The 987,065-nt window shown below is 42.9% G+C and overlaps 2 protein-coding genes across 10 annotated transcripts; both read right to left on the reverse strand.

Annotated features, from left to right (window-relative positions):
* Nucleotides 1–146,859: 146,859 nt before the first annotated feature.
* GRM8 (glutamate metabotropic receptor 8) lies at nt 146,860–681,080 on the reverse strand. 3 transcript variants are annotated; one of them, XM_030549179.1, is made up of 11 exons: nt 680,972–681,080; nt 672,178–673,025; nt 558,052–558,268; nt 423,477–423,612; nt 422,847–423,001; nt 422,205–422,342; nt 348,820–349,020; nt 250,717–250,853; nt 220,831–221,766; nt 165,817–166,063; nt 146,860–147,351 (listed from the first exon to the last, which is right to left on the reverse strand). In XM_030549179.1, the coding sequence occupies exons 2-11, from the start codon at nt 672,685–672,687 to the stop codon at nt 147,302–147,304; spliced, it is 2,727 nt and encodes a 908-aa protein (XP_030405039.1). In that variant the 5' UTR covers nt 672,688–673,025; nt 680,972–681,080; the 3' UTR covers nt 146,860–147,301. The 3 variants fall into 3 exon arrangements, with proteins under 3 accessions (XP_030405039.1, XP_030405037.1, XP_030405038.1); XM_030549177.1 differs by having other exon boundaries at nt 147,287–147,351; nt 165,762–166,063; XM_030549178.1 differs by lacking the exon at nt 680,972–681,080 and adding an exon at nt 678,528–678,573 and having other exon boundaries at nt 147,287–147,351; nt 165,762–166,063.
* A 57,811-nt stretch (nt 681,081–738,891) lies between these two features.
* ZNF800 (zinc finger protein 800) lies at nt 738,892–774,322 on the reverse strand. 7 transcript variants are annotated; one of them, XM_030549185.1, is made up of 6 exons: nt 773,963–774,315; nt 772,714–772,824; nt 770,064–770,159; nt 757,670–757,813; nt 741,823–743,509; nt 738,892–740,597 (listed from the first exon to the last, which is right to left on the reverse strand). In XM_030549185.1, coding segments are annotated over exons 2-6 (1,989 nt in total). In that variant the 5' UTR covers nt 772,775–772,824; nt 773,963–774,315; the 3' UTR covers nt 738,892–740,596. The 7 variants fall into 7 exon arrangements, with proteins under 7 accessions (XP_030405045.1, XP_030405043.1, XP_030405041.1 ...); XM_030549183.1 differs by having other exon boundaries at nt 738,892–743,509; nt 774,260–774,322; XM_030549181.1 differs by having other exon boundaries at nt 738,892–743,509; nt 772,714–772,821.
* Between the last annotated feature and the right edge of the window lie 212,743 nt (nt 774,323–987,065).

The raw sequence follows: 987,065 nt of genomic DNA on the forward strand, positions 1-987,065 counted from the left end.
TTATCTCTGAAGCAGACGACTTCTCAAAAATTGTAGAATAACTATCAGAATAAGGAGGGGAAAGTCTCAGTGGAAGCACCTATTAATTAGCTTTTGAGATGGCCAATTCCCATGGCAGAGTACAACACACCCAATCCTCCATTGGGGGCAGGGTAGGATCAGGGCACAGAGCAGGTCTTCTCTTTCATGACTGGTTCTGCTAAAGCCTCACTCTGGTAAATCTGAGTGGCTCACTTATTAACATTGATGTATGTTACATCAGTACTAAAATACCCTTTTTTATATTGTCTATAGAAAACAGTGATTTTCAATAAGTTTTATGTGCATTTATACCATACTGTTTAAGCTATGCAGTAGGCTTCACTTAAATTGGCAACCATTTGTGCATAGTTTTTATTTTAGTAACACCCACTAAGAAACTTCAGGATGCATTTTCCCTTAGTGGTTTTGTCCTCCATTTAGTGAACATTGATTTCTTTTCCCCCTGTGTTTCTAATGAAGCAGAAACCAACTCAGCTTCCTTTTGTTTACACTTTTGCCTATACATTAGCAATATCAAAAATACACGAAGGAATGCACATATCTTTGGGATGAATGTTAATGAATGTTAGTGAAGGGCATGCAAAGAAAAGGGAGAGATCATGGGATTTGATGGCTCGTATAAACATGCTCACAGTTCTTTTAAAAAAATTATTATTTCTTAATGAAATAGGATTAGGATTAGTTTCTAATATGGTAGCTAAAATTAATTTTGGACTGTAACATGGCATCACAGAATTGTAGGGTTAGGCAGGAACCTCAGGGTCATCTAGTCTAACCCCATATATTGCCTTGAGTCTCTGCATTCAGCTTTTATTGTCATTAGAGTTTCATCATGAATAAGGAAACATATATGGTAATATGAGAGCCAGATACATCCTCATTGACTCATATTAATAGTTTCCAGGGGCTACAGTGAATGAACTGATTCAGGACTTTAGGGTCAAATATTGGAAATCATTACACTGTTGAGCAGGCAACTGGACTTTTTTTAACTTGTAGATTCTGATAACATTTTGAAAAGGGGGGTTATTGATAGATTGAAATAGGAGTAAGTCCGTGTTACCTTACTCAGGTGAGTAGTTCCTCTGAGAGTAACAAGAACAGGATTTATTCCATATTTCTGTAAGATGGTAAAATAAAACATACAATTATTAAAAGTTATTTACTGAGGTATGACAAATATTGTACCTGTCCTTAAACTTCCAATTTACGAACACAAGGCCAGATCCTGCTTAACTTTTGTGTGAATATACCCATTCTTGTGTGGTTCACTTTAGGGCTATGCATTAAATGAGAGAGGAGAGAGGTATTTGCTGAGGGTGTATTTGGCCCCATCTGGCCTTGTCAACTGGCTGTAAAGTGAGTGGGAACACAGCTGGAGTAGCTGTTCTCCAGATAAGAGGAAAGTGTACTACAGGGATGGTAATGTTATAAGCACACAGGGACAAAATCAGAAAGGCTAAGGCCCAAAATGTTTAGAAAGGACATAAAAGGCAATAAGAAAAGATTCTATAAATATATTAGGAGGGTGAGAAAGACCAGTGTATGTCTGCTATTTGATGGAGTAGAGGAGCTGATAACAGATAACATCAAGAAAGTGAAGTGTTTCATGTCTGCTTTGCTTTCGTCTTCACTAAAAATGTTAACTGTGACCAGACACTTAACACAAATATTTACAAGAAGGAAGAGGGAACATAAGCCAAAATAGGGAAAGAACAGGTTAAATAATATTTAAGTAAGTTAGATGTATTCAAGTCAGCAGGGTCTAATGAATCAATCTTAGGGTACTTAAGGAATTACTTGAAGCAATTTCAGAACCATTAGCAATTATTTCTGAAAAATTATGGTGGATAAGCGAGGTTCAAGAGGACTGTAGTATGGTGAGCATAATGCCTATCTTTAAAAAGTGAAACAAAGTGGACACAGAAAATTACAGACCAGTCTGCCTAACTTCAGAATCTGGAGAAATACTGGAACAAATTCTAAACAATCAAGTTTTAAGCATTTAGAGCATAAAAGGATAATAAATAACAGCCAACATGGATTTGTCAAGAACAAATCATGTCTAACTTAATTTCCTTCTTTGATAGGGTTACTGGCCTAGGGATGGGGAGAAGCTGTAGATGTGGTATATCTTAAGTTTTGTAAGGTTTTTGACACAGTTCCACATGATATTCTCATAGGCAAAATAGGGAATTGTGATCTAGAAGAAATAACTATGGAATAGGTGTATAACTGGTTGAAAAACCATACACAAACCGTAGTTTTCAATGGTTCATTGTCAAACTGGGAGGATTTACCTAATGGGATCCTGCAGAAGTCTCTCCTGGATTGAGTACTGTTCAATATTTTCATTGGTGACTTGGAAAATGGAGTGTAGAGTATGCTTATAAAATTTTTAGATGACACAAAGTTGGGAGTCATTGCAAGCACTTTGGAGGATAGGATTAGTATTCAAAACCACCTGGACAAATTGGAGAATTGATCTGAAGTGAACATGATGAAATTCAATAAAGACAAGTACAAAGTACATCACTTAGGAAGGAAAAATCAAATGCACAAATACAAAATGGGGGATATTAGTATTACTGAAAAGTGGATCACAAATTGAATATGAGTTAACAATGTGGTGCAGTTGTAAAAAAAAGGCTAATATCACTTTTGGGTTAGCAGGAGTGTCATATGCAAGACCCGGGAGGAAATTGTTCCACTCTACTCAGCACTGGTCAGGTCTCATCTGGAGTATTTTGTCCAGTTCTGGATGCCACACTTAAGAAAGATGTGGACAAATTGGAGAAAGATTAGAGGAGAGCAAAAATAGTAATATAAGGTTTATTAAACTGACTTATGAGGAAAGGTTACAAAAATGAGGCAGTTTTAGTCTTGAGAAAAGGAGATTGAGGTGTGAGACTTGATAGCAATCTTCAAATATGCTAAGGGCTGAAATTATTCTCCATGTCCACTGACAGTGGGACAAGAAGAAATGGTCTTAATATGCAGCAAGGGAGATTTAGTTTAGATATTAGGAAAAACTTTTGAATTATAATTATAGTTAATCACTGGAATAGGCTTTGAAGGGAGGTTTTTGAGAAAAGGTTGGACAAACATCTGTCAGGAATGGTCTAGGTATAATGGTCCTTCCTCAGCTCAATGGGCTGGGTTGATGATCTTCCAAGGTCCCTTCAAGCCCTACATTTCAGCAAGCGGTGGCACAGTCTATCTTCCCCAAGTAAGTATTGAGGGGTTCCAGGCAGGTTTTTACTTGGGTGGCTAACCTGTGCCACCACTTGATACTGCCTGTGCTATCACAGCTACACTACTATTTTTAGCATGTCAGTTCAATGAGAGCTAGCACAAATATGTCTATGTAAGTTGGGAATCACATCCTTAGCGCCAAATAGGCTTAGACATAGCCTTAGATTGTTTCACAGTGGAAGTGTCTGGGGTAGGTTAGTGAAATAAGTCCCTTATTAGAGATGCAAATATGAGTGAATGTGTATTAGAGAATTATAAAATATTCATTATAAATAAAACATTTTGAAAATGTTTCCTGTATTTGCATATCCCTATTGGTACCACACACAGGATTGTGGAACTGAGTTGGGAGTTAGCAGGGGCTGCAAGGGGGGCAGCTTCCTGATGCAAGGTTTGGAAGCCTGTTTCCCTGACACACAAAATTTGGCACCAACAGAAGCAGGGAAAAACGAAACACAGAATCTGGGAGAAAGGCCCAGGTCAGGTTCTCTCCCTTACACATACCATACTTCTGGTCCCATGCCTAAAAATTCCTCCAATGATTTCCCCATCTGCGGTAGAAGTCTTGTAGAGGACAATGGCCTAGGTCTGGGGCCTAATTCTCCATTTCCCGGGACTATGTGCTATAATTTACATCAATACAATGTAGGTGTAAAGCTCTGCTGGCTTCACTTTTTACCAGAGTAAATAACTATACAATAGAGATTCTGACCCCTCCGTTGTTCATGAGGAAGACTCCCATGAGTCATGCTCCACTTACACATGCAAAGTCTTTGTAACATGAGGCCAGATGTTTATATGTTCACCGCTCTCCCCCAAATGTTCAGACAAAGTTTTAAAAGCACTATAAATAAATGGATACAGACAGCTCATGGCACAGATTTTAAATAGAGTTTGTTTTCCTACATGAGTTAGTCGGTTCCATTAAAGTGACGATAAACATTACATATATTTTTTTTAGCATAATTACACACTAAACAACTTTCCTCCCTGGGTTTCTTCTAAACACTGTAAATTTTCATAAAACCTAAATCATTTCAGCTAGGAAAACATAGCCTATTTCTGCAACCTATTAATACCAGTTAGTAAATATTAACCCTTTTAGTCCTTTACTTTCTGTATATTTGATACATTTATGTTAACTATTCTTTAGAACCTTTAGGATATTAACAAAGCCCAGAATACTAGTCCATGTTCGATAATTCCTATTCAGAAATTCTATGTGTTAGACTGTACATAATAATCCTGAGCACCTCTATGTCCATGGAACTCCAGATAGTCTGGGAAACCATTCCCTTAATGTATATAATGCCTACATTAGCATATATAAACCTGGCAAACTGATAAGGGATAATTGTCACAACAGCTAGAGAAGAATAATTAGGGGTAAGAAAAACCCACTTAAATATATTATCTTGTGAGTTCTCTGAGCTGCATATAATCATACCTTCACTCATAAATCAGGTAAACTGAGAATGTATAGAAATAACATCAGAACACGTTTCTTTTGGCAAAACACATTTTCTTTGTTTGAAAACCCTATCTAATGACACTGGTGTAGGAAATTAGTTGGAGATTGAATCTGCCACGTCCCTCCAGATACCATGAAGGAGAGACACAGAGCCAGCTCTTGGTCTGATAACAGAGGGTGTTAATGTCTCTATTGTCTTTGTATTTCATATGTAAGCAGGGTTTGAATGAACTCTCCCCTGACAGCTAGTTGGAGAGGGGGAGAGACTTCAGGAGCAAAGTGTATTTACATGAACACACCTACTCTGTGTAGATATCTGGCAGACAGGAGCTGTGTAGCTCCAAGTGATCAACTTCAGCTAGTATTGGGTTACAAATCACTTTAGTACTGAATGCAGGTGCAGTGAAATGTTGTTATCAATGTTGTTGTCTTTATTGTCTGAGTAAAGGACCAGAACTGTGGTTAACTTAGCCCAAATGAGGGGGTCACCCTCAGCTGAAAGGACCTTATTAAGCCAGGGGCTCGAATGCCAGCCCCCCTGTGAAAGTAAAGAGGATGGGGATAGGTATTCCAGCTAGGAGATATGGACTCTCCCTAAGAGTCTCTGTTCTGGTTTAATCTGTTCCTTCTCATTGTTTGAAACTAGAGCTAAATAGGCTCCATTTAGAGCCTCTTATTTTAAGTGCTGAAATTGCTTATGATGGGACGGTATTTCTCCCCAGCCTGCTGAGAATTAAAAATCATTAAGAGCTGCCAATCACTAACTAACCTACAATGGTCACAGAAAAGAAGAAGGTGGCAGCAGAAGATGACTGGTGAGAGCAGCTGGTAGTGAGGAACATTGGCTGGTAAGATGGCCAGCAGAGAGGAACAGCAGCAGGCGAGGAGGCCAGCCAGAGCAAGCCAGGTGCCTTATTCCCTGGGTGGGAGGTGAACTCACACAGATGCATCTCTGAACCCAAAGCCCTCATTGACAAAGGTCAACCATTGTGACTGGGGATGATGAGGGAGCGGAGGGGGACACAGTAAATGGAACTTTTGGTTGTAGAACTCAAGAAATTGAGGCAGAAGGCACTGCCCCACACACTCTGGGGCGGGTGTCCTGCTCACAGTTTTATGTTTGACTCCTGCTTGTGGCATTTTCTCTAATTAATGTTGGGTGACTTCTCTCTTTTCATTAAAAGCTTCCTTTCTACACTCAGACTCTGTGCATGTGAATGGGGAAGTATTGCCTCTCAGAGGCACCCAAGGGTGGTGTGTAATTTTCTCAGGTTAGTGGGTAGGGGCTTGAGCTAGTTCTGTGTTGTATTGTTGAAAAGGAACAGCTAGATATGGAACCCATCCCTGGTTGCTGCCGGTTCCACCTGGCAGAAGGGTTACACATATGATGCTGCACTAATTTCTTATTGATAATCTTTGATTAAATAATTCCAATTGAGCCTGTTATTCAACAGTCTTGAGTCGTCATTAACTCAGACATGCAACAAATCACTATTCAGGTAAAACTGCATTTCTTCCTCATGACAATGTTGCTCTGTCTTATTATTATTGTTACAATTCATTATGTATCACAACCAGGTTTAGTGCCTCACCATACGATGCTTTTGCACACACACTCGTAAGAGATGGTTCCTGTTCTGTCCCTGTTCTGAACTGCTTACAATCCTAATAGACAAACATGAGGATAGGAACTATTAAGCCCATTTTTACAGAATGGGAACAGAGACATAGAGATATTAAGGGAGTTGACCAAGGCCACACATAATTATGACAGAACCAAGAATTGTACCTAAATCTTCTGAGTCCCAGTCCAGTATTTTATTCAAAAGACTTTCCTTCTCCAACATCAGTATGTTCAAGTTCCATAGATGGCAGCTGAACTCTGAATGTTTTTCCTGATCCAGGATATGAATGAAAAAATTAAATTAATACTTGTAATATCTGCAGTTACTGAGAATCATCTTGTGACTTATGGCCAATGAAAAGAAGCCAGAATGTGAGATCTATTTTCCCAATTTTGCACTGGATGTGGAAAATCTACACCTTAGCATTCATGTTTCCTTTTGAAAGGGTATAAATGCCTATGATCTTTCTATATTTCCTTGGCTATAATACTATGAAAGTTGTACTGTGTACACATCAAAGTCACAGGGCTACAGACAAGATGTCTGATAAATGCCCACACACAGTTTTTAACATTAAAGAGTTTTCATCTATTACTGTACATTAGTATCTGAGGTTATAATAGGTTGTCTCAATACCTAAAATAGGAGTTATTGAGGTAAAGATTGGCATTTTTTATATTTCTCACAATTTGCACTCAGTCTATTTACAATATTTTTAGGGCTGTTGGTTAATCACAGTTAACTCACAAGATTAACTAAAAAAAACTCAATTAAAAAATTAATCACGATTAATCGCAGTTTTAATCATACTGTTAAACAATAGAATAGCAATTGAAATTTATTAAATATTTTGAACGTTTTTCTACATTTTCAGAAATATTTATTTCAGTTACAACACAGAATACAAAGTGTACACTGTTCATTTTATATTTTTATTACAAATATCTGCACTGTAAAAATGATAAACAAAAAAAATCTTATTTTTCAATTCACCTCATACAAGTACTATAGTGCAATCTCTTTATCATGAAAGTACAACTAACAAAAGTATTTTTTTGTTACATAACTGCACTCAAAAACAAAACAATGGGAGAGTTCTTGCAGAAAAAGAGTCTGGTGAAGAAAAGAAGCCAATAGTTTGGAAAGAGGAATTATTTTAAGGTAGAGAGATAATAGTGGGTGCCAAGCAGAAATCTAACTTTCTGGAGAGAGATTATTTTCTGATGTGGCTGGTCCAGACAAGACTATCATAAACTCAAGTGGAATAGAGCAGTGGCAGGTGATATATTTAAAGAAGAAGTCCTGAATCAAATCAATTCATAACCAGAGAAGTTAGGTAAACATTGGTAACTACCAGTGAAAATAAAGGATGAGCATCAGCCACGATATTCAGAGAGGAGAGACTGGATTTTGAATAGCCAGGCATTTTCAAGGTGTTAGGGATCCAGGGCTTTGCTTTTGTCTAATCTCTATATAAAATAGAAATATACTGTTGTTGGGGATGATTGATTTTCTTTTATACCAGTAGACTGAAAGTGTCAGAAGATACAGAGATGAAGCCTTTGTGAAATCAGATTATATGAATCTGATGATTACACAAATTGAGTGGTAATGGAGTTATGGAAATGGGTGCTTCGGCTACCAAAACTATGAAGACAGGTTTCAGAGTGGTAGCCATGTTAGTCTGTATCAGCAAAAACAAGGTGGTGGTTTCCAGTTTGCAAATTAATTTAAAATTAATTTGCAAATTGCAGTTTCTCATTGGAATCTGTTTTTGAAGTTTTTTTGTTGAAGAATTGACACTTTTAAGTCTCTCATTGAGTGTCCAGGGAGGTTGAAGTGTTCTCTAACCAGGGCCGCCCAGAGGATTCCAGGGGCCTGGGGCCATCGGCGGCAGGCGGCTCCGGTGGACCTCCCACAGGCGTGACTGCGGAGGGTCCGCTGGTCCCGCGGCTCCGGTGGAGCATCCGCAGGCATGCCTGCGGGAGGTCCACCGGAGCCGCGGGACCAGCGGACCCTCCGCAGCCATGCCTGCGGGAGGTCCACCGGAGCTGTGGAACCGGCAAGCGGCAGGGGGCCCCCTGCGTGGCGAAATGTCTAGAGCCAGCCCAGTTCAGCGGTGGGGGGCCCTTCCGTTCTGGGACCCGCCGCTGAAGTGCCCCGAAGACCCGCGGCGGGGGCCCCTGGCTGGCGAATTACCGCCGAAGCGGGACCCGCCATCGAAGTGCAGCCCAATCTTTGGCGGTAATTCGGTGGCGGGGGGCCCCCGCTGCGGGTCTTCGGGGTACTTCGGTGGTGGGTCCCTGAACAGAAGGGCCCCCCGCCGCCGAATTACCGCCGAAGACCGGGTTGCACTTAGGTGGCAGGACCCGCTTCGGCGGTAATGCGATGGCAGGGGGTCCTTCCGCCCCGGAGCGGAAGGACTCCCCAGCCAGCGAAGACCGGGAGCGGAAGAAGCTCCGGGGCCCAGCCCTGCGAGAGTTTTCTGCGGCCCCCGAGCGAGTGAAGGACCCCGCTTCAGGGGCCCCAAAAAACTCTCGTGGGGGCCCCTGCAGAGCCCGGGGCCTGGGGCAAATTGCCCCTCTTGCCCCCCCCACTGGGCGGCCCTGTCTTTAACTGGTTTTTGAATGCTATAATTCTTAACATCTGATTTGTGTCCATGTATTCTTTTGCATAGAGACTGTCCAGTCTGGTCAATGTACATGGCAGAGGGGCATTGCTGGAACATGATGGCATATATCACATTGATAGATGTGCAGGTGAATGAGCTCCTGATGGTGTGGCTGATGTGGTTAGGTCCTATGATGGTATCCGTTGAACAGATATGTGGACGGAACTGGCAACGGGATTTGTAGCAGGGATAGGTTCCTGGGTTAGTGTTTTTGTTATGTGGTGTGTGTGGTGTGTGGTGTGCATTTGCTTCAGGTTGGGGGGCTGTCTGTAAGTGAGGACTGGCCTATTTCCCAAGGTCTGTGAGGCGTCATCCTTCAGGATAGGTTGTAGATCCTTGATGAGCTGGAGATATTTTAGTTGGGGGCTGAATGTGACAGCTAGTGGAATTCTGTAACTTTCTTTGTTGGGCCTGTCCTGTAGTAGGGCAGGACAGGCCCAACAAAGAAAATAACAGAACACCGCTACTACACCATCAAATTAGGCCTGAATAAAGACTGGAAGTGGATGGGTCACTACAAGAACTAAAAACAAATTTCCCCATGCTAATTTATCCCTATTGTTTCTCATACTTTCTTGTCAACTGTTTGAAATGAGCCACCCGGATTACCACTACAAAAGTGATTTTTTTGTCTTGTTGATAATAGCCCACTTTAATTGAATTGTCTCAACCTCCCCACTTGGTAGGGCAACTCCCATCTTTTCATGTACTGCTGCATATATCTTCCTACTGTATTTTCCACTCAGTGCATCTGATGAAGTGGGTTTTAGCTCACGAAAGCTTATGCCCAAATAAATTCGTTAGTCTCTAAGGTGCCACAAGTACTCCTCGGTGTTTTTGCAAGACTGTGAAGGGCAACTAGTTTAGTCTCTTTGACTCATGGACTTTAAGGCCAAAAGAGAATATCATAATCATCTAGTCTGACCTTTTGCACATCACGGGCCACAGAATCTCATTCACCCCCTCCTGTGATAGACCCATAACCTGTGGCTGAATTACTTAAGTCCTCATATCATGATTTAAAGACTTCAAGTGATTTGTCACGTAATTTAAAGATAAAATCTCTCTGGGAACTGGATATAGACACCAAAGCAAACATCATATTAAGCCATTAACTTACCAAGCATATTTATTAAGGTTGGAAAAAAAACAAAAAACACTTGACTCAACGGTATCATGCAATGCATATGGAATAGTATATATTCTCCTCAATCAAATAAACATCAATATAATCATTAACAATATATTTTATATGAGTGAATTCAAGTCCCAGTTGCATTCAGCCCTACAAATCTGAAGTAGACCTGATCCAATTGCATTGGAGTTAATGGAAGTCTTTCCATTGACTTCAAAGGTCTTTGGATGAGGCCCAAAGAATTTCAAGTCAGTGGTAATGCACAGATGGGAGAGATAAATTTGAAGAAATTTATCCAGTTATAACATCTGGAAGAGAGATTAAAGGGATTCAGGGGAAATTTGCTTCTGTGGAAGGAAGAAAATGACACTTCCAAGTATTACTAGAGTAAATAATTCTAGCAGCTGAAGTGGCCTAAAAATAAGTATGTTATTAGTATTGGTCTTGGTTTTAGGAATTCAGAGTTCAAAGTGGCAAGACATTGCTGCTCCACGAGACACATAATTAAGACATGTAAGTAAATAACCTCTTTTTATAAATCTTTCCAGGAGTGTATATCCCATGTCATGGTCTGTTTCAGTGAAGAAATAACTGCTTTGAAATATTCTAAAGTAACTATTAAGATTAAATAAATGAAAGTAATCCTTTCTGTTAATTTTTATAGATTCATATATTCGAAGGCCAGAAGGGATCATTGTGATAATCTAGACTGGGATTGGCAACCTTCGGCACTCAGCCCATGAGGATAATCCACTGGCAGGCCATGAGACATTTTGTTTATGTTGATCGTCCACAGGCACAGCCTCCCACAGCTCCCAGTGGCTGCAGTTCACCGTTCCCGGCCAATGGAGGCTAAGCCTGCAGATGGTCAATGTAAACAAAATGTCTCACAGTCCACCAGTGGATTACTCTGATGGGCCAAATGCTGAAGGTTGCCAACCCTTGATCTATACTGATCTCCTATATAAAACAGCCATAGAACTTCCACAAAATAATTCCTAATGCATATATTTTAGGAAAACGTCCAAACATGAATTAAAAATTGTCATTGATGAAGAATCCACCATGAACCTTGGTAAGTTGTTCCAATGGTTAATTACTCTCTCTTAAAAATTTTATGCTTCATTTACAGTCTGAATTTGTTTAGCTTCAACTTCCAGCCATTGGATTGTGTTTTACCTTTCTCATCTACACTGAAGAGCCCATTATTACATATTTGTTCTCCATATAGGTACTTATAGACTATAATCAAGTCGCCCCTTAAAACTTTCCCTTAAATCTCTGAATGTAAGGCCTGTTTTATAATCATTCTTGTAGCTCTTCTCTGAACTGTCTTTAATTTCTCAACATCCTTCTTTAATGGTGGACGCCAGAAGTAGATACAATATTCCAGCAGCAATCACACCAGTGCCAAATACAAAAGTCAACTAACTTACTTCTACTTGATATTCCTGTGTTTAGAAGTCGAAGAATCACATTAGCCCTTGTGGCCACAGCATTGCACAGGGAACTTATAAGAAGCTGATTATCCATCATAACCTCAAATGCTTTTTCAGGACAGTTCTTCCCAGGATCAAGTCCCTATATATGGCCTACATAAGTATGGCCTACAGTCTTTGTTCCTATATGTATATATTTACATTTAGCCATATTAAAACATATATTGTTTGCTTGAACCCAGTTTACCAAGTAATTCAGATCATTCTGTATCAGTGATATGTTCTCTTCATTATTTACCACTGTCAGATTTAAGGACCTGCAGCAGTCTGCTTACCTGCTGACTTAACCATAGGAAGTCTTATAAGTGCAGCTGGGCCCCATTTGAGACACAGGAGTGGCCAAACCACCCCATTGGCTGAGGAGATTACCAGTGCCCAGAAGTAGGGCACTGGTAGCTCAAAGTATTATCTATGGCAGCAATAACTCCTGTAGGTCTTTGTTTCCAGCCTTGCTTCTGCCCTGCTCCTGCCTTAGGCCCTGACCTGCTGCTGCCTTGCCTCACTCCATGTAACCCAGTTCTGACTTTGACACTGACCCTTGGCTCTGACCTCTGACTTCAATTCTTACTCTGGGATCTGACTTCTGGTTCCTGATTCTGGCTGTGATCCTTGGCTCTGACACCAGACTTTTGCTCCGACCACTAGACCTTTCTCCAGATCCAACCACTTGGCATGACCACACATGTCCCGGTCACTAACAACCATTCCCACAATTTTTGTGTTATCTGCAATCTTTATTTATAATGATTTTGTTTTCTTCCAGGTCATTAATACAAATATTAAATAGACTGGGGCTAAGAAAAAATACCTTCAAGACCCTACTAGAAATACACCTATTTGATTATGATTCCCTGTTTACAATTACATTTTGAGACCTATCAGTTAGATGGCTTTTAATCCATGTAAAGTGTGCCGTATTAACTTTATAATGTTCTAGTTTTTTAATGAAAATGTCACGTGATACCAAAGCAAATGCTTTACAGAGGTCTAAGTATATTAAATCAATGCTATTATCTTTATCAATGAAACCTGTAGTCTCATAAACAAAAAAAAATAAAAATTTAGTTTGACAGGATCTATTGTCAATAGACCAGGGATTCTCATGGGGTTGTGAGGTTATTAGATGGGGGGTCCTGAGCTATCAGCCTCCACCCTAAACCCCACTTTGCCTCCAGCATTTATAATGGTGTTAAATATATTTAAAAGTGTTCGTAATTTATAATGAAGGTTGCACTCAGAGGCTTGCTGTGTGAAAGGGGTCACCAGTATAAAAGTTTGAGAACCACTGCAATAGACTAAAGTTGATTGGTACCAATTCTATTACTCTCCTTTCATTCTTTGTTAATTGAGTCCCGCATCAGACATTCCATTATCTTGTCTGGGATCAATGTCGGATTCATAGGCCTATAATTACATAGGTCATCCCATATACTCTTTCTAAATAGTGGCACATCAGCTTTCTTCCAGTCTTTTAGAACTTCCCCTGGAACTTTTCAGTATAAGGAAATGAATACTGCTGCACTGTGACATACCTCCCCACCATTCCAGCTCTTTATGATCTTCGGGACTGAGAGAAAATTCTCAATAAAATAAGAAAGAAAAAAGAAAGAAATGTTTAAAATCTCTCAACTGATGTTGTTGTCATACTAATTTCAGTCTTATTGTACCAACATACAAAATAACAACAAAAAAAGAGATCTTGTGGTATTTATCAAAGCTTTTTGAGAAGAAACTATTGCTATGATAATATTGTTCTCAGCCAAACAACAGGTGAGGTATAAGGACAAATCATATATTTTCTAGGACAACATGATTTACTGACTTCTGGAAAAAATGTTAAAAGTGAGAAGAAGCAAAAGAAATCAAAGCAAAAGAAAAGAAGCCTGAGAAATATTCTTTTTCTCTGCATCCATTTAAGAGAATACTTTCTATGTTTTCATGAAGAACTATTATCTATACAATCAGATAAATATGCTAAAAGTAATAGTTGTTAAATCTAGCAACCTATAGTTAGTTTTGCCTTAAAAAAAAAAAGATAAATTATTCCTGGTTAATCACTTTTTCAATAACTTTAGCCTCTTCCTCTTTCTCTTCATGGATATCAGTGAGCAGAACATAATTTCCTTGCATTTATTTGGGGAATATATTGCATAATTTAAATATTTTACTCTGTGTGACAATTGTAAAGCTTTGTGGCTTAGCTGTGATAGGCCATATAACTAAAAATGCCTTATTCTTTTTCCTGATTGGATGGATGAGTATGCAAGCATTTCTGGGGCAAATATTTGCACTTTTACATTTGAAATTTAGTTTCCACAAATGTTCATGACTTTTTGGAAATTTTCTTTAAAAAATAAACATATTCAGCAAAGCACTTCACTTTAATGTGTGTGACATGGAACACAAAAATAAGGCATACATAGCAGAACCGAATTCATTAAAAATCAAATGAATATTTGCAGAAAATCTTTTGCTTATTTTCCTATGTTTATTACTTTTGTATTTATTGTGTTGATAATTGTGCATACTGAATGACAACATTTTGCTTTTGTTGTTCAGGGAGTTATCTGATATGTATCAACCTATTCTTGTTTTACCAAAGACATTTTAAATTCAGTTATGTGAACCTGATATAGTGATATTCAGATGTGTCTCTTTCACCAACTCAGTACTAAATGAGATCATGGCTGTTTGTGTATTTCTAAACATTTTAGTCATACATACTTACCTATTTATATACCTGACCTTACAGAAGACTAAAGAGTAAGGAGGAAAAAACAGTACCATATGACTTTATGTCATTAATTGAAGAAATGTTATTCAATTCAATGTGCTGAGAGTATAGTGAGTGTATTTGTTTTCTTGTGAACAATGTGTATAGATTTTTTGTTGTTTTTATATTTTGGTATGTTCAATTCTCACTTTTATGTTAAGAAAAGTTAAGCAACAGTAAACAATATAAAAAGTGACAAAGGTACTTATAGACTAACAGACGTATTGAAGCATAAGCTTTCATGGGTGAATACCCACTTCGTCAGACGCATGCATCTAACGAAGTGGGTATTCAGGCACGAAAGCTTATGTTCCAATACTTCTATTAGTCTATAAGGTGCCACGGGACTCTTTGTCACTTTTTACAGATCCAGACTAACATGGCTACCCATCTGATAGTAAACAATATAAGAGTTTTAATCTTGCTGGCTGATTTGATAAAAAGCTTTGTTTATTTTACTTTTTTAATTTAAATTTAATGTAACAAGTCACAGTGCAGACAAAAATCCTATGCAAGGATAAATTGTTGAGCCTCATTTTTTATTTAATAACACCGAGAAATGAAAGAAAAATATGGGAGTGGTTGTATAGAATCCCATAGGATGAAAAACTCTTTAGAGTATAATATTTACTATAAAGCTTCTTTAAAAGATGTCTTCCCTTTTGGAATCTTGTTGTTCTTCCACATATTTCCAATTAAACTTTGTTAAGTTAACTGCCTTTAGCAATAACCAAGATCTGTTTAAGTGCCAACAAAGGCAACATAATTCCAGTGGCCACAGAAGCTTTAAAGTATTGTTCTTAACAGGAAAAGTTAACCGCAAGGTTATCTAACATGCCAGCACGAGTGACTGTGATGGGTGTCATAAATAGATAGTTAAGGGTTAATGTTTCTTTTACCTGTAAGGGGTTAACAAACAGGGAACCAAAAACACCTGACCAGAGGACCAATGAGGAAACAAGATACTTTCAAATCTCGGTTTGTGGTTTTGGGGGTTTGCTTTGTTCTGTCTGAGTCCTGAAAGGGACTAGACCTTCAACCAGGTTTCTTGCCAATCTCCCTGCTACAGTCTCATATATTCAGATTAGTGAGTATTAAGTAAAAAGGCGGTTATAGTCTTTTGATTGTTTTCTGTATTTGCAAATGTATAGTTTGCTGAAAGTATTTTAAATTGTATTTTGCTAGGGGGGGGCTTCTCTCTAGTGTCTATAAGCTGAAAGGCCCTGTAACTTTTACCAACTAAATTACAGAGACAACTTTTACTTTTTTTCTTTTTTTTTTATTAAAAGTTTTGCTTTTTAAGACCTGTTTAATTTTTTCCCCTTTGTTGAGACTCAAGGGAATTGAGTCTGTACTTAACAGGGAAGGACAAGGAAGGGGAGAAGGTTGGAATCCCTTTGTTTTAGATTCACGAAGCTTGAATCTGACTATCTCTCCAGGATAGCCCAGGGAGGGAAAGCCTGAGAAGGAGAGAGAAGGGGTTTGAATCACAGTGATCTTCCAGGGTAACCCAGGGAGGGAAAGCGTAGGAGAGGCACTGGTGAGGGAAAGACTTTACCATGACAATGGGACATGCCCCCCTCTCACTGATAGGCTAACAAACATTCAGGTGCTCAGGCAGTGCCAATTACATTCCTCTGCAGAACATGCACCATCTATAGATAGGGGGATTAAAGAGGTGAAACATGCCACAGAGAATGGGGAAAGTTTACTCAGGAGGAGAGACTTCTAGGTACTGCCAGTGAGTTCCAGTAGCCAGGGGAGCCCAGCCTGAGGCAATGATTAGCCCTTCCTTTCCTCCACTTGTTTGGGTACAGACTGACACTACACGCCTGATATACCTGAGGGACCCTGCAGGGTTGCTCCCAGCCAGCAACCTGTGGTGGGACCTGGGGAGCACCGCCAGGGACTAGAAGTAATTGGACTCAGAAAGGACACCAAGTTTGAACTGAGAACTCCACTGAGAACAGAGAGATTTCCCAAGAGTGGGAGGTCTTATAGGGAACCCAAGGGCAAGAGACTCAAAGAGACTATGGCCAAGCCCAGACCGAGGCTGACTTACAACGTTGGCTCTAAATGATAACAGTGAAAACTATTAGAAGATGGATCATTTTATATATTTTATAACTCTTAACTAGAAAAATATTTGTCTCTTTGCCTTGTTGAATGCATCTGTGAAACACACTATATACATATGAAATAATATTGAGGTTATTTTAAGAGCTATTGTGTACCCTTATAACAATCAATTTACGAAATCAATCTTCAGTTTAATCCTCATCTGCATTTTAATGATTTAGATGTGTCACTTCTTATGTGATTGGAGGTTACGTATTTTACCTACTTCTTGCACAATACTGTGGCTCTCCATCTCTGGCCGCAGTAAATCGGAGTAAACAGAACCATTATCAGTATTTGTATAGAGTCAAATGCATATATAACACTGGAAGTAATGTGCTAAGTTAGATCTCAAGGATGTTATGTTGCCCTCAACTACTTATTAAAGTATCAGTATCAGGTCTTCACAGGAATGATTGAACACTCCTCACAATGGTTTTGCTTGCAGTGATCACATTCATATTGTATAGTGGTATAGTGATAAATCATTATGCTAAGGTTTTAGACTTTAGAGATTCTCACTTAAATTTGTAGTTTATGAAGGTAGCACCATAGAATTAAAGAAACAATTTTTCACTTAAAGTAGTTCCTTTGATTAAATAACGTGCTGGAAAACAAACAAAAAAAGTGCAATCAAACTACATCCACCCACATACTATAGATACAGTGTTTCTTTTACTGTATGCTTGTAATTGAGATGAGGCAGGGCCCGATAGTGTCAAAAATGTGGTAGATGCCATGATTATGATATTAAATTGTAAACGATTTGGGGGAAGGGATTATAAGAACATACCGGCTCAGACCAATAGACCATCTAGCCCAGTAACCAAATGCCAGGTGCTCCAGAGGGAATGAACAGGCAGGTAACTATTCAGTGATCCATCTACTGTCATCCATCCCAGCTTCTGGCAATCAGAGGCTAGAGACACTCAGAGCATGGGGTTGCATTACTGACCAACTTGGCTAATAGCCATTGATGGAGCTATCCTCCATGAACTTCCCTCATTCTTTTTTGAACCCTGTTATAGTTTTGGCCTTAACAACATCCCCAGCAAAAAATTCCACAGCTTGACTGTGCACTGTGTGAAGAAGTATTTCCTTTTTGGTTTTGTTTTAAACTTGTTGCCTATCAATTTCAGTGACCCCTGGTTCTTGTGTTATGTGAAGGAGTAAATAACACTTCCCTATCCACTTTCTTCCCACCAGTCATGATTTTATCGACCTCTATCATATCATCTCGTAGTCATTTCTTTTCCAAGCTGAAAAGTCCCAGTCTCTTTAATCTCTCCTCATATGGAAGCTGTTCTGTACTCTTAATCTTTTTTGTTGCCCTTCTCTGTACGTTTTCCAATTCTAATATATCTTTTTTGAGATGGAGTGATCAGAACTGACCAGGAAATACTTTCTGTTCTTCATTTGTACAGCACCTAGCCCAATGGGATCTTAGTCCATAACTAGGGCTCCTAAACGCTCACAGAGCATCTTTGCAAACACAGGAAGCAGTACTGTTACCACAGAATTTGACATTCCTGCATGTGCCTCAGAACTTGACAGTACTGCAGTCAGCCATTTTGTATGTTCAACTAGTGTCAGCTGACATAACTAGCTAGCTAGGAATACCTTAGGCTAGGATAGCTAGAAAAATCTTAGGCTTTTGTGGGGCAAGGTCAGACAGCTGTCTACTTGCAGTTTGTTAATCTGAAGGGAGGATGGGATAGAAAGTTGTGGAAGAGAGTGAGTGAATAGCAACCTGGGTTTTAAGTTCCCCTAACATATTGCTGTTATGACTAGGAATACTAGAAATGTTTTGAGATAATGAGTAGTTTGTTGAAATTGGGAGAATTGGTGACTCACTATGTGCTTTGTTTAATGTTAGCTATAAAAGATTACATGAAAGACCATGCTTTGGAGCAGTATGACTGAGCTTTTGTTTGGGCACGGAGCTGACATCTAAACTCCCCATCAGCTGGACAGAAAGAGAGCTCCAGAAAGCCTGGCTGCTGATCACTCAAAACTATCTCACCCTGTGGGTAACTATATCTGAGATGTCCTAAACCTATTATGTGTATGTGTGCTTAAAATCTAATTCACAGCAGCTTTAGATAAGATCACCCTTGCTTGTATCAATCATTTATCAGAAGGATGAGCTGTGCCTCTATTGATCTATTCCTGACAAAGCATGGAGAGAAGCAGTTAAGCTACCACTGTTTTGGGTTCTGAGAAAGCCTGGGTAACAGTACAATACCACCATTCATACCTGTCCATGGTTTGTTCTCACATTAAGCCCAGCCTGGTCATGTCCCTTCATATGGTGTCTTGCCATCTCATCAGTGATAGGCCTCTAGGTCAGGCTGACCATCGTTATGTTTCCATTATTTTCTTTGGTGTCCTATCATCTATTTCTCTTCTGCAGTGTTCCATCCATAGTAATCTCTTTGACTGCAGCCAATCCCATATTCTGATTTCATAGTTTACACTCCTTCATTTTTCTTAAAATCATTCCACTTTACACCTGCCATCTTTTGAAGAACTCTCTTCTCTCTGCCTCCAGTTTTCTTGTGTCTCTTTCATTTAATGCAGCTGTTTCCAGAAAATAGAGTAATACTATTAATACACTGGTTTGATGAATTTTCACTTTTCTACCAAACATAATATTTTATCAGTCCCTAGTTAAAATCAGTTTTTGTGAAGTACTAGTAGCTAGGGCACATATCCTTTTAACCTCTTCCTTGATGGACCCATCTGCACTGATCAAGCTTCCTGGGGTCACATAAGATGCTACTTGTTCTATGACTTCACCACCGCTGCATTTCAACTCTTTATCTATTGGCCCGTTTTCAAGGAGCAACAACTTCATGTTCTTGGCATTTTCAGTAAGTCAAAGTCAACTACATAAATATGGGGCATGTGGCTGTCTGTAATGTGTGTTTGTGTTTGGGGGTTACTTGCTGTGTGCTGAGCTTGTGTGTGTGTGTGTGTGTGTGTGTGTGTGTGTGTTTGTTTGTTTGTAGGACTGTGTGCTGTGGCTGGCAGTTGGAAGCTCTGAGCTTCTAACCAAGGTTTGAAATCTAGAAGCCTCTGTTCATTGGCTGAGCCTTAGTCAGAGGGCAGGGCTATCAGGAAGGCCAGGGCTTTATAAAGCAGTGAGCAAGTGACCATGGAGCTTTGCGAACAGGGGCTGCTAACAGGGAGTTTTGAGAGGGAGTTAGGAAGGGGGCAAGGTACACTTGCCATTCTTTAAAACCTTTAACCTAAACTATAATAAAATCTCCTTGATTTAAACAAAAACCCTATCTTTAACCTAGGTAGCTGCAGAAGACAATGCAGTCAGAAGCCCAGCAGCAGAGTGGGGACTATTGTGTTTATTGCACTCAGTGTAGCATGTATGATTACCTGCCCTGTGGTTGGGTGGCGTATGTGTGCATTTGGTGCAGAGAGTTCCTGGCCCTCAGAGACCAAGTATGGGCTTTGGAGGCCAGGGTGGCGGAACTGGAGGAGCTAAGGGAGGCAGAGAGGTATGTTGATGAGGCTTTCCGGGACACTGTAGATTTGTCCCAGTTCCGTTCAGACAGCCCCTGCTCTGTTAAGGAGGATGAAAGGCCCAGGGAAGGAGAGCAGTCAATGGGAGCAGAGGGAAACCTTCCCAAGGTTGGGACCCTCCTTCCAGATGATGATGGGATATCTTCTCACATTGTGGTTACCTCTCCAGGGGAGGGAACTCCAGTCATTCGGAAAAGGCAGGTGTTAGTAACGGGAGATTTGATCATGAGAAATATAGATAGCTGGGTTTGTGATGACTGGGAGAACCATACGGTGACTTGCCTGTCTGGTGCGAAGGTTGCGGATGTCTCAAGGCAACTAGATAGACTTATTTGTAGTGCTGGGGAGGAGCCGGTGGTCGTGGTACATGTAGGTACCAATGACATAGGAAAGGGTAGGATAGACGTCCTGTAGGCCAAATTTAGGCTGCTATTAAAGAGACTGAAATCCAGGACCTCTATGGTGGCATTCTCAGAAATGCTTCAAGTTCCACGCACAGGGCCAGGTAGGCAGACAGAGCTTCAGAGTCTCAATGCATGGATGAGACAATAGTGTAGAGAAAAGGGGTTTAGATTTATTAGGAACTGGGGAAACTTTTGGGATAGAGGGAGCCTATACAGGAAGCATGGGCTCCACCTAAACCAAAGTGGATCCAGACTGCTGGCACTTAACATTAAAACTTTTGCAGAACAGTTTTTAAACTAAGAGATGGGGAGAAGCCAGTTGCTGCAGTGGAGTGCGTGGATTGGACAGACACTTCTCTTAGAGGACAGTCTATTGATAGAGATTCTCTAGGTTCTAGTCAGAGCAGAAGATGGAAGAGGATAAAGTATGGGCCAGATCAGATGAGAAACATTCACAAAAAAAAAGAATCTGACACATTAGAAAAGGGCAGACAAATAAACAGTGACAAGTTTTTAAAGTGCTTGTACACAAATGCTAGAAGTCTAAATGGTAAGATGGGTCAACTAGAGTGACTCATATTAAAGGGGGTATTGATATAATAGGCATCACAGAAATCTGGTGGACTGAGGACAATCAATGAGACACAATCATTCCAGGGCACAAGTATATCGGAAGGACAGAACAGGTTGTGCGGGGGGTGGATTGGAGGGGAGTGGCACTACATGTGAAAGAAAATGTAGAATCAAATGAAGTAAAAATCTTAAGTGAATCCACATGTTCCATTGAATCTCTATGCATAGTAATTTCATGCTCTGATAAGAATATAACTTTAGGGATCTATTATTGATCACCTGACCAGGACAGTGTTAGTGATGATGAAATGCTATCAAAATAAAAATCTCAATAATAGTGGGGAATTTCAATTATCTCCATATTGACTGGAAACATGTCATCTCAGGACGAAATGCAGAGACAAAAATTCTTGATACTTTAAATGACTGCATCTTGAAGCAGCTTGTACGGAACCCAAAAGGGGTAGGCAGTTCTCGATTTAGTCCTGAGTGAAGTGCAGGATCTGGTCCAAGAAGTAACTGTAACAGGACTGCTTGGAAATAATTACCATAATATAATAACATTTAACATTCCTGTGGTGAGAAGAACACCTCAACAGCCCAACACTGTGGCATTTAATTTCAGAAAGGGGAACTATGCAAAAACGAGGAGGTTAGTTAAACAGAAATTAAAAGGTACAGTGACTAGAGTGAAATCCCTGCAAGCTGCACGGACACTTTTCAAAGACACCATAATAGAGGCTCACCTTAAATGTATACCCCAAATTAAAAAAGCACAGTAAAAGAACCAAAAAGGAGTCACCATAGTTTAGCAACCATGTAAAAGAAGCAGTGAGAGATAAAAAGACATCTTTTTAAACGTGAAAGTCACATCCTAGTGAGGTAAATAGAAAGGAGCATAAACACTGCCAAATTAAGTGTAAAAATTTAATACGAAATGCCAAAAAGAAGTTTGAAGAACAGCTAGCCAAAAACTCAAAAGGTAATAACAAAATGTTTTTTTAAATACATCAGAATCAGGAAGCCTGCTAAACAACCAGTAGGGGCCCTGGATGATCAAGATACAAAAGGTGCACTTAAAGAAGATAAAGTCATTGCAGAGAAACCAAATGAATTCCATGCTTCAGTCTTCTAGGCTGAAGATGTTTGGGAGATTCCCAAACCTGAGCTGTCCTTTGTAGGTGAAAATTCTGAGGAATTGTCACAGATTGAAGTGTCACTAGAGGAGGTTTTGGGATTAATTGATAATCTTAACAGTAACAAGTCACCGGGACCAGATGGCATTCATCCAAGAGTTCTGAAAGAATTCAAATGTGAAACTGCGGAACTATTTAACTATGGTTTGTAACCTATCCTTTAAATTGGCTTCTGTACTCAAATGACTGGAAGATAGCTAATATAACACCAATATTTAAAGAGCGCTCTAGAGGTGATCCCGGCAATTACAGACCGGTAAATCTAATGTCAATACCAGGCAAATTAGTTGAAACAATAATAAAGAATAAAATTGTCAGACACATAGAAGAACATAACTGCTTGAGCAAAAGTCAACATGGTTTCTGTAAAGGGAAACCATGACTTACTAATCTATACAGTTCTTTGATGGGGTCAACAAACAGTATAGTTTGGATTTCTGAATAACCAGTAAGGTAATAAAGAAGCTGTTTTATGCTGGCTTGGTAAATCAAAGTATTGGAATATCCACCAGTTTTATGGGAATTGTCTGCCCCATTCTCTGCAGTTCACCCTAATTGAATGACCACAGCTGGGTCCCCGCTAGGAGCCTGATCATAGACTCAAATTCACCCTTATGCATCACTTTTTGTCACTGGCTCACACTGGGGGGTAATTCATGGTCATTTTCTCTTCTTTTGCACTGTCTGCTGGGGTCTTTTAATCACATTTTGGAGGATAGAGCATTGACTTGTCTAGGTGGTAACAAAGGCGGGCTTGGTATGGAGCAGTGAAGGGCAAACTAAGGCCTGTGGGCCAGATCCAGCCCATTAGGGCTTTCAGTCCACCCACCAGATTGCCAACCCCATGGCTCAGTGGGGCTAAGGCATGCTTCCTGACTGCCCTGGCCCTGCGCCGCTCCCGGAAGTGGTCAGCACCATGTCCTTGCAGCCCCTGGAAGGGGAAGGTGGGGCAGAGGGCTCCGTGTGCTGCCCTCGCCTGCAGGCACTGGCCCCCGCAGCTCCCATTGGCTGGGAATGGGGAACCGCAGCCAATGGGAGCTTTGAGTGTGGTACCCGCAGGCAAGGGCAGTGTGCAGCAGAGCCGCCTGCCCCACCCCACCCCCAGGAGCCAGTGCCAGACATGCTAACCACTTCTGGGAGTGATGTGGGGCCAGGGCAGGCAGGGATTCTGCCTTAGCCCTATTGAACGCCACTGCCACCCCAAAGCCACTAGAGGTAAATGGCATTGGGCCGGAGTCCACACCCCGAACCCCTCCTGCACCCCGCACCCCAACCCCCTGACCTGAGCCCCCAACCTCTGCCTTGAGCCCCATGCTGCACTCCTCCTGCACCCCAACTCCCTGTCCTGAGCCCCCTCTTGCACTCCACTCCCCTTTTTTGCACCCCAACCCTCCTCCCTGAGCTCCCTGCCACACCCCACCCTCCTCTTGCACCCCAACTCCCTGCCCTGAGCCCCCTAATCCCTGCCTTGAGCCCCCTGCTGCACCCCAACTCTCTTCCCTGAGCCCCTTCCTGCACCATGCACCCCCCTCTCACACCCCAAGCCCCTGCCCCAGCCCTACATTCATGGCCCTGCATACAATTTCCCCACCTAGATGTGGCCCTCGGGCCAAAAAGTTTGCCCGTCACTGGTATGGAGCAAGATAAATTAGTCATCAGGTTCTGTCTAAGGTACTATTGTATGGCCCAATCACCATAGTATCTGAGCACCTCACAATCTTTAATGTATTTATCCTCACAGCATCCCTCTGAGGTAGGGAAGTACTATTATTCCCATTTTACAGATGTGGGGCTCAGGGACAGAGGATTAGATTCACAAAGGAATTTAGGCGTGGTGCTGCTCAGTGTCACCATGCTTAAATTTTAGATGCCTAGAAAATCACTGGGGTTCACAAAGCTTGAGTTAAGATGCTGGGGTTCCCTATAAAATGAATGGAGGGAGATAGGTACCTCAGAATGGGATTCACAAAATTGATGGGCAGCTCCTCACCTAAGCTAGCCAATGGATGATGCTGAGGAGAGGGTGTGTTCTAAGCCCCACCCCCTCACAGAATTTGGCACCTATGGCCAGGCTAAAGGGAGATCTCTCTGTGTGGGATTCTTGGCAGCAAACCTCCTCTTGGTGCAAGGCAGCAGCAGGAGGAGGACCTCCCTCATAATTTTAGCCCAGTTTTAGCTCACCTGGGATGTGGGAGACCTCCTGTGTCAGGTACTTCTTGAACATGATGTTGGGATGGTGCCAAATCAGTGGACATACTGAATGAATGGTGAGAACGTGGCTTGACATGACTGAACTGCAAAAGAGGATTCTGGGAGCAGAATCCTTCTCTTAGCATCAGACAGATAACAGAGGCGAAACTGACTGGTTCCATGCTGCATATATGATCAATACTGATATTTGGATCAGCAAATACATCCAGTTGAGAGCAAACTACATGTGTAGAACATCCTGAGTGGAGCCTGAGCTGACCAGGGCATCGCAACCCTGTTGAAGGACATCACACAGGAGGCTGAAGGAAAGATTGATAAGGAAGTGAATGTGGGGTAATTTTCAGTTAGCACCCCCCTATGCAGTCTCCTCCTAAAAATACTAATTAGGTAAAAATTAGTAACCACATGCCTTTTAAGACATGTGACTCCTTTTAAGACATGTGACTCTTTTGAGGAAAAAGAGAATAAAAATCACGCTAATTAAATTACTGTTGGGATTTCTTAATTAACGCTTGAAAAAGCAATCTGCTAGACAGAGAAGCCAAAACTCTGCTTCATTATCTCCAGTAGGACTGTGAACCAGAGGGATCTCCAGGCAACTGAGGACTTGCCTTGGGGGAATCTGAGACAGGCCAGAGGGCTGAGAAGAATAGACCAGGAGAGAAGAAGCCATCTATAAAATTGCTAACCATCTTCTCTGCTTGCCAAGCAGGAACTGCGTGAGGGTAGTTCAGTGCCTTTTTGTGTATGTTTGTGAAAGAGAGACTCATTAAGGGGAATGTCTAGCTCTTAATGTCTAGCTCTTAACAAAAACAAAGAGACATCGTTGTGGCACCTTAGAGACTAACAAATTTATTTGGGAATAAGCTTTTGTGGGCTATAACCCACTTTATCAGATGCATGGAGTGAAAAATACAGTAGGCAGGTATAAATATCCAGCACATGAAAAGATGAGAGTTGCCTTACCAAGTGGGGGTGGGTGGGGTCAGTGCTAACGAGGCCAATTCAATCAGGGTGGATGTGACCCATTCCCAACAGTTGACAAGAAAGGATGAATATCAACAGAGGGAAAATTACTTATGTATTGCTAACGAGGCCAATTCCAAACAGTTGACAAGCTCTTAATGTCTAACATAGGAGTTATGTGCTTAATATAACTTTTTATCTCTTGTGTAATTCCTTCTCACAAACTGCTGTATATTGAAGATAATTTCTGGGGACCTTTTTCACTAATATGACAGTAATCTGCTCCACCAGGAACCAGTAAAGATTCATTTCAGGGATAGTAGCTCCCCCTGTTGTCAACACATGGTAGGTTGCACAGCTGCTACTAGCAGGTCAGGCTTCTGTACCAGATATGGGCTGAATACAGAGCTTGCTTCCCAGAGAGATACATCAGTTGTGTTTACTGTAAGATCCATGAATGCTCTACCAGGAATAGCTGATCTGAGGTAAAATGAGAGCTGTTATAGAATGCACCACCCAGTGCCTGAATGATATAATATAGTGCAGTATGCTATTACATCTCCCCCTTTAAGTTTTACCTTCCAGTCATTTACAAAAGTTAAGTCCCTTCTGCTTGAGGGGGAAAACAGATTTAAAGAGGGATCTATCACCTCTCAGCTGAGTGCCCCAACTAGTTAGCCACAGGATATTCCATTGTGGGCTTCTTTAGTCTCTCTCATTGAAGCAGTTCCACTGTGGATAATTAATTAAAGAGACTCAGGAGCAGAACTAGAGCCCGTGTCTCTCATCTCCCAGGTGAATGCTCTAACCAACAAACTATAGAGTCATTTTCATGTTTGTGCTTTCTCCCTTTCTGGCCCAATGACTCTTCCATTATTTAATCCAGATTTGAAAACACTCCAACAGGAGAGACTGAGAGAGTCCCATTTCAGAATATTCTATTGGCCAGGAGCTAGCACAATTGCCTGAAACATGGCAGAGCTCTGTTCAAATTCCTTCTCCCCCTTAAGTGAAAGGGGGGTTCCCCCATCCCAGGACAGCACCCTAACTAGTGGGCTACAACTTAGAGGGAGGTCTTCCTCTTCTCCTAGCTACCCTTTGTGAGCTTGTATCTCAGGCCTAACTTAGTAAGCAGCCTCTGAGTTTGCCAACCAGATGGGGCTCCACAGGTGAGTTAGGTGAAAGAACACCTTTTTTGGTGAGTTGCTCTGGGGTTTACATGTCTGGATGCCTAAAGAAAGGAGCAGTGCACACGCTCAGAGGCAGAAAGACTACTGCCTAGGAAAATTTTACTGGAAAATTTAGGCACCAACAGGGCTTGGTGGCAGCTGAGCAGGAGTTTTGTGAATCCCAGTGGGGCCTGATTCTGGGATTTAGGCACCTAAATCTTTTTGTAAATCTAGCCCAGAGAGTCTAAGCACCTTACGCAACGTCACTCAGGCTGCAAGGAGAAGCAAGTAACTGAACCCCAGTCTCCCAAATCCTAGGCTAGTGCCCTGACCCTTAGATCATCTCTTCTCTCTGGTTTATGATTATTATGGTAGTAATCATATGCTCGTTGCTTTCCAAATATATAACCAGATGCAGTCCTTGCCTCAAACCACTCATATTATAAGATGCCAAGCCCTATATGAGGAGTGAGGGAAAGTGAAGAAACATTAATTGTATAAAATATGAAAAAATAGCATTAACAACACTCACTGACTACCTATCATTATCATTCAGCAATTTCTTCTAAGCACCATGGTAGAAATTGATTTTGAAAAGGGATTTGAAGGAGAGGGCAATGTCCTTATGTGCTAGTTCAGAGAGAGCAGTCCATATATTGGGAAGTATGAAAGCAAGTGCACAGAGAAGTGGAGTGAGACGCAAAGGGGAGTGACAAATGGCCATGATTAGTAAGTCAATTATGCAACAACAAGGTAGTGAAATGATTATATGCTGAGATGGCTGGGGCAACTGGACATGACCATTAAAATGGCTACAAAGAACAGATGCTTAGACTAGGAAGCAATCAGTAAAATAGCAGGGAGTCACAGATGGCTTCATTAATTAGAAGAAACTAAGTAAATGTCCAGGAACTTGCATTTAGGTAGATCAATTAGAAACAGTCACTTGAATGGCTAGGAAGTTGTGGATGGTTGGTTAAAATAAAAGCAGTTAATAGAATGGCTAAGAAATGACAGATGGGTGGATTAATTAATAAGGAAAACAAAACAAAATAAATATTGGAGTCAGACAGGCACAAAAATCTAGGCAGGTGATCAAGAGCAAGTGTCAATGCAGGCAGGGATCGGGTGACTTAAGGGTGAAGACTGGATGGTTGAAGTCCAGGGAGAATGGCCCTATTCAACTACTGGAATAATCAATCGGGGTGAGAGCAAAGGTAAACTCCTGACTGCTCTAGCTCCCCTAATGTGACTAGTGTCACATCCAGGGAAGCGAGTCAGTTTCTCTTCCACTCATTCAAGGAAATCAGCCTGGCAGGATATGGGGCCAAAGATGCTATAAAAATGGCTATAGGAAGGAGGAGCAAGTCCCTATTCATCCAGCCATTAGGATGTCAGGTAAAAGTTCAATAGGCAATGCCGATTAGCCTTCTGTACAGGAAGTATGCATGAACTTTTTCACTCCGGCACCTACTCTGATCTTCTCTACCTAAAAGTCAACATGCATACTCAGGAGAGAAAAATAGCACTGCTTCATTCTCCAACATATAAATGACCCACCACACGTTGTACCAGCTTAGCAGGAAACATCCTGCCCAGCAATAGCAGGATGCTTGCACTGTCAGATGCATGACTGATTACCACTGCTGTGCAGAAGTTTTCTGCAATGGGAGGTTTTATATACACGGCCAAATACTCTGCTGGTGTATATTGACATAGCTCCATTGACTTCAGTTGACCAGCTGAATATCCATCCCTACAGATGAGGAGAGTGATAAACAAAAAGAGAAAGGAAAGAGGTGAGTAAAGGGTTATAAGAATGTGAGCCCATGGGCCCAGATCTACACAGGTATTGAGGCTGCTAACTTTACAGTAGACATTAGGAGCCTCAATATATTTGTGTATCTTGGCCATAGTTACTCAATAACTCATATGCAAATCTTGCTGTTTACACTGAATTATTATTATTTTCAGAAAAGTTTTATTACCATTATTTGTATTATGGTAGCACCTAGGAACCCCAGTCATGAACTAGGATATCATTGTGCTAAGTGCTGTAAAAACACGGAGGGCGGGGGGGAAAAAATCTCATTTCCTTCTCCAAAAAACTTAAAATCTAAGTATAATTAAAGTAATTAGCAGCTTCTTTCCCTCAGGCAACATGAAAGAAATGAGTTTTCAGGATGGATTTAAATAAGAGAAAGGTGGCTTGGTGAACAAATTTTGATGGAGGGTTTCAACCAAGCCTAGGAGTCAACATAGTGCATTGGCTCTCAACCTTTCCAGACTACTGTGCCCCCTTCAGGAGTCTGATTTGTCTTGCATACCCCAAGTTTCACTTCACTTAAAAACTACCTGCTTACAAAATCAGACATAAAAATACAAAAGTCTCACAGCCACACTATTACTGAAAAAATGTTTAGTCTCTCATTTTTAACATATAATTATACAATATAGTAATTGGAATAAAAATATTGTATTTACAATTCAGTGTATAATATATAGAACAATATAAACAAGTCATAGTCTGTATGAAATTTTAGTTTGTACTGACTTTGCTAGTGATTTTTATGTAGCCTGTTGTAAAACTAGGCAAATATCTAGATGAGTTGATGTACTCCCTGGAAGACCACTGTGTACCCCTAGAAGTATGTGTACCCCTGATTGAGGACCTCTGACATATTGGCAGGTAAAGAAAAGGAAGTTGGAGAAGAAAATGAAAGGGGTGTTGAGGTCAGGATTCTTGCAGAACAGCTGTGGAGAATGTAAAAAGAGACAATGTCAGAGAGAAGGTATACTATAAAAATGCAGAAAGTGTGTATGTTTATGGGGATAGCGGGGGTGAAGTGAAGCAAGGGGAAAGGAGTTGTTTGATTTCTGTAGCAATGCTCTATTATGTTGCAAAGAAAATTTGCAGAATACCAACAACCTGAGTCATGCATACCAGAGGCAGTATTGTAATCCAAAAGAAAGAACATTCATTGAGTAAATCTTACTGTGAGGTAACTCTGAAGTAAAAGTAAATGTCTGAATGGTTCCCAGCAGATGCTAAATGAAGTCTGGCCCACTTGAAAAGAACCGAAAATAGCAACAGTACCATGACTGCTAGATTGCAGTGATTGCTAATGTGAATGACTTGCATATTTGTAACTCCAATGTTTAATTCTGTACCACAGCACCTTTGATAGCTCAAATATTGTTGTAGCATAATGATCGATTTAGCAGTTAGGTAACTATAAAGAAAATTAATTAGGATCAATCACTTGCTGCAGCTTGGCAAATCATAAAAACCAATGAATAAACATTAGAACTACATATTTAGCAGTGTAGTGTCTTTAAGAGTGGATGAGGGCTGTAAACTACAAAAATCCACTTTTCATACATAAATTAAATCCATATTTTATGCCTTATAAAACTGGGAGGGGGGAGAACAGAAATTAGTATTTTGTAGTCGCTATGTAAATTGACAACTACAAATGAAAATTGAGACCATTTTAAAAAACAGGTCATGGAACTCTTTTCTATAATTCTAAAGTTTTGTGATATCATTTAGGACTGCGGAAGGAATAGAGAAGTAACCACAAAGAACATATTAAGGATTCCTCCCACTTTATAAATAATCAAAATAATTATTAGAACATTTACAATACATTCATCTGATGATATATAGAGCTTTGAATCTTTACTGGCTTCCACTCATTAATTCTCTAGATAATCATCCTTATTATAACCAAACCTATTTATAATATTCAAAATGTTTAGCTCTTAAGGGAACCTGTATAGTGAAGATGAAATATTACTAACTTCCCAGAAAGCAAAGACTTGACTATGGAACTTATAAAACCCTTGTAGTTAGTAGCATTAAGGGTGAGACAAAGAGCCACAAAATCAAAGAAATTCACTTTGTATTTGTATAGTGTCTATCACAATAGGTTCCTTGTCCATTATTAGTCACTAAAGTAATACCGGTACTAATAATAAGGCTGTTGTTATGATGCTGTAGGTCACTTTAGAAGTAGTAGTAGTACCATAGTGCCTAGGAGCCCAGTCACGGACCAAACAAATACAGAACAAAAAGACAGTCCCTATCCCTAATAGCTTACAATCTAAGTATAAAACAAGAGACAACAGGTGGATACAGACAGACAGATAGAGAAGTACAAGGAAAGAGTGAGACAGTGTTGATCAGTACACTAGTCAGTAGTCACTGCACACCAAAGCCTAACCATTGTCAAGTTTTTGTAGGCATCATGGCACAGGAGGATTTTAAGGAGGGATTTGAAGGTGGATAATGAAGTGGCTTTGTGAAAGATCTTGGGAATACCTCTCAAGCGTGTGGGGCAGCAGGGTAGAAATCATAAAGGTGCTTGTTTGCAAATTTAACAAGTGGGCAATGGAGGCTGGCGTTGTAAGTCTACTAGAAGTGGCAGTTGACCTTCCAATAGTGAATGAGAGATGACAGGTAGGAAGGGAAAAAATCTGTGAAAGGCCTTGAAAGTGAAAACAATACAATATGTTTGATACAATAGAGAAAAGGGAGCTAATGGAGGGGTGCAAAGAAAAGGGAGATGTGGTCAAAGTGAAGGGCCAGAAAAATTATATTTGCAGCAGCATTCTGAATGGATATGAGCAGGGCACCGCATTTCAAGAAAGATGTGGAGAAATTGGAGAGGGTCCAGAGAAGAGCAACAAGAATGATTAAAGGTCTTGAGAACATGACCTATGAAGGAAGGCTGAAGGAATTGGGTTTATTTAGTTTGGAAAACAGAAGACTGAGAGGGGACATGATAGCAGTTTTCAGGTATCTAAAAGGGTGTCATCAGGAGGAGGGAGAAAACTTGTTCACCTTAGCCTCCAATGATAGAACAAGAAGCAATGGGCTTAAACTGCAGCAAGGGAGATTTAGGTTGGACATTAGGAAAAAGTTCCTAACTGTCAGGGTAGTTAAACACTGGAATAGATTGCCTCGGGAAGTTTTGGAATCTCCATCTCTGGAGATATTTAAGAGTAGGTTAGATAAATGTCTATTAGGGATGGTCTAGACAGTATTTGGTCCTGCCATGAGGGCAGGGGACTGGACTCGATGACCTCTCGAGGTCCCTTCCAGTCCTAGAGTCTATGAGTCTATGAGGGCAAGACTACATTTGTCAAGGCCAGAATAAAGGATGCTGCAGTAATTGAGAAATGAGATGATCAGAGCCCAGAGAAGATTCTTAACTGCATGAATGGACAGAAGAGGCTGTATCTTAAGGGTGTTATTCAAAAAGAATCTGCAAGACTTAGACATAGCCTGAGTGTGAGGACCTGGTAAGAAGTCTGAGTGAGAGGCAAAATGGTGCTGTTGCCACAGTAATTGAGACAGGAGGTAGCATGGAGGGTTTGGGGGGGAAGTTTGTGATCTCTGTTTTAGCCATGTGGAGCTTCAACTGGCAGCTAGACATCCACAAGGAGATGTCACAGAGACAGGCTGAGATTCTGGTCTGAACAGAACAAGACAGGCCTAGAGCATAGGGGTCTATATACAGATGGTAGTTGAATTTGTGTTTGTGGCCGATATTACCCAGACACAAGGAGCAGAGGGATATGAGAAGGAGACTATGGGCAGAACTGTGTGGAACCTGAAGAGAATGAGGAAGGTCCTCTGAAGAACATGCTGAAGAAATAATTAGAGAAGAGGGAGGAGACCCAGAAGAGGACAGAGTCATGGAATCTGAGGGAGGGCAAGATTTAAAGACGAATAGCATGGTCAAATGTGTTGAACACAACTGCCAGGTGAAGAATGATGAGAATGGTGTACTGACTCTGAGGTTTTGATAAAAAATGTTTATTAGAGACTGTGGTAAGAGTGTTTTCAGTTGAATGCAAGGTACAGAAGCAAGAGTTGAGAGAGTGTAGGATAGAATTGGAAGAGAGGAACTCTGGAGATTATCGTAAACAACACTTTCCATGAGTTTAGAGATGAAAAGGAGAGAGAAGATAGGCCAGTACTGGGATAGGCAAGTGAAAGAGCTAAAGGAGAGTGAGAGATTAAAATGAGTAAGAGGAGATGAGAGTGGACATGAGGCAGATCAGGAGATGGGATGGGGTTACTAGGGCAAATGGAAGGGCTACAGAAGGAAATCAGATGAAAAACCTCTGCATCTGGGACATAGAGGTGTTTATCACACGGTTATCATGCTAAATGTAAAGCTTGTAAGTAATTCTTACATAGATCACACTGTAAAACTATTCAGTTCACAGTATTTTTCACCTAAAGATTGTTGAGTATAATGCCAATTTCTTTGTTAGAAGAGAAACCATCCAAGTAACACTGAATGTTATAACATTTGTTAATGTTTCCAGGGTAGACTATGCTTCTGTACCAGTTGGCCATGCAGGAGAATGACACCCCAGCCCTTCTGGATCTTGGGTAAGGGTCTGCTGCTGAGTATGTCCCCTGCCCTCCAAATATTTCTCCTTGTGAGCAAGTGGATGGGAAATAGGTATGGAGCAGGGCAGGTCCGTCCTTAGGATTTATGGTGCCCTAGGCTGGATTATTAAGCTGGTGCCCCTATGCCTTTCTTGCTCTTAGCAATACAAAGATAAGCTTACACTATTGGAAAACTTGCCACATGCATGTTATTAAAACCAGTTTAACTTAATTAAGTACACTGTAATGCTGATGGACTAGCACTAAAGAGGTAGCGCTATAGAAAAAATTCTGATTTGACAGAATGATGCAAATAATATAATTTTTTTAATTTGTCAACATTTTATGGGAAATTTATATGAAGAGGTATTGAAACAAGGATTTATTTTTAATTAAAAGAAATCTTTCTGGCTTGTTTGGCTGCAAAATCAGTAATAATGTAATTATATGACAAAGACAAAGTGATGTCTTGTTTGATTGCAAGAATAGCAAGACCAATCAAGTGTTCCTGACTCCTTGTAGACCAGAGATAATTTTTAATGAGCTTTAGTTTTGAGAAACTCCATTCTCCTGATGCTGCTGTTACAGGAATTGTCAGTAGAATACGAGCGGCAATGTACACATTAGGATATAAGTCAACAAGTTTGCTGGTATGAGTAAACTGTACAATATCCATCATCGATTTTGCATGTGGCACTATTGATGACAGTGTACTCAATTCTTCATACAGTTCAAGTCCATTTAAATCAAAATGATCGCCATGCTTCAGGAGGCTTTCTAGATCGGGGTCCCCAACGCGGTGCCTGAGGGTGCCATGGCGCCCGCTGGAGCCTCTCAGTGCACCCGCATACTGGCCGGCGGACGAGCATCCGCTGAAATGCCACCGAAATTCAGTGGCATTTCAGCAGCAATGCCTCTGGATGGCTCCACTTGCTGCCAACAAGCAGCGTCATCCAGAGGCGTCGCCGCTGAAATGCCACTGAATTTTGGTGGCATTTCGGCGGATGCTCGTCCACCCCCACGGTCCTTCATCTGGCGCCCGCCAGACGAAAAAGGTTGGGGACCACTGCTCTAGGTACTTGCACTTTGTCATTAGTTGCTCTTGTTTTCCTATTTCATTGAATTTAGTTCTGCTCAGCCCATCTACCAGCTGAGTGAATGGAACCCCAGGCCGACAGAGGGTTGAGTGGCTCAGCCAAGGTATCAGCCGCCGGCCTGCTCAGCCCGCTGCCAGCCTGGGGTTCCTTGGGGGTTCCCAGGACAGCAGTGACTGTTGAGTGGGGCCGGTGGCTGGGTCCCCAGGTGGCAATGGGGCAGCAACCGGAACCCCAGAGCAGTGGCGGGCTGAGCCGCTCAGCCCACCGCTGCATGCCACCAAAAATCAGCTCGTGTGCCACCTTTGACACATGCCGTAGGTTGCTGATCCCTGCTCTATACATTAGTACAGAGATGAGCATATTACAGTTGTTGGAGGGCTCTATTTAGCAGTAACAGGGCTATAGGAAAGTCAGTCAACATTTTTTGTTTCTCTGATGAAAACTGGCCCACTCCCTTCCCCATACCAAACACAAATAAGTTGTCACAAATAATTGTCAACAACTTACTTTTCTGTTTTTGGCTAAGATATTGATTTTTAAAAAAATATATATTGAAATTGAATTCAGGATCATTAGCAAGCATTTATGGTGAACAAATTTGTTAAATGACAATCTAAATGGCAACACAGTACTGCTTTCATGCTTGGCTCACCCCCCAACCTGCTTGTCCAACAGCTGCAGTAGAGGAGGAGATAGGTGGAAAACTGCAGGACCCCAAAATCCACCTTTTTGGGTGCAGAGTGACAACAGCAGCAGCAAACCCTCAGGTCTGATCACATGCCAATGGGCACCACCGCCAGCCCAACAGACCATGGTGAAGTTAGCACAGCATCTGATCTCAGAGATGGGGCACCCATGACGCCACAGCAGCTCATCCTGCCCTGTGCAGCTCCCCCCTGGATGAGATGGATCGCTGCCAGTCGGGGGGAGAGATGCGCTCCCTAGCTAGGGTGACCAGATCCAGATATCCTGATTTTATAGGGCCAGTCCTGATATTTGGGGCTTTGTCTCATATAGGTACCAATTACCCCCACCTAGGGTGACCAGACAGCAAGTGTGAAAAATCGGGATGGGGGTGGGGGTAATAGGAGCCTATATAAGAAAAAAACTCAAAAATCGGGACTGTCCCTATAAAATTGGGACATCTGGTCACCCTAAAGATGAGTTCCTTTCCCCACCCCTTCCCAGAGACCACAGCAGCCAATCCCCTCCCTCAAACTGTGCTGCATTCAGCTCTCTCTAGGACCCAGCAGCCCTGCTCTTACAAGCTCCATTGCTTCCCGTCTGTCCGGGCTCCCAGCAGAGAGGTGCCCCCAGACCTAGTGGTGCCCTAGGCGGCTGCCTATTCTGCCTATGGCTAAGGATGGCCCTGAAACAGGGGGGAGAAGGAAGAGCCTTAGATCTGTTTCCCCTCTCACACCCACTTGGAAAGTGAGAAGCATGACCTTCACTTTTACAATGACATCAGTAATTTACTTTTCCATGAAACAGGAGAGGAACAAAGGGAGAATTTTGCTCAGAACAGTGTTTCAGTGGCAGGGTGCCTTCCGAGAGTGTTCTGAGCATGATTAATTTTCATACCAGCCTTTGCTTAGGTCTGCCATCAGTTTTATGTTACTGCTATAGTTACTTTTTTTTTTGTTTCTTTAAGGATAACAGAAGAAGAGGACACAGAACAGATGTTTGCACTGACAGGATAAAGTCCTGGCCTCACTGAAGTCAATTTCACTCATAGGATAAAATTATGGAATCTTAAAGTTCCACCTGTGCTGCAGTGGATTTCCTGCCTGTGAAGCAAATTCTTTCAAGCGATGCTGAGATCCTGAAAAAAAAACAAAAAAGGGTGCTTCTTTCCCACAAGAAAAGGTCAAAGATTGTAGAATATAAAAACAACAACACTTTATAAACAAAAACGAATTATAGTCAAGGAGATTCATTTTTCCTTTTCAGCACCATCCTGTGCCATAAAATGTATAACTGTTTTATTTTTTCTCTTATTTGCCTCCTAAAAATAATTTAGATTTTTCTACTGAATTTTCTGATTATCTATTTACTGTTTACTTCAGCACAGATAAAATCATTTTCACTTTGGATTTTAATTTCTCTCTTTCTCTCCCTTTTTCTTTTTCATGGCTGCTGAGTTCTTTTTAAACTCTTTTAGATTGTTTGATTTTTTTTCAAGCAATTAATTTTTTTTCTCCTCATGAGCCTGGGACGTGCTTTGGAGCTTTTAATCCCGTGTGGATTAAACCTCTTAAATTTAAATATTAAGGACATTATCATCTGAGATCATGTTTTATTGCTAGTATTAATATATCTTTGCCTTTATTTTACCTTGAGAGTATGTCAGCAAAGACAAATCTATGGTTGGCCCATGCCAGCCAACTCAGGCTTGCGGGGCTCAGGCTGCAGGGCTGTTTCATTGCTATGTAGACTTCCAGGATCAGGCTGGAGCCCAGGCTCTAGGATGCTGTGAGGTGGGAAAGTCCCAGAGTTTGGGCTCCAGCCTGAGCTCAGACGTCTACATGGCAGCGAAACAGCCCCACAGCCCAAATCCCATGAACCCTAGTCAGCTGGAATGAGCCAGCCACAGGCTTATCTTTGCTGTGTAGATCAGTGGCTCTCAACCTTTCCAGAGTACTGTACCCCTTTCAGGACTCTGATTTGCCTTATGTAGCCCCAACTTTCACCTCACTTAAAAACTGCTTGCTTACTAAATCAGACATAAAAATACAAATGTGTCAGAGCACACTATTACTGAAAATTTGCTTACTTTGTCATTTTTACCATATCATTATAAAATAAATCAATTGGAATATAAATATTGTACTTACATTTCAGTGTATAGTATATATAGCAATATAAACTAGCCATTGTCTGTACAAAATTTAGTGTGTACTGACTTCGTTAGTGTATTTTATGTAGCAAGTTGTAAAACTAGGCAAATATCTAGATGAGTTGATGTGCCCCCTGGAAGACCTCTGTGTACCACCAGGGATATGTGTGCCCCTGGTTGAGAACCACTGGTGTAGACATATCCTTAGAGAATAGGGAACTTGCTATTGACATCTGTTGGTAAACAGAGAAAAGAACAGTCCAAAGTCGCTTGAGAACTCCAGATAGGAATGGGCTCCATAGGGAAGAGAGCTCTCTGTTGGCATCTGTTGGAGAGCAAGGGGAAATAACAGGCCTTATTTACATTTCAGTTATGTGACAGTTAAGTTTTGAATATGGGGGCAATAAAATGCTATTATCCCTGATGGGGGATGCATTGCACCTAAAGTTTCTGAGATAAGAGGTACCCTGACCATGACTGAAGTCAGGCATTGTTGGAAAGGGAAGCTAGACTGAGTCAAAGGAGGAGAGAGGGAAGGGGAAATCTATCTTCTGCTACGATAGCTTTCTGGTGCTGAGGATTCTGTTAAGAGTCCTATTTACTCATGGTGTCCTATATAAACTAGCTATTCCTCTCCTAAGAGTCAGAACAGAGGCAGCTTCAAGACAGCAGATGGCTGTCTGTGGGACCAGCCACTGTCGAGTAGTCCCCAAAGCCAGCTGGCCCCAGGCTTCCCAAGCTGCAGCCAGTGCAGCTGGTCATCTGGCGCCTGAGCAGGTGGCCCCACGGCCATTGGCTCAGGTGGCCCTGAAGTCAGTCACACCAGCCACTGCAGAAGTCACAGAGTTCACAGAAAGTCACGGAATCTGTGACTTCCATTACCTCTATGAAAGAATCTCAGCCTAAGTTATAATAATTGAATCATAGAATCATAGAATATTAGGGTTGGAAGAGACCTCAGGAGGTCATCTAGTCCAACCCCCTACTTAAAGCAGGACCAACCCCAACTAAATCATCCCAGCCAGGGCATTGTGAAGCTGGGCCTTAAAAACTTCTTTACCACCCTCCTAGTGAAATACTTTTTCCTAATATCCAACCTAGACCTTTCCCACTGCAACTTAAGACCATTGCTCCTTGTTCTGTCATCTGCCACCACTGAGAACAGCCTAACTCCATATTCGTTGAAATCCCCATTCAGGCAGTTGAAGGCTGCTGTCAAATCCCTTCTCACTCTTCTCTTCTGCAGACAAAATAAGCCCAGTTCCCTCAGCATCACCTCATAAGCCATGTGCCCCAGCTCTATAATAATTTTCATTGCCCTCCACTGCATTCTCCAATTTGTCCACATCATTTCTGTAGTGGGGGACCCCAAAACTGTACACAATGCTCCAAATGTGGCCTCACCAATGCCAAATAGAGGGGAATAATCACTTCCCTCTATCAGCCCAATAGTCTGTTAGCCTTCTTGGCAATAAGGGAACATTTTGGCTCATATCCCGTTTTTCTTCCACTGTAATCCTCAGGTCCTTTTCTGCAGAATTGCCGCTTAGCCAGTCAGTCTCCAGCCTGTAGCAGTGCATGGGATTTTTCCGACCTAACTGCAGGACTCTGCACTTGTCCTTGTTGAACCTCATCAGATTTCTTTTGTCCCAGTCCTCCAGATTGTCTAGGGGTCAGCACATTTACCCTAATGATAAGCTTACTTGTAAAAGTGAGTGAAAGTTTATGAAACGTCACAGGAATTTATAATAATGTTGGTGGGAAAAGGTGAAAAAAGGAGACAGACTGAATTAGTCTAAACAAGTCCAACCGAAATAACTCAAGGACTGTGTTAAGATTCTGCGAGGTAAAAGAGAAGTATGGGTCTAGAAATCAATGAACCAAAATAGATTTGTCAGAAATTAGGCCCAAATATAAGAGGATGGCTTATTCCACCCACCACTCCTCTTTAGAGGTCCTCAAACAGAGACTTGGGGGCGGGGGGCTGGCTAATACAACATTAACTGCCTGAAAGAGAGGAAGGAGTGAGCTTCACCGTCATGGTTGATACCCCAGAATGCAATGTGACAATACTTTGCCTTTGTGGTCCTGATCCTGAGTCCCCAGACCAGGAAGAGGAACCAAAATTACTTCACCACGTCTACCAGCTTTGCCTAAATCCCAGCCACAACCTGGGATGTGAGACTTTGTCACACACACAATGTGTGTGTTCTTTCCCTTCCCTACTTTATTTCTTCTTCTTCTCTCTCTCTCTCTCTCTCTCTCTCTCCTTTTGCCTTCTGTTTAATAAGAATCTGCTATGGGCCTGTGACCAGAAAGAGACACCCAAAAGCAATGCTCTAAACAATCTGATGCTGGCACCAGTTTGTCAGGTGTGGGAGTGACTGATAAAACCGTATGCTGCACCTGTGTTTTTCCAGCTGTGTTTGCAAGTGAGAGTTAACACCAGAGACAGAAGCTGCATTTTCTTTCCTTTCTGTTCTTTTCTCTCCCCTTTTATGTCCATTTGCCTTCTTTTGTTTTTAGGAAGTGGGATCAATCTTTAATAACAGTAGCTCCAGCCCATCTCAACTAATTTCTCTTTTCCCCCAAAAGGAGTTATTGTAATCTTTTATACCATCAAATAGAAGGAAAGCTTCTTTCTTAAAAACTTCCTCCAGCTAAAGGGAAAAGGAACAAAGGATGTTGTAAAAATGGAAACTGTATTTAATCTTTTACATTTCCAATCCTTGAACAGTTTTTCATCCTCTTCTATCTCTTTAATAAAAGGTTTAACAGATTTTTATGATGTGTTTACCATGGTACTAAGCAGCCTGAGGTCTCTGTACACCAAACTTTATTTAACACTTTTTAGTGCTGGACAATAACAGGGTCAGGTAACACCTTTGATTCTTTGGGCCTGTGACAGGGCGTATCAGGCCATGCTGGGGTCCTTGCTGTCCTACTACTCCCCATAGCAGGGAAAAAAGCAGTGAAGGTGGGTCTTTCAGACCTGCCTAGAAAGGGTGCAGTGAAGTAGCCAATCAGAGCTCAGCAGGCTCAGTTAAAAGGAACTACAGAGCCTGAGCAAGTCAGTTGCTGACTGGGACTGGAAGGGTGAAGAAGAACTGGAAAGCTGTGAAATTCCACAGGTAAAGAGGCTTGGAAGAGACCCTATTCAAGCAGAGATAGGACTGTGAAGTTCTCCAGGCAGAGAGACCTTGGAAAGACCCTGTTCAAACAAAGAATAGACAGAAAACCGAAGGTGATGCAACCGAATGGGAAGCTACCAGGTAATCCTGCAGCAACTATTAAAGGGATTAAGGGAAGCAGAATGTGTCTGCTGTTTATAGGGGCCCTGGGTTGGAACCTGGAGTAGTGAGTGGCCTGGGTCCTCCCCATCCCTGGCCACTAGGGAAGTGACCTAAGCCCCAAGAAAGGGATAAAATTTAGTACTAAAAAGTCTGAATAAGGGGCTAAAATTTAAACAGGCCCAGAGATAGGGTGAAGATCCTAGTAAGGGCGGATCATGTGTCAAACTTTTGTTACCCAGAGGGTTTCCTTCATGAGTTTTAACTGTGTGTAACTTAAGTGGAGGGCTGAGACATGACAAAGGCAACAGATGATAGTGGGCACTGTGACCAGAAAAAAAGAGTGCAGGATTGCACCCAGGAGGTGTTCATAGAGGTGCATGCATGCTGTCACAGGGCCCATATATTCCATCTAAATTAACACAGAGACCCTAGAGTAGCGCAGGCAATACTTCCATTAGCAGCTGGAGACTAACCTACTAGAATTCTCTAACCCAGGACAACAAACTGTGAGTGGGGAGCTTGGGTATAGGGAAGTTGCTAGAACCCATTTTAGCTACTCACAGCTGCAAAAGGAGGACTCAGGTTGGGACTATTGTTAAAAGGGGGATGGAGGTATGGGTCTTACTTCATAGATATTATTAATTAATGAGTTTCCCAAGTTTATTCTATTGGCCTCCTCTTCTTCCCCTTAATAAAGTGTTCTTTGTTTTACGCCTCTGGACTCAGTGAGGGACTATTGCCTACCAAAGGTGACCACATATTATTACGTATGTCTCCCAGGTTTCTGAATGGGGGCCTGAGCCAACATCATTTACACTTTCAGGAGAAATGCCTACAAATTTCAGCCTTTCTTGGTGCTGACAACGCCCGGCAGGACAGTTACTTATGTGTCCCTCCCTCAGTTGTTTAACCTGAAGGAGAAGTAGTGCAGCCAACTCCCTGCTCAACAGTCAGCTAGCTCTACAGACTTGTGCAGGAACCATTCCCCTGGCACTACCTTTCCCCACCACTTTTCAATGGGATTTTTCCCCCAGGGGTGCATATCTGTCCAGATAGATTCAATATTGATGCCCACAACTGTGCATCCAAGAGTGAGAGAGTAGGCCCTCTTTTACAGGAAATGGAGAGACTGCACTTGAACTTAGCTCTGGTTTGTGGAGTTGGGGACAGGAAGGGGAGATGAGGTGGCATGGATGCATATTTCTGTTCTGCTCCCTATTATGAACTCCAAAAGACACTCTGGCTACATATCCAGTTATGGAGTGACTTCAGAGATCTAGCCTAATTTCTATTCTGTTGATCTTTGCCCTCTAAGATTCTCCAGCAGTGTGTCAGTGAACTAACTCCATATTTATAGTGCAAACTACACTGTTAATTCCTCTTCTTATTCTTGTACAGTTCCCGCTTTTACTAAATTACTAAATCCCGCTTTTACTCACTGGAACAGTTCCCACCTGTGAAATCATAACAGGGCAACATCATTTCTATGCAGTTATTTCTATGCAAACTACACTGTTAATTCCTCTTCTTATTCTTGTACAGTTCCCGCTTTTACTAAATATATACTGGAAAGGGGAAGTATGGATGTACCTAGGCCCCACTTGGTTTATGTGGGCACTTGGAGCAGTCATGGGGTACATGTGCTAGCAGTACATGGACAAGTACCCAGGGAAGCATGCAAGCATAGATGTAGCCAAAGTGTGAATGGATTTTTCAGACTTGTGAAATTTCATGGAGGAGGATTTCAGTCATGTGACGACAAAATAAACTCCTAAAATAGACTTGATTACTATAACATAAAATATACTTGAAATGCCTTTGAGCTCAGCACAGTTCATTTTGCAACTCCACATCATTCATTTTTAAGTGATTAAAATCACAGCTGTAACTATGATGAAAAGGGATTCTTAAGAGCTCTTCTGAAGGAGCTGTATATAACTTGTAAAGACATTTTATTTAGTAGCTTTAGATTTAGTTGCTTGTTTAATCTTAAACAGATTAATTCTCCATTATTTGCCTCACTTTTGGAAATGAGGAGCTGCATCCTATTCTATGAAGTACATCCCTGCTGTTAGCTATGGTTTATCAAAAGCACCTGCCTTATTTGACTTTATTTTAAATATGATGTTGCACATTCGAAATAGTATTTTTAACTATGTTGTACTCTACACAATCAGCAAGGGTTATAAATTTTGGTCAGGGCAAACTGGCATTGTTCTTTTTGGATATAGCATAATCCCTCCTCCAGGCTGCAGAGAGAAAGTGAAACCGGATCCCTCTGATATGCCTATCCTGTCCTATGGCAAACTGCCTTTCCCACTCTCCTATTCCCCAATCTCCTTCGGATATATGATTAACTTTTATAGTGAACAAGCCCATGGGAAGACTTACTCCAGGTTCCAAATACAAAGATTAATTAAACTCTAATTAAATTCATATTGTAATGTGATTGGATATGGATGTAGCTACATAGGATTTGTAAAGAATGAAGCGGTGACATTTCTGAGGGTCATAGTCAGAAATATCTGCCATATCCAGAACACCTGGAGGCCTCTGATGAGGCCTCTGATGTGATTAAGGATTTTTTCATTTACAAGAAAACTCCTTTAACCAGATATCTTGGATGTATATCTATATCTCTGTCTCCTACCAGTGTCTCCTCTAAAGCAGTAGGCTGTGCAGTAGGCTGAAAATAATCTCTTTTTTTCAGGCTTCAGTTGAAGTTCAAGAGTATAATATGTCAGTGTCACTGACGGAGGGGTGAATGAGAGGGACTGTGGGTGGATTGAGTAGCAATTTGTGGACTGTGGATGAAATAACTTTCAGATCAACTTGAGGAGTGAGAAAGGAAGTTCTGCACATCACAATTTGAGAACTGAAGAGAGCCTTTTACATCTTGATATGGGAACATATAAGAAATGACCTTATGAGGACCCCATATGGACTCCAACTGGGAAGAAAGTGCTTCTTGTATATATCAAAATCATCTAGAGAGAATGGGAGTTAATATATATTTCAAAGGTTTAGTTCATGTCAGTCTTACTCACTGGAACAGTTCCCACCTGTGAAATCATAACAGGGCAACATCATTTCTATGCAGTTATAGATATGGTTTCTGTCAGCATCAGGAGGGGCAGTTCTGGGATGATAAACATTCACTGAGCCGCTTTGTATGATTTTCTGCTCTGGCATTAACCTGAGAAGACAGCTGGCCTGCATATTCCCTTCTTATGCTATCCTCTTCTGGATCCTAACCTAGCTTGCACAGCATTCCACAAGCTGCAATATTCAGTATTTATACTTCAGTGGATTCAGCACATCAGAGCAAGACAAATATACTCTAAAGACACTTTTAGTCTCAGGGTATGTCTGCACTACTCACCAAATCAGCGGGCAGCAATCGATCCAGCTGGGGTTGATTTATCATGTTTAGTCTAGATGCGAAAAATCGACCCCCAAGCACTCGCCCATCAACTCCTGTACTCCACCGCCGTGAGAGGCGCAGGCAGAGTCAACAGGGGATCGGCAGCAGTTGACTCACCGCAGTGAAGATACTACAGTGAGTAGATCTAAGTACATTGACTTCAGCTATGTTATTCATGTCACTGAAGTTGCATAACTTAGATTGATTCCCTCCCACCACCATTCCCCCCTGCCAATGTGGACTAGGCCTCAGTAGAAAATATGCTTTTTGAGTAGTGTTAGGATTAACTTTTATATAAAGAGACCATTTTGCAGTAGTTCCTTCCTGATTTTATTAACTCTTTCACACTGGGATTACTGATTTCCATGCCAGTAGTTTTTTGTTTTTTGCTTTCCCAGGCAGCTATGGAGACTAGTCCCAAGACATTACTTCCAGTCTATTTCCCATTCTATTTCATTGACCACACTTGCCCAAGGTGAATCTAATTTCATTATTTTTACTTAGCTTTTCTGATTTATAGAACCTTAATTAAATTAGCCTTCCATTTACTAGCCTGAGAGGGACAAGGACAGGACAGGAGCTGGCTTTGTGGTCAGTCCCTTAGGGCAGGTGATGCACTAGTGGGCGGTGGACTAGACCTCACTTCCTTACACTCTAGCTTGGAATCCTAGCCTGCTGAGGGTATGTAACCAGCTCTGCTTTGTGCTGAGAGTGAGATTTGAACCTGGGATCTTCAGTGTATGAGCCTGGGCTGTTTGAGCTAGAAAACTAAGTCTATTAGGTGGCAGCTGTAGTGAACTTGTTAACCACTTCTAAGGTAAACAAAGACCCATGCTTTCTTACTCATAGACTCTAGACTCTAGGACTGGAAGGGACCTCGAGAGGTCATCGAGTCCAGTTACGGTGAGTAACAGGTGCACGTGGTGTGTATAGAAGGAAGAAGAAGCCCTGGGCAGTTTTAGGCCTCAGAGCGGTACACAGGGTTTTAGTTATGCAACTCTCTATGGACTTTGTAAGAGTCACGTGGATAAACTCTGCTACATTATTTGAAAGTATACATCTCCCTCCTTCTCTATGCTACAATCCCCTAAATTCTGTTTTTCCATTGAAATACACAATAAATAATATCTTTATACATTAGTAGTACTGTTCAGGCGGGGAAAAAGGAACGGAATGCTAAAGCTACCCTAATGTAATATAATCACAGGAAAAATACACTACTAGAAGAGTAAGGAAACCCACACAAAACGTGTCTGGTTTTTATCATAAAAAAAGAGAAATTTTCTGCAAACACATTTTAAATTAAACATTTTGTGTTTTTTTCAAGATATTTACCATGTTGTACCCAGCTGTATTCTATATTAAAGCAATACAGGAGCTTTGCTGGCTACCACTGATTATATTTATTTCTGGGTAAATCAAGACTACCTCAATTTTCTTTGAAAATCCAGAGTGTGTCCAGATTGATACTAGTGTAACAGAGATCAACCTCTGCTCCGGTGAAGAGAAATGCAGAGGAGTTTAGGAGAGGATCAGTCAATATACGGTACTGTTTGAAGGAAGTGTGCATGAATTTAGGGCCCAAAACTGATAGCCCTCTGGCTGTGTAACTCATTATTCTCAATGGAAACATGTAGCATCAGCCCTTCTGTCAGTTATCTTCCCAGGTGACTATGAGTCCTTAACGGTTAGAACAATTTACATAAGTATGGTGTTCACACAATATTTTTTTTAAGATCCTATATCCACTTTATCACTAATTTTAAACTTAGTTGGCAACCAGAGCAACTGGGAGAAAATTAAAGTCATAAGATGAAGTAACTTAGCACCAGGTAAAATTCTGGCAGCTGTGTTTTGCACTGCTTGCTGGTTCTTAATCAAATGTGTTGGAATGCCAATAAATCAAGTATTATAATAATTGATTCTGTAGAACTTTAGAAACATAGATCAAAGTCTCCCCATTTGAAAAGAGGGGGAAAGGCTGAATTCAGGAAATGTTTCTCTAGCTGTTAGAAAGCTGATTTCACCATTGCAGTCAAAAGGTAAAGCCTGAATCAATCAGAACACCAACATGCTGGACTATAGGTGATGCTAGATTATTGCTATCAAAGTAAAAAGAACATCCAGGTTGAAACTGGTGTAGGAGAACACAATTTTTATATTTATTGGGCAACCTTATATGTCCTCATGAAAACTTCATCAAATGGTAAGTGGAGGAGCATTTATGAAAAATCTTCAGAGAAACAGATCTGTTTGTGTCAAACTGTATACAAACAAAAATACAATCAATTCATTCAATGAAGGAATGTAAACATTTGATAGTAACAAATGTAGGCCTTGCTGGAGCCCTAGGCATAACTAACAGTGTGAACCAAAGGCAGTGAATCAGAGAAGGCCTAGTCTTGGCAAAATAACACACTAGGTATTAGCTAACACTCAGTAAGCACATTCCTGAATGGAGAGGATGGTACAAAAACACACATATCTCAAGTAAATATATAAATACTTTCTTATGAGATAGTACATGAAGACATCGACCCCTTGTAGAAGAAGGAAGGATGACAGGATAATGGATAAGGATGTTTTCTTCAAACTAAAAGGTACAAGGAGAAAGGTTAGGGTTGCCAGGCTTCTGATTTTTGACTGGAATGCCCAGTAGAAAAGGGACCTTGGCAGCTTTGGTCAGCACCACTAACAAGGCCAGTAAAACTCCAGTTGGGGGCGCAGTGAGGCTAAGGCAGGCTTTCTGCCTGCTCTGGCTCAGCGCAGCACCCCAGAAGTGGCCAGCATATCTGGCCCCTAGGCTCAGGGATTATCAGGGAAGCTCCATGTGCTGCCCTCAGTACCAGTTCCATAGCTCCCATCGGCCAGGAACCATGGCCAATGGGAGCTGCAGGGGCGGCGCATGTGGGTGCACCATGCAGAGCCACCTGGCCACGCCTCCACCTAGAGGCTGGACATGTGCGCCACCAATCAGGAGCCACCTGAGGTAAGCGCCGCCCTGCTGGAGACTGCACCCTGAACCCACTGCACCAGGTTGGTACCCCCCTCACGCACCCTAACTCCCTCCCATGCCTCCACCCGCACCCCAACCCACTGCCCCAGGTCAGAACCCACTCCTGCACCCAAACTCCCTCCTAGAGCCCGCATCCCCTCCAGCACTCCAAACCCTGACCCCAGTCCTGAGCCCCCGCGCACACTCCAAACCTCTTGGCCCCAGCTCAGAGCCCCCTCCTGCACCCCAAACCCCTCATCCCCCGCCCCACTCCAGAGGCCACACCTGCAGCTGGAACTCTCTTCCTCTCCCACACCCCAACCCCCTGCCCCACCCCAGTGAAAGTGACAGAGGGATGGGGGGCTGGAGTGAGTGGTGTCACGTCCTCAGAGAAGGAGCGGGATTGGCAGGGCCTCATGGGAAGTAGTGGCGCAGGGGGCAGGGCAAGGGTGTTTCATTTTGTGCAATTAGAAAGTTGGCAACACTCAGAAGGGTGGTAACTAGCAACATCTGGAGTGTAATACATAACTTGTTCATATACATGTATAAAGAGAGAAGTCCTAGGAGGGGCATCTTTGGCCAGCCGCTGGGATAGCATCCTGGTGTGCTGAGTTGGTACCATTGTCACAGGCATAAATGTGTTAGTGTACCTTTATCTCCTATGGGGCACTTATACTGTGTTTTGTCAACAATAAACCTAGCCAAGCACCTTCACCACTGAACCAAGCCTTTGGTCTTTCTTATAAACAACATTGAGATCTGCTGAATTAACATGCTGCACTGTCTGCTACTGCAACTGACATTCAGAGCTCCAACACTGCAGTAGCAACAACAATCCATAGCACTTAACAACAACAGACTATGAAAGTTCATGGAGGACATCGGGAAAAAAACTGGAAAGGGAACAGAAAAAAGCCCAGCAAAATGACATGGATTGCATATGATCAGATAAATATAACCTAAAACAAGGAAGTGCTGCTTGTGTCAAACCATGGTAAGAGTCCAAAGGATTCAACATGACTGACGTGGTGACAGCAGCTCTTGCTCATATATCACTTCTGCCAAACGGTTTTGGAGACCTAGAGCAAGTATGTAATGATGTGATTCTGCTCCTGCTGATACTCAATGGACAAATGTTCATGCTGTGCAGCACTGGATACTGGACAGAGTGAGCCCAGAAATGGTTGAGATGCCAACATGGCTAACCCGGAAGGGGAATGAAAATCCACTGTGGTCTCAAGGAACAGGTGTGTTGAATGCTGGGATTGCAACCATCACTTCTGATCCTGTACAATCTGCACAGTGTGGTGGGACCACATCGTCTTGAAACCTGAGATGACAATTAATGCAGTCCTATAGTATGAGGAAGCAGAACTTCATTGAGTTGTGTGAGTGGCTTACACCAACCCTCCAGCTCTAGGCCACTCACTTTTGGAAACCCATATCAGTGAAAAAGCAGGTGGCTGTTGCCTTTTAGAAATTGGCAACACATGACAGCTACAGGTCAGCTGCAAATCAGTTCAGGATGGGGAAGTTAACTCTTGAAACAATGGTTGTACAGGTTTTCCAGGTGATCAACACTGACGTACCCAAGGATGGTTGCCATATCCGAAGTCCCTGAAATTATTACCGGAATTCAAAGAATGAGGTTTCTGAACTTCAAGCGCCAAATAAATACAGAACCAAAAGGGTTACTATTCACAGGCTCTCCAAGGTTTAGTGGATCACAGGGATTGGTAAATTAATGTTAGACACACAGGTAAGATCTGTGAGACCAGGATGCTCAGGAGATTAGGGTTGTACCACGGGGAGGAAGAAAAGACTTTATTCCCCAGAAGTGACATGATGGATTATGGTGTTTCTGTGCAACACAACAACCCTACTCCTACTTTGGTTCATGAAGCCATACCCTGACATTGCTGACCTAGGAAAAAGGGAATTCAACTACAGACTGAGTAGCCAGAAAAGGAGGGTGAAGTAAGCCTTTGGGTGGCTGAAAGCCTGTTGGTGATGCCTTGTCAAGGTTTTTTCCCCCACCTTGAACTTTAGGGTACAAAAAGTGGGGACCTGCATGAACACTTTTAAGCTTAATTACTAGCTTAAATCTGGTACACTGCCACCAGCCAGAATTTAGTGTCTGGCACACTTTTTGTTCCCCCAAAACCTTTCCTGGGGAACCCAGACCCAAACCCCTTGGGTCTTAAAACAAGGAGAAATTAACCATCCCCCTCCTTTTCCCCCCAGACTTTCCCCTCCCTGGGTTGCCTTGAGAAGCTTCACACCGATCCAAACTCCTTGGATCTTAAAACAAGGAGGAATTAACCATCCCCTCTCCTTTCCCCCCCACCAATCCCTGGTGAGTTTAGACTCAATCCCTTGGATTTTAAAACAAGGAAAAATCAATCAGGTTCTTAAAAAGAAAGCTTTTAATTAAAGAAAGAAAAAGTAAAAAATTATCTCTGTAAAATCAGGATGGAAAATGCTTTATAGAGTACTCAGATTCATATAGACCAGAGGGACACCCCCCCCCAGCCTTAGATTCAAAGTTACAGCAAACAGAGGTAAAAATCCTTCCAGCAAAAAGACACATTTACAAGTTAAGAAAACAAACATAAGACTAATCCGCCTTGCCTGACTATTACTTACAATTTTGAAACATGAAGACTGATTCACAAAGATTGGGAAAGCCTGGGTGTATGTCTGGTCCCTCTTAGCCCCAAGAGCGAACAATGAACAACACAAAAAGCACAAACAAAGACTTCCCTCCATCAAGATTTGAAAGTATCTTGTCCCCTTATTGGTCCTCTGGTCAGGTGTCAGCCAGATTACTGAGCTTCTTAACCCTTTACAGTAAAAGAGACATTAACCTTTAACCATCTGTTTATGACATGCCTCCAGACCCTTTTGGATCCCATCGTGGCCAATGCAGTTCAGATTATCATGGAGTGCTCTACCTTGCCCTATATATGTGAGGCTAAGGGGAATACTTCCACAGCAAGTGGGCACAAGACAGATCTGTTTTCAAAGCCTGTTCAGGAAGCCAGATCTCACCCATGTGCATACAAATCATAAATTTCCCTGGCCCACCAGGATCTTTGTGCTCGTGGGTGGAATCTGCCTGTATAGGCTATGAAAAACTACAGATCTGTCCTGTGTCTATTTGCTGTGGATGCATCCCCTTTAGCCTCACCTATGTTGTGCATCATGGATCAGCAGGGAGCCAGAAGATGAGCACCAAGAGACACTATTGTGCTACTGAAAAGGCTCAATAGATTATTGTCACATACATCTGTTGTGAGACACCTTGGTGGGTTTTGATCCCCAATGAAAGATGACAATTGAGGGAGGGCCCTCAGGATTAATACCTTTGACTGTGGTTTTGTGCTGCGGACAGTTATAATGCATTTTAAGGGTATCCTTGCTCAATGTTTTTGTTATATGTTAATGGCTCAATTTTGAGTTCCTTTATGGGGAGCACTGAAGCATTCTTAAAGTAATTTTTAAAAAGAGTTCTGTAAAGTTTTGGGAGGGACTTCACACATTTCTTCCTCACAATGTTTTCTGACATCTGCTCAGAGAACTTATTAAGTATTATGTATGAGTACTCTCATGGTAACTCTTGGGAGCGTAAGGGGGAAGAGGTGGTATAAAAGCATCCTCAGATCTCTTAAATGTTAATTTAGTTTTGTTTCCCTTGTCTGTATTATCACTTAAATCATTACCAAAGCCATAAATACGTTCAGTTAACTTGTCTTCTTGTCTTCTGTTTTTCATAGCAATAATTATTTCACAGAATACTCTGTTGTCATGAACCCCTTTTAAAAAATAGGAAATTCATGGTGACGGGGAGAAGCCTTTTGGAAGGGAAGAAATTGTTAGCATTTCAATGGCATCAGACTTCTAAGAATTCACAGTCAGGCCCTGTGAATTCTGCTGCCTCAGAATACAAGGTGCACACACCAGTGAAATTAATGGTAACTTTTATTTACAGCCGTAGATCAAACAGAGTTAAAACAATTATAACAGGAACAAACCAACCAAAAATTAATAGGATACATTCCCTGAGAAATGGGCACACATGATGTCTGTGGACATGTCTCTTAGCCCTTGTTCTCTCTTTCATCATGACAACTGGGAGATTGCTGTGGAATATTGTATGTGTGGAGGAGGTCAAACAGGGACATCTCCTGCATGGAATTTAGGGGCTGAAGACAGGCTGGGCTACAGACAGTGGATCTGGCTCATTGTTCCAGGCTCTCCACTTCAATAGCAGCATGGGCCACAGCTGGGGGAAGAAGTGGGGCTGCAGCCACTGTGGTGGATGGGTCCCAAAAGCATTCCACCACTAGTTGGATTAGGGACTGCATGAGTTTCATGTATGCACACTTCCATTGCCTGTGCTGTCTCACCGGCCTGTTCCTCCCTAAAAAAGTAAAACTGTTCTTGACTTCAACAAAGACAAGTGCAGAGTCCTGCACTTAGGACAGAAGAATCCCATTCACTGTTACAGACTAGGGACCGAATGGCTAGGAAGCAGTTCTGCAGAAAAGGACCTAGGGGTTACAGTGGATGAGAAGCTGGATATGAGTCAACAGTGTGCCCTTGTTGCGAAGAAGGCTAACGGCATTTGGGGTTGTCTAACTAGGGCATTGTGAGCAGATTTCCCCTCTATTTGACATTGGTGAGGCCTCATCTGGAGTACTGTGTCCAGATTTGGGCCCCACACTACAAGAAGGATGTGGAAAAATTGGAAAAAGTCCAGCAGAGAGCAGAGCTGGCTCCAGGCACTAGCATTCCAAGTTGGTGCTTGGGGCGGCAATCTGCAAGCGGTGGCAGTCCCTGTTGTTTTGCCCCCAAGCAGTGTGCTGAATTGCCGCTGCGGGTGGGGGGTGGGGCAGTCCGTGTGCAGTTAGAGCGGCAGACACATTTCTGCGGTGGTGGCAGCTTCTATGTTTAGCTGTCCATGGCTGCTTCAGCTAAACATAGAAGCTGCCACCGCCATGGAAATGCACCTGCCGCCCTAAAGGCACACGGACTGCCCCCCCACACCTGCAGCGGCAATTCGGCGTGCTGCTTGGAGTGGTGAAAACTGTAGAGCCAACCCTGGCAGAGGGAATAAAAAATGATTAGGAGATTGGAGCACATAACTTATAAGGAGAGGCTGAGGGAACTGGGATTGTTTAGTCTGCAGAAGAGAAGAATGAGGAGGGATTTGATAGCTGCTTTCAACTGAAAGGGGGTTCCAAAGAGGATGGATCTAGACTGTTCTCAGTGGCACTGGGTGACAGAACAAGGAGTAATGGTCTCAAGTTGCAGTGGGGGAGGTTTAAGTTGGATATTAGGAAAAACTTTTTCATTATGAGGGTGGTGAAGCACTGGAATGGGTTACCTAGGGAGGTGGTGGAATCTCCTTCCTTAGAGGTTTTTAAGGTCAGGCTTGACAAAGCCCTGGCTGGGATGATTTAGTTGGGGATTAGTCTCGCTTTGAGCAGGTGGTTGGACTAGATGACCTCCTGAGGTCCTTTCCAACCCTGATATTCTATGATTCTTCTATCTATGCCAAGAAGAAGGTCTTCCAGGCCAAGGTCCTTCTGCATCTTCCTCTGCTATCTCTGCGGTGTAGCTTCTGCCCTATTAGTGGAATGGTTTCCCTGTTGACATCAGACTGTCCAGCCAAGTCAAAGACAAAGCTATCTTTATATTTCATATTTTCCTGGGAAGACACTTAAATCCTGCCACAGAGCACAGCTGCGGTGCTGAAGGCCACTATACTGATACTTTTTAGAATCCTAGGAATGCAACTGTTACAGTTTCCTTCTTCTAGACTACTGTTGCAGCTCACCAGGCTCCTGTTTGTAAAGGGAAGGATAGCAGGGGGTAGAGTGGGAGCTGGGTCTGTGCACAATCATGAGTGTCATGCAACTATTCCCCCCCCATGCCCATTTACAACCTGGCCACTCGCTCCTTCCCTACTCCTAACCTCCCCACCCCCCATTTAAAGGGACTACCACTGTCAGGGCTGTCAGAGAAATGCAGGGATACAGTTATTGCTGTTAATTACCTGTAATAGTTTTTGCTAAATGCTATATGGTGATTCATGGGATTTCAGTAAAATCATTGGTCTACAGCCACGTAGCTCTGGGAACATGTCAGGGTGGAGAGGGGGTAAGGTGTGTAGGGAAGGCTGGGCTGAGTCATATAGCACTGGAGCAAGAGGAGATATTGTCAAGGAGGGTGGGAGTCCATGTAAAACTTACCAACATCAATTCTGGTTCTTGCAGTGGCTCTGGGTCCTCAGGCTCCTCAATGTGGCTTCCTCAACCAGATCTACTGAATCGCATGCTTCTCTTCCTTCTTGTTTCCTGCGGCTTCCTCCAGGACTTCCTCTGATGTCCTCTCTCCCTCCATGCCCTGCCCCTCATCCACTTCCTGTCATATGATGAGACTGATAGGGTTGAGGAGAGGATTGTGAGTCACTTCAGGCTCCATACTTGCAGCCTTGGAAAGCACCTTGTCCATCTCATGATAGCATGCTTATGTGCTAACTCGCCTCTCAGAGTGATGGATGGAGTCATTCAGCCTCTGTGAAATCTTCTGGTCAACCCAGGCAAAATCGTGGAGAAAAGTGTACTCTGATCACACATTGATCAGCACCCATGTATGTTCAGGAGACCACATGGTCGCTTTCAGACCATGAGCCATGATCACCTGTACTGATGAACTTTCTCAGCAGAAAATTGTTCTGAAGTGCTCAGCACAGGTCACTACTACCACTGATCATGGAGAGTCAGGGACCTTTACAATTTTAGGTAAGGGTCAGGCAGTAAAAGGATCAATGCATTGTGAGAATGGCTCTAGAGCAGTCGTTTTCAAAGTTTAGCAACCCCAGGACCCCCATTTTGATTTAAAAATTTTCACACATCCTCAAGCCCCTGCTCAGCCCCAAGCCCCCGCTCCACCCCTTCCCCCAAAGCCCCACCCCACCTTTTCTCACCCCTGCTCCATTCCCCCCTCTCTTCTTCTCTGCCTCTTTCTGCCCCCTCCCCTAAGCATGCCCCATCCCCACTCCTCCCCCTCCCTTCCAGTGCCTCCTGCACACTGGGAAACAGCTCTTCTGCAGCGATCGCAGAGCTGGCCTTTGGGAAAATGACACCCTGGCCGAACTTGCATTTTGGTGCCCCTGGCCCCATGGGCATGGCACACACACACACCCTTTACCTCTGGCCTCCATGGGTTCCCCACCGTCCCTTCACCCAAACCCCTGCACACACCACTCCTGTGCTCCTAATCCCTGTGTGCCCTTCACTCCTGCCCCCTGCACCTCTAACCCCTGTACTCTGCCTTCTTCACCCCAACCCCTGCCCCTCCTACATCACAACCCCTGCACTCCCTTTCTGCACCCCTAACCTCTGCCCCTCCCTCCTGTTCCCCAACCCCTGCAGTGTGCCCTCTTCACCCCAATTCCTGCACCCCTCCTGTGCCCCTAAGCTCTGCATCCCCTTCCTGCATCCACATGGGAAAGCTGACCTGGATGCAATGACGGAGCAGCTGGCATTGCTGCTCGCTCCCCCACTGGACTGCTGCTCCTCTGGCCCATACACACCTAGGGGACTATGAGGGGGGAGCAATGAGTGACGTTGACGTCAGGGCTCCCTGCATCTGGGTCACTTTATCCACCTGAGCTGCATAAGGAGAGGGTAGGAGAGCAGCAGCTCCTGATGCCTCCCAGCACAGGTGGGGAAAGTGACCTGGATGCAGGAGCCCTAGTGTGTGTTGGGGAGACTGTGTGAGGAAGACTAGTGTGTGTGTGTGTGTGTGTGTGTGTGTGTGTGTGTGTGTGTGTGACAGAATGTATGTGTGAGATAGTGGTTGTTGTGTTGAGGGGAGTGTGTGTGTGTGTGTGTGTGCCTGAGTGAGTATTGCACACACTGTCTCTTTAAGAAAGCACTCAGGGTCAGGCGCCTAAAGACTTGCTCAGACACAAGCATCTGCTGCTGCCAGACCCAGAGCGACAGCAGCACACACAGATTCCTGCTGTCCCGTTACTCCAGCTCAGTGGAGGACACCCTGACATCAGCCTCCCCCCACACCGCTGGGGCAGCAGATAGGACAATCCCAGTCCAGAGTGGCCCGGGCTCTGGGGCTCTGGGGAGGAAGAGGAGCAGGAGACAGGATCAGCAGCGGCTGCACACCACAATGGAGCAGAGGGGAGAAGTGGCAACCCTGCTTCAGAGAAGTCACCTGTCAAAAAGTCAGCTTTTCGTCCAACTGTCCCCTGCAGGTTGGATCCCTCCTCCCCCTTTCCAGGTGCTGCTGCTCTGCCTGCCTGCCTCCACCAGCCCAGCTGGCTCTCGGCAGGTCAGGTAGGAATCAGGCAAACCCTGCGCACAGCGCCCCTTTGGCAGGCTGGCCTGGGTCACCGCCTGTACCGCCCACCCGACGGCATGCAGGAGGTGCTGGGAGGGAGAGGGAGTAGTTGAGAGAGGGAGGAGGTGAAATTGATCAGCGGGGCCCAGGGCCCACCTCGAGTAGGATCCCAGTTTGAGAAATGCTGCCTTAGAGGACCTGGTATCCGCTCCTTGCTCCAGTCCACACTGTGTTAACAAAGAGGTAAGGGCCATTCCACATCAGAGGGGTGTACACATTCAGACCCCTCATGCTTTCCTGCACTAGACTGTCCTTCAGGAACATTCCTCATATTTGGACAATGGGGCATGGGGGGTTGTGGCACAACACCACACATGTATCCATGCACAATTGAAAGGTAGACGCACCCTTAGCTCTCATTCTTAGGGTATGTCTACACTACAAAAGTAGGTTGATTTAATAGAAGTTGGTTTTTTAGAAATTGATTTGTTACAATCGATTGTGTGTGTCCTCACTAAGCGCATTAAGTCGGCAGTGTGCATCCACAGTACTAAGGCTAGTGTCGACTTTCAGACAGTTGCACTGTGGTAACTATCCCACAGCTCCCGCAGTCTCCGCCACCCATTGGAATTCTAGGTTGAGCTCCCAATGCCTGATGGGGCAAAAACACTGTTGGTGTGGTTCTGGGTACATGTCATCAGGCCTCCCTCCCTCCCTCTCTTCCTCCATGAAAGCAATGGCAAAAATCGTTTCTCGCCTTTTTTCCTGGGTTACCCATGCAGATGACATACCACGGCAAGCATGGAGCCCACTCAGCTCATTGTCACTGTATGTCTCCTGGGTGCTGCTGGCAGACACGGTACTGCAGTGCTACATAGCAGCATCCCCTTGCCTTGCCTTGCCGACTGTACAATATGACTGCTAACTGTGGTCATCATCCCATGGGTGCTCCTGGCTGACCTCGGTTAGGTTGGTCGGGGGAATCTAGGCAGACATGGGTGCTCCTGGCCAGCCTCGGAGAAGTCAGTTGGGGGTGCCGGGACAAAAATGGGAATGACTCTTGGTCATTCTCTTCTGTAAGTTTCATCTAATGGAGATTCAGTCCTGGCTGGAATACCCTGCCAGCTGGAGGCTTCTGCTTCAGGCTGCTCTCTCAGTCAGCAGAACCGCGTAGTCCACCTACCCGAGCCTACCCCTTGCTCCCATGGCTCATGAAGCCTGGATAATAGTAGGGAGCAGTTCAACTATAGTTGAGCAAGCACATAATGGTGATAGAATGTGCCTTTGGACGTTTAAAAGCTTACTGGCGCAGTTTACTGACTTGGTTAGACCTCAGCGAACCAATATTCCCATCGTTATTACTACTTACTGTGTGCTCCACAATATCTATAAGAGTAAGGGGGGGATGTTTATGGCAGAGTGGGAGGTTGAGGCAAATTGCCTGTCCACTGATTACGCGCAGCCAGACACTAGGGTGGTTAGAAGAGTGCAGCAGGGTGCGCTGTGCATCAGAGAAGCTTTGAAAACCAGTTTCATGACTGGCCAGGGTATGGTGTGAAAGTTCTGTTTGTTTCTCCTAGATGAAAACCCACTCCCTTGGTTCACTCTACTTCCTTGTAAGCCAAATGCCCTCCCCTCCCCGCTTTGATCTCTGCTTGCAGAGGCAATAAAGTCACTATTGTTTCAAATTCATGCATTCTTTATTAATTTGTCACACAAATGGGGGGATAACTGCCAACGTAGCCCAGGAGGGGTGGGGAGGAGGGAAGCACAGGGGTGTGGTAGTTGTAGGGGCACCCCCTAGAATGGCATGCCACTCATCATAGAAGCGGCATGTCTGGGGCTCTGACCCAGAGCTGCTGTTTGCCTCTCTGGTTCTTTGGTAGGCTTGGCTTCTTAAGTTTAATGCGGCACTGCTGTGGGTCCCTGTTATAACCTTTGTCCTTCATGCTCTTGGAGATTTTTTCCAAATATTCCAGTATTTCATCTTTTGGCTGGAGTTTGGATAGCATGGATTTGTCTCCACATACAGTGATCAGATGCAGAACCTCCCATTCTGTCCATGCTGAAGCTCATTCAAAAGTTTGCTGGGCTTTTCCTGTCTACCTGGCCAGTGCATCTGAGTTTAGAGTGCTGTCCAGAGCGGTCACAATGGAGCACTCTGGGATAGCTCCAGGAGGCCAATACTGTCAAATTGCGTCTGCACTACCCCAAATTCTACCCATCAGGGTCAATTTCAGCTCTAACCCCCTCTTTGGAGAGGAGTGCAGAAATCTATTTTAAGAGTCCTTTAAGTCGACAAAAATGGCCTTGTCATGTGGCCGGGTGCAGGGTTAAATCAATCTAATGCTGCTAAATTGGACCTAAACTTGTAGTGTAGACCAGGGCTTACACTCTGAAGAGTAGATTTGCTGACCCTGTCTTCTCCCTTTGCCTCAATATGGTGAGACACCAGCCACACCTGTTTCTCACATTGGGGATTCCTATGGTATGGAGGATGTGCCCAGCAGGCATACAGCTAGTGTAATTGTTGTATGCTACCCACCTTGCAGTCTCTAGTGCTGCGGGGGAGGGGTGTCTTTGTTGGGAAGAGGCATCCACAATTGATGGATGGTCCCTTAGGGACTATAACTGGCCGGCACAACTAGGTCAGCACCAAGGCTGCTTTAACCTGCACTGGGAACCCTTGAACTGGATGGAGAATTAGGGAGTCACAACTGATGCCCTAACACCCCCCTCTTCCCATCTCCACTTCACCTTCCATAATTGGGGAAGCAAGGAATTCTGCCATACGTCTCCTTCTTAATCAAATAGTTCAGATGAAGGCAATTAGTGACTTTTATGCTTCCTAATTAAAAATTATGGCACATAACTGTCTGTGCCAGATAGGTTAAATTAGGGGATAATGTATTAATGATCTAACAATTTCTAATTACAGTTAAATACATTAAATAAAAGCTCTGGGAAAACATTTTGTACACCTATCCCCCTTTAAATGTTTTGTTGGACAAAATAATGTTACTCAGTTATTGTTAAAGATCTTAACCAGTTCTCATTTTTACATCTGAATTAAAGTGCTTTGCTTCCATCACATTTAATCATGTTTCCAAGCTATGTAGGGGCATGGCATTGGAAGGCAGCAGGTCCATTTCAATTTCTACTGAACAGAGAGTGAAAATGCTCTGTAGTGAGCAGGATTCTGTACGTTGACTCAAGTGACATGATAACTTGCTATAACCTATTGCCATTCAAAACACACATAACACCTACCATTCTTTAACAAACTAGAAGGAATAATTAACAGAAAAGAGCAGGCACAGTTTGTCACTCGCTAGTACAGTTAAATGTGACTATTGTACTAATAATACATTTTAATACTATATTGCTATAGGGAAATACTTAATACGGAGCCAGATTAAGCCCTGGAGTAAATAGACATAATGTCACTGGCTTCAGGAGAGTTGTGCAAGGGCTAAATTTGGCCTAATATCAGAGGTGAAAGTAAAATTTGAACTCTTACTGGTACGAGGACCGGCTCCAGCCCCCTGGATTGGGCAGGGCCTTGGGCAGAAGGGGCAGGGATAGAGGTCAGCATCCCTCAGCCAGCCCATCCGCGCTCACTGGCCCGCACTGCGCAGGGCTCCAGCAGAGATTTAAAGGGCCTGGGGCTCCAGCCGCTGCGGCAGTAGCAACAGCGGTGGCTGGAGCCTTGGACACTTTTAAATCAGCAACCCCGGGGCAACTACATTAAAGTGCTGCGCTTTAAGTAGGGTCCTCTGCCACATCAGCATTTTAAAGTCAGCTGTATGGGCTGGTACCAGCAGCCACTTTTTACCAGTACACCATACCAGCCCGTGCCACCTTACTTTCACCCCTGCCTAATATACATAAACTTGTGCATCTTTGTAGTAAATTTGAATTATTTTTCAATCCCTTTGCCTAGCTCATACAACTGGTTTGCTGTGACCACCATTTTTCACATTCAGCAACTTTGTCTCATTTTTACCTGGTGGTCCCCCTGTCTGTTAGTTGTTCAGGGGGTCCCCAGAATATGTCAGGGTTGCATTCTTGATACTGAACCAACAAATTCCAGGGAATTTTTTCCCGCCCCCCCCACCTCTTCCCACCCTTCTCTGCCCTTGCTCCATTCCACCCCCGTCTCCGAGCATGCCCTGTCCCCACTCCTCTCCTCCCTCCCAGCACCTCTTGAACACCAGGGGAAGCACCCAAAGAAAAGCCACCCAAAAGGTGAGGCAACATATATGCAGATCAGGACCAACATGAATCAGAACACATTCCCCTGTTGATGAGCGATGGATGCTTTAGTTGGTGATTGGTCCTGCTTTGAGCAGAGGGTTGAACTAGATGACCTTCTGATGTCCCTTCCAACCCTGATATTCTATGAATCTATGATTCTATGTGTGAAATGATGGATGAAGGGGAGACATATACTGAGGCCCTCCTGTACCCATCTACCGTCTCTTGTTCTATACTTAGATTGTAACTGCCTTGGGCCAAGGACTATTTTTTTATGTTTGTACAGTGACTGGCATAATGAGGTTTGGGTTTATGATTTGCATCCCTACGATCTATTGCAACATAAATAATAAACATAATAATAAGAATAGCATTAGCAGTTACCTACAAATCTATCTATCTATCTAACATATTGGAGATTATAAAAGTATGTATTTTCTACAGCTTTGTTCTCATCTTTAGTTTTAGGACATTTTTGTAATAGTAAGAATTAGAGATTATTCTGGTATTTTTATTCAAGTTGGTCAGTACTTTACTTCCCCTAAAATCTTATTGGTTTCTATCCCCCTTATAGTCCACTCATCCAGCCCATACTTCTTTAACTTGCTAGCAAGAATACTGTGGGAGACCGTATCAAAAGCTTTGCTAAAGTCAAGGAATAACACATCCACTGCTTTCCCCTCATCCACAGACCCAGTTATCTCATCATAGAAGGCAACTAGATTAGTCAGGCATGATTTGCCCTTAGTGAATCCATGCTGACTATTCCTGATCACTTTCCTCTCCTCAAAGTGCTACAAAATTGATTCCTTGAGGACCAGCTCCATGATTTTTCCGGGGACTAAGGTGAGGCTGACTGGCCTGTAGTTCCCCGGATCTTCCTTCTTCCCTTTTTTAAAGATGTGCACTACATTAGCCTTTTTCCAGTCATCTGGGACCTCGCCCAATCATCATGAGTTTTCAAAGATAACGGCCAATGGGTCTGCAGTCACATTCGCCAACTCCTTTAGCACTCTCGGGTGCAGTGCATCCAGCCCCATGGACTTGTGCTCGTCCAGCTTTTCTAAATAGCCCTGAACCACTTCTTTCTCCACAGAGAGCTGGTCATCTCCTCCCCATGCTGTGCTGCCCAGTGCAGCAGTCTGGGAGCTGACCTTTTGTATAAACACAGAGGCGAAAAAAGCATTGAGTACATTAGCTTTTTCCACATCCTCTGTCACTAGGCTGCCTCCCTCATTCAGTAAGGGGCCCACACTTTCCCTGACCTTCTTCTTGTTGCTAACATACCTGTAGAAACCTTTCTTGTTACTCTTAATGTCCCTTGCTAGTTGCAACTCCAAGTGTAATTTGACTTTCCTGATTACACTCCTGCATGCCAGAGCAATATTTTTATACTCCTTCCTGGTCATTTGTCCAATCTTCCACTTCTTGTAAGTTTTTTTTTTTGTGTGTGTTTAAGATCAACAAGGATTTCACTGTTATGACAACCTGGTCACCTGCCATATTTACTATTTTTTCTACACATTGGGATGGTTTGTTCCTGCAACCTCAATAAGGATTCTTTAAAATACAGCCAGCTCTCCTGGACTCCTTTCCCCCTCATGTTAGTCTCCGAGGGGATCCTGCCCATCAGTTCCCTGAGGGAGTCAAAGTCTGCTTTTCTGACTTCCAGAGTCCGTATTCTGCTGCTCTCCTTTCTTCCTTGTGTCAGGATCCTGAACTCAACCATCTCATGGTCACTGCCTCCCAGGTTCCCATCCATTTTTGCTTCTCCTATTAATTCCTCCCTGTTTGTGAGCAACAGGTCGAGAAGAGCTCTGCACCTAATTGGTTCCTCCAGCACTTGCACTAGGAAATTGTCCCCTACATTTTCAAAAAACTTCCTGGATTGTTTGTGCACTGCTGTATTGCTCTCCCAGCAGATATCGGTGTGATTGAAGTCCCTCATGAGAACCAAGGCCTGTGATCTAATAACTTCTGTTAGTTGTCAGAAGAAAGCCTCATCCACCTCATCCCCCTGGTCTATAGCAGATTCCCACCACGACATCACCCTTGTTGCTCACACTTCTAAACGTAATCCAGAGACTCTCAGGTTTTTCTGCAGTTTCCTACTGGAGCTCTGAGCAGTCATACTGCTCTCTTACATACAATACAACTCCCCCGCCTTTTCTGCCCTGCCTGTCCTTTATGAATAGTTTATATCCTCCATGACCATACTGCAGTCATGTGAGTTATCCCACCAAGTCTCTGTTATTCCAGTCACATCATAATTCCTTGACTGTGTCAGGACTTCCAGTTCTCTCTGCTTGTTTCCTAGGCTTCTTGCATTTATGTATAGGCACTTAAGATAACTCACTGATTGCCCTGCTTTCTCAATATGAGACAGGAGTCCTCCCCTCTTGTGTTCTCCTGCTCATGCTTCCTCCTGGGATCCCACTTCCCCACTTACCTCAGGGCTTTGGTCTCCTTCCCCCAGTGAACCTAGTTTAAATGTATTAGAATCTTAACTGCAGCTCAGAGTCTTAAAGGTATTTAGGTGTCTTGACTGATTGCAGTGCCCGCTAGGTACCTAAATACATTTGAGGAGCTATAATTTAGTGAATAACTCTTAAGACTAAAGGAGCCGTAGATATATCTGACGATTGCAGCATAAAGCATAAAGATGATCTGCAGCCTTCTAACGCTGGATTTTTACATAAATGGAAGACTGGCCAAATATAAACTGAAATTAAGGCTGAAAGAAAGATGATCAATGAAGACTACTTTCTAAAACTAAAAGAGGATCTCTTCCGGCAATAAAAATCTCCACCAGAGAACCTTGGACACCTTTCACATATCAGCTGTTAGCCTTGGGCAGGGCCAGCTCTAGCCATTTCGCCGCCCCAAGCACGGCGGCACGCCGCGGGGGGCGCTCTGCTGCTTGCCAATCCCGCATCTCCGGTAGACCACCAGCAGGCATCCCTGCGGAGGGTTCGCTGGTCCCGTGGCTCCAGTGGACCTCCTGCAGGCATGCCTGCAGATGCTTCAATGGAGCTGAGGGACCAGTGGACCCTCCACAGGCACGCCTGTGGGAGGTCCACCGGAGCCACCTGACGCCTTCCTGACAAGCGGCAGAACGCCCCATGCAGCATGCCGCCCCAAGCACAAGCTTGGCACGCTGGCGCCTGGAGCCGGCCCTGGCTATTGGGAATTACAAACATTAGCTGGATTAGTGTCTCTGAGTGTGCATTTTAGTTGCTGGCATGGAGTGAAAGTGCTGTATACAGAATGTGTAAAGAATCCTTTTTAGGGAAACCAGTTATATCAGTATGAATGTTTAGGGTATTCACATTATATATTAAATTATTATTGAACTAAGAAAGTATTGGAAATAGAACCCAAGGCTCCTAGACCCTACTTGCTGTAGAATAGTCACAAACATGCAACTAATGGACCTTTCAATCACTACAGACCTGGCCCATATTTAATCTGGAAGCCAAGAGACAAAGCTCTCTGTGTGCTAATACTTGTCTCTAGAACTTTTCAGACCTACCAGCACAATTTATTTTGATGATTAGGTTAGAATTTTTATTCATTATGACTCCTTTATGCCCCTGTAGAACATTGCAAACCTTTATAATGTTTCCCCTACAGTGCGGGCCAGTTTGTTTACCTGCTGTGTCTGCAGGTCCAGCCGATCGTGGCTCCCACTGGCCGCGGTTCACTGCTCCAGGCCAATGGGAGCTGCTGGAAGCAGCGGCCAGTACATCCCTTGGCCCACGCCGCTTCCCGCAGCTCCCATCGGCCTGGAGCAGCGAACCGGGGCCAGTGGGAGCCGCGATCAGCTGGACCTGGGGACAGGGCAGGTAAACAAACGGCCCGGCCCGCCAGGTGCTTTACCTACACGAGCGGCATCCCAAGTTTGGGAAACACTGCCCTATAGAGTCACATCCTACCTGGAGTGTCTGTTCCCACCAGTTGTGTTTTTTAACATCAAACTGCAAGAATAGCTACAGAACAAAGCAGATTTCATAGTACTCAGAGTACATGCTGGGTTAGCTGCAGTGACAGCTATGTCATTGTGCCACTGTTGATACGCCTCATGATCTTTTGGTCATAGTGCTGTTGTCTGTTGGAGAGAATTATTCTGTAGTATGGAAGATAGGTGGCTCCACTTAGAGTAGCATATCCAGTTTGGACAAACTGTCAGTTGCTTAAAAATTAGTCAGAAGTGAGACTTCTGGGAGCCACGTGTTGAGATGGTGACCGCATAGTTTTACAGCTCCCTTCCCCAGCTCCTAAAATCCACAACCATGAGCAATTGAATCACTTTTTTTCCATCTAATTTTCATCAAATATTAGTCTACAAATCCTTTCTTTGAATTTAATATAATTATGGATTCTGCTCCCTCTCCAGACTTTTTGCAAAATCCGAAAAAGCAGAAGCTGTTGGACAGCATTTTACAGATGGTAAATCATTATTATAAAGAGCCTGGTAAAATTTCAAAAAATGATTATTGATCTCTTTTTGATTAGTAATAAGCTGTCCTCATTCTGATTTGAGTGATACTATTTGGGACTTTTGACCTCTGATTTCAATTCTGTATGTCAGAATTTTCCCTATTCTCTCCGCTGACTCCCAGTGTACCACAAATCTCAGAAGAGCAGCAGGCCAGGTTGGCCTCACTCTTGCAGTCAGGGGAAATAATCAAGGCCCTGAAAGAAATGAGTCTAGGCAAGACCCGCCGGCCCTGATGGCTTCCCAATAGAATTTTATCAAAATCTCAAAGAAATTCTGGCTTCGAAGCCATTATAATTTATGAAAGTGCCTTAAAGAAAGGTATGTTGCCTCCTACTATGAGAAAAACCCTAATTACTGTACTAGTTAAGCTGGGTAAAGGCTGGACAAAAGGGTAATAACTATAGACCCATCTCTTTAATCAAGATGGATATAAAAATACTTTAAAAAATATTGGCTAAAAGCTTGAAAAAGCAATGAGTGACATGGTTCACCTGTCAAGTGGCATTTATTTAAAAAAAAAAAAAGACGTGGTTCAGATAATACACACCAGCAAATTCCCTGGAATGGGACAAGGACCTGGGCCAATTATTCTCTGCTAACCAATGAAAACAAATTTTAGCCAGTGCTCCTTTGGACCTCCGTTCATGATTAATCCAGAAGAAAATCCTATGGAGGATGCATTGGACCCCTCTCCAACTGTTCAAAACACATGCTACTAAATCAGACAAATGCTGGCACTGTGATTCAGCAGGTACTAGCTTAATCCAGATGCTCTGGGAATGCTCCTCCACCTGTATGTTTTGAGAAGAATTTAACTGAAAATTATTTTTTTTCATATCAAATAAAATTGTGTTGCAAGTTAAACATATAATTGTAAACCTAATGGATATAATTGGAAATGAATAAATCTGAAAAACTTTGGCTAAACAAAGAACTAATAATTGATGAAAGACTAGTACAACAAAAATGGAAATCCAAATAGTTACCAACAGCTGGAGATTGGAGCATAGACATCATAAGCATGGCCACCATGGAAAGAATTGTATACTATAACAGAAATACCCAAGAAAAATTCTCTGAGAAATGGGATGTTTTCCTGGAAGTATCTGAATTATCCTATCAATTGCAAGGGGCCTCCCCTCACTTCTCCCTCCTCTTTACCCACTTTTTTCCTTTCACATCTCTATCCCTCTCCTCTGAACTTTGCATCTGTTTTTTATCTAAACTTGATTATCTTTTCTTTAACTAATTGGATTTTTATAAACAAATTCTGTTTGTTTGTAAATTGAGTAATACATGTAATTGGTTTATATTTTAACGTTTCATGTTATATTGGTGTACATATATTAATTAAATGTTTCAAGTATAGCTAAGTAAGGTAGCAAGCAGTTAGTCTGAGAAGTTTATGGATTATGAGAAGTTTATATCTAGTTGATTATGTTTACTTTATTATTAGAAAAACTAGGTAGAAGTAACAAGAACAGAGACAACAATAAATCCTGCACATAAGAGCCAACAATATTCCTGACTAGAAGCAGAACAAAACCAGTTGAAGTTTAGTGACATCAGACTAATTATTATATAGTGTTCATTGAGTGACATACAAATGTACAAGCAGATGTGATCCCTGCCCCAAAGAGGTCACATTCAAGTTAAATATAGTCTTTTCCTGTCTCATTATCTCTGCACAGTAATGAAGGCAGTGATCATAGCAAAGAGCTGCTAAGTCTGGCATTCATTTATACAGTGCCAAATGAAAGCATATGCACTACTTTTTTGTCCAGATTTAGTTTTGATTTTTATCTTCTGTTCTGATTGTCACCCAACAAAAATTATGTACTATTTACTAATGCACTCCACTTTACTATTCCACACACATTTTGTGCAGTGTTCCTGGTTTCAGTTAATAAATTTTACACATTCATAAATGGTAATTGCAAATAATAAATACAGAAGAGGATTCATGCAGGAACATCATATTGTATACAACAGATGGCATAAAATATGTGGGAAAGATGTAAGTCGTGTAGAAACAGAAAATTATGTTATAAAAATACTTGTGACAGATTGACAATAACCTGCAATATCCTGGAAAAAAACCTAATGGAATTAAGATGAACTTTATTGAATTAAGCTAAATTGTACTGAATTAGGTTTAATGCCTTTGGGGACATTATATTAAAATGCAATTGTTTATGTGTTATTCTAGGATTGTACATAACTTTACATTAGTCAAAATCCCTAGAAAAGTGTTAGGAACTTTAATGGACTTTTTGGGACAATACATCTAAAGTGCATTTCCTAGGAAATACTTGGGAAGGAATCCAAGTGACCTACTTCAAATCCATCCTTTTGAAGTTAAGCCCTGGGGAGAGAAAGCGATTGTCTGCCAATTACCTTCTTCTGGAAACACCAGATCAAAGACTCCTGAACTATTTGAATGGTATAGTAACACGTCATAAGTGGCCTTGTTCTGAGCTGAAGCTGTGCTGAACTTGAAACCAGAACAAAACCTCTTGGGTGGGGTTTTGAGGAGTGATCCTGCCAAAACTGATGTTAAGTTTGGGATGATCCGTGATAAGCTTATTAGCAGGCATGTAGGCTTTTTTACTGTTTTGATATGTTTTCTCTGTAGTGCTTTTACCTTAAGAATAAAATAGGCTTGCGCGATAAGTATTGTGTGATAACTTGTAATGGTGAATAGGTGATTACTCTATTATTAGTCTCTGAGGGGATACCTAACAGGCTTGCTTGGGCAGAGTTTTTTGCTCAGAATAACCGGGAGGGCAAGAAACTATTCAGCCTGGACAGAGGCGGCTCCAGGCACCAGCACTCCAAGCACGTGCCTGGGGCGGCAAGCCGCGGGTGGCACTCTACTGGTCGCTGCCAGGGCGTCAGGCAGGGTGCTTTCGGTGACTTGCCTGCGGACGGTCTGCTGGTCCACGGCTTCGGCGGATATTCCACAGGCATGCGTGCGGGAGGTCCGCCGAAACTGCAGGACCAGCGGACCCTCCGTGCTTGGGTCAGCAAAATGTCTAGAGCCGCCCCTGAGCCTGGACATAGTCTGATCAGAAGGGGCAGAGGGTATGTCTACACTACGGGATTATTCCAATTTTACAGAAACCAGTTTTTGGAAACAGATTGTATAAAATCGAGTGCACGCGGACACACTAAGCACATTAATTCGGCGGTGTGCGTCCATGTACCGAGGCTAGCGTCGATTTACAGAGCTTTGCACTGCGGTTAGCTATCCCATAGTTCCTGAAGTCTCCCCCGCCCACTGGAATTCTGGGTTGAGATCCCAATGAATGATGGGGCAAGAACAATGTTGCAGATGATTCTGGGTAAATGTCGTCACTCAATCCTCCCTCCATGAAAGCAACAGCAGACAATCATTTTGCCCCCCTTTCCTTGAATTGCCCTGGCAGATGCCATGGCACAGCAACCATGGAGCCCATTCTGTCTTTTTTCACTGTCACTGTATGTCTACTGGATGTTGCTAACAGACGCGGTGCTGCAGCGCTACACAGCAGCATCCCCTTGCCTTTTGCAAGTTAGCAAAGACAGTTACCAGCTCTACTGTACTGTTTGCAAGTTGACAATGACGGTTACCAGTCATACTGTACCATCAGCCGCTGTCATGGGTGCTCCTTGCTGGCCTCGGTGAGGTTGGCCGGGGGCACATGGACAAAAATGGGAATGACTCCCCAGGTCATTCTCTTTAAGTTTTTTCTAAAGAGAGAGTCAGTCCTGTCTAGACTATCAGGCAAGTCTACTAAAGAACCAGAGAGGCAAATGGCCACTCCAGGTCAGAGCCCCAGACATCCCACAGAAATGATGAGCTGCATGCCATTCTAGGGGGTGCCCCTACAACAACGCCACCCATTGCTTCCCTCCTCCCCCAACCCTCCTGGGCTCCCATGGCAATTATCCCCCCATTTATGTGATGAAGTAATAAAGAATGCATGAATAAGAAACAACACTGACTTTATTGCCTCTGCAAGCAGAGATAAAAGTGGGGAGGAGAGGAAGGCAGCCTCCAGCTGCTATGATATTCCAGGCAGGACTGAATCTCCATTAGACAAAGCTTAAAGAAAAGAATGACCCGGGAGTCATTCCCATTTTTGCCCAGGCGCCCCCAGCCGACCTCACTGAGGCCAGCCAGGAGCACTCACAAAATGACAATGACGGATATCACACATATTGTACCATCTGCCATCTGCAAGGGAAGGGAAGGGGATGCTACTGTGTAGCACTGCAGCACCGCGTCTGCCAGCAGCATCCAGTAGACATACTGTGACATTGAAAAAAGGCAAGAAAGGATTTCTTCCCCTTTGCTTTCACGGAGGGGCGGTGGGCGACAACATATATCCTGAATCACCCGCAACAATGTCTTTGGCCCTTCCGGCTTTGGGAACTCAGACAAGAATTCAAATGGTTTTCGGAGAGTGCGGGAACTGTGGGATAGCTACAGTCTTCAGTCACCCCTGCCTCCATGAGAGTCCATTTCATTCTTTGGCTTTTTGGTATGCTTGTCTCACCTCCTTAAGTTTCAACACTGTGTTGAGTCCCTGTTGTGGTCTCTGTCCATCTAGCCTTGGAGATTTTTTTCAAATGTTTTGGCATTTTGTCCACTGGAACAGAGTTCTGATGAACAGATTCATTTTCCCATACAGAGATCAGATTCAGTATCTCCTGTACGGTCCATGCTGGAGCTCTTTTTTGATTCTGGGACTGCATGGTCACCTGTGCTGATTAGCGCTCAACGCTGGGCAAATAGGATATGAAATTCAAAAGTTTGCAGGGATTTTCCTGTCTACCTGGCCGGTGCATCCGAGTTCAGATTGCTGTCCAGAGCGGTCACAATGGTGCATTGTGGGATAGGTCCCAGAGGCCAATACCATTGAATTGCGGCCACACTAACCCTAACTCAAAATGGCAATACCAATTTCAGCGCTATGCCCCTTGTTGGGGAGGAGTACAGATATCGATATTACGAGCCCTTTATATCAAAATAAAGGGCTTTGTTGTGTGGACGGGTGCAGCGTTAATTCGGTTTAACACTGCTAAATTCAAAATAAACTCGTAGTGTAGACCAGGCCAGAGATGCATCTCTCCTCCCAAGAAAGGCAATAGCTGGGAAGCTGGAAGCCTGGGAGTGGTTGCCTTTGCTGTACCACAGAGGGGAATACAGGATAGTTGCCCTGAACTGTGACAATACATATGTAGATGGCTGATTTAATGAGAATCTTTATTACTGCAAATTTTAAGGCCCATTGATAGAGTTAGGTGAAACCAGCCAGATTTGTTTTCTGATTTCTTTTGCCAGTTTGGCTAACATGATTTTGCAGTTCCAACATTGTATGTGCACACACATACAGTTTCAGAATAGTGGAAATTATTCACAGTTATAACTGTTCTAACCTTTTGAGTTCTAGCCTTACCTAAAAAAATGTCTAGTTTTGCTTTAGTTAATGCAATTAACTTTACCTCAGTGGATTATTACCAATACTGAGATAAAATTACTTAGTTAGCCTGGGCAAAATTTGAAAGACTATGACCATGACCCACTGTTACATTCATTGGGCCAGAGAGAGAGAAAGCGAAATTGATAATGTCTCTACAGTGCATAGTATACTTCCTAGGAGACCCAGTTTCAGGCCTTGCTCTGATGCAGGAGTAGGCAACCTATGGCACGCGTGCCAAAGGCAGTGCTCGAGCTGATTTTCAGTGGCACTCACAATGGGTCCTGGCAACCAGTAGGGGGGTGGCTCTGCATTTTAACTGAAGCTTCCTAAACATTTTAAAAATCTTATTTACTTTGCATACAACAATAGTTTAGTTATATATTATAGACTTACAGAAAGACACCTTCTAAAAACATTAAAATGTATTACTGGCAAGCAGAACCTTAAATTAGAGTGAATAAATGAAGACTCGGCACAACACTTCTGAAAGGTTGCTGACCCCTGCTCTAATGACTATTTAAGTATATCAAACAGAGTACAGCAGCTTCAAGAGGAGTGATTGTGAGGGCCCCATTACAAAATACCCAACAGCCAAGTGGTTAAGGCATGTCTTTATGAGGTAGGTGATGCCAGCTCAAGTGCCTGCTCTAAATCAGATGGAGTGGGATTTGAGTCCTGTTTTCCCACAGCCTGGGTGAGTGCTCTAACCTGTGGGTTATTGGGTATAAGTTAGGGCTGATGTGGCTTAGGCAGCTAACTCAAGGAGACGGTTCAGGGCTGTAAATGCTGAGTGGCAAGAGGTGCCTCACTCTGCGCCTGACTTCCTTTGAGGAGTGAGACCTAGGTTACATCGTCTCTTCAGCATTTCCTACTGGCTATCTTAAGTGGCTTCTTGCTCAGCATGCTGGCTTCTATGAATCCCTTTTTGTGGAGTCTAACTCTCCACAAGCACTGTATGGGGAGTCTGGCTGCCTAACTTGGGGTTGTGAATTCCACTAGTTGGCAGAGTTCTTAAAAGTGAGGCATTGCCTGCTTGCGAATCTAGCCGTCTGAGAATCAGTTTTCATATAAGCAAATGAGGATAATAATAACACCCAGCCCTATACAAGCTTTAAATGCTAAATTAGATCTTCCCGGTGTTAGACATCATTGCCCACATTTTGTAGCTGTGGAAATTAAGCTGAAAAAAAAGTGTATGTTAGCAGCATATCCACATTCACACCATAAGTTCATATCAGAATCAGGATGCAAATGCAGGTTTCTTGGCTAATGATGCCTAATCCTGTCAACTAGACTGCCCCATAGGCAAGCTCTTTAACTTTTCTGAGTCTCCCTCCTCTTCATTGTTCATGAAAGCTGAAAATACATTGGATTTAAGATGTTCATACCCACTGGCAGATCAGTAAGTCTTCAGAGTTAGCACTAGAATTAGGTCGACAGAGGCCAAAGCAAAGGCCCTTTGAAGTTTGAACATAACATACTGAAATCATTCTGAAAGTGGAATTTGGCATACTGTATAAAACACATGTCAAAATTAACAGCTCCCATGTGGCTCAGAGCCACAATCCCACCCTGGAGAAGGTACAGAGCCATACCACCACCCCATAGGAGCTTCAGAAAGAATTGGGCCTTATCAGTCACAATGCCTTACTCAGATCCAAGGCAGAAAGCTGCTATGCTATCTGAGGGTGCAGCTTCCAAGCCTGTCTGCCTAGGGTGGCTTTATGGGATAAGGATGGAGTCATGGTTCTTTGCCTGCAAGGATTCCTGTGTGTTTGGTACCTATGCAAGGAGTGAAAACTCCTTTGGCCCTCTACTGGTGGTCTTATATGTTCAGGCAGGCTTGTGTACAACATAAAGCAAAGATTTCACAGTCAAGGACAAAACATGTAGGAGCCTTCTTCCATTGATTTCAGTGGGAATTAGGCACCTAATTACCTTTAAAAATCTGGCCCCAAGTCCATTCACAGGCAAAATCCCCTTTAATGTGGATGGAAATTTAGCCTGCATTGTACATGTACAGGAGGACTGGGTCCTTAGTGTAGTGGCTATGCTGAAAAATTGAATGGATCATATGTCGGTGGTCAGGTATTGAGTTTTTAAGTAGCTGCATACTTTTGCAAATGAACAATGCATGTATCTATGTTTCATTTACAAATCTATGCTCATTCTCTATACTATACGTTGGCTACATTGAAAACATGATTACTACAGCCAATGTTGGTCTTAGGAAAAACTCTGCCTTGGAAAGCAATACCTTACATGCACAAATCAGTAATTAGTATGATACATAATTACCCGAACTCAGATGTCATATGTACTGTAATCTAATACCCCTAAATACCTGCAAAATACATGCAGCGTGTAGGCTGGCACAGTTTCCTAGCTGTTAGAATAAGGGACAGGGAGTCAAGAAATATTTTATTCCTCACTTTGCCACAGACTTGCTATTTGACCCTAGGCAAGACATCAAGCCTCAGTTTCTCTGTGTGTAGCAATGTAAGAGAGACAATTTGATTGAGGTAGTATCTTTTATTGGACTAACTTCTGTTGGTGAGTCAAACAAGCTTTTGAGTCACACAGAGCTCTTCTTTCTTTGCGAGTAGTAGGTACAATCAGGGCCGGTGCAAGGATGTTTTGCACCCTAGGCAAAACTTCCACCTTGCGCCCTCCCCTGTCCCCGAGCCCCCACCCTGAGGCGCCTTCCCTGTGGCAGCTCCCCACCCCCCACCCTGAGGCCCTCTCTCCGCCCCAGCTCACCTCTGCTCCGCCCCCACCCTGAGCATGCTGTCGCTGCTTCACTCCTCTCGCCTTCCAGGTTTGCGGCGCCAATCAGCTTAGGTGCCACAAGCCTGGGAGGCGGGAGAAGTGAAGCAGCCACGGCGTGCTCGGGGAGGAGGCAGAGCAGGGGTCAGCTGGGGCGGGGAGTTCCCCTGCATGCTGCCCCTCCTTTACTTGCTGCAGGCGGCCTTCCCCACACTCCCCTGCCCCAGCTCCCTCTGCCTAAATGCCGGCAGTGACTGGGGCAGCCGAAGATCCAGCCGCCACGGTCAGTGCTGAAGAAAATGACCCCCCCCCCAAATCCTAGCGCCCTAGGCAACCGCCTAGGTCGCCTAAATGGTTGCATTGGCTCTGGGTTCAATTTTCTTGCCAAATGGAAAAGGAAAAGAGAATTTTTGGCCAATATCCTTTTCTCTCTACCCTGCCATAGGTCCTACCACCAAAGCACTGGTTCACAACATGGTTGAGCCTTCTGACCTGCGCTGATGTGACCTCCATCTCTTCATGCTTTGTCTCCACTTTTCAGTAGATCTAATATTTAAAAATGTAAAATAAGAGTCAATAATCATTAGTCCTTAAAAATCTCACATAGTAATATCTACATAAATTATAGAATAGATGATATTCATGATGGAAACATCATCTTAATATCTCCAGCCAAATCACATATGATTGCAAATCCAGAGTTATTCAGCATTAGGGAAAGTAACTACTAATAGATGTTTTGGGGTTTGGGGATTTTTTTTCAAACTATCAAGACAGTATGATTTTGCATGGGTGACTACATGCTTACAAAATACCGGGACCCGTAGCTCCTCTCCTTTATGCTATTTATGTATCAATATGTCTATGCCATTGAGTTCATTGGAGGGACAAAACAGCCCTGGAAAATTTGAAGTTTCTTTTTTTCCCCACTCTGAAGCTAGAAAGTACTTTTAAAAATAATTTTAGACAAGTTTATAAATCTTGTTTCTATGTTTGTATCATCTTCTTATTGTTAGTTATAGATATGTATAGTGCATCTGTATTTCAAAACTTGTACTGTGGTTCTGGGTGTCATTCCCAGACAGATTGCCATCAGCACTAAGCTTGTTTGATGGCCCATCAAGGATCATCAGCTGTATAATGAACCCATTGAAAGGAGCCAGGGGATACATCTTATGAATCAGCAGGAGTTGTAGGGGCATGCCTATGGACAGGGGACTACAAGTTTTTTCCATGTCATGTGCTTCAAGCTTGTGTTTGGGACACAGAAAGTACAAGCCACATGGCAAAAGAATACAAAAGGCAGATGCATCTTCTCCATTCTGTCTTCAACCTGCTTCTTACCTCTGGAGTAACTTTTCTGCAAATTGAAGCTCTGAACAGAGGACTGAATGACCTATCCAAAGCTGTGGATGTGTTCCAGAGGGAATTTCTGGCCAGCAAACTCACCAATACTGCTAAGAACCTGGTATATGGAATTTGAAGTCTCCGTATGTGTATCTGAGTGCTTTATCATTTAACAATTCTCTTCTTGTTCTTTCTTGTTTCTTTGTAATAAATCGTTTATTTTAGACACTAAAGGATTGGTTGGCAGTGTGGTGTTTTGAGTAAGATCCAAACTAATATTGACCTGGTAACGTGGCTGACCCTTTGGGCTCAGAAGAACATTTTGTGTAGTCAGCACACTTTTTAAATAACTTCTAACTGTACTGGACCTATGTGCTGACTGAGAGCAAGAGAACTGGAATTGAATCAATAGGGCTGTATGATTCCTTTTTTCAGCTTCTTGATAACCAGCGTGGGGTTCACAAGAACACTTTGTGACTGGTTGGTGAGTTTAACTGCAGTGTTAACCACCAGTTTGGGGAGAGTCTGCTCACCTTTCTGCAGCCTGCTCTGACCTTGGCATTTTCAGTTAGGGCTGCCCCAGGCACACCGGGTCACACTGGGTCTGTAATTACTTTATAAATTTGTGAAATGCAGGAGGCATTTTCTTCATAGGTATGTGGGTAAACCAATTAATTAAGACAAAGATCATTAAATTACCAGATTACATTCAAAATGGCCAGAAAACTTCACAGTGGGCCTGTGTACAATTTGGGGAATTTATAATTTATGAATTCCTGTTGGAGATTGTAGCCTCTACATATGTATCTATCTCAACTTACAAATTGTACTTCCATTGCAGTGCTGGTCTGCCTTCTCTCCTATGTTTTTACTTCTATTTTGGACTGAAACTCCAAGGGATAGTGACATAGGATTAACAATGGAGAGTCGTTAAACCTTGATAGTCGTCTTTCAAATCCCACCCTTAAAAAACCTTTAATATTAGGCAGAAACGATTTTGTCTGTATTTTAGACAGTACTTAAATATATTTTTCTCCACATTTCTTGAGCTAAGAAACCTTAATTAAAGTTTGTAACATAGACTATCCTCTTAATTGCCATGAATTAAAGCAAATTGTATACATTTTTCAAGTAATCAGCAAATAGCTGATCTCATACAATTGACCTCTAATTGTGGTACATTGAGCTTTCTTTTATTCTTATAATTGCAATTCTAACTGTCAGAAATAATAGACCATGTGGTGGCAAGTAACCATGCCCTCACCACAGTTTAGATAAAAGGACAGCTTTTTTTTTACGAAGCATATGTCATCAAGTGATTAGAAACTAGAGTGCCTGAAGTGATGGTGAAGATTTTTTCAGCCTGATCCTACTGAGTCACCTAACAACTGCCAGCACTGCAAATCAAGTATTGATTTGTCAAATCCAATTTTTTTGGTTTTTTGTTTTGTTTTTCTCCCCCTAATTGTCTGTATCAGAGATCGCTCTGACACAGCAAACACGGTTTTCAATAACACCTTACAGAATCTGAAAACACTGGTGCACTCCATGTATATTCATTGCATCATAAATAATTTTTAAAAAATCAGTATCTAGAGGAAATTATATTTGTCTGGAGGAAACAGATCTCAAAACTGGAGAACAAACATTGACATAGTTATATCAAACAGTGAACAAGATGTACAGTTCAGTTCCATCTGTGTCCTCTATCTTTGAGGTATCATTTCCCCACTGAAATATTTTTGTGTGCAAAAGTTTTTGTTAACTTATCTAAAATGAAATGAAGATGCATGACAGGCACGAGTGGTTTTGGATACTTAGCTTGTGGCGTGTGCTGTCACGGTACATTATTTTATAACTTTCTATTTGTCTAAATAGGATCTTATAATTGTGCCCATTGTCATAGTTTAAAACTATTTATCCTATTTCTTTTTCATAGGTCTGAATTTGAGTCTTTTTCAATCACTACAAAGATGTGATGTTTTTTACTCAAATGAGACCCTAAATGAAAGCAAAAAAAAACAGAACAGATTCAGAATGCCTTATTTATTATTTCTGAGCTCTGCTATATAGTCCAATAGCTCCAATACTTTGCTGTTTGGTTGTCTTTTCTGGATAAAAGTACAGACGCTCCCCGGTTTACGCAAACCCGACTTACACAAACCCGCAGTTACAGAAAAAGTTCCATAAGCTCTGTGTGTGTGTGTGTGTGTGTAAATGTCGGGTATATGTCCCCAATTTACGCAAAATCTGAAACATCTTGCATAAGTCGGGGAGCGTCTGTAGAAGCAAAGTGGTTGACACTTTATAAATCTACCTTTTACCTTCATATACCACAGTGTTACCAATTTCCCTATTCCAAATATAGATGGAAATTGTGGTGCCTGATTGTGTGTGACTGCTGGCTATTGCTAACTTTTTAACAATGGTTAGAGAGTGTGGAATGATGTTGTGGGATGTTCTTTTCACATCTCAAATGAAATCTTCACACATTTCTTTCAGAGGGGTACCCATGTTAGTCTGTATCAGCAAAAACAACTAGGAGCCCTTGTGGCACCTTAGAGACTAACAAATTTATTTGGGCATAAGCTTATGTGGGCTAAGTGGGTTTTAGCCCATGAAAGCTTATACCCAAATAAATTTGTTAGTCTCTAAGATGCCACAAGGACTCCTCGTTATTTTTACGCTTATTTCTGTGACCGTATAAACCTTATACTAAAGGACAGTAACCACAGAAAGTCTGCCTCTCAGATTATTTAAACTATTTATTGGCATATCAACACTTTGATATTGGCCATAACACTGCAGACCAGAGAGTTGTAAATTGGCATTTTTTTCTTTTCCTAATGAGAATCTCAATAATGTAATATGTTCAGGGTTAATAATACATCAAATAATCAGGCTCCTTGCTCTTCATAAAGCAAGCTGTAGTAAAATTGCTTTGTGACATGAGATTACACATATCGATCACTATCTATTGTATTCCGTGTGTGTGTGTGTGTGTGTTTACTTTAGCAACAAATTCTTCATTTCAAACCAAAAGAATAAAGTATTGCATTTACAATAGATTCATGAGCTATTTTTCCCATCCGTTACTGTCATTGGAGAATACAAGAGATAATACCATTTTTTATCCTTTGAACACAAATGACTTCAATTTGGTTGTTCTATATTCTCTGCATTTTTAAACATTAACCGTTATCCAGCTCAATATGTAAAATATCAATCTTGTCAAATTTATCAGCACCCAAGAAAATGAATGCAATTACTTCCTGTCTGTAATATATAGTTTATTATTGGCTTCTCACCACAAGGCAGCTGGAATGGATTCCCCAACACTGAAAAAAACTTGATCATATAGTCCTTATCCACATTGTGTCTTTGATGACAAATTGGACAGATACATAGAAACTTCCCTGGGTACCTGATACCCTATCAAAATATAGTGAGCTATGGCTATGGCATTCACAGTAAACAAGAGTTATTTTAAATATCTGGGGTTATCTATGTGCTCCCCACAGGTTGTAATATTCCGGCTCATATACCTGCAATGATATTTCCTCTAGAGAAATTCTCATGGAAACATTGGTAATGTTACTTATTTTCTTTGTTTCTTGCAGTGGAATAGCCTATAAAATTGATAAACCAGGTGCTTAGATCACTAAGGGCCTGTTTTGCAAATCAAGAGAACAACTGTGCTCCCATAGGCATTAAAGATTTTCCCCATCTTCCTGGGAGGGATTCATACATTTACACTTCCAGGGCTACCCTAAAGTTACAATTTAACATTCATCATCACTGTAAAAGCACTTATATTGTTATACCTTTTCACACAGATTTTTGACTTCTTAAGTAAAAGCATTCCAGGCTGGAGTTGGAGGCTCAACCCAAAGTATGCTTTTATGGACATTGTGCTTGTTACAGTAACTTTAAGAGTGACACAGTATATATATGTACATCACAAGTAACAATAAATTGTTTGTTGAGCTCCAGGTTACACGAAAAGGCAGGCACATGGTATAGAGTTAAAATGGCTACAGCTTTAAGTGAAGAATCAATAGACACAAATCAGATTAATCTAATCCAGCTGGGAAGTCCTGGCCAAAATGGACCCGCATAACCTGATGTTTCTGTAGGCTTTACTGTCACAGGAAACTTGTCTCAGACTTACACCGAGCTATTCACTAGCTCACTAATCTGGATTTGGTTATTTAAATGTTATTAATCAACTCTCCTAACATATGAAAGAAGAAGAGAGGGAAACTAGGATCTCTCCTGATCCTCTGTCACAGGATCTTGACTGCTTGACACAAGCACTTTACTGCTTAGAGACGGTACTACTATGGGATCTCAATGGCTCAAACTGGTATCACAGATTCACTCTGACTAGTCCATTTCTAAGTACGGTAGAGACAGAAGTTGCTAAGCTCTCCCTGCAGCCAACTGCAAGACAGTGAGCAGAATTTATAGAATAAAATTAGTTTTCGGTAGCAATGAAAGCACAAATTCAGTTTCCTTCACAATGCTTGCTGCTACCCATAGGCCGAGAAGACAACTAGATCCAGCAATCCTGCCATCACTTGTGCATATGTTTAACTTCTAATAGACTTTTGTCGGCAAAGTTACACATGCATAATTGTGTGCAAGATCAAGGCCTAAATGTATTAAAGTATTGGAGTCAGTAACAGACGTTCCCCTAATTGTGGTTCTAATGATATCGCAAGTGACTGGATATTTATGTGAACTATTCTTCCTGTTTGCTGTTAGTAAAGTTAGTTCGAGGCTAGCTGGCTGACTGTCTCACATTGCAGCTGCTCCCCAAGAAATCTTAAAGATGCCACAAAAAATACCAACATTGCAATGATTTGAGGGAAATTGTATGAAGAGACCTTGTAGAGTTTTCCACCCGGCATCCATCCTTCAGGTTTGCCCCATGTCAACGACATACACTCCTGGGAGCACAAATCAGCCCAGAAGTGGGAAAGTAACAATAGAAAAGACCCCCTCAGGCCGCACACCTGGTCCAACACACAGGTGAAAAAAGCCTGAGTGGTTAAACAGAGAAGTGCATGCGCTCCCCCTGTGGGCTCATTGCTCTCTGGAATGATCTAGCTCTAAATATTTTTCTGCTATCCATAAGTAAAAGTAAGCAACATATCTTTTACTGCAGGCACATTTTTAGTTATAAGGGAACTGCAGAAGCAATAGGTGACTGATTATGTGTAGATGAAGAAAGACCAGCTTCATAATATTATTAAAATATATACCTGGGAATAAAAAGGGCAATTTCTTTTCAGCAGAATAGTCTGAACTAGTTGTTATTTACCACCTAGACTCCAGTCCCCAGACTGTTTAAGTGAGTACTTAGGAGGTCTGTAATCACAAATACAGCATCTTGGAAAGGGTAATTGGCTTGCTGTTTTGAAGCTTGCAATTATCTTCTGTCAAAGACAGCCTTGTCTTTATCCATGCTATAGTCTAGTGGTTCACACATAAAATAATATTCCAAAGTATCAAATAGGACATTTCCTTTGGGTTTAAAGTGAGTGTACTGTAGTCCTTTTTATTATAACATATGAATAAAATGAATTGATTTCTGGAGGAGAAAATAACATGTTACTGTGAATGTTTCAGGAGAGAGCAATATGGAAATAGCACTAATTCTGCATGCTAAGACTCACCAAGAGCCGTAGACTTTCCACATGCAACACTTCCATTGATTTCCATGACTAAATGTTAAATGACTGCAGTATCAGGCTCTGAGGCTATATCCACTCTAGTATATTACTTCAGATTTCCCCTCCATTTTGGTGATAGCAACAGGGAGAACTCAAGTGTTCATCCATCACCAATGTATCTTTACACTGCAAGCTGAGGTATGCTTGCAGCATAGAATCATAGTGTTGGAAGGGACCTCAGGAGGTCATCTAAGTCCAAACCCCTGCTTAAAGCAGGACCAACCCCCAGATTTTCATCCCAGTTCCCCAAATGGCCCCCTCAAAGATTGAACTCACTAACCTGTGTTTAGCAGGCCAATGCTCAAACCACTGAGCTATCCCTCCCCCCATCCCTAGGCATACCCATGCTAGCTTTAATTTCACTAACTTGTCTAAAAACAGTAGTGTAGATGCACTCTTCAGGATGGGCTGTACAAGCACACCAGGGACACTGGATACATACTAGCATTGCTAGCCTGCATTGAAGCCCATGTCACAATGTCTATACTGCCATTTTAAGTCATGCTTGCATAGGTAAAGCTAGCATGGGTATATGTATCTGCACTGCAATCACACCTCAGATTGCAGTGTAGATTTACCCTAAGTATGCCCTGCATTATCATATTATAATCCCTCTGGGACCTCTGAGGGTACAAACTCAAGAGGGGCAGTCTATGCTTTACCTCCCGAGGTCCCAGCTCATTTTGCCAGTTGGGTATCCCTGCTGAACTCTCGACTTCACCCAGTGGTGATCTGGATTATCTGATCTGCTACGCTAATGGTGGTGCCTCCTGGGAAATGATGGGTAATCCACTGTAACAGTGGATACTGTCATAAACATGTACACAATTCTCAAATTACCAAACAATGCCAATAAACTATATATAAACAATAGAAATTATCAACAAAAAATGCAAAGAACAAGTCATACGAAATAAATATGGCTAGATTTTGAAAACCCTTAAGCACAGCTATCCATATAGGATTCTGTAAACCTTTTTTTCCCTTTCATTTGGGGACACTTAACACAACCACTCAAAGTCTCCCTGATGCTAGTTGTTAAGTCAACCCTCTTACAAGCCAGACCCAACTCCAGATCCCTGTCAGTGGTACATTTGTAGATGTTCCAGGCACTGTTGTCTGGTGTGAGTCTCTTGCTTGAAGGTCCAATGATCTGTAGAGCAGCCTGGATCTCAGAAATAGCTTTTTAACTCTTAAGATCTGAATCCTTCTTACACTGAGGTAACAAGCTTAGGTAGAAGCTTTCCACTTTTCCTCCTGGCTGAGGTAACTATCAGTGAAAAGGCTGCAGGCGAAGGCAGCCGTCCGTCGGGCAGTCACTCCCTTCACAGTGGTGTGGCTGGTGCTGTGGGAACCCAACTCAACAGAGTTTCCCAACTAAGGACTGGGAAAGTTGACAAAACATTCATGCTGTGAGGGGAGCTGGATGCTCACCTGTCTCTGGCTCTCTCTGCTATTCTCCCTCTCTCTTCCCTTTAAATTGCCACCCCAGAAGGAGAGGTTAGCTCCTCTCTCCCACGCTTTTGGTCTCTGAGATACTGAATCATTATGAGGTCCCATCGTTAGGGCCATCAGGGGCTGCTGCCTTAGCTCCCTCTCTTCTGCCTTCTCTCTGCTTAAAGGAGGGTCACCTGGCAACAGGGCAGCATTGCTTATGGGACGCAATCTTCAGCTCTGGCAAGTTTGATAGCTCCTATTACAATAAGGGGGCTGAGTTAAGTACTATTTGAGACCCTCCCAATCATTAATATACTATTTGAGACCCACACAACATCTGTTAGGTATGGGAATACTATTATCCCTAATTTACAGAGGGGGAACTGAGGCACACAGATTCACACAGAAAGTCATTGATGGAACAGACACAGCTGCAGTGGTACAGGAGCCAGCAAACAGAGATGTAAACAGTGGAGTTTGAGTGGGAGTTTGCAAGGGAAGTTTGGGGGGAAGACTAAGAGGCAGGCAGAGGAACAGACAGACTAGTGAAGGGAGGGTGTGGTGTTCTGGCAGTGTTTTGGTGCTCGCTGGGGGTTTGTTTTGCTGTGGGTGGTAGTGTTGAGGTTTGGTTTGTGTCTCCCAGACTAACAGGATTTAGGTGGGAAAGCTATGACAGATAGAGAGGCAGCAGTGGTAGTGACCAAAGCAGCGGAAGACACAATGAAGATGATTGGATGTGGAAGTTGCGGCATGTATATGATCCTGGAGGGGGAACCTGAAAAGAGTTTCGTCTGCATGAAGTGCCACCTGATAGAGCTGATGGCAGAGAAGATCTGAGGACTGGAGATGCAGGTGGAAACTCTGGCTGAGTTTAGAAGGGGGTTCAAGCAGATGATGGAGCAAAGACATGAGGAGTCTGAAAAGAAAAGCTCAGACTTGCAGATGGAAGTCTTTGGAAGCAGGACCAAAGAATTCTGAGGGCAGACTGCTGGGTGAGGAAAGTGGACTGTGGAAGCATATAACTAAGAGAATGAGGCAGAGGGAAAGACGGGCTAGTGAAGGAGAAATAGAGCTCAAAAACAGGTTTGTGGAGTTGGAAAATGAAGAAGGGGCACAGCAGGTGGTCACTGAAGGTGAGAGGGCAAGGAAGAAGAGAAGAGCAGCTAGTCCTATAGGAAGAAGGGAAGAGTCAATGGAGATAACAACACCATTTATGAGCCCCAGGAGGATACAGAATGGGTTGTGGAGGATTGAAAGGGAGAATAGGAATCGAGAGGACTGGCAGCCAGAGGGAACAGGGGATAGACCGGAGAATCACACCATCACCAGGAAAAGGCAGATCTATGTGATTGGGAACTCTTTACTGAGAAGAATAGACAGGCTGTAACCAGAGCTGATCCAGAGAATAGAAGGGTGTGCTGTCTGCCAGGTGCTAAGGTATGGGATGTGGACCTGAGCCTGAAGAGGATCCTAAAGGGAGCGGGAAAGAATCCACTGATTGTCCTTCATGTGGGAATGAATGATACGGCTAGATTCTCGCTGGAACGTATCTAGGGAGACTATGCCAGGCTGGAGAAGACGATTAAGGAAATTGAGGCTCGAGTGATCTTCAGTGGAATTCTGCCTGTTTCTAGAGAAGGACAACAAAGGTGTGACAAGATTATGATATAGATTGGAGGACAAGTGCTAGTAATAATAATAGGGCTCAGATTTTCCTGGATACGATAGCTGATGGGTTCCTTCACCAAGTAGTTGCTGAACCAACAAGAGGGGATGCCATTTTAGATTTGGTTTTGGTGGGTAGTGAGGACCTCATAGAAGAAATGGTTGTAGGCGACAACCTTGGTTCAAGCGATCATGAGCTAATTCAGTTTAAACTAAATGGAAGGATAAACAAAAATAGATCTGACACTAGGGTTTTTTATTTCAGAAGGGCTAACTTAAAACAATTAAGGAAATTAGTTAGGGAAGTGGATTGGACTAAAGAATTTGTGGATCTAAAGGCAGAGGAGGCCTGGAATTACTTCAAGTCAAAGTTGCAGAAACTATCAGAAGCCTGCATCCCAAGAAAGGGGAAAAAATTCATAGGCAGGAACTGTAGACCAAGCTGGATGAGCAAGCATCTCAGAGAGGTGATTAAGAAAAAGCAGAAAGCCTACAAGGAGTGGAAGATGGGAGTGAACAGCAAGGAGAGCTACCATATTGAGGTCAGAACATGCAGGGATAAAGTTAGAAAGGCCAAAAGCCATGTAGAGTTGGACCTTGCAAAGGGAATTAAAACCAATATAAAAGGTTCTATAGCCATATAAATAAGAAGAAAACAAAGAAAGAAGAAGTGGGACCGCTACACACTGAGGATGGAAAGGAGGTTAAGGATAACCTAGGCATGGCCCAATATCTAAACAAATACTTTGCCTCAGTCTTTTATGAGGCTAATGAGGAGCTTAGGGATAATGGTAGGATGAGAAATGAGAATGAGGATATGGAGGTAGATATTACCACATCCAAGTTAGAAGCCAAACTCGAACTGCTTGTTGGGACTAAATCAGGGGGCCCAGATTATCTTCATCCAAGAAGAGTAAAGGAAATGGCACATGAAATTGCAAGCGCATTAGCAAGAATTTTTAATGAATCTGTAAACTCAGGGGTTGTATCATATGACTGGAGAATTACTAATATAGTTCCCATTTTTAAGAAAGGGGAAAAAAAGTGATCCATGTAACTACAGGCCTGTTAGTTTGATATCTGTAGTATGCAAGGTCTTGGAAAAAATGTTGAAGGAGAAAGTAGTTAAGGACATTGAGGTCAATGGTAATTGGGACAAAATAAAACATGGTTTTACAAAAGGCAGATTGTGCCAAACCAACCTCATCTCCTTCTTTGAGAAGGTAATAGATATTTTTAGACAAAAGAAACACAGTGGATCTAATTTACCTCGATTTCATTAAGGCATTTGAAACAGTTCCATATGGGGAATTATTAGTTAAACTGAAATAGATGGGGATCAATATGAAAACTGAAAGGTGGATAAGGAACTGGTTAAAGGGAAGACTACAACAGGTAGTACTGAAAGATGAACTGTCAGGCTGGAAGGAGGTTACTAGTGGAGTTCCTCAGGGATTGGTTTGGGGACCAAACTTATCTAATCTTTTTATTACTGACCTTGGCACAAAAAGTGGGAATGTGCTAATAAAGTTTGCGGATGACACAAAGCTAGAGGTATTGCCAATACAAAGGACCAGGATATCATACAGGAAGATCTGGATGACCTTGTAAACTGGAGTAATAGTAATAGGATGAAATTCAATAGTGAAAAGTGCAAGGTCATGCATTCAGGGATTAATAATAAGAGTTTTTGTTATAAATTGGCAACACATCCATTGGAAGTAACAGAGGAGGAGAAGGACATCGGAGTATTGGTTGATCACAGGGTGACTATGAGCTGCCAATGTGACATGGCCGTGAAAAAAGCTAATGCAGTCTTGAGATGCATCAGGCAAAGTATTTCCAGTAGAGATATGGAGGTGTTAGTACCATTATACAAGGCACTGGTGAGACCTCATCTGGAATACTGTGTGCATTTCTGGTTTCTCATGTTTAAGAAGGATGAATTCAAATTGGAACAGGTACAGAGAAGGGCTGCTAAGATGATCCCAGGAATGGAAAACCTGTCTTATGAAAGGAGACTCAAAGAGCTTGACTTTAGCCCAGCCAAAAGAAGGTTGAGGGGAGATATGATTGCTCTCTATAATTATAGCAGAGGAATAAATACCAGGGAGGGAGAGGAATTATTTAAGCTCAGTACCAAGAACAAATGGATATAAACTGGCCATCAAGAAGTTTAGACTTGAAATTAGACAAAGGTTTCTAACCATCAGAGGAGTGAAGTTCTGGAACAGCCTCCCAAGGGGAGTAGTGGGGGCAAAAGACATATCTGGCTTCAAGACTAAATTTAATAAGTTTATGGAGGGGATGGTTGATGGGATAGCCTAATTTGGGCAATTAATTGATCTTTGTCTATTAGCGGTAAATATGCCCAATGGCCTGTGATGGGATGTTAGGTGGTGTGAGATCTGAGTTACTACAGAGAATTCTTTCCTGGGTGTCTGGCTGGTGAGTCTTGCACACATGCTCAGGGTTTAGCTGATCATCATATTTGGGGTTGGGAAGGAATTTTCCTCCAGGGCAGATTGGCAGAGGCCCTGGGGTTTTTTTTGCCTTCCTCTGCAGCGTGGGGCACGGGTCACTTGCTGGAGGATTCTTTGCACCTTGAAGTCTTTAAACCGCGATTTGAGGACTTCAATAGCTCAGGGGATTGATACGGGGTGGGTGGGTGATATTCTGTGGCCTACGTTGTGCAGGAGATCAGACTAGACGATCATAATGGTCCCTTCTGACCTTAAAGTCTATGATTCTAACAGAGACTCAAAATCACATCTCTTAAGTCTCATGCTAGTGCCCTAGCTAAAGGACCATACTTCCTATTGGTAAACACCACCCAGTGGTTACCACAGACTACGGCACCAAACTCTCCATTTCTCGAACACCAACATTTATTCATGGAGAAAAAACAGGTGTAGGAGGGAGAGAGATGAATGCTGTGTTCAAAGTGATAATTCATGAGGAATCTACAGAAAAATTAAAAAGCCAACTGATTTAATTAAGAATTAAAAATTGACTAGAACTGAGCTCACTTGAAACTGTGTGAGCGAGCTCAGGGAGAAGAGGAATTGCCATTCTGTCCAGTTCTATAGAAATTCCACTCCCCGGGCTGGCACATAAAGAGAAAAAATTACAAACTCATGGGTTATGCTCACCAGCTGGTCAGAATGGAAGGGTGTGGCTCAGGTGCTAGCAGTCAGTGGCAACAGTAACCTTATGCAAAATCACAGTTTGTCGTGTGTGTCATACACCACAGAACAGAAAAGTATTTCTATTAACTTGATAAAGGGTGAAACTGCAGCTTTGCAGAAGCCCCGTGCAATACATTGTTGTGCTACTCTAGGAGCAGCCTAGAATTTAGGGCTATAATCTGCTTCCTGATTCCCCTCTCCAGTATGTCCTGTACTAGCCCTATAACTGGAACAAAACAAGTCCCGTGGTTTTCTCTGCTCACCCACTCCTTACTCACCATCACAAGAGGAAGAATAGCAGCTGTGTAGGATCAACTTCCCTATACAGAGCCATATCCATGACGCAGGTTGCTGGTACAGGGGCATAGGGCTCCCTTACTCCTCTACAAGGAAACACTTCCTTACTCCTCTTCCAGGCAACAAATTTTTAAAGAGCCCTATATTAATTGCAAATAAAATTCAGTATTATCAAATCAATAAATCTTTCATCACACCTGTCAACTTCTGTATTTTAAAGCCAACATACCTTTAGTATCACTTTTTAAGTGGTTTGCACTCTCCCTTAGACTGTTGATGCAGTTATTGAACCAGGCAAATGTAGCACTATTTTTGAACATGTAGCACAATTCTTGTAGCGCATAATGCATAAGTTGAGAGCACATATCTGTTCTAGATCTCCTTTACCATCGTCAGGCTGAGAACTGATACAATGCTGTTAAAATGCAATTGATTTTCCTTAATATCTTTAGGGTTTGTCTACACTTGAAAATTTACTGAAATAGCTTTTCCAGAATAATTATTTTGGTATAAATCCCTCTTGCAGAATAGGAATATTCATACAGTGGCTTATATCAAGTAAATATAGAAATTGCTATTTCAGTAAACTTCTAGTGAAGTCAAGTCCTTAGAGTTACATTACACTCATAATTTCTTATGCTGTTTTCTTCTTCTGTAAATGAATCACAAATAGAGTTCTCAATAAAATTAGCATAGTAGAAGCCTAAAGAAATCCACAAACCTGTTATGAGCACAAATAACTAGGTTGTTTTGAGCTCAGGAGGAACTTAAGAACATATGAATGCAAACAATTTAATTAACAAACCCTTTAACAGAGTCAGTAAAACAGAAGACTACCATAAGTCCTGTGCCTGATACTATTTTTCCAGTCTGAGAGAAAGCCCTGCCAGAAATGATTAAACAGACTTATTTGTTTACTGTAATTATACAGTGAGATATAGTTATGATTTGCAGTGATTAGTCTAAACAATTCTGCACAGTGCTAAACACAGAATTAAGAAGTGTGAGAGGGTGGGGGTAAAGTCACTGTTAAAATGGATATGGGTTTCCATGCGGAAGTAATATCAAATAAGAATTTATTTTAGCCAATTGAATGCCAAACTGTAAACTCTATCTATGATGGAAGCCTCTTCAAGCCAGCGGGTGCAGCATCAACCCCACATCCCTCTATATGATTTTATGAAAGTATGCTGATGAATACGAACTGGAATATGTTTCATGCAAAAGGTCTTTTGTAAAGTATCATTACAAAGTTTATAATCTACTGAGTGTGGTCATTCTATTTGTTTAAATGTATCACTCTTATATCTGAAACTAGAAATATAAAATATAACTCTGAGGGCCTATTGTAATTATGCAAAGTGTGAGCCATCATGAGAAATACCCTAGCTAACACTTGAGCTGGAACAACAGCTGTATCGGGGGAAAGGATTGTGCCCAGACTAGGAAGGCCTCTAGGCTGTGAAAAAAACTTATTGAAACATCACTGAGGGTGAGATTTTATCTGCATTCAGTTTTATTACTGTATCAGGCTTAAATTTGTATGTTCTATTTTATTTTACTTGGTAATTCACTTTGTTCTGTCTATTACTACTTGGAACCACTTAAATTCTACTTTCTGTATTTAATAAAACCACTTTTTACTTATTAATTAACCCAGAGTATGTATTAATACCTGGGAGAGGGGTACACAGCTGTGCATATCTCTTTATCAGTGTTACAGAGGATGAACAATTTATGTTTACCCTGTATATGCTTTATACAAGGTAAAACAGATTAATTTTGGGTTTAGAATCCTTTGGGAGTTGAGCATCTGAGTGTTAAAGACAAGAACACTTCTGTAAGCTGCTTTCAGTTAAGTCTGCAGCTTTGGGACATGTCGTTCAGACCCTGGGTCTGTGTTGGAACAGACAGACGTGTCTGGCTCAACAAGACAGGATGCTGCATTCCCAGACTGGCAGGGAAAGCAGGGGCAGTAGTCTTGGCACATCAGTTGGCAGTTCCCAAAGGGGTTTCTGTGATCCAACCCATCACAGGAGCCACTTCAAGCCAGCGGGTTCAGCAGCAGCACCACACCCCTAGTTCCATCACCACTGATGCCTCCTGGAACTTCCCAGCATTCAGAGGGAGTATGCTGGCTGCACCACCCTTTAAGAGGGGGTAGCATGATCTTTCCTGTGCATCCCACCAACTACAGGAATCAATAAAGAAGGTGGGTGGGGTTAAGGCCCACCACCTTCCTGCTCTTTCCCACCTCATCTGAGTTAGCTAATACTCCCTGGTGACACTAACAGGGAGATAGAACCTGTGCTCAGGAGACCACAGAGGCTATAATTGCGGGAGGGGATCGGGAAAGACTCCTTGAGCCTTCCCATTTTTTTCCCTTCTAGCATCAGGTACGAACTGATCAATAATGTCAACAGCCTGGGATACATCATATTTTGGTTGTTGCTCCCACTGTTTTTTATCATGTAGAGGGATGTAAAGTCTGAAGCTGTAGCTGCCAATGGACAATATTTGCTGATATTCAGATGTAGATCAGCCACTTTTCATAGGCAAATTTCTGTATTTTAAAGGGCCAGTACAATTCTGGATTGTGCACTCTGCACAGAGGTATCTTACCTAGGAAAAGAGGAGATATGCAGTATAGTAATAATAATAAGCACTTTTACAGCACCTTTGAGGATATAAAAGTTAAATATAGTATTAATTAATTTAGCTTCAGCATATCCTATGAGATAGGTTAGTAGCCACATTTTGTAGATGGGAAGACTGAAGTGACTTGCTCAAGGTTACACTAGAAGCCAGTATAAACTCCAGGAATACAAGCTTGTCCATCTGACACAGATCTATGACTGAGCCATAAGACTATCCTTCCTCCCTTCCCTTGAGAAGAAAACAATGAAAATTGTTAGGAAAGAAAGAATGATGTTATGGGCAAGCTACAGGACTTGACATCTTCATATGAAACGTGTTAAAAAATGAAATGTTAGTCTAAACTGTGCACTAATAGGACCAGATGGTTTTTTTATTATTATTATTTTTTAATACTCAGCTCTTTATTTAGATGCCAATATGGAAGCTGAGCTCCTTTGAAAATCTGATTTTATTTTTTAACTTCCTGCATCTTCAGAATAATGTAGACAGGGCCGGCTCCAGGCACCAGCATTCCAAGCTGGTGCTTGGGACGGCAATCTGCAAGGGGCGGCAGTCCCTATTTTGCCCCCAAGCAGCGCGCTGAATTGCTGCAGCGGGCAGGGGGAGGGGAAGGGAGGCAGTCCGTGTGCCCTTCGGGTGGCAGGCGCGTTTCCACAGTGGTGGCAATTCAGCGGCAGCTTCTATGTTTAGCTGTCTGTGGCGGCTTCAGCTAAACATAGAAGCTGCCACAGAATTGCTGCCTCCGCAGAAACGTGCCTGCCACCCTAAGGGGACACGGACTGCCTCCCCGCCCGCGGTGGCAATTCAGTGAGCTGCTTGGGGGCAAAACAGGGACTGCTGCCCCTTGCAGATTGCCGCCACAAGCACCAGCTCCTTGGGGCACTGCTTGGGGCGGCGAAACCTGTAGAGCCGGCCCTGAATGTAGAAACTGCTTTTCACCATGAATTTTGAGACTCAGTGTAGGACAATTACATGATGGAAACTGATAGTTCACATCACCTTTTTTTTAGCTGTCTATGTACAGTTGACCTAACCCCATGCATCAGCATAAGCTATTTTGAGTAATTTTCTAAGAGGGACAACATATGTATTCTGTATACATTCTCTGTGAAAGTTAGGGGAGGAAATATTAGTGTGTCTTATTTTTCTAGACCTGTAGTTTCTCTGGTAACCACTATCAAGGATAAATGAGATATGTCGCTGCCCTAGATCCTAAATTCCACTGTTCCTGTGGGCTCCAGCAACAACACGCTCATGACAAGCCAACAGTCAATTTGCTGCAGTTTTCACTTGGTAAGTTGGATGCTTCGCTTCATAAAAGATGAGGACCAGTGGTGCGTCTGAGTGCCCAGTGGGTCAGTTTAAGGTAAAGGAACATGGAAAGAGAAGAAGGGCAAGTGATTAGTAGCATTAAGAGCCTATTTTTTCCAACTTGTCCAAATTTGTCTCTCCCACTCTCTCGCTTGAAACCAGTGGAAGTACACACAAAGGCAGAGCTATGCACGTGCGTAAGTGCTTTACCAGTTCAGACCCTGTAACAGGCTATTAAAAAGGCTAAGTTAAAAAGTAACTTTGAAAGCTTTTACACCAGTCTATATATCATTTAATTAGCCATTTGATTTATCAGATGAAGGAGCACTCTCTAGCAAACACAGTACATTTAAAACACTAACAACTGCTGAGAGATTAAGACTATTGTAATCCTCATACATGTTCCATTTCTTCCACTTTTGTGTTATATAGCCAGAGGAAGCATTAAAGGGATGTGTTGAAGATCTAAAAGTTTCATTGTTATCTCCTATCACATTTAAACAGCTCCACTCCATTTTAAATTCATCTTCAAAGAGCTAAATCTAACACCTGCTCTGTCTCTTGATACTCTTTTTCACACTGTCTGTAACACCTGCTCCATCTCTGCTGCTGGCTGGCTGTGTGTCTCCCTCTGACCTGTGTGGGATCCTTCCTTCTTGTCAGAGGGCTAACTAAACTCCAAAAGCCAACTACGGCATGCTGTGCACAGGAATCTGGATGAGACAATAGTCTTCTGTTACAATTAATGTACCCTATCCCTTATTAAAATCAACTGTCCTTTTCTTCTTTACTGGCAATAAATACTCACAAAATCTCTCTCTTCAACTGGGCCTCCTAAAAATGGTTCTTCTGCCTCTCCAAAATTGAAACAAAATAGATTTGCCTGCCGGTAACAGTTAGCAGCAGTAAACATGCATGCTGAACACATACTCAATTGTGAGCAGCTTATCTAGAAAACAATAGCTTTTTAAAGCCAAATCTTTAGAGGTGATGAGAGCTCACCCCCACTATGGTTTTTCCGTATCTAGGGATTTTGCCTATAGTGATTAATTTTGCCAGGCATCGACTAAGTCCATATCGTTCAAAACTGTCTTCAGACAAGAGATGATGCATTATTCTTTAAAAAAAATATTTGTAGAAATGTTACATAGTTACAGAAACAATATTAGCAGCACCAGAAACTAAGTAAACCATGTGGGCAAAATGTCCTACAAATACAAAAGACATCCTTGCCCCAACTCTTCACAATCCTAGGGAAGCACTCCCTTCAGAAACAAAGCCATAATCTTTACTATTACTCTGCTGTAAATCAAATCTGGGTATGATTTCAGCACAGCAAAATTGATCTGTTTTGCTGTCCTCTGATTTTGTGCTGCTTAGTGGCTTTTACACTATGCTAAAATGCTCATTGTTGTGTACCTTCACAGTTGTCTGGCCATCATCTTTTCCCTGAGAGTATGGTATCAGTAAACTACGGTATGGTCCTGCATAACTGAGCCCATTTACTATACCTAGTTTTAGCAATTCTGTGACAGGCTGGACCTCCCTTCTGGGATGCCACCTGATGCACTGGGGTTTCACTGAGCTCCTCCTGAACCACCAGCCTGGATTCCCTCTCCTTGTTTTGCTGAATTAGGCTCTCCAGCCTCTTGCAGCATACAAACACAGGGAGGGCCACACCCAGCTGCAGACACGGACTGAAGTCAGCTCTGTGTGAGAGGATTCACCCAGCACTCACGTGCACACCCCTTTGGGGGAATAAACCGAAAATAATACTGTCTCGTGCTATATAGAAAGATCTGCACAGCACAAGCTCAACAAAATTTGCCCTCTCCCTCAATGTGAAGAGAGATATGTACCACTTCTTGCCTCCTCACTTAAAAATTGCACCAACTGGGTTTAACAATAAACAAAACAAATGTATTAGCAATAAAAGGCAGATTTTAAGTGATTTTAAGAAATAGCAAACAGAACAGCGCAACTAAAACTGAGAAAATAAAATAAAACACACAGACCAAACTTAATATACTCAAAAAATTGGCTACAAATAGCAATTTCTCATCCTAAATGTTGTTTCAGGCAGATTTTAAAAATTCTTGAAAGCCAGCTTCACTTGCCTGCAGCTTGAAACTTCAGGTGTTATTATTCACAGGATAGTCACCCTTCCAGCCTGGGCTCAACTCTTCTCCCCACATTTCAGTTCTTGTTTCCAGGTGTTTCCCAGTGTCTCTTTGTGTGGGGAGGCAGAGGAGAACATCGATGATGTCACGTCCCTGCCTTACATAGCTTTACTGTATGGCGGAAACCTTTGTTTTCCTGTGGAAAAACACTGGCGTTCCAAGGTGAGGTCCAGTACCAGGTAACTCAGTCACATGTCTCTGCAGGGTCATAGCAGCTATTACTCACAGACTGTTTGAAGCATCCACAGGAAGACTAAGCTCTTTCACAGTCCATTGTGAAGGACATAAATCCCCACCGTGTAGAGGCCAAGCATAGGAGTTTATTACACACAGCGCTGGCGAAGTGTCACCTTGCTTATTAGGCTCAGAGACACTGTCAATCAATTGTTTACAATAGAATATATAGATTTTCCTTGGGCGGGAGAAAGTGACGGGGTAGCCAGTTCCACACCCCAGGATAGGTTTTGCAGTAAAACAAGATAGCACATTAGCCAATGTTTAAAAGGTTACATAATGTCTCTGCCCATGGTCTCAAGTTAGCAAGTTAACATTTAATTAATACTTTGATAAAATGTTATTAGTATAAAATATATATGTTGAATTCTGATTTGGGGTCCATAGGAATGGAGCAACTCCTTTGATTGTCCAACAGGTACATTCCTAGGGGTTAAAGCAAAGAAACAGTGAAAGTATATGCCAATAAAGATTGTCCCCTTTATGTGTTAAGGCAGGCATTGGTCCCTGGGAAGAGAGGTGGGAGGAGGCCATATCTTATACTGACGTGCCAATTTTCATAAACTCAAGGTTGGATCTGTGGGAAGAACGTTCCCTACAGAAGAGACTGACACAATAGGAACAAGGATCCTTTGTTCAATTTGCAACTCAGAATAAGACACAATTATTTAGTTCTTAGATCCAACACCTGGCAATTTGTTGACCAGGCCTATTTTAGCAAAAACAAAATTATCTGTTTACCCCAGCTTTCTCTTAGCTAATCACTATTTGCTAGGCCTCTGGTCTCTTGACCAAACTCTGGACTTTGGGTCTGAGAAAGAGCTAGCACAATCCATATACCAGGAGTGGTTGTTATATAAAATGCACATGGATTTTAACCCTTCACATTGTCTCTGCTGATGGGCCATCAGCCCTGTTTGACTTTTTCATTCTTGTACCTGAAGGGCTAGTTGTGGGTGTCACCCAAAGTAGCACTTTTGAAATACAGATACATAGTCAATATTCCTAATTTCAGATACAGAAGTGATATATGCATTCAAATTAGATAAACACATTCAGTAGATCATAACCTTTTCAATAATATCGTACATGAGCCATCTTGCATAAAGTATATCTTAGTTATGCCATATTAATCATAACCATATTTCTATGAAGAATATGGGGTGTAATGTCACAGATTTGTTTTGCAAACAGAACCTATACTAGGTTTTCTATGTCCTTTTATAAAGTACAACACAGAAGCCGCAGCCCCAGCCATCTCCCTCTCCACCAATAACTTTCGTACCTTGCATATATTTACAAGAACTGTGACAGCCAGTTACAGGCTAGTGGTTGTGACCTTTCCCTAGAACCATTTCCCTGCCTTTTTGTGAGGCTCTCTTGACACAATGCAGCTTTACAAGTGGGGTTTGCAAGAGAAGAGAGTTAGATCACGAAATAGCATACTGATGCATGGCCTACTGATGCTGGTACAGAGCAGGACGGGAGGGGATGCCAGGTAGTGGGTATGAGATTCTGGCAACACAGAGAATTATGCAGCTACATAGGCCTACAGCTATCTCTACACTGGCACTTTACAGCGCTGCAACTTTCGCGCTCAGGGGTGTGAAAAAACACCCCCCTGAGCGCTGCAAGATACAGCTCTGTAAAGCCTCAGGGTAATCTGTGCCGCAGCACCGGGAGCGCGGCTCCTAGCGCTCCAAGCTACACCCATAAGGGATGTGGTTTACATGCAGCGCTGGGAGCTCTCTCCCAGCGCTGGCGCTCCGACCACACTCACACTTCAAAGAGCTGCCACGGCAGTGCTCCTGCAGCGCTGCCGCAGCAGCGCTTTGAAATTTCAAGTGTAGCCATACCCTCAGTGAATCTTTATGTGCATTTTTTTCTACTGTTGTTTAGCCAAAGAGAAGAAAAAATGATAGAGTATCTAATATTTGGATCAGGTTAATGCCACCATTCCAGGGTAACCGTGGGACACATAATGTTCGCAAACTTTGACAAATGTATTGCTTAAGGCATCATTCTGCAAGTCGTTTAGCAGTCCTAGAAGTATTATTCAAGAACCCTATCCATTATCAGTGTTCTCTTTGGAAGGCTCTCCTGGAAGTTTTTAGAGATCTATTATTTGATAGTTTGAAGGGATTTTCCTCTAAAAAATAGTTACAAGGAGTCCTTTTTCATGGAAGTGTGCATTAGCTGTGATGGTGAACTCTTATGACCTATGTCCTGAAAACCTGGTCACTCCAATGCAACCCATATTAGGGCCAGGGCTACTGTATTATTGGCAAGAACAACTAACATCTGTTATTTAGAGATCTATATATCTATCTCAGGCATTTGTAAAGCAATCAAATATCTGAGTGCTTATAATGAATACCAGATTTTATTTGTCACTTCACTTTGGTTTTAGATCCTCTAATTCCCTTTTCTGGAACAGCAATTAAGACTCAAGGAAACCAAAAAAATCTATTCAAACAGTTGGTATCCTCTTTCATTTTTACATCCTCAAAATGCATTTTGTTTGGCTCTTTTTTGCTTCTTCCAGAACTAACTTTTCATTCAATTCTCCCTCTTTATTCCAATTCATGCCTGTCGATGCAGAAAGTTGAATCATGCTCAGCTTGTTACCACCAGCTGATTTTTATGTTGACTTGACATATTCTATCTCATGTACTTTGAAGTTGTCCATATTTCTGTTGGACTGTTTGTTGAAGATGAATCTTACTCTTCCAGTGTCCCATTTTTCCTTTACTCATGAGAGAATAAAAACACATAGATGTATAGTTCCTTATTTCCTCCCCACCTCACTTAATCCAACTTGAGAACATCTCTGACTTTTGATATCTCTAGTTCTTATCCTTCTAACTTAGTAAATCCTAGCAAGGATTTTGCATTATATGCTGCCATTTTTTTTAAAGCAGGCCTCTGTAAAGAGTTAGGGCTAAAATATAAACATCTCTCTTCTGCCAAGAGTTAGTGGAACTGCACCTCTAGCTTAGGTACAGATCACTCCCCCAAAAATACAAGTTTCTAGTTCCTACACTGACTTCTTTGCCAGTTAATTGAATTAGTTGCTATGTGCATTTGGTCATTTGTCAAGACGGTGACTTAGAGATTAATAGATTTTAAGTATAAAAGGTACCATTGTGTTTATTGAGTCCAGCTACTGGATAATACAGGCCATAGAACTTCATCTAGTACTTCACACATGGATCCCAGTCATGTCTGGTTGAACTAAGACATATCTTTTGGTAAGAAATCCAAATTTCACTTAAGAACTTCAAGACTATGTGAATGTGAATATAGCAGTGTCATAACATGACAGCATTTAATAAACTAGACTTCTTATTTGTATTAGTTAGTGCTGTGAGGTAGGACATATGGCACTAACAGTCACTGAGAAGCAATTTCAAACATACATTCATCATTCATTACCATTGCAAGCTACAGGCAGATACACAGAGAAAATAGCTAAGGTATTAGGGATGTGATGCAGAATATATCTGAATCTAGACAAAATGATGTAAACAGGTGCCCAAAAAACCCATGAAGATATACTGTTAAATTATGTAAATAGGAAGTATCACTAATATTAGCAGCATTACAAATATCAGAGATATTAACCATGCAGTTGTTACACTGAGAGTTAGAAGAACATTCAGTACATTTTCATTGGAAGTAGCACTGTACTGTATAAGTAGACAGCAGTACATAGATTTGGAGTTACTGTGCAAATGTCACAATAGGTAAGAACCAGAATAGTTTATTGCATATTGCCATTTATTATCTAAAAATAATTTGCTAATTAACCTCATGTATGCTTACCAGTAAACATTAGAAAGGTCAAATATCAAAGTATAGACATTTTGATGCTATTTGGCATTCACTAGCTATTTCTTTTCCATAAACACATGCATACAAACACATACACTCTTTAGAATACCAGCAGGCTTTAAGAAAGAAAAGAGAGCATATCACAAGACAAATAACAGACAGAATATACTAAAACAGAGAGAGAAGAGAGAGAGATATCTCTCCCTTCCCTCCCTCCCCATCCAACTCCACACCCAGGAGAGAAAAGTGATACAGGAAAAGAGCACACCTAGCAGTTTATGAAAGGCAGAGAGATGGAAGAAGCTGCCTCATGAAGATGAGATCAAAATTGCCTTTTCCCTAAGATGAAAATCATCTGGGAAGGAACCTAAAGAGCAGATGCTGCAGTCACCCTTTCAGCCTTCTAACAGTACCTTGCCTCCTGTTCATCAGTTAAAACTGTATCTGTTCTACGTTAGCTTCTTACCTGATTTCCTTTTCTTCCTCTCTTTTTTTTCCTTTTAGTTCTTGTTCCTCATAATTTTCACCCATTTCTCTTCTATGTGATCTGTATTATGTCCTCCATCACAACTGGCGGCCCTTGTTTTTCTTTAAAGCAAAGTCTTTTAAAAAGTCAAAGTTTCAGCTTTATATTTTATTTTCAGCATGCATTCATTAGTACTTTTGATCCTCTTCTAAGCTATCAGATGCGTACACAGCTCAGTTGCATTTTCATGCTGAGTAAATAACCCCGCTTGTCCTCTTCTGATGACATCTTTTTGTCTCTTGCTACTCCTGCTGATCAAAAATATAATGAAACACACCAGGCTGCCATAGCAATAATAGAAAATGCATCTCTAAACTTAAAACTCATCTTGCGTAGCTTACAATAACCTATGAATCCTCTAGCTAGATAGATCTATAGAAAGTATGCAAACTGGCATGTGCAAAGCAACACAAACGAGAATCCTTCTGGAGAACAATGGCCCAGATATGTTGAGGTATTTAGGTGCCTAAAGATGCAGATAGGTGCCTAGTGGGATTTTCAAAAGCGCCTAGGTGCCTAATTTTCAAAAGGAGTTAGGCATCTAGGCACTTCTGAAAATCCCACTAGGTGCCTATCTGCATCTATGGGCACCTAAATACCCTTACAAATCTGGCCCTATACCTCTAGCAAATTGATGAAGAGAGGAAGTGGGAAATGAAGAAAATAGTATGCACCAGGAAATCAAGGTCTTTCAAAACACAGAATTGTAGAATCACAGGACTGGAAGAGACCTCAAAAGTCATCTAGTCCAGTCCCCTCCACTAACATAAGTTTCATGTACAAGATTATTCAGAACAGGCATATTCAATTATGTTGAGAGTAAATATTTAGAATTCACCTTTGAATATTCTCAAAGAGCACAAGACTTAATTTAACAAGGGAAGCCATTTCTAGGATTCAAGTTAACAAGAATTATTGCATTATAGCATGGTGATTTCTATTATACATAGCTCATTAAGCATATAACACCAACATTACATTATCCATTAATCTTTCTGTAAGAATATTTGTTTTATTATAGAATTGGGCAGCTCATTTTTAAATGTGCAAGGTCCTTGTTCAACTATATTAGGTTTTATATGGTGGGCATCTATGAAATATATCAACAAAAAATAGCAGAGTTGATCAAATAGACAAATTTCAGATAAGCATAGAATATAACTTTCCTTTTTTGTTTTTCAAATAAGTGGTCATTAAAACTCTGCTTAAAGATCTGCTTCTTCCATGAGGCCAACAAACAGAAAAAGTTAACAACATTTTGATTAAAAAAATACAGTTCCCCAGTGTTGCATCTACATCTTCTAGCAAAGGCTAGGTCTGAGCAGAGTCTCTTGGCAGCCAATGAGAGGTTAACCTGAGTAAGGAACCTAAGGTGGACCTAATGTTTGTGTGTGACCTTCAGTGCCTGGAGTACTCCAGTATTCAGGCAAAACTGATCTGCTAATTTCCAACTGAAAGAATCTGCTATTTGGCTTGGAAGAACTTTCAGTGAGAAATAAAACTGCAAATTATGCCCCCTCAAACACAATAACAAAGCTCTCTTGCTAATGATGATTGTTCCTTCAGTAATTGCATGTTCCTGTAATTAGAACTGTATTTATTATGTTAATTTACTATAGTATTAACATTAATTATTAATAAATGTGATCAGAGTACTTGATAGTTTCAGTACTTGATATAGCTGGAAATGCTTTGGTCCATGTTTTAATTAAACTGTTATATGTTGCATTTTTTGGAATGTGGTCATGTATTTTTTTAATGAAGTGAGTTGTTGCTTGATGTAAAGAAATATTCTAATCCTTAGAACAGAGACATTTCCAAGATTATGAGAAAAATAAAATATAGACCTTGTATTTAGCAAATCCAATGGAGACTTAACCACATGCTGAGTGCATTGATGAATCTGAGCCTAAATCTTCTATCTTGCAAATGTGTGTGGCCCTTGAATAGCTGAATCAGGGGAGATAGTTGGAGAATGCCTCTTGCTCACCCCTTTCTGGCCAAGACAGAAACAAACTTGACCCAGCCCTAATTGTACAGTATTTCCTACTGCCACCTAATGGTTCATGTATGCATATACTCTACTAATTCATGGGATTTAGAATGTGCAGAGTACAACTGCTTCTGCAGGGATAGACAATTATTTTTTGTCAAAGTCTAAATTTCTTGGTCAAGGTATAGTCAAGGTCCAGACTCCAGAGAAGAAGAAGAAGAAGAAGAAGATGTTGGGGTCCGTTCAAAAGTGTCTGGTGGTCCAGATTTGGCCTGTGGTCCACCTATTCACTGCCCCTCTGTTACTGTGTTTTACAGTCTGTGTAAAAATTAGCAGAAAAATGTGTTAGGGTCAAGGGATGGAATTAGTCCAGATTTACACCCATGTAACAGAGAGCAAAATTTATTCCGGTGACTTTGGAAAAGTACTTCTAAATTCTAATCAGGTTTATTCAACAGGATTAAAAGTTATATTGGCCAAATTAAGCCCTCAATTACACCTATTCATTATCCTCACATTGAGCCCTAGATGATACCTGCACAACCCTGATTAACTTAAATGAGATTGCACACAACGCTGAGTAGCTCGGTAACTAGAATTTATTAAGTGATTCTGTTGCTGATTTCATAAGAAGGAACAGAATAATCCAGTTCACAACCTCTGAGTTGAATTCCTCTGCAGTACTAAGGAGGGTAAAAAATTAGTATTTCCACTAAAGCAAAGAGAAGCCATGACTAAGCATACACACAGAATGTAGAGACCTTATGAGTAGAAAAGCACCATTTTTACCCAGCACCATACTGTAAGTAATATGCTTTAGTTTGTGGCTGACCTATAGAGAAACAAGATTTCCCAGCTCCAAAATCTAGACTTTAACCATTTGACACTGCTTTGAAAAAAAGTGTTTGTTTTCCTTTTAAGTAACTGAAGATAAATTATACAGCAAAGCCAATGGAAAATAACACTTTAATTCTTCAGTATATAAGCTCTTGCTCTAAAAGTTGGATGAGTGAATTAGCCTCTTGGGAATTAAACTAGGGTCTCTATTAAATATCCCAATGTGGGGACAAGCTTTCAAATCTTGGCTGGTTGTGTTAACTTGGAAAAGAAATATAAAGATGCTAGTGTCTGAAGGTATTGCACTCTTCCATGGCTGAGCCAGGCTCTTTTCTGTAAATTGGCCAGGGAATGCATAAGAAATCAAGAAAGAGGTAGGAGAGGCTGGGTAAACAAAGAAAGTGTCCAGGAGACATGAAAGACAGCTCAAAATGAGTCAAATAGGGTCAAATAGAGGTTATAACTTAAAGTGCCTAACTCAACACAAAATACCTTTGTTCCTACAAGCCCCCAAAACTGTGAATCTTGTCTCCATGGCAGGCCAACCTATTTAAACAGAAATGTCAGTCTGTCAAAGGAGTCCAAATTCCTGCAAAGCTGTGGAGATGTCTAAGAGCTGGGAGCTAACTTGATGAGTTCCCCCACCTTGTATGCTGTGGTATTTCTGACTTGAAGAAACTTCAACTTTGTACCACAGCAATGCAGCAAGCAGGAGTTCATCCAGTTCTACTAGGCAAGACTAATTCTCCTGTAGTGATACAGATGGAGGAATAGCTGCAACGGGCCCACCTCTTGTCTGGATGTGTTGATTTTGTGGTTAGGAGTTCTCTGTGCAATGTTCACCTTTCTATAGTAGTTTGTCTTCTTTTTTTTTTTAAATCTTCATAGCGTACTCCCTCTTTATTGTTAGTCCCCAAACAAGAACTGATCGCTGGAGAATGAAATACCTTCAGCCGTGGGCCCTTTCCATTGTTTTCTTTGGTTATGTGGCATCCAGTCATCAGTTCAGCTCATTGGGCATTTCACAGTTACCAGGAGGATTTTTCACTATGGATAAGGCCCAACCAAATTCACAGCCATGAAAAGTGCATTACAGACTATGAAATCTGGTCATCCCAGTGAAATCTGCCAGGGAAGGGCAGGAGTAGGGGTGCCTCAGCAAGGGTTCCTATCATGCACCTGGCTCTACCTGCTAGTCCTGGAGGGGCTACAGTGGGATGGAACTTCCTCTTTTTCTGCAGAGGCTGCTCCCGGGTCCAGGTCAGACCCACTTCCAGGAACCTTCCCCTGGCTGCAGGAAGCACTGCTCCCCCACCCCACTTCCTACCCCATCGCTCCCTAGCCACAGGAGGAGGGGTCACTGTACAGAGGGCACCCATGGAGCTTCTTGCAGCCAGAAGAGGTGTCTGGAGGTGGGTCTGACCTAGGAGCAGCCCCTGCAGAGAAAGAGGAAGCCCCATGCCTCCCCAGCCTGGCCAGGACTAGCAGCTGGAGCCTGGCACATGGTAGTAGTCTGGCAGTGGAGGAGGGTCAGGGGGACATACCCCCACTTTTTAACATGAGTGTATTTCGGGTGGCAGGGGCAACACTGCTCGCCCAAAAATGCAAGCCTTGGGAAGGCCTGGAGTGGCACTGGTAGAGTATGACTCCCAGTTCTGAGGCCAGTGCCCCCCCCACTTCTACAAAGGTTCCAGCCCTACCCCTGCCCGGCTATAGGCCCAGTGCTCAGGGGCTAAAGGGGCCTTGGGCTGGCTGCGTGTGGGTGTGGGGGGAACCACAGTGCCCCCCCCCGACCATTGGGCCCTGAGAGGTCACCCACTCATAAGGCCAGCCCTGACCCTGCAAAAAGTGATGACCCCCCTCACATACCACGCTAACTTCACGTCTCCGCTGCCCACTGCTCTACGGCTGCCCAGCTCTACGGCAATGCCTCCATCAGCAGCAGGGCAGAAGTAAGGGTGGCAATACCGCAACCCCCCTACAATAGGCATGCGAACCCCCCACAACAATCTTTTGGGTCAGGACTCCCATGGGTATAACACTGGGAAAATTCAAATTTAAAGAGCTGAAGCCATGAAATTTTTTAAAATCCTATGATCATGAAAATGACCAAAATGGACTGTGAATTTGGTAGAGCCCTAACTATGAAATCATGATTAGGTTTTTTTGATTATATAGCTAAGACCCCATGAAGCTTCCCTGAGCCAGCAGATACAAGATGTAAAATCTGGCTGGACCAAGTTGAAAAATATCATAAAATCATAGAATCATAGAATATCAGGGTTGGAAGGGACCTCAAGGGGTCATCTAGTCCAACCCCTTGCTCAAAGAAGGACCAATACCCAACTAAATAGTCCCAGCCAGGGCTTTGTCAAGCCTGACCTTAAAAACCTCTAAGGAAGGAGATTCCACCACTTCCCTAGGTAACCCATTCCAGTGCCTCACCACCCTCTTAGTGAAAACGTTTTTCCTAATAGCCAACCTAAACCTCTCCCACTGCAACTTGAGACCATTATTCCTCGTTCTGTCATCTAGTGCCGCTGAGAATGGTCTAGATCCATCCTCTTTGGAACCCCCTTTCAGGTAGTTGACAGCAGCTATCAGATCCCCCCTCATTCTTCTCTTCTGCAGACTAAACAATCCCAGTTCCCTCAGTCTCTCCTCATAAGTCATGTGCTCCAGCCTCCTAATCATTTTTGTTGCCTTCTCTGGACTCTTTCCAATTTTTCCACATCCTTCTTGTGTGTGGTGCCCAAAACTGGACACAGTACTCCAGATGAGGCCTCACCAATGTTGAATAAAGGGGAATGATCACGTCCCTTGATGTGCTGGCAATGCCCCTACTTATACAGCCCAAAATGCCATTAGCCTTCTTGGCAACAAGGGCACACTGTTGACTCATATCCAGCTTCTTGTCCACTGTAACCTCTAGGTCCTTTTCTGCAGAACTGCTTCTTAGCCATTTGGTCCTAATCTGTAGCAGTGCATAGGATTCTTCCGTCCTAAGTGCAGGACTCTGCACTTGTCCTTGTTGAACCTCATCAGATTTCTTTTGACCCAATCCTCCAATTTCTCTAGGTTCCTCTGGACCCTATCCCTACCCTCCAGCATATCTACCATTCCTCCCAGTTTAGTGTCATCTGCAAACTTTCTGAGAGTGCAGTCCACGCCATCCTCCAGATCATTAATGAATATATTGAACAAAACCAGTCCCAGGACCGACCCTTGGGGCACTCGGTACCGGCTGCCAACTAGACACGGAGCCATTGATCACTACCCAGTGAGCCCGGCAATCTAGCCATCTTTCTATCTACCTTATAGTCCATTCATATAATTCATTTAGCCCATACTTCTTTAACTTGCTGGGAAGAATACTGGGGAGACCATATCAAAAGCTTTGCTAAAGTCAAGGAATAACACATCCTCTGCTTTCCCATTATCCACAGACCCAGTTATCTCCTTACAGAAGGCAATTAAGTTAGTCAGACATGACTTGCCCTTAGTGAATCCATGTTGACTCTTCCTAATCACTTTCCTCTCCTCTAAGTGCTTCAGATTTGATTCCTTGAGGACCTGCTCCATGATTTTTCCAGGGGCTCAGGTGAGGCTGACTGACCTGTAGTTCCCCGGATCCTCCTTCTTCCGTTTTTTAAAGAAGGGCACTACATTAGCCTTTTTCCAGTCATCCGGGACCTCCCCGATTGCCATGAGTTTTCAAAGATAATGGTCAACGGCTCTACAATCACATCTGCCAACTCCTTTAGCACTCTCAGGTGCAGTGCATCCAGCCCCATGGACTTGTGCTCGTCCAGCTTTTCTAAATAGCCCTGAACCACTTCTTTCTCCACAGAGAGCTGGCCACCTCCTCCCCATGCTGTGCTGCCCAGTGCAGTAGTCTGGGAACTGACCTTGTTCTTGAAGACAGAGGCAAAAAAAGCGTTGAGTACATTAGCTTTTTCCACATCCGCTGTCACTAGGCTGCCTCCCTCATTCGGTAAGGGACCCACACTTTCCTTGACTTCCTTCTTATTGCTAACAGACCTGAAGAAACCCTTCTTGTTACTCTTAACATCTCTTGCTAGCTGCAACCACAAGTGTGATTTGGCCTTCCTGATTTCACTCCTGCATTCCATAGCAATATTTTTATACTCCTCCTTGGTCATTTGTCCAAACTTCCACTTCTTGTAAGCTTCTTTTTGGCATTTAAGATCAGCAAGGATTTCACTGTTAAGCCAAGCTGGTCGCCTGCCATATTTACTATTCTTTCTACACATTGGTATGGTTTGTTCCTGCAACCTCAATAAGGATTCTTTAAAACACCGCCAGCTCACCTGGACTCCTTTCCCCCTCATGTTATCTACTGTGGCAATCAGATATTGCATTATCCAATTAAAGATATTTGATTTACTATAAGGTTAGTAGGCATGGAAAGTTGTACATGACATTATTCTTACTCTGCTATAACGTCATCAATAAACAAAACTACAAAACATAGATCACACTTATTTTTAGGCAATGGGGGATCCTATGTTCATTTCACAGTGTTAAATATTCAGTTCTTTTACTAAAATCACCATAATTTTTTATATAGGCATCTTATACAGCCCTTCCATTGTACACTGTTTATTGCTTGTGTGTAGTTGGTTTTAAGGACTTCATTTTTCATTTTCAAAACAAAAGTACCTGTAAGACCGTCATTCAAATTATGACCTACAAAAAACTTTAAGCATGTGTTGTGTTCTGTACTTTCTGGCATCAGCACATCCTTCACATTGTCAACATTTTGTTGCATTATGAAATAGACATAACAAGCTGATACTCAAAATTTTTAAAATGCATACGCAGCTATGGATCATAGCTTATAAGGCCATAAGGGACCATTGCAATCATCTAGTCTGATAGTTTTCCTTGAAGTAAACTTTATTGACACAGATATTGATTAGATTAGTCAGAAAAAATAAATGAAAAGCTTTTAATTTTTCCTCCTGTTGACTTGCTTAGCCAACACATCAGAGGTGACATGTGGGGGAGCATGCAGAGTCACATGACCTCTTCCCAGATTGCTCAGTCACATGGTGTGGCCAGGCCCCCTCCCTGCAGAGCAGCTGAGCCAGTGAGCTCGACTGGGCATGGAAAGGCAGAGCTGCATGGAGCGGCTGCTGTTGCTTTCTGGAAGGGGAGGGTGTGACACTCTGGAGCCCCAATATTCACCACTATCATGTAATTAGGATATGTTTTGTACAAAGTATGCCTTGTTAGGTATCATTCTAAAAGTCTTGATCTGCTAGACATTAATATCTCATTGGATTGTAGGTTCTACCATCATATGTGAAGTTATGAAGTTTGGCTATGTGTGTGTGTTACTGAAACAAGTTGTGAGATTGAAAACACCCACAAGCAGCCTTTCAGGTACAAGAGTGAAAAGGCCAAACAATGTTAATGGCTTATTGAGGAAATGCACACAAGCACAAGGATTACCCCAGAAACTGTGTACAATAGAAACCTCCCAGAGATAGCACTACACAATGGGAACTCTTTGACCCAGGTCACAGCTTAAGAGCTTTCCAATAAGGGAGAAGAAGATATAAAAGGGGGACAATGACAGCATGAGAGTACCTCACTCCTCCTACAACAACCCACCTGGAAACACTTGAGGAATAAAGACGGAACTGTGGGAAATGATGGTCCCAGGCTAGAGGGATTTCTAGCCTGTGAATGAAAACCTGGGAAATCCAAGCTGAAGCACCAAGGCAGCCTGTGCCTTAAGAATCTGCCAACCTATTTATCATTCAGGATGCAATTTGTTCATTCATATCCTACCATCTTGTGTGTTAAGCTCAGTTTGAGGTTTTGTTTATTTGCTGAGTAATCTGCTTTGGTCTGTTTGCTATCACTAATAATCACTTAAAATCTATCTTTTATAGCTAATAAATCTGTTTTTGTTTTGTCTAAAACCAATATGTGGACATTATAACTTGGGGCAGAAAGCTGTTGCATAGCTTGCTCCACATTGAGGGTGGGGGGGTGAATGTTATGACCTTATGCTGTACAGTTCTCTGTGCAGCGCAAGGCGGTATACTTTTGGGTTACACTCTAGATGGGGGTGAGTGATTTAGGAATTGGGAGGTGCCTTAGTGAGCTTTCCCATGCAGAGCTGATCTCAGCATCTGAATGTGTAGCTGCAGCTAGGTGTGTCCATACCTGTATGTGTGCTGGTGGGGACTTGAGGGCCTGGCAGAGCAGTACAGTGTAAAGGGAGACCAGGCTGGTGGGCCAGGTTGGCTCAATGGTAGCCCAGTTCCAGGTGGCACCCTGGGGGGGGGGAACCATCGCAGAGGAGAGGGGCTGCAGAGGGTGAGGGCATGACTAGAGCTGTTCTGGGGTTGTGCCCGGCCTCCCACTGTCATCAGGCACAAGTCATCTATGCAACACATGATTAGAGAAGGGATCCGTTAATATCACCATTACTTATGATCTGTAATAGAATGTGGCTACATGCCCCAATCAGCACTGTATTAGCTGTTGTACAAACACCGAGTAAAAGATGGCTGCTGCCTCATAGAATTTCCAGTCTAATAAAAGAGTGTCAGACCAGTTACTGAAAGTTTTAATATATGGAACAGATTACATATGATAAATATATACATTCAAATTGGAGAAAAAGAACAACAAGGTGAACTGTTATGGCTTTCAAGAAGCTGGTATTTTTGGTAGATGTAACATTAGTTTGTATTGTGATAGGCACAGTTTATTTCATTGTTGGGTTGTTTGGATAGGCTTATGCCTGTTGGGGAAAGGGAGATGTTGCCTGCACTGGTTACACTAGCTTGTGAAGGACTGCAGGGGGATGGAGACTTTTGAGTGAGGAGCATGAAGTAAAATTGACATACAAGGAGGATTGATGTCCTATTGCATAACATGTTCAGAGGGAACTTGCTGTAACAGGGAAGCTGAGCCAGACTAGATCTGACATTGTTCTAGGAAGATGCAGTCCAGACATGCTGGAGAAATGGAGTTCAGCTAGATTTGCCTATAGGAGGAAGTCATGTCAGATCTACCTTGATAACAGGTACCAGACTAGACCAGGCCAGCGTTTTGGGGAGAAACAGAAAGGCCTGCCACAGGTCTGCTTCAGGTTACCCAAGCAGACAAGTCTTGTCAGTAGGGAGAATGGGTTATAAAGTGCACATTCTATTTGATTCTAAGTTGTGAAGTCAGGTGTTTCCCAGGTCTGTGATATCTCTGTGCTCCTCAGATGGGTATTACCTAGATGTAGGGAGTGATCCACAGTGCGGGTCTTCTGAAATTTGTTGTTTTTACTTTAAGACATGTGCAGAGCGTATCTGTGTTCTCCCTGAAGGGAATCAGGACAAAGGTCACTGTTCTGTGGAAGATGGTGATTTAGTTACCATCATAGTTTCCTCCCTCGCATTTACCTCTCAGGTTCTTGCCAGTGCTCAATCTGCAAAACGTCAAGCCCCATTGTAACTAATGAGCTACTTTTCCTGAAAGTAGTCTCTCTATTTCAGAGAGGGGGCACTTCTGAGCCAATAGTTCCATAATTTAGGGCAGGTCTATGAGTAACTCATAGTTGGAATCAGTTCCTTGGTCTGGTCCTCTAACTATAAGGGCTTTAAAATGGAGTTTTCTTCAGAATGGAGAAGCGATTGGTAGCATTCAAGTGCAACAGAAATTCTCGACAAGGAAAGAACCTGCAAAGTTAAGCACTGTCGCCAGGCTCCAGATAAATCAGAGTCTGATCTATGAGCTCTCCCTCCATGCTTGTATCATTAGTATCCAATTAAGGTTAATTACCAGTCTCAGCTGTATCACATGCCAGAGGGTTTGGTCATTTAAGTGGCTAATTCTCTACAGAGATATTACTAAACTAAGATGCTAGGAAATAAAATGTCTTTTCTCAATGATCACATTTACTTTAGTACATAACATGGAAAAGATTGCAGAAGAGAGGATATTTATTTATCATACCATACAAGAATATTGGTAGACAGCGAGTTTGAAAATATACATTCCATTCTCTCAAATGAATACGTTCAGCAATTTCTTTTGAATGAGAATGTACAGCATATTAATCACAAATTCACTGAATGAATACTACAGGTAGTTCTAGATAATTTCAGTAGACAGAGACAATTGCAACTCACTCATAAACTTTTTAGTTTTGCTTCTGCTAATCTATTTTTGTTCTCTGTTTGTACAGCACCTAGCACTGGTGTCCTGGTCCATGACTAGGGCTTCGAGGCACTACACTAGTAACGGTATATGAAAGGCACTCAGATAGCATAGTAATGGACAGCAGTGTGAAATCCAATGACAGATAATTTTGCAGTTATAGCAGAAAAGATAAACATAGTGGCAAATTTGCATTAATAGATCAATCAAGAAGGGGCTTCATAATAGCTTGGCTGGTAAGCAGTGCAATGCTGTATAGACAATCTGAGGTTCCAATTTTCTGATCAGTAAGGAATGGGTGCTCTGAGAGAACAGGAGGTATTTTAGTAGGCTGTGTGGGTGCAGAGTATCATAATCCCACAACTAGCTCTGGGGATGATTTTCTTGACTTCACAGTCCCAGATGAAGCATTTGTTTATAGCATGTGCAGCAATTAACATATGTATAGCAAAGTTATACAGAAAAGAGAAACACAAAAATAAAAGAATGGATGGAAATATTCAGTCACTGCCTCAGAAGGACTGGAGCTGTCTTTTGATATAGAAAAGAGGAGCAGAAAACTAATACTCTGAAAACTGGGCCCTTCTAATCAAAGGGCTTCAAAACCAAAGGAAGATCATTTAAGTACTTACATTAAAATGCTAGTGGAATATACAGGACATGTTGAAACCAGACACAGAGGCAAGAGAAAGAATGAAATGTTGCTAGTGCTTCAAAACATTTATTTTAGTACATCTCAAGTAAATGTTAATAATAAATGTTTGAGATGGCAAAGTTCTATAGTTATCACAGCAGAGAAAAATCATAGTTAGATCAATGCACTTTAGCATAATATACTCTTTGGAAATATTGTGTCCCCTGTCCACTAGGTAAAATTCTTCTGACAGCTCATTGTATGAGAGGTCAGTAACATCATCATTCCACTGCTTATCTATGGCATGGCACAGATAAATTGTAAATGAAAAGTGGGCTTCAATAGACAAGCTAGAAAATGCACACAATCTGCCACACGAGAACTATGTCCAACTTGGTTTAATAGTAATTGAACTTGCACAGAGTCACTGCTTGGTCCTCTGCTGCTTTCAAACAACATAAATGACCTACAGACTGGCACCAAAGGGAGACAAATCAAATTTGCTAATAGTGCAAAAGTGAGGGGAGCTGAGAGAGCATGGAAATTGCAATGAGTCAAATTCAAAGAGGTTTGTAAACAGGCTGATGCAGCAAAACATACTAAATGCTGACAAACATACAGTAATGGATACTGGGCTTAAAAATAAACAGGCAGACGTAGCAAACAGACCATAATGTGTCCCAAACCAAACCAAACTCTTGAACATGAGTAGGCATTGGATTGGGCATGGGAAGGAATAAACAAGAGCACCCAGAGCAGAAGAAGAAAAGCTTTCTCACAAGGGCAACCAATCACACACACTTGTTTTTCTGTATTATCGTAGAGCCGAGTAGTCTCAGTCCTGGATCAAGATCCCATTGTGCTAGGTGCTGAACAAACTCAGAATAAAAAGACAATCCCTGTTCCAAAGCATTTACAAAATAAATGTAAGAGAAGAAACAAAAGAAGGATACCGACAAATGGGGTAGTGCTTGGAAACAATGGGACAATGTTGTCTAAATAGACAAGACACTCAGGGAGGGGGACAAGCTAGCACACACCAGTGAGGTGAACAATGTGATGGAAGAAAATGGCATGTTAGTTCTGTGATTTTGTTTTGGGTTTTGCGGGGGTGGGAATCTAGGAGGGGATTAGGTGAATGGAAAGAAAAAGGAAGGGGAAGGGGGAAAGAAGGGGGATAGGGCAGAGAAGGGGAAGGTGTGGAGTGAATCTGAGGTGAAGAGATGGTGAGGGAGCGGGAGAGCTGGCACAAATGTAACCCCTCTGAGTTGGCAGCAACAAGGGCCGGGTTCAGTATCCAGAGGTTCCGTTTCAACAACACAATGCAAAAACGGCTCAAGCCCCCACCCAGTGAACTGGGACAAGTACATACCACCCCCCTGGGCGCCTCTAGGAGGCAATACTTCCCCTCTCGCAAGCACAGAGTCTGAGTGTAGCAAAATCCTTTTAATAAAGGAGGGAAACAATGCAGCATCATGTTGGGGAAACACCACAGACATGATTCATAACACAAAACATGAGCAAAAGACCCACCTCCAAGTGAGTTTTGGCAGTGTCCTTTTCCCCTCAGGGTCTTAAGTCCAATCACCCCAAAGTCCAACAACCCAAAAGTCTCTGTCCCTGGTCAGTGCTGCCCCAGAGTTCAAAAGTTTATCTGTAGAGTTTTACACCCTCAGCCTGGCTGGAAATGGAGGGGGGGCACTTGGGGTGTTAAGGGGCACCTTGCATGGTCTGAGGCCAACTGCCCCACCTCTCCATGGAGTTCTGCTGCAGCCTTCACCACGAACGGCTCCCCTCCACCAGCCGCTCCGCTCCTCTAGCCGTCCCCACAACCTGCTCCGCTCTACTCGCTGTTCCATGGGCCGCTCCAACCGTCCCACAAACTGCTCCACACTGCCAGCCACTCAGCAATATATCTTCAGGCTCCCCCACTAGTTAACACAGCACTCAGTGATCTCGGCTCAATAATTTTAGCTCTCTTAGTGATTTCAGCTTGTAGTAGGGGAGCCCCAGTGCTGGTGCCCCATTGGCCCAAAGTGAATTCAGCTCAGCAACCTGTAGCTAGACTCCTAATAGAATCAAAATGAGCTCTGCTATTCAACAGTGGAGAGAAGAGGAAGTGCAATTGGTGTTCCAGACCCCCCAACCTCTCTCGATTCACTGGGTTGTGGAACCCATATCCCTTGTTTAGTGAGTGCTACTTAGCTGATGGTGAGACCCTCTGTGATAAAACAGTTTCTTAGTCCTTCATTCACATAATCAGAGTAACAACACTTTATTCCTCCTGCCCCAATAACAGAGAAATTGGGGATCCCACAGCTGTCAAAGTGAACATTTTGGGCTGCTGTGGACTCACGCTAGGCGGCGTGGGTGCGATATGCAAACAAGATCAGCTCCTGAAGTTCTTTTCCACACTCGCCATAATTTACCACCAGATGTCAGGATAGATCTCATCCTGACTCTGCTTACACAAACATCCAATTAGTACAGGGAAGAGAAAGTCAGAACATTCTATAGTTTTGCCTGGAATGTCCAGAGGTCCAAAAGTCTCTGTTTGACTGTTCCCGTTCCTACTGGCAGGAGTCTCTGAGTGGCTGCTCTCTGCAGTTCTTCCCCGAGACACAGAGTAGAGGGGCAGAGGAGGCACTACCTTAGTCCCACTGGTCTCAGAGTATGGGGGCTCTTCCCTGCATTGTTCTGGATCCAAAAGGTGACAGATAGAGAGGTGGCCCCAGTTGGGCCATTTTACCCCCCAGTTCAGCTGTCCCTGCCTGGCTGCTTCTGGTCCTAGCTGGAATCACTAGCTGGCTGCAAGAGATTACTCCATCTGCTCCCTTTAAAATATGATGCCATTTTGTTACATATAGAGCTATTGGATTTCTCCATGAATGAAGTTACTTTCTAACTGGATCCTATCTTTAACTACAGATGCAAAAGACAGGGCCAGTAGGGAGAGCTTGGTGACTGGTGCACAATTCTCCTGCCTAGGAGACAGGGTTTCTGATTCTCAGGAATCATCAGAACTCTTTGGTTCTGGGATGGTTTGGTGAGGTGGAAGATTCATCATGTAATCAGCAATGTCATCTTCTAAGAGGCTGGGGGAAAGAAGCCTTCCAATTCATCACCAGTGGGAAGGGGATAGCCTCTTTGATGTACATGCTAGTTGGAATCATGTGAGTTGAAGGAGAATGGAACTGAAGCATTTTGCCACTGTAAAAATAGTAAACTGGTATCCAGTCTTCCATGGTTAGCTTGTTTATTTATTCATTTGGGGAAGCTGGAGGAAGGAGAAAAGACTGGTAAAAGCCTTTCTTTTGCATTTGAAAATGCATTTTCTTTCACTCATTTCTCAGAACCCTTGTCATTTTAAATTTTTGTGATGTGTCACATCAAGTTGCATCAGTCAAATCACCCTACTCAAGTACAAAGTGAAGAGTTCAACTGGAGCAGAAAGTTTTGGAAGGTTTAAAAAGCAGCCTTTGGGTGACAATGGATTTGCCCTTTAAAAATACCTACATGGGGTAGGGAAGCAAAGGAGGTGCTCTGACAGAGTAGATACCTCTTCTTCAGTTACCCATGCCAGTTTTCACATCAGTCATCATTATCACTCTGCAATGGAATTGCCTGTATCTCCTATTAGGCAATTAGCTCAAGAATCTGCAGAACTCACTCTCTGACCTATGCAGTAAGACTGTTGACCAGGAAAGGGAAAGAAAGGAAGAGCTTTACCCTGGAGGTGTGTGCATGCTAAATTTGGGCTTTGAATGTGGGAACTAACCAATGTTATGAGATGGTGTCTTTTGGGATAAAAGTATTTTATAAATTAATGAGTTTCTAACGTGCTGAAGTTAAAGGCATTGTAATATAGTGCTCGGTTGTACAAAGTGAAAGCTGCTGCTAAATCTATCACCATGAGGTATTACTGTGCAGAGAGCACATTCCTACCACATACCCAGCATTCTGACTTTCCAGAAGTTCCTCTACGTGTTGCAAGTCACCTACTACTTGATCCCAGAGAGGAACTGAATCAACTAAAATGTGCATTTCATCTGAGCTGTGAACGTGCAGCCATTTTACTCCATTCGGACACACTTCTCTTGTACATATATAAATGGACACACTCAAAACTATAAGTAGAAAAGCTCCATTCCATGGATAAGATGCCTTTCCCCCTTAGGAAAGTTTTTCAACTATTTCAGAAGACCATATCTTGACATTTTAAGAAATAATCGAGACTATGATCCAAATTCTGTCCTGTATCAATATCCAGTTAAGATCTAGGGGAGAAGGGGAGCAGGGCTTATCATGGTGCGGCTGTGCTGAACCATCTCATCAGTATAAATCAGAGCATCTAAGGGATTGTTCTTATTTACACCTTCTGTCTATGGTCCATGTGAGACCATAGGCCACGTGAGAAGTAGTAGAGAATGGATGTACTCCACCCTTGTGTCTCTACACTGTAGTGCTGGGGAGGAGTTGCTATAGAAGCTGGCTATGCTGCTTTATGCTTGCTAGGAATTTCCCCGCATTAGAGGAATTCTCAGCTGGCCAATGAGGGTCCGAGTCTGACTTTTGTACTGCCTGAGAGGCAAAAGTAGATGGAACCTGGGGAGTGAATCTGGCTCCATGTCTCCAATCAAATCCTCCGTGCTTACTTCTTTCTTTTCTACTTGCCCTTTCTGATAAGACTAGTGTGGCAAACTCAGGACAATTAGCTACCAGGAGAGGGGTAGTAATTAGTCCCAGAGGGGTTAAAAGGCCTCTCCCTATCCATTGAGGGGAGATAGCCACAGAGAAACAAGGTTCAGCTGGAACAGGTGTTACCAGGGAACTAATTAGCTTCAGCTGGCCCCCATTGCTGAGGACCTTTTTAAACCCTCCCTGGCAGGGAAGAGGAGAGAAGTAGAATAGCTGTCAGTGAGTAGGTGCAGCAGGACTCTGAAACTCTTCCTGCAACGCAGATTGCTCTCTCCCCAGGAGGAGAGAAAAACTGAGTAAGGGACAGATTGAGAAGGGAGCGGCCAGACCCTGTGCAACTGGGAAGGGCTTTTGCTTTGCCCAAGCCTGTGGCTCCAAGGTGGCAAGGGACTGAGCCAGCAGAGGAGAAGTAGGTACTTTGCCACACTAGATAAAACTCAGCTTTTATGAGTTAATGAAAGCCAAAATGTTGCTCTTCTGAGATACAACTGCTTCTGTGCTTTCCATAACCCTTCTTAAAGGCAAAAGTTGAAGCAGTTATATGTGTATCACTAGCATATTTAAGGAGATGACTGATTCAGTCTGCTAAATTTCCTTACTGTATGGGTAAACATCATTCTAAATCCTATTGCTATACATAATTTTTAAACCTAACCATTGATTCCTATATTACTGACATGATCCAATAGGCACTCACAGCCAAAACACTTGAAGAGTTATCTAAAGACCTCATAATTTACCTAAACTATTTAAGAGGCTGAAAACACTTTGGAGGATGAATGACAATCCAAGTAGATATAGACCTTGAGTAATAAATATAACTGGTTAAATTCTGCTCTTCACTCTAGTGACTTTAATGGAATTACTCTGGATTTATATCAATGTTAAATCTGAACCAAGAAGTTCCCCCAGCTTTCTGTATCTTGTACCTTTTGAGTAGGAAAGACCTAGTGCATTAAATCTATCTGAAGTAGTTGGCTTGGAGCCCAAAATCATACTTGCTGGGCTAATCAATGGGAAGGATTATCAAAGATACAGGGAGCTACTCTCCTGCTTTTACTTTACTTTGACACAAAGGAGGACCAATCCCTAGCTTTTGGTCAGTTCTCATTGAGGAGAGTTAGATACATTTTTCATGTAGTTTTTTCCTTAAGGAAAGATCTGTAGACTTCAATAGAGAACTATAATCTTTAATACAAATTTTAAACAATCCTATAGGTTATACTTACAAAATGGGGGGCTCTATCCAGGGAAGCAGCGCTTCTGAAAAATACTCGGGGGTCATGGTTAACAATCAGCTGAACATAAGCTCCCAGTGCAACACTGTAGCCAAGAGGGATAATGCAGTCCCCGGATGTTTGAAAGGGGGAATATCAAGTAGGAATAGGGAGGCTATGTTGCCTCTATATTTGGCACTTGTTCAACCTCTACTGGATTACTGCAATTCAAGATGGATCTCGTGTCTGTAATTCAAGGAGGATATTGATCAATTGAAGATGGGTCAGTGGAGTGCCTCACAAATGATTAATTGATTAATGCCTTATACTGAAAGACTCAAGGAGCTCAATCTGGTTAATTTAAAGAGAAGGTTAAAATGGTCACTTTATCACAATCTATAAGTACCTATATGGGGAACAGAAATTTCATAACAGAGGACTCTTCAGTCTAGCAGACGATAGTATGAGGTCTAATAGCTGGAAGTTGAAGCTAAACAAATTCATATCAGAAAGAAAGGGCAATTTTTCAATTGAATGGTATTATATTATTGGAACAATTTACCAAGGTTTGTGATGGATTCTCCATCACTAGCCACTTTAAATTGAAGATTGGATGCTTTTTCAAAAAAATATGCTCTAGTTAGAACAAGAATATATCCAGGGAAGTCCTGTGGCCTGTGTTCCTTCTAATGGGCATCTTTACTAGATTACCTTTGTGAAGCTGATGTGCAGATATTTTGTAATGTATTTCATTGAAGAGCAAGACAGTCAATATTATGGATTACCATCTTTCTTTTTTTTGAAGTGTACTTGTTGATGGATGATTGTTGAGTCAGTACCATGTTGCTTTATTTCCTATATTCTGTTGGCTTGACATATTGATTCAAATTGGTCTGGCCTAACCTTTGTCTTGTGGATGTGTATTAATAGAGTTTAGATGGTAGAAGTCAGGAAAATTGTCAGGTTTAAGTCCCATCAGTAGGCTCACTGTGCTAAGAGCTGTACAAATACAGAATAAAAAGATAGGCCATATATAGAAGAGCTTACAATCTAGGTATAAGACAGAAAAGAACAAGTGCATACATCAGTGCATTACTTCTGAGGGGAGAAGAGATTTCATTTTTAGAGGTTCCATTACTTGAATGAGATATTACATTGAAATTACTTCTGACAGGCCAAGGTTTAAGATATCATGGCATTTTTTGCAAAAGAATACATTGTATGTTGCCTTGACTAACATGTCCATTCTCAGTAAAATACACTTTAAATGTCCAAGGCTATTGTGTTAGCTATTCTATTTATCATAAAATGGTCACAATATACATTTACAGTCTTTCTGTAACCTGCAAGTTCCTAACTTGGGGCCAAATTCTGTCATCCTTCCTTACAATGAACAGTCCCATATTTTTTGAGTAGTCCCATTGGTTCTGCTGTTAGAATCTAGTTTTATATTCAACTAGACTTTAATTTCACATATATTTTTAAATAAAAAGTATCCTAAATCTTATTCTATTAGACTTTTAAATGTAGTTAATGGTAATGCGGTTGAATGAATACTGATCTGGTGCAAAATTATAACCTTTTCGTTTCTCTTTCCTTTGGTATTTATGACAGCGATCAACATTACCAGTCCCCATACACAGTATTTTATCCATGAAATTAGATTCATGAATTTGCCATGAATTTCTAGTCTATTGTTGCTTATAAGATGTCTGGACTACTACACTTTATAGTCTTGTTATGTTCTAAATGGCAATCTGTTAAATTTACAATGTAAAATTAGTCTGAATTCCCAAGTGTTCAATTCACCTACCAGAATGAGTTCTTTCTCAAGCACTGAATGACTAGGGGTCTACATGGTACAGAACACATAAAAGCTAGCCATTAAATGTTAGAGCAAGAAAATAAGCATGGGCCCAGATCCCCAAAGGTATTTAAGTGCCTAACATGCATTGATTTGGGAATCTTCTGTCCAGGAAAATAATCAGGATCTACAATCATTTAGTCAGGCAAGTTTCGAACTTACAAACTTAGAAAGATGGTCATGTTCCCAGGCACACTTATTGTTGTTTCTCATTTAGATTGCCAATAATTTTAATACTTATAAGTACCACCTGTTCAAAACATTAACGTGTGTGTAAATACAAGTTCTGCTCAGTTAGGCAAGCAATTAACTTTTTGTATAATCAGATCAATTTGTATTAGTTAAAATATTCCAGGTACAAAATAGACGTTCCCAATGAAAAGTCAGCAGCACAAAGATACAGTATTACAGCACTTCTTAATATTATATGCAAGAAAGTTGATAGGTTTATAAATAAAACAACCCCTTTTGCCAGTAGTAGGGAGGATTCAGATACATGTCCTCCCAGAATCAAAAGAATAGTGGGAGACCTATATAATAAAAAAATACAAATTAGTATTATCAGAGCAACACAATAAAGAGTATACAGTGGGATGTATTAATTTTAGTCTACTTCAAGGTTTCAGATATAGCCTGAGTGTCCCACCAACTCTGTGATAGCATGGTGGAAAAGAGAGAAGAATGTCATTTCCTACATTTGGGGCTCCCTTGTGACTTGGGCTACATACCCACACAAGTAAGAGTGAAGGAGAATAATTTAGCCCTTGCACAGCCTACCTAGACTTTGGGTCAAGTCTAGCTATCTCTGGGTATTTATATGGTCCCATTACCGGGGTATCTGACCACTTCACAATCTTTAATGTATTTATTCTCACTATGCCCCTGTGAGGTAGGGAAATACTGTTACACCCATTTTACAGATGGGGCACTGGGACAGAGAGAGGTTAGGTGACTTCTCCACGGTCAGACAAGGAATTTGTGGTAAAGCAAGGACTCAAACTGAAATGTCCTGAGTGCTAGGTTAGCAACATGAACCATCCTTCTTCTCTTAAGTCAATGTGGCTCCACAAGCTTTTCCTCAATGGTGCAGAGAACACATTAAGAGTGAGACTGAAGCTTAGAGTTCAGTCCTTGTTAGGTTCTAAGCACTGTGACCCTGATCCTATAAAATGCTGGAGCATGTGTGCAGCTGGAGCATGTGTGCAGATGAATGTGCAGCAACAGTAAAAAAGGCAACACTATGTCAGGAACTATTAGGAAAGGGATAGAAAGTATCTACTGCTGTTACCCACTTGAAGTTATGCGTCTGCTTAAGTACTTTTGTGGTTTGGGGCTCCAGATTCACAAAGGAGACATAAGTGTTGCAACACTCAGAATTGCAAAGCCTAACGCTTAGATGCCCTACTCCCCATGGAATTTAGAGCTAGGTGCCTGGACTAACTGTACAATGTATGAGGGAGTAGCAATGGGATTCTCAGAAGCTAGCTAGGTGAGCAGGAAGTTCTCTAAGCCAGCCAGGAGTGAAATACAAGGTAAAGGAACTTAGGGCCCAGTTCCTCTAAGGTATTTAGACACATAATTCTCATTGATTTGGGCCTTGGTTCCTGAATGATGGGTCAGAAGGAGGAGATTCCCACTGCTCAGGCTTCTCAGCTGTGACTCCTCTCATGGAGTTAGGTGTTTAAACCAGATCAGCCCAAGAAAAAAAAAAGCACTAGAGAGGACTCCCTCTAATTACTACAATTAGCCCTGTGGTCAGGGCACTCATTTGGAATACTAGAGCTCTGTTTTCAAATACCTGGTCTGCCTGATTTGGAGCAGGGCTCCCATGTTTTAGGTGAGCTCTCTAAACACAGGGATATTGGGTATTATTATATTGTAGAGTTCTTTCAGTCTCTCCTGTTAGAGCTGGGCCACTGTGTATTAAAATTAATTATTCAGTAGGCCAGAGAGAGGGTGCAGCTGATTGACTCTATAGCATGGTGATTGGCCCACTCACATAGGATATGGATGACTCAGGTTCAAATCCCTGCTCCAATAGGCATTTAATTATGTATACAAAGTGGAACAGTTCCTACAGAAAAGAGTGATTATTTTTTTTACACAAAATTCAGTTTGTTATCCAGTCTTTTAAACAATATTGTCTTCACCAGCTTGATAGTCCAGCTACCTCTGTGACTAACTAGGATTGGAAGTAAAGAGCCTGAGGTGTAGTTCAAAATTCCAAAGGGCTGATGCAGAGTTATTTGAAGTCAAGGGGTGGAACTAACCTCTTGCATACAGGTGATAGTCTTAGAGGTTGTCAGAATATGCTTTAATCACTAAAAAAATCCGACTGGCGCCTGTAGGGGAATCTAAAGCAAATTACACCAGTTCATCCAATTTCTTATAAAATCTCAAGGGCCATTACATTCTGAACTTCCGGATGCTTAACTGAACCTTTTGACATTTGCCTATTACTAATATTTGGTCTATCTAATCATATCCTTCTATGTTTATCCACAGCCTGAAATACATACGAGAAACAAGCCACATTCTTCTTAGGAGCTAATGTTTCTTATAAAACTCACTGTTCTATCCCCCACATTTTTATGACAACATTTTTTTAATAAACTTTGTGGATTGAATCCCAGCCCTATGAAAGTCAAAGGCTTTAGTGGGGTCAGGATTTCATGCTGTATGTCTATGCCTATTCCAAAAAAATGTTGAGGTTTAGATTGTAGTTTGAAAATGAGTCATAATTTCAAACTCATGCTTGAAAGATTTACAAGCTTCCCTCTATGCAAGAACAAAAACCTCACACTTACATTTAAAAAACTACAAGGGTGTATCCTGGCAAACATTTTTGCAGGCAACCACTTGTTTTGGCTTCCAAGTGGTTATTTGGGAATAAAAAAGTAGATTTACACAAATTTAGTACGGGCCGTTTACAAGACTCCTCTAATGTGTTGGCTATAAAAACCTAGAAAATATATCAAGTGTATGTTACTTATCCCTTTTATATGAGAGGAATGATAACATTCCTGGCTGGGATGATTTAGTTGGGAATTGGTCCTGCTTTGAGCAGGGGGTTGGACTAGATGACCTCCTAAGGTCCCTTCCAATCCTGATATTCTATGAAAAGTGTAACCAATTACATGTTAAAATTATGCCTATCTGAAATGTATTATGATACTTTCTGTTAGACAAATATCTTTTGATTACTAAATATCACTTTCTTTGTCGTTCTGAAATTTTTTGCCTAAGGTCTTATCTTTCCTACTTTGAAAAAAGATCATCTGTCCAAAACCTTCTGAACAACAGACTAAACAACACTACGCTAACCTAAACAAGTTACTTTTGTAGAAGGAAAGAGGGAAAAAAAAATTATAATTTAATGCAGGCTGACTGATTTCAGTTCAAAGAATGGTTGCAGGTGATTTCCTTAATTAAGAAAATCTCTGTATGCCATAGATTTGGGGGTTCTCATGCCTTTTGAATTATTTTTTTCTCCTGATGTATATGCAAATATTTAAAATTTATAATGGCAATTATTAATTAACAATTATAAATGTGATTAAGATATTTATAATTTGGGACTGCTACTATAAGTGGTCTTCGAATTTTGTCTCATAGAAATTGAAAAGTTTGTCAATGTACAAAGGTTCTTTATTGAAATTTTTCCAATTATGTATTTTTGCCCATCACTTCAATACCAGATTTAATTCTAATATTTCATTATTCTTAAGGTATTCCATTACAGGAATATTATTAATTATTAATATTATTGTTGTTATTCAAAGATGAGTTGCTATTTCCAGCCAAGTTTGTTTTTGTTTTTTTGAAGTCAGAATATTTATACTGTAAACACAGTGTCTTCTTCCTCAACAGGTCTGGTCTCGGGGGGGTATTCCAGTTCATATCCACCTACTTTATTTAACATAAGAAGTATTAGTTCTGTTAGCACTACAGGGACAATAGATCCATGGCAGAATGAACTGGCTTTTATTCTGACCACACCTCACTATCAGAATTGTCAGCATAGGGTCAGAGCATCTGCAATATGGAGAAAGCCTATGAAGGGTAGAGGAACCTCTGTGCAATTTCCTGGCTTAGTGAAAGAAGGAAGAATCTGCTCCTCTAGGAGTGGCCAGAGGTGTTGGACTTAGCATCCTGTACATCTGTGTGGCTACTACAAGTCTTAGGAGACAGGTCATCAAGCTGGAGGCCAAATACTTCCAAATTCCACCTATCTCTTCCAGTTCCCTGCCCGTGCAGTTCACTTAATGTCATACTACCAAAACTTCCCCAGGCAGCCACTGTCCATTTAATGGCATCACAGAGGGGAAGCTTATCCAAAGTAATGATGTCTCAGTCAGTATTAATTTAGGCAGTGAATCTCCATAGTGTGTGTACAGGGGGATGCCACAGGTGGATTAGATAGAGGAAAGGGGGATGGACCAGTTCTGAAGGTTTTTTCTGCTCCAGGCGAACATCCTTTCTCCTTAGCCAAACCTCAACCACACCAAATAGAACCTGCATTATTTTGCTGCCCTAAATGACTACTCATATTGTCTTGGATTTTAGAGGTAGCCTGGCAGTGTGGAGGGCAGGTATAACTCTAACTGTCATCCTAAATCTATCCTTCAATGTGGAACCCTCCACTATCGCACCCATCTACTGAATTTCCAGCTCTTCTGCTGCTTCATATCCAGCCCTCTCCACAACCCCAACTGTAGTCTTCACAGTGCTCTAAGGCAATGCTTAAGGCAGATCTAGAGAATTGCCTTGTTCTCCTTTCCTACTTTGGGGGTACGAGGTCTGTAGTTTAGACTCTTCTCACCCTTATCTAAGCCTTTATACCATACTCATCACCAGAATGTGTTCACATAGTATCTGAACTGAGGGGAAGACATTTACAGTGGATCTTACACATTCATTCAGGCCTAGGGAGATGAAGTGCAGCAACAGATCTGCTTTTCCATCTACCCCAGGCCTAAAGATTTGTAATAATAGAATCCTCTTACCCAGCATCCCCCTTCTTTGTTCCACCTTCTCACCTCCCTTTTCTGGCTCCCTATTTTGCTGCACTTATAGGGAATTAATGAGCGAAAGAAGCACTGAGGCTGGAGGAGGAGCTATTTGATGCCCATCTGAGGAGAAGGATCAGTCTTGAATCCTACTCTACACCAGCTGTATGCAGGTCTGTTCCTTAGCATACAATACAGGAACCTGAAGACTGCCCTGACTTGCTTCCACGGACATTATCCTCAAATAGCTGCTATTGCCTGGGCACAGACAATCCCTGCCTACCTCCTGTTCCCCAAGTACGCCTCCTATGCCACAGATGAGAAGGTGATGATATAGTAACTGATACAACATCTCTATGTTCCTCCCACGCATGACCAGCTACATTGCACAACTTTGTGCTAGCAGTGTGAAGTATCACAGTGACCCCACAGTGCAGAATTTAGGCCACTAAAATCCCATGTTTTATTCAAGCGATTATGTTTCCTATACACTGTATGATCAAACTAACATATACCACAGCATTATCTTCTACCAAAAAAAACCAAAATAAACCAAAACAAAAAAAATTCATTACTTGGTATGCAATAGAGTTGAAATATATGGTCCACATATACTTTAGTCCACAGAACCATATATTCAATATACTTCACAAGACAAAACAGATCAATCATTCCAATTCTATTCTAAAAATATTTGTGAGGTCCACTAAATCATCACAGTGCAAGATGACAGTGCAGTCATAGAGATCTGACATAATGTGTCTTGGGGCTAGATTCTTTCTGAAATCTTTTAACATTTTTAATAAACAATGTATAAAATCAACAGCACATTGCAAAACAAAACATGGAACAAAGTTAAGATTGGGTTGGGTGGATAAACTGGAGGTGGTGACAGTGAGTTATGAAGGGGACCATAGAGGATCATCTTGACTCTGGAGACTAATGAGTTTTGAGAAATATAAGGAGAAGCAAAAAGCCGTTTTGGTATCCATTTTCTGAGAACCTCTTGAAGGGTATGGGGTACTCATGAAATTTTGGATCCTGGCTTTTACTGGAAACCAGCAGCTCAGTTGAAGCCTGTATCCTTGGGAGAAAATCTAATGTATTAAATAGGCAAGGTAAGCATTAATAAGTGTAGACTTAGGATTACATTTTATATTTTGTTTTACATGTGTAACCATTCTGTTTTTATTTATTATGTTTCCTCACTAGCTCTTAAAACTTAATTTTTTATAACAAACTTGCTTGATTTACTATAAATATATTTCAGTGCTGTGGTGTTGTAAAGGACCTGATTCTGAGTTGGACCAGTCAAAATGTGTGTGTTTATATTGTTCCCTTGGGAACAGCAAACCTGGTAATTACTGTGTGTTCAGTGACAGGGGCTGGACACGACACAGATGCTTCAGAGGAACCTGGGGACCGCCATGCACTAAATATTAACCTGCAAGGCAGTGTGAGGGCCAGCAGAGCCCTGTGTAGATTGCTTGAGAGGCTAACAGGTTGTAGATGTCAGGGATCTTCCACCCAGTTTAGCACTAACGTGTCTCTTTCACTGAGGCTGGGTGATAACATGGTGATTCCTTTTCCTGGGCAGCCCCCCAAAAGTGTCACACTCTGTAGCTTTAAAGTTTATTATTATAAGGAGCCTTAGTCATGAACCCGGGCCCCATTGTGCCAGGTGCTGTACAAACACAGAACAAAAGATGGAATTTGTATTACAGTAACACCTAGATGTGCCTCTGTGCTAGGCTCTATATCGGGGCAGGCAAACTTTTTGGCCTGATGGCCACATTAGGTTTCTGAAATTGTATGGAGGGCCAGTTAGGGGAGGCTGTGCCTCCCCAAACAGCCAGGCATGGCCCGGCTACCCACCCCTTATCTGACTCCCCACCACTTCTCACCCCCTGATAGCCCCCCAGGACTCATGCCCCATCCAACCCCCCCATTTTCTGTTCTCTAACTGCCCCCCACTGCCCCATCCAACCTCTCCTCTCAGTCCTGACTGCCCCCCTGGGACCCTTGCCCCATCCAACCACCCCTTCTCTCTGACCACCCCTGGAACCTGTGCCCCTGACTGCCCCCCGCTGCCCCATCCAATCCCCTTCTTTCCTGAATGCCCCCCAGGACCCCTGCCCCCATTCAACCCCCCACCTGTTCCCCGCCTTCTGACCTCCCCAAGACCTATCCATGACCCCACCCCCTGACCACCACCCCAAACTCCCCTGTCCTCTATCCAAACCCCCCTGCTCCCTGTCCCCTTACTGCACTGCCTGGAGCACCAGTGGCTGGTGGCGCTACAGCCGTGCCGCCCAGAGCACCAGGACAGGCAGCCATGCCACCCACCTGGAGCCAGCCATGCCACCGTGCAGCACAGAGCTCCAGGTCAAGCTGCAGCTCTGAGGCGGCACTGCCTGGGAAGAGCTTGCAGCCCTGCTGCCCAGAGCATTGCGCTAGCAGCGTAGTGAACTGAGGCTGCAGGGGAGTGGGAACAGCAGGGGAGGGGTTCACGGCTAGCCTCCTGGGCCAGGAGCTCAGGGGCTGGGCAGGAGGGTCCCATGGGCCAGATGTGGCCCATGGGCTGTAGTTTGCTCACCTCTGCTCTAGATCAACATATAGTGAGAGATAGTCTTTTTCCCTTAAACACTTACAATCTAAATAGACAAGAAATCAAAGGATGGAAGAGGAAACAGAAGGAAAATGATGTGCTCGAGCAGAGGCATGACTGAAACCTGGGTCTGCTCACTTGCAGTCTAGAACCTCATCCACTGGACCATGCTACTCATTCTCTGAGCTTTTCCAAACTTTCCAGAAAAATTCTACCATGGGGACTGAGATGTGGCCTATAAAAATTCCATGGGACTCATTTCTTTTTCAGGCAATCATAGCAGGGTCTGTCTGAAAACAAGCCCATTCTGTAACATGCTGGGCATTTCTGTGAGTTGCTAGGTGCACTCTACTCCCAATTAAGATTTTAGGGTACTTAGCACCTTAGAGGAGTGCTAGCAGGTTATTGAAGTGAGCTCACAGTGAGAAGCTAGTTTTGTCCCTAACTATGGCACAGCTACTGCTGGTTCATAATTTAAAGGCACAGTGGAAATTGCTTTGTGGTTTATTCAGGGCTACTATATGAAATAAAAATCAACATAACTCATCAGCCAAACATAACAAAAAAACCAACCATTATAGCTCTCAGCAGACAATGCCAAGTTGGTTTCTGGACTAAAGAAATATGAGTACAGGCTGACAGACACTAAGCCAGAATATACTGTAGCTTTGGACAAAATGCTTAAGATGGGTTTAAATGAAGCACATGAAATCTCTAATAGCATATATCACATCAAAGCTTTTGATTTTTAGCATCCCAGAAATAATAGAACAAAGGATATCATCAGAAATTAAAGGAAAAGTAACTCCAAGCAGATGTCAGGAAGCACTTTTTCATAAAAAAGATCAGAAATCCATGGAACAGCCTACTAGGCAATATTGTTAAAGCAAAACCACTGGAGCCATTCAAAAGACAATAATATTCGATGAGCTCCTGACGGGACTGGAACTCTAAAAGAGAAATAAGTTCTCTGAGTCTGAAGAGGCTGCAAGTCCTAAACTTCTTTCCAATAAAACTTGGATTGTGTTAAGTTGCTATGAAGATCTGAGATGCATGCCAAGTTAACATAAAGGTCATTTTCAACAATAGAGTCGTTGGCTGCTATAGCCCCATCAATGCTATAGCCCCATCCAGCGCTAGATGGATTAACCTGGCCTGGATACATTTGGGTTCTTCTTAATAAGTGGAGGCTTAAAAGCCCACATGGTGACCCTGGTATAGGACAATCTATCCAATTAAATACCTTAATAAAAATGTGCTAATGACCCCCACCCCCATTTCCTTTCCTACCTCAAATCCTGCTGCTGAGGGGAGATGGAAGAAAAAGATATCGCCAAACAGATCTTTCTGGAATGCATGGGGCAAAAACAGTAATGCAGCACTGACAGGGCTTTTATTTACGAATAGGAAAAAACAGAATAAAATATACAAAACTAGTCTGAAGGGAGGTAGTTTTGTTTGCTGTATCTCCGCAACGCCACTTCCTTCCCCTCAATGTTCTTTCATCATTTTGTTTTGTTCTCAAGGTAACTTAGAAAATAAATTTCTTCTTTTATTCACCTGTAAATTGCCAGGCCCATCTCATACCCTGTGAATAAGTAATAAAATGCACAGCAGTTTTATAGAAGCAGAAGCCACACAAGGAAAGAAGACACCATCTTTTTAGTATCACACTTTCCTACATGGGTCTGCTGAAGGGAAGTTCAATTTCTTGAGATAAATTTCCATTTCCATCATAAAGGGAACTAACATTCATCAAGGAACTCCCCTCTCCAAAATTATCCCATCTTTTGAAAATTGCCAACATTCTTCAGAATACAGTTGTTCCCTTGAAATAACAGCCGTCATACACTCCATTAAATTCTGCCACCTTAATGTAAATTAAATATGGATCGGTCGGGGAGTAAGAGGAGGGTATTGTTTGTTTTATAATCCTTTTAATTAAAGAGGCACAAACCATAAAGCGTATGGAAAGTATTTATACTGAAGTTCTGCCACAATCAGAGGTCAAGATCCTTATTAGGCGCATTCCTGAGCTAGCTTAGATTAGTTTTAGTCACTCCCTGGGATATGAAACGGAATAAAAATGTGTCTTCTAGGTACATAAATATGATAAATCTACACAAAAAATGTTCTACTATTGTAACTATACTAATATACAGTAGTTGAAGCTGGAAAAAAAGAAAAACCTAGTGTAGACACAGTTATGTTGGTACCAAGTAGCGTAAAACATTGTAGCTAATCCCATAAAGGAAGGGAAACACACTACACCAGTCTAGGGTGCCTTTATCCTGGAAGCAGTGAGGCCTAGTTGATACAGCACTGGACTGGAGCTATTATTAATTATTATTATTATTATTTTGTTTTAAAAAATCACATCCCTAACCAAAATAGTTATACAAGTTCAAAATGTGTGTGTATACTAGGCCTAGAATGTCACTTTCACTCAGCAGCAGCCAGGGCGTGCAGCTCAACTATGCAGACTGCCTCAGAGCCAGGAACCTGAGGGCTTCTTGATACAGAACAGATTTTTTTATCCCTGATCACTGTGAATAAAGAAAAGGAGGAACTTGAACCTGAATTGCCTACATCTGAGCCCCGTTCCCTATCCACCAGCCTATAGAGTGAGAGAGTTAGGTTTTTTCCTCCCACCGGAACTGACCAGAGAGCCCTGGGCTTGAAAAGACTTAATCCAAACCACTACATCTCTGCAAAACACTTCAATCGAACATCAAATGTTCCAATCAACTCTATATACAATAGACCTATTGAAAGGTGGCTTAGCAGCTGTACTTGGGGAGCAACTGGGCCTCCATGAGCCTAAGTGCCTGTAATAGCTCATGCTGAGGCAGTGCCACTAATGCACAATTTTATCCAAAGGCCACACTGAAATACAGGTTTATAGACTCTTACAAACTCTTAAATGCTGAGGGTCAAAATATACATGCTCTGCTTCAATACTCCTCCGTAAATAGCGTGGTCAGAAAGATCAATGACACTATCAAAAGGTATAAACAATGCGGTTTATAATAAAGGGTGTCAAGTTGATGCACCATCTGAACTACGGACAATTTTATAAATGGCATTACTCCCATAAAACTATATTGCTTCCAATCTAAATACTGACTTTAAATTATGAAGTCAAAAGATTTGTAATGATAAAGCCAATAAAAGTCCTTTGGGCTCCCAGAGCATCTATTTTGTACATACTAAGATAATGGGATTTTGTGAAATAGAACCATTGTACATAATTCAAGGACACTGTAAAATTCCTCATTGCTCAGGCAAGTGAACTGGCATTAATATTGACAAAGTAAGGACTACACCATGACATGCCTGTACAGGGTAACACAAAACCCCTTTCTCTGTGGGCTACCTGGATCTGGGGACTGGGCACCCCACTGCAACATTCAAGGAACTATCCTGAGATTGTTATTTACCTACATATTCATGCTATTGCTGTAAACCTCAGATTGCCTGGTGAGTAATTGCTACAGATGGCAGGGGAGTGCGGGGAGGGGAGGCCACTGTGAAGGTAGGGGACGGAGATAAGGGAAGACGAGTGAGGGGAATTACTGAAAAGGGGTCATGTGGGCATCCAGACAATTTCTTAGCAGCTGGTCCCCAGTGCTTCCCCCTTCAAAGGTTGGTTCCCTGTGTGTTGATGTCCCCCTTCCCCCACCCTAGTGCAGTGCCTTGTTCTGTTCTTCACCCCACCTCACACCACACCCCTCCCCAGGCCAGGTATCTCTGCCTAGACCAGTGGTGACTGGAAGCAGGGAGAGGAAAGTTATTCCTACCTGCTATCTGTTGGCCAGACTCATTTCAAGCACCATGGCAGCCACTCCAGTCCCTCTTCCCATTCTCACTTCCACTTTTCCCACCCGAGCCCCACCATGCATGCACTTGGGGGTGGAACATGGCCTGGTACTGCTCTTGCATCCACAAGATATTGGGAATGAGAGACAGTAATCATTGAGGGGAAGACACATACATCACCCCCTTCCCCACAATATTTACATTTTGAGATGGGTAGCTCCCTGAACCTAACCACCAGTTCCATAGCTTCTGTGGTGGTATCTTTCCCCAATCTGAACCTTAGAGTCCAAAAAAATTGGGATACCAGCATGAATTCCTCTAAGCTTAATTACCAGCTTAGATATGATACACTGCCACCACCCAAAAATATATAGTGTTCTGGGGCACTCTGGTCCCCCCAAAAACCTTCGCTGGGGACCCCAAGACCCAAATTCCTTGAGTCTTACAACACAGGGGAATAAACCATTTCCCTCCCCTGCTCTTCCCCTCAAGTCATTCCCTCCCTGGGCTCCTGGAGAGAGAGACAGATTCAAGCTTCGTGAATCTAAACAAAGGGATTCCCCCTTCTCCCCTCCCTTCCCCTTCCCTGTTAAGTACAGACTCAATTCCCTTGAGCCTCAACAAGGGGAAAAATCAGACAGGTCTTAAAAACAAAACTTTTAATAAAAAAGAAAGAAAAAAGTAAAAGTTATCTCTGTAATTTAGATGGTAAAAGTTACAGGGTCTGTCAGGTTATAGAAACTGGAGAAAAAGCCTCCTCCAGCAGAAATACAATTTAAAATACTTCTAGCAAACTACACATTTGCAAATACAGAAAACAATCTCTACTAAATACTCACTATTCTGAATATATAAGAGACTGTAGCAGGGAGATTGGCAAGAAACCTGGTTGCACATCTAGTCCCTTCCAGGACCCAGAGAGAGCAAAGCAAAACCCAAAAAACACAAACAAAGGCTTCCCTCCACCTAGATTTGAAAGTATCTTGTTTCCTGATTGGTCCTCTGGTCAGCTGTTTTTGGTTCCCTGTTTGTTAACCCTTTACAGGTAAAAGAGACATTAACCCTTTACTATCTGTTTATGACAGCCCCTGCTATGCAAGGTTCATTTTACATTGTTCTGTAGGAAGACAGATAAGACACCAGAAATGTGATTTCACTGGGCTGCAGCTTTATTAGATAACATATCTTGGAACTGTCCATCAGTAACTCATCCAGTGCAGCCATCCTTCCTTGGTTATCCACACCTGCTGGTGTAGGAGCTGCCATCAGCCCCCACCCTGCCCCATCCCCTCTGTTCCACTTGACCCCAGCACTGTTCCTAGGACCTGACTACTCTGCCCTCATGCAAAGGTCAAGGGCATGAGGAAGAGGAGATTGACCACTTGAAGTATGAGACATTAGGAGTCTCATCTCTATTAACCAATTACTTTAGGAGATACCTTCTTCTAATCCAACCCACTGGATCCCTGGGATGCTAAGCAGGAGGTGAATAAACCCTACGAAGCCCAGGCTTATCTGGCAGAGACAGAATAATTCCTTCCCAGCCCCAAAAAGGCAACATGATGCCCACAGCAAGGCCACAAAATCCAGTCCTACACTTATGGTAACAAGGTGGAGGTGGGAGTTTTTCTCCCAGCACAGAACAGCAGCCCCCAAGCAGGAGCATGGGTTTAGAAATCCTCTCCTTTGGTATGCAGGAACCAATAGTCTTATGTAGCACCCTTTTGTCCAGCCATTCAGGCACAGAGTCTCCATCCTTCAGCTCATAAGGAGGCTGCGTGTCCACAAGCAATCATTAAAGCTTTTCTTTCTTCTTCTGGGCCAGATGAAACTGCCCAACCTCCGAGGCTGCTGGAGGACTTTGCAGCACCATATGATCTAATTTCTTGTTCCATGTTTCCAGGACACCTTTATAACACTCTGGGAAGGAATCTGTTTTGACCAACACAGCTAGTATCACCGACTTTAATCCTCCTTATGTCTACAGTAGTTCTTGCTCTTTAACTCACAAGCTGGAAGGGCTCAACATTAGATCCTTCATTTTGATCAGGTACATCACTTGTCTATCATGCAGTGAAAAAGTTAATGTTATGGCTAGAACTTTCATAAATAAACTTGTGATTTTTCTAGATTATTTATGAGGTTCAGCAATATTTTTTGCAAAATACAGAAATCATCAAACACAAAACAGCAACTGCTACATACAGGCAATTCTTTGTGGTAAATGCTAATTATTTACTTTAAGAGAATGCTGGATATTTTGCTTTATCTTAATATAAGAGACTTTTAGCTTTCTTGTAGTGCAAGAATTGTGCCTTTTTAGACTCATCTAATTGTTCAGTGAGTATGTGGCTGACTACAGGAGTTCTTTGATCTCTTTATATATGTCAGCACATAGTTATTCACATAGCACATCTAAGCAAAAACAGCAATAGCATATTAAGCAGGTCTTTCTAAATAGGGAAGCTCTGACTTTCATTACACAAAAGGTGATGTAAAAGTTGCACGTGCAGTGGATGTCTGAACTGTGGTTTCCCTATGCACGTGCGTCAGGCATATTACTTATTTTAAAGTCAACCTTCACCATTGTAGCTTTAAAAATTACTTTGGGGTTCAAAATTCACTTGTCACTAATAAGATGTTCATTTTTTGGTGACTTCTTGGGGCTAAATTAAGAGGATTGGTCAGACACATATAGAAGATTTATGTTTTATTAATTTTTGCTATTTAAGCAAATTCTCATGACTAGATAAACAAGATAAAAATAACAACAGAATCTGCACGACATATACTCACAACTTTCATGGAACTGCGGGTTCTCCCATTAAGGTGACATTAAGCATAGACCTGTTATGCTGAACTCCTGCTGATAGTTGGTTTGATTCACTTTCTATGCATCTATTCCTTACACCAACATGAGAACATAAGAATGGACATAATGGGTCAAACCAATGGTCCACCTAGCCCAGTATCCTGTCTTCCAACATTAACAAATGCCAGATGCTTCCAAGGGAATGAACAGAGCAGGGCAATTATCAAGTGATCCACCCTTGTCATCCAGTCCCAGCATCTGGCAGTCAGATGCTTAGGACCACTCAGAGCATGGGTTTGCATTACTGACCATATTGGTGAATAGCCATTGAGGCACTTATCCTCCATGAGTTTATCTAATTCTTTTTTTTACATCCAGTTATAGTTTCAGCCTTCATTACATGGCAATGAGCCCTGGCAATGAGTTCCACAAGTTGACTGTGCATTGTGTGAAGAAATACGTCATTTTGTCTGTTTTAAACCTGCTGACTTTTAATTTCATTGGGTGACTGCTGGTTCCTTTTTATATGAAAGAGGTAAATAACACTTCCTTATTCCCCTGCGCCACACCGTTCATGATTTCATAGACCTCTATTATATTTTCCAGGATGAACAGTCCCAGTCTTTTTAATCTTTCCTCATATGAAAACTGTTCCATACCCTGTATCATTTTTGTTGTCCTTCTCTGTACCATTTCCATTTAATACATCTAATACACCTTTTTTGAGATGGGGTGACCAGAACTCCATGCAATATTCAAGGTATGGGTGTACCATGGATTATATAGTAGCATTATGATATTTACTATCTTATTATTTGCCCATTTCTTAATGGTTTCTAACATTGTTAGCTTTTTTGATACCTGCTGTACATTGAGTGGATGTTTTCAGAGTACTACCCACAGTGACTCCAAGATCTCTTTCTTGAGTAGTATCAGCTAATTTAGACCCCTCACTTTGTATGTATAGTTGGGATTATATTTTCTAATGTGCATTACTTGGCACTCAAGTTCACACCTATTTCTGAGACCCAGTTGATTAAGTCTTGGCCTCCTGTCCACATTTGCCATTCCTGCTATCCATTTGTGGGGGTTCCAACAACTGTCATAAGTACTTGTGTAGATAGAATGTTCTTTATGCAATGAAGTTAAGAAAGTCTGGCTAAATAAATCCATACAATCTACACAGCTTATTACAAAATATATATTGTTAATTCTTCTGACTCCAAGTTACTTACTAATACTAACTTATATTCATCCTAATGTGCCCTTATGGTAACTTTTACTACCACTAGGCCTCAAGGTAAATACTAGGCTTCAGGCTTACTCCAAAGCCCATCTTAAAATAAACTTTGAGTTTCTTTCCTTATTCCTACTTGCATCATAATTTTAGTTTCATTGGCAATAATTTAGAAAGCATCTTAATTCTTTCAAAGATATACGGTATATGATTATTTACCTGGTCACATGAGCTCAGGTCAGGAGGCAATAGACAACCCCATGGAAAACAGACTTGGGTAAAGAAACTTTAGAAGGTTGAAAGTGACCTGGCTTCAGCCTTCTGAATCTGTAACCTCAGAGGAATCTTGATTGGTATAAAGTTAGGTTAGTAAGTTCAGGTGCTGAAAAGACTTTGGCAGAGCAGAAATTCACAATTATTCTAACAAACAAACAAACAAACAACAATTGGCCACCAAACAATGTGTAAGACAAATAGTTTAATATCTATGTTATACATCTCACTGTTGTGCATGTGTTGCAGATTCCTTCCTCAACACCCCTGTGAATCCACAGAGGGTGTGAGTTGGTATAGCCACATTTACCAGCAAAGGCAATAACCAGATCTTAACACCATATCTGAGAGCAATATACCCAGATGGAACTAGTTCCAAGAATGATGTTGTCACACCACTTTGCTAGCCTTTGAGGAAAACATTGGACAATAGATCAGGAGCTTTGGTAGGCACCTTGCTATTAAGAGGAGTACCCGCAGGCACTCAAGAGGATTCAGTGACAAAATACTTACACATTTCTATCTAGGACAGCATCACTTTGCTTAAGTGGGGAAACGAGCTTAATTTATAATGAGATATTGCTGTATATATATATATTCCCCTTTCTATTCTTGAATGTTATGTTTTAATTAGACTTATTATTAGGGGAGATTTTAGCATGACTTTTAAATGAAATTCAAATACAAGCCATAAATCAGAAGTAAGCCCATAACAGCATTTTAGAATGAGAAGCAGTGCATGGTATACATTTTGCATGCAGATCATTCAGAAAGCATTGTTTTTTGTTGTTTTTAACTGTGTTATTTGCATCATCTCATTTATATTTTCTTAGCAAAACAATAAACATAAGCAGTAAATGAATCAAATTAATCTTACTTGCTGAGTAAACAAATGGTTTCTTTGTTTTCTCCATAATATTTGTGCTGTCATTGCCGAAGCTGATTTTTTTCTCCTTTCTGCTTTTACATTCTGCTTGTTTCAAGGAATCACAGTTCATTTTCCTAAGAGAAGAAATAGGTTCTGAAATACCATCTTTCTAAACTATCTTCAGAACACACTTTCAAGGCAGCTGTCCAAAACACATTCAATGCTTTAGGCAATAACTTATAAACTACTATCAGGCTGGCATTTGAAATAATCACATTTTTGTTGTTTTACCTTGCAAATTGTGCATTTCATAGCTGTCATTCAGAGAAAAATACCCCAAATTCCAGCTAAAACTAATCATTCTGTCATTCCATATTCAGTGTCACTGTGGAGATGATAGTGACAGATGAAAAGTCTCACAAGGATTGATAACCTTTGCATAGCAAAGCGATAGCAACTTATTTTGTATTGTCAGATAACAGCATCAACTGTAGAAATGAAGAAATCAACATTGGGCCAGCATGAGAAAAGTCCATCACTTGATTTTCATTAGTGAGGAGTAAACAGGAGTGTGGGAGAAATACACATACATTTCTGTATTTGTATGGGTATAATTTATACATACAATAATGATTTTATGTATTATATACATATACAGAAAAGGTGTACACAATATGAATCTGAATTCTAACCTTGTACTTACCTACTGGAAAATACATCATACTGTTCCCTGGTGTATGGATATCTAAGAGATGCGTACTGATGCTGTTAAGGCTGGGAATAAGGTTTTACATTGTAGTGTATGATATATATATTTTATTGCTGTACACATTGGAGGCATATGGGACTCATTTAGAGATGGGACAAGTCTGACAATAAAAGTGATGAATATGATGTGCTTAAAGCATGTCACAGAATGATACCTTAACTGGAAGTTTCTTTGCTTTTAAAAATTTGTGTGTTCCCCTTAAGCAATATCAACTGGTTGTTAATGATAGTTGGGCTTTGTGGCAATACATATATATCACTGTTGAGATACCCAGAGCTTGCAAATGCAGTGTAGCTCATTGTAAGCAAGCATTTTTATTCAGCTCCAAAACTTATTTTATCTCTCAGTCGCTCTCTCCTCTTTTGATGATGGTATGTTTCCTTTAAAACTAAATATATATCATCTGGGCTAGGGTTCAAGGGTTAACTCAGCAGTTGTTAAGACTCGCTGAGAAAACTGGAAGGCACTGAATCTCTGTCACAGAGAGTTATTAAATCAGCTGTTTGTGGATGCTACTCTTAAGTTTGCTGTTTGATAACAATGTTTGCCTTTCATGTTAGCTGCAATCTCTCTCAACAATCAGGCAATTTCTCACTTCTGTGTCCAGGAGTTTAGTGTGATTTTTTTTTAAAGAGTTTCCAGGGCCTACTGCACTTCCTGGTCCTATTTGGCTAGCATTTCCAAAAATGTCTTCTTGTCTACACTGCTGTCTTTCCACTGGTATCAGAATAGGTCTATATTTGGATGGGAGATGTTGAGAAGAAACACATAGGTGCTAAAAAAGTGATGTCGTGATTAAGTAGGTGAGCAATTGTTATATTGCCACCAGTATATTAGAATACAAAAAGCCCCAGCATGCTAAAGAGTAACAAAATATGTTTTACATGGAAAATAAATAGTGTACTTTCTGGCCAGCTCTAAGAATTAGCTTCCCCTCCTGAACTGTTGTGTAACACTTAAGGCTGTTAAACAGCTTCAAATTTTCACCTCAGAAATGACTATATTTCTGTAGATGGTGATATAGCTCCTAAATAGGACATGCAACAAACAAACAAAAATAGAAACCTACCTAAAGCAGACTTTTTAAAGCCTGAACAAAAAAAGTAGAGACGGAGACACCAGGAAGTCCTCCACAGACTTCATAATTGCAAATCTATTTTATCTGGAGGGTGTTCAGATTTTATTATGACAGGCAGCAATGTCAAACCAGTAGAGATGAGATAGATTCTAAAACATTAGTGTGTTGGGAGGGCATGCTTACCAGTGGCATCATAGAGAGCTTAGATCATTAGACTCTCAATTTCCCTCTCAGTCTCTGGAGCCTCCCATAAGCAACTCCTCCAGTACTGGGATAGCCTACCTTTAGGTGGATGAAGACTTGGCTCTCCAGCCAGGTCACCAGTTTAGGTCAATCCCCCTTTTCAGGGTAGTAGTGTCCAATGAAGTAGCGGGCTCAGCATCCTTGAAAGAGGGATGGACATTCAGTCTGTCTTCTGGCCCCTGGAGGTGGCTTGTCCTTGCCATGAAGCTTTCAGTGTCTCTTGCTATTCATGAGAGGGGAGGAAATGAGGTTTATGTCCTTAAATGGAAGGGTGTTTGGTAGGGGATCCTGGACACTCCCACTCCATGAGGCTCTGGCTGTATGAGAGGCTAATGTCAGGCACCAAAGCATGCCTCAAGACTGCTTCCCTGGGTCACTTCCTACTATCTACCACCCTCTGCAGCCTCAAAGTCCAACTTAAGCTAGCAAAGGGGAGAAAAAGAGTAACTGAACTTTTAGCATGGCTGAGCTCAGCTGTAGTTGCCAGTGGCAGCTTCTGTGGGAGCTTTGGTCAGGAGCTCTCAGGGTAAATCTGCCCTGTTCCCATATCTGAGGTGTCTGGCTCCTTTTTAAAATGGAGTATGTTCTACCCATTCAGGGAGATGAATGCACTTAGGCCCAGAACTGCTACTTACTCCCTTGAGTTCTAGTGGAGGGTGGTTTACTAATCTATTTTTCTGGATAAAATACTATATAAATGTTAGTTGTTAAGTAGTAGCCTACACTACTGATACCAGGAGGTCCCTTGTTCAATTGTTATTACACACTGATACCTTAGTAATCTGCCAAAGGTGAATACCAAGCCCGAAGTCTTCTAGTCGGGGAATACTTTAGGTTCTGCTGTAACCTTCAGTACTCAGGTCACTTAAACCCTTGGTTGGATGCCCTTGAGCCCGTATTCAACAAAACCACTTTAGATTCACCATTAAAATTACATATTACAATGGTCACCACTGAAAAATAGCTCCTCCGCAGAATTTCTTTCTTTGTGACTACTTGTAGGTAAATGCTTACTATATATTGATGGCTGACTACTGTACTTCTAATGACTTAAAAAGTGTATCTGCTCATGGCATTAAAGAGTTTTCACTCTTGTTTAAAATAGGTTAAAATAGACACTACTTATATATATTAATATCTTCATAGTTTATGTTTTTTAAAAATTTGTTTTTAATCTCAAGGTGTGCTAATAGCCCAGGAATTTCACCTGATGGAGTTTTGATTGTTGTTGAACAACAGAATAAAGAATATGTCCCAGGTACAACCTCTGTTTGGATTATTAAGTTGACATTGGTGGCATAATTTTGCTAATTTATCTCTCTCTTTCTCTCTATAACTACACCTCTACCCCATATAACGCTGCCCTCGGGAACCAAAAAATCTTACCCTGTTATAGGTGAAACAGTGTTATATCAAACTTGTTTGATCCACCGGAGTGCACACCCCTGCGCCCCCAGAGCTCTGCTTTACTGCATTATAGCTGAATTCGTGTTATATCAGGTGGCGTTATATCGGGGTAGAGGTGTATATATATATATATACAGCCTTCCCTTTGTTGCTTATGTCCCCCCATATAAACTTGATGGTGGATCTCCTTCTTTACCAGACACATCCCTCCTACATTCCATATATAGTTACTTTTTTTGTATAGTTGGTCATATTTACTTAAAAAAACCACCACCACCAAGTGGAGTACTTGTTTTTCAAAAAGACAACACAGTAACGGATAATATTATGTGGCATTGAAAGTTGAGAGCAAAAAGGGAGGTTTAATTTTGAAGTTGCCCAATCTTTGGAAAACATTATATTCAAATCACATTTTTAAAAATATATATTATTTGTATTATAGTAGTACCTAAGGAGACCCAGTCATGGATTACGGCAGTCTTATGCTAGGTATCATACAAACAAAGAGCAAAAAGATAGGCTGTTATATTCCGGTGCCTCACTATTAGTTACAGACATGGAGATAACTGATTTAAAAATATCCAACAGAATCATTTTTTGTTAGAAAGTGCTGATTCAACTAAACATTTTGCAGGAATGTATTGATTTCATTTTTATGGGAAATTATAGAATTTTTTCATTTCAATAAGGTCAAAATATTTTTGATACTATCAAAACTTATATTAATTATATTATATTATATTATATTATATTATATTATATCCTTGTCTTTATCAAAATGAAATGTTTCAATAAGGTCAAAAGGACACTTTTTGTAATAGTTCATTTTGCAAATAATGCCAAGATTTTGACTGTTTGTCACAATATGAGACTAAACTAAATTCAGAAATCTCAGAATTTTTCACTGGACATAAATTCTATTTTTTCATCATCTCCAGACAGGGCAGAGCTGTAGAATTAGGACCATTTTTGGACACAAATTTCCATGAACTTAGCTCAGAGGTTTGATGGCAAGGTTTGGCTTTTGTTTTCAAATCCAGCAGCTCTCTCCCCATTCAGTTCACTGACAGTACGTTGTGTGAAAATATTATTAGCATGTTGTGATATTTGATACTTTCTGTGCATCACAAACACTTTCATGTGTCTATTGCTCTGGGAGACAAAATATACTTTTTTCTTTTCCTTACTCAAAGGCATGGCATTTGGTACACAGGAACTATTGTTATGGGGGCCAGAGTTTAGAATATCATTGTTCTTCCCCTTGTCCCTTTCCTACGATTGTGTAATGCTGCTAAACATGGGAGAAATCTTGGCCCCTTTAAAGTCATGGAAGATTTGACATTGATTTCAATAGGGCTCAGATTTCCTCCATTGTCTTTCCAAAACTCTCTGCAGGCTATATCCTCAGCTTGTATAAATTGGCATAGTTCCACTGAGTCAATGGAGCTACCCTAATTTAAAACAGCTGATGAGAGGGCCCTTACATCCCAGGTGCACATTTCCTAATGTTTTCTCTGCCATCAATTTTATGCTGTTACTAATGGGCAGAGTTAAAGCCCCAGTTAAAGTCCCTGTCCCTTTTCTTTTTTGTCTTTGAGAACCCCGCAGGCACCTTCTTCTTGAAGATCCAGACAACAGCACTCCTTTCACCGTTTCCCGAGTACTGTGTCTGTGTCTGGAAGCTGTAGCTGCAGCTTGCAGCACATCTCCAGGAGGTGGTCTTCTGTGTGTAACACAAGAGCGTTCTGTTACTGTTTTTGTGATGCAGCAACAGCATGGGAAAACAGACACAAAGAGCCTGAAACACTTTCCAAGCAGAATAAATGTAGCACTGCAGCAACGTAGGCCATTCTAACACTACAATTGTAGCTGGCAGCTGACACATGGGTGGGAGGATGACAGACAGGATAGGGGAACGAATTTCAGAGGCGGTGCTTGGAAAAGAAAGGGTGGCATCCTTATCATCATGTTGCAATATTTGATCTATAGGTTAAGTGTTGAGGGTAAGGGGTTACAATATGTGATTAGGGGCTGTACAACACTGTGGGTCCTGTGCATGCTGGTTGGACACTCCCAGTAACTTTTCCTTGTTGTCCTAATCAGAGTGCATGTTCATCCTGCTACCCCATCAACTATTAGCATTAATGATCTCCAGTCAATGGTCCTCTCCTGCTTCCCCTTTAAATTAAGATAAGTTCTAGGTAGTGTATATGGATGAAAACTCATGCTCCAAGAAGGTTTGTGTGCCCTTGATGGAAGTTGTTATGGATCTTTTAAGGTTAACAGGATGCTTTTAAAGCTGGTAGTTCCCAATATTTTGTTCTCTTGTCTTTTGAACTTTGATTACCACAATGCTGTCACCAGTCCTTTTCCTTTTCTCTTCATGCACCTCTGAATATGCCATGTTCTACTTCCTCAGTGGTATTTGTCATTTGCGTAACATACACAAAAGGCTGACTTGCCTTCCAGGATGTTGTGGATCCTACTGTGCTACTCAGCGTTGTTTGATTTAGCTTTGGGGAAAATGTTGCTTGCCTTTCTCTTCCTGCTGCCTCACTATTGAAAACAAAAGTTCCTGGAGCTTACTACCTGCTGTCACACTATAATGCCAAACAAGAAAACTATTCCTTTCAGTATTGCAGTATGACGGGGCAGGTATCAACCTTCATGGAATGTGTCAGGAATTTTACATGGAAACTTTGCAGGTGACCCTTCTGCAGATTTCATCAGACTATTTCTGAAGCCAGTGCAGCACAACCTAACTCTCAGAATTCTTCTTACCATTGTATCTAGAACACAATTGTGTCCGATTAGATACAGCTTTTTGCTTCCTTTACATTATTAAGCAGTAATATTGACCAGTGAATGTGTTTTTCACATCGAACACAAGCCTTTGCTTGCATGGCATAAGCGTAGCAATTTAATTCTACCAATAATATACTTTCCAAATTCCATGACATGACTCAGACAGTTGGGCCAAGGAAATAGGTGAAATGGGCCAAAACTACAGAAAACAGTTCACAAATGAAGACTTTTCTTTTTATATATGCAGTATTTACCAGATGCCATTAGTCACAACCGCAGCTAGTGCACAGTGCATTTCACTGTCTATTCTGAGTGATCATGAAAGTACATAGTGAAGTCATGCATTAGACTTCTGCCGATTACATGAGTTTGGCTCCCTTCTGTAGCTCCCCTGAATATAAAAGAGGAAGAAAGATCTAATTGTAGTGGAAACCGGGAAGCAATCCTCTCCTGCACCCCTCCTACTGCCCAAGAGCACCTCCCCATGTAACCTTTGCTTTCTCAGTGAAAATAAATAAATTAGCATTAAGCTGAAACTGTCATTGGAGCTGGTGTGGCTAAAGCCAGCAAAGGTGTGTCTATACTCCAGTTAGATACACGTGGCTGGCCTGTGCTCAGGCTAAGGGACTGTTTAATTGTTGTGTATGTTCAGGCTCGGGCTGCAGCCCCAGCTCTGGGACCCTCCCACTTCACAGAGTCCTAGATCCCAGGCTCCAGCCTGAGCCCAAGCATCTACACTGCAATTAAACAGCCCTTTAGCCTGAGCCCTACGAGCCAGAGTTAGCTTGCACAAGCCAGCTGCGGCTCTTTAATTGCAGCATAGACATACCCCCCAAGAGTTGTGATCATGTCCACTATGGCTGAATTTTTGGACCTGATTCTGATATCCTTTAAACCAATATAATAACTCCATTAAAATGAATGACTTTAAGCACTTGTGTAAGAGAAATCAGTGTAAAACGTGTATAAGAGAAATCAAAATCAAGCCAGCTGCGACTGTGCTATTCCATTCCATGCTCAGGCTTTGCCCACTGCAATTTTTTACAGACACTAGTTTGCAGAGTCATATTTGTTTGTCTTAAGTGCACCGTACAGTGAGCAGCCTATTTGCAAATGTGTTACCATATTAGACCATCTTTCTAACTTAGTGGCTGACATGATATGGCAATAAGCTGCATCATACAGGTGAATTTTAAAATTGGAGCATAATAATGGAACACTTTAAAAGAGATATTTTCTCTTCATACATCATACTATGTCAGCCAGTTTCATATTCTGCTTGCAAAAATGAGATACATAAACAGGGTAATTGTATTTTAACACAACATATTTACAAATGTGAGATGTTAGAAATGTCTTCTATCATTTCTTCTCTTGGTTAGTGATAAAAATTATCTATTCATTGGGAGAGAATTGGTGCTATTTGTTAAAAACCCTACTGTGTAAATTGGTATTTAGGCATTTATTGAAAAGTGGATTTTTGACACAGTGGTCCATTATAGTTTCTACAGAATGTTTAACATCCCTCTCTTATAAATCCTGCTTAATTTCTGGTTCATTGGCCTGATACATAGCACCATTAGAGTCCATTGTATCTATTCTGCAGTCACAAAAACACATTAAGGACCGGTATCTGATTTTCAATGTATAATAGTATAAGTCATGTGTCCTGATGAATTAGTTTCTGTGTGCACACATGCATGCGTAGTAATTGAGTTTTTAAGCTATGGTCTCTCCCTTTTTCTTCTGTGATAAGAATTGAGCCCTAAATCTGTGTGATAAAGAACCTTTTTATATATATATATATATATATATATATATATATATATATTTGGCTGAAAGTTACTGTGCTTATGTAGCAATTTATCTTTTACGCATTAAGAATTCAGATGAGGCGGTTAAATTTTTAGTACTCTGGAAATTGACTGGATTGAAATCACTCAAGACTGAAACGCTTTGTTTAACAAAAGCCCAAGTAAAGCACGGGCAGCCACAGTTCACACACTGCCTTGCTAATGTGCCTGAGCTGTGGTGTGAGAGGTGACCTCAGGATCTGGGTTTATACATCCTTTGGCCTCTGTGCTGAGCCCAATTAATAACAGCTGTGGTGGCTTCTGAGGTTAAAAATTAGGAATGGAATGAAGACTGACATATAGGCCTGTGTCAGTCATAAAGGCCATATTGTGGCATTAAGCCCACAGCCTGGGCTCGGAGTGAGGCATTTGCAAGAGTGGGGCCTGGGTTCATCATGGCACACCCTACCCATATTCTGACTGATGTGGCAGGCTCTCTGACCCACCTCCTCAAAGATATTTAGACACCTATCTACCTCTTTAGGTGCCTAAATCCACCACTTAGGCACCACTGACATTTCTGGAACTGATGCCCAGCTGCTACCTAATTATTTAGGAGCCTACATTCCCCTAGGTGCCCACGTTTCCACCAGTCAGCAGTCACAAAGCTGTGTGAGCCCTGACACTGCCTCATAGCTAACGAGCAGCTGAAAACCTCAAGTCAAGCCCTGGAGGTCCTAAAGCAGAAGTCTCAAACCAGCGGCAGTCAGGTTTTGTAACAACGTGGGATGATGGGTCATTAGTGGTGCCTCCGTATTCAATGGAAGAATTCCTCCTCTCCTTGCCAAAGTGGCACCAGAAGCACTGTCTGCCCGGTACTGCAACCCTCATCTCGGACTGGTGCAGATGTGAGGCTCCAGACTGGGATGGAGGGCATCAGTTTGAAAAGCAAGATGGCCCTGCAGTCAACAGGCAATGGTGGCTCCTGTCCCATGAGGCAGAGCCTGGCTCCCCACTCTGGGCATTGCAATCTGGTGCACAGCTTTGCAGCACCACTCAGGTTTGGCATGGCCACCCCTCCATCATGACAAAGGAGCAACCAGGCCAAAAGTGAGCGAGTAGCACTGTGACAAGGTGCATGGGATCTCAGTGTCATGTGGCCCCATGCTCCATTGCACAACACCCAAAGCAGGGAGCCAGGTCCAGCCCCACAGTAGAGGCAATTGACTTGTATACTTTTGTGTGGTTGTGCTGTGTCAGAGCAGGGTGGGCTCGCTTTCCTGCCCCATGTGAAAAGGCACCACACATACTAAACATCACTCTGCCCCGCATTTGCTCCACTACTGTCTCAAACTAGGGAACACCTATCTCAGCAGTGGAGCCCAATCCTGTAGACATGCTGTGAGCATGAATGAGACCTGATACCTATCAGACCCTGCAACAGGAGGGCTGGATGCAGCCCACAGATGGGATGGGGGGTCAACACAGCATCCATGCAAAAGATAGCCAAGGGCACAGTGAAATATAGGATGAGCAAGAGACCAGTATGGAGTGTAAGCGAGAGAGAGAGGGAGGTGGGGGGTTCGACTGCTAAAGCAGGGGTACCTAACCAGAGTGCCTAACTCCAGGAGAGGGTTCAAGGATGAGGATCCTGAATGGAGGCAGGTACCTATTTCCAGCCCCTCGTTCCAGCACAGCTGGTCAGCTACTTAGATGCCCATGCTCCTTGCTCCTCTTCTCTCTCCTGTCCTTGCACTTCTCGGCATTTCAATCCTGGCTAGTTAGGCAGCTTCCTGTTCGGCTTGCTGGCTTCTGAGGATCTCATTCTTGGATGCCTAATGCACCCGATACATTGTATGAGAACCTGGGCACTTAGCTTGGGGTTGAGGATTCCACTAGGCATCAGCTGTGGGTTAGGCATTGCAATGCTGCAGCGGAGCAAGGCCTAAGTATCTTTGAGGACTGAGCTTTTGTCTCTGCTCCCTCACATTGGGTCAGCTAAAACAATTCCCTAACAGCCTGATTTTCAAGACTAAGCACCTGCAGAGCCTAGCGAATGGGATCTGAAAGGGTGCTACGCCTCTGGAAATCAAGCCAATACAAAATGCTTAGTACTCATTAAACACTAATTCACATGTAAGTAAAGATCTTCTAAACACACACAATTTATACACCTGAATTGCTCATGTGCATGAGTGATGGTGCGATCAGCTCCTAAGAATGCGTACATAATATTTACTGTAGCTCTCAGAGTAACCCTGCTAACATCGGTTTACACGGTGTTACTAGGCGAGAAAGCGGTGACCTACATTATTGGTTAAATCACTTGGAGCCTGATCCAAAACCTATTGAAATCATTGGGGAAGCTTTTATGGATCCTTAAACAAAGAAAAAAAGATACACTGAAGGTGAGTGGAGGATTATAGCTTAGTATGTGTCTTACATATTGTGTAAACTTAATTCTTCAAACTGTACCACGAGCAATTGGAACACATTATGCTATAATCCCTGGCCAAAATTCAGGTGTTAAATTGCTACTGCCTTTCACTTACATGTGTTTGGGGGACACGTTCAATGTATACGCTTTTCATTTTTAACCTAAATGAAACTTAAATGGAGAAAAAAGACTATCATGTTTTTAAATGCAAAGTATTTCACACCCATTCTTAGCCTACACATGCCAAGTTTCATCCTGCAGCATCTTTGTAAGGCTGTGTTAAATAATACAATTTATAGAGAGAATGCTGACAGGTTTAACTACAGCTTCATGAATAGCAAGACCATAAAACGAAGAGCAGAATGAGCTAGACCGAGAGAAGAAGGTTGCAAAAAAAGCAATGTGTTTGCTGTATAAACCAAACAAGTGATGGTTAATTCCGAGTGAGAGAGAGAGAGAGAGAGAGAGAGGGAGAATCTGTGGAGAAATGAAGAAGTTGCCTGAGTATTCAAAGACACAATAAGCACAGATACTGGGTGGGGGGTTCTCTTATTGCTGTCCAACTTCCCCCAATCTCCTGATAAAAAGGGACCTGGTACTGTAAAGTAAAAGTATGGCAGAAGTCATTTTTCCATAGCTCATTCCAGTCTATTCTCATGCTCCAAAATTGTAGCAATTTTTTCTCCAACTCTGTCATGACATTACTCTCTTTTTATTAAAACTCTTTTCAAGAGGAGAATTTTTATAGTGGTTAAATTGGGGAGAAAGAAACAAATAAGGTAAGAACAAAATAGTTATTACAGCATAGCCATTGCCAAAAAAACCCCAAATCCTTTCTTCTGTCTTGAGTCAGGTCACTAGTAATGCTGGCATATCTTTGAGAAAGTTGTGGTGCTCTTGTATGGACTTTATGCGGCACCAGTAACATTGTTGTGCATTCTGCATGTCGAGGTAAGCAGGATCTGGACCAATACATTTTAATAATGTATGGTACCCTTCGTTTTCAACTGACTCAGTGCAAGTATGAACCAACAGAGAAGTTCTTTTCTGTGGCCCCCCATTCAACAAGGTACATAAACACACGCATAACTTAAAAGTTCATGAAGTCAACAGGACTACTCACATTCTCAAAGTTAGGCATGTGTGTAAATAGCCTGTTGAAGTGAAACCAATACACCAGTAGAGTAAGTTAGACATTGCAGGCTAGAGTCACAAAGGGACTTATTTATAGGTGCACTGATGGCTGGCGGACTTCACAACGCTGAGTGAGGTGCTCAGGCTCCCTACACATTGTATCATGACAGCTGGGCACCTAAGAATGGGATTTACAAAAGCCAGCATGGTGAGCAGAGAGGTGCCTAAGGTAGCCAATAGGAAATGGCAAGGAGAGGGTTATGATCTACACCCCACCCCTCAAAGGGCTGGAGGGAGGTGCCTATCTCCACTCGGGATTTGCAACCATGAATCCACTCCTGGAGTCTAGCACCTAAGCCATTTTTTGCAAGAATGCTGCTGATGCTGCCCCATTTTTATAACTTTTAGCCCAGGGGATAGGACACTCACCTAGGATGTGGGTGATGCTGGTTCAGTTCCCCCCTTCTCCCTGATGTGGAGGAGCGGTTTGAATTTGGGTCTTCTGCATTGCAGGTGTGTGCCCTAACCACTGCGCTAAAAGTTATAAAGGGGCTGCCATCATTCCCCCTCCTGCCTCCCCATGCGCATCCCAGCCATTGTCTGTGGATTTAGGCATGCTCTGAGCAAGCCTACTGCAGCAGGTCCCAAAGGCAAAATAGGCAAGGTGTGCCCAATTTGCGAATCCTATTGGGTCTTAGTGTTCTTCTTCACAACAGATTAATGGACTATTTCTTACTTTACCTGAAGATTCACTAGCTTCAATCAGCATCGTGTGCAGAGAACAACTTCAGGATGAGGCTGGTTGGTGATTAAGGGCTTCACTCAGCAAACACTCATACAGATCTTTCAAGCAGGCTAGAAGACAACAATTCCATTTCATGACAACTTTCAACATTTGTTTTCATTCTGCCCTGAAATGAAATCAAAACCTTTTGAAGGTTTTCGCAAACTGGAATTGTGTTGAAATGCCTGTTTACAGCTAGAAAAGGTCAGGTCTCTCTCTCTCTTTCTCTCTCACATCCTCCTAAACTTAAGAAACTGTCCCATTGAAACCTTGGTCAAAACTGATGTATTTTGGTTTTGGCACAGTGGCATTCTCTGCAACTAAACATTTCATCAAAAAGTTTCCAAGCAGCTCTACTGAACTTTAAACACATGAGTACGACCCATTCATGCAAGTGGCACTAGTCGTTCATAATATTAAGTGTATGCATGTTTGCAGGGTAGGTACCATAGTATGTTTAATGGTTCTCAAGCATAGTCAATAGAAAAAGTAATTAATTCCTGGTTCTTTATTTTTTCATTTATAATTATTTTGTAGTTTGGTGAGTGGTCAGTCATAAACATTTCAATTACACTATATTGAATGATACATCGTCAGTAACTCAGGTGTCTGAATATTGGGCTAGATTCTTCCTAACTGTACTTTGTCAAAGGGCTTTGGAACATGGACATTCTCTGAGGGGACAGCTGACTGAAAGCAGTTTGCTGGCTGCACAGGAGACTAAAGTGTGGCACTGTAACATGCAGGAGATTCAGTTTCAAATAAATTAATCCAGGGTCCACTGCAGCCTCCTTGGCGAAGATATGTTACAAAGAGATAGCGCCTATCAGAAAGAAGAACAATGAGCCATCCAGGCTAAATCAGCAGAAAGAACATTTAATAACAGACTGATTGCAAAGACCCATTGACTTGACGAATGGTAGATATTGTATAGAGTAGAAAAAGTCTCAAAGCACATCATAGACATTGGTGACAGAGCTGAAAGCCTCTAGCAGTCTGCTTTTAACTTGTCTAGAGTGGCTTATTAACATGATAGATCTCTACACTGGTTCCAATCTCTCTTGTTTTCTCTCTGTCTTTGGTACAACCATTTCTAGTGGCATGGCACCATTAACTACTGAATAATTTAATTCTGAAAATTAGAGGACATCAGAATTCTACTTGAATACCCATTTCCTTTGATTTTGAAAGGTTTGATAAGTTAGTTCATATGTCCACTTTACTGCTTTCCAAATATTCCATTGATTCCTTTCTTTGTTATTTCTAAGGCATCCATCTAAGGCAAACTGTCATAGCTGATGGGGGAGTATCAGCAACGTAATAGCATTGTACAGGATAATAAGATTAACCTTTTATTTCGGTTTGCTGGTTCTGATTACTGTAAGAAATCTGAGTTTTTAGTTTTACCATCTTTGCTATAATTGTCTGATAATTTTTTCAAAAGAAAAAAACAGTTGCTGAATCATAAATGGTGAGCACATCATCAGGAATCCTTCATTTCACAAAATTGTATAAAATGTATTTACGCTGGGAAAAACTTCCACCAGCAATTTTAAAATAGTCACAATTTTAAAAACAAATTCACCCACCTCGAAGAGTTCACACACACACACACACACGCACACACATACACCTCCATCAAAATGCTTCTACTTTACTCTGCATTCCTCTGACACCATTATTGTTTATTTATAAACACTCTTCCCCTCTTACTGCATTCTAAACAGACAGACAATATTGTCAAGACTTAAAATATTATTTTTTTTCTTCCTTAAAACTGCAACGAAACAAGTCTGAACATTTGCAAAACATTCCTTTATTATTAGAAATAAATTATTTTGTATAAAAATGTGCATGCGTCAATCCTTGTATTTATTTTAGCACAACCCACGGCTTCGATTCAGTCAGTCATAACAAGAAACAAACGTATCTTCTTTTACAAGTTGAACAATGTGGGACAGGAATGGAAATTCTCACAATCACAAAAAAGTACTTACAAGTATAACATCAGACATGGTTTATTTCAACAGCATTTTTTTTTTCACAAGCTAACATTTGTTTTCCTTTTGTGATTTACTTCCTTTTGTGAGTAAACAGTTCAGAAGTTTGACATTCGGTCTGAATTGTATAAAACTGAGCTTTTCCCTTCCCCACCGCTCCTGCTTTTGGCTCGCGGTTCATCTTTGTCCATTAAGAGACTGACTATTGAGTCGATTGGAGTCTACAGCTCTTTCCAAGACTGAGGTTTTGGTGGTAGTAAATTCATTGTTTTTTTTAAGTTTCATATACTTCAGGTGTGTTTCATTTCCCTGCTCAGTTTGCATGATTGCTGTAGCTGACATATGTTGTCTTGGTAGAGGAAGCTGCAAAGTAAAAAAAAAAAAAAAAAAAAAGCAGAGCAAAGTTATATTTCAGGGTTTGGAATCAACATAAAGCACTTTGTGTAGCAATTAACTTAATTTAGTATTTAGTCAGCATTCAGCTGTATAATCAACTTCACCAAGGTCCCAATTTAAGAAACCACATAAGCATATTCTTAACTTGAAGCATACACTTCAGTGCTTTTCTGAATAGCTTGCTGGAAACAGGACCCAAATATTGTGCTTTTTGTGACATTTCATTTCTGTGTGATTTAGGGGTAACATGATGACTGGTGGGTGAGAAAAGGACACACAGCTCTTTATTCTACAAGCTATTGGGCATATTTCATATCTCTTGCTGGCTAGTTGTGTTTTTTTAAATATAATATGCTGTGCCTTAGTTTCAATGTTTTATTGAGCTAATTAAAAAAAATAGCAAAATGCTATACATTTCTTTCACATCTGGGGCTTGAGTCATTCTCCAGTTTCTGCTGACTGAGGCTGGCTTGGCATCCATTGGTGGAACGGAGACCTAGGAGGGAATTACAGGCATACAAAACATCCACAACTCCTCTTATATGAGGGGAAAGAGGCCAAAGGTGGCTGATGCAGCCCTGGAAGTGGGTAATGCTGGCTGATGAAGGTATGTGACCAGCATCCTCAGGAGATGCTCTGACATAGAACATCTCTTCTCCAGGAAGCGTCCATAGGAGTGTTTAGGAAAGAGCCCAGACTGTGCTTTAAAACTGCCCTCCTATGGTGATATTCCCCAGGCAGATTAACAGCATCAACAGCACCACCCTTTCTTGTTCAGAAAGGTGCAATATTTGAAGATGAGTCAGCTCCTGGACTATTGTTAAGGTAAAATGATGACAAGTCACTGAACCTAAATACATTATTGGGTATGTCTACCTGGCAGCCATGATTCCTTATTGTTGTTAGAGGTGTAGGGTCCAGTTCTACAGTAATGTGCTCAGACAGAGTTGGCAATGGTGGCTTCAGAGAGCCACAGGCAGCTCCCTGATCCCCAGCTGCATGGACCAGCAGAACTTAGAGCAGTAGAATGCTGACTCTATCTTCCAACACTGTTATAAAGTCTGTAGGGCATCAGGTGCAGAGGCGCTCGGCATCAGGACACCCCTTTCTGTTTCTAGCTTGCCTCTGACATACTCCATTTACCCCAGTGGGTGGAGGCAGCCAGCAGCACAAATGAACTTAGTGGACTAGAGAATCTGTCCCACATAATTCTATACACATGCCAATTTAAATCATGAGCAACTGCATTGATGTAACTACTCCCTAAGACTGCAATTCTGCAAAGACGTAGGCCATGATCAGTCTCATTGTCTTCACTTGGATGGCTCATATGCTTAAAGTTAAGTTGTGCAGGATCAGGCCTAAATATATAACTCCACTGAGGTCAGTGAAGTTACACCAGTGTAAAACTGGTGTGAGCTCAGAATCAAGGCTAACGCAGTATCAATCAAGCTTTTTTGCTTTCTCTCTCTCTTCGAGTACAGTCCTTTGCTATGTAGTATTGGATAGGAATCCACTGATGTTGTTACATAGCTGAAATAGGAAAAGACATCTTCACACTGTCTAAACCTGACCTGGGAATCTGACAGTGATAGTGGAAGAACAGAAATACAGAAGCAGGGAAATACAATCTTCTCTGGCCCACCCTCAAGTCCCACTACACTATGTACAGAATTGTGTTGTTGGAAGATCACTAGGTAGATATAAATAATGAGATACACTGTGTAAAGTTCATGTTTGTGTTTTGATTTCTAGGGAATGTGACTCTAATCCTGCACTCGCTGCTTTGGAAGACACCAGGGAACCAGCCCACTGAAAGTCAAATCTGATTTGACTTTTTCCATTAGGATATGGGAATGCATCATCATGAGAACACATACATCAAAACAACTGTCAAAGAGCTTGTTGTTTATCACCACACACAGAAGTACCTCCAGTTTTGGAGTTTCAGAAGTATGACAACTAGGAAGGTTTGGAGCTGAGAAAATGAATGTGAATTCTAAAACTCAGCTCAGTGAAAACCAGCAAGCAAATTGCATTGCTTACAAAAATAAAGAGACCAGTGGCCGTCCCACTTCAAGAGAAGACTACTCTGAGCAGGTGCTGGGCAAGGCCTTCATATGGCTCTGCTTAAGGAACAGAGTACCCCATTCCTGATAGGAAATGGCCCTGCTCCTGAAGTACCAAGACTCTTCAAGCAAATATAGCCAAATTCATGTTTTTTTCAGAACTTTCGCATGGAACATGAGACTCCTTTGTGAGCTCTCTCTCACGCTCCCACAGCTGGATTGTTGAAGAGATTGCTCTCACTCTGCTCTGCATTCTCCCATCAGGGAATACAACAGGATTGCTGAAACTGGACCAATTTCTTTAGAACATAAAGTGATTTTGTTCCCAGTAAAACATGAGTAAATAGAACACACATATGCAATTGGACAGGTTCCTTTTTTGTGTCTGGGAAAAGAACTAATGTTGAATTATTGGCCAGTCTAAATACATTGTTTTGATGCATCTAGTGTTGGATGAGTCAAGAAGAAGAAAGTAAAAATCAATAAGTAGGTGTATTCCTTATAATATGACTTTAAAAATAAAATTGGATTTATTACTAATCCCACTGCCAAACTGGAAAAATCAGACCACCGGCATATTCAGCTTTTCTCTTTTCATTTGATAAATACCTTATATATCTATACAGTTTATGCTAATGAGCCTGCAGCTCCTGTTTGGGATTTAAGAGCCTCAACTGCTAGTTTATTGCGCTTTAAGACTGTGACTTTTTCAGAGTTGTTGCAGGGACCACACTCGGCAAGCTTATCTGGCCAGGGAGGACAACAAACTTGACTCATCATGCTCCTGGAAATATCCTTTTCAAACCCATTTATTACTCTGCTCTTGCAATGAGACAGTAGAAGTAAACCAAAACAAAAGGATTTAGAGTTGCATGGACACATTATCATGGGATGTCCTATATTTATTTAAAATAGGTGACATAGTTGTTTCTTCAGTTGACCCACTTGCACATTTTTTTCTTCATTTCCTGTCCTATACAGCTGTGTAATTTATTTGACACTGATAAATGTGCACCATACTCCACTCAAGAGGGACCTGTGTTTCAGTGAGGGCAAAATGGAGCTGGGAAGGGGGGATGTAGAGAGCAAGGGTCTTTAATTAAAAACTATGTCATGTGATGAAACCTCCAGGTATACGTCCAACTCAAATTGGGTATCCTACCCCCGGAATTCCCCTGCAGTGGCAACCGGAGCTGCTGTTGCCTCCATGGGGCTCCCCCACCCCCAGCATGGCCCCCTGCCTGGAGCTGGTACCGTGGGCCTTCCCCCCGCCCTGGCAGCTGGTGCTGTGCCCCTAGCCCCTGGATTCAATCAGGGGTATTTATGGTCTACGTAATGGACAGGTCACAAGCCGTGACCTTTTGTTTCATGCCCATGACCTGTCCATGACTTCTACTAAAAATACCAGTCATTAAATCATAGCCTTAGTAATGACAAAGCAAAGCAGCACATTGAGGACCTGATCCTGCATGCTTCCCCATGTGGTTCTGTTTCTGCACTCGTATGGAACCCCATGGATGTGGAGATGTACCCACATAAAATAGCTTGCAGGATCAGTGCCTTGGTGTAGAGATATATATGTGTGAAACAAATTATAAAACCAGCATCCTGTGGTGCACATTTTCCATCTCCTACAGGCAATTAAGGAATAATGGTAGGCTAATATTAGCATGAGTTCAGAGATATGGAAATCTAAGTGCCTTGTTTGAGAAATGCAATTTCACATCTTCATTTCCCAGGTTTTGAATGTTTTAATTCTTTTGAAAGGTAAAATGTAGTTAAACCACTTATATGCGCTTGAACCTTAATGACAACTTAACTATAAAAACTATCTGTGGGAACATATATTTGCATAAGAGTTTCATAGTATAGAGAAATAAATTTAGAATTGTGGTTACCAGTGAGAACCACAATATTATTTGGAAAATTTAAAATCTATATTTTATTAAAACCAAAGGAAGGTTGTGTTAAGTCCAGTTATTACAGCTGGCCAACATTCTCCAAATGTTGAGTTTGTTATGCAATTTTTGTGAAAAAATTCAATGAAAGTTGGGTTTTTTTAACCAGCTCTACCTATGATTTAGCATATAAATCTGTGATTAAACTGTCTTGGATGAAAGTTACTACATAGAGATACTGTGCTATCATTTATTTTATTTTCATACTGTATTACAAAACCTACACATTTCTTCTTCTTACTAGACGTTTATCAGTGGCATCAGTAGAATAAAATAAGGGCACAGAACCCCTCCATACTTGTTTGAGTATTTTTTCTTCCAGTTTTACCAGGCAATGCCAATGATGGAAATTAACATTGAATATTCAGGATTAGCTTTGTGAAAATAGACTGGGAAGATATTAGTGGCTTTGACTCAACAGTTCTCTACTGAATACCAAGTTACTGATGGGCCCATATTGATCCCCACAGCTTGCTTCAGCTCACCACAACTTTCTAGAAGTCCAGAAAGAGCTTGTTGTAAACACAAACAAAACAGAAGATGGAGTTTTGGGTAATAAACCAACTGTACCTATTGGGTGTCTGAGAAGTGGGCGGGCGAAGCCCGCCCACTGCTAAAGGATCCTCCCCCAGCCTAAGGGGAGGAACCACAGGGCCACAGAACCCACTGAGTGTGGGGGACAACTAATAAAAGAACAGGGACAGGAGTGAGGTCAAAGGGTCAGAAGGAGGGAACCTAACGGGGACACCGAGCAGAGAACCCCGGACAGCGCCCACTGCTCCTCGAAGGCGTCAAGGGAGCCAATGGACGCCGCCCAGAGGAACTCTGCCCGGATGCGTAATCGGACCATGGAGCGGAAGCAAGCCCCACAGTCACTGGAGTCTCCATCGGCCAACCTCCCCTCCCTGGTCGCGTGGATGGCCTTTTTTGCCAAGGCGAGGAGGAGATTGACCAGGAGGTCCCGAGACTTTGTGGGGCCACGGATAGGGAGTGCATACAAAAGGAGGTGAGGGGAAAAGTGTAACTAGAAACGTAAGAGGATGGCTGTGAGGAGCCGGTGTAGGGGTTGCAACCTGGCGCACTCTAAGTAAACATGCGCCAAGGTCTCCCTCAAGCCGCAGAAGGGTCAGGTGTCCGGGACAGGGGTAAACCGCGCCAAGTACACGCCCGTGCTCATGGCTCCATGGAGGAGCTGCCAACTGATATCCCCAGTGGGCCTTGGGACCAGGGTGGAGTAGAGGCTGGCCCACCGGGGCTCCTCACCCTCCAGAGGTGGCAGGAGGTCCCGCCACTTCGTATCAGGGCGGGACACGAGGGTGAGGAGGTGAAGGGTGTGGAGCACGAGCGTGTAGAGCTGTTTCCTCGGCGCGGTTTGGAAACGTACCGGCTGCAGGTCGTGCAGCCGGCTTGCGGAGAAGGGACGGGGGGGGCGGTCGGGCCTACGGGGCAGGGGCCCGATGAAAAGGTCCGGAGGGCTTGGGGTGGGGGGTGGGCGGGGCGTGCCCTCCCGCAGGACCCGGTCGAGATAGGCCCGAGCAGCGGGCGGCAAAGCGGCTTCCACCTCCTGGAGTACACGCCGGGGAGTGCAAGGTCTGGAGAGCCCCATGCGGTGAGCGAGCGTCTGGGGATCCAGCCAGCCTCCCCAGTCGTAGTCCAGGAGGTCTCCGACCCTGGTGGCTCCCGCCAGGACCAGCCTCTGGCGCACCGCGGGGGACTCCGCCACCTCCACACGAAGCTGGGGATTGTGTAGCAGGGGCTCCGCGAGGAGGTCAGCCCCCTCGGTGGCTGCCACGGACCTGGTCACAGAGAACAGCTTCCAGGTCCGGAGGAGGTCCTGGTAGAAGACCGGCAGCCCAGAGAGGTCTCGCAGAAGACCCCTCGGTTCGAGATAAAGGAGCTGCCGGTCGTATCGGAGCCCTCAGAAGCGGCGCAGGAAGGCCTGTGCCAGGGCTCTCCATGCTGGACTACCCGCACCATAAAGGAGCCTCTGCAGTGCCTGGAGGCGGAAGACATGGACCTGAGTGCGCAGGCACTTCAGACCCTGCCCTCCCTCCTCCAGGGGCAGGTGGAGTACCCCTGCAGGGACCCAGTGCAGTCCTGGCCAAAAGAACTCCAGAACCACCTTCCGGAGGTCGGCCAGGAGACCCGGGGCTGGGACCAGGGTGCTGAGCTGGTACCAGAGCATGGACAGGACCAGTTGGTTGAGCACCAGTGCCCTCCCTCGAAGGAAAAGGCACCGGAGGAGTCCTGTCCATTTCCGGAGCCGCTCCGCCACCCTGCCCTGCAAACTGTGCCAGTTCTCCAGTGGAGACGGATGCGTGGCGGAAAGGTAAACGCTGAGATAGAGCAGCGGACCCGCGCTCCACCGGATGGCCTGAAGCGCGGGTGGGAGGGAGCCTGCCTGCCACCCGTCCCTGACCACCAGGCCAGAGCTCTTGACCCAGTTGACCCGGGCGGAGGAGGCCTCCGAGTACACCGCCTGGCAAGCCTCCACCCGCGCCAAGTCGCCCGGGTCCTGGACCACGAGGAGCACATCGTCGGCGTACGCCGACAGGACCAGCCACAGCTCCGGCTCCCGAAGCACCAATCCCATCAACCTCCTGCGGAGGAGACAGAGGAAGGGCTCGATGGCCAGAGCGTACAGCTGGCCCGAGAGGGGGCACCCCTGCCGCACTCCCCGCCCGAAGCTGACCGGTTCGGTCAGGGTCCAGTTGAGCCTGACCAGACACTCTGCGGAAGCGTACAGCACCTGGAGAAAACCCACAAACTGGGACCCGAAGCCCAACGCTCGCAGAGTGCCCAGGAGGTACCCGTGGTCCACCCTGTCGAACGCCTTCTCCTGATCCAGGGACAGGAGGGCGAACAACAGACCATCCCTGCACCCAAGCTCTAAGAGATCCCGGACCAGATAGAGGTTATCGAAGATACTACAGCCCAGGACGGTGTAGGTCTGGTCTGGGTGGATCACGTCCTCCAGCACGGACCCCAGCCGCAGCGAGATAGCCTTGGCGATGATTTTGTAGTCCGTGCTGTGGAGCGAGACGGGACGCCAATTCCGTAAATCGCGGAGGTCCCCCTTCTTCGGCAATAAGGCGAGCACAGCTCGCCTGCACGAGAGAGGGAGGACCCCACCCTGCAAGGACTCGGCCCAGACGCTGGCCAGGTCTGGGCTGAGGATGTCCCAGAACACGCGGTAGAACTCCACGGTCAGCCCGTCCATGCCCGGAGACTTGTTGGTGGGCATGCGACGGAGGGCGTCCGAGAACTCGGCCAGAGAGAGAGGCAGCTCTAGCCGATCCCGGGCGCCCACGCTGAGCATCGGGAGCCCGTCCCAAAGCACTCTGCGAGTGGCAGGATCGGTCAGATCCAGGGAGAAAAGGTGCACGTAGAAGGTCCGGGCCCTCTCGCACATCTCCGCCGGATCCGTGAGGGGGGTGACGTCCTCCGCCAGAAGGCAGGTGACGTGCTTCTTGGCCCCTCCCCCGTTTCTCCAGGGTGTAGAAGAAGTGGGAGCCGCAATCCATCTCCCGAAGGAGGAGGATGCGGGAGCGAACAAAGGCGCCCCGAGCCCGATGGTCCTCGAGGACCCAGAGCTCCTCCCGCTTCTCCTGGCACGCTCCGCACAGGGATGGATCCTCGGGGCTGGCAGCCAGACGCCTCTCCAGCTCTAAGACCTCCCGTTCCAACTGCTCTATCGCCGCATCTCTCCGTCGGCTGACGCCCCGGGTGTAGTCGCGGCAGAAGAGCCGGGCGCGCACCTTCCCCACATCCCACCAGCGCCGTGCCGAGGGAAAGGTACGCCGCTGCCCTCGCCAGGCCAGCCAGAACTCCCGGAAGGACGCCACGAAGCCCGCATCCTCCAGTAAGCTGTTGTTGAAGTGCCAGTAGGCCGGCCCCGGCCTCTCCGCACTGAGAGAGGCCGTCACGGTGACGAGGTGGTGGTCAGAAAAAGGGGCCGGCCGGACGCTGGAGGACAGGGCCCGTGAAAGGTGGAATCGCGACATGTAGATGCGGTCCAACCGGGAGTGGCACGACCGATGGGCTCCTACCCGGACATAGGTGAACGTGGTGACATCGTCCGGGTGGTGGTCGCGCCAGACGTCCACCAGGGGGTGATGGTTGACGATCTCCCGGAGGACGTCCGCGGCGGCCTGGCTCTGCTCGGTCCCCGAGCGGTCCCGCTCCTCCAGGATGATGTTGAAGTCCCCACCCAGGACCAGGCACTCACGAGGATCCAGGGAGCCGAGGAAGGCGGACGCCTGCTGATAGAACGGCAACCGCTCCGGGGCCGATGTCGGGGCATAGACGTTCACGAGGTTCACCACGAGCCCCTCCAAGCGGACCCGGAGGTGCAGCAGGCGGCCCGGCACAGCCTCGGCAACCCCCAGCACCTCCGGCCGTAGGTCGGGGGAGAACAGGGTAGCCACTCCAGCACTACGGGTGGAAAGGTGGCTGAAGTAGACCCCGTCCCCCCACTCCAGCCGCCAGCTGGCTTCGGCGGCCGGATCCGTGTGGGTCTCCTGCAGGAAAATCACAGAGTACCCCCCCTCCTGAAGGAAGGAGAGCACCTGGCTCCTGCGGAAACCCACCCTACAGCTCCGGGTGTTCAATGAGGCAAAGATGATGGGCGCCATGAGGAGGGCTGGGGGGGATCCTCGCCGGCAGGGACGCCCACGGCCCCCAGTGGGCCGCGCAGCAAACCGTGACCCACCCCGAAGGTGAGCAAGGAGTCACGGAAGCCGCGGACCCGCTGGTAAGTCGCGGCACCCTGCTTCCCGGTCCTCTTGCCCTCCCCCATGAGGGCCCTCGCGGCCCGGAGGAGCTGATGGAAATCCCCCCAGCGCTGGAGAGCAAGCGCCACCTTGTTGCGGGAGCCCCTGACGTCTTCCAGGAACTCCCGCAGCTCCTCTCGCAGCGCGTGGGGGGGTGGGGCCCCTGGCCCCTGGTGACCCACTAGTGGGGCTTCTGGGACAACCTCGTGGCCCATGGGGACGGGAAGGCAAGGGGCGGACCCCCGACGTGGCGCCCGATGGGCCGGCGCCACAAGGTCCGCCACAGAGCCCGGCTCGACGGGGGGCGGCGGAGGGAAGAGTGCAGCCCCGAGGGGGTCGGGACAGCAAAACGTAAAGCCCGCCCGCTGGGGGTCACCCTCCGGAAAAGGGAAGGGGACAGCCCCAGGGGCGGCAATAACAACAGGGGCAGTGGAGGGGACAGGGACGGGGTCAAGGCCAAGGGCGGGGCCGAGGTCAGGGATGGGGACAGAGGTGGGATCCGGGACCGCAGGCTCTGAACCGTCAGGAGCGTGCTCCTCACGGCCAGGCGCGGAGATCAGAGGGGCAGGGAGGGGGTCCCCAACGATGCCGGGCTCAGGCTCGGTGGTAGGCGCGCTAGCCACGGCATCGGGAGATGAAACACCGTCGGTGGGGCTCCCGCCCGGGAAGGGATGCGGGTGCTCCGCACCACCGAGGGATATCCCCGTGAGCCCGTCTCCCGGCCGTGGGGCACCAGCCGTCGCCTCAACGGGCTCGGCGGCCGTCAGCGGGGCGCCAACCACGGCCAGGCAGGACGGGGAGTCCAGGGGTCCCCCGGAGGCGGGAGCGGATGCAGCGGCCAGGAGGAGGGAACACGGGGAGAGGGGAGCTGGGGTGAGGACGGCTAGGTCGAGGCCCGCTGGCGGAGGGTCATCCTCCCCCTGGGTAACCGGGGTCAGACCCAGGGCCTCGATATCCTCAAATATGGAGGGGTGCTCACCTCCCACCACCCCGGGGTCCTCCCCGCTGGAGCCGGAGGCAACAAGCGCCCCGACTGGTGCAGGGGGCGCAGGAGGCAATGGAGCAGGGGGGACCAAATCCGAGGCCGCCACAGAGGGGGGTTGCAGAGGAGGGACGGTGGAACCCTCTGGTGCCGCCACGACTTCCCTGGCCGGAACTGGCGGACGGGCCGACCCCGAGGGCACGGCGGAAGGCTCGGCATCCGTGGCCCCCTTTCTGGTCTTACAGGGGGCTCCCGCATCAGGTGGTAAGAGCGGAGCTCGAGCCTTCCGCTTGCCCCGCCTACCCTGGACCTGGGTCCAGCCCTCCATGGCGTCGCTCACGGACTGGGTGTCAGGGGTCGGGTCAGAGGGCAGGGCTGGTGGGTCGTGGACCTGGAGGGGCACTGGTGGGACAGCGGGAGGAAGGGAAGATACCCCCTGGGGAGGGCCCTCTCCCACGCCCGGCAATACCCCTGCCACACCCTCCTCCACAGGCCCCGCCAGAGTGCAGGCAGCGGAGGCAGGGCCCACCCGCTCGTCTGGGCATGCCGAGGGAGGTACCCCTGCAGCCCGAGCGGGAGCAGTGATGGATGGAGGAGGAGGAGGGGCGGCCCTGGGTACCGGGCGGTCAGGGGTGCCGGCGATGACGGGGCCGGCACCCTGCCGGGGCTCGGGGGTCCCGGGCGCTCCTCCAAGCCGAGCCAAGGGGCAGTCCCTCCGGACGTGCCCCCTCGCCCGGCAGAGGTAGCACCGGGCCTCCCCCGCGGAATAGTGCACCCGGTAATGGGCCCCCTGATAGGGGACCAGGAAGGACCCCTCGAGCGCCTCTCCGCCACGCACCGCCGGCGGCAGTTGAAGCTGCACCTGCCGGCGGAACGAGAGGACGTGACGGAGGGCGGGGTCCTTGCAGCCCAAGGGGAGAGGGCTCACCACTGAAATGGGCTTCCCTAGAGTTGAGAGGACAGGCAATAGGGCGGCATTGGGGAGGAAGGGGGGGACAGAGGTCAGGGTGATACGGACCCCCAGGTCCTCCAGCGGCTCCAGGGGGACGAACACACCCCCCACCGCCAGGCCCTTCTCCACCGCCTCCTGGGCGGCGGCCTCCGAGGCAAGGAAGAAGACGACCTTGCCATACATCTTGGAGGCCGCCACGATAGCCGTGGGCCCCACCACCCTCGCCAACGCCCGCACGTAGGTCTCCACGCGGGGCGAGGCGGGCACCAGGAGGCAACGGACGCCGTGCTTCCTGGTCAAGGTGGGGAAGGGGCCCCGGCCGCTATAGATGGTAGCGGAGGCGGCAGCCTGGGGAGATGACGAAGCGGCAGGCGGGGGGGCCGCCACCACCTGGGCGTATGCCCTGGGGGCTGGGGGAGGGGCACCCGCAGAGCTGGTGGAGGGAACAGCGGGGAGGGGCGCCGCGGCCGGTGGTGGGGCCGCGGCAGAGGCGACAGGCTCCGCCATGGAGGGCTTAGGTTTCCTAGCGGGGCCCTTTCCCTTCTTCTTGCCCTGGCCCTTCCCGCCAGCCGGAGGGGGTCCCCCAGAAGCAGAGGGGGCGAGGGACGTGGCAGCAGCAGAGGACACCCCTGCACCCGCCGCTGCCGGCGCCGCAGCGAGAGCGGTGGCAGGCGGTCCGGCAGCAGCGGCGGCGGTAGGGAGTGGGGGGGTCGTTGAGGGAGCAGGGTGGGCAGGGGGGACAGGGGTCGTCCCAGGGGTCCCATCCGCTGCGTCCCCCGCCATGACGAGTAGGGAGGGAGGGGAAACACCGGAGAAAGGGAGGGGAGGGGAAGCAGGGCAACCACTCCTCCCCGCTAGGCTGCAGGCAGGGGAGGAGGGTGCAAAAATGGGGGGGGGCAGATAAGGGGCCAAGCAAGGACTCGGGGGCGGGGATCAGTCACTGGACACGGGAGGGAAAACCGGCTCCTCTAGCCGCACTAGGGGAGGGAAGGGATACAAAAGCAATTGGGGGGTGCAGCGCCAGAGGGGAAAACTCAAATGGGGGGCACAAGCGCACGAGAAGGGTACAGGCGCACGAGGGGGGGGGCGAACAGGGCGAAGGGGCAGTAGGGAAGGGGCTCAACAAGGCTGGGAGTGGGGCAGAGGGACCAAGGGGCCGGTTGCGGGGCTGAGGCAGGACAAACAAGGCTACAAAGGGGGACGGGTGGGGCAGGCAAACAAACTGAAGCTGGGAGTGGATGGGTAGAAGGCTACAAGGGGCAATGGGGCAGGCAACAAGGGGAAAGGCTGGGGGGCCTGACACGGAGGGGAAGGGGTCAGGTTGGGGAGGGGGCTGGGGGGGTGCGTGCACCCACGAGCACTTGTGCAGGGGCTAAAGGTGTGGCTGGCTGCTGCTGGAGGCCCAAATGGTGGAAAAAGGGCGTGGCTGGCCAGGCAAGCAGCTGAGTCCCAGAGGTGGGGACTGAGGCAGATGGTAAGCAGTCCGTGGGGGTGGTGGAGGGGGCAACGGTGGTGGTGGGGGTTGGGGGGGGGGCACAGATGGACCAGGGGGCAGGCTCCACGCCACACCCCCTGTGCCCCCACAAACACAGTCTACACCCCCACCACTAGAGCACAGTCAAAGAGTTACTCAGTTCCTGAGGGCCCCCTCCACAGTGGTCTTCAGGGTCTCCCTGTGCGCTCCCCCAGAAGCCGGTGGTCCTCTCAGGCCTCACGCGCCTCCAGGCTCCAGCAGCTCCCCAGGCAAACACAGCTCCAGCAGCAGCGGCTCCTCCCCCAACAACCCAGGCGGCCAGGCAGGAAGGACCCCACGCAGGTGGTAGCAGCGGTGGTGGTGGTGGGGTCCTGGCTTCTCCCTCCGGAGGTGGAGGAGTGGGGGCTGGCCCACAGGGCCCCCCCACCCCGCGGTCAGCAGCAGTAGCAGCAGTCCAGGAGGGGAGCACTTCAGCCAACAGCAACAGCAGCAGCAGCCCAGGAAGGGAGAAGGAGCTCCAGCAAGCAGGGCAGCCCAAGCTGATACAGAGCGCTCCCGGTATCAGGGTGCTTACCCTGCTCCTGCTCCTGCTCCTGCTCCTGCCCTGAAGGGGTGGAAACAGCCCTGGATAAGGGCTGGGGCTGGAGAAAGCAGGCTTTTAGGCTGGGCTGATTGGGAAAGTGGCAGCAGCTGGGGCCACGCCCCAAACTGAGAAACAGGCCCTTATATAAGGGCAGAAAAGCCCCGAGCCTAGACAGTCTTCCTCTGCCTGTAGAGGGAGAAGGGCCTGGCTGCATAGAACTGACAAGGTACCTAGAATAAAGCAGGGCTGGGGAAAGGCAGTGGAGCTGGGGAGCTCCTGCCTGGAAAACCCCAGGCTGCAGCCTAGAATTAGGCCAGGAGGTACTGGGGTTGTATGGTGCAACCCAGGGGTAGGCCAAGACAGCAGGTCCAAACCCCTTTGCTGATGATGAGTGGCTGATACTGCAGTCTTCCCCAGGGTGTGGGGCTAGACAATGACTGGCAGTAGCCTACACTGAAGCAAAGTGGGGATAGAGGGTCGGGGGGTTCCCAGGGAGGAGAAACCCCTAAGGAAAAGGGGTTGCTGCCAGGGGGCAGAACCCCACATAAAAAGGGGCACCAGGGTCCAGGGAGGGACACGGGGCCTGTAGCAGGAAACAAGGTGGATCACTGGCCTGCAGAGGGTGCTCCACTGGAACCTGAGCTAATTCCTAAAGTGACCAGCAGGAGGCGCCGTGGGGGTGAGTCGCACCCGTTTACACAAACACAGAGCAAAAACAGAGAGTGAAATCACAAACATCAAACAGAGAGGGCAGAAAAGTAAACAAACATGAAGAAAGAAACAAAGGAATGAAACACAAAAGAATGGGGGTAAAAATTAACAGAGAACGTAATAGTGAATCAGCTGACACAATGACTGCTGAATAGAGAAGCTAATGGAAACAATCAGCATTGGAAAGGGCTGGAATACCTGGCCCCTCGGTGCCTGGAAAGAGGACGAGGGGTGAGGAGCACCTGAGATTCACTATTACCTGTTGTGGGAGAAGAAGATTCTGATGTGAGCCATCTAGAGTGCTCTGTTAGGTACAATGTCTTTTGATCCCAGCCCAAAAGAAGCTAAAGTAGAGGACTGCTTGGCCTGCCATTAATGGGAGTAGCATGGAAGCTTCAACAGAGATCATTTAAGCCCCTAGGTCATCTCTTGTTCTCTGCAAAGGTCTGGTGCATTTGGATGAATGGAGGTTGAATGAAGACTAAGAACTCCTGTTTAATCAAGCCACCTAGGGAGCCCTGTTAGGCAGAAACTAAACACCAGTGAGTGATGCTGTAATATATGAGATTTGTACATGACTGCAGACGGAGAGATCTCATTTAGCTCAAGCAGTAGTGGTTTCTCCTTTATAGAACTGAAGGATAAGGGTTCTACTCCCAGATCTCAAGAGTTATGTGTAATTTATCTTGCTTTTTTTTTCTGTTGTCTGAAGCAAATAGCTTTGGTACAGTCTCTTGGTGAAATCCTGGCCCCATTGAAATCTATGAGTTTTGCCATTGACTTCAGTGGGGCCAGGATTTCAGCACATGTGCCTAGAAGAGTGATTTTGACAGGGAAAAAATGATTGGTGAATGGTCAAGCACAGGAGAGTAGGGGCACAGATTAAAAGAGATGGACCCAAGAAATGTTAAGATATAAAGGACAGAGCTAAAGCACAGAATAAGGGCACCCAAAAGGGAAAAATAACAAAAGAGTAAATGGCTGTAGTGAGTAAAATATAAACAAACAAGACAGAAGACAAAGAATAAGAAGGGCAAATAAAAAATAAAACAACACTCGGTATATAAAAACCATAGGAGGAAGAAGAATAATTTAGAGAGAAAAAGTGTGTGTGTGTGGAGGAGAGCAAGTAAGGAATTGCAAAAAAGAGCGGCGTTGGGGGGGAGAAAATGCAGCAGAAACAAGGACACTAAGAAAAAGAAAAAGGCAGAGAGCAAGCAGAACAGAAAACAGAATGATAAAAAGGTGGACTATGGAAAAAATCAAAATATTCAGGACAATGAAAAAACCAAAAAGGCACCTGAGAAAGACAGCAAGAATAATACAGATCTTGTCAGAGGAATCATCAGAATGAGAAGAGTCGGAGAAAAGAAAACCAAATTTGGTGACTACCCGATATTAACCTCCTTGTCCCTCTGTTTATTGCCTAGTGTTCACTTGACCACATGCTGACTTTCACTCTGCCCTGTCTGCTCACTCCCTGCTTGTGACTGATCAGGCACACCTGATCCCTGCTTTGGATCTGATCCTGCAGACCTTTTGAAAGAAAAAATCTTCCTTTGATTTCAACAGAAATTACTTCTGCATCTAGGCTGCTGAATCAAGCCTTCTGGGCCAGATTCTGAACTTGTATAAATTGGTATAGCTTCATCAAAGTCCATGTTTTACAGCAGTTGAGTATATAATCCTTTTGTAAAAGCAGCAAAGAGTCCTGTGGCACCTTATAGACTAACAGACGTTTTGGAGCATGAGCTTTCGTGGGTGAATACCCACTTCATCGGATGCACGTGGTATTCACCCACGAAAGCTCATGCTCCAAAATGTCTGTTAGTCTAGAAGGTGCCACAGGACTCTTTGTTGCTTTTATAGTTCCAGACTAACACGGTTACCCCTCTACTACTTGAATCCTTTTGTAGTTATCCTGATGTATTGTGCCTCCTGATTTCTCTGTTGCCCTCCTGCCTCTTCAAGTGGCAAATTTTGTCCTCAGACACATGCAAACAGTTCCCTTTACTTTAACATATATATAAATGGAATCAGATTTTGGCTGCATATCTTTAAATAAGAAATCCCAGAAGGCATCATTGATGCCTCCCAAAAATCAGCGAACAAATTCACTTCTTCCTGTTTGTGCTTTGATAGTAAGCTGTGGTGGTTGTTGTCATCATCAGCATCACCATCGTCAATTAGGTAAGGGAAGGGAAACTTCTCTCTCCATTTCTGGAGTGCTAGCGATACTCTGATTTTGTACATTCTGTAACTTTCTCCATTTTTGGAGTGTGAGTGACAGCCTGCTATTCTCTAGGTAAGACTTACATGTTGGAACTGTGATCACCTAATAACAATTTGAGACTGGCTTACAGATGTCAGTTCAAAGAAACATTTTTCTGTATTTTGGGAGTTATTACAGCTGATCTAGGAGAAATGGTTTATTTTAATGTATCCTTCACTGCAGCCTCAAAAGCTTTTTGACAATAGTTATTTTGGCAGAAAAGAGGAAAGTTAACAAAATCTAATGGATATAGTATGTTTTTTGAAAACCTAATAGCCCATTCTTTTAGCCAAGCCAGCTCAATTACATGAGGCTAGCTCTCTAGAATGGGAACTTGTTGATTTTTTTTTGAATACTTACTTATGGAGCATAACAGTACATGGATCAAAGCCTTGAAGAGATGTACTACTGAGGCGCTTGAAAATTATATAGGTGCGCTAGTGTTAAATCAGGTTTAGAATACGGTAAATTGATACTTCCCTGGGTGTGTCACACTGCTGGAGAAAGCAGACTTGCTTCCAGTGGCAGCTGTTTTCATGAATTATGCATAGTCATAGTTAAAAGAATACTAGACACAGCATTTCTTTTTCATTAGGTACAGCTGATAAATCTCAGGTACGCAGGGCTTTCTTATCTCTGTCTGCACCCCATTGTGGAACTATATTTGACCTTTTCCTCTGATGTTGATCAGTTTGCCAACTCAGCAAGGAAACTCTTTCTCTCCCCCCCTCCATTTTCTTTTGGCACTTATGAAGAATTGTAAGAGATGTAGGGGGTTTCATATTTACACGCTGACATCTGATCTACAGAGAATTTCATCATTATTTCCCTCTCTGTTATAGGTTGTAATATGAAACTATGGAAATCCAAAGGCAGTGGCTCCATTGCTTCAGCTGGTAGTTACACACTTTCGAATGGCCATAAGTTTAGCAGGCGAATTACTGAATTTTTAAAAGATAATCTGTACCCAGTATCCTCCAACAAATGAGTTATGGAACAAATCTAAGATACTCACTCACTTTTTACATTGTACTTCACTCTGGTGAACTCTGACTGAATTCATTAGGAGTTCCACATGAAAGGAGTGAGTACAAACCTCAGGATTTGGTCTAATAACTTTCACAATCCTATGTGCAGTGGTTTGTCGGTGTGTACAAGCAAAATATTATTATTCAATTTTCCTTCAACCTGAGGAGTAATAATAATTCAGAAAACTCTAGAGGATCCATCTGCAGCACAATGGGAGGAATTAGTCCTTAACCATAACAGGAACTACTATTTCACTGAAGCTCTAACTCCAACATATAAATGTATGTTCTATTACCACTGGATTTGGGAAAGGGGAATCACTGGCTTTATTCAAAACGTTTGTTTTATTTTTTTTGTTCAGAAGTATGGTTAATCAGGCTTTATTACTAGAGTTGGGGGGAAAAAAATTTCAATTTGCTGGCAATTCCAAAAAAATTAAAATATTAAAAACAATATTTTAGGTTGACCCAACAAACAAAATTATTGGTGAATCAGAGTAAAATAAAATTTGTTTGGGGCAGAATGAAACATTATATTTTAATAAAATTTAAATGTTTAATTTCAGTTTTGACCATTTTATGTTTTTAATTTTTTAAAAATACAATTAAAGGAAAAGTCATTTCAAACTAAAAAATCAAAAGGGTCCATTTAGAAAATGTCAAAATGAAACAGTTTGGAATTTTTTAAAGTTTCCAAACAATTTTGGCAAAGCCAGTATGCATTCACTAAATGTTTTGGTTCACTGAATCTGCGATTGTCACTAAAAAAGGCTGAGTACAGAAAACATTCACTCAGCTCTATTTATGACATGCTGCTGTTTGGAAGTTATAATAATTTCACAATTCCTAAGATATGTGCCAGGATTCAAAGACCTTCCAGATGTGGAAAATATTCTCTTCCCACTTCTATCCTTTGGTAAATCTAAAAATACAGTGTCTAATCTATATGTGAATGAATACTTGGAAAATAGATACTTATGATAAATTTTTGTAAATTTAAAAAGGGATCCACTACTGTTTGTACAAAATAAAAAACTATAGCAAAGACTTGGGTGATGGGATCATGCGGTACATTTTTTTTTTCTTTTCTTTTCCCAAAGTCCTCACCAGATGAAGGCAGGCAGCCCTTTTAGGACTACAGATAAGCCATAGGAAATGCACAAGTTATACAAAAAATTCTAGTACAGAGGTAGAAGGTTAAGGAAGGAATATTTTCACCCATGTCTATTTGTAGTTTAAAAAATAATGTAGAATGTGAAGCCATAATTTTTCAAAAGTCTTGAAAATGACTCGCCTAAATATATCCTAAGAAGTGTCAGTTAATACTGAGACTGCCATAGTAAAACATGATGCAACAAATTAGTGCTAGCTAGACCGGATCATTTAAAGAGGTTTGGGTTTTCCAAAATGTGTTTATTTTTGTAATCACCAGTTGTCACCCATAAAAGAGATTTGCATGTTGGCAAACCTGTGCTCAAAAGTACTTGAATTCTGACACGTCTCTGCATTCATGCAGTACAAGCCAAGAAAAGAATAACGTTTACAATTAAAAGTGAGTGCATTCTTGCCAACGTACATCTATTAGGAAGTGTTCCCACTCTTGACCATGGGAAAGTCTACAGATGACTTACTGTTGGTGTCAAGACTTTCACACACTTCAGTTTTGACCTCGCCATTTGGTCTGTCATTTCCTTTTTGGATCAGTTTGCTTTGCATTGTAGCAGCTGTCACAACAGCCTTGAAGCTCCTCTTCCGTTTTTGAATATTCTGCTCTGGATGAAAAATGATAATATAAACCTTGGGCATGTAGAGCATGCCTAGAGATACTGAAGCACTTAAACTCATGGAGACAGTAAGTGTTGTTGTCTGGATGTACATCTGGGGGGGGAAAAACAACATAAAAACCAATGTTTGTATGATCGATAGAAAATACATAGGCAAATGCATTAATTATCTTAAAAATACTAACTGAACTGAACATGGAAATGGTATCATGACAGTGTGCACATTAGAAGGAAGCTTCACTCAGATTGTATTTAATTATAGCCAAGTGTTCTTTTTTTTTCCACTAAAGAGTGGGTGGTAGAAGCAGCTAATGCTTATTAAACTCCATTCCCCTCAAAATAATTAAGCCTCTGAACCACCTACATTTTCAGATTATAAACAAATGCGTCTGTGACGACATAATATACAACGAGGATGACAACAAGGTTAGCCCTGTATCATCTAGTCTAATAAACATAAGCTTCTGGAATAATATGCCATTCACTGATGCACCAGTGCATGCAGTACTGTTCAACTGGCAACACGCTTAACACAAAATCTAATGAGAAACATTTGATTTAGTGTTTGACTCCTGTGCCTGGAAGAAAATGAGTTTCCCCACAGTGAAGCTTGAATACCATTTCTTTTAACATTTGTACATTACAGTTGAATTCTAATCATACTATTAAATGGTACATAACAAATACTCTTATATGCTATGGACTTTGTAAATAGGAAATTGGAATATAGTGTCTCGAGGAAACCAGTTTGAAATAGACCTCTATCCCCCACAGACAAACAGGAAGAATTACCATATCAAAGGGGGTGTTCTGTCTATCACTTATTACAGCTATTCTGATCTTTTCCTGCCTGCCTGGGAAGAAAAGGTGATGATGGCTCCATGGTAATAAACACAGAGGCAAACACTTATTCAAAAAAGCACATTAAAATACTCATTGCGGCTTTGTTCAACGTTTACTTCTCATAGAGGATTTTATATTATTAAACAAGAATTTTACCTACAAGTCTACATGGCTTACTCCAATTGCTCTTTCTAGCTTGACAATACTGTGACTTTATCAGAAGGAACACTGAGCCCACTCTATGGGGCAGAGTGAAACATATTCCACCTCCTGACAGAGCTCCACCAACATTTAATCTCCGTGTGGGATGTGTTTTTATGGCATAGTGACTATCATTGTGAGATACAGTACTAAGAATCTGTCAATAATGTCAATCTCCAAATCAGCTGTTTTCACTACAGCCAATGCCCTCAGTAAATCAGACCTTAGCAGAAAATTAAAGATGTAATAAGCTGGCCCAGAATAACCCAAACGGTAGCACATTTTGAGTGTTCTTCAACTCATGAACAAAGTTTTCTATTGGCTACTTTACCCTTAGAGATCACAAACAGTGCTATCACTTAAAGCACCATTACATGAAAAGTGTAACAGATTCGCTTAAGTGGTGTGAACTCACACCATGGGGACACTCCACAAACTATCGGTGTTATTCTATAGATAATGTGTCAAATCTCACCAAAAAGCCAACAGTGCCCTGTGCAATTTACCACCTGGGTACAGATCTAGCACTTTTAAACCTGATAACACCTCACATACTAAATGTAGAGTTGTCATTCTCCATGGAGCTGTTTGCGTGCAACTGTCAGGATAATAAGGTCCAAAGGATTTTGCATTTTGTTACTGGAAGTGGTATGTAGCACTTCCTTCATTTAAATAATACATCACTATAATAGCTCCAAAAGTGGATAAACCCCAATTGTATACTCACACCAGTCTAAATCTGGAGTAATGCCACTAATATCAATCCAGTTGATCTGGATTTACATTAGTATAACTAAGAGCAGAGTTTGACCCACAAAATGCTTTAAGATTTGTCCAGGTAACCTTATATGGTTAAAGTAACTGAAAGGTTTTTCTAACTTAATATGGAAAGATGTTTGCACATATATGAAATGCATATTTTACACACAAATGGCATCAATGCCTGTTGGCTGCTTTAAATAATTAATATAATCTGAAGATGAGGCACATTACAGACGCCATTCCTGCCAATAGGACTATTCAGCAGCTAATTGTTTTTCCTTTCAGGTTCCATTTATTTGACGCAACTAATATACCCTGTGTTTTACCGACTGAGAAGGAGGCAAGGGGATTCCATTCATTGCTGAAGTAAGCTTAAACCTATTGTTGGCATAATTTAAACCCCAAAAGTTATAATTTACACTCCAAGGATCTTATTACTGTGGACTACATTGCCCCACTTAGACACAGCCCTGCAATGTGAAAGGGGAAACTCCATATGACATGCGTCTCAGGAAGCCAATGTCTTCCCTGAGCTCCCAAGTACATAATGTGGGTGTTTGGGCTGCACCATCCATACTGTGCCTGCCGCCTTCCTATTTCTCCACAATTTTTGGAGGGATGTGTTTATCCTCACGGAGAGAACAGTTCTCTTTTCCTTGTATGCTGGTGCAAGGGCCAGATAAAACCTGCCTGTATATTATTACTTAAAACTGAGCTTTAGAAAACATTTGCAGTAAAACACAAAATATGTTAAACTTGATTTCACATTCTCACATAGTTTTAAATTAGCTCCTGATTCATCCAAAGCTTAGCAGTGACCAAGGTTTGTTCAAAACTGGGCCTCATCTGTGGATTGAAATCAGGCAGTTTGTAGTTTCATACAGTTTCCATTTGGAACTAAGCAAAACTTGGCCCTTTTCACTGAGTTTTACTTTAAAGTTCTAGTTTTATTCCAGTCTGAAACTCAAAGTGAAACTCGGAATGCAAATGTGCACAGAGCAGGACCAAAGACAATGTTGCATGAATCCACAAAAATGGAGCCACCTAGTTTTGCACAGTTCTGCTTACATTTAGAGAGAGGCCCAAAGCAAAATGCAGGATACAAACACTCCCAGGTTTGGAGAAGGGTGGATCCAAACTTTGTAATGGGGCCCCGTCTTGTCTTATATTGCTCATCTCTACAGTAGTTCATAACCCAATTAGCCCAATCAGTTCTACAGTAAAGAACATATAGGCATGGGGAAAGAAGGAAAGAAAACTAATAGCCTTCTGGTACTGCAACCAAAGACCATCAGAAAACTGGTTTTTGCGTGTAATGAGTATGGATAGTGCTTGCACCAGTTCCCATTCCTATTACCATCCTTGTCACAAAAAGGAATTTTTCTATTGTAATACTTTCTGTTTGTCCCATAGAGCACCCTGTTGCTGGGAGCTGCTATTGCTGATTTGATTGCACTTGCTCTCTACTGTGTCACTGCCGTTTTTCTCCGTTCCAAATGAAACAAACCCATAACCCAAACTTTGGGCCTAATGCAGCCCCAGTGCCTTCAAATGGTTTGGATCAGCTCTCTTTATAAGAGTTATCCGTTGCTAAAATTGTGTCTGCCTGCAAATTTTCTCTGGATTTTACCAATCTAAGCTTCAACTGAAAAAAACAAAGTTTTTGTCTTTCAGATGGCAAAGATAAGTTTTAACAATAAGTTTTAACTCTTGTGTTTTTTAATCAGACACCAGACATACTGAAACATTAGCGCTAAAATAGGTGTGACCAAAGCCTATTGTTCTCAGTGATGCACTACCACTGAAACTTAATTATGACTACTTAAATGCTAAGATTGTCAAGCATTTTACTGCTAATTATTTTACCAGGAACATTGAGATGCTGTGATTAATACAGTGCTGCTGAACATACTTGTCAAATTCTCATGTTCCATTAATAACAAGGCTTCATGTTTTGATTATGGAAACAGCAAATGATTTTAATGAAATTGTTTGATTATTTGGCTAATATTAGGGTAAAGGTGGTGTCTTATATCATCTGAAACTTACTCCACTAACAGAGAAATCTGCCTAGAGCCCTGAGTGGAGGAATCCCCTGTGAACAAGTATGTTGTACCCATGATTTGAGTATTGCGCTGGCTTTCAATTAGTGTCTGGTTGACTTCAAGAAAGACATTGCTGAGGTGTCCTCTTCTATGCAGGTCCAACCCTGCAAGGTGATAAGCACCAACTCCCGCTGAAGCCAGTGGGAGATGAGGGCACAGAACAACTTGCTAGACTTGTAAAGGCTGTCTCTTGATCACCTTACTGCATACCCCCTGTCAAGGTTTTTTCCCCCACTTTGAACTTTAGTGTCCAAAAAGTGAGGACCTGCATGATCACTTTTAAGCTTAATTCCTAGCTTAAATCTGGTACACTGCCACTAGCCAGAATTTAGTGTCTGGCACACCTTCTGTTCCCCCAAAACCTTCCCTGGGGAACCCAAGATCCAAACCCCTTGGGTCTTAAAACAAGGAGAATTTAACCTTCCCCCTTCTTTTTCCTCCCAGACTTTCCCTGGTGAGTTTAGACTCAAGCCCTTGGATTTAAAACAAGGAAAAAAATCAATCAGGTTCTTAAAAAAAAAAGCTTTTAATTAAAGAAAGAAAAAGTAAAAATTATCTCTGTGTAATCAGGATGAAAAATGCTTTACAGGGTATTCAGATTCATATAGACTAGAGGGACCCCCCCCGCCTTAGATTCAAAGTTACAGCAAACAGAGGTAACAATCCTTCCAGCAAAAGAAAAAGCATTCACAAGTTGAAAGAAAACAAACATAAGACTAATCCGCCTTGCCTGGCTATACTTACAATTTTGAAACATGAAAGACTGATTCAGAAAGATTTGGAGAGTCTGGTTGTACGTCTGGTCCCTCTTTGTCCCAAGAGCGAACAACTTCCAAAACAAAAAGCACAAACAAAGACTTCCCTCCACCAAGATTTGAAAGTATCTTGTCCCCCGTTTGGTTCTCTGGTCAGGTGTCAGCCAGGTTTACTGAGCTTCTTAACCCTTTACAGGTAAAAGAGACATTAACCCTTAACTATCTGTTTATGACACCCCCATTGCAGCATTCAGCTCAGCTAGGAGGCAGTCTGACAGCCCCTGTGCTTAAACACTCCGGGCCTGATTCTCTGTTCTTCTGTAGATTGTACCATAATTTACAGTAACGCAAAGCAAGTGCAAAGGACTACACAAGTTGAAGGGCAAAGGGAAAAGAGCCTCTCCATGTCTAGTGCCAGACTTTTCTCTTATGATGGTCTTTTCAACCTTTAAAATTCACTCCTCTGGCACCCTGCCAGAGCCCAGGTCTAGTGAACTACAGAATATTATATATTTGGTTTAACTTTTGTCTGACTCTTATCTTCTGTTTGATTTTATTCCTGAAGAAAGGATAGTGGCTTTTTAATCACTATGCATTGTGGGTAGTTTTATCCTTCTGTGTAAATAAATGGCTGGCTGCCACAGCAAGAGCTGCACTAAAAATCAATAAAATAAATGAACAACAACAAAGACAGCTCAGTTCAATAAGCTAGCAAATACTAAATGATCCTCCGTGTGTCTCACAGTAGTAGCTAACCTTAAGATATAGGAGTCTAGGAGTTAGGCTGCCACCACTGGGGTAAGTTTAAAAGTTTATTAGAGAATATTTAAATAAAGAGGGTACAAAGAGTTTGAAGCGTCAGCATTGGTCATTGGGGGCAACATACAGAGTATAGGGGGACGCTGGTATTTGGAAATTGGTTAGCACATAACATATACAGACTGTAAGGTCCCCAATGCGGGGTGTACGGTGGGTGGGATCAGGAAGCAGTAAGGAAGCAGTGAGGGTACATCGCTCATACAGTGGGTTATACGCAGTCATGGGTATAAGTAAGCAGGCTGGGTAATGGGGACAGGATGACCCTCACATGGTGGAATCCAGTTCAGTGTGTTTAGGGCTCAGAGGATATGGTTCAATGTGGGGGGTTTATAGGCCTCCTCCCCCCCCCGTGGGTGCACGAAGCCACGCCGGCTCACTCCTGATATTGGCGGTGGCCGGTGATGTGCTCTGTGTAAATGTCCCTAGACTACCGGATAGTGTCCGAGACCATCAAATGTCTCATGAGCCGTGCATAGCGATGGCCCACCCCACAGGCCCTAAGTACTCGTTCATTACAGGGGTCCCAGGCACCCAGCACCCCGACGATCAGGGCATCAGTGTAAACCTCGTAGCCCTTTGCCCGCAGGGTGTCAGCCAAGGGGGCATATTTTTCAAGTTTGCGGGCTCAGGCTTCGCGGAGGGCCGGGGTCCTGTTCTCAAACGGGATCGTCACATCGACGAGGATGATCTTCTTCCGTTCCTCGTCCGTGACGACGATGTCCGCACGCAGCAGGCTGTCGGTGTCGGGGATGGTGTGGTTGACTGCGATCTCACCCAGGTGTGGGGTAATGGCCTTCACCAGCCGGTCCTGGACGGCATTGTGGCGCAGCTGCCAGGCTCTGGCGTGGGGTTTGCAGCTGCACAGAATGTGGGGCAAGGTCTCCAGGGCGTATCCGCACTTCCTGCAGCGCTTGTCTCGGTTCCTGTGGTGGACGGCTCCATTGAGCGGGACGCAGTTCAGGCGGGCGCGGTGTATGAACCGCCAGTCGGCAAAACGGGTGAAGCTGCCCGCAGGAAGAAAGTGGTTGCTAGAGTCCCACTTGCTGGTCACCTCAAAGGCCTTGCCCTGGTGGGTTTTTTTCCTCAGGGTGTCCACGTAGAGCGCGTGGACAGCGGCCTTCAGTGACTTCTCCAGCACGCCTCTGGCTTCGGGGCTGATGACGGTGTTGCCCTCCGTCTCGATCCGCAGCACCAGGACTCCCAGCTCCTGCCATTCCTCGCTCCATACCCAGCGGCAACCCAGTCGTTTTCCCAGCCGGAGCGTGGCGTTGCGGGTGCGGGACCACAGTGAGGTGATGTCGCCCCCGTCCCGGGCGAATTCGCCGTCTAGGGAGCCGCTCAGGAAAGTGGCTACATCTGGGCCGGACAGAGGCCTGCCAATTCGCTTCTCGATGACGGTGCATAGGGTGGCCGCTGCGACGTTCTTTACCGTGGCGTCCGGGCACGTCAGGAGGTGGAAGGCGTGTGTGATGACTGCAATGTCGCAGAGGTCACCCATGCGGAGGATGTTGGCATCACCGTGCCTGTGGGCAATGTATATGAGCTCATTGCTGGCTCTCTGGGGAAGGGACAGCCACTGCTTAACCAGCTGCCAGATGGTGTTGTCCGCCTTGTTGAGGGGCACCTTTGCCACGGCGGAACCTCTCAAAACGAAGGCGATGCAGGGGATCAGGAAAGTGTTGAGGGCGTTGATCTTCTGCCACGGCGCCAGCAGGGATGCGTCGATCTTGGCAGCATCCTGTAGGATCTCCTGGATGGTGTCCTCAGAGGTCTGCCAGACGCGGACGCCCGTTGGCGTGTCGAGGTGTTGGTACGCCTGCCCTTCTGCCAGGGGAACGACGGACTCTCCCTGGATCTGGAACTCCGTTGTCTGCACCGAGTTTCTCTTGCTCCCGTCGACGTGGAGGGATGCGCACTTCTTGGCGTTAAAGCGGAGACCTGTCCAGTCAGCGGCTCTCCTGATGGTATTGAGCATGTTCTGGAGCCTCTCGGGTTTGTCCGCAATCAGGACCAGGTCATCCGCATAGGCCAAGACGCTCACCATCTCGCCGTGCAGGTCAAAGCCGTCAGCGTGGTCTGAGATCGCCCGCAGGAGCGGCTCCGTGGCCAGGTTGAAGATGATCGGGCTGAGGGGGCAGCCCTGCTTCACGCCGCTGTGGATCGGGATCTCGGCGGTTTCTCCTTCTACCGAACAGATGATGGTGCTGCAGTCCTTGTAGAGTTCCCGGATCAGGCATAGAAAGGTCTCCAGCATCCTGAACTCCCGTAGCGTGCTGAAGATGTGGTGGTGGGGGATGGACCCGAAGGCGTTGGATAGGTCGAGCCACGCTATCGTGCACTGCTTCCGTGCCCTCTTGGTCATTGGAGAACGGTCTGGAGCAGGAAGTTATGCTCGTAGCACCCCTCCGACGTCATGAAGCCCTTCTGGGCTGGGCTGATGGCTCCCCCGGCCGTTGCCCACTCCGTGATCCTGGCTGCCAGGCAGCTGGCATACAGTTTGTACATTGTGGAACACAGGGAGATGGGTCTCCAGTTGCTGGGGTCATCTCGTTCGCCCTTTTTGTGAATCAGGACAGTCATGGCATTTCCTCTCTCACTGCAAGCTAGCACTTTGATTGGGGAAGGAAGGAACACAAAGCCCAGTCTCCCTGTAGCTGTGGTGCTCACGGTATGACTCTTTTCATATAGTGAAATCATTATTTCCCAATTCCTCCTGCAACAACAGAAAACAGACAGGGAAGGGAGAGAAGACCCAATTCAATCCCTTCCTCCTAGACTCAGATGAGTGCTTTATTCAACTGCACATGACCCTTTCTTTGAGGCTGTCCTTCGTTTTGTGTGGTGCTGCTTGCTCCATTGGATCACAATATCCAGGATGACACATTCTGACTGATGAATCAGAAAGCAGTACCCTGGCATCAATTCCGTAAGAAAGCATAGATGCAGAAGAAACCGGTCAAGCTGCAGGTAAATGTTTTATAACCCAGTAGGCCAGAGATTAAAGCCAGGTAGGGAGCAGCTCTAACTGGGATCAAGTAGAAGAGTTAATAAAAATATTCCAACTTCTCTGCAGAAATCCCTAAAACTTGGATCTGTAGATTTTTGTTATTTCTATTCATGGTACTGTGAAAGCAAGATCCAGTCTTGCTTAAAAGAAAGCATTACAAATAAAACCATTATATTTAAAGATATAATGATTTTCAGTATTTTGCCCCAAAATACATGAAAATACAAAGCCAGAGTCTGTGGACAAGATTTTGCTTCAAACTTCTTTGTGGGTTAGAAAATATGGGGAACTAATCAAATATTTTTTGATCCTTATTAAATATTCTTTTGCCAAACCTATCAATTAAAATCAGGCTGTGAGAGAAAACTGAAATCTCTCCCACCATGTTCATTTTCTTATTATCATTAACAGTAAACACAGATTTGATCCTGTGTACTGCACAGGAGACTGTGAAAACCAATTCTGGCTTTCTTATCTATTTTACCTATACATTTCCATTTCAGTAGCTTTCAGATTTTAAGGGGAAGGAAAGATCTGAGGGTAGATCTGAAATTAAATGTGCATGAATTCATTAATTGGTATAAAGCTGAGGTGACGTCATGAGAGCTATGGAAACCTATAGCTTCAATGGAGCCCATACGTACCTGCACTCCCCAAGATTAATGATGATAATGGCTTCACTGCTCAGATATTTTTCATTTAAGTCTTATGTCTATAAGCATCTCATTTTTATCTAAAAATTCTTTTGTTGTGACAAGGGAATAGCTTTCTTTTCATATTTTATTTGTTATTTTAAATAATGTAACAATATAAAGGGCTCAAATTTGCAACCCACTCTTGGAAGGTCGCATGTCCAGTAATTGTAGATGACAAATATTACATAGGTCATTGATATAATAAGTTACAACTACTTTTAACTGCTAGTACTTTCCCAAAAATACTTTCCCACCGGGTGCCTGAAGTTATTCTATGATGGGGCACTCAAGCTCGCTAAAACAAATCCCAGAGTGTTCTTTCCACTTCAGCCTGACACAAACTCTGGGAACATCTACTCTGCATCTGGGATGTGTAATTCCCAGTTTGGGTAGATGGACATGCACCAACTCTGCTCAGACTTGCAGACTAAAAATAGAAGTGTGGCCACAGCAGCATGAGCAGCAGCTTGGGTTAGCCACCTGAGTGCATACCCAGAATTTCATTCAGAGAGCTAGCCCGAGCCATCGCCTGCACAGCCACAACCTCACTGCTGTTTTTAGCATGCTCACTAGCAGAAGCAGAGCCTACAAACTGGGATTTACACCTCCCAGCTGCTGTATAGACATACCCAGGGTGGCTTCCAGAGATAGTTTCTAATGAAGAGGAACCAGAACTTCAGATTAGGACAACTCTGGTCCAAACAAACATAATTCCTGGAACCCGTTCAGTGAGGGACAAGTGAACTCCAGTTCCCTCACCTAGCCCCAAATATCCAGTCATGACCACTCAGCAGCACCCCTTTCCCCATTCCTCTCTGCCCAGTCATGGTCATCCAATGCCCCCTACAAATTCCCTCATTTCATACACTACCACCTGTACCTTGCTTTCTCTATTCCAGTTCTGGTAAAGGGGCCATCTGGACACCTTCTAATGCATCAAAGGAAAAGTGCGAGAGCAGGCCACTAGGCTTTCTCTAGCCCTGAAAACAAATAAGGTAAAGGGGATTCTGGGCCTCTAAGAGGAAGGCTGTGCGGAGAGACAGAGTACACAGCAGCATGAAAATTGCTCCAAACTCAGTGGAAACTCAGCCCAGTTTCCATGACTTGCTTTCATAATGAAGCCCCAGAAAAGACATTTTCCCCTTCTTTCTGTTGTTGAAAGAGCTCTCATAGACATTATAACCTCTGGAGACCCAGCCTGCAGCTCGTAGGTAAACTATGGTAAATGAGGCTGTCCTTAAAATATTGTATTGCAACATGCGGGAAAAATTAGTAAGAGATATCAAATGTTGTGAACGTTGGAAATCCCCAGGAAAAAAGCTAAGTTAAAACAGTTATGGTTCAGATTTGTTTAATTTATAATGGTTATTATGTTTTAGATAGAAAACAAGAGATGTTTGAAAGTAATGCTATTTAAAGTTTAAGTTCCTTCTACAAATACCTTAAATCTCCCCCTGCACCTTGGTCCATCCTCTCTAACGTTCAAAGGCAAGCTCACCCCACACACTCAGAGAAAACTCTACAGATTGGCTTGCAAAACTCCAGACTCACTTTTTACTAATAGGTGGAAGGTTTGACTATTCTCCCTTCTCCTGACACAGATCAGATACCACAGCATCTCACAGACTACATTCCATGCACCACACCACTTCCGTTCATTACACCACTGTGCGTTGTCCACCCTAATGTAATCCATTCACCCCACAATCCATATTGTGAAGAGGCCCCACTGTGTACACACTGGCTTGAGTTCAATCTATAAAATGCCCATTCTACACAAAGATCCTGATATTCACAAGTGATACAGACCCAAAACTTAAATTACACTCAGTGGGAGCTGTGGTTCACTCCATCTGAAAAATGCTCTGCAATCATAGAATATTAGAGTTGGAAGGGACCTCAGCAGGTCATCTAGTCCAAACCCCTGCCCAAAGCAGGACCAATCCCCAGACAGAATTTTACCCCTGTTCCCTAAATGACCTCCTCAAGGATTGAACTCGCAACCCTGGCTTTAGCAGGCCAATGCTCTAACCACTGAGCTATCCCTCCCTTGCACCTTTGAAAAATCAAGGCACTCTGGGGTGAAAATCTCTAAACACCAGTCGCACCATTGCATTATTGGACTGAGATCTGCAGGCACTACAGGACAGAAGGGTTGGTGCAGGTTATATAATTATACAAAGGAAGAACATATGTGCTAAAAGGCAGGAATTCCTACCATTAAGTGAGGAATGCATTGTGGGAAGAGGGCAGAGTTCTATAAGAGTGAGGAGTTTTTTTGGTATTGAACATTTAAGTTTTACTTTTATCACAATTTCATTTTATTTGCATAATCTATAAAAGACATATATTTTCAACCTTAATTATTTCAAACTGAAGCCTTTTTGGGAAAAGGGAAAAATGGGAAAGATATAAAGATTATAGTGGCCCTGCTGCCTCAGCAATGCACAATGATATACATTTATAAACTAACAAACTCTCTTACATGCAATTGAGGGTTATTCTCTGTCTTAAGACACTGTACATTTCAGATAGTCACAGTGGGTGAAAGAGGAGAGGGCAGCATAAGGCATAGACTGGGAAGTAAGTAGTATATTAAGCCTTGTGCTGGCTTCCTACATTGGTGTGAATTTCACCTTTCATATTTCCAATTATTATATCTACATAATTGTCCTTCACAGTCAATACTAGAAGACTTTCCAGTACAGATATGTTCAAGTTCACAACTCATTTCCAACCTCTTTTCAAATACTTAGAAACATATAACACGCTGTCTTCTGCGCTGTCTTGTTTAGACTTACACTATCCACCTGGATAGACAGAGCTAAACAGAACACAACATGATTTAAAGAATCATTTTATATTTGCTCTTTTGGAATTTTACAACAAAACATTCTTTTAAAGAAGATGCCAGTCTTTAATTAATTCAGTTTGCAGGTATCTTCTCTGAATGCAAAATTTAGCTGTCCAAAAGCTAAATCAACAAGCAAATGTGGCAGATTGGCAATTATTCAAAATAAATTCATGTATATTGGCACATCTTCAATTATAATCCCTTTGAAAATATGGGAGATGACATTTTGGAACATTCAAAACTCCAAGAAGCCAGTTGGCAATGCCAAAATTGTCACTTTCATATGCATTATTGTCTTGTAATGGAAAAGAAAAAAATGTTGATTTAAGGAGAATTACAGAGAGATAAGCTAAGTGAAGAAATATGGATTGAATTTGATTTCTCCAGCTTCAGGATTTTAAAGATGTGTGGTTTCCTTCAGCATAAACTGACCCTTTCATTGATTGGCACAACCTTTGATCTGCAGTATTTTGGCTGAGCAGCAAAGATTATTATTTCTTGTTCAATCATGAAACAAAAAGAATGTTCCTGTTATGCATGTATTTACTAAATAACCTAACCAACACTACTGGAGTTCCATTTCCATGTCTGAAAGACACAGAAAAGAATTATTAATCCTGCTGATACATAATGCTACTCATTACATTTCACTTCCTAATTTCTGAAACACCTAACCTGCAATATAACTTGACTAAACAAATAATGAAGAGCACTACAAATACTATAAAACAACCTGGAGTCCAGTGGCACCTTAAAGACTAACAGATTTATTTGGGCATAAACTTCCGTGGGTAAAAACCCACTTCTTCAGATGCATGGAGTGAAAACAAAACAGTCTTCAAAAACAGATGTCAAAGAGAAACTGCAGAGCTACAATTCATTTGCAAACTTAACATCATCAATTTGGGATTGATAGGGACTGGGAGTGGCTGGCTCACTACAAAAACAATTTTCTCTCTTGGTATTTACACCTTCGCATCAATTATTGGGAGTGGACCACATCCACCCTGACTGAATTGGCCTTGTTATCACTGGTCCTCCACTTGTAAGGTAACTCTCTCCTCTTCATGTACCTGTATCAGAGGGGTAGCCATGTTAGTCTGGATCTGTAAAAGCAGCAAAGAGTCCTGTGGCACCTTATAGACTAACAGACAGTTTGTTAGTCTATAAGGTGCCACAGGACTCTTTGCTGCTTTCATGTACCTGTACATCTATGCCTATTTCTGTAATTTTCACTCCATGCATCTGAAGAAGTGGGTTTTTATCATGAAAGCTTATACCCAAATAAATCTGTTGGTCTGTAAGGTGCCACCGGACACCTCATTGTTTTTGTGGATACAGATTAACATGACTACCTCTCTGCTATAAAACAACCTCTGATTCTATAATAATTAACCTGCTAGTAGGCTTGGTTTTAAAATGTTTTTATTTATTTTAACGCATATGGCACAAGTGACAGAGTTCAAGTACTTGACAGAAAAAGTACTAAATGAAGTACATTTGTTCGGAAGGTAATTTTATTTAGCATCTTTAAGCAGGGCATAATTAAGTTACTGGGTCATACAAAATGATTGAGGCTTACATAAGTAACAGCTGGTTACCCCAATGGCTGTACAGCTGCAGGGCAGCCTTTGGCAAGAAAATCTGTGCAAACACAAATAATATACTATGCTAATGGACACAATGTAACGAGCAAGGAAACAGCTAAAATGGAAAGACAAAAAGAAAATCAAACAAGTCCCTTTAGACCTCAGCATGCATTTCAATTGCAATTAGTACATGAAAATCTTACAGAGCACTACCCTTATTTGGAAATGTTAGTAGAGTTGATTTCTTATGTCAGCTGACATAAGAGCGCTCCTCAGCTGCTGTAAATTGATACAGTTTATTGACTTCAGTTAAATTAGAAAGCTGCACCATTTGAGGTCCTGTGATTATAGGGCAATTAGAATATTTTTCACAGCTGTCCTCTCCCACCTTTTAGAAGAAAAATAAGCAAGCTGCAATTTAAGTGGTCATAATTAGACAAAACGATGTGCATGATGGATTTATGCCAGAAAATCAAAAAGGAATCCTGCAAAAAAGGGAAAATGTGGACAAATTGCTAAGGATAAGTACAACAGCATAGCTCAAAGCATGTAGGGACAAAATCATAAAGGTTAAGGTTCAAAATGTGTTATACCTAGTAAGCGACATAAAAGGCAATATAAAGTTCTTTAAATACATTAGGAGAAAAACAAAGATGAAGGAAAGTGCAGGTCCTCTATTTAGCAGGGAAGATGAGCTAATAACTGATGACATCAAGAAGGCTGAGGTGTTTAATGCCTAGTTTGCTTCAGTCTTCATGAAAAAAGACAATAGTGACCAGATTCTCAGCACAATTAATATTGAAAACAAGGGGGATGGAATGCAAGCCAAAAGAGGGAAAGAACAGTTAGAGAATATGCAGATAAGTTAGATGTATTCAGGCCAGCAGGGCTTGATGAAAGTATTTTCATCTTATAGCAGTCTCAGATGACGACAAGTTCATTTTAAGAACACTTTCACAGCAGATTTGATAAAACGCAAAAAAGGTACCAATGTAAGATTTCTGAAAAAAGCTACAGCACTCGACTCAAGATTTAAGAATCGGAAGTGCCTTCTAAAATCTAACAGGGATGAGGTGTGGAGCATGTTTTCAAAAGTCTTAAAAGAGCAACACTCCGATGTGGAAACTGCAAAACCCGAACCACCAAAAAAGAAAATCAACCTTCTGCTGGTGGCATCTGACTCAAATGATGAAAACAAAGATGCGCTGGTCGACTCTGCTTTGGACTGTTATCGAGCAGAACCCGTCATTAGCATGGACGCATGTCCTCTGGAATGGTGGTTGAAGCATGAAGGGACACATGAATCTTTAGCATATCTGGTCTAATATTTAGTTGGAACCACCAACTGTTTTTGTGGATGCCAGTCTTCCTGGTGTCCACTAGAAAGAGTCTCCTTATATAAAAGCCCTTGTTCTATAACAAACCAGGATCGGTTAGAAGAGCTGAGAGGCGGTGGGGTGCTCCGTGCCGCCGCCCAAGCTCTTTGATGGCTGTCATCTGCTTCCTGCTCAGTCTGGAACTGTTTCCTGGAGACCGGAGACACCAGTTTTTCCTTAGACTGTGGACTTGGGCTTGGTCCTTCGGGAAGCGATGTAGGTGATGGCGTTGTTTTCGTGGCTGGTGAACCGCTCTCCACTGGTGCACCAGGTGGTATTTCAGGCTCTGGCTGAGCCTCTTGGGTATGGTTGTCTGCTGCTTCTGCCAGTTCAGTCTCGCTGGCGCCCTCTGGCGTTGGGGTTGAAGATGCATTTGCAAACGCTGATGTCAGTGCTGGCAATGGTTCTGGTGCTATTTGTGTTTCCAGGTCCGGGTCTGGGACTTGAGGTACTGTGGCTGTTGCAGTCGTTGGCAGGGGATCCGGGACCACTACCTCTCTCTGGGTCTCTGCTAACACAGATGGGGCCCCAGTGGACGGCTTAGGAACAGGGATGGGTCGGGAAGCTTGCCTGGCTTGGCTGCATGTAACCATTCCCATCCTCTTGGCCCACTTTACCTGGTTGGTCAAGTCTTCCACCAGTAGCATAGGGATGTGATAATTGTCGTAGACTGCAAAAGTCCACATTCCTGACCAGCCTTTGTACTGGACAGGCAGTTTAGCTGTAGGCAAGTTTACAGCTTGTGCCATGAAGGGGTAAATTGTCACTTGGGTCTTTGGGTTGATGAATTTGGAGTCCACTAAGGTTTGGTGACACTTGTGCCCCCGTGTCTCTCCATGCGGTAACCTTCTTTCCGCCCACTCTCAAAATTTCCCTTTGCTCCGAAGGTATTTGAGAGGCATCTGGGCCTGGGGATCTTTGGAGTGATGGAGATATAATGAACTGCACTCAGTTGGGGTTCTTGGGGCAGTTGGCCTTTATATGTTCATTACACTTGAAGCATCGCCCAGCTGACTGGTCACTGGGCCGAGGTGGGTTACTATAGATTGGTGAGGTGAGAGAATAGGGAGTCGGCGGCTTTCCTGAGGTTGCAGGTGGGGTCTTGGGTTGTCCTCGGGTATAGCGTTTATTGTTGGTGTGCCCCCTGTGGTGTTCGCTCCCCTTGATAGTAGCTCTTTTCTTCTCTGCCACTTCCACCCATCTGGCTCCAATCTCCCCACCTCGGTGACAGTTTTGGGCTTCCCATCTAGGATGTACCTTTCTATTTCCTCCAGAACACTCTCTAAGAACTGCTCCAATTGTATTAGGAGGTGCATGTCGTCCAGAGATTCAACATTGGCTTCTGATATCCAGGCATTATAATTCTTTCCAATGTGGTAAGTGTGTCGGGTGAATGACACATCTGGTTTCCACCTTAGGGCTCTGAACCTCCGACGGGCATGCTCAGGTGTTAGCCCCATTCTGATTTTGGCCTTGGTTTGAAAAAGTTTATAATCGTTCATGTGTTCCTTAGGCATTTCAGCCGTCACCACTGCTAGGGGTCCACTGAGCAGTGGCCTCAGCTCTATCATGTACTGGTCTTCAGAGATGCTGTACCCATGGCAGGTCCTTTCAAAATTTTCTAGGAAGGCCTCAGTGTCATCACCTGCCTTGTAGGTGGGAAATTTCTTGGGATGTGGAACAATAACTGGAGAAGGGTTGTTAGGCTTGGCTGTGTTCTTCTGCTTAGCCTGTTCTAATTCCAGGGCCTGCTTGTGGGCCTCCCTCTGGAGTTCTATCTATCTTCTGTGGGCTGCCTCTCTTTCTCTTTCTCTCTCTTCCCTCTCTCTTTCTTTTATCTCCAGCTCTCTCCTGTGGGCAACCTCTCTTTCTCTTTCTCTCAGCTCCATCTCTTTTTGTTTTATTTCTAATTCTTGTAGTTTCTTTTCCATGTCTCGCTTGTGGTCTGCATCTTTGATTTGTTCCGCTGCCTCCAGTTTTGCCCGTTCCTGTTTCAGGGTGTCCTTGGTAGTCATCGTTTCTGCTTTCTTGTGTTGGGGCGCCCTCTGCTGTTTACTGCCTGAAATGCTGCTTTTCTGCTGCCTTCTTCAGGTTGCTTAGCAACAGAGTCTTTTTTAACTCCTTCTACCTAGTTATTCCCGACAGAGTTAGAAAGAAAAAAAACCATTCATTTGCAAATGTGTTTTGCTGGTGCATGGTGACTCACAGCTGCAGTCCCTTTGTTCAACAAAGATCCTTGTTAAACCCTAATGCCTTTGCCTTCAGAGTACTCAGAAGGGAGAGACCAAAAAAACTTGCAGACCTTTGCTTTTAAAAACAATCTCCTCTAGCCTGCTTTACACACAGCTAGCAGGGAAAGAGAAAGAAAAAATCCTACTGGCTTTTGCTTCTAAACGCAAACCTCTCAGTCTGTCTGCAGATAGCTAACAGGGAGAGAAATAAAAACCTCACTGGCTTTTTGATTTCTGTCTATCTATCTATCTACCTATCTATCCCACAGGATGCATATCATGTCATGGTATAATTTCCCACTCTGAACCTTAGCGTCCAAAAGATGGGGTACCAGCATGAATTCCTCTAAGATTAATTACCATCCTAGAACCTGTAGCGCTGCCACCAACCAGGAATTCCAGTGCCTGGTACACTCTGGTCCCCCCAAAACCTTGCCCGGGGACCCCCAAGACCCAGACCTTCTGGATCTTAACACAAGGAAAGTAAACTTTCCCTCACCGTTGCCTCTCCCAGGCTTCCCCTTCCTGGGTTACCCTGGAAGATCACTGTGATTCAAACTCCTTGAATCTTAAAACAGAGAGGAAAATTCACCTCCCCCCCTCCTTCTCGCTTCCTCTCCCAGATTCTCCCTGAGAGAGACAGTAATCCTAACAGAGAGAGAAATGAGCCTCTCTCTCCCCACCAATTCCCTAGTGAATCCAGACCCAGTCCCCTGGGGTCTCACCAGAATAAAAAAAACAATCAGGTTCTTAAAAAAGAAAAGCTTTTAATTAAAGAAAGAAAAAACAATAAAAATTATCTTTGTAAATTTAAGATGGAATATGTACAGGGTCTTTCAGCTATACACACTGGGAATACCCTCCCAGCCTAAGTATTCAAGTACAAATTAAAATCCTTTCAGCAAAATATAAATTTGAACTCCTTCCAACCAAATACACATTTGCAGATAAAGAAAACAACCATAAGCCTAACTTGCTTTATCTACCTAGTACTCACTATTCTGAACTTATAAGAGCCTGTATCGGAGAGATTGGAGAGAAACCTGGTTGCACATCTGCTCCCTCTGAGCCCCCAGAGTGAACAACAACCAAACACTAACAGCACACACAAAAACTTCCCTCCCTCAAGATTTGAAAGTATCCTGTCCCCTGATTGGTCCTCTGGTCAGGTGACAACCTGGCTCACTGATCTTGTTAACCATTTACAGTCAAAAGAGAGATGAAGTACTTCTGTTCTATTAACTCTTACTTATCTGTTTATGACACACCTAATGGAAGTTAGGTGCCTAGTGGGATTTTCAAAAGCACCTAGATGCCTATCTGAATTTTTTCGTGCCTATATACCTCTAAAAACCTGTCCCTTAGTCCTTCTGTGGCTCAGTTTGTCATCTGTAAAATGGGGATAGTATTACTTCCCTGCATCTCGCAGAGGTGTAGGGATAAATTAAAAGATTCTGTGGTAATCAGATATGAAGGTAATGAGGCCACAGAAGTACCGAAAACAGATGATAGCTTACACTGAGTTCTCTCCTACAGAATCTCATCAAACTCCTGCCTGACTCTGGTTGGAATTTTACAACATTTCTGCTTCTCATTCTTATTAAACCTGAAAGATTTTTTAAATTAATGGCTAATAAATGTGGGCTGTACAGCAGACAACCCCAACATTAGTCTTCTGAGGGGAAGATGGGTTTTGTTTCATGCTCTGCAATCGGGCACAAACAGCAAAAAGGAAATATTCATGGCACAATCAGATATAAATTGTTATTTTATTATTATTCAATTTTATCACAGTATAAATAATCTGGCTTGAAGTAGTAACAGTCCACCGTGGAATTTAGCACACTATTGTTAGCAAACAGTGGTGGTTTAAGTAAATTGTGCATAGTGACAAACTGTACTATTGCGAGGCAATATTTCAGAGAGAAGTACCATGATAACTTGAGATAAAATATATCTGTGGTGTAACACAGATAATAAACATACTGTGTTCAGTTTATTGACTTTCACTGAGAGGCATAATAATACATGGTTGGCCCCTAAAGCAAAAATCAAAAGTTTGACCCCCTTCATCCAGCAGCTTCCCCCAGCCACCCCTTCTCCTCACTTGGACAACATGTTCACCTGACTCATGCCATTTTCTCTTGACTCCTTCTATATTAAACTTCCTTCCTACATTAAATCCTCTGGTGTCTACACCATTTCCCTTGTCTTGCTCCCCATTCTCTCTTTATTTCCTTATCTTGCTGTCTGTTTCCCCAAGTCTTTTAGAGTATTTTATATTTGTAAATTGATATTCAAGGCATGAGACTGGCAACCTAAGTTATATGGAATGGGATTGTCTTTCCCTGATTGGATTACTTAATTTATATAAACAGGAGCATTGAGTGACAAAATCATTAGTGCGTTGAGTCTTAGGGGCAGGGTGAAGAGCACTTTAGAGTGAGAGAAGCAGCAGGAGATAAATAGGCATAAGAAAATTTAGAACATCTAAAATTGTTTCCTGTCCTTTTTTGCACAAGAGCATATCTGATTACATGTGAACCCCAGATTTAAAAATAGCTGAGATCTTTCCTCTCTGGGGGAGAATGAGAGCAAAATCTAAAACAGATTAAATGTCTGTCTAGCAGACTTTACATTCAGTTTTCTCTGTCACTTTCTCACCAGTTAATTACTCTTACCATCCCATCCCCCAATCTTCCTCCTTGGTTGGTGCCAACGTTTGCCAGATTCCCATTTCTCACCGGCAACAGCAGTGGGACTGATAGTCCTCCCCTTCGACATTGTGGTGATGGGTGACCATCTGGCTGTAACTTGATATACTTCTCCCTGTACCATGGTAGATGCAGGCGATGATCCATTTCTGACCATAGTGTCCTGAGGCTGGACCTCATGCAAAATATCTCTAGGTAAGGGACCTTTCTGCTGCTCATATTTTTGTTCTCTTCACCCACATTTTTCTCTCTCCTACTTACTAATGTTCATGTTGACAATGCATTGATTTTGTTTGAGAACACCAGTGATTTTAAAATAGCCTTCTTGTCTCATCCCTTTCTCTTATGCCCTGACTCACAAATATGCAAAGCCAATGTGTGCAGGAGCAGGCGTGGTAGGGTGCTGAGTTGAAAACCCATATTTACATGACTAAATGCTCCATCACAAAAGTACTTAAATAAAAAACAAAATGTTTGGGGAAAATGTGATTTTTAAAAAAACTATAAAGAGTATAAAGTTTGTGTTTGGAATGAATCAAAAGTCAGATTAAGTGAATACAATCAGAAATACATTTTTCTACTATTCACTCAGCTTTAAGTCTCTTAGCAAATAACATTTTGTTGCATAAAATTGGAAATCCCATCTTCTCTCTAAATCTACATTCCCTTTGTCTCTGGTGTTTGACTTACACTGAACCAACAGAGGAAAGTGACAGTTAATGCTAAATTGCTCCTCTCTGTGCTTAGGGATTGCAGGGGACTCCCAACACCAAGTGGTTTTCCTCAACATTAGTGATTCTTTGTCGTGGCCCAGCAAGACCAGAGAACACATTTCACAATTTTAAAATCCATATTTGCTATGTAAGTGTTGATTGCAATGATTTGCTGTGTCTTTCTTTTCACTGTAAACACTGCAACTCGATACAAATGCAAAAGTTAATTAGCATGAGCCCAAACCCCAATTTATGTGTTTGTTGCTGACAGGCCACCCAGTTTTATAACTGCAATATTGAAAACCTTACCCACAGTTACCACAGGATATGACAGAAATGGAATAGCATTTAAATTTGTTGGTTTAAACGATGGGTGTTCAGTTCCACCCAAGTTTCACAGGACTGGACTGTAGTTAGTCTCTGTATGGGTGCACTGAGGAGGAAAGTGGGGTGTATTAGGAACATTCTTTCTGTATTGTATCTCCTATACAGCTACAACTGCAGCCCTTGTGCATTAGGTTTGGGAGAGACAATATGCTATCATCAGGTATCGTACTTTATCCCCTTCTTGTACCTCAGCTTACCTTTCTGCTATGGTACAGGCCAGAGTTTAGTCTTTTCAGGACTTTGATATCTATCTGTCTATATTAAACAGAATTAAATTTCTGCTAGAAGGAGAGTGATCCAAACTCTCTAGAGGAAACTATTTACTAAATCACTCACCCACTGTCTTTCTCTCATAGAATCATAGACTTTAAGGTCAGAAGGGACCATTATGATCATCTAGTCTGACCTCCTGCACAATGCAGGCTACAGAATCTCACCCGCCCACTCCTGTATCAAACCTGTGTCTGAGCCATTGACGTCCTCAAATCATAGTTTAAAGACTTCAAGGTGAAGAGAATCTTCCAGCAAGTGACCCGTGCCCCATGCTGCAGAGGAAGGCAAAAACTCCCCAGGGCCTCTGCCAATCAGCCCCGGCAGAAAATTCCTTCCCGACCCCAAATATGGCGATCAGCTAAACCCTGAGCATGTGGGCAAGACTCACCAGCCAGATAGCCAGGAAAGAATTCCCTATAGTAACTCAGATTCCACCCCATCTAACATCCCATCACAAGTCATTGGGCATATTTAGCACTAATAGTCAAAGACCAATCTCATTATATCATCCCCTCCATAAGCTTATCAAATTTAGTCTTGAAGCCAGATATGTCTTTTGCCCCCATTACTCCCCTTGGAAGGCTGTTCCGGAACTTCACTCCTCTGATGGTTAGAAACCTTCATCTAATTTCAAGTCTAAACTTCTTGATGGCCAGTTTATATCCATTTGTTCTTGTGTCCACACTGGCACTGAGCTTAAATAATTTCTCTCCCTCCCTGGTATTTATTCCTCTGATATATTTGTAGAGACCAATCATATCTCCCCTGAGCCTTCTTTTGGTTAGGCTAAACAAGCCAAACTCTTTAAGTCTCCTTTCATATGACAGGTTTTCCATTCCTCGGATCATCCTAGTAGTCCTTCCTTGCACCTGTTCTGCACACAGTATTCCAGATGAGGTCTCACCAGTGCTTTGTATAACGGTACTAACACCTCCTTATCTCTACTGGAAATACCTCGCCTGATGCATCCCAAGACCTCATTAGCCTTTTCCAGGGCCATATCACATTGGCGGCTTATAGCCATCCTGTGATAAACCAGTACTCCAAGGTCCTTCTCCTCCTCTGTTACTTTCAACTGATGCGTCCCCAGCTTATAACAATAATTCTTGTTATCAATCCCTAAATGCATGACCTTGCACTTTTCACTGTTAAATTTCATCCTATTACTATTACTCCAGTTCACGAGGTCATCCAGATCTTCCTGTATGATATCCCAGTCCTTCTCTGTATTGGCAATACCTCCCAGCTTTGTGTCATCCACAAACTTTATTAGCACATTCCCACTTTTTGTGCCAAAGTCAGTAATAAAAAGGTTAAATAAGATTGGTCCCAAAACCGATCCCTGAGGAACTCCACTAGTAAACTTCCTCCAGCCTGACAGTTCATCTTTCAGTATGACTCGTTGTAGTCTCCCCTTTAACCAGTTCCTTATCCACCTTTCAATTTTCATACTGATCCCCATCTTTACCAATTTAGTTAATAATTCCCCACATGGAACCATATCGAATGCTTTACTGAAATTGAGGTAAATTAGATCTCTTTTTGAATACATAACAGTTTACTTGTATCTTGAAACAACTGTGAATATCGAACTGTGAATATCGTCAATAACAACTCTTTAAAAGGCAACGCTTTGGGGGAGGAGTCCTCCCAATTTATAGTATTTGTTATTATCACAAATTCAAATGCAAAATATAATTATGCATGTGCATACCTTCTCAGGGCTCTTCTCGGGAGGATTTACTATTCTCAGTCTCTGAGGAATGAACAAGCTGCTTAAAGTCTGGGAAACAAATGATAGTCCCACCACTCCTTCAAACTCCCTCTGAGTCTCTACAGTGACAGCATGAAGCAATTCTAGTTGTCTTCTTCTCTCATGTGGTGAGGGAGCCTGCAGCTCCCTCAGCAAACTGGCAAAGTCTCTGGAACACAATCCTGACAACAGACCCTTCTGATCCATGTTGCACTGCTCCACTGCTGAGTGTTCCAGTCTGGCTCCTCCCATTTATAAGCTCCTCCCTCTCCCACTGAGTGCCCATTCATTTCACTCTTAGAGAGTGACTCTGGATGTGTCCCGTCACTCTGCTTGTCCACAATGGAAATCAACTAAGCAGCTTTAAACAGCTAATAAGCTACTTTATCAAATTTCTGGATGCTTCTAGCTCATCCAGTGGAGTCATCCCCACCTGGCTCCCACAAGTCCACAGGCACACAAACAAAGAACCAAGAACTATGTATCCTCCCTGTGATGTCCTGTCCCTTTAAGTGTTAAAGCACTCCTCCCTCCCCAGTGCAAAGCCACTCTTTTATGTTAATTTCAGTTCTGCTGCCTGAACAATATAGCCGACCATCACAGCAGACAGCGGTGTTTCTATCAGCTCCCTCTGTGTCTGTGTCTATCTCCTTCTCTGCTGGGTCCAAATATAACACTGTTTCGTCCCTTATTTACACCACTAAAAACTGCAATGCAAACATGTGGATTGCATTTGTATTCGCCTGAGCAAGAGAGCGTGTATCACTGAATGCTGTTACCAAAAGGGGTGGCATGGGGAAACGCTGGATCCATGGACCACCCCCCTATCTCCACTGTGGCAGCACAGATTACCAACTGCCGAGAGAAGCAGTCTTTGCACCCATTAACCCAAATGTGCTTCCTTTGCATACAGGGCTGCTATGAAAGGCTTTCTACTAAAAGGCCATCCACAGCTCCTATGGCATTGCAACTCCACACTACCCTCAACTTGCCAAAGGACAGGGAGGTGCTGGCCACCATTTTCTGCAGCTCCCACTGTCCAAGAACAGTGAACTGTGGCCACTGGGAGCTGCAGGCGGCTGTGCCTGTGGATGGTCAATGTAAACAAATTGTCTTGCGGCCCGCCAGCGGATTACCTTGACAGGCCGTGTGTGGCCCACGGGCCAGAGGTTACCCACTACTGTTCTATATTGAGGGAGGAAGCCCTTCTATCTAGATTCTTATGCTGGTACCCGTTATTGCAGTATCTAAGCGCCTGGAGATTCCTCAGTTTCCAGTTTCTTACTGGAGACAATGTGGATTTTAAATAGAACTCATAGCTTTCCTTTTAGATTTAGGCCCACTTACAGTTATCTAATTCGGGCCCTGGACTAATTGCAAGGCTGCTAATAGTTTTTCAATGTTCACAGGACCCCATGAAAATCATGGTTCTATCTAAATCCACTCTTTTTTCCACCGCCATTCAAAATAATAAATTATCATAAAAAATACACCCTAAAACAAAGAAAAGAGCAGCACCCTCTCCAAAAAAACAACCAATCCCCCCCAATCCTTATTATTGCAATAGCATAAAATCACCTATGAACTTTCTGAAATTCTTGCGTCACAGTCTCCCAAAATAACAGATATCTTTGCCATCACTGATTACATGATGGTAGAAAAATACAAGTAAAATTGATTTTTATTTACACTAGTTAACCAAATGGTGAAATCAATTTAAAATGAGCAAGAACAGGCAGCCTTTTTTTTAGCTATGTATCTTCAAATTATTAAAGGATTAGTTTATATTTTAGTAGAACTCTTTAAAGTCTAATAAAGTATTGCAATATATTTTTATTTCACACTTGTCTCCTTCTTGCTTCTCAGCCAAAATTTTTAAAGTTAAAATACTTCTGAAGATTTTTTCCTTAAGAAAATCATTCTGCGAAGTCTTGTTGCAGATTCTTTTGTAGTAGTAGTAGTAACGTAATTTAAATTAATGAAAAGGAACAGTAACAAACTCATTTGAAAAAAACCTCCCTCCCTTTATCATGACAAAGTAACATAGCAGACCACAGTCCTACAAGGAAATTATGTCAGTGGAGCAAGAAAAGCAAAATATAGTGTTTAACAGGAAACGTGTTCTATTTCTTCTGAGAAAAATGACTGTAAATCATACTAACATTGCCTTCAAATGTAAAACCTACAGAACCCAAAGTTTATGACTAACATAAGTGAACAGAATTAGTTTGACATTAGAAGTGTTTAGGGGAGGATAGTGTGGTACAGTGATTCTGAGGCCTGGTCTACACTAGAAAATTAAGTCAGTTTAACTATGTTGCTCAGGGGTGTGAGTGGCTTAGTTAAACTGACCTAACCCCCACTATGGACAGCTTTGGGTCAACAGAAGAATTCTTACATCAACCTATCGCCTCTCAGGAAGGTGGATTACCTATGCCAACAGAAAAACTCCTTCCATCAGCAAAGGTAGTGTCTACACTGAAGTGCTGCAGCAGTGAGATTTCACTTGCTGAAATATTCACTATTTAAACATCACTGAAATGCTTTATATGTGCAGTTACAGCACGTTTTATTTTCTATTTTTTCCTTGTGCAACAAAGAACTGCCATGTATTTACTCATGCATCATGGAGAAATCTCCGGCTCCTGTCCTGATAAAGGTTAATAATTGTGTTGAAAGTTTCCATATGCTGCAAGTACAGAGAAAAGGGTCAATGCAAAATCCACATTCATGATACTGGTAAATGTGAAAATATTCTAGGACCGGTCAAAAATGGCATTCTACAATATAACATGTACTTTTTGAGTCCTGATTTGTGCTTGGAGGAGGTAGTTTCTGACCAGAGAAGTAGTGTCATTTTTGTGACCCTTGTGTCCACATCTAGGGTGAAGATTCAATCTACTGTGTGTTCTGCTGTATTGCTGGGAACAGAAAACACGTGAAAAAATCTCATGGGGGTTTGGATGGAAATGGCAAGGGGGAGGGGCTGTGTATTGTCATTGTCAGCATGGCTATTAAAGTCTCCCACAGATGAGTTTTGGGGATTCTCTGACCATTGCAGACAGTACCCTTGTTGGCTTTTCTAGAAAACACTTTCTGCGATAGCCTGTAGACCACTTCTCCAATGTTGGCTTTTCAATGATTCATAAATTAAATAAACTGACTTGCAGGATATTGTTTTTTGTGAAGTCCTTTCTGATACGAGCTGGGTTGGTGTCGGTATTAGTCAATTACAGAATGGAAATACAAAAATAATCAATAATAATGCAGAAAAGACAGAGTGTTTATTAAATATTTCTGTTCTGGATCTGGGAAAAAACAAATTATATAGTCTCATCTTATGATAACACTCTTTCAATTCCAGTAGTATTGCTGGAGGCTGTTAAACAGAAGTTACATTTTAAATCAGCAGGTCCAGATAACTTGTATCCAAGAATTTTAAAAGTGCTGGCTGAGGGGCTTGCTGGACCATTAACACTGATTTTCAATAAGTCTTGGAACACTAGGGAAGTAACAAAAGACTGGAAGAAAGCTAATGATGTGCCAACTTTTTTAAAGGGTAAATGGGATGACCTGGGTACTTATAGGCCTGTCAGAGCTAACATCAATTCAGAAAGAAAGTGGAGCAGCTGCTACAGGACTCAGTTAATAAGGAATTAAACCGAGAGTAATGTAATTAATGCAAATCAACCTGGGTGTATGGAAAATAGGCCCCTTCAAAACAACTTGATATATTTTTCGATGAGGTTACAAGTTTGGTTGACAAAGGTAATAGTGTTGATGTAATACACTTAGATTTCTGTAAAGTATTTGACTTTTACCACATTATTACAAACTAAAACAATATAAAATTAATATTTTTGTTTTCAATGTTGTAGCCATTTTGGTCCCAGGATATGAGAGAGACTCATAGACTCTAGGACTGGAAGGGACCTCGAGAGGTCATCAAGTCCAGTCCCCTGCCCTCATGGCAGGACCAAATACTGTCTAGACCATCCCTAGTAGACATTTATCTAACCTACTCTTAAATATCTCCAGAGATGGAGATTCCACAACTTCCCTAGGCAATCTATTCCAGTGTTTAACTACCCTGACAGTTAGGAACTTTTTCCTAATGTCCAACCTAAATCTCCCTTGCTGCAGTTTAAGCCCATTGCTTCTTGTTCTATCATTGGAGGCTAAGGTGAACAAGTTTTCTCCCTCCTCCTGATGACACCCTTTTAGATACCTGAAAACTGCTATCATGTCCCTCTCAGTCTTCTCTTTTCTAAACTAAACAAACCCAATTCCTTCAGCCTTCCTTCATAGGTCATGTTCTCAAGACCTTTCATCATTCTTGTTGCTCTTCTCTGGACCCTCTCCAATTTCTCCACATCTTTCTTGAAATGCAGTGCCCAGAACTGGACACAATACTCCAGTTGAGGCCTAACCAGCTCAGAGTAAAGCAGAAGAATGACTTCTCGTGTCTTGTTTACAACACACCTGTTAATGCATCCCAGAATCATGTTTGCTTTTTTTGCAACAGTATCACACTGTTGACTCATATTAAGCTTGTGGTCTACTATGACCCCTAGATCTCTTTCTGCCATACTCCTTCCTAGACAGTCTCTTCCCATTCTGTATGTGTGAAATTGATTGTTCCTTCCTAGGTGGAGCACTTTGCATTTATCTTTATTGAACTTCATCCTGTTTACCTCAGACCATTTCTCCAATTTGTCCAGATCATTTTGAATTTTGACCCTGTCCTCCAAAGCAGTTGCAATCCCTCCTAGTTTGGTATCGTCCGCAAACTTAATAAGCGTACTTTCTATGCCAACATCTAAATCGTTGATGAAGATATTGAACAGAACCGGTCCCAAAACAGACCCCTGCGGAACCCCACTTGTCATACCTTTCCAGCAGGATTGGAAGCCATTAATAACTACTCTCTGAGTACGGTTATCCAGCCAGTTATGCACCCACCTTATAGTAGCCCCATCTAAATTTTACTTTCCTAGTTTATCTATAAGAATATCATGCGAGACCAAGGAGGTGAGATCATATCTTTTATCAGACCAACTTCTGTGGGTGGAAGAGAAAGAGATACATCTCTGCTGCTACAATGATCAAAATTCCCAATGACACACCTTTCAAAATCCATGGGTCTTACACATGCCTATCACAACATGTTGTGTAGCTCAGTCAGTGCATCAAATGCTATGTGGGTGAAACTGGACAATCACTCTGCTCTTGAATGAACTCACAGAGGAAAATGATAAAAGACAAAATCACCCTATCACCTAACAATCAACAAAACAATCTCTCCATATCTCACCTTGCAGGCTTCACTTTGAAAGGAAACCTGAAGAATACCTTCAAAAGATGAGCCTGGGAGCTTAAATTCATAACTTTGCTCGACATTAAAACACATGGACTCAGCAGAGATACTGGTTTTATATGTCCTTGCAACAATCTGTAACCCACTAACCCTCTTTTGTCCTATGACTGCAGAAGTGTTAATGGCCCACTTCAATGTGTATGGTCCCTTACAATGTGTTAACGCCTATGCATGTATTTATAGACTTTAAGGCCAGAAGGGACTATCATGATCATCCAGTCTGACCTCCTGCACGTTGCAGGCCACAGAACCTCACCTGCCCACTCCTGTAATAGACCCATAACCCTGACTGAGTTACTGAAGTCCTCAAATTATGATTTAAAGACATCAAGTTACAGATAATCCACCATTTACGCTACTGTAAACCTGCAAGTGATCGATGCCCCACACTATGTTGGCTATAACACTCTGATTACCTTTCCCAGACCTGAAGAGTTCCATGTAGCTCTTGTCTCTGTCTCTTCCACTGGCAGAAGTTTTTCCAATAAAAGACATTATCTCATCCACCTTGGCTTTCTCGTAAAGTAATATGGCACACAGTAAATGGATTAAAAACCAGCAAATTGATAGGTCTCAAAATGTAATTGTAAACTGGAATGATTGAGTGGGTGTGTTTCCAGTGGGACCACACAAGGATTGGTTCTTGGCCCTATGCTATTTAACATTTTTATGAAAGAAGAAAACAAAATAATCATTGATAAAATTTGTACTGACAAAAATTGGGGGAGTGGTAAATAATGAAGGGGACAATCTGGATTGCTTGATAAACTGTGTGCAAATGAACAATATGCACTTTTAATATGGCTAAATGTAAATGGATACATCCTGGAATGAAGAATGTAGGTCATACTTACAGGATGGGGGACTCCATCCTGGGAAGCAGAGACTAAATAACATTTGGGGGTCATAGCGGATAATCAGGTGAACATGAGCTCCCAGTGGGATGCTGTGGCTAAAAGAGTTAATGCAATCCTGGGATGCAAAAATAGGAGTATCTTGAATAAGACTAAAGAGGTTAATTTACCTCTATATTTGTGTGGCCACTGCTGAAATATTGTGTCCAGTTCTGGTGTCCACAATTCAAGAAGCCTGTTCAACATGCTAATAAAAACATCCTGGCTACCTGTGCCCCAACAACTGGTTTTCTGCATATAAAAGCCAGAGCCGGCATTAGGGGGTAGGAGGTAGGGATTTTCCTCCAGGGCAGATTGGCAGAGGCCCTGGAGGTTTTTCGTCTTCCTCTGCAGCGTGTGGCAAGGGTCACTTGCTGGAGGATTCTCTGCACCTTGCGGTCTTTAAACCACGATTTGAGGACTTCATTAACTCAGACTTAGGTTACGGGGTTTGTTACAGAAGTGGTGGATGAGATTCTATGGTTGCATTGTACAGGAGGTCAGACTCGATGATCATAATAGTCCCATCTGACCTTAAAGTCTATGAGTCTATAAATTGGGGAGGATTCAGAGAAGAGTCATGATAATGATTAAAGGAATAGAAAACATGCCTTATAGTGATAGACAATAGTTAAACAAAGAGAAGGTTAATGGGTGATTTGATTACAGTCAATAAATATCTACACGGGGAACAAATATTTAACAATGGGCTCTTCAACCTAGCAGAAAAAGGTATAAAACGATCCAATGGCTGGAAGTTGAATCTAGACTAATTCAAACTGGAAATAAGGCATACATTTTTAACAATACAAATAATTAACCGCTGGACCAATTTACCAGGGGTCATTGTGAATTCTCCATCATTCACAATTTTTAAAATAAGATTGGATGTTCTTACAAAAAAAGTGTTCTAGAAATTATTTTGGGGACGTTCTATGGTCTGTGTTACACAGGAAGTCAGATGAGATGATCGCAATGGTCCTTTATGGCCTTGGAATCTATGAATCTTACATTGGGCTTCTTGTAGTTGATATTTGTTTTAAAGGAGTTGTTTCAGATGCCTGAGTTGTTCTTATTACTGTTGCTGGGCCAGTTCTTTCCACCAAAGACAAAGACACTGAAGTATATTGGAAGAGAAGTGGCCAGTATATATAAGTTCTTGTGTACTGGTAGCTTGCCAGATACCTAGGTTGCTGCATTATTGCTCTGCTGTATCCTTCCAGACGCTGGCCAAGAGTGAGGGAAAGGAGCATTTATGCACAAGTGGAGTGCAAAATGGAGTGAGAGAAAAGCGAATGAAAGTGGAGGAAAGTGTTGGAAATAATTTTTTCACTCCAAGTAACAGCATTTGTGTCCTGGGTGTTATGCTCATATTGTAGCTGTTTTCCTCTGTCCTTTGATTATGAATCCTCTTTCACTGCTGGTGTATGAGTGTGGCGTTTTGAGGGAATTAGTGTTACTATGCTGACACTATACCGGGGATGAATCCAGTCTGCTAGCATTTTCTTAAATCAATATTTTACCGTGCTATTGAACTTTATTTTCTTGTTTCTCACTGTGCTGCTGGAACTGATTTTTTTTTAAATGTGTTGTTAGGAGCTGCACAGTAAAATGCAGAAACATCCATGTTGAAATACATCAGGCCAGGGATATCTCATAGAAAGTTAAACTGGCAAAAATTGCAATAAAAATCAAACTATTAGGTTAGAAAATCACTCCATGTTATTTCTGTGATCATAATAACAACATATTCTAAGGGTTAGATCCACAGGGATTTAGGTGCCTAACTGCCATTTTAGTGCCTAAATCAAAAATGTAGAAACTGAAAATCCCCACGCAGCAGCTGCCTAATCCTGTAGGTGCCTAAAGTCCATTTGGCACCTAAGTTCCCATTGATAAAGCTGCTTAGGTGCCTAAAAATCTGCTAATGGACATGCACACAGCCACCGCATTCCTGAAAACCCAGGCATCTATTGTATTCCTAAAACGTAGCATGATCCTCAAACTAGGCATTCCTCCTCTCCTATCTCACCTTCAGGGCCCAATTGGTAGGCATTCTCAGATGCTGTCTAACAAATTGGGCCCCATACAAAACAGGGGAAGGAGTTGCTGCTTCCCATATCACCTTTACCCCAGTGAGCAGAGCACTTGCCCAGGATGTGAGAAACCCACATTCAATCCCCCTCTCTGCTGATGGGGAAGCATAGACTTAAATTGACATCTCCCACTTGCCTCAGGACTACCTTAACCACTAGACCATTGAGTGTTCTGCAGTAAGGTATTTTCAGTCTCTTCTGTTGAAGCCATTCTATTCTGTAGCCCAAAAGAAACAAGTCCTTTCTACTCTTTCTGCCTCTGTTTCCCTTCCCATCCTTTGTTCGTCTTTTCTATTTAGACTGGAAACTCTTTGCAGCTGGGACCTGTCATAAACAGATAGCTAAGGGTTAATGTCTCTTTCACCTGAAAAAAAAGTAACCTGAAGCACCTGACCAGAGGACCAATGAGGAAACCGGATTTTTTCAACTCTGGGTGGAGGAAAGTTTGTGTCTGAGTTCTTTGCCTGTCTGCCTGCCTCTCTCTCAGCTTTGAGAAGTGATTTCTGTTTCCTGCTTTTTAATCTTCTGTTTCCAAGTTGTGAGTACAGAGATCATAAAAACAATAAGGGTTATTGTTTTTCTTTTGTATTTACATGTTTATAGTTGCTGGAGTGCTTTGATTTGTATTCTTTTTGAATAAGGCTGTTTATTCATATTTCTGTTAAGCAATTGACCCTGTATTTGTCACCTTAATACAGAGAGACCATTTGTATGTACTTTTCTTTCTTTTTTATATAAAGCTTTCTTTTAAGACCTGTTGGAGTTTTTCTTTAGTGAGGAACTCCAGGGAAAGTGAGTCTGTACTCACCAGGGAATTGGTGGGAGGAAGAAGTCAGGGGGACATCTGTGTGGGTTAAATGTACTAGCCTGACTTTGCATACCCTCTGGGTGAAGAGGGAAGTAATTCTGTTTTCCAGGACTGGGGAACGGGGAGGGTGGAGTCCCTCTGTTTAGACTCACGGAGTTTGCTTCTGTGTATATCTCCAGGAACACCTGGAGGGGGGGGAGAAGGGAAAAGGTTTATTTCCCTTTGTTGTGAGACTCAAGGGATTTGGGTCTGGGGGTCCCCAGGGAAGGTTTTTGGGGGGACCAGAGTGCCCCAAAACACTCTAATTTTTTGGGTGGTGGCGGCAGTACCAGGTCCAAGCTGGTAACTAAGCTTGGAGGTTTTCATGCTAACCCCCATATTTTGGACGCTAAGGTCCAAATCTGGGACTAGGTTGTGACAGGACCATCTCTTACTATATGTTTGCCCAGTGCCTACAACAACAGGGCTCCAGTTTTGACTGTAGCCTCTAAGTCCCACCGTAATACAAATATGAAATAATTCATACTTATGTGCACACCACACAGTCCCCTGCCTGCCACATGCTTATAATATTCCCATATTAGCTTTTCAACTAAAGTATAGATGGAAAGTAATTTACAAGTGTTTTGTTGTTTTTTGGGGGAAAACTACCATCTCTTTACTCTGATTTGTTTGGAGGACATTCTCAGTTTATTGAAAACAAAATTGAAACATGGCCCATGAGATCAAGTTAAAGGCACTTCAATTTTAAAAGAAAAATAATCACATGCAAACTGCATTGAGTTTTAGTGGAGGTATCATCACTATGATACAATCTACTCAGGCTCAGTTATAATGCTCATAAATTACATTTCAAAACAAGTCCAAGATTGCTCTGTGATCTATGTTATGGAACTCAGTGTAATTGTTGGTGCAGTATCATTATGTTTCCGCTAATGGTCTGAATACAAATTCAGTCCAACCATGTGCTGAGTGCCATACCATCTCACAGGAGTGCTCGGCAGTTAGCACCTTGCAGGACAAATCCCTACATGTGGTCAGAAGAAAGAGAAGAGGAGGAACAATCTTTTCTTTCTGCAGTCTTTACTTCCAAATTTGCAACTAGGCATATCATTAGTAAACACAGTGTTTTCTCCTCATTTAAAAGGGCATGAAGAACAGAAAGGAGTAGTTCAGAACAGAACTATACACAGGTAGCCTCATCTATTAAAATGCTGATGCCTCAACAATTATGTCAAATTAGGAAATCTCACTAACTATGTGAAATGTAAAAGCTTCCTTTAGGATGAAAAGTCAGACATTATGCACTTAGAAGGTATTAAACATTGTGACTTGTATTATCAGAGGAAAACAACTTGGTAATGAGGAAAAATCAAGACACAAACCTGCAGTATTTCTCTTTAAGAAATACATTGTTGGTAGGCAAGTGGAATATCACAGCAGGATTACAAATGCAGATTTACTTAGCTGCATGAATACAAACGTATTTAAAACCTTCAGGGATAACCACTATACATAGAGAAACACCTTTCCTGTTATAACCAGAGACACTTAACAAGAGATTTTTGCAGCACTTTATCTTTCACACAGAATAAATGACCAGATCTCTCACATACAGAAGTGGAAAAAACAGATGGTGCACAAATTTACAAGGTTGCACATCAAAAGACAATCTCAGAAGCTCAAGAACTGTAAGAAAACTGCCTTGGAGGTAGATCCTAAGAATTCCACACTATTATGAAGAGAGACAGGCCGGAGACATAAGAGAAAAAAATATTACAGTATCCAGACCAATTTATTTTTAACAGCTGATGTTTCTTCTGGGGGAAAAAAAGCATATAAAATATTTTGTCCTTAAAATGTTTAGGAATGTATCAGCATAGGAAATGTCAAACTGGATCAGACACATGGTCCATCTAATCCCATGTGCTATCTCTCACTATGGCCAGTGCTGGATTCTTTAGAGGAAGATGCAAGAAACCCCACAGTAGGCTGATGGGGAACTTTTCATCCTAATCACTAATATTTAAAGAGTGCATTAAGGTCTGAAGCATGATGTTTTATATCCCTTCCAAAATTGGCACTCGCATTAAAAAATATGAACTGATATTCTTGCTATTCACTTAAATCCAGTCCCTCTTTGAATTATGCTAAATTCTCATCAAGTGGGGGCAGGGAGTTCATATCAAATGATATAACTGTTCTGGGGGCCTACCCAGTGTTTTAGCAGCAGTATAAAATGCTATTATGATGGGCATTAGAACTAAGAATTTGAGCTCAGTCCCTCAGTCTTTGCTGTCAGAATCAAGGATTATTGCAGCAGCAGCATGCTCATATCTTGGGTGCTCAAAAAAACCCATATTTCAATCTACAACAATGAAGGCCAGCTCCTAAACTACTTATTTACTCTAGCTGAGAATCTGGCCCCTGATTTTTTATCTGGACTCTGGCTGATAAAGCCTTAACTGCCTGGCAATAAAGGCATAAAATCTGCATTGCTACAGGGGTGAGGGTAGCCCAAATAATAGGTGTTGTTGGATGTCAAAGGATGCAATTAATCTATGCATTATCTCACCAGCCTCTGCTGTGGCAGGTCTCCCATAGAGCCAGCAGTGAATTTTGGAGCTACTCCCGTTTAGTGGAAACTCTAAAGAAGGGTTAAATCCTTCTTTGATGCAAAGAGGTGTAATTTAAGAAGAGAGAACATTCCTTCTTCAAATTGTTTAATTGGTCTTATCTCACAAACAGCTCGTCCTATTATCCCATAGGTTTTTAGACAATCGCCTCTACTAGAGGAGTATACCTTGTAATTTTCAGTCTCGGTTAGTTTTGGTGAAGACAAAGGAGCGGGAGGTCAATGTCCAGCTTGTATCAGAAAGCTGGCTCCATTCTGAACAATAGAGGGACTGCTCTCTTTCTCCATAATACAAAGAAATGTGTCGCTAATGATCCTGCAGCATCTCCACAAGCCTGTTGCAAAGATGATTAGTGAAACTTGGTGTGAAATGAATGAGACAAACAGTAGTATCATAATACTTGCTAAAGTGTCTCCAGGATGCAAAGGCAGGGATAATTGCAGTGCTGACAGCCTCTCTCTCCGGGGGAAGGACCTGTGCTGATCTTATGTGTTTGCTACATTTTAGTCATCAGTCAACACTCACTACTGACTGTAGGAGAGGCTGGTTGGCTCTCCTTTAGCTCATCTGGAGTATAGTATACGCACAATTGCCTCGGAGGAGGATTGTAAGAGAGGAAAAAAGAGAGGCCCTGAATGAAATCCTACTAAAAACGCTAACCCACTTGACTGCTGCACTCTCCCCTTCCACAGAATTGATAGAAGTAAAACCACCCAGCCACGTATTACAGGCTGGGTCAATCTGGAAATAAAACATAATCATATTCACATTCTAAGGTCATCTGCTTTAAATTACAGCTATGTTTTACAAAGCAAACTGCCCTGCTAGTAGCTGTACTTGTAGCATGTGGGGTTGTGGCAAAGTTGTAACCTCTGACAGTAAGTAGTAGGGCTGGGCAAATCTCTTTTGCAGGAAAAAGAACTATAGAAAAGCCTCGGCAGATTCGGGTGTTTCTTCATAATCAGTGCCTCCCAGCATTCCCAGGTGCACAAGGAGATCATGCCCCTAACTTTACCACTGCAAGGGGATTTGGAGGTGGGGGTGTTGGTGATGCTGAGTGAAGGGCGCTGGGTGGGGGTGCCTGCATCCTGTTGCAGTTGGGCTGAGCAGCTTTGGGGGGGGGTTCTGGATGGAGAGTGGGTGCCCAGGCAGTGCTGGGGGTGGAGGAAGCTAGGAGAGGGCTGCAGGGGGCAGATGGGGAGTGGGTTCCCAGTACTGGGGGTGGAGAAGGCTGTGAGAGGGCTGCGAGGGGGCAGATGGGGGCTGGGTGCTGAGCCCTGTGAATGGAGGAGGCTGGGAGATGGGGAGGGGGTGCCCAGTACTGGGGGTAGAAGAGGCTGGGAGAGGGCTGTGAGGGGAAGATGGTGGGGCGGTGCCCAGTCCTAGGGGATGGAGGAGAAGGCTGGGAGAGTCGTCCCTGATCAGAATTAATCTCTTTTGTCTGTTAGAATCTGTTTCTCCTAATCAGGCTAGATTCACTAGGGCACTCTAGTTCCTATGCAACATTTTGACAATAGAAAACCATTGTCAGCCTGTTCTGATCAGCCAGTTAAACTGAGTTTACGAAGTGGCTCAAAAATAGCCAGCACATACCAGTGAATCTTGCCCCTTAGAATCATAGAATATCAGGGTTGGAAGGGACCTCAGGAGGTCGTCTAGTCCAACCCCCTGCTCAAAGCAGCACCAATTCCCAAATAAATCATCTCAGCAAGGGCTTTGTCAAGCCTGACCTTAAAAACCTCTAAGGAAGGAGATTCCACCACCTCCCTAGGTAACCCATTCCAGTGCTTCAGCACTCTCCAAGTGAAAACGTTTTCCCTAATATCCAACCTAAACATCCCCCACTGCAACTTGAGACCATTACTCCTTGTTCTCAGCTACCACTGAGAACAGTCTAGATCCATCCTCTTTGGAACCCCCTTTCAGGTAATTGAAAGCAGCTATCAAATCCACCCTCATTCTTCTCTTCTGCAGACTAAACAATCCCAGTTCCCTCAGCCTCTCCTCATAAGTCACATGCTCCAGCCCCCTAATCATTTTTGTTGCCCTCCGTTGGACACTTTCCAATTTTTCCACATCCTTCTTGTAGTGTGGGGCCCAAAACGGGACACAGTACTCCAGATGAGGTCTCACCAATGTCAAATAGAGGGGAATGATCACGTCCCTCGATATGCTGGCAATGCCCCTACTTATACAGCCCAAAATGCTGCTAGCCTTCTTGGCAACAAGGGCACACTGTTGACTCATATCCAGCTTCTCGTCCACTGTAACCCATAGGTCCTTTTCTGCGGAACTGCTTCCTAGCCATTCGGTCTCTAGTCTGTAACAGTGAATGGAATTCTTCCGTCCTAAGTGCAGGACTCTGCACATGTCCTTGTTGAACCTCATCAGGTTTCTTTTGGCCTAGTCCTCTAATTTGTCTAGGTCTCTCTGTATCCTATTCCTACCCTCCAGCATATCTACCACTCTTCCAAGTTTGGTGTCATCTGCAAACTTGCTGAGAGTGCAGTCCACGCCACCCTCCAGATCATTAATGAATATATTGAACAAAACCGGCCCCAGGACCGACCTTTGGGGCACTCCGCTTGAAACTGGCTGCCAACTAGACATGGAGCCGTTGATCACTACCCATTGAGCCCGACGATCTAGCCAGTTTTCTATCCACCTTATAGTCCATTCATCCAGCCCATACTTCTTTAACTTGCTGGCAAGAATATGTGGGAGACCGTATCAAAAGCTTTGCTAAAGTCAAGGATAAACATATCCACTGCTTTCCCCTCATCCACAGACCCAGTTATCTCCTCATAGAAGGCAATTAGGTTAGTCAGGCATGACTTTCCCTTGGTGAATCCATGCTGACTGTTCCTGATAACTTTCCTCTCTAAGTGCTTCCTTATGGGGTAGGATCAAACCTTATCTGAAGAGTGCCTGTGTCGGAGGCCTTGGTTACACTCACACTTTACAGCGCCGCAACTGGGGTGTGAAAAAACACCCCCCTGAGCGCTGCAAGATACAGCACTGTAAAGCATCAGTGTAATCAGGGCAGCAGCGCTGGGAGCGCGACTCCCAGCGCTGCAAGCTACACCCGTAAGGGATGTGGTTTACATGCAGCGCTGGGAGAGCTCTCTCCCAGCGCTGCCACTCCGACTACACTCACACTTCAAAGCGCTGCCGTGGCAGTGCTCCCGCAGCGCTGCCGGGGCAGCGCTTTGAAATTCCAAATGTAGCCATACCCCTAGAGGTACTTAAATGTAACAGATGGTGATGAGGGCTGGCTTTTTATCTAGCTCAGGTAACATTTCTGTGTTACAGAAGCAGACATATCATAAGTGCCTGACTTAAGGCTTGTCTACCCAAGCATTTAGTTCACAGTAAGGTACGGTGTGAATTGAGCCTGCAGTAGCCTGCTGCAGACTAACTGTTTGGGTGCACCTTGCTGGTGCACACTAGCAGTCCGCTATTGTGCTTTGATCAAGTCCTGTTTCTAAGAGGACTAGATCAAAGCTCTCTAGCAAACTGTTAAGCTATGTCAGGCTAACACGGGGTAGATTCACACGCCAGCATACCACAGTCTAACTGTTCATGTAGACAAGACCTTAGTAACATAAAATGGACAAGGTATCATGATCTTTGAAAAGGATGGAGGATGGAGTTCTTTTAAGAGGTTTTTGTTCTGCTTTGTTGTATTTTCATGGCAGTATGGATCCCTGTGTTTGGTTTCTGAGACACAGAGACCCTCAATGCTCTGCCTATTTGTGATAATACTTGTTTGCATTTGGTGCCCAGGCTTATGATTGGTGAATGTAAAACAAATACTGTTTGTGCTCAAATTGCAAAATTTTCCATAGCAACATGATGGGTTCAGTTATAAAGATCTGAGGTTTGATTCCCCATTGCGTTACTCCCTTTTACAGATGTACGTCCACTTAAGTCCAGTAGAGGTGCACCAACTTGAAACTGGAGTAATCACCATGATGACTCCAGCCCTTGGGCTTTTTGACTAACGACACGTGTGCTTTGGATGTGCCTTGCTACTTAGTTAAAAGTTTGGCATATAAAGACTGAGTTATGCATGTTTTATGTTGGTACAATATGTGCATTTATTACTAATATGTGAAGTCTCATAATTGCTGTTGTGCAGATTTTCATTTAGTTCACATTTACTCGAAAAACGTTAGTTGCGTTGTGACTGTGGGTGCTTTATCTTATGACGACATCACACATATCTATGTCTCGCGTGATAGAATGACCAACTTGAGATCAATTCTGCAGGGTTCCAGCACTACACATGTGTAGATAGCTGGCAAAAATGTGTAGACAGAGCCTGCATATCATGTTTGTGTAGGTATGGATAAGATGGATATATTCTGATTTTCCAAGATGGTAAAGGGAAGCAAAATTTTAGATTTTGGAATCAGGAAGGGGGCCTCTAACCTATTTTTACAACCATATCCTCTGGGGCCTTGCTGTGCCCCTTAAACCAATTACATGGGGAGGGTGAGTGAGGTCTGCACAGCCTGCATGTTGCAGATGGAAATCTCTTCCCTTATCAAAATGTCCTAAAGTATCTATAATAGGGATGAAACATAGAATTCTAGATACATTTAAAAGAGCTCTATAGAAATTACTGTAAAATCCTACACACCTTAATAGGGAATGAGATCCTTTCCACTGGTGTTATAACCTATCCTACAGAATTCTATAGCAGGGCTAGCACCCTGTATTAAATTCCCCAGGATAATCCAAATCACCTATAAAAAAATATCTGATTTAGTTTGATATTTTATTCAATTGCCTAGAAGTTTTCCATAAGGATGTGCTAGATCCACAAAGGCCCCACAGAGTGAGGAATGAGTTCATCGGATTTCACTCAGATCTTTTTTTTTTTTTTTTAAAGTGAAAATTAGCATTGTGAATGTCTACCCTTCCGGCCTTAACAAAGCTGAAGTCACTAGCTCCTTTCCATGCCTACTGTTCCTGTTCTCATCCCATAAAACCATCTCCTGTGCAGGACCTGCACCATTAGGATTGCCAGCTGTCTAATCACACAAACCCAAACTCCCTTGCCCAGCTCCAGGCCCTGCCCTCCTCCCTCCCTCCCTCCGTCGCTTGCTGTCTTCCATCCTCACTCATTTTAACTGGGCTGGGGCAGGGGGTTGGGGTGCAGGCTCTGGGCTGGGGCCAAGTGGTTCGAGGTGTGGGAGGGGGCTCTGGGCTGGGGAAGGGGGGTTGGGTACTGGAGGGGATTTGGGGTGCTGGCTCTGGGAGGGGACTCCGCCAGGGCTGGGGCAGGAGGTTGGGGTGTGGGAAGGGGTGAAGGGTATGGGCTCTGGCTGGGGGCATTTACCTCAATCGGCTCCCAGTCGGTGGCACAGTGGGGCTAAGACAGACTCCACGCCACTCCCAGAAGCAGCCGGCATATCCCCGCATCCCCTGAGGGAGGGTGCAGGGGGCACCGTGCGCTGCCCCTGCCTGCAGGCTCTGCCCTCGCAGCTCCCATTGACCGCAGTTCCTGGCCAATGGAAGCTGCAGAGTCGGCACTCGGGGTTTAAAACCTCCTGCTTGTTGATGCAACCAAGCCTGTCATCTCCTGTTCTTCTAGCTTTCTGAAGGAACTAGACTCCCTAGTAGCCATCTGCATATTCATCTGAAAATAATCAGACATGATTAGATAGCTGCAGACAACTGCATTATTTTAATAAAGTATAAGATTTGGTTGAGAAACATCCTTGTACTGTAGAGATCCTTTAATATTCTATGACAAAAATAAGTATTTTAGTCTTTTTGGAAGTGATATTATCTTTTTTTTAAGACTTAGTCCAGCCATCACTCATGTATTTTTCTTCAAAAATTGCTGAGTGCAAAATGCATAGTCCTATTAACATTAATATAAAAACAGATTGTCACATTTAAAATCTCTGAGGAAAAAAAATGCACTGGTTCTCCAAAATAAATTAAAGGCTCTGAAAAACAAAAGAATTGTGTATAAATTGAAACATGGATGAAATGCAATTTCAACAAGAAGGCATTAACCATGGGGCCTCTGTGAAAATATTCTTCACCGAAATGGATGGTTTTGTAGGAGGAAAAAAGAGTATTGCTTAGTAGGGCTGACAAGCGGGGCTGGGGGAAGGAGGGGGGCTTGAGGAAAAAGAAGAACACTGGTGCACTGAAACGCATAGCTGCAGGCTAAACTGACAGGCTAGATCTAACTTACTTGCTTACACACTGTCATTTTAAACAACATGCTAGTGCTAACTGCTGTAAAAATAGGTCTTGCCATTGACTTTGAGGCATTACATGTGTTGGAGAGGTGCCCAGTGTTTCATTCTGCAGCCATAGGGGTCTATTCTCTGGTTAATGTGTGTGTGCAGCTCCCTTTAGCATTCACAGAAAATGTGTGTGAGTGAATCCATGGGTGAAGAGACCCCAAAGAGCTCACGTTAGTATTCAGGTAGATTCAGGTAGCATAATTAATAAGGCAGAATTTATAATTTCCACTGTATAGATAAAAAGTCTAGTGCAATTTTATAAAAGCTTTTATTTCAGGCATGCACAATAGATAGAAATTATTAATTAGGCTCATAGTTAAACAGTAAGATTAGCATTTTCCATAGAGTATTAGTGTATTCTGTGTGATGAAATCTACATAAAACTCTGCATTTATTAACTTTTGTCAAATGCTGCAGCAACTGATCTATCTTCGCACATAGATAATCTCTGGTTACTGCAGCTCTCTTGAAGCACTAAGAATAATATCCTTCCCACCCATGCTTTTCTGTATTGGTGATTCCCACAGAGTGGAATAGAACCTACATGAATTTCCTCCTCTATCTTCCATCAGACAGCAGAGGCTAGTTTTCCCCCCAAACATGCAGATCCTTTTAAACCATGATGCTCTTGGGAGATCCACCAGTGGTATGGGCCATCCACACTGCTCATAGACTGTGCATTGCTACACAGAGTCCCTGGCTTCCAACAACAGTTAGGTATGTCGGCTCCATTGGGAGTCATACCACCAGTGGCTTACCTGACTATGCTGCCCAGAAGAAGAGGTGTTCCAGAGTCCAAAGAGGAAACCCACAGAAGCACCACAAGAGTCAATGTTTCTTGGCAGCATGTCTGTAAAGGGAAAGCATGGCCCGAATAACAGCTATTCCCCAAGACTTGCCTCTTGCCACGACATCCCAACCTGCAGATATGGTTTCCCCTGGACCTCTTATGAAGGGGTTACCATAGGATCTAAGAGAAGGAACAGGAAGAGTACCATGAAACTGGCTTTTCTACTTTTGTGTGTCTCCCAACTCAAACAGAGGTTTCGACTGCCCTCCATTTGTAAAGTGGAGAGACATAGGAAACTCTATATTTTAAGGATAGGACACATTTAGTACTCTTTACTAGTAGGGATGTGTAGGAGACCAAAACTGCCTGGAGAATAATTTTTATTTTATTTCTTCCTTTCTCAGATATAGCCAAGGTGTATAGTAGTTAAAGTATACTAGTCGTGAGCATTACTTTACCCTATCCATATACTTCAAATATGTCAAATGAACATTGACTTTGGTTATCATGAAGAAAGTCATCATGCCATTCTAGCAGATGGGTATTACAGGTAAACAATTGACCATGTATATAAGCCATCTATGAATCTTAAGGTCATGATCTTAAGATGCGAAAATCCAAATGATTGCTCATACTGAATGTTATCTTTCTAGGATTTCCCACAATTAATCCTTTTTTTTTCTAGATAATTTTAAATAGAATAGCGTCCTAACAAGGTGAAACTCTGACCCTCTTGGATTAGATGATGTGGACATCTCCACCCTCATTTTCTCTCTTCATAAGAGGGCTCCAAGGAAACAATGAAAAAATTAACTTAATTGAGCCCAGTTACACTTCTTTGTGTTTGTTTCTTGGAGGGTTGCCAAATATGGATTGGAACTACAGCCACTTGGCCATTTTAAAGGCATAGACACTTTTTTCTCTAGTAATAGAGGAAAGAGTCTGTCTGTTTTGACCACAATCATGTAATAAGAAATGTAAAATAGAAAAAAAAATATTCAGTAGTAGTAATGTAATAGTAACTATATTCTTGTAAATAATTTTGTAATTTAATGGTAAATATGAAGCCCACACAGTGTGAGTGTAAATCAGATTTCTTTCATTATCTGACTCTCAATATTACCATCTTTATAATGAGTCTGAGATGTAATTTTAATGCCTAATATCCTCCATAACAGACTATAAGCTTTGACTAGATTTGTAAAATCTGGACTAAAATACAGCATCATCAATACCCAATGAAACTCCAGTGTCATAACTTTCCTACTCAGATCTGAACCTTAGAGTTCAGAACATGAGAAGCTAGCATGAAACCTCCAAACTTAATTACCAGCTTCGATCTGATATCGCTGCCACTAGCCAGAAAAATTCAAGTGTCTGGCTCACTCTGGTCTCCCCAAAACCTTCCCTGGGGAACCCCCAAGACTCAGATGCCCTGAGACTCACCACAAAGAGAAATAACCCACTTCCCTTCTCCCTCTTCCCCTCCAGGTGTTCCCTCCCTGGGTTCCTGGAGAGATATACAGATTCAAGCTCCGTGAATCTAAACTAAGGGATTCCACCCTCTTTACCTCCTCCCAGATTTCCCCGCCCTGGGTACTCTGGGAGATTCCCTGCTTCAAGTCCTTGAAACACAAGTACTGAGAGATCAAATCTCTCTCCCCCCTCACCCAGAGGGTATGCAAAGTCAGGCTTAGTAAATCTAACACAAAGAGATTTTCCCCCTCCCTTCGTTTTTTAGCCTTAACCAGTGAAAAACACTTAAACAGGTCTTAAAAAGAAAGCTTTATGTAAAAAGAAAGAAAAAGACATAAAATGGTCTCTGTATCAAGGTGACAATATACAGGGTCAATTGCTTAACAGAAAAAATGAATAAACAGCCTTATCCAAAAAGAATACAATTTAACACATTCCAGCAACTAGACACATGTAAATACAAAAAAATATATAAACCTATTGTCTTACTATCCTTGTACTTACAACTGGGAAACAGAAGATTAGAAAGCCTGGAGATAGAAAGATCACTCTCAGAGCCAAGAGAGTCACCGAACCAAGACAAAGAACAAAGAACTCACACCCAAAACTTCCCTCCACCCAGATTTGAAAAAGTCTTGTTTCCTGATTGGTCCTCTGGTCAGGTGTTTGGTTCCCTTTGTTAACCCTTTACAGGTAAAAGAACATTAACCCTTAGCTATCTGTTTATGACATCCAGCAATATATTTTGTATGTTAATAGGCTTCCTGCTTTAGCTTTTACAACTTCTTGAACATATAAACAGGGATGAATAGAAATTCTCAATTAATCAAACTGCACAATCTTGACAAAATCTAAGTAGGCTACTTCAGTGCTACAAAGCATACATAGAATTAGCATTCCTTCTAAGGGTGGATAAAAATAAAAAATAAGCTGAATCTCCATGAAACATTGAGACAAAAGCTTTCCTTAATGTTTGAACCATTTTGTCTTTTGAATTTTTTTTACATGTGCTTTTCTAGTTATGACCAAAGTGAAAATACTAAGATGCCACCAGAAAGGCTATTTCTGTTCTATTTCCAACTCAGCAGTAACTAAGAAGTACCAGAAATCTCACAAGAAAGGCTGTTCCAGCAAGATTTCCATCCTGATTTGTACACAATAGTTTCTTTTAGATTTGCCAATTACTACTGCTAAAGCCATATTTTCAGGACAAAAAGCTATTAACAGGATTAAAAATGGGGCAAAATAAACCTATTCTTATCAAGACAATGAAGAATATGAAAGAACATAGTGCATATAGACCAAATCTTAAATCTACCCCTAAAGATGAGTGGGGGAAATGGAATCCTTCCCTCAGGCAATGAAGCAGCCTTGCAGAAAATTCCACACAGGCTTCATGAGACAATGCATGAAGTGCAGCAGCCTGCTTTGGTCCCAACATACTTCTTCTAAGGGCAAGCTGGAGGATTTTACATGAACATGGGCACTGCCCAACAGGAAGTTTCTGTGGAGATGGGCTCTGTGCTATATTGCTGGATACAAACTCGCACCTCCACACACATCTTGTGCTCACCTCACACAATGGAACTGCCCTTTAATCCATTTTCTTGGCCTATGATACACACTTTACCAGGATCACCTTGACATTGATCAGTGTACACATTGAGGCTAGGCTTGCAAATAAGCAAGGGAAACCCACATTTACTGAACTGTTAAAATCACTGAAGATCCTTCTTAGATGCAGTGTGCAAGGGCGTGTTTGTCATGCCCTGACAACTGGAGCACAAAGTGATTGAAAATGAAGAGTGAGGTGTACTGTCTGGGCCATAGCCTGCCATTATTTTTTATGAAAAACTATCAGTGGCTTTGTTGGCCATTCTGCTCAGAATGATGATAGGGTACAGAAACACCTGTCGCAGCCAATACGGTTGTGCAGCTAGACAAATGTTATTACAACGGTTAAAGTTTTTACAAACCACTCAAGACTAAGCAGTGACCTAGCTGTTACCATAAAAAACCATTCCATTCATATATGTGGCCATAAAATGTTCGTCTATGCTTTCAACAGCTTTTGACTTTGTTTCTCACTTCACTGAGGCTATGTCTATACTACGCAGCTTTTAGCGACATAGTTGTATCATTACAGCCGTGTTGCTAAAAGGCAGGCAGTGTAGCTGCTGTTTGTTGGCAGGAGAGAGCTCTCCTGCTGACAAAATAATTCCACTCCCAACAAGCAGTGTTACCTTTGTCAACAGGAGAGCGCTCCTGCCAACAGAGCGCTGTTCACACCAGCGCTTGTCGTTGGCAAAGCTTTTGTCTTTCAGGCTGTGTGTTTTTTAACACCTCTGAAAGACAAACCTTACATTGTTCAGTTGCCAGTGTAGACAGCCTCAAGCTGCCCCAATAGCCCTGCTTTCTCAGAAGCTATCTGCAGAGAGCTAAGAAGCTGGTGCCTAAGACAAAAATATGTCATTTGGGCTGAATTCCACATTTTTGATCTACAAAGCTTTGAAGAAAACCACCCCATTCATTTAAAGAAAGAGCACAGTGAAAGGAACAATATATACTGCACAGGAGTCAGGGCCTTGAGTGTATGAAGATAAGGTGAAATTCTTGCCTCTGAAGAGGATCAGCACATGGCCTATGCGCCATATACATCCCACTACAGGTATGTCTACACTCCACAGTTTGGACAAAGAGGGTGTGAGCAGCAGTGCACACCAAAGTTCCATGCTGTAATTCCCCCTCTGGACACTGCAGGTGCAAGCTTAAAGGTCCCAAGATCACATGGAGCATAAGCAGGACCAGCTCTAGCCATTTCGCCGCCCCAAGCACGGCGGCACGCTGCGGGGGGCGCTCTGCTGCTTGCTGGTCCCGCGGCTCCGGTGGACCTGCCGCAGGCATTTCTGCAGACGGTCAGACGGTCCTGCGGATCCGGTGGACCTGCCACAGGCATGCCTGCGGCAGGTCCACTGGAGCCGCCTGCTGCCCTCCCGGGAACTGCCAGAGCACCCCCCGCAGCATGCCACCCCAAGCACGCGCTTGGCGCGCTGGGGCCTGGAGCCGGCCCTGAGCATAAGCACTCGCTTACTGTCTTTCACTGGTTATCTGGATCATGAGTGGGAGAAAAAGGGATAATAGCATTGCAGTACTTCTGCATTCACTAGTTGAACCAGCAGACAGAAGTGGCTCTGATCCACAACTGCACAGGGGACCTTCAGTGTCTGACACAGGTATAGGCCTGGAGCAGGGTACTTCCCCCACAGAGCTCATGGAGCCTAGCTTCTGAGTCAGACCATAGTTCCCATTCTGCTCCTGGAGCATCATAAAAAACACACAGTCCCTTGCTCAGCCCTTTGAAGATATCAAATGTCATGATTTATTTGAGATTACTAGAAAAAGTTTAAAACTGAAGAACTATTTAATAATATACATTTTTGAAACAACAAAAAACTTAGGGCCCGATTCTCTTCTTACTTATACTGGTGCAAATCAAGAGTAATGCCACTGAAATCAGTTGAGTTCAACTGGAGCAAAAATAGTGAAAGTGAGAGGGATATCAGTCCCACAGTCTGCTAAGTGTGCACACCCCAACACTGTACACTGATGGGTCTACCAAAAAAGTGTTCATCACCGCTAGCTGAATTCTTATGTGATTTGTTACACTGGAGCGAAGGAGTCAATTAAACTCAATATAGCCATTATTAACAAGATGAAAGAAATTTTAACATGATGGGTTCCCTTTCTCAATGTCTGCTTTCTTTCTTTGGTGCTGTGATGTGTACACGATGTGCTACCTTCAGAGAGACATCTCTGGATATCATCAGAACTAGGGGGATGATACTCTGAGATGAAGAAAACTCTGAGTGTAGGCTGGTTCATTAGCAAAGTATGAAGCATTATCAGACATTTTGCTTTTTTAATGTTACCTTCAAATCATTTTGAATTCATCATAAGTGAAATAAAAATTAGAAGAAAAAGATTTGACCAACATCTCCAGAAATGTAGGATGGGCAGAGGGAATTTACCTGCACCAGAGTTCTCAAGCTTTTTCATCCTTTGGACCACATTTTAATAGATAGTCTTCTGAGGTCGCATCTCCCTCCCGTTGGAAATTGAATAATATCCTTATTACATGTACAGCAACAGTTTCCATGGACAATTAGTAATATGAAAAGATATGATGTATTTTGATCTTTTAAGTGACTTAGCAGCTGGTAACAAGTAGGAGAGCCATGTCATGTGACCAGCACGTTCTCTGCACACTACCAGCTATTGCTCCATCAATCACCTTGGGTCTATGTACAACAGCTTAAGAACTGCAGGACTAGTAAGGCAGTAAGAATACTGATGTATGGGAACACTCATATGATCTGTTTATGCCATTCTTTTTAATTTTCCTTTACTCCACTTGTTGGAGAAAAGACCAAAGTTATAGGCATACTTTGGAAATATACTGAAATGTTCCTGTCTCTTTAAATGACCCCTTTCAGTTATTTCACTGCTTCCAGAGTCGGGGGAGGAATGGGGAGATGGGAGAATGACTTAGTGTTTTCTGTGGGTCCTTTTTCCTTATCAAAAAATTCAGCCTCCTTTCTTTTGCAAAATGGAAAACAAGTATTTGTATATTCACTCAAAACCGAAAAGTGCTAGGCTAATATAATAAATATCTTTATTATCTGAATGAACATGATTCATCCACCTGTCAAATCTTGTAAAACAAGTAATGCAAGGAAATTAAATAGATCCTTTCACCAAATAGAGATCTATTTTAGACAGTCATTTATCCTCTGCCGATTCTTGTGCAGTCTGCCATTGTAACTTAATTTTGCCCAGTCGTTCATAAAACATCTGTTTTAATCATTCAGCCAACTTCACTTTTTATTCTACAGCATTCCAACCATTAAGACATTTTAAGAGATCTCTATTTTAGAAAATTCCAATACTTTAACATTCTGCCATGCAAATGTGAGGTAAAAGGATATGCAGGTTGGAATGCTATCTTGTACAGTTTTTCCACTTTCCACTTTAAGCACCTCAGTGACATTTACTTCTGCATTAAGGATATAGTGTTTTATGTCCTGAGGACAATTTTTTCCCATTATTCCAATATAGCTTTGAAATACCTTTCAATGCTCTTTGTAGGTTTCCTTTTTTTTATAGTGGAAGACAACAGCATAATCATGAAGTGACAAAATGACGAAAGAGAAAGTCAGTCCAACAATACTCAGAAGAGTCATTACCCTTTTTTGCTCCTACACTTGGGCTCATGATGGCAACTGCTGATGAACAAAACCTGCTTACTGTTCTCATCTGCATCTTTGAATCCCGCTAGTAGCAACAGCCACAAACTGAAATTCTGCAGAAATGATAATCAAAAGAATGGCTCTCTTAGGCATGTATGTTGGCTTGATGTTCTGCTGGTTGAGATTCAAGATAACTGAAGTGTCTGGAAATTTATAAAAACCATCTGACTAGAATCAAGAAAGATTCAGAAGGTTTTTGTGTCTTTGCTTATTTGCTACTTTTTTTCTCATATGTTTCTAAATCCTCCCAACTACATTTTATTTTTACACCTACATACTTACAGATCACCACAAGATTAGTAGAAAAACATTCAGCAAATGCGACTATTAATAACAAGCTACATACATTGGGCCAGAACCTGAACTGGGGTACATCAGCCTAGCTCTGTTGATTTCAGTGAAGTTACACTGATTTCCACCAGCTGAGGATTTGGCCTAGTAATTATAATCTTGAATGCCTACATAAACCTTTTCTCTTCCTCAATCTCCAATGCCTCTTACATATGTCTAAAGTTCAATCCAGCATCTGGTTCATTAAGACACTGACTCAGCAGTTTACCTCAGTGGTCCCCAACCTTTTTCATCTAGCGACGAGCCATGGAGGACCGTGGCGCTGGACAAGTGTCCGCCAAAATGCGGCCGACAAGCGGTGTCATCCAGAGGCGTCGCCACCGAAATGCCACTGAATTTCAGCAGCAACGCCTCTGTTTGTTGGCGGCAAGCAGCGTCATCAAGAGGCAGCGCCGCCGAAATCCTGCCAAATTTTGGTGGATTTCAGCGGATGCTTGTCCACCGGCCAGTATGCGGGCGCACTTAGACAGCCCAGCAGGCGCCCGCGGGCACCACATTAACGACCCCTGGCTTCCCCATTCAGCAAAAACACTTAAGCATATTCTTAATTTTTGGCATGTGCTTGAGACAATTAACATCAGTGTTTAATTGTTGATTTAATGGATCAGGTTCCAAATTTTTTGTAATAGTTGTACATTCAAACTCAGCTTCATCCTGTCCAAAAACTCACTGGACTCTTAAATCTTCTAGGATTTCTTCAAATACCACTAATGTTAATGGGCATCTTTCCATAGATTAATGGACGTTGGATCAGACCTTCTGTTAGTTTCAAATAGCAAGCTGTTTAAATTACCTTGTCTCTCTGTTTATCAGTGTAAATATCTTGGGAGTGAAAGAACAGTAAGAACATAAGAATGTCCATACTGTGTAAGACCAAAGGTCCATCCGCCCAGTATCCTGTCTACCGACAGTGGCCAATGCCAGTTGTCCCCGAGGGAGTGAACCTAACAGGTAATGATCAAGTGATTTCTCTCCTGCCATCCATCTCCACCCTCTGACAAACAGAGGCTAGGGCCACCATTCCTTACCCATCCTGGCTAATAGCCATTAATGAACTTAACCTCCATGAATTTATCTAGTTCTCCTTTAAACCCTCTTATAGTCCTAGCCTTGACAACCTCCTCAGGCAACGAGTTCTACAGGTTGATTGTGCGCTGTGTGAAGAAAAACTTCCTTTTATTTGTTTTAAACCTGCTGCCCATTAATTTCATTTGGTGGCCCCTAGTTCTTGTATTATGGGAATAAATAAAAAACTTTTCTTTATTCACATTCTCCACGCCACTCATGATTTTATATACCTCTATCAAATCCCCCCTTAGTCTCCTCTTTTCCAAGCTGAAACGTCCTAGCCACTTTAATCTCTCCTCATTTGGGACTCGTTCCAAACCCCTAATCATTTTAGTTGCCCTTCTCTGAACGTTTTCTAATGCCAGTATATCTTTTTTGAGACGAGGAGACCACATCTGTATGCAGTATTCAAGATGTGGGTGTATCATGGATTTATATAAGGGCAATAAGATATTCTCCATCTTATTCTCTATCCCGTTTTTAATGACTCCTAACTTCACATCACATAATGCTTTTTTGACTGCCGCTGCACACTGCATGGACATCTTCAGAGGGCTATCCACGATATCTCCAAGATCTTTTTCCTGATTCGTTGTAGCTAAATTAGCCCCCATCCTATTGTATATATAGCTGGGTTTATTTTTTCCAATGTGCCTTACTTTACATTTATCCACGTTAAATTTCATTTGCCATTTTGTTGCCCAATCACTCAGTTTTGTGAGATCTTTTTGAAGTTCTTCACAGTCTGCTTTGGTCTTAATTATCTTGAGCAGTTTAGTATCATCTGAAAACTTTGCCCCCTCACTTTTTACCCCTTTCTCTAGATCATTTATGAATAAATTGAATAGGATTGGTCCTAGGACTGACCCTTGGGGAACACCACTAGTTACCCCTCTCCATTCTGAAAATTTACCATTTATTTCTACCCTTTGTTCCCTGTCTTTTAACCAGTTCTCAATCCATGAAAGGACCTTCCCTTTTATCCCACGACAACTTAATTTATGTAAGAGCCTTTGGTGAGGGACCTTGTCAAAGGTTTTCTGGAAATCTAAGTATACTATGTCCACTGGATCCCCCTTATCCACATGTTTGATGACCCCTTCAAAGAACTCTAATCGATTAGTAAGACACAATTTCCCTGTACAGAAACCATGTTCACTTTTGCCCAACAATTTATGTTCTTCTATGTGTCTGACAATTTAATTCTCTACTATTGTTTCAACTAATTTGCCCAGTACCAATGTTAGATTTACCTGTCTGTAATTGCTGGGATCACCCCTAGAGTCCTTTTTAAATATTGGCGTTACATTAGCTATCTTCCCAGTCATTGGGTACAGACAGCGATTTAAAGGACAGGTTACAAACCATAGTTAATATTTCTGCAACTTCACATTTGAGTTCTTTCAGAACTCTTAGGTGAATGCCATCTGGTCCTGGTGACTTGTTACTATTAAGTTTAGCAATTAATTCCAAAACCTCCTCTAGTAACACTTCAATCTGTGACAATTCCTCAGATTTGTCACCTACAAAGGATGGCTCAGGTTTGGGAATCTCCCTAACATCCTCAGCAGTGAAGACTGAAGCAAAACAAACAGGAGATACCAAAATATTTTCTACCTAAATTATGTACTCCTTAATTCTTGGAATGGGCAACTGCATATGTGTATATGATCTTTCCAGAAAATATATTGGTTTCTACTGCTTGTTGTGGGTATCAGTAACATTTAGGGGATTAGGAAGTGCCCATCAGGAGGAAGGGCCTGTAGCAGAGCCCAGTCTCTTGGCAACCTACCCAGTGCAGCTGGCCTACAGTGGGCTGCCTGAATGGCTACACCAACTGATTGGCTGGAAAAGTCAGCAGACCGGCTCTTAATTCTCATAGCAGCACCACCCCCATCACTACCACCACAGCGACTGCTCAAAGCGTATCCCATAGCTGCAGGAGCTCCTGTGCCTGCTTGCCCCCAGCCCTGCTCTAGGCCTGTTTCAGCCTTGGACCCAGCCTTGCCTGTCTTGCCTCACTCCAGGTTAACTGGTTCTGACACTTGACTCCAATTCCTGACTTCTGACACCAGCTCTGACTCCTGCTCAGGCCACTAGGCCCCCTGATTCCTGCTCACGTCCCAGTCCTGAGAGTACCCCAGAACACTTTCAGGGATATTTTAACTAATTATTATTATTATTATTTATTATTATGAATAGGAGCATGTCTAGAGATACAGATGCTGTAAAATACCAGTTGGGAATAGATTTGGGATTTAAAAACTGCCTTGCTCAATTTTATTCCCTTCAGCATTTCAAGAATGCAACCCTTGCTCTTGTTCAGTGCTTTAAGTTCCCTAATTTATAGCTAAATTCCCTTTGAACAAACTCAAGCCATATAGCCAAATAATATGAGGGCTCTAAAATAACTGCAGACAAGGTTCAGGGTGATGAGCACTTCAGAAACCACCACTTCGTTTAATTTATCCCATCATTTTCTTATCAGATAAAAATAGGTGTACAATAAGCAATTCCAATTACCATAATTCCAATTACCATATTTTATAGTGTATTAGCTTTCTTTAGAACATGCATCTTTAGAAGTTCTATATTAACTGAAAAAACTACAAGTAACTTTGCCCGAGTATTTTCAGACACTTATTATATACGTGAGCACTAGTCATTACACTTTTGTCCCATTTAGAGAAACAATTTAATTGCATGCATGCTTGAGCTATTGTGATGATGTCCAGAAGGCTCGGTGTGGAAACATGTTTTTATTTACAACAAAAAGCAGAAAGGCTGAAAGAATTATTTGAATTGCAAAACTACTGTATTAGCATTTTAATTTGTTTTTTCCCCTCCTGAAAGTTATTATGAGAAGAACAAGAATAACCAATCATTTTTTAAAAATGCAACAACTAACAAAGTTTAGTGACAGAACCCAGGAGATTTAGTTGTGTTCATATGTCCACTTTGGGAGCTGACATAACAAACCAAACAGAGGGGTTTACTATTCTCCTCTTTAGAAGTGGAGAGTGTGTCATCTCTTGCATCAAATAAATGTGAACCTATTGTGTAAATTAAAAGTCATTGTGGAACCACTGGCTAAAAAGCATTTTCCATTATCCAGAAATACATTTGTTTAGTCACAAATACCATCCCTTGCTAAACTCAGCATGCCCTGAATGGTAAAACATTCTCTTTCAAACAATAAGTATTATATCTCTATCCACACAAGTCTTTCCTGACTTAAACCTATACATAAAAACATCAGCATTTAAACTCTGTTCATACATATGATTATCAGCTAAAAGTATTTCCGTGTTCCAATTATAAATGTCAGAGTTCTTCAGCTTTACTTACTGCACCTACGCTTTGCCACTAACTTAGGGCTTAATTCTCCATAAAATATTAATGGCCTTTCATTCTGAACAAGGCCATGCAAGTCATGGCAGGTTACAGATCTCAGCTTTGTGGCAGTCTGACCTATTCAGCAGTGAGCGTGCTTAATGCTTTTTTTTTTTTTTTTTAAAGAAACCTGGGTGAAAGCCACACTGATCGATAGAAGTGAAAAAGATCATAGTAATGAGCTCTGCTCCCCCTGAAAACTTTTATGCCTGAATCAGCAGGTGTTTTATTTAGTCACACAATAACACTTTGAATTTTGAAGCCAAGGGGGTTATGCCAGCTGAAAGCATGTAGCCGTTTCCATATACATTGATGGGGATAGATTCTGTAGTCCATTTTCTGAAAAACATTTTGCATATTTTAAAAAATAAATTTTAAAAAAATCACCCACTAGGAGTGGGAGCAGGAGGATACTCTGGTTCAGGAATTCATACCCTACATTTCTGCTTTTCAAGATTTTCCAAACCATCTTGGTGACTGATCTGTGTTTTATTGCTCTTTCGTAGCGGATCTGCCATCTTTACCAATGTCAGCTGGAGACAAACTGACATGTCTCTGTCTTCCCATTAGAAGCAAGAGAGATAGAGTTAAATGTTTGAGATACTGTATATGGTTCTCCCTGACTGATAAGGATCTTGTCAACTGAACAAGGAAGAACTGACCTCTGAACATGTTAGACTGACTCTCTCATCAAAAGAGCTCATTTTCATGAGCCTAATTTCTCAAGGAGCTATTAATTAATTAGCTGAACCCTTCTGCAAGGTTTTATATGAGATCAATATTCAATTTACTGGGCATTTTTCTCCCCATATTTGTATTTATTTTTTTATTTACTTACTTACTTACTTATGTGTGTGGCTGACAGGTAAAGGTAATGACTTTCATTCTACCCAAACATTCTTCTTCATTATTTTTGACAAGTGTAAGTAGATCTTTGTGGAGTTTTGAAATATATCTATTTGCATCAGTTCTGTGCTAGGCAGCAAACATTTACAGCGTTTCATACAACAGACTGAAGCATCATGAAAGGATAATAATACACATTAGTGGAAGCAGTCATTTAAGGAAAAGATGTATCCAGAAAATGACCAAGCTATTATGGCAATCATGTCATAGCCAGATCCCAGATCTTGTTACAAAACCCAGGAAATGCACCTTTCCAAAGACACATGCCATTACCTTCCATTTCCTAATAGTCTAGGAATTTGTGTTCACATTCAGAATTAGTAATTTATAAGACTGAATTAATATAATTTTACAAATATTGTAACTGAAAAAGGCAGGTTAATATTTAATTCTTAATTTTATTGTCACTTACCTTCTCTGTGGACTGCGCAGTACCAAAAAAGATGGGAATAAAAGCTAACCAAATTATGCAGGTGGTGTACATAGTAAATCCAATGGGTTTTGCTTCATTGAAGGTCTCTGGAACCCCTCTTGTTTTAATAGCATACACAGTGCATGTGACCATCAACAGAATACTGTATCCAAGGGAACAAATGAGAGAAAGATCAGAAATGTCACATTTGAGAACTCCTCTGGCATTTTCTGGATCAAGTGTCCTCTGCTCTCCATAGTCTACTACGATATGTGGTGGATCAACAGCAAACCAGATGAAGACTCCAAGAAGCTGCATGGATATGAGGCTGAAAGTGATCACCAACTGGGAAGCCGGGCTAATAAACTTTGGAGCTGTGACAGATTTTTTACCTTGCTCAAATATTCTGTGGATTCTATTAGTTTTTGTGAGCAAGGCAGAGTAACTGAAGCACATGCCGAGTCCTAAAAAGAGCCGTCGAAATGAGCAGATCACTGTGTCCGGAGCGGCAATCATTAAAAAAGTGATAGAGTAACAGAGAAAAATCCCAGTCAATAGCACGTAGCTGAGTTCACGGCCAGATGCCCTGACGATGGGTGTGTCATTGTAGCGGACAAATGTCACGATGACAAAGGTGGTTGCAATAATTCCGAGAATAGCTATGAACACAGGTACGATGGCCCAGGGAGAATGCCATTCCAGTTTGATTATTGGAATAAGCTGGCAATCTGTGCGGTTGGCATTTGGTCGCTTATTAAATGGGCACAGTTCACAGGTGAGCTCATCCACTTGGTAATGGTACCCTTCACAGCGTTCACAGTGCCAACAGCAAGGCACTCCCTTTACTGTTTTCTTTCTTTCACCAGGTTTACAGGGCAGGCTGCAAACAGATGCTGGATGAGTATGATCTCTGCTAGCCCACTGCATGTCTTCTACCTATGGGTATAAAAAATTAATGAGCCTTCCATTTTCCTTCATTTATAATATCCTAATCCTGGCCACAGGTTTGTCATAAATCATGGTGTGCTGACAGTACAAATACAGTTTACCATAATAAGAAACCTGTTTCTTTCCCTCATATTGACTTTATGAAAGTGTTAAATGATTGTGCCCAATAAATCATTCATGCCATGGGCTTGATGAGTGTCATTAGTTTCTATTTACCTCTTTACTGCTGACCAAATTGACATCTGTAAACAGATTTATTGACTACAGGCTAGTTTAAAAGCAAAAAATCCTAAATAAAGAAGTTTATAAACTAATCACATGCAAGTATAAATACCAGTAGTTTTTAAACATTTAATTAGGATATGTGGAGTATGTGGGTTTGGAATTAATTTCTGATACTGCAAAAGAACAGATTAAAATCTCCATGCATCAACTCTGACAGAATAAAAAGGACCAGGAAAGGATCCACTTCTATTTAGACATAATGCCATCTCTTCCAAGGAGAACCTGTTATCTGTTTATACGTTTTCATCCTTCAACTTTTGCTCGAAATGCATAAGAATCTCTTTTTTTTCCCCCATTTCTAGTGGGTAAAAATGTGTATACACCACAATATGATTAATAATTTAAAGAGATGTCACAGCTGCACTTCAGTCCTCCTGGTTTAAAAATTCCAATATCTTTTTATAGTTTAAAATTCATACACGCAGTGCAAACTTGTTTGAAAAGGCCCATCAATCCTGGATCTCTCCACCGTGACATATAACAAATAGGACGTCTCCCCCACAAAAAAAAAAAATCTGTAAAGAAAACTCATGAATCTAACAAGATTCTTGCTTAACTTCTGCACCTTGGCCCAGATTCTGCCACCTTTACTCAGGTTGAGTAGCACTTTGCTCCACAAGGGGTCCCACTGATTTAAATAGAGCTACTTACAGAGTAAGGTGCGATTGCCAGGATGGCAGAATCTGGCCCTTTCCTTTGTGCCCCCATCCTTCATGCGTACATTATTGAATTAGATCACAAACTCTTAAGTGCGGGGACTGTGTCTTCATACTTGCCTGTAAAGTGCCTAGCACAGTTTTGCATTTATAGATTGTATTTATAAGTAAAACAACAATAATAAACTTCCATGTGGCATGGGTCTTTTCACCTTCCACTGGCAGAGGACAAAGTAAGGCCAGTATGGCAAAGGTGATAATTTTGGCCTTAGAAGATCCAGCAGTATTGCCACAAATTTCAGAGTGTGCAAGGCAGCTGCTTGACAGCCTCAATCCCCTGCCTCTAAGCAGCCAAGCACCAGCCATATAGCCGTGTTGACTTGACAATGGAGCCTCTGTTCTACTCTTCTGTGCCATAGGGGACCTTCTGGTTCATTTTATTTATCACAGCAAAAGCACCCAACTATAATGATGCATCGAACGTAAACACACTCATAAAGTCTCTAGGGCCTAGATCTACAAAGGGATTTCATCATCTAACTTCCATTACAATCAATGGGAGTTTAGGTACCTAAATATCTTTGATGATCTGGGTCTAAGGGCCTGATGCAACGTTCACTCAAGTCTATAGGAGTATGTCTACACTGTAATAAAACAGTTGTGCCTAACCTGTGTCAGCTAGAGTTGCCAACTTTCTAATTGCACAAAACCAAACACCCTTGCTCTGCCTCCTGCTACGCCCCTTCTCTAAGGCCCTGCCTCCATCACATCCTGGCCAATGGGAGCTGCAGAGCCAGCGCTTAGGCCGGGGGCAGCACATGGAGGTTCTCAGGCCGCCCTGCACCTAGGGGCCGGACATGCCAGTCACTTCTGGGAAACTGCGCAGAGTCAAAGTAGGAAGGGAGCCTGCCTTAGCTCCTCTGTGCAGCTGACTGGACTTTTAAAGGCCCAGTCAGCAGCGCTGACCGGAGCCACCAGGGTCCATTTTCAACTGGGCATTCTGGTCGAAAACTGGATGCCTGGCAACCCTAGTGTCAGCTGACTCAAGGTCATGGCAGTGTTCCCTCTAATTTTTCCCACACATATACAGAATGAGTTTTGTTATGTGCACCAATATGGAAGTGATGTGTGACACGTCACCTCCACATTAGTTTAGATGATAAAATTCATGTGGTGGGGGTGAGGCCAATGGGTTCGGAGTGTGGGAGGGCGGCTCAGGGCTGGGGCAGAGGATTAGGGTGTGGGGAAAGGGGGTGAGGGCTCCAGAGTGGGGCCAGGGATGAGCAGCTCAGGGCTGGGGCAGAGGTTTAGGGTGTGGGGGCGAGGTGAGAGCTCTGGCTGGAGGTGCGGGCTCTGAGGTGGGGCTGAGGATGAGGGGTTTGGGATGCAGGCTGCCCGGGGGCTACAGCAGGAAGATCGGACTCCCCCCAGCTCTTTCTCTCCACAGAAGCACCTGGCTGGGGGAGGGAGAGGGGAAAGAGATGCCTCTCCCCTGGCTGCGGCAGGTCCATGCTGGGGCTGGGGTGAGGCCGGGGAAGGGACACCTGTCCCCTGGCCGCTGCAAGTCTGAGGCAGGTCCCTGCTGGGGCCGGCAGGAAGAGGCACCTCTCCTCACCATGTCAGGTCTGTGCTTAGGGGAGCGGCATCTCTCCCCGCTGCAGCCCTGAGCCCATGCGCAGGGTTTAATAGGCAGCTGTGCAGTTTAGAGGGAACTTAAGTAATGAAGCTCATGCTATGGAACTATAACATTGCAGTGTAGACTTTTGGGCTCAGGTTGGAGCCCAGATTCCGGGATCCTGCAAGTGGGGAGAGTCCCAGAGCCTGGGCTCCAGGCCAAGCCCAAACGTCCACACTGCAGTGTTTTAGCCCCACAGCCCGAGCCTCACAAGCCTGAGTCAGCTGACACAGGTCAGCCAACACAGGCCAGTTATGGGTGTTTTATCATAGTGTAGACATACCCTAGGAGTCTTAGGCTATTCTACAGTCCTCCTGATTCTCAAGACTAGCAATCATACTATTTTGGGCAACCTAATACATCTAATGAATGGAATGAAGGAAAAGCGTTGCTATGAATTCTGAATGATAACTAAAAGTACAGTATTAGCACTTTTACCTCACATCGGTGCTGTGAGGATAAATACATTAAAGACTGGTAAGGTAATGGGCGGGGCGGAAGATACAAAAACATCATTCATATATATATCACTCAAGTACTTCTGAGTGTTTCGCTTGTTTAGCTGAGCAAAATGGGTACACGTTCTTTTAATCTACAACTATGCAATATTTTACAAAATTTCATCCAGCCCTTATCACCATTCTTGAATGTCCCTCAAAACTCTTGCAGTTAGCAAATACATTTCAATGTCTCAAAAGTTACATGATCTAGTGACAACAGCAGTAATAAATGCCCATCTGGAGAAGGTCACTAGTAATGATTCATATTATAGTTTTCATTCCAGTAGATCTGGCACACAAAATATGTACCACATAATTCATATTATGACAATATAATGCTACAAATATTAGAAAATCTCACCAGAAAAGCACACTTGCTTCTTTTTTCTTTTAAAAAAAATGTAATCATTCCAGTCTTTTAAGCCTAGAATGATCTAAAACAAAAGTGATCTTTCAAGGCTAAAAAAATGTACATAAAAATAGGAAATGTTCAATATTTGAGGCTGGGGAGGGTTGGAATGTTTTATCCCCCATTTCACTTTATTTGTCCCAAATTTTCCTGTCTGAGTGATTGTTTTTTAGGCTAATCTCATGATTAGATTCATAGATCCAGGTTGCCCCAGACATGGAAAAAAGGTCCCTAGCAGACAGGAAATTCTGTGAGTCCCTCCTTATGGGATTGTCATTGCATTATTATACCTTTGGAGAAAGAGGAGGTTGCTCCTGAAGAAGAAGTAAGCAACTGGGCCTTCTAAATCCAAGGATACCCAGAGATCTTCAGAGTCCTTTTCCCTTCACAGAGTCACACAGAGCACTGCTTCTATAGAACCCATGATCCCATGGATTTGCCTGCTGGCCATTTCTACCTAACCTCCCTTCAGTATATATATATTGCAGGTGGGCGATCACTCAGCAAAGGGGACATACACATATGTAGCTGATCATTTAACTTTGAGGTGATTTAGAAATACCTTAGATATATGACAGATAAGTAATTCTGAGAGGGTCAGCATGACCTTACTTAGGTATTGATTATGGGTGTGGGAGAGGGTACAGTACTGCAGAAAGCAACCGTTCCCACAGCTTTGCTCCATCCCACTCCAGCACCTCTTCCTCCCCCCTCCACTGCCAGGGATCCCTGCAGATCACTCAGAGACTACTCCCATGGAGGCAGAGTGAGAGAGGGATGATACCACAGAGCAAGTGTTACTTTTCTTTGGGTGTCCCTAGACATCTGCTAGAGGTCCCCTTTACTCACAGAAAAGGAAGCAATGGTCCAGCTCACATAAATTAAAGACTGAAAAGACATGTTTCTGTAGGTCATCTAGCTGAATCCCCAGGTACCTATAAACCTCCAGTATGCTATGTACTTCACATATTTTAAAAACTTTATTTTACTTAATATGAATGTACTGAAGTAACTCAGTACATTTCATAATGGCCAGAGTCTGTTACAACACTCTCAAAAGCCCTTGCAGTTTTTCTATCATAAAGTTAACAATATAAAAATTGATTAAACACCCCAAACCTTAAGGCATAATCAACTCATAAATTGATAGTATTGCATTTTATTCTTAATTTAACTGGAGACCCACTGGCTATAAGAAAGGATAGTAAGATACAAAAAGGATATCAGAGAAGAAATGGGACAAGTCTTTCACAATTGTTTGCCTAAAACTAGGTTCCTAAATCCACACTGAAGCACTTAAATAAATGGCCTAATTTTCAGAATTGTTGAATGTCCATAACTTCCACTGAAGTCAAAGGGAACTGCTGGGTGCTCAGCACTTTTGGTAATCAGGTCATTTATGTTGGTGTCTAAATACGGACTTACGGGCAGAATTTTCAAAAGTGCCTAAGGGAATGCATTTAATTTGATTCATTGATTTAAATGCAAGTTAGTCTCCTTACACGCTTGGGTGCTTTGGAAACTCCCTCATGGCTCCTATCTGCATTTTTAGATGCCTGAATGTCTTTAAAAATCTCACACAAAGTGATTTAGGAGCTTAACTTTACACACCCATTTTTTAAAAACTTGGCTTAGAAGAATAAAAAAATAACGCAAAAAGAAGATAGGAGAGAGGAGAAAGAAGAGAAAGTGCCAGTCAGAAAAAAATAATAATCAGTGTATCACTTCTGGGACTATTTTGCCCACTCTGAACAAGAAACAGCCCTTCTGTTGCTCAGAGTCTGCTAAAGTTGGCTGAGGCTCATTCAGATTATTTGATAGTCCTTGGTAAATTTCATTTCTGGTACACTCATTTTTGTTACTTACATTTGTGTGTGCCAGCTGCTTAGTGCTCTCAACTACAATGTCATCACAAGACAAGGCAAATTGCTATCTTAAATCCATCCTAATCTGTTGCACATGTTAGGTATGTACAGAACAGGCTTGCTCAGATTTTATTATTGGTAATAGTTTAAACCTTATTATTAATTTTATTTCAGTGGCTCCTCTGAATTTTCAAACCAAACTCCTTGATGGATATTTATGCTACAAAGGGCCTGGTCTACACTGCAAGGGGATTGATCTAAGATACGCAACTTCAGCTACAAGAATAGCCTAGCTGAAGTCGACACATCTGTCATAAACAGATAGCTAAGGGTTAATGTTCTTTTTCCTGTAAAGGGTTAACACAGGGAACCAAACGCCTGACCAGAGGACCAATCAGAAAACAAGACTTTTTCAAATCTGGGTGGAGGGAAGTTTTGGGTGTGAGTTCTTTGTTCTTTGTCTTGGTTCGGTGATCCTCTCGGCTCTGAGAGTGATTTTTCTATCTCCAGGCTTTCTAAGCTTCTGTTTCCAAGTTGTAAGTACAAGGATAGTAAGACAATAGGTTTATATGGTTTTTTTTTTTGTATTTACATGTGTGTAGTTGCTGGAATGTTTTAAATTGTATTCTTTTTGGATAAGGCTGTTTATTCATTTTTTTTCCTTTAAGCAATTGACCCTGTATATTGTCACCTTAATACAGAGACCATTTTATGTCCTTTTTCTTTCTTTTTAAGACCTGTTTGAGTGTTTTTCACTGGTTAAGGCTAAGAAACGAAGGGAGGGGGAAAATCTCTTTGTGTTAGATTTACTTAGCCTGACTTTGCATACCCTCTGGGTGAGGGGGGAGAGAGGTTAGATCTCTCAGTACTTGTGTTTCAAGGACTTGAAGCAGGGAGGGTGGAATCCCTTTGTTTAGATTCATGGAGCTTGATTCTGTATATCTCTCCAGGAACCCAGGGAGGGAACACCTGGAGGGGAAGAGGGAGAAGGGAAGTGGGTTATTTCCCTTTGTGGTGAGACTCAAGGAATCTGGGTCTTGGGGTCCCCTGGGAAGGTTTGGGGGGGACCAGAGGGTATCAGGCCCTAAAATTCCTGATTGGTGGCAGCGCTATCAGATCTAAGCTGGTAATTAAGCTTAGGGGAATTCATGCTAGTACCCATATTTTGGACGCTAAGGTCCAGATTTGGGAATTATACTTGACAGCATCTTAGATCGAATTAAAATTACTTACTTTGTGTAATCGTGGTGTGCCTCGGCTCCCATGTTGACTTTGCTTCCCCCTCTCACCAAGCTGGAATTCAGCAGTCAACGGGAGAGCTATCGGGGATCAATTTATCACACCTACATTGCACAAGATAAATCGATCCCCGGTAGATTGATCACTACTCACCGATCCGGCAGTTAGTGCAGACGTACCCAAGATGTGTCTAAAGTTCCCTTAGCAAAAAGGCATTAGATGATATCTGCCGTTTTCCACTCTCTTAATGATTATCCGCATAATAACCAAAAACAGAGTATATAATTATTTCCTTAAATTACAATATTTGTTCATTTCAGAACAAATTTGTCAGGAAACAAGAGAATGTACCTTCCTTGCTATTTAAACAGGAGTAACCATCATAAAAATCAACTATGTAGGATATGTGTGCCTGATGGAGTTGTAACTTGTTCAGATTTACAGCCCTAAAACTCATTATATCAGTTAACCAGTGAAAACACAGACTGAATGAAGTTTCATAACAACACTGAATAAACAGTGCCAGCCTTTTATGAATATTACAATTACATTTCTTCTTTAACCTCTAATTAAAAAACTAAAAAAATGATGCTGGGAAAGCTGGATTAATGCAAAGCATGATCTGTACATGCCACAATACAGCATATAGCAGGCATATTCACAATCCAGCACCTTCATTCCTTTAGCAACTCAGCAACTAATTTAACTAGCAGTGCTCTTAGAAACTAGAGACCAACCATTTATGTTATTAATAGGTTGCATAACATATTTTTGAAGCAGACTTTCCATCATTAATGAAAACAGACAAAATTCTGCCCTTCCTCAGATACTACAGTGACCTATGACAATATCAGAACCTGGATAGAGAGAGAGAGAGAGAGAGAAACAGATTGATCTTATTGCTGGGGCAGCCCTGCTGACTTTCCTGGGAAGGACAGAATCTGAAGAATAAATCATGGTTTTATAGGGTGTTCATCAGGGCTTTATCTAAATAATATTGCAATGCCCGTAAAATTGCTTCAGGATATATAATATTATTATTTATAATTAGGAAATTACCTTGTATTTCAACTATTTAAAACATTAGTTCTGAATCTGATATTTACCCAATGATAATTCAATAACAGAAAGATATTTCTTTAAGAATAGTGCTGTAATGAGCTAAATAATACTAGCTATAGACAGAGGAAGTCGTACATCAGTAGTATCTGTCTAGGATATAAATGGTGTTATTCTGATGTCATTAATGGAACAAACAGGCTAATGTTTTCATTTAGAGTCAGGCAACTCAGTTCTTCAGAAGCATCAAGACTTCTGGGTATCAGTTAATGTGGCTTTTAAAACATATTCTAATCCTGACTTATAAAAATGACCAAGAATTAAAATGTTACCCAAAGCTCTTTCTAAGAGTTTTGCTTAGCTCTGTCACAGATCCCTACAATTATTTCTTTTCTGACTAAAGGTTCATCACTGAAGGGAAACAACTCCATAATATAATAAAATTTAGTCTCATATTTAGCCTTTTGCATTCTATAATGGATCTATAACTCCCAAAGTACAAGTTAAACTTTCTCATGTACTTTGTTCAACCAAGTAATTTCAACTATAATATTCAGAAATTAAACTGAAACTGGCTCACCAAAAGTGAATGTAATTCATTATGAGCCTAAATATGATGATCATTGATTTGGCCTCCCAGCCAGTTTTTATAGCTCCCAAGACAGGCAGGGTGTACTTACAGGCTGAAATTACAAATATTTAACTATGGATGTGTAGACGGGAAACAAGTCAAGGGCAACCAATCCATCAGAACGCAAACAGAGTCAGAGATAAAATCTGTCAGGAATCTGGATTGCCAATGGCAGTGTCAAGTCAGTTTCATTACTAACTTCACCATGTTTGCTGTGAAATGTTAGCCCTTGACCACACTGCCTGATGTTCTCCTGTACATTGAATATTGGTTGTCATTTCCTGAATGCCCAGGTTTAGACTGCTGCCTAAAGCTTGATAAAAATGTTAGTTTCTAGCTGGTCTGTAACTTTGCTACAATCAGTTATAAAATAATCCAGTCCTAAACAAAGCAGACTGGATGAAGATTCTGAATGACAGAATCAAATACAATTATCACTTACACACCAGCTTGGAATGATGTGAGAAATGTCATTATCCCCATTTTAAATCTAGGAAAAGAGGAGCACGGAAAACTAACTCATCACATACGGAATCGCTGTTAGAACCAGGATGAGAGATTAAGACTTCTGTTAACCCACTAGCCCACAATTCTTCCTAGGCAAACGACTGAACCTCTCCTTGGATACATCTACATTTTGTGCTGCAGGTGTATATTCCAGCTCAAGGAGACATACCTGTAATAGGTCTGACTGAGCTAGCATTTTAAAAACAGAGCGTAGCCATGGCAGCACAAGCTGCAGAAGAGGCTAGCCACCCTTAGTACAGTCTCATCTGCAATGCTAGGTATGTACTCAGGCTGGCTTGCCCACTTCTGCCACTGTATTTTTTAGCACACTAGCTCAGTCAGCACTAGCAAGGGTATATCACCTTAAGCTGGAATTTACATCTCCAGCTCAAAGTGTAGACAGACCTTACTACCTTTCAGTTTCACTAGATGTAAGATGGGGCAATGATATTTACCATATGTGAAATCCTGAAAATATATAAGATTTAAGATGTCCCCAATTACATGTAGGTAGGTCAGCAGGAATTATCCCCATTATTTGGGAAGAGATACAAAAAGATGAACGGACAATAATGTGTTCTAATGGAATTTGTATCGGATTGAGAGTCAATAGGCCTTGTGTGATACTAGTTTTGACCCTGAATTCCTTTGTGATCTTGGACAAATAATGTAACCTCTTTGAATCTCAATTTTCCCATATGTTAAATGGAAATTCTTGCCCCACTAGCCTGGGTGTGCTTTCACAGGGCTGGGAGCAATGGTCACCTTCTGAGGCTGGAGTAGGGCAAGAGGCCTCAAGTGGGAACAGCTAAGTTGATGTTCCCCTCTCCTTTCCTTACCTCCATTTGCCTTCATTTTGCCTTCAACCTGTAGAGCTACTTCTTTTCACATCCCACCCTTATGCCACAGGGCATGATTTGGGGAGGGGAGGTCACATGCTGCATCTGGGTCCAAGCTCTGGGGCCTGTCCTGCTTACTACTTGCTTCCATTGGGTGGTGGGGATGGGGATGGGTGATTGGTTTCCATTTGGTGGCGACGGTGAAGCGTGAGAGGGTAGTTACAGTTTGCTGTCTAGGTATGGTAGCCATTGTGGGCTCCCTGTTTCAGTCTCACCCTGAATCAACCCAGTGGGCTGCCTCGGCATTGGTCCTGGGAACAGCACTGTATGATGAGGTGGTGTGCCGCTATGCCTCACACAGCTTGTGGTTCCCCTTATATTATTTCTCCTACCTCCGATGTGGAGCAACGGAGAAGATCAGGACTCTGGCTTCCTATCAAGGTCACTGGGAAGATCTTAGGGTTGCAAGGGAGCATGGCCTCGGGTTTATAATCCACCAAAGCCATTGGTGTCCACTGACATTTGCATTAGAACAACCCTTCTGGGTACTTTGGGGTGGTAACTGCAGCTAGATAATAGTTTTAAATAAAGTTGTGGCCTCTGCATTTAACCATATTATGGTGTCTGTGTCTTATTGTTACTGTGTCCATATAAATAACAACATCTACCAACTTGACTAAAAACTATCTGTAAAGTTCTGTATCAGAACAAAGTAATATTAAAGCCTGACAGTGATAGAGTAATTCTGGACAACTTGATTCAAGGTCGTGTATTTAATACATTAGACCTCAAGGCTTCTGGAGACCACCACGTTCTCTTGACTTTTTACAAAACTATTCCTGTATTTTCAGAACCAAAATGATTTTCAATTTTATTCAAACATTCTAATAGAGTAAAAATAATGTGCATGAAATTTTGAAATAAAAATTGATTATTTTAAATGCTCCAATTTCACAAACTTTTTTTAACTTATAAACAGAAAAAAATTGTAAAAACAACAAACATGAATTTGTGTAACCAATATTTCTCCCAATATTACCACAAAAGCAGCTTGGGTAGATAAGGACAGTTGTGGTATCAAGACTGCCGACAGGATATTGAATTAGAATGATAATTGAATGTATTCATTTGACACATATACTCATCAGCTATATGGCATGTTACTAGCGGATATAAGGGATAAATTGTTTTTGGTTGCTGGTATTTGTATGGCTCAATTTTTTCAACAGATCCATTAGTTAGAAAAAATAATATGCTTTGCTCCATCTTATTCTCCTGCCAATTGTTTTTCCTTTGTTGCTGCTTGTTTGTTTTATACTTACATTTGTGTGGGTGAAAAATTCTCCATATTCATTCCTCCCACAGAAAAATAACGAACTGCAAGTGTGCAATGAATATATTTTTGTGCATTCCACTTGACACTGTATGTCCATTGTGTTTGAAACCCTTGCTTAGAAGTCAGCAAAACATGTGAAAGGCAATTCATTTTGTTGAAAATAACCTGTGAAAAATAGCTTTTTTCCCTAGAAGTTACAATGGACTACAGAAAAAAGTAGTCATTACTCTTCATCAGAATGGTCATATTGGGCCACATCAATGTTACATCTACCCTGGTACGCTGTCTTCTGACAGTAGCCAGTGCCAGATGTTTCAAAGGGGATGAACAGAACAGGACAATTTTGTGTGATTCATCCCCTGTCATCTAGTTCCACCTTCTGGCAGTGGAAATTTAGGGAAACCCAGGGCATGGAGTTACATCCTTGACCTGCTTGGCTAATAGTTGGCGATGGACCTATCCTCTATGAACTTATTTAATTCTTTTTTTAATCCAGTTATACTTTTGGCCTTCACAACATCCAGTGGCATTGAGTTTCATAGGTTCTCTGTGTGCTGAATGAAGTACCTCCTTATGTTTATTTGAACCTGCTGTCTGTTAATTTCATCAGGTGATCCCTTAGTTCTTGTGTTATGTGAAAGGGGTAAATAATACTTTCTTACTTACTTTCTTCATACCGTTCATGATTTTATAGATGTCTAGGGTGACCGTATTTTCCTAAGCTGAAAACAGGACACTGGGTAAAAGATGGTCAGTGTTCAGGTGCTGGCCCAAGCTTTGCCACATGGGGCTGGCCTGAGCCACCTGGTGTCACTGCTTGCCTGAGCCAAGCCACTTGGAATCGCCGTTTGCCTGAGTTCTGCTGCATGGGGCTGGTGTCGCTGCTCACTGGAACCGACATCATGGATGCCACAAGTTTTTTGACAAAACTGGACATTTATCCTGTTTGCTCTTTCCTGAACATTCTTCCGAGCCCCCTGTACCCTCCCCCAAGCAAGACTACATGGAACAAATGCCCAGTTTTGCACGCATGCACACACACACAGTCATAACTTGGACAAGGTTTAAAAAGTGAACTGTCGTGGCCAAAATTGGAACTATGGTCACCCTATAGACAGGGGTGAAAGTAACCTAAGCAGGGCGCCCAGAGTCCTGAGCAAGGTGGGGGGGCAGCTCTGGGCCTCTGGAAGGGGCGGGGCTAGGGCCAGATTCCCTCAGCCAGCCCTTCAGCGCTGCTGGGCCTGCACTGCCCAGGGCTCCAATGGTGATTTAAAGGGCCCAGGCTCCTGGCCGCTGCCACTACCCCAGGGCTCTGGGAGCAATTTAAAGGGCCCGGGGCTCCAGCTGCTGGTGCACTAGCAGTAGCAGCGGCCAGGAGCCCCGGGTCCTTTAAATCACTGCCTGACCACCACAGTAACAGCAGTGCAGGGGCTGTGGGGGTGACTTGGAGGGATGAATAGCTCAGTGGTTTGAGCACTGGCCTGCTAAACCCCGAGTTATGAGCTCAATCCTTGAAGGGGCTGTTTAGGGATCTGGGGCAAAAATCTGATTTGTCTGGTGATTAGTCCTGCTTTGAGCAGGGGGGTTGGACTAGATGATCTACTGAGGTCCCTTCCAACCCTGATATTCTATTCTGTGATTTAATTTCTCTATCTATGGAAGATATTCCATACATCTAATCATTTTATTGTCCTTCTCTGTCCTCTTTTCCAATATATCATTTCTAATATATCTTTTTTGAGATGAGGTGACCAGAATCTTTTACATATTTATCCTTGCAACACAATAGGATGATTTTATTATACCAATTCTAAACATGGGGAATTGAGGCAGAGAAGCTAAGTGACTCGCCCAAGGAAGTCTGTGATGGAGGAAGGACTTGAACTTGGGTCTCCAACATTGATAGTGCCATAACCAGTGCCTGCTCTTCCTCCTGTGATCAACAGGGATGTGGATTGGTTTCAGTTTCCCCAATATTCACAGGTGGATCAAAGTGGTAGAAGGAGTAAAGAAATATTAGGATCAGGTGGTAATAGCATAGAAAAGAAAGGAGAGAACAAGGAGGAGTGAGCAGGGAAAGGGAAAAGGAGGTCAAAGCTGCCATCAGGAAGATTGGTGTTGCCAAAGATGAGAACAGCTACCAAGAAGGCAAAGAAAGGTAGGTAGCTACTAAAGAGAGTAAACAAATACGAGAGGGTAACCACCAGAGAAATTAAGGGGAAGGGGTGAGGTGCCTAGATAGAGAATCACCAGGAGAGGACCCCAGATGAATGAGGCTTATATTACTTTTTTATTTTATTCATATTTTGACCTCTTGAGAGGTTACTCTGAAGTTTGCTTTCTGCTGCTTCTTGGTATTCAAATGGATTTTAGCGATCTAAAGTAATGTTCCCAATGCTCCAGCATAAACTGGTAGGAAGAGTCTGGAGAAAAGAAAGCAGGGAAGATATACTGGCATTAGAAAAGGTTCAGGGAAGGGCAACTAAAATGATTTGGGGTTTGGAACAGGTCCCATATGAGGAGAGATTAAAGAGGCTAGGATTTTCAGCTTGGAAAAGAGACGAATAAGGGGGGATATGATAAAGGTATATAAAATCATGAGTGATGTAGAGAAAGTAAATAAGGAAAAGTTATTTACTTGTTTCCAAAATACAAGAACTAGAGGCCACCAAATGAAATTAATGGGCAGCAAGTTTAAAACAAATAAAAGGAAGTTCTTCTTCACACAGCGCACGGTCAACTTGCTTGAGGAAGCTGTGAAGGCTAGGACTATTACAGCATTTAAAAGAGAACTGGATAAATTCATGGAGGTTAAGTCCATTCATGTCTATTAGCCAGGATGGGTAAGGAAGGGTATCCCTAGACTCTGTTTGTCAGAGGGTGGAGATGGATGGCAGGAGAGAGATCACTCGATCATTGTCTGTTGGGTTCACTCCCTCTGGGGCACCTGGCATTGGCCACTGTTGGTAGACAGATACTGGGCTAGATGGACCTTTGGTGTGACCCAGTATTGCCAGTCTTATGTTCTTATGATTAATCTGATAACTTCACACTGAAACAAGCATATGAGAATGGGGCTTCATAAAATAGACACAGAAACCCAGCAAATGTCAAATACTTGCAGGTTTGATACTTATGTGTGTGGCAGTCTGGCAAGCCCTAAGAACCATGCATTATAAATTTTCTGTGCTCACTGAAAATGCATTGACATGCAGCTTTTATAATTCAAAGAAACCAATTATTTAAACTCTTAAAGCATGAGCAACAATTTCTCAAAAAATAAACACCAGAAACCAAAAAACATTGTACACAGCGTATTAGCTTCTGTTCTCATCAAAAAAACTCTTATCCTCTCCACTTCCCTTGCACTCAGTATCCACTAGGATTAATAAAGCTATATTGAAGTGCTGCTTATCATATGTTCACAATAAGAAATGCTTTTGATGAAAGAAGAAAGCTGGAGTTAAAAGGAAGACTAGAGTGGAGGAAGAAAATGTGGTGAACAGAAAGGAATTAATGTCAGTCAGTGGAGGTACATCTCTCACACCCCTAAACACCTACGGTGGAATCCTGACCCTACTGAAGTCAATGGAGTTTGCTATTAACTGCCCTGGAGTAGGATTTCACTCCCAGGGCACAGTCCTGCAATCCTAAGCCATGAAACTCATGGCAGCTGCACATTTATAAAGTGGAACACATCATGGACATTTTAAATGGGGAGCACATCATATCACTGCACCACAATCTGCACTGATGCCTATTAGCTCCCAGGTAGAAATTGTTGGTTTTAAACTGAATGGCTTGGGACCTCATTACATAAGAGCCTGCTTCTCTCCTCTTGTGAGAGGGAAACAGCTAAGTGAGCAACAAAAGCACTTGAACTAACACCCTCTTTGTTTAAAAAGTAGGTGGTGGTAATAAGTCATTTTCTGGGACAGAGCCTCACTTTTGGAATGCATTCCCTTCTTCGGTCTGCCAGAAGCCAGAGGCCAGATTTGTAAACCACCAAGGGAGGCTGCAAGGATCATCTTTTCCCCTCAGGCTTATGGGGAAAGGGCAGGGTGCAGTGTAGTCTGGTGGGATGTCAGATAAGGAGTTACTGGTATTGCTGTAGATAAGTATTACTGTGGATTTTTATGGCATTCCAGGACGCATTTTTCTGTGTTTGTGTATGATTTATATTTTTGTAGTTGTAAATTTTAATTGCCATAAAAACACCTACAGTGGGAGAGAGGTTCTTCACTTTCAAGGGAAATACACAAAATTGCCCTCTTCTACTTAAAAGTTTTTACGCCTCAGAAGTATCCTAATCAGGTTGTTCTCAAGAGACTTTAACTTGGTACATAACACATTTCCCGTGGACTATTCTCAAAGAAAATATATGACCACAAATGAATCATAGAGAGTAATTGCAAGAATGGACGCATCTTTTCTATTATACTTCTGGGCACGGGTGCTGGAACAATTTGCATAGTGGTGCTGAGAGCCACTAAACCAAACTCCAAACCCTGTATATAATGGAAATCACTTCAAACTTCATACTTAACTTTCACAACCACTTGAACTAACCAGCTACTACACCATCTTTCTGTTTTGCACTTTTTTTTTGGAGGGGGTAGAAGGGAGGGAGTCAAAGGAGAGAATTGAGCTGTTTATTTATATAGTATGTTTCAATTTGAAGCATTTCACCATGCTAAATCCAAAGATTTATATATTGATATTACTTTAAGGTACTATCAGCTGTCACTATAATAAAAGTCATATTTCTTTTTTTAACTACATGCCAGTTCTTTTTAGTGAAAAGTTAGATCTTCCTTCTGTAATTAGCTCCTGACATGTCAGTTCTGCATAGAAAAAAGAAAATCACATCAGCCTCTTAAACATGATTCCAGGGCTGGGTGAACAAACTGGATTCAAACATCTGAAAGCCTGAACTGGCTCAGAACGGTGAGATAAATGTTTGTTTGTATTTTGAGACATCTAGCTGCAAAGGAAGAGCTTGTTTTCAGGTCTGTATTGCCACTTATAGTGAAGAGTCAATATATACATTGAAAATTTTACACTGGGACTTAGTGAGCTGGGAACACAAAAAACAAGCAAGAGAAACAAATTTAAGCTAGAGAAAATACTGTCAAGAAGGTTTACTTTTTGCTATGGATAAAAGACAAACATGAACAAAAAGGCAGAGAAGACTCAAAGCATAAAACATTTGAACTGCAATAAAAATTAAAGAACACAGATGGGCTAGAGAAACAGTAGTAAAAGTAATACATTCTGATGTCACATTGGAGACCGCCAGTTAAAAGTGTTCAGGCTCTGACTGCTGGGACACTAGAGACCAGATATATCACAGAGGTTGAAAAATTTGTTTTCAAGGGTGAAAATAAGAGGGGATTGCTGATGATCACACCATTCCTCAAGATTTCCTAGCCACCTGATTATACAGCATCAGAGATATCAAAAGTAGAGATGCTGGATTTATCCCAGTTGGCCAGAGGGAAAGTGCTACTGTCAGGGAAAGCAAAGGAAGGACTCCAAGTAAATGAGAAGGGCCCCAGATTGTAGCCATGGTTTTACCCCTAATGGGGTAACCTGTGCACCTACATCTCACCCACAAATGAGGGGAAATGCATCGACATGTGTGTCTTGGACATATTTCAGTTTGAGAAACAATTAAGTGGGCTTCATATATTGTCTCATGTGAAGGAGCAAAATCTAATCTGGAAGTAATAACGGCATGGGTTACCATGGTGAATTCTGTGTCTGAATGTAGAGATTTTATGGATCTAGCAAGGAATAGATCTAAAAGGCACATTTGACTATTGAAATTCTCTGAAGTGGCATAAGGCACACTGCAAGTTAGTGAATGCATTGGGGAAAGAATGGAAAACAGCCTCAATATTGAAGGCATTAATCTTCTCTACAGTAACAGCCCTGTCAAATACTTCCTCCACACCCTAACATCACCTCCCTCATATCCAGACTGAGCTTCAACTTCACTATCATTCAAGTACTAATCTGGAGAGATTCATAGATTCTAAGGCCAGAAGGGATCATTGTGACCAGGGATTTGGAGCAATCAAATTTTTGAATTGCTCCGCTCTGGCTCCGCTCTAGCTCTGGGAAATACCTATTGGTCTGTGCTCCAGCTCCAGGCTCTACTCGAAAGCCCTGATTGTGACATCTAGTTTGCCTTCTTGTATGACACAGGCCATAGAACTGCCTCAAAATAATTCATAGAGCTTTTTGGTAAAACAGCCGATATTGATTTTAAAATTGTCAGAATACACCCACAATCCTTAGTAAATCGTTCAAACGTTTAATTACTCTCACCATTAAAAATGTATGCCTTATTTCCAGTCTCAATTAATCCAGCTTCAACTTTGAGCTATTGGATCATGTTATACCTTTCTCTGGTGGATTGAAGAGCCCATTATTAAATATTTGTTCCCCATGTAGGTACTTATTGACTGTAATCATGTCATCTGTGAAGGAGCAGAGGAACGGCCACCTGGCACAGCAGGGGTTAAAGAAAACCTGTGTGCTCAGCTAGCCCCGCCCCAGTATACATGCAGCCGATGCCATGCCTGCAGCGGGGAGAAAAAAAGGGAGCCTGGCTCAGTTGGGGACTGACTGGCGAGGAGGCAGGAGCTCTCTGTTTGCCTGCCTGAAGGGATGGAACAGTGGAGGCAAGTAAGCCACTGGAGGCAAGTGGATGGATCAGTGGACACAGCCACTGGAGGCATGTAAGCCTTCCCCTGCCAAGGGAAGTCTGCAGCTAAGCTCCAACTGCAGGCTAATTGAATTAGCTTGGGGCCATGCCCCAGGTTAAAAATACTTTAACTGGATTTAGCCCAGGGAAATGAGTCTTGAACACCACCACCCCGGTCAAGAGGCAGACCCATCTCCCCTGTTAAGGGGTTGAACTACACAGGGCCCTGGGGAGGGTCCGGGTTTCCCTCTAGCCCCTCTGACCAATGGTATAGCCGCTAGGCCACCCGGTCACCGAAGGCCCCTACCACGTCATCCCTTAAACCTCTCTTGGTAAACTAAAATAGATTGAACTCTTTTAATTTATCACTATAAGGCATGTTTTCCAATCCTTTAAGCATTCACATGGCTCTTCTCTGAATCCCTTCCAGTTTATCAACATCCTTCTTGAACTGTGGGCACAAAAACTGGACACAGAATCCAGCAGCTGTCACACTAGAGCTAAATACAGCAGTAAAATAATCTCTCTCCTCCTTCTCAAGATTCCCCTATTTATGCATTCCAGGATCACATTAGTTCTTTTGGCCACCATGTTATATTGGGAGCTCATGTTCAGCTGATTATCCACCATGACCCTCAAATCTTTTTCAGAGTCACTGCTTCCCAGGATAGAGTTGCCCATCCTGTAAGTATGTTCTTTATTCCTAGATATACACATTTAATGATAAAACGTATGCACTTACAATTAGCCAAATTAACGTGCATGTTTGCTTGCACCCAGTTTACCAAGCGATCCAGATTGCTCTGAATAAGTGACCTACCCTCTTCATTACTTATCATTCCCTCAGTTTATGTGTCATCTGCAAACTTTATCAGTGATGATGTTATGTTTTCGTCCAGGTAATAGAAAAAATGGTAAATGGTGTAGACCCAAGAAAACAATCCCTGAGGGATTGATGATGATTCATCAATCACAGTTACATTTTGAGACCTATCAATTAGACAGTTCTTAATCTATTTAATATATTTCATGTTAATTTTATATTGTTCTAGTTTATTTATGGAAATATTGTGCAGTACCAGCCAAATGCCTTACAAAAGTCTAAATATATTATGACAACACTATTACCTTTTATCAACCAAATTTGTAATCTCATAAAAGAAATACCAAGTTAGTTTGAGTGGATCTATTTTCCATAAACCCAGGTTGATTTGTATTAATTATATTATCAAGTCCTGTATCAGCTGCTCCATTATTCTTGCCTGGGACTGATGTCAGGCTTACAGGCCTATAACTAACCCGATCATCCCATTTACCCTTTTTAAAATTGGTACAACAACAACAATAGCTGTATTCCAGTCTTCTGGAACTTCCCTAGTGCTCCAAGACTTATTGAAAAGCAACAAACAGTCCAGCTAGTTCCTCAGCCAGTTTTTTAAAAATTCATGGATGCAAGTTATCTGAACCTGCTGATTTAAACATGTCTAACTTTAGCAGCTCCTGTTTAACTCTGTGGAATGAAAAGGGTGTTATTACTAACATAAAATGAGACTATATAATCTGTTTTTACCCAAATAAAGAAGAGAAATATTTATTGGACACTTGTGCCCTTTTTGCATTATTATTGATCGTTCTACCATTTCCATCTAGTAGTGGATAGATATAATTGTCAGGATTATTTTTGTTCCTAATGTATTTTAAAAAACTTCTTATTGTCCTTAAGTCTTCTGGTCATAGATTTCTCCTTGTGTCCCTTGGCTTCCTTATCAATTATCTACATTTTCTAACTTCTGATTTATATTCATTACTATCATTACTTCCCCTTTCTTCTGTTTGTTATATATAATTTTTTTAAACTGCCTTCAATTCCCTGTAAATCAGGTCTTTTTTTTTTTTTTTTAAACCACCACAAGGGCTCTTCCTCAGTTGCAAGATTGTGGCTTTTGGGGAACCTAATAAAGTGTTCTTAAATGATTCCCAATTATCATTCACATTTTTCTGATTAAATTCTTCTTCACAGCTGATTTGGCTCATAATTGTTTTCAACTTTGTGAAACTGGCGCGGTCAAAGCACCAAGTATGTATAGAACTGGTCTGGACTTTATTCTGCTTGCACATTATAAATTGATTCATGATCACTTACATACAAGCCACTATTAATTTTTAACAATGTGATCAGTCCATGTTTATCTGTTAGGACTAGATCAAATATAGAATTCCCCATGTTGATTTCAGCACAGCAGCACTAAGTGTCATCCACTTACAGCTGGAACTGCACCCCAACTTGCCCCATAGTTCTATACCATCCCCTATTTCCCTACACCCCAGTGACCTCAGAATACTTCTGCTTTCCTAAATTCAGCTAAAATTTCAATGAAATTTGCTATTCTGTCTTCACTTCCTACTCTAAACTGTAATGGTATATAAACTGTTAATTAGCAACTATTTTTCTCAATGTTGGATGGTTTCCAGAAATGCACAAAGGGATTACTTGGCATATCAGTTAATAAAATTTGTTTTGAGATTGATCTGGATAAAAACACTGTATAAATATACAAACTTTACAATATATTGTGCTATAAATTAGCTAATTCTATTGTGAGGGACATAAAAAGCCAGAACATGATAAAGTATGATAAAGTAAACAGAAAAAAATATGAATTCGTAAATGAGCTGCCACATGATGGTGGTTCTCTTTTAGAAGACTATCCCCCGAAAATTCCATTCCAGAATGTTTTCTTCAATGTAATGATTCTTCATTTAGAAGTAGAGTTCAGTTATTTAAAGCAAATGCACAACAATTAAGGGTAATTTAATCAACTACCCTGGCTGTTAACAATAAATATGATATCTTCAGATTTTAAGTAAAGTTTAATTTTCAGCAACAAAAGCAACCAACCAACCCTGGTGGCCATAGCCTACTTTTTGCCCCATGTTCCACACTGCTTCACAATTTGCTGCATACATACTGTTGGCAGCACATTCACTGAACTACTTGTTATACCTGAAAAGATGTTTCTCTGTGTCAAATATAACAACATTGACAAGTTCCATAGAGCAACTTCCCCAACACTTAATGGCTCTTAGTTGCTCTATCGTTGCACAGTGGCCTTGAGTGTGAAAGAGGAAATACTTATTTTAAACTGAACATGATGATTTAATTTATCATATGCCATAGGGGCTCTTTATATTTCTTGAAATGATCAGAAGTACACAAAAATAAACTGCAATCCCTCATGCTATGGCTATTAAAGCATAGTTCTTTCAAAGCACAATCTTTCCTGTATGTAAGGATCACAAAAATGACAGAATACTTACTGCTGAAGCAAGAGGCTTGTGACAAATTCATAGTCAAGTTTTTCATCACACTTCCTAGTGTTGTACTGTGTAAGCAACCCCATACTTCATTGGAGAAACCTGACTTTCACTGACCCAGACAAGGTGAGAAAAATCTCTATTTGTCTTAGCTCTTGAGCAGAGGCAGTTTTATTGGCATCTGGCATCTTTCTAATGATGAACAAATGGTTATCCAAGTCCAGCATTTCCTCTGCATGTCACTTTGATTCCTCTGTACATAGCATTTCATGGAAGCCCTGACTTCTATTTCACTGGGGGGGGGGGGGAAGACTGTTAATTCTGCCATACAGTAAACTTCAGAGGAGAAGATATGATGTTCTTTTTATGTATCTTTCAATTCTTTGAACCCTGAATCAAAGGTCTGTTCAGGTGCTCAATAATGTACCATATGCTTCCCAATCTAACAGAAGTACTTCTCCATACCAACTGATGTCTTTTCTACATCTGTATTCATTTTGCTTTTTTCTTCAAAGGTAAAATGTTTAAGAACATTGGGATGTGCTATTTCCCAATGCTACAAATGTTCCATTTCTCCCTGTTTTCCTAATTAGGCACTCACAGAAGTGCTGTTTTATAAAAATAATCTCTTTGAGGCCCAACTTGCCTGTTTCACAGACTGGCCCACAGACTGCATTCATTGTCTGCTGTTATCGATTGGGCTGTTAAGGCTGGCATCTGCACTTCCTGCAAAGAGGCTCCCTGATGAATTCAGACTCTATTAGTGAAGGAGAACATGAGTCATACTCATCTGTCAATTCTATTGAACACCCGGGTCTATTTTAGTGGAGCCTAGCAACTCTCCCCAACATTATCTAATGGTCTTTTCCTGCCTGGCTTTGAGCTACCATATACTACAGAGAAAGTCAATGGAACTTATTCAGGAATAGTAGAGAAAATCCACTTTTGTCCATCCATTCAGTATTATTTGTAAGATAACCTGATCAATGTCATGATCATTTGCATTGTTGGAAAGCAAGGCTGAACTGTACTGCTATGAGATAATTTGCATGCAAAAGCGCATCCATCAACCACCCTGGTCACCATATAGTAAAATATATTAAGATGATGAGGAGTGGTCCAACTTTTTTTTTTATCTTCTATTAGGTGCTCCTACTAGGAGTTCTTGTTTTGTTTTTTTAAAGTTTTCCACTGTTATTCTTTGAGTTTGAATTCAACAGTTTTTTTATAAAATCAACTTTATATTAGTTAACAGAAGAAAGTAGATTCTTTGGGTCTGTAGTGAGGTGGCCTGGTTCCCAGGCGCCCCAGAGGACCAAGAGCCCAGGCGGAGGCTGGACTGGGCAGAGCGACGGAGCTCTGGGCCCGCCCCGCAAAGGGTCAAGCACCGACCCGGAAGTACAAAGGTGGGCTCTCCAAGCTCTGCAAGGCCCCAGCCATCAGCCAGGCCAGACATCCACGACCGAGCTCCTGCTGGGGAGGCCGCAGAATGCAGCAGCCGACCCAGTCTCCCCCTTGCTCACTACCCGGAGGAGGACTGGCCGAGCCCGCCCCGCTCCCACTACCCAGAGGAGCCGCCGAGCCGGACGGGGGCCGTTGACCCAGAGGACTCGCTGAGCCCACCCGTGGACACTTACCCTGAGGAGCCGATGGTGATGCTGACACCACGACGACTCAGGTACTCGAGGAGGGGGAGAGTGGAAGTAGCCCGGGGGCAGCCCACCCCAGTCTGGCTGCAGCACTGCCAGAACCGATGTCAGTGTGTTGCAGCCAGGATCCCCACTGACCCAGCAGCAGACTGCCTGCTGCTGTTAGGGCCCCAGGCTGGGATGCAGTGGAGTGGGAGTGCCTGCATCCCCCCTCCCCCGCCACCCTTCCAGGGGTGGCGACTCCCCCTCTCCCTGGCCTGAGGAGGCCTTTAAACCTACATGAACTGCTGCTCAGCCCTGCCTGAGGGTCTGAGCCCTGTACTTGTGCTCGTTGCCCCATCCTGAGCCAGGGCTTGGGCTTTATAGACTTACAGACTTGAACTACTGTTCAGCCCTGCCTGAGGGTCTGAGCCCTGTACCTGTGTTTGTTGCTCCACCCTGAGCCAGGATGGGCTTTGTCGCTGTATAGACTGAACTGCTTGCTGTGTAGTGAGGCGGCCTGGTTCCCAGGCGCCCCGGAGGGCGAAGGGCGACCCTTCGCCCGACAGGGGAACCCTTACAGGGTCCTTTAATGAAATTTAATGGCCTAGGGCAAGCCCTGAGTCTTGTTTACTACCGGTGGAGAAAACATCATGCACTTCTTATATCATTTGCTTTTCTGTTGTTAGATAGACAGGAAGTCAGTATCATTTTAATTCCGACTCATCAAAATGGAGGGATCTCAATTCTGATTCTCTTCTACAGGGTTAGGCTTATAATTTGTGAGGCCTCTAGCCACTGGACAGAGACTGAGCACTGACACACCTCTTCTTGTGACACTGCTGCCAGAAGGTATGTTTCGTCTGCTCTGTAGGGTCCAGTCTTCACCAGTTCACCAAAATTTGTGCTTAAGACCTGAATTGTCTTCTTATGATTATGACCATCTCTGCTAGATCTTCATATCCACAAAGGTTTAATTGAACCCTTTCTTAGCTGAAAAGCACTTCAATGAAGATGCCACCACAGAATAAAAGCCATAAACAAGTCACTTAACATTCTTGTATACAGTCTCTGTTAATCTGAGTGACCAGGCTTGTTCTTACTGTTAAAACAATCTTGTAAATCTGTGATGCTTTTTTTCTTCCCCAACTTCTATTCAGTGTAGGAGGAAAGAAAGTTAAGTACAGTGTTTCATAAATCTTCCTGTGTTTCACTGAAAAATTTTATTATGTTTAGATGTCTTCTTGTCTTGCTTCTCGAAGTAATTCCAGACAAGCCCAGATATTAGCTGTTCTAAATTCTGAGTCAAACCAAAGCCCCAGAGCTCAACATGACCAACCTGGGAGAAGTTCAGATTCAGATCTGATCTTCTTGGCTCAGGAGTTGTCTAGTTACTGCAGTTGAGAGAAGTTGTCAGTAAGCATTTCTAGCTAGCACTCATGTTACAACACGTACTGCTAAGTGACCCAAGTTCTAAAAGGAGATTCATTATTCATCATAAAAGGAAGTACATTTGCCAATTCATAAATGCCAAGGACTGCTAGCTTGTTTTTTAACAGCTTTCCTCCTGTGGAGATTACATGGCTGAGGGCTCAAATTTGCTAAGCCCACACATTTGTTGGGAAGCACTACATGTGACCTAGCATGCAGAGTACTGTAGCTAAATGAATAAAACATGATATTTTGGTGGAAATAAAACTTCTGTCCTTGATGTGTTTCTTATTTGTTATGAATACGAGAACCTTTTTGAAGCAAGTATTATTTCTTTCAGTGTTTGCTCTGAAATACCTTGCCTGCTACTAGTAATAAACAAATGGAAATCACAAGCAGGCACTTAACTTATTGTCAAGGATCATACTTTAGAATAGAAATTTAGGGCTATCATCATAATATAAAAATCAAAACACTTTGCACCAGATTATTATTTACATTGAGGCCCCTTTACAGCAGTCTGGGAGTGTAAAGGGATTTTAAAGTGGGTGTAAAATACACTGCCAGAGTGGTAAAACATGGCCTTATTGTGAATGAGAATCAGGCTCTTTGGGTTTGTGGTATTCATTTGACAGCATCTGATTAAGCATCTGCATTCAGATTGGTCCTGTAAAGATCAAGTGTCTGATGTCTCTAAGCGAAACAAAATTCTGTTCTCGTGTTAAAGTGTATATCTAGGAGTTAACTATGCTTTTTTTTTATTTTGGCTTCTATGTTGTGTTTGCCAGCTGCTTTGCTTCCATATTAGTATTGTCAGGTTAAAGTGTTTATTCTTGTTGGCGCAGTAATCATAAACCCTGATTCTGGAAGCTATAGCTGCTGCAGAGGGAATCTGAAAGGTCAGTCAGCCTGAAGGAAAGCACTAACATGACTGAGGATTAAAGGAAGAAACCCATATCCTAGCTAGAAGGAGCTCTGAAGCCAGCCAACTCTGCTGACAAACAAACCTTTAGGGATTCAGATACAGAGTCTTTAACTACTCTATCTAAATACTAGTGTTAGTATTTTCTGCCCAAAGGAAAAGCCAATATTACGCCAAGAGAGGGACAAGTTGACCAAAAGACTCTGAGGAGCCAGTGAAAAAACTTCTGAAGAACCAAAGTCCCCAGCAGACAAATCCTGAAGGTCCAGCTTAGAGTCAGGACCAGACAAGAGGGTAGTCTGATGCACTATAGCCCGTGTAACAGAGGGGACTAGCAGCTAAAATCTGATAGAAAAAATATCCTGGACAATCCTGAAAAAATTTCTAGTTAAATACGCCGCAACAGAGAAATGTACTAATCCTTAGCTAAACTTAATAGTGGCCATTGATTGTTCACAGAGAAAGCCCTTAGAATATACACAAAACTTTTATGAAGTTTCACTATCATGCTCAAAAAAATATAGTTCACTGAAGAATGGCATTTGCTGAATAAAGTATATTTATGAGAAAAGTGTATTAGCTTACAAAGCAGTTTGAAATGAAAATGTTGGCAGAAGCTGGAACAGACCATATGAACAGAAGTGTAGCATCATGCATCAAACATTAGAGTGGCACAGCAGGGACCTGAATTCTAGTTTCTGGCCTGCTGGGTTCCCTTGGGCAGTATCCCCTCTGTAAAATGGGAATGCTGTTACTGTACTGAGCTCCTTTGTAAAGCACTTTGAAATCTACTGATGAAAAAGGTTAGGTGTTAGGTATTATAGATGATATTTGGTTAATATTCATTAAAAATTGCAGACGTTTAACAACTGGGTATGTAATGTAGCTTCATTAAAAGGAAGGTCTCCACTCTGGAGGGTGAGAAAGATATTGAAATAAAAAGGCCTGTCCTTTGTAGGTCAGTAATGTAAAAGGTTGCTCTGTTATCTTTACACCAGTATATTGTCTTTGATACACCCACTGCCATCAATGGAAATTCCACTGGGGATCAAAGACCATAATATGGTTTGCAATGTGATGATTAATAGTGCTGGTAATTAGCAGTAAAGGTTACCTGGTGCCCAATAAATGTTATCTAGTGAAAGAAATATATTATTTTGTTACAATAGGTAATCAGTAGATAAAATAACACCCACACATGAACTAAGCTTGGTGAATACGAAAATAGAACCTGAACAAAACCTATCATCATCATTATTGATAATTAATTTATTTCTATTGTGCGAGTGAGTAAGGACCCAAACAGGGATTAGGACCCATTGCACTAGCCACTTTGCAAACACGATTACACAGAAGCGGTCCCTGCCCCAGAGAGTTTATAATCTAAAATGTAGACAATATGTGGCAGATGAATAAGAACTCAAATAGGAGAGGAAGTAGGAGAGAAAGAGATGGGAGGACAAGATTGTAGCAGACACAGGTGTGCTTGTATAACTCAGTCGTAACAGTGTGTTCAGCAGTCCCTGGTACTTGCCAGTCTAGCCTTATTTCACACACCATCGTAATTACCATATGACATACAGACGCTATATAGAAAAGAACAAATAACCAGCAACAACAGGACTCAAAAGCTAAAGACTGAACAGTAGCTTTAGTCATTTTTTTTTTTTTGAAGAAAACATGAATGCAGTTACAACTAAAAACAAAACAGAGTGCAAATAATTATGAAAAGTGTAAAATATTTAAATATAAATATTTCTCTTCACCAACAAGCTATTTCACATCCTCCCAAAACTGTAGCGTTTCATGGAATATAGAATCTAACTGTTATGAACACATATTTAGTTTCAGTTCTTGTTCTCATGTTTTCAGGAACTGGCTAGTACATTTCTCCTTATGCTGTTGAGCACTTCTCTTCCACCTCTCCTATTTCTCTTACATTACTCAGCAGACTGATACAAAGAGGCATTCTCCCTTTCATAGAAAACTACCAGAAGGAGATAACACAGACACATAACCTGTTATCAAAGGCTGCATATTTGTAGGCTTCCATTTGGTCCCCAAAAATGAACTGATGGCATCTGGCCAAGCAGCAATAGAAACTAAATGGTAGATATGGTAAAGTGATTTATCAGAGCAATGGCTGAAAAGGGGAAGCTATTATTTGTACCACTGTTGGTATCACTCTGATAATTACTGCAAAGTAGTCTCAAAGGAACAATAATTTGTAAATACTTATAGCTTTGTTTTTGTTATTATTTATTATGGGCCTGTTATACCGAAAACCAGAGCTGTATGAAACCGGCTCTTTGAGGTTTGCATAATATGAGGAAACACCAATGGGTGGATCCAGCCATCAAGCTTCACACTTCCTGAAGTGCATTTTGTGTTTCAGGTTTGCAGAGACTCAGTGCTTATTTTGTAATGAAAGAGTTGCTGGAGCTCAAGCAATTTTTTTTACATTCATAACTGATGCAGCAAACCCAGAGGTGTTGGGGCTCTAAACAGTCAAGCTAGAGGTGCTGGGGCTCAGCCCTGACAAGCCCAGGCACAAATTAAGCACTGCAGAGACTCCAAACCAACCTCACACCAAACCCTGTAAGTTTTGCTTGGTTTATGCTGAAACTGGTGAATTTCAGCACCTTCCTCCTAGGACCATAATTCTCCCTACTCCTTACATTGTGCTATTTTATGAAAGAAAGCTAGTGTTCCACAGCCAGCAGCCTCTCCCCTTTAGGTGGTGGCTATCTGCATCTTTAGAGTGTGCATAGCTGGCCCTACCCCTTGTTGTAGGGATTCCCCATTTGATATGGTGTTTTCTGCTGAAAATATACTCCAGAGTGAGGTAAAGTATCTTCAGTGTGGCAGCAGTGGATCTGAAGAACAGTGGATCCGATGGTCAATGAAGGGACAGGATTGGCTGTCAATTCACCTGCATTTTATGGATTAGACTTAGATTCCCACTAAAAAAAACGTGCTAGATGGGGAGCAGGCCAGCCAACCAGCTATTTCCTGAAGATCTGATGGAGTGAGGAAAAGACTGGTGGCCTTTTGTTTTCCAGCAGAGACCACCAGGTAGGGATGGGCTTGGAACTGCCTGAATTAAGCAGGGCGCATGAAGAATATGAAGGGATTTGGTATCTATTGGGAGGGTGGATATAATTAGATCGGCATTCTGTGAAGGGGAAAGAGGATCTTCAGTCAGCTCAAGTCTTCTTTGATGTTTCCTAAAGCCTGAACAGTGGTTTGGATTCATACTAAAACCCAGGATCTGGTAAAATTGCTCGCTTTTAGGTTTTGATGTGAAATGTTCCCACAGCCCAAATGAACACTATGTACAACAGCTACTTCAGTAGAAATGTATATTTTCATTTTATGGCACCTTAATGCATGAATCTGGACTATTTATTATTCTTGATGTTATTGTTGAAGTGTAATCCAGATTAACAATATAAACATATAGCCATAACTTCATTCCAGCCTCTCCCTTTTTCATGTTCAGCAATTAACATTTTTTCAGTCTGGCAGCACAGTAGCCCTGTATTTCACTTTCATGTGGGAGATCTGAAGTCAGGAGTGATTGTTGGACAAATCTGCCCTTTGACTTCAAGGAAGTTGCACCCATTTACATTGAGGACATGAGTGGTGTACATCCAACCATTTTGTGAAATAGCCGACTTATGAAGAAGAAACTTCCATTACCCCTAACTGGCTATAGAGAAGATTCTAAAATACAGTTTAAAGGAACAGAGGAAAAACAGGAGGATATCTGTGCTAAAATACAAGATATTGTTGTAGCTCCCTTACTCAGGAGAAAAATGGAAATTTTCTTGCTGCTGCCAATTATAAAAAATATGTGTTTTTTAAACAAAAGCTCAAATGCTCTAACTTCTCATTAATGACAACTATGTAATCAACCTGCTACTTACAGTTAGATAAAGTTGATTTGTCCAGTGACCGATTACTTTGTATTCTGCACTTTTGTTGGTCATTTGATACTGAAATATATCATAGCGCCCAGGTGCATCTCCATTTTCATTGAAAATAACAGGTGTTCCAGCACTCCCTACAAAAATGTTGAACAACAATTGAAATAAAGTTCCTCCAAAAACATTTTTTTTTCTTTAACATGTTCTGGAAAAAATAAAAGAATCTGATATGAGCACATCAAGCAAGTTTTCATGCAATGTTGCCAGCATTATAATAAGCCTAAAAAGCTTGTAAAGAAAAGGCCATTGTGCGATGTTACTTGCCTCACAATATAAACTATCCGTCAGTGCCAGCTAACCTCTGTAAAATTAATCAAACCAAATTACAAAGACAAATGTTCAGTTAAATGTTTAACATCGATTAACATTAGATAGCTATTATAAGCAGCAAGGATAAAATCCTGGCCCGGTTGAAGTCAATGGCAAAACTCACACTGACTTCAATGGGGGTCAACACCTTCACCTAAGCACTAGAGCACAGTGTAAGAAAAGCACAGGCAAGAGTCAGGCTGTGTCTAGTCAGCTGAAAGTTCCCCAGACATAGGGGAGTTCTCAGCTAAAGCTTGCATAGTCTGGTCTTGCACCACACACCCCAAGGCCCAGCATATGAGGCATGCAAACAGCAGCAAAGCATTTTGCTGGAGTGCTATGGACTCTTGCTGGTCTCAGCTAGTGAACAGTCACTCTGGGACAATTGCCAGCTGACATAGTTATAGAACCTTAATTAAGTCAATAGAGCTAAACCAGCATAGAACGGGTTTAACTCAGTGATGAATTAAGCTGAGTTTCTCAGCAATTACAATTGTCAGGAGTGGTGTACTGAAGGTGTGGCAAATTCCAACTCCCTCCACCCTGAAAATTAGAAAATGAGAGAACAGTCAAAGTGTTGGGGGAAGAAAGCAATGTGGGATTACACTTGCAGAAGTGGGGAGCTAATTGCTATGATATAATGTTAAAAAACTTTGGGGGACTGTATCAAATCATGTCCTAGCTAGACTATCTTCAGCACAGGATGAGGTTGGAGGTCCACATCTGGGAGTTGCCTTTTGGTGGCCTTACCTGTGTGAAATGACTCAGGGTTTTGTGAACATTTTGCAATATTGCAAAGCTCATACCAAAAATCTCTAGACATTCTGTTCAAATTACAAACAATTGTTATAAATTCAAAGTCATTTTGTGATCATTTGTCAACAACCATTTAACATTGTATTTTAAAAGTAAGTAAGTGGGGGCTTTCCATGTTTTATCCAATTACTGTGTAGTTACAATGCAATGTATTATTTTAACCTATGATTGACTCAGGTACTTACACGCAACAAGTCACCATCGTAACTATACTGAATGCTTCATAACAGAAGGTGTATGGTAGAAATCTTAGGAATGTGAGAACTGGTTTGGATAAACTTAAGAGTTTAGCTAGACCTTCACCTGTCTCACAAACCAAACTTCTTCTGAGGCTCAAACACATTTATGTTTCTTGTTGTCCATTTCTTACTCACTGGCAGAACCAAAAGTATCAAAATATTTCAAGAAAGTCTGTTCTTGCAGTACTTCTAGCCTGCCTAGAATCAGGAAGTACTGTAATCTCTATTCATAAGGGCTCCAGACTATTTCAAAAAGCCCAAATGGGATGTATGTGGAGACGCAGCTCAAACCAGTCTCCCCCACATGCCAATCAAAAGAGAGTGAGGTGATTATGCTGCACCCTCAAAGAAGGGCAGCAGATTACATTCTTCTCAGCACAACCTCATTGCTTCCCGATACTCCCACTGGGGGTGCAGTGGTGCACCATCCCTTCTCTTAGGACTGTAGTTCAATGCCATGATATAGCCCCAAAGAGTGATAAAGAAGGACAAAGCAGATGGGCTGCATATCTGAACCAGTCTCCTGAGCTTTGCATATCACTAACATAGTCCCTCCCTTGTAGGTGTGCATTTGTCCATTTTTAGCATCCTTTTAAGGGGAGTTTCTGTGAATGATAATGCATATTATAAGGTTTCTGTGGCCTCCTAATGTCCTCATATCAACTTCCTCAGAGCTCTGCAGGCACAGTGGGGCTAGAACTCAGACTCCCCCTCCCCACACTTGAACAAAAGGAATCTTTCTTAACATGACACATAGCTGAGTAATTCTGATTCCATCCAGCTGAAGGCAATGCATATCAGCCAGTTCAGCACAATATAAAGGGAAAGTTTACCGGTTATTAAGGCTAAAGTCATATTTCCTTATCAAAATATGAAGTAATAATCTAGTACTGAAAAGTCCCACCCACCCTGGGTAGCTGCCAGCAGTTTTATAGCAAGTGACTGTGTGGTAAACTAGCATATTAGCTAAACAGTATTAAAATAATGGCCTTCTGATCCCAATCATATGCGAACCCTTCAAAACTGAGGTCATTTTCAACAGGGCCAACACTGTGATTCAGAAAAAAATGAAAAAAAAAAACCCATAAATGAGGTGCATGTATGAGCGAGGGAAGCAAAAAGATGATAATTTTATAGAAGTGTTTGATTTTTTTTAAACCTTTTGGCAAGAAGGATTCTTTGTTGTAAACAATTGTTTTTCAAGAGCGGTAGTTCTCAAACTTTTGTACTGGTGACCCTTCACATAGCAAGCCTCTGAGTGCGACCCTCCTTATAAATTAAAACCACTTATAAATATATTTAACACCATTATAAATGCTGGATGGAAAGCAGGGCTTGAGGTGGAGGCTGACAGCTCGTGACCCCCTATGTAATAACCTTGTGACCCCTTGAGGGGTTCTGACACCCCCTTTGAAAACCCCTGTACAAGAGATTCCTTAGACATGAAAAATAAAGTCAGTGAAGGTGTAAAATATCACAGATCCACAAGCCCGATAAAGCTAGCTGAATATAATGTATGAGAATACATTCTGCAACACATTCTGCATTAATACTACTGAATCGGAGAGGAATTTAAAAAAAGAGTCCTCAATGAAAATGAATGTGTGGGGCTGTGTGTGGAGGAACAGCTAGAAAAGCAGATACTGAGATAGTGGTTGACTCTGATAGTCAGGAATTGATTCCCCAGTAAAGACCCTAAAAATAGAGCAGTGGTCAACCTTTTAGAAATGTAAATGGCTTTTTGAGAGAGAAATTAGTATTTTTCCTATCAACAGTCCTGAGATTCCTCATATAGGAAAATTTAATGCTTCAGAGGCTTGGTGTAAATGCTAAAAAAAAATGGCTGTGATGACAGGCTGAATTAGGGACATGTACCAACAATTCCAAACTCTCCTGTAGCTGATTCAGTACAGTGATTTCCATAATATTTCATCAAATCTCAACACCTTACTAACCTCATGATATAAGCATATCAAACTGTAGCTATTTTCTTAAAGTAAGTGCTAATACAGAAGTCTCATTATTGAAATCCTGATTCTGGAAGCTGATCCATGTGAGTGGATCCTCTTTTCCACTGCAAGTCCCACTGAAAATGAAGACTCATTGTGGGGGTCTCCCCAGCTAAATCAGCTTATAGGACTGAGTCCTTGTGATGCAAATACAGACAATAGACTGGTCTATAGAGAAAAATCTCAGAACGTACTATAGCTTAAAAATGTGTTAGCATTAAGCCATATTGGAAGAATGTGGCAGTTTATAGGATCATCAGTCATTATAATTAATAATATAATCAGTTTTGAGTGCTAAGGATTTTTGTATAGCTTCTCTTTTTAATTAACTGTTAAAACCAACAATGAAAATGTCTGATGTACATTAATTAAAATGTGATTGGGGAAGTAGCAAAGGAAAAGTTTGTATTTGAACTGACAAGACATAGAAATCCCAAAAGAGAAGGAAATATCTTTAACATTTAAAAGGAACTATTTGTCACTGATATGCATTTCAACAAGACAGATGAAAATAGAAGGTTTAAATGAAATCAACTCAGAGAAAAGAGGAGTTGTTAAAACATTTTATACTTGGTTAAGGGACAGAAATGGCAAAGAATTATCAACAATTAAGTAGAACCGAGGGAGTCTAATTTGCGAATGTTAGGCTGGCAGACAAAAGAGCAACATGCACTGTATCCAGTTATGTAAGGTTCACTGATAAATGCAGCTATTATCTACGCAATCTCCATACATAAGATCATACTCAAACAATGAACAATATGTTCTCTAACATAGCAAACAATTATTGTCCTACGGCTATTAAAATTGCATCTTCAAACAAAGATCTTTGATAACACCACTCTAGAATTACTGATCACAAGCTGAAGCCAGTGAAAGATTCTCCCTTATCATGGACCAAATTCTGGCTGCTCTTATCTGAGTGCACCAGTCAGAGTTAGAGGGGGATTGGGAGAGTGCAGGGTACATAATATATCGATTGTGTGTTTTTGAGATGATATTGTTGCCAAGTGGCTCACTCACAGAGAAGATAAGGGGCCCAAGTACTACAGTTCATATTGTAGAAGCCTATTTTAAGAGGTGCTGGGCAATTCTAGTTCTGATTCCACAGAGGTGAGTGTAATTAGTCTGGTATCTGTTGCCTGCAGCATGTGGGTTCATTATAAACCTTCCGCCCATTACATTTCTGTGCAAGAGACAGCCAGAATCTCACACCTTGTATTCCTGTGCAGAAAGGGGAAGTGTTAGTGGCATGAGTGGGACCAGATATCCAGAAGGGAGTAGACTAGACCTGTGGCTTCACTGCCTCATGCACTATCAGCTATATCAGAGCTAATACTGGGAAGAGCATTCTGCACAGTATGGGCACACAGTGGTTGATCCATATGTGCTCCCTTCTGCCAGGAAACCTTGAGGCATTCTGCCCGTTCTCTCCATAATCAAGAAGTGTATTAGAGAAGCTTATCCGGCTTACTGCTGAACTGCACAGCAAGTTAAAGGAGAACTACAAGAGTCATACATTAAGTACATCGCTGTATTCCTATGAAAATGGAAACATACAGAAGAATTCATTAAAAAAGTCAACATTTTCCCACCCACTTAACTCCTATACTGTTTATACAGAAAAACAGCAGCAATCTCAGCTACCATGTGGCTGTTGGCAAATCATATGGATACACTGAGACATCAGAAAATATTCAGTTTTTGTGCAGCAACCACAGAACTAGGATGTATCAGAGACATGATGTTGCATTTGTGTGAAAGAATAGGCTGGAGTCTATCAAAATGTCAGTGGGCAGATAATATTCATTTTTTCTGAAATATAAACAAATACACAATGATTTTAAAAGTTTTTTTAAAATATATCTTGCAACTTCAGCAGTAGCTGATGTATTTTTCATAGTCCTTCTCAGAACAACTTATGATCCTGATTTTCTGCAGAGGGAAAATGAGAGCTCTTTTGCCTTAAATGTTTGCCAGGAACTGAGTGAGTAGAGAAGTGCTAGGGAGCCTCTGTCACAAATATAACTGAACTTCATTTGCAGTAGTGTCACCAAAATAGTACATAAAGCTCAAGAGAACAGTATAGTTGTCACCAACTCCCTCCCCTCAGAAATCACATATCCTCCCTGACTCTTCTACCATCCTCCCAGACTCATTTCTCCTGAGCCGCCTTCCTCCTCCCAGGTCACAACCAACCTTCACTTTTCCACTGTTTTCTTTCATGCAGCTCCACCCCACTTACCTAGAAAGATATACTTATTGTACCCTGATTACCTCTTCACTGTTGGCCCTCCATTGCACATGCTATGTTGTCATTCCATTATGACATTGCTGTCATGTTCAGCAGCACAGCAGGTGGATTCTCCCTAGAACACTTGGTACTAAACAGGAGATGAACATGATACCCTGATGACTTACTTGATAGCCAAGCCATTCTGGAGCAGTGGTATCGTTGTAAAATAAATAAATAAATAAATGAAAATGGAAAAAGAAAGGGGCATAAGTGTGGACCTTACAAAGGGTTCTATATGAGGTTAAATGTGCAACTCATGATTTTATAAGACTTCATCTTCTGTTGGTATCTGGATTATTTCCTCTGAACTGAGCCCTTGTGGTGGGTTGTGCTGCATAGTATGCTTGCAATGTCACTTCCATTCTACCCCCTATTTTTGACATGCACACACACACCCTTAACTTTGCAAATAAAGGCTTATTGAGCTGAAAATTGGTAGAATGCTTCTTGGGCCAAGGTAGAATATTTCCTACCAATTTACAGAAATACAAAGTGGGGAGGAGGGGTTCTGGAATTACTGTCTCTTCAAATACAGGGGTGCCTATCGTCTGAAAATTACTCTCTTTCTTTTCTCACTCATAATTCCAATATTACAGTACAAATGCCCTTACCATGACACACACCTATCAGACGACTCCCTTTGGGCACAAACTAGTGCCAGTATCAGACCAATAGAAACACAGAAGAAAGATCGTTCAGATTATTTTGGGGAACAACCTTTGGAAATATCAGCAAACAGGAAGTTATTGCACAGTCACTGGAAGAAGAGATTTCTTCTCCCGATTCCAGAAAGCATGGCATGGGGAGCCCGGGAATTGCCAGTGTGTGTTGTGAGGGAGTGGTTGGGGGGTAAAGATATGGGAGTACATGAAGGGCTCAGCGAGGAGGTGGAAGGCACAAACAGGGAGCTGGATCATGCAGAGGGTCACAGCACAGTGTAAGGGGCTCAACAGGGAGTTGAAGCAGGCAGGAAAGTTGTAGATGAGATGGAATCCACAGAGCTATCTATAGCCACATGGTATTGCCCAGAGATGAGATTCAGCCTCTTGAGTAGCACTTCCAGGCTCATGGACACCCTGAGGCTTGCAAGAGCATAGTTGCTCTCTGGTGAATCATGGTGGTTTTCTAGAGGGAGCAGCTACCTGTGGTTAAGAACAACACTTGTGTGAGGAGCAGTGAGCACTATTGGAGTCTGGCGGACAGTTAAAATGTCCTCCTAACATGGCTTATTTCCACTACCTGAGCTTCTACCCAGTCTCCAATGATACCCAGTGCCTGTGAGTTCAGGTCTTCAGTCTCCCTGCCAGATGATATAGTCTAATGAACCAGCTTTTCAGCAAATTTCTACTTCTATCTGCCAGCCTATGGGACAGCTAATGGCAGCTGGGGTCTTGACAAACCTTCAGCTATCAGGCTCCGCCTCTCCTCTGCACCCTCCAATCAAAACAAAGGGCAGGAAGGAGTGAGCCAGCAGGGAGAAACTAATAACTGAAACTCTATCAGAGCCATTAGGCTCTCCTAAGCCATGACTACACCCTCTAAACACTATTTTAATTTCATAATTTTTTTAATACTTACATACAAGGAAGCATGTATTTGATGGCATATTTACTCTCTCTGTCCTGTCACTCCTCTAAAAAATTAGACTGTAAGGATTAAAAAAAATCACTAGAGAAATTCCAACCCTCCAAAATTATGTTACAATGAAGTTGAGGTTATGGCCATCATGCCCTTCCTCAATGCTTGTTTAAAGCCATGAAATGCTAGGACAAATCAGGAAATAGTTAACTTCCCTTGCACCAATCCTGTACAAAGTTTTAGAGATTTTTGTTTTTGAAAATACATCAAATGTGAGAAAAACAGAAATGGAGATAGTTTTATTCTCCTCATTCAAGACACCGATGTAGTCTTAATTCCTCCTCCTTAGGGATGCTACTAGGAAATCTGAACATTACATCAACTTACCCCATTGTAACAAACGTGTCATTTTTCTGTATGTCCACCACAACTCCAAATGAGGACTCCTGTTCACACAGTGCAACAGGCTCTCAGATGAGAATACAGTACATCTATGGATCAGCTGCTTATGGTTCAGCAAGATCACATTAGACACACTGAGCTATCTCTTCTTGTTTCCAGCTGTACAATAAGCTGTGCAATAATTAAACAGGCTAACAATACATAAGGGAATCTCCTAACAGGATTTTCCAGTAGCTGACACAGGTCACAAAAGGCTCCATTTTCTAACTATGCTGGAAGGAGGACAGGAGAACTGAATGTTGTTTAATTAGGCCACAACTTTATTTTTAAATTGACATGAGAGTGATCTCCGGTTGACGCAGGTACTCCGATGGGAATGATAGAAGTAAGATAAGAGCATCTCCCATCTACTTAGTGCAGTAAATCAACCTATTCATGTAGCTGGAGTAGCATAACTTAGGTCGACTTACCCCAGTAGTGTAGACATAGTCTACACAAATAACGTAGCTAGAGTTGACACAGCTTAAGTTGACTGCGGTGTCTACACTGCACTAGGTCGACAGGAGACGCTCTCCCATAGATTCACCTTATTCCTCTTGTTCTCAGTGGAGTACCAGAGTCGACTGGAGAGTGCTCTGTCGTCGATTCAGCAGGTCTTCACTAGACCCACTAAATAGATCCTCGGTGCATTGATCGCAGCAGCATCGATCCTGCGGTAGTGTAGACATAGCCTAAGTTTCAGGGAGGGGCCAGGCAATAAATGTGTACCATGCAGGTAATTCCATAATACTACTGGCAGGGGGTGGGGTGGTGTCTGTCAGCCATCCCTCTTTACCCATCCTGGTCCCCAGTCAACATGCTGCTGAGACCTCACCATACCCTCTTAAATGAGGGTTAAAGGAGCTATAAAGGAAGGAGAATTTGGCTCTCTGATTATCATGACAGAGACCCAAACTCCTCATGTTTCTACTCCTTTAAAGAATACCTCCTTTAAATCCTTTACCAACCTATGTTATTTGACCACTGTCTCCATTCCCTACAGATGACCTGCACTGGACATCCACCACAAGAAGGCACCAGTAATTAGCTTGGCTCCCATCTTCCCTCTGCCCCCCATATCTAGCTGGGTTCCCAGACTTCTACTAAGGGACTTCTTTAATATGGACCAAAAAGGTGTCAGCTCCCAAGTTTGACAAGTGGACCCCATCCTTCCTGAGTAATTCTGGTGCCCCATATGCTATTTCTAGATGAAAAAGTTACCAACCCCCACCCCCTTTGCCAACTATAAATTTGGCCATCTCCCTATTTACATACCTCCTAGCCTTGTCAACCTGAGGGGACTTCACAGCTGCCTGCCGCACCCATCATTGCAACATGTCCAACCAAATAATTTTTACTCCTAGGAAAAGTTCCAGGATCTGCCCAAGTCCTTCTGAGCTCTAATCATTAAGTCCACCACTTTAAATGTTCACAAATCATTTTCCCTGAGGTAAACCACAATCATACCAGGTGTAGGCTCAGGGGCCACAACAGTGTACAGAAGGGGCAAGAGCTTGTCTCATAACATGCCCCTCCTCCCACACCCACACCAGCTCAAGACTGCTTCACCACTGAGACCCAGCAGTGAACCTCCCGACAACCTGGAAGCCTAGCTATCTGCCTAGTAAACAATAGTGTGCCCACAAATCCACAGTCAGTCTGGTCCATATGTCAGCACCTGGAATGGAAGCAGAAAGGAAAATGAATGCTGATTCCCCAATTGTGGTCTCATGTGCATTTGGCCTGCTTTCAAATGTCAACAATCCATTGCCTAAATTGCACTAGCCCTCAGAATCAGCTGGGCCACTTCTGAATGAGTGGGAACCAAATTCATGCGCTGGAAGCCCCAACCTCATCAGCCCATCCTTAAAACTGTAACAAACTGGGATGTTGTGAGGGAACTCCCATCATGGTGAATCAAGAAGGGCCCATCACACCCTGACCTTATAGCCATATATGCCCTCAGACTCCCAGGCTCACCACCCTCCTGTAGAATAATGGATGCATCCTTGTATTTGACCTCCTTGAGGTTAATATCACAGATTGACTCTCCCAATATGTATCCCTCAGTTCCAAAGCCCAACCAAGAGAGTCCCTACAGGACCCAGATACTAGTTCACTGATCCTAAAAGCTCCAAAAAACACATTACCAGAAATGCCACTCCGAAAAAGGTCATCTCTTGTTCACAACAACATATTGGCTCTAGAATCCATACCTTATCCCTAAGCATATTACCTGTGATGGGATGGGTATCTTCTCTAGGGCTGGTGCATCTAGACCACCCTGTTAGAAAACTCTGAACTAAAAACCCACTAATAGGATCTGGGTAACCATTCAGCCTACTGGCAAATGTAAGGGCTGCTAGGCAAGTGGTGATGCTTGACAGGTTGCTAAAGGGGATGTACTGCAGCACCTATTCCTCCATAATGGGCCATATCCGTGACAGGCCCTCCCACTCCTGAAATTGCACAAAATCATTTCAACTTCTCTCATAGCTCTACAATGTTCATGGAGCCACCAATCTCCACACTACCTTGACAGCCGTCCAAGGTTCCATAGTGCTAGTGGCATCCATTCAGGTTCTTTGCTAGCTTCTGGTTACAGCTGCCAAAATCTGCCCATCTGAAAATGAGGCATTGCATCTGCTACGTCATTATCAACCCCAGACACATGTTTGGAAGAGAAAAGATGTCAACGTTTAAACATTGTAGTACAAATTCCCTCACCAATCTCATAACTCTGTTTGATCTGGATAACTGGCTATTGATAACATGTACCACTGCCATGTTGTCACACCAGAAACATATCCTTTTATTAGCTAACTCTGTTTCCCAAATGACCAAAATAGGAAAAAATCCAGAAATGTTAAATCCCGCACTACTTTTGTATCCAGGTGGAGAGTCATCTCTGGGCACACATCTCCCTTGATAAAATACCCCAAACCCATATCTCCTGAAGCACATGAGTAAATATTTAAATCAGCCTCAAGTATCCATTCCTCCCTCCATAATAGACACGCAATCAAAATGGCTCAGAGACTGCTCCTATACCCCCAACTCCTCCTTCACCCTTCTAGTAACTCACCACAAGTTGCCCCGGGGCTACCATTGGTAGGCAAAGTGAAGAATCCCAATAATGGATTGAGTTCCCAGAGAGAGAAACTTTCCTGGCTGCTCTGCCTCTCCTAATCAAGTCTGGGAGTTGAGGAAGCTTATCCTGAGAAAGTTGTGATATACCCATCAGTGTGCCTACCTCAATCCCCAAGTAGGTAAGTGTAGTGGAAGGCCCCTCTGTTTTTTCCTTTGCTAGGTGTACCTGCAATTTTTTGACCAGGGTCAGAAAGGGGTCCACCAGGCTAACACACTTATCCAAAGAGCAGCAGAATACGGACCCTAGACTTCAGAAGAGCAGACTTTGAGTCCCTCAGGGAACTGAAGGGCGGGATCCCCTGGGAGGCTAATGTGAGGGGGAAAGGAGTCCAGGAGAGCTGTCTGTATTTTAAAGAAGCCTTATTGAGGGTGCAGGAACAAATCATGCTGATGTGCAGAAAGAATAGGAAATATGGCAGGCAACAATCTTGGCTTAACAGCGAAATCTTCAGTGAGCTGAAACACAAAAAAAGCTTACAAGAAGTGGAAACTTGGACAGATAACTAGGGAGGAGTATAAATACATTGCTCAAGCATGCAGGGTGTAATCAGGAAGGCCAAAGCAAAATTGGAGTTGCAGATAGCAAGGGATGTGAAGGGTAACAAGAAGGTTTTCTACAGGTATGTTAGCAACAAGAAGAGGGTCAGAGAAAGTGTGAGACCCTTACTAATGTGGGAGGGAACCTAGTGACAGATGATGTGGAAAAAACTGAAGTATGCAATGCATTTTTGCCTCGGTCTTCACAGATAAGGTCAACTCCCAAACTGCTGCGCTCGGCAGCACAGTCTGGGGAAGAGGTTAGTAGCCCTCAGTGGTGAAAGAACAGGTTAAGGACTATTTAGAAAAGCTGGACATGCGCAAGTCCATGGGGCTGGATGCATTGTTTCCAAGAGTGCTTTGGGAGTTGGCTAATGTGATCGCAGAGCCATTGCCCATTACACTGGTCTACAATTTTTGAGAAGTCGTCTGCTTCAGAGATAAAATGTGATATTTATTATGTATTTTGATGTGCTGAATTCAAATATGACAATTAAAACAACTGATTGGCTACTGTTTCTAAGATATTTAAGTTTTTACATTTTATGTCTATGTATACTGTGTAGACAGAGTTTTAATCATAAATTGTAAACTTAGGTCTTTTCATGGTTGCTTTACATGATAATATTTCACCTGTCCTGTTTATGTAACACTTTAAAAATCAGCAAAAGGGTTATATAAATAAAATTTATTAGAAACAAAAGGCAAAAAACTATTATGTACATACTTTAGTCCTATTCAGTGTCTACTCGGCTCTTCTTGGCTTGTCTCTTGTATTCATTAAATGGAGCATCTCTTGTCACTGTCCAGCAATAGTCTGCAAGCATTGATGGGCTCATTTGCCCTGATAGCCTGCCAGGAGATTCCACTGCTGTAGTCTGGAGCCCAACAGCTCTGCCTTACTCTTGGGTAGTTCCAAATCTCTGACAAGGTCATTCAGTTCACCTTGTGTTAGGAGATGTGGTTCAGAGGAGGATGGGAGAAAATGTGAGTCCTGTGACATTGATGGTTCAGGACCAGAAGTTTCATCCTCTTCCTCATCTGACTCAAGTGAGAATGACTCTGGTGCATCAGGAACTGGCAGTCTGTCTCCATGGGGTACTGGGCGTATAGCTGATGAAATGTTTGGATAATGCACAGTCCACTTTCTTTTTTGACATACCTTTCCCAACTGGAGGCACCATGCAGAAGTAACAATTGCTGCTATGATCTGTTGGCTCTCTCCAAATCATTGGCACTGCAAAAGGCATAGATTTCCTTTTCCTGTTCAACAATGGCCAAGATTTCTTGCACAAGTGTTGCAGCATGTGTGGGGTCCACCTCTTGTCCTGATCTCCAATTTTGCAGCCAAAAGAAAGGTGATAGGCTTTCTTAACCATACTGGTTATACTGTGCTTTTGTGATGCAAAAGTCACTTCACCACAAACATAGCAGAAGTTATCTGCACTGTTCACACAAGTACGAGGCATCTCTGCTCACTTTGGCTAAACAGAAATGTGTCCCTTTGCAAAATCAAACACTGACAAATAAGAGAGCACTGTATGATTTCTAGAGCTGATATAGGGCAATTTGTTCAGCAGAGTGATGTAAGATTCGTTATGATTGCATCATCCATGACTTCTAGGAATAACATGATGCAATTCATATCATGTATGATGCAATACCAGCTTTAGATTGCATCATTCATTGTTTTGCCTAAAAATCAAGTACTGTCCAAACCCAATCATAGATTTATTCATAGATCCAGTCAAAGATGTATTGTAGTCATTTCTGGTTTAAATTGAGATCCCTTCCCTTTATAACTCACTTATCCTCCACCATTCCCAAGTCAAGGGTCGTATATACTGACCCAACAGCATATCTTGAAAACTAGAGCCCATCAACAATTTTAAGCATCATTTTCATTCTCAGTGACCCAGAATTAGTAAAGTTGGACTACATTTATTTCAGAAGCATTTTGGCTGTAGAGCAGTGTTATCTTTGAAAACCCACGGCAACTGCAGGAGGTCCCAGACGACTGGAAAAGAGCAAATATAGTGCCCTCTTTTTAAAAAGGGAAGAAGGAGAATCCGGGGAATTACAGACCATCCAGCCACACCTCAGTCCCTGGAAAAATCATGGAGCAGGTCCTCAAGGAATTCATTTTGAAGCACTTGAAGGAGAGAAAGGTGATCAGGAACAGTCAATATGGATTCACCTGACCAACCAAATTGCCTTCTATGATGAGATAACTGGCTCTGTGGATATGGGGAAAGTGGTGGATGTGATACATCTTGACTTTAGCAAAGCTTTCGATAGGGTCTCCCACAGTATTCATGCCAGAAAGTTAAAGAAGTATGGATTAAATGAATGGATTAGAAGGTGGATAGAAAGTGGGCTAGATCATTGGACTCAACGTGTAGTGATCAATGGTTCAATGTCTTGTTGGCAGCCGGTATCAAGAGGAGAGCCCTAGGGGCCAGTCCTGTTTTTTTTCAATATCTTCATTAATTATCTGGATGATGGGATGGATTGCAACCTCAGCAAGTTTGCGGATGACATTAAGCTGGGGGAGAGGTAGATATGCTGGAGGGTAGGGATAGGATCCAGAGGGACCTAGACAAATTGGAGGATTGGACCAAAAGAAATCAGATGAGGTTCAACAAGAACAAGTGCAGAGTCCTGCACTTAGGACAGAAGAATCCCATACACTGCTACAGGCTGGGGACTGGCTAAGTGGCAGTTCTGCAGAAAAGAACCCTAATCTTCTATGAGTTTACGATTATATGAATTCACTCTGTCTGCAAACAAGAAGTCATCTAAGTAATGCACTACCTGTGTAAACCAATTTTTCACATCATTGCCCAGTGTAGCATTGTACTAAATTTCTCAGATGCTGAACAGGGTATTGCACATTCCATGAACACAGTTTTATCAAAATATAATTGTCCTTCAACAGAGAAATCCAAAAGGTTAATGTCAGTATGCAACGGCAACAGTGGAGAAGCACACTTGGCCATCAGCACCCCGGGCAACAAGAACTAACCAGATACACAACCTCAATGGATAAATGCAAGGCTGGGTCTATTCCATCATTAACTGACCTACCTTGTTGGTATGACAAATGGTGACTTAAGCAATATTGTCCCAGAGCTTTCTTAGGGACCAAGCCTAAAGGAGAAACCTGCAAGTTCTGTATAAGTAGATGATTGCATGGCCATGCTACCCTATTCTACTTTATTTCTTGTGTAATCTTTTTCTTTACAATATCAACCATTCCCACTACGGATATCAATTATTTGTACATCACATGACTTCTTTCCCCCAGAAAGAGGATCCTAAACCTTGCGGTGAACCCATCCCACAAATATGCCCCTTTCATTGCATCAAGATAATTCCACAAGAGCACCCTTAACACCTCCACCTTAACTGGCCCCCCTTTTCAGCTCACCCTCCACCCCTTTCTTTGTCTTGGCCCCCATACCCTGCTCCTGATCCCATGGATCTGTGGGCAGCGCCTAACTTATCCCTCTTTCTGTTCCCCTCCGAGGCCTTCCCAGCTTGCTGTGGAAATTGCTGGCTGAATGCTCCCCAAAACACATTTCACACTCATGCCTACATATGCAGATACCTTGAAAACCACTTTTATTAAATGCCCAGCAAATGTCATTATGAGCCTCGGGCCTCTGGCAGGCTTGCTGCAGAATGAACAGGACACTATCAGCCTGGAGACCAGGCCCTAATGGTGTCATCCATTCTAATCACAGTGTTTAAGGTGAGTTTCAAACTCCCTTTGTTGCCAAATGCCTGCTTCTACCACTGCAGGCTGGAAAAGTGCGGGAGGGCAGCCAGAAGTGGGACTGGATAACAAGGAGATGGATCACTCTATAAATTGCCCTGTTCTGTTTATTCCCTTTGAAGCATCTGGCACTGGCCGAAGAACTCTCAAAACTAGAAACTCTCTTAAAAAAACAACCTTCCATACAAACTCCCTCATGGCTTGACTTTACAAAAAGTAGACAAGCCATTCACAATACACGCTTTTCATCTCTACAGAGGAAAAAGGACATTAAACTATCTAAACTCCTGCATGCCACAAGAGTCCATAACAGTGGTTCCCTTAACTCACCTAACAATATTGTTAATCTATCCATCTATATTCTTAGCCCGACAGAAGAGTCTGTCCTATCTCAGGATCTCTTTCTGCCCCACCACCCCCACAAACATGATACAATCCTACTTTCGATGTGTGACTCAAGAAACAATTTCCAACACACCAGTGAACAGCACACTAACTCACAGGAAGCTTCCTACCAACACTATAAAAAGACGGATTCTGTGTGGACTCCTCCTGAAGGTCGAAACAAAAGACTGCACTTCTACATAGAGTGCTTCCATCGATATGCATAAGCTGAAATTGTGGAAAAGCAGCATCACTTGCCCCATAACCTCAGCCTCACACCACCATCCACAGCCTCAGAAACAATTGACATCATAATAAAAAAGGCTGACAAAGGAAGTGCTGTCGTTATCATGAATAGGTCAGAATATGAACAAGAGGCTGCTAGATAACTCTGACACCACATTCTGCAGGCCATTATCCTCTGACCCCACTGAGGATTACCAAAAGAAACTACACCATCTGCTCAAGAAACTCCCTAAAGCAGCACAGGAACAAATCTACACTGATGCACCCCTAGAGCCCTGACCAGGGGTATTCTACCTGCTACCCAAAATCCATAAACCTGGGAATCCTGGACACCCCATCATCTCAGGCATTGGCACCCTGACAGCAGGATTATCTGGCTATGTAGACTCTCCCATCAGGCCCTACACTCCCAGAACTCCCAGCTATCTTCGAGACACCACTGACTTCCTGAGGAAACTACAATCCATTGGTGATCTTCCAGAAAACACCATCCTAGCCACTATGGATGCAGAAGCCCTCTACACCAACATTCAACACTAAGATGGACTACAAGCCATCAGAAATAGCATCCCCAATACCATCACAGCAAACCTGGTGGCTGAATTTTGTGACTTTGTCCTCACCCACAACTATTTCAGATTTGGGGACAATGTATACCTTCAAGTCAGCGGGACTGCTATGGGTACCCACATGGCCCCTCAGTATGCCAACATTTTTATGGCTGACTTAGAACAATGCTTCCTCAGCTCTTGTCCCCTTACGCCCCTTCTCTACTTGTGCTACATTGATGACATCTGGAAGGAGGTCCTTGAGGAATTCCACCAAGATTTCAATGGATTTCCACTCTACCATCAACCTCAGCCTGAACCAGTCCACACAAAAGGTCCACTTCCTGGACACTACAGTGCTAATAAGCGATGGTCACATAAACACCACCCTATACTGGAAACCTACTGATCGCTATACTTACCTATATGCCTCCAGCTTTCATCCAAACCACACAATCCACTGTCTACAACCAAGCTTTAAGATACAACCACATTTGCTCTGATCTCTCAGACAGAGACAAACGCCTACAGAATCTCTATCAAGCATTCTTAAAACTGCAATACCCACCTTGTGAAGTGAAGAAACAGACTGACAGAGTCAGAAGGGTACCAAGAAGTCACCGACTACAAGACAGGCCCAACAAAGAAAGTAACAGAACGCCACTAGCCGTCATCTACAGCCCCCAACTAAAACTTCTCCAGCTCATCATCAAGGATCTACAACCTATCCGAAAGGATGATCCCTCACTCTCACAGACCTTGGGAGACAAGCCAGTCCTTGCCTACAGACATCCCCCCCAACCTGAAGCAAATACTCATCAGCAACTACACACCACACAACAAAAACACCAACCTAGGAACCAAACCCTGCTACAAACCCCGGTGCCAACTCTTCAAGGGACATCACCATAGGATCTAATCACATCAGCCACATGGGGCTCATTCACCTGCACATCTACCAATGTGATATATGCCATCATGTGCCAGCAATGCCCCTCTGCCATGTACATTGGCTAAACCAGACAGTCTCTACGCAAAAGAATAAATGGACACAAATCTGACATCAGGAATCATAACATTCAAAAACCAGTAGGAGAACACTTCAATCTCTCTGGTCACTCAATAACAGACCTAGAAGTGGCAATTTCTTCAACAAAAAACTTAAAAAACAGACTCTAACGTGAAGCTGCAGAACTGGAATTAATTTGCAAACTGGATACCATCAGATTAGGCCTGAATAAAGACTGGGAGTGGCTGGGTCTTACAAAACCTAAACTTAAATTCCTCAATACTAATTTCTCCCTACTGTTACTCACACTTTCTTGTCAACTGTCTGTAATGGGCCACTCTCTTACCACTTCAAAAGTTTTTTCCTCACTTGGCATCCTGCTGTTAATTGATTTATCTCATTAGACTGACTTCACACTTGGTAAAGCAACCCCATCCTTTCATGTATTTATGCCTGCTCCTGTATTTTTCACTTCATGCATTTGATGAAGTTGTTCTAGCCCATGAAAGCTAATGCCCAGATAAATATGTTAGTCTCTAAGGTGCCACAAGGACTCCTCGTTGTTTTTGTCAGAAGGCAGGATACTAGGTTAGGTGGACCACTGATGTGACCTAGTATGGCCGTTCTTATGTTTAGCAAGTCTCTCTCTGGCTTAGCCCTAAAAGAGACCCCATGCTTTTCCTACATGCCATCAATGCCCTCAACCACTTAATGCGCAGTGCAGTCACTCTCCAAAGAATTAATCTTGCATCTTGTTTGAGAAGTGTAACTTTTAACTCTGCCTTTTCTAGTTTTCTGTGTGTTATTTTAGATTTCATTTTGTCTCTAATGTTCTAGCATGGATTTTGTATAGGATCTTAGCTCAACCTTTTCTGTTTCTCCAACTTTTCAGTTGGAGAATTTAAACTCTTATGTCCAGGAAGAATGAGGAAGACCTTAAGGAACTATGTACCCACATTCTTAACACCACCTTAGCAAAGCATTTTGCACTGGAAAAATGTTCTATATCAGAACTTGTATTTCCTCTATAAAATCTATACCTTAAAGAAACTAACTTTTTTAAAAACTAAATTTAAGGTTATTCCTTAATTACCAAGAAGCATATAAAGTAGTGTCACACTGAGATATCCCTGTTTGAATCAGTGCTTCATTTCTCACAAAATATCCAAGGCATTATGTTCTCTCACGGCCACATGTCCTTGTCATGTCTTGTTTTAGATGTTTCAGAAATGTTATGTTTTCTAATGTGATCCAGAATTAATATATTTTATTCATTCTAAGTAATATTACTTGTGTCATAGATAGGGCAGACACCACAGGAGCAGATGTTGAGACGTTTGAGGTACTGCATTCAAAAGTAATAATAAAAATAAAAACCCTGAAATGCCATAGTCTCTCAGCAGCTACTGCATTAAAGTGGGGCTTCATGCAGCTAATAATTTATGAATTAGAGACTAAGAATAACAAATCATTTCTTGTTTTAATAATCTTGTTTCTTTGCAATTACAGCAACTGTCCATGAATAATTGGTTAGTGTAACAAGTGTAATTTACTGGTTATTTCAGGCTGTATTTGTAATTCCCAAAGACAAAGCAATATTCAACCAATCTATAAAACATTAAGACGGCAATTTAATTTACAAGATTTTGGAAATACATTATTGGTTACAGCTTTATTTATGAACTGACAAATTTGGAACGGTGATTGTTTTATACATCTATCAGCTACAGACTCACTCCCTCACTCCAATCTTTTTGTGGGGGGAGGAAGTAGTAGGTGCGGAAGAAGGAACTGGAGTTGGTGTATATATACTGAAGGACATGCAGCACAGCAGAAGCAGAGATACACAGGTAAGTAATCTGCTTCCATCCACGACGAATGCACAGAACTATTTTTCAACAGCAAACAGATGGATGTGAGAGTGACTGTGCCTCTGAATACCTGTTAACAGTCTGTAGATTGCCATAAGTGGAACCAGCTGAGTAAGCTTCTTTCACTTACTCAGTTTACAATATCCGAATGTGCTTTGCTTTGCCATCAACATATGTCACATTGTTAATGCACTAGAGACAAAGATTGTGAGTTGAGGACTCATACACTACTAACATTAATCTCTACCCCCAATTTAACCTTTTCTTTTAGACAGCCATATACAAATTACCAGGAGGAATAATAAGCCAGCAGTGTTACCATACCATGCAATTGTATTGCTAGTTGCACAATGTTTGGTATTTGTCTGATAGTCCCAGGTCCTGAAGTCATGCGAATGTGAGAATCTAAGTTTTCATTTTTAAAAAAACGTTTCTAGCCTTCATTGTTGCAGAGAAAAGCTTAAAAATGTGACCCACATGTACACTGAAGAAAAAAAATAGAACACAAATAAAAAGAGTCCACAATTTTGTTTTTTTTAAATATCATGATTATTCTCTAGTTTACAATTAGTATATAATTCTGTATTGGATACTGAAGGTAAATGTTTATTTTCTAGATTAAGAGACTACACCTCTACTCCAATATAATGCTGTTCTTGGGAGCCAAAAAATATTACCACATTATAGCTGAAACCGCGTTATATCGAACTTGCTTTGATCCGTCGGAGCACACAGCCCCACCCCCTGGAGAGCTGCTTTACCGCATTATATCCAAATGTGTTATATAGGGTTGCGTTATATCAGGGTAGAGGTGTACTATGTACTTGTAGGTCAGGTTTGCCACCATGATTTGCATTCTACAACTTCATAGACAGATGAAGTCCCTACATCCTTCCACTGCACAGTGAATGTCATATGTTATTACGATTCCAAATTTCTTTTGGCACAGTCATCCCAGATCTTAATATACATATTTAATTCTGTCATATTTGTCCGAAGTCTTAAAGAAAGTGTTATCACAACAACTGAAGGAAAATCTGTACAGTAATAATATATATCACTGTCTGAGTTTAAGCATATACACAGCAATGACGCTGCTTGTCAGAATAGATATGTTTCAGCTGACATACATGTTGCTTTAAGTCTATCTAAAGCTTCCAAAGATTGGATTATAGGTCAGTGTTCAATTGCCTGGGCAGCAGATCAAATGCTTTGAATTGGGTAAGGTCATACCTGACAGAAGAGTCCCAATCAGTGATACTGGATAATATCAGCCTGTTTTGCTTTTGGTGCTTTTCAGAAAAATTATATATTATATTATATACACACAAAATCACAAGCTAAAGATATAGATATGATACCCTACTTTTGAGAATGTATTGCTATTAGGAATGTATGGTTTGGGGATATCATTATTATGATCCATTGTCTACAGCCAAGCACTGAGGTACAACCACATCTGCTCCAACCCCTCAGATAGAGACCAACACCTATAAAATCTTCACCAAGCATTCTCAAAACTACGATACCCACACAAGGAAATAAGGAAACAGATCAACAGAGCCAGACGTGTACCCAGAAGCCTCCCAGTGCAAGACAAGCCCAAGAAAGAAATCAGCAGAACTCCACTGGCCATTGCATACAGTCCCCAGCTAAAACTTCTCCAACGCATCATCAGTGATCTACAACCCATTCTGGACAATGATCCCTCACTTTCACAGGCCTTGGGTGGCAGGCCAGTCCTCGCTCACAGACAACCCACCAATCTGAAGCATATTCTTACCAGCAACCACACACCACACCATAGTAACTCTAACTCAAGAACCAATCCATGCAACAAACCTTGATGCCAACTCTGCCCACATATCTACACCAGCAACACCATCACAGGATGTAAGTAGATCAACCACGTCATCACTAACTCATTCACTTGCACATCCACCAATGTAATATACACCATCATATGCCAGCAGTGCCCCTCTGCTATGTACATCGGCCAAACTGGACAGTCCCTACATAAAAGGATAAATGGACGCAAGTTAGATATTAGGAATGGCAATATACAAAAACATGTAGGAGAACACTTCAATCTCTCTGTACACACAATAGCAGATTTAAAGGTAGCCATCCTGCAGCAAAAAAACTTCAGGACCAGACTTCGAAGAGAAACTGTTGAGCTTCAGTTCATCTGCAAAAAAGACTGAATAGATAGCCAAATACAAAAGCAATTTCTCCTCCCTTGGTGTTCACACTTCAACTGCTAGAAGAGGGCCTCATCCTCCCAGACTGAACTAGCCCTCATTATCTCTAGCCTGATTCTTGCCTGCATATTTACACCTGCCTCTGGAAATTTCCACTACATGCAACCGACAAAGTGGGTATTCGCCCACGAAAGCTCATGCTCCAATATGTTTGTTAGTCTATAAGGTGTCACAGGACTCTTTGCCATTATTATGCAGATAATACCCAGACAAATATTTCTTTATCTTCAGAGTCTGAGAGTACTATATAGTACTGTAGTGGGCTGGCGTGGCTCCCCTCCTACCCGGAGAGGGTCGAGCCCTGGCAGAAGCCAGAGTGGGTGGAGCTACAGAGCTCTGAGCCCACCCCTCAAAGGGTCAGGCGGCGACCTGGAACTATAAAAGCCGGCCCTCAGAGCTCAGTCAGGCCCCAGTGGCCGGAGAGAACAGACGTCCCTCCGGGAGCTCAAAACTGGGAGACGCCGCCAACCCAGGGGAGCCGCCCGGACTGGCTGGAGCTCCCCCGCGCTCGCTACCCGGAGAAGCTGCCGGAGCTCCCGCGCACTCGCTACCCAGAGGAGCTGCCGGAGCTTCCCCGTGCCTGCTGCTACCCAGAGGAGCCGCCGGCACTACCGTGGCCCAAGTATCCCAAGGAACTCCCAGACCTACCACCCAGCCCCGGTCATGATGAGCCTATGCTCCTGGACCCTGCTGAGGCCGACTTTAGGACCCAGGTAGGCCCTGAGGGGGAGTATGGAAGCAGCCCGGGGGCAGCCGGCCCCAGTCAGGCTGCGGAGTTGTCGGAGCCTATGTCAGTGTGTTGCGGCCAGGATCCCCACTGACTGACCAGCGGAGTGACAGCCACTGTTAGGCTGGGACGCATTGGAGTGGAAGGGCCGGCGGCCCCCCTGCCACCCCACTCTGGGGTGGCAGACTCCCCCCTCTTCCTGGCCTGAGGAGGCCGATAACTGTTACTGCTGCTCAGTCCTGCACCAAGGCCTGAGCTTATTGCCTCAGCGTTTGCTGCCCTGCCCTGCCTAAGGGCTGGGCCTCCAAACTGGTACTGTTGTTCAGTCCTGCCCCAAGGCCTGAGATTACTGATTCAGCATTTGCTGCCCCGCCCTGACCTAGGGCTGGGCCTTTAAAACTGCTGTTGTTGCTCGGTCCTGACCCAAGGCCCGAGCTTACTGACTTGGTGTTTGCTGCCCGCCCTGACCTAGGGCTGGTCCTTAACACTGCTACTGTTGCTCAGTCCTGACCAAGGCCTGAGCCTATTGACTCAGTGTTTTGCTGCCCCGCCCTGACCAAGGGTTGGGCCTTGAACTATTACCGTTGCTCAGGCCTGAGCTTACTGATTCTGTGTTGCTATCTGTCCTGACGTAGGAACCAGCACCTCGCGGTTGTTACAGCTCAGCCCTGCCGGAGAGCCTGAGCCCCTCGCCTGTCAGGCGGACCAGTACCGCAAGGACTGCCAGGCTAACTTCCCGGGCCAACCAGAGCAGAGTGGGCCGGCGTGGCTCCCCTCCTCCCCAGAGAGGGTCGAGCCCCGGCACCCCCTCGTTTACAAGTACCTAGAGTACTATATAGTACCTACATTGCTGAGATGGGATGTCTAGGGACTGGCTAAGATTGAATCCTAGCAAACAAAGTAAGTGGATTAGTTTGAGTATGAACAGAAACAGAAACAAAGAAAGATTTTACTGGTTTCACAATCTTTCATCAGGTGTTGTTTCAGAAGGCCAGTATGAAGTGTGATGAGGTCCACAACTTGTGATTAATATTTCAGCATTGTATGTTGGCCATGGTCAACATAATTTTGTGCTTTAAAAATGTCACTGGAACGTAGTCCCTCCTTTCCTGGTAACTCTAATGCAGTGTTTCCCAAACTTGGGACGCTGCTTGTGTAGGGAAAGCCCCTGGCCGGCCGGGCTGGTTTGTTTACCTGCCGCATCCGCAGGTCCGGCCGATTGCGGCTCCCTGCTTCAGGCCAATGGGAGCTGCTGGAAGTGGTGCGGGCCAAGGGACTTACTGGCCGCTGCTTCCTGCCGCCCCCATTGGCCTGGAGCAGTGAACTGCGGCCAGTGGGAGCCGCAATTGGCCAGACCTGTGGACGCGGCAGGTAAACAAACCGGCCCAGCCCGCCAGGGGTTTTCGCTACACAAGCGGCGTATTATGTTTGGGAAAAACTTCTCTAATGCAATATCAAAATTTTGTTACTACAACAAGATCTTTTGAGGCTACCCAAGAAGCTGACTTGTCACTTGTAGACCTACCAGGATACACCAGTTTGATTATTCTCAGGGGTATATAGAGGGGATTCTGCATGCACACAACTTCCCTACTGTTTCCTTCTGGGCTGGCTTGCTCTCAGGCCACAAACTGAACATATAGTTTTGGCTATAACTGTATAGTCCTAAATAGGAAGGATACCATATACCTCCTTATGCCCTCTTGCTCTCTAACTTTGAGGAAGTAGGTCCCATATATGGGCAGAACAGATTCATCTCAGATCTTTGCCTCTGCAGCCCTCTTTCTTCAGAACAGACCAACTCCTGTTATAAAAAGTAAAACCAACTTGGGCTCTTTCAGGTGCATTTTAGAAGACACCATAAAAAATAAAATACAATCATCATTAGGTGCTTCTACAGACCAAAAAACAGGACAAATGTGAGGGGACTGGTCTTTTCCAATATGCAGGGCTCAGTACTATTCCCAGATATTCACTGACTTCAATCACAATTGCACTGTTTTTTTCTGGGGATAGCATTAAGCCCAAAGTGCTCAAGATTTATGATGTGTTGATCCTGCTGTATATGTATTTCATGCAACTTTAGCTAATGCAATATCACATCAGCACGTAAGACTAACATTCTTGAGCTGACTTTATAAAATGATAATCACAAGGTAATTAACTCCACATACTATCCTGGAAGGATTAAAGCCTGGGAGCCAATTTTGTTAAAGCTGGCAAATAGAAATGTAATTTGCATCTCCCAGCATTAGCCTGGCCTACGGGTGGGCCAAACCCTTAAGAGAAGACAGTGATGCTGCCACTTTTCTTTTAGTTTCTCAGCTGTGGAGAGGTGCTTTTAGTTACTGTCAAGGTCCGAGCTCCATCAGTGTAGCCTACTAAAACATTGCAACCCTCCTGCCATGCCTCCCTACCCCCCAGCACAAATAAATCTGTAATAACCAATCATTATCTCTTAAGCCTCAAATAAACAAAAGAAATAAAAGCTGAATTCTAGTCCAATTAAATGTAAAAAGCTTTTTTCAAATTCTCAAATCCTTTGGCCTGAGCAGTTAACCAGTATTCATAATCTTGCAGTGTTGTTTCCATTTGAAAGATAAATTGATTATATGAGTCACATATTTCAAATAATTTACACAAGGTCCTGTTTCACTTAACACCACAGACAAACGGCAGTTTCCAAGTCTGTCCCTCCAGTCAGTTCTGTGTGCCGAGTTTCTGACTCTCTACTCCTTCACAGTGCCATACTCATGACTGCTTCTCTCACTGGCCTGGTCTACACTACGAGTTTATCTCAAATTTAGCAGCAGTAAATCAAGTTAACCCTGCACCCATCCACACAAAGAAGCCCTTTACTTCGATATAAAGGGCTCTGAATATTGATATCTGTACTCCTCCCCAATGAGGGGAGTAGTGCTGAAATCAACATTGCCATTTTGAATTAGGGTTAGTGTGGCCACAATTCAATGGTATTGGCCTCTGGGAGCTATCCCACAGTGCTGTCCAGAGCGGTCACACTGGTGCAATCTGAATTCGGGTGCACTGGCCAGGTAGACAGGAAAAGCTCCGCAAACTTTTGAATTTCATATCCTGTTTGCCCAGGGTGGAGCGCTGATCAGCACAAGTGACCAAGCAGTTCCAGAATCAAAAAAGAGCTCCAGCATGGACCGTACAGGAGATACTGAATCTGATCTCTGTATGGGGAGATGAATCTGTTCTATCAGAACTCCGTTCCAAAAGACGAAATGCCAAAACATTTGAAAAAAATCTCCAAAGCCATGATGGACAAAGGCCACAACAGGGAGTCACAGTGCTGCATGAAACTTAAGGAGCTGAGACAAGCATACCCAAAAGCCAAAAAATGAAATGGACACTAATGGAGGGAGGAGCAACTGACAACTGTAGATATCCCACAGTTCCCGCACTCTCTGAAAACCATTTGAATTCTGGGCTGAGCTCCCAAAGCCTGAAGGGTCAAAATATTGTCGCGGGTGCTTCAGGGGTATAGGTTGTCAGCCCCCCCATGAAAGCAAAGGGGAAAAAAATTGTTTCTCACCTTTTTTCAATGTCACCATATGTCTACTGGATGCTGCTGGCAGATGCGGTACTGCAGCGCTACACAGCAGCATCCCCTTGCTTTTGCAAGTTAGCAAAGATGGTTACCAGTCATACTGTACCGTCTGCTGCTGTCATGGGTGCTCCTGGCCGGCCTCGGTGAGGTCGGCCGGGGGCACCTGGGCAAAAATGGTAATGACTCCAGGTCATTCTCTTCTTTAAGTTTTGTCTAATGGAGATTCAGTCCTGCCTGGAATATCATGACCACTGGAGGCTTCTGCCTCAGGCTGCTCTCCCAGTCAGCAACACCACACAATAGCGCCTACCCCAGCCTACTCCTTGCTACCAGGGCTCACAATCAGATACTTAGACCTCTACATTTTGCTGCAAATAAAATAATTAAGATGCTGTTTAGAACTGTCCCCCAACACACATGTCCGGGACATTTTGTATTTTACCAGTGTCAACCAAAGGCCCACACACAAGTGGAGATTCAGTCCTGCCTATCCCTGCTTCTATCCTAGTGCTTATCACAGATTCTCATTTTCAGCTATAGGCTGAGCAAGTGCAGAATGGTGGTTCACTTGGCTTCGCTGTAAGCCAACCACCCACCCCTCCCGCCTTTGATCTCTATTTGCAGAAGCAATAAAGTCAGTGTTATTTCTTATTCATGCATTCTTTATTACTTCATCACACAAATGGGGGGATAACTGCCATGGTAGCCCAAGAGGGGTGGGGGAGGAGGGAAGCAATGGGTGGGGTTGTTGCAGGGGCACCCCCTGGAATGGCATGCAACTCATCATTTCTGCAGGATGTCTGGGGCTCTGACCCAGAGCGGCCGTTTGCCTCTCTTTAGTAGATTTGCCTGATATTCAAGGCAGGACTGACTCTCCATTAGACAAAATGTAAAGAAGAGAATGACCTGGGGAGTCAATCCCATTTTTGTCCAGGCACCTCCGACCGACCTCACCGAGGCCGGCGAGGAGCACCCATGACAGCAGCAGACGGTACAGTATGATTGGTAACCATCTTTGTCAACTTGCAAAGCAGCAGATGGTACAGTAGGGCTAGTAACCATCTTTGCTAACTTGCAAAGGCAAGGAGATGCTGCTGTGTAGCGCCGCAGTACCGCGTCTGTCAGCAGCATCCAGTAGACATACGGTGACAGTGAAAAAAGGCTGAATGGGCTCCATGGCTGCCGTGCTATGGCATCTGCCCGGGCAATCCAGGGAAAAGGGCGTGAAATGATTGTCTGCCATTCCTTTCACAGAGGGAGGATTGACTGACAACATTTACCCATAACCAACCGCAACAAATATTCAGCCCTATCAGGCATTGAGATCTCAACTCAGAATTCCAATGGACGGGGAAGACTGCGGGAACTATGGGATAGTTACCCACAGTGCAACGCTCTGGAAGTTGACGTTACCCTCGGTAACATGGACGCACACTGCCGAATTAATGTGCTTAGTGTGGCCGCATGCACTCAACTTTATACAATCTGTCTCCAAAAATCAATTTCTGTAAAATCGGAATAATCTTGTAGTGTAGACATACCCACTGTCTGCTCACATTTTTTCTCTTTAATACACATACACAGCTTGCCATAAACCCTAGCACCTTCTCTTGCAACCAGGGAACCCCTCAACCCACTTGGCTTAGCTTGTGTCTTGGACAGAGGCTTCTATTGTTTCCATCTCTCACTGCATAGAGGGGCTGAATTGCTCCTTCATTTGAGGCTGAATGAAGAGTAGTTAGCCCACCCATTGACTTTAAACCAGGTCTGTGATTGTCTAATGGTCAAAGACCCGCTTGATGACAACCATTAATACCTTCCAGCATAAACAGTTTAAAAAGTTGCTGCCCTCCTCCCTCACATCACATCCCCGTGACATAAATATATGCATCATAGTCAATCACTATCTCTCATTCTCAAATAAAGGAAAGAAAGATAGGCTGAGATCCAGTCTAATAAAATACTGTAAGACTTTTTTAAATTCCCAGATCCATAAATTTCCAGAGTTTTACTGTAGCTGTTTGTATTTGTGCATGGGAGGGGGAGAGAGGTTTGGCGGCAGCCGATGTTTGAAACTGATGATCTTGAAAAGATGTCTACACTGAGCTCCTGTTAGAAAATGATAACCAGTAAGAACCCTGACAGCCATCCTCAGGACAGCAATTAATCTCAGTAGAATGATAGTATAGAGTTCTTTTTGGTTACTCATGGTGCTCTTTTCACTTACTTGTCTTAACTTGTACATCAGTACAACCTCAGTAAAGTATCACTTTCCCAAGCATAATATTGATTTGGCTAGTCACTGCCCTGCATTACTCTGGCTTTGACATTCAACTGTTAGTCTTCAGTGTATACTGTAGGCCAGGGATCGGCAACCTTTGGCACACGGCTCACCAGGGTAAGTACTTTGGCGGGCCAGGCCAGTTTGTTTACCTGCCATGTCTGCAGGTTCAGCCAATTGCGGCTCCCACTGGTCGTGATTCGCCATCCCAGGCCAATGGGGGCTGCAGGAAGTGGCACGGGGCAAGGGATGTGCTGGCCGATGCTTCCCACCGCCCCCATTGGCCTGGAGCAGTGAACTGGCCATGATCAGCCGAACCTGCGGACACGGCAGGTAAACAAACTGGCCTGGCCTGCCAGGATGCTTACCATGTGCCAAAGGTTGCCAATTCCTGCTGTAGGCTTTCCACAAGCCATTCACATTCCTTCTCAAGGTTTACTTGCATTTGTGATTTATTCTCAGAGTTGCTATTGTCATAACTTCTTTATGACCACTGATTAAGAATTATGCCCTTTAAAAAGCAGGCCTCTGCCTCCTCTGTAGCTAGACAGATTTTAAAGTATTCAGCTTCTTTCTGCCTCTGTCTTACCTTTATAGTAGGGTGTAACAAGTCCTCTGCCCATCCCTCTTCCTGGGGCCCACTGGCTGACCCAATAAATCACAGAAAGGCTTTTTTTTCTGCAGCACCCGTGGCTTTATTCATACATGTTCTCCCACCACCAGTCATATACAAAGCAGGCCTTACAGTCTCTCTTCCACCCATAGTCTGCCCTCAGCCTGGAGACTAACCTTTCCGTGGTCATTCCCCTGTCTTCTGGCTGCCAGGCAGCCTTTATAGCCCTTGAACCCTCAGGCCCACAGGTGCAGCCAGTTCTAAAGGCCAGGCACAAGTCTTCTCCCCAGCCCCAATCTATTTCCCCTGATTGGGGCTGGCTGAGCAGGGTCTAATTAGGTGCCTTTGCACCAGCACCCTGCTACATACGAGCTTGTCTACACTTGAAATACCAGTTGCTGCACTGTTGTAGTGCTTCATCAGAGATGCTACCTCAGCTGGCAGGAAGGGTTCTCCCATCACGTAGGTAACTCACCTCCCTGAGATGCAATAGCTAGGTTGATGAGAGAATTCTCCTGTCAGCCTAGCATTGTCTACACTGGGAATAGATCGGTTTAACCACATAGTTCAGGGGTGTGGATTTGTCAGACCTCTGAGGGCATGGCTACACTTGCAGATGTAGAGCACTTTGAGTTAAACCACCAGCCTTCGTAGAGCACAATAGGGAAAGCGCTGCAATCTGTCCACACTGACAGCTGACAGCACACTGGCGTGGCCACATTAGCAGCTCTTGCAACGGCCACAGAGAGCAGTGCTTTGTGGTAGCTATCCCAGCATGTAAGTGGCTGCAACATGCTTTTCAAATGGGGGCGGTGGTGGAGTGTGACAAGGAGTGTGTTGTGTGTATGTGGGGAGAGAGAGAGTTTTGGGGGCGCTGAGAGCATGTCAGCATGCTGTCTTGTGACAGACAGCAGCAGACCTCCCCCACCCCTGCCTTTCTCTCTCACACACAGCATTCCACAGTAATGGTTGCTTGTCTCAGAGCAGATAAGCATGCCAGTTGTCAAATGGAGCTTTCAAAGGTGATATCCAAAACAATGACAAGAATGGCCACTTGACTTAAGGGGATTATGGGACATTTCTGGAGGCTGATCAGAGAGCAATAATGCAACACCTCGGTCACACTGACGCTGGGGTGCTCCAGCAGGGGGCGCATCAAATGTTATTCTACTCGTGGAGGTGGAGTACCAGGAGCGCTCTAGCCGTGGAGTCAGAGCGCTCTATGTGCCTTGCCAGTGTTGACGGGTAGTGAGCAAGTGCACCCGGGCTCCTTTAATGCTTTGTAACTCGCAAGTGTAGCCAAGCCCTCAGTGACATAGTTATACCAGCCCTAGGTCTGAAAGGCAGATATTTATAAACTTGATTGCATTTCTTCCCAGAATTATTGAGTATTCCCAGTGACCAAAACTAAGGAGAGAAAAAGCAATGGCATACTGGTGTGTGTATCTGCTTACATGTCTCCTTCTATGGAGTGTGTGATATTACTCTCTATATGTGCTATATCAGGCTTCTCAAACTGGGGGTCGTGACCCCTCAGGGGGTCACGAGGTTATTACATGGAGGGTCACAAGCTGTCAGCCCCCAAACCCTGCTTCACCGTCAGCATTTATAATGGCGTTAAATATAAAAAAGTATTTTTAATTTATAAGGGGGGGGTCACACTCCAAAGCTTGCTGTGTGACAGGGGTCACCAGTACAAAAGTTTGGGAATAATCTTACTATATAATTTAGTTAAAAGCCAATTTTTATTTTGGAACGATTTGCTTATGGGTCCAGTCCAGCTCCCACTGAAGTCAGTGCAAGGTTTTCCATTGGTTTCAGTGGGTGTTGTCTCAGATCATGAGCTACCATAATATCTAAGAATAGCAGGATGGTTTTGTAAAAATAGTATGGCTCTGTGTGATGGGGCAGCTGCCCCTGACTGGCAGAAAAGGGGTTAAAAGCAGCCTTAGGGAGGCTGCGCCGGAGGCAGTTAGAAAGTGGCTGAGAAGAGTAGCCAATCATGGCTCATATAAGAGTTGCAGAGCAGACTAGAGGTCAGTAGCTGACTGGAGCTTGAGGGGAGAAGTCAAGGCTCCTAGCAGAAGGAAGAAGCCCCAGCACCTGGGACAATTCAGTGCTGCAAGCAGGGACCGGGGGAGCTAGACAGAGCTCCTGGCCAGCTGCTATGGCCTTCAGGCTGAGGCAAGGGCAGAAAAGGGTGCTGGAGTCACATGGGGAGTGGCCCTGGAACAAAGGACTGTTATTGCTGTTGAGGTAGTGGCTGGACAGAGATTGCAGGTCCCCCAGAAGGGGAGAACAGAGTGTGGCAGAACCAGAGGGTAGTGTCACTGAAGAGGACGCTGTAGTCCTGGGAGTGGCACGGGACCTGGAATGAAAGTGACGGTGGCAAGGCACCACCAGAGGAAGGTGCCCTGGCAAGCAGAGCTAATCCTCAGGAGGGAGAGCAGGAGGCACCACTGTGGTGAGCCGCACCACATCACACTCAGTCTTCAATTTCACTCAGCTAAATTGATGATTGCGACTAAATGAAGATTGCATACCCCATCTTTAAGAAAATGCTGGAGCTTCAAGGCACTGTAGATGAAACTTCAGAAGGGATTTATTGATGGGGTTATTTTACACAATTATTAAAGAATGATCATCCCCTTGAGAGATGTGGGGTGGAAATTCAGGGTAGTAGTTTATATTTAGTCAACTGAAGAATTTTATCAGAAAGTGTTAGTTCAGATCTGTGCTAGAACCTTACCTTCTCGTTAAAGAAGAATTGTAAAATAAGGGAAATATTTTAATGCCTCAGTCCCCCTAAGCTTCTTTCTCCAACTATTAACACGCACTTTGCAGTGTGCACATGAGATTCACTTAAAAAGAACTGAATCAAAGAGAAACAATGTCTGATGGCTTGATGCTGATGGACAAATTGAATCAAATTAATAGAATCATAGAAATATAGTTCTGGAAGGGATCTTGAGAGGTTATCAAATCCATCACCCCAGCTGAAGCACGACCAAGTAAACCTAGAACATCTTTAACAGCTGTTTGTCCAACCTATTCTTAAAAACCTCCCATAATAGGGATTCCATAACCTTCCCTCGAAGCCTATTCCAGAGCTTAATTACCCATATAGTTAGAAAGCTTTTCCTAATATGTAACCTAAATCTCCCTTGCTCCAGATTAAGTTCATTACTACTTGTCCCAGCTTAAGTGGACATGGAGAACAACTGATCACTATCCTCTTGTAACAGTCTTTAATATATTCGAAGACTGTTATCAGGTCTCCCCCTACTCTTCTTTTCTCAAGACTGAACATGACTAGTTTTTTTTTTAACCTTTCCTCATTGGTCAAGTTTTCTAAACCTTTTAGCCTTCTTTTTTCTTTCCTCTGGACTTTCTCCAATTTATCCACATCTTTCTTAAAGTGTAGCACTAAGAATTGGACACAGTACTCCCGCTGAGGCCTCACCAGTGCCCAGTTGAGCAGGACAATTACATTGCATATCTTACATATGACTCGTCTGTTAATACACTCTAGAATGATATTAGCCTTTTTCACAACTGCATTCACATTGTTTACTGATATTCAATGTTTTATTCGCTATACCCAGCCCCCAGATCCTTTTCAGCAGTACTATCACCCGGCCAGTCATTTCTCATTTTGTAGTTATGTGTTTGATCTTGCCTTCCTTGGTGTAGTACTTTGCACGTGTCTTTTTTGAATTTCATCTTGTTTATTTCAGACCAACTCTCTAATTTGATCAACGCTGTTGTGAATTCTAATCCTGTCCTCCAAACTGCTTGCAACGCCTCCCAGGTTGGCGTCACCTGAAAATGTTGTAAACATACACTCAACTCATTATCCAAGTCATGAAAGAAAATACGGAATAGTACTGGACCACAACTGTAGGACCTCAATGGACACACTTCCCAGTTTCACAGTGAACCATTGATAACTACTCTTTGAGTATAGTCTTGGACATTGTTAGAGCAACCAGTAGAATGTTTCCAGAGAATAACTCATGTTTTCTAAGTGGTAGGCCCTAGCCTTTATAGCCTATGAGGATATTTAGCCTAGCTTACAGTATAGTGGAATGGGGACAGAGGTGTTACTGTAAGCTCTTTACATCACCACAACTAATAAACATTTAATAGCAATAGTATATGTTGAATATTCTAAGCCACCAGAAGTGTTTGAAAATCATTATATATCTAGCAGTCTCTGATATATTTCCTTTGGTGCTGTTTACTCAGTGTTGTTATTTGTTTACTGCACACATAAGTTTCACCATTTTCACTGTGAGTGGTAGTCAAAGAGAACATTGCCATTTGGTACCCTTTGTATGCCAGTGATGAGACTGATACATTAATCCAAAACCTAGAAAAGACGGTTACTTACCTTTGTAACTGTTGTTCTTCGAGGTGTGTTCCTCATATCCATTCCAGTTAGGTGTGTGCGTGCCGCGTGCACGTTTGTCAGAGAAACTTTTACCCTAGCAACCCAGGCGGGTCGGCTGGGCGCCCCCTGGAGTGGCGCCGCTATGGCGCCCAATATATATCCCAGCCGACCCGGCCACCCTTCAGTTCCTTCTTGCCCGCTACTCCGACAGTGGGGAAGGAGGGTGGGTTTGGAATGGATATGAGCAACACATCTCGAAGAACAACAGTTACAAAGGTAAATAACCGTCTTTTCTTCTTCGAGTGATTGCTCATATGCATTCCAGTTAGGTGATTCCCAAGCCTTACCTAGGCGGTGGGGTCGGAGCGAGATGTGGCGGTATTTAAAACTGCTATGGCGAAGGCTGCATCATCTCTTGATTGTCTGACCAGCGCATAGTGTGGGGTGAATGTGTGGACCGATGACCAGGTCGCTGCACGGCATATCTCCTGGATAGGCACGTGCACCAGGAAGGCCGCCGACATCGCCTGAGCTCTCGTGGAATGTGCCGTGAGGTGGCCAGAGGGGACATGAGCTAAGTCGTAGCATGCACGAATGCATGCAGTTACCCAGGAGGAAATCCTCTGCGAGGATATTGGTTGCCCCCTCATCCGTTACGCGATCGCCACAAACAGCTGAGGGGACTTCTGAAATGGCTTTGTTTGCTCGATGTAGAAAGCAAGCGCTCTACGTACATCTAAGGAGTGCAGCTGCTGCTCCCGCCGAGAAGTGTGTGGCTTCGGGAAGAAGACGGGGAGGAAGATGTCCTGGTTGGTATGGAAGGCGGAAACAACCTTAGGGAGGAATGCCGGGTGGGGTCGCAGGTGCACTTTGTCCTTATGGAAGACAGTGTAGGGTGGGTCCACTGTGAGAGCTCTCAGCTCTGAGACCCGTCTGGCCGATGTAATGGCCACCAGGAAGGTCGTCTTCCATGACAGGTACGTGAGCAAGCAAGTCGCCAGTGGCTCGAATGGCGGGAGCGTGAGCCTGTTCAGGACCAAGTTAAGGTCCCAGGTAGGAGCAGGGCGGCGTACGGGGGGGTAGAGACACTCCAGGCCTTTAACAAACCTGGCGACTAAGGGGTGGGAGAATACGGAGCGGCCACCTTCTCCTGGCCGAAAGGCGGATATGGCCGCTAAGTGTACCTTTAAGGAGGATGTCGCCAGGCCCTGCTGCTTAAGGTACCAGAGGTAGTCCAGGACCGTGGGAATTGGGGTCTGCGTAGGGTTCACCCCTTGAGAAGCGCACCAGCAAGAGAAACGCTTCCACTTGGCCTTGTACGTTGAGCGAGTGGAGGGCTTCCTGCTGTTAAGGAGTATATGTTGGACCGGTGCGGAGCAGCTGAGCTCCGCTGTGTTCAGCCATGCAGGAGCCATGCCGTGAGGTGCAGGGCTCGTAGGTCCGGGTGGCGAAGCGTGCCGTGATCCTGCGTAATCAGGTCTGGGTGGAGAGGAAGGGGAATTGGGGGGTCCACAGATAGGTCCAGCAAGGCGGTGAACCAGTGCTGTCTGGGCCACACAGGTGCGATCAGGCTCAGATGCGCTTTGTCCCTGCACAGCTTAAACAGGACCTTGTGCACCAGAGGGAACGGAGGGAAGGCATACAGGAGGTGGTGGGTCCATGGCAGGAGAAATGCGTCTGTGATCTACCCCGGAGAGAGACCTTGAAAGGAGCAAAACTCCTGGCACTTCCTGTTGGACTTGGTTGCGAAGAGGTCTATGCGGGGAAATCCCCACCTCTGGAAGATGGAATGGATGACATCCGGTCTGATCGACCATTCGTGGCAGAGGAAGGATCGTCTGAGTCTGTCCGCCAGCGTGTTCTTGACCCCTGGGAGGAAGGATGCCACCAGGTCTATCGACTGGGCTATACAGAAGTCCCAGAGTCAAATGGCCTCCTGACATAGGGGAGACGAATGGGTTCCCCCCTGTTTGTTGATATAATACATGGCCATTGTGTTGTCCATAAGTACGGAAACACAACGGCCATGTAGGTGTCGTTGAAACGCCTGGCAGGCGAGGCGGACTGCCCTTAGCTCCCGGACATTTATGTGGAGTGACAGCTCGTGGGACGACCAGAGGCCCTGGGTGCACAGGTCCTCTAAGTGGGCCCCCCACCCCAGGGATGACGCATCGGTTGTTAGAGTTACCGATGGCTGCTGTGAATGGAATGGCATGCTCGCACATACTAGAGATGGGGTCAGCCACCAGTCGAGGGAGCGGAGAGGGTCGGGGGGAACCGTCACCAATACATCCGGGTGGTCCTTGCTCGGGCGGAATACTGAATGAAGCCACGTTTGGAGGGGCCTCATTCTGAGCCTGGCATGCTTTGTCACGTAAGTGCATGCGGCCATATGCCCGAGAAGTGTGAGGCAAGTACGAGCCAAGGTGAGTGGAGAGGCCTGCAAGCTCCGAATGATCACACCGATCGTCTGGAAGCGAGGTTGAGGTAAGTAGGCCCTGGCCTGAGTCGAGTCCAGGGTCGCGCCTATGAAGTCTAACCTCTGTGTGGGGACCAGGCTGGACTTCTCAGCATTGATAAGCAGGCCAAGCTGGGAGAAGAGGTCCGTAACGGCCTCGACATGTCGTCGCACCTGCGACTGGGAGGACCCTTTCAGGAGCCAGTCATCGAGGTACGGGAAGATGTGGATTTTCCGCTGACGGAGGTGGGCAGCCACAACGGCCATGCACTTGGTAAACACCCTCGGGGCTGTGGAGAGGCCGAAGGGCAGGACTGCGAACTGGAAGTGCTGATGTCTGACCGTGAAGCGGAGGTACTTCCTGTGCGGTGGAAAGATGGCGATATGGAAGTACGCGTCCTTCATGTTGAGGGCGGTGTACCAGTCTCCAGGATCCAGGGATGGGATAATGGTTCCCAGGGACCATTGAGGCCCCAAAGGTCTAGGATGGGTCTGAGACCTCCCTTGGATTTGGGGATCAGAAAATATCGGGAGTAGAATCCCTTGCCTCTCTCGGCTAGAGGTACTTCCTCTATAGCTCCCGCCGCCAGGAGGGAACGAACCTCCTGCAGGAAGGTTTGCTTGTGAGAGGGGTCCCTGAAGAGGGACCAGGAAGGGGGCGGGAAGGGGGTGAGGAAGCAAATTGCAGATGGTATCCGTGCTTCACTGTGCGTAGCACCCAACAGTCTGATGTTAATTGGGACCACGCCGGGAGGAAGTGGGAGAGGCGGTTGGAGAAGATAGGGGAAGGATCCTGTCTTGAGTCTGGTAAGCCGTCCCCGGGTGCACCTTCAAAAACCGGACTTGGGGCCCAGCTGTGCCTTGGAGGGCCCTTGGTTCTGGCCTCCCTGGGAGCTGGATTGGTGTCTGCGCCCCCCCCCCCCCCCCGGCCAAGCCATCTATTGAGGTCCTGCCTCTGACGGGGTGGGAAGTATGGGCGCCGTGCTTGGGTCCTGAAGGGTCTATGCTAGGTGGAAGGGGTATGCATCCCCAGCGAGCGAATGATGACTCGATTGTCCTTCAGATTTTGTAATTTGGAGTCCATCTTATCCGAGAACAACCCTTTCCCGTCAAAGGGTAGGTCCTGGATTGTATATTGCAGTTCCGGGGGTAGTGTGGAGGCTTGAAGCCATGAGATGCGCCTCATGGTTATTCCAGACGCCAGGGTTCTGGCTGCCGAGTCAGCCGCGTCGAGGGAGGTCTGGAGGGAGGTCCTGGCCACCTTCTTACCCTCCTCCAGGAACGCGGTAAATTCCGGGCGTGAGTCCTGGGGTAGCAGTTTGGCGAACTTACCCACCTCCGTCCATATGTTGTGGTTATAGTGCCCCAGTAGGGCATGCTGGTTGGCCACACGGAGTTGCAAGGCCCCAGCCGAGTACACCTTGCGACCCATGAGGTCCATCCGCTTAGCCTCCTTGGACTTGGGGGCCGGTGCCTGCTGGCCATGCCGTTCCCTGTCGTTGACCGACTGAGCTACTAGGGAGGAGGGAGGAGGGTGGACATACAGGTACTCGTACCCCCAAGAGGGTACCATGTACTTCCTCTCCACTCCCTTAGCTGTCCGTGGGATGGAGGCTGGTGATTGCCAGAGGTTCTCGGCGGTAGACTGAATGGTCTTTATGAATGGGAGGGCTACCCGGGTAGGAGCATCGGCCGAGAGGATGCTCACTACCCGGTCCTCAACCTCTGAGATCTCCTTCACCGGGAGGTTGATATTAAGGGCCACTCTACGGAGGAGGTCCTGGTGGGCCCTGAGGTCTATAGGTGGAGGTCCCGATGCTGATGACCCAGCCACTGCCTCGTCCGGCGAGGAGGAGGAGGAGGATACTCCGGGGATAAGGGTATCCTGTGCGGTCTCTTTTTCTTGGCCTGGTTCCTGCTCATGTTCCCCCGGGGAGTGTGGAGGCGGCTGTTTGTCCGACTCAACCACTAGGGGCGGGAAACAGTGGCCTCTGGCACCCGATGCTCTGAGGCGGTGGAACGTGTCTGAGGCACGGGGGCACCCTGGGCCTGATGGTAAGCCCAGGGTGTCCAAAAACCCCACTGTTGGACACCCGAGTCCTGTGGGTGGGGGTCTTGGAACACTCCCAGCGGTACTTCGGGGTCCTGGTCCCGTTCGTAATAGCTACCCGCCTGGGAGGATGCCGACGTGCCCCTTGATGGCCACGGTGGCGCTGCAAAAGTCGGTGCCGAGGTACCGACCGACCTCACACCTCTGGATAATGGTGACTGGTGTTGGTATCGGTGTTGAGAGCGAGACCGGGACCTGCGACCGGCTCGGTGCCGGGAGGTCGACCGGGATCGCGAGTGCCGTTGTCTAGATCTGCTCCTGGAGGTGCGGTGCCCACCGCGGTGCCGTGAGCTGGAGCGGTGCTGGGAGTACCGAGTTGACGCTCGGGATGTCGACCGGCACCGGGAGCCCGACCAGTGCCGAGAGCGTGAGCAGTACCGGGGTGATCGGTGCCGGGAGCTCGACCGGTGCCGGGAGTCTGATCGGTGCCAAGGCGATCGGTGACGAGGCGATCGGTGCCAGGAGTCCGACCGGTGCCGGGATTGTGATCGATGTCGCGAGTCTGCGTGACGTCTTGATGCCGAGCATCCATGGGACCGCGATCTGAAGCGGTGCCAGTCTGCTACACTGACCGAAGCTGGTCTGGTCAGGGTCGGTTTTCCCATAGAGCATAGTACCCGCACCGGCGGTGCCGGGGGTAAGGGCATCGGTGCCTCGGTGATGGCAATTAGCTCTCTCGCCACGGCGAACGTCTCCGGAGTAGAGGGTGAGGTGAGCTTTACCACGGTGTGTACCGGGGAGCTGCCAGGTGCCGGACTCGACGGCCCTCGTGGGGTCGGAGTCAACGGTACCGGCTTCGGCGGTGCCGCGGCAGGTATCGGTGCCGGGCGATCCACCTTCTGCACAGGATCTGACTGCGGGGCGGCTGATGGCGAGATGATCTGCGCCTTTGCCGCCTTCAGCCTCGGGGAGAGGGAGCGGCTCTGGGCCGGTTTCGGTGCCGGCTTCTTGGTGGTGGCACTCGGTGCCGCGGTGCCCTTGCTCACCGGCTGACTTGCGCTCGGTGCCGAGGGCAAAGGTGTCAGGGCCGCTTCCATGAGGAGCTGTCTCAATCTAATGTCCCGCTCCTTTTTAGTCCTCGGCTTAAAGGACTTACAGATCGAGCACTCCCCGAGGCACTTCAAGCAGGAGTCGTGGGGGTCTCCCACCGGCATGGGCTTGTGACAAGCCGAGCACTGCTTGAAACCCGATGAGCCGGGCATGGGCTCCGGCTCCCGGTGCGGGGGAGGGGCGGGGTACCCCGATCCCCTCGCTACTACTAATAACTACACTAACAACACTAGATAACTGACTAACTAACAACTATATATCTATATATGTACAATAACAACTATAACTACTATATACAACGATAGCAAAATGAGCTGCTAGGGAGTGTGGAGGTCAGCGAAGCCACGCTCCACAGTTCCAACGACCGACACGGGCGGTAAGAAGGAACTGAAGGGTGGCCGGGTCGGCTGGGATATATATTGGGCGCCATGGCGGTGCCACTCCAGGGGGCGCCCAGCCGACCCGCCTGGGTTGCTAGGGTAAAAGTTTCTCCGACGAACGTGCACGCGGCGCGCACACACCTAACTGGAATGCATATGAGCAATCACTCGAAGAAGAACACATGGTGCACATCCACCTGAACTCTGATTATGTTTTTTTCCTGAAAGCATTATGGGAAATTCTTATCAAGCCTCCTTGTAATCACAGTAAATCCTCCAGCTACCAGACTGAGACTCTCACCTCTCTTCAGCCCAACTGCATTCTGTGTATACACAACCAGAGGACATCCAGCTAGGCGCCAAGTTTCAGACATACTAATTCCACCTGAGGATTCTGTGGAGACATCCCTAATGCCTTCCAGACAGCATGGTAAAATATACATTTCACAGCCTGCCTTCTGCTGCTCTCCTTTCTCTCCCTCTTTCTCTGCTTTAAAGTGTGACATTTTGGATCTATTTACTAAGAATAAGACTTAATACAGTGCTTTGATTGTTTTAACATGCCCTCTCAAATCCATTCACTCTCCTCTGAGTCAGACTGCTAGATTTCACCAAGAATGGCTCTGAGTCAGAAGAACAAACTCTGGTCAGGGAATCAAATTCAGCTTTTTAAAAAGTATTTAAATAAGCGCAGTCTCAGATGAAGCGAAGACACATAAGTGATGGGCCAGATTCTTGAAATGAATTCTAAATTCCATTTAAATCAATGCAGCTAGGCTGGCTTACAGCAGCTGAAAATTTGACCAACATACAAACCCGAAACAATGAAAAATGCAACGCTGCTACATATAACAATGCAAAGGTTCCCAGACTCTGTCCTGTGGACCATTGGTGATTATCCAAACATAGCTGGTGGTCTGTGGAAATATGGCTTTTCACATGATGTTGGCTCTCCAGCCTATTTCCAACCACTAAATCACATTAAAAGAGAGCTAAAAATACACCAAACACTTTCTTACTATGATCCATATGTGCAATTATTGTAGTTGTAATAGGAATGTTAGGAGATTGTGGATAGGAAGGTTCCATGAGGCAATCTCTCTCTCTGCTAGGATGTGGTCCACACTATGAAAGTGTTTCCGATTTCTTGTTATAGTCCTAATTCTCAATAAACTTCACACAGGCAAATCCCTATTGATTTCAGCAGAGCTTCACATGGGTGCCGGAATCCACCTGTGCAGCTGTCATTGCCGGACTGCAGCCATAATGCAATAAGTAACACTTGAATACAATGATCTAACTGCTCTTAAATACTTCTATAGAGAGGTCTAATTTTATTATATATGTCTAGAATGATCATTTCCTAATACAGTGGCCTAAGACTAAATCAGTGCTTTCAGATGACACAAAAAACTAAAGTCCCGATCACTTACAGTCAAACATCTCTCATAATTGTTCATAATGTTAGTAGCATTAAACCCAGCATCCTGTCCAAAATCAGTTCTGGTTAATCATATTCTGCCCATCTAAATTTGCCTTCAGCTTTCATTGGATACTGTATTGTTCCAGGATGAAATCCTGCCCCTGTTGAAATCAATGGGAGTTTTTCATTCACTTTAGTGGGTCAGGATTTCATCCAAAATCTTTAAATGTTATGTAACGTTGCTGTGCAAATTTCTGTGTTTCACATCAGAAGTGCTTTTATGAGGGAAATGGTTCTACATAGAACAAAGTCTATAGCTATGAAATGCTTTTGCGGTGAAGGGCACTGTGTAAATGTAAGTTGTTAATTATTAAGATAGTTTTCTTCATTCACCTTTCATAATGTTTCCTATTATGATTCCACTGTGAAGCATTTCCTGCAGTAAAAGGATAAGTTATATAAATAAATAGAAGTCTCCTAAATAGTTTTTCAGAATCAATCCAAGCTGGTAGAAATATTTTTATCAAAACTTTCTCAGAAAACAATGACGTTTTGATGAAAATGGATTTTTTTTTCAGATTTTGTTCTCTTTTTGAAAAAAAAATCTGAATTTTCACCTTTTTGTTTTTCAATGAAAACCAGAAAAATTGCATTTTTTAACAAAACCTTTTTTAAAAAGTTCAGGTAAAACCATTTATTTCCCCCCAGTATATGTACATTCTAGAAACAAACAATAAATAAGCCCTTTTAAAATTCTAAAAATGTTTGGATATTTCACTTCCACTTTGTGGCCTAAATAGAAGTGAAATTGTTGAGAAACGTAACCAAAAAAAAAAAAAAAGCCTTTTTTCTCAGGATTTCCATACCAGTTTTTCAAAATACAGAGGTTTGGATAAGTACGAGTGAAGCAGCAAGACCTTGAGAAGCTTATTTGAACCAAACACGATATCTACATTTTTAGAGATTTATGTATTAGTAATTCTAATAGCATTAAGGAGCTTTAGGGTATGATTTTCCCAGCCCATTAATATACACATCAGATGGTTGAAGGCATGAAACCATATTTATCAGGCTCATAAATACCTCCCAGGTGTGTATTAATGGATCATTACAGTATGCCTGTTATGACTTCTTACATTAACTCACTTTATATTAACAAGGATGTCATATGTACAGCACTCCTGTAAGAGTTCAAAAAATCAATTTCTAGTATTATCCTACTGTTGTGGAGATTGAAATAGCACAGAAAATGTGTGAAATGTTTTTAGAAGTGGCTCAAATAAATCAATCTACTTCAGAATACGGAAATAGTACATTCATAAATTGAAGTAATAGCCATCATATGGAATTTTAATTGAGAAATCTGATTTAAGGAAGAATCTTTAGTGTCTTCATTATATGCAGTGGAATTTTAAATATGAGATAAATATTTCAAGTGGTCAGCTAATTATAGACATCTTTTATCAATGTTCACCCTGGGGATTATATGTAGATGGTGTAAACAAACAATAATCTCCTTGACATATTCTTTATTTTGATGTTATTGAACTAATATTTAATACTAAATTGGATTGAGAGACCTACGAAAATGTATGCAAGATTTATACAGATACCAGTCAAATGAATCCTAACTAGTTTGAATGTGGAGGATATCTACTGCATTCAAAATTTTGGGATTGTTCAAATGTTATCATATTTATGTGTTTTACAAATGGATTCTTGCTGGCATGATGATATAGAGACATCACTTCAATAATGAGCACACATTGCAAAGCTATCCTAGGAATTTATCTTTGGGTACAGTAAGGGGCATACTGCCATCCTCTAGATTGTGCTACAGAGAGTAGCATATCTGTAGGAGTGCCAGTAGCTGAGAGAAGAACAAAGAAACATGCCTGTGGCTTTGTAAGAAAGACCTTTATACTGAGACTAGGATCCTGTTCAGTCTGAATGAGAAGGGCACAGTAAATCATTATGAATTTCCAGGAGAAAACTATTGGTTCCTAAACACAGTCTACATCATGCTGACCAACACCCCTGTGATTGACCCACAGCTCTTCGGAGAGAGAAAACATTGCATGAGGCTAGAGTTGATCTGAATATGTTGAAAATTGTAATGACATGACTGTACAAACCAGGGGTGGCTCCAGGCACCGGTGCACCAAGCCGGGGGTCAGCCTGCTGGTCGCCATGAGGGTGGCAGTCAGGCTGCCTTCGGCAGCACACCTGCAGGATGTCTGCCGGTCCTGTGATTTTGGCAGCAATTCGGCAGCGGGGACGCTGAAGGTGAGGGACTAGTGGACCTCCCACAAGCACGCCGCCAAAAGCCACCTGACTGCCGTGCTCAGGGCAGCAAAATACATAAGAGTCGCCTCTGGTACAAACTATGCACACCTAATCGGCTGTAACATATAGTAGGTTTTTCTGAAATCTACTAAACTTCACAAAAACTCAAAAGTTTTGGTTTGATTTGATTTTTTATAAACACCAATAAAATAAATCAGTTTATATTATTTTTATTTTTTACCAATGTAACTTTAATTGCAATAGAACAAACGACGATTGTTATCCATTGGCATCAAGAAGTATCTTTTATAAAAAATAAAAAAGTTGATCATCACACAGCAAAAAAGTATGAATCTTCATATAAACCAAAGAGAAATTGGCTCACTTAATGCTTATTACTTTATACTTGGATGCATGGAGGTGGGAGCTTAAACTCATTAAATGTATTCAGAAAGGTAAAATCTTTACAAAACCAGATAAAACTCATAGCTCGGGACAATTCCTGGCAATATTCATAACTGAATGCTGCAACAGAGACTTTTGGATATTGAGTACTACTGGGTTAATTTAATTTACCACCTATGGCCTAGATTTTAGATTTATATACTTGCCTTAGTACTTATCCCCATTTGCCTTCAGTGTGTGTGAAAACTGGCCCAAACATTCAGGAAAGATTATATGACATTTGCACATTACTCTGAACATGAACATCTTAGGGGCTGGAGTTGGTGGAATTTTGATTGACATTTACTGATTAACAGTTTCAGCATAAAAAAAGTGCATGGATATCTATACTTAATGGCTCACTGGCAACTTAAATTTGGCTTAAAATATTATTGTAAAAACAAGATCAATATAAATGTTTCAATTTTTTAAATATTTTTTTAAACATTTAAACAAGTAAACATTATCATAGAATATCAGGGTGGGAAGGGACCTGAGGTCATCTACTCTATCCTCCTGCTCAAAGCAGGCCCAATCCCCAAATAAATCATCCCATCCAGGGCTTTGTCAAGCCTGACCTTAAAAACCTCTAAAGAAGGAGATTCCACCACCTCTCTAGGTAACCCATGCCAGTGCTTCACCACCCTCCTAGTGAAAAAGTTTCTTAATAGCCAACCTAAACCTCCCCCACTGCAATTTGAGACCATTACTCCTTGTTCTGTCATCTGCTACCATTGAGAACAGTCTAGATCCATCCTCTTTGGAACCCCCTTTCAGGTTGTTGAAAGCAGCTATCAAATCCTCCCTCATTCTTCTCTTCTGCAGACTAAATAAGCACAGTTCCCTCAGCCTCTCCTCATAAGTCATGTGCTCCAGCCCCCTAAACATTTTTGTTGCCCTCCGCTGGACTCTTTCCAATTTTTCCACATCCTTCTTGTAGTTGGGGACCAAAACTGAACACAGTATAACAGATGAGGCCTCACCAATGCCAAATACAGAGGGATGATCACGTGCCTCAATCTGCTGGCAATGCTCCTATATATAAAGCCCAAAATGCCATTAGCCTTCTTGGCAACAAGGGCACACTGTTAACTCATATCCAGCTTCTCATCCATTGTAACCCCCTAGGTTCTTTTCTTCAGAACTGCTGAGTAGCCACTCAGTCCCTAGTCTGTAGCAGTGCATGGGAGTCTTCCTTCCTAAGTGCAGGACTCTGCACTTGTCCTTGTTGAACCTCATCAGATTTCTTTTGGACCAATCCTCCAATTTGTCTAGCTCCATCTGGATCCTACCCCTACCGTCCAGCATATCCCTCCAGCTTAGTGTCATCTGCAAACTTGCTGAGGGTGCAATCCACACCATCCTCCTGATCATTAATGAAGATATTGAACAAAACCCAGCCCCAGGACAGACCCTTGGGGCACTTCACTTGATACTGGCTGCCAACTAGACTAGAAGTAAACTGGGTATGCTATCAAGGACTAGACATGGAACCACTGAGAACTACCCGTTGAGACCAATGATCTAGCCAGCTTTCTATGCACCGTATAGTCCATTCATCCAGCCCATACTTCTTAACTTGCTGGCAAGAATACTGTGTGAGACCATATCAAAAGCTTTGCTAAAGTCAAGGAATAACATATCCACTGCTTTCCCCTCATCCACAGAGCCAGTTATCTTGTCATAGAAAACAATTAGATTAGTCAGGCATGACTTGCTCTTAACAAATCCATGCTGACTGTTCCTGATCACTTTCCTCTCCTCTAAGTGCTTCAAAACTGATTCCTTGAGGACCTGCTCTATGATTTTTCCAGGGACTGAGATGAGGCTGACTGGCCTGTCATTCTCCGGATCCTCCTTCTTCCCTTTTTTAAAGATGGGTGCTACATTAGCCTTTTTTCAGTCAGCCAGGACCTCCCCTGATCACCGTGAGTTTTCAGAGATAATGGCCAATGGCTCTGCAATCACATCGGCCAACTCCTTTAGCACCCTCGGAAGCAGTGCATCTAGCCCCATGGACTTGTGCTTGTCCAGCTTTTCTATATAGTCCTGAACAACTTCTTTCTCCACAGAAGGCTGGTCACCTCCTCCCCATACTGTGCTGCCCAGTGCAGTAGTCTGGGAACTGACCTTGTTTGTGAAGACAGAGGCAAAAAAAGTATTGAGTATGTTAGCTTTTTCCACATCCTCTGTCACCAGTTACCTCCCTTGTTCAGTAAGAGGTCCACACTTTCCCTGACTTTCTTCTTGTCATTAACATACCTTTCTTGTTACTCTTAACTTCCCTTGCTAGCTGCAACTCCAATAGTGATTTGGCCTTCCTGATTTCACTCGTGCATGCCTGAGCAATATTTTTATAATCCTCCTTGATCATTTGTCCAATCTTCCACTTCTTGTAAGCTTCTTTTTTGTGTTTAAGATCAGCAAGGATTTCACTGTTAAGCCAAGCTGGTCACCTGCCATATTTACTATTCTTTCTACATATCGGGATGGTTTGTTCCTGCAACCTCAGTAAGGATTCTTTAATATACAGCCGGCTCTCCTGGACTCCTTTCCCCCTCATGTTATTCTCCCAGGAGATCTTGCCCATCAGTTCCCTGAGGGAGTCAAAGTCTGCTTTTCTGACATCCAGGGTCCATATTCTACTGCTCTTTTTTCTTCCTTGTGTCAGGATCCTGAACTCGACCATCTCATAGTGACTGCCTCATAGGTTCCAATTCACTTTTGCTTCCCCTACTAATTCTTCCCTGCTTGTGAGCAGCAAGTCAAGAAGAGGTCTTCCCCTAGTTGGTTCCTCCAGCACTTGCACCCGGAAATTGTCGCCTACACTTTCCCAAGACTTCCAGAATTGTCTGTGCACTGCTGTATTGCTCTCCCAGAAGATATTGGGGTTATTGAAGTCTCCCATGAGAACCAGGACCTGTGATCTAGTAACTTCTGTTAGTTGCCTGAAGAAAGCCTCGTCCACCTCATCCCTCTGGTCTGGTGGTCTATAACAGGCTCCCACTACGACATCACCCTTGTTGCTCACACTTCTAAACTTAATCCAGAGACTTTCAGGTTTTTCTGCAGTTTCATACTGGAGCTCTGAGCAGGCATACTGCTCTCTTACATACAATGCAACTCCCTCACCTTTTCCACCCTGCCTGTTCTTCCTGAACAGTTTACATTCATCCATGACAGTGCTCCAGTCATGTGAGTTATCCCACCAAGTCTCTGTTATTCCAGTCACATCATAATTCCTTGACTGTGCCAGGCCTTCCAGTTCTCCCTGCTTGTTTCCCAGGCTTCTTGCATTTGTGTATAGGTGTCACGGAGTCCCCGGGCGATGCTCTGGAACTGCTCCCCACCAAACCAGTCAGGACTTTGGGGAGCCTCCTCTCCCTTGGAGCAGACTTGTTCAGGGCAAGAAGCTCACACGTCTTCACCTCTTGGGTCTCTCCTTGGAGCATTCAGCATCCTCTGCCCCTCCGTGCACTTCCCACAGCGAGCCCACCCCAGTGGGGTCCTGGGGAAGCCACCGGGTCCTGCACCCCCACTTTGCAGTCAGACGTGACTCTCAGCCAGCCAGTAAAACAGAGGTTTATTCGATGACAGGAACAGGGTCTAAAACAGAGCTTGTAGATACAGAGAACCGGACCCCTCAGCCGGGTCCATTCTGGGGGGCAGTGAACCAGACCCCTCACGTCTGCACTTCACTCCTTGTCCCCCGTCAGCTCCAGACTAACAACCCCTCCCAGCCCCTCCTCTCTGATCAGCTCCTTTCCCGGGCCAGGAGGTCACCTGATCCCTTTGTCTCCAACACCTTCAACTGGCACCTTTGCAGGGGAGAGGCCCAGGCCATCAGTTGCTAGGAGACAGAGTGTCAGGCATTTAGGTGCACTGGCCCTTTGCTCTGCCAGATGCTTAAGAACTGCCTAGGGGACACTGAGGCACCAACACAGTATTCAGAGAAAACATTAAGAACATTCCTAGTTCATCACAATAGGCACTTAAAATAACTCACTGATCATCCTGCTTTGTCACTATGAGGCAGGGTCTTCCCTTTTTGCGCTCTCCTGCTCGTGCTTCCTCCTGGTATCCCGCTTCCCCATTTACCTCAGGGCTTTGGTCTCCTTCCCCAGTGAACCTAGTTTAAACCTCTTCACTAGATTAGTCAGCGTGCTAACATTCCCTTGCAGTGTCTGAAGCCCAAACATTTCAGTATTAGAAGCCTTCAAATGAACTAACTAAACAAAATTGAACCATTGGTTTTCATTGTTCAGCACTGAAAGAAATACAAACAAACAAACAAAGACAGGTACATTGGATTTTTTTAAAAAATCACCTTCCTTTAGGGTCAGATTGTGATGGACTTTTACACAGATGCATGTGGTACAAGGGGAGTGCAAGGATGGTGCAACTTGTGTGGTTCTTCTGCATATCACTGGAGGATTGGGGGGGGGGCTTTGGGGAAGGAGTGAATTGAGCCCTGGGTTCTAAATGGGATACTCTGGCTCCATGCTATACACTACCCCGCCCCCTACACAGGCCAGTGGCTAAATACCACTAGACCCATAGTAATTAAAAGTGTTATTGATGGCATAGATAAAAAATGTGTTTGTTGTCAACACTCAGATCTTCAGTTTTGGCTGCATCTTCAGAGAGACGCTGCACAGAAGGTACAGACCAGGAGGTGAAGGGGAAAGGTGGCTTTATGACATTTTTGCACTGCCCAGATGTTGGGATGCTGATGGAGCCAAAATGGTCACCAGTATAAGTCAGAGCAGTCAAACAGCTTACCCAGAATCCAAGAGCACTAAGGCAGCTGCTACACCCATGTGTAACACAGAATAGCCCTGAGGCTGTTCTGAATAGACCCAAAAACCGGATCAGTTTCCAGACACACTCAAGTTCAGGGAAGGAGTAAGGTAATGTACAGCCACCTTCCTATCTCCACCCCCCCTCCATCCTTATATCAAATCCTGCACCAAAAGCACTTTCGCTGGGCCAAAGGACTTCTGGCTTTCTGTTCCAAGATAGCTTTGTTGTACCATTATCACAATGGTATCAGAGTCAAATAATTATAATTTAGAAATGAAAGAATGTAAGAAAGCCATGTTGGTTTGTGCTTTTAAGGAACACAAGAAAAATCTAAAGTTTGCTGTTGAGTTAATGATATAATGTTAACCCACATAGCTTGCTGGGCAGTACAATTTCAAGGTGCTATACAAGAAAAGACAAACAGGAAGGGAAAGCATACTATGTGCTTAAAGTGATATTACAGCTCTGAAGAGTAAAAATAACTTTACAAAAATATTTGCGTTTACTGTATGTCTCAACAGCTTCTAACTGCTTCTATCGGTCATTTTAGAGCCACAATTACTTTTGTCCCACGCAAACTGCTGTTATCTCAGTTCTATAATGGCAAATTGGCAGGGAAATGGACAGGATGATCTAATACGTCTTTATATCTCTAACTTCTTCAGCGAAATAATTTGTATTACTAATGATGAATCATGGGACTGAGGTCAAAGAAAAAGTTCTTCTATACCAAAGGAATTATTCCCATACTGTTTTAAGCTTCCTGAACAATTGCTTTTCTTTGTGCTTCTCAGCTTGCATCTTTGCCTGAAATCTAAACTGTTACTGTAGAATGAGGGGTATGCTATTAACCATTTCGATACCATTAAACTGGATCTTTGTCATGGCAGAAAACAGAGTAGTAGATTCCCAGATTCCAAGGTCAGAAGGGACCACTGAGATTATCTAGTCTGACTTCATTTATAGCACAGGCCACAGAACTTTCCCAAAATAATCCTTAGAGCATATCTTTTAGAAAAACATCAAATCTTGATTTTAAGATGGTCAAAGATGGAGAGTACACCATGACGGTTGGTAAATTGTTCCAATGGTTAATTACTCTCACTGTTAAAAATTTAAGCCTTATTTCCAGTCTGAATTGTCTCGCATCCATTTGTAGCCTGATCTATAGCTTACATAATTATTATACTGATTACTTAAGAATTCCTTGTTATTACTTTGAGGGTTGACAGGTTCTTGTCCCAAGATCAGGCCCACTTTTAATTAAATTATTGTATAGTTGGGAACCCCGACATGCACGGCTACAACATTCACACTGTAGGAACTCTTCTATATTTACAAATATTTTATTAATATATTTATCACAGTCAGAAACACCCCAGCTCAGTAAGGTAGATAGAAATATTACAGAATGTATATCTGTACATCCATATACTCACACCATCCTTAGCAGAACAATCTGAAATATTAGCCATCATCTTATTAATTACTATCACCTTTCCCCTCATCACCAGTGGCCATCATTCTGGCGCCTCCCCAGGGCTACCTCTCTCTCTCTCTCTCTCCTACTGCCCCCTAGGCTGGGATGCAAGTTTTTTAATATGTTATGTTGACGCCATTGTCAGATGCATATTCAGTAGGGGTTTTTCCCCTTTTCCTTATTTGTATTTCCTCACCTTACCAAGGTTGGTATATCCTTCTCCTGTAGGTTAGTATATCAATGATCTCAACTTATTATCATATATGTTAATTCGTTGACATGGCCCTCTTGTGGTTGGTCTCATGTTCCTACGGTCAAAAGTTCCCCTTAAACACTCTCTTTTCAGCTCCCCAATACTTGGGGTTTTCCATTGGGCCATATATCTGTTTCAAGTTCATAGGCCTCAAGCCTTATGGTAACTTGCTGAAGCTATTGTCTTACAGGATACAAACCTGTAGGTTCCTTGCATTACTGCTGAATATAATAAAGGCAGAAATCAATGAACACAAGGCTATGAATATAATAAAGGCAAGCTAGCACTACAGGCTACACACTGGATCATGTGATACTTTTCTCTACTAGACTGAAGAGCCCATTGTTAAATATTTGTTCCTCATGTGGTTATTTATTGTCTGTAATCAAGTCCCCCTTAACCTTCTCTATGTTAAGCTAAATTGATTGAGTCTACCACTATAAGGCATGTTTTCCAATCCTTTAATCATTCTTGTGAATAGGAAAATACAATAACCTATGGCTCTGTCATAGCAAAAATACAAAAGTAATATTTTAAAGTTTCATAACAAAATATTCAATTAATATTAAGTTTTTTGTTACGGAAAAATGTTGAAATGACTCATATAAATGTTTTACAATAATGTTTATCTAAACTATTTAATAGCACTTAAGCAGGGTGTGAATGAGCTCAGCATAGATACACTGATTCTGCTTAGGTACGCAGACTGATAGAGCTGCTTTGCCTAAATGACCACAGTGTTGGGTTACAAATAACTTTAACATTGAGTGCAGGGTAATGAAATGTTGTTATCCTTATTGTATGAATAAAGGGCAGCAGAACTTTACTTAGCATGCCCTGACGAAGGGTCCCCCTAAACGGAACCTCACTCACTAAGCAGGAGCCTGCGATGCCAACTCTCACTAAAGGAGAGAAAGGTTGGGGTTGAGTGTTCCTACCTGGTGCTGAGGGTTCTGCCCAAAGAGTCCTAGATGCCATATTGACCAGTCTGACCCTCTCCACTGTTTAAAGACAGAGCTGAATATATTCAGCTGACAGTCCTTGTTTTGTTCAGTGATTACTAGACCTGTAACCAGGTGCTGAGCCTTAGACCTGGTATGGGATAGTGTTGCAGTGAAAGCCATTGCACAGCCAGCACTAGAAGTGAGGCTGCCCACTACCTGCTGAAATCACTAAGAGCTGGATTAAATGGTGGAACCTCGCACTGTGATGTTGCAGCAGCGATACAGAGGGCAGTGTCAGAGTGAACATCAGCAGTGGCAGCTGCAGCAACTGAGATGTTGTTCAGTGCCTCCCCGTTCCCCTGGGATAGGAGGGAAACTCACATGAACGTACCTCTGAACTCTGGGTCTTCTTTGTTGGACTTTCACAGACCACACTGAGCAAAACTGCTGAAAAACATAGGCCAGTGTTTCATTTACATGATGCACAGAAACACTAGAAAATACATGAAATAATGAAACAGTATAATAGTATATTCAATTACTTTAATATGTCTACCCAATAATTTCAAATACGGTTGGAGGTACATCCAATAATATAAGTACGAGTTCCCAGCTTCTCAATGTTTGGCTGAAATCATTGGGGGGGCGGGTTGGAAGTTGAAGCTAGACAAATTCAGATTAGAAATAAATTGTACATTTATTACAGTGAAGGTAATTAACCAGAGGAAGAATTTACCAAAGGTTGTTATGGATTCTCTATTACAGGCAACTATTAAATCAAGATTGGATTTTTTTTAAAAGATACACTCTGGTTCAAACAGGAATTATTTGGGGGAAGTTCTAAGGTCTGCATTATGCAGGAGACTTGACCAGATGATCACAATGGTCCCTTCTAGCCTTGAAATCTATAAATCATCAAAAATCAATCCACAATGAAAACAGTTTACAAAAACTCCAAATTTGGTCAGCTCTTGGTAGAAACCAGATAACAGTGGTGTCTTATTACCATTTAAAGATATAGTTTATACCAAATGATCTGGATTGCAACCTTGAAAAAGCCTGCCTCCCATGGCCAGTTTTAACACTACGCATTTTGAAATACATATATATATTTAATATATGTGCAGTTGCATTGTGCAGAAGTGAAATGAACATATTGGTGCTAAATAATGTGGAAAATTAGTTTTGCTTTCTCCATTCAGAGAGATGTGGCCATCAATCGCTTGTGCTAATTCCTCACAATATTACTTGGAATAATGTAAATTTAATTTGAAAGCAAAAACAATATTAATGAATGCACTCACATTAGCAGAAAACCAAGACACGAATGTCTTAGACAAACTTTTTATCCTACAAGATAAGCTGTTTTCCTTCTCCATAAGTTCTCTTCTGGTCATATTGCAGGCACAGGGCATATTTATCTGCTTAATAAAGTAAAACTGGATTATATAATTTGTAATCGCAGGCTGAGAATCTGAAATCTCAAGTTTGAAATCTCAACTTCACTGAGGATTCGGATGCAAATCTGAACCCACTGAAACACCATGTATTCATGTCTCCCAAACTAATCCTAAAATATTGCAAATTCATATTTGGTTAGGCTGACCATATGTCCCAATTTTACAGGGACAGTCCTGATTTTTGGATCTTTTTCTTATATAGGCTCCTATTACCCCCCACCCTCTGTCCCGATTTTTCACACTTACTGTCTAGTCACCCTATATTTGGTAAAGATAAATGTCATTGCTATCAAACAGAGAAAATGTCACCCAAGAAGTTTCATGCTGAAGGAGCCTATCTCTGGACCATAGACATAAAAGAGAGGCTTTGTTTGAGCATTTGTGGTTAACATAATTCTGAACCCAATCTTTTTGTTTGCCCTTGTCTATCTTGAAGGAACACTGGGACTGCAGATTAGAGAAGTAAAATCCTTATCTCCTGTAGTAACAAACTTTCTGTGAACTTGGGCCAGCCAAGCTGATGGCTTGAGCTTGAGCTCTTCCTTATCAGGATGGCTTTATCTTTTCCTTATCAGGCCATAATTGAGTAGGTCTATTCAAGCTAATTAAATTTGTATTTATATCAATGGAAACATATTTTCTACATAAAAGATACAACTACAGGAGGGTTCTCTTAGGTTTCTGAGGGAATGTCACATCACATGCTCTATCCCCTGCTCTGAGATAAAGTTGCCTTGTAGACGATATGGCATCCATGAACTGCAGCAGTGAAATCCTTATAATGTTGCTAATCTGTAATTCTTATACCTTACGGTTCTATTACTTGCAAGAACAGAGGAATACTTCTAATTGACAGTAAATGTTTCCCCCAAATGTTTGGAGAATACATTGTTTCCAAAGGCAATTCCTATATTTATTATCTATATAAATAAATATATGGTTATATGTAATGTATAAATAATACATGTATTCGTTATTTTTATTAATGATCTTTGCCCAAAAAGTATTTGCTGAAATGAAATTAGCTGATGATATAAAGTTGGGAGGCATTGACAATACATAGGGGGATTAGAACAGCACATAGGAAAGTCTCGATGACAATGAAGACTGGAATGACAGAAATGGGATGAAATTCAATAGTGCAAAGTGCAAGGTCATGTGCTTTGTGTCTAATAATAAGAACTTCTGCTATGCACTGTGGGCTCATCAGTTGGAAGTGAAAAAAGAAGAGAGAGACCTGGGTGTCTGGGTGGCTCATAGAAGCCACCAATGTGATGTGGCTGTGACAAAGGCAAATGCAATCCTAGGATGTATCAGGTGAGATAAGTTTTAACGTCACTGAACAATAAACTAGTAAAACCTCATTTGGAATGCTGCGTACAATTTTGGTCACCCATGTTCTAGAAAGATGAATTCAGACTGGAACAGGAGCAGAGATGAGCTATTCGGATGATATGGGAATGGAGTGTTTAGCTTATGAAAGCAGATTGAAAGAGCTGGGTTTATTTAGCATTGTAAAAAGATGACAGAGGGGATGAGAGCCTCTATAAAAACATCAGAGGGGTAAACAGCAGGAGGATGAAGAGCAATCTAAGATAAAGGACAATGTTGGCACAAAACAAATGGATATAAACAGCCATGGGCAAACTAGAAATTAACTGAAAAGTTTCTAACCACCAGAGGGATGAGGTTGTGGAACAGCCTCCTACTAGGAGTTATGGGAGCAGACAGCTTAGAGGTGGGCAAATGTATGAGTGAATTTGTATGATGAAGTTGTGCATGGTGTTAGGGGGAAACGTTCAGCAGCCCTAGGGCTCATTTCTAGTTTATGTCTTATGTTCCCAGAATCTCATGTTTCAGGGTTTCAGCTGGCCATCTATGGGGACAGGAAGGGATTTCTTTCCCCAGTGTATTTTAGGGTGGGGGTTTTTGTCTCCTTCCTTGAAACATCAGGGGTAACCACAGTTGTAGGCAGGACATTGGACAGCAAGGGACATGGCTCTGAAGTGGCATCAGGTGCTCAGCTGGGTGGTTCTTGCTCACTTGTTCAGTTTCGAACTAATTGCCATATGTGGTGTCAGGAAGGAATTTCCCCTCAGATCAGACTGGCAGTGACCTTGATGGGTTTTCACATTCCTCTGCAGTGTGTGGATGGGAGTCACTTGCCAGGATTACCTGGGTATATCTCACTTAGTCATTTCCCTGCCACTGCAGGAGCCTCGGGCATTGTTGCACTTCAGTCTCTCCAATTCTCTCCCTGTGGCACAGAATAGTTTAGTCTCTTGTGAGCTCTAACACTTTGGTTTAATTTCAGTCCTGGGTTTAGTGTGGGGGTTCTAGGTGGTGTTGGTGGCCTGTAATCAGGGCCAGCTCCAGGCACCAGCTGAGCAAGCACCTGGGGCAGCACATACTACGGGGCAGCATTCTGTCCATTGTTGTGGCAGCACAGTCTGGGTGGCCTTTTTTGTGGGGGGGGAGAGGGTGCTTTGGCAGTTCGGGTGGTGCAGTCCGAGCGTTTTGGGGATTTTTTTGGTTTGCTTGGGGTGACAATAATGGTAGAACCATCCCTGCCTGTAACACATAGGATGTCAGACCAGATGATCTGGTGGTCCTACTGGCCTTAAACTATATAACTCTATGACTTTATTTAGGTGTCCAGTCAGACCTACATGGTATAAGTGATTGGAATAGATGGGTCATTGTATCCAGATCCTGGTCTAAAAGTGAGACAGTTGTGAAATTGTACCCCAGATTAGGTGGAGTCATGATGTCTAACATCTGAGGTGGGGCACTCAGATAGAGCACAGAAAAGGCAACAGATCTGCCAGCTGCCCCCAATCCATGACAAAGATACTGTTATTTTGTTCTCTGAATGTGGCACGACACGCAGATATTTGAGTGATGCATGTGGTACACGAACCTACATAGCTAGATAGGCAGATAGACAGTAATAGGCATGTCACACTGTATGTTTTATAGATTCAGTGATTTTAAGGGCAAAAGTGACCATTGTAACCATCTAAACTAAATAAGCACATTGAAAGACTGTGAGGAGCTGAGAAGGTATGGTAATGGAGGTACCCAATGCAGATAGATGGTTAGTCTGATCTTCTGCATAACACAAGCCTAGACTTTCACCAAGGGATTCCTTTATCAAGTCCATAACCTCTGGCTGAGCTAAAGCATTCCTTATAGAAAGAAATCTCTTAGATTTAAAGACTTCAAGTGATAGAGAATCCACCAGCCCCCTAGGTAATTTAATGTCCAATTCAACTCACTTTAAAATGCACACTTATTTCTCGTCTGAAAGCGTCTAGCTTCAGCTTCCACCCACTGGATCTTGTCATGCCTTTGCCAATGAAATTAAGGGGCCCTCCATATCAGAAATCTTCTCCCATGTAAGTACTTACAGACCATGATCAAGATCCCTCTTAATCTTCTCTTGAATAAACTACATCAATTGAGTTTCTTAAGTCTCTCACTGTAAGGAAAGTTTTCCAGACCTCTAATTGTTGTAGCTCTTTCCTGAACCCTTTCCAATATGTTAACATTATTTTAAACAGAACTGCATGCTGCACTCCAGTCATGGGCTCACTAATGCTGTACACACTGATATTAACACCTCTCTACTTTTACTCAATATTTCCCTGTTTATACACTGAAAGTAGAGTGACCAGATGTCTCAATTTTATAGGGACAGTCCTGATATTTGGGGCTTTTTTTATATGGGCTCCTATTATCCCCCAACCCCTGTCCCAATTTTTCACTCTTGCTATCTGGTCACCCTAACTGAAGGATCACTTTTGTTCTCTTAGCCACAACATCGCACTGGGAGCTCATGCTCATCTGGTTATTCACCATGACCTCTAAGTCTGTTTCTGAGACACTTCTCTCCAGCATGCAGAGCCACATCCTTAATGTATGTTTTTCCTAGGAGTGCAGGGGTGGTTAATTTATTTATTCATTTAGGGCCCAATCCAGAGCTCATACCCAATGGGGTTTAGATGAATTCCTTACCCTTTAAATTTTTTTTCTAAAATCTTTATATCATAGTATGGAAAATATTTAATTAAGTTTCCTGATTTACCTGGGCAACTTGTGTCTCTGCATGATGCACAATAAGTATTTTATACAAAAAAAAACAACAACAAAGAAGACCGAAGAAGAATATGGCAAACAGCTATTTTTTGACCATGATAATTCTGTTTGCTTTCCTTTAAAAAAGCAATAATAATAATTCCAATATTATACAGATGCAAGTATAATAGGTTTAATTGATATTGATGCATCTAATGTAATATAATTGTTCTGTGTACTTTTACTGTAGCTTATAATCACCATGAAACAGATTGGGATCATTTCAGTGTAATAAAACATTTTAAATAACCAGATTATTCAACATTTTATATCACTTAACCTTCCACTATAGATTCATATAATATACTATATACACTTATTCATATAACTATGCTATTTTTATATCAGGGCAAGTTGGGAAGTCAGCTCTTTAAAAAAAGTTTCATAGATTTCCAAGCCTAGGGCAAGTTTAATTACAGTCAATGAAGGATTTCAAAGTGACAAGAAAATTAAAGTAGTAAGAAATGGGGGAAAACGTCTGTCATAAACAGATAGCTAAGGGTTAATATCTCTTTCACCTGAAAAAAAGTAACCTGAAACACCTGACCAGAGGACCAATCAGGAAACCAGACTTTTTCAGGTCTGGGTGGAGAGAAGTTTGTGTGTGAGTCCTTTATTCTTGGTCTTCTGCCTGTCTCTCTCTCGGCTATGGGAGGATTTCTGTTTCCTGCTTTCTAATCTTCTGTTTCCAAGTTGTGAGTACTGAGATCATAATACAATAGGGGTTATTGTTTTTTTCTTTTGTATTTACATGGTATAGTTGCTGGAGTGTTTTGAATTGTATTCTTTTTGAATAAGGCTGTTTATTCATATTTCTTTTAAGCAATTGACCCTGTATTTGTCACCTTGATACAGAGAGACCATTTTTATGTATTTTTCTTTCTTTTTACATAAAGCTTTCTTTTTAAGACCTGTTGGAGTTTTCTTTAGTGGGGAACTCCAGGGAATTAAGTCTGTGCTCACCAGGGAATTGGTGGGAAGAAGAAGTCAGGGGGAAATCTGTGTGTGTTAGATTTACTAGCCTGACTTTGCATTCCCTCTGGGTGAGGGGGGAAGAGAGATTAGCTCTCGGTACTTCTGTTTTCCAAGGCTGGAAACGGGGAGGGTGGAGTCCCTCTGTTTAGATTCACAGAGCTTGCTTCTGTGCATCTCTCCAGGAACACCTGGAGGGGGGAAGGGAAAAGGTTTATTTCCCTTGGTTGTGAGACTCAAGGGATTTGGGTCTTGGGGTCCCCAGGGAAGGTTTGGGGGAACCAGAGTGCTCCAAAACACTCTAATTTTTTGGGTGGTGGCAGCTTTACCAGGTCCAAGCTGGTAACTAAGCTTGGAGGTTTTCATGCTAACCCCCATATTTTGGACGCTAAGGTCCAAATCTGGGACTAGGTTATGATACAGTCAATGAAGGATTTCAAAGTGTCAAGAAAATTAAAGTAGTAAGAAATGGGGGAAAACGTCTACCAATGCATTTGAAAGTTGTCCAGGAGAAATCAAAAGGATCAGATGTTAATGATCATTGATTTAAAGGGTAGAGTACGTTAAAGATAAGAAAAGGCAAATGGAAACTATTCTTGGGAAACCTGGCTATAGAATACATTTATTGGGCTGGGGGGGGCAGTGGAATAGGAATCTTCTGCTGAGAGTGTACAATGGGTTTTCTAAGAAAGTTTGTGTATTAATATCTGGTGCTTGACACCGTGGGAAGAAAGGCCAAAATTATTACAAGACGTGTGTGTTTCTTTTATTTCCCATTGTTTCCTTTAATTTGTCATTATCATCTTTGTCTGTATGAAATAAAACTCAGCCAGATGGTGGAAAAACAAGTAAATGGACCTTTGGTTGAAAAAAAAATGTTATTTTGAAGTTATTTTATTCTGTCCATTATCTTTTCTGTGTATTATGGCAAATCCCTCTCAGGAAGGATAGAGTTCTTTAATTCTGTTCTCATATCTTTGGACTCCTTTTCAGAGGATTTCATTTTAGGTGTTAATTTTGAACTGAAATGACATACTCTCCTCCCTCAGCAGTATGAGAATCTGTTTTACCACCTGTGACAGTATAAGTAGCTAGAGTTGTGAAAATATTCTAATCTCTGTAAAAACTGGCGGAAAATCCCATTATCACGGTTTCTGCAAATTGTTTTTATCCTTCAGTTTTGCAGTTTCCCCTCAAATATTTACACTGCCGTGTATAAAATAAATGGTATTTTTCACAGGTAAAAAAAGAACTGCATTTTGTTCACAAGAACAGATTACTCTATGAAAAGACAAGGTTTCTTCATGGTGAAGCCAATAACAACCACAAACATCAAATACAACTTCTTTTTTCATACTGGGTATGCAGAGATAGTAGGTCTTACAAGGACAGAGGGAAGGCTGTTCAAGTGATGTTAGTGGTACATTTCCATCCATTCCTATATTTTATTTTGTATGACAAGTTCATTGAATGGACGGTCAAAGCAGCGCCAGTAGATTAGCACTGCCCCTAGCAGACCCTAGCAGCGGCCAACCCAGGTATTTCAAAAATCAGCAGTTTCACTCTTCCGTACTGTTGTTGGTTTGCCTGTTGGGTTGGTAGGAGTAAGCTTTTTCTGCTTTCTGATAATTTTGGTTATTTTTGCTACACTGCACTCATCTGTGGACTAAAACCAGGCTCAGCTTTGATACAGCCCATGATAATCCTCAACCCCTCTCTTAGCCCAACATTAATTAGAATGTCATGTTGTATTATGCTCATCTTTCTTTATGAATTTTACACTATTTTTAAATCCTTGCTTCCTGAATAAGAAATACTAATAAATATGAATGTCAGACCTACTGAATATGGAAGTCTTGTCTCTCTATCAGCATTCCCAGATGTGATGAAAATCTCCTCCCTAAGAAGGCATTAATTTCAACAGCTGCAATCATTTATTACCACGGCACCAGATCTTAATTCTTTTAGGATCCAGACAATGGTTAGATTTCATGCAGCTTTAAAGGAATCTTTCACCACAGAGTTCCACCAACAGTGCATGTTTTCTCATGTGCTTTAGTAGCAAACAGCAATCTCATTTGGAGTTGCATGTCAGCAGATTGTCTGTCTATTCATAAAAATAATACTTTTTCCCTTTTGATCAAAGAAAATGACCACATAGCTAACCCGTGATTGCAATATCCTCTCTGGAAATATTAGGCATCAAAGCAATCCTATATGCAATCTTTGGGGTACCCACATTTCCAATTACAAATTGATATAGCAAGTCATCAGGCAAGATTGCAATCCAGAACAGGAAGTGGGGAGAAATATTACCTGAACAGGTATATTTACCAAGTATATTGAATTTATAACAGATCCAAAGAATGAGAGTATTTATAGGGTATTTCTACACTGCAATTAAACATTGCGTATGGACTGTGTCAGCTGACTTAGGTTCATGGCATTCAGGCTGCAAAGCTATAAAACTGCAGTGAAGATGTTTGGGCTCAGGATGGAGGGGAAGGGTCTCAGATTTTGGGTTCTAGCCTAAGCCAGAATGTCTGTACTGCAATTTTATAGCCCTGCAGCCCGAATCCTAGAAGCCTGAGCCACCTGACATGGGCCAGCCACAGGTGTTTTATTGCAGATATAACAGTGTCCAGATAACTCAATTATACATGGAAATACTGTCACCCAAACAACTATTATAGATGTTTTGTTCCATTAGTATATGATCAAAGTTCTCTGTTGTTCTTTTTGTGCTTCACCCAATCCTGAAAAGTTATATGAAGACAACAACACTGAAACAGTATAGGAATTTAGGCCATGAGCAAAGAAGCCTCCCGGAGAGATGATTACTTTACCTTTGCCATAAGTTGATGGAGTTATCCAGAGTAGCCTTGAGAAATAAAAATGCTATGAGGTTTTTTTCTCTCCTTTCTTGGTTAATCCATTAGAAAGTATATTTGCTTACGTCTTATTTTTATTTGCCTGAGAGCATATGTTGAATTTTGTAAGGATGAATGTTGCATACTCATTTTTTTCTCTCTCTCTCTCACCGATTAGCACCTGGGATTCTGTATAAATTCCTTTATAAATAAAACCTGATGGGGAATTTCTGATGGAATCTTCAGGTTTGCTCACCTCTTTCTTTTATCTGTACTTTTGTATGGCATCCCATCGTGGTACAAGGATGTCTCATTTTCTCCTGGTCTCAGTGAAGGTTTAACTTTTTTTGATTTTGTATGCCACATTAATTGTGATTGTGTTACTATTACATCGCACCTACTGAATCCAATGAATAATGAATGTTGCAGTTTTTATCTGAAGCTCACATTAGTGTCCTCCGACTATGTATAAATAACAAAGCTAAATAAATGTCTAAGAACAAAATATCAAAGCATTTTGAAGAGATGTTGCACTTGTCTTTTCTTCTCCTTCATTTGGTTCAGATATGGGATAGCAAATGATACAGATCTCCCAAAGTTTATCTAACTTGTTATTTTGGTGGTCAGGTCTTGCCCTCCTCCTGTGTCCTGTTTCATCTTTTTCTGCTCCTTGTATGTCAGTCTGACTATTACTTTTACAGTTCACCATCTTGGCTGGTTCCTGTGCTTGGAGTTATATGAATTTCCTGCCACCTCAAGAGCACAATTTTCACTGTCTCTTTAGGCTCTGTCGTCATCACAATTTTAACTAACATGCTTCTCCAGGCTTGAGAGGAAAAGCAAGTCTGCCATGCCAATGGCAATAAGTCTGCAAGGGGCTTGATAACCAGAGATTGCAGCTTTTTTAGTTTTTATGTTATGCATTATAAGGAGGAATAATAAATACAATGCCATGGAAGACTGTCCAGAAGTAATGGAAAATATGCTTACCACATACACTTGAACTAATTCCGCCCAGAGACAGAAAGATGTTTTTCATGCATCATATCATCTGAGTTGACTAGTGCGAGGAAGCAGATTAGATGGTGTGGGGAGGGAAATGACTGGTATAGAAGCCACGTTATGACATCACATGAACACCAATATTAACACCAGCGCAGATATTATCCAGAGGTTTACAATGGCAGTTTTACTTCACATATAGCGAACCTAACTAGATAGATACAAGCAATATAGCAAAAGAGTGTTTTGGTATTGGTGCTTTTTTAGACAGACATCGCACAAAAGAAGTTCTTAGGATTAGAGTGGACAGAAGCCCATAGCAGGAGGCCACCCTCAAAGCCTGAATGGGAAAGTGGGTAAAAGTGAATGTCCCCAATGTGTGGAAGGAGAAGGAGGAGAGATAGCCAAAGGTAAACAATGGGTGACTTGGCCCTGCATGGAGAGAGGAAGAATCCTGATGGGAAGGTGATTGTAGGAGGGGAAGTTGTTCTGGGATAAGAGAAAGGGGACTCCCAGGGATGTATGGGGGTGGATGGGAAGGGAGTGTTCTTGGCATGGGGAGTGCTACAAAAGAGATGTTTAAATCCATAACTAATTGGTCATTGTCTACTCTTTTGCAATGAATTAGTGCACAATCGTGATGATTACTCACACAAATTATCCATGTGAACTTTTGCATAAAAATCTTAAAACTGGTTCCATGTGTTACATTTGCTCAATCCTGTTTTACTGAGCTTGCATTAAATATATCAGTTTAAAAGAAATGTCAGTGTATTAAGAAACCAAATCACGATTACCAATGTAAATTTCCTATGTATTAATCTGAAACATTAAGTTTTATCAGGATGTCTAGCTTTTAAATCTGAAGCTAGTGGAGTAGCCCAAAGTAACCATTACATTTATCACTGGAAGATAAAATGTAGATAAAAAAGACTGTTATTTAAAAAAGAAAAAACATAGCATTGATCCTAATTTTAATGCCATTTAAAGTATTCTTTGTGGGAGGCAGCAGCTTGCAGGAAACATCTGATGATTTTGGCCTCTTATCCCTTTATTTGAAACTCACCATGATACCAAGAAGAGTATATTAAACTTCATATTTAGAGATCATAATTTAAAGACAGCAAGAACTAAATATGACTCATAAATACTTGGCTGTTTTATTACTGAACCTACAAAATATTGCAAAGAGTGAATCATATGGGAGCTATTTTTTCTCTAGGGAGCACCAGAATCTTAACTACTCTAAATTCCCCTACTCAGTATCCCAAATATGACTTGAGGGCATTACAATGGCTATCCGTATCAATAAAACTGTATCTAGCATCTTGCTATTAATTTGAATATCCAGTTGCAGATTTTGTACAAGTCAGGTATTTCCATATGTAAGCTACTGATTACCAGGAAATGTTCTGGCCCAGCTATGCCTTTATGTGCTACAATATCTTGTTATGTTTACACACCTGAGGTGAATAAAGTGGTTGTCATTTCTGCCTTAGGAAAATGCTTGTATCTTAGAGACCTTGGCAGTTTTTTGAATGGTATTACACAACCTACAATACAGGACAGGAATCAGGCAGAAAACTGCTTAATTAGACCTGATTCTATACTATATGCACACAATTCCCATTAAAGTCATATGTGAAAGTACTACAGGTTCAGACCCCAAAATGCTACCACAGGCAGCAACCTATACTTTAAAATGGCGTAACTGCACTGACTTCACCAGAATTATTCCTGGTTTACAGTGGTCCAAGATCAGAAGCAGGCCAATGGGAGCTGCTGGAAGTGGCGGCCAGTATGTCCCTCTGTAATCTTACTTTAAACAAAGCTTATTAATGCTGCAGTCAGCACTGACAGTTGTGCTGTAGCACTGTCCTGGGCAGCTCAATGGTGGAGGGATGCCTCACATCTTACTAGACCACCAGGCCGTATGGAACTTGAAAGCAGGTAAGTGAATACATAGGGAGTGGATATAGCTTTTCTAATAGCAGCTGCTAAAATAAAAGGCAATAAAATTCAGGCAGAACATGCTTTTTTTTCCAGTTTTGCCAGAAATGTCTCCCCATCCGCCGAGCGCTCTAATCCTAGCTATCTTAAACTTCAGTACCCAGACGGTGATTCATTCACAGAATGATCTTCATTGCTATCTCAACATCAATTTGTCATAATATCCCCAGCTTCATTTCATATACGATGTGTGCAATCAATAGCCATTACAGCATTCACTTTGTCTTTTAAAAATGCTTAGTAATCACTCCAGTGACTTCACCTTGTGTAGCAGAGAAGGAGGGACTTTACTTTTAATGCAGTGAACTAACAACATTAATTAACCATAAGTATTGACAACACACATGATTTTTGCCCAAGAGCATAACTTCTCCAACAGAGAGAGAGGGAGTGGGGAGTAACAGCAATCTGGAAATCAGAAAAAATGCATCTAATTTAATGTGTTTCTGGAGGAGACATGGTCATATGAAAATGAATTGGCACTGTGAGAGCTAGACTGCATTCTTGAATTTAGAAGAGAACTCCAGTTTTTACCAATGTAAATGAGGTCTGATTAAGGCCATTTGAGCCTCAATTTATCAATGTGAAATACATGTGAATTCAGTGCAAAATAGGTGTGAAGTATATATGCTTTGATATGAAAAACACACCAGTCTGTTAGCATAATAAACTCAGACTTCATCTTTTTCACCTTTCACCCACCTGTCTCTACCCTCCATGACAGGTCTCCTGATTTTTCACTTTGGAAATACAGTCACCCTATTCTTCTTAATGTCTTCGAAGGCCTAATTTTCAGTCATCCTCAAAACCAGCCTTTGAGTTTAAGCATACATGGGAATGTGTGTATGTAAATTTGGTAAGTGTGTGTCATATTTCCCAGTCAGCACATACAAATTCTTGGCCATCTAAATCCTCAACTCTAGATTTTCCTCATGCAAATGATGGATGCATTTCTGAGGTTGTAAGAATTAGAAGGAGTCATTAAAAGTATGACCTCATGTAACTGTGCAACTTAAAGAAAGCATTTTAAATGTGTCACCTACACTGGACCTTCAGTTTTGTTCTCCATGCATCAGCTGCAAGCACAGATCTTGAATTTGTTCACCTTGACAACAGTATGCATGAGCAAATACAGATTTTGAGGGTGCAGAGAATGTGCAAGCAAATTTCAAATACATAGCTTCTATGGCTATATTGTTTAGCATGTTGATGCTAGTGATCCCCTGGGATTTTCACATTAACTACACACTAGACATCTGGGGCACACTCTCCTCCAACTTCAGTTTACAGCCAGTTTCAATGGGAAAAGGACATTTTTCCCTCTCTACTTCCTGCCCCTCAGAAGTCCTCTTGGACTGGGAGGACAAAGGCCTTATTCAGTACCCGTCTCACCCCTAACACACACTAAGGTGAGATCCTGAAGACCCTGAGACACCATTCCCTTGGGATCCAGAAAAGAATAAGTTGTGTGGTGGTGGGGTGGAAGTCAAGTCACTGGGACTCCTGAAGAACACAAACAGAAGTTCTTAATGACTAGAATGCAGCTTGGCATGCCTTGGAAAGGCAAGGGATGTGTGGTTTTCTTAGGCAATGTAGGGTTTGGAGAACCCAGACCATCAATGGAACTTGTACAGGTGAGTTCAGAATATATTCCTTCAAATGAACCTTCCAGCTTTTGTTACATGTAATCCATAAAAAACAAGTATGATGAGTCAGCAGGGCCTGTAGAAAGATAAAACTTTGGGGTGTGTCCTATAGAGGAGGGATGAGGCACTCTTACAAACAAGCAATGTTTTGTCCAATACCAATGTAATACTCTACATATAGACTGTGCATAATCCGTCGCCCCTTGTGTCCACCAGCTTTTGATATTGGATGGGTGGGACTATCTCCCTCTTCAAAGTATATTCTTAAATTAAACTGAACATATATTTTTTCTTAAAATATAATATTAACTCCCGGCAAAGAGACTGACCACATGCTTCCAAGTCCAAACACCTTCCTACATTTTCTGAGCCCACATTTAAGATTGGTGGACAGGAAATAATCCCATTCAAATTCAAACATTAGCAATGATTGTTCATTATCCATCGTTATAATGTGGATGTAATTACAGGAAATGCAGACTTATTCTTCAGATACCCCTCATGACAATGGTTGAAGTGTAAGGACACGTTTAGGCCTGCATTTCCATTTTCCTTGAAAAACAAAAATGCTCAAAGTCTTATCTACATATACTCTCAATAAACTAGGTTTTGGGGATAACTAATGCAATAAATCCTGTAAAAACTATAGAGCCCAAAAAAAAGAAAGGCAATAAAGAAAATTATTAATAGTGATGGCAGCCTAACAGTAAAGTGCATCTTTTGGAAAGCACTCCCTACAGAAATCCAATATGTTATTTTATTTAAGTTAGTCTGTCTCTACCTCTGCAAAATAAAAGCAAAAGTCTCTTAAACTGTCCACCTAAGAACAATTGACGCTTCAAGGATATCTGAAATAATTTCCTTGCAACTAACTAAGATTTTTTGTTTCTTTTGTCTTTGTTTTTAATGCTACCTTCCTAGAATTAACATGTTTATAAAATTTAAACACATGCTGTCAAGACTGAAGGTGTCTTTTAATGATGTTACAATACAGTATATTAAAGACAATCTGTTGCACTGTACAGATGGGAAACAGTGCATGATTATATTTGCCAGTGCATCAGCATTATCAGGATGAGGTCCAAAGAAATATTTCAAAAGGGTGATCTCACAGGGTACTCAGTCTTAATTGCTCTTGTTGCAAATTCCACAAATGTTCTGGTGCTATGTATTTAGAGGAAATGCTGGTCAAGCATAATCTAGACAAACAGAAATGCTATTATGGACACAATCATTTCCCTCTGTCTAGTCATTGTGAATTTTGTTTAACTGATGGATGAGTGTCACTTCATATTTCTCCTTCTTTTCCCTTCCTTCATATACGTGCACATTTAGAGCTTCGTCGACTGCATTAAAATTCTTCTGTCACAGAGATTGTCAATATTCAGCTTGAACTGTTTTTGACAGGTGGATTGGCTTTAATGATGGTAACCCTGATAGCTGTGAACATGACTTTAAAATTATTTTGTTTTTTCATTTCAGCCTTCTTTTTCCAGCCCAACCCAGCTATGATCCTTCATTACTCCATATACATTAAATGAAATATGAAAAGTATAAGAAATTACAAGGAGAGGACCTGTCATTAGTGAATGGTAGACCATCAGGGAAATTTACAAACCTGGAATAAATATGTTAGCCACCTTGCTTGGCAATGAAATACTATTTTATGCCACTATCAAGCTGCAATATATTTTTGCCTTGTAATTAGATTCCAGAGTAAACAACAAATGGTGGGCTTAGGAAACACAAGGGTTAAATTTTTTTCTTGCTGCTAACTTATAAACTGGAGAATTCCAGTTAAGAACAGTTAATACTGTACAGCTACAATAGTATGGGCTTGTATGGATTTGGTTTCATATTTAAGCTGAATAAATTTTGAATGTTGACAGTATTTGTAGGCTATTTGTTAATACATTCTATGTTCTTCTTTGCGGTGGAATGATTTTAACCAACCTTAAGACATAGAGTTTGATCTTGGTGAATTAACATAGAAGGGTTTTCTATTGACTCTGCTAACAGTTCAAATTATAGAAAGCATTTCCTATATAAAATGTAATCCCCTGTAAAAAATATACACACTTGTTTTTAATTAGGTGGCATTAATAATGTGAGTCCTTGAAAATAATTGGTCATGCCAGGGTTAAAAAAAATTTCTCAGATCCGCACAGCAGGTCTTGACTCTAATATTCTGGGAAATCTATTTAATCAGAGAGAACAGAATGCCAGTATTGAGATAGTCTGGGCAGGCAATAGTGGAAACTTTTGCTCTAAAGGTCTAAAGAAGTACTGAACAACCACAACTCTATCTGAATTCAGTGGAAACAGCAGGAGTTCTGCACATCAGACAATTAGGCCTTAACTATATCATCTCCAGCACTGAAGATATCTAACTATGCCTTTCCCACCACTGTTTCTTCTAGGATTCTTTAAAGAAGTTCAAAAGACAAATATTTTCTAAATGAATCAAGCATTTTCAAACCATTCACTCTGTACATCAATTCTTCTGAATTAGATACATGAAATAACTTATTAGTTGGCAACTATATAATATTTATAAAAACAATCCAAACATTACTCAGAAGAGTAAATAAATAAGGTAAATATACCTGAACTGAAGCATTTCTAAACAAGTAAATGCAAATGATATCTATTCTATGCAAAACCGCCTGACACCAACACACAGATTTTTGAAATTATATTGATAATGCTGAACAATTAGGCTGCTAAAAGTACCTTGCATGGTGAAGATATATCATTCAATATTGTCCATTGACTATATGTTGCTATATGAACAACAGCTCTAGCAAAAGACCACAAAGTACAGCAAACAAAGCAATCTATTTTTGAGACCTTTCTCTAAAAAATATTTGATCTCTTTACTAAAAACTATGCCCAGCTACCTGCTGATACTTGACAACAAGGGTATTTGCTGATAGTATGAACAAATGAAAGCTACAAAATGAGTACCTGAATTTTTAATATAAAAAATAGACTCTGGGGTAACCATTTGAACCTAGGAGCATATACAACAGGTATTTCTGCTGAAGGATATAACATGGCAGTTAAAAAAAGTCATTCTCCGTTACAGTTAGAGTCATATATTACAGCTTAATGTGCTGTAATTCTGATCCAATGAAAAAAATCTCAGCTATTTTCAGTTTTAAATATTTGGAGACTCACAATGTAATGTGCTCGAAATGGAGATTGATTTGCAATACATGTGCTATTAAAATATTCCACTTTTCACATCGTACCCAGCAGAAGCCTATCTGACAAGTTTTAAAAATGATCCTGGATTAGACTTCAATCATAATCACATTGAAAACCCAAATGCTTCAAAGTGTGAGGTGAGCCCAGGGGAAATATGTAACTCTGCCCAAGCACTACCTTTTCTTTGTGTTAGAGTTTAAGGCTAAAATCTGTGCATTTGAGGCCTTTCAACATTATCAATTAATTCATGTCCCTGCTTTATGCATCCAAATTTTGTAATGGCTTCAAGCTGTTTTTCCATTAATAATAATTATATTAATGTATTTGTATTAGAGGACTGCCCAAAGACCCCAGTCAACTTCAGTGGGACTCTACAAGGGCACAGAGGCCTGCTCATGCAATTCTCTTTTAAGGATCAGGATTTTACATTCTAAGACCCCAATGCTGCAACTGGAACATTACAGCTGTACCTTTAACTTTGTGTGACTCCCAGTAAAGTAATGTGCATATGATTGCGTGAATCCAGGGCAAAATATATTTTTGTTTGCTAGCTTGTCTGTTTAAATAATAAATAAGCTCATTTGACTGTATTACCAATCTCCATTTATTCCCACCAGTCTGTGGGTGTGTGTATGCACACTTGTAAACTCTAGGTATTGCTGTTGATTCACATATCTTTTGTTATTTAAAGGTTTCAGGTGAGTCTTCAGGTGACTGTTCCTAGAACCACATACGGAAGGCTTAATTATTGTCAGAACTTTTTCCACATATCCTATGTCATCACTTATTACAATAATAGTTAAGGTGGATTTTTCAGGACTTGCTAATAAACTCACCACTTGAATGCTAATATACAGTAGTGCTGAGGACTGGATCCAATGAAGCACTTGAGAAAATGGTTAATGTTAAGTATGTTCAATGGGTCAATGGAATTACTCACATGATTATATTGCAGTGTTTCTCAAACTGGGGTCACCGCTTGTGCAGGGACAGCCCCGGTGGGCCGGGCCAGTTTGTTTACCTGCCCCATCCACAGGTCCGGCCGATCACGGGTCCCACTGGCCATGGTTTGCTGCTCCAGGCCAATGGGAGCTCCTGGAAGCGGTGCGGGTTGAGGGACATACTGGACGCCACTTCCAGCATCTCCTATTGGCCTGCAGCAGTGAACCACGGCCAGTGGGAGCCACGATCTGCTGGACCTGCGGATGGGGCAGGTAAACAAACCAGCCCGGCCCGCCAGGGGCTTTCCCTACACAAGCGGCAACCCCAGTCTGAGAAACACTGTTATATTGTATGCAGGTGGTTCAGTGCTTTGCTGGATCAGGGTCTATAAACTTGGCTTCTAAATCTTGTTTGATATTACCTTCCAGTTCATTTGGCACTAGCATTGAAAGTTTACGCTATTTACAAATGCGGTCATACAAATGATTTTAAGAGATAATAGTATCAGACTCAAAGACTGCCTAGGAAGTGTTAGTAGGTAATAATATCAGGTGAGTGGTTTTTCTTCTCTTTTAAATTGTAGGTAAAAACAATATTACACATAGGATCCTCCCTCCATTCTCTCCACAGACAAACTATAATCTGGACCAATGAGGTTTTGCTTAAATAAATCGAGGACTGGGCCTATAAAGTATTTTATCAATATATCCAATTTAATATCAATGTATTCTTTTAACAAATCTCAGTTCCTTCACACTTTACATTGAAATATAATCACTTTGTGAGGAAAAATAAGGGCCAGATTCTGCCACTCCGACGATCTCTGAGTAGCACTTTACTTGGCAATTAGTTCTATCAAAATCAGTGAGCACAGTAGTATTCACAATATGTAAGGGTGGACTAATCTGATCCCATGTAAATACAAAATCCATATAACAATTTACTGAGACATGCTGATGTGCTTATGATGAGATTATTATGATTTCTGTAACCCTTCTGCCCATCAGAGTTGGCAGCAACAAGGGCCAGGTTCAGTATCTCGGGGTTCCGTTCCACTAATGCAATGCAAAACCAGCTCGAGCCCCCACTCAGTGACAATTACATACCACCCCCCTGGACGCCTTTAAGAGGGAATACTTCCCCTCTCGCAAGCACAGAGTATGAGTGTAGCAAAATCCTTTTAATAAAGGAGGGAAACAATGTGGCATTATGTTGGGGAAACACCACAAACAGGATTCATAACACAAACCATGAACAAAAGACCCACCCCCAAGTAAGTTTGGCAGGGTCCTTTTCCCCTCAGGGTCCCGCTCTTCTCCACCAACCACCCTGCTATCCGCTCTTCTCCACTATCCACTCCTCTCCACTAGCCGTCCTACTAGCCACTCGCCAACTTGTCCTCCGCCCTCACCCCCCCTCCTTAACACAGCTCTCATGATTCAGCTCTTAGCAACTTCAGCTCTTTAGTGATTTCAGCTCTCAGTGATTTCAGCTGTTAGTAGGGGGGCCTCAGTAGTGGCACACTCAGAACCACTCATCCAAAGTAAGTCTAATGCTTAGACCTAGGAATCAGTTATTTCAGCTCTGCAGCGTCTAACAAGACTCCTAACTGAGTCAAAATTAGCTTTATTATTACACCGTGGAGAGAGGAGGGGTCAATGTGGTGTTTGGGGGCCCTCAGAAGGGGCCCACACTACCAGGTACACATGCTTGTCCCAACCTCTCTCAATTCACTGGGCTTTGGAACCCATGTCCCTTGCCTAGCGAGTGGTACTAAGTTGAGGGCAAGTCCTTCCGTCATAAAATGCCTAACACAGTTCTACTGTCCTTGATTCACATAACCAGGACAACACCACTTTATTACTCCTGCCCCAATAACAAAGAGACTGGGGATCCCACAGCAGCCAAAGTGACCATTTGGGCAGACAGTCCATCATACTAGGCGGAGTTGGTGTGCCCTTGCAAAGGAGATCAGCCCCTGAAATCCTTTTCCACAGGTCACCACCAGATGTCAGGGTAGACCTCATTCTGACTCTGCTTACATGTCAATACTTCAAATATTTGTAAAAGCAGTGGCAGCAACATAAAGAACCCTTCAACCAGCCCTAAATGGGTAGATAAGTATTCCCCTGGCATGGTTTCTCACCTCCCTTCAAAATAAGGGGCTTATCAGGAGTGGAAAGGGGTTAAGAAGAGGCAATTCAGGACAGGAGAGGAGGACAGAAGTATATGCTCCAGTGATCCTGGGCTTCAGGAAGAGTCCTGAGACGACCATCCCACTTGGCATAAGTAAGAACAGCCGTGTGGCTACCCAAACAAGTATGAGGGGCCAATATGGCCCCAGGAGTAGAGAGAGTAGAAAAAGTGGCTTAGAGACACCTTGCCTTTCAGCTGCTAAATCCTAAACTCAAGGCAGCTGAGGTTTCAGCCCATTACTTTTCCATCTGAATCATTGGTGTGGTGTCTACGAGGATGTTATGTAATTATAAATGGCAATTCAATGTGGTTTACATAATCACGAATGGGAGGAGAAGTGGCCTATGAAACACTCTCTCAAGATATTGCCAACATTGCAGAAAAGTTTAAGAACTCCTGCACTAACCAGCTCCTTATTCAAAATCTTAACACAGATCAGTTATTCAGGGTGTAGTACAAGTATCACAGCTATTTAAGGACACTCTTGCATATTCATACATGTTCTTTGCACTTTTTTCTGGCATGGCTACAAGTGATGTTTTCCACTTTAAAAAAAAACATAAAAGACTAAAGAAACAAGTCCGTTCACCTCTCTAACAATTTCAAGTCTAGACCAGGCTGGCAGTGATCAAAGATCCTTACCATGTGATGGTAATGTGCCAGTCCATGGACACTAGAAGTACTTCTACCACAACTGGAACTAACTGGCATGCTCATGGGCAATTTCAGCTGAGGCCAATGAATTAATACACAAAAAGACTGAGCTAACATCTCTCGCATATAGGACAGATCCTTGCAAGTAAGATTTGGGGCATATTATAAGCACAGAGTGAGAAATCTTTGCTGCAACTCCCAACATTGTATCTGTCATAAAAATAAATAGAGAACTATCTCTTCCTTGCCTTTCCTTGATGCACTGGCCCTAAATACCACATTGTACGTTCAGGAATGTTAGTACATTGTCAGGAATGATTATACCTTTTTAAAGGCCATACTTTGGGAATAATGGCACAGTTCAGTACATAAGGTAGGGGTGCTGGAACTAGGGCTGCTGGGAGTGTGGCAGTACCCCTTGACTTGAAGTGGTTTCCCTGATATAGAAAGTTTACAGTTTTCAGTGGCTTTCAGCATCCCCACTATAAAAATTGTTCCAGTGCCACAGCAGGATGATATTGCAAGTTCAATTGTACCTCTTTGGGGACTATCGAGTGCTGATGGCTATCAAGTATTACTGTAATAGCACCTTCTCTTGTTTGTACTAAACTGTGCTTTCAGCATTGATTTAAAAATTAATTACAACCCCCACTAGATATTATTACTGCAACAGAAATTTAAATCGCGGATTAAGTTTTGCCACTGCTTAACAAGGAATTATTTTTTAGTTACAGTACTAATTGTGACTCTCATGTTAATATGAAATTCGTTAAGATATCTATAGATAATATAAGTTCAATCCAGTTTGCCAAGAGCCAGTGCCAGCTTTGAAAGTAGTGCTTTTCGCAAATCTTGTCAACTGTCCTATGTGATAGAAAGCATGTCATATTCACACGCTACACACCATTGTAATTATCTTTGTACAAAATAGATCTTGTGAGGTATCATTTGAAAACTAATAGCTCACTAGTCAATATTATCATGGTGAAATGTATATAGCAACATTATATGTAAAGTTATGAAATCCACTTGACAAAGTTGTTAGCATATTTTCAAAACTACACAGGCCTGCCCAGGCAAAAGTTGTTAAACAGGTCTATCCTAAGCAAAGGAATCTGTGTTTACCTCAGTTTACATAGAAGTAAAGTAATAGTTTCCAAAACAAACCAGAGTGGTTTCTCAGTTTTAACCTAGGTCAGACATAGGGTCCTCAAGACAGCAAGGAGGTAAATGGCAGGAGACTAATTAAATTTGCATTTCAGCAAACACGAGTGAGGCATCCTTCACCACCATACTCCATGTCACCTTCTTTACTGCTTGAATAAACTTTATTTTGAAGGCTAACACTCAAAATCCACTTCAAAGGTTCACTCGGCTATAAAAGAGAGGGGGAAAAAATCCCAAATTATGTCTTTCACCTAAAAAGACAATGGCACCAGCACCTTTGTGCCTCTGGGAAAGATTCTGACCAAGGAAAAGGTCAGTCACCATCTTGCTGGGAGTGTGGAGGTAAGAAAGGCCATTTTAAACAAAGCCTTGAACCAAAACTTGCTAGTTTAAGTTTTAGACTTTTAGATGCATGTTTTCACTTTTATTTGTTTTTAACCATTTCCAACTTTCTCTCTTATACCTGAATTCACTTAAAATACTGTCTTCTGTTGTTAATAAACTTGTTTAAGTTTTTCTATACTAAACCACTCCAGTGCTGTTTTTAAACTGAAATGTTTAGTAACTCCAGATACAGTAATAAATCTGTTGAATATTGACTCTGTACAGGAACAACAAACCTTAATATCTGAACTGTCCAGGAGAGGGCTGGACATTGCTGAACACATGTTTTGGGGAAAATTTGGGAGTATGTTGCGGTGACCCTGCAAATAGTAACCATGGCTGGTGGAAGCCAGAGTGTGGCTGGTGTGTCACTGATAGGCTGCTAGGGTCAGCGCTGCTGGACCAGGGCTGCAAATATACACAGACACGCGGATTGTGACCTGTATGCTAGCAGACTTTTTCTGAGTGGTCCAGACTGGGAGCTACAACAGCAAAGCATTGTGAGGCAACCAAAGTTACAAGGCAATAACATAAACCTGTACTATCTGGATTGCACCCGACAATGGGTTTTTACATACTTTATTCATAATATATTTTATTCTCTCTAGGAAATGCCCAGCCATTTAGACTGGACAGACAGATGCTATTATGATGGAGGGGCTGAACACTACAGAACAATGAATTATATAACTAATATTTTCATCTCTCTTCAATAGCCACAGTTGTTAGGATTTCTCTCTTCCTCAGCAATATGTTGACAACTGTCAAGGTGCTGACAACTAAACAATTAATGTATCATCCCTTTGGTTTCCAAATAGCCTCCAGAATTAAATGAAGAGCATTTCTACCACTATCTCATTCTGTTTCCCAGATAATATCCTTAATATATGAAGTTCCTGAATAACAAATAATCTGACAAATACTATCACTATATTCCATAACCTACCTCCCTTTTCTCTACCTTTATTTCTCCAGTCTCATCAACGTCCACAATTTATTGCTTGATTTATTTCTGTAGCTATTGTATCTTTTCTGCAAAGACCCATTGCTTTTACAGGGTTTTTCCCCCACATCCTGCTCTACCATTTGTCCTTTTTACAGGCTCTTTTCAAGGGTATAATTTTTATATTAAACTTTTAAGATTGGTCCTTTCTCACCTCCTCCTTGGTGCTTTTCTTGTCTTTAACCTTTTCAAGCTCCATCTAACTTTTTAGAGGCTCTAAAAGGCATGTTTATTCCGCTACAATTTAAAGTAATTTTTAACCAATACACTATATCTTAGTCAGCATTGATGTCATTGCAGTGTCAGCAGCTTATCTCTCATGATACTATATTGCTGAAATATATTTTAGTTAAATTAACATGTTGTAAGAACGTGAATTTTTAGGAAAAATACAAATGTCTGTCTGAGAAAGAGAGAGACAGAGAGAGAGAGGAAACCTATACAGAGACACTTTCTCTTTCACTTCTTTTAAAGCAGGAATTTGTACCATCATATATTTTCCCCATTAAATACTAGACTAACTCCATGTTTAATTAATTTATGCTAGTTACTCTTCTCAATAATTTGATTCCTATATTAACCTATATTCTTGTTGTCTGTTCATTCCTTAGCTTAAGTTCATGCCCCTTTTCTCTTTTATGTAGCAATTAACTCAGATGTCTTAGAATATCAATATTCTTTATTCCCTTCAGTGTTTTGTGTACCTCAATGACATCCCTGCTTAATCTCCTTTTCCTCCCAAAGCATAGCTTCTCTAACCTTTAAGAATAAATAAGCTCCTCATGTCCCTGTATCTTTCTGGTTGCCCTCTCTTGCGCCTTATCCTTTTTATAATATCCTTCTTAATAATAAGGTGAGCAGAACTGCTCAGAGTACTCCAGATAAGATGTTTCACAATGCTAGAATAAACTAAGCCTTACTGCCTCTATCTTTGTTTATGCATCTGAATATTGTTTGCTCTTTCCCCTTCTGTTAAGCATTGTGAATAAAGCTTTAGAGTTTCAGCGAGGATTTACCCCAGATCTATCTAGTGTTCAATATTTGTCGTAGTGACTTGTTGAGGGTATAATCCCTCCCCTTGCTGTTTGTGCCTAGCCTTACTGCTTTACACTTCTATACAATGAATCATGTAAGTCAGGTACCAGCCTCTAACCCTGCTCTATGCAAGTCATGTTCATTTGCTCTCATCCTCAGTTGTCTGCCCACATTTTTGTATCATCATCAAGTTTCATTATCTCACTAGAACTCCCTCTCTGGTACCCCATTATTAAATATCAACCTGGCAATTCAGACCATTAAACACTCCATTACAAGTCACTAGCAAGTCATGGCCACCAACATAAAATATTTTACATTTTCAAAAATATTCTGTCACTGCTCTAGATGTTACAGGTTGTGCCAGAATGTCTCCAAGGGAGCACGGGATGATAAGCAATTGTGATTATACCAAAAAAGCAAACATAATTTTTACGAATAGCTTTACAACACAAGAGTAGCAGCAGATGTATAAAGTCAGTCCAGAAGATATTTAAGTGGAGAGTTAATATAAACAGGGCTAGATGTGCTTTTCTGCACAGCCCTCAGTAAGGGATAATGCATTGCTGCATCCCCCTATGGGTAGCCCAAGAAGGGAATATACCTCACAATAGTTATTCCCTCACTTGACCACTACATTAGGCACAATCTATTTATCTTCAAGACTTTTATAGTCCCCATTTCCAGAGTATCTGAGCGCCTCACAGTCTTTAATGTATTAATCCTCACAATATTTCTGGGAGGTGGGGCAGTGCTATTATCTTCAGTATACAGATGGGAGACTGAGGCACAGGGAGGCCAGGTGACTTGCCCAAGATCAAGTGGCAGAACTGGGACACAAATCCAGGTCTCCTAACTCCTAGTCTAGTGCCTCAACTACTGGACCATCCTTGCTCTGCTCTTTCTCTGAATTCGAATACTAAATACACTATGAATAGTTTCCCAAACAAACCAGAGTGGTTTATCAGTTTTAACCTATGTCAGACAGTTAGCAAATAAAAATTAAGCCTCTTTTTTTTAAAAGTGGCATAGGTAGATATTACACTGGGTATTGACTGATAATGAAGCTTACGGATTATAATCAGATCTGTAAAAAGACTGTTTTAAAGCTGAAACATCAGTGTATGTACACATTGCCATTATGCCAATATAAATTCCACTGGCAGGGGGCTTATGCTACAGCAAAAAAGGCAATAACTATGCCTGGAGATTTTTTACAGTAAACGAAAGATTTGAATGTCGTGAGCTCGGCCAATACAATTGATTACAATCTTTGTCATAGCAAAGGATTATTGAGTGTGGTAATTTATATTCTATCTGCAATCTTTAAAATAAAAATGGAGTACAAGATATTTAGGGGCTTGTTTTTAAAACCTGAGAAGCCCAGGGTCACACAGAAAAACATGCATGCCTAACAAATGTTAAATTACATAATTGCATGTACAAATTGCCATTAAGTCATTTCACTAGCAATTTGCAAATTCAAATACAACTTGCATGCACAAACAAGTCAGATTTAGAATTATATATACATTTTCCACATGGTCATAAGCAGCTCAAGCCTAGTAATCAATATATAATACAGATTGATGCAATACTATTTAGACATTTGTAGTATTTTATTTTCATTCCTGGTGTGAATATAGTATATATTTATTTGTATCTTACGAAGGCAAAAGGGGTGCTATAGAAGAGATAAAATGGATGAGGAGATTTCATTACAATGAGTCTGTATGCTCTAACCAATATTTTATTAGATTTGAATCACATAATAATTTCTTACTTGGTAATAGAACCATTTTTATTCTTGAAAACCAATGGACTTCAGAAGTGTGTTAGTAATAGAAAATCCCATAAACCACAGGCATGAAAGCTCAGGAAAGATAGCTTTTTGGATATTCTCTGCTAGCAAACCTGACATCAACAAAATACATTAGAAGCATATATGTGGTCTCTTGGCTGCACATAGTCATGGCATTGTTGCCACTCATACTTTCTCAGCCCCTTGCAATGAAATACAAGTCATGCAGTTCTGGGGTAAATGGGCTGCTTAGATATCAATACAAAATGTCATTTATTTTATATCAAGTCTTTTCTTTATGCCCATTTGGAAATATTGCTTTTACTTCTCTTCTGGCACTGGATTTAAATGTTCCATATTTATGTGCTAAAAAGGAATGCCTGGCCACTCCTGTTAGGGGTTGGTCTACATGAGAGAACTTGAACCACTTTAACTGAGCCTTCTTACACCAATGTAAATCCCTAATGTAGATGCACTTAAACTGGTTTAAATCAGTTTAATATAACTCAGCAATTGACTGATTTTTAACAACATCAATTTAAGGAAGGGTTAAATGGTTAAAATCCATCCACATTAGGGGATTGATTTAACATCGATTCAGTTAAAGCAGTGCATTAATTTTCAAAATTACCAAATCAAACTGATGCAGACAAGTTCTTAGTCTGGCCCTATTAAATCTACTTTGCTACTCAAGAGTTGCAAAAGGAATTACAAGGCCACCTGAGGATTTTCCTTCTGTAGGGTTCTCCTTCACTGCTGAAAAGAAAACATTGCCATCCCAATACTGCTCCTTCTTGGTGAGCCCACAGCACAGTGGAATCTGGACTATTACCTCTTTATGTCAGGGATTTCCTTTTTACCACGTTTGTACAGCACTGAGCCTCACCTCTGATTGATGCCTTTACTGTAATATAAAAAAATAATAATAATAAGAGACCCATTGACATCTGTGGTAGCTGGGTATAGCTTGGAATGACTGGGGAAGGACAGGAGACACAGAGCCACCTATGCCTCAACCCCTCACATACTGCACCAAGTGGAGCTTAGACAGACCTGAGATATGAGCCCATAGCACTTATGGGCACTTGTGATTAATCAGCTGAAGAGCCTGTAGCACATAAGACTGCCTTGAAAAGCTATGGGCTGTCTTGAGGAGTGTCAAAATATAATTAAAATGAAGTAGTGTGATAGCGTGTGACAGTAATCCAATGACACAGAATCACCAGGAGACCGACTGAACTTCAAAGAAATAATAGCAAATCTCACAAAGTTCAGGGTTAGCTATGGAGCAAAGCAGATAAAATAAGAAACCACCTGAACCCCACCTCAGCCATAACTGGAACTGTATTTGTTAGAGGTTACAGAAAAAATGCCTGAATATTGTGGTGGTGGTTTATTTTTTTCAGGTACTTTTCTATTCCCTAATGGTCAAAATACTCCAACAAGGGCTCTTCTCACATTAATTTCCAGATCACAAAAAATAAAGCTCTACAAACTTTTCAATTAGTCTTTTCTCATGAGATTTCCTACTTAGTTTAATAGGCTAGAGGGGTTCAGATACTTTCAGTAAGATTTAGAGAAGTAGTAAAACTTTTGTTTATCCAAACAAAGTGTCTGAATTTTTTGCTCAAGATATACAATACATTTTCCAGTGATGGGACATAACCACAAGAGAAACAAGGAAGTGTGTAATGCATCCTTTCAAAAAGGTTGATTATGGATGGCACAGAAATGGCACCAATAAACTTTTGGCTCCTGACTCAGGATTAGGCTGCATTGGAGCCTATTAATGTTCTAGTGTTACCATTTTATCAAACATAGACAGACTAGAGAATTTCTATTTAAAGGGTGTGGTCAGTAATATATGGCACATCTCCAAGGAAATAAACACACACAGGGCAGCAGGAAATGACGCATCATCTTTCCATCCATTGTATGTGTACCGACATTATGCCATACAAAGCCAAACCAAAATCCTCAAAAGTGAAGGGTTTTCCACTTGAAACATTCAGCTCCCAAAGGAACGTATCTAGTGAATAGCACAGACTTTTGCTCAGTGTGTCTTTAACAGCACCTAGCACAATGGGACCCAAATACTGATTGTGCCCACTACACACTACCAGACCACAAATAACAAATACCACAAATGTGTGACATAGAGCAAATCTCTGAACACAGGCTTGTTCTGAAGCCCACAGATAGGTCAGGTAATTATTATACTTCTCTGATCATTTCCATTCCAGTGAGAATTGTATTCTTGTGCTGATTTGTCTAAGCATTAATTCCAATAGTGAAATTACCGACAGAGCTAGAAGACTAAAGGCAGGTGAACTACTAACTATGAGTAATATTAATTATAAATTTTCACCTTTTTTGGTTAGCAACTGACCTTGATTTTCTTTAAATTAATTCATTAGCAATATATGACCAAATAGCTGGAACAAATTATCTTTAGACTATGGTTTATTTACTTTGTCTGTAAATTATTCATAGTGGGTGATATCCTGAACCAAGAAAGTTAACAGCAAACCTTCTGCTGACTTTAGTGCGGCAGGATTTCACCCAGAGTGTCGTTGGTCAAGTAAATTAAATGGTATTGTGTCATTTCCCTGACTGGATGAAGGAAGCTTGTTAATCAAACAACAAATAACACAGTTTGGGTATCAAGTATCAGAGGGCAGCTGTGTCAGTCTGTATCCACAAAAACAACAGGGAGTCCGGTGGCACCTTAAAGACTAACATTTATTTGGGCATAAGCTTTCATGGGTAAAATGCATCTGAAGAAGTGGGTTTTTTACCCACGAAAGCTTATGCCCAAATAAATCTGTTAGTCTTTAAGGTGACAGTTTGGGTATGATTTTCAGACAAATAAGCTTGCTTGTTAAAATCTGTGACACTCACAGGATTTGCAAACATTTTCACAAATACTCAGTGGCTATTAGAATAACCATGAGAATCATGACTTCTCACATTATAAAAATTGAACTTGAAGTTTTTATTTCAGAAAATCTTTTTTTTCCTATTTAACAAGTTCTAATCATAGCAATGGAAAATACGGATTGACTAATTTACAGAATAATCTTTAAAAGCATCGTCTCAGAAGAAGTTCTTTTAAAATGACAAAAACGTGCCATATCCCACTGGTTTGGAATGGTTCTGAAACAATACCAAATTTGGACAACACCAGAGAACATTAGCCAGTACCCAGTATGATATTTTTAGTTTGTCTGTAACTTTAGGACAAAAAGTATAAGATGAAGAACTTTCTTGAACTGATCATTTAAAAATCTCCTTCCCTAATAAAAACAAAATAAAAATCAGATTTCCTTTTATGTTGTTTGTATAAACATGATCATTTTATGTTAGCATAGCATCTAACATTTTATTCCTAGTTTAAACAAAATAAGAGAGTTGATGGAATAATCAGCCATCATTATTATACAAGAACTATCAAAATGCACTGGTTTGATTTTTCTTTATTTATTTAATGATAAGTTCTAATTTTCTCGTTTAGACTAAAAATCTGATCATCTATCAGTGGTTCATTTCATCCTGATGGAATTAAATTTTCCTATGGGACACTGCAAAATGTTATATTTATAAACTACATTAGATCCTCAAATCATTTAATCACAGTGCTGACCCATTCCCAGGCTACAACACGTCCTGATGTAATTCTACCGCTGTAAAATGTAATTTATATATTTTAACTTGATTGTAAACCCAAAATATTACAGGCTTTGTTTGGTTTTTTGTTCTTTATTTTCACATACTAAAATTTAAGAGCACATCACTCATTGTTGATAGTGAACATGCATCAAAACTAGTGCAATAAAATACAACCAACCCTGCAGCCAGTCTATGCACAAATGGCAGTTAGTTCACTCTTACTTCTGCACAAGGCAGGTGAAAGATCTTTTTTCACCAGATGTCTATTTTATTTTGATGTTGGCTGGAGGTGGGAAGGAGGGGATGGAATTGTGCTGATCACCTCTGCTCTGATTCTGCTTTCACAGAATTTAAAATGCCCTTCATTGACAGTCTAGTCCCCAAACATCTTCATAACATAGAGGTACATTTTTCTGTGCCTCCTCCCTTTCCCCCGAATTTTTGAAAGAAGGTTAATTAATTGCAGTCTTGGCTAGGGTCACTAACAGGCTAAATACACAAAGGGACCTAGGTATTGCAATGCCTAACTTTTAGTTGTTCTGCCACCTAGTGGAATCCTCAGCCATGAGTTAGGCCAGGGGTTCTCAAACTGGGGGTCAGGACCCCTCAGGAGGTCATGAGATTATTACATGGGGAGTCGTGAGCTGTCAGCCTCCACCCCAAACCCCACTTTGCCTCCAACATTTATAACGGTGTTAAATATACTAAAAAGTGTTATTAATTTACAAGGGAGGGGTCGCACTTGGAGGCCTGCTATGTAAAAGGGATCACCAGTACAAAAGTTTGAGAAGCACTGAGTTAAGCACCCAAGCTCCCATACAATGCATGGGAACAGTTAGGCACCTAAGAAAGGGATTATCAGAAGCCAGCAAGATAAGCAGGGAGCTGTCCTAAACTAGCCAGTAGGAAACACAGCAGTAGCTAGCTACCTGTCTCCGCTCAGGATTCACAGCCATGAACCTCCTCACTGGAATTAGCTGCTGAAGTTAGGTCAGCTCTTTCTCATGGAAAAACCAGAGAGAAATACCCATCTCATTACAGCCCAGTAGTTAGGACACTCGGCTGGGATGTGGTAGGACTCTTTTTGATTCTCCTCTCTCTGCCACGTTTGGAGGAGGGACTTGAAGTTGGGTCTCTCATATCCCAGGGTGATTTCCCTGACCACCAGGCTATTGGTTTTTCCGGAGTGGGTCTCTGATGTTCCACTTTGAGAAAAGGAATTTGAAAACAGGTCTCCCACATCCCAGGTGAATGCTATAACCACCCTCCTATTGGATATACTGGAACAGTGGTCCTCAACCAGGGATACGTGTACCCCAGGGGGTACACAGAGGTCTTCCAAGAGATACATCAGCTCATCCAGATATTTGCCTAGTTTTGCAACCAGCTACATAAAAAGCACTAGCAAAGTCAGTACAAACTAAAATTTCATACAGACAATGGCTTGTTTATACTGCTCTGTATACTATACGCTTTTGAAATGAAATGTACATACAATATTTATATTCCAATTGATTTATTTTATAACTGTATGGTAAAAAGAGAAAGTAAGCAATTTTTCAGTAACAAGGTGCTGTGACATTTGCATTTTTATGTCTGATTTTGTAAGCAAGTAGTTTGAAGTGAGGTGAAACTTGGGGGTACGTATGACAAATCAGACTCCTGAAAGGGGTACACTAGTCTGGAAAGGTTGAGAGCCACTGTCCTGGAACACACACAGCCAGCCAGCCCCAATATCTCCTGAACTGGTCATCCCCTGGAAACGTAGGCATCTACAGAATTTAGGCATCTAGAGAGTTAGGCAGCAGCTGAGCAGGGGTTTTAAGGATATCAGTGCCACCCAAATGTTGAATTGAAGTGGCTAAGTGGCAGTTAGATGACTAAGCCCTTCTGAAGATATAGGTCTAAGGGCTCAGGCCTGTAATCGTTTAAGTAAGGACTTCAGATCAGGTCCCTGTATTTAATTTTATTTTCACAAACATTTCTACTTTAGATTTGGGGAAAAATGTATGGACCAATTATGCTCTATCTTAGCAAGAATGAAAGATGACATCATGTTCAAAATTGGATAGTTTAAAGTAGCATTAGTAGAGTCAGGATGAAACACGCCAGCCGAATCATTCAAATTCCAGCCTGCTGACGTGGAATATTGATTCCTGATGGGACAATGTCCCTTAGGCCACCCACCCCTATTTGTGAACTTCCCAGCCTACAAGGGATGCATCCGTGGTCATAGTTCTTATCGAGAGCGAGGAACTGAATAGAACTGTCCTCTCACCAGCAACAAAGTCCAGGACCCTTTGGGGAAGCAAAACTAGCAAGTTGAGGTTGTCTGCCCAGGGCATACACAGCCCATAACCATGCTTGCAGGAATCTGAAGTGGAGCCTCTCAAACAGGGTCATGTAAGTGCTTGTGCCCACATAACCCAAAAAGCCATTTGCTCTATTAGTCCGCTGATGGCTAGAAAGAGGTTGTCTGGCAAGTATTCCTTGGCCATCACTGCATCCAGATGCACCTCAATTAACTCCATAGTTGAGTCAGGTCCAGGATGGACTTGTCCAGCTTCACCCAAGACCCAGTCTCTCAAAAAGGCCTAGGAGGATGGCCATTGCCCCCATGCCTTCTGGCAAGATCATCCTTTTAGGAGCCAATCCTCCGAGTTGGGGTCAATTACTGCATCCTGCCAGTGACACTGCATTGTCACCACCAACAGCATGTTAGTGAATACCCCTAGCACAGTGGAGAGGCCAAAGGGGAGCACATGATACTGGTAAGTACTTCTAGCTAGTGACAAGCATCAGGAATCTCCTGTGTGCTGGATGGATGTCTATGTGGAAATAGGTGCCCTTGAGATTGGGCTCAGTCCCAGACCATGAGCAGTGAGGAGGAAAGGATAGGTGCTGATCCTGTATCCCCCTTTACACTTTGGAGAGGAGCAGAAGGAGAGCAGGGGCACATGTGTGATTGAGCAGACACTACAGGGAAGAATTTTCTGGTTCTGGAGTGCATGTGCAAACTGAAGAGCATCACACATAGGGCCAAGAGCTCGAAGCAGAACCTATTTTATTCCTCTGACAATTGTGACAAAGTTCCTCCTCTACCTTGGTGGGTCCTGCGCTTATTGGCGGATTTGCCCCCCCCTCACAGATTCAACCTGTGGGTCAGGAAACAGCCCAGAGACCATCCCCTTTGGTAGAAGCCACAGTCCAGGTCAATTCCTCCTGTGTTTGATCAGGAGTTGGGAGGTTTGGGGGGAACCCGGGCCCGACCTCTACTCTGGGTTCCAGCCCAGGGCCCTGTGGACTGTAGCTGTCTAGAGTGCCTCCTGGTACAGTTGTGCGACAGCTCCAACTCCCTGGCCTACTTCTGCATGGCCTCCTCCCAACACCTTCTTTGTCCTCACCACCGGACCTTCCTCCTGATGTCTGATAATGCTTGTACTTCTCAGTCCTCCAGCAGTATGCCTACTCACGCTCAGCTTCTTGCACGCCTCTTGCTCCCAGTTCCTCGCACGCACTTCCTCTCCTCTGGCTCTCTTTGGCCTGACCGGAGTGAGCCCTTTTATAGCATCAGAGGGGCCTTAATTAGAGTCAGGTGCTTAACAGCCTCACCTGACTCTTAGCAGGTTAATTGGAGTCAGGTGTTCTCATTAGCCTGGAGCAGCCTTTGCTCTGGTCACTTAGGGAACAGAAAACTGCTTATCCAGTGGCCAGTATATCTCCCTTCAACCACTCTGCTGTTCTCAACTGGCCTGGGTCTATCACACAATCTTATCTTTACAAAAAAGTCCAACCACTAGCAAATCAAAGTAGACTTAGTATTGTAACAGTCAAATTGACAATGTTGCCACTCATTAGCTGAGCTGTAACTAACCAGGAGACGCACCCTTTTCAAATTCACCCAGTTATGCAGGCCTCTATGGCGGAGTTTGAAAGACTTTGGGCCTGCATCTATGACTGCTAATGAAGAGGCCTCTATATTTCCCACATTTCAAACTAATTTCTTAATTAAACTTTAACATAATTATAAAAGTTAATAACCTTAAGAAATTAGCATAGATGGAGTCATGCTGAAGTGAAACTCACTAGTGCATAATCATCCTGACCATGAACCCATAGAGATTATAGAATTACAGCCAAATCCTTGCTTCAGGATGATTTCACTTTTAATCATGTCAGTAATGTTTGATTAAGGCAGGAATAGAAGAACTCAGAGAGACATCTCCTCACTAACTGAAACAGGAAGCTTCAAGGACTTTTTGAAGCATATACTTTTTTATTTCATGTTTAAGATGATCAGACTAGCCTAAACTTCTGGTGCCCAATCTTCAGGTCCAGTATGCTCAATACAGTTCGTAAGCGGGAGGGTTGGCAAAGACGGCTGGATACCACCTTTATGAGCCTCTATTCCTGGGGAATGACAAGGCATGCTTTCTCCCATGAAATAAATTAGAGCAGATTCAAGGATGTCCTAACTTACCTTCAGTTACAACAGACCTCATTTAGCTACTTCAACAAGTACAACTACCAGAGCAAAGCAACATTCTGGCCACTCCACTGGAGAGTGCTGTGAAGAGGGTGGCAGCAGCATCGGGCCACTTATACTAATTCTCCACCACTAGGACCACTAGGCACAGAATTCTAGGTCTCTTACACTCGGGGAGTTCTCTTACCCTAGAGGAATCCTCAGGGGGCCCCAGAAGCCAGCTTTCAGACTCCTTTCTGACACTGGAGAAGTCATAATCAGACTCAGTGTAAACCTAGATCTGGCTCATAGACTCTTGGAGGGAATTTTCCAAAAGCCCCTAAGTCACATAGGTGCTTCTGAAAATGTTACCTTTGTTTCCTGGGTGACCCAGGTTGTTTGGTTAAGTTCTCGTCATTTGATCTCACTTGAGATCACACCTGGTAACAAGGTTAGCTAAAATGGGGTCAATAACTGATTTTTCAGTTCGCTGGCAGTTACAAAAATGGGGGAAAAAAGAATTCAGTTTAATCTGAACTGATTCTAATATTTTTTCAGAATTTTCAGTTAATTGAAAAAACTCAGTTTCAGGTTGAACAAATGTCACTCTCTCCTGTTGAAGCTGTTTCATTTTGTATAAATAATTTAATATTCATTGGACCAGGGACTTGAACTTGAGTATCCCACATCACATCAGTGCCCTAACCAGCAGGCTAGATAGTCCTTCTCACTCTCTCTCTCTCTGCTCCAATGACTATTAATGTATTTAACACAAAGTGGAAAAGCTTCAACAAGAGAGATTCAAGGAGACCCACTTTGGATTACCCTATGCCCAATGGTTAAGACACTCACCTAGGAAAGGGAAGACTTGGGTTCAAATCCTGCTCCAGTGTGGGGATTCAAAACTGGCTCTCCTGCATCCCAAATGAATGCCCCAATCACAGAACTAAAAGTTATGAGGGGGTGAACCACCTCCTCCTCTTTGTGTTAAGAATAGTGCCTACAGGTATGTCTATACAGCAAAGAAAAACACATGGCTGACGTATGACAGGTGACTGAGCTTGCAGGGCTTGGTCTGCAGGGCTGTTTCATTACTGTGTAGACTTCCAGGCTCAGGCTGGAGCCCAAGCTCTGGAACCCTCTCATCCTGCAGGGTCCTAGCGCACAGACGTCTACACAGCAATGAAACTGCCTTGCGAGACCAAGTCGGCTGGCACAGGGCAGCCACAGGTTTTTCTTTGCTGTGTAGCATGGATCAGCAACCTTCGGCAGCCAGCCCACCAGGGTAATCCCCCTGGAGGGCTGGGCCAGTTTGTTTACCTGCAATGTCTGCAGGTTCAGCTGATTGCGGTTCCCACTGGCTGTGGTTCTCCACTCCAGGCCAATGGGAGCTGCGAGAAGCCACAGTCACCACATCCCTTGGCCCACACCACTTCCCACAGCCCCCATTGGCCTGGAGTGGGAAGTTTTGATTACTAGACTGACATTCAGTTAACTGTTAGTAAATAAAATTAAATAATGTCTAATAATATAGGCAATTATCAGAGGGATAGCTGTGTTAGTCTGGATCTGTAAAAGCAGCAAAGAGTCCTGTGGCACCTTATAGACTAACAGACATATTGGAGCATGAGCTTTCATGGGTGAATACCCACTTCATCGGATGCATGTAGTGGGCATGCATTCACCCATGAAAGCTCATGCTCCAATACGTCTCCTCGAGTATAGGCAATGTCTATTAATCATACATTTCTTCAAGTTCCCTCTGTAATTGTTGCTCTAGAGAATTAAGTCTACCTGATTTCTCTGTCATTCACTTTAAGATTGAGAAGCTGCTATTTTCCTCTTCAGAAGGAAATCTGAGAAGACATGCCGAGTTTATTTCATTGTTGGTGACCTCCTTAAAGGATGGCTTTTCATTTTTGTTGAACTGGTCACCTGTCAGTTAATCAGTAACATTTTTACATAAATGACCTATAGATGAAGGCTAACATGCATATCCCTATTTTAATTCATAAGTGAGGGTTAATTTTAGACAATGAAAAAGACCCATATTACTCTGCTACATAAAGAGATATAGATACTGAAAATGCGCATTTCCCTTGTGATTGCCCTCCTGACATGAGCAAGCGTTGCCTTCCCAAATGGGGATATAATAGATGTGGGATATGACAGAGGCCTATAAAATCATGACTGGTGTGGAGAAAGTAAATAAGGAAGTATTATTTACTCCTTCTCATAATGCAAGAACTAGTGTCACCAAATGAAATTAACAGGCAGATGATTTAAAACAAACAAAAGGAGGTATTTCCATATAACATACAGTCAACCTCTGGAACTCGCTTCATGAACAAGGTCAGCTCCCAGTCTACTGCACTGGGCAGCACAGCATGATATAGTCTCCCATGGTATTCTTGCCAGCAAGTTAAAGAAGTATGGTCTGGATGAATGGACTATAAGGTGGATAGAAAGCTGGCTAGATCATCAGGCTCAATGGGTAGTGATCAATGACTCCAAGTCTAGTTGGCAACCGGCATCAAGCAGAGTGCCCCAAGGGTCAGTCCTGGGGCCTGGGGATGGCGTGGACTGCACCCTCAGCAAGTTTGCAGATGACACTAAACTGGAAGGAGTGGTAGATATGCTGGAGGGTAGGGATAGAATACAGATGGACCTAGACAAATTAGAGGACTGAGTCAAAAGAAATCTGATGAGGTTCAACAAGGACAAGTGCAGAGTCCTGCACTTAGGAAGGAAGAATCCCATGCATTGCTACAGACTAGGAACCGAGTGGCGAGCCAGCAGTTCTGCAGAAAAGAACCTAGAGGTTACAGTGGACAAGAAGCTGGCTATAACTCAACAGTGTGCCCTTGTTGTCAAGAAAGTTAATGGTATTTTGGGCTATATAAGATAAGGCATTGCCAGCAAATCGAGGGATGTGATCAGTCCCCTCTATTGGGCATTGGTGAGGCCTCATCTGGAGTACTGTGTCCAGTTTTGGGCCCCACGCTACAAGAAGGATGTGGAAAAATTGAAAAGAGTCCAGCAGAGGGCAACAAAAATGATTAGGGGGCTGAGCACACGACTTATGAGGAGATGCTGAGGGAACTGGGATTGTTTAGTCTGCAGAAGAGAAGAATGAGAGGGGATTTGCTTTCAACTACCTGAAAGGGGGTTCCAAAGAGGATGGATCTAGACTGTTCTCAGTGGTAGCAGATGACAGAACAAGGAGTAATGGTCTCAAGTTGCAGTGGATACTGGGCTAGATGGACCATTGGTCTGACCCAGTATGCCTGTTCTTATGTTAGGACTTAGATAAATATATATAAAGAGAAACATACTGCATAATCCTTGCTTGCTTGATTCATGAGATCAGAGTTTATTGAGAGGATTCTTACAACTTAATCTATTACTGAGGCATTTTGCTAACAATAAGTTTGGTCCTGAAACATCTTGAGGATTCTCATCTCAGCATGAAGGGCGCTCAACAACAGTAAAGCACTTAGCACCTAAGGGACTTGTACTCAGCCTGAATAAGACACTTCTTAAATTTGCCTAAGAAAAAGATGCCCTTACGGATGCACTTTGGTGCTCATAAATCTTCTCTCCATATGAGGTGGAGATTAATATTCACAGCTCTTCAAAAATGTGGGGCTTTAGTCCTTCTGGTGATCACAGAGGATAACCTGGTTGCATCCCAAGTGACGACTAATAAATACATTTCAGGTTTTGCATAGTCATTGTAACCAGTAAGGACTGTCCTCTATCACCTCTCCTTTATGCATCAAGTATTAAACAGCTGCTGAGAGTGTTTGACGCTGTTCCTCCATGGCATGAAATATTATGTGGAATATTAGATAGATAGATAGATAGATAGATAATTCTGCATATAATAAATGCTGCTTTTCATATCCATCCTTAAGAGTTAATAAAATGTTTTATGCTGTGCCCCTCTATCATTCTACGCAACCTATCAGTCTAGTCATCTAAGTTCATTAGGTATCTGAGAATCTCAGTGTCTCCAAACTATGCTCCCTGTAGGAGCTTAAAACCTCATGTTACATAAAAACAGCAAGAGGGATTTAGACCACTGAACAATATTAGCCTCTTGTATATCCAGCTAGATTAATTCCATTACAGAAATTAGCAGGTCAGAACTGAATTTATTTGGAATCACCCCCTGCCACATTCCCAATAAGGTTTTAAGAGATCCATTCCTTATCCAATTTAGCACAGAAGGACAGAAAAACTGGACATTAGGCTTCTGTGATACACGCTCAGAATTATACCACCGCCTGGCTCTTATATAGTGAAAAGAAAAGGCTGATACAGAATTGCTGTCTCAAGCACTCAAAAATCAAAAGTCAGACAAACGCCTCCCAAAAAAATCAATGAGATTTAAAATAATAATACATTTGGGGTCCTTTTTATTTGCCCTCTGATTTTTGTGCTTTCAGTTTACACACCCGTCATACTTTCCAACATTTCTCTGCAACCATAATGACTAGAAATTTAAAAAAACAAAAACACCCCTTAAGTTAAGTTTCTTATGTAATCAATAGAGTCCAGAGCTGGGGCTTTACTGATCACCACAAGAGTGGTGATAACATCACAAGTGTTAGCACCACTGCTAATAGACTTTCCTCCTCCACTGCTACTTCGCCATCCTGCGGTCCTCAGGTTTCCCTTTGCTTGTCCAGTATCTAGGGTACTGATTGATTCAGCTGATGTTTCGCACAAGCCAGCAAGAACAATATAGATGATCCTTTTCCCTGTTACCTTGTGCTCTCCCATCTGTCTGTTGTACCTACCTGTGGTCTCTCATTTTATACTTAGATTATAAGTTCTTCAGTGTCTAACACAAAAGGGCTGTGGGCATTAGGAACCAATGAACTACAACATAATAATGACAATATAAATGAAATTTTTTTAAAAATATAGACTCTTGGTGTCCTGAGTTGCCACAGCAAACCTTTACTTCTGTAGTAACTCTTTTTGGAGTTGGATTTTCAAAAGTGCCTAAGTGAGTTGGGAGCACACTGATTTTCAGTGGAACTTGTAGTACTAAATTACATACATGGTTTTGAAAATCCCATCACAGAGCCCAATTGTATGAAATACTAAGTATCCTCTGCTCACATTAATTTCACTGGGAGCTAAGATTACTCAGCACCTCCAGAAGACAAATGGCATCCCGCAGAACTTGGATGCAAAGCATCATGTGGATTAATTCTTCCACTGTGCTATGTTTTCTTCTTCAAAAATCAATGTATGAACTTCGTTGTTTTAAAACTACGATTTCCTCAATAATTATTTTTTTTCCAGTGGTGTCCTTTTCACATTAGAGCCTGATTTCAGTCCCAGCCTCAACTTGTTCATGTTCACTTGTGTTTACTGGGCAAATTAGTTGAAACAATAGTAAAGAATAAAATTGTCAGACACATAGAAGAACATAAATTGCTGGGCAAAAGTCAACATGGTTTCTATACAGGGAAATCATGTCTTACTAATCTATTAGAGAGTTCTTTGAAGGGGTCAAAACAAACATATGTCCAGCGGACATAGTGCACTTAGATTTCCAGAAAGCCTTTGACAAGGTCCCTCACCAAAGGCTCTTACATAAATTAAGTTGTCATGGGATAAGAGGGAAGATCCTTTCATGGATTGAGAACTGGTTAAAAGATAGGGAACAAAGGGTAGGAATAAATGGTAAATTTTCAGAAAGAAGGGTAACTAGTGGTGTTCCCCAAGGATCACTTGTAGGACCAATTCTATTCAACTTATTCATAAATGATCTGGAGAAAGGGGTAAACAATGAAGTGGCAAAGTTTGCAAACAATACTAAATTGCTCAAGATAGTTAAACCAAAGCAGACTGTGAAGAACTTCAAAAAGATCTCACAAAACCAAGTGATTGGGCAACAAAATGGCAAATTAAATTTAATGTGGATAAATGTAAAGTAATGCATATTGGAAAAAATGACCCCAACTATGCATACAATATGATTGGGGCTAATTTAGTTACAACTAATCAGGAAAGAGATCTTGGAGTCATCGTGGATAGTTCTCTGAAGATGTCCATGCAGTGTGCAGCAGAAGTCAAAAAAACAAAGAGGATGTTAGGAATCATTAAAAAAGGGATAGAGAATAAGAAGGAGAATATCTTATTGCCCTTATATAAATCTATGGTATGCCCACATCTTGAATACTGCATATAGATGTGGTCTCCTCATCTCAAAAAAGATATACTGGCATTAGAAAAGGTTCAGAGAAGGGTAACTAAAATGATTAGTGATTTAGAATGGGTCCCATATGAGGAGAGATTAAAGAGGCTAGGACTTTTCAGCTTGGAAAAGAGGAGACTAAGGGGGGATATGATAGAGGTATATAACATTGTGAGTGGTATGGAGAAAGTGAATAAGGAAAAGTTATTTACTTGTTCCCATAATGTAAGAACTAAGGGCCACCAAATGAAATTAATAGGCAGCAGGTTTAAAACAAATAAAAGGAAGTTCTTTTTCACACAGTGCACAGTCAACCTGTGAAACTCCTTGCCTGAGAAGATTGTGAAGGCTAGGACTATAACATGGTTTAAAAGAGAACTAGAGAAATTCATGGAGTTAAGTCCATTAATGGCTAAGGAATGGTGTCCCTAGCCTATGTTTGTCAGAGGGTGGAGATGGATGGCAGAAGAGAGATCACTTGATCATTGCCTATTAGATTCACTCTCTCTGGGGCACCTGGCATTGGCCACTGCTGGCAGACAGGATGCTGGGCTGGATGGACCCTTAGTCTGACCCAGTATGGCCATTCTTATGTTCTTATGTACATTTCTGTTCATGCACTTCCCCAGAAATAACATCTGTGTATGCAGAAAGTAAAACCCAGTATTAACTGAGGAATCAACTGAAACTTCCTACAATATGTATTAACAGTTTGACTCATGAGAAAATGAAACTTGATCTGGATGTTCAAAGTTTCTGCGTTTTAAGCCAAGAGTATATTTTTACGCCTAATAAGAACACAAATATTGGAAAACAATTTGCTAATGAAACATCATGTATTGAGTGTACTTGAGGAGAGCAATGGAGGGTGAATATTTATCTGAGAAAAATTTGTATATTAAGTGTGATCTGCATATTAACAGTAAATGAATTTCAAGATTCAGGTCAATCTAGTAGTAACTGGAAGTAATTGGAGTGGCATATGAATTATACAAACAGCTGATACTATATTTATGACTCACTTCTTGGTTCAAAATCCTTTCTGAAATTTCTGTCTTCATTCATTAAAAGCTGTCTTCTGTAAATGAATATTTACTTCATTTTTTCTAAAAATACATTATATAATTACTTTTTTAAAAATTAATTCCATGATAGCAGCCACAATGATATGTGGGTTTGAATATTCATGTCCATTCTTGCCTTCAGTCACTCACCATTTTAACATTTTGGGGTGAAATTTTCCATGTTTGCTTTTTTAACAAAGGATGATCTTTTGTGCATTTGCTGACAAAAATTAATTAAATAAATACCTTCAGACAAAGGATAATTTACCATATTACAAAATCTAAGTCAAAGGGGATAAGTGTGGAAGGTAGGAAACCTTTAGACGGTTCTCCTTAAGGAGTTTTCTGTTAATTGTTTCTCTGTGGGGATTTGGCCAGAGGGCCTGTAATGACCACAGAGAGTGAGAACTTCCATGCTTTGTTCCTTGAGGATCCTTGGGAAGGACCCATCAATTTATGGAGACAAAAACCATAGGTACAGACAGTATCTGACTCTACTTGCCTTGTTTGATTCCACCTTTTACTGCAGAGTGGCTTTTGCAGGATCCATACTGCCAGTGGCTGGGCCAGCAGTAACCCCAGAGAAGACCATGGGGATATATATTGTATAACTTGGAGCTGTATTATTTCCCTCCCAAATTTATGTATAGGTATTGGGGATTGTGAAGGGGACAGTGGCCATAGAGCCCAGCCACCACCTTCTTCTACCCTTTTAGATTGCTACTGAAGGTATGTCTACACTGGGATGGGAGCAAGCCTTCCAGCCCAGATAGACAGACTCACACTTGCAGGGTTCAAGCTAGTGTGCAAAAAATAGCAATATGGATATTCCAGCTTGGGCTGGAGTTTGGGCTTTTCAGCCTAAGGGGTCAAGTGTGGCGGGGGCCCAAGTTTCTTCTTAAAAGGGCTAGAGCTTTTCACGTCATCATGAGACAGATTCCAGAACCCTCCAAAATCCATTACTAGTCAAAAAATTCACAAGAGTTGGCAATACTGCGATAGTTTTGGCCTGGCGATAAAACAGCATTCTTAGGATTTTCCCAGCTTTCACAAACTCTACATTTCCAGATGACACTACAAAATGCTGTAAACATACTGTTGTTCAAGGTTCCCCTATCATACCAAATTAACTACTAAACTGCCACTATATATGAAAAGCAATTGATTGTGCTTTCAATATAGCTTGCTTTGTTTGGTAGATGTTCCAAGAATCACACATACACTCCAGAAAAGGTTGAACAATTCACTAAAGTGGATTCATGTGCAAAAGCTGACACATCCATCAAATTTCCTCATTCCCATTACAAATGTAAAAGTTCTATCCCTATTAAGATCACATTCTGCTATGTGATATTCTGGGTTTAAAATGTAACTTGTGGAAGTTCATCTAAGCAGAAACTAATGTCATATCAATTACATCAATACACCGTGCTTTGGTGATTATGATGACCCTGCTTGTCATGAAAGTGTCACAGAATATTACATGGAAGAATCCCTCAGGGGAATAAAATCTTCTTTGCAATATAAATATAAGTAAACAAAGAGGCATCAAAAATAAGCACTTTTAAGACTGATTACCTGCATTCAAAAGCTAAACAATTATTTCCAGGTAACAGAAAGTTTTATTCTTTCCTGTCCATCAAAGCTTTCTGTGTGCTGTGAAGGTATTCTTCATATTATTCCTTATGTTTAATCAATTTTTAAAAAGCCATGTCTATAGGACTCAGTGTGACAATATAGTAATAGCAGTTACACCCATGAAATCCCACTGAGGACAATATGGTTGCATGGAAGTAATAGAGAGGAGAAAGTGACTCAACATCTAAACAGTCTGGACAGAACAGAGCAGGGATAGTCTGAATCCAAACCAAAAAATAATCTACATAGCTAGTAAAATGCTCATTGCCCTGGCTATTGAAAACTGCTACATTCTTGCAAAAACAGGCCTGATTTTCCACCCATTTCCTTATTAAAATATTTACCAGCTTTTTAAGGCAGAGTGAGTTCCCTATGACTAACTCCAACATTTATTTCTAATCTTTCTTGCATCAAGAGCTTTAATGCAATGGTACATTGAAGTTAGCAGTTCCAATGGAAGTGCACATGCAAATTTATTTTGCACTTACTGGCATGGGCACTTTGTTACATTTAAATTCTTGTAGTTCAGATTATAATGTTTCGCATGTACATATCTCTCAGCCACAACAGAAGATCCATGAAGGTGTCTGAGATGTGTTTTTGGTCAAAGTGAGAGCTCAGCATCCCACATGCATGTAGGTAAGAGCCAGGTATCTTCTACAGAGGCTCTGGAGCTTTTCCAGTGACTGAGATTTAATAGAATCATAGAATATCAAGGTTGGAAGAGACCCTCAGGAGATCATCTAGCCCAACCCCCTGCTCAAAGCAGGACCAACCCCAACTAAATCATCCCAGCCAGAGCTTTGTCAAAGCATGTTTTAAAAACTTCTAAGGATGGAGATTCCACCATCTCCCTAGGTAACCCATTCCAGTGCTTCCACACTCTCCTAGTGAAATCGCTTTTCCTAATATCCAACCTAGGCCTCCCCCGTTGCAACTTGAGACCATTGCTCCTTGTTTCATCATCTGCTAGCACTGAGAACAACCTAGCTCCATCCTCTTTGGAATGTCCTTTCAGGTAGTTGAAGGCTGCTATCAAATCGCCCCTCACTCTTCTCTTCTGCAGTCTAAATAAGCCCAGTTCCCTCAGCCTTTCCTCATAAGTCATGTGCCCTATCCCCAATCATTTTTGTTGCCCTTCACTGGACTCTCTCCAATTTGTCCACATCCTTTCTGTAGTGGGGGGGGGGGGCAAAACTGGATGCAATACTTCAGATGTGGCCTCACCAGTGATGAATAGAGGGAAATAATCACTTCTCTAGATCTGCTGGCAACACTCCTACTTATGCAGCCCAATATGCAATTAGCCTTCTTGGCAACAAGGGCACTGCTGACTCATATCCAGCTTCTCATCAACTGTAATCCCCAGGTCCTTTTCTGCAGAACTGCCGCTTAGCCAGTCGGTCCCAGCCTGTAGCAGTGCACGGGATTCTTCCATCCTAAGTGCAAGACTCTGCACTTGTCCTTGTTGAATGTCATCCGATTTCTTTTGGCCCAATCCTCCAATTTGTCTAGGGCCCTCTGGACCCTATCCCTACCCTCCAGTGTATATACCTCTCCCCCTAGCTTAGCGTCATCCATGAACTTGCTGAGGGTGCAATCTATCCCATCATCCAGATCATTAATGAAGATGTTGAACAAAACCAGCCCAGGACCGACCCCTGGGGTACTCTGCTTGATACCAGCTGCCAACTAGACATGGAGCCATTGATCTCTCCTCATTGAGCCCGATGATCTAGCCAGCTTTCTATCCACCTTATAGTCCATTCATCCAATCCATACTTCTTTAACTTGATGGCATGCATACTGTGGGAGACCATATCCAAAGTTTTGCTAAAGTAAAGGTATATCACATCCACTGCTTTCCCTGTATCTTCTCCAGACCAATGGTCGTAGATGCTTCAGGCCCTTATTCAGCTTTCCCTATTACCACCACAACAACAGATAAATGATGGAAAGATCCATACAAGAACAAGTCTTCTGGTCCTGGCCCACACAGTCTTGTGTCCACCTTTCTCCTGCACAGTACCCTGAGAACCACATCAATTCCACTTCCTAGGGGACCCCTACAGCTAGGGAAGAGGCTGAATTTGGTCCTCAAATTCTGCTGCACACTATTTGTCTGACATCAGTATGAGTTCCACAGACCAAAGGACTGAAAATTGCAGTTTAACTTTAATAGAGTATGTGGACTAAACCAATATAAGGGATTAATTAACACAATTATTTCTTAGGGTTTGAAAAATTGACCTCATCTGCATTTTTTTCCACTTCTGATAAATCACTAATGTAAAAAAAAGATAAAATGTTCTCATCAGTGTCCATCATGATACTTATAAAACATGCCACATTTCATCTCCTTGTATTTACAGCAACAGTTACAGCAGACCACAGAAATCACAACAGGTATTAATCAAATACATCAATCTTTAGGGTGAGAGTGGTTTGAAATAAACTGTACAGCTTATCTTTATATGCTATATACCAACCAAATGAAAATGGATCACTTTCTTTATGCCTTAACAACTTAGATTCAAAAGAATATTTATTGGAAACATCGGAAACATCATTGCAAACTTACAATGTGCTGCATACTTTGTCATCATAACATTCCCCATTTGTCAGTTACCTATTTTGTTCAAGGTTTTCTTTAAAATCATTCAAACCCACTTGAATTAGACAGGGATTCCCTATTCAAGAATATTTCATAAAATGAAAAAAGAAAAATCTTTTAGGAAAGCATGAATATATTGCCAACTATGGACAATGTTCATATCAACCAAATGGTCTGGTTTATTACCTGAAGCAAAAACAGCTTACACTTGGAAGCTAAATTGAAAATGACCTTGTGCTGTTTTACAAAAGGCTGGCAGCTGAGGTCATTGGAGTATATTGTGATAGACAGTGCTACTCCGCGTATGGTTAGGAGGCACGTCTGGTACGTGGATTACAGCCAAATGGGGGCGCGTAGGGGGTGAGGGAGGGAATCCGGTAAAGAATACTGTATCAATTCATCTCAAAATAATGACAGATGTAATCTACAACAATTATGACTTTCATGAAAGAACATACATTTTCAGTAACTTTGTTTTGCCATGAAGTATGTTCTGCTCTTTTCAATTTAATATCTATAAATTAAGTATATTCTTTAACAGCCTCTTCTGACAGCAGCATAAGCAACCGTAACTATATTTCTCCAGCAGGCAGATCCCAGCTGCATAGCAGTTTACGCAGTGTAGGTTGTTGTGGTGGTGGGTTTTGTTGGCTTTTTTTTGTTTGTTTTTAGCACCGTGCATGGCTTAAAATTGACTAAATCACTGAATCCAATGACATAGAACAGGACCCAGAACAGATAGCAATTATTTAATCAAGTTTTAAATACGTAAATACAAAGCAACCTCCAAATTATTCACTATTGTAGGAAAATCATTAAACTGATTTTAAAAGAAAATACTTTGCAAAAAGACATTTTCTACAATGCATTCCCTAACAAATGCATGAACAAGCACCATCAGAGGAATTTAATCTGTCAATAGGACTGCATGAGTCCTCCAGTTGTTTCTATAATAGCAGTTTTCCACCAGAATAGTTTGACTGACAGATTCTTATTTTTAAATGTCTGCCTCTTTTAGCAGCAGCTTCACGTTATGATGGGGTTTTAAAGCAGGTGGAAAAACTCACACTTCTGATTAAAAAGAGAACTGCTTCTAATCCTGTGTTTTCCACTGTGCCTGAAAGTGTCCTATATATAGAAGAAATCCTGTCACTTCTGAAGAATTAGAGAAGAAGAAAAAAATGCTCATAACTTACCATTAAAGTTTACAGCCCGGATATAACTAAGTAGCTCTTTACCATCAATCGTGCTCATCCTTGAACACAGACCAATATATCCAGGACAGAGCTCTTTATGCATGCTATGTAGTGCATAGGCCATGGAATATACAGCATCGATTACAAACTGGACCTTTCCTTCTTGCTCATAGGCTGAATCTCTTGCAATTCTTTCTAAGCCTATGGAAAAGAAAGAAAAAAAAAGAGTCAGATCACTTTGAGCTTGTGCGTATGTGCATAATCCTATGAGCATTCCTAGAGTACATCATAAACAAATAGAGTCAATTGATAGATCAAATTAGGGCCCAGATATCCATCAGTGGAACACATTAAACAAGATAAAATATGGCATCTGGTTTTACCTCTAATCATTATTTACTAAGCCAGGTTTATAAACTGTATATTGAGTTCTGGGCTGGGAAAGAGGAGAAAACATTTGATTATGAGAAAAATAGAACAAAATATAGAGATTTGTATTTCCAAAATCTCTCTTTATGGCTTACTGAATCCCATTGAACAGCTGGTTACTGTTATTTATAGGACACTTTTACAGCAGCCTGCCATTCTGGTTTAAATGAAATTTAGTGAATACCTTGATTTTTATCTATATCTATTGTTTGATAAACATTATTTAAACATGTCGAAAAGAAGGTGAATATTTGCCAAGTGCTGCTGCCATCTGTCTCTGTGTTTAAGAAAGCCTATTTTGAGGTCTTTTTCTTATATTTAACACTAAGTTATTCCTCAAATTGAGAATCACATATCTTATTCTCATTTATTTGCTTCTTTTTCTCATAAAGCCTTTATTTTCCATAGAAAAAATTCAGACCAAATGATTACCACACATGGGTCACATGAAGTAGCTTGAGGTATGGGTGGTTAGGATGGGCAGAGCACACCTAACCAAGAACAAGAGGTGGATGAAGTTTTTTTTAAACAACTAACAAAATCATCCAAAACACAGGACTTGGTAGTGATGGTGGACTTCAGCGATTGAGACATCTGTGGGGAAAATAATACAGCAGACCACGGATTATCCAACAAGTTCTTGGAATGCACTAGAGATAATTTTTTATTTCAGAAGATGGAAAAAGCAACTAGGAGAGAGGCTAGTCTAGATTTGATTCTGACAAACAGGGAGGAACTGGTTGAGAATTTGAAAGTGGAAGGCAGCTTGGGTGAAAGTGGTCATGTAGTTCATGACTCTAAGGTATAGGTGGTAAGAACAAGGGGTACTGGGGTTGCTGCTGCACCTCCTGGCTTGAAGTGGTTTCCATCATATACAGGGTTTACAGTTTGGTTCAATGGCTCTCTGCACCCCCACTATACAAATTGTTCCAGGACCCCTGCTTTAAGGAATGGTAGGAGGGAAAACAACATAATAAAGACAATGGACTTCAAGAAAGCCAACTTTAGCAAACTCAGACAATTAGCAGGTAAGAGCCAATGGGAAGCAAGTCTAAGGGAAAAAAGAATTCAGGAGAACTGGCTGTTTTTTAAAGCGATACTATTAAGCGCATAACAGCAAACTATCCCAATGAGAAGGAAAGATAGGAAGTATGGTCAGAGACCACTCTGACTTAACCAAAAAATATTTAGTGACCTGAAACTCAAAAAAGAGTCATACAAAAAGTGGAAACTAGGTCAAAATACAAAGGATGAATATATATATATTATATAAACAAGCAAGTAGGGATAAAGTTAGAAAGACTAAGGCACAAAATGAGATCAAACTAGCAAGGAATATAAAGTGTAACAAGAAAAGATTCTATAAATGCATTAGAAACAAGGGAAAGACCAAAGACAGGTAGGCCCATTATTCAGTGAGGAGGAAAAGACAATAACAGAAAACGCAGCAATGGCCAAAGTGTTAAATGCTTTTTTTGTTTCAGTTTTACCAAAAAGGTTAGCAGTGATTGGACGACTAACATAGTGAACATCAGTGTAAATGGGATAGCATCTAAGGATAAAATAGGAAAAGAATAAATTAAGAATTACTTAGACAAGTTACATGTCTTAAAATATGCAGAAGCTGCTGAAATGCATCCTAGAATACTCGGTGAACTAGCTGAAGAGATTTCTGAGCCATTAGCAATTATCTTCGAGAACTCATGGAGGATGAGAAAGATCTCAGAGGACTAGAAAAGGGCAAATATAGTTCCTATCTATAAAATGGGGAATAACGACAATCCAGGGAATTATAGAATAGCCATCTTTACTTTGGTACACAGAAAGATAATGGAAGAAACAAACAATTTCTAAGCACATAGAAAAAATAAGGTGATAAGTAAAAGTCAACATGCATTTTAAAAGAACAAATCATGTCAAACCAACCTAATATCCTTCTTTGACAAGGCAACAAGCCTTGTGGATGGAGGGAAGCAGCAGATGTGATATAGTTCACCTTTAGTAAGGCGTTCAATATTGTGTTACGTGACCTTCTCACAAACAAACCAGAGAAATATAGCCTAAACAAACCTACTATAAGGTAGGTGTGAAACTGGTTGGAAAAGTGTACACGGAGCATAGTTATCAATGGTTCAAAATTAAGCTGGAAGGGAATATTGAGTGGGGTCCAGGAGGGATCTGTCTGAAATCCAGTTCTATTCAATAACTTCACAAATTATTTGAATAATGGCATAGAGCATACATGTATAAAGTTTGTGAGTGATATCAAGCGGGGAGGGGTTGCAAGTACTTTGGAGGGCAGAATTAGAATTCAAATTTATCTTGACAAACTAGAGAAATGATCTGAAATAAATAGGATGAAATTCAATAAGGACAATGCAAAGTGCTACTGTTAGGAAGGAATACTCAATTGCACAAATACAAAATGGGAAGTTACTGCCTAGGCAAGAGTACTGCAAAAAAAGATCTGAGGTTTATAATGGATCACAAACTAAATATGAGTCAACAGTGTAATACTGTGAAACCCAAACATCAGTCTGTAATATATTAACAGGAATGTTGTAAGCAAGAGACAAGAATGAATTCTTCCACTCCACTCAGCAATCATAAGGTCTGAGCTGGAGTAGTTTGTCCAGTTCTGAGCACCATAGTTCAGAAAAGATATCGACAAATTCAAGAAAATCCAGAGAAGAGCAACACAAATGATTAAAGATCTAAAAAACATGACCAATGAGGAAAAAGTGAAAAATCCTGGGTTTGTTTAGTCTGGAGATGAGAAGACTGAGGGGGGATGTGATAATAGTCTTCAAATGCGTAAATGGTTATTATAAAGAGGTGTATGAAAAATTGTTCTCCTTAACCACTGAGCACAGGACAAGAAGTAATGAGCTGAAACTGCAGCAAGGGAGAGTTAGGTTAAACATTAGAAAAAACTTCATAACTGTAAGAGTAGTTAAGCATTGGAACAAATTACCTAGGAAGTTGTAGAATCTCCATCATTAGAGGTTTTTAAGAACAGGATAGACAAACACCTGTCATGGATGGTCTTGATAATACTTAGTCCTGCCACAGTGCAGTGGACTGGACTAGATGGCTTTTTGAGGTCCCTTCCAGTCCTATATTTCTATTATTTCTATGTCTTAGAAAAAGATCGATATTTTAAGGAAGAATTAGCAAAAAAATGGAAGGGAAAATTAGTTAACTTAAGTAGATATCAAGATGTCATGAAGTCTATTGAAATTTTGCCATTGACATCAAAGGAATTAGAATTTCACCAAATACCAGGGTGAAATCCTGGATCACTGACATCAATGGCAATACTCCCGCTGACTTCAGTGGGGCCAAGATTTCATCCACAGATCTGTTAATTACCAGCATATTCAGTAAGCCAATAGACTTCTGTGAGTAATGTGGGTACCCAGTACCTCTGAAAACCAGCTCACTACCTTCTTTATCTACTAATGGAATATTAGTGAGAACATTGAAATTTCTGCAAAGGTACTAGTTCTTTGAAATAACATATATTTTGGACAAGTTTTCGATTGATTGTAAGCTATCAGATAGACATTTTCCAAGCTGTGTTACTTAGTGATTTGAGGGGTAAATCACATGACACTTCACCTGTTCTCTGACTGAATGAGTTTACAAGGTCTTCCTTGCAAATACTCAAGCATGCACATTTGGCATAAAACATTGAAATTCACAAACATTTATGCAAGTAAATCAATGGCACAAATGTGCAAACAGCAAACTTTCTTTTTGCTAAACAATTAAAGAAAAATATGTAGTCCAATTCCCCTATCTTAGATTATGAATGCTCATTATTCAGAGATCTGGTTTCTCAACAGTGCACATGATATTTATATAAACAGCCACTATTTGCTATAATCTTTCATTTTTATTCCTCATAAATATGTGGTCATAAATCACTTTACCACCATAAATTTAGAAACAGTTTTATTATTTTAGTAGTACTTTATGTGTTTTCTTACTTAAAAGGTGGGAGAATGACATAACAGGATTATTCTGTTTCAAAGACGCTACAGACTTTTAGCAAGTAGCTCTTAAACCAAATATTTTACACCAAAGCTCTATGCTTTCCATAATTAAGTGCAAGAGGAAAATTGCAAATCAGGTTTATGTGCAGGTCATTCTTCTTGAGACTTTCACAGTTTTCCCTTTCTAGCATTCTCAAACATCTAAAACAGTAATTTACAAAGATGACAGTGACTCATCAACTTAATTGGTTGTAAAATTTAATTATGCGGTACTTCCCAAAAGTAAATGTTAATGTATAGCTGTAAAATGGTGCATATCGTCAATGCTATAAATATGGCAACCACCTACAAAAAAGTCACACCTTTAGTAGTCATTATTATCAAACATTGTTTTTATTTAGCCATGGGTATCAAGTAACAACATTTTCATTTATAGCCAGAAACTAAGGTCTACAGGGCATCTTTCTACGTATAATAGAGCCTTAATGAAAGAATACCACACTATAAATCTTGCAGTAGAATTTTTTAATGATTTCCTTAACAAGCTCTACAGTTTGTGATCTTGCACTGCATATTCAGGCAAAATTCCCATAGAACTCATAGAGGACTGCAGAACTTTATCTTAATATAGATAACAAAGCAAATACAACTTGGACTAAATAATATAATGTAGGCTAGCATATTAAGTTATTCAGATATTAAAGTGATGATAATTTTGTTTGCTTTTTCTAACAGAATATATCATAATAAAGTTAGTATGTTGCCTGAATGGGTGACTAAGTTCACAAATAGCCTCTAAAAGTGCTGGCTCCTTCACACAGGAAGGGTGCCAAATAAGAAGCAATTCTGAGAGGAAGCTAAAGATTGAATTTGATTTTTCCTGACTCGCTGAGAGGGAAAATTGGGAAAGTAACAGCAATGCAAGCAGAAGAATGTGAACGGACTGAGTATTCTCCATCAATCAATAGATGTGGTTCTTTGATTTAATGAACTTGTGTCTGCTGTTACTTTTATTTTTTTAGAGATTGTGCCTGCTTGTGCTATCCCACCAAATAATAGACTGTGAGACAGTTCACAGTAGAGCAGGGCAGGAAATGTTTTTCCCATCCTGTGAACATTTTTGAGATTTCAAACGTTTTCCCTATTCTGAATCAGGACAAAAAGTCAAAATCTCAAAAAATATCTAAGAACCTAATATTAAAATCAGTTCAAGTCAAGCAAAATGTTTCCTTTGGGTAATTTTGAAACTTTTCATTTCTATTTTGACTTTTTTTAAATTTTAGCTTAAATTTCAAAACCAAATGCCATTTGAAATCAGAAAAACAGATTTTTTCATTTCAAAAAATGTCAAAATGAAATGTTTCAACCATTTCAAAAGTTCAAGCTGAATAATTGATCAAAACCAACCTTTCCTTCAAAAAGTTTTTATTTTGATAAATTAACATTTTCCAATAAAAAAATCCTGTTGAAAAATTCTTGATCAGTTCTAATTAGCAGTATATACAGTAGTTTAGTTAACTTAGCGTACTTCTAGACACATAGCTTTTATTGTTTTAATACTGTATGTGACATTATTAACAGTTTCACATTTTGTAATCATGTAGAAATCAACAGGAATTCAAGTCTCATCAGTGACGTGATCTTTTTTTTTTCAGGTTCTCTTCACTTTCTAAGACTCTCTGAAGGTTTCCCCTTTTCTAGTTATCTGCCTTCATTGGCTGGAATCACGACCCTGCAGCTCCAGCCCTGTGGCTTCCTCTGGGGACTGCAACCAGGGCCAAGTGCTTCTGGCCCCTGGCTTCCCAGGCGTGCCAAAGGATGCAGCTGGGACTGTGCACCTCAGCTCTGCGGCTTCCACCAGGGGCTGCAGCTGGGACTAGGCTTGGCAGGGGCTGCAGTCAGGGCCATCCACCCCAGCCCTCGGTGTCCTGAGCTTGGTGGGGCTACAGCCGGGGCCATGCACCCCAGCCCTGCGGTGTCCTGGGCTTGGTGGGGCTGCAGCCGGGGATGCGCACCCCAGCCCTCGATGTCCTGAGCTTGGTGGGGATACAACTGGGGCCATGCACCCCAGCCCTGCGGTGTCCTGGGCTTGGCGGAGCTGCAGCCGGGGCTGCGCGCCACAGCCCCCTGGCATCTCTCTGGCCACACACCACTATCCCACAGATGGTCCAGTTCTGGAGCAAGGGCTGTGTCCCCCATGGCTGCAACCCCTACTGTGGCCACTGGAGTCGGTGTGTGCCCCCTGCCATAGCCAACCTAGCCTGGCCGAGGGTTACTTTTAGTAAAGTAACAGACAAGTCACAGGCTCCACGAAGTTTTGTTTAATGCCTGTGACCTGTTCATGACTTTTACTAAGTCACATGAAAAAAATTTAGCCTTAATCAAATAAACAAGAATATAACCCTTGGTGTGTTCCGAACTCTGCATCTATCATATCCAACCAACTGGTGAAATGCAGTGAAGAAGGGTGATCAGTAAATTGGAAATTCACTATGATGCATATGCTATTTCTAGTAATAATAAATGTGTTCAAATAATAGTCTGTCATCACCATATCTGTTTGATACAATGTCTTGAGTGTGAACAATTGTAAATCAATCTACGAAGAGCATTACACATAAATTGTCTATTGTTGAAATTACAGTGGGTTAGATTATGCCACTCTTATTCACACTGATTAGTAGTCAGCAGTCTGTTTTCTTCAAGGAAGCTACTCAGGGAGTAAAGTACTACTTACTCATTGAGAGTAAGAACAGCAGAATCTTTCCCTGTGCATAAAACTGTAAATAATGGAAATGGACTTGTTATCAGTAAATTGTAGCCATTGAGCTACAGGCATAATGCTAAAGATACCTCCAATAGATTCCTCACAAAAGGAATGTGCCCCTGGAGTTAGTTTATCACTACATTTCTACTGATCACTTCTAGGGTAGGAATTACTGTACTTTGTGCCTGATACAGCATATTCACTCCAAAAATGTGTACAGAAGCCATAGGAGACACTGCAGGAGTGGTACACTGGAGGGAGTCATAGCACTAAAATAAATCTGACATCATCAAGGGCATTTACAGTTTTTCTCCAGTTATTATGTCAAAGAGCTAACTATCATCAAATCTGTAATTCAATCCATGCCCTCTGCAGCTTTCTTAACTATTTACCTAATCATTTAAACACCACTGAATCACATCTTGTTTCCTCCATTCCTGAGCTAGAAAAAAAGACACTTAAATCAGAGATTTGTACCTCCATTCTGATTAAGGGCCTTGGTCTTGCAGATTTTATATCATAGGCCATTTAGAAGAGTGTTAATGATTCATGGTCTCTTTCATTCTTTCTTTATTCCAGGCCCTAATGCACATTGAATTAATCTGACTGACGTGGATCTATATTATCATGGTGCTACAGTTCTTTAGCCCTCCAGTTATCACTGCTGCAACTTCTATGAACATAAAAGTTCAATCCAGGGTTATAAATTTCAATAAAAACTGAATCAAGTTTCACAACTGTCATATTTAAGAATATTATGGAGTAGAAGCAATCACTCTATACTTAGGTTGCTGTAACTGAGTTTCTATTATAAGCCTCAAGTTGAATCTTCCTTCCCTAATAGTTACCAAAAAGGGAATATTGGTCTCAAAACTGGTAGGTTTGGCATGGGAGTGAGGTATTTTTTTTAACCAAATACAAAGTGAAATGACCAAGGAGTTTTTGAATTGTGACATCCCCGCCCCCCCCCACTTCATAGCAAACAACAGAAAGAAAGCACGAAAGTAAACCTGGTTTAGTAACACTGCCCAGGAGCAAAGATACGTTGATTCAAGACCCCCAGAGAAAGGGTTAAATGTAGAGCAATTTCACCAAAGAACATTGCAGCATTTGGCTACAGTAATGGCACTGGTTGGTAATTAGGAGATTGTATGGGTTAGGCACACTCTTTGGTCTGGCTGGTAAACCCTAGAGAAGTAGACTACACCTGGCTGAGGCGATTCTGTTTTGCAGAGATTCTAGACAGAATATTCAGGTGAGCTTTAATGCTATGTCCCTCCTGGACTAACAGTACTTCACTACAATACTGGTGCCCTTCCACCAACTACTCAGTAGTTTGGGGTCCATTTCCCACTGTAAGTGAAATAAGTTATGCCAGACTCCTTGTATTTTCTCCCTGTACATACATATTGTTCACCTTGAACAGACATGGATGGCAAAGCTACATATAGATCACCCCCTTTGTAGAAATCCAGCTACAATACTGCTGAGCTAGATTCACAAAAGGACTTAGGTGTCTAGCTGCTGCTGTAGGCACCTAAATCCCAGAATCAGACCCCACTGCGATTCATAACCCTTTCTTTCAGTTGAGCAGGGGGCTGCATCCTGCCTCTCCCACCAACCAGGTGAGTGCTCTAACTCCCAAGCTACCAGGTGACACAGTGCAAAAGCTTCAACAGGAGAAACTGAAGAAGTCCCACATCAGAATATCCCATAGCTCCAGTGGTTAGGGCAACCACCTGAGTGGTAGCAAAGCCCTGTACAAATCTCTTTTTCCCCTCAGGTGGAGAGGGGACTTGAACCATGAGACTGCCCCATCCCAGTGGAGTGCTCTAACTACTGGGAGAGATTGAGGGAGCACTAATTTAATTTTCTTATTCTGTTCATCACAATGGTTTTTAAGTTTTTTTTCCTTTCTTTTTTCTTCATTGTATACAGCTGTGCTGTACTACTGCGTACTGGTGTCTGCTTCCTTCGCATACTGGGATAGAGATTCAAATTCAAAAGGACACCATGGTATACACATGTATATTTACACACACTAATTGTGTGGCTACCTTGAGAAAATACAGTGTCCGTAATGTTTGTATTAACTTTCAGGACTGCACACTATTGTTATGGAGACAATGGCTTGTGGTTAATGCAACTTGTTACAAAGGATCTCAGCAAAAATTGCAATAAAAGAGTCAAAATAGAACACAATAGCATCTCACTGTGGATATACAACTAAATTTGGTCACTGATCTGTCTATCTTAAAATAAATGCTTAGTCCATACAAAAGTATCTGGTTTCCACGAGAATTGCACCAGTCAAATGGCTCCATTCAGCAACTTGAGAGGAAAGAAATGGCAGTAAGAGAGTTAAGCACTTGAGGATTAAAGGTACTTTTGTCAGGAGGAAGCAAAGGGAGGATGAAGAAGAAATGGTCAGCTGCAAGCAGGGCTATAAAGAGGTTTTGGCGGACTGGGGCAGAATCTGAAACTGAGGCTCCTTATCCTTCCAAAAAAATTGCCATGACAATGAAAGACTCAGGGATGGGGTGTGGAGGAGGTTGAAAAGTGAATTGGTCCCATGCTCACCCCACAGCAATACCTCTTGTTCAACAGGGCTGGGCCTGGCTCCCTGCTCCAGCGTTGCAATGACACGCAGATTTAGCTCAGCCACCCCTTTGTTGATAGAGGGGTAGCTGAGCCACCTTTGAGTGAGTGGTGTTGTGATCAAGCACAGTGCCACTCAGATCGATAGAGAGGCGGCTGGGCCAAACCTGAGAGATTCTGTGCCAGGTCGCAAAGCCAATAACCCAAATTCTACATTCTTGAGGGCCTTCTCAAATGGGAAACCTGGGCAAACTGTCCCTTTTGGTCCCCCTTCCCCCCTCCAGGATTTCTCTGGCCGAACATGGGAGTAGGAAAGATGGGTGCTTGTTAGGAGACAAACAGGAGCATTTGGTGCTGGTAACTTAATTATAAAAATTATTAAATTACAAATATTTATTTATAATACTTTAGAAATACTGATAAACACAATTATAAGATAACTTCTCTATGCACCAGAATCTTCCCATTCCTGATTCTAGGACCTTAATATTTTATAAAAACTAGAGCTTAGTGAGGAAAAAAATATCAGCATCACTGTTGCAAATAATAAAAAATAAAAATAAAAAACCCCTACAGTTTTGTGAAAATGTAAATATTCTGCCTTTTCACTGAGGGTTTTTTGTTTGTTTGTTTGTTTTTTCAGCTTTCCAGAAAAAGGAAGACAATTTTTGAAGGCCAAAATGAGAAACTTTGTAACAAGAGCTGTGAATGATTCCAGGGTATGCTTTCATCACTTATTGCAGCAAAAATAAATACATCTGCTTTGCTGGAAATGGAAAAATATCACTCATCTCCAATCCAAATTAACACATTTTCACAAAACACTTTGAAATAGGCAGTTTTTCACATGTGAATATTCACAAAGTGAAAATCTGTAATTTCTCTGCAGCTCTAATTAGAGGGTTGTTTTTTTTTCCATCTCTATTTAAAGTTATACTTTTGGCTTAAATCTAATGGACTTGATTCAGTGCCACAGACTGCACGCCTCCGATGGAAGAAATTTTGCTCAGATGGGTGCATATCGGTGCAAACCGCCCACAAATGCTGCTCTGCCAAAGGTCCTGGAGCTAGCTAACGCTACTCAGAAAGTGATTAGGGCTGACTGGGAAGGGCATAGGGCTAGGGCAAGCAGGAGATGTGCTGATTCAGTGCATCTCTTGCAGTTTCCACTGGCAGAGCTCTTATGGAGCCTTGGCTATAAATTTAAGCTGTCCTCCCTTAGTACTGCTGTCTGCCCTGTCTTGGTATAGAATTCCCTTCGTTGGCACAGCTGTCCCTTTCAGGCACAGAGGGTCAATTTGCAACCCCTATTCCCATGTGGATGAATCAGGCTCATTATCTAGAAACAATATAGTTTACGACAGATAGAGTGAGTTGGTGTTTCTCAGGGCTGGCGATGATGTGCTGGCAGAGTGCTTCAGCAAATTTGAGAATGATTTGCCTGAGAAGCACTGAATTAGGCAGCACTGAATAAGAAGCTCATGGATCAACATGTCCTCAAATAACACATGATCTGAACACTTAAAACTGTACCTCACTGTACACTGTTACTGCATTTTCACCTCTTGTGCATTGCTACTAAAATTAAACAGTATTGCAACTCACTGGTATGCTCTTTGCCAGTACTGTGTTCTTGAGAGAGGACTTTACGCAGTCTACCAGAAGCTGAGTTTGGTGACTATTTGACTGTGATGCCCAGGACCGGCTCTAGGCACCCACAAACCAAGCACATGCTTGGGGCGGCAAAAAACCTAGAGTTGGCCCTGGTGACACAAGGGGCTTCTGTTTAATCTTACCTTACCTTTAGTGTGAATGGGGAAAGGCAAGGTTGGCAGAGGGAAAAGTCTGGATTATTTACAGGTGTTGACACCAGTTATACAACTAAATTACCCAGATGTATGAGGCAGGGATGGTCTTTTAGTTCTGGGTTTGTTTAAGGCCTAACAAAACAGGGGTCTTTGACAAATAAATACATTATTAATACTAAATAATAATAATCAGTGCAATACACAAAATACTGTTAAATGAAGTATGATCATTCACTTGATGCAATGTACCCACAGTGTTACATTTTGCAAATTGATACCAACAAGGCACCTCTACCTCGATATAACCTGCCCTCAGGAGCCAAAAAATCTTATCGCATTGTAGGTGGCTTGTACATATCACAATAAACTTGAGGCAAACATACAATCTTAGCTTAGGGAAAACTTCAGTCTACTGGTTTTTTCTGATACATAGAGAAATCAAATGAAAGAGGACATGCCACTTTAGACTTTCTGATGCTTATGTCTGCAGGAAAAGACAGTTTGTTATAGTCAGTCTGATACTATACACTAAGCAAAATCTGGTTAAAAGTAAACTTTCAGCTTGTTCCTGATCTCATTTTGAATTTATATTGCCACTTTCATGTAATGCATTTTACTTCTACTAATAGTCTTTTGTAGTAGAACTCCTCAGAAAAATGTCACCTTGCACAGTTCATGTTCCAATTTAACAAGTGAAACTTTGTCTCATTTCCAACCTTCTCTTTTCACTTGTCACTTTATTTCCCACCATTCTAGCCTTCCATCCTGTTTGGTCCTGCTCACTGAACTCCCACTGTGGGATCACCTATTCCAGCTGTCTCTAGCAACCAGAGAAATCCTAAGCTTGTTTTCGTCTACTGGCCAGCTGCTACTGCTATGCCCCAGAATTCTTTGTTCCTGTCTGTCGCATCAGGAGCATGCTGACTTTAAGCCCTACACCTGCTGTGATAGAAAGAAGCAAAGTAGTCTCAGCCATGATAGCTAATCCAGCTTTGGAAAACAGACCATGGGGCTCAGCAATACAGGTGGCAAGAGTTAGACAGCCAAATGCAAGAGAAAAAGACAACTAGGGGGCTACACTACACTACAGTGCTACATCAGTGCAGCTGCACCAATGCAGCTGTGCCACTGTGGTGCATCTGGTGAAGATGCACTATGCCGAAGGAAGAGCGCTCTCTCATTGGCATAATTACTCCATCTTGGCAAGAAGAGGAAAATTAAAAAAAACAGAAGGATTTTTTTTTGAGGATCTGACTCATGATCTTTGAATAGTTGCATTTGTCAAGGCAAAGCTCTTTAGCTGGAGCAAATCAGCCCAGCTCTATTGAAGTAAATAGTCCTGGACTGATTTACGTCATTTGTGGATCTGTCCTCATAGCTCTCAGACTGCACTATTGTAACCATGTCTGCAATGTCATATTGAGACTCTAATTTTCAGGAGAGATGAAGTAACTGCCTTCTCTTGCAATGGAAGACAGTGGAACAGTGTCTTCATTTTCTTGAGTGTTTGTTTTTAAATCAGAGACCCAGAGAGACAGAAAGAGAGAGAAGTGATGGAAATTCAAATAAATTCAAATACAGTACAATAAAAAAACCCTAGAAATAGGGTAGCTCAGAGAAGTTTTGGCGACTCTTCACTTAACACTCTCAATTCTAATGAATATGTACGTTTAGATATAGATATATAGCTAATATGTAATTCACAATACAATCATCAATGTAAACATGTCAGTCAGATTATACTTATTTTGTAATTTCAGTTTCCTGAAAGCTACAGTAAAGCCCAAAATAGGTCTAGTAATGTTCAAAAAGAACAGCAGAAAGGGATGAGAGTGAAACAAAACAACACAGTAATTACTATTCAGGGTCGAGAACAACTGAGACATTTTTCCTAGTTGTAATCAGTTTATAATTACAGTCCTGCAAACTAGGCAACACAATGAAACTGCTAGAAAGTACCAGCCAGCTTCCATGCTATAAATGTATAGTCTCTTTAGACTCTTTATCTTCGCTGCCCTGACAGACAAGTGGAAATCTGCAGTTTGGGGGCTAATGCTCTCTTCATTAGTAGCAGCATCCGGATTTACAGGTTAATGTTCTGGAGAAGCTAATTTATAAGAAAAACTCCATGGAATATAACAAACAACACACTTTTTAAACATATATCTCTAGCAAACCATGAAGAAAAAAGAGATTTCCTATTTAGTATGTGACATCTAACAAGCCTGAATAAAATGAAAAATGTTTTTCATAGGATGAAGTTATTAACAGCAACAATCAGGTAAGGCATGTCATTTAAACAGGTTTAATAATATTTTCAACTGGTCTACCAGTTGAATTAAATATATTTGCAAAGCCATTTGCTGAACTACTGTCTATAGATGTTATATGACTAAACTCTGGAGGAATTAATCTCAATGAAACCTAAGTGGCAACCTCACGTATGTCTTAATGGGAGAATTATTTGGTACAACTGCAAAATCAGACCATGGCTGGAAAAATCATTTGCTTTATTTACTGATAGACCAACTCATTACTGACTATCATTATTTAGTTAATATCCCATTGTTTACAACAGATAAAAAATGACAAAAATATTTGACAAGAAGGATGTTAAAAGTGTGTATGTTGATGATTAGTTAAACAAAACAATGTTGTTTTATTAAACATTTGTGCATTTCTATTAAAAGAAAATCATAAACCTATTATTAGCATTGTAGAAATATGAAGTAGGATGTTAAGCTTAAATATGTCTGGTCTATGTTCCAGAACTGGATAAAAAAAATTGTAAATATAGTCTCTGAATTTTTTTTTCTCTTTCTGTTCACAAACTCTCTGGGAGCCAAAGACATCTTCTCAAAGTTCCAGATTCTGCCACTCTTAATCACCAGGAGCTGGATACTCTGCTGGTGAAGTGAATGGAGCTATGCCAGTTTACACCAGGTGAGGATTTTGCCTTTTTAGTAACACCTTGCATAACAAATAATCCCATTAAAATGAATGGGACCGCATGAGGAAGAAACTACTCCACTTGAGTAAGGATGGCAGAATCTGGCTCAAATTTATTTATTTGGAATTATTTGCCAAACAATTTTCAGGAAATAATTCTTGGTTTGCTATTGATTCATGAGCCGTTCATTACAACAAGAGCAAAGCAGCTTTAGTAGAACCATAGCAGAACCATCCAGAGTCAAACTGTGCAAGAAGGCATGGGATTACAGTTACACTATGTCCAGGTTGATCTGATAAAATGAACTGGAGAGGTTGACCACCATAGACAATAGAGTTTCCCATGTTATGAACAAGAGCCAAATCAGCTTGAAACTTGCTAATGATAGGATTTAAGGGCCTGGAAAAATGCCTGGGAAGGAAATTCAGACGTCTACATACCATTCTTGAAGTCAGTTGAACAAAGGCTCCCAGAAGGGAGAGATCAGATTTTCCCTGTTTATATAATACAGAAGCATAGTCAATTTGAAGGGAAATCTTTCTGGGAGGCTTATTTAAACAATTAATATTATATCTCAAATGAATGGATTGAGAAAGAAACAAAGGAGTGTTGTATCTACATTAAGGGTCAAAGTACCCTCACCCAGTTCAGGAAACAGGCCGACATCATATTAAAAGAGCAACACTTGAGGGTTGCTTAAATTTTGCTTAAAACTAGGTAGTTAAATAAGGTTAATGGGAGCATGGCAGGAGGATCCTTAAATAGAGACAGTGGGAATATTGCAGTTTAAAATTTGATCTTTAAAATGCACACCTAGAGTGGACTGTGGCTCAAATATAACAATAATTATATCATATCTGCAAAAAAATGTGGTAGAGGTTCTAATATTGAGCTGGTTTCTAATGGAGACAGTAGCAAGGAGTTTGTTACAATCTAAAAATTGTATATAAGGACTGGACATCTGGGAACTGAGCAAAAGGTTTGGGAAACAATTATAGTAGATGAACTGGGTCTGGGTTTCACTGTATCTGATAAATACTAGTAAAGATGTCCTGCACATTCGGTCCAAAGAAATTCCTTTTAAAGATGGATCCCAGAGGAAACAAATTCTGTTTTACTGATTAATCAGAAGTGAGCCTGTTGTCATTCTATTTTAACATAAAGCATAATCTGAGTAACTTTCCAGTGAGGGAAAGACGGGGCTGCGGAGGCCTGTTCTGAAACACAGAATTTTGATAGAGTGCTGGGATGGGCTCTAAATAGAAAGTACCCAGGAAGATTGAAATACGACTGCTAAAAGTGCTTCTTAATTTGTCACATTCCTATTAGTTCCTTAAGTTCCTCCACTCACTGATTAAGATTGCTTCTGCCTTAGGAGGTAGCATTTAGCCTGTTTTTCATCCAGATCCCAGTTTCTCTTGGACATTAGCTCAACACTATCTGCACTTGAGTGAAAGCGATGAAACAATGGGTGTCACCAGAACACTGGTGGCATTGTAATCCAGTGCATCTCACAATCTCCTTCAGCAACCTCACATATATAATAAATAGACAGATAAGATTCATTCTTGTGAGACTCCATACATGAGAGATGTCAGCAAAATGATTGTATGTTTAAGAAACAAAACATGGTAATCACCTTTGCATGATGTTTGTAGCCTCTGAGGACCCTTTCCATTATTTTAACATCTCTTTATTTCTTATTTCCTTAAAGTTGATAGGTTCTATGGCACTCCTTTTAAGTCAATAGATTCACACCAGCTTACTGTTACCCCTTTTGACCTGAGCGGCTAGCCAAAATTTTGGGACTTATAGATTGTTCCGCTTAGGAGATGAATTGATGAGAGTCAGGTATTTCTTTGATGTATTTTTGCTTTGCTACGTACAAAGTCTCATAGACTCAGAGGCTTTAAAGTTAGAAAAGACCATCATGATCATCTAGTCTGACCTGCAAATTGCAGGTCACAGAACCTCACCCACCCACTCCTGTAATAGACCAAACACAGGAGAAATCAAACAATGGGCAACAGTGTCCTTGGTCACAGGCCCTAGCTTCTTTCACCCTGCACTGTGTGCCTAAATAGTTTTCTTTCATGGCCACATTACACTACTTCTGTTACTGTCTGCTTGAGTGTCTTTCTGCTTCTGTCTCACCTACTGATAGGGTACATCTACACTGCAGTGGGAGCATGCTTCCCAGCTTGGGGAGACAGACACAAGCTAGCTCTGCTCGAGCTATTGCACTAAAAATAGAAGTGTAGCCAGGCGGAAGCTCAGGCTAGCCACCTAGGTACAGCAGGGTGTCCTGGGTTTGTACCCAGGTGGCTAGCCCAACCTGCTGCCCATGTTACGCCCAGCTACACTGCTATTTTTAGTGTGCTAGCTCAAGCAGAGCTGGTGTGTCTGTCTACTGCAGTTAGGAAGAACACTCTGAGCTGCAATGTAGACATATCTAGAGATACAAACAGTTCCACCAATCAAAGGCATAGCTCTTGTATTTGAAACCCCTTGGGCCAGATGGTTCAGTTTTTAACTCAAGTTTTTCCATGTGACTCTGTTTTGGGTGCACTGTTTTAAGCACTTCTTAACATTTATCCTGAATAAAAGGCAGAAGTTACACTCAATTCACAATGACAAGGTTTAACCCAGCCCACAACAGCAACAAAATGAAGGATCTGGCCCATAGGTTTAGGGGAGGAGAATTAATTTTAAAAGAAATGTTAAATTTGTTTGTGTCCATTTGTTCTACTTCAGCTTCTGCTGCTACTTTGGTGATTTTGGATCTGTGACAGAAGAATATGAGGCCAACCTGCCAGTTCAGATGGTGTCAGAAAACAAAGACATTTGACCAGAGAGAAGCAGCTAATTGGTCCTGCTCTGCTGATGTTTTATTGGATTAAAATTTACTGCAATTTTTTTTATTTGAACTCCCATAATTCACAAGAGCAAGGAGTCTCAAAAGAGAAAATCTGTTTAGTCTCTTTTTGTCATCATAATGACACTAGATACATGAAACAGCCCATGGCACCGGCTGAGTTAATTATCTACATATTTTTCTGCTAGGAAACTGCCTTGAAGAACCAGCACATTAACCTTGTAGACTGTCTTCTCTTAGACCTTCTGCCCAGCATGGGATTACTACTAGTCCCAACTGGTTAGTGTCAGTTTTCCTGATCTCCAGGGTAACTCTCCCCAGTGACAAAGATTAATTTCCCCCACAGAGACAAGGTAAGTTTAAGTTAACAAACACTATAATTTAACTGAAGACACTTATTCTGAGAGTGATATCAGGTTCCCAATAAACAATGGAACAGTACCTATTACGGTGATTGTTTTATTAATTAAAAATTATTGATTTACAGTTTCTTTTTTAAAAGCTATCAAAGATTAATTTTGAACAAAAATCTCCAACTATTTGTATTCTCTGACACTGGGATTTAGTATGTACAGATGCTGTACACTGCACTGCAGAGTCCTAGTGACAACTGATAGTAGCAGTTGGCGACACACAATTCTGTGTCTGCATGGAAAACAGTGAACGGCTGCAAAAGAAAAAGAATTCTGTAACTAAAAACTTAGGGCCTGACTTTCCAAAGTGTTGAGTGACTTTGGTTCCCACTACAGCCAAGAGGAATTTAAGTGCCTCTCAGGACTGGTCCCTCACACAGCACCTTGACTAAACTATAATTCTGCAGCTGTGCCTCACAGTAATTGTAACATTTCACTCACAGGTGACATGGGTATCACAGCTAGTTCAAGCTGGAATTAAACTGATTCACACAAGTTAAAGATTTGGCCTATGTTTATTCTTTCCTCTCAATCCATCAATCAGCCCATCAATATTTATAGGTTAGTGACAAAAAATAAAAGAATCTGAAATATCTAAAAGAAAAGTTTACCTATTTTAATATGATAATAAAAGGTAGACATACTTTTCAAACTAATTTCATTCTCTTCATTTATGCTGTTTTATCTTTGCACTTCACTAAGACTGGATGGCGAAACTGGATTAATCAATTTCACACTCTGGTTCTCAGCACTAACATAACACCATTGAATGAAACCCTGTCCCTTTAAAGTCATTGGGAAGTTTTGCCGGTGCCTTATTGGGGCCAGGATTTCACTCATTTTGTGTATGTTCGCAGTTCTGCAGTATAATGTTTAAACATTTAAAAAACATCTGCACTGATTTTGTTTTTTATTTTACAACATCGTTCATAATTTTTGTAAACCTAATTTTTGGTCTGAACTTGGCAGCGTCCTTTTAAGCAGAAGCGCTATACTTTGGATTTGCTGAACTTCAGATTTCTCACCTATGAACAATCCCTTGGTATTAGAGTGGAAATGCATTGAAAACATGCCAATATTAGAGCTAAAAGGCTCCTTAAAAAACCATAGTCTAGATAATATTGTCCAAGCCAAAACTCAGCATCGTTATGAACATGTCATGGGAGGATTTATTCAAGATCTTAAGAAAAAGTGATTTCTACTGAAAGATATATTCAACAATCCTCACAATGCCCCAATGAAAGAAGATGTCTTTGCAACCTTCACAGGCTATCATTCCCCTTTTCCCCCAACACCCCCAACCTCACACACACACACACATAATTTCTGGGGAATATAAGGAGATTGACACACTTTGCAAGAGACTTAAAATTTCTCAACCAGACTAATGAAATGATTTGGGCACCAACACCCCCACATGGCTGAATCATCTCCTTAGGCTGGCTGAGAAAGTTTATATTCGATCAGTAAAGTTTTGGAATAAGCACGATCTTAGCTTTACAAAATATTAGGAGGGAGAAATTGTGAAGCCCTGCACCACCTGGGATTTCCTTGCTGATCTCAATCACATCAAAGTGCTGCCTAGCCTCTACTGTGCATCAGTATGGAACATAACAAGCTCACAGCCAAGCTGGTGTAGTTCTTCTATCATGGATTAGGCAGCACAGCAGTTGAAATCACAGCAACATGTATTTACTAGCCACCTTCGGCACCTAATCCAGTAGGTGCGATATGTAAGAATTTTTAGCCTTTAATAATCATCCCAGTCCAATTATATTTTATAATGTTCATCATTATTACTAACAGTGAGCTTTCCTCTCATCTTCGTTATGACACTCAAATTAATACTTCCAGTTTGAAGGAATCCAATTCAATTAAGCTTTTTGTTTGTTTGTTTGTTTTGTCCTGAAGGTTAAGTCAAAAGGTTGGTCAAGCCAGAAACAGAAGTAGATCTTGCTTCAGGTGTAATTCCTTGACACCAAACTCAGCAAATTTGGTTAGATGCATATGACTCCCACTACAGTAAGTGGAAGTTAGCATGTTTATGAACTGCAGGATCAATTAATACATTAGCTGCAGTACTAAAGCAGAAGGTGTATTTAATCTTGTTACATTTAAAAGCACTAAACTTCTTTCATGTAACAAAAATCATTCTGAACTGATCTCAAAGTGGTTTTTTATGAAAAAGTAGTAGATTTAATCAAGGTTTTGCTTAAGTATCCCAATGAATAACTGCTCCAGAATGTTCCTGTGAAGGAAAGAATTTATCAATTGAGAATTGTGTTTTTTCCTGTCTAAATAGCACATTGTTAAGATTTGTAGTTTGTCCATGTAGAATTTGGGGCCAGATGCTCCAGTTACACAAATGTAAACCCAGAGTAATTCTACTGAAGTAAGTGGATTTCCACTGGCATAGTCATGGCCAGAAGCTGTCCCTTAGTATCTATTTCCTGGTAAATCAAAATATATCCTGTAGGTGGCATAACACTAATGGTCCCTTCCTGCTATATGTTCCATGTCTGCCAGCTCCTGAGAACTCAATCAAGAGAAACTGGATTTCTAATGACAGGCATTCAGTGGTGTTGTTTACTATGCTCCTTCGCATTTCTCCACATAATGAAAGATTTCATTTTATTGAGGTAAGCAAAGTGCCTTCTTGAAAGGATATAGTGCAACTATGTTGGAATTATTTACTTGGCTTATTAGTTGCACTTTCCCCTGACTTTCCTTTTGACACAGTTCCTGTCCATCATCTACAGTACATTAAACATCAAATTCAGTCCTTCAGCACATCTTATAGCAAATAACCCTTCTAATCAGCACGTAATTCAGCTGTTTCTGATTATTGCTCAAGTATCTTCTGCTTCCAGCCCTTCAAATCTTCTGACAAAACCTTGGGGGAGTTCAACTTCTTTGGTCCAAAAAGAATAAGCGAGAATGAGAAAAAGAGCAGGAGAGAGAGACTCCTCTAAGAAAACGAAGACTTCAGTTATTAACTGCTTGGCACACAACATTAGTCAAAGTTAAGATTAGCAGGGATTTCTCAATTTTCACAGCTTCACCCTCTAGGTAAACCTTTTCCTCCATTACATCCTGGGGAAAATAATTCCAGATCCTTAGAGCAATATCAGGTCATTAAATCAATTATACCTAAATATAATTTGCTATGTGAGGTAGGCTTAGTGCTCAGTTATCTTCGTAAAGTTGATAACAATGGCTCTTTGAAAGATTTACCAGGACCAAAGGACTATAAGTGACATATGAAGGGCAACCCTTGCTTGGTTATTTTCACTCGACCACTTTTTATGGTGTCAATGAAATATATCAATTGTCATTTTAGAAAAAACTTAATACTCTAACTAGTGTGCTATTCTTCCCAGTATGTCAAAGGTAAGATATTTTGGGGACATGGGGATGAGGAGAAAGCTACATGGTTGTCACAGGTAAGCTTCCCTGGGTCTCAGCAGGCTGAATCACTGTTTCCTCCCTTGTCCTCTCTGGCACATATTCTGCAAACCAACTTCCAGTCTATACCCTTAAGCCCTCAGGACCAGCAGTGATCTCCAAGATAGCTCTGTAGCTTAAAAACACCCTCTCCCAGATCTCTACCTAAATATGTGACACTGCTGGTTTATCCGGTTGGCCACGTGTTATGTGTAACCTACCTCAAAGTATCAGGGGGTACATAAGTGTCTTATAAGGACACTCTGCACAGAATTCTAAAACCACTGTTCTTTACTTAACAGATAAATCACAACAGAGCACAGATCATGTAGAAAACATGAAACATCCTGAACACAATGCCCCTCACTCTAGTTCACTCTTCCCTTGGGAGTCCCCGGGGATCAACCTGTGTACCAGAAGGCAAAGGTCCTTCTACCTCATCAGGCTCCTACATGCAGCTCCTCTTGGCTTGAGCTAGTGAAAATGGCCAAAGAGATCAGCTAATCTCCTTTCATAACCTTCTAGGTCCTCTGTCAAGAGGCCTCCTGGTCAGTCAACAGCAGAATTCATTGCAAGGCAACTTCTCTCCTTCCAAACTAGTTCCACTGGGCAGGAGCTAGCCCTTTCTCTAGAGTGATTACATTTCAACAGTCAAGCACTTAAGTCAACGAACATCTTTTGTTAGCCCTTTACTATCCGCCTTCAGAACTTCAGTTGAACATGAAGGCAAAAGCACAAAAAGACAGCCACTAGCCTTAACATTCAAAATGGAGTGTGTGCAGCTTGATAAAGATCCATAAGCTGCTGTCTACCCTTGAAGCTACAGGGTGCTCCCCAGTTCAACTAGACATACTTGAACTAGCTCTCATTGAGCTAGCGTGCTAAAAATAGTAGTATAGCTGTTGTGCAGGCTAGCCGCCCAGAATACATACCCCCAGGGTCCTGGCAGGTCTGTACATCAGGCAACTAGCTCACCACTGCTCATGCTACCCTGACTACACTATTATTTTTAGTGCACTAGCTCGATAAGAATGCACCTGAGTACATCTTCTTGAAGTGAGAATCACACCCCTAACTCCAACTCTCCCACAAGAGTTCCTAATCTCACACATGAGTTATACAGATTGATATCTCAAATCATCCCAGTGGCTTTTTCACATAAAATACAGTAAATTAGTATACGCACTCTGATAATGTAACACACATTCTGGAAATTGTGATAGGAGCACAGAAGTGGCAGGGTTTTGAAAATCGAAATAAGTTTCCCAGACCTGAAGAAGAGCTTTGTGTAAACTCAAAAGCTTATCTCTCTCACCAGCAGGAACTGGTCCAATAAAAGATATTACCTCACCCACTTTATCTCTCTGACTCTAAGAAGTTCAGTTATGTGACCCTAAGTTCAGTCAGGTTTTTCATTAGTTATAAAGTGTTGTGTTGACCTATCAGGACCTTCAAAAACAGGATTCAGTTTAGCTTTGTGAATTACTGACTCCAGCTCATCTTCTTGTCAACTCATCCAAGTCTCCTTATATCTTCATTTCTGAACTGTATCATTTTGGGTGGCTGTCCACAGTGATATTAGAACCATTGATAGTAAAGATTGGAAAAGGCACATTAGGTCACCTGCCCATCCCCCTGCCAATGCAAGATTATAACTCACAGTTATTTCTCAAGGAGAACCAATTGCCTACTAACTAACTACCTTTCCCTTATTTAAATTAAAGGCAGATTTATTTTCACCAGCTTTTAAATGATTTAATTAGCATCCTGCGGGGGGGGGGGTATTTTTCAACTGTCTTTATTATTATTATTATTATTTATTATTATAAAATGCCTCACATTCCTGTTAAGCTATGCAAATGTTTAAATTGCTTGTGGCACGGTGTGCACTGTACATGGAGGACCAGGTCCTTTCACATGCAAAACTCCTATCGACTTCATCATCCAGTCATTGTGTATTTACTGTTTTCCAGTTTCAACCTTTGTAATAACCCAGTTATTAGATCCTAATAAGGCATTTTTTTCCTTTAGTCATGAAATATTATAGACTCCTCTTTTTTAATTTGCTTACCAAGACCTTAGTCCTGATCCCATTGAAGTTTTGACTCTGACTTAGATAGGAGGTGGATTGGGCCATGATTTAGAACAATATTATTTTCTTGGATCTGACCTGAGGCTCTTTCATCTGCAGTGTGGACCTTACTGCACATTCTGCACTCGATCCCCAAACAGAATTTCCATGGAGATTATATTTACTTGGTGATAGAACATGGAAAAGGTACAATGTGCTCCAACAGCTGAAATTTGTCCTTTAAACAGAGGCTCACAGTGCTCACACTGAAAGGTCTCTCCCTCCTTGAGAATTATCCCCAGTTACAGAGGTATTGCCATTTCAGGCATACGGAATCTGGTACAGTTTTTCAAAAAGGCAGGAATGTTCAAAGTGTCACCACTTGCACGTAAAGGCTTGGTCTCTTTTCGATCTGCTCCTCGTTCCCTCCACTCTGCCCAGGCCAGGCACCTAACCATCCCTTTTGCTCCCATCCACTGTCATTGTCATTGTAATCAAATATTTGATCACCTTTCCCTGCCCTGGTTGGAATTCCCTTTCAGACCCAGTCACACGTGATTCCTCCTAATAGCATGATTATCCCTAGAAGACCCATACGCCATAGTTCCCTCAATTCTCTTGAAACAGCATCATAACATGCATACGTAAAGAAATAACCTCTCAGGATGCATAACCAATTAACATGATCTTCTTACCTTTTTCTTCCTTTCCCCTTCTCCTGAATGTTTATAATCAGTTCTTTTCATGTCATATTTTCTTAACTCAGGACTAGATCATGCTCCATTGTAAAGCTAGTGAAAAAACTCAGACTGACTTTAATATGAGTAATATCGAGCCCTTAGACTGTAGGCTGTTTGGAGGGGGAACACTGTTTTTCATTTTTTTACAGTTCCAGACACATATATTACACTGTTAAAGTAATGTATTTGACTGCAATGTCACTATGCATCTCAACTAATAAAAGAAGTAGACTGAGATGTGCAAAACAATCTATGGAATATGGATGTCCTATTCCCACACATTTTAATGGGGATTGGATATTCAAATCTCCAAAACAGCTTTTAAAATCTCAGCCATAAACCACAGATAGTTATAGTGCATGGTATTTCCACCATGCCCATTCTGTACTTGCGATGGATCATTACTGTAGCTTCAACACAAACTAACGGAAATGAATGTTTACAAGATTGATTTTGAACAAAGGAGCTGAATAAGGGGGTGTATTTTCAAATAAACATTACAAAAGGAAAAAGAATTGACACAGTGAATCTATCCTGCTCCTCAGAGCCTCAGTCTCTATCTGTCATTTCAGTGAGATAGGCACTGAAGCAATTCATTGTGTCACCTTTACATAACTATATAAGATCATAAGTTTATTCACTAAAGGAAAAAAGGAACAAAAATAAAATGGAAAAAATATGAGGTCCAGAAAAAGATCATTTGTAGATAAAATACTGCAAAAAGAGATGGCAATGGTGAAATCCTGAGTGTTACAATATCTGAAGGTCAAACAAGAACTGCTGATCCCCTTGGCACCTGGTACTATCAGCACTAGAGCCCAAATACTTTACATTTAGGAATTCAAAGTGACAATTTATTCTAAAAAACCACTGGGCTAGCTCTGTCTCTTTGCATCACTGAGCATGATTGTTGTTGTAACCTTCTCTGCCTTCACTGCATATGATGATTTAAGCAGAAGGTACAAAGGAAGTGGGATAAAGTTTCAAAATCTTCTACCAGAAAAAGAGAAATGAAACCAGAGATCATATTAGAAACTGTCTAGCCAAGGAAGCAGTCTATTAATACCTTAGACTGTCTCAGTTAAGCTAACACCTGACCATCCTACCTTTGTCTACACTGCAATCCACATAAATTTAATCCTTGATAACCCATAGATGAGTTATCTTGCCCATGAATTACAACATAGCACCAATAAATACTACCAGAGTATTTCAGTGATATTCCACCTAGACTGAATGGTGGCTTCGGAAGCACTCAGGAAAACAATATCAGGCACATTGGAAGAGATTGTCAGAAGGGAATGGCTGATCCAGAGTTGAAGAGGGGCAAATCTAGCTAGAGGTAGCTGCATGTGAGGAGAAGAGGATCAGCTTTGGGATACAAGGCATCAGGGGACAGAAGAGAATGGGAAGAGCAGGGTCAATGGGGGATGAGCATGGGCATGGGGTTGAGAGAAGTAGCAGCAGCAGTAATGAATGGATAAAGGGCAAATGAAGTAGCAAAAAGGGGGAAAGTTGTAAGCTTTTGAAAGACGTGATTCCAAGTATTGACTTGAATCTATGTACTATCTAAAATAAACAAGAGGAACATTAGTATTGTGTTGTAATTCCATGTAAGGGTTTGAGTGACTGCATCAAGAACTGGTGCTTTACTGTTGTGATTTATACAGTGACTAGAACAGGAAAATAATAGAATGACATTGACTAGGAACAACTGCTTACGATTAAGGCCTTGGTCCTTATTATTTATTTATTATTTGTATTACAATAATACCAGAGGCCCCAAATAAGATCAAGACTTAAATTTCCCAAAGTGCCTAAATGATGTAGGAGCCTAAGTCCCATTTTTAAAAGGGAATTAGGCAGTTAGGACTAGAGATTTTAAAGTATTTAGATGCCTACTGATGTAAATAGGTGCACACTGGGATTTTCAAAAGTACCTAGGTACCTAACTCCCAATGTATGGCTTTTGAAAATTCCCCTAGATGCTTACCTGCAATTTTCCCTTTGGAAAATGTTACCCCAGGGACCCATTGTGCTAAGCAATGTTCAAACACTGGGTGAGATACATTCCTTACACTACAGAACTAACAGGTTAAACAGGCAAGACAGACAAAAGGTTAGAGGGGAAATAGAAAGGCAGTGACTTGGCCAAGGCCAAACAGTGATGTGAAAACCAGAAAGAGAACTCAGCTATCTTGAGTTCCAACCCAGAGGCCTATCCATTGGACCTGCTGTTTCTCAATGGGAAAAACTTTACTGATCTGGGTAGTCCCACTGAGTTCAAGGGAGCCAGACCAGTCAAGTTACTCACCTGGATCACTGTATACAGGACAGGATCCTAGATATGAACAAATGTAGTAGGTCTTAGTATCTCTCATTCCATTTGCGTGTTCATTTTTAAACAAGGGTCCAGGATCACTGCCAAGAAGGCAAGTGATATGATTTCCTAGCATTTTAGAAGACAGTCACATTTCAGGGAGAAAGATAGTTTCTTTGATTTATTGTTTATGATTTTACCGGATAGACATTGTAGCAGATGAAACATTCAGTTCAAATATAGAAAAATATGTGGTACCAGCTGATAAAAATCAGGTCACAGAAGCAAGAAGTTTTAAAATTAAAAAGCTGCGGAGCTATATAAACTTGTCAAATCCCTCTTCATCATTGAGACACATCAAAACACTCCTGATGGCAGAGGTCATTTTTAAAAAGTCCCCAAATTTCTGAGCTGAAGGAATGATAATTAAAATTAATTTACACAAATAAAGTAACCACTAAGGAGGGCTTTTTTGAGGCTCATAAATCATTGGCATGTCAAAATAAGATTATATGGGGAGGGATTTTACTTTGTTTTCTGAACTTTATTTTGATGTAATTTTATGTTGATGTATATTTTACTGCCTTTGCTGCCTCTAGGCCCAACACTGAAAGGTGCAGAGCATCTCCTGTGAGGAGCTGAGACTGTCATTGCACATTAGCTCGAGTTTTTAGATAGACATAGTTATAGGTGTGAATATAATTAAGGACATTGGGACATTAGGGTGCTAAGCATCTTACAGAATCTGGTCCTTTAAGAGAAAAACAAACATTGAAGACAAAAACATGACTTCATTGAGCAGTCTTGGATCAAGGCATAGGAACTATAGATCTGTGCCTAGTGCCCTAGATTCTGGAATCACATAATGAGATCAGAATCCAGCTTTCATTAAAAATCTTGTTTTTAGTCTTCACGGATGCAAAGAAAAGCTTGAAAACAATGACTCAAGTGACTGAGTCTGCAGATAGCCTGGAATAATCACTTCAAGGTGTGTAAACCAATTCATTCATTTTAACATCGAAATCAGCATCTGCCCCAAAGAGAAACAGGGCCATGCCCTGGAGAGTTGGTTCATGCAAAGCTGGGGCAGAGCTTTGGGAGCCCACCATAAAGGGTACTTAGACCCTTGGATTGCCTTAATTTGGTCCTGCCTACATGAGTTATTCTGAATTCAGTCCATTTCTACCTCTGTCTTCACCATCTCTCTATCTCCAGGGGCAGCTCTAGACATTTCGCCGCCCCAAGCAGGGTGGCATGCCGCGGGGGGCACTCTGCCAGTCGCCAGTAGGGTGGCAGGCGGCTCCAGTGGACCTTCCGCAGGCGAGCCTGCAGAGGGTCCGCTGGTCCCACTGCTTTGGTGGACCAGAGCCGCGGGACCAGCGGACCCTCCACAGGCACGCCTGCGGGAGGTCCACCGGAGCCGCCTGCTGCCCTCCTGGCGACCGGCAGAGCGCCCCGTGCAGCATGCCGCCCCAAGCACGTGGTTGGCATGCTGGGGCCTGGAGCCGCCCTGTCTATCTTCAGTGCTTTTATAATAGTAATTGCATTTGAGAGTGCTATTTTCAGCATTCTGATTCTCAAAGCACACTTCTTTCTCCTCTCTCTTTCTCAGTTCCATACCTGTTGATTTCTACACGTTACAGCTGAGTTGGGGAGTGAGTAAGTTTTAAAAACACTATATTCTTTCTGAGGTGTTGAGGAAGAAGGAAGTTATGGTATTGTGGATAGAAGGGAAAGTGAAGATTGTGGGATGGTAGAGAAAAAGAATCCCATACAATGAACAGGGGCAAAGAATAAAGAAGATAGAAACAACAATAGGAAAAGAAAATAAATTTCTCAAGCCCTCAAAGTCCCCTGGTTAATCAAAAAGAACAAGCAGTAGGTGAAAATGTGCTATCAGCAGTAACTTCTGTCCTTATTCTGAATCACAGCATGGCAAAATGCATTGAACTGACCCACATAATGACATTTATCTGTGTTTGCAAGAGACAGCATCAGTGCAACACATCCCCAAACTGAATGGGACTAGCTGTCATCACTTTACTTCAGGGATCAGCAACCTTCGGCATGCAACCCTGACGAGCCAGGCCAGTTTGTTTACCTGCCGTGTCTAAGGCTTTGGCTGTTCGCGGCTTCCACCGGCTGTGGTTCGCCTCCCAGGCCAATGAGGGCTGTAGAAAGTGGCGCAGGGCGAGGTATGTGCTGGCTGCTGTTTCCCACTGCCGCCATTGGCCTAGAGCGGCAAACTGCGGCCAGTGGGAGCCACGATCGGCCAAACCTGCAGACGCAGCAGGTAAACAAACCAGCCTGGCCCACCAGGGCTGCGTGCCAAAGGAGGCCAATCCCTGCTTTACCTGGTACTGTAATTTCACCATTTTCACTTGAATTTTCCTCCAGTTTCAAAAATAATATCTAAACAAAACTTGTAAAAATGATTTTTAATGAAAAAAGCTCAAGGACTATTTTCACTTTTAGTAGTGCCTTGGATACTAAGTGGTGGCAAAGGTGATCAGAATTTTAGGGGATTTAGCCACGCAACCAAGGCCTCAGCCTTTCACAGCCTTGCACATGTGCTTAATTTTCTATACTATCAGTAGACTCATTGAAGCCAATGGGACTATTTACAGAGCAGGAACTTAATCATGTGCTCAAGTCTCTGCAGGGCAGGGTCTAAATGGGCCCTATGTAGCTAAGCCATATGCAATTCTTTGGAAACAAAGATTGGTTCTAATTCATATGTGTTCACTAATGCAGCAGGGAGAGTAAAACACCAATGAAACAATGTATAGGAGGAAATGTCTAAGCATCATTGGGTTAACAGGCCTGTCTCACCTGCACAATAAAGTTTGATATTTGAGATGATGTATGTGAGTGACTGGGACGTGGCTGGTTGTGCCTAGTGGTTTGAGCATGAGTCATTAGTCAAGAATCAGAGTCCAGCACCAGAACCAGAGTCAGAGGCCAAATTCCAGAGCGAAGGTTCAGAGAGAAAATTAAGAAATCAGAGCCACGGGTCAGGAGAGGGTGTGCCAAGACAAGGGCAAGGCTGGGTGCAAGGCGAGAACAGAGTTGGGAACAAGCTGACACGGGCACTATCACACCCAGGGGCAAATGCTTTGAGTGTCCACTGGACAGCTACTACTGCTGGGCTTAAGAGCTGGTCTGCTGACTCTTCCAACCAATCAGGCAGCGAAACCAATCAGGCAGCCTACTACAGGCCAGCTGCAGACCATGCTTCAAGACTGGGTCTGCAGAGGACCCTGATTCCTGACAACATAAGACAATAAACTTCGGAATTCATTGCTAATGAACTTTTGTGAGCCCTCTGAACCCATTCATCTCAGATGATCTTAGACATGCTTTAAAAAAAAATAGAAAAGAGAAGAAATTGTACTAACCAGAGAGAGAAACAGAGACAAACATGCCTCTCCCAACTCTGCATGTATAACCTCATACAACACAAAGTTAGTCTATAAGGTGCCACAGGACTCTTTGCTGCTTTTGCAGATCCAGACTGACACGGCTAGCCCTCTGATACTAAAGTTAGTTTGATTTATTAAGTAGTGACAAACTGTCATTAGTGATAAACTAAATTAGAGCCTGGCTTGCCACTGATACACAAAACTGTTACTGACGTGGGTGGGAGTGCCACATGATGAATGATGGCAGGATCACACCCACAATGCAAGGAACTCTGCACAATTTTAGTCCCAAACAGGCACTATACAAGGAAAGTGAGCAGAGCAGCCATGTAGGGGTGTCAGCTCATCCCCTCTGCATCACAGAAAGAGTTTCTGTGGTAACTTTGCATGAGCCAGAAAAAAAGGCCATGATAGAGAAAGACTGACCAAGGGAGCGTCAATGAGCTTCATATTTGAAGACACCCAAAGGTTCCAATACCTCATGTAATCCCCTTTGTGTGGGGAGATTCCACCTCTCCAGCCCTACCACATTCTAACTACAGAGAGCCTGAATACTTGGCATTTATGCAGGTGGACTGGATTTCATCCATGAAGATGTAACTTAACTGCCATTCCTTATAACTGCATGAATCACTGGGGCAATTTAAAATCAATAATAATCAAAATCAAGGGAATGAAACCAAAGAAACCTCAGGAATGGACAATGTTCATTAAGCTTCCCTCCTCTCTTGCCTAAAGCCAAGAAACTGTTTACACATGAGCTCTTTGATGGTCTGGATGTGTGAGTTCTTTTCATTATAAACTAATAGGAAAGCCCTCTGAAAGGGCTGATCTTCTCAAGCAGCTATTTATTCAAGTAACACAAAATTACATCCACAGGAAAGCAATATTAGCTTTGTGTTAGCATTCATTGTAAAGCAATGATATACACCAAATGAAGCTTGCTGCCTGCTCAGGACAAGGGGCATTAATTCGATTTTTCATTTATCTGCTCACATAAGTAGATGTGTTCATTTTTAATGGATTTTTGGAGGAAAAATAATCTTAATTTGCCTGAATCATTATTAATTATTTTATAGCAGTCAAAAATGTGCTAGAAACCACATATAAAAAGACATGGTCCCTGTAATAAAAGTTTACAATCAGCCCTGACTCAGTGAAACAAGTCAACAAAATAGTAGGGTAGATCGGGAGGTCACACTACTTTTGGTTGCAAAACATATGTGGAATGTAACCCCCACATCCCCTTTTGATATACAGCAGAATAGATCCATCTCTGATTTTCACCCAGGGAATATCAAACAAGGGGATTAATGGCTGTATTGACTGAAAATTTGTCCATATAATATGAATCTAGACAAAGAAATAGCATATCTGGCAAATATAAATTACAAGTTATTTGCAATAAGAGACAGAGGGGGTAATGCTCAATCCATTGAGTTGAGTTCAGCACAGCCAGGATTTCACCCCAAATGCTATAGAATCATAGAAATGTATGGCTGAAAAGGACTTTGAGAGGTTATCACCCTCCATACTCAGACAGAAGCTTACATACCTAGACCACCCTTGACAGGTGCTTGTCCAACCTGTTCTTAAAAACCACCGATGACAGGGATTCCCCAATATGCCTTGAAAGCCTATTCCAGTGCTTAACTGTCCTAATAGTTAGAAAGTTTTTCCTAATATCTAACCTAAATCTCCCCTGCTGCAGTCTAAGAGGATTACTTCTTCGCCTGGAATCAATGGATATATAGAACAATTGATCACCTCCTCTATTTGAAGACTGTTGTCAGGTCCCCCCTTGATCTTCTTTCCTCAAGACTAAACACACCTAGTTGTTTTTTTTTTTTAAATCTGTCCTCATAGATCAGGTTTCCTAAACCTCTTATCATTTTTGTTACTTTTCTCCAGAGCAATGTTTCTCAACCTTCTTGATACCAGGGACCAGCTTACTGCTTTCCTAAACTGTGTCAAGGAGATCTCAGGGACTGACACCAATCAATAGACCAGTCATTGGGAAAACTACTCTAGACTCTCTCCACATCTTTAAGTATGGTACTCAACACTGTACACAGTATTCAAGCTGAGGCCTCACCAGTGACAAGTAGAGCAGAACAATTACCTTCCATGTCTTATATATGAAGGTCTTGTTAGTAAATCCAAGAAAGATATTAGCCTTTTTTCGAAATGGCATCACATTTTTTACTTATATTCAATTTGTGGTCCATTATAACTAGGGTTTCTCATTTTCAGTTTTAACCAGAAACTCTAATAAAACACCCTCAATTAAAAAAAAAGAAATCAGTATTTATCCAATAAACACCAGAAAAACACTGAAAATGGTTACTTCTATCTAAGGGGTTTTCTGCACAGAGCAATAATACACAGGTGTGTGATTTTTAAAGAGCACTAATACATTGTGCATTAACTGCCCTATAAGACCCTTCTTGTGCGCATTAAAGATTCCCTAGTGCCTTTTAACACAGTGCTGTATGAAATATGTTAAAATGCACTGGGGACCATTACAAAGAGATTACTCATTACAGGACTGTAATGAGTAATGTATATTATATACAATATACAAAGAGAAAGTCTCAAAAACCCAACTTTTGGACATCTACATAAAATTCAAATATTGCTAAAAATTACCCCCTAAAAAGGAAATTAATAATCACCCCACAAAAATCCCTTAGTACAACGCCCAGATCCTTTTCAGCATAGTACTGCTTAGCCAATTATTCCCCATTTTGTATTAATGCAATTGATTTTTCCTTCCTTAGTGTAGGACTTTGGACTTGTCTTTATTGAATTTTATCATGATTTCAGACCAATTCTCCAATTTATCAATGTCTTTTTGAATTCTAATCCTATCCTCCACAGTGCTTGCAATTCCCCCCCACCCCTACCCCCACCCCCACCCCACCCCACCCCACCCCACCACCACCACCACTTGGTGTCATCCACAAATTTAAATAGTATACTCTCCACTCCAATATCCAAGCCATTAATGAAAATATTGAGTAGCACTGAACTCTTCCCTTCCCTTACATTAAAAAGTCATGCCTTAGAAAACATAATTACAGCTTGGGCAAAACTAGTGAAAGATGTTTTGTGAAAATGAAAGATTTGTGAACTTAAAGATATGCATGTTCCAACTAAAACAATATCAACAACATTTTATTACCAATGTTTTGCTATCACTGGTCGTAAGTGACAGGCCAACAGAACCTTTGCTGTGAGGACTGTAATTTGAAAGGATAGCTGCTTTGTTTTTGCATGGTTGTCTAAAAAAATTACATTTTAATCTATCAGGTTAGTCTCTCTGCCAAACATTGCCCGCTGGCAATTCAAACAAATGAACGCAACCATGTTACATTGGATTAAACAAAAGGAATAATATAACTTTGAATACAATCCAGAGGAGAAGTAATAATTGAAGTATCATACCTCAATAACATGTTATGGTCACAAATGCATTCTTAATCTTCGTTGCAGCAAAGTCCCTTCATAGCACTAACCATTCTAATCTTAACATTAAATGAAGTTGATAGACTTTCTTCAGACATAATGCTTGTAATCTAATACTTTATTTTACAAAGGCAGACTACTGAAACATCAGTTGAGACCACAGTGCATCAGGAGAAAACTGAAGTAGCTTCCAAGCTCTTTGTCTACTTTCCTGTGAAGAGTTCAAGTTGTCCTTTCACATCTGAGTGGTTGAAACCATTGTTGTTTAAAGTAAATCCAAAGCGAATAGTTTTATTTATAGTACTATTCATTATTAAAATCATTATTTCTTCCCCCACACTTAACCATGTTTTAGAAAGCTGATCAATTAAATAAAAACAATTGTTCAGTACATACAGAGGTAAGCTTGTTGTTCTTCAATGGTGCCCTTAAAAATGGAAGCCAGGCTGAGAACCAAAGATTAATTCTATAGAAAAGCTTTTCTGTGAGCTGTTCCTATTCTAATACATTCAAAGAATGAAAAGGAAGCCCATCAGATAATGGTACTAGAAAAGTTTTATCTGTATGATTGGTTAGCTAATAGAAAATAGGACATTAGCTGAAAGTACTTAAAATTAAAATAGTTTTTAAAACAATGAAATAGTGCGGATTCTATTTATGCAATAAATATCACTATTATTTTAGAGTTTGGTTTATAAAAAAATATTGTATGTACTATGGAACACATGCTAGGTTGCTTGTTAATGAGATATGAATACTGTCCCATAGCCATTGGAAAGGAAACAATAAATCCTTAGGATACAAAAAAAATGGAAAGGCACAAGGGACTAATTTTTTTTCTCATCTAACTCCACTGAGTTTATAACTTTTGATCCTTGCAGTTGCTAAACATGTTGTTGTTGAAGAAGTGAGTTTCAAATAAGAGGATTCCTTGTGGACCATGTTCTCAATCTGCTAAGGGGGTAGCATTTGTAAAAGCAGCAGACATTCCAAATCAGTGCTTGAATTCATTACAATTCTATAGACTAACACTTTTTAAAATAGTAATCTTCTCTTGGAATGCTTTCGACATCAGAAAGGGCTGGGCAAAAATTTTCCATCTAAATTGGGTTTTGGTGGAAAATTGGGGTTTTCACTAATGAAATTTTTTGTTGAAAGTGTCTTCTTGTGGCAAAGTTTCATTCTTCACTGAAAAAAGATATCTGAAAATCTAAATGCACTGGCCAAAAATTTGTATTTTGATGTGCTGCTATGGTGTCTCCTGGGAGCTGTAGCTCAATTGCCTCGTGTTCCCTTTCTCCTCTGTGGAGTGGGCTACACCCAGCTACACATCATTTCCCATGATGCACCACTGTGGCCATGCAAATCCCAGGCTACACTGCCTCTCCTTGCCAAGGGGGGAGACCATGTTGTAGTCCAACCATGGAGCTCAACATACACAGGAGAATGGGAGCATGAGGCACCCAAACTACAATTCCCATGAGACATCAAAGTGGCATCTATCTATCAATATATTTCTGTTTTTAGCTGAAACATTTCTATTTTCAATTTTTACCAATAAATCAAAAATTTTCATGGGAAAAAACAACATTTTACGATGAGCTCTAATGTCAGCACTCCATCTTTTCCCACGCTGAAAGAGTCCACCCTGTTAGCAGATGTTGACTCAGAGGAGAATTATAAGTAGGTTCTGCTCACATACAAAGGCAGGTCATTTGTTACCCCATTTAGATATTGGGGATGTGGCAGTAGCTGTCTACACAAAGAGGATCTAAGGTGTGGACTGAGCAGTCCAAGGAGCAAACAAACTTGGATAAAAGGTTTGAGCAGAATTTTATCTTATTTGTTAATTTCAATTTTAATAAACAAACTGCCTAGGAATAAGCTAAGTCAGACTCTACATAGTGTGTGAAGTGTTAGCGAGAACGCTGGAAAAAGCATGTGCTCACATGCCCAGTGTCAGTTTGTAGCCCTCCAACAATAATTTTTGAGCTTTGTGTCAAATTCTTTCCTAACTGTAATTCCATCGACCTGTCTTAGATGGAACAATACAGAATTATCATTCAGTTTCTCATATAAGCATAGATTCAGTAAAGTGCGTAAGCATGTGCCAAACATTAAGGATATTAGTAGTCCCACTGAAGTCAATAGGACCACTCACCCACTTAAGTACCTTGTTGAACTGGGATGTTAACGGACAAAGAACTTATTTGAAAACCACTAGTAACTAACTAGTTACTTACACTTTTTTTCAGGCAGCAATTGGAGAATACACCTTTCAGTTAGATATATTCTGACGATTTCATTTAATTAAATTACAAATTTTAACTTCCCATAATTCTGAAAACATGCTTGACAAGGAAACTTCTTTGACATACACCCATTCTTCAACTCGGGCAAGCCATTTTCAGCAGCTGCAGAGATCTTCACACGTGTTATTTACAAATGCTTGTTCTAACAATGGAACTACTTTTTTGGAGGAATGCTTTGTGACACAAAGATTATATTTGCCCTTTCCTGAATATTTAGGGTATGTCAATTCTGCAGTGTAAATCCTGGGTTGGAACTCAGGCTCAAGCCTAACTTCTCCTTCCATCTACATATAAATCATGCTAATCCACAGTTTAGACCCAGGGTTCCAGGACCCTACAGGGGTGGAGGGTCTGAGCATGAGTCAAGTTGGGACCCAGGGTTGAAGACCTATTGCTTTGCAGTGTAGATGCAGCCTCACTGCACTCATGCTCTGGGAGTTTGCCAAAAGTATTTCACAATCCTATGAGCCTAATTTCTTTGTCCTCTGGACTGTCAAGTTTGGGGGACAGTCAAGTTTTCCCACACTACATCACAAACAAAGGGCCAGAGCAGTCACATTTTAGAGGGTGCCAGGGAGTTTGGAACATGGTTGGGTGACTCAGGACTGTATAATGCAGTGCAGATGCTGCAGCTTCAGGTTGGGATCCAATGTTCAGCAGTTCCTAACCTGGAGTTACAAATAAGTGTAGATTCTCAAGCCCTAGGTTAAAAAACCCAAATCTGCTAACTCGAGTTCTACTACCCTTTTGCTTACATTGCAATGTAAATATATCCGGTGGGTACATCTACACTGCAATAAAAAAACCTGCAGCAGTGAATGTCAGAGACCCGGTCAGCTGATTTGGGTTTGTTGAGCTTTGGCGATGGGGCTAAAAACTGCAGACATTCAGGCTGGAGCCCAAGCTCTGAGATTCTGCCCCCTAAAGGTGTCTCGGAGCTCAGGCTCCTGCCTGAGCCCAAACATCAACACTGCAATTTTATAGCCCTACAGCCTGAGACCTGCAAGCCCAAGTCACCTGACCTAGGCCAGCCATGGCCATTCTGTGGGTCTTTTACTGCAATATAGAAACACCCTACGTGTTCTGACTAGTGCCAGGTGTTGCTTTAAAAAGTCTAGCAATCTCATTCTGCCAGAGGACAATTATTGCACACCTGATGCTGAATGGTTTCTAGTAAAACCTAGGTGATGAACTATTGAACATTCAGTTCATTAGCTGTCAACCAGCTTGACATCTCCGTCTCTCAAGCAATACTGCAGAAAATCAAAGACCCACAGGGCTACATTTAAAAATCTCCAAAGGGAGCCATCTCTCTTAAAGAAAAGGAACCGTGAAGGGCAGGGGAGTTGGAACAGTGGGGGTGCTTTCAGCCATTGAACCAAACTGTAAATCCTGTATATAATGGAAACCACTTCTAGTCAGGAGGTGCCGCAGCACTTATGGTGAAGGCTCTCTCTAATGGAATGTAAAAGATAACGGTTACCGGACAGAAATCATGACAGAATGATCACTGCAATATGACATGTGCCTGTGTGGCTCCGGAAAATAACCAACACAGTAAATGCAAGCACATGGAATTGCTTCAAAGATCTTTTTTGTATTCTGGTATTGTGCTATGATGCCTTTTAATGTCTTATTATGGAGGCATAATATTCTATATGCATGGATACGATAGATACTGTGATAGTTTATAGAGCTTCTTGCAACAGACAAATCTAAAAGATTATTCTTCATCAACTTAAAAATCCTGCCTGGTACGATTATCAGACACTATTACCACCATATAAGCAAAGGAAATGATTACTGTTCACTCTTTCTGGTGGGCTTCCCACAAAACATCAGAGCTCTAAAACTCTTATTTCTATACTAGGGAGGCTTTTTTCTCTTCTTGATGTTTACACAAGTCTCTAGTTAAGACTAATGGAAAGTTCTGTATGTCTATTTAAAAAGATATTTGACCCTAGAATCAGGCAAAAAGATGCTTTTGATAAAGTTTAATACCTCATTCTCCTCAGCATCTCCAGCTTCCAGACTCTGATCTGATCACCTTATTCACACAGGGTAGAATTATACTCCAGTAACAATCCCATGGACTTCAATGGGACAGTTGGTAGAGTATTTAATATGAGCACAGAAATCAGAATCCGGCCCTAAGATAGTGAGTGGGCAAAAGCACATCTCATCCTGCAAGCAACCACATGGAACTAAAAGGGCACAAGGTGTCCCTCTATTCTTTTATGCCAGTGCATCTTACTGCTGGTCTCTGTGCCTGGTGCCTAGCAGGCCCTGCAAAGCCACGGCATCCTACCCTTGCATAAGGGAGCAGAAGGGGGCAAGGAACAGGTTGGGAGTTCCGTAAGTGTAACTCATGCCTGCTTGGTGTGACTCTCTGTCCCCCTCTAGTGGCATGTAGACTCAAGAGCAGTGGTGGGCAACCTGCGTCCCGTGGCCCACATGTGGCCCATCAGGGTAATCTGATTGCAGGGCGCGAGACATTTTGCTGACATTGACCATCCACAGCTTCTAGTGGCCACGGTTCACCATTCCTGGCCAATAGGAGCCACAGGAAGCAGCAGACCTCAGGGACATGTTGGTTGCTGCTTCCTGCAGTTCCCATTGGCTGGGAACAGCAAACCGTGGCCATTGGGAGCTGCAGGGGGCCATGCCATGGACAGTCAATGTCAGCAAAATGTCTCACAGTCTGCAATCAGATTACCTTGATGGGCCACATGTGACCCGCAGATTGCCCATCAGTGCTCCAGAGATTGATGAGCATGCTACAGCTTTGTTTAACTGACATGTATCTTTTAGCTCATGTAGTAAAGGCTTATGTGTTAAGCTGCAGTGGTCCCAGGTTTGATCCCAGCCGACAACAACAGGAGTCTGTTAGCATTACAGAAGCACATCAGGCATCCTATACTGTGACAAATACATGCCTGTTGCAGTTTACTCTTTCCCCAAAGCAAAGGGAGCCAGGGAATGAGATTGTTATGTTCCATGTCACGGAACAAAGAACAATAATGTGCTGCCCCTTCCTAGGGGCTAGATCACACACTAATGAATTAACTCAATATGAGCAAGGCAACTATTACAACATATTAAACAAATACAAATGAGTGACTTTTTTCTTATTAAATCAATTTCTATTTTGTGCTGAAGGGTGTTTTCTTGAATATTATTTTAAAGTAATATTTTTAAATTATTCCATATTGAAATATTTGCTTTCTCATGAGTAGTTAATTTTTATTTTGAAAAAATAGGTTTCTTTGCTTTTTCAGTCTGTCTTGATAATTTATTTCTTAAACCAGTTGGTTCCTTGTGCTTCTCTATGACTATAGAAATGAGTAAGTTATTATATTTGGAAAGGCTGCTTTTAATATATTTTCTTATTACATAGCTTAGTGCCTTAATCTTTTTTGGGGGAGGGTTGGGTGCATCCTCTTTGCACTATGTATTTTTTTTCTCGGTACAATATGTTCTGCACTTGTAGATCTGGTAGACATTAATTTTACTAAAATGCCTTTTTCTGCTTTTTCAATTAATTCCTGAAAAAAATGGTTTCCTCTAGTAAATACTTTAAAAATTCCTCACCACAAACTCTCTCCCATAAGCAAATTGCCATAAAAAACCATTTTCCATTTTCATATTATAAATGAAAGGGAATAAAAGATAGTCTATCTAACAGGTGTTTGCAATTTTTTTCTTTACAAATTTATAATGTAAGAAAGCGCACTAATTTTATATTATAAATGGAATTACAAATCTTATTTATGTATTAGTCACCAGATCAACCAAGCAATTTCAGAGGAAGAGCTTAGAAATTTCATATAGAAGGTATATATCATTTTTAGTGAATATTCATGTGTGAGAAGATTAAGAATACTGCAATGCATGAAAATGAAGCCTTTTGTTTGCAGTAATTATCTATGGAGTCATACTGGGTGATATTTACAGAGGTGTGGATATCCCATTCAAACTCTTCTACATCACTTATCTACCTGTCTACCTACTTCCCTATCACTTTTCTAAGGGACCTACCAGCATAGTATCCAAATGCCACTTAATCTCCAAGGTGCAGATGTGTGGTCTGGCTGCACACGAGGGGAAGTGCTCTGAATCCCTGACCTCTGTGTCAGTCACACATATGCCAATGTGGAGGGTAGGTTGAAAGACAGGTGAGGAGAGACGACACAGCATCTACAGCTATATAGTTCCAATTATCCTACCACTCTGGGCCAGTGAATGGGGTGCCTGCTTTCCCAGCTGCAGGAATGAGATGAAAAAGCAGCTGCAGCTCCATGCCCTGCCCCTGATACATCTTATATCCTTGGGGGCGACAGTTTTAGGAGGAAATCACTTGAGACACAGAGAGCTGTAAACCTTGAAAAGCAGCTATTTATTGCCACATACTGAACTAACCAAAAACTAACCAAGACTGGCTGGGCTATCCCCAATAATCTAATTCAGTTGACACAGCAACAACAAGATTCTATTACCACGACAACCAAGTACACAATATATTCCTCCCCTCTTAATGAGAACATCCCCTAAATAAAACAAACACTAAACTAGAAAAGGAGGGTAGACTGCCTCCGTTCCCGGCTAAACTCTGGGGATTATTTTGCCCTGTAACCATGGGTTCACCCTAGCTAAAGATCCAACCATTGAGGAGGCCTTCTGTCTCTAGGTGGATTACAGTGAACTTCTGGTGTTGTTGTACCCGAAAGTGTCTTGTGCGCAGGCCTGACAATGGGCTCAGGGTTTGTAGCACGAATGGGTGAGGATGTGGTATCAGCTCATTGCGGGCAGAAGGGTATCTCTGCTGCCAGCAGTAATGGAGGGGGAAAGTCAGGAACAGGTGACTCTTGATTTGGTGTCTTGCCAGAAGTGATGAAGTCAGGCAACTCAACTGAAGATGTGTCCTGAGGACTAGCATGACCTGGCAACACCTGATCTACATGTCACCGCCAGGTGAGATCCTGTGCAGTCTGGACTGTATAGGAAACAGGTCCTGTTTGAGCAATGACAGTGGCAGGGACCCATTTAGCATCGGAAGTAAAATTCTGAGCCAAAACCGGCTGTCCCAGGCTAAAGGTTCAGTTTTTCGTTTTGGGTGCACACCTGATGACTTGATCTTGCTGCTGACATTACACAATTTGTCGGGGTTCAGAAGGTTTCAGCAGATCAAAGCAAGTGTGTAGCTGTCTTCCCATCATTAGAAAGACCGGGGATGCCTTGGTCATAGCATGAGGTGTGTTTCTGTAGGACAGTAAGAAGGTGTCCAGATGTTTTTGAATGGATAATTGTCTCCTTGCTGATTTCAAAGCTTGTTTCATTGTCTGCACAAATCTTTCAGCTAACCCACTGGAGGGTGGATGATATGGTGCTGAAGCGATGTGGTGTATCCCATTTGCCTTCATAAAATTTTGAAACTCCTGAGAGATGAACTGCGGTCCGTTGTTGCTCACAAGTTGTTCTGGCAGACCAAGATGACTAAAGAGTTCCCATAGTTTTTGGATAGTACTCTTTGCAGTAATGGTTTGTATTATAGAGATTTCTGGCCATTTAGAATGGGCATCTACTACTACCAAGAACATGCCTCCTTCAAGTGGGCCAGCAAAGTCAATGTGAAGATGTTGCCATGGGTTTTCAGGTCAGTCCCAAGGGTGTAGGGATGCCCTCTGGGATGCATTCCTCACACCCTGACATGACATACAAGCTCTTGCCTTCTCTTCAATAGCACTGTCCAATCCAGGCCACCAAAAATAGCTTTGTGCAATTTCCTTCATGTGCACTATTCCACAGTGATCAGAATGGAGCTGTTCTAACATCTGTGATCTCAGTGGTGGTAGGATAATGACACGTCTCCCCCACAACAAATAAACAGATTAGATCGATAACTCTGTCCTCCTGGACATGTAGGTAACAAGGTTGGGTGAGCCCAGAGAGGTTCATCGAGATGTTCCATGCATCACCAGGTCCATAACTTGGGACAATACTGGGTCAATGCGAGTTGCCTTCTTTACCTGAGTAACGGTGATGGGTGTATTCTCTATCTGTTCAAAGTAAAAGATTTCCTTCTGGGCAATATTTTGATGTTTGATTGGCAAAGGCAGCCTTGAGAGACAATCCGCATTGCCATGCAGAGTGGATTTCTGATTTTTTATTTCATTTGTGTGCGTGGAAAACAACAATGCCCAACATTGCATATGACTAGCAGCTAATGGGGGAATGCCTGTGTGGGGTCCAAAAATTGAAGTCAGAGGTTGATGGTCTGTGAGAAGAGTAAACTTCCATCTAAACAGTTACTGATGAAACTTCCGAATTCCGAAAATGATTCCCAATGCCTCACATTCGATTTGGGCATAATTAGTTTCTGCTTTGCTTAGAGTGCATGAAGCAAATGCAATAGGTCTCTCTTCTCCCGAAGGCATAATGTGTGACACGACTGCTTCTAGTCGATAAGGGGAGGCATCGCAGGGCAACTGTAGGGGTAAGGATGGATCAAAGTGCATCAGAACTTCAGAATTTAGCAATGCACCCTTAGCTTTGTGAAATGCAACATCACACTTCAGCCCACTTCCAGGTCTTGTTCTACCCAAGGAGTTTGTGAAGTGGTTTTAGCAGCGTGGCTAACTGTGAGATGAACTTTCCATAATAGTTTAATAGTCCTATAAACAAGTGAAGTTGGCTAACATTTTGAGGAGGAAGAGCCTCCACAATAGCCTTAACTTTTGCAGGGGTCTTACGAAGACCTGTAGCATCAATGATGTGTCCCAAATATTCAACAGAGGGCTGAAAAATTCACACTTGTCTTTGCGGACTCATAGGCCATACTCTCCCAGTCTTTGTAGGGTAGCCTCAAAATTCTTTAGGTGATCCTCCTCATTCCTTCCAGTGACCAGGATGTTGTCCAGATAGCACTGGACTCCTGGAAAGCCACACAAGATCTGGTCCATAACCTTCTGGAACAGGCAGGAGTAGATGCTATTCCAAAGGGTAGGCGACAGTCTCGCTAAAGCTCTTTATGCATCACAATAGTCAACAGCTCTTGGGACTTTTCATTGACATGCATCTGTAAATACACTTGACTCAGATCAATCTTACTGAACTTTTGTCCTCAGCCAGGCCCAGGAAGAGGTCATCAATGCGGAGAAGCAGGTATTGCTCTGCACACAACACTGGATTGACAGTGACTTTAAAATCACTGCAAATCCGGAGGGAGCCATCTTTCTTCACTATTGGAATGATAGGAGTTGCCCATGATAGGAGTTGTCCATTTGTGACCAGGCACTCCAGGTCTGCTTCAACTTTCAGCCTGATGGCCTATGGCACAGTTCTGGCTTTCAGATATTTTGGTTTAATGTTCAATATCACAGTGATTCCCTTCATACTTCCCAGATCCTCTCCAAAAACAGCAGCATATTTCCTTAGTAGAGCAGTCAGACCGCCTTCTTCTTTAGTCATTTGGTGCACTTCTGCCCAGTTCAGCTGAATCTTCCTAAGACAAGACCTACCCATTAAGGCTGGGTAATCACCTCTCATTACAAACAGTGGCTATTTAGTAGCCTGTCTGTTGAGCTCCACCTTAACATCAGTAATGCCCAACATGGGCACAGCTTCTCCTATACATGTCTTCAGAACAGTTTTTGTTGCCTTAAACGGAAGATGCTGTAGCTTTTCTTTATATTCAGTCTCGGAGACCAGTGAGATGGCTGCACTGGTGTCCAGTTCCATGTGTATAGGTTTGCCATCCAACAATGAGGTTACTCAGTATTCATGTGAGCCCACTACCAAAGACAAAACATGGAGTGGCACTTCTTCTTGTGATGAGGTGTCTCCTTGGTCATCCTGGCTCCGCTCTAGGGTATGCAGATTTCCCTTTTTCATAGGCCAGACCACAGGTCTCTTTTTCTTTTGTTTACAGGCACACTCAGTATGTCTCTTTTTGCCACAGCGTCGACACACCAGGTCCTTACAATAGCATTCTGATGCATGGTGACCTGGCTTACCACAGCGGTAACATTCCTGACTCCCCATAGTTTTGTACGTAGGTTTGTAGGGGGGGAAGGATAGCTCAGTGGTTTGAGCATTGGGGCCTGCTAAACCCAGGGTTGTGAGTTCAGCCCTTGAGGAGACCACTTAGGGATCTGGGGCAAAAATCAGTACTTGGTCCTACTAGTGAAGGCAGGGGGCTGGACTTGATGACCTTTCAAGGTCCCTTCCAGTTCTAGGCAATTAATACATTGCCAATTAAAAAAAAAAAGTTCTTGTGACACCTAGTGCGTCCTCTAAGGGATGCACCAATGTATTGCACCTCCTTTGTAGCCAGTTCCATGGAGATCGCCATATCAACAGCCTTCTGTAAGGTAAGCTGAGTCTCTGCCAATAGATTCTTCCATATAGCTTCACTGTGCAGGCCACACACGAACCTGTCACATAGGGCATCATTGAATATCTCTTTAAATTCACAGTGTTCCACAAACTTTTTCAAAGTTGCTACAAATTGTACAACTTTCATCTTCCTTTTAGTCTCTTTTGTAGAACCTATATCTTTCAGCGATTACGAATGATTTTGGAGAAAAATGGGACCCCAGGATTTCCACAATGACACTGTAAGATTTGGTCTCTGGCTTAACAGGATGGAGTAAGCTGCATAGCAGGGAGTAGGTCTTAGCACCTACAACACTTAAGAATATTGGCACCTTCTTCTCTTCTATAATGTCATTTGCGATAACAAAAAGATCAAAACGCTCAGTATACATGCCATTGCACTATAGTCTCCACAAAAGGTTCCAGCGGCCCTGTAAGTGTAGACATGGTTTTAGTTTCAGTTTGCACTGTCAGTGCAAACAAGCCAGTTTTCACCTCCTTCCAAAAGAAAAAAAATTTTTCTTCTTGACTTCTACTTCCTTCTGTTGTTGGGGCAGCATCCCATCCTCATCGCCACATTGTTATATCCTTGGGGGCAACAGTTTTAGGAAGAAATCACTTGAGATGCTGAGACCTGTAAACCTTGAAAAGCAGCCATTTATTGCCACACACTGAACTAACCAAAAACCAGCCAAAACTGGCTGGGCTATCCCCTAATAATGTAACTCTGTTGTCATAGCAACAACAAGATTATATTACCACAACAACCAAATACACAACAAGCACGGCTTTACTGGAAGCACAGAGTATTTAATCCATGTTGTATGCTACAGCCTTCTATCATTAGCCTAGTGTCCACCGTCTAGACTGAAAATCAACTCAACTTGTACATCAGCTCAGTGTTGGGCCTTTTCTTACTTGAGACTCTCAAATTCATTGTGTGACCAGCAGCGAGTGGTACTCCCCATTAAATGTAGTGCCCTCCTTTAAATTAGAGTTAATATAGGAAGATAACTACATTTAGTACCTCAGACTTAATTCTAGGCTCTGTAGTTCCTGCAACTGTCTAGATGCCCTTCTAGTTAAGACTGAGCCCAAACTAGATCATTTTTTTTCCAAACCCAGCAAATCTGAGTGTATAAAATATGACCTGGACGCCAGTTTTGACTTTGATTTCTTGAGAGAAAGTTCATTAAACTAAAACCACTCTCAGTCATGTCCATCATGTCTAAGAGACAAGTTCATATTGTCAAAGTATCTTGCATATTTCTTCTGGTTAGTGCTGCTCCTTAGGCCTCAAACCTCTCACTGATCTATTCTGCTTTCCCTGTGCCAGATGTAATGCAGATGGAAGAGACAGGCTATGGAGATACACTTCCTGAGGGCAGTGGTGTAACAAAGTAAGAGAATCATGAAATATTTCCAAATGAACTTCAGCCCAGAAGGACAGAAAATGTCTAGGTGGGAACTTACTTTGTTCATGGTACAACCTTCCTGTACAAGATTTTTGACACTGAACGTTTTTCTTTTTTCATGGCCTGAACTAAAGAAAATATGGGTAACAAATCTATAAAATGCTGATGGGAAGCAACAGACTTTCATGTTAGAAATGAATTATTTTTAATCTCATGCTCAATCATGAGGTCAGCCCCTTCAGATCATCCCTGCAAATTTTCAGGAAAACAACAACTGCGGAGGTAGAGATCAACTCCCACCCCCTAAAATTGGTTTATGGCAAACATATCACCCATAGTAAACGTTGTCTGAATGAGACATGTGAGTGGGAGAGTAGGAATTGTAATTATCATTTACTGTGAATTTATGTTTCTTTTTAAATATATGAGATTGGGTGTAACTGAAAGTATGTACACACACGCACTATGTACATTGCACAGTTCACGGGAAGTGATAAGCTTGTTATTCTGTTTTAGTTCAGGTGCCAGGTAACAGGTAACATTTTCAAAAGAGCCTGAATTCCATTTTCAGAAGTGACTTAAGGCCAGATTTTCAAAGGTATTTAGGCACATAAAGATGAAAGTAGCATATAATAGGATTTTCAAAAGCACTTAAGCCAGTTAGATGCCTAACTTCTATTGAAGTCAAAGGCAGAAAGAATCTGGCCCTTGTAATTCAAATGTACTAGGTGCCTTCCAAACACAGGGAAAACATAGTCCCTGCTTAGGGGGACCAAATAGCAAGTGCAAAAAATCAGGAGGGTTTTTTTTTTTGGGGGGGGGGGGAATATAGTTGCGTATATAAGACAAAACCCCTAATATCAGGACAGTCCCAATAATATCAGGACATCTGGTCCCCTATTGCTACTCCAAAGACCATATAATTGAATGTTTTTTGTTCTAGCAGAACTCAGACACAGAACATTTGATATTGTAAGCGAGGAGCTTTGGTATTAATACTGATAAGTCAGCAATTATATTTCTAGTGGATGGAATTCACAAGTATCTACTCTTTCTTGGAACTTGTACATTCAGAAAGTAAAAAAAGAAAAACAAACCAACTACAACAAACACTACAAATAGCCTTTATTTTAACTCTGTTTTTAAACAAAAGCACTGTGTTAGTGTTTACTTCCGGCACAAATAGTGCCACGTGCTACTATTAGAACCCTGACATTTGGTTCTTGTTAAATGGACTTCTATTATCAACATCTCAGTAACAAGGTATTGTACCCAAGCACTGTTACCATGGATTCTAATGCACTCAGCATTCCACAAGGATTTTAGCACAGCATAACAATTAAGCATATCGCTATGTGAACTCTTGCCAAGTCCATGGTACTATTACCCTAGACTCTGAATGTTTGTTACAGCCTGTGTAAATACTATTATTATTGCTAAAAATATTTATTAATAAATTTTAATATTAAGTTGCTGTATAAGGGCATCAAATTCTAAATACACTGGCAGAGTTAATGGGAACTAGTCACACAGTCAAGCTGCAAAGGAGAATGAGACTCAGCTGATCAAACATACCCCATACATTAGCTGGTCCTTGGTATTAGCTGCAGCATAAGAGACTAATGACATCTGTGAGTGGTAATAGGCAAAAATATGCAAACTTCTAGATCCGTCTAGGATGCTGTTTCCTCAGAGAATAGATACAAAGAAAACTGGTGCAATATATTCATTTCAACTATGCATTACTGTACTTAGAAGTACACTGTGACCATAGTAAAGTTTATATGGTGTGTGACAGAGCGTATCTAGCCCAAGAACCAAAGCGCCTGACAGAGGGGCATTAAAGAGCTACATCTCAATCAGCTCTAAAGAAAAAGAGTGTAATGGAGAAAAGGAAAAGACAAGAAAGCTATAGGAGAAAAGAAAGAACAATAAAAGGAAAAATGCCAAAGGGGGAGAAATAGGATAAATTGCAACAATTGCCAAGAAACATTTTCCCATGGTACCTTTAATAAGATAAAAAATAAAGCAACAGAAAAGTTCACACCTATTGTGCTTTCTTTCATAGTTATTACTTCTTTCTTTCTCTCTTCTTTCCCATAAAGTTTACACGATGGTACATGTCAGGGCCAAACCACTCCACTCCACTCCACACAAATCTTCCACTCCAAGATGAGGTGGGTTCTCTTTCCCACTCATCTCTGACCCCAGGTTATGTCCCTCTTCTTCCCACAACCTGTTTTCACAAGATCCTTTCCCCTTATCTGCCTCTAGGAGGCTAAATTTCCACTCTCTACATCCAGCTGCTGGTTAGGCTGTGAACACCACAAGAAGAGCTTCCCTCATAATATTTGGCTATTCCAATTCCAACGCTGCTCAGCAGTAGGAACTTCAGAGATGTAAGAACATGAAAAACATTTTCAAAACATAAGCAACTTTTAATATCTCAAAAAGGATACGTTCACATGGATAAATTCAGGTTCTGAGTTAACTTCTGGCATATCTTAAATTACCTTAATTGCTTCGCCATTGTAGAACTCACTTCCTAACATCATCTCCTTCATCCTAGGATAATGACAATTCAGTGTGGCTAGGGATATAGCTCTTATCAGTCAAGGGAAAACCCAGCGCCTGACATTGAAGGGACCTGTCACTGCAAAGAGCAACAGGCAACATGGCACAAAACTGAACACTATAGGCCATATACAGGGATTTGTAAGTCCATGGTGCTCTGTCAGGCCATCTCATGACTTAATAACATATAGTTAGTGTTTATATGATGCTTTGCACTTTCAAATCACTTCATAAAGATTAATTAATCTAACTAACATGGCCTAAGGGAAGAGACAGAGAAAGGACATTATATGAGTCTGACTCAATCAGCATGAGAACTGTCCATTATTCATTGTTTGGAAGCATAAGATATAGAGACTGAATCCATATAGTTGTAACATCAACAGGATTGAACCTGGGACCTCTGAAGCTTGTATACAAGCCTCTACTGCATGAGTTAAAAGCCATAGACTTACCCAAGGCTGTAGCAGACTCATCAGTCTCTAGGTAGTCTAGTACCACTAGAGGGGGACAGAGCACAATGTCCAGCAGGCTTGGGTTACATATCGTTTTAATCAACCCCTTCACTCAGCGGGGAAGTGATAAAGGAGACAGCTGCTGGCGGGGACTGGATATGCCTGATTTAGAAAGTAAAATATCCTCTTTCTGACCTGCAAAAAAATTATTAATGAGCAGCACTCTATAATGCATGGGCTGATGTATCTATCAAACTGTGCTGGTACAAGTAATTACCTTAATAAATATCATGCCCTAAAATATTTCCATTCTGGGCATCTCTTTAGTAGCACTCTATAAATCTGCTGTCACTTCGTAATCTTGAGGGAACACCTGCATCTTAATAATCAAATAACTGAAGTTACATTGGAACAAATGTATGACTACAGTGCATAAATTTTATATGTGTTGACTCCCAAAATGTCCTTTCTTAAGGTAGCAAAGTCCACACTGACCTGACTATGGTCTTTTCCCTGCTTGGAGCTTTGAGGTCGGAACTCAGCTCTGTCAATCACTGGATACTCCACTTCCACTGAAAAGCCTGCCAACTGAAATAAGTTCACAGCTGTGATGAAAACTATGCCCATCCAACTGAATAAATTTTTACTTGGGGTAACACATGAATTATGTGAATTGTGTGAACTTATCTGTTGCACAGCATGAGGACTTTGCTTTTCAGTAGCTTAGTGAACAACAATCTCTCATTTTCCCCAGGGTATGTCACAACTGTGGACCTTACTACTTGAAGAAAGAAAATTTCCCAGTGTCCATTGCATGAGAGATAGGCAGATTCTAATGACTGGAGTAACCTATCACAAAAAGGCTCTCCATAAATGTAAAGCGTTGGTTTTTGCTAACTGCCAAAACAAAGCAATTTTGTGTGCTTACAAAATGAAGAGAGAAGATTGAGGGATCTTCTGAACAATAAGAACGGTCATACTGGGTCAGACCAAAGACCCATCTAGTCCAGTATCTTGTTTTCCGATAGTAGCCAATGCTGGATGCCCCAGAGGGAATGAACAGAACAGGTGATCATCAAGTGTCGCCCATTCCCAGCTTCTGGCAAACAGAGGCTAGGGATACCATCCCTTCCCATCCTGTCTAATAGCCATTGATGGACCTATCCTCCATTAACTTATCTAGCTCTTTTTTTAACCCTGTTATAGTTTTGGCTTTCACAACATCCTCAAGTCGACTGTGCATTGTGTGGAAAAAAAATACTTCCTTTTGTTTGTTTTAAACCTGCTGCCTATTAATTTCATTTGGTGGCCCCTAGTTCTGTTATGAGAAGTAGTAAACACTTCCTTATTTACTTTCACATCAGTCATGATTTTATAGAGCTCTATCATATCCCCCCTTAGTCATCTCTTTTCCAAGCTGAAAAGTCCCAGCCTTATTAATTTCTCTTCAGACGGAAGCTGTTCCATAGCCCTAATCATTTTTGTTGCCCTTTCCTGAACTTTTCCAAGTCCAATATATATTTTATGAGATGAGCTGACCACAACTGCATGCAGTATTCAAGATGTGGGTGTACCATGGATTTATATTGAGGCAATATGATATTTTCTGTCTTATTATCTATCCTTTTCTTAATGATTCCCAACATTCTGTTCACTTTTTTGACTGCCACTGCACATTGAGTGGATATTTTCAGAGAACTACCCACAATGACTCCAAGATCTCTTTCTTGAGTGGTAACAGCTAATTTAAACCCCATCATTTTATATGTATAGTTGGGATTATGTTTTCCAATATGCATTACTTTGCATTTATCAACACTGAATTTCATCTGCCATTTTGTTGCCCCGTCACCCAGTTTTGCAAAATCCTTTTGTAGCTCTTCATAGTCTGCTTGGGACTGAACTATCTTGAGTAGTTTTGTATCATCTGCAAATTTTGCCACCTCACTGTTTACCCTTTTTTCCAGATCATTTATGAATATGTTGAATAGGACTGGGCCCAGTATAGACGCCTGGGGAACACCACTATTTACCTCTCTCCATTCTGAAAACTGACCACTCATTCCTACCCTTTGTTTCCTATCTTTTAACAAGTTACCAATCCATGAGACAACCTTTCCTCTTATCCCATGACAGCTTACTTTGCTTAACAGCCTTTGGTGAGGGACCTTAACAAAGGCTTTCTGAAAATCTAAATACACTATATCCACTGGATCCCCTTTGTTCACATGCTTTTTGACCCCCTCAAATAATTCTAGTAGATTGGTGAGGCATGATTTCCCTTTACAAAAACCATGTTGACAATTCCCCAACAAATTATGTTCATCTATGTGTCTGACAATTTTGTTCTTTACTATTGTTTCAACCAATTTGTCCAGTACCGAAGTCAGGCTTACCAGCCTGTGATTGCCACAGTCTCCTCTGGAGCCCTTTTAAAAATTGGCATCACTTTAGCTATCCTCCAGTCATTTGGTACAGAGCTGATTTAAATGATAGGTTACAGATTACATTTAGTAGCCCTGCAATTTCACATTTGAGTTTCCTCAGAACTGTTGGGTGAATACCATCTGGTTCTGGTGATGTATTACTGTTTAGTTTGTTCCAAAATCTCCTCTAATGACACCTCAATCTGGGACAGTTCCTCAGATTTGTCACCTAAACTGAATGGCTCAGGTTTGGGAATCTCCCTCACATCATTAACTGTGAAGACCGATGCAAAGAATTCATTTAGTTTCTCTGCAACAGCGTTATTGTCCTTGAGTGTTCCCCTAGCATTTTGATTGTCTAGTGGCCCCACTGGTTGTTTAGCAGGCTTCCTGATTCTGATGTACTTGAAAAAAATTGCTATTGCTTTTTGAGTCTTTGGCTAGCTGTTCTTCAAATTCTTTTTTGGCCTTCCTAATTACTTTTTACATGTCATTTGCCAGTGTTTATGCTCCTTTCTATTAACCTCACTAGGATTTAACTACCACTTTTTAAAGGACGTCTTTTTGACTCTCACTGCTTCTTTTACTTTGTTGTTTAGCCATGCTGGCTCTTTTTTGGGTCTCTTACTATGTTTTTTAATTTGGGGTATACTTTTAAAAGTTGCACCTCTATTATGATGTCTTTAAAAAGTTTCCATGCACCTTTCAAGCACTTTACTTGTGGTACTGTACCTTTTAATTTCTGTTTAACTAACCTCCTCATTTTTGTGTAGTTCCCCTTTCTGAAATTAAACGTTACAATACTGGGCCACTGTGGTGTTTTCCCCACCACAGGGATGTTAAATTTAATTATATTATGGTCACTATTACCAAGTGGTCCAGCTATATTCACCTCTTGGACCTGATCCTGGGCTCCACTTAGGACTAAATAAAGAAGTGCCTCTCCTCTTCTGGGTTCCAGGACTAGCTTCTCCTAAAAGCAGTCATTAAAGGTGTCAAGAAACTTTCTCTCTGCATCCCGTCCTGAGATGATATGTACCCAGTCAATATGGGGATAGTTGAAATCCCCCATTATTACTGATAATGCCTTAGGTTGCACTAAGAATTAAAAATAAACCAGGAAAAGCATGTTCTTCTGATACACGTCTCAGTAACAGCCACAGTAGAATCAGATATGCCCTTTTCATGTAAAGAGACCTGCTGAAGTGACAATACAGTCTCTCAGAAATGCATGGTGACTCATCTTTGTGATTCAGCTACAATGATTTGTCATAGTTTTCGTGCAGTAGTTTTTTCCCTGGGGCTAACAGAACTGAGGAAAGAGGAAAGGCACCAATGCAGCAATTTTTGGTAATAAATAAAAATTCGCCCAGTGTGTCCCAGGCTCCCTTTGTTACAGACATAACTGGATCTAAGGAAACATATATATATTAATTTATGTGCATTGCTACCCCTTCCTTGACATGATTCTCCGCAGTACTCTCACATTTTTATTTATAGGAACTGATGAAATAAACAAATTAGGTATGTTCTTATTTTTAAAATGGCTAATGATTCGTTGAGATGTAGATATACTGACTTGAGAATTTCAAAATTAATTGGTATATCAACTTTTTGCATGTGATTAATCATAATAATTAAAAAATGTATAATATATATGTGTGTGTGTGCACGCATGTATATATATAATTACAGTATTATCATCATCTATGTGTATTTATTAGATATATAAACACCCACGTGGGGTCCCACACTCTGGGAATATTTTATGCAATGATCATGCAAACAATTATTTTTTGTGAGCCTCAGTAACCTTCTCCCATTCTCATTATTGTGTTTTCTTCCTTAGCACTGTCTAATTCAGAAACACTCTCTCTCTCTCTCTCTCTCTGCTGAACTGCCATAGCACTCCTTCTTATCATTCCTTTAAGCAAACTGCTTTTATTCGGACTTTCAGCAATGTCCTCATAATGATTTTTGTACCATCTCAAGTTAGTATCATCATTTGGTGGGGCCATATCCTCAGTTGCAGTTAACCATCACAGATTCATTGATGTCAATAGAGCCACACCAATTTACGCCAGCTAAGGCTCTGACCATTAATATGTCTGAAATAGATTATAAATTCCTTGGGCTAGAGCTCTGAGCATACTGTCAGTGCTCATTAAATAAATTTTAAAAATAGAGATTTTATTTAGGGATTGATTAACCTGAAAACCAATCTGAACCATCACCCAAAATTCAAACTGAAACTTTTTGCTAGAAGGTCAAACTGTGGCATTTACCATTGGCCCAAATAAAGAGCAGTGCAATGCACACTGCCTCATGGACAGCTCAACAGGGTATGATGGGGTGTCCATCCCATATGCAAGTGGAAGGGGTGAAGGCAGGGCCCAGGGTCCTTCCAAACCTTGCCCCAGAAAGGAGCTGTGGATGTGAGTCCTCCAAGCGGCACAGAAAAACTGCATGGAGTGCAGCCAATCAGAGAAGTGCTGCAGAAAGCAGCCAGTCCAGGACCAGCAAACCTATATAGGAAGAGTTTCAGTGCAGAATGGAGGCAGTTGCTGCTGGGAGCTCAAGGAGTGAGGACTGTGTATCTAGCAAGCTGAGAGACCTGTGATACCAATGACAGAGCAATTGCTGGTAGGAACTAGGGGAGCAAGAGGGATCTCCTGGCTGGTTGTTGGGACTGAGTAATTGTATGCCCCGAGGCAAGGGTGAAGAAGGTCCTGGGGCTGTGGGGAAGTGGCCCAAGGAGACATAATAGCATTGGGAGAAGTTAAAGAGTTACAGCAAGAGGCTGCTATCTATAGGGTCCTTGGGTTGGGACCTAGAGTAGTGGACAGGTCCGAATCCCCCCACTCACCACTGAGGAAGTGGCTGGATTATTGGACAGTGATACCCACCCCACTGTTAGGAAGGGGGAAACACAGAATGATCTAGCTGGAGGGCTGAGTCATGAAGAGGAAGCTGCTGAGAGAGGAGCTATGGGCCAGACGGAGAGCCAGAGTGACGGTGTGCAAATCGCGGATGGGGGTATCGACCTCAAATGAATCTGCAGAGTGACCAGGAGGAGGCGTCAGCCCAGTGGTGAGAGATTCCCCCATGACAGAGGGACTGACCATGGGGACAATGAGAATGACCCAGTATGCAGAGGAACTGTGCAGGATACATCATCTTTTATGATGCCGCCACTTGCTTCCTGCAGCGTGGCTGACAAACTTCACACCCTCAAAGTTTCTTCCCTTCCCTGTTCCCTTTAGGGAGCCATGCACCAACCGTGTCTACTAATGGAACAGTCCTTGCACTCCCTATTACTTTACTGAGTGCAGGAACTGCAACTACAAATGGCCATTATACAAAACTCAGAGCATGCTCACCTCCAGCCCTAGGCACTCACTAGTCCTAGGCATGCACTTGTCCCAAGCTAGTCCAATAAATGTTACTTGTTTTCAGTTTAAGACATCAGTGCAATTTCCTGGTTTCATCCAGAAATGCCAGCAGAGGCATCAAACAATCATGAGAGAGATCCCCACCAGACCTCTAATCTTACAGGAAAATCAATTTGATAAATGTCCAGACCGGTTGTTAGACCCAAGAAGTTCAAGTTTTGTAGTGACAAAATCTACAAAATTTCTGTGGTTCATGTATCAGTGAATAATTCACAGTGAATAATTTATTTAATGAATTTAGCCCTTTTCTGTTCCCAAACTGTCTGAGAGATGTTTATCATTTTCTCTTATTTATTATTGATTCAGAATTATTCACCAGAATGGTCTGAGTCATTTGTGATCTGCACATTGTTTTTTCTCAGTATTCAGGATCTTGAAATTCAAGCATTGTTGTCTAGTTTTGACAGGACACGCAGATCACATGATGTCATTTGTGTTCCTAGATCGGAGGAGCACAACTCCTAGAATCAGTTTTCAATTATGAAAATGGCTTACTGCAGACGTTTTGGGCAGATGCCAACATTTTCATATCCAAAGTGAAACTAGTTAAAAAATCAAAATCTGCTTTCTGCGTGAAAAATTCCACAAAAGCCTACAGACCTCTGTTTTTCATATTTTCAGGTTTTGTAAGTAATATATTTTGCAAGAGAGCAATGTGAATTGCAACACTTATTTTATACTTTCCAAGGCAATGCTTATATTATGACATTCCTAAAAACTACTGTTTTTACACTCTTCAGTACCCCTTGAGGACTTAATGGGAATACATCAGACTACTGAACTAGAAACAAATTCATCAGAGACAACCAAATGCCATGGGGGAAGACAAAATAAACAAATAATTCAATAATCCACCTTGAGGCACTGCTGCAGCTGCTAATAGAAGTGAATTTCTCACCTCAACCTCAGAGAATACTTCTTTCTTTTTGTCTTTATGAGATTCCTTAAAGAACTGCCCTTTTGAGAATATGGCACAATATTTTTTTTTTACCAAGAGCCAAAACTGAGCAGTGAGAGTGAAATACACACTGATGGAGATGGCCAGCACAAGAACTATGCATCGTTTCAGTCCCATTTGACCCCTAAAATGGATTTTAAAGGCATGTGTATAGAGGGTCAACACATTATCATTTATTTGCACTGTGGTAGCTCCACTCATTGACCAAGCTCCCCATTGTGCTAGGTCCTGTACAAACACATCTTCCCTGCCCCAATGGGATTACTTATAGTTTAAGTGTCAGACAAGGGACAACAGGTGAATACAGACAACAAACATAGAAGCAAAGGGAAAAATGATTCAATATTGGTCAGCATGACAGCTGTCTAATCACTATTGAATTGTTAGTAGGCCTGTAACCTATGGACTATTTACATCCATTTTAAGACCTATGTTGAGGGTTCAAATGAAACTTAAGTGTTGCATAGGTCTACAGTGGCCTTCCTCATGAAAGGGGTGAATTTCACTCTGGGAAGATAACAAACCCACTAACACTTTTCTTGACTACCTCCACTTTAAGAGAAGTTGCAGTTGTAGAACCAAGTAACATGAGCCACCTATTGTTTATTAGAGTGCTGCTGAAGTTATTAACAGTGTAAGCACATTATCTTCTTACATCACTTTAATAAATCTGAAAGTGAGTTACTCTTTGCAAGATATGAAACATATGAGGTCAGAACAGTAGCTGTTCTTATCTAAGTGGCAGACTTAAGACTTTGATGTGCCTGTGTAAGGTATGCAAAGTCTTATTTTGTTTACCTGCTGAGTTTCTCTCATCACTGGGGGCTGGTCCACACTGGGGGGGGAAATCTATCTTAGATACGCAACTTCAGCTACATGAATAACGTAGCTGAAGTCGAATATCTAAGATTGGATTACTCACCCGTCCACAGCGTGCGGGATCGATGTTCGCGGCTCTCCATGTCGATTCCGGAACTCCATTGGGGTTGATGGAGTTCCGGAATCGATATAAGCACGCTCGGGGATCGATATATCGCATCTGATTAGACGCGATATATCGCTCCCCGAGCAATCGATTTTAACCCGCCGATACGGCAGGTAGTCTGGATGTGGCCTGGGTAAAGTGACCACAGCTGGGAACACAAAACCATCATCTTACAACAAGGGTCTCAAACACGCGGCCCGCGGGCTGAGGTTATTTTCTGCAGCCCACGAGCTCCTCGTGGCCCCTCTGCCATCCCCCAGCGTTTACCTAGAACGGCTCCAGCCCGATGCACACTGGGGGCAGGGCAGGCTCCCTGCCCACCAGCCCTGCCACCACGCCGCTCCAGGAAGTGGCCAGAACGTGGGGGCACAGGGATGTGTAGGTTGCTGTTGCTTCAGGCACCGACCCCTGCATCTCCCATTGGCTAGCAACGGGGAACTGCAGCCAATGGGAGCTGCTGGGGGCAGTGCCTGAAGCAACAGCAACCCACACACCCCTGTGCCCCTCCTCCCCCAGGTTCCGGCCACTTCCTGCAGCAGCGCGGGGGCAGGCAGACAGGCAGAGAGCCTGCCCTGCCCCCAGTGTGCACCGGGCCAGAGCCCACCCCCCCGAACCCTTCCTGCAGTAGAACCCCCTGCCCTGAGCCTCTTGCCGCACCCTGCACCCCGACCCCCTACCCTGAGCCCCCTGCCACACCCCGCACCACTCCTGCACCCCAGCCCCCTTCCCTGAGCCACCTACTGCACCCTGTACCCCAACCCCTTACCGCACCCCACACCCCTTCTGTACCCCACACCCCAACTTTCTGCCCTGAGCCCCCTGCTGCACCCCTCCTGCACCCCGATCCCCTGCCCTGGCCTCCTGCCTCACCCCTCCTGCACCCCGACCCCTGGCCCTGACCCCTTGCTGCACCCACACCCTTCCTGCTCCCTCTGGGGGCAGGGAGGGGGTGGAGTTGGGGTGGGGATTTTGGGAAAGGGGCTGGAATGGGGGCAGGGAAGGGTGGGAAGAGGTGGGGCATGGGCAGGGCCTCATGAAAGGGGTGGAGTGGGGGTGGGGCTGAGGGCAGTGGGGGAGAGGTGTCAGTAATGCGGCCCTCAGGCCAATGTACTAGTGGTCATTTGAGTTTGAGACCTCTGTCTTAGAATCTATTAATATTATAATGAATGTGGCAGTCCAAATTAACACTTGAAAATACACATCCATTGGGAACTTTTTGTGTAGTCCACTAAAATGCTACATACTGAACTATTTTGGTGTTATCTAAATTGAATATTCTCCAACTCTCTGCTGTCACATGGTGTTGGCTCTTCTCCTTCTTTCCATCTATTAAATTGCATTAAATGAAGCTAAAACAGATTAAATATTTTTCTGATATTACCCTTCCATAGAGGCAATTGCTGTAGTTCCGATGGGGATGTTATGTGACCACAAGTGGGTCAGGAGAGGGCCTGCTGTATTAGCAGAGTGGTGATCCATATAATCATGAATGGCAGGGGATGGTGTTGACAAGACAATCTCTCTACTAACATGTATCCCACACTATGAGAAAGTTTGACAAAATAAGTAACATTATAAATCTTGATGATAATGTGCTGGGGAATAGTGACCACGTAGCTAATGAAGTAAAAAGTATTATGGCTAAATACACCCTTCTTCATACAAAACCTGGGTTGGGGAATGAACTGTATCCTAACTCATAAGCTGGGCATGAGATAGTTAGACAGGCGCTGACCAGCTACAAATGGGATTTCAAGTTCCACTATGGCCATCCTAAATATATGTACATTGAATCTATGTAATCATCAACCCAGTAGACACCTCACACATTTCCCCGGGACTGACTTGAGGGCACCCAGAAACTTCCAACCTGAGCTTTTCTATTGAGATTCTACTATCATGTTTCAGTTGCTAAGTAGTTTAAAAGCTTAAGTTGCCTGTTTCAAATGTTTTATTCAAATATTATTTGCAACAATTTTTGAAATATTGAAGAATAGTTTATTAGTGACCTATTAAGGGCCAAATTCTGACACCTTTTCTCACATTGAGTAGCACTTTAGAATGCCTTATTTTAGAAAGGCTTTTGATACTGTTTCACATCTTTCTCATAAACAAAGTTGGAAAATATAGCCTAGAGATGAACCCACTAAAAGGTGGGTGCACAACTGGTTGGAAAACCATACTCAGTGAGTAGTTATCTATGGTTCACATTCAAGCTGGAAGAGCGTATCGAGTGGGATCCCACAGGGATATGTCCTGGGAAATTTTTTTTTGTAATTTCATAAATGATTTGGATAATAACATAGAGAGTAGTTTGTAGACAATACCAAGCTGAGAGGGGTTGCAAGCATTTTGGAGGACAGAATTAGAATTCAAAATGATCTGGACAAACTGGATAAATGGTCTAAAATAAAAAGGACGAAATTCAATAAGGACAAATGCAAAACACTATATGGAGGAAGGACTTGTCAACTGCAAAAATACAAAATGAGAAATGACTGCTTAGGAACAAGTACTTCAGAAAAGGATCTGGGAGTTATAATGGATCACAAACTAAATATTAGTCAATAATGTGATAGTTGCAAAAAGCAAACATCATTCTGGGATGTATTACTGGGAATGTTGTAAGAAAGACATGAGAAATAATTCTTCCACTTTACTCAGCAATGAAAAGTGCTCAACTGGAGTACTGTGTCCAGTTCTGGGTACCACACCTCAGGGCAGATGTGGACAAATTTAAGAAAATCTAAAGGAGAGCAACAAAAATTATTAAAGATCTTAAAAGCATGACCTACGAAGAAAGATTCAAAAAAATGAGTTTGTTTAGTCTGGTGAAGAGAAGACTTGGGGAAATTATAATAGTCTTCATGTACATAAAGGCTTGTTGTAAAGAGGAGAATGATACATTGTTCTCCTTAACTGCAGAGGACAGGACAAGAAGAGACGGGCTTCAATTGCAGCTAAGGAGATTAAAGTTACACAGTAAGATAAACTTCCTAACTGTCAGGGTAGTTAAGCACTGGAACAAATTACCTAGGGAGGTTGAGGAATTGTCATCAGGAGATGTTTTAAGAACAGGTTAGATTAACACCTCTAAGGAATGGTCTAGATAATACTTAGTCCTGCTTCAGTGCAGGGGATAGGACTAGATAACCTATCAAGGTCCCTTCCAGTTCTACATTTTTATGATTCTAGACACACTGTCCCACTGATTTTAATGAGATTTCTCATGCAGTCAAGTGCTACTCATCATGAGGGCTAGAAAACATGTATTGCTGTTTATAAAAGACCATTGTGAACACTTCACCCTCATGGGTGAGTAATTACTCATCAGTTCAGTCTCACTGAAGTCTGTACTAAATATTATTACAAGTGTAATTTAAATATGGATTAAAATGAAACATAAATCTGAATATAGAAAAAAGTTTGCATTCAAAATGTCAAGAAAAATAGGTAATAAGAAGCTTAAAGAATTATCTTTTTTCTTTAGTTCATCATATTTTTAGAGTAGTTGACATCCTACAAGTAAAACATTGATTAATAAAGAGGATGTTGTACAGTACAAAGTTGCTTAGATGGGCCACAAATATTTATGGTGTAATTGAATCTGTAACTTAATTTATATGTGAAATGCCTTGGTTTTCTTTATAGTTATAGTTAACTGAGAAAGACCAAGCTGCTTTTTCCTGTATCTATTACTAAAATTGTATTGACGGATTTGAATATGTATCTTGAATCATCTCATATTGCCAGAATATAAAGAAAATATTACTCTACAAAGATTGAACTGAATATTAAATGGGTTATTTTTCTCAGAACAGTTAGTCAATGGAATAATATGGGGCTAGTTGACAATCTGCCAGGAGTAAAGGACCAAGGACAAGTGTTCCACCTCAGGAGCAGATGAAGGAGAGAATTGTGGCTCCTGACTTACTCCAGAGGAGAAGTCATCTGCTATTGAACTATACTGAGCAGATTACTCCCCCGGCCACACTGGTTCAGGTTGAACTGCTGGCATGCTGGGGAGCACCAGACCCAGGGTTTCACGCATTCCTTGTGTCCCCATGCCTACTTGTGCAGGATGGGGAACAGTAGCCCCAGGAGGCTGCTCTCCCCACCATGCTGGAACCCTGCAGGTACGTAGTCCTTTAGGGAAGTAGGATAGTAAGAGACTCCCAAGCGTGGATGTCTAAGACATGGAAGATTTGTGTCCTTTATGCCAGATACTGGAAATTATGTAGATAACAGTCATTTTCAGAGACTTTCACTATCTTTTAGTCTATGTTTCATATTGCTATATGCTGTGGTTTAGTGGAACTAGCACTGGAGTGGTGATCAATAGCCCTGGCTTATAGTCCCAGCTCAGCTACTGGCCTGCTGGGCAAACTTGAGCAAATCATTTCACCTCTCTGGGCCTCAGTTTCTCCATCTATAAAATGGGTAGAATAATACCTCCTTTGTCAAATGCTTTGCGTTCTACTGATGAAAAGAGGTAGGCACACTATTTTGATGGCTGTATGATTAACCCTTATTCTAAGGGTGTAGCTAGCAGGTTGGGTGGTATGTCATGAATACATATTAAACATAATATTTTATATATACACTGGAACCTGGAATTCTTGGACAATACCACTTAAATACATTAAACTAAATACAACAGTTTAACAGTTCCTCTCACGTGGCTAGATTGTGATCCTGACTACATACCCCCACAGAGGAGAAATAGAGAGTAAGAATCCTCCTTAAACCTTACAGATATTGTTACCTTGGGTTTCTCAGAACCCAGAGCAGTGATAACATAACTGTTTCTTTCCAGGCAGTGCCAGGAATAAATCAATGGGGGGGGGGGTGGCACAGATCATCTGTCTGATAAATAATTGATACAAACCAGAAGTTCTTTCATCTAAAACTACTCATGCATCTGACGAAGTGGGTATTCACCCACGAAAGCTCATGCTCCAAAATGTCTGTTAGTCTATAAGGTGCCACAGGATTCTTTGCTGCTTTTACAGATCCAGACTAACACGGCTCTCCCTCTGATACTTTTTTATTAGATCTCAACACACACACACACACACACACACACACACACACACACACACAGACGTTGTCACGGTAGGGTTAGAGCATTTCAAAACTTTTACTGTTACTCAAACTTAAGAAATGGTTCCAAGGGATCAGCAGACAGGCTTCTGAAGGGTCCTGCCTTCTGTCTAGCTGCTGGTAAACTTAGCTGTCAAATTCTTGTCCAAAGAAAGCTTCCTTGGACTGCTCCAAAGCATATTCTTTCATCTAATCTTTTATAGCTAAATTCAAACAAAGCACATAATCTGTAGTGACTCCTAGTGGGTCACCAATTCTACTTTTAGCAAAACTACTCATCTCTTATCATCAAAACATTTCAAGTGATAACAACAATGGTGGCTATTCACTCACTCTCTTCCATACTTGTTAACTTTCTGTCCCATCCTCCCATTCTGATTAACAAACTGCAAGTATGCATGCAGCTGTCGGACCTTGCCTCACAAAGTCCTAAGATCTTCCTAGCTATGTGATGTTTGGTTTTTCAGCTGGCAGTGGCTGAACATATAAAATGGCTGACTGCAGTACTGTCAAATTCTGGGGTAACAGTATGTCTACACTGCAATAACATACCTGTGGCTGGCCCATGTCAGCTGATTTGGGCTCACAGGGCTCAGGCTGTGGGGCTATAAAATTACAGTATAGATGTCCAGGCTCAGGGTGAAGCCTGGGCTCTGGGATCCCAGGCCCCGGGATCCCGGGCCCCAACATCTACACTGCAATTTTATAGCCCCACAGCCTGAGCCCCGTGAGTCTGAGTCATCTGACATAGGCCAGCCTCAGGTGTTTTATTGCAATGTAGATATACCCTCTGTGGACTATCTGGACCTTGGGTCCAGGCATGAAGGAGTAAATTTTAGTTATTCCAGAGGGATGGTAGAAAGTGTGTGAGGATGAGTTGGGAATGGTCTGGGCCAGGGGCTCCTTCCCTTCTATTAGCACCTGGTCAGAGTAGCTGAGAGCATCCTGGAGGTGAGGGAACAATTTACTACTTACCCCCAGGAACAAAGAGTGAGAAAGGGAGGCATTGTGAGATGTGTCTGAATTACAATGCTTCCCAGGGCTATGCCTGAGATGTTACACTTACAGCCTTTGCTTAAAGTAACAACTGGCCCAGCTTTCACCAGTCTTGCAGACTTGCTCTGAAGAGTACAGATGGAATCAAGCATTCCTGTCTTTATGAAGTACTGTATACATACAAGTTCCAAGTATTCAAGCCACAATTTGTCATTAAGAATATCAGTTTTAAATTGGTAAGATCAGCTGTTTTCCAAATGCTTGTGTAATGGGGCATGGCTCATAATGGGGAAATTACAAATCTAAAAATGATGTGTTTACTAACAGGCTTGAATCCTTGGTCCTGAATACAAATTGCACAGAAAGAAACAGCAACCCTTCATTTTGTTTTAACTAGCGGTGGCTCCAGGCACCAGCGCACCAAGCGCATGCTTGGGGTGACAAGCCGCAGGGGGTGGCCTGCTGGTTTCCATGAGGGCAGAAGTCAGGCGGCCTTCGGCAGCATGATTGTGGGACGTCCGCCTGTCCTGCCGTTTCGGCGGCAATTCGGCGGCAGGTACGCCAAAGGCGTGGGACCAGTTGACCTCCCGCAGGCATGCCACGAAAAGCCACCTGACTGCTGTGTTTGGGGTGGCAAAATACATAGAGCCACCCCTGGTTTTAACATATTAGAATAAGCAACTTTTGGAAATGTTGTTGTTTGTAACTGAATCTGAGGCTTGAATACTGTGTCTTACAATGAATATATATTGGACCAGGGCTAAGCAACCTTTTTCCAAATAGCCCCATGCACTATAGTGCCAAAAAGGGGGCCAGTAAAGTATGGGCTGAATACTGAGAGCAGGGCCAGCTCCAATGTTTTTGCCACCCCAAGCGGCAGGAAAAAAAAAAGGCGATCGGCACTTAGGCAGCAGCTCTACTGCCACCTCTTCATTATTCGGTGGCAGTGCAGCAGCAACTCTTTCCTCCAAGAGGGATCGAGGGACCCGCCGCCAAATTGCCACCGAAGATTCAGACCTGCTGCCCCTTCCTGTTGGCCACACCAAGCACCTGCATGGTGCGTTGGTGCCTGGAGCCGGCCCTGACTGAGAGGTGAGGTCTGTGAGAGCTGTAAATGTTCAGCCTTTCTCAGGGCATCATGTTGTACTGAACTCACACTAGCAGTCCCTGGTATTAAACATTACTCAACATGGGTAAGGTTTGCACAGTCATGCTCAGGATTTGCCACTAAGGGCAGAGGATTTGATAGTATACTGTTTGTGACTGACTTGTGTCAAATATACAGTTACATTTACATGTTCTAATTTAATACGGTATATTTCAAAGCATTCTGTTAAGGCTTTTATAGAAGAGAGATGATGAAAACCTAAGTGTCTGAATTCTGTTTAACTCCCCACCATGAGAGAAAGCCAACTAAACAAACATTCCAATCTGAAATAGGGCACAGGGGAGTCCACATTACAATCCTTTTTTTTATTTTGACAGAATGCCACGTTCTTAAATGTCAGCCTTCCCAGTTGGACAACAACTTTTCATCTGGAGTTTACTGCCCAGGCTTCTGAAATTGGGAGCCAGACAACATCTGCCAACCTGGTGAATTTATGACCCAAAATATAATGCAGTAAACAGATTAGGCTCTAATTAAATTATCAGAAGGGTTGCCAGGGCCACCTGGGACATGATCTGTTGTAGAAAAGGCAAAGTTAAATGTTCTCCAGCTCTATACATTACTTAAGGACACATTTTACATTAGTCATTTGATTTAGTGTTACATTAGGTAGCATGGGACCTCTGCACCCTAAGTGCCTCGTCTAACACCTATTTTTCACAAAGTCTGAGATAATATCAAAACAAGAGTAGCAGGCAGTTCAGATGAATCCAACAAATACCCCAAATAGCCACCACCACCCCCAAAATCCTGCTTACTGCAATACGGTGATAGCTATGATGACTATAATTGAGTATTACTTCACAGCACACAAAGGTGCAATAGACATTTTTCAGAAAAACAGAGAGAGGTCCTACAAAGAACTTACAATCTGAATGTCAGACATGATACCCAAGAGTATGACAAAGAATAGCAGAGGAGGAGGAGTAAGGGCAGATACAAAAAATGATCATATTAACCAGGCACAGAGTGAAGTCAGGCAAAGCTGGGAAGCCTGTGCACCATCCTTCTGTATGCCAGATCGCTGAGAGGGAGAACCTCCTGAGCCATAAAGCCTCTTGAGCAAGACCACTGTGCAAGTTGCACACAATTTAGTCCTCCCTGAGCGACTATATGGTGCTTTTCACATTCTGGGTGGTTTTCATTCCACTGTAAAGCATACTTACGAAGAGTACATTAAATAGGATTGGGGCTATTACCCAAGTTAAATAGGCAGCAACTGTGTACTAAGAAGGTTTACATTCTGTTAGTGAACTTTCTATTGTCCTACAAATTTCTCAGATCATGGCTCAGGACTGTGATACCAATGACTAAATCTGTTTCTTTTCCATTAATATTTTCAGGTTGCAATTGCATTAAAAAAAAACTTAGTTAAAAGCAAGGAGGATTTAACTAATGCATGTCTAAAGTTCACAAATATGCAATAAATAGATTTAAAATCTATTATACTGCACTGTGAATTTTCAGTAAAACAAATAACTCCGTTTGATAGAGCAAATTCACATTTGCCTAATTTGCGCAGGTCTCTATATGCTTCTGGAATCTTTTCTCCCATCTCTATTTTTAGCAGTGCAGTCAGTCATTATAGGTTTTTAAAGGCTGATTAGGTTTGCAGAATAGTTAAACAAAATGCTAACCATACAGAAACAGAAAGATACCTCTTCTCTAACAGTAAAAGTTATGCATGAAAGAACCCTTTTAATTAACATTGCAGTTGAGATATGTATTAGAGAACCAGATTTCCCTGTTCAAAAAGACTTAAAGTACTATGTTAAATGCAGGCCTGGAAGGGACATTATGGGGCAAATTCAGACCCTGACTCTCAATGGAGTTGCAACGTCTTATGTCATGTATGAATTTGGCTCTACAATTTGATCCATTGAAACATAATACACTGCCTTTTACATTAGCCTACATTAAATTGCTGGATATATGTACTAATGGTTTCAGTTAAAGTAATAAACTTGACAAACTTCTGTCCATCCCTAGAACTCAACCAAGTCTAAACATTAATTTCAGTTAACCCCAATCCCTTACCTCAGCCCTTTTAGCCTTTAATGGTAGTATCCTCTGCTGTTGCACTTCACATCTTCCTCATTAGTGACTCTCAGAGTGATGCCAACCCCGAGAATTCAAAAATCATGAAACAGGTCCTCCAAAATCATGAGATTGGATTAAAAATTGTAAGATTAAAAATAATAACATTTGTATCTTTTTATTGCTTTCTGGGTTTGAGTTCTTTAAATTCATGTTTTCAAGTTTCATCAGCCACCATGGTGGTTAGAAACTTATTTTTTTTAAATGAAAGTTGAAATTTTTAAGTAATAATATGACTCCAGGAGCCAAGGTTTTAAGCAAAATGTTAAATTTCATGACACTTACCATTAAATCAGTAATCACAATACACATAGCTCCCAAGTTGTCCTAAGTCTTCAATTTTGGTTGGAAAAGCTCCAGATTGAAGTATTCAAAAGTGAGGCAAAAGGCCTGTTAACTCTGCCACTTTCTGCTACTGTTGTAGGGAGGCACAAAGCTTTCCTCCTGAAGGATATGGGTGAGAGGAGGGTTGCAAAGCCTCTCTACCCTAAAAAAGATAACCTGTTTAAAGTTACATTTTGAGATCTATCAGTTAGCCAGTTTTTAATTCATTTAATGTGTCCCATGTTAATTTTATTAACATCTATTTAGCATTCAATCTATTTAGCATAAAAAAGAAAAGGGTGAGGGGTGACTTTATTGCAGTCTACAAGTACCTACACTGGGAAGTTCTGTGACTTGTGCTACACCAAAGGTGAGACTAGATGATCACAATGGTCCTTTCTGGCTATAGAATCTATGAGCTCATTGAATCTCTCTCTAGAAGGCAGGTTCTCTAATCCTTTAACCATTCTCATGGCTCTTCTTTGAACCCTTTCCAATTTATCAACATCCTTCTTGAATTGTGCACACCAGAACTGGACATAATATTCTAACAGCAGTCACACCAGTGCCAAACACAGAGGTAAAGTAACCTCTGTACTCCTTGAGCTCCCCCTGTTTATGCATCCAAGGATCGCATTAGCCCTTTTGGCCACAGCATTACACTGGAAGCTTATGTTCAGCTGATTATATACCACAACATTCAGAGTGATTGCTTCCCAGGATAGTGTCCCACATCCTGTAAGTACAGCCTACATTATTTGTTCCTAGATGTATACATTTACATTTAGCCATATTGAAATGCATATTGTTTGCTTGCACCTAGTTTACCAAGCAAACCAGATCACTCTGTTTCAGTGACCTGTCTTCTTTATTATTTACCACTCACCAATCATCTGCAAACTTTCAGTGATGATTTTATTTTTCTATCTGGTAATTGATAAAAATGTTAAATAGCGTAGGGCCAAGAACTAGTCCTTATGGGATCTCACTGAATGAGGATTCCCCATTTACAATTACATTTTAGGACCAGTCCATTAGCCAGTTTTTAATCCATTTAATCTGTGCCATGTTAACTTTATATCTTTCCAGGTTTTTAATCAAAACATCATGTGGTATCAAGTCAAATGCCTTACAGAAATTTAAGTATATTATGAGAACACTATTACCTTTATCAACCAAAGTAGTAATCTCAGCAAAAAAAAAAAAAAAAAAAAAATCTAGTTTGACAGAATCAATTTTCCAAAAACCTGTGTTGACTGGTTTTCATTATACTACCCTCCTTTAATTCTTCAGTAATTGACTCCCATATCAGCCTCTCCATTATCTTGCCTAAGATCAGTTTTGGACAGACAGGCCTATAATTTTCCAGGTCATCCCATTTACACTTTTTAAATATTGGCACAACATTAGATTTTTCCCTGTCTTCTGGAACAAACCCAGTGTTCCAATACTTCTTAAAAATCAGCATTAATGGTTCAGACAGTTCTTCAGATGGCTCTTTTACAACTCTTGGATCCAAGTTATCGAGTCTTGCTTAATAAAAAGTGCTAATTTTAGTAGCTGCTGTTTAACATTGTCTTGAGAAACTAGTGGAATGGAAATAATGTTATCATATATTGTGACCATATCATCTGTTTTTTCCCCAATACAGAACAGAAATATTAATTGATCACTTCTGTCTTTCCTGCATTAGTATTGATAATGATAGAGGAGCTTTCCCTCATTCCACCCTCACAAATAAGACACCTATATGGGGAAAAAAAAGCTGCCAAGCTTCTCTGACAGAATCTTCCCTTCCAGAATATTGACTTGCTGGGAAGGAAAAGCTCTGCTACCTTAATGAATATGCAAAATGGTCTCCAGATAGCCTTCATGTGTGGGTCAAAACTGTGAATTGCACAACTCCTGCACATTATAGCAACAGAAAGAACCATCTTTATGCATGACTTTTCTACTTTTTTTGAAAGGATTTACGGATAACTTTGTAATTATTGTTTCATCCATACTAAGTTAATGGTCTGATTTGATAACTTTTTATTCCAGGAAGGTTTTTACAAGAACAACCTCTTATCCTTCAATATACCATTCTAGTCTCTATCACTTGAATTATACATACAAACACTTAGAGTCCTGTTGCTAAAGTTAATGGTAAGAAACCACAACTATTTTTTGCACTATCTAGGTGAATGATTGCTGAAGGTGAGTTGGCCAAAAAAAGGGCAGTATATTATCAGGAAAACTTGAAAGGAAAACTCCACTAATTTTGCTCAGCTCAGAAGCCTAAAATGTTTAAAAGGTAAGAAAGCAATAACAAATATGTATAAATAGTGAAGTGCATTTGAAAACAAAGGCTACTTTTTAAAAATTTCAATTGTCATTAAACAGAGCCTAGTGAACCACAGTGACTTAGTGAACCATAACTATACTTAGAATAATTAATATTATTAGAGGCCTGAGGGAGGCAGGAAGCACTCTGAGTGGTATATAGTCTTTTGAAATATCCTCTCTCTATATCTGAATGGACATCGGATTTTTCAGTTTGCTGCCAGTTCTGAAAATAATCCACAATAATTTGTTTTGAGTCAAACTGAATCCAATTTCTTTGGAATTTTTAGCAACTTGAAAAAGTTTTTAAAAAATTAATTTTAGGTCAAACAAAACACATTGTTTGACTCAAACTGTTTTGTTCCCAGGCATCTAATGAAAGTTACATTCACAAAATAGGAAAATAGGTGGTGAAGGAAGAGCGTCCTTCACCTTCTTATAACCTGAAACGCAGTAGTTAGGATGCTCACCTAGGAAATGAGACATCCAACTCCAAATCCCCACTCTAGAGCAGAGATCTGAGCCGAGGTGTTCCCGTTTCCAGATAGGGAGAGGGTGCCCAAACCATCAGGCTATTAGCTATTCTAGAGCAGGCTTCTCAGTCTATCCTGGTGCAATTGTTCCATTTTGTATTAATAATTAAACAGTCTCTGGAGCAGGGATTCAAACCTATGTCTCCCACATCCAGGGTGAGTACCCTAACTAGGGGGCTACATTTTATAGGGTGGGGGGGAACCTCATCCCCTTCTCCTCCTCCTGGTTCCATTTTGTGAATGATGCCTAAGTCCCTTTGTGAATCTAGCCCTCATCAACGTTCCCTCTAATTTTTTCCATCCATGTGCGAAATAAATTTTGTTATGTGCATGGAGGTATGTGCAGATGTGTGCCACCAGTAGAAACAAAAATCCTAGATATAATATATATATTTTTGAAAGTTACCATAGTGATAATTACTCCAGCCAGTACAGGTTAGGCATTTTAGAACTCACTACTCAAAGAATTTAATTTAAGTGTAAGAGAAATAAAAATTATGAAATGTGTAGACCAGTCAAAAAACTAAAATAACATACTTAGGTCACGTCTACACTACAGCATAAAATCGAAATTATTAAAACCGGTTTTATAAAACTGGTTTTATAAAATCGATTTTACGCGTCCACACTAGGGCACATTAATTCGGTGGTATGCATCCATGGTCCTAGGCTACCATCGATTTCCGGAGCGGTGCACTCTGGGTAGCTCAGTAAAAGAATGAGACCAATAACTTCGATTTCTGTCCACACTAACCCTAAATCGATATAGTAATATCGATTTTAGGGTTACTCCTCTCGTTGCGGAGGAGTACAGAAATCGATTTTAAGAGCCCTTAAAATCGATTTAAAGTGCCTTGTAGTGTGGACGGGTACAGCGTTAAATCGATTTAACGCTGTTTAAATCGATTTAACGCTGTAGTGTGGACCAGGCCATAGAAAGAATAAAATTACAGAGAATATATGTGCATTGCAGAAGTACCAAGAAGTAACAACAACAATAAATACAAGTATGTGTTGGGAGGTGAGTGTGAAAGAGACTCTGTGTGTGTGTGTGAGAGAGAGAGAGAGAGAGACAGACAGACAGACAGACAGACAGACAGACAGAGAGTGTGTGTGCTGGCTGCTGGGGAAGTTTCTGAGATGCTGTGCGCTGTCTCTTTAAGGCACTCACTGAAAGCTCTCCTACTTCGTCCTGAGCTCTGTCTCCCCTCCCCCATCTGCGGAGATGGGGTGCATGGGCAGGGGGAGGAGGAGGAAAGAAAGACAGTGTGTGTGCGCTGGCTGCTGGGGAAGTCTCAGAGACTGGGCACTCACTCACTTAAAATGCTGGTTCAGATCTCAGACCACAGCAGCTCTCTCCTACTCCGAGTCCTGAGCCAGGCTGTCCTGTCTCCCCTGCTCTGTGAAGATGAGGTACGGGGTGGGGGGGAAGGGGACACCCTGACAATCAGCACTCCTTTCCCCCTGCTCACACCGCCAGCAGGAGGGTCCCAAGAGCACTGCAGGTGCAACGTGGCTGCAAAGCAGCGGGGGATAGGGACACCTAAACCCACCCTGACAGATGTGTGCAGCTCTGCTAATCAAGTGTGTGGCACTTGAATCACTCCTGGGAGACCACCCAACCGCACAATTTAGAGGAATACAGGTCCCAAAACAATTTGGCTGAAACTATGCAGTGAATATGTGTCAAATTTGTGATTACTTTGGAGTCCGCTAAAACTGCATTTTTTGGTGAATAAACTATTTGTCTGAAATACTTCACCCAGCTCTATATACCACAGTTGTGATGCAGAGAAAATTCTGATCAAGAGAACTGTTCCAATGGTAGAAACCTGGTGAACCAGTTTGTCTTTTTCTGGATCACAGTCAGCTTTTTTCACTCTGAAGTGGTTTCTATTAACTTCATGGATCAAACTATTTGGATTTGGGTTAGATTGGCAGAAGCCTTAGTAGCAGACTAATGTAATATAAATCTGAAGCCTTATTTGGCTTCCATCCAGTTTCACACACTCTAGAGGCCTGGGTGCTGACTTCATGGGTGCTCCGGGGCTGGAGCACTGACAGAAAAAAACTACAGCAGGTGCTGAGCACCTACTGGTGGCCCCACCAATCAGCACCTCTCCCTACCTACAAGCGCCTCTTGCCTGCCACTGATCAGCTCAGAGCGGGAGCAGAGAGGGTGGGGCATGCTTGAGAGAGGGGCAGAATGGGGTGGGAAGAGGTGAGGCAGGTGAGCAGTGGACGCAGGAAGAGGCGGGGTAGGGGTAGGGTCTTGCGGGAAGGGATGGAGTGGGGGCAGGGCCTGGGTCAGAGCAAGGGTCAGGCACCCCCTGGCACATTAGAAAGTCAGTATCTCTGTCTCTAGATACTTCAGGCTGTGAGCTGATAACAGGGCCAAACCCCACTTGGGTTGTTAAAATAGTGTGGGAACATTTATTTCATTATTGGTGGAGAAAACAGATACTTCCCCTCAGAAGAACAAAGCAGCCACATCTCTTAAAAGAGAGAATGAGCAAAGGCCTAATAACAAAACCATCTTCTGAAGCTGATAAACTTAACACTTATCACCCTGCCAGTAAACTTCTTTGTTGAGGAAGATTATTGAGAGGGTTGTGTGGAGGCATCACTGGCTATATCTAGAGGCCTCAGATTTACTTGACCCAACCCTATCAAGGCAGCACTGGGCATTGGCGTGGCACAGAGACTGGGCTGGTCCCTTTGGTGGATAGTAGACAGACGTCACATACGTACAGCCTACATTTGCAATATGGCAAACTGCAGCTGCATCTGCCTGTCTCAAATTTAAAGAGACAGCTAGCAGGAAAACAAGAGGGGAAAAGTTTCTAAGGAAGGTTATACCAATGTGAACAGGGAATTGCAGATGCAATAGTTCCAAAGGGAAGAAACTGAAATCCTAACTTGGGGTTGGGGGAGGGAGGGACAAGCGATCTATGTAAAAGCTATCCTAAGATTTTCAAAATCAAAGTTTTGCAAAAGTTGTGTTCATATATTTTCCTTTGATATTCTGATTCTAAAATAAAACTTGGTTTAGGACATTCACTGTTTTTACTGCTTTGACGTTTACCACCATTGTATCGGAACACACTTGACCATGAAGTATTGTTAACACATCGCTGGACCTGAAAAGGCCTAGATGAAGTCATGCTTCAGGCACTTTATTCTTTAGTCTCTGAGAGGACCTAGAATATAGTAATGTGCTATGATTCATTGCCTCAAGGACTCTCTTATGGGGGGTAACACAAGAGTCTAGTCTGTCATACTTTTTTGCACTGTGCATGGGAGGCCATAATGAGAGAATGAAATAGTGTGGGCTGCAGTGCCACCAGGAAGCTGTTCTATGATTCATCAGATCCAGATGGACGGGTCATTCAGCATTCCCAGTGTTTGGCCAAAGAGGAGATGTCTGCCCCTTTATATGTATAACCAAGAGTTGTAACTAAAAATGTCCATAGTCTAGGGGCCCTGTTAGATCTTTGTCTGTTTCAGGATGTGCAGACAATATTGGTGTCCAAGAGTACTTCATTCCACCTTTTATTAACAAACAGGCTCTCACTTTTTCTGTTAGAATGCAGAATGTGAGGTTCCGTAGCAATAATTTATACCTGGAGCACATTACAATTGTGCTCCATAAACTGCACTGGTTCCCAATTTGTTTCCATTTGCAACTGAAAGTGTTGATTTGGATTTATAAAGACATGTATAGCCTGTCTCCTGCATCTCAGAGACCAACTCGTGGTGCTTCAAATTCATAAATGTGGTGAGCTGGGACACCTAAGCTAACAGTCCCTGGTTAAAATTAGAACCATGCACTAGATGTATCAAGCTTTTTGTGCAGTGTTCACAAGAGCATATCAAAGAATGACCGTTTCCTTCCCACAGGGAGCAATTTATTCAGTTCTTAGTCCTTAAACACAACATATAAACTGAGTAAGGACTTCAGGATCTGACCAAGAGTGAAGAAGACAAATAATCTCACTCGTAGCTTACATGTGTCAAGCGCAAAAAGAACATCAGTTTTGTCTTCATTTTCATTAAGAGCATATATATATGCATATATATATATATATATATAGTTTGAAACAGTACTTCAGTGAAAAATAAGACCCAGTCTGAACTTCAGTCCAAATATTTACCCAAACCTGAACCATCTTTAGATGTGGATAAATTAAATACCCCCTTTTGCTCCCCAGCAGGCCTCCTTTTGCCTTTTGACTTTGCTGAAACTCATCACATTTTCTTTGCAGATGTAGCAATCGCTGCTGGTGCTCTCTTCAAATCTTGTAAGTTCCACAGGGTAAAAGATATGGTGCTCTCTTAAAGTGAGACATGCTATAAGGCTGGCTAACAAACATGTGACTAAAGCAACACCCTAATAAGAGTTTGCACACTCCAATATAGACAAGAAGGTATTAGAATTTATATTTCAAGGTGGAATGAGATTAGTATAAGAATACAATGAAATGTGTCGTAAGCAGCCACTCAAGGGACCAAACAAGTTTCTTACCAGTCTGTCTTGTAATGGATTACAAAGAATTTGAAGAAAATATTTTATTCTAGTGTGTTACCTGTGCATTTCTTGATATTGCTGTTTCTTTTTCCATGTGATCCTAACTTGCATCCAAAATTCTCCTCCCAAAATTCTGCAAACCACACATTTCTTCGATTATTAGCAAGGGTACGGCTCCGAAAATATCTATCAAATCCTAAAAATAAAAAAAAATTAAAAAACCATAAAAATATGACACAGGATGCAGAAGAATATATTTATAAGTTTTTGGTGGATTTGTTTGGATTGCATGAAAAGAATGCAATGCATATCTGCATTGCATAGTCATATAAACAACCTGAATACAGATTTTTTTAAAGAATGAAGTGGTATTTGGGAAATAAAAATAACTACATTTGCTATTAATATTTGTTTTAGAAAAAATGTTCTTGAAACTGCTATAGCAATTATTTGATGAAACCAAATCGATAATGCTGCTGTGAAATACTATCGCTGAAGAAAATGCAATGCAGGTGGTCAATAAACTCTCCAATTCAACATCAATATACGGTAAAGGCTCAATCTTGCAAGGTGCTATGTGCCCTCAATTCCCATGGAGGTCTGCATTGCATTCAATACCCCATGAAGTGAATGGGAGATTCTCATCAACTAAATATAAGTCTTAAAGTGTGTCTTTTGTGTCATTACTATAAGTTCTTACCATCAATAGAAGCTCTTTTGGGCAGAATGGTGACTGCTCCTTCTGCAATCTCTTCCTGTTGGTAAACAGGTGAAATTTTTGACCCCCAACTATCTGAGCCAATCCAAAGAAAATGTCCAGTTTGATTAGTTTTTTTGGCTGCTTCTAATATTCGCCTGCAAATAAACAAACAACTAATTAGATACAATGTATTTACCAAGAAATGTTACTGACTAGAGTCCCCCTGCAGCATTGGTTCTGGCGATACATAAATAGCCTGTCTTTAACCAATTAGTCAATTGTTCTGACAGTCTAAAGCATATTTCTCAAAAGACACAGAGTTCAGCACTCAAGCTACAGGACTGTAAATATTAATTTGCCTCATCCTTACCCTTAAACATATTATTCTGTCTATCATTCTTATTTGTTTTATCTCTTTCAGTCCTCAAGTTACTATATACAGCATCTTCATTCTTAGTAACTAAGAAGTTTTGGGGTCTCAGTGGAGCAGTGGCATAGCATACCGCATAATGGCAACCTTACATTAGATTGAAATCTGAAATCTCTTAGGAAATCAGACACAGGCTCCCAGAAAGGGACTTTCTGCAAAGAGGTGACTTCTTCAACATAAAAAATTAAGAAAACAAGCACCTAATATCATCCTCGTTTGCAAACATGATCACTGCTCGAGCATTAGGAGTTTCCAACAAGCGCTTGATGATCTTGTCAAATTCTCCCAGTCTTGGTTCACGGGGGATTTTTAGTGACTGAGCGATGCAAACGCCACCTGCATACACACGCACACACACACACACACACAAAAAAAAGCAAAACTAATTAATTGAGGTGAAACTCTGAACTGTTTATTAATACTTAACTTAATAAACTCGTGGCAAAACAGACAAGGAAAACAAGATATCAGTTTGATTGGAGGAGACAGTTCAGTCAAAAAAACTATCATGTTCAGAGGGAGTGTCTAACTCTTCTAACCACTTGCAAAAATTAGCAATGATTAAATGCAACTCAAAGCTTAAACATGATGACACCTAGTGCAAGTTACCTATGTGTTTGTCATTCACTGTATCCAAACTTTAAAGAACATATCAGGCCAGATCCTCAATTGGGGTAAATCAGCATAGCAGTGATTTACACCTCTTGAGAATCTGGCTCATCATTTTGTCACAGGATTACATTTAGCCTAGAAAAATACCTGTGGGTTGATAGTTACCCTGCATTCAGAACCTCTTTTCCAGGGGTGGGTAAGCAGGACAATGATTAATAGTAAATATTGTGGTTAGAGGAATAAGACAGCAAACCTGTAATCCTTTCATGGGAACCAGACACTGAATTTTTCCAATTGCTATTACAGCATTTTTAATTAAGTTGTCAATCATTTAACCATCTGGGTTGTCAATGAAAAGTCTAAATTACTAATTGCTGAATAAACACAAACTTAGAACCATATATTTATGGTTTTTTCCCTGACAGAAGCAGGAATTGGAGCTAATTTAGAACCTTTACATTTTAACTGTTCTGCAGGAAAGGATCCTTAAACTCAATGTTATCCAATGGAATAAATCCTGCAGTTTTGGAAGGTGTCTGCAGCACAGGTGGAATTTTAAGACACCATGGTTATATACATTTTGAGAATACTAGGCAAGAAATTCACTGAGAGCCTCTCTTATGGCACACTTAGTCAGGAAGGGCACCAAATCATTGTACCTCAGGGTTTTCAGCCTTTATATATTTGTTGGGGTTTTTTAAATATTATTTACCGTAATTACTTTTTCCTTAAAATCAGGCTCCCTAATAGCCTTCACTCCAGTCCTAGGTCTTCTGAAACACCTCATTGTGAAGGTGATACAGTCCAGGAGCAATGGAATCTGAAGAAGTGCAGGATCCCAACAGTGACCGTGAAGGTTTTCTCATGTTAGGGAGTTTTAAAGAATAATTTTTAAACCTTAAAAATAGGTTATAACCTGGTGGCTTTTGCTCAAATATAGGATCCAGATTTGTATTTGGACCACTTACCACTATACTATGCACAATCCCGTTGACCTCAACTATTTTCCACTCAGGTAGATCACAGTGCAGGGTTAGGATTTAAGCAAGTCACTAGCAGCTATCAGTATCAAACAGTATGAAACTATCAATTGCCATGAATAAAAATGATGATTTTTTTAAAGTTCTTATGAAAATCAGTGGATTTGGTCAAGGACAAAAATGTCACCTTTTTCATCACTGGTCATGGACTTCTTTATGACAACAATCATAATCTCACCAGTTTGGTGAAAGAGAAAAGTTGAAAGTAAAACAAAGTAATGAAATACTATTTCACATTAAAACAAAAACACATTTTTGCATGTGAAAACATGTTCCATTTTGCTGCAAGAACAATGTTTGTGTTGGAAATAGGTTGGGGGGGTTGTTTTTGTTTTCCTTCTGTAAAGAGGGTAAAGATAGAATAAATTGTACATTATTACATTTGTTTCCAGTGGGATGTTACCATTTTTGCTGGCAACAATTTTTTCTCTTATCGCTGTATTAATAACCAGGTTCTCCACAAAAGATTGCTATTTTGTCAGTAACAAGAAGTAAGAACAAATATTAGGTGATCCTCATATCTACCAGGTATTTATGATGATCCAATGGTGATATAAATGACAAGATGCTATAAAATGTTTGGCCAATATTTCTAAAAATAAACTAACTTATTCTAACATACAATCAGAAAATAATCCCTCATTCTACGCTATTTCTGAGTTAACAGATTTGCATACCTGACAATGAATGCTAAAAGAAATATTGAACAGATGTTCTGTAAATGTTTGTCATTTAAGTAATATGAGTTCTCTGGTTTTAAAAAAGTAAAGGCTTGAAAAACAACATTAAGCTCTCAACAGCAGCCAAAGTCATCCAGGCATGGGAATGAAAAATGACATAAAATAATAATAATTTGTTACCTCATAAATTTCTTGAGTATAATTTTGAACCCCTTCTACTCATGCAGTGGCTCTTAGGAAAAAAACATTCTCTCCACATGAAATGCAACCTCAAACATTACAAGTGCATATATATTATATAGTGCATATTGCCATCTACATGGAATGGATATCAAGGAATGAAAAACTACAGTAGTTGAAAAGTTATTTTCCTGGAGTCCAAATGGTGTAGCAAAAACACCTTTCCATCATTATAGCATTAAATTCAGTCATGACTGCACTGTGCAACTTAACATCTCTACACTGAAGGTCTATTAGGAACAAAACAAAATGTACTTCAGCCTTATTGTTACATTTATAATGATTTCTGCAGGCTATCTTCTGACATATAAAACATTTTGTGTATATCCATATCTATTTATTACTTATACTGTTGTGACAAACAAGTAATAGCATATCAATTTACAGTTAATGATCAAATCTCCAGTTCCTAAAGCATAACAGAACAACATTAAGGTGACACCCAATTGTGTATAGGTACTGCCAGATTTGATCCTAAAATGCAAATATCTACACTTCCTTCATTCAAGTCCAAAACAACATTAGATCAGTGTAGCATTTTTATGTGTTTCTTATGTTTTGTTATGTTTTTAGTATCCTTTAATTATGAAAATCTGAAAATATCAATCTGTTAATGGGCGTATTGCCAGGCTCCTGGGGTGATTTCATTTAATGCAGTCTGCACTGAGTGTCCACAAGTCCTATTGATGTCAAATGGAAGTCTGACATGCACAAGTCTCTTAGTTTTTCCTAACCAACAGTCGCCAGACAGAAACTAGACCCTGAAATTGAGTTGCAGGTGCTCACCCCCTTTAAGATCAGATGCTAAACTGGTTTCTGCTATTGTTGAGGAAAAAACTGAAGGAGCAAATTATCTAATTAGCACAAGGAATCATTTCAGACATGCATATTTATGCCTCAATCCTGCAATGAGAACCGCACAGGGGTATCCAAGCAGAGCCCCAGTGAAGTCAGTGGAACCACGCTAGAGGTTCTCAGTTCAGGACTGATAACTTAATAAAGAAATGCCAAACTACAGTCTGTGAGAACTAGCAGTATGGTCAGTGAATGATAATAGCTCTTATGAGCATGTGAGCAACTTGTTCACTTACAAGCCCAGATCCATAAAGCTAGTTAGGTACCTCTCTTCCATTAATTTCAGTTGAAGCCTAAATACTCTTGTGGATCTGGGCCTTCCTCTCCTATTTGCTAACTATTGTGTTACATAGTTGCTACCTAAAATGTCTAAACCAATGACTTATCTTCCCATCTTGTATTTATTAAAAGCATTTGTGAAGAAAATCTGAACAGTTACAATTACTGCCTGCCATACTCAGGAACAGGCCTTTATACAAGGCATACAAATCATGTTTCTTTCTGACACAGGCTGATTACTTATATATCCTTATGTTTAAGCATTCTCTTTACCCAAGAATTCCTCCTGCACAGAAATTCTCACTCTTCTAGAGACAGATGGAATTATATTTTAATTAAATTTACAACATACTATGACAAATATGATTTACAATATGGCTTTGGTAATGGTTTTCTTAGAACAAAACTGTGATGCCTCATGATATACTGTGATGTCTCTTGTAGTTGGCTCTAGATACAGGTGGGTGCATAACTGATTTGGGTTTGCTGGCAATTCTGGAAAAAACTGTTTCAGGTCAAATCAAAAACAAAATTTCTCAAAATTTTCTGAGACTCAAAATGTTTAAAAATTGTTTGGGATCTTTTAAATTGGATTTTGAGCATGGTTAGGGTATATTATATGTATACTATATATGTCGTAGGAAATTTAGAAATGAAAAGTCTATTTGAACTGAAAAATTGAAAGGTTTCATTTCAAATATGCTGAAACAAACTATTCTGGCTGTTTGGAATTTGTTTTTTCCCCAAAATTAACAATTCAGCAAAACTAGCTCAAATCTGCAAAACATTTTGGTGTCTCTGCATACATATTTATGTCAACAAAAAATTTCAGGCAATAAATTTTAACCAGTTTTAGCAGTAAATGTGTTCATACATATTTTCAAATCGAGTCCCCTATCCCGCAGTCATTTGCACATGTGCTTGACTTGCACTCCCATGAATGGTAAATTAAAGCCCATAGGACTGCTTGGATCTTTGAAGTTATGCAACTGTGTAAGTGTTTGCAGAACCAGGGCCCTGGTTACAAAACAGTTAAGCTGGAGCCTAAAATTTGCTAAAACATTACTACTGATCTCTCTCTCTCTCCTTTCATAATATTAATATATAATAAACAAACAATACATACTATGTTCAAAATATTCCATTTCTAAATAAAGAGCAGTAAACCCAACATCTAATAAATGAACATTTCCCTTCTCCTAATCAACTTCTGATTTTAAAACCAGTGTCGTTAAAAATGATCAATGAAATTGCTATACAAGAGGGCTTTATATAGGTTGCACTGATAGACCTATACAGATGCACATAGTTTGTATAGCAGAAATCATGACTCATTTTTGGTGCATTATGTGCCTCCATGGAAGTATGAGAAGGAGCAGTCCCTGTGCTCCCTTGAAGAGAGAGAAGAGATGGCTCTATCCACTCATGTACTCTCTCTTTCTCAGTTTCCCCATCTGTAAAATGGGGATAATACTTAACTACCCAGAGAGGTTGTTGTGAGTAGAGCTGACTGAAACTCAGAATTTCCAGTTCACAGGAAATTTTAACTTTTTGGTTTCAGCAATTTAATTTAATTTATTTATTTATTGCAAATTTGAAATTTCCTGCAAAATGGAAATTCCAAAAAAGTTCACTTCAGAAACACTAAAAAATGGAGTTTCTGAAACAAAATATACTCCCCATGATCTCTGGCAGAAGCTGTTTCTGAGAGGTGGGACAGCTGTGAAACTGACAAGAATCATGTCAATTTCACCCAGCAGCTACCAGGGATTCCAGCCCTACCAACAGTGGACAGCTGGCTCCCCAGTCTGGCAGTCTAGGAAGTCTGGAAGCCTAGAGACTCAGGCGGTCTAGGAAGTCTGGAAGCCTAGAGACTCAGGCAGTCTAAGGAGCCAGCAAGCCTGAGAATCTCCCAAATCAGCATCAGGGATCCCAGAAGCCCTGTGAGTCTCAACTACGGGCAGGGGTCTGCCCTGGAACCAAGGACTCAAGAAGTCTGCTGTCCAGAAGCCTGCCAGGGGAAATGGCAGGGAACCAGGCAGGGATCCTCTCAGGGACTGTTGAGCCCAAATTATTTGAAAACATTTTGGGTTCAATGAATAGGCACTTTTTGAAGAAAATGTTGTATTGGAGAATTTCCAACCAGATTATGTGAAGATTATAGCTGGTTAATGTTTGAACAGTGCTATGTAAGTGATAATTACTGTCTGGTTTTGTCTTTCACTTAACAGCTAATAATCTGTGTGCTTTTAAACACAGGATACAGTTAGACCTGGTTTTACAGACAATGCATTGTTCAGTTGTTTTGTTTGTTGTGATTAGAAATCATGTCCTAAACAAATTGTTCAGTGCCAGACTTGGCCAGTTTACAGGGGCTAAGTATAACAGCTGTGGGAAACAAGATATCAAGCCGGCAATGCATGTTCATGAGGTACTGAGTATTGTAGATTTAGAAGATAACACCAGTACTTAGGATCAATAGCTTTTGCCTTCCTTTGTGTTTCTATAACAAGGGCAAAACTCTGATAAAATGGTAGTACAATGCCTATGTCATTTTAATCTCATGGTGTGTTAAATACTTATTTTACCTCTCATGGACAATTCACAAGGTGGAGTTCTCACTGTAAACAAATATTCAAGCTAGTAGAAGTGGATGTTGGTGGAAGTGGAAATAATAGCAGACACTGTTGTAAACTTGTGACTCCAAAAATAAACAGGACACAGGGAACAAGCTGAATGGATAACTAAGGGACACATTCTACCTAGGGTGACCAGACAGCAAATGTGAAAAATCAGGATGGGGGTGGGGGGTAATGGGAGCCTATATAAGAAAAGGACCCAAAAATTGGGACTGTCCCTATAAAATCGGGATATCTGGTCACCCTAATTCTATTAGTCTGAGCAGTACCTAAGCACTGCATGCTTTAGACCAACAGCATTGAGATCAATGAGAGTAAACTATTGCTCCAGGTAGGGTGGCAGAATATAGTCCTGAAATTCAAGTTTATTCAGTTTTGGGACCACAACCACGCAACTCAGAACTACTTAGCTTTTTAAACTATTTTGTTTTCCCATTTATACAGTCAACAGTAACACTGTAAAAATGAAAAAGCATAGATCAAGGTCTGTACTTGCTTTGACATAACTTTGTTTTTCAGAAAATAGAGGCATTTGTCTCATCCCTCAATCATCACTTATGGCACACAGTTTTTTCACAACAGCTTTGGAGTAATCCATATTGTTTCGTACAGACTCACTAGAAAATAACAGAAGCATTATTAAGGGCAATCCTGCCCTTGTATGGCCATCCTTTGCCCTCATTTTCTTTCAGTTACTCCTTTTTATTTCTAAAATAATTCAAAGATCATAGAATCTCCATAGCAGTAGACAAAAGAAGCGAATAAATTCTTAATACATATATACGGATAGTCTCCAGGTAATTCTTCATAAATATATAAAGTCAAATTCCAAAGTCCTTGTTCCAAATTGGGGAACTGGCAGCAGGGACTCAGAATAGGCTTCAGCCAGGCATCATCTTCTAAGACAACTGGTCTCTTATGCTGAAGGCTTTTCACTAGACATCACTGAATGGTGAAGATTTGGGGCAAAATGAAGTCAATAGGATTGCATGTAGGCACAGAATATGCCCACAGAGAGGTAGCAGGATGGTGATTTACAGAGACTAAAAAAGATAGGAGAAATGAAGGATTATCATACCCATTATCCAAATGAGGAATTGTGACACAGAGATTAAATGACTCTCCCACAGTCAGACAAGAAGTCCACAGCAGAGCCAGGAACTGAACCCAGATGTTCTGAGTCCTGGATAGAACAACTTGGATTGAGAATTGATTTGCTGGTGGGGTATGCAAGCTAAGATCAGTGCTTATTGGCAGCTGTGGTGGTTTGCTTTCACAGTAGAGGCCAAATTGCTCTTGGGGGTTATATTATTGGGCAGAGGTTTGCCTTAATTTGTGTTTAAAAAAAACATAATTTTAATATATACAATTATTTTTCTACAGGTTCTAAGTACAGCCCTTCAGATGTGAGGAAATGGACCAAATCCACTTCCCTGCAAAATTAGACATGTACCTATTTTTTGGGTCAAACAGGGTCAGGCCTGCAGGAACACCCACTGTTACCCTATGCAATGATCTTGGACTGCGTGAGCCCTTGAAGTAGGGAGACCAGAAGTCCCTTTTTTTAAAGGGACAGTCCCCTATCTAAGCACTCCTGCAGCCAGGGCTGGCTCTACCATTTTTGCCGCCCCAAGCAGGAAAAAAAAAAAAAGCCACCCAGGCTGTGCCGCCCAAAGAATAAATGGAATGCCGCCCCTTAGCATATGCCACCCCAGGCACGTGCTTTCTCTGTTGGTGCCTGGAGCCGGCTCTGCCTGCAGGTGCCCTGACTTTTTCTTAAAAATGGGCAAATTGTCCTGTATTTTCTGTCTCCCCACCTCCTTTCTGCCCCCCCCCATCAGTAGTGGGGGGTTCTGCTGCTGGACAGATCCCTGCTTGCCAGCCACTCGCCCACAAGCGGTGAGTAGGGGGGTCCAGTGGTTGACGCTGGGAGTGGGTGTGCAAAGCTGATGTCAGGGCAAAGATGCAGTGCTTGGGGCAAACCGCTCCCCCTGCTGGTCTGTCAGCGCAGTCCCCGCCGCATGTTGGCTCTCAGCCAGCAGTACCCTGCTCCCCGTCCCATTTCCGTCCGACACTGGCTGCGCACTGTGAGCTGCGGTGGCTGGTGCGTGCAGGCAGGTGACAGGCAGAGGTTGGTTATGTGTTGCCTCTCCAGCCCGCCCATCAGCCCTTTACGTTCTCCCTCTCGTGCTGGCCTCTCCCTGCTTTGCCCCTTCACATACACACACACACACACACACACACACAAACACACAAACAGCCCTGCTGCTCCTCTGTATCACCCCCACCCTCCGATGGGGTGCATCCCATTCCCAGCATTGTGCAGAGAACAAGCCCCCCAGCGGAGTGCTCAGCTCACCAACAGCCTGGCTGGCAGGCTCCTTCCGTTCCCCACTGCCTCTGGCTGGGCCGGTGCCCCAGGAAAGCCAATAACCCTCCAGCCCAGGGCACTGGCCAGGAGGAGCCAAGCCCTGTATGTGCCAAGCCCCGCACACAGCGCTGGCTCAGGGAAGCCTCTCTGCCCCTTCCCTAAGCTCTGGTGGAGTGATCGAAGGGGGAAAATTTCCAGCCTGTTCACACACTGAACCTGTAGGCTCCACAGGTACCCCCGGGGCAGGAGCTTAGCACCCTCTTATTCCACCTCCCCTACCCACTCCTGGGTCCTTCCCCCAGGGAAAGCGGGGATGCTCCGTTCCCTAGGCACCCTCCCCTCCTGAGCCACCTCTCTGGCCGGGTTCGCTGAACCCCCTGCAGCAGTCATGTTCCCTGGGCTCTGGTGCACAATGGATCCTTAGGGCTTAACCCCTTTCTGCATGCACTGTAGCTGAGGAACAGGAGGCAGCTGGGTTATGTCGGTGTAGAGTGACCAGACAGCAAGTGTGAAAAATCAGTACAGGGATGGGGGTTAATAGGAATCTATATAAGAAAAAGACCCAAAAATCAGGACTGTCCCTATAATATCAGGACATCTGGTCACCCTATAAAATCAGGACATCTGGTCAGTGGCCAGCAGCAGCCTGGAGGTATTAGCTGTGCAAGCAGAAAGGGACAAGCTGCTTCCAGCCACAGGTGTGGAGGAGGAGGCGAGAGAAGAAGAAATGAGTGCCACAAATATACAGGCCAGGTCCTCCCTTCCCACACTCCTCCTCCCCTGTGGCTGGCAGCAGCTCCTGTGCCTTCCCTCCTGCACAGTGTTGAAAGTCTGCTGCTGGCCACATTTTGGGGTGAACTCTGGCAGAAATCTGGGGAGGGGGAGCATGTGACCCTGTGTGGCACCCATCCACCCACATGTTGCCTCGGGAAGATGCAGCGCCAGGTACCTAGAGAGGCGGGTCCATCCTGGGGGCCCAAAAAGGCATGGAGGGCAGAGAGCACTGGGCAGGGAGGGTCAGGTCAGTCAGTCACCTCTCGTGGTGTACAGGAATGTGTGTGTGTGTCAGCTCTCCCCATCCGTGGGAGGAGTAGGAATGTGTGTGTCACCCCTCCCTGTGTGAGCCTTAAAGACAAGGTAAATAAAAAGAATCCAGCTGCGCAATATTTCTTTTTAACCGGGGCTCAGTCAACTTGATGTTAATTTGAATGTTTGTACTGCATAGTTCTGACTGATTGCTGTTGAACTCACTTGAATATGAGTAATTTTACCAGGTGTCCCACATTCAACATAGGGAAATATGGTCACCCTACATTGAAGGCCTTCAGTTTAAGCAGCTGTTCAGATGTTGAACAGTGTGGATGCTTAGAATTTGAATATTGGAAGGAGTGACAGTTCAGTTCACAGGGCAAGTGACAGTTCAGAGTAGCAGCTATGCTCCTGCTTTCACTGCTACCAAGGCAGGGCACCTTTAGGAATTGTCTTAGGGTATTTAAGTTGCAATCAGTTGGCTAAAAATCAGCTGCTTGTATCTATCTTTGCTAACCTCAATCATTTTCTATTGTAATTTAAATTTGTAGTTGTTCAAGTCTAGATGGATACATTTACAAACTAAAGATTAAAGCTCACAGGTTTATTTTTCAAAGTCAGTGTTTTACTTCTTGTAAAACCAAAAATCTTGTGGCTTATCATTCCCACAAATTCCTGCACAATATCCCAGCAGGCAGCTACAACATTAGCTGATTCTGCAGTCCATCATGGCAATGTTCTTTGATGTAGGTAACAGAAGGAAAAACATTTAATAATTTATCATACTTTGCTTTGAAAGCTTCAAGCAGCACTCAGTGTCCAATATACTAAAACATATTGTGTTTTGATGGATGATATGAGATTTTGTTGTGATCTATTAAAAGCGAGAAAGGGGGGCATGTTTAGACCCACATCAAGTTACTGGGGTTTAGCGAAAATGCACGTATTCTTTTGCACAAATCTTTAATAGCTGAATGGTAGTGTGTTCAATACGTACATGGAGTCATTAGCTCCCCTACTCGTGGCTAACAACAACAGAGAGGTCAAAGCTTGTGTCAATTACTCTCTCTCATTATTTCAGTAGATGGTCTTTTAAGGATGACTTATCAGCTTTTCTGTACTATTTTATGGCTTGGTGGTATTGGAAATGTTTAAAAATGTATTTGCTTAAATTGCACATGGTCATCAAAGAGCATCCACATTTCTGATAGGTGTGAATAAGAAACCAGAAACCCAGATATCTAGAGCTGTAGCTATCTATCTAGATATAAAATAATAGGCAAAACAAGTTTTAAATCTAACATGTAAAGAAAGGAGGCAAAAAAAGTAAAGACTCAACCTTGCTCCCATAGAAGACATTTGGCCATTGACTTCAGTGAGCAGAATCAAGCTCTAATATAACGTGAAGAAAGGGGAAGTGTTTTTCTTTGTATTTTTATTTTGAATAGCAAAAGTTTCTGCAGCAGAAGTATTGAAAAGTGTGACCATCATCCGCCCCCGCACCAGAAGAGAAATAACTTCAAGGGATTTTATCACCATAAGTGAAACTAATGAACAATCTCATTTTTGCAGGTTTGCAAAAAAAAGCAACACATTTTTCATTCTTGCTTTGGCTCTTCACTGCTATTTGTGAAAATGAAAGCCAGCATTTATAGTCCTGGAAGTGAGAGGCTGAGAGAAAAGCTCATCTGTAGTAAGGATACTTATGAATGGGTGAATATCACATCACCTGCCAAAAGACTGAATAAATGGGTTTTTCAAAGGGCTGCAAGGTTGTGGGCATGGAATTTTCCCTACAACTATGAAACAGGGTCTGCAATATCTACATAGCTGAACTATAGTGGACACAGGATGCTATGCCAAACTCAGGCATGGTCCGTGGCCAATAGATTCTGACTGCAATTCGTTTTCAGTTACAATTGCTATTCATTTGTTGCAATTTTTATGAGTCATGTTTTTTGCAGACATAATAGCTGATCTGAATGTCTCTTCCTCAGAGTAAGTGGCACTTTCTACTGCTAGTAGATTTGGAAATTGGAGAACATGTTGTTCTTGAATATAGTGTGCAAATAAAGGGACAATGCCACTATTTGTGGTACCACTTTCTTATTGGACACTGGTAATTTTTTAGTAAAGCAGGAAGAATGGTGTTTATTTAGTTTGTTTTTTAGGGAATAGGGAACTTGTAGACAGCAGGGATTTCTAATCCCCCTAAATTTAAAAGGTTTGCAAAATGTATTGGGCTCAAACTTGGTATCATCAAATCAGATCAAAATAAGGCCTTTGGAAATATATGAAACATCTTATTCTTAATTTAAATCATTGTTCAGTTGTATAAAGATCAGGCCCTTTCTTTTCCACTCCTCCTCCCTCCCCACACCCTTATGATTATTAGAAGAGATGTGTCTACGTTATAAAAATCAGATCTGGATCCAAACTTTCCCAAAGTTTCAGGGAGTTCAGAATCAGGGTTTTGATTTAACCTATTACAGAGAACATGGTCCAGGTGAAGAAAAAATCATTTCCAAGCTTGGTTTGTTTTTTTTTAATCCATCATCTCCAAGTATAGAGGCAATCAGAGCAGGTGATTCCACATACTCCATTTTCTCAAAGATTTCATTTATTTCTGAAACTATTGCTTATTATCTGATCCTGCTCACGTGACATGGGACTAGGTTGCAAAAGGCGAATATATCCCTGTGAAAAAGGGGTCAGTATCCTACCACCTCCATTGGCTACTGTACATTCCTCAGCATACACACTAGCTGATTGGTGGGGCTTGACAGGCCTCTGGCTGATCGAACATGCACAGTTGGTATCACAGGCCTGACACAAAAGCTTCTAGCATTCCTAGAGCTGTTTGCATGTGGTTTCTCCTATTTAGGAAATGGCTGGAGTTTGCCCAAAGCCTTTAGTTATACAAATGTACTCCTTCCCTCCTCTAGGCTAATTCATCCCCTGCAGGAATCTTTGGTTTAACATTTTTTTAAGTTTCATTTCCACCCCCACCCTTTATTTTATTTTTAATATTTAATCAGTTACAGAGGAGGGCTTTGTTGCTTTCTTAAAATCTCTAGACTGTATTATCAATGGCTCCCTGGTGACCCATCTTCCCCTGCATGCTTCCTCTTGCTGTTGTGATGGTCAGCGACTGGCCTCAAATTGCCTGTTGTATTTTGTATTTTTTTCAGTCATCCAGAGCTGTTTTTTCTGATACTTTTAACAAAAATATCTTTCTTGTTATTTTGGATCTGTTTGGCCTGTTTTTCACAGCTTGTAGCTTCCTTTAAGTAATAACCACCAGGGACTCCAAGCACCGAGTGCTCAGTCCCCATGGCCTTGCTTCTGCCCTTACTGAAATAGCAGGACTGTAACAGATGCATTGTTTATAGTGGGTTTAAAATATAGAAAAAAAGGACCCTCGGTCTCACTGTGTCCAGTTCTCAGTCAGTCATTTCTGGCATGCAAAAATGCAAGATCAGACCCTCTGTCTCTGTCTGGCTTCAGGTGTGCATTGCTGGAGTCACTAGTGGGGAAATATTATAAGTAGGGCTGTTGATTAATGCAGTTAACTCTCATGATTAACTCAAAAAAATTAATCATAATTTTAAAAATAATCGTAATTAATCACACTATTAAACAATAGAATACAATTGAAACTTATTAAATATTTTGGATGTTTTTCTACATTTTCAAATATATTGATTTCTATTACAACACAGAATGCAAAGTGTACAGTCCTCACTTTATATTATTTTTATTACAAATATTTGCACTGTCAAAATGATAAAAGAAATAGTATTTTTCAGTTCACCTCATACAAGTACTGTAGTACAATCTCCTTATCGTGAAAGTGTAACTTAGAAATGTAGATGTTTTTGTTGTTACATAACTGCACTCAAAAACAAAACAATATAAAACCTTAGAGCCTACAAGTCCACTCAATCCTACTTCTTGTTCAGCCAATCGCTACGACAAAGAAGTTTGTTTATATTTATGGGAGATACTGCTGCTTGCTTCTTATTTACAATGTCATCTGAAAGTGAGAACAGGCATTCGCATGGCACTTTTGTAGCTGGTGTTGCCAGGACCGGCGCTAGGGGTTTGAGTGCCCTAGGCGCACGGCCATTTCGCTGCCCCGCGCGCTGGTCCCCCGGCTCCGCAGTCCTGCCTGCGGACGGTCGGCTGCTCCCGCAGTCATGCCTGTGGGAGGTCCACCGCAGCCACGCGAGCAGCCGACCCTCCGCAGGCACAACTGCGGCAGCTCCACCAGAGCCACCTGCTGCCCCCTCCGGCAAAATGCCGCCCCCTAATAATGCTGGCACCCTAGGCGATTGCCTAAGCCGCCTAAATGCAAGCGCCAGCCCTGGGTGTTACAAGGTATTTACATTCCAGATGCGCTAAAGATTCATATGTCCCACCATTCCAGACAACATGCTTCCATGCTGATAATGAAATATGTGTTAATTAAATGTGTTAATTAAATTTGTGACTGAACTCCTTGGAGGAGAACTGTATGTCTCCTGTTCTGTTTTACCTGCATTCTGCCATATATTTCATATGGCAGTCTCAGATGATGAACCAGTACATTTTCAGAACACTTTCACAGCAGATTTGACAAAATGCAAAGAAGGTACCAATGTGAGATTTCTAAAAATAGCTACTGCACTCGACCTAAGGTTTAAGAATCTGAAGTGCCATCTAAAATCTGAGAGGGACGAGGTTTGGAGCATACTTTCAGAAGTCTTAAAAGAGCAACACTCTGATATAGAAACTACAGAACCCAAACCACCAAAAAGAAAATCAGCCTTCTGCTGATGACATCTGATTCAGATGATGAAAATGAGCATGTGTCAGTCCTCTCTGCTTTGCATTGTTATCAAGCAGAATCCATCATCAGCATGGATGCCTCTCTGGAATGGTGGTTGAAGCGTGAACATAAGAATGGCAATCCTGGGTCAGATCAAAGGTCCATCTAGCCCAGTATCCTTTCCTCTGATAGTGGCCAATGGCAGGTGCCCTGAAGGGAATGAACAGGTTATCATCAAGTGATCCATGCCCTGTCACCCAAACCCAGCTTCTGGCAAACATAGGCTAGGGACACCATTCCTGCCCATCCTGGCTAATAGCCATTGATGGACCTATCTTCCATGAATCTATCTAGCTCCCTTTGGAACCCTATTATAGTATTGGCCTTCACAATACCCTCTGGCAAGAGTTCCAGAGCTTGACAGTGCGTTGCGTGAAAAAATACTTTCTTGTGTTTGTTTTAAACCTGCTACCTATTAATTTCATTTGGTGGCCCCTTATTCTTGTATTATAAGGAGTAAATAACACTTCCTTATTTACTTTCTCTATACCACTCATGATTTTATAGACCTCTATCATATCCTCCCTTAGTCACCTCTTTTCCAAGCTAAAAAGTCCCAGCTTTATTAATCTCTCCTCATATGGAAACCATTCTATACCCCTAATCATTTTTGTTACCATTTTCTGAACCTATTCCAATATATCTTTTTTGAGATGGGGCGACCACATCTCATAGACTCATAGACTCATAGACTCTAGGACTGGAAGGGACCTCAAGAGGTCATCGAGTCCAGTCCCCTGCCCTCATGGCAGGACCAAATACTGTCTAGACCATCCCTGATAGACATTTATCTAACCTACTCTTAAATATCTCCAGTGATGGAGATTCCACAACTTCCCTAGGCAATCTATTCCAGTGTTTAACTTCCCTGACAGTTAGGAACTTTTTCCTAATGTCCAACCTAAATCTCCCTTGCTGCAGTTTAAGCCCATTGCTTCTTGTTCTATCATTGGAGGCTAAGGTGAACAAGTTTTCTCCCTCCTCCTGATGACACCCTTTTAGATATCTGAAAACTGCTATCATGTCCCCTCTCAGTCTTCTCTTTTCCAAACTAAACAAACCCAATTCCTTCAGCCTTCCTTCATAGGTCATGTTCTCAAGACCTTTAATCATTCTTGTTGCTCTTCTCTGGACCCTCTCCAATTTCTCCACATCTTTCTTGAAATGCGGTGCCCAGAACTGGACACAATACTCCAGTTGAGGCCTAACCAGCGCAGAGTAAAGCGGAAGAATGACTTCTCGTGTCTTGTTTACAACACACCTGTTAATGCATCCCAGAATCATGTTTGCTTTTTTTGCAACAGTATCACACTGTTGACTCATATTAAGCTTGTGGTCCACTATGACCCCTAGATCTCTTTCTGCCATACTCCTTCCTAGACAGTCTCTTCCCATTCTGTATGTGTGAAACTGATTGTTCCTTCCTAAGTGGAGCACTTTGCATTTATCTTTATTGAACTTCATCCTGTTTACCTCAGACCATTTCTCCAATTTGTCCAGATCATTTTGAATTTTGACCCTGTCCTCCAGAGCAGTTGCAATCCCTCCCAGTTTGGTATCGTCCGCAAACTTAATAAGCGTACTTTCTATGCCAACATCTAAATCGTTGATGAAGATATTGAACAGAACCAGTCCCAAAACAGATCCCTGCGGAACCCCACTTGTTATACCTTTCCAGCAGGATTGGGAGCCATTAACAACTACTCTCTGAGTACGGTTATCCAGCCAGTTATGCACCCACCTTATAGTAGCCCCATCTAAATTGTACTTTCTTAGCTTATCTATAAGAATATCATGCAAAACTGTATCAAATGCCTTACTAAAGTCTAGGTATATCACATCCACCGCTTCTCCCTTATCCACAAGGCTCATTATCCTATCAAAGAACGCTATCAGATTAGTTTGACACGATTTGTTCTTTACAAATCCATGCTGGCTATTCCCTATCACCTTACCATCTTCCAAGTGTTTGCAGATGATTTCTTTGATTACCTGCTCCATTATCTTCCCTGGCACAGAAGTTAAACTAACTGGTCTGTAGTTTCCTGGGTTGTTTTTATTTCCCTTTTTATAGATGGGCACTATATTTGCCCCCTTCCAGTCTTCTGGAATCTCCCCCGTCTCCCATGATTTCCCAAAGATAATAGCTAGAGGCTCAGATACCTCTTCCATTAACTCCTTGAGTATTCTAGGATGCATTTCATCAGGCCCTGGTGACTTGCAGGCATCTAACTTTTCTAAGTGATTTTTTTACTTGCTCTTTCCTTATTTTCTCTTCTAAACCTACCCTCTTCCCGTAAGCATTCACTATACTAGACATTCCTTCAGACTTCTCAGTGAAGACCGAAACAAAGAAGTCATTAAGCATCTCTGCCATTTCCAAGTCTCCCGTTACTGTTACCCCCTCCTCATTGAGCAGTGGGCCTACCCTGTCCTTAGTCTTCCTCTTGCTTCTAATGTATTGATAAAAAGTCTTCTTGTTTCCCTTTATTCCCATAGCTAGTTTGAGTTCATTTTGTGCCTTTGCTTTTCTAATCTTGCCTCTGCATTCCTGTGTTATTTGCCTATATTCATCCTTCGAGATCTGACCTAGTTTCCATTTTTTATATGATGCCTTTTTATTTTGTAGGTCACGCAAGATCTCAAGGGTAAGCCAAGGTGGTCTTTTGCCACATTTTCTATCTTTCCTAACCATCGGAATAACTTGCCTTTGGGCCCCTAATAGCGTCCCTTTGAAAAACTGCCAACTTTCCTCAGTTGTTTTTCCCCTCAGTCTTAATTCCCATGGGACCTTGCCTATCAGCTCTCTGAGCTTACCAAAATCCGCCTTCCTGAAATCCATTGTCTCTACTCTGCTGTACTCCCTTCTACCTTTCCTTAGAATTGCAAATTCTATGATTTCATGATCACTTTCACCCAAGCTTCCTTCTACTTTCAAATTCTCAACAAGTTCCTCCCTATTGGTTAAAATCAAGTCTAGAACAGCTTCCCCCCTAGTAGCTTTTTCAACTTTCTGAAATAAAAAGTTGTCTGCAATGCAGTCCGGAACTTATTGGATAGTCTGTGCCCCGCGGTGTTATTTTCCCAACATATATCTGGATAGTTGAAGTCCCCCATCACCACCAAATCTTGGGCTTTGGATGATTTTGTTAGTTGTTTGAAAAAAGCCTCACCCACCTCTTCCGCCTGATTAGGTGGCCTGTAGTAGACTCCCAGCACGACATCACCTGTGTTTTTTACCCCTTTTAGCCTAACCCAGAGACTCTCCACCCTTCCGTCTCCTATGTCCATCTCCACCTCAGTCCAAGTGTGCACATTTTTAATATATAAGGCAACACCTCCTCCCTTTTTCCCCTGTCTATCCTTCCTGAGCAAACTATACCCATCCACACCAACATTCCAGTCGTGTGTATTATCCCACCAAGTTTCAGTAATGCCAATAATGTCATAGTTGTATTTATTTATTAGCACTTCCAGTTCTTCCTGCTTATTACCCATACTTCTTGCATTTGTATAAAGGCATCTAAGATACTGGTTTGATCTTGCCTCCCAGCTTTGCCCTGACCCTCCTTCCTCTCTGCCATTATAGCCCGTGCTCCCTCCTGTTTCCAACCCATCTCCCAGGTCTTGTTCCCCACTTACCTGTGGGCTTTGCTCACCTGTCCCCGTCGAACCTAGTTTAAACCTAGTTTTAATCTGCACGCAGTATTCAAGGTACAGGCATACCATGGATTTATACTGAGGCAGTATGATATTTTCTGTCTTATTATCTATCCCTTTCTTAATGATGCCCAACATTCTGTTTGTTTGTTGTTTTGACTGTCACTGCACATTGAGTGGATGATTTCAGAGAACTATCCACAACTTCAAGATCTCTTTCTTGAGTGGAAACAGCTAATTTAGAACCCATCATTGTATATGTATAGTTAGGATTATGTTTTCCAATGTGCATTACTTTGCATTTATCAACATTAAATTTAATCTGCTATTTTGTTGCTCCATCACCCAGTTTTCTGAGATCCTTTTTTAGCTCTTCGCATTCTGCCTGGGACTTAACTATCTTGAGTAGTTTTGTATCATCTGCAAATTTTGCCACCTCACTGTTTACCCCTTTTTCCAGATCATTTATGAATATGTTAAATAGGACTGGGCCCAGTACAGATCCCTGGAGGACACCACTATTTACCTCTCTTCATTCTGAAGGACATATGAATCTTAAGCGCATCTGGCACATAAGTATCTTGCGACGGCAGCTACAATAATGCCATGCAAATGCCTGTTCTCAGTTTCAGATGACATTGTAAACAAGAAGCGGGCAGCATTATCTCCTGCAAATGTAAACAAACTTGTTTGTCTGAGTGATTGGCTGAAAAAGGACTGAGTAGACTTGTAATATCTAAAGTTCTACATTGTTTTATTTTTGAATACAGGTCTTTTTTGTACACAATTCTACATTTGTAAGTTCAACTTTCATGATAAAGAGATTGCACTACAGTACTTGTATTAGGTAAATTCAAAAATACTACACCTCTACCTCGATATAACATTGTCCTTGGGAGCCAAAAAAACTTACTGCATTATAGGTGAAACTGTGTTATATTGAACTTGCTTTGATCCACCGGAGCCACACACCCCTGGAGCACTGCTTTACCATGTTATATCCAAATTTGTGTTATATCGGGTGGCATTATATCGAGGTAGCGGTATATTTCTTTTGTTTTTTTACAGTGCAAATATTTGTAATAAAAATAAATATAACATGAGCAGTGTACACTTTGTATTCTTGTTGTAATTTAAATCAATACATTTGAAAATGTAGAAAACAATCCAAAAATATTTAAATAAATGGTATTCTATTATTGTTTAACAGCACGATTAATCACGATTAATTTTTTTATCGTGCAATTAATCGCGATTAACAGCCCTAATTAAAAGAAATAATTAGTTTATAGGAATTTTAAAAGAAATCTCTTTTGCCCATTACCATCTTCCAGGCTACTAACTGGCAAGGATTTTCTTTATGTATGTTCTTATCCAAGCAATTCAATCTCAGCAAGTCATTTAAAAAAATTGTCCAAGCAAGGATTGATGCAGTTTAAAATGCTTTGTGTCAATATTTGAATTGGGTTAAAATGGATGGTTTGGTTTTGTGCACATAAACATTTCCTTTCATTTCAATAAGTATAGGTTTGTGTTTGCACTGTTGAGTTACATTTGGAGTTCAAAAGCCATTCCAAAACTCAAAGTAAAACTCAGTAAAAACCTCTCCATTTCATCTAGTTTTCTGTCAAAATCATACAAAAACAAAACTTAGCAGGATTTTGACTCCAAATCATCAGACCTAATCATAAAGAAAATCCACAGGTGATTGCAAAATCCTTTCAGAACCCTGGATTTGATTTGAATTTGTAATGAAATCTGTTACCAGCGAGACAAATTTCACATAGTTTCAAGGTCTGCTGTAAAACATTTAATGTGGGGCCAATTGCTGCCACTCTATGGTTTCTCCAAGTAGTATTCCTAGTATGTTCACTTACAGGCTTGTACCCAAAAGATCCAATCTGCTTTCATTGATGTTACTGTCAGACGGGATCTAGCCCTAATTGCTCTTGCATGTCATATTTATCTCCAGCAGTGCTAACATAGTGTGGTTCTCTGTTCACTTTTTAGTCTAATAAATTCATAGATTTTAAACCAGATAGAAGTACTGTGATCATATAACCAGACCTCCTGCATAACTAGAGCTGGTTGAAGCATTTTTGACATAAATTTTCCTTGGAAAATGCAGTTTCACTGATACTGAAATCTTTCATAAAAATGTGTTGATTAAAAAAAAAAGAATGGAAAATAGCAAAAATATCATTTTGACTTTCTTGTTTTGTTTTAACAATGCTGAAAGATTTCACTTAGTTAAAAAGTTTTCAGTTTGTCTTTATTATTTTGAATCGTGTTTAGGCTTTTATATTCTATTAAAATATTAATACATTTATATATGCTTCATATTATATTATGTTTCAAAATTATCAAAACTAAACATTTTGACATTATCAGAATGAAATGATTTGACTTTATCTAACTAAAACATTTCAAGTATCTCAAATGACATTTTTTGGGAATTTTCATTTCACAGAAAATTATGAAATGTCAGGTTTTCATTTCGATTCGGAACAATTTTTTTCTGTAAGGTCAGAATTGTCTGTGCAATGGAAATTCTATTTTCCAACCAGTCCTATAAAATAGCACAGGGCAAAAAGCCTCACCCAATAATTTCTGCATCCAACCCATAACTTCTATTTGAATTTCAAGCATATATTTTAGAAAAATAGGCAGCCATGATAAAAACTTCAAGGGATAGAAAGTCCACCACATTCCTACATAAGGTGTTCCAATGGTTAATAACCCTCACTGTTCTTTATTTCTAGTTTGAATTTTTCTAGCTTCAGGTTCCAACCATTGACTCTCATTATACCTTTTTATTCTAGATTAAAGAGCAATCTACTATCAGAAAACTATTCCCCACATAGTTACTTGTAGACTGTGATCAAATCACCTCTTTACTTTTTCTTGGATAAATTCAATAGATTAAGTTTCTTTAGTTGCTCACTGTAAAGCAGGTTTTCCAGTCTTCAGATCATTCTTTAAGCTCTTTTCTGAACTCTTTCCAATTTTTTGAAGTGTGAACACCAGGCTATACTTTACTTCAGTTTACAATACTTTCTGAGCTGAAAATTTGGGTAATAACCCATTGAATTTAAATGGGTTAGTGAATTTTCCTCTGCCCACTTCTTCCCATTGTGAGTTATAAAATATGAAGAGAATAAAACGAAACCTTATGTATTGCTTCATTTCTTCATATTTCCAGGCACTATCTGAGAATTTAATGATATTAAGAAACAGCAATACTTCTTCAATAACGCAACAGCAAAAGAGAGGAATGAGTTACTGAGTGGATAAAGGAGGCATTCAGTACCCTTTCGAATTACGAAATAATTCTACTGAAGCCTAACCATAATTTTAATAACATAATCAAATTGGAGCAGGCTTCATCATCACTGCAATTTTAAGAGAAGCCTGCATGGCTTTGTTACGAGTTTTGGTTAGGAGAATAAAGTTTGTGAGCGGGTTGGGCGTCTCGAAGGCTATGGGCATGTCTACACTTACCAGAGATCAACACAGCTGCGATCAATTCACCGGGGGTTGATCTGGCAGGTCTAGTGAAGACCCACTAAATCAACTGCAGATTGCTTTCCCATCGACTACGGTACTCCACCAGATCGAGAAGTGTAATGTAAGTCGATGGGGGAGCATCTCCTGTTCATGCAGCATGGTGCAGACGCTGCAGTAAGTTGAGCTAAAGTACACCAACTCCAGCTGCATTATTCACGTTGCGTAATTTAGGTCGACTTACACCCGTAGCGTAGACAAGGCCTATGTCCACACTGCCCTGCTGTTTGGACTACAGGGGTGTGAACAGCAGTGCACACCAGAATGTTGCGCTGTAACTCCCCTGTGTGGACTCTGTGGGCAAAAACTAAAAGATTCCTTTTTACACTAATGTAGTCCCATTTGAAGAGTATTACCTGAACGTGAACTGCGAACCTTTTGGCTCTCACCCACAGCATTCACACAGGGAAGTTACAGTGCAGATTTTGTTACACACTGCTATTCACACACTCATAATCCAAACTGCTGGGGCAGTGTAGACAAGCTTTACATGTTTAATATGAGGAGGTGAAATATCCCTGGGGAAGAAGTTTAGAAGTGAGTGGATCCACTAATTAGAATTAATTGTGTCTTGTGTGATGAATTATTAGCTTAATTAATAAAGCCCTAACAGTTTGAGGCACCTTTTGAAATATCGTGAATGAGGAAATGTGTTTTTGGAACACTATTGTGATTTCCATGACTTAGAGGCAAATGCACTAGCAGAGAAGTGTTCAGGAACTAAGCATGGTATCTGTGAGAGCTTGTAGACTGGAGGTAAGACATGGTAGTGTGCTTTAAGCCATGAAGTGCCATTTTAGAAAAAGAAGGCTTTAGATCAAGTTTTCCAGTGAAGTGTTTTAATCATCCCTATCCCTGGATGAAAAGCACTAACACTCAGATCCTAAATCAATGGAAGTTAGGAGCCTAAGTACTTTTGTGAATCTGGGCCAAACTGTAGAAGTGCACAATAGAATGGGGCAAATGTAGCAGTGTTTACTCAGACAAAACTGCCATTCAGTTTCTACTCTTAAATGTAGCAATGTAAGTCTGGAGTAACTCAAAGCAAGATACACTCAAGGGGGCAGTGACTCTACATAGCACAGACTCCAACCCCAAGAAGATGTGGGGAGAGTTTGCCACTTACCAGCCAGGAAGATATTGAGGAGGTGACAATCTGGCCCACAAGGTTACAGGAGTGGACTCAGTGCACCTTCCCAAGAAGATAGCAAAGATAAAAAGGGGTGACTTAGAAGGACAGCTTAGAGGGAAGGAGGAAAGAAGAGGAGTTTCTACCCAGCGAGGCCAAACTGCTGTTTATGGACCTATGCTGACAGCGGTTGGTTTAGACCTGACCTTAGGGGAATCCTGCCAAACCAATTCAGTGCCCTCAGGTGAATGTGAGGAACTACAAGCAGAATTTAGCTCAAAGCTATTATTTTTATTGTGAAATTACAATAGGTAAGTATTTTAAATGCACAAGAACAATTGGCTAATACAGTAGAGGCGTAATTCTGAAATTGTCTCCAGTCTTTGTTTTTGCATGGATTTTAATTTGTTAAATTTACAGAGACAGGCAGAAGAGGTATAAGTGCCCTGCTCCCTCCATGCAAGTGTTATGCTAGAAGGCACATCTATCAGTAGGAAGAAAGGAAGGCAGCAGTTTGTGTGGCTGTTCTGGGATAGGCTATCGGCTGGAGAAGTAGCAGTGTTATAACAGCAAAGAATCTTGGTGTGACCAGTGATTGGCCAAAAAGACTCCTGTAGCTCTGCTGCATTTAATAAACCGCTAACCAGAACCACCACGCTCTGTAGACAATGAACCCGGAGATGAGCTAAGAATCTGAAAAGCCTGCAATCACTAGATATACAATTACTTTTAGAACAGAATGTGAACACTGTGAATTCATGAACACAATTTTTCCTGTAATTCATGCTGAAATAAAAGCCTATTTTACTGTGAAGCTAATCTCCAGGTAGATCTTTTTAGCAGCTACTCACCTCTTTTATACTCATCATCTGATGGATAGACTATTCTCCAACCATACTACCAGGCTGCTCGGCTGGTTACAATAATTTGATATCTTTCCCTTTCTATTATACATAACACTTATTAAACATTCTTATTTTTAAAGAAAAAAATAAGAAAAATTATACTTCACAGAGGTCTATTATACATGGAGCATGCACATTCTGCTCATTATCAACACAAAAATATGCTGATCTGCATAGGTGCTGGAACTGTGGGTGCTACTGCATCCCCTAGCTTGAAGTGGTTTCCATCATCTATAGGATTTACATTTTGGTTCAATGAATCTCAGCACCCCACACACTATACAAATTGTTCCAGCACCCCTGCAGATATGTACCTGTTTTCAGCATTATTAATTCTACAAACATATTATCCATTCAACCTTGGCATAGAGGTAATGGAAGAAATAATAAGATACTTCAATTTGCCATGTATAAACATTGAATAAAGAAATATGATTAGCACAGTGGACTCATGAGAAAGAAGTTCCATGTTGCAAACAGTAATAAAAGTCTATTCTACCTTACTAGATGAAGTTAAGGGGTGGAAATGAAAAATGAAGATAACAAAAGAAATAAAACACAGCCAGAGCTTTCAATGTTCTGAATAATGCACAAATAAAGCACTGGTCCTAAAATAAAACCTTCACCAATTGCTTAGCATTCCAAACTAAAATATTACCATTTGAAATATTATTCATTTGTTTGCAATGCCTTAACCTTAATCACTGTCAGATTTCGAAGTGGAAAAAATATTACTTGGACTGAGTCATCTTGTTCTCAAAAAATTCTACATAACTTTCTCTTTTCACTTCTTCAAGTAGTTCCATACCATAATGCCAACAAATCTGTACAATGCACAGTAGAAAGAGATGAGTACTACACAAGGGCATTCATCAATACACTTGCAGCTAAAACTTGCCTCGTCACTTTGTTGATATTTGTGACTTTTTTTTTTTGCTTCCTTACTCAGGAACATTTGAGTTAGAAATTTCTTTTATCCTCAGGTCAAGTTAGTGGAAATGTTCTGAATTTGGAAAATTTTCCTTGAAATCCCATCCAAATTTTGAACATTGATGCAAACAAAACACACACAAAATTCCTTCCCCGTTTTTCAAACCAGCTCAATATACCAGGGCACTTTCCAACAGTGGACCATGCACACACGTTCCCATGAAATAATATTCAAGAGTATTCTCATTTGAAGCCCTCTTGTAGCCATTTTCAGAGCTCTTTGTGGGTTGCAAGCTGGAAGGGCAAGGGGGGGAATCACGCCATCACAGAGGACCAAGAGACAGCATTTTTCAAAATTAAAAATGAGCAAAAGCAGGAGAAGAGGAGATTATTCTCACCCATCTTTTTTTAGATCATGTACACAGAGCAGTGGTGGGCAACCTGTGGCCTGTGGGCCATGCATGACCATCAAGGTAATCCACTGGTGGGCCAACAGTTTGTTTACATTTGCACGGCTACCCGCAGCTCCTGGTGGCCACAGTTCAGTGTTCCTGGCCAATGGGAGCTGCGGGAAGTAGCGCTAGCTGCAGAGATGTCCTGGCTGCCACTTCCCACAGGCCACAGGTTGCCCATCACTGACACAGAGGGATCTAACTACTGTGCCATCAAACACAAATAAATGGAAAGGCAGCCTGGATTCTCTGTTTCACCCCTGTGCAGAGGATCAACATAAGGTCTACACACCAGTTTAGTCTTACATGACCACTCTTCCTGAAAGCATAAATGGATCACAAGCTTGTGATGGCACCCTGCACAGGGATGAATATAACCCAACGTAAATAAAACTGGCAGCTTTTCACAAAGAAACAAAGAATATTTTGGTTTATGAAGTTATCAGTGCTCCATGTTAACTTTCTCCTTTAGCCTGTCTTCTATGTTATTATGGCCTTCTCTGTCACTGCTAAATCACATGATTTCGCATTCAGTTATTGATGGAGTCAGGTGTTCATTCATTCAAACGAAGGCCAACCACGCCCCATTGCCTATGGACTGGCAGGTATGCTTATTGGAGACTATAATATCTGCTATGCTGAAGAAGTGTTTGGAGCAGTGATACTCAGACTGAGGCTCGCAAATGGCTCTTTAATGTGTCTCCTGTTGCTCTTTGCAGCGCATGATAATAAAACACTGTATGATTTAATTATTAACCAATCAGGATGCTTTTACTATGTTATTGCTAATTGTAGTGAATAAAATCATAATACTTGGCTAGTCATTTTGCTGTGAGAATTCTCTCTCTCTCTCTCCTGTTATACTGTTTAAAATGAATATATAGTACTCTAGTAAATGAAACAATGAATTCACACTCCTGTGGCTCTTTTGGGTAATGCTGATAGCTAATGTGGCTCCTGAACCACTGAGGTCTGAGTAAACCCTTATGTGTGGGGAAAGAGATGGGGAGTACAGCCTGCATTACAAAACTATGTGAAATAGAACCAGCCATAGATCCTTCTTGAGCTGCCAATACAGTGAAGGATCTGTATTGGGAGATATAACAATAGTGTCTTACAGATATCATTCACTATCTGAGCAGCCCCTAGCTTCAGCTTAGTCCTCCAGGAGAGAGAGCAGCACCATCGAGGCCAAAGTGCTTGAGTCTTTCATACAGGGTCCTCCCCACTCGTAATTACTACTGTGAGGCTGCTGTTGCACTTCTTTCCGAGTTGCATGTCTCTGCTTGGCATTTTGAGCTGGGCCCTGGCAGTAAGAGTGAGATTTAAATCAAAGTCAGTGAATTCAGTCCATATCTGAAACATGTGCATTTTTTATTGTATATGATAAGGGGGCCCCAGAAAAGTTTCAGAGGGGTAGCCGTGTTAGTCTGTATCAGCAAAAAGAATGAGGAGTCCTTGTGGCACCTTAGAGACTAACAAATTTATTTGAGCTTAAGCTTTCGTGGGCTACAGCCCATTTGATTGGATGCATGCAGAAAAGAAGCTATTAAACGAAACAGAGAAGGATCTAGCTGAAACAAGCATCATATGTAAAATCTGATAGACAGCAAACAACAGCTGAGAGACAGCTTTTGAGAAATCCCTTGGCAGGAAATTATTTTTACCGAATATTAATTGACCAATTATAAATACCCAACAAATTTATAAACATCAGAATCTGTTTATGAATAATTTGCATGCCCAAATAAGGGTAAATTCACTGAATAAATTTGTTGTATAGTGTTTACCCTCTTCTAGTACAGAACCACAGCTTCAAAGTCATTCTTGGTAAAAGCCTGAATACTGAAAACTTTTCCCTTCTGTTAAAAGTGCATGACTGAGACCACCGAGGACAGAAGATTTCTGTTTCCTCACTAGTGACTCTTTTCACACAGGCATTTTTCAAGAGTTAGCAGCTTTTCTGTGTTATCCATATTGGTTTTCTTGTTGAGTCTCATCTCAGGGATTTGGCAACATGTTTCCACTCAGATTGGTTGTTGTAACATATTTGAGCCCAACAGTTCCATGACTGATGTCAGTTTAGTTCAATCTTCCTGACAAAACCCCATTCCATTCTGGCAGCAATGCTCCAGACTTGAATGTTTCAAAACACTCAGGTTTTCATTCCATATCACAAAACTCTGAATCAGGCAGTCTTTAAAGATATATTTTCTCCTGGCTTTCTCCATTATTATAATTTTCTACTCAGCAGCTGTCAGTCACTGTTTAATTCTGCTCAGTCAGTGATCAGGTCTGTCAATTCTGGCAGACAGTTTTCAGCTCTCTCTGGTAACAAAGATGGTACCCCATGCAACCTGCATATACGCATTATATATATTTCCTTTAGAGAGCACATCTGCAAAGTGGACTGCCTCATCAAAGCATCTGAGTATGTCTAAAAATGGGAGCATAATTTTGTGCATGCATTTATGAGAACATGGCAGAAGAGGCAGAAGAGGGAATAAGATCTAATAAATTATGACCTAGATTCAAAACTATTCAATCACTTTGATCCAAAACGAGACTTTTTACGGGGTCTGTGCCAATAAACAAGGCTGCTGATAAAACATGCTTAACCAAGAAGACCTGCAAAGATGGAAAGAATATTATAAGTCCAGACTTAACCATCTTGAAGTGACTCCATATCCAGCTCTGGATGCTTTATGAGTAGATACAATACCTGAAACCAAAACATGTATAGATGCATCTACATTGGAAGAGGTTCACTCTGCCATAAAGAACCTGCAAAGTGGTTGTACTGCCTGTCATAAACAGATAGCTAAGGGTTAATGTTCTTTTACCTGTAAAGGGGTAACAACAGTAACCTGAAACACCTGACCAGAGGACCAATCAGGAAACAAGACTTTTTCAAATCTGGGTGGAGGGAAGTTTTGGAGTGTGAGTTTTTTGTTCTTTGTCTTGGATCGGTGACCCTCTCAGCTCTGAGAGTCATCTCTCTCTATCTTCAAGCTTTCTAATCTTCTGTTTCCAAGTTGTAAGTACAAGGATAGTAAGACAATAGGTTTATATTGTTTTTTTTATTTACATGTGTGTAGTTGCTGGAATGTGTTAAATTGTATTCTTTTTGAATACGGCTGTTTATTCACTTTTTTCTCTTAAGCAATTGACCCTGTACCTTGTCACCGTGATACAGAGCCTATTTTTAATGTCCTTTTTCTTTCTTTTTATATAAAGCTTTCTTTTTAAGACCTGTTGGAGTTTTTTCTTTAGTGGGGACTCCAGGGAACTGAGTCTGCAGCTCACCAGGGAATTGGTGGGAGGAAGAAGTCAGGGGGAAAATTTCTTTGTGTTAGAGTTACTAAGCCTGACTTTGCATACCCTCTGAGTGAGGGGGAGAGATTAGATCTCTCGGTACTTGTGTTTCCAGGACTGGAAGCAGGGAATCTCCTAGGTTTGTCCAGGGAGGGGAGCCTGGGAGGAAGTAACCAGGAAACAAGGGGAGGGGGTTATTTCCCTTTGTTGTAGGACTCAAGGCATCTGAGTCTGGGGGTCCCCCAGGGAAGGTTTTGGGGAGACCACAGTGAGTTAGGCACTGTATAATTCCTGGCTGGTGGCAGCTTTACCAGGTCCAAGCTGGTAACTAAGCTTGGAGGTTTTCATGCTAACACCCATATTTTGGACGCTAAGGTCCAGATCTGGGAAAAAATGTTATGACACTGCCATACCAACAGCATAACATCCAAACTTCTCAGTTGCTCCACAGAGCCCATAAGTGTGGTATAACACCAATTTTTGTCCATGCTTGGATTACTGGAAAGATACCAATGGAGTGGAAGGAAGGAATCATTATCCTGATCTAAAGGGAAAGGCTCATAAATTGAGTGCAGTAGCTTTAGGCCAATAACTCTGCCTTCTGTTCCTGGAAAAGTCTTCACACATATTCTACTTACCCAGCTCTAGCCTCCCCTTGTGACACACCATCTGCCAGAGCAATCAGGCTTCACAGCCAAGTGGATGCTATACTTGCTCTCTCTCTTTTATCTGAGATCCATCATGAATTTAGCCAGCCTTTGATAGTAGCATACATAGACCTAAAGGCAGCCTTTGATTCTGTTGATAGAGCTGCCTTCTGGAATGCTCTATGAAGTATCGGTGTTCCCAACATCTTCCTGAGACTAATTCAAGATCTACATAATGACTCTGAGGCATGGGTACATTGGGAGACCCATATGGCTGACAGGTTTTATGCTTGATCAGAGGTGAAACACTGATGTGTCGGCCTCAGCCCTTGTCATAAATATAAAGGGAAGGGTAACCACCTTTCTGTATACAGTACTATAAAATCCCTCCTGGCCAGAGGCATAAAATCCTCTTACCTGTAAAGGGTTAAGAAGCTCAAGTAACCTGTCTGGCACCTGACCCAAAAGACCAATAAGGGGACAAGATACTTTCAAATCTGTGGGGGTAAGAAAAAAGGCTTTTGTCTGTTCCGTGTGGCTCTTGCCAGAGACAGATCAAGAAAGCAAGTAATCCAATGCCTATAGAATTAGTAAGTACTAGCAAGGGAATGCATTAGATTATCTTTTGTTTTGCCTTGTGATTTTCTCTGTGCTGAGAGGAAGGTGTCTTCCTGATTTTTTTTTATTTTTGTAACTTTAAGGTTTTGCCTAGAGGGAAATCCTCTGTGTTTTGAATCTGATTGCCCTGTGAGATTATCTTCCATTCTAACATTACAGAGGTGCTTCTTTTATCTTTTTTCTTTCTAATAAAGTTTTGGGGGTTTTTTTTAAGAATCTGATTGGTTTTTTTAGTGTCCTAAAAAACCCAAGGTTGGTCTGTGCTCATCTTGTTTATTCTCAAGTCTCCCCAAGAAAGGGGGTGTAGGGCATGGGGAGATATTAGGGAGGAGACAGGGCTCCAAGTGGCCCTTCCTAAATGTTTGTTTGAATCACTTGGTGGTGACAGCGTTTACCTAATCCAAGGCACAAGGGAGAATCTGTACCTTGGGAAAGTTTTAATGTAAGCTGGTAGAAATAAGCTTGGGGGTCTTTCATGTGGGTCCCACGTCTGTACCCTAAAGTTCAGAGTGAGGAGGGAAGCCTGACATGGTGGCAGAGTGGTGGGATCATTTTGAATCAGAAGCACAGACTCTAGGAGTTTTTTCTCTCTATTTGTCTGGAGGCAGAGGTGTTAGGTTTTTTAACACAGGGTTGTTGTTGTTTTTTTCACTGAGAACAGCTGGAGTTTTTCTCGCTTTGCCTGGAGGCACAGGTGTTAGCTTCCTGCCAGGAAATTCACAAGTGGGTGGGGTTTTTTTTCTAGCTCTCCGGTAAACTAGGCAAGCAGGAGCTAAGATGGTGAAATACAATGTCCAACAGAAACTAGAATTAGCTAAATTTGAAGATGAAGAGACAAAAAGAACATGAGAGGCAGATAGCCTTAAAATGCTTGGAGGCGGAGATGGAGGTAAAACACTTGGAGGCGGAGAGGCACCACTTGGAGATGAAGGCAGAGGCAGAGAAGCACCGCTTGGGAGGCAGAGGCGAAACACTTGGAGACGGAGTTAGCACTGAAGCACTTAGACCTAGAAAGAGCTAAGATGGGTCTATTAGATAACCCTAACAATCTTTCCCCAGAAATCCACAAATGGGAGCAACTATGTCCACAGTATGATGAATCCAGTGATATTGTTGAATATTTCCTCACCTTTGAGAGACTGTGCATACTCCATGCAATTCCTGACAATCATAAGCTGACCACATTGGTAGCAAAATTGACTGGAAGAGCTCTGGACATATTCAACAAGATGCCTATTGAGGAGGCTTATGACTATGGTAAATTTAAGGATTTGGTTTTGAAACAATTTCAAGTTACACCTGAAACTTACAGAGTAAAATTTAGAGCCCTTAAGAGAGGGCCTGGACTAAGTAATGTCACTTATGTGAACCAGACGAAGGATCTGTTAGATAAATGGGTCAACAGCATGGGTGTAACTAGCTTTAAAGGAATGTGTGATTTGATTACTCAGGAACAATTCCTGAATATGACCAATGATGATATAAAACCATGTTTATGTGATAAAAAATGGACTCAGCAGAAAGTCTTGCTTCTTATGCTGATGTGTGTTCATACATAACTTTTCATGCCCTTCCCACCACCCCAAAAAAAAATGGCCATGAAATATAGCACATGCAAAAATGTGATGCAGAGGCTTTAAAGGCTAGATGGAAGTTCTTTTAAAATACTGGCCTTTACAGTCTAGTAGACAACATATATGGAGTGATCCTATATGGTAGTCAGAAAGTTTGGTGCTCTAACACAGCATTAAAGAAGTGGGAGAACTGTATTTTTATAGACGCCTGAAAATAACAATCCTAGAATGGATTCAGAGCTATTCTACCTAGTTTATTAAGGATAGTCCATCTCAGAGTTAATGCTGCTTCTGACAGTGACCAGCCTTTTTCTATTGCCTTTGATTTATATTAACTTTACAAATGTTTATCTATTTCCTGCAAAAATCTACTTTCCTTTATATATCTGCAACAACTGTGCTCTTTATACAGTTCTCATATGATACATTTTTGGTATCCTTCTCCCCTGTAGATGGGAGGTGACTACTTCTGTAACTCTCAACTACAGAAGGTGAAATCGTTTTCCAATCTAAGTGCAAGGTAATTTTATATGTAAATTACTAAATGTAATAAAAGCTTGTTACAAAGGACTAGAGCTGGTTGTATTTTTTTCCATCAGAATGATATTCTGGCAACAATGATCTTTTTGCAAAACTAAAATTTTCCATGAGAAAATTTTGCTGAAATAAAATCAATTTTCCATTGAGAAAAATCATACTGGTGAGTCTCTGGCTGCCTGCCTGGAATATTCTTGTGAATTTCACTTTCTGCCAATAAAACTGACAAAAACTTTCCCGGATAGCTAGCTCCAGGGATGGCAAAGCCAACAGTCAGAGCACTCAGCCTCCCTTTCAGCTCCAGGGGATGGAGAGACAAAGAGCCTGGACATCCAGACTCTCTGCCTCTCTAGCTTCCAGTGCTGCACAGTCAAGCTGAGTGCTTGGGCCTTCCACTGCAGGGGATTGAAAGGTTTTTGTCAATTTCACAAATGAAACTGACTAAAGCCTTCCGGTGGGCAGGCAGCCAGCCTGGTGGGCAGCCAGTAAGCTGAAAAAAGTCTATTTAGGTTCTCCTGAAAATGCTGTTTTCCCCTTTATTTATTTATTTATTGCAAAAAAAAATGAGTTAATGTTTTGGCAATTAATCCCAATTCAGGATAATAAAAAAACAACAACAACAAAAACCAATTTTTTGCCATAAAGGGTTCCTCTTTTTCAGCCGTCTATAGTAGGGACCATATTTTACCACCATACCATGTGAGTAGCTCCACTGATGTCATAGAAAAGGCTTGATTTTCCTTATTAGGCACTTATATGAAAAATTAGACTGCTCATTGCTACATTAGATAGGATAAAAATGGTTTTACTGGACATTGAACTCTCATACTACAGACCACCTAACCAGGAAGAAGAGGTGGATGAGGCATTTTTTAAAGAACAATCATCCAAAGCACAGGACTTGGTGGTGATGGGGGACTTCAACTACTCAGACGTCTGTTGGGAAAACCACACAGCAGGGCACAGATTATCCAACAAATTCTTGGAATAATTGGGGACTTTTTCTTTTAGAAGCTGGAGAAAGCTACTAGGGGAGAGGTTGTGCTAGATTTTATTTTGACAAATAGGGAGGAACGGGTTGAGAATTTGAAAGTGGAAGGCAGGTTGGGTGAAAGTGATCAAATGGTAGAGTTTGTGATTCTAAGGAATGGTAGGAGGGAGAACAGCAAAATAAAGATAACGGATTTCAAGAAGGCAGACTTTAGCAAACTCAGGGAGTTGGTGGGTAGGATCCCATGGGAAGCAAGTCTAAAGGGAAAAACAATTGAAGACAGTTGGCAGTTTTTCAAAGAGACAATTTTAAGGGCACAAGAGCAAACTGTTCCACTGTGTAGGAAAGATTAGAAGTATAGCAAGAGACCACCCTGTTTTAAACAGGAGATCTTCAATGATCTTTCAAAAAATAGTCCTACAAAAAGCAGAAACTAGGTCAAATTACAACTGATGAATATAAACAAATAACACAAGTATGTAGGGACAAAATTAGAAAATCCAAGGCACAAAGCAAGATCAAACTAGCTAAAGATATAAAAGGTAATAAGAAAACATTCTACAAATACATTAGAAGCAAGAGGAAGACCAAGGACAAGGGAGGACCATTACTCAACTGAGGGTGGGGGACAGAAAATGTGGAAGTGGCAGAGGTGCTTAATGACTTCTTTGTTTTGGTTTTCACAAGAAGTTTAGTGGTGACTGAACATCTAACATAGTGAATGCCAGTGAAAATGAGGTGGGATCAGAGGCTAAAATAGGGGAAGGACAAGTTGAAAATTACTTAGACAAGTTAGATTTCTTCAAGTCATCAAGGGCATGATGAAATGCATCCTAGAATACTCAAGAAGCTGACTGAAGAGATATCTGAGCCATTAGAGATTATCTTTGAAAAGTCATGGAACACAGGAGAGATTCCAGAAGACTGGAAAAGGGCAAATATAGTGCCCATCTATAAAAAGGGAAATAAGGACAACCCAGGGAATTACAGACCAGTCAGCTTAACTTCTGTACCCAGAAAGATAATGGAGCAATTAATTAAGCAATCAATTTGGAAACATCTAAAAGATAATTAGGTAATAAGATAATAAGGTAACAGTCAGCATGGATTTGTCAAGAACAAATTGTGTCAAACCTGATAGCTTGTGGATAGAGGGGAAGTGGTAGACGTGGTATATATTGACTTTAGTAAAGATTTTGATACTGTCTTGCGTGACCTTCTCACGCAAAACTGTTTATTCTGAAAATTCTGTTCAATATTTTCATCAGTGATTTAGATAATGGCATAGAGAGTACACTTATAAAGTTTGCAGACCATACCAAGCTGGGAGAGGTTGCAAGTGCTTTGGAGGATAGGATTATAATTCAAAATGATCTGGAGAAATGTTCTGAAGTAAATAGGATGAAATAGCATGAAATTCAATAAGGACAAATGCAAAGTACTCCACTTGGGAAGGAACAATCAGTTGCACACACATAAAATGGGCAATGTCCAGTTCTGGGTGCCACATTTCAGGAAAGATGTGGACAAATTGGAGAAAGTCCAGAGAAGAGCAACAAAAATTATTAAAGGTCTAGAAAACATGGCCTATGAGGGAAGACTGAAAAAATTGGGTTTGTTTAATCTGGAAAAGAGAAGACTGAGAGGGACATGATAACAGTTTTCAAGTAATTAAAGGTTGTTACAAGGAGAAGGAAGAAAAATTGTTCTGCGTAACCTCTGAGGATAGGACAAGAAGCAATGGGCTTAAATTGCAGAAAGGGAGGTTTAGGTTGGACATGGAAAAACTTCCTGTCAGGGTGATTACACACTGGAATAAATTGACTAGGGATGTTATGGAATCTCCATCACTGGAAATTTTTAAGAGCAGGTTAGAAAAATCCCTGTCAGGAATGGCTTAGTTATATTTAGTCCTGCCATGAGTGCAGGGGATTGGACTAGATGACCTCTCAAGGTCCCTTCCAGTCCTATGATTCTACAATTCAGGGCATAAGCCAACCACTAACTCAGTGGTCCCCAAACTTTTCAGGGTCGCTCCCTCTTACTCCTGTCTGGGAGGGGGGATGTGGACAGGGGCTGGGAGGGGGGATGTGGACAGGGGTAAAGGCGCTGAGGCTGGGACCCCAGCTGGGTGTGCGTCTGGGGTTGTGTAGGAGTGGGGCCTGGAAAGGAACTGCAGCCAGGGGCTGAGGCTGGGGGCAGGGCTGGGGTCATGAGCCAGACTCTGTGGTGCTCCCTCCATGCCCCCTATGGGGGGCTGACCTAAATTTCAAAATCTTTACTATATCTTCCTCTGCAGCATTTTCTGCTGTTAGAGACAGGATACTGGACTAGGAAAACTACTGCTCTGATTTGGTATTGCAATTTCTATGCCCATATACCTGCTCTGGAACTCAAACATCCCATGAAGCTGACTGTCTGCCTACATCATGGTTCCCAGCACCCTGCTGCACACTGTGTTCTCTCTCCCTCCACATCCAGACTCCACTTAGGCTACTTTGCAGGCTCAGGTATCAATCAGTTCAGCTAATCATAATCTTTTCCACATACTTTGCACTCTCCAGCAAGGTTTTACTGCTGCACATCAGTTCATTGAATTTCACATCTCCTCCCATTTCTTAAAGGCAAAATGACAGATTTGTTCCCATTTTCTTAAGCAATCAGGTACTTTCTTCCATTATTCTTTGCACCCAACATACACCATCATGCTGCACCAGCTAAAAGTAAGACTGTAAATTATCCTTCCTCCTTCATTTGCATGTTGACTTCAATAGTTGTATCATTGATTCAAAGCATGGAAATGTGTAATGTCAAACCATATTGAGCTAAATTACCCAAGGCTTGTATTAAATGAAGATAAGTGAAATCTTTTTTAAATGTAAAAAGATTAAGCATATAAAACATGTAAGATTATCAAGTTTGCAATAAATATGCTTTGCAAAGAAATTATTGGAAGACGCAAAATCTGTCATTCATTGCAGATGCTGATCAAAGGGCCATTACAGAATTCCAGGTTTAATTGTTTAAAAAATGTTCATTAGTCAGGCTGTCATTTTTAATTCAAAAGTTCTTTTGATTTATTTTAGTATAATTTACAGTACATGTACATTACTATTTAACACGATTAGATCTTCACATCAACTTATTTGTGAATATATCATTTAATTTCTTAACTCATTCCCCTTTGGATGTGTCTCACTCCTGTAAGACACACTGCACACTGGCACCAGGGCCACCCGGGGGGGAGGGGGCAAGTGGGGCAATTTGCCCCAGGCCCCGCAGGGGCCCCCAAGAGAATATAGTATTCTATAGTATTGCAATTTTTTTTATGGAAGGACACCCCAAAATTGCTTTGCCCCAGGCCCCCTGAATCCTCTGGGCGGCCCTGACTGGCACTAGCACTCAGATACTCCAGCAATGAGCATGGTAAAAGAACTGAATAGATCGCTAGACGGAGAACAGTCTTAAACACTAGTATGAATTTGTGCAGACTGCACACAACAGTAAGATGAGAGCGCCTCACCCAGCACCATTAAAATTAAAGATCCTGAGTTGAAGTGAAGTCCTGTGTACTAGGACAAAATGTCAGCTAAAAGTGGATCTATCTGTTCTTGGAACCTGGGAGATTGGGGGAGGGAGAGTGGGCCATAAGAAAAAGAACAACACAGCTGAACAGTCTGGAGGAAGCAGAACAAGGAGGGTTGACAGAGAGCTTTTTTCAGTCTCATGTTTCATCCTACTGTCCCTTCAATTAATGCTCTTTCCACACTGGGAAAGGAGGAAAGAAAAGGAGACAATTTTAACAGGCCCCAAAGCATAAACTGCTTGCTAACACTAAAATACAGAGATTCCTGTGCCAGATCACGGAAGTTCTGCCTGTCTTGCTGAGAAAGAAAACAAATATTGCTCCGATATAGAACATGGATTTAATTCCTTTGGGTGCTGAAACGGTCTGTGCCTGTGGGGCTGACCCACATGTTCCGGTTCTTGAAACAACTCTGTTTCTGAGATAGCCAAGTGACCCTGATACATACCTTAGCTGTGTTTGTAATTACCCACTTTCCCAGCATAAGCAGCCTGCAGCCACAGGTCTACTTATTTAAGGCCTGATTCTTCCACCTTTATTTGCATTGAGAAATACCTTTGACCGTGAGCAGTGCTTACTCACAGAGTAGTATTTTAGAGGCTTTTCAGCAAGGTGTCCCAAGGATCTTTAGTAAGGTCAGTTTGGTTTAAAATAATTATTATAGATAATAGGGAATGGGGATACATAGTGTTGAGGCAAAATTTGAAGATAATTGTTAAAGTAGTCAAAACTAGAGAAGGCTCTGAGGTCCTAACTAAGGTAGGTGGAGGAGCAGGATGATGGCAGATTAAATTATTTCTTGTTTTGGTGTAATGAAGGGCTCACTGAAGTCCTTTTCCCCTATATGTTCTTTGACATACCTACAGTACTGGTGTTGAGCCCTTAAATCCAACACACAGCTATCCCAACAACAGGCATTATATATAAATCACCATGACCACCACAATTTATCAAAAATCAGGTACCCTGTGTTGTGTTTCACAGGTGGGAAGGAAGGTGATTTCTCTTTACCTCCCAGAGATGCGTAGGCAGGTGCAGACTTGCCACTTGAATCAAAGTTAACTGTGATTCATCTTACAAGTCACACCAAACAAAATTATTCAAGCTTGCCACCTCATTTTATTCCACAATAGTCACAATCCTGGGAAATGTACAGTACACGGAGAGAAAGATCTTGAGAATAAATAAATTTAAGACTGCAGCGCAAAAAGTGTATTGATTCGCAATCCATTTCTCTCTGAATTTGTTCTACAGCAAATACGTATTGGAGCCACGTCTAACCTGGACTTAAATTGTTAAATTCTACATTGTCATAATACACAAAGGAAGTCCAATACAATAGGTCTGCTTCTAGAAGGCTGTTGGTAATGTCATAATATGTTTTAGAATAACTGATTTATACATACTGTGTTTTAATAACTCACAAATTCCTATTGCAACCAAGTCTTCTTTAGTAAGTACTTGCTCAGAACACATAATAATTTTTGAATACCTGTCATTAGAAGAAATCATGCTATCTGCAGTAATCGGCTGAGCTCAGCCCTACAGTAAATGTCTTCATTTGAACTATGTGTATCATCTCTATCCCTCTTCATGGATTTGGCAGGTAAGGAAAGGCAGTCCTGTTCATTACACAGTAGACTACAGGAAGAGTATTCTACAGAAAGAATGTCCAAAATTCACTGCATTCTCAATCAACTTTATCGTCATTGTCTGCTCAGATTCCAATTTACCTCTATTATCCATAATGTTGGCATTATCCAAGATCCCAAACTTAGCTCCTCTTCCCAACTCTCCCTATGTATTAATATGGCATATAACTAAGTATGTGAATAGTCCCATTAACTTCATTGGGACTACTGGTGTGCTTAAAGTTATGTACATACTCATGTACCTCGTTGCATGTGCCTAAATCTGCAACGTTTTCTTTGCATGACACTGCCTTGACCTGATTTGTGTTGAAATCCTGATATATGCCTTCATCTCCGCTAATCTTCACTACTGAAACTTCTTTTGCAATGGCTTCAGCAAGTCCCACCTTTACAGACTCCAGCATATGTGAAGTGCTGCTTCCCATCTTCTCCCATATTAAAAGGAAGAGTAGCCACAAGCAAAATCTGTCTTCTAACAACATTTCTGTTTCTTCGTTAATTTGGCAGGCAGGGCCAACAGATGTAATGACTTTTGAGGGAGGATGGATGTTTTGTGTTCAAGGCAAAAGTCTGGCACTCAGGCAATATGGGCTATATTTTTAGCTCTGTCATACACGTCCTAACTGATTATGGACATCACAACTTCTATCAGCTTCAGTGCTTCCATCTGTAAAATGGGTGCAATATGTGCTTATGACTTCATAGGGGTGCTATGAAGGTTAATGACTTAAAGTTTGTGACAATTTCTTATACTATAGCTATGAAGATCTACAAAAGAATAATGAATATGAGAATTCAGTTCAAAACCGGCTGCTATGTTTTTAAAACCTTTTACATACTTTCTCCAGTCTGCTCTGCAGATCTTTGCCCAGCATCACCACTATGCTCCAGCTGCTTTGAGTCACTAGATAAATTGATTAGATGAGCCAGGTTGATGGTTGTTTGCATCACCTGAGCAACACAAAGCATACCGGTGAATCTGGTCCCTTGATTTCAACAGAGTTGTGCCTGCATATACCAAGAGTGAATTTGGCCAAAGAATTACTAATTCTCTGACAGTTCCCTTTGCTCATCTAGCTCTGCCAGTGGAATAGATATTTTATCTCAGAACCTCATTAACTTGCTATTTCTTCTCAAATTTCATTTCCCCCCATGTCTATCACTGTTGTCTCTCTCTCTTCACTGTGGCATCTACTCTCATATAAGCTGCACTACAAAACACATTGTAAAGATGCTATACAACATAAGGGCCTGATCTGCTCCCAACTAACTCAATGCAAGCTTTGCCAGTGATTTCAAAGGGAGCAAGATTGCATCCTCATGTTCTATATTAGATTTGGGAAAAATACACCTCTACCTCAATAAAACACTGTCCTCAGGAGCCAAAAAAAGCTTACTGCATTATAGGTGAAACTGCGTTATATCGAACTTGCTTTGATCCACCGGAGTGCGCAGCCCTGGCCCCCAGAGCGCTGCTTTACCATGTTACATCTGAATTCGTGTTATAGCAGGTAGCGTTATATTGGGGTAAAGGTGTATTTCAAATTAGTGCTTTGTATAGGAATATGGGTGACACTTTTTTTGACTATATAAAGCTCATATCATAAAAAGGAACTGACATTTGGTACCATGTTGTGATGAACTGAGGGTTTTGTCTGCACCCCTTCTGAATTGTGGATGATTTAGTCAAATTGTATAATCAAATTACTGTGTCCTAGAAAGTCTATATGGATGTGGACCCACTCCGACTTAGCAGAGTTGTGTTAAGTTTCTGCCAAGTCAGAAACAACAGTGAGTGATCGGCACTCAATGATTGTCTACTCTTGGGACAATAGGTTTGCTTTAGCTAGGAAAAGACGTTCCCTCCTCTTGCCTGAAAGGAGTGAGGTTTGGGGAGTAATGGAAACCCACCAGGATAAGAGCGATTAGATGATTAGGAGGGACTTAAAACAAAGGAACACATAGGGACAGGGTCAGGAAATGTGAGGCAGGATAGAACAATATCATAAAGCTGGGTCAGGGGGTGCATGAAAGAGTGAGACCAACTAGCATGCAACAGCCTGCATAAAGAGGGAATGCCTTGCCTACCTGCTTTCCTGGGACTAGATGGTTTGCCAAAGACTCCCAACAAGGGAAGGGTGAATTACTGAGGGATATTGCTTTGAGGACACTTTACTGTTTTGTAGGGTTGGTACTCTGCTGTGCTTTATCTGTTAAGTAAAGAGCATAAAGTTGTTAGATTATGCAAAGTGTGTGTCTGTGTCTGTGCACATGCGCTGCTTATCCCTGAGAGAGTTAAGCTGTAAACCAGAAGCTTCACACCTTTTGGTGGAGTTCCAGGAAAGCGGTGTGGTTAAGTACTGGGGATTCTGAAGGCTCTGTGCTGTGACCAGAAGGGCTACATGGCTGAACAACAGGTTCCAACACTCAGTGCCAGACAGATGGTGTGCACAATGAGAGTGTGCCTAAGGACCCTGAGATTGGGGCAGTGGCTGGACTCCATTCAGACTCCAGGGGCTTGAAACCCCAGGGACCCCAGCACAAAGGCTCCCCTCAGAGCAGTCCTAGTGGGTGGCCAGGAAAGGGCACTCACTAGGATCTGTGACACATGTAAAAAGCATTCATGAACCTATGGGAGTCACAGGAAGTGTGCAGGTCAAACTGTGCTAGTGCAACCTGCAGATTCCAATGCTCCTGATGCAGCCATTTCTGACCCTGACAGGCTGATGCCTTTATATACTGTGCTGCAAGTGGTAGTCAAAACTCTTGAGAAACAGGATCTTCTCACCATGAGGATAATCCACCTTTTGTTTCACTAAAAGAACAGAAGTTTTCCTAGACAACAGTGCCAACCACTACAGAAATCCTAAAGGGAGATAACCCCAAAAGAAGACAAAAGTGAGGAGTCAGATTCTGTTCTCCATTATTACAGCTCTTGGATGTTCTGAGAGGGAAGGAAATATAAGGGCAATAGTGTTCTGCTTACATGATCATTAATAACGGTGTTAAAGAAGAGGGGGGGGGAAGACTTGTCTGTTCAGTGTTAAATCAAAGTATTGGCTTCCTAATTAACTGGAGACTTATTCAAAACTAGCCCAGCAATATGAAAATGACCTCTGAAGATCCAAGCGATAAGTCTTAGGGGACTAAATATTGCTCACCCTATGCATGCAAAACTCCCATTGTAGTTAGACGGGAGTTGTGTGTCAGGATTTGGACTGTGGTCATCGGCTCACTTGATGGTGGCCATACACCTGTAAAAACCATCTCTAAAATGGTCAATTTGCACATCAGTTTTTCTCAAAATATCAGATCTATTTTCATGGGCCACTTTCCTCTCCCCTTCCTCCCCCCTCCACCTTTTCTTCATCTCCTTTTTAATATGTTTTATTCCCATCCACCCCACCTCAATCATCTCATTCTCCTTTTGCATGGTTAGCAAGTTACTTGAAATGCACACAAAATCGTAGGAGAGAGAATACTAGTGCTGCATAATTTAAGATAGGCAGTCATTACACTGCTTCTTCATATAAATTGCTTCAGCTTCTTATGCACCGCAAGGCATATGTGGGATCCAAATCAAGACCTAACAGTACTACTCACACTACATTGCTCTCTTTTGAATGAAATATCTTAACTTCCAGAGAGAGTTAAACTAATAAATCATAATCAAGCAAACATCAGTTCTCAGGGAAAACACCTTGTAAATTACTCTGGCTTTACAGTTTTGTATCATATATTTACAATAAATCTTCTCTACAGTATAGCTATTATACCTGTGTCTATAACGAATCATTTTCATCATATTTATTTTTCCAGCAGTACTTATTAAACTTAAAATAACCACTGCCAGCAGCAGACAGTGCAAGGTATAAGACTTCAGTGCCATTTAATATGTTCATCGCCAAAAGCAGATTAGAGATTTGTGTGTTCTGTGTGTTATGCTCCCTTTTCACTACCACATTTGCTTTTTATGATAGTCAAACATTTAGGGGAAGGCTAAATACATTCTAGTTATTAATGAGAGGCTAAAAAAGATCTAAAGCTTTGACATTGTTATCAGAGCCAAAAAAGATGGCTGCAAAATGGTCAATGTCTGCTATTAACCCTTTGATACCAGTGCTTTCTGCAGGTCAGCTTCACAGAAAGAGTACTGTGCTGGAATTACCTCACTGCAAACACAAAAAAGGATCTAAACATCAAGAAAACTCCCCTTGGTGAGACTTTTTAGGAACTAAGAGGCTAGAACCTCAACAGGTATAAATCAGCATAACTGTATTGAAGTTAACACTGCTACATTAGTTCACATTCTAGTTGAGGATCTCACCAAAGATTTTTTTTTAAAAACTATGCAATGGCTTGTATTGGTCAAGATTTTCAGAAGTGACTAGTGATTTTGGGTCCCTTTGTTGCTTTATTTTGAGACACCTTAAAAAGGGCTTGAAAACTGAGGCACCCAATATCACCGGTTACTTCTTAAAATCTTAGCCATTGGCTTTATAGTCACTTCACAGTATTAGTTTGGGGGCGATCACTATAATAAACAGAAACATCACTGACAACCTGTATTCAAATTTTGCACCCAAGCCACCTCCAGCTGTGATTTTGATACATCTTAAAAAATAAGCAGGATCCCTAGGGGTCAAATTTGGAGAGACTCTTTCTGGAACTTCTGAGTGGTGAAGGCATGGGGGCCTATGTGCTGCACAGGGGTAGCACAGGGGTGTTGTGAGGATTAATGAATGTTTGCAAAGGGCTTTGAAGAGAAAATATCTCCAGAACTGCTCACCGAGTTAAACCTCAGGAAGTCAATCCTATTAAGGTCACCGGAACTGTTTGGAGTGCCAGAATTCGTCCCTAAGTAATATTAAGAAATCAGTAATACCTTGCCACAGATCTAGGAGGCTTTTTGATGCTGCAAGTGGGGGCAGGAGAGGACGCTTGGCCCAGTGCTTAAAAGGTGCTAGCTTGGGATTTGAGAAACTTGGGTCAGTTCCATGCTCTGCCACATGCTTCCTGTGTGACCATGGGCAAGGCACTTAGTTTCTCTGTACCTCAGTTCCCTCTAACTGTAAAATAGGAAACAGTCTTCCCTACCTCATGGAGCGTTGGAGGATAAATGTATTGAAGATTGTGAGGTATTCAAATACTGTTGTGATGGGAGCCATATAAGTACCTTAGATGCAAGTCCCATATTGCATCAGACATGTAGATGTAAAACTAAAGTCCTGCCCATATGAAGTCATTAAAGATCCTATGTTACTTTTCTAATCATTTGCTGTCCTGACCAAATTCCTGTTTTGATAGTTAATACTTTATCCACCTAAATTCATCCTGTAGCTTCACAGTTAGGTGCTGTATTCTTCTTCACTTCCTTCCTACATGTTAACTAGTGGTGTTGTATTTTGTTAAATGCCAGTTGTGTTTTACCTACGGGTGGGTGGTTTGGGATGAATGGCACCATAACAAAACCAATAACAAAATATAAATTGAGATCAATAACAGGCTTATTGAAGAAAACTGATTCCATACTATCAGTGGATTTTATTATATTTCTTGGGTACAAAATAAATATCGACCAATAAGTAATATTTATATAGTAGTTCTGTAACTATATTCAGTAGTCCCCATCCCTCTCTTTTTCTTTCTATAGGTCATCAGTCTTGTTGCATTTTATCCATTTAGCTTTCTTTTTATACTTCATTGAGACTATTGTACATCCAGCTTGTTAGCTTAAAATTTATAGAACGGCTCCAGTGTCAAACTTCTTAATGTAACGGTAGGCTCAGTTTTTGGTTTATTGTAAAAGCAGAAGTAAAATATGAATCCCACTGGGGTGTTTCAAAGGACAGTTCTAAATTAAACCAATGCAATATGAAAAGCCACGATCTTTTTTTAAGAAAGCTTATAGATGGGTGGCAAATGGCAAGCAAGGGAAGGCCTTGGGGAATGCAGGAAAAACATACTGCATTCAATAGTCTCCAGAAGAGAATGGGACAATATGCACTTATGCAATGTTATATATAACAGATCATTATTGAGACTAGAAATGGTCCAGACACACACCTGGGTCTGGATTACAAACATCCCATCAAAGAAATTGAGGTCTGAATTCCAAGCCCCACCCCGCTTCACAAAAGTTCAAGGACCTAGTGTTTTTGGTTTGAGCCCATCTCCAATTAACTGGGGGAGGGATAGCTCAGGGGTTTGAGTATTGGCCTACTAAACCCAGGGTTGTGAGTTCAATCCCTGAGGGGGCCATTAAGGGAACTGGGGTAAAAATCTGGGGATGGTCCTGCTTGGAGCAGGGGGTTGGACTAGATGACCTCCTGAGGTCCCTTCTAACCCTAATAGTCTATGATTAAAATCAGAGTTTAAAAGTGTGCATGGTGGTAACTGCAGGGAGTAAATCCTTTCCACAATCACTTGTGCAGTGGTTACCTTGGAAAAGTGTCCTTTGTAATTTGCGAGAGTAATTCTCACAATAGGACTTTTTTCCTTTTTAGACTCATAAGTCATTTACCTTGGGCCCAGTTCTGTTAAGTGCTGCTTGCATCCTGAGAGGTGCTTGTCCTGAGCACGCAAAACACTCACTGCTAACAAGTGGAATGCAGAGCATTCAGCACCTTGAAGAATTCATTACTTTTTTTCCTTAATCGTGTGAGCTCTATCAACTTTTTTATTCTGCTTAAATAAGCAATTTCTTTGTGCTACAAAATTCTGACTAAATTCTTTAATCAGCTTTTGTTCAGAAACTGTTTATTTCCATCTGCATTACAAATGTAGGATTTAAACAATCTCTCAACACAGCATGATGCAGCCAGTGATCTTGTCAGTTTGTCCTGTCCTCTCAGGGATACAGATACTGGATTCTGTGCTTTTGAAGAAAGGAATTAATAGGATTAGAAAAATACTAAGGTCAAGAGGTTGTCAAACAAAAGAAAGCATACTGCAGTTCTAAAGCATTTTCATCCAGTACTGGGAATTGTAATCCATTTGTGCTAAAGACTTTGCTTCTGCTCATTATACAAAAAGCATGAAAGCCTGCTATATTTTGATACTGCAGTTTGGCCTACTGGGAACCATAATTAAAATACATTTGAGCAAATGCAATTGTAGTCATTATTCAACCAAAAGTACAGTCAACCTAGCAAATATGGCATTATCTGAGTATTACAACATGTGAGACAGCAATCAAATAACCTTAATAGGTTCTATATTTATACAGCATATCAACTATTGCTAATATATAATGCCCAAGTGGTTTACAAAAGCAGTTCTATGCATCGATGAAAGAAATGTAAGAATGTAGTCAAGAGTATCTAATTTTTAAGTGCACTGACAGCTATTATGTAGAACTCAGTTCATTATGCAGATAAATAGCCTCCATTATTTTGCATAAAACTCCAGGCAAGTGTTTTAAATCTATATATCTAAAGCCTTCTTTTGTAGCTCCAGTGGACAATTGTGTTTTTTTTTAAACCTATTTAAGCAGCAGAATAAGCACATTATACATCAGATATTCATTATAACTCATCGCAGCAGCTTTTTGCTCCCTGAATTTCTTGATTCTTTGGAGATATGTATCATAGATTTGTTTTGACAGCTTTTTTGCCTTACTACAATTTCATATACCAGACTAAATAAGCATTCACTTGAATCTCTTTTTGTTCTATTGAAACCGAATGAAAGTGAGAAGAATAGACCTCCACTGCATACAAAGGCTAAGCAAGAAAGGTGAAAAAATGTGTCTGACCTTGTAAAAGACTCTACTTTCTAATTGAAACCTATCCTAAACAAGCTCAAAGTTGGGGAGAAATTGAGCACAAACAATTCCTTACTATATTAAAGATTTGCCCTTCTCTCTTGTACATTTGTAACCACCAAGCTCCACGTGAGAGAGCTACATTTAAGTACAGGTACGAGAATCATTTGCAAAATAAAAATAAACCCACCCACACTGAACTTTTATTATTTGTAGAAGCAAAATCAAACTAAACTTTGTATAAGTTTCTGAAATACTTAGTTAAGGGGTTGTGTTATTTTTCTCCAGCTTCCAATTCCCTGTCAAGATCAGAACCAAAAGAAATGAAATACTACAAGAAAGACTTTTCATCATTGTAATTCTGCCCATGACTGCAGTAGGCATGCTGGAAGTCTCACGAGACAGTGTGTCCCCATGGGATGTCCAGTCCAATCATACAGACTCAAAAAGTTTAGTTAACTAAGATGATCATCCACTGTTTCTGAGGTTACCCAAACTCAGCCCAAACTCTGAGTCTCTTGAGATTCTATCACCACTATCTTTGACCAGGCCAACATACATATTTTAGAGGTAACATTTATTATTCTGAGAATGTATTTTTCCTTGTTATTCTAGAGTTTTTGTGAGCATTAGCCTGTGATACAATAATATCAACCTGACTTAGGTGCACATCTTCCTTAGTGTACATTCAAGCTGGGCTTGTGCAGTTATGGGTGTGACACTGACAGACCAGCTCAAACCAAAGCCAGTTAACTTGTATATGCATATCAAAGAACGGTTACGTGTATTAATGTGCATACAGACTAATTCACTTGTATGCTAATAGAAATCAAAGTTGTGTCAAAGGGTATTGTAGTGTAATCAGGCCAATTCTTGTGTGTTAGTTTAGTTCAAAGGAAATGTTAATAGTATTGTCTTCATGTATCTATAACCTGTTAATTGCTATCACATTACATTATGTATATGCCTGTAACTTGTTAAACCTAGATCAAAAGTGTGTGTTAGTGTTAAGATGAGAATGTACTTGATGTATAAACTTCATGAAAACTAATGAAGGATTGTTGTTTGCTAGTACATTACCTTTTATATTGTGCATATCCCTATAATTAAAATTACCCGTCAAACTCAGTTGGAGCCTTGGAAATGTAAATGAAGAAGAGTGCTAACTTCAAAGCAAATTGGTCATTGTGAGTAAAAACACTTATCAGATTGTTGTCTGGAGAAGAGGCTGATTCAAAAGCAGATCCTTTATCTCTGACTGTTTGGACTCTTACAGGGAAGATACCAAATGCAAAATAGTGATCCCCAGAAAGATCTAGATTCCCTGAAAAAACGTTTGGGGAACTAGCACTGCATTACATGAACTGCTATCATTTTGGACTTACACACTTTGACTCATCTGTTCTTATATTTTACCTGCTTTAACCTCTCAATAACTCTCTTCTTTGTTCTTAGCTAATAAACCTACAGTTAGTTTACTAGAGAATTGGCTGCCAGCATTGTTTTTGGTGTGAGATCCAGAGCACCAAACTGATTTGGGATGAGTGACTGATACTTTGCAATCGGGAGTAACCTGATGTGGTTTGATTTTTGTTTTATACAACCTTTTATCATGAAGTCCAGATTGTCCAGCTGGGAAAATAAACTGAAGAGCCTAAGGGGACTGTCTGTGACTCCATGGTAAGACTGGTATAGTGATCCAGAAGTTCACCTTTGTTATTGGAAATCTAACTACAGAACTGTCCTGGTATATTTCCCCAATCTGAACCTTAGAGTCCAAAAGTTGGGGTACCAGCATGAATTCCCCTAAGCTTAATTACCAGCTTAGATCTGATAGCTGCCACCAGTCAGGACTTGGAGTGCCTGATACACTCTGGTCCCCCCAAAACCTTCCCTGGGGTCCCCCAAGACCCAGACCCCCTGGATCTAACACAAGGAAAGTAAACTCTTTCCCTCACTAGTGCCTCTCCTAGGCTTTCCCTCCCTGGATTACCCTGGAAGATCACTGTGATTCAAACCCCTTGAATCTTAAAACAGGGAGGAATGTCCCTTCCCCACTCCCCTTTCTCCCTCACCCAGAGGCAATACAGATTCAAGCTCCGTGAATCTAAAACAAAGGGATTCCACCCCTCTCCCCTCCCTTCTCCTTCTTCCCTGTTAAGTACAGACTCAATTCCCTTGAGCCTCAACAAGGGGAAAAAAATCAAACATGTCTTAAAAAGCAAAACTTTTAATAAAAAGAAAGAAAAAAAGTAAAAGTTATCTCTGTAATTTAGATGGTAAAAGTTACAGGGTCTTTCAGCTTATAGATGCTAGAAAGAAGCCTCCCCCCAGCAATATGCAATTTAAAATACTTCCAGCAAACTACACATTTGCAAATACAGAAAACAATCAAAAGACTATAACTACCTGTTCTACTTAATACTCACTATTCTGAATATATAAGAGACTGTAGCAGGGAGATTGGCAAGAAACCTGGTTGCACGTCTAGTCCCTTCCAGGACCCAGAGTGAACAAAGCCAAACCCCAAAAACACAAACAAAGGCTTCCCTGCACCGAGATTTGAAAGTATCTTGTCTCCTGATTGGTCAGGTGTTTTTGGTTCCCTGTTTGTTAACCCTTTACAGGTAAAAGAGACATTAACCCTTAACTATCTGTTTATGACAAGAACATACCACCAGTTTGGGGTGTCTGCCCTTTTTGGCACTCACAGTTGTGAGCCACTCCAGACAGCATGACAATGTGTATGCACAACTCTGGTGTGTGCATGTTTCTGAGGGAAGAATTTAATCTCTAAGATGAACACTGCCCTGCACTGTTTACTTAGAAATGACAATACAATTAGAAAAAATACACCTACAATTATGGCTGTCTTTTCAAAGGCTGTACTATTTACCATGTAGCACATCAATAGCAAGCCTTATAAATTAAAAGCTTCTTTTCATTTTGCATAATGCACAATGTTTTCTCAACAGGAATTTGTGCATGCCCATGTGGTGTTAGAGGTGTGCATTCAATCTGGTTGAAATAGTGGGTGGTACCTTTTGAGATGGGCTGACCCTCTTCTTTTGCAAGGTAGGCTAACAGTGGAGATTGGACTGGAGCTTCTAGCTTTTTGCGAGAAAAAAATAAATTTAAACTTAATGGTGGGATTTTCAGAGTCTCTCCCCTCTGGCCTAACTCTGCTCCCATGGCAGTAAAAGACCAAATTTCCACTTACTTCAGCAGTAAAAGAGGTAGGCCAAAAGTGAGTGTTTTTAAAAATAATACAGTATAAGATCAAAGTCTTCCTGTAATCACCAATAATCAAATTTTGTCATCAGATTCTAGTGCATGTGGCTGCCACTGAAGTCACTAGATTATTTAGACATGCATCTAAGGGCATATTTTGGCTCAAAGGAATATATTAGAATGTGGAGTTTTCATAGTGAATGCTCTCAAGCTCTGCTCAGCCAGCTGTTGTGACTTCCAGTGCCCATCATTGCTGAGATTATTAATGCATTAGTCCTAATTAGACCAATTTTCAAACATGGGTCCTTAATAGAACATTCAAAGCTTACATTTCAATGCTACAATTGATTCTTAAGTGTATAGATTCCAAAACTGAAGTGCCAGGCTGAGCATCCAAATGCAGAATGTACATAGCCTATTAAAGCACCCATATATAAAAATTGGTCCCTGTTGATTCCCGTGAAGGGAAACAGTGAGTCAGTTGGGTGCTCAGAGTTCTGATAATAGACACTTGTCTAATTATGAAGATGTAAGGCTTTACAGAGCAGGGTCACTGTGGCCTGGTTCTCCACTGCCTTGTGTACTGCATAGTCATGCCTGTGCAAAATGAGTGTAAATCAGAATGGTAGCCTTTTGCAAACTTGCACAGATGTGGAGGACTACACAAGGGTCAAGGCAGTGGAGAAACAGGCCACACAGATTTAGATTCAAACTTCCCCACAATATAAGCATCTGGGTTCAGAATTTTAGTCCAGTCCATTATAGACATAGGAGACAAAAACTGTTGTTTTCCAGATCTGTGTCAGAACTTCCTCAGAGTTCAAGGGTATTTGGATCTGGGATTTCAGTTCCAATCCAACTCCAGATTCACAGAGCCAGATCCTCAGCCCTGCTAAAGCTGCTTTGCATGGGTCCATTGGTATAAATAAGCTTTAAACCAACATCTCTGAGGATTCCGCTGATGTGAATCCAGCCCCACTCCTCTTCTGGACAGAGCATGGCTAGAGAAAAGGAGATGTGACTGGTGTTTTCTGGTGACCAAAACAGCCCTTTCAGGCAGTACATTATGCTACAGAAGTAGTATCCAGAGACCTGAGTTTCAGGACCGAGCAAAGGTTGCTTGCATCTGCCCTATCCTGAGCTGCTCTAGGTGCTGAAAGACGGGACCCTAAGATCTGGCCTACAATATCAACAACATCCTTCCAAAACTCTCATCAAATTTCTTAGTTACTTCCTCTAATTGATAGCATCTAGATCATATTTTAATCCAATTTCAAAGCATCTATTTTGTACATCAAGTTTATTTGAAAGCTTAAATGCATTTTATGGCCTCAACACTGCAGTGAAATCTAAGCAGGCAGGTCCCTGGGCCTGCATGAACTCCCATTGACAGGGATCTGCTTGAGCAATGCTGACTGAAGGACAAAGGCCTAAATTATTGGCCTTTCCTTACTCACACTTCTGGAAGCCCGAAAGAAGCTCCTACAATCTTTCCTCCACAGGTCACTGAAAAAAGCCAAGCAAAAAGCCAGACAACTGCTTAACAGGAAGTTCATAATAATACTTAGATGTGAGTTAATGACAGGGGTTCTCACACTTTTGTACTGGTGACCTCTTTCACACAGCAAGCCTGTGAGTGTGACCCCCCGTATCCATTAAAAACACTTTTTTATATATTTAACACCATTATAAATGCTGGAGACAAAGCAGGGTTTGGGTTGGAGGCTAACAGCTCACGACCCTCCATGTAATAACCTTGTAATCCCCTGAGGGGTCCCGACCTCCAGTTTGAGAACCCCTGTTTTATGATATAGTGATGTTAGTTACAATGTAGTTACACTGCAACTGCAGTACAATTACACTGTAGTTTTGCTTTTTGATCTATAGGATTAGCACTACACCAGTTGCACTTACAATATTTCTGACCATTTCAGAGACTTAAAAATTCCATTGGAATTCCTTATTATGGGCTGATTTTTCAGAGGTGCTGACCACTTGCAGCTTCCATTGACTTACATTGGATTTATCGGTGCTCAGCACGTCTCAAAAATCAGGCTCAAGATGTATAGGAAATACCTCTTCATATAAAAACATAGGTGTGTTGCCCAGTCTAAAAAATGGAGATCCTGGAAGCTTTGAGAGATGTCTGATCCAATATACATGAAAGATCCCAGCCACTTCCAGCTAGTGAAAGCCAGGTAATAATAATCCGGCCCATCACTGACCCCAGATAATCGTTGTTCCCTCTTTCACAAAAGGGAATCTACATACATGTGAAACCAAAACCTGATGCCAACAATCTCATCATCTATCATTTATTCATCAATCTCTCTTTCCTAAGGAGAATCACAGAGTGTTGATCACCAAACTCCAAAAGCACCTGACCTCGTCAATGTCTCAGCCTTTTCACAAGCCTCAACAAAACAAAGGCTGGAAAAAAATAATTTAAAAAATCCAAGAAAGAAGGGTGATATGGGGTTTCAAACCTGCATCAGCAGGACTCCAGGTGGGTGGGACATCTACACTGCCACAAGGTAGCTTTGGCAGAGCTGCTCTCAATGCACCATACATCCTGGGAGACCAATCACTGCAGGAAGTGCCATCCACAGCATAGATGACTGGCAGCTCCTCCCAGACTTACTTTTTAAGCCTGGTGTAGCAGCTAATTGTCTGTGCAAAAAGACAGATCCCTGACTGTTGCTGAAATAGACCCTGCCTGGCTCCTGCCTCCTTACCCTGCCCTCTGGTTCCTGGCTATTGATTCTAGACTCCAGCTGCCACCTCTGATTCAAGCCCTCAGGCCTGATCACCTACAGCTTTAACCACTGGACATGACTGCCTATGTCCCAGTTCCTGACAGCAGGGAGCCGATCCCTTTATACACATACGCAAGCCAAATATTTGTTTCGGGTGACCAGGTACTATGGTACTGAGTGCAATAGAAACACAGGAGATAAAACAGATTGGGCAAAACAGTAGAAATAAAACTCTGGAGTGGGATTTTCAGAAGTTCCCAGCCTTGGTCAAACTCTGCACCCCCTGCAGTCAAAGGTAAAACTCCTATTGACTTCACTGGAAGCAGAGTTAGGCTAACACTGAAGATATGTCTACACTATAATTAGTATTGCAGCATGGATACCCAAGCTAACTTTGATCAAAGCAGCTCACTAAATATAGCAGTATAGCCACAGCAGCATGGGCTAGCCATCCAAGTACATACGTAGGGGTGATTGTGTCCAGGTAACTATCTCAGCCACAACCTGTGCCACTGTGACTACACTGCTATGTTCAGAGCACTAGCTCCATTGAAGCTAGGCCAAGGAAGCCTACACCTGCTGCAATCACACTTCCAGATTGCAGTGCACACATATCCCAAGTATTTGAGAAAATCGCACCCAACAATAGGGTGGCTTTTTAAAAAACAAAAAAAAGAAAGTAACAATATTTTGAGATGTGAAGCAAATATATAAAATAAGAAATCACACAGAAATACAAGACACTGAATCTTTCTCACCCACTCACATGCCAGGAGATCTGTAAACTAACACTCTAAAAATTAAATTAGCATGGAAAAATCCCATTGTCAACCAAATGCAGCATGTAGTGTATTTGCTTCAAAATGATGTTACGTCTTTTCATTCAAATGAGAAAAATTTTGTATAAAATCAGGATTATCATTTTGTGCTTTTGTGGCATCATCGTAAGGTGTCAGGATGCTACCCAGGTTTTCTGCAAGATCCCTACTGTGGGTGTCAGAGTGAAAGTGCCTCTTCCTAATTTTTATTCTACATAATTGCAAAAGGCCATTAATAGCCTGTATAGGTCTTTTGTTCAGAGTCACTCAAGACAGAGCTGGTGGAATCCCATCTGGTTGGCACCTACTGTATCTCTTCTTTGAGCTCGTACACAGACAAATTCTTTTGCATCTGCAATTGTTGGAAATGTGTAGGATAACCATGTAAATGTGGGACGTGTCTACACTCATTTAAGATCCTTCAACTGAAAAAACACCTTTTGGAATCATTTTCTAATAAATTTCTCTGTCTCTCCAGTTTCTCATCAACCTTCTCTCTCCCACATGAATATAAATAAAAGGCTTTTGCTGCTAAATTATTCTGCTCACTGACAAAACAGAAGAATCACGAAACAAGTTTAGCTGTAGCTTAACTAATTGTGTGTGTTTCTTCTGATTCCTGCCCTTCGCTCCCCTCCCTACCCACTCCCAGGCCACGCTCGTTCCCACATACATCACGATCTCTTCACTGACACAGAAAGTGTGGGTGATTATTTCCATTCACATTTAAACATTTTGTAACCATTCTGCCAAGTGGAGTCAGTAGCAACAAGGGCCAGGTTCAATATCTAGGGGTTCCTCTTGATCATACAAAACAGGACTGACTCAAGCCATCACCCAGTAACCTGGGAAAATTTAACCCATTCCTGGGCACCTATAAGAGGCAATACTTCCCCACTGGCAAGCACTGAATCTGTGTATAACAAAAGAGAACTTTTAATGAAAGGGAGAGGGAGCCACGTATTAATTTGGGGAAACAACATAACCACATTCCATAAAGCGTATGACCATAAACAAACCCATTTCCACTGTGCATTGGCCAATGACCTTTGCCTCAGGTCCCCACCTTGTGGTGGTAAAGTCTGATGAACAAATGTCCTTTTAACATATCACTCCCCTCTCCCTCTACTGCACCCCACTCACCGTTGGCTGTTCTTGGTTAACAAAGACCCAGAGATCAGAGGTGCATTCACAGAGTTCACCTCCAACCTATTAGGGCAGGGAGAAGCATCAATCAATGCCTCTGCAACAGGCTCACAACTGCCATTGTCTCCCTGCTGACACTATCTGCTGCCAATGGCCACAGATGTTTGCTGCCCCCGTGATACCATGTTCTGAGGTTCCGCCACTTAATCCAGCTCTTAATGATTTCAAAGAGTAGTGAGGGACCTTACAGCCACTGTAGTCTCTGTGTCATCTTGCACTCTCCCCCCACATACTCTAAGGCTTAGCTCTTAAACCAGCTCAACAGTGATGTCAGCACAAAAATCACCAGCCAGAAACAAGGAATCTCAATTGAGTCTAATCAGCTCTACATAAGAACCCAAGAATGGCCATTTTGGGTCAGACCAAAGGTCCATCTGGCCCAATATCCTGTCTTCCGACAGTGGCCACTGCCCGGTGCTTCAAAGGGAATGAACAGAACAGGTAATCATCAAATGACCCAACCCCTGTCACCCATTCCCAGCTTCTTGCAAACAGAAGCTAGGGACATCATCCCTAATAGTCATTGATGGACCCATCCTCCATGAATTTATCTAGTTCTTTTTTGAACCCTGTAATAGTCTTGGCATTTACAACATTCCCTGGCAAAGAGTTCCACAGGTTGACTGTGCATCTGTCATTAAACACTGGAGAGAGGCAGGTCAAATGGTGTCTAGGACTCTTTAGGCAAAGTCCACACCACCAGGTAGGAATACCTGCTCTCACCCAGTCTCGCCTTCACTGAGCTTCAGAGTTCCCCTATCCCCTGCTTAGCAAGTGAGGTTCAGTCTAATGGTAAGCAGTTTGGAGCGTGCCCTTCTAAGGGGGCAGGGAGAAACATTCAGGGAGTACGGGGGGCCCAGGTCAGCCCCTACAGAGGGCAGGGAGGGAGCACCATCCAGCCCCGCTCTTCCCTCAGCTCTGCTCCAGCCCTAGCTCCGGCTCCACTGGTTTAGGGTACCCCCTCAATCAGGACATGCTAAGCTCAGTTCTGTTGCCCTTTATTCATACAATAAGGATAACGACAGACTATTACTCCTGCATTCAAATACTACTGTGATTTGTAGCCCAAAATCACCTAAAATTGATTATTTTGGCAAAGCAGTTCCATCCGCCGCATACCTAAATAAAGTAAGTGCGTCTGAAATCCTTCACCCCGAGTTTATCACTAGATATCAGGGAGGAGCTCATTCAGACCCTGTTTAATCCTTCTCACAACCAAGAATTCGTCATCCGGGCAAATCACTCTCCATATTATACCAGTTCCACTAGTTCTCCCCAAAGGGTTTGAGGACACCTACTATGTTTGCCACAAGCCTGTGAGCTAAGTGTATTGGTTTTTTCACTAATCACCCCCAATAAACAAGGCCAGTACATTAAATGACAGATGTCTAGCATTCTGCTTCGGCTTTCATCACAAAACTAATTTTGATGATGGGCCTGAAATTCATTTTTTGGTGAAAATTCATACAAGCAAAGCTCCATTCATCTGAATGTTTGTGAAAAGCAAACCCAAAGTGGGGACAAATCTGGCAAATCAAAATGTATTTACTAATTCTCTGAAACGCTTATAAAACAGTTTTCTCACTCTGGTATTTGTCCGTCTCTACTTCTTACGTGCAAACTCCCACTGATTACTTATAAAATTGTAAGCTAACTAACACATTCAGTGCAAGAGCTGATAGACCAGGATATGTAAGCCCAACTTCTATAATATATATGCCACATAACAGAGTTATCAGTTAGAAGACCATAGGGGGATGGGACTAAATGACTTCTTGAGGTCCCTTCCAGACCTAAATTTCTGAGTCTCTGATACTAAGAAATGGAATCATCTTATTTTTAGCAGCCTGCACTCTTTTGAACTTATACATCATAAGGCTAGAGTGTATCCATTGAGCTACAGAACTGTGAGAATTCCTTTCAATGCTGATAGATAATCTTAATTATCATTGTTATCAACATAGCAACATATTTTTATGTTTTTATTAATCTGTTCTTTTATACCCATTGATTTCTACATTAATAAAGGCCTGGTCAATATCAGCAACACCCTTGTGATTCTTTCAGAGCAGCCCCATCTCTATCCCTGATACACTAACAAAACATATTGATTCTTAAAGCACTTAGAGCACAACCCTTCATATTGAGGATAGAGTCGTCAGACACATTTGGATGCCTCAAGTCCTGTCAATCTCTGGGTTTGGAAGACAGGTGTTCAGAATTAAGATTTACCCTTTGCATTTGGGATGGAAAGCAGCTTTGCCAAATGCCCAAGTAATTATGGTAACTCGATGCATCTGGAAATATTGGATTTGGATGTGAATGGTTCCCTACTGAGGCTGCTAGGCTTCCTACCTCAGAGCCTGCTGAATCAGCACTATCTCCAATGACAATGCTTGTCAGAGGCAGAAATGTTTCTATACGTGCTGATTCACCATGACAGGGAACTGAATGCCCCGGGGGACGTGCAGGAGATCTTTAAATAGTATTCAGTTACTAGCTTTATTAATTAACATGGCAAACATATTTAGAAGGAGGGCTCAGCTTGGGGGTGGGGGGGAAGAATTGCTGAGGAAAGGAGTATCTTACTATACTACACTCTTATCATTTGCTCCAGTGCCAGTATAAAAATCTGAATGTTCCATTAACAAAATCTGCTTTAAAATAATGATTTTTTTCTCTCAAGGCTTATGATTTGCATATTTTCCTTTCTTTTCTGTACAGCAAACCTAAAGGCAAACATCAACTAGCTGCAAATACTACAGAGAATCACTAAATATAGGACATTATGGAAATATGTTGAACACATTTGTTAGCACTGTATTAGAACAGGGCTGCACAGCAGAAAGATTCCTATACTGTTCATAGCTGATTTCAGCACCTTTCTTAAGGTGTGAGCTCCCACACGGATTTTATAAAGTGAAGTTTTTGCAAATTGGTTCAGGGATCCCCCTCTTCCACCCCAGAAAATGCATGCCAAAAACCTGTTAATGCAGGTTACATCAGTTCTTCATCTTCTAATATTTTCAGAAATTAATTATTTCATTTCAGACTAGGGAAGTCTGAATCTCCCTTGGCTGAAGTATTGCCAGCACAGCTGCATAAAACATTTCAGATTAAATGTGAGCTACAGCTAACAGAGTGAATTACCCCAGCTGAGATTTTCCATCCAACACCCACAGCAAGTAAACAATTGCAAACTTCCACATTTTTTCTGCGATGTGAAGTCAATGCCCATGACATTATGATGTTATGTAGCAAGGGACGTCAAATGCAATATGTCACATCAGCAGAAAATGCAAAAATAGTGAGGGAAAAAATACTTTCACAGACTATTTTCAGCCTTCACAGGAAAATTGCTGTGAAACCGTATGGGAGAGCTCACAGATACAGCAGCTTGCACCCTACCAATCCTAAGGCAATAATGGAACAGTGCTATTTAATGAACAGCCTTTCAACCTTTAGCTGCACAATAGTTCAACAGAATAGAAGAAGGTCCGAGAATCTCTATGTTCCCTCAACCAATGGGTATTGCTAATGAAATCACTCCATCACTGATTTTTTTCCTGTTCTTTATCCTGTGAGGCTCATGTTATTTCCTTAGATCCTGTCTCGCATCCAGAGCAAAAGTGACAAACTTTTCCCTCTCCAGTTTGCTCCTGTTGAACCAGGTTAATCAGTTTCATTTCTTACAGAGAACAGATGCAACAGTCTATTTGCCAAGATCGCCAACTATTGTGAGTGGGGAATAAGGAAATGACAGTTTAGGTAAAGCTGATCTAGATGAAAGTAGCCTGTGTTGCCATCAAGAAATAGATAACGAGAGGATAACTCAGAAGAATAGTAATAGGCTATTGCTGCTTTGAATCATTGTCTTAAATCTAGCCCTGATTTATAGTGCCTGAAAGCAATTACCATTGATGACTGTGTAAAATGAGTTGGTAGTTCCAATTTAGTGCTTCATGAACACATCACATCACACAACACCCCTACCATGACTATTATTAATCATGTTCTTATAGCTCTGCTGAGGGGCCAACCAAGAACAAGGCCCCATTGTGCTAGGCATCATACAAACACAGGATAAGGAGACAGCTCATGTCCCAAAGAGCTTACAATCTAAATAAACAATACAGACATAGTTTAGGGTAGAACACACAAATGGAATGAATAGTAGGATAGTGGCAAATGTATTGTCAGTTCCATAATTATATTTTTGGCTGGGGTGGGTTTAGTTAGGAAGGGATCGACTACATGGGAAGGGAAGCATCCTTGCTGGAAGTCTCACTGGACAGAATAAGTACCAAATGGGTGTAAATATCTAGGGCTTGTTTACATGGCCCTGCAGTTCAATCTACGGAAGCATAATTTTGATTTTTAAAGGGGAATTACTATTTCATATCTACCCGTATTCACATACGATCAAGTGTAGACTGAAGTTTATTCACAGATTTTCTGCCCATAAGTAATAAAATTATTTCCTCCAGTGCTAGAAGAGAATGATGAAGTATATAGTTTCTGGAATGTAAAAGCAACAGAAATGTATTTATCCATTCACTAACCTGGGCATCTGAAATGCTATTTTGTTTGTTTGCTTTTCTATCTTATAAATTGTGCTGGTTTTTGAGCATCTATTTATTTCTCTGTTGCAATCAAAAACAATGGACCATATTATTTTCTTCTGACTTCAGTGCATCTGCACAAATTTATACCAGCAAAATTTTGAAAAAATTGGCCCTCTGTAAGATCTTTTTAATCATATCAGTTATCAGCCAGACTTCTGGAAGACAGAAACTGAGGTTTCCCTTTCCATTATCTTTCCTTCTAATGAAATGGCCATACAATAGGGTTACCATATGTTATAACCTTATTCCCAGATTTGGACCTTAGCGTCCAAAATATGGGGGTTAGCATGAAAGCCTCCAAGCTTAGTTACCAGCTTGGACCTGGTACTTGCTGCCACCACCCAAAAAATTAGAGTGTTTTGGGGCACTCTGGTCCCCCTGAAAAACCTTCCCTGGGGACCCCAAGACCCAAATCCCTTGAGTCTCAAAACAAAGGGAAATAATCCTGTTTCCCTTCCCCCCTCCAGGTGCTCCTGGAGAGATACACAGACACAAGCTCTGTGAAACTACACAGAGTGATTCCCCCTCTCCGTTCCCCAGTCCTGGGAACAAAAAGGACTTTCCTATTCCCCAGAGGGAATGCAAAATCAGGCTAGCAATCCACCACACAGCTCTCCCCTTGATTTCTTCCTCCCACCAATTCCCTGGTGAGTACAGACTCAATTTCCCTGAAGTAAAGAAAAACTCCAACAGGTCTTAAAAGAAAGCTTTATATAAAAAAGAAAGAAAAAATACAAATGTTCTCTCTGTATTAAGATGATACAACACAGGGTCAATTGCTTAAAAGAATATTGAATAAACAGCCTTATTCAAAAAGAATACAAATCAAAGCACTCCAGCACTTATATTCATGCAAATACCAAAGAAAAGAAACCATATAACTTACTATCTGATCTCTTTGTCCTTACACTTAGAAACAGAAGATTAGAAAACAGAGCTACTTCTCCAAAGCTCAGAGACAGCAGGCAGACAGACAAAAGACTCAGACACACAATTCCCTCCACCCAAAGTTGAAAAAAAATCCGGTTTCCTGATTGGTTCTCTGGTCAGGTGTTTCAGGTGAAAGAGACATTAACCCTTAGCTATCTGTTTATGACACCATACATCCGTATTTTCCTGCACATGTCTGGCTTTTTGGTTCTTAAATCGCCGTCCAGGAGGAATTTTTAAATATCTAAAAATGTCTGGGATTTTGCCACATTGGTCAGGATGCCCTTTGTCCTGATATCGGTGACTGCTCACCTCACCACGCACACCAAAGTCCCAAGGCTGGCAGTGCTTCCTGCGGTAGCTCCCAGCACCTGCCTGCCAGCAGGAGCCTGCTGTGTTGGCAGCCCCTAGGCACAGAGGCAGAGGGGGTCTCCGCGTGCTGCACTGGCTCCTTCCTGCCCAATCAGAGCTGCAGGGGCCAGGTTTGCAGGTGCTGGCAGAGAGCCCTCCGCCGCCCCGACCCAATCCAACCCTAGGAGCCAGAGGGACCTGCCAGATGCTTCCAGGGAGCAGCCCCAGGTGAGCACCGCCGGGACTCCCAAACTCCTGCCCCCCCGCAGGTCTCTCTGGCTCTTAGGGTTGGGATGGGTCTGGTTGGGTCAGGGGAGGCGGAGGGCTCTCTGCACACCACCAGCACCTGCAAGCCCCGCGCCGCGGCTCCGGCAGCTCCCATTGGTGCTTTTCCCAGTCAATGGGAGCCACGGAGCTTGTGCTTGTGGCGGAGCAGCACATGGAGACCCCTCGACTGCCCCGATCCTAGGAGCCAGAGGGACCTGCGGCAGGAGGGGTGAGTAAGTGAGCGAGGCAGGGTGAAGAGGCAAGCGGTGAGCCAGCAGTGGGTGCGGGGCTGAGTAGGTGACCGGGGTGGTGGTGGTGAAGAGGCGAGGGAGCCAGTGGCTGGCTGGCAGGCGGGTGAGTGAGGAGGCAAGTGGAGGATCAGGAGGGTAAAGAGGCGAGTGGCAAGGGAGCCAGCAGTGGGCAGGAGGGTAAGGAGGCCATATCACTTTTTCTTATATATACACTCAATACAGATGACATGTAGCGCACATCATATATAACAGTATAATAACACATTAATACAATGCGAGTTGATAGATACTGGTGCAAATACACCACAACCCCACCCCGTGTAGTGTCCTCTTTTTTGAATGTTCAGATATGGTAACCCTACATATAAGCCTGGTTTTAGCAGGTATCTACCCTACTAATTTTGTTTGTTTGTTTCACATTTAGATCAATAATCCTCTGAAATCTAGGTAGTCATACTTAAAAGCTTATAAATCTCTGCTAATTCACAAAAATGAGTAACAATACAAATTCAATGCTATAACAAAAATCTTATAAATATAGCGACATTTATATAGAGATGGCATGGTCAGTGTCATGTTCAGCCTTTGGGCTAATAATGGCTTATCCTATAATCTGACTTATTATTTGAATTCCATCTCTAGCATGCACCTTGTTTAAGTCTCTGAATGCCTGCTAATCGAAAGCATGCACCAAGGGAACTAATACCCTCCAAAAGGAGAGAAAACAAGATAAATCTTGTGCTACAGCTGTTACTAAATTCAGCTTTTACTTCTTTCTTCCACCTCCAGTTTGATCTCCTCTGGTGATTTTCTTCATGCCATTAGCTAAGAGCTTTGTTGTAAAAAAAAATGTGACATTAAACAAAGCAAGATGAAACTTCCTAAATATTTCATGCCTCTAGATATGAGGAGGCTACAGTAATGAAGTAACTCTTTACCCCAGGAATATTTTAGCTTACACTGTTCTCTGCTAGCATGGAAAGGCTGCCTTGCTTTCCTTTCCTCTAGAGGAATCATGTCTATGAAATATCCCTTAGCAGAATACCTTTGACTGCTTAATACTTTGTTTCTTGCAACTTCTTTTCTCTGAACAAGCTAATATACATTTCGATCCCCACTGAAATTAGTCTTTATTTTTCCATCCTACCATCCTCCTCCTCTATTTTTGATTACTATTCTTTTATTTCTCCAACTTACACTCAATTTCTGCAATCTTAAAAACACTGCTTTGTCACTGATGAATTTTCATTCTATTTTCAGATTGCAGCATAACCCGGGAAATATTACCAAGTTTATAAAAAGTGGGGGCCACTAATTTCTGTCTGTGAGGAATGCTCACGGCCACGTCATCTGTTTTACAACTACAAGGAAGTTAGCAAAAGTGTTTTGATATCAATTACAAAAGAAGCAAGAGATACTGTCCTTCAAAGCTGCAAAAAATGGGATTTGTAGAATGCTCTGGTATACGATACTTTAATGCTAACCTCTCTAATTAAATGTTAACTTTTTAATTATAGAAATTATTAGATTAAAGATGGGGTAATGAAGAATTTAAATTTAATTTGGCTACTACTGAATATGAGAGACATGCTATTCAGAATCAAACCACAAGTACTTAAAATTAAAGGCAGCTCAAAAAATGCTAAATCACATTTCAAGCCACAGTCTATTCTATTTATGTTATCTACCTTACTGAGAGCGAAATTCTGCCCTTTTTAAAAAAATGCATACAAGAAAAATTTCTGCTGATCTCTGCAGGATACAAGAGCAATAGAAATTATATAGTATCCCATCCTTTGAACTTTCACCAGTCTAACTGCAAGTTATATGCCCACATCCATGCTTCTGGCACATATGGTTTAACTCATACCTATACCAATGTATATACTTAATCATTTGGGAATGAAATTTCTCCCTGTGCAGAGGATCAGTCCAAAGTCTAGGTACAATTAAGCCCCACTTAAGTCATCAAAATAGGGCTTAAGTGGTACATTGGGCTTGTGCTGGGTCTGTGCACAGTGGAGAATTTCACCTTTGTGTGTCAATCAACTTCTTGTTCAACATATACAATATCTTCATACTAATCTATGTAGAGGGATTTTTAAATAAAGGACATGGGCAGACTACTTCATCATTTCTGTTTCGATTTAGATAAGTATCTATACAATAATACAATGTGCAGAGTACACTATGAGGGATGCTTTTCATTTGAAAACATATTCAGTGGTGAGAGAATTGTATCCCCATAAAAGAACTAAATATGTATATCTTAACTAATTAGTGGGAATTGGATTTGGCCCTAAGTGAACAAATGAGCAGTTAGTCCATACATTACAATGGCTTCATATATCACATGGACATTCTCACTTAACTGTGTAACTGGTATACTTTTGAAAAATAATTTTTGCATGACATTTATGGCAGATTTGACCAAAAGCTAGGTAATTTGCTTGCTCATGTTCTCACTCAGTCAAGTGCATCTGTCAGAAATCATTTCACACCTATTTTGGTTTTCCTCACTTTTCCTTTTCCCTTTTTGAAATGGTGCCACATGGAGTAGCTGTTCATTTTGTTCACTTAGGGCCTGATCTTAGGGTTCTGCTGAAGTCAGTGGAAGTTCAATGGACGTAATTGTGTGAATAAATATTATTGAACAAGAGTTGCAGAATATACTTTTAAGAGTTTAACTGGAGATGAGCTAAAACAAGAACATTGGATCATAGTCGCATCATATTTTGGAAAAGTTCAGAATTAAATCCTTGGATCTGAATCCACCTTTCCCATGAATTCTGGATCTGATCCAACAAGAAACTTGAACCTGAACCCTAGATTTGATAGGGCATCAAACTCAACCCCCCAAACCTAGGGTAAACTTAATCGATAACCCAACCCCACACTCTTAGTTTATGTTTTGAGTGAATTTGCTTTAAAAAAATCCAAGTTTTTACAAAATTATCAAGGAATTTGGGGTGCGCTATAATTACAGAGAATTTATCATTATGGTCTTTGGGGAATTTTGCTAATCAGATGCGGTGAACTGGATGGGATATGACTAACTGTCTATTAGTATGTTAATGGAGAAATAGCAAGAAGAGAGATGTTATTTAGGATGGTCCAAATGGGGATTAATAGAGTGTAGCAGGGCAGTCACACTGCTCTGATTTAGAAGGGGTTAAAAGCTAGCCCTTGAAGAGGGCTGGGACCAATCAGAAAAGGCTGGGAGGCAGCCAGTCAGGCCCAGGCTGAGCCCTATAAAAGAGCTGCAGGGCCAGAAGGCTGTTAGTCTCTCTCCAGCTTTTGTGAGAGATGGACCTGCCTGCCTGAAGGAGAAAAGGGTTACTTTGGACAGAGTAGTGCTAAGAGGAGCTGAAGAGCTCCAGCCTGACAAACTCCCTGCCTGAGGCTTTGCTTCCAAGGCCTGAGGAGGTACTGGGGCTGTGGGGAGGCAGCCAGTGAAGGAATAGGCAAGAGGTCCAAGCCCCTGGCCGATGATGAGTGGCCCTTCAGACTGCAGCTTGCCCCTGAGGGAAGGGGCTAGATGGAGACTGGCAGTGAGTCGGTGAGGTGAGGTGGTATTAGGGGATTGGAGTTCCCTGGGGAGGGGAGAACCCTGAGTGTGGGGGTACTGTTGTGGGGCAGTACCCAGGAGAAGGGGCACTGCGGGCCGGGAGGGACATGGGACCTGAAGTATAGTGGTGGAGATTGATAATGAAAAGACAAGTAGCGACAACAGGAGAGACACTGACCAGCAGGAGGCGCTCCGAGGCTAGGATGCACTAATTCCCGGCCGACCAGCAGGAGGCACTGCAGTGGTGAAAGTACAAACTGTTACATGGGGTAACATTAAAAGAAATGTAGACTGGATATCAGGAAAGATTTCATAACACAGGAAGGTAATAAATTGTAGAATGGTCTCCTGAGAGAATGAGCAGAAGCAACGTATCTTGAGCTGCTGGAAATTACACTAAACAAAGCAGTCTTACTGTGGGAGAGAAATGGACATGATCCTGTAAAAGGATTTTCAAGTGACCTTGACTTGGTCTCCCGTTTGTGTACATGCAAATACTTCCCTTCTGTCATATATGTGGTGAGAATGCTGAAAATGCACATACAAGTGTTGTGCAGACAAAGTTGTACATGAAGTTATGGAAGCCTTTTTTAAAAAAAGTTTGCCGGCTCTGATATATAAGGTATTGTTTCTTAAAAGAGAAATCTGTGGATGTGTGTGCATGCTAATGCTGAAAAGACTGTTTTCATTAAATACCTGGTGGATAAGCAGTCAAAAATGTTCTGCTGGCCAAGGCTAATGTTGCTTCTTCATTCTACAAAATAGCACAATTTGAATTCTCAAGAGGCCAGAATTTTTGCCATTGCTCTACGGTTCTTTTAATAAGGGAAAATATGAAAATAACTGTGGAAGACCATAAATCCTTACCGAAAATAAGAATTGTGAGTCTTGGGAGGTAAAAGTGGCTATGTGGCAGATGTTCAAGCAGTAAAAATTAAGCACTTTGTTATGTGGCAGCAGCTTGTTGTGCACTGAAATCATATATATCATACAGTGCATTTTCTTTCCCTCTTTACCTTCCCATCTGTCTCTTAAATTCATCACTGGTTATTGGGCATTACTGCCTTTTAGAAAATTTCTGTGTCATTATAAATTTTATGCAGTTCTCAGAAGCCTACAGAGTTGAACCTATTACAAATAAACATTTATTCACATTGTTGCTAATCTAATAACAAATCCTGAGGGACCTAGCATGCTCATGGAAGCTTGAAAAAAATGTGGGACTGTTGGGTGAGGGGGGAGGAAAGGGGGGGACAGCTAAGATCTCATGCAATGGATGCTACATTCTTTTGTACGTGATGGAGATCTGTACAGCATGTTGTGGAGCAGGAAGGAATGTGGACATTTTGAGGTTGCAGAAAGGGGCATGGCCAGTGGGTCCATCCTTGCAGACACTCATGCTAACAAAACAGACATAGGGAAAGAGCAGCCAGCCAGGGCCTCTATTCCTCCCCATACCCTGTAGAAGGTAGTTGTGTGGGTGCAGGTTATGAGGTGAGGATTCTATCCCTTTTAGCACCCTCAACTTCCACAAGAAAAGAAATTTATAAATTGGACTTAGTTCAAAGGCTCAGACTGGGTGCAATGTTTTATCTTTTTGTTTTTTTCTTCCTCTCCCTTTTTTCTTTTTTACTTCATCTATTGTATCCCTGTTTCTCTCTCTCTCTCACACACACTTCAGTTCAACTCTTCATTTCCTCACTTAACTGTTCCTCCTCAGTGCTAAGCTCTCTCCCCCCCTCTTCCCACAAAATCCACACACAAAAACCTCTGACTCAAGCTGGGAGGTGCTTAAAGCCCAGACTCTCTCATTGTTGGGGAGTGGAGGTGGGGGGGTGAATAAAATTGTGTCTACTGCCCTCTCTTGCACTCCCATCTCATCTTTCCCATAATTCATTGTTCTCCTTTTCTTCTCATCCAGGATTATCCAAAGTACAGGCCCCATGTCATAGAGAGAAGATGGCTAAAAAGTGTTGAAAATAGCTACTAGAAACAGACAGTTGTGATATATACTGATTATTGCAAAATATAGGAGGGTTATCACTCCCGTAGTTTTTCAAGACTATTGCTCATGAATCTGCCTCTTTCATGGGATTTTATTATCATGCTATTTGCTATAACCTAAATAACTGAATGAAACAATTGTCTTATTTAGTGCGTTTAATATATACATGCTGCAGCAATATTTAGCACAAAGTAAGAGCATTCCACCCTTTGGACAAACATGGCACCAGCACGCTAACTTGTCTTTCAGCAATTTACTTGACTAGAATCCGGTAATCAGAACAGGTGGCCTCTGGTCAACTTCCCATCTTCAAACAGGAGATCTCATGCTCCCTAATTCCCATATAAAGATACTTGAATGGATTAAAACCAATAAAACATTATGGCATCCACTTGAAATGTCAAAAATTTTAAATCTGAAATGAAAAAAAAACTACAGTTCTGAGCACCGTTTGTACAGTGACCTAACCACTAGTGTAGATGCAGCTAGGTTGACAGAAGAATGCTTCTGCCAACTTGAATAGTGTCATTTAAGGACATCATATACCTACAGTGACAGAAAAACCTATTCCATCAGTGTAGACCTTCTTCCATGGGTTATGCCAGCATAGTTACTGTGCTATAACTATCCCAGTATAGTATCAGTAAAGCAGACATATCCCATCTATACCAAATTTCAAGGTTCTAACTCCGTGGAAATATAGAAATATATGTAATTAACCCAGTGACCTGTTATAAACATCTGTCTAGTATTAGATACACCCTTTAATCAAGATGCACTTTATTAGGAAAACTGCTTAACTCAGGCTGTCTCTCAAGCAGACACATTTAAGCCCAATGATAGTTATTGGCAATGACTGCTTCTTACTCATACAATATCAGGGTTGGAAGAGACCTCAGAAGGTCATCTAGTCTAATCCCATGCTCAAAGCAGGACCAACACCAGCCAGGGTTTTGTCAAGCCAAGCCTTAAAAACCTCTCAGGACAGAGATTCCACCACGTCCCTAAGTAACCCATTCCAGTGCTTCACCACTCTCCTAGTGAAACAGTGTTCCCGAAAATCCAACCTAGACCTCCCCCATAGCTTTTTGTTCTGTCATCTGCCACCACGGAGAACCGCCTAGATCCATACTCTTTGGAATCCCCCTTCAGATAGTTCAAGGCTGCTATGAAATCCCCTCTTACTCTTCTCTTCTGCAGACTAAACAAGCCCAGTTCCCTCAGCCTCTCCTCATAAGCCATGTGCTACAACCCCCTAATCACTTTTGTTGCCCTCGGCTGGACTCTCTCCAGCTTGTCCATATCACTCTGTAGTGGGGGGGCGCAACACTGGATGCAATACTCCAGATGTGGCCTCACCAGTGATGAACAGAGGAGAATAATATTTCCCTTGATTTGCTGGCAACACTCCTACTAATGCAGCCCAATATGCCGTTGGCCTTCTTGTCAACAAGGGCACACTGCTGACTCATATCCAGCTTCTTGTCCACTGTAATCCCCAAGTCCTTTTTTGCAGAACTGCTTAGCCAGTCACTCCCCAGTAACCCTGCTTAATTAGGATGCATTTGGGTGATCTAGGGTTGCTGAGGTCTGTACGTTCATCTCAATCTTGCATTAGTTTTGTGTGCTGTGATACATACAGAAAGCATATGAAATGCTTCACCATTACCTCATCCCTGCCGCTAATGTGTGTAATGAAAACAAAAGTGGAGGGGTTAATATAGCTGAACATACACTGGAACATTAGACAAAGACAGACATGCATCAGTCATGCAGGGTGAACAGAGGTTCCTGATTTGGAGAGGGGGTTAAATAATCACAAGAAAGACTGAAAAACCTAAATTAGCCTTGGATTTGCAGGAAGCATCATGACTTGGAGACTGATATGTGAAAGGAGCATTCTGCAGTCATCCTGGAATAGACCACTGCTGTATAGACCATATTCTGAGAACTATTGTCTTATACTTTCCCCTTTTTGACTTTAATTAATGACCTGGAAGGGGGGGATTATATGTAGTTTCTACTATTTCAAACAGCCTGTTGGGATCAGTCAGTATTCTCTGGAACTACCATTCTTCCTCCTTACTTTTGTGAAACTGGGTGGACAATGCTAGACTCATTGGTTATATATCTTACTGTAAATCAAACATCTAGATATTTTTGTTTTTTTATTTCTCACTGTTTGTATAATTTAGACATCAGTACTGTTTGGGGATTAGATTGGAACAAAATAAATGGTGGTACTTTCCCAAACTCCACCCTCTCAGGACTCCAAAATGAAATGCCACAAATAGTAGATTGTGAAGTTTTTCATCCTATATTGTGTGTGTGTGTGTGTGTGTGTGTGTGTGTGTGTGTTTGATCAGCAGTGAAATAGGTAAGAATGCTGACATTTAAATCATTATCATCAGGATTCAGAGATCACACCTCATCAAGATGAATAAGAGCAGCTGACACCTTTCTCAGAGCTATAGTTAGGGTTGCACAAAACCAAACACTCCAGCACTGCCCCTTCCCTGAAGCCCCATCCCCACTCATACAATCCCCCTTCCTTGGTGGCTCCCCCAACCTCACTTACTTGCACTGGGCTGGGGCAGGGGGTTGGGTGTCAAAGGGGATGAGGGCTCTAACTGGGGGTGCAGGCTCTGTGGTGGGGCTGGGGATGAGGGGTTTGGGGTACAGGAGGGGGCTCCAGGCTGGGAGGCGTGAGGCCAAGGAATTTGAAGTGCAGGAGGGGGCTACAGGTTGAGGCAAGGGGTGGGGGTGCAGGGGGGGTGAGGACTCTGGCTCGGGGTGCAGGCTCTTGGGTGGGACCTGGGATGAGAGGTTTGGGGTGCAGGAGGGGGCTCCAGGTTTGAGGGGAGCATGGCACTTACTTCAGGCAGCTCCTGGTCAGTGGCGCAGTGGGGCTAAGGCAGCCTCCCTGCCTGTCCTGCCACTGTGCTGCGCCCTGGAAGCGGCCAGCAGCAGGTCCAGCTCCTAGGTGTGGGGGATGAGGAGGCTCTGTGTGCTGCTCTCACCCATGGACATCGCCCCAACAGCTCCCATTGGCCACGGTTCCTGGTCAATGAGAGTGCGGAGCCAGTGCTTAGGATGGGGGCAGTGTGCAGAGCCCCATGGCCCCCCTACCTAGGAGCCAGACTATGTTTTCTGGCTGCTTCTGGGGCACAGCGCGGTGCCAGGACAGGTAGAGACTAGTCTGCCTTAGACCTGCGGCATCGTTGACCAGACTTTTAAACCGGACACCTGGCAACCATAGCTATAGTTTCAGTCAATCTGCATATTCAAATAGACAGCAATGCAGTGATCATCAGTTCATGCTTACAAGTTGTTTTGGTGTGTTGGTAGGCTTCTTTATTTTGGTTTGTTCTTTGTGAGCCAGTCCATTTCAACCCTTGACAGCGTTCCTTCGAAGTGCATTGATTGTTTTATACAGCCCAAAGCAATAGCTCCTTAACATGCTAGAAATAAACTCCTGTTGCTTCATATTCCATCCCAAAATCTTTGTGTAATAAATACCCACTTCAGTTTCCAGTTTTTTCCATTCCTTACAAAAAATGTATTATGGAACATGAAAATGTCTTCTGTGCATATTAAACACCATTGCCATCACTCCCTAGTCTGCGCTAAACTCTCATCTGCATTTCAGAACATAGTCCACATCAATATGTTTGCACCCTATTCTCATTAACGTTAGGGAACTGAAATACTTTTCTGGTTTAATTACTTTTATATTTCCTTCACTGATTACAGTAAATTCCTGGATTAAAATATTCCAATGTCCCATGACTGCATATGAGAAATTTCAGGAGGATTACTTTACTTTGGGCAGGGTCAAAAATCACTCTTGTATGGAAAGCTATAGTCACTCACAACCTTCACTATAGACCATATCTCAATAATACTACTATCAGGTCCTCTGTCTAACATAACTTATATTGTTTCCATTTTACTATAGTTTGCAAAACCCAACAAAAGGCTTGAAGCTGGGAACCCACAGGTAAAGCATCTTTTATGAGAGAGATAAATACTTGGGCTTCAAAAATTAAGCAGTCTCAATTAACAGGAAAAGTTCTCTAAGAATCTCCTCTTTCTACAAATAAGGAAACAAACACAAAGAAAACAAACTATTCCATACACATTGCTGGAGAAGAAAGTAATTTTCTCAGTAAAAATATTACTACATGTGCCATACTGTAAATGCTTTGCAAGACTCCTGCTGGGACTTGGATGTCTGATAGCTGCTTTGGAAAATCCCAACCATACAATATATGTCTGAATGTCTGGGTCTGGTCTATACCCATAGGCCCAATACTGGTTAAAAATTGGACTTCCCAGCCTCAGAGTCCTTGGTCCAGAAATATCTACTTAACTGATAGAAAAAGAAGACTGCTAAAGTGTAAAGTAAGCAGCAGCTGGGCTAATAACATTTCAACGGTTGAAACCAGAGAAGAATTTGCACAAACTAATCAAGGTTTCATGGTAATGACAGAAAGACCTTCAATTTCAGCTGCTCAGGGCTCTGTCCTGTGAGGTCCTGAGCATTCTCATCCACCAAAGGACTTGAGGGTGTTGAAAAGTTATTGAACATCACACAGGAGTAGGACCTTACTTGGCAAAAGTACTTCCTTTTCAATACAAATCCTACCCTTAATTATTAATGACGCCTACAAATTGTATTTCCTGAAGAATTTGCAGTTTGGGGGAAACTTCTCGTAAAATAGCAAGACAATGTGAATAGGATTCCTACAGTTATTTTCAAAGGTTTACTGTAGATATTCCACTGCTTTGTTTAGACCAAATTTATGATTTTATATATTATTTATAAATCCTATAAAAGCTAGCTCATTCCTGAGTTAGTTATATGATTGCTACCGTAAACATAGAGCTAGAGAGCTGCCATTTTATCTATTTACTTTATTAAATCTGTACTTAATTATATCAAATTTCAAGGCAAAAAATATTAACACAGGGCACTTTTACTTTCTATCTGTATAGAAAATTTCCATTTAAAATATGAAATATTAATTTGAAATTATAAGTGACCTTTTTAAAACCTGCACCCTGCTGTTTAGTATTCTAGCCTGACATAAATTCCTTACATCACCGGAGATGACAATTTTTTTTTATTTCTGGAATGTTCTCAATTTTAGTGGTATTTGTTGTATATTTAGTTGCAATTACAAATCATGTAACTGTCAGTTTTAACAATATGATATCAACGGTTTTAGAAACCAAACAAAAAATAGTTTCAGCCTTGCATTTTGGAAGTGAAACAAAAAATAAAATACTAATGTAATAATACTGGCATCCTACTCAGGAAAGCATTTATAACAATTCTGTGCTTAATTTTAAGCACTTGAGTAGTCCTATTAACTATACGTGCTTTGCTGGATTGGATCTTTAGTTTAGCCCATACTGGACATTTATTAAATTACAAGAACACATTGTATATATTCATACATAATCATTTAATAAAATATTTTTTTTATTTATAGATGGAACATATGGTCCATCTAGCTAAATATCCTGCCTCCAGCAGTGTCCTGTATTTGATTTTAGAAGAAAGCAGAAAACGCCATGATTCAACTTAAGCAACTGATTTTATCTGCAGGAGAAATTCTTTCCCATCTCCTTCATGTAGTCATTTTTAAGGCCTACAGCAGAATGGGTGTGCTCCATTATCATGCTGAACTAACCTAGGGTCTCGGTTTAACTGCTTATGCTGTTGTAATTCACACATCCATCCAGCTCCCTTTAAACTATTTGATTCCATTACCGCATGGAAGTGAATTCCACCCATTAATTACGTGTGTAAAGAAGTATCTTTTCTAAAATTGTCTGTGCTAAATTTGCTACAAATCAATGAATGTCCACTAGTATATTCTGAGACTGAATGAAGAGGAATAAGTAATCAGTCTTAACTAAGCCCTTTATTGCTTCAAACTATTTCTATCATGTCACCTTTTATTGCCCTCTCTAAACTAAATGATCCAAATCTCTTTACTCACTCCTCATATATAAACCTGGCCTAACCTTTCACCATCATATTCCCCTTCTCTAAACTTTTTGAAGTTCAATAGTGAGAGGGCCTTGTTTTCATTTTCAGTAAACCCCACAAAGCAGTCTTTAAAGTGGGTATAAAAGGAAGTTACACCCACTTTAGAGCCCTTTAGGTTAGGTCTTCACTGCACAGTTGACTAGGATGACCAGTAAACCTAGGCTTGGTGCGAGCATCCCACAGCAAAGCTCTAGCTACCTTACTCTCTCTTCACTGTTTCTGCATTCAACCACCTGTGTCTGGGTGTATATCCCATGGTTTTGGGTGCTGAGACACTCAAGGAATGGAGTCAACTGTGACAGTCATGAGAAAACTTGTCTGTCCTTCAAGGGAAATTGTGAGAAAGCTATTGGAGCACTATCAGCACTCGAATGATTTAGCCTGCATCTTCCCAACAAAAGTGGGCATGTTGCAGCCCAAGTGAAACTGGAGCATGGGTACTAATCTATATCCTCAGCCAGGTAAAATAGTCTGGGTTTACAGCACCTCGCAGTGGATTTTGGAGGTAGTAGGGGGAGTGAGCTTGGACTAAAACCTGGGTAAGAGCCGAGTTTAACTGCGTATTGAAGACATACCCTTCCACTGCCAGAGCAAAGTAAGAGAGCTTAGTCTAAATGAGAATCACCTCCATTGTCTCACTTACATAGGGGTGCAGGCAGCATGAGACAGGTGCTGAGGAGCCTTGTGCTGTCTTTGAGAAGGTGGTTCTAGAATTGGCTATTCTGATGGTCAAAATACCAAGCTCCGCCTGCCCCGCAGACTGTGGATTCTGGGGCAGTTCCAGCTCTACCAGGAATCCCCAGTGGCAACAGGCAGCATCCCCTGCTATATTCTGCCACACTATGATGTGTCCAACTGCTGCCCAATTATTTGATGAACGTCTCAGTGTTTTTCAAATAATGTTATAGTTCAACAATTATTATTCAACCAGCTCTACTGCTGGAGCATCTCATTCTTACCAGCCATCCCTAGCTGATGCAGGGTAATATTCAGTTAACTATTTACAATGATCCATAGCTCCCTTCCTGATGAGTGTGATACAGTTTAGGTCCCAGCAGCATGTACTCCAATTTTCAAACTGTTTCTTAATACCCTTAAGCCTCGATTTGCTATAACTATTAAGTAAGGGATGGCATGTTGCTCCACTGCCCCAGAAATAGACTAGGATCCAGAATGAGTCAGAGTTATGAACTGTTCTCTAGATTCTCCCTTGCTCTAGGGAACTGGATATAGTGTATTACTCCTACACTTGGTGCAGATTATTTTCCCTTCTGCGCTGGCTCAGTTGATGTGACCAGTGCTTTGGATGGCAGGGGTGGGAGGTAAGGCAAGGCTCTACTGATTCCATATCCTGGCCCACCCACGTCCCATCTACTTCTGGGGAACACCAGACGTATGGAGGCTCTTCTCCCATTTGTGCTACGTGTGAGACATCCCCTTGCTCCCCTGTGTGGGCACGTAGGGTAAATTACAATCTCACACCTAATCTGTTCTGTTATTTAGAGGCCTAATCATCCCTGGTCTTTCAATCCTTTTGAAATTCCTGTCACCCAGTTTTGTGACCACCCTAAGTGATCACAGTAACAATTACCATAATTGCTGTCAGATCCTAGTTAGAGGAAACTTGCAATTTGAATACCAGGTTTTCCAAGTGAGGTAAGCATGCAGCGTTGTGTCTGAAGAAAATTACATAGCATGTTCATCAGCACAGTAGAGAAGGAAGCAAGCAGCTGTGTTACACGCACCAGTAAAAGTGCCTGTATTATTCGTGGCAGCCTCTGACTTGTGGAAACATTACAGGCAATTTTGGAAAAAGGAAACAAGATCTGCAATCCTTGTGCACACATCTTCAAATGCCATCCACGAGCACTACATCTAGTGATATAACGGCCCATAGAAATACACAGCCCCTTGACAATCTGAGATAACCAAGAGCTTATTGATCCTCGATCCCTCTCCTTAGCTAAGTAAAAAAGAGTGAATGATAAAGAGCTGCTGTTGAGGTAAAAAACACTAAAGAACTTATAGCAAGTGTTACACATGAAAACACTGAGCACATGATTATCTGTGCTGTAAGTTAAGTTACAGATTCTCTCTAGGCAACATCGATAGATGATTTTCCTCAACCTGCCACTGCCACCTAAATATGAGACTTCTGGCAAGATAGCAAAGTTAAAACCAATCATCCATGTCCCACATATGCACAGCGATACCGTGTATGTGTCATTGCTGAACGCCATTTCAGATGCTGGGATAGAGATTTATTGGGGAATGCAGAGACCTGGATTCTCCTTTCACTTAAGTTCTTGTAAACTAAAGAATAATGCCACTAAAGGCAGTTGAGTTGCTTCAGTGAAATTCAGGTGTAAATAGAGCGAGGTGAACTGATTTTTTTGATTCAATGGCAGTTTGAATAATAAAATAAAATAATAATAAATAATAATAATAATAATAAAAAAGATAGTTTGGGTTGAACTGAAAATTCCAAAATCTATCAGTGAATCAAAAAAGCCCAGATCAAACAAAACATCTCATTCAACCCAAAACATTTCGTTCTCAGTATTTTCAAAGGTCTAGATTCACAAAATTTTTGGAGGCGGAGACACGTCCTCCCCTGATAACTCAGTGGTAGAGCACTCACCCAGGCTGTAGGAAGCCTGGGTTCAGTTTTCTCTTCTGTCTGATATGGACAAGGGATTTGGACTGTGGTCCCCCCATAGCAGAAGTGCACCCTAAGCCCTGGGCTATACGATAGTCCAGGACATCTCTCTCTTATTAAAGCTGTTTCACTTTGTGAAGGTAATTAAATATTCATTGGCGCACAGACTGGAACCTGGGTCTGCCACATCCCAGATGTGTACCGTACCCGGCAAGCTCTCTCTCCCTCAGTCTCAGTGACTATTCAAGTATTTTATACAAAGTGGAACAACTTTAACCAGAGAGACTGAGCAACAACTCCGCAGGCTTCCCTTAGCTCTGTAGCCAGGACACTCTCTTACAATGTAGGGAACCCAAGTGCAAAGCCTCTCTCCTCATCAGACAAAGCAGCCTCTTCCATGACTATCTGGCACATTCATGACTAGTTTTGGGTTGATCAAACTGCATTTTTTTGGCAAATAAACTATTCATGCAAAATATTTCACCCAACTCTAGGCATGAGTGAAAATAGAATCGGGCCCAGCAGCAGCTGCAGCATGTATTTATTCACCTCATTGTTCTCTTGTTCCAATTGTCTCCTTCCCTAGCTTCTGTTTTTTCCCTTCAGTTGACTGCAATGGGAATGAATGCTGATGACACAATATATGGTCAGATTCCATGCACTGATGTCTGAGCAATTAACACTTGGCAGCATATTAAAGCAGCACCTAATGGTTCTGATTTTCCTGACTAGGAAATAAATTACTAAAACTCAACTATAATATTAATTTATTGTCAAATTGTACTGGGATTTTGCAGAGAAGTTTCTTGTAGAAGGGCCTGATCCTCCAAGGGACTAAGCACTTCCTAGAAGCATATCCTCAGTTCTCATTAGTTTCCCTGGAAGTTAAAGTTCCTCAGCAGATTCCAAGAAGTGTTCAGCACCTCAATGGATCAGATGGCTAATTTATTGTCTCCTCTAACTGACTGTGCATAATTTCATAGACAATTAGATCACTGAAGGCTGGATTAGTGATGGCATGAATAAAAGAGGATGCCTTAAGTAACACAGGATAGAGCTGTGTGAAACATCAAAAAGGCGCATAGGAGCTTACAGTACTTTGCACTTTTATAGTGCCTTCCGTCTGAGAATCTCAACATTCTTTACAAACATTAATTAGATAAGACTCAGAACAAAGTGTGAGGTAAGCATTTTTTACCCTTATTAACTGATGCAGAAACCAAGGCACTGAATGTTTTAATGACTTACGTGTGGTCACACAAGACGTCTGTGCAGAGCTGGGAGTGACTATAATCCAAGGCTCCTGGCTCTTAGTCGTGTGCCTTACAAAAATACAATTCTTTTCATGAAGATTATAGGAATTTCTTAAGATTTCTGAAATTTCATATATTCAGAAAGAAAAAAAGAGGTGGAAAAGATAATTAGGTCACCTACGGCATCCTTTTACCACTGTGTAATTGTTCCCTGCAACATATTTCCTAGTGTTTTATCCACTCTACTTTTAAATGTTTCTGTGACACGGCCTCCAGCATTGCCATTAGGCCACTATTCCTTAGTCATAAATGGTTTGTCTACACAGCAAAGAAAAACCTGCAGCTGACCCATGCTAACTGACTCAGGCTTGGGCTGTGGAGCCTGAACTCTTGGAACCTCCTTCCCCACAGGGTCCTAGAGCCTGTACTGCAGTCCGAGCCTGGAAGCCTACACTGCAATGAAGCAGGCCCACAGCCCAAGCCCCGCAAGCTCAAGTCAACTGACACGGGCCAGAAGTGGGCTTTTCTTTGCTGTGTAGACATACTCAAAGATTTCTCAATTTTGTAATTTCATTTTACAAAAGTAAAACATGGAGGGCCAGATTTTTCAGCCCCCATCCATCGTTTCTTCATATATCAAACATGTACCTGCATGTTGCAATTGCAAACACTTGCATACACTAACATTTGCATGTTCCTTTTATACTTGCCTTGCATTTGTGCAGATGGTAACATTTCTACTTCTATACCCATTAAGGATCTAAGTGGTTTTGCAGATGCAATGTCTAACACCTTCTCCTGCACAGGTTACACTATTTAGGAGGGCAAGCACAGAGCTAGAATTTTTAGCAAGTGCAAGCTTCTGCATGCACAACGTGAAGAGAAAATGAACAAAGGCTTGATAAAAAAATGTACCCACCCCCACAGAAATTTTGTATTAATGGTGTTGCTCTTGGGCATTCAATAGTGCAAAAGGGAAGAACCAGTGTCTTCCAAAGTTACATAAATATTTAAGCACAACCCTGTTCATCATAATGAAAGAGAAGACAAGTGACAGGTAGGGGGCCAAGATGAAGAGACTAGACCAATTACAGAAAATTATATATATAACAATTACAGACACAGTGCTTGCGAAAGCTGCTGGTGAAGAGAAGCAAAACTCCGCCAGTGAAAAGTGACTTTTATTTTGGCTTTTTGAAAACGTAGCAAGAAGCCAGAATCTTCCACTTTAGTTTCATCCATGAAACTGTTCCACACAGTCCTAATTAAAGAGAGTATGGAACAGATCCTCAGCTGATATAAGTTGTCATAGCTCCATTTATTTAAAGGAGCTATGACAATTAATAGAATTGGTCCTAATAATGGGATAAATTAAACGGGACTTGCATTTTAATTTAGCCAAATGCAAGGTCATATATCTAAGAACAAAGAATGTATATTGTGTGATTGTGCCCATCTCAACCATGTGATCCAGATCATTTTGTAGAATTGAGCTGCCCTAATCAATATTGACCAATCCACCCATCTCTGTCATCCTCAAATGTTATCAGCCTTCCAACTCAGAAGTTTCAAAATATACCATTTTTTTTCCTTCCACCTTTGGCAAGTATTTTTCTTCTCTGTTTCCAGTGCAACTGAAATTAAAGTGGCTCTCTAAAAAAACCAATTACTGGGACTTTTCATCTGAGCGGTTTGGATTTGGTCCTTCAGTTTATACACAGTCTTCCTCATTATGACAAGGCATCTCTGTAGATTAGCATCACCAGGTGATGCCAGCACAGCTCTCCTTTTACTGGACAGCTTGCCAGAGATGCAGTATAGGACTAGACTTCAACAGGCCCTTAACCAGGTGAACAGGAGAGAAGAATGAAAATAGCATGCCTCCTCTTGTAGGGCTTTCACAAAGGTCTGCCACAACTGCAATCCCTGTTCCAAGGGGAATGTGGGGCCAATACATTTGGTGTGCTTTTGGAGGAACTAGCCCTCTCTGACGTATCCATGGCTCTATGCGGTTCTGCACTGGCCAACTTAGGCGGGTGGCTAAGTCTCACATGTGCCCCCTAGAGTTTTTGTAAAACTGGACATATTTCTGCACTCCTTCCTGAACCAAAACATTCTTTGAATTCAGTGTGCATGTCATATGAATGATGTGTGCAAGTTCAGCTGCTATTTTAAAAGACAAGCCTTTCACTAGAGTGGTAGATTTAAAAACAACAATGCTAGCTATTCAGGGTCCGTGAACTTTCACTATCAGATACACAGTAACAAGTGGTCATGTGTAGGGTCTAAAGTCATGTCCATGAACCCTTTAAGTTTCAAATTATTAATTTAACATTTCAAAGCAACTCCAGCTCAGCAGCCAACTGCTTTGATTATTTCATCAAGTGAAAAACTGTTAAATTGAATTTAGGAAGAGAGATCAAATAATCTGGTTGGCTGTCAAAGGTTCCATATTTATTACCTGTGTTTCTATCTCTCTAATGTTTGCACACCAATGTGTGTATTGGTTAAGTATTGCTGAACAACCAGCAGAGCACTCCCAGTAGAACATTTTATTGTTGTAGGACCTACAGGAGCACGGAACATAGCTTTTCAAAATAAGAGCATTTGTTGATTCAGAGCTGAATCTGAAAGGCTTAAAAACTGAGCACTTAAGTGATGATGTAGTTTTCTGAAATAAAGACACTTCTGAAAACACCTGTGATTTTGAAGAGTCTGCCAACCTGCCTCATCAGAGCAATTCAGATTGTGGAAAGCAATTGCAGTATGAAAGCTCAATCCTGTAAGGGGCCAAGCACCTCCTGTAGAGCTGATGAACATCCTCAACTCTCACTGAAGTCAATGGGAGTTGATGATGCTCAGCACCTTGATAGAAATGCTCAGCACTCTGTAGGATTGGCCTGTGTCTCCCCTGTAGCCTATTATGTGGATACACAGAGCTAACAAACTGAACATAAACAACTGTAAATAGAAATGTAGAAGGGAAAAATAATCAGAAAGGGTAAAAAATACCTTTTTCTGGGGTAATACTGCTGATTATATAAAAACTAACTTTGTTTAACACACACAAAAATTTTTAAGTTTTATTCACTTACACATACTTCTAAATAACTACTTTTTAAAAAACAGTAGTACATTCCAGGATGCACAATACACAGGAGTTTCCTGCATCTCCTGACATGCTTCATCCCTAATCTTGCTGCTTCATCAATTTCAACTTTCGCCCTACACTACGAGCATTTCCAAAAGCAACATATTTAAAGACATTTCCATTTTATTATCTTAACCGCACTGGAAACTGCCCACAAGTTGTAATGAACAAAACAGCAACATCCCAATACCTCAGTTAGGTACAAAGCTCATTCCTACTTAATCCACAGTGGCTTGAAGATGTTGCGAGGAAGGCAAAAAAGTCCCTAGTCCTCTGCCAATTGGCCAATGAGCGAAAAAATTCCTTCCTGACCTCCTAAACATGTAATCGGCTACAACTGCAATATCTGTCAGGCTGGGTTCCCATTCCTAGTTCGGGCGGTCTGCTGGAATGGAGACAAAAGAGATTCCACATGGGCCCCACACTGGATTAAATCCTAGGAGCTGGAGAATGCTGACCAGTCAGCAATCTTCACCCCCAAGTGGCAAATAGGTGCCAGAGACTCCCAGAGGGAGGAGCTACCTATTGTCCGTAGCGAGTCCTTTCCTTGCTTCTGGGACTGTCCCACTTTCACCACTGGCCCCATCAGGGTCCCTCACCCATTAATGCAGGTGGGTGGCATTTGGGCTTCAGATAACACAGCACGTATACATTATGTGGGCTAAAAACACTCTTGTAATCTTGCAATTTTATACTTTAAAGACAATTGAACCCTATATTCTGTTAATGTTCATTTAGTACCTTAATTTTGGGTACTTAGAAAAAATCAATAACAATCTTAATTCCCACTATAGATAAGTGGTCCAGGTCTTTAAGTATGTATGAATCTAAGAAATTTAAGCAAATATATGAAGACAATTTGGCTCACTATATCTTACTCCATTTTCAATATATGTTTTCCCTTGAGGCTGTCCAGTTTTTTCAATGAAGCTAGTGTTTTTAATTGACAACCTTGCCTTGTAGGCAATTCCACACATTTCTGAGCTCTGGTTTGGAGTGGGGAGAGAAAGTATCTCATTGTTATGCTGAAAAACAGTAACTCCAAACAACTCTCTCAACAAATCTGGATATGTTATATGGTCTCAGTGTACTGAGAAACCCTTTACTGATGCCTGGGCTTCCACTAATACCTTGATAATTAAGTTGCGATCTTCTGACATTGTTAGGATGTTACAAATATGTTAACACCAGGAGGTTTGTGTACTCACTTCCATTTAGCCAGAAATACTAACTTTTCTACTGTGAATCAGTCAGCAGAATTATTGATTCATCAAAAACTGACATGAAAGATTCTTTAGATTGCACATATAAGGGGACTGTTGTCCCCTTACTAAAACTCAGTGGGGGTGTTTTGGTTGACTAGCTCCCAGTATCAAAAGAAAGGGGATGGGTCAATAGGAAATCAGGACCCTGAGACTGACAGTCCCCAGGAACAATGGGGAGAAGCCAGTGCTCCAGGTCAGCCTGATTGACAGTGGCGGGCAGGCTAATCAGGGAGTCAGGAGCAGAGCAATCAGATCCAGAGGGGCCAGAAAAGCAGCTCAGGAAGCAGGTCAGTGCCGGGAGCAGAGTCACAGAAGTAGCCCATGGAGCAGACCTGCACTGGGAGGAAAGCTGTACCAACCAGAGCCAGAGGGGCCAGAGAAGCAGCCCAGGGAGCTGGAGGCAGAGCAGCAGCAGCAGCCATCCTGAGGCAGAGTGGAGCTGGAGTTGGGGCTGGAGCAGTCCAGAGCCGGGTGAGGTGAGCAGCTGGGGAAAGTGAGGGGGACCCTGGGCAGCAGTCCCAGTGCAGGGAGATGTCCCCAGCCAAGATGCCTTGCAGGCCAGACTTGGAGGGAGATCATAACCCCGACGGGGTGGGAGTGATGCTAGGAAGAAGGGTCCTGCCACCTAGAGCCAGGGGTTGTGTGGCCACCACCAGAACAAGTGTCTGACCCGCAGCATCCCTGCAGTTCAGCCAGGACCTGAGGAGGAGATCTGGGACTTGTGAGGAACAAACTGAACTTCCCTTACATTCCAGAGACGCTGGTTGTGATGTCCCCGTGCCACAGAGCAGGGTGATGGGTTTTCCTTTAACCTTTCTGATTTTTTTCTTATTTTTAATTGATAGCTGTTTAATAAATTGTATTTGCTTTGAACTGTATGTAATGATAGTGAGTCAGGGAAGCATCCAGTGCGGAGAGACCAGAATGGGGACACCCTAGCCCCTGCCCTAAGTGACCATGACAAGGTTGGGGGTTGAGCCCCCCAGGATCCTGGGCCCAGCCTTGCTGGGGTTACAAGCACTCTGCCACACAGGAGGATGGAAGGGGAGCTCTTGAAGTCAGGCAGGTCTTTGGGTAAATGAAGAGGGAGCAAGGACTCAGATCCTTTCGCTAGCTCATTTCACCGGGGTAGTGTATAAACCAGGAAAGTTCCCCACAATTGCAGGGACATTCCCTTGCTTACACACAGTTGAGCACTTAACTCTGCTCTCTTATTTATATGCATTATGATAAAGGTTCATTCAATAACTGCCAAAAGTTTGACATATGGAGCTCAGTCTTTCAAGGTTTGGTCTCAGCTAAACATTGAATATTTCTGGCAACTCTGAGCCCAAATTATTTGACTGCTTTGAGTATGAGAAGCTTTAGATGGCTTGCTGTAGAAAGGGCATGGAAATTGCTCTAATTGAAAAGTACTTTTGATTTCTATAGAATCATAGAGCTGGAAGGGACCGCAAGGGTCATCTAGTCGAACCTCCTGCCAGATGCAGGATTTGTTGTGTCTAAACCATCCAAGACAGATGGCTATCCAGCCTCCTTTGGAAAGTGAAGCTCCAGTGAAGGAGCTTCCACAATCTCCCTAGGCAGTCTGTTCCATTGTGCTACTGTTCTTACAGTTAGGAAGTTTTTCCTGAAATTTAAACTAAATCTGCTGTGCTGTAGTTTGAACCCATTACCTTTTGTCCTACCCTCTGTGGCAAGAGAGAACAGCTTTTCTCCATCTTCTTTATGGCAGCCTTTCAAGTATTTGAAGACTGCTATCATGTTCCCCATTCATCTCCTCTTTTGCAAACTAAACATACCCAGTTCCTTCGGCCTTTGCTCATATGGCTTGCATTCCACCCCTTTGATCATCTGTGTCACTGTCCTCTGGATCCTTTCCAGTTTCCTACATTCTTTCACACTGGTGATCAAAATTGGACGCAGTACTTCAGCTGAGGCCTAATCAGCGCCAGGTAGAGTGGTACTATCACTGCCTGTGACTTGCATGCTATGCCACTATTAATGCAACCTAAAACTGCATTTGCTTTTTTTGCAACAGCATTGAATTACTGATTCATGTTGAGATTGTGATATACCACAACTCCCAGATCATTCTCAAGCGGTGCTGCTGCCAAACCAGTTTCCCCTCATTCTGCATTTGTGCATTTGATTTTTTTTCCATAAGTGTAACACCTTACATTTGTCTTTGCTGAATTTCATTTTGTTGTCAATTGCTCAGTTCTCCAATTTACAAGATCCCTCTGAATCTTAGCTCTGTCCTCCAAAATGTTGAGAACCCCTGACCTCAGCTTTGTTCATCTGCAAATTGGATCAGTGTGCTCTCTATTCCTACATCCAGGTCATTAATAAAGATGTTATCAACACTGGACCAAGAACAGATCCCTGTGGAACCCCACTTGAGACCTTCCTCCAACCCCTCATCATTCCATTAATAATTACTCTTTGTTTGAGGTTGTTTAACCAGTTATGTATCCACTTAATGGTAGTTCTGTCAAGCCCACATTTCTTCAGTGTATTTATCAGAATGGTGGGACTGTGTCAAAAGTCCAGGTCACTTAAATCCACCATTTTCCCCCATCCACCAAACTAGTTACCCTGTCAAAGAAGAAAATCAAGCTGGTTTGGCATGATTTGTTCTTGGTAAATCCATGCTGGCTGCTCGTGATTACCCCTTCAGCCTTCAGGTATTCACAAATTGAATGTTTTATTCAGCTTCCCAGGTATCAATGTCAGGCTGACTGGTCTATAGTTCCCCGGCTCCTCCTTTCCCCCTCCTTTTAAAGATGGGCGCTATGTTAACATTGTTCCAGCAAAAATTAGATTTGATAGGACAGAAATCAAATTCAGACCTCATGCTTTTGTAATAACTGGTACAGTTTTGGAGAGACAAAGGTTATACTGTACATATATATATATATATATATATATATATATATATATATGGAATAAACTGGGCTCCATATGAGCCTTTCCTCATTCTGATCCTAGTCATCCTATTGATTTCAACCAACATTAGAATCAGAGAACTATAGAATATCAGGGTTGAAGGAGACCTCAGCAGATCATCTAGTCCAACCCCCTGCTCAAAGCAGGACCAATCCCCAATTAAATCATCCCACCCAGGGCTTTGTCAAGCATATAATCAAGAGGGCTGAGTTAACGTTCCACATGCTACTTTAATGTGACATTTCCTGAGTTTTTACTGCTCAGTCGTGCAATCTAATGACTCTTTAATGTCATTTTTTGAGAAATATTTTATGAAGTCGCCCATTTCAAGTACTTTGAAGATATTTTGTTATTTATTATTTATGTTTGCAAATTTTTGTTCATGAAAATGAAGATTAGTAGCAACTGACAGGCATACACATACAGAAAAAATATTGCTAGTTGCTATACAAATTACCCCTAATCATTTCTGCCCCAATCCTAATCACCCTTGCTAGGTCAGCCTCAACATAAGTCTGTTTTCAGCAAAGACTTCTAATCGTGACAAATACCAGACTAACTTGCTACACAAACCCAGAATGGGAGTACTAATTCATTTGCACATGTGACTTATATATACACCTCTACCCTGATATAACGCTGTCCTCGGGAGCCAAAAAATCTTACCATGTTATAGGTAAAGCCACATTATATTTAACTTGCTTTGATCCGCCGGAGTGTGCAGTCCCGCCCCCCAGGAGCACTGCTTTATCACATTATATTCAAATTCATGTTATATCAGGTCACATTATATCTGGGTAGAGGTGTATTTTGAACCTGGATCTCTAAAGATGGAAGGCTAGTACATTTCAGCATATCATCTTTTACACCAACCCTTAAAATCACAGCAATTAAACAGAAAAAAAACATTGTGATCTTAGCTATTTCACCTGCAAGTACTATTTTTTTCCATTTAGCATTGTGTATGCTGTGCATAGATTTAGAAGATTCACATGACTGAGGCTTCTACCACTTCCATTAAGAGTTTGACAGTCTAGTATAAGAAGCTTCACTGAAGGAAATGTTTACCTAATAGTCAGCCTAGATTTTCCTATGTTGTGTCACCTGAGTGCTTTTTAGCTTACCCCTTTTAGGGCCTATTATTCAATTCCGCACCCTCAATTTTAAACATAATTTCAGTGAAATTCACCTCACAGATAGAAATGGCTAGAAAAATAGAATTTCCAGCTCACAGAAATTCCAAACTTACAACGTTTGTTTTCATCTTTAATGGGGATAAAAAAAATCAAAATGTTTCAATGAATGGAAATTCTGAAAAAAAAAGTCTATGTGGGAAATGCAAATGATCTTGTCAAAACATTTCATTTAGATAATGTTTAAACATTAAAATAGAATATATGTATATATTTTAAAAATGTGGTAATGTAAAAGTCTAAATAAAATGAAACTAAATGAGGAAGTCTACAAAAATTTAAAAAATCCAAATGAAACAAGAAAGTAGGAAGAAGATACTCCATTTCAGTTCTGAGGCTTTTCCATCAAAATGGACATGTTTCCATTAAATATTTCAGTTTCAACACAGCTGCATTTTGTTCCATCAAAACCTGTTCCATAAAAAAAAAAAAAAACACTTTGACTACCTCTCACAGTCAATGAGTCTGGTTATTTTATTCTTTCCAACCTCAACCATTCCCTTGAGCACCTCATTCATTTTTTTTATTTGTATTTGCTCTTCCTTGAATCTATTTCGTTGCCATATTTTTGGTATAAAGATACCCGGACTGTATGCATTTATTATGTGTAGTTTTGCATGACCACATAGAGAAGGGAACTATCATCTCCCTGTTCTAAAAACGTAATCCTCTAAAAATGCTGCATCTCTAGCCTGCTTTGGGTTTTTGCTGCTATATTGCATAGCAAACTTATATCTAATTGTCTGTTATTACCTATAGGACTTTCTTCCATGTTATTGATTTCCATTAATCTTCTTCCAGTTGAATATCTGTGTTTTGGGATTAAATATCCCTTGATACAATCAATCTTATTTCATTTCCTGCGCATATTTCAAAGCCTCTCTAAGACTCCATAAAATAATGTGAAGCACTGTATCAGTTGTTCTACATGACCACTCCACATTCTCTTTGCCCAACTCACCGCTGTTTACAATTATTTGTTAGTTCTTTGCATGAAAAATAAAGATGATTAGCTGGTACAACAGTAGCAATTGGGATAAAACTGATTTGGGGCCAGATTGTGCCATCCTTACTCAAAGCAAGTGATCTTTATTCTTCAAGTAGTTCAGCTGAAATCATCGGAATTACTCCAGGTGTATCACCGAATTATAGAATTTAAAGGCAGAAGAGAAAATCAGATCATCTATTCTTATCTCCTGAACAGAGCAGCTTACTATGCCCCATCCCATTACCCCTGTAAACTATGACCATGCTCCATGGGAGTAAAGATAGCACAATTTGGTCTTTCATTTGTCAAAATTTCCATGGAGACCTGATGTTATATGACAATGTTAAATCGGAGTTGCATTTTTGTTGTTGAGGAACATTCTTTGAATGTTATTTAGCTGTTGTGCTACATACTGTATACATCTTGTAGCTGTGCATTCTTACACAAACAGTACCTGTATAATGAGTTTTATGGGGTTTATTTAATCTGTTGCTTGATGTGGCAGTGGAACTTCATCAGGGTATTATTGTGGTCAATACTGTACTGCATCAGTCTTATTTTATTTGAAAACTTCCTATTCTAACGTCCTCTGTAAGTGTGACTTGAACAAAAAGGTTGATCTTTTCTCCTTTTTTTCCATTTTTCATTTTCCTTTGTGACTTTGAGCCCTAGAAGTTATTTTTCAGTAATAAGGTTTCAGAACCTTCCATAGGAAATCATATTTCTAATGCTCAAGATTGTGACAGCATAAAAAACTAGTGTGAGTAGTTTTCATACAGATTTCCATTGTGAGGTCTCTGTTATGATTCAAATCATTTTAAAGAATTTAATAATAATAATAATAGGCCAGATTGTGACTCACTTATGTCAAATAAGGTACGACTCAATGTAAAGGGAGCACAGTCTGTTCCACATGGAAGAATGGTATTAAATTTTGTTCATAATATTGGCTGAAATACAGTGAGAAACTCAGTCTCTGCAGACTGCTTTCAAGAGGCTTCCATTAAAAAAAAAAGAAAATGGAGAGGACATTTTTTATTCTATTATCTTCCGTGCCTCCCTGGCACATGGGACACCATCCTTGATATAAAAAATCCCCCATAAAGTCTCCTTCCTCTCTTCCTTCAAGTCCCTCCACAAAACCTATTTTCACTCTATTACATATTGAGAGATCTGCCAGCCAGGGATGTCCTAGCTGGGCAGCCCTTGGGGACCAGATGATTTTAAGTTGTTATTTTTAAAACATTCATATTATTTTGAACAATCAAGCTGTGCATATAATTACAGTTTCAGGCAGATAGGCTACATAGCCTTCATTTCATTATCCTCCTCTGCCCTTCCCTTGTCATTATACCTTCCCCATTTGTTATACTCACGTCTTTTATCTTGTTTCAAGATAAACTGAAAACTCTTGAGGCAGGAGCTGCATCTATGAATGTGTACAGTGCCTAGTATTAGACAAGGCCAATCCTGATTGAGTCCCTTGAGCACTATTAACAATAATACTATAACTCCTTTACAGAACTGAAATGCAACAAGGTACAATTATACTGTTATACAGCAGTCTAAGAAAAGGACTGAATTCATTGACACACTAAAGGTTCTAAGGTGCAGCTGATAAGGAACAGACACAGAACTTTTTTCTTCTTCATGGCTAGTTCAGAGGATAGCCCAGAATAGGTTGGAAGCAGAAAGGGAGTTTATGAAGAAGTTCCATTCCCTTTTGGTCTCTCACTGCAACACTAGTCTTTTCCTCTCCGTCCTCCTCCACACCTTTCCATTTTGATTAACATGAAATGTTGGTTTCTGACTCTGCTTCCAACCAAAGTCTCAGGGATGGCCCAAGCAGGTATGCTTTTTTAGTAGCTCCCAAACCAGAACAAGCAGCATTAGTGTTTGCTATTCACTATTCTAGTGTCCTGCTGGCTATCTTAAGTATTTTTAACACATCTTTAACCTCAAGGTCTGATTTTCCACTGTGTTCCCTGATTCACCACAACAATGAAACCAGTGGAATTTCAGCAATGTAGAATTGGAGTATCACGGCAAAGAACCAGACCATCAGTAACTAAAAATGCCACTTTGGTATCTAATCTAAGAGATCTGAGAGAATGTCACACTGCTCTTATGATAAAAATACAATAATTTGAATACCTATGTGAAGGTTCCTGAGGAATATCATTTCCCCTGACAGGTAAGATTCAGAAACTTTGAGTGGATGTGACAGCGCAGATGGGAGCAATGTGTTCTCAGGAGTAACCTTGGGACAAGTCTACCAGATGTCCTCAATTGCCTAGGATAACCTAGGAATAATAGCCACTGTTCTGGGAATATGCAGGCTAGGCCACATCAGTGTCTTGGAGTTTTAAATAACTGGCTCTTGCTGCAACAGAGCCACTGCTGTGCCTTACACAGAGCCCTGTCACAGTAGCTGTTCAAAGAAGAAACCCTGTAGGTGGTCATAAAAAAAATGGTTGACAATTACGGTACACACAGGACCTGAATTTCAGACGTGCTGGGCACCTGCAACTCCCACTGACATAACTCAAGTCACAAAATGTTACAGATCTAGAGTTTTATCCCTGTAAGATGAAGGTACATTCCCTTTGCAAAATGTAGAGCTGGATCCAGATCTGGCTACCTCTTTCAAAAGTATATATTTTAAACTACAGAGTTATATGTAGCCTCTCAACCAATCTTTTCCATCCCCCAGGTAACACTGCCCATACAAATGATTAAACTATTACTTTTAAAACTTCACAACAGGGACTCCTAGGCAAAATCTGTTTCGCCTGTAATTCATTTTTTAAGTATATTTTAAAAGGTCTAGTTTTTTTTTTTTTAAATGTGCTTACAGTTTTGCTCTCTAGACTCCATTACAGGAAGAATTACGTTTTTCATTACATGGTAACAGAGGTCTATTGCCTGGAGGATGCATCACTCAAACCAGCTTTACCTGGATGATGAGCATAAGCCTGTTCCCATGCCACACTAACTCAGCGGTGAGAGCCCTACGCTGCCTCTATACTACAAGCGAGAGGTCTGATTCCCAGCTCACATACATGTTCTCATGCTACTGCCAGTCTAAATAGTAGCGTAGCCACTGGAACATGGGCAGTGACGGCACAGCTTTGCCATGCCTAGTGCATATCCACAGGGTTGAGCTGGGTTTGTATTCGGCCCAGCCAAGCTATGCCGCTGCAGTCCGTGCTATACTCACGTGAGCTCTCATTGAGTATGTGTACCTGAACAGGGAACCACACCCCGAGCACGTAGTGTAGACACGGCCTTAGTGTTATACTGTACAACTGCAATGGATGATCCCGTACGGACCACAAAATGTTCAATCTCATGTTGCAAAATGGTTTGAGTGAAATGAGCCCACTCTGAAGGGAGAGAAACCAAATTCTCAGGGCCAAATTTTCAAGCTCAACTCTAAAATTAGGCCTGCAAATTTTGCATGTGTTCCCAAATGTATGAGCAAAACAGGTAATTACATGTCTAACTACTCTATTTGTATATGTAAGAGATGTGGGCTTTACTTGTGCAAATGCTCACCGTTATGTGTCCCTTTAAGTAGACAGGGAAGGGAGTGATAGTTGTCTGTGGTATGGAAGGGAATTATTATTATTTATTTGTATCACTGTAGCACCTAGAAGCCACAGGCATGGAAGGGTGGTACATTACATTGCTTTTTTTTACCCATTTCAGTGGTATTTGGAATAACCAGCACATCTAAAATATCAGCATCAAGAAAGCCATCTGGATCATCATCATAAACTCACATCGCACTGCAGTTTTCTAAAGTCAATAGGTGCTCAAGGTATTATTCACATTTTGGTAGAGCCCTGGGCATGCTGTCACAGTACCATGGCATATATACAAACACATATTTTAACGTGATCTCTGCCCCACTGACCTTATCTATGACAAGACAAAAAACCAAACCACAACAGGCAAAGGGTGGGGAGAGAGAATAAAATATGCATGCAAAGACTGGAACCCTTGTGTTTGTTTTATATACGAAACTTGGTTTTATTTAATTATGTATTGTTTGTATTGGAGTCAGAACAAGGGAGTGGGGAAAAAGACGAAAGGGGTGGACGGACACTGAGGGAGAAGAAAGAGAGATGGATGGAGAGGAACATAGAAAGGGATTGTGGAAGAGAGGGAGGTGGGCAGAGGCTGGGGCCAACAACCAGCCATCCAACAGCAATCATTTCTAGCACTGAAATTACACAAAAGCAGTCCACTGACAACAGCCAAACTGTGAAAGCTCTGCTTCCCTAACCCACATGGCTCAGAGCAGGGGCGTTGCTGTGAACAGAGCCCCTACATAGCGAACCTACATAACAAGGGGTCCCATTTCTAATATCCATGTCCTCACAGAGTAGGAAGGCAGAGCTGGGTCTGTCTCTGCTACTCCCAGGGGCTGGGAGCAGGAGAACTGAGTACAGTGACAGTGAAACTTTTGATGCTCCGCTGCAGTGAATCAGGATCCAGCCATGCCAGAACACTGAGAAGAACATTTTAAAACATATTGGATATTCTGTGCCTTAAGCACTTTCTTAAGGATGTGTCTGTTCTCTCAGTGAGGGCGGAAATGGAGCAATGGTACTCAGGGTGCTTAAATTCTCGCCATCCATGGTAACAATATCGTATTTCAATTCTGCATTTTCATTTGCTCCCTTTGCAATAAAGGGTTTTACTGTACAGTTAGTGCAGTGAGATGGAAATAAAATTTCCTTGGACAAAGCACATAGATGGTAAAGAACTTTCATACAATGCAAAAATGTTTATTCTTTGCTTTCTCTGTTACTAACTTCATGATATGTGACTGTGCTGTCAGTGCTGTGAAATGAAAATGAAATTAATGGCAGTTGCCGGTGCGCCAAATTGCCCAGTGTGCCTATATACCACAGACCTTTCAAAAACAAACATTCAATAAAAATAATATATTCCCCTTTCACCTTTATTTTGTATTAAAGTATAACTAGACTTCAAGAAGCCACTGAAACACCAAAATGAGAAATACTTGTCCAGATAAGACACTGATGGCATAGAAGCCATGCTCTATAACTGCATTGTTAAGTGGTGTCAACTGAGCTGGTGATGTGGCCATGTCTGGAACAAAGTTTAATCTGAGTAATTTCACTCTGCCTAACTGAATTTTTTCACTTCCAGCTGAACGTGGTATGATTCTTCCTCTAAACTCCTGTATAGTTTTGGTGGGAATTATAAAACTGTTGTGCTCCACCCCTAAAGTGGCTGCATTTTAGTGATAGATGAATTGGTTCCTTTGTGTGCATTTGTGTATATATAAATACATCTCTCTCAGACATGCACTTTAAAGAGTACTGAAGCTCTATTAGGGTGAAAAAAACTTTATAAATGTAAGATTTTATATATTGCTGTTTGTAATAATATTCATCTTAGGCAGCTAGAAGACCACTATGTATAGATGTCCAACAAAAAAGAAGCCTTTTAGAAAGTTTGTTATTTGTTTTTTCTTACCTCTGAGTAGAAAAAGTGGGCAAATAACTGATTTTCCAATTCATGGGCAATTTAAAAAAAATGATATAAAACTTTTCACAAATCAAAAAGTAAAAGAAAAATGTTTCAGATCAGACAAAACATTTCATTTTGATTGAGCATATTGAATTTTTTAAAGGAAATGATAAAAGAAGTCACTTTAAACTGAAAGAAATCAAAATATTTTATTTTGAGAATGTTGAAACAAAATATTTTGATTTTTAATTTTCCTCAAAGTGAACAATTCAGTGAAACCAACAGAAATTCATGAAATGTTTGCATCCCAATCTCCATTTTTCTCAAAAAAAAAGTTTGTCAAAATTTCCACCCAGCTTTACTTCTGAACTTTTAAAAGCATCTTTTGTACAAAGTTCTTCTAGTGCTAGTTAATGCACATAATCCATGCCAACAGATGTAGTAGCAGAGTAGGAAACACTCAGAATAGTAAGATATCCTCTTGATCTAGACACACAAGGTTATGTTTAGAGATGCCCAAATATTTTGACATGCCAAGTCCATTTTCAATTAAAACTGTATGCCATTTCACTATCCAAATCTGTACAACTCCGCTATTTACTTCTTAAACCCACGTGGCTTTAATGTAACATTACTTACAAGCTAAAACAAGAAATCCCTTAGTCACCCAGGGTTTTCTTTGCACGTCTGATCCAATCTTTGTAGCCCTTATTCATTGTCCGGTTGTCTGCTTTAATAGCTCTCTTGTTTACAATGGTCTTGGTGATAGTGAAGGGAACTAATAATCCATCATGAGAATGGGAATTATAGGGTTTGTGTTCTCAAATATATTTTAAGAAAAAGAGCATAAATAAAGCTAGTGAAGATTGGCAAATAGCAAAAGTTATGTTAGGGTTCAACGAAGACCTTGGCTGTGTAAGAAAGTCTTTGTTTAGGGAGGGCAGTCTCAGTTAATAATTAATTGCACTAGGTTTCAGAGGACTCCAGATTGCAGTTTCAGAAAATGTATGTTTTGTATGGTTCTCTTCAGATGAATAGATGTCACACCAACAGGTGGGACACAGTAATAACAAACATGCAGTCTGTCCCTCAGAGACTTTTCAAGGAAAGAGGGAAGTATTCATCTCCAAATGGAAGACACCTCCTCCAATATTTTTTCTATTAGAAGTCTCCTTTCAGCAAATATAATTATTTGTAATTTATCTTGACATCAAAAAAAAAAAAATGCATCCACCCATGCTTTGAGCAACTTTGGGCATTATTTAAATCCAAAGGATGAAATCTTGGCTTCCATGGAAAACAAAGGAAAAACTCCCAATAACTTCAATGGAGCCAGGATTTCACCCACAATTATTTGTTTCACCGATGCCCCATACGGTCAGGTAATAAATAAATAAATAAGGTACACCATTCACTGCACTCAATCCTTGCACCTTCTTTCCCTACCACCCTCAACACAGACATCTCTGAAAGCCAGGGAAAGTCTTTGAAACAATTCCTTTGAAACAAGGAGAGAGAGAGAATTGCAAAGTCTAAAAGCTCCCACAGAGAACATCTTGCCAGCTGTCCCCCTCTTCTATACCAATGGGATTTCAGACTGAGTAGCTCCACTTTGTCTATGGCCTAGCCATCTTGGCTTGTTGTTAAATTCAGATGACTTCATCTTTTAAATGTTCTGCCCTTACTTTGCTCTACATCAGATACAGGGCAGGACAGAAACAGAAAAAGGAGGTCACAGAAACCATATGATACCCAGACAACTGCCATGGGGCAGGATCCTACCTTTGAATGTGCTAGGAGGAGGAATAAAGAAACTTTTTATCCCTTCCCACCAACCAGTACAAGCAGCAGTGTAGAATATTTCCTTATCACACAAGAGAGTGGATGGGAGAAAGACATGTTTCTGGATACTGATCTTGCCATGATTCCCCATGGGTCCTTGCAACTTGCCTTATCTGCACAGAAGAGCCATATCTTCCCACAGAATCAAGGGTGAGTTATGCCAACAGAGTGTTAACACCTGCAACATAATACTTACCTTGGATGTGTGAATTGCAGGGCCACCCGGGAGGTGGGGGGGCAAGTGGGGCAATTTGCCTCAGGCCCCGGGCCCCGCAGGGGCCCCCACAAGAATATAGTATTCTATAGTATTTTGCTATTCTTATCACTTTTCAAAAGCATTTCCCAAATAACAGAGAGGATAAAGAGCTCAACACAATAACCAGCAAATTGAACAATGGGTGCATGGACAATTTTGGTTAGACTTCAGGCAGAATTTGCTCTGATTCTTATCTTATTATATTGGATCTCAGCGGAGGTTCAGATCAGGCCAGCCTCTACAATAACAGTGTGGTTTTTAGTGAGCCCTTTAGATCTAACAACTTGCCCTTGGAATTGACCAACTTCCACAAAACCCAACAGCTCAAGGCCAGTATAAGACTTGGTTCAGATATAGTCCAACTGGATCTTTAATGCCTTTTCAAGCTCACCAGAATGCATACTTCTTGATCATACCATCGTCTACAAAGAGATGTTTTATGGCTCAGTTATAAGTTAGCCCCAATCAAGACTTTCTATTCATCATCTCCATTTTGTTCTTTGCATCTAAGCCATGTTGTTTTAACTCAGCATTAGCATTATAGGCTTGCAGGACAGGGACTGTCTAGTGGGTAGCGCAATGGGCCCTGATCCCTGACTGTTGTTTCTAGGCACTACTGTGATAGAAACAATAAGATAATAAAAATTAAAATTGCATCTGCACAAAGCACATGCTAGGAAACCATTTCAGTCTTAATTCACGTTTGTACCGGCGTTATCATCACTAGGTATCAAGATGTGTGCTGTTTGACTGCCAAGAGGTGTCAATTTATTATAGTTTGTATTTTTCCTGATTCTGTTTCAGTTTTACGTTTAAATTTAGTCCCAGTTCATGCTCTGTAGTCAAAAGAGAATTTGTTTTCAGTAATTCCATGCGACAGCTGCTGCATATGACGGGAAAGTGTATGCGGACTGCTGTAATTGCCCACAGAAAAATAAATGCTAAGAAATGGCACAAATTTGCAATTTATATAATTGGTCATTTGTATGAATGACAGAAGCATTAAATGCAACAAAATGGTTGGAATTTGCAATTTATTTAGTTCTGCAGCTCTGCAGTTCTCTGTTCTGGAGCAGTATTGCCTCACACAACCCATAGTTTAACTAATTTGGGGTGCCCCCAGAGCAGTAGCTATATAATTCATACTGAAACTGTAACAGTTACAATATGTGTCATTGAATTAATCCTCAGGAAGCCACAAAATAATTAAATCACAGTGTTCTGACAGCATGTTGTGATAACTGCATCCTAACATTACGTCCATCAGTAGAGCTGGACAAATAACTCTTGAATAACTCAATTCCTGAAGATTGATTTCTTCTGCCACACCAACAGGAAGCTAGCTTACACAGTGTTCTATTTACAGCTGCATTTATTTATCCTGTAGATGAACTGCCCTCATCTGTGAATGCAGGAAGGAGGAATAAGATGTGTAAGGATACTGGAGGATGCCCCATGCTGGGCATTGGTGTGGGGAAACAAACGAAGAGAAATTAATTGTGACAGGAGTGAGTGGGGAGGAGAAATGAGTGAATCCAACTTGTAAAAGTAACCTAACAGCAAATGTATAGCAAATAAGGTGCATGCCTGTCACCCTGATTGTGTTGCCTGTGTGTTATGCCCCTTTCTCTTTTGTGTGTCTTTGGCTTTTTATACAGGATGCTTTTTGGGACCAGGACTGTTTCTTCTTCTATGTTTAGAAAGCACTCAGAAACTTTTGAGTGCTACTGCAATTGTTTTCTGTGAATAATTCTCAGTGGGCAGCTTGCACATGAGCAGTTCACTGCAAATATCGGAACAGCAGGGTTTCAACAAGCATTCAGAATGGACAGGTTATTCAATGTTCTTTGAGATAAAATATTTCCAAAATGGCCCATTTTCAATATGTGATAACTCCTTTACTGAACTGTCCTTCATGTCATTCTTACTGTCATCAAAACGTCATACTTGAAAATAAAGCAATACAGGCATCTGCATTTTAACATGCACATCAATGAGAAGGAAAATTAATGTCATATGCCCCCTTTTTGGCTGATACCAAGCTCAGTGATGTCATTGCTAGCTTCTTCCCCGTTGCATCTGAGAAGCACTTATGGGACATGTCTTATCTCAAAGGGATGCATGGCACTAGTCATGAAATACTCCAAAACCTCTCCGTTTTTTATTCTCACTAATGGGTTCAGAAAGACCTCTCCTCTCATGAACACAGTGGAACTCTTCATTTTGGTGCAGATATGAAGATACCACATTGGCACAGCTGCATCCCAATCATGCAAGGCCTAGCTACATGCATACTGCTGCTATAATTGGTTTTTGGCAGCTGCTAAAACACAGAACACAATAAGTGCCATTACGGGGCTCACAAATTATTTCAAAGGTTACTAACATATTCCTGTACACTACAAAGTAAGAGGATAATCAAGCCTTGTAAGTTTGAGCCATGGAGAGTAAGAGTAGGAGCAGCACTGGTTATGGTAATGCCCATGCCCTATACTTGACTTCTACAAGCATAATGTCACTAGAAGTACTGAGCAGAGCACACTTACTAGCAGCACTTCTACATAGAAATAGATGACAGAACTGAAACTGTGTGTCAAGGGGATGGCTGACATCCCAATCCCAATTATTAACTGCCTGGCCTTTTCAGACAATGGAGTTCTTATTCACAAGACAAGCCCCTCCCCTCTAAAATCCCACTGAAGAATCCAAAACAGACTCAGTGGTGGTCAAGTGGGCAGATCCCCTCTGCTTGCCTGCTCTAAGCCAGGAAAGCCCATGCTACCAGATCCTGCTTCAAACTCATGGCTACATGGTCCAGCTCCACCAGCTCAGCTGCTGCCCACTCCAGTCTGATCCTATGAAGTCATTTCTGCCACCACTGGTCTGGTCTTGCAAAATCAGCTCTGCTGTTGGTCAAGTCTGGTCCCTCGGAGGCAGCTGTACACAGAACTCAAGTCTCTGGATAGAAAACACAGAGCAAAACAAGACCCTAAAGGGAAGTCCATGTCTTTGCAACAGAGATGCCTTGTTGTTAAATATTAATTCCCTATCCAACTTGAGTCCATTACTGGTCAGCTAAAGGTGACATAATTTCCCCACTTGCATACTTGCCATATACCACAGATTTCCAAAACTAGACAAATTCACTCCTAACAGTTAGAACTGGTTGGCAAATTTCTGACAAAATGGGTTTTTAGTTAGAAAATGCTGGTTCGTTGAAACTGACATGTTTTGTGGAAACCTTTTGGTTTTGAGGGACTTCCACTGAAACACTGGTAGGGTTCCCTGCCAGCTCTTTGGGCAGGCTGCTAAGGAAACCAGGCTTCCAGGGTCAGTGGCGCTGGGCAGCCACGGCATGCAGATTGCCCTGGGGCCAGGGACCCCAGGGCTCTTAAGACCAGTACCCGGTTCCCAGGAGACTGAAAGCCCTTGGAGCCCCAGCCAGACCCGGGGTTCTCAGGGCTTCTATACTCCCTGTTCTGCAGTAGAGGATTCTCCTGACTCCTGGAGACTCCCAGGAGTGGGGACAGCCTCCTGCTCCTTTTCATTTTGGAAAAATGTATTGAAAACCTTTTGATTTTTCCAAAATGATTTTTTCCCCAGCATTTCCTTCCTGCAGGATATTTCAAATGTTCAAGTTTTCATTCCAAATCAGAATGAAAAACCTTTTCAAAGCTTCAGAATTTTCTAAAAATTTCAAAATTCCAAGTTTCAACCAGCTCTGCTAACTATACAACAAGAGAGTTCAAAAATGCCCTAGGGCACAACTGTAATTCATATAAATGAAGCCTAGTCACTTTCCTTCTTCCTACATGGAGAGTAAAGTTCCTATTCCTTTAAAACAGAGGTGGGCAAACTATGGCCCATGGGCCACATTCAGCCCGTGGGACCCTCTTGCCTGGCCCCCGAGCTCCTGGCCGAGGAGATTAGCCCCCGGCCCCTCCCTTCCTGTTCCCCCTCCCCGCAGCCTCAGTTTGCTTGCTCCGACACCAGTGCAATGCTCTGGGCGGTGGGGCTGTGAGCTCCTGGGGCAGCGCAGCTGCAGAGCCTGGCCTGACCCGATGCTCTGTGCTGCATGGTGCCGGTGGTGGTAGTGTGGCCTGGCTACAGCTGGGCGGCACAGCTGTAGCACCGCCAGCCACTGATGCTCCAGGCAGAGCGGTAAGGGGGCATGGTGCGGGGGGGCACTGGATAGAGGGCAGGGGAGTTGGAGGTGGTGGTCAGGGGTTGGGGGTGTGGATAGGGGTCGGGGTGGTCGGGGGGGGAATAGACGGTTGAATGGAGGCAGAGGTCCCGGGGAGCAGTCAGGAAGGGGGGGTTGGATGGGGCGGCCGGGGCCAATCAGGGGCAGGGGTTTTGGGGGTAGTCAGGGGATAGGGAGAAGGGGTGGTTGCATGGGGCAGGGTCCCAGGGGGCAGGGAGGAATGAGAGGAGAGGTCGTATAGGGTGGCGGGGGTCCAGCAGTGGTCAAGGGACAGGGAGTGGGGGGAGGTGAATGGAGCAGAGGTCCTGGGGGACCGTCAGGGAACAAGAAGGTTTGGATGGGGCAGGAGTCCTGGGCCACAATCCCCTCCCCTAACTGGCCCTCCATACAATTTACAAAACCCGATGCGGCCCTCAGGCCAAAAAAATTGGCAGCCTCTGCTTTAAAGCATTCTAGCTCTGAGGCTTACATTTAATTGGCCAAAGACACAAACACCCTCTTCCACCAGGAAGAGAGTCTGGCCATCCTCTGATGTAACTGAGAACAGAACCTGCATCTTCTGCATGACACTGTAGAACAAATTAGTAAGCTATGAGACCAGGCAAAGAGTTGGTTATTTTCATCCATTTTAAAATCTCAGAATATTTTCCAATTGCAGTTAGATAACATATAATACAATTATGTGGCATGCAAAAGTAGTAGTAACATCACTTAAAAAGGGATAAAAACCTCTTTAAAATGCTTACTTGAGAAAACTGATTGAGGTCATCAATATTTCTTTGACCCACCTGAAACAAACAGATTTCTCCAGAGAAATCCTTATGACGCTGGTATTTCTGGCCAAATCTCTCATGCTTGCCCAGGAAAATTGCTGCTATTTCACTAAAGCCACTATTGGGTCTTCATGACACATGGAAGACAATACTGCTCAGTTCTGTTTATTGGTTTGTGCAACACCATATCTCGTGAAAGTATAAGGGTCAGACCACTGGAAAAATAACAGCAGCTCATTACAATATCTCGTAGTGAAATAGAGATAAATAAAACCACTTGGTTACATCTTGCCTTTGGGATTAACACTCAACAGGCAGGTGGCAGGCAGAGAGGAGAGAGGGCAGATTGTGTTTTATGCTCTCTGGCACCCTGGGTAAAGAAGGAAATGAAAGCGATATGAAGTGCAGTTTTAGAAATGGACTTACTAGTGCTACAGAAGTACAGTTTTTCTCTGTAATACTGGAGAATTAAAGGCAGGTGGGAAAGATATCCTACAAGAATGATCTGGATGGAAGACAATTCTGATTCTTCATCAATAACCTGTGCTGCAATAGGAGGGCAGTAAACGCTAATACAAACAAAAGTGAATCCCAGTTTCCCTTGCATGGGCCTCACTGATTAATATATTTGCTCATTAAAATAGTGGCTGAATCAAACATGCATAACTAAACTTGTGAGGAAGAGCACCCAGGTTGTGCTTAACACATTGCTGAAATTGTTCCCGGACAGCGTTATCCTCATGAAAAATGTGTCCCATCTCTTAGAGACATGTTACCTCTAGCTTCTATGTAAACAGTGCTGCATAAGTTAGAACTGATAATGGAAGAATCAGTCAAACTTGTCCTGGTCCAAATTCTGCTCTCTATTAAAATTCTGCAGTTCCACAGAAGCCAATATATTAACAAAGCAGGTGCCCAGTATGTATTATATATTTCTCAGTATTTTAAGCACCTTTGCATTCTTTGACAAATGCATTTATAAAAACATTATATTTGTATCCTGAAGACTTTGAGCATAATCAAGAAGAAAATCATAATGTTTCAAATTACATTGCAGCAGTGACAATTTATTCAACTGTGTTGCTGTTATACTTCTGTACATGCGTGAGTGACGTTATCACAGAAAACCATTTCTCCTCTTCTTTTTCGTCATTCTCTACCCCACATTCCTTGTTGCATACCCCAAAGCTACCTACTAACTACTTCATCCATTGAACAGCATCAGCTAAACTATGTTGACAAATCCCTTCGTCATATAACTTCCTGGGGAGATGCTAATTACATGCTTGTTCCAAACAAGCTATAGAAAACCCATGGTATTGTGGGTGCAATTAAAACTTGACATTTACTACACACAGTAGGTAAAGTTACTGTGGTATTTACAGTATGCCACATTCTGAGTGTAGGGAACACCACAAATACCATGGGGACGGTAAATACTGCAATGCACCAAATATGATTGGAATGGAGCTCAAGGTATATATGGTGCATAATTCATGATAGTCAAATCCTAAATTAGGTTCCTCTAGCCTTCCTTTATCTGTTAAGTTTGGGTAGAGATTAGACTAACCCTTGACTTCCAAGAGAAAAAGAAGAGCAGTGAACATTTTGAATCAATCTTTCATTTTCGACTGAACAGTTCTGACTTGGGGGAGAAAATGGATAAAAAAGGAGCTGTTCATTTAGCACTGCAAAGTGGATTTTGACATTGCTCTTTGCACACATTGATTAGCTTAATTGGCTTTTCTTTAATGTTCAGAAATAGAAATCAGCAGTTTAGGAAACCCAACGTCACTTACCTGCTCTGTCTCAGGAGCTAGTGAAAACACCTGATGATTGTTCTAATCAAAATGATCTTTCACTTAACACAGCCCTTTCAAACATGTTATATAATCACCTAGGAAAAACAGCTTAGGTATTTAGCATCACTGTATTTTTTAACAATATAATCTCTGGTATTCTGTATTCATATTTATGATGTTAAATGATATTTTTTTCAGCGGACTCAGCTACAATTCCTAGAGGAAGGACTATCATCAAAATTTCTTATTCTAGCATGGAGTTCATATGGTTTCTTATCCTAAATCATTTATTTTCTCTTGTTTGTCTTTATTCCTCTCTCCTTCCAGAGAACTACACCGCCATCTTAGTTTTGTCTGGAATAATTCAACAAGCGGCTCTCTCAGCAAAAAAAAGCTTTAATTTACCCAAGAACCTAGTGGTAAGCATACAGTATTATACGCCATCAGTGGCACTGCAGTTTCCCCAGTTTTTTTTTTTTATCATTCTTGGGATCAAGAACTCTGCATCTAATCTCAACGGGTGCCATTCCTCACCCACACTAATTTTAATGATTCCAACAATAGTGACAATGTACCTAAATCATTAATTGAAAGCATCTTATTCTATTAAAAAAATCAAGAGTTACTCAGTGCTTAGAATAACTAGCAGAGGATGCTGTAATAAAACCTAATTTCACTAGCTGTGAATGCTGGAAAAGCCCATTCAACAATTAGCTTGATTTATGAAAATACTGCAAGTCTGACAAATTCTTTTTCAGTCTCCTTTCAGATGACTGTCTGTGATGCATGAGCATAACAGTTCAGCTTTGTGCTTTACCTCTCAGAAGTTCTTTTACTTTAATGCTTCCTCTTTGTTTTATAAGACACTAGCCTACATGGGAAAAAACCTAACTAACTATCAGGGTAGTTAAGCCCTGGAACAAATTGCCTAGGGAGGTTGTGGAATCTCCATCACTGGAGGTTTTTGAGAACAGGTTAGACAAACCCCTGTCAGGAATGGTCCAGATATTATGCAGTCCAACCTCCAGTGGACTGGGCATCAAACAAGGACCTTGTTCTTGTACATGACCCAAACAATGGGTACATTTCACTCAGCTACATGGTCACATGATTACTCATCTGACCTCTGCTGGGAGACATCTCCAACCAGCATTGTGTGTGGTCCTGGAAAACTTTTCACATAGGCCTGGTCTACATACGTGTTTAAACCGATTTTAGCAGCGTTAAACCGATTTAACACTGTACCTGTCCACACAACGAGGCCCTTTATATTGATATAAAGGGCTCTTTAAATTGATTTCTGTACCACTCCCCAACGAGAGGAGTAGCGCTAAAATTGGTATTACCATATCGGATTAGGGTTAATGTGGCCACAAATCGACGGTATTGGCCTCCAGGTGGTATCCCACAGTGCACCATTGTGACCGCTCTGGACAGCAATCCGAACTCGGATGAACTGGCCAGGTAAACAGGAAAAGCCCCGCGAACTTTTGAATTGCATTTCCTGTTTGCCCAGCGTGGAGCTCTGATCAGCAAGGGTGGCCATGCAGTCCCAAATCCAAAACGAGCTCCAGCATGGACCGTACAGGCGATACTGGATCTGATCGTTGTATGGGGAGACAAATCTGTTCTATCAGAGCTCCGTTACAGAAGACGAAATGACAAAGCATTTGAAAAAAATCTCCAGGCTATGATACAGAGTTCACAACACAGTGCTGTGTGACAAGCGTAACGGAAAGCCAAAGAATGAAATGGACGCTCATGGAGGGAGGGCGGGGGTACTCAGGACTCCAGCTATCCCACAGTCCACAGCAGTCTCAGAAAAGTATTTGCATTCTTGGCTGGGCTCCCAATGCCTGTAGGGTCAAACACATTGTCCGGGGTGGCTCAAGGTATAGCTCGTCAATGTACTCCCTCCCCCCCATGAAAGAAAAGGGGGAAAAAATCGTTTCTTGACTTTTTTCAATGTCACCCTATGTCTACTGAATGCTGCTGGTAGATGCAATGATGCGGCAGTGAAGAGCAGTATCCGCTCCCCTCCCCTCCCCAGTGGCAGACGGTACAGTATGACCGCTATCTGTCATCATAATCAGCCCGTGAGTGCTCCTGGCTGGCCTCAGGTGAGGCTGGCCGGGGGTGCCTGGGTAAAAATAGGAATGATTCCTGGTCATTCCCAGTAGATGGTACAGAACGGCTGGTAACCGTCCTCATCATAGCAACTGGGGGCTGAGCTCCATCAGCCCCCCCTTTCATGTGTAAAGAAAAGATTCTGTACTGCCTGGACTATCATAGCAGTGGGATGCTGGGCTCCTCTCCCCCGCACCGCTTAATGTCCTGCCTGGACTATCATAGCAGCTGGAGGCTGCCTCCCCCCTATTTTATCTCACTAACAAGTCAGTGTTTCTTATTCCTGCATTCTTTATTACTTCATCACACAAATGGGGGGGACACTGCCACAGTAGCCCAGGAAGGTTTGGGGAGGAGGGAAGTAACGGGTGGGGTTGCTGCAGGGACACCCCCTAGAATGCCATGCAGCTCATCATTTCTGCAGGATCTGACACAGAGCAGCTGTGCTTTCTGGTTCTCTGATACACTGGTTCTCTAGCACACTTGCCCCATATTCTAGGCAGGACTGACTATTTTTAGATACCATAAAGGAGGGAATGACCCGGGTGGTCATTCCCATTTTTGTCTTTGCGCCCCCCAGGCGACCTCAGCCAGGGGCACCCATGACAGCAGCAGATGGTACAGAACGACAGATAACCATCATCTCATTGCCAATTTACAGTGGTGCATCAGACAGTACAGAACGACTAATAACCGTCTCTGCTGTCATGCAAAGGCAAATGAATGCTGCTGTGTAGCGCTGGAGTATCACCTCTGTCAGCGGCATCCAGTACACATACGGTGACAGTAAAAAAAAGCTGAACAGGCTCCATGGTTGCCGTGCTATGACGTCTGCCAGGGCAATCCAGGGAAAAAGGGCATGAAATGATTGTCTGCCATTGCTTTCCCGGAGGAAGGAATGACTGATGACATTTACCCAGAACCACCCATGACAATGATTTTTGCCCCATCAGGCACTGGGATCTCAACCCAGAATTCCAAGGGGCGGGGGAGACTGCAGGAACTATGGGAGAGCTACGGGATAGCTACCCCCAGTGCAACGGTCCAGAAATCGATGCTAGCCTTGGACCATGGATGCACACCACCGAATTAATGTGCCTAGTGTGGCCGCATGCACTCGACTTTATACAATCTGTTTTACAAAACCGGTTTATGTAAAATCAGAATAATCCCATAGTGTAGACATACCCATAGTCAACATAGACCATCACTCATCCCTGTGAGCTTCCCATTGTTAGAACTTTAAGAAAAGAAGGTGGAATTTCAGTGAAACTCTGGAATGAAGTACTATTATCATCCCATCACATTCCATCCCAATCAACGAAGCCTACAACTGTTTCCATCGAGTCATCTTCAAGGCAGCCTGTGTGTCCAGGCTATCGCCCTCTCTACATAACTTGTTTAGATGCTGTATGTTCAGAACTATTGAAGCTGTATAACTGGAAATCCAGATATTGCTGACCACTTAGAGTCCTTAGATGCTGTGAGATGAGCAAGATGGGAAGAAACAACAAGCAATACAAATTTCACCCACTCCAGACAGAAATCCTGGAACCCTCTGGGTCAGCTTGCACAACAACCGCCAGTGCTGCCCTGTCTGCTGTCACTCCAAATCAAGTTGCTAGCCACTTCCTTCAGGTTGCAAAGGTTCCTCTGAATAATCTCATAAAACAGCAGATTTGCAACAAGTGGTAGCAATTCAGATGATATAATCTGCTTTGTCAGTGCATGACACCCTTCACAACCACTGAATTAGACACTGTACTGAGTAGCATCAAACACAGAATGGCAGCAAGATATCACAATATTTCACCGGAGTTCCTGAAACACCTTGGAATCAATGCCCATCAATGGCTATCCAAATTCCTAATGCAGGTTGTTAATGAGGGTAACCTGCCGAGGATCTGGAGGATGTCAAAAGTGACCACCCTTCTAAAACTCAGAAAGGACCCGCACAATGTGGCAAGCTACCAACCAATTTCTTTGCTATTTGTCGTCTTCAAAATCTTTGAGCGCCTTATCCTCCGTGAATCTCCAGAGGCAGAGAGAACTCTCAGCATCAGCCAAGCTGGCTTTTGGAAGGGTTGAAGCACACACAACCAAGTCCTAGCCCTCGCTACATATATAAAAATCGGTTTCAACAGAACTTGAATGCAGGAGATGTTTTCTTGGACCTGACAGCAGCCAACGATACAGTATGGCATACTGGTCTTCTGGTAAAACTGTTGAGAGGTCTCCCAGCATGGTAGTGGACATTGATGAAATTCTACTTTGTAACAGGTATTTTCAGGTACATATAGGAGACAGAACAAGTTCATGAAGAACACAATCCAACAGCTTACCCCCAGGCTTTGTGCTTGTGCCCACCTTGTTCAATCTGTACACAAATGACCTGATTCAGTCATGCAAGTTTATCTATGCCAGATGACACCTGCTGCAGTGAAGCTCTTTCACCAAATTGGAGAACATCTTGAATGCCGACCAATATAGCAGTCTACTGTAGCGGTTACTGATTCCAACCAAGCATGACTAAGACAGTTTCGAGAGTCTTCCACATCCGCAATGTAAGTGTGACTTAGATGTCTTCCTCAATGGAAAATGACTGAAACATGTGGCAAAACTGATCTACCTTGGTATTACTCTGACTTTCCATGATCATCTAAAAAAGACTGCTGCCAAAGTCAGTACTAGGAATAATCTAATCAGGAAATTACCCAGTTCAACATGGGGCACAAGAGCAGAGACACTTTGCACATCGGCTGTGGTGGTGCTGTGCTATTCCTCAGTGGAATATTGTGCCCTCTGTAATGTCGTTTGCCTCAGATTAAATTGGCTGATGCTGAATTGAACTCGACCATGTGTATCATCATAGATATCCTGCGCCACACTCCTATCCCATAGCTACAAGTTCTGTGCAACATAGCCCCTCCACACATTCACCATGGACAGTCTACAGTCAGACTGGTGGAAAAGCTATGTGCCAATCCAGGTCTTCCACCATACACAGGCATTTCCAATCACCACAGAGCATGACTTATGTCGAAGCATCCATTGTGGTCTCAACTTCCAGACTGGAATCTGCCAGAAGCAACCCTATGTTGCTGTGAGTAGTCGGCTAAAGAGGTTTGGAATGGTTTCCTTGTCACTGATCTGACCATTCAGCTGCTTGATTTTCACCTGCCAGATCAACTTTGGACTCTGCTGAACAGGTTCCAAAGTGGCCAAAGAATATGTGCAGCCAACCTCTACACATGGGGTCTGTGTGATGATCCACTTTGTCACTGTGGTTTTCGTCAGTCAATGCCACATATCAACAAGTGGCAACTGGCTAGATTTCATGGTGGCCTTCGGACCCTTAATTGTGCAGATGAAACTGCTGTTGGGTGACTTGGCAAGCACTGCAAATGTTAGAAGAAGTGATAAAACCACATTTTTACTGTGTTTTATTCCTATTGCCTCTGCAGAGCCAACAACAGCTAAGAGAAAGTGAGCTGGAATCTGGTTCTCCTTGTGCATCACCAGGACTATTTCCTAAATTCCAGTCAGTTACTTCTGAGATAACCCACTGGAATCAACAAGGACATAATATGAAGGGAGTGAAGATTCATAGGTTTAACAAAGGGTACAGTGAGTTAGTGGTGGAAATAAGCAAGAATGAATGAGCCAAGCTTGATTATCAGAGTTTGCAGAGGTGACAGAAGACAAAGTATATGTACTTGGAAAGAGAGCATACTTGATCTGGAGTTATTGAGAGCCAATGACTGGCAAACCTCATGATACCAGAGTAGAACCACATTGTCAAAATGAATATAGGGGAGAGATAAGGAATTTACCTACTGCTCAGAAAAATGTTATCTTTAGAACATCATTCTCTCTAAAAATGTAGCCAACATTCCAGGAAGTGTTTCTAAAATGCTGAACACAAATTATAATTAGGTACTTCAGTAGGTCATAAGAAGATTGATCCTGGCATTTTCTCCTTATTTATGTCCTCTTTCCCCCTCCCCTATCTTTCCTGTTTTCTTTTATCTTCTTTTTAGATTCACTGTAATTTTGATTGGTGAAAAGCTATCTGTATGTAATGTGAGGTTTTTTTCCTTCTGAAACTGTTGTGTGTGTCTATTATTTCAGTACAATAAATATATCCAAATAAAAAGAATGGAAGAAAAGTTTAATTCAGAAGAAGATAGAAGTGGCTTCCTGCCAACTGCAAAGTCTTTTAGGCCCCAAGAGTGACCTAAAACATGTAAACCATAGGGAATTTTCAAGAGTTAGCTGAGTCTGCAGGAAGCATACGTTCACAAATCCTGCTCATGCCCTTCCATCATCAACATGTTTCCTGAACACAAACAGCTTCCCTTTCCAGAAAATTATCACCTTTTTAATTATTTCTTTTAGAATCATAGAATCACAGGACTGGAAGAGACCTCGAGTGGTCATCTAGTCCAGTCCACTGCACTGAGGCAGGACTACGTATTATCTAGACCATCCATAACAGTTGTTTGTCTAACCTCCTCTTAAAAATCTCTGATGATGGATATTCCACAACCTTCCTATGCAATTTATTCCAGTGCTTAACCATCCTGTTAGGAAGTTTTTCCCACTGTCCAGCCTAAACCTCCCTTTCTGCAATTTAAGCCCATTGTTTCTTGTCCTATCCTCAGCGGTTAAGAAAAACAAATTTTCTCTCTCCTCCTTGTAACAACCTTTTATGTACTTGAAAACTGTTATGACCCCTCTCTGTCATCTCTTTTCCAGACTAAACAAACCCAGTGTTTTCAATCTTCCCTCATAGGCAATGTTTACCAAACCTTTAATCATTTTTGTTGCTCTTCTCAGACTTTCTCCAATTTGTCCACATATTTCCTGAAATGTGGCACCCAGAACCGGACACAATACTCCAGTTGAGGCCTAATTAGCATGGAGTAGAGCGGAAGAATTACTTCTTGTGTCTTGCTTACAACACTCCTGCTAATAAATCCCAGAGTGATGTTCACTTTTTTTGCAACAGTGTTACCCTGTGTGAAGGGTTGCATCATAGACCCCCCTCTCCCTTGGGAGCTGCAACTGATGTGCCAAGACTACTTCTGCCCCTTCTTTCCTTCCCAGCTCAGGACTCCAGCACCCTGTCTTGCTGAGCCAGACATGCCCATCTGCTCCAACAAAGACCCAGGGTCTGAATTACTTGCCCCAAAGCTGCAGATTTAACTGAGAGCAGCTTACAGAAGCGTTCTTGCCTTTAACACTCAGATGTCCAACTCCCAGTGGGGTCTAAACCCAAATAAATTCATTTTACCCTGTATAAAGCTTATGCAAGGTAAACTCATAAATTGTTCACCCTCTATAACACTGATGGAGAGATATGCACAGCTGTTTCCCCCCCCCAGGTATTAATACATACTTTGGGTTAATTAATAAGTAAAAAGTGATTTTATTAAATACAGAAAGTAGGATTTAAGTGGTTCCAAGTAGTAACAGACAGAACAAAGTGAATTACCAAGCAAAATAAAATAAAACACACAAATTACCTAATACAGTAATACAATTGAGTACAGATAAAATCTCATCCTGGAAGATATTTCAATAAGTCTCTATCACAGACCGGATGCCTTCCTAGTCTGGGCACAATCCTTTCCCCTGGTACAGCCCTTGTTCCAGCTCAGGTGGCAGCTAGGGGATTTCCTCATGATGGCCCCTCTTTTCTCTGTTCCACCCTCCGCCCCCTTCTCAATGGAAAAGCACCAGGTTAAAGATGAATTTCAGTTCAGTTGACATGATCACATGTCACTGTAAGACTTCATTACCCACTTGCCAGCACACACATATACAGAAAAACTTACAGATAAAACAGAGCCATCTGCAGTCAATTGTTCTGGTTAATGGAAGTCATCAAGATTCCAAACCACCATTAATGGCCCACACTTTGCATAATTACAATAGGCCCTCAGAGTTATATTTCATATTCCTAGGTTTAGATACAAGAGTGGTACATTTAACAAATAGGATAATTACACTCAGTAGATTATAAGATTTGTAATAATACCTTACAAGAGACCTTTTGCATGAAGCATATTCCAGTTATATTAGCATATTTTCATAAAATCATATAAAGTGCAATATCACACCCTGTTTCCTCATATTCAGCTTGTGCTCCACTATGACCCCCAGATCCCTTTCCGCAGTACTCCTTCTTAGGCAGTCATTTCCCATTTTGTATGTGTGCAACTGATTGTTCCTTCCAAAGTGGAGTACTTTGCATTTGTCTTTATTGGATTTCATCCTATTTATTTCAGGCTATTTTTCCAATTTGTCCAGATCATTTTGAATTTTAATCCAATCTGCCAAAGCACTTGCAACCTCTCCCAGTTTGGTATCGGCCACAAATTTTGTAAGTGTCCTTTCTATGCCATTATCTAAATCATTGATGAAGATATTGAACAGAACTGGACCCAGAACTGATCCCTACAGGACCCCCCTTCCAGCATGACTGTGAACCACTGATAACTATTCTCTGAGAATGCTCTTCCAACCAGTTACCCACCCACTTTATAGTAGCTCCATCTAGGTTGCATTTCCCTAGTTCAGGGATCGGCAACCTTAGGCACGCGGCTCATCAGGATAAGCACCCTGGTGGGCCAGGCCAGTTTGTTTACCTGCCATGTCCACAGGTTTGGCTGATCATGGCTCCCACTGGCCACAATTTGCCATCCCAGGCCAATGGGAGCTGCAGGAAGCAGCACAAGCTGAGGAATGTGCTGGCCGCCGCTTCCCACAGCCCCCATTGGCCTGAAGCGGTGAATCGTGGCCAGTGGGAGCTGCGATCAGCTGAACCTGCAGACGCAGCAGTTAAACAAACTGGCCCAGCCCACCCAGGTGCTTACCTTGGTGAGCCGCGTGCCAAAGGTTGCTGATCTCTGCCCTAGTTTGTTTATGAGAAGGCCATGTGAGAGAATATCAAAAGCTTTACTAAGGTCAAGATATACCACATCTACCACTTCCCCCCATCCACAAGGCTTGTTACCCTGTCAAAGAAAGCTATGAGGTTGGTTCGACACAATTTGTTCTTGGCAAATCCATGCTGACTGTTACTTATCACCTTATTACCTTCTAGATGTTTGCAAACTGACTGCTTAATTATTTGCTCCATTATCTTTCTGAGTACAGAAGTTAAGCTGACTTGTCTGTAATTCTCTGGGATGTCCCTTTTTATAGATTGGTACTATATTTGCCCTTTTCCAGTCTTCTGGAAGGACAAAAGAAGCTGAGAAGTTTAGCTCCAGTTAAACTAATGAGGTTTTAATGTGCCTCATTGTTTCATGATGCTTACTGTGAAAAACTGTTCATTTCCAAGCCCGTTCTAATTAGGAAGCCATACTACATCTGTGCTGACCACTTTCTGCCAGTTGAAATCTTTCTGTGCCACTTTGTTGTCTTTGGTCCCAATCTTACAATGAAGTCTGCCTGGAAGGACACCTATGCTCTTATAGTGTCCCCATTGATTTTAATGGACTGTGTAGGCATAAGCATTGGTCCATGTAGATCAGACTGCTGGGCTGGGGTTTGCTGATTGCTTCAGTTGAGATTTTAAAAGACCACTAGGAGATTTAAAATACCTCCTATATAGCACTTTCCATCAATAGATTTCAAGCCCTTTACAAAGGAGGTGAATATCATTATCGTTATTTTATAAACAGGGAAATAGAGGCACAGAGGTGAAGCAACTTGCCTAAGGTCACTCAACAGGCTAGTGGCAGAGCTAGGAATAGAAACAAGGGCTCCTGTTCCCAGTCCAGTGATCTATTTACTAGATATACTATAAAGCGACTCCCACTACTTTCAATACCACTTGTATGGACAAATCTCCTACTCAAACTCTGAAAATCTCAATCTTTCTCCACTGTACCAGTTGGTGATTTTGGAAGTCACATCACAGTTATGCATGTATTTGCTGTTTTCTCTAGTGAACTGAACACCTGGAAGACCTTGTGTTAATCTGTTTTGTTGTAGGCAGTGGCACCCTTTGAACAATTCAAGCTAACAAGTCCCACCCTATCTACCAGTTTACTGAGATGTCGACTTCCACACTCCATTCTGTAAATTTATGGTACCTGTTTACTTCTTCCTCAGGTACTTCCATCCTTTCTCCCAAACAGCCCCCAACACTGCTTATCAAAATTCATATTACCACTGTGGCAAACTCAGGACAATTAGCTACCAGGAGAGGGGTAGTAATTAGTCCTAGAGGGGTTGAAAGGCCTCTCCCTATCCATTGAGGGGAGATAGCCATGGAGAAATAAGGTTCAGCTGGAACAGGGGTTACCAGGGAACTAATTAGCTTCAGCTGGCCCCAATTGCTGGGGACCTTTTTAAACCCTCCCTGGCAACGGGGAGAGAGGGAAAAAAAAAAAAAAAAAAAAAAAAAAAAAAAAAAAAAAGTAGAGTAGCTGCCAGTGAGTAGGTGCAGCAGGACTCTGAAACTCTTCCTGCAAGGAAGATTGCACTCTCTCCAGAAGGAGAGAAAAACAGAGCAAGGGACTGACTGAGAAAGGATCAGCCAGACCCTGTGTGACCAGGAAGGACTTTTGCTTTGCCCAAGCCGGTGGCTCTAAGGCAACAAGGGACTGAGCCAGCAGGGAAGAAGCAGGTACTTTGCCACACCACCTTATCCTCCTTTGACCCTCCTCAAACTTTCTACTGGGATGCCTATAAATCACTCCCATCTGTCACTGGTTGGCCAAGTAATGAGTTTTAATTTTCTGGCAAACTGTCTGTATCATTGTCATCTCCTCTTCCCCTCAACTCATTCCCACTCCAATTTGTATGTTTCATCCATTTCTGGCATCCTGTCTCTGGGGCAGGGATTGTCCTTGCTAGCTGTCAGTAAAGCACCTTATACAAAGGGATCCTGATCTTTGATTAGAGTTCCTAGATACTACTGTGCTACAGCTCACTACTACTACTAAGCTAGCAGGTTACATCTTTCCAGCACTGTGAAAGAGACATTATGCAAAATGAATTATCCTCAGGCAGTCAACAAGATTAAACTGATGAAAATAAAATACTTAAAGTTATCATATTCCCCACCACCATTCCCTTAGATAAGCACTAAAATCCAGTAATGCAACAAATAGCTCAAAACCACAATGGAAGGAAAATTACAGTTGGCAAATCTTGCCAATTGAGCACAATGCACCTCATTAAGTGCATTTAACATACCTGGTAAAAGCACTTAATACCATCTCACTCAATTTACTGGACTTCCCAAATGCTGAAACACATCTAGTTAGAGATCTCATATGCTAAGCAAAAGTTATTACAATAACCCAGCTAGTGTCTGCCTGTTGGACAGACTTTCCTTTAATGGCTAGAATCAGAACTTCTCAATTGCTAGACAATTGTGGTTTTGAAAGACAGGGATTTGTGTTCTATCCCTGCTGCCCCTGGGAAGTTCCAAATAGCCATTACTTGCAACAACAACAACTCTGAAGGCCTAGAAGCTGAGGATTTGTTACATTATCTAGTATTCCATTTTGCAAGGTGAGATTTTCTTGGTTCACAGTATCCATGCCATGTCTGAACACTAAGTTTAATAAAACTAAGGCTTTTCATTTCTTTGAACCACAAAATATCCTCTTCTTTCATCTTTCAGGGACCTTTCCAGGAAGATTACCTTTGTCTGTTTCTCTACATCTCAAGTACTGATGGGTGACCCTCAATAGGAGCAGAGTTTGAATTTAGTTCTCTCAAACATCATAGATATGAACGTTTGACTCTATTTCAGAGGTTAGTGGGTTCACATATTGCTTAGGAGAGACTTACAAAACCAGTGACAAATTAGGAAGAAAATGGTGCAGAGAGCAGGCAGAGCACAAGAGAAATATTAAGACTGTGAAAAAGGGGGGAAAAGAGAAGGAGATAGAAATACCAATACAGAAACAAAACATAGTACTGAGTAGCTGAGATAACATAGCTGTTAAAACATTGTGTGTAAATATGGACTCTTTAAAATGGTGGACTTGTGTCCTCCTATTGTTTTGGTGAGAGGGTAGTTAGGGGCTCTTCCTCTAATCCTAATTATAGCACAGGTTTCTGAGCAAAGTAATTAGGTCATTTTGTTTATGTTCTTACCTTAATTAGAGCTTGATCCTACAAACACATGCATGTGCTTAACTTTAAGCACATTGACGTCAATGAGACTGCTCACATGTGAAAGTAAAAAACACAAGTGTTTGCAGGATTCTTATGGAAGTGACTGGACATCTTTTTTTCCATTTGCTGTAATTACATAATCTGCCTCTGTGTGGGGAATTCAATGAACTGTCTCACTTTAGAAAGAAGCAGTTTCCTTGTTGCCATCATTTATGTACTTAAAATTTGCTCGGCCTCATGGGACACATCTTATTTTTGTAAGGGAGCCATGAAGAATCAGCAATACAAAATCACTTAAGCATACTGTACTTCTTACATATAATCAATATATATTAAGCTGCTTTCTACAGACATGGTCTCCAGTAATGCATGAGGACTTACCTGGTTGACAACCATTGCTGTTCATGGATATTTTATAACTCCATTTCTTGATTAATTAATTCTATAGTCCAAAGGCCCTGCTTGAGTTATTGGAAGCAAAAGAGACAGGCCAATATTTTTTGGTAGAATTTCAGCAGTTGAAACAATTAGTTTCAGTTGAGTTTCTTCTAAACAGAAATCAGAAGTCACTAATCATTCCATATTAGTGAGACTCTAAAGAGAGAGAACAAACAGAATGGCCACAGCAGAAAGACTAAATGAGAGAGGATTTTTTGACTAAAGAAATCATTTGTGTCTTAGCAAGGGATAAAAGAGCTCTCTCTCTCTCTCTTTTTAAGTTCTACAAAATATGCATATTGCTGCCATCCCAATTTATGGTGATGGTATCACAGCTTGTAATTTGCATTTAAATCAGGTATCTTTTTTAAAAAAATAGGTGTAGCAGTCTTTCCAAATATTACTGAAGCACACACAACTGACCATTTTTCCTGAATGAGTAATAAGTGATGCAATTATTTTAGAATTAGCCATAATTCTCTGAAATTCCGTGTACAGTTAACTAGGTAATGGAAATTTAAGGGACATGTGGGTAAATAGGTTATACCAAGTCTCTCTCTCTCTGTCTCTCTCTCACTCACACACACAGACAGAGCGTGCAATGGTGTTTACAAGCCCCACAGTAAGGCCAATACAGGGGAAAGGCTGGAGAAGTTCAGGACCCAGAAAGCTCCACCCTTTTGGCACTGATGACCATGCTCCTGAGGAAAGGAGCTGTATAAAGACAGCTCCACAGCCCAGGAGGCAGAGGAAAGAAGCCATTTCCAAGAGGATAAGGCCTGACTGTGAGTCTCTCACCTTTGAGACATCACCCCAATGGTGGGAAGAACCACATGCAGGGCACCAGAGGGTTACCTGAATCAGCCCTGAGAGACTGGGCATTGGGAGCCAAGGGCTATAATTGAACAGTAGCCACTTCCAAACTGAGGCATGGGTGGGGTAGGAAGTTATGCAGGGGAAGATGAGAAGGAGGTAGGGCATCCCATGCTGTCACACTTTCAGGACCCTGGGCCAGGATCTGGTGAAGCTGGTGGGCCCAGGTCCTCACACCCACCCAGATTCCCCTACGCCAAGCCATGGGATGGCAGGAAAAGAGTTGTCAACTGACCCAGTTGAACCCTGTTATGGGGGGGCCCAGACACGCAGATCTAAAAGACTGAGTCAGCTCTGACCACTGGGACTGCTGATCAAACAGACAATCCTGCCACAACTGCACATAACTGAATTCTTCTATTAGTGAAACGGGGTAGCTCCCATATACTTCAATAGCAGACTTGTACCCACTCTGACCCAAAGCAGAAGCTGACCCCTCACCCTTCTCCATAAGGGAATAAACAAACTGAAATGGAAAACAATGCTGTTTTGACATTTCCAATCAAACAGTCTAGTCTTGTAATTTTACAAGAGCATTGTCATCACTGCAGCATTCAACTCATTCAACCATTCTATATCAAGCAGATAAGCAAAACTGAAGTGTCTTGTATTAGCATATAATATTAAAAATAACAGTCAGTGACAACTTTCTGCTAATCCCTATAGGCCCTAGATTCTCGTCTACTGTAAAAAAAGAGAGCAAGAATGTCAGAAGGAGTGCAGAGAGCCATAAAGAAACAAGTTATGTTCTGTAAAACTAGGAGTGAAGATCCAAGTGACAAGACTCACAACACTGTGGGCCTTCATCAGTACATTAAGGAAGAATAGTGATAGTTATGTCCTTTTGCTAGGTCATGGAGTATTTTTGTTTTTGTCATAAACAGATAAGAAAAATTAATAGCACAGAAGTACTTTATATCTCTTTGACTATAAAGGGTTAACAAGTTCAGTAAGCCTGGCTGTCACCTGACCCGAGGACCAATCAGAGGACAGGATACTTTCAAATCTTGAGGGAGGGAAGTTTTTGTGCTGTGCTGTTAGTTTTGGTTGTTGTTCACTCTGGGGGCTCAGAGGGACCAGACGTGCAACCAGGTTTCTCTCCAATCTCCCTGATACAGGTTCTTATAGATTCAAAATAGTAAGTACTAGGTAGATAAAGCGAGTTAGGCTTATGTTTGTTTTCTTTATTTGCAAATGTGTATTTGGTTGGAAGGAGTTCAAATTGGTATTTTGCTGAAAAGATTTTAATTTGTATTTGTATACTTAGGCTGGGAGGGTGTTCCCAGTGTCTACAGCTGAAAGACCCTGTACCTATTCCATTTTAAATTTACAAAGATAATTTTTACTGTTTTTCTCTCTTTAATTAAAAGTTTCTTGTTTAAGAACCTGATTGTTTTTTTATTCTGGTGAGACCCCAAGGGGACTGGGTCTGGATTCACCAGGGAATTGGTGGGGAGAAAGGAGGGAAGAGGGAGAGAGAGGCTGGTTTTCTCTCTGTGCCAGGATTACTTTCTCTCAGGAAGAGTCTGGGAGGGGGAAAGAGAAGGAGGGAGGAAGGTGAATTGTCCTCTCTGTTTTGTGATTAAAGGAGTTTGAATCACACAGTGATCTTCCAGGGTAACCCAGGGAGGGGAAGCCTGGGAGAGGCAACGGTGGGGGAAAGGGTTTACTTTCCTTGTGTTGAGATCCAGAGGGTCTGGGTCTTGGGGGGACCAGAGTGTACCAGGCACTGGAATTCCTGGTTGGTGGCAGCGCTACAGGTTCTAAGCTGGTAATTGAGCTTAGAGGAATTCATGCTTGTACCCCATCTTTTGGATGCTAAGGTTCAGAGTGGGGATTATACCATGACAGTTTTGTTTTTATTCACACTCTCAGTCCTTATCTGTCAGATTAAAGAACACTAGAGAACTAATCGGGATGCTAAATTTGGCATGTGCCAATAGATCCATTCAATCTTGAGGCAGCTGCCAAGCAACTCAGATACTGCAGGCTGCAGCAGTTTGGCTATGGTACATCCTGTTAAAGAGGACATAGCAATATGTCACAGCGCAGCACATGCCATGCTGTAACGTGTGTAACGTCACATGCCATATTATGCAACAAACCCACAAGGGTACTGGAGCAAAGAGGCGTGACCGCCCTCGGAGACTGACAGCGAGGGACAGCCAGACGCCTCTGGGTGGGCAGAACCAGGAAGGCCACGCTCTCCAGGCCAGAAGTGGAGGTGTGGGACAGGAACAGGAAGTAGAAAACAGGGGCCCTTCAGTTGGGGAGCAGCTGCCAAAGGAGACAGATGCGTTCTCCCCACTGCTGATGCAGAAGACTTCTGCTGTCCTGAAGAGGCCCCCGAGCTACCTGAAAAGCCAGACACACCTGATGCTGAGGAGTTGCTGGGACTGCCGCTCACAGTGGATCCCGGGGAGATGGAGAATGACCCTTGAAAGCAGATAGGCTGGAGGAGGAGTATAGAAAGCAGCCCAGGGGAACCAGACTACCATCTGGCTAAGGTGCTGCCAGAGACATAATCACATGTTACGGGTGGATTCCCCACTGACCCAGTGACAGACCACTTTGCCACTGTTAGGGCCCTGGGCTGGGACATGGTGGAGTTGGGCAGGTTCATGTCTCCTTTACCACCCCACCCCTAGTAGAAGAGAAAAGTGAAACACACTAAAGGACATTCACAAACTAGGTGAATGGGCAAATGATAGTAGATAAAATTCACTATTGACAAATACTAGGCAGTACACATCAGAAGGAAAACCGAATTATTCATATACATCACTAACTTCTAAATTATCTGTACTCATTCAGCAAAAAGATGAGTGCTATTGCAAGCAGCTCAGTGAAATCCTTTGCTCAGTGCTCACCAGCCATCAAAAAGCTAGCAAAGTGTTAGCATGTATAAAAATGGAATCAAAAATAAATGAGATTATTATAGCATTATATAAAATCAATGGTCTGGCCTCATTTTGAGTACTGTGTTCGGTTCTGGTCACTTATCTCAAAAGAGATAACTGAAAAACAGAAGGGGTCCAAAAGACAGATAATGAAAATTATTAGAGGAATGGGGAAAAGTACTGTCTATGGAGAGACTGAAAAGGTTGGGACTGAGGCGTCTCTCACCCCGCCTGCTCGGTGCTTCTGCCAGAGAGTGGGGTCAGCTGCAAGGGCTTCCCCTGCTACCTCACAGCTTCTGCTAGGGACGGGTGGGGTGCTTCTTCTGCTCTGCAGCTTCTGCTAGGCATGGGGTCAGGGGGGCTACTGGGGACACTTCCCCTGTCCCACGGCTTCTGATGGGGATGGGATTCAGTGGGGGGGGTGCTGAGGGGGCTTTGCCCATCCCACAGCTTCTGTTGGGGACAGGGTGGAGGGACTCTGAGGGGCATAGAGGTCAGGGAGTGCTGTGGGAGCTTCCCCTGGCTTCTGCCGAGGAGAGGGTCTGGGGATGCAGGGGCTTGACCTGCCAGGAGGCGGAAGCCAGGGGCACGCCAGTTGGCCAGGGCCCCTGGGCACAGGCCCCGTGGCTAATTCACCACTGCCTATGGAATCATTCAAAGAGAGGCTAGACATGTATATGGTTAATAGGAACTTCCACACTTTTATTAGAGAGGATCAAAATATGTCAGGGATATAAACTCTTGTGCATTTGGGAATAAGTTAATAAAGCACTATGGGCAGATCCTTTAACTGGCCATTATTGCGACTGCACTTTCCTCTTGCATTTAGTTGTGGCCACCGTTGGAGACAAGACACTGATCTAGATGGTCTAGTTCAATCTGTTAATTCCCACATCCCAATGTATAGTTGTAGATATTGATAACTAAAATGCAATTCGCAAGAACAAATTACTCATACTAATATTTAGTCAAGAAATCTTGTCTTGCTTATACTGTATGAAAGCAGGTATTTTCCTGACTTGATCATGACATTGGTTGGAAAGCAAAATTGTAAAACTTCTAAGAACAACGCTGGCCCTTTCTTTTTTTTAAACCAAGAGCAAAAAATGTTCTGCACAAAGCCCTTGATGAAGGGAAACAAGTCTCACTTAGGAAGTAGTACAAGTCTGTGGTGCTGTTGGGACTCGTTATTCCTGGAATCTCTGAACAACCTACAACCACTGTAGAGACTGAGCTGTCAGTGCATATGGTAAAGTCCTGTATCCCCTGCACCATCAGTCCATAGGGAAACAAGACACAAGCAGCCTTTCTAATATTGCAACTATTATATTGTTATCACTTGATGCTTTGCCCTGCAGTGTTGTCTCTGTGAGTCTCTCAGCTTGTGATAGGAAATCTACTCAGATCAACATGGCGGTAATCCAGAATCCTGACAGGCTTTCATTTTTAAAATGCAGTTTGTCCATAATCAGCTATAAGAATGACATTTACTTCTAGACACTGAAGCTCTTTGGAGAAAGAGAGAATATGAGTGAGAGTGTGTGTGCACACGCGTGAAGTGCCTAGCACAAAAGGATCTCAGTCCTTTAGGGGGAGCGTCTATGGAGAGCTGGGCAAAAACTTTTGCACAAAAAATGTACTTGCAGAAAAATGCAGTTTCATTCAACCCAAAATGAAATTTGTCAGAATTTTTAGATTCAGTGAATTTTTTTTAGCACTTTTGGTTTTGGTTCAAGTCAAACTGATTTCGATTTTCTTTAATTTTTTGGGAACTGCCAATGGACCAAAAAAAAAAAAAAAAGGAATCAGTTATTCACTCGGTTCTACTCCGAGGTGAAAACAACAACATCGGAGGAACTTAATTTCTATTATGATTAAGACCTGACAAATACGTAGCCATTAATATTACTTTATTATAATATATTTTCAAGCTAGAAAGGATCATTTTGATCATCTAGTGTGCTCTCTTGCATATAGAATGACCAGATGTCCCGATTTTATAGGAACAGTCCCAATATTTGGGGCTTTGTCTTATCTACGTGGCTATTACCCCCCAGCCCTGTTCTGCTTTTTCACCCTTGCTGTCTGGTCACTCTACCTGCATAATATATGCCATAAATAGGGCCCTACCAAATTCATGGTGCATTTTGGTCAATTTCATGGTCATAGGATTTTAAAAATAATAAACTTCATGATTTCAGATATTTACATCTGAAATTTCACTGTGTTGTAACTGTAGGGACTATGACCCAAAGGAGGGAATGGGGGGAGGTCACAAGGTTATTGTGGGGGGGATGTCATGGTATTGTCACCCTTCCTTCCATGCTGCTGCTGGCACTGCCCTCAGAGCTGGGTGGCTGGAGAGTGGCAGCTGCTGGCCAGGAGCCCAGTTCAGAAGGCATGCCATTGCCAGCAGCAGTGCAAAAGTAAGGATGGCATGCTATGGTATTGCTACCCTCACTTCTGTGCTGTGGCCTTCAGAGCTGGGCCCTAGGCCCACAGCCACCACTGTCTGGCCACCCAGCTCTGAAGGAAGTGCAGAAGTAAGGGTGGCAATACCACATCCCTCCTACAATAACCTTGCAAACCTCACTCACACAACCCCTTTTTTGGTAGGACCCCCAGTCTGAGAAACGCTAGTCTCCCCTGTGAAATCTACAGTGGAGACAAGATTTCACACATTTTTCATGGCCATGAATTTGGTAGGGCCCTAGCCATAAAGTTTAACCAGTGATTCCTGCATCTAGCCCAACATTTTGTAACTAAAGTAGAACATATATTTTAGAAAGATCTCCAGTCTTGATTTAAAGACTGCAAGCAACGCATAAATCACATCTCTTAACAATTTGTTCCAATGGTTAGTTATCTCAAATGTTATAAGTGTACATCTTATTTCCAGTTTGAATTGCTGACTTCAATATACAGACACTGAATCTTGTAATCTCAATTATTTGTCTACTACATTAATGAGCCCTTCATTTTCAAAATCATTTTATGAACACAATCAGTACACCTCTACCCCGATATAACGCGAACCAATATACCATGAATTCGGATATAACGCGGCAAACCAGGGCTCCAAGGGGGCGGGACTGCACACTCCAGCCAATCAAAGCAAGTTCAATATAACTTTCACCTATAACACAGGAAGATATTTTGGCTCCCAAGGACAGTGTTATATCAGGATAAAGGTATTAAAAATAAATATAATGGAGATATATCTATTTTCTAGAATTGGAAGGGACCCTAAAGGGTCACCGGGTCCAGCCCCCTGTCTTCACTAGCAGGACCAAGTACTGATTTTGCCCCAGATCCCTAAGTGGCCCCCTCAAGGATTGAATTCACAACCCTGGGCTTAACAGGCCAATGCGCAAACCACTGAGCTATCCCTACACACTATATTTCAACTAAACCACACTTTTAATCTAATGGCAATATTTGCTTAAAATTAGCATTTATATGTGGTTAATTTAGTGCGATTAAGAATTTTGAACTATTTAACAGATAAATTATAATGCTGTACCAACAAGAGATTGCATTTAAAGTACCGCTAAAATAAATGTTTGCTTTCATTCCACTTGACCTGTCTTTTGAATTTGCATTAGTTATCGTTGTATTATCTGATGTTCAAGTGAATTAAAAAGAAAAGCTATTGCCTTGATCTTGCAAACACATACATGCTTAACTTACTCAAGCGAATGGCTGCAGCTCTGGGTCTACTTACATGAGTCAAGTTAAACACATGCATAAGTTTTTGCAGGAGTGGGGGCCTATATATCATCATTATTTAACATTTCTATTGTGGGAGCTCCAAAAAGCCACAACCAGGCTGCACTTCATTGTGCAAAGGGCTATACAAAGATAATGAGTCCTCACTCCAAATAGCTTATATTTGTCATATCACATTTACTTCACACTTGATAAAAGTTCACAGTAACTTAAAATATGAAGCTAGGTTCAAATCCAATATGGTATAGGAGAAATTGGAAGTCAGTGGCATCTGCTGGCTGTTCAGGGGGTCAATGGGAAATTAGCTGCTAGTCTCAGATTTGACCACTATCCACATCACAGCTGGTATCCTTGTGGGCAGTCTCACAAGACAGGCCAATGATTAAATACAAATGAAGATCCACAGTTCAGGAAAGTGCTTAAGCACATGCCGAAGTCCCATTGTAAGCATGTATTCAAGTGCTTTCTTAAATAGGGATGTTTTCCTGAATCAGGGTCTCAATTACATTTTTTTCTCCCCCAAAATGAACAGGAATGAAACCCAGTGGTGGGGAAGCAAGGGAAACTTGCACTGCTGATTCATCTGCTATACATGTTCTGTGAGGACTAAGTCTCCAGGGTACCCATTCTGGCAGCTTTCATGACCTCCAAATTCACTTTAAAATTAGTATATATTTAGAGTGTCATTTGGAAGGACATCTTTATGGTGTTGTACAAAGGAGGAGATATAGAATAACACTGAACAATAGGAAAATGTATATAATAGTTTTTAAATATGTCATGATACTATAATTTTTCTTAGGTAAAGAGCCCATGAGAAACCCTGATAAGTTTGTAAACCAGTGTCTTTGGAGTTTTATTATTGGTGAGTCATCTATCTTCTCCTGTAATCTCCAGAAAACAAATATTGCTACTTAATTGGAAATGTATTAAGTTGGTTGGAAAGAATTAAGCACTTTAAACTGAACATAACTCTTTCAAGCTTGTGAACATATCCTAGAACATTCATTTTGTGTCTTTTCTTTGTCTAAGTGGGACAGAGGAAAGGGGAGGTGCAGGGTTAGTTATGTTGCCTTTATCAGTACAGTATGGTTCACAATTTTCTATTTGGGGGAGGTATAAAACAGTCTAGCAAGCTCCGATTGTAGTTAATGGGAGCATTACATATAAACTGCTTTCAGCATAGCGTCTTCTTGTGCTGCATTTATCAAACCAAAACACATCATACAAGCAATAATATATATATAAAAAATAATAATAATTTTTAATAATAAAAATTATATTATATATATATTTTTTTGAGTGAATAATATACATAATTTTCTCTGGAATTGGAACATTATTTTCTCTTGAACATATTCAGCATAGAAATTAATGCTTCCCACAATTAATGGTATTTGGGTCTCTAAATCCCTTAGGCAACTTCTTAACTCTTAGCCATAACATAACATTCATAGAGTGTAGGTAGAAATCCAACTAAGCTGGACACAAAAATGTCCTATATATTGTTTTAATAGGGAAGTAATATGCCCAACTTAATACAGTTAAGAGAAAAACACACATTGATTAGCACCAGTGAAGGTAAGGAATTAAAATGGGACCTTCATAATAAGCACTTAAAATAATGGTGTACTTTATCAAGTTCTGTAAATATTGTGTAAAATTATTTAAAACATTCTAGAATCTTTTTATAGATTGCAATATTAATGCATCTACAGTATGATATTGCAATTTCCCAAACATTACAAGTTTTTGTTGACGGTTACATGGTGTTAGTATTACAGTTTGCAAATTGAAATGCAGTATTATCAATAGAGTTCAGCTGCATACATATAAACATAAAACTCACAACTGAATTAAAATATTTCCCTTTTGTGATAGCGTGTTAGAATATTATTAGTTTTATAAAATTAATTTGTTAAGCTTGAATCCATTTTTAAGCAGGAAAACTCTCTAAGAAGAAATAATACAAGATGAAATGTAACCTCTTTTTCTTTGTACTGTTTTTTTAATATAAAGTCAGCCACGTACTTTCCAAGACCAAAAAAAGCTTGATATTAAAAGATAACGGCAGGAAATGTGAATGCAAGCAGTCTTGTTTATTTCTAAGGCACCTGTTACCGTGGTAGCTAAGGGCAATAAGAATCTTCTAAGTGGAAGGGAAGGGTTGGGTTTCTCTGCACTATTATTTATTAAACTTTATACCTTCATTTTTTAAGCAAGACTGTTCAAGTCCAAGAGATGTTAAAAGGCAGCAGACAATGCAGTAGTTTGGGAATATTTACAAAGCAAAGATACAATGTATTCACATGGCCATAGAAACCCTTTGCAAGAGACAGATGATCCAAAAATTTACGTGCATATCTTTTTTTCAATAGGCCATTCATTAAGATTAGGAAAATGTGATAACTCATCTGTCAGTCGGTCTTTGAAATTACATAAAATATACATATCAATTTAAAAAATACACAATCTGTAGCTTCATCAATTAATTAAATATCTACAGTGAGTCCAGGGGAGGCTAAGCCTTCCCAAACAGCTGACCACTGCCTTTGGAGAGCATCATGACCAAAAGGGCACCTTGGCTGTGGCCCCACCTATGCTCAACCCCGAGGCTCTGCTCTGACTGTCTCTTCTCCCCCGAGGTCCTGCACTCCCTCCACCTCTTCCTGCCCCACTCCACCCACATGGGAGCCTCAGGGGAGGGGGCAAAGAGGTGCATGCAAGTAGTGGCCGGCTGGCCAACAGGAAGGTGAGGGGACGAAAAGGCGCATAGGAATGGTGAGTGTCTGGCTGACGGGTGGGCAAGGGAGGCCTGGGGGAGAGGGTGAAGAGGCACGTAGGAGTGGTGAGCAGCAGGCTGGCTGCGGGTGCAAAGAGGTGCAAGGGAGCGGTGAGTGGCTGGCTGGCCAGTGGGTGGGAGGCCTGAGGGAGGGAGTGAAGAGGCGCGAATGGGGAGCGCCAGCGGACTGACCAGCAAGCAGCAGGGGATCTGGGGGAGGAAGTGAAAAGGCATGAGCCATGGGCGGGGGAGCCCTCACGGGAAGAGGCGTGAGTGGTGGGCAAGGAGGCCTCGGGAGAGGGAGCTGAGCAAGACAGGGGTTGAAGCATGGGCATGGATTCAGCAGGAGGAGGCTGAGCAGGGGTGGGCCTCGGGATGGTTCCATGGTCCGGGCACGCCCAGCCTCCCCACATCGAGAAGTCACACACTGCCCATGTTTGGCCCTACATTTCTCTGTTTCTCCGCCATTCTCTACCCTCTCTTCCTGGCAGGATATATATGCTATTTTGCAGACATATGAGCAAATGGAGACAAAATGCTAAATGTTTTCATCGGTCCTTAATAAGCTACAGTTTTCTGCTTTTATCATTTTTATCTTCTCCTTTAATAGTCTGCCATAAGAAACAGATACTTCCTATCAGGATGCATACTGATGCTTCATTGGCCACTAGTGTGGATAAACATATCCTCCAGCATTTCACATCCCATTAAGGCATCTGAGGAGGTTTTGCAATATGAACAGAGCACTAGCTAAACCAAGCAAGAAGTCTAACCCCAAAAGAGACTTTTCTTTAATCAATTTCCACAGTGTACTGTCATACTCTGGAAAATGAAAGACCCCCCCCCACAGTTGCCTCTCTGGTGGTGAATTTGTGATCTGACTAGGAGCACACTATGCCTGAGTGAATCTAGCAGAAAGATGAAGCTTATTAGAGAGAAGAAAGCCTTGATCTACCAAAAACATTTTGAGAAGCAGTACTGATGGGAAAGGAAATACAAAAAAGAAGTACTGTGCCTGACAGTTTAATGGGAACTTGGTAAAATGTGTTTGCTTTTGTAAAGTTGCCTTGAGCAAGTCGGTGATTTCTTAAGCATTATATTTTTATATCAGTTCATTCTTGGGGCAAATATACTACCATGAACTGAACTCAACACCCTAAATGATGATAATTCATAGGGAAACTTTGTAATAAGAGAACCAAATGATAAAACTGTAATACATTGCCTTCAGATGATAAAGTATAGTAAAAGAAAGTTAGAATTACTACCTTTTCCCATTCCAATCATTGTCATGTAAAATATTTAATTTTCAGCTATGTTTTGTACCAGATATTATATTTGTCATTAAAATGAGAGGAGATTTTGATACTTACTATATTCTGTGGTATATTAGTGTGGTATCACTGACATTTTCATTATTCTTCATTTCAGCTGAGAGGCCATTACTCCCTGTCTGCGCAAGTTAGTGACTATGGAGCAGAAACTGAATGGACAGCCAATCAAATTAGAAAATAAAAAAAAAATAAACAAACTGTAAAAGCGGGAGATTTTTGGTAGCCCAGAGCCCAGTAACATGCTTAAACCACTGCCAGCAACTGGAATACCAATTGTTATAGCTCATTGCTAAAGCAGCTAGAAAGGTCATTTCTGAGATCTTAGCATGACTAACAGACCAGGTTGGAGGGGGTAGTGAGTGACCATGAGGAGTAAACATGACCCTGAGCGCTCTTGACTTGAGCTTTTGGCTGAAATATGCCGTTGTGCAAGATGGGACGTCTGACAAGAGTTAACTATTGCTATGTGAAATACATTGGGTTAACTGACGGAAAATTCCCCACCTGACAGGCTGGAAAATTCCACATTTACCCCAACCGCTGAGCAGAAGTTTTTTGGTTTGGTTTTGGTTTTAATGAACAAGCTTTGTAATACAAACAAATAGGGTAAAAAAGGGAGGTGGGATCTGAACTCTGGAACACTTGAGACACTTTGGACATTTCTTGGACACCTCTCATGTTCCCCTGCAGATGGAAGGCCAGCCACTGGAAGTCTACAGATATCCACTCAAGACCTTCTCAAGACCTTGGCTAAATACTAATCTGGGGTTGAGATGCTCTACTAACCTGCTGCAGACATGTGTAAGTGCTGGAGACTAAATAAAGTTGAAGCTTTGAGTGAAAGCACTTTTGTTTGCCTGCTTGCATCAACTATCTGTTGGCTGGACATTTCATGTCTCCATTGATTTATTTCCTTCCAATACTTCGCTAAAAGATTAAAGTTACCAAGAGCTTTGGGTTCAGCAAAACCCCAGGTAACACAGTGACAAACCAAACACTGTTATAACCAACAGATATACACTGAAAATATTTTCTATTTTAAGAGGATTTAAAAAACCCCACCACCACAGCATTTCTTAACTCCATTCTTATTATGGTAATTCCTACCAGACTGGAAAAAGTTTTATTAAAAATATGGAAACTCATTCTGGTTTAGAGTTTGATGACGACTACAATCTCACATACTCCCTCTGGTGCTGAACTTCTAACAGTAATGAAGACAACAATTTGTCTCACATTCTTTCCACAGATTAATAATTTTCCTCTATTGCATAATAGTCTTATTACTGTTACCACCCTTTGTATCTTTACACCCACTTTGCCTCCTGCTGTTAGTAACACTTACCAGTTTTAAGTTAGAATATAAGTGATTCCAGTTAGGAATTGTGTCTTTCTGAATTCAGACATCATCCAGGGTCTGTACAAGAGTCACTATCCCAGAGTGCCCTCTTGCAGCATAGTGTGGCACTGCAGTTGTCTGACAGCTTCCTCACCACACTTTTTGGCCAACTCCAGTCATAAAGATGACCCTCCAGCCAAGCTGCCTTAGAAAGAGTTCCATCCCTTCTGGGGCAATGGAGTCCTCTAAATGAAATCCAAGAAAATCTCAAAACCAAAGGATTCAAATGGGCTCAGTATCCAGCCCCCTTCTTTCCAGGCAGACCCCAGCTGCAATGGCCTGCCTACCCCACTAATAGGTTTCTAGGCTTTAGTCAACCAATCCAGTCTAGACTCACCCTTCTACAAAAGGGCCCTGGACAGCCACAGTCCTCAGACAGCTCCTGTCCCTCAGTCAGGCTTCTTGCCCCAAATTATGAGCAACTTGTCCCTTCTCCTCCCCAGCCAGCCTTCAGCTTCTGCTACTGAGACAGGCCCTAACTCACCAAGGGTCTCAGACTCATCGGCTACCCTCACCTGGTTTAGCCCGCCAGTCAAGACGGTTTCAGGGATGAGGTCGCTGTTGCATGCTGACAGCTACTTGGAGCCACAGGTGAGAGCTGGGTGTCAAGTGGGGACCAAAGTGGATGAGCTACTCCTAGGAGCACGACTACTCCCTCACCAGAGGTATTACCCCTCCCTGACAACCCCATACACCTTGTCTACCCATTGCATGTGAAGGCTGGATCTGGCTGACTGAGGAAACCTGGTTCAATGGTCAAAAGGCGGTGACAGCAAACGTTGTGGAATGCTCAAGAGCACGACAAGACACGTAGGCGTCCTGGTCATCCACTGTGCCCTGCCCTATCTCCAGCCGTCTCAACTCTTGTCCTGCCACTGGATACAGATAGGAACTGGGAACAGAGAGTGAGGTTGATGTCACGCAACTCTCCCTCACTTTAATCCAATTCACGCACAAGTCTTGACATCATATCATATCACATCATATCAAGTCCTGTGGCGATGGGCAAGTGACGAAGCAGCAGGTGTGGATACACTGGGAGCTGTACCCGCGGACCTGCACACAGGTGGCTCAGGTATAATGGTCGTTCCTCACTGACCGAAGCAGCAGTGGAGCTCAGTGTCTTCTTGAGCAACTGAGCAGCCCTATTCAGGATTGCACTGCTCACCTCTGTAGAATGAGGAGGGGGCTAGAAAAAGGTGCCCTAAACATTGCCTGCTTCACCTTACCATGGCCAGCATACCGCGGCTGGCGGGGATCCCACAAAAGCGGTCACACAAAAACAAAACTTAGAGCGACACCGGTCACCATTGGCACATGGAATGTGCGCACGCTACTGGACAACATCACGGCAGACAGACCGGAGAGAAGAACAGCACTTGTCGCCAGAGAGCTCACATGCTACAATATTGACATTGCAGCCCTTAGCGAAACTCGCCCTGCTAATGAAGGACAGCTGTCCTAGTCAGGTGGAGGCTATACATTCTTCTGGAGTGGCAGCAGCAGTGATGAGCATCGCGAATCTGGAGTTGGCTTCGCCATCAAGAATCATCTTGTTTGGAAACTTGCCAGTCCCCCCAAGGGTGTGAATGACCAACTCATGACAATGCAGCTTCCACTTCAAAAAAGAAAACAAGCTACTTTGATCAGCGCATACGCTCCGACAATGACCAACCCAGAGGATGTGAAGGATAAATTCTACGAAGAACTAGGTGCTCTGCTATCATCAGTGCACCACACAGACAAGCTGATCCTGCTTGACGATTTTAACGCAAGAGTCGGATGCGATGCCGCAGCCTGGAAAGGAGTCATTGGGAAAAATGGAGTGGGAAAGTGTAACAGTAATGGTCTCTTACTGCTGAAAACTTGTGCAGCACATGACCTTCTGATCACCAATATGGTCTTACGCCTCCCTACCCATAACAGGACTTCGTGGATGCATCCCCATTCCAAGCACTGGCATCTGATCGACTATGTCATCATCAGGAGAAGGGACAGATAAGATGTCAGGGTTACAAAAGCTATGTGTGGCGTTGACTGTTGGACCGATCACAGGCTCATAGTATCCAAAGTGAAGCTCCGTATCATGCCGAAGAAAGGACCACAAGGCTGTAAGGCTCTCAAAAGGATCAACGTGTCGAAGCTGAAGAACAGCCGCATCACTGAAAATCTAGCGGAAGATCTAGAGAATGAGCTTGCTGATCTTCATATTGAAGATGACGCTGAGAAAGACTGGGAGTGATTCCGCAACACTGTCCATACAGCTGCATCGAAGGTATCAGGGCCCTTCACACGCAGGCAGCAAGACTGGTTTGAAGAAAATGATGCAGAAATCCAGGTCTTACTTGCTGAGAAGCACCGCCTGCATCATGCATATCAGAACGACCCATCCTCAACGGCAAAGAAGACCACCTTTATCAACGCTCGCAGAACAGTACAGAACCGACTGCACAAAATGCAGGACTTGTGGTTGAGCGCCAAAGCAGATGAAATACAGGTGTATGCGGACAGGAACGACTATAAGCAGTTCTATGAAGCCCTCAACACACTCTATGGTCCACAGTCTTCTGGGAGCTTTCCCCTCCTGAACTATGATGGCACTGTGCTCCTTACAGAGAAGACGCAGATTCTCTCAGAGATGGGCTGAACATTTTGAAGCAGTTCTCAACTGTCCCTCAGTCATCAATGATGAGGCCATTGACAAGATGTCCCAGGTTGCAGTCAATGACTCCATGGATGCTTCACCAAAAGAGGACGAAGTGAAGAAAGCCATCAACCAGCTGTCAAGTGGCAAAGGCCCAGGATCAGATGCCATACTAGCAGAGGTGTACAAAGTCGGTGGACCCGTGCTGCTACAGAAACTCACTGAGCTGTTTCAGTCCTTCTGGAAGCAGGGATCCATTCCACAGGAATTTAGAGACACGTCCATCATGCACCTCTATAAGAGGAAGGGCAATCGCCAGGTATGCGACAATCACCGTGGAATCTCGCTGCTCTCTACAGCAGGGAAAGTTCTTGCACGGGTTCTGTTGAACCGATTGATCACTCACCTGGAGCAAGGCTTACTGCCAGAATCACAGTGCGGCTTCCACAAGGGACGTGGGACTATGGACATGATCTTCGCTGCGCATTAGCTACAGGAGAAATGTCACTTTTGTGGACCTCACAAAAGCGTTTGACTCTATCAGTTGCCAGAGCCTGTGGAGGATCATGTCGAAATTCGGCTGTCCAGACAGATTCAAGGAATGGTACGTCAATTTCATCACGGTATGATGGCTCGTGTCCTGGATGACGGTGAAACATCTGAGGCCTTCCCAGTCACCAATGGCGTCAAGCAAGGGTGTGTTTTAGCACCCACTTTGTTCAGCATGATATTCTCTGCCACTCAGTCTGATCCTTTCAACACTGCACTGAAGGAGTAGGCCTGAAGTACAGAACTGACAGGAAACTATTCAATCTGAGGTGACTGCGTGCCATTCCCAAGGTGAAGGAAACTGTACTTCGAGACTTTCTCTTTGCCGATGATTGTGCTCTGAATGCTAGTACAAAGCCAGAAATGCAAGCCAGTATGGACAAGTTTTCATCTGCATGCAACAACTTCGGTCTCACCATTAAATTCAAGAAGACTGAGGTGATGCACCAGCCAGCTCCCCACGCTCCGTACTCAGAACCGTCCATCACTGTAAATGAACAGAGACTTCAGGCAGTGGATCATTTCACATACCTGGGCAGTACCCTTCCCCGAGCAGTGTCAATCGATGATGAAGTAAACTGCAGAATTGCTAAAGCCAGCTCTGCATTTGGCCGATTGCGCTCCAACGTCTGGGAACGTCGAGGGATCAGCCTACCAAAGAAGCTGAAGGTCTACCAAACAGTGGTGCTTCCAACTCTGCTGTATGCCTGCGAGACTTGGACTGTCTGTCGGAGTCATGCACGAAGGCTCAATCACTTCCACATTTCCTGTCTGCGAAAGCTTCTAAAAATCAGATGGCAGGACAAAGTGCCCGATACTGAAGTCCTTACCAGAGCCAGTCTGCCGTCAGTTCACACAGACCAAATGGGCCAGACGTGTCGTGAGAATGTCAGACCAGCGCATTCCTAAACAGCTCTTCTACGGAGAACTCACCCAGGGAAAGCGCTCCCATGGAGGACAAAAGAAGCAGTTCAAGGACATGCTGAAGACCTCTCTGAAGTCCCTCGAGATCAACACCACCACATGGGAAACCCTCACACTGAACTGTCCAGCATGGCGCAGCCTTATTCACACAGGCAGTAATACCTCTGAGGCGAGGCGTACTGCTGAGGCTGAAAGAAAACGTGAGCTGAGCAAGTCCAGAGCTGCCCGCACATCATCGACAGTGCCATTACATGTCTGCCGGACGTGTGACAGGACGTTCCATGCCCGAATCAGACTGATCAGCCATCTTTGGAAACACAAAGTCCTGTCATCGAACGAATGAGTTGTTGAGGTCTTCATCGACAACGATGGAAGAACATCTTCTACTACTTCTTCTTGTATTTAATGAAGTAGCAGACTCACATTCTGTGACCACCAAGGGCTGGATTTCATGATATACTGTTACAATCTCTGTCTTTTCACAGTATTTTTTAAAATTTGTAATATTGTTTTCTGAACAGTGCCCCGTATTCCTAATGCTCTTAACAAGGTATTTTAATGTGAACTTCGTCATTTTCAGGTATTTGAGTTTCTCATACAAAATCCCCCCATCGCTATTGCACTCATTACAACCCCAGAGGTTGTGATCAGCTATTTCTTTGACCTTGTATGTCTCACATAGCCCATTGCTGTATTTGTTAATTAAGTTAAAGTTACTGTTCAAGTCAGCGTCCAGTAACTACTCAGAGTAAAGCTGTCTCATTCTTTCTTTCTCGCAGGTTCTTGCAATATGTCAGCATTTTTAATTCTAGGGCATACTTCATGGCATCTTTCCCCCCTTGTTTCTTTTGTCCATACTTCCTGCAACTCCTCTCTTAGTTCATTTTCATTACATTTTTAGTCGCCTGTTTACTTAGAGGAATCTGTCAATTTTTGCGTTTTTAGAGCATTTTTTGCTACTTTTTCAGCTACGTCTTTTTCCTGATATCCCAACATGCTATTTCAATGTTTATGCCCATCTCTGCCAGTTCTGTTAGTAATATCATTTCTACTATCTGAATCCCATTTTTCATAGCCAGTAGTCCTGATAGTGAATCTGACAAGATGACAACTGAGGTAGGTCACACATCTAGAATCCAGTATAATGCCAACATTATTCTTGCTAGTCTGGCCATCCTAGTGGTTACAAAATTTGATAGTCTTATGGATTCCTTTATTTCAAGTGTTAGGACAGAGAATGCTGGCCCCACTCTCCTGTTTTTCCCCCTCTTTAGACCCATCTATAAATATTTAGCAATGTTTGCCCCATGCATCATTATAGAGAGAGATTCACCCACGAAAGCTCACGCTCCAAAATATCTGTTAGTCTATAAGGTACCACAGGATTCTTTGCTGCTTATATATAGGGAGAGATTTGATAAATTTAATACATTTAGCTCTCCTTTTAATTTCATTATATAGTTCCACATTTATTTCAGGGGTATGACTTAACATCCAGATAGCCACGGAAAATGCATTATTTGCTAATTACTTTTAACTCTTTCCTTTCTCTTAGTTCCTTTGTCTATACTTTAATCCTATTCACATGAAGTATTTTGGAGTCCCTCACCCCATGTTGTCCACTGAATTCCCAATATTCTTCATATATATGTCTAGTGTTTCCATCTTCCCTGTGACCTTTTGGGTAACTTCATTCTTAACACAACAGGCATTTCATCACCTCCTGTCTGCATTATACACACAAATGTTGTGATGAGGCAATGCCTGGGCTTGGATTGAATCTAGCTTCCTCGGGTTAATTTTTGATCCTGAACTAAACATGTGGCATCCATACTCAACGTTTGGTCTTATTGATGCTCTATAAAGCATTACCACTGCTGTCTTATCAGTATCCCCTCTCGCCCTAGTGATTCCAGAAACATTGTTAAGTAGACCGAGTTAACTATTACATTTATTTACAATATTTTCAGTGTGATCCTTCCATGTTAGTTCATTATCAAATGTCACACACAGGGATTTGTAGTTTTTAAATATACGTATTTGCTGTCCATGGAGAGACAGTTTCCAATCTTTTTTAATTTTCCTTTTACTGAATATCATTCCTTTAGTTTTGCTTATTGAAAATGTAAATACCCTTCTGTTTCCCCATTCTGCACGTTTCTTAAGTGCTTAATTAATTCACTTTTCAGTTATTTCCTGGTTTCTGTTTTTAGTCCCTTCGGCACAGTCATCTGCAAACAAGGAAAAGCCTACTTTTGCACTCATCCTTTTTGAGAAATCATTTATCATTACACTGAATAAAGTAGGGCTGATGGCACTCTGCAGGGGAGTGTCATTTGTGAATGTGTATATGCTAGAATCGGATTTCCCTACTCTGACTTTTACTTAAGAAATCCTTTATCCATCTGTATACAGCCCTCAGCTGATGGCCTCTCTTTCTTTGAAGTCCCACATCCTGCACAGGTGGAGTGGGGCTGCGCTAATTTAATTTAGTGCTGGCTGGTCAAATGTCTCCTGCCCTTAAAGTTGCAGTCCACCCTATTGCAGGCTCCCAGTTCTGATTAGGGCCTCTTGAGTGTCACCATACAAGGATTATTATTATTATTATTTTATTATAATGTTGCCATTCTTTGCTATTATTTGGAGAGTCTCATATTTAGTACTTTCTTATAGCCCAAGGTCCTGGAGCCCATGGATTATGTGAGCAGTTATGTTTTCATTTTTAAACAAAAATGGTTCTATGCCTGCAGAGAAAAACCAATGTCAGCGGCAGATGTAGAGGTGTTGGGGTGGGGGTATTGATATCCTGTGGGAATTCCAATATTTAAAAGTTTTAAAATCACGTAATTAGTCATAATGTGAAATATTTGATAGATTTCACTGACCGTACCCAAATATTTCAGGTTGATAAAGCCAAAACAAAATGTTTCAACTTTTATTTTTTTGAATTTTATAAATTATAACATAACAAAATGTGTCAAGCTTATCAAAACAAAACATTTTCATGATTTCCCGTTGAAAATTTGGGCAAAAATCAATACATTTCCATTAAATGTTTAGCTTTTGTCCAATCAGCATTTTCTGACAGACTAGCTCTAGGCAGTATTTCTATTCCAAATTAAATAGATTTTGACAAAGAATTTTTGAACTCTTGGGCTGTGGCTATGTTAGAAACCAAGAATGATTCTTCTTCATCGTAGCATCCATGTAGTCTTGATTAGCAGAACAGTACTAAGTGGTAAACAGCCTGATGAATCGTCACTTGGTTACAGAGACAAATGTTTATCAGCAAGATATTTCTGTATACTGTGCAAACAAGATAACCTGGACTAGGAATGATTTGTTGGCCTCTGCAGTGTCAGAGCTACACTTGGGGTGGACAAATGTAAAGTCATGTAAAGGAAAACTGAAAAAGTTATTCTGTCGATCCCGAGAGTCAATGAATTTCCTTTCAAACTAGTTTTATACTAAGAATTGCAGTCTCCCTGCCATGTACATCTAATACACACACATGATGTAGGTCAAACACCCATAGTGTTCCACTTAGATCTACCAGCTCCTTTTGGTATCATTGACAGAGAGAGATGCTGTTAATGCACCTGTGCCCCTGGCAGATACACAGTATTGCTTGAGTCACTGTGTACTATTCTTTCCAATAGGAAGTATTAAGTGATTATGAGCTGCAAGGGCTCTCTCATGTGGGGATTCTGCTGCATTTTCAGGTGCTAGTGGAAGTCCACACTGCATCACTGGCAAAGAATGTTCTACTGTTAGTGCTTACTGTGAAAATTGCAGTATTGTCTTTTGAAAGCAGACCTCACCAAAGTCAACCATGCCTTGGTCCCCTCTTGATCAAACAATTGGAAGGTACTTTACTTGGGTTGACATATGAAGACCATTTGGAAACCAGAGTGTACTGAATGAAAGTGGTGTAGTTACTTACTGATGGTTCTCACATGGATCATTATATACTGTATAGAGTGCATGGGATCCAGCACATTTCAGGTTGTTGATTCACAAGGCCCTCTATGGTTTGAGCCCTGGGTAGCTAGGAGATGCCTCTCCCCTTGTGCCTTATCTAAACAGCTTGAAAGTTCAAGCTGATGGTCTCCAGATCTGTAAGTGGAAGTTGGGGACAGATTGGAGCTCCTGCTCTAGCATTCTCTTCTCTCCTGCCCCCACAATTTGGCCTGACAAAGTCAGAGTCTGTTCAGCTTCAAGGCATGCTACAAGCACAAAAAATTAATCCATGCTATATGGGGAAGAATAGCAAAGCTGTTTGAGGTTTTTGTACAGTAGCGGTGTTACTTGTGTTAGTTAACATTGGTTTAGTTGGTGAAATATCAATACCAGACATCTATTTCTCTCGCCTTCATACTACCTATTACTCCCCTCCTTGGAGTCTAAAATCCATTGCTCCTGAAAAACAGCCAGTTTTGCAGGCCAGAAATAACTACTGCACTGAGGAAAGATTAAATAGACCTTAAAAATACTCCTCATCATATGTCAGTGTTTATATAACACATTTCATGCTGAAATAAAAATAACCAGGGCATATCTTTGTACTTTATAGAATTTTTAGAGCAGCAAGATTAAAAATTCCATGAACAACAGTGAGAAAGATTTGCCAGGATTTGGGGTCACAAAGATTAGGATTTTCTAAAAACATCTTGATCATAACCTCTCTGGCTACAGTCCAACTGCCATTTTTTTTAAAAGGATGACAATTTGCTAACATCAGTTTTGATCTAAATGACCATATTATATCCCATTTATCAAGCCTGTAGAGTCTCTAATTTGTCAAAGAGCTTCCCCTTTTCAAAGTGGGTGATCTTTTTTAATTTCTTGCCTTTGTCAGGAGCTCTCCTTTCTAAATAAGCACCAAAGTGTCATCTTGACAAACCCATGAACAGCAAAATCATTCATAATATTCTCCACTTCTCTCAAGAATACATTCTAGGTCATGCATCTGTAGGAGCTCTAATTATCCCACATAGACCAGACAGTGTTTGGTGATGCTCAGACTTTAGTAACCTGTCAGCTATAAATACAAAATCTGATAAATATACACTTACCAATTTCCCTTGAGATCTGAGTAAATGCTTCTACACCACTCTCTCCATAGTTTCCCTCTGAAGCCAGTGTTGACACGTAGTTCCATCCAAGTGCTGTCACAATATCGACCATGGCTTGGGCTTGATATGAGTCAGGTGGAACCACTCGAGAGAAAAAGTCATACCTGGTGTTATCACTTAATTCTGGAGCTGTAGATGCATAGCTGATTTGAGGTATCTGCAAACAAAATGACAAGTAATTCAAGCCAATCTAAAGTAATTTTCAGTTTAAAACAGATTATGCACAGGAGCAGCACAGAACTGAATAGCTTGTCATAATTAAAGCAACTAATCAGAAACCATTTCAGATATTGCAAAATGTCAGTTAAGTTTCATTGCATAATTTTTTCCCCCAGTGAATAATGAATTCTGCTATTCCCCAGATGTCATGAGTCATGACTCCTGGTGACATACCAGAACAACATTTTCCCCCATTCCAGCCATATTAAGATGCAAAAGTGAAGGAAGAATGAGAACTTGTACAACTGACAAATCAAGAAAAAAGGTCACATCTTTGAGGAGCTTAATGTTTAAATGTTACTTTTTATAGTTGGAAGACATTTAAGATTTTTTTCCCTATTTCATAAGGTTTGTCTCTTTCACGTTTTGTTTTGATTTTTCATGATTTAACAAGGCATCATTCATAGCATCACACAAGAAAACAAAGCCTAAGTAATTGGGTTATGCAGGAAGATGTTTGAAAAAAAGATATTAGCTATATACCTATATTGGAAATTAGTGATTTTTATACAGCTTGTCATCACAATTATTTTGCATGCAGAGAGCAGAAGAGATTTTAAATAACTGCAAAGAAATATGGTTATGCTATTTCTGAGGACTAGTTAAAATATTTAAACATCTACACTCCATTTATGCATCTAGAAAAGCCTCAGAATAGGTAATCTGATAGGGTTCAGTCATAACTTTGCTTTCTGTAACAAATAAAGTTTGAGGAGGTTAAAAAGTTATTGTCTAGAGGTAATGTTTATTGTCAATTCTTTTGCAAAAATATTTAAATTATAATTTTTTTCACCAAAGAATGTTTTTGATATTTTATAATGAGAATGATTTGAAAACAGTGGTGATGGGATACACTTGAAATATTCACCAACTAGTCATGAAAGTTATCAGAAAATACTTTGAGTGGGAATGTGGAATACCAGCTAATTACCCCAAAATTATTGTCTGAGGCCAATGAAATATTGTGTCATTAGCACAAGAAGGAAGGATGATTTTGTGATTAAGGCAAAAGGAATGGTATTTAGGAAATCTGGTTTCTTATCCCAGGTCTGTCAGAGACTTTATGTGACTTTAAGCAAGTTACTAAATTGCTTCTTACTTAAGTTAGCCGTCCCTTCCCTCTGCTGCTATTAAGGTCTAGTCTAAAAGGCAGGTTACTAGTTTCAGCTGGCTGAGGGTGACAAAGTCATTTAGAAGATGGTCAGAAGGACAAAATAATCTCAAAAATGTAAAATACAGGTGATCTCTCAAAGAAAATGCTACTATCAACAAAGCAAAGCTACATCAAGCACAAGAAATATAAATTCCTTCATGGGATGTTCTGAAACATTTCCAGCACTTTAAAAAGCAATAGGTAGATACTGGCTTGTAAACATGTTTTTATAACATTTAATGTTCCCCTTAATAGTTGCCATTTTTCTCTGTGAAAAATTACATTTATTCATGGGGGAGAGGGGAGAGAGGAAATACAGCCTTAATCATTGATTACAAGAGGGGGAAAAAGCAGCTAAAGAGACACACTAACTCTTTTTCAACAAAATTCAAAAGAATGTTTGGCATGCAGGCAAGTTATTAGAATGCACCAGATCAATAAACCGTGAACTAAGAATTTATACTTTAACTGTAACAACTCTGGTTATGGACTGTAGATTTAATAAACCATATTTTACATATCCCTAAGAACATTTTTACATGGCAGAGCACAATGCTTCCTATGCAAAGGAGCTGTTATGGTCTATCAATTCAGTAACATGTATTTTCAAAACTCCCTAAATATGGTCTGTATCTACACTATAAATCCTACTGGTAACTGGGGTAAAAATCCCCTATGGGAAGTTTTTCTTATATTTATCCTTTATTATCTTTTAAAATTAAACACAAATACATATAACAATATCCACATTGTATTCATACAACATGCAGTCCTGATAATTGTGGGGCAGTAGTTTGTTTTTTGCTTTGCTTTTTAAGAAAAAAAAGAATAAATGACTGCATAACTGTTGGATGCACCACCATCCAACATCTGCCTTCCCCATCCCAATTTACAGTGAGTCAGATTTTGCCACTTTTGCTTGGGGAATGGAGTAATTCAATGTGCATAATGGTGACAGAACTAAGCGCTCTGAAAGAAAGAGAGGCACATGAGGGCGCCTTTGAATTTGTTAGCTTGGGCTATTTTATGCCACAGCCTTAAAGTTATTTAACTATATATATTTCTATATTCATTCCTTAGTACTTTGTCACTTAAAGCTACAGTGTACCATTCTGAAAGACCCATAGGTTTTAGTATGTATGGTCTTAAGTCTTGATCCTGCAATATGCTGACCTACTCCTCCTGGAAATACCAGACACCCTCACATCAGCGTGGGCAGGACAACATAAATGCCTCAGGCAGCTATCAGAGATCCTAGTGAAAGATCTTAACCCATTAGATGAAGAAGAAGTGAAAAAAGAAGCCTCTTAGTGCCAGAAGCATAAGACTAGCATCTTTTATTTATTTTCAGGCAAGTGGTGGTCCACGCCTAGAGTCTTCCAGAGAAGGAAGATTCATCACTTTCTGATCCAGGGACCACTGAATAGGGAATGTTACTAATGGGTTTATTCTGGTGTTCCCAACATAGGGTCCAGACTAACCTAAGGGAGGCCCAAGACAGAGAAGAATAGTAGGAAAAACTGCATGACCCTTCTGTACTTCTCCAATGCAAGTGTCCTGTGGGCATGTTGCTCCTAAAAGTCCTTCCCTTCTTCACCTGTTCAGTTCAAGTGTTGGACAAACATTCAATGGGTTCTTGCCCACTAGAATTGTCAATTTAAAACATTAGCCAAAGGTTTCATATGAAATCTCTCTATATCCTTTCAGGCAAAGACTTGGGAGCAGTTTACCAGATATAGGGAAGTGAGTTGAGATAGAATGATCCTATAAATAGGCAGCCAAAAATCTTGAAAGTTGTTGATGAGGAGTTACACTGACATAGCTATAATAGTCACTGATGCAGCTGACTTCCATCCTGTCCCCAGTATATCAGCAATGCCACTTTAAAAAAAGAGTTATTACAGCTAACATTGTTGGCAACAGGTCAATTTCAGCTAGTATTTTGCCACATACTAATAAACAAAACAATTTTGCTAAGGAGTATAAATGCTTAGAAAGAAGTTTGCACAGTCAAACAAACATTTTCATATTGATGATTTCTCATGTTTTATGTCTATCATTAATCATTAAAAGCCTTGTCTTTTCAAAATTATCATCACCTCTTCTGTACAGAAGAGCTCTGTGAGCACAAAAGCCTCACTGAAGTTAAATAGATCCTTAGGGCCTAGATATTGAACACTTGCTGGATGAGAGCCGAGGTCACTGTCTTCCAGCTATTAGTCACATCTGCAAATTGCCATCCGTCAGATCATCATCTTAGTCTCCCTTCACTGAATAAAAGCTTCCATGGTATGGATAATCAAGACTCAAGTGTTTGATCTGCGCTAATACCATCTCATGCTGTGATCAAATAAGGTAAGCAGGGTTGTGTGTTGTTTTACTACTTTGATCAGAGATCTCAAATCAACATTTTGGAGATGCAGTAAGTTTTTCAGGTGATTCAGTAGGGGGACATTCTTCCCAATCAGACAGTAGTAAACCAGTCTCCCTGCGCAGCTGCAATGAGGTCCTCTCACTCGCTGCTATACATTGGTAGCAGGGAAAGAAGGCAATCCTAAGCCCTCTGTGAAGGGGTCGGCTCACCACTTCTGAGGCATCAGCTTGTAAAATGATCTCTTGAAGAGTCAGAACTGAACAGGACAGACTCTTTACATAAGAGGTCTTTCAACGTCTAAAAGGACTTTTCGCAGGCCTTGACCAGTGCACCTTCTTGGGCCTCCTGTCCTTAATTAGGTCTGTGAGAGAGGCTGCTATTGTTAAAAACCCAGGAACAAATCAGCAGTAGCAGTCTGTGAGCTCCAAAAATTCAGACTTGCTTTTTCGTGGCTGGATATGGGTATGCTTTAAGAGCCTGGAGGTGTGGCCAGGCAGCTCTGCATGCTGCCACCCCTGCAGGCACCACCTCCACAGCTCCCACTGGCTGCGGTTCGTGGCCAATGGGAGCTGCGAAGCCAGCGCTCGGGGAGGAAGTAGCACGCAGAGCTGCCTGGCCACACTTCCCCCTAGGAGCTGAGCGAGAGGGATGTTCCACTTCCAGGGAGCCCCCCAGGTAAGCGCTGCCCAGAATCTGCCTCACCCCATCCTAGTGCCCCAATCCACTGCCCCCTCCCACACCCAAGCTCTGCTGCTGCTGCGGGGGAGGGGAGTCACGGAGCCAGGTAGGGAGTCTGCCAGCCCCGCCAACCTCCCGCCCCAGCACCAGTGGGGGTCCCAGGCCATGTGTCGCTGCCCCTCCCCCAGCACCCCTGGCACCCCTGTGAAGGCCCCCCCAAAAAAAAGTTATAGTCAGGAGTATGTAGTAAAAGTCATGGACAAGTCATGGGCCACGAATCTTTGTTTTCTGCCCGTGACTTTTACTAAAAATACCCGTGACTAAAACGTAGCCTTAGTTCTGAATCACTGATTTGAGGAGATAATCTAGGTCCATGTTGTCTGACCTACCAGCCCATGTCTCTACGTCGATGGTATTTGACTGTCTGGTTCAGTCAGTCCTCCCCTCAGTCCAGGGTGGGAAGGATGCCCACTTTGTCCACCCGTTGTGAAGGGCTCAGCCCAACTCTGGCATCTCCTCGTGGCAGCTCTCTCTCTCCACTGGGTACTGCTGCCACTGGCTGCTCCACGTCTGCGGTGGCCTGCCTCTTCCTGTGACTTGGCCTTCCGGTCAGGTCACTCCAAGTCTCTCCTTGTAACGATCTTGTTGTTCATTAAATTACAAACCAGTGAATGGGAAAGGAATAAAACTTTAATAAAACAGACTGGAGAGCTTCTGTAGTAAACTGCTGCACACAGCCGCATGATGTTCCCAAATCCTGCCTCCAGGGCACATCTCCAAATTCCTATGTTCATAATACTGTTCATTATGAGGGAGCATCTCTAAATTATAATCTTCTACAAATATATCTCTACACTCCCCTTCTGGGTAGTCCATAAGACATAAGATAACACAAACTGAGTTAGTGAGAGAGAAGGGAATGCCTCCCTCTCAGGGTGTATCAGGATTAAGGCACCCCTTCCCTCAGGGAGAGACCTTCAGGCAGTTGTTGGGAAAGCTTCTGGTTTTCCTCAGCAGCTGAGGGTTGAAGGTGCGGTCTCTTCCCTGGTCTGCCCAAAAGTGAGCTGTTCCGTTCTCTTTTTAACTCTTCCTTCAGCCTGTGCATGCCTTGCAGGTGTGGTGGGCCAGGGCAGGGCTGGCTGAGCCCATAGAAGTTCCTTAACACCTTGTTGTCCAGTGGAAAGTGTGTACACCCCATCACACCATGCCACACTTTAGTAATGCAATCTCTGGTCCCGGAGTAAGGCAATAATCTAGGTTTTCCCTCCAAACTCTCCTGGATTCCAAAGATTCCTTCTTCCCAACAAAACACATTCTCTCTTCCTGAGGGGGATCACCCTGGAGTAAAGCAAAGCTTCCAAAGCATGGCACAAGCAGTTTCTGGATCTTCAGTTTTAAGAGGGTGACTAAAGCTTTCACAGGATAGAAAATAAACATCCCTGAGATCCTTTCCTTAAAAAGGAAACTAAAAACCCTCAGAAGGGCTGAATGAAAAAAACAAAAATGAAAAACCAGCACCTACACAGGTTTTAAACCATCTGTACTCACCTACTGATAGCCATTGATACCTGCTTCGTGATTGTTTCACCTCTGCCATTAAAGATTTCATGTCAGCTTAAAAATCGTATTTTAAAAGACCTTACCTGTGTTACTCATGACACTCCCGATTTTTAAAAGCTGAGATAACTATAATGGTCTGATTTACTTTTTGTGTTGTGTTTGGGCCTTTCACTCAGGCTGGAAAATAGTCTCACCAGTTTCACTGTTGTGTAGTCAGCTTTTGTTTCTCACGCAATATAACATTATCAGTGCTCCATTGCTTGAACTGTAGACATTGAAAGGGTGAAGGGTTTGGTTTGGTTTTTAAATTGGTTTCCACAGAAATTGAAGAAAAATTAATTGTAGCCGTGCTGCCTATCCAGTCTGGCATCAGGCTAACCCTCATTCAGGTTGGATCCCCCAACCTTCGCAGGCCACATCTCTTTCCAGGCACAGTTTTATTCTTCAGATACAAAACTTAAGCAAAACATCAAAAACAAAAGCAGTTCCTGTGCCCACTGTGGTTTACAGCTTTCAGGGCTCTTCCCCTTGACTTTCTCAGTGCTGAAGGGAGAACACACCCTTCAATGCTCTTTAGCGGTTGTAGATGCCAGTGTGTCTGAAACCTAGATAGAAGCCAAATTTGACTTGATGATGCCTTTTAAAATCTTTCTGAAAGGGGCTGAAGAGTCTCTTTGGTCACATGAGATCCTTGTCAGGAGTAATTTATCCTGCCCAGGATAAGACCACTCTCTTGGGGCTCCACAAACCCACAGGTATGGGGCTGAGGTAGATCAGAGAAGCAGCCAGTGGTAGTACCACTGGAAAAGCGTGACCAGAACATTAACACAGAGCCTTCCCTTTAGGATGCCTGGCGTGTCAAGCTCCATAGACATCTATGATCTGTAATGTTGAGAAGTATGGCCCCTGCCAACTCCAGGGACAACAAAACCCTCCTCCCATGAAGCGATACGTCTACACTTCAGGCCTCCTTCTATGGGTTTTACAGTGGGAGCAGGTAGTCTGTCCCAATAATTTTTTAGCGATGGATTCCCTGTTGGTAGAGCATTTATAAGTACATTTTAGAAGAACAGATACTGGCTGTTCATCTAAGTTGAGGCGTGTGACATAGTTGGCAGGACACCCATCAACCACAGAAGTAATTTGGGTGTACAATAATGCATCTGGTTCAAGAAGTCATTGTACATTTACTATGAAAAATATTTTACCAATATTAGCTAGAGCAAAAAAAGTTATGCCCCGCATCTAACTGACTGCAATTTAAAATCCATTTTGGTTAGAAAAAAGAAAATTCAGTAGAACTTACAAGTATTTGAAAAGTGAAGTACAAAAGTATAATCTATAGGCTGCCATCAGCTGGATGTAAATCACTCTGATTCCATTAGTTAGCAATACACACTGCCCTGTTTCCTGTGAAGAGTAATATCTTGTACATCGGTAGTTAATGGTCAGCTACTTTCAGGTCCTCTGGAAGATTTCTATGTACGTAAGTGTTGCTGTGTAAAGATAATATTTATACTAACACAGAATGTCAGGCAATGAAACCTTTGCTCTTTATCAGTAGAACAAAAACCATTTTTTTCTAAAAAATGAGGATATGATTCATAACAGTTTATTTTGAAACTCCAATACAATTTGTCAGTTTGCACGTGGACACCCACGTGGTGGTAGAACAGTTTTAAATATGTGCTAGGTACCTTACAGTACATAGAAGGCAATGATGTTCCTGCCTTGAAGAGTTTCCATGTAAGGACCTGATTCCTCTTTCCTCACTCATGTACCATACTTGCTATCAGTGCTATTAATTATGCATTAGCCTCTTCTTATTGTTCTGTTGCCTTCCTCCTTTATCATCTCCTTTACGGTTCATGTTGAATAGCACCTTACAGCTCTGTTAGTCCCATGAGTTTCAGGACATAAGTGACAACAAAAAATTCAACAAAGGTTCATGGGTAGTATGGTGGGGCAGAGCATTTGTGTGCATGTGTATAGATGTTGTTGGCATCACTTGTGCAGGCATCATGAAGATGTACATCATGCTTTGTCACATCTTATATGTTTTTGAGGTAGGAAGCATACATCATTACTATATTTCTTTTCATTATCTATTCTCTTCCTGCCTTCCCTCCAGCTGTCTTGACTAATGGCTAACCCCACGTGTCCGTGAACCTGAGCAGAGGTCAGCTTTCAGATGCAACACTGTTGTTTTCATGAGCACAGAGCAGAATTAAGACTCTTAATGGTTGTTTGCTAGTAACAGTATTATTATTTCTATAGCTGTCCATGGCACATCACAGAACAAAAGGGAAAACATAGTCCCTGCCCAAAAGGCCTTACACACATAAGGCCAATCATCCACATCCTTACTCACATCAGTAGGTTTACTCAAATAGATAATGGTCTGTAGGATCAGGCTCTTAATAAAATGAAGATAAACTTATTGAATTTAATATAGGTAATTGTTTTGTAGGCTGTGGGTAGCAGAAATTAAGATACTTAGCACCACCTGAGTTTTATCCATTAGCTAGAAAATACCTTTTAGTAAAGTTTAATAAGTGACATTACGACAAAACATGTTAGTTTTCATCATCTGCTGTGCCAACATGGTATAGTAGGATATAATCAAGGTAGTTATCTTGTACAATATGAAGTGTTATAAATTTGGAAAGTAGTTTTTTTCTAATGGGTTGAAGAAAGTCAGGCACTCATCAGAAGTCATTATTTGTAATTATACACAAGGGATACCACAAAGGAATATAATTTGATACCAGAACCTTGAATCCTATGTAAGATACAGCAACAAATCAACCAGTCCTGAAACATACAAGTTGTGATATTGAACTCCATATGCTTTATGAAAATATGTGTATGAATGTGACTATGATGTAATTGGAATATATTTTATGCAGAAGGTCTCTTGTAAGGGTATCATTACAAAGCTTATAATCTAATGTGTGTGTTCATCCTATTTGCTTGCACGTATTATTTCTATGTCTGGAGTTAAGAGAATAAGATATAAGCTTGTATCACTGATGTAAACATATTAAGAGGAGGCCATTAAGGGTGCTCCAAAAACAATCAGTTGTAAATGGCCTTAGTCACTTGAAAGCCTTCCTGTGTATGTGTGGGCCAGCCCATGGGAAATGGAGACTAGGGGTCTTACAGTGACCATGTCACCTGATAATGAAATCCATCTTAAACCTGGTACTTTTCCATTTAGAAGGAGGGGTCGGGACCCAGAGAGACAAAAGATTCCCACCTTGTGCCAAAGTTATAAAAGGGGGTGGAGCAGGGCAAAGGGGTGGCCAGTCATGAGAAAACCCCTGCTTACCACCTGAGATGTCTGCTGGAACTAACAAGGACTATACCAGGGGAAAGGATTGGACCCAGACTAGGAAGGAGTCTAGTCTGTGAAAGAAGCTTATTGGAACATGTCTGAGGGTGAGATATTACCTGTAATCAGTTTCTTAATGTATTAGGCTTAGACTTGTGTGCTTTTTATTTATTTTGCATGGTGACTTACTTTGTTCTGTCTATTATTACTTGAAACCACTTAAATCCTACTTTTTATACTTAATAAAATCACCTTTGTTTATTAATGAATCCAGGGTAATACCTGGGGGAGCAAACAGTTGTGCATATCTTTCCATCAGTATTACAGAGGACGGACAATTTATGAATTTACTCTGTATCAGCTTTATACAGAGTAAAACAAATTTATTTGGGGTTTGGATCCCATTGGGAACTGGGTGTCTGGGTGCTCGAAAAGTAACCTGCTGAGCTGTTTTTGGTTAAAGTCTGCAGCTTTGGGGGCATGGCCCAGACCCTGAGTCTGGGTTGCAGCAGGCCAGCATGTCTGGCTCAACAAGGCAGGGTGCTGGAGTCCTATGCTGGCAGGGAAAACAGGCTCAGAGGTAGTTTCAGCACATCAGGTAACAGTCCCAGTGACTGAACCCATCACACACATCTGTCTATGCACTGTGATACACTAAGAGGAAAACATTAAAAAGGTACTTATGTATTATGCACATTTTTACATCTGAAGCAAATCTTGCCGTGCTTAGCACTGCTATGGAACTCCAGATGAAAATCCATCTAAGGAGAGCTTTAACTGTCAGTGTTGTATGCAACAAAAATCTATTGATAAATGTTTAACGGTGGCGTTTTCCCAGTAAGGGAGCTCCACTCTGATATATTCACATCACTTTACATCATGTCTCTTGCCTCTCTGAATACCAAGTATATTAAGTTATCCCACCATCTGTAAGCAACTTTCTAAATATTTTAAAACCCAGCCCTTCTATGATGAGATGAAGAAACTGTAGATCAAATGGATAATATTCATGCTGAAATCAGAGCATATGGGGAGGAGATTTGATCTTGGGAATGACTTAATTCTTCTTTTGACATTTCACACATTCTCCAATCAGTAGATCAAACAGGAAACTAAGAATGGGCAGACAGCCTTAGGGACTTCTTAACCCATTCAAATTCCTTTTCTACTTACACTGGTCTACAATTTTTGAGAAGTCGTCTGCTTCAGAGATAAAATGTGCTATTTATTATGTATTTTGATGTGCTGAATTCAAATATGACAATTAAAACAACTGATTGGCTACTGTTTCTAAGATATTTAAGTTCTTACATTTTATGTCTATGTATATTGTGTAGATAGTAGAGTTTTAATCATAAATTGTAAACCTAGGTCTTTTCATGTGTTTATGGTTGCTTTACATGATAATATTTCACCTGTCCTATTTATGTAACACTTTAAAAATCAGCAAAAGGGTTATATAAATAACATTTATTATGAAACAAAAGGCAAAAAACTATTATGTACATAGTTTAGTCCTATTCAGTGTCTACTCGGCGCTTCTTGGCTTGGCTCTTGTATTCATTAAATGGAGCATCTCTTGTCACTGTCCAGCAATAGTCTGCAAGCATTGATGGGCTCCATTTGCCCTGATAGCCTGCCAGGAGATTCCACTGCTGTAGTCTGGAGCCCAACAGCTCTGTCTTACTCTTGGGTACTTCCAAATCCCTGACAAGGTCATTCAGTTCACCTTGTGTTAGGAGGTGTGGTTCAGAGGAGGAGGATGGGAGAAAATGTGGGTCCTGTGACATTGATGGTTCAGGACCACAAGTTTCATCCTCTTCCTCTTCCTCATCTGACTCAAGTGAGAGTGATTCTGGTGCATCAGGAACCGGCAGTCCTTCTCCGTGGGGTACTGGGCATATAGCTGATGGAATGTTTGGATAATGCACAGTCCACTTTTTCTTCTTTGACACACCTTTCCCAACTGGAGGCACTATGCAGAAGTAACAATTGCTGCTATGATCTGTTGGCTCTCTCCAAATCATTGGCACTGCAAAAGGCATAGATTTCTTTTTCCTGTTCAACCACTGGCCAAGATTTGTTGCACAAGTGTTGCAGCATATGTGTGGGGCCCACCTGTTGTCCTGATCTCCAATTTTGCAGCCAAAATAAAGGTGATAGGCTTTCTTAACCATAGTGGTTATACTGCGCTTTTGTGATGCAAAAGTCACTTCATCACAAACATAGCAGAAATTATCTGCACTCTTCACACAAGTACGAGGCATCTCTGCTCACTTTGGCTAAACAGAAATGTGTCCCTTTGCAAAATCAAACACTGACAAATAAGAGAGCACGACACTGTATGATTTCTAGAGCTGATAGAGGGCAATTTGTTCAGCAGAGTGATGTAAGCTTCGTTATGATTGCATCATCCATGACTTCTAGGAATAACATGACGCAATTCATATCATGTATGATGCAATACCAGCTTCAGATTGCATCATTCATTGTTTTGCCTAAAAAGCAAGTCCTGTCCAAACCCAGTCATAGATTTATTCATAGATCCAGTCAAAGATGTATTTTAGTCATTTCTGGTTTAAATTGAGATCCTTTCCCTTTATAACTCACTTATCCTCCACCATTCCCAAGTCAAGGGTCGTATATACTGACCCAACAGCATATCTTGAAAACTAGAGCCAATCAACAATTTTTAGCATCATTTTCATTCTCAGTGACCCAGAATTAGTAAAGTTGGACTACATTTATTTCAGAAGCATTTTGGCTGTAGAGCAGTGTTATTGGGGGGCCTCAGATTTAATTATGTGCATCGGTTTGTTCATCTTGCTCAGAACTCTGAGCTCAGTGTGAGCTCTGATATTTTAAAGCCCTCTTAGCTGTATTTACTTCATTAGGGTCTGTCAAGTTACCCACTTTTTCAAGAAGTGTAATTGCTTGTGATGAATTATGAGAATATATAGAGACCAGTCTCAGGATGAGGTAGCACAGCTGCTTTTGTAATTCAGGGACAATAAAATTACATGGTAGCTGGAAAATTGGATTCTGCTCCAGTTGGCTCTCTTTTTAAATTCATTTGCTAATTAGTGCTATAGAGCATATAGCTAGTAATTTAAGGGATGTAGGATCTCGCATAGTCAGCTGCCAGTTTATTGACTTAAGAGAACATCCTGAAGAAGGGGGAAATCTCTTGCTTTATTGGCAATTCTGTTTTAGTCAATAGGAGAATGAGCTGCCCTGTTGGTTCTTCTCACCAGGGGCCAAATTCAGCTCTGAAGTGGCAAGGTAGAATCTCCACTGAAGTCAGTAGGAATTGCACTTACTTATGCCAGTGACTAAAGTTGCTGTATTTACCCTCTTGCTGCTACCAGATCCCCATCAGAGACTGGATAATTTCTGGAGTTAGCCATTGGGATGATTGTCCTTTCTCTTCCCTTGCCCTCACCTCTCCTCCCACTCTATAGAAGTGAAAACAGATTTTGCATAATTTTCACACACTGTTGATCACGAACTATTGGCTTGGTGGCAGTTGTGCTGATACAATAGTGACTGAAGAGAATATAACTGGGGGAGGTGGGACAGAATTCTAAGTCAGGGTGAAAAACATAAATGAGGTGTTAGTATTAAACCAAGTCAGATCACCCACTTTTAAAGAAGTGTTTGAAGTTTTAAAGGACAATATGCTCCCTTAAATGCATTGTAGTTGCCTCCTAGCTTCCCCAGCTAGCACTTATTCACAGATGTAACAACCATCATCTTGGCTATTGTCATGGATAGAAGAGCTAAAGTATGAGCTTCTACAGTTTGAGCTACAGAACTAACAAGGGACAGCGTTTTAGGCACCTAAAGATTCAGATAGCAACCTCAGTAAATCCCACTAGGCACTAAGCAGGGTAGGTGTCTAACTCCCATTGACTTCAATAAGAGTTAAATACTTAACTCACTTAGGTGAATAGGGGGATTTTCAGACATACCTATCTTCAGATGTCTTTATACGGATGTAAATTTGGCTTCAAGTCCTCTAACTGGGAGCTGTAGCACACTTACAGTCAAAAAAGTTAGTATATTACACCCAAAAATTGAAAAAAATTGCTTTCTTTCATGTAATTCAAAACTTTTATGTGACTTTTTTAAAGATTTTTGCCCCTTTGAAAAATCCCTGCTTCTCACCAGTGAGAAGTAAGCACTGAATTAAAAAAAAAACCAATAACCTACCACCAAATAAGAATGGCAGCATTTCACACACAGTTTTCACTCACTGTGCCCCAGGGAAATGATTACAGCTACTCTGTGACAAGAACTGTACAGAAAGGAAAGAGTTAATATTTACCAATTCAGTCTGGATAGCAGAGTCTCGCTATATGTATTCAGAACTAGCTGTATATATAGCATGATTGTGTTTACAAGTTAGAGAACATTCCATAGGTCATTCAAGGCTAAACCCACCAATCAGCTTGTTCCTTTCTTATCTCTGCTTTGGATACCACTTTCTAGGCACCAAGGGTCTGTGAAGCCATTCCCTGCTTGTAGAGGATGTAGAATGAACATATCTTGTCTCTGACAGATTTAGTATTTGCCAGTGCCAAGATCTGAATTCAGTTTTGCAAAGTGTTGTGGGATACATACCTGAGCATGGGTGAGCAGGAGTAAGCAGCATTGCGGGGAAAGCATAATAGAAATCAGTTAACACGACTAGCCTAGGTTCATGGGATGCATATGTGCATATTCCAGTAGCCATGGGCATTATTCATTGTGATAACCTGAATGTCCTTTGCTCTGAAGAAATAGTCTGTCAAATCTCCTCAGTCTTGCTTTTGTGCATATATGCTGTCATATCTTGTCTCCCTCCACTCCTCTTAGGCAAAATGGAAACATTTTGTCTTTCATCCCAGAGGATCCCAAGAATGCTATAAACCATACACATAAAGTAAATCACATCTCTGAAATGCTACCACCTTTGGGACGGAAATTCGTAGCCAGGGAGATTACCAGAACACATAGCATAGCATATCAGAGGAGTGAGAAGGAATGCCGGTCAGGGACCCCCACACAAACCCCTACCCTGATAAAAAAGTATCATGAGAATTTTCCTGATCACTCAGAGAAGACAGAAGCTCGTTGGCTAAGATTGGTTTCAGGATATCTACACAGTAAACTTCATGGAATTCCTTTTCTTTACTTTTGTAGAATGAGGAGCTGTTCTGGCCCTGCTGTGATTTAAACCTACAGGAGTCTACAACATGCTTTAACAACCAGCTAAAGGTTTTGATGGATGAAGAATATCCAGATTTCTAAACACAATATTATCATCACTCTCTGTAAAGAGACAATAAGTCTCTTATGGATAAGTGAAACTGAAATGTAAAAAATTCACTTGGGACTAATTTATATTAGCAAGTGAAAATCAAAATATATATGCATCACGGGTTGTCTTGGCATTGTGACAGATTTCTATTACCAATCTGCCTGAGGCGTCAGGTGATCAGGCTGAGGCCGCAGGATCATTAGGGGAGGAGATTACAGAGCACATCAAGTGTCTAAGTTTTAAAGCTTTATTAATAAAATAATAAAATAACAGCGGCGAGTGCTGGGAATGCTCCCACGTCACTCACAGGAAGAAAGAAAGCGTTAGTGCCCCAAGCCCTAACCCACTTTCATACTCACACTCGCACTACCCAAGGCTGGCCAAGCCTGGGTGTAACGTAAGAAGAAGCATATCCACACAGGATAGCTTATGTCAGACTTTGCTAGTAGATACACTGTGCCAACAATCTGCATCTCTCTATGCCAACAATCTGCATCTCTCTAAAGAAGTATTTCTGTACACAGTGCACAGCTGATTTGTTTTAGGGGCTCTATACTGTATCATTTATGAATACCACAGCAGATTCTGATGAACAAACATCTTTTATTTTGAAATGCTCTTGCTTCAGTCTGTGGCTGCATATGCTAAAAGAACTCATAATAAACAAGATGACACCAATCCAAATTTAAATGTGCCAACTGCACTGAATAAATATTGGAAACATCAAAAACCCAAGTGGTGGCTTCTGAGGACAAGTCAGGTTAATAATGCTGTCACAACCCAGTAGCCCCCTCACTCAAGGGGTCCCCTGGAGAGGCAGATCAGCATTGTATGTTGATAATGCTGTTGGCATTTTGGGAAGGGTTAAAGGTATGAGTGTGGAGTGGAAGATTCCTTTGCAGGTTGTGAAAGGCCAAAGGGGGAGGAAGAGAGAAGAGAATGAGTTAACTCAATGTCTCAGCTCAGCCTGAAGATAAGACATGGGCTCCAGTCCAAGGTCACAGCACTTGAACAGACTCTATGCAGCCACATCAGCTTCTTACCCAACTCCAGCCAACAGTGGGAAAAGCAGGGGGTCAGCTGGGCAGGGGATTGCAAAACTGGCAAGATGGTGAAGGCCAGCAAGGGGGAAAAGAGTCCCACATCCCTGGAGCAAGTGTGTTTCGGGAAAGCTGAGGAGGCCACAGAAAGCCAGTTTGGACTGGTACAAAGAGCACCAGGAGCAGAGGTCCCTGAAGGAAACTCCCTCAAAAGAACTCAGGACTTAAAAACCCTCCCAAGAGCCAAAGCAAGTTGGAAATCACAGCGGACCCTGGATGACCTGGGCATGGGACAAGAACTCATGTCCACCCTTCCCCCACTTCTTCTTACGTTACACCCAGGCTTGGCCAGCCTTGGGTAGTGCGAGTGTGAGTATGAAAGTGGGTTAGGGCTTGGGGCACTAACGCTTTCTTTCTTCCTGTGAGTGATGTGGGAGCATTCCCAGCACTCGCCGCTGTTATTTTATTATTTTATTAATAAAGCTTTAAAACTTAGACACTTGGTGTGCTCTGTAATCTCCTCCCCTAATGATCCTGCGGCCTCAGCCTGATCACCTGACGCCTCAGGCAGATTGGTAATAGAAATCTGTCACAATGCCAAGACAACCCGTGATGCATATATATTTTGATTTTCACTTGCTAATATAAATTAGTCCCAAGTGAATTTTTTACATTTCAGTTTCACTTTCCATTTTCAGTTGTCACCATAAAACTGGTTGAAATTTTTCAGAAGAAAGTTTTCCATCAAGAAATCCTGATTTGACAAGATCAAAATTTTTTGCAGGAGCATATTGATTTCATCAAAAAATTATTGATGTGCTTCATTTTGACTTCTTTGTTTGATTTTTTTATATTGTAAATAATAATAGAAAAGCCTCAATGAAGCATGTCAACCTTATCAACACTAAAGGGTTCAATAAGGCCACTTCAATATATTTGAAATGAAACATTTTGGAATTTTCATTTTGCAGGAAGTTTCAAAATTTTGATTTTTTGTTCCAACTCAGAACAAAAGGAAATTTCAAATTGTCAGAATTTCCCGCATAAAGGAAATTCTAGCTCCAGTCAATCAACTCTAGTCATCAACATACACTAGCAAGTCTAGCCATTCATGAATGAAGTTGTTTTCTATAGATTTTTATGTCACTCAGTCTTTATAAAAGTATACTACTGCTGATGCAAGTCTTTTCACACTCCATAATACATATCCTTCAAATGGGTTTAATTTGGCTGCAGTATACTGAAACAACTATTAACGATAAAATTACTAAGGAAAGATGAAAATGTTGGCTTTATAGAAGCAGATGTCACAACAGTCGGATACTAACAAAAAGACTGGCTGGCTTCAAACATACTCTTAGCATTCAGTTTAACGGATGAATACAGTGTGCCAGACATGAGAATAAAATCAAGGCTGTGTAGCAATAATCTCATTCCATTCATTCAGTTGCTTTCTACACTAAATGGTCTCCAAAAGATGAATAAATTACTCTGTGATGTAGATATTTAAAATACATTTCCTTACACCTAATTGTCATAGCACTGTGATTCCAATTTCCCCAGCTTGTGGGAAAGCTTTTTAACTCGGTTTCTGTCAGAGCTTTTTCTGTAGTGGAAATTTAAGAGTTCTTTACATTTGTTCTACAGGCATTCATAAGTATCTATTAAGAAGAGAAAATATATATATACTTTATTCCCCAAAAACTGGTATTAAATTCCATCTGAAAAGAGCTATAATAAGCAAACGTATTAGTTGCATGTTTACACACTTAAAGTGTCAGAAATTTACAAAGTTAAAGTTGCCGATGCAAGCTTGATTCTGCCCACATCTCTTGCGAGTGCTATGGATAGGTGAACTATACCCTGAATAAGTATTATGAAATAGTATTTAATTACATGATCACATTTGTCATATACTACAATAGAGCTTCATATATTCTTTTCTACTACCTTAGATTAGCACATTTAGCATCTTTTTCATTCTTTTGTATTTACTTTATTTTTATTGCCATAATGGTACAAAGTATCTTTATTGACCCAGGTCAAATTTTCAAACCTGGTGCTCCAATGTATACATGGCCTCATTTTCAGAAATGTAAGAGAACCCATAAATTCCACAGAAATCAATGAGAGCTGCAAGAGATGAGAAGCTTTGAAAATAAAATCACTTATATTTAGGCACATAATTATGGATTTAAGATCCTAACTTTACACCCTACAGGTGTTGGCACTGGGGTTATTAGGATACACTCTCTTTGCACTAAGGTATGTATTTTAATAACATAGCTCTCAATTTTGCCTTGTAGATACAAACTCAATTTGCAAGAGAAGTCAACACTCTAACTAGAGATCTGGGAGACAGATCTGTTCAGGGTGTGGGGGAGTCTTCATTCACTGCTGCATCTCTAAAAGGGCTGCAGCATATGTTCCCCTATTGGGCTGAGCAGTATTGCCAGCAAATGTTTTGAGTGGCATAAGGCTATGGTCCCATGTCTCCTTCTTAGATGGTAGCCTTTCATACAGATTAGTGGAAGGAATACAGCTGTGGACAGCTCCCAGGGGAAAGCGGTGAGCTTAAAAAAAACCAGAAGAAACACTTTTTACTCTACTCTTCTTGTCCACTTATGAGACACTGGCCACCATCTGCCATTGAGACAGCAACCATGTATTATACAAATTCATTTCAATCAGCAGCACTGCCATCCTTAGGAGATGAGGCAATTAGCCACAAAAATAACTTACCAACAATTTTGGTGATCTTTCTATGCCCGCAAGTTTTCACCGTTATTCTCTATTATATACCTACTATGCAGTGTATTGTGTAAGAACTGTACACCATGTACTCTTCACATACACGGTTTTAATGCAATTTATCTGACATACGTGCAGTGGTAAATAGTATTACAAGATGCTTCATATATGTATTAAGAATGTAGTTTTTTTAATGATATACTGTAATATTTAAGAAATAGTATGTGATGATGTAATAAAAAAAACTGAATTGTAGGGCATATGTGCAAGGGAGAAGAATTAAGGTTGTGCATGCATATTCCCAACAGTTATTTTAAATGGAATTTCCTAGGTTTTAAGAGGAAAATTATTACTCTGTGATACTATTTAGGTAGCCATCACCAGAACACCCTATACCAAACATCTAATGAGGTTCACAGAAGAGAGCTTTAGAAGGGCTGCAGCTTTTAAATTGCAAGACATGCAATAAATAAGGTTTTCAAGATTTCATGGAAGCCCTCACTTCATTCACTGCACTCCATCACTAAACTTTTCATTGATACATATACAGAATACAATATTCTCTTCCACAGAATACATATACAGAATACAATATTCTCTTCTCTCACTCTCGGTTGTTGGGGGTGGGTGAGTGACCAAAGCTGGGGCAGTTCTTTTCTGCCCCCTGGATGAGGCGATCTTCAATAATATAAATTGAATATAAATTAACTGCCCTGACTTTGCTCACCAACCCACACACTCCCTGCAACAAGGGAGAGTGAAATTAACAAGGATGCCAAAAATAGCCCCTAATCCAGGTTCAGACCTCCCAGTGAACAGCTAAATTTAAATTGTTTCTATGCAGGCAGCAGGCCACCTGGGGAGGCTTCTCCCTCAGCCAGTCCCCCTGCTCCCTGCTACAAGCTAGAGGGGAGCCACTGCAGTCCCTGCTGAGTGGTTTGGTCAGAGGAATGGGGAGCCTAGCCCTGTCGGCAGCCTGGCTGAAGGAGGAGGGAGGAGAGAAACAGACGTGACAGTGAGTTTTCCCCTTCCACTGGCTTTAAGCAGTGCAGTCAAATACCTGTCGTATTCTTCCTCTGCCTTGGTCTCACACACATCCTCCTCTGCTCCCAGCAACAACCCTGAGTGAAATTAACAAGGATGCCAGAAATAGCCCCTAATCCCCTGGTTCAGAGAGGGGTGAACAGCTAAATTTAAACTGTCCTTATGCAGGCAGCAAGCTACTTGGGGAGACTTCTCCCTCAGCCAGTCCCTCTGTTCCCTGCTACAAGCCAGAGGGGAGCCGCTGCAGCCCCTGCTGAGTGTGGGGGAACGTGGAGTCTAGCTGCGTGGGGCAGCCTGGCTGGAGGAGGAGGAGGAGGAGGGAGGACAAGGAGAAAAATGTGACAGTTAGTTTTCCCTTTCCAAGCTTTTATTAGCTTTGAGTTTGAACTTTTTGTTATGCAGCCAAAAGAGGTGACAGTAAGCCAGTACTGAATGCTCCACTTATTTGCGCGTACACTACTGCACCTTTTTTTTTACCAGTACTCTGGGCCATACCAGCTTACTTTCACCTCTGTATAGAGGCAACATGACATTTGCTGTCCTATTATCTATCCCTTTCTTAATTATTCCCAACATTCTGTTTGCTTTTTTGACTGCTGCTGTACATTGAGTGGATGTTTTCAGAGAACTATCCACAATGACTCCAAGATCTCTTCCTTGAGTGGTAATAGCTAATTTAGACCCCATCATTTTATATGTATAGTTGGGATCATGCTTTCCAATGTGCATTACTTTGCATTTATCAACATTAAATTTCATCTGCCATTTTGTTGCCCAAATAGATCAAATAAATCAAATAGATCATCTGACTCTGTCATAATAGACATAAAAGCTGAACTCACAGTATTATCTTTGTTTTATCTATTTATTTTTACTTCTTAACAAACTCTCCCATGTTCTCAAGAAACAAAAGCACTTGAGATTCTTCTCAGATGCATCAAAACATAAAATTGCATCAATTCCCCCATCTCATCTCACTTCTTGTTCATATGTACAGCTGGAATGAAATCTAAGAAGCCAGAAAATAAACATAATATGTCAAAACCTACCAAGCAATCATCAGTTTTGCCTACATATCATGAATTTATTCATTCTAATCTTGTTACTCCAGACCCAGAAAGCATCAGGTGAAATAATATCAAATATTAAATCTTTGTCTGCATATAAAAATTGTGTTATCTCTTCGATTGACTATCCAAAGAACTGTTACAAGGTGGTCTATTCCTGCTTGATAACAGTCTACATACATTGTATAGAGTCCAAACGTACATTGTCTTTAGGTTTTGGATTTACTGTTAATTCAGACAATAAGAATATAATATAGGCCTCAGCTTTCTCCCCAAACTTGGCTATTCATAAGGTTTCCTTACAGGGCTTCCTCTGTCACAACATCTAGTTACATCTGCCATGACAGTCCTCAAAATTTGGTATATCCTAACTGAGTTAATGAGTTCAACCTGCTTGCATTAGTCCCCAGTTAATAACTCTCTCTCTTTATGGAGGTTTCTAGCATCTGAGCTGAGGGTGAATTCAAGAGAAGGTTAAGAGGTGACTTGATTGCTGCTTATATGCACCTATAGGGGAACAAGGTTTTTGACAGTAGAGGGCTTTTTAATCTAGCAGCCAAAGTCATGACAATATCCAGTGGCTGGAAGATTAAGGTAGAAAAATTCAGAATAGGAGTTGCAATTTTTTGACTAGGATGATAACTAACCATTGGAACAATCTTGTCGGTTCTCCATCGCTTGAAATCAGCTAGGATTTCTTTCTAAAAGACATGCTTTAGGTCAGCTGGAAGTTATGGGCTTGCTGAAGGATTTAGTGAGAAATTCTATGGCTTGTGTTAGTCACAAGGTCAGATTAGAGATCACAATGGTCCAGGGGTGAAAGTAACATTCAACACTTACCGCTATGGGGGCTGGCTCTGGCTCCCAGAAGGGGCAGGGCCACGGGCTGAAGGGGCGGGGCTGGGGGTCAACATCCCCCAGCCAGCCCATCTGCTCTGCCTGGGCCGCACCACCCAGGGCTCCAGCGGAAATTTAAAGGGCCCAGGGCTCCATCCACTGCTGCAGTAGCGGCAGTTGAAGCCCCAGGCCCTTTTAAATCACTGGCCCTGGGGAAGCTGCTCCTTTTAGCACAAAAGGGGCAGCAACGTTAAAGTGCTGCCACAGCAATGCTTTAATGTCGGCTGCATATGAACTGGTACTGGCAGCCACTTTTTATTGGTACACCATATCAGCCCATACCGGCTTACATTCACCCCTGCAATGGTCCCTGTAAGGAGGCGCCCTGGCTCCCCACCGCGCCTGAGGGGGACGAGCCAGAGCAGGCGCCTCAGTGGGCGGAGTCAGCACGGCCTGTCCCCGCCCCCCGGAAGTCAAGGGGCGGGACAGGAAGTATAAAAGCCCGGCCCCAGCGCTCAGTTGGAGGCAGGCTGCCGGAGAGGACAGACGCTGGTGCCCGGGCTCCCGCCGGGCCGGACCTGCCCCGTGCCCACTACCCCGAGGAGCGCTGGCCTGACCTGCCCCGCGCCCACTACCCGGAGGAGCGCTGCCCGGACCTGCCCCATGCCCACTACCCAGAGGAGCACTGGCTGGACTTGCCTCAGACCCGGTACCCGGAGGAACGTCGGCCTGACCTGCCGTGTGCCCGATACCCCGAGGAGTGGCCTGAGCTTCCCCACGACCGGTACCCAGAGGAACCTATGGTCTGGGACCCATCAGACGATGCCGGCAAGAACCAGGTACCCAGAGAGAGGGAGGTTGGAAGTAGCCCGGGGATAGCCGACCCTGGTTTGGCTCCTGAAGAGCCCGAACCCATGTCAGTGTGTTGCGGCCAGGATCCCCACTGACCGCAGCGGGTCTTGACCGCTGCTAGGGCCCCGGGCTGGAACGCAGTGGAGTGGGAGGGCCTGCGTTCCCCCTGCCACCCGTAACCGGGTGGCAGACTCCCCCTCTTCTCGCCTATTGCCACTGCTCTGCCCTGACCCAAAGGGCCAGAGCGAATTAGACTTGTGTTTGGTGCCCCGCCCGAACCAAGGGCTGGGCCCCGTTGACTTTGCCACTGCTCTGCCCTGACCCAAAGGGCCAGAGCGAATTAGACTTGTGTTTGGTGCCCCGCCCGAACCAAGGGCTGGGCTCCGTTGACTTTGCCACTGCTCTGCCCTGACCCAAAGGACCAGAGCTAATTAGACTTGTGTTTGGTGCCCCGCCCAAACCAAGGGCTGGGCCCCGTTGACTTTGCTACTGCTCTGCCCTGACCCAAAGGGCCAGAGCTAATTAGACTTGTGTTTGGTGCCCCGCCCGAACTAAGGGCTGGGCCCCGTTGACTTTGCTACTGCTCTGCCCTGACCCAAAGGGCCAGAGTTAATTAGACTTGTGTTTGGTGCCCCGCCCGAGCCAAGGGCCCGGGCTGATACTGTGTTTGCTCAGCCCCTGCTAGGGGCCTGAGCCAGAACTATTACTGCCCGGTCTGTCCAAGGACCTGGGCTGATACTGTGTTTGCTCAGCCCCTGTTAGGGGCCTGAGCCTGAACTATTGCTGCCCGCCCTGTCCAAGGGCCGTGGCTTATTGACTTTGAGAGCCCCGACCCCAGCTAGAGGGCCGGGGCTCTACCCTGTTTACAGACCCTGTACCCCGCTCAACACCTGCCGAGGGTTAAGCCTACCCGGACTGCGGCGCGCAAGGAGGCGCCCTGGCTCCCCGCCGCACCTGAGGGGGACGAGCCCCGACACAACCGGCGTACACGTGGAGGCACTACTGGGAGTTACACAGCGCCAGGATGTGGGCGCGGACCCTTAACGCCGGTGAACGGGGGGCCGCGGGAGAGGGAGCCCCTTCCCCCGAGATGGACCTGTCCCACCTCGCCGCCCTTCTGACCGAGAACCAGGATCGGCAGCAGGCGGCGCAGGCACGACGGCAAGAGGAGCAGCAGGCTGCCCAGCTTCAGCAGCAGCAGCTGCTCATCGAGCAGCTGGGGACTCAACAACGCCAGCTGATCCAGGATCTGGTTCAGCAACAGCAGGAGTTCCAGCTGAAATGTCTCCAGCGCCTGGCGGCGGAGCGGGGGCCCCGAGAGGGGGTCCAGTTGGGGGGCACCGACGGCGGCCCGGGGCCCCGCCCACCGATCCGACTGACCAAGATGGGCCCGGGGGATGACCTGGAGGCCTTCCTGGTCACCTTTAAGTGGGTGGCCACCGTCGCAGTGTGGAACCCTGACCACTGGGCCTCCATCCTGGCGCCGTACCTGACAGGAGTGGCTCAGGCAGTCTACCGAGGCCTGTCTGCTGAGGCCGCCCAGGACTATGGGCAGGTGAAATCCGCCATCCTGGACGCCCTCCATGTGAGCCCGGAGACATTTAGACAGCGGTTCAGGGGCCTGACGTATCCCACGGGGGCCCGGCCTCGTATGGTGGCCCAAGAACTGCGGGAGACCTGCCGGCAGTGGTTGCAGCCCGACCTTCGAACGTCGGAAGAGCTAGCTGAGCAGGTGATCCTTGAGCAGTTCACCCACATCCTGCCACTGCGAGGAAGGGCCTGGGTCCTCCGTCATCGACCTGCAACACTGGCCGCCGCTGTCACCCTGATGGAGGACTTCCTGGCAGCAGAAGCCCCAATGGGCCCGACAGGCCGACCAACTCCGCCAGGACCAGAACGTCCCAACCCCGGGAAGAAGGCGACACCCACTCGGGCTGCAGCCCCACCAGCACGGCCGGCCCAAACCCCAACGCCCGCTCCCCGGAAGGTGCCCGGGAACCCCGCCAGAGACTCCCCGAGGACCCGACCCCGAGTCGGACGACCTGACTTAGGGCCTTGTTTCTCCTGCGGCATGTTGGGACATCTCCAGAGGGATTGCCCCCAAATGGAGTGTACCTATGGCCAAGTCTGCTCCAGGGAGGCTCGGGCCCGGCGCCGACAGCCCGCCAAGATTACGGCGCCTGTGATCGTGGAGGGATATCCAACCGCGGCCCTCCTCGACTCCGGTTGCGGACGAACTTTAATCTGCAACCACTTAGGTCCCCCAGCGGATGCACGCCTGGGGGAGATTCGTTTACAATGCATCCACGGCGATGTACGGCCGTACCCCAGCGCCTGGGCGCAATTGACAATTGACAGGGAGACCCGACGGATGGTGGTAGGTTTAGCACCGAACCTGGCCTATCCAGTCATCCTGGGCCAGGACTGGCCCGGGTTTCTGGCCGTCCTACGCCGATGTGCAGGGAGCAGCTGGGGTCCCGTACCAGCCTTAGAAGGAGAAGCCTCAGGAGGGAAGGATGATGAGCAGAGGCCCCTAGAAATGGAGAAGGAGGAGCTAGACCCCCCGGAGGACCCCTCTGCCGAGGGTGGGGACGATGCTCCCCCGGGCGAGGCCAGGGATCCCTCGGCCCCCACGGACTTCTGCCGGGACCAAAGAGCGGATCCCACCCTCAGCGAGGCATATGAACAGCTCGCCGCCGTGGATGGCACTATCCTCGATCCTGGGTGAGCTGCCCGGTGGCCGCACTTTGAGTTGCGCCAGAACTGCTTGTATTGGGTTGAGAGGGACCCACACACCAAGGAGCCCCGATCACAACTCCTCGTACCCCGCTGTCATCGGTGGGCAGTCATGAAACTGGCCCATGACGTCCCGGCTGCCGGACATCTGGGTACCGAAAAGACCCTGGCCCGAATATTGGGGCACTTCTATTGGCCGGAGATATACCGCGAGGTGAAGGACTATTGTACCTCGTGCCCGGAGTGTCAGTTGACCGCGCCAGCGAGGACCCCCAAGGCACCACTGGTCCCGATGCCGTTGATCGAGACCCCTTTCGAGCGGGTGGCCATGGACCTGGTGGGACCCCTCCCTAAGAGTATTGCGGGGTACCAGTACATCCTCGTCATGCTGGACTACGCTACCCGGTTCCCCGAGGCGATCCCGCTCCGGAACATCACCGCCCGCACCATCGCAGGCGAGTTGGTTAAGGTCTTCGCCCACATTGGCCTGCCCCGGGAGATCCCCACGGATCAGGGGACCAATTTCACCTCGCGGCTGTTGGAGCAGGTGTGCAGGCTCCTGGGGATCAAGCAACTACGAACCTCGGTGTACCATCCCCAAACAGACGGCTTGGTAGAGAGGTTTAATCGCACCCTAAAAGATATGTTGCGAAAATTCTCCCCCGAAGACCTCCGCCGGTGGGACCAACTACTCCCGCCCCTGCTCTTGGCGATGCGAGAGGTCCCCCAGGCCTCCACCAAGTTCTCGCCGTTCGAGCTGTTATATGGCCGCCAATCGCGGGGCCTGTTGGACCTGATGAGGGAAACCTGGGAGCAAACCCCCTCACCCGCCCAGGGTCTCCTGCAATACGTGATCCAGCTCCAGGAGCGTCTCAAGCAAGCTGGGACCCTGGCACAGGCAAACTTAAAAGCCGCCCAAGAGATGCAGGCCCAGGCGTACAACCAGGATGCGCGTACCCGAGACTTCCAACCTGGGGACCGGGTCTTACTCCTCCTCCCCTCCAGCGAGTCCAAAATCTTGGCTCGATGGCAGGGCCCGTACGAGGTGGTGCGGAAGGTGGGCCCCGTCACCTATGATATTCGTCAGCCCGGCCGGCAGAAAGACCTTCAACGATATCATGTTAACCTCCTAAAACCCTGGTTGGAGCGGGAAGGATTGCTGATCAATCCCTGTCCACCAGAACCCGAACTCGGGCCCCAGATACCCACTACGGAGGAACACGAGGGACCCCAGCTCGCGGAAACGCTGACCGAAGAGCAGCTGGAGCAAACCCGCTGCCTCCTTCAAGCCTTCCCTCGCACTTTTACGGCCAAGCCCGGGTACACCTCCCTGGCCTATCATCAGATTCAGACAGAGCCAGGAGTGGTGATCCGGGCCACAACCAGGCCCCTGCCGTATCACCGAAGGCGAATCGTCGAAGACGAGGTACGGGCAATGCTAGACTTGGGGGTAATTGAGCCGTCTCAAAGTGAGTGGCGTAGTCCCATTGTCCTGGTGCCTAAACCCAATGGCTCCCAGCGTTTCTGTATAGACTTTAGGCGCATAAACGCCATCTCCAAATTTGACGCTTACCCCATGCCCTGAATAGACGAGCTGCTGGCCCGGTTGGGAGAGGCTCGCTATATTATGACCCTGGACTTAAGCAAGGGGTATTGGCAAATTCCCCTGGATCCGGCCTCCCGGGAGAAAACCGCGTTTGCCACGCTGACCGGCCTGTACCACTTCACGCGGATGCCCTTCGGCCTTCATGGGGCACCCGCAATGTTCCAACGCTTGATGGACCGCCTCCTCCAACCACATCAGGACTACGCCGCCGCCTATCTAGATGTCGTAGTCATCTACAGTCAGCAGTGGGAGACCCACCTGGACAAAGTCGCCGCCGTCCTAAGGTCCTTGCGGGAGTCGGGGTTGACGGCCAACTCGAAGAAGTGTCGCATCGGCTGGCGTGAGACCACCTACTTGGGGTATACTGTTGGCAATGGACAGGTGAAACCTCTGGTGGACAAGGTTCAGGCCATTGCCGCCTGTCCACCGCCAACCACAAAGCGCCAAGTCCGCCAGTTCTTGGGGCTGGCGGGATATTACCGGAGGTTCATCCCCCAGTTTGCAGCGGTGGCCGCCCCCTGGACTGGGCTCCTCACTAAGGACAGCCCGCGACACGTACGCTGGACCTCCGAGTGTGACGAGGCTTTCCGGGCGCTTAAGGCAAGCCTCTGCAGCAAGCCAGTCTTGTTTAGCCCGGACTTCCAGCGCCCATTCATCCTACAAACAGATGCGTTGGAAGTCGGGCTCGGGGCTGTCCTCTCACAGGAGGTGGATGGGGAGGAGCATCCGGTTCTTTACATCAGCCGGAAGCTGTTCCCCAGAGAACAAAACTACGCAGTCGTCGAAAAGGAGGCCCTCGCGGCGAAATGGGCGTGCGACGCTCTGCGTTACTACCTCCTTGGGGCCCCATTCACTTTGGTCACGGACCACTCCGCCCTCCAATGGCTAGGCCGGATGAAGGACCACAACGCGCGGCTGCAACGGTGGTACCTAGCCATGCAGCTCTACGCCTTTGCCGTCCGCCACCGGGCCGGAAAGGACCACGCCAACGCGGACTTCCTTTCCCGCCTGGGGGGCACAGACGAGCCTGGCCCCGTCGCCCGGGAGCCAGCCTTGGGGGGGGGTGTAAGGAGGCGCCCTGGCTCCCCGCCGCGCCTGAGGGGGACGAGCCCCGACACAACCGGCGTACAGTCCCCCTTTAAAAATCTATTAATCTGAATCAACAGGAAGCCTTGCATTCCTATGTGGAGTCCTAGAAAATGCCATCCTACTACAGAAACCTACCTATCAATAGTAGGTCTTTTGCAGGGTTATATTTATATTTAGTAATTATATCAATATTGAGCTGGTGAACACATTTTCTACCCAGAACCTCTCAAATATTCAAGCATATACCACCAGCCAGTCAATATCTGCCAGAATTCACACAATTTTAAAAAGTAAGCAGGAGTCACCAGATTTAACTTTGGCCCTTTTCTAAGTCTTTACAATAGACCAGGGGTCATCAACCTTTCAGAAGTGGTGTGCTGAGTCTTCGTTTATTCACTCTAATTTAAGGTTTCACGTGCAAGTAACACATTTTAACATTTTTAGAAGGTCTCTTTCTATAAATTAAGAATATATAACTAAACTATTGTTGTATGTAAAATAAATAAGGTTTTTAAAATGTTTAAGAAGCTTCATTTAAAATTTAAATTAAAATGCAGAGCCTCCTGGACCATAGCCGGGACCCAGGCAGTGTGAGTGCCCCTGCAATAGACAATACATCTTAGTCAATGTTAAACATACTAGATTCAGTGCATCAGCAGGATCTGTGCCAATGGAGGAAGCTGCAGCTGTGACATCCTTCATTTTTCTGTTCAGTTTATAAGGGCATTTTCTTTAAGTCTTTCCATACAAAGAAGAGCAAGTAAATTTTCATTCAGCAAGACACAAAAGTTCTAGAGGAGAGAGTCACGAAATGCTGCCAAGTTGCATTATAGCATCAGTTACACGTAAAAAAAGTTACACATCAAAAAAGGCCATGTACTCCGTGAAAAACAATTGGGAACTTCTCAGCAGTGTGTGTAAGAAACTCATCCTGAATTAGCACAACAGATCTGCTTTGCATGCCGCCAAATAAAAATCTTCATGAACTGAAAAGTGTGTGTGCATGCACACATAGACACAGGACAGAGAGAAAGGGAACAGTGAAAACTGGGGTCCGATTCTCCATTGTGCTAAACCCCCTTTACAATAGTCTGGTGGTACAAAGGCTCATAGAAGAGGATAGAATTACACAATATTAATATAAAACCCAGGGAACATTTCCTGTGTAAGTGCTCTCCTTCGCCAATGTACAACTACTGTAGCAGACGTTGACTGGCCCTGCTCCTTGCCCCCAGCGCAAGGAGCATATTGGGCAGCAGCGGCTCCAGGTACGAGTGCTCCAAGCATGTGCTGGGGCGGCAAGCCGCGGGGGGGGCCCTGCCAGTCGTCGTGAGGGAGGCAGTCAGGCAGCCTTCGGCGGTTTGCCTGCAAGAGGTCCACCAGTCCCATGGTTTCGGCAGCAATTTGGCAGCAGGTACGTGGAAGCTGCAGGACCGGCAGACCTCCCGCAGGCATGCCGCTGAATCCACGGGACCGGGGGACCTCCCACAGGCGTGCCGCCGAAGGCTGCCTGCCTGCCTGCTGTGCTTGAGGAGGCAAAAAAGCTAGAGCCGCCCCTGATATTGGGGCAGGTCAGGGGCACATTGCACTCTGCTAGTCTCTGCATCTTTAGGCCCAGAGCCCTGAGGTTACTCTAAATGACACTGGTGGCTACACCAGCTTCCAGGAACACAGGGAACACAAACCCACCTTTCCTAATCCCTCCGTGCTCAGCATAGATATGGATATACTGAGAATTAGGGCTCTTGCCTTCAAGAGAATTCAAGACATTTTGGCAACATATATTCCTTACATATCTGTAACAGAGTATCTAAAATGCACATCAATTCCATTAAATAGCTAGAAAGGTCAATGTCACTTCAGCAGAGAATGATGAAAACCCTTATCTGCATTTCTGCCCTGTCCCACAGCTTTTTGAAGATGGCTCCTTTTCACAAAGTCCATCTCTTCTAATCAATTTCTTTTCCTGAATAAAGCTACATTAAAACAGCTTTCGGAAAACTTTTTGCATTTGATTAACTTTCATTAGCTTTCCGCTCTTAATGAAGGCTATAACTTTATTTTTCTGTTTTATTCTGCTTCCTAACAGCAGCCTTTGTTGTTCCTGTTCCGGAACAATTATTGGTCCAGTTCTGTGCATTGAGGCATTCAAACCACAAAGCAATGCCATCAATAGATACTGTAGATGGACATCTACAGTCCTCCAAATCCTCGATGGTTAGAAATGTGTTCATTTTAATTGATCCTAAAGGGAGTAAATTATGGCTGATTTTGCCCAGGTGCATTGGAGTGGGACCCATAACTTGGCTGCACACCCTGAGTAATACAAAGGGAGATAAATTAGCTCTGCCACCAGCACTTACTAGCACAATAGAAATGTGTCTTGTTAGAACATAGGCACTGCTGTGGCCCCATCCACCTGAACATTAGGAGGCACTGGCAGGTCTGCACTGTGAAGCACAGGGTGCTATATCTCTTTAAAGGTGCACAAGAGCTAGCATTCACCATTCTGTCCACCAGCAGCTCTTATTATGCAGACATAATACCTCCTCCCCCCTTGCACATCCCTTAAGAACGGTAGGTGTGCCTGCCAGCATCCATGTTGCCCACATGACCCTAATTTGACCCATAGTAAGAGATGTTTAAAGAGCTCCCAAAACTTTGACACTAGAAAACAAATTTCTTGTAATTTTTTTCCCGTAAATCAACATATTAAGTATGCTACAAATAAAGCTAATAAATTACCATTCTTAATTAGGCATAACAAACAAGAATTAAACAGATGACATTTTAAATTAATTTTCTCTACTGGAGAAAACATTGCTGTTTCAATGCTAGCCATGTAGATATTACTTCGAAAATAATGACATTCTAAACCAGCGCAACATTCATAGATAATGTTTCTATTTTTGTAGCATTTGAGTGTGGTTTGGGCCAGGTTTTAGTAATTACCAAACTTTCTATGAACTGCTTCTCAGTTCTGTAGTTTCTGTTTGTCTCCATAGGAAATAATTGCTGAACAGCTGCACGGTCATACTAACCAGTGATAACAAGACAATACAAACATCTTGGCAAATCATATTCATATCACATAGTATTTGAGGCCTCAGAAAATCAGTAGTACTTCAAGGCCAAGTTCTGCAAATAGGACAAGAGAGTCCAAAGAGAGACTAGTAAATGCTGTAGCAGCAAAGAAGCATGCAGCTGTCTGAAACTCAACACTCATGGACTATATTGTTAAATTCCCTGATTTTGACATTACTCTATACCTTAGGACAAAAGGATTACCTCCCGGTGACTGTTCCAGTAAGAGGAGAAAATACTGCTCTTTAAGGCTCCAATCCAGCAAAGCACATGTTTAACTCTGAGCGCATAAGTAGTCCCATTGACGTCACATGCCTAAATACCTTCTCAAATCAGGGCTTAAAAGACAGTTTAGTCAGCCAACAGAAGCGTGTGGATGCACTAGTTTCCTACTTCTAAAGACTGTGGCTTGATTCTCCATTCATACTGGTTTAAATCAGAAATTACTCTTTTGAAGTCAAGGGATGTAAGCTCAGGATGAGAGGAAAATCAGCAGGAAGGCACTCGCTCACATGTTTTGCTTAGTAAGAATTGTCAACAAACAGTGCAATTTTTCTAGATATTACTGAATGCTAGAAAGGAAGCAGTGGAGTTTCATACTCACTGAAAGGTAACTGACAAATTTAGAAACTTTGTAAATGTAATTGAACATTTCACCAGCTAGCATTGGAGAAATGTGAAGCCAAAAAGTGGGAACATTGAGTTTATTTGTGTTCCTCTGGTTGAAAGAGCCAAATATAGGTGCTATGCTCCTGCCTTGATTATATGCACAACTCTCATTAGCGGTAATGAGAGTGACGCATGTGCACTGAGCGAGGAGTAATTAAATACGGACTCATAAAATATATGCTGTTTGGAGCGGGGGGTTCTGCTTCAGTTGAATTGATGAACTGACATGACCATTTTTGTTGCTGGTACACAGTTAAAACCATTAAGCAGAGGTGACAAGATGGGAGAGGTAATATCTTTTATTGGACCAACTTCTGTTGGTGATGGAGACAAGCTTTCAGGCTTACACATGGGCTTTCCTTGCTTCAGTATAAAAATAAAACCCCCCTCTAACTGCACACCCCTAGTTGTCACCTACTACTCCACCCTGGAGCCCATGCAGGGTGCCAAACAACAAAAAGCCATACTCGATGGGGACCATATCCTGAAATAAATCTTTCCTGAACCCCCTCTTCTTGCCTTCAAACTCTCCAAGCTCATCATCAGAAGGAAGGTCCCCCCAGACCAGGACACACCAACTCAAACCTGCACTAGACCCTGCAGACATATCTCCACTGCTACAATGATCAATGCCTGCCACCACACACTTTTCAAGATCCATAGGTCTTGTGGAGTACCTCCTCCAGTGCACTACATGCCCCAATAACAACTATGTGGGTGAATCAGGATAATCACTACACCCTCGAATGAACACACACAAGAAAATGATAAAAGACTCCAAAGAAAGGCTCTTTGTAAGCTTGATGCTTGGCTCTCACTCTCTCCAATAGAAGTTGGTCTGATAAAAGATACTAGAGAGGCAAGGTGGGTAAGTTAATATCCTGAGACCAACATGGCTACAACACCACTGCACACAACTAAGTAGAGAAGGAAGCCAGAGCACCCTAGTGTGACATGAGATAAACAGGCACTCTCAGGCTATAACTATTCTATGCTGCAGTATTTTTCTTGCAGAAAAAGAATGACACAAATCATACAAAAACAGAATATGCTTTGAAAACATCAAAGATATTATGCCATAAATAAGTCCCCTGCTAGGGAAGAAAGCCTCAGGGGAATACAGACAAGCCCCTGAAAGAGAAAATACTTCTAGGGAATGCCTCCGTAGACAAATCTCCTGCTAAGTAAAACCTCTGGCAAAACGCTCTTGGTGAAATGCTGCTGAGGGATGCCTCTCTTGACAAACCTGTGCTAGCTCTCTGTGACCTCCCAGAGTAAGGCTTTCATCATCGCAACCAAGCCCCAACAACCCATCACTGAACAAAGCCTTCCTAACAGCAATATGCCATCTCAGCAGGGCCCAACAAATCAAAAATAGACCCAGCTACTCTCTCAGTCTGACTGCTGTAATCATTGGTGAATAGTCTGCCACTATGATTACAGCAGCCAATCAAGCAAGTGATTTCCATAGTCACACTATGTTTATTCAGCAATAACCCTAATGTGATTATGCAAATACCTGGGATCTGATTGGCTAATAAGGGCAAATAACCATCAGAATTAAGGGATTTACATACAGTAGAGTTATTGAAAAATAATCATGCAGAGATTATGCAAATCAGACCCCTTCAGCCAATCTGGCTGCAGGGATTTGCATAAGTGACAAAAAATATACAGTTATGCATCAATAACTGTATAGTAACCTTGGGCTCTGACTGGCTGAGACACTACTATTACAGTATAAAGCTGAGCTGACTGGACAAATCCTAGTTACTCTTGTGCTGAAATGCACTCTTGTTCCTATCATCTCTGCTTTCATTAGCTATCATAAATATGCCTGTTAAAACATGTACTGGCCTCAGAATTACAATTCATATGCCCCACAACAAACATTGCCAGTCTTCAGCTGTCCATCTTTTCTCACCACTTCCCTCCTGCCCCACTATGTCTCTTGGAAAAAGAAAAATGAGCCTATGAGTTATTCCTTTTTTAAATTCAAGTTATACATAATATCTGGGGCTAGGTAAGAACACAGAGTGGAGAGGGAGTCAGAAGTTGGAGAGGACCATGTTTATCATGGGCATGTGAGCAAGGAGTTCTGTGTACAGGGCATATGCACTCTGTAGCTGTTCAGAAAATGCCATTTAGTCATTACTTAGGCAAAATCAAACCTCCTCAGCCAGTCAGATTTCAGGGTGTTGCTGAAATGAGAAGTAAGTGGGACAATAACAATTAATTATCCTAGTATTCCATGTAGCTAAGGAGAGTCAATTTCAGTACAGTAATATAAATACATTATATTTAATAGCAGCCTCTATATTCAAACTAGAGCTGGCAGTAAAATTGAAATCTTTTCCCACTGAAACGTTCAGTTTTGCAAAAAGACCATTTTTCCAGTGAAAAAATGCAACCAGCTCTCATTCAGATACATCTTTCTTCCAAAGGTTTATACCTTTGAAAACATTATTTTGGTGAAGCAAGATACTTTGATATTTTTTCCTCATTAAGCTTTTAACAACTATATTTCCTGGTACAGTTACAAAGAGTACTGTTCCTACACGTGGCATTTGGATTAGGGAGTCTGATTCTCATTTGTTGCTTGCTTTATTTTGGTTGTGCAGTTTCTTTCTGTTGTGGGTGCAGGGATATGGAGGCAGAAATTATAAGTACAAAAATCTGTGCAATTAGAAATACAGCTGATGACAGTTGAAAACAATTAAAAGACCCTCAAGGAAACTTCCCCACATTGGAGACAATGAATAAAATATTTTCAGGCTCATGTATATAAATATCTCCACATCAGGTGCTGGTATCCTACTGTTGATACAATACTCTTTATTTTTTTTTAAATTGTTAATGCAAAGGGATCATTTCTCAATCAAAATTAAACTGCACATTTTCAATCTATGGTACCAGCTCATTATAGCTAACTAATTAGATAGTCAACTTAATAGCTCACAAACTAATAATTATAATTCTTGAAAAAAAAAAAGGCCTGGGGATTAATTCACTTGAGAAACCCTTATCCCACTGTGCACATCAAACCACAATAATCACAAGATCAAAATGAACTTATTAAAAGGTGTGCTATATAAGATAATATATTAGACCCTAGTAGAAAACACTGTGTACTTAGTCTAATATTAGGACACCATTCCAAAAGTCACTCACACATTTTCCATTTCATTCATTTATTAAGTATAGAATTAATCTAATGCTTTATTTCCAATCACAGCAAAAGGCTGGTTTGCAAGGACATCAAAGCTCTTTCATGCAAGCCACAGGCACAAAATTACAAGCATGTGATTGATGCCAAAATCACAGCAAGAATAATATTAATGTCCATAGGTAGTTGAAAATTGCTCGGTATTGCAAACAGCTGTCAATTAACTCTGTCCATTTAACCTGGCACATGAAAGAGACCAAACAAAAGATATTATCCTTCAGTGGAAGAAAAAGAAATTTTTGTAAAGGAATGGATAATGTAAAGGAGTATGCATTATTAAGACTTAAAAATCAAGTACTCAAAAGTCTGTTAATGAACAGCTAAAGTTTAAAATTTAACTTTAACTCTGTTTCTATGTGTCAATCTCTTAAATATGCTCTCCTTTTGCTAAGTTACATTATATATAATGTAATACAACACTAAATTTATGGTACGTACAGTCTTCATAGTTGCTTGGACCCACATTTTCAAACTTGTGTGCACAAAACTAGGCATCTAAATACATGCTAAGGAACCTATATAAAAGTGCCCTGCTTTGCAGACATGTTGAGCACCCACAGCTACTGTGAGCTAGGAGCGCAGAGCACTTCAGGAAATTAGACAGCTCCTCGTTTGGAAAACCTCACACAGTAAATTGCACAGAATTCAATCTCTCTCTCAAGGATGAAGGAATGAACCAAACTTACCAACATTTCAACCTGTGTCAACAGAGAGGCTAAATATTTCAAACCTGGTGCCAAACCATTATTTTTCAAAACAGAACACCCCACTCAAGTGATTCATAGATTCTAAGGCCAGAAGAGACCATTGTGATAATTTAGTCTGACCTCTTCTCAGGGGTGGCTCTGTGTTTTTTGCCACCCCAAGCACGGCAGTCAGGCGGCCTTCAGCAGCGTTTCTGCGGGAGGTCCACTGGTCACGTGGATCCAGTGGCGTTTCTGCGGGTGATCTGCTGGTCCTGCACCTTCAGCGTACCCGCCGCCAAATTGCCACCGAAGCTGTGGGACTGGCAGACGTCCCACAGGTGTACCACCAAAGGCTGCCCAACTGCTGCTCTCACAGCAACCAGCACGCCGCCCCCCCCACAGCTTGCTGCCCCAGGCACACACTTGCTGCGCTGGTGCCTGGAGCCACTCCTGTCTCCTCTATAGCACAGGCCATAGAACCTCCCAAAAATAATTCCTAGAGCATTTATTTTAGCCGTACATCCAATCTTGATTTAGAATCACTGGAGAATTGACCACAATCCTGTGTTAATGACTCTCACTGTTAAAAATTAATACCTTATTTCCAGTCTGAATTTGTCTAGTTTCAGCTTCCAGCTGTTATACCTTTCTATGTTATGTAGGAAGAGACCAATATCGAATAGTTGTTCCCTATGTAGGTACTTATAAACTGCGACTGGCATATCTTAACCTTCTCTTTGCTAAAATAAACAGATTGAGTTCCTTGAGTCTATCCCTATAAGGCATGTTTTCTAATCCTTTAATCATTCTCGGGGCTCTTCTCAGAATTCTCTCCAATTTATTAAAATCCTTCTTGAACTGTAAACACCAAAACTGGATACAGTATTTCAGCAGCGGTCACATCAGTGCCAAATATAGAGGTAAAATAACTTCTCTTTGTCTACTCAAATTTCCCGTTTATGCATCCAAAGATCACATTAATCTTTTTGCCCTTACGCTGCACTAGGAGCTTATGTTCAACTGATTATCCTCCATGACCCAAAAATCTTTTTCAGAGTTAGGCTTATCTTAGGTCCAGCTGAAGTATAGAATCATAGAATATCAGGGTTGGAAGGGAACTCAGGAGGTCATTTAGTCCAACCCCCTGCTCGAAGCAGGACCAATTCCCAACTGAATCATCCCAGCCAGGGCTTTGTCAAGCCTGACATTAAAAACCTCTAAGGAAGGGAATTCCAGCACCTCCCTAGGTAACCCATTCCAGTGCTTCACCACTCTCTGAATGAAAAAGTTTTTCCTAATACCCAAACTAAACCTCCCACACTGCAACTTGAGACCATTACTCCTTGTTCTGTCATCAGGTACCACTGAGAACAGCCTAGAGCCACCCTCTTTGGAACCCCCTTTCAGGTAGTTGAAAGCAGCTATCAAATCCCCCCTCATTCTTCTCTTCTGCAGACTAAACAATCCAAGTTCCCTCAGCCTCTCCTCATAAGTCATGTGCTCCAGCCCCCTAATCATTTTCGTTGCCCTGCGCTGGACTCTTTCCAATTTTTCCACATCCTTCTTGTAGCGTGGGACCCAAAACTGGACACAGTACTCCACATGAGGCCTTACCTATGTCGAATAGAGGGGAATGATCACATACCTCGATCTGCTGGCAATGCCCCTATTTATACAGCCCAAAATGCCGTTAGCCTTTTTGGCAACAAGGGCACACTGTTGACTCATATCCAGCTTCTCGTCCACTGTAACCCCTAGGTCCATTTCTGCAGAACTGCTTCCTAGCCATTCGGTCCTTAGTCTGTAACAGTGAATGAGATTCTTCCATCCTAAGTGCAGGACTCCGCACTTGTCCTTGGTGAACCTCATCAGGTTTCTTTTGGCCCAGTCCTCTAATTTGTCTAGGTCCCTCTGTATCCTATCCCTACCCTCCAGCGTATCTACCACTCCTTCCACTTTAGTGTCATCTGCAAACTTGCTGAGAGTGCAATCCACGCCATCCTCCAGATCATTAATAAAGATATTGAACAAAACCGGCCCCAGGACCAACCCTTGGGGCACTCCACTTGAAACCAGCTGCCAACTAGATATGGAGCCGTTGATCACTACCTGCTGAGCCCGATGATCTAGCCAGCTTTCTATCCATCTTATAGTCCATTCATCCAGCCCATACTTCTTTAACTTGCTGGGAAAAACATTGTGGGAAACTGTATCAAAAGCTTTGCTAAGGTCAAGGAATAACACATCCATTGCTTTCCCCTCTTCCACAGACCCAGTTATCTCCTTATAGAAGGCAATTAGGTTAATCAGGCAGTAGTGTGTGTATATATAATGTCCAGTCTGTTCTACTGTAGCAGCACATCATAAGTGAAACACATTAACCTTGCACCCATACACAGAAGGAAATAAGGGACATGAGATTGTTCAGCATGAGTCTTTTGTTTTCTGGCCACTGCTCCCTCAGGTGTCTCAGCAACTGTTGCTCTTGCATAGTGACACATATTTCAAACATAGAGTAGAAGCAGATTCTCAGGCAGGCTGGGGCTGATGGCCAGCCGCTTTGGGTAGCATGGAATGCTGGGTATCTGCTCTTGAGCCCAATCCCAAATACATTGTCTTTTCAGTCTGTGGAGGTTATGGTAGTTTGGGAGCACATAGGGTTGGCATAAGGACTGATTTAGTATTGAGCACCCCAGTATGGACTATGGAATTGGGTTTGCTCCATACAACAAAAATGATTACTCCCCGAGAATGGTGAAAATGGCCTGCCCCAAAAGGCATCAGTATATGTATTTCATTTAAGACAAATGGGACCTTATTTTCATGGATACTGAACACCTACCACTTCAGTGGGAGTTGTGTGCACTCAGTACCTCTGAAAAATCAGGCCTGGATGTATAACCAAATAGGATAAAGCCATGGGTCAGAAATGTTTTATGAATCTGTTTTTCTTTTATCTGGGTTTCATCTAAAAATACTTTAAAATATCTCAGAAGGTTACAGATCTGCTGGCCATAGTTATCCACTGCTATCTCTAGGAGCGCATTTGTGAGATACTTCTCTGTGGCAGCTTGTCTCCTAAATCTTGATGCTAGCATGAGATTTGTTTACAAGACAAATCATATCTTTGTTTTGTTTTTTTCTTGTATAACTCCTTTGCAGTCCTGATAAAATTTCAACTGAAACATAATAGCGCCTGTCATAAACAGACAGTTAAGGGTTAATGCCTCTTTTACCTGTAAAGGGTTAAGAAGTTCACCTAGCCTAGCTGACACCTGACCATAGGAACCAATGGGGGAACAAGATGTTTCAAAAAGAAAGAGGAAGTTTTCCTTTCTGTAGAGTCTCAGTTTCAGCCGGAGTGAAAAAGATCAAGGAACCAGCCTCTTTTCAGAGTAGTAAGTTTTAGAAAGGGATAAATAGGTTTATGTTTATTTCCTTTATAACTTGTCTTGGTACCATTAAGGGAATTATCAAATTTGGGTATTCTTGTGTGTATTAAGATTTTTGCCCAGGGGAACATCCTCTGTGTTTTGAATCTGTTGTCTGTGAGAGTAGCTGGTATGCTAATCTCTCCCAGAGGGTTTTCTTTTACCTTTCTTTTCTTTAATTAAAAACCTTCTTTTAAATTACCTGATTGATTTTTCCCCTTGTTTTTAGATCCAAGGGGGCTGGATCTGGATCCACCAGGAGTTGGTGGAAGAAAGGAGGGGGATGGTTAATTTCTCCTTGTTTTAAGATCCAAGGGGTTTGGATCTGTGTTCACCAGGAAATTGGTGAAGTCTCTCAAGACTACCCAGGGAAGAAAAGTAGTGCTTGTGAGTGGTGGCAGCGATACCAGATCTAAGCTGGTAATTAAGCTTAGAAGTGTCCATGCAGGTCCCCGCATCTGTACCCTAAAGTTCAGAGTGGGGAAGGAACCTTGACATGGTGAGCAGCGGTGAGGGATGTTTCAGGAACCAAAAGCTAGATTTTTTTTCCTCCTTTGAGATGCTGGGGAAGCAGTGAAGGAGAGATACCCTCAAGGCAAACAGATAAGAGATTCTAACAGAGGGCTTTTTGTTAGAAGGGAAGCTCCAGCTGTGATCACTGGAGGGTCATTAACATATTGCCAAGGCAAGTAACAAAAACCTGTTTTACTTGTTTTTTTCCTAAATAAGTCACATTACAGTTACCAAAGATTCCAAGCTGTTCCCCCCCAACCCCCTCAGATAGCTAAGGTAGACCAGAGGGAAAATGTCAGGCAAAGAAAAATAAAACATACAACAGCAGCTGGAATTAGCCAAACTCCAGGCTGAGGAGAGCCAAAAGGAACATGACAGACAGATGGCCAGGGCTGAGGCTGCCCACAAAAGAGCTATGGAGGCGAGACAAAAAGAGATGGAGGAGAGGGAAAGAGAGAGAAAGCATGAACTGGAATTAGCAAGGGCTAAGCAGGATGTACCAGCCAACCCTAACAACCCTTCTCCAGGTACTGCTTTCTATCCTAGAAAATTCCCCACCTACAAGGCAGGTGATAATACTGAGGCCTTCTTAGAAAATTTCAAAAGGGCCTGCCTTGGGTACAGCATCTCTACAGACCAGTACATGATGGAACTGAGGCCACGGCTCAGTGGACCCTTAGCAGAGGTGGCAGCTGAAATGCCTAAGGAACGCATGAACGATTATAAACTTTTTCAAACCAAGGCCAGAATCAGAATGGGGCTAACACCTGAGCATGCCCATTGGTGGTTCAGAGCCCTAAGGTGGAAACCAGATGTGTCATTTATCCGACACGCCTACCACATTGGAAAGAATTGGGATGCCTGGATATCAGGAGCATGTGCTGAATCTCTGGAAGCTCTGTCCTTTGTAATGCAAATGGAGCAGTTCTTAGAGGGTGTTCCTGAGGAAATAGAAAGGTACATCCTAGATGGGAATCCCAAAACTGTAACCGAGGCAGGGGAGATTGGAGCCAAATGGGTGGAAGTGGCAGAAAAGAAAAAAACTATTAGCAATTGGAGAGAATATCAGAGGGGGCAAACCGAAACCAAACCCTATCACCGGGGGCAACCCAAGGCCCCACCTACAACCCAAGGAAAGCCCCAGACACCTTATTGTCTCACCTCACCAGTCTCCAGCAACCCACCTCGGCCCAGTGACCAGTCAGCTGGGCGATGTTTTAAATGTAATGAACTGGGACACATAAAGACCTACTGCCCCAAGAACCCTAACCGATTACAGTTCATTACATCACAATCACACCAAAGATCGCCAGGCCCAGATGCCTCTCAAATACCCTTGGAGCAAAGGGAAACCTTGAGAGTGGGCAGAAAGAAGGTTATCACGTGGACAGACACTGGGGCACAAGTGTCAGCTATCCACTAATCCTCAGTGAACCCCAAATTCATCAGCCTAGAGGCCCAAGTGACATTCACCCATTCATGTCAAAATCTTTAAACTTGCCTACAGCTGAGTTGCCTGTCCAGTGCAAGGACTGGTCAGGAATGTGGACTTTTGCAGTCTATAACAATTATCCCATCCCCATGCTACTGGGGGAAGACTTGGCCAACCATGTGAAGCTGGCCAAGAGGGTGGGAGTGGTCACACGCAGCCAGGCCAGGCAAGCTTCCACATCCATCCCTGTTCCTGAGCTGTCCACCAGGGCCCTGCCTGTGTTACCAGAGACCCAGACAGAGGTGGTGGAACCGGATCTTCTACCCATGAATGCTACAGCCGTAGTGAATCCAGTCCCAGAACCGGAACTGGCAAAACAACCAGCACCAGAACCATTGCCAGCACTGACTCCAGCGCTTGCAAACCCATCTACAACTCCAATGCCAGAGGGCACCAGCGAGCCTGAACTGGCAGAAGCAGCGGACAATCCTACCCAAAAGGCTCAGCCAGAGCCTGAAATATCACATAGTGCACTAGCAGAGAGCGGTTCACAATCAACGAAAACAACCCCATCACCAACATCGCTTCCAGAGGGACTAATCCTAAGTCCACAGTCTAAGGAGGAACTGATGTCTCCAGCATCAAGAGAACAGTTCCAGACTGAGCAGGAAGAAGATGACAGCCTTCAGAAAGCTTGGGTGGCAGCACGGAGCACCCCACCACCTCTCAGCTCTTCTAACCGATCCCGGTTTGTTGTAGAACAAGGACTTTTATACAAGAAGACTGTTTCTGGTGGACACCAGGACGACTGGCATCCTCAAAAACAGTTGGTGGTTCCAACTAAGTACCGGGGAAAGCTCTTAAACTTAGCCCATGATCATCCCAGTGGCCATTCTAGGGTGAACAGAACCAAAGACAGGTTGGGGAAGTCCTTCCATTGGGAGGGAATGGGCAAGGACGTTGCTAATTATGTCCGGTCTTGTGAGGTGTTCCAAAGAGTGGGAAAGCCCCAAGAACAGGTCAAAGCCCCTCTCCAGCCACTCCCCATAACTGAGGTCCCATTTCAGTGAGTAGCTGTGGATATTCTGGGTCCTTTCCCAAAGAAGACCCCCAAAGGAAAGCAGTACATACTGACTTTCATGGATTTTGCTACTCGATGGCCAGAAGTAGTAGCTCTAAGCAACACCAGGGCTAAAACTGTGTGCCAGGCCTTAGCAGACATTTTTGCCAGGGTAGGTTGGCCCTCCGATATCCTTACAGATTCAGGAACTAACTTCCTGGCAGGGACCATGAAAAACCTGTGGGAAGCTCATGGGGTGAATCACTTGGTTGCCACTCCTTACCACCATCAAACCAATGGCCTGGTAGAGAGCGGTTTAATGGAACTTTGGGGGCCATGATACGTAAATTTGTAAATGAACACTCCAATGATTGGGACCTAGTGTTGCAGCAGTTGCTTTTTGCCTACAGGACTGTACCACATCCCAGTTTAGGGTTTTCACCGTTCGAACTTGTGTATGGCTGCGAGGTTAAGGGGCTATTACAGTTGATAAAGCAGCAATGGGAGGGGTTTAAGCCTTCTCCAGGAACTAACATTTTAGACTTTGTAAGCAACCTACAAAGCACCCTCTGACACTCTTTAGGCCTTGCTAAAGAAAACCTAAAGGACGCTCAGGAAGAGCAAAAGGTCTGGTATGATAAACATACCAGAGACCGTTCCTTCAAAGTATGGGACCAGGTTATGGTCTTGAAGGCGCTACAGACCCATAAGATGGAAGCGTCATGGGAAGGCCCATTCACAGTCCAAGAGTGCCTGGGAGCTGTCAACTATCTCATAGCATTCCCCACCTCAATCCTAAAGCCTAAAGTGTACCATGTTAATTCTCTCAAGCCTTTTTATTCCAGAGAATTAAAGGTTTGTCAGTTTACAGCCCAGGGAGGAGATGACGCTGAGTGGCCTGAAGGTGTCTACTATGAAGAAAAGAGTGACAGTGGCGTGGAAGAGGTGACCCTCTCCACAACCTTGAAACGTCTGCAGCGGCAATAGATCAAGAAGCTGTGCACTAGCTTCGCCCCATTGTTCTCAGCCACCCCCGGACGGACTGAATGGGCATACCACTCCATTGACACAGGTAACGCTCACTCAATTAGAACCCCACCCTACCGGGTGTCTCCTCATGCCCAAGCTGCTGTAGAACGGGAGATCCAAAACATGCTACAAATGGGTATAATCCGCCCCTCTAACAGTGCATGGGCATCTCCAGTGGTTCTAGTTCCCAAACCAGATGGGGAAATACCCTTTTGCGTGGACTACCGTAAACTAAATGCTTTAACTCGTCCCGACAACTATCCAATGCCACGCATCGATGAGTTATTGCAAAAATTGGGATGTGCCCAGTTCATCTCTACATTAGACTTAACCAAGGGGTACTGGCAAGTACCGCTAGATGAACCCGCCAAGGAAAGGTCAGCCTTCATCACCCATGCAGGGGTGTATGAATTTAATGTGCTTCCTTTCGGGCTGCGAAATGCACCCACCACCTTCCAAAGACTTGTAGATAGTCTCCTAGCAGGATTGGGAGAATCTGCAGTTGTCTACCTTGATGATGTGGCCATTTTTTCCGATTCATGGGCAGAACATCTGGAGCACCTGGAAAAAGTCTTCGAATGCATCAGGCAGGCAGGACTAACTGTTAAAGCTAAAAAGTGTCAAACAGGCCAAAACAGAGTGACTTACCTGGGGCACCAGGTGGGTCAAGGAACAATAAATCCCCTACAGGCCAAGGTAGATGCTATCCAAAAGTGGCCTGTCCCAAAGTCAAAGAAACAGGTCCAACCCTTCTTACGCTTGGCTGGATATTACAGGCGATTTGTATCACACTACAGACAAATCGCTGCCCCACTGACAGACCTGACCAGAAAGATGTAGCCAAATGCAGTTAAGTGGACTGATGAGTGTCAGAAGGCCTTAACCAGCTCAAGGTGATACTCATGTCTGACACTGTTCTAAGGGACCCAGACTTTGACAAACCATTCCTAGTAACCACAGATGCATCTGAGCATGGAGTAGGAGCAGTATTAATGCAGGAAGGACCAGATCAAGAATTCCATCCTGTCATGTTTCTCAGCAAGAAACTGTCTGAGAGAGAAAGTCACTGGTCAGTGAAAAAGAATGCTACACCATTGTGTATGCCCTGGAAAAGCTACGCCCATATGTTTCGGGACGGCGTTTCCAGCTACAAACCGACCATGCTGCGCTAAAGTGGCTTCATACTGCCTCTAACAAAGTAGCTGATGCACTCTGTGAAAGTTTCCCAGAGTTAACTGGTTAAAATTGTCCTTAAAATGTGAAAAATCTTGTAGTTTTACATAATTAGTAGTATATGTAAAGGTGCATGTGTTATATTAATCTGTTTATTCTAAAGTTCTAGGAAGAAATCACTGCCAGCGTGGTTCAACATTGTCTGAGATTTGGGGGGAGTGTCAAAACAGATAGTTAAGGGTTAACGCCTCTTTTACCTGTAAAGGGTTAAGAAGTTCACCTAGCCTAGCTGACACCTGACCAGAGGAACCAATGGGGGAACAAGATGTTTCAAAAAGTTTTCCTTTCTTTAGTCAGTTTTTCAGTTTCAGCTGGACTGAAAAAAATCAAGGAACCAGCCTCTTTTTAGAGTAGTAAGTTTTAGAAAGGGATAAACAGGTTTATGTTTATTTCCTTTGTGACTTGTCTTGGTACCATTAAGGGAATTATCAAATTTGGGTATTCTTGTGTGTATTAAGATTTTTGCCCAGGGGAACATCCTCTGTGTTTTGAATCTGTTGTCTGTGAGAGTAGCTGGTATGCTAATCTCTCCCAGAGGGTTTTCTTTTACCTTTCTTTTCTTTAGTTAAAAGCCTTCTTTTTAAATATCTGATTGATTTTTCCCTTGTTCTTAGATCCGGGGGGGTTGGATCTGGATCCACCAGGAGTTGGTGGGAGAAAGGAGGGGAATGGTTAATTTCTCCTTATTTTAAGATCCAAGGGGTTTGGATCTGTGTTCACCAGGAAATTGGTGAAGTCTCTCAAGACTACCCAGGGAAGAAAAGTAGTGCTTGTGAGTGGTGGCAGCGATATCAGATCTAAGCTAGTAATTAAGCTTAGAAGTGTCCATGCAGGTCCCCAAATCTGTACCCTAAAGTTCAGAGTGGGGAAGGAACCTTGACAGCGCCTCAAACTCAAGTTAGAAAAATAAGGTTATAGGTCATCTGGTCCATTACACTGATCATCCCACCCACTGAAACTTAGAACACATTCATTCAGACAACACATATGAAAATCATTTTAATAGGTGCTCTATTAGTAAATGAACTATAGGCAAATTGGTTTGTAACATCTTCTTGTTCCATGTTAGCTTCATGATGAAAAAAGCAAAATCCATTACATTATCTTTTTCATAATATGTGGGTCTCTCACATCCCAGGGGAGTGAACTATCCACTGGGGTATAAGGTATTCCACTCCATATCAGCATTTTGTGACCTGTGCCTAAGTCTCCTTGTATAGTCTAGCTATATAGGGAACATTTTCTAGTCCTTATGTATTATTAAAAAGTTGCATTTTCCTTTTCCTCCAAATGTTTTCATGTAAATTTGACTGCTTCTGAGACTGCCAACAGGGTGCCAGTTGTGGGCACTGTTTTGTGATGTGGACATCTGTCCCCTGAGAATTGGACTGAGATCACCAAACTCATTTCATATATGCCACCAAATAGCCCACAGCTAACAACAACATAACATAAGAATGGCTGTATCGGGTCAGACCAAAGGTCCATCTAGCCAGGGCCGGCTTTAGGCCGATTCACCCAATTCCCAGGAATCGGGCCCCACATCTAAGAGGGCCCCGCGCCTTAGACACTTTTTTTTTTTAACTTACCCCGGGTCCCTGGCTGCGATCTGCTCAGGGGTCTTCTGTGGTTCCGCTGCCTTGAGCGAAGCGCAGGCAGGAGCGTGGCAAGCCCCACAGCCCCGGCTGGAGCACCGGTTGGAGCGCGGCAAGCCCCGTGGCCCCGCTCTCCTGGCTGGAGCCCCGGCCGGAGCGCAGCAAGTCCCGCTTTCCCGGCTGGAGCTCCGGCTGGAGCGCTGCAAGCCCCGAGGCCCTACTCTCCTGGCTGGAGCCCCGGCCGGAGCGCTGCAAGCCCCGAGGCCCCGCTCTCTTGGCTGGAGCCCCGGCTGGAGCGCTGCAAGCCCCGAGGCCCCGCTCTCTTGGCTGGAGCCCCGGCTGGAGCGCTGCAAGCCCCGAGGCCCCGCTCTCCTGGCTGGAGCTCTGGGCCTTTAAATAGCCTCCAGAGCCCTGGGGTAGTGAGGGGCTCCGGGGGCTATTTAAAGGGTCAGGGCTCCACCTGCCTCTGCCACCCTGGTCCTTTAAATAGCCGCCAGAGCCCCACCACCCCCATGCATTCCCCAGGGCTCCCGCGGCTATTTAAAAGGTCCAGGGAGGGGTAGAAGCGGGGGAGCCCCGGGCCCTTTAAATAGCCCCCAAAGCCCTGGGATAGCAGGGAGCTTCGGGGCTATTTAAAGGGTTGGGGCTCCAGCTGCTTCTGCTGCACTCCCTGCCCTGCCCACACCAGCCCCGCTCCCCCTGCCTGCAGCCAGCTCTGCACTCCGTGCCCACAGCCAGTCCGTCAACCCCCCTGCCGTGTCTCCAGTCAACCCCTGCCACACACCCCTGTGGCCCTGCCCAAAGCCAGCCAGCCCCACACACACTGCTGCGTGCACCAGCCCTGCACACCCTGCCCTGTCTCCAGCCAACCCCTGCTACACCCCCCTGCCTGAAGCCAGCCAGTCTCACACTCCTCTGTCTCCAGCCCTGCCAACCCCTGCTGCATCCCCCCGTGGCCCTGCCTGAAGCCAGCCCGCCCCACACACCCCCATCTCCAACCAGTCCCGCACCCCTTGCCCTGCCTGCAGCCAGCCTCATGTCCACTTGTGCTCTGCAGTTCCCAGGGCAGTAACCCTGCACACCTGCTTCAATGAGGGAGGCTGGGAGCAGCTGGGACCCACACATGTGAAACAGCAGTCATTACTAACCAATCAACAGCATATATGATGCAATGTACATAATATATAATTTTATTATTTATATAGTTATGGAAAGTAAATAATACATGAAAGAAATGAAAGGCTTTTTTTTCCACTTTTTTTTTTAAGTCATCCCTGCCAGGGCCCCGCCAAAAATGTTTGAATTGGGCCCCACACTTCCTAAAGCCAGCCCTGCATCTAGCCCAGTATCTGTCTACCAACAGTGGCCAATGCCAGGTGCCCCAGAGAGAGTGAACCTAACAGGAAATGATCAAGTGCTCTCTCCTGCCATCCTTCTCCATCTTCTGACGAACAGAGACTAGGGACTCCATTCTTTACCCATCCTGGCTAATAGCCATTTATGGACTTAACCACCATGATTTTATCCAGTTCTCTTTTAAACACTGTTATAGTCCTAGCCTTCACAACCTCCTCAGGTAAGGAGTTCCACAAGTTGACTTTGTGCTGCGTGAAGAAGAACTTCCTTTTATTTGTTTTAAATCTGCTGCCTATTAATTTCATTTGATGACTTCTAGTTCTTGTATTATGGGAATAAGTAAATAACTTTTCCTTATCCACTTTCTCAACATCACTCATGATTTGATATACTTCTATCATATCCCCCCTTAGTCTCCTCTTTTTCTAGCCTCTTTAATCTTTCCTTATATGGGACCCTGTTCAAACCCCTAATCATTTTAGTTGCCCTTTTCTGAACCTTTTCTAGTGCTAGAATATCTTTTTTGAGGTGAGGAGACCACATCTCTACGTAGTATTCGAGATGTGGGCATACCATGGATTTATATAAGGGCAATAATATATTCTCAGTCTTATTCTCTATCCCCTTTTTAATGATTCCTAACATCCTGTTTGCTTTTTTGACCGCCTCTGCACACTGCGTGGACATCTTCAGAGAACTATCCATGATGACTCCAAGATCTTTTTCCTGACTCATAGCTAAATTAGCCCCCATCATATTGTATGTATAGTTGCAGTTATTTTTTGCAATGTGCATTACTTTACATTTATCCACATTAAATTTCATTTGCCATTTTGTTGTCCAATCATTTAGTTTTGTGAGATCTTTTTGAAGTTCTTCACAATCTGCTGTGGTCTTAACTGTCTTGATAGTTTAGTATCATCTGCAAACTTTGCTACCTCACTGTTTACCCCTTTCTCCAGATCATTTATGAATAAATTGAATAGGACTGGTCCTAGGACTGACCCTTGGGGAACACCACTAGTTACCCTTCTGCATTCTGAGAATTTACCATTAATTCCTACCCTTTGTTCCCTGTCTTTTAACCAGTTCTCAATCCATGAAATGACCTTCCTTTTTATCCCATGATAGCTTAATTTACTCAAGAGCCTTTGGTGAGGGACCTTGTCAAAGGCTTTCTGGAAATCTAGGTACACTATGTCCACTGGATCCCCCTTGTCCACGTTTGTTGACCCCTTCAAAGAACTCTAATAGATTAGTAAGACACAATTTCCCTTTACAGAAACCATGTTGACTATTGCTCAACAGGTTATGTTTTTCTATGTGTCTGACAATTTTATTCTTAACTATTGTTTCAACTAATTTGCCCATTACCAATGTTAGACTTACTGGTCTGTAATTGCCGGGATCACCTCTAGAGCCCTTTTTAAATATTGGCATTATATTAGCTAACTTCCAGTCACTGGGTACCGAAGCTGATTTAAAGGACAGGTTACAAACCTTAGTTAATAGTTCCACAACTTCACATTTGAGTTCTTTCAGAACTCTTGAGTGAATGCCATCTGGTCCCGGTGACTTGTTAATGTTGAGTTTATCAATTAATTCCAAAACCTCCTCTAGTGACACTTCAATCTGTGACAGTTCCTCAGATTTGTCACCTACAAAAGCCAGCTCAGGTTTGGGAATCTCCCTAACATCCTCAGTCATGAAGACTGAAGCAAAGAATCCATTTAGTTTCTCCACAATGACTTTATCGTCTTTAAGCACTCCTTTTGTATTTCGATCGTCAAGGGGCCCCACTGGTTGTTTAGCAGGCTTCCTGCTTCTGATGTACTTAAAAAACATTTTATTACCACCTTTGGAGTTTTTGGCTAGCCGTTCTTCAAACTCCTCTTTGGCTTTTCTTATTATACTCTTGCACTTAAGTTGACAGAGTTTATGCTCCTTTCTATTTACCTCACTAGGATGTGACTTCCACTTTTTAAAGGAAGTCTTTTTATCTCTCACTGCTTCTTTTACACGGTTGTTAAGCCATGGTGGCTCTTTTTTAGTTCTTTTACTATGTTTCTTAATTTGGGGTATACATTGAAGTTGGGCCTCTATCATGGTGTCTTTAAAAAGCACCCATGCAATTTGCAGGGATTTCATTTTGGCACTGTACCTTTTAACTTTTGTTTAACTAACCCCTGTCATTTTGTATAATTCCCCCTTTTGAAATTAAATGCCACAGTGTTGGGCTGTTGAGATGTTCTTCCCACCACAGGGATGTTGAATGCTGTAGTATTATGGTCACTATTTCCAAGTGATCCTGCTATAGTTACTTCTTGGACCAGCTCCTGTGCTCCACTCAGGATTAAATCTAGAGTTGCCTCTCCCCTTGTGGGTTCCCGTACCAGCTGCTCCAAGAAGCAGTCATTTAAAGTATCGAGAAATTTTATCTCTGCATTTCGTCCTGAAGTGAAATGTTCCCAGTCAATGTGGGGATAATTGAAATCCCCCACTATTACTGGGTTCTTAATTTTGATAGCCTCTCTAATTTCCCTTAGCATTTCATCATCACTATTACTGTCCTGATCAGGTGGTCAATAATAGATCCCTAATGTTATATTCTTATTAGAGCATGACATTTCTATCCATAGAGATTCTATGGAACATGTGGATTCGCTTAAGATTTTTACTTCATTTGAATCTACATTTTCTTTCACATTTATTGCCGCTCCCCACCCCGCATGACCTGTTCTGTCCTTCTGAATACTTTATACCCCAGAATGATTGTGTCCCATTAATTGCTCTCAGTCCACCAGGTTTCTGTGATGCCTATTATATCAATATCCTCCTTTATCACAAGGCACTCTAGTTCACCCATCTTATTATTTAGACTTCTAGCATTTGTGTAGAAGCACTTTAAAAACTTGTCCCTGTTTATTTGTCTGCTCTTTTTTGATGTGCCAGATTCTTTTTTATGTGACTTTTTATCATCTGATCTGGCCCTTACATTATCCTCTTCCGTCCTCTGCTCCTGATTATAACCTGGAGATTCTCTATCATCAGACTCTCCCCTAAGAGAAGTCTGTGTCCGATCCACATGCTCCTCTGCAGCAGTCGGCTTTCCCCCATCTCCTAGTTTAAAAACTGCTCTACAACCTTTTTAATGTTTAGTGCCAGCAGACTGGTTCCACTTTGGTTTAGGTGGAGCCCATTTCTCCTGTATAGGCTCCCCTCATCCCAAAAGTTTCCCCAGTTCCTAATGAATGTAAACGCCACCTCTCTACACCATCGTCTCATCCATGCATTGAGACTCTGAAGCTCTGCCTGCCTACCTGGCCCTGCATGTGGAACTGGGAGCATTTCTGAGAATGTCACCATAGAGGTCCTGGATTTCAGTCTCTTTCCTAGCAGCATAAATTTGGCTTCCAGGACATCTCTCCTACCCTTCCCTATGTCACTGGTACCTACATGTACCATGACCACCGGCTCCTCCCCAGCACTACACATAAGTTTGTCTAGATTCCTCGAGAGATCCGCAACCTTCACACCAGACAGGCAAGTCACCATATGGTTCTTCCGGTCATCACAAACCCAGCTATCTACATTTCTAATGAACTTTCATTCACTACTGAAATGAGCTGAATTTGAATTTAGAGGTGAAAGTGTCTGTGTCCCATTACAAAGCCCTAAAACATCCAGGGGATTTTATTAACATTTCCTTATAATTCTCAGTCAATGTCTATGCATTCCTAGAATAATATGGACACCCTCTGGTGGCAAAATAGTACCTTTAAATTCTTGTAGATTTTAACTGCAACCAGTTAGACTAGCAGAGTGGTTTTCAGCCTTTTTTCTTCTTTGCACTCAAAAATTTTTGAATGGAGGTGCAGACTTAGACTAGTCTGTGAATTCCCAGGGGTCTGTGAAACCACAGGTTGAAAACCACTGATCTAGCAGATATAGAGCCAGATTCTGCTCTTTTACATCAGTATAAATGAAGAGTAACAATATTGACATCAGACTTGTTATTCTGGATTAACAGCTGGTGTAAATGATAGAAAAATCTCTTATATTTCAAAGGTATTGGCCCTAATTCTGCTCTCAATTATATGTGTGCAGCTCTCATTTAGTACAATATAGGGGTGGCACCCATGTAACTGAGGCAGATTTAGGGCTCTACAGTTCAAATCCAGCTGGAATGTGTATGTTACACAGACGCACACACCATAAAAACAACTGGAACCTATCTCCTCTCAAAGTCAAGTGCAAAGCATATTTTCACTGCTTAATTATCTCTATCATTAAAAATACTCTTCATTTAAAAGAAGAAATATTTGTTGATAATAATCCTTAGAATATTGATATTTTCCAAAGGGAAAAAAACAAATGATTGATTAGGAATGTGTGTATGTAAAGAATGGCCAGATTGTGAATGGCTCTTCTACATGGGATGGTCACGCAAATAATATCCTCATCTCCCTCCATATTCCATAGACAAGGGCCAATCACATTAGCTGTCCCTGTGATATAACACACTGCTCAGCCCTTCCTGCCCCCAGAAAGAAAATTGCTTGAAATGGGTCCAGGAGTTCTTCTGTGAGGAACAATCTATGCCATCCCAAGTCTTTCACGTGCCAGATGAGCGCCTTCACCACCACTTTGTAGTAATACTTAGATATCCATTGGTCCAGATAAAGAAAGTGAGAATGACTCTATAGGTTGGGGTTTAGGGCACTCCCCAATGAAAGGTACAACCCAGGATCTAGTCCCTGCTCCAATTAATAGTTAATTATTAATACAAAGTGGAACAGCTTCCACAGGAGGGATTGAGAGAGACTCATTCCACATAACCCAGTGATTAGAGCATTCACCGCCTGAGCAAAGGTTCAAATGTAGGTCTCCCACATCCCCGGTGAGTGCATTGCCCACTATACACTGCCATATCAGCATTTTGTAAATGGTGCCTAATTCTCCTTGTGAATATAGCCTGGAAAATCGAAATGTTTAATTTGACCTGAAATGTCAATTTTTTTGGTTCACTGTCAGTTCAATTAAAAAAAAAAAGAAGAGGAAGTAGTATTCACACAGTTCTATTGAGCAGCTCCAGTTAAGACTGTGCCTCCTGAGGTACATGGTGTCCTTGTGCCCTGTGAGTGGTGTGGTTTTGCATTGTCCTGTACACAAGGCCTTTGTGCAAATTGCACACTCTAGTCCTCAATGTCTACAGCAATCTGCTGTGGAAAAGAAGTATTGGTCTTTCCATAGGGGCCTTTCCATGGAGGCTAGGGATGGAGCCGGCCCCACTTTTTGGCTCCCCACCATCACCTCCTCCCATCCAACACACTGGACAATGGAACTTGCCCTTTATTGGGGGATAGGCAGGGAAGCAGCCACTGCACTCCTGGAAATGGCAGCTATTGTCCATCATGTGTTCCCTGGAGTTCATAGAGGCAGGCATGGGGTTTGATCAAAAGCCAGCTGAAGTCTTTGGAAGTCTTTCCATTGGGATTTGGATCAGGTCCATTGTGTCTAAATCAGATACAGAGCTTCCAGAAGCTCCTGCTGGGTCAGTGGTGCTCTGTACTTCAACATTACAGGGTTGAGTTTGAGGAGTCAACTAAACGCTAACTCTACGAACTCTATAGCCAGTGTTTATTTTTGTCAGTACAAATATATTAATTTTATTCATGGACCTAAATGGGCCTTGCCTGGAAGCTGATTTTAGCCATATGACTTGGACATTTTTGATGTTGTCATTTCATTGCATTCTCTTACCTTTTCTCCATCATTGCAATTACAGAACCTTGCTATTATTTTAACCAAATAATAGAAATGACAGTTTAACAAGAACATTTTGTAAGTAAAAAAGAAATCCAATTCAGAGAAACAACAATTCAGACATAGAAAAATGGGCTGATCTAGAAAAGCACCTGTGTTAGAACAGGGTTAGTCATTTCAAAGGTCAAATTAAACAAGAGACAATTAAGGCTAAAGAGGTCTTTTCTCATCTATTCCAAGCTACCAACTGCAGTGGTTAAAACAGACTGAAAGAGGATCTCCCTCTTCCAAGAGAAAGTAAATGTCTATCCTCCAAGCGTAGTGCTTATTCTCAAAAGTAGCCTAATCACTCAGTGAGAATGCTTTTTTGAGTAAGATTTGCAAGAATGGTTTGTATGTTAATCCCTATTGTTATTTTTAATTTTTTCCATTTAAACAGGTAACCTCTTTTAACATGGCTGCTTTTGTCACTATATGGATGAAACCCTTATTTTATTTAACTTGGGTCCAAGATCCTCAGCTGGTGTAAATCAGCAACTAATACATCAATTTGTACTAGATGGAGATCTGACTCACGGATTTTTGTGCATGACAAATATTTTAAATCAGAGTTGTGTCTCTCTAGATGCAATTACTTTTTAAAAGAGCCATGAATAGCTTAGGAGTAAAAACAGAATGACAAAGTAAGAGTAGACAAATCTTGTGAACTTTCAGTGTCTATAACAAATGAATGATCTTGCATTCAACTGAGCATTGGATAAAATTTTATAATTGTCATCTGTCAGTGCCATTCATTACATTAGAGGAGGAGAACTTTATTTCACTTTGAAATGCAGTTTTTAATATCTTACCACTGCATGACTTAGATTATTTTCTTCTGTCATTCCAGCAAAAAAGATATACATTAACTATGCCTGCAAAAGCACTGAATACTGTACAGCAGATTGAAAGAGTGAGCTGTGACAATACGAATAAACATTCATGTATGTAATTCAGTCTTGTACTCTAGGAATTAAACTCTGCCATCCTGCAGCTACTGGTCTGTTAATCAGAGCGGAAGCCCTGAACTAATACAAATGGAATATATAGATTGATAAGCTAAATAAAATAGTAGATAAAATAAAACATACAAATCATTTTTGTTGCTAAAAACTGGTTCCCAGATGATTTAACAGTTCAATACTAGTTACTTCAAATTGTTCTCTCTTTATTCTGGAGCATAAGAGATGATTCCACAGCCAGGGCATAGCCAGTTATGAAACTTGGATATTTTATAGTTTCTTGAGATCAAACCAAATACAGAGGCAAATTTTCCATTGACTTCAGTAGAACCAGGATTAGACCTATGGAATCACTGAACATTTTGAGAACTTTGAGTCTGCTGAATTCAGCAGCATTTGCTGCTCTTTGTTGCAGTCATTTCTTGAATCTTATGGAAGCTTGTTATCCTAATATGCATTTTTATTTTTTCCCAATAGAAGTCCCCATTTTAGTTTCAGTATATCCTTTACAGAAAAAAGTATCATTATTCTGTATTTAATTAAAAAAAAATAAAGTAAATCCTGAAGTCCTTACTGAGGGCCAGATTCAGATACTCTAGTTACATTAAGTAGAAGCTTACTCCACAAGCAGTTCCACTGACATCAACGAGACTACACATGATGTATACTACTACTCACTGGGAGTAAGAGCATCACAATGAGGCTCTTAGTATTTGTTCAGTTCCTATTCAAGCAAAACTCCAATGAGTAAAAAAATTGAGTAACGACTTTAGGAGTTGGCCCAGTTAATGGGATTTTTTGAAATGTCTATATTAATATTAATGTTTCTCAAAATGTCCAAACAAGTGTCTTTACTGAGGGCTGATGCAGATTTTAAATCAGTATTTTTCCCCACTAATGAATCATTTTCCCTAAAACTCAGAAAAAGGGGGAGTGGCAGATACAAATTCAAAGGCTTTATTTTTCCTGATAGAACAGAGATGACATTTTCATTAAATACAGCAGCCTTACACAGAGGTCACTTTTGGGAGACTATCTTTTTGAAAGATATATGGACACAGTCACCTTCAAATACTTGCTACATCCCCATGAATACCTATAAAAGCCTTCCTCATTTCTGGCCTGATCCAAAGCACGTTCAAGTTTTTGCAAAGACTCAAACTGACTTCACTGTGCTTTGTACCAGACCCTTGGATGAGTCGGTTTGTAGTACTAATAAATATATTATAGTAGCCCCGCCCTAAGCTCCAATCAGAGTCAGGCCCCCATTGTGCTTGGTACTGTACAAACACAGAAAAGAGCCGAGTTCTGCCCTGAAAAGCTTACAGCCTCCTGTGGAATCTCTTGAAGTTTTGGTCTGGGAGTTTCCTTTGAAATTAGTGCTGGAATTATCTAGCCTAACCTGCTGTGAATACCAATGCATCCTTCTTTAAAAGTGATACAGTGATGATGCCAAAGAGGACCTGAAGTACAGTATTCAGTGTCCGAACACACTAAGCCCCCAATCCTGTCCTCCTTCCTCAGGCCAATCTCCCATTGAAATGAAATTTTACCTGAATAACAAGGGCAACGTTAGGCCTTTAAGCAAGGGTCCAGTGCATTACTCTAGCTGAGGCTCCAGCTCGGATCTGTGTGCATCACAGCACGTGGCACTGAGAGGTGACACAGTGGTAGCCCTCTGGCTGAATCATTAAGAGTTATGCTAAATTGGTAGTTGCTCTTTGCATATTGTACAACAATTTAGCAGATACATAACACTGATACTGCAGTTTGGATGGGTTTTCTTAGATACCCTTTATTGTGAACAGATATTTAGGTTACTTCCGAATGTAATCTGTTCTTTTTAAAGTATTGTTCAAAATGTCACACAAGGAGTTCCCTGGGAGACTGTTTCTTAGACAAGAGACTACAAGTTTAGCCAATCCAAGCAATCCAGACTCTTTTAGCTACATAAATTTGCAAGTGTCTCTGCAGCAGCAGTTCTGAGGTTTAAAGTGCATTCCATATTATGGGACATCTGGATGCACTGGCTACATCTGATGTCATTGAAGGAACACAGTTCTCAGAAGTACTTGCTCAGGACATGCAGGTACATGAAAGTCAGACACTGCAGTGGGCCACAACTTTACTAACTTAACATTGGGTAGAGACAGTATATGCACACCCATCTCACTTACTAGGCATTTCACTGGTTCCAGTGCAGGTTTATAGGTCCCCTACCATATAATCAGTATCTCACAGAAGACCCTCCTCGGCCTACTGCCCCAGGACTCAGCTCATTTCTGAGTCCTCTAGTCTTGCCCTCCACAACACATAAATAGAGAGTACTGAGGGAGATCCCGGTATGCAAAGACTTCAGGACTCCTCTTATGTGCACAAGGTACCCCAATGAAAATCACAGGTCTCATTTATCTCTAAAAGCTGGTCCTTTTAGCCTTTACCTGCATTCAACACTGGCCACAAGTTGTGACAAACTAAACATTACCATATGGTCTCATATCAGGTTTCTAAATTCTATTCTTCTTTACACCAATGCTGTGACAAAGGCACAAAAACCCAGCAGACTTCAGCCAATTTGAGCCAGTGGGAAAATATTCCTTCCTGATCTTGAAAAACCGATGAACTGTCAGGCCCACAGAGTCCTGGAAACCACAGCTCACTGCCTATAACTACAGGGAGGGAGGACAGGGCAGCTAGAAAGGCAAGAGACCGAAGGAGCACAAAATTAGATTTAAATTATTGGTGGAGGAAATAGGAGAATGGGAGCCAATCAGCTACCATCTTTATCCCTTGGCTGGCCAATGGGATGCACTGATACTTGAGTGGGAGGGTGACTTCTGCAAGTGCTATTCTACTTCCCCATCCTCTCCCTCCTGGGAGAAGTACATCTCCTTTCTTGGCTCAACACACCACAATCCCCTGACCCAATGTGGCAGAGGGAAGGCGTTTTTCAAGTACCGACTCTTCTCCCTCACACGCGCTTCCTTTCCAGGGACAGTACACTTCTACCCCTCATATAACGCTGTCCTTAGGAACCAAAAAACTCTTACCATGTTATAGCTGAAACTGCATTATATCGAACTTGCTTTGATCCACCAGAGCGCGCAGCCCCACCCACCCCCAGAGCGCTGTTTTACTGCGTTATATCCAAATTCGTGTTATATCGGGTCACATTATATCGAGGTAGACATGTACATTCTCCCTGCATTCTGACAAAATGCCCCCACTCCTGAGTTAGGGGAAGGGAGTACTGTTATATCATTTAGCATAAAAAAGGTCAAATGAGGTGCATGCTTTAGAGCATCCACAGCTGGTGTTTCCACTCTCCAAGTTGAAGGTTTTCTATGCTTTCAGTTATAGCCACTGAGCAATGCAATACTTTATATCTGAACTAAGTGACTTGAACAGGAAGATAATTCAACTTTTGCCTAGGTTTTCAGCTCCACACAAAAAGCAAAGCCAATATTTGATTTAGAAAAGTGTAAGAGGCTCTTTTAGAAGGAAGTATATACCCTGCTTTTAGTACATGGGACTACTGTGTCACCTGTAGTAATTCTCTGAGATGATACTCCTGCTGGTAAATCAGCATTCAGGAAGTGGTAGGGTAAGATTGCTAGAACAATTGAGAGTTGGAGTTCCTTCCCTCCTATTTTGGAATCCGTTGTGAATGATAGAAATGCTTCTATTCACATCCTCTCTTTTTCCTTAGCTTTTTTATTATATGTAGAGCCTCAAGCCACTCAGATTAGGAAATGTAAAAGGTTTAGGCATTAACTTCTTAAGAATTAACTTCTTAAGGTTTAACTTCTTAAGACCATATAAATTTAGAGCCTCTCTACTTTGACGCTACCCCAACAACTCAAGTAACAATTCATAATGTGAATTATCAAGCAATAAACTCTCCAGCTATACCTTCTTAGTCTCTTTCTTTAAATTTACATATAGGATCCTATTTCATTCATCTCTGATAAAAATCTCTATTTTGTTAGCAAGGTGAACAAACTTACAGCAAAGCTGATCAACAATAGGAGTCTTCCAGACTTTATGTTTCGCCCACAGCTCTATGCACTGGGTCATTAAACAAACAGAAGTGCAGATTCAACAGTCTCTTTCCCCTCATCATGACTCACAAATTCTTCTCTAATCCACTACAGATATGCACATACCTTCTGTAAGAACCTGCTGTAGACTAAAATGAACAAGAGCCCAGGACAAATGCTCTCAAATAACAAATAAATTAGCCTGTGTCATGCTGATTTCAGATGCAGAGGCATCCAGTGAAAAGTATTTCAAAGAGGTGGTTTATTTTCACAGAAAATCTGAAAGTTTTTTTTAGCTCATTTTCATTTCCTGTATGATACATTTTCCTTTCTGGAAGCAAATTCACAAGCCTTCCTCTTTTGAATCTAACCCTTTAAGACTTGAAATTGTTTACATGAAAGATGAGATGGATGTGCTTGAGCATGATTGATTGTAAAGACCCTAAATAATGAGGAGACATGCCTGAACTGAATGAGAGAAGCAGAATAGAATCGGAGGAGCTTATTTTGTCCTCAGATATGCAGGTACAATCCCCACTGACTTCAACAGAAGTATCATATTGAATTGTAGAATCAGACACGTAGAAATTAAAGATGAAAAACATCCATCTCTAATAACAATAATTAGTATTATTACTATCCTGTCCATCCCCCTGCCAATATATGATTATTCCCTACAGCACAACTTCTAGTACTTTGCTCAGTATAGTTGTAGAGATCTCAGGAGAGAGGGGATTTCCATGTTCTGTTTGGGAAAAGACGGTTACTCACCTTTGTAACTGTTGTTCTTCGAGATGTGTTGCTCATATCCATTCCAGTTAGGTGTGCGCGCCGCGCATGCACGTTCATCGGAAATTTTTTACCCTAGCAACTCCAGTGGGCCGGCAGGTCGCCCCCTAGAGTGGCACCGCCATGGCGCTTGATATATACCCCTGCCGGCCCACCCGCTCCTTAGTTCCTTCTTGCCAGCTACTCCGACAGTGGGGAAGGAGGGCGGGTGTGGAATGGATATGAGCAACACATCTCGAAGAACAACAGTTACAAAGGTGAGTAACCGTCTTTTCTTCTTCGAGTGATTGCTCATATCCATTCCAGTTAGGTGAATCCCAAGCCTTACCTAGGCGGTGGGGTCGGCGTGAGAAGTCGCGGCATGGAGCACTGCAGAGCCGAAGGCCGCGTCATCTCTGGACTGCTGGACCAGGGCATAGTGGGAAGCAAAGGTGTGGACCGATGACCAGGTCGCTGCCCAACAGATCTCTTGGATGGGCACGCGGGCGAGGAAAGCCAGGGACGACGCCTGCGCCCTGGTAGAGTGCGCAGTCACACGGCCCGTAGGGACATGAGCCAAGTCATAGCAGGTCCTGATACAGGACGTTACCCATGAGGATAACCTCCACGAGGAAATGGGAAGACCCTTAATTCGGTCCACTACTGCCACGAAAAGCTGGGGGGATTTGCGGAATGGTTTGGTTCTGTCCACATAAAACGCGAGAGCCCGACAGACATCCAGCGAGTGGAGTTGTTGCTCCCTGTGTGACGAATGAGGCTTCGGGAAAAAGACGGGGAGGAAGATCTCCTGGTTGATGTGAAAGGCTGAGACCACCTTGGGGAGAAAGGCAGGGTGCAGTCTCAGCTGTACCTTATCTTTATGGAAGACCGTATACGGGGGATCTACCGTGAGGGCCCGGAGTTCCGACACCCGTCTAGCTGAGGTGATGGCCACTAGAAAGGCAGTCTTCTAGGAAAGATAGACTCATAGACTCATAGACTCTAGGACTGGAAGGGACCTCGAGAGGTCATCGAGTCCAGTCCCCTGCCCTCATGGCAGGACCAAATACTGTCTAGACCATCCCTGATAGACATTTATCTAACCTACTCTTAAATATCTCCAGCGATGGAGATTCCACAACTTCCCTAGGCAATCTATTCCAGTGTTTAACTACCCTGACAGTTAGGAACTTTTTCCTAATGTCCAACCTAAATCTCCCTTGCCGCGCAGGGAACAAGTCGCTAACGGCTCAAAAGGAGGCCCCATGAGCCGAGCGAGAACCAGGTTGAGATCCCAGGTAGGGGCAGGCGGTCGGACGTTGGGGTAAAGACGTTCTAGTCCCATCAGGAATCTAGTCACCGTCGGATGAGAGAAAACCGAGTGGCCATCCCCACCCGGATGAAAGGTGGAGATAGCCGCCAGGTGAACCCGAAGGGACGATATCGCCAGGCCCTGTTGCTTGAGGGACCAGATGTAGTCCAAAATATTGGCGACAGAAACCTCCATAGGGAGGAAACCCCTCTCTGTGCACCAACACGAGAAACGCTTCCACTTGGCCGAGTACGTCACTCTGGTGGAAGGCTTCCTGCTGCCCAGGAGTACTTCACGTACCGGGGTAGAGCAGTGTAATTCGGATCTGGTCAGCCACGCAGGAGCCATGCAGCAAGGTGCAGCGACTGGAGGTCCGGGTGACAGAGTCTGCCGTGGTCCTGGGTGATCAGGTCCGGGTGAAGGGGCAGGGGAACTGCGTTGGCTATGGCCAGGTCCAGCAACATGGGGTACCAATGTTGCCTGGGCCACGCTGGAGCTATCATAATCACACAGGCCCTGTCCCTGCGCACCTTCAGAAGGACCTTGTGGACCAGTGGGAAAGGAGTGAATGCGTAGAACAAGTGGGTCGCCCACGGGATAAGGAAGGCGTCCGCTACCGACCCGGGTTCCCGGCCCTGAAAGGAGCAGAACGCCTGGCATTTCCTGTTCCCCCTGGACGCGAAGAGGTCCACACGGGGACAACCCCACCTCTGGAAGAGTGAGAGGGCGACGTCCGGGCGAAGGGACCACTCGTGTGAGAGGAAGGATCTGCTCAGGTGGTCCGCCAGCGTGTTCCATACTCCGGAGAGGAAGGAAGCCGTGAGGTGAATGGAGTGGGCTATACAAAAGTCCCAGAGCCGCATCGCCTCCTGACATAGGGGAGAGGATCTCGTGCCGCCCTGCTTGTTGATATAGTACATGGTCGTCGTGTTGTCGGTGAACACCGCGACACAACGACCTCGAAGCTGATGGGAGAACGCTTGACAAGCAAGACGGACCACTCTCGACTCCCGTATGTTGATGTGGAGATCCACCTCCTGAGGGGACCACAGGCCCTGTGTCCTCAGGGTTCCCAGGTGGGCCCCCCAGCCCAGATCTGAGGCATCCGTTGTTAGGGACACCGAGGGTTGGGGCGGATGAAACGGGAGCCCTGCACACACAACGGACTGGTCTAGCCACCAGCGGAGGGAATCCAATACCCCTGGGGGATGGTGACAACTGTGTCCAGCGAATGTCTGGTCGGCCAGTACTGCGCGATGAGCCAAGATTGGAGGGGCCTCATGCGGAGCCGCGCATAACCTGTCACAAATGTGCAGGCCGCCATGTGGCCTGAGAGGGTTAGGCATGTCCTTATAGAGGTCAGGGGGGCTGTCTGCAAGCGCTGAATGATGGCCGACAGCGACTGGAACCTGGGCAACGGCAGAAGGGCCCTGGCCAAGGTGGAGTCCAGAACGGCCCCGATGAACTCTATCCTCTGCGTGGGGAGCAGAATGGACTTGTCCACGTTGATAATGAGGCCCAAGGTAGTAAAGAGGCCGCTGATCCTGCGGACGTGGTTGCGGACCTGCAGTTCTGATGTGCCCCGAATCAGCCAATCGTCGAGGTAAGGGAACATGTGAATGCGACTGCGCCGAAGATATGCGACGACAACAGCCATGCATTTGGTGAATACCCTCGGCGCCGTGGAGAGGCCAAATGGGAGGACCGCAAATTGGTAATGATGGCGGTCGACCACGAACCGAAGGAAACGTCTGTGTTGTGGCAATATGGCGATATGAAAGTAAGCGTCCTGCATGTCGAGGGCAGCGTACCAGTCTCCAGGATCCAGAGATGGGATAATGGTCCCCAGGGATACCATGCGGAACTTCAACTTCACCATATGTTTGTTGAGTTCCCGCAGGTCGAGGATAGGTCTGAGGCCTCCCTTGGCCTTGGGAATCAGGAAGTAGCGGGAATAAAACCCCTTGCCCTTCTCGTTCTCTGGAACCGCCTCTATGGCTCCTTTGTCGAGGAGCATCTGCACCTCCTGGCGGAGGAATTGCTCGTGAGAGGGGTCCCTGAGGAGGGATGAGGGTGGGGGGGTGGGAGGGAGGGAAAGACGTAAACTGCAGACGGTATCCCGTCTGCACAGTGCGTAAGACCCAGCGGTCGAATGTTATTTGGGTCCACGCCTGGAGGAAAAACAAAAGGCGGTTGGAAAACGGGGGGGAAGGATCCGTGGGGGAAACTGGTACCGCGCCCTCAGGCGCACCTTCAAAACGAAGGTTTGAGCCCAGGTGGGGCTTTGGAGGAGCTCTGTTTCTGCCCCCCTTGGTTGCCCGACTGTCTGCGCCTGCCATTCCTGCCACGGCGCCTATTGAGGTCCTGCCGCTGGCAGAACTGGGGGTACAGATGGCGCTGCTGCTGTTGTTGCGGCCGGAAGGGTCTGCGTTGTGTCCCGGGCGTGTGCATCCAAAGGGAGAGCATGATGACCCGATTGTCCTTCAGACTTTTTAGTCTGGGGTCTGTCTTCTCCGAGAACAGGCCCTGACCTTCGAACTGGAGGTCCTGGATAGTATATTGGAGCTCCAGTGGAAGGCCAGAAACCTGAAGCCACCCAAGAGTTAAAAGCGTAGCGGCTAAGGAGGGCTTGCTGGTTGGAAACCCTGAGCTGAAGTGCCCCCGCCGAATAGACCTTGCGGCCGAGGAGGTCCATACACCTTGCCTCCTTGGACTTGGGAGCTGGGGCCTCTTGTCCACGACGCTCCCTCTCGTTCACTGACTGCACTACGAGGGAACACGGTGTCGGGTGAACATGGAGGTACTCATAGCCCCTGGAGGGGGCCATGTACTTACGCTCCACGCCTCGTGCAGCAGGAGGGATGGAGGCCGGTGACTGCCAGATCGTATTGGCGTTGGCCTGGATAGTCCAAATAAAGGGCAGGGCGACCCTGGTGGGAGCATCTGAGGAGAGGATGCTCACCACGGGATCTTCGATCTCGGAGACCTCCTCAGCTTGCAGGTTTAAGTTCTGCGCTACGCGCCTGAGGAGGTCCTGGTGCGCCCTGAGGTCGAGTGGGGAAGGGCTGGTGGAAGATGTGCCTGCCACTGCCTCATCGGGAGAGGACGATGAGGAGACCCCTGGCAAAAGAGCGTCCACGGGGGACTCTGTCTGAACCTGCACCTCTGACTCCGGAGGGAGCTCAGGGTCCTGCTGTTTGGACCTGTCCTCCCCGTCCGGAGAGGGAGGGGGGCGAGACAGCGATGCCTCCGGCGCCCTGTGCTCAGCCGTCGCAGGCCTAGGAGGAAGTTGCTGGGGGCCCTGGGCTTGGTGGTACTCCCAGGGTGTCCAGAACCCCCACTGCTGCGGTCCCTGGTCCTGCGGAGGAGGGTCCTGAAAAAGGGCCGTGTGCCTGTCTGTGTCCAGCGTATAAACACTGTCTGCCTGTGACAACACAGACGGCTGTCTGGAAGGCCATGGAGGGGCCGAACGCGGCTGGTAGGGATCCCTTCGTCCTGACGCCGAAGATGTTCTCGGTGCCGGGGACCGGTACCGGGAATCATACCGGTGCTGGGATCGGGACCGGGGCCTGCCTTCGACTCGGTGCCGGGATCGGGACCGGGACCTGCCACCGACACGGTACCAGGAGGTCGACCTGGACTGGGACCTGCCACCAGCTCAGTGCCGGGAGGTCAACCGGGGAGTTGATCACCGGTGGGAACGGCTCCTAGAGTCCAGGTGCCGGTAGCGGTGACTTGAACCAGACCGGGACTGTTTGGAGGATGACCGGCGCCGCGAGTGCGACCGGTACCGCCGAGGGGAGCGGTGCCGGGACTGCGAGCAGCGCTGGGACCAGGAGCGTCCACGGTGACGGGGTCTCGACAGCGAACGTGAGTCCTGAGACGGCGCTCTCATCGTCGGCTTGCCTCTGGACACAACCCGCACCAGGGGTACCGGGGGTGGAGGCTGAGTTGGCTCTGTAAGAGCGATCAGGTCCCATGCCGAAGCAAAAGTCTCCGGCGTTGATGGGACCAATAGCTCAACCCCAGATCTTATGGGGGAGCTACGGGGGACCGGACTCAATGGACCCTCCGGGCCCGGAGTCGACTGGATCCCTGCTGGTGGTGCCACGGCCGAGGTAGGTGCTGGGCCTTCCACTCAAGTCTGCCTGGATGGAGTCGCAGACTTCGAGGGCCTTGCTTCGGGTCCCGGTGCCGGGGAAGGACGGTGCTGGGGTGTCTTTCTGGTGCCGGCGCGGTCTGGTGCTGGTGTAGAGGCGACGGTCTGTGAAGCTGCCAGGTTGAGTGCCACTTCCATAAGGGGAGTCCTTAATCTCTGGTCCCTCTCCTTTTTTGTCCTAGGCTTAAAAGCCTTGCAAATGCGGCACTTGTCCAAAATGTGTGATTCCCCCAGGCACTTTAAGCACGCGTCGTGGGGATCGCTGGTCGGCATCGGCTTCTTACAGGCGGTGCATTGTTTGAAGCCCGGCGAACCAGGCATGGGCCCGGTGCCGGGTGCCGGGAAGGGCTATGGCCCAAACCCGCTAACAACTATCTACAACTATTTACAATACACCAATTAACTGACTATACTTAACAACTATTTACTACTAACTACAACTATGAACTGTAAAACGAAGGAGAGCTAGGGACATGGAGGACAGCAATGCTGCGCTCCACAGTTCCAGCGACCGACACGGCGGTAAGAAGGAACTGAGGAGCGGGTGGGCCGGTAGGGGTATATATCAAGTGCCATGGCGGCGCCACTCTAGGGGGCGACCTGCCGGCCCTCTGGAGTTGCTAGGGTAAAAAGTTTCCTACGAACATGCACGCACAACGCGCACACCTAACTGGAATGGATATGAGCAATCACTCAAAGAAGAAACTAATTTCCCCCTAATAACATCACAGTATTAAGATAATTTGCTTGATATTCAAGGTCAATATTCCATTTTTTGAATTTTGCCTCATTATAAACCCCCTACCACATTAAATAACAGTAGGTTATATCCATACATAATGGGAGGAATCCTGTCTCCATGAAGTCAATGCAGAAATTTCCATTGACCTTAATGGAGCCAGGATTTCACTCAATATCTCATTTTGTAATTATCTTTTTTTTAAAAAATTCTCTCCTCCCCTGCCCACCTTTCTGTTTACACTCTTCAAATATTAGACTATCATCCTCTCTCACCCTTCCCCAATGTCATCACCTTGCCAAATTACAGATAATGGGCTAAATTCAGTCCTGGCATAACACACTTTCCTTCTGTGCAGTTGTATGGCTGATACCAGGAATGAACTGGGGCCATTAACTTTTAATCTTTTTTATAATTTTTTATACAAATTTCTGCTACTCTTCACTGAATTGTTCCTTATCTGTAAATATCTTTTGGGGACAGAGGTGCCCTGAACTGAAGGCAATATTGCATTTGCAGTAGCACCATAATATAGAAATGAAATTATTTGTGACTTGGTGCCGCTGCACATTCAGTCCCAAATTGCACTGGCCTTTTTCACTACCTCACCACACTGCAATCTCACATCAGATTTGCTGTCCACTGTTACCCTGGATCTTTTTCCATCTTAAGCCTTTCTAGGTTTCTCTCCCCCTATGGAATATTTGTACATTTGAACATATTCCCTGAAATGGGCTAATTTGCTTTTTTACCAAATTACTCACATTTCATTTTCAGCAATTACATGTAGACTTTCTAGGTCCACTTGCATTATTTCTCTACCAGTGATGTCTGTAAAACTTTCCTTTAGGGCTTGTCAAGAAGTTCCCATCAAAACTTGTTTATCATTTTTGACAGAAAATGGCTTTTCTGATTAAACAGAAATATTCATGAAAAAATGTCTGTTTTCATTTTTTAAAAGTCAGGTTTTTGTGCACATTTTTGTTGGAAAAAATGTATTTTTCAGCCATCTTTAACTCTTGTCTAGCTATTGGTATTTATTACAGTGACAATTATTGTGATATCTGAGTGCCTCCCAAATCTAGAAATGTCCTGCAGCATAATTCTCCTAGCTAGTTCCACACAGCAGTTGGGCAAATTTTTCTATTTTATTTCTTGTTTGTTTGATTTTTCTCTGAGTTTTTATTTCCATCTCTCTATCATGATCCATGGGTCTCAAATGTGGGTCTGCAGGAACATGCTCCCTCCAACCGGCAGCCTGGCAGCTTGCTCACCTGGGATCCATGAAGTCCAGCCCCAGTTTGAGGCTCCACTCCTGCAGTCCTATTGACGGAGTCCCAGGGCAGCCGATTGGCCCGCTGGCCCTACTTAAGCCAGCAGCAAGAACAGGAAGCTGTCTGACAACAGGGCTCCACCCTGTACTGAGTGCCTTTTGCTGCCTACTCCTACTCCTCTAGCTTGATTTTCTGGAATCCTGACCTGGCATTACTCCTGGCATCTGGTTTGTGGTTCTGATCTCCTGTTTTTATCCTGGTATGCTGACTCCTGTCCTGTGACTGTGCACTCTAATTACTAGGTCTGCCTGCCTACAACCCAGCTGATGCTCTTCTCTGCATTTTCCTACTATTTCTTCTTACCTCTCTCTTCTTGTTCTCTACATTCTCTTCTTCCGTTTATTAGCATCATCTGAAAATCTTATTAGTTTGCTGTTTGTCCCTTCTTCTAGACATTGATGGAGATGTTACATAAGATAGGGTTTAATACCATTCCCTGTGGTGTTCTGCTAGACAACTCCTCAATTCACTACTTTGCCAATTATTATTCCCTCTTGTTTATGGTATAGCAGATAAGTCTACATGCCAGTTCTCATGACTCCAAGCCACCTTGAATTTGCTTTGAAAGTTAAGATTTCATGGGACACTGGACAAAATGATTTACCAGAATCCAAACACATCATGTGCCACATTCCCTTCATCCTCATTGTGCAACTCTATCAAAAACAGCAATCGGCTTTATGTGACAATTCTTGGGTTGGGGTCGGGGGGGGGTTGTTTTTTATTAACCTGAGTAGTAAATTGCTCCTGGGCCAATAATCTTCTAGCTATTTAGAGCTAAACTTTAGATACCACTGCTCAGTTGGAGTAGCCAGGCTATACAATGGGCATCTCAATTGGTGCTGGCTGGAAGGAATCTGCCTCTATATTGTGCACATGGCTGCTGCTTTGGTCTCAGGGAGGGTGGGAACTGAATGAATGGATGGTGGATCTGTTTAGATGTAGATACAGCTGCCCAGCCCTATTCCTGTCCTTCATGCTGGGACACAGATCTTCCCCATGGAATAGGGACTGTGCATCCTGCTGAGGCCTGGGGTGTACAAATCCTATCTACAGTTCCTTTGGATTAGTATCATACTAGTTTTGGTGATTCTGCTAGTCTAGGACTAGGGTGACCAGACAACAAATGTGAAAAATCAGGACGGGGTGGGGGGTAATAGGAGCCTACATAAGAAAAAGACCCAAAAATCAGGACTGAACCTATAAAATCAGGACATCTGGTCACCCTATCTAGGACCCTCTTATACTCCAAAACTGGAGATAAGATTTGGGCCTTAGAAATTTATTCTCTTACTATTTATTCCAATATTTTCCAAGAGATAGACTCAGAGGGGTCTTATTAACCTTCTCTTACCCATTCATACCTCAACTGAAATCTGTGATGTTGCATGCCTGTAAAACTGGAGCAACAGAATGGTGAATCAAGCCCCTGGAAGTTAGAGCTGGAAAAGACCTGTTGGATTATCCCATCCATCTCCCTGCCAGTGCAGAAAGTTACAACAGTGTGGTTTTTTGTTTGGTTGGTTTTTTTTGTTTGGTTGGTTGTTTTTGGTGTTTTCTCTGGCCTAATGAGTACCAAGCAATTGAGCTTTCTCCACGTCCCTTTGGAAACTATTTCTCAGCTGATGTCTCATTCTATACATGTCCTCTTTCTCTTTTGTCTTTACATCTTTTAAATAAACAAAGTCAGTTATTGTATTCCTTCCATTTAGTCCCACTTAACCAAGGTATACATATCTAGTTTTTTTAACCTTTCCTCCGAAGACTATCCCTCTAGACCTCTGATCGGCCTTCTTGTTCTTTGACTTCCCTCCAATTTTTCAGTATCTGAACAAAATACATATGAATAATTATACAGAAGTATAGACACAGGAATGGTTACCTTCTTGCTGTGTAGTGTAATAACATACAGATTAAAAGTGTGCATACAGACTAAAATCACACTGGCCTTTTTCTGCTGTTTTATCACATTGGAATCTTATGTCTAATTAGCTGTCCTTATTGGGTAGTAATTGCCATTATCAGTCTTTTTTCTTTGTCTTGAGGGAGTAATTTTTTTTTCAATCTATACCGTCTACGTTCTTAGTAACTTTTCAAAACCATCAGGTGTTCAGCAAGTTTGTTTGCTAATTCCCTAACATGCTATATTCATGTAACCAGGAATGATTGTTTTGTATCTATTGAAATGTTCCAAGTATTTATTTCCCTGCTTTTTAACAATAGCTAATTTACAACGTCTTCATTATTTCCTATTTAAACCTCTTTTTTAATCTTTCTTGTTAAAGACAGAATAAGAAAAACAATTCATTATCTTGGTTATTTTAAGTCACCAAATTGCACCCTTCTCATTTACTCATGGCCTGACTTTCTCACTAATCCTCCTTTCCCCCACCCAATTTTCACCAACACATTTATTACACGTTTTTCTAATATTATGTTTTCTAATTACCTTACCTGAATGCCTTTATAGGACTCTGTCTCAGTCTGATGGTTAACTCTTGCACTGCTTTCTCTGTCTTTGAGTCTCAAAATCTCTTCCCAGCCTTCTCTCTCTCATCCACTTCTTTCTCTGACAAGATCCAAGGACATCAATATTATCCAGCAAACGTTTTCTTCCTCCCTGATCCTATATCTCTCATCTCTTCCATCCTATTTTCTTATCCTTCAGCCCCATTACTGACTCAGAGGTTTCCCTCATGCTGTTCACTTCTAAGTCTTTGGCTTCTCCTTATTGTGTCTTATCCCAGTTCTCCTGTCTTGCTTTCACAGCATTCATGCTGCCTCCAAAGCTTGGAAGAGTTCTCCAGTTCCTGTCCACCTAGTGCCCTAAATGACTTGGTAACTAAGAAATAAGGTTAAGCCCATCTGGCAAACTCAGTGGTAGAACCGTAAAGGTTGAGGAAATTGTGTAAGGAGCCACAAATCTCACTCACAAAAAGGAGGGGACTGGATGTAGCATCTGCTTTTAGTGAAGCTTTTCTCCAAACCACTTCTCCCATGCCTTATCATCATTATCTGATTCTCTAGCAGATAATTGCAGACCCCAGGTTTCCTTGCTTAAGAAACAATAGAATTACCTTAAAGTACCACTTGTTTGGACCAGTGCTACAAACACACACTATACTATGCATTTTAAATAGTTTTCCTGTCATTCCCTTGCCCTCGTATTTCAGAGCCTCATATTACAGAACGGCATCCCCTGTTACATTTCCCCATGTGTTCTACAGTGTTCTCAAAGATAATGTTGTCACAAGTGACAAGGAAATCAGCACTGCTGGTTGGCTGCCTGTGCTAAAGGGCTCCTAAGCTGGATGAGAATTGTGCATTTGAAAATTCCATCAGTAATGTTATAGCAGGCATTATTTTTACATTGGTTTGGCTGAGGTTCATTAACAGGATCCAGACCTTTTCTCCTAGAACCCACCTCACATAGATCTCCCACATACACATGGTCCACACCTACCCCTCCACAACCACATACAATGTGATCTTCCCCACCAAATGGGGAAGGTGCAAACTGGGTCGGCCGACGGGAGGAATGGCACACATTCTCTCTTCCCATTGTCAGGAGACCAGATCAGAACAGAAGCCCAGCCTAGGGGTCAGAATCCAAATGCCAGAGCCCAAGGTCAAAGCACAACCAGAGCTGGGGCTCAGAGTCAAACATCAGAAACAAATTCAGAGTCCAAATGCCACAGCCAAGAGTCAAGACAGAGTCAGAGCCAGGAATCAGAGCTGAGGGTGAGAACCAGATGACCTGGAGCCAGGGAAGGCAGGGTCTAGGCTGGATGCAGGGCAGGAGCAAGGCTGAAACAAGGCTGGGTGCAGGTTTTGAAGTGAAGCTAGCACAGGGAGGTAGAGAATCCACACGTGTATGCGTTGAGCAGCCACTGACTCTGTGCAGGTGCTGGGCTTAAGAACAAGCCATCTAACTGCCTGAGACATTCAGGGAGTTCTCCTGTGGCACAGCTATGTTTGTTGGCTGCCTGATGACTGAGCAGGTGCAGCTGCAGGCCCTTGGTCCTGACATGCACCCCATGCACCTTAGGTGAGAAAGAGAACAATCTGAGGTCTATTAGTTATTTCTACAAGTGAAGCACCCACAGGACTGCCCTGGCTAGACAAGGGTCCAGAGAAAGTGGGACAATATACAAGCATCGTGATCAGGATGATGATGGGTTCAAGTCTTGTTAGAACATTCTTTTTCTTCCCTGTGCTTTAGTTGTGGTACGAAAGTACATTTGTTGTTGAAAACAACATCCATTTTATCTGATCAAATGCTTGTTGGTAGCTGTTTAATGGAGATGTCATAGGCAAGGCTGCCCGGGGGGGGTAAGTGGGGCAATTTCCCCCAGGCCCTGAGCCACGCAGGGGCCCCACGAGCCCTGGCCCGGCAGTGGTCTGAATCTTCGGCAGCATTTCGGTGGCAGGGGGCCCTTCAGTGCTGCCGAAGACGCGGAGCGACTGAAGGGCCCCCCGCCACCAAAATGCTGCCGAAGACTCAGACCATCACCAGGTGAGTACAAGCACCGCAGCTCCCCCGCTTTGCCCCAGGCCCCCTGAATCCTCTGAATGGCCCTGGGCACGGGATTTTAAGCATCAAATAAAATATGTCCCTTAAATACATAGCGGGCAATCCCCCTATTTGTACAGTATATTGACCTGATCCAAATTCCACTGGAGTCTGTGAGAGCCTTTCCATTATCTTCAATTGGCTTTAGATCAGGTCTTGTAAGTATAAATTAATGCTAAATATACCTGTAAAATAAAAAACCCCAAAGAGACCTAACTAACAATGAAAGTACATCAGATCTGCAGACTCAAGACAGATCAGGGGGAAAAAATGTAGGAAGTATTGGAAATGTATGCAGTAACATGTCCCAAAACCCAGCTATCTGAGTAATGTATATTGTTTTGGGTTATCATGAGCACTATTATGGGCAGGGATCTATGAGAAAAGTTCACTAAAGCCTTTTTTAAATGATGAGAGAGATATACAAAATTGGTTTATTTGAGATGGAGACAAACCAGGGAATGAACCAGCCATTATGTAAAATAGAGATTGTGAAGTAACACAGTGCTGCTAGTTCAGAGAGAAATTATTTTGACAAAAAGAGGCCCAGACAGTTCAGTGAATAACATTTCACAGTGAAATGATACATGTTATTATTATAACACAGTCTCTCTTGAATGCTTTGGTACATTTCATCTGCTTTTTGCTTAGCAGAGACAAATCTATTTTCAGAAAGATACTTTTTAAAGGAAAAATATACTCATCATGTCACAGCAGTCAGTAATTTTGATTTCAAACCTGTGCTTTTTGACTATATGAAGGATCAAAGCAACACTCCTACCACTGATGTCAGAATTCTAATATCATTTTTATTATTATTATTAGAAGGAAGTAAACCAAAAATAACCTTAGTTTTCTTAACATTTGCAGACTGGAAATCACTCTGTTTCTCTTTACTGCACTATCTATCTCATCATTCCCATCTTCTCTCTCTCCCTCTGCTACTTATTTCAATCTACCTTGCCAAGAAAATGCCCATCAAAACCCTTAGGGCTGCTCTTGTGACATTCACTCTTTCCTGCCAGTAGCTACTCAGCAAGTAATCTGTAACAGCTAGGATTTCAGTGGTGTACTCGTCCAACAGCTAAAAGCCCTAAGTATTCCCACATCTCTAAAGAGGCAAGCTGTCTTTGACTTGTGCCTTTTCTTAAATCATCATCTAAACATTAGATTGAAAGTGGCTGAAAGCAAGTACTTTTGTAACTCCTTCTACATGAGTTGAATCACCAAATTTCCATCTCATTTCCAAAATTGCCAGTGCCATAATACTTGGAAATGACATGGCACTTACAGGAATGCTAGCTGATTTTATGGCATAATCCCTGGAAGTAACAGAACAGAATATCAGGGTTGGAAGGGACCTCAGGAAGTCATCTGGTCCAACCCCTGCTTGAAGCAGGACCAATCCCCAGACAGATTTTTGCCCCAGATCCCTAAATGGCCCCCTCAAGGATTGAACTCACAATCCTGGATTTAGCAGGCCAATGCTCAAACCACTGAGCTATCCCTCCCTCCCTTTCCTGTGACAGTCCAGAGCAGTTGCCTCAGCAGTGGTGTTTTAAAGGTACCTGCTGACATCAGCAAGTAGTGGCTATTTTCTGACTCATCTCTACAAATTGGTTTGTTTATTAACTGCAAGGAACCCCAAAACCCAGGGCCGGTGCCGCAAGGGAGGTGCCTCAGGGCGAAGGGTGGGGAACTGCCACGTTGGGAGAGGGCGCCTCAGGGTGGGGGCAGGGCGCAAGGTGGAAGTTTCGCCTAGGGCGCGAAACATCCTTGCACCGCCCCTGCCAAAACCTTGCTGCTAGTGACATTCTCCATAAATAATGGTAATTCTCAATGCCAGATCTGTGTACATGATGATTCATCTCAGAACACCAAAATCACTTCATTTAGAAGGAGGGGTCATCCTTATTTTCAAGTCAATAAGGAAGGTCTATGACATTGTCTCATCTTTCTCTGACAAGTCTGATTCTGATGCTTCATTCTGCAGTGGTTTGTGTACACTTGAGTAGTGGGCAAAATGCCTTACAACAGATACTTTTCTAATTTTCCTAATATGTTCTTCTAACTCCTGCTGACAGCCCTTCACACACAGTTGCTGTCAGATAGTAAACTACTTTGGACAGACAACACTGGAGTGAATTTTTTGCAGATACTTAGTAGGTTAAGTGACCTCTCAAAATGGGTAATTTCTTCTAACAAGTGGCCAATTCAGAAGCTATTTTTACTTCAGCATATCTGTTGTAAATGTTTTGGGCCAAGGGTAGCACATTAAAATCAACTTCTGGGCTTGCTAAAGGGGGAAATATTTTTGCAACTTGTTTTAATTTTGTCTTAATATAATACAGGCTACAATTCATCTTTCTTAACAGATAAAAGAATATTTGAAGTGATGTCAGGTTGTCTTATTTGACTTGAGTAAATGGGAATCAAAAGCCCACGTTTTAATGATTTTCTATGAAGACACTAGTTTTTTGGATGAAGCTCTACATTTCTGCAGCTGGGGCTGCGATTGAAGTCTGGCCTGAAGAGTTTTGAGTATATAGGTATTGAAATTCCAGCTCAGTCCCAAACCCCAGCCACCAGTCAAAAATTCATGCCGTTAGATTTACTTAAGAGGAAAGCTCAGCCTAAGGTATCAGAAAAAAGAAACCTCTTCTGACCAAACAAAAGAGGAGAGCCCTCCACATATAGTTTTATCTCATCTGATGGCTTTAAACACTGCACGGGGAGGGGATAAGTATGTGAATAAATGGAGAACTTCAACTTCCTGTGCCCTTAGCCTTCTTGAGACCATATCTTCCAAGAAAACATAAACATACATAATAAAAAGGATCATTGTTCAAACTGTAACTAATTACACAATTAATTGAAAAATTGCCTTTCTTAAAGCACTAATCTGTTCTTCCTATCTATATTTTAACCAATAACTTCCTGCAGATATCATAACCCTGATACCTTCCTCCCATAGTGGACATTTACTTGTTTCAATATAATTGCCACAACCAATAAGTTAATATAGTCTCAGCAGAGAGATGCCATCATTACACAGATTTATGAGAAGAGCACTAAACACAAAATTGAGGTAATTGCTTGTGTGCTTCCCAGCTATTTTGCCAGTTAATATAAATAATATAATTCTCAGCATCAGTCCCAAAAGGACATGAGCCTTAAAACTAATTCCTCCCCTGCCTCTGTCAGGTATTCTCACTATAAATTTGACAAAGAATGTGATGCTAAGTGATACTGACAAGCATATATTACCACGGAGAGGTGGTTTCCTCAAGAACCCCAAACAATCTGTTGTTTTGGTTTGTTACCACATAACATTGATTTAAGGCTGCAATTTTCCATTCCTCTCTGGAGCGTGAGCTGCTAAATTTATTAGTGTCACATATACTGAAATTTCTACTTTTTCATCCCTGTTAAAATTTCCATAAACAAATAGATCAAATATGTATTTTGTTTTGTTTATTTTAAGACACACTTAAAAACAATGATTATTTAACCACTGCTCCTGGCATTATTGTACATGCTAAGCAAAGCAATGTAGAAAGCTGTACAGTTGATCCAGACTGTGAAATGCTATCTGGGGCACACAATATGCACATCTACCCAGATATAACGCTGTCCTCGGGAGCCAAAAAATCTTACCGTCTTATAGGTGAAATCGCTTTATATCGAACTTGATTTGGCCCACCGGAGTGTGAAGCCCAGCCTCCTGGAGCACTGCTTTACCGCGTTATATTCAAATCCATGTTATATCGGGTACCATTATATTGGGGTAGAGGTGTATATGTGAAGTGTCTTTTTCCACTCCCAAATAAAGATTTACAAAGCATCAATATATGGGAGGAAAATATGTCTTTGCTGGCAAACTATGCAACATTATTCTGAATGGCTGACAAAGTAATTTAAAGAACTGGAGTTTCATTTAAGAACATAACAGCCATAATGGGTCAGACCAAAGGTCCATCTAGCCCAGTATCCTGTCTTCTGACAGCAGCCAGTGCCAGGTGCATTTAAATCTCACCCCTAACTTTTCTTCCTTTGCAAATTCCTGGGAAAAAAGGCTGCACAGCTGACAGAACAAATCCAGTGTATTGGGTTTTGGTCATTTGTTTTGTTTTATCTCTTTTTCCAGAGCTGATACTAACTGCAGCAAAACTGGGCACTGAGAGCTCATGAGCTTTAGTCTATGACCTATCAGCTTTTTACCCAGCAGAATCACTGTTTATCATGAGTCTCAGTGAGTCCATTGAGGGCTCACAATGAAGAGCAGCATAAAACAATGTAAAAAATTGTTGCCAGCTAACCAAGGGAAATTTCAGACTTTATCAAAGATGAAGGCCAGTGGCGCTGCTGAACAAGGTCACTGTGTCATGATCTCACTCTCCACGAGGGTTTTCAGTATGTTTAGATAAACCTAGGGCTTGCCTGGTGCCTGTGCTAAAAGTACCAAATAATCATAACAGATATTGCATGTATATTGTATCTGTCTTCCAAAGGGATCCCAAAGTGCTTTAGAAAATAATTAATGTGTCCGCTGGCTGCTTCATCCTCCAGTGATATACAACTGCCTCTAGAGTTGTCCATGGTGCTTTACAATACAACAGCTTCTAGGAAAGTTAAGAAGTATAAATACCTTCCTTTGAAACTGTGGATTCAAATTTGTAGGGGTCCTTTGACTCAACTGGGTGCTAGATCGAGCTCTATGTAATTACTCCTACAGAAAATGGGCTAGGACAGTGCAATTAATAATACCCCAACCCTTATAAAATGTCCCATGGGGGGTTTATTGACCAGATGTGATTTAATGCCCAATTTTACATGGCAACATCAGTCCCCGAAATCTCCCAAGTAAAGTGAATAACAATAAAAATAACACCTCAGAGGAATACAATTGATTCTTCCAGTAAATGTGCATAAGTTCAAGGCAGCTAATTTTCAGTGAAGTAATACATCTGCCCAAAAATGTAACATGGACAGTGTTTGCAGGAAACATTAAGTGTGTATGTTCACATCTATCTGTTCCCTGTCGTTCTTCATAATAGTATGTTTGACAATGAATAAGCACAGCTTTGGTGCAATTCTGGAAATACAGTGTTCCCAGCCTGAAAAGCCTTTTCTGAGACATTTCAAATGCCGAGAAACATAGGTTTTATCAGTCCAAGAGTCAAGACGGCAGAGGTAGGATTTCAGGTAACAAACGTATTATGGCCAATTAATCCTTTAATAGGAGCGACGGATTGGAAACCTTCATGACACTATTATTGTGATACTGAGGTACCATAAGGTCATGTTATATATCCTGACTGAAAATACATCTATTCTTAATAGGAAATTTAGAATTGTAATTGCAGCACCCTGTCCAAATAGTGCTAATAGGCACTTTCACCATACCATCCTTCTTTCTCTGCTCCCTTATTCCCTGTCTGTCTTTCAATAATATTTTCTATGGAAGAAGACTGAGTCCCAGATCTACCTCCTGACTATTCTTCCCCAACCTTGTATTTCCTATTGACCTTTAGGGTCAAAGCATGAACTAAGCAGTAGATAATCTCCTAATCTCTTGATAAACGATCACGTTTTTTGGATGAGCTCTCTAGAGGATAATTTGAGCACTATCCTTCCTGTAAAGCCTGCTTTTGCTTGATCTTCTTTTTTTAAATACAAGTAATATACTGGTCATTATACTACGTTCAACTGCATACACAGCCCCCCTGCACTGGCATAGCATAAATACTCCCAAATCATAAATCCTGTTCCCTTAGACGGATAGGGTGTTTCTCTCTTGAAACAATTCAGAAAACTCAGCCCACTGGACTCAAACCTGGGAGACAACAAATTCAAACAATGTAATACATGTTGGGGAATAGCTTCCTATGTTGATACCAAGTATCAGTCACAATCATATGGAAAATAAGAAGTAGAGTGCACTTTTGCATTAACAGCGAGTCAAATAGACGACGAGGCAGTTCAAATAGTAAGTCTATAGCTTAACCACATGGCCAACCATCAAGAAACTAAAGAATGCCAACACAAGTGCCTGAGGATTCTGCCAAGGAGACAGATGCTCCTGCTGGAAGAAAATATTCTTTCTGCGTTTTATAACCAACCAACAGGAAAGACTTGGAATGGCAAATACAATGAACACCTGACTTGATAATTTTGACTTCAGGGATAGAGGAGGAAAAAAAGATTTTTTGTATATATATAACTTGAAGTTAGACCCTTTTGAAAAACACAATGACAATATGTTAAAAAATAATATTCCATCCATTCCAAATTTGTCATGTGTGTAATTTCTTCATTAAAGTTTGGGCAGACAGTGACACTGATAGATGATGCCCTTAGCTAATGTGCACTTTTCAGAGCTGGTTTCATAGATTACATGAGACAGAAAATGAGCACTTTTTAAATGAACTGCTATGCATATATTTGAAATGAAATGCATAAGTCTGGAGCATTTGTAGGTTAGCTACACGTTCTGCAAATTATAATACTGCAGATAACCAAAAAGATACCGCAAATGTATTCCTCCTATTCACAGTGGGGGAATTGTAATATTTTACTTATTATTCTTTTTTTTATATTTTTCAAAGTAATTTTTACTCCTCACTATCTTCAGCAGAACTGGGTTGGCTTTATTAGACTCACTGCTCCTATTTTTCTGGGTTTTCACAGTTCAGGCAATGAAGAAAAATTTGTGTAACTTGTCTATAGCAACGAGGGTTTTTTCTCCCCACATACTTATCTTCTCTCTCTTATTTTCTCTATTCTCCCATGGTTCCCTCTGTCTGCGCCTGATTATATTCTTTTTCTCTCTGCATGCTTTCAGCAGGCATATGGGATTTTCAAGCAAGATGTTGTCTCCTTCAGCACTCAGCCCCACACCAGTTGTCCTCCCTGTTCTACTCGCCAGAGACCCATTCCTGGATGGTTTAGAGCAGGGGTTCTCAAACCGGGGGTTGTGGCCCTTCAGGGGGTCACAAAGTTACACGGGTAGCATGAGTTGACGGTCTCCACCCCAAACCCCGTTTTGCATCCAGCATTTTTAATAGTGTTATATATAAAAAGTAATTGACTTTATAAGGAGGGGGGCCGCACTTGGAGGCTTGCTGTGTGAAAGGGTTCACCAATACAAAAGTTTGAAAACCACTGGTTTAAAGGATAATCTGACTAGAGTACATCATCTATTCCAGCCTCACATCCATGGGAAGAGGCTCCTGATGGCATGCAGCTACAGGCAGACCCCACTGCTTGCCCCTGCATTGCTAATTTTTTGTGTAATCTCCCTTGCTGATATAGCAAAGTGATAAGTAACTTTGAAATATCTAAGCTAGATAAGTATCAGAGGGGTAGCCATGTTAGTCTGGACCTGTAAAAGCAGCAAAGAATCCTGTGGCACCTTATAGACTAACAGACGTTTTGGAGCATGAGCTTTCGTGGGTGAATACCCACTTCCTCAGATGCATGTAATGGAAATTTCCAGGAGCAGGTATATATAGGCTAGCAAGCAAGCTAGAGATAACGAGGTCAGTTCAATCAGGGAGGATGAGGCTCTGTTCTAGCAGTTGAGGTGTGAAAACCAAGAGAGGAGAAACTGGTCCTGTAATTGGCAAGCCATTCACAGTCTTTGTTCAATCCTGAGCTGATGGTGTCAAATTTGCAGATGAACTGAAGCTCAGCAGTTTCTCTTTGAAGTCTGGTCCTGAAGTTTTTTTGCTGCAGGATGGCCACCTTAAGGTCTGCTCTAGTGTGGCCAGGGAGGTTGAAGTGCTCTCCTACAGGTTTTTGTATATTGCCATTCCTAATGTCTGATTTGTGTCCATTTATCCTTTTCCGTAGAGACTGTCCAGTTTGGCCGATATACATAGCAGAGGGGCATTGCTGGCATATGATGGCGTATATTACATTGGTGGATGTGCAGGTGAATGAACCAGTGATGGTGTGGCTGATCTGGTTAGGTCCTGTGATGGTGTCGCTGGTGTAGATATGTGGGCAGAGTTGGCATCGAGGTTTGTTGCATGGATTGGTTCCTGAGCTAGGATGGGTTGTAAAACCTACCGACCGCTATGCCTACCTTCATGCCTCCAGCTTCCATCCCGGGCACATCACACGATCCATTGTCTACAGCCAAGCACTGAGGTACAACCGCATCTGCTCTAACCCCTCACACAGAGACCAACACCTACAAAATCTCCACCAAGCATTCTCAAAACTACAATACCCGCACGAGGAAATAAGGAAACAGATCAACAGAGCCAGACGTGTACCCAGAAGCCTCCTACTGCAAGACAAACCCAAGAAAGAAACCAACAGGACTCCACTGGCCATCACATACAGTCCCCAGCTAAAACCCCCCAACGCATCATCAAGGATCGACAACCCATCCTGGACAATGATCCCACACTTTCACAGGCCTTGGGTGGCAGGCCAGTCCTTGCCCACAGACAACCTGCCAACCTGAAACATATTCTCACCAGTACCTGCACACCGCACCATAATAATTCTAGCTCAGGAACCAATCCATGCAACAAACCTCGATGCCAACTCTGCCCACATATCTACACCAGCGACACCATCACAGGACCTAACCAGATCAGCCACACCATCACTGGTTCATTCACCTGCACATCCACCAATGTAATATACGCCATCATATGCCAGCAATGCCCCTCTGCTATGTACATCGGCCAAACTGGACAGTCTCTACGGAAAAGGATAAATGGACACAAATCAGACATTAGGAATGGCAATATACAAAAACCTGTAGGAGAGCACTTCAACCTCCCTGGCCACACTAGAGCAGACCTTAAGGTGGCCATCCTGCAGCAAAAAAACTTCAGGACCAGACTTCAAAGAGAAACTGCTGAGCTTCAGTTCATCTGCAAATTTGACACCATCAGCTCAGGATTGAACAAAGACTGTGAATGGCTTGCCAATTACAGGACCAGTTTCTCCTCTCTTGGTTTTCACACCTCAACTGCTAGAACAGAGCCTCATCCTCCCTGATTGAACTGACCTCGTTATCTCTAGCTTGCTTGCTAGCCTATATATACCTGCTCCTGGAAATTTCCATTACATGCATCTGAGGAAGTGGGTATTCACCCATGAAAGCTCATGCTCCAAAACGTCTGTTAGTCTATAAAGTGCCACAGGATTCTTTGCTGCTTAAGTTAGATAAGATACACAGATGCAAAGAACCCTGGCAATCTCAAACCCCCAAACATCAGCTGGCATGAATATTGGGAAATGGCATCCAGAAGGTCCAAGAATGAAGCCTGTGAGTCTCTCAGATCAGGGGGAAGCAGCCTCTTCTTAAAGTCCAGTCAGATATTGGCATAGGAGCAATGGCAGCAGAAATTCAGGACATGGGATTTTGCAGTGTGGCCCCCCTAAACAGAAGCTTATTTAGCTAAACCCTAAAGCCATCATTGACCCCATTGCTAAGAACTGAATAAAATACCAGTCATTAGGGATTTTCAGCAAGGTGCTGAGAGCCCTTAAGGCAGCAAGGGTTAGGATTAGCTCAGCACTTCACAGAATACCATGTGGTACTAACAATGCCCTAAAGAAGTCTAAATGTTTCACATCAACACCTTTACAACCAAAAGTATAATAAGTTCATTTGACAAGAACTACATTCCTTACATCCATATTCATTCATTAAATTCCCATCCTTTAATTCTTTATGGATGGCACCTTATATCATCTGTTCCATTATTTTGCCCAGGACTGATGTCAAGCTAACCAGCTTATCTATATCTAAGTCATTCCTTTTACCATGTCTATATACTGGCTTTCTTCCAGTTGTCCGACTTTAGCTGAACCATTGCTGAAGTAAGCTAATACTCAGCCAGAGTAAGGAGACAGATTCGGGTCCTCGGCGGGTAATAGACAATGGGGAGTAGAAACAAAATTCCATAAATTAGTGAATAGTGTCTGGCTCCGCCCCTTTCCACCACTCCTGCATCACAAAAGGAGTGGAAGCTCCTAAACTCCCAAATGGAGATTCTTTCTGCCTGGAGGACTTCCAGGTGAGCACAGAGCCAGTACAGCCTGCTCTTATGCCCCACATGTAGGTGGAAAGAGAAGAGGTGGGGAAGTGATGCAACCTGAGCATGCTACACTCCAGCAATCCCCACTGGTGCATGGTCATTTGGGGACTACAGCCAATTTGCATGAGTTAGAGCAGTTTGGGCTAGCACAGATCAACCCATAAGCTCAGGGAACAATAACAGGCGCCACCCTCCTCTTTGTTCCTGCACCTACTGGATCCCAGTTGTCATAGCATTCTTTCTCAAATCTGAACCTTAGAGTCCAGGAATGAGATACTAGCATGAATTTCCCTAAGCTTAATTACCAGCTTAGATCTGATAGGCTGCCACCACCCAAAAATACAGTGTTTTGGGGCATTCTGACCTCCCTAACCTTCCCTGGGGACCCCAAGAACCCAGATTCCTTGGGTTCTTAAAACAAGGAGAAATAAACCATTTCCCCAGCTGCCCCCTCTCAGAATTTCCCTCCCTGGACTATCCTGAGATACTGATCTAACCTCTTAAATCACCATACAGAGAAGCATCTCCCTTTCCTTCCACAAAGAGGCAAACAGATTCAAGGAAAACAGAGAGAGATTTTATCACTCCCTCCTCCTGTCTCCCCCACCCGTCCTGGTGAGTTATCCTAATCCCCTGGAATAACACAAGGGAAACACAAAAAAAAATCCATCAGGTTCTCTAAAAAGAAATCTTTTAATAAAAGAAAGAAAAAGTAAAGAATTATCTCTGTAACTTCAAGATGTAAATATCCAGGGTCCTATAGCTTACAGATACCAGAGAGAGACTTTCTCCCTAGTACCAATACAAATCAAAATATTCCCAGCAACTACACATATAAAAGTTAACCAGCCAGATCCACAATTGCAAATAGAGTAAAACAATTAAAAAGCCTAAACCGCCTGGTTTTTACCTTCTATTTGAAAAGAAACTTAGAGAGCCTGTAGTAATGTCTGGTCTCTCTCAGACCCCCCGAGAGAAGAACAAAGAACTCACACCCAAACTTCCCTCCACCCGAATTTAAAAATATTTTGTCTTCTGATTGGTCTTCTGATCAGGTGTCCAGTTTCCTGCTTGTAACCCTTTACAGGTATAAGAGACATTAACCCTTAACACTCTGTTTATGACACCAGTATTAGAAAGAATCTGGGTCAAATATTGTAGGATGACAAACACCAGTTTTCTGCAGTTTAATTCAGAGCACACAGTTTTCTCAACTAAATTACACTGAACACTGAAATATGTAGGGCATAAATGACAGGGGAGAAGGAACCTTATTATTTATGTTCCAAGAATTCCTCTCTGGTGAGTAATAAAAGAGCATGATAAACCCCTGCATCATAACATTTGCAAAATGTAATTGAAATCCAAGTGCACAAATTGTGTTTATATACCTATTTCTTTGCTTATTTATAATAATTGATATCTATCTACATACGCCTCTTGTTGCATTGATTTATATGGTTACATAAGTATGTTCTCACTGTCTTAGTGAAAGAAAGGTTCTAATGGAATAAATGTCAAGATGATTGCTTGAATATCTGCTCACACTAGGATTTGATTTCTTATGTTGTTTAATATTCATAAATTATGGCATATGTTTCAGGAACAAGTAATTACCCTCATCATTCTGGGTGTTAAACTTGTAAGTGCTTTGGAGTGAACTCCATGATAGATGGCCAGTTCAATGATCATTTAGTGTAATGCTTTCAGATAAGTGACAAACGCATGTAGCTCTGTAAAATGGTCAGAGATGTATGGAACTATTGTTACTGTCTGCTTTCCAACTCTTTACTGGCAAGAGAATTGTATGACAGTATAACGTTCAGCTACTGCTAGTGTCTATTCGATACTCCGATACTTAAAAAAACCACAATATTCCTGAGCCTTTCTAGCTGGATATTTTCCAAAGTATGGTGAACTTGTCTTAGTGACGCTGTCAGTTTCACTATCTGCTCACTTGCTATTAAATGAATTTTTCAATTCTCAGAGATTAAAAATCAACCCTATTTAGGTCTTAAATTGGATTAAGCAGTGTACAGGTCTTGTGTTGTCCTAATTCAGAGAGTGAATTTCATCCAGACTGTACTGTATTTCTTTAAGTACTAGGTCAAATGCAAAAATGTTATTTCTTAATTTACATCATCCTAGAACTCTTTTGTAAATTACTTTTTAACAATAACCAAATGAAGAAGCAATTTGCACACATGGATGGCAGTACGTCTTAATGGACAACATTCTTCCCTCAGACCCACTTCAGAATTTCTCACCGATTTCCATGGGAGTTGTTTAAATGCCTTGCCCTGAGCAAATCCAGTGTTATAATGCTGGAGGCTTGGCTAGCACAAAAGACAGCCTGATATTGCCAATAGGATGGGCAGTTTCTAACATGTTGGCCTAGTATGGGCAGCTTAACATATCAAATGGCATATATTGCTAGTTCTCTGAATGGTAGCAATGCCTGCATTTGATATTCTGCCAGACAGTATTTGCTGCTAATGTAGCATATGCATAGGCTGGTTTATGACCTAGGATATCTCCATTTTCCCCACGACAACCACGCCTCAGGCCATGAGCTCACCATCTTGCCAGCTATTTCTCCTAGTACTTTCTCAAGGGATTCTGGGTGGCAGCAGAGACTGTACAGCACTGCGTGAGTGCTGGTTTGGGACTACCACTATGATGTCCCCTCTTTCCCAATATGTGCCCCAGTGCAAGCAAGGGCAGCAGTTAGCTTTTACCAAGTAGGAATAAATATGTATGTAGCATTTCTTAGCAAAGTCTTTTCCTTAATCTTTTCAACAGGAGATTTTAGTAACATCAGTGAGATTCATTATTATTGACATGTAACACTTTAACTCATGTTTTTAGTCACTGGGCCTGAAAAAGTATCCCAGTTAAAGTCATAACTATTATATTCTTTCATTAGGGCTTCCAGGAAGATGTTCGTTACAGGGAGTATCTTTGCCTCCCCATGTCTCTGTATCATGCTGCCCCCAGAGTTAAGAAATGCCAGAGACGTGTGCTGTTTAGAGAGAGAGATAAGCATCTTTATATGAAAAAGCTTTCGGCACAGCCCAGTTGTTTTATTTATCCATGTGGCACAATTTTTATGCTTCACTTGCTCTGTGTTTTAATATTTTAATGCTTTTAACTACGTTACTTGGAAGTGGCTGAAGTGCTGCAGCAGATAGGCATCATAAACTAAAATGTAGCATTATTTATTATCATTATTACATTAGTCTACCTAAGTGACTTCAGTAGCAACAGAAGTCACAATATCCTAAAGAAAGAAGGAGCAATAGCCTGCCTGTGGAAGGTCCTATAATATTGCTGTCATAAACAGATAGCTAAGGGTTAATGTCTCTTTCACCTGGAGCACCTGACCAGAGGACCAATCAGGAAACCGGATTTTTTCAACTTTGGGTGGAGGGAATTGTGTGTCTGAGGTCTTTGTTTTCTGGCTGCCTGCTTTCTCTGAGCTTTGGAGAAGTAGTTCTACTTTCTAGTCTTCTGTTTCTAAGTGTAAGGACAAAAAGATCAGATAGTAAGTTATATGGTTTCTTTTCTTTGGTATTTGCATGAATATAAGTGCTGGAGTGCTTTGATTTGTATTCTTTTTGAATAAGGCTGTTTATTCAATATTCTTTTAAGAAATTGCCCTGTATTGTGTCATCTTAATACAGAGAGACTATTTGTATGTATTTTTTCTTTCTTTTTTTTTATATAAAGCTTTCTTTTAAGACCTGTTGGAGTTTTTCTTTACTTCAGGGAAATTGAGTCTGTACTCACCAGGGAATTGGTGGGAGGAAGAAATCAGGGAAGATCTGTGTGTGTTGAAGTGGCTAGCCTGATTTTGCATTCCCTCTGGGTGAAGAGGAAAGTACTTTTTGTTCCAGGACTGGGAACAGAGAGGGGGAGTCACTCTGTTTGGATTCACAGAGCTTGTGTCTGTGTATCTCTCCAGGAGCACCTGGAGGGGGGAAGGGAAAAAGGATTATTTCCCTTTGTTGTGAGACTCAAGGGATTTGGGTCTTGGGGTCCCCAGGGAAGGTTTTTCAGGGGGACCAGAGTGCCCCAAAACACTCTAATTTTTTGGGTGGTGGCAGCAAGTACCAGGTCCAAGCTGGTAACTAAGCTTGGAGGCTTTCATGCTAACCCCCATATTTTGGACGCTAAGGTCCAAATCTGGGAATAAAGCTATGACATGAGTGGCAGCGGGTGGGAGATAGACAGAATCCAGAAGCCAGTAGGAATATTATATTTTTCTTTTCTCTGCTAAGGGCTTTTTAGCAGAGAGAAACAGTTTGGTTTTAAAAGGGAACCAGAGAGAATTTTTTTTTCTGCTCTCTCTGGCAGTTTGTGGCTTGCATGTTAAGCAAGAAGTCGTTAAGGGCTATCACGAGTCTTTTGTCACACAATAGCACTCCCATTGAGAGTCATACCAGCACTATATAAATGCAAATAAAGTGGTTTTTCAGGTTTACTTAACATTGAAGATTAGCTAAAGGCACTGTTGCTAGGCAGACTTCAGGAGGCAACAGAGAGCCTGCAGTTCAGAAGAGAAACACCGGAGGGCACCCCAACACAAGAAAACAGGAATCATGACTTCTAAGGCAAAAATTAAGGCAGAAGAGCAATTCAAAGAAGCTGAACACAGGCGACAAATGGAGATGAAAGAAAGAGAAGAACAAATCGAAGAGGCAGCACACAAAAGAAAACTAGAAGAAGAAGAGGTGGCCTACCAAAGGAAACAAGCAGAAGAAGAGTTGGCCCACCGCCGAGACATGGAAAAACACCAAAAAGAAATGGAAGAGAAGGAAAAACAGAGAAAACATGAACTGGAGTTGGCAAAAGCTGGGCTGCATGTGCCAGCCAACCCTAACAACCCGGCGCCAATTATTGCTCCACAGCACAGGAAATTTCCCACCTACAAGGCAGGTGATGACACCGAGGCCTTCTTGGAAAATTTTGAAAGAGCCTGTCTTGGGTACAACATCCCCGAAGACCAGTACATGGTAGAATTAAGGCCACAGCTCAGTGGACCTTTAGCAGAGGTGGCAGCTGAAATGCCTAAGCAGCAAATGAATGACTATAAACTTTTTCAAACCAAGGCCAGATACAGGATGGGGATAACCCCAGATCATGCCCGTCGGCGTTTCAGAACCCAAAAGTGGAAACCAGAGGTGTCATTTCCCAAACACGCCTACTACATTGCAAAAAACTATGAGGCCTGGATAACTGGAAACAACATTCAAACCTTGGAAGAACTGAACCTCCTCATACAAATGGAGCAGTTCTTGGATGGTGTTCCTGAAGACATCACACGGTACATACAAGATGGAAAACCCAAAGATATCGCTGAGGCGGGGGAGATTGGAGCCAAATGGATGGAACTGGCAGAAAGCAAGAAAGCTACTGTCAAGGGGAACGATTACCCCAGGGGGCACACAGACCATAAACCCTACAACCGAGGACAGCCAAAGACCCCACATACCACCCAAGTAAAGCCACAGACACCCTACCCTTCCACCTCACCAGTCTCCAGTAACTCACCTCGGCCCAGTGACCCATCAGATGGAAGATGCTTTAAGTGTAATGAACTGGGACATATCAAGGCCAACTGTCCCAAGAACACCATGCGAGTGCAATTCATTACACCACCATCACACCAAAGATCCCCAGGCCCGGATGCCTCTCAAATACCCTTGGAGCGAAGGGAAAATTTGAGAGTGGGCGGAAAGAAGGTTACTGCGTGGAGAGACACGGGGGCACAAGTGTCAGCTATCCACCAATCCTTCGTAGACCCCAAATTCATCAACCCAAAGGCCAAAGTTACAATTTACCCCTTCATGTCACAAGCTGTAGACTTGCCTACAGCTCAACTGCCTGTCCAGTACAAAGGCTGGTCAGGAATGTGGACTTTTGCAGTCTATGACAATTATCCTATCCCCAGGCTACTGGGGGAAGACTTGGCCAACCAGGTGAGGCGGGCCAAGAGAGTGGGAATGGTTACACGTAGCCAAACCAGGCAAGCTTCCAGACCCATTCCTGTTCCTAAGCCGTCCACAGAGGCCCCGTCTGTGTTACCAGAGACCCAGACAGAGGTAGTGGACCCATATTCCATGCCTACCACTGAAACAGCCACAGCATCTCCAGTCCCAGGCCCGGAACTGGAACAGCAACCAGCACCAGCAAGTGCAACCACATCTTCAAACTCAACGCCAGAGGGAGCCAGCGAGCCAGAACTGGCAGAAGCAACAGACAGCCATACCCAAAAGGCTCAGCCAGAGCCTGAAATACCCTCAGGTGCACCAGCGGAGAGCGGTTCACCAGCAACGGAAACAACCCCATCACCTACATCGCTTCCAGAGGGACCAAGCCCAAGTCCACAGTCTGAGGAAGAACTGGTGACCCCAGCCTCAAGGGAACAGTTCCAGGCTGAGCAGGAAGCAGATGACAGCCTTCAGAAAGCTTGGGCGGCGGCACGGAGCACCCCACCGCCTCTCAGCTCTTCTAATCGATCCCGGTTTGTTATAGACCAAGGACTTTTATACAAGGAAATTCTTTCTGGTGGACACCGGGAGGAATGGCAGCCGCAAAAACAGTTGGTGGTTCCAACTAAGTACCGGGGGAAGCTCTTAAGCTTAGCCCATAATCATCCCAGTGGCCATGCTGGGGTGAACAGAACCAAGGACCGGTTGGGGAAGTCCTTCCACTGGGAGGGGATGGGCAAGGATGTTGCCAAGTATGTCCGGTCTTGTGAGGTATGCCAAAGAGTGGGTAAGCCTCAAGACCAGGTCAAGGCCCCTCTCCAGCCACTCCCCATAATTGAGGTCCCATTTCAGCGAGTAGCTGTGAATATTCTGGGCCCTTTCCCAAAAAAGACGCCCAGAGGAAAGCAGTACGTACTGACTTTAGTGGACTTTGCTACCCGATGGCCAGAAGCAGTAGCTCTAGGCAACACCAGGGCTAACACTGTGTGCCTGGCCCTAAGAGACATCTTTGCCAGGGTAGGTTGGCCCTCTGACATCCTTACAGATTCAGGGTCTAATTTCCTGGCAGGGACCATGGAAAAACTGTGGGAAACTCATGGGGTGAATCACTTGGTTGCCACCCCGTACCACCATCAAACCAATGGCCTTGTGGAAAGGTTCAATGGAACTTTGGGGGCCATGATACGAAAATTCATCAACGAATTCTCCAATAATTGGGACCTAGTGTTGCAGCAGTTGCTGTTTGCCTACAGGGCTGTACCACATCCTAGTTTAGGGTTTTCACCATTTGAACTTGTGTATGGTCACGAGGTTAAGGGGCCATTACAGTTGGTGAAGCAGCAATGGGAGGGGTTTACGCCTTCTCCAGGAACTAACATTCTGGACTTTGTAAGCAACCTACAAAGCACCCTCCAACACTCTTTAGCCCTTGCTAGAGAGAACCTAAAGGATGCTCAGGAAGAGCAAAAGGCCTGGTATGACAGACATGCCAGAGAACGTTCTTTCAGGGTAGGAGACCAGGTTATGGTCTTGAAGGCGCAACAGGCCCATAAGATGGAAGCATCATGGGAAGGGCCATTCACGGTCCAAGAGCGCCTGGGAACTGTAAACTACCTCATAGCATTTCCCAATTCCTCACTAAAGCCTAAAGTGTACCATGTTAATTCTCTCAAGCCTTTCTATTCCAGAGATTTACAGGTTTGTCAGTTTACAGTCCAGGGAGATGATGCTGAGTGGCCTGACGGTGTCTACTACGACGGGAAAAGACGGTGGCGTGGAAGAGGTGAACCTCTCAACCCTCCTGGAACGTCTGCAGCAGCAACAAATTAAGGAGCTGTGCACTAGCTTCGCCCCATTGTTCTCAGCCACCCCAGGACGGACTGAACGGGCATACCACTCCATTGATACAGGTAATGCTCACCCAATCAGAACCCCACCCTACCGGGTGTCTCCTCATGCCCAAGCTGCTATAGAACGGGAAATCCAGAACATGCTACAGATGGGTATAATCCGCTCATCTACCAGTGCATGGGCATCTCCAGTGGTTCTGGTACCCAAACCAGATGGGGAAATACGCTTTTGTGTGGACTACCGTAAGCTAAATGCGGTAACTCGTCCGGACAACTATCCAATGCCATGCACCGATGAGCTATTGGAGAAGTTGGGACGTGCCCAGTTCATCTCTACAATAGACTTAACCAAGGGGTACTGGCAAGTACCGCTAGATGAACCTGCCAAGGAGAGGTCAGCATTCGTCACCCATGCGGGGGTGTATGAATTCAATGTCCTTCCTTTCGGCCTTCGAAATGCACCCGCCACCTTCCAGAGGCTGGTAGATGGTCTACTAGCTGGACTGGGAGAATTTGCAGTTGCCTACCTCGATGATGTGGCCATTTTTTCAGACTCCTGGCCCGAACACCTACTACACCTGGAAAAGGTCTTTCAGCGCATCAGGCAGGCAGGACTAACTGTTAAGGCCAAAAAGTGTCAAATAGGCCAAAACAGAGTGACTTACCTGGGGCACCAGGTGGGTCGAGGAACCATAAACCCCCTTCAGGCCAAGGTGGATGCTATCCAAAAGTGGCCTGTCCCAAGGTCAAAGAAACAGGTCCAATCCTTCTTAGGCTTGGCCGGATACTACAGGCGATTTGTACCACACTACAGCCAAATCGCTGCCCCATTGACCGACCTGACCAAAAAGACCCAGCCAAATGCCGTTAAGTGGACTAATGAGTGTCAAAAAGCCTTTACCTAGCTTAAGGCAACGCTCATGTCTGACCCTGTGCTCAGGGCCCCGGACTTTGACAAGCCATTCCTAGTAACCACAGATGCATCTAAGCGTGGTATAGGAGCAGTGCTCATGCAGGAAGCAACAGATCACAACTTCCATCCTGTCGTGTTTCTCAGCAAGAAACTGTCTGAGAGGGAAAGTCACTGGTCAGTCAGTGAAAAGGAATGCTATGCCATTGTGTACGCCCTGGAAAAGCTACGCCCATATGTTTGGGGACGGCGGTTCAAACTACAAACTGACCATGCTGCACTAAAGTGGCTTCATACTGCCAAGGGGAACAACAAGAAACTTCTTCGTTGGAGTTTAGCTCTCCAAGATTTTGATTTTGAAATTCAACACATCACAGGAGCTTCTAACAAAGTTGCTGATGCACTCTCCCGTGAGAGTTTCCCAGAATCCAGTAGTTAAAAAGTGTTCTTAAAATGTAAAAGTCTGTTAGTTATATACTTAGTAGTATATGTAAAGGTGCATGTGTTGTATTAATCTGTTTATTTTCAAGTTCTAGAAGGAAATCGCCGCCAGTGAGCTTCCCCACTGTCTGCAATTTGGGGGGCGTGTCATAAACAGATAGCTAAGGGTTAATGTCTCTTTCACCTGGAGCACCTGACCAGAGGACCAATCAGGAAACCGGATTTTTTCAACTTTGGGTGGAGGGAATTGTGTGTCTGAGGTCTTTGTTTTCTGGCTGCCTGCTTTCTCTGAGCTTTGGAGAAGTAGTTCTACTTTCTAGTCTTCTGTTTCTAAGTGTAAGGACAAAAAGATCAGATAGTAAGTTATATGGTTTCTTTTCTTTGGTATTTGCATGAATATAAGTGCTGGAGTGCTTTGATTTGTATTCTTTTTGAATAAGGCTGTTTATTCAATATTCTTTTAAGAAATTGCCCTGTATTGTGTCATCTTAATACAGAGAGACTATTTGTATGTATTTTTTCTTTCTTTTTTTTATATAAAGCTTTCTTTTAAGACCTGTTGGAGTTTTTCTTTACTTCAGGGAAATTGAGTCTGTACTCACCAGGGAATTGGTGGGAGGAAGAAATTAGGGAAGATCTGTGTGTGTTGAAGTGGCTAGCCTGATTTTGCATTCCCTCTGGGTGAAGAGGAAAGTACTTTTTGTTCCAGGACTGGGAACAGAGAGGGGGAGTCACTCTGTTTGGATTCACAGAGCTTGTGTCTGTGTATCTCTCCAGGAGCACCTGGAGGGGGGAAGGGAAAAAGGATTATTTCCCTTTGTTGTGAGACTCAAGGGATTTGGGTCTTGGGGTCCCCAGGGAAGGTTTTTCAGGGGGACCAGAGTGCCCCAAAACACTCTAATTTTTTGGGTGGTGGCAGCAAGTACCAGGTCCAAGCTGGTAACTAAGCTTGGAGGCTTTCATGCTAACCCCCATATTTTGGACGCTAAGGTCCAAATCTGGGAATAAGGTTATGATAATTGCATACTGGAAATGGAGAAATCTTTAAGGTCCTTATAGAAAGCTGTATGGTAAAAAAAAAAAAAAGCCAAGAAACTTTAGAATCTTATCCTAAGACATGCAGCATCTGCATTTACGTACAGAATAGTTATGTGCCTACAGCTCAACAATGCAAGGTGCTGAGCACCCTGGCCATGATCCAGTAAAGCGTATCAGCACATGCATAGTTCTACTGAAGCCATGGAACAACACACAATCTTACAGTTAAGCAAGTGCTTTAGTGCTTTCCCTGATTGGGACCAGACTGCTCAGAACCAGGACCAAACCCCTTATACAAAATGTGGTCTTCAGAAATGTTTTTCAACATTTTCATCTGAATACCAAAAGATAGTCTCATAAATCCATAGTTAGGCATCTAAATAAGTGACCTGATCTCCAGAAGTGTTGAACTCCCAGAATCTCCCATAGGCAATCATTTAGTTAGATTTCTTTTATGTGCAGGCTTTTCAGTAGTTCTGGTCACTACAGTACCCGAGTACCTCTCATGCATGCATGAGTTTATCTTAACATTCACACACACACACACACACACACACACACACACACACACACACACACACCCATAAGCAACAGAAGGAGAAATGAGCAACAGAGAGACTAGGACCCCAATCCTGCAGACTAACCCATGCAGGCAGATTTTACATCCACCTGGAACCTCATCAGAGCCAAAACCCACAACTGACCTAGAAAGGGTTGTTGCAAGTTCCAAAACTCTTTTTAAAGTAACAAAAAAATAATATGCTACAATACAACCACAGTGGTTAATTTTTATTTATTTATTTTCAGTTGGGGGGTGCATTTACTGTTTGAGCATAAAATATTATGGTGAACTTTCAAAAATGATGAGTGATTTTGGATTCCCCACTTATAAAAGCCTGACTCTCAGATTGTTTAGCACTTGTGACACCCAAAATCACTAGTCTTTTTTTTGTTTTTTTTAAATATTGGCTTGTTTTTGAATGGGTTAAATGTGGAAAGTTGGTTTGCCAAAAGAGATTTAGAGAGATAGCTTAGCTAAGCAGCAACTATATAGGGAGATGACAAGAATCTACAACACCTGGAAGTGTGTACACACCAAGGATGAAGAAAAATCATGTAGGATATAGGATACAAGGGAGTATAGTTAAAAATGATAAGATGAACTAAAGAAAAGGACCATTTAGGTCGCATAGCAGGAAAATTTCTCATTTCTCTGATTCATCTTATTCACAGTCTGCACCTACTCTTTCTTTTCCAGTTCTGAGTATTTTCTGACCAGATACTATTAATAATACTGGACTGCGCATTTTTCAACTTAATTGGCCATTTAGTTTCTTTTCAAAACACCAGTCTCATTCATGTTCAAAAACCAGTGTACCAAATCATGGCTTAGCTATATCACGGCATTCTGGATGACTGCACGCAGTACATTTGGGAACCTTATTGTATTAAGTGTATCAATGGTTTAAGTATCACTGTGGCCCAGGGAATGTATGCAGCTCCAACAGGGTGTGGGGGAGGGGGAAGTCACCACAGCTCTATCAGGAACTAAGAAGAGGGGATGGGTGGGGAATTACGGTGAAGCACTCAGGTTATAAACACCTCCAGAGAGGTACTATCCCCTGGGAATACTTGCTAATACAGGCCCCATCTGGGTTTTCAGAGGCCAACAGACAACAAAGGGCTTTGGGCATAAAAAGGACTGCATTTGAACTGACTCAGGGCATTTTTTTCTGATCCAGCAGACAGACGGGACCTTCTGTCCAAAGGAGGACCAAAACCTGCAGAAGTTTTGTAAAGATCTTGGCCTATTAGGGTCCCATAAGACTGATGGGTGACTTCTGGCAATCTTTTAGCATGCATATAGGAACTTTTATTGCTTTTATATCTTTTCTCTGTAGTGCTTTTACCTTATGAATAAATGTGCTTGCTTAGAAAGAGCTGTGTGGTAACTTGTAACTGCTGGCATATACTGTTCACAGCCCTAGAAAGAGGAAGCAGAGCACAAGCACTGGCCTTTTGGGAAGACTGGCTTGCTGGGGATATCACAATGTAAGCAGGGAGCTATGCAGCTTTAAAAACCCTGGTCAGGAGATAGAGACACACACAGAGATCTCCCTCCAAGAAAGGTGATATCTTGGAGCCAGGAACTCTAAGTGGGTTCCCTCAAGGGAGCACAAAGGGTGAATACAGGTTCAGTTATGCTGAAACTGTGACAGATGGTTATGATCTTATGGACAGATACTGGCAGGTCATAGGCAGGTACACAAATCTTTTTCCTCCTTAGGTTCATAACATGGACAGATGATAGTGAACCTGGGGAATGCAGGTACTGCACAGAATAATGGTGCCAGTGTCTCTTGCCTCCTCAAGAATCAGGATAGGGTGGGTAATTGATGAAGTGATATATCCAGGTATGCAGAATGATTCTTCTGCAACACACTCTTTTGGAGCCCTCAGGAGGAATTCCGGCTAATTGAAGTCTATGGAATTGAACCCATTTACACCAGCTCTCAATTCATCCCCATATTCCTACTTAAAACATCAGTGACAGATTTTTTTCAAGGTAAGGTGGTTTCTTGTGTCTGGTATTAGATTTTGCAATTAAAGTTTAATTATCATGGGACAGATCCCTTAAGATATTTTATAAATGGTGAAACAAGAACAAATAGAATAGTCTGGTTTTTATTTTTCTGAGGAAAGCATTCCCACTGTTCTGCAGCATGGATAGAGTATAACATTCATATCCTGAAAGCACACTGACAATTAGCAGCCAACATTGTAACAGGCCCCCTCACCTGGCAATGGCAACATATACAGCAGTTTTAAAGTTGTGCACCTGCTCTTTTGAAAGCTATTTCCTAGTTTTCTCTCTCAGAACAGTATATGATTAAGGGCCTGATCTTGCAACAGCTCTGAGTGCAGAACTCCCATCTGCTTTAATGAACATTCTGTGCACAAAAGACTTATGTGATGAGACCCTATATAGGACAAAAAGAACTAAGATGCTGGAATTTTATGATGAAGCTTGAAACCCTGCTACACTCACCTGATTTCAGATTTCCTTAAAAACCTCAGTATTTTAAGTATTTTAATCTAAGAACCACATTTTTTGCTGGTATAAATGGGCACAGAACCATTGACTTCAATGGAAATTTCCATGGAGGGTTTAGTCTTCCAGTCTAGTTTTGCAGATGCGAAAATTTCAGATGGTTCAGATAATGTTTAAGATTGCCCTTTAGTAGCCTGACTAGAGCAGGTCAATGTTTCTTGAATTTTGAAATTTTGCTGAAATTTGTTTTTTAATTCTGAACTTTTTCAAACCATTTTCCCATGAATTTTCCGCCATTTTTCCAACAGCCATTCAACAATCAGAAAAAGGGAGGAAACTTCTGAAACAAACTGTGAACACTGGCTTTTGTGGGGTGCAGGAGCTGGCTCTATTCTGAACCCACCAGATTTCTGCAGCCTGATCCAAAGCCATCAAGCCAAATCAATTGAAAGAGCCTCATTGAGCTCAGTGGGCTTTTAATCAGACCCTAAAAGAGAATCCTCTTGTAATCTGCCATATTGTTTTCAACAGCCCCTTCAGTTCTACCAGTTCACCCAATACTTAGCTGGAATAATAGGCACAGGGCTTTTCTCAAGAAGTAAATATGGAACCCACTTTTAAACAAGCCCTGAACTGTTCTTTAGTTGATGTACAATACTTTCCCAAATGGATAATTAATGGCTAAAAGAGCTATACAGTGAATCCGTCATTGAGCATATAGTAGTTCTGGATTATTAATGTCCTTTTCCACACAGTGTTAATGGTTATTCTTAGTAGAATGAGCACTCACTGTTTCAGCAGAAACATATTTGTAATGCTGAATAGCTTGAGCTAGATTGTGCTCTCCCACTAAGAGTTACACCAGCGTAAGTGAAAAAAAGAACTGTACCTCATATTTGCTCATAATATCGCATTGATGCTTTTTAATTCTTGGTAAAAATAGAAATAGCGGAAAAGTAAATATATGAAACTGTATTTTCTAGAATGTATCAGAGTTAATCTTGGAGCTTGTCTACACTTAAAACACCGCCGTGGGGCAGCTGCACCAATATAGTGCTTCAATGAAGATGTTGCCTAAGCTGACGGGAGGGATTCTCCTATTGGCATAGATCAGGGATCGGCAACCTTTGGTGGGCCAGGCCGGTTTGTTTACCTGCTGCATCCTCAGGTTCAGTCAATCGCAGCTCCCACTGCTAACGAGGTTGATGGCAGAATTTCCCAGTCAGACTAGCACTGTCTACACTGAGATTAAGTCAGTTTAACTGTCGCTGAGGGAGGTGGATTTTTCACACCCCTGAGCAATGTAGTTATATCGACCTAATTTCCTCATGTAGAACAGGCCCTAGTTACTAATGCATTCCATTCAGAGTAGGTCAGTCAGTCATTTGACTTCCAGGGGCTATGCCCTACTGGGATTCATTCCCCACATACAGAAAAGCAAACAAACTTTTAGTGAAAACAAAATATCTTTTTTTTAATGTTTCCTGAGGCACAAGAGTGAACTTGAATAATTGTCATGCAAGTCATTTTCAAATCCAATTTGACTGTCATTTTTCTCAAGCATTTAAGAAAAAAAATAATCCACTTGGCTAGGTAGAATTAATATAAATTCCAGATTCTATCTTAATCTTCTTTTATCACATAGTATTTAATATCATGCTTTGTTGTGGTAATGACAGCCATTTGTTCTTCCACTGATTTTAAAATAAATTTCAGCACTGAACTTTAACAGTTTTAATTTTTCAGGGGTAGTAATCTGAATATTTTTTTCCTGTCAGTTGAGCTGTTTTTCTTTGACTGTCATGCTTTTCTCTTGGGGATATACAATCTGTATTTATAGTTCAGACAGGATTTCAACATTTGCTTATAGCAACTGATAATTTGCACATTAAAATCCTATAGTGGGTCAGATCATCCTTTCCACAGGAAAACCCATGGCAGTGGGCTGTGGAGGAGGAGTCTCTTATCAAGATCTTTCTATCTATTTTAGGTACTTATATTGCACCCATCACCATAGTTATCTGAGCACCCAACATTCTTTAATGTATTGATGCTCAAAACACCGTCAGGTTGGGAAATATTATCTCTATTTTACAGATGGGAAACTGAAGCACAGAGAGTCTAAGTGACTGTGTGATGAAGGAAGGAATTGAACCTGAGTCTTTTGAGTCCTAAACTAGCACTCTAACCACCCATATCATCCTTCCTCTCCAGGTACGCAGGCCCACAGCATCCATTCCCACCAAGGAGGAGGTGGTTTGCCCCACTCAGAGAAAAGGCTGCAAGGCCTGCCCCCAAAGCAAGTGGATCCTTTAGAACCCATGGGCTATCAGCAGGATGGCGCTTTGTTTCTTTGTGGGCATCCCACACCACCTTGCCAATCACTCCTCCCTTACCAGATACAAAAGGTTTTCAACTATAAATGGATGAGGAAATAAAATAATTAAAGCTTGAACTGTGGATTTCAGATGCTTATCGCCAAAGTTTAAGTCCTTCATTACTGACAGTAAAAGTTTTATATGTATATTAACTGGCCTTTCCAATTGGTGATACACTCAGAAAATAATACTTTGATTTCAGGACATTTTTATGACATTCCAAATGGGCAGGTCTTTTGTGATTCTTCCCCTCCCTACCCCCAAGTTCTATGATTAACCATCCCCTCTGTACTCTGACAGTTCTAGTTACATTTGGACATTTTCCAAGAGCAGTCCCAGGTGTAACTTCCACCACAAAACACTGAAAAATCTTCCCGTTATACACACATTCCGAACCGTATTTTTTTCCTCAGGTTACTAGTCAATTTGTCTTGAGTCTCCTACGTATCTGTTTTTTGTATTGTTGTTCAGCTGGTGCTAAAGACAGCGTCCCTCTTCCCAAAATAATAAATTTTTGGTTTTCAGAAATTTCTAGATATAGTTGACCAAATTGTTCCCAGTAGGTTGATCCAATACCATTAACTTCAGTGAGGTTTCAGAGGTGTAACTGAAAAAAAGAATATAGCCCTTTTTTGTAATACTGAGAAAGACAAAGACATATTATTAATTAGATCAACGTATACACTTAAATGTTCAAAGGGCACTATCATATTCTATCCAGTAAAGAGGACTTACAGCCTGGGTTCTTTTTTCATGCTTTATAATAGCTTTTACATTCATTATAAACATTTCAGTTCTGCCTCAGTAGAGCACAAAGAGAATCAGTCCTTTAATCCTCCAGACAATATGTATTGCCTTCAGACTTTGGCAAGTAAATATTGCAGCTCGTAACTTTTAAGTCTGGGCTTTGTTATGGAAAGAATCTCATTCAGAATCCAAGTTAGAAGTGGAACAGACCAGTCACTCACCTAGACCACTTTCCTCCCAATGCAGGAATATTCCCTACTTGCCATTTTTGTACTTTTGCCTAGTCTAATTTTAAAGATTCTAAGCAAATAGGTTCCCAACTCTTCTCTTGGGAGACTTTTACACAAATTATTGCAAATGAACAAAGCCATAGACAATGGACAATAGGGAACATCCTGACATATTTTTTCCTGATATTCGGCCCCAAATTCTCCTTTCTTAACTTGTGTACAGTTTACTCCTAGTCACTTCATATATCTTACACTAATTCTTCTTCCTTTTTAGGATTATACCTTTCAGATATTCATATGGACCAATGCAAACACATTAGAAAGAGAGAGGAGAGAGGCCACACACACAATTAGATTGATGTGAGCTCAATTGTGTTCTGAAACACAGATGGAGCTCCCTGTGAAATAAATGAGAGCACAATATAGGCCATGCATCTTCTATCTAGCAAGTAGTACAAAAGCCATTTCTGAGGTGATACGTCCTTGAAATATATACTAGTCATACCACTCTTACAGGACCAACAGCTGACCTTCAGAAATAAATCATCATCTGCTCCCAAGGGAGGCATTTGTATCCCTTTCAGCCTAAGATAAAAGGAGGATCATTAGATCATAGCATGATGAAATAATGAAGGGTCTACTTCTGCTCTTACTGTACTTATTCACATGGAGTAGAATCTGACTATGCCAGTAGTCCCACTGAAAGCAGTAGAAGTTGAGTGCTATTTTTCATACTTCTACAACTTGACTCTTATCCTGATTTCTCTCTCAAATCCAATTTGACATCAGTATAATTCCTTTGGCTTCCTTGAGGTTACTCCTGATTGACAAGAGACTCGGACTTCATATTTTGTTTTGACTAACCGGAATTTAAGAAATTACTGTTCTATTCAGCCAAGGAGGAGATGAGTTTTTTGTGCTCGCTGCCTGCTGCTTCAAGCCACCTACTCTGCTGAGGTGCCTCTCTTGTAGTGTAAAGCTGGATTGGCAGCTCAGCAGAAAAGCTCTGACACAGCAGCAGGCAAGGAACAGAAGACTAATTGCCCCTATCAACCTGGCAAGCTGCTCCTCCTGTGGAGAAGAGAGAAGTCCATTCCACTCCTATTCCACCATTCTGCGTTAGGAAGTAGGAGACAGTGCACGAGACAATGGAAGATGGGGTATAGTAAGTGCTATTTCCCTAACATTCGCCCAAACTGTTTTGCTATATCTCAGAAGCCCCAACTAAAAGTAATTCTCTTCTGTAAGTGTTAGAGTAAAATGAAGTTACAGACAAGAGAAAGTCAGATTTCTCCCCTCTTTCTTTTTCCCCATTAGCAGTATCATTCTGACCCAACTCCCCATGGCAGGCCTAAGTGAAAATCTTTTACCTCTCTGTCCCATTAGCACTCAATCCCCTCAACAAGCAGTATTTTCCCTCACCTCCAAGAGGTTGCCTTCCCAGTATACTCCGCTCCCAGCCCCCGACCACAGCATGTATGTGGTCCCCCTCATTACCCAAATTCCAGTTCCTCCTTCTGAGATTCAGCACCTGTTGCCTCCACAAGCTGAGACCAAGTGGACAAGGGTGGGCAAACTTTTTGGCATGAGGACCACATCTGGGTATGGAAATTGTCTGGCGGGCCACAAATGCTCATGAAATTGGGGTTTGGGCTGTGGGGGGGAGGGTAAGGGCTCTGGCTGAGGATGTGAGATCTGGGATGAGGCCAGAAATGAGAAGATGGGAGGGGGCTCTGGGCTGGGGAGAGGGAACGAAGCTCCAGCTGAGGGTGCGGGCTCTGGGGCGGGGCTGGGGAGGAGGGGCTTTGGAGTGCAGGAAGGTGCTCTGGGTTGGGACCAAGGGTTTCAGAAGGCAGGGGGGAGATCAGAGCTGAGGCACGTGGGTGATCGGAGTGCAGCTTCCAGGAGCCACACAGAGTGGGGCAAGCCCCTGACCCTGTTCCCTAGTGGGAGTTTGAAGGACAGATTAAAAAGTCAGAAGAGCTGGACACAGCTCTCAGACCATAGGTTGCCCGCCCCAAGGTAGAGCCTCACCCATTTATCAGAGTAGGGTCAGGGAACATTTGCCTGAATGTGACTGGAGAATGTTGACTGGAGTATTCTCTTGTGAAGGTGCTGGGAATGATGGTGATGAAATAAAATTTTCTTTAAAAAAAATAGGAAGATGACAGAAGAGGGACCAACAAGATTAAGAAACAGGCACACACACACAGCCCCATATCAATGCATAACCTTCCAGTAAATATATCTAAGACCTTCTTTGCCTTTTATGGTATGGAATCTCAGGCTCTGTTCAAGCCCTCCATGCGTGAAGAAGTTCTGCGTGGAGAGGGGAGCAAGCAGAAGAAACATCCATTCTCCTCTCACAGACAGCATAAAGCTTTTCTGGTTAGGGTCCATATGCAGATCACAGCCCAGAGAAGCATTTGATGTTCATTGTCCAATTAAACCAAGTAGAAATTGTGCCTTTCAGTAAGACTCTTGTATGGCTGACTATTGTTCACTGATAGACACTACCAAAAGAAGAAACATTTAGCTAGTTAGAAGCCAGTTTATTCCTAAAAGCACAGTGTGCTTCAGAAAAAACAAAACAAAAAAGAAACACACACCTCGGTTATTTTACTAGTTGGCTGTAGCACACAGTGTAGTGCCTGTTCTCCAATGACTATCAGAACGCAGGAGGTCAGTAATAATATTGTACAACTGTCACTCTACTACATCAGACATCCTTCAGAAAAATTAAGCTTCATCTATATCTATCATTTGGGCTAATAAAAATAAAATCATTGCACTAAAACACTGTCACAGGATCCATGTCTCCTTTAAAAATAAATGTCTTGGCTTCATCTCACATTTATATAGCAGCAGGAGACCTCCACACTGAGAAAATATGTATTCTATTGACAAAGTCTCTTAAAAAGCTTTCACCATGAGATTCATGTTCCAGTTCAGAAGCTGGCCCTTAGTGGACTCTGTACGTTAGCCTTCAGGCCTTGTTTTTGGAATTCTTTGTGAAACTAGCATTTATTTGCACTGTTAAAGAAAATATAAGTGACAGGGGAAATTATTCAGTGAATTGTGCTGTATTTATATTATTATGGACAGAATTTTATGGAAAAAAGAGTGTGCAATGGGGTGGCACCCACCTCTCACAAGCGGCCCCTGGTCGACTTTGTGCATACCTGCAATATTCTCAGTTCACCATGCCCCTTGTCAGCCACTGCATGTGTCAGGCAGGTCTCCGGTGACTCAGTCCTCTGGCCGAGGCACCCACAGTCCATGTACAAACAAACCCCTCCTGGAGTACCTCTCCAAAATGTCCTGCAGCCCTCCCTGGGCTCAGTCTTTTAATGGTCCAACCGGGTCCATCATGGTACCCCTCTGTTGGAAACATCTCTTTAGCTCTCCCCAGGATCCCATCCTCAATCTGACCAACAGGACCTATCTCAGAATCCTAGCTGGTAGCTTATGTGCATCCTGCTCTAGGGTGGAGCTGCATCCCGAGGGGCTTCCTCCCTGGAGGTTCTTCACATGCCCTTTAGTTCTCTGACCCCAGCTGGGCAAGTCTCAGTTAAGTCCCCTTCCAGGGGGATAACAAGTCTACATAAGAAAGCAGCAAAGAGTCCTGTGGCATCTTATAGAATAACAGATGTATTGGAACATGAGCTTTCGCGGGTGAATACCCACTTCCTCGGATGCATGAGGTCTACATGAGGTCATTTCCCTGGGCCTGTCTAAACTCCCTTCTCTCAGGCACAGCCACTTCCCCAATGGCTGTAGAGGGTGAAGGGATCCAGGCCCACCCACTAATCGGGGTCCCAGCCCAGGGACCCTTTAAGCAGCAGCCATGGACCATGTCCCTTTAACTAACTTCTTTTCCCAGGTCCACTTCCCCATAGTCCATCTTAATCGATTCCTGGCAGCCAGCCAGAAGCTATCCCTTTGCTTCCCGGGTCCATGACAGCAACTACCTGCCTTAACCCATGCAGCCTGCCAGGAGCACCTCTTGCTCCCCCAACCTCTGTTAGCAGACTGAACTCCCTGTAGCCCTGCAGCTTCTTTTATATGAGCCTGCTAGACCCTCATTGGCTGCTTCCTGAAGTCTCTATGATTGGCTGCTTCCCCTGCAGCCACTCTACCCTGTTTGGAGGACCTCTCCATTGCTCCTTTCTTGGGATGGATGTGGCAGGACTCTGAGCCTTCCAGCAGGGGGCCTTTGGGCCTAGTCCACTCTGTCACAGGATAAAAGAGTGCAAAGTCCTTCATCTGAGAAAAGAAAAACAAAACAAACCACATTGTCCCATTTGCCCAGGGGGTGTCAGAAGAAAATTAGAGCATTGGCTTTTCTTTACAACCTCTTTGTAAGATATTCAGATACACAGGTTGATATACACATGGAATGATACAGAAACCTGAACATCTTAGATTTATTTACAACAACAACAACAAAACCATGTTATAAAAATTAATTGAGCCTCACATGACCTTTGTATATTATTAACTATTATAGAGATTAGGAAAGTGAGGCACAAAGAGGTTGAGTAATTTGCCCACAGTCACATAGTGAATCAGTGGCAGACCTGGGAATATAACCCAAACGTCCTGACTGCTAGGCCTTTTCTGTATCCACTAATCATTAATACCTTCAGCTATGGATAAGAAATACTAGAACTTTAGTAGCATAAATTACTAATATACTGTAAAATACAATGTATCAGGTTGATTTTGCACTCTCTTGCCTTAAACATCTTAGCACAAATTAAAATTGATGCTAATCACTCTGAACAGTTTTCATGGAATCTGGAAATCCATTATTTCCTCTGGCTGCAGTTAAAATATTTCCAAACTATTTCATTATTGATAGTTGTAAAGTATTTGCTGTACACTTCAGTTATCTATACTGTTGCCCTGGTATTTGCTTTCTCACCCATGACACTTACACTTGTCACTGACAGCATAATCACAGTTGAATCTTAGGGTGTTCTAAGGTGATCCAGGTATCTATTACCATGGAAACATAAAGAGATATAAAAGCTGTTTTATGTAATGGCAGCAGAACTGTCAAAAACAAGGGGGGGGAATCAAATCATTTTCAATGACATATTCTAACCAATAATAGGCAAGATGTTCAGGCATAGACATGGGCTTGTAATAAGGTAGAGAAAATACTGTAAAAATAAAAGATGTGTTGGCTATGGTTTCCTTTTATAATTAAATATTTTCAGAAACTGAAAATATCTAGAAAACAACTAAAGACAAATCTGTTCATCTTAAAAAGTTGATTTTAAAAACTTTTTTAAAATGGGGGGGAAATAAAGAAAAATTTTCTCACATCTCAGATAAGATTTTTTTTCTAGCTTGGTTTTACGTACAGAGGGGGAAAAATAATCTCATCCTAATTAATTTTAAGTAGCTAATTAGTTCAACTATCCTGCTGCAGAAAATATTAATGACAAATACAGGCTGAAACACTAAACTGAACACTAGTATGGTTTAATCACCACATTTTGATGAGTATGCCAATGTCTTGGTAGATTTCTAGAGCTTGCTCTTACTCCCATCAAAGTTAATGGCCAAATTCTCCTTGACAAGAGGAGTAGGCCTTTTGTAAATTTCAGAAACCATGTCCTAAATACTGTAGCCAGGTTTGGAAGGGTCTGGCACCTACATGAAGTCTCTGAAGTCAATGAGACTTCACAAGAACACAAATAACCCCCCTGTGGATTCAAGATCAGGGTCCACACAATTGAAATTGCCACCAAAGGGCATATATGTTCTTCAAACCAACTTCTGATCATGGAGAACATACACACAGGACATCCAGATATATTGATATGGGGGCCATATTGGACAGGGCTCTATACAGGTGTAGTCCCTATATTCCATTTAGTTCAGGGACTGCTCCTTCCTATCACTCATTGGGGACCTGCCTGGGCAATCAGGGAGGATTGAGACACTGTCCTGATTATTGTTCCCACTGCGACTATGTGCCCAATGCAAGTGGCAAAAAGTCACAAATGAGCCATTTGAATACACACACACACTCATATATCATGCATGTCTTAATCAATGTCACAGTAGGAGCAGCACAAGGCTGACAGCTGAGGGTATTCATGCGAAACAACACAAGGCAAAGAAATTGCCAGAACATGCTTGGATAACTGCAATTTCAAGCTTTGTGTTTATTTGCAAAAAATGCCCCCTAAATTTCTGGACAATTATATACAAACCCAAAAGAGAAGCTCCTGAAAATCACCTGCATTTTATAGATACATATGTATATAATCCACATAAGGTAAACATGTATAAAGTAAATATTATGGGCCAAATTCCTCTCATACAAAAAGAGGCAGCTAAAGTCAATAGGATTGCACTAGTGTAACAAGGAGAATTTGTCTGTACAGGGTAAATAAGGCCTCCATTGTTTAAACAAAAATATTTTAAAGGTATATTTTGGCAAAAAAATAGAAAGCCTAACATGCCAGTTCTCCAAGCATATTGTCCACCCATCTTGATTCACACGCAAACCATTGTCCCTGGGCTGCTCCCACAGTGACATTGACTAGGACATGTGTGAAAGTGACAAATGGAGTGGTGCTGGGAAGATTAGGGATAGCTTGAGATTTTTAGATGGGAGGAAACCAGCGTAGGCAAATGTCTCTATTTTCCATCAGACTTTAACCATTCAATATAGATTCAGACATTTTAAAGAATACTAGTCTTAAATTGTCATAAACAGATAGTTAAGGGTTAATGTCTCTTTTACTTGTAAAGGGTTAACAAACAGTAAACCAAAAACACCTGACCAGAGGACCAATCAGGAAACAAGATACTTTAAAATCTCAGTGGAGGGAAGCCTTTGTTTGTGTGTTTTGGGTTTTGCTTTGTTCTCTCTGGATTCTGAGAGGGACCAGACATGTAAGCAGATTCCTCCAATCTTTCTGAAAAAATCTCTTCTGTTCTAATTCTAGTAAGTACCAGGAAAAGGCGAGTTTAGTCTTTTGATTGTTTTCTGTATTTGCAAATGTGTAGTGTCCTGGGAGTATTTAAAATTGTATTTTGCTGGGGGGAGGCTTCTCTCTAGTGTCTATAAGCTGAAAGACCCAGTAACTTTTACCATCTAAATTACAGAGACAACTTTTATTTTTTTTCTTTCGTTTTATTAAAAGTTTTTTGCTTTTTAAGACCGGTTTGATTTTTTCCCCTGGTTGAGGCTCAAGGGAATTGAGTCTGTACTTACCAGGAAATTGGTGAGAGGCAGGGAGAGAGAAGGGACAGGGGAAAGGTGGAATCCCTTTGTTTAGATTCACGGAGCTTGAATCTGTCTATCTCTCCAGGATAGCCCAGGGAGTGAACGCCTGGGAGGGAGGCGGGGGAGAAACCTGATTTCTCTGTGTTGTAATTCAAGGAGTTTGAATCACGGTGATCTCCTAGTGTACCCAGGGCAGGAAAGATCTGGGAGGAAGAAAGGAGAAGGAGGGGAAATGGTTTATTCCCCCTTGTTGTAAGACTCAAGGAATTTGGGTCTTGGGGTCCCCAGGGAAGGTTTTGGGGGGGACCAGAGTGCCCCAAAACACTATATTTTTGGGTGGTGGCAGCTTATCAGATCTAAGCTGGTAATTAAGCTTAGAGGAATTCATGCTGGTACCCCATTTTTTGGACTCTAAGGTTCAGATTGGGGAATTATACCATGACATAAATGCATGGACCAACAAATTCATTTGAGCACAAGCTTTCATGGGCTAAAACCCACTTCATCGGATGCATAGAATGGAACACACAGAAAGAAGATATTTATACATACAGAGAACATGAAAAGGTGGGAGTAGCCATACCAACTGTAAGAGGCCAATCAATTGAGATGAGCTATCATCAGCAGGAGAGAGAAAAAAACCTTTGAAGTGATAATCGAGATGACCCATAGAAGGTGTGAGGAGAATATTTTAGCATGGGGAAATAGATTCAATTAGTGTAATGACCCAACCATTCCCAGTCTGTTCAAACCTAAGTTAACTGTATCTAATTTGCATATTAATTCAAGTTCAGCAGTCTCTCTTTGGAGTCTGTTTTTGAAGTTTTTTTGTTGCAAAATTGCCACCTTTAAGTCTGTCACTGAGTGGTCAGAGAGGTTGAAGTGTTCTTCCACTGGTTTTTGAATGTTATGATTCCAGATGTCAGATTTGTGTCCATTTATTCTTTTGCTTAGAGATTGTCCGGTTTGGCCAATGTATATGGCAGAGGGCATTGCTGGCACATGATGGCATATATCAATGTGATATGCTAACTGGCAATCAGCCCAGGAGAGAGACAGACACTAAATGGTCTTTATAGACTGCATAGAAGCCTCCATGGCAGACAGCTGAGAAATGGAGATTTTGGCCTGGAAGAAACAATGTGCCCAAAAATATCTCCTCCCATTCACCACGGGAACTAGTGACCTTTGACCTACCAAAACAATGGACCCTGATCTCATCCCATCTCCCCAGTTTCCACAGCCATCATGCATGGGAGCTGCAAAAAATGTAATTTTAGAGCTGCAGCAGCTCTGGTGGCAGCCTCAGCTGAGGAACATCTGCACTGGAATCCCTAGGAGTAGGTAGCTGCGCAGCTCATTTACTCTATTGCCTTGAGCACGTCCTTGTCTACCACTGCAGGTTGTCTCCTTTCCCTATTGTGTTCACAAACAGAACATCCCCAGCATCAGTTTACACAGCCATATGGAGCTATCAAACTCATTACCATGGAAACCAGGCACAGGATTCGGCCCTTTGTGTGTAAGTAACACATGAAAACAGCCAGGCTGACAAGTTCTTCAAGGTTCACAATGTTATATAAGTTCCCTACAGCTTGCCCGGAGATGGAGTGATACAGCACCTCTCAGCAGCGAGGAGGCTGTGGGGGAGGGATAGGCTATTGAAGATCCTGTCTTCATGACAGTCAGAAGAATCTGGAGATGGGAGAAGGAACAGAAAGCTCTTTCTGTTTTACAGATGCAAGAATGAAATGGAGCTTCAAGTGTTTTCAATACTGCCCAGCCAGAAGTTGCTATGGGAGCTGGAGCCACCATGCAGGATGCTGGACAGCAGCCACAGAGAAAGTCCAATACCCTTCCTTACTTAGCAGCTGTGGATGATAGGGGAGATTCCCTCACTGGTAGATTCCCTAATCTCGCCTTTTGCATTTCCTTACCTCTGTCTGGTAAAGTTTTCAAACTCTGTGCAAATTTGTTTTCAATATAAAAATTGAGTTGACACCTAGGTACCCCACATTAGAAATGCTCAACAGATGCAGAACCCACACTTAATCTGTTGGAAGAATAAGGGATGCTATGCTATAAGGCAGAAGTGCCTGCCTTATACCTGTAGACAGTAATAAGACCTACCCTTACCACCAGAAACCCTAAACCTTGGAATAAAAAATAAATGCACACTGTGCCCTAGTCTTTACTCAGGAGCCATGACATCATAGTGTTGTAATCCACCCTTCTTCTCCCCACCAACAAAAAAAATCCTCTCTAATGTTCGTTATCCCACTTTGAAGCTCTTTGGGACAAGAGCCATGGGTGAGATCTTTGCCACCACTCCAAACTTTTTATATTGAGTAAAAAAGCCAGAGTAGCCTACAATCCGGAGGGTGCATAGGTGACTTAAATCCATTTAGACCTACCTCCCCCTGGGCTGTGAGTTCTCAAAGGTGCAGTTTAGAATCTCACCCCATGTCCTATTTGTACTGTGAAATCCCCAGCCAATTTCAGGAACTGAAAAAGAATAAATAGATATCAATTAACCCTGGGCTAAAAAGGATGTTGATATATTGGAGAAAGTTCAGAGAAGAGCTAAGAGAATGATTAAAGAATTAGAAAACATGCCTTAGATTGTGCTTTTTGGGTCTATCACTATATTTACATAATAAAGATGGTTAAGGGGTGACTTGATCACATTCTGTAAGTACTTACGTGGGGAAAAATATTCAATAATAGGCTTTAATCTCGCAAATGAAGGTAGGATAAGATCCAAAGGTTATGTTAATAAATACTAACATTTTATATGTTAAGCTCTCAGAATTCTTGTATATATTAACCAAAATCCTTTTTATGTTGTATATCTATAAATTTAGTCCCCTGAATGTATGAAGCTGAAAAGTGCTGTCCTTAAACTGAATTTAGGACATGAAAATGCTCAGGAATACATGTAATTAAGTACTGGGCTGCACCTAAATATCCCCTGCACCTCTGAGTCTGTGAGAGTCCAGACATCCAGGGAAAGAGCCCCTCAAAACTAATGAAGGGACCTACAAAAGTATATTGCAGGAATTATGTTTTGTAATTGATAAAGGATATTTATTACCACTGATGTTTTCTGTGATTTATGAAGTAATGACCCATTGGAAGATGCTAGGATGTCTTAGCACAACAGGTGTTTTGAATACTAATGGAATTGGAAGTCCTTTAGCCTATCAATCACATAAGATAAGATATCACAAAAGAAATTCCATTAATAATTAGCTGAACTGAGATTCTCAAAACAGTATCTATTATGGGAAAGTATTTTTTTTCTCCAACAGGAATTTCTTTGCCTCACACCCTATAAAAGGAAAGAGGTTTGGAGAGGGAGATTGGGAATGATCACTGACAGAATTCCTCCAGTTACAGAGGGAAGGAACAGAATGCCATCCTTTCATCATTCACAGAAGGTGGTGACGTATGTTTTCTTTCTGTGTCCTGTGTAGTGCTCTATTAATCTTCGATTAATAATTCCATCTGAGCCTGTTATTTTTGACATCTTGCATTGTTATTAAAGTCAAGCATGCAACAGTTGGAAGTTGAAGCTTGATAAATTTGGGCTTGAAATAACGACACACATTTTTAACAGTGAGGGTAGTGAACCATTGGAACAATTTGCCAGGGTCCTGATGGATTCTCCATCACTGGCAATTTTTAAATCGAGATTGGATATTTTTCTAAAAGTTAAGCTCTTGTTCAAACAGGAGTTATTTGGGGGAAGTTTTGTGGTCTGTGATATATAGGAGGTCAGACTCGATCAGTGACCCTTTTTGGCATTTGAATCTATGGGTATGTCTACACTTTAAGCTGAGGGTATGATTTGCAGCTTGAGAAGACATATTCCTAGTAGCTCTCAGCAAACTGGCACAAGAATGGCTCCTTGGTCTGGAAATCACACACCTCAGCTTAAAGTGTAAATGTACCCTATGTTTCTAACCATAATCTTTCACATCCTCTCCCTTCCCTTCCTACAAAGATAAAGACAAGACAAAGTTTGCACCAAGCACCTTGATTAGTATAGAGTGTAAGAACAAGCAACCTCATTGCCACAGCTGGGATCTAACACCCAGTCTAACAGCTGGCAGAAAAGAAAAAGAAAAAAAACACCTCCATATGATATTGGTGGAGATATACAAACATAAAAAAACAGAACTGTAGCTTGGCTAATTTGTCAGGAAACTGGCCGAGGATAAGGGCCTCTCTCTTTGGTCCCCAATTTGCTTGCTTCTTGCAAAGGAACTGAGACAGAAGGACCCTATGAATATCAATCAGTTTATGTTGCCAACCAGATTATCAGCTAGGCTTATCGACCCGTGTGTTTTATGTTGTTGAATCAATATTTTTTTTAAATTGAGCAACAGCAGCATAAAAACCCCAGCTACTGTTCAGAATCTTTTTGTAACCACTTTATACATATATTCATACTTGGACTATCTAATATATGGCCCATAATTTAATCACAGATTTCCACTTGATAAATTGCACATGCAGATCTAGCAAAGTATGCAAACCTTGCATGTAGTAGCTCCAGAGTGCACATTAAAGTAATATTGGACTTCAGATTACAGGTTCAAGCTGTTAAATAGAACTGTTATGGTTGGAATATGGGTGAATAACATGTATCTTGAAAATAATGTGGAACACAGATTTGTATGGTGGTAATCACTGACTTTAATAAAGCTACATAGATTTCATCAGCTGAGCATCTGGCCCCATATGTAGCGACATTTATGAGCACTAATTTCTTATCTAGAGCACAAGGGACAAGGACTATGGGCCTTATGCTCAGCTTATGCTCAGCTCTGAAGCTATGTTGATTTTCACCAGCTGAGAATCTAGCCCCACATCTTCCTGTAAAGTATCGTGAACCCCTATGGTGTTATATTAATGGTAAATAATAATAATTATTATGTTTCTATTCTGCTTGTATAAAATCACTGGGAATATTTCCTAAAATGGCACCGAAATTGGGTCTGATCCTGAAGCCTTTAATCAAGCAAGTTGTCCCACTTATGTCAATGGGGCTACTCATGTAAGGGTCGCAGAATCAGACCTTTTGAGTCCAGTCCAAAGTGCAAACATTAAAAATCATCCTATGTAATTTGTACATTAAGGGCACTTGTGCAGGGTCTATAATTAAATGTAAGAGAGATGTCTCCTCCTTTCACCAGCAACTGTGTTACATCAATTAAATGAGTAAATAGGAGCTTTCCCCAGAGGGGTGCCATGTGACGCTATATTGATTAAGTCTGCAGCGGAACGTTATTTGCAATCTTATTGCATAATGGAAATCAGGAGTTAGCTGTCATGGCTTCAGAAGACAAATTACTGGCATCTGATACAATTCACAGGTTTTTTTCCTTCTTGCTGCTCTCAATTCACAGCTAATACATGTCTTACAAGGCTTAGTTTCTTAAATCAGTCTACTACACTGTCTTCAATAGTAACAAAGAGTGGAAGTGGTAATCTAGGTGACACTGCATTAAGAAAAGCATTAAAGTGACCATTACTTCAGAGCTATGCATTATTTAATAGGTTAACCACTTCAAGAAGGGCATCAATTAAAAAGAGATACATTCAACAGCTAGTGTGATTATTACCGGTAAAGACAGGAATTCAACCAGGCATAACTCAAAAGAATAAAAGGCTGTTATCAATATAGAAGATTTTAAAATCTCGTTTGTGTAACTTGACTTTCACAGTTAGCAAATAATTTGACCGGTGCAAGTCTCATGCTCTCAAATTTTCATAGTGACCTGTGGCCTGAGATCAACCCGTTGCCTACAACACAGACTTAACAAGTCTCCAGTGCACAGGCTGCTTCTCAGCTGAAGTGTAAAGCCAGAAGAAAGGACAGAAAGAAATCCCCCTTAAAACGATTGAAAACATATTCTACTCCAGCTTCAGAGTGCCTCAAGAAGACATTCAAGTTCTACTAGGGTGACCAGATGTCCCAATTTTATAGGGCCAGTCCTGATATTCAGGCCTTTGTCTTATATAGGATTATCCCCCACCCCCATCCTGATTTTTCAGACTTGCTAGCTGGTCACCCTAAATTCTACTCAAATTCCTTCCTTTCTTATGATTTTTTCAACAAACATGCAGCAAAATTAATAAATAACAAGGAAGATAATAGTTTTCAAAAGAGTTATAGTAGGCAAATTGTTGTAGCCATGTTGGTCCCAGGATATTAGAGGGACAAGGTGGGTGAGGTAGTATCTTTTATTGGACCAGCTTCTGTTGGTGAGAGAAAGACACACTTTCAAGCTACATGGAGCTCTTCTTTGGGTCTAGGAAAGGTACTCAAGTGTGGGAAGGGCCCCAGGGCCACGCTCCAGCCTGAGCCTGAATGTCTACACTGCAATTTTATAGCCCCAGAGCCTGTGACACTCTGGGTACGTCTATGTTGTGATAAAAGACCTGTGGCACAGCCACACTGGTCCAGGTCAGCTGGCTGTAGGGCTATATAACTGCGGAGTAAACATTTGAGCTCAACAGTCTCGATAGTACGCAAGTGCCTGTTCCTGCACCACTGAATTCAGTGGGTTTATATGGGTTTCAATGGGCACCACGTCTTAAGGAAATGAGATAAGATGTTTTAATGGAAGGAATTAGCGTGAATATTAACAGGCAATGGAACAGTTTCAGACAGAAGCTACAACCACTGTGTGTACTGGAAGCATCTAGTGTTCAATTTACCATTATCTGTTTACCATCAAGCAGAATTTAAAATTAAATGTTAGCTGACCAATCACTTCCAACTGAGTTTATTGATTAGAATTCATTCATCCATCCATCCAAATTGACAAAAGTAGATGTGGCAGTCTCACCTTTCAACTGTTTATACCGTAGAACATAATAAAGCACACTGAAGACAAAGAATAGTAAGCCAACACAACTCTTGGACTGAAGTGATCTGCCAAAAATGGTAACTAGTCTGAATGGAAAAAATATCACCTTGTGAAATTTACGGGAGAGACTAAGATTTCAAGAGAAGAGACAATGCTTCGCTACACTTCATTTGACTAGACATGCAAATCAAATCACTAGTTTATTACAAACATATTTTCCCATTTAGAGAAATTACCTGGTCCTCCTATGGATAGATTTATATTTAAACCTTTTATTTGATTGTCTTGGAAATATGCAAAGTGGGTCAGATCTAGTACTGAAGAACAGAATTAAATACAGAAAAAAGATTAGCAGTGACAAAAAATAAAGAACATTAAAACATATGGCCAACATGTCATTCTCTCCTCATTCCAACAGATTTTATTTTTCAGTCATAATCAGTTTATTGACAAACTACTACTTGTAATGTTTTGGGGGTGCTTGTCAAAGTAAGATATCATGGGCCTGATGGTCTATTGTCTTGCAGCTTTGCGTAGTCATTTATACATGTGAGGAGTGAGTGCATAATGGTATCACATCAGAATAGTAGCATTTTACAACAACTGTGCACAAACGTAAATAATACCACAAGGTGCAAAGAAAGAGTGAATCTGGCCCGAGTATAACTTTCATGTTATTTTTATATTTAACCTCCTTTTTTCACTAAGACCAAATTGAAAATATTTCTAGAAAGGTTATTGTATCCCATTAGGTGAAGATATGTACCCTCTTTGCATATTGGGCCTGACCCAAACCCTTTGAAATCATGGAAGCAGGCTCATTTTGCATGCATAATGTATAGCCTGTTATATTTTCAGACTTTCTGAGTCAAATTCATCCATGGTGTAATTCAATTTAAGTCAGGGGAGTTAAACCAAGGAGGAATCTGGAAAGTATAGTCTGTAACTAGTTAAACAAAAATTGGACTCATGATGTCCATCCAACAGCTGTGAAATTTCACAAGCTGATAACATCAGTGGACTTCAGAATAGGCCTCATGTGAAAAGGGGGTCACATTATCATTAGCATGTGACATATCTCATTGAAGCTAAAAGGCACAGTCCCTAATTCAGCAAGGCACTTCAGCACATGCTTAAACATGTAAGAAATCTGACATCTATTCACTATTAACTTTAAGCACACGTTAAATGTCAATAAAATATGTCAATAAAACTTCAGTCCTTAATCACTTTAAGTGCTTTTCTGAATCAGGCCATAGTGCATACCTCATTTTTATATATAAGTATGTTTGCGCCAAGAGATGCTTCTTCCATTTGGAATTTTTAGCACAGTAGATTTTAATAAACTGTATGATATTACTTTAAATAGCATGATATATGAGGATGTGAATATATCTGTCTCAAACTGCTCCCCAAAAAACTGTGGAACTAAAGTACTCAAGAGTATATGCCAAGTCTATCTTACATTCTTGACTGCATCTGCTTGTTTCAATTGAAACCTTTACTTTAACAAATACATGTTTGCAGATACAGGTATGCAACATTTACAGTAACTGCACCACAGCTGAAGATGATGAGTAAATATTTCAAGTGAACTGGCCTAACATTTATCCCAGGCTTTCAACAGTGAGTTCTCAGCTAGCGGGGCAACATACTACAATTGTCCCTTTTTTTGGTCAAAACACTTCCTAGATGAGGATCCATTTGTCCCAATGTGGAGCAGGTACACATCCAATACAAAACACTAGTCTGTGAAAGTATCCCAGGGAGTCCCTGTTACGCCTTTCAGCTCTCAGATCTGATGGTAAAATAATACAGATGTTATAGCCAATTTATAAAACTTCATACCCTTAGAATTTTTGTTGTCAAAATATCCAGCATGATTAGCCTGATTTACGGTCTAGTTACTTGCCAGATACTCACCCTAGGACAGAAAAAATTCTTAAAAGGACAACTCTCTGCTTTCTTTTAGAAAGATCTTATATTTAATAATGTTCCTAACTCCTAGCAGATTAGATGAGACTCTATATAGAGATGTAACTCCTGGCAGAATTTTCCCTTCTAAGAAAAAGTTTCCCTATGATGAAATTTAACTACTGAGTTCTAGACCCTTGAAAATATTAAGTTATGAAGCAAACACTGACAACTCTGGGTCATATCCTGAGCATCTTACACACATGAGAATTCTCTTTTGCTCTGTTGCAGTCAGTGGCACTATACATGTAATCTGTCCCCTGGACTAAACAGTAGAGCAGTCATAATATTAACAAGTACACAGTTTGAGTGAAATCCCACAGTGTTTGCCCAGGGCTGATGTACTGAATGATCCCTGCAAGATGCTGAGAACTCACAATGCCTAGTGTAGCCAGCGAGAGTGGAAGGTGCTTAGCACTTCGCAAGAGGCACTCCACATCTTGAAGAATAGTGCCTTCTATCATTGCTCAATGTTTTGTTGGAGAAATAACTAGGCAAAAACTTCTGATTTTGGCCCTTTATTTATGAAAATGGAAATACCACAGTCATATTACGTATTATCATAATGGTTGTTATTTAAATGAAGAATAGAAAACTTTACCTACCTTAAAAAGTCTTAAAATATTAGCAACCATGATGGATACAGAACTTGCAGCAGCACCTATTACACCTGATATCTTGTCTGGCTTAGTGAAAATAGGCGGGTCTCCATTAGCACATTTCACATCTGAACCATCTTTCTCTATCAAAGCTTGTACGAATGTTAAGGACTGCTCCAATGCATAAGTGTCCCTGGAACAAGTATCTAGGATCCGGACACCTAAAGTGATATTGGCAAGAAGATCGGGATCCTTATTGATCTGATCTATTGCATATAGCATTGCCTCTAGTCTGTGGATCCCCTTCTCCTTCTTCAGCTCCCCACACGGAACCCCTCTATCTCCTTTTGCATGGACAGGGAACAGTCCTCCCAAGATGATGTCCCCATCCAGTCGAATAGAGTGGGCATATTCCTGGCCATGAGTTCTTTGCATCGTACTGAGTATCCAGTAGAATTTGGCTGTTAATAGGAAGAAACAATGGCAGGAGATGAGCTGCTTTCCTTCGTATAGCATTTTTCCTGAAGATGTTGTTGCTATCCAAGACCCAAAGTTCCTTCTTGCTAAAAGAGGAGATGGACCATTTGAAGCAGCACCTTCTGAAAGCTACCATCAGTGCCCAATAAGTAACAATATAGAATTGTGCCACAAGTAGAAAATAGATCTCAACAAAAGTTCTTAAAATATGTTTTACAAAAAACACCCATCAGTACCATGGGTTAATTTGTTTTGTGGTGAGGTGTTTTCAGCTATTGTAGACTGATGTTGAAATATAGATTAATATCTATGGCTCTGATGCTGGGAGGAAGTCAGCGACTCATGTCCTTGCATTTTGCCCTGCAGCTGAGGTACTCCTGAAAAATCAGTGAAAAATATTATTCAGTTCAGCAGTTTTGCACTTGTCAACAGTATTTACTTTGGAATATGAGTTACATTGCATAGGTTTTACTTTCCACGTTATGTAAGGGACTAATTCTTGGCCCACTGTGAAGTTGAACACCTGGTTGCACTGTACTAAAAGCTGAGAGATTAATGATACCAGCAAAGCAGAAGCAACACTGAGGTAACAAAGCCTAGCTTGATGCTCAGTCAGATCAGTAATTTTTATTTACAATTGCACTGCATGGAGCATTTAGATACAAAGACTTTGGGTTTTGTTCTGCAATATATTAAATCTCATAATATATTGTATTGGACCCATCCATCCTATTACAGTCTAAGGCTCTTCCCCTGCAAAGATTTACACTTACTAGTCTCATTGAATTCAGCAGCCTACTAATGTGCATAAAGTTAAGCATACACTTGAATTTTTGAAGCACTTGATAGTAACAGTGTTACTTCTCTGGCACAACTCATTTTCTGTTCAGTTCCATGTACGTCTATAGTGCTCCATAAACAATCATGATTTCAAACTCTGAATATAGTTCATGGGAAAATAATAGAGTTCCCAAGAAAAAGTTTCACAATATATTTTACCAGAGAAGGTATATATTTTCAGTTATATTTTACTTAATTTGAGGCCCAACATTAACAGGGCCTCCATTTTGTGCTTGCAGTTTGAGTGTGCAAAATTGGAATGAAATCCTTGCTTCACTAACACCAATTAAAAAACTCCCATTGATTTGAAAGGGGCCAGGAATTCACCCTGTATCTAAAAATTAGAGTGATATTTTCTTAAATATTTCTAAGGTACCTATTAGCTTGGTATCTAAGCACCAGTAACTAACTTTGTTAACTTGACTGTGTTAGTTCTTTAGACATTTAAATTGCCTAATTAGCACCAGTATTTTAAAAAGTCTAACTCCAAATGCATTTTGTTACAAGTACCAAGGATACCATATTTTGGGGGGAGGGGTTAAGCCCCCTGTCTTAATATGACTTGCTATAATATAAATAAAAATGTGATTCTATAATCCCTTAAACTGATCATCTTCCACTAAATATTATTTTGTTCCTCAATTTTCTCAGAACAAATTTTACTCAAATCACAGAAGCTACAGAAGAATTCTAAAATAATGGATGTTTGAAGGCCTGTGAAAAAGATTGGTTGTGGAGTGTCATCTACATAGAAGTAGCTCACCAAGATCCAGTAACAAAACAAAGACTTGAAATTGAACCCTGTATAATTGGTGTGAATAAAAGCACTGCCATTGGGAATATTAAAGTGCGGAAGAGCATGAAGCATAAAACTTCCAATGCCTCTAAATATTTAGTTTATTTGAATTTACTTGGGGATTGAATCTCAATGGATCAAAATCTGTGCCGATTGACATCATCTCATTGGCCTCTCTCTAAATATACAAAATATAAATGAGTGCAGGCTTTAGCCCAATGAGTTTACTTTCAGCTTTAAAGACGATAGGACAAAACTTGCTCTGTTACCCAAGTACAAATCTACATTGGATTCAGTTGAGTTGATCCTGATTTACATCAGAGTAACCGAAGGCAGAAATTGGCTCAAAATATATTGATGAGTACAAGAGAACCATTTACCAATCAGAATTGATCATCTTAAGCATCCAGAGACAAGTGCGTCTCTACATGATCTAAAGTAATCTACAGAGATACTTCTTTACTGATCCCCTGTTCATTATGAACAGCCAAGTCTTTAGAATAGACATACTAGCACCACTTTTCAAGGATTTCAGAATCAGTTCTTTGAATTAACAAAATTTTAAACAGCTCATATTTAACAATATGCTGAAATTTTGGAGGCAAGAGTAGAGAATTTAAAATGTCTCAGAATATTGATAAGAAAACTGCTGCTTTTTTTCCATGTGCCATTTGGCTGCATGGTTAGACCAAAGTCCATTTCTAATGAAGAATATTCTACTCAGAAATTGAAGCGTTAAAAATAGGTATCAATCCTTGTACACATGTACAGTGGTAGGTCAAACACAGTGGGCTTGACTTCTAAAGGATTTTTTGGAGTACAAGTGGGCCCAGTAACTTATCTAGGATGAGTAAGTTTAGAATAATTAGAAGGTTAAAGAAATCTCATAATAAGCATTTTGCAATATTACAAAATACTTGATTAGTCATCATGCATTCTATCATTAGATATTGTTAATTTGCAAAAAGAAGTGTGTATTTCATGTTAATGGCCATAACTTGCCTATAAAATGGAAGGGTAATTCTTTATAAAGTATTAATTTTAAATTTTAATAGGTTTAGTCTTATTGTATGTCTTCTAAGAAATCAAAGCTTTCATTATATTGCCTAATTTATTTGTATCACATTGCTTTGGCTATATTGATTAAGTTTTACAACTATGTTGCTGTGAGCCTGTGTAGCTAAGTAGAAATGAATTTAAATACAACTTTCATTTTTATCAATGATTTTTAGTTATATGAAAAATACTGACCTTCAGTGCTACAAATCCAGACAATTGTGTTTCATTTTCAGAGTTTCCCATTCAAAGTACAATATAATCCCTTTCTGACTGATCATAAATCTGGATTAATCCAAATATGTTCCCAATTTACCAGGTTTTTCATAGTGGTAGTCAGTGCTCACTGGGAAATAACTTCAGAGAAGAAATGTACACATCTCCTCAGCACTGAACATATAGATTCAAGAGGAAGTGCATCACAGAGCTTCACTTCAAGTCAACATAAAAGATCACAGGTTGCTTGCTCTTAATTGCCTTAAAATTGTATCTGGTAGTAACTGAATTTAAGTCCTTCTTAAAGCAAATTTTACAGTACAAATGTCCATAGATTATCATGTACATTCATTTTAATATATAAAAAGGTGGCGTTAGGGTGGATGGGGGAGTTGGAAGCTTTTATCATGGAACTAGGATAATGTTTAACTTCTGAAAGTACTTCCTTCAGCAATCACGCAGATCTTTAAGAATATTACTATTTCTTGTTTGGTAAAGCATGGCTATAGAAGCTTCAGGCTCAGTACAAACTGGAGTTCAATGTTGCACTAAGCAAGGTCTCATGAATACTGCAATTACAGTGTATGCACATGTGCATTATGTAATAGGACTGTTCATTATTCTGATCACAAACGCATTACTTCTACATTAGTCAGTCCCGTTACTGGAGTTCATTAATATAAAGAACTCTAAATAATAAGCTGAAATGATAAATAGTGAAATGGGTTAGGCAGTGGCTTTATTTTGGTAACAAAACTAATGAAAGAGTGACCTTTAATTTACAGTAGTGTCAACTAAAATGAATACAAATATCGTGACGAGATCCTCCCACAAAAAATATTCTTAAAATCACATACGCCCACACTGTGATTTCAAGTAGCACTCTATGCATTACAAATAGGGAAATATGTTTCCTCTAGTTCAGTGATTTTCAAACTTTTTTCCTGCTGACCCAGTTGAAGAAAATTTTTGATGCCCATGACCCAACAGAGCTGAGGATAAGGGGTTTGGAGTGTGGGAGGGGTTCAGAGTTGGGGCAGAGAGTTGGGCTGCAGGGGTGAGGGCTGCAGGGTGGGGCTGGGAATGAGGGGCATGGAGTGCAGGAGGGTTGTCTGGATTAGGGGGGGCTCAGGGCTGGGGCAGAGAGTTGGGGTGCAGGAGGGGTCAGGGTTTGGGGCTGGGTGTGCAGGCTCTGGGGTGGGGCTGGGGATGAGGGGCTTGGGATGCAGGAAGGGGCTCCTGGTTTGGGGGGGCTAAAGGTTGTGGCAGGGGATTGTGGCATGGGATTGGGGCACAGGATTACCTCGGGCAGCTCCCGGTCAGTGGCACAGTGGGGGTGCTAAGGCAGGCTTCCTGCCTGTCCTGGCACTGCAGACCATACTGCACCCCAGAAGCAGCCAGTGGCAGGTCTGGCTCCTAGGCGAAGGCATGCAACCGGCTCCCCATGGCTCTTGCTTGCAGGCACTGCCCACCCAGCTCCCATTGGCCAGTGCTTGGGCAGGAGCAGCACACGGAGCCCTGTGGATCCCCCTCCTAGGAGCTGGACTTGCTGCTGGCCGCTTCTGGGGTGCAGTGTGGTGTCAGAACAGGTAGGGACTAGCCTGCCTTATCCAGGCAGCACCACTGATGGGACTTTTAATGGCTCGATTCGTCAGCACCACCGATTAAAAGTCCCATCCGCGGTGCTGCCTGGATAAGGCAGGCTAGTCCCTACCTGTTCTGACACAACACTGCACCCTGGAAGCGGCTAGTTTCATGGATCTTTATCTCAATGTCCTATAAGACAGTTTAACAGACATGACTCTTTACTGGGGCTGTGTGAAAAGAGCAAGTTTTTTCTATTAAAAAATATTGACAATTATGTTTAAGGCCATTTCACATTTCCCTACTTTCACTTTTCACAGCATTTTGAAGAGTTGATAAGGTTTTCATTAAAATCATATCAAAATTTTGTTTTTAAAAAAGAATATTTTTGAGAAAAAGAGAGGCTATTTTTTCTCAAATTTATCTTCTTTTCAAGTGATAACCACAAAATTGTTCAGATTTATGAAAAATTGATTTGGTTTCATAAAATGAAAATGTAAAAATCTTCCATTTCAAAATTTTGAGGAGAGGATCTTGCAAGTATTTTTGACTTTCCTCTTTATAATATGAAAATAAGATATTTATAGTAACAGACTCTTATCTTCCTAGTTTTTAAGCAAACACTTATATTTTCCTGAGAAATATTTTCTCTTATACTGCACTACATTCAGTGATGAGAAAATATGTGAAGAGGACTATATAGCATATAAAGGTGTTGCCAGATGAACACAACAATTTGAGTTTCATATAAAAGCAGATTGATTCTTTTTGTTTACAGTGTAAGTGGATTGTGGAAGTCTTAGGTCCTGACTCTTAAAACGCTAACTTGAAGGAGTACTTTAGGTTCTGGAACTGGGGGTGCTGCTGCACCCCAGGTTCAAGTGATTTCTATCATATACACGGTTTACAGTTTGGTTCAATGGCCCTCAGCCACCCACTATACAAAATGTTCTAGCACCCCTAAGGAGTACTCCTTATTTATAGTAGTCCCATTTACTTCAGTCCTATGAGTAAGGATTTTATCACTTCTTCCTTCTGAGGGAACCCTTTGCACAATAAAAAAACAAGGCAAGTTACCATCAGCATCCAGTCCACATGAACTATTTTTTCATCATATGGCATGGGAGAAATGTCTCAGATCAGTCTACTTCAGACTCTTTTCAAGTCAACTTCAAGTACCACCAGAATTTCTGCCTTCACATCCTACCCTGTGAATCTCCATCTTTTAAACAAGCTATCTTTAAAAGTCAAAATAAATCCTCTCCAAGTGTGGGCCTAATAAAAGCTTAACGCTAATACATAAATCTTCCAAAGGAAAATCATAGTAAGCACTTCTCTCTGTTCCTGACTGATCTTACAACTGAACAAACTTTATCAATATTCACACCTTTCAGACTTGATTTTTCACCCCTGGTCTAACAGGTGAAGAAGAGCAGTGAAATTTTCCAGGTCAGCCTAAGGAGTTTCTTCACCAGAGTTCAAATCTCTGGCCATCAGCTGTAGTTTAGACCAAGATTCCATGCTTCATCCAGGACCTGGAACATCCTAACAGGGACAGTGGGGAACTCAAATGTAAGTGCAGAATAGGATTTTTTTTTTTTTGCAACAGCTCTGGGAAACATATTTGTCCAAGAAAAATAATTAGATGGCACAGGAAAGTTAATATTAAAAGGAAAATCTGCCTGTGCCTAATACACCATCAAAATTGCTCAAGAATAATTTCATCCCAACATAAAGATCACCATCCTAATACTGCCAAGGTCATTATCAGCTTGGGTTACTGGCTGTATAAGTGCCAATACACAGTCAAAGCTATCTATCAGTAGCTTTAATTTGAACATCCAATATCTCAGTTGAAAAATTCAGTATCCTCATTTGCTTTCTTTGTGGCAGATCTTTCCTTTCCCTCTTCTTTCCTGGCTGCCTTTATATTAATAATTATACTCTGTACTTCTGTAGCCTTTTTCATCCCAGCATCTCAAACTGCTTAAACATTAAGTGGATCTTTTAGACTAGTTCCACCTGGAAGGGTCCTCTACTGCATAGTGAAAAGGTCCAGTAATCATTTCAGCAGTGAAATAGGATAAGCTGCATTTCACCAATTTTTCCTGCTAAACTACACAAAAATCAACCATTATCTAGGATGTGAACCTTCTTAGCAGGGAGCCCTCTATTGTTCTCTACTTTTACTTAACTAAGCCATTTTTATCTTCCCACACTCACATCTACCATACCAATTTGCTTCTGTTATTGAGGAATTGTATTAACACTAAGCTAAGCTATCCCCACTATTCCTGGCGTCTTTCATTATCATTAGCAGCTGTAGTATTTTAACTGTTTTACTACCCACCAATCTTCCTTAGAACCTAAATAGTGGTGTGCGATGTAGTTATGCAAATGACCAGATTAGAACCAAATGCTCCTGTTGTTCATTACAGTTAATTAAAAAAAAATCTAACGTGAAATAAACAAACTTTCCATTTGGTTATACATGATCATCAGCCTCTATGCACAGCTACAGGCAATTTCTTTTTCTCCTTAAATTAAGTGGTCACTTTTAATGGGACAGGTTATTATTGAACAAAAACAAAAATTCTTTTAACGAATCCCCAGTCCCAAAGGTCAGAAGCTTTCCAACGCCAAATGCCCATCCTGTACCGGGTCTGCGTGCAATTCGGATCGGTATTCGACTTTCATTGGTGGTGGGGGGGGAGGGTTATGCGTTATTCACCCAGCCCTTGCAAACACTTATGACTCTCACATTAAACACATGCACAATGCTGTGAAAAGACTCATCACCCAGCGGGAGAGCTAACACTTCCCGAACAGAGGTGAGATTACTTTGGAAAGTGCAGACTCTTCTCCATTAACAGCCTTATTTTGGGTTGAGTATTGTGCGAAACATCAAGGGAGCAGAGGGATTCTCCCCCACCCCGCACACACACACCATGCCCCCTTCAGATATCTATCCCTCCCCCCGCCGGGTACTTGCAACCGGATTGAAGTAATAATTAGTGTTGGCTGTCGGGGGATCTGTCATATCTTGCGCAGTTTGGTGGCTGTTTCATTGTCACAAGCCGGCACGTGGTAGCCAGCCATGTGGGGTTCTATTATACATTTTCAGCAGTTTCGAACAAGCTGCGAGGGATCTTCGCGCTGTTTCGCTGAGCAGATGGATTTGGGTTCAGTATTGCTAGCCCGGCTCCTTTCTGGTGGTGCCTGGGGTTCGAATTACCTAACGCTCGGGAAAGGGGTCACAATCAGGCTGCTTTAAAAAAAGACAAGAAAAAAAAAGCTACTGAAAATAACGGAAAGAAGGGAATCCTACGTATCCCAGCACTGGATATTCCCACCCTGCTAGAATCGAAGTTTGTGGCAGCAGCTGCCTGCACTCACCCAGTGTTTATTACTACGCATTTAATAAACAGGTTAAATACTTAATGTAATTTTATCCGCCCAGCGCGCAGAAACTGAAACAATAAGGAGGTGGAAAGCTCGCGTGCTTATAAAGGAAAACTGCCCCTCTTTGTGGTTTATAATCGGATGCATTTAAAGGAGGAAGGGGAGAGATCTTGAAATTCAGGGCTACAAATGTCCTTGCTGGGATAGTTCTTTGCTCATTGTCTTTTTAACGTGCAGTTTAATTCGAGCTGGTTTTAGGAGGAAATTGACAATAAAAGCCCAGGCTATTTCAAGCCCCACAAATCAAGCAGATACTATCTAGCAGAAGATATTAACTAGGACAAAACTTGCATTGACGCTTATTTGTTGACTTCCCTCTCTCCTTCTCCCCTCCCCCTCTCCGCCACCAAAAAAAAATGGTACAAATACCTTGAGCCTCCATTCTATCAAAAATAGTTACATGTCCGTATTGCTGAGAACCGGTGGAAGAAGTCCTGGGAATTGATCAAAGCCGCCCTAACTTGCCGCTAGGAACTAGCATTCGGTAATTTCCCTAAGATCCGCAGCTCAGCTGTCTTCCCCGGTAACGTCAGCTGGAGGGGCCGGAGCTCAGACCGGGACAGGTAGCCAGAGAGCTATTTCAATGCTGCTGCAGAACACTGTAGAGCAGCCTAGCAAAACCAGCCCGGGTACCTCCTCGCCCACCAAAAACACCCCGGAAAAAAAACTTTTAGGGACCGCTTCGAGCTCAAACCCCAGTGCTGCTCTCTTAGCCCAACTGTTTTGCCTTTCACCCGCGAGGGCTGAGCTCTGGGTTGCCCCCTCTTGGCATCTGAAATGAATCTAAGCAAAGGACCATTGTTCTCCTCTCCCCAATCGCCAGCCTGCGTTTGGATACACCGATTAATTCCCTCCCCCTCGCAGTAAATCAAATCACCAAACTCCAAGAACGGGCCAACTTGATGCATCCAACACTCGGATAAATAGCTGCAGCCCTCGCGCTCTTAGCATAGTGGGGGCTCTGGCTCCCCGCACACACACACGCCCCCCCGGGTCTTACCCTGGCTCGGGAAGAAGCTGCTGGGAAGGAGCCGGCTCGGTGGCTCTCAGCCCCATTTCAGTGCATGCCGGCGCGCGAGGAGCTGCACTTGTAGCTGTTCTTGGTGCTGAACGAGACAGCGATTCCAGAGCACGACGCGAAGTCTCTTCCATGTGAATAACAAATACACCCACTGGCAGCCGCTATTGGTCTGTCTAACTCTCCTAATCCACCTCTTATCAGGCACTCAGCCTGGCCAGGGGCAAAGGGAGCTTTCCCTGCCCGGGATCTCGCAGGCTAATCCCCACCGTTTAGCGCCAAGCAAATCTCATCTCAAACTAACCCCGCTGGTAGGAAGCCCCCTGGATCAGGCTATGAAGGCTGAGACTCGGGTACCCCGCCTCCCATGTCTTACAAGCTTTCGCCTCCTTTTGCACACACTGCAGTTAACACACACGCGCCTTTCCCCAGGGCGGAGGTCTGAGACCACAAGGTCCGGGTAAACAAGTATTTCTATCAGGTTTGATCTGCAGTAAAAGCCAATTATGGGAGTGGGGGGAGGGAAGGAGATAAGGCGGGGGAAACATATGGGCTCCTAAGGAACATAGCTGTTAACATCTCTTCCCTGGGCTGGAGCTAAGTCATTCAGACACAGCGAGGGAACCCTTTGGGCAGGGTATTCCTGAGGCTCCGGGTGGCGCTGGTGCTGATCTGTGATCAATAAACAATAATCACCGGGCCATCGAGGAACACGTGGCCCGCGCTTGGAAATTAACAAGCAGCTGGCCGCAGGCGGCTGTCAGAACATCACGGCTCTCATCGCAGTTGCCCATCAAAGTTTGCAGATGCCTTAAGTGGCCGCGTCTTGGTCTGTTCCCAGAGGCTCCCCTGGGGGTGGGGGACTTTTCTCCAGCACCAGCGTTAGCGGGGAGAGGGCTCTAATGGGGCGGGGAGGAGGGGCTGGGACGAGGTGGGTTTCTCTATCTTGTATCGCGGCCCCAGCCCCTGCTGCTTGTGCCCGCGTGGGGGGTAAGGGGCAGGCAGTAAAGGGACGCCCCAGCTTTGCTTTCCTGTCGGGATCGGCGTTCAGGCTTCCCTAGGGCGGCAGGTGTCGGGCCAGCCGGGCTGTGTCGGCTGGAAGCCCGGCGTCGGGTTGTTCCCAGCACGGCGAGCAGCTGGGGTTTCTCTCTGCTCCGGCGGAACTGGCCGGGCCTGGTGAACAGGCTCCATCTGGAGGCAGCGGCTGGTAATTGCATGCTCCGGAGCTGGGTGAATGTGACTCACCGAAGCTCCCTCTCCCTGTCCCTCCCCAGAGCCTGAGGCTGCCAAGCGCACAGGCGGGGGCAGAGGCCGAGCTGCGAACGGGAAGGGCGCAGCGCGATAGGGCACCACAGAAATGAAAGAGCAGGGCTGAGCCAGGGCGCAGAGCAGCGGTTATGGCAACAGGACAGGAAGAGGTGCAATGGGGAGTGGAATTAATTACACTCCCCCGTAACTTTCTGCTTCCTTTGGGCTCAAGTGAGGAGCAAGGAACCTTTATTAAAAGCTGGTGCTCAAAGGCCTGCTGGGAACGAGGTGCAGGGTAGCTCCAGGGTGGTCTTGCGCGCTATGCGTATTGGGGCTGGGGGAGGTTATATATAATGTAATGAGGCCAGCTGACGCTGTCATCCTGGGCTTTGTTGTTTGTTACTGCTTGGCTTTGTGCAGTAATGGCCTGCCCCAGGCAAGCTGGAGGGCACTGCCAGCCCTTACTGGGTCTTCTGAGCCTGTAATTGCTATCCTGTAATGAGTGACAAATATCTGCCCTGGAAACTTCATGTACTGTTATCCTGAACACGTTGAGCCATGCCGTCATTGAGGATTTGGGTGTTGGGGAGGGTATTAATCCTTTGCTAACAATGAGAAAATCAGGGTGTTGGGCTAGCTTCTGTTAGTGGTGTGGTGTGTTAGAAATCTAGGACACACTTACCTGGGCTAAACTAGCACTTCTCAAACTGAGGGTCCTGTCCCAAAAGGGGGTCAACAAAGCTATTGTAGGGGGGGGGGAAATTTTGTATTTCTGTTCTAGTTATTAATACCCACACATCATCTTGAATTCCTAACAACAACTAGGAATCCATCTTGGCTGCCTTTCTTCCCCCTCCTTAGGAAGTTTCCCATCCTTTTTGCCAAAAGGAAACCGGGTACCATGTGACATGCAATCTGCCCAGTAACAGCAGGGCATATAAGGACTAGCACGCCTAAAGGAAGGTGCTGTCCATCTGAGAGGCAGAGTGCTGTACTCGAGTCCATAAGGCAGAGTACCGCACCTTAGTGTTGTGGGAGGGTTTAACACACTTGCGCACAAGGGTGAGCTACCACCCTCTCATCCGATCTTTCTTACACCCACAATGCCGCAGGGAAGAAGGAAGAAGAATCACCAGCACTAAACCGAGTTACCACCTGCCTGTTGCCTGAGATCCACTTCTCACCCTGCTGAGTCACCTGGTCAGTCCTGGACCCGATCCACATCGTGAGGTCAGGAGGCTCTAGACAAGCTGCAAGATATAGTAGAGACCTTTTGAATCCTCCATACCCCTTATCTGGGACTCATCTTGGGGAGGGAGTAAACCCTTTCGGTCACAGTCAGTATAATTATAGTGTCACCTTTGCCTGTTGGTTTGAGCATTGGCCTGCTAAACCCAGGGTTGTGAATTCAATCTTTGAGGGGGCCACTTAGGGATCTGGGGCAAAAAATCAGTACTTGGTCCTGCTAGTGAAGGCAGGGGACTGGACTTGATGACCTTTCAAGGTCCCTTCCAGTTCTATGAGATGGGTATATCTCCATATATTATTTACTTTACTTACCTGTGTTAGGAGTCTTTTATAGCATACCCAGTTTACTTACCTTGTTGAACTGTTGTTAGTCTAATAAACATACCTGAGTTCTACTCCTGCACTCTTGTTGGTTTTTATTTTGGGCAAGCTTAAACCCTGATGATAGATGGAGATAGGGAGATGAATCTCTTGACTGATTTTGGCCATGCTAAACCCAGTCAACAGTGGTATTGCCACCTTTACTTCTGTGTGGCTGCTGGCTGGGAGCCCAGCTCTGAAGGCAGAGCTGCTGCCAGCAGCAGTACAGAAGTAAGGGTGACATGGTATAGGGGTTGAAGTGGTTTCCATCATATGCAGGCATAGGCACCGACTCCGTGGGTGCTCTGGGGCTGGAGCACCCACAGGGAAAAATTGGTGAGTGCTTAGCACCCACCAGAAGCTCCCCGCCTCCCTCCACCTCCACTCTGCCTCCTCCCCTGGGCGCACCGCGTGCCTGCTTTTTCCCCCTGGCTCCCAGCACTTGCGCCACGAAACAGCTGATTCGCGTGGCAAGCACTGGAAGGAAGGGGGAACGCGGTGCACTTGGGGAAGAGGCAAGGCTGGGGATTTGGGGAAGGGGTCCAATGTGGCAGGGAGGGGGCAGAGTTGGGGGGGGACTTTGGGGAAGGGGTTAGAATGTGGGTGGGGCAGGGGCAAGGTGGAGCCAGGGGAAGGGGGGCATGGGAAAGTTGGCACCTATGTATGCAGGGTTTACAGTTTGGTTCAGTGGCTCTTAGCACTCCCACTATAAAAATTGTCCCAGCACCCTTGCCCTTACAACTTTTAGACCGGTTGTTAAGGAACTCCTCCAGGATGTGAGAGGCTCCGGCTCAGTTCCCCCTCTGCCAGGTGAGGAGAAGTGAACATAGGTTTCCCAGACCTCAGTGAGTCCCCTAGCCACTGTAATAAGCAAACATACAAGTACAGAGCTGTGTAGATTTCTCACAAGTAGAGGCACAGAAGATAAGGTTTCCTACCTTCTATTTTTCAGAAAAAATTAAGTTACAATGGTTTTGTTCAGTGACGTTGAATGATAAATTCTCCAACTATTTAGACAGACATACACTCATCCAGCTTCTATTGCAGCTAATGGCAGTTGGAGAAAGGCTTTAGTTATCAGTAAGTTTGGGCAAATCTTCTCTGCCTGATTCAAAGAAGGGATTTGAATCCAAATCTCCTATCACCCAGGTGAATGCCTTAATCATCCAGCTATAATGTCATTCTCACTCTCGCCTATTGGCCAATGTGTTTATATAAGAACATAAGAATGGCCACACTGGGTCAGCCAATGGTCCATCTAGCCCAGTATCCTGTCTTCTGACAACCAATGCCAGGTGCCTGAGAGGGAATGAACAGAACAGGTAATCCAGTGATCCATTTCCAGTCACCCATACCCAGTTTCTGGCAAACAGAGGCTAGGGACACCATCCCTGCCCATCCTGGCTAATAGCCATTGATGGATCTATCCTCCATGAACTTATCTAGTTCTTTTTGAACCCTGTTATAGTCTTGGCCATCACAACATTCTCTGGCAAGGAGTTCCACAAGTTGATTGTGCGTTGTATGAAGAAATACTTCCTTTTGTTTTAAACCTGTGCCTATTAATTTCATTTGGTGGCCCCTAGTTCTTGTGTTATGAGAAGGAGTAAATAACACTTTCTTATTTACTTTTTCCACACCAGTCATGATTTTATAGACCTCTATCATATCCCCCCTTAGTCATCTCTTTCCCAAGATGAAAAGTACAAGTCTTATTAATCTCTCCTTATATGGAAGCTGTTCCATACCCCTAATCATTTTTGTTGCCCTGTTCTGTACCTGTTCCAATTCCATATATCTCTTTTGAGATGGGGTGACCCAAACTGCCTGCAGGATTCAAAATGTGGGCATACCATGAATTTACAGAGAGGCAATATGATATTTTCTGTCTTATTTTCCATCCCTTTCCTAATGATTCCCAACATTCTGTTTGCTTTTTTGACTGCCACTGCACATTGAGTGGTTGTTTTCAGAGAACTGTCCACAATGACACCAAAATCTTTCTTGAGGGATAACAGCTAATTTAGATCCCATCATTTTATATGTATAGTTGGAATGATGTTTTACAATGTGCATGACTTTGCATTTACAACACTGAATTTCGTGTGCCATTCGTGTCCAGTCACCCAGTTTTGTTAGATCCCTTTGTAGCTGTTCCCAGTGTGCTTTGGAATTAACCATCTTAAGTAGTTTTGTATCATCGGCAAATTTTGCCATCTCACCGTTTATCCCTTTTTCCAGATCATTTATGAATATGTTGAAGAGCACAGGTTGCCTTACAGACCCCTGGGGGACACCACTATTTACTTCTCTTCATTCTGAAAACTGACCATTTATTCCTACCCTTTGTTTCCTTTTAAGCAGTTACTGATCCATGAGAGAACCTTCTCTCTTATCCCATGAGAGCTTACTTTGCTTAAGAGCCTTTGGTGAGGGACCTTGTCAAAGGCTTTCTGAAAATCTAAGTATGCTATATCCACTGGGTCCCCCTTGTGCATATGCTTGTTGACCCCCTCAAAGAATTCTAGTAGATTGGTAAATTGGAACAGCGTCAACGGGAGAGACTAACACCTGATCTGCACCTAAAACATAGGTCAACCTAGCTACATCGCTCTCGTGTGTGAAAAATTCACACCCCTGAGAAACATTGTTAAACTGAACTAGTCTCTGGTACAGACACTGCTAGGTGGAAAAAACATTTCACCAGCTGACCCCTCTTGAGAGGGTGGATTTACTACATCGATGGAAAAAACCCTTCCATTGCTATAGCAACTGTTTACACTGCAGCATCATAGCTGCAGCATCGCCACTGAAGTGCATATAGTGTAGACATACCCCAAGAGCAAATCACCTCAGACTAGCCTATAAGAGTCTGGTGTACAGGATACTCACCTGGGATGGGGGAGATCTGAGTTTGTATCCCTGCTGCACAGCAGGGATTCAAACCTGGGTCTCCTACATCCCGGGCAGGTGCCCTAATCACAGGATTAAAGGTTATAATAGACACAACCATGGACACGCAGTTTTCTGAAGCCCAAGACCGACATTTCCAATTGGCTGATAAATTCCAAACCTTTTAAGAATTGAACTTTCTGATTTGCTGACATTCCAAACATTTTCAGACAGAGGTGCTGGAACTATTTTTATAGTGGGGGTGCACTGAACCAAATTATAAACCCTGTATATAATGGAAACCAGACCAGGGGTTGCTGCAGCACCTCCAGCACTCCTAGTTCCAGCACCTATGTTTTCAGAACGGAACCAAATATTTCCCCTGATTTTTCAGTTTTCTGGCCAAACTGAAATATCAACTATATGCCCAGCTCTAATTATTAGTGCAGGGGACTGAACCATCCAGGGTAAATTGGCTACACACCTAGGTGAAATCCATTCTTGGGTTGATGACCAGCACAAGGCCTATGTTCCACTTAAGCATTACTTTTGAGCACATTTAACTCCAAGAAGGCCCTGCCTTAATTATTTCGTGCCTCTATTTACCCTTCTATAAAATAGGTATCATACCTACTTACATCATAATGGTACTGTTAGCATTGATCAATTCATGCTTATAAAACACTCTTATTATAAGGAGCTCAGTGCTAATTATTACTATGGCTGAGTTTTACAAACTAAGATGTGCTCACTGATATTAACCCCCTCTTGAGTATCTTTTTTGAGATTTAATTTTTCAAGCACACATCATGTTGTGAGTAGGAAGATTGCAGCATTTGCAAGCTCGACACTTCTGTATTGTGTATTCTAACAAATTAAGTTTTTCTATGAGATGAAGCATAACAATAAAAAATGTTTAAGAATTTAAAAATGAAAAAAAAAAAGAGGAAAAAGAATGGGATCTATACCCACAGTGTGGTATCTGAAAGCAAAGGAAGCACACAATCTTCTAAGATAGAATATATATATAGAAAACCTTGATTGTGACTCTTATTGCAGACAATTTTTTCAGAGATTACTGAGACACCAGAGTTGGGAGTGTGAAGCAGGGAAATAGTTATCAGGTCGCAGAGGTGCTGAGCACCACAGAGCTGAATCAAGATACTTTAATGAAACAGAATATTTGTAGTGTCTAATTCTCAAACTTGAATAGCCTACAATCCACAGCTTTTTAAAGGTTTCAGCTATTGGAAACTACCCCTCTGTTAGAAAAAGCAAAAATACACTCGAGCCCGCCATTCAGTAAACAGGTTTTGAGATTCTGATGTATACTAGAATATATCCATGCCAGGATCTGTGGGTTTTGGTTTGTTTGTTTGTTTTAAATGCACATCACTGGAGTCAGACTTGCCATCTTGAGTATTGTGACATAACTTGATGCATTTTCTTGCTACGAAAGTGAGGATTTTAAACATATGCCTCTCCATATGGTTTAAATCTGAAGGAGCGACCCCTTCAGAAGTAGAATACAGTGGGCTCATATGAATTCAAGTGTAAGATGCATGAAGTTTATGGATCAAACCTGGTCCTTCCAGAAAATAGAAGTGTCACGAACTAGTTAAATCCTCTCCAAAACAAGCCAGAACTCTGCACTTTTATTTTAACCCCTATAATTACTAATGAAATGAGAGCCAGATTTTGATATTCTTATTTCTCTGAAATACTGTCTTACTCTGCAGGTGGTCCTATTGAAATCAATGGGGTCACCTGGAGAATAGCAGAGGTTCTCAACCAGGGGTCCATGGCCCTCTGGGGGCCCACAAGCAGGTTTCAGGTGTCCGCCAAAATAAACTAGAGAGCAGGGCCAGCATTAGAGTTTCTGGGGCCCAGGACAGAAAGCCGAAGCCCGATCCCCGCCTCTTGGGGCTGAAGCCAAAGCCTGAGCAAAGTAGTTGTGTGGGGCCCCATGTAGTTGCCCTGCTTGCTACCCCGTAATATCAGCCCTGGCTTTTAATCTACTGGATATGCAGAAAAACAGTTGTGGCACATGTGGGCCATGGAGTTTTTATAGCACATTGGGGGGCCTCAGAAAGCAAAAGGTTGTGAATCCCTGTAGAATAGGGCACTGTTCAGTAAGAGGATCAGAATCAAACCCTAATTAATTAAGCATCACAACACCCATGTCGGGAAGTACATATTATACCTATTTCACAGGGACTCTCCAGTCCAGCTCCCTCTAGGGTGGTGCCGATGTGGTTCTATATACATTTAATAACATCTCTGTGTATGTACCAACTTCTGTAGCTTCTGAAAACAGTCTCCCATTTTGTTTTTCTACTAGTGAAAAAATGGTACTGTTGATATAGTGATTTTCATCCTTAAGCACTTCGCTAAATGATATAAAACTAGAGAGAGAGTTTCACTCACCACTGAAATGCAAAAGCAGCAAAGAATCTGTGGCACCTTATAGACTAACAGACGTTTTGGAGCATGAGCTTTCGTGGGTGAATACCCACTTCTTCAGATGCATCTGAAGAAGTGGGTATTCACCCACGAAAGCTCATGCTCCAAAACGTCTGTTAGTCTATAAGGTGCCACAGGATTCTCTGCTGCTTTTACAGATCCAGACTAACACGGCTACCCCTCTGATACTTGACACTGAAATGTAGCCATCCTTGAGGTGAGACTCAGCAACAATTTATAGAACAGAGAATAAAGCCACATTATTTTTTTCCACATGTGGAGTCTAACCTTCACTTTTAAATAGCATCAGGTGGGCAGTGCTCCATTCCCTGCCCAAAAGAAAGTCACTGTAGATTGTTACCCTTCACTGATTTTCTCATCTAACATGCACTTCCGCTAAACACTTGTGAGCCTCTTCCCTCCCACCAAATTCTGCCGGAAAGTCACTGACCCTCTGTGGTCCCAGCTGCCTCTTAGGATACGACCTCGGCTTGGCTTACGTGCTCTAGTATTCCCATTGAGTTAGGAGCAGGATTTGGCCTGCAAGGCATGAAACTACCTAATATTCAAGCCTTGCGTTCTTGTAAGTCGTGTACATAACAGAATTTATCAGAAGATTGTTTGCTACACTAAGTGCACAAAATGCCATGTTCTTTCAAAATGGAAAGTGTACTTATCTCAGTATGAGATAAACTAGGTTCTACTTTTATTACTGCCTATTCAATGGCAAGAAATCTAACATAAATCTGTCAAGTACACTTTGATGCACTACACTGCAAAACCAAACATTACTTTTCATGGCTTAGGTGGGTGAGGTAATATCTTTTATTGGACCAGCTTACAGTAAGCTCAAAAGCTTCTCTCTCTCGCCAACAGAAGCTGGTCCAATAAAAGATATTGCCTCACGCACCTTCTCTTTTTAATATCCTGGGACCAACTCAGCTACAAAACCACTACGTTTTTGTGGATTTTCACACTAACAGTAGAAATGTAATTTCAGGTATAATTCAAACTCAGGAATTCAGACTCCATTTAAAGTAATAAAATACTGTAGAAAAAGTGTTTTTCAGTTAAACAGCAGAGATCCCAGTCACCTCAGATCACAACTGTATTGAGGTGTGAACATATTTTAGCTTCTTAGGCCTACACTAGGAAATTAGGTCAGTATAACTACGTTGCTGAGGGGTGTGAAAAATCCACTGAGTGACAGTTAAACCAACCTAATCCCCAGTGTAGACAGAACTAGATCAATGGGAGAATTCTCCTGTCAACCTAGCTGCCAACTCTCAGGGAGGTGGAGTACCTCTGTGGATGAGAGAACCCTCCCATTGGTGTAGGTAATGTCTTCACTGAAGCTGCACCATTGCAACAGTGTACACAAACCCTTAGTTGGGAGGTACATTTAAAACTTGTATCAGAGGGGTAGCCGTGTTAGTCTGGATCTGTAAAAGCAGCAAAGAGTCCTGTGGCACCTTATAGACTAACAGACTATTGGAGCATGAGCTTTCGTGCACATGCATCCGATGAAGTGGGTATTCACCCACGAAAGCTCATGCTCCAAAACATCTGTTAGTCTATAAGGTGCCACAGGACTCTGCTGCATTTAAAACTTGGGTGCTTTTCCTCAGCTACACATATTGCTTAAGTGGGTGTGTGTGCAAGTGCGGGTGCAAGTACTTAGGCTGACTTAAGATATTGGCCCTGCTCCTTGGCTATATTTGAGCTGTTCTATTTACACCATCTTTACATCCCAGGATCTTGAGGCTAACCAGAGACCAGCCTGGTCCCTGGCATTAGCTAGAACAGCCTCAAGTCTTTTAGTAGTTTCTAAACTTCGGCTGTAAATAATAGAGTCTCACTATATCGATTTAGCTTCCGAGGTCTCTTTTGAAGTTCAGAACCTTTCCTCAATAACTTCACAAGGTCTTCCATAGCCAAACCTTAGTAGGAGAGGTGTCTGGACACCACACTTGTGTCAGGCAAGGCAATCTGCAGTCACTGGCTCTTCATCTTTCATGCAGAGGCTCAATAAGAACAGCTGACTGGAATGAGGGAAACAGACCTTATTGTGATTTGAATAAATAGCATTAGTGCTCAGCCTAGAAGATGGGGTGAATTGTTTTAAGAAGGAAAAGTTATTTCTTGCAACAATGCCAAATATAAGAGCAGACCACACGTGTCCTACTACAAAGGAAATACATACCTCCAGATGGGCAGTGGAGGGCCTCAGAGACTGAGGACAACTTTTCCCCTCCAGACTTCCTACTCAACTGGATCTAATCATAGGAGACCACTAGGAGAGATTCACCTAGGAGCCGAGGTCACCACATTGGTACAGGCCAATTGGCTTTGTCCTCTTCTCTTTTCATATTGTCCCTTGTTTCTTATTCCCACCCCAAATGAAAGTTTAAAATATTTGTGCCTAAAGCCAACATCAAACCCATTATATCTGAGAGCAATAGCATGAGATATTGAAAAGAGAAAAATCTTTGAAAAAACATTTGTGTAAATTTACAGACAGATTCCAGTTGGAACTGACCAGTCCACTCTAACCAGCAACCACAGCAAAAACTAGTCTTCCTATGGTCCAAATTACTTGCAAAACAAAAATCTTTGCTAGACACTAAAAATCATGGACTGAATAGAGACACTGGATTTATGGCTCATTACAACAATCTGTAACCCACTAAACCACCACCCCACAACCAGTTTTTTTTCCTTCTCATTTCCCCCTATGACTGGAGAATTGTTAACAGGCCACTTCACCTTGAATGGTCCTTTGAAATATGTGTTAACTACTGTGCTAAACAATCTGTTCCACCTTGTATTTAGCTGTGACAGTGTATTTCCCAGACGTGAGTAAGAGCTCTGTGTAAGCTCGAAAGCTTGTCTCTCACCAACAGAAATTGGTCCAATCAAAGATATTACTTCATCCACTTGTCTCTCTTCCAAAACAAATGGCTTTTTCTTGCCTTCAGGTGAGCGAGTCTCGCTTGTTTGTTCCCTGTTCCTTGAAACTCTAGAGCCAGTATCAGAGGGGTAGCCGTGTTAGTCTGGATCTGTAAAAGCAACAAAGAGTCCTTTGGCACCTTATAGACTAACAGACGTTTTGGAGCATGAGCTTTCGTGGATGAATACCCACTTCATCGGATGCATGGGATGCACCCATGCATCCGACGCAGTGGGTATTCAGCCACGAAAGCTCATGCTCCAAAACGTCTGTTAGTCTATAAGGTGCCACAGGACTTCTTTGTTGCTTCTAGAGCCAGTGACTTTCACAGCCTCTCTTCTAAAGCTCAAAATCCCCTTACTTAAGGGAACAGTCATCTCCATCTGAGGTCAGTCTCATTCCCAGTCTACAGTCTCCACAAAGAAAGCAAATAACACTGGTCTACAATTTTTGAGAAGTCGTCTGCTTCAGAGATAAAATGTGATATTTATTATGTATTTTGATGTGCTGAATTCAAATATGACAATTAAAACAACTGATTGGCTACTGTTTCTAAGATATTTAAATTTTTACATTTTATGTCTATGTATATTGTGTAGATAGTAGAGTTTTAATCATAAATTGTAAACCTAGGTCTTTTCATGTGTTTATGGTTGCTTTACGTGATAATATTTCACCTGTCCTGTTTATGTAACACTTTAAAAATCAGCAAAAGGGTTATATAAATAACATTTATTATGAAACAAAAGGCAAAAAACTATTATGCACATAGTTTAGTCCTATTCAGTGTCTACTCGGCGCTTCTTGGCTTGGCTCTTGTATTCATTAAATGGAGCATCTCTTGTCACTGTCCAGCAATAGTCTGCAAGCATTGATGGGCTCCATTTGCCCTGATAGCCTGCCAGGAGATTCCACAGCTCTGCCTTACTCTTGGGTACTTCCAAATCCCTGACAAGGTCATTCAGTTCACTTCGTGTTATCAGGTGTGGTTCAGAGGAGGAGGATGGGAGAAAATGTGGGTCCTGTGACATTGATGGTTCAGGACCAGAAGTTTCATCCTCTTCCTCTTCCTCATCTGACTCAAGTGAGAATGATTCTGGTGCATCAGGAGCTAGCAGTCCTTCTCCGTGGGGTACTGGGCGTATAGCTGATGGAATGTTTGGATAATGCACAGTCCACTTTTTCTTCTTTGACACACCTTTCCCAACTGGAGGCACCATGCAGAAGTAACAATTGCTGCTATGATCTATTGGCTCTCTCCAAATCATTGGCATTGCAAAAGGCATAGATTTCCTTTTCCTGTTCAACCACTGGCCAAGATTTGTTACACAAGTGTTGCAGCATATGTGTGGGGCCCACCTCTTGTCCTGATCTCCAATTTTGCAGCCAAAATAAAGGTGATAGGTTTTCTTAACCATAGTGGTTATACTGCGCTTTTGTGATGCAAAAGTCACTTCACCACAAACATAGCAGAAGTTATCTGCACTCTTCACACAAGTACGAGGCATCTCTGCTCACTTTGGCTAAACAGAAATGTGTCCCTTTGCAAAATCAAACACTGACAAATAAGAGAGCACGACACTGTATGATTTCTAGAGCTGATATAGGGCAATTTGTTCAGCAGAGTGATGTAAGCTTCGTTATGATTGCATGATCCATGACTTCTAGGAATAACATGATGCAATTCATATCATGTATGATGCAATACCAGCTTTAGATTGCATCATTCATTGTTTTGCCTATAAAGCAAGTACTGTCCAAACCCAGTCATAGATTTATTCATAGATCCACTCAAAAATGTATTTTAGTCATTTCTGGTTTAAATTGAGATCCCTTCCCTTTATAACTCACTTATCCTCCGCCATTCCCAAGTCAAGGGTCGTATATACTGCCCTGATAGCATATCTTGAAAACTAGAGCCAATCAACAATTTAAGCATCATTTTCGTTCTCAGTGACCCAGAATTAGTAAAGTTGGACTACATTTATTTCAGAAGCATTTTGGCTGTAGAGCAGTGTAATTTTTATGCTAACATTTTTTTTCTCCCTTGAGATTCCCCTGCTCAGGGATAACATTTCAAAACCTTTCCCAACCAGATAGAAGGGTCTATACAATGCATCCTCACCCACAATTATTCTTCTCTCTACAAGAGAAAGAGAGAGCCAGGTATCAGTTTAAACCTCTTTTCTTAAAACAAATAACATCGTTTTTCCCTATGTAATTTCTACAGAGAGATAGAAGCCATATAGTCTAGTGGAACACAGGACTGGGACTCAAGATCTGATTTCTATTCCCAGCTCTGCCACTGACTAGCTGCTGGGTGACCTTGGGCAAGTCACGTCACCCCTCTGTGCTTCGGTTTCCCTCTCTCCTATGAAAAGTGCTTTGAGATCTATGGGTAAAGAATGCTATAAGAGAGCTACATATTATTGCTACTGAAGGGATAGCATGATTCTGTCCTATCTTAATCCTTCTTTATTACAATCTCAAGGGACACTCATTTCACTTATTGTTACACGACATTTACTATTCACTTGAAAATGCATATACATACACATGCATCCTCCCTCCCCTCAGTGGTCTGATCTTGCACTACTGAAATAAATAGGAGTTTTACCACGGACTTGGTGGGAGCGGGAGCAGGCCCATCATGAGACAAGACTCATCTCAGAGCCACAAAATAATTCCATGTTCAATTTATGTTCTGTATCCACAAAACACTTTGATTACTCTCATTTGTGAACAATATGGTGAATTCATTAAGCTGACGGTTTTGTACTTAAACTTTGCTTTAAATACAAAACAATCAATGGCCAATTGTAATAAGTTGCTACAATACAGGCATATTTTTCTTCTAACAAACTCACCGAGGACATTTAAAAACCACTCACTCTTGTGGTTGGTATTAAGGCTAATGATTCTTGCCTTATTGTGTTTCATTGCTTAACTGTGGGCTAAAAAATGGTAATCACCGATAGTATAATTAAAGACAGCATTTAGACCAGCTATTTACTGAACAGGAACTCTTCTGTGGTGGAAACACTTCATCTGTCATCTTAATGGGACATTTTATGACTGACAGTTGATGTGTTGCTGTTTGATATGAACTCTATCTGCTACAGCAGTAGGTTAGATTTACATTTTTTTTCTATGTACTTTAGTGTTCCAAATTGTATTTAGCTAGGAAACAAAGAGAACCCTTCAAGTAAAGTGTTCATTAACATGCTAACAGAAATAACTCCAAGTAGGCAATCCACTCAGACCCAAAATGGGTCCTTAGAAAGATTGATGATTTTGTACGCACCTGAAAGGTCTCCCTTAAATGGGTTCAAAGAGTTCTTTTGAAATGGCTGAAAGATCTTTGAAATGCACAGAAATAAACAGGCTTCTAATTCGTATAGGTGTGTCTGAAAAAAAAAGAATAGTGAACAGAATTGTAGCACGGCAGGCACTCATCGCCGTGTCGCCTCCTGCTGGTCATCTGGGAATTAGCTCAGTTACAGCCTCGGAGCACCTCCTGCTGGTGCCTGCTTCCTCCTGATCTACACCACTTATAGCACTTCAGGCCCCGCGTTCCTCTGGACCTCGGTGCCCCTTACCTTGAGGTGCTGCCCCACAGCAGTGCCCCCACACTCTGGGTCTCCCCTTCCCAGGGAACCCCAATCCCCTGAGCCCACATCGCCTCAGTGACCCATTGACAGTCCTCATCTAGCCTCTTTACTCAGGGGCAAACTGCAGTCTGAAATAGCCACTCATCATTGGCTAGGGGGTTGGATCTGCTGCCTTTCTCTGAAGGCCCAGTACCTCCTTAGGCCTTCCTGTCAGGCCTCAGCTTGGGAGGTCACCAGGCCTGAGAAACCCAGCTCAGCCCGCTCTTTCCTAACCGGAGCGGGATGACCACCCTGCTACAGGAATCAAGTGTGTTGTAATCTTAACCTACAATTTTTCTTGTCCAGTGATGTTTGGACTAAATTATTAGAGATAAAGGAATTTTTTTGAACAAGTATTTTATTGAAAGCTTTCTATTTTCCAGCATTGACATTTTTAATGAAATCTGAATCGAAATATTTCATTTATTTTTTACTCTTTATGTAATGAGAAGAGAGCCAAGTACCATGCAGTGGATTAGACCTGCTTACAAATAATCTACCTAACCATGAGGGGGAATCAGCAATCAATCAGTTGATTAAATAATTGATTTATGTGTCCTTTATTCTTGCCCTTCAGAAAAAAAATATTCATCACACCATCATTTCACCACAAGGAGTAATTTTAGCAGGACCTCCCTCAAAATCCCCATTTGTGCCTATATTCTCACTTGCCAAATCATGGGTGAAAGGCATCACTGAATCAGTTTCTATTTGGTGCATGTTCTGAAGGTTATCATACAAAGGACTAGAGAGTAAAGCAAGAGACTTCTTTTAAATGCAAGCTTAGACTCTGGAGCACCAATGGGTAGCCTCTTCCCTGCCTCTGCCCCCTTCATTCTCCCCCAAAAAACAATTTACTGACGTGCCATAAGCCAGCCTTGTTTGACTTCTGCTGAAGAGGAAGAAGAGATAGAAGCATTATCATGGGGAAGCCTCTTGGTGCTTTTTCCTGACTGGTTTATGAGTGCTCTTACTGGAGGAAAGCATGGAACTCCTGGAGGCAGTGCTGAACAATGGGCCAGCATGAGCACATAATAATGACACTTCATAAGGTTCCTACTTCCTGCCCATTAGTGTTGGCTGAAAACTAGGCTGGGGGATGGGTGAGAAGGGAAGAAGTCCGCATTTTCCCTTTTTTTGGTCAACATTTTGTAATTAAAAGTTTGACCAGTACTTACACTGCAGACACTCAACCAATAGACTCCTGGACAGTGGGAGATAGTGTGAAGATAAGTTTTCCCCTTCCCCTTCCATGACAAAGTTCACTATTACAAATAAGGAAATCTAAGCCCTCTCTTTACTCCAGGCTTTATATAGAGAAGCAGTCATCTGCTCTAGCTTCCATCTACTACTTCTCTCTTCATTTCAGGAAGGCTTCTTACCCCAGCTCTGTCACAAGCCTCTTTCTCGAGGCCCCCTCTCAGCCATAAACCCAGAGCTAGTCCTATTCAAACCCTGCCTCCTGTCATGCTCTGATATCTTCCAGCACTCCACTATTCCCCTCCAAATCCCCTCCTCACACACACACACACACACACACACACACACACACAACAGGCAGCTTCACCAGCGGGTTGTGCTCATGCCCAGTCACATGCTCCCGTTCAATCAGAGGCCGTCTCTTATAACTGAAAGTGCTCTAAAATCCTGGCCTTAAAAGGGCTGATGTGCCTTAAGAGTAGGACTTAAAGGGCCTGTACAGCCTGTACTTAAAAGTAGATGATGAAAAAAATGCAAATAGCCATTTGTACAGTACCGTATAAAGGGGGATTACCAGCCCTGAGCCAGTAATGAGCTTTGTGTAGGCAGCCCTATGCAATCACACGTTGCTCACTGCAGGATCAAATCCCATGGTGGTATGGCTGCAAGTCTATACTCACATGCCACTCAGCCTAGCACAGAAATGAACACATGCCCTACAATTAAAACAAAATGGTTCTATTTTTATATTCTGCCTAATATTATTTAACCTGATTATTTCCTGTACGAATGGCAGCATACATTATAGTGGTACTGAAAGAGTGATTCACAAGCATATTATCAGATTGCTTGTCAGAAATAAACTTCTTAGTAAGACTTATAAAAATAATGTCTCTGAGTTAGCAAGTGGATTATTGTCACCAAGAATGGTCGGAAATGTCCAAAGCAGTTTCAAGCTGACATTGAAGGATGGTCCAGTGGTAGGAAGGGTAGCATGAAATTGGAAAAACAGGCTTCAATTACCTGCTCCTCTACCTCATGTGTGACCTCAGGCAAGTCAAACATAAAATGGGGCTAGCAGCAGTTCTCTATTTCACTGAGGTGTTGTGAGACATTATACTATGGTAATGAGACCCATAGAAACATCTAGGATAAGTGTCTGATAAAATGGAGATTCATGTTCTATTAATGTTTATACAATCAGTCCATCATCACAGTCCATTTGGCCAGAAGACATGGCCAACACATTAATCAGTGTCTGTATAGATAGGGCACTACCAAAGCAGAAAAAAGAGCAGCGTTCACTATCATTGATGCTTAGGTTGCAGCTAGGGGTCCCCTTCAAAATAAACAAATACTCATATCAAACTACCACCAAAAATCCTGTTCATATCTACAGGTCCTAGGAACTTAAAACTATAATCATGGTCACCGTAACAATACACCTTCTCCATTCAACAGGCAGACAGGAGTCTTGGGGAATGTAACACAACTATTTTAGCTAGTGGAAGAACAAACAACTTGTTGATTAAAAAATGAAATTAAGTAGAAACCCCAAAGTGTGCAGGAAGTATGGCAGATTCCAAAGTATTTGTTAGAACTTGTTGACTAGTTCATCAGGGGCCCTGAGGTTCCATCTCAACACAAAATCCTCACCTAAATCTGATCCACCAACCCCAGTTTGAACCGGCAGCTAGGGCTCCTGTATATAATACCACAAGCCCTGGGCATTGTCTGCTGCGGACTGCTCTGGTCAGCCAAGGTCAGTTCTGACAGGTCTGCCTCCAACCAATGAGTTCTTCTCTGGTCCAACATTGCCAGCTCCACTCCAGTGTTACCAGTCTTGTCTCTCCATTGTCCAATCAAGCAGATGGACAGGACTTTCTGTCCAAAAGGGCTCCCACCCTTCTGGAAGAGTTGGAAAGACTTTAGCCTACCAGGACCTGGTGATTGGGTTTAATCCTCATCACCTGCAAGGCAAAGAAAATAATTCCAATTAGTCATGCCCCACACCTGGGAGTGATTAGTTGCCTCCTTGCCAGAAAAGGCTGAGGAAGTGCCCCTTGGGGTAGGCAGAGATTGAGGGAGGCTGTAGGGGAAGAATTGATCCCTGTACGTGTTGGGCTCCCTTGAGACCCTCTTCCATTCAGTTTCCAAAAACTCACTTTGACTCTGGAATTTGTCACTCGGGTACGTTTATTTGGCAAACAGCAACACTACACCCAAACTGGCATTTTGGCACAGGCTGATTGCAATTCCACATCCCGTCACATGCTATACCACATGTATACATTTTTCTTAGCTATTGACACCTATACTTCTTGAATCTAATTGGTTTGGACATCATATGGATCATGTAAAGACCAATCACTTATGTCCTCCCCTTATGTCAAGCTTATCAGTTCATGCCACCGAATCCGCATGACCAGCGGACAACCCCCAGGCATGCTGCCGAAAGCCACCTGCCTGCCATGCTTGGGCATCAAAAAACATAGAGCCTCCCCTGCCCTTTACAGATCTAGCCCTTAAAATTTTAAACCACATGTATATTACAGCAACATTTAATAATGAGATAGAGAAACTAGCCATAGACCCTCTGCTGAGAACTGTAATTGACCTGCAATTATTCTGTCTGTTTTAGGTATGGTGCCCACTACTGTAATAGCTAAGCAATATTTAATCATTTATCCTCACAACAGCCCTCTCAGGCAGGGAAGTGCTATTATCTCCAGTTTACAGATGGGGCACTGAGGCACAGAGAGATTGAGTGACTTGCCTGTGGTCACACAGGAAGGCAGTAGCAGAGCAATGAACTCCCTAGCCCAGGAGTGGACAAACTTTTTGGCCTGAGGGCCACATCTGGGTATGGAAATTGTATTGTGGGCCATGAATGCTCACAAAATTGGGGGTTGGAGTGGGAGGGGGTGAGGGCTCCGGCTGGGAGTGCGGGCTCTGGGGTGGGGCCAGAAATGAAGAGTTCAGGGTATGGGAGGGGGCTTTGGGCTGGGGCAGCAGGTTGGGATATGGGTGGGTGAGGGCTCCAGCTGGGGGTGCAGGAGGAGGCTCCGGGCTGGGACCGAGGGGTTTGGAGGTTAGGACATGGATCAGGGCTAGAACAGGGGCATGGAAAGGAGTCGGGGTGCAGTACAGGCAGTACTTACGCCAAGCGACTCCCGGAAGCAGTGGCATGTCCCCACTCCAGCTCCTACGCAGAGGTGTGGCCAGGCGGCACTGCCCCATCGGCAAGCACAGCCCCTGCATTTCCCGTTGGCTGCGATTGCCAGCCAATGGGAGCTGTGTGAGTCATGCGGAGCTATGGCATACGCAGAGCGGGGCAAGCCCCGGACCCCACTCCTCGGTAGAAGCTCGAGGGCCTGATTAAAACATCTGAAGGGCTGGATGCCCTGTAGTTTGCCCACCCCTGCCCTAGCCCCAGGCTACCACCCTAATAACTGGACAATCCTTCCTCTTACCTGTTGTGACTAAATAAAATGACAGTTTGAAAATCAAGGGAAACAAGTGATGCTGTCCCACCACGTGACGTCTCTCTCTCTCTCTCTCCTGAACATCCCTGAGGAGAAGCCGGAAGAAGGCTGGAGTGAGCTAAAGAGGGGCAGGAGGATTTCTGATTTCACAGCTCAAGGAGTACTGACACACTAACAAATATGCTTGGTGTGAATTTATCACTGAATTAGCAGGAAAGGGAGGAGTAACAATGACAATACCTTTTTTTAAAATGAGGTTCTGGCATTCAGACAAACATGTCAGTGATTTATTTTAAATGTTGAAGGCCTGAACACTGCAGAAAACAAAGACTGGTTAGGTGTGAACTAAGGTCCACCAGCCATTGCCCCACACAGAGTGGTGTTATCTAATTTAGAAAAAGAGGTCAGGGTTAGCCAACAAATGTTAATTAGACCACATGTAGACATTTAGAAAGTGAGCCTCTACTGGTCAAACTAGCATTAGATCAACGGCAGTAGCAGACCCACAAACCTCTCTGTGTGGTCAAGCCACTAGGGAAGAAATGAGCCATCCCATGTTACCATGGGTCATACCTATGTTAACTAGCCCCAACCTAACCTCAATCACTTTTCTTAGGCAATGTTTACACTTAAAACACTACAGCTGCACTGCTATAGCACTTCAGTGTAAACACTCACTACAAAGACAGGAGGGGTTCTCCCATCAGTGTAGGTCAGGGATTCTCAAACTGGGGGGTTGTGACTCCTCAGGAGTAGCGAGGTTATTATGTGGGGGCAGGATCAGAAGCTGTCAGCCTCCTCCCCAAACTCAGCTTCGCCTCCAGCATTTATAATAGTGTTAAAGATAAAAAAAAGTGTTTTCTGATTTATAAGGGGGGGAGCGGGTCTCACTCAGAGGCTTGCTGTCTGAAAGGGGCCATCAGTACAAAAGTTTGAGAACTACTGGTGTTGGTAATCCACCTCCCAAGAGGCAGTAGCTAGATTGATGGAAGAATTTTTCCATTGACCTACTGCCATCTACACCAGGGGTTAGGTCAATGTAGCTATGGCTGTCGCGGGGCAGATTTTTCACATCCCCGAGAGTCATAGCTATGCTGATGTAAGTTTTCTGTGTAGATCAGCCCTTAATCTAGACAACTCCAGCAAGGGTATAGAAATTCTTACAGCCTCAGGGCAGTAGTGGTAACATAGCCCATGGAAAAGAGGGACTTTCTGTCAGGGCAGGGAAGAGGAACAGCATCCAGTTTTGCACTGGGAACAAACTGCTACCATTATTCCACACAGAAGTCGTATTGTTTGCTCATAAGGTGTGATTATGAAGACATCACTACTTGTATAAAAATTAACTACTTGTTTGTGCCTCCCTTCTTTTTTTATACTTTACACCAGGCCTATGAAAATTTCTCTATCCACAAACCTAATAACAAAATTGAAATTTAAGCAAGCTGACATAAGTGGCTCACGCTCTTAAATCTCCAGATGCTTGACAGTACAAGTACAAGCATCTAGGGGGCTGAATTTTCCTCTAGGGTTCCTAGAGGATTCCCAAAGCATGGGATCTCTCTAGTACTTCCCATGAATCAGTTCTTTTATAGATAAGGTTTTCATGTCTGATGTTCATAATTCTAACAATTTCACTAGAGTATTAAAATCAAGACTCTGAAATGTTTTTATTTCCAAGATGTAGCACTTAAAGTCATGTCACATGTCACATGAAACAGAACCTAATTAAATGAAAGCAAATTTGGTATTTTAAAAACTTATTTATTAAAAGAAAATTAATCTGACATTCTCTTTTAAAAAATGTACCCATTATAATCCACATTAAAGCCCCAAAATAGGATAATTGGGTTACTTTGGATAACTTTTGAAAATCTTTACTTAGTGGAGCCCATTTAATTTTTGGATTCAATGTTCAGCTAATATCACCAAACAGACTTTTTTTCCTCATACATCTGATGTTTGCTTAAGGATTTTTCATAAGAATCCCATATAAAATAATAATGGCTCAATGAATATTTAGACTACATGTGATTCATTAAAAATGTAAAATAAGCTCTGGGTTATATTCACATTGATTAATGCCTTCTTTCAGAGATTACTTTACTAGAATAGCATGTTTTCATCTGATGGCAATACTTGCTGTGAGAATAGCTACAGGCATGTTATTGATATTTTTAGCAATAAAAAGTAATTTACAATCAGCAGCTATTGTCAAAATGCCAGGCAGCTAATATTACTATGCATCCACCCATTATCTTTTATATCAAAGCACTTATGCCTGGTCTACACAGGGGCGGGGGTGTGTGTGTGTGAACCTAAGATATGCAACTTCAGCTGCGAAGTCGATGTTGTCATAACATATTCCCAGATTTGGACCTTAGCGTCCAAAATATGGGTGTTAGCATGAAAACCTCCAAGCTTAGTTACCAGCTTGGACCTGGTAAAGCTGCCACCACCCAAAAAATTAGTGTTTTGGGGCACTCTGGTCCCCCCCAAAAAAACCTTCCCTGGGGACCCCAAGACCCAAATTCCTTGACTCTCACAACAAAGGGGAATAAACCATTTCCCTTCCCCCCTCCAGGTGTTCCCTCCCTGGTGTTCCTGGAGAGATATACAGAAGCAAGCTCCATGAGTCTAAACAGAGGGATTCCACCCTCCCTATTTCCAGTCCTGGAAACACAAGTACTTCCCTCTTCACCCAGAGGGTATGCAAAGTCAGGCTTGTAAATCTAACACACAGAGATTTTCTTTCCCCCCTGACTTCTTCCTCCCACCAATTCCCTGGTGAACTACAGACTTAATTCCCTGGAGTCCCCCCACTAAAGAAAAACTCCAACAGGTCTTAAAAAGAAAGCTTTATATAAAAAGAAAGAAAAAATACATAAAAATGGTCTCTTTGTATTAAGGTGACAAATACAGGGTCAATTGCTTAAAAGAAATATGAATAAACAGCCTTATTCAAAAAGAACACACTTCAAAACACTCCAGCAAGTACACACATGTAAATACAAAATAAAAACCATATAAATTACTATCTTATCTTTTGTACTTACAACTGGGAAACAGAAGATTAGAAAAACAGGAGGCAGAAAAATCCTCTCATAGCCGAGAGAGACAGGCAGAAGACAAAAAACAAAGAACTCACACATAAACTTCCCTCCACCCAGATTTGAAAAAGTCTTGTTTCCTGATTGGTCCTCTGGTCAGGTGTTTCAGGTTACTCCTTTCCAGGTGAAAGAGACATTAACCCTTAGCTATCTGTTTATGACAGAGGTATCTTAGGTTGACTTCCCTTGCGTCCTCACGGGGTCAACTGCCGCCACTCCCCTGTTGATTCCACTTCTGTCTCTCGCTGCGCTGGAGTATAGAAATTGACAGCAGAGTGATCGGGGATTGATTTATCGTGTCTACAATCCCTGATAGACCGATCACTACCTGCCAATCTATATACCTAACTCCCTGGGTGTAAGGAGGCATTATACTAGCAGGGTGTTCACAAATGTGGGGAAAGGGAAAACTTGGTCTGAGGACACTCATTCTTCTGAAAATTATCAGAATGTTCCCACAGAGAAGAAAGGAACTTACCTTATCCTAACGATTTAACCCACAAATGTTAAACTTCATAGTACTCAAGTTGGCTGCAATATCTCGGAAGGCTGAAGAACTGAGCCGATTCTGGCATGATTTGTTTAGACCATCATTTTCCACATCCAGTACTCAGTAAAGTTTTCCATGCATTGGTCAGTTTCAGAATTCCCAACCACAGTCAGTCAAAAATCATAATTGGCTTTAGAATTATAAGTTTTTTGTTTTTTTAAATTGGGAGTTCATTTTATTTGTCCTCTGATTTCTGCACCTTTTAGATACGCTCAGTTCATATTTTCAAGCTATTCTCTGCAACCATGAAGGCTAAAAACTTACTTTTAAAAAAATGAAAGCTGGGATTCTCACATAATCAAATGAATCCAGTAACTGGTGCTTTAAAAAAGGCATCAAATATATAATGCCACTCCCAATAAAATATTGAGGATTGCTAACACTGCAATTTACCTGCTCCTCTGGTCATCTTTACATGGTGTCCAACTACAAACTAAATAATTTGATAATTAGAAACTTTAAATGGATGAATTGTTATTTTATAGTTGATGTATTTAGTCTATGGTGCACTGAAGAGCAGGAAGAAGAAAACTATTGCAGGTTATAGCACATATAGATCACTTAAGCAGGGTCCAGAGCCAGCTGAAAATAACCATGATATTCCAAGCTATACAAGCCGTGGAAAGCCGCCAGTGCCAAATCACAGTGAAAACAATTCTAGCTCTGCAGCTGCATGTTATAGAGTTAGCGGTGGAAGGAAGGAGAGATTATGCCAATCTGCCACCCACTCCTTTACCCTCTCTGTGCCCATGCAGGCCACACAAGATTGTACAGCCATAAAGCTTGAGAAATCATCTTTCTTGGGTGTTCCTGGGGAAAAAACAGTAATTCCTGAACAAGGCTTTGGCTGGCCAGATTTACAAATAAATAAATCATCTAAACATGTTGGGATTGAGTTTAAAACTTTTGTGCCTTCAATCCTGAAAGCAGGTCAGCAGTGTTGGACTCCTGATGATCAAGGCCTTTGCCCATTGCTGGTTTGCTTAGAGAGCATGAGACAGGTAATTTTCAAGAAAGCATGTCTAACATGTCCCAGAGTTCAGCCCTAATTTGTACATTTTGTAGGGAGTCCAAAGTATCCAATTTTAGTAGTCTGAGTCAACTGTAATTCTGTATTCCATTGCCTTCAATGCATCCAGCCAAAAATATCACCATAAAGAATAGGTATGAGGTCTTTATACTCCTGTCACAGATAAATTACCAGGGTAGTGAAGTCCCAGATGAAGTTATACAACGTTGTATAGTTGAGAATTCTGATATTTCTTCTTCTCATCTGTGTGTGCTGATCTAAGAGTCTTACCACAGGTGATCCTATCGCTGAAGTGAAATCCAATCATAGAACAGAATGGTAAACATTAAATTTTAGTTCTGGGGCAGAATAAATAGAATAACAATTCATAAGGAAATCAAAGTGACAGAAGAAGAAAGCCAACCGTGTCAAGGATAATAAGTAGTTATTTTAAGTATATGAGGAACAAAAAAAATCTTGACAATGGTATTGGTCCATTTATTAGATGGAAATAGTAGAATTATCAATAATAATGCAGAAAAGGCACAAGTGTTAAAATGTTGCTGTTTCTGTGTATGGGGGGAAAACGATGATATAATTTCACATGGTAATGATAACTCTGTTTCCATTCTGTTGGTATTTCTGGAGGATGTTAAACAGAAGCTACTTAAGTTAGACATTTTTAAATCAGAAGCTCCAGATAACTTGCATCCAAGAATTTTAAAAAAGCTGGCTGAGCTTCTCAGTGGAAGATTAATGTTGATTTTTCAATAAATCTTGGAGCACTGGGGAAGTTCCAGAAACCTGGAAGAAAGCTAGTGTTGTGCCAATTTTTAAAAAGAGTAAACAGGATGGCCTAATAATTACTGATCCCTGGCAAGACACTGGAGTGGAAGATATGGCACTACATTAATAAAGAATGGTAATATAATTAATACATTTATAGATCCAGTCCAACTAACTGGATATCTTTTTTTCAGATTGCAAGCTTGGTTGAAAAAGGTAATAGCATTGATGTTATATATTTAGACTTTTTCAAGGCATTTTACTTGGTACATCATGACATCGTGATTAAAAGATTAGAGTATAAAATTAACCATGGTACACATTACATGGATTAAAACTTGCTACTTGATAGGTCTTAAAATGTAAATGGGAATGGCCAATGAGTGGGTGTTTACAGTGGGGTCCTGCAGGAATTATTTCTTGGCACTACTCTATTTAACATTATCAGTGACCTGGAAGAAGGCATAAAATCATCACTGATAAAGTTTGCAGAGGATACAAAAATTGAGGGAGTGGTAAATAATGAAGAGGACAGGTCACTGATTCTGGATCATTTGGTAAACTGGGAGCGAGCAAACAATATGCATTTTAATATGGTTAAATGTAAACGTCCACATCAAGGAAAAAAGAATGTAGGCCATACTTTCAGAATGGGGGACAATATCCTGGGAAGCAGCGACTCTGAAAAATATTTTGGCATCATGGTGGATAATTAGCTGAAAAGACCTTTTCCGTAACTGGTGTTCTTCGAGATGTGTTGCTCACGTCTATTCCACAGTAGGTGTGCGTGCTCTCCACGTGCATCAGTGCCGGAAGTTTTTCCCCTAGCAGTATCCGTAGGGGGGAGCACCCCCTGCGACCCGTGGAATGGCGCCTGCTTGGCGCGGTATAAGGGGCACCACGTGCTCCCCCCACCCTCAGTTCCTTCTTGCGAGACAATTCCAACAGAGAGGAAGGAGGGTAGCATGTGGAATAGATATGAGCAACACATTCGAAGAACACCAGTTATGGAAAAGGTAACTGTCTTTTCTTCTTCGAGTGATTGCTCATGTGTAGTCCACAATAGGTGATTCCAAGCTATATCTGTTGCAGGTGGGTAGGAGTTCACAAGTTCCCAGGACGGCCCTGCCGAACCTGGCATCATCCCTGGTTTGGGAGACAATCGCATAGTGCGAGGTGAACGTGTGAACTGAAGACCACATGGCAGCCCTACAAATGTCCTGGATGGAGACATGGGCCAAGAAGGCAGCTGACGAGTCCTGCACCCGGGTCAAGTGTGCCCTCACAATGGGCAGCAGGGGAATGCCCGCCAGCTCATAACAGGACCGGATGTATGAAGTGATCCAGTTGGAAAGCCTTTGGGGTGGAGATCGGCTGGCCCCCCGCATGCTCAGTTATGGTGATAAACAGTTGCGAGGACTTCTTGAATGGCTTGGTCCACTCGAGCTAGAAAGCCAAGGCCCACCACATGTCGAGTGTGTGGAGGCAGTGCTCCTCACTGGATGCATGGGGCATGGGGCAGAGGACCAGTAGAAAAATGTCCTGACCCATGTGGTATGCCAAGACCATCTTAGGGAGGAATGCAGGGTGTGGGCAGAGCTGGATCTTGTCCTTGTGAAAGACCGTGCACTGAGGTTCGGAAGTCAGGGCCCTGAACTCCTAGACTCGTCTAGCCAACGTAATAGCAGCCAGGAAGGCCACCTTCCACGAGAGGTGAGACCAGGAGCACGTGACCAATGGTTCAAACGGGGGCCCTCTGAGACAAGCTAAGACCAGGTTTAAGTCCCACTATGGAACCAGGGGCCTAGAGTATGGGAAGAGGAGTTCCAGACCTTTAAGGAACCAGCCAGTGATAGTATGGGAGAACACCGTGTGTCCTTGCATCGGCGGATGGAAGGCCGATATGGCTGCCAGGTGCACCTCGCCTGACGAGGGTGCTAGGCCCTGGGCCCTCAGATGGAGGAGGTAATCAAGGATAAGCTGGATGGGGCGGACACCAGGGAGACAACCTAGTCTGCCGTCCACTTAGAGAATCGTGACCACTTAGCCAAGTAAGCGCAGCAAGCGGAGGGTCACCTGCTTTCAAGGAGGATGTGCTGAACCTGTTCTGAGCACGCCCTCTCCTCTCCCCCTAACCATTGAGCAGTCATGCCGTGAGATGGAGAGCCGCAAGGTTGGGATGGAGGCGGCGGCCCTGGTCCTGTGAGAGCAGGTCTGAGTGGAGCAGTAAGAGCCACGGCGGAGCTACTGCCAGGCTCATGAGGGTCCTATACCAGTACTGCCTGGGCCATGCCGGGGCGATCAGGAGGACCGAGGCCTTGTTTGACTTTATCTTTTCCAAGACCCTGCTGATTAGAAGGAACTGGGGAAAGGCATAAAGAAGCCTGCCTGACCAGGACAGGAGAAAAGCCTCAGAGATAGCGCCCCTCCCCAGTCCCCCTCGGAGCAGAACCAAGGGCATCGCTGGTTCTGGCGAGTTGCAAAAAGGTCCACCTGGGGAGTTCCCACCTTCGGAAGAGCCAGTGGGCCACTTCCAGGTAGAGGGACCAATCATATTATGAGGAGAAGTCCCTGCTTAGGTGATCTGCCTTCTTGTTCTGGATACCCGGTAAGTGGAAGGCCTTCAGGTGGATATTGTGGTCTATACAGAAGTCCCACAGCCTGAGGGCTTCTTGGCAGAGGGCAGAGGATCGGGCCCCACCTAGCCTGTTGATATAGAACATGGACGCCGTGTTGTCCATGAGGACCTTGACTACCTTGCCCTCCAGGCACGAGTGGAAGGGCATACATGCCAGCCGCACTACCCTGAGTTCTTTAACATTTATGTGTGGGGTCAGGTCTTGAGCCGACCACAGGCCTTGGGTCTGAACGCTCCCCACATGGGGATCCCAACCAAAGTCTAACACATTGGACACCAGTTCCAATGATGGGGCCTTGTCCTTGAACAGGACCTGTTGGAGCATGTTGCTTGGGGTGGACCACCACCTCAGGGAGGTGATCACTAAGTGTGGCACTTTGAGGAACTTGCCCATCCCGTTCGTGGCCTGGGAGAAATTTGAGGCCAGCCAAAGCTGGAGGGGTCTCATCCCAAGTCTGGCATTATGGACCACATACCGTGCATGTTGACATATGACCCAAGAGCTGCAGGCAAATCCTGGCTGTTGTAACCGGGAACCTTGTGACCGAGTCGATGAGATCCATCAGGGTCTCGAACCTGTTGGTGGGAGGGAGGCCTTGGCCGACACTGCGTCCAGGAGCGCCCCGATAAAGTCTATGCGTTGGACCAGGACTAATGTGGACTTGGTGTTGTTTACCAGTAGGCCCAAGGTGGTGCATGTGGACAGGAGAAGCACCATGTGATTCCTCACCTGCAACCAGGAGGTGCCCTTGACTAGCCAATCATCCAGATAGGGAAAGATCTGGACCCCCCGGGCCGTCGGAGATAGGCCGCTATCACCGACATGCATTTTGTAAACACCCTGGGGGCAGTGGACAGTCCAAATGGAAGGACTGTACATTGGTAATGATTGTGTCCCACTCCCACCACAAACCGGAGGAAGCGCCTGTGCCCCTCGAATATGTGGATGTGGAAGTACGCATCCTGTAGATCGAGGGCAGCGTACCAGTACCCAGGATCCAGGGAGGGGATGATGGAGACCAGGGAGACCATGCGGAATTTGAACTTCACCATGTGCTGGTTTAGGCCCCATAGGTCCAATATGGGTCTGATCCCTCCTTTGGCCTTTGGGATAAGGAAGTAACAGGAGTAATACCCCTTGCTCGTGAACTCCTCGGGCACCACCTCTATCGCTCCTAGTTCCCAGAGACGCTCCACCTCCTGCTCGAGCAGGGCTTCATGCAAGGGGTCCCTCAGGAGGGATGGGGCGGGGGGTGGTTGGGCAGGGAGGAGAAGCATGCCAGGGTCAGTGCCAACTCCATCATAATGGCCCGGAGCCTAATGTCGCTTTCCCTTTTAGTCCGGGACTTAAATGATTTGCAAATTTTGCACCTTTCGCTGAAATGGGTTTCTCCCACACAGCGCAAACAGTCTGTGTGAAGGTCGCTTCTTGGCAAAGGTTCATGACAAGAACCGCGTGCCCTGCCCCAGGCTCACTCACTGACTAAAACTAACTACAGGTAGTAAACAAATGAACAATTCTGGGGACAAGCTGGAGCTGAGCATTTCCGATGCACCTTCACTGGCGGCAAGAAGGAATTGGGGGGGAGCGCGTCGCTCCCCTTATACCATACCAGGCAGGCACCACTCCAGGGGTTGCGGGGGACACTCCCCCTCTGGGTACTGCTAAGGGAAAAACTTCCGGCACTGGTGCACGTGGCAAGCACGCACACCTAGTATGGAATACATATGAGCAATCACTCGAAGAAGACAACAAGCTTCCAGTCTGATGTGGTGGCTAAAAGAGCTAATACAATTCAGGGATATTTAAACAAGGTAATTTAGAGTAGGAGTAGAGAGGTTATTTTACCTCTGTATTTGGCACTGATGTGACCTCTGCTGGAATGCTGTGTCCAATTCAGGTGCCCATAATTCAAGAAGGATGTTGTTAAATTAGAGAGTGTTCAGAGAAGAACCACAAGTATGATTAAAGGTTTTGAAAACATGTCTTATAGTGACAGATTCAGGAAATTAGCTTAACAAAGAGAATGTTATGAGGTGACTTGATTATGGTCTATGAGTATCTAAATATTTAATAATTGACTCTTCAGTCTAGCAGAGAAAGATATAACACGATCCAAAGGCTGAAAGCTGAAGCTAGAAAATTCAGACTGGAAATTAAGTGTAATATTTTAATAGTGAGAATCATTAACCATAGAATAATTTATCAGGGTCTTGGTAGATTGTGCATAATTGACAATTTTTAAATCAAGGCTGGATGTTTTTCTAAGAGCTATGCTCCAGGACAGGGGTCTCAAACTGGGGGTCAGGATCTCTCAGGGGGTCACGAGGGTTTTACATGGGGGGTTGTGAGCTGTCAGACTCCACACCAAAACCCGCTCCACCCCCAGCATTTATAATGGTGTTAAATATATAAAAAAGTGTTTTTAAATGTATAAGGGAGGTCACACTCAGAGGCTTGCTGTGTGAAAGGGATCACCAGTTCAAAAGTCTGAGAAGCCCTGCTCTAGGAATTATTTTGGGGAAGTTGTATGGCCTGTGTTATACTGTAGGTCAGATTAGATTATCACAATGGTCCCTTCCAGCCTTGGAATCTATGAAACAATGACATCAACATCTCAACTTGAAACCAAAGGGAATTTTGCTAACTTAAACTACTAGATCATCTTCAGATAAAGGAAAATAACAAGCATCTAACACTTCGGATATAATTACTTTTCCCCATGGTCTTCTGTGGGATTGCACAGATGTTTACCAAAGGAAGAATTTGATCCTGTTTTTGGATGTATCAATATTTAAACATGTCGCTTCATAAAACAAATACTTCATGTTCATGTAAATTCACAGTGTGTTATTCAACTGTCACCCGATAGAGTCTCATTCATTATACAGCATGAAAAAGAGACAGAACAAATATGATCTCATAAAGAGTTTTAGATTTTTGGCAATGTGTCCATTTTTAACAGGGCTTGTTTGGAAAATCAATAATTAGTGAATGCCAACTCTGCCCCAGTGCATAGAAACAGAAGAGATAATCCTGCCCTGAGACATCTACTGTGCAGGAGGCCAAATGGTCATCCAGTGCTGTCTCCATTTGGTAGAAATACTTGGTAACACAAAGGTTTGTTATTGTCTTTTATGAACCATAACTCTCCTTCCTTCTTACAGTTTTAACAAAGGAAGCTTAATGGACGAGCTGCATTTTGAATGGAAGTAGTGAGTTTTATTATAGATTTGTCATTTTTATATTTTAAATAAATATTTGGGGTTTCTTTTTGTTCCAAGCATATTAAAATATTCTCTTATCAAAGAGAAATACAGTTTGGATATGGTCAATAGAAATATCTATGACAGATTTTAAACAGATGTTGATTTGATTTTAATCATGTTTACTCTTCCCCTCATGTTAAAATTTATTGTGGACCATTGCTCCAGCTCTTCCCTACTGTATTTTATAGCTGGGAATAAATCAGGCCAAAGTCAATACCGATTTACTTCCAATGAAGAGTGTTTTGAATCAGCACAAAAATTTAATCCCATTTTCAGCTCAATACTAGAGCTATTCAGATTTACACCATCTGACAAGCTGGCCTATTATCTCCAATTATGTCATCTGGACCTTTTTCTTTTTCATTCCTACATAAAATGGACCCGATTCTTAATTACAGTAAGGCACTGCTAGAACAGTATCAAGGGGCCTTAAACTGAGAATAAGGATCCCTATGTTTTTGGGTACCTACTTAAAATTCCATGAAGAGAACATGAGTAAGGGAGGCAGATCTAAAGAGCATTATCGCAGATTTAAAATCAGTCATTTTAGAAACACAGAATATAACTTCTACAAGAACATTAATAAATTGTGGAAGATGTTTCTGGATCTCCAATCCACAATAAGTTCATTAACACATAGCAATATATATGGCCTCTACAGTGTTTCTCAACCAATGGGTTGTAACCCCCCGGAGGGGGTCACAAATGACAATCAGGAGATGTGGCAAGGATTATGTTTTACTACAGTCAAGAGCAAAAGAATCTTGTTTCCCTGTTACCACAAGAACAGATTAAAAAATCCCAGAGTAACCCACCTATTGCTTACTTCCAGGTTCCCAAGATGTCGGCCTATTAATCTGTTCCTGCAAGGCCAAAGGAGGGGGCCTGTAGAATTGCCAGTGTTTATCAAGGATCTCCCTAGGCCCTTCCAGAAACTCCCCAGAACAGACTAGATCTGTTCACCCCTGGAGGACACAGATACAGCCCTCCGCTCACAGGATTGACATCCAGGCAGTACTTTTCCAAAACAGGCAGTACTTTTCCAAAACAAGGTATTTTCTTTATTTAATGTAACCAACTTTTCCTAACACAATTCATCTAAACCCAATCAAAACAAACATAAATCCCTTAGCACAGGTATACAAGTTAAAATACCCAAGACTGTAGTGTCATACAGTTGGAATGGCTTAAGTGATTATGTTCTGTACATGGTGATCTGTCACGTGTAGGACACTGACAGCAAACTTAATAAACCCTAAACTTCATACATAGTAAAACAGAAGAGATAATCATCTTTATTATCCCAAAAACACACATTCATTAACTCTATTTCTATTCTATAACCTACATTACGACTGGCATGCTTACTCTCTGTAGTCTTCTGTCCTTCTATTCCGTCAGGGTCCTTCTGCTCTGTCCAGCAACACCGCTCCTGCTGCCGCCATCACTCTGCAGTTGCTTCTGATTCCACTGATCTTCTAGGTTTCTTCTGATCCTTTTCTGTTTCTCCTTCTTCTCTTGCTCCTAACTGGACTGACTTTTGTCTGGCTGCTCTCTGCCTTATATATAATGTTTAGCCAGTTCTGATTGGCTTATTTTTCATTGTTTGCATTAGCATGCCTATCCCTCCAACAACCCTCAGTCCTTTGCTGATTTTTCCATACTTGTAGACCAATCACAATTGCTAAATCTGTCAATGAAAGCTGTTGCACAACAAGTGTTATTATTATTGGCTGTTTACTATTATGGGATGTGAGCCTCACCTAGTTTTGGATTGAGCATGCCTGACTGACCCCTCCCTAAAGTTTCTGGAATGATCTTTTCCTAACCTCAGTCCACACTCTGCCTACCAACATACCGGCCATAGATTAAACTGCTTAAAACTGCCATCTCACTGTCCTTAGCTGTGTGCCAACATTGTACACACCTTTAAATTACCAAACTTTTAAACTATAAACCATCATCTTATTTATTTAGTATATGCTTAATTGTTAACTTATGCACCTTACCGTCTACTGCTACCATCCCATTTCCTACCAATTTAATTAACTTTACTTCATTTTCAGATAACCAGAAAGGATTAAGCAGCTTGCAGGCTAATTGACCCGCAGTCAACCTTTACAGACATGTTAGAAAGGTATGTAAATTGTAATTAGGTCCATTGCATGTTAAATAGGCTAGAACTTTGAAATGCAAACCTATATTGTTAGAAATTAAAGGTGATACTAATTGTATGTGTTTACTTATCTTGTTTAATGATTAGCCATGTAAACAGACAGTTCCTGTCGTCACTGTAGCTATTAATTCAGAGATCAAAGGAGAATATTAACATTTAGATTAATCTTGAGTGAAATAATGTTATTGCCTATATGTCTCTTTAAAGTTTGTGATAGACTGCTTAATGGATAAAGTATCTTATATTAATCCATGCAGTTAATTACTACCAGTGAGGTTTGGGAAACAGAAGATTACCTCAAAAGCCTATTGTTCACCCAGGACTGTATGGTTAAGTTGCTGCTAGAAAACTATCCAAAGATGTCTTGGGTCCCAATCCTTTTTATCTCAGATCCGCTTGATGCTTCATGCAGGGGAAGCTTAAGCCACAAGGCTGAGAGCCCAGTCCTGACTGGACCACCCTGAATATAAACATTTGGACTATAACCTATGAACTAATTCTGCAAGAACTCTTTCCAACTACAAAGCTCACTATCTCTGCTATGAAACAAACTCAAGAATTGTACTTATGTCTATATGTATACTGATCTTTTAACCAAAACCCTCTCTCTTTTTGTTAATAAATTTTAGTTTAGTTAATAAAAATTGGCTATAAGCATGTATTTGGATAAGATCTGGAATATTCATTACCCTAGGAGGTAATGTGTCTGATCCTTTGGGATTGGTAGAACTTTTTTATATGATGAATAAGAGTTTCAGTAATCTTCATCATATTTGACTTTGGTGTCTGGATGGAGGCCTAATGCTGGGTTACTTTAAGGGAAATTGTGTTGTTGGCTTCTGGGTAAGCAGTGAGGTATTATAGAAGCTGTTTTGTGCCGGCTTGGTAAATCTAAGTATTAGAATATCACCCAGCTTTAGGGATTACCTGCCCCATTCTTTACAGTTCACCCTAATTGAGGAACCCCAGTCAAACTCCTCTTTTCAGTTGATGGTGGCAGATCAAGGTTTTCCAGTGTTGTGCTTATGAAACAAAAGAGCAGCTCAAAATCCTTTGTTACATCCCCCCTCCCCTGTCCTTCAGGATAAAATAAATATATGGAGATATTCCTAATTCATAGAACTGGAAGGGAGCCTGAAAGGTCATTGAGTCCAGCCCCCTGCCTTCACTAGCAGGACCAAGTACTGGTTTTGCCCCAGATCCCTAAGTGGCCCCCTCAGGGATTGAACTCACAACCCTGGGTTTGGCAGGCCAATGCTCAAACCACTGAGCTATCCCTCCCCTTGTATGCTTTGTCTATGTCTCAAAGCAGAGACAAATTACATATGGTTACCATTTATACTTTTATAGTAAATTAGGGCAAGCTGAACATTTTTTACTTTAGATCAGGGATAACCAACCTGTAAAGGTTGTGAATACTTCTACAAGGAAATAGGCATACCTCTAATATAACATTCCATTACATGGCCCTCTGAGAAATTCAGCATCTTTCAAAAGAGAGAAGCATTATCCTTGATTGTTCAGCTAGGGAAACAGAAAGGTTACGGTCACACACTGAGCCAGTGAAGAGTTGGAATTGGAACCCAGGTTTCCTGGCTTTGGTCCCTGTTTTAAGAACTCAGTGATGCTTTCTCCCTTATGTTACTCCCCCACTTTTTTTTTTTTCCTTATCTCTGCCAGTTCTCAAGCTCTAGTTTGAACATGAAGCGATTGTGGGCAGTCTTGCCAAGATCACTTCAGAAAGTTAAAGATGTTACAGCCTAATCCACTTCTTCAAATTACAGTCAATCAAGTTTAGTTCCATGTCCTTTGGGAAGTTTTACCTGGACCACATTTCTGTACTGTGTATGACTGAGTGGAATGCAACTACCTGTCAAAAGGTTACTCGGCATCTGATGATAAAACCGGTGAGAACAATTCATAACGCCTTGGACTTGGGGTTCCTATGGATTTAGAAGTGTATTTTCTTGAGCTCATTTAGGGCAAGTTTTAGGGCAAGAATAATGCTGATTTTTAACAAATCTTGAAATAGTGGGGAAGAAAGAAAGGATGGACGGACTGGGGAAAGATAAGTTTGCTAATTAAAATGGATACATAAGCTAGTGAGCTTGACCTTGTTCCTGGAAAAAATCATGAAAAGCTGATATGGAAGCAAATCAGTAAAAAATTAAAGGCCTGTGGCATAATTAATGCCATTCAATGAGGATTATGGAAAACAGATGTCACACACATTTTTTGATGAGATTAAAAATTTGGGTGATAAAGGTATCTGACCATATAATTCTTAGACTCTGGAAAGATATTTAATTTAGTACTGCATGACTTTCCGATTAAACAGTTAACATGATGCAAAAAATCACTGTAGCACACATGAAATGGATTTTAAAAATGACAGATCTCAGGAAGTAACTGTAAATGGGGAATCACCATCTATTTAAGCGTTTTTAGTGGGATCCTACAGCAATCTGTTCTTGACCCAATGCTATTCGATATCCCTATTAACGATCCGGATATAAAAAATCACTACTATCACAAGTATGCAGATGACAAAAAAATGGTGGAGTGGTAAATAATAGGGATAAGTCAGGTGGACAGAGCTATCTCAATTGTTTGGTGAGCTGGGTTCAGTAGAACAGGTATTTTAATACTGCCAAATGGCAAGTCAAATCTAGAAACAGAATGCAGGTCACACATTCAGATACTTTCCCATAAACTCGTGAAAAGGATTTAAGTTCACAGTGGATAGTCAAATGAACACGAGTTCCCACTGTAATGCTGTAGTTATGGGAACTATCGTGAACCTTGGATGTGTAAATAGGTGAATATTGTGTAGAAGCAGGGAGGTGATATTACCTCTGTGTTCAGCATTAATGAATGGTGCTGGCTGGGGAGTTTCATTAGAAAATAATGATTTGTTGAAATCAAAATTGTTCATGGGAATGGGCTGGTTTTGAAGAATCTCCCAATTTGAAAAACAAAAACAAAACATCCCATCATGGTATTTTCTAAATAGTTTCATTTTCTGGTTTGAAACACCTTTTCATTTCACTATTTTAATTAATTTATACTAACAAGGTAAAAAATAGGTAAAATCTAAATAAAATATTTCAAAATAATACGTATGAAACATTTTCATTTACCCAAATCAGAATTTTTTCCAATGATCACTTCATAAACATGTGAGATTGGTGGAGGAATAATTGAAAATCTTATTCTTGTGAGGAAGAAACTTTTCCAATCAACTATTAATAAGATCATTACTGGTATACTGGAAGTGAGAGTCCGCATTTCAAGTAGGATGTTGAAAAACTGGAAAGGTTTAGAATAGAGCTGAGATCTGGCTTATCCTGGAGAAGATTTAAGAGATGACTTGATCTTTGCCTTTAAATTCTACATGGCATGATTTCTGATAGAAGATGGCTCTAGTCTAGCAAAATAAAATACAACACTGGGAAGTTGAAGCTAGGAAAATTCAGACTAGAAATACGATTTTTAACAGTGAGAGGAATTAGCCATTGGAAAAAACTTACCTAGGGATATGTTGGATTCGCCATCACTTGAAATATTTAAGAGTGGATGTTTTTCTAAAAGAGATGCTGCAACTCAGCTAGAACTCATGGGCTTGATGGAGGATTTTATTGGGTGAAATTCTATGGCTTGTTCTATGTAGGAAATCAAACTAGATCAGCATTCTCAGATGCAACCACCAGTAGCTTTTCTTGTGGCCACAACCTCCTGGGCTATGATTGGGAGGCAGGGGGGCAAAGCAGCAGCCCCTCCCCCTCACTGTTGCTCCTGGATGCACTGCCTATGGGTACATCTACAGTACTAAATTAATTTGAAATTATTCTATTTGAATTTTGGGAAGCGATTTTATACATTCGGTGTTGTGTGCCCCCACTAAAGTGCATGAATTTGGCAAAGTGTGTCCACTGTACCGAGGCTAGCATCGAATGTCGGAGCGATGCACTGCAGGTAGCTATCCCACAGTTCCCACAGTCCCCGCTGCCCATTGAAATTCTGGGTTAAGCTCCCAGTGCATGATGGGGCTAAAACATTCTCGCGGGTGTTGTCACTTGCTCCTCCCTCTGTGAAAGCTACGGCAGACATCATATTGCCAGCAGACAGTGTAGTACGGTGCACCACCTGTCTCCTTGTACTATGAAGCCACCTCGCATGTCCTCTCATCTATCTACTCTTATCTAACCATTTCCTGCCTTTTTTCGGCCACCATGAACTAAGCAGCACAGCTTCAGCCGCAAACTCTGCTCTCATGCTCTTGCAGCACTAGCAAATTTCTCCATGTTGTCGGTCCTGGGCTCCCATGGAAGCTACAGAAGGCAACCATTTCCCACCATTTTTCAGCTATTGTGAACTGAGCTACACAGCTTCCGCCGCAAACTCTGCTCTCCCTCTCTTGCAGTTCTAGCAAGCTTCCCACCTCTGTGAAGGCTACAGAAGACAACCATTTCCCACCTTTTATTGGCCATCTTGAACCAAACACCTCTCCTATGTTTCATGTCTTTTTTCCAGGATTACCTGTGCAGGTGCCGTAGCGGGGCAAGCATGGAGCCCGCTCAGACCTCCGCTGCAGTTTTGACCATTGTAAATGCCTTGCGCATTATCCAGTAGTATGTACAGTACCTGGAAAACCAGGTGAGGAAGCAACAACAGGACATGGACACAGATGTACCTTCTCTAGGGTCATGGTCCGAGAGCACGCCTTGGGAGTCAGGGGAGGCTATAAGAATAGTTCCTGGCTAGGGGGGAAAAGCCACGGCATGTAGCAACTGGGAGCTCATGGTGGCGTTGGACAAGGTTCATGCCATGGAACGCTGATTCTGGGCCCGGGAAACAAGCACAGACTGGTGGGACCGCATAGTATTGCAGGTCTGCAATGATTCCCAGTGGCTGCAAAGCTTTCATATGTGTATGGCCACTTTCATGGAACTTTGTGACTTGCTGTTCCCTGCCCTGAAGAGCAAAGACACCAAAATGAGAGCAGCCCTCTCAGTTGAGAAGTGGCCACAGCACGGTGGAAGCCTGCAATGCCCAACTGCTACTGGTCAGTCAGGAATCAATTTGGAGTGGGCAAATCTACTATGGGGGCTGCTGTGCTGAAAGTAACCAACGCAATCGTTGACCAGCTGCTATCAAGGGTAGTGATTTTGGGAAATGTGCAGACCATTGTGGATGGCTTTAATGCACTAGGGTTCCCTTACTGCGGCGGGGCAATACACAGAACACATATTCCTATCTTGGCCCTGGCACACCGGGGCGGCCAGTATGTAAACGCAAGGGGTACTTTTCCATGGTGCTGCAAGCACTGGTGGATCACAAGGGACGTTTCACCAAGGGCAACGTGGGATGGCCGGGAAAGGTGCATGACGCTCGCATCTTCAGGTACTCTGGTCTGTTTGAACAGCTGCAGGAAGGGACTTACTTCCCAGACCAGAAAATTACTGTTGGGTATGTTGAAATGCCTATAGTTATCCTCGGGGACCCAGCCTCGCCCTTATTGCCATGGCTCATGAAGCCTTTCACAGGCACTCCGGACAGTAGTAAGGAGCAGTTCAACTATAGGCTGAGCAAGTGCAGAATGGTGACAGAATGTGCTTTTGGACATCTGAAAGGCACTGGTGGAGTTTATTGACTCGGTTATATCTCAGCACAACCAATATTCCAATTGTAATTGCTGCCTGTTGTGTGCTTCACAATATCTGAGAGAGTTAGGGGGAGACATTTATGGCGGGGTGGGAGGTTGAGGCAACTTGCCTGGCGGCCAATTTTGCACAGCCAGACAACAGGGCGATTAGAAGAACACAGCAGGGCATGCTGCGCATCAGAGAAGCTTTGAAAGCCAGTTTCATGACTGGCCAACGTACGGTATGACAGTTGTGTTTGTTTCTCTTGAAGTTACCTGCCCAGACATGCATTGGACGAAGTGGGTATTCACCCACGAAAGCTCATGCTCCAAAACGTCTGTTAGTCTATAAAGTGCCACAGGATTCTTTGCTGCTTTTACTGCCCCCTATATATATGAAAGGAAATAAAGTAACAATTGTTTAAAAGCCATTCTTTATTATTTGTTGCACAACACACTGAGAGAAATCAGAAGACTGAGGGGGCTGGAGATGGGGGAATTGAGTTAGGGGAGTGGAAGAGGAGGGAAGGACAAATCCAGAAACCAAATCAAAAGTTCACATATGCCAGCTTTCTGCTGCTTGGGAGTTCCTCTGGTGTTGAGTCTGTGGGTCCCCGTAGCCTCCCCCTTGTGTTCTTGGGCGTCTGGGTGAGGAGGCTATGGAACTTGGGGAGGCGGGAGGGCAGTTATACGGGGGCTGCAGCAGCAGTCTGTGGTCTTGCTGCCTATCCCGCATTAGATCCACCATACAGCGCAACATGTCAGTTTGCTTCCCCATGAGCTTGACCATAGCGTCCTGCCTGCTCTCATCGCGTGCATCCCTCCTCTCTGTGTTCATTTAATGCTTTACAGGACTCTGCAATTGTTTGCCTCCACACATTCAGCTGGGCCCTATCAGTGCAGGAGGACTGCATGAGCTCAGCAAACATGTCATCCCGAGTTCGTTTTTTCCGCCTTCTAATCTGGATCAGCCTCTGGGACGGAGTAGATAGAGGCTGCGTTGAAACATTTGCACCTGTGGGAGGAGAAAAAGGGAGGGTAGTATTTTAAAACATACATTTCAAAGAACAAAGGGGACACATTTTCTCAGTGAAACAGGCAATTCGTAGTACACAGCACATGTTCTTTCTGTATAAGTTAGCATTTTGCCTCTTATACTGAAATGCCTGCCACTTTGGTGTGAGTAAGCCATCACACATGGCCAGGCAACAAAATTCATCTTGCAGGCAGCCACGGTAAGCCCTAGGGGTACATGGGCTTCTGCTTCTTCCACATTGTCAATGCTTTCAAATTGTAGGGCCCCCTTTCCCATAGCAAGCAATGCCTGGTGGGTTTGCCATATAAAAGAAGGGCCTGCGGGCTCTCTGGGATGATCGAGTCACACAACACCCCTCCCTTCCCCCCCCCCCCACGCTCAACGCGTGGCTCTGATGAGGCTTTGAGCAGGGTTGAGTCCTTTAAACTAAACGTGAACAGCCCAGTGCAGCTGGGTTTCCCCCCTATCGCGTGGCTCCGATCAGGCTCTCACCTCACCAGAAGTACCTTCTCCAGGGTCATGGTCCGGGAGCCCGCCTTGGGAGTGGGGGGAGGCTATTGGCTCCAGCATTGAGAATAGTTCCTAGCTAGGGCAGAAAACGGATTTCCCACTTGCCGCCCGTGTACTGTCATCCTCCTCCTCTTCATCCTCCAATAACTCATCCACCTCGCTCCGTGCAACTCTCTCCTTGCAGGTGTCCACGGACAATGGTGGGGTAGTGGTGGTGTTACCCCCCATAACTGCATGCAGCTCACAGTAGAAGCAGAATGTATGAGGCAGTGACCGACAGCACCCATTCGCCTCCCTGGCTTTTTGGTACACTTGCCTGAGCATCTTGATTTTTGCACAACGCTGCTCTGTGGCCCTGGAGACTTTAGTGTACGTATTTGCATTCTTTTTGGAACATAGTTGCCATAACAGATTCATCTCCCCAATAAGCGAGGAGATCCAGTACCTCCCGTTCGGACCATGCTGGAGTTCATCTACGAATCCGGGACTGTGTGATCTCTTGTGATGGTGGACTCTGCAAGGTCACCTATGATGGACTGTGGTAACCAACCAGGAAATGAAATTTAAGTGTTCCCGGGGCTTTTCCTGCCCACCTGGCTAGTGCATTGCAGTTGAGAGTGTTGTCCAGAGCGGTCACAAGGGAGCATTTTGGGATAGCCCCCGGAGGCCAATAACATCAAATTGTGTCCACAATACCTTTAACCTGGGATTGTGATCCCAACTTAAGCGCTACTCCACTTCCCAAGGTGGAGTACAGAAATTGGATTAAAGAGCCCTTTAAATTGAAAAAACCAGTTTGGTCGTGTGGACGAAATCTTTTTTTTTTTTTTAAATTAACTCTGCTAATTCTAAAACAACCGACTAGTATAAATCAGACCTTGGCATTGCCTGCTGGGACTGCAAGGAGGGTTGGTCCCTGCCCCTCTCTGGAAATGGCTGGGGTGGTGGGGCTCAGGCTTTGGGCTTCACTCGTGCATTGGTGGGGTGGCAGGCTCCATCCCTGTCCCCTGGCCACAGGTCTTTGGGCTCTGGTCCCCCAGTTTCCCCCCTGCAACTCCATCACCCCTCGCCCCTACTGCCTACACCAAACCTCTCCCCCCACCACATCTAGGGCTTTATTTGTCCCCAGGCTAGCCAGGGCTGAGTAAGTCTTCTGTTAAAACTGTGATACTTTTATGTTTGTTAATATCACTTTTTACAACAGACTTACAAGCTAGCAATAAACAAATTACAATGATTTTTATGTGAATATGTGCATATTTATTTGTTTTTCTTAAAAGCTAATGAAGTATTTTAGTGCAAGAGTGACCTTTAGCAAGAGTTGGTGGCCACACTCTGAGGCCACCAAAAACAGTGGCAACATTAGATCAACAGGAAGGTAGTGCAGGTAAAATTGGGGGGTGGGCGGGTTGGACCTCAGCAATAACCAATTAAAGGTTAGCAATATTTTTTTTAATGTTCAGACATCAAATTCTAAAAAAGTTACCCTCTGAAAAGGACCAGGTGGCTGAAAAGATTCAAGTCAGCATCTCAGCAGTATGCTGGGTGAGGCAGGTGGGGGGGCGGAGGAGGAGGAGGAGGGATGACTACTAAGAACTGTATTCTTTAACAAAAAAGAATCCAAACCAAAACACAGCAAGCAGTAAACAAAAGAGTACATCCCCCATTGCTATCAGCATTTTCTCTCCCAGGTCCCACTTCATATAGTCACCTGCTCTATATAGGTCAGACTTTTTATTTATTTAAGTACAACAGTAAGCTTGAAATTCCTGGCTTTCTGATCTTCTTAAACAAGCCTACAGTGGTAATCTTCACTCCATTTTAATATATTTCATTGTAAAGTTTTCCTAGATTTTTAAATATATTCAAATTACTCACACTATAATGTACATTGTGGTTCTGAAATAGAAGATAGATTTATCACTATCTTTTGAGAAGTGTTGTGTGATAAATCATAAGTAAACAGTCTCTAATTTCCAGCAAAAACTATTAAACAGATTAAGCATAAACAGACTTTTGCATTTCAAATACCAGGTAAGCAAACTTTCTTTTAGACCTAGCTGAAATTCAGTAAAGATGCCTAATCTGCATCTACTTGTCTTGTCTTACCAGAGTCTGTGAGCTCCTCAGCAGGGACTGTTTCTTCAAGGTCTGTCAAGTGATTAAAAATCTTAATCACGATGTTAAACAAATATTTAAAATAATACTATTTATTATTAAACTATTTTTGGATGATTACTACATTTTCAAATATATTAATTTCAATTACAACACAGAATACAAAGTGTACAATGCTCACTTTGTATTTATTATAAATATTTGCATTGTAAAAAAACAAAAAATTTCAATTCACCTCATACAAGTACTGTAGTGCAATCTCTTTATCATGAAAGTTGAACTTACAAATGTAGAAATATGTAAAAAAACCTGCATTCAAAAATAAAACAATGTAAAATTTTAGAGCCTACAAGTCCACTCAGTCCTACCTCTTGGTCAGCCAATCACTCAGGCAAACAAGGTTGGTTACAATTTGCAGGAGATAATACTGCCTGCTTCTTGTCTACTTCACCTGAAAGTGAGAATAAGCTTTCGCATGGCACTGTTGTAGCTGGTGTTGCAAGATATTTATGTGCCAGATGTGCTAAAGATTCATATGTCCCTTCATGCTTCAACCACCATTCTGGAGGACATGCTTCCATGCTGATGATGGGTTCTGCCTGATAACAATCCAAAACAATGCAGACTGAGGCATGTTCATTTTCATGATCTGAGTCAGATGCCACCAGCAGAAGGTTGATTTTCTTTTTTTGGTGGTTTGGGTTCTGTAAAGAGCAACACTCTGATGTGGAAACTACAGACTTCTAAAAGCATACTCCACACCTTGTCCCTCTCAGATATTGGATGGCACTTCAGATTCTTAAATCTTCTTTGCATTTTGTCAAATCTGCTGTGAAAGTGTTCTTAAAACGTACATGTGCTGGGTCATCATCCAAGACTGCTATAACATGAAATATATGCAGAATCCAGGTAAAACAGAGCAGGAGACATACAATTCTCCCCCCAAAGGAGTACAGTCACAAATTTAATTGACACATTTTTTTTTAAATGAGCATCAGCAGCATAGAATCATGTCCTCTGGAATGGTGGCCGAAACATGGAAGGGGCATACGAATGTTTAGCATATCTGGCATGTAAATATCTTGCAACACAGGTTACAAAAGTGCCATGCGAACACCTGTTCTCACTTTCAGGTGACACCGTAAATAAGAAGCAGGCAGCAGTAACTCCCGTCAATGTAAACAAACTTGTTTCTCTTAGCAATTGACAGAATAAGAAGTAGGACTGAGTGGACTTGTAGGCGCTAAAGTTTTACAAAGCTTTGTTTTTGAATGCAGTTATGTAACCAAAAAAAAAAAATCTGCATTTGTAAGTTACACTTTCACAATAAAGAGATTGCACTTCAGTACCTGAATTGAAAAATACTATTTCTTTTGTCATTTTTATAGTGCAAATATTTGTAATAAAAAATAATATAAAGTGAGCACTGTGCACTTTGTATTCTGTGTTGTAATTGAAATTAATATTAAAAATGTAGAAAAACAAAAATATTTAATACATTTCAATTGGTATTCTATTGTTATAAGTGCTATAAATTGTGATACTTTTTGAGTTAATCACATGAGTTAATTGCCATTAATTGACAGCCCTACTTTCTTCCTGAATATCTGAAAAGTGTTCAGCACATTGTGGGCACTGCCATAAATAAATAATTCCATAGTCCCTGGGGACAGTTTGAGGGAGAGTATTAAAAAAACTTCCCTTAAATATTAAATTTCTTTTCCATAATCCCAGGAAAGCAACACAGTTCAGCATCTTAGTTTGCATCCCTTTTGTTTTTCTGGAGGACCCTTCTGCAAGATAGCAGTGCCACAAAGAAACTGGTCTGGTGAGTAATGTTCTACCATGATAGCTGCTATTTTGTGGGTGACAAAACAGTCACTCTTTTCCTGCTGCTGCCCAAGAGAGAAGATATAAACATAAAGAGAACTACTCTGCATCACAGAAGCTAACCAGAAAAATGTCAACTAACTTCATCTTTTCAATAGCTGAAAACAGTTTATATACAAGACATGTCACCAATAATCATTTACAGATTTGTTTGTTTTTTGTCAACCACCTTTGGTCCATAAAGCATGTAACCTGACTCTTTCTCCTAGGTGGCATATTACTTACGAACCTTTAAAACATTTCAGAAGCAGCATATATAATTCAAAATGTAGATACCATAGAGCTAAATAATGTAAGCAGATTCCGGACACTAACATTTCCACTTTTATTTATTTTAAATTTTCAGTGGGCAGGGACAATGGGTACTATTAGAGAAGCAGGAAACTGGACCAGAAATCAAAGTCAAGTTCCTTGCAATGCAAGGTCATGATACTTGGCCACCAGCCCTCATTTTTCAGCTTCTAATGGAAGCCTAGTGCCTGGTATGGAAAATCATTTTAATGTTATTGTGATTTATAACAGCTTCCTGTATGCTTGACCTATAACATATCTTAAATGTAGGATATTTAAAGTCCCAATACAGAGAATGATGGACGTTTTCTCTCCAAACATACACATCAAGGCTAACACACATACACACAAAATCCTTTTTCCACACTGGAAAAAAAATCTTCAGACCTTACGAGGACAGCAAAGTAATTAACTAAAGATTAAGGGAACTCCAAAGGTATGGAGGATGATGGAAAATGACAAGAGGTGCAGGAGAGAGATAAAAAGAATATAATAGAAAGCTGGAAAATGAGAACAATGGAAAGGTTAGTCTTTAAATCCAGGTTGGATTCTTTCTGAAAAATATGTTCTAGCTCAGACAAAAGCTATGGATTTGATGCAGGAATCACTTTGTGAAATTTTGTAACTATAACTAGGATAATCATAATGGTCCTTTCTAGCCTTAAAACTATAGGAGGGAAAAAGATTTTAAAAGTATCTGTGTGAAAACAGAAGTAAACATTAAAGTAAGGCATGAATCTAGAAATGACGACAAAACCATGGAGAGCTAGAGTTTTATCACCATGATAAAACCAGTGGGTCTCACATTTTGTAGCGTCTGTCAGCTGAGCTCTTCGCACATGCCACAGGCTTTTGCCTTCCTCCTTTCCACCCCACAAGCTCTTGTTGGCCCAAACTCCTCTTTCCCTTTATTTCAGGACTCTGTGGAACTCTTCCAATCCCTCCCCTATTCCAGGGGCTAACTCCACCCCCTCAATTGCCTGCTCTGCCGTATACCAGGGATTCCATGTGTCCCCCTCCATCCTCTCCTCCATCTTTATTTCCCCTCTTCCCTCCTCTTACCCCCATGCCAGGAGCTGTATCCCCTATTCCACCCTTTACCCATACTGAGGTCTCCATTCTCCCCCTTCCAGGATCTGTGTGCCCCACTTCCTTCCCCATCCTGCCCCACAATTCCCTGATACCAAGGCCCTGTGTTTTCCCCTCCCTCTTCCCCCATTATTATTTCTTGTCTGTCTGGGAGATAATCATTCAGGGCATCAACATGTTAAACTGCAGATAGGGGGGACTGTTACAGTGGTAGGCGTTAATGATGGGTGCCTAGACCATTGCCTCGATTTTTGGAAGTGACTGGATGCAGCATACAAAAGTTGTCATGTTACAACCAAACAGCAAACAAAGAAATGCCATCAAGTTGAACTCAGAACCAGCTTTGCTCGGCCAATAAAAACCGAGGTAGTAAGTGGAAAGAGGATAGGCTGCTGCTAAGTGCAGGTAGAAGGAATTAAATATCAATACACAGTATAAGGAGAGAAACTCAGGCCTGGTCTGCACTAGAAAATTAGGCCAGCTTAACTATGTCACACAGAGGTGTGAAAACTCCAGGTAGATAGCACTAAAATTCTTCTGTCAACCTAGCTACTGGCACTTGAGGAAGTGGATTACTTACATCTGTGGGAGAACCCCTCCATCAGCATAGGCAGCACTTTACTGTAGATGCTACAGCAGCTGTATCACTAGCATTTCAAGTGTAGACAAGCCCAAAGCGTTTGAAAGCATGAAGCTAGTATACAGCAAAAAAGAGCTTGACTACACTAGGGAAGCAATGTACACTGGTGAAAACTCCTCACTTACCCACACTACACCAATACAGAACAAGGCTTCCACTGGTCTGACTCCCCAGTAAACCACTAGAGAATCAGTTGGACTGGTACAATCCCCATTATACACTGCCATATCGCATGTGCGCCTGAGCTTTGCACTGGTACAGGTACCCCCTGGGCAAGTACAGTCAGAGCCTTTGCAGATAGAGTATGAAGTGGACAGAACAGAGCAGACACAGAGGCAATCAAAAACCAAAAGAAGAAAAGACCATGTGGTAGTCAATGTCCCTCTGAATACCACAAACTTGTAATATTTAAATTATTTCACTCAGTTATTAAAACCAGTTCAATTAAATCACAGAGGGTGTAACTCAAAATAGAGGGTAGATAAAATGAAATGGAAAGATTGGTGAAAATTATACCCAGGCTATATAAAATCTAGACTTCAGTATCATGTAAGGTGAAATATATTTTCTATAGGTTAGAGGTTAATCATACAGCTAGCTGCAAACACGGATTTCCTATACTGCAGGTAAAGTGGTCACCATAAAAAAGCATTTGCCAATAGGCTGAGATACCACAGATCTTGCCCATCCTTAGAATAGCAAACTGTACTAAGTGCCTAGTATTTCTTGGGAAGTGTCAATTTCTTAACGGCAACCACAGTAAATACATTACCAATTAACCCACAAGTGTGCAACAGATAAGCAGGTGATACTGTAACTACTGAACTATCATTGCATCTCAAGGCCCTCTCTATCCCACAGTTATGCAGATGAACCTCTCTTTCTTGTGAAATTTCTGCTTACAGTCCTATTTGTGCTTCAGACTTACTCTCCCTTCTACCAGACAGTTATCAGGGTGGAAAATGTCATTTGGCTTCCTCAATGCTACCCACTTTAAGTGCTCTTAGGAAAAAAGTTGCTAAATATTGTTACCTAGAAAACTCCTAGGCTGCTCGAGAAGTGAATTGCCATTTGTAGCAATCTATGTACGCCTTACCAGTGCTTAATTTGTGCCAGGGCTGAACCCCAGCACTACATGGCAGTTCATAGCCCCAACATCTCTAGGCTTGCCTCTGACTATGAAAGTAATAATTAAAAAAAAAAATTGCTTGAGCCCCAACACCACGACTAAGCACTGCTCCTTACTGTGGAACCACTCATCTTATTAGCAACAATGAGCAACTGGACTGGGGGAGAAGCAGATGGTTCTTGCTCCAACCTGGCAGGTCTGTGGGCAGATGGACACTAGCTTGTCACAGGAAGGAGGATTGAAAAGAAGCACTGGCTCTTTGATTAGGTGCGGCTGAGAAAGAGACATCCTCATGTGTAGAGTACCTCTAGTTGGCTTTTGGGCAGCAAAGTGAAAAATTCTAGTTGAGACATTTCCCCCCAAGAAAGGAAAAACTTCTGCATTTTGAAAGGGAGATGTAATTTTGCTGTCACAAAATATTTTGCTATTTTAAAATGCAGAGATAAAAGATAAATGAAGCTTGGAGCTGGTAACAGACACTGATAAAGTGCAATTCACATCCTGATATTCACTAAGGAATTATGCAGCTCCATTGTCCTTAAACTGAACTACAGCACTGATGACAGAATGAATGCTGTTAAGGCCTGCCAAACATCCCATACCACAAATCTTGATTCTTGGAGAGATGTCAGTCATGAATTTCAAATGCCACAATTTACATGACATTTTCCATAAACACATTAAAGACTAACTTGTTTATCAGACTCAAGCACCACTGACCTTTCTAATGCAAGTTTTCTTTCCTTTTAGGTTGCTAAACTTATATTTATAATATATACTTGCACTTCCTTAAAAGTAACAGATGGGGGGAACTCTATAGCAGGGGTCGGCAACCTCTGGCATGTGGCTTGTCAAGATAAGCACCCTGGCGGGCCGGGCCAGTTTGTTCACCTGCTACGTCACCAGGTTCATCGGACCGTGGCTCCTGCTAGCCGCGGTTCACTACTCCCATGCTAATGGGGATGGCAGGAAGCGACGGCCAGTACATCCCTCAGCCTGCGGCGCTTCCTGCCGCCCCCATTGGCCTGGAACGGCGAACCGCGGCCAGTGGGAGCCGTGGTCTGCTGAACCTTCCAACGCGGCAGGTAAACAAACTGGCTCGGCCTGCCAGGGTGCTTACCCTGGCGAGCTGTGTGACAGAGGTTGCCGACCCCTGCTCTATAGGAATTATATATGTCTGATGTTTTAGATGTATAAAAGGGTGACAAGTATTAGTAAATGTTTTATGTGAATTACTTGTATAGAAGACTACTATAGGATAGCAACCTTCAAAGGTTCTCTCAATTGTCACTTGTCTCATTGTCACTCAAGCCCATAATATTAGCTTCATCTTTCACTCAGCCCTCTTTTGATCATGCATCCATACCATTTCTAAATCTTGCCACTTTTTCTGCACAACAGCTCCAAGACATGATGTTTTCTCTCTGTTCACACAGCCAATTTTTTTGTCCAAGACCTGATTATCTCACACTTTGAGATTCTCCTACTCCATTACCAGGTGCTGGACTACAATACCCTGAATATCAATTGTTCTTATCCTTCAGGTCCGAGATTGGGCACCAGAAGTTTTTCTTTAGGGAGTCTGACTAGTCATGTAGAGTGATCAGATAAAACATAATACTCTTTATTTCAACAGTAGAAACTAAGGCTTTTGAGAAGTCTACACATATCTGTCTACCTTACTCTACCCATCCTTTGATGATGACCTAGAAAGGCTTAACTTCTCCAGAAACACTAGTTAGCTTCAGGGAACAATTACTCCCCCTGTCTCCCGAGGGTCCCTTTTAAGCCCATGGAAATTCTTTTGTTCTATATTTCCAAGTCTTCTCCTGTTCCAGTCCAAACCAATTTGTAGATTGACTTGACAGAAGGGGAAATCAAAGCTATCAATTGTGGCATCGTCCCTTAACAACTTAAGTATTTGACTGAAGATAAGCCACCTTTCAGCATTCTCAGTCTTGATGAGCTATCCCAATATAGTCATACAAAAAATACCCCAACCAACAGGCTAGCACACAGTATTCATAAATTACAGAGGAACTCCAAATCTGTCAAAGTAACATTGATAGAGACTTCAACTCGGGAATTGTAAACAAAAATGTAGTACATTTGCTCAGTACAACTGTAATGTTTTAATGGCAATTACACCTGAGAAAATATTTCTGTTTTTGTAAAAACAAATCTCATTCATCAGCTGAAATGTAAGAGTTTATCTCAAAGCAAAACAAGATTACTACTTTTAGAGTTTATTGTACCTTTTGGCTATTATTATGTACTAATGTCTCAAATATCAATTCATGAATAATTTAAAACTGAAAACCATAAAAACTTGGCAAACTAAGCATTTTCAAAGAATCTTAAATGGAACTTTTTGAAAGATATTTTTGACTGCAGTGAACAGAGATAAGTGTTTTAATACTGCTATACTATAGTAAAGGACAGTCAGCATTTCTATTATAGCCTCATGTTTCCAGGGATTTATCACTGATCAATTGTTCACACTATGCTGAAACTTGGCCTACACTTGTCCTAGACCCCAACATACTGAGATTATAAAATTGGCATCAAGATAAAAAACCAAACTCATTTCTCTGTGTTTGAGTTTTAAGCCGTTTTAATGTCAAGGATGCTAACTACTGCTTTGTTCGCTGGCCAGTTTCTGCAGTGTTTAAATCCATTGCCTTCAGCCATGTAACTCAGAATAGTTTCAAAGAAATAACTCAGTACTTTCCAAGGTAAAAAACCCTTTTCAATATGAAATTTCTTTTAAAGGTGACCAACCTCCTCCCTGTGATTACCTGATGCCACATTGTTGCAACCAGCCAGGTGCCACTCACTGAAATTCAAAACACAAAAGAGGACAAGGGAATCGGGTAGGAGAAATTGCACACTTCAATATAATTGCAGCTGGCAAGCAACTGACTACTATGAAAAACGCTTTTTTCAGAAGCTAAAATTTGAACAAAAATTGCCAAACTAACAGAAATTTGACTCCAATGTAATCTCAAGTAGCAAGGCAGCATAGATGAAGCAAGTCTTATAAAATTAGGACTGTGAAACGGTAATACTAATTAAACTGAGTATCTTGGAACATGGACAGAGTAACAAATTGCAAACACCTCATAAATTGAATTTAGACAGCATGCAACAACAGTGCTTAGCACAATGGAGCCTTAATCCTTGATTGGCACCTCTAGGCACTATCGCAATAAAACAAAACAGTCCGTTAAATCTTTAAAGTGTGAAAGAGTGGACCGCTTGTGAAGATAGGAAGCAATAGCAATTTCCCCATTTGCTGTAATTTGTTACGAGTTCCAAGCATATATTTTACGTGACCTCCGCAGCAATTACGCAAATATTCTCATTTAAGAATCCACAATATCACACAATTTGTTTGGTTTGGGCTTTTATAATAGTAATGGTGTTCAAAAATCCCTCACCATTATAGAAAGCATACCCTCAACTCTATCCAAAAACCCCAATAAACAGATGTCTTTTGCAGGGTGCTTGAAAGGTCACCAAATTTGGGCTATTTTAGACAAATGGGAAAACAAGATACAGAGTCTCAGGGCACATTTACACTGCCCACGTACAGTGGTGTGGAGAGTACATACACTGCATGCCCCATTTCCCTGGCACAGGCATAAGTACCAGTGTAGATGACACTACATGAACAAGTAGAGACATGCCTAACCCAGTGGGTATATACCTGCAGGGCTCTGTACAGGCCGAAGCAGCACCTCCCCCATCTAAACTGTTTTTAGTAGGGTAATGTCTCAGTGCCAGAGCCTTTCTCCACTGTCTCCTGCTGCCAGAGCCTTTCACCACATGCCACTGCCAGGGGTGTGCAGCTGCCACAGGAGAGCAGCGTAGACATAGCTTAGAGCTCTGTCTCTTTTGTAACAAGGGGAATCCTATTCAGCCACCTCTCCTGACTACAGCTATGGTATGCCATGGGTGAGGCCAGTCACAGACACTAAGGCTTTACAGGTCATAACACCTTAAACTCCACCCAGAAAACAACAGGCAGCCAGTGCAAATCTCAGAGCACTGGTGTCATATGCTCCTAGCAAGAAGCCCTGCTCGGTAAGCCAGCTGCTGCTTTCTGCACTAGCTTCAGTTTCTAAATGACTTAAGGGTGTAGTCCATGTAGAGCCCAGTCTTGTTTTTGTTATCTCATGAACAATGGCAATGACCACATCAGAAAGGAAAGGTCTCAACCTTTCAAAAAGGTGACTGGGTTACTGTTTAATGCTTTTTTTCAATGCCATAGGTGGCCTCGATTATCTCCACAAGCAAGGGACCCGGTAATTCACCAGTTAGGAAGGGCATTGCTCCAAAGACTGAGGGACAAAGTTCTCTCAACATCTAAAGTGCCTCAGGGAGCACCAGTTGAAACTCTGGCAGGCAAGATGTTTCCCTTATTCCTTCAAGATTTTGCTCTGCCACCACAGATAGTCCATCCATAATTTGATTCTTTTTTTCCTGCAAAATGGTTAGCAATTTGCTCACAATGTGGGGTAGGCAGACTAGTGACTGAGCTGAGACTGTTTTGATTCACCAGATTATCTACCAGATGAAATAAATCTGTAGTCTGAGATTTTGTGGATATTGTGGTGGTGGGAAAAAAATTTATTTGCCTCCTGGACAGCCACATAAAAAAATTTTATGCTGCAACTGATCAGCCTTATTATGAGACTTCCACAACCAGTACCCTAGCCATTTTCTCTCTCAATTCATCACTGAACAGCGACAAACCAGAGTGACCTATGAAAATGAAGTCAGAATATCGGAAAATGAAGAGAATGCCTAGAGGTCACCTCATTAATGGTGGAGGACAAAAAGTATATTGTTCTACTGGCCCACAAGGAGGGTCTTTTAGTGAAACAAGATTCTCCCTCAGAGCAATCTGGATCTTTTCTTGTTCCAGTAATCTGAGGACAAATCATCAAAACAGGTCCTTCACCTTGACATCCTCAAAGCACACGAGTTAATTGTTGATCCTTGACACAAGTTTAACAGCCAATTGTCTAACCGCCAATCTCAATCCAAAAACCAGATCCAGAGTGTGACCAGCTATATGAACTGAGTCAGTAACTACCTTGAACAAGGTCATAGTGATCAGGAAATCCTGAGCTACCCCAAAAAGTCATCATCATCTACATGCAAATTGAAATCAGAAAACAATTAAATTTTGCCATTCTAGCAATCAGTTTACTCAGTTCAAACGGACATAGCAGTGCAACAGGTCAAGCAACAAACTGAAACCGGTCCCTTCTTAATGTCATCCTGGGACTTTCCTAATAAAGGTACGTCTACACTAGCCACCGGATCGGCAGTAGTGATCGAGCTATTGGGGATCGATTTATCATGCCTTGTGTAGATGTGAGAAATCAATCCCCAATCGCTCTGCCGTCGACTCCGAAACTCCACTGTGGTGAGAGGCAGAAGCGGAGTCAATGGGGGAGCAGCAGCGGTCAACTCACCGCTGTCCTCGCAGCCAGGTAAATCGACCTAAGATATGCCGTTCAGCTACGCTATTCATTTAGGCTAGGTCTATACTGGGGCGGGGACGAACCTGGTCGACCTAAGTGAACATACTATCAGATCCAGTTTTGGAGAAAGAGACCTCATTAGGCTGGATGCAATCAGCATGGCCATACCTCCTCCCTGCTGAGTCCTACTAGGTTTATCATGTACCAAATAGCATGGTTAACACCATGTGGGTAACACTAGACTAGCAGAATCATTTACCTTGTTTTCAGTGATACACAGAATAGGAAGTTGAAGCTTTTATTAAAGCACAGACTGTTGATGATTTATTTCCCTCTAAGCGTTTTCATCATCAGGAACTGAAGGCCAGGAACCTTGTCTCTTGACAATGAAGCCTCCTGATGTGACACCAAAAATAAAGAGAAATTAAACATCTTGTTCCTGATTTCTCCTTACAAAATTATTACTCCTCCCTCCCCTAATTGTCATGGAGATCAAGAAACCAAGCCCTGAAACCAGACCCCATCCTGGGCTTACATATTCCAGCATACAGCAACACTGTTCTGTGCTTTTGTCCATTTGATAGTGACCTCTAAAGGAATTCAGTCGCTGCAACTAAGTAGCCCAAACAGCAAGACCCAGGGCTAGCTGTAAAAGACATCTTAAAACAAACTCTTCCTAACCCATCTTTACTTTGCACAATTCACAACTTCACACTGACGGTCTCGTATATCTTAGGGCCTCTCCCTCCCCATAATGCCATCCCTCTCAAAACATAAATCCCCCTCATCATTACAACCTATTGTTTCCCCCCACATAGTCACTCTCAGTGCAGCTCAGCCAGAAGCCAGCGAGTAAGGATAGAGCCCATTGTTGACAGCCCTGCAGTGAAACCTGCTACACTTGGTGGGGGGTCATTTGGCCTGTACAGGGAGACTATAATGCCATCTTTCCATTCATAGAACCATGGTATATCAGGGCTGGAAGGGACCTCAGGAGGTCATCTAGTCCAACCCCCTGCTCAAAGCAGGGCCAATCCCCAACTAAATCATCCCAGCCAAGGCTTTGTCAAGCCTGACCTTAAAAACCTTCAAGAAAGGAGATTCCACCACTTCCCTAAGTAACCCATTCCAGTGCTTCACCACCCTCCTAGTGAAGTTTTTCTTAATATCCAACCTAAATCTCCCCCACTGCAATTTGAGAACATTACTCCTTGTTCTGTCATCTGGTACCACTGAGAACAATCTAGATCCATCATATTTGGAACCCTCTTTCAGGTAGTTGAAGGCTGCTATCAAATCCCCTCCTTTTCTGCAGACTAAATAATCCCAGTTCCCTCAGCCTCTCCTCATAAGTCATGTGCTCCAGCCCCCTAATCATTTTTGCTGCCCTCCGCTAGACTCTTTCCAATTTTTCCACATCCTTCTTGTAGTGTGGGGCCCAAAACTGGACACAGTACTCCACATGAGGCCTCACCAGTGTCGAATAGAGGGAAATGATCACGTCCCTCAATTTGCTGGCAATGCCCCTACTTATACAGCCCAAAATGCCATTAGTCTTCTTGGGAACAAGGGCACACTGTTGACTGATATCCAGCTTCTCGTCCACTATAACCCCTAGGTCTTTTTCTGCAGAACTGCTTCCTGGTCATTCGGTCCCTAGTCTGTAATAGTGACGGGATTCTTCTGTCCTAAATGTAGGACTCCGCACTTGTCCTTGCTGAACCTCAGCAGATTTCTTTTGGCCCAATCCTCTAATTTGTCTAGGTCCCTCTGTATCCTATCCCTACCCTCCAGCATATCTATCACTCCTCCCAGTTTAGCGTCATCTGCAAACTTGCTGAGGGTGCAGTTGACGCCATCCTCCAGATCATTAATGAAGATGTTGAACAACACCGGCCCCAGGACTGACCCTTGGGGCACTCCGCTTGTTACTGGCTCCCAACTAGACATGAAGCCTTTGATCACATTCTGCTAGTACTGTACCCTCTGGTTTCTGACTCAACTGCACCAAGGATTTAACTGCTGTTTCAAAGCAGCTTTTGATTTATTCGACAGGTTTCCACCTTGGTTTATGCCAAAAGGAGTTGGTATTCAAAATGTTGTGCTAACTCTGGAGCACAATTTTCACACCAGCACCAATTCACAGCTTTTGACATTAGGACTTGCCACTCCACACATTGGAACAAAGATTAGTCAAGAAGTGTTTACTGACCAAGACTACACCAGTGATATCACCCTGCTTGTGGAAACGTCAGAGAATTTCAGCCCTTCCCTCCAAGACATGACCTGCACTATGGGGTTGACTCTCTCATGACCCAAGATCAAGGTCCAGAACCTCAGAGTTGGGCTACCAGAACCCCAGTGCAGGTGGAATCGAGTACCATGGAGAGCGTTGATAAATTCATCTACATAACAAGCAGAGTTCAAATAGTAGTAGCAAACCAGATGTTCTTCAGCAAATAGGTCTTGCTGCCTCCTGTATGAAGTACATGTCTCGATTATGGATGCAAAAGTGTCTTTGCACTGAGACAAAGTTCAGGATCAAGCCTATGTACTACCTGTTTTATTAAAAAGGTCAGAAACTAGGACCCTCCTACTAGCAGATTTGGAGCACCTTCACGGAGCCACCTGCAGGTCTGCCCGAGAGGTTCATGAATTTGTAGGATCTTCACTTGTGTAACGCCATCACCCATACTCACTCTGGCTGTTGCACTGATCCCTGGCAGGTCTATAAATGTATCTATCGTCACTCTGATGCTATTGCCAAATATGGAGAGCAACATCAACACAATCACCCACTCCCATTGTCTCTGCATCCCAGTCTAACCAGTCCCACTTCCATGAAATTAGCTGAGAGAATACAAGATCATCCTCACCTCATAAGCCCAAAAGACTTTCTCATAATGGTACAAACCCTTTCATCTATCCTCTCAAATTTCAAGACTCACTGAAGTTTATGACACCTCCTGGCCTCTCACACCACACTGCCCACATTTCTGATCTCATCACCACCTATAACCAGCGTCCCTGCCAGAGTTTAGACCTATAGGTATCTCAGCAAGAGAGTCTTATCCAGAGCCAGCTCCAGGCACCAGTGAAGGAAGCAGGTGCCTGGGGTGGCCAATAGGAAGAAGTGGCACTCCATCCGTTATTGGGGCAGCACATCCGGGTCTTCGGCAGTGGATCCTTCAGTCCCTCTCTTCCTCGTTGGCAGCACTTCGGCAGCAGCTCAATCAGGTTTTGTTTTTGTCGCTTGGGGCGGCAAAAAAGCTGGAACCAGCCCTTGTCTTACCTTAATGATTTCTTATCCTGCTGACCTCTCACCCCAACAGGGGAAAAAAAAAAAATTTACAACATACTACTATTCCTCCATCTAAATCCTTCAACATAAATGATCCATTATTAATACCTTTAAAAAAAAGTAACTGCCTAGCTAATTCTAGAAGTTAATGATTTGATTAGGTTTAAATTTATAAAATGATTTAGGTGTATTGGAAAAATATTTACAATGTAATCTCCTGAATAGTACAAATAGTATTGAGAATACGGATACTTTTAAGTCACTTGGAATCGGAACAAGATACCAGGAAAGGCAAGAAGAAGAACTGAGATATTTATGGTATAGAAAGAAGGAAACTATACTAGAAAGAGGCTCGGGGATAACAGATCCTGTTATAAAAGTAAAAGGATTATGTAAAAAAATGGTCTATGCCTTTGGATAATTTAAAATCTATGATATTTCAGGGTCCTTTTGTTAAGGTCCAGTTACTTACCAAACAAAATGCCACTTAATACAGGAAGTTTCCTGTATTAAATTAAACACAAAATCTATAAAAATCTTTATGAATACTTCAATTTTCTTTTCTTAAGGCAGACATGAAGGACGTAGCACAGTAAGACTGCATTAAGATTTAGATGACCACAAAGCCCCACTACAATACTAAAATTAGCTGAATAACTTCCCGTTACTTCACCACCACTCCTGCATTTTATTTTTCTGATCTTAATGCAAAGAGATCTAGGAATAGGCATTAGGGAGCTGGACACATAAGGGCAATCTACTTTTTAATATATTAAAATCATAAGCCAACAGTAGGGGTTCTCTGGGCATATTCTAACCAAATGAAAATGGGCAACTGTTATAAAAGCCTCCCTCATTCTTTATATAAAACTAAGGATCCTACCTTTCTTATAAAAATCTACATTCACTCTTCCTGAGCATCAGTATTTGGTTTACAACACTATTAACAAGGACCATAACAAAGTTTTGCTTAACTAAAATCAAGACAAGGATAGTTTTCACAAGTGACAAAAAACTAAGATTAGACAAGGATTTCTTAATTACATAATAGAGGTCACTATAAGTGTAGAAAAAAAGGGTTCACTGCAACTGCTAAGTTTCTCATAAGGCAAAAGTATTTTTAATTCCAGTGGAAAAATACAACAAACCAGACTCAATGATAGAGAAATAAAGTTTATAGAAATGCAAACGTTGAAGTGTAGCTGCTGGTAGTAATTGAATTGGTTTATGACTCAAGAAAGGCATTCCAGTTTCAGTAGAATACACCTTTTTTTCCTAAGCACACTTTGTTAAAGTAACTTCCAGTCTGATTTATTTCCAAATACAGTACATTTATCCAAACAAGAGCATGTACATTCAATACAGAACATTTCCAGCAACAGTTATAGTCCAGTTCCCATTCACAGTGTATTTTTTTAGTGCAAAGCACTAAAAAGACCAAACATTCTTCTATCCATAAAAGCATTTTTTAAATCGATGATCTTGTGATCAACATTTTTAGATTTTTTTTTAATACAAAAAGTATACATGACAAGGCACCTCCCTAAGCAAGAGAGTGAACCTATATAAAAACATGGTATTTCTTCTCATGTACAGTACCTTTCAAATTGTGGCAATTTGACACAAATCACTAAATAAAATATCTTCTAAAAAGTAAAAAAAAATTGATGCACACAAGCCTGCCAAGATTTCCATAATGGCAGGTGTGCTACTGTTTTGCTAATATCTTGATTATAAAATAGACAAAAGGATCAGTAAGCATTTTGCAAATCCTACAATAAAGTCAAGTGCTACCTAAAGTGGTCACTTAAGATCTTGCGAGAAAAAAATATTCTGAGTTTCTCTCACACTATCCTCCCTTTTATTAACATTTAAAGAAATAAAACTAGCATTATAAGAAGTGGTTGTGCATGGATTGTCTGTGTCTATAAAACATCAGAAAATATTCACTACCTTCATATTAACATTAGTGTGTTTTTTTAAAACAATAACTGAAAAATTAACTGCAACTATCATTAAAGTGCTTGTGTATAAAATTTAAACACAAAATTAAAGAATATGGAATAGGGCATGTAGGTGTTTTTGTAAACTTCCTACATGTTTACAAGTGAAAGGCTGTCCTATGAACCATGCATAAAAAAAAATTATTGGCAATATCTCTGCAGCAACTTTAGTACAGTGAAATTCAGTACACCCAAAAGTTGGGTAATTAGTCCAACTGAAGTTATGACCATTACTAAAAATTAGAACTATTCAGCCAATATACACTAATATGGTGTTTGCTTTTATACATTCATTTGTAATACATTTAAAACAGTACATAACAAAGCAGAAGTTTGCCAGCCAAGTAGAATACCACATAAAAAGTCACAGAATTGGTTCATCAGCATTAGCAGTACTAAGATCAGTATCTGTGGTGACCTCTCAAGTTGATTTCCTAAATAAAAATAAGTTTTCTTCCAAAAAATGCTTTTTGTAAAGGGTTTTTTCTTTTTAAAGCACAGAAAGTTCATTTTCTATTGATAACTTGCTGAACTGCTTAGAGACAAGGGTAGTTAACTGCTAGTCTATAGATGCAGGTTGTGCACTGCAAATCAACAGTTACCTGACAGTGTTGGGATGAGGCACTGTCATAACAAGCCATGAGAATAGTTATTAATTTAGTAAGAAAACAATAGTTTAAAGTATTTCCACATTTTTCTTATGGTACCATTTTCAAGATATTAGTGGTTCTAACACCAAATTAAAGTCTTTCCACTCAAATGAACTCCAAACTTTCCGTACATCACTTGAAGTTATCTGAGGAGAAATGGGAATAAATTAATATTTTGAGTTTACCAATACAACTTGTTTACTAATTATACAACAGTGAAACTATTTTTAAATGCAAGGTGGTACCTAAAATTTAGCACAAACAAAATTTAAAAACATTCTGTTCCTCAAACAAGATTAGTGGGATTTTAAGAGAGAACCCAGCTCATTAAGTTGCATTTTCTTTAGCAGAAAGTGGTTACCAAACCACTGAAAACCCACCTACATATGCCTGACTGGTAATCCACTGCAGAAGGTATACCAAGACAGAGTTGTCTTCGGGAAGAGAGCACTTCTGAGTTGAAGTCAATAGCAGATACAGGACAAGGTATATGTATTTAGCCTTATTTTCACTTAACAGATATTTATTATAAGGAGAGAGTTCCAAAGTAATAATTTAAAGACTGCTTCCCCTCCCCACACCCAGGCCTGTTTTTATTACAAATATCTGCAATATCCAAAAAGCCTTCATGGCCATCTATAGGTTATTTCCATTTAACCAAGAAATATATTTTATAATTAGAAGACTACCCCTGCCACCATTTTTTCAATGAAGCAGGACTGCGGAAAAACAGTAAGTCATCACAATAAAGAAAACACATCCATATTTAAGGTGCTATCCTGGAAACTCTTACTCATGCAAAGAGATGCTTTTAGGATAATACCATGATGTTGGGAGAGTGAGGGAAACTTAATAGAATAAGTTAAAAGAAAAATAATAAAGTTTATTGCTGGCTGCTCATTCCAAGTTAGATGTAGAGATTTATTTACTCTGCTGTAATTCACTTTTACATCAGCTATAAAAGTACCATAATATTTTTGTAACTATCCTACAAATGTGTACATTAGCAGGATAAACTATGAACAAGTACCAAACAAGTGCAAAACTAATTTTAAAATGTCTACTGTAAACATAAGCCAATATAAATTGATTTTTATCATATAAAACAGTTTAGAAGAACTGTACAGCCTAACTTTATTAGGTTGCAACTTCCTGCAGAAGAAAAAAGTTTAGAAATTGACTTGTCTCCAAGCCACTGAAAACATATTTTGCTGAAGAGGCAAATGTGATAGCCACATTACTTTTGTAACTCCTACACCATCATCTATTGGAAAGCATCTGGTTCAGGAAACAAAATATCAGATGGGGGGGGGGGGTTGTGGTGGTGTTTGTTTGTTTTTAAATAGAGGCAAAACACTAGTTGTTTCTCACCAGACAAGAGCTTTTGATCTTGTACTTCTGCCTTTGGTTTTGTTTTCTTCTGGTGAATGAGATGCATTTGCCTTGTGAGTTTTCTTATGGTGTTCTAGAAAAGTCTTTTTAGCAAATGCCTTTCCACATTTATTGCATCTGTGAAGAGAAAAGTTTTTTGTGACTTTTACTTCTATGCCAACATCAGCTCCTTCAAACTTTTTACTCGGTGAGTTAGAGACGACATCCTGTTTTGAACCAATCTGTCTTGCTTCATCCCTCTGAGGGCCTCTTTTTGCCACCTTATTTAGAACAAAATCAATAGGCTTTTTTATTGCTCTGATTTCTAAACTTGCAGTTATTTTACCAAGGTAACGTGATGACTTTTTATGAACTACAGTTATATGCCTTATCACATCACGTTTGCGACGTGTTTCATAAGTGCAGAGAGGACATCTGTAGAATTTAACATAAATGTTATTTCCATCTGTGTGCAACTCAATGTGTTTTGTCAAGTTCTGTTTAGAAGTAAATTGGCGTTTACACAGTTTACAGTAAAGCTGCTTGAAGTCAAAGCCAGCTGAAAGTTTTGGCTTCCTTGTTTTTTGCTGGCCACCTGCAGCAGATGGATTGGTTGATTTAGGGGTTTCAAGGTCTCGCTTAACTTTATTTTTCTGTGCTGCTGGTGTGTTCTTTTTCTCATTTGAATGACTTGTTCCCTTTAACTCATTCTGTGCAGAAAGGGTGATGGAAGGGGTTGAAGATTCTACAGAATCTGCTGGTTCAACTTTTACTTTTATTTCTGTGCCGTTGGCAGTATTATTGGGTCCTTTCTCTTTTTTAGAGTTCTTTCCGGAAAGGGTTATCTTGTGAACAATTTGCATGTGCCTTTTAAGCATTATTTGTGAACTATATTTTCTCTTGCACAGAAGGCATTTGCATGCAGTTAAATTGTATTCAGCCTTTGAGGAAGACTTCTGTTTTCGGGTCTTAAAAGATTTTTTAGCAGAAACTGTATCCAAGAACAAAGGTTGCCCAGGCTTTGTAGCTATATCAGGAGTAATGGAATCCCTCCTTAACCCCCTATGAACTTCATCAAAATGCCTCCTTACATTGGCTTTTGTAGCAAATGATTTATAACATACAGGACAACTTCTACCTAAATTTACAAGCACATTCTTATTTCGTCCTTTTGTGGAGCGCTGATTTGGTTTCTTTTTTGTTTCTATGTACTTCTTTAGTTCTTCCATCTTTTTTTTGTGTACTTTTCTAATGTGCCGACGTACACTACGTCTGGAATGAAATTCTTTTCTACATAAACAACAAATCAACTGGTGGCCAAAATCTGAATTATCAGAAGAGTCCAATTCAGGATTTAATGCTGGAGGTTGTTCGTCAGGAGTAGGCATTACATTTATTACAGCATCAACAGGTGGCAACTCTAAAGTTTCTGTATCTGGAGTTGAAACAGTTTTGGGTTGCTCAGTGGTAGGTTCCTGTATTTGTAATGGAGCTTGATCAGGACTACTGCTAATCTCAATGTTCTCTTCTGGGTTGTCAGTTCTTGAAATGTACTGAAACACAGCATTCTGATTTGTTTCTATAGGTTCCAGCGTAATTACATATTCTTGTTTGTCCACTCTAGGATAAATGGCTTCCAGAAGATTATTTACGGCTTGGCTTTGTTTATCATTGACATCTGGAAGGTCTGTAAAAACAAAAGGTTATTGTTCAATCATCTAGAAATCTCAAGTTATTATACTAGGCTTTACATTTCAAAGTGAGCCTTGAATATCAGCCTAATCATTGAATTATGTGCCCACAAATTGTTTTTAATTTAAAGTTCATGTTTGTACTACTTTTCAACAATTACTATAATTACAGCCAGCCTACTAGGAAGAAATCTTGCTTCATTTGCCAATTCAACCACAAGTTACCATGTCCAGTAGTGGATTTTCTCTGGATAATCAACAAATCTTTTTATTACATCAGTATAAATGTCCTTAGAATTATTAAGGATCTTGGTTTACCTCAGAGATTAATTAACTACTTCTGGTATACTTGAACTGGTAGCCCCCAAGTTTAAGATGCACTTTGTGCCTGTAATGAGTTTCTTTTCTAGGAAAACAACAAACCAACTACTGGCCAAAGTCAAAATTATCAAGATGCAACACCTGACCTTGTTCTTCATGAGTGTTACCTAGTGTACAATATCATTAGGGAGAGCTTTTCTGGGGGCTAGAGGAAGAGTAATCTCAATGAAGGACCTGCAACTCTGAATGTTACTTCTCCTTGCCTCCCTCCAATCCTCAACTTTGTCCATCAGATCCCAGATGTACTGACCTTTAGGACATACTACAAGGCCTATACAACCACACGTTTTCTATAAGGGAACAACAAATAGGGTATGAGGATGAAAAGAGAATTTCATTTGTGGTAGGTTGGGAATTTCATTGGCAGAAAGAACTTTTTATATGTTTTTATAAAATGGGAAGTGCCTAGAGAGCTAGATGGATGCTTGGTAAATTGAAAAAAAAGATATACATAAAACAAATTCGATCAGCACTTTTCAAAATAATCTTAATATTAGTGTTCAGATCATTTAAATCTGTAAACAGATCAAAAAATTTATTAAGCTACTTTAAATTTTACTTAAAATGTTTAAATTTTAAACAGCTATATTAATATTAAAATAACTTGCAATGGAAAGGTCAAGGAAGCATAAGGTGTTTTAAGATCAGATGATATTTTGCTTGTAAATATTCATAACAGACTAAAAAGTATACTTACTGATCCTTCCCTCTAAGTGAGATTAGTTATATGTTCACTTTATAATGAGCCTCAACCAGTTAACAAAATACTCCTGGTATGTTCCTCAAAATGTATTATCCTGAGAGTCTTACTGAATCACCAAAACAAAATTAAGAACTGGGGCACATTTTCCCTGCAATTCTATTACTTCCAGGATATATTATGACGACAATATATTAGAATATATTATAAAACTCTAAGATGCTTTTGAAAAAAGAGTTGTCAATAACCTTACAGTTAACTAGAGATAAAGCTCTATTAGATCATCCAGACAAGATGCAAGTTACAGTTCTTGATATAGGATGTGAACATCAAACCAATACTACATTTCTCGATCTCTCTCAAATCCACTGACTAGCTAACACCTTTCCTAAAAACAATTATTAGATCAGTCAATCAAGTTCACTAAAATGGCTGGTCGTGACAGGAGACCAAAATAAAATGGCTAACTGAAGCCTTTGCTATGAGGTAATAGCAAAGCAACCTGCCTCCATCAATTCCCAAAACCTACTAAGCTGCCCCCCAAAAAAGAGATTACAAAGTTGCAGAGGATGGATTCGCCAAGAAAATCTGAAAATGTAAAGAGACCTCACTCAGAAGAGTGTTTCTGGCAGCGTGGTGGGACTTCTCAGACTCCAAGTGAACAAACGGCAGCCAAATCAAGCAGAAATGCCAGGGCTGAAGAAAATCAAATTGCTTCCAAAGTAGGCATTCTGAAGATGATCTCAGAGTATAATTCCATCAGAGATGATATGACGACCAAGGTTCTTGCAGTCAAGAAGGAACAGTGAGCCCTACGCTAGAGACTGTCCTAAGAGAAGCAAGTGAGGATAGGTCTACAGTGCAAGTAGATATCCATACCTGGCTGGCCTGTGCCAGCTGACTTGGACTAAGGGGCTGTTTAAGTGCTGAGTAGACTTCCGGTCTCAGGCTAGAGCATGGGCTCTAGGACCCTGCAAGGTGGCAGGGTCCCAGAGCTTGGGCTGCAGCCCAAGCCCAAAAGTCTACACTGAAATTAAAGAGCCCTTAAGCCCAAGCCCAACTCAGCTAGTGTGGGCTAACCACAGTTGTCTAAATTCAGCATAGACATACACAGAGAAAAACAGACTTGCAGAGCTGGAGCAGAATGTGATTCTGTTTATATTGGATTACATAGAAAACAGAGTGAGAAGGAACAACATCAGAATTAAGGAACTGCCTGAAAATGCTGAAGGAGGAAACCCAATCTGGTATGTAAAAATTTTAATTGTGGAATCATTACAGCTGAGCTGTCTGTAAGAGGTAAAAGTGGAGAAAGCACACAGGGCACTACTGCACTCTGCCCCCACCACACACACACCTGGGCCTCATAATAATAAATTAATAAACCCAGAGACCTAATGCTGAAATGTTGCAATTATCAACAGAAAAATTTAATTATGAAAAAAAGTCAGAGAATTCAGAGCTCAAACTCAAAGGCATTGACCTTTCTGCCCTAACTTTAAAAAAGAAAAGTAAAAAAGCAGCACTGGGAAAATTACAGCAGCACTCAGGAGGGCAGATATCCACTGCAAAAGATGACTCCCACTTAGATTTCAAAAATCAGTATTATACAGGAAAACACTTTAAACAAAGAGAAAGTACATTCAAGATGCTTGGGATAGAAATCCAAATCTCAAATGTACAAGACAACTCTCCACAGGTAGTAACTACAGATAAGCCGCTGAAAAGCCCTTAGCAAATGGTAAAACCCAGGAAAAGAGAATTGGGAAAAGAAAAAATGTAAGACTCTAGAGACCATACTGGCAATGGCAGAAGTGAAAATGAAAAAAAGAACTCTGATACTAGAGGAGCAACCTAAAGACTAACCAGAAGAGATTTCTTGGGAGTCACCAGGAATGACCAATTGAACAGTAACTGTTACCATTACAAAGAAAACAGTATGAAGTATGCTTTAATTGGGATGATCAATAATAGCTGTCTTCTGCATTTTAAAACATAGACCAGGAGTGGACAAACAATGGCTTGAAAGCCACATGTGGCTTTTTTACAGTTAAAGTGTGGCTTGTGGCATCACCCCTCATTTTCCACCTAAGAGGCAAAGCTTGGGGCTTCTGCCCTGTTGCAGAGTGGTGGGGCTAGAGGCTGTCATATGCGGCTCAGAGGGTCTGTAAGTTTGGCCAGCCCTGACAGACAAAATAAAGGACTATAAGGGAGGAATGGAGGTGGATCCCAGGGATGAAAGAGATTGAAAAAAACAGAGGGATGGGGATGAGCCTTTAGGGGTTCTGTCTAAATTCTCCTTGTAACTCAAATGATGAGATGCTGATCTGTCTCTTAGGGTGAGGGGCCAAGGTTCCATAGGTGGAAAATGTACCTTCTTCGGATTGCTAGAGAAGCAGTCCAAGTGTTCACAAGGAGAACAGAGCAAAGCACAATCATTTTGGGACTGTTTTACATGTTATATTGGCATTTTATTTGTTGATATAGAGTAAGGGGAGAGGGAAGGGAACTGGGGATGGTGGGGAGAATATATACAAGAAAGATATATGGAACAAAAACCAAGTCATGTTCAGGCACACAATTGTGAATGAAAAATAATCAGAAATGAGAGATACTGGCAACACAAGGATTCATGTAATCAAACAGCTAAGGAATTAAACATTTCAAGTTTTTCCAATAAGCTAAATAGTTACTCCCAATGCTTTTACTTGTATTTAAAAGTAACATCTATGAATGTCAAAGGGCAAAATAATGTCATTAAAAGGAAAAAGCCTTAGCAGAACTTTAAAAACCCACTCAGAATATTCTACTTCAATAAACCCATTTTCAGGAGGGGCAAATTATGGTGTAGCCCCATTGAGTGTGGTGCAGGAAATCTAATCCCCTCCTTGTAGGAGCTCAGGTGCCTGGAGTATTGTCTCCTGTATGTTGTCCAGAGGTCCCAACAGGGCCATTGCATGGGAAATGGCACAGGTGGTGGCATCCAGGGGTGGCCATCCCAGGTCTGGGTGTCAATCTTATGTGAGATTTAGACCGTACAGGTGGGCCTAAAGTTGCAGTAGTTTGGATGGCAGAGGAGCGGTGAGATGAAAAAAACCCTCCTCATTAGAAAATGGAGTGGCCAGAGGTGAAGCCAGCTGACACGGTACCATGCATACCAGAGATACATCGGTTACCACAGAGTGGTGATTCCGACCTCAATGAAATAAGTATATCTTTGTATTGCAGGAAATGGTGGCGTACCACTGTTTTTGGAGCCGAAGAGGTTGGTGCCAACAACACTGTTGTAGTTGCGGTCATCAGTGCCAACATCTGAGTGCTCTACGTTACTGGAGCAGGTGGTGGTGCTGCAGGGAGCACCTCAGTATCGCGTCTTCAGGCAGCTCCACTGGTGCCGTAGCAAAGGAAGTGGGCCTCTGTTTGCCTCTTGACTCTGAGCCGCCTCGCTTGGGGTCACTGGCTTCCACAGTATGCATGGCACCAGAGGATCCCAGTGCCTTGTACGTACTCAGTTGTTGAGTGGTCAGTACCAAGGATACAGAATGAGCCGGAGACATATTTTTTTCGGTGACTCTAAGGGGGAAAAATTGATGCTCTTTTCCTTGCTACCTTTTCTGGAGGAATTAGCCTTCCTCTGTGAAGAGGGTTTCCTGGCGCAAACCTTTAAGTTGCTGCAGTGAAAGCATTTTTGTGGGATGTGTGTCTCACCTAAGCACCGGACGCAATGAGAGTGCCCATCCAATACTGGGATTGCATCCCAGCAGGAAAGGCAGCACTTGAAGCCCAGTGAATCGGGAATGGCTCAAACTATAGCAGTTCAGCCCTAAGGATGAACAAGAACTATTCTAAGAGGCAGGAAAATCTCTCTTTTTTTAAACAAAAAAATAAACAGGGATAGTATACTAAGAATACTCTAAAAACCTATTCTAAACACTAAATAAAGCTATTGGTGTTCACACTGCTGGAAGCTCCATTTCAGGCCAAGGATGGTTGACAAGGAACTGCCATGCACACAAGATAGGCACTGACAAGTGTGGGAGAGGGGAGAGCAAACCAGACAAGTACTACTGTTGAAATTCTCCAAGCTGAGGGCTTGTCTTCACTACCATACTGCAGCAGTGCCAGTGTAGCGTGTCTGGTGGAGACATGCTATGTTACAGGACAGCATTCGCCAATCGACATAATTTACTTTACCTCAATGAGATGCAGAAGCTATGGAGACAGAAGAGCATCTCCCACCAACATGGGACAGTGTATACAGCTTTAAGTCGATGTAGCTTACGTTGCTCACAGGGATTTTTTTTCACACTCGTAAGCAACATAAGTTGCATCGACTTAAGCAGTAGTGTAGATAAGCCCAAAGGTGCAGGGATGCATATTCACCTGAAGTGGAGCACCCACAGGGACACTCCTCAAAGAACAACTTGCTGTTTCATGTCCTGTCCCATACAGGACAGTTCCTTAAATGGAGAACTGCTCTTTACACCAGCACAAAAGCAGTTGTGCAAGTAATGGGGTTAAATCTCCCATTTGAATTAAAGGACATCCTTGCTTAGTCTCCATCTGTAATTTTTGCACTGGCCACGAAGTCTTTTGCTCAGCGGATAAGGAACAAGGAATTAATCACAGGAATAAAACCTGCAGGAGCACATAAGAAAATAACACTCTATGCAGATGATGTAATAATTTTACTTAAACCAAATATTTACCTAAAATTAGTTTCTAACAAAGTCCAGGACTTTGGGAAAGCATCTGGATTTAAAGCAAATTATGCCAAATATGAAATGCTAGCTATAAATTTGCCAGACTCTGAAAAGTAACACCTCCAGAAAACATGTGGGTACAATTGGACAACAAATTCTATACGATATTCTGAAATTCAAATCTCAACCTAAAAAGAACTCTCTGATTTAAATGTCAAACCACTCTTTCAGCAAATGAAAGAAGATCTTGAATGCTGAAGGAACAAAACATTTTCTTGGTCGAGAAGAATAACCAGAGTTAAAATGAACATTCTGCCATGGATATCTTCCTTGTTTCAAAATCTTTCTGTAGTAATTTCTGATAAAACCCTAACAGGAATACAGAGAATATTAGAATTTATATGGAATAAGAAAAGACCAACAGTGAGTGCAAATATTTTGTACAGTCCCATTCAACAGGGTGGACTACCTGTTCCGAATAATCTCTGGTACTGTCAAGCCAGCCAGCTCAAAGCAGTAATGGATTGGGGATGCTTTAACCCAACCAACACTAGGTCTTTATTGAACAAGAAAATTGCAGCAGCGTAGACATCGATAGGCTACCCAGGCTTAATGAAAAAAAAACACACTCTCCAGAAATTTATACACATTCTTTAGCAAAGGCTACTCTACAGGTTTGGAATAGAATTAGACGTAAAATTATTTCCCTTGCCAATGACACTCATTGCAAATAATCTTGATCTTAACTCACATTGCAAATCAGAGAACTTCAAACATTGGAGAAGCCATGAAATACACACGGTTGGCTAGCTACACAATAAAGAAACTCTTCTAACTTATTTAAAGATCAAAACTAACTTAAACTGGTCTACTCTCCCCTAGTACCAGTACTTCCAAGTCAGGCATTATAACTTCCTAGAAAACCTGTTTTATACAGAAAGCGAACTTTAATAGAAGCAATGACATCTGGTCAATTAGAAAACAAAAAACATAATTAATTGATATCAATCTTTGCAGACATCTTTCCCAACAAAAGAAAGTTCATATATGACAGCTGAGAGAAGGACCAGTTTAGACAAAATTACCACAGAGAAATGGCATTTGATCTGGAAAAGAGAACAAGACAACCTCAGTCTGTAACAGAAAAAAAGAAAATTTCTTTAAGGTACTGTTTCAGTGGTACCTCGCACCAGTCAGGTTAAAAAATGAATATCAACCGAATGGTGATTAATATAGAAATTATGATGAAAGGGAAGATTTTTATGTATATATGGTCAACGTGTCCAGTCATTAGAAAGTACTGGGATGCAATCCATAAGTAGGTCCACTTCAATCACAAAGAAATCACACAATTTTCATGGGTTGGTCACCAACCCATCAAAAAATGTCTGATTTCTCTGCAGCATTTCTCAAGCTAGTGGCCCCAACCCTATTAAGGGTCCTGGTATCGCCACCCTTACTTCTCCCCATGCTGCTGGCAAGTGGCACTGCCTTCAGAGACCAGATTTCACAGTCCGTGACATGATTTTCATGGCTGCCAATTTGGTAGACCCCTATCCATAACTAAGTATCATGGAGTGTTGGATATTTATTACCAAATACTACTTTGGTAATCCTCCTAGAGCTTCCTAATGAAAATGGTCACAAAAGAGAAAATGAAGAATTAATCTCTCATCTGCTAGTAGCTGCTTGGCTATTGGTAGCCTCTTACTGGAAAAAAGAAAAATAGCTCAACCACAGAGCTCTTATTGGAAAAAAGAAGGGAGGTTGTGTTTATGACAGTGTTAACACACCAATTATGTACCCAGCAAGAGAGAGAGAGAGAGAGAGAGAGAGAGAGAGAGAGAGGACAGATGGATATATAGAAATCTGGTTAAATTTTTTTCATACTCAAAGTACATTAAAACTGCAAAAAAAAACCCAGCACTCTCGCCCAATTTTATTTATTTATTTTTAATATTAATATTTGCTAGACAAGCCTGTACGGACTGTGACAATCTAGCATAAAAGGGACTTTTGACTATTGGAAAAAAGATTCTAAGCTTTGAAGAAGATTTTCAAATATCTACATGTTTTTGAAGCATCCAACCCTGCATAGAAAAATATTCAAGAGCAACTGAAAAGCAATCCCTAAGGGCATGTCTACACAACAGACTTAGGATTTGGGTATACTTGAAGGTGTGCAGCGCTGGGAGTTAAAGCTCTCTTCGTACAGCTGTGTAGGGAAAACGCTGCAGCGTAGCCACACTGAGGGCTACCAGCGCTGCACTGTGGCCACATTTCCAGCGGTGTTGGGAGTGGTGCATAATGGGCAGCTATCCTACAGAGCACCTCTTCCCATTCTGGTATGGTGGGCTGTGGGAAGGGGGCAGAGGGTGCAGGTCATTCTGCTTCCTGTCCCAACGCCCCATGATGCACTGCTTTACATCCCAGCAATCCCTGTATTTCCATCCACGTTTGGCGCCATCTTGACTCTCTCAACCGTTTCTGTGCAGTGCGATTTCTGTGGGAAATGGAGCCCAAACTGCTGAGGAATATGCTGACGGGTCTCACCAGCACATCACGTTTGGCAGTTGAGCTATTTCTTAGGATCTAAAGTGATGAGGAGTCCGACGATGATAGCAAGTAGCGTGATGCGTACGACACGAACTTGCTTGTGGCATTCACGGAAATGTTCAGCACCGTGGAACGCCACTTTTGGGCTCGGGAAACAAGCACTGAGTAGTGGGATCACATCATCATGGAAGTCTGGGATGACGAGCAGTGGCTGCAGAACTTTTGGATGAGAAAAGCCACTTTCATGGGACTGTGTGCTGAGCTCGCCCCCACCCTGCGGCGCAAGGACATGAGATTGAGAGCTGCCCTGCCGGTGGAGAAGTGGGTGGCTATTGCAATCTGGAAGCTGGCAACTCCAGACAGGAACCACTATGGAGTGGGAAAGTCGACTGTTGGAATTGTGTTGATGCAAGTTTGCAGTGTCATTAATCGCATCCTGCTAAGAAGAACCGTGACTCAGGGGAACGTGCAGGACATTGTGGATAGCTTTGCACAAATGGGTTTCCCTAACTGTGGAGGGGCGATAGAGGAGATGCATATGCCTATTCTGGCACCACCTCACCTAGCATCCGAGCACGTTAATCGGAAGGGGTATTTCTCCATGGTTCTCCAGGTGCTTGCGGATCACCATGGGCGTTTCATTGACATTAACACAGGTTGGCCCGGAAAGGTGCACGATGCACGCATGTTTCGGAACACTGGCCTGTTCAGGAAGCTGCAGGCCGGGACTTTTTTCCCAGATCGGAAGATCACAGTAGGGAACATGGAAATGCCCATTGTGATCCTTGGAGACCCCACTTACCTGTTAATGCCGTGGCTCATGAAACCGTACACAGGGAACCTCGACAGGAGCAAGGACCGGTTCAACTACAGGCTGAGCCAGTGCTGAATGACTGTGGAGTGTGCTTTTGACCGTTGAAAGGGGCGCTGGCGATCTCTATATGGGAAGCTAGACTTGGGGGAAAGCAGCATCTCCGCGGTTATATCCGCATGCTGTACCCTTCGTAATATTTGTGAAGGGAAGGGTGAAAGATTCAGTCAGGCACAGATCTCCGAGGTTCAATGCCTGGAGGCTGAATTTGCACAGCCAGAGAGCAGGGCTACTAGAGAGGCCCAGCACAGGGCTGCGAGGATTAGGGATGATTTGAGGCTGAAAATCAACAGTTGTGTTTGGTGCTTTGCACGGGAGTGCAGTGCAGTGGTTACAATGTTAGTAGGAATCTGTGTTTCCTAAGCTGATTTGCAGTGTCCGTTTCTTTCCTGGGCTAAGGTATCTTTGACTTTCTGCAATAATAAAGACTGTTTTCAAAGCCAAGAATTCATTTATTGAAAATAAAATAACTTTATTGATAGACACACAACTTTTTGGGAACAGGAGGGTGGGGTGGGGAACTGTACAGTCAAAGGTTTGAATATGTCCTGTCTGGAGTGCTGTGCAACGACTGCTGCACTTCAGGATGGCTATACTGCATGGTGATGGGGGTTGAGTGCAGAGGGTAATGGTTGTAGTTCTCAGGGCTGGTCGGTGAACTTACAGGTGTTGGAGGCAGCTGGTAGTGGTAAGAACCTGGATGCTGGGGAAGGGGGTTTTGAGCTGACATTGGGGCACAAAGGAAAGAGCTTTGGGATGGGGCGGGAACGGGGGCGGTAGTGCTCTGCCTGCATGGCTACGAGCGCCTGGATATTCGCTTGGCGCGCCAGGATGCTTATCGGCTGCTTTGTGCTTTTCTTCCTGTCCACAGCATTTTTCTGGCAGATCCTGCTTTCCCTTTCCCTCCTTCTCTCTGTGAGAGAGTGATCCACAACTGCTAGCAGCAGGTCTTCTTTGCTTTTTCGCTGCTTCTTCTGGAGGTTTTGTAGTCTTTGAGCTGTTGATAGCACAGGCAACCGAGATCTCAAGGTTGCTTCTGGAAAGGCAAAAAATGCAACACTTAACAGAGGCAGCATTGTTTATACCAGACAGTTATTCCCACACAGTTAAGGAGTAACATTCTTCACAATAGCATAATTTTCCCATCCCAAAGAGAGCGCACATAACCCACAGGAGCCCCGAAATGGTGAGTAAGGGGGACCGATTGCTTCAGGGCTCTACTGTCCTCAGAGTTTCTGTGCGTTGGGGAAAGCAAACAGCTGCAGGGGCACCTACACTGAACGCTATCCCAACATTTTCCAAAGGAATTGATCCTGGAAGATATCTCACTGCTGCGGGTCACCTGGGAAGGGCGGGAGGGTCTTCTACAGCAATGTGGATTCTGCCCTGGCTCCTGTGCAGCTTGCCTGTGTGCAGCAATGGTCCCCCCACCCCTCATGGCACAGTGACGTGGATGTGTTAGCCTGACTGGGACAAGGACCACAGTGGCTCTCCCTATAAACTTGCACAAGTGCATTGCCCACGCTCTGGCTGAAACTTTTGAAGAGATTACCGAGGCCAATTACCGCGACATGATAGACCACATCAATGCACTATTCCACATCTAGGCATGCATGCATGCAGCCCTAACCCTTCCTCCTCTCCCGAAAAATTTCCATCCTGAAAATATAAGCCGCTTACCGGGAACCCGCTCCTCTGTTTGTCCTCCACCAAGTACCGGCTGCTGCGACTGGCTACCTTCCTCCTGGCTTGAGAAGAGCTCCTGGCTGCATGCCTCCAGGGACTCCTGGGTGTCTTCCCCTCACCCCAGTACCCTCACTCTTGGTTTCCTCCTCCTTCCTCTTCCTCCCTCCACCCCCGAAGTGTCCATCGTGGTCATCGGAGTGGTGGTGGGGTCACCCCCAAGTATCGCATCCAGCTTTTTGTAAAAACAGCAGGTCATGGGGGCAGCATCGAAGCGGCAGTTTTCCTCGCGGGCTTTGCAATAGGCACGCTGCAGCTCCTTCACTTTAACCCTGCACTGCAGGGCGTCCCGGTCATGGCCCTTAATATCTGCCCATAGGTATCGTAATTCCTACGGCTGGAGTGCAGCTGGGACTGCGCAGCTTCCGCCCCCCCAAACACTGATGAGGTCCTGCAACTCGCCATTGCTCCATGCTGGGGCTCGTTTGGCGCGTGGAGGCATGGTCACCTGGAAAGAGTCACTGATTGCACTCCACACCTGGCTGAGCAAACAGGAAGGGGATTTTTAAAATTCCCAGGGCATTTAAAGGGCAGGTCACCTGAGGCCAGGGCAGTAGGAGTTCGAACTGATGAGCAGAGTGGCTGAACAGGCATTCTGGGATACCTCTGAATAACTCTGGAGGCCAATAACAGCACTTTTCGTGGCCACACTGGCAGAGCAGCACTGCATCACCAGCGCTATAGTCGTTATTCCCCAGGCCAAGGTGGAGTACAGCCAGTGCTGTAGCCAGGGAGATACAGCGTTGTATGTGCCTTGCAAATGTGGACGGTGAGTGAGTTGCAGCGCTGTAAAGCCACTACCAGTGCTGCAACTCTTCAGTGTAGCCAAGGCCTTAAAGGTCAGCTTATAGCCTCCACAGTAATTACCGAGATGGCTGATGTGCACCATGGACAAAAGGAGGGTAGTGTGGACATCCTCACCAGGAGCGCTTCCACAGACTCAAGGGGAGCAGTGTTTGGGGCCTGAGAGCTCCACGCAGCTCTCCACCAGGAGCCCAACTGCCCCCTGGGCTCTCATCTCTGAGAGTGGGGGACAGCCACCCAGACTTCTCATCTCCCTGTCAGGAGTGGGCAGCAGCCACCTAAACTTCTCACCTTCCTGCACAGGGGACAGCCAGGCTCTAGTTGCTTGGCTTCCTTGTTAATTTCACAGCTCCAGCATGCTCAAATTTGAGTAGAGTACATCTAACATTATGCTCCTCTAAAATTTAATATCACATAATATTTGCCCATTACGTCTAATTCAGCAAGGATAAGTGCAACAAAAAGAAATTTAATCCAGGAATACTGCCAATTGCCTTTGCTCAATGTGTTTTCAATTTCAAATCAGAAACTCTTGATAACATGGTTTAAAAAGCATGCGCTGTAAAAATATATTTTAAAAACCGATTAACTGCCAATGTGTTCATTGCTGCAAAGAATATAGATATGGTCCTTTCCCAAAAGGTTTTAATAAACTGTTAGACATATGAGCCGCAAAATTTTAATAGCTCAATTCCATATAAACCTATGGATAAAAGTTACATAGAATAAAAAAATTAGATGGAGGAGTCCAAAGTATGTTTTCCTAAACTTTTCACCCACTTCCCTTTATTTTTGTTTATTTTTTTCCAGTTCAGTCCAGGAAGTATGAGAGAAAGTTAATGCCATACACTTGCATGGTAATAACACAAGTGCTTTACCCACATCTTCAGTTGCTAAATGAAATTTATTAGAACAACATCAACACATCCTTGTTACTTTAATGGAGCAGCAGGCACAAGTAAAACCTCTGTGCAGGAGTACAGCTTTAAAGTAAGATGGGAATGAGGAAGCAGACCGTTAGCTGGTCAAAAAGGCACTGTAAGCCAATAAGTAAGGCATAAGACAAAGACTTAGGCCTGATCTACGTTAGGAATTTACTTTGGTATACCTACGTCTCAGAAGTGTGAAAAATCCACATATCTGAGAGGTATAGCTATGCCAACCTAACCCTTAGCATAGACCAGCACTAGCTCAATGGGAGAATTCTTCTGTCAACCTGATTACTGCCTCTCAGGAAGCAGATGACTTACACCAAGGGGAGAAGCACTTGTCAGCATAGGTAGTATCTACACTGACATGTTACAGCAGCTCCACAGCGGCATTTTAAGTGTAGACATACCGCTAGGAAACCTGTGTTCTATTCCCAGCTGCCACTAACCTGTGACATAACACCAGGCAAGGCAATTTACCTCTTTATGCCTTCATTGCCCCTTCCACTCTGTCTGTCTGGGCTATTTAAAATGTGCTTTTACTCAGAGGTACTGTGTCACAGTGTCAGACCATGAACTTAGCTTGGCTATCACATTTGCATGTTTGTCTCCCCCATCTCCATAAGAACAAAACCAAATTCAGGTTGTCATCTGGGTATACATTATTTTAAATTAGGGAATGTTTTGTCATAATATACTAATCATTTTTAACAGCAAATTATGTGTCAGTCCATCAATCTTGCATTTTTCTCACTGCATAAAGGATTGGTTGAAGGAAAATAAAAATCTTGAAGAGTTCAAGGAATCATATGCCAACCAGAGGCATGTGTAAAGGTAAAGGTGACCAACTTTTAGATTTTGAAAGTGTCTTTTTAAAATTATTAATAAAATACCACTACTTGTTCAACAACATATCAAGGCCAACATGAAAATTACCTAATACCGTATGGCTCATCATAATGCTATCAGCCCTGGCTTTAGATTCCTAAAAGGAGAAATCTTCAAAATCATATACAAGACCTAACCTCTTATATCTTCTCACTCTTTTTTCCTGTGGAAATACTGGAATTTTCAACTACCCTGAATTTCATGACTTGGATCATGATTCTGCAATAACCGAACACATTCATAACTTTACTCATGTGAGTAAAACTTACACACATCCTTTGCAGAACCAAGGCCTTAAGTAGCCACATGGTCCAAATTAATATCTTTGGAGCATTGTTTGCCCTCCTTCTCTGAACAAAAAACTCCCATTTGACAGAAGATCGTTTCAGACAAATTGAAAGAATGAGTCTGAAAGTGACAAGTTAATTAAAGTGAAGTACTTCATTGCTTCACCAATCCTCTAATTTACCTGTTAGATTAGTTACATCTTGTTTCTGATGGTGTTTTTACGTACAATATAAAAGGGAAAATTTACTCAATTCTAGATTGTTCGATTAAATATTTCGGTGAATAAAACTTACTGTCATCCATCTGGAGACTTGGAGGACAATAGAACTTTTTATGAGTAATTAAGTTTGGTAATCCCCTGAAGAGACTGCGGCATATTTTACATTCAAAAATGGTGTCCACGTCTTTTAACAAGATATGTTTAAGTTGTTTAGTTCCTGGAACAAAAGAAATGTGACATTTAAAATAAAGGCACTTTTTTTTTAAATCACACTCTCTCATTAAAGCAAAAACATTTTAAAATCAAACAAATTTCAGTGCTAAAGCAGGAAATAATGCAAGACAAAATGCCATTATCACTGTCATTTGTAAGTCAGCTACATACATTCTGGATTACTGCATACTGGATTACTGCATAAAGACTACGCTGAAGAAAAAAAATCAAGATTATAGATATTGTTAAAAGTAAAAGGACTGAAAGATTTAAGATTAAAACCAAGAACTAAATTCAGAAAGGGAGCTTTTGGTTAATAAGTTATAATTGCCTATCAGTTGGCAGGAAAGAACAGCCACCTAGTCATTTAAATAATTATTTAGCATCTTTCCAAGGTCCTCAGGTAGCTCTGAGGATTAACATCAAAGCACTTTCACTCAAAAAGACTGTCAAACAGGGCAGAAAATTGTAAAGAACACAACAAAATGAAAAGCGAATAGTAGACAAATTCTAGACTGTTGCATTAGGGTCCCAGAGATCAATGTAGTTGCACTTATATTACAGAGCAGAATTTGGACTCATATCTTTAATCTGCCCATTGTCTTCCTTGCTGAAGAAAAATACAAAATTTAAGATTAGTTTTGAATTAGCATGTTTTGTGTCAAGCGTAGAGTTTGTGTTTATAAGCATGCAAATGTTATAGTTTAAAAACCACATACATAAAGTGCCGATGTGCCTTGCTAATGTACTCCAACCCTGACTTTTCCTGAAGAGCCAGTTAAAGTGGTGAGAGAATAGCTCATGCTCCAAATCCATTCCTTCATCGGCCTCTGTGCTGAAACAGCTAACAAGAGTGCATATAGTGATGGCGAGTTTTGTAACATGGACACTTGTCCACTACAAACTTTAGTGAGACACTGGTTAATTGACATGGAGTTTAACTGAGTTTTTATTTCAAATTTCTTTAGTATGCTAGGTCATTAAACGAGAAGTTTCCAAAACAAAACAAAAATGGAGCAAGATTAACTGGTAATGTCAATCTATTAGACATAAAATGATAAAAACTTTACATAACTACTATGGCTGTCGATCAATCAACGTTAACTCATGCAATTAAAAAATTAATCTCAATTAATCGCAGTTTTAACTGCACTGTTAAACCATACCAATTGACATTTATTAAATATTTTTGGATGTTTTTCTACATTTTCAGGTATATTGATTTCAATGACAAATTGGTATTTACGTGCCAGATATGCTTCAACCACCATTCCAGAGGACATGATTTGATTCTGATGATGCTCTTCAAAAAAACAAAAAAAAAGTTAATTAAATTTGTGACTGAACTCCTTGAAGGAGAATTTTAAGTCTACTGCTCCATGGCTTTACCCGCATTCCACCATATATTTTGTGTTATGGTAGTCTCGGGTTATGAGCCAGCATATTTTGTTTGATTTAAGAACACTTTCACTACAGATTTGACAACACACAAAGAATGTTCCAATATCAGATTTCTCAAGATAGCTACAGCACCTGACCTAAGGTTTAAGAATCTGAAGTGTCTTCCAAAATCTGAGGACGAGGAGGTATGGAGCATGCTTTCAGAAGTCTTAAAAGAGCAACACACTGATGCAGAAACTTCAGAACTGAAACCACCAACAAAGAAAATCAGCCTTCTGTTGATGCCATCTGACTCAGATGATGAAACTGATCATGCGTCAGTCCACACTGCTTCAGACTGTTATCGAGCAGAATCCGTCATCAGCATGAATGCATATCCTTTGGCGTGATGGTTGAAACATGAAAGGACAAATGAATCTTTAGCGTGTCTGGCACAAATAACTTGCAATGTCGGCTACAACAATGCCATACAACAATCGCCTGTTCTCACTTTCAGGTGACACTGTAAACAAGAAGCAGGCAGCATTATCTCCCGCAAATGGAAACAAGCTTGTGTATCTTAGCGATTGGCTGAACAAGAAGTAGGACTGAGTGGACTTGTAGGCTCTAAAGTTCTACATTTTTTTTTATGGAGTGCAATTATGTAACAAAAAAAATCTACATTTGTAAATTGCACTTTCACAATAAAAAGATTGCACTACAGTACTAGTATGAGAGGAATTGAAAAATACTATTTATTTTGTTTGTCATTTTTACAGTTATCATGGTATAATCCCCACTCTGAACCTTAGCGTCCAAAAGATGGGGTACCAGCATGAATTCCTCTAAGCTTAATTACCAGCTTAGAACCTGTAGCGCTGCCACCAACCAGGAATTCCAGTACCTGGTACACTCTGGTCCCCCCAAAACCTTGCCCGGGGACCCCCCAAGACCCAGACCCTCTGGATCTTAACACAAGGAAAGTAAACCCTTTCCCCCACTGTTGCCTCTGCCAGGCTTCCCCTCCCTGGGTTACCCTGGAAGATCACTGTGATTCAAACTCCTTGAATCTTTAAACAGAGAGGAAAATGCACCTTCCCCCCTTCTTCTCTCTCCCCCTCCCGGACTCTTCCTGAGAGAGAAAGTAATCCTAACAAAGAGAAATCAACCTCTCTCTCCCCCTTCCCTCCTTTCTCCCCACCAATTCCCTGGTGAATCCAGACCCAGTCCCCTGGGGTCTCACCAGAATAAAAAACAATCAGGTTCTTAAACAAGAAAAAGCTTTTAATAAAAGAAAAAAAAACAGTAAAAATTATCTTTGTAAATTTAAAAAATGGAATAGGTACAGGGTCTTTCAGCTATAGACACTGGGAATACCCTCCCAGCCTAAGTATACAAGTACAAATTAAAATCTTTTCAGCAAAATATCAATTTGAACTCCTTTCAGCCAAATACACATTTGCAAATAAAGAAAACAACCATAAGCCTAACTTGCTTTATCTACCTAGTACTCACTGTTCTGACCTTATAAGAGCCTGTATCGGAGAGATTGGACAGAAAACTGGTTGCACATCTGGTCCCTCTGAGCCCCCAGAGTGAACAACCACCAAAAAACTAACAGTACACACAAACTTCCCTCCCTCAAGATTTGAAAGTATCCTGTCCTCCGATTGGTCCTCTGGTCAGGTGACAGCCAGGCTCACTGTTCTTGTTAACCCTTTCCAGGCAAAAGAGATATGAAGTACTTCTGTTCCATTAACTCTTAACTATCCGTTTATGACAACAGTGCAAATATTTGTAATCAAAAGTGAGTACTGTACACTTTGTATTCTGTGTCGTCATTGAAATCAATGTTTGAAAATGTAGATAACATCCAAAAATATTTAAATAAATGGCATTCTATTTTTTTAATCGCTTGAATGCCCTAATAACTACTAAGTCAGTAGTCTGAATCAGTGAAAAGCTCTATAAATTACTGAACAGTTGAGCCATCTAGTCCACTATAAGTATACTGTCCCTTTAAAAAGTATTTTTAAATGTCAGATTGTGGGTTAAGAGATTTTAGCTCACTAAGTGGGAGTCCTCCTGTTAAAAACAATTGGAGGTGTAGATATTACTACCTCTTCTGAAAATATAACTTAGCATTAATTTATACAGAATACACAGAGATCAGATGCAGAGAAACTAGTATCCGTAGAGGCTTTGGGAAGTTGAACTAAAATAATAAAATAGCTGCCATAAACGTAAAAAGTGAAACCTCTAATAGTCACTGAAATACTAACTTTGATATACATATTAAAAGCAAAACAAAAGATAAATTTAATCCTGACTTTCTGCAGTGGAAGTCAAGAAAACAACAGTATTTCCTCTAGTTTTAGTATAACCAAATTATTTGTAAAAGTCTATAAAATTGAATAGCTGAAAATAAGACAATATATAAGTTTTTGTGCGGCTTATACATCTTCTTACACAATTATGGAACTAGAAAAGAAACTTCTTAATAGTCCCACAATTTAGCAGAAATACAAATGTTTTCATTAACTGACAGAAAATACCCAAAAATATTTTTGACTCAAAGATTCTTCTGCAGAGTTGTGAACCCAGATTATCCAACTTTAGTAAAAACACAAAAAAAACAAAACATCCTAAATGGTGAAGTGAGAGATTTTAAAATTACGTTGATTTTTAAATTTTATACTGTTTGATAAAAATGATGAGGGCTTTTTTAAATATGAATTTAAAAGTATATCTTGACAGTGTTTTGACCATAAGGTTAAGATATACTTAACAGAAGTCAAAAGTAGATAGCACTACATGCACCATAATAACTAAGTGCTTCGAGAGTTCAGACAAAGACTGTATGATCATGACTCAATGCTTAAAGCCAACGGAAAGGCTCCCATTGAACCTAAGAGGTTGTGGACCTGGCATTATGCACACAATTATTAACTTTACACTAGGACAGAGATCGGCAACCTTTGGCACACAGCCCGCCAGGGTAAACACCCTGGTGGTCCAGGCTGGTTTACCTGCCGCGTCTGCAGGTTCAGCCAATCGCGGCTCCCACTGGCCGCGGTTCATCGCTCCAGACCAATGGGGGCTGCAGGAAACTGCAGCCAGCACATCCCTTGGCCCACATCATTTCCCGCAGCTCCCATTGGCCTGGAGCGGCGAACCGCCACCAGTGGGAGCCACAATCGGCCAAACCTTCGGATGCAGCAGGTAAACAAACCAGCCCGGCCCTCCAGGGGCCGCGTGCCAGAGGTTGCCGATACCTGCACTAGGATATTATTAGTTACTCAGTTTAAGGTAGAAAACAGAAGTTTTATGCAAATACTATCTAAACCATAACATTTAACGTCAAGGCTGGCATTGTATCTGGAGATCACCTTTGCCTACATACTGCAGTTCATATGAAATGTATAAGTCCCCAGTCAACACTATATATATACATACATATTGCAATTGCATCTACGTACACAATCAAGTCACACAGATTAATCTATGTCTTAACCATTCAACAAGGGAGGGGAGGGTATTATGCACATCCATGAGGGAAACCAGACAGTTCTTGCCGATGGGTGCAACCTATAAGTACATGGTCTAAGCTGCCCACTACGACAAAGCAGGGAGTCAAAGGCCCCCACTTGCAGTTATTAGCAGCACGTCTGACCATTCCACATCTGAAATGATTGAGCATTACCCCAAGATGGCATGGAAGAACAAAACCAGGATGCTGGTCTCTTGGATTCATCATGATAGGCATTAGCTACATCTGAAGCTTGAAAATAGGAATACAGCAGAACGCTGTTTATCTAATTGGGACTGGGGCCAGATTGGACAATCAAAAATTCGGATAATCTAGAGAATGGCAAAGTGCAAGGCTGCAGCACCATCTAGCGACCACAGGAGAGATCACCCACTTCTGGACCTTTGGGTGCTGTTTGTTCAGTTAATATGGAGAGCTGGATAATGGCGGGCCGGATAAACGGGGTCCTACTCCACTTGTGCCTAGCTTCTAGACCATGCAGAAACACTCTCAATGTAGGTGGTGCCTGCCAGCACTTGGTCACAAGTACTGTGGTTTGGTTTGAAACCTGCATGATCTACACAGGAGTCTCATCAATAGTTGGGGAAATTCTCTGAAAGATAATCCTTTCAAATAATTTGCACACATGGCTTAGCAAAGAGATGGGTGCTAACTTGTTGCAAATCAACAGTCTCTCAGGTTTTAGCAAGGCTATTACTTTTGCTCTGTGACAGATCTTAGATATTTTATTCTCCTGGATGACTAAAGAGAAATATGGCTAGCCACTGTCCGCTAGTTTTTCCAGGGTTCTTCAGGAATTCAGGGGAGATGTTATCAAGCCCACAGGCTTTACATGTTTTCAGTGTTTAAACTGCCCCTTCTATTTCATTTGTGGTGAAAGGCTGGAAGTCTTTTTCAGTTTCAGGTCCGCACTGTTTGCAGTACTGCCATTTCTTCTTCACCACTCCTTCAAATGTTTTGCCCCGTCCGCCTTTGTAACATTTATCAGGCAGGTAACAATACCATTTGTAGGAACTGGGTAATGGTGCTGTGCTGCAGGCTTCTCAGCACCACCACCAATAACTAGGTACAACAGGGTGAGTTAAAAATGGCAGCATTATTTCCCAATATCTTAGCTTTCTAGAGAGTTTAAGACAAACCTATTAATTGTAATGTGAGTTTTCTTGTAAAGAGAGTTGAAAAATGAAAAGAATCTTTCAATAAAATGCTGTGATTTTAGACATTTTTATAACATATAAACAACTGTAGAAAAATCCAAGAAGCTATAAAGATTAATCTACTGTGGCAGTTTACTCAGGTACTTTAAAAGAATACAATTTTAAAAAACTCCAATAAAACATACATGGACTCTTTAATTAAAGATTAGTATATTAAGTAGTTACGGACTACCTAGACACTTTTTTTGGTCTTTGGCATCAGTGAAGAGTGGCCCATAGGTTAGAGCAGCGTTTCACAAACTGGGGTCCGCAGACCCCGGGGGTCCCTGAAGATACTCCAGAGGGTCTGCAGGCCCCGCTGATCAACTCCTCTTCCTCCAGAGGCACAGCAGGACTAAGGCAGGCTCCCTGGCTGCCCTGGCTCCGCATCACTCATGGAAATGGCCGGCACGTCCCTGTGGCCCTTTGGGGTGGGGGCAGAGGGTCTCCACGCACTGCCAGCGCTCGAGCACTGACTCCGCAGCTCCCATTGGCTGGGAATGGTGGTCAATAGGAGCTGCAGGGGTGGTTCCTGCGGGCAGGGGCAGCACATGGAGACCACCTGACTCCCCGCCTAGGAGCAGCTACCAGAGAGACATGCCAGACACTTTCAGGAGCCGCCCGAGGTAAGCTCCACACCCTGAACCCCCTCCCATACCCCAACCAACTGCCCCAGCCCAGAGCCTGCACTCCCTCCCATATCCAAACTTCTGCCCAGAGCCCGCATCCCCTCCTGCGTCCCAACCCTCTACCCCAACCTGGTGAAAGTGAGTGAGGGTGGGGGAGAGTGAGGGAGGAAGGGGTGAGAGAGTGAGTGGGGGAAGGGAACAGGTGTGGTGGGGTGGGGCCTTGGGGGGAAAGGGTAGAGTGGGGGCAGGGCCCTGGTCTGAACGGGAGGCTTGGGGGTCCCGGAAAATTTTTAAATCAAAATGGAGCTCCTCGGGTTGCTGAAGTTTGAGAATCGCTGCGTGAGAGCACTAGCCTGGGACGTGGAAGACCTGGGTTCAATGCTCTGCTCCACCAGCACTCCTGTGTGACATTGGGAAAGTCACTTAATTTCTCTGTGCCACAGTTCCCAATAGTTCCCTACCTCACAGGGGTTTTGGGAGAATAAATATATTAAAAAGTGTGAGATACTCAGAGACTATGGTAACAGGGACCATACAAGTACCTAAGGTATCTGCATTTTATCCACAAGTAAACAGTTCACATAAAACATCCACTGGAAAAAAAATATGAGTTTACTTAAACTGTTGGTGTAGTAAAGCACCATACTACAGGATCATCATACACGCAATATCTTAAAAAAAAATATGCGCCATGGTTAATTTCAGAATCCCAAGTAAAAAATATTGACGTAGACAGATGTTATCGTCACATCTCTTAACATCAAAACATTCTCCAAGTTGACATAGAATGCCAAAAACAATTAATCAGGGCCCACTGTAACACTTCACAGAAGGGTTCCCTTCAGTAAAAGTTCTAAGTTAGAGTCCCTTGAATCAAATTTCTTCAAATACTTTTTTGATATATCTATAATATATTTGTAATAGCAATGATTTTTTCCTACCCTCACTTAATCATTTTGGGGAAGGCTGTGGAAGATGGGGAGACTGGTTTAAAAACAATGCCAACTCGGACACAGAGTTAAGAGCAACTTCAAACTAGAGAAAATGTGCAAAGAATCCCTTCTGAGGGAAAGCTGTTTACCTGGACCTCATCCAGAAACAGCTGAATTTTTGCACAAAGTAGAACCACTGAAGAAAACATACCTAAGCATATTTGAAGATTCCGTACATACAGACAACATTCCACTAAGTGCGGTAATTAGTGTGGGGAGGGGAGATCTCCAATCTGTTAATGGCACCTGACAAAAGGTTTTCTGGTCAGTGCAGGTAGCATGCCTCTCCCACAGTAGCAGCAGTCGAATGAAATTTACAAGGAAATAGTCAATTTCACTGATCCTACTGCCCAAGCATGTACTATGTAAGAGTGAAAATAACCAGAATCTTGTGAGTTTAACTGTAAAGTTTTGGGGAACTGTCAGCAGAAGAGAGACAACCTCCCTTGCTGTTGTGGGCACACTGAAAGGGAAGAGGAGGAGGAAAGATCTTATCCAGCTTTATGGGAAACGGGGACGGATGCAATGAACACTCGGCTTCTCAGGAGGATGCTGCCTCTCAAATCTACTGAAGCGTCTCCATCTTTTATATTTATTTTTGGCTACTAGGAAGTTGTCATCTTATCAAGTCCTAGTAATATTTTGAGACTATGAAACTAGCTCATCATGAAGCCTATAGAAGACTGGCACAGGACTTCAGCTAGTGCAGACACTCCGCTGACAAGAAGCACTGCAGTAGTCATAAGAATCACAATGTTTGTGTATCACATATGCAATTTTATCTTTCAAAACTTCAGCAATTTGTTCTCCTGGTATAATAGCATTCAGCATGCATACTCCCTTAACAATGAGGACAAAGCCATGTGTATTTTTTATATGTAATATTATTAAATTAGGAAAAACCTTGATTGGAACTGCTTATTAAGGGTAAAAACATCCTGCTCTCTTGCCCTATTTCACTTAAAAGCTTACTGAAAGAATCAAAGGTTTCTTCCATAATGAAGTCAAGTATCAGAGGGGTAGCCATGTTAGTCTGGATCTGTAATAAGCAACAAAGAGTCCTGTGGCATCTTATAGACTAACAGACATATTGGAGCATAAGCTTTCATGGGACGAAGTGGGTATTCCCCCACGAAAGCTTATGCTCCAATACGTCTGTTAGTCTGTAAGGTGCCACAGGACTCTGTCGCTTTTTCCATAATGAAATGTCATTTGTTCAAAAGTGGTAACTAGTAAAACCCTAGTCAAAAGTTGTTTTTCTTTCTGACCAACTCTCTTAATGAAAATGAGAAAAGAGAGGGAAGTAAGCCATGAATTTATGGCATGCCAGCAAAGATATTCTGGAACAACCTGGGGACAAATTACTTGAAATTAGGTCACTCTGCTATCCAAGGAGACTCCATCTAATCCACTTCAGGTGGGAGAAGGGTGTACACACAAATCTAAGGTCTTAGGCAATTACATCCAAATTTCCATCTCCTTATAAAAGGTCACAGATGACATCTCTCACATCCCATTTTTCCTCTGGTCACTGTAATATATGTTTCTTAAATACAAATGAAGGGAGAATACAGAAGTCTCATCAATAACTTTTTTTGCCCTGGCAGACATCATCCTTGTACCGAGGATAGCCAATGATGATCATACAGATCTGCAGGAGCTAGCACAGCTATATTTCTTGGTAGTTATATAGTAAGAGAAATGATTCACAAGTCTTTCAATCACACATAACTGTGTTGCCACAGATCTAAAAGGAAAATCTCTAAATAAATTTAGGATTTTAGCATTAAAGAAATCTCCTAAAACTTTAACATTGGTACTAAATCTCTATGTCTTTATGCTGTCAACTATGGAAATAAAAATGTACTTTAGTACATTTCAGATGGGTCTGCCCATGTAATGGGTCAAAGTTTTCTAACATTATCTATACTGAGCATGCTCAACCAAAACGCAGTTTTTACTGTCAGATACAGATATTCATTGTCATGTAATGGCACTTGTGATGGGGTGTACCAACCCCGCACTGGTGGACAGGGGTTAAAGAGCTGCTCTAGGCCCAAGAGGCTACACTCTCCTCCCTCTGCGGGGCATGATCCCAGTGGAGGGAGCATTTAAAAGGGAGCAACTCAGCTCAGTCTTGGTTGACTGAGGAGGAGAGAAGTCAGGTGCAGCAGCCTCCTGCTGGAAAGCCACCAAGGCTCTACATCACCAGGACAGAATCCCATAGCCAAGCCGCTAGAAGCTAGTTGACTGCAGGAGCCGAGGGTGGCAACTCATTATGGCCAATGGAAGAGACTCTGGAGACAGATCTGATAACACAGGAGGGACCCCAAGTCCAACCTGTGATGATGTCGGTGGAACTGAAACAAAGGCAGAAAGTGACCCAGAGAGTGCACTTAGAGGTTTCAGGCCCTGAGCCCTGTGCAAGTGCCACTGTTTCGAAGGTCAGAACCCACTGGTGTAGGGTGGGCCCAGGTTCCCCTATCCACTCATCAGTGGGTAACACTACCTTGAACAATAGCCACTAGGCTAGCAGTTCTCAAACTATTTACCACTGAGGGCCGCATATGCAGCTCTCTGTTAAATGGGCCACATCCATTATATAACTATATATAGTGTGTGTGTGTGTGTGTGTGTATATGTATGTATGTATGTGTGTATGTATAATATATTACACACACACACACACACACACACACACCACCCCGTCTGCTGTAGCTGCCTAGTCAGGTGCATGTCCCTCGATGTCTGATCCCAGACAGTCAGGGGCAGGGCTGATCCCACCCCCAAGCCATGGGGGACCCTGGCTAGGAAGCTGCCCACAGGACACATTTCCACCACGCACCAGCTCTCCCCCACAGATAGGACTTACACAGTAGCCTCCTGCTCTGACTGTGAGCTCCAGGTCAGGACATAGCAGCTGCCTGCTTGTTCCCTGCTGGCCATCTGGTACAAGCAATTCAGGGTGCACTGCAGCCTGGAACATGCTCATTCACCCCAGAGGTGACATACAGCTATGGCTAGTGGGGGAACATGTTCCCCCCACCCCATGATTTCTCCGGACGCCTCTGGCATGGACGCCCAGAAGCAAGGAGGCAGCACTCACCCCAGCAGTGGCACTCAAGTCATTCCTTTCTCTTCCCTGCTGTCACCTGCCCCTATTTCACTCTCCATCCTCTATCCCTTTCTCTTCCCCTCCCCAGCACATCCCCTTTCCTCTTCACACTGTCCCGTCCCCCTCCGTCCTGCCCCATTCCCCAATCCCTTTCTCTTCTCCCTGCCCTATCCCAGCCCTCTTCCTCGTCTTGCTCCCATATGGGCCCTCACCATTGCACAGAAACAGAACCCAACACACACAGACAACAATGACAGGCACTAGGAACCAGGAGACAGTGTCTCAGAGGTGCCAGCTCAGCTGGGATAGAGGTGCTGAGCGAGTTGGCACAGCATGGGAAAGACAGATGCTCCCCGCTCCTGCCCACACAGGCTGAACAGAGCAAGTCCTGCTCAGTGCTCACAGAAATCAGGGTGGGAAAGGAGGGCAATGCCCCTCCAGACTATGCCCATGGGTGGAGTGAGTTGATGACCGAGCACCTCCCCCTACCCTGGCAACCCCTACAGCATGGGAGCATGTCCCTGCAGCATGGGAGCTCCTCCCCTGCCACAGAGGACTACTTCACCTTCCCTCCACTCCAGCAGGGCTCCATGGCACCATCTCCTCCTCAGCCAGCCCCACCCCTGCCAGGACAGGAGAGCAGCAAACTTTGATTATTATTTTTTTAGCATAGAGCTAGGCCATATGTGTGTGCTAACTGGGCCGCAAGCTGCCTGCATTAGGCAAAGCAGCCTTTGAACTCTCACCAGTGGGCGACACTGCCCTGAGCTATTTCCACTAGGCAAAGTGGCCTTTGGATTCTCCCCAGTTGGCAACACTACCCTAAACTGTAACTGCTGGGGAAATCGACCCTTGGAATCTTGCTGTTATATGTTACACTCAGGAGTATCACCATTAGGCATTGCTGCCAGCCTGGAGTACACAGCCAACCCCCAACAGTACTGGAGAAGACAAAAAAAATCCTAGTATTTTAATAGCAGTGCCTACTATCTGTATAAAACAGTGCAAGGCAGATACTAATTTTTTTTATTCTCTTCTCAAAGTTTAAAGAACAAGCATCAACAAAAGGTGATACATGGGCACGGACCCTTAGCAGCAATTGTATCTGAGATAATGACAACTGTGCCACAAAAGCAAAATTCCTTGAAACTTTCTGGTTTTAAGAATATAGCATAATGTAATTGGGACTATCTTTTCAGCACCTTGTATGAAAATACTTCCTATAGGAACTGGTGATCTCACAAGAACAGAGCTTAAATCTCAGCCAAACATTTTGCAATTATGTGCAGAAAATTGGTTCTATGGAATCAGTAACCTTACTGACATACTTGTATCATCATATATTTAAAAGCAAGGAAATAACTAAAAAAGCCCAAAACAAATAACTCATACCTGATCGAAAACACTCAATAATTTGTTGAATACCAGATTTTGACATCTGCAGAGGTTGCTGTAACAAAGGAGGATCACCAGGTTCTAACAAATACACTGCAAGACATCAAGGATGACAGTTAGAGGAGACACACACACACACACCCCTATATAGCTCAATAATTGAGGCTGGTTGAAAATCAGGACAAGGTCATCAGGAAAAATTTTGTTCCTTTTTTCATAAAAGTTGAGAGTTAATAAAAGTGACTACCCCTATTCCTTGTAATAATAAGGGCTTAGGGATAGCATTTGGAATTTTGCAATCTCACCTCCTTGCTGCTGAAATTAATTTGAAGAGTGACAGATTTTCTACCAAAGCTGCTTATTTCAGGCAATATGTTGTGATTTTGATTAGTTTTTTTAAATGTGTATTCATATAGTTGTGTATGATGTTTCATAAACATGGATATGAATATGCTCATACACAAAAATAGAAGAACTGTAGATAACTTAGTGGTCTCTGCCAGCTTAGACTATTCACTTCATAGAATTGCCTGTTAGATTGTGCCTTCACAAAAGCCTCGTCTCATTTTTCGGTGCAAGCAAAAACAAAAATAAGTATGTGGAAAAAAAACAAAAATGCTAAATTCAACCTCTGCACTCATATGGGCAGATCCTAGTGACTTTAATCAAAGGTACGGATTTATATTCAAGGGTTGACTATGCCCTCAAACGAACTATTATTTAGAACAAATGTACTAAATAAGTATGAACATATCTAGTTAATGTTTACTGCAAATTATATATTTCAATTCTTATTCATTTTATATTCAAGCATTTTTTTTAAATCAAGCAAACTTCAGAAATGATATTCCACCTAAAATGACACTTTTTCTAAATTTAATTTAGAGTCACCTCCCATTCTTTGTAAACAATATTAAAATATATTTACAAACTCTAATGACATGTAACTAAAAGGTTAAGACACCCCCAGTGGTCAAGATATGAATATTTTGAGTGGGATATACTGATGTATAGTATATATCCATATTGATATGGACACCATAACCCTGATCATGCAAACATTTACACAGATGAAACATTTTACACACAGGAATAGCCCCATTTAACTCAATGAGGCTACTCGAATGCAAAGTTACTTATGTAACTGTTTGCAAAGTCAGGGCTCAGACCTCCTTAGGTATTTCTACACTGCAATTAGACATTAGCAGCTGGCCTGTGCCAGCTGACTTGGTCTTGCAGGGCCCAGGCTGCAAAACTGAAGTGTAGATGTCTGGGCTCAGACAGGCACCTGGGCTCTAGCACCTGCGAGACAGGAGGGTCCCAGAATGTCTACATTGCAATTAAATCACACATATTTATACTAAAGGGGTCAATGCATAAGAAAACTATTTCTGAACATTAAAAAAATAATTAAGACATGTTTCAAAGATAAAGGGAAATACTGCCCTAGAATATGAGCAGTTATAAAATTCAAACTGCAATAATTACTTTAGGAAAAAACAGCCTAAGAACAGTAGACTTTTTATTCCATCCAACTATGCCCATACCTTAAACACAAACATATTTCACCATCATTACAAATCATCTAATTGCTTGGTGATATCTAGCACAATGAAATATTGTATCCTACTAACCTACTTGCCATTCTTCATAAAATGAAAGTAGTACACTTTAGGCTATATCCTGCCTCTGATATACGTGTGCTACTTCCACTTGACATCAAGGGGAGTTTCATAAATGAACTGGAAAAAATGCATTGCTCTAAGGCAAGAACTGTATAGTCAATTTTATTTTAAATTACAGTAACTTGAAAGTTTCTATTTATTTATTTCTCAAACTACCTTTAGCTAAGCTACAGATACACTTTCAGAGTTGGTAGACAACACCTTCCCCCATCAGTCCCAAAAATTCATGCCATTCATACTTTAAAAAAGGAGGACTGGGGGGGGGGAAGATATGAAAAAAAGAGGAAACTTCCTCATAAACAGCCCTACCACAACAAAGCAATAGACAAAAAGAAGAAGAAATTGGCGAGGAAACAGATTTTTGTTTGAAACTTCCATCTATAAACATTAAGTAAAACAATAATGAAAAGTCTCTTAACCAAATGATGGTTGGACTCCACAGTGCACACTTTCACCTTTACAGATGACATTTTCCATGTTATTATACAAACCTAATTTCAAAACAAGCTAGTGGTAGTTTTTGTTTTTGAGGGAAAAAAAACAACCCAACCTATGACTTTGACAACATTTAACAGATAAGGTACAAAGTAAATACATCCTCTTATATTTGAGCATAACAGAACACAAAAGGACATACAGACTAGAAAAAAAATCAGAACACTACAATTTTAGTATCTTGCCTTCCCCTCAGTTCAGTGCACATAATGCCCATGTGAGCTTGGGGGTTATTATGCACCCTGTAAGAACCGAGAAATTGATCTTCCTGAAGTAATTTACTGTGACAGTTTTAGGATATTTAAAAAAAACATTTTAAAAACTGAAATTAGGAAACTTCATATTTGCTGATGTAATGGCTTCATTATTACTGCACATTTCTGATGTCACTGCCAGTTTCTGAAAGCGTCTTAGAGGACAGAATCAATTTAAAAAAAAAAAAAAAGAAGTAGTACATAGCACTATACCTGGTTCACAGCACCCATGGTGATGATGGTCAGTCTGACAACACTTATCCCTTAGAGGCATTTTCTGTGTGCACGACCTACTTTCCTTCTACATCCAGCAGCTTGTTTCTGCTAAAACAAACAAATTCTCTGTCACCTCCCAGACCATAAGACTTAAACAACACTAACATTATACCCCCACTTCCTAAAGACTAAAACTGCACTGAACCCACTTAGAGGTCAACTGTGCCTTTCTTAAGATGGAAAGTCTATGATGTTTATCAACCTTTTTCAAATCTAAAAAATATGTTTACTTCAGTGCATTTCAGTGAAGGGAAAACGCTTCAAGAGCTACAGAATCAAGGAAACCCTTCTTCCTTCTAAATTCCAGTCAGATCCCTAAATCCAAAGATAAAATAACCGACATTTTGAATCCTTGGCTCCTATAAGAACCACAATCTTAGGCATGTGTAAAAAATAAGGCTGCACAAAGATCCATGTTTTTGGGGCCCTTATGTTTGTCAACACCACTTTGCCCAGCTGTAGGGACTTAACCTATTTTTCAGTTATTATTGTTAGTACTACCATAGCACCCACAATTGTTAAAACCCACCTAGACTTCGACTAGTTGATGAGATTCTTCTGACTCATCCCCCAACAACAACAAGCATTTATACAGTTGTGAAACCCAAACTATAGCTGCTATTAACAATATTGACCCACACAGCTGCCAAATTTTCAGCTTCACTGCTGCTCTGTGCAGAGTACTGAAGTGTCCCTGAGGCTCCATCTACTGTATGCTACTTCATGAATGGCCCCACCACAAACTCTTTTCACCTCCATACTAGAGAGAGGAACGCCCCGCCCTAAGTCCACCTCGAGGAACCTGCCCCACCAGCAACAGGAACCCTGCCCTTCCCACCCCACAGCACCCCCAACAGAAACCCTGCCTCTGTGCTCTCCCTGGCCCTGCCCTTCTACCACCGCCACCCCCAGGACCCCAGCCCTGCTCACCGCCCCTTCCATGAACCCGCCACCCCCAGGAACCCAGCCCTGCTCACCGCCCCTTCCATGAACCCGCCCTCTCACCGCAGGAACCCGGCCCAGCCCTGCCCCCGGGGGACTCCGGCCCGCGGGCAGAGCGGGTCAGTCGGGCGCCTGAGCTGGGAGAGCCCGCGCCGCACACGGGGCAGCTCGCGCTGTCCCCGACTCCCTGGGCAGCAGCAGCCGCCCCGCGGGGGCCGGGGGCTCCCGGCCGGGCTGCACTTACGCAGGCTCCTGGGGACGGAGTGCGGGGCAGCCGCCAGCTCCCGTTCCGGGGGGGCGCGGCTCTCCCAGAGCCCCGCGGGGAGCGGGCGGCGGCCGGGGCTGAGCCAAGCGGGTCCCGCGCGGAGCCGGCAGGTGACAGCGGGCGCCAAAGCAGCGCGGCGGCCGGAGGCAGGGGGCGGGGTGGGGAGCGGCGCCCGCAGGGAGCCTGCGCTGGGCGGACTCTTTCCCCGCCTCCCTCTCCGAAGTAAACTTCACCGTCCCGTGTCCCGCCGGCGCAGCGGGAGCGGCGACCACTGACCCCGGAGCCGGATGGGCACAGGGGCAGGAAGTGACTGCGGCCGCGGCGACTCGAGGCGGCGCACTGCGCAGGCGCCGCACCCGGCTTCCCCCTCGCCCCGCCCACACGCACAGGTGCCTGCGGGGCGCGCGGGCGGGCAGTGCAGTAGCTGGCAGGAGGAAGCCGGGCTCGCGGCTGGGCAGCTGCCCACGTGGGGGAGTCACGCGCTGCTTTCCTCCTACCCCCGCCCTGCTGGGTCCGCTTCACCACTGTAGCCTATCGCACCATTGCCGAGCAGCCCGCTGGCCGCGCAGTGCACAGTTGGAATAAAGCACCCGACGCTGCGCTGCAGGATGCATAAAGTGCAGTCGAAACAGGGCAGGCTGCCCGGAGCGCCTTGTGCACGCACTATAATGTGCGCGCCTGTGACACCCTGCGCGCCTACACCACAGCCTCCTGCACAGTTGCAATATTAACCAGATGTCCCAATTTTACAGGGACAGTCCCGATTGTGGGGTCTTTTTCTTATATAGGCTCCTATTACTCCCCACCCCACCGCTCTGGATTTTTCACACTTGCTGTCTGGTCACCCTAAATAATGTACGATTACTCTGTGGCCCAATGTGTTATTGCACTATAGTATACTACACTATGCACAGTAGCAACACATTGTACTAAGAAGAGAAGTTGTGAATGTCTCCTCCGCAAAAGGCAGAGATAAGGTGTATGAGGCAATATGATTTATTGGACCAGCTTCTGTTGGTGAGCGAGACAAGCAGCCCTATCCCAAGTCTCTCTCCAGTTTCGAGGCTTGACTTGTCTACAATTTACTGAAATTCTCCCATTGTTGTGCAAACACCAGAGACAGCTCCACCTGTACAAGAAATGGTGGAAGAGTGAGTGTAGCCTGACAGCTGGTATTTCTACCCTTGTGTCATCTAGGGCTGCTCTGCGCAAGGTTAAATGGCAGTGATAAATGCACCATTGGCAGGACAATACTACTGCTACTGCTCTAAACACTGCTAGCACCCATGAGAAAATTATAGACTGCCCTTGTGGGGCTGGAGGTTTCTACCACTTGTATTAAAAAAAAGTGGGAGGATCAATCGGATGGATTGTAACAAATAATGTTGCCAATTTGTGATTCATATCCAGTCATATATCTGCAGTTTGTTGTTTAAGCTGTTAGTGTGAGTTTCTGTAGGGGTACCATTCTCAACCTCCTTAGTGCAATTTACAGGTTGTTATTTTCATCTGACAGCAAATGAGAAAATCAAATTCCTTTTCTTTCTGCCAAAAAGAAATGAAATGAGCAAATCAACAGAAAGATCCCTTTGTGTGCACCCTTTGCTGCCACTTCTGGCTTTGATGAGGAAATGTGTACAATAAACAACCTGCTCTTCACACCATTAGAAAAGAGTCAAACATTGGTAAAAGAAGGACAATATTAAAAAGTAAACCATCTTTCAGATAATTGGCTTGGTTAGTGTCTCAGTCACTTCCTGGATAGAAGTTCATGGTAGGGCTCAAGGTCATAAACCAAGTTTTGGAGTCATATTCAATGTCAGCACCATAATACAATCATATGCTGCTTAGTAGTGCCATTCTGCAAATCAGATGGGATAGTAAACAGCTCTTGTATCCATCTCTGGCCAATATATTTTATACAACTATATTCGACATTTAAAAATATAGACATTAGTTTTTCACCAAATTATTATTTAAAGAAATTGTATTAGCATTTACAAAAGTGATCAGGTGCCTTGATTTGTATATGCTCCATGTGCATCCTCCCTAGGGCTTCTCTCTCCTTTTCACATCTCCAGGCACCCATTCCCCAAAGCTCCAAGCCCTCACACCCCACTAACTCCTACACTGAAACTACTGCTCTCTAGCTCCCAGCCCAGCTTCTGGCCCCCATCACCAAGCCCTCCATCCCCAACAGTTCCCTCTCCATGAGACTTTAGGCCCCTGTCCTCAGATTCCAGGTCTCTATTCCCATTCTCCTTTGCCTATCAAGTTTCTTGGACCCCACCTTCCCCAGATTCCCACTCCGAAGGCTCCCAATCTCCACTGGTTGTTGTGCATTCAGATCTCACATCTCCTTGAGTTTTACATGGCTCTCTTATTTTGAGAAAATATAAATAGGGCCTTTCCTATGCCATTTATTATATATTTGTCAGATCCCCTATTATTTGTCTCCTCTCTAAATTATTTAGCACTAATTTTAAACCTGACTTCCAGATAAATTCTGCTAAACAGTTGTATGCAAGATTTTTTATAGATGAATCTACAGTAAATAGTGTGCTTTTCTAATGTCAGATTACTGAGCATGTTCCTTCATCATAGCTTCAAACAGATTTTTCAAAGCTGCTTGTAAAGGCATTAGTGTCTCAAAAGTGGTTGAAGTTTTTTTATTTTCCATAATGAATATCTTTATTTTAATCGAGTTGCAAAAAAATGGGAACTATCTTATGGAATATGGTACAAAGGCATAGCCTCTAGAATCTTGACTGGATTACTGTGCCTGGGATGTCTTGGTTGTGGAGTCAATCTAGTAGAAGCCCAATGTTATGCTTTTCATAAAACCAGTTGGTCATGTAATCTGTCACCCAGTGCAAGGCTGAGGGACAGAATTTAAATTTTGGTTTTGATTGTGTAAGCAGCCACTTCAGAGGGACATTGGGTAGTAACCAGTGCAAAAGGTGCCTCAAGCAGGTAAAATCTGATTGTCTTGACTGCCTATTTTGTTGCTAATCTCTCCTCCTCTGTTACCAAACAGTTTCTCTGTAAGGGCAGGAATTTTCTGTGGAACATTGTAGAATTGATATAGGACGTTCTGCTCTCCATTCTCTTGCCCCTGCTAGAGAATGACTCCAAGATCCTGCTCAGAGGCATCCATCTGCAGGATGAACTCCTCATGTAGTCTGGACTACACAGCACTATTCACTGCAGAGGAGCCGTCTGAACTCCCCAAAAGCATTTGCACAAACTGGGAGCCAATGTACTTTTCCTTTTTTCAACCTATGCGGCTAGTCAAAGTTTGGGATCCTACAGGTGTTTCAGTTGGGGGTAAAAAACATTGATAGTGTGGTATTTTTTTTATTTGCAATCTTGTTTATTTACCAGGAATGTACAAGTTCTTCCTTGACACAAGAGGAACCAGAAACAAAAGAATAGTTCCTTAGCTTACAGCCCCAAGCCTCATTAGCCAACGGGAAACCTAAAAACTCTCTCTCTAGCTTTTAGCAAGGTCATATTCTGAGTTCACAGGCTACTGCTTGGCTAGGTATTCTTGCTTTTTACCTGTCTCTCTCATATGTCTACTAACATTAAAGTGCTCTCTCAGCACTGTAATAAAAACCACCCCCATGAGGGGAGTAACTACCAGTGCTGGTGTACTGTCTACACTGCCACTTTACAGCACTGAAAGTTGCATTGCTCAGGAGGATGGTTTTTTATTAGTTTCTGTTCTCTATTCCCTCACACAAGAACACTTTACCCAAAATAATACTCAGCAAAAGCCCCTTCACCCACCCAGTCTAAAAACTCCTGGGCGGGTTCACATAACCCTTTTGTCTTATGCGGGTGTTCATGACTCTTAGCCTTACAGTTATGTTAATCAAAGGATGTGTTCACACCCATCAACCTCACTGAAGTTAACTTAGTCCAAAACAAGGTTTCACCAGCGAATAACAGTACCTTCCAGAGTGCCTTATGGTGCGAGAGATCAGCTAAGGGAGTAGCTATTGTGAAAACTGAGGCACGGAGCATTGATCATACCTCACTAACCTCGGAAAGGATGTGACATACCATTTTGTAGTGGGCTTCACACATTCTAGAAGGATCGTAACCTTTCTGGCCAGAGGTTTGACTTACCCATTCCCCAAGATGTAGTCCAAATATTTCGTCTCTGCATTGCCAATTTGATACTCGGCCTGGTTGGCTGTTGGTCTCGTTGCCTTAAGGGACAGTATTATTGCCACACCCCCTCAAGATGTTCCAACCAAATGGTTAAATAGATTACCACATTGCAGAGAGGCCGCAGGATATGATTGGTGAGGTAAAATCACCTTATCCATCAACCACTGGAATGTGGCTTGGGACCCCTGGAGCCCGAATGGAAGGGTCCAAAATTGGTGTAGTCCAAATGATGTTATCTCCCTGGACTCCAGAGTAAAGGGTGTCTGCCAGAACCCCTTGCCGTGGTCCAGGATTGTTACCTATGTAGGAGCCTTTCCTTTTCTATCCAACAGCTTGTCCATGGGATAGGTGTCAAACCTCAACACTGCATTAGCTTTCCTGAAGTCAATGCCGAACCAGATACTCTTATTCAGCTTGGGACCAGCACATTCAGACTGCACCATTTGTTTTGGGGCTTCTTACTACTACCCCTGTACAGACTACCTTATAATAAGCCAAACAGTGAGGAACCCATAGAGGTCTGTGGGACCTCTGCGACTGTGAACAATAAGTATTGTACCATTTTACTCCAATTTTGAGGTTCAGTAGTAACAAATTTTTGCAGCATTCCCTTTAACTTAAAGTTGTAGTAGTCTGTTAGCCCATCTGTCTGCAGGTGGCAAGCAGGGCCCTGACAATCATATATTAAGACAATCATACATTAATCTAGGCAAGAGACCTGTGGCACCTTATAGACTAACAGATGTTTTGGAGCATGAGCTTTCATGAGCATGACAGTCTGGACCTATACATAGAATGCTTCCGTCGACGTGCACAGGCAGAAATTGTGGAAAAACAACATCATTTGCCTCATAACCTAAGTCGTGCAGAACGCAATGCCATCCACACCCTCAGAAACCACCTGACATTATAATCAAAGAGGCTGATAAATGATGTGCTGTTGTCATCATGAACAGGTCTGACTACCAAAAGGAGACCGCCAGACAACTCTCCAATACCAAATTTTACAGGCCACTTACCTCAGATCCCACTGAGGAATACACTACGAAACTGCACCATCTACTCGGGACACTCCCTACACTAACACCGGAACAAAACAACATATCTTTAGAGCCCCGACCAGAGTTATTCTATCTACTACCCAAGATCCACAAACACAGAAATCCTGGACGCCCCATCATCTTGGGCATTGGCACTCTCACTGAAAGACTGTCTGGATATGTGGACTCTCTACTCAGATCCTATGCCACCAGCACTCCCAGCTATCTCTGTGACACCACTGATTTCCTGAGGAAACTACAATGCATTGGTGACCTTCCAGAAAACACCATCCTAGCCACCATGGATGTAGAGACTCTCTACACAAACATCCCACACACAGATGGAATACAAGCTGTCAGGAACAGTATCCCTGATGATGCCACAGCACAACTGGTTGCTGAGCTCTGTGCCTTTATCCTCACACACAACTATTTCAAATTTGATGACAATATATACCTCCAGATCAGTGGTACCGCTATGGGCACCCGCATGGCCCCACAATATGCCAACATTTTTATGGCTGACCTGGAACAACGTTTCCTCAGCTCTCATCCACTCACGCCCCTTCTCTACCTATGCTACACTGATGACATCTTCATCATCTGGACCCATGGGAAGGAGACACCATGATTTCAAAAGCTTCCACCCCACCATCAACCTCAGCCTGGACCAATCTACACGGGAGGTCCACTTCCTAGACACCACGGTGCAGATAAGTGATGGTCACATTAACACCACCCTATACCGAAAACCTACTGACCGCTATGCCTACCTTCATGCCTCCAGCTTCCATCCCGGGCACACCACACAATCCATTATCTACAGCTAAGCACTGAGGTACAACCGCATCTGCTCTAACCCCTCAGACAGAGACCAATACCTACAAAATCTCCACTAAGCATTCTCAAAACTACAATACTTGCACGAGGAAATAAGGAAACAGATCAACATGTTTGACCCCCAAGTGGGGCCCCAGGGCCAGACTACGGGTGCTCCGGCCTCCACCCCCCAACGGATTTTTCCCCCAGCCCTCAGAACTGTCATATAGCTGCTCTGAAAGCAGAACTTGCAACAGGAAAAGCAGCCTTGTGGTTAGCCAGCCTGAAGAGACACAGTTCCCCTCGCGACGGTTGCTTCCTGAGTAAAGATGTTAAAGCCCGTCTGCCTCCCTTGTATGGGCATATGTCACTCGCAACCCCTCAATTGGCTTATCACAAACTATGACGACAAATTTACTATATATTGCCGGTCCCCTCCCGGGGACGGGCAGAGAGCCCCCGAATTCCTGTCGAAACCGTATCCAGGCCTGATCACCTTGGACGCTCTCTCGGCTCACGCGTTTCCTGAAGCCTAACCGGTTGCCGGCCGTAATGAAACTTTCGTGGTTTGTATGTGTAAGTATAATTAGCTGTTAAGTATTCTGTACTGATAGATAAGAGGCAAAGACTGATTCTAGCCGCCCTGAGACTCCTGCTAGGGGAAACCCGTTGACCAGGAAATCTCAAAAGCAAGGGGGATCAGTTGAGCCTCACAATTTGTTTAGGGAAATTAGTTGCTGCACTTATGATTACTAATAGCACCAATATTACTCCTACTAACCCCTGGAATGATTTAGATAACTATTGGGATTTAGAAAAATACCAGGGCCAGCTTTTATTTGTAATTGCAGTATTTGTATTATTTGCTTTGGTAGTGTGTTGTAAGCCCCAGATGTAACTGATCGTGTTTTCCCTTATCATTATCTGTGATTCATTTAATAAACCCTTATACTCTTAAACACTAAGAGTGATTGCTTGCGTGCTCTCCGTCGCTACCCGTGGGGACTTGACACCCCCCCCAGGGCATCCAGTGATCGAACCTCCGCCCTACCCCAACGCTCATTACCCGGTAGATAACGGGCACCTGGTGGCCATATTGGTGGAGCAAGGGGCGAGAGTAATCAGTAATCAACATGGCGTCACGAACAGGATGCCTTCGGGAGGGTCAGTGCCCGTGGTGTAGTGGGGACCGTGAACAATCTGAGCTCGAGCAATTTCAACACTTACAATTTCACCAAGTGGCCAGCAGACAGTCTGCGAGGCCCACCCTAGATTGGGTTTGTACTATAGAGTCAGGGTCAGGGTCGAAAAGCTATACTACCCCATTAACCCTGCCTGCCGTAGGATGCCTCCTCCACTGCCATCCCACCTTTAAGTGTCAGCCGGCCGATGGTTCCCTGCAACCCCAGTGCACGGGGGTTGCGGAAACTAGTCGGACTGAGACACCATCAGGCATCTGGAAGGAGTGTAGCCGTATCATCAAAAAATCCGGGGCCACCGTTTCTAAACTCATACCCCCGCCCCGGGTACAGCCAGGTGATCCTGCCCACGGGTTGCTAGCCCAGTTACTGCAGGAATTAGAGCAGACCAGGCGGACAAAGAAACTTAGACCAGACGAGTTTAAGTCAGAGGACGTGTCCACGGTCTTGTTCAGTGCACTTAACAAAGCGCTGGACCTCTGTGCGGTCCTTCATGGAAGCACTATGTTTGCTGCTAAACAAGCCGCTGCGAGCGGTACCGACAGTGCAGAAAGTGAGATAAGTGGCAAGGAGCAGGAGGACGGGAGTCAGGCTGGTAAAAGCCCACCCCCCTATGAAGCTCCCCCTTCGATCTACCCTGCTCTCCCCCCTGCTTTTCCCTCAGCCCCACCTGCGCCTGAGCAGGAGAGGCAGATGGAGGCAATGCCCGTTGCTATCACTAAAAGTAAGGTGGATTATGAGACAGGTCAGACAGTTACGACTACCGAGTATCGAACTCGCACCAAGGCAGAGATGAAGGAATTTTTGGCAGACACGAAGCGCAGGGAGGGCGAGGCACCCCTAGTGTGGCTGGGTCGTCTGGCCCTGGATCACGGGGCAGAGACGGTAGACAGGGAGGAAGCCGCTGTTCTGGCAAAAACGTCCAATTGGGCGTCGGGGTTCCCAGGTCATCATCTCTTGGGAAATCAGCTATGGCCGATTACCACCCCGGCCGCGGCCGTCTTGACCATGAAAGGCAGTTTTAGGGGACTGTATGTGCCTCCTGGCAGCGTAAATACACCCCATGAGATCATCTGGGCTATTGCCGGAGCGTCCATCGTAACGTGGGATGCACAAGCGGTGCCGTTAAATTTAAGCGACGAACAGGTTCAGACAGGTGTCCCCTTTATTTATGTCACAGACCCCACTGAAATCCCGGTCCACCGGGACGCGGTGGACTTGGCCGTAGAGGGCGCCCCACCGATTGACACAGGGGGACTCCTGCTGTTGCAAAGTTGGGTGGGGCAACCCCTTATTACCTTATATGAGGCTGTGTCCCGGCTCCGAATGCCACCGACCCCGAAGAATCCCATTTCAGCCCTTCCAGCTGGGAACCCTGTTAATAAGGGTCAGCCTAAACACCCTGAACGAACCAAGGCTGAAAGGGCGCTTTTTGGGTTCCTATTACATAAGGGGATCCCCAAGGAAGCATTGCGGAAGATGTCTGATACCCAACAGCAAGATTTGGGAAAACAGTTAGGATGGAAGGATTGGGATGACTATTTGAGGACAAAAAACGAGTAGAGGCCGGGTGCGCCCCGGCCTCCACAGAGACTTGGGATGACCGACCATACCACACCCTATTAGTAGCTGGTCCCAAACCCCCTTACACCCCTGTATCCTTTCTGTTGGACACCGGAGCTCAAATCTCCGTTATAAAATCCGATGTGCCCCACGTACCCACAAGTTCTACTATGTTTGTTCAGGGTCTTAACAGTATTGAAGAAAAGCCTGTAGTCAGCTTTACTTTAATTCATAAGGGGTACAAGCGAAAGGTAAAGGCTTTGTTGGGAGGAACAAATTTGTTGGGGGTTGGGGATATAAAACGACTGCGATTACAAAAACAGGTCTGTCAGGCCCTGCCTGTCGCCCTGTCGCCCGATGCCCCCCCCCCTTATAGCCCCGAGCTTGTTAATAACAGTTCATGGAAATTTTCCCCTATTCCCACGAAGCCTGAAGGCATCCCCCTCATTAAGCAGCTGCTCGACCAGTTGTTAAAGGAGGGACGGATAGCACAGGCGACCGCGTCCAACTATCTATCTCCCGGCTGGGGTATCCCCAAGCCCGGCAACCCCTCTGAATTTCGATTGGTCATTGATTATAGACAGGCAAATAGCCGAGTCCGACACCTCCCGTTTGCAGGCCCAGCCACCATTCCAGAAATACGGCAGCAGCTAAGTGATGCCGGTGGGAGGTGGGCCTGCACCCTGGATTTAAAGGATATGTTCTATCAAATCCCTTTGGAGGACAAACCCCAAATCTTAAATTTCGCTTTCCAGGGCGCACAGTACCAGTGGAAGGTGTGCCCTCAGGGGTTCTGTAATTCCCCAGCCTTGGCAACGGCCGCTCTTGCGAAAACCTTAAAAGGGGTAGAAGCCACTGGGGGCACCACCATTTTGGCCTATGTGGATGACATAATTGTAATTGGGCCCAACGAACACATAGTCCAGCAAGTAACTAATGCCGTGGTAGCCGAACTAAAGGCCAATGGGTGGCGAATTAATGAGGCAAAAAGCCACCTTGTGCCCTCTCAAAGCTTTTCCTTCTTAGGCCAACATTATGACCCCTACAATTGTGGCCAACCCACCTCGGGGATTCTAGATCCTTGGGTAACAGACCCGCCCGAGAATAAAAAGCAACTACAGAGACTTTTAGGCCTAATTAATTATCACCGACACTTCATCCCAGATAAACACCTCGTGGACCTGGAAACGATCCAGGAACCCCTCTCGTCCAAACGGAAACGGGAAATATGGAGTCCTGAGGCCCAAAAAAGCCTGGAACGAATAGCCACTTGGTTTGCCTCTAACCCACGGCTGGCCCGATATAAAAGGGACTCACCTTTCACCATCACCCTTTTCTTTACACAACATCATTATGGGTACTCGGTAACACAAGACGGGCAACCGGTCTATAACTGGGCCCGACGGCTCAAGGGTCCCCAGTATCGATATGGACCCATAGGACTTATGTTACTAGCCGCAAGCGAGGCACGCATTTGGGCCCCACTTTCTTGTAAAGGGACCCTGATTGGCCCCGAGGTACACCTCATTCCATGGCTCACGCGGTTGCCCCCTCCCAGTTTTCACGGAACCAGCCTGACGTGGCAACAGCTGTGTTATGTGGGGGAGATCACGTGGCGGGAATGGACGCTCAAATCGCTGCCAAACGATGTCCGATTCCCAGTAGCCTCGGAGCCCCTGTGTATAGAAACAAAATATGACCCCTGGATTGTATCTGATGGGGGCACTTCCCCGACCCCCCGGGCAGGTGTCCTCTGTGCTAAATGCGACCACTTCCAGGTTGACCTCCTTCCCCCGGGTTCATCGGCCCAGCATAGCGAAGTTCATGGGGTCCTTCTCGCTGCCCAGCACGTTACCCAGGCCCATTCCATTTCTGCTCAGGTCGTGTTGGGTATAGACTCACAATTTTGTCTCAGCATCCTCACGGGAGAGGCTAACCCCACAGCATTTACGCCCCTGTGGGAGACTATTTTTGACCTCGTACGTAAGTTCCCACGGCCCTGGTTTGTAACCCATTGCCCGTCACATCGTCCTGACTCTAACCCCCTCCACTCCGAATTGGATCACAGAATGAGGGAAATTCAGGCACCACCCCAAGTGTGCCTGGGGCAGCAGCCCCAGCTTAACACCGACCCATTCCTCCAATGGCTTCATGAGGATTGGGGGCATTTGCCTAGCGGCCGCCTATACAATCAGTTAGCCCTAGGTGCTCAGGGAAAGCCTGAGGTACGGCGGCAGGACTGCGAAAGAGTCGTGCAGGCCTGCCTTAAGTGTGCACAAATCAAGTCCCAAAACCGCCCGCGCTACGAGCGGTGGGCGTACGCTGCAGAGTACTTCCCTCCTGGCGCGGTGTGGCAAATAGATTTAATGGGACCCCTACCCGGAGCCCGTCGCCACCCTAAGGCCCTGGTAGTGGTAGATTTGGGCTCCCGTCAAACTCACTGCATTCCCCTGAATACCACCACGGCTGCGGCCGTGGCTGGGGCGCTGCAACAGGTAGCTGCAGCATGGGGTGTGCCCTCCGAGGTTCAAGCAGATGGAGGACCCCCGTTTACCAGCAAACGTTTCGAAGCATTAGTGCTGGGATGGGGGGCTTCCCTCCATATTCACTTGAAGTATCACCCCGAAAGTAACGGTGTTGTAGAGCGGAAAATCGGGGTTCTGAAAACCATGATACGTTCAGTTAATCCCAACGATGACTATAAGGGCTGGAGTGCGCTATTACCCCAGGTTCTTATCTCCCTCAATGCAAACTATTCTCGTTGGCCGGAGATCAGCCCCAGACCTAGAGGTCCCTGGACTCCCGTATATCACCCTGACCAACTAGTCTGGGTGGCTGAACCACAGGCCTCAGGTCGCCGGGAACCCTACGCCGCACAAATTGTAAGTGCAGGTAAATATCCTAATACCTACACGGTTGTGGATGCCCAGGGCACCCACACCTTGGTCCACCACAACTGGATAAGCAAACGTTCTGAGTCAGGAGCGAACTAACGGGGGCCAATAAGGCCGCCTTCTGTTCTGTCTTACAGTTTGCCATAACGGCAGGAAGCCAGAACGAGGACCGGAGGGGCCCACCTCTGCTGAACCTGAAACGATATCCTGTGGGCGAAAATGCCCATCAGCTTTTGTTTGCAGCCTATTGGATCCAGGAAGCCCTGGGAGGAAACATCGACTTATCTTCGCTGACCTCTGATAATTGCCTTGCATGTTCTAACAAGCTGTCTGTAAATAGGCCTTTGTTTGATCTATTGCCGTTAGTGTTTAATTTTAGTAGTATTAATGGTCCCCTTAATTGCTCTTCCCCCTCAGCTCAGTGGCTCCCTACCGCGCAGTGGACAGGTTGCACGAATGACCTTTTTAACCCCATTTCCCCTCTTGTTTTCCCTATTTTTAATAGAACTAGAGCACGCTGCAGGGACCCACTCCCCTTATCACCGGCACAGAGACCCGTGGCGTCCCACTGTTGGGCATTTTATGGCAGGGAGGAACATAAAAACCGGTCAGACTCACCTCATTGGGTCGGCACGTATCCGAATTGTTCCCAAACCCTTGTCTATGGCAACGTGTCTCACGGTGACGTTGTTATGGATCGGGACACCCCCTTGCCAATAGTCAATGAAACTGTCGTGGAAATAGATGTCTGGGACCCACCCTTTAGCACCTTTTTTAACCCTCTTAAGCACACCTATTTTTATTCTAATTGGGTTTTAAATAGATTACGACCCGGTCATTTCTGGCTATGTGGCGAGGTTGCCTTTGCGGCACTCCCTCCCAACCCCAAGGGCATATGTACTATTGGCTCTCTCCTGATAAAAGGGGGCGGTGTTTATGTTAAGACCTGGCAGCCCAGTTCAGCCGGGAGGGTTCGACGTTCTTGGGGATGGTGGGAGAGGGCGAAGGGGGCGTTGTCCTCTATGGTTTCTTCAGCAGTCTCGTTTAACCCCGTGGGGTACATGTTATTGCGTGAGCAAGTATTATTCCAATCACTGGCTATTGAAACGCTAGCTAATACTACTGCAAAAGGCTTTACTTTAGTTAATCAGCGGCTAGGTGAATTAGCAGATTATACTTTTCAGAATTGCTTAATGATACAATTTTTGTTGCAATCACGGGATTTTTGTGAAACCCTTGTATCTATGTATCCCCAGTTTAAAGATAAGTGCTGTATCTCTCTTTCTTCTATTTCTGGAAACTTAACTGAAGTAATTGATGATCTTAAGGCCTTAGGAACCGCTGTGCGTGAGTCCAGAGAGACCTTCCGCTTCTGGTCATGGCTGGAGTGGTTGGGGCTTGGAGCCTATAAGGCTTATTTTCAATCCCTTTTTGTGTCGCTTGTGGTGGGCCTCTGCCTCCTCTGCCTTGGGTGTGCTTTTGTTAAGGCCTGTGTTCGGCGGATGGTGGGAAGTGCCCTTATTGCCTCGGCTACTGAGAAACGTCCGCTCGTAGGGGCGGATGCTGACTCAGACACTGAGGTTTAGGTACGTGGGGAGTTGTCGGCCGGAGCATGGGGGCATGTTTGACCCCCAAGTGGGGCCCCAGGGCCAGACTACGGGTGCTCCGGCCTCCACCCCCCAACGGATTTTTCCCCCAGCCCTCAGAACTGTCATATAGCTGCTCTGAAAGCAGAACTTGCAACAGGAAAAGCAGCCTTGTGGTTAGCCAGCCTGAAGAGACACAGTTCCCCTCGCGACGGTTGCTTCCTGAGTAAAGATGTTAAAGCCCGTCTGCCTCCCTTGTATGGGCATATGTCACTCGCAACCCCTCAATTGGCTTATCACAAACTATGACGACAAATTTACTATATATTGCCGGTCCCCTCCCGGGGACGGGCAGAGAGCCCCCGAATTCCTGTCGAAACCGTATCCAGGCCTGATCACCTTGGACGCTCTCTCGGCTCACGCGTTTCCTGAAGCCTAACCGGTTGCCGGCCGTAATGAAACTTTCGTGGTTTGTATGTGTAAGTATAATTAGCTGTTAAGTATTCTGTACTGATAGATAAGAGGCAAAGACTGATTCTAGCCGCCCTGAGACTCCTGCTAGGGGAAACCCGTTGACCAGGAAATCTCAAAAGCAAGGGGGATCAGTTGAGCCTCACAATTTGTTTAGGGAAATTAGTTGCTGCACTTATGATTACTAATAGCACCAATATTACTCCTACTAACCCCTGGAATGATTTAGATAACTATTGGGATTTAGAAAAATACCAGGGCCAGCTTTTATTTGTAATTGCAGTATTTGTATTATTTGCTTTGGTAGTGTGTTGTAAGCCCCAGATGTAACTGATCGTGTTTTCCCTTATCATTATCTGTGATTCATTTAATAAACCCTTATACTCTTAAACACTAAGAGTGATTGCTTGCGTGCTCTCCGTCGCTACCCGTGGGGACTTGACACCCCCCCCAGGGCATCCAGTGATCGAACCTCCGCCCTACCCCAACGCTCATTACCCGGTAGATAACGGGCACCTGGTGGCCATATTGGTGGAGCAAGGGGCGAGAGTAATCAGTAATCAACACAACAGAGCCAGACGTGTACCCAGAAGCCTCCTACTGCAAGACCAACCCAAGAAAGAAACCAACAGGACTCCACAGGCCGTCACATACAGTCCCCAGCTAAAACCCCTCCAATGCATCATCAGGAATCTGCAACCCATCCTGGACAATGATCTCACACTTTCACAGGCCTTGGGTGGCAGGCCAGTCCTCGCCCACAGACAACTTGCCAACCTGAAGCATATTCTCACCAGTAACTGCACACTGCACCATAGTAACTCTAACTCAGGAACAAATCCATGCAACAAACCTTGATGCCAACTCTGCTCACATATCTACACCAGCGACACCATCACAGGACCTAACCAGATCAGCCACACCATCACTGTTTCATTCACCTGCACGTCCACCGATGTAATATACGCCACCATATGCCAGCAATGCCCCTCTGCTATGTACATCAGCCAAACTGGACAGTCTCTATGGAAAAGGATAAATGGACACAAATCAGATATTAGGAATGGCAATATACAAAAACCTGTAGGAGAACACTTCAACCTCCCTGGCCACACCATAGCAGATCTTAAAGTGGCCATCCTGCAGCAAAAAAACCTCAGGACCAGACTTCAAAGAGAAACTGCTGAGCTTCAGTTCATCTGCAAATTTGACACCATCAGCTCAGGATTAAACAAAGACTGTGAATGGCTTGCCAACTACAAAACCAGTTTCTCCTCCCTTGGTTTTCACACCTCAGCTGCTAGAAGAGGGCCTCATCCTCCCTGATTGAACTAACCTCGTTATCTCTAGCCTGCTTTTTGCTTGCATAAATATACCTGCCTCTAGAAATTTCCACTACATGCATCCAACGAAGCAGGTATTCACCCACGAAAGCTCATGCTCCAAAATGTCTGTTAGTCTATAAGGTGCCACAGGACTCTTTGCTGCTTTTACAGATTCAGACTAACACAGCTACCCCTCTGATACTTAATCTAGGCAATATCTCCTAGATTAGCCAGCACATGAACACAGTGTTCTGATCACCCTTGGGATCCCTAAGTGGGAAAATACTTTGAGTGCCTCATTAGCTATATCTTGTGCTGATGCCAAGCACAAGGGTGCATAATCCACAGTTCCTAGGATAAATCAGCAACCACTCAGACTTGGCTTTAGGGGTCCCTCTAGGTCTACCCCAGTCTGATCAAACAGAGCTCCCACCAGCAGAGAGAGACAAAGGGAGCCTTGTGGGCATGTCTGTCACCAACTGGTATTGAGGTCAAGAAGCTCAATAGTCTTTAATTTCTTGGTAGATTTCCAGACAAATGAATCAACCTGCCACCTTCTCCTGGATCATTTCTTCCCCTAAATGACCTGACCATAGTGCATGGCAGGCCAAGCTCAATACTTTTCTCTGGTCTGGTTTGGGAACAAGAAGCTCACTTCAGCCATTTCTGTCTGGCCTATCCAGGATGTTCCCCTCAAGTTCACAGTAAGAGTACCGAGAATCCCAGGCAGGTTCGACTAATACCCAATTCACACTAGCCAGTCTTCCAGACAGCCAATGAAATACTGCATCATCCCTTTGGCTTTGACTGACTGGACTGAGCATCTATCCCAAGAGAGGAGTTGGAGGGGTCCTGTCCTTACAAATGCAGAATGTATGGTTCAACATTACATTGCCCATTCTGCCTTTTCCAGAGGCTGCTAGGCTCTAAAAGAACAGCAATGTCATCAACATCTCCTTGTACGATGACATTCCCTTAGATATTTGGGCCAGGGACCAAAGGGTTCAAGATCAAAGAATAGAAAGACCTCCCAATGGTCAGTTCTCCTCTAGGTATTGGTGATGGTTCTGGTCTGTCTCAACTGATTCCATTCAGAGACTGGCTATGGAACCATAGTCATGGGCCAAACCCACCAGGTAAGCTAACTGTCTTTCTACAGTATTCCAACCTCCCATTGGCCATGGGATAGGGCTGGATATCCCCATGGATGAAGCCTATTGGTCTATGGGGTTATCAGCTGGTCCTGAACAAATGTCTCCCAGGAACCTGAATCCACCAGGCGTAACATCTCTGTTCCATTCACTGTGACTGAAACAATAAAAGTCTTGTAAATAATCACCCTACATGGGAACAGTCCTGATACTCTATGGGCAGAAAGGCCAGGCAGAAGTAAATTAGGGGACTCCCCAACCCCACCATGGAACTCCCGCTTATCTTTAGTCAGGGACCCCCTCACCAACTCCAGACTCAAAACTGGGATCTAATACTGTACTCCATATGACACCCTGTATCCTACATTCACCACTTTCATATGGTTATGATATATTTTGTACAAAGTATGCCTTATGAAGTATCATTTGAAAACTCATAATCTGCTGAGTATCATTGTTCTGTTAAAATGTGTGTACATTGTACATGGAGTTATAAGATTTTGCTATATGTTCGTTACTGAAATATGTTGCAATTCTGAGGAACACCTGCAGATTCGCTCTTCAGTGTCAACAAAAGACTGACCATAGGAGTTAGAAAACTTAGCTACTGAAGCAACCATTTGCTATTGGGGGGAATGTAAACAAAGGATTTGCATGTCATCCCTCTGTGATGTTTCCCTGGTGTTATCTAGACTGGGAATCTGCTAGATCACTCCAATCCTTGACTATAACATCACTATAACAACAGTGCTCAGTGCATCATGAGCCTTCCAGAGACACCCAACATGACAAACGTTGCATTGGATACCACACAATCATTTTATAAGGATGAACATGGGGGGCTGGGTGTTCCCACAAGGTACAGAACATCACACCCTCATGTATGCAGAAGGCATGAACAAGAAATTTACAATTCACCTGGAACGAGCTTTGACTCTCACATACACCACAGACTGATTGTCTGCACCCTAGTGGAAGGGGTGGTAATCCTCAACGAGAGAATGAGGGTATAAAATAAGAGACAATTGCTTCCTTGTTACTTCTCTTCCCCTACTTCTATTCATAGCAGCAAGATTGTTTGAAAGGCAAAGAACCATAATGGAACTGTTGCGGAGTGGGGGGTTAGGATGGTCCTGTCTGGAAAGTAGTCAGTATGGTCTGCTGACAGTTTTTGGGTGAGAGACACCATTTTGCTTTCTAATCTTATTTAGCATGGTAAAGGTTAGGAATCAGATTGCAGTTTTGTCTTTTATTTCTTTGATAATCAATTCTGACTTTTATGCCCTTATACCTTATAATCACTTAATCTATCTTTCTCTAGCTAATAAACTTGTTTCAATCTTTTATGTAAAGTAATGTGTTTTGGCGGAAGTGTTTGGAGGCTCTCTACTCAGGTTAACAAAGGCTGTTGCATATTCATTACTCTTTGATGGAATGACAAACTTTTAATGACCTTACACTGTTTGGGGTGGGGGGTCCTGAGATGCATGTTTCTGGGGTGCAATGCTGAGACTGGGGAATTTGTGGTGTTGTCCCTTGTGTAGTTCATGAGTGTCTGGGACAGCATTCATGTAACTCAGCTGGGTGTGACTTTGCATGCTGGTGGCTGTGAGTGAACAGAGCCTGAAGGGGTTTGCTGTTCCTGGCAAAGCATTGTAAAAGACATGCTGGACTGGAGAATTAAAACGGACAGAGCGGTTCAACCAGGGGTACTGGCACAATTTGTACAGTGGGGGTGCTGACAGCAACTGAACCAGGCTGTCAACCCTGAATATGATGGAAACCTCTTCAAGCCAGGGGGTGCAGCAGCACCCCCCAGCACCCCTCATTCCAGCACCTATGGCTTTAACAGACCAGACTGCACCCAGCAAATTCACACCCTGGTCTTTACCTTCCTGGGGGTTATAACCTGGCCCCATGACCCACTGGGACCTTCTCAGTAGAAGCCTGTGTATCTCCTGGCCACAGCCTCAGTCTCAGCCACTGCTGGCCTCACTCTCAAAAGGGGGACCTGTTTCAAAGGTCTCTCAATTATCCGATAGTCCAGTTCCGCCACCGAGAAGTTCTGTATGAGTTGTGATGCCTCCTTCAGGTGTGTTACCTGGTGGTGGCAAATCCACTTTTTTGGGCCCTCCTGGTAGGATCAGACAAAACAGTCCAGTGCCATCACCTGCTCAATTTCCTCAAAGCACTGTACATCCTCCTTTGCCATCAAGGGCAGAAATCCCATAGCCATTGCCACTGCTTGAGGCCAAGAATCTAGGGAAAACTGTTCCCATCTGAATTGGTTTTCCTTCCCCGATGAGCCCCAGATAGCCCCAGATGTCGGCTTTCAGCACACCATAGTCCTTTGCAAAGGTCCCAAAGCACAGTAGGCAGCTGGGGACTCCGCTGTCAAGCATGGAGCTATCGTGATAGTCCTTATTTCTTGGGGCAATTCGTGACCAGTTGTCACCTGTTCCAAGGACTCTAGAGAGGCCTTCGACTCCATCTTAGTGAGAAATCCTCCTTCATCCAGAGGTAGTACGTCTATACTGCAATATAAACCCAGGATCAAACTTAGGGTCAAGCCTAATCCCTCTTCCATCTACACACAAATCACAGTAACCTAGGGCTCAGACCTAGGGTCCCAGGACCCTATGAGGATGGAGGGTCCGAGCTTGAGTTAAGCCAGGACCCAGGATTCGAGCCCTATTGCTTTGCAGTAAAGACATAGTGCCACTTGAATCATATCCTGGGAATGCAGCAGAAGTATCCCACAATCCAATGGACGGGCAGCTCTAGCTTTTTTGCTGCCCCAAGCATGGCAGTCAGGCAGCCTTTGGCGACTTCTCTGCGGGAGGTCCCCATTCCCATGGATTTGGCGGCTTGCCTGCAGGAGGTCAGCTGGTCCCACGGCTTCGGCATACCCACCACTGAATTGCCACCAAATCCACAGGACCAGCGGACCTCCCGCAGGCAAGCCACCAAAGGCAGCCTGACTGCTGCCCTCACAGGGACTGGCAAGGTGCCCGCCACGGCTTGCAGCCCCAGGCATGCGCTTGGAGTGCTGGTGCCTGGAGCCATCGCTCCCTATGGACTAACTACCTTAGCCCTGGACTACACTACAAGTTTAGGTTGAATTTAGCAGCATTAGATTGATTTAACCTTGCACCCATCCACACGATGAAGCCATTTTTGTCAACTTAAAGGGCTCTTAAAATCGAGTTCTGTACTCCTCCCCGATGCATAGGTGCCGACTCCATGGGTGCTCTAGGGGTGGAGCACTCACAGAGAAAAATTAGTGGGTGCTGAGCACCAACTGGCAGCTCCCTGTGCCCCCACCCTGCCCTTCTCCTCCAGCTCACCTCCACCTTTGCCTCCTCCGTGAGCACGCCGCTGTGTCCTGATTCTCCCCCCTCCCTCCCAGCACTTGCGCCGCGAAACAGCTGGAGAGAACAGGGGAAGAAGGGAGAATGTGGCATGCTGGGGGAAGAGGCGGGGCTGGGGTGGGGATTTGGGAAAGGGAAGGAGCAGGGAAGGGGCAGAGTTGGGGCGGGAACTTTGAGGAAGGGGTTGGAATGGGGGCAGGGCCAGGGGCAGGAAAAGGGTGGATTCAGGGCAGGGCCAGGGGCTGGAGGGTGCGAGCACCCACTGGTGCTGGAGAAAGTTGGCACCTATGCCCCAACAAGGGGATTAGCACTGAAATCGACATCGCTGGGTTGAATTTGAGGTAGTGTGGACGCAATTTGATGGTATTGTCCTCTGGGAGCTATCCCAGAGTGCTCCATTGTGACCGCTCTGGACAGCACTCTCAACTCAGATTCACTGTCCAGGTAGACTGGAAAAGTCCCGCGAGCTTTTGACTTTCATTTCCTGTTTGGACAGCATAGCGAGCTGATCATCACAGCTGATCATGCAGAGCTCATCAGCAGAGGTGACTATGGAGTCCCAAAATCGCAACAGAGCCCCAGCATGGACCAAACGGGAGGTACTGAATCTGATTGCTATTTGGGGAGACGAAACTGCTATTTGAACTCCATTCCAAAAGACGAAACGCCAAAATATTTGAAAAAATCTCCAAGGGCATGAAGGACAGAGGCTATAACAGGGACCTGCAGCAGTGCCGCATGAAACTTAAGGAGCTCAGGCAAGCCTACCAAAAAAACAAAGAGGCAAACAGCCATTCTGGGTCAGACCCCCCAGACATGCTGCTTTTATGATGAACTGCATGCAATTCGAGGAGGTGCCCCACCACTACCCCACCCCTGTTCGTGGACTCCTAAAAGGGAAGAGTCTCACACAACAGGGATGAGGATTTTGGGGACAAGGAAGATGAGAAGGAGGAGGAAGGTAGTGCACAGCAGGCAAGCGGAGAAACTGTTCTCCCTGACTGCCAGGAACTGTTTATCATGCTGGAGCCAATACTCATCCAACCCTCCCAAGGTGGGCTCCCGGACCTTGAAGGCAGAGAAGGCACCTCTGGTGAGCATACCTTTGTAAATATAATACATGGTTTAAAAGCAAGCGTGTTTAATGATTAATTTGCCCTGAAGACTTGGGATGCATTCGTGGCCAGTATAGCTACTGGAATGCATTCAAGCAACATCCATTCTTTATCTCTCTGTGTTATCCTCAGGAGATTGATATCATTCATGGTCACCTAGTTGAAATAGGGGAATTTTATTAACGGGACATTCAGAGGTGGCCATTCCTGCTGGGCTGGGTTCCTGTGGCTGAAAAGAAATCATCCCCACTGTTAGCCACGCAGTGGAGGGGAGGAGTGAAGCGATCATCCCAGAGAATTGGGAGGGGAGGTTAGTTGGGTCTGTGCTGCACGTTAACCCAAAAAACACAGCCCCTCCGAAAACCGGCAGGCCCTCAATATAAGAGGCAAAATGAGACCTTGTACCAAAGGTGCTATGTAATGTTAACAACTTGGTTCACCGTGAAAGAGTCTACCCATTGTTCTCTAAAATGTGTCTTTTTAAAGAATACTCTCCCTTTTTCTCCTCCCACAGCTGCAAATGTTTCAATGCTTCCCCTATCATCTCTGTCCCAGAGGCTAGCACAGATAAGAAGGCAAAATAAACGCACTCGCAATGAAATGTTCTCTGAGCTCATGCAGTCCTCCTGCACTGAAAGAGCTCAGCAGAATGCGTGGAGGCAAACAATGGCAGAGTCCAGGAAAGCAAAAAATGAACACGAGGACAGGAGGGACGAGCAAGACAAAAGATGGCGGGAGCAAGAGGAGAGGTGGCAGCAGCGTGATGAGAGAAGGCAGGATGCAATGCTGAGGCTACTGGAGGATCAAGCTGATATGCTCTGGCGTATAGTTGAGCTGCAGGAAAGGCAGTGGGAGCATAGATTGCCACTGCAGCCCCTGTGTAATGACCCGCCCTCCTCCCCAAGTTCCATAGCCTACTCACTCAGATGCCCAAGAACGTGGGTGGGGGGACTCCGGGCACTCAACCAGTCCATCCCAGAGGCCTGCCCAAGCAACAGAAAGCTGGCATTCAATAAGTTTTGAAGTGCAGTGGGGCCTTGTCCTTCCCTCCTCCCCTCCTCCCCCACCCCACCCGTTGCTTCCCTCCTCCCCCACCCCCCCCCAGGCTACCATGGCATTATCCCCCCATTTGTGTGACAAATTAATAAAGAATGCATGATTTTGAAACAACAATGATTTTATTGCCTCTGGAAGCAGAGATCAAAGGGAGGAGGAGAGGGGAGTTGGCTTACAGGGAAGCAGAGTGAACCAAGGGGGCTGGTTATCATCAAGGAGGAACAATCAGAACTCTCACACAGTAGCCTGGCCACTCATGAAAATGGTTTTCAAAGCTTCTCTGATGCACAGCGTGCCCTGCTGTGCTCTTCTAACTGCCCTAGTGTCTGGCTGCGCGTAATCAGTGGCCAGGCGATTTGCCTCAACCTCCCACCCCGCCATAAATGTCTCCCCCTTACTCTCACTGATATTGCGGAGCACACAGCAAGCAGCAATAACAACGAGAATATTGGTTTTGCTGAGGTCTAACCGAGTCAGTAAACTGTGGTAGCGTGCTTTCAAATTTCCAAATGTACATTCTACTACCATTCTGCATTTGCTCAGCTTATAGTTGAACTGCTCCTTACTACTGTCCAGGGTGCCTGTGTATGGCTTCATGAGCCATGGCATTAAGGGGTAGGCTGGGTCCTCAAGGATAACTATACGCATTTCAACATCCCCAACGGTTATTTTCTGGTCTGGGAAGTAAGTCTCTTCCTGCAACTGTTGAAACAGACCAGAGTTCCTGAAGATGTGAATTTCACCTTTCCCGGTCATCCCACGTTGATGTCAATGAAACATCCTTGTGATCCAAGTCGCTCTTGTATGATTCTTTAACGTTTAGGATTGGCAATACTGAATAAGGGCTATCAAGTGAACAGAATTAACACCATTCAGTGGAAGAGCTGAGACTAGAATTCAATGTCTCCTCCTGGCTTTCAGCCCAGTGCATTTTCTCTTAGCCAAAGGGGAAGGGAAGGTTTGCATTCTTTCTCATCCCAACCGGAGCTCAGTGAAGGCTGAGGCTATACTTACTTCATTACACATATAAAGAGATCTATGGGGCTGAAGCATGCCAAATGCAAATAGCATGTCCAGAGATTTTAGCAGCAAGTATTTAATAAGCTCTACTGAACATGGGCAAATAACAATTTTCCAAGACTTACAAATTAACCAAATCTGGATTTTGTTTAATATGGACAACCTAAGAACAACCCTCTGCTGAATTAGAGATGATAATTTTTAACACAAAAGTTATTGCACTCAATAATATATATATTTGATGCTTTCAAAGGGCAAATTTTGCAAAGTTGAGGGAAACTATTAGCAATATTGATAAGAAGAAAAACTTCATACAGAAAAATGTAATGAAAATTGAGAGTTCTTTGAGAAGAATTTACTAGATAGCTAAAAAGCCACAGTTCCATAATCAAGAAAGAGGACACCTTTGGCTAAGAGTTCACACTGGTTCAGGGGCGAAGTGAAGGCAGCAATTAAAAAATATATATATACAAATGCAAAAGGGGGGAAATAGCTGTCAGATAGTATAAATTAGAAGTCATGAAATACAGAAAATTGATAAGGGAAGGTAAGGACATCAGGTAAAAATCCATATCTGTCAGGGCTAAGAACAAAGAAGATTTTTTTGAAGTATATTAGAACTAAAATAAATGCTAGCAATGGTATAATAGGCCCACTACTAAATTGGAATGGTAAAATTGTTAATAATACAGAAAAGGCAGATGTGGTCAATATATATTTATGTTCTATTTTTGGAGAGAAGCAGGATGATGTATTCACATCACATGAAGATTAAGTATTTTCTAGTCCAGTAGTAACTGAGGAAAGTGTTAGACAATATCTGCGAGAGATAAACCTTTTTAAATTAGCAGGCTTGGATAACTTGCACCCAAGAGTCCTGAAAGAGTTGTCTGATGATATCTTTGCCCCGCTCATGTTAATTGTTAATAAATCTTGGAATACAGGAGGAAATTCCAGAAGACTGGAAGAGTGCAGTTTCTGCCACTATTCAAAAAGGGCAGCTGGGATGACCTGAATAACTATAGACTAGTTAACCTTACATCTATTCTGAGCAAAATAATGGAAAATCTGATATAGGATTCAATTGATAATGAACTAAAAGATAAGAATATAATTAGAAGAGAGTCAACATGATTTTATGGATAAATTGCTCTTGTCAAACAAACCTGATTTCATTCTTTGATGATATCACAAGTTTGGTTGATAAAGGCAACTGCATAGATGTACTGCACTCAGACTTTTGTAAAGTGTTTTGTAAAGTGCTATTACCACACAACATTCTGATTGAAAATTTCCACTATACATTATTTAAAAATCACACATTAAGTGTCTTAAGAACTGTGTGATGACATGGCAAAAAGGGCCAATGCAATCTTTGGATGTATAAATTGGGGTGCAGTGAGCAAGGGTAGGGAGGAAGGCTAAATTAAAGAATTTTAGTTGTGCACTATGGCAGTTGGGACCTTCCCACTTTCCCTGTCTGCAGGGGGTCATTAGAGAGCAAGACCACCTCACATTCACCCTACAGGGGTTGGCCCAACTTATCCCGTACCTTGTCTCATTCCATAGCATGCAGGCAGGGCCCCCACCCTTTCCTAGTCCTGGGTTGGAGTGTTTCCCTTCCCTGTAAATGAGGGCCCTGTGCAAATATACCAAGTGCACATTGGTTAATCCTGACATGAATGGAGATGATTTTACCTCTGCATACAGCCTTGGTGAGACCAATACTGGAATACTATGTCCAGTTCTGGTCACCACATTTTTTAAAGTATGTTGAAAAATTGGAGAGGGTGCAGAAAAGAGCCACAAAAATGATTTGATGGTGGGAGAAAATGATCTTCAGTGAGAGACTTAAAGAGCTCAATTTATTTTAGCTTATCAAAAAGAAGATTGAGAGGAGACTTAGTTACAATGTGTAAGTACCTTCATGGGGAGAAAATACTGAGTACTTTAATCTAGCAGAGAAAGGCATAACAAGAACCAATGGCTGGAAGTTGAACTCAGACAATTCAAATTATAAATCAGGCGCAACTTTTTAATGCTGAAGGTTATTAACCATTGGCACAAACGCCAAGGGAAGTGGTAGATTCCCCATCTCTTGAGCTCTTTGAATTCAGATTGAATGCCTTTCTGGAAAATATGCTTGAGCCAAAAACAAACATAAGGTACTGGGCTTAATTAGAGTGGCCAGATGTCCCTATTTTATAGGGACAGTCTCGATATTCGGGGCTTTTTCTTATATAGGTGCCTATTACCCCCCCACCCCCGTCCTGATTTTTCACACTTGCTATCTGGTCACCGTAGCTCAATACAGGGCTTACTGGGTGAAACGTAATGGCCTGCAACATACAGGAGGTCAGGCTAGGAGATATGATGCTCCCTTAAACTCTATGAATCTCTACTTCCTGCTCCAAAGCCCTGAGACACTAGAGCTCTACCCAGAATTTTTTTTTGGAGAAAATTTAAGATTGTCAAAACTACATATCTTTCCCTCATTTCTGAAATGGCTTAATTGTTATCAATGAACCTTTCCTAATAATTTCAGCCTGAAGCAAACAGCAAGCAGGGAAAATTTCAGCCTTAACAGTAAGTTTGGCAAAGTGATAAGCCACTGAAAAAGGGCTTATAATGGAAAGTGTTAGGCAACATTAACTATAGATGTTGATCTCACATATGTATCAAATACTTTATAAATATAAATAAACATAAAGGTTTCAGTTGTGCTTTAAAGTCACAATCTGCAGGGCAGGCAAGACCAGCTTCTACCCATCCAGTGGTTGCTCTTGTATTTTGGGCCTCTGCTCCTAATTTCTCTAGGTTTCTTTTTATTATTTATCTACCTTCGTTGATATTTGCAAATCCTCCTAATTTATATCATCTCTGAGTTTTATTAATGTTCTGTTTATTCCCCCTTCTACTTCATGAATAAGGATATTCCTCTACTAGATACTTTTGCTCAATCTGACACTTTGTCTTTTAACAAAATCCTTTGTTTACATTCCAGTTGCCAATTTATTATAACCCTTGGTTTATGATCTTTCAACTTGTTTATATAAACTTTTGTGTATAGTCAGCCAATTTTCAGTCCACACAGCAGAATATTATACTATTAAATACCCTATTGTACTAGTGCCAATGTTGAAGTTATGAAATAACTTCAAACAAATTAATACTGGTGTTACAAACTAATGATACTCAAAAAGGAGTTAAGTCCACTTTGGGACATACATGTAGCTGGATTTGGTGGCGTAGCACAGAAGTTGCTCTATCATTCCTTTCCAACAGGAACCAGAATGTGGTAATTGCTCCTCTTCCTCAAGGATCCCAGAGATCCAACACTCATGTTGTACCCCCTTCTTTGCAAATATCTATTTGGCAAGATAATGAGACAGCATTATAACAAGATCTCTTTCATTGTCCACAGATGCAACCAAAGTCACTGCTAAAATGTCAGATTGCCTACAGGAGATCAGAGCGGCCGTCTTAAATTCAATGCAGGCAAAACTGAAGTGGTACTGGTCAGAAGGGAGAAAATGTTTTGGAGAACTAGCTGGGACACTGTCCTCCCTTTCCATCAAAGGCATCAACCTCCCCCCATCCCACTGCTCAATGTGTTAAAGTACAGGAGTCTAAGCAGTCCTGTTTAACACCATCACTGAATTGGGGGAAGGAATAGCTCAGTGGTTTGAGCATTGGCCTGCTAACCCACAGCTGTCAGCTCAAACCTTGAGTGGGCAACTTAGGGATCTGGGGCAAAAATCAGTACTTGGTCCTGCTAGTGAAGGCAGGAGGCTGGACTCAATGACCTTTCAAGGTCCCTTCCAGCTCTATGAGAGAGGTATAGCTCCATATATCATAAGTAATAGTAAGGAAATGTGTGATGGGGTTTACAAATTACACACTGGAAAGTAGGAGATTAAAGAGCAGCTCATAGCCTGCTCAGCTGCACCTGCAGGCAGGGCTTAAAAAAGGGAGAAGAGCAGCTCAGAAGAGGAGCTGGAAGTGGAAGGGAACAAATTGGGTCTGTGTGTAAAAGTATTACCCTAGGGGCACCTTGTCTGAGATCTCCCTGCATGGACCTGAGGAAAACCTACAAAAGAGAAGTGACAGGGTGTGCAGGTCAGAGCCCCAAAAGAAGGGTTTTATGCTAGTGCAATTGGCAGGGGCTGGGATAGGAAGTGGTCCAAGGAGGATGGAGGCCTGATACCCCAAGGGGCCAGTTGTAGCTACATACTGTTGAACCCTGGATTGGCAGTTGGTGGAGACGGTGGGCCTGGGCTCCCCTATCCCACACAGCAGATAGCACAACAAGGGGTGGAGGTTTTGCTTGAGGCCTATTAGAGCAGACCTGATTATTCAAAGTCCCAGCCCCTGCTATCTAAGTGTAGGAGGGAGGGGAGAGCTAGAAACTCCTGTCTCATCAGTGGGCAGTGCTACACTGTTTACAGAATGCCTGTGGCAAAAAAAATCTTTCACCTGCAACTTGCTATGAAACTCTGCCTCTTCCTCCTGGACAAGGACCAGGCTGTAAAGATCCATGCATTTGTCACCTTCAGATGGGATCACTGTAATTCAGTATAATGGAGGCTGGCTTCAAGACACACTGCAAGACCTTCCTCTTTTTCCACAACAGCTGGAATGAGATTAACAAATGCAAGAGGGAAAAAATAGACCCTAAGTAGAGCTTTCCATAACCACAGAAGAGGGAAAAGCTGAAAACAACACTAAGACCACACTGTGCTGACATAATTAACATGGCAAGCCCTTAGATGCTACAGAGCTTGGTGTTATAGACAACCTTAAAACAACTAACTTGGTTTTAGGATAATTTTATGCACAGTGTCCGCATTAATTCCAGCCCTTTTTATCTGACATTTCTTTGTTTACAGAGACAAGGTGGCTGAGATCATATCTTTTATTAGACCAGCTTCTGTTGGTGAAAGAGGTAAGCTCTTGAGCCATAGAGAACTCTTCTTCAGACCTGAAGATGAGCTCTGTGTAAGCTTGTCTCTCACTAACAGAAGTTGGTCCAACAAAAAATATTACTTCACCCACCTTATCTTTCTAATATCCTCTGACCTACACAGCTACAACACTGCATATCCATTTCTTTGGCTTTTTAGGTTCATTTTAAGGGCTTGATTATAAGCTCAGATATGATGGTAAGAACTGTGTGCTGAAAGAAACTTCCTACTGCACTAGCTTGTTCATTTGAAGTAATCACGATGCTCTTCAGTATATACATGAATATCTGAAATTAGAACCAAGTCTTAGCTTCTTCTTGCCCAATAAACCACAGGATTATAGCCTAGACCTTGGCTGCTTGTCATCTCCACATAAACCATGCAACTGGAGCCAAGACTTTATTGTTTCTCCATGTAATAAAGCCTTCTGCTGCTTTCCACTTCCCCATCCATGCAGTTAGAATAATTGTGCCCTACTCTCTTTTCACACCCATTTTACAGCAGTTCAGTTCCATTGATTTAGTGGAGCTCCTCCTGATATGCATCAATCTGAGAGGGAGGATGATTATTGATGACATCTAGTAGCTGAAGCTGCTGGTCCTCCATTTCTGCCCTGCAATTAGAATCTAGGCATCAGCCTATATTTTAGCCTTTCAATTAGACTCTTGGCTCCAGTGGCTGCTGGCTTGTTTCAGCCATGCATACTTTTGCATCAGTTTGAAGAGTGTGTTCTCATCTTTATCTCAAGGATTACACAGTGAAACATTTGAGGTTTTTCTACCATAAAAATCAAAACTTGCAACTTAAAATAATTTATTTTACATACTTTCCTTTTTAAAAAAGGCATCCTTCTACATAAATATTTTTCTGTTTTTATTATATGCCCCTGTTGCCTACCTAGGTTTGCCAAAAAAAACTTATCAGGATTAATTTTTATAGGTAAGTTATTTACAATCAAACTGCCTACAATCAAATCTTTTATGGAAAATCAAAATAGTTTGAGTAACAAGTAGAGACACTTACAAAATTATAACTTAAATTGTCATCTTCTTACAGAACTCAGATGTTCAGTTCAGTACATGGAGGGTTTTTTTCTCCTGTACAATCAACCTACAAAATGAATATAGAAAAATATTGCTTTAATTCATGTTCTCAAAACTGATTTATATATTTCATATACCTTTATATAAATCACGTACCACAGTAATACCTAGCTCTTCTATAGTGCTTTTTGTCAGTGGATCTTTAAGTGTTTACAAAGGAAGTCAATATCACTATCCCCCTTTTACAGATGGGGATACTGAGGCATGGAGTGATTGGGTGAACTAGACTACCTGACATTAAATGTGGATATTGATATAATAGGCACTGTGGAAACTTGGTAGAATGAGGATAATCAATGGGATGTGGCAATACCAGTATGCAAAATATATAGGAATGACAAAGTAGGATGTGCCGGGGGAAAGTGGCTATATGTGAAAGAAAGCACAGAGTCAAATAAAGTAAAAATCTTAAATTAATCAAATTTTACCATAGAATCTCTGTGGATAGAAATTCCATGCTTGAACAATAAGAATATGGTAGTAGAAATGTACTACTGACCATCTGACCAAGATGGTGACAGTGACTGTGAAATGCTCAGAGAAATTAGAAAGGCACAAAGGCAGAAAATGCGATAATATGGGGATATATCACCAATTCTCATATTGACTAAGTCTCAGGAAGGGATGCAGAGATTAATGTCTAGATACCATCATGGACTGCTTTTTGCAACAGCTTGTCCTAGAACCCTGGAATAGATGAGAAGACTGAGTGGCCTAGTTGTGCAGTAGCCAGGCTGGGGAGAGAGGCTAGGAAGCTATACATGCTGGCTCTCTGCTGGCAGGGTTAGGATGAGGTGGAGGCCCAGGGAGTGGAGATTTGTGAGGTGGAGAATCTACGTGGCTCAGCCTCCAGCAGCTAGCCTGGAAAATTTTACTTTCTGCCTGTAGGAATAAAGTTAAATGAACAAAAAAACCATGACATCTTTTCCAATTTCCATTTTCCAGTCAGCTTTATATTCAACCTTTCCATTTGCTGCCAGTCCTAGTAAAATATGCCTTTGGGGCCACATGTCTGTGTGCTTCATGGCACTCATGAGGGCTGGAGGCTATAGGGTCTCATAGCTACAGCACTTGCCTCAGAGTCATGGAATAACAAGTGCACTACCTAGTATCTTAAGGGGCCATCGAGCTGCCATATAAAGTACAGATGACTATTGACAGCATAATTTGAAGCCATTGGAATTGGATAAGAGTAACTGAGGGATAACTTGGCTTGTAGAATCTTTATTACTGGGGCTGATGCATCAGAAGGGAAGAACCTAGGGTGACTTTCAGATCCCAAGGCAAATTTGCAAGCTGACAATAAGTAACACTACATGTATTTGTAATCTAACCAAATTTGAAATGGAGTCAGTGAGACTCAATAAACAAGGAACCCCACAATGACATTTTTAGAAGATCATTTTTCAGAGTAGAACCATACTTTAATGTTTTCTATTTTCATTAGATGCTACATTTACTTTTCTCTTTCTCAAGCCAACTTTAATCTTTAAAAGAAATTATGATAACGTTAGTGATTGACAGTTTTTGTAGCAGGAAATACAGGCTAATTACTAAACTTACCAACAATATTGGAGAATTGTTACCAAAAGATTAGTTAATTTTGTCTTTCACTAGCCACCTGAATACCCCCCCTCATTCGTACTGCAAATATGGTATGTGATGTGTGCATGTGATGAGGGCTATGGCTCCCCCTCTCTGCCCAGCTAGCAGAACCACCTGGTCATGTGAGCAGGAGTAACTGTAGCCCACAAAGGGTGCAGTAGCTCCGTACTATCCCAAAGTAAGACAGTGATTATATATCAAAAGTCCTTAATAGTTATTTTGACTTATTTTATGATTGTGACCCAGGAACCTTGTACTGCCAACTGGCAAGGAATACAGGGAGGTGCACAGAGGTTACAGAAATCTCCTCCGTCTGGTATGTACATTCTGGCTCACCAAAAGAGTGTCCTGTGAGGTCTCTAATAAAAACCTGTGTCACATTGGTTATCATTCTCATTGTGGAATGTATGCACAGACACTACATAAGGAGCAGCATGTATACTGAAAATATATTCTTAACGTCTGTGGCTAGGGACTGGTCACCAGCAAAGGGGAAAGCAGACTTTGTTTCAGACAATATGTTTATCTAGCTGAATGTTCACATGTAAATTAAGTATTGTATGGTTCACAGTGGGTCTCCTTTCACCAGTCTGAACTAAATATTAATGAAGGATTGTAAAGCCTCAATGGAGAAAAGTAACAGGAAGAGGAAAACAGTGGGGTGGTGGAAGAGAACCTTATCTTGAGGTGCACATCAGAGGTGTTCTTTACTATATTATGGGGACAAACAGGATGCCCTACCATCCTTCACTGAGGAAGCAAATAGACAGCAAGTTTGCTTCATGAAAGAGGGGTCTCAACCAAGCTTGACTGAAAAGGCTGGAGAGAACTTTGGATGAGATTAGCTTCTTTAGCCAAAAGGATAACTTGTTAGTTAAGTTTAGTCTCTAGAAAGCATGTTATGATTCTGTTTTGTATGCATCCATTTGTTTCCAGTACTCTTACTCACTATCACTTGAATCTCTTTTCTTTGATAATACTTATCAAAGTATTTGATAATACTTGTTTTCTCTGTAAGTATATCTCTGTGCTGTGGTGTTAAGCACAGTGCTGGTCCTGAGCTGACACTTACAAGCTATTGTGTACGCTGTTCCTTTGGGAATTGCAGGCCTGGTATTTCTGAGCATTCAGTGGAAAAGGGGCTAGATGCTACACGGAACATTCGGAGACTTAAGGGGTGGTGTGTATCTATCACTAACCTGTACAGAGAGAGTGAGGTGGCCTGTGGAGGCCTGGAAGGCAGAGCTTGTGTTGCCAGAAGCTGGTGGAGTCATGTGGCTGATCCACAGCAGGCACAGACAAGACTTTCTCTCTCTATGAGCAGGTGGTGGAAAGCTGCCTCAACCCTCCATGCCCTTGGGAAGTAACACAATGATCATGGCCATATCACAATTAAGGGGCAGCTGGTAAGTGGAGTCTGAGATTTACGTGTTTAGTGAATCATAAATATACCAAATCCACAAGATCCCCTCTCTTCTCAATCTTTTGTTTCTCATTTGATCCACATGGTTGCAGAAAGCAATATTCATGGGCCCTTTCAAACCATCTCTAGGCTGCCTTGCACACTTAATCCCAGTATCTTGCTTTGTCCTCTCAGTCTTTGAATCTTCGTCACACATAGGTATGCCTCCCAGGACTCCACCTGGTCTATATATTAGCACAGCCACTTTGCCGGTCACATTTGATCACATACTTTGGCCTTGTGTTGTACTCGTCTCTAGAACTCTACTTCCAAAACACCTCATGCCACCATGGTAAATTCACAAAAGACTAGCTCACTGGAGCTTTTTTTGGCTTCAGTGCATGGTGGAAGTTGGGGCAATCTAGAAATCACTTGGACCAGTTTCTGGGGGTGGGGGTGGGGGGCGGAAATGGTAGCCTTGATTACTCAAGACTACCATTCTTCTTCTCCAATGCTCCTTCTTCTTCTTGTCCCATCTTAGGGAGTGCCTGGAGCTCAGATATGCAATGGAGCTGACTGCTTACATGCTGACTCTCAGACACACTCTGTACATTGTGTGGTATATGTTTGAGTTTTTTCTCTCTCTCTCTTTCTCTAGCCATCCACAGACCCCAACTAATTTTATTTATGTTGTCAGCAACAGTTCCTCACACTCAGTCAAATTCCTTTGCCATTTGCTTGGCATTCTCTTGCAAGATTTTTTTCACTGCCTTTTATCTCACTCTATTTTAAACCCTCTCCTCTCTCAAAGGGCCAACAGTAGTTTCTTCTTTTTTTTTTAAAGGGAGGGGGGCTGATTTTCAGAAAGTGCTGAGCTTCTGCACCCTGAAAAACAGGCCAATGTAAGTGTTTCAAATTAGCACCCAAAAATTGAGCCATCTAAAATCACTAGTCACTTTTGACAATATTGATGGAATACAAGGTCCTGACCCTGCAGTCAGCTCAGCACAGCCCCAGGGAACTGCCCACTCAGAATGTTTTGCAGAATTAGGGGACTGAACAATTAATGCTGTCATTCCAAATTGGCATGTACATTGCAAGTTCATTCTTCTGTACAGGGGTTAATGGTGGGTACCATTACTGTACTACTTGACTCTGAATAGATTCATTCTAATGTCGCACATACCATTTATCTTAACTGGAGAAAGGTTCCAAAGTGCTCCATCCCTGCCTTATGCAAGTCCTCTTGGCCTATTTCACATTCTGCACCCAGCTCCAGCCCAGCAACCAAAGGAGCTGTGGGCAAGCTCTTCATTCACAAAGGAAAGTAGAGATATGAGATTCAAGTACTTTAAATAAAAAAAGGATTGGACAAGGGAGTGTGCTAGTTCTTTCCTTTTAAAGTAAGTCAACATGTGTCAGAGAAGCGCAGAATAGATCAGGGGAAGAATCATTCATGGTTGATGGAACAGACTGAGACAAGTCAAGGCTGACTTTATCAGGATCATAACTGAACAGGCCAAGTTTGAATCTTTTAACACTCCAGTGAAAAATACACTTGAGAAGCAGAAGGACTTCTTTTTAATCCTCCCACTCAATATGAATAATTCTTTGCTATGCTAATATTCCTTGATTACATGTGCTGTTACTCCTTTTTGATGATTGGCAGTGATATTGTTTGCCAAAAATGGTTTAATGTTTTAGTAATTCTCTCCTTGTTGCAGCGAGCTAAGATCAAGTTCTTTGATTCTCTTCTCTTTGATTCTGGTAAATGTGGTTTATTTAGTGCTACTGTTTTCATCCTTTAAAAAAAAAAAAGGTTTTCCTTCAATTTCGTTTAGATATCTCTTAGCATTTTATGGCATCCCTTCTTGTCATGCTGTACTAGACTGTTTCAGAAGATAGTTTTCTCAAAGAGTTGACCCGTGCAACTGTCTGTAATGCTGTTGTTATACACTCATGCAAACTAGAAGGATACTCAGCTACCCAAAAATAAATCAAATAGCTATCAAATAATATGATTTACTCTGCTTCTTTTCAAATGATTTATTAGCTTGATGTTGCAACCTCAAAGGTGGCATACAAAAGAATTTTTTTTAATTGTTTGTTCTCCTTATTGTTTTATTACAATGTGTTAAAGAAGCCCTGAAAGGTATTTTGTTTTTAAATCCTGCTTGGTTTTAACATGCAAATAACAGAAATCTCATGTTGCTTGGTTATGCTGGAGGAGCTTCCTGGGGGTTCCAAAGCTCTCAAACACTGCTTGAAAGGTTGGCAGTCCTGTATCTTTATCCAAAATAATCATTCATCAGTGGAGATAAGTAACTAGGTGTTAATAAAAACAGAGTTTTAAATAGTCTGATTAAAAATCCTTTCCCCCTCAACTGCTCAATTTTCAGTCTCAACCCCACAATATAACTTTGTTTGTTCACTGGTCTCTGTAGAGCTTTCCCAGCTACCCAAGTTGTAAACAGAAATTAAAAACTTTTTTTAAAAAAAAAGAGAAAGACGGAAAGACATTTCAGGCTTTCTTTAGCAGTCATAAAGAAACAAAAATGGCCCAGGACCAATTTTTCCCTTTGCAGATCATCTTTAAGTAATGTAGACTAGGTAAAGGATTCTTTCATCTCAGCTATTCTGAGCCAGTTCTTCAGTTGGCATCAATAAACATAGCTCCACTCCTCTGCATTCTATTTGATTTTTGGAAGATAGCTAGTACAAGAGGTATCCAAGGAAAGGAAATTATCTCACCATAACTTACACCTACAAAGTATTCACCACTTGATCTGCATTTTTTTATGTGTACATTCTGTTACATAGTCTGATGCTGTACGTGATGGGATATACAAACCCCACACTGAGTCGGAACAGGTTAAAGGACATTACTGCACCCAGGTAGCCCTGCCCTTCCAGCTCTGCAGATCCTGCTCCAACTTGAAAAGGGATCAATCTAGATCAGAAGGAGGAAGACTGGTGAGGAGGACAGACCTACCCTGAAGGGTCCCAACAAGGGCTCAAGAGAAGTCTCCATGAGGGAATAAGGCTATATGCTGAGGCTTGTTGGGGCTGATGGTTTGGTTACCTTTTTCTTTTCACCTTCTCTGGTACTGGAAGCTGGGAGAGAACAGCAGCAGTAGGAAGTGAGCCAGGGAGAGGAACTTAGAGGACATCTTCAGGGGCCAGACACTCTTGGCCCTCCTAGGGCCCTGGGTCAGAGCCCGGTGGAGTGGGTGGGCCTGGGCTCCTCTACCACGGCCCCTACTACAGGAGGGACCCCAAACCACCTGCCCACCTCACCACACCTCTAAGTAAAGGAGGACCACGACTGTAAGACCTACTCACTGGAGAGGAGCCACTAGGTCTGCTAACCACAAGGCCACCTAACCCACTAAGGGCACTATTGCGCTGTACTAAATGGTATTTTACATTTTTATCAAAAGTGTCCAAGACATCTTTGTCTGGACTTTGGGCCTTCAAACAGACAACCTGCTATACTGGAACTGAGAAATAAAAGTAACCTAAACTCCGTGAAACAGAAAGAAAGAAAGAAAGAAAGAAAGAAAGAAAGAAAGAAAGAAAGAAAGAAAGAAAGAAAGAAAGAAAGAAAGAAAGATTGGGAACTGAACCCCATTCCTCCTCTGCAAAATAAAGGGCTGGATTCTGTGTTGTAAAAAAGAAAATTCAGGAGCTTATTGCTGTGAGCAAGATGACTCCATTGGAAATCCCTTCTTTACTCTGAATCCTGAGTTTAAAACTTCTAGCTATGCTTTTAGCATCTGACAATGAAAAGGGTTTGTACCTTAATCCCCCTGTATGCGCCAAACTACATTTTGCAATCACTTCCACTCATGCAACCCCATTTTAGCCAAATTTACATGCAGCCAAACAGTTTCACACATGTGACTTGTAGAAAATACACTCAAAGAAATTTTAATCTCAATCACCAGCGCAAGATCTGGGCCTGACCTCTAGCTTACTTTTAAGTGAACAGCAGGCTTGGTAGACTCCTTGTATTGTGGAAAGTATGCCATCCAGGTCTCTTAGTTGAAGAAAATAAATAAATGGCTAAAATCAGGGGCATGGGAGTTTTGTAAAGAGAAGGACACAGAAAGAAAATGGTGAATTAAAGGTCACGTGGTGGAGTGACAGTGGAATCAGGGACAGAGAGTCAGGGAGCCAGCAGGGGTTTGACTCAGCTTGGATAAAGCCAGCTTCTGTCCAAATAATCTATGGTAGGATAAGGGCCAACATTAGCAAGTGGGCTGTGGGTAATTGCAGTCATAAAAGGTGATGACAGCCCCCAATCTGTTAGGGGACCTACTGACAAAGAGTGCAGCATCAAAAGTGTTATCTGGCAGGAGATGTGCCATGGGCAGCTTGGTGCATCTGCCAGGCAGTTTCTGTCAACAAATCTTGTATGGAACCCTGCTCTAAGTTGCTTTCTCCCAGCTGAACATTTTTAGGGAAGGGAGTCAGTGCAAACATTACCTCCCCTACCTTGGGGATGAGTCCCTAAGGTTACAGCACAAGCTGCACCTATTGGCACAAGGAGGGTAAAAATTGTAGACACTTGTACCAGTAGCCATAAACTGTGCCAGAGTGTTCACTGTGCAAGAGGGGGATTAGTATGGTGTCACTTTCCTTGGGTGAAGAGGCACCAAGAATGCTAATTTATTTCATTTATTTAATAGTACTTGAGGGGCCTTGTGACTTATTTTGTAAAATCCATTGGTTAAGTAGAAGAAAAACCAAGGTTAGATAACCTTAGGATAAATTTATATATGTATTAATGATTCAAATTTGTAGGGCTATTGAGTCCAAGGTTTGGGGTTTAATTCAAATTAGAGAGGCATTTATAGGGTCATCAAATGCAATAAACATACTTCAGTATTGGGCCTGAAACCTTAAACATAATAGAGCTATAGCTATAACTATTAGACCTTTCTGCCTTCAGGTGACAGCTCTGACTTCTCCAGTAAAGGTTATGATGGTGGTAACCCACAATTAAAACCAAAAACTGAGCATTCTGTAGTCTTGAACTTGTGATTCTGGACTCCTGTACAGCTCTAACAATTAGGCTAGTCAGTCTAAAGATATCAGTTCTGAATGTTCTGAACTTATCAGCTGGCTTCAACCAAGTAAAATTATAAAGTACATATAAATATTAGCCAAATTGTGTCCACGTTCCCAGAAGACCTGGAATCATGCTATCCTCTTTAAATATGTTTACAATGGATGTTTTTGTTCTCCGTTTTCAGTCAAGAACCAGGAGTCCATAAAAGAGAGGAAATATTCCCAAACACTTCTGACTTTGAATTTCCTATATGCAGTATTGTTGTAGCCATGTAACCAGGATATTAGAGAGACAAAGTGGGTGAGGTAATATCTTTTATTGGACCAACTTCTGTCGGTGAAAGAGACAATTTTTTGAGCTTACACAGAGCTCTTCTTCAGTCCTGTAAGCTCAAAAACTTGTCTCTCTCACCAACAGAAGTTGGTTCAATAAAAGATATTTCCTCATCCACTTTGTTTCTTTTAACTTTTTATGGTAAACACATTATGTATGTGTCAATCTCCGTTATCAGAACCTCAATTATCCAGAACTCCCTGTAACCTGAAATCTGACCATCTCTCCCAATGTCTATTGCTTATGCTAAAAATTCCTCTGTTACCCAGAATTATTCATTGTTCCCCAATCGAATTAAAGTAACAGACGTTTAGGGGTTTGAGTGTTCCATTCACTCTGGAATAGGAGTTCATCAGTGTTTACAGTTGTGCAGTTTATAGAATTAACTCTTGTAATTTCCCCAGGTTATTCTTTTTTAGTCTGCAGTTTAAAAAAAAGTTGTACAAAAAAAATATAGACTCATAGACTTTAAGGTCAGAAGGGACCATTATGATCATCTAGTCTGACCTCCTGCACAATGCAGGCCACCAAATCTCACCCATCCACTCCTGTAACAAACCCCTAACCTATGTCTGAGTTATTGAAGTCCTCAAATTGTGGTTTGAAGAGCTCAAGCTGCAGAGAATCCTCCAGCAAGTGACCGTATCCCATGCTGTAGAGGAAGGTGAAAAACCTCTAGGGCCTCTGCCAATCTGCCCTGGAGGAAAATTCCTTCCCAACCCCAAATATGGCAATCAGTTAAATCCTAAACATGTGGGCAAGACTCACCAGCCAGCACCCAGGAAAGAATTTTCTGTAGTAACTCAGATCCCATCTGATCTAACATCTCATCACAGGCCACTAGGCATACTTACCTGAGGATAATCAAAGATCAATTGCCAAATTAATTGCCAAAATTAGGCTATCCCATCATATCATATCATTATCCTAGAGTCATGACTAAAATTTAGCCCTTAACTCATCCTGTTGGGATTGTCTAACACTAGTATTTGACGCTATGACACACACAAACTGTATGAAAAGAACACTATTCATTGTGCAAGTTCAAGAACTCATTCAGTACTCAGGATGAACATTTAATGACCAGAGCTTCAATATTTTGGTTTTCCCCCATTATTCAATGTTTGACCACAGGCCTTATTTTCTGCACACTATTCAAACCCTGATTAAATGACCAAATTGTTTATTTCCTCATGAGGACATCACTATAGTATTGAGTGCTATACAAACATTATTTAATGTGCAATGGAATTCAAGATTTCTAAGTTTCATCATTGCTCTGCTGATTTAGAGGCACAAGTCTCCTCAATTGAAATGGTCCTTGTGCTCCTAAGTCACTTAGGTGCTTTTGAACATTCCAACTCTAAATCCAAATTTAGGAGTGGCCTGATTTAAAAAAATGCTGAAGATCTATCAGCTCTGATTAAAATAATTGGGAACTGATGGTTGATCACTACTTTTGAAACCAGGTTACTTGTTTAGGCATCTAAAATCTTGAAAATCTTGGCCTTAAAGTTAATCTCTATGAGTTAGTAATCTATGTAAAAACTGAGTTTAAAAGACACCCTTCTGTTGTCTATTTCCACATATGTGCAGGGAAATGCCTAAGCAGTTCATGTGTTTGCTTTTTGTATCAATTGAAACTTTCTTGATGTTGTCAAGAACCCAAAGGAGAGGAAATATTTTATTAATGAAAACTTCAGATTTGGGGACTGCTGATTGAACTGTGCATGTCCAGTTTTACTGGAATTTGTATTGTCCTCTAGTGCATATGGTTCATACTGCTAATCCATTTAGTCTATAGGCCAGATTGGGATGTGGTGTAAGCAGATGCAGCTCCATTGATTTCAAGGGTGAGGTTTGTCTGAATTAAGTCTGGTGGATCAGGTCTTTGCATAGTCAGGCAGACACCAGTTTTAAGGTTAAAATTGTTTGATTTTTCCCTCATCACATGGAGATAATTGTTGTCTAGCCATGTTGGGAGGAAGAAGGCATTCTTTAGAATTCATTTCTTTTTCTGCTCCAGCTTACTTTTTTATTCTTTTTGAAAGCCACTTTATAAAAAAAAATGCCTTCTCAGAGAGAGAAAGAAAATGGTCTTCAGGTTAAATCACAGGTCTCAGGAGATGGATTCTAGTCTTGCTTCTGCGGCAAACTTCCTGCATCACCTGGGCAACTCAGTTAACTTCCCCTACAGGTAGGGAGGGATAATAATACCATCTATACAGGATTGTTGGTTTATTAATGTTTGTAAAGTGCTTTGAGATCCTTGGTCTATGGAATTGCAAAGTAATAGTAGTAATAATAAAGGTATTCAGTTCTGATCACACACATTGAAAACCGAAGGACCAAAAATCACAAAAATATTCAGATCTCTGAGTTTGAAATCAGGCAGATGGCAGCTCCAGCAGCTATCATGTCCCAGGCAATCAGCTAATTTCATTTGTATTCAGTTGAATTCCTCCTTCTTCTAGGAGTTTCCTCTTAAATCAAAAGAAATTCTATTGAATTTCCTTTTTTTTATTTTTAGGGACTTATTTGTGTTTTATTTTTACAAATGATCAATGGGCAAATCTTTGCTTAAGATTTTTGTTGTTGTTTTTGTTGTTCTGTTACAGCATGTTCTTGGAAGCCTTCCCAATGACAGATGGTGAATGTTTTCCATTTTTAGGTTGCACTCTTCACAACCTTGCTTTTGGCCTAAGTTTTTAGGAGAATTTTGAGCCACTGTTTTGTGAACAGAAAAATAGCACCAGAAATTACAAACAGAGGCTTCCAAGGAAGGAGAATCTAGATCAGTAGAAATGTTCAAATATTTTTTCAGTCTTTTTTTAGTCATTGTTATTATTTATTTGTATTGCAGTGGCACATAGGAGCCCCAGTCATGGACCAGGCCCCCATTGTGCTAGGTGCTGTACAAACACAGAAGAAAAAGATACACCCTGCTCCACAGATACTTAAAATCCAAGTATAAGACAAGAGACGACTGGTAGATACAGATGAAGAAGCATAAGGAAACAATGAGACAGTATTAGCATGACAAGCAGTGGTCTCGGCACACCAGTAACCTAACTGTTGTCAAGTTTTTTGTATTTATCTTTCCCTTTAAGAAGGGATTTGAAAGAACCCAATGTGGTGGCTTTGCAGGTGTTTACAGGAAGTTCTTCCCAAGCATGAGAGCAGCATGGGAGAAAGCACAAATGTGCTTGTTTGAAAATGTAACAAGTGGCCAATGAAGGCTGGCATCGTGAGCCAATCAGAGGTGGGAGTCAAAATCTCAATAGCGAATGAGATGATCGGTAGGGTGGGAACAGGCCATGAAGGGCCTGAAAAGTGAAGACAAATAGCTTGTTTTTGATGTCATGGGGAGGGGGGAGCAAGTGAAGTGATTCAAAGAGAGGGGTAACAGTGTCAAAAGGATGAGCTAGGAAAAGGATCTTTGCAGCAGCATTTTGAATGGATTTGAATAAGACAAAATGGGATTTGTCAAGCCCAGAGAAAATGATGTTGCAGTAATCAAGATGTGAGATCATGAGCACTTGGATGAGAGTTTTAGCCAGGATAGGAAAGGCCACAACTAGGAGATGTTCAGCAGGAGAAATCAGCAAGATTTAGACACAGTATGGACACAAAGATATAGAGCAGGGGTCTCAAACTAAATTTACCTTAGGATCAGTGCCAGTCCTCAAATCCTCCCAGAGGGTCAATAATGTCACTCATGCCACCCAGAACCCGCCCCTCAAAACTCCACCCCCCTAAAACTCCGCCCCCCACCTGCCTAAGGCTCTGGGAGGGAGTTTGAGTGGGGGAAGAGTTTGGGGTAGGAGATTGGGGTGCAGGCTCTGGGAGGGAGTTTGGGTGCAAAAGGGGTGAGAGGTTGGGCGCTGGGAGGAAGTTTGGGTGGGAAAGGGAGTCTGGGGTACAGGCTCTAGGATGGAGTTTGGGTTCTGGGTGCAGGATCTGGGCTGGGGCAGGGGGTGGGGGTGCAGGAGGTGGGGTTTCAGGCTCTGGGAGGGAGGAAGGAGGAGGGGCACAGGCTCTGGGAGGGACTTTGGTGGTGGGATGGAGTGTGTGAGAAAGGCGTGGGGGTGCAGGCTCTGGGAGGGAGTTTGGGGGCTTGGGTGTGTGGGGAGAGGGTGCAGGCTGTGGGAGGGAGTTTGGGGGCAGAAGAGAGTATGTGGGGAAGGGGTGGGGGTGCAGGCTCTGAGAGGGGGTCGAGGGGTGCGGCACTTACCTGGGGCTTCAAGGAAGGCAGGCAGGGGGGCCTCCGCACACTGCTGCCCCCAGGCACTGCCCCCGCAGTGTCCCATTGATGGCAGGGACACTCGGGGCAGAGGCAGGGAGGGGCCACCAGATATGTGGAGCAAGCAGGCAGACGCTGCTCATCTCCGCCGTGCTGCCGGTGGTGAGTGGGGCCCCTGGCCATGGTAAATCACCTGGGGGGGAGCACCTGGGGGCAGCAGGTGGATCCAAGGGAGAGACCCAGCCCCAAAACAGCTGGGGCCCCACGAGCCACACTGGGGAGGTTGGCAGGCCGCCAATGGCCTGCGGGCTGCGAGTTTGAGACCCCTGATATAGAGGGAAAGCAGAGTGGAAGACAACAACCAGATTATGGCGCTGAGGGAAAAGGAGGGTGGTGGTGTTCTCCATAGTGACCAAGAAAGAAGAGGCTGGGGGGATGGCTTGGCCGGAAAATTAGGAGTTCTATGCTGGCCATGTTAAGCTTAAGCTGATGTCTGAGAAACATAGTCAATATCAGTGGAGTTACAGGGGTGTAAGATTGGAGTGATAATGATGAGTGGCTCCCCATTACATAAAATTTCAGTATTGCAAACAGTTATTTAAAACTAATTAAGGGACTGGATTTCAAAAGCATCTAAGGGATTTAAGAGCACAAATTCCATGAGATTTGTGCTCCTAAATCCTTTGCATGATTTGGAAAACCTCCCCCTAATAATGAAAACAATTGTGAACTACTAAGCAAGCATTACGGGCTTGATCCTACATATCTCACTCAGGCCAAATTTCCCACGGACTTCAGCTGGAAGTTGGCTTTGATAAGGTGAGTAATATCAAACCAGGTCAGATTTCATTATGCTAAATATTGTTATAAAAAGTCAAAGTATGTGATTAGTTTGTACAGACAATACAAAGATGTGAAATGATCATAAACTGTAAACAATCTTTTTTATAAGATATGGCAAGTGGGTTTATGTATTATTATTTATGCAGTGAGTCTAATATTACAAGTAGTTAAAGAAATCAGCACACTTTACTCACAGTCTTCACAAAATGGTATTATGATGGGGTCTTAGGCACTAGCACTAGCAGACTGATTTGCACGACCGGGACCTAAATAAGCACACCCTAGCTGAAATGTGATTCATGTGATGCGTGAAGCTGAAGGCCAGATTACTCCAGCTCCTGAAAATGACACCTTTGTAACCACCCACACTAAAGTGCATTATTACACTTAGTAAATTATTTTGTAACTGTTTTATCTAATGGTAGGTGAAGATGTTGTTTTATAATTACACAGTCTATCTCCTTCACAGACAATTGGGAAAAGTCAGATTTAACAAGGTACATAAGTTTTACTAGAACATCGAAAACCTAATAGCTGTCAGTTACATTCCAAAGAGAAAGGTAACATTTTCCCAATATTATTAAAAGAAAGATGTGAAAACCAAATTACATGGAAGAAAGAGGGGATGGGAAAGGGGTCATTCAATAGCTGCACTTTGTTTTGATTCGTTCTGTTGTTAGAATGTGATCACAAGTCATAAAATGTACTAGCACGTCCATAATGTATCTCCTCCAAAACTCTGCAGAGGCAATAGTGTGCACAAGCACAGAACAACAATGACTAGAGAAACTATTCATCCAAAAGTCATTCCACTCCTCATCTCATTCACCAACCCTCCCGGAACTCTTCAGAGGGATTACTCAGACATACTACGGTGAAGGGCAGATCAGATGTCAACATTTTTATCCCACACACAGAGAGGACATTGTATTAAACTGTAGCATAAAAATAATATAGGTATGGATTCTGCCTAGCCCTTGTGTAGGAGCACAAGGGAGGATCCTTTCCCCCCTTGCACTCCATATGCCTGGGCTAGTCACAAGAGCAGCCTCTATAGTCCCCTGAACAGAAGGATTGTTTTGGGTTAGACAGTGATGTTAGGATCAAAAGTGGCAAAGCAATAGTGGGGGAAAGACCCTGCCCCCATTCCATATTGACCAGCACAGACAGGCGTGCAAACTAAGATGTATGGGAGCAGTCATACCACAGATCTCCGGCAGCCATTGTGGCAGAATGGATTAGAGGCAGGTAGCTCTCCATCCCTCGCACAATGGGTCAGTACATATCAGGATCAATGGAGCCTACTCGTTGTACTACACAAATGTACTTTCTCAAAACAAAAGAGAGGTTTGTATCTGCATTTGCTAAGTAAAGAGATTATTTTTCCGCATATAAATGTGCAGTTCTCATTTCTAATAAATGGATTACATGCTCATGTCAAGAGAATAGAGCCCATTAGTACAGTTAAACTGTAATTAGCACTAATGAACATGAACCCATTGTCTGCTGTTCCTTTCCCTGAAGTTATATATGTGACACCACATTGAGTTCATGTGCCCTCATTGGAATTCCAAACGTAGGTTTTGTTGACCATTGAGTGCCCCTTATTACTCATTATTTGTAAGCATTCAAACAAATAGATTTTCACTTACACAAACGTTTGGGGAGAGACCGTTCTTTATAAGATTACTGTAGTTATACACAAACAAGGGCATTTGGTATTTGGTCTTCTAGAATAATGAAAAAGTTGAAGTCATGGCACAGACACAATAATGTGACTAAAGTGATCATTCACACACCCCAAGTATCCTACAGTAAACAGCAAATGGTCAGAGTTAGCAGATTATAAATAGCCCATAGGCTAAAAATTGTTCAGCCAAGCTATTTGGCAAATAATAAATACATTAGCAGAAATCAGGATCAGATGACAAATTATTCAAAAATAGACAAAAACATAGGTTTTTCACAATGTGCCAGTTTTTGCCACCCTTACTTAGGCTGAGCAGTACCTAAACAGTTTCATTGAAATCAATGGACCTACCGATGCGCACTACTTATAAGTGCCATTCAATGTGTGTAATGGTCTCAGAATCTGGCTGGGTGCATATTATTTGAAATGAAACATTTGACTGTGAGGCCAACTATTACAACTTCCCTCTGGCTTTCTGAACAATGCTTATAGTTCTGACTGTTTTGACTAACAACCCACAGATTCCAAACAAAGCACTACTTTGGACACAGTTTCTCTGGAGCAAGTCCTCTATGTCAATTCCAAATGTGATTCCACATGAAAGAGAGACAAGATGGGTGAAGTAATATATTTTATTGGACCAACTTGTCTCTCCAAAATCCTGGGACCAACTTGGCTACAAAGATTGTATCCCACATATGACTCATGTAAGGGAATTACTTTCAGAATTTTCTGAGAAGATGGTTTGTCCCTTCACTCACCCCTTAAACACACCAGAAAATCTTCTGAAGTAGGTCACAGGAAATTTATATCTAGGTATATTCAACCTCTTTTTCATTTTCTGAGTAATAATATTTGGAGAGTTATGTGATTTTTCTACAAATCATAAAAAGAAGAAGGAAGATACAAAGGAGAACTGCACCTTCGGTACATACGTATCTGTTACTCTGTGAAAAGAATCTGAGTTTCATTTTGGAAACATATCAGACAGCTTTCTTACACCTTTAATCAGCTAAAACTCTTGCGTCCTAGTTCTACATAACAAGGAGAGGCTCTGTTGTGCAGGTCCTTTCTTCTTTCCACCCATACAGAGGTCAGATGAGTAGCCTGCAGAGACTATTGTGATCATGGGACTGGTACTTCTGCCCAAGCCAGATTCTGGGTCTAGGACAGGAGCACTGCCAGCTTTTTTGCCACCCTAGGCGGCGGAAGATCCCACCCCCAAAATGCCACCCCCGACAGAGGCAGCAGAAGGTCCCGCCCCCGAAATACCACCGATGACCGGGGCAACCAAAGATCCAGCCACTGCGCTTGCCCCCCCACAAATGTTAGCGCCCTAGGCGACTGCCTGGGTCACCTAATGTGTTGCGCCGACCCTGGTCTAGGCTATGCCTCTTTATGCACAATTATGACCCAATCCTGCAAAGATTTAAGCAGCTGAGTTACTTAAGTCAATGCATGATCAGATCCTGAAATTACCAAGGAAAACTGCATACTGAGGATATGCAGTACACTATTTACACTTGTTCACAGCATTAGCTATTCACCATTTTTATTTAAACTTAATAAAACACATATTTCTATTCAACAATTATGTACATGCTGAGTCTGAAGTGTTAAATCCAAACCAGTTTCAAGTTATCCAACTCAAATGAAATCTGAACAATTCTCTGAAAGAATAAAAACCACAGGGATCTTATGATATTCAGGTAATTCAAGAATGCCTGAATTGATTTCCTTTAAACATTTCAAAAATATTCACATTGGAGTGAACAAATATGAGACATTTCAGCTTAACTAGTCCTTTTAGGGGGAGATTTAACTACTGAAAACAAAGGCTCAGAAGAAAAGTGCCATTTTACTCAAAGCTTTGCTGCTGCAACACAATCATAATAATAAGTCACACAGCCAGAAAGTAAGAAGTCAAGCATAAATGAGGTGAACTAGGCTCCAGTTCTGGAAAAGGTACTTAGTATGTGCATTTAGTTTAATTACTTGAGCAGTCCCCCTGAGTTAAACTACTCATATGCTCAAGTTTACATATGTGCTTAAGTACCTTCCTTGATTTGCAGCCATAATCCTCAGAACCATATAAAATAAAAGTCACTTAGTTACATGCCCAGAAATTGTTGTAAATAGTGAATCTGCAAACAACATCCTTACTTACAAAGTAAATTACAGTAAGTAGATACTTAAAGATAGATAAGAAATGTCTGTAAAGTGAATTAATGCACAAACCTATTACCAAATGACTGAAGTTTCAATGTAGCTAAATTAACAAATGAACAATGCTCGTAGTTTCAAATGTGACCTTTGTTATATGGCAATTCCAGTAGCTCATAACAGAACTGGCATCTAATCTTTATTTCATATCAGGAACAAAAACTACATGCTCTACTGAAAATTATTTAAGTAGATTTCAGAGCTTTGTTTCAGAGAGTGGAAACTTGGGGACAATAAGAGTCTCTAGTTTCGCTGACATTAAAGAAGATTGAACTTTTCCAAATTGTGTCATTTTGATAGCTTTTACTGTTCAGGAATAGTTGGTTGCTATGAGGCTGATCTACAAGGAATAATTTAGAAAAAGCAAAGACCTCAAAATAAGGGTGAAACTTGCCTACAAGATGTGCTCAGAGTGCCACAGTCGCAAAAAAAAAAAATCTATAGATTTGTTTATTAAAAATGCATTTTTCCAAAAAAAGCACTGAAAAAATGTAACGTGTTGATGCTTCTTGATAGAGTTACTTTGTAGCATAAGTACTATCTGATCTGGCAATTCTTAGGGCTTGTCTCCACTTACCCTGGATTGACGCTGCGGCGATCAATCACCAGGAGTCAATCATTCTCCCGTCGACTCCAGTACTCCACCAGAATGAGAAGCATAAGGTAAGTCAACGGGAGAGTTTCTCCTGTCGATACAGCATGGTGTAGACACTGCAATAAGTCAACCTAAGGTACGTCAACTCCAGCTACATTAGTCACATGGCTGAAGTTGCATAACTTAGGTCAACTTAACCCCGTAGTGTAGACCTGCCCACAAAGTGCCTTCCTATTCTTTATTAAACAGTAAAGCAAACTGGTGGTGAGTAAAGTATACATATAGTGTCAGAGCACAAATGTCTGTTGCCTCCATATGGTTGCTTTTATAGTGTCTCAATGTTTTCAAAAACTTTAGTTGTCCTATGGTGAATTTTACCACGGTGGGGAGAGCTAGCACAAGCACAACTTAAGTCCTACTTTACCTCTCAAAAGAGGGCTTTGGCTAGGGTTGCATTTCATCCCTAATACATAAAACACTGTGATGGGGATCCTGCCCATTTAGTACCAGGGAACAGGAAAAATTACAGCAGGCCTCTCAGCTTATGCACTTACTGCAAGGACCAGTGAGGAACCAAACTATGGAAAGGTGGAGAAGTGAGAATATGACTAGGTTCAGCTATCGCTTATTGCTGCACTAGCTAAAGGAAGCAGGATCTGATTTCTCAGTTTGTCTTGACCTGATATGATGAGAGAACTGGCCCTAATATAACTGTAGCTTGGATTTGACATGACTCGCAGCCACCTTGTATACTCAGCTAACTACCATAAGCTGGAAGTTGGACACCACATAGTAAAAATTTGCTCTTAGGCAGACAAAAACAACTGCACAGTTGTAGCTGCAGTGTTTGCTAACAAGGATAGATAAGGTGAAGCGACAGATTCAGACAGCAGGGAGGGCTGACCTTAAATGTGCATGCCTTTGATTATAAGTTTTGCTGAGCAGCTACTTTGCTGATAAGTAGAAATTAAGAGGGTTTATTTATTGTTGATAGGGAGTAGTCAGCCCAGTAGGGGTTATTAGGAGTCGTTGCTTTGTCTTAAATTACATATACAAAGTTTAGTCAGAAAAGGCACTGTGAAGAAGTTTGGCTTGCTGCAAGTGTAACAATCAACAGAGCCCGGTTGTCGGCATCGAACCTGGGGCCTCAGGAGCTTAGTGCATGAGCCTCTACCGCCTGAGCTAAAAGCCATCTGGGTGTTAGCTATGGCTGTAGCAGATTCATTAATCTCTAAGTGGTCTTGGTGCCATTGGAGGGGACAGAGCACCACACCCAGGAGGTGTGCGGGTTACACAAGCAAAAAGACATTGACATCTCTCTCTCCAGCAGCAAGGAGGAAGGCTGGCTACCGGAGCCCTGCTGTTGTCACTCAATACCACCTCAGACGTTGGGTAATTATATCTGGGGGGCTTCTAGACTATTGCTAGGCTTGATGTAGGCTTTAGACCTAATGAAAAGGATTTTTGGATGAAAGCACTCTTGTGTGTACCAATCATTTATCAGACAGAGGAGCTGTGTGATAGAAAGCATCCTCAAACCACTCACCACACAACTTCCTCCGGGATACAACTGACTTCTCCAGAAATTCCACAACATTAACAACTTCCCTTAGAAAACCATCCTTGCCACCACGCATGTAACCTCCCTATACACCAACATCCATCACAATGTCAGCATCACAGCCTGCCTCAAATATTTACAAGATAATGGACAGCCCTCAGATATCCACCCCAAACACATCACCAAACTCATCCATTTCATCTTCACCCACAGCAATTTTACATTCAGCTAGAAACACTTTATCCAAACCATGGGAACAGCCATGGGTGCTAGGATGGCTCCTCAATATGCAAACTTCTTCATGGGCCATCTTGAAGAATTTCTGGACAAATGCACCATAAAACCAATGATATACCTGAGATAATCGATGATATTTTCATCCTCTGGACAGATGACCTAAAGTCCTCATGGATTTCCATCACAATTTCAACAACCACCACGTATCCATTAAACTCTCCCTAGAACACTCCCAAACTTACGTCAACTTCCTAGATGCCATGATCAGCTTCAACAATGGAATCCTAGAGACAATTATAGACAAGAAACACAGATCACCACATCTACATTCACAGGTCCAGTAATCTAAGTTCCCTTTAAGCTGCGTGGCCATGCAGCTGCCTATTAAGCCCCACGCGGGGGGAGAAATGCCTCTCCCCCAGCGTGGACATGCCATGGCGGGAAGAGAGGCTCCCCTCACCGTCAGCCCTAGTGCAGACCTGCTGCAGCCGGAGGACAGGAGCCCTTCCCCCGCCACGGCCCAGCCCAGCCTTGCTGGAGCTGCCACATCCGAGGAGAGGTGCCTCTCCTCCAGCACCAAGCTTCTGTGGGGGAGAGGGTTAGGGGGAGTCCTCTCTCCCCACCACAGCCCCGGGGCAGCCTGCACCCCAAACCGCTCATCCCTGACCCCGTCCCAGAGCCTTCACCCCAGCCAGAGCCCTCACACCCCTGCACCCCAACCCTCTGTCCCATCCCTGAGCCCCCTCCCACACTCCAAATCCCTCGGCCCCAGCCCCCTCCACATGAATTTTGTTATGTGCACTAATATGAAGATGATGTGTCACACATCACATCTATATTGGTGCACATAACAAAATTCATTCCACACATGGACATAAAAAATTAGAGCGAACACTGCTAGTAACTGTCCCAAACATACCAATAAAACCATTATCCACAGTCAGGCACTCAGATACCACAGAATATGCTCCAAAAAGAAAGTCCAGGATATCGAATCATAGAATATTAGGGTTGGAAGAGACCTCAGGAGGTCATTTAGTCCAACCTCCTGCTCAAAGCTGGACCAACACCAACTAAATCATCTCTTATACACCTTAACACACTGAAAACCATTTTCACCAAACAAGGGCACTCCACCAAAGTAGATCACATCATGGAACCAAGCACCTGAAAACAACCTGCTTCAATACAGAAATAAAAACCCCTCTGACCACACCCCTCCCATTGTCACCTACCACCCCACACTGGAACCTATATGAGGTACCATCAGACAATTACAGCCCATACTCAAGAGAGACCACATCCTGAAAGAGAACTCCTGAACTCCTCTGTTCTGGCCTTCAGACAACCCCCCTCAACCTCTTCAACCTCATCATCAGAAGCAAGCAGTCCTCACTGTCAACAGAAATCTGCACAACACCTTCAAAAGACAAGCCTGGGAGCTTAAAATTCATAACTTTGCTGGAGACTAAAAATCATGGACTCAAAAGGGTCACCGGATTTATGGCTTAGTAGAACAGTCTACAACCCACTAAATTCCTGACAGACACACACATTTTTTTCCCTTTACCCTCTATGACTGGAGAGATGTTAGTGGGCTACTTCAATGGTCCCTGGAAATGTGTGTTAACTACTTATGCTAAACAATCTGTTCCACCTTGTGTTTAGCTGAGACACTCTGAGTAAGTTTCCCAGACCCGAAGAAGAGCTCTATGTAGGTTGGCCTAGTAAGAGATATTATCATACCCACCTTGTCTGTCTAATATGCTGGGACCGGCACACCTATAGCAACACTGCCTACAAGCTTAACTGAGGTCAATTAACTAGTTTCTGTTGGGCATTACTAATACATGGGTGGCAATCAATGGACCATTGAGGCAATTGGCTGAGTAATTGGGAGGATATATTTAAGATGAACTGGAAAGTAAGGGAGTGAGCTGGGGAGAGGATAGAAAGCTGTGCAGAAGTAGCCTGCTGTATACCTATGATTCCTTCTAATATGCTTTGAAACTGAAGATTAAAAGCACACATGATGAAAGGGAAACTAAGAATTGGCTACGTAGTGGTACTCAGAGGGTAGCTGAAAGTCTAAAATATTTGGAATAAGGTCTGAGATATTAACTCTCTCATCTGTGACCAGGAGTCTTGAGGGGTGACCTGTGCAAAGGCAAGAGATCCAGGCACAATGGACGAGATGCTGCGCTAGCTGGTAGAACAAGAAGCAGAGATAGAGAAAACCCAGCAGGTGAAGAAGCATGCACTTCTGGGTTGGCAGACGGAGCTGCAGTGGACATGGCAAGAGTTCGTTAAAGAAGCAGTCCCAGGTACAGCAGCAGCTCCTACCGAGGCTGGTGAGTTCCAGTGAGGGAACTGGAAATCAGATGGTGGGCCAGGGACTATGTAAAATGGCCCTGGGGGATGACCCCAATGCCTTTTTGCTAACCTTTGAGCAAAGTGGCTACTAGTGTCGGATGAGAGAAGGATGTATGGACACTTGGCTAGCTCCTTACCTAACTGGCAACATTCAGGCAGCTTATATAGGCCTGACTGAGCAGCAAGCTAGAGGCTGTGATACAACAAAGGCTGCTATTTTGGACAGGATGGGCCCGTTGGCGGAGAAATACTGCCAAAAGTTCAGAGCTGCCAGCTGGAGTGGTGGGATATGTCCCAGGGCTTTTGCACAGAAATTGTCAAACTGGGCCACTCAGTGGTTGAGGCCATATAGTTAGAACATCAAAGCCCTAAAAAACTCAATTATTCTTGAACAGTTTATACAGAGATTCACTGAGGCCACAAGCGTCTGGGTCTGGAGGCATCAGCTGGAACTGTTAAAAGTCACTGTCAAATTAACAGAGGAGTATGTGAAAGCAGACTTTCCACAGAGAAAACTCTGTCCCCCTACAGCACTGGATGGGGGAGAAAGCTTGAGAAACCTCATTCATGAAAGCCCAAGAATTGGATGCAAGAGACAAATAAGGGTGCCCAAATTGCCTGCTCAGTGGTTTGTTACCAGTGAGGGGGTAAAGGTCACATAAAGACTGCCCCTACATGGACTGTGGGTTTGTGGAATTCTGTGGAGGGACAGACTTAAAAGGGGGGCCTGGGATCAGGAGCAGCAGAATGGGGGGATCAAGGGGTCATGGCCCATCCACTTTTGAAAGTAAACAGGCCTGGCCCATCCACTTGAGCCTGGCAACCATGAGCCTGGCCCCATGCCTCTCCTCTTCCCCCTGACGCCCTGCCCTTAGCCAGGCCAGAAGCTGGAGCCCAGCCCAGGCAGTTGTGGGGAGCTGTGACCCTCCACCTCCCTGGGGTTAGGAAGCCCAAAAGCAGCCTCCAGTCCATGTCGCCGCTCCCCCAGGTTCCCCACCCAGGGCAGATGGAGGGTCTGCAGCCCCCCAGAGCTGCCTGGGTGTCTCTTACCATGGCTTAGCTGCAGCTTTTTGGCCTTGAGGCCATAGGCGCGACTCTCTGGGTGCTCTGGGACTGAAGCATGCATGGGGAAAAAATGGTGGGTGCTCTGCACCCACTGGCAACCCCCCTCTGAGCTCCCCTCCACCCCACCCCAGCACCTCCTTCCCGCTGGTGGGCCTCACCGATCAGCACCTCCCACTCCCTTCCCTCCCACTGCAATCAACTGTTTTGCGGTGTGCAGGAGGCTGGGGGGAGAGGAGGGAGGAGGGAGGATGTGGCGCACTCAGGGGAGAGGGCAGAACAGGGTGGGAAGAGGCAGGGTGGCAGGAGCGGGGATGGGAAGAGGTGGGGTGGGGTGTGTGGCACTGAGGGAAGGGGTGGAGTAGGGCCTGGGGCAGAGGCAGGGGTCAAGCACACCCTAACACAATCAAGTCGGCACCTGTGCCTGGGGCCCCGCCCTTGGGCCAGGCCAGAAGCCAGAGCTGGGTCGGCGGAGTAAGAGCAGCACAGGAAGCTGTAGTGAGCCGCGAACCCTCCATCTTCCCTGGGCAGGGAGCATGAAGGGCGGGGACATGGGCTGGGAGCTGCTCTCAAGCTCCCCCACCTTGGGCAGCTGAAGGGGCACAGGCTCCTCGGCCTGGCTACAGCTTTCGGCTTGGCCAGGGGCCCGGCCTCATGTGGAAGAGAAGGGGCAGATGCTGGGCCACGGGGGCGGGGCGGTTTGTGTGCCCTGCCCCCCCACCCACAAATTCTTTTAGGAAGGCTCCATCGCCGCTGCTAGGATTAACATAGTTCTCCAGCCTATTGTAATGGGCAGGGCAGGCGCTACCATTTAGGCGATCTAGGCAATGGCCTAGGGTGCCAGAATTTGGGGGGGATGCTATTTTGCCGGGGGGGCGGCACGCAGGTCCGATGGACCTACTGCAGTCATGCCAGCGGACAGTCTGCTGCTGGAAAGGCTCCAGTGGAGCTACCGCAGTCATTTTGGCAGACAGTGCGCTGGTCTAAAGGCTCCAGGGGACCTACCACAGTCATGCCTGCAGCAGGTCCACCAGAGCCTTTAGACTAGTGCACCGTCTGCCGAAATGACTGCAGCAGCTCCACCGGAGCCTTTAGACCAGCGGACCGCCCGCCGGCATCACTGCGGCAGCTCCACCGGAGCCTTTCCAGCAGCGGACGGTCCGCCGGCATGACTGCTGTAGGTCCACTGGGGCTGTGGGGGGCGGCGAAATGGCCGTCCGCCTAGGACGTCAGATTCAGCACTAGCATGTGCCCTTGTATGGAGCACCTTGGTTTAGGTTGCAGTGACAATAATGATCCACTGTGTATATGGGGAAAAGAACACTTGCCCCTCGGTGGCTGTTCATTTGGGACTGGAAGGAAAGTTTAAGTGGCAAAGATTGGACATAGTAAGGTTGCTGTCCTGCTCAGTAATGCTGGGAATTAACTCAGTTTTCCTTATGTAAAATGGGCAGAGGACGGAGGTGTCATAAACAGATAGCTAAGGGTTAATGTCTCTTTCACCTTCAGCACCTGACCAGAGGACCAATCAGGAAACCGGATTTTTTCAACTTTGGGTGGAGGGAATTTTGTGTCTGAGGTCTTTGTTTTCTGTCTGCCTGCTTTCTCTGAGCTTTGGAGAAGTAGTTTCTGCTTTCTAATCTTCTGTTTCTAAGTGTAAGGACAAAGAGATCAGATAGTAAGTTATATGGTTTCTTTTCTTTGGTATTTGCATGAATATAAGTGCTGGAGTGCTTTGATTTGTATTCTTTTTGAATAAGGCTGTTTATTCATATTTCTTTTAAGCAATTAACCCTGTATTTGTCACCTTAATACAGAGAGACCATTTGTATGTATTTTTCTTTCTTTTTTATATATAGCTTTCTTTTTAAAACCTGTTGAAGTTTTTTTTTTACTGGGAAATTTCAGGGAAATTGAGTCTGTACTCACCAGGGAATTGGTGGGAGGAAGAAATCAGGGGGAGATCTGTGTGTGTTGGATTTGCTAGCCTGATTTTGCATTCCCTCTGGGTGAAGAGGAAAGTGCTTTTGTTTCCAGGACTGGGAACGGAGAGGGGGAGTCACTCTGTTTGGATTCACAGAGCTTGTGTCTGTGTATCTCTCCAGGAGCACCTGGAGGGGGGAAGGGAAAAAGGATTATTTCCCTTTGTTCTGAGACTCAAGGGATTTGGGTCTTGGGGGTCCCCAGGGAAGGTTTTTCAGGGGGACCAGAGTGCCCCAAAACACTCTAATTTTTTGGGTGGTGGTAGCAAGTACCAAGTCCAAGCTGGTAACTAAGCTTGGAGGTTTTCATGCTAACCCCCATATTTTGGACGCTAAGGTCCAAATCTGGGACTAAAGTTATCACCTGCTGTGCCGTGGTGAGATAGAATCCAGAAGCCAGTAGGAATATTATATTTTTCTTTTCTCTGCTAGGGACTTCTTAGCAGAGAGGGTTTGGTTTTCAAAGAAACCAGAGAGAATTTTTTTTCTGCTCTCTCTGGCAGTTTGTGGCTTGCATATTAAGCAAGAAGCCATTAAGGAGCTGTTACAGGTCTTTTGTCATGCAATAGCACTCCCATTAGGAGTCAAATACCAGCACTATATACATGCAAATAAAGTGGTTTTTCTAGTTTACGCTAGAGGAAGAAAAGGAAATAAGCACTGTTGCTAGGCAGACTTCAGGAGGCAACAGAGAACCTGCAGTTCAGAAGATAAACACCGGAGGGCACCCCAACACAAGAAAACAGAAACCATGTCTACCAAGACAAAAATGGAGGCCGAAAAACAAATCAAAGAAGCTGAACACAGGCGACAACTGGAAAAAAGACAAAAAGAGGTGGAGCTGAAAGAAAAGGAAGAAAGCATCAAACTGGCATCCTACCAAAGAGAACAGGCAGCCAAAGAGGCAGCACACAAAAGAAAACTAGAAGAAGAAGAGGTGGCCCACCGAAGGAAACAAGCAGAAGAAGAGTTGGCCCACAGAAGGAAGCAAGAAGAAGAAGAGGCGGCCCACCGCCGAGACATGGAAAAACAACAAAAAGAAAATGAAGAGAAGGAAAAACAGAGAAAACATGAACTGGACTTGGCGCAAGCTGGGCTGCATGTGCCAGCCAACCCTAACAACCCGGCGCCAATTATTGCTCCACAGCACAGGAAATTTCCCACCTACAAGGCAGGTGATGACACCGAGGCCTTCTTGGAAAATTTTGAACGAGCCTGTCTTGGGTACAGCATCCCCGAAGACCAGTACATGGTAGAATTGAGGTCACTGCTCAGTGGACCTTTAGCAGAGGTGGCAGCTGAAATGCCTAAGCAGCAAATGAATGACTATAAACTTTTTCAAACCAAGACCAGATACAGAATGGGGATCACCCCGGATCATGCCCGTCGGCGCTTCAGAACCCAAAAGTGGAAACCAGATGTGTCATTTCCCAAACACGCCTACTACATTGGGAAAAATTATGAGGCCTGGATATCAGGACACAATGTTAAAACCTTGGAAGAACTGCACCTCCTCATACAAATGGAGCAGTTCTTGGATGGTGTTCCTGAAGACATCACACGGTACATACAAGATAGAAAACCCAAAGATCTCACTGAGGCGGGGGAGATTGGAGCCAGATGGATGGAAGTGGCAGAAAGCAAGAAAGCTACGGTCAAGGGGAACGAATACCCCAGGGGGCACACCGACCATAAACCCTACAACCGAGGACAGCCAAAGACCCCACATACAACCCAAGGAAAGCCACAGATGCCCTATTCTTCCACCTCACCAGTCTCCAGTAACTCACCTCGGCCCAGTGACCCATCAGATGGAAGATGCTTTAAGTGTAATGAACTGGGACATATCAAGGCCAACTGTCCAAAGAACACCATGCGAGTGCAATTCATTACACCACCATCACACCAAAGATCCCCAGGCCCGGATGCCTCTCAAATACCCTTGGAGCGAAGGGAAAATTTGAGAGTGGGCGGAAAGAAGGTTACTGCGTGGAGAGACACAGGGGCACAAGTGTCAGCTATCCACCAATCCTTCGTTGACCCCAAATTCATCAACCCAAAGGCCAAAGTTACAATTTACCCCTTCATGTCACAAGCTGTAGACTTGCCTACAGCTCAACTGCCTGTCCAGTACAAAGGCTGGTCAGGAATGTGGACTTTTGCAGTCTATGACAATTATCCAATCCCCATGCTACTGGAAGAAGACTTGGCCAACCAGGTGAAGCGGGCCAAGTGAGTGGGAATGGTTACACGTAGCCAAACCAGGCAAGCTTCCAGACCCATTCCTGTTCCTGAGCCGTCCACAGAGGCCCCGTCTGTGTTACCAGAGACCCAGACAGAGGTAGTGGACCCGGATTCCATGCCAACCACTGAAACAGCCACAACACCTCCAGTCCCAGGTCCGGAACTGGAACAGCAACCAGCACCAGCAAGTGCAACCACATCTTCCAACTCAAAGCCAGAGGGTGCCAGCGAGCCAAAACTGGCAGAAGCAACAGACAGCCATACCCAAAAGGCTCAGCCAGAGCCTGAAATAACCTCAGGTGCACCAGCGGAGAGCGGTTCGCCAGCAACGGAAACAACCCCATCACCTACATTGCTTCCAGAGGGACCAAGCCCAAGTCCACAGTCTGAGGAAGAACTGGTGACCCCAGCCTCAAGGGAACAGTTCCAGACTGAGCAGGAAGCAGATGACAGCCTTCAGAAAGCGTGGGCGGTGGCACGGAGCACCCCACCACCTCTCAGCTCTTCTAATCGATCCCGGTTTATTATAGACCAAGGACTTTTATACAAGGAAATTCTTTCTGGTGGACACCGGGAAGAATGGCAGCCGCAAAAACAGTTGGTGGTTCCAACTAAGTACCGGGGGAAGCTCTTAAGCTTAGCCCATGATCATCCCAGTGGCCATGCTGGGGTGAACAGAACCAAGGACCGGTTGGGGAAGTCCTTCCACTGGGAGGGGATGGGCAAGGACGTTGCCAAGTATGTCCGGTCTTGTGAGGTGTGCCAAAGAGTGGGAAAGCCTCAAGACCAGGTCAAGGCCCCTCTCCAGCCACTCCCCATAATTGAGGTCCCATTTCAGCGAGTAGCTGTGGATATTCTGGGTCCTTTCCCAAAAAAGACACCCAGAGGAAAGCAGTATGTACTGACTTTAGTGGACTTTGCTACCCGATGGCCAGAAGCAGTAGCTCTAGGCAACACCAGGGCTAACACTGTGTGCCTGGCCCTAAGAGACATCTTTGCCAGGGTAGGTTGGCCCTCCGACATCCTTACAGATTCAGGGTCTAATTTCCTGGCAGGGACCATGGAAAAACTGTGGGAAACTCATGGGGTGAATCACAAACCAATGGCCTGGTGGAAAGGTTCAATGGAACTTTGGGGGCCATGATATGAAAATTCATCAACGAATTCTCCAATAATTGGGACCTAGTGTTGCAGCAGTTGCTGTTTGCCTACAGGGCTGTACCACATCCCAGTTTAGGGTTTTCACTGTTTGAACTTGTGTATGGTCACGAGGTTAAGGGACCATTACAGTTGGTGAAGCAGCAATGGGAGGGGTTTACGCCTTCTCCAGGAACTAACATTCTGGACTTTGTAAGCAACCTACAAAGCACCCTCCGACACTCTTTAGCCCTTGCTAGAGAGAACCTAAAGAATGCTCAGGAAGAGCAAAAGGCCTGGTATGATAGACATGCCAGAGAACGTTCCTTAAAGGTAGGAGACCAGATTATGGTCTTGAAGGCGCAACAGGCCCATAAGATGGAAGCATCATGGGAAGGGCCATTCATGGTCCAAGAGCGCCTGGGAACTGTGAACTACCTCATAGCATTTCCCAATTCCTCACTAAAACCTAGAGTTTACCATGTTAATTCTCTCAAGCCCTTCTATTCCAGAGACTTACAGGTTTGTCAGTTTACAGTCCAGGGAGATGATGCTGAGTGGCCTGACGGTGTCTACTACGACGGGAAAAAAGACGGTGGCGTGGAAGAGGTGAACCTCTCAACCACCCTGGAACGTCTGCAGCGGCGACAAATCAAGGAGCTGTGCACTAGCTTCGCCCCATTGTTCTCAGCCACCCCAGGATGGACTGAACGGGCATACCACTCCATTGACACAGGTAATGCTCACCCCATTAGAACCCCACCCTACCGGGTGTCTCCTCATGCCCAAGCTGCTATAGAACGGGAGATCCAGCACATGCTACAGATGGGTATAATCCGCTCATCTACCAGTGCATGGGCATCTCCAGTGGTTCTGGTACCCAAACCAGATGGGGAAATACGCTTTTGCGTGGACTACTGTAAGCTAAATGCGGTAACTCGTCCAGACAACTATCCAATGCCACGTACCGATGAGCTATTGGAAAAGTTGGGACGGGCCCAGTTCAGCTCTACAATAGACTTAACCAAGGGGTACTGGCAAGTACCACTAGATGAACCTGCCAAGGAGAGGTCAGCATTCGTCACCCATGCGGGGGTGTATGAATTCAATGTCCTTCCTTTCGGCCTTCGAAATGCACCCGCCACCTTCCAGAGGCTGGTAGATGGTCTACTAGCAGGACTGGGAGAATTTGCAGTTGCCTACCTCGATGATGTGGCCATTTTTTCAGACTCCTGGCCCGAACACCTACTACACCTGGAAAAGGTCTTTGAGCGCATCAGGCAGGCCGGACTAACTGTTAAGGCCAAAAAGTGTCAAATAGGCCAAAACAGAGTGACTTACCTGGGGCACCAGGTGGGTTGAGGAACCATAAACCCCCTACAGGCCAAGGTGGATGCTATCCAAAAGTGGCCTGTCCCACGGTCCAAGAAGCAGGTCCAATCCTTCTTAGGCTTGGCCGGATACTACAGGCGATTTGTACCACACTACAGCCAAATCGCTGCCCCATTGACCGACCTGACCAAAAAGACCCAGCCAAATGCAGTTAAGTGGACTGATGAGTGTCAAAAGCCCTTTACCCAACTTAAGGCAACGCTCATGTCTGACCCTGTGCTCAGGGCCCCGGATTTTGACAAACCATTCCTAGTAACCACGGATGCATCTGAGCGTGGTATAGGAGCAGTGCTCATGCAGGAAGCAACAGATCACAACTTCCATCCTGTCGTGTTTCTCAGCAAGAAACTGTCTGAGAGGGAAAGTCACTGGTCAGTCAGTGAAAAGGAATGCTATGCCATTGTGTACGCCCTGGAAAAGCTACGCCCATATGTTTGGGGACGGCGGTTCCAACTACAAACTGACCATGCTGCACTAAAGTGGCTTCATACTGCCAAGGGGAACAACAAGAAACTTCTTCGTTGGAGTTTAGCTCTCCAAGATTTTGATTTTGAAATTCAACACATCACAGGAGCTTCTAACAAAGTTGCTGATGCTCTCTCCCGTGAGAGTTTCCCAGAATTCAGTAGTTAAAAAGTGTTCTTAAAATGTAGAAGTCTGTTAGTTATATACTTAGTAGTATATGTAAAAGTGCATGTGTTGTAGTAATCTGTTTATTTTAAAGTTCTAGAAGGAAATCGCCGCCAGTGAGCTTCCCCACTGTCTGCAATTTGGGGGGCGTGTCATAAACAGATAGCTAAGGGTTAATGTCTCTTTCACCTTCAGCACCTGACCAGAGGACCAATCAGGAAACCGGATTTTTTCAACTTTGGGTGGAGGGAATTTTGTGTCTGAGGTCTTTGTTTTCTGTCTGCCTGCTTTCTCTGAGCTTTGGAGAAGTAGTTTCTGCTTTCTAATCTTCTGTTTCTAAGTGTAAGGACAAAGAGATCAGATAGTAAGTTATATGGTTTCTTTTCTTTGGTATTTGCATGAATATAAGTGCTGGAGTGCTTTGATTTGTATTCTTTTTGAATAAGGCTGTTTATTCATATTTCTTTTAAGCAATTAACCCTGTATTTGTCACCTTAATACAGAGAGACCATTTGTATGTATTTTTCTTTCTTTTTTATATAAAGCTTTCTTTTTAAAACCTGTTGAAGTTTTTTTTTTTACTGGGAAATTTCAGGGAAATTGAGTCTGTACTCACCAGGGAATTGGTGGGAGGAAGAAATCAGGGGGAGATCTGTGTGTGTTGGATTTGCTAGCCTGATTTTGCATTCCCTCTGGGTGAAGAGGAAAGTGCTTTTGTTTCCAGGATTGGGAACGGAGAGGGGGAGTCACTCTGTTTGGATTCACAGAGCTTGTGTCTGTGTATCTCTCCAGGAGCACCTGGAGGGAGGAAGGGAAAAAGGATTATTTCCCTTTGTTGTGAGACTCAAGGGATTTGGGTCTTGGGGGTCCCCAGGGAAGGTTTTTCAGGGGGACCAGAGTGCCCCAAAACACTCTAATTTTTTGAGTGGTGGCAGCAAGTACCAAGTCCAAGCTGGTAACTAAGCTTGGAGGTTTTCATGCTAACCCCCATATTTTGGATGCTAAGGTCCAAATCTGGGACTAAAGTTATGACAGGAGGGAGCAACCCCAACAGATGGGTCTGCATGAGGAGCTCACAACTGTAGACCCTCCAGCTAGCCCTCAAAGTCCTGTGTATAATAAGCCTAGATGTACCATAACCAGTTTGGAAAGAACTGACATGCTGGAGGACTTGGGTGGGAAGGGGGGAAGAAAAACTCGAAAAGAGCAGTGAATCAGGGAGTGCTAGATCAGAAACCTAATGGAGCAGCAAGACAGAGGCTCAGCCAGCTCCTAGAAGCAGCAAACTGTGGGCAAAGCACATTAGGAAGGGCATGCTGAAGAGAGGGGCGGGTAAACTTACCCCAGTAGTCCAGAGTCAGAGACAAGATATGTCAGGGGAAGAGAGAGATCCTGATATAGAGTCTCCGGAGGGATAACTTACTCTGATAGATACAAGCCAGAGGCAAAGTATGCTGGAGGAAAGATCCATGGGATGTGATTGGTATGGTGATCTATGGGCCGAGGTGGAGGTGTGCAGGGAAATATCTACCCACTACGTGTACCTTTTGCGGATAGAAGGGAGGCGTCCCTTACTGGTGGTCCATGGAAGGCCAGTCTCAAAGGACATGGTAAGCCCAAGTAGAACCCAAACCCCATAAAGAGGGTAGGCTGTGGTAGCAGAGAAGACATCTTCTGGAGGCAAGAAAAAGTCTCAGCTGAAATAAGTGGAAGTGGTATTGACAGGGTGCTACCTGTAGTAGCCTGGTCACTGAAGTTGCTACAACACTGGGAAGACTGCAAAGTTAATTAAAGTCAATTAACCAGTTTCGGTCAGGGTTACTGACACTTGGGTGGCAATTGATGGGCTGATGAGGCAACTGACTCAGTAATTGGAAGGAACTGGATAGTAAGGAAAGGCTCGCAGAGTGAGAATGCTTTGTGGAAGTGGCCTGCTGAACACCGTTAGGATATGTACTGTTCCTTTAAGAGCCACAGAGAACCTGGTTGGGAGGAGTCCAACTTCACCAGATGCACAGCTAGGAGCACATGGCTCACCTTTGTCTTATGTAACTCAGTTTTTAGTTCTAATAAATCCTTACATGTAAGAGTCCAGCCTGAGCCTCCTTCCTATGAATCCACAAGACAATACATATATCTGTAGTTCCTTCTGATATGCTTTGAAACTAAGATGAAAAGCGTATGTGGTAAAAGGAAAACAGCATGTGTGTCTGTGGCTAGGAGACCACAAAAACAGGCTAGGCAGTAGTACTCACAGGGTAGATGAAGGGATGCCGTGGGGCGCAGCCTGTCCTGCAGGGAAACACACAGGTAGAGCGAAAGAGATGGAAGCAGTAACTACTGAACTGCAGCAATTACATCTGCCAGTATTACTGGCCACCCTGCATATTGGTTTTCAGAACACAGCACAAGCAGCAGCAAACTCTGGTAGCACAAAGAGGCAACCTCCTCATAGCTATGGCCACAGGCACAATCACACTGCGTACACTATTTGATCTGTGAAGTTTTAGTAACCTGCCTAGCTGGAGTAGATGGTAAGCACTAGAATGCTGTAAATCATTCCTTTCCAGCAAAACCTAGAGAGGTCCTGCCTGTGGGATGTGGCAGACATCCACACTCTCTCCCAGGCAGAGAGAGGAAGGACCCATTAGCCTTAGTGTTACTACCCAATCCCAGTGATTTGGGGCATGAGTTGCTTATTTCCAGAACACCTCCTGCAGAGACAATTTGTTTTCAAGACAACACTAGCTCAGATCCTCCACAGTATTTAGGCCCCCAACCCTTATTCATTTGAATGGGAGTTAGCAGCCTAAACACTTTGGAGGAGCTGTGCCACTATTCTCCCACAACAAGTACTTTTTTATTTAGATGGGCACTACTGGCCTGAACAAATCTCCTGCCCCAGGGAGATTGAGTACTTAGCCCTTAGTCACAATCTAAGCTCTTGGCCTACCTCCATTGACTGCAGTGGAGCCACACTAATTTATAACAGCAAAGAATCCAGCACTAAGGAACCAGTAGGTCCAAAATGATACGAATAAGTGCCATATAGGTGAACACAGAGTAGAGTGTGGTCAGTGCAGCTAGAAAGTTTTATGGAGTATGTGGGTAATCAGTGAGTCTACAATTATTTTCTGCTGAGAATGTATGATCAAAATCCAGAGGGAGCTGAGAGATTCACTAATATGTTCCCGATCAAGTAGTAAGTTTTGCCTGACCCTACATCCAAGCAAGGCTGCTCCTTAATGCAGTTTATGATTCCAGTCACATAGATCAAAGAATTAGTTCCCTGGTAAAGCAAACATCTTGTCACCTCCTCAGCTCTTTAATTACTAAACAATACTCAGACTCTTATATCAGTCTGACTTATATCAGCATTCAATCAGATTTGCACAAAATAAAAGAAATACTACTAGGTTTCTTTGTTTTGCAAGAAAAGGGTCCAACAAACTCCAGAAAAGACAACACTTTGAACAATTTTCAGAACCTTGGGCCTGATCCTGATTTTACAGTGGTGTAAATGAGATCACTAGTAATTCCACTGAAGTCAGAGAGACACTGGTGTAAAACTGAGGTTTAAAACAGCCCCTCTGATTCTTCAAACACAAATATGTCTGTCTAACTATAATACAGTAGTCCCCAAACTGTGGGACACGCCCCCCCAGGGGGGCATGGAGGAACATTATGAGGGGGGTGCAGTGGGGCCTGGGCCAGGGCCACAGAGGGAAGTGTCACCCAGCCCCAGTATGCCCTCAGTCCAGCTCCAGCCACAGCTCCATTCCATCCCCAGCCCAGCTCTGCCCTCATTCCCTCTCCGCCCTCAGGTTAGCTCTGCCTCTAGCCCCAGCTCCTCCTCCAACCCCAGTTCTGCCCCCTGGTCCACCTTCAGCCCAAGCTCCTCTGCTGAACCGCCTGTGCAGTAATGGACAAGGCACGGATAGAGTCCATTACTGGTAACGGTGGGTGCACAACAGGAAAAGTTTGGCACCACTGCTATAATGGCACAAATAAATTCTTTTAAAGAATAATCACATTGTAAAAAACATGTGTTTTGGTGGAGACAATTTATCCATCACATACCAGCCTTCTACTACTCTCTCTAAAAAGTTTTTATTACAGTGAAATTTCACAAGTTTGCTGTGTAAGGGTGTCCTTGTTAAACAGTTCTCTCTCCAAAGAGTCTTCTCTTCCTCTCCCCCTTACTGAGTTTTCAACTTGGCAGACTATGTCCTGGGCACTGGCTGGGTCACTTGTATGCCACACATCTTCTTTATTTTATAATGTTTCTAAAAAAGAAGTAGAAATAGAGATCAAGAATTACAAAGATCAAAAATAAAAATTCACACAGATAAAAAATGGATCACCTACCTCATGATTCAGCCCTATACCGGTAGATCTTAAAATAGCCTAGAATCAGTACTCAGAGGTTAAAAGATTTGGACCTGGACTCTTGTTTCCTGCTATCTTCTGTCCATGAAAGCAAGGATTTCTTCACACTCCTTGATATTGTTGACATCACTCATATGTTGTCAATGTGGAAGCTTCCCCTCAGTGGTACACACTAAACTCCACTCTGTGACTTCCAAGAGGGAAAGGATATATGGATTATATAGTGGAATGACATTTCCTTGTTTCTCGTGTATTTTTTTCACTGAAAAGGTATTTCAAATGCTTATCTTACATGGGGGGTCAAATAAAGGGAAATCCTTGGGCTTACCATTTTTCAAATTTTCTGGTCTCTTACAGTTCACATTCCTACAAATACCATTACTTTTCTGAAAAAGTATGATAACCAAAAGGGAAGACTACTATGGAGAGTACACACCACACGCTACTTGAGGAGACAAACTCAAGATCTGCTCAAATCAGTCTGGATCCCAACTATATAACTCAATGCAAATTTATTCATACTTCATAAACATTTGTAATATATTTCCATTTTGTATTACTTAGAGAAAAATGCCTGCTAAATAAAAGTATATTTTTCTTTTCATATGCTATTACTTACATTCTTTTGAATGTTATTGATCTTTAGCTAGTTAAAGAATCATTTATGTCAATATAGGATATCTAATTATAAATCTAACTGGTATATTTGACAGAATTTTCAGCATGAAGTTAACTGCTTTTGGCTTCTTAATATGAAGAGCTTCTTTATCTCACCAAGTGCATTGTGCTTTTATGAAGGCCACAATATAGTGAGAACAATTAAAGAGACTACACTGTCAGAGTGAAGTGTATGCAGTTTGAAGATACCATGCTTGGAACCATGAGGACAGAGAAAATGGATAAGAAAATAATTCACTGACATATGAAGTCTTGAAGGCTGAAGAAACTAAATGGTTAAGAGCCTTGACCCCCTATGGGCCAGAATCTGTGCCATAAGAGGAAGAAAAGATGGAAGGGTCATGGGCAGTGGGTGAACCACTGGCTACAGGAGGCTAGCCCCCATCCTGGATCACCCCTTCCGCCTAAGGCCCTCCACCACCAGCCCCAGAACACTGGGCTGCATGCGGCTCCCCCTGCAACCCCAGAGCACCCGATAGGCAGGCTGCACACCACCTCCCCCCCAGTCCCAGAGCACTGGGCAGTTGATGCGTTGCCCCCAAAGCACTGGGCTGGCGGGCAGCACGTGGCCCCCACTCAGCCCCCCAGAGCACCGGGTGGTATGCAGCTCCCAGCCCTGGGGCACCGAGTGGCATGCAGCTCCCTGGAGAACTGGGTGGGTGGGCACCCCCAACCCAGAGTACTGGGCAGGTGGGCAGTGAGTTACCTCTATACAGCCCCCCAAAGCACCGGGAAGTGTGCACATCCCCACCCCAAGCATCAGACGGTGCATGGCTACCCAGCCTCGGAGCAGCAGGTGGTGCGCAGACTCTCCTTCACCTGCAGCCTTGGAGTTCTGGGCAGCATGGCACCAGCACCAGGGGCCCCCCAGCACTGAGCAGCCCCAGCTACCCCAAATCCCAGTCACCCTAGACCCAGACCCAGCAGGCTTCCCGTCCCGGAAGAGGAGCAGCCTGCCTGGGATGTGGCCAACTAGCAGCAGGAGGGGGCCTCCAGATGGATTGTGGGTGAGGCAGCATGTGACTGTTTGGGGAAGCACAGCCTTCCTCTGCCTATTAGACATGCCACCCAGGGGAAGAGTGAATACGCTTATGATAAAATGCTGACCTATGAATAGTTGAATAGTTCAGATGGGGAACCTGAAGCACTAAGTGTTTAAAGTTACGTCAGAACAGGGACATAACCCAGCCCTCATAAGTTCTACATCCTTCAAGTGGATCCACGTGGCTGCAAGGATGTGCCCACGCAGACATACTTGTGGGAGCTAGACAATCCTGACTAGGGTGACCAGATGTCCCGATTTTATAGGAACAATCCCGATTTTTGGGTCTTTTTTCTTATATAGGCTCCTATTACCCCTCGCCCTATCCCCATTTTTCACACTTGCTCTCTGGTCACCCAAATCCTGACCATGTTTTCTTTCTTAATGACATACATCGAGAAGTGAACTAGCAGCTTCCAAGATGTACCTTATTTGAAAAGTGCAGGAATTTGACACAACTAGGCTGAGGACATATGACTATTTTTAAAAGTTGCATCTATATCAATGAAAATAGCCTGTGTGCTAATGGGGGTGAGAGATGATGGGAAGTAAAGCATGACAGCATAAGCCTGTCACTGTACAGACAACATCTTTCAGTGTTCTATGGGTTTTTAACTACCATCACAACAGCACAGGGAAATACAGTGCTAAAAGTTCTAAAATCATTTTTGCCACTCTGGATAATTTTAACATCTCTGTGACACAAGCACAGAAAGATCTGGGCTGCAGTCATTGCACAAAAGGCCCATGGATGTCAGTGAAAATTTTGCATGAGTAGGACCCTAATGTAATGGTAATGCAATTTTACCATAGGGAACTTCTGCAGGTACCATTACTATGATAGCCAAGCAAGTAAATTGTAAATAATTTGACAAATTTAGCATCTTTCTGTTCAAGAATTGTTGATGTTTACTCGAGTGTATTTGTCATTCAGAGATACTCATTGGAGAATTCAGTAGAACAATTCTTGCTCTGAGGTAGTATGTCAACAGAGTGTCTGTTTGATTGTCAACAGAGTGTCTAACATCTGAAATTTGAACTGTCAGTTGGATTTCATTGGACACACATGCTATATATATGCTATGGTTTCAGATTCCTGACTGCATGAGTAAGTAACTCTCAGAATCAGGATTGTAATGTGAATAGTTTTGTTCACAAAAAGTTAGTTTTGACACATATTTTCTGACAATTTTGCTTCAAATTCAGCAGGTCTGCAAATATTTTTGCCTGCAAACTCATTAGCTAGAACCCTACAGAAAGAAAACACAAAAGAAGCATAAACACAAAGTAAAACAAATCAGTTTTTATTTGAGCAAATAAAGTGTGTTGTGTTTGCCTTGTCTGGGTCTAGCTACCATTTTTTTCTTTGAAATGAAGAATAAAAGTGAATCAGAGGTACCTAAGCAATGAGTGCTGCATCCTCATTAACCCCTTAAGACTGTCATGCAGAACTTCTCCTATTAAAATAATACATTTCCCTTCATACCCATTTTTCTGACATCAGCTAGTATAAAATAAGGTCACAGGAGCAACAAGAGGGAAACAGTGGGGGAAACAGCTCAACATTTTAGATGTTTACATACAAATGTATGGGAAATAAAGTCTTAGTACATAAGCTAAATTATGACTAAGGCTGTGAGTCTTCCACAGAGGTCATGGCAGTCACAGATTCCGTGATTTTCCAGGACCTCCACGACTTCCACAGCTGCAGCGGCTGGTGGGGTTGACCCCAGGGCCACCAGAGCAGCTGGGGCAGCCCTGGGGCCAGCCACCCTAGCCCACTGCTCAGGCAGCCCCAGGTAGCTGGTCCTGGGCGTGCCCTGGGCCACCCCTCCCAACAAGGGTTCCGGTCCCCCCCCACCTGGAGGAGGAACAGCGGTGGCGGGTCCGGGCCACCCACCCACACAGAGGAGAAGCAGTGGTGGTAGGGCCCCAGGCTTCCCCCTGCCCAGAGGAGGAGCAACAATGGCGGGGCCCTGGCCCACCCATCCACCCAGAGGAAGAGCAGTGGCAGTGGGGCCCCAGGCTGCCCCACAGACACACACGAGAAGCAGTGGCAGGGCCTCAGGACACCTCCCTCAGGTGCAGCAGCGACCGTCAGAGCATCCCCCTCAGAGCAGTAGAGACCCACTCCCAGAGCAGGCGCACCCTCCTCCCCCAGCACCTAAGATTTATTGCCCGTGACCTGTCCATGACTTTTACTAAAAATACCCATGACTAAATCATAGCCTTCATTATGACTAAACTGGTATCACTGAGACTTGGTGAGATAAATCTCATGACTTGAATATTGGTCTGATGGAGGGCCTGGTCTGCACTGGTTCAGAGAGGGTTAAAACCAGCCTAGGGAGGCTGAGCAGCAGGTAGCCAAAGGAGTGGCTGCAGGGGAAACAGCCAGTTAGGGCGGTGGCTGGACCAGACAGTTAAGACCCATCTGGCCCATCTAAAAGGAAGCTGCAGACCAGAATGGGTTGGTTTGGCCCAGGGAATAGAGACAGTAAGCTGGAAGGAAGAGGCAGCAGGAAGCTGCTGTTTGCAGGGTCCCTGGGCTGGAGCCTGGAGTAGTGAGCAGGCCTGGGTCCCTCCCTCCACTATCCGCTGAAGGAGTGGCCCGGCTGTGGACTGCCAAGCTGCTGCAAGGAATGGCTGGACTCTTGTTGGAAGAGTCCCCCGGAAGGCAGGGAACTGGATGTTGACACGGCCGGAGGGCTGCGCCACGAAGCAGACGCTGAGAGAAAGGAGTCATAACGAGTCTGCAGGCGGAAGTAAGAACAGGAGAGCCACCACCTCCTAAGGGCGTGCCCACTGAGACTGAGCTAATTCCTGAAATGCCAGCAGGAGGTGCCAGTATGGTGAGTGATCCTGTGACAATTGGTATAAAGTGGTCTAGCTTATTCAGGAAGGTCAGGCAGGAAAAAAGGAAGGATGTCCTATACATCAAGAATATATATATTCATTGTGAGGTCCAGAAAGAGATAAGACGCAGACCAGCTGAAAGTCTTTCAGAAGATAAAAAGGCAGGGAAGGGATGATTAAAGGGACAACATGATGGGAGGGGGTCTATGAAAGACAACTATATTGGGAGGAAGAGGTGAATGAGAATTTCTAGAACAAATACAGTAACTCCTCTCTTAATGTTGTAGTTATGTTCCTGAAAAATGTGACTTTCCCCATAAGAATTAATGTAAATAGAGGGAGTTAGTTTCCAGGGAAATGTTTTTCACCAGACAAAAAACTATATATATATATATATATATATATATATATATATATATATATATATATATATATATATATATATATATATATATATATATATATATACGCACATACACACAGAGTATAAGTCTTAAACAAACAATTTAATACTGTACACAGCAATGATGATTGTGAAGCTTGGCTGAGGTCCGCTCCCTTCCCCCCCCCCCCAGCAAGCAGGAGTCTCTGGGAGCAGCTCCAAGGCAGAGGGCAGGAGCAGCACACTGCAGTGGGGGGAGGGACAGCTGAACTGCCAGCAATTGCTAGCCTGCTGGGCAGCTCCTGCACAGGGAACTTAGGGGAGCGGGGAGCTGATGCGGGGGCTGCCGGTCCACCCTAGTTCCAAGCCCCCACCAGCTAGCTGCAATGGGTTGCTCTTCCTGCAAGCAGTGGACAAACAGGCGGCTGCCAAACAACGTTATAAGGGAGCATTGCACAACTTTAAACGAGCATGTTCCCTAATTGATCAGCAATGTAACAATGAAACAATGTTAACTGGGACAACTTTAAGTGAGGAGTTACTGTAACAGAAATATATATATATATATTTTAAAAGACCTGGTGATAAGGGGAGACTAATTACACAGACAATTAATGAAAAAGTAATAAGGCAAAACACAAAATCTTCAGTAAGTTTTTTGAATGTTTTGGGGATAACTTCCGGTTTCAGAAGGTGAAGGAAGTAGCTGGGGAACTGCCATTTTAGACTTGATTCTAACAGAGAAGAATTGGTTACGAATCTGAAGGCAATTTGTGTGAAAGTGATGATGACAAGATAGATTTCATGATTCTAAGGAAAGGAAGGAGTGAAAGCAGCAGAAAGGGGGCAAAGTAGACTTTATTGCACTCAGAGGAGGTAGGTAAGATCCCATGAGAAAAAAACCTAGGGAAAAAGAAGTTCAGGAGAGCTGACAGTTTCTCAGGCAGAAAACATTACAGGTGTGAGAGACTGACAGTTTCCTGAATGAACATTATTGAATTAAGTTAAACCATACTGAAAAAGCTTTAACATCTTTGGGTTCCAGTCTATTAAAAAGACAATTGTGCATGTGTTATTGTATGTATTTTCATGGGAAAGGTAAATACGAGAATAGCAGAGGGCACGTAGGTAAATTCAGTCAAGTTGCAAAATCTTGAGGGAAGCCACCCCGTGGAGAGGTTCACATATACTGGTTCAAAGGGCATTTTCCAGAGCCAACAGATAAAGCAAGGGTTTTTGGATAAATAGCCTGATTTTAAACTGGATCAGAGCGTTCTTCCTGATTCAGCAAATGAATAGGACCCCTGGGTCCATAAAGGACCCCAATCCTTAGTATAGGGTTGGAAGGACGGGGCCTACTGAGGCCTAGGATTGCCAACTTTCTAATTCCATAAACCAAACATCCTAGCCCCACCCCTTCCCTGAAGCCCCGCCCCTGCTCACTACGTTCCGCCTCCCTCAGTGCCTTGCTCTCCCTCAGCCTCACGCACTTTCACTGGGGCAAGGGGTTGGAGTGCAAGAGGAGGTGAGAGCTCTAAATGGGGGTGTGGGCTCTGGGGTGGGGCCAGAAATGAGGGGTTCAGGGTGCAGGAAGGGGATCTGGGCAGGAAGTTGGGGTGCAGGGGGGAGTGAGGGCTCCAGTGGGGGGGGCTCTGGGGTGGGGCTGGGGATGAGGAGTTTGGGGTCCAAGAGGGGGCTCCAGGCTGGGAGTGGGGCTGAGGGATTCAGAATGTGGGAGGGAGCTGTGGGCTGAGGCAGGGCGTTGGGGTGTGGGAGAGGTGAGGGCTCTGGTTTGGGGGTCCTGGATCTGGAGTGGGGTCAGGGATGAGGGGTTTGGGGTGCAGGAGGGGGCTCTGGGTTTTGAGGGAGGCTCAGGGCAGGGGATTGGGGCATGGGCTTACCTTAAGTGGCTCCCGGTCAGTGACGGAGCAGGGCTAAGGCAGGCTGCCTGCCTGTTCTGGGGCACCATGCCGCATCCCAGAAGCAGCCAGCAGGTCCAGCTCCTAGGTAGGGGGGCAGGTGGTTCCATGGCACATGCTGTTTTTGACCTGGTTGTTTTAAGCTGAAGCTGTGATAAACTGGTAACCACAAGGATTTCCCTGGGGTAGGGAGGCTGAAGGGCTGGACCAGCCAGAATCCATGTTAGGGTTGGGGTCGATTGTGGTGAGCTTATTGGCATGCATGTAGGTTCATCTATTGTTTTTAATGCTTTTTCTGTAATGCTTTTTACCTTAAGAATACAATAGCCTTTTACAGAAAGAGTTGTGTGGTACTTATCACTGTACAGTTGTACCTGTTAACTGCCTCTGAAGAGAAAGCAAGCAGGTGTCCTTGGTCAACCTGTCTGTGCTGGAAAATGCACAGTGAAGGCAGGAAACTGGGCAGCCTGGAAATATCCCTGTCAGAACCAGCTCTGCTCACAAGTGTATGGAACTTGGTCTTCGGAACATGACTACAGAACTCTTCTACATGATACTAGAATGATCACAGAACTACCTATTTACATTAACTTTCCCACAATAACATCTCTGACAAGGTTTGATCATTAATAGGAATTTAACACCTCTCCAAATATGCACAGCCTTTACTACAAACTCTCAGGCCCCAATCCAACATCAACTGAAGTAAATGGAAAATCTCTCTGATTTCAATGGGCTATGGACCAGGTCTGCAGGGTCAGCCAACAGGGAGGAGTGTAGTCCTTTGGATTGCTTTATTGCTACTGATAATTTTGGCTGTACTTAGATGCCCAGGTGACTGATGTGTTGTTATTGGGGCAGTTGATAGCAACCCCTATTTTATGTTTCCTAACACTTTCCATTATAAAATATTCTCATTTGCAGGAGGCCTTTGAAATTCAGCAGGGAAAGACTCTGGGCTAGAAAAGTGCCTTTGTTTAGTTCCATGAAATTCCATTCAGATTTGGCTGAGGTATAAACTGAAAATTGTCATTTCCCTTGTTTTGCTCACATTCCTCAGCAAAATGGGCAGCATGCCAAATTAGTAACTGAACACAAACTTTCTAAAGAGCTGTGCCAACAACCACTGCCAAAGAACTACAGCACACGCTGCACTGGAAAAGCCTGGAAGCTTTAGTGATAGGAATAAGGTGAGAGAGAGCCAGTGCAAACCTCTCCCTGACTGCATCTTGCCCCAGATCCAGCCCAGATCCAGCACATGGCCCCAAAAGCCCATCCTTCCTCTAGGACAGCATATAGGCAGGAGTGTTCCCCTTCCTGGATGGGGGGAAAGAGAGAAAGCCAGGTTGAGCCAAGCACCTTCCAACCACCTGTCTGGACCCAGGCCCTGGTGCCAGCAACCCATTCTCCTTGAAGGGGTGCTGGAACTCAGGGTGCAGCAGCACCCCCTGGCTTGAAGTGGTTTCCATTATATACAGGGTTTATAGTTTGGTTCAATGGCTCTCAGCACCCCCACTATACAAATTGTTTCAGCACCACTCTCTCCCTAGATCTCCTGCTGTCAGCTAATTAGTCCTATAGTTCATTTTTAACACATGACTTCTGCCTCAGTCAGTGCAGAGGATGGACACACAAGGAGTCAGAATTAAGGTTACATGGGCAGCTGTAAATCTAGGATTTCCCAGCTTTTGAGAGTTTGACTTTTAAAAACATTATAGAGTTTGCACTTAGTTTTGTTGTACGTTATAAATACAGACTAAAGAAACTGTTCTCCATTGTCTTTTGGTTCAAAATGTGAATCCCTGTATTCTGTGTTGGTTCAAGAGGCAAAAAAAAAAAAAAAAAAAGAGCTGTATTGTGTTATAGGTTGGAAATAAACGACGACAAGCCTGTAAATCACCCTCTGTATTTCAGGCATCTGAGAGCCTGCAAATGTATCAACTTCAAGCAGTGATCTTGTTAAGACTCTTAACCAAAGCAGCATCAGGTTGATCACTTCTCAGACAGGAGACCAAGAAAAAACTAGGTGCTATAGAAAGTTGCCTTGGTGATTCAGTGAGTGACATTCATCACTATAGGTCATTGTGTGTTAGCATGGGGGGGGGAGGTGTTAAGGAGCCAGCTTTTAAGCATTTAAGCAAGGGGCCTGTTTCTTCTCCCACTGAATTAGTGGCAAAGGTTCCACTGATTTCAAGAAGAGTAGACTGAAGCCCAGTGTATCAAACTGTCAGAAAACAGTTCTCTTTGAAGAATTCTACAGTACACTTTGCAAGAATATTAATAGTGCTATCTTTGCTAAGGTTCAAACAAACAACTGCATTTCTAGCCACCCAATGAAATGTCCTTGCTTTACCTGGATAAGTGTTCTTTTCTATTCAAGAGAGTGTTTGTGTATGCTGCTTCTGTGCCTTCACCCTAGAAATAATTATTTATATGATGAATACGGTGATCACTACTGTATGTGTGTGTGTACATATACACAATTTGTCTAATACTTTTTAATCTTTGAATGAGGGTGTTCGAGAAATCCCAATTAATAACAATAACGGTTTATTCAATTCCTTCTGTTTCTAAATAATTTCAGTAGTATCAAGATGAACACATAACAGGAGCTTAAAATAAAGTTTTTTTTGATGGCTGTTAGTTGTAAGATATATTTTTTTAAAAATCACAGGAATAGCAGAAACCCAGAACAAAAACATCTACTAACTTGACAAATAAAAATTTGTTGCAACATTTTTCTTGTATTAATGTAAACACAGTCACTGAAAGAGAACACAAAACATGTAATTTATCTCAGGATAGTGACTGCATTCTGTTGTATCCTAGAGCAGGCATTCATTATAGTAAAATGCTTTGTTAATATTTCATTTTGGGTTATAGAATATTTTTTCTCGCTTTCATTTGGACAATTTAATCTTGAATGTTGCTCTAGAAAAATATGAAAAATGTTGCATTAATAAAGCAAAATTAGTTGAAATACTTGTATAAACCATGATTAATCTAAGAGGCAAACAATGAAAATTTATTTTAATGAAAATAAATCAAATAAAAACCAGTTTTGACAAACGAGTTAGATTCCTCATATTGCATTTACATTCTAGGGCAAGTAATAAAAAAGCAACTGAAAACTTATTAGAATAATTAACAGCCTTTAGCCTATTTAAATAACAGGAACACTGAATTTCAAAAGTCTTGGTGAAAACGTTTAGACTTCTGGTTTATCTCTATTAGAAAAATTGTGCTCTAGTACTGGGTATTGATAAAAAAGTAAACAAGTTTTCTTCTACTTTTCAGATAAGTCTTTCCTTGGGGAATACAGATGCTCTTTTCTACATAGAGCATGCCAGTTATGGCACCATACCTAAAAACTAAGCAATGAAAGACACCTCAGTGGCTCAGTGATGACCATTTAAGATGGAAATAGTGTTAAAGGGACCCTGTGAGTCATAAGGCTACAGAGAATCCATCTCCCTATGATTTTTGAAAAGTTTTTACAATAGGAAGGGGACAATCAGCCTTCCAAAATGAGAGCTGCCATTGTGTTGAAATTTCAGCTCCCAGGCAGATTGGCCCAACAACAAACTGTTTGTACAAGATCCTGGAACACTATTACAAGCAAATATAATACCAATAAACATGGATCACATGTGAGACAACGGTGTGAGTAGATTTTTACTGATTTCCATAGGAGTATATTAGACTAGCAAATCTCCTAAAGCCATGCTAATCTTTGAGCGTACTAGTCATACAACCATTAATATCAGCTGCAATAGACCTCTGCTTCACATTCCCCTACCAATCAATACCTTGCAGAGTCAGCAGTATGGAGCAGGCCAAATGAACAAAGGAATGGCACGGTGCTTCCACTGCCACAACTAACAGTGATTTAGTTGTTTGTGAGAATGGGTCTATGAAGGCACAGCCAACCTCTGAGCGCTCGCTGGCAGACCTGTGTGGCACTGCAGGTGTGGCCCACATTAATTTCCAAACAAATACCACTTTAACTATCCAGGGTTAAGATAAGCTAACATACTATTAGCAAAATACCATGTCCCCTTTTAAGTCAGCTTTCACAACAGAAATCATTGTAACAACAGTTCACAAGAACCCTGGCTCACAAAACATAAAGTCCACATCCAAAGTCTCTCAATCAAGTCAGGCTTGTCTCTGGGTGCCAAGAGAGAGCAACTTCCATCTACTGCAGCCTGCCTACCTTCTTCCCCCCTGCTCTGCTTCCTGTTTGTTTATATAACTCAGCCTACAAGGCAGGGCAGGGACTCCTTGATTATCCTAGGCTGTAGGCTCCAGCCTGTCCCTTAAAGGAATAGTATCTTTTTTCCAAACCCATTTTCACAGGGTCAAAAATATAATTGGGCAAATAATTCATAACAAATAGTTTGATTATTTCTCCTGTCTTGGTTCATGAACCACATGAGATCAGATCACAGTTTTCTTTCATTTTTTGTTCAAAACTATTTGCCAAATGATTTCTGCTAACGATTCTTATGCATGGAGAGCATTCAACATTTGAACTCTGAAATGTATTGATTGGACACTTGGGTCTCATGGAATGTTTCTGTTTCCTAATTGGATGAGCATAACTCTTAGAACCAGGTTTCCAACCAGTAGCTTGAAACTACAGATTTCATATTCGCTTTCTATTAATATTCTGCAATGCTCACTTTAAAGTCTCTCTCTGGGTTCCTGACAGTAAACTCTTTCTAGCATATTCACAGAACGTGACCACAAAAATGACACCAACAGGGTCCAATTTCAATTACTTCAAATAAATTTCAATAAAACATATTTTGCATTACTTCCACAGCACTATAGTGGTGGTGGTGGGATTTTAATGGTATTACAGCCCTTCTTTTAGTAAGAGACTTTTGTTAATATTTGGACAGTGCTGTAAATCACTTTCTCTATGCAGTGTTAAGAATGATTAAAACATAATTTTTATAGTGTTGAGAGGGGTTACAAAAACATTAGGGCCTCAGTTTAGGAAAACACGTGCACCACATGCTTAACTTTAAAGCATGTGGTAAAATCTCATGATTAAACATGTGTGGACGTGTTTTCCTTAATAAAGATGCTTTTCTGAAGTGGAGGCTAGGTGAGATTGCATTTTAAGCATGACAGCCTTGACAGTGTTCCTCGGAATATATCACTTTTAGGTAGAGGATAGATCAGATTCATCTCTGGTTTAACTCATTGAAATTTGGTGTCATGTAACACACATACATTTGTTAACATTATTTGCTCAGATATATACTTTTGTACAAAGAAAATGACATTTGGTAATGGTATTTATAACATTCAGACACTACTGTAGGAAGAGCCGTACAAGTATTTAGATAGGTAAGTATGATTATTAGTATTCAATACATACATTGGACAGAAAATATTAACTATAAAAGGTATAGACTTCTGATGGCATAATCATCTTTTCAGAGTAATAAATTAAGTTACATGTTCCTGTGATGTACATGCGCAGCTCTTATTGATGTCAAAGAGAATTGATGTGCAGTCTCAGGTCATAGCATGACATTGCTTTTAACCGATACATAAAAGTAAATCAAATCAGTAAACCAGTAGCTATATAGCACACATTGCAAGTGTTGTTCCACATTCTTCACTGTTCTTTTTTTTTTTTTTTAATAAAAGTGAAATAACACTGAGTTAAATTTACTTCAACGTGTTTTATGGAATTACTACTATTCATAAGAACTGAAGTGACATCCGATGGTGCAGGACAGATTCAAATTCAGATAAGAACAGAAGACATGTCATAGAACAAACCAATATTTAGCCTATACAGGGGGTCCACTCTGACACTGACCAGTGCCAGATGTTTACATGTAAGATGTTCCCAACCAACATGCAATATTCTATCAGCTGTGTGTAAAGGGATCAGTCTTCTTCTAACCCTCTTTGAAGGTCTGATTGTAACCTAAACAACTAGTAGTGATAACCCTTATATTCTTTATATTTGCTAGTGTAACTGTAGATGCTATGCTTTTAAATATCTTCCCCATTTTGAACTTTACTAAGCGGTTTACTTCAGTAATATCATATAGCATGGAGTGTCAGTAAAAATGCTTTTTCGCTCAGTGATACATTCAGCTACATGTGGAGAGATGTTCCAAAAGTAGATAGAACTAGTAAAGGAAGCCAACATGAGCAAAGAAGCTAATACTCTGCTTTTTAGAAAGTGTTTTGTTTATGTATGTTCAAACAAGCCCACAGCCATATCTAGTCCATAAAACCAGCACTTACATGAACATTAATTCAAACTCTTGCTGACCTTGATAACATAATGAGGGTAATATTTTGGCAAGAGTTAACTGTTCTTAAACTGTTTAGGGAAAGTATGCACTGCACCAGCATCAGCAATATAGATCTGCTTATTTCACATATTTCTTTCCAAACATCTATCACAAACAATGAAATGAAAATTCCAATTTGCAGTCAACTTTCATTTTTCCTATGTAGCCTTTTCATAGTATCCTACGGTACTGACTGCAGGATTTCTCTCTCTCTCTCTCTCACACTCACACACGCTTTATAGGATTTCCTTTCAATACTATGCCATTGCTATGGAGCAATCTGTAGTGAACTGACATGATTTAAGAAGAAATAGTGCTTTGCACCTGGATATTATAAAGCATCATACCAGGCCTCCTGACCCCAGTGTGTGGCATCAACAAGCTACATAATCTCATGGAGCAGGCAGCTGTGCTCAGTATTGATAACAACTTGTTTTTAACTGCACCATAATAGTAAAGGCCTTTTGTGGTTTGTGTAAGCGTTTAAAACTTGACCAATAATTTTAATGTGGAAATGAAAGATTCTGTGTACCCTGCACATTATCATCATTTGGAATATCTTCTTAGTTATGATGAAGACCTGTAAAAATGACCTGAGTGGATTCTAAAGGCTCAGAAGCCAGAAGACAAACAGAAGCCCATTTTATTTTTATTTTTTAAGTCGTGGCTTTTAAGCCAATTTCATTATTTTTGGAGTCTGATCACACAGCAATGCTGTCTATAACAATGAAGACATGCTATAGAAGTTGATCAGATCATCAGTCAAGTATGTCCAACCTACAGGTCACACCACATAAACAAAACGCTATTTGATGCTGCAATGCTACCTATGTTATCTCCATGCAGGAGAGTCAGGCTCCGTCTCTGCCATACTTTCGGTTCTTTGACTAGGAGTTTTGCAAAAGCTGTGCGCTTTATCCTCAAAAGAACAGGATGCCTTGTGTTGCTCCAGAGTGACCCTTCCAGTCAGTGATGTAAACAGGAATATGATTGCCATCCTGTGCTGTCTGCCAGAAGTGTGCTGACTGTCACACAGGACTTTGAAGATGAGAGTAAAAGTGTGTGCGTGGAGGGGGGTGGGGAAATGGAGGAGTATCCTCTGAACTTTGCCAAAGGAAGTTGGCATCATCTTCACTCCAGGAGAGAAAAAATCCAGCATATTATTTGCTATTGCAGTTATGAAATATATAAATGACAGGGGCCACTAACATCTCTCCCTGTAGTTAGTTGACTAACATTTTCCATTATAAAGGAGGTATTAAATGGAGGACAAGTCACAAGAATCCATTATCTGTAGCAGACCTGTGATATGTGCCAGTGAGAATGTCCTTTGGCCAGGGAAGTCCCTTTTTCTTGTCCCATGGAATTCTATTCAATACTGCTGGTATAGAAACTATTAAAAATCACCCTTTTCCTCACATTCCTAAAGAAAATGTTAGCAGCATGTCAAAACAACTAGATACACCAACATTCCCAAGTGCTGGGATTATGCTGCCACCAAAGAAGCAGCAGGAGGGACAGCAGCAGCCTCCCCTATACCTGGGAGCTGCCGGAGCAGTTGTAAAAGTTGAGGAGAGGAGAGATAAGAACTGGGATGCAGTTGAGAAGCTGGGCCAATTCCTGCCCCAAGTGGAGTACCCAGAAAAGGGCACTGGCCAGTGAGGCCCTACATTGGACCCTCCTTTCTCTGTTCCCATCAAAGCTCCCCCTCCTACCGCCTCCCCATTATAATCCTGTCTCTGCCCCCAATCCCCACTCCCCATCCCAGTCTCTTCATCTAGCTAGTCCAAGTCTCCCCCAGTCTCTCTGCCTGGCCAGTCCAAGTCTTCTTCTTACTCCTCCAGACTCTTTTTCTCAGTCTATTCCCTCCACTGTCCCCTCCCTCCAGATCTGGCTCTTGTCAAATCTGCAGTCAAGTCAAGAGGCTTACTCCTCTATACTGCTAAGGCAGCAGTAATCAAACTTCATTGCAGCTTGACCCTCTTCTGACAAAATTACTACATAACCCTGGGGGAGGGGCAGAGCCTGAGACCCACCAATCCTGGTGTGCGGAGATCGGGCCGAGCCCAAGCCCTGCTGCACCAGGTGGGGGTGGAGCTCTGGCTTCAGCTTCAGCCCTAGATTCCAGCAAGTCTAATGCTGGCCCTACTCACCCCATAAAAATGGGGTCACAACCTACTTTAGGATCCCGATCCACAGTTTGAGAACCACTATGCTAAGGAATCAGCATAGGAAGCACTGAGAGCATAGGAGAGAAGCCTTGCTACTCTCAGCTCTGGACGCTGGCACTGCAGTGGCATGCAACTACTGGACGAAGCAATTACAAGGAATCTCTTGCTCTGCCTCTGCAGCCTTAGGCTGAAGCTTGCTCAGTGCAATCAGAATCTTTAGAGAATTAGTTGCCAGATAACAAGTCTCAAAAGGAACATGTGCAAACTGAGATTTTTCAAAGACTTATAACTTGGCTAAATTTGGGTGTGTTTTCACAGGATAGGAAAAGGCACTTTTCCGTCATCATGGCATCACCTGATATATTTTTCATGAATCTCATTCTTGGAAACAAATCAACCATTTTTGCTGAAACTTTAAAAAAAAATCCACCTGGCATGGAAAATTTCAGCCCAAATGGTTAAAATTTGGTAAATGTATAAGCAACTGAAAACCAGGTCTTATAAGAAGTAGTGTTGGGCAACTGTAGCTATAGGCAGAGCCACCGCACCATCTATAATATGTTATGTAAAGACAGACAAAGTTTCTGTCAATCTGCAGTCAGCCTATTTTTAGGGTAGTAAAAGGGATCTGGACCAAATCTTTCCAACCTGGACACCTAAAATTATGCTCTTAAATCCATATTTAAGCATTTATATGCTTAATGCTTGACTTTCAGATTTTCTGAGCACATAGGGTTCCTGCTCAAATGGAGCTGGAGGGTTTCATCAGCATTAGAAAAAATCAGGCCACTTTTATTTAAGTGCCAACTTATGGACTCAAAAGCCTAATTTTAAGCACTTAGGTTTGAAAATTTTGACTTTGACATTTTGTGGTGATTCATAAAATCCTAGTCAAAAAGAGCTGGTTATATATACCATACTAGTGTGATATAAATATTGAAAAGATGTATTTAGCAATAAAAATATTTGTTAAATACTAATAAACACAAGATACGAATGCAGTTTTATCATTATGTTTTAAAATGTGATAGTTATTTAGCCACTATCCTGTGAAGGATCTGGCCTGAACCCTATAAAAGAGAAGACTAGCTTTTTTAAAAAAAAAAGAGGTAATGTAAACACAAAGTATCCGTGCTAATAGCCAAAGAGTTTTCAATCATTATTTTATACTCTTAACTTCCATCCCAAAACACTTTCATTATCTGCTGCAGGAGATGAGCTTTGGTTCATTTTGCAATTTGCAGCAAGGTTATAGTTCTGAATGAGGATTCTAATTTCTTTCATCTCCTAGTTCACAAGAAAAAACGTTCTTTACTTTAAGGCAGTGGAATGCTTTAATTCTAATTTATTTGTGTGTGTTTTATAATATTCACTAATTCAAAGCAAAAATTTATAGCAAGGCACAGAAGGAACAGATCCTAAAAATTAAAAATGTACTGCAAGGCTGACACCTGTTGGTTAGACATGTGCTGAGCTGTAACAATCTCTTTAAAATTCTATATTTAACTGTTAAAATACATTCTACCTCAGCCTACAATTAATACCTAGATCTCCACATCTGAATCATCTCTCATTTTGAGAAAATGCTAGATACAAACCAAAATCAGAACAGTGGATTACCTGAACTTTCAGGAAGATTTAGATCCTTATCTAAGCTTTGCAACTATGGTCTATCCCCAGTTACAACAAATCAGAGTATATGTCATTCATAGCAATTATTTGTTTTTAGAGTTATTTAATATAGCATTTCATTGCACTAGGGCCCTGATCCAGCAAAGCACTGACAAACATTCTTAAAGTATTCCCATCAGTATGGATATAATTTTGTCACAGCAAAATTATGCCTAATTCACGGCACAGTCACAATTTAAAAAAAAAATCTATCAATTATTTGATGCTATGGTCAGAGCACCAATGTGGACCCTACTGCCATGGATTAACAGTTGATTAGTTTACTTTGATCTTCGCTTTGATCTAGTACAAATCATTAATGTGCAGGAGCAGGGCCATATAAATGGCAAAATTACAAAATCATAAAAGGTCACCGCTATTGCAGAAAAGCTGATATAAATGGCAAAATTTTCCAGTTCCATGATAGTGGTAACCACCATGACTTAACTGTATCTTTAGACACTGTATGGTGGAAAGTGGAAACAAAACACTGCTGCTCAGGTCAACAGTAGTGATAGCTGTTTAACAGAACATCAGCAGTGCCAAGGGGCTTGCGCAAGGGGGGGGGGAGCAGCGGCACAGGCCCCCCCAATCAGTGGGGGGCACAGAACTCCTCTTGGGCCAGGGCAGTGAGAGCCAGCTCCTTTGGTCTCAGGGGGCACAGAAAGTTCCCCTCCGAAAGTGGCCAAATTTTTATTACTGTGCACAGCCCTGGTGTCAAGGCTTTTCCTCTGCCTCCCAGCCTGCATAGGAACAAACTTGCAGAAGCAGAATACAGATGGGTAGCTGGGATACACAAAGAATAAAGCTATGTGCAGTGCTATTCCTCCCACCACATACAGTAGTAGCTAGTTCCTCCATATGAACACTTTAAGGGTAACATAAGAAACAAAGAATATAACCAGCTACCGAGGTCAAATGCCAGTCTATGACGCAAGTTCTCCTGGTAAACTAATATAACAATGTGCCATGTTCCCATTTTAGAGGCTGGTCCACATGAAAGAAAAAAACCTACTACTACCACTACCAGAATTACTCAAGGAGGTAGTGACCTATGATTTTGGAGTTGATGGTTCCACGTTCAGTCCCTCCCCATGATGATCCTCCAAGAAGGGAACATGAGTTTTTTAGCCAATAGATTACATTTAAAACTGCCACATAAACCGCTATTGACCAGAGCAGCAGTTGTTTCATTTTGTGCTCTACGATTCTCACTGCACGGAGTCACAGAATGCTGCCGGCACGGGGGAACCAATGGCAATACTGCAATTGTGTCAGTCATGCCGCCACTGCATGTCAGGGGAAGGAGCATCAACAGAAGACAACTGCAAGGGAACTTAGAGCAGGTTCTCTTACCTTTTCCTGTCACAATGCAACCTTGTCTTGGCTTCCCTGCTAATCACTAGCATCCCCATCATGGGGCAGGTAAATTTAGCCCTTGACTGCATTAAAAATACTCCACCCCTTCCTGGGTAAACAAGAGTTTCATAGACTCATAGATTCATAGACTCTAGGACTGAAAAGGACTTTGAGAGGTCATCAAGTCCAGTCCTCTGCCCTCATGGCAGGACCAAATACTGTCTAGACCATCCTTGATAGACATTTATCTAACCTACTCTTACATATCTCCAGAGAAGGAGATTCCACTACCTCCCTAGGCAATTTATTTCAATGTTTAAACCACCCTGACAGTTAGGAACTTTTTCCTAATGTCCAACCTAAACGTCCCTTGCTACAATTTAAGCCCATTGTTTCTTGTTCTATCCTTAGTGGCTAAGGTGAACAAGTTTTCTCCCTCCTCCTGATGACACCCTTTTAGAAACCTGAAAACTGCTATCATGTCCCCTCTCAATCTTCTCTTTTCCAAACTAAACCCAATTCTTTCAGCCTTCCTTCATAGGTCATGTTCTCAAGACCTTTAATCATTCTTGTTGCTCTTCTCTGGACCCTCTCCAATTTTTCCACATCTTTCTTGAAATGCAGTGCCCAGAACTGGACACAATACTCCAATTGAGGCCTAACCAGAGCGGAAGAATGACTTCTCGTGTCTTGCTCACAACACACCTGTTAATGCATCCCAGAATCACGTTTGCTTTTTTTGCAACAGCATCACACTGTTGACTCATATTTAGCTTGTGGTCCACTATAACTCCTAGATCTCTTTCTGCCGTACTTCTTCCTAGACAGTCTCTTCCCATTCTGTATGTGTGAAACTGATTGTTCCTTCCTAAGTGGAGAACTTTGCATTTGTCTTTGTTAAACTTCATCCTGTTTACCTCAGACCATTTCTCCAAACAAACAAAAAGTCTTCAACCAGTTGCATTACCTAGGCCATAGCCCTCTACTGGGGTCTGTGTGACCTTCTTCCCTTGGTTGCAGGGTTCTACACCTTATAAAAGGGGTCCATCAACATGTATTGCACCACAACATCCTCTTTTTACCCCAAACGCCAGCTCTGAAACCCTAAAGTCCATTCCAGACTCAGATGTTCACTACACTTTTCCCTCAAAGCAGCAAAGAATCCTGTGGCACCTTATAGACTAACAGATGTTTTGGAGCATGAGCTTTCGTGGGTGAATACCCACTTCGTCAGATGCATGCATCTGATGAAGTGGGTATTCACCCACGAAAGCTCATGCTCCAAAACATCTGTTAATCTATAAGGTATTCACCCACGAAAGCTCATGCTCCAAAACTTCTGTTAGTCTATAAGGTGCCACAGGATTCTTTGCTGCTTTTACAGATCCAGACTAACATGGCTACCCCTCTGATACTTTTCCCTCAAAGACACTTCCTATGCCAGCCTGCCTCATAGGCCTTCTCCCTAGTCCTTCCACAGATTTCTTCAGCACAGTACTTTTCAAGTTCCTTCCCTGCTTCCTCTCAGTTGTGAGCACCTGGGCAGGTCCTGCCTTGACCTCAGTCACAATCCTAGCAGCAGGCTGCTGCTTTCTCTAGGAATCCTTCATTGTAAGTGTGACAGGGTGCACCTACCCTGCACCAGCCCCAAAAGGGTTAACTGTGCTTTGCAGGCTGAGGAAGCCCCACCCCTCCAACTCTGCTGGGCATGCTCAGCCTGGAGGCAGAGTATAAAAGGAAGCAACTGTAACCAATGATTTTAGTTTATTATCCGTTTATCGTGTGATGTTATGATTAATCAATGTTACATCATATATATTCACTGCATGTTAATTAGAATGAATTTGTTGGATTATAAAAGTATAAGATTGATCAGTATTTACAGGAACCAAGTATTAGACATGAGTAAGACAAGCTGAAATGCATGAACCTGTAGGATGAGGCCTGCAAGACTTTAGCTTAGCTATTTTAGCCTTGGAGACAAGAAATGATGACATAAGTGACCAGAAAATAACCTGATGCCCTAAGATTATGGGAAAATAGATACCAAGTAGTAATATTGTGCAAAATTACTCAGAAGATTAATATTAGATCATAAAAATATTGTAAAGGTGCATCTGTCTCCGACATGTGTCTTAATCACAGGATACAGATTGTGCATTAATGCTAATGAGAGTAAAGGGAATATACACAGCCTATAGAAAATTGGGGTCCCTTAAGTTCCAAAGGACACAGACCAATAAGAGAAAAGAGGCTGACACTTTTATGAACATGCGCAGAATGTAAGTATAGACAGAATCACATTATAAAAAGGGGATGCCCAGAATGGGAAAATGAGCTCCCTATGGGAGACTCCAGGCGGATCTATCCTTCTGACGATCAAGCCATGGAAGACCCATCAGATGCCAACACTGTTGTTAAGGATGTGAGTATAACTATATTTGTAACTTGTGCATTGGTCTGTATAGAATTTCTGTATGCTTGAGTAATCATAACTTTAACTGTACCGTTAATAAAACTTGTAAAACAGCCTAGACCTTGTACTTGTGAATGTCTGTGTGGTCACTACCTTTGGTTTCTGTATGTTCCTAAGTTTCAGAGTGGTAGCCGTGTTAGTCTGTATCAGCAAAAAGAACGAGGAGTACTTATGGCACCTTAAAGACGAACAAATTTATTTGGGCATAATCAATTAAGGTGGGCTATCATCAGCAATCCTCGCTTACAGACAGCCCCCTAACCTGAAGTAAATACTCACCAGCAACTACATACCACACAACAAAAACACTAACCCAGGAGCCTATCCTTCCAACAAAGCCCATTGCCAACTCTGTCCACATATCTATTCAAAGTACACCATCATAGGACCTAATCATATCAGCCACACCATCATAGCTCGTTTACCTGCACATTTACCAATGTGATATATGCCATCATGTGCCAGCAATGCCCCTCTGCCATGTACATTGGCCAGATTAGACAGTCTCTAGGCAAAAGAATAAATGGACACAAATCAGAAGTCAAGTATTATAACATTCAAAAAGCAGTCGGAGAACACTTCAACCTCCCTGGTCACTCAATAACAGACCTAAAAGTCGTAATTCTCCAACACAAAAACTTAAAAAACAGACTCCAACGAGAAACTGCAGAATTGGAATTAATCTGCAAACTGGACACCATTAAATTAGCCTTGAATAAAGACTGGAAGTAGATGAGTCATTACACAAAGGAAAACCTATTTCTCCATGCTAATTCCCCCCCTACTGTTACTCACACCTTCTTGTCAACTGTTGGAAATGGGCCATCCTGATTATCACTACAAACTTTTTTCTTCTGCTGATAATAGCCCACCTTAATTGATTAGTCTCGTTATAGTTAGTATCGCAACACCCATTTTTTCATGTTCTCTGTGTATATATATCTTCCTACTGTATTTCCCACTGCATGCATCCGATGAAGTGGGTTTTAGCCCACGAAAGCTTATGCCCAAATAAATTTGTTAGTCCCTAAGGTGCCACAAGTACTCCTTGTTTTTTTTTATATGTTCCTAGAGACTCTAACTCTGAAGCAAGTAGCACAGGTGACTTTCACTCTGTTAGGCTTGAAACTGTAGCCACCAGAGCTGAACCCACTGTGGTATAATGCCACTTTACAAAATTCACTTTAAATAAAATAAAAGGCTACACACCCCAACTCAGTCTGAGCAGGCTGCTGAAGGGGGAAGATGCAGACTGCAGGCTCTCTCCAGGGAGCTACTACAGGCTCAGATTACAAAGTGACAGCACGCAGAGTTCCAGACAGACTCCAGGCTGCCCAACAAACCTGGAGAAGAGACCATGCCAGCAGGAGCTATGCCATCCGAGGACCCCAGAGACCTGGGGGAACCATGGAGCATCACTGAGGGAGAAAGGGTAGGAAGCATCCCAGGGGACTTAGACTTTTCTCCAGAGCACCAGTCAGCATGTTTCAGGAGGATCCTAGCTGACTCGGTCATGAGCACTCCCACCACCTCCAGGGACCTGGGCTGGGGGACTCAGAAGAGCAGGGAGGGCCCAAGTCCCCCTACCCTAGGTGCCACACCACACTGAGTGGTGCCCCATTTCCCCAATGGGCCAATAGGCCACACAATCCCACACAGATGGGCTACTCTATTGACTCTGGCCATTAGGCCACAGTGCCCTGGTGGAAAGGCCGCTTATTGACTCCAGCTAATAGGCCATACTGCCCTGATGGAAGGGTCAATTATTGACTCTGGCCAATAGGCCACACTGCCTTGAGTGGAAGGGCTGCTTTATTGACTCAGGTCTTTGGGCCACGCTGCCCTAACACTGGCCACATTTGATAGTCAGGGTCACAAACGAATGACCTAACTGGCTGCTATACAGTTTTTTCCTTCTTCTCATCGTATGTGAGCTGGGACCCATGACAGGGTGTACCTACCCTATGACAGTAAGGAAAGGGAGTTTATTTAAAGACCTGATGCCTTTCCCAGCAGCATAGGCGCTGATTCCGTGGGTGTGTCCCAAGTCAGTTCTGAACTATTGTGTTCTCCTAGATTTACATTTGATTCAGTGTTGCAAAATGTAAAATTAAATGTTTAATGTTCTTTGGTCTGTTATTCAGCCATCTACAGTCAAATCTGATTTTCGAGGTAGTAAAACGGGCAACAGGCAGGTGATGTGATGCCTGGGCATTATAATAAAAAGGTATATTATGCTTGCACCTCTTGTATTGTGCGGCATTGGAAAATTAACTTGATACAGTAGCTTAATTTGCTTTCATGAAAATATTAGAAATTAGTATAATGGATTTAGAAGGAAAAGCAACTGTGGAAAAGACAATATAAAAGACAATCGATTTTTGTAAGTAGTTCTGACATTCACTCACAATATGAAAAAGAATAATATTAAAAATGATTTGTTTAATAAAAATAAATAATTAGCTGTAGTTGCATTGTGAAAGCCGTTTGTTTGGAGATGCCCAAAATCTGTCTAGTGATTTGATAAAATTTAGGAACTGGATATTTAAAACTGTCACTGCTGATTAAGTAACCTCCTGATTTGAAATAAACTGAGAGACAAGGTAGATGAGGTAATATCTTTTATTAGACCAACTTCTGTTGGTGACAGAGATAAGCTTTTGAGTTTACACAAAGCTCTTCTTCAGGTCTGGGAATCTTACTCATGGCAGGTCTATACTTAAAACACTGCAGCGGTTCAGTGATGTTGGTGTGTGTAGTTAATCCATCTCTGCAAGAAGCAAGTAGCTTCTTGCTGACAGAACGCTGTCTATACCTCAATTTTCCTGTCTGTCAGCTGTGGATAAAGATTTTTATCTCTTTTGGTAAAGCACTTTGATATCTATGGATTATTATTAGTGAGGTTTGCTTACAGTTAGGAGCTGCTTTTAGATCCTGATTTGCTCCCAGTTTTGCAAGTGATGTCAATGGTCAAATACACTTTTTTCATCTGCATTGACAAGAAGATTGCAACCCTTTCACTTGGCTGTGGACCTTCCCACAGTTAGGCATGCCTATGTGGTCTCCAGATTGGATTACTACAATGCACTACACATGTGGCTAGTTTTGAAGACCACCTGGAAGCTACAGTAAGCACAGTATGTGGCTGCCCACCAACTTAGGCACATCAGCTGCAGGGAGCAAACTCCAACGCTGCACTGATCCTCCATTGCATATGGGTTCAGTGATGGTGTCATTGCTCTGTAAAGTCCTGCCTTCTGGAAAGACTGCCTTTGTGACTGTCAGATAACTGAATTGCTCCTGCTAACAATCCCCAGATCGGAATGACAGGGCATTCTCAGTGGAGTCCTCCACAATGGAGCTTCCTCCTCGATCTAACAGAGCCAAAGTCTGTTCATCACTAGGGCACAGTGCAATGCACATCAATTTTCTCAGACCTTTGCTGCAACAATTGATTTTTGGGCTTTGTATACAGGGCAACTGTGATCTATGTATACTGCTTAACTTAAGGAATGAGAGTTAATGTGGTGTAATGCCCCTAGCAACAGTGGTAATAGCTTCATTATTATAAACTGGATAAAATTTAGGGGTGGGAGAAGGAGCTACTGATGGCAAAGATATTCACCAGCAAATGAGCAAGCACAGCCTGTTCTGAATATATTTGCTCTTCTGTTAGAAATCAAGTAAGTGGCTGCTCGCCCTGGCCCTCTCCGCATTTCGCGTCATAGTCCCACATAATATTCCCTGTTCTTGACAAATCTCATTCCTCTTGTTACTGATAACAGGCATGTGGCTCCTCTGGCTTCTCTTGGATTTATTTTCTGCTGAGCTAGCATTTATTATTAGAATGCCAAATTCTGAGCTCAGTAATGTGTGTAAACAGGGATAACTCCGTCAAAGTCAATGGAACTACTTTAGGTTTACACAGATGGAACCAAAATTAGAATTTGGCCCATAGTTCTTATAATTTACCTGCTTCTTTTTTAAATTCTTCATGGATTAACTTAGGTTTGTAGGGCTCAGGGCTGGATTTTAATATTTCTTTTAAAAAGTGGAGCTCACTATATGGGTTTATTCATGATCTCACAACTCAAAATCTTTTTTACATACAAACACTTATTGAGAAATTAGAGTGTAATAGCTAATCAGATGGAGCTGGGGCAAAGAGGAAGAGGAGAAGGAAAGAGAAGAAGGCAGCTGTGTCAACCAAAAGGTCAAGGTGCTTTCTAGCATACAGCCCAACTCCAAAACTAATATGGGGCGGGGAGGAGAACCTAGAGAAATCATTGTTTTCTAGTTTCCTTCCATTCTTGTCTATTAAAACTTCCAGCAACTGCATCAAAGCTGTGCTTGTGCTGAGAAATCTCTGCAATCATCTGCCCTAGCAACAGCTATGAAATAATTTTCATACAGCCTTTGATGATGATGTCTTAAAGTATTTGCTGCTTCACAGTATTGCACAGAAAATAATTCTCATGCTTTGGACACACTTCCTCTAAGCAGGTTTTTTTCCTTGTGCATTTTGCAGTGCCAGGAGCATTGATTAATGTGAATGTTTTAGCTGTAGTTGTTGTTTGTATATAAACTTTTGTTAAAACAAGTACTACAGAATAAATGACCTTTATACAGACACCTATTAAGGCACTAAAAGGCTTGGGTACATTCATCTGAGACGCGTATACATAACGATTGGAACAATAAAGGGATCAGCAGCTGCAAGGGGGTTGAATTGAATTCTTTAACAATAGAAAAGTTTTTCAGGCCCAAATACCAGCAAAGAGAATTTTTTGCAGATAATCCAAGAGAAAGAAAATAATAAAAAAAAATGCTAGCCAACTTTGCAGCAGTTAGCATAAGGTTGCCATCTGAAACATGTCAGCTTAAGAGTGGCTCATAGTACCATTCTTTTACACAGCCACAGTCTTCAGAACTGTTTCCCCAAATAATCCCAGATGGCATGCCACAAAATTTCAATTCATTTTAAAAGCTTTCTTTGCTGTTATTATGTGATTGAAAGTGCAAAAGCAAGTTGCCATTCTCATGGCACTATTTGCATTGGCTATTATTCCCTAAAATCCCCTTTAAACAGCTACACTGTCAGCCCATAGGCCTCATTTAAGACTACAAAAAAGGCCAGATTAATTCGATCAAAGGGAGAGCCAAGTACAAAATGCACTTTTCAAACTGTATCAGAGTAGGTTCCCTTTACAGATCGCTGCATAGCAAGCGCAGTGCAAAAAAACAACTGAAATAAAGCTTGAGCACAGACAGAAATAACTATGCATGGCTCATACGGAGCCTTTGGGGATCTTCCAGCATAAAGCTCCTATTACAAATGATTAGAATTAAATATATTTAAAGACAGACTCAAAAACTAAGTAGCAAGCATCAGTCTGTGCACATTAGGCTTTCTGCCACTATTTACAAGAGTCAGTTTGATGCATTGCATGGGTTACCGAGCCAGCTATAGACATTTCTGAAGTCTTTATGCACGGGAATTTTTACTCGATTAACTAACATTTTCAATAAGGTTCCAAGTAGATACAGATCCCTTTCCACACCACCCTGGGCATATTGTAGTCATTAGGCAGCAAAAAAAATTCAGTACCACAAAGGAAAAAAAAAAGACTGCTGTCATTTTTATAAAATAACCTATTTCAACGTTCAAGTTGAATGCACTCAAGTTAAGCATAATGTAGGCCTATATTTCTACAGCCAAATTGGCTCTAATGGTTTTATAATCTCACCTGGGGGTCTGGAGGTCGGAATAAAGCTGAGGTGAGCCAAGCTGGTGTTTTTGTCTCTTACAGAAGCTCCTTTGGCTATCTGAGCACGGTTATCCGTCTCTCTCTCTCTCTACTGGAGGTTGCTTAGCGGTGCTGCCCTTGGTTCTCTTAGTCTCACTCCGAAGCGGTTTCTTCAGCAGCTGCTTTTGTGTCCTGAGAAGAACATTTTGCAGAGGGAAGGACTGCTGCACAAAGGTAGAGCAACCAAATGTGTGAAGTGATATGTGCCATTGCCACTTAATGAATACATCGGGCCAAGAGAGACTTGCTGGAAACTGAGCTGCTGCAGCAAATATTAAAGTTATTGGCTGTCACATGGAGGTGGCTAAAGTTTTAGTTAGCCATTTCCAACCAATCTTTGGCTTTTTAAGCATTACTGAGTAAGTTTACCTGATATTATCTGACATTTTTTCACTCATAGAATAAGTGCTTCTTGCTGTATTATTCTTTTGAGACCATAAATGCCATGTTCCAGTGGAGAATTGCTACTAAATAGCTCATACAATGAAAATGGCCTTGAAATTATTTGCAATATATATCATGCTATTTAATGCATATGTTTTTGTGACAGCCTCACTACTATTTAAGTGCTGGCCCTGACTTATTCTTTGAGTTCTAACAACATCACCTTGTATGGGTCATGTTGGGGACAAGGGGAGAAGAAGAGTAAATGTAGAATTAAAATAGTTTTATTTTTTAAACTGTTGTGGTTACAGTGGGAAACATATGGCACATTTACAGTTAAGGACGTGTTCTTGTGCATGTATATAGGGCTGAATTAGAGTTTAAAAAAAATCTATAAAGACTCATTTAAATACATATATATATGTCCCTTCAGATGCCCCCTGTTTATCCCTACAGTTCATCTTTCTTATGTCTGTCAGATCCCTGCAAAAAGTTTTACAAAATGCAGTTAAAAAAACCCTCACATAAGAGGCTGCTCTTTCCTTTAAAAAAAAATTTCAATAAGCATTTTTTCTGGCTGTTCCTCAATCAAATGGTATATGAATTACTACAAGAGTCAGCACTAAAGACCACAGGAGTGGTTTACATCCTGGCAAAATATAAAATGGAGGCACGTTTGATGAGTTTTATAATTCCTACAGAATTCAGCCCCCGTCCTGCAAACACTTATGCACATGCTTAACTTTATTAAAAGCTGCTGGGACTACTAACAGTAGTGAAGTTATTCATGTGCATAAAGGTTGGCAGCATTAGGGTCTTAGTGGCTAACTAGTGTACCTCTTACTGGCTGCAGAAGGTCTCTGCAAGATGCTGGATGCAACACTTCCTTTTCCCCCAAAACTTGAAAATGATCTCTCCTGTATATGCTCAGAAAAGATTGGTGATAGAAATGTCAGACTTTTCTATCCTTTAATGGCACTCACATGAGACTCAAACACCTCTTCTCTGTGCTGTCCAGGTTAACCAAGTGATTTTTCAGATTATATGATAGAATAGAATAGTAGATTGAAAGGAAATTGAAAAGATAGGTGGCAGTGTGGAGGTGTCCTTTGATTGGATACTTTCCAGGCAGTGTGCATGCTAAAAAGCAAGTGACTGGGCCTGCATCTGATCTTACACTAGTGCAAATCAGGAATTATTCCTTTGAACTCCGTAGAATTACACTGGTACACAAGGATTTGACTCAGGCCTACTTTGTTTTCAAGTCCAGTAATTTTAGTCTGATTTCATTCATATGTTCCAAAGATCAAGCAACTTCAGGGCACTAAATTCATCCTGATCTTCTGAATTTTGATTATTTCTTTCTTTGAAATTTCATTTCTTTGCAATTGTTACTATAGTAATTCTTTTTGGAAAATTAGATTTCCTAGTCTCAAAATCTTGCAGTTTTCTTTGACTAGCTCTGTATATACTTCTGTATTTTGCAAAAGCCCATGCATCTGAGAAATCAACAGTCCACTGCTTTGCAAAAGGTAAACTTGCACCAATTTCTTTAAGTTTGTTTACCCTGTAGACTTTTAATAGCCTTGTGTCTTCAACCACAGCAATCACAACAGGAAGTCACCTGAGGGATGTGGTCATCTGTTCACGCCAGAGATGTCAGGGGTCGAAGTAAACTTAAACTTCGCTAAGTAAACTTCTGAAACTACTAACACTGTTCTCATATGAAATTTCTAATAGTTAACTATAAGCCACCATACAATAAGTGCAGTTTCCTTATTATTATTTATTTGCTATACTGTCCAGAATATACCAGGCAGATTGCCCCTGTCAAAAGGAATTTTGTGATGGAATATCCCTTGTACCCATGCTACTGTGTTACAGTAATTAAGACGGCAGCCTTGGTGTAAATGATCTCTGGGTTCAATCTAACTTGGAGTCCGCCACCTCCACCTGGAAATCTCCAGGAAATAAACAATATCTAGGGCTGATGCTGAACTAGTGAGACTCAGGAGTTTTGAGGCATCATATTGATAGGAAATGTGGGAGGAATGGGGGATAGACAGCAATTAAAGTAAATTGAAACAGGAAGGGGAACCTCTCACTGCACCAGCCAAGGAGGAGAAAGAATTGTGGGGAGACTGCATACCCAAGTCAGGGTGAGAAGTGGTAGCTGCCCTCTGCTTTTAACAAAGGGTGGGGGAAAGGTGCTATGCTTTCACTCCCTCCTTCATCTTATCCCAACATTTCCCCCCGAGGGGTGAGGATAATAAACTGGAAATAGGATTGTGTTAAAGGATATGTACAGCAAATGAAATGAATAACCAGTGTGGCAAACAAACTGCAGCAGGATCCCAGGCAGGACCCTCAGATGCAGCTTGTCAAAATACAGCTGTAGCCAGAGACAATGAACAAGGAACGATCATTCAGTGGCTAGACTGGTAGCTGGATTTGGGGGACACAAGGTCAACTTTCTTCTCCACCAAAAGCTTCATGTGTGCCCTTGGCAAAGTACCTTTGTCTCTTGGTTCCCCACCTGTTAAACAGGGACCAGAGCACCTCCCTGCCTGGGGTGAGCATCATTCCGTGAAAGATTGTGAGGTGGTCAGATACTATGGGATCTGGACCTGTGTAGGTACCTTGATGATGCTGATGCAAACACAATGTGACTCATCTACCCAGCTTTCCCTTAACAGCTCCTCTCCTCTGGAAATTCTCCTAAAATGGATGCCAGTGGCATCCTCTTCCACCCCCTCCTTGACCCCAACCCTCCCTACCAGGGGCCATCTAGTCAAAACAAAGCAAGTCACATGAGTGAAGCTTCCTTGGAGTTTCCATTTCTTGATCCATTTAGGTGCATCTAGAGGTGGAGCTGAGGTGACAAAGCAGGAAGCCTGGGCTACTCACTCCTGGTAGGGAAGGTGTTAACTCCCTTCACAGAGAGCTCAGGCAGAAGATCCTCTGGCTAGCAAGAGGGAATTTTCACAGAAGCAGCTGAAATTTTCAACTTTTAGGTGCCATTTGAGCTCCTCAGAGCAGAGCTTTGTGATGGAGTCCCCCACATGACTGACATAAGCACTAGGCTACAGAGTCACTCTCTCTCTCCACAGCAGGGATTCAAACCCTGGTCTTCTGCATCCCAAGTAATTTCCCTAATTGCTGGATAAAGGTTATTGGAAAAGTAGAAAGGGAGAAAACTGATCAGTTCCCAGGTCCACTCCTGACCAGTGGGACAGAAGAATCTGAGACACAGACTGTGTAGTCATCCCAAGAGCTATTCCTCCCTATCCTTCTGTAACTTAGACAAGGAAGACTACCAGACCATGGCCAAACAAAAGGGACAGAGAACTTGAACCCCACCACTTCGTTTATATTCTATTTTGCTCCCCCAATCCAGGAAGCAGCAGAACTAGAGGCACTGAGGCTGAGCTGTGAATAGGAAGTATGAGCAATTGTGGAACAGAGCGAGTAACTGTCCCCAAACATGTTCAGATAACACTATTTTGCCTTGATTTTGATTGTTTGTGGCTGAAGTGTGCCAATTACAGCTGGCAGTGAACTCCTCTGGGGAATCAAGATGAGGAAAGTCCTGATTTTCTTTTTCTATATAAATGGCCAGAGGTAGCAGGCTGGGTCTTAAAGGCACAATGTTCTATTTTTCCTTTTGAGGTGCTTTGCCTTTATTTTTTGGAGACTGACACTACAGTCCAGGCCACTCTTTATATATTTACAGTTTAACTACCCAAGACAATCCAGCTGAACAATGTCCATTGCTTTGATTTACTGCTAGCTTATTCTTTGACTGTCCGCAAGAACAATCTCAGTTGCCTTCATAGGGATTTTTGTTCTGGTTAGGTTCTTATACTGCATCCATCGCTGTGGTGTCTGAGCTTCTGTATGCAAAATTATTTTTCCTAGCTGACATAGTGAAAGTCAGTCAAGTGTCCAGACATTTTCTGAATGAACCATCTAATCATTTCTTACCTACAAGCTCCCTGAGGAACACAGAGCTGCCTCCAAATTGGCCAGACCCATTCCAAACCGTAGTGCAGCGGGGCAAATAATTGGCAGGGGAGAGTTTGGTTCATTGGCAGTTTGGAAAATATTGGGAAAAAAATTAGATTCACCCAAAACAAATATGAAGATTTGGAGAACTTTCAGTGAATTGAAAAAGTTGACAAGTCCATTTTGGGCGAAATAAATGTTTTGTTCCATCCCAAATCTCTTGTTTCCAGACATTTTAAAAGGGCTAAATGCAGATAAGGGGGAGTAAGAGGTATCCCCCCTGTGATGGTCCAAGCCCCTAGGGTCAGGGTAGTGTGACCTATCAGTTACAGTCTATAAAACAGCCCTTCTGTGCAGGACAGCATGGCCTAGCAGCCAGAGTCTATAAAGCAACCCTTTGGCACAGGGCAGCGTGGCCTAGTGGCCAGAGTCTATAGAGCCACCCTTTGACATGGGGCAACATGGCCTAGCAGCCAGAGTCTGTAGTGCCACCCTTTGGTGCAGAGCAGCATGGCCTAGTGGCCAGAATCCATAAAGCAGCCCTCTGGTGCAGGGCAGCATTGCCTAGCGGCCAGAGTCTATAGCATTGGAGTGTGGCAGCCCCAGCAGGGGGCCTGGGCCCACCCAATTCCACCAGGCCCCAACCCAGGGCCCTAACAGTGGCGTAGTGGCTTTCCACTGACTCAGCCAGGGGGTCCTACCAAAACTCACTGAGCTTCCGCGGGCGGGAGGTACCACTCTGTCACCCTCCCTGGGTCACTTCCTACCAGAGTCTGTGTTGGGGTTTCCCATGAGATGTTGGATCCTCTGTGTTCGGCAGGGCCAGTCGTCTCCAGCGTTTCCTCCAGTGACCAGGGTGCAGGAGGGCCATGGACAGCTTCAATTCCCGGTGCAGGCAGAGGCAGCGGCTGTGGCTGTGGCTGCAGCTGGCCCTCTGCAGGAGCTTCCCAGGCAGGTCCCTCCCCTGCAGCCTCCAGCCCAGAATGAGCTGGTCTCCCTCCCTTTATGCTACTAGTGCACTCGAAGCATGCCCAGTCTTGCCAGGGAGGCAGGACTTCCACAGTCTATACTATGGGCTTAACCCTCTCTGGGCTACCGTGGGGTAAGCAGACCCCATCACACCCCCTGATAACTTTTTAGCCCAGTGGTTTGGGTAGTTAGTTGGGATGTGGGCGATCTGGGGTTCAATCTTGACTTTAGCAAAGCTTTTGATACGGTCTCCCAAAGTATTCTTGACAGCAAGTTAAAAAAGTATGGAATGGATGAATGGACTATAAGGTGGATAGAAAGCTGGCTAGATTGTCGGGCTCAATGGATAATTATCAATTGTTCTGTCAGGGTCTCTTTCCCACTTTGAACTTTAGCATCCAGAAAGTGGGGATCTGCCTGTTCCCTTCTAAGCTTAATTCCTATCTTAGATCTTATCACGCTGCCACCAACCCAAAATATAGTGTTTGGGTACACTCCCTGTCCCCCAAAACCTTCCCTGGGGGACCCAAGACTCAAACCCCTTAGGTCTTAAAACAAAGGGAAATAAACCATTCCCCTCTCCTTTCTTCCTCCCAGATTTTCCCTTCCCTGGATTACCCTGAGAGATTACTGTGATTCAAACTCCTTGAATCTTAACACAGAGAGAAATTAACCTTTCCCGCCCCAATCCCTGGTCTTACACAAGAATAAAAAAATCAATCAGGTTCTTAAAAAGAAAAGCTTTTAATTAAAGGAAGAAAAAAGTAAAAATTACCTCTGTAAAATCAAGATGGAAAATGTTACAGGGTCTTTCAGCTTAGAGAGACTAGAGGGACTCCTCTCCCGCTAACATAACATACAAGTTACAGCAACCAGAGTTAAAATCCTTCCAGCAAAATACACATTTTCAATAAAGAAAACAAACAAATGCCTAATCTGCCTTCTATCTAGTACTTACAGGATTGAATAGAAGAGACTTTTTCAGAAAGATTGGAGAGCCTGTATACATGTCTGGTCCCTCTCAGACCCCAGAGAGAACAATGAACAAACACACGGTACAAAACAAAGACTTCCCTCCACCGAGATTTGAAAGTATCTTGTCTCCTAATTGGTCCTCTGGTCAGGTGTTAGCCAGGTTTACTGAGCTTGTTAACCCTTTACTGGTAAAAGAGACATTAACCCTTAACTATCTGTTTAAAACAGGATCAATCTCTAGTTGGCAGCCGGTATCAAGCAGACTGCCCCAGGGGTCGGTCCTGGGACCGGTTTTGTTCAACATGTTTATCAATTATCTGGATGATGGGATTAATTGCACCCTCAGCAAATTTGCAGATGACACTAAACTAGTGTGGGGGAGAGAGATATGCTGGAGGGTAGGGATAGGGTCCAGAGTGACCTAGACAAATTGGAGGATTGGGCCAAAAGAAATCTGATGAGGTTCAACAAGGACAAGTGCAGAGTGCTTCACTTAGGAAGGAAGAATCCCATGCACTGCTACAGGCTGGGGACCAACTGGATAAGCAGCAGTTCTGCAGAAAAGGACCTGGAGATTAAATGGACAAGAAGCTGGACAGAACAAGAAGCAGTGGTCTCAAGTTGCAGTGTGAGAGGTCTAGGTTGGATGTTAGGAAACGCTATTTCACTAGGAGGGTGGTGAAACACTGGAATGGGTTACCTAGGGAGGTGGTGGAATCTCCATCCTTAGAGGGTTTTTAGGCTCGACTTGACAAAGCCCTGGCTGGGTGTTGGTCCTGCTTTGAGTAGGGGGTTGGACTAGATGACCTCCTGACATCTCTTCCAACCCTAATCTTCTATGATTCTGTGATTCAATCCCTACTTTGGAGAGAGTGAGAATGACTCTATGCCCTAGTGGTTAGGTCACTAACATGGGATGTCCAAGTTCAAGTCCTTGCTCCAATGAATATTTAATTATACAAAGTGGAACAGCCTCAGCAGAAGAGATTGGGAAAGCCTTGCCTCAAAGCACCCTGTAGGCTGGTGATTAGGGCACTCACTAGGGAAAGGATTTGACATAGGTCTCCCACATCCAAGGTGAGTACCCTCACCACAGGGCTACTGGCTGTAAGGTGGGCACTACCTCCCCTGCTTTGTGAATAGCACCTAAGACCCCTTGTGAATCTAGTCCCCCCAAAATTGGCCTTGGCTAAAACTCTTCTTAAATAGTTTCAGGTCAACCAGTACTGCATTTTTTAGTGAATGAACCATTCACCTGAAATATCTTGCCCAACTCTATAGCTTAGCTTAGCACAGGTCTCTCTCTGCTGGATGCCACAGAGGAAGCATAGAGCCAGACAGTGGCAGTATGTATACCTCACTGAGCTAAGTGGCCCTAGGACAAGTATTCTCAGGCAGTGGTGCACAGATGACTGAGTGCTGCAGGAACACTCAAGCAAAGTAATATTTCTTTAGAGCACTGTTTCTCAACCTGGGGGTCAGGAACCCCAGAGGGGTCATGGGACAGCTTATGGGAGGGTTGCATGTGAAGGGCTGGCATGGCCCTATGGCCCAGGGGCCTGCGCAAAGCTAATTTACATGGTTGAGCACAGCAGGGATCAGGGCTGTCAGCTCCCCTGCAGTGAGGCTCAGGCTTCGGCTCGAGCCCCCCTGTGGCCAGGCACAGGGCTGTCAGCTCCAGGTAGTGAGGCTCAGGCTCAGGCTGTCAGCCCCAGGGATGGACTCAGGGCACGCCGTGGGGCTTGGGTTCAAGCTTGAGCCCCCTGCAGCATCTCTTCAGCTTGGGCCCCTCCCTCCCCCCGGCAGCAGGGCTCAGACTTGGGCCTCAGCCCCAGTGGCAAGGCTTTGGTTTCCAGTGGTGGGTTTGGGTAGAGAGCACGATCTCCACCCCTTGACTCACCTCAGTGAGCCATCCAGCCTGTAGGTCAAAAAGCCTTAGCACCCAGCACTGGGTCCACTTCCAAAGACAGTTGCATGCACCTTTGGTGGGGCCCCAGTGAGTCTAAGGCTGGTCCTGCTTTAGGCCAGCACGTGACTTCACAGAACCACATACATTCACTGCTGCTTCCTGTCCGGACAGTATTGTTGTTCTTCGTAGTTAGCAAGTTGGACTGTATGCACACTTTTCAACAAGGTCTTCTTGTGCAATGGATAAATGTTTAGAGAGCTCAAGCAAGTACTTCACAGAATGAAGGAGTGAAGAAAGTGAAGTGCAGAAAATACGATTGCAGCTATTTGATGAATGCTTTTACTGCAATCGAAAATAAACCTCACTGTGTTGCATGTGGTGAAGTGCTAAATGCTTCAAACTTGCCAAATTAATTCAGCATTTGGAAAGTAAACATCCACAATTAAAGAATAAGCCTCTTGGGTTCTTCAAGAGAAAAATTGAACCACTTGAATAGCCAGCAAACCCTAATGTGAAATACAACTAATGTCAGTAAAATTGTTCTTGAAGCTTCATATCTCGTGCCACTGTTTATTGCCCAAACATATAAGATACTGTGACAAAGCTCTGTCCTTGTCTCCATGGATCCGGTGTTTCCTGATGGATTTGGCTAGCTTCAGAGGCTCACTGTGACCCTCCACTTAACCCTTCTCTCTCTAGAGACAAGGGTCGCAGTCTACTGAGACATTTTCATCATAAGCCAGTGAGGGAGGTGAGGAGAAGCAACCTTCCCTTGCACAGTCTCTGTTGTCTCCCAGTCTCAGTGATTAATCAGGGGGGCAAAGGGAGGGAGCCCGGGCCTGCCCTCTACTCTGGGCTCCAGTCCAAGGACCCTAATAGTATCAGCTATGGTAGCTGACCTTTTAGGAACAGGACACGTGCAATTCCCTGGACTACTTCCCCACAGCAGCCCCCACTTCCTCAAGCTCCACTTCCCCCTTACCTCAGGGCCTCCTTCCCTGTGCCTAATATGGTGTGTAAACCTCAGTCTCTCCAACAGCGCAACATCTCACAGCTCCTGACATGCACACCCACCTGACTAACTGGGAGGCTTTTAACTAGTTTCAGCCAACCCCTGATTGGCTTCAGGTGTCCCAATCAACCTAGCATCCTCCCTGCCTTCTGGAAAGCTCTTAATTGGCCCCATGTGTCTTAATTGACCTGGAGCAGCTGCCATTTACTTATCCTGGTACCAGGGATTTGTTTAATCTGGGGCTAATATATCTATCTCCCACTACTTTTCTCTAGCCATCTGGCTTTGCCCCATCACAGTATATACAGTAGTTCAGACTCTCATACTTTGTGTGACATTAGACATGGTTACAGGCATGCTTAACTCCGCCAGAGAGGTCCTTTGGGGCCATCTGCCTGACCCAAGTCAGGATAAAGGAGGAGGGTTGGGCGTGGGGCTAGCAACTCCATCCCGTAAAAAATCAACCTGCTACAGAAACGCCAACAATAGAGACAACAGAGAATTTTACCCTGGAAAAAGAAGAGTCTTCAACTCGAAGATGCATGACGCTGGGTGGTAAAAGCCGTGAGGAAGCCACTAAGCCGATTACCCTTCTTGCAACCAGGAGGATTACCATAGGCACATGGAACGTGAGGACCATGTACGAGTCAGGAAAGATGGCGCAGGTTGCAGCAGAGATGATCAGCAACAACCTGACCCTATTAGGAATTAGCGAGACAAGATGGACGCAAGCGGGACAGAGACGACTGTTGACAGGAGAGCTGTTGCTGTATTCAGGACATGAAGAGAGTGATGCATCCCACACACAGGGAGTAGGCTTCATGTTGTCCAAGCAGGCACAGAGAGCACTGATTGGTTGGGAGGCACATGGTCCCAGGATCATTACAGCATCCTTCAGAACTAAAATGAAGAGGATTAAGATGAATGTTGTTCAGTGCTACGCTTGAACTAATGACAGCAAAGAGGAGGACAAAGATTATTTTTACAACAGACTCCAGAAAATATTAGAGATTCTCCCAGACAAAGACATCATCATCCTTACGGGAGACTTTAATGCCAAAATTGGACCTGACAACACAGGATACGAACAAGTCATGGGGACCCACGCTCTGGGAGAGATGAGTGAGAATGGAGAGAGATTTGTGGATCTGTGTGCACTTAACAACCTGGTCATAGGAGGTAGCATCTTTCCTCACAAGCGGATCCACAAGAGTACCTGGGTATCACCAGCAGGCATGACAGAAAATCATATTGATCATGTCTGCGTTAGCAAGAAGTTCAGAAGATCCTTGCAGGATATTAGAGTTAGAAGAGGAGCAGACGCAATGTCCGACCATCACTTAGTGGTGGCCGGATTGAAGCTGAAGCTGAAAAAGAACTGGATAGACACGTCAGACTGAAGAGTGAAATACAACGTCAGCCTTCTGAAGGACCATAAGACCAAGGAAGATTTTGGACTGACACTGAAGAATAAGTTTTCAGTATTACAGGATCGGTCTGAGGAAGAGGAAGACAGTGTACTAAACAGATGGCAGAAAGTGAGAGAGACACTTAGGTCAGTATGCCAGGAAGTGCTTGGAATTAAGAAACACCAGCAGAAAGAGTGGATCACAGCAGAGACCTTGATCAAGATAGAAGACAGAAAGAAGAAGAAGGCAGCAGTCAATAACAGCAGGACTAGAGCAGCAAAGGTCAAAGCTCAAAAAGAGTATGCTGAAGCCCATAGAGCAGTGAAGAGGAATATCAGGAAGGACAAGAGAGAGTATGTGGATGAACTGGCAGCAGAAGCGGAGCAGGCAGCATACAGCGGTAATATGAAACAGCTGTATGATACTACCAAGCGACTGTCTGGAAAGTTCAGCAAGCCAGAATGTCCCGTTAAAGACAAGCAGGGAAAGTCTATAACAGGAATAGAACAACAGATGAACAGATGGGCGGAGTACTTTGAGGAACTCCTGAACAGACCAGCACCACCAAATCCACCAGATATCAACCCAGCCAATGAGGACCTCCCAATTAATTGCGATAAACCAACCAGAGATGAGATCAGAAAAGCCATCACCATGATGAAGAATAGGAAGGCAGCTGGACCTGATGACATCCCAGCAGAGACCCTGAAAGCAGACCTGGATGCTTCAGTGGAAATGCTGTACCCCCTCTTTGAGAAGATATGGGAAGAAGAAGTGATTCCGGTAGACTGGAAAGAGGGATATCTCATCAAAATCCCCAAGAAAGGAGATCTTAGCAACTGTGCCAATTATAGAGGAATCACACTCCTGTCGGTGCCAGGGAAGGTCTTCAACCGAGTCCTCTTAGAGAGAATGAAGGATGCCGTCGATCCACAGCTACGAGATGAACAGGCAGAATAGATCATGCACGGACCAGATAGCAACGCTTCGCATCATAGTCGAGCAGTCTATGGAGTGGAATTCCTCGTTGTACATCAACTTTGTTGATTATGAGAAAGCGTTCGATAGCGTGGATCGAGAGACCCTCTGGAAGCTCCTTCGGCACTACGGCATCCCAGCAAAGGTGGTCAACCTGATCAAGAACTCATATGACGGTATACACTGTAGAGTGATCCATGGAGGGCAGCTTACTGACAGCTTCCAGGTGCAAACTGGAGTCAGGCAAGGATGCTTGTTGTCACCATTTCTCTTTCTCCTCGTCATCGATTGGATTATGAAGACATCCACTTATGAGCGTAGGAACAGAATCCAGTGGACGTTGTGGACCCAGCTTGATGACCTGGACTTTGCTGATGACCTTGCGCTCCTTTCGCACAGTAAACAGCAGATGTAAGAGAAGACCAATGTAGTGGCAGCCACGTCATCACAGGTTGGCCTCAACATTCACAAGGACAAGACCAAGATCCTTAGGATTAACTCCATCAGCAATGACCCAGTCACACTGAATGGAAGCCCCCTGGAAGAAGTGCAGTCCTTCACCTACCTAGGTAGCATCATCGACCAGCAGGGTGGCACAGACATCAAAGTGAGGATTGGTAAGGCAAGAGCAGCCTTTTTACAGCTCAAGAACATCTGGAGCTCCAGAGAGCTGTCTTTGGCAATAAAAATTCGACTGTTCAACTCCAATGTGAAATCAGTCCTACTGTATGGAGCTGAAACCTGGAGGACAACCAAAACAACCATCAGGAAGATCCAGACCTTCATTAATAGCTGCCTCAGAAGGATTCTCCAGATCTGCTGGCCAGACACCAACAGTAACATCCACCTCTTGGAGAGGACCTGTCAACTCCCAGCAGAGGAAGAAATCAGAAGGAGAAGTTGGGGTTGGATAGGACATACACTACGTAAGCAGCCAGCTAACATCACCAGACAGGTACAGCGGTGGAATCCCCAAGGAAAGCGGAAAAGAGGCTGTCCAAGAAACACCTGGCGACGTGACCTTCAGGCTGATAGCAAAAAAATGGGCTATACCTGGAACCAGCTAGAGCGAATGGCCCAGGATAGAGGACTCTGGAGATCTGTGGTTGGCGGCCCATACCCCGATTGGGGTGATGGGCATGAGTGAGTGAGTGAGTGACAGGCATGCTTGGCCACGGTGAGGCAAATAAGCTTAAAGCTATTCCTTTATCAAATGATACTGTTTCGAGGTTTATTAATGAAATGGCTGATGATATTCATGAGCAGTTGTAAGAAAAGTTAAAACAGGTGCCCTCAGGTGGGGACGGGGACTGTGCAGCTGACACTCCGGGCAGGATGCACAGCACCTCCACACTTCTTCATGTACTCCAGGCCAGAAGAACTGTCGTAGGACTCGTGCCAGGGTCTTCTCTACCCCCAAATGCCCCCCAAAAAGATGACTATGAGCAAGACTTAATACAGCTTTCTGGTATTTTTGAGGTACTAGGATCTGCTGTACTTTCTGCCCCTGTACTGGTGCAACCCAGTATAAGAGATTCTTCTTCGTTATGAAGTAGGGTCCTGGTCCCTGGGTTTTTCCTTCTACAGGGACCCCATCTATTTCAGTCACCTCCTTCCTAATGTTGTCGTACCTTGGGTCTTCGGCCTGGTCCTGTCCAAAATTTCCTCTCCCGAGGCTAATCTGCCCAAGATCTAGGGGCCCAGTCTCTGTTGCCTCTACTGGTTCAGAAGCGTTAGTGTGGGAGATAGACTCGGGTGCTTCTCCCTCCTGGGTGGCCTCCTTTTCAGCTGCTCGAGTCTGCCTACCTACAAGAGCGACCCTCTGGTTTTGAGTCAGTATTCAGGTTCCCAAGGCGTTAGCTGCCCTCCTTTCCATTTTCGACTTTCTACCCTGTCTGGGAAGGAAAAATAAATCTAGGGATATTTCAGAGAAGACTGGGGGTTGACAGTCTACTGTGGATGCCTCACTAACTTCAGGGTTCCCCTTTTCCTCCAATCCTCCTACTGGGAGTAAGTTTCCAAACCCTGGGAAGTCCCTCCCTATGATCACCCGGTATGGGAGTTTAGAGACTACACCTGCTACTACCTCAGTAGTGTTCCCCTGAATCTCGAGTTTTACAGGGATGGTGGAGTAATAACCAACTGTCCCATGGACACATGTTATCCCCATACACTTAGCCTGCAGCAGCTGACTACACTTCACGAGCTTCCCCAAGACAAGCGTGATAGCACTCCCCGAATCAACCAGTGCCTTGGTCTCTACCCCATTTAGCTTTATTGGTCTAGTGTACATATGTGGGGTTATGAGACCCTACAAGGTGGATTAGGGAGCATAGGTCTGCCCAGTTCCCTAGGTTACACTGCATCGGCTCCTCAGCTATATGTCCCTACCCCCGCAGGCATAACATCTGTATGGAGCCCTAGGCATTCCCCTGTCCCTTGGTTTGGGCAATCTAACATCATGATCCCCTTCTCCCTCTGTGCTCCAACTCTTTGTGGCTTCTGGTGAGCCTTCAGCCCCTCTCTTTTTCCACCTGGGCCCCCTGGTGGCCCAGTCACCTGAGCTCTAGGGCTTGGTGCTGCTAGTTTAATCCAGGGTGTCTCTTCCTTAACTGGTCAGGTCAGCTCCCTCGCAGTTCTTCGCCTCTCTACCAGTGCAACAACCTCATCATAGATGGAGGGTTCATTCTGGCTTACCCAGGCACGAAGGTCTGGCGGTAGTCCCCTCATGTATCGGTCAATGACCAGAACCTCTAGTATCTCTTCCGGACTCCATTAGCAACCGCTTTTGTGCGAGATGGACGAGGTCATACAATTGGGACGTGGGGTTTTGTTTTCCTGGTACCTTCACTCGTGATACCATTGGGCCTGCACTGCGGTCGTTACCCCAGATCTGTCCAGGATCTCTGCTTTCACATGGGGATAGTCTGCTGCAGCCTCTTCAGGCAGATCATAGTAAGCCTTCTGGGCCTCCTCACAGAGGAATGGGGCAAGGATGCCAGACCACTGATCTTGAGGCCAGGCCTCCCATAAGGTTGTCCTCTCAAAGGCCAGAAGATATGCCTCTACATCATCCTCCCGCATCATTTTCTGCAGCCAATGGCTGGCCCGTATGATCTGCATCTCATCATGGCCGCGGTTCAGCTCTGTAAAAGTCTTTACCTGGTTTACCAGTTCCCGCAACATAGCTCGGTCTTGAGAAGCCTGGTCCATCGGCAGATGATTAGTCTCTTGCTGCAGTCGCACTGCCTCCTGTTGGGCAGCTGCCTGGACACGGGTAGCCTCCTGCTTGGCCGCCATAGCTTGTATTAATTCTCGCACTAAGTCATCCATTGTGGTGGAAAAAATAATAATAAACCCTCCACATTTTTTTTAAATCACTCTCCTTCTTCTGCCGTGCTGTGCACATCAAATCCCACCCCTGACCAGTTGTGACAAAGTTCCTCCTCTACTCTGGTGGGTCCTGCACTTTTGGCAGATTTGCTCACCTCAGTGATCTTCCCCACAGTCTGGGTCAACTCCTCCTGTGTCTGATCAGGAGTTGGGAGGTTTGGGGAGAACCCAGGCCTGCCCTCTACTCCGGGTTCCAGCCCAGGACCCTGTGGATTGCAGCTGTCTATAGTACCTCCTGTAACAGCTACATGACAGCTACAACTCCCTGGGCTACTTCCCCATGGCCTCCTCCAAACACCTTCTTTATCCTCACCACAGGACCTTCCTCCTGGTGTCTGATAACGCTTGTTCTCCTTTGTCCTCCAGTAGCACACCCTCTCACTCTCAGCTCCTTGTGCCTCTTGTTCCCAGCTCCTCACACGCACTTCCTCTCCTCTAGCTCCCTCCTGCCTGACTGGAGTGAGCTCCTTTTTAAACCCGGGTGCCCTGATTAGCCTGCCTTGATTGGCTGCAAGTGTTCTAATCAGCCTGTCTGCCTTAACTGGTTCTAGCAGGTTCCTGATAACTCTAGTGCAGACCCTGCTCTTGTCACTCAGGGAACAGAAAACTACTCATCCAGTGACCAGTATATTTGCCCTCTACCAGACTCCTGTACCCTACTGGTCTGGGTCTGTCACAATACTTAAACTTAAAAAACAGCTCTGGGATTACTTTCTGCCTGACAAAGAAAAACTTGGCAAGAGGTGGATAATTATTCCGCTCAACAAAAGAGTAGTCGAGTCTGCCGAATTTACAGGAAGCCTATAAGATAAACTGATTGAGCTTTCATCTGATAAAACACTTCAGTGTTGTCCATTTCCTTCAGAAGACATGTGAATGTTTTGGATGGCACAGAAGCATGAGTATCCTGAACTTGTAACTGAAACTTTGAAAGTTTTAATCCCATTCACGATGTCATACTTATGTGAATTGGGATTCTCATAGATGAGTGCGATTAAAATAAAGCAATGAAATAAATTATCTGTGGAGAATGACCTGCTGCTGAGTAGTTCTTCAATTCAATCCAACATAAAAAAATTAGCTGGGACAAAACAAGCACAAGTGTCATTGAAGGGCTCCTTAAGACTCGTAATTTGTAAAAAGTGAAATTATAGTTTGTTTCCATGTAAAAATCAACTGATTTGGCATACAAATGTTTTTTCTTGCCTTCACTTATTTGTGTAGCTTTGAAATATTCATTTATTAACTCTGGTGGGCCAGTATTATTCATAATTTACTTAATGATATTTAAGGTACAGAGTAGCAATTTTTTCAAGTCTTGATATAGAGGGATCACAATTATTTTAAGTCCAAAGGGGTTCGCCAGCACAAAAAGGTTAAGAAACATTGCTCTAGAGATATACAAGACATTGAATAAAAGCTTTTACCTAGTGCTGTAGGAGCCTTTACCGTAAATTAAAATTGTAATGCTCCTGCTACAAAAAAACCCTGCAGTTTCCTCCAAACCAGCACGAAATAAACAAATTATCCCATCCACAAACATAGGCGTGCGCACGGGGTGTGCCGGGTGTGCCCAGGCACACCCTAATGCCCGCGGGCCGGATCCAGCCTCTCAGGGCTTTGGATCCAGCCTGCAGGATTTGCCCCCTGTGATGCTGCAGGCCCTGCACTGCTCTCAGAAGCAGCCAGCACCACGTCCCTGGGGCCCCGGGAGGGGGAGCAGAGGGCTCCATGCGTTTCTCCAGGCACCATGCCCCGTAGCTCCCATTGGCCGGGAATGGGGAACCATGGCCAACGGGGCTTCGGGGGAGGTACCTGGAGGCACGGCAAGGGCAGTGCACGTGGAGCCCTCCGCCCCTCCCATAGGTGCTTCGCAAGGACGTGGTGAGCGGTGCAGCGTGGGGCCAGGGCAGGCAGGCAAGAAGCGCGCCACTGCAGGTAAGCTGCACCAGGCTGGAGCCCGAACCCCTCCTGCACCCTGCCCCACAACTCCCTGCCGCACCCCACACCCCTCCTGCACCCCAACTCCCTGCCCTGAGGCCCCTGCCTGTATCCTGCACCCTAACTCCCTGCCCTGAGCCCCCTGCCTGCACCTTGCACTGCAATCCCCTGTCCTGAGGCCCCTGCCTACATCCTGCCCCCCAACTCCCTGCCCTGAGCCTCCTGCCTGCACCTCGCACTCCAACCCCCTGCCCTGAGCCCCCTCCTGCATCCTGCCCCCCAACTTCCTGTCCTGAACCCCCTGCCGCACCCCTCCTGCACCCCAACTCCATTCCTGAGTGCCCTGCCTGTGCCTCACACCCCAAACTCTTGCCCTGAGCCCCCTGTTGCACCCCACACCCCTCCTGCACCCCAACCCCCTGCCCTGAGCCCCCTCCTGCATGCCACACCCCTTCTGCACCCCAGCCCCCTGCCTTGAGTCCCCTCATATGCCCTGCACTCCCCTCTGCCCAATCCCTTGCCCTGAGCCCCTTCTTACACACCGCACCCCTCCCACATCCTACACTCTGTCCTGCACCCCAACCTTTATGATGTTCACATTTAAAAAAATAAATATATAAAATTCCCTGAGTGCACACCCTAATGAAATGTGCTGTGCATGCCTGTGTCCACAAATATAGGCCTTCAACACCTACATTGCTATCCACAGCACATCTCTGCCCCATAAAAACCTGGGGAAAGGAACTAGTTTTGCAGTGATATAGATGTTCAGGCCAGAGGAAGTAGATAGCAGTGTTCAGAGCCCTTCATAGAAAATGCTTTGCCATTATCTGCCTGTTTTTTAAAGTGAGAGGGCTCTAACCTGAGCACCTCTTCTGATTGCAGCAATAATGAAGAGAGAGAGAGGCAGTCTCTCATACAGGTAAGTACCAAGACAGGTATTTTTAAGAACAAGTTAGACAAACACCTATCAGGGATGGTCTAGATTATAGTCCTGCCTCAGTGCAGGGGACAGGACAAGGTGGTCTATCGAGAGCGCTTCCAGACCTACATTTCTATGAGTCTATGTAACCACCCTGCCAGGCACTGGTTCCTGACTCCAAAGAGGAGTCCAACCAAGAGAGGGGCAGGGGCTCTCTTGACAGTCCATTCTCTTCTAGGGAGATTTCTTCTAGAAGGAGTCATCTCACTGGGAATACCTTTCTCACTCCACTCTTTCAGACCATTTCAGTATTCCCAGGTCAATATAGTTTTGGAATGGGCTGCACTAGCAGCTCAGGCTATTTTGCCTGAGCCATCCAAACCTGAGGTAGTCACCACCCCATGGGCTACCAGATGCTCTGCAGCCTTCACTTCATGGTTTTGCATGGACACATATATTATTTCAAAAATGATCAAGCATGTGGCAAAAACGCCAAATATCAACATTTTGTGATATACTAACAATAAATGTTTTCACGTCACCTGTTCTTAATGGTCAAAGTATCTCACGAGTGATAATAGTTTTCTATATTTTCAACTGATCAAGTCAGTCTTGTGCTGACGGTTGTGCACCAGTAGCAGCAAATTAGATGCCCTTAATTTATAATAGTGGGTAGATATAAATGTACGTGAATTCTTGATGTAATGCTTCTCTATTTGTAAACTTTTGTATACACAATGCAACATCTAGTCTGCTGGTAGAAGATTTTATTTTGTAATTGCCTATTCATGCAGTGCTAGCCTTTGAAATATTCTAGAAACTAGATTTTTAATTCAATGACACTTATGCACAGATCAGTATTGGTGTTAGAGATGACAATACACAGCTTCACATTATGAATATGCAAAAGCTAGAAGAGAAAGAAGTGGTCTAACAAGAAGCAGTAAAGACAAAGTCCACAAACAAATCCTCACATCTCCACTGAGGAGGGATGAAGAGCATATTACAGCTCTCACCAACCAATATGACAAACCCATTTGACCCTGAATCACATCCAGAGGTGCTCACACTGCTTGGGCACTCCTTGAGGCCAGCCACACCAGTTGTTGCTCAGGCGGTTCCCAAGGCCACCTGAGCAGCGGCCAGTGCAGCTGTCCCTGGCGTTGCTCCAGCAGCAGCCAATGTGACTGGCCCCAGGGTTCCCTGCCCCTCTTCCCCACTGGGGATTGCTGCTCAGGCACTCTCCAGGGCCAGCCACACTGGCCGCTGCAGCTAGGGAAGTCACAGAGGTCACAAAGTCATGGAATCCAGGATTTTCCAGAATCACAGTCTTAACTATGACAACAGCAACTCTAGGACAACTGCATAAAGACAGAACCGGACAGGATCTTAGGTTGGATGCAAGAAATATCAAGTGATTGGAGGACATCCTGTGCCACCATGGAAAAGGGTCCAAAATGTGGGATTCCATAAGCAGTCACTTGTAAACTTCTTCTGTGGATATATGGGTCAATATGCACCTGCGAATGTTGGAGCACACCCAGCACAAACTCTCCTTCTTGCTGGAGGTTTTTCCAATATTGAAGTGGCAAAGCCCATCACCAGTAGAGATATTAAAGAAGTCCAAGATTTGTACAGTACTCAAGAGGAAGCAGAGATAAAGATGCTTCTGCATGCTGTATATGCCAATATGACTTTTGGTTCTCTCGGTGTCAAAAAACCATAGTAATTAAGTCACCTGATAACAGATATTTTGGTTCTTGCTGTTGACTATTTTCCAGAAATGGAACACACACATAACATGGATTGAAACAGGCACTATTACCAGCACAACCGACAAGCATCACTTTATTCCTGGGCATGCAACTTGTGACACACTCACTCCTGACTTCTGCAATCTACTTCCTGCTGTACACACATTATTTGGATGTGATTCTCTGTCATCCCTAGTTAGTACTGGAGAAAAAAGCATGTATTTAATGTTATCAAAGCAATGGGAGCTTACTGCTTCAGAGATCTTGCCAAATTGGAAGAGAGTGATGGACAAGCTGCAATTACTGCTGCAAGGAAGCTGGTAGCAGTTCTGTATGACCAGAGTGAGAAAGAAAAGGAGGACCACAGAGACCTGAATTGCTTGTGCCTCAATCTAGCATCAAAAAGAACAAATGGTTGACTAAACTCCCACCATGTGAGGACAGTTTTGAAGAGCATGTCAGAAGAGCATCTTGACACATAGGTAAACAAGACAGTAGATCACCATTGCAACATGGATGGAAAAATGTGGATGATGAACTCGTTCCTGTATTCTTTAAGGGCCCAATGGTATTTGAGCTTCTACAAGACCTTATTTGTGCTTGTACTGCTAGGGGATCATTGTATGATTAAATGTGTCTGTGGTCAGAACAATCTTTCCTGCACAGAACTGTGTATGAGCTAAGCCAACGAATGCTGTCATAACCGATGCATTCTTGACAGAAATCATAAAGATGAAGATGATGTTAACTAGACATGGCACCAGTGCTAGTATGTTTCAATGATACCTGTACAAATTTATTATTAAATTCTGTTTTAACCTTAGATTGTTGTTGCTTTCAGGTCACAGAGAAATCCAATTTCATGTCTTGAAATAATAGATTGCATTCATTTCTATTAGCTTAATGACTCTAACACTTCAAAGTGGTGTTTTTAATGTTGATATTGTCATTGTTTATCCCTGTTCCTATGGTAATGACACCACTTGATAGCTCTACATCAGAACTCATCTTAAAGTAGACTTAGCAAGCTTTCAAATGATGTGTGTGTGGTACCATAAGTTGACAAAATCAGGGTGTGTGTATGTGTGTGTAGAGAAATGGTTCCGTAAGTTAACAAAATCAGGGTCTAACGCTCCCCTATGTTGTCCCAAAGTGTTTTACTTTGATCAGACGATTGAGTGCTGATCACTTACCCTAGTCTCTGGCCTGGAAGAAACAATGAACAAGCCCTATTAACTCATGGGGATCCACATGCATATAGGCTCTTCATGACACAGTAATTTCATGAAAGGTACAGGCACCACCCCCGGGGGTTCGTCACAACATATATGTACACGCTTACCTATCATTAAGGACTGGACACATCTGGGTTGGACTCTAAGTTTCTTTTAAGCTGTGCAGCTGCACAACAGCCTATTTAGTGCTGCACAGGCACTTAGGGAACCCACCTGGGGTTCCCTCCCCTGGCCCCCACCTAGCCCTGCCTCCAACCTGCCACAGGAGATCCCAACTCACCCTGCATCCCTTACCCAGGTGCAGCCGGATTGGGCCCAGGCACAGCTGGCATGGTGTGACCAGAGCAGCATGGACCCAGCTGTGGCCAGATCGGGCCCAGGCACGGCCAGGGCGGCATGGCTTGGCCACTCCCGGAGAAACCCAGACCCAGTCATGGCCAGCCCCAGGCACAGCCAGAGCAGTCCAGCCCCAGGCACAGCTGGGACAGCCCTCCCCTGGCCCGGCCCTGCTGGGGCTAGGGGAGGGGCACCTATCCTGCAGTCCCAGAGCTCCCGCTGTGGGGACAGGACCTTCCACCCACCCCCAGCCCAGGTGCTGCTGCGGGGACAGAGCACTGGCGAGAGTCCTCTCTCCCTGCAGTAGCCCCAGAGCATCCTCCTGCACCCCAAGCCCCTCATCTCTGGTCCCACCCAAGAGCCCACAAGCCCAGCTGGAGCCCTCACCCTCTGTAGCCCAACCCTCTGCCCCAGCCCTGAACCCCTGATCCCTGGACCCACCCCAGAGCCCACACCCCCAGCCAGAGCCTTCACACCCTTGCACCCCAACTCTCTGCCCCAACCCCAATCACCTTCCCACAAGAACCCCTCGGCCCCTCCCCCACCTCATGAATTTTGTTATGTGCACCAATATAGAGGTGATGTGTCACACATAAAATTCATTCTGCATATGAGTGGGAAAAATTAGAGGGAACACTGCAGGGTTTCCAGAAACAGTCTGCTGACATGCCGTCTGACAAGAGTGCTCTTTGGCTATGTCAAACTGCCTCAGCACACATATCTTACCTAACATTGCAGACTGGACACAGCTGAGGTAAGTGAATATTACCCAGAAAGAGACAAACTTCAGGCTAGGAGAGGAGGACCATATAATCCATCATCCACAAGGACAGAAATTAATATGAGATAGCCTTAGAACCAGTGTTTATTTTAACACATTATGGAGATGTAGTTGCAAAATGTGGGGATGACACAATTTTTTTTAGATTAGTGGAGACAAGAGAAGGCTGGGAGAAACCACAGAAGGACCTAGCTACAGTAGAGGTGGATTTTGGTAAATGCCAAAACACTGACCCATATTCATTCCTGGTTTATGAGGAAATCTATAGCAAATATGTTTGCTTTACCCTCTATCACTCACAGAATATTAGCTAGGCTAGACAAATCTCTAGTAGCAGGGATAGACTGGTGCCTAGTCTAAAGCAAATGCCCAGTAGGCTGGTTCCTGGAGATAGCTGGAGGGTCACTCCAGGTACACACACTGAATACCTTGGTTGTGAAGGATTAGAGGTGGCCACTTCACTCTGGCTGGGTCTGAAAGGGAGTCCCACAGTACCACCTAGTGGCATCTAATACACATTACAGTCAGGAATCACTATAGAGTGTTATCGAGTATCGCATTTTTCAAATTGGGTCTGTGTTGATTAGTTTTGTTTGGGCACAGAGATTAAATATTTCTGGTCAGACTGGCTGAGAATAAGTGGTACATCAGGTCTTTGGTGCAACTTCTTGCGTCTGATTCAAAACATTCCACAAATATTCTCAAATATTTCTTTAAAATATGCTGTTTCTGCAAACTTACTCTTCAGAACATTCAGAAAGCAAGAAATGAGGTGAGGGCACACTTAAAGATAATTCCTTCAAAGTATCAATCAAATAATCATGGAAAATTTAACAAAAAGCTGCCAGTTGTCCAAAACATTTTAATAACCAATGTGACTATGTACTGAATTTGGCAATCTTTTGTAATATTTTTTGTTTGTAACTATTCAACCAGCTCTACCATAATTGTATATTGATTTTTCACTGCTTTTAATTGGCCATGTGATTTCTTATGCTGTTGGTGCTAATTACAAAAGAAGGAAGAAAAGCAAATTCTGCAAACCCAAAATCACTGACTTGTGCAGGGAGGTGTGTTGTATTAACTGAAATTGGGTGATTATGTAAAACAAACTCAAAACCTTTAAAATTTCTCTCCTTTCAGAAGCAAAATATCAGTCTCATTTTCAAAATAACCTTTCTTTGACGAAAAGAAAAGAGTTAATTTTACTTTTATTTCTGACAAACAGACACAAGGTGGAGGAGAGAGAGGATAAAACAGGTTGGGGAAATAGGGCTTCCACTCATGTCTTTAGATTCTGGATGACTGGTCAGTCATGAGTGGATGCCTTGGCTGGTAGGTCAACCACAGCACTTGTTGCTTGGACCCTGGTTCACACTGTGGTCTGGGAAATATGCTTGGGTCCTTTCTCATTAAACGAGGCAGGCTTTGGTGGGGGTAGTTTAATTAATTTCCTGATTCCATGAAAAGAGAGAGAGATACGATAGGAGAAAAGAAAACAGAGGGGCAGAAAGTAACACAACAGGGGAGGGAGGCAAAAAGGGATCTGATGTGTCTCTGCAGGGCTGGCAACTAGGGGGACTAGATGTCATGGTGATTTTCATCACTTGTATGTGAATATGACATTTCTTAAACAAGAGCCAGGCCAGCTGACCTTCCTCCTGGAAGAAAGTCTTTGGTCTGATCTGCTCCTTCTATCTTGGGGTTGGGGAAGATGAAAGGAGCTCTGATGCAAGATGGGATGAGAGAGGAGAGAGAGAATTTTTTTCTCACCGTTTATTTTAAAGAAACTCAACAAGGGGTGGAAATGGGCAGCATAGTTTATCCCTCTCATTATTTTGTCCACCAATTAAGCCTAATATCCATCACACCAATTTTGATGTTTTAGCTGCAGGTTCCACAGCTGTTTTTACCAAGCATGATTTCCTTGAATCATATCAACAGGTCCTTTTTGTTTGGACTAATCCATCTTCTTTTTCTGGTCTTCTTGCACCTGTTTATAATATTCAGTTATTAAAAACCTATTTTTCATAGTTAATTTCCAATTAGGCAAAAATTATAGGTAATTGTAACAGCTTTTGAACTTCCACTCACATTTTTAGGTTCATAATCACAAATGATGCAAGTGTAACCCACATGCTTGCATTGTAGCACAGTGGTGTAAATAAGGGAAGAAAAAGTGAGGAGAATACATAGTTCTTGGTTTTCTGGGGGGGGACTCTGTGTGCCTCCAGACTTGCCAGAACAGGCAGAGTGACTTTGCTGCATTGGTCAAAATCATCCAGAAATTGGGTCTGCTGGGCACTAGGCATGCTCATTAGCATGACTGACCCTAGATCAAATGGCACCCCAGGTGAAGAGCATCTTCAGTGCTCCCCCCTCCATTGTTAAACTTTAAATGCCTTATTGCATTTGTAGCCCATTTCATGACTTTGAAGCATGATTTGCATGCACAATTTATCCTTATCATATAAAATGATAAATTTGCATGCTAAAGTCTGTAAATCTGTATTTATTCGTGCCATATAAGCAAATAAAGAAAACTTAATTTCCTCTAAGCTTATAGAAACTTTTTAATTTTAAGAATAACTGAAATGTACTAGCATCAAGAAATTGAATTGTGGACCACCCTTGGGTGGACTGGTATTAAAGAGTGTTACAATAGTTGGCAGCCTTAGAATGTTAATCCTAGTCCTGTAGTTCAAATAGTCACTTTTCTTGCCTTTGCCCTCACAAGCTCAAGCGCAGCATCATAGAGATCCAAAGATTGGCCAATGGCATTGTCAAGCGATGTCAGTCTTTCCTCGGCCATTGTTGATTGAAGATATGTTTTAATGAGCCTGAGCTTCAAAAATCTGCTCCCATCACTCACGACTATGACTGGCAGTGTGAGCAAAATCCTCAGAGCTGTCTACACATTAGCAAAAAAGTGTCCGTCAGCTCTGCATCATGAATGAATTGGACAACTTGAAGTGGAGAGTGCTTCCCGTGTGGCAAAATGTGACATATGTTGTCTAATTCAACATATAGGTCTTTATCATTAATGTCTGAACATTCCCCAAGTGTCAGCATCTGATGAAGGTCCATAAATCGTTCAAGAGTGCTTTCCTGTCTACCAGCAGCTTACTAAGGTCATACAAAAAAACCCAGATCTTTTCATGGTGTTTCATTTTTCCAAACCTTTCTTTGATGGACACTCGAGCAATGTCAATGAGCGAGCAGAAAAACTCCCTCTTGAATTTTTCTTCCAAGTTTTTTATGTATATCCTTTGCAGTGCTCCGAAGAGAAATACTTAATCTAAAGAAGATGATGCTGCATCTCACACAACCAGGATGGGGGAATGAGAACCACAAGGCACGAAGAAAACTCTTGGATTCAGCACAAGGATCCTTGCCTGGATGCCACTGTTTCTTCCTTCCATGTTTATGCCGTTGTCATAGCCTTGGACGCAGCAGTCCTGAAGTTTTATTTTATTATCATTCAAAACGTTCATAAACAGTCCTGTTAGGCCTTTTCCAGTAGAATCATCCACAAATCAGAAACAGATAAAGCATGCCTTTACTTGGATACCGCCATCCTTGTTGTCAACAAATCTTACTGTAAATGATAAGGAACAGGGAACTGTGGCCAATGGGAGCTGCAGGGGTGGTGCCTGCAGGAAGGGGCAGCATGCGGAGCCATGTGCCCCCCACCCCCATGGGCCACAGGGACATGCCTGCAGCTTCCGAGAGCAGCATGAGGCTGGGGAAGGCAGGAAGCCTGGCTTAGCCCCGCTGTGCTGCTGCCCGGGAGCCATCCGAGATAAGTGCCACCCGGTCAGAGTCCACACCCCTCCTGCTGACTGGGTAATCACTCATATGATAGTCAAGCTTTTGAGCAGGGCAGAACGGTAGAAGCTCTCAGGTCCTAGCCTGGAGACCTGGGGGTATTTTGGCTGGAGCCTTGGGGTATGTCTACACTACGGGATTATTCCGATTTTACATAAACTGGTTTTGTAAAATAGGTTGTATAAAGTCGAGTGCACGTGGCCACACTAAGCACATTAATTCGGCGGTGTGCATCCATGTACAGAGGCTAGTGTCGATTTCCGGAGCATTGCACTGTGGGTAGCTATCCTGTAGCTATCCCATAGTTTCCGCAGTCTCCCCCGCCCATTGGAATTCTGGGTTGAGATCCCAATGCAAAAACAGTGTCATGGGTGATTCTGGGTAAATGTCGTCACTCAATCCTTCCTCCATGAAAGCAATGGCAAACAATCATTTCGTGCCCTTTTGCCCTGGATTGCCCTGGCAGACGCCATAGCCTTTTGTCACTGTTACCGTATGTGTACTGGATGCTGCTGACAGATGCAGCCTTTTGCCTTTTGTCACTGTTTTGCCTTTTGTCACTGTTACCGTATGTGTACTGGATGCTGCTGACAGATGCAGTACTGCAGTGCTACACAGCAGCATTCATTTGCCTTTGCAAGATAGCAAAGAGGGTTACCATCCCTATTGCACCATCTGCCATGCCATTGTAAATTGGCAATGAGATGACGGTTATCAGTCATTCTGTACCATCTGCTGCTGTCATGGGTGCTCCTGGCTGGCCTTGCTGAGGTTGGCCGGGGGCGCATGGACAAAAATTGGAATGACTCCCCGGGTCGTTCCCTTCTTTATGTTTTGTCTAAAAATAGAGTCAGTCCTGCCTAGAATATGGGGCAAGTGTACTAGAGAACCAGGGAGCACAGCCGCTCCATGTTAGAGCCTCAGAGATCCCGCAGAAATGATGAGCTGCATGCCATTCTAGGGGGCGCCCCTGCAACAAACCCACCCGTTGCTTCCCAGCCCTCCTGGGCTACCATGGCAGTGTCCACCCATTTGTGTGATGAAGTAATAAAGAATGCAGGAATAAGAAATACTGACTTTTTAGTGAGATAAAATGAGGAGTAGGCAGCCTCCAGCTGCTATGATAGTCCAGGCAGGACATTAAAAGAGTGGTGAGGGAGAGAAGCCCAGCCTCCTGCTGTTATGATAGTCCAGGCAGTACAGAATCTTTTCTTTAGACATGAAAGGGAGGGGCTGATAGAGGTCAGCCTCCAGTTGCTATGATGAAGACGGTTACCAGTCGTTCTATACCATCTGCTGGGGATGACCAGGAGTCATTCCCATTTTTACCCAGGCACCCCTGGCCAACCTCACTGAGGCCAGCCAGAAGCACTCACAAGCTGATGACAAAGACAGATATCAGTCATATTGTACCATCTGCCATCAGGAAGGGGATGCTGGTGGTCAGCGCTGCAGCACCCCGTCTACCAGCAGCATGCAGTAGACATAGGGTGACATTGAAAAAAGGTGAGAAATGGGTTTTTTTTCCCTTTTCTTTCGGGGGGGGGGGAAGGGTGTAAATTGATGACATATACCCTGAAACCCCCGGGAAAATGTTTTTGACCCTTTAGCCATTGGGAGCTCAGCCAAGAATGCAAATGCTTTTCGGAGACTGCGGGGACTGTGGGATAGTTGGAGTCCTCAGTACCCCTGCCCTCCCTCTATGAGCGTCCATTTCATTCTTTGGCTTTCCATTAGGCTTGTCACACAGCACTGTGCTGTGGACTCGGTATCATAGCCTGGAGATTTTTTCAAATGCTTTGTCATTTCATCTTCTGTAATGGAGCTCTGATAGAACAGATTTGTCTCCCTGTACAGTGATCAGATCCAGTATCTCCCGTACGGTCCATGCTGGAGCTCTTTTTGGATTTGGGACTGCATGGCCACCTGTGCTGATCAGAGCTCCACGCTGGGCAGACAGGAAATGAAATTCAAAAGTTCGCGGGGCTTTTCCTGTCTATCTGGCCAGTGCATCCGAGTTCAGATGGCTTTCCAGAGCAGTCACAATGGTGCACTGTGGGATGCCACCTGGAGGTCAATACCGTCGATTTGCGGCCACACTAACCCTAATCCGATATGGCAATACCGATTTCAGCACTACTCCTCTCGTCGGGGAGGAGTACAGAAACCGGTTTGAAGAGCCTTTTATATCGATATAAAGGGCCTCGTTGTGTGGACAGGTGCAGGGTTAAATCGGTTTAATGCTGTTAAATTTGGTTTAAACGCGTAGTGTAGACCAGGCCACATTCTATTGTCAGTCAGTTCTTGAATGGCTTAGGAGAAGCATTCACGTAACTGCAGTTGGGTGTGTCCCTGCTAGTGTGAATGCAGGACTGAGAGCGGTGTTTGCAGCTTGTCACAGTAGGACAGTGTGAGAGGGAGCCTAAGATGGTGAGATAGGGGGCTCAGTGGTACCCCAGTTCCAAGTTGAACCCCAGGGGGACCCATCACAAATAGGAACTGTGTTTTATCTGCTGCTACTTACTCCTGAAGGGCATCCAAGTCCTAGTGTATCCAGTCCTAATGCATCCCAAGGTATTTCCTTGCAGGCTGGACCAAATCTGTAGGGCCTTGGTAGAATGTCTCAACTGTCCATTTATGCTGTTGTGGCCTCTTACCAGTGCAGCTTCCCCTTGGCAGATTTTCTGTTAAAGGGAGCCCTGTGCCATGAGTTAAACTTGCAGAGGCAGCTAGAAGCCAGCATCTACCAAAGGTTAATTTAGCCTTAAAAGGCTTGTTCTTCAATTCCATCACTTCTAGGTGTAGCTCTTCTTCCTGTAAAGGCTATTTTATCTGTTGTGCACATTTGGAGAATGTCAATCAAGTCATCTAGTGCCAAGGTCTCTTAAATTACTGGGATTCTGGGGTGGGGCATGCACCCCTGGAGCACCCCTTGGTATCCAGAGGTAGCATTGCAATTAAATATCTGCTTCAATGTCCCCAATGGGCTTCTATAAGTCTAGTGAGGACTATGTTATAGAACAACCCCCTTTCAGGAGTCTAGTTTATTTAACTCAGATGTAAAACATCATAGAAATATGCTTCCACTCCAGTATCTCTAGCTGGAGGAGGGGGATGAGTTAACCATATGTCCAGGTACATCCACTTATGTCCAGATTCCTTACCAGCAAAGCTTTCTAGGCCCAGGACCCTCTTCTGGGGGAAAGGGTGTCTCCTTCTTGGTCAAGGGCCCCCACAGCTGTCAAACTGCAACCACCCTTCCTCAGGACAACATATAATTCCTCTGGTCTGGGGCTTCCGCTGCTACGTGAGGAAGTCATTCCATTGGGGTTAGGTTACATCAAAACTAGGCATTCGTAGCTCCTGCCTTTCAGAACCCCTCTCATTCCAAGCCTCTGTTCTGCAGCCCAGCCCAGCCTCCCTGGGAGTAGCTTCCTTTTATCATACCCAGGTGTTTCCCTGCCTAATTAACTGCCTTCCAGTTACTGAGAGAGTTAATTAGTCCCAGGTGAACTGAGTTGCCTCATTCTCCCTTGTGGAGCCCATCAGAGATAGGCTGGGCTCCCGGCCCCCTAAGAGAGCTAGATGTGGACTTGGATGAGAGGAACAAGATGGCTGCTGATTCAGGAGAGCCGGCAGCTATTCTGTAGCGCCAGAGCGGAGACACGGGATTTGCAGGGAAGGTCTGGCTCTCTTCTGCAAGGCTCTCATTCAAGGGAAGGGGAACTAAAGGAAGAGGAGGAAGAAGAAGGGAAGAGGAAAGAAGAAGCCATTGGTAGGGGCTGTAGTAGTGGAAGAGTCCAAAGAGAAGGTTATGGAGAGCAGGTTGGGACAGTCCAGAAGGGCTGGAGCAGGAGAAAAGGGGCCTGTCTCCCAAGTCTGGGGGTGGGGAGAAGGGCTTCTCTGGGGAGTCTGCCCCACCAGGAGTTCTTGCAACCAGTAAACTAGAAGACTCCTGACAGCAGTGAGCAGGACAGGGAGGATGTTGGGGTTCAGGAAGGCCAGCAGTTTGGAGAGGTTGGGTGAAAAGACCCAGGGGAAGGCAATGAACTGCAGAGCAGTAACAGCCACAGGACTGGGTAGGTATTATTCAGCCTGATAGCTGTAGCAAATTCCATAGAGGAGAAGGAAGAGCAACAGAACCAGCTAGAACTAGAGAGTGTGGAAGGACAGGGACGTGAGCCAGGCCCCTCTCTCTCACCTCTGGTGGTTGAGATTGAGTCTGGCAGTAGCTGCTGATGTGGATGATGGAGGAATCAGCAGGCGTGGAAGTGGCAGATGAGGCTGGTTTGCAGTGCCAGAGGAAAGGCAGAGGCCTCAGGTGCAGCGAACAGCACCCCAAGTGCCCAATGAGTCACTGATGACTAAGGGAGAGCCTTGTATGGGGGTGATGGTGAAGGCAGTCACTACTCATATGGAGCTTGGATTGAGGGCTCACCGAGGAGGGATTTGGATGTGGACATGGAGCAGAGGAAAGTGAGTGGATTGGGATGAACCAGAGTGGATATAGAAGGGAAGGAGGAGGATTGGAGAAGATTGTTTGAAGAAGACCTGGACAAACAGGATAATCTTCTTGAGTGGGGAACAAGAGTCTCCCAAACGAAAGTGGAGGATTACTAAAAAACTAAGGACTCAGGAAGATGGAGATGAGATAGGCAATTCTCCTGCTCGGACTCTCTGGGTCAGTGGGACAGCTACAGAGGTTGGTGTGGAATGGACGCAACAGCAGCAGAGTAAGGAACTGCCTGGGTCTTCTCAGGAGCTGAGACCCCTAGCATGGAAAAGGATGATGACAACTAAATGGATGCAATCAGACACTGTGTGTGTCACTACTAAGTGGGGTGCTATGGGGTCAGTGGTATTTTATGCAGAGGCCTTGAAGTGATCCGGAAGAAGGGATGGTGGCCAACAGTTAGGCTGAGGCCGAGTTTGAGAGGTGGGATGGGATAGAAATAAGGACAAAGAGGAAGGGAAGTGGAGGTACAGGGACAACTAATTGGGGAAGGGCAAGGAGGTACATGGTCTGTTTGCGATACATTTCCCTAACAATGCCAAAGCCAGACAGAGATCTCTAATAGAGACTATTGTATTGAAAGGTGTGGGGTTTGCGCCTTTGGACCTCATAGTGGCAATTCAGCTGCCAGGGTCAAGGGAGGTCGACCTCTGCTTTCATAGCAAGTCTTGATGGAGAGTTTTTGGAAGCACTATGGGAAGGTACGAAGTAAAGGAGATTGGCAGCATGTGGTGGCTGTTTCTTTAACAGCTCCTGACATAAAGAAAGTAACAGTTCCTTATGAACTGATTGAGGATTGGTTAAGGTGGGAAACAACAATACTGCCTAGGGCAGACAAGGGTTATAGATGGTTGGGAATTGGACAGGGGAATACATTTTTATGGTTATATTGAGGGGCAGCTTGGCAGATAATAGCTTAGTACACTTGCCCAGTTTGGTGGAGTTGATAGGGCAAAGAGATTATATTAACTATGTGGAGCAGCCCCACACCAGTTAGAGGTGTAGGTCCGAGGAACACTTTTTGTAGGAGGTTGTTCAAAGATGCAGTGCTTGAAATAAATAAAGAGATGGCCTGGAGGCTTTGCCACAGTAAAGTGGATGTGCAGGAAGTATGGAAAACCTTGTAAAAAAACTAAGACTGGGTGTGTCCCCAGCAATAGCTGTGTTCGGGGGTTGGGAGGGGCCCAGGTTCCAGGAGACTCTGGAGCATCCAATGGAGGAGTGCCCATGGGCTCGAAGGTGCATGTGGGATTAGCAAGGGTGCTGAAAGTGCCGGTTATTTTAGTACAAGAGAGGGCCCAATGAGAATATGGGGATTTTTCAGGGCTGGCATATCAGCAATGGGAGGAGGAATATCCTTTATCTCATCAGTGAGGTCATATGTATGTTTCTGTGGAAGGTGAGGTGTGAAATGGTGTTTCAGAAGAAACCTCTGACATGGCAGCTTCCCCAGAGGAGCTGGCGCACAGAATCAAGAAGGTGCTGGGGATATTGAGGCATGAGGAGAGGAAGTGCAGCCTGGAGAAGGAGGGGAAGCAGTGGAGGCACATCCAAATTTAACATGAGCTGAGTTTGGGGTGGGCCTTTCTCCTTGGAGGGTGTGGGAGAACCTTTGTGTATAGGTCCAGAGGCCTTTGGGTGTAAATTCAGGGCAAAAGTGTGAAGGAATAAGGATGTTGAAGAGTGTTTGGGCAGGTTTTCTGCTCCTGATATGGTGGGAACTGGAAAAAGATTATTGTATAGAGTGGGGGAAATTATGTTGGACCGAGACTGTCCAGTGGGGAATAGAGTATCAGTTTTATGCAATGATTGAGGATTTTGCTAATGCTGTAGGCTATGATTGTTTTCCTTTGTCTTTCTCTGTCTTCTGTGTTTCGTGGAGGGACATGTTTCTGTACATTAAGGAGCTATGCTCACAACAACAGGTTTTAGAGTAGCAGCCGCGTTAGTCTGTATCCGCAAAAAGAACAGGAGTACTTGTGGCACCTTAGAGACTAACAAATTGCTGAAATAAATTTGTTAGTCTCTAAGGTGCCAGAAGTACTCCTGTTCTTTTTGTGTTCACAACACAAGGAAGGACCCCAGAAGCAGAATTTGGAAGGACCCCAGAAGCAGAATTTTCAGCATACACAATGGCCTCTCTATGGAGGGATGAAGCACCTGTTTTGGGATTAAGTAAGTACAACTGGTCATGGTTGATTTCTGCTTAGATTGGACTTTGGACACCAAATGGACTGTATTTGGAGAACTGGGCAAGTCTTTAGTGTTGAGGTTCTCCTGTCAAGGGAGTATCAGACATTGGAAGGAAGAAGAGGGTTGGATGGTCTTGCACCGGTATGGGCTCTGTTTTGGCCTTTATATGTTGTTCTGTTTTTGTTGTGTTGTCTCGGCTTTGTTGTTGTTTTGACGGTTGGAGTGTCTAATAAAAGATCTCAGAGGACCAGCGATCCTCTGGTAGATTCCAATAAGCTAGGCAGGAATCCTGTGAAAATTTTCAAGATTTCAATTTTTTTCCCCATTTGCATTAGAGACCTTTTCAGAAAAATCTGGAATAGTCAATAGGCTGGTGGATAGGGCACTCACTTGGAATGTAGGAAACCTGGGTTGATCTCCCTAGTCTGTCTAATTTGGAGCAGGACTTTGAACCTGGATCTCCTTCCTCCTGGGTAAGTACCCTAATCTTTGGGCAATGAGCTATGCTAGGCTTGTATGCACTTGCTTGTGCTCTTCCTCTGCCTGCCCCAACTTTAGATTCCAACATGTTCCACATTTAAGGTTCAGACTTGTCCTATTCTATGCTAGTGTATAATATAGGGAAGAAAGTTCAGCAAATCTTGCTCTCCATCCCCCCCACCCAAGGCATCGGGTCAGGGTCCCCCCACCCAAGAGTTCTCTAGCAGGTGGCTCAGCTGATGACCAGCCTGAGCACTGTATTGCCAAAAGAGTGTGGTCTGTAGGCAAAGTGGCATGCAATATTATGATCCTAAGAGCCCTTCAGTGCCAGCTGGCAAGGGAATTGATTACAAGAATCTCCTGATTCTGGTATGTACAAAGAATGTCATCTTAAATAAAAGCTAGGGTCACACTGGTCATTGCAATTGTTGTGAAATGTATGTACACATACTGTTTAGGGAGTTCTCTGTGTACTGAAAACATGGTCTTAGAATCTATATCACAGCAGAGGCGGAGAAACAGGTTTCCTGTCAGACCTGTCTCTCTGTCAGCTGTAAATTTGCATTGTAAACAATACAATGAATGCCCATGTATATGTGAAATTATTGGAGGAATGTGAAATCCACAGGGCAGCAACACACAGGAAAAGAAGCCACAGGGGTTTTACTGTCTCTGAGTACAGACAATGAGTGGGGGAGGGGTGTAACTAGAAGGCAAGGAAGGTACCCTCTTAGCCTGCACCTAAGAAATAAATGGAAAGTGCATTTACATTCATGCAAATCGGATCCCAACCAGCCTTGGTGCAATGCTACAAAGCACATTGAGAGTGAGATAAAATTCTTTAGCCGGGAGATTAGCCTGGTATATTAAGTTAATCTCCAGAAAGTGTGTAATGATTTTGTTGTATAGGTAACCCTTTTGCTTCCATTATCCTTACTCACTGTCTCTTGAATCTTTGATAATAAATGTATTGTTGTTTTCACTGCAGATGTCTTAGTATTGTGATATTAAGCGAGGTGCAGATCCTGAGTTGAATTATAGTGTAAGAACCCAGCGCTGCACAGCCTGGGGTGGCTGATATTCCCACAGTGCCACCAGGAGACTATGAAGAGGTAGAGCCCAGGAGCACTGTGAAGAATAGATGCCACAGGAAGTGCCATCCATGAGACTAAGTGACAGTATTCTACAGCCCTCTGATTGGTCAAGTGCCCTCATTTAATCTCAGGGATTGGCCCTGGAAGCTATCTGGGCAATCACACAGACTTTGGTCTGCTGCAATGCCAGACTTTGCCTTGTTTTATGATCTCCAGTCTGTGACTTTAGCCTGACTTCAACCCTGACTCCTGATTCTAATCTGTCTCTGGTCTTTGGCCCTGGCTTGACTCTGACTCAGACACTGACTCTGGTCTACAAGACCTGGCCTTGTGATTCTTCCAGCTCCTGCCTGGTGACTCTCATCCCTGGTGGGCAGACCTCAGCCCAGCTGTGATTGCTAGGCCAGACAGCCTATGCCCCGGTCCCTTACACATACAAGCTGGTGTGTACACTGTTCCCTTGGATTTTTCTGTGAGTGTTCAGTGGAGAAGGGTCTTCAAAGGGACTCTGGGACTAGCGTACACCAATTATTAACCTGCAAGGCAAAGGGAGGGATGGCATAGCTGACAGGAGATTGTTTGAGTGGCTAAGAGGCTGGTGGTGTCAAGGAACTGACATCTAGTTAAGCACAAGCAAGTCTGCCTCTCACTGGAGGCAGGGGCATGATAAGGTGACTCTCAGTCTTGGGTACTGCAAGAACCACCACAATTATGACCCCAGATTGCAGTGCCCTGCTTTCCCTCTGGAATCCCCGTGCCAGAGGATTCACTCAGCTATATTTCTGCTCTGCCTCTCTGGCTGAACTTGGCCTTTAAGGAATTGTGTATACTCACTGTAACATATGGTATATGACCAGAGACTCTCTCCACCCTGTTTTCATTCTGTGTGCAAGCCTGGCCATTGTGTACAGTAGTTCAGCCAAGTCCCAGTGTAAACTCATGTATGGGGGGTGAGGGGAGGTGGTCTTTGTTGCGTAAGCAGTCTGGCACATGAACTCCTCAACTGTGTCTCAAAGACAGCTTGCTAAATCATGTATGGCTGAGAAACAACAAAAGTAGTAACATTAAAGCTTGGCAGACCAAGTGCTCAGATAACAGAGAGATGGATGTGGTGTAAGAACCAGAATAAGACTATTAGGGCCTGAGTTTACCTTCACTTACACACTGATGTAAATGTGGAGCAACTTTTCAGAAATCACTGGTGTTACAGAAGTGTAAAACCAGACAGAGAGATGAGAATGAGGCCCTAAATATGCATGGTGGCATGTGTTTAAATGTTCTAGTTGTTGCTTAATGTTTTTCCTTTGCTAAACATTTATTTTCTTTTTCTTAGCTGTACGTGAGAGATAATTTATTATTTGTACTATGGTAGCACGTAGATGCTTTAATCATGGATGAGGCCTCCTTCATGCTAGGTGCTATACAAACACAGGACAAAAATATGGTCCCAGACACACAGAGCTTACAATCTGAGTATAAGACAGGAGACAGCAGATGGACCCAGATAGACTGACAGGTGAGTACAAGGAAATGATGAAACAATAATGGCCAGCATGACAGGCGGCGGTTTTAGTAAATAAATGAGGAAGAGTCAGTGACTGAGGATTATCCCTGGAAATTTGGGGCCAGATTTTTCAAGAGAGCTCAGTCCCCAGTAGCTCCCATTGTGGGTTTGAAAAAGGCTGCCAGATTTTCATAAATACTCTGCATCCACCGGAGCAATGGAAGCTCTGAGGTGTGTGGCATATTTGAAAACCTGGCCTCTTCATTAGGTGCCTAAAGAGAAGCTGAGGTATTTGAATGTAGCTATACACATGCGTGCATACACATTTCTAACAGCTCTCATATTTGAGTGGTACATGACTGTTTTTTGGTAAAACATTCTTTAATTCTACACTCATAGTCAGACCCATCCTGATGTGACTAGATACCTATTAAATGTACATTAATCTCATTTGACATTGTACAGTTCAAAAGCAAGACTAAAAACCCAAAGAGTTTTGTTGTGGAATAAGAGGTATATTCTCCCCATTGACTATTTTAAAATTGTAAAGCTTCCTGAGGACTTTTTCTGTCCCAAGAGTCCAGTCAGACAAGTAAGGACAATGCTCCTTTCAGGTGCCATGTGGCAATTCACCTCTGTCCTGAAGATCAGCTTTTCCTATTTCACAGAAACCACATCTGCAAATTACAAGGATGAATTCCAGATTCAGTGCCCTTTGTAGGCAAGCTTCTGGGACAAATACTCGTTATTGAGTGGTTGTTATAAACTGGTAATCTGATTCAAAACCTTTTTTGATTATTATATAGCGGAGAGAGGGAGCTTTCCTGAGTGTGCAGCTTCTAGACTGTACGTTCTCTTTATGCAATAGTTGAAGTAGACTGAAGGACAGTTTTATAGGAGGGAAAGCAGTACCAGAGATTATTAATGGGCAGTCTTATTTCAAGCTGTGCTATGGATTTCAAGGTACATGAAATGTGCCATAGCTTGACACTTCCCTACTCATCCCTCAATCTTAGCACCAATGTTTTTTTAATGATACATGTTAACTTCCTTTTGGAAGCCATTGCCACCAGTATTGTGTCAGTCAATGGAAATCTTTGACAGATCTTTGATATGGTACCTCATAATGATGTAGCCTGTCAGGCTCTCCTGCAAAATAATCTATTCTGATAACTGTCTGTGTAAAGTCCAATTACTTATGACAGTGCTTCAGACAAGAACAAAATGTTTAAAGTAACCAGGCAGAAAAATAATTTGAGTTTTGCTAAACTGTTTCTTGCATCTTTTAAGATTAGGCAAAGAAAAGGTTTTGATTGAGAGATGGAATTGAACATCTTAATGCTCCACAAAGCCGAAGTGATGGTGGAAATCAGAGGTCACATCTTTCATTTTTTTCTTTGGAAGTTGCCAGTTATTTTTTATTTTAAAAAAATTCTGTAGTTTGCTGGAGATGTAGACTCCTGGAATATGAATTAACCTTACATTCAGTGTTTATCACTCGGAATATGGTTTAATTGCTCTTGCCTCCAGCTGTTTAAATATTTTATCTGATGTGATTTGCTTGAACTGTAATAACTGAAAGGTGTGTTAAAGGTTTGGGTTTCTTTCTCTGTTTTGTCTTCTAGTGGCTATATTCTGGAAAAGGGGTGCGAATCAGATTTATTGGACAGCTCCGTGGCTCACAAATTGAGGTCATTTGTTATAGCAATAATAGTTGTTAGGATGTAGAAGAATACGACTCATTTTTAGCATTCTCCCCTTGGCAAGCTCTGTTGTTGAAAGCCCTTACTTTATGGTATATCAGGAGGAAAAAAGAGCCAGGGTCTAACACTGGGTTTTGAAGTACCTTTGCTGCATGTAGGAAAGGCTTTTCTCCTTCCAGATATGTGCAAAATGTATCAATAACGTGCTAGGCTGAGGAGAAACATCCTGGCATTCAGGGGGGTACAGGAGCTGTAGTTGTGACCAACCCCTGTGCAGCCTCATGTGCACCTTAACTATACCTGACTTTCAGAGGGGTGAGTGCTCAACACTTTCTGAAAATCAGGCCCCTCTTTTTTTTTAAGGTGTCATAAACAGATAGTTAAGGGTTAAGGCCTCTTTTACTTGTAAAGGGTTAAGAAGCTCAGTGAACGTGACTGACACCTGACCAGAGGACCAATAAGGGGACAAGATACTTTCAAATCTTGGTGGAGGAAAGTCTTTGTTCATGCTTTTTGTTTTGGTTGTTGTTCGCTCTTGGGACTAAGAGGGACCAGACGTACATCCAGGCTCTCCAAATCTTTCTGAATCAGTCTCTCATGTTTCAAAATTGTAAGTAACAGCCAGGCAAGGCGGATTAGTTTTATTTTTGTTTTCTCAACTTGTAAATGTCCCTTTTTTGTTGAGAGGATTTTACCTCTGTTTGCTGTAACTTTGAACCTAAGGCTAGAGGGGGTTCCTCTGGGCTATACACATTTGATTACCCTGTAAAGTATTTTCCATCCTGATTTTACAGAGATGATTTTTACCTTTCTTCTTTAATTAAAAGCTTTCTTTTAGAGAATCTGATTGATTTCTCCTTGTTTTAAGATCCAAGGGGATTTGATCTGGACTCACCAGGGATTGGTGGGGGAAAGGAGGGGGGATGGTTAATTTCTCCTTGTTTTAAGATACAAGGGGATTGGATCTGTATTCACCAGGGAATTGGTGAAGTCCCTCAAGGCCACCCAGGGAGGGGAGAGTTTTGAGGGGACAGGAAGTGCTCCAGACACTGAAATTTCTGGATGGTGGCAGAGTTACTAGATCTAAGCTAGTAATTAAGCTTAGAAATGTCCCCACATTTGTACCCTAAAGTTCAGAGTGGGGAAGGAACCTTGACATGGTGAGCGGCGGTGTGGGATTTTTTTAGGAACCATAAACCAGTAGGATTTTTTTTCTCTCCTTTCTACCTGCCTAGAAAGCAGCCTGAGGGCAGAGGTGTTAAGTTTTTTAACAAGGGTCTTTGTTAAGAGGAGGCTTCAAGCTGCGAGCAAGCAGCCAGCAAAAGCAATTTACAAGCTGAATTGTTTTCTTTCTTTCTACCTCTCGGGTATAGCTAGTTAGAAGTCTCTGTTAACCAAGCAGCCCTGAGCTGAGTGCATCCCAGTTTCAGTGAGCTGCACAGGGCTGTGGCCAGCAGAAGAAAGCAGGAAAATGAGTACCAGTGGAGCAACTAAGAAACTAGAGCTGGCTGGGCTGGAAGCAACAGAGAAAGAAAACAAACATAAGAGACAGATGGAAATAAAACAATTAGGAATAGCCAGAGAAGAGGCTGCCCACAAAAGAGCTATGGAGGCGAGAGAAAAAGAGATGGAGGTGAGAGAATAAGAGATGGAGATGAAACAAAAAGAAAGAGAAAGAGAAGAGAAAGCCAAAGAGGCTGACCACCGGAGAGCTATGGAGATGAAACAAAAAGAGATGGAGATCCAGAGGGAGGCCCACCAGCAGGCCCTGGAATTAGCAAGGGCTAAGCCAGATGTACCAGCCAACCCTAACAACCTTCTCCAGGTACTGTTTCCCATCCCAGAAAATTCCCCACCTACAAGGGAGGTGATGATACTGAAGCCTTCTTAGAAAATTTCAAAAGGGCCTGCCTTGGGTACAGCATCTCTGCAGACCAGTACATGATAGAGCTGAGGCCACAGCTCAGTGGACCCTTAGCAGAGGTGGGCGCTGAAATGCCTAAGGAACACATGAACAATTATAATCTTTTTCAAACCAAGGCCAGAATCAGAATGGGGCTAACACCTGAGCATGCCCATCGGCGGTTCAGAGCCCTAAGGTGGAAACCAGATGTGTCATTTACCCGACACGCCTACCACATTGGAAATAATTGGGATGCCTGGATATCAGGAGCAAGTGCTAAATCTCTGGAAAAGCTGTCCTTCCTAATGCAAATGGAGCAGATTTTAGAGGGTGTTCCTGAGGAAATAGAAAGGTACATCCTAGATGGGAAGCCCAAAACTGTAACCGAGGCGGGGGAGATTGGAGCCAGATGAGTGGAAGTGGCAGAAAAGAAAAAAACTACTAGCAAGGGGAGCGAATATCACAGGGGGCAGACCGAAAATAAATCCTATCACTGGGGGCAACCCAACACCCCACCTACAACCAGAGGAAAGCCCCAGACACCCTATTGTCCCACCTCACCAGTCTCCAGCAACCCACCTCGACCCAGTGACCAGTCAGCTGGGCGATGTTTTAAATGTAATGAACTGGGACACATAAAGGCCCACTGCCCCAAGAACCCCAACCAATTACAGTTCATTACACCACAATCACACCAAAGATCCCCAGGCCCAGATGCCTCTCAAATACCCTTGGAGCAAAGGGAAACCTTGAGAGTGGGTGGAAAGAAGGTTATCGCGTGGACAGACACGGGGGCACAAATGTCAGCTATACACCAATCCTTAGTGGACCCCAAATTCATCAACCCAGAAGCCCAAGTGACAATTCACCCTTTCATGTCAAAATCTGTAAACTTGCCTACAGCTGAGTTACCTGTCCAGTACAAGGGCTGATCAGGAATGTGGACTTTTGCAGTCTATGACAATTATCCCATCCCCATGCTACTGGGGGAAGACTTGGCCAACCATGTGAAGCTGGCCAAGAGGGTGGGAATCGTCACACGCAGACAGGCTAAGCAAGCTTCCACACCCATCCTTGTTCCTGAGCCATCCACAAGGGCCCCGTCTGTGTTACCAGAGACCCAGACAAAGGTGGTGGAACTGGATCCCCTGTCAATGACTGCAACAGCCATAGTGCATCCAGTCCCAGAACCGGAACTAGAAAAGCAACCAGCACCAGAACCGTTGCCAACACTGACTCCAGTGCTTGCAAACCCATCTACAACTCCAACGCCAGAGAGCACCAGCGGGCCTGAACTGGCAGAAGCAGCAGACAACCACACCCAAGAGGCTCAGCCAGAGCCTGAAATATCACATAGTGCACTAGCAGAAAGCGGTTCACAATCAACGAAAACAACCCAATCACCTATATCGCTTCCAGAGGGACCAAGCCCAAGTCCACAATCTAAGGAGGAACTGATGTCTCTAGCCTCGAGGGAACAGTTCCAGGCTGAGCAGAAAGCAGATGACAGCCTTCAAAAAGCTTGGGTGGTAGCCCGGAGCACCCCACTGCCTCTCAGTTTTTCGAACCAATCCCGGTTTGTTGTAGAACAAGGACTATTATACAAGGAGACTCTTTCTGGTGGACACCAGGAAGACTGGGAGCCGCAAAAACAGTTGGTGGTTCCAACTAAGTACCGGGGGAAGCTCTTGAGTTTAGTTCGTGATCATTCCAGTGGCCATTCTGGGGTGAATAGAACCAAAGACCAATTGGGGAAGTCCTTCCACTGGGAGGGAATGGGCAAGGACGTTGCTTATTATGCCCGGTCTTGTGAGGTGTGCCAATGAGTTGGAAAGCCCCAAGACCAGGTCAAAGCCCCTCTCCAGCCACTCCCCATAATTAAGGTCCCATTTCAGCGAGTAGCTGTGGATATTCTGGGTCCTTTCCCAAAAAAGACCCCCAGAGGAAAGCAGTACATACTGACTTTCATGGACTTTGCTACCCGATGGCCAGAAGCAGTAGCTCTAAGCAACACCAGGGCTAAAACTGTGTGCCAGGCCTTAGCAGACATTTTTTCCAGGGTAGGTTGGCCCTCCAACATCCTTACAGATTTGGGAACTAATTTCCTGGCAGGGACCATGAAAAATCTGTGGGAAGCTCATGGGATGAATCACTTGGTTGCCACCCCTTACCACCATCAAACCAATGGCCTGGTGGAGAGATTTAATGGAACTTTGGATGCCATGATACGTAAATTCGTAAATGAACACGCCAATGATTGGGACCTAGTGTTGCAGCGGTTGCTTTTTGCCTACAGGGCTGTACCACATCCCAGTTTAGGGTTTTCACCGTTCAAACTTGTGTATGGCCATGAGGTTAAGGGGCCATTACAGTTGGTGAAGCAGCAATGGGAGGGGCTTACGCCTTCTCCAGGAACTAACATTTGTAAGCAACCTACAAAGCACCCTCCGACACTCTTTAGCCCTTGCTAAAGAAAACCTAAAGGATGCTCAGGAAGAGCAAAAGGCCTGGTATGATAAACATACGTGAGAGCATTCCTTCAAAGTAGGGGACCAGGTTATGGTCTTGAAGGCGCAACAGGCCCATAAGATAGAAGCGTCATGGGAAGGGCCATTCACGGTCCAAGAGCACCTGGGAGCTGTTAACTATTTCATAGCATTCCCCACCTCAACCCTAAAGCCTAAAGTGTGCCATGTTAATTCTCTAAAGCCCTTTTATTCCAGAGACTTAAAGCTTTGTCAGTTTACAGCCCAGGAAGGAGATGACGCTGAGTGGCCTGAAGGTGTCTACTACGATGGAAAAGGTGACGGTGGCGTGGAAGAGGTGAACCTCTCCACAACCCTAGAATGTCTGCAGCAACAGCAGATCAAGGAGCTATGCACTAGCTTTGCACCAATGTTCTCAGCCACCCCAGGGCGGACCGAACAGCCATAGCACTCCGTTGACACAGGTTATGTTCACCCAATTAGAACCCCACCCTACCGGGTGTCTTCTCATGCCCAAGCTGTTATAGAACAGGAGATCCAAAGCATGCTACAGATGGGTATAATCCACCCCCTAACAGTCCATGGGCATCTCCAGTGGTTCTAGTTCCCAAACCAGATGGGGAAATATGCTTTTGCGTGGACTACTGTAAGCTAAATGCTGTAACTCGTCCTGACAACTATCCAATGCCACGCACTGATGAGCTATTGGAGAAATTGGGACATGCCCAGTTCATCTCTATGATAGACTTAACCAAGGGGTACTGGCAAGTACCGCTAGATGAACCCGCCAAAGAAAGGTCAGCCTTCATCACCTATGCAGGGGTGTATGAATTTAATGTGCTTCCTTTCAGGCTGCGAAATGCATCTGCCACCTTCCAAAGACTTCTAGATGGTCTCCTTGCAGGATTGGGAGAATCTGCAGTTGCCTACCTCGATGATGTGACCATTTTTTCTGATTCATGGGCAGAACACCTGGAGCACCTGGAAAAAGTCTTTGAGTGCATCAGGCAGGCAGGACTAACTGTTAAGGCTAAAAAGTGTCATATAGGCCAAAACAGAGTGACTTACCTTGGACACCAGGTGGGTCAAGGAATGATAAATCCCCTACAGGCCAAGATGGATGCCATCCAAAAGTGGCCTGTCCCAAAGTCAAAGAAACAGGTCCAATCCTTCTTAGGCTTGGCCGGATATTACAGGCGATTTGTACCACACTACAGCCAAATCGCTGCCCCACTAATAGACCTGACCAGAAAGACACAGCCAAATGCAGTTAAGTGGACTGATGAGTGTCAGAAGGCCTTTACCCAGCTTAAGGTGAGACTCATGTCTCCTATGCTAAGGGCCCCAGACTTTGACAAACCATTCCTAGTAACCACAGATGCATCTGAGCGTGGTGTAGGAGCAGTTTTAATGCAGGAAGGACCGGATCAAGAATTTCATCCTGTCGTGTTTCTCAGCAAGAAACTGTCTGAGAGGGAAAGCCATTGGTCAATCAGTGAAAAAGAATGCTATGCCATTGTGTATGCCCTGGAAAAGCTACGCCCGTATGTTTGGGGACGGCGTTTCCAGCTACAAACCGACCATGCTGCGCTAAAGTGGCTTCATACTGTCAAAGGAAACAACAAAAAACTTCTTCGATGGAGTTTAGCTCTCCAAGATTTTGATTTCGAAATTCAACACATTTCAGGAGCTTTTAACAAAGTAGCTGATGCACTCTCCCATGAAAGTTTCCCAGAATCAAGTGGTTAAAAACTGTCCTTGAAATGTAGAAAATCTTGTAGTTTTACATAATTACTAGTATATGTAAAGGTGCATGTGTTTTATTAATCTATTTATTCTAAAGTTCTATGAAAAAATCACCTCCAGTATGGTTCCACACTGTCTGAGATTTGGGGGGCATGTCATAATCAGATAGTTAAGGGTTAATGCCTCTTTTACCTGTAAAGGGTTAAGAAGCTCAGTGAACCTGACTGACACCTGACCAGAGGACCAATAAGGGGACAAGATACTTTCAAATCTTGGTGGAGGGAAGTCTTTGTTCGTGCTTTTTGGTTTGGTTGTTGTTCGCTCTTGGGACTAAGAGGGACCAGACGTACATCCAGGCTCTCCAAATCTTTCTGAACCAGTCTCTCATGTTTCAAAATTGTAAGTAACAGCCAGGCAAGGCGGATTAGTTTTATTTTTGTTTCTCAGCTTGTAAATGTCCCTTTTTTGCTGAGAGGATCTTACTTCTGTCTGCTGTAACTTTGAACCTAAGGCTAGAGGGGATTCCTCTGGGCTATATGAATTTGATTACCCTGTAAAGTATTTTCCATCCTGATTTTACAGAAATGATTTTTACCTCTTTAATTAAAAGCTTTCTTTTTAAGAACCTAATTGATTTTTCCTTGTTTTAAGATCCAAGGGGACTCACCAGGGATTGGTGGGAGAAAGGAGCGGGGATGGTTGATTTTTCCTTGTTTTAAGATCCATGGAGACTCACCAGGGATTGGTGGGGGAAAAAGGGAGGGATGGTTAATTTCTTCTTGTTTTAAGATCCAAGGGGATTGGATCTGTATTCACCAGGGAATTGGTGAAGTCCCTCAAGGCCACCCAGGGAGGGGAGAGTTTTGAGGGGACAGGAAGTGCTCCAGACACTGAAATTTCTGGATGGTGGCAGAGTTACCAGATCTAAGCTAGTAATTAAGCTTAGAAATGTCCATGCAGGTCCCCACATTTGTACCCTAAAGTTCAGAGTGGGGAAGGAACCTTGACATAAGGCATTCTCAAGTTGGGCACCCAAAAGTCACTGCCTACATTGGGATTGAGCTGGCCTAGTCCATTGAAGCCAATGGCAGAATAGGAGTAGGACTGAATTTTGTGGGAAGAGAGATATGTGAAAATGTTCAACATCTGCATGCTAAAAACATTATAGTTGTTATTAGAGATCTGTTCTTAATTGTGGAAAAGACAGCGGAAAATACACCAACTCTCCATGTCACACGGTGGGGTTCAATCCAGACGAATGAGGGGTTGTGTCACCACTTGTCCTGTAACTCTGAGTGCCTTAAAATATTCTGCTTCTGTAGCTCCCTGTCTGGGCACTAACAGCCTGCATACAATCATGTACTGGGTGTCTGTGTGATAAGCAGCCCTGGTTCAGCAACTCTGACTCCAGCAGCTGGCTTGTTATACCACAGCCCACTCTGGTCTCCACCAGCCTTGGTTACTACTAGTCAAGTGTCACCAACACAATCCTACTCCAGAACTTCTGCAAAACAGTCCACCCTAGCGGGCACTCACCGCCACAGCGCCTCCTGCTGTTGAGTCTGGGAATTAGCTCATCCAGCCTCAGAGCACCTCCTGCTGGTTGGTATCTTCCTACTGGTACCTGCTCTCCATCACTTGTAGCACATCAGGCCCCTGTCCCTCCCGGACCCCAGAGCCCCTTACCGGGGGGTGCTGCCCCACAGCAGTGTCCACACATTCTGGGTCTCCCCTTTCCAAGGAACCCCAATCTCCTAAGCCCACCTCACCTCAGTGACCCTCTACAAGTCCTCATTTAGCCCCTTCCATCCAGGGCAAACTGCAGTCTGAAATGGCCACTCATCACCAGCAAGGGGGTTTGTACCTGCTGCCTTTCCAGCCCCAGCTGCCTCCCTGTAGCCCTAGTACCTCCCCTGGCCTTTAGCAAGGCCTCAGCCTGGGGACTCACCAGGTCAGAGCTCCGCAGCTCTGCCTCAGTTACCCTAGTTACTCTCACAGGCAGCCTAATCCTCACTGTTCCTCAACTGGAGCAAGAGTCCTCTCACATTCTCTCAGCATGCCCTTTTAGCAGGGTCAGCTGTGCCCTAACTGAGTGTCGCCACACCTGTGGCTGTTTACCCAACCAGCCTCCCCTGGCTGCTTTTAACCCTTTCCTAACTGGAGCAGGGTGACTGCCCCGCTACAGGTTCCTTTAAAGAGACAAAAAATGACAGCCAGAGTTAATAATCAATTCAAACACAGTAGTAGGTTGATTTAGAATACAAGTAAAACAAGTTGATTTAATATAAAAGAGGAAGGTTTTTATGTGAGTTCAAGTATAAGGAATAAAGTCAGGAATGGCTACAAACAAATAAAAGTGAAAACATGCATCTAAAAACCTAAAACTTAATCTAGCAAGATAGTCTTTATGCAAGACAGTTTTTCTCTCACTCACAGTCATCCTTCCAGCTTGTTACTAGCTGACCTGGCCAGTACCCATCATAGAGATCAAATCACTTGGGTTTTTTTTGTCTCCTTATTGTGGAGGATAAAGATGGAGTCTCTTACATTCCCAAAAGGATAGTCTTTGTCCAGAGCCAATGCAAGGAAGTTTTGTGCCCCAGGTGAAACTTCCACCTTGTGCCACCCCCCAGCTTACCCCGCCCACTGCCCCCCGTGGCAGCTAACCATGCCCACCCACCCCTCCCACCCAAGGAGCCCCCCCCCCACGGCAGCTAATCCACCCCCCCACCAGGGGAGACCCCCCCTTCGCAGCAGCTGCCCCCCCTCCACAGCAGCTAGCCCAGCCCAGGGAGTCCTCCCCATGGAAGCTAAACCCGCCCCCTTCCACAGCAGCTATCACCACTCCCTTTCTCGGCAGCTAACACTGTCCGCTGTGGCAGCTAACCCCACCTGGGTAGTCCCCCTCCCCACGGAAGCTAACTCCGCCCCCCTCCACGGCAGCTAACACCGCCCACCATGGCAGCTAACCCCACCTGGGGAGCCCACCCCAGCTCACTTCCACTCCACCTCCTCCACTGACCATGCCCGCAACACTCTAATTCTCCTCCCCTCCCAGGCTTGCGGCGCCGATTGGAGGAGACTTAGAGCGGGGGCTGTGTGCTCAGCAGAGGAGGCAGAGTGGAGGTGATCTGGGGCTGGGAGCGGTTCCCCTGTGCATCCCCCTGTTACTGCCGGCGGCCCTCCCTGCGCCCCACCCACCCACTCACCCACCTCCCCTGAGCGGGCTTTTAAGCACCTTCAACCACTAGGCTTGCACCAGCCCTGTCTTTGTCTTACAAGTCAGGAAGGCCACTTGGGAATTCAGCTTCCTGTATCTGTTAATTCTCTGTCTCTGAAGTTCAGACTCAAGAGAACTCCACTGATTTAGCTTGATGGCTTGGTTTATGGCAAATGTAAATTGAGGTGAATCCACATTCCTTTGTCTAGGACAAACCTATTTATCACCTTTATCTAGGCTAGGCTGTCTTTATTTTAAGCATGTTCTAGCAACATTATGCAGAGGGAATTCATAATTTCACATGTAAAACTAACATGCATTTTACAATTATATTAATAAACAGCACATTATTAGCTTTTATAAGATACCTCATACGGCACATTTTGTACAACTATTATTGCAGTAGGATGTAAACTTTGGGGTGTCTAGGGTCATACTTCATGGTTTCATCTCAAATGTTTTCCTGGTGTCTGGTGAAAATGGGAACATTTATTTGTCACAATCAGGACTTTTATTTTAGGCAAATAAATAGTTTAGGAATTTTCATTACATAAAGATCCAAATCCTCTGGTATTAGTCAGTATAACGCCTTCAAAACCAATTGAAACTCAGGCCTGGTCCACACTACGCTGTTAAACCGATTTTAACAGCGTTAAATTGATTTAACGCTGTACCCGTCCACACTACAATGCACTTTAAATCGATATAAAGGGCTCTTTAAATCGATTTCTGTATTCCTCCCCAATGAGAGTAGTAATGCTAAAATCAATATTAACATATCGATTTAAGGTTAGTGTGGCTGCTGTGAAAGTAGAATGAATTATATAGTAAGAATAGAAAGGATTAAAAAAATGCTGTCTGTACCTTTAAGCAAAACTGTTGGAATGCTGCAATCCAGGTGTCAGGAATACTGACATTAACATAGAACAATTGCACCGTTTGAGGGCAATTGGTGAAGTATTAGCCTTAAATCGATAACAGTTAGTAAGGAAATAGGATATGCATGCTGTGCCCCAGGTGAATTTTCCTGTTTTGCTTTCTTTGTCCCTTTGTCTAATTCCCACTCTTTTATCTGTATAAATAAGACTGTTTGGGCCTTGCATGGCCACTCACATATTCTGAATGTTATTGGCGGAGCGCTGCGCTAATAAACAGAGTGGTCTGACAAATTGTGAGTCCTGATTCTACCTTTGACAATTTGGAGGTCCCACTGAGATGGCAACCGTCTTCACTGGGGCTGTGTGATTCCTGACTGTTTTTGTAGGATGACCGTGGCAGCCAGCACCTGGGCATTTGGCCCAAGCGGTCCTCCACTAGAGCGGAAAGGCGCACAGCCCCAGTGAGGTCTACGCCATCGAACCTGTTGGTTCCCACTCTGTTCTGGTAGGGATCCCGGGATCTGACATCAGGAATCTGGTCAGGTAATTATTTCTGTGTTTTGTCCGGACTGAGGACTGTTCTGTCTCTGTGTCTATCTGTCCTCTTGTGGAGTGTTTGAGTCTGGGTGCCGTCTCTGTCTGGGGATCGGCCGACCAAGGGGTTCCTGTCCCCGCGGTCTGAGTGAGTGAAATCTGCACAATTGCAGCCGCACCACACCTTTAGTGTGAAAGCAAGGGCAACTGAGGCAGTAGCTTGTGGGCTCCTTTTGTGTGTTGCAGCAGGCATCGCTCTGACAAACCTGAATTTCCTTCTTGTGTGATTGGTGTGTGAAAATCCTCCTGTACTGGTAACCAGACGTCTAAGTCGGGACAGTTCCCTAAATGAACGCCGGCTCATTTTATGTATTTAGGATGGGTCCAGACTCCTGTAAAAAGGGTCCAGACTCCTGTAAATTTCTGGGAAAATGGTCTAGGCTAACTCAGGGGGATCCCAAAACTCAGGGCTTGTCTACATCACAAAGTTGCAGTGCTGGTGAGGGGGTTACAGCGCTGCAACTTAGGAGGTGTACACATCTGCAGGGCATCACCAGCGCTGCAACTCCCTGTTTGCAGCGCTGGCCGTACTCCCGTTTTGTCTCGGGTGTAGAGGATCCAGCGCTGGTGAGCCAGCGCTGGTAATCAAGTGTAGACACTTACCAGCGCTTTTCTTGACCTCCGTGGAATAAGCAGGTATCCCAGCATACCTGAGGAAGCCTCTGGTAATCAAGCTGGTCTCCTTCCCCGGTTTGCTCTCGCGTTCCCCGAACCCCGAGCAAGCAGGTCTCCTTCCCTGCGGTTTGCAGGGTGGTTCGGGGAACGCGAGAGCAAACCGTGGCGAAGCTGGTCTCCTTCCCTGGTTTGCTCTCGCGTTCCCCGAACAAGCAGGTCTCCTTCCCTGCGGTTTGCAGAGTGGTTCGGGGAACGCGAGAGCAAACCGCGGCGAAGCTGGTCTCCTTCCCCGGTTTGCTCTCGCGTTCCCCAAACCCCGAGCAAGCAGGTCTCCTTCCCTGCGGTTTGCAGGGGGGTTCGGGGAACGCGAGAGCAAACTGCGGCGAAGCTGGTCTCCTTCCCCGGTTTGCTCTCGCGTTCCCCGAACCTCCGTGCAAGCAGGTCTCCTTCCCTGCGGTTTGCAGGGGGGTTCGGGGAACGCGAGAGCAAACCGCGGTGAAGCTGGTCTCCTTCCCCGGTTTGCTCTCGCGTTCCCCGAACCTCCGTGCAAGCAGGTCTCCTTCCCTGCGGTTTGCTCTCGCGTTCCCCGAATCCCCGAGCAAGCAAGTCTCCTTCCCTGCGGTTTGCAGGGGGGTTCGGGGAACGCGAGAGCAAACCGCGGCGAAGCTGGTCTCCTTCCCCGGTTTGCTCTCGTGTTCCCCGAACCCCCCTTGAAGCCGCCCAACAGCGCTGCAGTATGGCCACATCTAACACCACTTGCAGCGCTGGTTGCTGTAAGTGTGGCCACTCTGCAGCGCTGGCCCTATACAGCTGTACTAATACAGCTGTAACAACCACCGCTGCAAAATTTTAGATGTAGACATACCCTCAGTGGCCACTGTTAAAATCTTGGAACAAAGACTGAGTGGACGTCTTAAAAGACAAACTCGGCCAACCTAAAACTAAATTTGCTAAAGGAGAGGTTAATTGTTTCATGCAGTGGTGGCAAGAGGCAAATCATAGGTGGACAAAATCAAAATTGGCCTCTCTCAATTATTCAAATAATAAGTTAAAAGCTTTATTAAAAGCCTCCTCTCCCACCACTAGACCGAGCGTTCCCCTTTACCCCGTTCTCCAAACCCTGGATCGATCCAACCCCCTTCATACTCCCATCTCATTGTAAAAAGGACAAAAAGTCCCTTGTTCTGTTCCCCTTTGTTGTCTGCCTCAGAAACTGATTCTTTATAGTGTCCCACTACCAATTCAGCAAGGCTGGTGGCGGGGGGAGCTCCTCAACTAGCCCCCACCCTTCCTGGTCCCTTTCCTTGAACATTTCTTTCAAAATTGTGAAGTGACCACAATAGCACTCACAAACGGTTCATTGGGGAAAAAAAAGCAGGATCGGGCCCAGAAAAGCAGGCAAGCAACAGATAAAGAAACTGAAAAACAGGTTGAAAGCCCTAAGGGAATAGTGTTAGAAGTAAGAAAAGCAGTAAGTGCAGGCATGAACCCCTGGAACAATACCTAAAATGGTGAAATCTGAGGTGATAAAGGTGTCATTTTGGGACATAAACAAGTGATTTAAGTAAAGAGAGTGAAAAGTTAACTCTACAGAGGCTGGAGAGAATTAAGCAGTTAAACTTTGTGAAAATGTTAAAAAAAGGACCATGTTAAAGAGAGAGAATTCTTGGTTTCTTTGCAGCCATTCTGAAGGGAAATGGGCCCTTTTCCAGAAGAGTGCCTGTAAATAATCCATATATATATACAGCTATGTAAAAACAAAACAGTGTAAAGGAATGTTAAGGAAAAGAAAATGTGTATGTATCTATGTCTGTGAAAATATGTAAAGTTCTAAGAATCTAAACCAGCACATCTGGTTTGTAAAACTACTGTTTTGTAGGTGTAAGATAAATTGATTTTGTTTTTGTTTTTAATGCCACTAAAAATTCATTTGACTCTTTAATTCAAAGTTGCAAAACTGACAGACCTTTTTGCAAGACACAGGTAATTAGTGTTGTTTGGCTTTGGGATTTAGCATTTAACCCTTAAGGGGTAACTTGATTCTTTACAAAAATTAAAATGTTTTTAAATAAAGACCAAGTCATGGCTGCAATAGGGCAGTCAAAATCAGGAGAATAGGTAAAGATTCTGGAGTCTGTTTGTTTGTTTGTTTTGTTTTTTTGTAACAATAGCAGATAAGAACTGTAGTGAAAGAATAAGAAATTAACAGTGACCCTCTGAAGCAACAGCAGAGGTGAGGTGCACAAAACAAAAAGAAGCAATATTAAAAACACTGAGCCTTAAAATGGCTCTGTGGAATCAGACTGTCACTTTGATAAGAATACATGAAAACTCTGTAAGAACAAAAGAAACAGTTATACCTTATGTAAAAATTAATATGGCTAATGTTTTTGAAAAGTTATAGTATAGAAAGAATGTGCATTTTCCGTAGGACATGTGCAGCGTATATTGTAGAAAGGGATGTAAAAAAAAATGCAAATGAAACATGCTGCTGAATTAAAATCCTATTAGAGCTCCAAAAAGAGCCGCAATAGGCTGTGTTTTCTTTTTCAAATCCCTGTGTGTTAAGACAGAGTCTCTGAGGGCTTGTCTACATCAGAAAGTTGCAGCGCTGGTGAGGGAGTTACAGCGCTGCAACTTTGAGAGTGTCCACATCTGCAGGGCATCACCAGCGCTGCAACTCCCTCTTTGCAGCGCTGGCCGTACTCCCGTTTTGTCTCGGGTGTAGAGGATCCAGCGCTGGTGATCCAGCGCTGGTAATGCAATGTAGACACTCACCAGCGCTTTTCTTGACCTCCGTGGAAGGAGGAAGCCTCTGGTAATCAAGCTGGTTTCCTTTCCCGGTTTGCCCTCTCGGTCCCGGAGCCAGCCAGCAAACCGCAGGGAAGGAGACCTGCTTGCTCGGGGTTCCGGGACCGAGAGAGCAAACCGGGAAAGGAAACCAGCTTCGCCGCGGTTTGCTCTCTCGGTCCCGGAACCCGGAGCAAGCAGGTCTCCTTCCCCGCGGTTTGCTGGCTGGCTCCGGGACCGAGAGAGCAAACCGCGGCGTTCCCGGTTTGCTCTCTCGGTCCCGGAACCCCGAGCAAGCAGGTCTCCTTCCCTGCGGTTTGCTGGGTGGCTCCGGGACCGAGAGAGCAAACCGCGGCGTTCCCGGTTTGCTCTCTCGGTCCCGGAACCCCGAGCAAGCAGGTCTCCTTCCCTGCGGTTTGCTGGCTGGCTCCGGGACCGAGAGAGCAAACCGCGGCGTTCCCGGTTTGCTCTCTCGGTCCCGGAACCCCGAGCAAGCAGGTCTCCTTCCCTGCGGTTTGCTGGCTGGCTCCGGGACCGAGAGAGCAAACCGCGGCGTTCCCAGTTTGCTGTCTCGGTCCCGGAACCCCGAGCAAGCAGGTCTCCTTCCCCGCGGTTTGCTGGCTGGCTCCGGGACCGAGAGAGCAAACCGCGGCGTTCCCGGTTTGCTCTCTCGGTCCCGGAACCCCGAGCAAGCAGGTCTCCTTCCCTGCGGTTTGCTGGCTGGCTCCGGGACCGAGAGAGCAAACCGCGGCGAAGCTGGTTTCCTTTCCCGGTTTGCTCTCTCGGTCCCGGAACCCCCCTTGAAGCCGCCCAACAGCGCTGCAGTGTGGCCACATCTAACACCACTTGCAGCGCTGGTTGCTGTAAGTGTGGCCACTCTGCAGCGCTGGCCCTATACAGCTGTACTAATACAGCTGTAACAACCAGCGCTGCAAAATTTTAGATGTAGACATGGCCTGAGTTCTGCTGATGGCTTTGAATCCAAAAGCCTAGCCTGTGTTGATGCAAATTACCTAACTGCTAAAGAAAGGTGAGAACTACCAGCACAAAAGAAGCTGCAAATAAAGAACATACCTGGTCAGCACACAAACTGCCTACATAAAAGGCATGGTATAACAAGATACCTTTTATAAATTTGATGCTAATGTTACTGTTAATATTAAACATTAAAATAACTTTAATGTTAGTAAGTACCCCTGTAACAACTTGTAGTGTGTATGATTTTTGAAAAAATCCTTTAAAGTAATATGGTACTGATGCTTCCCAGCTATTACCTGTAAATAAACTTAAAGCTTAACACAGCAGGAAAAACATTACAAACTTGGTCTGCTATATAAGAGGCAAAACTTGAGGTACACCACCTCATGAATTTAATAACTAAACAGTGGAATAATTTTTGCATAACCCTTAAAAAGTAGAACCCATTAAAACCTGGCCTGCCTATAGAACAAAAAAACACAAGAAAATAAGGGGGTAATTCCTCTGTTTTGCCTGCAGTCAGGAAGGGTATTTGTAAAAGAATGGAATCTTTAAGCAATAATCAATGCCACCCCAAAAGGGGCAGAAAAATGTTCTTTTTGTCTTTCAGATAATCCAAAGTACTGTATAATGGACTATGTGTATGTGTTAATTCTTGGGGAAAAGTGTTTAAAAAGTGTTAGCAACTTACCAGAAGACAAATGTAAATGTAATGTAAGTACTGTGTTTACCAATAATCACATTTACTATTTGCCACAACAACAACAACACCAAAAGAGTCTCAGCTTACTGTAAGCACTGGTTTAGTTGAGTTCTCTATCAATCTTGGCATTGAATGGCAAACAGTTACCAATTATCTGTTAAAAGGTAAAAAGGTAACATGGTTCCTAAAAAAAAAAAAAAAAAAAAAAAAAAATGTGGAAAACTGGACTATTCATATTATACACGCAAATGGGGACATGTTAAGAATTGCCACTGCAGAAAAGCATAACAGCTTACCATTGGTATAACATATTTTCTGGATGGTCTCCCACAACTACTGGCATACTAATGTTACTACCCCTAATTGTTTTTGGTTTTAAATTGTATGTGTTTAATTGAAATGTTTAAAATGTGCTGGTGGATAAAACAAATGTATGTAAAGCTAAAGCCACAGGCCCAAATCATCTCCCAGTATTTTCTATTACATGGACTAAATAAGAAGTGACACTGGCGATTAATAATCTTGGCGATTAATAATCTTAGTGTCAAAAGGGGGATATGTAGGAGCAGGATTTTATAATGTCCCATAAGAATTACAGTATAATTTGATTTCATCCTGCTAGCCACCTTTTTTTAAATACCAGAAAGAAATGACCCTCTGGGACTATAAGATTCTGTTTTCCCATATGCATTACAAATTTGGCCCTCTCTAACTCTTTGTTTTAAGATTTAGGTAGTAAGAGACAGGATTCTCTATTGTGTCTGTGTTAAGTAAATTAGAGAAACATTGAAGGCCTGGGTCTCAATGTAAATTGTCTTAGTTATCAATTGTAAAACTTAGCAAGGTTTAATTTGCAATGCTTTTTTTTTGTTCTATATAAAATACTACTGTTTGTATTCTCAATCTGTTTGTGTGAATGAGGAATGTATGCATCAGGAAAAGACAAGGTGTGAAGGCCATTGTTACAGCCAGAGTCAAGGGACAGCTGTTAAACTGTCTGGCATCTCAGAGTGGATACATGCTTCGCAGTGTAAGAATGCACCATCCCCAGTGAACCAACCACCACCTCGGGACCACGCAGAGTCAATTTTTTTGACTCCAGAAGAAGACGTAGAGGAACAGCCTGCAATAACTTACAATCTACGCTCTCGTAAGGGTTGCCAGAAGCAGATGACTACATAAAGCAAGGCCCAAGAGGAAGCAGTAGTGAGCTTAGCGCCTGCTGCCTGGTGGACATAAAGCTGTGACTGCAGTTCCCTCAGTTGAGGTTGTCAGAACCAGAAGGGCCCTGCCTCCAACATGCACCTCTGGTGGTGCCTGTTCTTCGGCTTCTGGTATCTTAAGGTCTGGGGAGTCCAAAATGACAATTCTTTTATCCAGCAGCAAGTGTGGATAGCTCAGACCCTTATTATTTCTAGATGCTGGGTCTGCAGCCACATCCCAGCCCACTCTCAAACTGGTGTTCCTGTCCTGGCTATCCCACTCAATTCCCCAGACCTCACTGGAGGACCTTGTCTTTTAACACAATATGGAACAGTCATGACACCTGGAAGAGGCTATTGGCAGTTCCTTTATCCCACTTGGGGGAGCAATACACCAGGCAAAAAAAAGCTCCTAAGTAGTTAAATAATGGCAAATAAAACCAGAGAACATTTAAGAGCCCTGGCCAAAGAAACAGGGGCGATCGGACAGGTGGCCCTCCAGAACCGTCAGGCATTGGACAAAGTGCTGGCGGCCAAAGGAGGGACCTGTGCTCTCACTGGAAAACAATGTTGTATGTTTATACAATACCAATGAGGTAATAGATCGCTATAGCCACTTAGAACAAATCACATATCTTCCCCATGAAGAGTCGAGTTCTTTATGGAAGTGGCTAAGTAACCTGTTCAATTTCTCTGGCATAGGAAACTGGTTGTTTCAGGGAGCCCTAACTATCCTGTTTGGAATCTTAGTGATTTTTGTATGCTTTCAGTTAATCTGTTGTATACAGAATTGTGTCACCCAGATGACTGCCCCAAAACAGAGTGCTAATATGATGATTTTGAATATCGCTGATGAACTAAGAGATAAGGAATGGTTAATTTGTGGAACTCAGTAAGGGTTAGTCATGGCGTACGCCTGACCAAAAGGAGGGATTGTGAAAGTAGAATGAATTATATAGTAAGAATAGAAAGGATTAAAAAAATGCTGTCTGTACCTTTAAGCAAAACTGTTGGAATGCTGCAATCCAGGTGTCAGGAATACTGACATTAACATAGCACCGTTTGAGGGCAATTGGTGAAGTATTAGCCTTAAATCGATAACAGTTAGTAAGGAAATAGGATATGCATGCTGTGCCCCAGGTGAATTTTCCTGTTTTGCTTTCTTTGTCCCTTTGTCTAATTCCCGCTCTTTTATCTGTATAAATAAGATTGTTTGGGCCTTGCATGGCCACTCACATATTCTGAATGTCATTGGCGGAGCGCTGCACTAATAAACAGAGTGGTCTGACAAATTGTGAGTCCTGATTCTAATTTTGACACTGCAAATCAAAGTTATTGGCCTCCGGGCGGTATCCCACAGTGCACCACTGGCCGCTCTGGACAGGTAACTGAACTCTAATGCACTGGCCAGGTATACAAGAAAAGCCCCGCGAACTTTTGAATTGCATTTCCTGTTTGGCCAGCGTGGAGCTCTCATCAGCACAGGTGACCACGCAGAGCTCATCAGCACAGGTAACAATGCAGTCTCCTGAGAATAGAAAAAGAGCTCCAGCATGGACCACACGGGAGGTACTGGATCTTATCACTATATGGGGAGAGGATTCAGTGCTAACAGAACTCCGTTCCAAAAGACGAAATGAAAAAACTTTTGAAAAAATTTCCAATACCATGAGGGAGAGAGGCCACACCAGGGACTCAGTGCAGTGCAGAGTGAAAGTGAAGGAGCTCAGACAAGCCTACCAGAAAACCAAAGCAGCAAACGGAAGATTCGGATCAGGGCCAAAAACATGCCGCTTCTACGCTGAGCTGCATGCAATTTCAGGGGGCTGCGCCACCACTACCCCCCCTTGTCCATGGATTCCAAGGTGGGGGTTATAATCTCAACCACGGATGAGGATTCAGTGGAAGGGGAAGATGAGGAGGAGGAAGAGGAGGAAGAGCTTGCAGAGAACACACAGCACTCCATTCTCCCCAACAGCCAGGAGCTTTTTGTGACCCAGACGGAATTACCCTCCCAGCCCTCCAAGCCACTAGCCCAGACAGTGAAGCCATGGAAGCGACCTCTGGTGAGTGTGCCTTTGTAAATATAAAACAGTTTAAAAGCAAGCGTTTTTTAATGATTGATTTGCCATGAGGGCTTGGCATGCATTAGCAAGCATTAAAGTTACTGGAACAGTTTGTTAACATGTCTGGGGATGGAGCGGAAATCCTCCAGGGACATCTCCATGAAGCGCTCCTGGAGGTACTCCAAAAGCCTTTGCAGAAGGTTTCTGGACAAGGCAGCCTTGTTCCGTCCACCATGGTAGGACACTTTACCACACCATGCATGTAGCAAGTAATCGGGTATCATTGCATGACAAAGCCTAGCTGCGTATGGTCCCGGTGATTGCAGGCATTCAAGAAACATCCGTTCTTTATCTCGCTCTGTTATCCTCAGCAGAGTGATATCATTCGTGGTAACCTGGTTGAAATTAAGGAATTTTATTAAGGGGACAGAGATGGCCATTCCTACTGGGCTGCTTGCCTGTTGCTTAAAAGAAATCCTTCCTTGCAGGTAGCCAAGCGGGGTGAGGGGAGGTTAATGGAGCTGAGCTTTTTAGCGTTTGGCCAGCAGGAATCTTCCCAGCTACCAGCCACGCGGTGGGGGGGGGGGGAGGATAAAGGAGGGTGATTAGCAGTGATCTTCCATTATACCAGCCATGCGGTAAGCGGAGGGGTAGAGAAATTCTAGAGAATTGGATTGGGTTAGGGTTAGGGTTTGGCGTCTGCTGCTCCTTGTTAAGAGCAAAGAAGAAGCACAGGGAGAAGCTATATGCCTCTTTATATGGCTTACCATGACGGCATGCAAGCTGAATTGTGATGCCCGGACCTGTGTCTGTGTTGATCTGTTACACCACAGCCGCAGGCACTCAATACTAAAAGAATCCAAATGCGACCTTGTAGTGAAATCACATGTGCTACGTAAGGTGACTAGTGTTGTTCACTGTGAAAGAGTATAACCATTGTTCTCTGAAATGTATCTTTTATAATCCTTCTATCGCTATTTTCCCCCACTCATGCAGCTGCAAATTTTTCAAGCCTCCCTACTCCATCCCGAAGGCTAGCTCAGATAAGGCGGAGGAAGAAGAGGACACGAGATGAAATGTTCACAGAAATCATGGAAGTAACCCGCAATGAAAGAGCTCATCTGGGGGAGTGGAAGGACGTGGTAGCAAAGTACAGGAAAGATGCCAGTGAACGTGAGGATAGGAAAGACGCTCGAGATGAGAGGTGGCGGCAGGAAGATCAGAGGTGTAGGCAGGAAGATCAGCGGTGGCGGGATGCAACGCTGGAGCTGCTGCGTGATCAAACTGACATCCTCCGACGTCTGGTGGATCTTCAGGAGGAGCAGCGGGGTCACAGAGTGCCGCTGCAGCCCATGTTTAACCACCCTCAGTACTCACCATGTTCCATATCTTCCACACCCAGACGTGTAAGAACGCGTGGGGGAAGGCTTTGTGCACCAACCCACTCCACTCCCGTGGACAGTCCAACCAAAAGCCTGTCATTACATTGAAATGTGCTTATGGCCTTTTCCTTCCCTCCTATCCTCCTCCCAAACCACTCCCGGGATACCTTGTTATTTCTCTTACTGTTTTTATAATTACATGCTTTTTAAATGAAGGGGGAGGGTGGGTTGCTTACAGGGAATGACTTTTAATAAAGAATACATGCTTTTTAAATGATAGTGACTTTACTTCCATAAGTGAGCTGTAATCGAAGGGGGAGGGTGGGTTGCTTACAGGAGGAGTCAATAAAGGGGGGGAGGTTCATGAAGGGGAAACAATCACAGCAGTCACACCGTACCCTGGCCCGTGATGAAACTTGTTTTCAAGGCTTCTCTGATGCGCACCGCTTCTTGGTGTGCTCTTCTAATCGCCCTGGTGTCTGGCTGCGCGTAATCAGCTGCCAGGTGATTTGCCTCAGCCTCCCACCCCGCCATAAAGGTCTCCCCCTTACTTTCACAGAGATTGTGGAGCACACAGCAAGCAGCAATAACAAAGGGGACATTGGTTTGGCTGAGGTCTGAGCGAGTGAGTAACGTTCTCCAGTGGGCTTTTAAATGGCCAAATGCACATTCTACCACCATCCTGCACTTGCTCAGCCTGTAGTTGAACATCTCCTGACCACTGTCCAGGCTGCCTGTGTCTGGCTTCATGAGCCATGGCATCAAGGGGTAGGCTGGGTCACCCAGGATAACGACAGGCATTTCAACATCCCCAACTGTTATTTTCTGGTCCGGGAAGTAAGTCCCTTGCTGCAGCCGTTTAAACAGAACAGTACTTCTGAAGACGCGAGCATCATGAACCCTTCCTGGCCATCCCACGTGGATGTTGGTGAAACGTCCCTTGTGATCCATCAGTGCTTGCAGCACCATTGAAAAGTACCCCTTGCGGTTTATGTACTGGGTGCCCTGGTGCTCCGGTGCCAAGATAGGGATATGGGTTCCATCTATCCCCCCCCCCCCCCCCAGTTAGGGAATCCCATTGCAGGAAAGCCATCCACTATGACCTACACGTTTCCCAGAGTCACAACCTTTCGTAGCAGCAGCTTAATGATTGCTTTGGCTACTTGCAACACAGCAGCCCCCACAGTAGATTTTCCCACTCCAAATTGATTCCCGACTGACCGGTGGCTGTCTGGCGTTGCAAGCTTCCAGAGGGCTATTGCCACTCGCTTCTCCACTGTGAGGGCTGCTCTTATCTTGGTATTATGGCGTTTCAGGGCAGGGGAAAGCAAGTCACAAAGTTCAAAGAAAGTGCTCTTACGCATGCGAAAGTTTCGCAGCCACTGCGAATCATCCCACACCTGCAAAACTATGCGGTCCCACCAATCTGTGCTTGTTTCCCGGGCCCAAAATCGGCGTTCAATGGGTAGAACCTCCCCCATTACCAGCCGGAGCTCCAAAGCGCAGGGGCCCGCGGTTAGGGAGAATTCAGTGTCCATGTCCTCATCACTCTCGTCGCCACGCTGCCGTAGCTGCCGTAGCTGCCTCCTCCTCTCCTGAATTTGCAGTTCATGGTTCACCATAGACAGCACGAGAATGCGCAAGGTGTTTACAATATCCACAATTGCGCTATTGAGCTGAGCAGGGTCCATGCTTGCTGTGCTATGGCGATTGCTCAGTTCACCCAGGAAAAAAGGCACAAATGGCTGTCTGCTGCTTTCAGGAAGGGTGGGGTGAGGCTGTACCCAGAACCACCTGCGACAATGATTTTTGCCCCATCAGGCACTGGGGTCTCAACCCAGAATTCCAAGGGTCAGGGAAGACTGCGGGAATATGGGATAGCTACCCACAGTGCAACGCTCCGGAAATCAATACTAGCCTCGGACCATGGACGCACACCGCCGAATTAATGTGCCTAGTGTGGACGCGCACAATCGACTTTATAATATCTGTTTTATAAAATTGGTTTAAGCTAATTTGAATTTATCCTGTAGTGTAGACGTAGCCTCAGCTGAGCTTCTAGCCCATGATGTCTAGTCTCCTCTCAAAGCACCTGTTAAATGCCATTATGCATACACATTAAGAGTATTCACCCTTTTGAAGATTAGATTTCTCTCTATTCAGCATCACTTTGCTGCAGTACTGAAAGATAATCATAAATGGCCTGATTCTCCCCAGCCCTGCATCTTGTGTAATCATTTACATGCGTGCATATAAAATGCTACTACCTATTTTTTACAGGTATAAAATAACTATGCTGGGTACAAGAATAAATAAAGAATTGGGATCAAAGACTTTTAGTAAGTATAGTTTAATATATTTACACTAGATGGCAGTGTGGAAACAGGAAAAAAATTCCAGACAGCCTTTCCAGAGCTACATTGGAACTTCTCTTCTCCTTATTTGATTGCATGTTTAATCATAAATCTTATCATTTAAAATCACATCAAAATTAATATTCAGGATAGGCTTCTAAGAAAAACCCCCAGAGGGCAAGTATTCAGAAAAGGAGGCAAAAATCATTAAAACATGCAATATTAAAAGTAGCGTAATGATTAAATAATGAACATTTTGTCAAAGGTTGTTTAATAGAATGTACATTTTCAAGCTATCTGATCAGAAAAATATTAGCATTCAAAGATACCTTAGTGAACTCCAAGGAAAACTGCAGGATGCAGTGAATATAATTCTGCATGACCTCTTCTCCCTTAAAATAAGAGAAATATTAAAAAAATTATTTGACACTCAATAAGAATCATTCCTTCTCCTGTCTGAATAGTCTATATCTAATCCCCTCTCTGCATATTGTCTCCCTTCTGTCCTGCTGCCTCCCAAGTCCCCAGTCCATATATACAAACATTATCCAATGTAAACTCTTTTATGGCCCTTATATATATCAAATGGGCAAGACTACAAGCAAATAACACCTGTTTCCTATGTATAAATCTCAGCTAGTTTCATTTATGAGTCATAGAGCAACCACTGTCTGATACTCCCAAGAACCAGGGCAGTTACACTTGGATATGTTGCATGTCACGTATCAGTATGAAGACATTCTGTTGTCTTTTAAATTACAGCAGTGATGACTGTGTTAGGGAATCTCAAAATTAAGGTGAGCCAGGAATTTTGTGGTAAAATGCTGGCCCAGGGTATGAAATATTGTTTACAGAGTGAGACAATGTCATCCATTCTGGAGCCACATATGGTCTCCTGAATTCACTGAAAATGAACTCATTGCAAATATGTGGTAACTCCACACCACTAGGAACTGGAAAATGTTTAACTTTTGACTGCCACTGTAGTAATATTAGACCAAGGATAAGTTAGTCCTAGGGCCCCATTCTCCTGCCACTCTCACTGCATTTACCATGGTGTATCTCCACTGACTGCAATCTACACCTGTGTGAGAAGGAGGAGACCTAGCACTGTAGGTGATGCTAAATTTCTGCCTAGTAAGAGGTCTTTTTTTTTTACATTTAGAGCAATGTCTGGTGGTTCAGTACCTGAAAAAAAAAATCTATAGTCTACTAAAACCACAAGTCCCCAGCCGGGGTAACTGGAAGAAGCAACTGAATCAGCACCTTATCTTTAAATGCAACCAGAAAATACAGTTTATCAGGAATGAGCAGATGGTGGTGTTAAACATCATCATAAACGTTCTTTTTCTTAGCCTGTAAGCGGTGTCCAGTCTTCAAAGAAATGCTGTATTGTTAGACGGTGGTTCACTTTCTTCAGGGGAGCTCTTGCAAACAGAGAGCTTGCTTTCTCCTTCAATCTCTCTAACTGGAGTCAATTCATCGGGCACGGTTGTTTCCCAGAAACCAGACATTGATGTATGATCTGAGATTCCTGAAAGAGAAGTTTGCCTGCATGCCATTTGTGACCACCTTTGTTCAGAGACTGGTGTGCATAAAGTAAGAAAACAAGTTGCACTAACAAAATACCAAGACTCCATGACACAAATTTCTGTTTTAAGGGGAAACCAACCTGCAAATCCCCCAAACCTGCAACCACTCAAAGGGGCTACAGTACAGTAACATATGTTCACTGCATTTAATAGATGTTATGTGAAAGAAAGGAATATGCTGATAGACTTACACTTTGAATTCTCCTTTCTGCTGTGCTGAAGTGTTTCCAGAGATTCACACAATAGCCATCTGGCTACCATCTGCATCTTATCTACCATGATGGGACAATTCCAAGTAACTAACACGGCTAGAAATTCAGCATCCAGAGTCTGAATAGAAGAGAGGACCTGGAAGAAATCTATGCCCTAACATGAAAGCCTTGTGCGCCCAGTATATGGTTCTCTCAGATTCTTCACCAAATAGTATCCCTGAATATTTAGGCAGAGGCACATGGGCATAACTCTTCTGAAAGCAAGGGAACTGCACCTACATGATTCAGGTTGAGCCTGGCCCTCATTCCTCAAGCCACATTTGTACCAGTTGGTGCTAGGTCAGAAATTGCAGCTTCTGACACTAGTGAGACAAACTGTACTATTTGGGGGAATGGGTTCATTATTTGGGGCCTTCTACCACCACCTTCAGGGGAAGGCAACACTTTTTGCAGCTGAGGCTCCATAGGCATTCTGCTGTTGAAGAGATGCACTGAAACAATACCTCCTCCCGCCTCCCTGGCTATGCATTTCCACTCTGCAGCATCCGACTCTTCAGGCTGCTCTGATCCCTGTGGTTCCCTGGCAGAGGACAGTCTGGAAGCCTTATACTTCCAAAACTCACCCTCTAGCCATGTGCCTTGCTACCCAGGGGTGAGGCTAGCTTAGTGCCAGTGATTGCATCTCTCTGGGGCCATTGGTGCTTAAAACAATGAGTCATCTCCTTCAGACACAAAGAAGAAGCAGAAGAATCTATAATCTTTTGGTAGCTTGCTTGGGTTGCAGCTGCTGCTGCTTATTCTGCCTTTCCATTTTTCTTATCTCTTGCTTCAAGGACCATCAAAAGACCCTAAACACACTAATCCATCATTAATCGGTTCATCCCCTAACTGATCCTATTAAGACTCCACCAGAAGCAAACAAACAAAAAAATGTAATTAAAAAACAAATCAGCTGTCCTGACTTTGACTCATTCTGTCCTTTCCCTACCCAATCTGAGCGGGAAATGCCAGCAATCCAGTCCAGTGCCATTAAACTGGGGTTTGAGAGTGTACATAATGGGCTTGTTCCTCTATTTCCATTGAGATGAATGGAACTATGCCAGGTTAAGCCAGAGGAGGATATGGTCCCATGGTGTGATGGTGGGAAGGAGCAAGGAGTGCCTCATTCCGCAGGTGCTGACTTTTGTTTTTGTCAGAGGGTGCTTCTCTCTGCCCTCTCCCCCTAGGCAAGCAGCAGGCAGGGCCTTGTGGTGGAGTGGTGGGCAGGGCCTTGGGGGGAAGAGGCTAAGCAGGGACAGGGGCAGGGCTTCGAGGCAGAGTGTGGGAGGAGTGGGGCCATGGTCTGGGCAACAGGGCTCACAAAATATTAATCCAGCCCTGTGGGTGCTGAGCACCCTCTATTATTATTATTATTATAATTATTTGGTGGGTGCTTGAGCCCAGGAGCACCCACTGAGTTGGTGTCTATGCCTTATTCCAACTTCACAATGTCTTTATCCCTGAGACAAAGAAGTGTTATGGCACTGGTCAATTGTATTGGGTCTGTTGTTGCAGTTGTGTGGGCTAGAGATGGGCAAACTGATTTAGCTAAAATAAGGAAACCCACTGCCACCTCAACGCTAAGGTTTCACTCAATATACTGAACTGAATATACACTGGAACCTTTTTAAGAGGTATTGAAGGGTATAGATAAATTCTTGTTGCTTCTGATTTTCAGGCAGGACTGTACCTAGACTCTACCCAGCATGTTTGAAGAAAGCCTGTCCTTGCAGTATTTCTAGCCATCTTCCCAGACTGGATTATGGGAGATCAGGCCCATCATCATGCCACCTGAAGGTGGTGCAGAAGAGACCAGCAGCAAGAGAAAATGGGAAGAAGCTGGCTGGCTGACCCTTGAAGAGATGGAGGAAATGAGGTTTGCTCTGAAAGAATCAAAGGAAGCCTTTGTTGACATCCTGGAAAGGAGAAGTGGCTTGTTGGGTGCCCTGTGATGTTGGTGAGGGGGAGTCGGACGTCCGGAGAACTGGAGAATGATGGAGTTGATCCTGCCTTGAGTGCAGGAGACTGAACTAGATGACCTGTTGAGCTCCCTCCCAGTTGTACACTTCTATAATTCAATTTATTCCCCTCTGAAGATGTCAGGAAGAAGGTGGGTCTTCACACAACCTCCTGAAGATAGTGCAAGCTGTAATAAAGGATCTGAGATTTTGCATTTGGGGTAGATTAGTTGCATCTTTATGAAAGAATAAATTGCAGGCTATCTAATACTTCTGACAAGCTATAATCGTTGAGATCCACCCAAAAGTTCAGTTTACAACTGAAAAACCATGCTGCCAAACCACTGTATTCCCAGTCTAAAAACAAAGATCTTGCGGGCACCACCATTTACATTTATTATCTTAAAGGAAAGCAAAAACATTCTTTATGAAAGGAAAGTTCTTTGCCAGAAAAAAAGAAAAAAAATTAACACATTTGAACTCCACAAAAATTACCTCTCTCTACCATGATTTATGAAAGCTATTTCTTAAATAAATAACCCCTACACACTTTGTGACATTTATGATGTCAGCAATGGGATATGTGACAGTGGTGAATTTTTATAAGTGCCAACAGCATATGGAAAAAGCACTGAGAAAAAGGTGTCCCATAGTCTTTTTTGGAAAAAATATAGCAAAAAAAGACAGGAGCAGGAATTAGGAACCACTTAAGAAACAGCACTGTTGAACTTGTCTGAACACTAAGATTTATCTGCTGCTGAGTTGAAGAGATTGGAGGTGATGAGCTATGCTATGCTCAGTATGAGGCAGGATGGGACACCCCCTCCAGACAGGGGACCAGGAGAGCTCCCTTCTCCTCCTTCAGGGCATGCAGGGGACTTAGGAGACATGTCACAGATGGCCCAGCAGAGGTAGAGGCAGTAGCTAGAGGTCCAGAGGTGTGGAGTGGAAATGCTGCTTATGCAGGAGAGACAGATGGGGCTGGAGGTATAGCTGAAGCATGAAAAGCTTTCTGGCCAAGACAAAGGCCATGGGCTGGCATAGGAGAATAGGGTCAACTGATGCCCATGGACCCTGGAGGACAGACATGAAAGTGGACCTAATCAGGAACTGGCAGGCAAACAGACATGGGTCACACAGGTGCTGACTTTTCTTTTTCTCGATAGGTGCTTCACCCCCACTCCACCATAAGACTCCACCCTTGCACCTCCTCTTCCCGCCCCAGCTCCACCCCCTCCCTCAAAGCTCCCCTGCCTGCTGCTTGCTCCTCTCCACCCCACCCCACCCCACCCCTCTCTCAAACACCTCCCGCCAGCCGCTCGCTGATCGGCAGCCAGCCCCTTGGGCCGCAGACCCACTGTGGCAGGTAGGTGCTGAGCACCCCCTATTTTTTTTCAGTGGGTGCTTGAGCCCGGAACACCCACAGAGTTGGCGCTTATGCATGAGTGTGATAAACCCCAGAGATCTGTCTGTGGCCTGAGTCAATATGGACACCAGAAAAGGTTCTTGGAGCCTGACTGTGGAAATATGGGATTCTATGTCTTGTGATGTGTTATTTTTGGGAAACAAAACTGGGTCTTTAAAACTAAATGCAGCTTTTTCTCTGAGAGAGGTGAAAAGGGTGAATCAGATCCCTGCAGTGGGCTCCAGAAGTGCAGAAGGAGAAGTCAGCCAGAATACAAATAGAGCACTCCTGCAGGTAACAAAGAAATTGATACCTGAGATATCCAGAAACGAAGGGCAACTTCTGCCTCCACACCAGTGTGACTACCCTGGTCTGTGAAAATGTAAAGCACCCTGAGCTGGATGAGAGAGGAACTGTGGCTCACCTTGGCTCAGTGTGGGGAGGGAGGGGCAGCTGTGTCTCTGGGAGGTGTTCCTCCTCCCCTCAGAGAAGACAAGGTTCTGCCACAGGGATCCTCAGGAGGTGGGATAAAGAAAGGAACTGGGCTATGAGGAAGAATTTTTATTATGTGAACTGTTCTAATTTGAAATTGTAAAAAGTATTGATTGTCACACCACCCAGGGAATAAACCTGTGGGTTCCCCTAGCTCGCTGGTCAAGCATCCTAGTTACATTCACTTCTTTATGGGAGAGTATCATAACCTTAGTCCCAGATCTGGACCTTAGCGTCCAAAATATGGGGGTTAGCATGAAAACCTCCAAGCTTAGTTACCAGCTTGGACCTGGTACTTGCTGCCACCACCCAAAAAATTAGAGTGTTTTGGGGCACTCTGGTCCCCCTGAAAACCCTTCCCTGGGGACCCCAAGACCCAAATCCCTTGAGTCTCACAACAAAGGGAAATAATCCTTTTTCCCTTCCCCCCCTCCAGGTGCTCCTGGAGAGATACACAGACACAAGCTCTGTGAATCCAAACAGAGTGACTCCCCCTCTCCGTTTCCAGTCCTGGAAACAAAAAGGACTTTCCTATTCCCCAGAGGGAATGCAAAATTAGGCTAGCAACTCCAACGCACACAGATTTCCCCTGATTTCTTCCTCCCACCAATTCCCTGATGAGTACAGACTTAAATTCCCTGAAGTAAAGAAAAACTCCAACAGGTCTTAAAAGAAAGCTTTATATAAAAAGAAAGAAAAAATACATACAAATGTTCTCTCTGTATTAAGGTGACACAACACAGGGTCGATTGCTTAAAAGAATATTGAATAAACAGCCTTATTCAAAAAGAATACAAATCAAAGCACTCCAGCACTTATATTCATGCAAATACCAAAGAAAAGAAACCATATAACTTACTATCTGATCTCTTTGTCCTTACACTTAGAAACAGAAGATTAGAAAACAGAACTACTTCTCCAAAGCTCAGAGAAAGCAGGCAGCCAGAAAACAAAGACCTCAGACACACAATTCCCTCCACCCAAAGTTGAAAAAATCCGGTTTCCTGATTGGTCCTCGGGTCAGGTGCTTCAGGTGAAAGAGACATTAACCCTTAGCTATCTGTTTATGACAGAGAGATATGACAGATATCGCAACCGCACACCATATCTTTGGGGGCCATATTGTATTACGTGTATCAGTGGTTTATGTATCACTATGGACCAGTGATTGTTGCAATTCCAGTGGGGAGGGTACTACAGCTCCTCCAGGAACTAAAAACAGTGTGTGTGGAGGGGGATGTTAATTACGATGAATTACTCACATTGTAAACACATTCAGAGAGGTACCACCTGCTGGGAAGGTTCACATATATTGGGTCAAATTGAGTTTCCAGACACTAGAAAACAAAGGGCTTTTGGTTTAAAAAGCCTGAGTTTAAACTGAATCAGGGCCTTCTTTCTGATCCAGCAAATGGATAGGACCTTCTGTCCGAGGAGGAACCCAGTCATACCTAAGCCTGAGGCTGCATCTTTTTATCATAAATCTAGGTTCTTTTATTATGTTTACTCTGTAATTCTTTCATCAAGAATAAATGTGCTTGCTTAGAAAGAGCTATTATAGTCTTCAGAGAGAAAGCAAAGCCCAGGTGCTGGCCTGTTTAGGCAGTCTGGCTTGGTGGGGATATCAATGTAGGGGACAAACTCTGCAGCCTTAAAGATCCCCCAGTCAGGAGGGAAAGTGACATGGGTCCCTGCCCAAGAGAGGTGCTGGCTACAGAGCTGGGAACTTAGAGTGGCTGCTCTTGATGGACCACGAGGGGGAATATAGGTGCAGTCACCCTGAATTGTGATCCCTACCCACACATTTTTTTCAGTATTTTAAAACATTTAACAGAAGAAAATCCTAAAAAGGAATCATAGAATCATAGAATATCAGGGTTGGAAGGGACCTCAGCAGGTCATCTAGTCCAACCCTGTGCTCAAAGCAGGACCAATCAACAATCAAATCATCACAGCCAGGGCTTTGTCAAGCCTGACCTTAAAAACTTCTAAGGAAGGAGATTACACCAACTCCCTAGGTAACCCATTCCAGAGCTTCACCCCCTCCTAATGAAAATGTTTTTCCTAATATCCAACCTAAACCTCCCGCCCTGCAACTTGAGACCATTACTCCTTGTTCTGTCATCCGGTACCACTGAGAACAGTCTAAATCCATCCTCTTTGGAACCCCCTTTCAGGTAGTTGAAAGCAGCTATCTAATCCCCGCCCCCCCCCCCTTGCTTTTCCATTTTTTCCCCGTTATGCTGCCAGTTAGGGCCATTTGGAATGATACAGAAAAACTTGCCCATTGCCTTAAGTTAATAAGATTTTTTGTTATTTGTTTTTACCCTGAATCATTGCAGCATTCGAGGTATTCACAGTAGTAAGTAGAAGAAAGTACAAGGGAATATTTCAGCTGCTGAGAGAAACTTATTTAAGATCAAACTAGTAAGTATTTAGGTACTGACACTATAAAAAGAGATTCACTGAGCCTGATTCTCCACTGCTTTGTCCTTTGAGCAGAGCTAAAAGCACATACCTTAACCCAAGTGCTCTGGCCCTTGTATTGGCTGGTCACTGAATTAAGTAAAGTTCTAATTTTCACTTCTTCTCTTCAAATCTCCATAAGATTGATTCAGGCTGCCTCACTCATCAAGATCTTGACCTTCTAAAACAGCCATGTTCATCTGAAACTATGGATGTCAACCTCAAAAGTAAGATTGATGCCCTCGGGATACCAACCTTTCTTGGCAACCAATTCTTGGAACTACCACAAACCTCAGCACCTTCAGCTCAAAATGTGCTGAGGTTTGTGGTAAACCTTTCCACAACAGGACAAAATGAAGAAATGAAGAAAACAGAAAAAACTCTGCATCAACCTGGTGAATAAGGGAAGAAAATGTTAGGGACACTTTGTGTTGTTTTTAGAAATTTTAAGATGCTTGGATACCACAATGAAAAGTGTGGTATAACTGCAAATATAGATTACATTAGGTAGATTATGCCTCTCAGTTATTTTTTCAGGCTCTCTGTCTTCAGACTCTGATATCACACCATCAGTCATTTTTGGTTCACATTTTAAAGGTTTTCTTTGCAACCATAAAGGCTAGAAGAGTTTAAAAATTATAGTTTTAAATTCTGATTGGGATGAGGGAAAGCCTGCAATGGTTTGGATTAAGATAAGCATCTATAATGTTTGAATACTATTCAAACCAAATCCAAACTGCCAAGGTTTAGAAGTTCTGTCACTATGTTATCTTCCTCTTCATTTACCATTAATATAATGCCTATTATTTTTCCCTTCCTCAAAAAAATCATTGCTCAACAGACAGGCAGGACTTTGTTACATTTCTATTGCTATGCTAACACTTCCTTGTGCATGCTACAAACATAACATCTCTCCAGGCTACAGATCAGATTGATGTTTGGGAGTACAGCTCATAGTCACAACCTTGAATATGTTTAGAGCGTTTATTATAGGACTTATGTGCTTTACCTTCTGTGTGACCGTGGCTATGAAGTTTGAGATGTGTTAGGACTGAACCTCACTCAGCACAAGGGTAAAAAAATCTGCTTACTGGCATTAACGTTGCTTGGTTGGCAAAAGATTTTCATGAAAAAGCTGATTTTAAATAGTGTTTACAGTTTCTTCTGTCAGGTCGTTAACTTACAGGGAAGAACGTTATTAATGTTCAGATCAGATCTCCTAGCCATCAAGAATCCAACATTGCTACATGTTCACTAGAGTCAATTCCCAACACACATTTTCCCAATATGATATCAATGTAATAGTGGGTTCACATATGCAGAATTATTTCAGCATCAGAAATAAGATTCTAAGGAACCATTACAAGAGTCAACGTATGATGCCTGCTTCCTTTCTGCCTGCCTTGCCCTTGTCAGAGTAAAGACTACAGTCTAGTCTACTATGACAAATAAAGTGATTTGTGGTTCTCAGACTCTCAAGAACATGGCAGCTCTACTGAGAGTGATCTTTCTTTTCACATTATTTTAGAAATCCCTACAGCTGGTGCTTGAAATCTTTGCGATCTCAAGTTATGTAGTAGATGCTATTTATAACTCTGACTCTTCAACAGTTTTTGATGAAAGACAGTCAGCATGTGTTGTATGCAGTGCAGCTAGAAGCTGTGTTGGTCCCAGGATGTTAGAGAGACAAGGTGGCTAAGGTAATATCTCACCCATTTTATAAGTCAGCATCTATGTCACACAGATCATTCCTCATCCCACAGCACAAGTTTTAGAGAAGACAAAGTCGGCTTTTTTATGCTGCCTCCTCTTCTTGCCACATTCTTCCTGCCAGGAGTCAGCCTAGTGTTTTTCCATAAGAGGCAAAGGAAACTAGGCTATAACTGCAACTCCAAAACGAAGAAATAATTGGAGAGTAAATCTCCAACTGTGAGGAGCTGGAGTCAGTTTCCTCTTTGGGTTTGGTAACTGTAACCCGTACTGAGGTAACAATTTTAGGAGTGGGTATATTGCACATTATGTTGACTGCACTTTGTGGTACCACTGTCCAGAATTCCAGCCAATCAGCTGAATGTCCTAGGAAATTACTATGTGTAGGCCTAATCTTCTCTTGCTGTTTATCAGCCAGTGACAATTTCAGACCTACAAATGGACGAAATGACTTTCCAAAAATCTATCAGAAATAATGTCTTCCAGCTGTGGACTGAGGACATTTGACTTTAACATCTTAAAAAAATTAAAATCAGATTACTGCATTCAGAAACCCCACAAAGATGTTCTAACTGGGAGGCTGGATTTGATCAATTTCTCTACAAGCATTCTTGCTTCATTATAACCCAGTAAAAAAACAATCAATAAGTAAGAACTCTCCCACAGCGTGGGGTAACCCTCTTGGATAGTGTATTAGGCTGCTAGTAGATATGCATTGTGTTTGAAGAGTAGTGTTCTGGGAGTGGGATTAGGGTTGTTGTCCTCACTCCACAACGAGAGCAAAAGATTTGACATTTTCTCAAGGCTCCAGCTGAGAGTTTTACTGAGTCATTTTTCTCAAATAAACTTGTATTAAAACAGAGTAGAATCTATGTAAACTTTTAAACTTCTAAAACTTTTAAAACTTTTCTCCAGCTCATCCACAGCACATTACATATTTCTTGGCAGCATCCACAGCTGCCAAGAAATGTGTAGTATCAGAGGGGTAGCCGTGTTAGTCTGGATCTGTAAAAGCAGCAAAGAACCCTGTGGCACCTTATAGACTAACAGACATTTTGGAGCATGAGCTTTCGTGGGTGAATACCCACTTCATCAGATGCAACTGACGAAGTGGGTATTCACTCACGAAAGCTCATGCTTCAAAACGTCTGTTACTCTATAAGGTGCCACAGGGTTCTTTGCTGCTTTTAAAGAAATGTGTACTAGTCTTATATTCTTCCAAATATACAAAGTATGTACTGTAGTTCATGGACCTTCCTCTACAACATTGCCCATAGCACATTGGGATAACACAGATCCACCACATGGATTGCAAGAGTAGCATTTAGGATATTGTAGACCCAACTGTGGTCCCATGTATTTGAATGAGGGAAGCCTTGCTCTGTAAATGTGGAAATATATTCCCTGATTAAAGAGTGGAAAGAAGGGTGGGAAGTCAGAGGAATTGTTTTTTCATCTCATTGGACCTATGGAACTGAAAGTTTGGTTTGCGGCAGGTTGCTACAATTGACATAACTAATACATCTATTTTAGGTGAGAATTTGCAAGTCTTTCACTACTGATCATTCATATGAAACTCCCCATAGGCCTGATCCAAAGCCCAATGAAGTCAATGGAAAAACACTCATTGATTTAAACTGGTTTTAGGTTATGCTTATTATCCCAATGTCCCTACCTTGCTACTAGGGTTAACAACCCTCCTGGTTTCACTGGGAGTCTCTCAGAATCAGTCTCTATCTCCTGGAGGCTACTGAAGCCAAACCAAGAGATTTTAGGCCATTAAAAGGGCAGTGCGCTGTCCCTTCTGAGTGCTGCTCCCAGAAGTGGCCAGCATGTCCCTGCAGTCCCCGGGGGAGGGGCAGGGGTCTCCGCGCACTGCCTCACCCCAAGTGCCGACTCCATCACAGTTCCTGGCCAATGGGAGCTGTGGGTGTGGTGCCTGCAGGCACAGGCAGCATGCAGAGCTCCATGACCCTCCCACCCCCGGGGCCACTGGGATGTGCTGGCCGCTTCCAAGAGTGGCATGCAGAGAGGGCAGCAGGCGGAGCCCCATGGTCCCACTTACCTTAGGGGACTCCTGGAGCAGCACAGCAGGGTTAAGGCAGGTTCCACCCCCTCAGCTCCCATTGTCTGCAGTTCCTGGCCAATGGGAGCTGCAGAGTTGGTGCTCAGTGCACAGGCAGCATGCAGAGAACCTTGCCCCTACCCACCGGGGTCGCAGGGACGTGCCAACCAATTCCAGGAACAGTACTGAGCTAGGGCAGGCAGGAAGCCTGCTTTAGCCCTGCTGTGCTGCCGACTAGGAGCCACCTGAGGTAAGCACCGTCCAGCCAGAGCCTGTACCCCTCCCTGCACTCCAACCCTCTGCCCCAGCTCTGAGTCCCCTCCAGCAACCAAACTCCCTCCCAGAGCTTGCATGCCTCACCCCTTCCCACACCCCAACTCCCTGCCCCAGGCTCAGCTTGGAGCCCCCTCCCATATTCTGAACTCCTTAGCCACCAGATCCCACACCTCAATCCTCTGCCAATGAAAGTGAGAGAGGGTTGGGGAGAGCAAGCGATGGAGGGTGGGGAGGATGGAGTGAGTGGAGCAGGGCCTCGGAGAGGAAGCGGGGCAGGAGGTGGGGCAAGGGTGCTTGGGTTTATGCGATTAGACAATTGGCAACCCTACTTGCTATATCTGAAATATACATACACTTATAGAGTCAAAAGTTACCATGGGACTTGGACTGATTATCAAAAATAACTCAAACAAAAGCCATCTCCCCAGTTTTAGCTGCCCTAGAGTTTGTCCCTTAGGACCTATCTATCCCAAACTCTAACTTCCTCTCTAGAAAACTATTCTCACTTCCTTTACATGCAGGGTGGAGTTTAATGAGCCTCATCTGATCTCTGATGGATTCAAACACCTGTTATCAAGCTGGAGAAATAGCAAAATCCAGCTATTCTGTCAAATCCTTTTTTATATATTTGCTTTTATTTTCTGATTACACTGTCCACTGCATATTAAAGTGAGAACGTATTTGCTCTTTCCTGTGTAGGAATAATAGATGGAAGAGAAATAGAGTTAGTAATCAAAAATACTGTATTAAATTTTAAATTTGTGCTCATGCAATATGTCAGGAAGACTTTTCCTAGGAAAGTGGGGAATTAAATTTGAACTAAATCCTGTATTTTCTGTCAAAATGTTTCTGGTGACTGCTAGGATAAGGAAAAATCCTATTTTCTTTCAGCTGATTCAGCACAGCACTATAGTACAAGAAGCATTTCTTGTTGTGGTGCTTGGTTAGACTTCAAAAGAGAAAAAAGAGAAGATAATAAACAGTGACCTTGAATCATAACCATGATATGAGTAAGGTTTGCGAAACTATGGAATAAAACTTTTTTTTAGCTCTGACATGTGGGTGGATAAACAAATACCGCTATCTGTACAGAAACTTGACTCAGAAAAATTGGATTAATTCGGAGAACAGCAAGAATACTAGGGTAATCATGGCACCATATGAAAACAATCCATTGTTATTTATTTTGTGGGGCATATTCTACACTAGTCTTGAGGTCACTAGAATACACTTGCATTTATCTAATAAGATCTTGAATGGTCTTGCTCAGAAACATATCAACATATAAAAGTACCAAATTCTTCTTTTGTCTAGGCCAGGCTTTAGAGGTCCGATGTTAGCATATGTCAGCTAACGTATTATCATCACACCTGAAATCCTAATCTAGACAAAGCCTAGTGGCTCCATCAGACTTGCTCCACATTTAAAGCCACCTCTCATAAAATGTTCTAGGTGCTCCTCAGAGAATCTGGGGGTTCCCTGACTGCTGGCAAGATGCTCTCTTGTGTCCCTGTGATCTGAAATGGGCTTCTATTTTTCCTTCCTTCAGCATTGCTCCTCATGACCCAGTAAGTTGGAAAACCTCCAGTTTGTTATCCAGATGTAAATGCAGTATATCACGTTAAAAGCTTTTCCAGACCAATTTGAAAAAATAAGGCCTTTCAGGTTTGCATGCATATTTTAATGAACCACTGGACGATCATTCAACCATTTTTTATTCTTTGTGGGCTCTTTTCTCTCTGCCTCCCACTTGTCTCCCAACTTTCCTCTCTTTCGCCAAATCACTATTTTCTGGGGTGATGTTTTCCCACTTCTTTTGACTGTATCCAGGCTGTAGCCACTACTGTCATAGAGGTTGCTTATGTATTTCTATTCCAAACTCCTATACTGAGTACTTATAACTTTCTGAAAATCTTAACTTTGGGGCTGAAATTTTCCAGCCTGGGAACAGTGACCTGCCTGAATATATATAGATGTATTTAAAGTTTCAGCAAAAATCAGTTAGTCTTTTTGAAACAGAACAGTGGAGGAAGAAGGAAATTTCCACATTAAAAAAAAATCTTTAAACCTATAACTGAACAGGTCTAGTCCTGCACTAGCTGAGAATCAAAAGTTTAAATCTGGTGTGGGAATGGTCCTCCATGAGGAAAAGTGCTCTTGAATAATCCAGTGGACATTTGTTCTGTTTGATTTGACTAAGTAATTAGCCTCTGAGAACAGCATTTTGGTGAGTTCACACTATAGGTATGAAAATTTTATCAGCATTTGGACTGTGACACAGGCATGCATGGTTACCTAGCTGCATAGTGAAAAATGAAGTATAAATGCACAGCAAATGAGTCAGAGGAGCAAAGTCAATAACCCTAATTCTTTTTTCTTTTCTTTTTTATCTCCAGGATTCTGTTCTGCAAACACAGTAGGCTCCTATCTGCCTGACATAACACCCAACAGGACGGCATTGCTCTATGTTAGTGCTTATTGATTCTTTGCAGATATGTGCTGCCAGCTACACTAAGCAAGAACATTTCAAGTTAAATTGATCACATCAGGCTTGAAAGTTAGAACATCTTTGTGGGAAGTCTTAGTGCAATGATCTGATTTAAAACTTTTTAGTTTTTGTCAATAGCCTGAGACCACAACTAGAAGAGATTATTTTTGATGGACCTATGACTTTATAAAAATCTTTTGACGTGTGTGTTGAAATCTTTACTAATAGGATTGGGGCAAGCAGATCTGGGACCACTTGCAAAGTTTTCTATGATCATGGCATCTTTGTGCAAAGTCTAACATTCAGTGTGACTTTCTCTGCTTGGCCCAAATGCCTATGCCATGCATGGTCAGTGAGAGGGAGGGATAGGTGTTTGGACCCTTTGGAAGGAAGATTTGGTAAAGAATAGCAAATTGAGTGTAACACTGTACCCCATATTCTTCCTAGTTGTATGATGATGATATAATTATGATGCATTTTGTACAAGACAGGGCACATAAGGGATCATTGGAAAAGTTATGATTTGCTGAATATGATTATCCTATTTGTATGCATGTATCATTTTTATATCTGAAGTTATGAATATTGTCTAGGGATCTGTATTTCAAATGGGCTTACTCTAGAAAACTCCCACAGCCAGCCTTTCAAGTTCAACAATGAAGAAGCCAGATGGAGCTGATGGCCCATCAGCAAAGGCAATGGAGTGTGAAATACCTTAACCTTCCTGTGGGCATTTTGGCCAGCCTGTAAGCAATGGCTGCTATAACACTGCAAGGACTTGTGACCAGACTCCATCTTGGCATGTCAATATTTTTCCAAAAACCAGTCTGGGAACCAAGTTTTGAAACAAAGAGTTCCCGCCATATGCTAAAGCTATGTAAGGCAGGGAGTGACATCAATCGTTCTTCACTCCCTACACTAGAAGACTCCTGGAAACATCTGAGGAACAAAGACTGAACTGTGGGAAATGCTGGACCCAGACTAAAGGGATTTCTAGCCTGTTTATGAGACTTAGGTTGCGTTTTTGTTTATTTGCTGGGTAATCTGCTTCGATCTGTTTGCTTATAATCATTTAAAATCTAGCTTTTGTAGTTAATAAACTTATTTTTGCTTTATGTAAACCAGTGATTTGGAGTGAAGTGCATGGGAAATTGTAGCTCAAGGGGCAAAGGCAAAGGAGGGGGCAATTCTATGAGCTTATGCTGTATAGTTCCCTGTGCAATGCAAGATGGTATAATTTTGGGTTTATGCTACAGAAGGGGTGCATGCCAGAGGAGCTGAGAGTTATCTTGGCTTTAGTCTTTCTACTGTTGGTTTGTGCAGTGGCTAGTAAAAGAGCCTGCATGTAACTACAGCTGGGTGTGTCCCTACCTGTGTGAATGCTAGTGGAAGTGAAAGACTGGAAGCGGGTCTGCAGCTTGTCACTGAAGCACAGTGAGAGAGGGATCCCAGGCCAAGGCCACCGAGAGCGGGTTCAGGCCCTGGTGAAAAAAAATTTTTGAGCCCCTCCAGCAAGGGCAGACCGGCTAAACAGGGCCAACGAAACTGGAGAAGCCAGGCCCCAGGCCCCCTTCTGGACTGCTGGGCCCCGGTAATTTGTACCAGATTCCACCCCCTCTCATCGGCCCTGTCTCAGGCTGGTGAGTCAGAGGGTTCAGTGGTACCCTAGTTCCTGGTGGCATCCTGGTAGGAAACCCATCACATTGAGTTTTCCTGTTATACAGGAAGCGTGGAGACCTCCATTGCATCCCTGTCACGATCATGATAAAAAGGGATTCTCACCGATTCCCCAAAGGGCTCAAGTTGTCACCGTAGAGTTGAAGTGGCATGAAGTAGCCTGTACATAATGCCACACAGTACTGGGCCATGAATAATAAATATCACACTAGTAATGGGGGAGCTATAGCATATGTAGAAGAATGAGAACAAGAAGGGCTTGATGAGAGACCATAGTGTGTGTGAAGGCAGGAATAAAGCCTGAATATTGCACTGTCTTGGTTCTCTTCCTTTTACACTAGCGTGTACACTAGCATGAACCGCAAAGTCTTTATTGGGCCATTAGAGGCTGTGCCTTTAAGAGCTGAGCTTCCCTGACAAAGTCTGGGCAAGGCTCTATGAAGCTCTTGTTGCTTTTATGCACAGCTAGTGGGAGCAAGATACAAAATAAAGCCTATCTCTTGCAAGCTCCTTATGCACTGACTGATCACTGAGCACCACACTTCTGACCTGGGTGGGGTAGGGGTGCAGGGTTGCCAGCATTGTCTGAACCAGCCTTGAATTGAGACTGATTAGTTCAAAGTGGGCTGGATGGGCACAAGCCTAACCCCTCAGAGAGATTGTAGTTCACCAGTGCCACATCCAAGGACAACATTTTAGGTGGAGCCCTACCATTTTTATTATAGTATTGAGGTGGAGCCCACAATATGCTAGGTGCTGTCTAGACTTCTTAAAACTCAATCTCTGCTCTAACCCTCCTGACCCACAGTGTGCTCATTAATTAAATACACACACCAAAAATGCCCCTTAACTCTGCACTTAGTAAACAGCCTGGCTGCAAGCACAGCAGACAGTTTCCCTAAATTCTGCTGCTGCTGCTATGGAGCCTCCATTGGAGAATTTGCTACACTGAGTGGGGCGCTGAGGCTGTTACTCACCAGGATGCTAGAACCTCTGCATTGCAAGTGTAGCAGCTGTGACTGGGACACACAACTGCAGCAAAGACATATTTATTATACTTACACTTCTATCTTTCCAGTGGGGACAGAAGCACCAGACCAACAGCAATAAACTCCTTAACTTTCACCTAGTTAAAATGTATTCTCATAAAATATAAAGTAAAGAGCATGTGCTGAGCCTGGGAAAGAAAGAAAAGATATATTTGCTGGTAGATAAGTGGTGGACTTTGCTGGCAACACACAGGATATTCAATATGCTGATTTCAGCATTTACACAGTTGGCCACACGTCAGATTGTACAATTTGGCAGGAAACTATGAAGAGCCTGCTTGGGTCCACTGGGGAGAGAAGAAGCAGAGCAGAGAATCCAGGCAGGGAAGTGGGAGTGAATCAAATGGTGTGAACATAATGGAGCTATAGGAACAGCACACTGGAATCTGTAAAGAGAGGGTGTGACCATGTATCAAAGGTCTATCTACTGAAGGTGTAAGAGAGTCAGGGGGGTGTGGCACCTTCTTCTTGTCAGCCTCAGCATTTCTCCCTTTGGTGGTGGGAGCCAGGAGTAAATCAGTCCTACTCTGAAGGTTGTTTTAATTCTTAGCTTTGGTTTATTTTTCAATATTTACAAGGTGGGCCTGTGGGTAGGCCCAAGGAGTCCTCATAAGCAAAAACAAACTCACAGCCATAAGCAATTCATTGGGGGGTGCATGCAGCATTAAGCGCCTCCCAAGATTTCTGCTCGGCATGCCGTAGGCATGAGGACAGAATTGGCTCTGTCTTTCTCCCACTGTACCTTCCATTTGGCACGTTCAGCCCCTGTCCCTGGCAGCAGGGCCTGGGTCGGGAGAAGAAGGGGCAGAACCAGCCACTTCTCACGTCGGCTGACAACGGCTGCTCTGGGTCACTGCTCTGTGTGGCGCGGCAGCTGCCTGCAAGAACACAGCTGTGAAGATGGTGGCAGCCCGCCCCAGGGGCACTGGAACAATTTTTTTAGTGGGGGTGCTGAGAGCCATTGAACCAAATTGTAAACCCTGTATATGATGGAAACCACTGCAAGCCAGGGGGTGCGGCAGCAACCGCAGCATCTCTAGTTTCAGCACCTCTGCTCGCTCCCTCTGCTCCTCCCCCCCCAGGCCTTGTTGCTGGGAACAAGGGCGGAGCAATCTGGAGCCCTCCCAGCACATTTCTGGCTTGCTCAGCCCATCCCCAGCAGCTGGGCCTGGTTGGGAAGCTGAGGGGGTGAGCCACCATTGCCTCCCCAGCCGGGCTCTCTCTCTCTCAGGTAGCTGCCATGCTGCACAGAGGCCCCAACCTGGAGCTGCCACCTTCAGCCAGCATAAGAAGTGGCTCCCTCCTGCTCCCCACCAGGCCTGACTGCCAGGGACAGGGGCCAAACATGCCAGGGAGAAGGTGCAGCAGGAGAAGGACAGATTCCCCCCCCCCTCCCCAGGTAACTCTGGTAGGTCAGAGAGAACATGGTGAGCCCAAGGCTGAGGGGTTATTAGGGAAAGTGCTGGGAACTGGTTCCCTGGTGTCTGCTCAGCCAGAGGTAGGGGCATTGCTCACACCCCAGCCTCTTCTGCTGAGGTGTCTGGGACCACATTCAGTATACCCCAAGGTTCACTATTGTGAAGGGCATTATAGCGAGGGTCTACTGTACCCGCTTTCCACCACTCTTAGCTGTCAGCTCTAACTTTGTCACAAGGGATATAGAACTGAACTGGGATTTTATTTGAGGAATCTGAACATACATAAATGGAGTTTTTCCCTTATGGAGGAAGAGAGCTAGGGAGGTGTTGAGCTACATAGAGAGTTCCTATATCATTGGGAGTCCTTGGGGATGTGTGGAGTTCATGAGAACATCACTTATCTATTAGATCTGTCAAGGCTGAGCTAGTACAGATCCTGAAGCCTTGAGGAATATACAGGAACATATCCAGTCAAAAGTCTGAAGAGAAAGAAACAACGTAAGCAAGTAAAGTGGCCTCCTCCTATGGAAACTTGTGCTATATGCTGTGAAAGCTGCTAGATTGTTTTCAGAGCTCCTGTTTAGCCAACACCACTAATAATCCAGCAAACAAGAACAAATCCAGTTTATTAGCCAGGTGAGCACTAGTTTCCTTCTGCTAGGTGGCCACACAGACCTTGCCAAAATGCATGACTTCCCTCAGCCTTTGTTAGCAAATTTTCCTGACACTCAGAATTTTCTATTTGTCCATCTCCCCTCAGTTATCTCTCCACAGTCATGTTAGTTTTCTGACTGTTTTTTTGTTGTTTTATTTTATTTTAACCTTCCCTTTTCTTGAACTATCAGGAAATAGCTTTCAAAAAGCCATCTGCACTTATTCACTGCCAACACTCAATAAGATTTTAATAAGCATTGTGTGGTTTCTGGTTTGACACTTGCTTCCTTCTGTATAAAAAGCTTATTTCCTCAGCGGCCACATAGTTTGTCAGTTTAAGAAAATTTCCCAGTTGCTTTCTCAGCTGACCAATTTATACTTTCACTTTAAACATCAGGTTAAACCTGAGGACAAGAGCAATACAGACATTTCTCTGCACCAACCACTGGCCACTTGCCTTGAACGTAGAAGCTCTAACTCCTCACTGATCAGAATCCTTTAGAGGTGGACCGAATATCTTTAAACTGCTCGTATGTTGTAAAAAGCAACTGTAAAAATGGCATGGTGGGGTTCAACGGCAGAACAGCTCAGTGACTTCCAGATTAAATATGCACATTTTACAAGATGCTGTAATGGAATGCTGTATCTGCAGCCTCATCTGGGATCTGAAAGTAAAACTTGGCTCTTTTCATTCTCGCACATCATCATTAGTAGTAATAATTCTTGGTTCTATTCATGCCCTTTTAGGTCTCGATTCAGGAAAGCATCCTTGTTCATGGGAGCACTTAGACATGCAGCTTTGTTTATTTACAAAGAATGTGTAAAGTTCTGTCTCTGAATACAGGGGGAATCAAATAGCAGGAAACAGCTGCTTTTGCTCACAGCACCAAGAGCAGCCTTTTCACCCTGTATCCCAATGCAAAAAACCTTTCCCTAGGGAGGTTTCTTTCAGGGTCAGGCACATGCTTTCAGCTGCTCCTTCAGCCTGTCTCTCTCACTCAGGCCTTGTCTACACTACAGAGTTTTGTCGACGCTCAAAAAGCACTATAATAATAATCGGTATTGCATGTTCACACTCACTCCATCAGCAGAATGCGTCCACACTTGGGGTACTAGTATCGGCAGTGTGAGTAGTGCACTGTGGGTACCTATCCCACAGTCCAGCTTGACACCTTCTGCAACTAGGTCTTGTGGGAAGGCGGAGCAGATCATGGAGCATCTAGGGATCAATGTCCCATGATTCATTGCTTTCTGTCTCAGCATTCCATGAGCTTCCGGCTTTCTTTCATGGCATTTTTCAACAGCCCTTGTTTGCTGTGCACCCCAGCATCTTTGTGAGAAGGGATGGATCCCACGCTGCTCTCCTATGCCCTAATAACTGTCATGAAGACATCACGGACGGCAGTGCAGTTAATTGCGACGTTCCTAATGGAAGAAGACTCCCAATTGCCTGACATGCTGTGTGAGATGGATAGGAGCAACTTTAGATTGCTTTTGACATTCACAGAACAGCTGCAGAGGACTGTTGCTTTTGGACTCGGGAAACAAGCACTGAATGGTGAGATTGTATCATCATGCAGTTGTGGGATGACGAGCAGTGGCTACAGAACTTTTAGATATAAAAAACCACTTTCCTGGAACTGTCTGCGGCAGGGCCGGCTTTAGGAAGTGCAAGGCCCAATTCGAACATTTTCGGCGAGGCCCTGGCAGGGATGACTAAAAAAAAAAAAAAAGTGTAAAAAAAAAAGCCTTTCATTTCTTCCATATATTATTTATTTTCTATAACTATATAAACAATACAATTATATATTATGTACATTGCATCATATATGCTGTTGATTGGTTATTAATGACCGCCGTTTCACATGTGTGGGTTTCCGCCACTCCCTGCGGGTGTGCACATGTGTGGGTCCCAGCTGCTCCCTGTCCCCCTCATTGAAGCAGGTGTTCAGGGTTACTGCCCTGGGAACTGCAGGGCAGCAGTGGACATGGGGCTGGTTGGAGGCAGGGCAGGGGCTGACTGCAGGCAGGGCAAGGCAAGGGGTGCGGGGCTGGCTGGAGACAGAGGGATGTGGGGTGGGCTGGCTTCAGGCAGGGCCGCAGGGGGATGCAGTAGGAGTTGGGAGGGCTGGAGACAGAGGAGTGAGGGACTGGCTGGCTTCAGGCAGGGGGGTGCAGCAGGGGTTGGCTGGAGACAGGGCATGGAGTGCGGGGCTGGGTGTGGGCAGGGCAGGCAGGGCAGGGTGTGCAGGGCTGGTGCGGGCAGGGGTGTGCGGGGGCTGGCTGGCTGGCTTTGGGCAGGGCCACAGGGGTGTATGGCAGGGGTTGGCTGGAGACAGGGCAGGGGGGTTGGCAGGGGCTGGCTGTGGGCACAGGGTGCAGAGCTGGCTGCAGACGGGGAGGCAGGGCTGGTGCTGGCAGGGCAGGGGCTGCAGCAGAGGCAGCTGGAGCCCCAGCCCTTTAAATAGCCCCCAAGCCTCCCACTATCCCAGGGCTCTGGGGGCTATTTAAAGGGTCCAGGGCTCCTCTGCTTCTACCCCGCCCCGGACCTTTTAAATAGCCGCGGGAGCCCTGGGGAATGCATGGGGGCGGCGGGGCTCTGGCGGTTATTTAAAGGATAGGGTGGCAGAGGCAGCTGGAGCCCCAGCTCTTTAAATAGCCCCCAGAGCCCCCCGCTATCCCAGGGCTCTGGGGGCTATTTAAAGGGCCCGGAGCTCCAGCCGGGATAGCGGGGCCGCAGGGCTTGCCGCGCTCTGGCCAGAGCTCCAGCCGGGAGAGCGGGGCCACGGGGCTTGCCACGCTCTGGCGTAGCTCCAGCCGGGGCCGCGGGGCAGCTTGCCACGCTCCGGCTGGAGCTCCAGCCGGGGCTACGGGGCAGCCGCAGTCCCACTGGCGCTTTGGTCAGGGGAGCGGGGCCATGGAAGGCCCCAGAGCAGACCTCAGCCAGGGTAAGTAAAAAAAATTAAAAAGGCGCCTAAGGCGCGGGGCCCAATTCCCGGGAATTGGCTGAATCAGCCTAAAGCCGACCCTGGTCTGCGGTGCTCACCCCAGCACTGCAGAGCAAGGACACCAAAATGAGAGCTGCCCTGTCAGTACAGAAGCATGTTGCAATCGCTTTGTGAAAGCTGGCAAATCCAGACTGCTACTACTCAGTTGCAAATCAATCTGGAGTGGGGAAGTCCACTGTTGGGGCAGTATTACTCCAAGTATGCAGGGCAATAAATCGCATCCTGCTGCAGAGGACCGTGACTCTGGGAAATGTTCATGAAATAGCTGATGGCTTTGCAGAGATGGGTTTCCCCTAACTGTGGCGGGGTGACTGATGGCACACACATTCCAATTTTAGCGCCAGACCACCTTGCCTCAGAATACATCAATAGGAAGGGATACTTCTCCATGGTGTTGCAGGTGCTTGTGGATCACAAGGGGCATTTCACAGACATCAATGCAGGCTGGTCTGGAAAGGTGCATGATGCACACATTTTCAGGAACAGTAGCCTGAACAGAAAGCTGCAGGGGGGAACTTTCTTTCCAGACCACAAGATCACAGTGGGGGATGTGGAAATGCTCATAGTAGTCCTGGGAGACCCGGCTTACCCCTTACAGCCCTAGCTCATGAAACCTTACACAGGGCACCTGGATAGCAGCAAGGAGCATTTTAACAACAGGCTGAGCAGGTGCCACAAGGTAGTCAAATGTGTCTTTGGCCATTTGAAAGCTCACTGGAGGAGTATCAATGGCAGGCTAGACCTTACTGAGGATAATATTCCTGTGATCATAGCCACGTGCTGCACCTTGCATAATCTTTGTGAATCTAAAGGTGAAATGTTTGCTCAGGTATGGAGCACTGAGGCAAAGTGTTTGGCTGCACAGTTTGAACAGCCAGATGCTAGGGCTGTCAGAGGAGCCAGGAGGGCTGCTATTAACATCAGAGAGGCTTTGAAGAACCACTTTGACAATGTGGGGCACTAATACATCTCAGCTTTGGAGTTGTTTCCCTGGTGCATCCATGTACAATTTTGGAACCCAAGATCCATGCAACAAAATGCTTTAGAAGCCTGTTCCTGAGAGTGAATTGATTGCTATACGCTTTTGTAGAACACAGAATAAAAATGCTGCACTATTAAATACCTTAGTCTTTATTTATTGCTAAAAAGGATAAAACCTCACAACGGTGTATAGCTCCAGCTAGCATTGTGCAAGCTGTGAGAGGGAGTGGAGTGATGGGGAAACTCAGGAACGCTGTGAAGTGAAAAGGAATGTGTGGGCATGGAGTGGGGTGGGGTTGGCAAAGAATTGTGCATGTGCATGTGCTGCAGTGGAGGTCAACCACAGATCTGCTCAGTCTGCAGTTGTATCAAAGACTTGAGCATCTCTGTCGGATCCGTCATGACTTTTATCATCCGCTCTGTCGCTTGCCTAGCAAATGCTGCATTCTCTTTTCTGTCCTGCCTTTTGGCTTCCCAGCACTCTTTGCATTCCCTGGTCTGTCTCTCATTGCGCTGCAGCACCTCCCGGAACATGTCTTCTTTGCAGCGTCTAGGGTTCTTCCTTATCTGTCTAAGCCGGTCGGCAGAGGTGCGTGGTGTGTTCCTCAAAGTCTAGGTTGCACAGAAGAGGGATTGTTACATTCCAGCAAACAATTGAAACATTTCAGTAACAAGGGCCTTTTGCTGGTAGCAATCATTTTCTCACTGAGATTCTAGGCAGGCACACAGCTCTGCGAGCACCCCAATCATGGTGAGTGTCGGGAGTGGGGGGTAGGCAGTTGTGTGTACGGACAAAGTGGTCACGGCTTGCAGGGCAGCTTTGCAGGGAATTCGTTCTAAAATTATCATGCACTTTTTCACAGGTGGCCAACCTGCTGGCTGACATCTCACTGCTGTGGGTAACCAGGGCACAACTACTGCATGCTTGCAGCTTTCACCCCGGTCTATGTACAGCTCAGCTATGTGCCGCTTTGGTCCCAGCTCCAGTGATTGCTAAATGGCATGGTACAGTTTCCTACAATGGCAGAACTAATAAGGCTGCAATCCCTTAGAATCTACAGCAGAGGATTTTGTACCTCTTGGAAACATTCCAGAGCCTCTCTCTGGAGGATTCCCTGCAGGTCTCGACACCCAGGGCCGGTGCAACCATTTAAGCAAAGTAGGTGGTCGCCTATGGCACTGGGATTTGGGGGGCACCATTTTCTTCGGCAGCAACTGCAGCGGCCAGATAGTCGGCCACCTCAGTCGCCACCGGCACTTAGGCGGAGGGAGCTGGAGCAGGGGAGCACAGGGAGGGCTGCCTGCAGCAAGTAAGGGGGGGGGCGGCACGCAGGGGAACTCCCCACCTTGAGCACGCAGTGGCTGCTTCACTTCTCCTGCCTCCCAGGCTTGCAGTGCCTAAGCTGATTGGCACCGCAAGCCTGGGAGGCAGGAGAAGTGAAGCAGCCATGGCGTGCTCAGGGAGGAGGTGGGGCAGAGGTGAGCTGCTTCTCTTCTCCCGCCTCCCAGGCTTGCGGCACCAATCGGCTTAGGTGCTGCAAGCCTGGGAGGCAGGAGAAGTGAAGTAGCGACGGTGTGCTTGGGGTGCTCGTGCTCGTGCACAGAGCAAGAGTGAGCTGGGGCAAGGGGAGTGCCTCAGGGTGGAGGGTGGGGAGCTGCTGCAAGGGGAGTGCCTCAGGGTGGAGGGGGGGAGCTGCCACAGAGGGGGCACAAGGTGGAAGTTTCGCCTAGGGTGTGAAACATCCTTGCACCGGCCCTGTTGACATCCTTGGCCATACAGATTAGCTACAAAGAGCAATGTCCAGCTCACAGAAAACACTACCTGCCTCCCACTTTTCAATTCCCTACCCAAGCCATAGCAGCTTAGCTGGTGTCTCATCTGCTTCCTGCTCCCCGTAGAGCACTTCTGGTATGGAGAAAAGTTCCTGGCTGCTGGCCCCACTGGGCAACCCCACTGGGAGCTTCACATCCTCTTTTAGCTTGACTTCTTCATCTAGAATTTCAGCCTCCAGGTTACCCCCTCTTCTACTGCCTCTGAAGTATCCCGGGGCCATCGGCAGTGGAGATGGGGTCATCACCCAGGATAGCATTCAGCTCCTTATAGAAGCGGCAGCTCTTAGGTGCACCACTGGAGCGATGGTTTGCCTCCTGTGCCTTATGGTACGCCTGCCTTAGCTCCTTTATCTTCGCTCTGCACTGCTGTCTCAATCATAGCCTTTTTCACACAAGCCTCAAGAAATTTGTCCCATGTGTCCCAATTCCTACGGGTCAATCGCAGGAGTACGTTTGGTGTGATAGCCAGCCATGCTCACCTGGGAAGCTCATCTGGGAAGCCAGCAAGCAGGAAATGAGATTTAAAATTCCCAGGGCTTGCAAGGGGGAGGGGCAGGTTGGCTGCAGGGCAGCGGAGTTCAAACCACTGACCAGAGAGGCAGAATGGGAATTGTGAGACACTTTCTGGAGGCCAATAAAATTGGAAAAAAAAAAATCTGTAGTGTCTACACTGGCTGTTTGTCAACAATGAAGGGAGGGAAAAAGACAAAAGTCTCTCGCATGGGTGGAAGTTTGTCGCCAAAACTGGGCATTTTTTTCAAAAAAAAGTCACATTGCAGTGTATACGCACCACTGTATTGTCGCCAGAAGGTAGTTTTGGTGACAAAACTTGCAAGTGTAGACAAGCCCTGGGTAAGTGGTAGGAAGTGGCCCTGGAAGGCAGCTCTGAAGCACTCCTAGATATCTGATATCACTGCCTCTAGCAGGGCTCTGGGCCAAAGCCTGACGGAGAGGAATTGCGCAGGCTTCCCTACAATCCTCCTCCTGCAAATGGGGCACAAAGCCCTTCACCCTGAAACTAATGGGGATAGTGACATTGTAAAGACTGATGCAAGGGTGCACAGCCTACAGAGGCTTGCACAGTGGGCTGAAGACTCTTTCCTTTTGAGGGAACATTAGACTTGTATATATTTTGTTGGACTCTGTTAACCCTCCCCCACACCCAGCCTGTCAGCTTACTTTGCTGCATCTTGGACAGTCTTTCTCCCAGCTGCTGGCCTAGCCACTGTTATCTTAACTCCTTTGAAGTTGCTACCTGAGACTGTCTTATCTGTCATTGTTTTGCCTTTCCTGTTCAGTTCCATAACACCCCTTTTACAGCCTCCTTTGATTTACCCTATTCATACATTTACCCCTATTCTACAAAATTGAACAAGGAAATTGACCCATCCATGATTTCACTGAAATAATGTAGCTAGCTCCCAGTTCATCCATCACACTGGATGTGGTCAAAGTCTTATCAGAAACAGGAAAGCATCAGAGCACAAGATGTCCTTTACACAAGAGCAAAGAAAGCACCAGAGATAGGAAAGAGATTATAAGCCTCACAAACCGCAATCCTTTCATTAGACTTCCCCAATTTGGTTACAAACAAGAACTTGTTTTCACTTTTGTTCCTGAAGAAGCATCCCTTCCCCTCAAGCATCTTAGGCCATGGCTACACTTATAGCTGTACAGCGCTGGGAGTTACAGCTGTCTTCGTACAGCTGTGTAGGGAAAGCGCTGCAGTGTGGCCACACTGACAGCTACCAGCGCTGCAGTGTGGCCACATTTGCAGCATTTGCAGCGCTGTTGAGAGTGGTGCATTATAGGCAGCTATCCCAGCGTTCAAGTGGCTGCAACGTGCCTTTCAAAAGAGGGGGGTGGGGTGGAGTGTGACAGGGAGCGTGGGGGAGACAGAGAGAGTAGATTTTTGGAGCTGACACTGTGTCAGCTCCCTGCCTTGCAAGTTCTAAGGACTGGAAGATACACAGCACCAACCTTCAATCATTTTAAAAGTTTCGACCCCTTCCCCCACCCCTCTCTTATTCACTAAATGCAAATAGCCTTCAGACCAGATAAGCAGCTGCTCCAAAATGGACTCCCTGCTCCCACCCCGCCGTGTTACTTCTCTCCTCAGGCAAACACTAACATTCCAAAGGAAACCCCCTTCCTGCCTCTGCTCGAGCAAACGAGCTGTGTTTGTTTTTTAGATAAGCAGCTCCGGGAGCCCGGAGTTCACAACAAAACAGCAGAGTGGCTGAACAGGCATTCTGGGATACCTCTGAATACCTCGGAGGCCAATTACAGCGCTTTTGGTGGCCACATTGCGGAGCAGCGCTGCATCACCTGCTCTGCAATCCTTATACCCCAGGCAGAGCAGGAGTACAGCCAGCGCTGCAGCCAGGGAGATGCAGCGCTGTATGTGCCTTGCAAGTGTGGATGGTGAGTAAGTTGCAGCGCTGTAAACCCACCACCAGCACCGCAACTCTCCAGTGTAGCCAAGCCCTTACCCTTTGGTTTCTTAGTTAACATAACTTCCCATTTATCTTCAGTTATTAACAGTTTTTAAACCTCCTGCTCTTACCTGAACCCCTGACGCTCTATTACTCAGGCATTCGCAGTCTGCTCTCCTCTCTGTTCTAAATTTCACACTGTATGTCCTATCTCCACTGACTGGGAGCTCATAGACTCATAGACTCATAGACTCTAGGACTGGAAGGGACCTCGAGAGGTCATTGAGTCCAGTCTCCTGCCCTCATGGCAGGACCAAATACTGTCTAGACCATCCCAGAGAGACATTTATCTAACCTACTCTTAAATATCTCCAGAGATGGAGATTCCACAACTTCCCTAGGCAATCTATTCCAGTGTTTAACTACCCTGACAGTTAGGAACTTTTTCCTAATGTCCAACCTAAATCTCCCTTGCTGCAGTTTAAGCCCATTGCTTCTTGTTCTATCATTGGAGGCTAAGGTGAACAAGTTTTCTCCCTCCTCCTGATGACACCCTTTTAGATACCTGAAAATTGCTATCATGTCCCCTCTCAGTCTTCTCTTTTCCAAACTAAACAAACCCAATTCCTTCAGCCTTCCTTCATAGGTCATGTTCTCAAGACCTTTCATCATTCTTGTTGCTCTTCTCTGGACCCTCTCCCATTTCTCCACATCTTTCTTGAAATGCGGTGCCCAGAACTGGACACAATACTCCAGTTGAGGCCTAACCAGTGCAGAGTAAAGCGGAAAAATGACTTCTCGTGTCTTGTTTACAACACACCTGTTAATGCATCCCAGAATCAAGTTTGCTTTTTTTGCAACAGTATCACACTGTTGACTCATATTAAGCTTGTGGTCCACTATGACCCCTAGATCTCTTTCTGCCATACTCCTTCCTAGACAGTCTCTTCCCATTCTGTATGTGTGAAACTGATTGTTCCTTCCTAAGTGGAGCACTTTGCATTTATCTTTACTGAACTTCATTCTGTTTACCTCAGACCATTTCTCCAACTTGTCCAGATCATTTTGAATTTTGACCCTGTCCTCCAAAGCAGTTGCAATCCCTCCCAGTTTGGTATCGTCCGCAAACTTAATAAGCGTACTTTCTATGCCAACATCTAAATCGTTGATGAAGATATTGAACAGAACCGGTCCCAAAACAGACCCCTGCGGAACCCCACTTGTTATACCTTTCCAGCAGGATTGGGAGCCATTAACAACTACTCTCTGAGTACGGTTATCCAGCCAGTTATGCACCCACCTTATAGTAGCCCCATCTAAATTGTACTTTCCTAGCTTATCTATAAGAATATCATGCGAGACCGTATCAAATGCCTTACTAAAGTCTAGGTATATCACATCCACCGCTTCTCCCTTATCCACAAGGCTCGTTATCCTATCAAAGAACGCTATCAGATTAGTTTGACACGATTTGTTCTTTACAAATCCATGCTGGCTATTCCCTATCACCTTACCACCTTCCAAGTGTTTGCAGATGATTTCTTTGATTACCTGCTCCATTATCTTCCCTGGCACAGAAGTTAAACTAACTGGTCTGTAGTTTCCCGGGTTGTTTTTATTTCCCTTTTTATAGATGGGCACTATATTTGCCCCCTTCCAGTCTTCTGGAATCTCCCTCGTCTCCCATGATTTCCCAGAGATAATAGCTAGAGGCTCAGATACCTCTTCCATTAACTCCTTGAGTATTCTAGGATGCATTTCATCAGGCCCTGGTGACTTGCAGGCATCTAACTTTTCTAAGTGATTTTTTACTTGCTCTTTCCTTATTTTCTCTTCTAAACCTACCCTCTTCCCGTAAGCATTCACTATACTAGACATTCCTTCAGACTTCTCAGTGAAGACCGAAACAAAGAAGTCATTAAGCATCTCTGCCATTTCCAAGTTTCCCGTTACTGTTACCCCCTCCTCATTGAGCAGTGGGCCTACCCTGTCCTTAATCTTCCTCTTGCTTCTAATGTATTGATAAAAAGTCTTCTTGTTTCCCTTTATTCCCATAGCTAGTTTGAGTTCATTTTGTGCCTTTGCTTGTCTAATCTTGCCTCTGCATTCCTGTGTTATTTGCCTATATTCATCCTTCGTGATCTGACCTAGTTTCCATTTTTTATATGACTCCTTTTTATTTTGTAGGTCACGCAAGATCTCAAGGGTAAGCCAAGGTGGTCTTTTGCCACATTTTCTATCTTTCCTAACCATCGGAATAACTTGCTTTTGGGCCCTTAATAGTGTCCCTTTGAAAAACTGCCAACTTTCCTCAGCTATTTTTCCCCTCAGTCTTAATTCCCATGGGACCTTGCCTATCAGCTCTCTGAGCTTACCAAAATCCGCCTTCCTGAAATCCATTGTCTCTATTCTGCTGTACTCCCTTCTACCTTTCCTTAGAATTGCAAATTCTATGATTTCATGATCACTTTCACCCAAGCTTCCTTCTACTTTCAAATTCTCAACAAGTTCCTCCCTATTGGTTAAAATCAAGTCTAGAACAGCTTCCCCCTAGTAGCTTTTTCAACTTTCTGAAATAAAAAGTTGTCTGCAATGCAGTCCAGGAACTTATTGGATAGTCTGTGCCCCGCGGTGTTATTTTCCCAACATATATCTGGATAGTTGAAGTCCCCCATCACCACCAAATCTTGGGCTTTGGATGATTTTGTTAGTTGTTTGAAAAAAGCTTCATCCACCTCTTCCGCCTGATTAGGTGGCCTGTAGTAGACTCCCAGCACGACATCACCTGTGTTTTTTACCCCTTTTAGCCTAACCCAGACTCTCCACCCTTCCGTCTCCTATGTCCATCTCCACCTCAGTCCAAGTGTGTACATTTTTAATATATAAGGCAACACCTCCTCCCTTTTTCCCCTGTCTATCCTTCCTGAGCAAACTATACCCATCCACACTAACATTCCAGTCGTGTGTATTATCCCACCAAGTTTCAGTAATGCCAATAATGTCATAGTTGTATTTATTTATTAGCACTTCCAGTTCTTCCTGCTTATTACCCATACTTCTTGCATTTGTATAAAGGCATCTAAGATACTGGTTTGATCTTGCCTCCCAGCTTTGCCCTGACCCTCCTTCCTCTCTGCCATTATAGCCCGTGCTCCCTCCTGTTTCCAACCCATCTCCCAGGTCTTGTTCCCCACTTACCTGTGGGCTTTGCTCACCTGTCCCCATCGAACCTAGTTTAAAGCCCTCCTTACTAGGTTAGCTGAAGTAGACCAGACATGTTGTTTTTTTAAAAAGCAAACAACACTTTAGTTCCTGTCTTGTTATCCAGCCAGTGTCTAAAAAAGGAAGTTCTGTCAATTATTTTCATTCACACTTCATGTCAATACCCATTAAATTCATTTGGGAATGTTTCCCTTAATTTCTTCATTATGTTTATCTCTCTAATCACTGTCACACTTTCTTTTAACACGTTTCATTCTCCCCAAGAAGACTGTATTGCCCATATGTTAGAAAGGAATCTGCATTTTTCCTCTTGTTGAATGTGATATAGGCCAAAATGATTCTTCTATTTCCAGAACTGTTGAGAGAGTCTTTTTGTACAGGTAATAAAGGAGGATTTATGAGGCATTGACTTACCAAATTTTCATTCACATTCTGTAACAGCTCATCTAATGGGGACAGTTTTGCTTCAGATCACCAAAATCTTTCTTCAAAATGCTAATGCTGTTCTGATAATTTTATTTTTTATTGTTGCTTCTAGACATTTAAACTGCATTTTATAACATTAGTGACATTTTCATGAGCCTGGTTAACTGTATATTTTGTACAATTCTGTGATGTCAGTTGTCTTAATCAAATGGCACCCGTTCCTTTAAATGTGTTTGTGCCAATTTCTCTTCCTGTGATACTGTTGTTTGCAGTAAACAAGGCAGGATTTCATTATCTGAAATGATAACTCAATAAGGTAATAAAATATTTCCTTACTAATGTGACAGACACCATTAGGCCGACCATTTGGCTATTCTGGGCAAACAGCTTGAAGCTGTCACTCTGTGTTTACTAATGTAGTTGTAAAAGCCAAAGAAGCCTGAACAAAACTGTTATTTTCCAGAATAGCAAAGAATTAGGTAAATAGCTGGGAATGCCAGATACTCTCATGGCCAGCTTATTACATCAGACAGATTGCCCATTACTGAGACACCATCTGACCCAGTACTGCAAGATGCTAAGTACCTCCCACACTTCCTTTCTGAGTGATTATATCACATGCATAGCTTTAAGAATTTATTACTAAAATGGCACCATTGCAGTGGTTTAAAGGAAACCTTTTCGAATTTTTCTTGTTTCAGAGACTGTGCACATCTTCACAAAAGTACTAAGCTATCTCTCTCACACACACACAATCTAAATCATGTTAGTTTATATGTACAGTCATGTCCTTCAATCCCTGTCATGATGGGCATGACAGGGAAACAAAACTAAAAGATTATTTGTAAAGCACAGGCTGGATGTGTGATTTTAATGTCAGACCCATTGATCTTGACTGCTGTCTCATTTCATCAACCCAGGACATCAGTTGATAAGGATACTTAAACTCTTGTTCATGCAAGATCAGTGGCTAACAAAGTATGTCTTCCATGACTTGATCATAAATGAAGCCCAACTTTGCAGGAATATCCAAAAGCTGGCTAGATCACATGGCCCAGCAGTTAATGGCCCAGTTGTGTGGTGGACATTATTCAGTTCAATGAGCCTCAAGCGGGCTGGGGAAGGTAGAATATCTTTTCTAGTTGCATCTGACCTTACTAACACTTACCATCATTCCAAAGTTTTTAGTCTTCATATTTTCTCTAACTGTGACTTTGCTCTTTTTCTGGAAGCAACTGCCCCTGTAGCAAAAGATGCCAGTGAGGTGAAACTGTAAAATTGTGCTATTTTTTGTTTTTTAATAAAACATCAGAACAAATCAAGCACATTTCTATATGTTTGTTTATCTGACAATGGAATAAATGCAGCCCAAGATTTCTGGGGACATACCTTACACTTTTTTCCTCTTTGCAAAGGAAGTCAGTTTTTAATTATTGAAGTTGAAATGCTTTAAATTACACCAGATACTGATTTATAGTTCTTATAGACAGATAATTAGTGCAGCACATACACATTTAGAAACACTCACTTTGGTGCCAGAGAGTGCCAGAGCTGATTTCCTCTGCTAGCTGCTACACATGAACCTCAGTGACCCTCACAGTATTGTTAGCAGCATTTTACAATTTATTTACAGAGACAAAAAAATGTAAGGAATCAACAGTGTAGTAAATAATCTACTTTGTTTATTTTATCGGATTAAACAAATGCTGAATGTGTGCACCATGACTGAGGATGGAAGTACCTCTTTAAAAGCCCTTTCAGAGAGGCTAAAGGGCACCAGAAGAAAGTACATGTTTAAAGGAACAGCAATTTGAAAATCACATTTCTGTCTTTAAATGTTGTAATTACTGTTGCTACCCATAAGATTACAACAACTGGAAAAGAAGAGTGTTCTTCTCTATTTTTCCAAAGCTTGTTTACTTTGTCTATTTGGTAACACTTCAGGACATGCTGTTTGTGAAGGAAAATAGCCTAAGGCCTAAACTTTAGTCAAATGAATTGTATGTATGGTCAGGTGAACTGTATGTGTGGCCTGGAGGAACCGGGCGGTAAAAGGAGAAGGGTAGACAGAAATCATAAAAGCAGAACTAACTGTAGAAATTATAAAAGTAGAATTAATCTTTGTAACAGACTATGATTAATAGATGCCAGGTGACAGAGCAAGAAACCGCAAAGGGCAAATGTAAGGAAAAACAGAAAAGGCTTGCTTTGCTTTATTCCTTATATGGATGTAAAACTTTAAGGAAGTATATGTAATTTTTGTGGTTTCATCCTATATAATCTCTCACATTTTATCTGTCGGGTGGGGTGGGGGTTCGGCTGCCTTGGCTAACTCCCCCATGCATGCATGTTTAATTGATCAACAAAGGAGCCTCAGGCTGTCTGATCCCAAATCAACCGTGTGGTCCATTTTCCACAACATATTTAAGGGTTCTCTGTCAAAAGACTAAATTCTTTTAAAAATAGCTTATTTAAAAAAAATCAAGTTGATGGTGGCTTTTCAAGACCTTCCATTATAACTGATAATAAAGAAAAGCACAGTAGGTGATTGTGGAAGACAATCTGACATCACAGTTGTGACTGAATTTTCAAGCATCTGAGTTAATACCAAGTAGGATGCAGTTATAACTACATTGTATACTATATAGCCACGGGCATAATTTGCTCTGAGCAAGTTGCCACCCCCCATATTTTTCAGAGGTCTTTATACTTCATTTCCCCTTCTCCCCCATACCGACTTTGCAGGATATAAATTATTCACTATAGGTAATGTTCTATATGCTGACCGAACTTTGTTCCTCCTTAATTTTTCTGTAATGACATCCCTGTATATAGCTTCTCTTTTTCCCCCTATTCAAGCACTGGACTTTTTACCTAATTGTGTAGACAATCAATGTATATGGCCATCAATGTAGAATCTGATCACCTAGAAGTCCTAATCTTCAAAACTAAAATCAAAAAACAAACACAAAACATACCTTTTGTTCCTAATAACTTTTGTCCACAGTTTTCTGGTCCAGGGAAAATAAATAAATAAATAAATAAATAAACCCTGTTCCTGGTTTAAATCCCCAAGTTATTTCTGCATTTTTATACCTTTTTGGCAAGTGTTCCTACACAGTAAGTTGAAAGAAATGAAAACCTTTCATATGAATTATTACTAAACAACTCGCATTTTTATCAAATAGAGAAGTCAGAGCTAATGTGTTGAAACTACATTAAGATCTACAGCCAACAGGCTTGCACCTGTTTACACCAGGTCTTAATTGGGCCTAAAATGTGTATTTTTTTGCTTTGGACTCTCTGGCTCCTCCACCCTTCAATAACAGCACTTGAGCAGACTACAGCACCCATGAGCAGTCCTTATGTGTTCACTGACTTTAGTGGGGCTCAGTACAGGCAAAGCAGTCTGCCATCATGATTTCAGCTGCAGGATCAGAGCCTGTATATGTTCTAAAAATGAAAAGATTATTTACAACAAAAGCATAATTATTTTATCATCTTTATTGCCTGTCTGGTCATATAATCTCTATCTCCCTCCCATCTCCATCAGTTTCTAAGGGCTGATACTACACCACTGAGTTCAATGGGAGTTTTGGCATCAACTTCAGTGGTGTTCAGCAAGGCCCCTAATAATATCTGGGTGCTATAAACACAACCAAAAAGAACGTTTCATGTGCAAGGTTCTGATGTTCCATTTCTGAGCCTCACGTAGACACTTGTGAATGGGTAGTAAGTCAACTCACCAGAAAATGTTGCCTCTCTGTGATTATGGAGAGCAGACCAAAAAAAAGGTAAATGCTCTTACTGTGTTTAAGCTTTTATTTTCTCCTACTAAAATCCATCATCAACTATCTAATTTTATTTGTTGCTGAATCCTACTTACTCATCCAAGACTATCAAGGGCATATTATACAATGATATGTTTATTATGCTATTCCAAGATACTGCAGCCTTGATTCTCCTCACCCTTGTATCAGCAGTGTCATTGATTTCCAGTGGGAATTACACCAGTGTACAACAGACTGGAGAATCTTTATTGTGACATAAAAAGTGAAAAATCTTGCAAGAACACAGTGCCTGAGGTTCTTACTCAGCAAAATTCTTAATGCCTTTACTGGCTTCAATAGATGTTTTGCCTGAGTAAAGACTGAAAGGTTCTGATCCAAGGGTAGGACATGGACTGATGGTCTATGAAAGTCAGATGTGTTAGTGGATAAATAAAAATGGGAAATGCAGTCTGTTCTGTATGTTAGGCATGTTCTCTTTTTTTCTTCTCTACATTTAGTAGCTAATTCACATGAGTCCCGGAATGGGTGAACCTGATAGAATTTTGGATTTTGTGAAAAGTTTAGAAGTTTTATGTTTGGGGTTTCCCAATTCTTATATAAAATTTTTCCTCCTTCATTTAAACTACAGATTTCCCTTGGGGGAAATATTTAGGTTTTTCTGTAGTGCCCATCACCAGAGTACCTAACTGATTTAAAAAAAAACAACTTGAAATTCTAAGCAAATGAAAACTGGTTTGAAATAATTTCTTCTCTTACTTTTAGTACAAATCAGAAAATAAAATTTTAAAGAATAAACAGCTGCCTCAAACTTACATTTTTGCCAGAGCCAAACAGAAATTGAACCTCAGAAATTCTAATTTATTAAGAACTTTTCAGACGGTTCTATGTTTGGCAGAATCAGATCTCTTCCCAACATTGTTCCTTTCTTTTGCCTTTTTCTCGTGCCTTCGTACATACCTCTTTGTTTCTATTGCTAGTCAAATAGGTTAGTGACTAAATGCAATACATATCTGAACATGGAACGAGCCAAGGAGTATAACTAACATGGAGGGTGGAGCGGTTATATTTGCATGAGCTTGTTTGAATACAGAATCCAGTTCAACCCTGCTGCTTGCTTAACTCAACAAAAATATAGCCATCTCTTTGGTTTCTCTTTTTCTGCCTGTAACCGTACAGGACTCACTCCTGCAGCAACTCCTGCTGGTACCTTCTGGGAGTTAGCTCTCCAGTCATCAGAGCACCATCTGCAGGCCAGTGTCCCACTTTTCCTGCCCCCCATGTCCCTCCTGGACCTGGTGCCCCTTGCACACCAGGGTGCTGCCCCCTGGCAGTACACCCCTCAGTCTCTGGGTCTCCCCTCCTCAGGGAACCCCCACCCACTACCCCTACCTCACTTCACCTCAGTCATAGGATACTGCCAGTCACCAACTACCTGGGGCAGACTGCAGTATAAGCCACTCATCACAGGCAAGGTTGGGTTTGGACCTGCTGCCTCTACCTATAGCAGAGTTGCCCCTCTGCAGCCCTAGTACCCTCTAGTGGGCCCTTCCTTCAGCCTGCAGCCCGGGGCTCTGCTAGGCTGGAGCTACCCAGCACTGCTCCACTGTCAGTACCTTCCTCCGCTCCCCAGGCAGCCTGGACCCTCCCTCTCCAAAGGCTAGAGAGAACTTCTCTGACAGCTTCTGGCTCACTGGCCTTTTATAGGGCCAGCTGTGGCCTGACTGGGGCGTGGCCACAGCTGTGGCTGTTTCCCCAATCAGCTGAGGCTTGCTGCTTTCCTAGCAGCAGGCCTCTCACAGTCTCAGCCCTCTCCTGGGGCTGACTTCAAGCCCTTCAGGGCAGGGGCAGGCGATCACCCTGCTACACTGCCTTTATTCGAGGAGCAGTGAGTGCTGTCTGGGGTTCTCTGCTCGGTGTCTCCGTCAGGCTCCCTTCTTTTGACCCTTTGACCGCACTCCTGTCCCTATTATTTCATTAGTTGTCCCCCAAACTCAGTTGGTTTCCCGGTCCTGTAGATCCTCTCCTTAGGCTGGGGGGCATCTTTTAGCAGTGGGCCCACTTACCGGAACCCAATAGGTACACTGCCTTTATTATTTCCCTTAGTTACTACCTATTCTTGAAGACTGATCACCCAGAATTTGTCTCTCTCTTACTACATGCTTCTATTTCTTGCCAAAAAAAAGCTGTCCCACTGGAATGCTCTTAGATTGGCAGTGCAATTTATTCACATAGGAGGTAACTATAAATAATGTAAATCAGGGGATACCACACAAGTGGAAGGGACTGGGAAGTTACGTTTAAGGAGTTATATTAATGTCTGAAGATTATACAAGACAATCAAAGCAGTATATAAGTGCTTATGCAAGGACAGATGGGTAAGAAGAAGAATTAGAAGACCAATTATTAGAAGAAGCAACTGAAGAACATATGGCCACAACTGGAAATTAATGAGAAAAAAAACAGGAGTACTTGTGGCACCTTAGAGACTAACAAATTTATTTGAGCATAAGCTTTTGAGGGCTACAACCCACTTCATCGGATGTATGCAGTGGAAATACAGTAGGAAGATAGATAGATAGATAGATAGATAGATAGATAGATAGATAGATAGATATACACACACACACACACACATATATTATATATATATATATATATATATATATATATATATATACACACACAGAAAACATGAAACAATGTGTGTTACCATACACACTATAACAAAAGTGATCAGTTACAGTGAGCTATTACCAGCAGGAGAGAAAAAAACTTTTTGTAGTGATAATCAAAATAATCCATTTGCAGCAGTTGACAAGAAGGTGTGAGGAACAGCAGGGGGGGGGGTAATAAACATGGGGGAATAGTTTTACATTGTGTAACGACCCATCCACTCCCAGTCTTTATTCAAGCCTAATTTAATAGTGTCCATTTTGCAAATTAATTCCAATTCAGCAGTCTCTCATTGGAGTCTGTTTCTGAAGTTTTTTTTGCTGTCATATGGTGACTTTTAGGTCTGTAATCGAGTGACCAGGGAGATTGAAGCGTTCTACAACTGGTTTTTGAATGTTATAATTCTTGACTTCTGATTTGTGTCCATTTATTTTTTTACGTAGAGACTGTCCAGTTTGGCCAATGTACATGGTAGAGGGACATTGCTGGCACATGATGGCATATATCACATTGGTAGATATGCAGGTGAACGAGTCTCTGATAGTGTGGCTGATGTGATTAGGTCCTATGATGGTGTCCCTGAATAGATATGTGGACACAGTTGGCAACAGGCTTGGTTGCAAGGATAAGTTCCTGGGTTAGTGTTTTTGTTGTGTGGTCTATGGTTGCTGGTGAGTATTTGCTTCAGGTTGAATGGCTGTCTGTAAGTAAGGGGCTGCCATGTACATTGGCCAAACTGATGCATTGAAGATAGAGGGACCAGGAACAGAGGTAAGAGGAGGAACCAGAGAAGATACAGGAAGGAGGTGGGGATTACAAGCTTTTGGTGGAAAATAGGCAGAGAAAAGAACAGCAGGGGAGAGGTTGGGCAGCTAGGCGGACGCAGGGTGACTACAAGGGATGGGTTGAAGTATGTGAAACCAAATAGGTAGAGAGATTTGACCAGGAGCCAGCCAAGTGGCACCCCTGAGCAGTCCAACGTAGGCATTCACCTGATCAGTGATGGTTGAAGGAAGGAGTTTATTTGGAATGTTACTAGTTGCCCAGAAGCAGCAGCAGGCCTGCCAAAGATCTCCAGGAGTGCTGTTTTGGTAAAAAATGTAGCAGGGGAAATCATCATGCTAGGATTCAAAAGAGGACTGTCCAGTTACTTGAATGCTACTTTTATTTATTACTTGGTGACTACAGGCTGCATGCTCAGCACTGTCCAGAACATGGCAGTGCATGGACCCTGACAATGTTACAATCTAAAGCAAACATAGACAACAGTTCAGACACTCCAAGCACTGGGGACCAGGAGATGGATTCATCACTTGGATTCATTGTGGATTCATGGATGTGCAGCTAGTATCTTTCACTTTTTATAATTAAATAGCTGCCATTCTTTGGGTGGTGGATTAGAAATGAAAAAGTTCACCTAGGAAGTAACACCAATTATATTAAATGTTTTTATGGCAATTCTTGCTCATATGCACTGGGTTAAATTAATAATCAAATTTGGGATCAAGTATAAATGTTTTCCTAGAGGCCTATTGGCAGAAACATTAGTAGGGTTTTTATTTCCTGTAGGTGGGGCATCATTCCAGAAAAATTCAGAGGATGTGGGGGCAGGGGCAGGGAGTTGTGTAAGCATATACAATATTATATGTGATTATATTATATCCTGTAAAGTTGGGGCAGGGTGGGAGGAAAAGTGGAAGACATAATGGAGCATATGGACCTATGAAAAAGTTGGGGGTTGATTGTCCCCCTTGGTCCTTAGCAAATGATGCCCCTCCCTGTAGGGTTTAAAGGGGAATCATCTAATAGATTTTGTAGGCAGAGGCGGCTCTATGTTTTTTGCCGCCCCAAGCACACCAGTCAGGCAGCCCTCGGTGGCACGCCCTCGGTGGTCACGCGGATTTAGCACACCTGCGGGTGATCTGCCGGTCCCACACCTTTGGCATACTCACTGCTGAATTGCCGCCGAAGCAACAGCGGGCCTACCGCAGGCATGCTGCTGAAGGCTGCCTGACTGCTGCCCTCACGGCAACCAGCATGCCGCCCCCCTCGGCTTGCTGCCCCAGGCATGCGCTTGCTGCGCTGGTGTCTAGAGCCATCCGTTTGTAGGATAAACACACTTGATCTTATTTCCTTCAGTTGAAGATGTGACTTACATACTTTATACTGCAGCATTTGACTTTGTTTCTCCAGGGGAGGGGACATGGATTTTAGTTGGATATTTTGTGTCTTTGCACATATGTAGAGAGCAGGGCAGGACAACTCAGTTAGAAGGACACAGATACTTCCAGAAATAGGGTGAGGCTATGTAAAAATGTTCATTGTGGGCAGTCCACCTGGCAGGTCCCACCCAGTCACCCTCAGAGAGCTGTGCCCTTTGGAGTACAAATGGGAAGGTTATAAATAAAGGCATTTTAGACAGCACTGTAGACTCAGTGGCTGACCAACACAGGACCAAGAGATGTGGCTGCTGTGATGACTGGGTCCTAATCCCTCTACCACTTTGGATACAGTCAGTGCTATTCAGCTTTACTTACTAGGGAAGCCCTCCATGAGGATAGCGTTTAGTCCACCATGGTGTGGTTTGTGGACCGGAGGAAGGAAGGGGAGCATTTGTTACACCTAGATGCTACAGAGCCTGTGATACTTACAGTTAGCCATCAGCTCACTGCTACAAACTGGGATTCTATCTGTGAAAGAAAGAGAATGGGCAGCACTTAATGAGATGTGGGTTTAAATTCTTGCTTGACTTAGCTGGGCTTTTGGGGAGAAGATAGTGCACTGTAGAGTGAGAGATCCCTTATAGAGATCCAGGGAATGGATATTTTATATGCTGATCCCATCCCTGGCTGTATCACCTTGGATACAGGCTGCAGAGTTCTGAGAGGAGCAGTCAGCTCTTACCCTCAGGTCAGGAATGTGGAGATCCCCAGACTGTTTGCCTACGCAGTTCTGAAGTGCTTGAGAGGACTGAGAAGAGTCCAGGTCTCTCTCTCTCTCTCACACACACACACACTATAAAGACTGAGAAACCATCTCTGAGAGAAAATGAGAGTGAAAAGTGTTTTGATGTGTGTATGATAAAGTATGGAATATGTCTTATTGAAACTTTTAATATATTTGACTGCTTTTAACAGTAAAAAAGGGAGAGAAAATCTGTATACACACCACCAGTAAATTTACTAATAACTTTTGTTTAAATGTTATTCATGGTATTCCAATACTATTTACAATATTTTATATTATTTACAATGTGTTTTGTGTGCAGTAAATGTTTGTTTGACTAAGAAAGTGTATGGTGCTCTCTCTTTGAAATTGACTGGGAACTATTAACGTTTATTTATTGGGTTTTACATAGAACACCCCTGAGGTTTAACTCTGTGAAATGCTTTCTGAAGAGTCCTGAAAAGAGAACTCTGGCCTGTGCTTCAGCAAAGAGTTAAGCTGAGGTGCAGGAAGAGGGGGAGTGTATATATAGTCATTAGAATATCGCCTGAGCAGTCCCTGTTATAAAGACATAGTGAACAGGTCTTCTCTGTCTGTGCTCCTGTAACCAACAGGCTGTTTATTGGAAGAATAGGTGTAGGACAGGAACTTTATTTTTTTATTCTATGTTACAGCAAGAAAGCCTCAACATAAAAAATGGGCTGGTTCAGCTGGCTGTTTTATTATTTTGTTTGTTTGTTTTTTGGCTCTGTGAGTAACTGCTACTGCTGGTTTCTCAAGCTTTCCCCTCATATCATCTTGCAATACTTAGTGTGAAATGAAGCCTTTCTCCCCCAAGTCACCACTTTGTTATCCAGTTCATGTTGGTAGTTTCTGAATGTGTTTTGTTTTTTGGGGGCAGGGTGCTTCTCAGTGGCTTATGTAAAATAAATGTATAGCCTCAGGCCATTTGCAACTGAGTGGTGTCCACATTACAAACAGTCTTATGTCATGAAACCATTATGGGAAGGAGAAAGAATTACTCTCTCTTCTCTACAGATGATGCCTTCAAGTCAGGGTTGGAGCACACTGGTAGAGCAAAGCAGTATTTGTTATCTACTATATTTGTGGAGTAGATAGTAGCGGCTTTGGTTTTCAAGCACTGTCAATACAGCACCTTTCACAAGCACTAAAAATCTGGGGTTTATGCATTTTCTGTACCAAGATAAATCCAAATCCACCCTAAACTTTTATCAGATAAGCCTCTACATATAAATTGTTATAATTAATTTGAAATTTTGGGGTTATCTGAATATGAGAAAGAGGCTAGGCAAAAGAAATGATAGTATTTGTACAATGCTCTGAAGGAATCAGGCATTATATCTACATTACAAATGTTATGTTCTCACATGATTGCAAAGAGTGAAGTTAAGAATGATCATGTAAGCTTAAGCAGGGTTAGTGACATAGCAATAAATATGATTTGCCCTGGACTAGACTGACCAATCAGTATATTCAGCATGGTGTTCGCTAATTCAGTTTCTTGCAACCATATCTGAACACAATAACATTTTGTGAATCAGCCAGTGGGGCCTCCTTTTGTTTATTGCAAATTTCACACTAGTCCCAGGCTCTTCCAAGCAATAGTTTGCACTAGCCTTTGTTAATCAGCATCACAATATTTCACATTAAAAAGCAACTGTCTGTGTTGTAAATAGCAATAAAATGAGATTTTGCGAGTGTTTTTCTTTTCATACCACACTGGGACTTCTATCAAAGGAACAGCCTGAATCTCACTGCTTCTATATTGCTTATTAAGACTCAGGAAGTGAACTGGATATAAATATCCTGATCACATTTCTCAAGATGACTCAAGAAGTGAAATCCAGCAATAAAGTAAATTCTAGTGACGACAGGGTACATTAGTGGTGGACTTTAGACAACAGCTTTTTCAAAAAGGAACTTCCATTATTACTCAGAACTGTGCATCATCCAGTATCTGAATTCGTAGAGTCAGATATTGACCTCATTGGGGTAGCACTAGGCAATAATGGGGACAGAATGTGGCTATTAGACTGTATTAAATGTTGGAAGTGTGCTGGAAGTGTGCACAATGCAAATATATTGCCAAAGAGTTAATTTTCACATTTTCTAATTAAACTGATATTTGAACGCGGTAATTTTTCATAATGTGACAAATGAAATTATTCTGCTATTAAAGGGATACTGCCAACAAAATCTCAAGTCTGATTTTTTTCAACATATTTTTGTTACAATGACATCTACAGAAATTATAACTGAAAGCACTGGAGAGATAGGCACAGGAGCATACACTAGCAGATCTCAGTGAAGGATCTGGGCCTTAGTTAGGCAGCTTCCCCTGTTTGTGTTGAACTGTCACACAACACATGAATGGAGTGGTAAAATCATTTTAAGAAGAACAGGAAAGTTTGACTGTAAAACCACAAACTTTGGCAGGGGGATTTGGTAGCAGGTATAGCCCCTGAAATTACCTTTAGCCTTGATTAGATTTCAAGTCAGTGTCCTTTAAATGTTCTACTTTTAAATCTATTCATTTAGAGGCTGTAGGCTAGGAAACGGAGGCTGTGCACAAAAGTGAGTCAACCCAACTGAGGCCTAAAATTGTATTTGTGTCCAATAGCCTTAACTTATTAATCTCAATGTGCTAAAGAGCTCAGACAGTTGCAGCACTCAAAGAACATTGCAATAGCTTCTTTTCACAGGAAAAGGCTGGTGTTAGACATGGGCTGGATAGGTGGCCAGCTTTGTTACCCGCACAAAATTCTCTGTCACTTGCACACTCTAGGGCACCCACCTCTACCTAGTTCCTAGGGCTCAAGGCATAACCCTCTTAATTTAGGCACCCACCCTTACCCCACTTCTAGGCCTCAAGCGTAATCTTACACTCTAACTTTACCCCTTCGTGGGCTCCGGGCTCTACTCCTCCGGGCTCTGGGTAAACACTCATTCCCTCTGGACTCAAGGCTTAATCCAGGGGTAGGCAACCTATGGCACGAGTGCCCAAGCCAGCACGTGAGCTGATTTTCAGTGGCACTCACACTGCCTGGGTCCTGGCCACCAGTCCAGAGGGCTCTGCATTTTAATTTAAATTTAAATGAAGTTTCTTAAACATTTTTAAAACCTTATTTACTTTACATACAACAATAGTTTAGTTATATATTATAGACTTATAGAAAGAGACCTTCGAAAAACATTAAAATGTATTATTGGCACGCGAAACCTTAAACTAGAGTGAATAAATGAAGACTCGGCACACTACTTCTGAAAGGTTGCCGACCCCTGGTTAATCTTTTGCAGGTTTACAGGGTCTTTTACTAGTAAAAGAGCCTTACACAGTAATATCCTACTTGACCTCTATTTATTAACAATCACCAAAACAGAATGCACCTGCTACACATACTGTGCTCACCACTCCCAATAAGACACATTAACATTTCTTGATGGCCAGTCAGGATCAGGTCATCTGGGGGACTCCAGTTTCTGCATAGTGTCATTGGCTGAGTGCTGAGGTCTGGCAGCTCTGTTCTTGGAGCTGTGTCCTGGAGTTAGTTCCCAAAGAACTTCCTTTTTGACCCCAGTTTGTATAGTGAAACTTGAGTCTTGCTTAGCTGTACCTTAATCATTTTACTAAAATTTTACTAACCAATCTTAACATATTGTAACAAAATTCTCTAACCAATCATACCCCACCACCTTAATTAATTTACACCTAGCAAAATTAATTATGTAACAGACAGAAACAATTAAAGAACAGACAGAGATCATACAGACAAACCATAGGGAAGTGTGGACCATTAATGATCTGGAGGATGGTGTGGACTGCACTCTCAGCAAGTTTGCAGATGACACTAAACTGGGAGGAGTGGTAGATATGCTGGAGGGTAGATAGGATACACAAGGACCTAGACAAATTAGAGGATTGGGCCAAAAGAAACTTGATGAGATTCAACAAGGACAAGTGCAGAGTCCTGCACTTAGGATGGAAGAATCCCATGCACTGCTACAGACTAGGGACCGAAGGGCTAGGCAGCAGTTCTGCAGAAAAGGACCTATGGGTTACAGTGGATGAGAAGCTGGATATGAGTCAACAGTGTGTCCTTGTTGCCAAGAAGGCTAACGGAATTTTGGGCTGTATAAGTAGAGGCATTGCCAGCATATCGAGGGACATGATTGTTCTCCTCTATTCAACATTGGTAAGGCCTCATCTGGAGTAGCATGTTCAGTTTTGGGACCCACACTACAAGAAGGATGTGGAAAAATTGGAAAGAGTCCAGCGGAGGGCAACAAAAATGATTAGAGGACTGGAGCACATGACTTATGAGGAGAGGCTGAGGGAACTGGGATTGTTTAGTCTGCAGAAGAGAAGAATGAGGGGGGATTTGATAGCTGCTTTCAACTACCAAAGAGGATGGATCTAGACTGTTCTCAGTGGTACCAGACGTCAGAACAAAGAGTAATGGTCTCAAGTTGCAGTGAGGGAAGTTTAGGCTGGATAGTAGGAAAAACTTTTTCACTAGGAGGGTGGTGAAGCACTAGAATGGGTTACCTAGGGAGGTGGTGGAATCTCCTTCCTTAGAGATTTTTAAGGTCAGCCTTGACAAAGCCCTGGCTGCAATGATTTAGTTGGGAATTGGTCCTGCTTTGAGCAGGGGGTTGGACTAAATGACCTCCTGAGGTCCCTTTCAACCCTAATATTCTATGATTCTATGATTCTGTTATAAAGATCAAACAATAAAGAAATGAGGATTTCACAACCACAACTATTGGTAAGTGGTTTCTTGCCAGATAGAATACTATCAGATTAAGTTTTCTTTAACCATCTTAAGATCTGTTTCCTTATCTGGTGATTGTGGGTGCCATTAGGACAGGATCTCCTTCTTAACGGTCCGATATTACATTGTTTTAATGTAATTTAGATGGAACGTGAGGATGTGATTTCCTGCTTCTTAGGTAATGGCTGCTGCTCTCTTAATATGGCTGCAGAAAAAGGCCTTATCCTTACAGCCTCCTTAATGTTTTATCATGAGTTTTGCAATATTTGGTATGTTTTAGAGTAGGTCAAAACTCAGAATTTCCATTCCAATTTTGATAAATTCATTAATTATCAATAATAAGTATTATTAAATAATAATTCATTCCCAGTCAGAGCGAAGACTTGAAATTTCTCACAAAACAGAATTTCCTCCAAAAAATCATTTTGGTCAATCACAAACTTTTGTTTTTATAAAATCAAAATGTTTAGCTTTGATTTTGACTTTTTAAAATTTTTTAAATTTTAGTTTTTTATTCTATTTGATCAAATATATCTCACCTTCCATTAAAGAGTAAATTTCTAGCCTTCATGGTTGCAGAAAAGTACTTGAAAACATGGCTCAAGTGTGATCAGGAGGCTGCCTCTCCTGCCCCAACAGGCCTCAGGATAGCCCTGCAGGCAACCCCTATGAGAGTGGCACAGTTGGCAGTATTTCAAACCTTCCTTCTCACCAAGGAGGGAAAGGGAAGTGGTTCAGAAGCTGAAGGGGCAGAAGGCAAGATGGCAGACATGCAGGGGACTCAGGCAGTTCATGTCCAACTCCTGCAGACCCAGTGGGACTGTGAAGTGGCCCAGCTTGAGGAGGAACAGCAGAAATGGCAGGAAGACCACCATTGCCAGCAAGTAAGGAAGGTCCTGTTGTGGTTTCAGAGTGGGGAGCATGGACACAAGTGATTTGAATGCCCCAGATGGCAATATGAGCACTGGGGAGGAGGCGCTGAAAGGGCCTATTGAGGTGTTTTAAATGTGCAGAGTTGGGACACATCAAGAGGGTCTGCCCCTTTAAGAATGGTAAAAATGTAGGTGAAAAGAAAGCTTGAGTAATATACCAAAGCAGGAGACTCCTTGAAGACGTGTGCCCAACCAGTACAAGAAAGGAGAAGAGCCCCTCTAAGAGGTGTTTCAGGTGCAGGAAAGAAGAACGTATTAAAGACTTGTCCTGATGGGCTCCAGCAAGGAATCCTGAGTCTTCAGGACAAGACTCCAGAGAGGGAAGGCCTGGGCGTATGAGCATGATGAGAACTGGAGAACTTTTGGGGAATGCTTTTGTTATTTTAATATATGTAACCCCAAGGAGGGGTATGGCTGAACCATGGAAGAGTTGTTTGGTAGTTTGATTTAAAGAGCTTGAAAAATGGGAAAACTGAGGCAGGGCTCCTGCAGAGTCACCTCAGGACGTGCGGGTGGTTGGTAGGCAGCCAGCCCATTCACAATCCAAAAGCCTCAGAGACAAGAAGGGAAAGCAACCCCACCCCACAATGTATCATTTAGAAAAAAATGTCCTGATTTTTATATCATGATTATTTGGGACCTGACTCATGACTTTTAAATGCTTGGGGTTGGTACTATTTCACACCAAACGCTAGTTTTTCAGAGGTGGTTCTGACCCATATTCTGCTCCAAGCACAGCTTTCAGGGGAGTCTGCCTCTTAACGGCACCCACATATATGCCAGAGCTGAGAACCAGAGCTGAGAGCAACTGCACCAGCACAGCACAGCAGCCTCGCCAGCTCTCCAAACACGGAAGTAAATTTCAAGGGGACATCTAGGGCAGCAAAATATGTAATGCTGGAGCTGATTCTACTTGATCAATCCTGGCGCTCTCTCAGCCTGTCTTTCTTTTCCCCCACACATACTGATCTCATCATATGTAACCCTTCTGTTACATATGAATGTCACGTTAAATATGTGCTGGCCAGCTAGCCAAAATTAGCTGCACCTAGAGCAGTGCTCAAGTCCTAAAAACAGAAGTGCTGGGCCCCAAGAGACAGCAGAAGCTTTCTATGTATGTGGGGTGAGGGCATACTGGAGGGGCAATGGGAGCCCCAGCAGGGAGCAAGGGGAGCTGGAAGGTAGTGGGGGAGCTGGGGTAGGCCCAGGGGAGCAAGGGTTATTCAAGCAGAGCCCATCCTGCCTTCTTCCACACACTACCTGTGTTTAGCAGGGGTGTACTCCACTGTCTGGGTGGCCCCACTCCCCAGCTCCATCTCATGTGGTTCTGGTCCCTGGGCTCCACTGCCTGGTCCCTGCTGCAGTGTCCCAGACTCCCTCCACACTGACCTACCACTAAATGCTCTCCACTTGGGCCCGGGCCCAGCAGGTGCCAGCAGTCATAGAGAGAGAGAGGGGCTGCCTGGCCTAGGATCAGCTCCCTGCACCACACACACTGGTAACTGGGCCCTGCGCACCGCCCCTCGCAGAGGCTAGGAAGTGGGTACAATGAGCAGAAGTCCCAGAATGCTGTTCCACAGAAAGTGCTGGAATGGCTTTCTGGAGTGTTCTGGAATGATTCAAGAGTTGACGTTGAACTTTCTGAGGCTATTGATTAATATGGCTCTGGCTGCCAGCCCCGCACTCATGACAATAAATGTGCTGCACTTCTCTTTTCTTAGCGTTCTATCAAACTTCAAACTGTTATACTGAACAGTGGAGCAAAAAGAGCCCTTCCCAACATAGGGGCTGTCTTTATGAGTTGTCGGGAGTGCTCGATCTCTGCTCCACCCTAGGCCCCACCCCCACTCCACCCCTTCCCCCAAGTTCCCTCCCCTCCTGCTCCTCTTCCCGCCCCTGCCTCTCCTCTTCCTGCCCTTGCTCTGCCCCTCCCCCAAGTGCATCCCGTTCTCACTCCTTCCCCTTTCCCCCAGCACCTCCTGGTGAACAGCTGATCTGCAGCAGGTGGAAGGCACTGGGGGGGCAGGGAGCAGATTGACAGGACTGCTGGTGGGTGCTGGAGCACCCACGGAGTTGGCGCCTATGCTTCCCAACCCCACCTGCAATGAAATGCTATGATGCTGCATGGCAGGTGCACAAATACAATTCATGTAGCCAGAATGGAGGCAACACTTTAAAATGGTGCTCAACTGATTAATCAGGAGGCCTGACTAACAGGAGCCTCTAGAAACATTAGCCCCACATTTTGAAGTGCAGTGAATGGGTTAAGAATGATCTGTGTATCATACAAGGATTAATACAAGTGAGGATTTCGCTTTCTTTTTACTTTCTAAATGAATTTGGTGCCTGTGAAAGTGAGTTTCTTAACACAAACTAGAGCAAGGCATAATGAAACTAGGATGTATGCACTACCACCTTCTCCCTCCCTACAGCTGGGCCAGTGAATCTCATTCTGAAATCACATTATCCCTGCTATGCCAGTCCAGATTCTTTTAAACAGGGATTTCATTGTACAGTAGAACCTCAGAGTTATGGACACCTCAGGAATGGAGGTTGTCTGTAACTCTGAAATGTTCGTAACTCTGAGCAAAGAGCAGTTTGGGCTTCAGATCCAGCAGCTGACACTCCAGGCCAGGCTCCAGCTGCAGCTGAGCTCCCTCCTCAGCACCGGCAGCTTCCTTGCCAGCAGCTTCGTTCCCTGGGTCAGACTGAGTTTGCAAGCTTGTCCCCCTTCCAGCTGGAGGTGAGGAGGTAAAAACAGCATGTTCCCCTCCTGGAGGGGGGAGGGATGAAAGCGGCACTGACTCCAACACTGCTCCTGCTCTGCTAGCTCTGGCTGCCTGGAGATGGCAGCCCCAGTGTCCAGGGTCAAATTGCCCAAATTTCCTGGTGACCTACGCAGCTGCATGCTGCATCCAGCTCCAGCGGCCAGCCCGATCCCCTGGATGGCTGAGCCGGGCCCTCGGGGGCTCCGACCCTGCCCCACACCTTCCCCTCAGCCTGTGCCTCAGCTCCACCCTCACTCTGCTCCTTCCCCCCCAAACCCTGTCCCCTGAGCTACGCATCCCGGGGGACTGCAGCAGGGGTTGGGGTCAGGCCTGCCCTGCACTTACCAGGCAGCGGGAAGTGGAGCTACCAGCCCCCAGGCCCCTTTGCTATGCCAGCTCCCAACTGCGCCACCAGTGAATGCTGGGAAATGGTTCCCCTCTTTCCCCCAAGCCTGGGAGCCAGGGGAACAGCGGTCCACTTCCCGCCACCCCATGAGTGCAGGGGTAGGTCCGATCCCTGCTGCCTTCCTGCACTGGCTGCTCCTGCCTCCCAAGGCCCTTTGCAGCTCCCCACCCGCCCCGCAGAGGCCCGGGACACCCCCCTGGAGGCCCAGGGGGGCTGCTTAGGGCACCACAAACTCTAGGGACAGCCCTGCCAGTGTCTTCTCCTCCTACCTTTAAGTGGCTGCCCCCCATGCATGGGGTGTGGGGTGGGGACAAGCGGCCCAGATGTTCCTATCTGTAAGATGCAATACAGGCACAGTACAGTATTAGATTTTTTTTTCTTTTTTTTGGTCTCAGCTGCTGTCTGATTGGTTACTTCCATTTTCACATGGTGTCTGGTTGACCGGTCAGTCCGTAACTCTGGTGTTCATATCTTTTGAGTTTCCACTGTCTTTAATTATGTCACAGGATGTTACCCCTCTGGGTCTCATGAAACCCCTAAGCAGCAGGGCTTCACTTACTATCATATCTATCTAGATACTTATAGAGATCATATCACTATAGTACTCAGATTTCCTTTCAGTTACTGCAGAGTGACCCAGCCAGCCTCAGTACATGCTTCCTTCTCCTATTTATACCCAGAAAATGAGCCGGAGAGGTTAGTGAATTTGGCTCACTCCTTAACCTTTTCCTGTCAGCTTCTACACCCGTACCAACCTAATATCATCCCCTGTCTGATTCTCCATTTGCTCCCAGTATTTATGCATAAATTCACCAATAAAGCCCTATAAACTTGACCCTACCTACATCTCTGCTTTCATTTTCCTTTCTACCCCCTCCTGCCCTACCTGCTCTTCTAAATTCTGTGTGTTATGGTTCTTTTCACCTCATTTTCTCCACTCAGCTTTGTGCCCCTGCACCTTGAACCTGTCCTCATCCATCAAACCCTCATTTCTCTTCTTTTAAATCTCTCTGAAACCTGCCTCTCCAAACAGTCCCTCCTCCCTCCATCAATAATCCCACATCTTTTCCCCCCTGAACTGCTGTCCTGTGTCTTATCTTGTGTTTGTTTTAGTTCTCTCTCTCTCTCTCTCTTGTTTTTTTGTGTTTTAACATTGCAAGCTCTTCAGGGAAGGGAAAGTGCCTGTTTCTGTATATGTAAAATGCTGTGCAAACCTAGGGGACTCTATAAAACAAAGTAATAAAAAGGATGTTGCCTTTATAAAACAGAGTCAAGACACAGGCTTCTTATCCCCCAAGGGAATATTATTCAATAGATGGCCATTGTGGGTGACACATGAAGCAAACACAGGGATTATCCCTGCTCAACTTGTCCTTCCCCTTGTTCACATGCTCAAGGGAAAGACTACAAGAATTGCTGTTTAGGACACAGAATGGAGAGAATACCATTTGGGAGCATGTATACTCTACATCTCATGACTTGGCTGAACACCAGGCTGGGGAGTTTGTTATTTTGGATTATGTTATTTTACTGTTATCAGTGCTAATCCTTGAGGAACAGACCTTGCTGACTGCGATTCTTTTGCTGAGAGTCATTCCACCAATTTACATTCAGCTAGGGCCAGATTGTAAAGGTATTTGTGACAATCATGGTCCAGACACCTTCAGGGGGAAAACAAAGTGTCTGATTCCCAAAGAGTAAGCAATTGAATCAAGTGACTGCATAGGATATTACAGCACTATAGAAGTGTTTCGACTAAGGTCTTTTATGAAAGCTGGTGACACAGTGATGATTAATGTAATTGGAAAAGGTATGTATATGTGGAATTATGGATACTTACTGATATTATACTTTAAAGTCTGTGACAAAGAAAGGGACTAACAGGTTTTCTACCAGAAAGAAAGGCAGGTAGCTATATACCTGTCTCCAATGTAAATTAAATTAAATAGCGTGGAATCAAAATAAAAGTAGCCTTCCTAGCTCTTGAAACAGAGACAATGAACTTTGGGATGACATAAGGGGGGCAAGAAGACATTCAAGTTATCCACCACTTGAGGAACTAAAGAGGCCAGAGGTCTTGAAATCACAGAATGATGGATCCTTCAGCCAAGGAAGTTGAAGTCTGTCGGAACTGAGTATAGGTGATAAAACTGCTTAAGCAACTATTATAACTTGCTGAAATTAAGTTTTAGTCTTAGAAGTCTTTTACTTTTGTTGGCTTGCAGCCGTTTCTGTCCCAATTACTTCTACCTGGTATTGTTTAACTGTCTGTTCTTTGTTAATAAAATTAATCTTGTTTTCCTACACAACCCTTCCAGTGCAGTGTTTCAAACTGAAGAGTAAAATCCTCAGCCCAGCTAAAAGGCTGGTACTGTGTATTGTCTCTTTAAAGAAGCAGCAAACTTGATAAGGTTTTATAGTTGCTGGGGCTGAGCACTGCAGAGGAAAACAGGGTTGGGGTGAACTGGGAGGGTGTCGATATCACCCTGCAAGGAGAAACTGGCTGGTGGAAGCCAGGTTATTGTGCTGTGAGTATGCAGTTGGTGCTAAAGCTATATAGCACAGAAGAAACCAGGGTTACATGTCAGGTGGTGACAAAACCTTTAGTGACCTGGGTTGAACCCCAGAGTCTCCCAGTATTGTTCTTCCTTTTCAACCCAAGCAGCTAGGCAAAGTTTAGAGCCCTGTGGGTGTGCCAGCTGGAGACAGAAATTAGTGGTAGGTATTTCTTTGATGCAGCTTTGTTTATTTTCAAATAATATGTGAAGTCCTGTCTCTAAATACAGAGGGAATCAAATAGCAGGAAACAGCTGCTTTTGCTCACAGCACCAAGAGCAGCCTTTTCACCCTGCATCCCAATGCAAAAAACCTCTCCCCAGGTTTCTTCCAGGGTCAGGCACATGCTTTCAGCTGCTCCTTCAGCCTGTCTCTCTCACTCAGGCCTTGTCTACACTACAGAGTTTTGTCAACAAAAGTTGATGACACTCAAAAAGCACTATAATAAAAATCGGTATTGCATGTTCACACTCACTCCATCAGCAGAATGCGTCCACACTTGGGGTACTAGCATCGACAGTGTGAGCAGTGCACTGTGGGTACCTATCCCACAGTCCAGCTTGACACCTTCTGCCAATAGGTCTTGTGGGAAGGTGGAGCAGATCATGGAACATCTTGGGACCAGGATCAATGTCCCATGATTCATTGCTTTTTGTCCCAGCATTCCATAGGCTTCTGGCTTTCTTTCATGGCATTTTTCAATGGCCCTTGTTTGCTGTGCACCCCGGCATCTTTGTGAGAAGGGATTGATCCCACGCTGCTCTCCTATGTTCTAATAACTGTCATGAAGACATCGTGGATGGCAGTGCAGTTAATTGCAAAGTTCCTAACGGAAGAAGACTCCCAATTGCCTGACCTACTGTGTGAGATGGATAGGAGCAACTTTAGATTGCTTTTAGCATTCACAGAACAGCTGCAGAGGACCATTGCTTTTGGGCTCAGGAAACAAGCACTAAATGGTGAGATTGTATCGTCATGGAGTTGTGGGAGGATGAGCAGTGGCTACAGAACTTTCGGATGCGAAAAGCCACCTTCCTGGAACTGTCTCTGGTGCTCGCCTCAGCACTGCAGTGCAAGGACGCCAGAATGAGAGCTGCCTTGTCAGTAGAGAAATGTGTCACAATCGCTGTGTGGAAAGTGGTGACTTCAGACTGCTACTGGTCGGTCGCAAATGAATTTGGAGTTAGGAAGTCAACTGTTAGGGCTGTGCTAATGCAAGTGTGCAGAGCAATTAGTCACATCCTGCTACAAAGGACTGTGACTCTGGGAAATGTGTATGAAATAGCGGACAACTTTGTAGAAATGGGTTTCCCTAATGGTGGAGGGGCAATAGATGACACATATTCCAATTTTGGCACCAGACCACCTTGCGACAAAGTACATAAATAAGAAGGAGTGTGTCTCCAAGGTGTTGCAGGCATGGGTGTTTTACTGACATCAACATGGGAAGGTGCATGATGGAGAAAGCTACAAGCTGAGACTTTCTTTCCAGACAGAAGATTACAGTGGGGGATGTTGAAATGCCCATAGTGATACTGGGAGACCCAGCACACTCCTTACAGCCGTGGCTCATGAAACCTTATATGGGAAACCTGGACAGCAATAAGGAGAAGTTCAACAACAGGCTGAGTAGGTGCCAGATGACTGTGGAATGTGTCTTTGGCAGATTAAAGGTGTGCTTGCGATGTCTTTATGGCAAGTTAGACTTCAATGAGGATAATATTCCCATGGTCATAGCCGCTTTGCTCAGGGGTGGAGTGTTGAGGTACACAGCTTGGCTGCTAATTTTGAGCAGCCAGAGACCAGAGCTGGGGGGAATTCGAATCAGGGAGGCTTTGAGGCAACATTTTGGAAATGAGAACTAGTAATGTATATCTCTGTGATTGGTGCTGCAGTGTTACATTACATGTAGTTTTCCTAGGAAGCAATGATGATATTTGGGGCCTGTGACAGACCCAGACCAGTGGGGTACAGGAGTCTGATAGAGGGCAAATATACCGGTCACAGGATGAGTAGTTTTCTGTTCCCTGAGTGACCAGAGCAGGGGCTGCACTAGAGTAATCAGGAACCTACTAGAACCAATTAAGGCAGACAGGCTGATTAGATCACCTATAGCCAATCAAAGCAGGTTAATCAGGGCACCAGGGTTTAAAAAGGAGCCCACTCCAGTCAGGCAGGAGGAGCCAGAGGAGAGGAAGAGAGTTGCTGGGAGCAAGAGGAACAAGGAGCTGAGAGTGAGAGGGTGTGCTGCTGGAGGACTAAGGAGTACACGCGTTATCAGACAGCAGGAGGAAGGTCCTGTGGTGAGGATAAAGAAGGTGTTTGGAGGAGGCCATGGGGAAGTAGCCCAGGGAATTGTAGCTGTCATGAAGCTGTTACAAGAGGCACTATAGCCACAGGGCCCTGGGCTGGAACCCGGAGTAGAGGGCGGGCCCAGGTTCTCCCCAAACCTCCCAGCTCCTGATCAGACACAGGAGGAGTTGATCCAGACTGTGGGGATTTGGGGAAGATCACTGAGGTGAGCAAATCTGCCAATAAATGTAGCACCCATCAAGGTAGAGAAGGAACTTTGTCTCAGGCCTTACATTCCAGTAAGCTAATGATTAAACTGCCTATGCATGTATTGGTAGTGCCTGCTATCTCAATTTGTAGGAAACAAATAAAGATAAATTACCATTCAAAAACTTTGCTTGTATTGTACAAGAAACAAAGCGTGCGCGCGCGTGCGCGCACACACACACACACACACACACACACACACACAAGCCTGGTGGGAAAGGAAGTACCAGGGAAGGGTAGACTTTCAGAGCTGTATGTAGGTCCAGCTATCATTTTGAAAGTTGTACAAGGGGGTGGAGTGAAGGGGAAACTGAGAAGGCCCGGAAACGGGACAGGACTGTCCAGGTGGAGTTTGGAGGGGGCATGGAAAAGAGTTCTGAATGTACTGCAGGGGAGGACAGGCATAGATCTGCTCAGTCTGCAGCATTATTAAGGACTTGAGCATCTGTTTGCTCCTCCGTGACTTTAATCATCCACTCAGTCGCGTCCTTAACAAATTCCTGATTTTCTTTTCTGTCCTGCCTTTTGGCTTCTCTCCACTCCCTGTGTTCCCTTCTCTATGCATTGGAGAAGTGCAGCACCTCCCGGAACACGTCTTCTTTGGTCTGTCTTTGGCGCTTTCTTATCTGGCAGAGACGCTCGACTGGTGTGGGGGGAGGCGTTCCTCAAGGCCGCATTTACCAAAACGCAAGGAACAATGCACAGAAGCATGGTTGTTGAGTTTATGCACAGCACTGAAACATTTCAGTAAAATACACCTTTTGTAACTTAACAATCACCTTCTCACTGACCTTGGCAAGCACACATCTCTGCAAACACCCAAAGCATGGTGAGTGTTGGAAGGGGTGAGGGGGCCCGCTACATGGGGAATTCTAACATTCTCCTATACTTTTGCACAGGTGGGGGTCATTGTGGCAGATCTCACTGCTGACGGTAAGCAGAGAAGTGAGAGTACATCTACTACCTGCTTGTGGCTTCCATCCTGGTCCCTATGCTGCTCGCCTGTGTGCCACTTTGGTCCCTGCACAAGTGACTGCTGAATGGCGCAGGAAAGTAGTTTCCTACAATGGGGGAAGGAACAAAGCTGCTCTGCCATGGAACCTTTAGCAGAGGATTACCGAGTACCTCCAGGAAACTTTCCTAGAGATCTCTCTGAAGGATTCCCTTGAGATCTTGGCATGCATCAACACCTTGTTCCACCGTACTGATTAGCTACACAGGGCAATGTCCAGCTCACAAAAACACCGCCAGCCTTGTTACATTTCTATACCCTGAACCCACCTCCACACTACACAACCCACAGCCACTTACCAGGTGTCTCCTCTCCTGCTTCTTGCTTGCTGGAGAGCAACTGCTGAGACTGGCTAGACATCTCTGGAGTGGTGAACAGTTCCTGGCTGCCTGCCCCACCAGGCGCCCCGGACGGGAGCTCCACATCGTTGTCTTACTCCACCTCTTCATCAATGACTTCGTCCTCTGGGTTAGGTCCACTTTCTGCCACCTCCAGGCCCGCAGAAGTATCCACGGGGCTCTTGGCGGTGGAGGTGGGGTCGCCACCGAGAATAGCATCCAGCTCTTTATAGAGCCAGCAGGTCTTAGGTGCAGCACTGGAGCGACGGTTTGCCTCTCTCACCTTATAGTATGCCTGACTCAGCACTTTTATCTTCGCTATGCACTGCAGCATGTCCCAACCATAGCCCTTGTCACACAAGCCTCAAGAAATCTGCCCCTAGATATCAAAACTCCTATGGCTTAAGTGCAGCTGGGGCTGCACAGCCTCCTCTCCCCATATACTGAGCAGATCCAGCATTTCCGCCCTGGTCCAAGCAGGAGAGCTCTTGCTGCGATAACCTGCCGTCAGGGCCGGCTTTAGGCCGATTCCCCCAGATCCGGCTTCGCACCTAAGAGGTCCCCACGCCGAAGAGGGCCCTGCATCCTAAAGAAGAGCGCCTAACTTTTTTATTTTTACTCACCCGGCCGCGGTCCAGGTTTTCAGTAGCACTTCGGCGGTGGGTCCTTCACTTGCTCCAGGTCTTCGGCGGCATTTCGACGGAGGGTCCTTCAGTGCCACGGAAGACCCAGAGTGAATGAAGGACACACCGCTAAGGTGCCGCTGAAGACCCAGACCGCCGCCGGGTATTCGAATAGGGCCCCGCACTTCCTAAAGCTGACTCTTCCTGCCATGGCCACCTGGGAAGATGTGATGAGACCTCTCCATGCCGAGCAAACAGGAAATGGAATTTCAAAAATTCCCAGGGCTTCTAAGGGGAAAGGGAGGATGGTTGTTTACCTGGCTGCAGGGCAGTAGAACTAGCAGGTCTTAGGTGCAGCACCGGAGCAACAGTTTGCCTCCCTCACTTTATAGTACGCCTGACTCAGCACCTTTATCTTCACTCTGCACTGCAGCATGTCCCAACCATAGCCCTTTTCACACAAGCCTCAAGAAATCTGCCCCTAGATATCAAAATTCAAACTGCTGAACAGAGCTATCGTGATGGGCATTGTGAGACACCTCCTGAAGGCCAATTGAAGCAATAAAATCAAGCGTGATGTCTACACTGGTGCTTTGTCGACAAAAATTTGCTAAAAAGCCTTGTGTTCCTCATCGGGGTGGTTTTATTTTGTCGCCAAAACAGGGCATTTTCCCTGCCAAAAGTTGCATTGCAGTGTGTATGCATCCATTGTTTTGTTGAAAAAAGCTGCCTTTTGTTGACAAAACTTTGTAGTGTAGACAAGGCTTCAGTCTGTGCATGTTTTCTCTCTCACCTACATACACATACCAAAACAATACTCAGCCCAAAAGCTCCTGGGTGGGTTCATATACACTTTTTGTTTTAGGTGGGGCTTATATTACAGTTATGTTAACTGAAGCGAGATTTCATACCCATCACCCTCAATGGGACTTTAACCCAACTCATAGCTAGTTTTCACCTAGTTCACAACAATATTTAGGCACCTACCTTCCAACAGGAGTTGGTTCCCAAATACCTTACAGATCTGGTCCCTAGTGACTTATCTTCTACACAGAAAACTTACAGTGCACATACTTCTTCAAATTGGTACTGTTATACAAAGCAATGGAAATGTGATTGGCAATTTGATTTTACAGTCTGGTTATCTTTTCAGACAGGACTTTATTAAATGTAAACCCCTATGATCGCATTTCTTCAAGTATTTTGTCCTAAGCTTCTAAAGCAACCATCATGTGACTGGCTTGTGTGACAAAGTTCCTCCTTTACCTTGGTGGGTCCTGCGCTTATTGGCGGATTTGTTCACCTCAGTGATCTTCCCTCTGGTGGAACCCACAGTCTGGGTCAACTCCTCCTGTGTCTGATCAGGAGTTGTGAGGTTTGGGGGGAACTCAGGCCTGCCCTCTACTCCAGGTTCCAGCCCAGGGCCCTGTGGATTGCAGCTGTCTATAGTGCCTCCTGTAACAGCTGCATGACAGATGCAACTCCCTGGGCTACTTCCCCCTGGCCTCCCACCTTCTTTATCCTCACCACAGGACCTTCCTCCTGGTGTCTGATAATGCTTGATTGTCTGATAATTCCTCAATCCTCCAGTAGCACATCCTCTCAGTCTCAGCTACTTGCACCTCTTACTCCCAGCTCCTCACACACACTTGCTCTCCTCTGGCTCCTCCCCACCTGGCTGGAGTGAACTCCTTTTTAAACCCAGGTACCATGATTAGCCTGCATTGATTGGCTGCAGGTGTTCTAATCAATGTAGCTATCTCCACTGCCTTAATTGGCCCCAGGTGCCTTGATTACCCTGGAGCAACTGCCATTTGGTTACCATGGTCCTAGGGATTTGTTTAGCCTAGGGCTAACATACCTGTTCCTCAGTACTTTACTGTAGCCATCTGGCCTTGCCCCATCACACTTGTTATAGATAAATTTTCCCTGATAGAATGAAGAAAACCTGAAACTCTAGGAAATGAAAGTATTCTGACTGACTGTTGTCTGCATATTTTGGATTTTACAGTCTTTCATGTTCCTGTATAAACAAATTAAAATCATTTCCCTGGCAGATTATCAGTACATTTAATTTTTGTAATCTGACAAAATACTTCCAGACTCTTTAGTTTATTTTAGGTAATCCTTGAATTTCTAGCTTCTATTAGATAATCCTTGAAATATCAGTTGTCTGCAGTGGTAGAATTATTACTTACTTTACATGTCAGCTCCACTGATATAATGTAATTATATCACTACTGAAGTTGCTCTCTTGAGGCCCAGCCTAAGGAGTGAATCTCTGTTCAAGACATTCATCTGACTCATTCCATCCTAGTAAGGAGCTCTGTGGCAAGGCAAATCACTTTAATTATGGAATGTGTATATCAGTGATCACCAGGCAACTTGTTTAAAGGGACATTCAAAATCTAATCATGAGCTGTATATATTGACATCATTCAAAATATCATTGTAGGGACAGCAACTATATTGGGCAGGGGGACTGGAATAATACTACCATGTGAAGGTCCAAATTCAGGTCCTGAGTCAATGGGGAACACTGAAGAGGCAAAACATTGAGGAACTGATTCTGTGAGGTGCCTCCTGTGAAGTATACATAGCGCATATCAGGTCTATGGTAGTGGAGGGGTTTACCATGGCAGGAGACACTCAGCACCTTACAGAATGGGGCTTTAGATGTTGAGGGAAGGGGGGCTATGTAGGTAAAGCAATCACTAGTAACACTTGTAAACTCATAGAGCAACTATCTTCTGTGAAGACAGCCACGTACACCCCTCTTGTGTCAGAAGGGACATTGTTGGCAAGGAGCAAAGCATACACAAATCTGTATTGAATAGCCAAGATCTTCCATTGTATTTAAACAATAAAGTACAGGGTGAATATTGCAGTTCTTAGGAGTTTGGCCTGTATAAAGACAGCAAGATTTGGCCATTAATCCCTAAGAGGACAGCTATTGGATTGAAAACCAGAAATGTCATGGTCATGTTGTCACAACTGCTGGAATCAATAGCTACAAATCCAACTGTTTGCATTATTTCTCCTGAGCTGCAGAGGGAAAAATAGACTGTGATGTTCTGTGGGTTGCAGTTCATGTCTAAACAGAGAGAAGATGTTGTTTCTGTGAAGAAATGCAGCAGTTATAAAATTAAGGGAAGGATGAAGTAGCAAGATGTTGAGAACTATACTTATTTTTAATTCTGTAAATAATATATTTCATAATGAAACCATGAGACTGAGGTGCTCACCGGATGGGGACCATATAAGTACCTAGGCAGAAGATATTACAATGCGATTCAGTTAATGTTGCTGTGGGAACTAGAATATTATACATTTCCTGATTATTGTAGTGTGAAGTTGTATGGAATCTGGGAGACACTTTATGATATTGTTGACACCAATATTATAAAATTGCAATGAACCTAAGCAGATATGCTGTGTAAAATATCTGTAAAAATTTTATAATTTGCCAAGTATGATAATCTTGTTTCTATGTTTGTATCACCTTTGTATTATGAGTTATAAGTATGTATGGAATATCTGCATTTCCAAACTTGTGCTGTGTTTTTGGGTGAAACCCCCGGACAGATTTGCATCAGCACTGCCTAGTCTGTTTGATGGCCCACCAAGGGTCAACAACTGTACAGTGACCCCATTGAAAGGAATTAGGGGATACACCTTATGATTCAGCAAGACATGTGGTATGCCTTTGATAGAGAACTTTAAGGCTTTTCCATGCCATGTGCTGGTCAGCTTGTGCTTGGGACACAGGAAGTACAAGCCACATGGCAAAAGAAATATAAAAGGCAACTGCATCATCTCCATCTTGTCTTCATTCCTGCTTACATATCTCTGGAGTAACTTTTCTTCAAACAAAGGATTGAATGACCCATCCAAGATGTAGATGTGTTCCAGAGGGACTTTCAAGCCAGCAAACTCACCAATATTGCTAAGAACTTGATACAGTATATGGACTTTGAAGTCGCCATATGTGTATCTGAGCGCTTTATCATTTAAAAACTCTCTTCTTGTTCTTTCTTCTTTATAATAAACCTTTAGTTTTAGACACTAAAGGATTGTCTGGCAGCATTGTATTTTGGGTAAGATATAACCTGGCACTGTGGCTGGCCCTATGGAGTCAGAAGAACATTTTGTATACTGAGCAGAGTTTCAAATAGCTTCTCACTGTACTGGACCTATGTGCTGATTGGGAGCCAGAGAACTGGAATGCAATCCGAAGGGCTAGGTGATTCCTTTTTTAGCTTCTTGATAACCAGTGTGGGGGATCAGGAGCACAGTTTGTGACTGGTTGGAGACTCTACCTTCAGGTTAACCACCAGTTTTGGGAGAATCTGGACTCTTTTTGCAGCCCACCCTGACAATGGCATTTTCAGTGAGGGCTGCTCCAGGCACACAGGGTCACATGTAGCCTAAAATTCTCAGACATAGTTGGGGCAGTATTATTACCTTCATTCTATAGGTGAGGAAGTGGTATCAATAATAATACTCTATCTCTGGGCTTAAATTTTCATCTGCTGGCCCCTCCATCATAGGCTCATTCCTGGTTCTGTTGTAACTTCAGCAGATTTTTTCCTTGCAAAAGCCCCCAACATCTCAAAATTTTCCCTCAAATGGATCACGTATTGCACCACATCGGTTGTTTGGGTGGTTTGATGTTGCCACATCTCACAGAGGAGATTGAGAGATAGCCACCCGGGATCCTCATACAGTAGGTTGAATGGGGTGAAATTGGTAGATGCCTGCAGCACTTCACAGATGGCAAACAGGAGGCATGGAAGCAATTTGTCTCAGTGATGGGGATCTGAGGCCACCAAACCTCCTTAGCATCTCTTTCAGCATCTTATTAAAGCAACTGACCAGCCCATTTGTCTGAGGGTGGTAAACCAATGTCTTTACAGCTTTGATTTACAAAAGGTTGCACAATTCCTTGGTTACCTGAAATGAAGTGGTCAGTCAGTATCTCCTTTAGTATTCCCACCGGAGCAACAATTTGTAGCAGTATAGGAGTGATGTTCACTGGAGTGGTTGAGAGAAAGGGACGTGATCAGAGATGACCTGTATCTGCTGATAGTGTGGGGAAAGCACAATTTAAAGGTTCAGTCGCCTCTGGAAAAACTCAAGTCACGACCCCCCCCCAAGCAGTCCCCCTCATGGAAACCAACGGCCCTTCCCAGCAACTCCCAGATGTTGAACCTGCCTCTCCCCGTAGGGCACAGCTCACTGGCTCCAGCACCTGCCTCACAGGGAGTGGGTGTATCACCAATGTGTGTTGATATCCATCTGAACTCTTATCCAGCACTCCCACCAGATCCAGACCAATCCTCTCAAAGAGTATTCCAACCACCAGGAGAGGCACTAGTGAGGCCTTTGGGAGTCTTGGGCCTACCCACTGACACTTAGGGCATGACATACAGTAGTCTCCAACTTGTTTATGTACGCCCCGACAGTAAAACCTGAGAGACACT

The sequence above is a fragment of the Gopherus evgoodei genome, chromosome 1 (genome assembly GCF_007399415.2).
Source record: "Gopherus evgoodei ecotype Sinaloan lineage chromosome 1, rGopEvg1_v1.p, whole genome shotgun sequence".
NCBI classification, from domain to species: Eukaryota; Metazoa; Chordata; order Testudines; family Testudinidae; genus Gopherus; species Gopherus evgoodei.

Bases quoted from the DNA above. Each gene is read 5' to 3' on its own strand.
- ZNF800 (XM_030549183.1), bottom strand. From the start codon at position 772,774: ATGCCTCTAAGGGATAAGTGTTGTCAGACTGACCATCATCACCATGGG. The intron at 770,160-772,713 runs GTATAGTGCTAT...GATGTCTTGCAG, and splicing joins CCATGGGTGCTGTGAACCAG to TGTATTTGTTAGAACCTGGT. The intron at 757,814-770,063 runs GTATGAGTTATT...CTTTTGTTCCAG, and splicing joins TATTGAGTGTTTTCGATCAG to GAACTAAACAACTTAAACAT.
- GRM8 (XM_030549179.1), bottom strand. From the start codon at position 672,687: ATGCTATACGAAGGAAAGCAGCTCATCTCCTGCCATTGTTTCTTCCTA. The intron at 423,613-558,051 runs GTAAGTGTATAT...GTGTGTATGCAG, and splicing joins TCAGATCTCAAGGGAAATTG to GTGGCGTTTGCATCGCTCAG. The intron at 166,064-220,830 runs GTAAGTGACAAT...TTCCCCCCCCAG, and splicing joins CTGCGCAGTCCACAGAGAAG to ATGTACATCCAGACAACAAC.